The sequence below is a fragment of the Balaenoptera borealis genome (genome assembly GCF_965194805.1).
Source record: "Balaenoptera borealis genome assembly, chromosome: 20".
NCBI classification, from domain to species: Eukaryota; Metazoa; Chordata; class Mammalia; order Artiodactyla; family Balaenopteridae; genus Balaenoptera; species Balaenoptera borealis.
In genome coordinates, this window is record NC_138879.1 from 26,292,442 (window position 1) to 27,258,659 (window position 966,218).

The 966,218-nt window shown below is 40.8% G+C and overlaps 1 protein-coding gene and 5 long non-coding RNA genes across 10 annotated transcripts; 1 reads left to right on the forward strand and 5 right to left on the reverse strand.

Annotated features, from left to right (window-relative positions):
* Nucleotides 1-21,393: 21,393 nt before the first annotated feature.
* Nucleotides 21,394-27,643, reverse strand: LOC309618449. 2 transcript variants are annotated; one of them, XR_014238489.1, is made up of 4 exons: nucleotides 27,439-27,643; nucleotides 27,321-27,359; nucleotides 22,880-22,967; nucleotides 21,394-21,599 (listed from the first exon to the last, which is right to left on the reverse strand). It is a non-coding gene; the product is annotated as an uncharacterized lncRNA (long non-coding RNA). The 2 variants fall into 2 exon arrangements; XR_014238490.1 differs by lacking the exon at nucleotides 27,321-27,359 and having other exon boundaries at nucleotides 27,439-27,641.
* A 69,807-nt stretch (nucleotides 27,644-97,450) lies between these two features.
* LOC309618450 lies at nucleotides 97,451-107,910 on the reverse strand. The gene is made up of 3 exons (XR_014238491.1): nucleotides 107,761-107,910; nucleotides 103,401-103,446; nucleotides 97,451-97,559 (listed from the first exon to the last, which is right to left on the reverse strand). It is a non-coding gene; the product is annotated as an uncharacterized lncRNA (long non-coding RNA).
* A 21,764-nt stretch (nucleotides 107,911-129,674) lies between these two features.
* Nucleotides 129,675-179,883, reverse strand: LOC309618452. The gene is made up of 3 exons (XR_014238493.1): nucleotides 179,845-179,883; nucleotides 168,626-168,665; nucleotides 129,675-129,839 (listed from the first exon to the last, which is right to left on the reverse strand). It is a non-coding gene; the product is annotated as an uncharacterized lncRNA (long non-coding RNA).
* LOC309618451 lies at nucleotides 171,632-175,337 on the reverse strand. The gene is made up of 3 exons (XR_014238492.1): nucleotides 174,804-175,337; nucleotides 171,805-171,864; nucleotides 171,632-171,683 (listed from the first exon to the last, which is right to left on the reverse strand). It is a non-coding gene; the product is annotated as an uncharacterized lncRNA (long non-coding RNA).
* A 79,040-nt stretch (nucleotides 179,884-258,923) lies between the features above and the next one.
* On the forward strand, nucleotides 258,924-874,411 carry CA10 (carbonic anhydrase 10). Of its 4 annotated transcripts, none has more exons than XM_082371688.1 (11): nucleotides 258,924-259,550; nucleotides 260,468-261,116; nucleotides 343,732-343,767; nucleotides 370,648-370,722; nucleotides 504,976-505,118; nucleotides 769,055-769,240; nucleotides 849,354-849,449; nucleotides 854,601-854,673; nucleotides 868,536-868,690; nucleotides 871,414-871,588; nucleotides 873,105-874,411. In XM_082371688.1, the coding sequence occupies exons 2-11, from the start codon at nucleotides 261,056-261,058 to the stop codon at nucleotides 873,125-873,127; spliced, it is 1,023 nt and encodes a 340-aa protein (XP_082227814.1). In that variant the 5' UTR covers nucleotides 258,924-259,550; nucleotides 260,468-261,055; the 3' UTR covers nucleotides 873,128-874,411. The 4 variants fall into 4 exon arrangements, with proteins under 4 accessions (XP_082227814.1, XP_082227813.1, XP_082227815.1 ...); XM_082371687.1 differs by lacking the exon at nucleotides 258,924-259,550 and adding an exon at nucleotides 259,575-260,269; XM_082371690.1 differs by lacking the exons at nucleotides 258,924-259,550; nucleotides 343,732-343,767 and adding an exon at nucleotides 404,359-404,449 and having other exon boundaries at nucleotides 261,069-261,116.
* Nucleotides 874,412-932,681: 58,270 nt separating this feature from the next.
* LOC309618240 lies at nucleotides 932,682-939,226 on the reverse strand. Its single transcript, XR_014238362.1, has 2 exons — nucleotides 939,173-939,226; nucleotides 932,682-934,415 (listed from the first exon to the last, which is right to left on the reverse strand). It is a non-coding gene; the product is annotated as an uncharacterized lncRNA (long non-coding RNA).
* Nucleotides 939,227-966,218: the final 26,992 nt, after the last annotated feature.

A 966,218-nucleotide genomic window follows, 5' to 3' on the forward strand; every position in this document is an offset into this window, starting at 1 on the left:
GGGAATATGACTGAGGTTTGATTCTGGAAACCATTGGCCTGGGAACATGACTAATGTTAGATTGTGGAATCCTGTGGCCTGGGAACATGACATCGGTTTGGATTCTGGTACCCTGTTGCCTGGGAACATGAAATCGGTTTGATTCTGGAAACCTGTGGTCTGAGAATAAGACTGAGGTTTGATGGTGGTACGCTATGGCCTGGCAACATGACTGAGGTTTGATTCTGGATCCCTGTGGCCTTGGAACATGACTGAGGCGTGATTCTGGAAACCTGTGGCCTGGGAACATGACATCTGTTTAGATTGTGGAATACTGTGCCCTGGGAAGCTGACTGAGGCTTGGTTCTGAAACCCTGTGGACTGGGAACATGACTGAGGTTTGATTCTGGAACCCTATAGCCTGGGAACATAACTGAGGATTCATTCTGGAACCCTGTGGCCTGGAAACATGACATCAGTGGATTTTGGAAACCTGTGGCCTGGGAACATGACTGAGGTTTGATTGTGGAATCCTGTGGCCTGGGACCATGTTTGAGGTTTGATGGTGGTAACGTGTGGCCTGGCAACATGACTGAGGTTTGTTTCTGGAACCCTGTTCCCTGGGAACATGACTGAAGTTTGATTCTGGACACCTTTGTCCTGGGAACATGACTGAGATTTGATTGTGGAACCCTGTGGCCTGCCAACATGACTGAGGTTTGATTCTTGAACAATGTGTCCTGGGAATATGACATCTGTTTAGATTGTGGAATTCTGTGCCCTGGGAACCTGATTGAGTCTTGGTTCTGGAAACCTGTGGAATGGGACAAAGCTGAGGATTGATTCTGGAGCCCTGTTTCCTGGGAACATGACTGAGGTTTGATGGTTGAACCCTGTGGCCTGGCAACATGACAGTGGTTTGATTGTGGAACCCTCAGGCTTGGGAACATGATTGAAGCTTGATGGTGGAACCCTGTGGCCTGGGAACATGACATCGGTTTGGATTCTAGTACCCTGTTGCCTGGGAACATAAAATCGGTTTGATTCTGGAAACCTGTGGCCTGGGAATATGACTGAGGTTTGATGGTGGTACCCTATGGCCTGGCAACATGACAACGGTTGGATTCTGGATCCCTGTGGCCTGGGAACATGACTGAGGTTTGATTGTGGAACCCTGTTGCCTGCCAACATGACTGAGGTTTGATTCTTGAACAATGTGTCCTGGGAATATGACTGAGGCTTGATTCTAGAACCCTGTTGTCTGAGAACTTGACTGAGGTTTGATGGGAGAAACCTGTGATCTGGCAATATGACAGGTTTGATTGTGGAACCCTGTGCCCTGGAAACATGACTGTGGCCTGGTACTGGAAACCCATGGCCTGGGAACTTGACATTGGTTTGATTGGAACCCTGTGTCCTGGGAACATGATTGAGGTTTGATTCTGGAAACCATTGGTCTGGGAACATGACTGATGTTAGACTGTGGAATCCTGTGGCCTGGGAACATGACAGAGGTTTGATGGAGGAACCCGGTGGCCTGGGAACTTGACTCTGATTTGATCGCAGAAACCTGTGGACTGGCAACATGACTGAGGTTTGATGGTGGAACCCTGTGCACTGGGAACATGACTGAGGCCTGATACTGGAACCCCGTGGCCTGGGAACATGACATTTGTCTGACTTTGGAACCCTGTTTCCAGGGAACATGACTGAGGTTTGATGGTTGAACCCTGTGGCCTGGTAACATGACAGAGGTTTGATTATGGAAGCCTCAGGCTTGGGAACATGACTGAGGCTTGATGGTGGAAGCCTGTGGCCTGGCAACAGGACTGAGGTTTGATGGTGGAATCCTGTGGCCTGGCAAGATGACTTAGGTTTGATTGTGGAACCCTCTGGCCTGGGAACATGACTGAGGCTTGATGGTGGAACCGTGGCCTGGCAACAGGACTGAGATTTGATTGCGGAACCCTCTGGCCTGGGAATATGAGTGAGGCTTGATTCTGGAACCCTGTGTCCTGGGAACATGACTGAGGTTTGATTGTGGAACCTTCAGGTTTTGGAACTTGACTGAGGCTTGATGGTGGAAACCTGTGGCCTGGGAATATGACTGAGGTTTGATTCTGGAAACCTGTGGCCTGGGAAATTGACTTAGATTTGATTCTGTAACCATGTGGCCTGGGAAAATGACTGAGGTATGATTCTGGAACGATGTGGCCTGGGAATATGACTGAGGTTTGATTCTCCAAACCTGTGACCTGGGAACATGACTGAGGTTTGTTGCTGGAACCCTGTGCACTGGGAAGATGACTGAGGCCTGATACTGGAACCCCGTGGCCTGGGAACATGATATTGGTTTCATTCTGGAACCCTGTTTCCTGGGAACATGACTGAGGTTTGATTCTGGAACCCTGTGGCCTGGGAACATGACAGAGGTTTGATTGTGGAACCCTCAGGCTTGGGAACAAGACTGAGGATTGATGGTGGAACCCTGTGGCCTGGGAATATGACTGAGGCTTTATTCTGTAACCCTGTGGGCTGGGAAAATGACTGGGGTGTTATTTTGGAAACCTGTGTCCACGGAACATGCCTGCGGTTTTATTCTGGAACCCTGTGTCCTGGGAACATGACTGAGGTTTGATTCTGGAACCCTGTGGCCTGGGAACATGACAGAGGTTTGATTGTGGAAACCTCAGGCTTGGGAACAAGACTGAGGATTGATGGTGGAACCCTGTGGCCTGGGAATATGACTGAGGCTTTATTCTGTAAACCTGTGGGCTGGGAAAATGACTGGGGTGTTATTTTGGAAACCTGTGTCCACGGAACATGCCTGCGGTTTTATTCTGGATCCCTGTGGCCTGGGAACATGACTGAGGCGTGATTCTGGAAATCTGTGGACTGGGAACATGACATCTGTTTAGATTGTGGAATACTGTGCCCTGGGAACCTGACTGAGGCTTGGTTCTGGAACCCTGTGGGCTGGGAACATGACTGAGTTTTTTATTCTGGAACCCTGTAGCCTGGGAACAAACTGAGGATTGATTCTTGAACCCTGTGGCCTGGGAACATGACATCGGTGGATTCTGGAACCTTGTGGCCTGGGAACATGGGAACGGTTTGATTCTGGAACCCTGTTGCCTGGGAACATGTCTGAGGTTTGATGGTGGAAACCTGTGGCCTGGCAACATGACTGAGGTTTATTTCTGGAACCCTGTTTCCTGGGAACATGACTGAGGTTTGATTGTTGAACCCTGTGGCCTGGCAAGATGACTTAGGTTTGATTGTGGAACACTCTGGCCTGGGAACATGACTGAGACTTGATGGTGGAACTGTGGCCTGGCAACAGGACTGAGGTTTGATTGTGGAACCCTTTGGCCTGGGAATATGAGTGAGGCTTGATTCTGGAACCCTGTGGCCTGAGAACATGACTGGGGTTTTATTTTTGAAACCTGTGTACAGGGAACATGACTGCGGTTTTATTCTGGAACCCTGTCTCCTGATAACATGACTGAGGTTTGTTTCTGGAACCCTGTTGCCTGGGAACATGACTGAAGTTTGATTCTGGAAACCTGTGACCTGGGAACATGACATCTGTTTAGATTGTGGAATACTGTGCCCTGGGAAGCTGACTGAGGCTTGGTTCTGGAACCCTGTGGACTGGGAACATGACTGAGGTTTTATTCTGGAACCCTGTAGCCTGGGAACAAACTGAGGATTGATTCTTGAACCCTGTCACCTGGGAACATGACATCGGTGGATTCTGGAACCCTGTGGACTGGGAACATAACTGAGGTTTTATTCTGGAACCCTGTAGCCTGGGAACAAACTGAGGATTGATTCTTGAACCCTGTCACCTGGGAACATGACATCGGTGGATTCTGGAACCCTGTGGCCTGGGAACATGAGAACGGTTTGATTCTGGAACCCTGTTGCCTGGGAACATGTCTGAGGTTTGATGGTGGAAACCTGTGGCTTGGCAACATGACTGAGGTTTATTTCTGGAACCCTGTTCCCTGGGAACATGACTGAGGTTTGATTCTGGACACCTTTGTCCTGGGAACATGACTGAGGTTTGATTGCTGAACCCTGTGGCCTGGCAAGATTACTTAGGTTTGATTGTGGAACACTCTGGCCTGGGAACATGACTGAGACTCGATGGTGGAACTGTGGCCCGGCAACAGGACTGAGGTTTGATTGTGGAACCCTTTGGCCTGGGAATATGAGTGAGGCTTGATTCTAGAACCCTGTGGCCTGAGAACATGACTGGGGTTATATTTTTGAAACCTGTGTACAGGGAACATGACTGCGGTTTTATTCTGGAACCCTGTCTCCTGGTAACATGACTGAGGTTTGTTTCTGGAACCCTGTTCCCTGGGAACATGACAGAAGTTTGACTCTGGAAACCTGTGACCTGGGAACATGACATCTGTTTAGATTGTGGAATACTGTGCCCTGGGAACGTGATTGAGGCCTGGTTCTGGAAACCTGTGGACTGGGAACATGACTGAGGATTTATTCTGGAACCCTGTTGCCTGGGAACATAACTGAGGATTGATTCTGGAACCCTGTTTCCTGGGAACATGACTGAGGTTTGATGGTTGAACCCTGTGGGCTGGCAACATGACAGTGGTTTGATTGTGGAACCCTCAGGCTTGGGAACATGACTGAGGCTTGATGGTGGAACCCTGTGGCCTGGCCACAGGAATGAGGTTTGATGGTGGAACCCTGTGGCCTTGGAAAATGACATCGGTTTGGATTCTAGTACCCTGTTGCCGGGGAACATGAAATCGGTTTGATTCTGGAAACCTGTGGCCTGGGAACATGACATCTGTTTAGATTGTGGAATACTGTGCCCTGGGAAACTGACTGAGGCTTGGTTCTGGAACCCTGTGGACTGGGAACATGACTGAGGTTTTATTCTGGATCCCTGTAGCCTGGGAACATAACTGAGGATTGATTCTGGAACCCTGTTGCCTGGGAACATGACATCGGTTGGATTCTGGAACCCTGTGGTATGGGAACATGACTAAGGTTTGATTGTGGAACCCTCTGGAATGGGAACATGACTGTGGTTTGATTCTGAAACCCTGTGGCATGGGAACATGACTGAGGCTTGATGGTGGAACCGTGGCCTGGCAACAGGACTGAGGTTTGATTGTGGAAACCTCTGGCCTGGGAATAAGACTGAGGTTTAATTGTGGAACCCTGTGGCCTGGGAATATGAGTGAGGCTTGATTCTGGAACCCTGTGGCCTGGGAACATGACTGGGGTTTTATTTCTCAAACCTGTGTCGAGGGAACATGACTGAGGTTTTATTCTGGAACCCTGTGTCCTGGGAACATAACTGAGGTTTGATTCTGGAACAATGTGGCCTGGGAATATGACTGAGGTTTGATTCTGGAAACCATTGGCCTGGGAACATGACTAATGTTAGATTGTGGAATCCTGTGGCCTGGGAACATGACATCGGTTTGGATTCTGGTACCCTGTTGCCTGGGAACATGAAATCGGTTTGATTCTGGAAACCTGTGGTCTGAGAATAAGACTGAGGTTTGATGGTGGTACGCTATGGCCTGGCAACATGACTGAGGTTTGATTCTGGATCCCTGTGGCCTTGGAACATGACTGAGGCGTGATTCTGGAAACCTGTGGCCTGGGAACATGACATCTGTTTAGATTGTGGAATACTGTGCCCTGGGAAGCTGACTGAGGCTTGGTTCTGAAACCCTGTGGACTGGGAACATGACTGAGGTTTGATTCTGGAACCCTATAGCCTGGGAACATAACTGAGGATTCATTCTGGAACCCTGTGGCCTGGAAACATGACATCAGTGGATTTTGGAAACCTGTGGCCTGGGAACATGACTGAGGTTTGATTGTGGAATCCTGTGGCCTGGGACCATGTTTGAGGTTTGATGGTGGTAACGTGTGGCCTGGCAACATGACTGAGGTTTGTTTCTGGAACCCTGTTCCCTGGGAACATGACTGAAGTTTGATTCTGGACACCTTTGTCCTGGGAACATGACTGAGATTTGATTGTGGAACCCTGTGGCCTGCCAACATGACTGAGGTTTGATTCTTGAACAATGTGTCCTGGGAATATGACATCTGTTTAGATTGTGGAATTCTGTGCCCTGGGAACCTGATTGAGTCTTGGTTCTGGAAACCTGTGGAATGGGACAAAGCTGAGGATTGATTCTGGAGCCCTGTTTCCTGGGAACATGACTGAGGTTTGATGGTTGAACCCTGTGGCCTGGCAACATGACAGTGGTTTGATTGTGGAACCCTCAGGCTTGGGAACATGATTGAAGCTTGATGGTGGAACCCTGTGGCCTGGGAACATGACATCGGTTTGGATTCTAGTACCCTGTTGCCTGGGAACATAAAATCGGTTTGATTCTGGAAACCTGTGGCCTGGGAATATGACTGAGGTTTGATGGTGGTACCCTATGGCCTGGCAACATGACAACGGTTGGATTCTGGATCCCTGTGGCCTGGGAACATGACTGAGGTTTGATTGTGGAACCCTGTTGCCTGCCAACATGACTGAGGTTTGATTCTTGAACAATGTGTCCTGGGAATATGACTGAGGCTTGATTCTAGAACCCTGTTGTCTGAGAACTTGACTGAGGTTTGATGGGAGAAACCTGTGATCTGGCAATATGACAGGTTTGATTGTGGAACCCTGTGCCCTGGAAACATGACTGTGGCCTGGTACTGGAAACCCATGGCCTGGGAACTTGACATTGGTTTGATTGGAACCCTGTGTCCTGGGAACATGATTGAGGTTTGATTCTGGAAACCATTGGTCTGGGAACATGACTGATGTTAGACTGTGGAATCCTGTGGCCTGGGAACATGACAGAGGTTTGATGGAGGAACCCGGTGGCCTGGGAACTTGACTCTGATTTGATCGCAGAAACCTGTGGACTGGCAACATGACTGAGGTTTGATGGTGGAACCCTGTGCACTGGGAACATGACTGAGGCCTGATACTGGAACCCCGTGGCCTGGGAACATGACATTTGTCTGACTTTGGAACCCTGTTTCCAGGGAACATGACTGAGGTTTGATGGTTGAACCCTGTGGCCTGGTAACATGACAGAGGTTTGATTATGGAAGCCTCAGGCTTGGGAACATGACTGAGGCTTGATGGTGGAAGCCTGTGGCCTGGCAACAGGACTGAGGTTTGATGGTGGAATCCTGTGGCCTGGCAAGATGACTTAGGTTTGATTGTGGAACCCTCTGGCCTGGGAACATGACTGAGGCTTGATGGTGGAACCGTGGCCTGGCAACAGGACTGAGATTTGATTGCGGAACCCTCTGGCCTGGGAATATGAGTGAGGCTTGATTCTGGAACCCTGTGTCCTGGGAACATGACTGAGGTTTGATTGTGGAACCTTCAGGTTTTGGAACTTGACTGAGGCTTGATGGTGGAAACCTGTGGCCTGGGAATATGACTGAGGTTTGATTCTGGAAACCTGTGGCCTGGGAAATTGACTTAGATTTGATTCTGTAACCATGTGGCCTGGGAAAATGACTGAGGTATGATTCTGGAACGATGTGGCCTGGGAATATGACTGAGGTTTGATTCTCCAAACCTGTGACCTGGGAACATGACTGAGGTTTGTTGCTGGAACCCTGTGCACTGGGAAGATGACTGAGGCCTGATACTGGAACCCCGTGGCCTGGGAACATGATATTGGTTTCATTCTGGAACCCTGTTTCCTGGGAACATGACTGAGGTTTGATTCTGGAACCCTGTGGCCTGGGAACATGACAGAGGTTTGATTGTGGAACCCTCAGGCTTGGGAACAAGACTGAGGATTGATGGTGGAACCCTGTGGCCTGGGAATATGACTGAGGCTTTATTCTGTAACCCTGTGGGCTGGGAAAATGACTGGGGTGTTATTTTGGAAACCTGTGTCCACGGAACATGCCTGCGGTTTTATTCTGGAACCCTGTGTCCTGGGAACATGACTGAGGTTTGATTCTGGAACCCTGTGGCCTGGGAACATGACAGAGGTTTGATTGTGGAAACCTCAGGCTTGGGAACAAGACTGAGGATTGATGGTGGAACCCTGTGGCCTGGGAATATGACTGAGGCTTTATTCTGTAAACCTGTGGGCTGGGAAAATGACTGGGGTGTTATTTTGGAAACCTGTGTCCACGGAACATGCCTGCGGTTTTATTCTGGATCCCTGTGGCCTGGGAACATGACTGAGGCGTGATTCTGGAAATCTGTGGACTGGGAACATGACATCTGTTTAGATTGTGGAATACTGTGCCCTGGGAACCTGACTGAGGCTTGGTTCTGGAACCCTGTGGGCTGGGAACATGACTGAGTTTTTTATTCTGGAACCCTGTAGCCTGGGAACAAACTGAGGATTGATTCTTGAACCCTGTGGCCTGGGAACATGACATCGGTGGATTCTGGAACCTTGTGGCCTGGGAACATGGGAACGGTTTGATTCTGGAACCCTGTTGCCTGGGAACATGTCTGAGGTTTGATGGTGGAAACCTGTGGCCTGGCAACATGACTGAGGTTTATTTCTGGAACCCTGTTTCCTGGGAACATGACTGAGGTTTGATTGTTGAACCCTGTGGCCTGGCAAGATGACTTAGGTTTGATTGTGGAACACTCTGGCCTGGGAACATGACTGAGACTTGATGGTGGAACTGTGGCCTGGCAACAGGACTGAGGTTTGATTGTGGAACCCTTTGGCCTGGGAATATGAGTGAGGCTTGATTCTGGAACCCTGTGGCCTGAGAACATGACTGGGGTTTTATTTTTGAAACCTGTGTACAGGGAACATGACTGCGGTTTTATTCTGGAACCCTGTCTCCTGATAACATGACTGAGGTTTGTTTCTGGAACCCTGTTGCCTGGGAACATGACTGAAGTTTGATTCTGGAAACCTGTGACCTGGGAACATGACATCTGTTTAGATTGTGGAATACTGTGCCCTGGGAAGCTGACTGAGGCTTGGTTCTGGAACCCTGTGGACTGGGAACATGACTGAGGTTTTATTCTGGAACCCTGTAGCCTGGGAACAAACTGAGGATTGATTCTTGAACCCTGTCACCTGGGAACATGACATCGGTGGATTCTGGAACCCTGTGGACTGGGAACATAACTGAGGTTTTATTCTGGAACCCTGTAGCCTGGGAACAAACTGAGGATTGATTCTTGAACCCTGTCACCTGGGAACATGACATCGGTGGATTCTGGAACCCTGTGGCCTGGGAACATGAGAACGGTTTGATTCTGGAACCCTGTTGCCTGGGAACATGTCTGAGGTTTGATGGTGGAAACCTGTGGCTTGGCAACATGACTGAGGTTTATTTCTGGAACCCTGTTCCCTGGGAACATGACTGAGGTTTGATTCTGGACACCTTTGTCCTGGGAACATGACTGAGGTTTGATTGCTGAACCCTGTGGCCTGGCAAGATTACTTAGGTTTGATTGTGGAACACTCTGGCCTGGGAACATGACTGAGACTCGATGGTGGAACTGTGGCCCGGCAACAGGACTGAGGTTTGATTGTGGAACCCTTTGGCCTGGGAATATGAGTGAGGCTTGATTCTAGAACCCTGTGGCCTGAGAACATGACTGGGGTTATATTTTTGAAACCTGTGTACAGGGAACATGACTGCGGTTTTATTCTGGAACCCTGTCTCCTGGTAACATGACTGAGGTTTGTTTCTGGAACCCTGTTCCCTGGGAACATGACAGAAGTTTGACTCTGGAAACCTGTGACCTGGGAACATGACATCTGTTTAGATTGTGGAATACTGTGCCCTGGGAACGTGATTGAGGCCTGGTTCTGGAAACCTGTGGACTGGGAACATGACTGAGGATTTATTCTGGAACCCTGTTGCCTGGGAACATAACTGAGGATTGATTCTGGAACCCTGTTTCCTGGGAACATGACTGAGGTTTGATGGTTGAACCCTGTGGGCTGGCAACATGACAGTGGTTTGATTGTGGAACCCTCAGGCTTGGGAACATGACTGAGGCTTGATGGTGGAACCCTGTGGCCTGGCCACAGGAATGAGGTTTGATGGTGGAACCCTGTGGCCTTGGAAAATGACATCGGTTTGGATTCTAGTACCCTGTTGCCGGGGAACATGAAATCGGTTTGATTCTGGAAACCTGTGGCCTGGGAACATGACATCTGTTTAGATTGTGGAATACTGTGCCCTGGGAAACTGACTGAGGCTTGGTTCTGGAACCCTGTGGACTGGGAACATGACTGAGGTTTTATTCTGGATCCCTGTAGCCTGGGAACATAACTGAGGATTGATTCTGGAACCCTGTTGCCTGGGAACATGACATCGGTTGGATTCTGGAACCCTGTGGTATGGGAACATGACTAAGGTTTGATTGTGGAACCCTCTGGAATGGGAACATGACTGTGGTTTGATTCTGAAACCCTGTGGCATGGGAACATGACTGAGGCTTGATGGTGGAACCGTGGCCTGGCAAGAGGACTGAGGTTTGATTGTGGAAACCTCTGGCCTGGGAATAAGACTGAGGTTTAATTGTGGAACCCTGTGGCCTGGGAATATGAGTGAGGCTTGATTCTGGAACCCTGTGGCCTGGGAACATGACTGGGGTTTTATTTCTCAAACCTGTGTCGAGGGAACATGACTGAGGTTTTATTCTGGAACCCTGTGTCCTGGGAACATAACTGAGGTTTGATTCTGGAACAATGTGGCCTGGGAATATGACTGAGGTTTGATTCTGGAAACCATTGGCCTGGGAACATGACTAATGTTAGATTGTGGAATCCTGTGGCCTGGGAACATGACATCGGTTTGGATTCTGGTACCCTGTTGCCTGGGAACATGAAATCGGTTTGATTCTGGAAACCTGTGGTCTGAGAATAAGACTGAGGTTTGATGGTGGTACGCTATGGCCTGGCAACATGACTGAGGTTTGATTCTGGATCCCTGTGGCCTTGGAACATGACTGAGGCGTGATTCTGGAAACCTGTGGCCTGGGAACATGACATCTGTTTAGATTGTGGAATACTGTGCCCTGGGAAGCTGACTGAGGCTTGGTTCTGAAACCCTGTGGACTGGGAACATGACTGAGGTTTGATTCTGGAACCCTATAGCCTGGGAACATAACTGAGGATTCATTCTGGAACCCTGTGGCCTGGAAACATGACATCAGTGGATTTTGGAAACCTGTGGCCTGGGAACATGACTGAGGTTTGATTGTGGAATCCTGTGGCCTGGGACCATGTTTGAGGTTTGATGGTGGTAACGTGTGGCCTGGCAACATGACTGAGGTTTGTTTCTGGAACCCTGTTCCCTGGGAACATGACTGAAGTTTGATTCTGGACACCTTTGTCCTGGGAACATGACTGAGATTTGATTGTGGAACCCTGTGGCCTGCCAACATGACTGAGGTTTGATTCTTGAACAATGTGTCCTGGGAATATGACATCTGTTTAGATTGTGGAATTCTGTGCCCTGGGAACCTGATTGAGTCTTGGTTCTGGAAACCTGTGGAATGGGACAAAGCTGAGGATTGATTCTGGAGCCCTGTTTCCTGGGAACATGACTGAGGTTTGATGGTTGAACCCTGTGGCCTGGCAACATGACAGTGGTTTGATTGTGGAACCCTCAGGCTTGGGAACATGATTGAAGCTTGATGGTGGAACCCTGTGGCCTGGGAACATGACATCGGTTTGGATTCTAGTACCCTGTTGCCTGGGAACATAAAATCGGTTTGATTCTGGAAACCTGTGGCCTGGGAATATGACTGAGGTTTGATGGTGGTACCCTATGGCCTGGCAACATGACAACGGTTGGATTCTGGATCCCTGTGGCCTGGGAACATGACTGAGGTTTGATTGTGGAACCCTGTTGCCTGCCAACATGACTGAGGTTTGATTCTTGAACAATGTGTCCTGGGAATATGACTGAGGCTTGATTCTAGAACCCTGTTGTCTGAGAACTTGACTGAGGTTTGATGGGAGAAACCTGTGATCTGGCAATATGACAGGTTTGATTGTGGAACCCTGTGCCCTGGAAACATGACTGTGGCCTGGTACTGGAAACCCATGGCCTGGGAACTTGACATTGGTTTGATTGGAACCCTGTGTCCTGGGAACATGATTGAGGTTTGATTCTGGAAACCATTGGTCTGGGAACATGACTGATGTTAGACTGTGGAATCCTGTGGCCTGGGAACATGACAGAGGTTTGATGGAGGAACCCGGTGGCCTGGGAACTTGACTCTGATTTGATCGCAGAAACCTGTGGACTGGCAACATGACTGAGGTTTGATGGTGGAACCCTGTGCACTGGGAACATGACTGAGGCCTGATACTGGAACCCCGTGGCCTGGGAACATGACATTTGTCTGACTTTGGAACCCTGTTTCCAGGGAACATGACTGAGGTTTGATGGTTGAACCCTGTGGCCTGGTAACATGACAGAGGTTTGATTATGGAAGCCTCAGGCTTGGGAACATGACTGAGGCTTGATGGTGGAAGCCTGTGGCCTGGCAACAGGACTGAGGTTTGATGGTGGAATCCTGTGGCCTGGCAAGATGACTTAGGTTTGATTGTGGAACCCTCTGGCCTGGGAACATGACTGAGGCTTGATGGTGGAACCGTGGCCTGGCAACAGGACTGAGATTTGATTGCGGAACCCTCTGGCCTGGGAATATGAGTGAGGCTTGATTCTGGAACCCTGTGTCCTGGGAACATGACTGAGGTTTGATTGTGGAACCTTCAGGTTTTGGAACTTGACTGAGGCTTGATGGTGGAAACCTGTGGCCTGGGAATATGACTGAGGTTTGATTCTGGAAACCTGTGGCCTGGGAAATTGACTTAGATTTGATTCTGTAACCATGTGGCCTGGGAAAATGACTGAGGTATGATTCTGGAACGATGTGGCCTGGGAATATGACTGAGGTTTGATTCTCCAAACCTGTGACCTGGGAACATGACTGAGGTTTGTTGCTGGAACCCTGTGCACTGGGAAGATGACTGAGGCCTGATACTGGAACCCCGTGGCCTGGGAACATGATATTGGTTTCATTCTGGAACCCTGTTTCCTGGGAACATGACTGAGGTTTGATTCTGGAACCCTGTGGCCTGGGAACATGACAGAGGTTTGATTGTGGAACCCTCAGGCTTGGGAACAAGACTGAGGATTGATGGTGGAACCCTGTGGCCTGGGAATATGACTGAGGCTTTATTCTGTAACCCTGTGGGCTGGGAAAATGACTGGGGTGTTATTTTGGAAACCTGTGTCCACGGAACATGCCTGCGGTTTTATTCTGGAACCCTGTGTCCTGGGAACATGACTGAGGTTTGATTCTGGAACCCTGTGGCCTGGGAACATGACAGAGGTTTGATTGTGGAAACCTCAGGCTTGGGAACAAGACTGAGGATTGATGGTGGAACCCTGTGGCCTGGGAATATGACTGAGGCTTTATTCTGTAAACCTGTGGGCTGGGAAAATGACTGGGGTGTTATTTTGGAAACCTGTGTCCACGGAACATGCCTGCGGTTTTATTCTGGATCCCTGTGGCCTGGGAACATGACTGAGGCGTGATTCTGGAAATCTGTGGACTGGGAACATGACATCTGTTTAGATTGTGGAATACTGTGCCCTGGGAACCTGACTGAGGCTTGGTTCTGGAACCCTGTGGGCTGGGAACATGACTGAGTTTTTTATTCTGGAACCCTGTAGCCTGGGAACAAACTGAGGATTGATTCTTGAACCCTGTGGCCTGGGAACATGACATCGGTGGATTCTGGAACCTTGTGGCCTGGGAACATGGGAACGGTTTGATTCTGGAACCCTGTTGCCTGGGAACATGTCTGAGGTTTGATGGTGGAAACCTGTGGCCTGGCAACATGACTGAGGTTTATTTCTGGAACCCTGTTTCCTGGGAACATGACTGAGGTTTGATTGTTGAACCCTGTGGCCTGGCAAGATGACTTAGGTTTGATTGTGGAACACTCTGGCCTGGGAACATGACTGAGACTTGATGGTGGAACTGTGGCCTGGCAACAGGACTGAGGTTTGATTGTGGAACCCTTTGGCCTGGGAATATGAGTGAGGCTTGATTCTGGAACCCTGTGGCCTGAGAACATGACTGGGGTTTTATTTTTGAAACCTGTGTACAGGGAACATGACTGCGGTTTTATTCTGGAACCCTGTCTCCTGATAACATGACTGAGGTTTGTTTCTGGAACCCTGTTGCCTGGGAACATGACTGAAGTTTGATTCTGGAAACCTGTGACCTGGGAACATGACATCTGTTTAGATTGTGGAATACTGTGCCCTGGGAAGCTGACTGAGGCTTGGTTCTGGAACCCTGTGGACTGGGAACATGACTGAGGTTTTATTCTGGAACCCTGTAGCCTGGGAACAAACTGAGGATTGATTCTTGAACCCTGTCACCTGGGAACATGACATCGGTGGATTCTGGAACCCTGTGGACTGGGAACATAACTGAGGTTTTATTCTGGAACCCTGTAGCCTGGGAACAAACTGAGGATTGATTCTTGAACCCTGTCACCTGGGAACATGACATCGGTGGATTCTGGAACCCTGTGGCCTGGGAACATGAGAACGGTTTGATTCTGGAACCCTGTTGCCTGGGAACATGTCTGAGGTTTGATGGTGGAAACCTGTGGCTTGGCAACATGACTGAGGTTTATTTCTGGAACCCTGTTCCCTGGGAACATGACTGAGGTTTGATTCTGGACACCTTTGTCCTGGGAACATGACTGAGGTTTGATTGCTGAACCCTGTGGCCTGGCAAGATTACTTAGGTTTGATTGTGGAACACTCTGGCCTGGGAACATGACTGAGACTCGATGGTGGAACTGTGGCCCGGCAACAGGACTGAGGTTTGATTGTGGAACCCTTTGGCCTGGGAATATGAGTGAGGCTTGATTCTAGAACCCTGTGGCCTGAGAACATGACTGGGGTTATATTTTTGAAACCTGTGTACAGGGAACATGACTGCGGTTTTATTCTGGAACCCTGTCTCCTGGTAACATGACTGAGGTTTGTTTCTGGAACCCTGTTCCCTGGGAACATGACAGAAGTTTGACTCTGGAAACCTGTGACCTGGGAACATGACATCTGTTTAGATTGTGGAATACTGTGCCCTGGGAACGTGATTGAGGCCTGGTTCTGGAAACCTGTGGACTGGGAACATGACTGAGGATTTATTCTGGAACCCTGTTGCCTGGGAACATAACTGAGGATTGATTCTGGAACCCTGTTTCCTGGGAACATGACTGAGGTTTGATGGTTGAACCCTGTGGGCTGGCAACATGACAGTGGTTTGATTGTGGAACCCTCAGGCTTGGGAACATGACTGAGGCTTGATGGTGGAACCCTGTGGCCTGGCCACAGGAATGAGGTTTGATGGTGGAACCCTGTGGCCTTGGAAAATGACATCGGTTTGGATTCTAGTACCCTGTTGCCGGGGAACATGAAATCGGTTTGATTCTGGAAACCTGTGGCCTGGGAACATGACATCTGTTTAGATTGTGGAATACTGTGCCCTGGGAAACTGACTGAGGCTTGGTTCTGGAACCCTGTGGACTGGGAACATGACTGAGGTTTTATTCTGGATCCCTGTAGCCTGGGAACATAACTGAGGATTGATTCTGGAACCCTGTTGCCTGGGAACATGACATCGGTTGGATTCTGGAACCCTGTGGTATGGGAACATGACTAAGGTTTGATTGTGGAACCCTCTGGAATGGGAACATGACTGTGGTTTGATTCTGAAACCCTGTGGCATGGGAACATGACTGAGGCTTGATGGTGGAACCGTGGCCTGGCAAGAGGACTGAGGTTTGATTGTGGAAACCTCTGGCCTGGGAATAAGACTGAGGTTTAATTGTGGAACCCTGTGGCCTGGGAATATGAGTGAGGCTTGATTCTGGAACCCTGTGGCCTGGGAACATGACTGGGGTTTTATTTCTCAAACCTGTGTCGAGGGAACATGACTGAGGTTTTATTCTGGAACCCTGTGTCCTGGGAACATAACTGAGGTTTGATTCTGGAACAATGTGGCCTGGGAATATGACTGAGGTTTGATTCTGGAAACCATTGGCCTGGGAACATGACTAATGTTAGATTGTGGAATCCTGTGGCCTGGGAACATGACATCGGTTTGGATTCTGGTACCCTGTTGCCTGGGAACATGAAATCGGTTTGATTCTGGAAACCTGTGGTCTGAGAATAAGACTGAGGTTTGATGGTGGTACGCTATGGCCTGGCAACATGACTGAGGTTTGATTCTGGATCCCTGTGGCCTTGGAACATGACTGAGGCGTGATTCTGGAAACCTGTGGCCTGGGAACATGACATCTGTTTAGATTGTGGAATACTGTGCCCTGGGAAGCTGACTGAGGCTTGGTTCTGAAACCCTGTGGACTGGGAACATGACTGAGGTTTGATTCTGGAACCCTATAGCCTGGGAACATAACTGAGGATTCATTCTGGAACCCTGTGGCCTGGGAACATGACTGAGGTTTGATTCTGGAACCCTGTGGCCTGGGAATATGAATGAGGTTTATTTCTGGAACCCTGTTCCCTGGGAACATGACTGAGGTTTGATTCTGGACACCTTTGTCCTGGGAACATGACTGAGGTTTGATTGTTGAACCCTGTGGCCTGGCAAGATGACTTAGGTTTGATTGTGGAACACTCTGGCCTGGGAACATGACTGAGAGTTGATGGTGGAACTGTGGCCTGGCAACAGGACTGAGGTTTGATTGTGGAACCCTTTGTCCTGGGAATATGAGTGAGGCTTAATTCTAGAACCCTGTGGCCTGAGAACATGACTGGGGTTTTATTTTTGAAACCTGTGTACAGGGAACATGACTGCGGTTTTATTCTGGAACCCTGTCTCCTGGTAACATGACTGAGGTTTGTTTCTGGAACCCTGTTGCCTGGGAACATGACTGAAGTTTGATTCTGGAAACCTGTGACCTGGGAACATGACATCTGTTTAGATTGTGGAATACTGTGCCCTGGGAACCTGATTGAGGCTTGGTTCTGGAAACCTGTGGACTGGGAACATGACTGAGGATTTATTCTGGAACCCTGTTGCCTGGGAACATAACTGAGGATTGATTCTGGAACCCTGTTTCCTGGGAACATGACTGAGGTTTGATGGTTGAACCCTGTGGCCTGGCAACATGACAGTGGTTTGATTGTGGAACCCTCAGGCTTGGGAACATGATTGAGGCTTGATGGTGGTACCCTGTGGCCTGGCCACAGGAATGAGGTTTCATGGTGGAACCCTGTGGCCTGGGAACATGACATCGGTTTGGATTCTAGTACCCTGTTGCCTGGGAACATGAAATCGGTTTGATTCTGGAAACCTGTGGCCTGGGAATATGACTGAGGTTTGATGGTGGTACCCTATGGCCTGGCAACATGACATCGGTTGGATTCTGGAACCCTGTGGCCTGGGAACATGACTGAGGTTTGATTGTGGAACCCTGTGGCCTGCCAACATGACTGAGGTTTGATTCTTGAACAATGTGTCCTGGGAATATGACTGAGGCTTGATTCTAGAACCCTGTTGCCTGAGAACTTGACTGAGGTTTGATGGCAGAAACCTGTGGACTGGCAATATGACTGAGATTTGATTGTGGAACCCTGTGCCCTGGAAATATGACTGAGGCCTGGTACTGGAAACCCATGGCCTGGGAACTTGACATTTGTTTGATTCTTGAACCTTGTGTCCTGGGAACATGATTGAGGTATGATGGAGGAACCCTGTGGCCTGGGAACATGACTGAGGTTTGATGGTGGTACCCTATGGCCTGGCAACAGGACTGAGGTTTGATTCTGGATCCCTGTGACCTTGGAACATGACTAAGGCGTGATTCTGGAAACCTGTGACCTGGGAACATGACATCTGTTTAGATTGTGGAATAGTGTGCCCTGAGAACCTGACTGAGGCTTGGTTCTGGAACCCTGTGCACTGGGAACATGACTGAGGTTTTATTCAGGAACTCTGTAGCCTGGGAACATAACTGAGGATGGATTCTGGAACCCTGTGGCCTGGGAACATGACATCGGTTGGATTCTGGAACCCTGTGTCATGGGAATATGACTGAGGCGTGATTCTGGAAACCTGTGGCCTGGGAACATGACATCTGTTTAGATTGTGGAATACTGTGCCCTGGGAAACTGACTGAGGCTTGGTTCTGGAACCCTGTGGACTGGGAACATGACTGAGGTTTTATTCTGGATCCCTGTAGCCTGGGAACATAACTGAGGATTGGTTCTGAAACCCTGTTGCCTGGGAACATGACATCGGTTGGATTCTGGAACCCTGTGGTATGGGAACATGACTAAGGTTTGATTGTGGAACCCTCTGGACTGGGAACATGACTGTGGTTTGATTCTGAAACCCTGTGGCATGGGAACATGACTGAGGCTTGATGGTGGAACCGTGGCCTGGCAAGAGGACTGAGGTTTGATTGTGGAAACCTCTGGCCTGGGAATAAGACTGAGGTTTAATTGTGGAACCCTGTGGCCTGGGAATATGAGTGAGGCTTGATTCTGGAACCCTGTGGCCTGGGAACATGACTGGGGTTTTATTTCTCAAACCTGTGTCGAGGGAACATGACTGAGGTTTTATTCTGGAACCCTGTGTCCTGGGAACATAACTGAGGTTTGATTCTAGAACCATGTGGCCTGGGAATATGACTGAGGTTTGATTCTGGAAACCATTGGCCTGGGAACATGACTAATGTTAGATTGTGGAATCCTGTGGCCTGGGAACATGACATCGGTTTGGATTCTGGTACCCTGTTGCCTGGGAACATGAAATCGGTTCGATTCTGGAAACCTGTGGTCTGGGAATAAGACTGAGGTTTGATGGTGGTATGCTATGGCCTGGCAACATGACTGAGGTTTGATTCTGGATCCCTGTGGCCTTGGAACATGACTGAGGCGTGATTCTGGAAACCTGTGGCCTGGGAACATGACATCTGTTTAGATTGTGGAATACTGTGCCCTGGGAAACTGACTGAGGCTTGGTTCTGGAACCCTGTGGACTGGGAACATGACATCAGTGGATTTTGAAAACTTGTGTCCTGGGAACATGACTGAGGTTTGATTGTGGAATCCTGTGGCCTGGGACCATGTTTGAGGTTTGATGGTGGTAACGTGTGGCCTGGCAACATGACTGAGGTTTGTTTCTGGAACCCTGTTCCCTGGGAATATGACTGAAGTTTGATTCTGGACACCTTTGTCCTGGACACATGACTGAGATTTGATTGTGGAACCCTGTGGCCTGCCAACATGACTGAGGTTTGATTCTTGAACAATGTGTCCTGGGAATATGACATCTGTTTAGATTGTGGAATTCTGTGCCCTGGGAACCTGATTGAGTCTTGGTTCTGGAAACCTGTGGAATGGGACAAAGCTGAGGATTGATTCTGGAGCCCTGTTTCCTGGGAACATGACTGAGGTTTGATGGTTGAACCCTGTGGCCTGGCAACATGACAGTGGTTTGATTGTGGAACCCTCAGGCTTGGGAACATGATTGAAGCTTGATGGTGGAACCCTGTGGCCTGGGAACATGACATCGGTTTGGATTCTAGTACCCTGTTGCCTGGGAACATAAAATCGGTTTGATTCTGGAAACCTGTGGCCTGGGAATATGACTGAGGTTTGATGGTGGTACCCTATGGCCTGGCAACATGACAACGGTTGGATTCTGGATCCCTGTGGCCTGGGAACATGACTGAGGTTTGATTGTGGAACCCTGTTGCCTGCCAACATGACTGAGGTTTGATTCTTGAACAATGTGTCCTGGGAATATGACTGAGGCTTGATTCTAGAACCCTGTTGCCTGAGAACTTGACTGAGGTTTGATGGGAGAAACCTGTGATCTGGCAATATGACAGGTTTGATTGTGGAACCCTGTGCCCTGGAAACATGACTGTGGCCTGGTACTGGAAACCCATGGCCTGGGAACTTGACATTGGTTTGATTGGAACCCTGTGTCCTGGGAACATGATTGAGGTTTGATTCTGGAAACCATTGGTCTGGGAACATGACTGATGTTAGACTGTGGAATCCTGTGGCCTGGGAACATGACAGAGGTTTGATGGAGGAACCCGGTGGCCTGGGAACTTGACTCTGATTTGATCGCAGAAACCTGTGGACTGGCAACATGACTGAGGTTTGATGGTGGAACCCTGTGCACTGGGAACATGACTGAGGCCTGATACTGGAACCCCGTGGCCTGGGAACATGACATTTGTCTGACTTTGGAACCCTGTTTCCAGGGAACATGACTGAGGTTTGATGGTTGAACCCTGTGGCCTGGTAACATGACAGAGGTTTGATTATGGAAGCCTCAGGCTTGGGAACATGACTGAGGCTTGATGGTGGAAGCCTGTGGCCTGGCAACAGGACTGAGGTTTGATGGTGGAATCCTGTGGCCTGGCAAGATGACTTAGGTTTGATTGTGGAACCCTCTGGCCTGGGAACATGACTGAGGCTTGATGGTGGAACCGTGGCCTGGCAACAGGACTGAGGTTTGATTGCGGAACCCTCTGGCCTGGGAATATGAGTGAGGCTTGATTCTGGAACCCTGTGTCCTGGGAACATGACTGAGGTTTGATTGTGGAACCTTCAGGTTTTGGAACTTGACTGAGGCTTGATGGTGGAAACCTGTGGCCTGGGAATATGACTGAGGTTTGATTCTGGAAACCTGTGGCCTGGGAAATTGACTTAGATTTGATTCTGTAACCATGTGGCCTGGGAAAATGACTGAGGTATGATTCTGGAACGATGTGGCCTGGGAATATGACTGAGGTTTGATTCTCCAAACCTGTGACCTGGGAACATGACTGAGGTTTGTTGCTGGAACCCTGTGCACTGGGAAGATGACTGAGGCCTGATACTGGAACCCCGTGGCCTGGGAACATGATATTGGTTTCATTCTGGAACCCTGTTTCCTGGGAACATGACTGAGGTTTGATTCTGGAACCCTGTGGCCTGGGAACATGACAGAGGTTTGATTGTGGAACCCTCAGGCTTGGGAACAAGACTGAGGATTGATGGTGGAACCCTGTGGCCTGGGAATATGACTGAGGCTTTATTCTGTAACCCTGTGGGGTGGGAAAATGACTGGGGTGTTATTTTGGAAACCTGTGTCCACGGAACATGCCTGCGGTTTTATTCTGGAACCCTGTGTCCTGGGAACATGACTGAGGTTTGATTCTGGATCCCTGTGGCCTGGGAACATGACTGAGGCGTGATTCTGGAAATCTGTGGACTGGGAACATGACATCTGTTTAGATTGTGGAATACTGTGCCCTGGGAACCTGACTGAGGCTTGGTTCTGGAACCCTGTGGGCTGGGAACATGACTGAGTTTTTTATTCTGGAACCCTGTAGCCTGGGAACAAACTGAGGATTGATTCTTGAACCCTGTGGCCTGGGAACATGACATCGGTGGATTCTGGAACCCTGTGGCCTGGGAACATGGGAACGGTTTGATTCTGGAACCCTGTTGCCTGGGAACATGTCTGAGGTTTGATGGTGGAAACCTGTGGCCTGGCAACATGACTGAGGTTTATTTCTGGAACCCTGTTTCCTGGGAACATGACTGAGGTTTGATTGTTGAACCCTGTGGCCTGGCAAGATGACTTAGGTTTGATTGTGGAACACTCTGGCCTGGGAACATGACTGAGACTTGATGGTGGAACTGTGGCCTGGCAACAGGACTGAGGTTTGATTGTGGAACCCTTTGGCCTGGGAATATGAGTGAGGCTTGATTCTAGAACCCTGTGGCCTGAGAACATGACTGGGGTTTTATTTTTGAAACCTGTGTACAGGGAACATGACTGCGGTTTTATTCTGGAACCCTGTCTCCTGGTAACATGACTGAGGTTTGTTTCTGGAACCCTGTTGCCTGGGAACATGACTGAAGTTTGATTCTGGAAACCTGTGACCTGGGAACATGACATCTGTTTAGATTGTGGAATACTGTGCCCTGGGAACCTGATTGAGGCTTGGTTCTGGAAACCTGTGGACTGGGAACATAACTGAGGATTTATTCTGGAACCCTGTTGCCTGGGAACATAACTGAGGATTGATTCTGGAACCCTGTTTCCTGGGAACATGACTGAGGTTTGATGGTTGAACCCTGTGGCCTGGCAACATGACAGTGGTTTGATTGTGGAACCCTCAGGCTTGGGAACATGATTGAGGCTTGATGGTGGTACCCTGTGGCCTGGCCACAGGAATGAGGTTTCATGGTGGAACCCTGTGGCCTGGGAACATGACATCGGTTTGGATTCTAGTACCCTGTTGCCTGGGAACATGAAATCGGTTTGATTCTGGAAACCTGTGGCCTGGGAATATGACTGAGGTTTGATGGTGGTACCCTATGGCCTGGCAACATGACATCGGTTGGATTCTGGAACCCTGTGGCCTGGGAACATGACTGAGGTTTGATTGTGGAACCCTGTGGCCTGCCAACATGACTGAGGTTTGATTCTTGAACAATGTGTCCTGGGAATATGACTGAGGCTTGATTCTAGAACCCTGTTGCCTGAGAACTTGACTGAGGTTTGATGGCAGAAACCTGTGGACTGGCAATATGAGTGAGATTTGATTGTGGAACCCTGTGCCCTGGAAATATGACTGAGGCCTGGTACTGGAAACCCATGGCCTGGGAACTTGACATTTGTTTGATTCTTGAACCTTGTGTCCTGGGAACATGATTGAGGTATGATGGAGGAACCCTGTGGCCTGGGAACATGACTGAGGTTTGATGGTGGTACCCTATGGCCTGGCAACAGGACTGAGGTTTGATTCTGGATCCCTGTGACCTTGGAACATGACTAAGGCGTGATTCTGGAAACCTGTGACCTGGGAACATGACATCTGTTTAGATTGTGGAATAGTGTGCCCTGAGAACCTGACTGAGGCTTGGTTCTGGAACCCTGTGCACTGGGAACATGACTGAGGTTTTATTCAGGAACACTGTAGCCTGGGAACATAACTGAGGATGGATTCTGGAACCCTGTGGCCTGGGAACATGACATCGGTTGGATTCTGGAACCCTGTGTCATGGGAATATGACTGAGGCGTGATTCTGGCAACCTGTGGCCTGGGAACATGACATCTGTTTAGATTGTGGAATACTGTGCCCTGGGAAACTGACTGAGGCTTGGTTCTGGAACCCTGTGGACTGGGAACATGACTGAGGTTTTATTCTGGATCCCTGTAGCCTGGGAACATAACTGAGGATTGGTTCTGGAACCCTGTTGCCTGGGAACATGACATCGGTTGGATTCTGGAACCCTGTGGTATGGGAACATGACTAAGGTTTGATTGTGGAACCCTCTGGACTGGGAACATGACTGTGGTTTGATTCTGAAACCCTGTGGCATGGGAACATGACTGAGGCTTGATGGTGGAACCGTGGCCTGGCAAGAGGACTGAGGTTTGATTGTGGAAACCTCTGGCCTGGGAATAAGACTGAGGTTTAATTGTGGAACCCTGTGGCCTGGGAATATGAGTGAGGCTTGATTCTGGAACCCTGTGGCCTGGGAACATGACTGGGGTTTTATTTCTCAAACCTGTGTCGAGGGAACATGACTGAGGTTTTATTCTGGAACCCTGTGTCCTGGGAACATAACTGAGGTTTGATTCTAGAACCATGTGGCCTGGGAATATGACTGAGGTTTGATTCTGGAAACCATTGGCCTGGGAACATGACTAATGTTAGATTGTGGAATCCTGTGGCCTGGGAACATGACATCGGTTTGGATTCTGGTACCCTGTTGCCTGGGAACATGAAATCGGTTCGATTCTGGAAACCTGTGGTCTGGGAATAAGACTGAGGTTTGATGGTGGTATGCTATGGCCTGGCAACATGACTGAGGTTTGATTCTGGATCCCTGTGGCCTTGGAACATGACTGAGGCGTGATTCTGGAAACCTGTGGCCTGGGAACATGACATCTGTTTAGATTGTGGAATACTGTGCCCTGGGAAACTGACTGAGGCTTGGTTCTGGAACCCTGTGGACTGGGAACATGACATCAGTGGATTTTGAAAACTTGTGTCCTGGGAACATGACTGAGGTTTGATTGTGGAATCCTGTGGCCTGGGACCATGTTTGAGGTTTGATGGTGGTAACGTGTGGCCTGGCAACATGACTGAGGTTTGTTTCTGGAACCCTGTTCCCTGGGAATATGACTGAAGTTTGATTCTGGACACCTTTGTCCTGGACACATGACTGAGATTTGAATGTGGAACCCTGTGGCCTGCCAACATGACTGAGGTTTGATTCTTGAACAATGTGTCCTGGGAATATGACATCTGTTTAGATTGTGGAATTCTGTGCCCTGGGAACCTGATTGAGTCTTGGTTCTGGAAACCTGTGGAATGGGACAAAGCTGAGGATTGATTCTGGAGCCCTGTTTCCTGGGAACATGACTGAGGTTTGATGGTTGAACCCTGTGGCCTGGCAACATGACAGTGGTTTGATTGTGGAACCCTCAGGCTTGGGAACATGATTGAAGCTTGATGGTGGAACCCTGTGGCCTGGGAACATGACATCGGTTTGGATTCTAGTACCCTGTTGCCTGGGAACATAAAATCGGTTTGATTCTGGAAACCTGTGGCCTGGGAATATGACTGAGGTTTGATGGTGGTACCCTATGGCCTGGCAACATGACAACGGTTGGATTCTGGATCCCTGTGGCCTGGGAACATGACTGAGGTTTGATTGTGGAACCCTGTTGCCTGCCAACATGACTGAGGTTTGATTCTTGAACAATGTGTCCTGGGAATATGACTGAGGCTTGATTCTAGAACCCTGTTGTCTGAGAACTTGACTGAGGTTTGATGGGAGAAACCTGTGATCTGGCAATATGACAGGTTTGATTGTGGAACCCTGTGCCCTGGAAACATGACTGTGGCCTGGTACTGGAAACCCATGGCCTGGGAACTTGACATTGGTTTGATTGGAACCCTGTGTCCTGGGAACATGATTGAGGTTTGATTCTGGAAACCATTGGTCTGGGAACATGACTGATGTTAGACTGTGGAATCCTGTGGCCTGGGAACATGACAGAGGTTTGATGGAGGAACCCGGTGGCCTGGGAACTTGACTCTGATTTGATCGCAGAAACCTGTGGACTGGCAACATGACTGAGGTTTGATGGTGGAACCCTGTGCACTGGGAACATGACTGAGGCCTGATACTGGAACCCCGTGGCCTGGGAACATGACATTTGTCTGACTTTGGAACCCTGTTTCCAGGGAACATGACTGAGGTTTGATGGTTGAACCCTGTGGCCTGGTAACATGACAGAGGTTTGATTATGGAAGCCTCAGGCTTGGGAACATGACTGAGGCTTGATGGTGGAAGCCTGTGGCCTGGCAACAGGACTGAGGTTTGATGGTGGAATCCTGTGGCCTGGCAAGATGACTTAGGTTTGATTGTGGAACCCTCTAGCCTGGGAACATGACTGAGGCTTGATGGTGGAACCGTGGCCTGGCAACAGGACTGAGGTTTGATTGCGGAACCCTCTGGCCTGGGAATATGAGTGAGGCTTGATTCTGGAACCCTGTGTCCTGGGAACATGACTGAGGTTTGATTGTGGAACCTTCAGGTTTTGGAACTTGACTGAGGCTTGATGGTGGAAACCTGTGGCCTGGGAATATGACTGAGGTTTGATTCTGGAAACCTGTGGCCTGGGAAATTGACTTAGATTTGATTCTGTAACCATGTGGCCTGGGAAAATGACTGAGGTATGATTCTGGAACGATGTGGCCTGGGAATATGACTGAGGTTTGATTCTCCAAACCTGTGACCTGGGAACATGACTGAGGTTTGTTGCTGGAACCCTGTGCACTGGGAAGATGACTGAGGCCTGATACTGGAACCCCGTGGCCTGGGAACATGATATTGGTTTCATTCTGGAACCCTGTTTCCTGGGAACATGACTGAGGTTTGATTCTGGAACCCTGTGGCCTGGGAACATGACAGAGGTTTGATTGTGGAACCCTCAGGCTTGGGAACAAGACTGAGGATTGATGGTGGAACCCTGTGGCCTGGGAATATGACTGAGGCTTTATTCTGTAACCCTGTGGGGTGGGAAAATGACTGGGGTGTTATTTTGGAAACCTGTGTCCACGGAACATGCCTGCGGTTTTATTCTGGAACCCTGTGTCCTGGGAACATGACTGAGGTTTGATTCTGGAACCCTGTGGCCTGGGAACATGACAGAGGTTTGATTGTGGAAACCTCAGGCTTGGGAACAAGACTGAGGATTGATGGTGGAACCCTGTGGCCTGGGAATATGACTGAGGCTTTATTCTGTAAACCTGTGGGCTGGGAAAATGACTGGGGTGTTATTTTGGAAACCTGTGTCCACGGAACATGCCTGCGGTTTTATTCTGGATCCCTGTGGCCTGGGAACATGACTGAGGCGTGATTCTGGAAATCTGTGGACTGGGAACATGACATCTGTTTAGATTGTGGAATACTGTGCCCTGGGAACCTGACTGAGGCTTGGTTCTGGAACCCTGTGGGCTGGGAACATGACTGAGTTTTTTATTCTGGAACCCTGTAGCCTGGGAACAAACTGAGGATTGATTCTTGAACCCTGTGGCCTGGGAACATGACATCGGTGGATTCTGGAACCTTGTGGCCTGGGAACATGGGAACGGTTTGATTCTGGAACCCTGTTGCCTGGGAACATGTCTGAGGTTTGATGGTGGAAACCTGTGGCCTGGCAACATGACTGAGGTTTATTTCTGGAACCCTGTTTCCTGGGAACATGACTGAGGTTTGATTGTTGAACCCTGTGGCCTGGCAAGATGACTTAGGTTTGATTGTGGAACACTCTGGCCTGGGAACATGACTGAGACTTGATGGTGGAACTGTGGCCTGGCAACAGGACTGAGGTTTGATTGTGGAACCCTTTGGCCTGGGAATATGAGTGAGGCTTGATTCTGGAACCCTGTGGCCTGAGAACATGACTGGGGTTTTATTTTTGAAACCTGTGTACAGGGAACATGACTGCGGTTTTATTCTGGAACCCTGTCTCCTGATAACATGACTGAGGTTTGTTTCTGGAACCCTGTTGCCTGGGAACATGACTGAAGTTTGATTCTGGAAACCTGTGACCTGGGAACATGACATCTGTTTAGATTGTGGAATACTGTGCCCTGGGAAGCTGACTGAGGCTTGGTTCTGGAACCCTGTGGACTGGGAACATGACTGAGGTTTTATTCTGGAACCCTGTAGCCTGGGAACAAACTGAGGATTGATTCTTGAACCCTGTCACCTGGGAACATGACATCGGTGGATTCTGGAACCCTGTGGACTGGGAACATAACTGAGGTTTTATTCTGGAACCCTGTAGCCTGGGAACAAACTGAGGATTGATTCTTGAACCCTGTCACCTGGGAACATGACATCGGTGGATTCTGGAACCCTGTGGCCTGGGAACATGAGAACGGTTTGATTCTGGAACCCTGTTGCCTGGGAACATGTCTGAGGTTTGATGGTGGAAACCTGTGGCTTGGCAACATGACTGAGGTTTATTTCTGGAACCCTGTTCCCTGGGAACATGACTGAGGTTTGATTCTGGACACCTTTGTCCTGGGAACATGACTGAGGTTTGATTGCTGAACCCTGTGGCCTGGCAAGATTACTTAGGTTTGATTGTGGAACACTCTGGCCTGGGAACATGACTGAGACTCGATGGTGGAACTGTGGCCCGGCAACAGGACTGAGGTTTGATTGTGGAACCCTTTGGCCTGGGAATATGAGTGAGGCTTGATTCTAGAACCCTGTGGCCTGAGAACATGACTGGGGTTATATTTTTGAAACCTGTGTACAGGGAACATGACTGCGGTTTTATTCTGGAACCCTGTCTCCTGGTAACATGACTGAGGTTTGTTTCTGGAACCCTGTTCCCTGGGAACATGACAGAAGTTTGACTCTGGAAACCTGTGACCTGGGAACATGACATCTGTTTAGATTGTGGAATACTGTGCCCTGGGAACGTGATTGAGGCCTGGTTCTGGAAACCTGTGGACTGGGAACATGACTGAGGATTTATTCTGGAACCCTGTTGCCTGGGAACATAACTGAGGATTGATTCTGGAACCCTGTTTCCTGGGAACATGACTGAGGTTTGATGGTTGAACCCTGTGGGCTGGCAACATGACAGTGGTTTGATTGTGGAACCCTCAGGCTTGGGAACATGACTGAGGCTTGATGGTGGAACCCTGTGGCCTGGCCACAGGAATGAGGTTTGATGGTGGAACCCTGTGGCCTTGGAAAATGACATCGGTTTGGATTCTAGTACCCTGTTGCCGGGGAACATGAAATCGGTTTGATTCTGGAAACCTGTGGCCTGGGAATATGACTGAGGTTTGATGGTGGTACCCTATGGCCTGACAACATGACATCGGTTGGATTCTGGATCCCTGTGGCCTGGGAACATGACTGAGGTTTGATTGTGGAACCCTGTGGCCTGCCAACATGACTGAGGTTTGATTCTTGAACAATGTGTCCTGGGAATATGACTGAGGCTTGATTCTAGAACCCTGTTGCCTGAGAACTTGACTGAGGTTTGATTGCAGAAACCTGTGGACTGGCAATATGACTGAGATTTGATTGTGGAACCCTGTGCCCTGGAAATATGACTGAGGCCTGGTACTGGAAACCCATGGCCTAGGAACTTGACATTTGTTTGATTCTTGAACCCTGTGTCCTGGGAACATGATTGAGGTATGATGGAGGAACCCTGTGGCCTGGGAACATGACTGAGGTTTGATGGTGGTACCCTATGGCCTGGCAACAGGACTGAGGTTTGATTCTGGATCCCTGTGACCTTGGAACATGACTGAGGCGTGATTCTGGAAACCTGTGACCTGGGAACATGACATCTGTTTAGATTGTGGAATACTATGCCCTGGGAACCTGACTGAGGCTTGGTTCTGGAAACCTGTGGACTGGGAACATGACTGAGGTTTTATTCAGGAACACTGTCGCCTGGGAACATAACTGAGGATTGATTCTGGAACCCTGTGGCCTGGGAACATGACATCGGTTGGATTCTGGAACCCTGTGTCATGGGAACATGACTGAGGCGTGATTCTGGAAACCTGTGACCTGGGAACATGACATCTGTTTAGATTGTGGAATACTGTGCCCTGGGAAACTGACTGAGGCTTGGTTCTGGAACCCTTTGGACTGGGAACATGACTGAGGTTTTATTCTGGATCCCTGTAGCCTGGGAACATAACTGAGGATTGATTCTGGAACCCTGTTGCCTGGGAACATGACTGAGGTTGGATTCTGGAACCTTGTGGCATGGGAACATGACTAAGGTTTGATTGTGGAACCCTCTGGACTGGGAACATGACTGTGGTTTGATTCTGAAACCCTGTGGTATGGGAACATGACTGATCCTTGATGGTGGAACCGTGGCCTGGCAACAGGACTGAGGATTGATTGTGGAACCCTCTGGCCTGGGAATAAGCCTGAGGTTTAATTGTGGAACCCTGTGGCCTGGGAATATGAGTGAGGATTGATTCTGGAACCCTGTGGCCTGGGAACATGACTGGGGTTTTATTTCTGAAACCTGTGTCGAGGGAACATGACTGAGGGGTTATTCTGGAACCCTGTGTCCTGGGAACATAACTGAGGTTTGATTCTGGAACCATGTGTCCTGGGAATATGACTGAGGTTTGATTCTGGAAACCATTGGCCTGGGAACATGACTAATGTTAGATTGTGGAATCCTGTGTCCTGGGAACATGACATCGGTTTGGATTCTGGTACCCTGTTGCCTGGGAACATGAAATCGCTTTGAGTCTGGAAACCTGTGGTCTGGGAATAAGACTGAGGTTTGATGGTGGTACCCTATGGCCTGTCAACATGACTGAGGTGGGATTTTGGATCCCTGTGGCCTTGGAACATGACTGAGACGTGATTCTGGAAACCTGTGGCCTGGGAACATGACATCTGTTTAGATTGTGGAATACTGTGCCCTGGGAAGCTGACTGAGGCTTGGTTCTGGAACCCTGTGGACTGGGAACATGACTGAGGTTTTATTCTGGAACCCTGTAGCCTGGGAACCTAACTGATGATTCATTCTGGAACCCTGTGGCCTGGAAACATGACATCAGTGGATTTTGGAAACCTGTGGCCTGGGAACATGACTGAGGTTTGATTGTGGAACCCTGTGTCCTGGGACCATGTTTGAGGTTTGATGGTGGTAACGTGTGGCCTGGCAACATGACTGAGGTTTGTTTCTGGAACCCTGTTCCCTGGGAACATGACTGAAGTTTGATTCTGGACACCTTTGTCCTGGGAACATGACTGAGGTTTGATTGTGGAACCCTGTGGCCTGCCAACATGACTGAGGTTTGATTCTTGAACAATGTGTCCTGGGAATATGACTGAGGCTTGATTCTAGAACCCTGTTGCCTGAGAACTTGACTGAGGTTTGATGGCAGAAACCTGTGGACTGGCAATATGACTGAGATTTGATTGTGGAACCCTGTGCCCTGGAAATATGACTGAGGCCTGGTACTGGAAACCCATGGCCTGGGAACTTGACATTTGTTTGATTCTTGAACCCTGTGTCCTGGGAACATGATTGAGGTATGATGGAGGAACCCTGTGGCCTGGGAACATGACTGAGGTTTGATGGTGGTACCCTATGGCCTGGCAACAGGACTGAGGTTTGATTCTGGATCCCTGTGACCTTGGAACATGACTGAGGCGTGATTCTGGAAACCTGTGACCTGGGAACATGACATCTGTTTAGATTGTGGAATACTGTGCCCTGGGAACCTGACTGAGGCTTGGTTCTGGAAACCTGTGGACTGGGAACATGACTGAGGTTTTATTCAGGAACACTGTCGCCTGGGAACATAACTGAGGATTGATTCTGGAACCCTGTGGCCTGGGAACATGACATCGGTTGGATTCTGGAACCCTGTGTCATGGGAACATGACTGAGGCGTGATTCTGGAAACCTGTGACCTGGGAACATGACATCTGTTTAGATTGTGGAATACTGTGCCCTGGGAAACTGACTGAGGCTTGGTTCTGGAACCCTGTGGACTGGGAACATGACTGAGGTTTTATTCTGGATCCCTGTAGCCTGGGAACATAACTGAGGATTGATTCTGGAACCCTGTTGCCTGGGAACATGACATCGGTTGGATTCTGGAACCTTGTGGCATGGGAACATGACTAAGGTTTGATTGTGGAACCCTCTGGACTGGGAACATGACTGTGGTTTGATTCTGAAACCCTGTGGCATGGGAACATGACTGATCCTTGATGGTGGAACCGTGGCCTGGCAACAGGCCTGAGGTTTGATTGTGGAACCTTCTGGCCTGGGAATAAGCCTGAGGTTTAATTGTGGAACCCTGTGGCCTGGGAATATGAGTGAGGATTGATTCTGGAACCCTGTGGCCTGGGAACATGACTGGGGTTTTATTTCTGAAACCTGTGTCGAGGGAACATGACTGAGGTTTTATTCTGGAACCCTGTGTCCTGGGAACATAACTGAGGTTTGATTCTGGAACCATGTGTCCTGGGAATATGACTGAGGTTTGATTCTGGAAACCATTGGCCTGGGAACATGACTAATGTTAGATTGTGGAATCCTGTGACCTGGGAACATGACATCGGTTTGGATTCTGGTACCCTGTTGCCTAGGAACATGAAATCGCTTTGATTCTGGAGACCTGTGGTCTGGGAATAAGACTGAGGTTTGATGGTGGTACCCTATGGCCTGTCAACATGACTGAGGTGGGATTTTGGATCCCTGTGGCCTTGGAACATGACTGAGGCGTGATTCTGGAAACCTGTGGCCTGGGAACATGACATCTGTTTAGATTGTGGAATACTGTGCCCTGGGAAGCTGACTGAGGCTTGGTTCTGGAACCCTGTGGACTGGGAACATGACTGAGGTTTTATTCTGGAACCCTGTAGCCTGGGAACAAACTGAGGATTGATTCTTGAACCCTGTGGCCTGGGAACATGACATCTGTGGATTCTGGAACCCTGTGGCCTGGGAACATGTCTGAGGTTTGATGGTGGAAACCTATGGCCTGGCAACATGACTGAGGTTTATTTCTGGAACCCTGTTCCCTGGGAACATGACTGAGGTTTGATTGTTGAACCCTGTGGCCTGGCAAGATGACTTAGGGTTGATTGTGGAACACTCTGGCCTGGGAACATGACTGAGACTTGATGGTGGAACTGTGGCCTGGCAACAGGACTGAGGTTTGATTGTGGAACCCTTTGGCCTGGGAATATGAGTGAGGCTTAATTCTGGAACCCTGTGGCCTGAGAACATGACTGGGGTTTTATTTTTGAAACCTGTGTACAGGGAACATGACTGCGGGTTTATTCTGGAACCCTGTCTCCTGGTAACATGACTGAGGTTTGTGTCTGGAACCCTGTTCCCTGGGAACATGACAGAAGTTTGATTCCGGAAACCTGTGACCTGGGAACATGACATCTGTTTAGATTGTGGAATACTGTGCCCTGGGAAGCTGATTGAGGCTTGGTTCTGGAAACCTGTGGACTGGGAACATGACTGAGGATTTATTCTGGAACCCTGTTGCCTGGGAATATAACTGAGGATTGATTCTGGAACCCTGTTTCCTGGGAACATGACTGAGGTTTGATGGTTGAACCCTGTGGCCTGGCAACATGACAGTGGTTTGATTGTGGAACCCTCAGGCTTGGGAACATGATTGAGGCTTGATGGTGGAACCCTGTGGCCTGGCCACAGGAATGAGTTTTGATGGTGGAACCCTGTGGCCTGGGAACATGACATCGGTTTGGATTCTAGTACCCTGTTGCCTGGGAACATGAAATCGGTTTGATTCTGGAAACCTGTGGCCTGGGAATATGACTGAGGTTTGATGGTGGTACCCTATGGCCTGACAACATGACATCGGTTGGATTCTGGATCCCTGTGGCCTGGGAACATGACTGAGGTTTGATTGTGGAACCCTGTGGCCTGCCAACATGACTGAGGTTTGATTCTTGAACAATGTGTCCTGGGAATATGACTGAGGCTTGATTCTAGAACCCTGTTGCCTGAGAACTTGACTGAGGTTTGATGGCAGAAACCTGTGGACTGGCAATATGACTGAGATTTGATTGTGGAACCCTGTGCCCTGGAAATATGACTGAGGCCTGGTACTGGAAACCAATGGCCTAGGAACTTGACATTTGTTTGATTCTTGAACCCTGTGTCCTGGGAACATGATTGAGGTATGATGGAGGAACCCTGTGGCCTGGGAACATGACTGAGGTTTGATGGTGGTACCCTATGGCCTGGCAACAGGACTGAGGTTTGATTCTGGATCCCTGTGACCTTGGAACATGACTGAGGCGTGATTCTGGAAACCTGTGACCTGGGAACATGACATCTGTTTAGATTGTGGAATACTGTGCCCTGGGAACCTGACTGAGGCTTGGTTCTGGAAACCTGTGGACTGGGAACATGACTGAGGTTTTATTCAGGAACACTGTCGCCTGGGAACATAACTGAGGATTGATTCTGGAACCCTGTGGCCTGGGAACATGACATCGGTTGGATTCTGGAACCCTGTGTCATGGGAACATGACTGAGGCGTGATTCTGGAAACCTGTGACCTGGGAACATGACATCTGTTTAGATTGTGGAATACTGTGCCCTGGGAAACTGACTGAGGCTTGGTTCTGGAACCCTGTGGACTGGGAACATGACTGAGGTTTTATTCTGGATCCCTGTAGCCTGGGAACATAACTGAGGATTGATTCTGGAACCCTGTTGCCTGGGAACATGACATCGGTTGGATTCTGGAACCTTGTGGCATGGGAACATGACTAAGGTTTGATTGTGGAACCCTCTGGACTGGGAACATGACTGTGGTTTGATTCTGAAACCCTGTGGTATGGGAACATGACTGATCCTTGATGGTGGAACCGTGGCCTGGCAACAGGACTGAGGATTGATTGTGGAACCCTCTGGCCTGGGAATAAGCCTGAGGTTTAATTGTGGAACCCTGTGGCCTGGGAATATGAGTGAGGATTGATTCTGGAACCCTGTGGCCTGGGAACATGACTGGGGTTTTATTTCTGAAACCTGTGTCGAGGGAACATGACTGAGGGGTTATTCTGGAACCCTGTGTCCTGGGAACATAACTGAGGTTTGATTCTGGAACCATGTGTCCTGGGAATATGACTGAGGTTTGATTCTGGAAACCATTGGCCTGGGAACATGACTAATGTTAGATTGTGGAATCCTGTGTCCTGGGAACATGACATCGGTTTGGATTCTGGTACCCTGTTGCCTGGGAACATGAAATCGCTTTGAGTCTGGAAACCTGTGGTCTGGGAATAAGACTGAGGTTTGATGGTGGTACCCTATGGCCTGTCAACATGACTGAGGTGGGATTTTGGATCCCTGTGGCCTTGGAACATGACTGAGACGTGATTCTGGAAACCTGTGGCCTGGGAACATGACATCTGTTTAGATTGTGGAATACTGTGCCCTGGGAAGCTGACTGAGGCTTGGTTCTGGAACCCTGTGGACTGGGAACATGACTGAGGTTTTATTCTGGAACCCTGTAGCCTGGGAACCTAACTGATGATTCATTCTGGAACCCTGTGGCCTGGAAACATGACATCAGTGGATTTTGGAAACCTGTGGCCTGGGAACATGACTGAGGTTTGATTGTGGAACCCTGTGTCCTGGGACCATGTTTGAGGTTTGATGGTGGTAACGTGTGGCCTGGCAACATGACTGAGGTTTGTTTCTGGAACCCTGTTCCCTGGGAACATGACTGAAGTTTGATTCTGGACACCTTTGTCCTGGGAACATGACTGAGATTTGATTGTGGAACCCTGTGGCCTGCCAACATGACTGAGGTTTGATTCTTGAACAATGTGTCCTGGGAATATGACTGAGGCTTGATTCTAGAACCCTGTTGTCTGAGAACTTGAATGTGGTTTGTTCGCAGAAACCTGTGGACTGGCAACATGACTGACGTTTGATTGTGGAACCCTGTGCCCTGGAAACATGACTGTGGCCTGGTACTGGAAACCCATGGCCTGGGAACTTGACATTGGTTTGATTGGAACCCTGTGTCCTGGGAACATGATTGAGGTTTGATTCTGGAAACCATTGGTCTGGGAACATGACTGATGTTAGACTGTGCAATGCTGTGGCATGGGAACATGACTGAGGTTTGATGGAGGAACCCGGTGGCCTGGGAACTTGACTCTGATTTGATCGCAGAAACCTGTGCACTGGCAACATGACTGAGGTTTGATGGTGGAACCCTGTGCACTGGGAACATGACTGCGGCCTGATACTGGAACCCCGTGTCCTGGGAACATGACATTGGTTTGACTCTGGAACCCTGTTTCCAGGGAACATGACTGAGGTTTGATGGTTGAACCCTGTGGCCTGGTAACATGACAGAGGTTTGATTGTGGAACCCTCAGGCTTGGGAACATGACTGAGGCTTGATGGTGGAAGCCTGTGGCCTGGCAACAGGACTGAGGTTTGATGGTGGAATCCTGTGGCCTGGCAAGATGACTTAGGTTTGATTGTGGAACACTCTGGCCTGGGAACATGACTGAGGCTTGATGGTGGAACCGTGGCCTGGCAACAGGACTGCGGTGTGATTGTGGAACCCTCTGGCCTGGGAATATGAGTGAGGCTTGATTCTGGAACCCTGTGTCCTGGGAACATGACTGAGGTTTGATTGTGGAACCTTCAGGTTTTGGAACATGACTGAGGCTTGATGGTGGAAACCTGTGGCCTGGGAATATGACTGAGGTTTGATTCTGGAAACCTGTGGCCTGGGAAATTGACTTAGTTTTGATTCTGGAACCATGTGGCCTGGGAAAATGACTGAGGTATGATTCTGGAACGATGTGGCCTGGGAATATGACTGAGGTTTGATTCTCCAAACCTGTGACCTGGGAACATGACTGAGGTTTGTTGCTGGAACCCTGTGCACTGGGAAGATGACTGAGGCCTGATACTGGAACCCCGTGGCCTGGGAACATGATATTGGTTTCATTCTGGAACCCTGTTTCCTGGGAACATGAAATCGCTTTGATTCTGGAAACCTGTGGTCTGGGAATAAGACTGAGGTTGGATGGTGGTACCCTATGGCCTGGCAACATGACTGAGGTGGGATTCTGGATCCCTGTGGCCTTGGAACATGACTGAGGCGTGATTCTGGAAACCTGTGGCCTGGGAACATGACATCTGTTTAGATTGTGGAATACTGTGCCCTGGGAAGCTGACTGAGGCTTGGTTCTGGAACCCTGTGGACTGGGAACATGACTGAGGTTTTATTCTGGAACCCTGTAGCCTGGGAACAAACTGAGGATTGATTCTTGAACCCTGTGGCCTGGGAACATGACATCTGTGGATTCTGGAACCCTGTGGCCTGGGAACATGTCTGAGGTTTGATGGTGGAAACCTATGGCCTGGCAACATGACTGAGGTTTATTTCTGGAACCCTGTTCCCTGGGAACATGACTGAGGTTTGATTGTTGAACCCTGTGGCCTGGCAAGATGACTTAGGTTTGATTGTGGAACACTCTGGCCTGGGAACATGACTGAGACTTGATGGTGGAACTGTGGCCTGGCAACAGGACTGAGGTTTGATTGTGGAACCCTTTGGCCTGGGAATATGAGTGAGGCTTAATTCTGGAACCCTGTGGCCTGAGAACATGACTGGGGATTTATTTTTGAAACCTGTGTACAGGGAACATGACTGCGGGTTTATTCTGGAACCCTGTCTCCTGGTAACATGACTGAGGTTTGTTTCTGGAACCCTGTTCCCTGGGAACATGACAGAAGTTTGATTCCGGAAACCTGTGACCTGGGAACATGACATCTGTTTAGATTGTGGAATACTGTGCCCTGGGAAGCTGATTGAGGCTTGGTTCTGGAAACCTGTAGACTGGGAATATGACTGAGGATTTATTCTGGAACCATGTTGCCTGGGAATATAACTGAGGATTGATTCTGGAAACCTGTTTCCTGGGAACATGACTGAGGTTTGATGGTTGAACCCTGTGGCCTGGCAACATGACAGTGGTTTGATTGTGGAACCCTCAGGCTTGGGAACATGATTGAGGCTTGATGGTGGAACCCTGTGGCCTGGCCACAGGAATGAGGTTTGATGGTGGAACCCTGTGGCCTGGGAACATGACATCGGTTTGGATTCTAGTACCCTGTTGCCTGGGAACATGAAATCGGTTTGATTCTGGAAACCTGTGGCCTGGGAATATGACTGAGGTTTGATGGTGGTACCCTATGGCCTGGCAACATGACAACGGTTGGATTCTGGATCCCTGTGGCCTGGGAACATGACTGAGGTTTGATTGTGGAACCCTGTTGCCTGCCAACATGACTGAGGTTTGATTCTTGAACAATGTGTCCTGGGAATATGACTGAGGCTTGATTCTAGAACCCTGTTGTCTGAGAACTTGACTGAGGTTTGATGGGAGAAACCTGTGATCTGGCAATATGACAGGTTTGATTGTGGAACTCTGTGCTCTGGAAACATGACTGTGGCCTGGTACTGGAAACCCATGGCCTGGGAACTTGACATTGGTTTGATTGGAACCCTGTGTCCTGGGAACATGATTGAGGTTTGATTCTGGAAACCATTGGTCTGGGAACATGACTGATGTTAGACTGTGGAATCCTGTGGCCTGGGAACATGACAGAGGTTTGATGGAGGAACCCGGTGGCCTGGGAACTTGACTCTGATTTGATCGCAGAAACCTGTGGACTGGCAACATGACTGAGGTTTGATGGTGGAACCCTGTGCACTGGGAACATGACTGAGGCCTGATACTGGAACCCCGTGGCCTGGGAACATGACATTTGTCTGACTTTGGAACCCTGTTTCCAGGGAACATGACTGAGGTTTGATGGTTGAACCCTGTGGCCTGGTAACATGACAGAGGTTTGATTATGGAAGCCTCAGGCTTGGGAACATGACTGAGGCTTGATGGTGGAAGCCTGTGGCCTGGCAACAGGACTGAGGTTTGATGGTGGAATCCTGTGGCCTGGCAAGATGACTTAGGTTTGATTGTGGAACCCTCTAGCCTGGGAACATGACTGAGGCTTGATGGTGGAACCGTGGCCTGGCAACAGGACTGAGGTTTGATTGCGGAACCCTCTGGCCTGGGAATATGAGTGAGGCTTGATTCTGGAACCCTGTGTCCTGGGAACATGACTGAGGTTTGATTGTGGAACCTTCAGGTTTTGGAACTTGACTGAGGCTTGATGGTGGAAACCTGTGGCCTGGGAATATGACTGAGGTTTGATTCTGGAAACCTGTGGCCTGGGAAATTGACTTAGATTTGATTCTGTAACCATGTGGCCTGGGAAAATGACTGAGGTATGATTCTGGAACGATGTGGCCTGGGAATATGACTGAGGTTTGATTCTCCAAACCTGTGACCTGGGAACATGACTGAGGTTTGTTGCTGGAACCCTGTGCACTGGGAAGATGACTGAGGCCTGATACTGGAACCCCGTGGCCTGGGAACATGATATTGGTTTCATTCTGGAACCCTGTTTCCTGGGAACATGACTGAGGTTTGATTCTGGAACCCTGTGGCCTGGGAACATGACAGAGGTTTGATTGTGGAACCCTCAGGCTTGGGAACAAGACTGAGGATTGATGGTGGAACCCTGTGGCCTGGGAATATGACTGAGGCTTTATTCTGTAACCCTGTGGGCTGGGAAAATGACTGGGGTGTTATTTTGGAAACCTGTGTCCACGGAACATGCCTGCGGTTTTATTCTGGAACCCTGTGTCCTGGGAACATGACTGAGGTTTGATTCTGGAACCCTGTGGCCTGGGAACATGACAGAGGTTTGATTGTGGAAACCTCAGGCTTGGGAACAAGACTGAGGATTGATGGTGGAACCCTGTGGCCTGGGAATATGACTGAGGCTTTATTCTGTAAACCTGTGGGCTGGGAAAATGACTGGGGTGTTATTTTGGAAACCTGTGTCCACGGAACATGCCTGCGGTTTTATTCTGGATCCCTGTGGCCTGGGAACATGACTGAGGCGTGATTCTGGAAATCTGTGGACTGGGAACATGACATCTGTTTAGATTGTGGAATACTGTGCCCTGGGAACCTGACTGAGGCTTGGTTCTGGAACCCTGTGGGCTGGGAACATGACTGAGTTTTTTATTCTGGAACCCTGTAGCCTGGGAACAAACTGAGGATTGATTCTTGAACCCTGTGGCCTGGGAACATGACATCGGTGGATTCTGGAACCTTGTGGCCTGGGAACATGGGAACGGTTTGATTCTGGAACCCTGTTGCCTGGGAACATGTCTGAGGTTTGATGGTGGAAACCTGTGGCCTGGCAACATGACTGAGGTTTATTTCTGGAACCCTGTTTCCTGGGAACATGACTGAGGTTTGATTGTTGAACCCTGTGGCCTGGCAAGATGACTTAGGTTTGATTGTGGAACACTCTGGCCTGGGAACATGACTGAGACTTGATGGTGGAACTGTGGCCTGGCAACAGGACTGAGGTTTGATTGTGGAACCCTTTGGCCTGGGAATATGAGTGAGGCTTGATTCTGGAACCCTGTGGCCTGAGAACATGACTGGGGTTTTATTTTTGAAACCTGTGTACAGGGAACATGACTGCGGTTTTATTCTGGAACCCTGTCTCCTGATAACATGACTGAGGTTTGTTTCTGGAACCCTGTTGCCTGGGAACATGACTGAAGTTTGATTCTGGAAACCTGTGACCTGGGAACATGACATCTGTTTAGATTGTGGAATACTGTGCCCTGGGAAGCTGACTGAGGCTTGGTTCTGGAACCCTGTGGACTGGGAACATGACTGAGGTTTTATTCTGGAACCCTGTAGCCTGGGAACAAACTGAGGATTGATTCTTGAACCCTGTCACCTGGGAACATGACATCGGTGGATTCTGGAACCCTGTGGACTGGGAACATAACTGAGGTTTTATTCTGGAACCCTGTAGCCTGGGAACAAACTGAGGATTGATTCTTGAACCCTGTCACCTGGGAACATGACATCGGTGGATTCTGGAACCCTGTGGCCTGGGAACATGAGAACGGTTTGATTCTGGAACCCTGTTGCCTGGGAACATGTCTGAGGTTTGATGGTGGAAACCTGTGGCTTGGCAACATGACTGAGGTTTATTTCTGGAACCCTGTTCCCTGGGAACATGACTGAGGTTTGATTCTGGACACCTTTGTCCTGGGAACATGACTGAGGTTTGATTGCTGAACCCTGTGGCCTGGCAAGATTACTTAGGTTTGATTGTGGAACACTCTGGCCTGGGAACATGACTGAGACTCGATGGTGGAACTGTGGCCCGGCAACAGGACTGAGGTTTGATTGTGGAACCCTTTGGCCTGGGAATATGAGTGAGGCTTGATTCTAGAACCCTGTGGCCTGAGAACATGACTGGGGTTATATTTTTGAAACCTGTGTACAGGGAACATGACTGCGGTTTTATTCTGGAACCCTGTCTCCTGGTAACATGACTGAGGTTTGTTTCTGGAACCCTGTTCCCTGGGAACATGACAGAAGTTTGACTCTGGAAACCTGTGACCTGGGAACATGACATCTGTTTAGATTGTGGAATACTGTGCCCTGGGAACGTGATTGAGGCCTGGTTCTGGAAACCTGTGGACTGGGAACATGACTGAGGATTTATTCTGGAACCCTGTTGCCTGGGAACATAACTGAGGATTGATTCTGGAACCCTGTTTCCTGGGAACATGACTGAGGTTTGATGGTTGAACCCTGTGGGCTGGCAACATGACAGTGGTTTGATTGTGGAACCCTCAGGCTTGGGAACATGACTGAGGCTTGATGGTGGAACCCTGTGGCCTGGCCACAGGAATGAGGTTTGATGGTGGAACCCTGTGGCCTTGGAAAATGACATCGGTTTGGATTCTAGTACCCTGTTGCCGGGGAACATGAAATCGGTTTGATTCTGGAAACCTGTGGCCTGGGAATATGACTGAGGTTTGATGGTGGTACCCTATGGCCTGACAACATGACATCGGTTGGATTCTGGATCCCTGTGGCCTGGGAACATGACTGAGGTTTGATTGTGGAACCCTGTGGCCTGCCAACATGACTGAGGTTTGATTCTTGAACAATGTGTCCTGGGAATATGACTGAGGCTTGATTCTAGAACCCTGTTGCCTGAGAACTTGACTGAGGTTTGATGGCAGAAACCTGTGGACTGGCAATATGACTGAGATTTGATTGTGGAACCCTGTGCCCTGGAAATATGACTGAGGCCTGGTACTGGAAACCCATGGCCTAGGAACTTGACATTTGTTTGATTCTTGAACCCTGTGTCCTGGGAACATGATTGAGGTATGATGGAGGAACCCTGTGGCCTGGGAACATGACTGAGGTTTGATGGTGGTACCCTATGGCCTGGCAACAGGACTGAGGTTTGATTCTGGATCCCTGTGACCTTGGAACATGACTGAGGCGTGATTCTGGAAACCTGTGACCTGGGAACATGACATCTGTTTAGATTGTGGAATACTATGCCCTGGGAACCTGACTGAGGCTTGGTTCTGGAAACCTGTGGACTGGGAACATGACTGAGGTTTTATTCAGGAACACTGTCGCCTGGGAACATAACTGAGGATTGATTCTGGAACCCTGTGGCCTGGGAACATGACATCGGTTGGATTCTGGAACCCTGTGTCATGGGAACATGACTGAGGCGTGATTCTGGAAACCTGTGACCTGGGAACATGACATCTGTTTAGATTGTGGAATACTGTGCCCTGGGAAACTGACTGAGGCTTGGTTCTGGAACCCTTTGGACTGGGAACATGACTGAGGTTTTATTCTGGATCCCTGTAGCCTGGGAACATAACTGAGGATTGATTCTGGAACCCTGTTGCCTGGGAACATGACATCGGTTGGATTCTGGAACCTTGTGGCATGGGAACATGACTAAGGTTTGATTGTGGAACCCTCTGGACTGGGAACATGACTGTGGTTTGATTCTGAAACCCTGTGGTATGGGAACATGACTGATCCTTGATGGTGGAACCGTGGCCTGGCAACAGGACTGAGGATTGATTGTGGAACCCTCTGGCCTGGGAATAAGCCTGAGGTTTAATTGTGGAACCCTGTGGCCTGGGAATATGAGTGAGGATTGATTCTGGAACCCTGTGGCCTGGGAACATGACTGGGGTTTTATTTCTGAAACCTGTGTCGAGGGAACATGACTGAGGGGTTATTCTGGAACCCTGTGTCCTGGGAACATAACTGAGGTTTGATTCTGGAACCATGTGTCCTGGGAATATGACTGAGGTTTGATTCTGGAAACCATTGGCCTGGGAACATGACTAATGTTAGATTGTGGAATCCTGTGTCCTGGGAACATGACATCGGTTTGGATTCTGGTACCCTGTTGCCTGGGAACATGAAATCGCTTTGAGTCTGGAAACCTGTGGTCTGGGAATAAGACTGAGGTTTGATGGTGGTACCCTATGGCCTGTCAACATGACTGAGGTGGGATTTTGGATCCCTGTGGCCTTGGAACATGACTGAGACGTGATTCTGGAAACCTGTGGCCTGGGAACATGACATCTGTTTAGATTGTGGAATACTGTGCCCTGGGAAGCTGACTGAGGCTTGGTTCTGGAACCCTGTGGACTGGGAACATGACTGAGGTTTTATTCTGGAACCCTGTAGCCTGGGAACCTAACTGATGATTCATTCTGGAACCCTGTGGCCTGGAAACATGACATCAGTGGATTTTGGAAACCTGTGGCCTGGGAACATGACTGAGGTTTGATTGTGGAACCCTGTGTCCTGGGACCATGTTTGAGGTTTGATGGTGGTAACGTGTGGCCTGGCAACATGACTGAGGTTTGTTTCTGGAACCCTGTTCCCTGGGAACATGACTGAAGTTTGATTCTGGACACCTTTGTCCTGGGAACATGACTGAGGTTTGATTGTGGAACCCTGTGGCCTGCCAACATGACTGAGGTTTGATTCTTGAACAATGTGTCCTGGGAATATGACTGAGGCTTGATTCTAGAACCCTGTTGCCTGAGAACTTGACTGAGGTTTGATGGCAGAAACCTGTGGACTGGCAATATGACTGAGATTTGATTGTGGAACCCTGTGCCCTGGAAATATGACTGAGGCCTGGTACTGGAAACCCATGGCCTGGGAACTTGACATTTGTTTGATTCTTGAACCCTGTGTCCTGGGAACATGATTGAGGTATGATGGAGGAACCCTGTGGCCTGGGAACATGACTGAGGTTTGATGGTGGTACCCTATGGCCTGGCAACAGGACTGAGGTTTGATTCTGGATCCCTGTGACCTTGGAACATGACTGAGGCGTGATTCTGGAAACCTGTGACCTGGGAACATGACATCTGTTTAGATTGTGGAATACTGTGCCCTGGGAACCTGACTGAGGCTTGGTTCTGGAAACCTGTGGACTGGGAACATGACTGAGGTTTTATTCAGGAACACTGTCGCCTGGGAACATAACTGAGGATTGATTCTGGAACCCTGTGGCCTGGGAACATGACATCGGTTGGATTCTGGAACCCTGTGTCATGGGAACATGACTGAGGCGTGATTCTGGAAACCTGTGACCTGGGAACATGACATCTGTTTAGATTGTGGAATACTGTGCCCTGGGAAACTGACTGAGGCTTGGTTCTGGAACCCTGTGGACTGGGAACATGACTGAGGTTTTATTCTGGATCCCTGTAGCCTGGGAACATAACTGAGGATTGATTCTGGAACCCTGTTGCCTGGGAACATGACATCGGTTGGATTCTGGAACCTTGTGGCATGGGAACATGACTAAGGTTTGATTGTGGAACCCTCTGGACTGGGAACATGACTGTGGTTTGATTCTGAAACCCTGTGGCATGGGAACATGACTGATCCTTGATGGTGGAACCGTGGCCTGGCAACAGGCCTGAGGTTTGATTGTGGAACCTTCTGGCCTGGGAATAAGCCTGAGGTTTAATTGTGGAACCCTGTGGCCTGGGAATATGAGTGAGGATTGATTCTGGAACCCTGTGGCCTGGGAACATGACTGGGGTTTTATTTCTGAAACCTGTGTCGAGGGAACATGACTGAGGTTTTATTCTGGAACCCTGTGTCCTGGGAACATAACTGAGGTTTGATTCTGGAACCATGTGTCCTGGGAATATGACTGAGGTTTGATTCTGGAAACCATTGGCCTGGGAACATGACTAATGTTAGATTGTGGAATCCTGTGACCTGGGAACATGACATCGGTTTGGATTCTGGTACCCTGTTGCCTAGGAACATGAAATCGCTTTGATTCTGGAGACCTGTGGTCTGGGAATAAGACTGAGGTTTGATGGTGGTACCCTATGGCCTGTCAACATGACTGAGGTGGGATTTTGGATCCCTGTGGCCTTGGAACATGACTGAGGCGTGATTCTGGAAACCTGTGGCCTGGGAACATGACATCTGTTTAGATTGTGGAATACTGTGCCCTGGGAAGCTGACTGAGGCTTGGTTCTGGAACCCTGTGGACTGGGAACATGACTGAGGTTTTATTCTGGAACCCTGTAGCCTGGGAACAAACTGAGGATTGATTCTTGAACCCTGTGGCCTGGGAACATGACATCTGTGGATTCTGGAACCCTGTGGCCTGGGAACATGTCTGAGGTTTGATGGTGGAAACCTATGGCCTGGCAACATGACTGAGGTTTATTTCTGGAACCCTGTTCCCTGGGAACATGACTGAGGTTTGATTGTTGAACCCTGTGGCCTGGCAAGATGACTTAGGGTTGATTGTGGAACACTCTGGCCTGGGAACATGACTGAGACTTGATGGTGGAACTGTGGCCTGGCAACAGGACTGAGGTTTGATTGTGGAACCCTTTGGCCTGGGAATATGAGTGAGGCTTAATTCTGGAACCCTGTGGCCTGAGAACATGACTGGGGTTTTATTTTTGAAACCTGTGTACAGGGAACATGACTGCGGGTTTATTCTGGAACCCTGTCTCCTGGTAACATGACTGAGGTTTGTGTCTGGAACCCTGTTCCCTGGGAACATGACAGAAGTTTGATTCCGGAAACCTGTGACCTGGGAACATGACATCTGTTTAGATTGTGGAATACTGTGCCCTGGGAAGCTGATTGAGGCTTGGTTCTGGAAACCTGTGGACTGGGAACATGACTGAGGATTTATTCTGGAACCCTGTTGCCTGGGAATATAACTGAGGATTGATTCTGGAACCCTGTTTCCTGGGAACATGACTGAGGTTTGATGGTTGAACCCTGTGGCCTGGCAACATGACAGTGGTTTGATTGTGGAACCCTCAGGCTTGGGAACATGATTGAGGCTTGATGGTGGAACCCTGTGGCCTGGCCACAGGAATGAGTTTTGATGGTGGAACCCTGTGGCCTGGGAACATGACATCGGTTTGGATTCTAGTACCCTGTTGCCTGGGAACATGAAATCGGTTTGATTCTGGAAACCTGTGGCCTGGGAATATGACTGAGGTTTGATGGTGGTACCCTATGGCCTGACAACATGACATCGGTTGGATTCTGGATCCCTGTGGCCTGGGAACATGACTGAGGTTTGATTGTGGAACCCTGTGGCCTGCCAACATGACTGAGGTTTGATTCTTGAACAATGTGTCCTGGGAATATGACTGAGGCTTGATTCTAGAACCCTGTTGCCTGAGAACTTGACTGAGGTTTGATGGCAGAAACCTGTGGACTGGCAATATGACTGAGATTTGATTGTGGAACCCTGTGCCCTGGAAATATGACTGAGGCCTGGTACTGGAAACCCATGGCCTAGGAACTTGACATTTGTTTGATTCTTGAACCCTGTGTCCTGGGAACATGATTGAGGTATGATGGAGGAACCCTGTGGCCTGGGAACATGACTGAGGTTTGATGGTGGTACCCTATGGCCTGGCAACAGGACTGAGGTTTGATTCTGGATCCCTGTGACCTTGGAACATGACTGAGGCGTGATTCTGGAAACCTGTGACCTGGGAACATGACATCTGTTTAGATTGTGGAATACTGTGCCCTGGGAACCTGACTGAGGCTTGGTTCTGGAAACCTGTGGACTGGGAACATGACTGAGGTTTTATTCAGGAACACTGTCGCCTGGGAACATAACTGAGGATTGATTCTGGAACCCTGTGGCCTGGGAACATGACATCGGTTGGATTCTGGAACCCTGTGTCATGGGAACATGACTGAGGCGTGATTCTGGAAACCTGTGACCTGGGAACATGACATCTGTTTAGATTGTGGAATACTGTGCCCTGGGAAACTGACTGAGGCTTGGTTCTGGAACCCTGTGGACTGGGAACATGACTGAGGTTTTATTCTGGATCCCTGTAGCCTGGGAACATAACTGAGGATTGATTCTGGAACCCTGTTGCCTGGGAACATGACATCGGTTGGATTCTGGAACCTTGTGGCATGGGAACATGACTAAGGTTTGATTGTGGAACCCTCTGGACTGGGAACATGACTGTGGTTTGATTCTGAAACCCTGTGGTATGGGAACATGACTGATCCTTGATGGTGGAACCGTGGCCTGGCAACAGGACTGAGGATTGATTGTGGAACCCTCTGGCCTGGGAATAAGCCTGAGGTTTAATTGTGGAACCCTGTGGCCTGGGAATATGAGTGAGGATTGATTCTGGAACCCTGTGGCCTGGGAACATGACTGGGGTTTTATTTCTGAAACCTGTGTCGAGGGAACATGACTGAGGGGTTATTCTGGAACCCTGTGTCCTGGGAACATAACTGAGGTTTGATTCTGGAACCATGTGTCCTGGGAATATGACTGAGGTTTGATTCTGGAAACCATTGGCCTGGGAACATGACTAATGTTAGATTGTGGAATCCTGTGTCCTGGGAACATGACATCGGTTTGGATTCTGGTACCCTGTTGCCTGGGAACATGAAATCGCTTTGAGTCTGGAAACCTGTGGTCTGGGAATAAGACTGAGGTTTGATGGTGGTACCCTATGGCCTGTCAACATGACTGAGGTGGGATTTTGGATCCCTGTGGCCTTGGAACATGACTGAGACGTGATTCTGGAAACCTGTGGCCTGGGAACATGACATCTGTTTAGATTGTGGAATACTGTGCCCTGGGAAGCTGACTGAGGCTTGGTTCTGGAACCCTGTGGACTGGGAACATGACTGAGGTTTTATTCTGGAACCCTGTAGCCTGGGAACCTAACTGATGATTCATTCTGGAACCCTGTGGCCTGGAAACATGACATCAGTGGATTTTGGAAACCTGTGGCCTGGGAACATGACTGAGGTTTGATTGTGGAACCCTGTGTCCTGGGACCATGTTTGAGGTTTGATGGTGGTAACGTGTGGCCTGGCAACATGACTGAGGTTTGTTTCTGGAACCCTGTTCCCTGGGAACATGACTGAAGTTTGATTCTGGACACCTTTGTCCTGGGAACATGACTGAGATTTGATTGTGGAACCCTGTGGCCTGCCAACATGACTGAGGTTTGATTCTTGAACAATGTGTCCTGGGAATATGACTGAGGCTTGATTCTAGAACCCTGTTGTCTGAGAACTTGAATGTGGTTTGTTCGCAGAAACCTGTGGACTGGCAACATGACTGACGTTTGATTGTGGAACCCTGTGCCCTGGAAACATGACTGTGGCCTGGTACTGGAAACCCATGGCCTGGGAACTTGACATTGGTTTGATTGGAACCCTGTGTCCTGGGAACATGATTGAGGTTTGATTCTGGAAACCATTGGTCTGGGAACATGACTGATGTTAGACTGTGCAATGCTGTGGCATGGGAACATGACTGAGGTTTGATGGAGGAACCCGGTGGCCTGGGAACTTGACTCTGATTTGATCGCAGAAACCTGTGCACTGGCAACATGACTGAGGTTTGATGGTGGAACCCTGTGCACTGGGAACATGACTGCGGCCTGATACTGGAACCCCGTGTCCTGGGAACATGACATTGGTTTGACTCTGGAACCCTGTTTCCAGGGAACATGACTGAGGTTTGATGGTTGAACCCTGTGGCCTGGTAACATGACAGAGGTTTGATTGTGGAACCCTCAGGCTTGGGAACATGACTGAGGCTTGATGGTGGAAGCCTGTGGCCTGGCAACAGGACTGAGGTTTGATGGTGGAATCCTGTGGCCTGGCAAGATGACTTAGGTTTGATTGTGGAACACTCTGGCCTGGGAACATGACTGAGGCTTGATGGTGGAACCGTGGCCTGGCAACAGGACTGCGGTGTGATTGTGGAACCCTCTGGCCTGGGAATATGAGTGAGGCTTGATTCTGGAACCCTGTGTCCTGGGAACATGACTGAGGTTTGATTGTGGAACCTTCAGGTTTTGGAACATGACTGAGGCTTGATGGTGGAAACCTGTGGCCTGGGAATATGACTGAGGTTTGATTCTGGAAACCTGTGGCCTGGGAAATTGACTTAGTTTTGATTCTGGAACCATGTGGCCTGGGAAAATGACTGAGGTATGATTCTGGAACGATGTGGCCTGGGAATATGACTGAGGTTTGATTCTCCAAACCTGTGACCTGGGAACATGACTGAGGTTTGTTGCTGGAACCCTGTGCACTGGGAAGATGACTGAGGCCTGATACTGGAACCCCGTGGCCTGGGAACATGATATTGGTTTCATTCTGGAACCCTGTTTCCTGGGAACATGAAATCGCTTTGATTCTGGAAACCTGTGGTCTGGGAATAAGACTGAGGTTGGATGGTGGTACCCTATGGCCTGGCAACATGACTGAGGTGGGATTCTGGATCCCTGTGGCCTTGGAACATGACTGAGGCGTGATTCTGGAAACCTGTGGCCTGGGAACATGACATCTGTTTAGATTGTGGAATACTGTGCCCTGGGAAGCTGACTGAGGCTTGGTTCTGGAACCCTGTGGACTGGGAACATGACTGAGGTTTTATTCTGGAACCCTGTAGCCTGGGAACAAACTGAGGATTGATTCTTGAACCCTGTGGCCTGGGAACATGACATCTGTGGATTCTGGAACCCTGTGGCCTGGGAACATGTCTGAGGTTTGATGGTGGAAACCTATGGCCTGGCAACATGACTGAGGTTTATTTCTGGAACCCTGTTCCCTGGGAACATGACTGAGGTTTGATTGTTGAACCCTGTGGCCTGGCAAGATGACTTAGGTTTGATTGTGGAACACTCTGGCCTGGGAACATGACTGAGACTTGATGGTGGAACTGTGGCCTGGCAACAGGACTGAGGTTTGATTGTGGAACCCTTTGGCCTGGGAATATGAGTGAGGCTTAATTCTGGAACCCTGTGGCCTGAGAACATGACTGGGGATTTATTTTTGAAACCTGTGTACAGGGAACATGACTGCGGGTTTATTCTGGAACCCTGTCTCCTGGTAACATGACTGAGGTTTGTTTCTGGAACCCTGTTCCCTGGGAACATGACAGAAGTTTGATTCCGGAAACCTGTGACCTGGGAACATGACATCTGTTTAGATTGTGGAATACTGTGCCCTGGGAAGCTGATTGAGGCTTGGTTCTGGAAACCTGTAGACTGGGAATATGACTGAGGATTTATTCTGGAACCATGTTGCCTGGGAATATAACTGAGGATTGATTCTGGAAACCTGTTTCCTGGGAACATGACTGAGGTTTGATGGTTGAACCCTGTGGCCTGGCAACATGACAGTGGTTTGATTGTGGAACCCTCAGGCTTGGGAACATGATTGAGGCTTGATGGTGGAACCCTGTGGCCTGGCCACAGGAATGAGGTTTGATGGTGGAACCCTGTGGCCTGGGAACATGACATCGGTTTGGATTCTAGTACCCTGTTGCCTGGGAACATGAAATCGGTTTGATTCTGGAAACCTGTGGCCTGGGAATATGACTGAGGTTTGATGGTGGTACCCTATGGCCTGGCAACATGACATCGGTTGGATTCTGGATCCCTGTGGCCTGGGAACATGACTGAGGTTTGATTGTGGAACCCTGTGGCCTGCCAACATGACTGAGGTTTGATTCTTGAACAATGTGTCCTGGGAATATGACTGAGGCTTGATTCTAGAACCCTGTTGCCTGAGAACTTGACTGAGGTTTGATGGCAGAAACCTGTGGACTGGCAATATGAGTGAGATTTGATTGTGGAACCCTGTGCCCTGGAAATATGACTGAGGCCTGGTACTGGAAACCCATGGCCTGGGAACTTGACATTTGTTTGATTCTTGAACCCTGTGTCCTGGGAACATGATTGAGGTATGATGGAGGAACCCTGTGGCCTGGGAACATGACTGAGGTTTGATGGTGGTACCCTATGGCCTGGCAAGAGGACTGAGGTTTGATTCTGGATCCCTGTGACCTTGGAACATGACTGAGGCGTGCTTCTGGAAACCTGTGACCTGGGAACATGACATCTGTTTAGATTGTGGAATACTGTGCCCTGGGAACCTGACTGAGGCTTGGTTCTGGAAACCTGTGGACTGGGAACATGACTGAGGTTTTATTCAGGAACACTGTCGCCTGGGAACATAACTGAGGATTGATTCTGGAACCCTGTGGCCTGGGAACATGACATCGGTTGGATTCTGGAACCCTGTGTCATGGGAACATGACTGAGGCGTGATTCTGGAAACCTGTGACCTGGGAACATGACATCTGTTTAGATTGTGGAATACTGTGCCCTGGGAAACTGACTGAGGCTTGGTTCTGGAACCCTGTGGACTGGGAACATGACTGAGGTTTTATTCTGGATCCCTGTAGCCTGGGAACATAACTGAGGATTGATTCTGGAACCCTGTTGCCTGGGAACATGACATCGGTTGGATTCTGGAACCTTGTGGCATGGGAACATGACTAAGGTTTGATTGTGGAACCCTCTGGACTGGGAACATGACTGTGGTTTGATTCTGAAACCCTGTGGCATGGGAACATGACTGATCCTTGATGGTGGAACCGTGGCCTGGCAACAGGCCTGAGGTTTGATTGTGGAACCTTCTGGCCTGGGAATAAGCCTGAGGTTTAATTGTGGAACCCTGTGGCCTGGGAATATGAGTGAGGATTGATTCTGGAACCCTGTGGCCTGGGAACATGACTGGGGTTTTATTTCTGAAACCTGTGTCGAGGGAACATGACTGAGGTTTTATTCTGGAACCCTGTGTCCTGGGAACATAACTGAGGTTTGATTCTGGAACCATGTGTCCTGGGAATATGACTGAGGTTTGATTCTGGAAACCATTGGCCTGGGAACATGACTAATGTTAGATTGTGGAATCCTGTGACCTGGGAACATGACATCGGTTTGGATTCTGGTACCCTGTTGCCTAGGAACATGAAATCGCTTTGATTCTGGAGACCTGTGGTCTGGGAATAAGACTGAGGTTTGATGGTGGTACCCTATGGCCTGTCAACATGACTGAGGTGGGATTTTGGATCCCTGTGGCCTTGGAACATGACTGAGACGTGATTCTGGAAACCTGTGGCCTGGGAACATGACATCTGTTTAGATTGTGGAATACTGTGCCCTGGGAAGCTGACTGAGGCTTGGTTCTGGAACCCTGTGGACTGGGAACATGACTGAGGTTTTATTCTGGAACCCTGTAGCCTGGGAACAAACTGAGGATTGATTCTTGAACCCTGTGGCCTGGGAACATGACATCTGTGGATTCTGGAACCCTGTGGCCTGGGAACATGTCTGAGGTTTGATGGTGGAAACCTATGGCCTGGCAACATGACTGAGGTTTATTTCTGGAACCCTGTTCCCTGGGAACATGACTGAGGTTTGATTGTTGAACCCTGTGGCCTGGCAAGATGACTTAGGGTTGATTGTGGAACACTCTGGCCTGGGAACATGACTGAGACTTGATGGTGGAACTGTGGCCTGGCAACAGGACTGAGGTTTGATTGTGGAACCCTTTGGCCTGGGAATATGAGTGAGGCTTAATTCTGGAACCCTGTGGCCTGAGAACATGACTGGGGTTTTATTTTTGAAACCTGTGTACAGGGAACATGACTGCGGGTTTATTCTGGAACCCTGTCTCCTGGTAACATGACTGAGGTTTGTGTCTGGAACCCTGTTCCCTGGGAACATGACAGAAGTTTGATTCCGGAAACCTGTGACCTGGGAACATGACATCTGTTTAGATTGTGGAATACTGTGCCCTGGGAAGCTGATTGAGGCTTGGTTCTGGAAACCTGTGGACTGGGAACATGACTGAGGATTTATTCTGGAACCCTGTTGCCTGGGAATATAACTGAGGATTGATTCTGGAACCCTGTTTCCTGGGAACATGACTGAGGTTTGATGGTTGAACCCTGTGGCCTGGCAACATGACAGTGGTTTGATTGTGGAACCCTCAGGCTTGGGAACATGATTGAGGCTTGATGGTGGAACCCTGTGGCCTGGCCACAGGAATGAGTTTTGATGGTGGAACCCTGTGGCCTGGGAACATGACATCGGTTTGGATTCTAGTACCCTGTTGCCTGGGAACATGAAATCGGTTTGATTCTGGAAACCTGTGGCCTGGGAATATGACTGAGGTTTGATGGTGGTACCCTATGGCCTGGCAACATGACATCGGTTGGATTCTGGATCCCTGTGGCCTGGGAACATGACTGAGGTTTGATTGTGGAACCCTGTGGCCTGCCAACATGACTGAGGTTTGATTCTTGAACAATGTGTCCTGGGAATATGACTGAGGCTTGATTCTAGAACCCTGTTGCCTGAGAACTTGACTGAGGTTTGATGGCAGAAACCTGTGGACTGGCAATATGACTGAGATTTGATTGTGGAACCCTGTGCCCTGGAAATATGACTGAGGCCTGGTACTGGAAACCCATGGCCTAGGAACTTGACATTTGTTTGATTCTTGAACCCTGTGTCCTGGGAACATGATTGAGGTATGATGGAGGAACCCTGTGGCCTGGGAACATGACTGAGGTTTGATGGTGGTACCCTATGGCCTGGCAACAGGACTGAGGTTTGATTCTGGATCCCTGTGACCTTGGAACATGACTGAGGCGTGATTCTGGAAACCTGTGACCTGGGAACATGACATCTGTTTAGATTTTGGAATACTGTGCCCTGGGAACCTGACTGAGGCTTGGTTCTGGAAACCTGTGGACTGGGAACATGACTGAGGTTTTATTCAGGAACACTGTCGCCTGGGAACATAACTGAGGATTGATTCTGGAACCCTGTGGCCTGGGAACATGACATCGGTTGGATTCTGGAACCCTGTGTCATGGGAACATGACTGAGGCGTGATTCTGGAAACCTGTGACCTGGGAACATGACATCTGTTTAGATTGTGGAATACTGTGCCCTGGGAAACTGACTGAGGCTTGGTTCTGGAACCCTGTGGACTGGGAACATGACTGAGGTTTTATTCTGGATCCCTGTAGCCTGGGAACATAACTGAGGATTGATTCTGGAACCCTGTTGCCTGGGAACATGACATCGGTTGGATTCTGGAACCTTGTGGCATGGGAACATGACTAAGGTTTGATTGTGGAACCCTCTGGACTGGGAACATGACTGTGGTTTGATTCTGAAACCCTGTGGTATGGGAACATGACTGATCCTTGATGGTGGAACCGTGGCCTGGCAACAGGACTGAGGATTGATTGTGGAACCCTCTGGCCTGGGAATAAGCCTGAGGTTTAATTGTGGAACCCTGTGGCCTGGGAATATGAGTGAGGATTGATTCTGGAACCCTGTGGCCTGGGAACATGACTGGGGTTTTATTTCTGAAACCTGTGTCGAGGGAACATGACTGAGGGGTTATTCTGGAACCCTGTGTCCTGGGAACATAACTGAGGTTTGATTCTGGAACCATGTGTCCTGGGAATATGACTGAGGTTTGATTCTGGAAACCATTGGCCTGGGAACATGACTAATGTTAGATTGTGGAATCCTGTGTCCTGGGAACATGACATCGGTTTGGATTCTGGTACCCTGTTGCCTGGGAACATGAAATCGCTTTGAGTCTGGAAACCTGTGGTCTGGGAATAAGACTGAGGTTTGATGGTGGTACCCTATGGCCTGTCAACATGACTGAGGTGGGATTTTGGATCCCTGTGGCCTTGGAACATGACTGAGACGTGATTCTGGAAACCTGTGGCCTGGGAACATGACATCTGTTTAGATTGTGGAATACTGTGCCCTGGGAAGCTGACTGAGGCTTGGTTCTGGAACCCTGTGGACTGGGAACATGACTGAGGTTTTATTCTGGAACCCTGTAGCCTGGGAACCTAACTGATGATTCATTCTGGAACCCTGTGGCCTGGAAACATGACATCAGTGGATTTTGGAAACCTGTGGCCTGGGAACATGACTGAGGTTTGATTGTGGAACCCTGTGTCCTGGGACCATGTTTGAGGTTTGATGGTGGTAACGTGTGGCCTGGCAACATGACTGAGGTTTGTTTCTGGAACCCTGTTCCCTGGGAACATGACTGAAGTTTGATTCTGGACACCTTTGTCCTGGGAACATGACTGAGATTTGATTGTGGAACCCTGTGGCCTGCCAACATGACTGAGGTTTGATTCTTGAACAATGTGTCCTGGGAATATGACTGAGGCTTGATTCTAGAACCCTGTTGTCTGAGAACTTGAATGTGGTTTGTTCGCAGAAACCTGTGGACTGGCAACATGACTGACGTTTGATTGTGGAACCCTGTGCCCTGGAAACATGACTGTGGCCTGGTACTGGAAACCCATGGCCTGGGAACTTGACATTGGTTTGATTGGAACCCTGTGTCCTGGGAACATGATTGAGGTTTGATTCTGGAAACCATTGGTCTGGGAACATGACTGATGTTAGACTGTGGAATGCTGTGGCATGGGAACATGACTGAGGTTTGATGGAGGAACCCGGTGGCCTGGGAACTTGACTCTGATTTGATCGCAGAAACCTGTGCACTGGCAACATGACTGAGGTTTGATGGTGGAACCCTGTGCACTGGGAACATGACTGCGGCCTGATACTGGAACCCCGTGTCCTGGGAACATGACATTGGTTTGACTCTGGAACCCTGTTTCCAGGGAACATGACTGAGGTTTGATGGTTGAACCCTGTGGCCTGGTAACATGACAGAGGTTTGATTGTGGAACCCTCAGGCTTGGGAACATGACTGAGGCTTGATGGTGGAAGCCTGTGGCCTGGCAACAGGACTGAGGTTTGATGGTGGAATCCTGTGGCCTGGCAAGATGACTTAGGTTTGATTGTGGAACACTCTGGCCTGGGAACATGACTGAGGCTTGATGGTGGAACCGTGGCCTGGCAACAGGACTGCGGTGTGATTGTGGAACCCTCTGGCCTGGGAATATGAGTGAGGCTTGATTCTGGAACCCTGTGTCCTGGGAACATGACTGAGGTTTGATTGTGGAACCTTCAGGTTTTGGAACATGACTGAGGCTTGATGGTGGAAACCTGTGGCCTGGGAATATGACTGAGGTTTGATTCTGGAAACCTGTGGCCTGGGAAATTGACTTAGTTTTGATTCTGGAACCATGTGGCCTGGGAAAATGACTGAGGTATGATTCTGGAACGATGTGGCCTGGGAATATGACTGAGGTTTGATTCTCCAAACCTGTGACCTGGGAACATGACTGAGGTTTGTTGCTGGAACCCTGTGCACTGGGAAGATGACTGAGGCCTGATACTGGAACCCCGTGGCCTGGGAACATGATATTGGTTTCATTCTGGAACCCTGTTTCCTGGGAACATGAAATCGCTTTGATTCTGGAAACCTGTGGTCTGGGAATAAGACTGAGGTTGGATGGTGGTACCCTATGGCCTGGCAACATGACTGAGGTGGGATTCTGGATCCCTGTGGCCTTGGAACATGACTGAGGCGTGATTCTGGAAACCTGTGGCCTGGGAACATGACATCTGTTTAGATTGTGGAATACTGTGCCCTGGGAAGCTGACTGAGGCTTGGTTCTGGAACCCTGTGGACTGGGAACATGACTGAGGTTTTATTCTGGAACCCTGTAGCCTGGGAACAAACTGAGGATTGATTCTTGAACCCTGTGGCCTGGGAACATGACATCTGTGGATTCTGGAACCCTGTGGCCTGGGAACATGTCTGAGGTTTGATGGTGGAAACCTATGGCCTGGCAACATGACTGAGGTTTATTTCTGGAACCCTGTTCCCTGGGAACATGACTGAGGTTTGATTGTTGAACCCTGTGGCCTGGCAAGATGACTTAGGTTTGATTGTGGAACACTCTGGCCTGGGAACATGACTGAGACTTGATGGTGGAACTGTGGCCTGGCAACAGGACTGAGGTTTGATTGTGGAACCCTTTGGCCTGGGAATATGAGTGAGGCTTAATTCTGGAACCCTGTGGCCTGAGAACATGACTGGGGATTTATTTTTGAAACCTGTGTACAGGGAACATGACTGCGGGTTTATTCTGGAACCCTGTCTCCTGGTAACATGACTGAGGTTTGTTTCTGGAACCCTGTTCCCTGGGAACATGACAGAAGTTTGATTCCGGAAACCTGTGACCTGGGAACATGACATCTGTTTAGATTGTGGAATACTGTGCCCTGGGAAGCTGATTGAGGCTTGGTTCTGGAAACCTGTAGACTGGGAATATGACTGAGGATTTATTCTGGAACCATGTTGCCTGGGAACATAACTGAGGATTGATTCTGGAACCCTGTTTCCTGGGAACATGACTGAGGTTTGATGGTTGAACCCTGTGGCCTGGCAACATGACAGTGGTTTGATTGTGGAACCCTCAGGCTTGGGAACATGATTGAGGCTTGATGGTGGAACCCTGTGGCCTGGCCACAGGAATGAGGTTTGATGGTGGAACCCTGTGGCCTGGGAACATGACATCGGTTTGGATTCTAGTACCCTGTTGCCTGGGAACATGAAATCGGTTTGATTCTGGAAACCTGTGGCCTGGGAATATGACTGAGGTTTGATGGTGGTACCCTATGGCCTGGCAACATGATATCGGTTGGATTCTGGATCCCTGTGGCCTGGGAACATGACTGAGGTTTGATTGTGGAACCCTGTGGCCTGCCAACATGACTGAGGTTTGATTCTTGAACAATGTGTCCTGGGAATATGACTGAGGCTTGATTCTAGAACCCTGTTGCCTGAGAACTTGACTGAGGTTTGATGGCAGAAACCTGTGGACTGGCAATATGACTGAGATTTGATTGTGGAACCCTGTGCCCTGGAAATATGAGTGAGGCCTGGTACTGGAAACCCATGGCCTGGGAACTTGACATTTGTTTGATTCTTGAACCCTGTGTCCTGGGAACATGATTGAGGTATGATGGAGGAACCCTGTGGCCTGGGAACATGACTGAGGTTTGATGGTGGTACCCTATGGCCTGGCAAGAGGACTGAGGTTTGATTCTGGATCCCTGTGACCTTGGAACATGACTGAGGCGTGATTCTGGAAACCTGTGACCTGGGAACATGACAGCTGTTTAGATTGTGGAATACTGTGCCCTGGGAACCTGACTGAGGCTTGGTTCTGGAAACCTGTGGACTGGGAACATGACTGAGGTTTTATTCAGGAACACTGTCGCCTGGGAACATAACTGAGGATTGATTCTGGAACCCTGTGGCCTGGGAACATGACATCGGTTGGATTCTGGAACCCTGTGTCATGGGAACATGACTGAGGCGTGATTCTGGAAACCTGTGACCTGGGAACATGACATCTGTTTAGATTGTGGAATACTGTGCCCTGGGAAACTGACTGAGGCTTGGTTCTGGAACCCTGTGGACTGGGAACATGACTGAGGTTTTATTCTGGATCCCTGTAGCCTGGGAACATAACTGAGGATTGATTCTGGAACCCTGTTGCCTGGGAACATGACATCGGTTGGATTCTGGAACCTTGTGGCATGGGAACATGACTAAGGTTTGATTGTGGAACCCTCTGGACTGGGAACATGACTGTGGTTTGATTCTGAAACCCTGTGGCATGGGAACATGACTGATCCTTGATGGTGGAACCGTGGCCTGGCAACAGGCCTGAGGTTTGATTGTGGAACCTTCTGGCCTGGGAATAAGCCTGAGGTTTAATTGTGGAACCCTGTGGCCTGGGAATATGAGTGAGGATTGATTCTGGAACCCTGTGGCCTGGGAACATGACTGGGGTTTTATTTCTGAAACCTGTGTCGAGGGAACATGACTGAGGTTTTATTCTGGAACCCTGTGTCCTGGGAACATAACTGAGGTTTGATTCTGGAACCATGTGTCCTGGGAATATGACTGAGGTTTGATTCTGGAAACCATTGGCCTGGGAACATGACTAATGTTAGATTGTGGAATCCTGTGACCTGGGAACATGACATCGGTTTGGATTCTGGTACCCTGTTGCCTAGGAACATGAAATCGCTTTGATTCTGGAGACCTGTGGTCTGGGAATAAGACTGAGGTTTGATGGTGGTACCCTATGGCCTGTCAACATGACTGAGGTGGGATTTTGGATCCCTGTGGCCTTGGAACATGACTGAGACGTGATTCTGGAAACCTGTGGCCTGGGAACATGACATCTGTTTAGATTGTGGAATACTGTGCCCTGGGAAGCTGACTGAGGCTTGGTTCTGGAACCCTGTGGACTGGGAACATGACTGAGGTTTTATTCTGGAACCCTGTAGCCTGGGAACAAACTGAGGATTGATTCTTGAACCCTGTGGCCTGGGAACATGACATCTGTGGATTCTGGAACCCTGTGGCCTGGGAACATGTCTGAGGTTTGATGGTGGAAACCTATGGCCTGGCAACATGACTGAGGTTTATTTCTGGAACCCTGTTCCCTGGGAACATGACTGAGGTTTGATTGTTGAACCCTGTGGCCTGGCAAGATGACTTAGGGTTGATTGTGGAACACTCTGGCCTGGGAACATGACTGAGACTTGATGGTGGAACTGTGGCCTGGCAACAGGACTGAGGTTTGATTGTGGAACCCTTTGGCCTGGGAATATGAGTGAGGCTTAATTCTGGAACCCTGTGGCCTGAGAACATGACTGGGGTTTTATTTTTGAAACCTGTGTACAGGGAACATGACTGCGGGTTTATTCTGGAACCCTGTCTCCTGGTAACATGACTGAGCTTTGTGTCTGGAACCCTGTTCCCTGGGAACATGACAGAAGTTTGATTCCGGAAACTTGTGACCTGGGAACATGACATCTGTTTAGATTGTGGAATACTGTGCCCTGGGAAGCTGATTGAGGCTTGGTTCTGGAAACCTGTGGACTGGGAACATGACTGAGGATTTATTCTGGAACCCTGTTGCCTGGGAATATAACTGAGGATTGATTCTGGAACCCTGTTTCCTGGGAACATGACTGAGGTTTGATGGTTGAACCCTGTGGCCTGGCAACATGACAGTGGTTTGATTGTGGAACCCTCAGGCTTGGGAACATGATTGAGGCTTGATGGTGGAACCCTGTGGCCTGGCCACAGGAATGAGTTTTGATGGTGGAACCCTGTGGCCTGGGAACATGACATCGGTTTGGATTCTAGTACCCTGTTGCCTGGGAACATGAAATCGGTTTGATTCTGGAAACCTGTGGCCTGGGAATATGACTGAGGTTTGATGGTGGTACCCTATGGCCTGACAACATGACATCGGTTGGATTCTGGATCCCTGTGGCCTGGGAACATGACTGAGGTTTGATTGTGGAACCCTGTGGCCTGCCAACATGACTGAGGTTTGATTCTTGAACAATGTGTCCTGGGAATATGACTGAGGCTTGATTCTAGAACCCTGTTGCCTGAGAACTTGACTGAGGTTTGATGGCAGAAACCTGTGGACTGGCAATATGACTGAGATTTGATTGTGGAACCCTGTGCCCTGGAAATATGACTGAGGCCTGGTACTGGAAACCCATGGCCTAGGAACTTGACATTTGTTTGATTCTTGAACCCTGTGTCCTGGGAACATGATTGAGGTATGATGGAGGAACCCTGTGGCCTGGGAACATGACTGAGGTTTGATGGTGGTACCCTATGGCCTGGCAACAGGACTGAGGTTTGATTCTGGATCCCTGTGACCTTGGAACATGACTGAGGCGTGATTCTGGAAACCTGTGACCTGGGAACATGACATCTGTTTAGATTGTGGAATACTGTGCCCTGGGAACCTGACTGAGGCTTGGTTCTGGAAACCTGTGGACTGGGAACATGACTGAGGTTTTATTCAGGAACACTGTCGCCTGGGAACATAACTGAGGATTGATTCTGGAACCCTGTGGCCTGGGAACATGACATCGGTTGGATTCTGGAACCCTGTGTCATGGGAACATGACTGAGGCGTGATTCTGGAAACCTGTGACCTGGGAACATGACATCTGTTTAGATTGTGGAATACTGTGCCCTGGGAAACTGACTGAGGCTTGGTTCTGGAACCCTGTGGACTGGGAACATGACTGAGGTTTTATTCTGGATCCCTGTAGCCTGGGAACATAACTGAGGATTGATTCTGGAACCCTGTTGCCTGGGAACATGACATCGGTTGGATTCTGGAACCTTGTGGCATGGGAACATGACTAAGGTTTGATTGTGGAACCCTCTGGACTGGGAACATGACTGTGGTTTGATTCTGAAACCCTGTGGCATGGGAACATGACTGATCCTTGATGGTGGAACCGTGGCCTGGCAACAGGCCTGAGGTTTGATTGTGGAACCTTCTGGCCTGGGAATAAGCCTGAGGTTTAATTGTGGAACCCTGTGGCCTGGGAATATGAGTGAGGATTGATTCTGGAACCCTGTGGCCTGGGAACATGACTGGGGTTTTATTTCTAAAACCTGTGTCGAGGGAACATGACTGAGGTTTTATTCTGGAACCCTGTGTCCTGGGAACATAACTGAGGTTTGATTCTGGAACCATGTGTCCTGGGAATATGACTGAGGTTTGATTCTGGAAACCATTGGCCTGGGAACATGACTAATGTTAGATTGTGGAATCCTGTGACCTGGGAACATGACATCGGTTTGGATTCTGGTACCCTGTTGCCTAGGAACATGAAATCGCTTTGATTCTGGAGACCTGTGGTCTGGGAATAAGACTGAGGTTTGATGGTGGTACCCTATGGCCTGTCAACATGACTGAGGTGGGATTTTGGATCCCTGTGGCCTTGGAACATGACTGAGACGTGATTCTGGAAACCTGTGGCCTGGGAACATGACATCTGTTTAGATTGTGGAATACTGTGCCCTGGGAAGCTGACTGAGGCTTGGTTCTGGAACCCTGTGGACTGGGAACATGACTGAGGTTTTATTCTGGAACCCTGTAGCCTGGGAACAAACTGAGGATTGATTCTTGAACCCTGTGGCCTGGGAACATGACATCTGTGGATTCTGGAACCCTGTGGCCTGGGAACATGTCTGAGGTTTGATGGTGGAAACCTATGGCCTGGCAACATGACTGAGGTTTATTTCTGGAACCCTGTTCCCTGGGAACATGACTGAGGTTTGATTGTTGAACCCTGTGGCCTGGCAAGATGACTTAGGGTTGATTGTGGAACACTCTGGCCTGGGAACATGACTGAGACTTGATGGTGGAACTGTGGCCTGGCAACAGGACTGAGGTTTGATTGTGGAACCCTTTGGCCTGGGAATATGAGTGAGGCTTAATTCTGGAACCCTGTGGCCTGAGAACATGACTGGGGTTTTATTTTTGAAACCTGTGTACAGGGAACATGACTGCGGGTTTATTCTGGAACCCTGTCTCCTGGTAACATGACTGAGGTTTGTGTCTGGAACCCTGTTCCCTGGGAACATGACAGAAGTTTGATTCCGGAAACCTGTGACCTGGGAACATGACATCTGTTTAGATTGTGGAATACTGTGCCCTGGGAAGCTGATTGAGGCTTGGTTCTGGAAACCTGTGGACTGGGAACATGACTGAGGATTTATTCTGGAACCCTGTTGCCTGGGAATATAACTGAGGATTGATTCTGGAACCCTGTTTCCTGGGAACATGACTGAGGTTTGATGGTTGAACCCTGTGGCCTGGCAACATGACAGTGGTTTGATTGTGGAACCCTCAGGCTTGGGAACATGATTGAGGCTTGATGGTGGAACCCTGTGGCCTGGCCACAGGAATGAGTTTTGATGGTGGAACCCTGTGGCCTGGGAACATGACATCGGTTTGGATTCTAGTACCCTGTTGCCTGGGAACATGAAATCGGTTTGATTCTGGAAACCTGTGGCCTGGGAATATGACTGAGGTTTGATGGTGGTACCCTATGGCCTGACAACATGACATCGGTTGGATTCTGGATCCCTGTGGCCTGGGAACATGACTGAGGTTTGATTGTGGAACCCTGTGGCCTGCCAACATGACTGAGGTTTGATTCTTGAACAATGTGTCCTGGGAATATGACTGAGGCTTGATTCTAGAACCCTGTTGCCTGAGAACTTGACTGAGGTTTGATGGCAGAAACCTGTGGACTGGCAATATGACTGAGATTTGATTGTGGAACCCTGTGCCCTGGAAATATGACTGAGGCCTGGTACTGGAAACCCATGGCCTAGGAACTTGACATTTGTTTGATTCTTGAACCCTGTGTCCTGGGAACATGATTGAGGTATGATGGAGGAACCCTGTGGCCTGGGAACATGACTGAGGTTTGATGGTGGTACCCTATGGCCTGGCAACAGGACTGAGGTTTGATTCTGGATCCCTGTGACCTTGGAACATGACTGAGGCGTGATTCTGGAAACCTGTGACCTGGGAACATGACATCTGTTTAGATTGTGGAATACTGTGCCCTGGGAACCTGACTGAGGCTTGGTTCTGGAAACCTGTGGACTGGGAACATGACTGAGGTTTTATTCAGGAACACTGTCGCCTGGGAACATAACTGAGGATTGCTTCTGGAACCCTGTGGCCTGGGAACATGACATCGGTTGGATTCTGGAACCCTGTGTCATGGGAACATGACTGAGGCGTGATTCTGGAAACCTGTGACCTGGGAACATGACATCTGTTTAGATTGTGGAATACTGTGCCCTGGGAAACTGACTGAGGCTTGGTTCTGGAAACCTGTGGACTGGGAACATGACTGAGGTTTTATTCAGGAACACTGTCGCCTGGGAACATAACTGAGGATTGATTCTGGAACCCTGTGGCCTGGGAACATGACATCGGTTGGATTCTGGAACCCTGTGTCATGGGAACATGACTGAGGCGTGATTCTGGAAACCTGTGACCTGGGAACATGACATCTGTTTAGATTGTGGAATACTGTGCCCTGGGAAACTGACTGAGGCTTGGTTCTGGAACCCTGTGGACTGGGAACATGACTGAGGTTTTATTCTGGATCCCTGTAGCCTGGGAACATAACTGAGGATTGATTCTGGAACCCTGTTGCCTGGGAACATGACATCGGTTGGATTCTGGAACCTTGTGGCATGGGAACATGACTAAGGTTTGATTGTGGAACCCTCTGGACTGGGAACATGACTGTGGTTTGATTCTGAAACCCTGTGGCATGGGAACATGACTGATCCTTGATGGTGGAACCGTGGCCTGGCAACAGGCCTGAGGTTTGATTGTGGAACCTTCTGGCCTGGGAATAAGCCTGAGGTTTAATTGTGGAACCCTGTGGCCTGGGAATATGAGTGAGGATTGATTCTGGAACCCTGTGGCCTGGGAACATGACTGGGGTTTTATTTCTAAAACCTGTGTCGAGGGAACATGACTGAGGTTTTATTCTGGAACCCTGTGTCCTGGGAACATAACTGAGGTTTGATTCTGGAACCATGTGTCCTGGGAATATGACTGAGGTTTGATTCTGGAAACCATTGGCCTGGGAACATGACTAATGTTAGATTGTGGAATCCTGTGACCTGGGAACATGACATCGGTTTGGATTCTGGTACCCTGTTGCCTAGGAACATGAAATCGCTTTGATTCTGGAGACCTGTGGTCTGGGAATAAGACTGAGGTTTGATGGTGGTACCCTATGGCCTGTCAACATGACTGAGGTGGGATTTTGGATCCCTGTGGCCTTGGAACATGACTGAGACGTGATTCTGGAAACCTGTGGCCTGGGAACATGACATCTGTTTAGATTGTGGAATACTGTGCCCTGGGAAGCTGACTGAGGCTTGGTTCTGGAACCCTGTGGACTGGGAACATGACTGAGGTTTTATTCTGGAACCCTGTAGCCTGGGAACAAACTGAGGATTGATTCTTGAACCCTGTGGCCTGGGAACATGACATCTGTGGATTCTGGAACCCTGTGGCCTGGGAACATGTCTGAGGTTTGATGGTGGAAACCTATGGCCTGGCAACATGACTGAGGTTTATTTCTGGAACCCTGTTCCCTGGGAACATGACTGAGGTTTGATTGTTGAACCCTGTGGCCTGGCAAGATGACTTAGGGTTGATTGTGGAACACTCTGGCCTGGGAACATGACTGAGACTTGATGGTGGAACTGTGGCCTGGCAACAGGACTGAGGTTTGATTGTGGAACCCTTTGGCCTGGGAATATGAGTGAGGCTTAATTCTGGAACCCTGTGGCCTGAGAACATGACTGGGGTTTTATTTTTGAAACCTGTGTACAGGGAACATGACTGCGGGTTTATTCTGGAACCCTGTCTCCTGGTAACATGACTGAGGTTTGTGTCTGGAACCCTGTTCCCTGGGAACATGACAGAAGTTTGATTCCGGAAACCTGTGACCTGGGAACATGACATCTGTTTAGATTGTGGAATACTGTGCCCTGGGAAGCTGATTGAGGCTTGGTTCTGGAAACCTGTGGACTGGGAACATGACTGAGGATTTATTCTGGAACCCTGTTGCCTGGGAATATAACTGAGGATTGATTCTGGAACCCTGTTTCCTGGGAACATGACTGAGGTTTGATGGTTGAACCCTGTGGCCTGGCAACATGACAGTGGTTTGATTGTGGAACCCTCAGGCTTGGGAACATGATTGAGGCTTGATGGTGGAACCCTGTGGCCTGGCCACAGGAATGAGTTTTGATGGTGGAACCCTGTGGCCTGGGAACATGACATCGGTTTGGATTCTAGTACCCTGTTGCCTGGGAACATGAAATCGGTTTGATTCTGGAAACCTGTGGCCTGGGAATATGACTGAGGTTTGATGGTGGTACCCTATGGCCTGACAACATGACATCGGTTGGATTCTGGATCCCTGTGGCCTGGGAACATGACTGAGGTTTGATTGTGGAACCCTGTGGCCTGCCAACATGACTGAGGTTTGATTCTTGAACAATGTGTCCTGGGAATATGACTGAGGCTTGATTCTAGAACCCTGTTGCCTGAGAACTTGACTGAGGTTTGATGGCAGAAACCTGTGGACTGGCAATATGACTGAGATTTGATTGTGGAACCCTGTGCCCTGGAAATATGACTGAGGCCTGGTACTGGAAACCCATGGCCTAGGAACTTGACATTTGTTTGATTCTTGAACCCTGTGTCCTGGGAACATGATTGAGGTATGATGGAGGAACCCTGTGGCCTGGGAACATGACTGAGGTTTGATGGTGGTACCCTATGGCCTGGCAACAGGACTGAGGTTTGATTCTGGATCCCTGTGACCTTGGAACATGACTGAGGCGTGATTCTGGAAACCTGTGACCTGGGAACATGACATCTGTTTAGATTGTGGAATACTGTGCCCTGGGAACCTGACTGAGGCTTGGTTCTGGAAACCTGTGGACTGGGAACATGACTGAGGTTTTATTCAGGAACACTGTCGCCTGGGAACATAACTGAGGATTGATTCTGGAACCCTGTGGCCTGGGAACATGACATCGGTTGGATTCTGGAACCCTGTGTCATGGGAACATGACTGAGGCGTGATTCTGGAAACCTGTGACCTGGGAACATGACATCTGTTTAGATTGTGGAATACTGTGCCCTGGGAAACTGACTGAGGCTTGGTTCTGGAACCCTGTGGACTGGGAACATGACTGAGGTTTTATTCTGGATCCCTGTAGCCTGGGAACATAACTGAGGATTGATTCTGGAACCCTGTTGCCTGGGAACATGACATCGGTTGGATTCTGGAACCTTGTGGCATGGGAACATGACTAAGGTTTGATTGTGGAACCCTCTGGACTGGGAACATGACTGTGGTTTGATTCTGAAACCCTGTGGTATGGGAACATGACTGATCCTTGATGGTGGAACCGTGGCCTGGCAACAGGACTGAGGATTGATTGTGGAACCCTCTGGCCTGGGAATAAGCCTGAGGTTTAATTGTGGAACCCTGTGGCCTGGGAATATGAGTGAGGATTGATTCTGGAACCCTGTGGCCTGGGAACATGACTGGGGTTTTATTTCTGAAACCTGTGTCGAGGGAACATGACTGAGGGGTTATTCTGGAACCCTGTGTCCTGGGAACATAACTGAGGTTTGATTCTGGAACCATGTGTCCTGGGAATATGACTGAGGTTTGATTCTGGAAACCATTGGCCTGGGAACATGACTAATGTTAGATTGTGGAATCCTGTGTCCTGGGAACATGACATCGGTTTGGATTCTGGTACCCTGTTGCCTGGGAACATGAAATCGCTTTGAGTCTGGAAACCTGTGGTCTGGGAATAAGACTGAGGTTTGATGGTGGTACCCTATGGCCTGTCAACATGACTGAGGTGGGATTTTGGATCCCTGTGGCCTTGGAACATGACTGAGACGTGATTCTGGAAACCTGTGGCCTGGGAACATGACATCTGTTTAGATTGTGGAATACTGTGCCCTGGGAAGCTGACTGAGGCTTGGTTCTGGAACCCTGTGGACTGGGAACATGACTGAGGTTTTATTCTGGAACCCTGTAGCCTGGGAACCTAACTGATGATTCATTCTGGAACCCTGTGGCCTGGAAACATGACATCAGTGGATTTTGGAAACCTGTGGCCTGGGAACATGACTGAGGTTTGATTGTGGAACCCTGTGGCCTGGGACCATGTTTGAGGTTTGATGGTGGTAACGTGTGGCCTGGCAACATGACTGAGGTTTGTTTCTGGAACCCTGTTCCCTGGGAACATGACTGAAGTTTGATTCTGGACACCTTTGTCCTGGGAACATGACTGAGATTTGATTGTGGAACCCTGTGGCCTGCCAACATGACTGAGGTTTGATTCTTGAACAATGTGTCCTGGGAATATGACTGAGGCTTGATTCTAGAACCCTGTTGTCTGAGAACTTGAATGTGGTTTGTTCGCAGAAACCTGTGGACTGGCAACATGACTGACGTTTGATTGTGGAACCCTGTGCCCTGGAAACATGACTGTGGCCTGGTACTGGAAACCCATGGCCTGGGAACTTGACATTGGTTTGATTGGAACCCTGTGTCCTGGGAACATGATTGAGGTTTGATTCTGGAAACCATTGGTCTGGGAACATGACTGATGTTAGACTGTGGAATGCTGTGGCATGGGAACATGACTGAGGTTTGATGGAGGAACCCGGTGGCCTGGGAACTTGACTCTGATTTGATCGCAGAAACCTGTGCACTGGCAACATGACTGAGGTTTGATGGTGGAACCCTGTGCACTGGGGACATGACTGCGGCCTGATACTGGAACCCCGTGTCCTGGGAACATGACATTGGTTTGACTCTGGAACCCTGTTTCCAGGGAACATGACTGAGGTTTGATGGTTGAACCCTGTGGCCTGGTAACATGACAGAGGTTTGATTGTGGAACCCTCAGGCTTGGGAACATGACTGAGGCTTGATGGTGGAAGCCTGTGGCCTGGCAACAGGACTGAGGTTTGATGGTGGAATCCTGTGGCCTGGCAAGATGACTTAGGTTTGATTGTGGAACACTCTGGCCTGGGAACATGACTGAGGCTTGATGGTGGAACCGTGGCCTGGCAACAGGACTGCGGTGTGATTGTGGAACCCTCTGGCCTGGGAATATGAGTGAGGCTTGATTCTGGAACCCTGTGTCCTGGGAACATGACTGAGGTTTGATTGTGGAACCTTCAGGTTTTGGAACATGACTGAGGCTTGATGGTGGAAACCTGTGGCCTGGGAATATGACTGAGGTTTGATTCTGGAAACCTGTGGCCTGGGAAATTGACTTAGTTTTGATTCTGGAACCATGTGGCCTGGGAAAATGACTGAGGTATGATTCTGGAACGATGTGGCCTGGGAATATGACTGAGGTTTGATTCTCCAAACCTGTGACCTGGGAACATGACTGAGGTTTGTTGCTGGAACCCTGTGCACTGGGAAGATGACTGAGGCCTGATACTGGAACCCCGTGGCCTGGGAACATGATATTGGTTTCATTCTGGAACCCTGTTTCCTGGGAACATGAAATCGCTTTGATTCTGGAAACCTGTGGTCTGGGAATAAGACTGAGGTTGGATGGTGGTACCCTATGGCCTGGCAACATGACTGAGGTGGGATTCTGGATCCCTGTGGCCTTGGAACATGACTGAGGCGTGATTCTGGAAACCTGTGGCCTGGGAACATGACATCTGTTTAGATTGTGGAATACTGTGCCCTGGGAAGCTGACTGAGGCTTGGTTCTGGAACCCTGTGGACTGGGAACATGACTGAGGTTTTATTCTGGAACCCTGTAGCCTGGGAACAAACTGAGGATTGATTCTTGAACCCTGTGGCCTGGGAACATGACATCTGTGGATTCTGGAACCCTGTGGCCTGGGAACATGTCTGAGGTTTGATGGTGGAAACCTATGGCCTGGCAACATGACTGAGGTTTATTTCTGGAACCCTGTTCCCTGGGAACATGACTGAGGTTTGATTGTTGAACCCTGTGGCCTGGCAAGATGACTTAGGTTTGATTGTGGAACACTCTGGCCTGGGAACATGACTGAGACTTGATGGTGGAACTGTGGCCTGGCAACAGGACTGAGGTTTGATTGTGGAACCCTTTGGCCTGGGAATATGAGTGAGGCTTAATTCTGGAACCCTGTGGCCTGAGAACATGACTGGGGATTTATTTTTGAAACCTGTGTACAGGGAACATGACTGCGGGTTTATTCTGGAACCCTGTCTCCTGGTAACATGACTGAGGTTTGTTTCTGGAACCCTGTTCCCTGGGAACATGACAGAAGTTTGATTCCGGAAACCTGTGACCTGGGAACATGACATCTGTTTAGATTGTGGAATACTGTGCCCTGGGAAGCTGATTGAGGCTTGGTTCTGGAAACCTGTAGACTGGGAATATGACTGAGGATTTATTCTGGAACCATGTTGCCTGGGAACATAACTGAGGATTGATTCTGGAACCCTGTTTCCTGGGAACATGACTGAGGTTTGATGGTTGAACCCTGTGGCCTGGCAACATGACAGTGGTTTGATTGTGGAACCCTCAGGCTTGGGAACATGATTGAGGCTTGATGGTGGAACCCTGTGGCCTGGCCACAGGAATGAGGTTTGATGGTGGAACCCTGTGGCCTGGGAACATGACATCGGTTTGGATTCTAGTACCCTGTTGCCTGGGAACATGAAATCGGTTTGATTCTGGAAACCTGTGGCCTGGGAATATGACTGAGGTTTGATGGTGGTACCCTATGGCCTGGCAACATGACATCGGTTGGATTCTGGATCCCTGTGGCCTGGGAACATGACTGAGGTTTGATTGTGGAACCCTGTGGCCTGCCAACATGACTGAGGTTTGATTCTTGAACAATGTGTCCTGGGAATATGACTGAGGCTTGATTCTAGAACCCTGTTGCCTGAGAACTTGACTGAGGTTTGATGGCAGAAACCTGTGGACTGGCAATATGACTGAGATTTGATTGTGGAACCCTGTGCCCTGGAAATATGAGTGAGGCCTGGTACTGGAAACCCATGGCCTAGGAACTTGACATTTGTTTGATTCTTGAACCCTGTGTCCTGGGAACATGATTGAGGTATGATGGAGGAACCCTGTGGCCTGGGAACATGACTGAGGTTTGATGGTGGTACCCTATGGCCTGGCAAGAGGACTGAGGTTTGATTCTGGATCCCTGTGACCTTGGAACATGACTGAGGCGTGATTCTGGAAACCTGTGACCTGGGAACATGACAGCTGTTTAGATTGTGGAATACTGTGCCCTGGGAACCTGACTGAGGCTTGGTTCTGGAAACCTGTGGACTGGGAACATGACTGAGGTTTTATTCAGGAACACTGTCGCCTGGGAACATAACTGAGGATTGATTCTGGAACCCTGTGGCCTGGGAACATGACATCGGTTGGATTCTGGAACCCTGTGTCATGGGAACATGACTGAGGCGTGATTCTGGAAACCTGTGACCTGGGAACATGACATCTGTTTAGATTGTGGAATACTGTGCCCTGGGAAACTGACTGAGGCTTGGTTCTGGAACCCTGTGGACTGGGAACATGACTGAGGTTTTATTCTGGATCCCTGTAGCCTGGGAACATAACTGAGGATTGATTCTGGAACCCTGTTGCCTGGGAACATGACATCGGTTGGATTCTGGAACCTTGTGGCATGGGAACATGACTAAGGTTTGATTGTGGAACCCTCTGGACTGGGAACATGACTGTGGTTTGATTCTGAAACCCTGTGGCATGGGAACATGACTGATCCTTGATGGTGGAACCGTGGCCTGGCAACAGGCCTGAGGTTTGATTGTGGAACCTTCTGGCCTGGGAATAAGCCTGAGGTTTAATTGTGGAACCCTGTGGCCTGGGAATATGAGTGAGGATTGATTCTGGAACCCTGTGGCCTGGGAACATGACTGGGGTTTTATTTCTGAAACCTGTGTCGAGGGAACATGACTGAGGTTTTATTCTGGAACCCTGTGTCCTGGGAACATAACTGAGGTTTGATTCTGGAACCATGTGTCCTGGGAATATGACTGAGGTTTGATTCTGGAAACCATTGGCCTGGGAACATGACTAATGTTAGATTGTGGAATCCTGTGACCTGGGAACATGACATCGGTTTGGATTCTGGTACCCTGTTGCCTAGGAACATGAAATCGCTTTGATTCTGGAGACCTGTGGTCTGGGAATAAGACTGAGGTTTGATGGTGGTACCCTATGGCCTGTCAACATGACTGAGGTGGGATTTTGGATCCCTGTGGCCTTGGAACATGACTGAGACGTGATTCTGGAAACCTGTGGCCTGGGAACATGACATCTGTTTAGATTGTGGAATACTGTGCCCTGGGAAGCTGACTGAGGCTTGGTTCTGGAACCCTGTGGACTGGGAACATGACTGAGGTTTTATTCTGGAACCCTGTAGCCTGGGAACAAACTGAGGATTGATTCTTGAACCCTGTGGCCTGGGAACATGACATCTGTGGATTCTGGAACCCTGTGGCCTGGGAACATGTCTGAGGTTTGATGGTGGAAACCTATGGCCTGGCAACATGACTGAGGTTTATTTCTGGAACCCTGTTCCCTGGGAACATGACTGAGGTTTGATTGTTGAACCCTGTGGCCTGGCAAGATGACTTAGGGTTGATTGTGGAACACTCTGGCCTGGGAACATGACTGAGACTTGATGGTGGAACTGTGGCCTGGCAACAGGACTGAGGTTTGATTGTGGAACCCTTTGGCCTGGGAATATGAGTGAGGCTTAATTCTGGAACCCTGTGGCCTGAGAACATGACTGGGGTTTTATTTTTGAAACCTGTGTACAGGGAACATGACTGCGGGTTTATTCTGGAACCCTGTCTCCTGGTAACATGACTGAGCTTTGTGTCTGGAACCCTGTTCCCTGGGAACATGACAGAAGTTTGATTCCGGAAACTTGTGACCTGGGAACATGACATCTGTTTAGATTGTGGAATACTGTGCCCTGGGAAGCTGATTGAGGCTTGGTTCTGGAAACCTGTGGACTGGGAACATGACTGAGGATTTATTCTGGAACCCTGTTGCCTGGGAATATAACTGAGGATTGATTCTGGAACCCTGTTTCCTGGGAACATGACTGAGGTTTGATGGTTGAACCCTGTGGCCTGGCAACATGACAGTGGTTTGATTGTGGAACCCTCAGGCTTGGGAACATGATTGAGGCTTGATGGTGGAACCCTGTGGCCTGGCCACAGGAATGAGTTTTGATGGTGGAACCCTGTGGCCTGGGAACATGACATCGGTTTGGATTCTAGTACCCTGTTGCCTGGGAACATGAAATCGGTTTGATTCTGGAAACCTGTGGCCTGGGAATATGACTGAGGTTTGATGGTGGTACCCTATGGCCTGGCAACATGACATCGGTTGGATTCTGGATCCCTGTGGCCTGGGAACATGACTGAGGTTTGATTGTGGAACCCTGTGGCCTGCCAACATGACTGAGGTTTGATTCTTGAACAATGTGTCCTGGGAATATGACTGAGGCTTGATTCTAGAACCCTGTTGCCTGAGAACTTGACTGAGGTTTGATGGCAGAAACCTGTGGACTGGCAATATGACTGAGATTTGATTGTGGAACCCTGTGCCCTGGAAATATGACTGAGGCCTGGTACTGGAAACCCATGGCCTAGGAACTTGACATTTGTTTGATTCTTGAACCCTGTGTCCTGGGAACATGATTGAGGTATGATGGAGGAACCCTGTGGCCTGGGAACATGACTGAGGTTTGATGGTGGTACCCTATGGCCTGGCAACAGGACTGAGGTTTGATTCTGGATCCCTGTGACCTTGGAACATGACTGAGGCGTGATTCTGGAAACCTGTGACCTGGGAACATGACATCTGTTTAGATTGTGGAATACTGTGCCCTGGGAACCTGACTGAGGCTTGGTTCTGGAAACCTGTGGACTGGGAACATGACTGAGGTTTTATTCAGGAACACTGTCGCCTGGGAACATAACTGAGGATTGATTCTGGAACCCTGTGGCCTGGGAACATGACATCGGTTGGATTCTGGAACCCTGTGTCATGGGAACATGACTGAGGCGTGATTCTGGAAACCTGTGACCTGGGAACATGACATCTGTTTAGATTGTGGAATACTGTGCCCTGGGAAACTGACTGAGGCTTGGTTCTGGAACCCTGTGGACTGGGAACATGACTGAGGTTTTATTCTGGATCCCTGTAGCCTGGGAACATAACTGAGGATTGATTCTGGAACCCTGTTGCCTGGGAACATGACATCGGTTGGATTCTGGAACCTTGTGGCATGGGAACATGACTAAGGTTTGATTGTGGAACCCTCTGGACTGGGAACATGACTGTGGTTTGATTCTGAAACCCTGTGGCATGGGAACATGACTGATCCTTGATGGTGGAACCGTGGCCTGGCAACAGGCCTGAGGTTTGATTGTGGAACCTTCTGGCCTGGGAATAAGCCTGAGGTTTAATTGTGGAACCCTGTGGCCTGGGAATATGAGTGAGGATTGATTCTGGAACCCTGTGGCCTGGGAACATGACTGGGGTTTTATTTCTGAAACCTGTGTCGAGGGAACATGACTGAGGTTTTATTCTGGAACCCTGTGTCCTGGGAACATAACTGAGGTTTGATTCTGGAACCATGTGTCCTGGGAATATGACTGAGGTTTGATTCTGGAAACCATTGGCCTGGGAACATGACTAATGTTAGATTGTGGAATCCTGTGACCTGGGAACATGACATCGGTTTGGATTCTGGTACCCTGTTGCCTAGGAACATGAAATCGCTTTGATTCTGGAGACCTGTGGTCTGGGAATAAGACTGAGGTTTGATGGTGGTACCCTATGGCCTGTCAACATGACTGAGGTGGGATTTTGGATCCCTGTGGCCTTGGAACATGACTGAGACGTGATTCTGGAAACCTGTGGCCTGGGAACATGACATCTGTTTAGATTGTGGAATACTGTGCCCTGGGAAGCTGACTGAGGCTTGGTTCTGGAACCCTGTGGACTGGGAACATGACTGAGGTTTTATTCTGGAACCCTGTAGCCTGGGAACAAACTGAGGATTGATTCTTGAACCCTGTGGCCTGGGAACATGACATCTGTGGATTCTGGAACCCTGTGGCCTGGGAACATGTCTGAGGTTTGATGGTGGAAACCTATGGCCTGGCAACATGACTGAGGTTTATTTCTGGAACCCTGTTCCCTGGGAACATGACTGAGGTTTGATTGTTGAACCCTGTGGCCTGGCAAGATGACTTAGGGTTGATTGTGGAACACTCTGGCCTGGGAACATGACTGAGACTTGATGGTGGAACTGTGGCCTGGCAACAGGACTGAGGTTTGATTGTGGAACCCTTTGGCCTGGGAATATGAGTGAGGCTTAATTCTGGAACCCTGTGGCCTGAGAACATGACTGGGGTTTTATTTTTGAAACCTGTGTACAGGGAACATGACTGCGGGTTTATTCTGGAACCCTGTCTCCTGGTAACATGACTGAGGTTTGTGTCTGGAACCCTGTTCCCTGGGAACATGACAGAAGTTTGATTCCGGAAACCTGTGACCTGGGAACATGACATCTGTTTAGATTGTGGAATACTGTGCCCTGGGAAGCTGATTGAGGCTTGGTTCTGGAAACCTGTGGACTGGGAACATGACTGAGGATTTATTCTGGAACCCTGTTGCCTGGGAATATAACTGAGGATTGATTCTGGAACCCTGTTTCCTGGGAACATGACTGAGGTTTGATGGTTGAACCCTGTGGCCTGGCAACATGACAGTGGTTTGATTGTGGAACCCTCAGGCTTGGGAACATGATTGAGGCTTGATGGTGGAACCCTGTGGCCTGGCCACAGGAATGAGTTTTGATGGTGGAACCCTGTGGCCTGGGAACATGACATCGGTTTGGATTCTAGTACCCTGTTGCCTGGGAACATGAAATCGGTTTGATTCTGGAAACCTGTGGCCTGGGAATATGACTGAGGTTTGATGGTGGTACCCTATGGCCTGACAACATGACATCGGTTGGATTCTGGATCCCTGTGGCCTGGGAACATGACTGAGGTTTGATTGTGGAACCCTGTGGCCTGCCAACATGACTGAGGTTTGATTCTTGAACAATGTGTCCTGGGAATATGACTGAGGCTTGATTCTAGAACCCTGTTGCCTGAGAACTTGACTGAGGTTTGATGGCAGAAACCTGTGGACTGGCAATATGACTGAGATTTGATTGTGGAACCCTGTGCCCTGGAAATATGACTGAGGCCTGGTACTGGAAACCCATGGCCTAGGAACTTGACATTTGTTTGATTCTTGAACCCTGTGTCCTGGGAACATGATTGAGGTATGATGGAGGAACCCTGTGGCCTGGGAACATGACTGAGGTTTGATGGTGGTACCCTATGGCCTGGCAACAGGACTGAGGTTTGATTCTGGATCCCTGTGACCTTGGAACATGACTGAGGCGTGATTCTGGAAACCTGTGACCTGGGAACATGACATCTGTTTAGATTGTGGAATACTGTGCCCTGGGAACCTGACTGAGGCTTGGTTCTGGAAACCTGTGGACTGGGAACATGACTGAGGTTTTATTCAGGAACACTGTCGCCTGGGAACATAACTGAGGATTGATTCTGGAACCCTGTGGCCTGGGAACATGACATCGGTTGGATTCTGGAACCCTGTGTCATGGGAACATGACTGAGGCGTGATTCTGGAAACCTGTGACCTGGGAACATGACATCTGTTTAGATTGTGGAATACTGTGCCCTGGGAAACTGACTGAGGCTTGGTTCTGGAACCCTGTGGACTGGGAACATGACTGAGGTTTTATTCTGGATCCCTGTAGCCTGGGAACATAACTGAGGATTGATTCTGGAACCCTGTTGCCTGGGAACATGACATCGGTTGGATTCTGGAACCTTGTGGCATGGGAACATGACTAAGGTTTGATTGTGGAACCCTCTGGACTGGGAACATGACTGTGGTTTGATTCTGAAACCCTGTGGTATGGGAACATGACTGATCCTTGATGGTGGAACCGTGGCCTGGCAACAGGACTGAGGATTGATTGTGGAACCCTCTGGCCTGGGAATAAGCCTGAGGTTTAATTGTGGAACCCTGTGGCCTGGGAATATGAGTGAGGATTGATTCTGGAACCCTGTGGCCTGGGAACATGACTGGGGTTTTATTTCTGAAACCTGTGTCGAGGGAACATGACTGAGGGGTTATTCTGGAACCCTGTGTCCTGGGAACATAACTGAGGTTTGATTCTGGAACCATGTGTCCTGGGAATATGACTGAGGTTTGATTCTGGAAACCATTGGCCTGGGAACATGACTAATGTTAGATTGTGGAATCCTGTGTCCTGGGAACATGACATCGGTTTGGATTCTGGTACCCTGTTGCCTGGGAACATGAAATCGCTTTGAGTCTGGAAACCTGTGGTCTGGGAATAAGACTGAGGTTTGATGGTGGTACCCTATGGCCTGTCAACATGACTGAGGTGGGATTTTGGATCCCTGTGGCCTTGGAACATGACTGAGACGTGATTCTGGAAACCTGTGGCCTGGGAACATGACATCTGTTTAGATTGTGGAATACTGTGCCCTGGGAAGCTGACTGAGGCTTGGTTCTGGAACCCTGTGGACTGGGAACATGACTGAGGTTTTATTCTGGAACCCTGTAGCCTGGGAACCTAACTGATGATTCATTCTGGAACCCTGTGGCCTGGAAACATGACATCAGTGGATTTTGGAAACCTGTGGCCTGGGAACATGACTGAGGTTTGATTGTGGCACCCTGTGGCCTGGGACCATGTTTGAGGTTTGATGGTGGTAACGTGTGGCCTGGCAACATGACTGAGGTTTGTTTCTGGAACCCTGTTCCCTGGGAACATGACTGAAGTTTGATTCTGGACACCTTTGTCCTGGGAACATGACTGAGATTTGATTGTGGAACCCTGTGGCCTGCCAACATGACTGAGGTTTGATTCTTGAACAATGTGTCCTGGGAATATGACTGAGGCTTGATTCTAGAACCCTGTTGTCTGAGAACTTGAATGTGGTTTGTTCGCAGAAACCTGTGGACTGGCAACATGACTGACGTTTGATTGTGGAACCCTGTGCCCTGGAAACATGACTGTGGCCTGGTACTGGAAACCCATGGCCTGGGAACTTGACATTGGTTTGATTGGAACCCTGTGTCCTGGGAACATGATTGAGGTTTGATTCTGGAAACCATTGGTCTGGGAACATGACTGATGTTAGACTGTGGAATGCTGTGGCATGGGAACATGACTGAGGTTTGATGGAGGAACCCGGTGGCCTGGGAACTTGACTCTGATTTGATCGCAGAAACCTGTGCACTGGCAACATGACTGAGGTTTGATGGTGGAACCCTGTGCACTGGGAACATGACTGCGGCCTGATACTGGAACCCCGTGTCCTGGGAACATGACATTGGTTTGACTCTGGAACCCTGTTTCCAGGGAACATGACTGAGGTTTGATGGTTGAACCCTGTGGCCTGGTAACATGACAGAGGTTTGATTGTGGAACCCTCAGGCTTGGGAACATGACTGAGGCTTGATGGTGGAAGCCTGTGGCCTGGCAACAGGACTGAGGTTTGATGGTGGAATCCTGTGGCCTGGCAAGATGACTTAGGTTTGATTGTGGAACACTCTGGCCTGGGAACATGACTGAGGCTTGATGGTGGAACCGTGGCCTGGCAACAGGACTGCGGTGTGATTGTGGAACCCTCTGGCCTGGGAATATGAGTGAGGCTTGATTCTGGAACCCTGTGTCCTGGGAACATGACTGAGGTTTGATTGTGGAACCTTCAGGTTTTGGAACATGACTGAGGCTTGATGGTGGAAACCTGTGGCCTGGGAATATGACTGAGGTTTGATTCTGGAAACCTGTGGCCTGGGAAATTGACTTAGTTTTGATTCTGGAACCATGTGGCCTGGGAAAATGACTGAGGTATGATTCTGGAACGATGTGGCCTGGGAATATGACTGAGGTTTGATTCTCCAAACCTGTGACCTGGGAACATGACTGAGGTTTGTTGCTGGAACCCTGTGCACTGGGAAGATGACTGAGGCCTGATACTGGAACCCCGTGGCCTGGGAACATGATATTGGTTTCATTCTGGAACCCTGTTTCCTGGGAACATGAAATCGCTTTGATTCTGGAAACCTGTGGTCTGGGAATAAGACTGAGGTTGGATGGTGGTACCCTATGGCCTGGCAACATGACTGAGGTGGGATTCTGGATCCCTGTGGCCTTGGAACATGACTGAGGCGTGATTCTGGAAACCTGTGGCCTGGGAACATGACATCTGTTTAGATTGTGGAATACTGTGCCCTGGGAAGCTGACTGAGGCTTGGTTCTGGAACCCTGTGGACTGGGAACATGACTGAGGTTTTATTCTGGAACCCTGTAGCCTGGGAACAAACTGAGGATTGATTCTTGAACCCTGTGGCCTGGGAACATGACATCTGTGGATTCTGGAACCCTGTGGCCTGGGAACATGTCTGAGGTTTGATGGTGGAAACCTATGGCCTGGCAACATGACTGAGGTTTATTTCTGGAACCCTGTTCCCTGGGAACATGACTGAGGTTTGATTGTTGAACCCTGTGGCCTGGCAAGATGACTTAGGTTTGATTGTGGAACACTCTGGCCTGGGAACATGACTGAGACTTGATGGTGGAACTGTGGCCTGGCAACAGGACTGAGGTTTGATTGTGGAACCCTTTGGCCTGGGAATATGAGTGAGGCTTAATTCTGGAACCCTGTGGCCTGAGAACATGACTGGGGATTTATTTTTGAAACCTGTGTACAGGGAACATGACTGCGGGTTTATTCTGGAACCCTGTCTCCTGGTAACATGACTGAGGTTTGTTTCTGGAACCCTGTTCCCTGGGAACATGACAGAAGTTTGATTCCGGAAACCTGTGACCTGGGAACATGACATCTGTTTAGATTGTGGAATACTGTGCCCTGGGAAGCTGATTGAGGCTTGGTTCTGGAAACCTGTAGACTGGGAATATGACTGAGGATTTATTCTGGAACCATGTTGCCTGGGAATATAACTGAGGATTGATTCTGGAACCCTGTTTCCTGGGAACATGACTGAGGTTTGATGGTTGAACCCTGTGGCCTGGCAACATGACAGTGGTTTGATTGTGGAACCCTCAGGCTTGGGAACATGATTGAGGCTTGATGGTGGAACCCTGTGGCCTGGCCACAGGAATGAGGTTTGATGGTGGAACCCTGTGGCCTGGGAACATGACATCGGTTTGGATTCTAGTACCCTGTTGCCTGGGAACATGAAATCGGTTTGATTCTGGAAACCTGTGGCCTGGGAATATGACTGAGGTTTGATGGTGGTACCCTATGGCCTGGCAACATGACATCGGTTGGATTCTGGATCCCTGTGGCCTGGGAACATGACTGAGGTTTGATTGTGGAACCCTGTGGCCTGCCAACATGACTGAGGTTTGATTCTTGAACAATGTGTCCTGGGAATATGACTGAGGCTTGATTCTAGAACCCTGTTGCCTGAGAACTTGACTGAGGTTTGATGGCAGAAACCTGTGGACTGGCAATATGAGTGAGATTTGATTGTGGAACCCTGTGCCCTGGAAATATGACTGAGGCCTGGTACTGGAAACCCATGGCCTGGGAACTTGACATTTGTTTGATTCTTGAACCCTGTGTCCTGGGAACATGATTGAGGTATGATGGAGGAACCCTGTGGCCTGGGAACATGACTGAGGTTTGATGGTGGTACCCTATGGCCTGGCAACAGGACTGAGGTTTGATTCTGGATCCCTGTGACCTTGGAACATGACTGAGGCGTGATTCTGGAAACCTGTGACCTGGGAACATGACAGCTGTTTAGATTGTGGAATACTGTGCCCTGGGAACCTGACTGAGGCTTGGTTCTGGAAACCTGTGGACTGGGAACATGACTGAGGTTTTATTCAGGAACACTGTCGCCTGGGAACATAACTGAGGATTGATTCTGGAACCCTGTGGCCTGGGAACATGACATCGGTTGGATTCTGGAACCCTGTGTCATGGGAACATGACTGAGGCGTGATTCTGGAAACCTGTGACCTGGGAACATGACATCTGTTTAGATTGTGGAATACTGTGCCCTGGGAAACTGACTGAGGCTTGGTTCTGGAACCCTGTGGACTGGGAACATGACTGAGGTTTTATTCTGGATCCCTGTAGCCTGGGAACATAACTGAGGATTGATTCTGGAACCCTGTTGCCTGGGAACATGACATCGGTTGGATTCTGGAACCTTGTGGCATGGGAACATGACTAAGGTTTGATTGTGGAACCCTCTGGACTGGGAACATGACTGTGGTTTGATTCTGAAACCCTGTGGCATGGGAACATGACTGATCCTTGATGGTGGAACCGTGGCCTGGCAACAGGCCTGAGGTTTGATTGTGGAACCTTCTGGCCTGGGAATAAGCCTGAGGTTTAATTGTGGAACCCTGTGGCCTGGGAATATGAGTGAGGATTGATTCTGGAACCCTGTGGCCTGGGAACATGACTGGGGTTTTATTTCTGAAACCTGTGTCGAGGGAACATGACTGAGGTTTTATTCTGGAACCCTGTGTCCTGGGAACATAACTGAGGTTTGATTCTGGAACCATGTGTCCTGGGAATATGACTGAGGTTTGATTCTGGAAACCATTGGCCTGGGAACATGACTAATGTTAGATTGTGGAATCCTGTGACCTGGGAACATGACATCGGTTTGGATTCTGGTACCCTGTTGCCTAGGAACATGAAATCGCTTTGATTCTGGAGACCTGTGGTCTGGGAATAAGACTGAGGTTTGATGGTGGTACCCTATGGCCTGTCAACATGACTGAGGTGGGATTTTGGATCCCTGTGGCCTTGGAACATGACTGAGACGTGATTCTGGAAACCTGTGGCCTGGGAACATGACATCTGTTTAGATTGTGGAATACTGTGCCCTGGGAAGCTGACTGAGGCTTGGTTCTGGAACCCTGTGGACTGGGAACATGACTGAGGTTTTATTCTGGAACCCTGTAGCCTGGGAACAAACTGAGGATTGATTCTTGAACCCTGTGGCCTGGGAACATGACATCTGTGGATTCTGGAACCCTGTGGCCTGGGAACATGTCTGAGGTTTGATGGTGGAAACCTATGGCCTGGCAACATGACTGAGGTTTATTTCTGGAACCCTGTTCCCTGGGAACATGACTGAGGTTTGATTGTTGAACCCTGTGGCCTGGCAAGATGACTTAGGGTTGATTGTGGAACACTCTGGCCTGGGAACATGACTGAGACTTGATGGTGGAACTGTGGCCTGGCAACAGGACTGAGGTTTGATTGTGGAACCCTTTGGCCTGGGAATATGAGTGAGGCTTAATTCTGGAACCCTGTGGCCTGAGAACATGACTGGGGTTTTATTTTTGAAACCTGTGTACAGGGAACATGACTGCGGGTTTATTCTGGAACCCTGTCTCCTGGTAACATGACTGAGGTTTGTGTCTGGAACCCTGTTCCCTGGGAACATGACAGAAGTTTGATTCCGGAAACCTGTGACCTGGGAACATGACATCTGTTTAGATTGTGGAATACTGTGCCCTGGGAAGCTGATTGAGGCTTGGTTCTGGAAACCTGTGGACTGGGAACATGACTGAGGATTTATTCTGGAACCCTGTTGCCTGGGAATATAACTGAGGATTGATTCTGGAACCCTGTTTCCTGGGAACATGACTGAGGTTTGATGGTTGAACCCTGTGGCCTGGCAACATGACAGTGGTTTGATTGTGGAACCCTCAGGCTTGGGAACATGATTGAGGCTTGATGGTGGAACCCTGTGGCCTGGCCACAGGAATGAGTTTTGATGGTGGAACCCTGTGGCCTGGGAACATGACATCGGTTTGGATTCTAGTACCCTGTTGCCTGGGAACATGAAATCGGTTTGATTCTGGAAACCTGTGGCCTGGGAATATGACTGAGGTTTGATGGTGGTACCCTATGGCCTGACAACATGACATCGGTTGGATTCTGGATCCCTGTGGCCTGGGAACATGACTGAGGTTTGATTGTGGAACCCTGTGGCCTGCCAACATGACTGAGGTTTGATTCTTGAACAATGTGTCCTGGGAATATGACTGAGGCTTGATTCTAGAACCCTGTTGCCTGAGAACTTGACTGAGGTTTGATGGCAGAAACCTGTGGACTGGCAATATGACTGAGATTTGATTGTGGAACCCTGTGCCCTGGAAATATGACTGAGGCCTGGTACTGGAAACCCATGGCCTAGGAACTTGACATTTGTTTGATTCTTGAACCCTGTGTCCTGGGAACATGATTGAGGTATGATGGAGGAACCCTGTGGCCTGGGAACATGACTGAGGTTTGATGGTGGTACCCTATGGCCTGGCAACAGGACTGAGGTTTGATTCTGGATCCCTGTGACCTTGGAACATGACTGAGGCGTGATTCTGGAAACCTGTGACCTGGGAACATGACATCTGTTTAGATTTTGGAATACTGTGCCCTGGGAACCTGACTGAGGCTTGGTTCTGGAAACCTGTGGACTGGGAACATGACTGAGGTTTTATTCAGGAACACTGTCGCCTGGGAACATAACTGAGGATTGATTCTGGAACCCTGTGGCCTGGGAACATGACATCGGTTGGATTCTGGAACCCTGTGTCATGGGAACATGACTGAGGCGTGATTCTGGAAACCTGTGACCTGGGAACATGACATCTGTTTAGATTGTGGAATACTGTGCCCTGGGAAACTGACTGAGGCTTGGTTCTGGAACCCTGTGGACTGGGAACATGACTGAGGTTTTATTCTGGATCCCTGTAGCCTGGGAACATAACTGAGGATTGATTCTGGAACCCTGTTGCCTGGGAACATGACTGAGGTTGGATTCTGGAACCTTGTGGCATGGGAACATGACTAAGGTTTGATTGTGGAACCCTCTGGACTGGGAACATGACTGTGGTTTGATTCTGAAACCCTGTGGTATGGGAACATGACTGATCCTTGATGGTGGAACCGTGGCCTGGCAACAGGACTGAGGATTGATTGTGGAACCCTCTGGCCTGGGAATAAGCCTGAGGTTTAATTGTGGAACCCTGTGGCCTGGGAATATGAGTGAGGATTGATTCTGGAACCCTGTGGCCTGGGAACATGACTGGGGTTTTATTTCTGAAACCTGTGTCGAGGGAACATGACTGAGGGGTTATTCTGGAACCCTGCGTCCTGGGAACATAACTGAGGTTTGATTCTGGAACCATGTGTCCTGGGAATATGACTGAGGTTTGATTCTGGAAACCATTGGCCTGGGAACATGACTAATGTTAGATTGTGGAATCCTGTGTCCTGGGAACATGACATCGGTTTGGATTCTGGTACCCTGTTGCCTGGGAACATGAAATCGCTTTGAGTCTGGAAACCTGTGGTCTGGGAATAAGACTGAGGTTTGATGGTGGTACCCTATGGCCTGTCAACATGACTGAGGTGGGATTTTGGATCCCTGTGGCCTTGGAACATGACTGAGACGTGATTCTGGAAACCTGTGGCCTGGGAACATGACATCTGTTTAGATTGTGGAATACTGTGCCCTGGGAAGCTGACTGAGGCTTGGTTCTGGAACCCTGTGGACTGGGAACATGACTGAGGTTTTATTCTGGAACCCTGTAGCCTGGGAACCTAACTGATGATTCATTCTGGAACCCTGTGGCCTGGAAACATGACATCAGTGGATTTTGGAAACCTGTGGCCTGGGAACATGACTGAGGTTTGATTGTGGAACCCTGTGGCCTGGGACCATGTTTGAGGTTTGATGGTGGTAACGTGTGGCCTGGCAACATGACTGAGGTTTGTTTCTGGAACCCTGTTCCCTGGGAACATGACTGAAGTTTGATTCTGGACACCTTTGTCCTGGGAACATGACTGAGATTTGATTGTGGAACCCTGTGGCCTGCCAACATGACTGAGGTTTGATTCTTGAACAATGTGTCCTGGGAATATGACTGAGGCTTGATTCTAGAACCCTGTTGTCTGAGAACTTGAATGTGGTTTGTTCGCAGAAACCTGTGGACTGGCAACATGACTGACGTTTGATTGTGGAACCCTGTGCCCTGGAAACATGACTGTGGCCTGGTACTGGAAACCCATGGCCTGGGAACTTGACATTGGTTTGATTGGAACCCTGTGTCCTGGGAACATGATTGAGGTTTGATTCTGGAAACCATTGGTCTGGGAACATGACTGATGTTAGACTGTGGAATGCTGTGGCATGGGAACATGACTGAGGTTTGATGGAGGAACCCGGTGGCCTGGGAACTTGACTCTGATTTGATCGCAGAAACCTGTGCACTGGCAACATGACTGAGGTTTGATGGTGGAACCCTGTGCACTGGGGACATGACTGCGGCCTGATACTGGAACCCCGTGGCCTGGGAACATGACATTGGTTTGACTCTGGAACCCTGTTTCCAGGGAACATGACTGAGGTTTGATGGTTGAACCCTGTGGCCTGGTAACATGACAGAGGTTTGATTGTGGAACCCTCAGGCTTGGGAACATGACTGAGGCTTGATGGTGGAAGCCTGTGGCCTGGCAACAGGACTGAGGTTTGATGGTGGAATCCTGTGGCCTGGCAAGATGACTTAGGTTTGATTGTGGAACACTCTGGCCTGGGAACATGACTGAGGCTTGATGGTGGAACCGTGGCCTGGCAACAGGACTGCGGTGTGATTGTGGAACCCTCTGGCCTGGGAATATGAGTGAGGCTTGATTCTGGAACCCTGTGTCCTGGGAACATGACTGAGGTTTGATTGTGGAACCTTCAGGTTTTGGAACATGACTGAGGCTTGATGGTGGAAACCTGTGGCCTGGGAATATGACTGAGGTTTGATTCTGGAAACCTGTGGCCTGGGAAATTGACTTAGTTTTGATTCTGGAACCATGTGGCCTGGGAAAATGACTGAGGTATGATTCTGGAACGATGTGGCCTGGGAATATGACTGAGGTTTGATTCTCCAAACCTGTGACCTGGGAACATGACTGAGGTTTGTTGCTGGAACCCTGTGCACTGGGAAGATGACTGAGGCCTGATACTGGAACCCCGTGGCCTGGGAACATGATATTGGTTTCATTCTGGAACCCTGTTTCCTGGGAACATGAAATCGCTTTGATTCTGGAAACCTGTGGTCTGGGAATAAGACTGAGGTTGGATGGTGTTACCCTATGGCCTGGCAACATGACTGAGGTGGGATTCTGGATCCCTGTGGCCTTGGAACATGACTGAGGCGTGATTCTGGAAACCTGTGGCCTGGGAACATGACATCTGTTTAGATTGTGGAATACTGTGCCCTGGGAAGCTGACTGAGGCTTGGTTCTGGAACCCTGTGGACTGGGAACATGACTGAGGTTTTATTCTGGAACCCTGTAGCCTGGGAACAAACTGAGGATTGATTCTTGAACCCTGTGGCCTGGGAACATGACATCTGTGGATTCTGGAACCCTGTGGCCTGGGAACATGTCTGAGGTTTGATGGTGGAAACCTATGGCCTGGAAACATGACTGAGGTTTATTTCTGGAACCCTGTTCCCTGGGAACATGACTGAGGTTTGATTGTTGAACCCTGTGGCCTGGCAAGATGACTTAGGTTTGATTGTGGAACACTCTGGCCTGGGAACATGACTGAGACTTGATGGTGGAACTGTGGCCTGGCAACAGGACTGAGGTTTGATTGTGGAACCCTTTGGCCTGGGAATATGAGTGAGGCTTAATTCTGGAACCCTGTGGCCTGAGAACATGACTGGGGATTTATTTTTGAAACCTGTGTACAGGGAACATGACTGCGGGTTTATTCTGGAACCCTGTCTCCTGGTAACATGACTGAGGTTTGTTTCTGGAACCCTGTTCCCTGGGAACATGACAGAAGTTTGATTCCGGAAACCTGTGACCTGGGAACATGACATCTGTTTAGACTGTGGAATACTGTGCCCTGGGAAGCTGATTGAGGCTTGGTTCTGGAAACCTGTAGACTGGGAATATGACTGAGGATTTATTCTGGAACCATGTTGCCTGGGAATATAACTGAGGATTGATTCTGGAACCCTGTTTCCTGGGAACATGACTGAGGTTTGATGGTTGAACCCTGTGGCCTGGCAACATGACAGTGGTTTGATTGTGGAACCCTCAGGCTTGGGAACATGATTGAGGCTTGATGGTGGAACCCTGTGGCCTGGCCACAGGAATGAGGTTTGATGGTGGAACCCTGTGGCCTGGGAACATGACATCGGTTTGGATTCTAGTACCCTGTTGCCTGGGAACATGAAATCGGTTTGATTCTGGAAACCTGTGGCCTGGGAATATGACTGAGGTTTGATGGTGGTACCCTATGGCCTGGCAACATGACATCGGTTGGATTCTGGATCCCTGTGGCCTGGGAACATGACTGAGGTTTGATTGTGGAACCCTGTGGCCTGCCAACATGACTGAGGTTTGATTCTTGAACAATGTGTCCTGGGAATATGACTGAGGCTTGATTCTAGAACCCTGTTGCCTGAGAACTTGACTGAGGTTTGATGGCAGAAACCTGTGGACTGGCAATATGACTGAGATTTGATTGTGGAACCCTGTGCCCTGGAAATATGACTGAGGCCTGGTACTGGAAACCCATGGCCTGGGAACTTGACATTTGTTTGATTCTTGAACCCTGTGTCCTGGGAACATGATTGAGGTATGATGGAGGAACCCTGTGGCCTGGGAACATGACTGAGGTTTGATGGTGGTACCCTATGGCCTGGCAACAGGACTGAGGTTTGATTCTAGATCCCTGTGACCTTGGAACATGACTGAGGCGTGATTCTGGAAACCTGTGACCTGGGAACATGACATCTGTTTAGATTGTGGAATACTGTGCCCTGGGAACCTGACTGAGGCTTGGTTCTGGAAACCTGTGGACTGGGAAGATGACTGAGGTTTTATTCAGGAACACTGTCGCCTGGTAACATAACTGAGGATTGATTCTGGAACCCTGTGGCCTGGGAACATGACATCGGTTGGATTCTGGAACCCTGTGTCATGGGAACATGACTGAGGCGTGATTCTGGAAACCTGTGACCTGGGAACATGACATCTGTTTAGATTGTGGAATACTGTGCCCTGGGAAGCTGATTGAGGCTTGGTTCTGGAAACCTGTAGACTGGGAACATGACTGAGGTTTTATTCTGGATCCCTGTTGCCTGGGAATATAACTGAGGATTGATTCTGGAACCCTGTTTCCTGGGAACATGACTGAGGTTTGATGGTTGAACCCTGTGGCCTGGCAACATGACAGTGGTTTGATTGTGAAACCCTCAGGCTTGGGAACATGATTGAGGCTTGATGGTGGAACCCTGTGGCCTGGCCACAGGAATGAGGTTTGATGGTGGAACCCTGTGGCCTGGGAACATGACATCGGTTTGGATTCTAGTACCCTGTTGCCCGGGAACATGAAATCGGTTTGATTCTGGAAACCTGTGGCCTGGGAATATGACTGAGGTTTGATGGTGGTACCCTATGGCCTGGCAACATGTCATCGGTTGGATTCTGGATCCCTGTGGCCTGGGAACATGACTGAGGTTTGATTGTGGAACCCTGTGGCCTGCCAACATGACTGAGGTTTGATTCTTGAACAATCTGTCCTGGGAATATGACTGAGGCTTGATTCTAGAACGCTGTTGCCTGAGAACTTGACTGAGGTTTGATGGCAGAAACCTGTGGACTGGCAATATGAGTGAGATTTGATTGTGGAACCCTGTGCCCTGGAAATATGACTGAGGCCTGGTACTGGAAACCCATGGCCTGGGAACTTGACATTTGTTTGATTCTTGAACCCTGTGTCCTGGGAACATGATTGAGGTATGATGGAGGAACCCTGTGGCCTGGGAACATGACTGAGGTTTGATGGTGGTACCCTATGGCCTGGCAAGAGGACTGAGGTTTGATTCTGGATCCCTGTGACCTTGGAACATGACTGAGGCGTGATTCTGGAAACCTGTGACCTGGGAATATGACATCTGTTTAGATTGTGGAATACTGTGCCCTGGGAACCTGACTGAGGCTTGGTTCTGGAAACCTGTGGACTGGGAACATGACTGAGGTTTTATTCAGGAACAGTGTCGCCTGGGAACATAACTGAGGATTGATTCTGGAACCCTGTGGCCTGGGAACATGACATCGGTTGGATTCTGGAACCCTGTGTCATGGGAACATGACTGAGGCGTGATTCTGGAAACCTGTGACCTGGGAACATGACATCTGTTTAGATTGTGGAATACTGTGCCCTGGGAAACTGACTGAGGCTTGGTTCTGGAACCCTGTGGACTGGGAACATGACTGAGGTTTTATTCTGGATCCCTGTAGCCTGGGAACATAACTGAGGATTGATTCTGGAACCCTGTTGCCTGGGAACATGACATCGGTTGGATTCTGGAACCTTGTGGCATGGGAACATGACTAAGGTTTGATTGTGGAACCCTCTGGACTGGGAACATGACTGTGGTTTGATTCTGAAACCCTGTGGCATGGGAACATGACTGATCCTTGATGGTGGAACCGTGGCCTGGCAACAGGACTGAGGTTTGATTGTGGAACCCTCTGGCGTAGGAATAAGACTGAGGTTTAATTATGGAACCCTGTGGCCTGGGAATATGAGTGAGGATTGATTCTGGAACGCTGTGGCCTGGGACCATGACTGGGGTTTTATTTCTGAAACCTGTGTCGAGGGAACATGACTGAGGGGTTATTCTGGATCCCTGTGTCCTGGGAACATAACTGAGGTTTGATTCTGGAACCATGTGGCCTGGGAATATGACTGAGGTTTGATTCTGGAAACCATTGGCCTGGGAACATGACTAATGTTAGATTGTGGAATCCTGTGTCCTGGGAACATGACATCGGTTTGGAATCTGGTACCCTGTTGCCTGGGAACATGAAATCGCTTTGATTCTGGAAACCTGTGGTCTGGGAATAAGACTGAGGTTTGATGGTGGTACCCTATGGCCTGTCAACATGACTGAGGTGGGATTCTGGATCCCTGTGGCCTTGGAACATGACTGAGACGTGATTCTGGAAACCGGTGGCCTGGGAACATGACATCTGTTTAGATTGTGGAATACTGTGCCCTGGGAACCTGACTGAGGCTTCGTTCTGGAACCCTGTGGACTGGGAACATGACTGAGGTTTTATTCTGGAACCCTGTAGCCTGGGAACAAACTGAGGATTGATTCTTGAACCCTGTGGCCTGGGAACATGACATCTGTGGATTCTGGAACCTTGTGGCCTGGGAACATGAGAACGGTTTGATTCTGGAACCCTGTTGCCTGGGAACATGTCTGAGCTTTGATGGTGGAAACCTATGACCTGGCCACATGACTGAGGTTTATTTCTGGAACCCTGTTCCCTGGGAACATGACTGAGGTTTGATTCTGGACACCTTTGTCCTGGGAACATGACTGAGCTTTGATTGTTGAACCCTGTGGCCTGGCAAGATGACTTAGGTTTGATTGTGGAACACTCTGGCCTGGGAACATGACTGAGACTTGATGGTGGAACTGTGGCCTGGCAACAGGACTGAGGTTTGATTGTGGAACCCTTTGGCCTGGGAATATGAGTGAGGCTTAATTCTGGAACTCTGTGGCCTGAGAACATGACTGGGGTTTTATTTTTGAAACCTGTGTACAGGGAACATGACTGCGGGTTTATTCTGGAACCCTGTCTCGTGGTAACATGACTGAGGTTTGTGTCTGGAACCCTGTTCCCTGGGAACATGACAGAAGTTTGATTCTGGAAACCTGTGACCTGGGAACATGACATCTGTTTAGATTGTGGAATACTGTGCCCTGGGAACCTGACTGAGGCTTGGTTCTGGAAACCTGTGGACTGGGAACATGACTGAGGATTTATTCTGGAACCCTATTACCTGGGAATTTAACTGAGGATTGATTCTGGAACCCTGTTTCCTGGGAACATGACTGAGGTTTGATGGTTGGACCCTGTGGCCTGGCAACATGACAGTGGTTTGATTGTGGAACCCTCAGGCTTGGGAACATGATTGAGGCTTGATGGTGGAACCCTGTGGCCTGGCCACAGGAATGAGGTTTGATGGTGGAACCCTGTGGCCTGGGAACATGACATCGGTTTGGATTCTAGTACCCTGTTGCCCGGGAACATGAAATCGGTTTGATTCTGGAAACCTGTGGCCTGGGAATATGACTGAGGTTTGATGGTGGTACCCTATGGCCTGGCAACATGACATCGGTTGGATTCTGGATCCCTGTGGCCTGGGAACATGACTGAGGTTTGATTGTGGAACCCTGTGGCCTGCCAACATGACTGAGGTTTGATTCTTGAACAATGTGTCCTGGGAATATGACTGAGGCTTGATTCTAGAACCCTGTTGCCTGAGAACTTGACTGAGGTTTGATGGCAGAAACCTGTGGACTGGCAATATGACTGAGATTTGATTGTGGAACCCTGTGCCCTGGAAATATGACTGAGGCCTGGTACTGGAAACCCATGGCCTGGGAACTTGACATTTGTTTGATTCTTGAACCCTGTGTCCTGGGAACATGATTGAGGTATGATGGAGGAACCCTGTGGCCTGGGAACATGACTGAGGTTTGATGGTGGTACCCTATGGCCTGGCAACAGGACTGAGGTTTGATTCTGGATCCCTGTGACCTTGGAACATGACTGAGGCGTGATTCTGGAAACCTGTGACCTGGGAACATGACATCTGTTTAGATTGTGGAATACTGTGCCCTGGGAACCTGACTGAGGCTTGGTTCTGGAAACCTGTGGACTGGGAACATGACTGAGGTTTTATTCAGGAACAGTGTCGCCTGGGAACATAACTGAGGATTGATTCTGGAACCCTGTGGCCTGGGAACATGACATCGGTTGGATTCTGGAACCCTGTGTCATGGGAACATGACTGAGGCGTGATTCTGGAAACCTGTGACCTGGGAACATGACATCTGTTTAGATTGTGGAATACTGTGCCCTGGGAAACTGACTGAGGCTTGGTTCTGGAACCCTGTGGACTGGGAACATGACTGAGGTTTTATTCTGGATCCCTGTAGCCTGGGAACATAACTGAGGATTGATTCTGGAACCCTGTTGCCTGGGAACATGACATCGGTTGGATTCTGGAACCTTGTGGCATGGGAACATGACTAAGGTTTGATTGTGGAACCCTCTGGACTGGGAACATGACTGTGGTTTGATTCTGAAACCCTGTGGCATGGGAACATGACTGATCCTTGATGGTGGAACCGTAGCCTGGCAAGAGGACTGAGGTTTGATTGTGGAACCCTCTGGCGTGGGAATAAGACTGAGGTTTAATTGTGGAACCCTGTGGCCTGGGAATATGCGTGAGGATTGATTCTGGAACCCTGTGGCCTGGGAACATGACTGGGGTTTTATTTCCGAAACCTGTGTCGAGGGAACATGACTGAGGGGTTATTCTGGAACCCTGTGTCCTGGGAACATAACTGAGGTTTGATTCTGGAACCATGTGGCCTGGGAATATGACTGAGGTTTGATTCTGGAAACCATTGGCCTGGGAACATGACTAATGTTAGATTGTGGAATCCTGTGGCCTGGCAAGATGACTTAGGTTTGATTGTGGAACACTCTGGCCTGGGAACATGACTGAGACTTGATGGTGGAACTGTGGCCTGGCAACAGGACTGAGGTTTGATTGTGGAACCCTTTGGCCTGGGAATATGAGTGAGGCTTAATTCTGGAACCCTGTGGCCTGAGAACATGACTGGGGTTTTATTTTTGAAACCTGTGTACAGGGAACATGACTGCGGGTTTATTCTGGAACCCTGTCTCCTGGTAACATGACTGAGCTTTGTGTCTGGAACCCTGTTCCCTGGGAACATGACAGAAGTTTGATTCTGGAAACCTGTGACCTGGGAACATGACATCTGTTTAGATTGTGGAATACTGTGCCCTGGGAAGCTGATTGAGGCTTGGTTCTGGAAACCTGTGGACTGGGAATATGACTGAGGATTTATTCTGGAACCCTGTTGCCTGGGAATATAACTGAGGATTGATTCTGGAACCCTGTTTCCTGGGAACATGACTGAGGTTTGATGGTTGAACCCTGTGGCCTGGCAACATGACAGTGGTTTGATTGTGGAACCCTCAGGCTTGGGAACATGATTGAGGCTTGATGGTGGAACCCTGTGGCCTGGCCACAGGAATGAGGTTTGATGGTGGAACCCTGTGGCCTGGGAACATGACATCGGTTTGGATTCTAGTACCCTGTTGCCTGCGAACATGAAATCGGTTTGATTCTGGAAACCTGTGGCCTGGGAATATGACTGAGGTTTGATGGTGGTACCCTATGGCCTGGCAACATGACATCGGTTGGATTCTGGATCCCTGTGGCCTGGGAACATGACTGAGGTTTGATTGTGGAACCCTGTGGCCTGCCAACATGACTGAGGTTTGATTCTTGAACAATGTGTCCTGGGAATATGACTGAGGCTTGATTCTAGAACCCTGTTGCCTGAGAACTTGACTGAGGTTTGATGGCAGAAACCTGTGGACTGGCAATATGACTGAGATTTGATTGTGGAACCCTGTGCCCTGGAAATATGAGTGAGGCCTGGTACTGGAAACCCATGGCCTGGGAACTTGACATTTGTTTGATTCTTGAACCCTGTGTCCTGGGAACATGATTGAGGTATGATGGAGGAACCCTGTGGCCTGGGAACATGACTGAGGTTTGATGGTGGTACCCAATGGCCTGGCAACAGGACTGAGGTTTGATTCTGGATCCCTGTGACCTTGGAACATGACTGAGGCGTGATTCTGGAAACCTGTGACCTGGGAACATGACATCTGTTTAGATTGTGGAATACTGTGCCCTGGGAACCTGACTGAGGCTTGGTTCTGGAAACCTGTGGACTGGGAACATGACTGAGGTTTTACTCAGGAACACTGTCGCCTGGGAACATAACTGAGGATTGATTCTGGAACCCTGTGGCCTGGGAACATGACATCGGTTGGATTCTGGAACCCTGTGTCATGGGAACATGACTGAGGCGTGATTCTGGAAACCTGTGACCTGGGAACATGACATCTGTTTAGATTGTGGAATACTGTGCCCTGGGAAACTGACTGAGGCTTGGTTCTGGAACCCTGTGGACTGGGAACATGACTGAGGTTTTATTCTGGATCCCTGTAGCCTGGGAACATAACTGAGGATTGATTCTGGAACCCTGTTGCCTGGGAACATGACATCGGTTGGATTCTGGAACCTTGTGGCATGGGAACATGACTAAGGTTTGATTGTGGAACCCTCTGGACTGGGAACATGACTGTGGTTTGATTCTGAAACCCTGTGGCATGGGAACATGACTGATCCTTGATGGTGGAACCGTGGCCTGGCAACAGGCCTGAGGTTTGATTGTGGAACCTTCTGGCCTGGGAATAAGCCTGAGGTTTAATTGTGGAACCCTGTGGCCTGGGAATATGAGTGAGGATTGATTCTGGAACCCTGTGGCCTGGGAACATGACTGGGGTTTTATTTCTGAAACCTGTGTCGAGGGAACATGACTGAGGGGTTATTCTGGAACCCTGTGTCCTGGGAACATAACTGAGGTTTGATTCTGGAACCATGTGTCCTGGGAATATGACTGAGGTTTGATTCTGGAAACCATTGGCCTGGGAACATGACTAATGTTAGATTGTGGAATCCTGTGTCCTGGGAACATGACATCGGTTTGGATTCTGGTACCCTGTTGCCTGGGAACATGAAATCGCTTTGAGTCTGGAAACCTGTGGTCTGGGAATAAGACTGAGGTTTGATGGTGGTACCCTATGGCCTGTCAACATGACTGAGGTGGGATTTTGGATCCCTGTGGCCTTGGAACATGACTGAGACGTGATTCTGGAAACCTGTGGCCTGGGAACATGACATCTGTTTAGATTGTGGAATACTGTGCCCTGGGAAGCTGACTGAGGCTTGGTTCTGGAACCCTGTGGACTGGGAACATGACTGAGGTTTTATTCTGGAACCCTGTAGCCTGGGAACCTAACTGATGATTCATTCTGGAACCCTGTGGCCTGGAAACATGACATCAGTGGATTTTGGAAACCTGTGGCCTGGGAACATGACTGAGGTTTGATTGTGGAACCCTGTGGCCTGGGACCATGTTTGAGGTTTGATGGTGGTAACGTGTGGCCTGGCAACATGACTGAGGTTTGTTTCTGGAACCCTGTTCCCTGGGAACATGACTGAAGTTTGATTCTGGACACCTTTGTCCTGGGAACATGACTGAGATTTGATTGTGGAACCCTGTGGCCTGCCAACATGACTGAGGTTTGATTCTTGAACAATGTGTCCTGGGAATATGACTGAGGCTTGATTCTAGAACCCTGTTGTCTGAGAACTTGAATGTGGTTTGTTCGCAGAAACCTGTGGACTGGCAACATGACTGACGTTTGATTGTGGAACCCTGTGCCCTGGAAACATGACTGTGGCCTGGTACTGGAAACCCATGGCCTGGGAACTTGACATTGGTTTGATTGGAACCCTGTGTCCTGGGAACATGATTGAGGTTTGATTCTGGAAACCATTGGTCTGGGAACATGACTGATGTTAGACTGTGGAATGCTGTGGCATGGGAACATGACTGAGGTTTGATGGAGGAACCCGGTGGCCTGGGAACTTGACTCTGATTTGATCGCAGAAACCTGTGCACTGGCAACATGACTGAGGTTTGATGGTGGAACCCTGTGCACTGGGGACATGACTGCGGCCTGATACTGGAACCCCGTGGCCTGGGAACATGACATTGGTTTGACTCTGGAACCCTGTTTCCAGGGAACATGACTGAGGTTTGATGGTTGAACCCTGTGGCCTGGTAACATGACAGAGGTTTGATTGTGGAACCCTCAGGCTTGGGAACATGACTGAGGCTTGATGGTGGAAGCCTGTGGCCTGGCAACAGGACTGAGGTTTGATGGTGGAATCCTGTGGCCTGGCAAGATGACTTAGGTTTGATTGTGGAACACTCTGGCCTGGGAACATGACTGAGGCTTGATGGTGGAACCGTGGCCTGGCAACAGGACTGCGGTGTGATTGTGGAACCCTCTGGCCTGGGAATATGAGTGAGGCTTGATTCTGGAACCCTGTGTCCTGGGAACATGACTGAGGTTTGATTGTGGAACCTTCAGGTTTTGGAACATGACTGAGGCTTGATGGTGGAAACCTGTGGCCTGGGAATATGACTGAGGTTTGATTCTGGAAACCTGTGGCCTGGGAAATTGACTTAGTTTTGATTCTGGAACCATGTGGCCTGGGAAAATGACTGAGGTATGATTCTGGAACGATGTGGCCTGGGAATATGACTGAGGTTTGATTCTCCAAACCTGTGACCTGGGAACATGACTGAGGTTTGTTGCTGGAACCCTGTGCACTGGGAAGATGACTGAGGCCTGATACTGGAACCCCGTGGCCTGGGAACATGATATTGGTTTCATTCTGGAACCCTGTTTCCTGGGAACATGAAATCGCTTTGATTCTGGAAACCTGTGGTCTGGGAATAAGACTGAGGTTGGATGGTGGTACCCTATGGCCTGGCAACATGACTGAGGTGGGATTCTGGATCCCTGTGGCCTTGGAACAGGACTGAGGCGTGATTCTGGAAACCTGTGGCCTGGGAACATGACATCTGTTTAGATTGTGGAATACTGTGCCCTGGGAAGCTGACTGAGGCTTGGTTCTGGAACCCTGTGGACTGGGAACATGACTGAGGTTTTATTCTGGAACCCTGTAGCCTGGGAACAAACTGAGGATTGATTCTTGAACCCTGTGGCCTGGGAACATGACATCTGTGGATTCTGGAACCCTGTGGCCTGGGAACATGTCTGAGGTTTGATGGTGGAAACCTATGGCCTGGAAACATGACTGAGGTTTATTTCTGGAACCCTGTTCCCTGGGAACATGACTGAGGTTTGATTGTTGAACCCTGTGGCCTGGCAAGATGACTTAGGTTTGATTGTGGAACACTCTGGCCTGGGAACATGACTGAGACTTGATGGTGGAACTGTGGCCTGGCAACAGGACTGAGGTTTGATTGTGGAACCCTTTGGCCTGGGAATATGAGTGAGGCTTAATTCTGGAACCCTGTGGCCTGAGAACATGACTGGGGATTTATTTTTGAAACCTGTGTACAGGGAACATGACTGCGGGTTTATTCTGGAACCCTGTCTCCTGGTAACATGACTGAGGTTTGTTTCTGGAACCCTGTTCCCTGGGAACATGACAGAAGTTTGATTCCGGAAACCTGTGACCTGGGAACATGACATCTGTTTAGATTGTGGAATACTGTGCCCTGGGAAGCTGATTGAGGCTTGGTTCTGGAAACCTGTAGACTGGGAATATGACTGAGGATTTATTCTGGAACCATGTTGCCTGGGAATATAACTGAGGATTGATTCTGGAACCCTGTTTCCTGGGAACATGACTGAGGTTTGATGGTTGAACCCTGTGGCCTGGCAACATGACAGTGGTTTGATTGTGGAACCCTCAGGCTTGGGAACATGATTGAGGCTTGATGGTGGAACCCTGTGGCCTGGCCACAGGAATGAGGTTTGATGGTGGAACCCTGTGGCCTGGGAACATGACATCGGTTTGGATTCTAGTACCCTGTTGCCTGGGAACATGAAATCGGTTTGATTCTGGAAACCTGTGGCCTGGGAATATGACTGAGGTTTGATGGTGGTACCCTATGGCCTGGCAACATGACATCGGTTGGATTCTGGATCCCTGTGGCCTGGGAACATGACTGAGGTTTGATTGTGGAACCCTGTGGCCTGCCAACATGACTGAGGTTTGATTCTTGAACAATGTGTCCTGGGAATATGACTGAGGCTTGATTCTAGAACCCTGTTGCCTGAGAACTTGACTGAGGTTTGATGGCAGAAACCTGTGGACTGGCAATATGACTGAGATTTGATTGTGGAACCCTGTGCCCTGGAAATATGACTGAGGCCTGGTACTGGAAACCCATGGCCTGGGAACTTGACATTTGTTTGATTCTTGAACCCTGTGTCCTGGGAACATGATTGAGGTATGATGGAGGAACCCTGTGGCCTGGGAACATGACTGAGGTTTGATGGTGGTACCCTATGGCCTGGCAAGAGGACTGAGGTTTGATTCTGGATCCCTGTGACCTTGGAACATGACTGAGGCGTGATTCTGGAAACCTGTGACCTGGGAACATGACATCTGTTTAGATTGTGGAATACTGTGCCCTGGGAACCTGACTGAGGCTTGGTTCTGGAAACCTGTGGACTGGGAAGATGACTGAGGTTTTATTCAGGAACACTGTCGCCTGGGAACATAACTGAGGATTGATTCTGGAACCCTGTGGCCTGGGAACATGACATCGGTTGGATTCTGGAACCCTGTGTCATGGGAACATGACTGAGGCGTGATTCTGGAAACCTGTGACCTGGGAACATGACATCTGTTTAGATTGTGGAATACTGTGCCCTGGGAAGCTGATTGAGGCTTGGTTCTGGAAACCTGTAGACTGGGAACATGACTGAGGTTTTATTCTGGATCCCTGTTGCCTGGGAATATAACTGAGGATTGATTCTGGAACCCTGTTTCCTGGGAACATGACTGAGGTTTGATGGTTGAACCCTGTGGCCTGGCAACATGACAGTGGTTTGATTGTGAAACCCTCAGGCTTGGGAACATGATTGAGGCTTGATGGTGGAACCCTGTGGCCTGGCCACAGGAATGAGTTTTGATGGTGGAACCCTGTGGCCTGGGAACATGACATCGGTTTGGATTCTAGTACCCTGTTGCCCGGGAACATGAAATCGGTTTGATTCTGGAAACCTGTGGCCTGGGAATATGACTGAGGTTTGATGGTGGTACCCTATGGCCTGGCAACATGTCATCGGTTGGATTCTGGATCCCTGTGGCCTGGGAACATGACTGAGGTTTGATTGTGGAACCCTGTGGCCTGCCAACATGACTGAGGTTTGATTCTTGAACAATGTGTCCTGGGAATATGACTGAGGCTTGATTCTAGAACGCTGTTGCCTGAGAACTTGACTGAGGTTTGATGGCAGAAACCTGTGGACTGGCAATATGAGTGAGATTTGATTGTGGAACCCTGTGCCCTGGAAATATGACTGAGGCCTGGTACTGGAAACCCATGGCCTGGGAACTTGACATTTGTTTGATTCTTGAACCCTGTGTCCTGGGAACATGATTGAGGTATGATGGAGGAACCCTGTGGCCTGGGAACATGACTGAGGTTTGATGGTGGTACCCTATGGCCTGGCAAGAGGACTGAGGTTTGATTCTGGATCCCTGTGACCTTGGAACATGACTGAGGCGTGATTCTGGAAACCTGTGACCTGGGAATATGACATCTGTTTAGATTGTGGAATACTGTGCCCTGGGAACCTGACTGAGGCTTGGTTCTGGAAACCTGTGGACTGGGAACATGACTGAGGTTTTATTCAGGAACAGTGTCGCCTGGGAACATAACTGAGGATTGATTCTGGAACCCTGTGGCCTGGGAACATGACATCGGTTGGATTCTGGAACCCTGTGTCATGGGAACATGACTGAGGCGTGATTCTGGAAACCTGTGACCTGGGAACATGACATCTGTTTAGATTGTGGAATACTGTGCCCTGGGAAACTGACTGAGGCTTGGTTCTGGAACCCTGTGGACTGGGAACATGACTGAGGTTTTATTCTGGATCCCTGTAGCCTGGGAACATAACTGAGGATTGATTCTGGAACCCTGTTGCCTGGGAACATGACATCGGTTGGATTCTGGAACCTTGTGGCATGGGAACATGACTAAGGTTTGATTGTGGAACCCTCTGGACTGGGAACATGACTGTGGATTGATTCTGAAACCCTGTGGCATGGGAACATGACTGATCCTTGATGGTGGAACCGTGGCCTGGCAACAGGACTGAGGTTTGATTGTGTAACCCTCTGGCGTGGGAATAAGACTGAGGTTTAATTATGGAACCCTGTGGCCTGGGAATATGAGTGAGGATTGATTCTGGAACGCTGTGGCCTGGGACCATGACTGGGGTTTTATTTCTGAAACCTGTGTCGAGGGAACATGACTGAGGGGTTATTCTGGATCCCTGTGTCCTGGGAACATAACTGAGGTTTGATTCTGGAACCATGTGGCCTGGGAATATGACTGAGGTTTGATTCTGGAAACCATTGGCCTGGGAACATGACTAATGTTAGATTGTGGAATCCTGTGTCCTGGGAACATGACATCGGTTTGGAATCTGGTACCCTGTTGCCTGGGAACATGAAATCGCTTTGATTCTGGAAACCTGTGGTCTGGGAATAAGACTGAGGTTTGATGGTGGTACCCTATGGCCTGTCAACATGACTGAGGTGGGATTCTGGATCCCTGTGGCCTTGGAACATGACTGAGACGTGATTCTGGAAACCGGTGGCCTGGGAACATGACATCTGTTTAGATTGTGGAATACTGTGCCCTGGGAACCTGACTGAGGCTTCGTTCTGGAACCCTGTGGACTGGGAACATGACTGAGGTTTTATTCTGGAACCCTGTAGCCTGGGAACAAACTGAGGATTGATTCTTGAACCCTGTGGCCTGGGAACATGACATCTGTGGATTCTGGAACCTTGTGGCCTGGGAACATGAGAACGGTTTGATTCTGGAACCCTGTTGCCTGGGAACATGTCTGAGCTTTGATGGTGGAAACCTATGACCTGGCCACATGACTGAGGTTTATTTCTGGAACCCTGTTCCCTGGGAACATGACTGAGGTTTGATTCTGGACACCTTTGTCCTGGGAACATGACTGAGCTTTGATTGTTGAACCCTGTGGCCTGGCAAGATGACTTAGGTTTGATTGTGGAACACTCTGGCCTGGGAACATGACTGAGACTTGATGGTGGAACTGTGGCCTGGCAACAGGACTGAGGTTTGATTGTGGAACCCTTTGGCCTGGGAATATGAGTGAGGCTTAATTCTGGAACTCTGTGGCCTGAGAACATGACTGGGGTTTTATTTTTGAAACCTGTGTACAGGGAACATGACTGCGGGTTTATTCTGGAACCCTGTCTCGTGGTAACATGACTGAGGTTTGTGTCTGGAACCCTGTTCCCTGGGAACATGACAGAAGTTTGATTCTGGAAACCTGTGACCTGGGAACATGACATCTGTTTAGATTGTGGAATACTGTGCCCTGGGAAGATGATTGAGGCTTGGTTCTGGAAACCTGTGGACTGGGAACATGACTGAGGATTTATTCTGGAACCCTATTACCTGGGAATTTAACTGAGGATTGATTCTGGAACCCTGTTTCCTGGGAACATGACTGAGGTTTGATGGTTGGACCCTGTGGCCTGGCAACATGACAGTGGTTTGATTGTGGAACCCTCAGGCTTGGGAACATGATTGAGGCTTGATGGTGGAACCCTGTGGCCTGGCCACAGGAATGAGGTTTGATGGTGGAACCCTGTGGCCTGGGAACATGACATCGGTTTGGATTCTAGTACCCTGTTGCCCGGGAACATGAAATCGGTTTGATTCTGGAAACCTGTGGCCTGGGAATATGACTGAGGTTTGATGGTGGTACCCTATGGCCTGGCAACATGACATCGGTTGGATTCTGGATCCCTGTGGCCTGGGAACATGACTGAGGTTTGATTGTGGAACCCTGTGGCCTGCCAACATGACTGAGGTTTGATTCTTGAACAATGTGTCCTGGGAATATGACTGAGGCTTGATTCTAGAACCCTGTTGCCTGAGAACTTGACTGAGGTTTGATGGCAGAAACCTGTGGACTGGCAATATGACTGAGATTTGATTGTGGAACCCTGTGCCCTGGAAATATGACTGAGGCCTGGTACTGGAAACCCATGGCCTGGGAACTTGACATTTGTTTGATTCTTGAACCCTGTGTCCTGGGAACATGATTGAGGTATGATGGAGGAACCCTGTGGCCTGGGAACATGACTGAGGTTTGATGGTGGTACCCTATGGCCTGGCAAGAGGACTGAGGTTTGATTCTGGATCCCTGTGACCTTGGAACATGACTGAGGCGTGATTCTGGAAACCTGTGACCTGGGAACATGACATCTGTTTAGATTGTGGAATACTGTGCCCTGGGAACCTGACTGAGGCTTGGTTCTGGAAACCTGTGGACTGGGAACATGACTGAGGTTTTATTCAGGAACAGTGTCGCCTGGGAACATAACTGAGGATTGATTCTGGAACCCTGTGGCCTGGGAACATGACATCGGTTGGATTCTGGAACCCTGTGTCATGGGAACATGACTGAGGCGTGATTCTGGAAACCTGTGACCTGGGAACATGACATCTGTTTAGATTGTGGAATACTGTGCCCTGGGAAACTGACTGAGGCTTGGTTCTGGAACCCTGTGGACTGGGAACATGACTGAGGTTTTATTCTGGATCCCTGTACCCTGGGAACATAACTGAGGATTGATTCTGGAACCCTGTTGCCTGGGAACATGACATCGGTTGGATTCTGGAACCTTGTGGCATGGGAACATGACTAAGGTTTGATTGTGGAACCCTCTGGACTGGGAACATGACTGTGGTTTGATTCTGAAACCCTGTGGCATGGGAACATGACTGATCCTTGATGGTGGAACCGTGGCCTGGCAACAGGACTGAGGTTTGATTGTGGAACCCTCTGGCCTGGGAATAAGCCTGAGGTTTAATTGTGGAACCCTGTGGCCTGGGAATATGAGTGAGGATTGATTCTGGAACCCTGTGGCCTGGGAACATGACTGGGGTTTTATTTCTGAAACCTGTGTCGAGGGAACATGACTGAGGGGTTATTCTGGAACCCTGTAGCCTGGGAACAAACTGAGGATTGATTCTTGAACCCTGAGGCCTGGGAACATGACATCTGTGGATTCTGGAACCCTGTGGCCTGGGAACATGTCTGAGGTTTGATGGTGGAAACCTATGGCCTGGCAATATGACTGAGGTTTATTTCTGGAACCCTGTTCCCTGGGAACATGACTGAGGTTTGATTGTTGAACCCTGTGGCCTGGCAAGATGACTTAGGTTTGATTGTGGAACACTCTGGCCTGGGAACATGACTGAGACTTGATGGTGGAACTGTGGCCTGGCAACAGGACTGAGGTTTGATTGTGGAACCCTTTGGCCTGGGGATATGAGTGAGGCTTAATTCTGGAACCCTGTGGCCTGAGAACATGACTGGGGTTTTATTTTTGAAACCTGTGTACAGGGAACATGACTGCGGTTTTATTCTGGAACCCTGTCTCCTGGTAACATGACTGAGGTTTGTTTCTGGAACCCTGTTCCCTGGGAACATGACAGAAGTTTGATTCTGGAAACCTGTGACCTGGGAACATGACATCTGTTTAGATTGTGGAATACTGTGCCCTGGGAAGCTGATTGAGGCTTGGTTCTGGAAACCTGTAGACTGGGAATATGACTGAGGATTTATTCTGGAACCCTGTTGCCTGGGAATATAACTGAGGATTGATTCTGGAACCCTGTTTCCTGGGAACATGACTGAGGTTTGATGGTTGGACCCTGTGGCCTGGCAACATGACAGTGGTTTGATTGTGGAACCCTCAGGCTTGGGAACATGATTGAGGCTTGATGGTGGAACCCTGTGGCCTGGCCATAGGAATGAGGTTTGATGGTGGAACCCTGTGGCCTGGGAACATGACATCGGTTTGGATTCTAGTACCCTGTTGCCTGCGAACATGAAATCGGTTTGATTCTGGAAACCTGTGGCCTGGGAATATGACTGAGGTTTGATGGTGGTACCCTATGGCCTGGCAACATGACATCGGTTGGATTCTGGATCCCTGTGGCCTGGGAACATGACTGAGGTTTGATTGTAGAACCCTGTGGCCTGCCAACATGACTGAGGTTTGATTCTTGAACAATGTGTCCTGGGAATATGACTGAGGCTTGATTCTAGAACCCTGTTGCCTGAGAACTTGACTGAGGTTTGATGGCAGAAACCTGTGGACTGGCAATATGACTGAGATTTGATTGTGGAACCCTGTGCCCTGAAAATATGACTGAGGCCTGGTACTGGAAACCCATGGCCTGGGAACTTGACCTTTGTTTGATTCTTGAACCCTGTGTCCTGGGAACATGATTGAGGTATGATGGAGGAACCCTGTGGCCTGGGAACATGACTGAGGTTTGATGGTGGTACCCTATGGCCTGGCAAGAGGACTGAGGTTTGATTCTGGATCCCTGTGACCTTGGAACATAACTGAGGCGTGATTCTGGAAACCTGTGACCTGGGAACATGACATCTGTTTAGATTGTGGAATAGTGTGCCCTGGAAACCTGACTGAGGCTTGGTTCTGGAACCCTGTGGACTGGGAACATGACTGAGGTTTTATTCAGGAACACTGTCGCCTGGGAACATAACTGAGGATTGATTCTGGAACCCTGTGGCCTGGGAACATGACATCGGTTGGATTCTGGAACCCTGTGTCATGGGAACATGACTGAGGCGTGATTGTAGAAACCTGTGACCTGGGAACATGACATCTGTTTAGATTGTGGAATACTGTGCCCTGGGAAACTGACTGAGGCTTGGATCTGGAACCCTGTGGACTGGGAATATGACTGAGGTTTTATTCTGGATCCCTGTAGCCTGGGAACATAACTGAGGATTGATTCTGGAACCCTGTTGCCTGGGAACATGACATCGGTTGGATTCTGGAACCTTGTGGCATGGGAACATGACTAAGGTTTGATTGTGGAACCCTCTGGACTGGGAACATGACTGTGGTTTGATTCTGAAACCCTGTGGCATGGGAACATGACTGATCCTTGATGGTAGAACCGTGGCCTGGCAACAGGACTGAGGTTTCATTGTGGAACCCTCTGGCCTGGGAATAAGACTGATGTTTAATTGTGGAACCCTGTGGCCTGGGAACATGACTGGGGTTTTATTTCTGAAACCTGTGTCGAGGGAACATGACTGAGGGGTTATTCTGGAACCCTGTGTCCTGGGAACATAACTGAGGTTTGATTCTGGAACCATGTGTCCTGGGAATATGACTGAGGTTTGATTCTGGAAACCATTGGCCTGGGAACATGACTAATGTTAGATTGTGGAATCCTGTGTCCTGGGAACATGACATCGGTTTGGATTCTGGTACCCTGTTGCCTGGGAACATGAAATCGCTTTGAGTCTGGAAACCTGTGGTCTGGGAATAAGACTGAGGTTTGATGGTGGTACCCTATGGCCTGTCAACATGACTGAGGTGGGATTTTGGATCCCTGTGGCCTTGGAACATGACTGAGACGTGATTCTGGAAACCTGTGGCCTGGGAACATGACATCTGTTTAGATTGTGGAATACTGTGCCCTGGGAAGCTGACTGAGGCTTGGTTCTGGAACCCTGTGGACTGGGAACATGACTGAGGTTTTATTCTGGAACCCTGTAGCCTGGGAACCTAACTGATGATTCATTCTGGAACCCTGTGGCCTGGAAACATGACATCAGTGGATTTTGGAAACCTGTGGCCTGGGAACATGACTGAGGTTTGATTGTGGAACCCTGTGGCCTGGGACCATGTTTGAGGTTTGATGGTGGTAACGTGTGGCCTGGCAACATGACTGAGGTTTGTTTCTGGAACCCTGTTCCCTGGGAACATGACTGAAGTTTGATTCTGGACACCTTTGTCCTGGGAACATGACTGAGATTTGATTGTGGAACCCTGTGGCCTGCCAACATGACTGAGGTTTGATTCTTGAACAATGTGTCCTGGGAATATGACTGAGGCTTGATTCTAGAACCCTGTTGTCTGAGAACTTGAATGTGGTTTGATCGCAGAAACCTGTGGACTGGCAACCTGACTGACGTTTGATTGTGGAACCCTGTGCCCTGGAAACATGACTGTGGCCTGGTACTGGAAACCCATGGCCTGGGAACTTGACATTGGTTTGATTGGAACCCTGTGTCCTGGGAACATGATTGAGGTTTGATTCTGGAAACCATTGGTCTGGGAACATGACTGATGTTAGACTGTGGAATGCTGTGGCATGGGAACATGACTGAGGTTTGATGGAGGAACCCGGTGGCCTGGGAACTTGACTCTGATTTGATCGCAGAAACCTGTGCACTGGCAACATGACTGAGGTTTGATGGTGGAACCCTGTGCACTGGGAACATGACTGCGGCCTGATACTGGAACCCCGTGTCCTGGGAACATGACATTGGTTTGACTCTGGAACCCTGTTTCCAGGGAACATGACTGAGGTTTGATGGTTGACCCCTGTGGCCTGGTAACATGACAGAGGTTTGATTGTGGAACCCTCAGGCTTGGGAACATGACTGAGGCTTGATGGTGGAAGCCTGTGGCCTGGCAACAGGACTGAGTTTTGATGGTGGAATCCTGTGGCCTGGCAAGATGACTTAGGTTTGATTGTGGAACACTCTGGCCTGGGAACATGACTGAGGCTTGATGGTGGAACCGTGGCCTGGCAACAGGACTGCGGTGTGATTGTGGAACCCTCTGGCCTGGGAATATGAGTGAGGCTTGATTCTGGAACCCTGTGTCCTGGGAACATGACTGAGGTTTGATTGTGGAATCTTCAGGTTTTGGAACGTGACTGAGGCTTGATGGTGGAAACCTGTGGCCTGGGAATATGACTGAGGTTTGATTCTGGAAACCTGTGGCCTGGGAAATTGACTTAGTTTTGATTCTGGAACCATGTGGCCTGGGAAAATGACTGAGGTATGATTCTGGAACGATGTGGCCTGGGAATATGACTGAGGTTTGATTCTCCAAACCTGTGACCTGGGAACATGACTGAGGTTTGTTGCTGGAACCCTGTGCACTGGGAAGATGACTGAGGCCTGATACTGGAACCCCGTGGCCTGGGAACATGATATTGGTTTCATTCTGGAACCCTGTTTCCTGGGAACATGAAATCGCTTTGATTCTGGAAACCTGTGGTCTGGGAATAAGACTGAGGTTGGATGGTGGTACCCTATGGCCTGGCAACATGACTGAGGTGGGATTCTGGATCCCTGTGGCCTTGGAACATGACTGAGGCGTGATTCTGGAAACCTGTGGCCTGGGAACATGACATCTGTTTAGATTGTGGAATACTGTGCCCTGGGAAGCTGACTGAGGCTTGGTTCTGGAACCCTGTGGACTGGGAACATGACTGAGGTTTTATTCTGGAACCCTGTAGCCTGGGAACAAACTGAGGATTGATTCTTGAACCCTGTGGCCTGGGAACATGACATCTGTGGATTCTGGAACCCTGTGGCCTGGGAACATGTCTGAGGTTTGATGGTGGAAACCTATGGCCTGGCAACATGACTGAGGTTTATTTCTGGAACCCTGTTCCCTGGGAACATGACTGAGGTTTGATTGTTGAACCCTGTGGCCTGGCAAGATGACTTAGGTTTGATTGTGGAACACTCTGGCCTGGGAACATGACTGAGACTTGATGGTGGAACTGTGGCCTGGCAACAGGACTGAGGTTTGATTGTGGAACCGTTTGGCCTGGGAATATGAGTGAGGCTTAATTCTGGAACCCTGTGGCCTGGGAACATGACTGGGGTTTTATTTCTGAAACCTGTGTCCAGGGAACATGACTGAGGGGTTATTCTCGAACCCTGTGTCCTGGGAACATAACTGAGGTTTGATTCTGGAACCATGTGGCCTAGGAATATGACTGAGGTTTGATTCTGGAAACCATTGGCCTGGGAACATGACTAATGTTAGATTGTGGAATCCTGTGGCCTGGGAACATGACATCGGTTTGGATTCTGGTACCCTGTTGCCTGGGAATATGAAATCGCTTTGAGTCTGGAAACCTGTGGTCTGGGAATAAGACTGAGGTTTGATGGTGGTACCCTATGGCCTGTCAACATGACTGAGGTGGGATTTTGGATCCCTGTGGCCTTGGAACATGACTGAGACGTGATTCTGGAAACCTGTGGCCTGGGAACATGACATCTGTTTAGATTGTGGAATACTGTGCCCTGGGAAGCTGACTGAGGCTTGGTTCTGGAACCCTGTGGACTGGGAACATGACTGAGGTTTGATTCTGGAACCCTGTAGCCTGGGAACCTAACTGAGGATTCATTCTGGAACCCTGTGGCCTGGAAACATGACATCAGTGGATTTTGGAAACCTGTGGCCTGGGAACATGACTGAGGTTTGATTGTGGAACCCTGTGGCCTGCCAACATGACTGCGGTTTGATTCTTGAACTATGTGTCCTGGGAATATGACTGAGGATTGATTCTAGAACGCTGTTGCCTGAGAACTTGACTGAGGTTTGATGGCAGAAACCTGTGGACTGGCAATATGACTGAGATTTGATTGTGGAACCCTGTGCCCTGGAAATATGACTGAGGCCTGGTACTGGAAACCCATGGCCTGGGAACTTGACATTTGTTTGATTCTTGAACCCTGTGTCCTGGGAACATGATTGAGGTATGATGGAGGAACCCTGTGGCCTGGGAACATGACTGAGGTTTGATGGTGGTACCCTATGGCCTGGCAACAGGACTGAGGTTTGATTGTGGATCCGTGTGACCTTGGAACATAACTGAGGCGTGATTCTGGAAACCTGTGATCTGGGAACATGACATCTGTTTAGATTGTGGAATACTGTGCCCTGGGAACCTGACTGAGGCTTGGTTCTGGAACCCTGTGGACTGGGAACATGACTGAGGTTTTATTCTGGAACCCTGTAGCCTGGGAACAAACTGAGGATTGATTCTTGAACCCTGTGGCCTGGGAACATGACATCGGTGGATTCTGGAACCCTGTGGCCTGGGAACATGAGAACGGTTTGATTCTGGAACCCTGCTGCCTGGGAACATGTCTGAGGTTTGATGGGGGAAACCTGTGGCCTGGCAACATGACTGAGGTTTATTTCTGGAACCCTGTTCCCTGGGAACATGACTGAGGTTTGATTGTTGAACCCTGTGGCCTGGCAAGATGACTTAGGTTTGATTGTGGAACACTCTGGCCTGGGAACATGACTGAGACTTGATGGTGGAACTGTGGCCTGGCAACAGGACTGAGGTTTGATTGTAGAACCCTTTGGCCTGGGAATATGAGTGAGGCTTAATTCTGGAACCCTGTGGCCTGAGAACATGACTGGGGTTTTATTTTTGAAACCTGTGTACAGGGAACATGACTGCGGGTTTATTCTGGAACCCTGTCTCCTGGTAACATGACTGAGGTTTGTTTCTGTAAACCTGTTCCCTGGGAACATGACTGAAGTTTGATTCTGGAAACCTGTGACCTGGGAACATGACATCTGTTTAGATTGTGGAATACTGTGCCCTGGGAAACTGACTGAGGCTTGGTTCTGGAACCCTGTGGACTGGGAACATGACTGAGGTTTTATTCTGGATCCCTGTAGCCTGGGAACATAACTGAGGATTGATTCTGGAACCCTGTTGCCTGGGAACATGACATCGGTTGGATTCTGGAACCTTGTGGCATGGGAACATGACTAAGGTTTGATTGTGGAACCCTCTGGACTGGGAACATGACTGTGGTTTGATTCTGAAACCCTGTGGCATGGGAACATGACTGATCCTTGATGGTGGAACCGTGGCCTGGCAACAGGACTGAGGTTTGATTGTGGAACCCTCTGGCGTGGGAATAAGACTGAGGTTTAATTGTGGAACCCTGTGGCCTGGGAATATGAGTGAGGATTGATTCTGGAACCCTGTAGCCTGGGAACATGACTGGGGTTTTATTTCTGAAACCTGTGTCGAGGGAATATGACTGAGGGGTTATTCTGGAACCCTGTGTCCTGGGAACATAACTGAGGTTTGATTCTGGAACCATGTGTCCTGGGAATATGACTGAGGTTTGATTCTGGAAACCATTGGCTTGGGAACATGACTAATGTTAGATTGTGGAATCCTGTGTCCTGGGAACATGACATCGGTTTGGATTCTGGTACCCTGTTGCCTGGGAACATGAAATCGCTTTGAGTCTGGAAACCTGTGGTCTGGGAATAAGACTGAGGTTTGATGGTGGTACCCTATGGCCTGTCAACATGACTGAGGTGGGATTTTGGATCCCTGTGGCCTTGGAACATGACTGAGACGTGATTCTGGAAACCTGTGGCCTGGGAACATGACATCTGTTTAGATTGTGGAATACTGTGCCCTGGGAAGCTGACTGAGGCTTGGTTCTGGAACCCTGTGGACTGGGAACATGACTGAGGTTTTATTCTGGAACCCTGTAGCCTGGGAACCTAACTGATGATTCATTCTGGAACCCTGTGGCCTGGAAACATGACATCAGTGGATTTTGGAACACTGTAGCCTGGGAACCTAACTGATGATTCATTCTGGAACCCTGTGGCCTGGAAACATGACATCAGTGGATTTTGGAAACCTGTGGCCTGGGAACATGACTGAGGTTTGATTGTGGAACCCTGTGGCCTGGGACCATGTTTGAGGTTTGATGGTGGTAACGTGTGGCCTGGCAACATGACTGAGGTTTGTTTCTGGAACCCTGTTCCCTGGGAACATGACTGAAGTTTGATTCTGGACACCTTTGTCCTGGGAACATGACTGAGATTTGATTGTGGAACCCTGTGGCCTGCCAACATGACTGAGGTTTGATTCTTGAACAATGTGTCCTGGGAATATGACTGAGGCTTGATTCTAGAACCCTGTTGTCTGAGAACTTGAATGTGGTTTGATCGCAGAAACCTGTGGACTGGCAACCTGACTGAGGTTTGATTGTGGAACCCTGTGCCCTGGAAACATGACTGTGGCCTGGTACTGGAAACCCATGGCCTGGGAACTTGACATTGGTTTGATTGGAACCCTGTGTCCTGGGAACATGATTGAGGTTTGATTCTGGAAACCATTGGTCTGGGAACATGACTGATGTTAGACTGTGGAATGCTGTGGCATGGGAACATGACTGAGGTTTGATGGAGGAACCCGGTGGCCTGGGAACTTGACTCTGATTTGATCGCAGAAACCTGTGCACTGGCAACATGACTGAGGTTTGATGGTGGAACCCTGTGCACTGGGAACATGACTGCGGCCTGATACTGGAACCCCGTGTCCTGGGAACATGACATTGGTTTGACTCTGGAACCCTGTTTCCAGGGAACATGACTGAGGTTTGATGGTTGAACCCTGTGGCCTGGTAACATGACAGAGGTTTGATTGTGGAACCCTCAGGCTTGGGAACATGACTGAGGCTTGATGGTGGAAGCCTGTGGCCTGGCAACAGGACTGAGGTTTGATGGTGGAATCCTGTGGCCTGGCAAGATGACTTAGGTTTGATTGTGGAACACTCTGGCCTGGGAACATGACTGAGGCTTGATGGTGGAACCGTGGCCTGGCAACCGGACTGCGGTGTGATTGTGGAACCCTCTGGCCTGGGAATATGAGTGAGGCTTGATTCTGGAACCCTGTGTCCTGGGAACATGACTGAGGTTTGATTGTGGAACCTTCAGGTTTTGGAACATGACTGAGGCTTGATGGTGGAAACCTGTGGCCTGGGAATATGACTGAGGTTTGATTCTGGAAACCTGTGGCCTGGGAAATTGACTTAGTTTTGATTCTGGAACCATGTGGCCTGGGAAAATGACTGAGGTATGATTCTGGAACGATGTGGCCTGGGAATATGACTGAGGTTTGCTTCTCCAAACCTGTGACCTGGGAACATGACTGAGGTTTGTCGCTGGAACCCTGTGCACTGGGAAGATGACTGAGGCCTGATACTGGAACCCCGTGGCCTGGGAACATGATATTGGTTTCATTCTGGAACCCTGTTTCCTGGGAACATGAAATCGCTTTGATTCTGGAAACCTGTGGTCTGGGAATAAGACTGAGGTTGGATGGTGGTACCCTATGGCCTGGCAACATGACTGAGGTGGGATTCTGGATCCCTGTGGCCTTGGAACATGACTGAGGCGTGATTCTGGAAACCTGTGGCCTGGGAACATGACATCTGTTTAGATTGTGGAATACTGTGCCCTGGGAAGCTGACTGAGGCTTGGTTCTGGAACCCTGTGGACTGGGAACATGACTGAGGTTTTATTCTGGAACCCTGTAGCCTGGGAACAAACTGAGGATTGATTCTTGAACCCTGTGGCCTGGGAACATGACATCTGTGGATTCTGGAACCCTGTGGCCTGGGAACATGTCTGAGGTTTGATGGTGGAAACCTATGGCCTGGCAACATGACTGAGGTTTATTTCTGGAACCCTGTTCCCTGCGAACATGACTGAGGTTTGATTGTTGAACCCTGTGGCCTGGCAAGATGACTTAGGTTTGATTGTGGAACACTCTGGCCTGGGAATATGACTGAGACTTGATGGTGGAACTGTGGCCTGGCAACAGGACTGAGGTTTGATTGTGGAACCCTTTGGCCTGGGAATATGAGTGAGGCTTAATTCTGGAACCCTGTGGCCTGAGAACATGACTGGGGATTTATTTTTGAAACCTGTGTACAGGGAACATGACTGCGGGTTTATTCTGGAACCCTGTCTCCTGGTAACATGACTGAGGTTTGTTTCTGGAACCCTGTTCCCTGGGAACATGACAGAAGTTTGATTCCGGAAACCTGTGACCTGGGAACATGACATCTGTTTAGATTGTGGAATACTGTGCCCTGGGAAGCTGATTGAGGCTTGGTTCTGGAAACCTGTAGACTGGGAATATGACTGAGGATTTATTCTGGAACCATGTTGCCTGGGAATATAACTGAGGATTGATTCTGGAACCCTGTTTCCTGGGAACATGACTGAGGTTTGATGGTTGAACCCTGTGGCCTGGCAACCTGACAGTGGTTTGATTGTGGAACCCTCAGGCTTGGGAACATGATTGAGGCTTGATGGTGGAACCCTGTGGCCTGGCCACAGGAATGAGGTTTGATGGTGGAACCCTGTGGCCTGGGAACATGAAATCGGTTTGATTCTGGAAACCTGTGGCCTGGGAATATGACTGAGGTTTGATGGTGGTACCCTATGGCCTGGCAACATGACATCGGTTGGATTCTGGATCCCTGTGGCCTGGGAACATGACTGAGGTTTGATTGTGGAACCCTGTGGCCTGCCAACATGACTGAGGTTTGATTCTTGAACAATGTGTCCTGGGAATATGACTGAGGCTTGATTCTAGAACCGTGTTGCCTGAGAACTTGACTGAGGTTTGATGGCAGAAACCTGTGGACTGGCAATATGACTGACATTTGATTCTGGAACCCTGTGCCCTGAAAATATGACTGAGGCCTGGTACTGGAAACCCATGGCCTGGGAACTTGACATTTGTTTGATTCTTGAACCCTGTGTCCTGGGAACATGGTTGAGGTATGATGGAGGAACCCTGTGGCCTGGGAACATGACTGAGGTTTGATGGTGGTACCCTATGGCCTGTCAACATGACTGAGGTGGGATTCTGGATCCCTGTGGCCTTGGAACATGACTGAGACGTGATTCTGGAAACCTGTGGCCTGGGAAAATGACATCTGTTTAGATTGTGGAATACTGTGCCCTGGGAACCTGACTGAGGCTTCGTTCTGGAACCCTGTGGACTGGGAACATGACTGAGGTTTTATTCTGGAACCCTGTAGCCTGGGAACAAACTGAGGATTGATTCTTGAACCCTGTGGCCTGGGAACATGACATCTGTGGATTCTGGAACCCTGTGGCCTGGGAACATGAGAACGGTTTGATTCTGGAACCCTGTTGCCTGGGAATATGTCTGAGCTTTGATGGTGGAAACCTATGGCCTGGCAACATGACTGAGGTTTATTTCTGGAACCCTGTTCCCTGGGAACATGACTGAGGTTTGATTCTGGACACCTTTGTCCTGGGAACATGACTGAGGTTTGATTGTTGAACCCTGTGGCCTGGCAAGATGACTTAGGTTTGATTGTGGAACACTCTGGCCTGGGAACATGACTGAGACTTGATGGTGGAACTGTGGCCTGGCAACAGGACTGAGGTTTGATTGTGGAACCCTTTGGCCTGGGAATATGAGTGAGGCTTAATTCTGGAACCCTGTGGCCTGAGAACATGACTGGGGATTTATTTTTGAAACCTGTGTACAGGGAACATGACTGCGGGTTTATTCTGGAACCCTGTCTCCTGGTAACATGACTGAGGTTTGTGTCTGGAACCCTGTTCCCTGGGAACATGACAGAAGTTTGATTCTGGAAACCTGTGACCTGGGAACATGACATCTGTTTAGATTGTGGAATACTGTGCCCTGGGAAGCTGATTGAGGCTTGGTTCTGGAAAACTGTGGACTGGGAACATGACTGAGGATTTATTCTGTAACCCTGTTGCCTGGGAATATAACTGAGGATTGATTCTGGAACCCTGTTTCCTGGGAACATGACTGAGGTTTGATGGTTGGACCCTGTGGCCTGGCAACATGACAGTGGTTTGATTGTGGAACCCTCAGGCTTGGGAACATGATTGAGGCTTGATGGTGGAACCCTGTGGCCTGGCCACAGGAATGAGGTTTGATGGTGGAACCCTGTGGGCTGGGAACATGACATCGGTTTGGATTCTAGTACCCTGTTGCCTGGGAACATGAAATCGGTTTGATTCTGGAAACCTGTGGCCTGGGAATATGACTGAGGTTTGATGGTGGTACCCTATGGCCTGGCAACATGACATCGGTTGGATTCTGGATCCCTGTGGCCTGGGAACATGACTGAGGTTTGATTGTGGAACCCTGTGGCCTGCCAACATGACTGAGGTTTGATTCTTGAACAATGTGTCCTGGGAATATGACTGAGGCTTGATTCTAGAACCCTGTTGCCTGAGAACTTGACTGAGGTTTGATGGCAGAAACCTGTGGACTGGCAATATGACTGAGATTTGATTGTGGAACCCTGTGCCCTGGAAATATGACTGAGGCCTGGTACTGGAAACCCATGGCCTGGGAACTTGACATTTGTTTGATTCTTGAACCCTGTGTCCTGGGAACATGATTGAGGTATGATGGAGGAACCCTGTGGACTGGGAACATGACTGAGGTTTGATGGTGGTACCCTATGACCTGGCAAGAGGACTGAGGTTTGATTCTGGATCCCTGTGACCTTGGAACATGACTGAGGCGTGATTCTGGAAACCTGTGACCTGGGAACATGACATCTGTTTAGATTGTGGAATACTGTGCCCTGGGAAGCTGACTGAGGCTTGGTTCTGGAAACCTGTGGACTGGGAACATGACTGAGGTTTTATTCAGGAACAGTGTCGCCTGGGAACATAACTGAGGATTGATTCTGGAACCCTGTGGCCTGGGAACATGACATCGGTTGGATTCTGGAACCCTGTGTCATGGGAACATGACTGAGGCGTGATTCTGGAAACCTGTGACCTGGGAACATGACATCTGTTTAGATTGTGGAATACTGTGCCCTGGGAAACTGACTGAGGCTTGGTTCTGGAACCCTGTGGACTGGGAACATGACTGAGGTTTTATTCTGGATCCCTGTAGCCTGGGAACATAACTGAGGATTGATTCTGGAACCCTGTTGCCTGGGAACATGACATCGGTTGGATTCTGGAACCTTGTGGCATAGGAACATGACTAAGGTTTGATTGTGGAACCCTCTGGACTGGGAACATGACTGTGGTTTGATTCTGAAACCCTGTGGCATGGGAACATGACTGATCCTTGATGGTGGAACCGTGGCCTGGCAAGAGGACTGAGGTTTGATTGTGGAACCCTCTGGCGTGGGAATAAGACTGAGGTTTAATTGTGGAACCCTGTGGCCTGGGAATATGAGTGAGGATTGATTCTGGAACCCTGTGGCCTGGGAACATGACTGGGGTTTTATTTCTGAAACCTGTGTCGAGGGAACATGACTGAGGGGTTATTCTGGAACCCTGTGTCCTGGGAACATAACTGAGGTTTGATTCTGGAACCATGTGGCCTGGGAATATGACTGAGGTTTGATTCTGGAAACCATTGGCCTGGGAACATGACTAATGTTAGATTGTGGAATCCTGTGGCCTGGCAAGATGACTTAGGTTTGATTGTTGAACATTCTGGCCTGGGAACATGACTGAGACTTGATGGTGGAACTGTGGCCTGGCAACAGGACTGAGGTTTGATTGTGGAACCCTCTGGCGTGGGAATAAGACTGAGGTTTAATTGTGGAACCCTGTGGCCTGGGAATATGAGTGAGGCTTAATTCTGGAACCCTGTGGCCTGAGAACATGACTGGGGTTTTATTTTTGAAACCTGTGTACACGGAACATGACTGCGGGTTTATTCTGGAACCCTGTCTCCTGGTAACATGACTGAGGTTTGTGTCTGGAACCCTGTTCCCTGGGAACATGACAGAAGTTTGATTCTGGAAACCTGTGACCTGGGAACATGACATCTGTTTAGATTGTGGAATACTGTGCCCTGGGAAGCTGATTGAGGCTTGGTTCTGGAAACCTGTGGACTGGGAATATGACTGAGGATTTATTCTGGAACCCTGTTGCCTGGGAATATAACTGAGGATTGATTCTGGAACCCTGTTTCCTGGGAACATGACTGAGGTTTGATGGTTGACCCCTGTGGCCTGGCAACATGACAGTGGTTTGATTGTGGAACCCTCAGGCTTGGGAACATGATTGAGGCTTGATGGTGGAACCCTGTGGCCTGGCCACAGGAATGAGGTTTGATGGTGGAACCCTGTTGCCTGGGAACATGACATCGGTTTGGATTCTAGTACCCTGTTGCCTGGGAACATGAAATCGGTTTGATTCTGGAAACCTGTGGCCTGGGAATATGACTGAGGTTTGATGGTGGTACCCTATGGCCTGGCAACATGACATCGGTTGGATTCTGGATCCCTGTGGCCTGGGAACATGACTGAGGTTTGATTGTGGAACCCTGTGGCCTGCCAACATGACTGAGGTTTGTTTTTTGAACAATGTGTCCTGGGAATATGACTGAGGCTTGATTCTAGAACCCTGTTGCCTGAGAACTTGATTGAGGTTTGATGGCAGAAACCTGTGGACTGGCCATATGAGTGAGATTTGATTGTGGAACCCTGTGCCCTGGAAATATGAGTGAGGCCTGGTACTGGAAACCCATGGCCTGGGAACTTGACATTTGTTTGATTCTTGAACCCTGTGTCCTGGGAACATGATTGAGGTATGATGGAGGAAACCTGTGGCCTGGGAACATGACTGAGGTTTGATGGTGGTACCCTATGGCCTGGCAAGAGGACTGAGGTTTGATTCTGGATCCCTGTGACCTTGGAACATGACTGAGGCGTGATTCTGGAAACCTGTGACCTGGGAACATGACATCTGTTTAGATTGTGGAATACTGTGCCCTGGGAACCTGACTGAGGCTTGGTTCTGGAAACCTGTGGACTGGGAACATGACTGAGGTTTTATTCAGGAACACTGTCGCCTGGGAACATAACTGAGGATTGATTCTGGAACCCTGTGGCCTGGGAACATGACATCGGTTGGATTCTGGAACCCTGTGTCATGGGAACATGACTGAGGCGTGATTCTGGAAACCTGTGACCTGGGAACATGACATCTGTTTAGATTGTGGAATACTGTGCCCTGGGAAACTGACTGAGGCTTGGTTCTGGAACCCTGTGGACTGGGAACATGACTGAGGTTTTATTCTGGATCCCTGTAGCCTGGGAACATAACTGAGGATTGATTCTGGAACCCTGTTGCCTGGGAACATGACATCGGTTGGATTCTGGAACCTTGTGGCATGGGAACATGACTAAGGTTTGATTGTGGAACCCTCTGGACTGGGAACATGACTGTGGTTTGATTCTGAAACCCTGTGGCATGGGAACATGACTGATCCTTGATGGTGGAACCGTGGCCTGGCAACAGGACTGAGGTTTGATTGTGGAACCCTCTGGCGTGGGAATAAGACTGAGGTTTAATTGTGGAACCCTGTGGCCTGGGAATATGAGTGAGGATTGATTCTGGAACCCTGTGGCCTGGGAACATGACTGGGGTTTTATTTCTGAAACCTGTGTCGAGGGAACATGACTGAGGGGTTATTCTGGAACCCTGTGTCCTGGGAACATAACTGAGGTTTGATTCTGGAACCATGTGGCCTGGGAATATGACTGAGGTTTGATTCTGGAAACCATTGGCCTGGGAACATGACTAATGTTAGATTGTGGAATCCTGTGTCCTGGGAACATGACATCGGTTTGGATTCTGGTACCCTGTTGCCTGGGAACATGAAATCGCTTTGATTCTGGAAACCTGTGGTCTGGGAATAAGACTGAGGTTTGATGGTGGTACCCTATGGCCTGGCAACATGACTGAGGTGGGATTCTGGATCCCTGTGGCCTTGGAACATGACTGAGACGTGATTCTGGAAACCTGTGGCCTGGGAACATGACATCTGTTTAGATTGTGGAATACTGTGCCCTGGGAAGCTGACTGAGGCTTGGTTCTGGAACCCTGTGGACTGGGAACATGACTGAGGTTTTATTCTGGAACCCTGTAGCCTGGGAACAAACTGAGGATTGATTCTTGAACCCTGTGGCCTGGGAACATGACATCTGTGGATTCTGGAACCCTGTGGCCTGGGAACATGAGAACGGTTTGATTCTGGAACCCTGTTGCCTGGGAACATGTCTGAGCTTTGATGGTGGAAACCTATGGCCTGGCAACATGACTGAGGTTTATTTCTGGAACCCTGTTCCCTGGGAACATGACTGAGGTTTGATTCTGGACACCTTTGTCCTGGGAACATGACTGAGGTTTGATTGTTGAACCCTGTGGCCTGGCAAGATGACTTAGGTTTGATTGTGGAACACTCTGGCCTGGGAACATGACTGAGACTTGATGGTGGAACTGTGGCCTGGCAACAGGACTGAGGTTTGATTGTAGAACCCTTTGGCCTGGGAATATGAGTGAGGCTTAATTCTGGAACCCTGTGGCCTGAGAACATGACTGGGGTTTTATTTTTGAAACCTGTGTACAGGGAACATGACTGCGGGTTTATTCTGGAACCCTGTCTCCTGGTAACATGACTGAGGTTTGTGTCTGGAACCCTGTTCCCTGGGAACATGACAGAAGTTTGATTCTGGAAACCTGTGACCTGGGAACATGACATCTGTTTAGATTGTGGAATACTGTGCCCTGGGAAGCTGATTGAGGCTTGGTTCTGGAAACCTGTGGACTGGGAACATGACTGAGGATTTATTCTGGAACCCTGTTGCCTGGGAATATAACTGAGGATTGATTCTGGAACCCTGTTTCCTGGGAATATGACTGAGGTTTGATGGTTGAACCCTGTGGCCTGGCAACATGACAGTGGTTTGATTGTGGAACCCTCAGGCTTGGGAACATGATTGAGGCTTGATGGTGGAACCCTGTGGCCTGGCCACAGGAATGAGGTTTGATGGTGGAACCCTGTGGCCTGGGAACATGACATCGGTTTGGATTCTAGTACCCTGTTGCCTGGGAACATGAAATCGGTTTGATTCTGGAAACCTGTGGCCTGGGAATATGACTGAGGTTTGATGGTGGTACCCTATGGCCTGGCAACATGATATCGGTTGGATTCTGGATCCCTGTGGCCTGGGAACATGACTGAGGTTTGATTGTGGAACCCTGTGGCCTGCCAACATGACTGAGGTTTGATTCTTGAACAATGTGTCCTGGGAATATGACTGAGGCTTGATTCTAGAACCCTGTTGCCTGAGAACTTGACTGAGGTTTGATGGCAGAAACCTGTGGACTGGCAATATGAGTGAGATTTGATTGTGGAACCCTGTGCCCTGAAAATATGACTGAGGCCTGGTACTGGAAACCCATGGCCTGGGAACTTGACATTTGTTTGATTCTTGAACCCTGTGTCCTGGGAACATGATTGAGGTATGATGGAGGAACCCTGTGGCCTGGGAACATGACTGAGGTTTGATGGTGGTACCCTATGGCCTGGCAAGAGGACTGAGGTTTGATTCTGGATCCCTGTGACCTTGGAACATGACTGAGGCGTGATTCTGGAAACCTGTGACCTGGGAACATGACATCTGTTTAGATTGTGGAATAGTGTGCCCTGGAAACCTGACTGAGGCTTGGTTCTGGAACCCTGTGGACTGGGAACATGACTGAGGTTTTATTCTGGAACCCTGTAGCCTGGGAACCTAACTGATGATTCATTCTGGAACCCTGTGGCCTGGAAACATGACATCAGTGGATTTTGGAACCCTGTAGCCTGGGAACCTAACTGATGATTCATTCTGGAACCCTGTGGCCTGGAAACATGACATCAGTGGATTTTGGAAACCTGTGGCCTGGGAACATGACTGAGGTTTGATTGTGGAACCCTGTGGCCTGGGACCATGTTTGAGGTTTGATGGTGGTAACGTGTGGCCTGGCAACATGACTGAGGTTTGTTTCTGGAACCCTGTTCCCTGGGAACATGACTGAAGTTTGATTCTGGACACCTTTGTCCTGGGAACATGACTGAGATTTGATTGTGGAACCCTGTGGCCTGCCAACATGACTGAGGTTTGATTCTTGAACAATGTGTCCTGGGAATATGACTGAGGCTTGATTCTAGAACCCTGTTGTCTGAGAACTTGAATGTGGTTTGATCGCAGAAACCTGTGGACTGGCAACATGACTGACGTTTGATTGTGGAACCCTGTGCCCTGGAAACATGACTGTGGCCTGGTACTGGAAACCCATGGCCTGGGAACTTGACATTGGTTTGATTGGAACCCTGTGTCCTGGGAACATGATTGAGGTTTGATTCTGGAAACCATTGGTCTGGGAACATGACTGATGTTAGACTGTGGAATGCTGTGGCATGGGAACATGACTGAGGTTTGATGGAGGAACCCGGTGGCCTGGGAACTTGACTCTGATTTGATCGCAGAAACCTGTGCACTGGCAACATGACTGAGGTTTGATGGTGGAACCCTGTGCACTGGGAACATGACTGCGGCCTGATACTGGAACCCCGTGTCCTGGGAACATGACATTGGTTTGACTCTGGAACCCTGTTTCCAGGGAACATGACTGAGGTTTGATGGTTGAACCCTGTGGCCTGGTAACATGACAGAGGTTTGATTGTGGAACCCTCAGGCTTGGGAACATGACTGAGGCTTGATGGTGGAAGCCTGTGGCCTGGCAACAGGACTGAGGTTTGATGGTGGAATCCTGTGGCCTGGCAAGATGACTTAGGTTTGATTGTGGAACACTCTGGCCTGGGAACATGACTGAGGCTTGATGGTGGAACCGTGGCCTGGCAACCGGACTGCGGTGTGATTGTGGAACCCTCTGGCCTGGGAATATGAGTGAGGCTTGATTCTGGAACCCTGTGTCCTGGGAACATGACTGAGGTTTGATTGTGGAACCTTCAGGTTTTGGAACATGACTGAGGCTTGATGGTGGAAACCTGTGGCCTGGGAATATGACTGAGGTTTGATTCTGGAAACCTGTGGCCTGGGAAATTGACTTAGTTTTGATTCTGGAACCATGTGGCCTGGGAAAATGACTGAGGTATGATTCTGGAACGATGTGGCCTGGGAATATGACTGAGGTTTGATTCTCCAAACCTGTGACCTGGGAACATGACTGAGGTTTGTTGCTGGAACCCTGTGCACTGGGAAGATGACTGAGGCCTGATACTGGAACCCCGTGGCCTGGGAACATGATATTGGTTTCATTCTGGAACCCTGTTTCCTGGGAACATGAAATCGCTTTGATTCTGGAAACCTGTGGTCTGGGAATAAGACTGAGGTTGGATGGTGGTACCCTATGGCCTGGCAACATGACTGAGGTGGGATTCTGGATCCCTGTGGCCTTGGAACATGACTGAGGCGTGATTCTGGAAACCTGTGGCCTGGGAACATGACATCTGTTTAGATTGTGGAATACTGTGCCCTGGGAAGCTGACTGAGGCTTGGTTCTGGAACCCTGTGGACTGGGAACATGACTGAGGTTTTATTCTGGAACCCTGTAGCCTGGGAACAAACTGAGGATTGATTCTTGAACCCTGTGGCCTGGGAACATGACATCTGTGGATTCTGGAACCCTGTGGCCTGGGAACATGTCTGAGGTTTGATGGTGGAAACCTATGGCCTGGCAACATGACTGAGGTTTATTTCTGGAACCCTGTTCCCTGGGAACATGACTGAGGTTTGATTGTTGAACCCTGTGGCCTGGCAAGATGACTTAGGTTTGATTGTGGAACACTCTGGCCTGGGAACATGACTGAGACTTGATGGTGGAACTGTGGCCTGGCAACAGGACTGAGGTTTGATTGTGGAACCGTTTGGCCTGGGAATATGAGTGAGGCTTAATTCTGGAACCCTGTGGCCTGGGAACATGACTGGGGTTTTATTTCTGAAACCTGTGTCCAGGGAACATGACTGAGGGGTTATTCTCGAACCCTGTGTCCTGGGAACATAACTGAGGTTTGATTCTGGAACCATGTGGCCTAGGAATATGACTGAGGTTTGATTCTGGAAACCATTGGCCTGGGAACATGACTAATGTTAGATTGTGGAATCCTGTGGCCTGGGAACATGACATCGGTTTGGATTCTGGTACCCTGTTGCCTGGGAACATGAAATCGCTTTGAGTCTGGAAACCTGTGGTCTGGGAATAAGACTGAGGTTTGATGGTGGTACCCTATGGCCTGTCAACATGACTGAGGTGGGATTTTGGATCCCTGTGGCCTTGGAACATGACTGAGACGTGATTCTGGAAACCTGTGGCCTGGGAACATGACATCTGTTTAGATTGTGGAATACTGTGCCCTGGGAAACTGACTGAGGCTTGGTTCTGGAACCCTGTGGACTGGGAACATGACTGAGGTTTGATTCTGGAACCCTGTAGCCTGGGAACATAACTGATGATTCATTCTGGAACCCTGTGGCCTGGAAACATGACATCAGTGGATTTTGGAAACCTGTGGCCTGGGAACATGACTGAGGTTTGATTGTGGAACCCTGTGGCCTGCCAACATGACTGAGGTTTGATTCTTGAACAATGTGTCCTGGGAATATGACTGAGGCTTGATTCTAGAACCCTGTTGCCTGAGAACTTGACTGAGGTTTGATGGCAGAAACCTGTGGACTGGCAATATGAGTGAGATTTGATTGTGGAACCCTGTGCCCTGGAAATATTACTGAGGCCTGGTACTGGAAACCCATGGCCTGGGAACTTGACATTTGTTTGATTCTTGAACCCTGTGTCCTGGGAACATGATTGAGGTATGATGGAGGAACCCTGTGGCCTGGGAACATGACTGAGGTTTGATGGTGGTACCCTATGGCCTGGCAACAGGACTGAGGTTTGATTGTGGATCCGTGTGACCTTGGAACATGACTGAGGCGTGATTCTGGAAACCTGTGGCCTGGGAACATGACATCTGTTTAGATTGTGGAATACTGTGCCCTGGGAAGCTGACTGAGGCTTGGTTCTGGAACCCTGTGGACTGGGAACATGACTGAGGTTTTATTCTGGAACCCTGTAGCCTGGGAACAAACTGAGGATTGATTCTTGAACCCTGTGGCCTGGGAACATGACATCGGTGGATTCTGGAACCCTGTGGCCTGGGAACATGAGAACGGTTTGATTCTGGAACCCTGTTCCCTGGGAACATGACTGAGGTTTGATTGTTGAACCCTGTGGCCTGGCAAGATGACTTAGGTTTGATTGTGGAACACTCTGGCCTGGGAACATGACTGAGACTTGATGGTGGAACTGTGGCCTGGCAACAGGACTGAGGTTTGATTGTAGAACCCTTTGGCCTGGGAATATGAGTGAGGCTTAATTCTGGAACCCTGTGGCCTGAGAACATGACTGGGGTTTTATTTTTGAAACCTGTGTACAGGGAACATGACTGAGGGTTTATTCTGGAACCCTGTCTCCTGGTAACATGACTGAGGTTTGTTTCTGGAAACCTGTTCCCTGGGAACATGACTGAAGTTTGATTCTGGAAACCTGTGACCTGGGAACATGACATCTGTTTAGATTGTGGAATACTGTGCCCTGGGAAACTGACTGAGGCTTGGTTCTGGAACCCTGTGGACTGGGAACATGACTGAGGTTTTATTCTGGATCCCTGTAGCCTGGGAACATAACTGAGGATTGATTCTGGAACCCTGTTGCCTGGGAACATGACATCGGTTGGATTCTGGAACCTTGTGGCATGGGAACATGACTAAGGTTTGATTGTGGAACCCTCTGGACTGGGAACATGACTGTGGTTTGATTCTGAAACCCTGTGGCATGGGAACATGACTGATCCTTGATGGTGGAACCGTGGCCTGGCAACAGGACTGAGGTTTGATTGTGGAACCCTCTGGCCTGGGAATAAGACTGAGGTTTAATTGTGGAACCCTGTGGCCTGGGAATATGAGTGAGGATTGATTGTGGAACCCTGTAGCCTGGGAACATGACTGGGGTTTTATTTCTGAAACCTGTGTCGAGGGAATATGACTGAGGGGTTATTCTGGAACCCTGTGTCCTGGGAACATAACTGAGGTTTGATTCTGGAACCATGTGTCCTGGGAATATGACTGAGGTTTGATTCTGGAAACCATTGGCTTGGGAACATGACTAATGTTAGATTGTGGAATCCTGTGTCCTGGGAACATGACATCGGTTTGGATTCTGGTACCCTGTTGCCTGGGAACATGAAATCGCTTTGAGTCTGGAAACCTGTGGTCTGGGAATAAGACTGAGGTTTGATGGTGGTACCCTATGGCCTGTCAACATGACTGAGGTGGGATTTTGGATCCCTGTGGCCTTGGAACATGACTGAGACGTGATTCTGGAAACCTGTGGCCTGGGAACATGACATCTGATTAGATTGTGGAATACTGTGCCCTGGGAAGCTGACTGAGGCTTGGTTCTGGAACCCTGTGGACTGGGAACATGACTGAGGTTTTATTCTGGAACCCTGTAGCCTGGGAACCTAACTGATGATTCATTCTGGAACCCTGTGGCCTGGAAACATGACATCAGTGGATTTTGGAACCCTGTAGCCTGGGAACCTAACTGATGATTCATTCTGGAACCCTGTGGCCTGGAAACATGACATCAGTGGATTTTGGAAACCTGTGGCCTGGGAACATGACTGAGGTTTGATTGTGGAACCCTGTGGCCTGGGACCATGTTTGAGGTTTGATGGTGGTAACGTGTGGCCTGGCAACATGACTGAGGTTTGTTTCTGGAACCCTGTTCCCTGGGAACATGACTGAAGTTTGATTCTGGACACCTTTGTCCTGGGAACATGACTGAGATTTGATTGTGGAACCCTGTGGCCTGCCAACATGACTGAGGTTTGATTCTTGAACAATGTGTCCTGGGAATATGACTGAGGCTTGATTCTAGAACCCTGTTGTCTGAGAACTTGAATGTGGTTTGATCGCAGAAACCTGTGGACTGGCAACATGACTGACGTTTGATTGTGGAACCCTGTGCCCTGGAAACATGACTGTGGCCTGGTACTGGAAACCCATGGCCTGGGAACTTGACATTGGTTTGATTGGAACCCTGTGTCCTGGGAACATGATTGAGGTTTGATTCTGGAAACCATTGGTCTGGGAACATGACTGATGTTAGACTGTGGAATGCTGTGGCATGGGAACATGACTGAGGTTTGATGGAGGAACCCGGTGGCCTGGGAACTTGACTCTGATTTGATCGCAGAAACCTGTGCACTGGCAACATGACTGAGGTTTGATGGTGGAACCCTGTGCACTGGGAACATGACTGCGGCCTGATACTGGAACCCCGTGTCCTGGGAACATGACATTGGTTTGACTCTGGAACCCTGTTTCCAGGGAACATGACTGAGGTTTGATGGTTGAACCCTGTGGCCTGGTAACATGACAGAGGTTTGATTGTGGAACCCTCAGGCTTGGGAACATGACTGAGGCTTGATGGTGGAAGCCTGTGGCCTGGCAACAGGACTGAGGTTTGATGGTGGAATCCTGTGGCCTGGCAAGATGACTTAGGTTTGATTGTGGAACACTCTGGCCTGGGAACATGACTGAGGCTTGATGGTGGAACCGTGGCCTGGCAACCGGACTGCGGTGTGATTGTGGAACCCTCTGGCCTGGGAATATGAGTGAGGCTTGATTCTGGAACCCTGTGTCCTGGGAACATGACTGAGGTTTGATTGTGGAACCTTCAGGTTTTGGAACATGACTGAGGCTTGATGGTGGAAACCTGTGGCCTGGGAATATGACTGAGGTTTGATTCTGGAAACCTGTGGCCTGGGAAAATGACTGTAGTATGATTCTGGAACGATGTGGCCTGGGAATATGACTGAGGTTTGATTCTCCAAACCTGTGACCTGGGAACATGACTGAGGTTTGTTGCTGGAACCCTGTGCACTGGGAAGATGACTGAGGCCTGATACTGGAACCCCGTGGCCTGGGAACATGATATTGGTTTCATTCTGGAACCCTGTTTCCTGGGAACATGAAATCGCTTTGATTCTGGAAACCTGTGGTCTGGGAATAAGACTGAGGTTGGATGGTGGTACCCTATGGCCTGGCAACATGACTGAGGTGGGATTCTGGATCCCTGTGGCCTTGGAACATGACTGAGGCGTGATTCTGGAAACCTGTGGCCTGGGAACATGACATCTGTTTAGATTGTGGAATACTGTGCCCTGGGAAGCTGACTGAGGCTTGGTTCTGGAACCCTGTGGACTGGGAACATGACTGAGGTTTTATTCTGGAACCCTGTAGCCTGGGAACCTAACTGATGATTCATTCTGGAACCCTGTGGCCTGGAAACATGACATCAGTGGATTTTGGAAACCTGTGGCCTGGGAACATGACTGAGGTTTGATTGTGGAACCCTGTGGCCTGGGACCATGTTTGAGGTTTGATGGTGGTAACGTGTGGCCTGGCAACATGACTGAGGTTTGTTTCTGGAACCCTGTTCCCTGGGAACATGACTGAAGTTTGATTCTGGACACCTTTGTCCTGGGAACATGACTGAGATTTGATTGTGGAACCCTGTGGCCTGCCAACATGACTGAGGTTTGATTCTTGAACAATGTGTCCTGGGAATATGACTGAGGCTTGATTCTAGAACCCTGTTGTCTGAGAACTTGAATGTGGTTTGATCGCAGAAACCTGTGGACTGGCAACATGACTGACGTTTGATTGTGGAACCCTGTGCCCTGGAAACATGACTGTGGCCTGGTACTGGGAACCCATGGCCTGGGAACTTGACATTGGTTTGATTGGAACCCTGTGTCCTGGGAACATGATTGAGGTTTGATTCTGGAAACCATTGGTCTGGGAACATGACTGATGTTAGACTGTGGAATGCTGTGGCATGGGAACATGACTGAGGTTTGATGGAGGAACCCGGTGGCCTGGGAACTTGACTCTGATTTGATCGCAGAAACCTGTGCACTGGCAACATGACTGAGGTTTGATGGTGGAACCCTGTGCACTGGGAACATGACTGCGGCCTGATACTGGAACCCCGTGTCCTGGGAACATGACATTGCTTTGACTCTGGAACCCTGTTTCCAGGGAACATGACTGAGGTTTGATGGTTGAACCCTGTGGCCTGGTAACATGACAGAGGTTTGATTGTGGAACCCTCAGGCTTGGGAACATAACTGAGGCTTGATGGTGGAAGCCTGTGGCCTGGCAACAGGACTGAGGTTTGATGGTGGAATCCTGTGGCCTGGCAAGATGACTTAGGTTTGATTGTGGAACACTCTGGCCTGGGAACATGACTGAGGCTTGATGGTGGAACCGTGGCCTGGCAACCGGACTGCGGTGTGATTGTGGAACCCTCTGGCCTGGGAATATGAGTGAGGCTTGATTCTGGAACCCTGTGTCCTGGGAACATGACTGAGGTTTGATTGTGGAACCTTCAGGTTTTGGAACATGACTGAGGCTTGATGGTGGAAACCTGTGGCCTGGGAATATGACTGAGGTTTGATTCTGGAAACCTGTGGCCTGGGAAAATGACTGTAGTATGATTCTGGAACGATGTGGCCTGGGAATATGACTGAGGTTTGATTCTCCAAACCTGTGACCTGGGAACATGACTGAGGTTTGTTGCTGGAACCCTGTGCACTGGGAAGATGACTGAGGCCTGATACTGGAACCCCGTGGCCTGGGAACATGATATTGGTTTCATTCTGGAACCCTGTTTCCTGGGAACATGAAATCGCTTTGATTCTGGAAACCTGTGGTCTGGGAATAAGACTGAGGTTGGATGGTGGTACCCTATGGCCTGGCAACATGACTGAGGTGGGATTCTGGATCCCTGTGGCCTTGGAACATGACTGAGGCGTGATTCTGGAAACCTGTGGCCTGGGAACATGACATCTGTTTAGATTGTGGAATACTGTGCCCTGGGAAGCTGACTGAGGCTTGGTTCTGGAACCCTGTGGACTGGGAACATGACTGAGGTTTTATTCTGGAACCCTGTAGCCTGGGAACAAACTGAGGATTGATTCTTGAACCCTGTGGCCTGGGAACATGACATCTGTGGATTCTGGAACCCTGTGGCCTGGGAACATGTCTGAGGTTTGATGGTGGAAACCTATGGCCTGGCAACATGACTGAGGTTTATTTCTGGAACCCTGTTCCCTGGGAACATGACTGAGGTTTGATTGTTGAACCCTGTGGCCTGGCAAGATGACTTAGGTTTGATTGTGGAACACTCTGGCCTGGGAATATGACTGAGACTTGATGGTGGAACTGTGGCCTGGCAACAGGACTGAGGTTTGATTGTGGAACCCTTTGGCCTGGGAATATGAGTGAGGCTTAATTCTGGAACCCTGTGGCCTGAGAACATGACTGGGGATTTATTTTTGAAACCTGTGTACAGGGAACATGACTGCGGGTTTATTCTGGAACCCTGTCTCCTGGTAACATGACTGAGGTTTGTTTCTGGAACCCTGTTCCCTGGGAACATGACAGAAGTTTGATTCCGGAAACCTGTGACCTGGGAACATGACATCTGTTTAGATTGTGGAATACTGTGCCCTGGGAAGCTGATTGAGGCTTGGTTCTGGAAACCTGTAGACTGGGAATATGACTGAGGATTTATTCTGGAACCCTGTTGCCTGGGAATATAACTGAGGATTGATTCTGGAACCCTGTTTCCTGGGAACATGACTGAGGTTTGATGGTTGAACCCTGTGGCCTGGCAACCTGACAGTGGTTTGATTGTTGAACCCTCAGGCTTGGGAACATGATAGAGGCTTGATGGTGGAACCCTGTGGCCTGGCCACAGGAATGAGGTTTGATGGTGGAACCCTGTGTCCTGGGAACATGAAATCGGTTTGATTCTGGAAACCTGTGGCCTGGGAATATGACTGAGGTTTGATGGTGGTACCCTATGGCCTGGCAACATGACATCGGTTGGATTCTGGATCCCTGTGGCCTGGGAACATGACTGAGGTTTGATTGTGGAACCCTGTGGCCTGCCAACATGACTGAGGTTTGATTCTTGAACAATGTGTCCTGGGAATATGACTGAGGCTTGATTCTAGAACCGTGTTGCCTGAGAACTTGACTGAGGTTTGATGGCAGAAACCTGTGGACTGGCAATATTACTGAGATTTGATTGTGGAACCCTGTGCCCTGAAAATATGACTGAGGCCTGGTACTGGAAACCCATGGCCTGGGAACTTGACATTTGTTTGATTCTTGAACCCTGTGTCCGAGGAACATGGTTGAGGTATGATGGAGGAACCCTGTGGCCTGGGAACATGACTGAGGTTTGATGGTGGTACCCTATGGCCTGTCAACATGACTGAGGTGGGATTCTGGATCCCTGTGGCCTTGGAACATGACTGAGACGTGATTCTGGAAACCTGTGGCCTGGGAACATGACATCTGTTTAGATTGTGGAATACTGTGCCCTGGGAACCTGACTGAGGCTTCGTTCTGGAACCCTGTGGACTGGGAACATGACTGAGGTTTTATTCTGGAACCCTGTAGCCTGGGAACAAACTGAGGATTGATTCTTGAACCCTGTGGCCTGGGAACATGACATCTGTGGATTCTGGAACCCTGTGGCCTGGGAACATGAGAACGGTTTGATTCTGGAACCCTGTTGCCTGGGAACATGTCTGAGCTTTGATGGTGGAAACCTATGGCCTGGCAACATGACTGAGGTTTATTTCTGGAACCCTGTTCCCTGGGAACATGACTGAGGTTTGATTCTGGACACCTTTGTCCTGGGAAAATGACTGAGGTTTGATTGTTAAACCTTGTGGCCTGGCAAGATGACTTAGGTTTGATTGTGGAACACTCTGGCCTGGGAACATGACTGAGACTTGATGGTGGAACTGTGGCCTGGCAACAGGACTGAGGTTTGATTGTGGAACCCTTTGGCCTGGGAATATGAGTGAGGCTTAATTCTGGAACCCTGTGGCCTGAGAACATGACTGGGGTTTTATTTTTGAAACCTGTGTACAGGGAACATGACTGCGGGTTTATTCTGGAACCCTGTCTCCTGGTAACATGACTGAGGTTTGTGTCTGGAACCCTGTTCCCTGGGAACATGACAGAAGTTTGATTCTGGAAACCTGTGACCTGGGAACATGACATCTGTTTAGATTGTGGAATACTGTGCCCTGGGAAGCTGATTGAGGCTTGGTTCTGGAAACCTGTGGACTGGGAACATGACTGAGGATTTATTCTGGAACCCTGTTGCCTGGGAATATAACTGAGGATTGATTCTGGAACCCTGTTTCCTGGGAACATGACTGAGGTTTGATGGTTGAACCCTGTGGCTTGGCAACATGACAGTGGTTTGATTGTGGAACCCTCAGGCTTAGGAACATGATTGAGGCTTGATGGTGGAACCCTGTGGCCTGGCCACAGGAATGAGGTTTGATGGTGGAACCCTGTGGCCTGGGAACATGACATCGGTTTGGATTCTAGTACCCTGTTGCCTGGGAACATGAAATCGGTTTGATTCTGGAAACCTGTGGCCTGGGAATATGACTGAGGTTTGATGGTGGTACCCTATGGCCTGGCAACATGATATCGGTTGGATTCTGGATCCCTGTGGCCTGGGAACATGACTGAGGTTTGATTGTGGAACCCTGTGGCCTGCCAACATGACTGAGGTTTGATTCTTGAACAATGTGTCCTGGGAATATGACTGAGGCTTGATTCTAGAACCCTGTTGCCTGAGAACTTGACTGAGGTTTGATGGCAGAAACCTGTGGACTGGCAATATGACTGAGATTTGACTGTGGAACCCTGTGCCCTGGAAATATGACTGAGGCATGGTACTGGAAACCCATGGCCTGGGAACTTGACATTTGTTTGATTCTTGAACCGTGTGTCCTGGGAACATGATTGAGGTATGATGGAGGAACCCTGTGGCCTGGGAACATGACTGAGGTTTCATGGTGGTACCCTATGGCCTGGCAACAGGACTGAGGTTTGATTCTGGATCCCTGTGACCTTGGAACATGACTGAGGCGTGATTCTGGAAACCTGTGACCTGGGAACATGACATCTGTTTAGATTGTGGAATAGTGTGCCCTGGAAACCTGACTGAGGCTTGGTTCTGGAACCCTGTGGACTGGGAACATGACTGACGTTTTATTCAGGAACAGTGTTGCCTGGGAACATAACTGAGGATTGATTGTGGAACCCTGTGGCCTGGGAACATGACATCTGTTGGATTCTGGAACCCTGTGTCATGGGAACATGACTGAGGCCTGATTCTGGAAACCTGTGACCTGGGAACATGACATCTGTTTAGATTGTGGAATACTGTGCCCTGGGAACCTGACTGAGGCTTGGTTCTGGAACCCTGTGGACTGGGAACATGACTGAGGTTTTATTCCGGAACCCTGTAGCCTGGGAACAAACTGAGGATTGATTCTTGAACCCTGTGGCCTGGGAACATGACATCTGTGGATTCTGGAACTCTGTGGCCTGGGAACATGTCTGAGGTTTGATGGTGGAAACCTATGGCCTGGCAACATGACTGAGGTTTATTTCTGGAACCCTGTTCCCTGGGAACATGACTGAGGTTTGATTCTGGACACCTTTGTCCTGGGAACATGACTGAGGTTTGATTGTTAAACCTTGTGGCCTGGCAAGATGACTTAGGTTTGATTGTGGAACACTCTGGCCTGGGAACATGACTGAGAATTGATGGTGGAACTGTGGCCTGGCAACAGGACTGAGGTTTGATTGTGGAACCGTTTGGCCTGGGAATATGAGTGAGGCTTAATTCTGGAACCCTGTGGCCTGAGAACATGACTGGGTTTTTATTTTTGAAACCTGTGTACAGGGAACATGACTGTGGGTTTATTCTGGAACCCTGTCTCCTGGTAACATGACTGAGGTTTGTGTCTGGAACCCTGTTCCCTGGGAACATGACAGAAGTTTGATTCTGGAAACCTTTGACCTGGGAACATGACATCTGTTTAGATTGTGGAATACTGTGCCCTGGGAAGCTGATTGAGGCTTGGTTCTGGAAACCTGTGGACTGGGAACATGACTGAGGATTTATTCTGGAACCCTGTTGCCTGGGAATATAACTGAGGATTGATTCTGGAACCCTGTTTCCTGGGAACATGACTGAGGTTTGATGGTTGAACCCTGTGGCCTGGCAACATGACAGTGGTTTGATTGTGGAACCCTCAGGCTTGGGAACATGATTGAGGCTTGATGGTGGAACCCTGTGGCCTGGCCACAGGAATGAGGTTTGATGGTGGAACCCTGTGGGCTGGGAACATGACATCGGTATGCATTCTAGTACCCTGTTGCCTGGGAACATGAAATCGGTTTGATTCTGGAAACCTGTGGCCTGGGAATATGACTGAGGTTTGATGGTGGTACCCTATGGCCTGGCAACATGACATCGGTTGGATTCTGGATCCCTGTGGCCTGGGAACATGACTGAGGTTTGATTGTGGAACCCTGTGGCCTGCCAACATGACTGAGGTTTGATTCTTGAACAATGTGTCCTGGGAATATGACTGAGGCTTGATTCTAGAACCCTGTTGCCTGAGAACTTGTCTGAGGTTTGATGGCAGAAAGCTGTGGACTGGCAATATGACTGAGATTTGATTGTGGAACCCTGTGCCCTGGAAATATGAGTGAGGCCTGGTACTGGAAACCCATGGCCTGGGAACTTGACATTTGTTTGATTCTTGAACCCTGTGTCCTGGGAACATGATTGAGGTATGATGGAGGAACCCTGTGGCCTGGGAACATGACTGAGGTTTGATGGTGGTACCCTATGGCCTGGCAACAGGACTGAGGATGATTCTGGATCCCAGTGACCTTGGAACATGACTGAGGCGTGATTCTGGAAACCTGTGACCTGGGAACATGACATCTGTTTAGATTGTGGAATACTGTGCCCTGGGAACCTGACTGAGGCTTGGTTCTGGAAACCTGTGGACTGGGAACATGACTCAGGTTTTATTCAGGAACACTGTCGCCTGGGAACATAACTGAGGATTGATTCTGGAACCCTGTGGCCTGGGAACATGACATCGGTTGGATTCTGGAACCCTGTGTCATGGGAACATGACTGAGGCGTGATTCTGGAAACCTGTGACCTGGGAACATGACATCTGTTTAGATTGTGGACTACTGTGCCCTGGGAAACTGACTGAGGCTTGGTTCTGGAACCCTGTGGACTGGGAACATGACTGAGGTTTTATTCTGGATCCCTGTAGCCTGGGAACATAACTGAGGATTGATTCTGGAACCCTGTTGCCTGGGAACATGACATCGGTTGGATTCTGGAACCTTGTGGCATGGGAACATGACTAAGGTTTGATTGTGGAACCCTCTGGACTGGGAACATGACTGTGGTTTGATTCTGAAACCCTGTGGCATGGGAACATGACTGATCCTTGATGCTGGAACCGTGGCCTGGCAACAGGACTGAGGTTTGATTGTGGAACCCTCTGGCGTGGGAATAAGCCTGAGGTTTAATTGTGGAACCCTGTGGCCTGGGAATATGAGTGAGGATTGATTCTGGAACCCTGTGGCCTGGGAAAATGACTGGGGTTTTATTTCTGAAACCTGTGTCGAGGGAACATGACTGAGGGGTTATTCTGGAACCCTGTGTCCTGGGAACATAACTGAGGTTTGATTCTGGAACCCTCAGGCTTGGGAACATGACTGAGGCTTGATGGTGGAAGCCTGTGGCCTGGCAAAAGGACTGAGGTTTGATGGTGGAATCCTGTGGCCTGGCACTATGAGTGAGGTTTGATTGTGGAACCCTGTGGCCTGAGAACATGACTGAGGTTTGATGGTGGTACCCTCTGGTCTGGCAACATATCTGAGGTTTGATTCTCGATACCTGTGGCCTGGGAAATTGAATGGGGTTTGATCGCAGAAACCTGTGGACTGGCAACATGACTGAGGTTTGATGTTGGAACCCTGTGCACTGGGAACATGACTGAGGCCTGATACTGGAACCTCGTGGCCTGGGAATATGACATTTGTTTGATTCTGGAACCCTGTTTCCTGGAAACATGACTGAGGTTTGATGGTGGAACCCTGTGGCCTGGGAACATGACAGCGGTTTGGATTCTGGTACCCTGTTGCCTGGGAAGATGAAATCGGTTTGATTCTGGAAACCTGTGGCCTGGGAATATGACTGAGGTTTGATGGTGGTACCATATGGCCTGGCAACATGACTGAGGTTTGATTCTGCATCCCTGTGACCAGGGAACATGACTGAGGCGTGATTCTGGAAACCTGTGACCTGAGATCATGATATCTGTTTAGATTGTGGAATACTGTGCCATGGGAACATGACTGAGGCTTGGTTCTGGAAACCTGTGGATTGGGAACATGACTGAGGTTTTATTCTGGAACCCTGTAGCCTGGGAACATAAGTGAGGATTGATTCTGGAACCCTGTGGCCTGGGAACATGACATCAGTTGGATTCTGGAACCCTGTGGCATGGGAACATGTCTGAGGTTTGATTGTGGAACACTCTGGCCTGGGAACATGACTGTGGTTTGACTCTGAAACCCTGTGGCCTGGGAATATGACTGAGGTTTGGTGCTGGAACCCTGTTCCCTGGGAACATGACTGAGGTTTGATTATGGACACCTGTGTCCTGGGAACATGACTGAGGTTTGATTGTGGAAACTTTGGCCTGGGAATATGAGTGAGGCTTGATTCTGGAACCCTGTGGCCTGAGAACACGACTGGGGTTTTACTATTGAAACCTGTGTACACGGAACATGACTGTGGTTTTATTCTGGAACCCTGTCTCCTGGTAACAGGACTGAGGTTTGTTTCTGGAACCCTGTTCCCTGGGAACATGACTGAAGTTTAATTCTGAAAACCTGTGACCTGGGAACATGACATCTGTTTAGATTGTGGAATACTGTGCCCTGGGGACCTGACTGAGGCTTTGTTCTGGAAACCTGTGGACTGGGAACATGACTGAGGATTTCTTCTGGATCCCTGTTGCCTGGGAACATAACTGAGGATTGATTCTGGAACCCTGTTTCCTGGGAACATGACTGAGGCTTGATGGTGGAACACTGTGGCCTGGCCACAGGAATGAGGTTTGATGGTGGACCCTGTGGCTTGGGAACATGACATCAGTTTGGATTCTGGTACCCTGTTGCCTGGGAACATGAAATCGGTTTGATTCTGGAAACCTGTGGCCTGGGAATATGACTGAGGTTTGATGGTGGTACCCTATGGCCTGGCAACATGACATCGGTTGGATTCCGGAACCCTGTGGCCTGGGAACATGACTGAGGTTTGATTGTGGAACCCTGTGCCCTGGAAACATGACTGAGGTTTGATTCTTGAACAATGTGTCCTGGGAATATGACTGAGGCTTGATTCTAGAACCCTATTGCCTGAGAACTTGACTGAGGTTTGATGGCAGAAACCTGTGGACTGGCAATATGACAGGTTTGATTATGGAACCCTGTGCTCTGGAAATATGACTGAGATTTGATTGTGGAACCCTGCGCCTTGGAAATATGACTGAGGCCTGGTACTGGAAACCCATGGCCTGGGAACTTGACGTTGGTGTGATTCTTGAACCCTGTGTCCTGGGAACATGATTGAGGTATGATGGAGGAACCATGTGGCCTGGCAACAGGACTGAGGTTTGATGGTGGAACCCTGTGGCCTGGGAACATGACAGCGGTTTGGATTCTGGTACCCTGTTGCCTGGGAACATGAAATCGGTTTGATTCTGGAAACCTGTGGCCTGGGAATATGACTGAGGTTTGATGGTGGTACCATATGGCCTGGCAACATGACTGAGGTTTGATTCTGCATCCCTGTGACCAGGGAACATGACTGAGGCGTGATTCTGGAAACCTGTGACCTGAGATCATGATATCTGTTTAGATTGTGGAATACTGTGCCCTGGGAACATGACTGAGGCTTGGTTCTGGAAACCTGTGGATTGGGAACATGACTGAGGTTTTATTCTGGAACCCTGTAGCCTGGGAACATAAGTTTGGATTGATTCTGGAACCCTGTGGCCTGGGAACATGACATCAGTTGGATTGTGGAACCCTGTGGCATGGGAACATGTCTGAGGTTTGATTGTGGAACACTCTGGCCTGGGAACATGACTGTGGTTTGACTCTGAAACCCTGTGGCCTGGGAACATGACTGAGGTTTGGTGCTGGAACCCTGTTCCCTGGGAACATGACTGAGGTTTGATTATGGATACCTGTGGCCTGGGAAAATGACTGAGGTTTCATTGTTGTAATATGTGGCCTGGGATCATGAGTGAGGTTTGATGGTGGAACACTCTGGCCTGGCAAAATGACTGAGGCTTGATTCTGGAACCCTGTGGCCTGGGAACTTGACTGAGGTTGGATGGCAGAAACCTGTGGACTGGCAACATGACTGAGGTTGGATTGTGGAACCCTGTGCCCTGGAAACATGACTGTGGCCTGGTACTGGAAACCCATGGCCTGGGAGCTTGACATTGGTTTGATTCTGGAACCCTGTGTCCTGGGAACATGATTGAGGTTTGATTCTGGGGACCATTGGTCTGGGAACATGACTGATATTAGATTGTGGAATCCTGTGGCCTGAGAACATGACTGAGGCTTGATGGAGGAACCGTGGCCTGGCAACAGGACCGAGTTTTGATTGTGGAACCCTCTGGCCTGGGAATATGACTGAGGTTTAATTGTGGAACACTGTGTCCTGGGAATATGAGTGAGGCTTGATTCTGGAACCCAGTGGCCTGGGAACATGACTGGGGTTTTATTTTTGAAACCTCTGTCCAGGGAACATGACTGAGGTTTTATTCTGGAAACCTGTGTCCTGAGAACATGACTGAGGTTTGATTCTGGAACCATGTGGCCTGGGAATATGACTGAAGTATGATTCTGGAAACCATTGGCCTGAGAACATGACTGATGTTAGATTGTGGGATCCTGTGGCCTGGGAATATGACATCGGTTTGGATTCTGGTACCCTGTTGCCTGGGAACATGAAATCGGTTTGATTCTGGAAACCTGTGGTCTGGGAATATGACTGAGGTTTGATGGTGGTACCCTATGACCTAGCAACATGACTGAAGTTTGATTCTGGATCCCTGTGGCCTGGGAACATGACTGAGGCGTGTTTCTGGAAACCTGTGGCCTGGGAACATGACATCTGTTTAGATTGTGGAATACTGTGCCCTGGGAACCTGACTGAGGCTTGGTTCTGGAACCCTGTGGACTGGGAACATGACTGAGATTTGATTGTGGAACCCTCCGGCCTGGGAACATGACTGAGGTTTGATTCTGGAACCATGTGTCCTGGGAATATAACTGAGGTTTGATTCTGGATACCTGTGGCCTGGGAAAATGACTGAGGTTTCATTGTGGAAATATGTGGACTGGGATCATGACTGAGGTTTGATGGTGGAACACTCTGGCCTGGCAAAATGACTGAGGCTTGATTCTGGAACCCTGTGGCCTGGGAACTTGACTGAGGTTTGATGGCAGAAACCTGTGGACTGGCAACATGACTGAGGTTGGATTGTGGAACCCTGTGCCCTGGAAACATGGCTGTGGCCTGGTACTGGAAACCCGTGGCCTGGGAGCTTGACATTGGTTTGATTCTGGAAACCTGTGTCCTGGGAACATGATTGAGGTTTGATTCTGGAAACCATTGGTGTGGGAATATGACTGACGTTAGATTGTGGAATCCTGTGGCCTGGGAACATGACTGAGGTTTGATGGAGGAACCCTGTGGCCTGGGAATATGACTGAGGCTTGATTCTGGAACCCTGTGGCCTGGGAACTTGACTCTGATTTGATCGCAGAAACCTGTGGACTGGCAACATGACTGAGGTTTGATGGTGGAACCCTGTGCACTGGGAACATGACTGAGGCCTGATACTGGAACCCCGTGGCCTGGGAACATGACATTGGTTTGATTCTGGAACCGTGTTTCCTGGGAACATGACTGTGGCTTGATGGTGGAACCCTGTGGCCTGGCAAAAGGATTGAGGTTTGATGGTGGAATCCTGTGGCCCGGCAATATGACTTAAGTTTGATTGTGGAAACCATTGGTCTGGGAACATGACTGATGTTAGATTGTGGAATCCTGTGGCCTGGGAACATGACTGAGGTTTGATACTGGAACCCTGTGGCCTGGGAACTTGACTCTGATTTGATCGCAGAAACCTGTGGACTGGCAACATGACTGAGGTTTGATGGTGGAACCCTGTAGCCTGGGAACTTGACTGAGGTTTGATGGCAGAAACCTGTGGACTGGCAACATGACTGAGGTTGGATTGTGGAACCCTGTGGACTGGAAACATGACTGAGGTTTTATTCTGGAACCCTGTAGTCTGGGAACATAACTGAGGATTGATTCTGGAACCCTGTGGCCTGGAAACATGACATCGGTTCGATTCTGGAACCCTGTTGCATGGGAACATGACTGAGGTTTGACTGTGGAACCCTCTGGCCTGGGATCATGACTGTGGTTTGATTCTGAAACCCTGTGGCCTGGGAAGATGACTGAGGTTTGGTTCTGGAACCCTGTTCCCTGGGAACATGACTGAGGTTTCATTCTGGACACCTGTGTCTTGGGACCATGACTGAGGTTTGAATGTGGAACCCTGTGGCCTGGGAACATGACTGAGGTTTGATTCTGGATACCTGTGGCCTGGGAAAATGACTGAGGTTTCATTGTGGAAATATGTGGCCTGGGATCATGAGTGAGGTTTGATGGTGGAACACTCTGGCCTGGCAAAATGACTGAGGCTTGATTCTGGAAACCTGTGGCCTGGGAACTTGACTGAGGTTTGATGGCAGAAACCTGTGGACTGGCAACATGACTGAGGTTGGATTGTGGAACCCTGTGCCCTGGAAACATGACTGTGGCCTGGTACTGGAAACCCATGGCCTGGGAGCTTGACATTGGTTTGATTCTGGAACCCTGTGTCCTGGGAACATGACTGAGGTTTGATTTTGGGGACCATTGGTCTGGGAACATGACTGATATTAGATTGTGGAACCCTGTGGCCTGGGATCATGACTGAGGCTTGTTGGAGGAACCGTGGCCTGGCAACAGGACCGAGTTTTGATTGTGGAACCCTCTGGCCTGGGAATATGACTGAGGTTTGATGGTGGTACCATATGGCCTGGCAACATGACTGAGGTTTGATTCTGCATCCCTGTGACCAGGGAACATGACTGAGGCGTGATTCTGGAAACCTGTGACCTGAGATCATGATATCTGTTTAGATTGTGGAATACTGTGCCCTGGGAACATGACTGAGGCTTGGTTCTGGAAACCTGTGGATTGGGAACATGACTGAGGTTTTATTCTGGAACCCTGTAGCCTGGGAACATAAGTGAGGATTGATTCTGGAACCCTGTGGCCTGGGAACATGACATCAGTTGGATTGTGGAACCCTGTGGCATGGGAACATGTCTGAGGTTTGATTGTGGAACACTCTGGCCTGGGAACATGACTGTGGTTTGACTCTGAAACCCTGTGGCCTGGGAACATGACTGAGGTTTGGTGCTGGAACCCTGTTCCCTGGGAACATGACTGAGGTTTGATTATGGATACCTGTGGCCTGGGAAAATGACTGAGGTTTCATTGTTGTAATATGTGGCCTGGGATCATGAGTGAGGTTTGATGGTGGAACACTCTGGCCTGGCAAAATGACTGAGGCTTGATTCTGGAACCCTGTGGCCTGGGAACTTGACTGAGGTTGGATGGCAGAAACCTGTGGACTGGCAACATGACTGAGGTTGGATTGTGGAACCCTGTGCCCTGGAAACATGACTGTGGCCTGGTACTGGAAACCCATGGCCTGGGAGCTTGACATTGGTTTGATTCTGGAACCCTGTGTCCTGGGAACATGATTGAGGTTTGATTCTGGGGACCATTGGTCTGGGAACATGACTGATATTAGATTGTGGAATCCTGTGGCCTGAGAACATGACTGAGGCTTGATGGAGGAACCGTGGCCTGGCAACAGGACCGAGTTTTGATTGTGGAACCCTCTGGCCTGGGAATATGACTGAGGTTTAATTGTGGAACACTGTGTCCTGGGAATATGAGTGAGGCTTGATTCTGGAACCCAGTGGCCTGGGAACATGACTGGGGTTTTATTTTTGAAACCTCTGTCCAGGGAACATGACTGAGGTTTTATTCTGGAAACCTGTGTCCTGAGAACATGACTGAGGTTTGATTCTGGAACCATGTGGCCTGGGAATATGACTGAAGTATGATTCTGGAAACCATTGGCCTGAGAACATGACTGATGTTAGATTGTGGGATCCTGTGGCCTGGGAATATGACATCGGTTTGGATTCTGGTACCCTGTTGCCTGGGAATATGAAATCGGTTTGATTCTGGAAACCTGTGGTCTGGGAATATGACTGAGGTTTGATGGTGGTACCCTATGACCTAGCAACATGACTGAAGTTTGATTCTGGATCCCTGTGGCCTGGGAACATGACTGAGGCGTGTTTCTGGAAACCTGTGGCCTGGGAACATGACATCTGTTTAGATTGTGGAATACTGTGCCCTGGGAACCTGACTGAGGCTTGGTTCTGGAACCCTGTGGACTGGGAACATGACTGAGATTTGATTGTGGAACCCTCCGGCCTGGGAACATGACTGAGGTTTGATTCTGGAACCATGTGTCCTGGGAATATAACTGAGGTTTGATTCTGGATACCTGTGGCCTGGGAAAATGACTGAGGTTTCATTGTGGAAATATGTGGACTGGGATCATGACTGAGGTTTGATGGTGGAACACTCTGGCCTGGCAAAATGACTGAGGCTTGATTCTGGAACCCTGTGGCCTGGGAACTTGACTGAGGTTTGATGGCAGAAACCTGTGGACTGGCAACATGACTGAGGTTGGATTGTGGAACCCTGTGCCCTGGAAACATGGCTGTGGCCTGGTACTGGAAACCCGTGGCCTGGGAGCTTGACATTGGTTTGATTCTGGAAACCTGTGTCCTGGGAACATGATTGAGGTTTGATTCTGGAAACCATTGGTGTGGGAATATGACTGACGTTAGATTGTGGAATCCTGTGGCCTGGGAACATGACTGAGGTTTGATGGAGGAACCCTGTGGCCTGGGAATATGACTGAGGCTTGATTCTGGAACCCTGTGGCCTGGGAACTTGACTCTGATTTGATCGCAGAAACCTGTGGACTGGCAACATGACTGAGGTTTGATGGTGGAACCCTGTGCACTGGGAACATGACTGAGGCCTGATACTGGAACCCCGTGGCCTGGGAACATGACATTGGTTTGATTCTGGAACCGTGTTTCCTGGGAACATGACTGTGGCTTGATGGTGGAACCCTGTGGCCTGGCAAAAGGATTGAGGTTTGATGGTGGAATCCTGTGGCCCGGCAATATGACTTAAGTTTGATTGTGGAAACCATTGGTCTGGGAACATGACTGATGTTAGATTGTGGAATCCTGTGGCCTGGGAACATGACTGAGGTTTGATACTGGAACCCTGTGGCCTGGGAACTTGACTCTGATTTGATCGCAGAAACCTGTGGACTGGCAACATGACTGAGGTTTGATGGTGGAACCCTGTAGCCTGGGAACTTGACTGAGGTTTGATGGCAGAAACCTGTGGACTGGCAACATGACTGAGGTTGGATTGTGGAACCCTGTGGACTGGAAACATGACTGAGGTTTTATTCTGGAACCCTGTAGTCTGGGAACATAACTGAGGATTGATTCTGGAACCCTGTGGCCTGGAAACATGACATCGGTTCGATTCTGGAACCCTGTTGCATGGGAACATGACTGAGGTTTGACTGTGGAACCCTCTGGCCTGGGATCATGACTGTGGTTTGATTCTGAAACCCTGTGGCCTGGGAAGATGACTGAGGTTTGGTTCTGGAACCCTGTTCCCTGGGAACATGACTGAGGTTTCATTCTGGACACTTGTGTCTTGGGACCATGACTGAGGTTTGAATGTGGAACCCTGTGGCCTGGGAACATGACTGAGGTTTGATTCTGGATACCTGTGGCCTGGGAAAATGACTGAGGTTTCATTGTGGAAATATGTGGCCTGGGATCATGAGTGAGGTTTGATGGTGGAACACTCTGGCCTGGCAAAATGACTGAGGCTTGATTCTGGAAACCTGTGGCCTGGGAACTTGACTGAGGTTTGATGGCAGAAACCTGTGGACTGGCAACATGACTGAGGTTGGATTGTGGAACCCTGTGCCCTGGAAACATGGCTGTGGCCTGGTACTGGAAACCCGTGGCCTGGGAGCTTGACATTGGTTTGATTCTGGAAACCTGTGTCCTGGGAACATGATTGAGGTTTGATTCTGGAAACCATTGGTGTGGGAATATGACTGACGTTAGATTGTGGAATCCTGTGGCCTGGGAACATGACTGAGGTTTGATGGAGGAACCCTGTGGCCTGGGAATATGACTGAGGCTTGATTCTGGAACCCTGTGGCCTGGGAACTTGACTCTGATTTGATCGCAGAAACCTGTGGACTGGCAACATGACTGAGGTTTGATGGTGGAACCCTGTGCACTGGGAACATGACTGAGGCCTGATACTGGAACCCCGTGGCCTGGGAACATGACATTGGTTTGATTCTGGAACCGTGTTTCCTGGGAACATGACTGTGGCTTGATGGTGGAACCCTGTGGCCTGGCAAAAGGATTGAGGTTTGATGGTGGAATCCTGTGGCCCGGCAATATGACTTAAGTTTGATTGTGGAAACCATTGGTCTGGGAACATGACTGATGTTAGATTGTGGAATCCTGTGGCCTGGGAACATGACTGAGGTTTGATACTGGAACCCTGTGGCCTGGGAACTTGACTCTGATTTGATCGCAGAAACCTGTGGACTGGCAACATGACTGAGGTTTGATGGTGGAACCCTGTAGCCTGGGAACTTGACTGAGGTTTGATGGCAGAAACCTGTGGACTGGCAACATGACTGAGGTTGGATTGTGGAACCCTGTGGACTGGAAACATGACTGAGGTTTTATTCTGGAACCCTGTAGTCTGGGAACATAACTGAGGATTGATTCTGGAACCCTGTGGCCTGGAAACATGACATCGGTTCGATTCTGGAACCCTGTTGCATGGGAACATGACTGAGGTTTGACTGTGGAACCCTCTGGCCTGGGATCATGACTGTGGTTTGATTCTGAAACCCTGTGGCCTGGGAAGATGACTGAGGTTTGGTTCTGGAACCCTGTTCCCTGGGAACATGACTGAGGTTTCATTCTGGACACCTGTGTCTTGGGACCATGACTGAGGTTTGAATGTGGAACCCTGTGGCCTGGGAACATGACTGAGGTTTGATTCTGGATACCTGTGGCCTGGGAAAATGACTGAGGTTTCATTGTGGAAATATGTGGCCTGGGATCATGAGTGAGGTTTGATGGTGGAACACTCTGGCCTGGCAAAATGACTGAGGCTTGATTCTGGAAACCTGTGGCCTGGGAACTTGACTGAGGTTTGATGGCAGAAACCTGTGGACTGGCAACATGACTGAGGTTGGATTGTGGAACCCTGTGCCCTGGAAACATGACTGTGGCCTGGTACTGGAAACCCATGGCCTGGGAGCTTGACATTGGTTTGATTCTGGAACCCTGTGTCCTGGGAACATGACAGAGGTTTGATTTTGGGGGCCATTGGTCTGGGAACATGACTGATATTAGATTGTGGAACCCTGTGGCCTGGGAACATGACTGAGGCTTGTTGGAGGAACCGTGGCCTGGCAACAGGACCGAGTTTTGATTGTGGAACCCTCTGGCCTGGGAATATGACTGAGGTTTGATGGTGGTACCATATGGCCTGGCAACATGACTGAGGTTTGATTCTGCATCCCTGTGACCAGGGAACATGACTGAGGCGTGATTCTGGAAACCTGTGACCTGAGATCATGATATCTGTTTAGATTGTGGAATACTGTGCCCTGGGAACATGACTGAGGCTTGGTTCTGGAAACCTGTGGATTGGGAACATGACTGAGGTTTTATTCTGGAACCCTGTAGCCTGGGAACATAAGTGAGGATTGATTCTGGAACCCTGTGGCCTGGGAACATGACATCAGTTGGATTGTGGAACCCTGTGGCATGGGAACATGTCTGAGGTTTGATTGTGGAACACTCTGGCCTGGGAACATGACTGTGGTTTGACTCTGAAACCCTGTGGCCTGGGAATATGACTGAGATTTGGTGCTGGAACCCTGTTCCCTGGGAACATGACTGAGGTTTGATTATGGACACCTGTGTCCTGGGAATATGACTGAGGTTTGATTCTGGATACCTGTGGCCTGGGAAAATGACTGAGGTTTCATTGTTGTGATATGTGGCCTGGGATCATGAGTGAGGTTTGATGGTGGAACCCTGTGCCCTGGAAACATAACTGTGGCCTGGTACTGGAAACCCATGGCCTGGGAACTTGACATTGGTTGGATTCTGGAACCCTGTGTCCTGGGAACATGATTGAGGTTTGATTCCAGAAACCATTGGTTTGGGAACATGACTGATGTTAGATTGTGGAATCCTGTGGCCTGGGAACATGACTGATGTTAGATTGTGGAATCCTGTGGCCTGGGAACATGACTGATGTTTGATGGAGGAACCCTGTGGCCTGGGAATATGACTGTGGTTTGATGGTCTGTGGTCTGGCAGCATGGTCTGTGGTCTGGCAACATGACTGAGGTTTGATTCTCGATACCTGTGGCCTGGGAAATTAAATGTGGTTTGATCGCAGAAACCTGTGGACTGGCAACATGACTGAGGTTTGATGGTGGAACCCTGTGCACTGGGAAATTGACTGAGGCCTGATACTGGAACCCCGTGTCCTGGGAACATGACATTAGTTTGAATCTGGAATCCTGTTTCCTGGGAACATGACTGAGGTTTGATGGTTGAACCCTGTGGCCTGGGAATGTGACATCGTTTTGGATTCTGGTACCGTGTTGCCTGGGAACATGAAATCGGTTTGCTTCTGGAAACCTGTGGCCTGGGAATATGACTGAGGTTTGATGGTGGTTTCCTATGGCCTGGCAACCTGAATGAGGTTTGATTCTGGATCCCTGTGGCCTGGGAACATGACTGAGGTGTGATTCTGGAAACCTGTGTCCTGGGAACATGACATCTCTTTAGATTGTGGAATACTGTGCCCTTGGAACCTGACTGAGGCTTTGTTCTGGAATCCTGTGGACTGGAAACATGACTGAGGTGTTATTCTGGAACCCTGTAGCCTGGGAACATAACTGAGGATTGATTCTGGAACCCTGTGGCCTGGGAACATGACATCGGTTCGATTCTGGAACCCTGTTGCATGGGAACATGACTGAGGTTTTATTGTGGAACCCTCTGGCCTGGGAACATGACTGTGGTTTGATTCTGAAACCCTGTGGCCTGGGAAGATGACTGAGGTTTGGTTCTGGAACCCTGTGCCCTGGGAACATGACTGAGGTTTCATTCTGGACACCTGTGTCTTGGGACCATGACTGAGGTTTGAATGTGGAACCCTGTGGCCTGGGAACATGACTGAGGTTTGATTCTGGATACCTGTGGCCTGGGAAAATGACTGAGGTTTCATTGTGGAAATATGTGGCCTGGGATCATGAGTGAGGTTTGATGGTGGAACACTCTGGCCTGGCAAAATGACTGAGGCTTGATTCTGGAAACCTGTGGCCTGGGAACTTGACTGAGGTTTGATGGCAGAAACCTGTGGACTGGCAACATGACTGAGGTTGGATTGTGGAACCCTGTGGCATGGGAACATGTCTGAGGTTTGATTGTGGAACACTCTGGCCTGGGAACATGACTGTGGTTTGACTCTGAAACCCTGTGGCCTGGGAACATGACTGAGGTTTGGTGCTGGAACCCTGTTCCCTGGGAACATGACTGAGGTTTGATTATGGATACCTGTGGCCTGGGAAAATGACTGAGGTTTCATTGTTGTAATATGTGGCCTGGGATCATGAGTGAGGTTTGATGGTGGAACACTCTGGCCTGGCAAAATGACTGAGGCTTGATTCTGGAACCCTGTGGCCTGGGAACTTGACTGAGGTTGGATGGCAGAAACCTGTGGACTGGCAACATGACTGAGGTTGGATTGTGGAACCCTGTGCCCTGGAAACATGACTGTGGCCTGGTACTGGAAACCCATGGCCTGGGAGCTTGACATTGGTTTGATTCTGGAACCCTGTGTCCTGGGAACATGATTGAGGTTTGATTCTGGGGACCATTGGTCTGGGAACATGACTGATATTAGATTGTGGAATCCTGTGGCCTGAGAACATGACTGAGGCTTGATGGAGGAACCGTGGCCTGGCAACAGGACCGAGTTTTGATTGTGGAACCCTCTGGCCTGGGAATATGACTGAGGTTTAATTGTGGAACACTGTGTCCTGGGAATATGAGTGAGGCTTGATTCTGGAACCCAGTGGCCTGGGAACATGACTGGGGTTTTATTTTTGAAACCTCTGTCCAGGGAACATGACTGAGGTTTTATTCTGGAAACCTGTGTCCTGAGAACATGACTGAGGTTTGATTCTGGAACCATGTGGCCTGGGAATATGACTGAAGTATGATTCTGGAAACCATTGGCCTGAGAACATGACTGATGTTAGATTGTGGGATCCTGTGGCCTGGGAATATGACATCGGTTTGGATTCTGGTACCCTGTTGCCTGGGAATATGAAATCGGTTTGATTCTGGAAACCTGTGGTCTGGGAATATGACTGAGGTTTGATGGTGGTACCCTATGACCTAGCAACATGACTGAAGTTTGATTCTGGATCCCTGTGGCCTGGGAACATGACTGAGGCGTGTTTCTGGAAACCTGTGGCCTGGGAACATGACATCTGTTTAGATTGTGGAATACTGTGCCCTGGGAACCTGACTGAGGCTTGGTTCTGGAACCCTGTGGACTGGGAACATGACTGAGATTTGATTGTGGAACCCTCCGGCCTGGGAACATGACTGAGGTTTGATTCTGGAACCATGTGTCCTGGGAATATAACTGAGGTTTGATTCTGGATACCTGTGGCCTGGGAAAATGACTGAGGTTTCATTGTGGAAATATGTGGACTGGGATCATGACTGAGGTTTGATGGTGGAACACTCTGGCCTGGCAAAATGACTGAGGCTTGATTCTGGAACCCTGTGGCCTGGGAACTTGACTGAGGTTTGATGGCAGAAACCTGTGGACTGGCAACATGACTGAGGTTGGATTGTGGAACCCTGTGCCCTGGAAACATGGCTGTGGCCTGGTACTGGAAACCCGTGGCCTGGGAGCTTGACATTGGTTTGATTCTGGAACCCTGTGTCCTGGGAACATGATTGAGGTTTGATTCTGGAAACCATTGGTGTGGGAATATGACTGACGTTAGATTGTGGAATCCTGTGGCCTGGGAACATGACTGAGGTTTGATGGAGGAACCCTGTGGCCTGGGAATATGACTGAGGCTTGATTCTGGAACCCTGTGGCCTGGGAACTTGACTCTGATTTGATCGCAGAAACCTGTGGACTGGCAACATGACTGAGGTTTGATGGTGGAACCCTGTGCACTGGGAACATGACTGAGGCCTGATACTGGAACCCCGTGGCCTGGGAACATGACATTGGTTTGATTCTGGAACCGTGTTTCCTGGGAACATGACTGTGGCTTGATGGTGGAACCCTGTGGCCTGGCAAAAGGATTGAGGTTTGATGGTGGAATCCTGTGGCCCGGCAATATGACTTAAGTTTGATTGTGGAAACCATTGGTCTGGGAACATGACTGATGTTAGATTGTGGAATCCTGTGGCCTGGGAACATGACTGAGGTTTGATGGAGGAACCCTGTGGCCTGGCAACATGACTGAGGCCTGATACTGGAACCCTGTGGCCTGGGAACTTGACTCTGATTTGATCGCAGAAACCTGTGGACTGGCAACATGACTGAGGTTTGATGGTGGAACCCTGTAGCCTGGGAACTTGACTGAGGTTTGATGGCAGAAACCTGTGGACTGGCAACATGACTGAGGTTGGATTGTGGAACCCTGTGGACTGGAAACATGACTGAGGTTTTATTCTGGAACCCTGTAGTCTGGGAACATAACTGAGGATTGATTCTGGAACCCTGTGGCCTGGAAACATGACATCGGTTCGATTCTGGAACCCTGTTGCATGGGAACATGACTGAGGTTTGACTGTGGAACCCTCTGGCCTGGGATCATGACTGTGGTTTGATTCTGAAACCCTGTGGCCTGGGAAGATGACTGAGGTTTGGTTCTGGAACCCTGTTCCCTGGGAACATGACTGAGGTTTCATTCTGGACACCTGTGTCTTGGGACCATGACTGAGGTTTGAATGTGGAACCCTGTGGCCTGGGAACATGACTGAGGTTTGATTCTGGATACCTGTGGCCTGGGAAAATGACTGAGGTTTCATTGTGGAAATATGTGGCCTGGGATCATGAGTGAGGTTTGATGGTGGAACACTCTGGCCTGGCAAAATGACTGAGGCTTGATTCTGGAACCCTGTGGCCTGGGAACTTGACTGAGGTTTGATGGCAGAAACCTGTGGACTGGCAACATGACTGAGGTTGGATTGTGGAACCCTGTGCCCTGGAAACATGACTGTGGCCTGGTACTGGAAACCCATGGCCTGGGAGCTTGACATTGGTTTGATTCTGGAACCTTGTGTCCTGGGAACATGACTGAGGTTTGATTTTGGGGACCATTGGTCTGGGAACATGACTGATATTAGATTGTGGAACCCTGTGGCCTGGGAACATGACTGAGGCTTGTTGGAGGAACCGTGGCCTGGCAACAGGACCGAGTTTTGATTGTGGAACCCTCTGGCCTGGGAATATGACTGAGGTTTGATGGTGGTACCATATGGCCTGGCAACATGACTGAGGTTTGATTCTGCATCCCTGTGACCAGGGAACATGACTGAGGCGTGATTCTGGAAACCTGTGACCTGAGATCATGATATCTGTTTAGATTGTGGAATACTGTGCCCTGGGAACATGACTGAGGCTTGGTTCTGGAAACCTGTGGATTGGGAACATGACTGAGGTTTTATTCTGGAACCCTGTAGCCTGGGAACATAAGTGAGGATTGATTCTGGAACCCTGTGGCCTGGGAACATGACATCAGTTGGATTCTGGAACCCTGTGGCATGGGAACATGTCTGAGGTTTGATTGTGGAACACTCTGGCCTGGGAACATGACTGTGGTTTGACTCTGAAACCCTGTGGCCTGGGAATATGACTGAGGTTTGGTGCTGGAACCCTGTTCCCTGGGAACATGACTGAGGTTTGATTATGGACACCTGTGTCCTGGGAATATGACTGAGGTTTGATTCTGGATACCTGTGGCCTGGGAAAATGACTGAGGTTTCATTGTTGTGATATGTGGCCTGGGATCATGAGTGAGGTTTGATGGTGGAACCCTGTGCCCTGGAAACATAACTGTGGCCTGGTACTGGAAACCCATGGCCTGGGAACTTGACATTGGTTGGATTCTGGAACCCTGTGTCCTGGGAACATGATTGAGGTTTGATTCCAGAAACCATTGGTTTGGGAACATGACTGATGTTAGATTGTGGAATCCTGTGGCCTGGGAACATGACTGATGTTAGATTGTGGAATCCTGTGGCCTGGGAACATGACTGATGTTTGATGGAGGAACCCTGTGGCCTGGGAATATGACTGTGGTTTGATGGTCTGTGGTCTGGCAACATGGTCTGTGGTCTGGCAACATGACTGAGGTTTGATTCTCGATACCTGTGGCCTGGGAAATTAAATGTGGTTTGATCGCAGAAACCTGTGGACTGGCAACATGACTGAGGTTTGATGGTGGAACCCTGTGCACTGGGAAATTGACTGAGGCCTGATACTGGAACCCCGTGTCCTGGGAACATGACATTAGTTTGAATCTGGAAACCTGTTTCCTGGGAACATGACTGAGGTTTGATGGTTGAACCCTGTGGCCTGGGAATGTGACATCGTTTTGGATTCTGGTACCGTGTTGCCTGGGAACATGAAATCGGTTTGCTTCTGGAAACCTGTGGCCTGGGAATATGACTGAGGTTTGATGGTGGTTTCCTATGGCCTGGCAACCTGAATGAGGTTTGATTCTGGATCCCTGTGGCCTGGGAACATGACTGAGGTGTGATTCTGGAAACCTGTGTCCTGGGAACATGACATCTCTTTAGATTGTGGAATACTGTGCCCTTGGAACCTGACTGAGGCTTTGTTCTGGAATCCTGTGGACTGGAAACATGACTGAGGTGTTATTCTGGAACCCTGTAGCCTGGGAACATAACTGAGGATTGATTCTGGAACCCTGTGGCCTGGGAACATGACATCGGTTCGATTCTGGAACCCTGTTGCATGGGAACATGACTGAGGTTTTATTGTGGAACCCTCTGGCCTGGGAACATGACTGTGGTTTGATTCTGAAACCCTGTGGCCTGGGAAGATGACTGAGGTTTGGTTCTGGAACCCTGTGCCCTGGGAACATGACTGAGGTTTCATTCTGGACACCTGTGTCTTGGGACCATGACTGAGGTTTGAATGTGGAAACCTGTGGCCTGGGAACATGACTGAGGTTTGATTCTGGAACCATGTGTCCTGGGAATATAACTGAGGTTTGATTCTGGATACCTGTGGCCTGGGAAAATGACTGAGGTTTCATTGTGGAAATATGTGGCCTGGGATCATGAGTGAGGTTTGATGGTGGAACACTCTGGCCTGGCAAAATGACTGAGGCTTGATTCTGGAACCCTGTGGCCTGGGAACTTGACTGAGGTTTGATGGCAGAAACCTGTGGACTGGCAACATGACTGAGGTTGGATTGTGGAACCCTGTGCCCTGGAAACATGACTGTGGCCTGGTACTGGAAACCCATGGCCTGGGAGCTTGACATTGGTTTGATTCTGGAACCTTGTGTCCTGGGAACATGACTGAGGTTTGATTTTGGGGACCATTGGTCTGGGAACATGACTGATATTAGATTGTGGAACCCTGTGGCCTGGGAACATGACTGAGGCTTGTTGGAGGAACCGTGGCCTGGCAACAGGACCGAGTTTTGATTGTGGAACCCTCTGGCCTGGGAATATGACTGAGGTTTGATGGTGGTACCATATGGCCTGGCAACATGACTGAGGTTTGATTCTGCATCCCTGTGACCAGGGAACATGACTGAGGCGTGATTCTGGAAACCTGTGACCTGAGATCATGATATCTGTTTAGATTGTGGAATACTGTGCCCTGGGAACATGACTGAGGCTTGGTTCTGGAAACCTGTGGATTGGGAACATGACTGAGGTTTTATTCTGGAACCCTGTAGCCTGGGAACATAAGTGAGGATTGATTCTGGAACCCTGTGGCCTGGGAACATGACATCAGTTGGATTCTGGAACCCTGTGGCATGGGAACATGTCTGAGGTTTGATTGTGGAACACTCTGGCCTGGGAACATGACTGTGGTTTGACTCTGAAACCCTGTGGCCTGGGAATATGACTGAGGTTTGGTGCTGGAACCCTGTTCCCTGGGAACATGACTGAGGTTTGATTATGGACACCTGTGTCCTGGGAATATGACTGAGGTTTGATTCTGGATACCTGTGGCCTGGGAAAATGACTGAGGTTTCATTGTTGTGATATGTGGCCTGGGATCATGAGTGAGGTTTGATGGTGGAACCCTGTGCCCTGGAAACATAACTGTGGCCTGGTACTGGAAACCCATGGCCTGGGAACTTGACATTGGTTGGATTCTGGAACCCTGTGTCCTGGGAACATGATTGAGGTTTGATTCCAGAAACCATTGGTTTGGGAACATGACTGATGTTAGATTGTGGAATCCTGTGGCCTGGGAACATGACTGATGTTAGATTGTGGAATCCTGTGGCCTGGGAACATGACTGATGTTTGATGGAGGAACCCTGTGGCCTGGGAATATGACTGTGGTTTGATGGTCTGTGGTCTGGCAACATGGTCTGTGGTCTGGCAACATGACTGAGGTTTGATTCTCGATACCTGTGGCCTGGGAAATTAAATGTGGTTTGATCGCAGAAACCTGTGGACTGGCAACATGACTGAGGTTTGATGGTGGAACCCTGTGCACTGGGAAATTGACTGAGGCCTGATACTGGAACCCCGTGTCCTGGGAACATGACATTAGTTTGAATCTGGAAACCTGTTTCCTGGGAACATGACTGAGGTTTGATGGTTGAACCCTGTGGCCTGGGAATGTGACATCGTTTTGGATTCTGGTACCGTGTTGCCTGGGAACATGAAATCGGTTTGCTTCTGGAAACCTGTGGCCTGGGAATATGACTGAGGTTTGATGGTGGTTTCCTATGGCCTGGCAACCTGAATGAGGTTTGATTCTGGATCCCTGTGGCCTGGGAACATGACTGAGGTGTGATTCTGGAAACCTGTGTCCTGGGAACATGACATCTCTTTAGATTGTGGAATACTGTGCCCTTGGAACCTGACTGAGGCTTTGTTCTGGAATCCTGTGGACTGGAAACATGACTGAGGTGTTATTCTGGAACCCTGTAGCCTGGGAACATAACTGAGGATTGATTCTGGAACCCTGTGGCCTGGGAACATAACATCGTTTCGATTCTGGAACCCTGTTGCATGGGAACATGACTGAGGTTTTATTGTGGAACCCTCTGGCCTGGGAACATGACTGTGGTTTGATTCTGAAACCCTGTGGCCTGGGAAGATGACTGAGGTTTGGTTCTGGAACCCTGTGCCCTGGGAACATGACTGAGGTTTCATTCTGGACACCTGTGTCTTGAAACCATGACTGAGGTTTGAATGTGGAACCCTGTGGCCTGGGAACATGACTGAGGTTTGATTCTGGAACCATGTGTCCTGGGAATATAACTGAGGTTTGATTCTGGATACCTGTGGCCTGGGAAAATGACTGAGGTTTCATTGTGGAAATATGTGGACTGGGATCATGACTGAGGTTTGATGGTGGAACACTCTGGCCTGGCAAAATGACTGAGGCTTGATTCTGGAACCCTGTGGCCTGGGAACTTGACTGAGGTTTGATGGCAGAAACCTGTGGACTGGCAACATGACTGAGGTTGGATTGTGGAACCCTGTGCCCTGGAAACATGGCTGTGGCCTGGTACTGGAAACCCGTGGCCTGGGAGCTTGACATTGGTTTGATTCTGGAAACCTGTGTCCTGGGAACATGATTGAGGTTTGATTCTGGAAACCATTGGTGTGGGAATATGACTGACGTTAGATTGTGGAATCCTGTGGCCTGGGAACATGACTGAGGTTTGATGGAGGAACCCTGTGGCCTGGGAATATGACTGAGGCTTGATTCTGGAACCCTGTGGCCTGGGAACTTGACTCTGATTTGATCGCAGAAACCTGTGGACTGGCAACATGACTGAGGTTTGATGGTGGAACCCTGTGCACTGGGAACATGACTGAGGCCTGATACTGGAACCCCGTGGCCTGGGAACATGACATTGGTTTGATTCTGGAACCGTGTTTCCTGGGAACATGACTGTGGCTTGATGGTGGAACCCTGTGGCCTGGCAAAAGGATTGAGGTTTGATGGTGGAATCCTGTGGCCCGGCAATATGACTTAAGTTTGATTGTGGAAACCATTGGTCTGGGAACATGACTGATGTTAGATTGTGGAATCCTGTGGCCTGGGAACATGACTGAGGTTTGATGGAGGAACCCTGTGGCCTGGCAACATGACTGAGGCCTGATACTGGAACCCTGTGGCCTGGGAACTTGACTCTGATTTGATCGCAGAAACCTGTGGACTGGCAACATGACTGAGGTTTGATGGTGGAACCCTGTAGCCTGGGAACTTGACTGAGGTTTGATGGCAGAAACCTGTGGACTGGCAACATGACTGAGGTTGGATTGTGGAACCCTGTGGACTGGAAACATGACTGAGGTTTTATTCTGGAACCCTGTAGTCTGGGAACATAACTGAGGATTGATTCTGGAACCCTGTGGCCTGGAAACATGACATCGGTTCGATTCTGGAACCCTGTTGCATGGGAACATGACTGAGGTTTGACTGTGGAACCCTCTGGCCTGGGATCATGACTGTGGTTTGATTCTGAAACCCTGTGGCCTGGGAAGATGACTGAGGTTTGGTTCTGGAACCCTGTTCCCTGGGAACATGACTGAGGTTTCATTCTGGACACCTGTGTCTTGGGACCATGACTGAGGTTTGAATGTGGAACCCTGTGGCCTGGGAACATGACTGAGGTTTGATTCTGGATACCTGTGGCCTGGGAAAATGACTGAGGTTTCATTGTGGAAATATGTGGCCTGGGATCATGAGTGAGGTTTGATGGTGGAACACTCTGGCCTGGCAAAATGACTGAGGCTTGATTCTGGAACCCTGTGGCCTGGGAACTTGACTGAGGTTTGATGGCAGAAACCTGTGGACTGGCAACATGACTGAGGTTGGATTGTGGAACCCTGTGCCCTGGAAACATGACTGTGGCCTGGTACTGGAAACCCATGGCCTGGGAGCTTGACATTGGTTTGATTCTGGAACCTTGTGTCCTGGGAACATGACTGAGGTTTGATTTTGGGGACCATTGGTCTGGGAACATGACTGATATTAGATTGTGGAACCCTGTGGCCTGGGAACATGACTGAGGCTTGTTGGAGGAACCGTGGCCTGGCAACAGGACCGAGTTTTGATTGTGGAACCCTCTGGCCTGGGAATATGACTGAGGTTTGATGGTGGTACCATATGGCCTGGCAACATGACTGAGGTTTGATTCTGCATCCCTGTGACCAGGGAACATGACTGAGGCGTGATTCTGGAAACCTGTGACCTGAGATCATGATATCTGTTTAGATTGTGGAATACTGTGCCCTGGGAACATGACTGAGGCTTGGTTCTGGAAACCTGTGGATTGGGAACATGACTGAGGTTTTATTCTGGAACCCTGTAGCCTGGGAACATAAGTGAGGATTGATTCTGGAACCCTGTGGCCTGGGAACATGACATCAGTTGGATTCTGGAACCCTGTGGCATGGGAACATGTCTGAGGTTTGATTGTGGAACACTCTGGCCTGGGAACATGACTGTGGTTTGACTCTGAAACCCTGTGGCCTGGGAATATGACTGAGGTTTGGTGCTGGAACCCTGTTCCCTGGGAACATGACTGAGGTTTGATTATGGACACCTGTGTCCTGGGAATATGACTGAGGTTTGATTCTGGATACCTGTGGCCTGGGAAAATGACTGAGGTTTCATTGTTGTGATATGTGGCCTGGGATCATGAGTGAGGTTTGATGGTGGAACCCTGTGCCCTGGAAACATAACTGTGGCCTGGTACTGGAAACCCATGGCCTGGGAACTTGACATTGGTTGGATTCTGGAACCCTGTGTCCTGGGAACATGATTGAGGTTTGATTCCAGAAACCATTGGTTTGGGAACATGACTGATGTTAGATTGTGGAATCCTGTGGCCTGGGAACATGACTGATGTTAGATTGTGGAATCCTGTGGCCTGGGAACATGACTGATGTTTGATGGAGGAACCCTGTGGCCTGGGAATATGACTGTGGTTTGATGGTCTGTGGTCTGGCAACATGGTCTGTGGTCTGGCAACATGACTGAGGTTTGATTCTCGATACCTGTGGCCTGGGAAATTAAATGTGGTTTGATCGCAGAAACCTGTGGACTGGCAACATGACTGAGGTTTGATGGTGGAACCCTGTGCACTGGGAAATTGACTGAGGCCTGATACTGGAACCCCGTGTCCTGGGAACATGACATTAGTTTGAATCTGGAAACCTGTTTCCTGGGAACATGACTGAGGTTTGATGGTTGAACCCTGTGGCCTGGGAATGTGACATCGTTTTGGATTCTGGTACCGTGTTGCCTGGGAACATGAAATCGGTTTGCTTCTGGAAACCTGTGGCCTGGGAATATGACTGAGGTTTGATGGTGGTTTCCTATGGCCTGGCAACCTGAATGAGGTTTGATTCTGGATCCCTGTGGCCTGGGAACATGACTGAGGTGTGATTCTGGAAACCTGTGTCCTGGGAACATGACATCTCTTTAGATTGTGGAATACTGTGCCCTTGGAACCTGACTGAGGCTTTGTTCTGGAATCCTGTGGACTGGAAACATGACTGAGGTGTTATTCTGGAACCCTGTAGCCTGGGAACATAACTGAGGATTGATTCTGGAACCCTGTGGCCTGGGAACATGACATCGGTTCGATTCTGGAACCCTGTTGCATGGGAACATGACTGAGGTTTTATTGTGGAACCCTCTGGCCTGGGAACATGACTGTGGTTTGATTCTGAAACCCTGTGGCCTGGGAAGATGACTGAGGTTTGGTTCTGGAACCCTGTGCCCTGGGAACATGACTGAGGTTTCATTCTGGACACCTGTGTCTTGGGACCATGACTGAGGTTTGAATGTGGAAACCTGTGGCCTGGGAACATGACTGAGGTTTGATTCTGGAACCATGTGTCCTGGGAATATAACTGAGGTTTGATTCTGGATACCTGTGGCCTGGGAAAATGACTGAGGTTTCATTGTGGAAATATGTGGCCTGGGATCATGAGTGAGGTTTGATGGTGGAACACTCTGGCCTGGCAAAATGACTGAGGCTTGATTCTGGAACCCTGTGGCCTGGGAACTTGACTGAGGTTTGATGGCAGAAACCTGTGGACTGGCAACATGACTGAGGTTGGATTGTGGAACCCTGTGCCCTGGAAACATGACTGTGGCCTGGTACTGGAAACCCATGGCCTGGGAGCTTGACATTGGTTTGATTCTGGAACCTTGTGTCCTGGGAACATGACTGAGGTTTGATTTTGGGGACCATTGGTCTGGGAACATGACTGATATTAGATTGTGGAACCCTGTGGCCTGGGAACATGACTGAGGCTTGTTGGAGGAACCGTGGCCTGGCAACAGGACCGAGTTTTGATTGTGGAACCCTCTGGCCTGGGAATATGACTGAGGTTTGATGGTGGTACCATATGGCCTGGCAACATGACTGAGGTTTGATTCTGCATCCCTGTGACCAGGGAACATGACTGAGGCGTGATTCTGGAAACCTGTGACCTGAGATCATGATATCTGTTTAGATTGTGGAATACTGTGCCCTGGGAACATGACTGAGGCTTGGTTCTGGAAACCTGTGGATTGGGAACATGACTGAGGTTTTATTCTGGAACCCTGTAGCCTGGGAACATAAGTGAGGATTGATTCTGGAACCCTGTGGCCTGGGAACATGACATCAGTTGGATTCTGGAACCCTGTGGCATGGGAACATGTCTGAGGTTTGATTGTGGAACACTCTGGCCTGGGAACATGACTGTGGTTTGACTCTGAAACCCTGTGGCCTGGGAATATGACTGAGGTTTGGTGCTGGAACCCTGTTCCCTGGGAACATGACTGAGGTTTGATTATGGACACCTGTGTCCTGGGAATATGACTGAGGTTTGATTCTGGATACCTGTGGCCTGGGAAAATGACTGAGGTTTCATTGTTGTGATATGTGGCCTGGGATCATGAGTGAGGTTTGATGGTGGAACCCTGTGCCCTGGAAACATAACTGTGGCCTGGTACTGGAAACCCATGGCCTGGGAACTTGACATTGGTTGGATTCTGGAACCCTGTGTCCTGGGAACATGATTGAGGTTTGATTCCAGAAACCATTGGTTTGGGAACATGACTGATGTTAGATTGTGGAATCCTGTGGCCTGGGAACATGACTGATGTTAGATTGTGGAATCCTGTGGCCTGGGAACATGACTGATGTTTGATGGAGGAACCCTGTGGCCTGGGAATATGACTGTGGTTTGATGGTCTGTGGTCTGGCAACATGGTCTGTGGTCTGGCAACATGACTGAGGTTTGATTCTCGATACCTGTGGCCTGGGAAATTAAATGTGGTTTGATCGCAGAAACCTGTGGACTGGCAACATGACTGAGGTTTGATGGTGGAACCCTGTGCACTGGGAAATTGACTGAGGCCTGATACTGGAACCCCGTGTCCTGGGAACATGACATTAGTTTGAATCTGGAAACCTGTTTCCTGGGAACATGACTGAGGTTTGATGGTTGAACCCTGTGGCCTGGGAATGTGACATCGTTTTGGATTCTGGTACCGTGTTGCCTGGGAACATGAAATCGGTTTGCTTCTGGAAACCTGTGGCCTGGGAATATGACTGAGGTTTGATGGTGGTTTCCTATGGCCTGGCAACCTGAATGAGGTTTGATTCTGGATCCCTGTGGCCTGGGAACATGACTGAGGTGTGATTCTGGAAACCTGTGTCCTGGGAACATGACATCTCTTTAGATTGTGGAATACTGTGCCCTTGGAACCTGACTGAGGCTTTGTTCTGGAATCCTGTGGACTGGAAACATGACTGAGGTGTTATTCTGGAACCCTGTAGCCTGGGAACATAACTGAGGATTGATTCTGGAACCCTGTGGCCTGGGAACATAACATCGTTTCGATTCTGGAACCCTGTTGCATGGGAACATGACTGAGGTTTTATTGTGGAACCCTCTGGCCTGGGAACATGACTGTGGTTTGATTCTGAAACCCTGTGGCCTGGGAAGATGACTGAGGTTTGGTTCTGGAACCCTGTGCCCTGGGAACATGACTGAGGTTTCATTCTGGACACCTGTGTCTTGAAACCATGACTGAGGTTTGAATGTGGAACCCTGTGGCCTGGGAACATGACTGAGGTTTGATTCTGGAACCATGTGTCCTGGGAATATAACTGAGGTTTGATTCTGGATACCTGTGGCCTGGGAAAATGACTGAGGTTTCATTGTGGAAATATGTGGACTGGGATCATGACTGAGGTTTGATGGTGGAACACTCTGGCCTGGCAAAATGACTGAGGCTTGATTCTGGAACCCTGTGGCCTGGGAACTTGACTGAGGTTTGATGGCAGAAACCTGTGGACTGGCAACATGACTGAGGTTGGATTGTGGAACCCTGTGCCCTGGAAACATGGCTGTGGCCTGGTACTGGAAACCCGTGGCCTGGGAGCTTGACATTGGTTTGATTCTGGAAACCTGTGTCCTGGGAACATGATTGAGGTTTGATTCTGGAAACCATTGGTGTGGGAATATGACTGACGTTAGATTGTGGAATCCTGTGGCCTGGGAACATGACTGAGGTTTGATGGAGGAACCCTGTGGCCTGGGAATATGACTGAGGCTTGATTCTGGAACCCTGTGGCCTGGGAACTTGACTCTGATTTGATCGCAGAAACCTGTGGACTGGCAACATGACTGAGGTTTGATGGTGGAACCCTGTGCACTGGGAACATGACTGAGGCCTGATACTGGAACCCCGTGGCCTGGGAACATGACATTGGTTTGATTCTGGAACCGTGTTTCCTGGGAACATGACTGTGGCTTGATGGTGGAACCCTGTGGCCTGGCAAAAGGATTGAGGTTTGATGGTGGAATCCTGTGGCCCGGCAATATGACTTAAGTTTGATTGTGGAAACCATTGGTCTGGGAACATGACTGATGTTAGATTGTGGAATCCTGTGGCCTGGGAACATGACTGAGGTTTGATACTGGAACCCTGTGGCCTGGGAACTTGACTCTGATTTGATCGCAGAAACCTGTGGACTGGCAACATGACTGAGGTTTGATGGTGGAACCCTGTAGCCTGGGAACTTGACTGAGGTTTGATGGCAGAAACCTGTGGACTGGCAACATGACTGAGGTTGGATTGTGGAACCCTGTGGACTGGAAACATGACTGAGGTTTTATTCTGGAACCCTGTAGTCTGGGAACATAACTGAGGATTGATTCTGGAACCCTGTGGCCTGGAAACATGACATCGGTTCGATTCTGGAACCCTGTTGCATGGGAACATGACTGAGGTTTGACTGTGGAACCCTCTGGCCTGGGATCATGACTGTGGTTTGATTCTGAAACCCTGTGGCCTGGGAAGATGACTGAGGTTTGGTTCTGGAACCCTGTTCCCTGGGAACATGACTGAGGTTTCATTCTGGACACCTGTGTCTTGGGACCATGACTGAGGTTTGAATGTGGAACCCTGTGGCCTGGGAACATGACTGAGGTTTGATTCTGGATACCTGTGGCCTGGGAAAATGACTGAGGTTTCATTGTGGAAATATGTGGCCTGGGATCATGAGTGAGGTTTGATGGTGGAACACTCTGGCCTGGCAAAATGACTGAGGCTTGATTCTGGAACCCTGTGGCCTGGGAACTTGACTGAGGTTTGATGGCAGAAACCTGTGGACTGGCAACATGACTGAGGTTGGATTGTGGAACCCTGTGCCCTGGAAACATGACTGTGGCCTGGTACTGGAAACCCATGGCCTGGGAGCTTGACATTGGTTTGATTCTGGAACCTTGTGTCCTGGGAACATGACTGAGGTTTGATTTTGGGGACCATTGGTCTGGGAACATGACTGATATTAGATTGTGGAACCCTGTGGCCTGGGAACATGACTGAGGCTTGTTGGAGGAACCGTGGCCTGGCAACAGGACCGAGTTTTGATTGTGGAACCCTCTGGCCTGGGAATATGACTGAGGTTTGATGGTGGTACCATATGGCCTGGCAACATGACTGAGGTTTGATTCTGCATCCCTGTGACCAGGGAACATGACTGAGGCGTGATTCTGGAAACCTGTGACCTGAGATCATGATATCTGTTTAGATTGTGGAATACTGTGCCCTGGGAACATGACTGAGGCTTGGTTCTGGAAACCTGTGGATTGGGAACATGACTGAGGTTTTATTCTGGAACCCTGTAGCCTGGGAACATAAGTGAGGATTGATTCTGGAACCCTGTGGCCTGGGAACATGACATCAGTTGGATTCTGGAACCCTGTGGCATGGGAACATGTCTGAGGTTTGATTGTGGAACACTCTGGCCTGGGAACATGACTGTGGTTTGACTCTGAAACCCTGTGGCCTGGGAATATGACTGAGGTTTGGTGCTGGAACCCTGTTCCCTGGGAACATGACTGAGGTTTGATTATGGACACCTGTGTCCTGGGAATATGACTGAGGTTTGATTCTGGATACCTGTGGCCTGGGAAAATGACTGAGGTTTCATTGTTGTGATATGTGGCCTGGGATCATGAGTGAGGTTTGATGGTGGAACCCTGTGCCCTGGAAACATAACTGTGGCCTGGTACTGGAAACCCATGGCCTGGGAACTTGACATTGGTTGGATTCTGGAACCCTGTGTCCTGGGAACATGATTGAGGTTTGATTCCAGAAACCATTGGTTTGGGAACATGACTGATGTTAGATTGTGGAATCCTGTGGCCTGGGAACATGACTGATGTTAGATTGTGGAATCCTGTGGCCTGGGAACATGACTGATGTTTGATGGAGGAACCCTGTGGCCTGGGAATATGACTGTGGTTTGATGGTCTGTGGTCTGGCAGCATGGTCTGTGGTCTGGCAACATGACTGAGGTTTGATTCTCGATACCTGTGGCCTGGGAAATTAAATGTGGTTTGATCGCAGAAACCTGTGGACTGGCAACATGACTGAGGTTTGATGGTGGAACCCTGTGCACTGGGAAATTGACTGAGGCCTGATACTGGAACCCCGTGTCCTGGGAACATGACATTAGTTTGAATCTGGAATCCTGTTTCCTGGGAACATGACTGAGGTTTGATGGTTGAACCCTGTGGCCTGGGAATGTGACATCGTTTTGGATTCTGGTACCGTGTTGCCTGGGAACATGAAATCGGTTTGCTTCTGGAAACCTGTGGCCTGGGAATATGACTGAGGTTTGATGGTGGTTTCCTATGGCCTGGCAACCTGAATGAGGTTTGATTCTGGATCCCTGTGGCCTGGGAACATGACTGAGGTGTGATTCTGGAAACCTGTGTCCTGGGAACATGACATCTCTTTAGATTGTGGAATACTGTGCCCTTGGAACCTGACTGAGGCTTTGTTCTGGAATCCTGTGGACTGGAAACATGACTGAGGTGTTATTCTGGAACCCTGTAGCCTGGGAACATAACTGAGGATTGATTCTGGAACCCTGTGGCCTGGGAACATGACATCGGTTCGATTCTGGAACCCTGTTGCATGGGAACATGACTGAGGTTTTATTGTGGAACCCTCTGGCCTGGGAACATGACTGTGGTTTGATTCTGAAACCCTGTGGCCTGGGAAGATGACTGAGGTTTGGTTCTGGAACCCTGTGCCCTGGGAACATGACTGAGGTTTCATTCTGGACACCTGTGTCTTGGGACCATGACTGAGGTTTGAATGTGGAACCCTGTGGCCTGGGAACATGACTGAGGTTTGATTCTGGATACCTGTGGCCTGGGAAAATGACTGAGGTTTCATTGTGGAAATATGTGGCCTGGGATCATGAGTGAGGTTTGATGGTGGAACACTCTGGCCTGGCAAAATGACTGAGGCTTGATTCTGGAAACCTGTGGCCTGGGAACTTGACTGAGGTTGGATGGCAGAAACCTGTGGACTGGCAACATGACTGAGGTTGGATTGTGGAACCCTGTGCCCTGGAAACATGACTGTGGCCTGGTACTGGAAACCCATGGCCTGGGAGCTTGACATTGGTTTGATTCTGGAACCCTGTGTCCTGGGAACATGATTGAGGTTTGATTCTGGGGACCATTGGTCTGGGAACATGACTGATATTAGATTGTGGAATCCTGTGGCCTGGGAACATGACTGAGGCTTGATGGAGGAACCGTGGCCTGGCAACAGGACCGAGTTTTGATTGTGGAACCCTCTGGCCTGGGAATATGACTGAGGTTTAATTGTGGAACACTGTGTCCTGGGAATATGAGTGAGGCTTGATTCTGGAACCCAGTGGCCTGGGAACATGACTGGGGTTTTATTTTTGAAACCTCTGTCCAGGGAACATGACTGAGGTTTTATTCTGGAAACCTGTGTCCTGAGAACATGACTGAGGTTTGATTCTGGAACCATGTGGCCTGGGAATATGACTGAAGTATGATTCTGGAAACCATTGGCCTGAGAACATGACTGATGTTAGATTGTGGGATCCTGTGGCCTGGGAATATGACATCGGTTTGGATTCTGGTACCCTGTTGCCTGGGAACATGAAATCGGTTTGATTCTGGAAACCTGTGGTCTGGGAATATGACTGAGGTTTGATGGTGGTACCCTATGACCTAGCAACATGACTGAAGTTTGATTCTGGATCCCTGTGGCCTGGGAACATGACTGAGGTGGGATTTTGGATCCCTGTGGCCTTGGAACATGACTGAGACGTGATTCTGGAAACCTGTGGCCTGGGAACATGACATCTGTTTAGATTGTGGAATACTGTGCCCTGGGAACCTGACTGAGGCTTGGTTCTGGAACCCTGTGGACTGGGAACATGACTGAGATTTGATTGTGGAACCCTCCGGCCTGGGAACATGACTGAGGTTTGATTCTGGAACCATGTGTCCTGGGAATATAACTGAGGTTTGATTCTGGATACCTGTGGCCTGGGAAAATGACTGAGGTTTCATTGTGGAAATATGTGGACTGGGATCATGACTGAGGTTTGATGGTGGAACACTCTGGCCTGGCAAAATGACTGAGGCTTGATTCTGGAACCCTGTGGCCTGGGAACTTGACTGAGGTTTGATGGCAGAAACCTGTGGACTGGCAACATGACTGAGGTTGGATTGTGGAACCCTGTGCCCTGGAAACATGGCTGTGGCCTGGTACTGGAAACCCATGGCCTGGGAGCTTGACATTGGTTTGATTCTGGAAACCTGTGTCCTGGGAACATGATTGAGGTTTGATTCTGGAAACCATTGGTGTGGGAATATGACTGACGTTAGATTGTGGAATCCTGTGGCCTGGGAACATGACTGAGGTTTGATGGAGGAACCCTGTGGCCTGGGAATATGACTGAGGCTTGATTCTGGAACCCTGTGGCCTGGGAACTTGACTCTGATTTGATCGCAGAAACCTGTGGACTGGCAACATGACTGAGGTTTGATGGTGGAACCCTGTGCACTGGGAACATGACTGAGGCCTGATACTGGAACCCCGTGGCCTGGGAACATGACATTGGTTTGATTCTGGAACCGTGTTTCCTGGGAACATGACTGAGGTTTGATGGTTGAACCCTGTGGCCTGGCAACATGCCTGAGGTTTGATTGTGGAACCCTCAGGCTTGGGAACATGACTGTGGCTTGATGGTGGAACCCTGTGGCCTGGCAAAAGGATTGAGGTTTGATGGTGGAATCCTGTGGCCCGGCAATATGACTTAAGTTTGATTGTGGAAACCATTGGTCTGGGAACATGACTGATGTTAGATTGTGGAATCCTGTGGCCTGGGAACATGACTGAGGTTTGATGGAGGAACCCTGTGGCCTGGCAACATGACTGAGGCCTGATACTGGAACCCTGTGGCCTGGGAACTTGACTCTGATTTGATCGCAGAAACCTGTGGACTGGCAACATGACTGAGGTTTGATGGTGGAACCCTGTAGCCTGGGAACTTGACTGAGGTTTGATGGCAGAAACCTGTGGACTGGCAACATGACTGAGGTTGGATTGTGGAACCCTGTGGACTGGAAACATGACTGAGGTTTTATTCTGGAACCCTGTAGTCTGGGAACATAACTGAGGATTGATTCTGGAACCCTGTGGCCTGGAAACATGACATCGGTTCGATTCTGGAACCCTGTTGCATGGGAACATGACTGAGGTTTGACTGTGGAACCCTCTGGCCTGGGATCATGACTGTGGTTTGATTCTGAAACCCTGTGGCCTGGGAAGATGACTGAGGTTTGGTTCTGGAACCCTGTTCCCTGGGAACATGACTGAGGTTTCATTCTGGACACCTGTGTCTTGGGACCATGACTGAGGTTTGAATGTGGAACCCTGTGGCCTGGGAACATGACTGAGGTTTGATTCTGGATACCTGTGGCCTGGGAAAATGACTGAGGTTTCATTGTGGAAATATGTGGCCTGGGATCATGAGTGAGGTTTGATGGTGGAACACTCTGGCCTGGCAAAATGACTGAGGCTTGATTCTGGAACCCTGTGGCCTGGGAACTTGACTGAGGTTTGATGGCAGAAACCTGTGGACTGGCAACATGACTGAGGTTGGATTGTGGAACCCTGTGCCCTGGAAACATGGCTGTGGCCTGGTACTGGAAACCCATGGCCTGGGAGCTTGACATTGGTTTGATTCTGGAACCTTGTGTCCTGGGAACATGACTGAGGTTTGATTTTGGGGACCATTGGTCTGGGAACATGACTGATATTAGATTGTGGAACCCTGTGGCCTGGGAACATGACTGAGGCTTGTTGGAGGAACCGTGGCCTGGCAACAGGACCGAGTTTTGATTGTGGAACCCTCTGGCCTGGGAATATGACTGAGGTTTGATGGTGGTACCATATGGCCTGGCAACATGACTGAGGTTTGATTCTGCATCCCTGTGACCAGGGAACATGACTGAGGCGTGATTCTGGAAACCTGTGACCTGAGATCATGATATCTGTTTAGATTGTGGAATACTGTGCCCTGGGAACATGACTGAGGCTTGGTTCTGGAAACCTGTGGATTGGGAACATGACTGAGGTTTTATTCTGGAACCCTGTAGCCTGGGAACATAAGTGAGGATTGATTCTGGAACCCTGTGGCCTGGGAACATGACATCAGTTGGATTCTGGAACCCTGTGGCATGGGAACATGTCTGAGGTTTGATTGTGGAACACTCTGGCCTGGGAACATGACTGTGGTTTGACTCTGAAACCCTGTGGCCTGGGAATATGACTGAGGTTTGGTGCTGGAACCCTGTTCCCTGGGAACATGACTGAGGTTTGATTATGGACACCTGTGTCCTGGGAATATGACTGAGGTTTGATTCTGGATACCTGTGGCCTGGGAAAATGACTGAGGTTTCATTGTTGTAATATGTGGCCTGGGATCATGAGTGAGGTTTGATGGTGGAACCCTGTGCCCTGGAAACATAACTGTGGCCTGGTACTGGAAACCCATGGCCTGGGAACTTGACATTGGTTGGATTCTGGAACCCTGTGTCCTGGGAACATGATTGAGGTTTGATTCCAGAAACCATTGGTTTGGGAACATGACTGATGTTAGATTGTGGAATCCTGTGGCCTGGGAACATGACTGATGTTAGATTGTGGAATCCTGTGGCCTGGGAACATGACTGATGTTTGATGGAGGAACCCTGTGGCCTGGGAATATGACTGTGGTTTGATGGTCTGTGGTCTGGCAGCATGGTCTGTGGTCTGGCAACATGACTGAGGTTTGATTCTCGATACCTGTGGCCTGGGAAATTAAATGTGGTTTGATCGCAGAAACCTGTGGACTGGCAACATGACTGAGGTTTGATGGTGGAACCCTGTGCACTGGGAAATTGACTGAGGCCTGATACTGGAACCCCGTGTCCTGGGAACATGACATTAGTTTGAATCTGGAAACCTGTTTCCTGGGAACATGACTGAGGTTTGATGGTTGAACCCTGTGGCCTGGGAATGTGACATCGTTTTGGATTCTGGTACCGTGTTGCCTGGGAACATGAAATCGGTTTGCTTCTGGAAACCTGTGGCCTGGGAATATGACTGAGGTTTGATGGTGGTTTCCTATGGCCTGGCAACCTGAATGAGGTTTGATTCTGGATCCCTGTGGCCTGGGAACATGACTGAGGTGTGATTCTGGAAACCTGTGTCCTGGGAACATGACATCTCTTTAGATTGTGGAATACTGTGCCCTTGGAACCTGACTGAGGCTTTGTTCTGGAATCCTGTGGACTGGAAACATGACTGAGGTGTTATTCTGGAACCCTGTAGCCTGGGAACATAACTGAGGATTGATTCTGGAACCCTGTGGCCTGGGAACATGACATCGTTTCGATTCTGGAACCCTGTTGCATGGGAACATGACTGAGGTTTTATTGTGGAACCCTCTGGCCTGGGAACATGACTGTGGTTTGATTCTGAAACCCTGTGGCCTGGGAAGATGACTGAGGTTTGGTTCTGGAACCCTGTTCCCTGGGAACATGACTGAGGTTTCATTCTGGACACCTGTGTCTTGAAACCATGACTGAGGTTTGAATGTGGAACCCTGTGGCCTGGGAACATGACTGAGGTTTGATTCTGGATACCTGTGGCCTGGGAAAATGACTGAGGTTTCATTGTGGAAATATGTGGCCTGGGATCATGAGTGAGGTTTGATGGTGGAACACTCTGGCCTGGCAAAATGACTGAGGCTTGATTCTGGAAACCTGTGGCCTGGGAACTTGACTGAGGTTGGATGGCAGAAACCTGTGGACTGGCAACATGACTGAGGTTGGATTGTGGAACCCTGTGCCCTGGAAACATGACTGTGGCCTGGTACTGGAAACCCATGGCCTGGGAGCTTGACATTGGTTTGATTCTGGAACCCTGTGTCCTGGGAACATGATTGAGGTTTGATTCTGGGGACCATTGGTCTGGGAACATGACTGATATTAGATTGTGGAATCCTGTGGCCTGGGAACATGACTGAGGCTTGATGGAGGAACCGTGGCCTGGCAACAGGACCGAGTTTTGATTGTGGAACCCTCTGGCCTGGGAATATGACTGAGGTTTAATTGTGGAACACTGTGTCCTGGGAATATGAGTGAGGCTTGATTCTGGAACCCAGTGGCCTGGGAACATGACTGGGGTTTTATTTTTGAAACCTCTGTCCAGGGAACATGACTGAGGTTTTATTCTGGAAACCTGTGTCCTGAGAACATGACTGAGGTTTGATTCTGGAACCATGTGGCCTGGGAATATGACTGAAGTATGATTCTGGAAACCATTGGCCTGAGAACATGACTGATGTTAGATTGTGGGATCCTGTGGCCTGGGAATATGACATCGGTTTGGATTCTGGTACCCTGTTGCCTGGGAACATGAAATCGGTTTGATTCTGGAAACCTGTGGTCTGGGAATATGACTGAGGTTTGATGGTGGTACCCTATGACCTAGCAACATGACTGAAGTTTGATTCTGGATCCCTGTGGCCTGGGAACATGACTGAGGCGTGTTTCTGGAAACCTGTGGCCTGGGAACATGACATCTGTTTAGATTGTGGAATACTGTGCCCTGGGAACCTGACTGAGGCTTGGTTCTGGAACCCTGTGGACTGGGAACATGACTGAGATTTGATTGTGGAACCCTCCGGCCTGGGAACATGACTGAGGTTTGATTCTGGAACCATGTGTCCTGGGAATATAACTGAGGTTTGATTCTGGATACCTGTGGCCTGGGAAAATGACTGAGGTTTCATTGTGGAAATATGTGGACTGGGACCATGACTGAGGTTTGATGGTGGAACACTCTGGCCTGGCAAAATGACTGAGGCTTGATTCTGGAACCCTGTGGCCTGGGAACTTGACTGAGGTTTGATGGCAGAAACCTGTGGACTGGCAACATGACTGAGGTTGGATTGTGGAACCCTGTGCCCTGGAAACATGGCTGTGGCCTGGTACTGGAAACCCGTGGCCTGGGAGCTTGACATTGGTTTGATTCTGGAAACCTGTGTCCTGGGAACATGATTGAGGTTTGATTCTGGAAACCATTGGTGTGGGAATATGACTGACGTTAGATTGTGGAATCCTGTGGCCTGGGAACATGACTGAGGTTTGATGGAGGAACCCTGTGGCCTGGCAACATGACTGAGGCCTGATACTGGAACCCTGTGGCCTGGGAACTTGACTCTGATTTGATCGCAGAAACCTGTGGACTGGCAACATGACTGAGGTTTGATGGTGGAACCCTGTGCACTGGGAACATGACTGAGGCCTGATACTGGAACCCCGTGGCCTGGGAACATGACATTGGTTTGATTCTGGAACCGTGTTTCCTGGGAACATGACTGTGGCTTGATGGTGGAACCCTGTGGCCTGGCAAAAGGATTGAGGTTTGATGGTGGAATCCTGTGGCCCGGCAATATGACTTAAGTTTGATTGTGGAAACCATTGGTCTGGGAACATGACTGATGTTAGATTGTGGAATCCTGTGGCCTGGGAACATGACTGAGGTTTGATGGAGGAACCCTGTGGCCTGGCAACATGACTGAGGCCTGATACTGGAACCCTGTGGCCTGGGAACTTGACTCTGATTTGATCGCAGAAACCTGTGGACTGGCAACATGACTGAGGTTTGATGGTGGAACCCTGTAGCCTGGGAACTTGACTGAGGTTTGATGACAGAAACCTGTGGACTGGCAACATGACTGAGGTTTGATTGTGGAAACCTGTGCCCTGGAAACATGACTGTGGCCTGGTACTGGAAACCCATGGCCTGGGAATTGACATTGGTTTGATTCTGGAACCCTGTGTCCTGGGAACATGACTGACGTTTGATTTTGGGGACCATTGGTCTGGGAACATGACTGATATTAGATTGTGGAACCCTGTGGCCTGGGAACATGACTGAGGCTTGTTGGAGGAACCGTGGCCTGGCAAAAGGACCGAGTTTTGATTGTGGAACCCTCTGGCCTGGGAATATGACTGAGGTTTGATGGTGGTACCATATGGCCTGGTAACATGACTGAGGTTTGATTCTGCATCCCTGTGACCAGGGAACATTACTGAGGCGTGATTCTGGAAACCTGTGACCTGAGATCATGATATCTGTTTAGATTGTGGAATACTGTGCCCTGGGAACATGACTGAGGCTTGGTTCTGGAAACCTGTGGATTGGGAACATGACTGAGGTTTTATTCTGGAACCCTGTAGCCTGGGAACATAAGTGAGGATTGATTCTGGAACCCTGTGGCCTGGGAACATGACATCAGTTGGATTGTGGAACCCTGTGGCATGGGAACATGTCTGAGGTTTGATTGTGGAACACTCTGGCCTGGGAACATGACTGTGGTTTGACTCTGAAACCCTGTGGCCTGGGAATATGACTGAGGTTTGGTGCTGGAACCCTGTTCCCTGGGAACATGACTGAGGTTTGATTATGGACACCTGTGTCCTGGGAATATGACTGAGGTTTGATTCTGGATACCTGTGGCCTGGGAAAATGACTGAGGTTTCATTGTTGTAATATGTGGCCTGGGATCATGAGTGAGGTTTGATGGTGGAACCCTGTGCCCTGGAAACATAACTGAGGCCTGGTACTGGAAACCCATGGCCTGGGAACTTGACATTGGTTTGATTCTGGAACCCTGTGTCCTGGGAACATGACTGAGGAATGATGGAGGAACCCTGTGGCCCGGGAACATGACTGAGGTTTGATGGTGGTACCCTGTGGCCTGGCAACATGACTGTGGCTTGATTCTGGAACCTTGTGGCCTGGGAACTTGACTCTAATTTGATTGCAGAAACCTGTGGACTGGCAACATGACTGAGGTTTGATGGTGGAACCCTGTGCACTGGGAATATGACTGAGGCCTGAAACTGAAACCCCGTGACCTGGGAACATGACATGGTTTGATTCTGGAACCCTGTTTCCTGGGAACATGACTGAGTTTTAATGGTTGAACCCTGTGGCCTGGCAACAGGACTGAGGTTTCATGGTGGAACCCTGTGGCCTGGGAACATGACATCGGTTTGGGTTCTGGTAACCTTTTGCCTGGGAACATAAAATCGATTTGATTTTGGAAACCTGTGGCCTGGGAATATGAGTAAGGTTTGCTGGTGATACCCTATGGCCTGGCAACATGACTGAGGTTAGATTCTGGTTCCCTGTGGCCTTGGAACATGACTGAGGCGTGATTGTGGAAACCTGTGACCTGGGAACATGATATCTGTTTAGATTGTGGAATACTGTGCCCTGGGAACCTGACTGAGGCTTGGTTCTGGAACTCTGTGGACTGGCAACATGACGGAGGTTTTATTCTGGAACCCTGTAGCCTGGGAACAAACTGATGATTGATTCTTGAACCCTGTGTCCTGGGAACATGACATCGGTGGATTCTGGAACCCTGTGGCCTGGGAACATTAGAACGGTTTGATTCTGGAACCCTGTTGCCTGGGAACATGTCTGAGGTTTGATGGTGGAAACCTTTGGCCTGGCAACATGACTGAGGTTTATTTCTGGAACCCTGTTCCCTGGGAACATGACTGAGGTTTGATTCTGGACACCTTTGTCCTGGGAACATGACTGAGGTTTGATTGTGGAACCCTTTGGCCTGGGAATATGAGTGAGGCTTGATTCTGGAACCCTGTGGCCTGAGAACACGACTGGGGTTTTATTTTTGAAACCTGTGTACACGGAACGTGACTGTGGTTTTATTCTGGAACCCTGTCTCCTGGTAACAGGATTGAGGTTTGTTTCTGGAACCCTGTTCCCTGGGAACATGACTGAAGTTTGATTCTGGAAACCTGTGACCTGGGAACATGACATCTGTTTAGATTGTGGAATACTGTGCCCTGGGAACCTGACTGAGGCTTTGTTCTGGAAACCTGTGGACTGGGAACATGACTGAGGATTTCTTCTGGAACCCTGTTGCCTGGGAACATAACTGAGGATTGATTCTGGAACCCTGTTTCCTGGGAACATGACTGAGGCTTGATGGTGGAACACTGTGGCCTGGCCACAGGAATGAGGTTTGATGGTGGACCCTGTGGCCTGGGAACATGACATCGGTTTGGATTTTGGTACCCTGTTGCCTGGGAACATGAAATCGGTTTGATTCTGGAAACCTGTGGCCTGGGAATATGACTGAGGTTTGATGGTGGTACCCTATGGCCTGGCAACATGACATCGGTTGGATTCTGGAACCCTGTGGCCTGGGAACATGACTGAGGTTTGATTGTGGAACCCTGTGCCCTGGAAACATGACTGAGGTTTGATTCTTGAACAATGTGTCCTGGGAATATGACTGAGGCTTGATTCTAGAACCCTGTTGCCTGAGAACTTGACTGAGGTTTGATGGCAGAAACCTGTGGACTGGCAATATGACTGAGATTTGATTGTGGAACCCTGTGCCTTGGAAATATGACTGAGGCTTGGTACTGGAAACCCATGGCCTGGGAACTTGACGTTGGTTTGATTCTTGAACCCTGTGTCCTGGGAACATGATTGAGGTATGATGGAGGAACCATGTGGCCTGGGAACATGACTGAGGTTTGATGGTGGTACCCTATGGCCTGGCAACATGACTGAGGTTTGATTCTGGATCCCTGTGAACTTGGAACATGACTGAGGCGTGATTGTGGAAACCTGTGACCTGGGAACATGACATCTGTTTAGATTGTGGAATACTGTGCGCTGGGAACCTGACTGAGCCTTGGTTCTGGAACCCTGTGGACTGGGAACATGACTGAGGTTTTATTCAGGAACACTGTAGCCTGGGAACATAAGTGAGGATTGATTCTGGAACCCTGTGGCCTGGGAACATGACATCGGTTGGATTCTGGAACCCTGTGTCATGGGAACATGACTGAGGCATGATTCTGGGACCCTGTGGCCTGGGAACATGAGAACGGTTTGATTCTGGAAATCTGTGGCCTGTGGACTTGACTGAGGTTTGATGGCACAAACCTGTGGACTTGCAACATAACTGAGGTTTGATTGTGGAACCCTGTGACCTGGAATCATGACTGAGGCCTGGTATTTAATACCCATGGCTTGGGAAATTGATATTGGTTTGATTCTGGAACCCTGTGTCCTGGGAACATGATTGAGGTTTGATGGAGGAACCCTGTGGCCTGAGAACATGACTGAGGTTTGATGGTGGTACCCTCTGGTCTGGCAACATGTCTGAGGTTTGATTCTCGATACCTGTGGCCTGGGAAATTGAATGGGGTTTGATCGCAGAAACCTGTGGACTGGCAACATGACTGAGGTTTGATGTTGGAACCCTGTGCACTGGGAACATGACTGAGGTTTGACTGTGGAACATGACTGATACTGGAACCTCGTGGCCTGGGAATATGACATTTGTTTGATTCTGGAACCCTGTTTCCTGGAAACTTGACTGAGGTTTGATGGTGGAACTCTGTGGCCTGGCAACAGGACTGAGGTTTGATGGTTGGATTCTGGAACCCTGTGGCATGGGAACATGTCTGAGGTTTGATTGTGGAACACTCTGGCCTGGGAACATGACTGTGGTTTGACTCTGAAACCCTGTGGCCTGGGAATATGACTGAGATTTGGTGCTGGAACCCTGTTCCCTGGGAACATGACTGAGGTTTGATTATGGACACCTGTGTCCTGGGAATATGACTGAGGTTTGATTCTGGATACCTGTGGCCTGGGAAAATGACTGAGGTTTCATTGTTGTGATATGTGGCCTGGGATCATGAGTGAGGTTTGATGGTGGAACCCTGTGCCCTGGAAACATAACTGTGGCCTGGTACTGGAAACCCATGGCCTGGGAACTTGACATTGGTTGGATTCTGGAACCCTGTGTCCTGGGAACATGATTGAGGTTTGATTCCAGAAACCATTGGTTTGGGAACATGACTGATGTTAGATTGTGGAATCCTGTGGCCTGGGAACATGACTGATGTTAGATTGTGGAATCCTGTGGCCTGGGAACATGACTGATGTTTGATGGAGGAACCCTGTGGCCTGGGAATATGACTGTGGTTTGATGGTCTGTGGTCTGGCAACATGGTCTGTGGTCTGGCAACATGACTGAGGTTTGATTCTCGATACCTGTGGCCTGGGAAATTAAATGTGGTTTGATCGCAGAAACTTGAACAATGTGTCTTCTTGAACAATGTGTCCTGGGAATATGACTGAGGCTTGATTCTAGAACCCTGTTGCCTGAGAACTTGACTGAGGTTTGATGGCAGAAACCTGTGGACTGGCAATATGACAGGTTTGATTATGGAACCCTGTGCTCTGGAAATATGACTGAGATTTGATTGTGGAACCCTGCGCCTTGGAAATATGACTGAGGCCTGGTACTGGAAACCCATGGCCTGGGAACTTGACGTTGGTGTGATTCTTGAACCCTGTGTCCTGGGAACATGATTGAGGTATGATGGAGGAACCATGTGGCCTGGGAACATGACTGAGGTTTGATGGTGGTACCCTATGGCCTGGCAACAGGACTGAGGTTTGATTCTGGATCCCTGTGAACTTGGAACATGACTGAGGCGTGATTGTGGAAACCTGTGACCTGGGAACATGATATCTGTTTAGATTGTGGAATACTGTGCCCTGGGAACCTGACTGAGGCTTGATTCTGGAACTCTGTGGACTGGCAACATGACTGAGGTTTTATTCTGGAACCCTGTAGCCTGGGAACAAACTGAGGATTGATTCTTAAACCCTGTGTCCTGGGAACATGACATCGGTGGATTCTGGAACCCTGTGGCCTGGGAATATTAGAACGGTTTGATTCTGGAACCCTGTTGCCTGGGAACATGTCTGAGGTTTGATGGTGGAAACCTTTGGCCTGGCAACATGACTGAGGTTTATTTCTGGAACCCTGTTCCCTGGGAACATGACTGAGGTTTGATTCTGGACACCTTTGTCCTGGGAACATGACTGAGGTTTGATTGTGGAACCCTTTGGCCTGGGAATATGAGTGAGGCTTGATTCTGGAACCCTGTGGCCTGAGAACACGACTGGGGTTTTATTTTTGAAACCTGTGTACACGGAACATGACTGTGGTTTTATTCTGGAACCCTGTCTCCTGGTAACAGGACTGAGGTTTGTTTCTGGAACCCTGTTCCCTGGGAACATGACTGAAGTTTGATTCTGGAAACCTGTGACCTGGGAACATGACATCTGTTTAGATTGTGGAATACTGTGCCCTGGGAACCTGACTGAGGCTTTGTTCTGGAAACCTGTGGACTGGGAACATGACTGAGGATTTCTTCTGGAACCCTTTTGCCTGGGAACATAACTGAGGATTGATTCTGGAACCCTGTTTCCTGGGAACATGACTCAGGCTTGATGGTGGAACACTGTGGCCTGGCCACAGGAATGAGGTTTGATGGTGGACCCTGTGGCCTGGGAACATGACATCGGTTTGGATTCTGGTACCCTGTTGCCTGGGAACATGAAATCGGTTTGATTCTGGAAACCTGTGGCCTGGGAATATGACTGAGGTTTGATGGTGGTACCCTATGGCCTGGCAACATGACATCGGTTGTGTTCTGGAACCCTGTGGCCTGGGAACATGACTGAGGTTTGATTGTGGAACCCTGTGCCCTGGAAACATGACTGAGGTTTGATTCTTGAACAATGTGTCCTGGGAATATGACTGAGGCTTGATTCTAGAACCCTGTTGCCTGAGAACTTGACTGAGGTTTGAAGGCAGAAACCTGTGGACTGGCAATATGATAGGTTTGATTATGGAACCCTGTGCTCTGGAAATATGACTGAGGCCTGGTACTGGAAACCCATGGCCTGGGAACTTGACATTGGTTTGATTCTGGAACCCTGTGTCCTGGGAACATGACTGAGGAATGATGGAGGAAACCTGTGGCCCGGGAACATGACTGAGGTTTGATGGTGGTACACTGTGGCCTGGCAACATGACTGAGGCTTGATTCTGGAAACTTGTGGCCTGGGAACTTGACTCTAATTTGATTGCAGAAACCTGTGGACTGGCAACATGACTGAGGTTTGATGGTGGAACCCTGTGCACTGGGAATATGACTGAGGCCTGAAACTGAAACCCCGTGACCTGGGAACATGACATGGTTTGATTCTGGAACCCTGTTTCCTGGGAACATGACTGAGTTTTAATGGTTGAACCCTGTGGCCTGGCAACAGGACTGAGGTTTGATGGTGGAACCCTGTGGCCTGGGAACATGACATCGGTTTGGGTTCTGGTAACCTTTTGCCTGGGAACATGAAATCGGTTTGATTCTGGAAACCTGTGGCCTGGGAATATGACTGAGGTGTGATGGTGGTACCCTATGGCCTGGCAACATGACATCGGTTGGATTCTGGAACCCTGTGGCCTGGGAACATGACTGAGGTTTGATTGTGGAACCCTGTGCCCTGGAAACATGACTGAGGTTTGATTCTTGAACAATGTGTCCTGGGAATATGACTGAGGCTTGATTCTAGAACCCTGTTGCCTGAGAACTTGACTGAGGTTTGATGGCAGAAACCTGTGGACTGGCAATATGACTGAGATTTGATTGTGGAACCCTGCGCCTTGGAAATATGACTGAGGCCTGGTACTGGAAACCCATGGCCTGGGAACTTGACGTTGGTTTGATTCTTGAACCCTGTGTCCTGGGAACATGATTGAGGTATGATGGAGGAACCATGTGGCCTGGGAACATGACTGAGGTTTGATGGTGGTACCCTATGGCCTGGCAACATGACTGAGGTTTGATTCTGGATCCCTGTGAACTTGGAACATGACTGAGGCGTGATTGTGGAAACCTGTGACCTGGGAACATGACATCTGTTTAGATTGTGGAATACTGTGCCCTGGGAACCTGACTGAGCCTTGGTTCTGGAACCCTGTGGACTGGGAACATGACTGAGGTTTTATTCAGGAACACTGTAGCCTGGGAACATAAGTGAGGATTGATTCTGGAACCCTGTGGCCTGGGAACATGACATCGGTTGGATTCTGGAACCCTGTGTCATGGGAACATGACTGAGGCATGATTCTGGGACCCTGTGGCCTGGGAACATGAGAATGGTTTGATTCTGGAAATCTGTGGCCTGTGGACTTGACTGAGGTTTGATGGCACAAACCTGTGGACTTGCAACATAACTGAGGTTTGATTGTGCAACCCTGTGCCCTGGAATCATGACTGAGGCCTGGTATTTAATACCCATGGCTTGGGAAATTGATATTGGTTTGATTCTGGAACCCTGTGTCCTGGGAACATGATTGAGGTTTGATGGAGGAACCCTGTGGCCTGAGAACATGACTGAGGTTTGATGGTGGTACCCTCTGGTCTGGCAACATGTCTGAGGTTTGATTCTCGATACCTGTGGCCTGGGAAATTGAATGTGGTTTGATCGCAGAAACCTGTGGACTGGCAACATGACTGAGGTTTAATGTTGGAACCCTGTGCACTGGGAACATGACTGAGGCCTGATACTGGAACCTCGTGGCCTGGGAATATGACATTTGTTTGATTCTGGAACCCTGTTTCCTGGAAACATGACTGAGGTTTGATGGTGGAACTCTGTGGCCTGGCAACAGGACTGAGGTTTGATGGTGGAACCCTGTGGCCTGGGAACATGACAGCGGTTTGGATTCTGGTACCCTGTTGCCTGGGAACATGAAATCGGTTTGATTCTGGAAACCTGTGGCCTGGGAATATGACTGAGGTTTGATGGTGGTACCATATGGCCTGGCAACATGACTGAGGTTTGATTCTGCATCCCTGTGACCAGGGAACATGACTGAGGCGTGATTCTGGAAACCTGTGACCTGAGATCATGATATCTGTTTAGATTGTGGAATACTGTGCCCTGGGAACATGACTGAGGCTTGGTTCTGGAAACCTGTGGATTGGGAACATGACTGAGGTTTTATTCTGGAACCCTGTAGCCTGGGAACATAAGTGAGGATTGATTCTGGAACCCTGTGGCCTGGGAACATGACATCAGTTGGATTGTGGAACCCTGTGGCATGGGAACATGTCTGAGGTTTGATTGTGGAACACTCTGGCCTGGGAACATGACTGTGGTTTGACTCTGAAACCCTGTGGCCTGGGAACATGACTGAGGTTTGGTGCTGGAACCCTGTTCCCTGGGAACATGACTGAGGTTTGATTATGGATACCTGTGGCCTGGGAAAATGACTGAGGTTTCATTGTTGTAATATGTGGCCTGGGATCATGAGTGAGGTTTGATGGTGGAACACTCTGGCCTGGCAAAATGACTGAGGCTTGATTCTGGAACCCTGTGGCCTGGGAACTTGACTGAGGTTGGATGGCAGAAACCTGTGGACTGGCAACATGACTGAGGTTGGATTGTGGAACCCTGTGCCCTGGAAACATGACTGTGGCCTGGTACTGGAAACCCATGGCCTGGGAGCTTGACATTGGTTTGATTCTGGAACCCTGTGTCCTGGGAACATGATTGAGGTTTGATTCTGGGGACCATTGGTCTGGGAACATGACTGATATTAGATTGTGGAATCCTGTGGCCTGAGAACATGACTGAGGCTTGATGGAGGAACCGTGGCCTGGCAACAGGACCGAGTTTTGATTGTGGAACACTCTGGCCTGGGAATATGACTGAGGTTTAATTGTGGAACACTGTGTCCTGGGAATATGAGTGAGGCTTGATTCTGGAACCCAGTGGCCTGGGAACATGACTGGGGTTTTATTTTTGAAACCTCTGTCCAGGGAACATGACTGAGGTTTTATTCTGGAAACCTGTGTCCTGAGAACATGACTGAGGTTTGATTCTGGAACCATGTGGCCTGGGAATATGACTGAAGTATGATTCTGGAAACCATTGGCCTGAGAACATGACTGATGTTAGATTGTGGGATCCTGTGGCCTGGGAATATGACATCGGTTTGGATTCTGGTACCCTGTTGCCTGGGAACATGAAATCGGTTTGATTCTGGAAACCTGTGGTCTGGGAATATGACTGAGGTTTGATGGTGGTACCCTATGACCTAGCAACATGACTGAAGTTTGATTCTGGATCCCTGTGGCCTGGGAACATGACTGAGGCGTGTTTCTGGAAACCTGTGGCCTGGGAACATGACATCTGTTTAGATTGTGGAATACTGTGCCCTGGGAACCTGACTGAGGCTTGGTTCTGGAACCCTGTGGACTGGGAACATGACTGAGATTTGATTGTGGAACCCTCCAGCCTGGGAACATGACTGAGGTTTGATTCTGGAACCATGTGTCCTGGGAATATAACTGAGGTTTGATTCTGGATACCTGTGGCCTGGGAAAATGACTGAGGTTTCATTGTGGAAATATGTGGACTGGGATCATGACTGAGGTTTGATGGTGGAACACTCTGGCCTGGCAAAATGACTGAGGCTTGATTCTGGAACCCTGTGGCCTGGGAACTTGACTGAGGTTTGATGGCAGAAACCTGTGGACTGGCAACATGACTGAGGTTGGATTGTGGAACCCTGTGCCCTGGAAACATGGCTGTGGCCTGGTACTGGAAACCCGTGGCCTGGGAGCTTGACATTGGTTTGATTCTGGAAACCTGTGTCCTGGGAACATGATTGAGGTTTGATTCTGGAAACCATTGGTGTGGGAATATGACTGACGTTAGATTGTGGAATCCTGTGGCCTGGGAACATGACTGAGGTTTGATGGAGGAACCCTGTGGCCTGGGAATATGACTGAGGCTTGATTCTGGAACCCTGTGGCCTGGGAACTTGACTCTGATTTGATCGCAGAAACCTGTGGACTGGCAACATGACTGAGGTTTGATGGTGGAACCCTGTGCACTGGGAACATGACTGAGGCCTGATACTGGAACCCCGTGGCCTGGGAACATGACATTGGTTTGATTCTGGAACCGTGTTTCCTGGGAACATGACTGTGGCTTGATGGTGGAACCCTGTGGCCTGGCAAAAGGATTGAGGTTTGATGGTGGAATCCTGTGGCCCGGCAATATGACTTAAGTTTGATTGTGGAAACCATTGGTCTGGGAACATGACTGATGTTAGATTGTGGAATCCTGTGGCCTGGGAACATGACTGAGGTTTGATACTGGAACCCTGTGGTCTGGGAACTTGACTCTGATTTGATCGCAGAAACCTGTGGACTGGCAACATGACTGATGTTTGATGGTGGAACCCTGTAGCCTGGGAACTTGACTGAGGTTTGATGGCAGAAACCTGTGGACTGGCAACATGACTGAGGTTGGATTGTGGAACCCTGTGGACTGGAAACATGACTGAGGTTTTATTCTGGAACCCTGTAGTCTGGGAACATAACTGAGGATTGATTCTGGAACCCTGTGGCCTGGAAACATGACATCGGTTCGATTCTGGAACCCTGTTGCATGGGAACATGACTGAGGTTTGACTGTGGAACCCTCTGGCCTGGGATCATGACTGTGGTTTGATTCTGAAACCCTGTGGCCTGGGAAGATGACTGAGGTTTGGTTCTGGAACCCTGTTCCCTGGGAACATGACTGAGGTTTCATTCTGGACACCTGTGTCTTGGGACCATGACTGAGGTTTGAATGTGGAACCCTGTGGCCTGGGAACATGACTGAGGTTTGATTCTGGATACCTGTGGCCTGGGAAAATGACTGAGGTTTCATTGTGGAAATATGTGGCCTGGGATCATGAGAGAGTTTTGATGGTGGAACACTCTGGCCTGGCAAAATGACTGAGGCTTGATTCTGGAACCCTGTGGCCTGGGAACATGACTGAGGCTTGATGGAGGAACCGTGGCCTGGCAACAGGACTGAGGTTTGATTGTGGAACCCTCTGGCCTGGGAATATGACTTAGGTTTAATTGTGGAACCCTGTGTTCTGGGAGTATGAGTGAGGCTTGATTCTGTAACCCTGTGGCCTGGGAACATGACTGAGGCGTGATTCTGGAAACCTGTGGGCTGGGAACATGACATCTGTTTAGATTGTGGAATACTGTGCCCTGGGAACCTGACTGAGGCTTGGTTCTGGAACCCTGTGGACTGGGAACATGACTGAGGTTTGATTGTGGAACCCTCTGGCCTGGGAACATGATTGTGGTTTGATTCTGGAACCATGTGTCCTGGGAAGATGACTGAGTTTTGATTCTGGATACCTGTGGCCTGGGAAAATGACTGAGGTTTCATTGTGGAAATATGTGGCCTGGGATCATGAGTGAGGTTTGATGGTGGAACACTCTGGCCTGGGAAAATGACTGAGGCTTGATTCTGGATCCCTGTGGCCTGGGAACTTGACTGAGGTTTGATGGCAGAAACCTGTGGACTGGCAACATGACTGAGGTTGGATTGTGGAACCCTGCGCCCTGGAAACATGACTGAGGACTGATACAGGAACCCCGTGGCCTGGGAACATGACATTGGTTTGATTCTGGAACCCTGTTTCCTGGGAACATGATTGAGGTTTGATTCTGGAAACCATTGGTGTGGGAACATGACTGACGTTAGATTGTGGAATCCTGTGGCCTGGGAACATGACTGAGGTTTGATGGAGGAACCCTGTGGCCTGGGAATATGACTGAGGTTTGATGGTGGTACCCTGTGGCCTGGCAACATGACTGAGGCTTGATTCCGGAACCCTGTGGCCTGGGAACTTGACTCTGATTTGATCGCAGAAACCTGTGGACTGGCAACATGACTGAGGTTTGATGGTGGAACCCTGGGCCCTGGAAATATGACTGAGGACTGATACAGGAACCCCGTGGCCTGGGAACATGACATTGGTTTGATTCTGGAACCCTGTTTCCTGGGAACATGACTGAGGGTTGATGGTGGAATCCTGTGGCCTGTCAAGATGACTTAGGTTTGCTTGTGGAACACTCTGTCCTGGGAACTTGACTGAGACTTGATGGTGGAACCGTGGCCTGGCAAATGTATTGAGGTTTGCTTGTGGAACCCTCAGGCTTGGGAATATGACTGAGGCTTGATGGTGGAACCCTGTGTCCTGGGAACTTGACTGAGGTTTGATGGCAGAAACCTGTGGACTGGCAACATGACTGAGGTTTGATTATGGAACCCTCTGCCCTGGAAATAAGACTGAGGTTTGATTCTGGACACCTGTGTCCTGGGAACATTATATAATTACAAAAAGTCTACCCAAGGAGAGGACATAACATTGTAAATATATATGCACTTATTATAGGAGCACTTAAATTTATAAAGCAAATATTAACAGACTTAAAGGGAGAAATTGTCAGTAATTCAACAGCAGTAAGGACTTTACACCACACTTACATCAATAGATAGATCATCTAGACAGAAAATCTATAAAGAAACTGTGACCTTAAATGACACATAGGACCTGATGGATTTAATAGATATCTACAGGACATTGCATCCAAAAACAGCTAAATACACATTCTTTTCAAGTGGACATGGAATGTTCTCCAGGATAGATCATGTACTATGTGGCAAAACAAATCTCAATTAATTTAAGAAGAAATTATGTCAAGCATTCCTTCCATCTACAATGCTATGATATTAAAAACCAATTACAGGAAGAAAAATGGAAAAAAAAAACCAAATACGTGGATAATTGCTACTAAGAAAACAATGGACCAATGAAAAAATCAAAGAGGAAATCAGAAAGTATCCCAAGACAAATGAAAATTAAAACACAATTTTCAGGCGGATTAACCAAGATGGTGGAGTGGAAGGAAGTGCTCTCACTCCCTCTTGCGAGAGCACCAGAATCACAACTGGCTGCTGGACAATCATCGACAGGAAGACACTGGACTTCACCAAGGAGGATACCCCACGTCCAAGGACAGAGGAGAAGCCACAGTGAGACAGTAGGAGGGGTGCAATCAGAGTAAAATCAAATCCCATAACTGCTGGGTGGGAGACTCACAGACTGGCAGACACTTATACCACAGAAGTCCACCCACTGGAGTGAAGGTTCTGAGCCCCACGTCAGGCTTCCCAACCCGGGGGTCCGGCAACGGGAGGAGGAATTCCTAGAGAATCAGACTTTGAAGCCTAGTGGGAATTGATTGCAGGACTTCGACAGGACTGGGGGAAACAGAGACCCCACTCTTGGAGAGCACATACAAAGTAGTGTGTGCATTGGGACCCAGGGGAAGGAGCAGTGACCCTGGGGGAGACTGAACCAGACCTACCTGCTGGTGTTGGGGGGGTCTCCTGCAGAGGCGGGGGGTGGCTCTGTTTCACCATGGGGACAAGGACACTGGCAGCGGAGGTTCTGGGAAGTGCTCCTTGCCGTGAGCCCTCCCAGAGTCTGTCATTAACCCCACCAAAGAGCCCAGGTAGGCTCCAGTGTTGGGTTGCCTCAGGCAAAACAACCAACAGGGAGGGAACCCAGGCCCACCCATCAACAGTCAAGTGGATTAAAGTTTTATGGAGCTCTGACCACCACAGCAACAGTCAGCTCTACCCACCAACAGAGCCTCCCATTAAGCCTCTTAGATAGCCTCAACCACCAGAGGGCAGACAGCAGAAGCAAGAAAAACTACAATCCTGCAGCCTGTGGACCAAAAACCGCAGTTACAGAAAGATAGACAAGATGAAAAGGCAGAGGGCTATATACCAGATGAAGGAACAAGAAAAAAAACCCAGAAAAACAAATAAATGAAGTGGAGATAGGCAACCTTCCAGAAAAAGAATTCAGAATAATGATAGTGAAGATGATCCAGGACCTCAGAATAAGAATGGAGGCAAAGACTGAGAAGATGCAAGATATGATTAACAAAGACCTAGAAGAATTAAAGAACAAACAAACAGAGATGACCAATACAATAACTGAAATGAAAACTACACTAGAAGGAATCAATAGCAGAATAACTGAGGCAGAAGAACGGATAAGTGACCTGGAAGACAGAATGGTGGAATTCACTGCTGTGGAACAGAATAAAGAAAAAAGAATGAAAAGAAATGAAGACAGCCTAAGAGACCTCTGGGACAACATTAAACGCAACAACATTCACATTATAGGGATCCCAGAAGGAGAAGAGAGAGAGAAAGGACCAGAGAAAATATTTGAAGAGATTATAGTCGAAAACTTCCCTAACATGGGAAAGGAAATAGCCACCCAAGTCCAGGAAGCGCAGAGAATCCCATACAGGATAAACCCAAGAAGAAACACGCCGAGACACATAGTAATCAAAGTGGCAAAAATTAAAGACAAAGAAAAATTATTGAAAGAAGCAAGGGAAAAATGACAAATAACATACAAGGGAACTCCCACAAGGTTAACAGCTGATTTCTCAACAGAAACTCTACAAGCCAGAAAGGAGTGGCATGATATACTTAACGTGATGAAAGGGAAGAACCTACAACCAAGATTACTCTACCCGGCAAGGATCTCATTTAGATTTGATGGAGAAATCAAAAGCTTTACAGACAAGCAAAAGCTAAGAGAATTCAGCACCACCAAACCAGCTCTACAACAAATGCTAAAGGAACTTCTCTAACTGGGAAACACAAGAGAAGAAAAGGACCTACAAAAACAAACCCAAAACAATTAAGAAAATTGTCATAGGAACATACATATCAATAATTACCTTAAACGTGAATGGATTAAATGCTCCAACCAAAAGACACAGGCTTGCTGAATGGATACAAAAACAAGACCCATATATATGCTGTCTACAAGAGACCCACTTTAGACCTAGGGACACATACAGACTGAAAGTGAGGGGATAGAAAAAGATATTCCATGCAAATGGAAATCAAAAGAAAGCTGGAGTAGCTATACTCATATCAGATAAAATAGACTTTAAAATAAAGAATGTTACAAGAGACAAGGAAGGACACTACATAATGATCAAGGGATCAATCCAAGAAGAAGATATAACAATTATAAATATATATGCACCCAACATAGGAGCACCTCAATACATAAGGCAACTGCTAACAGCTATAAAGGAGGAAATTGACAGTAAGACAATAATAGTGGGAGACTTTAACACCTCACTTACACCAATGGACAGATCATCCAAAATGAAAATAAATAAGGAAACAGAAGCTTTAAATGACACAATAGACCAGATAGATTTAATTGATATTTATAGGACATTCCATCCAAAAACAGCAGATTACACATTCTTCTCAAGTGCGCACGGAACATTCTCCAGGATAGATCACATCTTGGGTCACAAGTCAAGCCTCAGTAAATTTAAGAAAATTGAAATCATATCAAGCATCTTTTCTGACCATAAGGCTATGAGATTAGAAATGAATTACAGGGAAAAAAAACGTAAAAAAGACAAACACATGGAGGTTAAACAATACATTACTAAATAACCAAGAGATCACTGAAGAAATCAAAGAGGAAATCAAAAAATACCTAGAGACAAATGACGATGAAAACACGACGACCCAAAACCTATGGGATGCAGCAAAAGAAGTTCTAAGAGGGAAGTTTATAGCTATACAAGCCTACCTCAAGAAACAAGAAAAATCTCAAGTAAACAATCTAACCTTACACCTAAAGAAACTAGAGAAAGAAGAACAAACAAAACCCAAAGTTAGCAGAAGGAAAGAAATCATAAAGATCAGAGCAGAAATAAATGAAATAGAAACAAAGAAAACAATAGCAAAGATCAATAAAACTAAAAGCTGGTTCTTTGAGAAGATAAACAAAATTGATAAGCCATTAGCCAGACTCATTAAGAAAAAGAGGGAGAGGACTCAAATCAATGAAATCAGAAATGAAAAAGGAGAAGTTACAACAGACACCACAGAAATACAAAGCATCCTAAGAGACTACTACAAGCAACTTTATGCCAATAAAATGGACAACCTGGAAGAAATGGACAAATTCTTAGAAAGCTATAACCTTCCAAGACTGAACCAGGAAGAAACATTAAATATGAACAGACCAATAACAAGTAATGAAATTGAAACTGTGATTAAAAATCTTCCAACAAACAAAAGTCCAGGACCAGATGGCTTCACAGGTGAACTCTATCAAACATTTAGAGAAGAGCTAACACCTATCCTTCTCAAACTCTTCCAAAAAATTGCAGAGGAAGGAAGACTCCCAAACTCATTCTATGAGGCCACCATCACCCTGATACCAAAACCAGACAAAGACACTACAAAAAAAGAAAATTACAGACAATATCACTGATGAATATAGATTCAAAAATCCTCAACAAAATACTAGCAAACAGAATGCAACGACACATTAAAAGGATCATACACCACGATCAAGTGGGATTTATCCCAGGGATGCAAGGATTCGTCAATATACGCAAATCAATCAATGTCATATACCATATTAACAAATTGAAGAATAAAAAGCGTATGATCATCTCAGTAGATGCAGAAAAAGCTTTTGACAAAATTCAACACCCATTTCTGATAAAAACTCTCCAGAAAGTGGGCATAGAGGGAACCTACCTCAACATAATAAAGGCCATATATGACAAACCCACAGCAAACATCATTCTCAATGGTGAAAAACTGAAAGCATTTCCTCTAAGATCAGGAACAAGACAAGGATGTCCACTCTCACCACTATTATTCAACATGGTTCTGGAAGTCCTAGCCATGGCAATCAGAGAAGAAAAAGAAATAAAAGGAATACAAATTGGAAAAGAAGAAGTAAAACTGTCACTGTTTGTGGATGACATGATACTATACATAGAGAATCCTAAAACTGCCACCAGAAAACTGCTAGAGCTAATTAATGAATATGGTAAAGTTGCAGGATACAAAATTAATGCACAGAAATCTCTTGCATTCCTATACACTAATGATGAAAAATCTAAAGAGAAATTATGGAAACACTCCCATTTACCATTGCAACAAAAAGAATAAAATACCTAGGAATAAACCTACCTAGGGAGACAAAAGACCTGTATGCAGAAAATTATAAGACACTGATGAAAGAAATTAAAGATGATACCAACAGATGGAGAGATATACCATGTTCTTGGATTGGAAGAATCAACATTGTGAAAATGAGTATACTACCCAAAGCAATCTACAGATTCAATGCAATCCCTATCAAATTACCAATGGCATTTTTTACAGAGCTAGAACAAATCATCTTAAAATTTGTATGGAGACACAATAGACCCCGAATAGCCAAAGCAGTCTTGAGGGAAAAAAACGGAGCTGGAGGAATCAGACTCCCTGACTTCAGACTATACTACAAAGCTACAGTAATCAAGACAATATGGTACTGGCACAAAAACAGAAATATAGATCAATGGAACAGGATAGAAAGCCCAGAGATAAACCCACGCACCTATGGCCAACTAATCTATGACAAAGGAGGCAAAGATATACAATGGAGGAAAGACAGTCTCTTCAATAAGTGGTGCTGGGAAAACTGGACCGCTACATGTAACAGAATGAAATTAGAATACTACCTAACACCATACACAAAAATAAACTCAAAATGGATTAGAGACCTAAATGTAAGACCGGACACTATCAAACTCTTAGAGGAAAACATAGGAAGAACACTCTTTGACATAAATCACAGCAAGATCTTTCTTGATCCACCTCCTAGAGTAATGGAAATAAAAACAAAAATAAACAAATGGGACCTAATGAAACTTCAAAGCTTTTGCACAGCAAAGGAATCCATAAATAAGACAAAAAGACAACCCTCAGAATGGGAGAAAATATTAGCAAACAAATCAACAGACAAAGGATTAATCTCCAAAATATATAAACAGCTCATTCAGCTCAATATTAAAGAAACAAACACCCCAATCCAAAAATGGGCAGAAGACCTAAATAGACATTTCTCCAAAGAAGACGTACAGACGGCCACGAAGCACATGAAAAGGTGCTCAACATCACTAATTATTAGAGAAATGCAAATCAAAACTACAATGAGGTATCACCTCACACCTGTTAGAATGGGAATCATCAGAAAATCTACAAACAACAAATGCTGGAGAGGGTGTGGAGAAAAGGGAACCCTCTTGCACTGTTGGTGGGAATGTAACTTGATACAGCCACTATGGAGAACAATATGGAGGTTCCTTAAAAAACTAAAAATAGACTTACCATATGACCTAGCAATCCCACTACTGGGCATATACCCAGAGAAAACCGTAATTCAAAAAGACACATGCACCGAATGTTCATTGCAGCACTATTTACAATAGCCAGGTCATGGAAGCAACCTAAATGCCCATCAACAGACGAATGGATAAAGAAGTTGTGGTACATATATACAATGGAATATTACTCAGCCATAAAAAGGAACGAAATTGAGTCATTTGTTGAGATGTGGATGGATCTAGAGACTGTCATACAGAGTGAAGTAAGTCAGAAAGAGAAAAACAAATATCATATATTAACGCATGTATGTGGAACCTAGAAAAATGGTACAGATGAGCTGGTTTGCAGGGCAGAAGTTGAGACACAGATGTAGAGAACGGACATATGGACACCAAGGGGGGAAAACTGCGGTGGGGTGGGGATGGTGGTGTGCTGAATTGGGCGATTGGGATTGACATGTATACACTGATGTGTGTAAAATTGATGCCTAATAAGAAACTGCAGTATGAAAAAACAAACAAACAAAACAACAAATACTAAACTTTCATTGGGTTATTTGTATGGAAATATGTTAATATAAATGTTTTAGACATTACATGAAATTTCTAAAAATCTTATATGTTCTGGTATAATGTTATAAGTCATAATCCTAGTTACTACTTTAAAATGTATATCTCAGAAATAACTAGTTTTCTTGTCAACTGCATTATTATGAACTTTCATCAAATCTTTAACTGTGGTCATTCTTAAGTCTTTTGTCATTTACAGACAGTTCTGGGTGTACTCTGATGCTTTTGCAAATATGTTCCTATAAAAGGGTTTCATCTTCAAGAAATTCATGGAAAAGACTCTGACAAGTACAGGTTTCTGGTAACTGACTGTACTGCTGAACTGAATGAATAAGCATTTTCAGAACTCTAATGAAAAACTGATGAACTCATAAAAGTGCTAACAATAGATCAAGATGAAAAAAAAATTAATTACATGGCACTGAGTGAACTGATGAGGATGAGTATAATTTTTGTGACTTTCTGTCTGAATTAAAAAAAAAAAAGCCCACAAGGACTCAGAGGCAAAGAATATACAAATCAATTTTCACTGCAAAGTAAAGGAGCTGTTACAGTGGAGGATTACTGGACTGAATGTCAATATTATGACATAGTATGAGTGTGTTTCATGTTTGGTAATTGCAATCATTGTTGCTTTTGTTGTGGTCATCCATGTACAATGCTTGGTGTCAGTCTATTCATCTCTTGTAAAAATAAAATACAGTGTGTGTGTGTGAAAAAAAAAAACAAAAAACACAATTTTCCAAAATATTTGGGACATAGCAAAAACAGATGTAAGAGGGAAGTTTTTAACAATATGGGGCTATCTCAAGGAAGAAGAAAAATCTCAGATAAGCAGCATAACTTCTCATCTAAAAGAATAAGAAAAGAAGAAAAAACAAAACCCAAATTCAGCAGTAGAAAGGAAATATTAAAGATCAGAGCAGAAATAAATAAAATAAAGACCAAAAAATTAGAGAAAATCAATGAAACTACCTTTAAAGTAAACAATATTTTTAAAACTTTAGCCAGACTCATTATGAAAAAAATAGAGGGCCCACATAAACAAAAGTAGAACTAAAAAAAAAAGTACAACTGATATCACATAATGCAAATAATCTTAAGAGAATACTGTGAACTGCTATACACCAAGAAATTGAACAACCTAGAATAAATGGATAAATTTTTAGAAACATACAATCTTCCACAACTAAATCAGGAAGAAATAGAATATCTGAGCAGACCACTATTAAAATGTAATTAGTAACAAAAAACTCACAACAAACAAAAGCTCAGGACAGGACAGCTTCACAGGAGAATTCTACCACACATATAGAGAATAGTTAATACCTAACTTTCTCAAACTATTCTCAAAAATTGAAGAAAAGAAGCACTTACAAACTTGTTCTATGTAGCCAGCATTACCATGTCTATTACAAAAATAGAGAAAAATACTACAAAAAAGAAAATTACAGTCCAATACCCCTGCTGAACCTAGATGCAAAAATGCTCATTAAAACATTAGCAAACCAAATTCAGCAATAGATAAATAAAATGATACACCTTGAAGAAGAGGAATTTATTCCAGGGATACAGGGATGGTTCAATATCTACAATCAATGGGATACACCACATAAACAAAATAGAGGATAGAATTCACATGATTATCTTAACAGGTGTAGAAAAATATTTTAAAAAATTCAACATCCATTTGTGATAAAAACTTCAACAAAGTTGATATAGAGGGAAAATACCTCAACATACTAAAGGCCATTTATAACAAACCCACAGTTAACAACACACTCAATGGTGAAAAGCTCAAAGCTTTTCCTTCAAGATCAGAAACAAGGATGCACACTCTCACTATTTCTATTTAACAGAGTATTGGAAGTCCTAGACACAGCAATCAGAAAAGAAAAAGAAATAAAAGGCATACAATTTGGAAGGGAAAAGTAAAACTGTTGCTATTTGCAAATGGCATAATACTATATATGGTAAACCCTAAAGTATCCACCAACAAACTAGGAGAACTAATACATGAATTCAGTAAAGTTGCAGGATAAAAGATTAACATACAGAACTCTGTTGCTTTTCTATACACTAATAATTTCTCTCTTTTTTTTAAACATCTTTTTTGGAGTATAGTTGCTTTACAACGGTGTGTTAGTTTCTGCTGTATAACAAAGTGAATCAGCTATACATATACATACATCCCCATATCTCCTCCCTCTTGCGTCTCCCTCCCACCCTCCCTATCCCACCCCTCTAGGTGGACACAAAGCACCAAGCTGATCTCCCTGTGCTATGCGGCTGCTTCTCACTAGCTATCTATTTTACATTTGGTTACACTAATAATTTCTATCAGAAACAGAAGTCAAGAAAGCAATCGAACTTATAATCACATCAAAAAGAATAAAATTCTTAGGAATAAAATTAACCAAGGAGGTGAAAGACCTGTACTCTGAAAACTATAAGACTTTGATGATGAAAATTGTAGACTATACATTTAAATGGAAAGATATATCGCTTTTATGGATTAGAAGAATTAATATTTTTAAATGTTCAAATTACCCATAGCAATCTACAGATTTAATGCAAGCCCCATCAAAATACCCATGACATTTTTCATAGAACTAGAAAAAAATAATCCTAAAGAATGTGTGGAATCACAAAAGACCTCGAATAGCTAAAGCAATCTTGAGAAATAAGAATAAACTTGGAGGTATCATGTTCCCTGACTTCAGACTATACTACAAAGCTAAATAATCAAAACAGTATGGTACTAGCACAAGAAAGACACACGGATCCATGGAACAAAATAGAAAGCCCAGAAATAAACCCACACACATACCTTCAATCCATCTATGTCAAAGGATGCAAGAATATATAATGGGAAAAAGATAGTCTCCTCAATAAGTGCTGTTGGGGAACTGGACAGATACATGCAAAAAAATGAAAGTAGAACATTTTCTTATACGATATACAAAAATAAACTCAAAATAGATTAAAGACCTAAATGTAAGACCAGAAACCATAAAACTCCTAGAAGAAAACATAGGCAGTACACTCTTTGACATAAATCTTAGCAATATTTATATGGATCTGTCTCCTCAGACAGGAGAAACAAAAGCAGAAATAAACTAATGCAACCTAATCAAACTTAAAAGTTTTTGCACAGTATAGGAAACAATCAACAAAGAAAAGGCAACCTGCTGAATGAGAGAAGATATTTGCAAATGATATGTCTGTTAAGAAGTTAATATACTAAATATATAAAGACCTCATACAACTCAATATAAAACAGCAAAAACAACAACAAAGTACCCAATTTAAAAATGGGCAGAAGACCTGGATAGGAATTTCTGAAGTCATACACTTGACCAACAGGCACATGAAAAGTTGCTCAACATCAGTAATCTTCAGGGAAATGCAAATCAAAACCACAGTGAGATATCACCTCACACCTGCCGAAAGGCTATCATCAAAATAAAAACAAATAACAAGTGTTGCCAAGAAAGGGGAGAAAGGGAACCTTAGTACACTGTTGGTGGGACTTTGAATTGGTACAGCTACTATGGAAAAAGTATGGAGGTTCCTCAAAAAAACTAAAAATAGAACTACCATATGATCCAGCAATTCCACTCCTGAGTGTATTTCCAAAAAAACCCCAAAATTAATCATTAGAAAAGATACATACACTCCAATTTTCATAGCAGCATTATTTTAGGTAGCCAAGATATGGAAGCAACCTAAGTGTCCATCAATGGATGAATGGATAAAGAAGATGTGGTGTATATATACAATGGAGTATTAGTCATAAAAATGAACAAAACTTTGCCATTTGCAATAACATGAATGGACCTGGAGGATATTATCTTCAGTGAAGTAAGTCAGACAAAAGAAGACAAATACTGCATGTTTTCACTTATATGTGGAATCTAAAAAATGAAACAAATTAACTGGTATAACAAAGCTGAAACAGACTTGTAGATACAGAGAATAAACTAATGGTTACCAATACAGAGAGTGGTGTGGGGAGGGGCAATATAGGTGAAGGGTATTAAGAGATACACACTACCAGGTATAAATAAATCAGATACAGAGATGTAATGTGCACTACAGGGCTATAACCAATAATTTATAATATTTTTATATGAAGTATAATCTATAAAATTATTGAATCACTATGTTGTACTCCTAAAACTAATTTAATATTTTAAGTGAACTATACTTTAAAAAGTGCCTTTACTTTATCTTACCTTGTCCATGTAGAATCAACTGATTGCCAATAACAGTCTCTGCATAAATGAGCCAAGATTCTCAACTTTTCAGGTAAGAGCTAAATTGCTACATGGCAAGTAAACCAAGGGCAATATTGATCAAGGTGGTAATGGATTTCATCAATGACTAGAGATGGAATTTCATTAAGTTTCATGACAGTAAGCATGAACATATTAACTTAGAATGTCAATGGTTTTACAATTCAAAAAATCACATGTTGAGATAATTAGAAAAAATTTCAGAAATAGCAAACACTAGGAGTTAGAAGGGAGATAATCAGAAAGCACAAAGTAATGCATAATTTACCTTTGTTCATATTTTATTACAAAAACTAAAGCAAAAGAAGATCTTGAAAGGAGATTTAATTTTCCTCCCTGTCTTTCAATTTCTTGTTTAGAATTTTTTTGCATTGCTTCATTTCTATAATCATAAGGGATGGAGTTTTATCATCTAAGCACCATTCTGGCCTCTTTGTCTGAATTATTTTCATCTGCCTATATATTTTTCATGGATGCCAGAAAGGGAGCAAGAAAACATTCTCTTTAAACTTGGAAAATAACTGTTCCAGGGATTCAAACTGCAACCTCATGCAGTGTTTTGCTATATGGCTCCATCTCTTATTCTAATAATCAGGGAAATTTATAAAACCCAACATTTTCCTCTAACTTCCTGCTTCAGAGGGATTCATGAGCTATCACTTCACTAAATTAAGAAGAGGCACCAGGGAAAAAAACATATTAGCTTCTTGCCTCCAAATTTCCAGCTCTGAGATAATTTCGACTGTAGATCCAGTAAATATTCTCTTACCAGGACAGTCTTTAAACTCTGAAAATAAGCTTTGTCTCTCTGGGCCTTCAGTTCATTTATAGAGATTTCCCAGAATGTCCCTAAGGGCCTTTCCAGTTCTAACATTTCAGGATTTACAAGAAAAGATACAACTAGCATTGCACTAGAGATAATTAAGTGACAATACCCCTAATGATTTGTAGAAATAAAGAAGAATCAAACCAAGTGTTGTTGACTTTTAAATACCAAGTGTTTTCTCATTCATTTCTTCATTGGTAAGGTACAAAACTTTAACACAGAACTCTTTAAAATGCCCTAGATCTTAGCTTATTTTTCCAATTCCTACTTGAAATATACTGCCTTTTAACAACTGAATGAGTTGTCAAATCCACTTCTTCATTTTTGTTTATTTTTAATACAGTTAATTGAACTTGGCTGCATTTTATCTACAAGATCTGTGGGGGCTTTCTGCTCTCAAGTGCTTTCTTTGTACAGTAAGTATATCTTTTGGTCTAGATGTTACCCAGCGTGCATGTCATAAAACCATTTTTTATAAAGTATGTAAATTTGCAGAGGAAATGGCAAATCTCCTGTTTTTCACTCACCTGCAAGAGCAGTTTGCTCAGGAAAGAAATGGGAAATTCTAGTCTCACACTGTGTGAGCCACAGGGAAATCTGGCCTTACATGTTTTAAACAAAAACTTTTCATCTTTGCAGATGTCTCTCTGGCTCTGTACTCAAAATGGGTCTGTTCCAAAATATTTACTTATCATCAGATCTCCTCATGCTCCTCCAAGGTGACAATGCCTTAAACACAGCTCCAAAGACTTATTGTTTCAAATATAGTTGCTTTCTTTCTTTTTCTTGTCCTTTTTCCCCCTTATTTTCACAGACACCCAGCATAATCAAAGTAAATGCCCTCTCTGCAATCTTTTTTTTCCGAAGAAAGAAAGAAGTGGGACACAGGGTGAATTTGTTTTACTTAAGTGTTCCTGTTTTTCTTAGTGGAACAACTGGACTTAAAATATTTTTTGTGTCTCTCGCTGTACTCTTTTAGATTTCCAGAAATAAAAGTGTGGATTCTAAACCCCATTCCTCTCTCTTCTTTTATCTCACCCTCACTCACATGCCAAGGTTTATAAGGGTCATGTGTCTTTATTCCTCAACATTTTCTTATATTCCTTTTGTCTATTGTTCTCTGTTTCTCATTTACTTCACCAACAGAACATTAGCTGTAGTCTCAGCTGTTTCTCTGAACTCCCACTAATGAAAAACCTCATTGCAATACTTTCTCAGATCTTTGGTTCTGAGAGTCAGAAGAGCTGAAAGTGGGCCTCTGTGTACCTGTTCAGTTCTGGTGGCTTAGACAAAACATATCTCCTGTTTTTCACTCACCTGCAAGAGCAGCTTGCTCAGGAAAAATAAGAGATAGGGAATGGGGAGCATCTCACGGAATGAATAAAAAGGGAGAAACCTGGAAGAAGTTTTAGAAAAAATTTATAAAAGAGAGCTTTAGCACAGACCCTGGATTCCTCCAAAAATGTCCTAAAAGATCCCCCTGCCTCTAGGCTTACACCTTCCTTATCTTCATCACAGTCCTAACCAGAGTCATCTCTCTAAATGTCAATACAAATTGGTATATAGCTATTTACATTTTTCCACACCTCTCCCCGCCAAACCTCCAGGATAATGTCTTGGCCTTTAACATGGCATGATCTGGACATTCCTAGTTCTCCAGTCCCACCTCTTCCCTCCCAGGTCCTTCCCCTACCTCCAACTTGAAGCCTATGCTCCATTCACACCCTGCAGGTCACTGAATGCATCTTGCTCAAATATATCCCTCTGCCCAGAATAGCTTTTCTTGAATTATCCCACCCCTGGATATCTCTTTATTTTTAAAAACTCAACTCATGTTATAAAGCCAGTTCTTGACCACTATCTTGAAGGAAAATTGAAAACTCTTTTTAAATAATAGATTTATCTTACATAGACATCTATCGGAATATGAACAACATTTCTTGGACTTACAACAAAGAGCCTCTTCTCTTTCCAAGGAAACTGTATGTTTTCTAAGGGCAAGAACATGTCTGCCCTGTTTATTTCTGACTCTCCAAAGTCTAACACAGAGCCTGCAATATAATAAGTGCTCAGTAAATGTTAAACAAATGAACAACTTAAAGCATTATTTTCCTTCCTAAAAAACTATCAATGAACAGCTTAACTTTTGGACATTTTATCCAAAGGACCATAGGATCCTTGGAGAAACACTAGGTTAACTGTGACATGTACTATGTTATTTTAAAAAAATTATGTAAATAGCCATCTGTTCAGATATGGTTTGGGATTCATTTAATGTGTATGGTTTAGGATAAGGGGGAAACTAGGAAAACAGTGTCCCACTTTGGACTCATAAAAATCTGAGTTGTACCTGATTCATTTCAAGTTATGACAAGTCTTAATTTTAATGGTGCATCTTTTCTCATTGGACAGGATTCTAAATCTTTTAAATTACAGTTTTAACATCTGCTGTCAAATCTTAAATGTCTTTCTGATTTAAATTCTAATTATTAAAATTCCAAACATCTGGAGTATGTAAATGGTAAAAGTAAGGGACAGTTTTTCCTTAATGTGTATTACCTACACTTGCTCCCAATTATGGTTATTCTTTGTGCCCCCAGCAAGGTGGCTAAATTTCCTGGATTACCCAAGAAGTTCATTTTTAGAAATGAACAGCATGGCTAAATCCTGGCAATGTGTTTTCAAGAGAGCAAAAAAAAAAAAAAAGTCAAACTACCACCATGTTATTTGCTGGTCACCATACTGGATCCTTGGAGCAAATTTGTGATATATATATTCAATTCTCACAGCTGTACAATTTCATATGATCAAGCCTATTTCTCAGTTCAGGAAACTGAGACTAAGATATATAAACAATTTGGCCTAGGTTATATAGCTAACAAGTGGTGAAGGTAGAATTCAGAATAGATGGGCCTGATTCTGTATGATCTCTTTACCACATTACTGCTCTCCAAACACAAATCTCAATATTCTCTTCCAGGACACACAGTTGGAAATTTTCTGAAGAATTGAAATCAGGAAGAAAGATTGTGATTAAATGGACAGACAGACATGGAGAAGTGAGTTTTAATACGAAGGGAAAATAATATAAAGTATTAACAATATCTATGACCAGCATTTTTTATTTAAGGTCTAGCATGCACACCAGGATGAGATTTATAGGAGAAACCATTAGGGAGCTCAGTCTATTGAAAGCCTTAAGGACCTCACTTTTCAGTTTGAAACCAGCTTCAGTGTTTCCACTCTATTCTAACTTCCTATGAGACCTGCCTCCAACCCTGTTTCACATGATTCTTACATAGAAAGATCTTTACAATGGTTTAATGGTACAACTCTGCTCTTGGATGTTTCTGATTCCTTTTCTCTTACCTCACTTGTTTCCCCTAGACTCAAATATTCCCCTACTCCTTGCTAACCTGTCTCTGACAACTAGTCATACCCATAAGTGAGCATTCTCCACCCTGAGTTATCTATTCATTTTACTAAGATATAGCAATTGTGCAGCAATCATCTAAATCTTTCTCCTTGCAGACTGAAGCTGCATGGTTTTTTTTGGAAAGAATCTGCAGCAGATTGTTTGTATAACCTTAGCATATTTAGGTTCTTTGGCTTTCAGTTTCTACATCTGTGAAATGGAAAGAGTAAAAAGCTATAGCCCAAAAGTCAGTAAGATTAATTAAAATAATATATGTGAGAAGGCTTTTGACACAAATCTAGTGTTCTGTGAATTGTATTCATTCAAGAAGTATTGAGAGTGCTCTCATTTCCAGGTGTTTGAATATATTGGTGAATTAGTAAAGTTCTGGAGCTTTATTCTAGAATGTTGAATCAGATAATAAACAACAGACAAATTAGTAAACTATACACTGTATTATAGAATAATAAGTGTTATGGATTAAAACAAAGAGAAAGTGAAGTATAAATAGGATTGGGAGTGCAGGAGAGGACGAGAGAGGTGTAAGTTGGAGTATTAAAGAGGATAATGATTGTTACAAAATTTAGTCAAGCAGATCTCTAGAAGAGCGTTCTGGCCAGAAGAGACACCCACTGCCAATGGGATATTCAAGGAACAATTAAGAGGACTGTGATGTTGGAACTGAGGTGAGAGGGATCAACTCTGTAGGCCAGGGGGCCATTGTAAGGACATGTACCTTTACTCTGAGTGAGATGTTAGTTGCCATATCTTTCTTTTGGAGCTTGGTACGATGATTATTAGAAACTTTTTCCCATTCTTGTACATCCTCGGTGTGATGTCTTCAGTGAATTATGGGAGTTTCTATGGGAGGAGAGTCTTGCAAGATTAATAGAATTCCAACAGATAGAAGTGAAAGTGACAGTTATCCTAGGCAAGAACACCATCATATAGTTCTGAAAGTACATGAAACAAATGGGGTTGAGAAAAGGTCTGTCTGACTATCTCATAATGAACATATTTGGAGGGAAAGGAAAGAGAAAGACTGGGAAAATGGAAAGAGGTAAAGCTGTATGTGTTGATTGAAGTCAGATTATACAAATAATTGTTCTGCTGCAGATTTTAAACTTTCTAAGAAATAGAGAGCTACAAATATTTTTAAAGAAAATATATAACATATCCAAATTGGAGAAAGTTTTTAAAAATTAGTTTGGTTAAATAGCTGGAAAGGAGAGGTTAGAAACACATCTCCTGAAGTACAGTTATCTACATTTTGTATCAAACTGATAATATTTTGCCTTGACCATGCAATAATCACTGATTCTTCATACTTAAACATGCTTTCATTCAACAAATATTTATTAAAATTTCTTTGTGCTAGATTTGTGGGGCACAATGTTGACCAAGACAAATATAGTCCTGGTTCTCGTGAGTTTACAGTCTATTGGGGAGATAAACATTAAACATATAAAAAAGATTATTACGGATTGTGATAAATGTTACTACAATAACACTAAATAGCCACAGCACTCACTGATACCCTTACAAAGGTTTCAGATTGAGCTTACATTCATTATCCACACAAAATGTCTGTGGAAGTTGCCTTTTCAAAAAAATAGCAGAATTACATTCCTTTTGTGAGCCATGGCATTTGCCAGTGAATTTGGAGTTAAGTAACCTCATCATAAACCATTGCAGTATCTGCAAGATTTTTTTGCTACTTTAAACATTGATAAATTACTGGAAATTTTTATATTTTGCTAGAGCAGAGAAATAGTCAAGCTTTTCTAGGCAGGAGTATTTGAAATGTATAGGTTTACTAGTAAAAAATACAGATGGCTGAGCTAATGTTAGTAACTACAAAGAAAAAAACTCCACCGTTTTTCTGAAAATGCAACAGAATTATTTCTTTATAACATTCTCATGACTATTTAGCTTAAAGTCCTAATTATTACAAAATTGGGAAAAAGAATAGCTAACTTCAGAAAATTTCCATAAGAAATACCAGGCCACTTCTCTATATACATCTTAATCACCTTCCCTTTCTTGACCCTCTTCCACCTCTCTCCCCAGTGATAATCACTAGTTTGTTCTCTGTATCTGTGAGTCTGTTTCTATTTGTTATACTCACTTGTTGTTTTTATTTTTCAGATTCCACATATAAGTGAAATCATACAATATTTGTTTTCTCTGTCTGAATTGTTTGACTAAGCATAGTATCCTCCAGGTCCATTCATATTGTTGCAAATGGCAAAGTTTTATTCATTTTTATGGCTGAGTAATATTCCATTGTATACATACACCACATCTTCTTTATGGTAAATAATGTTGTAATGAAAATTGAGATTCATATATCTTTTTGAATTAGTGTTATCATTTTCTTTTGATGTATACCCAGGAGTGGAATTGCTGTATCATATGGTAGTTCTATTTTTAATTTTTTGAGAAACCTCCAAACTTTTTCCATAGTAGCTTTACCAATTTATTGATATATTCTCACTAACAGTGTAGTGATTTTTGTACATTAATCTTGTATCTTGCAACTTTACTGAATTTATTTATTAGTTCTCAGAGTCTTTTGGTGGAGACTAGTGTTTTCTATGTAGAGTATATGTCATCTGCAAATAGTGACAGTTTTCTTTCTTATCTTCCAATTTGGATGTCTTTATTTCCTTTTCTTGTCTGCTATGTCTAGGAATTCCAATACTGTGTTAAATAGAAACAGTGAGAGTGGGCATACTTGTCTTGTTCCTGATGTTGGATGAAAGGCTTTCAGCTCTTCACCATTGAGTATGATGTTACATATGTGTTTGTCATAAATAGGCTTTATTTTGTTGAGACATGTTCCCTATATACCAATTTTGTTCAGAGTTTCTATCATGAATGGGAGTTGAATTTTCTCAAAAGCTTTTTCTGCATCTATTGAAATAATTGTGTGAAGTTTATCTTCCATTTTGATAATGTAGTGTATCATATTGATTTATTTGTGGATATTGAATTGCATCCTTGGAATAAATCTCACTTGATCATGGTGTATGATCCTTTTTAAATATTGTTGATATTGGTTTATGATATTTTGTTGAGAATTTTTCATTTATTCATCAGAGACATTCATGTGTAATTTTCTTTTTGTGTGTTTTATGGTTTTGGTACCAGGGTAATGGTGACTTCTTAGAATGAGTTTCGGGGTGTTCTTTCATCTTCAATTTTTGAGAACAGTTTGAGAAAGATAGATATTAAGTATTCTTTTATTATAGGTTTTGTCAAATTCTCATGTGAAGCCATCCAGTCCTGGACTTTGTTTGTTGGGAGAGTTTTGGTTTCTGACTCAATTTCAATACTAATAATTGATCTGTTCAGATTACCTATTTATTCCTGATATAGTCTTAGAAGATTGTGTATTTCTAGGAATTCATCCACTTCTTTTAGGTTGTCCTATTTTGGGGGGCATATAAATGTTCATAGTATTCTCTTATGATTGTATATTTGTGAAAACTTCTCTTTCATTCCTTATTTTGTTTATTTGGGTCCTCTCTCTTTTATTTTCTTAATAAGCATTGCTAAACTCTTATCAATTTCTGTTTATCCCCTCAAAAGACCAGCTCTTTGTTTCATTGGTGTTTTCTATTTTTTTTTTTTGGTCTCTATTTTATTTATTTCACCTCTAATTTTTATTATTTCCTTCCTTCTGCTGACTTTGGCCTTTTTTTATTCTTTTTCTAATTCCTTTAGATAGTACATTAGGTTGTTTATTGGAGATTTTTCTTATTTCTTTAGGTAGACCCGTATTACTAAAAATATTTCGTCTTAGAACTGCTTTTGCTGCATCCCATAGATTTTGGAAAGTTGTTTCTATTTTCATCTGTCTCAAGACATTTTCTGATTTCTTCTTTGACCAATTAGTATTTTAGTAATATGTTGTTTAGTCTCCACAGTTTTTTTTTCAGTTTTCTTCTGTAATTGATACGTGGTTTCATACTGTTGTGGTTGGAAAAATGCCTGATATAACTTCTATCCTCTTAAATTACTTGAGACTTATTTTGTGCCCTAGCACATGATCTAACCTGGAGAACATTCCATGTGCACTTGAAAAGAATGTGTATTTTGCTGTTTTAGGGATGTCCTGTTGATGTCTGTTAAGTCGAGCTGGTCTAATATGTCATTTAAGACCACTGTTTCCTTATTGATTTACTGTCAGGATTATCTGTCCATTGATGTAAGTGGGTATTAAAGTCCCCTACTATTATGGTATTACTTTCAATTTCTTCCTTTATATTGTTAATATTTGCTTTATATATTTAGATGCTCTTATATTTGGTGCATTTGTGTCTATGAATGTTATATCCTCTTTTAAATTGACCCCTTTATCATTATATAATGCATTTATTTGTCTTTTATTATAGACTTTTAAAAATTTTAATAGATCTTTATTAGAGTATAATTGCTTCACAATACCATGTTAGTTTCTGTTGCACAACAAAGCGAATCAGCCATATGCATACACATGTCCCCATATCCCATCCCTCTTGAGTCTCCCTCTTATCCTCCCTATCCCACCCCTCTAGGTCTAATTTGTCTGATATGAATATTGTTACCCAAACATTAAAAAAATTTACATTTACATAGAATATCTTTTTCCATCCCCTCACTTTTGTCTGTGTGTGTATTTAGCTCTGAAGTGAATCTCTTCTAGGCAGTTTATAGATGTGTCTTTTTTTTTTTTTTTTTTATCCAATCAGCCACTCTATGTCTTTTGATTGGAGCATTTAGTCCATTGACATTTAAAGTCATTATTGATAGGCATGCAATTATTTCCATTTTGTTACTTGTTTTCTGGTTGCTTTTGTAGTTCTTCTTTGTTCTTTTCTTATTTTAGATTTCTTTCCTTGTGGTTAATAACTTTGTTTAGTGTTATTTTTGTGTACCTTTCCCTCTAGTTTTGGGTATCTGTTGTAGGTCTTTGATTTGTGGTTACCATGAAGTTTATGTATGTTGACCTATAACTTTATCTACTTATTTTAAACTAATAGTCATTTCAGTTCAAGCACAGTCTAAAGGATCTATGACTTTTACTCCCATACCCCATATTTTGGATTTTATATCATATTTTACATTTTTATGTCTATCCTTTAACTGTTTAATGTACTTATAGTTGATTTTACAATTTTTGTCTTTTAACCTCCTACTAGCTTATTTAAGTGGTTCATCCACTGCTTTTATTATATATTTGCCTTTGTTGTGGGATTTTTTTCCTTCCTATATTTTCTTATTTCTTGTTATACCCTTTTCTTTTTCACTTACAGAAGACCCTTTAACATTTCTTATAAGGTCAGTTTAGTAGTGGTGAACTCTTAGTTTTTGCTTGCTAGGAAAACTCTTTATTTCTCCTTCCATTGTGAATGATATCCTTGCTGGATAGAGTATCCTAGGTTGTAGATTTTTCCTTTCAGCACTTTAAAAATGTCATGCCACTTCTTTTGGGCCTGAAAAATTTCTGCTGAAAAACCAGCTGATAGGTTTATGGGGGGGTTGCCTTGTATGTGATACTTTTTTTCTCTTGCTGCCTTTAAAATTCTCTCTTTATTTTAAACTTTTACCATTTTAATTATGATATGTTTTGATGTGGATCTCTGGGTTCATCTTGTTTGGGACTCTCTGCTTCCTGTACCTGGATATCTGTTTCCTTCTTCAGATTAGGAAAGTTTTCAGCCATAATTGCATCAAACACATTTTCTACCCCTTTCTCTGTCTCTTCTCCTTCTGGGAGCCCTATAGTGTGAATTTTAGTACACTTGATGTTGTTTCAGAGTTCCATTAAACTATCCTAATTTTTTAAAATTTGTTTTTCTTTTTACTCTTCTGTTTGGGTGATCCACTATTCTATCTTCCAGGTCACTTATGTGTTCTTTCATATAACCTAATCTGCTGTTAATTCCTTCTAGTGTATTTTTCATTTCAGTTATTGTATTCTTCAGCTCTGACTGGTTCTTTTCTATATTTCTAGTTCTTTGTTTTAGTTCTATGTTCATCTAATCTTTTTCTAAGTTCAATTCGCATTTTTATTGCTATTGCTTTGAACTTTTTTATCAGATAAATTCTTTTTCTTTGTTTCAATAGGGTATTAGGGTATTTTCTAGGGTTTTTCTCTTTTTTTTTTGGAAATATATTCCTTTGTTTTCTCATTTTGTTAACTTTCTCTGCTTGTCTTTATGAAATTAAACAATTACCTCTCCCAGTCTTGAACTCATGTCCTTGTGTGGTAGCATCCCTATGCAGTCTGCATGAGGCCAGTGGCTTTGGTGGAAGAGCTAAATCTTAACTGAGCATGATCTGCATCTTCTCCTGCAGAGCACTGGCAGCCACTGCTATGGTGAGAAGTAGGGCTGAAGTCAGAGAAGCTAAAGCCAGAGCCACGTGCAAGCTAGGGTTCCTCCTAAGCTCATTGTTTGTTATCAATCTGTCAGGGTGGGGCTAGGGCCAGAACACCTGGAGCAGGAACCTTTAGGGAGTTGGACTTCTCCCATGCCCCCAACAAGTCTCCACCTTGGTTAGGGGCATGGCCAGGGCCTGAGGGCTTGGAACTGCACTTCTTAGCTAGTTCTTTTTTCTCAGTGTGCATGGCTTGGTTTGAGGTGGGGTTGGAGCTGGAGGGTTTGGAACCACACTACTGAGCTGTCTCTGCTCCTTCCCCAGGTGAGATCACATACATTGGCAATGGCAGCCTCCACCTTAGTGAGTAGCAGTGCCAGGGTAGGATGTGCTGGAGCAACAGTTGGTGCAGGTTGTGGGACATGCTGGGGTAGTCCTAGAAGGCCAGCCAGAGCAGCTGCCAGTTTTTAATCTGCTGCCTTCACACTAGGATGGGAAGCAAGCAAGTCTATGTACATGCTCTTTAGGAGTGTAGTCTCAGTTTCCTACAGCCCTCTGTTATTTCCCACTGGTTTCCAAACCATTTAAAGGGCTCCTCTTCTGATATCAGAGCCAAGGTCTGGGGTGCCTATTAAATAGCCCTCGCTCCCCAGAGAGGGTCCCTAACTCTGTGATATCCTTTTCTAGGTCACCCCCTAGGGATGTGACTCCCAACTAGATTACTTCTTCTTGCCTCCTATCAGACTCGGTGTGGTTCTTTCTTTACATCCTTATTTGTATAATAGAACTGTTCTGCTACTCTGCAGGTCATCCTTAGCAAGATTTGTTCTCTGTAATTGTAGTTTTGATGTGTTCATGAGGGGAGATGAGTTCGGAGTCTTCCTACTCCACCATCTTGACTTGCCTCCAACTTAAATTGAAACAGAGTCTATTTAAAGTGAATAACCATCATCTTTTCACATTCTGTTAAAATTGTATTAGTTTGCTAGAGTCATTGTAACACAGTACCACAAACTAGGTTACTTAAATATAAAAAATGTATTGTCTGTCTCACAGCTGAAGGCTAGAAATCCAAGGTCACGGTGTCAGTAGGATTGGTTCTTTCTAAGAACTGTGAAGAATAACCTGTTCCATGCTTTTTGCCTAACTTCTGGTGGTTTGCCCTTCATCTTGACATGGCATTCTCCCTGTGTGCTGTGTTTGTCATTTGTCTCCCATTTCCCCTTTCTATAGATTTTACCATTACTTCTGGAATAACAATAAAAACATGCATTTCATCTATGTTGGGTCTACAATATGACCATTGTACATCTAATGTAAAATTAAAGTAGTAGCAAAGAGTTGCCAAGATGGAAGAGTATGAAAACACTGAGCTCACCTCCTCCTATGGGCACACCATAATTACAACTACTGATATTTAAAAAGCAACTACTGATGAGAATAACCTAAAGAGTAGCAGAAAAAATTTTTCCACAACTAAAGATATAAAGAAGGAAGCATAAAAACATTGGTTAGAAGGGAGGAGATGCAGGATAGTCAAGACCCACACCCTTTGGTATGTGACCCACAAAGGGGAAGATAATCACAAATGTAGAGGTTCTCCTCAAGTAGTGAAAGATCTGCACCTCACATGGAGGTGCCCAGCCTGGAGACCCTATACTGAGAAGGTGAGCCCACAGAACATTTGGCTTTGAAGGCCAGTGGGTCTTGCTTTCAGGAGAGCTAGAGGGCTCTAGAAAACAAAGACACCACTCTTAAAGCACACACACAAAATCACACACACTCCAATACCGAACATAGAGGCAGTAATTTGAAATAGCCTGAGTCAAACACATTTGCTGATAATAGGGAGCCTCCTGGAAAGGCAGGGGGTAACTAATATTCCTCCTGGAGACACATACACTGGAGGCAGACATTTTTGGGAGCTCATTCTACCATAAGGACACTGGTACTGACAAACACCATTTGGAATCTTCTCTGTATGCTATTAACCAGTCCCAGGAAACCACAAGCCAAATAGCCAGCCACGTGGGGACACATCCTTGCCCACCAAAGGGCTGGCACTTTCTAAAGGCCTGCTTTCGTTCCACAGCCAACCACACCAGACCTGTCTCCACCTACCAGTGGGCCAGCACCAGACCTGGAACCTCCCAGACCCACAGCCAGTTGCCCCTAGACCTTGCCCCACCACCAGAGGTCAAAGGCAAGCCCTGGGACCCTTAGGACCCACAACAAACCCTGGAATTCATGAACCCAGCAGCAGCTGCCATGAGCCCTGGCCCACTCACCAGTGTGTCAGTACAAGCTTTGGAATACACACAACCAGCCATGCCAAGACATGGACCTGGCCACCAACAGCCATCAGCCTCCACATGAGACAAGACCTGGCAGCCAACCTGGTCAGGAGCCAGCCCCCAACTTCCAGGGCACCCACAGTAGTCACCATGCCACAACAGAAGGGCCCATGAAGACCACATAGGGGACACCCCTAGAGCATATAACTCTTGTGAGTAAAAGAGAGTGTCTAGTCACAAGAGCTATACACTGGGACCCATGAAATGTCTCTTACGTAAGGTCACTTATCCAAGATGGATATTGTAAGCAACCTCCCTAATATATAGAAGTAAAAAAAGAAAATTAGGCCAAATGAGGAAGCAGAGGAATATGTTCCAAATGAAGGAACAAGATAAACCCCAGAAGAAGAACTGAGTGAAGTGGAGATAAGCAATCTACCTGATAAAGAGTTCAAGGTATTGACTATAAGAGTGCTCAGTGACCTCAGGAGAATGAATGAACACAGTGAGAAGTTTAACAAAGCATTAGAAAATGTAAAGAAGAACCAAACAGAGCTGAAAAATACAATAACTGAAATTTTAAAAATACACTAGAAGTAATCAACAGTAGTTACATGATACAGGAGGGAAAAATCAGTGAAGTGGAAGACAGAGTAGCGGAAATAACCAAAGCTGAACAGGAAAGAGAAAAAAGAATTTAAAAAATGAGGACAGTTTAGGAGATCTATGGGACAACATCAAGTGTACTAACACTTGCATCATAAGGATCTCAGAATAAGAAGAAAAAGGGAAGAGGGAAGAGAAAAGATTTGAAGGCAAAATAGTTGAAAATTCCATAATCTGGGTGAGGAAAAAGACATCCACACCAGGAAGCACTGAGAGTCCCAAATAAGATAAACTCAAAGAGGTCCACACCAAAACACCTTGCTTTTTATTTATTTTTATTTTTTATTTTATATATTTTTAACATCTTTCTTCGAGTATAATTGCTTTACAATGTTGTGTTAGTTTCTGCTGTATAACAAACTGAATCGCTATATATATACAATTATCTCCACATCCCCTACCTCTTGTGTCTCCCTCGCACCCTCCCTATCCCACTCCCCTAGGTGGTAACAAAGCACCGAGCTGATCTCCCTGTGCTATGCAGCTGTTTCCCACTAGCTATCTATTTTACATTTGGTACTGTATATATATCAATGCTACTCTCTCACTTCGTCCAAGCTTACCCTTCCCCCTCCCCATATAGCCAAGTCCATTCTCTACATCTGCATCTTCATTCCTGTCCTGCCCCTAGGTTCATCAGAAACATTTTTTTTTTAGATTCCATATATATGTATTAGCATACGGTTTTTGTTTTTCTCTTTCTGACTTACTTCACTGTGTATGACAGTCTCTAGGTCCATCCACCTTGCTACAAATAACTCAATTTCGTTTCTTTTTATGGCTAATATCACATTATATGTATGTGCCACATCTTCTTTATCCATTCTTCTGTTGATGGACATTTAGGTTGCTTCCATATCTTGGTTATTGTAAATAGTACTGCAATAAACATTGTGGAACATGACTCTTTTTGAATTGTGAGTTTCTCAGGGTATATGCCCAGTAGTGGGATTGCTGGGTCATATGGTAGTTTTTTTTTTAATTTTCTAAGGAACTTCCATACTGTTCTCCATAGTGGCTGTATCAATTTATATTCCCACCAACAGTGCAAGAGGGTTCCCTTTTCGCCACACCCTCTCCAGCATTTATTGTTTGTAGATTAGTTTGATGATGGCCATTCTGACCGGTGTGAGGTGATACCTCATTATAGTTTTGATTTGCATTTCTCTAATGATTAGTGATGTTGAGCATCCTTTCATGTGTTTGTTGGCAATTTGTATGTCTTCTTTGGAGAAATGTTTATTTAGGTCTTCTGCCCATTTCCGGATTGGGTTTTTTGTTTTTTGGATATTGAGGTGCATGAGCTGATTGTATATTTTGGAGAATAATCCTTTGTCAGCTGCTTCATTTGCAAATGTTTTATCCCATTCTGAAGGTTGTCTTTTAATCTGGTTTATGGTTTCCTTTGCTGTGCAAAAGCTTTTAAGTTTCATTAGGTCCCATTTGTTTATTTTTGTTTTTATTTCCATTTTTCTAGGAGGTGGGATTAAGAGAATCTTGCTGTGATTTATGTCATAGAGTGTCCTGCCTATGTTTTCCTTTAAGAGTTTTATAGTGTCTGGCCTTACATTTAGGTCTTTAATCCATTTTGAGTTTATTTTTGTGTATGGTGTTAGGAAGTGTTCTAATTTCATTGTTTTACATGTAGCTGTCCAGTTTCCCCAGAACCACTTATTGAAGAAGCTGTCTTTTCTCCATTGTATATTCTTGCCTACTTTATCAAAGGTAAGGTGACCATATATGCATGAGTTTATCTCTGGGCTTTCTATCCTGTTCCATTGATCTATATTTCTGTTTTTGTGCCAGTACCATACTGTTTTGATTACTGTAGCTTTGTAGTATAGTCTGAAAAAAGTGAGCCTGATTCCTTCATCTCCAGTTTTCATTCTCAAGGTTGCTTTGACTATTCGGGATCTTTTGTGTTTCCATAAAAATTGTAAACTTTTTGTTCTATTTCTGTGGAAAATGCCATTGGTAGTTTCATAGGGATTGCATTGAATCTGTACATTGATTTGGGTAGTATATTCATTTTCACAATATTGATTTTTCCAATCCAAGAACATGGTATATCTCTCCATCTGTTTGTATCATATTGAATTTGTTTCATCAGTGTCTTATAGTTTTCTACATACAGGTCTTTTGTCTCTTTAGATAGGTTTATTCTTAGGTATTTTTTTCTTTTTGTTGCAATGGTAAATGGGAGTGTTTCCTTAAATTCTCTTTCAGATTTTTCATCATTAGTGTATAGGAATCCAAGGGATTTCTGTGCATTAATTTTGTATCTGCTACTTTACCAGATTCATTGATTAGCTCTAGTAGTTTCCTGGTAGCATCTTTAGGATTCTCTATGTATAGTATCGTGTCATCTGCAAACAGTTACTTCTTCTTTTTAGGTTTGGATTCCTCTTATTGCTTTTTCTTCTCTGATTGCCATGGCTAGGACTTCCATAACTATGTTGGATAATACTGGTGAGAGTGCTCAACCTTGACTTTTTCCTGATCTTAGAGGAAATGGTTTCAGTTTTTTACCACTGAGAACGATGTTGGCTGTGGGTTTGTCATATATGGCCTTTATTATGGTGAGGTAGGTTCCCTCTACGCCTACTTTCTGTAGAATTTTTATCATAAATGGGTGTTGAATTTTGTCAAAAGCTTTTTCTGCATCTATTGAGGTTATCATATTGTTTTAATCCTTCAATTTGTTAATATGGTGTATCACATTGATTGATTTGCACATATTGAAGAATCCTTGCATTCCTGGGATAAACCACATTTGTTCTCAGTGTATGATCATTTTAATGTGCTGTTGGATTCTGTTTGCTAGTATTTTGTTGAGGATTTTTGCATCTATGTTCATCAGTGATATTGGCCTGTAATTTTCTTTTTTTGTGGCATCTGTATCTGGTTTTGGTATCAGGGTGGTGGTGGCCTAATAGAATGAGTTTGGGAGTGTTCTTCCCTTAGATATATTTTGTAAGAGTTTGAGAAGGATGGGGGTTAGCTCTTCTCTAAATGTTTGATAGAATTCCCCTGTAAAGCCATCTGGTCCTGGGCTTTTGTTTGTTGGAAGATTTTTAGTCACAGTTTCAATTTCAGTGCTTGTGATGGGTCTGTTTATATTTTCTATTTCTTCATGGTTCAGTCTCAGAAGGTTATGCTTTTCTAAGAATTTGTCCATTTCTTCCAGGTTGTCCATTTTATTGGCATAGAGTTGCTTGTAATAATCTCTCATGATCGTTTGTATTTCTGCAGTGTCATTTGCTACTTCTCCTTTTTCATTTCTCATTCTATTGATTTGAGTCTTCTCCTTTTTTTTCTTAATGAGTCTGGCTAATGGTTTATCAATTTTGTTTATCTTCTCAAAGAACCATCTTTTAGCTTTATTGATCTTTGCTATAGTTTCCTTCATTTCTTTTTCCTTTATTTCTGATCTGAACTTTATGATTTCTTTCCTTCTGCTAACTTTGGTTTTTTTGGTTCTTCTTTCTCTAATTGTTTTTGGTGTAAGGTTAGGTTGTTTGTTTGAGATATTTCCTGTTTCTTGAGGTAGGATTGTATTGCTATAAACTTCCCTCTTGGAACCGCTTTTGCTTCAACCCACATAGGTTTTGGGTCATCGTGTTTTCATTTTCATTTGTTTGTATGTATTTTTTGATTTCCTCTTTGATTTCTTCAATGATCTCTTGGTTATTTAGTAGTGTAATGTTTAGCCTCCATGTGTTTGTTTTGTTTACAGATTTTGTCCAGTAAATGATATCTAGTCTCATAGCATCATGGTCAGAAAAGATACTTGATATGATTTCAATTTTCTTAAATTTACCAAGGCTTGATTTGTGACCCAAGATATGGTCTATCCTGCAGAATGTTCCATGAGCACTTGAGAAGAAAATATATTCTGTTGTTTTTGGGTGGAATGTCCTATAAATATCAATTAAGTCCATCTTGTTTAATGTATCATGTAAAGCTTGTATTTCCTTATTTATTTTCATTTTGGATGATCTGTCCATTGGTGAAAGTGGGGTGTTAAAGTCCCCTACTATGATTGTGTTACTGTTGATTTCCCCTTTTATGGCTCTTAGCATTTGCCTTATGTATTGAGGTGCTCCTTTGTTGGTTGCATAAAGATTAACAATTGTTTTATCTTCTTGGTTTGATCCCTTGATCATTATGTAGTGTCTTTATTTGTCTCTTGTAATAGTCTTTATTTTAAAGTCTATTTTGTCTGATATGAGAATTGCTGCTCCAGCTTTCTTTTGATTTCAATTTGCACGAGATATCTTTTTTTCATCCCCTCACTTTCAGTCTCTATGTGTCCCTAGGTCTGAAGTGGGTCTCTTGTAGAGAGCATATATAAGGGTCTTCTTTTTGTATCCATTCAGCCAGTCTATATCTTTTGGTTGGAGCATTTAATCCATTTACGTTTAAGGTAGTAATCAATATGTACATTCCTATTACCATTTTCTTAATTGTTTTGTGCTTGTTATTGTAGGCCTTTTCCTTCTCTTGTGTTTCCTGACTAGAGAAGTTCCTTTAGCATTTGTTGTAATGCTGGTTTTGTGGTGCTGAATTCTCTTAGCTTTTGTTTCTCTGTGAAGGTTTTAATTTCTCCGTCAAATCTGAATGAGATCCTTGCTGGGTAGAGTAATCACACTTATTTTTTTTTTCCCTTTCATTACCTTAAATATGTCCTGCTACTCCCTTCTGGATTGCAGAGCTTCTTCTGAAAGATCAGCTGTTAACCTTATGGAGATTCCATTGTATATTATTTGTTGCTTTTAATATTTTTTCTTTGTATTTAGTTTTTGATAGTGTGATTAATATGTGTCTTGGCATGTTTCTCCTTGGATTTATCCTGTATGGGACTCTCTGTGCTTCCTGGACTTGACTGACTATTTTCTTTCCCATATTAAGGAAGTTTTCAACTATAATCTCTTCAAATATTTTCTCAGTCCCTTTCTTTTTCTCTTCTTCTTCTGGGACCCCTATAATTCAAATGTTGTGTGTTTAATGTTGTCCCAGAGTTCTCTGAGGCTGTCCTCAATTCTTTTCATTCTTTCTTCTTTATTCTGCTCTGTGGTAGTTATTTCCACTATTTTATCTTCCAAGTCACTTACCCATTCTTCTGCCTCATTTATTCTGCTACTGATTCCTTCTAGAGAATTTTTAATTTCATTTATTGTGTTGTTCATCATTGTTTTTTTGTTCTTTAGTTCTTCTAGGTCCTTGCTAAACATTTCTTGTATTTTCTCCATTCTATTTCCAAGATTTTGGATCATCTTTACTATCATTACTCTGAATTCTTTTTCAGGTAGACTGCCTATTTCCTCTTCATTTGTTTGGTCTGGTGGGTTTTTACCTTCGTCCTTCATCTGCCTTTTATTTCTCTGTCTTCTCATTTTGCTTAACTTACTGTGTTTGGGGTCTCCATTTCACAGGCTGCAGTGTTCTTAGTTCCCATTGGTTTTGGTATCTGCCCCTAGTGACTTAGGTTGGTTTCGTGGGTTGTGTAGGCTTCCTGGTGGAGGGGACTGGTTCCTGTGTTCTGGTGGATGATCCTGGATCTTGTCTTTCTGGTGTTCAGTACCATGTCTGGTGGTGTGTTTTGGGGTTCTCTGACCTTATTATGAATTTATGTAGTCTCTCTGCTAATGGGTGCAGTTGTGTTCCTGTCTTGCTAGTTGTTTGGCATGGGGTGTCCAGCACTGTAGCTTGCTGGTCATTGAGTGGAGCTGGGTCTTAGCGTTAAGGTGGAGATCTCTGGGAGAGCTTTTGTCGTTTGATATTACATGGAGCTGGGAGGTCTCTGTTGGACCAATGCCCTGAACTCAGCTCTGACACTTCAGAGGCACAGGCCTGGCACCCGGCTGGAACCCCAGGACTCTCTCAGCCACATGGTTCAGAAGAAAAGGGGGGAAAAAATAAAAGAAAGAAAGAAAAGAATAATAAAATAAATAATTTAAATAAAAAATATTATTAAAAATTAAAAATTAAAAAAGAAAGAAAGAAAGAAGAGAGCAACCAAACTAATAAACAGATCCACCAATGATAACAAGCATTAAAAACTATACTAAAAAACAACAACAGCAACAAAAAACAGACAGACAGAACCCTAGGACAAATGGTAAAAGGAAAGCTATACAGACAAAATCACACAAAGAAGCATACACATACACACTCACAAAAAGAGAAAAAGGAAAAAATATATGTCTATATATTTAAAAAAAGGAAGAGAGCAACCAAATCAATAAACAAATCTACTAATGATAATAAACTCTAAATACTAAACTAAGATAAACATAAAACCAGAACCAAATTAGATGCAGAAAGCAAACCCCAAGTCTACAGTTGCTCCCAAAGTCCACCACCTGAATTTTAGGATGATTTGTTGTCTCTTCCAGGGATGCTGGGTCCATCAAGTTGATTGTGGAGATTTAATCCACTGCTCGCGAGGCTGCTGGGAGAAATTTCCCTTTCTCTTCTTTGTTTGCTCAGCTCCTGGGGTTCAACTTTGCATTTGGCCCTGCCTCTGCATGTAGGTCACCTGAAGGCATCTGTTCTTCGCTCAGACTGGACAGGGTTAAAGGAGCAGCTGATTAGGGGGCTCTGGCTCACTCAGGCCAGGGGGAGGGAGGGGTATGGAATGCAGGGTGAGTCTGCAGGTGCAGAGACTGGCGTGCTGTTGCAACAGCCTGAGGCAGGCTGTGTGTTTTCCCGGGGAAGTTATCCCTGGTTCACGGGACCCTGGCAGTGGTGGGCTACACAGGCTCCTGGGAGGGGAGGTGTGGATAGTGACCTGTGCTTGCACACAGACTTCTTGGTGGCTGCAGCAGCAGCCTTAGCATTTCATGCCTGTCTCTGTTGTCTGCTCTGATAATTTCAGCTAGCGCCCATCTCTGGAGCTTGTTTAGGCGGTGCTCTGAATCCCCTCTCTTTGTGCACCCCAAAACAATGGTATCTTGCCTCTTAGGCAGTTCCAGACTTTTTCCCGGACTCCCTCCTGGCTAGCTGTGGTGCACTAACCCCCTTCAGGCTGTGTTCATGCAGCCAACCCCAGTCCTCTCCCTGGGATCTGAACTCCGAAACCTGAGCCTCGGCTCCCAGGCCCCACTAGCCCCAACAAGTGAGCAGACAAGCCTCTCAGGCTGGTGAGTGCTGGTTGGCACTGATCCTCTCTGTGGGAATCTCTCCACTTTGTCCTCTGCACCCCAATTGCTGCACTCTCCTCTGTGGCTCCGAAGCTTCCCCCCTGCCACCCCCTGTCTCTGCCAGTGAAGGGGCTTCCTATTGTGTGGAAACTTTTCCTCCTTCACAGCTCCCTTCCAGATGTGCAGGTCCCATCCCTATTCTTTTGTCTCTTTTTTTTCTTTTGCCCTACCCAGGTATGTGGAGAGTTTCTTGCCTTTTGGGAAGTCTGTCTTCTGTCAGCGTTCAGTAGGTGTTGTTTCACATGTAGATGTATTTCTGATGTATTTGTGGGGAAGAAGGTGATCTCCATGTCTTACTCCTCCACCGTCTTGAAGGTCTCCCCCACACCTTGTTTTTTAAATGGCAAATAATAAAGACAAAGAGAGGATCTCAAAAGCAGCAAGGGTGGAGAAACTATGTACAAATGAACTTCCATAGGGTTATCAGCTGACTTTTCACCAGAAACTCTGCAGGCCAGAAAGGAGTAACACCATATATTCAATGTGATGAAAGGCTAAAACCTATAACCAAGCTACTCTAACCAGAAAGGTTAACATTCAGATTTAAAGGAGAGATAAAGACTTTTACAGAGAAGCAAAAGCTAAAAGAGTTCAGCCCCACTAAACTGGCTTAACAAGAAATGTTAAAGGGACTCTGTAAATGGAAAAGATAAGGCCACAGCTAGAAATAAAAGAATTATGAAAGCAAAGATCTCCTTGGTAAAGGCAAACATAGACGCTTATACAGCTACTAGAAAGATTAAAAGAGATAAGTAGTAACATCATTTATATCCACAATTAGTAGTTAAGAGATACACAAAACCAAAAAAAAATGTAAAATATGATGTTAGAAAACAATAAATGTGGGGAGGAGTGTAAAAATGCAGGGAATAAAAATGTATATATAAAGAATAAAAGATAAAAATAAAGTAGTTGCAAATATCCAAAATAAAAATCTGACGGTTAAGGTAATCATCCTTTAATGAGAAAAGTTTCAAATATATATATGCCTATAAGTTACATTTACAGTCCATGATTGCCATTCAGGGATCTCCAATACAGTTTCTACTTCTAACCATCCACAGAGTCAAGATCATTTGCTGTTGTTTGTGAGAAAGAATATTAAATGTGGGCGTAGCACAGAGCAACCTAATTCCTGTGTTCCATTCATTCTCATTCAAGTGCCCCTCAATGCCCAAAGATTGCAACTAGACCTCTTTATGGTACTGGTATCATCTGTTCAATTAAAGGTTAAAATCAGAACTGGTTTTATTTTTAATTATATCAAGTCTCTAAAGCAGTTCTTAATCAGTTTATTTACTGCTGTGTCAGATATTTTCAAGCACATCTGTAAGGCTCCTTGGATGATAGAAAGAATAACAAAGGAGAAAGCTTGAGGTGCATAAACCTTGTTCAAGAAACATGGCTCAACATCAAAAGGAAGGGCTGATTCCTAGCCATAATTCCATTTTACCCAAATAACTCCCTGCTCAATGTGATCTTCTGGGAGAGAAAGAGTTGTATCTCTGAAACGCCACAATACTCTGTGCCCTGCACAGATCACCTTCATCCATGGCATCTACATTAAACTTTTCTTTATCTGCAGATCTCCTAATGACATTTTAGCTAGGAGACTTTGGTGTAAGGAACCTCTTTTATCTGCAGATCTCCTAATGACATTTTAGCTCAGGAGACTTTGGTGTAAGGAACTATGGAAACTCATTATCAGGAGAAAAGAAAGGAGTTGGGTTGGTATAGAACCTAGGTGAATGAATTAACTAAAATGGAGGATAAGCACCTGATGGTGATGACTCACAGTCCAAGCACAATATTAAAAATTATGTGGTGAGCTCGAGTTTATTCTGAGCCTGTACTCTCCATCTGTAACAAATAACTATGTATACTTAGTGGAAGCAGTCTGATTACAAATGAAACCTCCAGATGAAGCAAGACTGCAGTCAGCATGATGTCTCCAAGTGACAGTGCTTATCTCTGAGAGAGGTGGGTGTCAGGATTAGGCAGGATGTCAGGGTCTCTACTAGAGGAACCAGCATTCATATAAGGACACATATCTTGCACTACATTCTGCTGAGATATGTTTGAAAAGGATGATTCATTTTGATATACTTTCAATTTGAGAAGTTTAAATACAACCAATTAAACATTAGTTCTTTTAGTCAACTTGAGTTGGGTTTGAATGAACATTCAATATTTTAAAAAATACTTTTCATATTGAAAAGTAGAATGAACACAGATCAGAAATGAGATTTGAGATTTCATGCCAATCATTCATGGCATATTGGGAAGTCTTTCATTTTCTAAGTAAAATTTCCTCACTTGTAAAAAAGGAGTAAAATCTAAGTGGAGGTGGGGAGGGTTGAAACTAAAATGTTAAAGACTCTTCTAACTCTCCCAGCTCTAAGAGTCTATCCAATCCTTTAGAGCACATTTTCTGTATATATTTTCAACACTACTTTTTGCCGATTGTATATAAAAAGGAATATAATTTCAAAATTATTTATTTTAATTTTTATTGGAGTATAGTTGATTTACAATGTTGTGTTAGATTCAGGTGTACAGAAAAGTGAATCAGTTATACATACACATACATTCACCCTTTATTTTTTTTTAGATTCTTTTCCCATATAGCCCATTACAGAGTAGTGAGAGTTCCCTGTACTATACAGCAGGTTCTTATTAGTTTTTTATTTTGTATATAGTAGTGTGTATATGTCAATCCCAATCTCACAATTTATCCCTCCCTTATCCACGTGTAACCATAAATTTGTTTTCTACATCTGTGACTCTACTTCTGTTTTGTAAATAAGTTCATTTGTACAATTTTTTTTTAGGTTCTGCATATAAATAATATCATATATTTGTCTTTCTCTGTCTGACATACTTCCCTAAGTATGACAATCTCTAGGTCCATCCATGTTGCTGCAAATGGCATTGTTTCATTCTTTTTTATGGCTGAGTAGTATTCAATTGCATATATATGTACCACTTCTTCTTTATCCATTCCTCTGTTAATGGTCATTTAAGTTGCTTCCATATCCTGGCCATTGCAAATAGTGTTGCAATGAACATTGGGATGTATGTAGCTTTTCAAGTTACGGTTTCCTCTGGGTACATGCCCAGGAGTGAGATTGTTGGGTCATATGGTAGTTCTATTCTTAGTTTTTAAAGGAAACTCCATACTGTTCTCTATAGTGGCTGTACCAATTTACATTCCTCAAAACAGCATTTATTTGTAGATTTTTTGATGATGGCCATTCTGACCTCATTGTAGTTTTGAACTGCATGTCTATAATAACTAGTGATGTTGAGCATGTTTTCATGTGCTTTTTAGCTATCTGTATGTCTTCTTTAGAGAAATGTCTAGATCGTTCACCCATTTTTTGACTGGGTTATTTGTTTTTTTTGATACTGAGCTGCATGAGCTGTTTGTATATTTTGGAGGTTAATCCCTTGTTGGTTGCTTCTTTTGCAAATATTTTCTCCCATTCTGAGGGCTGTCTTTTTGTTTTGTTTATGGTTTCCTGTGGTGTGTAAAAGTTTTTCAGTTTAATCAGATCCCATTTGTTCATTTTTGTTTCTATTTTCATTACTCTAGGGAGTTGATCAAAAAAGATCTTGCTGTAATTTATGTCAGCGTGTTCTGCCTATATTTTCCCCTAAGAGTTTTATAGTCTCTGACCTTACGTTTAGGACTTTAATCAATTTTGAGTTTATTTTTGGGTATGGTGTTAGGGAGTGTTCTAATTTCACTTTTTACATGTAGTTTTCCCAGTACCACTTATTGAAGAGACTGTCTTTTCTCCATTGTATATTCTTGCCTCCTTTGTCATAAGTTAGGTGACCATAGGTACATGGGCTTATCTCTGGGCTTTCTATCCTGTACCATTGATCTATATTTCTGTTTTTGTACCAGTACCATACTGTCTTGATTACTGTAGCTTTGTAGTATAATCTGAAGTTCGGGAGCCTGATTCTTCCAGCTCCATTTTTCTTTCTCAAGATTGCTTTGGCTATTTGGGGTCTTTTGGGTTACCATACAAATGTTTTGTTCTAATTCTGCAAAAAATGCACTGGTAATTTGATAGGGATTGCATTGAATCTGTAGATTGCTTTGGGTAGTATAGTCATTTTCACAATATTTATTCTTCCAATCCAAGAACATGGTATATCTCTCCATCTGTTTGTGTTATCTTTGATTTCTTTCATCAGTATCCTATAGTTTTCTGAGCACAGGTTTTTACCTCCTTAGGTAGGTTTATTCCTAGGTATATTTTTGTTGTTTTTGCAATGGTAAATGGGATTGTTTCCTTAATTTCTCTTTCTGATCTTTCATTGTTAGTGTGTAGGTATGAAAGTGATTTCTGGGCCTTAATTTTGTATCCTGCAACTTTACCAAATTCATTGATGAGCTCTAGTAGTTTTCTGGTGGCATCTTTTGGATTTTCTATGTATAGTATCATGTCATCTGCAAACAGTGACAGTTTTACTTCTTCTTTGCCAATTTGGATTCTTTTTATTTCTTTTTCTTCCCTGATTGCCATGGCTAGGACTTCCAAAATTATGTTGAATAATAGTGGTGAGAGTGGACACCCTTGTCTTGTTCCTGATATTTCAGTTTTTCACACTGAGAATGATGTTGGCTGTGGGTTTTTCATATATGGCCTTTATTATATTGAGGTAGGTTCCCCCTATGCCCACTTTCTGGAGAGTTTTTTATCATAAATAAGTGTTAAATTTTGCAAAAATATTTTCCTGCATCTATTGTGATGATCATATGGTTTTTATTCTTAAATTTGTTAGAACAGTATATCACATTGACTGATTTGTGTTTATTGAACAATGCTTGCATCCCTGAGATAAATCCCACTTGATCATGGTGTATGATCCTTTTCTTGAGTTGTTAGATGCTGTTTGCTAGTATTTTGTTGAGGATATCTGCATTTATGGTCATCAGAATTTTGGTCTGTAATTTTCTTTTTAAGTGATATCATTGTCTGGGTTTGGTATCAGGGTGATGCTGGCCTTGTAGAGTGAGCTTGGGAGTATTCTTTCCTCTGCAATTTTTGCAAGAGTTTCAGAAGGATAGGTATTTAGCTCTTCTCTAAATGTTTGATAGAATTCACCTGTGAAGCCACTTCATCCTGGACTTTTGTTTGTTGAAAGATTTTAAATCACAGTTTCAATTTCATTACTTGTGATTGGTCTGTTTATATTTTCTATTTCTTCCCGGTTCAATCTTGGGATATTGTACCTTTTTAAGAATTTGTGCATTTCTTCCAGGTTGTCCATTTTATTGTCATATAGTTGCTTGTAGTAGTCTTTTATAACCTTTGTATTTTCATGGTGTCAGTCATAACTTCTCCTTTTTCATTTTTAATTTTATCGATTTGAGTCCTCTCCCTTTTTTTCTTGATGTGTCTGGCTAAAGTTTTATCAATTTGTTTATCCTCTCAAATAACAAGCTTTTAGTGTCATTGATCTTTGCTATTGTTTTCTTCATCTTATGCCATTTATTTTTGCTCTGGTCTTCATGATTTCTTTCCTTTTACTAATTTTGGGTTTTGTTTGTTCTTCTTTCTCTAGTTGCTTTAGGTGTAAGGTTAGGTTGTTTATTTGAGATTTTTCTTGTTTTTTGAGGTAAGATTGTACTGTTATAAACTTCCCTCTTAGAACTGGTTTTACTGCATCCCATAGTTTTGGGGGTGTCATGTTTTCATTGTCATTGGTTTCGAGGTGTTTTTTGATTTCCTCTTTGATTTCTTCAGTGATCCATTGGTTGTTTAATAGTATATTGTTTTGCCTTCACGTGTTTGTGTTTTTTACTGTTCTTTTTCCTGTAATTGATTTCTAATCTCATAACATTGTGGTCAGAAAAGATGCTTGTTATGATTTCAGTTTTCTTAAATTACCAAGGCTTGATTTGTGACCCATGATGGGATTGACACTGGAGAATATTCCATGTGCACTTGAGAAGAAAGTGTATTCTGCTGCATTCAGATTTAATGTCCTATAAGTATTAATTAAGTCTATCAGCTCTAGTGTGTCATTTAAGGCTTGTGTTTCCTTATGAACTTTCTGTCTGAATGATCGGTCCATTGGTGTAAATTAGGTGTTAAAGTCCCCAGTATTATTGTGTTACTGTCAAGTTCCCTGTTTATGGTTGTTAGCATTTGCCTTATATATTGAGGTGTTCCTATGTTGGGTGCATAAATATTTACAGTTGTTATATCTTCTTTTTGGATTGCTCCCTTGATCATTATGTCTTGTGTAATAGTCTTTATGTTAAAGCCTATTTTGTCTAGTATAAGTATTGCTACTTCAGCTATCTTTTGATTTCCATTTGTATGGAATATCTTTTTCCATCCCCTCACTTTCAGTCTGTATGTGTCCTTAGGTCTAAGGTGGGTCTCTTGTAGACAGCATATATATGGGTCTTGTTTTTGTATTCAGTCAGTCAGTCTGTATCTTTTGGTTGGAGTAATTAAAACATTTACATTTAAGGTAATTCTTGATATGTATGTGCCTTTTGCTATTTTCTTAATTGTTTTGGATTTGTTTTCATAGGTCATTTTTCTTCCCTTTCTCTTTTGTTTTCTCTTGTGTGTCTTGCCTACAGAAGTTCTTTTAGTATTTGTTGTAAAGCTGGTTTGTTGGTGCTAAATTCTCTTAGCTTTCATTTCTCTGTAAAGCTTTTGATTTTTCCTTCGAATCTGAATGAGAGCTTTGATGGGTAGAGTATTCTTGGTTGTAGGTTTTTCCGTTTTATTGTTTAAAATATATCCTTCCTCTCCCTTCTGACCTTCATAGTTTTTGCTGAAAAATCTGCTGATAACCTTATGGGAATTCCCTTTTATATTATTTTTTGCTTTTTCCCTGTTACTTTTAATATTTTTTCTTTGTATTTAGTTTTTGTCAGTTTGATTAATATGTGTCTTGGCATGTTCCTCCTTGGGTTTATCCTATATGGGACTCTCTGTGCTTCCTGGCCTTGGGTGATTATTTCCTTTCCCTTGTTAGGGAAGTTTTCGACTATAATCTCTTCAAATATTTTCTCAGGCCTTTTCTCTTTCTCTTCTTCTTCTGGGACCCTTATAATTAGAACGTTGGTGCATATAATGTTGTCCCAGAGAACTCTGAGACTCTCCTCATTTCTTTTCATTCTTTTTTCTTTGTTCTGTTCTGTGACAGTGATTTCCACCATTCTGTCTTTCAGGTCACTTACCCATTCTTCTGCCTCAGTTATTCTGCTATTGATTCCTTCTAGTGTATTTTTCATTTCAGTATTGTCTTGTTCATATCTGTTTGTTTGTTCTTTAGTTCTTCTAGGTCTTTGTTAAACATTTCTTGTATCTTCTTGATCTGTGCCTCCATTCTTTTTCTGAATTCTAGGATCATCTTTATTATCATTACTCTGAATTCTTTTTCAGATAGATTGCTTATCTCCTCTTCACTTAGTTGTTCTTGTAGGTTTTTATCTTGCTCCTTCATCTGCAACATATTTCTTTGTCTTCTCATTTGGTCAGACTTACTGTGTTTGTGGTATCCTTTCTGCAGGCTGCAGGCTCATAGTTCCTCTTGTTTCTGCTGTCTTCCCCCTGGTGGGTGAGGTTGGTCTAGAGGCTTGTGTCATTATCCCCTTGTTAGGGGAATTGATTGGTGTTTTGATGATCAGTGCATGCCCTAGATATTGAGCGGGTCCTCCTCTTTGCTCTGTGGTTTTCACTGCCCAGTCAGGGGTGGGGTCTGCTCCTTAGTTGTTGGAGTAGAGGCCCCCAGATCTGTTTTTAAAATGTGATTCTGATCTGTGGTGCGAGGTAGGCAGGATTGGAGCACTCCACTGGGAGAGAAGCCATGAGTATTCTTCCTCTGGAGCTGTTCACCTGTGAATGTGCTCTGTTGTATCCCCCTTTGCCCATCGTGCAGGTTCACAAAGTATACTATTGTTGGCACTGCTCTCGGTCCTGCCTTACGTGTGGGTATGCTGGCAATTTGCCCTGGTGACTCTCAGGTGTTGTTTTCACCTGGTCACTGGCACAGATTCACAGAGATCAGGTCCCAGGACTGTAGTAGTTGTGCATCTGGACCTGATGTCTAAGCTATGGAGGTAGCTTGAACTCTGGTCTGGCACAATATCTGCATTTACATAATCACAGAGCCCACAGCTGCTAAAGCCAGACCCATCCAAACTGCAACAGCATGTGTTGTTCTTTTAGCTGTTTCACAGGTGCTGAATTTAGGAAGCTGTCAATGGAGGTGTAACTGCAGTTTGAGCAGACATGAGGAGAGATTTCAGCTCTTTTTCCTTAGTCACACAGCCCCTGAGGCTCAACTGTGGTTTCAGCCCCTCCTCTGGTTGGATTTCCTAGTGGCGGGAGCTATCTGTTCCCTCCTGGGATAGTGGGGTGGGTCCTGGCACCCACTGGTGGATTTCCTATTAGCAAGAAGTTTCCACATGTTTCTGGGACAGTAGGGTAAGTCTTGGCACCTGCTGATGGATTTCCTAGTGGGAGGAGTTGTCCACACCCTCCCAAGACAGTGGGACACTTTCCATCACCTACTGACAGATTTTCTAATGCAGGAGCTATCCATGCCTTCCTGTGACAGAGAGGTGGGTCCTGGCACCCACTGATGGATTTCTTAGTAGCGAGAGCTATCCATGTGGTCCTGGGACTGTGAGGTGGTCCCAGCACCCACTGGCGGATTTCCTAGTGCAAAAGCTATATGCATAATTCTGGGTCAGTGGGGGCGGGTCCTGTGATCTGCTGGCAGAATTCCTAGTGTGGGGGATGTTGTGTCCTTCTGGGTCAGCAGGGGCAGGGCATGGCATCCGCCCATGGGTCTGAAAGAGGTGGTCAGTGCCCGCCTCTGGAGCCCAAGATGATGGCAGTGACTTGCACCCACACCCAGAGCTCCTGTAGGTGGTATCTTGTTGCTTGGGAGCACTCACAGGGCAAGAAGTTCTTATGGTGGTCCTGCACCTCTCTTCATGTGCTTCCCAGTAATGGTGCCTTGCCTCTCTGGTGGGCCCAGGTTTCTTCCTAGTACACTCTCAGTTGCCACATCTTGACCTCTTCAGGCTTTTCTACACCTAAGCATGGTCCTCTCCCTGGGGCTGAGCTTCGGAGTCTGAGCTTCAGCACCTGATCCCCACCCTCACCATCAGAGGGATATCTCAGGTTGGGGAACACAGGGTGGCAGTGCCAACCCTCTGTGCAGGTTACTTTCCATGTTGGCTTCCACAAACCTGTTGCTGTTCTCCCCTCTTAGGCTCTGAAATTCCCCCTCTGTCCAGTCTAATCTGTCCATTGGTGAGGAAACTTCCCAACGTGGGTGAGCCTTTCCTCCCACAGCTCCCTCCCTGAGGTGCAAGCCGTGCCCTGATTCCTTCTTTTTCTTTTTCCTTTTGTCCTACCCAGTTGCGAGGAGGTTTTCTTGTCTTTTCGGACAGCTGAGGTCTTCTGTCGATGTTCAGTAGCTGTTCTGTGTGAATCATTCCACTTGTAGATATATTTTCAATGTTTCTGTGGAGGAAGGTGAACTCTGCTTTCTACTCCTCTGGCGTCTTGATCCCGCCTCCCAAATTTATTTTTTAAAGAAAAAAATTTTGACTTTCTGCATATACCAACAAATTAGTCAACTTCCTTCACTTCTATGCAATTTAAGAGATTAACAACATTTGAAGTTGACAACTGAATTTTTTGAAGTCTTGTTGATCGATGAAAATATAAACAAATATACATGGCAAACTAGAAATGGATTTTCAATATAATTCAATTTAAGGAACTGGTATCTTAGTTTTAACCTCGAAAATGTCATTAGATGATTTGAATGAGAAAATAGAGACTGGATGTAGTCATGTCTATCACAAAATCCTTGGCAGCTGCAACATTAGTAAAAGGCAATGCAAATAAAAGCAACTGTAGACCTTAAAATAAGCAGGCCATGGATAGTTTCTGGCAGACAGCTGTTACAAAATCACGTATTTCACTACCTTTGTGGCTTAAGTTAAGGAATACATAGAATATAAGAAAAAAGAGAAGGTGGAGATGGGAAAAGCTGGAAATAAGTACATAATAGACAGTTTCTACTAAGTAATTTTTTCACATGATAGTGGGAGCAGATGGTTAGAGTAGTTCACTGTGATTTTGTTGTATGGTCTCAGATTTATCACTGGAATTAATGCCTTCATTTCTGTGAAAGGCATTATACATTCAGTTTCTCTATTTTAAATAATAAATTAATTTTAATGCATTTTTTCTCTAGCTTAAATGAGAAACATAAAGAGGAATAGATAGGTTCTGAATTTTTAGAACACCTTTTAATATGATTAAAAGCATAAAACATCCCAAGTCCACTCTTCTAAAAACATAAACTAGCCATCTGCTGCAGTTATTCTACTCTAAAATGCTCTGTAAACAACAAGAATTTACTGTAGAGCAAGGGAACTATATTCAGTATCTTGTAATAAACTAAAATGGAAAAGAATTGGAAAAAGAATATAAATATATACATATATATATGTATATATATGTATAAGTGAATGATTTTGCTGTACACCTGAAACAAACACACTATTGTAAATCAACTATATTTTAAATAAAATGCTGTGTGGTCCAATAGAGTAGACACAGCCCAAGGTATACTCCTTGACTAAGTTGATATTTGGACAAAGTCATGGCCCTTTATGCTTTCAAGCAATATACTTACAATGCTTATTTAAGATGCACTTCATCTCTATTTGGCAGAACTAATGAAAATAAGAGGCTATTCTTAATTTTTCCTTACCTGAAAGAAGTAAATACCTCCAGCAAATTCACTAGTAAATTTAAAAACTAGCTGGATAGAAACCAGGTGGGAAAGAGATTGTTTTGCTCTTTATAAAGTAAATGGTATGTTGGGACTTAAGCAGAAAGAGAATTTAAACTATTTTAACTTTGTTCATTTTGTTTTGTTTTGTCTTTGAGGGTTTTGCTTTCTTCCAAAACCTCTTTCTTGTCTCTAAATCTTCTTCTGTCTACATTCCTTTTGTGTTTATCTTTCTACTCTGTACTTGTAGTGGAATCTTCATTGGAAAGTTAATTCTCAGGGAACCCCTTCTTCCCTAACATTCCTGGTCACCTTTTAATGAATGCATATTCTGAAGGCAAAGTGTGGAGTTAGGATAACTTTTTATCCCACCAAAGGCAGAACTCTATGATCTTAATTTAAGTTTATTGATATGTGAATGAAAGACCAGAAAGCTGAAAAGACATGCTGACCCTTAATAATCATTAATGAGGAATTCTTTCCCACTGGAATATATCTTTGAGAAGACAATGCTATGCTTGATTGCACAACTAATTGAAAACAGAGATGTCCAAGAAAATATTTGACAAATACCATTGGCTGGCAAGCTCAACGTCCCCTCTCAAGCTCCGTCCTTGCCTACCTCTATTATAAAGGCTGAGAAAATGAAATACTCTAGTCTTTCATGCAACTTGAAGTGACCACGTGATTTCTGAGCAGAGACGGGAGCAGAAGCTCCTGGAGAAAAAAAGGAAGCAGAAGCTTCTAGCAGAAGCTTCTGTTGGGGGCTTCTGGAAAAACTTGTGCTTTCCTAATGAAAAGAACAAATGAGGCTAATGCTTCCTCCCTTATCTGCTTTCTTTCTGTCTTTTTTTTTTAACATCTTTATTGGCGTGTAATTGCCATACAATGTTGTGTTAGTTTCTGCTGTATAACAAAGTGAATCAGCTATATGTATACGTATATCCCCATATCCTTTCCCTCTTGCATCTCCCTCTCACCCTCCCTATCCCACCCTTCTAGGTGGTCACAAAACACCAAACTGATCTCCCCGTGCAATGCAGCTTCTTCCCACTAGCTATCTACTTTACATTTGGTGGTGTATATATGTAAATGCTACTCTCACACTTCGTCCCAGCTTACCCTTCCCCTTCCCCATGTCCTCAAGTACATTCTCTATGTCTGCGTCTTTATTCCTGTCCTGCCCCTGGGTTCATCAGAACAAATTTTATTTTTTTTAGATTCCATATATACATGTTAGCATATGGTATTGTTTTTCTCTTTCTGACTTATTTCACTCTGTATGACAGACTCTAGGTCCATCCGCCTCACTGCAAATAACTCAATTTCATTTCTTTTTATGGTTGAGTAACATTCCATTATATATATGTGCCATATCTTCTTTATCCATTCATCTGTTGATGGACACTTAGGTTGCCTCCATGTTCTGACTATTGTAAATAGTGCTGCAATGAACATTGTGGTACATGATTCTTTTTGAATTATGGTCTTCTCGGGCTATATGCCCAGAAGTGGGATTGCTGGGTCATATGGTAGTTTTATTTTCAGTTTTTTAAGTAACCTCCATACTGTTCTCCATAGTGGCTCTATCAATCTACACTCCAACCAACAGTGCAAGAGGGTTCCATTTACTCCATACATTCTCCAGCATTTATTGTTTGTAGATTTGTTTGATGATAACCATTCTGATTGCTGTGAGGTCATACCTCATTGTAGTTTTGATTTACATTTCTCTAATGATTAGTGATGTTGAACATCCTTTCATGTGTTTGTTCGCAATCTGTATGTCTTCTTTGGAGAAATGTCCATTTAGATCTTCTGCCAATTTTGGGGGGAAGAGGAGAAGATGGTGGAAGAGTAAGACGTGGAGATCACCTTCCTCCCCATAGATACATCAGAAATACTTCTGGAACTGCTCCTATAGAACACCCACTGAATGCTGGCAGAAGACGTCAGACCTCCCAAAAGGCAAGAAACTCCCCACGTACCTGGGTAGGGTAAAAGAAAAAAGAAACAAGAGACAAAAGAATAAGGATGGGACCTGAACCAGTGGGAGGGAGCTGTTAAGGAGGAAATGTTTCCACACACTAGGAAGCCCCTTCACGGGCGGAGACTGCGAGTGGCAGAGGGGGGAAGCTTCGGAGCCACGGAGGAGAGCGCAGGAACAGGGGTGCGGAGGGTAAAGCGGAGAGATTCCCGCACAGAGAAGCGATGCCAACCAGCACTCACCAGCCCGAGAGGCTTGTCTGCTCACCCGCTGGGGCAGGCGGGGGCTGGGAACTGAGGCTCGGGCTTCGGTTGGATTGCAGGGAGAGGACTGGGCTTGGCGGCGTGAACACAGCCTGAAGGGGTTAGCGCACCACAGCTAGCCGGGAGGGAGTCCGGGAAAAGGTCTGGAGGTGCCGAACAGGCAAGAGAGTTTTTCATGCCTCTTTGTTTCCTGGTGCATGAGGCGAGGGGTTCAGAGCGCTGCCTAAACAAGCTCCAGAGACGGGCGTGAGCCGCGGCTATCAGCGCGGACCTCAGAGATGGGCATGAAACGTTAAGGCTGCTGCTGCTGCCACCAAAAAGCCTGTGTGCGAGCACAGGTCACTATCCACACCGCCCCTCCCGGGAGCCTGTGCAGCCCGCCGCGGCCAGGGTCCCATGATCCAGTGACAACTTCCCCGGGAGAACGCACGGCACGCCTCAGGCTGCTGCAACGTCACACTGGCCTCTGCCGCTGCAGGCTCGCCCTGCATCCATACCCCTCCCTCCCCCCGGCCTGAGTGAGCCAAAGCCCCCGAAGCAGCTGCTCCTGTAACCCCGTCCTGTGTGAGCGAAGAACAGATGCCCTCAGTCAACCTACATGCAGAGACGAGTCCCAATCGAAAGCTGAAACCCGGGAGCTGTGCAAACAAAGAAGAGAAAGGGAAATTTCTCCCAGCAGCCTCAGAGGCAGCGGATTAAAGCTCCACAAACAACTTGATGTACCTGCATCTGTGGAATACATGAATAGACAACGAATCATCCCAAATTGAGCAGGTGGACTTTGGGAGCAAGACATATTATTTTTTCCCCTTTTCCTCTTTTTGTGAGTGTGTATGTGTATGCTTCTGTGTGAGATTTTGTCTGTATAGCTTTGCTTTCACCATTTGTCCTAGGGTGCTCTCTGTCCTTTTTTTTTTTTACTTAAAAATTTTTTTTCTCTTTTTTTCTTAATAATTATTTTTTACTGTTTTTATTTTAATAATTTATTTTATTTTATCTTACTTTATTTTATTTTATCCACTTTCTTTTTTTTCTTTGTTTTCTCCCTTTAATTCTGAGCCGTGTGGATGAAAGGCTCTTGGTGCTCCAGCCAGGCATCAGGGCTGTGCCTCTGACGTGGGAGACCCAACTTCAGGACACTGGTCCACAAGAGACCTCCCAGCTCCATGTAATACCAAATGACGAAAATCTCCCAGAGATCTCCATCTCAACACCAAGACCCAGCTTCACTCAACGACCAGCAAGCTATAGTGTTGGGACACCCTATGCCAAACAACTAGCAAGACAGGAACACAGCCCCATCCATTAGCAGAGAGGCTGCCTAAAATCATAGTAAGGCCACAGACACCCCAAACACACCACCAGATGTGGACCTGCCCACCAAAAAGACAAGATCCAGCCTCATCCACCAGAACACAGGCACTAGTCCCCTCCATCAGGAAGCCTACACAACCCACTGAAACAACCTTAGCCACTGGGGGCAGATACCAAAAACAACAGGAAGTACGAACCTGCAGCCTGTGAAAAGGAGACCCCAAACACAGTAAGATAAGCAAAATGAGAAGACAGAAAAACACACAGAAGATGAAGGAGCAAGGAAAAAACACACCAGACCTAACAAATGAAGAGGAAATAGGCAGTCTACCAGAAAAAGAATTCAGAATAATAATAGTAAAGATGATCCAAAATCTTGAAAATAGAATAGACAAAATGCAAGAAACATTTAACAAGGACATAGAAGCACTAAAGAGGAATCAAGCAATGGTGAAAAACATAATAAATGAAATTAAAATACTCTAGAAGGGATCAATAGCAGAATAACCGAGAAAGAAGAACGAATAAGTGACCTGGAAGATAAAATAGTGGAAATAACTATTGCAGAGCGGAATAAAGAAAAAAGAATGAAAAGAACTTAGGACAGCCTCAGAGACCTCTGGGACAACATTAAACACACTAACATTCAAATTATAGGGGTCCCAGAAGAAGAAGAGCAAAAGAAAGGGACTGAGAAAATATTTGAAGAGATTATAGTTGAAAACTTCCCTAATATGGGAAAGGCAATAGTTAATCAAGTCCAGGAAGCACAGAGAGTCCTATACAGGATAAATACAAGGAGAAACACGCCAAGACACATATTAATCAAACTATCAAAAATTAAATATAAAGAAGACATATTAAAAGCAGCAAGGGAAAAACAACAAATAACACACAAGGGAATCCCCATAAGGTTAACAGCTGATCTTTCAGCAGAAACTCTGCAAGCCAGAAGGGAGTGGCAGAACATATTTAAAGTGAGGAAGGAGAAAAACCTACAACCAAGATTACTCTACCCAGCAAAGATCTCATTCAGATTTGATGGAGAAATTAAAACATTTACAGACAAGCAAAAGCTGAGAGAGTTCAGCAACACCAAACCAGCTTTACAACAAATGCTAAAGGAACTTCTCTAGGCAAGAAACACAAGAGAAGGAAAACACCTACAATAACAAACCCAAAACATTTAAGAAAATGGGAATAGGAACATACATATCGATAATTACCTTAAATGTAAATGGATTAAATGCTCCCACCAAAAGACACGGACTGGCTGAATGGATACAAAAACAAGACCCATATATATGCTGTCTACAAGAGACCCACTTCAGACCTAGAGACACATACAGACTGAAAGTGAGGGGATGGAAAAAGATACTCCATGCAAATGTAAATCAAAAGAAAGCTGGAGTAGCAATTCTCATATCAGACAAAATAGACTTTAAAATAAAGACTATTACAAGAGACAAAGAAGGACACTATATAATGATCAAGGGGTCGATTCAAGAAGATATAACAATTGTAAATATTTATGCACCCAACATAGGAGCACCTCAATACATAAGGCAAATACTAACAGCCATAAAAGGGGAAATCAACAGTAACACAACCATAGTAGGGGACTTTAACACCCCACTTTCACCAATGGACAGATCATCTAAAATGAAAATAAATAAGGAAACACAAGCTTTAAATGATACATTAAACAAGATGGACTTAATTGATATTTATAGGACATTCCACCCAAAAACAACAGAATACACATTTTTCTCAAGTGCTCATGAAACATTCTCCAGGATAGATCATATCTTGGGTCACAAATCAAGCCTTGGTAAATTTAAGAAAATTGAAATTGTAACAAGTATCTTTTCTGACCACAACGCTATGAGACTAGATATCAATTACAGGAAAAGATCTGTAAAACATACAAAAACATGGAGGCTACACAATACACTATTTAATAACGAAGTGATCACTGAAGAAATCAAAGGGGAAATCAAAAATAACCTAGAAACAAATGACAATGGAGACACGATGACCCAAAACCTATGGGATGCAGCAAAAGCAGTTCTAAGAGGGAAAGTTATAGCAATACAAGCCTACCTCAAGAAACAGGAAACATCTCGAATAAACAACCTAACCTTGAACCTAAAGCAATTAGAGAAAGAAGAACAAAAAAGCCTCAAAGTTAGCAGAAGGAAAGAAATCATAATGATCAGATCAGAAATAAATGAAAAAGAAATGAAGGAAACAGTAGCAAAGTTCAACAGAACTAAAAGTTGGTTCTTTGAGAAGATAAACAAAATTGATAAACCATTAGCCAGACTCATCAAGAGAAAAAGGGAGAAGACTCAAATCAATAGAATTAGAAATGAAAAAGGAGAAGTAACAATTGACACTGCAGAAATACAAACGATCATGAGAGATTACTACAAGCAATTCTATGCCAATAAAATGGACAACCTGGAAGAAATGGACAAATTCTTAGAAATGCACAACCTGCCGAGATTGAACCAGGAAGAAATAGAAAATATGAACCGTCCAATCACAAGCACTGAAATTGAAACTGTGATTAAAAACCTTCCAACAAACAAAAGCCCAGGCCCAGATGGCTTCACAGGCGAATTCTATCAAACATTTAGAGAAGAGTTAACACCTATCCTTCTCAAACTCTTCCAAAATATTGCAGAGGGAGTAACACTGCCCAACTCATTCTACGAGGCCACCATCACCCTGATACCAAAACCAGACAAAGATGTCACAAAGGAAGAAAACTAGAGGCCACTTCACTGATGAACATAGATGCAAAAATCCTCAACAAAATACTAGCAAACAGAATCCAACAGCACATTAAAAGGATCATACACCATGATCAAGTGGGGTTTATTCCAGGAATGCAAGGATTCTTCAATATACGCAAATCAACCAACGTGATACACCATATTAACAAATTGAAGGAGAAAAACAGTATGATCTTCTCAATAGATGCAGAGAAAGGTTTTTATAAAATCAACACCCATTTATGATAAAAGCCCTGCAGAAAGTAGGCATAGAGGGAACTTTCCTCAACATAATAAAGGCTATATATGACAAACCCACAGCCAACATTGTCCTCAATGGTGAAAAACTGAAACCATTTCCACTAAGATCAGAAACAAGACAAGGTTGCCCACTCTCACCACTATTATTCAACATAGTTTTGGAAGTTTTAGCCACAGCAATCAGAGAAGAAAGAGAAATAAAAGGAATCCAAATCGGAAAAGAAGAAGTAAAGCTGTCACTGTTTGCAGATGACATGATACTATACATAGAGAATCCTAAAGATGCTACCAGAAAACTACTAGAGCTAATCAATGAATTTGGTAAAGTAGCAGGATACAAAATTAATGCACAGAAATCTCTTGCATTCCTATACACTAATGATGAAAAATCTGAAAGTGAAATTAAGAAAACACTCCCATTTACCATTGCAACAAAAAGAATAAAATATCTAGGAATAAACCTACCTAAGGCGACAAAACACCTGTATGCCGAATATTATAAGACACTGATGAAAGAAATTAAAGATGATACAAATAGATCGAGAGATATACCATGTTCCTGGATTGGAAGAATCAACATTGTGAAAACGACTCTACTACCCAAAGCAATCTACAGATTCAATGCAATCCCTTTCAAACTACCACTGGCATTTTTCACAGAACTAGAACAAAAAATTTCACAATTTGTATGGAAACACAAAAGACCCCGAATAGCCAAAGCAATCTTGAGAACGAAAAATGGAGCTGGGGGAATCAGGCTCCCTGACTTCAGACTATACTACAAAGCTTCAGTAATCAAGACAGTTTGGAACTGGCACAAAAACAGAAATATAGATCAATGGAACAGGATAGAAAGCCCAGAGATAAACCCACGCACATATGGTCACCTTATCTTTGATAAAGGAGGCAAGCATATACAGTGGAGAAAAGACAGCCTCTTCAATAAGTGGTGCTGGGAAAATTGGACAGGTACATGTAAAAGTATGAAATTAGAACACTCCCTGACACCATGCACAAAAATAAACTCCAAATGGATTAAAGACCTAAGTGTAAGGCCAGACACTATCAAACTCTTAGAGGAAAACATAGGCAGAACACTCTATGACATACATCACAGCAAGATTCTTTTTGACCCAGCTCCCAGAGAAATGGAAATAAGAACACAAATAAACAAATGGGACCTAATGAAACTTAAAAGCTTTTGCACAGCAAAGGAAACCATAAACAAGACCAAAAGACAACCCTTAGAATGGGAGAAAATATTTGCAAATGAAGCAACTGACAAAGGATTAATCTCCAAGATTTACAAGCAGCTCATGCAGCTCAATAACAAAAAAACGAACAACCCAATCCAAAAATGGGCAGAAGACCTAAATAGACATTTCTCCAAAGAAGATATACAGATGGCCTACAGACACATGAAAGAATGCTCAACATCATTAATCATTAGAGAAATGCAAATCAAAACTACAATGAGATATCATCTCACACCGGTCAGAATGGCCATCATCAAAAAATCTAGAAACAATAAATGCTGGAGAGGGTGTGGAGGAAAGGGAACACTCTTGCACTGTTGGTGGGAATGTAAATTGATACAGCCACTATGGAGAACAGTATGGAGGTTCCTTAAAAAACTAGAAATAGAACTACCATACGACCCAGCAATCCCACTACTGGGCATATACCCTGAGAAAACCATAGGTCAAAAAGTGTCATGTACCACAATGTTCATTGCAGCTCTATTTACAATAGCCAGGACCTGGAAGCAACCTAAATGTCCATCGACAGACGAATGGATAAAGAAGATGTGGCACATATATACAATGGAATATTACTCAGCCATAAAAAGAAATGAAATGGAGGTATTTGTAATGAGGTGGATGGAGTTAGAGTCTGTCATACAGAGTGAAGTAAGTCAGAAAGAGAAAAACAAATACAGTATGCTAACACATATATACGGAATCTAAGGAAAAAAAAAAAAAAAAAAAAACGCCATGAAGAACCTAGTGGCAAGACGGGAATAAAGACACAGACCTACTAGAGAATGGACTTGAGGATATGGGGAGGGGGTGGGGTGAGATGTGACAGGGTAAGAGAGTGTCATGGACATATATACACTACCAAATGTAAAATAGATAGCTAGTGGGAAGCAGCCGCATAGCACAGGGAGATCAGCTCGGTGCTTTGTGACCATCTAGAGGGGTGGGATGGGGAGGGTGGGAGGGAGGGAGATGCAAGAGGTAAGAGAAATGGGAACATATTGTATATGTATAACTGATTCACTTTGTTATAAAACAGAAGCTAACACACTATTGTAAGGCAATTATACTTCAATAAAGATGTTTAAAAAAAAAAAAAAAAAAAGAAATTCAAATCGGAAAAGAAGAAGTAAAGCTGTCACTGTTTGCAGATGACATGATACTATACATAGAGAATCCTAAAGATGCTACCAGAAAACTACTAGAGCTAATCAATGAATTTGGTAAAGTAGCGTGATACAAAATTAATGCACAGAAATCTCTTGCATTCCTATACACTAATGATGAAAAATCTGAAAGTGAAATTAAGAAAACACTCCCATTTACCATTGCAACAAAAAGAATAAAATATCTAGGAATAAACCTACCTAAGGCGACAAAACACCTGTATGCCGAATATTATAAGACACTGATGAAAGAAATTAAAGATGATACAAATAGATCGAGAGATATACCATGTTCCTGGATTGGAAGAATCAACATTGTGAAAACGACTCTACTACCCAAAGCAATCTACAGATTCAATGCAATCCCTTTCAAACTACCACTGGCATTTTTCACAGAACTAGAACAAAAAATTTCACAATTTGTATGGAAACACAAAAGACCCCGAATAGCCAAAGCAATCTTGAGAACGAAAAATGGAGCTGGGGGAATCAGGCTCCCTGACTTCAGACTATATTACAAAGCTACAATAATCAAGAGAGTTTGGTACTGGCACAAAAACAGAAACATAGATCAATGGAACAGGATAGAAAGCCCAGAGATAAACCCATGCACATATGGTCACCTTATCTTTGATAAAGGAGGCAAGCATATACAGTGGAGAAAAGACAGCCTCTTCAATAAGTGGTGCTGGGAAAACTGGACAGGTACATGTAGAAGTATGAAATTAGAACACTCCCTAACACCATACACAAAAATAAACTCAAAATGGAATAACGACCTAAATGTAAGGCCAGACACTATCAAACTCTTAGAGGAAAACATAGGCAGAACACTCTATGACATAAATCACAGCAAGATCCTTTTTGACCCAGCTCCTAGAGAAATGGAAATAAAAACAAAAATAAACAAATGGGACCTAGTGAAACTTAAAAGCTTTTGCACAGCAAAGGAAACCATAAACAAGACCAAAAGACAACCCTCAGAATGGGAGAAAATATTTGCAAATGAAGCAACTGACAAAGGATTAATCTCCAAGATTTACAAGCAGCTCAATAATAAAAAAACAAACAAACCAATCCAAAAATGTGCAGAAGACATAAATAGACATTTCTCCAAAGAAGATATACAGATTGCCAACAAACACATGAAAGAATGCTCAACATCATTAATCATTAGAGAAATGCAAATCAAAACTACAATTAGATGTCATCTCACACCGGTCAGAATGGCCATCATCAAAAAATCTAGAAACAATAAATGCTGGAGAGGGTGGGGAGAAAAGGGAACCCTCTTGCACTGTTGGTGGGAATGTAAATTGATACAGCCACTATGGAGAACAATATGGAGGTTCCTTAAAAAACTAGAAATAGAACTACCATACGACCCAGCAATCCCACTACTGGGCATATACCCTGAGAAAACCATAATTCAAAAAGAGTCATGTACCAAAATGTTCATTTCAGCTCTATTTACAATAGCCAGGACATAGATGCAACCTAAATGTCCATCATCGGATGAATGGATAAAGTAGATGTGGCACATATATATAAAATGGAATGTTACTCAGCCATAAAAAGAAATGAAATGGAGGTATTTGTAGTGAAGCGGATGGAGTTAGTGTCTGTCATACAGAGTGAAGTAAGTCAGAAAGAGAAAAACAAATACAGTATGCTAACCCATATATATGGAATCTAAGGGGGGAAAAAAAAGGTCATGAAGAACCTAGTGGCAAGACGGGAATAAAGAGACAGACCTACTAGGTAATGAACTTGAGGATATTGGGAGGGGGAAGGGTAAGATGTGACAAAGTGAGAGAGTGGCATGGACATATATACACTACCAAACATAAAATAGATAGCTAGTGGGAAGCAACTGCATAGCACAGGGAGATCAGCTCTGTGCTTTCTGACCACCTAGAGGGGTGGGATAGGGAGGGTGGGAAGGAGAGAGGTGCAAGAGGGAAGAGATATGGGAACATAAGTGTTTGTATAACTGATTCACTTTGTTATAAAGCAGAAACTAACACACCATTGTAAATCCATTATACTCCAATAAAGATGTTAAAAAAAAAAAAAAAAAGGTCCATTGTCACTCTGGACGTGACGGGGCAACCCAGATCCAGCAATAATTCCTTTGGGTGTGCCTTAGTCACTTCAGTTGCCTTCTCTGTTCCAGTGGGGAAGGCCTCTACCACCCAGTAAAAGTATGTATAAACACTAGTAAGTATTTGAAGCCTTGGAAAGAGGGCATCTGAGTGAAATCTATTTGCCAGTCCTCTCCTGGCTAAGTTCCATGTCACTGGACTGGGTTAACAAGAGGGGAGGCTTGAGGTTGCCTCCTGGATTATGGGTGGCACAAAGGGCACAGGCTTGAGTAAGCTTTTGATTGTCTCTGGGAGCCCTTTCCTGGTAAAAGTTTGGAAAACAATTGTAGACATTACATCTCTCCCCAGATGGAGAGAATCCTGTAGTCCTTAATAATTTTCTATTGGTCAGAAAGAGTTATGAGCAATTTCAGATCTATGTGTCACCAGGCATCTGTTCCCTTAGTTCTCCCTATGTCTCGTGCCCAGGTCTTTTCAGAAGATGAGTCCCTGGGTAAAATGTTAGAAGGGGTAAGGGATGAGATTAATGCCGTTTTGGTTATGAGCATCAAGGCTGCTTCCATTGCTTCCTGATCTGCCCTGTTGTTTCCTAGGGAAATTTGATAAGATCCCTTTAGGTGTCCGTGGCAGTGGATGACTGCTCTCTGTTTTGGTTTTTGAGCCACATATATGAGATTTAAAATATCAGCCCCATATTTTATAGGGGAATTTCTTGCATTTAGAAGTCATGTCTCTTTCCAGATAGCTGAGTGGGCATGTAAAACAAAGAAGGCATATTTTGAGTCTGTGTATATATTTACAATCTTTCCTTCTCCTAGGGTTAAGGCTCGGGTTAGAGCTATCAGTTCAGCCTTTTGGGCCGAGGTGTTAGTTGGCAAATGTTTTGCTTCTATGACTCTACGAGCACTCATGATAACATACCCTGCCCTCCTGACTCCATTTTCAATGAAACTCCAAATTCTACAAAATCCTGCCATGCCCAAAAAGGTAAGGAGATGTTTCTTCATCTTTGGAGTGCTTAGGCCTAATATAGCTTGTTTTCTATCTGGAGATAACTGTCTACTTCTGGAGTTTATAATATGTCCCAGATATTTAACTTGTTGCTTTGAGATTTGTGCATTTGTCTGAGAGACTCTGTAACTCTGGGCCCCAAGGAAATTAAGGACTTCAATGGTATTTTTATCTAAGGCCTCCATGGAGGGACTACAGATTAATATATCATCTACATACTGTAGAATAGCACCTTCTTTTAGGTGTATTTCCCTTAGTTCCTTTCCTAGGGCCTCAGCAAACAAGTGTGGGCTGTCCCGAATCCCCTGAGGCAATACTGTCCAGGTATATCGTTACATTTGGCCTGAGTCGGGGTTAGTCCACTCAAAGGCAAACAGATATTGTGATGAGGGATGAATTGAGATGCAAAAAAAGGCATCCTTGCAGTAAACCATTTAGCGTCTTCAGGGATTTGGACTAATATATAAGGTTTGGCCACTAGGGGATGTATAGGGACCACTGTGTTGTTTACTGCTCTAAGGTCTTGTACCATCCTATACTCCTCATTTGTCTTAACAATTGGCAAAATAGGAGTACTCCATGGAGACTGGCAGGGCACCAAGATGCTATGCCTTAAGAATTTATCTAGAGGGGTTGTAAACCCTTCTTCGCTTCCAACTTTATAAGCTATTGTCTCTTGTTAGGATAGGCAGCTTCTGAGATAAGGCTAATTCTTACAGGTTGGGCGTTTATGGCCCTTCTAGGGATTCCTTTGTCCCATACTGAAGGGTCCACTGCTTGTAGAATATGGCTGGGAAAAGAACCTTGCTCTTCCGGCTGGTCTGTCTTAGTCAGAATCAAGATAAGGGGCTGCTCGGGGCCTCCTAACTGGAGTATGGCTCCAAGGGATCTCAGAAGGTCCTTCCCCATAAGTAGGGTAGGATACTCAGGCACAACTAAAAAGGCATGCAAAATAAACTGCTGCTCAAATTGGCAAGTGAGAGGCCCAGTAAAGTAATGTGTGTGAGGCTTTCTGAGGACACAAGTCACAGTACAGCTTTTGGAGGAAAGAGGTCCAGGATGAGAAATTAAGACAGAGTAAGTGGCTCCCGTATCAACTAAAAGATTAATCTTCTTATCTGCCATGTCAAAGACCACCCTGGGCTCCTTGATGAGATAGACATCTCATGGGGGAGAGCCGACAGAATCCCTGGGCTGCCTCAGGTGTCCAACATGGTCATCTCAGGAGCGGGAGCCCCCCTTCCCCTTCAGGACTGAGGGCAGTACCTCTTCCAATGACCTGTTTGCTTGTAGGCTGGGCATGGCCCAGGGGACTCTTTCTGGCAATCTCGGCCACAGGGACCAGTTGACATCTATTTGTAGATTCCCCACTTGTTGGTCTTACCTCCAGATGGATAGTTGAACTTTCTTGGCTCCCTTGGGTTGTCCTGAGGTTACAAAGCACGGCTGACAACAATGGCTATCAGTTTTGCATGAAACCTGGTCTGCCTTTTCTCACGTTGGTTTCTCTCTTCCTCCTGAGCTTGATCTCCATTATTAAATACCCCAAAAGCCACATCTAGGAGTTGGGGCATGGGGTTTTGTGGGCCTAATTGTAACTTTTGGAGTTCCCACCTAATATCAGGGGCAGACTGGCTGATAAAGTGCTGTCCCAAAAGGGGCTAACATTCGGAATTGGAGGGATCTATGTTGGTATACTTTCTAAAAGTCTCCACAAGCTGCCCGTGAAAAGAGAGCTGCATTTTCTTTTTATTCTTGGGTCGCTCCTTTAAACTTTTCATAGTTAACTGACTTTTTGATACACTTTCTCATCCCTTCTAATACACATTGAATCATGTGCTTCCTGGCTTCTATTCCCACCCAGGAATTATAATTCCAAGGGAGTTCCTGATTTGGGACTGTGTCTCCACCCATAGCATAATTTTGGGTTGGTCTTTGGCAAACTGCTCAGCGTGCCCCTGGGCTGCTGTCCAGATTCTCTGTTTTTCTTCAGAAGTACAGCAAGTAGACAGCACTGCTTGAATATCCTTCTAAGCTAAATCATAGACCAGAGTTAGGGCATGAAACCCTTCAACAAACTTACTAGGGTCTTCAGAAAATTGGCCCAGTCTCTGTTTGCATTGGGCTAAGTTGGTTAAAGAGAAGGGTACATGTACTATGACTGTCCCTTCGCCATTTGCCACTTCCCTAAGAGGGCATAATTTCCCTGATCCTGGGTAATAGGAAGCTCCACTGTGAGTTAACACAGAGGGCCTAGTCTCTCTTCCTTGGGGTAACGGAGGGTATGGAGGCACATAGGGAGGTGGAGTTTGGGATCAGTCAGAGAGACTGGGAAAAGTAGGTGACTCTGGAGAATTAGGTGGCTCCGGAGAAGTAGGGTTACTGTCAGGAGTAGGGAGAGCTTAGTTTCCCCCCGAGAGACAGAAGAGCTTAGAAGGGGATAATCTAAAACGTCGGGAGAGTTTTCTGGTTCCCCAGATTTTGAAATACAAGAGCCATATAGGGCGGGATTTTGGTAAAAGACTATGAAAGTCTGAATATAGGGAACCTCAGTCCACTTTCCCATCCTGTGGCAATAAAGATCCAATTGTAGAATCGTATTATAATTGAGAGATCCATTTTAAGACCATTTTTCTCCATTCCCCAACTTATGCAAAGGCCAGGCACTGCTACAGTAGAAATTACGTTTTTCCTTTTTTAGCCCTCTATTTAAAAAAAAATTTCTAGTTCTTAAGGATACACTCCAGAGGTGTTTCTTCTGGCTTGGAGGGGGACCCTCCTATGTTCGGTAACCTGCAACCAAGAACGAGAGAGCGCTCCTAGAAATGGAATCTAGAATCCCAGAAACATTTACCGGGAGGCTTTAACCTAAGGGATTCAGGGTATCCTCCCTTTGAACCTGATGTGGTTTCAAGCATCCTCTACTCTCCCATCAACTCCTGACCAGACATCTCTGGTCTTCCTTGGTACCTTGTGCAAGGTGTCCCCCCATGTGGCCGGGGAGGACATTTGAACCAGTGCAGACTGGTTGCCAGGACTTTCCTTAGGAAGGATCCGTTGTCTATAGAGTTTATGTCTATGATAAGTCTTTCTACGCTGGGGTGTATTCCTCATGACTGAACATCTACAAAGTTTATAATTCAGGCTGCTGGGTAGTGGTCAGTATGATAGGCTGTCTGTAGTAGTGTGTAGGCTGCCAAGGCCTGGAGTGAAGGGGGTCTGATAGATGCAAAGAGGAATCCTTGGAGAAATTGGAGTTGGGCGCTATGGAAAACAGCACAGGGTTCAAGGCTCAAGGGCTGGGAGGTGGAGAAATTCTCATAGTAAATTTTGGGCATTGAGTGAGGTGAGAAACTAGACAAGAAAAGAACTCAAAATCCTTTGCCCTATCTGTCTGGCAGCTAAGACAGAATTGGGAATCACCTGACGATTTTGTCTGACACAGGCAACACCAAGTTTGGCAGTGGCTGGGATGCAGTTTAGGAATGATGCCCAGAAAATCCCTCCCTAAAAGGGCACAGAGATATGAAGTGCTGTGAGAGTAAGGTGGGAAGGAAAGGCGTAGTGGAGGGTTCCATACAGGACAGAGAGAGAGAGAGGGACCCCTTGGACTCCTTCACGGTTGGAAATCACGTTTCCACCATGTCCCAAAGGACAGTGTCAGCTATCACCCAAGCGTCATTTGAATCTGCATGGCCTGGAGAATACCCCTGCCACTCCCAATTTTGGGGGGAGCCATAACGCAGTGGGTGAACAGAGGTTATGCCATGTGAGTCTTGAAAAGAAAAAGAAGTGGAGAGCAAGAGAAAAAAAGCAGGAGCAAAAGTCAGGGGCCTCAAGCCGCAACTGGGTGAAGCCTGTAGTATACCTTGAATTCCCGGGTTTTGGAACCAAACATGATCTCGGGTGGCCTCAGCCTGCAGTGGCTTGAAGCAGGGTTTCGGTTCCTGGCCAGAGATTGAGGTCGGACCACAGCAGTGAGAGCGCTGAATCCTAGCCACTAGACCAGTGGTCAGTGACAAGGCCCTGGCCATTCAGTTTTGTGGAAAAGAATTCCCACAAAGATGGAAAGTAGTGAAACAAGTAAAGTATTTATTAGAAGAAAAAGAGTACAGTATGTGTGGACAGACATACAGGTGGACTGTGAGAGAGAGTCGCACCTTCATGGTAGTTTAAATCACTTATATGGGACATTTCTTCTGGGTTTCCTTTGGCCAATCATTTTGATTTGCCTGGTTCAGAGTCTGTATTTGGTACATCTCAGGATCCTCCCATGTGCGCACACACATCTCTTAGCCAAGATGGATTCCAGTGAAGAGGCCTATGGGTAGTTTGACATCACCTGCCTTTTGACCTCCAAGGAGGTGTTTTGTCAGGAAGGTCTCCTTGACTTTGAGAATGAGAAATATGTGGTCTCTTATCTTTTATCTGGGTAGGGCTCAGCCTCTGCTATCATTCTCCAGTTATCATCATCTTGGAGTATTGGTCCACAGGGAATGAACTCCAGCTGCTCACCTGGGGCCCATTTATCTCCTGCCTCAAATAGACATCTCGTGTATCTTAGATACAAAACACTGGCATGAAGCTCTTTAAACATTTGTTTATTCAAAAGAAAATGTGCTTATATCGAGCAGAAAAGAGCTGACAGAACTGGATTGCTTGGTGAAAATTTCAGTAGCCATTCAAATGTAGTTTCACTTGCTAATTACAGAGTACTGAAGGCACAGAATTTGGTCGGAGTCCCTATCTTAATCTATTGATTTTTAGGTTGATTTGTGTTACAGGTGTAAAATTACTTTATAATACTTAGTACAAGAAATACAGTATATCATCTATTTACTGTTATAAAGGAATCTTTATGATAATAAGTGAAAATGCAAGGTGGATGGGGAAAGTGTTTAAAAAGAGAGTATACAAATAAGTGTGCTGGGTTTGCTTATTTAAAAAAAATAATTGATATATTTAAAAATTAAAATGGTAACCTAAGGGAAAGGAAAAGGTTGTAGGGGACAGAAATTAAAGCTAGAAATTGCTAAATATATCTTGTTTATATGCTTAATCTTGGGATCAAATATTTAACATAACTAGAAAATAAAAATAAAATTTAAAAAGCAGTTCCTAAAAATGGAAATCATAATGAAACAGAGGAACCTGGCTGTATATTGAGTTGGTAGCATAGCCATACATAGAATAATTATTTTGAGCAATTTAAAACATTTATTATGCCGAATATCTCTAATAAGATGCATCCAAGGACAGTAAGATTAATAATTAAACAAAAAGTCTTAGTTCATGCCTTTGAGGTAGCATTGGAGTTGTTATTCTGAGACTATTATGAATTTTGGAATTTAAAAAATTAGAAATTATGTTAGTGATACTGGGAACAAAGACTTCTGACATGAGAGAATGATACATGTATAGATGTAAGATTGATGAGATTAAGTTAAAACTTAATAGCTTACATTTCAATTGGAAGTATAAACTTATAATGTGCTTTATCTTTAAATATAAATATATAAAAATTAGTATGCATGTAAATGTGTGCAAAGACATATATGTACATATATACACATATATCAATGTACATATGAAATATATACTCATATATTTCCCCCATAATTCAATCCACTGAAAAGGTCTAGAAACAATGGCCAACCCATGAGCAATGAACAACACTTCCACACAGATTATAGTTTTAATACCAAGGTTATTTGAGAAATTGTTGATTCTAGCTCTTGGACAGGAGTTTTATAAGATGAGCATGTAATATTGAAACCAAGCAGGACCATGTGGGCCTCCTGGGCACAAAATTTTTTCTGTGTCCCCCATTTCTTGGTTACAGGAAATAGGCTTCATCCAGCCTCCATGATCTTCCCTGAGTTCCAATGGGCAGGTTCAAACATTTGCTAATTAGGGAAAGGAAGGGATGTGCAGACAACTGAGGAACAGTCAAGAAACAGTAGTGCAGCCTTGGGGGCAGGGTCCTGGTTCCCCCTCAAGGGATACAAGTAACAATATCTTTGAGCTGTTTTGCAGGTACTGAAACCCCTACCAGGTGGGAGAAGTTAACTGTGTGCTGCCCACAAGCACGTAGACCCCAGACCAGGTGGAACCAGAAGGTTGATGATGCCGACTCCCACTTACCTCACCACCAACCAATCAGAAGAATGTCCATGAGCTGATCACACCCTCTTTGAACCATTACTATAAAACTCCTCACTATCCCCCTCCAGGTCAGGACACACATCTTTGAGGGCATTAGTCTGCTGTGGCTCCCTTTGCCTGGCAAAGCAATAAAGATATTCCTTTCTACTTCACCCAAAACTGTCTCTGAGATTTAATTCCATGTCAGGGTACAGAGTCCAGATTTGGCATCAATATCTCATCATACCAGAAAGCAAGGAAGTTACCAAAGACTATAGTGCTTTTTTACTTACTTACTCACTCTGGAAGCAAAGAGAAATAATTTTTCATTAATCACTGTTTTGTGGTTATACTAGTCTTTCCACCCATTAGTGTATCACACACAAACGCTTCATGAATTTATGATAGATAAACATATACATGATTACAGTTGATGGAAAAGAGTAAACCTAGTAAAAGTTCATTTAGATAAATAAAAACTACCCTATACATCTAAATAGGGTCTGCTGAAATCTACTGTCACTTAAAATCACTGTTATATGCTATTGATTAACTTTAAGTCTTAGCCATTCACTGGCTTTTCATTTTAGCTTTGGTTTCAAGTAGTATTTTCAGCTTGTTTTTGTTTTGTTCACATCCTATGCTCTGCTTTTCACTACTGAATTAACTTCTAATTAAGCAATCGAGTAATTGTTATGCTTTGACTAAAATCAATAAAGGTTTGTGTTGCCTTTAAATATAGAGGAAACTGAATAAAATTAGCTACTAGACTATTTCAATTACACAATTTATAGTTGCATTAAAACTCTATAGAATTTTTTCTGTTTTTAAAAGTTACATTTAAAAAATATATTTGCTGTTTTATTAATTGGTGCATAAATGTTCATAATTATTATCTCTTTATTGGAGATTGTACCTTTAGTAGTATAAAATAATCAGCTTTTGCCATTTAATTTTTCTTACCTTGAATGCTACTGAGCTGGAATAAAAATTTTTACCTATGCCTTCATTTTCCTGGTGTGCTTAATTTCAGCAAGGATAAATGCCCCAAACAAGAAAAATTAATATTATCAGCGCAACTATGATACAATGAAGGGGAAGAACCTGACTACATATGCTGTTGCCTCTTAAGAGATGGATATTCAAATGCCATCTGTGACCATCTGCATCAGAATCACCTGGGATGCTTGGTAAAAAGGTAAGCTGGGCGCTCCACCTTAGATATCAAGTTTGAATCTTTGAGGGTTGGAGTCTTGAAGTCTGCATTTTCGGCAAGTTCCACAGGTGATTCCTATGGTCATTACAGCTTGAGAACCGTTAACCAAAATGATAACAAAAAGGTATCACAAAAGAAATTCACTTCTTATTTATTTGGTTGATTTTAGAAGGAAACATTTTTTTTTTTTTTCTGTGCAGGAAGAGTACAAGAGTTAATAAGAGGAATTTGACAAGGTTCATGGAAGAATTTTCCCTCCTCAATATTGGAAGAGGAAGGTATAATGCTCAAATTTGCCCTCTCTCCTGTTCTAAATTCTTCTCCCTCTTTGTCCAAATGTTTCCCATTTCTACCTCCCCTCCATCTTTAGCTATTGCTGCTCTTATGTTTATATGCCATGATCTTGGACTGGAGGATCTTTTGTGTAAACAAACCAGATCCTGTCAGTTTTTGGTGTTTTTTTTTGCAAAAAGGAGGAAACATATTGGAAATGATAACAGTGTGTTAACATGCTCTGATTACACCATCAAGGTTTCCACTTTTTTTATTCCCATGCAAAAGAGTTTCAATTTACCAGGCCAAATATCTCAGTACTTTCTCTGTCAATCAGTGAAGCTATAATATGTAATTCAATCATTGTGTATTTCTTCCCCCACTGAACATTTACTGACTTTTTAGATTAATCTTTTGACTGAAGAAACTCGAAACACTGTCAAACATATAGTGGTGTATAATAACTAGATTGATCCTCATTCCTCTGAACCAGGCATTAGTAAGGCAAATTTCTATTTATTCACTTTGTTTTATTAGGTCAGATCATTAAAATGGAACTCTATGCAAGCTTTAAATGATATCTCAATTCACTGGGTACATTCCTAATGGGGAATTCTATATGCTTTTCAGTTAGGATATACTTCCCATATGAAGCAAAGTTTCCCAATGTCACTAAAGGGTTCATAATATCTATTAGCAAACAAAGGTTATGTTTAATCCTTCAAGACTGCACAAGTGAAGTAAATGGACTTTTAGAGAGCATCTTGCATATACTTTAATTTTTACATATAAGGAAACTGAGAAATTTCATGCTCAAGGTCAAATTATAAGTGACAAAGTTCAGAAAAGTGTGAGTTCTTAGTCCAGTGTTGCATTGGTTATGCCATGTTGTCAATGGGATGTGTCAGGATATTATTGTTCACATGTGAATAAAACTTTCTGGACCTACTGATTCTTTCAGCTGCTTACAAAAATTGATATGCATGTGTTCCGTAATGAATTTCTTAGCTCCTCTATTTCTTCCATCTCTATAACCATCACCAAGTCCTGTAGATACTACCTTTGAAACAGACCTTAAATCTAAACACTTGCCCTGGTTCAAGGCCCCAACATCTCTTGCTCTGATATTGTGATGTATAATAGGAAATATATCTTTGGTATCCCTCTCATTTCTGTCACAGAGCTCCTAAAACCCTTTGAATTATCCTGAGTGAGAAGAGCAATTAAAGTGGCTTTTGTTATGTTAATGAAGTGACTTTTGGAAAACACTTAGGTAACCTCATTTGGGGGCTGGTTGTCTAGGGATTAGTTGGTGAGTTGGAACTTTCTGTTTACCCCTCCATCATTCAAGGTGTGCAAGCACAGCCTGGACAACCATTGATAGGCACAACTATAGAGAGAGATTTAGCATTAAATAGATAGCTGCAGGAGGTGGTCTGAGTGGTCCCTTCCAGTCCTACTGTGCTCTAATACAGGGATTCCACTCATATTATCACTATTCAGAACATTTCTGATATCTGTCTTAGAAATTGCTTCCAAAGCCTGTGATTCATTCATTAATGGCAAGTTCAAGTTCACTGAAGAAAGTGAGTGATAAAATCTGTTGATACATTTCCTATTTTTAAAAAAATGGTTGCAGGGCAAACTCTTCAGCTTGACGTATAAGGCTTCCTGCCACTTCTTTGGCGTCATCTCCCTCCATATCCCTCCCACAGTCAATGTTTCAGCCACACCAAACTACAATACACTAACTACTTAGAGTTTCTTAAATATGACATCTGTGTCTTATCTCTGAACCTCTGCACACTCCTCCTGAAAAACTATTCTTTATCTCTTCCACCTGGTGAACTCTTACTCATTCTTCAAGACCCAGCTTAAATGACCCCACCCCACTCTGTTTGTACCTCAGTGACAACATTTGTACTTTATTGCAATTGTCTGTGTCTATATGTGTGTGCATATATGTTGTGTCATCCTTCATTGTGCTTGATTGGCATACAAAAAGTTTTAATGCTTGCTGAATGAATTGAAATTAATCAGATTAGTGTTTTATAATGTCTGTGTTTTTTGACCTAACAAGAGCATCATTCAGGCAATGTTTTAATGATGTGTTTTTGATGGGCCAATGTGGGTACAACATTTTATAAATAGGCTAATACAGTTTGATGGAATATTTTGTCAAAAGTTGAGACACCTGCAATGACAATTTTCCAACAGCTAGAATTCATTTTTAATTTGGGCTAAATTCCTGAATAGGGAATAAAATAAAAAAGAAGTAAAAAAATGGTTGCAACTGTAATATAGTTGTTTTAGTTTTGGCATGACTGTTTTTAAAATCATTTTCAAATAAGGATTGTCATACTATTTTGCAAAATGATGGAATTGTTGAAAAAGTCCTTTTCAGAAGTTTTTCCTTTGAAGAACAAAGTTATTTGAACATGCAAATTTTGCTTTATGTGAATTAAAAAAACACACAATGAAAAATACTAAAAATCAACAAATTAACATTATATTTCACCTCTTATGTAACATTCATTAACCTCCATCATACATACAAAGCGCTTTAACAAAAGATCTTATTTTAATGCCTACTTAATAATATTAGTGCCTAATTTTCATATGTATACATTGAAGATCAGAGATGTTAGGAAGCATTATTCATAGTTACATAGCAAATAAAAGGTAATGTGCAGACCAGGTCCCAAACTTTCTGATGCCAAGTTCATGGTCATATTTTTCACTCATGCACATCTAAAGTCAAGAATTTCACCAACACTGAAGAATTCCAGACCCCACCAAAGGCACATGGAAGACATAATTCTGGGAGGTTTACCTTGTCATTTCTCCTCAAGCCTCGCTGTATGAGAAGCCTCCTATTCAGGCTACTTATTGGACTGCTGTGGCTATAAAGCACAATAAAAATGTCAAAAATTATTTTCTTCTCCTGTAATGTGTACCTTTTTTGTCAGTGTGTGGAAGCAATGCTGGATTTTCCACACACTTTATAAATTGTCACACCCTTGTTATTTTGTTTTCCAAATCTATTTACATTACATGGCTGTATGTTAAGCTTGGGTTGCGAACTCACACATTTATTCTAAACTTAATTGAATTTTTGTTACTTATAAAATTGATGTTTTGCATTTTGCACAATATTTCTCTGCTGTGAGCTTTCATAAGGTACAATTATATTTGAGTCAGAGCCTGGGGCAATTAATTATTAATGAATGGAACAAAGATATTAATATTTATCTGTAGCAAATGAGAGGCTACATTTGCTTCCCTCAACTGTTACAGCAGAGTCTGAAATTTGCTGCCCTTTCCTTTCATTAATCAGTAAATTCCAATCCCAGGACTACCATAGATTACATAATATTAAGAGACCTTCAAAATCAAGGTCTATGTGTGTATGTGTGGGTGTATGTATATATGTATATGCCTACATATATATAGCCATGCATACAAAAATATGCATACATATACACATATACACACATACATGCATATGTATACACACACATATATAAAGTGTTTTGCACTGATTTTTTCATCAGTTCCACTACCCAGTAACCCTGTGAAGTAAGGAGATTCAGTATGAATCTTTTAATTTTTAAAGCTAAAGAAACAAAGGTCTAGAGATTTTAAGTGACTTAACCAAGATCCCAAGATTATAGAGATGGGAAGCAGCAAAGCCAGGACTCAAATTCATATCTCACTGATCTGTCCACAAAAACTGAGTGCTCAGGAGCTGACAATGATGGCCCCATGTATTTAAGGCTTACTGTTATACCAGGCACTTTGTGTGTATTATCTCATTTATTCCTCAAAACAGCCCAATGTGGTAGATACTAATCCACCTATTATAGTAAAAAACAAAACTATTACAGAGTCAAAAAAAAAAAAAAGAAAAAAAATGAAATGAAAACAACAACTAAACAACTCAGACTGGGAAGTAACTTGCCCACACAACTTCTAAATGGCAGAGTGACATTAAAATGACATTTTAACCTATGTCTTCTGATTCCTATTTCATTTCTCCTTCAAATCTTATCTTCCTGATGTTTTTACTCCTTGATAAGAATAAGAAAAAAGATTTAGTTAGTTAATGTCAAGTAAATATTTGCTTAAAATAGAGATATCTGGTTGTATAATTGTCTACTCCCCTTTACTTCACCTTCCTTAAACTCCAAACAAACACCACCAGCTAAACAAAGACGATTATATTGCCTGGGGGTGGGTGGGAAGGGATATAAGGATGGGATACATGAGAACCATAACTCGATATATCCTAAATGTCTGGTATTTGATATTTTAAAATTCCTGGTTTGCATGTTTCACGAACCATGTATTGCATTTTCCAATTATAATTCTATATAGATTTAGATTAATAATTATTAAATACCAATCATGTACAATATTAAATGTTTTTATTTATACTATTCCATGTACTTATCTCAATAATTCTATATGAAAAATGTTTTTATCCTGTTTTTGCAAAAGAAATTGTGGCTTTAAGCGTTTAAACACCTTTTGAAATTCCATAGCTGGTGAAAAGTATATTTCAGATTCAAATGCCAGTCTTCTGATTCATGGCTCAGTGACTCTTTATCCACTGTGTTCTCCACAGAGCCTAAGGTTAGCACAGTTTTGAATTTAGGATGACAACTTCTGCTATCAAGCTTTGTTCAAATATTATGGTTTATACTGGACATTCTCTCTCTGAGTTCCTACAAATGTCTTGAAGTCTGTAGGTCAGCTGTATTACTTCTTTAACTCAGATGACCTCAGGGTCAAGTCTCCAGACTAGAAGACATATCTTTTATTTTTTCATCTACATCGTTATTTTTCAGGTTCTAGGGACATGGAAGAGGCACCAAGGATGCTGCTGGCTATTTTGGAAACTGATTAATCAATCATGATTATGAGGAGGGCTCAGCTTTTCACTATGGTGGGACAAACGAAGGCTAAGAGATGCCAAATTCAATGGTAGGAGAAGAGACTGTAGGGTAGCCTGCTTAGTTTCATAGGGCAGTGAAAGATTAACACAAAATCAGATTTGGGAAAGTCAAATATTTATGAAGCTGTGGGTTAAACAAGAGAACTGCTGGTGAATCAGAGAGAAAAGTACTGCTTCAACATCATCAAGCACTGTGAAAAGCAGCTGTAAAGTAACACTTCATTTCAAAATCCTGGACTATAACAACTGATGTAGCTCTACCACATTAGATGATAATTTTTCCTCCATCAAAGTCCTGTCATTATTGGAATAGTGGATGTGTCAATTATTAAACTATCATATTTTTAGTTCCAAATTCTGTGATACTGTGGCTAGGTCTTTATCAAACACATTTTTTTTTGGTCTCTGTTAGGTTTTGCCAACAGAGGGTGCTAGAGGGAGATTAGAAGACCTGAGGTAGGAGAAAGGACTTGATTCTTTCAGTTTTTGCAAGTGTCTCCCCAGCAAAAACTCTTGCTTCAGCAAGCAGCAGTTGGTCCACTTTCCAGTTTCTTCCAACAGTCTAAAACCAGCCTTCATTGTGCTGCATCAGAGATATAAGTACCAGCTGAGCAACATGCCCTCCTCAGAGGTCTGAGTTACATCCCCTCCTCTGAGCTTCTAAGGTAACAGCATCAATGCAAAGCACTTTCTCTTGAGAGGTACAGATGCCAGATCATCAAGAACCCCTCCTCCAGGCTTCTAGGTTCTGATAACCCTGACATCTTTGCTTTGTCTCCCCAGTCATAATGGTGGTATCTACTTCCTACAGTTACTCTCTCTGGGTTATAGGCTTTTCAGTTCGCTTTTTAGTCCTCCAATGCCTGTTCAACCAATTCTCCACATTAAATTATCTCAGAAAAATAACTTGGTTTTTGTGTTCTTGACAGGACCCTACTTGGTTCATTGGGTCTGCATTTTCTAGTTTGGGTTTCCACTAGAGTAGCCAGAAATGTCTTCCCCAAAGTGGGAAACAGACTGAGGTTCTTAAGTTCCCTTACCTCTAGTTACCTTCATTTAAAGTTTGGTCATTGCTTCTCCATAGGGATAAAGTATATCCAGGCTGACTCAAGGTTGCGCCCTTCTGGTTAAAAGTAGATAGCTGGTAGCAAGTGAAAGTAATAGAAGATGCTCTTCTTGATAGCATTCAGTGGCAAAACAGTTTAGATAAAAGTCACTCTCTGAACCATTATAGACCCAACTTTTTTATGCCAATGGACCTTATCCAAGCTTTCCATCATTTGATTTTGTGACACTGTCACCCTGCACCTCTTTAAGAGTTCAAATATATTAAGGTCAATTTTCTTAAAAATTTTAGGAAACTCCTGAAGGGAACTCTTTGGGCGTGGCACTCACATCCTGCCTTATAAGGAGCATACTCCTTCAGTTAATGAAAAACTAGCTCAAGTAGTTATTGATTGAACTGAATCCAAAAATTATTATGGCAACACCTTCAAAATTACCACCTCCTTCTGAAATTCACTTTTACAAGAGGAAAAAATAGATCTCGTTCATTTATTTTGTAACAAAAAACCTGAAGTGAAGAGGGCAGGATGCCAATCTATTTCACATTTTATGGGAAGAATAGTGAGAAACAGCCACCAGAAATTACTATTTTATTATGAGAGAAGTTAGTGACTTGAAGAGAATTTTAAAATAGTTGACCATTTAAAGATTTGATTCATATCCATTTAATTCCTCTTCCTATAGAAATAATAACTTAGAGATTTAAGTGAAATATATTTTCACAAATAATGTTTATGTCCTTCTCCCTCCCAAGGGGAAATTCAGCATAAGGTAATATTAGCTCATAAAGAAAGGTCTTCAAAGATTCATTAAGATTCAAAGTTTCATTAAGAGAGTGTTTGAACTAGTGAGTTGAAAACCATCACTTGATTATAAGTTTATGTGACATTTACCACATCCTCAATATTTTACAGTACCTGACAATAGCATGTTTATATTTTTGTAACAAAACTTTAGTCTTTTTTTTTTTAATGTATTTTTTTTAAACGCATTGTTTACTTTGTTTATTTATTTATTTATTTTTGGCTGTGTTGGGTCTTCGTCTCTGTGCGAGGGCTTTCTCTAGTTGTGGCAAGCGGGGGCCACTCTTCATCGCGGTGCACGGGCCTCTCACTATCGCGGCCTCTCTTGTTGCGGAGCACAGGCTCCAGACGCGCAGGCTCAGTAATTGTGGCTCACGGGCCTAGCTGCTCCGCGGCATGTGGGATCTTCCCAGACCAGGGCTCGAACCCGTGTGCCCTGCATTAGCAGGCAGACTCTCAACCACTGCGCCACCAGGGAAGCCCAAAACTTTAGTCTTACAACCCCTTTTGATCTCAACTTTTGTTAACTCTGTCATAGAGTATGACTACTTATATTATACCTCTCCTGTTCTGCTTGGTAGGAAGTTCATTTTGTTTTAATGAGTTTTCTCTGTTGCTCTGTTTAGCAGAAATCAGAGAGTAGATCCAGAACTTTGTAGGTTTCCTACTACGGTAAATCAACTCCTGCTTTATTAAAGCCACACAGCAGTATCAGGGATAAAAATTCTTATTAAAGTTGGATAAAAACCTGAAAATCCCAATTGCAGGAGAAGAAAATAAACTAGATGTGGAGACCCCTGTGTTGATTTGGAAGTGGGATTCCTTTTAGAGACTTCCAGTAACACCTTCCTCACTCTTGAACATCTTCAATGTTTTTAATTTATTCAATGTTATTTCACACAAACATTTGATGTTTAATACTATTGGGTGGAGGGAGGGGGCAGCTCTATTTCCTTGAGGGTAGACTGCAATTCTGGTAAGTGCATACCTAGGATCAAGAGTGTGACCAAGGATTTATATGTATGCGTAAAAAACATAGGCTTGAGGCACTTGAGCTTGAGGCATCTCATGTAAGCCTGAAAGACCCACCATGAGGCCCCTGGCAAATTTAGACAGTGCCAAGAGTGGGAAGAGAGGGCCATGGGCTTGGGGAGGAAAGATCCATCAAATTTACTCTTATCCTGGGCCTCCAAATATTTGGGGTAGGTCTGTCTGCCACATTAATTATTTGTAGGTTTCCTTAATAAATAAATGGGATATATGACTCTATAATCCAGCATGTAGAAAATGCTGAGTAGTAAACCAGAGTATGTTGTTCAAAAGCAAAATAAAAAGGTAAATACTTATAATTTTAATGGTAATCATTAGGAAGGCAATGTGAAAAAAATTTTGGCCAGTTATTTTAACACCTAATGTTACCTCCAAAATTATATAAGCTGAGATGGTAACAGACTGTTGTACTAATTAAAGCCTTTCTTTAAACCTGAGAATCATTATGGAACTAAAATCCTCTATATTGATCTATAATTGCTACTTGAAGCAGCAACAGCAGCTGGCTTAAGGAGAAAAGGAGAAGATTCTTGTTGGTATAAAACTTCACTGGAAACTGTTTAACGTAAAACCACAAAACCAAACACACACACACACACACACACACACACACGCACACAGTGAGGTAGAATTGAAAGTGTTTTGGACCAAAAGCAGAAAATCTGGGAAAAACATCTTTCACAAAGTTGCATAAATTTGGATGATATATTTACTATCTGTATTTCAGCTGCCGCAATGTGTTACTTGGTAACAGTAGAAGGAATGATAGCAATGGAAGGTCGTTGGAGGAGGTAATTGAGAGGATGTGACCAACAGTTGACCTGAGAGCTGGACCCTGGCAATCAAGGCTCCTGCTTGTCCTTGGAATATATGTTTCACTCACCATTCCCAAAGTGGGAGCCCTTTAAAAGATGCAGATTTGAGAGAGTAAGGTTTTGTGAGATCACCTGGGCTGAATATGTGACTGAACCCAGTTAAAGCCTCTATATAAACATCTAAGATTCTGGTGGGTAGGTACGGAGATCTACTCATTTTGCAGCCAACTGCCCAATACAAGCCTCATTTGTAAATTTTCTTGCTGATTAAAATTGCCACCTCCTAATCTGGAGTGCTCCGCCTCTTTCTTCGGCCTCTGGAGCCAGTTTGTGAACCAACACAGGTTTAAAAGTAAATAATTAGGAACACAAGAGTCAGACTCTGACTCTGCTTCTGCTTCTGTCTATATTTGAACTTGGACACATCATTTAAGCCTTAAGCCTCCATCTTCTCACCTGAAAGTTAAGGGAGTTGCATTAGAGCCGGTCTGAAATGCATTAATGTGCACTTGAAATGTACCATCAAATCTACCATCAAATCCATGGCACAAATGTAAGAAAGACTGAAGTTATTCAGATAAACAAATAAACCTATTCAATTTTCAGAAATAGTTTGCAGAATGCCTGCTATTTATTCATTGTAAATAAGTCTTCCACTTGTAAAATCTTGAGTTCAGAAGGCTGCATACTTGAGAGAGTGATTAATTGTAATGAAAAGAAGAAAAGTGCAGTATGGGTGTCCCTAATTTCCAAACTGATGCCCAAATTATTGACCAAAACACCATAAAGTTAGTGTGTATCATTTCCTTGTCATTATTCATCTGTCAAAATTTAAATAACAAATAAGGAATAGCATTTTATAGGAATAAATTATCCACTATCTCCTCTAAAAAATAAAATTCCTTATGTTGGTTACAAATTTCAGTATGGATGAGAAGAAATCCTATTTCAGAAAGACGTCCACACCCTAATCCCTAGAATTTGTGAATATCTTAACTTACATGGCAAAAGGAATTCTGCAGGTGTGATTAATTTAAGGATTTTGAGATGGAGAGATTATCCTGGATTATACAGGGAACCCAATGTAATCACAAGGATCCTTATAAGGAAAAAGGGGAATTAGGGAGTAAAAGGAGATATAATGATGGAAGAAGAGGTTGGAGTAAAGCAACTGCCGAAAGTGAGCCATGAGCAAAAGAATGAGGACAACTTCTAGAAGCTGGAAAAGGCAAGGAACGAATTCTCCCCTTGAGGCTCCAGAAACAATGCAGCACTTCAGACTTATTTCAGAATTCTGACCTCCAGAACTGAAAGATTAAAAGTCTGTGTTGTTTTAAACAATCTAATCAAAAAATAGGCAGAAGACCTAAATAGACATTTCTCCAAAGAAGACATACAGATGGCCAAGAGGCATATGAAAAGATGCTCAACATCACTAATTATTCGAGAAATGCAAATCAAAACTATAATGAGGTATCACTGCACACTGGTCAGAATGTCCATCATCAAAAAATCTACAAACAAGAAATGCTGGAGAGGGTGAGGAGAAAAGGGAACCCTCCTACACTGTTGGTGGGAATGTAAATTGATACAGCCACTATGGAGAACATTACGGAGGTTCCTTAAAAATCTAGAATTACCATCTGATCCAGCAATCCCACTACTGGGCATATACCCTGAGAAAACCATAATTCAAAAAGACACAATGCACCCCAATGTTCATTGCAGCACTATTTAAATAGCCAGGACATGGAAGCAACCTAAATGTCTATTGACAGATAAATGGCTAAAAAAGATGTGGTACATATATACAATGGAATATTACTCAGCCATAAAAAGGAATGAAATTGTGTCATTTGTAGAGATGTGGATGGACCTAGAGACTGTAATACAGAGTGAAGTAAGTCAGAAAGAGAAAAACAAATATCGTATATGAATGCATATATGTGGAATCTAGAAAAATGGTACACATGAACCTATTTGCAGGGCAGGAATAGAGATGCAGACATACAGAATGGACGTGTGGACGTGGTGGGTGGAAGGGGAATGGGATGAATTGGGAGATTGGGATTGACATATATACAGCACCATGTGTAAAACAGATAGCTAGTGGCAACCTGTTGTATAGTGCAGGGAGCTCAGCTCGGCGCTCTGTGGTGACCTAGATCAGTGAGATGTGGGGGGTGGGAGGGAGGTCCAAGAGGGAGGGGATATATATATACGTATAGCTGATTCACTTCATTGTACAGCAGCTAACAAGCACTGTAAAACAACTATACCCCACTAAAACAAAAGGTTTATGTTGTTTTAAGCCACTAAATTTATAATAATTTATCACAGCAGCAACAGGAAACTAAGACACTGAATGGTGGCCTCAGTCTTCATGCTGAATAGTAGAATCGTAGACCCCCTTTTGAAGTTCCTCCCTCCCACCTACTAACTCCTGAAGAGTCCCTGCGGGGATAACCTATCTGTGCTCACAATCCATGTCATCACCAGAGTCTTCACCTGTCTCTTTCTTCCACATAGCTCTCTGCTCTGCCAATGGTATGCCCTTTGTGTCACTTCCATCTCACTCTGCAGTTTGGTGTATCACCATGTGTTTGCTTCTGCTACCACCTCCACATTAGTTTTGGGTCTGCTGCAATCCCCCTTATCGTTGTAGCCGAAGTGTTGGCACACAAATTTTCCCACAATATGTTACAGTGTTTATCAATAGTCATCTGAAGAGACAACAGAAAGGAAGAACATTCAGAGATTAATTTTTTTTTTTTTAGAGATTAATTTTTAACTGGTTACTACATATGATTTCTCTCAGATTACAGAATCACATGCCATGCCAGTCTTACTGGTTTCCCTCAGGGTATGTTCCTGCTTTACTATAAGGCTTCTTCCCTGCCTATCTCATAGCCCACATCCCAGTGGCAGAATCCAGCCATCACCATTAAACATGCTCCTGAATGCACAGACTCCTTTGCCTCTCATCCTCAGTGAAAAGTAAGTATTCTTGCTCAGCTCCACTCTAAAGCTCATCTTCCAAGTTTTCATTTTTGTCCCAAGATTTGCTTCTCTCCAGGAATGACTGACTGGATAATTTTCACTAACTTCAAGGAAAATCTCCCCACCTAATACTAGGGGAGCTTATCACATGTTCCAAACAGGATAGTTATATTTTAACATAATAGTCCAATACCTATAAAACATGTAAAGATACAGGTACAACATTAGAGCTACTTCTTTGAATGACAACTTCCAAATTAAAGAACTCCTATAATTTTTAATATTTCTCAAAGTCTGAGTAATTTTACAGTAACATTTCACATAGAACAGCAACAGTGCATTAAAGTGAGCTTCTCTAAGCCTAGTCCAGCCACAGTTTATTAAATATTTCTGATTATTTCTGATTATAGTCTCTGCTTCTATTTGCAAAAGCTAATGATCCATTTTGATAGATAATTTTGAGATATAACTGACATAAAATAAACTTCCCATGTGTAAAGTGCACAATTTGACAACTTTTGACATATGTACATATCCATAAGCCAGCAACACAATTAAGATAATATCTAGTACTCTTAAAAAGTTTCCTTTGCTCCTTTGTAACCTCTTTCTCCTGTCCCTCTACACTCCCGTGCCTACGTCCCCAGACAACCACTATTCTTCTTGAGTTATATATGGCATGGAGACTAGAAACACATACTGAAATAGTGAACCCATTTTGCCTGAATATAGGTTGACCAAGGGAGGAGTGGGGAAGAGAGATGGGTCTGCTTTGTCTTCTAATATAGAAGCTCTGCCTCAGAGAAATGTGCCCTAATGGATATCAAATTCTCAAAAATTTTACCAGTCAGATGAATCACTCCTTTTTCTATGGGGTTGAGAAAAAGAGAAGGTGGAGAAAGAATCAAAAGGATTTCAATATTGCTCTTTTCTAGGGAGTGGAACTTCAATTCCTTGCTTTCTTTGGGAAAACTGGAATTGGCTCTCACACTTGGGCTCAGCCAAGACTTTCTATTGTATGTATAAGATACTTGCACTGAATTTGTAGTAGAGAAATGTAGAGTAGGAAAGAGACAAAAGATGAAGACAGATATAGTGGAGAGAGATTCTTTGTAGTTATCAAGATATGGGCACAAGCTCATTAAAATATGAAAAAAATTGATAAGAATAAATATTTTCTAGCTTCATTGCCTTCTTTAAATTTCTTTTGCTAGTTTCATGAGCTAAAAAAATAAACACTTCAGTAAAGAGTGAGGACAGAAGGTTCCAACTTAATATATGCTTTTCCTGAGTTATTTTATGGACTAAGATGAAAAATTTCTTAGAAAACATGGGTTAAGCCTAGAAATAACTCAAGAAAATATTGGGTTTTTTCTTCTAGAAAATGTTAACATGGAAACTAAATTTTGAGGGACTGTTGAGTTCAGGGTTGTCTCCCAAGTGCCAAGAACAGAAATGGCACTTAGCAGGCACTCACATGCTTTCATTAGAAATGCCTTTGAGGGAATTCCTTGGTGGTCCTGTGGTTGGGACTCTGCACTTTCATTGCCCAGAGCCCAGGTTCAATCCCTGGTCAGGGAACTAGGAACTAGGATCCCACAAACCACGTGATGTGCCCCCCCCATAAAAAAAGAAAAGAAATGCCTTTGATTACTCTTAATTCCAGTGATCTTTTCTCCCAGTTCCACAGTAATTAAGTTCTAAACTGCATAATCTACCATTGCATTTCATCCTGCCTTTGATTAATTTCTAGTCATAGACTGTGCTCTACTTCCCTGAGATGATACATTTCATTTTATAGAGTGTGAAGGAAGATAGTGTGTCATGGCCTCTGAGTTTGGAATGCTTGGTCCTGATCTCTACACTACCAATTAGTAGCTGTGAGACCGTGAACAAATAACTACTCTGGGCCTCTGTATTATCATCTGTAAAATGTAAGTAATAATGATATTTCTCTCATATGGATGATTCAATAAGATTATTCATGGAAGGGCGTTGGCAATACCTGGCACATAGCAAACAATTGATACATGCATGTTATATTTTTACTTAAATACTGTCTTATGAATTGATGTTTCCGTTTCTTTCTTTTTTTTTTAAATAAATTTTTTAATTTTATTTTTGGCTGCGTTGGGCCTTTGTTGCTGCCCAACAAGCTTTTCTCCAGTTGCAGCGAGTGGGGACTGCTCTTCATTGGGGTGCACAGGCTTCTCATTGTGGTGGCTTCTTTTGTTGCGGAGCACGGGCTCCAGGCATGCAGGCTTCAGTAGTTGTGGCTTGCGGGCTCTAGAGCTCAGGCTCAGTAGTTGTGGTGCATGGGCTTAGTTGCTCCACGGCACGTGGTATCTTCCCGGACCAGGGCTCTGAACCTGTGTCCCCTGCATTGGCAGGCGGATTCTTAACCACTGCACCACCGGGGAAGCCCTGTTTGTTTTTTAATTGAAAAGACTTAGTGGCAGAGAACAGATTAAATATTCTTTGAGAGGGCTGAAGGTGAATGTACAGGCTGAAAATAAGAAAATTAATTATTATTTTATTGGCATTGGCTTGTAAGGCAAAAATGTAGAAGGAAACATGGTCTATAAGCTTCTTGAAACAAGGATTATGGATTTTTAGTGATAAAACTCCAGCGTCTTGCCACAGTGCTTGACACATATCCGGCACTCAGTTAATATTTACATAATTCGGGCTTCCCTGGTGGCGCAGTGGTTGAGAATCTGCCTGCCAATGCAGGGGACACGGGTTCGAGCCCTGGTCTGGGAAGATCCCACATGCCGCGGAGCAACTGGGCCCGTGAGCCACAACTACTGAGCCTGAGCGTCTGGAGCCTCTGCTCCGCAACAAGAGAGGCCACGATAGTGACAGGCCCGCGCACCGCGATGAAGAGTGGCCCCCACTCGCCGCAACTGGAGAAAGCCCTCACACAGAAACGAAGACCCAACACAGCCAAAAATAAACATAATAAATAAATAATAAATAAAAATTAAAAAAAAATTTACATAATTCATTAGTAAATAAATGAGTCCTGGTATAAAAATCCAGGCACTGTGCTTCTGTTTCCAAAGACAGCTCTCCTGCTGGCAAGCAAATTCCACTCCCAAGTGCAGAAGGTAGGTCACTGTCCATGGTTTCAAAAGCTCCCTAGGGTGGAATCTGTTCATCTTTAGCAAACTGCTTTCTTCTCTCTCCCTTCAAAAATCCCTTTTGGGCAGTGGACTTTCAAGACGCGGAGACACCCTCCCCCCCCCCCCCAGTATGTTTCCCCAAATGGTTAATTCTCACTATCTCAGATTCTTTTAATATTCTGATGTCTCAGAGTATTTCTTGCTAAGCCTCGAAGCTCCCTGCATAAGAAACCTGGACTTCCTTCATTTAGGCCTCGATTTTTAATGTGCTGACCACCTGGATTCCTTGGCCTTCATCTCAGAGAACAGATCGCTCAGTCACACCTCTGTCTTAAAAAGTAAGCAAGACTGCCTGTGTTTCTTTTTTCGAATCCCTGAAGGCAGCAGAACTACGCAGCTGTGGCTCCCAAAGTCTGCCCAGCGCAGGAAGCTCATGCCCTCGACCCCCAACCCCGCACCCAACAGCCACTCTGCAAAAAGACCCGCCAGACTCCTTCCTGAGCAGTCGGACAGAAACTAACACAGTACTGTGAAGCAGTTATACTCCAATAAAGATCTATTTAAAAAAAAAAAAAAAAATCCTGGGAACGCTGCAATACTTTGGCTCCAACCCCGCACTCTCAGATGCCACACAGCCTGGAAGAATCACTAACTTTGCTGTACCCATTTCCCTTCTCTTTCTCCATTTATCCACCCTTTATGCGGTTATTAGACCGCGCCTCACACCGAAATGTTTTCTAAACACCAAAAGGTAAAAAGTGCAAAAAAAAAAAGCCCTGCGGGTTATGTGTGTTTGCGTCTGTTGTGTGTTCATCCGCGCTTGTGCAAAATCTCCAAACGTCATAGTTTGCAATCCGAACAAGCGCGCCGAGAAATCCGAGATCTTTTCAGGGATTTCCCCCACCCTGTCCGCCTCTTCTTTAGCACTCCCAAAGAGGTAAGTCTGGGCTTTCTAAGACCAATACTGCAGCCATAGAGACAGTACAAATCTGCGATTTTTAGTTTTCTTCTCTTGCTGCCAGCCTTCTCAGGCGAACACTCCTGAGCACAGGGTCTCCTTCCGATTCCCTTGCACCTACGTTACAAGGTGTTGACCGGAAGCAAGTCCTTTCCAGGTTGCGGCGACCCCTTCTGCGGAACAGCGAGAGGCTCCGGCGTCGACCTCGGCCTGGGTGGCGGCAGGTACTCCTGCCGCCCCCACCTTCCCCTGGGGCCTTGAGGAGCCGAGCTCTGGGCGTGTGTGTGCGCGCGCGCTGGCGCGCGCGCGCCTTTAATGAGGGAAAATCTATGCAAGCTGCTGAATGTTGCTGGCAGAGTGTTCTGGAGCCCAGCAAAAGCCTCCAAGCACTTGAGCTTCCCGAAAGAAAAACAGAATAAACGAAAGAAAAGAAGGGAAGCCCGTTCCCCTAAAGCCCGGGTTTCCAATAGTCCTGGATCTTCCCGGAGCTAAGCAGAGGCGTAGTTAGCAGTGACCACTGCCCGCACCCTGACTTGGAAAGACGGTTTTCCCCCAGTTTCAGGAGGAGGGAGGTGAGGGCCTTGCAGGACCTGGTCTAGGAACCTGCAAAGAGAACTCTGGGGTAAGTAGTGTTCTGGCACTGGCACCGGAGCGGAAAGGGGGAAGGAGGAGGGGGCAGGAGAGGGACGAGAGAAAGAGAAGGGAATGAATTATGCAAAGAAAAAAAATCCCCCAGTATTCCACAGCAGAGGGAGAGCGCAGCACAGCACTCCCAAGATGAGTCAGCCCGGGTCTCCCGCGCCTAACTGACTGGCGCAAAGTTCTCTTTAAGGAGAAGAAAAACTCCGCAAATCCTAGGTGGTGACAAAAGAAGCCCGGCGGGGCGGAGTGAGGAGCTGGAGCCCCGGCGCTGGGGCCGAGGCGGCTACCGCGGGGGCCCGAAGCTCCGACGCCCAGCTCTCTCCTTCTCCTTTTGGCCGCGTTAAGCCTCACCTCCCCGCCCTGCCTCCCCCCACCCCGGGCACCTGGCGGCCGGGTTGACATTTGGACTCCCGGCGGCAGCAAGGACGCTCACCTGGCCAAGCCCCGCTCCCTCCTCCTCCACCCCTCCCCCACCTGCCCTCCACCTCCCCTCAGAATCGGGAGGCGTCCGGATCCGTAGGCGAGGAAATAACGACCCCTGCAGTTGCATTGCGGAAAATCGCGGCGGCGGCGGCCGCGGCGGTAGTCGCGGACGATGGAAGCGAGGCAACTGGAGGTTCCGGGGAGCCCAGGAAAATAGCAGAGGAACAGAAAGCGCGCACGCGACGCGGGGAGCCCATAGGCTCCCGATGCTCCCGGGTACCTGGCTCCCCACGGTTCCCGTTCCGGGCCTTGGACGTGCCTCCCGACCCGGGCTCCGAGGCTGCAGGCTGCGCGCGGACTTGGGCAGCCGGGAGGGTCGGCGGAGGCAGCTGGCGGCCAGCAGTTTCGGGCAATAATCCCTGCCTCTCTTTCTGTCTCTCTGTATGCTGTGTCTGCTCCTCCCCCCGGAAGCAGGAGGAGAACGGCCCCGGAGCGGAGCAGCCACCCTCTGACCATGCCCCGGTGAGGCGGGCGGACTTCGAGGGCAACTCGTCGCGGACTGCCTGGGCTTAGCCAGCAAGCTGCGAGCTGCCAGGGGCCCGGAACTGCGCGGCAAGGCCCGGCGGGGGGCTATCGTCTATGACTTCTTGGGGCGCCAGGAGGATCGGGGTCTCGTTTTTGCAGGAAGAGCCTAGCGCTGGTGGCTTCAGGTGGCTGCCGCCGCCGCTGCTAGTGCTGTTTCCGCCGCTTGTGCAAGGAGTAGAGACCGACGAGCAGGGAGACTTCCCGGGCAGCGAGGCATCGGACATGTGTCAGCACATCTGGGGCACACATCCGTCAAGCCCGAGGGGAGATTTGCTGGAACAGTTCAAACTGCGATATTGATCTTGGGGGTCCCTGGCTGACAGTCGGGTGGGAGTGTGAGTGTGCGCTCGCTAGGAAGTGTGTGCGTGTGTGCATGTGTGTGTGTGTGTGTGTGTGTGTGCGCGTGTGCCCTGTGGGGATTCCCCCCTTCCCCCCTGTTTTCCCGTCGAGTGATGCACTTGGAATGAGAATCAGAGGATGGAAATAGTCTGGGAGGTGCTTTTTCTTCTTCAAGCCAATTTCATCGTCTGCATATCAGGTATGGGACGCGCTGGAGTCACAGGCGGGTTTGGGTTATGTTGTGGTCTTTGGAATGTATGAGATTTTATTGTATGTAGACAATCAAGTAGCCTCGCGGGGTGGGACGGGAGAGGGGTGGTGGCAGAGACCCTTTCAGCTCTGCGGATTTGCTGCCTTCAGAATTGAAGACCTTCTAAACCCAAGGGGGTGTGTGTGTGTCTGCATGCGTGTGTGTGTGTGCCTGTGTGTGTGTGTGTGTGTTGGAGGTAGCATCTGCATGGAGTCCTGGAACATAATAGGGGTGGAGGGATGAGAAAGAAGAGGCAGATGGGTGTTGATTTTCAACTGCTTTCCTGGTTGAGAACTCTGGCGAGGAAATCTGAGCCTTGGCAAACCCCACCACCATCCCTGGCTTTCAAAGTTTCCAAACTCTGGTGGTTCCTGGTTGAAAAAATGGACGCAGAGCCCTGCCCTGGTATCTAGGCACTTTCAGGAGACTGCAGGATGTTGCGGGGACTGGAGAGTACTAGCAGGGATCAGAGGGATGTAGAGGTACTCCATGCCGTCCCCAGACACATTAGGACCACCCCAAATAAAAGCAAAGCTTATCCAAAACAACATAATATCATAAATACCAGTTTAGATGATGAGCTTTCCTAATACCCAGTGGCAAGGATGTACTTACTGGCTCAGACTTACCGACCTCAGGCTACTTGTGCCAGTCTAGTTTTAGGAGCTAGTGGGAAGCAAGGGCATTGCGATGAATGAAGTAGAGCTTGTGCCTACGTGTGTGTGTGTGTGTGTGTGTGTGTGTGTGTGTGTTGGGAAGGATTTTAATTTCTAAGCAGTGTTCTTGTTGGTGCAGGGAGTTGGGGGTGTGGAGTGGAGATGTAAGAAAATGCCCCAGGATAAGCAGTATTCCCCAGTTCAATTCAGTGCTTCCTCCCATTGACAGTGTCCACACCATTTCCCTCCACACTTGTCATTTAAGCACCCAGGGTAAGGCCCATTTGCAGTACTCCCCTCTGCCTGCATTCCCTCTGCAGAATTGGGGACTCAGCCAACTTCCCATGAAGTCAGCAGAAGAGGAGATCAGGAACCTTGCCCCTGTGAGCAGGCATATTTGAGCAGCACTGGGGTGGAGGGACATGTTTCCTGCATCTCCCTTCAGCTCTGCTAATCCCCACCCTATAAGCCAGACCAGATTCTGGATATTAAAAACCCTTGTCTGCCCTTATCCTGGACCCAGTTCCAAATACCATTATTCAGGGTGGGAATGGGGGGTCTTTTATTTGAAATCATTCTGTTTGGGGCTTGGCCACCCTAGTAATAAATTTGCCTCTATAATACTTTAGAGATATGTTGTGTACCTAGAAGCCAATAAAAAGTGCCCTGGGGTCACTCCAAATCCTCTACTCTTTACCCATCCTACATCTAGGAGGAAAAATTCCCAGGTGACTTGTAAAGGTTTATATCAGTCATATGTCCAGGGATAGACTGGGTGGCATCTCACAAGGCCACATTTTACATCTTTCTCTTCTACATGCCTCTTTCAAACTCTCTCTCTTTTCTCCATGTTATTTCACTGGTTATAAAATAGTCTTTTCCTACCTCTTTCCAGCATCATAAATAATTTCAAATCAGACAAACCAGCTGAGTCCCTTTAAGATTTACAAAAGGTGAGCATTAACTAAAGCTCTGGACCTCCCCATCCTTTGTCCCCAACCCCACTCTTCATTTGGTCAGGCCAGCACAAAGGGGAACCAGTTGAGCATGGGCCTGTTCTTAGCCTCCAAAAGAGGCATTAGTGGGATACTTGTCACAGCTATACTTGATTTGGTGTATCAGCAACTAAATTGTATAAATAGAAGCATTAGGAGAGAGTTATTTCCAACCCAGGAGAGTTGTTATGTGGCCTTTCACATGTATTTACTAAATAATCATCATTGCTATGTAATGAGAAGATAAAAGTATAAGCAAAATTGCTAGCTATTAGCTAAATATGGAAAACTAGGTTAGCGTTCCAAATGCCTAGTTAGGATCAGCATTAATTTACACTTTATGAAGACATTTAGGCAGAGATGCAACATTATGGACTGTATATTTACACATTCATAAACTTAACTTTAAAAGGCCATTCTTTCTCCAAAGCCAAGGTGGCTTCCTCCCTCTATAAGAAGAACTGCTCATTCAGTGATGTCCATGTATGTCACAATTCTGATTAGTAATATAGTTATGACTCACATTTGCCACAGTTTGGGGGACTTTGTTTTCCCATCTGGCAGCCTTAAGAGGTATAGGAATGCAATACACTAAGGTTAAATAATTGTGGCTCAGGGAGTGGTTAGTGGGCCTATCATTTCTGTTTGCATGATTTGCAGTTTTAATTTAATCATGAATGAGCTTTACCAAAAGGAATGTAAGCCTGTATTCATAGAAGCTAAATCTTAAAAAGAAAAGCACCTCTCTACCATCTTGGGATCAATTGCCCTGCCTAGTAAACGGGTACTAATTGTTAGTGAGTTACCAGGCATCTATGATTGATGTATTTGTAGGGTTGGTTTCATTACTGAGGAATACCAGACTAGAAAAGGCCAGCAAAAGTCTGCAGTGTAAACATTCTGCAGAAGGAAAATTTTGGAAGTAAATTTGGCCTATAGAAGGTATATTGACTGAATATCAGTTGGCTTTCAGGAACACTCTGGAACTTTGTAACAGTGTTTTGTTAACCAAAGGCTCCTACCCTCATCCTACCCCACCCCCCAAATTGAAAGTACACCCAAGGAGTTTTCTCCCTGGGTCTGTGTGGCTATATTGCTTAAAATACAGACACCTGGGCTTGTATGTTTGATGGCTCTGCATTAATCATTTGATTGCGATGAAGCTGAGTAAATGGGACTAGGGGTCTGCTAGCTAGCTTGGCCAGGCCTGGCTAGCTGCTGGGGAAGTAGCATGTGTGCCTTCCATTTGAGAGAATTTGGCCTGCTTAAGGACAACACAGCTAGTCTGAAGAGGGAATGCCATGATCTGGGAGTTCTTGGGGCTCTACGTTCGACTCATATTTAATTTTACTGAAAATGTAAGGCAGCCAAGATCTGTGGAGATGACAGTCAGGGAGGGAGAGAGAGAGAGAGAGAGAGAGAGAGAGACAGAGAGAGAAAACCAGGATGATATTTCCCTGTGCTAGCAAGAGCACATTCCCTTCTTACAAAAGCAGCACATGTCAGCGAGAATGAATACTTAGCAGCACCAGAAGAGAATTTCTTGGTCCAAAGAGAGCTGTCTGATTTAATTTACACTGCACATCCTACTTCCCTATACTTTACTTCCCTTTACTTCCTTGTTAGTTTATTTATAATAATAACAGCAATAGTAATTAGAATTATGTGGTACTTTCACATGTATTACACAATATTGCACATATTTTAACTCATCTAGTCTCAGAATTTGTAGGGTGATTTTATAAATGAGGCAACCAAAGGCCACAGAGGTTCAGCTTGGAGGATTCACACCCAGTTCTAAGTCAAAATTCAGTGTATCATTTATGCTATGGTACAAGATTTCTTTTAAATGTTTTTATTAAGTATTCTTTTATTTTGATGTTTCCAATTGAAAGAGTAAATTGTGTTAAATGGATGTAAATCTTAGAGAGTTTAGAAGTGGAAGTTTAGGGTGATTGCAGCCTAGAGCTAGAATTAAGATGGTGTTTGAGTTGTACATGACTGTCATTCAAACAGTTAACACTGTTACTCATTTGCCCCCAGTGCCTTATGATCAGCAATACCTGTAAGAAATGAGTGTTTCATACATTCTCTCCCAATCTGAAAATTAAAATGGTTTCACATTAATGGTTTACATTTAGAAATGGGATGATAGTACATACCTCACTTTTGTTATATAGATTAAATTAGATAATATGGTCAATGATTTTTACTTAGCACAGTGTCTCAGACAGAGAAAGTGTGCAATAATATATATTTTTCCTACAAACCTGGCATTGCAGGGTTTGTGAGGAATAGAATAGAACCTTTACCTTCCTCCCTTACAACTTGTTTAAAAGCAAAAAAAAAAAAAAAATCATTAGTGCATTTTATAACATTGAGTACAAATCCTACTTTCAGTGAGGTCTTGGCTTAACAACTTTGAAATGTCTCTTAATTTTCTTTCTCTTATAAATGAGACTGGTAACATTAGGCTTTGGGGCATAGTCATGAGTGTAACCCACTTTATTCCTGTGAGCCCAATATGGAGGTGAGGCTTGGAAAGTTAAATAAATCACTGGGAACAAAGTAGTGCTTATTCCCAGGGGAACAACAGAATTTTCTTCTTTCTTCTTGTAAATTATAACTCAATATAGACTCAACTTTCAGGTGCTTCCAAAATGGCAAACTGCATATGCTGTCAATATGATTTGAAATAGAAAGTTCCATTAAATATAAAAAAGAGCTCCACCCCAATAAAGAATCTGATGATCTCATTGGCAATACGGTTTCTTTAAGTCCAGTTTCCCATGTGATGTCACATAGACTCTTCACTGACAGATGCTGTAGATGACAGATATCATAGATGGGACTCTCCTGGCAGTGAGACGAGAGGCTTCCTGAGTAATACACTATGGGAGGAGGGGGGAAGAATTGTCAATGTTGAGAAACATTTTCTTGGGTGGGGAGGGGGGGGTTTGATTGCCACCCTAGGCAGTCATACTTAACATCCCACCTTTTCACCTTAATTAAGCATTACATATTTGGGCCTGAGGTTTAGGCCAGGAACACATCCAGGTACCATAAATGTGTACAGTAGCAGGCCATTGTGTAAAGAATATGGGAGTTTGAAGACCCACCCTGCAATCAAACTCTGCCTTAATTACCTATGTGACTTTGGACAATTCTCTTAGCCTCTTAGACTCTCAGTTTCCTCATCTGTGAAATGAAAAGTTATACCTTCTTTGCCTATTTCAAAGAATTGTTGAGGGAAACATCAGAGAGTGATCCTGAATGTTCTTTGTGTTATACAAATGTAAAGTATCTGTGTCTTTACTATATTATGGAATGATCCATGCATAAGATATAGCTTTAAAATAAAAGTTGAGATACATACACATAATGTAGAGTGATATTAAATAATACGAATAATACTTAATGGTTTAGATATAGTTGTGAAAGCAAAGTTGTAATGCACAAAATTTATCATGATATAAAACAGTACAAATAATGCCTAATTGTTTGATAGAGTACATAAATGCTATGTAAGAGAGAAGTCCAGACATGAAGGAAAAGGAAGATATTAGGTAGATGTTAGAGGTTTGGATAGAAGAGTTGGAGGGGACCACATCATCAAAAGGAGAGGGATAGGAATGAGTAAGATGTACAGTGAAGACTGTCCCAATTGGAAAAAAAGATTCACTTTAGGAGATACTGGAAAGTTGGGAGGAGCCCACTTAGAGAGCTGTTGAATTGAGAGAATATGGAGTGTCCTAATATATTTAATTTCTTGGTGATTTTTATTTTTTCTTATTATGGATCTTTACATGGATTCAATGGATTGAACTTGGTTAAAATTTGTTTGAAATTCTAACATTTCTTTAGATTTTAAATTTGTATTGCATGTCTCCAACTACTGCTCTCAAATCTCTCAAATCTGTTTGAGATTGCAGTTGAGTTTTGGGGAGACTTCAGCTTTCTCAACTGTAAAATGGAGATGGTACTTATTTCCCAAGATTGTTGATCCTACAGGATAATTGTAAGGAGCAAAACACTATTTGTAAATGCCTAGCATCGTATCTGGAATACAGTAATCACGGACCAAATTACACATATCATATAAGAGTGAGCGTGGGCTTTGGAACCAAAATAGGTCTAAATGTGAATACTACCTTTAGCATTCACTCTCTGTGTGATCTTAGGTAAGTTCTTTACATTCTCTGAGTCTCTGTAAAATCTGTAAAATGAGGATTGGAGAAAATGTACGTAAGATCCTGTCAAAGTGCTTGACATGTGGTAGTCTCTCAGTGAATTGGAGCTGTTCCCATAAAATCATTATCATCAAAAACAATACTTATTTTGACACTTTGGACCTGTTTTTGTAAATTACAATTAATTTTTCAGTCATTTCTTTGTGTTCAACAAAACAGTATTGCCAGCTAACTGCGTGCCAAGCATAGGAATTACAAAAATTAACAAACAACACTTGGTCCTTAGTATTTATAAGACGGTATACATGTTATGTGATAGAGTTGTGTTCAGAGTGCTTTTTATATTTTTAATTATTATTTTAAATTATTTATATATTTAATTATTTTATATTTTAAATTTATTTAATTATAAAGAAAAAGCAGTTAATTCTGTTGTTAGAAGTTGGAAGATGCAACTGGGGAAGGGGTAGGGTTTATGGAAGAGAAAACAGTTGAAATAGGGTTGGAAGGATACATGAGATTTCAAAAGAAGAGGAAAAAAGAAAAAGACATACCATGAGGCAAGAATAGTATGTTCTTATACAAGAAGTGATGAAAAAAACCCACAAAAGTATCAGAAGTATGGTAAAATGAGCATATAAAATAGATGAGTTAGATTAAGTGACTGGATATAGGCTAGAAGAATAACTTGGGGCCAATTTAAAGGGGTTTGCAAGCTAAGGTAAGAATTTTAGACGGTATCTTTTAGTTATGAGGAGCAAAGGTAGAGATAAAGAAAATGACATAATCAGGTTTGTGTGCAATTTAATGATACTTTTATACTTTTATTGCAATAAGCAATAACTTAGAAACCCAACTACTTCTTGTCAATCTTTATTCTTGCTCACAAAACCTGTTTGAAAAAATACTGGCCTAATAGATTAATTAGACCATTATAGGACATTCTGAGGGACAGACTTAAAAGAAAAAAATCAAAGAGTTGTCCTATCTCCTATGCACCTCCTGTACCCTAATCTTTGAGATTTAGTATTTTCACAATAAGCAAATGCAAATGTCTCCATTTTTGTACTTGAATAATAATAATAATGTCTTTAGCATTAGATAAAGGCTAAGGGAAATGAATCATCCATACATTCTTTTGTGTTGTGAAGATCGTGTGCCAAGTAATAGATGTGCTATTTGACATGAAACCAATGGTTAAAGCACTGCAAAGCATTTTACATCAGCTTTACCTTATTATACTCTGTACAACTCTTATTTCCAATAGACTGCATGTTCACTTGGGAGAGTATACTCGTGGTCCACTAAATTGTATACCCATTTCACCCTTTCAATGGCCCAGTTAATATAAAGTACGTATAGAGACCTAAAATGAAATGGCTTCCTTTGTTTACTTAATCATTCAAAATTTATTGAGGGTGCTCTATATTTAAGGTACTGGGGATCCAACAGGAATGAGTAAGACAACTGACCTTTCCCTCCAAGAATTCATAACCTTCAGCAGGACACTGATTTTAAAAATATTAGTAGTTATAGCAGACTGTGATAAGTACTGTAGTGAAAAGAGATACAGCAGTGTGTGAATAGGACAGAGAAGGGGCATCTGACTCATTCTGGAGGTGGAAGGGCTAGAAGAAGGTGAGTAAATAGTGTCAGAGGGTGTTTGGGGTGAGTCTTAAAGAAAGCTAAAGAGTTGGCTTGGAAGATTTTTGCTGATTGACTAGGAGTGTGATAGGGGAGGGATGATCATAGGAAACAACATTTGTAAACACAGGGAAATCAGATAGGACATGATGAATTCAGGGGACTGTGAAGAGGTAAGTATGGCAACAACTAGAGGGTGGAGTGTAATGGATGAGGCCGAGATAGAATAGCATATAGGAAATATGATGCTAATATCAGTAATACCTTACATATGATAGTAGTAAAAATTACCCTTGTGCCTCTCTGTGCAAGGAGGGCATCTTTTAAGGCTCAGGGGGATAGGTCTAGTTTATACCTTTATCTTCTTTAGGAGCAGACCAGTCAGGGTTAAAGCTTTTGGCTTTAGTACAGCTATGCTCCGTTTGGCCCAGATCACTAGTTATTTTCCAGTATCGTCTCTAGTTCCATGTAGCTTCCCAGAAGCTTTTGTGATAACTCAGATTTAGACTACAGAATTTACCTCCTTACTTAGTTTGTATTTCTACCCTAGGAAAAAGAGCCAGGATGCTATTGGTTGATCCTAGATTTTGAAATATGGCAACTATCATTTTATTCCCTTTGGTAATTGAATCTTTTCTGCAACTTTCTGCCGTTTTCATCTTGTGTAATCTTAAACAAAACTTTAAAGGATTTATAGCATGTAAGGGTGGGGTGGGTGCTGTGAATGCTAATGAATGGTCTGGGATTGCCTTTATGACACAGCCATAAGTGCTTTTATTGGCAAGATTGGACTGGTAATGGGGTAGCCAGTGTTTGGGTTTGAGTTCATTTGCATTAAGGTGCCATCAAGATGGAAGTGGAAAGATCTTCAGTGGTTGTGAAGGAGACAGTCTACAAATGCCTTTCCCTCCTGATCCGGAAGAGGTGGGACCTTTGTCACAGTACATGGAGAATTAATCTTTAACTTTGTCCCATACTTAATGCCCATAGGCCAAAGGGGCTGGCAGTAGGAAATGAAGCCTGTGACTTTCAGGTGAATTTACCAGAGCCAAGTCCTGCTGGCTTCACAACACATTTGGCAACAATGCCACAGTTGGAATAAACATATTTACTGAAGGATATGAGTCAACATATTCCTCTTCTGCTGCTCCCTCTTCCTGCCATACACACAAGTTACCTTTCACCTTTAAGGAAAACAATTTTGATGGCAGCACTTATTGAGTGAGTAGGGACCATTCCTCCTCCATGATTTTGGAATAATATAAATACCTCACAGGATTCTTGAAAAGGACAGATATGGGTACATGTTTATGGAAGGATTCTCTCCCACTCTGAAGGGGTTTAATGGGTTGGTTCATTAATTTCACAAATGCTAATAAATGCCTCCTATCAGTGAGGCACTGAGCCAGACAGAAGTTAAAATATAGTAAGCTAAACAGCCTTGCCCTTGTAGAATGTATATTTAGTGATACACAATTTTTTCCCATTGCTCAAACTAGAGCCTGGCATTTTAGTAGATACTCAATAATGAATGAGTGAGTTGATACATAAATGAATAACAAGGATTGATTTAGAATGGCTTTCCTTCCTTCACAGGAGACTGGGAAACAAGATTCAGATCTTGTATGGAGGTTAAGAGGGAGGGAAAATGAAGAAGACTTCTCTGTTAGCTGCCCTCTTGCTTCTACTGCATGCAGTCAGAACTGGAACTTTCCCAGGGAGCAACTTATTGGATAGCTTTGTATTTCCTTCTCAGACTCAACTCTTATCTGCATTTGACAAACCAGCGTTAGTCAGGGCACTTCGCCATTGTTTAAAATGTATTTCTGCTCCTTTGTGTTCTGAGATACCATCCTGTGAGACTTGAATTAGGGTGATTAAGGATCCATGGATGCATTGTTGTTCTTTTTTCATGCCATCTCTGTTCCTATTAAAGGAAATTGCTAAGGATATGGTTGTTTTCTCACTGGGTTCCAGCTTGGGAGAAGCCAGCACTTGAGAAAGCTCACTGTTTTTTAGTTAGCAATGAACTAGAGTGCTTTAGGGGAAAAGGCTACCCACCCTTTAGTCTTGAGGCAGAGCAATACAGGAAACTGTTTTCTAAGGTGTTTTCAGTCTTCTGTCAGAAAACTTTACCCCCCCCCCACCCTTGCCCAGCCTTTAGAAACAGAACTGTGGCACCCAACAGTTTTTACCATGGGGGGCAGAGGCGGGTATTTCCAAGAGCCTAGAAATTGAAAGAACATAGTGTATTTGCTGTTCTTGGCTGTACATTCTGCCTATAATCTCCTAGTTGATCTTTATAACTGTGAGGAAATGGTCAGTTAGGTGGTTTGTTGTTTGCTTGTTAATTTTAGAAAAAAATAAGAAGAAGTTATAGAAAAAAAGGCTCCTACTGTTAATCTTCCAGTAGATATATGGAAATTATACTGATAGTTAGAAAGTGAGGCATCTATGAATAATAAATGTTTGTTGTATGGCCTGGGTGTAAATAGAAGTATGTCACTGGCTAGCTGTCTTGCAGTACACAGTAATGATACCAGCTCTAAGTCACTCACATCTTATAGAATGAAATATAACGTAGTGAAGTCATCATTTTTTGTTATCTCTAACAGGTTCCATCCCTGTTTTTCCACTGTTATGAAGATGTTCTTTGTGGCCTTTTAGTTTGTGTCTTTGAAGTTCTGTGTTGTAGTGGCTAAATGAGAGTCCTATGCAATTAAAATAGTGCGTGAGTTGGTGCAGCCTTTTTTTTTTTTTTTCTTTCTTTTTTCTTTTTTTTTTGGTTCCTCTTGCTTTTAGAACTGCTGAAATTAGAGCCTGACTGAGCCAGGTAAAGTTTTATAATGTTCCATATCTAAAGGTAAAATGTGTCAAACAAATTAAAAATGACAGTTTTATTTGTGCATTTGCTGTTTAGTTTAATTGTGTGTTCAATTGAAATGCTCCTCTTTGATCAATAGTCCTTACAAGCAAGGGACTGTACATGCAAGTGTTTTAGTGTTACAAACATGAGTGATACTAGAAGTCATTGAGTTAATTTTAATGCTAAATATAATAGAAGAATAGTATCAAAGAAAATTTAGGAAAACAAACTGATTCTTCATAGACTAAATTTTTATTTCCCAAAGTTTGCAATTATAAATTTTTTTCCCTTAAAGCTTTGTACTTAAAAAAAACTTTTACATTATATCTTAAGTATTCCCCCATGTTGCTTCCTAGTTGTATTAGTTTAGGAAATCCAGGACTTTGTGACTGGTAAACCCCACAGTCTCAGTAACATAACATAGTAGAAGCTTACTTCCGGTTCACATTAATTGTCTAATTGGTGTCAATTTGTGTGTGTGTATGTGTGTGTGAGAATAGGGGCTTGGTGAGGAGGAAGGGATAAAAGAGAAGGAATCCTGTCTGTGTAGTGACTTGGAAGTCTCAAGGGTGATAGTCTCTGCTATCTTCAAGACATGGCTTCCAATGTTGTTCTGTGCATCAACATTAACAGCTGGAAAAAGAGTGAGAAGGATGATCATGGGAGAGGTGTTTATGGGCCTAACAGGAAAACTGTGTACCTCACTTCTGGTCAATCACATGGCAACATCGAATTGCAAAAGAGGTTGAGAATTGCAGGCTAGTCACAAGACTAGCCCAAGCCCAGGAACAAAGGGAAAATGGTCTAGTGAACAATTGTCTAGTGTTTGCCACTTTAACATTTATGATTTTCTTCGTAATAGTTTCATAATATTTTATTCATCTAAAATAGCATTATTTATATTTCTCTTTTTCCCTATTTTTGAGCAGCTATGTTATTTCTAGATTTGCCATTTTGGGCATATGTTTTTGTCTATAGATATTTATTTCTATTGAATTATTTCTTTACAATCATCTCAGTATTGTGATTACTGGGTAAAACAGTGTGAAGTTCTTTATGTTTTTACCATATTATATCCATAAGTAATATATAACCTGTGTATAAGTCGCCAGCAATACACTTGAATTCCTGGAGGAAGTAAATAAGTATGTAGAACAGTTATTAAGTTTTCAAACATCTGTTTAAAAATACCCAAATTCAACTGAGCACATTTTAAAGATACTATTGGTATTTATTCAACAATTCATACATTGAGCAGCATCCCATCTAGCAGATAGAAAGGAGCTCCAGAGAGCTGTACAAATTGGAAGATTTTATAGGCAGAAGAGGGTGGGACAGGAAAGTTACTAGCAAAGACTTGATTGTTTCAGACAAGGTCACCTTCCTTTGGGGGACAGTAGGAATCTACCTGGCAGATTACCTCATTGGTGCTGGCCAGGAAATTCCAGAGTGACTGGTTAAGATTATATTCCTGAAAAAGACTGAAACTGCAGTTAGGTTAGGTATTAAGTCTTGGTTTGGTGACATGGGCCTTAGCACAGATGACTCCATTTTGGGCCTGTTGTCTCTTTTTTTGACAGATCCTTTCAATAGTGGTCCACTCCCAGAAAGTATTAAGCAAAAACCAAATAGCCATGGCATTCAAGATGTTATTTTTGCTTAATAAGTCAGATCAGAGACAGGAAACCATGGTTAAGGACAAGCAAATAGCTTTTCTAAGTTCAGAAATTTGAGCCTACTTAAGTATTCTTCCTAGAGCATATTTTCATAAATTATAGGGAAGAATGGCTCAGGTGGTTTGAAGAAAAGATTACTGGGATGGAAGTTAGAACATGTTGTGGTTAGTACTTGTTTTGCCACTGTATTGTGTTGTGAAGGATGTAGTTTTACTGGTCTGAATCCCAGTTTTCTCCTTTTAAACAGGGATATTGGACTGGTTAATTTCTAGGTCCCTTTCCAACTTGGAAATTTTACAGTGTTATGAAACTTTTAAGAAAATTATCAAAGTTTACTGTTGATGCTAAACTTTTCCAGTTTTTGAAATGTCAAGGCAGCAAGATTAAATTACAGGAAGAACTTTGGATGTTGTGAGTGAGCAGAAAAGTGGGAAGTGACTCTTGAGATGGGCAAATGTAAGGATAAGGCATAATGAAAGACTAACCCAAACTATATTTGTGGAATGCTGACCTTGTAGCTCTCTAGTAAGACCCTGAGAAAGAGTCCAGGGGCCATCACTAACTACTCCATAAAAGCATTTACTGAAAACCTTGCCGGGCGGGTCTTTATATTAAAGTCTTAGAATTTTATCTCAACTCTGCTGTTACTTGTTGTGTGACATTAAGAAGTTACTTGAAATCTCTAACTAATCCTTAGTGTCCTCTTTTGAAAACTGGAGGAATAGCATCTGTCTTTGGAGTTAAGGGAGACTGAAATTTAAAAATGCAGCATAGTGCTTGGCATATGCACTTGATAAATGGTGGGTTTTGTATTGTTATAGCTGAAGCTAAAAGAACAAAAGACATGTTGGGAAATATTAGGAAGGAATTTGGCAATATCATTTAAAACATGAGAATTAAATGAGCCAGTTCATATGAATGTGTTTAGCACAATGCCTGCACATAACACATAATCAGTTAAGGTTGGTTGAATCTGATTCACTAGGGGAAGCTGGGATGTTTGGGGAATATTTTAGAGATTATAAGAAAGAAGACCATCATGTCTTTGTCATAAAAATGATCTTCAGAGATAATTTACTGAGTCTGGCCCAGAGTTTTCTTTAATATTAAAAAAAAAACTAATGACATATTTTAATTTTATAACTAAGGTTTAGACTTACCAAGGCCTCTAATACAGTATATGGTCTCATGTGACCCAGTAAATACTCAACCTTCACAATGATGGCATAAACAAAATCCTGATTCAGGAATGTGCTCATAGTTTTTCTTGCTTGATACATTAGTAAATATTGGCTTATTGGCCAGAGCAATAAAGATATGAGGTATTATGATCCAGTCCATTTATGAGAAAATATATAATATTTACATGTTCTAAAACTGTCACTTGTTCATTTTTACTAGAATCTGGTTGCTCTCTTTTCATTATTTAGTTTTGCCAGCTTCCTCAAGCACTAATTTACACACATGGTAACCTTAAACATGTTTTTTCAATAAGTTTTCAACATGAGAAGATACTTTTGATTTATGTTTCATATTCACTTAAGAGAATGATTTTTAAAATGATAATTAAATGCTAGGCCATTTGTGGGATTGCAACGTGGTTCCTTTTTAAATATATCTGTTCTGAGAATTTCAGCAAAAGGTGAAAAGAAATAGGACAGATGACAAGTGCTGTATTGATGTTAAGTAAAAACAAGCAAACTGTGACCTACATGAGCCGGTCTCTAGGGAGCTGGCTTTGGAGCTTTTTTGAGTGTTTGGGTATTTTGTGGGATTTTTTTTCCCCAATCACTTTAGTAGAGGCTGGATTACAATTGAGAGTGCAGAGATTAATGGCCTGTTGTGACTAATCCACTAAGCCCCTACTCTTATTTCTCTTAAATTGATTGAATTTAGAGAAACCAAAGATAGGCCCATACCAGCTACCCTGATATTAGATCCCAGTGAATTAATGAGTCTTAATAGCTCTAAGTACATGTAACCAAGAATCATGGCACCTTTATGGAATGTAGTCACTTTTTGCATTAAGAAATTCTTTTATTTGTTGCTTAGTAGAGTAGATCCCAATGTGTTGTTTCATAATCTTTTTTTTTTAAGAGAACATTTTCACATGATTACAATTAGAATTATAACACAAATATATTCAATTTTAATTAATTTAGATAAGAGAAAAAGAAACATCACCTGTAATCACATAACTTTAATGCAACTGTTGTTAACACGTTATTCCCCTCTAGGTTTTATATATAAGCATTTTTACTTATTTGAAATTGTATTCCACTGTTATGCTTGAGCAAAAAGTCATGTGAAATAAATATATGGTTTGTGTGCCATAAAGCAAGGCCCACCTAAAATGTAGACAAAAATAATGTAAAAATAATTATATAGAGAGATGGATAGATATGGCATTGATTTAAAAAATCACAATTTTATGTTAAATTAGTGAACTCAGATTGCATGAAATTTGAACAGAATTTAAATTTCTAAATCTTTAATTATGAATCTGTTGCTTTTGGAAAAAATATTTAGTAGGACGACTGAAGATGAGAAAGGTAATCATAGTATTGGGGATTTATGAGTAGGAGAAACAAAGAGACAATTTAGAAATGAGGTTTTAAAAAATGTTTTATTTAAAACACAAAGATATGTTTAAATGCACTGAGAAGCCATTTAAGGGAATGATTAAAAGCTTATAGACAGACCTAGGTTTAAACCCACACTCTGCCTCTTCCAAGCTGGATGGATTTGGGTAAGTTAACTTCTGCATCTCAGTTTTCTAATCCGTAAAATAGGGATAAAAATAACCACCTCAGTGATTTTCTTATAAATATTAAATGACATATGATAGTAAAGCACTTAGTATGTTATTATCAGGCAGATAATAATGGCTTAATAAATGCGATCTGTTAGTAACATCACATTCAGAATATGTAAGATGCAGCCAGCCTCACTGTCTTTCTAAAGGAGGAGGATACTTTTGAGTTGCCTGCTTTGTAGAGAACATTGTACTAGAAGCTCAGAAATTCTCAATACCTCCCACTAAGTCTACAAAAAGTATTCACACTGTTAAAACTGATGTGTAAAATCTTCTGTGATACTCCATAAACACCTTTCCAACTTTGCTCCAATCTGCCAACTCACTATTCTGTGAACACACCTTACACATACTTGCCTATGCCTTTGTTCATGTTGTGTTTCTTCACCTGGTTTTCACCCACCTGAATCATACCCGTCTCACAAGTTCAGCCAGAGGTCTCCTTCTCTGTGAATGCTGTTGTGATCAGTCCAGTTAGTAGTAGTCTCTTTGTTCTCTACACCCCACTGGCTTTTATTGACTCTAGTGCTGCTTGTCACTGACCTTTCTTCTTCATCAGATGGAAAACTCGTAATCTAGTTTCATCTAGTCTTCTTGTATATCCTGTTCCCACTCCTAGCACAATACGCCGATTGGTTGGGTTTTACTCCCTAATCTTTAGTGATGGTTACCAGATTATCTGCAGATATTCTAAGTAATATCTGTTGATCTAAGTTTTATTTTTCTTCCCCAACCTACCTAGTCCCACTTAGAGATACTACAGTTCAGGACAAGGCTCAGCAAGTAATAGACTGTAGGCCAAATCTGGCCCACCACCTAGTTTTGTAAACAAAGTTTTCTTGGAGCACAGCCATGCATGTTCATTTATTATCTATGGCTACCTTTATACCACAGCCAACAGAGTTGAGTAGTTGCAACAGAGACTGTATTGCCTGAAATGCCTAAAATATTTACTATGTGGCCCTTTACAGAAAAAGTTTGCAACCCCTAATGTAAACGATTGACTTTTCTTCAATGAAACCATTTCCCTCAATGAAAGATTGGCTAAATTTTATTTTTTTTAATTTTAATTTTATATTGGAGCATAGTTGATTTACAGTGTTGTGTTAGTTTGAGGTGTACAACAAAGTGATTTAGTTATACATATACATGTATCTATTCTTTTTCAAATTCTTTTTCCATTTAGGTTATTACAGAATATTGAGCAGAGTTCCCTGTGCTATACAGTAGGTCCTTGTTGGTTATCTATTTTAAATATAGTAGTGTGTACATGTCAACCCCAAACTCCCAATCTATCCCTCCCCCACACTTCCCCCCCACCCCCCCAGTAACCATAAGTTCATTCTCTAAGTCTGTGAGTCTGTTCCTTTTTGTAAGTAAGTTCATTTGTATCACATTATTTTTTTAGATTCCACATATAAGCGATATCATATGATATTTGTCTTTCTCTGTCTGACTTACTTCACTTTCAGTCTGTATATGTCCCTAGATCTGAAGTGAATTTCTTGTAGACAGCATATATACGGGTCTTGTTTTTGTATCCATTCAGCGAGTATATGTCTTTTGGTTGGAGCATTTAATACATTTACATTTAAGGTAATTATTGCCATATCCTTTTGCCATTTTCTTAATTGTTTTGGATTTGTTTTTGTAGGTCTTTTTTCTTCCCTTCCTCTTTTGTTCTCTTCTCTTGTGATTTGATGACTAACTTTAGTGTCATGTTTAGATTCTGTTTTCTTTTGTGTGTGTGTATTAATTGTAGATTTTCAGTTTGTGGTTACCATGAGGTTTTGATATAGCAGTCTATTTATAAACAAAATTGTTTCAAATTGCTAGTCTTTTAATTTCCAATGCATTTCCAATATCCTGCATTTGTGCTCTCCTCACAATCACTGGTTTTGATATCATATTTGTGTGCAGATGACTTCCTACCTTTACTGCCTTTACTGTACGTTTCCCTTTGCCAGTGAGCTTTTCCATTCCTAATTTTCTTGATTCTAGTAGTAGCCTTTTATTTTCTGCTTAGAGAAGTTCCTTTAGCATTTGTTGCAAAGCTGGTCTGGTGGTGCTGAATTGTCTTAGCTTTTGCTTATCTGTAAAGCTTTTGATTTCTCTGTAGAATCTGAGTGAGAGCCTTGCTGGGTAGAGTATTTTTGGTTGTAGGTCTTCCCTTTCATCACTTTAAATATATTGTGCCCCTCCCTTCTGGCCTGCAGAATTTCTGCTGAGATATCAGCTGGTTAACCTTATGGGAGTTCCCTTTTATGTTATTTGTTGCTTTTCCCTTGTTGCTTTTAATATTTTTTCTTTCTCTTTAATTTTTGTCAATTTGATTACTATGTGTCTTGGTGTGTTCCTCCTTGGGTTTATCCTGCCTGGGACTCTGTTCTTCCTGGACTTGGGTAACTGTTTCCTTTCCCATGTTAGGGAAGTTTTCAGCTATCTCTTCCAAGTATTTTCTCAGGTCCTTTCTCTCTCTCTTCTCCTTCTGGGACCCATACAATCCGAATGTTGGTACATTTAAAATGTTGTCCCAGAGGTCTCTTAGACTGTCTTTGTTTCTTTTCATTCTTTTTTCTTTATTCTGTTCCACAGCAGTGATTTCCACCATTCTGTCTTCCAGCTCACTTATTTGTTCTTCTGCCTTAGTTACTCTGCTATTGATTCCTTCTAGTGTATTTTTCATTTCAGTTATTGTGCTGTTCATCTCAGTGTTTGTTCTTTAGTTCTCTAGGTCTTTGTTAAACATTTCTTGTATCTTCTCAATCTGTGCCTCTATTCTTCTTCCGAGATCTTGGATCATCTTCACTATCATTACTCTGAATTCTTTTTCGGGTAGATTGCCTATGTCCACTTCACTTGGTTGTTCTTCCGGGGTTTTTTCTTGTTCCTTCATGTGGGACATATTCCTCTGGCATCTCATTTTGTCTGACTTTCTGTGATTGCAGTTTCTATCCTGCAGGCCATAGGATTGTAGTTCTTCTTGCTTCTGCTGTCTGCCCTCTGGTGGTTGAAGCTGTCTACGTGGCTAGTGCAGGCTTCAGGAGGGACTGGTTCCTGCCCACTGGTGGGTGGAGCTGGGTCTTGTCCCTCTGGTGGGCAGAGCTGTGTTCAGGAAGACTTTAAGCAGCCTGTCTGCTGATGGGTGGGGCTGTGTTCCCACCCTGTTTGTAGTTTGGCTTGAGGCATCCCAGGACTGGAGCCTACAGGCTGTTTGGTGGGGTCAGGTCTTGGGGAGGAAATGGTGGCCTCCAGGAGGGCTCACACCATTGAGTACTCACCAGAAGTGCTGTTGCCAGTGTCTTTGTCCCTGCAGTGAGCCAGAGCTGCCTCCTGCCTCTGCAGGAGGCCCTCCACTCCTAGCAGATAGGTCTGGCCCCAGTCTCTAATGAGGTCACTGCTTTTTTTCCTGGATCCTGGTGAACACTAGACCTTGTGTGCAACCTCCAAGAGTGGAGTTTCTCTTTCCCCCAGTCCTGTGGAATTCCTGTGATCAAACCCTGCTGGCCTTCAAAGCCAGATTCTCTGGGGTCTCCTCCTACCATTGCCAGATCTCCCAGTCTGGGAAGCCTGATGTGGGAGAATTTCTGTGGTATAATTATTTTCCAGTTTGTGGGTCACCCACTCAGTGGGTATAGGATTTGATTTTATTGTGATTGTGCCCCTCTTACTGTCTTGTTGTGGCTTCTTCTTTGTCTTTGGATGTAGTGTCTCTTTTTTGGTAGGTTCCAGTGTTTTGTTTTGTTTTGTTTTTTGTCAATGGTTGTTCAGCAGTTAGTTGTGATTTTGGTGTCTTTGTAACTGGGGTGAGCTCACATGCTACTACTCTGCCATCTTGCCCTATTATCTCTAAATTTTAGATTAAATATTCAAAAAAAATTTTTTAAAACCTTGAGGCTTGGGCTTCCCTGGTGGCGCAGTGGTTGAGAGTCTGCCTGCCAATGCAGGGGACACGGTTTCGAGCCCTGGTCTGGGAAGATCCCACATGCCACGGAGCAACTAGGCCCATGAGCCACAATTACTGAGCCTGCGCGTCTGGAGCTTGTGCTCTGCAACAAGAGAGGCCATGATAGTGAGAGGCCGGCACACTGCGATGAAGAGTGGCCCCCACTTGCCGTAACTAGAGAAAGCCCTTGCATAGAAACGAAGACCCAACACAGCCATAAATAAATAAATAAATAGATAAATGGATCATCACATTTAAAAAACAAAAACAAAAAAACAAAAACCTTGAGGCTTTAGAAACTCCAGAATTATCTTGACTTTTGTGGATGTCTTGGCAGTTTTTACAACCCCAAAGAGGTTCCTTAAACTTCTACCAGTGTCAGAAACCAAAAAAGAAATCTCAGTTTGTGCTGGTTTGGATTTTAAAGCTCCCTTTGCTGTCACAGGAGCTTGGAGCAGTTCTGGCCCTGCCCAGGCAAATATTCTCAGGGCAAGCCTCCCCTAAGGGATGATTATGCTGGGGATGGCATCTTGGCAGAGAAGGAGCAAGCTTTGAGAGTACGGTTCTGCTGCTAGTTCTTTGAAAAAATAATCCTCCTCTTTTGGGAATGTGAATGTCAGACCACATTCAGAAATAAGATTATCACCTGGAAAGATAAGCAATTTTAGGAATGACAATCTGAAAAAATCAAACCTTTCCCCTTGATGATTGAGACAGGCCAGACACATAACCTGAGCCATGATCAGTTGCTGCACTTGGATAGAGCATTTTCTCCCAAGTAACAAGCTGAATGAGCTTTGTGGGTCTCTGGGAGACAATTGTTGTCCTCCCTGTACAGATGGGGAAATTGAAGTCAGGAAGCAGCAGCTTAGTCTAGCCACAGAGGGAGTAGGTTCTGGCAAGGACCCCACAGGACTCACAGGAGCTAGATTCCCAGCCCTCTTAGACATAGCATTTGCACTGGGAAGCCCCTAAAGCAGATTTCAGAATGCTGCTTCACACAGACTCTTTTGAACTGTAGAGCAGGGCTTGGCAAACAATGGCCCACGGACCAAATCCAGCCTGCTGCCTTTTTTTATAAGGCCAAGAGCTAAGAATGATTTTTACATTTTTAAATGGTTGGGAAAAAAATCAAAAGAAGAGTAATATTTTGTAACACATGAAAAATATAAGAAACCAAGTTTCAGTCCATAAATAAAATTTTATTGAAATACAGCCACACATTCATTTATTTATTGTCTTTTGTCTATGGCTGCTTTTGAATTATGACAACAGAGTGGAGTAGTTTTAACAGAGCCTATGGCTGGCAAAGCCTAAAATATTTACTATCTGTCCCTTCACAGAAAAAAACTTTCCCAACCTCTACTCTAGAGGGCCTGTTAGTATAATAATTAAAATCAACTTTACTGGAGTGTAATATAGAAAATGCACTCATTTTAAATCTACCGTTTGATGAATTTGGAAAAAGAATGCAGTCATATAACAACTGCCACAATCAAGATAGAACATTTCCATTATCCCCCAAATTTCCCTGTGCTCCACTCCTAAGTAGTCAGTCTCTCTCCTATTCTTGAACTCAGGCAACCATGCGTCCGACCTCTGTCAATAGTAGCAGCTTTTAAATGTTTGTTTCCTGAGCATTTCAGATCACTAAGACTGTGTTAAAGGAGAGTGGTGGAGGAGGGTGTGTGAAAACATGAAGTTGATTTTCTTCTCTCATTTGATAACTCCTTAATTCACTCCAAGCACCCACTCCAAACAGCCACTTAACTGTTAATAGTATTAGTAGCTAACAGGCACTGTGCAGAGACCTCTCCATCTGTTATCTCATTTAATCGTTTAACCTTATAAGGGATGTCTTATCTATCTCTCATTTTATTGAGAGGAGACAGAGACACCCAGGTTGACTTACTGAAGGGCACACAGCTGATAAGATGTAACCTACCATTTGAACTCTGATATGTCTGAATCCAGAGCTTGAGCTCAGCCACCATACCACACACTTTTTCATTCTTCTCTACAAGCCTGCTTGGGGGTGTAATATCAACATTTTATAGAAGAAGGAAGCTCAGAGAGATTAAGTGACTGGTTCAAGTCACCCAGCTACTAACTGCCAGAGTCAGATGTGAACTCCTAATTGTAAGCAGAAGGCACAGACACAGAGCAAATGAAAAAACATTATTTTGAAAAATAAAAATCACCTTGTCCTACAAAGAGGTGAACTAAGGGCCTGGGTGAGTGAGCTGTAGATAATGCAGGGGTGAGAATGGCACTAGGTGAAAAGCAGTCTTAAGTCAGATATACTTTTGCTTTCTGAACTAATGGATATTCCAAGACTATTTAATTTAATATAAACAACTAATGAGGTAAAGTGCTTTGAAAAACTGAGGGATGCATCCATGCTGACCAGCATCAATAATCAAAATCTCTCTTCCCATCCCTTCACAAACAGCATTCATCTGTTCAGATTGAAAAAGTCTCAGAGTAGGGCCACATGGAGTGTTGTCTTTCCATCCTCCTCCTCACACCTACTATTACAAAGGATGGTGCAGTTTACCGGCCCTTAGTTTGAATGATTGCACTGCATTTCTTCAGAGCCTTTTTACCAAGTGCTTGGCATCGAAGAGGCACCCCAAAATATTGTTTGTTGTTACAGTTTTCTAGGAACACTCCATCAGCCTCTCTGCAGGCTCTTCTTACAACCCTAGGATAGGAGGTTGTGTCCACTGGGATCCTTAGTTGTAAATAAAAGAACCCCTTCAAAATTAGTATAAACAGAAAAGAGATTCATTAAAGCAGGTACTCACTGAATCTTTGGGTGGGTCAAATAATCGGAATTGCAGGCTATACTTATAAGACTGCTATGGAATTGTTCTAGAAAAGACCCGTGCTCCTGCAACTGCTTGGCAGAGATAGCCAGATCTCATTACTGATGTGGACTAGTCACTAGATCCACTGGTGTCCAGAAAGCTGAACAATTCTGCCACCAATCTCACCAGAAAATGTATTCCACACAAGACCTACTTTCTCATTGTTGTTCACTTCAGAACTGAAATCTCAGACAACTGAGATTGCCAGATTCTGTCACATGCCTGTGTCCTATCAAAAGTAAAGTTCAGGATTCTACCTGGATGGGATTGAACCTAAAAAGTGAGAAATACTCCAAACATAGTGGGTTGGCTGAATAATGGCCCCCCTCAAAGGTGTCTACATCCTAATCTTGCGAACCTGTGAATATGTTACCTTACATGGTAAAAGGGACTTTACAGATGTGATAAGTTACGGATCTTGAGATGGGAAGATTATCCTGGATTATCCAGGTGGGCCCAATGTAATCATAAGGGTCCTTAAAAGAAGGAGTCAGGAAGGTCAGAATCAGAAAAAGGAGATGTGATGACAGAAGCAGAGGTTGGAATGATGCACTTTGAAGATGGAAGAAGGGGATTATGAGCTAATCAATGTGAAAGGTCTCTAAGTAGCTGGAAAAAGCAAGGAAACAGATTTACTCCTGGAGCCTGAAGAAGGGATATCAGTCTGCTGACACCTTGATCTTAGCCTCCTAAAACTCATTTCAGACTTCTGAGCTCCAGAACTACCAAGATAATATTTGTGTTGTTTAAAGCCACCAAGGTTGTAGTAATTTGTTATAGCAGCAATGGGAAACCAATACCCATAGGAAAAGCACCCAAAGTGTGATGGGAAACCAGAAAGCATGAAAAATGTCCAGCATAGCAGCAATGAACGAAAGCTTGAGAAATTGTTTACACATTCAATTTATAGGGTTACATCTCTTCATCCTTTGAGAGCATTCTAATAGAGTCCTGAAGCTAGGTTGGGTGAACAAGCTGAATAAATTGTGTGTTCACCTACTTTATTCACATTCCATGATTTATTCAACAAATATTCTACTCATTAATTAAATATTTGCTGGAGTTAAGTGCCAAGCACTGTGAAAGATATTATGGTTACAAAGAAAAATAAGACAATAAGACTTAGAGTTAAGAGTCAAGGAGTTCATAGACACTGTGTTTAGATTTCACTGATTTTCAGTTTTCTCTATATATCAAATCCCACCAAAAATCCACATTTAGGTGATTTGGAAGAATGGGAGTTAGGATATCCAGATGATTGCAGGAGGAGCCCCAGTAATGCCCCAATAAAAGCATTATAAGTTGAATCCCTATTATAGCAGCACTCAATACTTACTGAGTGTTCTCTGTGTTAAAGGTAATGCTAAGTATTTTGTATGCTTTATTTTTATATAATTATATCAACTACATGAGGTATGGACAATTATTATCCCCATTTTACAGATGAATAAACTGTAGGAAATACGACCAAATTCACTTTGCTAGGTAACAAAGCTGGGATTTGAACTTTAGATCAAATTTGAACATCTGACTCCTGAGTGCATATGTTTTGCCACCCTGTCTACTTGTGTACTAAGCACTGGGTTAGAGACTAAAGATTCACATGTGTAAGAGAAAAAAAATCTCCAGATAAGTGAACCACAAAATTTTGTAGGTAAAATAAGCTATGAAATGCAAAGAATTACATAGCTTTCCAAGGTAACTGATTTACATATCTTCATTTGAATATATAATTTCTGATCCATTTGGTTAAAGATGATATTGCAACTGAGGTAAGAGCAACCCCTCTGTTGCTTTCACTAATTTAGGTACAAAATATATTCTAGATATTTTCAATTTTAAAATCATATTCCATAAGGAATATATATGAATCATTCTTTCCCCTTTCTCCTTCTTTTCTACCCTTAGCTGTAAGCTAAGGTCAATGCTTTGGTCAGTGGTATTGTTTAGATTAATGCCCCTTGAATCCTCTTGCCAGAAAGTGTAAAGGTTGGGGATGCAGCCCTCCAGCACCCTGTTCTAAGCCAGGTGCCTCCCTTCTGCAATGGCTCATCAAACACCCATACAGGAAATGTTGAGGCTGAGTTGGACTGGGAGCAAGGATACACAGATCTGTAAACTGAAGAAAACTACACAACCTAAAATTTGTGAGTTATGTTTTATTTGGGGACTTTACTGAGGACAATAGCCTGGAAGACAGCCTCTCAGATGTGTCTGAGGAACTGTTCTGAAGAGGTAAGGGAGGAACCAGGATATATAGGAGTTTTTGTTGAAAAAACAAAACAAAAAAAACATGAACATGTAGTTGAACATCAAAAGATTACTGCTAATCACAAAAAGCAAACATCTCAATTTAGTGATTTTAGTGCTTCTCTATGTATAGGAAGATGTAAGAGTCTGGGGTCATTGAAATTATTCCTTGGATATGCATCTTCACTATTAAGGGCCAGTATCCTGGTTTTCTCCATCTTGAATTCCCCTCAGGGTACACTGCCCAGGGCCGCTGCTGGGGTTGATGGCTTGATGGCGGGCCACATTTGTTGTTTACTGGAATGGCAGGCAATAATTTTTTTTTGCCAACAGATATCACTTATTTCTCCCAGGTTGAGTAGAGTGTGTAAGATCTCTTGACCACTGAGCCAAGGGTTACGTCTTACCCAAATGGCACCAGAGTATTCTGCTCCTTGGGTTCTGGGAGCTAATGTTTGCTAGGTTACCACTTAGCAATCCTGTTGACAGATGGTGTGCCTTGCTCATCAAATTGGAATCCTCCCCACTTTGAGGGCCCGAGGCATGTTGGCAGACAAACTTGGTGGTGTTTTCTAATGCTGAATGGTCTGCAGTTCAAGAGCATGAAGATAAATATTCCACTTCCTTGTGTATCCACTAACTTAAGCTTTTCTGAGTCTATTCCCTTCACTTTGACAGAAAACATTTAGAAAAGTGAAATGAAGTGCTTTCAGGCACTCAGCTCCTCCATCCATCACTTTCTTTTGTACTATGTCAGCTTGGCCCTTTTCTTTTTTTTTTTTTTTAAACATCTTTATTGAAGTATAATTGCCTTACAATGGTGTGTTAGCTTCTGCTTTATAACAAAGTGAATCAGTTATACATATACAATATGTTCCCATATCTCTTCCCTCTTGCATCTCCCTCCCTCCCACCCTCCCCATCCCACCCCTCTAGGTGGTCACAAAGCACCGAGCTGATCTCCCTGTGCTATGCGGCTGCTTCCCACTAGCTATCTATTTTACATTTGGTAGTGTATATATGTCCATGGCACTCTCTCACCCTGTCACATCTCACCCCACCCCCTCCCCATATCCTCAAGTCCATTCTCTAGTAGGTCTGTGTCTTTATTCCCATCTTGCCACTAGGTTCTTCATGACCTTTTTTTCTTTTTTTTCCTTAGATTCCATATATATGTGTTAGCATACTGTATTTGTTTTTCTCTTTCTGACTTACTTCACTCTGTATGACAGACTCTAACTCCATCCACCTCATTACAAATACCTCCATTTCATTTCTTTTTATGGCTGAGTAATATTCCATTGTATATATGTGCCACATCTTCTTTATCCATTCATCTGTCGATGGACATTTAGGTTGCTTCCATGTCCTGGCTATTGTAAATAGAGCTGCAATGAACATTTTGGTACATGACTCTTTTTGAACTATGGTTTTCTCAGGGTATATGCCCAGTAGTGGGATTGCTGGGTCGTATGGTAGTTCTATTTGTAGTTTTTAAGGAACCTCCATACTGTTCTCCATAGTGGCTGTATCAATTTACATTCCCACCAACAGTGCAAGAGGGTTCCCTTTCCTCCACACCCTCTCCAGCATTTATTGTTTCTAGATTTTTTGATGATGGCCATTCTGACTGGTGTGAGATGATATCTCATTGTAGTTTTGATTTGCATTTCTCTAATGATTAATGATGTTGAGCATTCTTTCATGTGTCTGTTGGCAATCTGTATATCTTCTTTGGAGAAATGTCTATTTAGGTCTTCTGCCCATTTTTGGATTGGGTTGTTCGTTTCTTTAATATTGAGCTGAATGAGCTGTTTATATATTTAGGAGATTAATCCTTTGTCAGTTGCTTCATTTGCAAATATTTTCTCCCATTCTGATGGTTGTCTTTTGGTCTTGTTTATGGTTTCCTTTGCTGTGCAAAAGCTTTTAAGTTTCATTAGGTCCCATTTGTTTATTTGTGTTCTTATTTCCATTTCTCTGGGAGCTGGGTCAAAAAGAATCTTGCTGTGATGTATGTCATAGAGTGTTCTGCCTATGTTTTCCTCTAAGAGTTTGATAGTGTCTGGCCTTACACTTAGGTCTTTAATCCATTTTGAGTTTATTTTTGTGCATGGTGTCAGGGAGTGTTCTAATTTCATACTTTTACATGTATCTGTCCAATTTTCCCAGCACCACTTATTGAAGAGGCTGTCTTTTCTCCACTGTATATGCTTGCCTCCTTTATCAAAGATAAGGTGACCATATGTGCGTGGGTTTAATCTCTGGGCTTTCTATCCTGTTCCATTGATCTATATTTCTGTTTTTGTGCCAGTATTAAACTGTCTTGATTACTGTAGCTTTGTAATGTAGTCTGAAGTCAGGGAGCCTGATTCCCCCAGCTCCATTTTTCATTCTCAAGATTGCTTTGGCTATTCGGGGTCTTTTGTGTTTCCATACAAATTGTGAAAGTTTTTGTTCTAGTTCTGTGAAAAATGCCAGTGGTAGTTTAATAGGGATTGCATTGAATCTGTTGATTGCTTTGGGTAGTAGAGTCATTTTCACAATGTTGATTCTTCCAATCCAGGAACATGGTATATCTCTCCATCTATCTGTATCATCTTTAATTTCTTTCATCAGTGTCTTATAATTTTCTGCATACAGGTCTTTTGTCTCCTTAGGTAGGTTTATTCCTAGATATTTTATTCTTTTTGTTGCAATGGTAAACGGGAGTGTTTTCTTAATTTCACTTTCAGATTTTTCCTCATTAGTGTATAGAAATGCAAGAGATTTCTGTGCATTAATTTTGTATCCTGCTACTTTACCAAATTCATTGATTAGCTCTAGGAGTTTTCTGGTAGCATCTTTAGGATTCTCTATGTATAGTATCATGTCATCTGCAAATAGTGACAGCTTTACTTCTTCTTTTCCGATTTGGATTCCTTTTATTTCTTTGTCTTCTCTGATTGCTGTGGCTAACACTTCCAAAACTATGTTGAATAATAGTGGTGAGAGTGGGCAACCTTGTCTTGTTCCTGATCTTCGTGGAAATGGTTTCAGTTTTTCACCTTTGAGGACAATGTTGGCTGTGGGTTTGTCATATATGACCTTTATTATGTTGAGGAAAGTTCCCTCTATGCCTACTTTCTGCAGGACTTTTATCATAAATGGGTGTTGAATTTTGTCGAAAGCTTTCTCTGCATCTATTGAGATGATCATATGGTTTTTCTCCTTCAATTTGTTAATATGGTGTATCACATTGATTGATTTGCGTATATTGAAGAATCCTTGCATTCCTGGGATAAACCCCACTTGATCATGGTGTATGACCCTTTTAATGTGTTGTTGGATTCTGTTTGCTAGTATTTTGTTGAGGATTTTTGCATCTATGTTCATCAGTGATATTGGCCTGTAGTTTTCTTTCTTTGTGACATCTTTGTCTGGTTTTGGTATCAAGGTGATAGTGGCATTGTAGAATGAGTTGGGCAGTGTTACTCCCTCTGCAATATTTTGGAAGAGTTTGAGAAGGATAGGTGTTAGCTCTTCTCTAAATGTTTGATAGAATTCGCCTGTGAAGCCATCTGGTCCTGGGCTTTTGTTTGTTGGAAGGTTTTTAATCACAGTTTCAATTTCAGTGCTTGTGATTGGTCTGTTCATATTTTCTATTTCTTCCTGGTTCAGTCTCGGCAGGTTGTGCATTTCTAAGAATCTGTCCATTTCTTCCAGGTTGTCCATTTTATTGGCATAGAGTTGCTTGTAGTAATCTCTCATGATCTTTTGTATTTCTGCAGTGTCAGTGGTTATGGCCCTTTTCTGAGACTTGTCTTCACATAGTGTTTTATATCAGTTACATACAGTATCTTGAACCAAAAAGAGAACTTTGTAGTCCAGAGTTCAGAGCTTAACTTTGTTTTTGAGACAGTATTGTGCAAGACCTATTTCTTCAGAGATTGTTAGAGGAAAAGACAACAGCCTAGGCAAAGAAGGGGCCCTAATATAAATCAGTGTGGCTTCAACACAGATAATAAGTGAGGTTAGAGAACAACATTAACAAGCTGTGTATTTATCCTAAGATCAATGGGAAACCATGAGAGGGCCTTAAGCTGGGTGAGGGATGTGGTTCACATGATCACATTTGAGTTTTAAGAAGATTTCTCCAGCTACAGAGAGGAGAATTGACTGGGAATGAAGTGAAAGTGAGGGAGACAGGTAACCTTGAGAGGGGCAGTCAGGAGACTCTAGTGGCAGTCTGAGTTAGAGACAGGTAAGCTGATGAAGGTGGTGGTGGATATGGAGAGCAACGGAGAGAATCAGGAGTTGTTTAGGACGTGGATCAATGGAGCTCAATGAATTGCATGTGGTGGGGGAGAGGGAGAATGGTGGGTTAGAATGAGACCCAGGTTTCTGGCTCATGAACTGGGTGGATGGTAGATTCATGTATCAAAGTCGCAGTGGAAGAGGGGCACCATCATGCATAGCATGCCTCTGCATTGAGTCACAGAGAACTGAAAGACAACTTGAAGGGGAGAGAGAGCTGTAGAGTTTGGGGAGAAGGGGAGAGGGAGAAAAGGAAATAATAATGAGAGAAAGAAAAGACAGTGTCCTCTACCAGAGATTATACCAGGGCATAAGAACACACAAACCTACTATTACTACAGTTTTTCACTTGTATTGGCAACACCACTATTACTAGCTGCTATTGATTTCTTAGTATATGTCTAAACCTTAAATAGCTTTCAATTTTTACAAAAAACATGTTGAATAGATATCATTCATCACCCCTATATGGCCGAACAGACTGAGGCTCCGAAATGTTAAATAATTTAGCTGGAGTTAGAAAGCTAGCAAATAGCCAAGCTATGATTTGAATCCAAGTTTGTATGGTTCTGAAGAATACAATCTTTTGTATTCTTCAGAACCAAAGGTTTTCATAACCTTTTAGGGAAAACTGATACCCCAAGGGACAAATAAACATGTTCAGGCTTAGAATGATGTTTAGAATAAAGTACTGAAATAACAAAGAGTCTGATAGGAGATCATTTTATGAATATTTCTTGGAGATGTTGAGGTCTGCTGGTTTGTAATATATAGGCCAAATCTCTGAGTGCAAGTACATTAGTTTGAAGCAGGGAGCAAATAAATGAGATTAATAACACGTACGGTGAAGGGGGCATTGGAGAAGGATGTTTTTGAAACATCATTCTGCTTTGTACCCTTTGATTATGCTACTTTGCCAGTGTGATTAAGCTCAAATATTTAGCTTGATCCACATGACTCTCATGACACTCTACGATGCTTTATAGACCCACTTTCTGCCTCCCCTCTGTGCACCCTGTGTTTCAACCTTAAATGATTTCCCCTTCCTCCTTTTCTCCCTTCCTCCCTCCTTTCCTTTCTTTCCTCTTTCCTTCTTTCTATGTTTCCTTCCTTCACTCTTTCCCTTATTCATTCTTTTTTTTCACTTATTCAGTGATCATACATTGAGCACCCGTGGTGTACAGTGCCAGGAACTGTACTCGGTCTTGGGGATATCCTCAAGGAGGTCATGGGCATCTATAAAACACGGAGTTCATAATCATGGTATTGTACTTTGAAATACACTATTACACACATTGGGTCATATGAAAACAGTTCAGATGAGGGTGTGGCCTTCTTTAAAGGAGGTGAACTTTGACGTAGGAACACGTAGAAATTTGTCAAATATGTAGAGGAGTTGAGCTTTTCTGGCAGAGAAAATGACATGTGCCTTTTTAAAAAAGCAGCAAGGACTTGGAGAATGGAAAACAGTATTCTACAAATGTAGATTTGAATGTTTTTTGAGATGTGACAGTTATTTTTTTCCCACTTGTTACCACCCTTTGCATTTCTGTTTCAAAATCCTGAGGCTTCTTCTTCCACTCTCTTCTCTTTTCTGCTTCCTTTCACCTCTTTGCTGGCTCTCTGGATTAAACTCTTCATTGAAGATCTCTGACAGTTTCTCATCTGCTTTGCTAACCAGTTTAAAAAATAAACATTTAAAAGCCTCTGTGGGTCTCCTGCTATGTTATGGCTCTTGCGCTGTGTGAATTGGTGCTCCCTGCCCAGAGGACCTGTGCCCCACCACTGAGGCTCTGAGGGCTGCGAACTTGCCATCAAGGTTTGCACCATGGGCTGTGCCGACTGACAGCTTGGCTTCGGCTCCCCAGAGTCAGTCACCTGCCATGTGCCTGCCTTCACCAAAAGGCACAGCACCAGACTGCTTGCTCACCAACAGAGTGAGACCCGGATAGGGCAGTGAGGCAGCCTAATTCAACACTGATCATGTCCAGTCGAACTCCCAGCTTTTCTTTACCTTCAGTGCCACATGATCCTCACCTACATGCTCAGCCTGCCTGGCGTTCTCTGGGCTGCTCCTGAGTGGAGATAGGGCTGATTTAATCTGCCTCACCGCATATATTGGGCTGTGTTCTAAGGCAGCCTTGTTTCACTCTGGCCTTTGCCTCAGCTGAGCCATGAAATTTCACCTGTGTCTGGACTGAATCCTCAGTCTGTGGCTTGGTTCTGATGAGGGGCTCCTCTTTTAACCAAGTAAGGGCTTGTGTGCCTGCCTGAGGCACAGAAAGCCAAACCCTGACAGGAGATTTTTGCAGCAAAGTAAGGGTTTATTGCAGAGCGCCAAGCAAGGGAGTGGGAGACAAATCTCAGATCCACTCCCTCTTGGTCTTTGAGTTGGGGGTGTTTTTAAAGGGGAAGAACAAAGAAGCTGGGATTAATCATCTTGTGACATTTCTGTAACATTTCTTAATCTTAGTTTCAGGGAGTCAGGATGTCTCTGGTTTTTGACTCTCTGGCCAGGTGGTCCATGGCCCAGGGGCCTGTTAGCTTATCTTGCCCTGGTGAAATAACCTGAGTTTGTGCATGAATGATAATATTTACAACAGCAATTTTAGTACATTAACAGTGTTACTGACGACAGCAATCTTAGTCATCTGACTCTGGTTGATTAGTGTTCAGTTAGCACAGGACTGAGGTCAGAGGAGACAAGCAAGCATATAAAGTTTTGGATAGAGAGATTAATCATAAGCTAGGTAAGGGAACTTGGTTTTAATGGGGCTAGATTTCACTCTCCCTGTACCTAGTGCCTTCATTTCTGTAGGCATTACACAGGGACCTTAATCTCTAGGTTTAGGGCCCAGTGCCCTCCCTAAATTTGGTTCCGTTACCCATGGGCTAACCTCACTAAAACCCACTGGACTCAGGTTACCAGAGACCCAGGAAAAGATGTTAAATTCTGAATATCCACCATGCCTTCATTTCCTATTGCTGTGCCCCATATACAAGTCAGGACCCCATTTATCAGGAATTGTTCTTCATTCTAATTATTATGTATAATATAGCAGTTAACATACGAAGTGCACCTGCCCTGCCCATTACTGGGCTAGACACTTGAGAAGAATTAGCTTACATGTCTTCACAATAGCTGCATGAGAAAGGCACTTCATGGCACTAGGAGTCCAGCTCAGGCAGCCTTGCTCCAAAGCCCATTTTCTTAAATGGAATGTGCTTTATTGTCTGCCTCAACCATAGTATATCTTTTTGTTGTCAGGCTCAGTGCTTTTCCAGCCATACCAATTTTCTGATAGCATCTTCCTCTGAGTCTGTCTTTCCAATGCATCCATAGGTCTTGTGGGCAAATCTTGTTCCAGGCTGATTCCTTCCTCCATAATTGGACAATGACCACTTAAGTAATTGGATGATGTGCCATTAAGGACACTGAAAGGACCACTAGTGTCAAACTGTATACCAAGCATCCAATGAATTCTTATTGTGTATTGTTTGTGTGCTCAACTGTTTTCAGTACTATAAAGGGATCCCATGGAATAAAGGGTTCCAGTGGTTAAGCTCATGGACTCTACAACCAGACTGCCCAGACATGAATACTTATTTCACCACATAGTATCCATGTGACCTTGAGCAAGTGACTTGTCTCTATGCCTCAGTATTCTCACCTGAAAAATGGGGAAATAATAGTACCTACCTCATAAGGTTCTTGTGAAGATTAAATGAGTTGATTTGTGTAAAGCATTTTACACACACTAAGTGTTAAATAAGTATTTGCTATAATGATGTTGATGACAATGATTAAGGAGAATATGGCAGTATGGTTCCTGTTTCAAGAAGCTTTTAGTTTAATAAGGCAGACTAAAAGTCACATAAAATAAAATGAGACCATATTTAATTAAATATTAGTTTGGGTGACGAATATGAGAAGTTTAATAATGTTCCTAATAGTTGGGGGGCTGGGTATTGGGAAAGGCAACATGGATGAGAGACTTGACCATGGCATTGGGGATTAGTTGGTTGGAGAAAGGCAGAGAGGAAAATGGTGGTTTAGTTTTCTTGACACGAGGACTGCTTCCTTCAATGGAGCATTGATGATCCTTGTTACAGTGTTTGTTATTACCTGTTAGCCAAATTTCCATCCAAATAAACAAGAGCCCAAGATTCTGAGTCTAATCTGTAATCTTGGGGACTTGCTTTAATCATGGGTGTAGAGTGTGATTCTTCCTTGGGTAGAAGAGCATAGATTGAAAGGTGATTCAAGAGATAGTGTCCAGGTTTAGAGGTGGCCTGGAAGCTGGACAATCAAATTAAGCTTCCACTCAGCGGTTGAGTTGGAAGGCAAACTAAAGGCATGACCCAAAGTACTGTAAACTGACGACTTGGTATGAAAGATAGAAAACAGAGCATAGAGATGGGAAGCAGCAAGCTGCAATGGGCTTCAATTGATAAATTAAGGGAAACAGATTCTAATTAAGGCATAGAAGAATTAACTCAAATTAGAGCATCAGATCCTGTATCAATGAAGTCCTAGGGGAATGGGCCATGAAGCAAATTGTTCCTAATGATAGAGATGAGATAAATGATAGAGAAAAATGTCTAGAGATTCTGATGTGGGAACAAGCCCCAGGACAGATGTCACAGTAGGTGACCCAGGAAAGCCATTGTCAGATTCAGATTGGGGGACACTCAATGATCTTGGATTGTAGGGGAAGAAATTTTATGAGATTGAATACTCTGTTTAAGGTACTGTATTTTTTGAACCAGTGGTAGAGACAGAGCTAACTTAGCCATGCAGCTTTTCACTGAGAAGCTTACAGTTTAAAAGATAAGACAGATCTTATTCACCAATAACTAATACAAGGTAGAAAGCAGTGCCTGATATAAAGAAGGCAGAAATTGAGACCCTTAGGAAGGCAGAGGATGGAATGATTGCTTGCAGTGGAGGCTGGTGTATCATAGCCCCAGAGCCAGCACTGGAATCATGAAGCCTGGATCTAGATTTCTGCTACACCACTTAATAGATGTTGTGACCCTGAGTAGGTACATGCAACCTCTTTGACTATATCTTCATCTGTAAAATATGGATCAAAGTGTTTCCTATCTAACAGAGCTATTTTGAGGATTAAGATAGTGCAGATAGTGAGATGGTACATGCAAAGTGTCATTTAATAAATGATAGTTGTTATTAATTCCAATGGACTATTTCATTAGGGTCACATCCAAGGGAAGTATAGATCCAGAGGATTCTGATATCAGGTATCTCAGCAGCTGAAGATGGAATAACAGAGCAAAGTATTTAGCAACTGCAATATAGGAAAAAGTGTCTTAGTTTATTTTCACGTACAAACTCCTTTAGAGCTAGTTAAAAAAAAATGTATGTTGCCATTAAAAAATGCTTTTTGCAAACAGTTGAAAAATTAAATTTGGTTCCTAAGTTTCATGGGGAATGTTTCATGTTCTCCCATACACTTCTGGCGTGCACATATGTCCTAAATAAAAATGAGCTACATAGAAATATAAACATTTTTGTGAGATGGACAGTCCTGTTTAGCTTGTTCTCCCAGACAGATGTGAAAATGTTCATTTTAAGTTTACATTTAGAGAGGAAAATTACCATTATTTCAATAGTATAAGGAACAGTAATAATCCTAGATGTTGATGTTTTCAAGTGCTTTCAAGTGCACAGCAGTAAACTCATGACTTTTCCAAACATACAGACACAATAACCAAACATTTAGATGAGGACTAAAGCTGTCAGCCAGCCATTTGTTCATTTTCAGATATCTAAATGACTAATGGCTTTATAAAAAATTCACGTATTGAATTGGAGTGGGTAAATAGAGATGACATCAAAACTAAAATAAAACAATAATAATAGTGATAGCATATACTTGGTATGTTTTCAAAAGTGTATTCATTTTCCTGCATACCTGAACCTCACTAGTTATTTAGAGAAGATATTATTAGCATCATTTTACAAACTATAACATTTAGTTTCAGAGAGATTTAATAGGTTTGCCCAGGATAGCATAGACAATATTATAGGCACGTTTTACCTCACAGCACTTAACACTAACATACATTGTATGTTTATATTTATTATTCTGATCTCTCACTAGAATGAAAATTTTATGAGAGCAGGGCCTTTGCCTGTTCCCTTCATTGCCTAGAATAATACTTAGCACATGGATAGGAAGTACTCCATAAATAGCTGTTGAATGAATGAATGAGTGAATAGGATCTGAGCCTGAGCTAGCACCTAGTTCAGCATCCTTTCCACCACATCAGTCACCCCCAAACCTTATAGAATGGTGATTGCAAAGATGGGGAGGGATTTCCAACAAGAAAAATCAAGGAGAACCTGATCATGGACTCTCTTCTGAGACAGACAAGGAATGTATCAAAGAAGAAAAAAATCAGGGGTGACGTTGGGAGAGTCAGTCATGAGGTACTGGTACCATGATCTGGCACCATGATCCAAGGAAAAGTACCATCAACACTGACTCAATGGGGCTTCCTAGGGAAAGTGATGTCTCAGCTGACACCTTCTGGAAGACTTGAGTTGAATGAGGAGGCAGAGGGCACTACGTGTGAAAAGGCTTAGAGAAGAAACAGCCAGTGATGTGTATGTGAAAACTGAAGGTTGTTCAGTGTGGATAGAGAATAATGTGAGAGGGCTTCATAAATGCAGGAAGAGACAAGGCTGAAAGATGTAAGTAAGAGCCAGATCAGGAAGGACCTTGACAAATCATGTAGAATGATCTTTATCCTGAGAGGTATGAGAAGATACCTAAGTAATAGCATTGTGGGCACAGAGGAGAACAAGTCTCACTCAGAAAGTTTCATAAGTCTTACTTAAGAAGGCTTTAAAAAAAAAAACAACCCAATCCAAAAATGGGCAGAAGACCTAAATAGACATTCCTCCAAAGAAGATATACAGATTGCCAACAAACACATGAAAGGATGCTCAACATCACTAATCATTGGAGAAATGCAAATCAAAACTACAATGAAGTATCACCTCACACTGGTCAGAATGGCCATCATCAAAAAATCTAGAAACAATAAATGCTGGAGAGGGTGTGGAGAAAAGGGAACCCTCTTGCACTGTTGGTGGGAATGTAAATTGATACAGTCACTATGGAGAACAGTATGGAGGTTCCTTAAAAAGCTAAAAATAGAACTACCATATGACCCAGCAATCCCACTACTGGGCATATACCCTGAGAAAACCATAATTCAAAGAGAGTCATGTACCACAATGTTCATTGCAGCACTATTTGCAATAGCCAGGACATGGAAGCAACCTAAGTGTCCATCAACAGACGAATGGATAAAGAAGATATAGCACGTATATACAATGGAATATTACTAAGCCATAAAAAGAAACGAAATGGAGTTATTTGTAGTGAGGTGGATGGACCTAGAGTCTGTTATACAGAATGAAGTATGTCAGAAAGAAAAACAAATACCGTATGCTAACACACATATATGGAATCGAAAAAAAAAAAAAAAGGGCTCTGAAGAACGTAGGGGCAGGACAGAAATAAAGATGCAGATGTAGAGAACAGACTTGAGGACACGGGGAGGGGGAAGGGTAAGCTGGGATGAAGTGAGAGAGTGGCATAGACATATATACACTACTGAATATATCTTTTTGAATCAGTGTTTTTGGTTTTCTACAGAACAATACCCAGAAATGGAATTGCTGGATTGTATGGTAGTTCTATTTTTGATTATTTGAGGAATATCCATACTGTTTTCCATAGTGGCTGCACCAATTTACATTCCCACCAACAGGTATGAGGGTTCCCTTTTATCCACATCCTCACCAACACTTATTATTTGTTGTCTTTTTATAAGAGTCATTCTGATAGGTGTGAGGTGATATCTCATTGTGCTTTTGATTTGTGTTTCCCTTATGAGCAGTGATGTTGAGCAACTTTTCATGTGTCTGATGGCCTTCTGTATGTCTTCTTTGGAAAAATCTTTATTCAAGTCCTATGCTCTTTTTTTTTCAGATTGTTTTTGATGTTGAGTTGTATGAGATATTTGTATATTTTGGATGGTAACCCCTTATCAGATATATGTTTACAAATATCTTCTCCCATTCAGTAGGCTGCCTTTTCTTTTTCTTAATAGTTTCCTTCACTGAGCAAAAGTTTTATAGTTTGATATAGTTCCATTTGTTTATTTGTTTATTTTTTTAACATCTTTATTGGAGTATAATTGCTTTACAATGGTGTGTTAGTTTCTGCTTTATAACAAAGTGAATCAGTTATACATATACATATGTTCCCATATCTCTTCCCTCTTGCATCTCCCTCCCTCCCACCCTCCCTATCCCACCCCTCTAGGTGGTCACAAAGCACAGAGCTGATCTCCCTGTGCTATGTGGTTGCTTCCCACTAGCTATCTATTTTACATTTGGTAATGTATATATGTCCATGCCACTCTCTCACTTTGTCACATCTTGCCCTTCCCCCTCCCCATATCCTCAAGTCCATTCTCTAGTAGGTCTGTGTCTTTATTCTCATCTTGCCGCTAGGTTCTTTATGACTTTTTTTCCCTTAGATTCCATATATATGTGTTAGCATACTGTATTTGTTTTTCTCTTTCTGACGTACTTCACTCTGTATGACAGACTCTAACTCCATCCACCCCACTACAAATAACTCCATTTCGTTTCTCTTTATGGCTGAGTAATATTCTATTGTATATATGTGCCACATCTTCTTTTTTTTTTTAAATCTTTTATTTATTTTATTTATTTATTTTTGGCTGTGCTGGGTCTTCGTTGCTGCATGTGGGCTTTCTCTAGTTGCAGTGAGCGGGGGCTACTCTTCGTTGCAGTGCGTGGGCTTCTCATTGTGGTGGCTTCTTTTGTTGCAGAGCACAGGCTCTAGGTGCGTGGGCCTCAGTAGCTGTGGCTCGTGGGCTCTAGAGCACAGACTCAGTAGTTGTGGCGTACGGGCTTAGTTGCTCCATGGCATGTGGGATCTTCCCAGACCAGGGCTTGAACCTGTGTGTCTCGAACTGACAGGCGGATTCTTAACCATTGCACCACCAAGGAAGTCCCACATCTTCTTTATCCATTCATCCAATGATGGACACTTAGGTTGCTTCCATGTCCTGGCTATTGTAAATAGAGCTGAAATGAACATTTTGGTACATGATTCTTTTTGAATTATGGTTTTCTCAGGGTATATGCCCAGTAGTGGGATTGCTGGGTCGTATGGTAGTTCTATTTTTAGTTTTTAAGGAACCTCCATACTGTTCTCCATAGTGGTTGTATCAATTTACATTCCCACCAACAGTGCAAGAGGGTTCTCTTTTCTCCACACCCTCTCCAGCATTTATTGTTTCTAGATTTTTTTGTTGATGGCCATTCTGACCGGTGTGAGATGATATCTCATTGTACTTTTGATTTGCATTTCTCTAATGATTAGTGATGTTGAGCATTCTTTCATGTGTCTGTTGGCAATCTGTATATCTTCTTGGGGGAAATGTCTACTGCCCATTTTTGGATTAGGTTGTTTGTTTTTTTTTGTTATTGAGCTGCATGAGCTGCTTGTAAATTTTGTAGATTAATCCTTTGTCAGTTGCTTCATTTGCAAATATTTTCTCCCATTCTGAGGGTTGTCTTTTGGTCTTGTTTATGGTTTCCTTTGCCGTGCAAAAGCTTTTAAGTTTCATTAGGTCCCATTTGTTTATTTTTGTTTTTATTTCCATTTCTCTAGGAGGTGGGTCAAAAAGTATCTTGCTGTGATTTATGTCATAGAGTGTTCTGCCTATGTTTTCCTCTAACAGTTTGATAGTGTCTGGCCTTACATTTAGGTCTTTAATCCATTTTGAGTTTATTTTTCTGTATGGTGTTAGGGAGTGTTCTAATTTCATACTCTTACATGTACCTGTCCAATTTTCCCAGCACCACTTATTGAAGAGTCTGTCTTTTCTCCACTGTATATGCTTGCCTCCTTTATCAAAGATAAGGTGACCATATGTGTGTGGGTTTATCTCTGGGTTTTCTATCCTGTTCCACTGATCTATGTTTCCTTTTTTGTGCCAGTACCATACTGTCTTGATTAGTGTAGCTTTGTAGCATAGTCTGAAGTCAGGGAGCCTGATTCATCCAGCTCCATTTTTCTTTCTCAAGATTGCTTTGGCTATTCGGGGTCTTTTGTTTTTCCATACAAATTGTGAATTTTTTTGTTCTAGTTCTGTGAAAAATGCCAGTGGTAGTTTGATAGGGATTGCATTGAATCTGTTGATTGCTTTGGGTAGTAGAGTCATTTTCACAATGTTGATTCTTCCAATCCAGGAACATGGTATATCTCTCCATCTATTTGTATCATCTTTAATTTCTTTCATCAGTGTCTTATAATTTTCTGCATACAGGTCTTTTGTCTCCTTAGGTAGGTTTATTCCTAGATATTTTATTCTTTTTGTTGCAGTGGTAAATGGGAGTGTTTTCCTAATTTCACTTTCAGAGTTTTCATCATTAGTGTATAGGAATGCAAGAGATTTCTGTGCATTAATTTTGTATCCTGCTACTTTACCAAATTCATTGATTAGCTCTAGTAGTTTTCTGGTAGCATCTTTAGGATTCTCTATGGAGATTATCATGTCATCTGCAAACAGTGACAGCTTTACTTCTTCTTTTCCGATTTGGATTCCTTTTATTTCTTTTTCTTCTCTGATTGCTGTGGCTAAAACTTCAAAAACTATGTTGAAAGTAGTGGTGAGAGTGGGCAACCTTGTCTTGTTCCTGATCTTAGTGGAAATGGTTTCAGTTTTTCACCATTGAGAATGATGTTGGCTGTGGGTTTGTCATATATGGCCTTTATTATATTGAGGAAAGTTCCCTCTATGCCTACTATCTGCAGGGCTTTTATCATAAATGGGTGTTGAATTTTGTCAAAAGCTTTCTCTGCATCTATTGAGATGATCATATGGTTTTTCCTCCTTCAATTTGTTAATATGGTGTATCACGTTGACTGATTTGCATATATTGAAGAATCCTTGCATTCCTGGAATAGACCCAACTTGATCATGGTGTATGATCCTTTTAATGTGCTGTTGGATTCTGTTTGCTAGTATTTTGTTGAGGATTTTTGCATCTATGTTCATCAGTGATATTGGCCTGTAGTTTTCTTTCTTTATGACATCTTTGTCTGGCTTTGGTATCAGGGTGATGGTGGCCTTGTACAATGAGTTGGGCAGTGTTACTCCCTCTGCAATATTTTGGAAGAGTTTGAGAAGGATAGGTGTTAGCTCTTCTCTAAATGTTTGACAGAATTCGCCTGTGAAGCCATCTGGTCCTGGGCTTTTGTTTGTTGGAAACTTTTTAATCACAGTTTAATTTTCAGTGCTTGTGATTGGTGTGTTCATATTTTCTATTTCTTCCTGGTTCAGTCTCGGCAGGTTGTGCATTTCTAAGAATTTGTCCATTTCTTCCAGGCTGTCCATTTTATTGGCATAAAATTGCTTGTAATAATCTCTCATGATCGTTTGTATTTCTGCAGTGTCAATTGTTACTTCTCCTTTTTCATTTCTCATTCTATTGATTTGAGTCCTCTCCCTCATTTTCTTGATGAGTCTGGCTAATGGTTTATCAATTTTGTTTATCTTCTCAAAGAACCAGCTTTTAGTTTTGTTGATCTTTGCTATTGTTTCCTTCATTTCTTTTTCATTTATTTCTGATCTGATCTTTATGATTTCTTTCCTTCTGCTAACTCTGGGGCTTTTTTGTTCTTCTTTCTCTAATTACTTTAGGTGCAAGGTTAGGTTGTTTATTCGAGATTTTTCCTGTTTCCTGTTGTTTCCACGTGTTTCCTGTTTCTTGAGGTAGGCTTGTATTGCTATAAACTTCCCTCTTAGACCTGCTTTTGCTGCATCCCATAGGTTTTGAGTCATCGTGTCTCCATTGTCATTTGTTTCTAGGTATTTTTAATTTCCCCTTTGATTTCTTCAGTGATCACTTCGTTATTAAGTAGTGTATTGTGTAGCCTCCATGTGTTTGTAATTTTTACAGATTTTTTCCTGTAATTGATATGTAGTCTCATAGCGTTGTGGTTGGAAAAGATACTTGATACGATTTCAATTTTCTTAAGTTTACCAAGGCTTGATTTGTGACCCAAGATATGATCTATCCTGGAGAATGTTCCATGAGCCCTTGAGAAAACTGTGTATTCTGTTGTATTTGGGTGGAATGTCCTATAAATATCAATTATGTCCATCTTGTTTAATGTATCATTTAAAGCTTGTGTTTCCTTATTTATTTTCATTTTGGATGATCTGTCCATTGGTGAAAGTGGGGTGTTAAAGTCCCCTACTATGATTGTGTTGCTGTCGATTTCCCCTTTTATTGCTGTTAGTATTTGCCTTATGTATTGAGGTGCTCCTATGTTGGGTGCATAGATATTTACAATTGTTTTATCTTCTTCTTGAATCGACCCCTTGATCATTATATAGTGTCCTTCTTTGTCTCTTGTAATAGTCTTTATTTTAAAGTCTATTTTGTCTGATATGAGAATTGCTACTCCAGCTTTCTTTTGATTTCCATTTGCATGGAATATCTTTTTCCATCCCCTCACTTTCAGTCTGTATGTGTCCCTAGGTCTGAAATGAGTCTCTTGTAGACAGCATATATACGGGTCTTGTTTTTGTATCCATTCAGCCAGTCTGTGTCTTTTGGTGGGAACACTTAATCCATTTACATTTAAGGTAATTATCGATATGTATGTTCCTATTCCCATTTTCCTAAATACTTTGGGTTTGTTATTGTAGGTGTTTTCCTTCTCTTGTGTTTCTTGCCTAGAGAAGTTCATTTAGCATTTGTTGTAAAGCTGGTTTGGTGGTGCTGAACTCTCTCAGCTTTTGCTTGTCATAAAGGTTTTAATTTCTCCATCACATCTGAATGAGATCCTGCTGGGTAGAGTAATCTTAGTTGTAGGTTTTTCTCCTTCATCACTTTAAATATGTCCTGCCACTCCCATCTGGCTTGCAGAGTTTCTGCTGAAAGATCAGCTGTTAACCTTATGGTGATTTCCTTGTGTGTTATTTGTTGTTTTTCCCTTGTTGCTTTTAATATGTTTTCTTTATATTTAATTTTTGATAGTTTGATTAATATGTATCTTGGTGTGTTTCTCCTTGGACTTATCCTGTATGGGACTCTCTGTGTTTCCAGGACTTGATTAACTATTTCCTTTCCCATATTAGGGAAGTTTTCAACTATAATCTCTTCACATATTTTCTCAGTCCCTTTCTTTTTCTCTTCTTCTTCTGGGACCCCTATAATTCAAATGTTAGTGAATTTAATGTTGTCCCAGACGTCTTTGAGACTGTCCTCAGTTCTTTTCATTCTTTTTTCTTTATTCTGCTCTGCCATAATTATTTCCACTATTTTATCTTACAGGTCACCTATTCGTTCTTCTGCCTCAGTTATTCTGCTATTGATCCCATCTAGAGTATTTTTAATTTCATTTATTGTGTTTTTCATCATTGCTTGGTTCCTCTTCAGTTCTTCTGGGTCCTTGTAAATGTTTGTTGCATTTTGTCTATTCTATTTCCAAGATTTTGGATCATCTTTACTATCATTATTCTGAACTCTTTTCCAGGTAGACTGCCTATTTCCTCTTCATTTGTTAGGTCTGGTGTGTTTTTACCTTGCTCCTTCATCTGCTGTGTGTTTTTCTGTCTTCTCATTTTGCTTATCTTATGGTGTTTGGGATCTCCTTTTCGCAGCCTGCAGGTTCGTAATTCCTGTTGTTTTTGCTATCTGTCCCCAGTGGCTAAGGTTGGTTCAGTGGGTTGTGTAGGCTCCCTGGTGGAGGGGACAAGTGCTTGTGTTCTGGTGGATGAGGCTGGATCTTGTCTTTCTGGTGGGCAGGTCCACGTCTGGTAGTATGTTTTGGGGTGTCTGTGACCTTATTATGTTTTTAAGCAGCCTCTCTGCTAATGGATGGGGCTGTGTTCCTGTCTTGCTAGTTGTTTGGCATAGGTTGTTCAGCACTATAGCTTGCTGTTCATTGAGTGAAGCTGGGTCTTGGTGTTGAGATGGAGATCTTGGGGAGGTTTTCATCGTTTGGTATTATGTGGAGCTGAGAGGTCTCTTGTGGACCAGTGTCCTGAAGTTGGATGTCCCACCTCAGAGGCACAGCCCTGATGCCTGGCCTGATCACCAAGAGTCTTTCATCCACACGGCTCCGAATAAAAGGAAGAAAAAATAGAAATAAAAAAAAGAAAGAGGATAAAATAAAATAAGATAAAATTAAATAAAGTTATTAAAATAAAAAATAATTATTAAGAAAAAAAGAGACAAAAAAATTTTAAAGTAAAAAAAAAAAAAAAAAACCAAAAAAACAGATGGACAGAACCGTAGGACAAATGGTGAAAGCAAAGCTATACAGACAAAATCTCACACAGAAGCATACACATACACACTCACAAAAAGAGGAAAAGGGGAAAAAATAATATAACTTGCTCCCAAAGTACACCTCCTCAATTTGGGTTGACTCGTTGTCTATTCAGGTATTCCACAGATGCAGGTACCTCAAGTTGTTTGTGGAACTTTAATCCGCTGCTTCTGAGGCTGCTGGGAGAAATTTCCCTTTCTCTTTTTTGTTCGAACAGCTCCCGGGTTTCAGATTTGGATTTGGACCCGCCTCTGCATGTAGGTCACCTGAGGTCGTCTGTTCTTCGCTTACACAGGACAGGGTTAAAGGAGCAGCTGCTTTGGGGTCTCTGGCTCACTCAGGCAGGGGGGAGGGAAGCGTACAGATGCAGCGCGAGCCTGCAGTGGCAGAGGCCTGCATGACGTTGCAGCAGCCTGAGGCATGCCGTGCGTTCTCCCGGGGAAGTTGCCCCTGGATCACGAGACCCTGGCAGTGGCTGGCTGCACAGGGTCCTGGGAAGGGTGGTGTGGATAGTGACCTGTGCTTGCACACAGGTTTCTTGGTGGCGGCAGCAGCAGCCTTAGCGTTTCATGCCTGTCTCTGGGATCCATGCTGATAGCCGGGGTTCGCGCCCGTCTCTGGAGCTTGTTTAGGTGGTGCTCTGAATCCCCTCGCCTCGTGCACCAGGAAACAAAGAGGCACAAAAACGTCTCTTGCCTGTTCGGCAGCTCCAGACCTTTTCCCGGACTCCCTCCAGGCTAGCTGTGGTGAGCTAAACTCTTCAGTCTGTGTTCACGCCGCCAAGCCCAGTCCTCTCCCTGCGATCCTACGGAAGTCCAAGCCTCAGCTCCCAGCCCCCACCCGCCCCGGCGTGTGAGTAGACAAGCCTCTTGGGCTGGTGAGTGCTGGTTGGCATCGATCCTCTGTGCAGGAATCTCTCCGCTTTGCCCTCCACACCCCTGTTGCTGCTCTCTCCACCGTGGCTCCAAAGGTTCCCCCCTCTGCCACCCACAGTCTCTGCCCACGAAGGGGCTTCCTAGTGTGTGGAAACCTTTCCTCCTTCACAGCTCCCTCCCACTGGTGCAGGTCCCATCCCTATTCTTTTGTCTCTGTTGTTTCTTTTTTCTTTTGCCCTACCCAGGTACGTGGGGAGTTTTTTGCGTTTCGGGAGGTCTGACGTCTTCTGCCAGTGTTCAGTGGGTGTTCTATAGGAGCCATTCCACGTGTAGATGTATTTCTGATGTATCTGTGGGGAGGAAGGTGATCTCTGCATCTTATTCTTCCACCATCTTCTCCTCTCCCCTGAGACAACATTAAACGCACCCACATTCCAATTATAGCGGTCCCAGAAGAAGAAGAGAAAAAGAAAGGTACTTAGAAAATATTTGAAGAGATTATAGTTGAAAACCTCCCTAATATGGGAAAGGAAATAGTTAATCAAGTTCAGGAAGTGCAGAGAGTCCCATACAGGATAAATCCAAGGAGAAACATGTCAATACACATATTAATCAACCATCAGATATTAAATACAAAGAAAAAATATTAAAAGCAGCAAGAGAAAAACAACAAATAACATACAAGGGAATCCCCATAAGGTTAACAGCTGATCTTTTAGCAGAAACTCTGCAAGCCAGAAGGGAGTGGCAGGACATATTTAAAGTGATGAAAGGGAAAAACCTACAAACAAGATTACACTACGCAGCAAGGATCTCATTCAGATTCGAAGGAGAAAATAAAACCTTTACATACAAGCAAAAGCTAAGAGAATTCAGCACCACCAAACTAGCTTTACAACAAACGATAAAGGAACTTCTCTAGGCAGGAAACACAAGAGAAGGAAAAGACCTACAATAACAAACACAAAAGAATTAAGAAAATGGTAATAGGAACGTATATATTGATAATTACCTTAAGTTTAAATGGATTAAATGCTCCAACCAAAAGACATAGACTGACTGAAAACAAGACTTGTATATACGCTGTCTACAAGAGACTCACTTCAGACCTAGGGACACATACAGCCTGAAAGTGAGGGGATGGAAAAAGATATTCCATGCAAATGGAAATCAAAAGAAAACTGGAGTAGCAATTATCATATCAGACAAAATAGACTTTAAAATAAAGACTATTACAAGAGACAAAGAAGGATACTACATAATGATCAAGGGATCAATCCAAGAGGAAGATATAAGAAGTGTAAATATTTATGCACCCAACATAGGAGCACCTCAATATATAAGGCATATGCTAACAGCCATTAAAGGGGAAATCGACAGTAATACAATCATAGTAGGGGACTTTAACACCCCACTTTCTCCAGTGGACAGATCATCCAAAATGAAAATAAATAAAGAAACACAAGCTTTAAATGATACATTAAACAAAGTGGATGTAATTGATATTTATAGGACATTACATCCAAAATCAACAGAATACACGTTCTTCTCAAGTGCTCATGGAACATTCTCCAGGATCAATCATATCTTGGGTCACAAATAAAACCTTGGTAAATTTAAGAAAATTGAAATTGTATCAAATATATTTTCCAACCGCAATGCTATGACACTAGATGTCAATAACAGGAAAAAATCTGTAAAAAATACAAACACATGGAGGCTAAACAATACACTACTTAATAACGAAGTGATCACTGAAGAAATCAATGAGGAAATTAAAAAAATACGTAGAAACAAATGACAATGAAAACACAATGACCCAAAACCTATGGGATGCAGCAAAGGCAATTCTAAGAGAGACGTTTTTAGCAATAGAATCCTACCACAAGAGCCAAGAAACATCTCAAATAAACAACTTAATCTTACACTTAAAGCAATTAGAGAAAGATGAACAAAAATCGCCAAAGTTAGCAAAAGGAAATAAATCATAAAGATCAGATCAGAAATAAATGAAAAATAAATGAAGGGAACAATAGCAAAGATCAATAAAACAAAAGCTGGTTCTTTGAGAAGATAAACAAAATTGATAAACCATTAGCCAGACTCATCAAGAGAAAAAGGGAGAAGACTCAAATCAATAGAATTAGAAATGAAAAAGGAGAAGTAACAACTGACACTGCAGAAATACAAAGGATCATGAGAGATTGGCTACAAGAAACTATGTGCCAGTACAATGGATAACTTGGAAGAAATGGAAAAAATTCTTAGAAAAGCGAAACCTTCCAAGACTGAACCAGGAAGAAATATAAACAGACCAATCACAAGCACTGAAATTGAGACTGTGATTAAAAAGCTTCCAACAAACAAAAGCCCAGGACCAGATGGCTTCACAGGAGAATTCTATCAAACATTTAGAGCAGAGCTAACACCTATCCTTTTCAAAATCTTCCAAAATATAGCAGAGGGAGGAACACTCCCAAATTCATTCTACGAATCCACCATCACCCTGATACCAAAACCAGACAAGGATGTCACAAAGAAAGAAAATTACAGGCCAATATCACTGATGAATATAGATGCAAATTTCCTCAACAAAATACTAGCAAACAGAATCCAACAACACATTAAAAGGGTCATAGACCATGATCAAGTGGGGTTTATCCCAGGAATGCAAGGATTCCTCAATATACGCAAATCAATGAACGTGATAAACCATATTAAAAAATTGAAGGAGAAAAGCCATATGATCATGTCAATAGATGCAGAAAAAGCTTTTAACAAAATTCAACACCCATTTATGATAAAAACCCTCCAGAATATAGGCATAGAGGGAACTTACCTCAACATAATAAAGGCCATATATGACAAACCCACAGCCAACATCGTTCTCAATGGTGAAAAACTGAAACCATTTCCTCTAACATCAGGGTCAATACAAGGTTGCCCACTCTCACCACTCTTTTTTTTTTTTTTAAGAAATTCACGTTCTTTTATTTATTTATTTATTTATTTATTTATTTATTTATGACTGTGTTGAGTCTTCGTTTCTGTGCGAGGGCTTTCTCTAGTTGTGGCAAGCGGGGACCACTCTTCATCGCGGTGCGCGGGCCTCTCACCATCGCGGCCTCTCCTGCTGCGGAGCACAGGCTCCAGAAGCGCAGGCTCAGTAATTGTGGCTCACGGGCCCAGTTGCTCCGTGGCATGCGGGATCTTCCCAGACCAGGGCTCGAACCCGTGTCCCCTGCATTGGCAGGCAGATTCTCAACCACTGCACCACCAGGGAAGCCCTCACCACTCTTATTCAACATAGTTTTGGAAGTTTTAGCCAGAGCAATCAATCAGAGGAGAAAAAGAAATAAAAGGAATCCAAATTGGAAAAGAAGAAGTAAAGCTGTCACTGTTTGCAGGTGACATGATACTATACATAAAGAATCCTAAAGATGCTACCAGAAAACTACTAGAGCTAATCAATGAAGTTGGTAAAGTACCAAGATACAAAATTAATGCACAGAAATCTCTTGCATTCCTATATATTAATGATGAAAAATCTGAAAGAGAAATTAAAGAAACACTCCCACTTATCAATACAACAAAAAGAATAAAATACCTAGGAATAAACCTACCTAAGGAGACAAAAGACCTGTATGCAGAAAATTATAAGACACTGATGAAAGAAATTAAAGATGATATAAACAGATGGAGATATATACCATGTTCTTGGATTGGAAGAATCAACATTGTGAAAATGGCTATACTACCCAAAGCAATCTACAGATTCATTGCAATCCCTATAAAGGTACCAATGGCATTTTTCAAAGAACTAGAAGAAAAAATTTCACAATTTGTGTGGAAACACAGAAGACCCCAAATAGTCAAAACAATTTTGAGAAAGAAAAACCGAGTTGGATTAATCAGGCTCCCTGAGTTCAGACTATACGACAAAGCTACAATAATCAAGACAGTATGGTACTGGCACAAAAACAGAAATATAGATCAATGGAACAGGATAGAAAACCCACAGATAAACCCACACACATATGGTCACCTTATTTTTGATAAAGGAGTCAAGAAGATACAATGGAGAAAAGACAGCCTCTTCAATAAGCAGTGCTGGGAAAACTGGACAGGTACATGTAAAAGAATGATATTAGAACACTCCCTAACACCATACAGAAAAATAAACTCAAAATGGATTAAAGACCTAAATATAAGGTCAGACACTATAAAACTCTTAGAGGAAAACATACGCAGAACACTCTATGGCATAAATCACAGCAAGATCCTTTTTGACCCACCTCCTAGAGAAATGGAAATAAAAACAAACATAAAGAAATGGGACCTAATGAAACTTAAATGCATTTGCACAGCAAAGGAAACCAAAAACAAGATGGAAAGGTAACCCTCAGAATGGGAGAAAATATTTGCAAATGAAGCAACTGACAAGGATTAATCTCCAAATTTTATAAGCAGTTCATGCAGCTCAATATCAAAAAAAAAAAAAAAACAAACAAACAACCAATCGAAAAATGGGCAGAAGACCTAAATAGACATTTCTCCAAAGAAGATATACAGATTGCCAACAAACACATGAAAGGATGCTCAACATCACTTATCATTAGAGAAATACAAATCAAAGCTAAAATGAGGTATCACGTCACAGCAGTCAGAAGAGCCATCATCAAAAATTCTACAAACAAGTAATGTTGGAGAGGGTGTGGAGAGAAGGGAACCCTCTTGCACTGTTGGTGGGAAGGTAAATTGATACAGCCCTATGGAGAACCATATGGAGGTTCCTTAGAAAACTAAGAATAGAACTATCATTCGATCCAGGAATCCCACTATTTGGCATATACCCTGAGAAAACCGTACTTCAAAAAGAGTCGTATACCACAATGTTCATTGCAGCTTTATTTACAATAGCCAGGACATGGAAGCAACCTAGGTGTCCATTGACAGATGAATGGATAAAGAAGATGTGGTACATATATATGATGGCATGTTACTCAGCCATAAAAAGAAACGAAATTGAGTTTTTTATAGTGAGGTGGATGGACATAGAGTCTGTCATACAGTGTGACATAAGTCAGAAAGAGAAAAACAAATATCATATGCTAAGACATGTATATAGAGTCTAAAAAAGAAAAAAGTTTATGAAGAACCTAGGGCCAGGACAGGAATAATGGCACAGAGATAGAGAATGGACTTGTGGACATGGGGAGAGGGAAGGGTAAGCTGGGACGAAGTGAGAGAATGACATGGACTTATATATACTACCAAATGTAAGATAGATAGCTAGGGGGAAGCAGCCTCATAGCACAAGGAGATCAGCTTGGTTCTTTGTGACCATTTAGAGGGGTGGGATGTGGAGGGTGGGAGGGAGACGTAAGAGGGAGGAGATATGGGGATATATGTATATGTATAGCTGAATCACTTTGTTATAAAGCAGAGGCTAACACACCATTGTAAAGCAATTATACTCCAATAAAGATGTTTAAAAAAAAAAAGTGGTGAGGGAGGACATCTTTGTCTTATTCCTGATCTTAAAGGAAATGCTTTCAGCTTTTCACTATTGAGTATGATGTTATCTGTGGGCTTGTTCTATATGGCCTTTATTATGCTGAGGTATGTTCCCTCTATAACCACTTTGTTGAAATTATTTTTATCATAAATTGATGTTGTATTTTGTCAGAATCTTTTCTGGCATCTATTGAGATGATCGTATGATTTTTATTCTTTATTTTGTTAATCTGTATCACACTGATTGATTTGTGGATATTAAAATATCCTTGAATCCTTGGAGTAAATCTCATTTGATCATGGTGTAGGTTCCTTTTAATTTATTGAATTTGTTTTGCTAATATTTTGCTGAGGAGTTTTAGATGTATGTTTATCAGTGATATTGGCCTGTAAAATTTTTTTGTGTGTATGGTATCTTTGGTTTTGGTATCAGAGTGATGCTGGTCTTGTAGAATGAGTTGGAAGTGTTCCTTTCTCTTCAGTTTTTTGGAGTAGTTTGAGAAGGATAGGTGTTAACTTGTCTTTAAGTAGTTGATAGAATTGACCTGTGAAGCCATTTCGTCCTGGACTTTAGTTTGTTGGGAGTTTTTTGATTACTGATTCAATTTCATTACTGGTAATTGGTCTGTTCATATTTTCTATATCCTCCTGATTCAGTCTTAGGAGACTGTACATTTCTAGGAATTTATCCATTTCTTCTAAGTAGTCCATTTAACTGGCATTCATAGTAATCTCTTACAATCCTTTGCATTTTTGTGTGTCAGTTGTAACTTCTTTTTCTCATTTCTGATTTTATTGATTTGGGCCTGCTCTCTTTTTTTCTTGATAAGTCTGACTAAAAGTTTATCAATTTTATTTTATTTTTTTGAAGGAGCTCTTAGTTTCATTGTTTTTTTTTTTTCTATTCTTTTTAAAAATCTGTAATTCATTTATTTCTCCTCTGATCATTTCTTTCCTTCTACTATGTTTGGATTTTGTTTTTTTCTTCTTTTTCTAGTTTCTATGGATGTAATTTTGGTTGTTTATTTGAGATTTTTCTTGTTTCCTGAGGGAGGCTTGTATTGCCATAAACTTCCCTCTTACAACTCAGAACACAGCTTTTGCTCTGTCCCATAGTTTTTGGATCATTGTTTTTATTTGTCTTCAGGTACTTTTTTGTTTCCTCTTTGATTTCTTCAGTGACTCATTGTTTGTTTAGTAGTGTATTGTTTAGCTTCCATGTGTTTGTGTTTTTTGAAGTTTTTTTCCTTGTAGTTGATTTCTAGTCTCATAGAGTTGTGGTTGGAAAAGATGATTGATATGATATCAGTCTTCTTAAATTTACTGAGACTTGTTTTGTGGCCTGGCATGTTATATTTCCTGGAGAATGTTCCATGTGCACATGAAAGAAATGTGTATTCTGCTGCTTTTGGGTGCAATGTTATCTCTCTATATATTAAGTTCATCTGGCTTAATGTGTTGTTTAATGCCAGTGTTTCCTTACTGAGTTTTTGTCTGGATGATCTGTTCATTGATGTAAGTGGGGTGCTAAATTCCCCTACTATTATTGTGTTACCATTAATTTCTCCCTTAATGTTTGTAAATATTTGCTTTATGTATTTAGGTACTCCTAAGTTGGGAGCATATATATTTATAATCACTATATCTTCTAGGTGGTTTGATCTCTTCATCATTATATAATATCCTTCTCTGTCTCTTGTTACAGTCTTTGTTTTAAAGTCTATTTTTTCTTATATAAGTATTGCTACCTGGCCTTCTTTTTATTTTCATTTGCATGAAATACTTTTTTCATCCCCTCACCTTCCATCTGTGTGTCTTTGGGTCTGAAGTGATTTTATTTTAGGCAGCATATACTTGGGTCTAGTTTTTGTACCCATTCAGCTACCCTAGGTCTTTTGGTTGGATCATTTAGTCCATTACTATTTAAAGTAATTATTGATAGGTATGTACTTATTGCCATGTTGTTAATTGTTTTGAATTTCTTTCCTATTTAAAATTGGGATATTTTTTCACAATGTTTTTTTTTTTTTTGCATTAACTTTGCTTTTTCAAAATATTGCATTAGAATATTGTTTTCCTTGGTTGCTGTTTTGACACAAATTAAATTTTGCCTCATCTGCTTTATTTTCATCACCTTAGTCACCAGCACCTGTGGTTCTTTATACAAATTTGACTCTGCAGCTCTTTTTTTTTTTTTTTTTTTTTTTTAACTTTTTCTTTGTATTTTCCCTCTCCAAGTGTTAGCTACTTTTGGGTTGTTAACTGTTTTGGTTGAACCTGATTAAGGGGTGCATAAACAGATATTTGCTACAGAATAAAAGCCAGTAAGAAGTGTATTTGTGGAAGAGATTTTGGTTTGCTGATCCCAGTGCTGGGATAATTAGGGTTATGTTCTGGAAGATGCACCAGAGGAGGGGGAGGAGTGAGTAGGTCAAGGCTCTTAATGACTAGCTTCTTGCCTATAGGTTCCTAAAGGCTGTTGGGTGGGAGGGGAGCACAAATGTGTAGCAAGGCCAGGAGTGTTGTTTGGGATACAGGTTTTCTTTTTGCAAGACAACTCATGCTGTGTGTTCTGAGTTGCAAGTGTGATAGACCTGGTGTCTTCTAAACAGTGATTGGAAGTTAATATCCAGCATTTTATTTTTTCTGTTGTATATGTGGGGTGTGTGTGTGTGTGTGTGTGTAAGAGAGCCAGGAATGCCCTCAATATTTTCATCTTTTATGTGATTGCTGGAGGATGTCCAGGAAGAGGCAGCAATTCTTTTTTTCAATGAAGATCTCTTTCTAGTGAAAATCGTGAAATGAGTTTATAGCTCCAGATACCTAAGCTTCGTAGAGTGATTTATGGAAGAGCTGTTTAGCAACTTTGTTCTGTATATACACTATTAGTTTAGTTTGTGTGCTAAGCAGCAGACCTATTTTTTGAAGCAACATTCCATATCACTTTTGTCTTCTCCCTATTTTAATGCTTTTGCACAGTTTTGCCAATAAATAGCAGAACCTTTGTTTTCTCATTTTCTCAAACCAACTGACCAAAGGTGATGCAGATAAAGTAAATTCTTTGAGAATGCTTGGAAGAAACCCTCAGGCACTTACCATAATATTTGCAGAACAGTTGGTGGTCCAGTCTTTTGAGTCTACCTGCCACAAGGGAAACTCTGACAGCACTTGGATGGATTAGACGTCAAACCACAAATTGAAGATGTAGAAACCAGTCAGATTCTTGGAGTCCTAGAAGGTAATGGTGGGAAGTTTCAACAGGACAGTGGGAGATACCCAGGTGGCCATGTAGTCATTACCTGGGCAGTCCTGTTATAGACAAGATCCCAGGAGGAGGCAGAGCATAACATTAGAGGAACCAAGCAGCAGGAGGGGACTGAGATGTAAAGACTGTGTCTAGTCCTTAGAATGACTGACATGAGTCAGCATGCTCAACAGAGAAAAATCAACGTGCTTTGAAACTAAGACCTGTTAAGTAGAAGGATAACGTTAGGATCAAGTTACTAAAATTAGGTCCTCTTGGTGGAACCAGGGTTGGAGTAAGATATGCAGATAAACTTTAACTTGTTACAGTCCCCTTTATAGGGCTAGTATTGGTCCCAGAGAAGGATGCATGGGCTGTTCTCATAGCTGGAAGGTTAAGTAATAAAGGATTTAAATAACAGGGTATGGCAGCTTATTCTTACTAGGTGCTAACTATGTACTACAGATGGTTTTAAAAGCTTCAGAGGTATTAACTCATTTGGCCCTAATGAAAACACTATGAATTAAGTAGTATTATCCTTTCCATTGCTATAAGTAACTTGCTCAAGATCATAGTGGCAGAACTAGGATTTGGACTCAGGCAGTTTGGTTTTGGAGCAACATTCTTCACCATTATGTTATGTTATTTAGACAAGCAGATCATTGACTCACCAAAATTAGAGCTTCAGTAGTTCAAAGGAACAGAAATCTGGGTGTATGGTTAAACTTGAATTTGGTGGCATATCTGGGAATAAACCCTTTCCCTAAGTACCTAAGAAATAGGATGTCTCCAGTGAATTGGTGAATATGATACAGAAGCTTCATTCAGGAGACTCACTTGAAGGTGTTTCAGATTGGTCTTTCTAGAACTTTCTAGAATTCAGCCACTTCTTCTCATTTGTGCTGACTCTGGGGGGCTGTTCTCTGAGTTCTGCTATATTCATATACATTAGCTTTTGAGTTCTTTGACTCTGTTCAGGACCCCATTCCATTTTCATATTCTCACTGTGGGAGCTGTCCTCTTCTCAAAGATTCACCATACCACATGTCCTAATTTCCATCTGACTCTCTTGGTTCAATCCACACATTTCCTCCACATTTCAACTGAAGTTAGAAAACAATGTTCAGTGGCTGGTTAACAAATATTGTTAGCCTGGGAAGATAGTTAATTAATGTTTGTTTTAAATTAAAACACCTTAAATTACTTATTTGAAATATAAATATGTATTTAACTTTGGCATTTTATATTCAGTAAGAGGAAGTAGGAAGGCCATTTTCTCCTGTTTTGGTTAACAAATTTACATGTCATGTGGATCTTATTCTCCTATAAAATTTCCATAATGCTAACTATCTGAAGAAAGCATTTAGCAATTACTTACTACATAGTTGTATATTTACCATTGTTGTCTTGTACTGTCGTTGAGATCATTAATTATTATTTAACTTTTCATGGGCTTGTCTTCCCAAGTGGATTATTAACTCCTCGGGACAGGAATTATACCTCATGGGTTTTTTCCATGGCCCCCAGGGCAGTGCCTTACACATAATGGTATGAATATATATTTTTTCACTCACAACACTGACCTTTTATTATTGAACACTGACAGAAAGAGAGGGGGAAAGAAAGTGAGACAGGGAGAGAGAGAATCAGGGAGGGAGAAAGAGAGAAAACATTCGTCCATCTGTGTTTTTCAAGGAAGTGGGTTATTCATAACTTGTACTAATTTTACCTCCTACCATTCATTCCTATCTTACAGAGCCTGGGCTCTCTGTGCATCTTGAGCAGCTAATCTGTATGCTCTAATAAGCCCTCTTAGGAATTCAGGGTTGGTGTTTTAAACCACAGTCCCTGAATCATACAGTGTCTTCAGAGTCCTCAATTGATTTTAAAGGTGAGAAAACACTATTAGTTGGGAAGACAAACCTGTTATTTTATCGAAGTTTTTAGGCTGGCCATTGAATATTTTAGTAGGATACAGAGGAAGGAGGTTTAATCTCTCTACATGAGCATGTAACTGAAGTCTTCTTCTAGGAATAAAGTGAAAAAAAGGAAAAAGAAAAACGGTTTCCCCTCTGCATGGCTGCTGGGAATACCTAGAAAGTGATCTGTCTGCATTCACAGTAAGTTATGTCTGAAAGGTATTCCTATTTATGTGTGGCAAAGCGCAGAAACATGTCTAGGTGGTCCTGTTGGCAGAAGAGCCAATGACATATAAGAGGAGAGGGAGGAGGTTTGATCTTGGTGTTTGTAATAATAATAGCTAACAGTTTTTGATTCATTGATATTTTCTAGAGATTGTTCTATGTGCTTTCAATATTTTAACTCATTCAATCTTCACATCAACCCTATGAGGTAAGTAGTGTTAATTTCCTTATGATAATGATAGTGAAGAACTTTCTCAAGTAACAACTAATAAGTGATAGAGCCAGTATTTAATCCTAAGCAGTTTGACTGTAGAAACTTGTGGGCCAAGATAGTCTCTCTCATCTATCAACTATGCCACTGTAGTTTAAAAGCTGTCCTAGGGAATATGTAAATGTATAGGCATGGCTGTGTTCCAATAAAACTTTATCTATAAAAACAAAGGGCCAAATTTGGTCCATGGTTTGCCAGCCTCTACTCTAGAGCTCAACTATTTGCCCTTCTAAAATTAAAGTGCCATTTTTTTTCTTTACTGTAAATTTACATGTGAGGGATTAATTATTTTGTGGATTACCCATACCAAATAGTGGGTATTGTTTTTTTCTTTTTCCTCCTTTTTCAAAAACTTCATGGTTCTGGTAGAACTAAAATGAAATCTGGTGAATTACGGCAACAGATCCTCTTGTTTCACAACATGAATCTTTCCAACCTCAGCAACTGGTTGTCAGGCATTCACTTCCTTGACGGCATGATGGTGATGATGGTGTCCATAATCTCTGTTTCCTTTCCATATGATGAGTCTACTATTAAGGCTCTCCTAACACCTGCTTGGACTTGTTTTCTGAATTCAAGTTGTCCCTACTAATAGATTGAGTATTAGATGAAACTACAAGAAAAGAGCTGGTCACTCAGTCTGTTTGGGCTCCTTTTTGTATGACCCCAGTTACTAGAACAGAAGCAAAATCTCTGGAAGGGGCTGATTAATTCAGAAGGGAATGTGGGGTCAGGGGATTTGGATAGCATTGAACATAAGGTTGAAGGTAGAAGAATTAATATTAATACTAATAATTAACTTTTATGAAGCATCTTACAGTTTACAAAATACTTTCCTCCCACTCCTACTGATGACCAGCGCAGCTCTTTCCTCCCCTCCCCTCCTTGGGTGGTTGGGGATTTGTTTTAATGGTGTTTCAGAGTGTAAGGCTGCTGATACCATCTAATCTGAGCAGATACTGGGACCTGAGCACATTACTTATTCATGCATTTGCTGATAGAGATGGAAGTCCAAACTTGACATCAGTAGATCCAGAAGGAGATGCCTTTACATCTTCTATCTTTTTAGATCTGGGTCCTGCATGTCAAGGAGAAGAAAAGTACATCATTTAGAAGTGCATCAGTCACTTACGTGCTTGGAAACATGTCACAGTGAGTGGTGAAATATTATTAATTTCTTTTGCCCTCAGAATAATTCATGCACTTACAAGTATAATCTGCATCACAGTGAAATATTTGGATGTAAGTGTAGATTTAATTAACGTCAGAAAAATCTCTGAAACAAGGGAAGCAAGGAAATTCACAGTTAAGTCAGCTTCAGACATCAGTGTGGCAAGGGATTTGGGGACATGCTATAACCTTGTGTAGCCTTGGTAATTAATTAAGAGGGTCAATGAAGGGAAGAAATGGGAGAGCTGCCTCCAAAGCTCTTAGACCTGTGGATGAGACTTGAGCTACTCATGCTGGTTTTGCATACTAACTATAATTTGGATCCTTTAATTCAATGTTGGTTTAATGTGATAACTATTTATTGAATCATTGTCATATCAAAAGCTCAGATCTAGACATGAGATGATACAAATACAATAATAATAATGTAGTAGTGGGTGCTGTTGGTGCCCTGCCCAAATCTCCCTTACATGGTTGCTGTGAATATTGGCTGTTAATTAGCTCATGGCTGCCCTTTTCTCCAGAGAATTGTCCTCAGCCAAATGGGAGCTGCCTGGACATGGAGGGTATGTCTTCCTCCCCACCCCCCGGAGGGCAGCCTATAGCCAATGATTGACTGACATGGAGGGCTTCGATGGGGGGAGGGTACAAAGGGCTGGATCCATTCCAATGTGGATCCAACTCTGGTGCAGTTTATGCTCCAGAGCACCCCATGGGACCTTGCAGAAGTTATATTTCAACTTAACTCTTCCTGCTGCCCTATCTTGCTTCCCTCATTCTTTTATTCCTGAGACTTCTCCTTCAATTAAATCATAGGCACCTAAATCCTCATCTCAGATTTTACCTCTAGAGAGCCCAACCTAAGACACAGTGCTATCACTTATTGCATAAATTATTAGGGGCAAGACATTGGCTGAGCAATTTACATGTATTATCTCATTTGATCTTTACAATAACTGTAATGCTGTTGGAATTGAGGCTCAGAGAGGTTAATTAATGGCTCAAAGTCCCACAGTTAATAGAACCAGCTTTCTGGGACAGGTCTGTCAGACTCCATAGGCCTCATTCTTTCCAGGTGCCTGAGTTGAGAAAGACACATGATCGTGCATGCTCCATACACCCACAGGAGCTTACAGTTCATTAGGCAGGGAAAGCAAATGCAAAAATATTATCAGAGAGATACAGGAAAGGTTATGGGGATTCAGAGGAGAGAGCTCACATCCAGTTGAAAAGCATGACTCTTTGTAGAGATTTTATCACATGCTTACACAGAGACCATGCTGATCTCTCAATTTTTCCATCTGGACTCATGCTGGTGTCTAACCTGGTATATTTTAAGCTTTGTACTTGAAGAATAGTCATGTGGACAAGATTGAATTATAGTTGTATTGTATGAACTCCTTCATGAGCCTGTTGTAGATAAAACTTTTGTGATACCAAGGGAGGCATGGGACCACAGAACAGGGTCCCAAATTTTTTAATAGTCAGGAAGAGGATACCTCTTTGATATTCCCTTCTCTGAAATTGGCCACCTGAAAATCATGAAACATCAGTGGTCCTATTCCCATCTTTTAGACCACTAGTCTAGAATGGTAGTAATAGAGATGAAGAGAATGACAAGATTTGGAGCATATGTTGAACTAGAGCTGATAGAATTTTATGAACATGCTAATGAGATTGGATGTGACCTACATGAAGTTTCTACTCTATTACTTTCCACCCCTAGGAACTAAAAGCTGGCAATTTGTCCCCAGGCCTCATAGAGAACAGAATTTAATCTGCATTAATCCTCATAGTTTGTTCCCCAACTAGGCAATGACCTGGGGAGGGATTATGGCTTCCTGTGATGTTCTCCACACAGGGTCTGTGCCTTTTAGGTGGGGAACACTCAGTCAACATTCTAGGTGATCTTCACATTCAATAGAGTTCTTGTTTTTGAGAAGTCAGTGAAGAATCAAACTCAAAGATTTATTCTCCCAAACCTATTGCTCTGGTTTTCCCCTAGTAATCCATGATTTATTTCTCTTCTCTCCTTGGAAATAGTAGAGACTAGTATATAGTAGTAGTATAGTACTATAATACTAGTATTAATAGTAGTATGTATGTCTTCACACATACACACACACACATACATACAACCCTAACAACTTTATAATGATTTGCATGTTTTTCTTGGAAAATCCATTACATAATGATTTTAAATAGTATTTATTATCTGTGTGATTTGGTCTTTGTAAGCAAGGTACATAATCTCTTCCATTTCATCTACAAAGTGGGCTAATGATGCTCCTATCAACCCCTTTCCAGTGTTTTAACAAGTATGCAATGAAAATGCCTGGTAGAATAAATGGCTAATTAAGTGTAAGGAAATTATGATTTTTGTTTTTGTTTTTGTTTTTGCTTTTTTAATTAATTTTTTTTTTTTTATTTTTAGCTGTGTTGGGTCTTCGTTTCTGTGCGAGGGCTTTCTCTAGTTGCGGCAAGTGGGGGCCACTCTTCATCGCGGTGCGCGGGCCTCTCACTGTCGCGGCCTCTCTTGTTGCGGAGCACAGGCTCCAGACTCGCAGGCTCAGTAGTTGTGGCTCACGGGCCCAGTTGCTCCGCGGCCTGTGGGATCTTCCCAGACCAGGGCTCGAACCCGTGTCACCTGCATTGGCAGGCAGATTCTCAACCACTGTGCCACCAGGGAAGCCCTGTTTTTTTTTTTGACTCTTTTTATTTTTTATTTTTTTTCACACACACACAATGTATTTTATTTTTACAAGAGATAAATAGACTGACACCAAGCATTGTAAATGGATGACCACAACAAAAGTAACAATGATTGCAATTACCAAAAACGAAACACACTCATACTATGTCATAATATTGACATTCAGTCCAGTAATCCTCCACTGTAACAGCTCCTTTACTTTGCAGTGAAAATTGATTTCTATATTCTTTGCCTCTGAGTCCTTGTGGGATTTTTTTTTTTTTTAATTCAAACAGAAAGTCACAAAAATTATAATCATCCTCATCAGTTCACTCAGTACCATGTAATTAATTTTTTTATCTTGATCTTTTGTTAGCACTTTTATGAGTTCATCAGTTTTTCATTAGAGTTCTGAAAATGCTTATTCATTCAGTTCAACAGTACAGTTATCAGAAACCTGTACTTGTTAGAGTCTTTTCTATGAATTCCTTGAAGATGAACCCCTTTGATAGGAACATATTTGCAAAAGCATCAGAGTACACCAAGAACTGTCTGTAAATGACAAAAGACTTAAAAATGACCACAGTTAAAGATTTGATGAAAGTTCATAATAATGCAATTGACAAGGAAATTTAGTTTTTTTCTGAGATATACATTTTAAAGTAATAACTAGAATTATGACTTATAACATTATACCAGAACATATAAGATTTTTAGAAATTTCACATAATGTCTGAAACATTTATATTAACATATTTCCATACAAATAACCCAATGAAAGTTTACTATTAGTTGTTTTGTTTGTTTGTTTGTTTTATACTGCAGGTTCTTATTAGTCATCAATTTTATACACATCAGTTTATACATGTTAATCCCAATCGCCCAATTCAGCACACCACCATCCCCACCCCACTGCAGTTTTCCCCCCTTAGTGTCCATATGTCTGTTCTCTACATCTGTGTCTCAACTTCTGCCCTACAAACTGGCTCATCTGTACCATTTTTCTATTTCCACATACATGCGTTAATATACGATATTTGTTTTTCTCTTTTTGACTTACTTCATTCTGTATGAGAGTCTCTAGATCCATCCACATCTCAACAAATGACTCAATTTCGTTCCTTTTTATGGCTGAGTAATATTCCATTGTATATATGTACCACGACTTCTTTATCCATTCGTCTGTCGATGGGCATTTAGGTTGCTTCCATGTCCTGGCTATTGTAAATAGTGCTGCAATGCACATTGGGGTGCATGTGTCTCTTTGAATTATGGTTTTCTCTAGGTATATGCCCAGTAGTGGGTTTGCTGGATCATATGGTAAATCTATTTTTAAGGAACCTTCATACTGCTCTCCATAGTGGCTGTATCAATTTACATTCCCACCAACAGTGCAAGAGGGTTCCCTTTTCTCCACACCCTCTCCAGCATTTGCTGTTTGTAGATTTTCTGATGATGCCCATTCTAACTGGTGTGAGGTGATACCTCATTGTAGTTTTGATTTGCATTTCTCTAATAATTAGTGATGTTGAGCATCTTTTCATGTGCTTCATGGCCGTCTGTATGTCTTCTTTGGAGAAATGTCTATTCAGGTCTTCTGCCCGTTTTTGTATTGGGTTGTTTGTTTCTTTAATATTGACCTGAATAAGCTGTTTATATATTTAGGAGATTAATCCTTTGTCCATTGATTCGTTTGCAAATATTTTCTCCCATTCTGAGGGTTGTCTTTTTGTCTTGTTTATGGTTTCCTTTGCTGTGCAAAAGCTTTGAAGTTTCATTAGGTCCCATTTGTTTATTTTCGTTTTTATTTCCATTACTCTAGGATGTGGATCAAAAAAGATCTTGCTGTGATTTATGTCAAAGAGCGTTCTTCCTATGTTTTCCTCTAAGAGTTTTATAGTGTCCGGTCTTACATTTAGGTCTCAAATCCATTTTGAGTTTATTTTTGTGTATGTTGTTAGGGAGTGTTCTAATTTCATTCTTTTACATGTAGCTGTCCAGTTTTCCCAGCACCACTTATTGAAGAGACTGTCTTTTCTCCATTGTATATCTTTGCCTCCTTTGTCATAGATTAGTTGACCATAGGTGTGTGGGTTTATCTCTGGGCTTACTATCTTGTTGGTTTATCTCTGGGCTTTCTATCTTGTTCCATTGATCTATGTTTCTGTTTTTGTGCCAGTACCATATTGTCTTGATTACTGTAGCTTTGTAGTATAGTCTGAAGTCAGGGAGTCTGATTCCTCCAGCTCCGTTTTTTTCCCTCAAGAGTGCTTTGGCTATTCGGGCTCTTTTGTGTCTCCATACAAATTTTAAGATGATTTGTTCTAGTTCCGCAAAAAATGCCATTGGTAATTTGATAGGGCTTGCATTGAATCTGTAGATTGCTTTGGGTAGTATAGTCATTTTCACAATATTGATTCTTCCAATCCAAGAATATGGTATATGTCTCCACCTGTTGGTATCATCTTTAATTTCTTTCATCAGTGTCTTATAGTTTTCTGCATACAGGTCTTTTGTCTCCCTAGGTAGGTTTATTCCTAGGTATTTTATTCTCTTTGTTGCAATGGTAAATGGGAGTGTTTCCATAATTTCTCTTTCCGATTTTTCATCATTAGTGTATAGGAATGCAAGAGATTTCTGTGCATTAATTTTGTATCCTGCAACTTTACCAAATTCATTGATTAGCTCTAGTAGTTTTCTGGTGGCATCTTTAGGATTCCCTATGTATAATATCATGTCATCTGCAAACAGTGACAGTTTTACTTCTTCTTCTCCAACTTGTATTCCTTTTATTTCTTTTTCTTCTCTGATTGCCGTGGCTAGGACTTCCAAAACTATGTTGAATAATAGTGGTGAGAGTGGACACCCTTGTCTCGTTCCTGATCTTAGAGGAAATGCTTCCAGTTTTTCACCATTGAGAATGATGTTTGCCATGGGTTTGTCATATATGGCCTTTATTATGTTGAGGTAGGTTCCCTCTCTGCCCACTTTCTGGAGAGTTTTTATCATAAATGGGTGTTGAATTTTGTCAAAAGCTTTTTCTGCATCTATTGAGATGATCATATGGTTTTTATTCTTCAATTTGTTAATATGGTGTATCACATTGATTGATTTACGTATATTGAAGAATCCTTGCATCCCTGGGATAAATCCCACTTGATTGTGGTGTATGATCCTTTTAATGTGTTGTTGGATTCTGTTTGCTAGTATTTTGTTGAGGATTTTTGCATCTATATTCATCAGTGATATTGGTCTGTAATTTTCTTTTTTTGTAGTATCTTTGTCTGGTTTTGGTATCAGGGTAATGGTGACCTCATAGTATGAGTTTGGGAGTGTTCCTTCCTCTGCAATTTTTTGGAAGAGTTTGAGAAGGATGGGTGTTAGCTCTTCTCTAAATGTTTGATAGAATTCACCTGTGAAGCCATCTGGTCCTGGACTTTTGTTTGTTGGAAGATTTTTAATCACAGTTTCAATTTCATTACTTGTGATTGGTCTGTTCATATTTTCTGTTTCTTCCTGGTTCAGTCTTGGAATGTTTTACCTTTGTAAGAATTTGTCCATTTCTTCCAGGTTGTCCATTTTATTGGCATAGAGTTGCTTGTAGTAGTCTCTTAGGATGCTTTGTATTTCTGTGGTGTCTGTTGTAACTTCTCCTTTTTCATTTCTAATTTTATTGATTTGAGTCCTCTCCCTCTTTTTCTTAATGAGTCTGGCTAATGGCTTATCAATTTTGTTTATCTTCTCAAAGAACCAGCTTTTAGTTTTATTGATCTTTGCTATTGTCTTCTTTGTTTCTATTTCATTTATTTCCACTGTGATATTTATGATTTCTTTCCTTCTGCTAACTTTGGGTTTTGTTTGTTCTTCTTTCTCTTGTTCCTTTAGGTGTAAGGTTAGATTGTTTACTTGAGATTTTTCTTGTTTCTTGAGGTAGGCTTGTATAGCTATAAACTTCACTCTTAGAACTGCTTTTGCTGCATCCCATAGGTTTTGAATCATCGTGTTTTCATTGTCATTTGTCTCTAGGTATTTTTTGATTTCCTCTTTGATTTCTTCAGTGATCTCTTGGTTATTTAGTAATGTATTGTTTAGCCTCCATGTGTTTGCGTTTTTTACGTTTTTTTCCCTGTAATTCATTTCTAGTCTCATAGCATTGTGGTCAGAAAAGATGCCTGATATGATTTCAATTTTCTTAAATTTACTGAGGCTTGATTTGTGACCCAAGATGTGATCTATCCTGGAGAATGTTCCGTGCGCACTTGAGAAGAAAGTGTAATCTGCTGTTTTTGGATGGAATGTCCTATAAATATCAATTAAATCTATCTGGTCTACTGTGTCATTTAAAGCTCTGTTTCCTTATTTATTTTCATTTTGGATGATCTGTCCATTGGTGTAAGTGAGGTGTTATAGTCCCCCACTATTATTGTGTTACTGTCGATTTCCTCTTTTATAGCTGTTAGCAGTTGCCTTATGTATTGAGGTGCTCCTATGTTGGGTGCATATATATTTATAATTGTTATATCTTCTTCTTGGATTGATCCCTTGATCATTATGTAGTGTCCTTCCTTGTCTCTTGTAACATTCTTTATTTTAAAGTCTATTTTATCTGATATGAGTATAGCTACTCCAGCTTTCTTTTGATTTCCATTTGCATGGAATATCTTTTTCCATCCCCTCACTTTCAGTCTGTATGTGTCCCTAGGTCTGAAGTGGGTCTCTTGTAGACAGCATATATATGGGTCTTGTTTTTGTATCCATTCAGCAAGCCTGTGTCTTTTGGTTGGAGCATTTCATCCATTCACGTTTAAGGTAATTATCGATATGTATTTTCCTATGACCGTTTTCTTAATTGTTTTGGGTTTGTTTTTGTAGGTCCTTTTCTTCTCTCATGTTTCCCACTTATAGAAGTTCCTTTAGCATTTGTTGTAGAGCTGGTTTGGTGGTGCTGAATTCTCTTAGCTTTTGCTTGTCTGTAAAGTTTTTGATTTCTCCATCAAATCAGAATGAGATCCTTGCTAGGTTGAGTACTCTTGGTTGTAGGTTCTTCCCTTTCATCACTTTAAGTATATCATGCCACTCCCTTCTGGCTTGTAGAGTTTCTGCTGAGAAATCAGCTGTTAACCTTATGGGAGTTCCCTTGTATGTTATTTGTCATTTTTCCCTTGCTGCTTTCAATAATTTTTCTTTGTCTTTAATTTTTGCCAATTTGATTACTATGTGTCTCGGCGTGTTTCTCCTTGGGTTTATCCTGTATGGGACTTGCTGTGCTTCCTGGACTTGGGTGGCTATTTCCTTTCCCATGTTAGGGAAGTTTTCAACTATAATCTCTTCACATATTTTCTCTGGTCCTTTCCTTCTCTCTTCTCCTTCTGGGACCCCTATAATGCGAATGTTGTTGCGTTTAATGTTGTCCCAGAGGTCTCTTAGGCTGTCTTCATTTCTTTTCATTCTTTTCTCTTTAGTCTGTTTTGCAGCCGTGAATTCCACCATTTTGTCTTCCAGGTCACTTATCCGTTCTTCTGCCTCAGTTATTCTGCTATTGATTTCTTCTAGTGTAGTTTTCATTTCAGTGATTGTATTGTTCATCTCTGTTTGTTTGTTCTTTAATTCTTCTAGGTCTTTGTTAAACATTTCTTGCATCTTCTCGATCTTTGCCTCCATTCTTATTCCGAGGTCCTGTATCATCTTCATCATCATTATTCTGAATTCTTTTTCTGGAAGGTTGCTTATCTCCACTTCATTTAGTTGTTTTTTCTGGGGTTTTATCTTGTTCCTTCATCTGGTATATAGCCCTCTGCCTTTTCATCTTGTCTGTCTTTCTGTGAATGTGGTTTTTGTTCCACAGGCTGCAGGATTATGGTTTTTCTTACTTCTGCTGTCTGCCCTCTGGTGGTTGAGGCTATCTAGAGGCTTGATGGGAGGCTCTGGTGGTGGGTAGAGCTGACTGTTGCTGTGGTGGTCAGAGCTCAGTAAAACTTGAATCCACTTGACTGTTGATGGGTGCGGCTGGGTTCCCTCCCTGTTGGTTGTTTTGCTTGAGGCAACCCAGCACGGCACCCTACCTGGGCTCTTTGGTGGGGCTAATAACAGTCTCTGGGATGGCTCACACCAAGGAGTACTTCCCAGAACTTCTGTTGCCAGTGTCCTTGTCCCCATGGTGAAACAGAGCCACCCCCTGCCTCTGCAGGAGACCTTCCAACACTAGCAGGTAGGTCTGGTTCAGTCTCCCCCGGGGTCACTGCTCCTTCCCCTGGGTCCCAATGTGCACACTATTTTTTGTGCGCCTTCCCAGAGTGGGGTCTCTGTTTCCCCCAGTCCTGTCAAAGTCCTGCAATCAATTCCCACTAGGCTTCAAAGTCTGATTCTCTATGAATTCCTCCTCCCATTGCCGGACCCCCAGGTTGGGAAGCCTGACGTGGGGCTCAGAACCTTCACTCCAGTGGGTGGACTTCTGTGGTATAAGTGTTTGCCAGTCTGTAAGTCACCCACCCACCAGTTATGGGATTGATTTTACTCTGATTGTGCCCCTCCTACCGTATCATTGTGGCTTCTCCTTTGTCTTTGGATGTGGGGTATCTTTTTTGGTGCGTTCCAGTGTCTTCCTGTCGATGATTGTCCAGCAGCTAGCTGTGATTCTGGTGTTCTCGCAAGAGGGAGTGAGAGCACGTCCTTCTACTCCACCATCTTTGTTCCTCTCCTTTTCATGATTTTTGTTTTTAATTCTTGTAACTTGGTGAATTTTCACTAGGCCAGATCATTGCTAAGTCAATGAATGATTTATGTTGATTTATGTGGCATTTCCTGTTTCCTTTGTGGTAGAAAAAGACATTCTTCAGCATTGCCTTGCTCTGACTTTCTTAAATACTCTTAGCATTTGTTTCAAGCCTGGGGATTAAACTGTGCTCACCTTGTCTAAGCTAATGTGTCCTTTTCACCATGACCAGGGACTGGGGAGTCCAGCACAAACTGATTGAAGCAAAAGGTTGCTGATTATATTGTAGATCTATTTTGTAGAGGGAAGTAGTTTGGCTTTTTTCTAAATGTTTCTATGTAGTACTCAGAGGAAGCTGTTCTTCCTCAAACTTGGAGGGCCTCTTTACTTCATTTTTTCAAAATATAAGAACCCGCATCTAGAGTCTGGTGTTGCATTTTTTTCCTCCCCTATATTCTGGATAATACAAATGTTAGGGTTCATTCAAACTGTTCATGTGGATACAATAGTTTTAGTTACAAGTATAAGTGGCTATATAAGGGATAAACCCTGTGTTTTTTGGAGAATTTTCATAGGAAAAAAAAAAACTTTAATGGATTTTAATTGGAATTATCCTTCTGAGAATTTCTCCTGTCATTTATATATGCTGAGGCTTAAGTATGACTTAGGTCATAAATAACATCAGAATTCAAAGGAGCTCTAGAGGTTCCATCCCATCTTTTGTTTACTTTCCAGCAAGAATAAAAGTTAGAATCAAGTCTAGACCTCAGGGCACTGGGCTCCTAACCTAGGGTGTAGTCTCTATACCACAGAAGTTGGAAAGAATGAAAAGGAGCCTTGGACCTGTCTTACCCCAACCTTCCTTGCACAGATGAGAAGACAGGCCCATATGCACTCAGGTTTTCTGGTTCCTGGCCATGTTTCTTCATAAATCACCAACTATATTAAATCAGATGATCTCCTTTCAGTAGCTAGAATATTCAAAAATAAGACAGATGGTCTGGAGTTTAGTTTAGATTGGTCTCTCTACTATACTTATAATAGAAAGTAGTTTGGAGTTTAAAACCCCAGTACTTTCTAAAAATAGCTGTAGCTTTTCTAGAACCTGGTCAAAAACAGGCAGTACTTCACCTTATGGCCAGTAGAGGGCAATCAAATTAATACAATCCTTTTGAGCTGTTGGGCTTTCAATTAATGTATAGATATGAATAAATAAGACAAAGAACCAAATTAGTCTAAATATTTTAAAACAAACCGTTTAATAAATATCCACCAAATGGAGGAAACACATTTTGCTTTATATACTACAGTCATTCACCAAGGAGTATTACAGTTATAGCACAGCCCATAAGAGTTTATTAATTAAGCCCCTGAAATCCAGGTTGCTTATTCCTCCATCACTGTCAAGGTCTGGTGGCAGTCAGGTAGAAGACACAGGCATGGGACTTGCCATGTGTTTTTGTAACAATTTTATAATTTTCATATTAGCAGCAACAGACAGCCATACACTGCCAGAGTGAAAGGACCTCATAACAAATGTGATGGGGAGTAGTTCTTAAGTCATTCTTCATACCTCCCTCTCCCTTCCTATTCGATTTTCAGGGACTCAGTGATAAACAAAACACTGGTGGAGGATTCCACCTCCCTGGCTCATTCCACAGGCCGCATAAATCAGGTCTGCTCTTTATTAGAGCCATGGGCAGGTTGGCCACATTTGGAGACAGAATGAATGGCCCCATGATCAGTGAGGTTTTTACAATCTTGAGACATGGACGTGATTACTTTGAGAGTGAAGGCAAATACAGATTCCCTGGTAATTTATTCATTTATACATTTGGGAAACATGCATTGAACCCCTCATGTGTGCCAGCCACTGTGCTAAAAGCTGGAGGAACAAACACCAGTAAGACATTTTGCTTCATTTAAGGAGCCAAGTTGGACTATTTTTTAAAAATAATAAGTATATTAAAAATTCTAAAGGAAAAGAATACTACAGGAAATTAAACCTTTATTAAAGTTCTACTACTATGTGTAGTTACAACAGCTGACATTTATTAAACATTTACTATATACCAGAACTCTGCTAAACACTTTACATGCAATATTCCATTGAATCCTCATAATATACTTAGTCTATAGATGCTGTTTATAGTCTCCTGATACACAGGGATTTTAAGTAACTAGCCCAAGGTCATGCAACTGGAAATCAGAGACTATATCATATATATAAACTATATATGTAAATTATTACATATGTAAGCATTGCACATGTAAGTAAGGATTTGAACCTGAGTCTTATTCCAGAGCTGGAGAGTGTAACAAGAAGACAGTGGATTTTTAAGTAGTGTGTGTAAGAATCACCTGGGAGCAGATTCGTTGACCATATTTTAGTGACTTGACCCTAATCATCTATAAAAATCACCTAGAAAGCTTTTTAAACTTACCTATTTGGCCCCACCCCAGATCAATTAAACCAAAATCCCTGGATGTGGAGTCTAGGCCTCCTGTGAGTCTAATGTGCAGACAGGGTAGTGATCAGTTGACTCTTGGACAACATGGGGGTTAGGGAAACTGACCCCCACAAAGTTGAAAATCTGTGTATAACTTACAGTTGACCCTCAATAGCCATGATTCTGCATCGGCAGATTCAACAAACCATGGATCATCTAATATCTGTAATACCTATTTATTGAAAAAAATCTGCTTAAAAGTGGACCTGCGCAGTTCCAGCTATGTGGTTCAAGTGTCAGTTGTACCTTTAAAGGTCTGGGATGGGGCTCAGGAACCTGTATTTTTATATTCACCCCAGTGAGAAAACTTGCCTGAGCTCTACTGTTGATTAATCTAAACTACATCTAAACTACTGGGAGAAAGGAAATGGTTGTCCTCAGTGCAGCACACGATGAATTGAAGGAAGTGAAATCCCCAGCAGGTCAATACTAGAGGGAGCACGTGCTCCCAGGATTGGGTGAGAGATTGAGCACCTCCTTAAACTGTGCACCCTAGACACCTTACTTGCCTCATCTGAGTCCACCATCTTAGAGACACTCAGGGAAGTCACTGAGAGAGGAAGAGAGGGGAGATAAAGTTGGAGATTTTAAAAAAGGGTTGATCTAGGGGTGGAGAAATTGATATTTCGATGAAGTTCTCCCAGTAATTACTGTTATTTGTGTTCTCCTTTGAGGAAGAAAGATAAAAAGAAGGTGGGGAGTGTGATGTGGACTCTGCTCTCCTTTGTAAGGGGAGCCAAAAGAGTAATAAGCCTGTATCGTGTCTAACATACGTGCCTAACATCATCTTATTTAATTCCATTAGATTCCTTTGGCAGTTATCATTTTATTATTATCTCCATTTTGTAGATACCAAGTGGAATCTCAGTCAAGGGTGGTCATTGGCCCAAGGCCACAGCACTTTAAGTGGCAAAGCTGGGATTTGAACCCAGATCAAGCTGGCTCCAAAGTCTGAGATAGTGCCACTGCCTCAGGCTGGCTCCCTGCACATGTGGAGACATTTAACATGTGACACAGCACCCACACCAGTGTGAAGTCATATTAAACTAACTGATCAAGTGAGGGGACCATCTTGTGTGGTAAGGAGAAACTTAGACCATGGTACTGAAACAAATGAGACAGCCATGGATGAAGAAATGTACTGAGCTGCATTCCTCATTTTGTGTGTGTGAATCACTCACCAAGCAGTAGTCCCCAGGTCTGTGGCTGAAGGAAAACTTCAAAGATGAAATCACCACAGTCTTGGCAAGCAGCACCTAGCTGCCCAAACAGTCATGGTGCATCATTCCACTTGTTTATGCAGTTGGGTAGTTAGCAAAGTTCGATTTTCCCTATTAAGGGTCAGAGTCTCAGACACAGGCAGGTTAACTGAGACCCTCTGAGTAGGAAGGGGCTGACCTATTCTTGAGCACGGCTGACCAGCCTCCTGAGTGGGGACAATAACGAGATCAGGGTGACACCTAATAAAGTGACAAATGTGCAGATGAGCACAAACCTGGCTGTCACTGTGGATTGTGCTGTGGACACCTGGGAGAGTGATTAGAAGGAAGCTGCTAAAGGAGCAAGTAATAGAGTTACTCTTATAGTCACCTCAAAGCCTTAAATCTCTACCTGATCACAGGAGGCAGTATACTGGCACCCAAAGGAAGAAAACCATAGAGCTTTCCTCTGGTGCTAAATAGCTTAATCAGGGCCAGGTGCTAAAACTACCTCGGGAAATTGTTTATAAAACACAGATTTTTGGTGTCACCTCTCAGATGCTGATTAGAAGATCAGGGGAGGTTTTTGGGTAGTTTCAAAATCTCTCCAAGTTATTCTTATCACCTTAGACTGAGCCCTACAATTCTAAAAACTTAAAGTCAAAGATAAAAAAAAGAAGTGAAGAGGTTGATCCATCAATCCATCTTCTGGGTATATATCCAAAGGAGATGAAAACAGTATATCAAAGAGGTATTTGCATCCCCATGTTCACTGAGGCATTATTCACAATAGCCAAGGTGTGGAAACAACCTAAGCATCCATTAACAGATGAGTGAATAAAGCTGACGTGGTATATATATAAAATGGAATATCCTTCAGGTATGAGAAAGAAGGAAATCCTGCCATTTTTGACAACATGGATGGACCTTGAGGGTTTATGCTAAGTGAAATAAGCCAGAGAAAGACAAATATTGCATGATATCCCTTATATGTGGAATTTTTAAAAAGTCAGACTCATAGAAACAAAGAGTAGAAAAGTAGTTGCCAAGGGCTGGGGGTTGGGGGAAATAGGGAAAGGTTAAGATCAATAAGATCTGAGGATCTAATGTAAACCATGACTATAGTTGATAACACTGCATTTTGCTAAGAGAGTAGAACTTAAATGTTCTCACCAAAAACAGAAGAAAAAAAAGAGATAAACATGTGGGGTGATGCATATGTTAATTAACTAGATGGGGAGGATCCTTTCACAATGTATACGCATATCAAATCGTCATGATGTACACTTTAAATATCTTACAATTTTGTCAATTATATCTCAATAAAGCTGAAATAATTTAAAAAAAAGAAGTGATGAGGGCATGTGGATAGCAGGTAAAAAATCTAATAAATGCAATCCCTGAATCCATGAATTTATATTCATGTCAAGATTAACTGTCTTCCATATAGGGTGGGGTAAGTGAGTGTATATCTGGGATAAGATGCATTTTGGATTTTGCTTAATTTTAATTCTTAAAATTAAGAATCATTTCTCATTCTTAAATCTGTAATGCAGTTGAGAAAATTTTATTTACCAACATTCTTCTTGAGGAGAACACTGTATTTGTTTTGGAGAAATGCTCAGAAAAATTGCTTAGTAAGGGGTGGGGACATGTTTTAAGTGCCTTTGTTTTCCTGAAAATCTTGGTGTTTGGGTTCGCCTGTTAAGAACTGAGGGAGTGCGGAATATGAGAGAAAGTAATTTAAAATTCCACAAGGGAAGGAACAGGATCCAGGAAAAGAGAGTCATATGTGGCAGGGTGGCTAAGGAGGGATTTTGGAGAAAAGAATTGTCTGTGGATTTTAATTTTTAGTGAAATGCCATGAACTCCAAAATATGATCATTCTTCATGACTTCATCACTCTTCAGTGCAGACTACCAAGAAAAAAAGAGCAGAAGAGAAAGAGAGAGAGGGAGAGAAGGAGGAAGGAAGGAATTCATTAACTAGTGTACCTACAAATTACTTTAGAACATTCCTATTTAAATCTTGTGCTATATGAGTTTAGCTTAATTTTATCCATACCCTGGGAACAGCTAACATTTGAAGTGCCTTGGAAAAGAATACATACTCCAGAGGGTAGCATTTGAGAGACAATGACTAGGAGTCAACAGTTCAAAGGCAGCCGTGATAAGCAGTCAACACTCCATATCTAAATCTACACCTAGAGACTTTGTGGATTAGCACAAGAAATGTTAGAAATACTTTTTTTTTTATTGGTGAAATGAATGTTATTCAAAACATGTGGATTGACTAGAAGTACCATATGGCCACAACTGCCCTTGAGTGAATGAGGTATGAGGATCTAGCAAGCCCCAAACCCTTGCACTCCTTTCTAGTGGTGCCCTTAGCTTGGTCCTATATCCAGCTTCTTAATAGAAGGTTTGGTTGCCTGATTCCAACTAGAAGATTGGCTGGATTTTGCTGCTGACATAGTGTCAGCTCAAGTGACACATAGTGTTTGGCTCAAGTAACCCTTTCACACAAGGATCCTTCTGAAAGTGCCTCAAAGAACAGAGAGATGGTGCTTTACCACCTCACAAAGAAAGTAAAAACTTTTGTGTATATGCTCGTGAATACAGGTCTGTATGTGTTGTAGAAATCAGTTGGAGACATGTATATATTGAAGCATCCCATATAGTGACCAATTATGGGGGAAGGGACCTAGCCCTCACCAGTATCTCATTACTGGAGGACATTGACATGCACCCTAAAATCCTCCCAACTGAATGACAGCACTGGCTTAAACCATACTCAGGCTTGCTGAGACTAGACTTCTTATGGGAATCTATTAAAGATCTGAGTTGACAACTGTGTGGAAAAGGGAACAGTTGATATTGAGACCATTAGTCAGAGTAGCAAAAAAAAAATATTTAGAAGGCATAGTTGGCAATCAGGACAATTATTTCCTTCAAAGGGTACAAAACTATAATATAGGAAAGACTTTGATAAGCGATATAGTAAGACTGAGAAATCAAAGGAGGGCAAGACAGGTACCAATGATGGGGGGCGGGGGCATTGGGTGGATATCAGAAAAGGCTTGATGGGTGAGATATGTTTGAGAATGAAAGAGATTATCAACATACCAAATGAGAGGCAGGGTATAGGGAGAAGGCTGTCAGGAAGCGGGTATTTCAAGAGTCAGGAATGGTAATGGGGGAAGTGGGATATGACAAGACATATTTCAAGAATTTTGAAAGGTTTAAATGCTGTAGGGGATATTACATTTCATTTCCTCTCCCTGATTACTCTGTTTAGAAGCTGCTTGCCTCTCTCTTGCCCACTTTCACAAAGAATTGCTTGTTTGTTTTCTTTTGTAGTTATGGTAGGGTCATGCCAGATGTTGGCTTGTCTGTTCTTCTTGAGAGTGCTGTTGCACTTAAGAATACGTTGTACCTTTTTGATCTCAAACATAGAGAAAATGGAGGAAGATAGGAACCCTTCATCTTTTCAATGCCAAAACCACCTGTGTTGATATACTGTCTCTTTTCTTTCCCTCCTATTTCTATGAAGACAGTGTCTATCTAACTATTAAAAACCAATCCGAATGCTTTCGATCTAGATCCCAATCTCTTTTACCGTCTCAATGTTTTTGTTCCTGCAATATCTTCCTTCACTCCTGAATCATCATATTATCCCTCTTCATTCCCATTATCATACAAATATGCTCTGGGATCTCCTGTGAAAAAAAATTGATCTCTTTTTTCCCTCCAGCTCTTACTCTTTGCTCGCTTCACATAAAATCTTGAGATATTTGTCTAAAAGCACTATTCCACTTCCTCATTAGCATTCTCTTCCCAACTCACCTGATAGATTTCCTTCCCCATCACTCCTCTACAGCCACTGTTGTCAGGGTCATCAGTAATCTCTGTGTTGCCAAATTTGGTAGGTGATGGATGCTCTGTTCTTATCTACCATGACCTTACAGTGGCATCAGATATGGTTCGCTACTGCCTCCTTGAACCACTTCTTAGAGCTCACAAGACTCCACACTTTATTCTTCCTCGTCTTTAATTGGCAACTCTTCAAATTCCTTGGCTGGCCTTCTCTAATCAATCTGTAAGTGTGGCATCTGGTGTGGGTCTGCCCTAGTAACCACCTAGGTTCTTTCACCCCAGCTCCAATAGCTAGCCAGTTCTCCAGGACTCTGTTTCCCACAGCTGACTTGGCATTTACACGTGGATGTCTAGCCAGCATCTCAAATTTACCATGGTTAAATGAAACTCTTGCCTTTTACCCTCAAACGTCCTCCACACTACAACTTTCCCCAACCAGGTAAATAGCCTGAACACCCAACTGATTACTAAAGCCCCCAAAATCAAAGTAATTCTAGATACCTAGTAATTCAGTATGAAGGTAAGCTTTCCGGACTCTACCTCTAAAACAAATCCAAAGATGTCAAGGATCTCTAATGGCTGCATATCACACTTAGAATAAAATTTAATCTCCTTACCCTGACGTATGTAGCCAACAGGATCTGGCCCCTTCCTACTTCCTCAATGTCAGTGTGTACCACCCCCTACCCCCACTCATTATGCTCTAGGGCAGCTTACTAGCCATTTTGATCTGTGAACATGTTAAGCACTTTCCTGCTTCAGGGTCCAGTACCATCTATTTTCTCTACTTGAATTTTTTCCCTTGTCATCTATATATGATTTCTTCCTTCTAATCCGGATCTCAGACTAAATGATATCATCTCTAAGAGGCCTTTTCTCACCACCCAATCCATGGTAGCCACCTTGCCACTCTTTCACCTCTTGTTATTATTCTTGGCATATGAAGTTCTTCTTGTTTATTTATTCAGATATATATATATATATATATCTGGTCCCAGAAAGATGTAAGCTCCATGAGAGAAGGCACTTGTCTTTGTAACTAAAACAGTGACTGCCAGATATGAGTACTCAAAAAATCTTTGTTAAAATAATGAATGAAACATTGTAATAGTTTGTCTTAGAACTTTAGCTCACTGGAGGATTGCTTTAATTTAGCAATGGACCTTTAGACAGAGTAGCAGAAGCTCAAGTGCATTGTTGGAAGCAACTTTGGATATATCTTCTCTATAAACTGACCTGGTTGAGTAAGAATCAGGATGCAAAACCACTAGCCTCCAAATTAGTGTGGATGCAGAGTTATATGTTTGTACAAAAACATACTAACACACACGAAAGATGAGAAAGAGTTGACTTTAACCTCAACTCTTCCTAAAAAGACTTAGAAGACTTAGGTCAATATCTGTCCTTAGTATGACACTTGCCAAAAAGTTGATGTGACATTGGCCTGGGTTGTTAGCACTGTTGTTTAAGACTTAGGATAGTGTTAGTACCATTATATTCCAAGTTGGTGAGACCCTCGCTACTCAAAATGTTGTCCTCAGACCAGCAGCACTGGCATGATCTGGCAAGTTGTTTGAAATACGGAATCTCAGGCCCCATCCCAGACCTCCTGAATCATAATCTACATTTTAACAAGATCCTTAGATGTTTCATACACACAGTAAAATATGACAAGCATTGTGCTTAGACCATTTCCTCATAAACCTAAGTATTGTTTTGGGTGCTATAATTTATGAGGGATAAAGACAAGCCTGATACCTATCAACGAATGATTAGCATAAGAACATGTGAGTGTATATATATACATATATATGTATGTATGTATATATGTATATGTATATATGTATATATATATAATGGAATATTACTCAGCTATAAAAAAAGAATGAAATATTGCCATTTTCAGCAATGTGGATGGACCTAGAGAATATTGTGTTTAGTGAAATAAGTCAGATAGAGAAAGACAAATACTATATGATACCACTTATACTTGGAATCTAAAAATTAATACATATGAATCTATATACAAAACAGAAACAGATTCACAGACATAGAAAACAAACATGGTTACCAGAGGGAAGGGGGGGAAGGACAAATGGGGCTGACAGATACAAACTACTGTACATAAAATAGATAAGCAACAAGGATTTACTGTATAACACAGGGAAATATATCCACTATCTTGTAATAACCTATAATGGAATATAATCTGCAAATAAATAGAATCACCATGCTGTACACCTGAAACTAATACAGTGTTTTAAATAAACTATACTTCAATTAAAAAAAAGAAAAGACAAACCTGAAAGAGAGTAACTGGGGTGGTGAAAATACCTGAAACCAGATCGCAAGTGAAGGTAGCCCCCTTCCAGATGAGACAGTCAAAATATGTTAGAGTAGGCCTGGGCACCAACCATTCAAAACAGAGGTCGACTCTAGCACAGGAGCAGGGTCCTAGAGCATACTTCACTAGTGTCACTCCTTCAATTAGTATAGAGATATTGGGGAACTATCCCTGGAAGGGGTCAGGGTAGCCAGGTGATTGGGGGAGAGGAGATAAAGAAGGGGCTTGTGTTAATGGCTGTTTATCACAAATAATTTTTATATAAACATCAATATTTTAATAAATGGTGTGGCAAAATAGTAAATATGTTTTGAAATCATCCTCTTTCTGTCATTTGTTTCCTGTACATACCACTATTATTTGGCTTATCATGTTATTGTGTTATTAGTTGATTCAATGTCTGTCTCCCCTATTAAACCATATCTCCTTGATGGTATAACCTATGTTTTATTCCTGACGTCAGTGAGTACTCAATTAGCTTTTGCTAAAGTGAATGAATGAACAAACAAATAAACAAGTGAATATGTAAGGCAGTCATAAGGTCAGACTTATTCTTTGTCATCTTAGAATGCAAAACCAATGTACTGGGTGGAAATAACAGTGAAGATTTGGATTTAACCTTAAAGACGAAACTTCTCTTAAGAAAGTATAAGAAAATGGATTGAGCTTCTCTGGCAGGAGTCAAATTTGCTGGTACCAAAAATATTCAAATAATCTAATAAACCATTTGCTGTACAAACTGTGTAAACAAGCCTGTTTATAGATGGTGAAACTCAAATAGCCATAAATATCTGAAAAATTTGCTCAGCCTCACTGGGATTCAGGGGAAATTAAAATTGCAGAAGCATACCATTTCAAACACATCATATGCACATATTTTAAAATCTGATTGCACCAGCTGTGGGCATAGGGTATGGTGGTTCAAACTGTTATAACCACTTTAGAAAGATCTAATTTATTTCAAGATAGGCATATTCTATAATTAAGCAATTCTACTTTTAGGCATCCATTCTAGATTTTTTTAAAAAATTAGATATCCTAGTGCATAAACAATGAGATCTACACAAGACTCTTCATTGCAGCACAATTTGAAATGGCTAAAAAAAAGTGGTGGACTCCAACTATTTATTAGTAGAGGAATGGATGAATCAATGATAATTTATAAGGGTATACTACATAGCAGTTAAAATGAATTGAGTCTGCAATATGATAAAGGAGAAAAGCAAGCTGAAAAGTATGGATATGACTAAATACATTTTACATAACTTTAACCACACCCTAAACAATAATTTATGGGGATTATGGGTACAAAACCAAAATGATGCACGCCAATGATTTATACCAACTCTAGAAGTGAGGTACCTCAAGGGAGGGGTTGATAAGGAGAAGGATGGGGAGTAGAACTTCAGTTCTACCTGTAATACTTATTTATATTTTTTAAAGAAGGAGATCCTGGCACATTTAGCATGTCAACTTCTCTTCCAAAAGTGTGAGGGAGACATTGGTGTATATTATTGCCTGATTTTTTTGGTATTTTACAACATATAATAAATTTTAAAAATTAAGGGGAACAAATTGTCATGGAAGTTAAGGAGGTGGAGAATAGGAGCATCAGTTAGATTCTATTGGAAGCTTGTTCACTGGGGTGGCCTGGAACTTTTTCTCTAAGGGTGGACAAAAAAAGGTAGACCTAGGGTTCTGAGACTCCTAGTCAATACACAGCTAAGCCTTATAAGACACTTTCACAGGCTTCTTGCTGAGCCCTTGATTCCTGACAGCAGGAGCTCTGCTTTCATTAGGGGGAATACCCACCAAGTTCAAAAAGGAAATGCAGGTCAGAGAAAATGTGATGGATAAAGATCAATGAGGTCCTCAAATCTGAGAGTGGGGACCCTCAGACCTGCTTCTTCATTGACCTCAGCTCCTGTGCCCCTATATTGGCAGACAGGTGAACCTTATCACCATGCTTCCTTGTATTTTTCACAAGCATTATCCTGTCAGATATTCACAATGCTTGTGAGATAAGTCATGGCATCTTGGTTTTACAGGTGAGGAGGCAAAGGTTCAATAAATTAAATGGTTTGCTCAAGATCAGGCAAATATCAAAAGGACGTGGAGATTGTACCAAAGTTTCCTGACTCTGATTATTCTGTTTCTAACACTTTCCAGCTATTTTGTGTTGTTCCCTTACCTGCATCCAACATGGTCTTGATGTAGCAAGAGGCATTACATAAAAGATATTTGTCAAACAGAAACAGGGTCAGAGTTTGGGGACTGGAGAGAAAAAGAGGGAATGGAAGTAAATATACCAAAACTCAGGCCAGGAGAGTAATAAATTTAGTACTGAATTAGTGTGTGCTTCCTGGCAAAAGTGAGATATATGGTTTTATGGGGGTTTTTTTAACATCTTTATTGGATTATAATTGCTTTAAAATGGTGTGTTAGTTTCTGCTTTATAACAAAGTGAATCAGCTATACATATACATATATCTCCATATCTCTTACCTCTTGCATCTCCCTCCCTCCCATCCTCCCTATCCCAACCCTCTAGGTGGTCACAAAGCAGCGAACTGATCTCCCTGTGCTACTTGGCTGCTTCCCACTAGCTATCGGTTTTACATTTGGTGGTGTATATATGTCCATGCCACTCTCTCACTTTGTCCCAGCTTACCCTTCCCCCTCCGCGTGTCCTCAAGTCCATTCTCTAGTAGGTCTGCATCTTTATTCCCGTCCTGCTCCTAGGATCTTAATGACCTTTTTTTTTTTTTTAGATTCCATATATATGTGTTAGCATATAGTATTTGTTTTTCTCTTTCTGACTTACTTCACTCTGTATGACAGACTCTAAGTCCATCCACCTCACTACAAATACCTCAATTTCGTTTCTTTTTATGGCTGAGTAATATTCCATTGTGTATATGTGCCACATCTTCTTTATCTATTGATCTCTCGATGGACACTTAGGTTGCTTCCATGTCCTGGCTATTGTAAGTAGAGCTGCAATGAACATTGTGGTAAGTGACTCTTTTTGAATTATGTTTTTCTCAGGGTATATGCCCAGTAGTGGGATTGCTGGGTCATATGGTAGTTCTATTTTTACATTTTTAAGGAACTTCCACACTCTTCTCCATAGTGGCTGTATTACTTTACATTCCCACCAAGGGAGAAGGGTTCCCTTTTCTCCACACCCTCTCAGGCATTTTTTTGTTTGGAGATTTTACGATGGCCATTCTGACCAGTGTGAGGTGATACCTCAATGTAGTTTTGATTTGCATTTCTCTAATGATTAGTGATGTTGAGCATTCTTTCATGTATTTGTTAACAATTTGTATATCTTCTTTGGAGAAATGTCTATTTAGGTCTTCTGCCCACTTATGGATTGGGTTCTTTGTTTTATTGATATGGAGCTGCATGAGCTGCTTGTACGTCTTGGAGATTAATCCTTTGTCAGTTGCTTCATTTGCAAATATTTTCTCCCATTCTGAGGGCTGTCTTTTCTTCTTATTTATGGTTTCCTTTGCTGTGAAAAAGCTTTTAAGTTTCATTAGGTCCCATTTCTTAATTTTTGTTTTTATTTCCATCTCTCTAGGAGGTGGGTCAAAAAGGATCTTGCTGTTATTTATGTCATAGAGTATTCTGCCTATGTTTTCCTCTAAGAGTTTTATAGTGTCTGGCCTTAATTTAGGTCTTTAATCTATTCTGAGTTTATTTTTGTGTATAGTGTTAAGGAGTGTTCTAATTTCATTCTTTTACATATATCTGTCCAGTTTTCCCAGCACCACTTATTGAAGAGGCAGTGTTTTCTCCATTGTATATTCTTGCCTCCTTTATCAAAAATAAAGTGACCATAGGTGTGTGGGGTTATCTCTGGGTTTTCTATCCTGTTCCACTGATCTATATTTTTGTTTTTGTGCCAGTACCATACTCTCTTGATTACTGTAGCTTTGTAGTATAATCTGAAGTCAGGGAGCCTGATTCCTCCAGCTCCGTTTTTCTTTCTCAAGATTGCTTTGGCTATTCAGGGTCTGTGAAAAATGCCAGTGGTAGTTTGATAGGTATTTCACTGAATCTTTAGATTGCTTTGGGTAGTATAGTCAGTTTCACAATGTTGATTCTTCCAATCCAAGAACATGGTATATCTCTCCATCTATTTGTATCATCTTTAATTTCTTTCATTGGTGTCTTATAGTTTTCTGCATACAGGTCTTTTGTCTCCTTAGTTAGATTTATTCCTAGATATTTTATTCTTTTTGTTGCAATGTTAAAAGGGTGTGTTTCCTTAATTTCTCTTTCAAATTTTTCTTCATTAGAGTATAGGAATGAAAGAGGTTTCTGTGCATTAAGTTTGTGTCCTGATACTTTACCAGATTCATTGATTAGCTCTATTAGTTTTCTGGTAACATCTTTAGGATTCTCTATGTAGAGTATCATGTCATCTGCAAACAGTGACAGCTTTACTTCTTCTTTTCCGAATTGGATTCCTTTTATTTCTTTTTCTCCTCTGATTGCTGAGGCTAAAACTTCCAGAACTATCTTGAATAATACTGGTGAGAGTGGGCAACCTTGTCTTGACACTGATCTTAGAGGAAATGGTTTCAGATTTTCACCATTGAGGACAATGTTGGCTGTGGGTTTGTCATATATGGCCTTTATTATGTTGAGGAAAGTTCCCTCTATGCCTACTTTCTGCAGGGCTTTTATCATAAATGGGTGTTGAATTTTGTCGAAAGCTTTCTCTGCATCTATTGAGATGATCATACGGTTTTTATCCTTCAATTTGTTATATGATGTATCACATTGATTGATTTGCGTATATTGAAGAATTCTTGCATTCCTGGGTTAAACCCCACTTGATCATGGTGTATGATCCTCTTAATGTGCTGTTGGATTCTGTTTGCTTGTATTTTGTTGAGGATTTTTGCATCTATGTTCATCAGTGATATTGGTCTGTAGTTTTCTTTTATTGTGACATCTTTGTCTGGTTTTGGTATCAGGGTGATGGTGGCCTCATAGAATGAGTTTGTGAGTGTTCCACACTCTGCTATATTTTGGAAGAGTTTGAGAAGGATACGTGTTAACTGTTCTCTAAATGTTTGATAGAATTCACCTGTGAAGCCATCTGGTCCTGGACTTTTGTTTTTTGGAAGATTTTAAACCACAGTTTCAGTTTCAGTGCTTGTGATTAGTCTGTTCATATTTCTTCCTGTTTCAGTCTCGGAAGGTTGTGCATTTCTAAGAATTTGTCCATTTCTTCCAGGTTGTCCATTTTATTGGCATAGAGTTGCTTGTAATTATCTCTCATGATCATTTGTATTTCTTCCGTGTCAGTTGCTAGTTCTGCTTTTCCATTTCTAATTCTACTGATTTAAGTCTTCTCCGTTTTTTTCTTGATGAGTCTGGCTAATGGTTTATCAATTTTGTTTATCTTCTCAAAGAACCAGCTTTTAATTTTATTGATCTTCGTTCTTGTTTCCTTCATTTCTTTTTCTTTTATTTCTTATCTGATCTTTATTATTTCTTTCCTTCTGATAACTTTGGGTTTTTTTTTTTTTTTCTTCTGTCTCTAATTGCTTTAGGTGTAAGGTTAGGTTGTTTATTTGAGATGTTTCTTGTGTCTTAAGGTAGGATTGCTATAAACTTCCCTCTTAGACCTGCTTTTGCTGCATCCCATAGATTTTGGGTCATTGTGTTTTCATTGTCATTTGTTTCTAGGTATTTTTTGAATTCCTCTTTGATTTCTTCAGTGATCTCTTGGTTATTTAGTAGTGTATTGTTTAGTCTCCATGTGTTTGTATTGTTTTTTGATTTTTTTCCCTGTAATTGATATCTAGTCTCAAAGTGTTTTGTTCAGAAACTATACTTGATACAATTTCAGTTTTCTTTAATTTACCAAGGCTTGATTTGTGACCCAAGATATGATCTATCCTGGAGAAAGTTCCATGAGCACTTGAGAAGAAACTGTATTATGTTGTCTTTGGATGGAATATCCTATAAATATCAATTAAGTCCATCTTGTTTAATGTATTCTTTAACACTTGTGTTTTCTCATTTATTTTCATTTTGGATGATCTGTCCATTGGTGAAAGTGGGGTGTTAAAGTCCCGTAGTATGATTGTGTTACTGTCGATTTCCCCTTTTATGGCTGTTAGCATTTGTTTTATGTATTGAGGTGCTCCTATATTGGTTGCATAAATATTTACAATTTTTATATATTCTTTTTGGATTATCCTTTGATCATTATGTAGTGTCCTTCTTTGTCTCTTGCAATAGTCTTTATTTTAAAGTGTATTTTATCTGATATGAGAATTGCTACTCCAGCTTTCTTTTGATTTCCATTTGCATGGAATATCTTTTTCCATCCCCTCACTTTCAGTCTGTATGTGTCCATAGGTCTGAAGTGGGTCTGTTTTATACAGCATATGTATGGGTCTTGTTTTCGTATCTATTCAGCCAGTCTATGTCTTCTGGTTGGAGCATTTAATCCATTTACATTTAAGGTAATTATCAGTATGTATGTTCCTATTACCGTTTTCTTAATTGTTTTGGGTTTTTTATTGTAGGTCTTTCCCTTCTCTTGTGTTTCCAGCCTAGAGAAGTTCCTTTATCATTTGTTGTACAGCTGGTTTGGTGGTGCTGAATTTTGTTAGCTTTTGCTTGTTTGTGAAGCTTTTCATTTCTCTGTCAAATCTGAATGAGATTCTCACTGGGTAATTTTGCTTGTAGGTTTTTCTCCTTCATCACTTTAAATATGTCCTGCCACTCCCTTCTGGCTTGCCGAGTTTCTGCTGCAAGATCAGATGTTAACCCTATGGGGATTCTCTTGTATGTTATTTGTTGCTTTTCCCTTGCTTCTTTGAATATTTTTTTCTTTGTATTTAAATTTTGATAGTTTTATTAATTTGTGTCTTGGCATGTTTCTCCTTGGATTTATCGTGTATGGGACTCTGTGTGCTTCCTGGACTTGATTGACTATTTCCTTTCCCATATTAGGGAAATTTTCAACTATAATCTCTTCAAATATTTTCTCAGTCCCTTTCTTTTTCTCTTCTTCTTCTGGGACCCCTATAATTCGAATGTTGGTGCATTTAATGTTGTCCAGAAGTCTCTGAGACTGCCCTCAATTCTTTTAATTCATTTTTCTTTATTCTATTCTGCAGTAGTTTTTTCCACTATTTTATCTTCCAGGTCACTTATTCATTTTTCTGCCTCAGTTATTCTGCTATGATTCCTTTTAGAATATTTTAAATTTCGTTTATTGTGTTGTTCATCATTGCTTGTTTGCTCTTTTGTTTTTCTAGGTCCTTTTGCAACATTTCTTGTATTTACTGTATTCTATTTCCAAGATTTTGAATCTTTACTATTATTATTCTGAATTCTTTTTCAGGTAGACTGCCGATTTCCTCTTCATTTGTTTGGTCTGGTGAGTTTTTTCCTTGCTGCTTCATCTGCTGTGTCTTTCTCTGTCTTCTCATTTTGCTTAATTTACTGTCTTTGGGGTCTCCTTTTTGCAGGCTGCAGATTTGTAGTTCTAGTTCCCACTGCTTTTGGTGTCCACCCCCAGTGGCTAAGGTTGGTTCAGTGGGTTGTGTAGGCTTCCTGGTGGAGGGGACTGGTGCCTGTGTTCTGGTGGATGAGGCTGGATTTTGTGTTTCTGGTGGGCAGATCCACATCCGATGGTGTGTTTTGGGGTGTCTGTGACCTTAATATGATTTTAGGCTGCCTCTCTGCTAATGGGCATGGGGTTGTGTTCTTGTATTGCTAGTTGTTTGGCAATGGGTGTCCACCACTGTAGCTTACTGGTCGTTGAGTGTCGCTAGGTCTTGGTATTGATATGGAGATCTCTGGGAGATTTTCTCCATTTGATATTATGTGTAGCTGTGGGGCCTTGGGTGGATCAATGTCCTGAACTCGGCTCTCCCACCTCAGAGTCACAGGCCTGAAACCTGGCCAGAGCACCAAGACCCTGTCAGCCACATGGCTCAGAAGAATAGGGAGAAAAAAAGAAAGAAGAAAGAAAGAAAGAAAGAAAGAAGAAAGAAAGAAAGAAAGAAAGAAAGAAAGAAAATAATAAAATAAAATAAAATAAAAGTTATTAAAATAAAAAATAAAAAATAATTATTAAAAATTAAAATGATCAAAAGAGTAACAAAAATTAAAAAGAAAGAAAGAAGGGAGCAACCAAACCAAATAAACAAATCCACCAATGACAATAAGTGCTAAAAGCTATACTAAAAATAAGAAAAAAAAGAAAAAGGTCAGACAGAACCCTCAGACAAATGGTAAAAGGAAGGCTATACAGACAATATCACACACACAAGCATAAACAAACACACTCAGAAAAAGAGAAAAAGGAAAAAATGTATATATATCATTGCTCCCAATGTCCACTGCATCTATTTGGGATGATTCATTGTCTATTCAGGTATTCCACAGATGCAGGGTACATCAAGTTGACTGTGGAGATTTAATCCGCTGCTCCTGAGACTGCTGGTAGAAATTTCCCTTTCTCTTGTTTGTTCGCACAGCTCCTGGGGTTCAGCTTTGGATTTGGTTTCACCTCTGCATGTAGGTTGCCTTAGGGCATCTGTTCTTTGCTCAGACAGGAACGGGTTAAAGTAGCAGCTGATTAGGCAGCTCTGGCTCACCCAGGCCAGAGGTTGGGATGCATACCGAATGTGGGGTGAGCCTGTGGTGGCAGTGGCTGGCGTGATGTTGCAGCAGCCTGAGGTGTACCATGTGTTCACCCGGGGAAGTTGTCCCTGGATCCTGGGAACCTGGTAGTGGCAGGCTGCACAGGCTTCTGGGAGGGGAGGTGTGGATAGTGACCCGTGCTTGCACACAGGTTTCTTGGTGGCTGCAGAAGCAGCCTTAGTGTCTCATGCCCGTCTCTGGGGTCTGCACTGATAGCTGCGTCTCATGCCCATCTCTGGAGCTCGTTTTGGCAGCACTCTTAATGCCCTCTCCTCATGCACCTGAAAACAAAGAGGCATGAAAAAGTCTCTTGCTTCTTCAGGAGTTCCACACCTTTTCCCGGACACACTCCTGGCTAGCTGTGGTGCACTAACCCCCTTCAGGCTGTGTTCACGCAGCTAACCCCAGTTCTCTCTGTGGGATCTGACCTCTGAAACCCGAGACTCAGCTCCCAGCATCCACCCGTCCCAGCGGGTGAACAGACAAGCCTCTTGGGCTGGTGAATGCTGGCTGGCACTGATCCTCCATGCGGTAATCTCTCTGCTTTGCCCTCTGCACCCCTGTTGCTGTGCTCTCCTCTGTGGTTCCAAAGCTTCTCCCTCCACCGCCACCTGCAGTCTCCACATGTGAAGGTGCTTCCTAGTGTGTGGAAACCTTACCTCCTTCACAGCTCTCTCCCACTGGTGCAGGTCCCATCCCTATTCTTTTGTCTCTGTGGGTTTTTTTATTCCTTTGCCCTACCCAGATACATGGGGAGTTTCTTGCCTTTTGGGAGGTCTGAGTTTTTCTGCTGACATTCAGTAGGTGTTCTGTAGGTGTAGATGTATTTCTGATGTATTTGTGGGGAGGAAGGTGATCTCCACTTCTTACTCTTCCGCCATCTTGAAGGTCTCTGGTTGTTCTTTTTTTTTTTTAAGGCACCTCCATACTGTTCTCCATAGTGGCTGTTTAATTTACATTCCCACCCACAGTGCAAGAGGTTTCCCTATTCTCCACACCCTCTCCAGCATTTATTCTTTGTAGATTTTTTGATGATGGCTATTCTGAATGATGTGAGATGATGCCTCCTTTGTAGTTTTGATTTTCATTTCTCTAATGATTAGTGATGTTGAGCATCCTTTCATAAGTTTGTTGGCAATCTGTATATCTTCTCTGGAGAAATGTCTGTTTAGGTCTTCTGGTCATTTTTGGATTGGTTTGTTTTTTTGATACTAAGATGCATGAGCTGCTTGTGTATTTTGGAGATTAATCCTCTGTCAGTTGCTTTGTTTGCAAATATTTTCTACCATTCTGAGAGTTGTCTTTTCATCTTGTTTATGGTTTCCTTTGCTGTGCAAAAGCTTTTAAGTTTCATTAGGTACCGTTTGTTTATTCTTGTTTTTATTTCCATTTCTCTATGAGGTGAGTCAAAAAGGATCTTGCTGTGATTTATATCATGGACTGTTCTACCTATGTTTTCCTCTAAGAGTTTGATAGTGTCTGGCCTTACATATAGGTCTTTAATCCACTTTGCTTTCATTTCTGTGTATGCTGTTATTTTTGTGTATAACACAAAGAGTTTTATAGTGTCTGGACTTACATTTAGGTCTTTAATCCACTTTGAGTTTATTTTTGTGTATGGTGTTAGGGAGTGTTCTAATTTCATTCTTTTGCATATGGCTGTCCAGTTTTCCCAGCACCACTTACTGAAGAGGCTGTCTTTTCTCCACTGTGTATTCTTTCCTCCTTTATCAAAGATAAGGTGACCATATGTGCATGGGTTTATCTCTGGGCTTTCTTTCCTGTTCCATTGATCTATATTTTTTTATTTGTGCCAGTACCATACTGTCTTGATTACTGTAGCTTTGTAGTATAGTCTGAAATCGGGGAGCCTGATTCCTCCACCAGGGAATTTTTTATTTTTATTTTAAAAATGTTATTATTTTGTAAATTAGCTTTGTTTTCTTTTTTGCTTTTAATTTAATTTAATTTATTTTTTTTTTTGCTGTTGTGGTTCTCTTTTGTTGTTTTTGATTCATTTTTATTGTTATTTTTCCTAATATTTTTTAATTTTTTAAAATTTCATTTTATTTTTTAGTCTTTTATATTGTTCTGCTCCTTTCTGTTGCTTTTTGTTTCCTTTTTTTGCCATGCTGCACAACTTGTGGGGTCTTGGTTCCGAGGCTGTGGGTCAGGCCTGAGCTCCTGTGGTTTGCGTGCCAAGTCCAAACAACTGGACTAATAGAGAATTTCAGATCCCAGGGAATATTTATTAGTGTGTGGTCTCTGGAGGTCCTCAGCTCGGCAGCAAGACCTGGCTCAACCCAACTGGCAGCAAACTCCATTGCTGGACAGCTCAGGCCAAACAACCTGCAAGACAGGAACACAGCCCCACCCATCAAAAAAAAATGATATGACAAAATAATATGATACAGATGAGGGAGCAAGGTAAAAACCTACATGACCAAATAAATGCAGAAGGAATAGGCAAGCTACCTGAAAAAGAATTCAGAGTAATGATAGTAAAGACGACCCAAAATCTCTGAAATAGAATGGAGGCACAGATTGTGTCAATACAAGAAACGTTTAACAAGGACTGAGAAGAACTAAAAACAAACAGTGAAGAACAACACAATAACTGAAATGAAAAATACATAGGAAGGAATCAATAACAGAATAACTGAGACAGAAGAACAAATCAGTGAGCTGGAAGATAGAAGGGTTGAAATAACTGCTGAGAAGCAGAATAAAGAAAAAAGAATGAACAGAATTGAGGACAGTCTCAGAGACCTCTGGGATAACATTTAACACACCAATATTAAAATCATAGGGGTCGCAGAAGAAGAAGGGAAAGAGAAAGGATCTGAGAAAATATTTGAAGAGATTATAGTCAAAAACGTCCCTAACATGGGAAACGAAATAGCCACTCACGTCCAGGAAGCTATGAGACTCCCATACAGGATAAACCCAAGGAGAATCACACCAAGGCACATATTAATCAAACAAACAAAAACAAATTCAATGAAAAAATATTAAAGCAGCAAGGGGAAAGCAACAAATAACACACAAGGGAATCCCCATAAAGATATCAGATGATTTTTTAGCAGGAACTCTGCAGAGCAAAAGACAGTGGCAGGGCATATTTAAAGTAATGAAACAGAAAACCCTACAACCAAGATTACTTAACCCAGGAAAGCTCTCATTCAGATTTGATGGAGAAATCAAAAGCTTTACAGACAAGAAAAAGCTAAGAGAATTCAGCACCACCAAACCAGCTTTACGACAAATAATAAAGGAACTTCTCTAGGTGGGAAACACAAGAGAAGAAGAAGAAAAGACCTACAAAAACAAACCCAAAACAATTAAGAAAATGGTAATAGGAATATACATATTTATAATTACCTTAAATGTAAATGGATTAAATGCTCCAACCAAAAGATACAGACTGGCTGAAGGGATACAAAGACAAGACGTGTATATATGCTATCTATAAGAGACCCACTTCAGACCCAGGGACACATATAGACTGATAGTGAAGGGATGGAAAAAGATACTCCATGCAAATGGAAATCAAAAGAAAGCTGGAGTAAAATACTCATATCAGATAAACTAGACTTTAAAATAAAGACTGTTACAAGAGATAAGGAAGGACACTATATAATGATCAAGGGATCAATCCAAGAAGACATGACAATGATAAATATTTACGCACGCAACATAGGAGCACCTCAATACATAAGGAAAATGCCAACTTCCATAAGCGGGGAAATTGACAGTAACACAATAATAGTGGGGTCTTTAATACCCCACTTACACCAATGGACAGATCATTCAGACAGAAAATCAATAAAGAAACAAAAGCTTTAAATGACACAATGGACCAAAAAACTTAATTGATATTTATAGGACATTCCATCCAAAAGCAGCAGAATACACTTTCTTCTCAAGTGCACATGAACCATTCTCCAGGATAGATCATATGTTTGGTCACAAATCAAGCCTTGGTAAAGTTAAGAAAATTGAAATCGTATCAAGCATCTTTTCTGACCCAAACATTATAAGATTAGAAATCATTTACAGGAAATAAAACTATAAAAAAACACAAACACATGGAGGCTAAACAATATGCTACTAAATAACCAAGAGATCACTGAAGAAATCAAAGAGGAAATAAAAAAATACATAGAAACAATTGATAATGAAAACATGACAACCCAAAACCTGTGGGATGCAGCAGAAGCAGTCATAAGAGGGATTTTTACAGCAATTCAATCTTACATCAGGAAACAAGAAGAAGTCTCAAATCAACAAACTAACCATACACCTAAAGGAACTAGACAAGAACAAATACAACCCAAAGTTAGTAGAAGGAAAGAAATCATAAAAAACAAACCAGAAATAAATATAAATGAAGAAAAACAATAGCAAAAATCAATGAAACTAAAAGCTGGTTCTTTAAGAAGATAAATGAAATTGATAGACACTTAGCAGACTCCAAGAAAAAAAGGGAGAGGATTTCAATCAAAATTAGAAATGAAAAACGAAAAATTACAACTGACACCGCTGAAATACAAAGGATTATAAGAGACAAGAAATTTTATGCCAAGAAAAAGGACAACCTGGAAGAAATGGACAAATTCTTAGAAAGGTACAAACTTCCAAGTGTGAACTAGGAAGAAATAGAAAATATAAATAGACCAATCACAAGTAATGAAATTGAAACTACAATTAAAAACTTTCCAAGAAACAAAAGTCCAAGAGCAGATGGCTTCACAGATGAATTCTATCAAATATTAAAGAAGAGCTAACACCCATGTGTCTCACACTCTTCCAAAAAATTGCAAAGGAAGGAACACTCCCAAGCTCATTCTATGAGGCTGCCATCATCCTGATACCAAAATAAGACAATGATATCACAAAAAAAGAAAATTACAGACCAATATCACTGATGAACATAGACACAAAAAACCTCAACAAAATACTAGCAAACTGAATCAAACAACACTTTAAAAGGATGATACAACATGATCAAGTGGGATTTATGCCAGATAAGCAAGGATTCTTCAATATATGCAAATCAATCAATGTGATACACCATATTAACAAATTGAAGAATAAAAGTCATAGGATCATCTCAGTAAACACACAAAAAGCTTTTGACAAAATTCAACACCCATTTATGATAAAAAATCTCCAGAAAGTGAGCATAGAGGGAACCTACCTCAACATAAGAAAGGCCATATATGACAAACCCACAGCAAACATCATTCTCAATGGTCAAAAACTGAAAGCATTTCCTTTAAGATCAGGAACAAGACAAGGATGTCCACGGTAGCCACTGTTATTCAACATAGTTTTGGAAATCCTAGCCATGGGAATCAGAGAAGAAAAAGAAATAAAAGGAATCCAACTTGGAAAAGAAGTAAAACTTTCACTGTTTGCAGATGACATGATACTATAGGTAGAAAATCCAAAAGATGCCACCAGAAAACTACTAGAGCTAATCAATGAATTTGGTAAAGTTGCAGGATACAAGATTAATGAACAGAAATCTCTTGCATTCCTATACATTAACAACAAAAGATCAGAAAGAGAAATTAAGGAAACAATCACATTTACCATTGCAACAAAAGCAATAAAATACCTAAGAATAAACCTACCTAAGGAGGTAAAAAAAAAAAAAAAAAACAAACTCTACTCAGAAAACTATAAGACACTGATGAAAGAAATCAAAGATGACACAAACAGACGGAGAGATATACCATGTTCTTGGAGTGTAAAAATCAATATTGTGAAAATAACTATACTAACCAAAGCAGTCTACAGATTCAATGCAATCCTTATCAAATTACCAATGGCATTTTTCACAGAATTTGGGTAAACAATTTTACAATTTGTATGGAGACACAAAAGACTTCGAATAACCAAAGAAATCTTGAGAAAGAGAAACAGAGCTGGAGGAATCAGGCTCCCTGACTTCAGACTGTACTACAAAGCTACAGTAATCAAGACAATATGGTACTGGCACATAACAGACAGGTAGATCAATGGAACAGGATAGAAAACTCAGGTATAAACCCACACACCTATGGTCACCTAATCTATGACAAAGTAGGCAAGAATATACAATGGAGAAAAGTGGTGCTGGGAAAACTGGACAGCTATATGTAAAAGAATGAAATTAGAACACTACCTAACAACATACACAAAAATAAACTCAAAATAGATTAAGACCAAAATGTAAGACCGGACACTATAAAACTCTTAGAGGAAAACATAGGCAGAACACTCTTTGACATAAATCACAGCAAAATCTTTTTTTGACCCACTTCCTAGAGTAATGAAAAGGAAAACAAAAATAAAGAAATGGGACCTAATGAAACTTAAAACTTTGGCACAGCAAAGAAAAGCATAAATGATATGAAAATAATGGGTGTAAATATTTGCAAATGAAGCAGCTGACAAGGTATTAATCTCCAAAATATACAAGCAGCTCATGCAGCTCCATATCAAAAAAAAACAAACAACCCAATCAAAAATTGGGCAGAAAACTTAGATAGACGTTTCTCCAACGAAGACATGCAGATGGCCAAGAGGCACATGAAAAGATCCTCAACATCACTAATTATTAGAGAAATGCAGATCAAAACTACAGTGAGTTACCCACCACACACTGGTCAGAATGGCCATTATGAAAATATCCACAAACAATAAATGCTGAAAAGGATGTGGAGAAAAGGGAACACTTTTGCCCTGTTGGTGGGAATGTAAACTGATACAGCCACTGTGGAGAACAGTATGGAGGTTCCTTAAAAAACTAAAAATAGAACTATCACATGACCCAACAATCTCACTACTGGACACATACCCTGAGAAAATCATAATTCGAAAAGACACGTGCACCGCAATGTTCATTGCAGCACTATTTACAATAGCCAGGACATGAAAGCAACCTAAATGTCCATCGACAGATGAATGGATAACAGAGATGTGGTACATATATACAATAGATTATTACTCAGCCATAAAAAAGAATGAAACTGGGTCATTTGTAGAGAAGTGGTTGGACTTAGAGTCTGTCATACTGAGTAAAGTAAGTCAGAGAGAGAAAAACAAATATCATATTTGAATGAATATATGTGGAATCTAGAAAAATAATACAGATGATCCTATTTGCAGGGCACACATATAGATGCAGACATAGGGAACAGACGTGTGAACATGGAGGGGGAATTGGGGGTGGGATGAATTGGAGGATTGGGATTGATGTATGTGTACTGGCATGCATAAAACAGGTAGCTAGTGGGAACCTGCTGTATAGTGCAGGGAGCTCAGCTCAGTGCTCTGTGGTGACCTAACTGGATGGGATGGGGGGGGTGGTAGGGAGGTCCAAGAGGGAGGGTATATATATATAAATCTATATATATTTTAAAAATGCATGACCCAAAGGAATAGATTTGTAGAATTGCAGAATATTAACCTAATGATGGTAATCAGGGTGATTGTGGTCTCATCGAATGAGATTGGGAGTTTTCCTTCCTCTGCAGTTTTTTGCAAGTGTTTCAGAAAGATAGGCGTTAACTCTTCTCTAAATGTTTAAGAATTCACCCGTGAAGCCATCTGGTCCTGGACTTTTGTTTGTTGGAAGTTTTTAAGTCACCGTGTCAATGTCAGTACTTGTGACTTGTCTGTTCCTATTTTCTATTTCTTCCTGGTTCAGTCTTGGAAAGTTGTACCTTTCTAAGAATTTGTTCATTTCTTTTAGGTTATCCATTTTATTGGCATATAGTTGTTTATAGTAATCTTTTATGATCCTTTGTATTTCTGTGATGTCAATTGTGTCCTCTCCTTTTTCATTTCTAATTTGATTGATTTGAGTCCTCTCCCTTTTTTTCTTGATGAGTCTGGCTAAAGGTTTATCAAGTTTGTTTATCTTTTCAAAGAACCAGCTCTTAGTTTCATTTATCTTTTCTATTGTATTTTAGTCCCTATTTCATTTATTTCTGCTCTGATGTTTATGATTTCTTTTCTTCTAGTAACTTTGGGTTTTGTTTTTGCTTCTTTCTCTAGTTGCTTTAGGTGTAAGGTTAGGTGGTTTATTTGAGATTTTTCTTGTTTCCTGAGATAAGATTGCATTGTTATAAACTTCCCTCTTAGAACTACTTTTGCTATGTCCCATAGGTTTTGGATCATTGTATTCATTGTCATTTGTCCGTAGATATTTTTTGATTTCCTCTTTGATTTCTTCAGTGATCTATTTGTCATTTAATAACATATTGTTTACCCTCCATGTATTTGGTAAAGTTGCAGGATACAAAATTAACACACAGAAATCTCTTGCATTCCTATACACTAACAATGAAACATCACAAAGAGAAATTAAGGAAACAATTCCATTTACCATTGCATCCAAAAAGAATAAACCTATCTAAGGGGGAAAAAGACCCATACTATGAAAACTATAAGGTGCTGATGAAAGAAATCAAAGATGACAGAAACAGACAGAAAGATATACCATATTCTTGGTTTGGAAGAAACAATATTGTCAAAATGACTATACAACCCAAGGCAATCTTCATATTCAATGCAATCCTTATCAAATTACCAATGGTATTTTTCACAGAAGTAGAACAAAATTTTAAAAATTTGTATGGAAACATAAATGACCCTGAATAGCCAAAGGAATCTTGAGAAAGAAAAATGGAGCTGGAGGAATCAGGTTCCCTGACTTCAGACTATACTACAAAGGTACAGTAATGAAAACAGTATGGTACTGGCACATAACAGACATGTAAATCAGTGGAACAAGATAGAAAGCCCAGAAATAAACCCACACACCTATGGTCAATTAATCTATGACAAAGGAGGCACAAGAGTATACAATGGAGGAAAGACAGTCTCTTCAATAAGTGGTGCTGGAAAACTGGGCAGCTACATGTAAAAGAATGAAATTAGAACACCCCTTAACACCATACAGAAAAATAAACTCAAAGTTGATTAAAGACCAAAATGTAAGACTGACACTATAAAACTCTTAGAGGAAATCATAGGCAGAACACTCTTTGACATAAATCACAACAATATCTTTTTGGATCTGTCTCTTAGAGTAATGGAAATAAAAACAAAAATAAACAAATAAGACCTAATTAACCTAATGATGAGAGAGCATTTGCTTACTTTATAAATAAAGTATTAACTGGGGAAATCAGACCAAGATGATGAAAACATTTTATTGACTGAGCTCTAAATAATTCTCAGTATATTTTCCACTTTTTTGCATGGTGATTTTTTTCTGAAAGCCAAGGGTGGTTTGGCTCTCAGGAATGGCATTTACCTTGCCTGTGTGATAAAAGGCTATTTGTTTGTTGAGGCATTCCTTTCTTTATGTTTCTTGGTTTTGTCATGACTGCATGCAGCATTTATAACAGAGAAAGTTTGTTCTCGGTATTCTCAGAAATTTGGGAAAACATATTGTTTGAGGAAAAAAATAGTCATTTTGAAGTACATTTTCCTGTGTTCCTTTAGAGATTAACTTTTGGAGAGGGTCTCAGAGAAAGCAGCCTCCTATAAGTTCTCTCTTTTCATTCCTAATAATCTGTCTTTGATTTACAAGTGAGTAGACCTTAAGGGGACATTACACACAGTTCTGAAAGTGGATGAGTAAAGAACAGAAGGAGCTTTCTGTAACTTATAACTCGAAATTTTCAAACTCTACTTCCATTTGGTTTTCCTAGGCAGAGAGTGTACATTCTGTTCCAGGACCCCATTGCATGGCAACAAGACTAAATCTCATCATCACAGATTTATTGTGGAATTAGTCCATATACTATCATAATATCTTGGAATTTTCTGAATACTGACTTGATAATCCTGAATAACTGAAGTTGGATGTTCTATTTAACTGATGACTAATCTTTTCTTTTACAACTCATTTAAAATCCTTGTATATGTAGTTGGAAGAGCAACAATATGATCACCAGAGACCTTAAATCACAATATTGGCTCCCTGTCATAATTCTTCTGAAGGCTTTTACTCTTCTGGTTCTCAGTTTCTCCCTCTGACAAATGAGGGGTGCAGAACACGGGATTTCAAAGTTCCCTTCTACATCTATAATTTGATGTTATATTTCATTTTTCTGAACAGGTTAACCCACATTTAGAAGAAAATGAAATTCAATTAAATAATTTCTTTATAAGATAATTATAATTCATTATATTCAATCTCTTATATTACAACTCATTCCAGCAGTGATTCTCACTGTATAGGAGTTCAAGAAATCATTGGGAGTTATGTTGAATATTTACTAATAGAGAAAGGTTACTCAGAGAAGGGGAAACCCTCCCTCCACTCAACTCCATCACCACCGAGTCTTTAATACCTTCAAGACTTTCAGTAAACTTATTTCCTTAAAATTTGCCTCTTTTCATCTAACATTTAAATAAAAGGAAAAGTACCTGGGTCATCAGGTTTTTAGTAATTTGGTCCGGGCTCAAATGAGTTGGTTTTACTGATTTATTGGCTGGCAAATCGTTAGGAGGATAGTAGTATTGACTGAAAAAAATGCACAACCTAAAAGTTGAGAATTATGTTTTATTTGGACTATTGCCCAGGAAGGCAGCCTCTCAGATAGCTCTGAGGAATTCTTCCAAAGAAGTAAGGGAGGAGTCAGGATATATAGAAGTTTTGTTGGAAAAGAAAAGAAGAAAAAAACCCCATGTAGTCAAACATCAAAATAATCACAAAAACAGACATCTCAAGTTAATGACTTTAGTGCTTTGTTTTGTATGGGAAGATGCAAGAGTCTGAGTTTATTGAAATCATTCCTTTAATATGCATCTTACCTATCTAGGGCCACTATCCTGTTTTTCCTCCATTCTGAATCCCCCTCAGGGTGCACCATAGGGTCAGCTGCGGTGGCTGCTGGTTTTATGGCAGAAATATCTTTTGTTTACTGAAATAGCATGTGATGTTCTTTGTCCACAGCAGGAGAAAGAGAGAAAGAGAGAATAGAAGTGGAGGGAAGGGGTGAAATTCTTGATTTAGGTTAGACAACACACATACATGATGAAATTTTCATCAGTATGTGGCTGATCTGATATGAATATAAGTGTCTTACAGTCAGAGTCTTCAAAATGGCTAAAGCAGTATGTGGCAAAGACTGCTATGTGTAAAAATGACCATATAATTTATCATCTAAACTAGGACATTTTTGAGAGCCAAAGAGAGCACTACTTATATTTATATTGAGACAAGGGTAAACTAGGAATATCCTAGGCGAGTCAGAAGTTATAGTCACCCTAGCTACATATTATCCAAGACATATTTGGTCCATCTTAGAGGAACGGGAACCTTTCAGACTTTCTTCAGTATCACTGTTACTGAACTCAAGTTTGGGTGTTCACCACTGGAAAGCCAATACTCAAGAGACACGTGTTGGTTAGAAAGGAAAACGTGCTTTATTCAGGAGACTGGCAACCTGGGAAGGCAGACTCATATCCCAAAACCAATTCCAAAAATTCTGCTCGATGATGAAAGTTTTTAAAGGGAGAATCATTTGGGGAGGGGATCAGAGTCTTTGTTATCTTTCACTGTGTGCAGACTTTCTTCTGATTGGCTTATGGTGAGGTAGGAGGGCAGTGCTCTAGCAATCTTGTGCTCAGCCTGAAGTTATCCTCCTCCACCTCGGTGGGGGCCTTATTTCCTACAGAAGAACTCAAAGGTATTGTTATGTATATTCCTTAAGGAGGAACCAGGACCCTGTCCCAGAGCTGCACTATTGTTTCTTGACTGCACCTTTGTTTCTGCATTCCCTCCCTTCCCTGTTAAGCAACTGTTGAATCTGCCCTTTGGAAATCAGAGAAGGTCAAGGAGGCTGAGTGAAGTCTATTTCCAACAAATAAGAAGTGGGGAACACAAAAAGGATTTGTACCTGTGAGGATCCCACAGGGTCCTGCTCTGTTTCATCACTGTGGGATATGGAGGCTTCTATAAGACTTACCTTCATTCTATCCAGTCAAACACTACTGTGTAGTTCACAGCTGGATAGCATTTCCCTAGTTTCCTTTACATTTAAGTATATTCAGGAAACTAAATTCTAGTCAATGAAATATGGGAAGAAGTAATGAGTATCCTTTCTAGGTTTATGTCACGAAAACAACTTTTCCCTTCTGGCCTGAAGTATGCATCATGGTGGTTTGAATTCATATGTTGCAGAAAGCAGAGCCACAAGGCAGAAAGCCTGGGCCCTGTATTGGAGAGCTGTGCAACAATCAGGAAAACCAGTTTGGGATTTTACATATGTGAGAAATAAACTTGTAGTACACCATTGAGATATTAGAATTTACTTTTTGCAGCAGGTAAACTAGCATTATCATCACTTGCATTATCTTAACTAATATATTGCATAAACATTAACCTCAAATATGTGAAATATACCCTCTTTCTTTCTCATTGAACTGTGAGCCTTTCCAAAATAGAAACCTAGAATAGCCAGTAAAATACTGTGAGTATACGCTAAATATTATTTTTGGATTGGATTGGATTGAATTGAATCATGTTGAATTGGATTGAAAGGAAATAAATTATACATAAAACGGTAAGAAACTTCAGAGATGACAAGGCTTTCTTCCAGCTGGAAGGAACATGGAAGTTTTCAAGGAGAAAGTGGCCTTTGAGCTGATACTTGAAGAATTGAATTACTTTGGATATGCAGTGATGAAAATGATGTTATAGGAAAAATAAGTAGCATGAGCAAATGACACATAAACAAGACAAGACAGTTTAGTCCAAATAGGATGTAGGGTCAATCAGTGAAAAAAAGTATTTAAATTTACTTCAGTTTAGAAATATTTACTGGACACCTGTTCTGTCAGGATGACAAAGCCATGAAGAGATAATTTAAGAAAATAGTGTATATTGAGCTGGCCATAAAGTTCGTTCGGGGTTTTCTGTAAAATGTGTAAGATTACAGAAAAACCCGAACGAAATTTTTGGCCAACCCAATACAACAAGGCAGAAGTATATAATACATTCTTTGAGAGCACAGAGAAATGAACCTCAAAGGAGACTAGAGTGAGTTTTGAAAACACATAAATTAGCCACACCCTACAGAGCATTGAAAACATCACTTGCCCATCACCGTGTAACCAAAAGGGAGTCATTGCAGGGTTATCATTGTGATCCTTGAATTATGATCAATGAGTGTGGATATTGTTTTGTAACTAGTTGGAAATCATCAAAGAATTTTAAAGGAGCAATGAAAGACATGAGAAAAGCACTGCTTTAGGGAAAGGGGTCTTAATAGTGGGGTAGGTGTGGGGACAGCATCAGGGAGCATGGAGATAAGAAGTACTGTTATTAGGCAGCTGTAATTATCCATTTAAGTAATTATTGAGGACCTCTGTCTAGGTAGTATATAAATGTATAGGAAAAAATAGATTAGAGCTACAGCAGAAGTAAGATCAATGTCTTAATTCCTTGGGTATTGGAGGTGAGTGTGTATCAGTATATGGATTAGTGTCAGCAGTGAGTAACAGAAAATACCAAAGAAGGTTTATTTCTCTTTTCTAAATGTAGGCATTCCAGCTCCATCTATCTTGTTATTAGAAATGAGGCTTTTGCTTCATAGCTCAGGATGACTACTTGAGCTCTTGCTATCATGTCCACATTCTAGCATCCTGGAAGAGATGAGAAGAGGCATAGCATTTCCCTGTAACATTTCTTGGATGTCCTACATGCTAACATCTCATTGGCCAGAACTTAATCACATGTCCACACCTAGCTACAAGAGAGGTAGGAAAATGTAGTCTTTATTCTGAGAAGTCAATGTGCCTTACTAAAAACCAAGGCTTCTCTTGTTAAGGAAGAAGAGGAAAATGAATTATTAACACTGTCTTTGTCACAGGGGCAAAAGACAATTGTTGTGATCATGAAGCGATACCTTATCTAGTGGGCTGCTAGAAAGGTTGGATAGAACTAGAATGAAATATGCAGGTGAGGAATATAAATTTTTGAATTATCTTTACTGAAATAGTAGCTGAGATAAGTAGAATGAGCAAATCTTTCCAGCTACAACTCTCCAGATAATTCAAGTTTCAAACTTTTCTTTTGTCTTTGTTATTTAAATAATGGAACTCTAGTTTGGGTCATCTGCACAACTCAGATATCCTCGTAATTCACTGGCTCTACCACTTATAAAGTATGTGACAGCACCTGTCATATAGTGCATGATAAACAAATACTGAGTAGATCAGAATTTGAAAGGACAAAAAGATGTTGAGGTGATGGTATACGAAAAAAATAAATTAATAAAACCACCTGGCCTTTTCCTAAGAGTTGCATATGGTCTTATTTCCCACCATGCTGATTCCAATGGGTCATTTTGTCTGCTTTCCCTGCAGCCCCATTGGGCATTGGGCTTTGTCCCAGCAAATAGCACAGGTTACCTGCATGAGTTCCCTGAATCAGTTGTTTTCCTGCTTCAAGTCTTATGTTCTGTTTTCACAGGTTCCTTGGTGACTATACTTTGACTTGAAAATGTCATGAGTGTCATCAGGGGCTTTTGAATTCTCCCTCGGTCAGGCAGGGCTATCTTTTTCCTTCCATGAGTTGGCGCAGGATCTGGAGAATGGAGTGTGCAGATCATGTTTATTCAGGCCATCAATTTTTTAAAAATTTCAACCAGATTCAAGTAAAATTGTACCATAACTTCCCGGTTTCTTTTTCTGAGCAATTTTCTACTTTTTGTCTTTTGCCAGATTCCCTTTCTGCCATTTGGTTGCACTGCCCCATACCACCACCACTAACATCAAATAATAAAAGTAGTAGATGTTATATATTGAGCACAAAGTATTGTCTTATATTGACTGTCCTTCTGACAGCCCTTCAAGGTAATTATTACCAATTTTCAGGTAAGGACACTGAGGTGTTTTTTTCTGGGAGGGGGGTGGGTTGAGCATTTGAAAGATGAAATTATTTGCTCAAAGTGACACAAAATTCAGTAATAAATTTAGGATTTAATTACAGGTTGCTGTGTATTTTCCATTATTTCACACTGCCTCTCAAAAGACACCAATAATTCTGCTTGTTTCCCTTCATTTCATTTGACTTAGCCTTGCTGAGTTCAAGCTTAAGAGAGATATGAGGAGATTTTAGTCTCATTCAAAGCTATTAGTTGTGATTGCAAGTTATGTGTGAAGTGAGATTAACCCCACAATTGACTAACTCATTGATTTTAGAAATTATCAATTGTTTATCAACTGTGGTTTAAAAATTGATTTATTATGTTAATACCATTTTAGTATTCTGAATATAACACATACATTTTCATTATTGCTATGACTTATGGGAGGCCAGGTGAATCTGGGCATGGACTTGAACTTTTGGGGTCTGAAATTTCATGCATCTTTTAAAACATGAATAGACTTTACTACCAAATCAATCTATAATATTTATGGAAAATGCATCTATAACTGATTCCAAGATGATAAATAATAGTAAAAAAGTGAAATACAAAATGTGTCCTCAGTTTGTTGAAACATTCATCTCATGAATTTGTGACAGAAGAGAATCATTCATTAGAGAGAACTACAATGCTTCTCGATTAATTGCCTATTTGTCAGAAGTCAAAATTATTTTTAAATGGATTAGCATTATTTTATCATTATTTGTCTGAGGTTGCTCCAATATTTTCCTTTAAAAAATAATCACTTACATTACTATGGCAATGCAAACTGCTATCCATTTTTTATGAAGTAACTTAAATACACTTATGCCTTGTTCTTTGACCCTGATTCTGGTATACGTGCTAAAGAAAGATTCTGAAAGAGGGAGAGCAGGGTATGCTCTAGAATTGAAAAAGTTAATTGCAGTATTCAAACAACCAAATGGCCAATAGGCAGGGAATAATGGGGAAATTATGGCATATTTACTAAAAGAACCATTATATGCACATTAAATATAAGAATGGAGAAAACCACCCATGACATAATATTTGGTGAAAGAAGCAGAAAACAAAATTATAGCTACACTATTACAGTTACAGAGATTAGAGCTGATCTTTTTATTCCCTTTCTTTCGTGTTCTACTATTGTTATTATTTTAGTTACATGGTTCTTAAAGTCTAAGAACTACTTATCATTAAACTTATTTTAGGGAAAAAGTGGAGAGGAGTCTTAAGATGGGTATTCCTATAAAACTTGTGAATAGCATTTCTAAATGGTGCTTTACATGTCTTTCTCCCTTCCTAGATTTATTAAGCAAATATTCATTAAATACTGTGCCCAATGCACCTATTATATGAGCTGCATTATAGTAGACAAGGCACAACATTTACCCTTGAGATAGTTTTAGTTTAGTTAGTGAGACAGGGCTATAGGGAAATTACAAATTTAAAATATATGAAGAAATTGTTGTAGCCATGAGAAGACTGAGACATGATAACTAAATGTAATGTGGGATCCTTGATGACATCCTGGAACAGAAAAAGGACAGTAGGTTTAAAACATAGGAAATCTGAAAAAAGCGTGGACTTTAGCTAATAATAATGTGTCAACACTGGATCATTAATTTTGGCAAATTTAATAATGAAGCATGTTAGTAATAAAGGAGGTGGGTATGGGATATATATGGGAACTCTGTACTGTCTTTGTAACGTTTCTGTAAATCTAAAACTTCTAAAATAAGGAGAGAGAGAGAGAGAGAGAGAGAGAGAAAATAAAATAAAGGAATGGCACAAGACCACTATTTTCTCTCCTGTTTCTTTGTTTTGTCCTACTTTAGTGGCCTCTCCCTCTTAATCTCATTTTGGATTTCCCTCCTTTGTTTAACCTCTAAATATTGAACATTCCAGAGCTCAATTCTGTGTCCCTTTTGTCCCTCTACATATTTTCACTTTCTTCTTGGTGACCTCTTCTAAACTCATGGTTTTAAATATAACTTAAATGTCAAAGAGTCATAAATGTATATCTCCTCGAGACCTCTCCTCAGAACTCCTTTTATATCCAACTGCCTACTTAACAACTCCCCATAATTGCTCACTAGCCTTCTCAAATGGAGATCTTTACTCCACATTTCAAAGCTACTCTTCCCCTAGTATCTCTTGTTATCTCAATATCTGTCAACATCTAGTCACTCAGGCCAAAAAAGGTGGAAGTTATCCTTGATTTATGTTCTTTAACTTCCATCATTCAACTCATCAGCTAGTCCTATTCACTCTTCTCCTGAAATATACAGAGAGATAAAATATGTGTATATTCTATACAATATATATAAATATATATATAGGGTCCATGTACTTCTATTTTCACCAACACTATGCTAGTTGAAGCCACCATCATCATTCTCCTGGACTACTACCTAAATCATCAGGCCTCATCTTGACCCTTTCTCCACATACATCCACTATGGTTCACCCATAATGGCCACATTTATGTTTCTGGGAAAAGCCACTCCTGCTTGCCTTCTTAGGATATTTTAATCCACCTGAAATACTACAGCTGCTGATTTTCTTGAGGTCAGATCTTCTTTGTCATTTAAATCTCAGATTGAGAGACAAAAATCTGAAAAGCCATCACTGTTATACAACCCAATGTGTCTTTCAAGTCATTCTCTATTACCTCAACTTATTTAATTATACTGCAAAGTATGTTTATCTAATATTTTTTTTATTATTGTTATTATTATGATTTAGTCATTGCTATGATCTAAATGATTAGATCAATTCCAGGAATACAAAGCCTAAACAACCTACTACTTCGTGTTTTGTTTTGTTTTTTAATTTAATTTAATTTATTGATTTTCTACAGCAGGTTCTTATTAGTTATCTATTTTATACATATTAGTATGTATATGTCAATCCCAATCTCCCAATTCATCCCACCACCACCACCACCACCACCACCACCGTTTTCCCCCCTTGGTGTCCATACGTTTGTTCTCTACATCTGTGTTTCTACTTCTGCCTTGCAAATCGTTCATATACAATATTTGTTTTTCTCTTTCTGACTTACTTCACTCTGTGTGACAGTCTCTAGGTCCATCCACATCTCTACAAATGACCCAATTTCATTCCTTTTTATGTCTGAGTAATATTCCAATCTATATATGTACCACATCTTCTTTATCCATTCATGTGTCGATGGGCATTTAGGTCGCTTCCATGATCTTCCTATTGTAAATAGTGCTGCAGTAAACATTGGGGTGCATGTGTCTTTTTGAATTATGGTTTTCTTGGGTATATGCCCAGTAGTGAGATTGCTGGGTCATATGGTAATTCTATTTTTAGTTTTGTAAAGAACATCCATACTGTTCTCCATAGTGGCTGTATCAATTTACATTCCCTCCAACTGTGTAAGAGGGTCCCCTTTTCTCCACACCCTCTCCAGGATTTGTTGTTTGTAGATTTTCTGATGATGCCCATTCTAACTGGTGTGAGGTGATACCTCATTGTAGTTTTGAATTGCCGTTCTCTAATAATTAGTGATGTTGAGCAGCTTTTCATGTGTCTCTTGGCCATCTGTATGTCTTCTTTGGAGAAATGTCTATTTAGGTCTTCTCCCCATTTTTGGATTGGGTTGTTTGTTTTATTAATATTGAGCTGCATGGGCTGTTTATACATTTTGGAGATTAATCCTTTGTCCATTGATTCATTTGCAAATATTTTTTCTCATCTGAAGGTTGTATTTTCATTTTGTTTATAGTTTCCTTTGCTGTGCAAAAGCTTTTAATTTTCATTAGGTCCCATTTGTTTATTTTTGTTTTTATTTCCATTACTCTAGGAGGTGGGTCAAAAAAGATCTTGCGGTGATTTATGTCAAAGGGTGTTCTTCCTATGTTTTCCTCTAAGAGTTTTACAATGTCCGGTCTTACATTTAGGTCTTTAATAGGTCTTTAATCCATTTTTTAAAAAACATCTTTATTGGAATATAATTGTTTTACATTGTTGTGTTAGTTTCTGCTGTATAACAAAGTGGATCAGCTATAGTGTACGTATATCCCCATATCATCTCCCTCTTCCATCTCCCTCTCACCCTCCATATCCCACCACTCTAGGTGGTCACAAAGCACTGAGCTGGTCTCCTTGTGCTATGCAACTGCTTCCCACTAGCTATCTATTTTACATTTGATGATGTATATATGTAAATGTCACTCTCTCACTTCATCCCAGCTTACTATTCCCCATCCCCGTGTCCTCAAGTCCATTCTCTATGTCTGAGTCTTTATTCCTGTCTTGCCCCTAGGTTCTTTTGAACCAAATTTTTTTTAGATTACATATATATGTGTTAGCATACGGTATTTGTTTTTTTCTTTCTGACTTACTTCACTCTGTATGACAGACTCTAGGTCCATGCACCTCACTACAAATAACTCAATTTTGTTTCCTTTTATGGTGAGTAATATTCCATTGTATATTTGTGCCACATCTTCTTTATCCATTCATCTGTCGATAGACACTTAAGTTGCTTCCATGTCCTGGCTATTGTAAATAGTGCTGCAATGGACATTGTGGTACATGACTCTTTTTGAATTATGGATTTCTCAGGGTATATGCCCAGTAGTGGGATTGCTGGGTCATATGGTAGTTCTTAGTTTTTTAAGGAAGCTCCATACTGTTCTCCATAGTGGCTGTATCAATTTACATTCCCACCAACAGTGCAAGAGGGTTCCCTTTTCTCCACACCCTCTCCAGCATTTATTGTTTGTAGAATTTTTGATGATGGCTGTTCTGACTGCTGTGACGTGATACCTCATCGTAGTTTTGATTTGCATTTCTCTAATGATTAGTGATGTTGAACATCATTTCATGTGTTTGTTGGCAATCTGTATATCTTCTTTGGACAAATGTCTATTTAGGTCTTCTGCCCATTTTTGGATTGGGTTGTTTGTTTTTTTAATATAGAGCTGCATGAGCTGCTTGTATATTTTGGAGATTAATCCTTTGTCAGTTGCTTCATTTGCAAATATTTTCTCCCATTCTGAGGCTTGTCTTTTCATCTTGTTTATGGTTTCCTTTGTTGTGCAAATGCTTTTAAATTTCATTAGGTCTCATTTGTTTATTTTCGTTTTTATTTCCATTTCTCTAGGAGGTGTGTCAAAAAGGATCTTGCTGTGATTTATGTCATAGAGTGTTCTGCCTAAGTTTTCCTCTAAGAGTTTTATAGTGTCTGGCCTTACATTTAGGTCTTTAATCCATTTTGAGTTTATTTTTGTGTATGGTGTTAGGGAGTGTTCTAATTTCATTCTTTTACATGTAACTGTCCAGTTTTCCCAGCACCACTTATTGAAGAGACTGTCTTTTCTTCACTGTATCTTCTTGCCTCCTTTATCAAAATAAGATGAGCATATTGTGTCGGTTTTTCTCTGGGTTTTCTATCCTGTTCCATTGATCTGTATTTCTGTTTTTGTGCCAGTACCATACTGTTTTGATTACTGTAGCTTTGTAGTGTAGTCTAAAGCTAGGGAGCCTGATTCCTCCAGCTCCGTTTTTCTTTCTCAAGATTGCTTTGGCTATTCAGGGTCTTTTGTGTTTCCATACAAATTGTGAAAGTTTTTTTTCTAGTTCTCTGAAAATAGCCATTGGTAGTTTGATAGGGATTGCATTGAATCTGTAAATTGCTTTGGGTAGTATAGTCATTTTCACAGTTTTGATTCTTCAAATCCAAGAACATGGTATATCTCTCCATCTGTTTGTATCATCTCTAATTTCTTTCATCAGTGTCTTATAGTTTTCTGAGTACAGTTTTTCTTTTTTACCTCCTTGGGTAGGTTTATTCCTAGGTATTTTATTCTCTTTGTTGCAATGGTAAATGGGATTTTCCCCTTAATTTCTCTTTCTAATCTTTTGTTAGTGTACAGGCATGCAAGAGATTTCTCTTCATCAATTTTGTATCCTGCAAATTTACTAAATTCATTGATTAGCTTTAGTAGTTTTCTGGTGGCATCTTTAGGATCATCTATGTGTAGTATCATGTCATCTGCAGTGACAGTTTTACTTCTTCTTTTCCAATTTGGATTCCTTTTTTTTCTTTTTCTTCTCTGATTGCCATGGCCAGGACTTCCTAAACTATGTTGAATAATAGTGGTGAGAGTGGATATCCTTGTCTTGTTCCTGATCTCAGAGGAAATGCTTTCAGTTTTCACCATTGAGAATGATGTTTGCTGTGGGTTTGTCATATATGGCCTTTCTTATGTTGAGGTAGGTTCCCTCTATGCCCACTTTCTGGAGAGTTTTTATCATAAAAGGGTGTTGAATTTTGTCAAAGCCTTTTCTGCATCTATTCAGATGATCATGTGATTTTTATTCATCAATTTGTTATTCTGGTGTATCTCATTGATTGATTTGTGTATATTGAAGAATCCTTGCATCCCTGGGATAAATCCCACTTGATCATGGTGTATGGTCCTTTAGTGTGTTGTTGGATTCTGTTTGCTAATATTTTGTTGAGGATTTTTACATCTATATCCACCCTTGATATTGGTCTGTAATTTTCTTTTTTTTGTAGTATCTTTGTCTGGTTTTGGTATCAGGCTGATGGTGGCCTCATAGAATGAGTTTGGGAATGGTCTTTTCTGCAGTTTTTTGGAAGAGTTTGAGAAAGATGGGTGTCAGCTCTTCTCTAAATATTTGATAGAATTCTTCTGTGAAGCCATCTGGTCCTGGACTTTTGTTTGTTGGAAGACTTTTAATCACAGTTTCAATTTCATTACTTGTGTTTGGTTTCTTCATATTTTCTATTTCTTCCTGGTTCGGTCTTGAAATGTTATACCTTTCTAAGAATTTATCCATTTCTTCCAGGTTGTCCATTTTATTGGCATAGAGTTGCTTATGATGCTTTGTATTTCTGTGGTGTCCATTGTGCCTTCTCCCTTTTCACTTTTAATTTTATTGATTTGAGTCCTCTTCCTCTTTTTCTTGGTGAGTCTGGCTATAGGTTTATGAATTTTGTTATCTTCTCAAAGAACCAGGTAGTTTTATTGCTCTTTGCTATTGTTTTCTTTGTTTCTATTTCATTTATTTTTCCTCTGATCCTAATGATTTCTTTTCTTCTACTACCTTTGGGTTTTGTTTGTTATTCTTTCTCTAGTTGCTCTAGGTGTAAGGTTAGTTTGTTTATTTCAGATATTTCTTGTTTCTTGTAGTAGTATTGTATTGCTATAAATTTCCCTCTTAGAACTGCTTTTGGTGCATCCCCTAGGTTTTGGATCATCGTGTTTTTGTTTTCATTTGTCTCTAGGTGTTTTTTGATTTCCTCTTTGATTTCTTCAGTGATCTCTTTGTTATTTAGTAATATAATGTTTAGCCTCCATGTGTTTGTGTATTTTACGTTATTTTCCCTGTAACTTATTTCTAATCTCATAACATTGTGGTCAGAAAAAATGCTTGATATGATTTCAGTTTTCTTAAATTCAACGAGGCTTGATTTGTGACCAAAGATGTGTTCTTTCCTGGAAAATGTTCCATGTGCATTTGAGTAGAAAGTGTAATCTGCTATTTTCGGATGGAATGTCTTATAAATATCAATTAAATCTATTAGGTCTATTGTGTCATTTAAAGCTTGTGTTTCCTTATTAATTTTCTGTCTGGATGATCTGTCCATTGGTGTAAGTGAGATGTTAAAGTCCCCCGCTATTACTGTGTTGCTGTTGATTTCCCCTTTTACAGCTGTTAGCATTTGCCTTGTGTATTGAGGTGCTCCTATGTTGGGTGCATATATATTTATAATTGTTATATCTTCTTCTTGAATCTACCCCTTGATCATTATGTAGTGTCCTTCCTTGTCTCTTGTAACATTCTTTCTTTTAAAGTCTTTTTTATCTGATATGAGTATTGCTACTCCAGCTTCCTTTTGATTTCCATTTGCATGGAATATCTTTTTCCATCCCCTCTCTATCTAATATTCTCCTTTAATTTTTTTTTTATTTTTAATATATTTTTATTAAAATATAGCTGATTTACAATGTTGTGTTAATTTCTGCTGTACAGCATCTCCTATTACTTATTAATTTTTTTAACATCTTTATTGGAGTATAATTGCTTTACAATGTTGTGTTAGTTTCTGCTGTATAACAAAGTGAATCAGCTATATGTATACATATATCCCCATATCCCCTCCCTGTTGTATCTCTCTCTCACCCTCCCTATCTCACCCCTCTAGGTGGTCACAAAGTACCGAGCTTAACCCCCTGTGCTATGCGGCTGCTTCCCACTAGCTATTTTACATTTGGTAGTGCATATATGTCAATGCCACTCTCTCACTTTGTCCCAGCTTACCCTTCCCCGTCCCCGTGTCCTCAAGTCCATTCTCCATGTCTGTGTCTTTATCCCTGTCTTACCCCTAGGTTCTTCAGAACCTTTTTTTTTTTTTTTTTAAGATTCCATATATATGTGTTAGCATACAGTATTTGTTTTTCTCTTTCTGACTTACTTCAGAAAGTAAGTGGCATGACAGACTCTAGGTCCATCCACCTCACTACAAGTAACTCAATTTCATTTCTTTTTATGGTGAGTAATAGTCCATTGTATATATGCGCCTCATATTCTTTATCCATTCATTTGTCAATGGACACTTAGTTTGCTTCCATGTCCTGGCTATTGTAAATAGTGCTGCAATGAACATTGTGATACATGACTCTTTTGAATTATTATTTTCTCAGTGTTCATTCTTCTTATAGTTTAATTCAGTTTTTTTGCTTTTTTGTGTCTCCTTCCAGTAGAATGTAAGTTCTTGGAAAATAGCAACTTTGTATTCTTGATTCTTAGAACACTACCTGACAATCACAGGACCTCAATAAATGTTTCAAGTGACAAATAATTAATGGACACTAAAGTCCTGAAATTTAGGGAGACGTGGGGTTACAGTGGAGGTAGAATGATAGGAGAAATTTACTGAAAGGAGTGAGAAGTGGTAAGGATTTGAGAATTGAGTAAGACTAGTCAATAAGTAGATAAAGATGGAATTCCAGAAAAAGAAAAAAAATGAGTAGAACAAAGGTGTGGAGAGAGCAGTAAACATGGTCTTCTTGGGAAAAGCAGGTGAACAGAAATTTTGTGAAGATTATGAGATCAGAATTCATGGCAAATACAAATTGCAGAGATTCTTGAATACCAGGCTTGGAATCAGCCATGTTAGTGACTTTTCTTCTGTTGATTTTCAACTTCAGCTACCTTTGAGCCTTTTAACCATGATCTCATTCTGAGTCTTTTGAGTGAAAGTAATATAGGCTGCTCCACCACCATTTTTTTCTTTCTTTATTTCCCAATGCAAATTTTGATGTCAGCTTGCTTGGGTCTGGCCCAGTGTGTAAGGTGATTCTAGGTTATATCTGTCTTCTGTGGTTGGAACTGCCACAACAACAAAAAGGAGTATAAAATTGAAATAGGTTTTCCTTACTATCAAAAGAAAGGCCTTTGCTATGTGTATTTCCTCATCTGACAGTGATGACAGCATTTATTGTCAACAAAATTTTTTTGACTAGACAGCTGGATTTTTCCCAGGGGCTGGTTGCACATCAAGTAAGGAAATCCAAATCCATAGGCAAAGAGAAGCCGAGAACACAGTGGAAACTAAGGCTGCTTTCTGTTCACGCGTTTGCTCTGAGAAATTCTCAGTCAGCTCTCCACCCACTGGAAATCAGATGTAAACAACAACAAGATGATTATTGAGGATCTGGCTGGGAGACGTTAAAATGGAAATGCAGTACTTCTCTTGGTGCTCTAGCTCAGATAAACTACCGTAATAGTACAGCAGAACTTTAAATGAGGTGCCTTTTAAATGTGCTGCCCTGTCTTTCCAAATTGCCAAGCAGTAGGTAGGCAGACTGGGAATTTGAAAACATATTATGTAAAATGCCTTTATTTTCTTCAATTCTAGCCTATATTCAGTTCTAGCCTATATTTTGTAATTGATGGGCATCAAGTGGGCCCTGCTTAGGCTGACTGATTTTTGCAGGGTGAATCTGGATCATTCACAATGCATGTTAAAGAAAGCTAATGAAAACTCTACAGTTCCATCATTATAATAGACTTGATTCAGATGGTCTAATTGTCTTGCTGCCTGCTAAAATCTTAAATAATTCCACATCTGAATGGATGGGGTAGCTGAAGAAACAGTGATTGGAGATGAAGAGAGAGCAAAAAGTTTTGCAACTCTCTTGATGGAACAGAGGCTTTCAGTGATACTTTTGTCAGTTGCGGTACTCAACTATCCAGGGGCTTCTTTTTCCTTCTTCCTTTTAAATGATGTTTCTTGAATTGATGCTTCAGTCAGACTGATACGTCTTCCTTATATGGATGTGTGTGTGTATGTGTGTGTAGGGAGAGGTAAAGAAAAGAGGTGAGGCAGAGCTAGAGACAAGTGACAGGGCAATTCAAATAGGCTTAAATACATACTTACTATTTCTCATCAGTAGAAATATCCTGAGTGGTTTTTATAAAACTTTATGACAGTATATTTACAGGTTAATAATCAATTTGAAAATAACGAGGTGGTAGGCTGCTGTTACATTTTGTAGTATGACTTATGGGTAGAAAAGAATTATTTTATGTATAGTCAGTCTTCTTTCTTGGACAACATGGACACAGTACTTCTCTGCTTTCATCTTAGTCTGTTTTCTCTTTTGTTTTTGCTTTAGCTCAACAGAATTCACCAAAAATCCATGAAGGCTGGTGGGCATACAAGGAGGTGGTCCAGGGAAGCTTTGTCCCAGGTAAATGCATATTTATTACTTTATTTTTAAGAAAATAATTTGAGTGAAATGTAGTATTATTTCCAGAATTTTGCATTTGCTACATGGCATGGAATGTATTGCAAAAAGCATCATAGTCTGACTAATGTGTTAGATGAATCCTCCATCAAGAGAAAGTTTATTAAATGAGTGGTAATTTAACCAACACTACGTTTTTCCATCTGAGCTTACATCTTAAGGTCCTTCCATCTACAGGTGGCTGTGTCAGGGAGAGGGCAATGCAAGAGTCGGGTTTGAGGTTCTGTATGCTAAAATTTGGTTGAGAAAGAGCGATTTTTTAATGTTAATGAAACAGGAAGTCTGGAAACTAGCAATGAGGCTTGCTGGGATGCACGCTGTCTCTGATGTCACTTCAGTAGCATTCACGGTCAGGACTTAGCAGATTGGGCCAAATACCAGGTAAAAAATCATAGGTAAAGTGGATGATTTCAGCATGGGAGGAGAGAACTGAAGACATGTTAAAGCCAGAAACATACCATAACTTTAGTTTTGAGGCAAGGTGGAGTGTCGTTGTCTTCCCCCACTACTCTTATCCTAATTATAGTCCTCAGTCTTCCGCTGCTTCAAGACTGTAGGGAAAGAGGCAAGAGAAAGAGCATGAATGTTAAAGAGAAGGATGGAAGGGAAGGCAGGTGAGATATTTCAAAGTCTTTTTAACTGCTTATATGTGAGAGGGTAAGAGATAAAGCTCTCAAAAGGAGTCAAAATTAGGCACTGAAAACAGAGGTCAAGTGTCAGTTGAGGTCTTTGTAGTAGTGGCAGGTGGGAAGAGCGGTGACCTCAGGTCACCTGGTTCATTCTTGGATGCTATGTCTTCTTTTCCTGTTCTTCTGTATAGTTCATTATATCAGCTGTGCAGAGCTAAGCAAGTTGCTAAACTCTGAGCATCACTTTTCTCATTTGTATTGTGGGACATAAATATGTACCTTTGAAGCTTTGCAATAAGAGGAAAGCAGGCATGGTGAGAGAGAATGAATGACCCAGGGAAAAGCCAGTTGACTGCCGAATAGTTTCATAAATTGGTATTATTAACTTGATAAATTTACTATGGTACATTTATTTCTTGGCCCAGTGGGCATAGAAACTGGGCTTGATTAATTCACCCAGAAAGGATCAAGTTTCTAATAATATTCTTATAATAATTTAATTGACACAGATGTGTTCATATGGCATGATATAGACATATGACATTTTATACTTACAGTTGGGGGCATCCCTTTCCAATTGATAGAAGGCTTGTGTATTTTTTTCTGAGGAATCTTCTTCTCATATTCAAGATATCCCAGAAATTACATTTATAATAATATTTTTATGCTTTGTGATTATTAAATTAGAGCAACAAAGGGCATTCTGCCAGATTATAAATCTTGCTAAACTAGTAATATTCTCCATAGTGACTGAAATGCTCATGGATAATACTGGATACATTCTGGAAAATTTTGCTTTTCTGCCCCACAGTTTTTTGACTTTTTCCTCTCTGTTGACACATTCTTCCTTTACATGTACTTAAGTACCTATTTTGAGTTTGTTGTTGCTTCTAAGACAACCACAGGAAAGAAGTTTTATCTTTCCTTTATGTGTTGATTTAAAAGAATTTAAGTTTCCCTCATTTCAAGTTTTAAATGAGGTAATATGTATAAAACCATCTATATGGGAACCAGTAAGGTGTGGAGTTATGAGCATGAACTCTGGAGTTGGACAGACCTGGAGCTGAGTCTGGACTCTATGGTTTCCTTCTGGTAGAACTGTCAGCAAGTCGCCTACCAACTCTCATTCCCCCAGGTTCTTCATCTGTTACAATGAAGATAAGGACCAAATGATACTCACAAAGTTTTGTGAGGATTAAATTACATAATGTAGGTAAAGTGTCTGGTGCATCGTGTGAGTCAGTACCTGTAATGTTGTTGGCATTACTATCATTATTTTATCATAACAACATAACTGGATATTTGATACTTCTCTGTTTGAGAAAGGAAGAGAACTGTAAATTGAAAAATGTAATCGTGCAAGTGAGGGTCTCTCATGATGCTAGAACATGGAAGGTGCTTAGTAAATGTTCCTTGAATTTGTAAGCTCAAAGTGTCTCCATACAGTAACCACTGGAGAGGAAACTTCATCATTCTCTAGATTTAACAGTCCCAAAATTCTTTGGCTTCTTGGTAAAGAAGACTGGTATCTGATGATCTCACTTCCTAAACTTTTGGGAATTTCAAATCTCTTTAAAAAGATAAGAGTCATGAGAATTTGTGAATTAAGTAATTGGACCTTAGGCTCTAACATCTGACAGACTCCAGATGACCCACTTTATCTGAATTGGTGCTTAGGCCAATGGTCCATTTTTCTCTCATTATCATTACTAAATATAAGGTTAAGAATGTTCTTTACTTTGCCCTGGGATTTTTTTCAGATTATTGATGTGTAAAGGAGAAGAGAATCTCTTATGACTAGATTATTTGGACAAGTTTTATTGTCCCATGAGTTTTTACTAGAGTGTCCAGAAATAATTATCAGTTGACGTAATAGTTGTGAATCTGTTACCTTAACAAAGCTTGTAGTAGATAAAGAATACATGATTTCTACAGCAATGGCAAACACAAGGTTGATTTAGCATCAGAATAGCCCACTTTGGTCAGTTCAATTGTACTTAAGGAGTAGCCACCTGATACTGAGCACATATGTGGGACTGTTGATAAAGAGCTAACTGATACATAGTTCTTATACAAGGATAAACTCACAGTTTAAAGAGGAAATAAAGCCATAAACCCCTGACTTAGTATAAGGGCTCTAATAGGGTTTATAAGACATATAAAGGAGGCCATAAAGCGTTGGGATTCAGCCTGCCTGGTGTTTAACAGATTTTGTTGTTTACTTGCTTAAATCTGTATCTTCATCCAGCATCACCCATAACCACCATCTGCCTTACAGACAGAGCACCAATTGTATTTGGGTGTTTACCTCCACATAGTCATGTGCTCAGGGAAGGAGACTGTCCCAGCCCCAGACGGTTACTCTTGGCTAATATCTACACCATGGTGATTTCAGCCTCTTTTTTTGACAGTGATTGATTTAGACGTCATGATGGCTACTTTTATGTGTCAACTTGGCTGACCCACAGTACCCAGATATTTGATCAAACATTACTCTAGATGTTTCTGTGAAGATATTTTTAAAATGAGATTAGCATTTATACTGGTAGACTCTGAGTAAAGCAGATTATTCTCCATAATGTCGGTGGGCCTCATCCAATCAGTTGTGGGCCTTAAGAGAAAAAGGCTGAGGGAACTTGTGTGTCCAGAAGTTTTCAGCCTTCAGCTACAACATCAACTGGGCCTCCAGGCTGCTGGCCTACCTTGAAAATTTCAGATTTGTCAGTCTCCATAATCATGTGAGCCAATTCCTTAAAATAAATTTCTCTCTCTGTAGACCAATACACACACACACACACACACACACACACACACACACACACACACACACACACATTCTATTGGTTCTGTTTCTCTGGAACACCCTGACTAATACACTAACACAGATATGAAAATATGATGAATAGTTCTCTCCATCGTTTGTGAGGGGAGTCCACTGAAAAAACTTGGGAACAAAAGCCACACTAAAGATGGCAGAGCAGAAAGTTGGAAAGAACCAAGATCTTTTATGGGCCACTTGAGTATTGAATTAACCATGGAACTGCCTCAGCATTTTTTTTCTTGAGATAAAAAAACATCTTGTTGTTGGAGCCACTTTGAGTCAGGCTTTCTGTTACTTGCAGCCCAAATAATTCTTCAAGAGTCATATTTCTCAGTACAGAGGAGAAGGAAGGAAGGAAGTCTTGGGTCTTGACAATCTTCAGGATTATCCAAAGTGGATAAGGAGAAGAATGTGAGGGTTATCAGGATAAACAACACTGGCAAAGAGGAGTGAAAATTCACTGTGGGTTTGGGGAGTGCTGGGTACCTCTGAGTCTCTAAACGGCCGGGTACACAATAAGATGTGATGAATGAGGAGACCAGCAAGGTCATCAGGGGCCATGCTGTTAAATTCTTTGTGTTCCATGTTCAAGAGCTTAGACATAGTTTTTGTTTCATTTTGTTTTCTTTTTTAAATAGAGGGATTATAAGACATTTTTAAGCCTGGAGTGACACAATCAAATGTAAATTTTTAAAAGCCAGCTATGAGTCAAATGGCCATGGGCATGACAAAATTACACATACTTACAGTGCAGCTGTTGATGAAAAAGACCAGAAGACTAGCATAAAAGATATACAACTAAAGGTGTAAAGAAGGAACCACAACAAGACAGGTAGAAGGGGCAGAGAAGCAGTATAGTCGAGACCCATACACCCAGGTGGGCCATCCACAAATGGGAGGATAATTATAGTTGCAAGGAGCATGGGATCCAAGCCTCACACTGGGCTCCCCAGCCTGGGGGTTCTGCACCATGAAGATGAGCCCCCAGAATGTTTGGCTTTGAAAGCCATCAGGGCTTACTTTTGGGAGAGTCAGAGGGCTGTGGGAAATAGAGACTCCACTCTTAAAAGGCCCACACAAAATCTCACACACTCCAGGACCCAGGAAAGAAGCAGTAATTTGAAAGGATTCTGGGTCAGACCCACTTGCTGATCTTGGAGAGTCTCCTGGAGAGACAGAGGGTAACTGGAGCTCACCCTGGGAATATAGACACTGGTGGCAGTCATTTTGGGGATCTCGTTCTACCATAGTTACACTGATTCTGGCAAGCACTATTTTGGAGTCCTCTCTGTAGCTTATTAGTGCTGGCACTGGCCTCACCCACCAACAGCATGGCTGCCTTAAAATCCCCTGAGCCCACAGCCATTCCAGAACCCAGCCTTTACACCAGAGGGCCCAGGACCCAGCATAATTAGCTCCGGGACCAGCCTCACCAACCAGTGGACAGGCAACAACTCTGAGACCCCCTGGGCCCTGCAGCCAGAGACCCTGGGACCTGGATCCACCCACTAGCCCCAGGAACTGCTTGAGCTTTGAAACCAGCCACTTTGTGACCCAGCCCTGCCCACCAGTGACTGGTAGCCTCGTCACAAGGCAGGGCTGGCAACCAACACACTTAGGCCATATAGGGGCACACTAGAGTATATAGCTCTGTTGACCAGAGGTGAGTGTGCTGCTGGGATACCTAGGACATGTCCCACAAAAAAGCCACTTCTCCACAATTGAGAAATGTAAATAACCTTCCAAATGCATAGAAATAAAAAGAGCAAATTAAGAAAAATTAGGCAACAGAGGAATATGTTCCAAATGGAAGAACAATATAAAACCACAGAAAAACTAAGTGAAGTGGAGATAAACAAGCTACCTAATAAAGAGTTCAAAGTAATGATCAAGAAGATGTTCAAAGAACTTGAGAGAAGATTGGATAAACAGAGTGAGAAGTTAAACATTTTAACAAAGAGTTAAAAAGTGTAAAGAAGAACCAGACAGAGCTGAAACATACAATATCTGAAGTAAAAAGTACACTAGAAGGAACCAACAGTAGATTAGATGATACAGAGGAAAAATTCAGTGCATTGGAAGACAGAGAAGTGGAAATCACTGAAGCTGAACAAAAAGAGAAAAAAGAATAAAAAGAAATGAGGTCAATTTAAAAGACCTTGGAAACAACATCAAGTGTACTGACATTCACATTATAGGAATCTCAGAAGGAAAAGAGAGAGAGAAAGGGACAGAAAACATATTTGAAGACATAAGAGCTGAAAATTTCCCTAACCTGGGAAAGGAAACAGACATCAAGGTCCAGGAAGCACAGAGAGTCCCAAACAAGATCAACTCAAAGGGGACTACATCAAGACACATTGTAATTAAAATGGCAAAAATTAAAGATAAAGAGAGAATAATAAAAGTGGCAAGGGAAAAGCAACAAGTTACATACAAGGGACCACCCATAAGGCTATCAGCTGACTTTTCTGCAGGTCAGAAGGGAGCGGCACAATATATTTAAAGTGATGAAAGGAAACCTACAACCAGGATGGTGGAGCAGGGGTGGGGCAGATGGATGAGCACATATATGTCTGAAGGAAAAGCAGTGGATGGAAGCTTCTGCGGTATGTAAAGCACTCTGTGAGTTAAATTCTGGAGGCATTGGAATGAGTTGTTTTAAACATATACTTAGTGTGAGGTTACTGTTAGCTGTGCTGTTTACAGGGTAAACCAAGAACAAAGTAGCCAACCGCAGACTTCTGCCTGGTGCAAAGTCTTGCATCTGAAATGTCTACTAATACTCTCATTGGTAAAGGCAAATATATGGTAAATGTAGTAAATAATGATTTTCTACATTATATAGTCATAATGATCAAGGGATCACTCCAAGAAGATGAAACAATTAGAAATATATATGGTTCCAACATAGAAGCGTCTAAATACATAAAGCAAATATTAACAGATATAAAGTGAGAAATTGGCAGTAATACAATAATATTGGGGACTTTAACACTTGACTTACATCAATGGACAGACCATCGAGATAGAAAATCATTAGGGAAACACTGACCTTAAATGACACATTAGACCAAATGAACTTAGTAGATGTGTATAGAACATTCCATCCAAAGCAGCAGAATACACATTCTTTTCAAGTGCACATGGAACAGTCTCCAGGATAGATCACATGCTGGGTGACAAAATAAGTTTAAGTAAATTCAAGAAAATTGAAATCATGTCCAACATTTTTTTGGATCACAATAATGTGAGACTAGAAATCAACTGCAAGGGAAAAGCAACAAATATCATACAAGGGAATCCCCATAAGGTTAACAGCTGACCATTCAGCAGAAACTCTGAAAGCCAGAAGGGAGTGGCAGGACATATTTAAAGTGATGAAAGGGAAAAGCCTACAACCAAGTTTACTCTACCCAAAAGGATCACATTCAGATTTAACAGAGAAATTAAAACCTTTACAGAGAAGCAAAAGCTAAGAGAATTCAGCACCACCAAACCAGCTCTACAACAAATTCTAAAGGAACTTTACTAGGTCTGGTGGGATTTTGCCTTGCTCCTTCATCTGCTGTGTGTTTCTCTGTCTTCTCCTTTTAATTAACTTTCTGTGTTTGGGGTCTCCTTTTTGCAGGCTGTAGGTTCGTAGTTTCCATTGTTTTTGGTGTCTGTCCCCAGTGGCTAAGGTTGGTTCTGTGGGTTGTGTAGGCTTCCTGGTGGAGGGGACTAGTGCCTGTGTTCTGGTGGATGAGGCTGGATCTTGTCTTTCTGGTGGGCAGGTCCACGTCTGGTGGTGTGTTTTGGGGTGTCTGTGCTCTTACTATGATTTTAGGCAGCCTCTCTGCTAATGGATGGGGTTGTGTTCCTGTCTTGCTAGTTGTTTGGCATAGGGTATCCTGCACTGTAGCTTGCTGGGCGTTGAGTGGAGCTGGGTCTTGGCGTTGAGATGGAGATCTCTGGGAGATTTTCACCATTGGTATTACGTGGAGCTGGGAGGTCTCTTGTGGACCATTGTCCTGAACTTGGCTCTTCCACCTCAGTGGCACAACCCTGATGCCTGGCTGGAGCACCAAGAGCCTGTCCTCCACACAGCTCAGAATGAAAAGGAGAAAAGAAAGAAAGAAAGAAAGAAGAAGATAAAATAAAATAAAGTAAAATAAAATAAAATAGTTTTTAAAATAATTAATTAATTAATTAATTAATTTATGGCTGTGTTGGGTCTTCATTTCTGTGCGAGGGCTTTCTCTAGTTGCAGCAAGTGGAGGCCACCCATCATCGCGGTGGGCGGGCCTCTCACTATCACAGCCTCTCTTGTTGCGGAGCACAGGCTCCAGATGTGCAGGCTCAGTAATTGTGGCTCACGGGCCTAGTTGCTCTGCAGCATGTGGGATCTTCCCAGACCAGGGCTCAAACCTGTGTCCCCTGCATTGGCAGGCAGACTCTCAACCAGTGCGTCACCAGGGAAGCCCCAATAAAATAGTTTTTAAAATAAAAAATAATTATTAAGAAAAAAAAATTCTTTTTAAGTAATAAAAAAAAAAAAACAAAAAAAAAAACCCCGAAGAGATAGAACCCTAGGACAAATGGTAAAAGCTAAGCTATACAGACAAAACCACACACATACACACTCACAAAAAGAGAAAAAGAGGAAAAAATATATATATTGTTGCTCCCAAAGTCCACCTCCTCAATTTGGGATGATTCATTGTCTATTCAGGTATTCCACAGATGCAGGGTACATCAAGTTGATTGTGGAGATTTAGTCCTCTGCTCCTGAGGCTGCTGGGAGAAATTTCCCTTTCTCTTGTTTGTTCGCACAGCTCCCAGGGTTCAGCTTTGGATTTGGACCCTCCTCTGCATGTAGGTCGCCTGAGGGCATCTGTTCCTTGCTCATACAGGATGGGGTTAAAGGATGAGCTGATTCGGGGGCTCTGGCTTACTCAGGCCGGGGGGAGGGAGGGGTACAGATGCGGGGTGAACCTTCAGTGGCAGAGGCTGGCATAACGTTGCACCAGCCTGAGGTGTGCCGTGTGTTCTCCCGGGGAAGTTGTCCGTGGATCACGGGACCCTGGCAGTGGCAGGCTGCACAGGCTCCCAGGAGGGGAGGTGTGGATAGTGACCTGTGCTTTCTCACAGGCTTCTTGGTGGCTACAGCAGCAGCCTTAGCGTCTTATGCCCATCTCTGGGGTCTGTGCTGATAGGCGCTGCTCACGCCCATCTCTGGAGCTCCTTTAAGTGGTGCTCTCCTCGCACACCAGGAAACAAAGAGGCAAGAACAAGTCTCTTTTATCTTCGGTAGCTCCAGACTTTTCCCCAGACTCCCTCCTGGCTAGGTGTGGTGCACCAGCCCCCTTCAGGTTGTGTTCACGCAGCTAACCCCAGTCCTCTCCCTGGGATCTGACCTGCGAAGCCTGAGGCTCAGTTCCCAGCCCCCACCTGCCCTGGCTGGTGAGCAGACAAACCTCTTAGTCTGGTGAGTGCTGGTCGGCACTGATCCTCTGTGTGGCAATCTCTCCACTTTGCCCTCTGCACCACTGTTGCTGCGTTCTCCTCCATGGCTCTGAAGCTCCACCCCTCCGCCACCGGCAGTCTCTGCCAGTGAAGTGGCTTCCTAGTGTTTGGAATCCTTTCTTCCTTCACAGCTCCATTCCACTGGTGCAGGTCCCGTCCCTATTCTTTTGTCTCTGTTTTTTCTTTCTTCTTTTACCCTACCCAGGTACGTGGGGGAATTTCTTGCCTTTTGGGGGGTCTGAGGTCTTCTGCCAGCATTCAATAGGTGTTCTGTAGGAGTTGTTCCACATGTAGATGTATTTCTGATGTATTTGTGGGGAGGAAGGTGATCTCAATGTCTTACTCTTCCACTATCTTGAAGCTCCTTCCTACCATACTGTTTTGATTACTGTAGCTTTGTAGTATAGTCTGAAGTCAGGGAGCCTGATTCCTCCAGCCCCGTTTTTCTTTCTCAAGATTGCTTTGGATCTTAAGGGTCTTTTGTGTTTCCATACAAATTGTGAAAGTTTTTGTTTTACTTCTGTGAAAAATGCGATTGGTAGTTTGATAGGGATTGCATTGAATCTGTAGATTGCTTTGGGTATTATAGTCATTTTCACAATGTTGATTATTCCAATCCAAGAACATGGTATAACTCTCCATCTGTTTGTATCATCTTTAATTTCTTTGATCAGTGTCTTATAGTTTTCTGCATACAGGTCTTTTGCCTCCTTAGGTAGGTTTATTCCTAGGTATTTTATTCTTTCTGTTGTAGTGTTAAATGGAAGTGTTTCCTTAATTTCTTTTTCAGATTTTTCTTCATTATAGTATAGGAATACAAGAGATTTCTGTGCATTAATTTTGTATCCTGTTGCTTTACCAAATTCATTGTTTAGCTCTAGTAGTTTTCTGGTAGCATGTTTAGGATTCTCTATGAATACTATCATGTCATCTGCAAACAGTGACAGTTTTACATATCCTTTTCTGATTTGGATTCCTTTTATTTCTTTTTCTTCTTTGATTGCTGTGGCTAAAACTTCCAAAACCACGTTGAATAATAGTGGTGAGAGTGGGCAGTCTTGTCTTGTTCCTGATCCTAGTGGAAATGGTTTCAGTTTTTCACCATTGAGGAAGATGTTGGCTGTGGGTTTGTCATATATGGCCTTTATTATGTTGAGGTATGTTCCCTCTATGCCTACTTTCTGGAGGGTTTTTATCATAAATGAGTGTTGAATTTTGTCAAAAGCTTTTTCTGCATTTATTGAGATTATCATATGGTTTTTCTCCTTCACATTGTTTATCACATTGATTGATTTGTGTATATTGAAGAATCCTTGCATTTCTGGCATAAACCCCACTTGATCATGGTGTATGATCCTTTTAATGTGCTGGTGGATTTTATTTGCTAGTATTTTGTTGATGATTTTGGCATCTATCAGTGACATTTGCAATATCAGTGATATTGGCCTGTAGTTTTCTTTTTTTGTGACATCTTTATGTGGTTTTGGTATCAGGGTGATGGTGGCCTCGTAGAATGAGTTTGTGAGTGTTCCTCCCTCTGCTATATTTTGGAAGAGTTTGAGAAGGATAGGTGTTAGCTCTTCTCTAAATGTTTGATAGAATTCTCCTGTGAAGCCATCCAGACCTGGGCTTTTGTTTGCTGGAAGATTTTTAATCACAGTTTCAATTTCAGTGCTTGTGATTGGTCTGTTTTTATTTTCTATTTCTTCCTGGTTCAGTCTCAGAAGGTTGTGCATTTCTAAGAATTTGTCCATTTCTTCCAGGTTGTCCATTTTATTGGCATATAGTTGCTTGTAGTAATCTCTCATGTTCCTTTGTATTTCTGCAGTGTCAGTTGTTACTTCTCCTTTTCCACTTTTAATTCTATTGATTTGAGTCTTCTCCTTTTTTTTCTTGATGAGTCTGGCTAATGGTTTATCAATTTTGTTTATCTTCTCAAAGACTCAGCCTTTAGTTTTATTGATCTTTGTTATTGTTTCCTTCATTTCTTTTTCATTTTTTTCTGATCTGATATTTATGATTTCTTTCCTTCTGCTAACTTTGGGGTGTTTTTGTTCTTCTTTCTCTAATTGCTTTAGATGTAAGGTTAGGTTGTTTATTTTAGATGTTTCTTGTTTTCTGAGGTAGGATTGTATTGCTGTAAACTTTCCTCTTAGAACTGCTTTTGCTGCATCCCATAGGCTTTGGGTCATCGTGTTTTCATTGTCATTTGTTTCTATGTATTTTTTGATTTCCTCTTTGATTTCACAAGTGATCTCTTGGTTATTTAGTAGTGTATTGTTTAACTTCCCTGTGTTTGTATTTTTTACAGATTTTTCCCTGTAATTGATATCTAGTCTCAGTGTTGTGGTCAGAAAAGTCACTTGATATGATTTCAGTTTTCTTAAATTTTCCAAGGCTTGATTTGTGACCCCAGATATGATCTATCCTGGAGAATGTTACATGGGCACTTGAGATAAAAGTGTAATCTGCTGTTTTTGATGGAATGTCCTATAAATATCAGTTAAGTCCGTCTTGTTTAATGTATCATTTAAAGCTTGTGTTCCTTAATTATTTTCATTTTGGATGATCTGTTCTTTGGTGAAAGTGGGGTGTTAAAGTCCCCTACTATTATTTTGTTACTGTTGTTTTCCCCTTTTATGGCTGTTAGCATTTCCCTTATGTATTGAGGTGTTCCTAAGTTGGGTTCATAAATATTTAAAATTGTTATATATTCATCTTGGATTTATCCTTTGATCATTATGTAGTGTACTTCTTTGTCTCTTGTAATAGTCTTTATTTTAAAGTCTATTTTGTCTGATATGAGAATTGCTACTCCAGCTTTCTTTTGATTCCATTTTCATTGAATAACTTTTTCCATCCCCTCACTTTCAGGCTGTATGTGTCCCTAGGTCTGAAGTGGGTCTCTTGTAGACAGCATATATACGGGTCTTGTTTTTGTATCCATTCAGCCAGTCTATGTCTTTTGGTTGGAGCATTTAATCCATTTACATTTAAGGTAATTATCAATATGTATGTTCCTATTAACATTTTCTTAATTGTTTTGGGTTTGTTTTTGTAGGTCTTTTCCTTTTCTTGTGTTTCCTGCCTAGAGAAGTTCCTTTAGCATTTGGTGTAAAGCTGGTTTGGTGGTGCTGAGTTCTCTTAGCTTTTGCTTGCCTGTAAAGGTTTGAATTTCTCCCTCGAATCTGAATGAGATCCTTGCTGGGTAGAGTAATTTTGCTTGTAGGTTTTCCCCTTTCATCACTTTAAATATGTCTTGCCACTCCCTTCTGGCTTGCAGATTTTCTGCTGAAAGATCAACTGTTAACCTTATGGGGATTCCCTTGTATGTTAATTGCTGCTTTTCCTTTGCTGCTTTTAATATTTGTTCTTTGTATTTAATTTTTGATAGTTTGATTAATATGTGTCTTGGTGTGTTTCTCCTTGGATTTATCCTGTATGGGACTCTCTGAGCTTCCTGGACTTGAATATTTCCTTATGCATATTAGGGAAGTTTTCAACTATAATGTGTTCAAATATTTTCTCAGTCCCTTTTTTTTTTTTTTTCTTCTTCTTCTGGGACCCCTATAATTCGAATGTTGGTGTGTTTGATGTTGGTCCAGACGTCTCTGAGGTTGTCCTTATTTCGTTTCATTCTTTTTTCTTTATTCTGCTCTGTGGTAGCTTTTTCCACTATTTTATATTCCAGGTCACTTATCCGTTCTTCTGCCTCAGTTATGCTGCTATTGATTCCTTCTAGAGAATTTTTAGTTTCATTTATTGTGTTATTCATCATTGTTTGTTTGCTGTTTAGTTCTTCTAGGTCCTTGTTCAATGTTTCTTGTATGTTCTCCACTCCATTTCCAAGATTTGGATTATCTTTATTATCATTACTCTGAATTCTTTTTCAGGTAGATTGCCTTTTTCCTCTTCATTTGTTTGGTCTGGTGGGTTTTTACCTTGCTCCTTCATCTCCTGTGTATTTCTCTGTCTTCTCATTTTGCTTAACTTACTGTGTTTGGTGTCTCCATTTTGCAGGCTGCAGGTTCGTAGTTCCCATTGTTTTTGGTGTCTGCTACCAGTGGCTAAGGTTCATTCAGTGGGTTATGTAAGCTTCCTGGTGGAGGGGACTGGTGCCTGTATTCTGGTGGATGAAGCTGGATCTTGTCTTTCTGGTGGGCAGGACCATGTCCTGTTGTGTGTTTTGGGGTGTCTATGGCCTTATTATGATTTTAGGCAGCCTCTCTGCTAATGGATGGGGTTGTGCCCCTGTCTTGCTAATTGTTTGACCTAGGGTGTCCAGCACTGTAGCTTGCTGGTTGTTGAGTGGAGCTGGGTCTTAGCATTGAGATGGAGATCTCTGGGAGATTTTCACCATCACGTAGAGCTGGGAGGTCTCTGGTGGACCAATGTCCTGAACTCGGCTCTCCCACCTCAGAGCCTCAGGCCTGACACCCGGCCAGAGCATCAAGACCCTGTTAACCACACAGCTCAGAAGAAAAGGGAGAAAAAAAAAAAAAGAAAGGAAGAAAGAAAAAATAAATAAAATAAAGTTATTAAAATAGAAAAATATTATTCAAAATAAAAAAATGAAAAGTAATAAAAATAAGAAAGAGAGAAAGAAAGAAGAGAGCAACGATACTAAAAAACAAATCCTCCAATGGAAGCAAGTGGTAAAAACTATTGCAAAAAAAAAAAATCAGAATGAACAGTCAGAACCCTAGGGCAAATGGCAAAAGTGAAGCTATACAGACAAAATCACACAAAGAAGCCTACACATACACACTCACAAAAAGAGAAAAAGGAAAATATATATATATATATATATATATATATATATATATATATATATATATATATATAAAATAAAAAAAGGAAGAGAGCAACCGAATCAATAAACAAATCTACCAATGATAATAAGCTCTAAATACTAAACTAAGATAAACATAAAAGCAGAGACAAATTAGATGCAGAAAGCAGACCCCAAGTCTACAGTTTCTTCCAGAGTCCACTTCCTCAATTTTGGGATGATTCATTGTGTATTCAGGTATTCCAGTGATGCAGTGTACATCAAGTTGATTGTGGATATTTAATCTGCTGCTCCTGAGGCTGCTGGGAAAATTTCCCTTTCTCTTCTTTGTTCACACAGTTCCTGTGGTTCAGCTTTGGATGTAGCTCTGCCTCTGCACGTAGGTCATCTGAGGGTGTCTGTTCCCCACCCAGACAGGACGGGGTTAAAGGAGTGGTTGATTATGGGGCTCTGGCTTACTCAGGATGGGGGGGAGGGAGGGGTACGCAATGCAGAGTGAGCCTGCGTCGGCTGAGGCTGATATGACGTTGCAACAGCCTGAGGCGGGCCTTGTATTCTCCCGGGGAAATTGTCCCTGGATCATGGGATCCTGGTAGTGGTGGGCTGCACATTCTCCCAGAAGGGTGGTGTGGATTTTGACCTGTGCTTGCACACAAGCTTCTTGTTGGCTGTAGCAGCAGCCTTAGCGTTTCATGCCCATCTCTGGGGTCCGCACTGATAGCCATGGCTCGCTTCCATCTCTGGATCTCGTTTAGGCAGTGCTCTGTATCCCCTCTCTTTGTGCACCCTGAAACAATTGTCTCTTGCCTCTTAGGCAGTTCCAGAGTTTATCCCTGACTCCCTCCTGGCTAGCTGTGGTGCACTAGCTCCCTTCAGGCTGTGTTCACACAGCCAACCCCAGTCCTCTCCCTGGGATCTGACCTCTGAAGCCCGAGCATCAGTTCCCAGCCCCTACCTGTCCTGGCTGGTGAGCAGACAAGCCTCTCAGGCTGGTGATTGCTGGTCGGCACTGATCCTCTGTGCAGGAATCTCACCACTTTGCCCTCTGCACCCCTGTTGCTGCACTCTCCTCCGTGGCTCTGAAGATTCCCCCCCACCCTTCCCCCATCTCCACCAGTGAGGGGGCTTCCTAGTGTGTGGAAACTTTCCCTCCTTCACAGCTCCCTCCCCGAGATGCAGGTCCCATCCCTATTCTTTTGTCTCTGTTCTTCCTTTTGCCCTACCTAGGTACGTGTGGAGTTTCTTGTTTTGGGGAAGTCTGAGGTCTTCTGCCAGCATTCAGTAGGTGTTCTGTAAGAGTTGTTCCACATGTAGATGTAGTTTTGAAGTATTTGTGGGGAGGAAGGTGATCTCCAAGTCTTACTCCTCCACCATCTTGAAGGTGTCCCCCAATGCTTCTTATGCTTCCCAGCAGTCATAGACACTATATCAGCTATTATCTCATTTCTAGTTCATGTCATTTTCATGTTTTTAATACCCAGAACCTAACACAGCACCTAAGATATGGTTAGAACTTCATACACACTTTCAGAACAAAAAAGATTTTGATTGAAGCACCGGTCTCCTCGCTTACTGGCTTTATAACCTCATGTAGGTCATTGAATCAATATATCTGGCATTATTCTCCTCATGTATAAAATAAAGAAGTTGAATCATAGTGGTGGTTCCCCAAGTGTAGTCCCTGGACCAGCAGCATCAGCACCACCTGGCCAGTTGTTGGAAATGCAAATTCTCAGGCTCCCAGACCTGCTGAATCACAATCTCTGGGAGTGGGGCCCTGAAACCTGTGTTTATAGTAAGTCCTCTAGGTGATTCTGATGCATGGTATCATTTAAAAACTGCTAGACTGTGGTTGTAAAACTGTGGCCTGAAGACCCACAGGCCAAGTCCCACTCAAGGCTTGTTTTTGTACAGAAAAGTTCTGCCAATCTCTATATTAAATGATATGATCATTGAGGTGCCTTCCAGTTCTGATTCCTTGGTTATGAGTACAGTGTCTTATCTCTGATTGACAGGGGACTGCCAGTCAGGATACCTGGGTTCTAGACCATCTGTTTCTACCTTGTTGTAATGTACAATAAGTTATTTCTCCTCTCCGAAGCTCAGTTTTCTCATCCTGAAAAATGACATTAGGGTAAGGTTGCTGAGTCAGTCAGAGTCCAGTTAGGAAAAGAGAAACCATGCCAGCTATCTCAAACAATAGGAATTTAACATGGGGAATTGGGGTACACAGATGTTTGAAAGCTGAAAGCAGAAAAAGGGAGAGCCAAGGCAACTTGGCAGGAATAAAACCAGAGCAGCTCTCACCCTTAGAACTTGGGGAGCAGAAAGGAAGAGGCCACAAAGAATTTGGGAATTGGAAGGTGGGCCCTGAAGGACTATATCTTAAACCTCTAAGGTGACAGCATTACAAGCTGCTGCTCATACTCCTAAGAAGTGATTTCCTGTGGCTGGTACTTGAGAATAAACAGCTTTATGGTTTCTTGGAGTTATAAAAGTGTGTGGCCCAGTAAATGCTTCAAATATCAAGGAAGCTGTGGCCCACTAGATACTAAGATAGCATGGCAGGGTGGGGGGTGTGCAGCTCCGTAGCTGGAGACTGCAATGGGGTGGTATTCCAGTGAGGGGGGTGATTCCTTGCAGGCCAAACCTGGGATTGGTGGGAAAAGCTGAAAACTAGAGTCATAATTACTTTTTCCTGCTGGTACAGTAAAGCTGACAAGTACTGAAGCTGAAAAGGGGCCCCTTCTCCCTTCCTCCCAACTTCCAGATTCCCACCAATGTCTTTCACTGGCAGAACCTGACTTGAAGACAGCCAGAAAGGCGATAGGAAATGCAGCATATAGAGTTCCAGCCCCAGCATCACAGAACAGAGAATAGAAAGGGGAAAGGAGGAATTTGGAGTTGAGAGACAGGCAAATAACTAGCACGGTCAGTCTGATGATCTTCCAGGTCCCTCTGTACTTGAGGAATTGCATTATATAAGCATATTGGTTACATAGATATGCCATGAATCCACACATGACTTTTTCACCCACTTCAGGTGTTATGGGACATGACCATCCTTTAAGAATGATATTTATCATGACCCCTAATATCATGGCTCTGAAAGGGCCTGTTTTACTCCTGGAATGTTTTAGATTGAAAGAAGAATAAAAAGAATGCACTTTTTTTTTGAGTAACAGTTATGTCCCAGACATTGTTTCCCAATACAAAGATAACTAATAGATTGAATTTTAGTCCTTTCAAGAATGTCCTTTAATAAAAGCCTTTTCCCCTAGGAAATATTATTAATAAAAGTTGCTTTTCCTCTAGGCTACCTCCCTAATCCCATCTTCCATCAACACCCATCCAGGCTATCCTGTTCACTACCTACTTGAGCTGTACACTAGACTAATTGTTTTTATTTAACAAAGCATAGCTCTTACTTTGTGTTCTAAGAGCTTTTCAAACACTAATTCATTCAGTCCTCATAGCAACCCCATGATGTGGGTGTTGTTATTAGATGTATTTTACAGGTGAGGAGTTGAGACTTGAAAAAGCCAAGTTATTTTCCGAAGGTCACACACTGATGAAATGGGAGAGCCAGGATTTTGACTCAGACAGTCTGGTTTCAGACCCATCTGATCACAATACTAAAATATGTTGTACTATCATGTAACTGTCACCCAGCTCTGCCATATCTGAAAATGCTGCCATATTTGTTTCATGTCTCTCTCTCTTCTAAGAAGTAAAGCTGCAATTATAGTTAGAGCCATCTGTGTACCTCTCTTTAATCATTTTTTATTTCTTTCCTACCTAGAGCAAACCACTATCCAAAATTTTGTATTCTCATGCAAACTTTTTATCATATACTTTTACTATAATTTTATATATGTATCCATTAAACAATTTAAAGCATTATTTCCAAGGTGTTAATCCTTATTGGTATGATGTCCTATAATACATATCCTTCTACAGATTTTTTTTCTTTTTTTCCATTCAACATGTTTCTGAGATTTATTTATGTTGGTAGATGCCCTGGGTTTTAGTTCATTTAACTGCTGAATAGTAGTCCATTATATGGATTTATTACAATTTATTTTCCATTCTGCTGTTGATAAACATTTAAGTTATTTCTAATTTTTCACTGTTACAAACAATCTACAGTAAACCTTCTCTATTTCTTCTTGGGCACACATGTCGATTTGTATTATGTCTGGATTATAGGGTATACACATTTTCAGTTTTACGAGGTACTTCCATAGTGTTCTCCAAATTTGTTGCACTCATATGAGGAGTTAGTACATATCTTTATCAGGCTTTTGCATTTTCTCAGCGTGATGGGGGCTGAAGTGGCATCTCCTGGTCGCTTTCTTTGAGTTCAAACAAGTACGAGCCACACTATGCAATTTTACTGTTTCACATCTCTGTGCTTACTATTTCATTTTGCCTGGAATGTTTTCCTGTTTCTTCACTTTGAAATATCTATTTTTCTTTCATTACCCTAACTCAAACATTCCTCTTAGCCTCTAGTGACCCACGGTCTTCCAAACACATTTTGCTGCTTTCTATTTTTTGTTCCACAGCACTTTGACATTACAGAATGATAATGTTTATGTCAGTTGTCCTTGCATAATTATTAATAGTGCCCTTGTGTTCTCAAAAGTGACCCAGTTTGGACAATGAATCAATAGTGACCTCCTTGATATTAACTCCATTATGGCTTATATCGTAGTTTTTTGACATCACATATTTGCCCATTTTTCCCCCTTGAAAACCTGAGGTCTCCTCGACCACTCCTTTGTCATCTAGAAGAAAAGTTTTTAGCCACTCATGATTTATTCTCTTTTAATGGAACCTGACTTGGCTCAAACCCACCTTCTTCTTGCAAGGGAAAAATGTGAAGAACTCCCTGTAGCAGGTTTATTCCATTTTCTTATTAGCACTCTGCCAAGAGTAAGACATCATGAAGTCAATAACTAAAGTAAAAGAAGGAGACTGCTTTATGTTTTTACTTCAAGTTTTACTTGAGAGTTTAGTTTCACAAGATAATTAGAATAAGCCATTGTGTTTCTAGTATGTTAAAAAAGATACAGTGCCTTATGGATTAGAATTATTTAGGAAGCTATCAAGTAGACTTATGAAAAAAGGGAATTTCTCTTCAAAGAAAGTGCAAAGTGAAAATAATAATAATAAAATGGTAATCATAGCCTTTGGTTGCCATGGAAATGCTAGTTCACCTGCTCCTGTTAGGTATTGTGGTTCATTTCACTATATTAGGTGTAGTAGAAAATCACATATCCACTTTAAATTTTTCATGGGCTGTAGTGGTAAGCATAGAAATATGCATTTCATTTTGTGCATTGACATGACCTCCCTGTTGGGTTCAGAAGGCAGAATGTCAGTGCTATAAACTTAATCCATTTTATTTGCATGTATGAGATTCGAGATGTTTGCTGTGACCATGATGGCTCCTGTATTTTTCAGAGTGCTTACAATTTTAAATTCCTGCCCTTCTGTTAAAACTTTGTATTGCACTGAAAATGTGTTCACAACAGTTATATCACAAAGATTGTAAGGGAGTCACACATTCTCAGTTTCTAATATTTTTCAACTTTATCAGTTTGTTCTACCATTCAATTAGTGGATTGAGCAAGTTAGTGCAAAGGGGGATTTGGGGGTTGGGAGGAAAGACACTAGTATTTATTGAACCCATGATATGACCAAGGAACTGTGTGAAGAACTTTACAATTATTTTTATGTTCAATCCTTAAGACATTAGAAACACTTGATTTAAAAAAAAAATATTTTGTAAAACCCAGTATTAGAGAAGGGAGGTGATTTTCATATACTCCTTCATATGATTAGTGACAAAATCCAGTGCCATTCCCAACATATGGTGGTAACTGGTAAAAAAAAAAAAAAATGTATTTTTAAAAAAATATAGAAATTTATATTATTGGGTACAGTTAAGCAAATTTGTTTATGCTTTGCGTTTTCCGGAGTTGGAGTCATTGTCAGACACCTAATTACAAGCGAAATATTTTATTTTTCTTTGCTCATGCCTTGGTGTATATCTGAGGACTGTATATGTGGAGTAGAGACAGAAATGGAATCCCGTTTGTATCCCTTTGCTTCCATGTGACTTCTCAGTTCCCATAGGACTAAGGCAAGTTTCCTTTGTCATTCTGAATATCCCTTTCTCACTTCTTCCCTTCCACAGGGACCACCCCATAGTACACACTCTTTTTCAATTCATTCCATTAATGTTATTCAACAGTTTTGAAACTCATCATTAAGGCAGAAAGGTCAACAGACCCTACTGCATGATCTTTAAAGGCTGATAATGTCAAGATAAATGCTTTCTCTTAAATCTGTTTTTAAAGGCCAGAATCATGCATGCATCTCTGGGAGAGGATAATGACATCAAAATTATTACCAGGAGCCAATCCCTGTAATCATGGGTGCCAGCTAGGATTTATTGCTCAGTTGGACAAAAACCTCTGCCACCAAAAGCCTATTGTTCATCCTTGGTGAACTCAATTTTAGGGTGTGAAGGGTAAGTCATGGCGCTATACTCTGCAACAAAATGGTACATTCCCTACGAAAGTGAACAGATGCCTTTGCTTGACATAATAATTTTTGACTTTACAAAAAGTCTTTCTCTCTTAGAGTATACATAAAAAATGTGTAAGATAAATACACATGTAGTATTGTGATACAGTAAATTATAGAATAAATCCACTTTTTAGTTCAGCCACATGGCTTTTTCATACTTGGACATAAAATCAAACCTATGGGTAAGGAGTTGTAAGTTTCTTAGAAACATTTGTGATCAGGTTTCAATGGCTCATTCTTCTCAATGTTTTTGCTTCCCTTCAGAGATTCAGAGTCAAGGTGACTGAAGTGCCCACTGTTGGCCAGACACAATGCCAGGTACTTTGTATCTCACTCTCCCACAATAATGACATGAATATTATTTATAGGATAGGGTAGGAATATATGGTATTTCTTAGATGAGAAACAGAAGAGGCCTTGACAGGTTGAGAACTTGTTTATGGTGATTTAGGCCTTTCAACTCCCAAGTCCTGTGCTCTGTTATTGTACCACTACTTCAATCTTAACAGGATTATTGTCAAGGTAAGGCAACATGATATTCTAAATCAGTGTTGCTCATTCTAGAATCAGAAAGAGCACTCAAAACTTGTTTGAATATGGTTGGATTTGTTGACCAAAGGATATTTTGAGGATCATCTCTTGAATACTTAAACTTAAATGATAATTATCCATTTTCTATTATGGTCATACCTAAATTTGGCAAGACAGAGGTCCAGGAAGCCTAACTGGGTCCCTTCTGTTTCTTGGGATAGAGGAGACATGAGAGAAAGAAAGACTTGGGAGAGCAATCCTCAGCAATGAATAAACAGAAAAGGACTCAATTAAGTTACTGAAGATGTTTGTTTACCAGTGAAAAACCTTATACCCTGACGTGTGTGGGCTATTACAGCACCCTCAAGAGAAATTATCTAGTAGTTCTAAAGACTATAAATGAACAGGGTCGGGGGTGTGTGTGTAAAACTGAAGAAAATATGTTCTCCAGGCCACCAGCTGGAAAGAGTTTTAGTGAGCAGCTATGTGGGAAAAATGATAACAAAATGTAAAAGTTAGCCTTAGCCTCTTCATGGCCCTAAAGGTCATGTCATCAAAGCAGAAGATTCATGGGCACCCAAAGAGCTGGAATTTTGTGGACGTACATTAAAGAAGTGAACAGTCTATCTCATTCAAGGTTATGTCCACAGTCTTGTCTTGACTAGCACTGCCCCTTTGCAATGCAGTGGTTCCCTTCTAATACCCAAGTATTAACCTTAGTTGCTTTTATGAGTTCTATAGCCAGCCCAAGGCAATGGCTGCCAACATTTACTAGTGATATAATTGGTTGATAGAATCTTATTCCAGGAGAGACGCACCGCTGAAATCTCAAATGGTAACTTCAGTTGTACCTTATAAAATATCAAAGATGTGCCCTTAAAAGGTTTTGTGTAAATCATCGTTTTTTCAATTTCAATTTTACTGAAATGCTACAAAGCATGAAACATATTGAAGAAGCGTCTTTTTAATGCAATCAGGAATAGTTCTGTGAAAGATAAAATCACCTATTGCTATACTTTTTTTCTGTTAGTAGCGTTTGCATATAATAGGTTTGCTTAAAAGCAAGAACACACTGGTTGTCAGTTTCACTGTTAGTAAATACTGACTCCACATCTATGTTTCCTTCCTAAAAAAATGGGATTGTAAGATTTTGGCCAAATATAACTCTGCAGCCTCTGCATTTTGTTAATAACACCATAATACCCCTTGGGATTTTTAGCACCATCGTTAAGAGGAGCTCTTCTGGTTCTCACCTTTATTACTTCATTTATATTCCCATCCCTGGGAGGCATGGAGTCAGATGTTATTACTCGCATTTATAGAGGGGAAATCTGAAAGGTTAGCCAACATCAAGTGATGGTCAGCAAGAGAGCTCCAGGGAGAATGCAGGTGGGCCAAAATCAGTCCAGCCCACCAATGTTTGTTGGAAGTCTAATCCCAGAGGTCCTTGGCATAGGGATCCAAGGAAAATGAGGTTCTATCAAGAGATTGCCCTTGTATTATGCTTGTTCTGCTCTGCCACTTATTAGAGACACTGTGACCTGAGACAGATTACTCAACTTCTGTGACTCACAGCTATGTCATAGGAAAAGTGCATAGAATATCTGTCTCAGTTCCAGGAAGAGATTCTTTTCTAAGGAAGATTAGCATTGACTCTGAGTAGGAGCCAGGGAAAAATAAGGGTGGGTGCCTGTGCCTTGCTCTTTCTGCACACCATGACAAGGTCACTCCTTTGCTACCTTAGGGGTTCCTTCTTGCCTACATAGATTTTTTTTTTAAAGTCAGTGTCTTCTCTCCCCAATTTTTTTGTGAGTTTCATCTTTCTTGGTGTCCCATTCTAGAACCTATAGCAACAGAGCTCTGAAAACGTATGATGGTTTGAGAAGGTTGGAATGATTTTCAGTCTTTATATTTAACAAGAAGAGTCAGAGGAAACATGGGATCCTAGACTCTCAGAGTTCCCAGCTACGATACACTTCAGAGAATTTAGTCCAAACTCCTCCCTTTACAGATGGGAAAAACTGAGTTCCAGTGAAGAGATTCCAAGGAGAAACCAGTTAGTTGCATGTCCTTTCTTCAATGAGTTTTTCTCCTGTCACCTGCATTTATTTATGAAAAATTGAGGTCATTGGAATGATTAAACTAGAAAAAGAGGGACAGCAGTGGGTGCCCATTGAGTAGAGGACCATGGGAGTCGTGTGAAAGAGGAAGGTAAGATTCCCCAAGTCTGGAAAGACAGCAGTGGTTTGGAGGAGACTCAGAGAAGATTTAATTTTACTTAAGTGCACATTTATTATACACTCCACGTGCATCACTCTGATCTACTTCAGTGGGAGATCCTTTAGATTTCCTAGGCTATTTCCTCAGTCTTCATTGAGATAAGTTCACTCATGAATGGGAGCCCATATCTGCCAGAATCTTAACCTTGGTCAAATTGGAAAAAAAACTGTCATTTTCCCCTCAATTTAAAAGATATTTTCCTTCACTTTTAATATATTTATATAATATCTTTATAGTAAATATATTTACATTTGGCTCTTATTTCACATATGTGTGTATGTCTAAGTCAGAATAAGCAGGTTATGTTCAATCTATGATTGGGATTAGTACAATATAAGAAGTATCACCTTAAAAGATATTTACTATATATATGTGTGTATATATATATATATATATATATATATATATATATATATATATATATATATATACATACACATACACCTTATATATACACTTAGTAGATAATATTTTAAATATTTATTTATTATATTATATTAATGGTTCTTGCCTTCTACATGATTGTTGAAAAAGAGCATAATAGATACATGTATGTGTATAACTGAATCACTTTGCTGTACACCTGAAACTATCACAACATTGTTAATCAACTACACTCCAATATAAAATAAAAAGTAAAAAAGAAAAGTACACTTTGTTGAAGTTTTGGTTTCTCCTTTTATTTGTTTCCACAGCCACCTGTGTGTGTCTCACCACTTCCCTGTTATTATCATCCCCCCCTTTACCCACAGTTTGAAAAACAATCCATTTGTCTCAACAAAGTTGCCTAACACATTCTGAAAAGATTGTTATATTATGCATGTTTCACTTCTCTACAATCAAAAATGGACAGGAAAGGTGTTCATGAGTAGGAAATGTCAGTGTTCTGATTTTATCTGTTCCCATCTTGGTGCCTTATCCATTTGGTTTAAGTGGCAGTTAGATTTTTTTTTTTACATTATCCCCTTTTAAAAATGCAGTGTATTCAAAGCAAAGGACCATCTAGTCCTATGTGAATAAGCCTTAGGGAAATTGTTTGCTATTATCGATATTTTTCAGCAAGAGCTACAATGAGGAATGTGTCCATTCTGAAGTATGTGCTGTTCCTCCTGTGAGACCTTACTTATTAATCATTGTGAAATTCTGAGCCATATAACTAACACTGAGTCCTTCTCTGAACTCTATGGCAATGAATGAGTTAGCTTTATTCCCTCCCTGTTACTATTAGTTATGAGGGCCAATGGGGCGGGAGCATGTTTGTAACATTTCATATGTCCAGTAGAGACTATTTGGGGTACTGGGAGCATGATTACTTTAAGATATAACAAGTATTTTGAAAGCAGTAAGTAGTAGACTTCCCCTTTTAGCTTAAAAAAAAAAAAAACAAAAACAGAAATTCAGCTATAAAATGTTAGGACCATGTACGCTGCTATCCTCTGACTTCTTTCTGATAATAATGATAATGATTTTCATTTCACGATTATCAATATCTTCAACACAATCATCATCACTATCACCATGATCATTATCATAGCCCTGTGTTATTAAGCAATACTATGAAGGAGACGCTATTCTAAGTACTCTGCATATTTATTATTTCCAATCACTACAAGCCTGTAATGTAATTTTTCATGATTATTGTCATTTTAAGAAACCTGAAGCTTAGAGACAGGAAGCTATCTGCTTTTATAGGGACACCTGAGCATCACCTGTGGCTGAGCATCACCTTAGCTAGTACGGGTCCCAGAGTGCTTTGGGATATCTTCTGACACATCCCTCTGCATTTTCTTTGACCTGGTCACTTCCTCTGCTTCTCTTTGGTCTGGGATTTCTGGAAATGGCTTTGTCACACTTGAACCCAGCTTGTGATTTGTCAATCCCTGCAGTGCCCATGGGTTTATAGTGAGTGTCATAATGCCCTAGTCCCATATGAATGAGCTTTAGGAAAACAGGTGACTAGGACAGCAGAAGATGTAAATTTTATTTAATAGTCTTTACATTATTACTTCCTTAATACCTTGCCTTTGGCTGCTATTTCTCATATGTGTGTATGTCTAAGTAAGAATAAGCAGATTGTGTGTTTAGTCTATGATTAGGATTAGTACAATATAAGAAGTATCACCTCAAAATGGACTGTTCCCCTGGCTATTGAAGATTAACTTATATCAGATTGATTCTCTTGCTGAGAACTAGATAACATGCAAAAAATATTTTTAAAATATCTCAGAAGGGATTATAGAGTGACCTTAGTTTGTTAGGACCTTAGACTGCCAAGACCTAAGAGGCCAAGAGCCTTAATAGCCAGGAGGAGAACATTTCCTTTTGCGGAATTTTTTTTTTTTTTAACATTTTTTTTTTTTAAACATCTTTATTGAAGTATAATTGCCTTACAATGGTGTGTTAGCTTCTGCTTTATAACAAAGTGAATCAGTTATACATATACAATATGTTCCCATTTCTCTTCCCTCTTGCATCTCCCTCCCTCCCACCCTCCCCATCCCACCCCTCTAGGTGGTCACAAAGCACCGAGCTGATCTCCCTGTGCTATGCGGCTGCTTCCCACTAGCTATCTATTTTACATTTGGTAGTGGATATATGTCCATGACACTCTCTCACCCTGTCACATCTCACCCCACCCCCTCCCCATATCCTCAAGTCCATTCTCTAGTAGGTCTGTGTCTTTATTCCCATCTTGCCACTAGGTTCTTCATGACCTTTTTTTTTTCCTTAGATTCCATATATATGTGTTAGCATACTGTATTTGTTTTTCTCTTTCTGACTTACTTCACTCTGTATGACAGACTCTAACTCCATCCACCTCATTACAAATACCTCCATTTCATTTCTTTTTATGGCTGAGTAATATTCCATTGTATATATGTGCCACATCTTCTTTATCCATTCATCTGTCGATGGACATTTAGGTTGCTTCCATGTCCTGGCTATTGTAAATAGAGCTGCAATGAACATTTTGGTACATGACTCTTTTTGAACTATGGTTTTCTCAGGGTATATGCCCAGTAGTGGGATTGCTGGGTCGTATGGTAGTTCTATTTGTAGTTTTTTAAGGAACCTCCATACTGTTCTCCATAGTGGCTGTATCAATTTACATTCCCACCAACAGTGCAAGAGTGTTCCCTTTCCTCCACACCCTCTCCAGCATTTATTGTTTCTAGATTTTTTGATGATGGCCATTCTGACCGGTGTGAGATGATACCTGAGATGATACCGCATTGTAGTTTTGATTTGCATTTCTCTAATGATTAATGATGTTGAGCATTCTTTCATGTGTCTGTAGGCCATCTGTATATCTTCTTTGGAGAAATGTCTATTTAGGTGTTCTGCCCATTTTTGGATTGGGTTGTTCGTTTTTTTTTTGTTATTGAGCTGCATGAGCTGCTTGTAAATCTTGGAGATTAATCCTTTGTCAGTTGCTTCATTTGCCAATATTTTCTCGCATTCTGATGGTTGTCTTTTGGTCTTGTTTATGGTTTCCTTTGCTGTGCAAAAGCTTTTAAGTTTCATTAGGTCCCATTTGTTTATTTGTGTTCTTATTTCCATTTCTCTGGGAGCTGGGTCAAAAAGAATCTTGCTGTGATGTATGTCATAGAGTGTTCTGCCTATGTTTTCCTCTAAGAGTTTGATAGTGTCTGCCCTTACACTTAGGTCTTTAATCCATTTTGAGTTTATTTTTGTGCATGGTGTCAGGGAGTGTTCTAATTTCATACTTTTACATGTATCTGTCCAATTTTCCCAGCACCACTTATTGAAGAGGCTGTCTTTTCTCCACTGTATATGCTTGCCTCCTTTATCAAAGATAAGGTGACCATATGTGTGTGGGTTTATCTCTGGGCTTTCTATCCTGTTCCATTGATCTATATTTCTGTTTTTGTGCCAGTACCAAACTGTCTTGATTACTGAAGCTTTGTAATATAGTCTGAAGTCAGGGAGCCTGATTCCCCCAGCTCCATTTTTCGTTCTCAAGATTGCTTTGGCTATTCGGGGTCTTTTGTGTTTCCATACAAATTGTGAAATTTTTTGTTCTAGTTCTGTGAAAAATGCCAGTGGTAGTTTGATAGGGATTGCATTGAATCTGTAGATTGCTTTGGGTAGTAGAGTCATTTTCACAATGTTGATTCTTCCAATCCAGGAAAATGTTATATCTCTCCATCTATTTGTATCATCTTTAATTTCTTTCATCAGTGTCTTATAATTTTCTGCATACAGGTCTTTTGTCTCCATAGGTAGGTTTATTCCTAGATATTTTATTCTTTTTGTTGCAATGGTAAACGGGAATGTTTTCTTAATTTCACTTTCAGATTTTTCGTCATTAGTGTATAGAAATGCAAGAGATTTCTGTGCATTAATTTTGTATCCTGCTACTTTACCAAATTCATTGATTAGCTCTAGGAGTTTTCTGGTAGCATCTTTAGGATTCTCTATGTATAGTATCATGTCATCTGCAAACAGTGACAGCTTTACTTCTTCTTTTCCGATTTGGATTCCTTTTATTTCTTTGTCTTCTCTGATTGCTGTGGCTAACACTTCCAAAACTATGTTGAATAATAGTGGTGAGAGTGGGCAACCTTGTCTTGTTCCTGATCTTAGTGGAAATGGTTTCAGTTTTTCACCAGTGAGGACAATGTTGGCTGTGGGTTTGTCATATATGGCCTTTATTATGTTGAGGAAAGTTCCCTCTATGCCTACTTTCTGCAGGACTTTTATCATAAATGGGTGTTGAATTTTGTCGAAAGCTTTCTCTGCATCTATTGAGATGATCATATGGTTTTTCTCCTTCAATTTGTTAATATGGTGTATCACATTGATTGATTTGCGTATATTGAAGAATCCTTGCATTCCTGGGATAAACCCCACTTGATCATGGTGTATGATCCTTTTAATGTGCTGTTGGATTCTGTTTGCTAGTATTTTGTTGAGGATTTTTGCATCTATGTTCATCAGTGATATTGGCCTGTAGTTTTCTTTCTTTGTGACATCTTTGTCTGGTTTTGGTATCAGGGTGATGGTGGCCTCGTAGAATGAGTCTGGGAGTGTTCCTCCCTCTGCAATATTTTGGAAGAGTTTGAGAAGGATAGGTGTTAGCTCTTCTCTAAATGTTTGATAGAATTCACCTGTGAAGCCATCTGGTCCTGGGCTTTTGTTTGTTGGAAGGTTTTTAATCACAGTTTCAATTTCAGTGCTTGTGATTGGTCTGTTCATATTTTCTATTTCTTCCTGGTTCAGTCTCGGCGGTTTGTGCATTTCTAAGAATCTGTCCATTTCTTCCAGGTTGTCCATTTTATTGGCGTAGAGTTGCTTGTAGTAATCTCTCATGATCTTTTGTATTTCTGCAGTGTCAGTGGTTACTTCTCCTTTTTCATTTCTAATTCTATTGATTTGAGTCTTCTCCCTTTTTCTCTTGATGAGTCTGGCTAATGGTTTATCAATTTGGTTTATCTTCTCAAAGAACCAGCTTTTAGTTTCATTGATTTTTGCTATTGTTTCCTTCATTTCTTTTTCATTTATTTCTGACCGGATCTTTATAATTTCTTTCCTTCTGCTAGCTTTGGGGTTTTTTTGTTCTTCTTTCTCTAATTGCTTTAGGTGCAAGGTTAGGTTGTTTCTTCGAGATGTTTCCTGTTTCTTGAGGTAGGCTTGTATTGCTATAAACTTCCCTCTTAGCACTGCTTTTGCTGCGTCCCATAGGTTTTGGGTCGTCGTATCTCCATTGTCATTTGTTTCTAGGTATTTTTTGATTTCCCCTTTGATTTCTTCAGTGATCACTTCGTTATTAAGTAGTGTATTGTGTAGCCTCCATGTGTTTGTATTTTTTACAGATCTTTTCCTATAATTGATATCTAGTCTCATAGCGTTGTGGTCGGAAAAGATACTTGATACTATTTCAACTTTCTTAAATTTACCAAGGCTTGATTTGTGACCCAAGATATGATCTATCCTGGAGAATGTTCCATGAGCACTTGAGAAAAATGTGTATTCTGTTGTTTTTGGGTGGAATGCCCTATAAATATCAATTAAGTCCATCTTGTTTAATGTATCATTTAAAGCTTGTGTTTCCTTATTTATTTTCATTTTGGATGATCTGTCCATTGGTGAAAGTGGGGTGTTAAATTCCCCTACTATGATTGTGTTGCTGTCGATTTCCCCTTTTATGGCTGTTAGTATTTGCCTTATGTATTGAGGTGCTCTTATGTTGGGTGCATAAATATTTACAATTGTTATACCTTCCTCTTGATCATTATATAGTGTCCTTCTTTGTCTCTTGTAATAGTCTTTATTTTAAAGTCTATTTTGTCTGATATGAGAATTGCTACTCCAGCTTTCTTCTGATTTCCATTTGCATGGAATATCTTTTTCCATCCCCTCACTTTCAGTCTGTATGTGTCCCTAGGTCTGAAGTGGGTCTCTTGTAGACAGCATATATATGGGTCTTGTTTTTGTATCCATTCAGCCAGCCTGTGTCTTTTGGTGGGAGCATTTAATCCATTTACATTCAAGGTAATTATCGATATGTATGTTCCTATTCCCATTTTCTTAAATGTTTTAGGTTTGTTATTGTAGGTGTTTTCCTTCTGTTGTGTTTCTTGCCTAGAGAAGTTCCTTTAGCATTTGTTGTAAAGCTGGTTTGGTGGTGCTGAACTCTCTCAGCTTTTGCTTGTCTGTAAAGGTTTTAATTTCTCCATCACATCTGAATGAGATCCTTGCTGGGTAGAGTAATCTTGGTTGTAGGTTTTTCTCCTTCATCACTTTAAGTATATCCTGCCACTCCCTTCTGGCTTGCAGAGTTTCTGCTGAAAGATCAGATGTTAACCTTATGGGGATTCCCTTGTGTGTTATTTGGTTTTTTTCCCTTGCTGCCTTTAATATGTTTTCCTTATATTTAATTTTTGACAGTTTGATTAATATGTGTCTTGGCGTGTTTCTCCTTGGGTTTATCCTGTATGGGACTCTCTGTGCTTCCAGGACTTGATTAACTATTTCCTTTCCCATATTAGGGAAGTTTTCAACTATAATCTCTTCAAATATTTTCTCAGTCCCTTTCTTTTTCTCTTCTTCTTCTGGGACCCCTATAATTTGAATGTTGGTGCGTTTAGTATTGTCCCAGAGGTCTCTGAGACTGTCCTCAGTTCTTTTCATTCTTTTTTCTTTATCCTGCTCTGCAGTAGTTATTTCCACCATTTTATCTTCCAGGTCACTTATCCTTTCTTCTGCCTCAGTTATTCTGCTACTGATCCCATCTAGAGTATTTTTAATTTCATTTATTGTGTTTTTCATCATTGCTTGGTTCCTCTTTAGTTCTTCTACGTCCTTGTTAAATGTTTCTTGCGTTTTGTCTATTCTATTTCCAAGATTTTGGATCATCCTTACTATCATTATTCTGAATTCTTTTTCAGGTAGACTACCTATTTCCTCTTCATTTGTTAAGTCTAGTGTGTTTTGACCCTGCTCCTTCATCTGCTGTGTGTTTTTCTGTCGTCTCATTTTGCTTATCTTACTGTGTTTGGGGTCTCCTTATCACAGGTTGCAGGTTCGTAGTTCCCGTTGTTTTTGGTATCTTTCCCAGTGGCTAAGGTTGGTTCAGTGGGTTGTGTAGGCTTCCTGGTGGAGGGAACTAGTGCCTGAGCTCTGGTGGATGAGGCTGGATCTTGTCTTTCTGGTGGGCACGTCCACGTCTGGTGGTGTATTTTGGGGTGTCTGTGGCCTTATTATGATTTTAGGCAGCCTCTCTGCTAATGGATGGGGCTGTGTTCCTGTCTTGCTCGTTGTTTGGCATAGGGTGTTCAGCACTGTAGCTTGCTGGTCATTGAGTGATGCTGGGTCTTGAGGTTGAGATGGAGATCTCTGAGAGATTTTTGCCATTTGGTATTACGTGGAGCTGGGAGGTCTCTTGTGGACCAGTGTCCTGAAGTTGGCTCTCCCACCTCCGAGGTACGGTCCTGATGCCTGGCTGAAGCACCAAGAGCCTTTCGTCCACACGGCTCAGAGTAAAAGGGAGAAAAAATAGAATGAAAGAAAGAAAGAAAGAGGCTATAATATAGTGAAGTAAAATAAAGCTATTATAAAGCAAAGCTATACAGACAAAATCTCCCCCAGAAGCATATACATATACACTCACAAAAAAAAAGGAAAAGGGGAAAAATTAATATATCCTGCTCCCAAAGTCCACCTCCTGAATTTGGGATGATTCATTGTCTATTCAGGTATTCAACAGATGCAGGCACATCAAGTTGTTTGCGGAGTTTTAATCCGCTGCTTCTGAGGCTGCTGGGAGAGATTTCCCCTCCTCTTCTCTGTTCGCACAGCTCCTGGGGATCAGCTTTGGATTTGGACTCGCCTCTGCGTGTAGGTCGCCTGAGGGCGTCTGTTCCCCGCCCAGACAGGATGGGGTTAAAGGAGCAGCTGCTTCGGGGGCTCTGGCTCACCCAGGCCGCGGGGAGGGAGGGGTACGGAGGAGGCGGGGCGAGCCTGCGGCGTCAGAGGCCGGCGTGACGTTGCACCAGCCTGAGGTGCGCAGTGCGTTCTCCCGGGGAAGTTGTCCCCGGATCACGGGACCCTGGCAGTGGCGGGCTGCACGGGCTCCCGGGAGGGGCGGTGTGGAGAGTGACCTGTGCTCACACACAGGCTTTTTGGAGGTGGCAGCAGCAGCCCCAGCGTCTCACGCCCGTCTCTGGGGTCCGCGCTGATCTCCGCGGCTCACGCCAGTCTCTGGAGTTCGTTTAGGCGGCGCTCTGAATCCCCTCTCCTTGCGCGCCGCGAAACAAAGAGGCAAGAAAAAGTCTCTTGCCTCTTCGGCAGCTGCAGACTTTTTCCCGGTCTCCCTCCCAGCCAGCTGTGGTGCGCTAACCCCTTCAGGCTGTGTTCACGCCGCCAACCCCAGTCCTCTCCCTGAGATCCAACCGAAGCCCGAGCCTCCGCTCCCAGCCCCGCCCGCCCCGGCGGGGGAGCAGACAAGCCCCTCGGGCTGGTGAGCGCTGCTCGGCGCCGAGCCTCTGTGCGGGAATCTCTCCGCTTTGCCCTCTGCACCCCTGTTGCTGTGGGATCCGCGCTGTTAGCCGCGGCTCGTGCCCGTCTCTGAAGTTCGTTTAGGCAGCGCTCTGAATCCCCTCTCCTCGCGCACCAGGAAACAGGGAAGAAAAAGTCTCTTGCCTCTTTGGCAGCTGCAGACTTTTTCCCAGACTCCCTCCCGGCTAGCTGTGGTGCACTAACCCCTTCAGGCTGTGTTCACGCCGCCAACCCCAGTCCTCTCCCTGCGATCCGCCCGAAGCCAGAGCCTCAGCTCCCAGCCCCGCCCGCCCCGGCGGCTGAGCAGACAAGCCTCTCGGGCTGGTGAGTGCTGGTCAGCGCCGAGCCTCCGTGCGGGAAGTGCGGGAATCTCTCTGCTTTGCCCTCCACACCCCTGTGGCTGCGCTCTCCTCCGTGGCTCTGAAGCTTCCCCCTTCTGCTACCCGCAGTCTCTGCCCGTGAAGGGGCTTCCTAGTGCGTGGAAATATTTCCTCCTTCAGAGCTCCCTCCCACTGGTGCAGGTGCCATCCCTATTCTTTTGTCTCTGTTATTTCTTTCTTCTTTTGCCCTACCCAAGTATGGGGGGAGTTTCTTGCCTTTTGGGAGGTCTGACGTTTTCTGCCAGCGTTCAGTGGGTGTTCTGTAGGAGCAGTTCCACGTGTAGATGTGTTTCTACTGTATCTGTGGGAAGGAAGGTGATCTCCGCGTCTTACTCTTCCGCCATCTTCTCTCCTCCCTCCTTTTGAGGAATTTTAGGTAGTAAATACACAGAGCTGTTCACTTTGTGAAAATTCATCAGGCTATATACACTTATGGTCTGTGCACTTTTCTGCATGTATGACAGGTAACAGTTTAAAAAAGAAAGTTAAAGTTATATAAAAATATAAGGTATATGTTTAGATTGTTCCTTGTAAAAAAAAAAAAAAATCCTCAAATAAATTTCACCTGCTGAAAGCTGTTAGTGTGATTAGTTAAATTAAACAAAATAAACTAACCCTTCTCTTCAAGTATTCAGAATGACTGAAGCAGTAACAGGTAATCTTTTGGCATGAGAGTCAAGTAAGAAAATTTTTTTTTTTTAATTTTAGAGCTAATACAAAATTAAAACAAAAAGCCATACTGAATTTCATGAAAAAAATTTATAATTTTACAACTAAGATTACCTTCTTTATTAAAGAGAATAAAGGCAATAAGAAAATGACCTCATTTTTAAACAACTAAAATGCACAAATGTTGGAATCTATTAAAAAACGAAAACTAGAATTAGCTCTTTCCAGTCAGTGTGACATTAAATGGGTGGTGATTGAAATACAAGGCACTCTGCTTTGCACTGGAAATATAGAGTAATAAAATGGTGGGAATGGTCCTTCTTCAAAATGGTTATCCCTCTTTTGCAGTTATAACCTATTGATACGTAAAGTTACCGGCTTCATGACCCAACCTCAGCATGATGCCACCTACCGAAGAAAACAATGTCAGCAGCAAAAAGTAAACAAGCATTTTTCTTATTTGTCTTTAGCGACATTTTTTAAAACAGAAAATGCCTTTATACAGCTAAAAATTTCTCAATTCCATTTTCTCTCTCTCTGTAACCAGAGGAAAGCACTCCACTAGAGTTGATGAATCATTTTTATTCTTGTTATATGTATCTGTTCATAAACGTTGCATCATGTCCTTTTGCAACTTGCCTTTTTAATTCATATTATGTTTTTGAAATATATACATGTTTATAGATGTAGGTGTAGTTCATTAATTTTATCTGATCTTTAATATTCTATTGTATGAATGTACTGCAATTATTCACCCACTTTCTTCTTTGAAATTTTTGCCCAATTGATGGAAAAATTTTGCTGATGGATATGAATTTATATGTCATTGTTGTTTAAATATGCATTTCTATGGTTTACTAGTGAAAATGAGCATCTTTTCACATGATTGGGTATACTATGAATTTTAGTTCAAATCATTTGTGTGTTTTTTTTATGAATTTGTAAGGGTTCTGGTTACTAATATTACATCATGTCAGTTATGTGCCCAGCAAATATCTTTTCTCAGTCTAAGACTTCATTTTGTTTATAGAGATTTTAAAGGGTCAATATGTCACATTTATTCATTCATAAAACATCTTTATAGCTTGTGGAATTTGTATTAGTTCATTAATTTCCCCTATTCTGTACAAGTATTCTTCTATATTTCTCTCTAAGTTTTATATTTTGCTTTTCACATTTTTGTATTTTATATATATGGTATGAGATAGGAATCCAAATTTTCCCCACAACCAGTTGATTCCCTACAATGTATTAAGTTGTCTATCCTTTACTGTATACTGATCTTTAATGACATTTCCATCATGTTCCAACTTGCAATATATACAAACATGTGATTGTGGGCTTTTCTTCCTGTCACCTCAGTCTAGTTGTCTACAGGTTATATTTATATAAGTCCCAATATCTGGCATAATGAGTCATCATTCCTTATACTTCTTGACTTGTCTTAGTCCTTTACTCTTTCATATGAATTTGAGTTGTTATTTCATTAATTTAAAGTATATAACTTTGGTTTTATAAAAAAATGGGATCTTATATTCTTTTTTTAACATGGCAGTTTAATTCTATTTTCTTTTATTATGTTTACTGATATATATGGTCACACTTCTACAGCCTTCTATTGTATTTTTGTTTGTCATGATTTATCTTTGCTTCCTCAAGTTTTTGAGAATTCTAAATTTCATTTAAGAGTTATCCTCAAATGTATACCATGCATACATGAATTAACAAAATCTAAATTTAATCAGTATAGTACCTCCGACATTGCAAATGTAAAAGTGAATGTTAGTAAAATACTATCATTAAAGGCATGAGAAAACTAACAAACTATTAGTATATAGCCAAATAAATTATTGTTTCTTGGAAGCTGATCTCTTTCTATCCTCTAGGTCTCTGAGTCTCTCTTTTTAATTTTTTTATAATTTTCTCTGTGTGCTGCATTTTATGTGGCTTCTTCAATCTATTTTCTAATTCTCTACTTCTGTCTTCAACTGAATTATACTTGCTGTTTAGTGTATCCACTGAGTTTTAATTTTGTTCTTATATATTCAGTCTATTGTCAATTATTTTTAAATCTAGTTTTCTTTTCCCCACATGGTTTCCCCACATGATTTCTATCTCTTCTTTCACTTCACTTTTTTTTTGTAAATATGTTATCTCTCTCAGGATTATATATTATTTCTAGTTCTTGCAGCACAAAATCTCACTTTTATTTTAGCTTTTGACTTTTGACTCTCCCCCATGTTGAGTCATTTCCTCATACTATTTCATTTTGTTTAATAATTTTTTGTTCAGTGAGTGCTCTCTTTTCTGTGGAAGTTTTTTGTACGGATGATTATAAGTGTTTCAACAGAATTGTTATATATTTGCTTTTCCCAGTTTTTCATTTTCTCAGCTTATCAGCTTCTTACCATGCTTAGTGAAAGATTTAATTTAAAATTTCTCACATGACACTGATGTCTATATACATTCCTAGCCAGTAAACAAATTACACTGAGATTTTTCCAGGTTTCCTAATTCCCTGTCTACAGCAGAGGAATTCCTTTTAGCATCAATCCAGAGCAGAAAAAGCACTAACAGCTACTTAACTTTAAAACAGTTTATTTTGGTAATTAACATATTCCCATTTCCTCTTTTATATTCAAGCTTACCCTTGTTCAATCTTCCAGTTTTACAAAGAAAATTCATTTGATATTAAAAAATCATTAGACTGTTAATCAGAAAACATTAAACTTGCTATCATGAAACTACACATGTTGGTAGGACAGAATAGATTTCTTTGTGTGTGACTCCCATCTGTCCCTTTAACAAATAATTATTAAACATATCGAACACAGTTTAATTTTGAACAATTCACTTCTTTTGGAGTATTTTCTTATTAAATAAATAAAAATAAGTGTAAAGTAAGTACCTTGGAATAAAAGGTACCTGAAGTCTTTTTCATGTCTAAAATTCTATAAAACTTGGGGCTTTGCACAAAGTAGAACTCAATAAGCATTTCAGCTGCCATAGCCACTACCATTTAGGAGCTTCTGGTATCATAGGAAGCAATATGGTATCCAAAGTTGTCATACACACAGGTATATGATTCTGTGCTTTCTTTTTGGGTTCATGGACTTATATTTAAATTTTGGCTCTTATTTATTATCTAAGTGGTCACTGTTAAGTTCCTCAGTCTCTCCAAATATCAGTAGTCTCATCTGTAAATAAGATTAATAATGCTTAACTTGTAGGGTTATTGTGAGAATTTAGGATTTTGAGAGAATCAGGGCAAGTTCCTCTCTGTCCTCAGTTTTCTCATCTGTAAAATTGAAATAATAATCATCACAGAATTGTAAGAATTTATAAGAATTATAAGAGAAATTGCTTAGCATTGTGTTTAATAAATGGCAAGCTACTGTTACTTAGCTCATGGCATATTGGAGCAGAAAGGTGGAAGGTCTTCCTGGCCAGGCTTCTTCCTCACCCCAGGTACAGGTTCCCTGATGCAGCCCCCTGGCTCACCCTGGACGTGAACTTGCCTTCAATCCTTCTGTCCTCCTAGGCAGTTCTGCCTTCTTGGCCATGGATGATACTGAAACAAACTGTGTTCACAGCTATACCCTTGGAGCTAGTTACCTGGGAAGACAATGCTCACTACTTTTTGAATTTCCACTTTGCTCTTCTGTGATTATAAAGTCATTTCTCCATCAGCATGTACTTCTGGTCTCTGTTCCCTTGAAGACTGTCTTCCCCACAAATCCATAGTCCCTTTTCTATATCCTGATCCCCTGTAGCTTTTCCTGGGTCATGTCACTATATATGTAGTTCTTGTAGTGTTTCATGTGTATTTCCCTACATTTCCATTATAAAGTGTGAAACCAGCTATCCCATGTTACAGACCCTTGATATATAGAGAAGGGGAAGAGGAAATGGGTAGGAGGAGGGGGAGGGGTGGGGGAAGGAGAAGAGGAGGTGGAGAAGAAGAAAAGAAGAGGAAGGAGGGGGAGGAGGGGGAAGAGAAAGGAAGATGAGGAGGGGGAAGGGGAAGAAGAGGGGAAAAATCTAAATGTACTTCTGCAAAGTAGACATTTTTTCTCATTTGCTTTAATAAACTATCTCATATTTTATATATTGATTAGATAACTGATTAAGAAATTTTTAGCTTTTTGTTATGACGAACTAATCTATCATGAGATGTTTAATTTTAGAGGGACAAGAAAGTTTATGATTCAAAGCTTATATTTCAAACCAAAATGTTAAACATCTTAAAATTATAAATTCAGAAGAGAAATGTTCTTATAGATTACATTTGGCCATTGTTTTAGAGATCCTCTAAAAGCTAGGAAGTTGCTTGCATCCCTGCTACAAAGCCACTGTTGAGAAGTTGATTAGAGAAGGAAAACAACATTTAACACCCACAGGATATCTTATCTCCAAATAATATGTCAAAACCATAGTTCAGGAAACTTCATGAAGGCCTGGTAAAAATAGTGATTAAATAATGAAGTGGAAAATTCAATGTTTAAAATTTATATATATATATATTTTAATAAATTTATTTATTTATTTTTGGTTGTGTTGGGTCTTCCTTGATGTGTGCGTGCTTTCTCTAGTTGTGGCGAATGGGGGCTGCTCTTCGATGAGGTACGTAGGCTTCCCATTGTGGTGACTTCTCTTGTTGTGGAGCACGGGCTCTAAAAGTGGGCTTCAGTAGTTGTGGTACACGGGATCCAGAGCGCAGGCTCAGTAGTTGTGATGCAAGGGCTTGGTTGCTCCGCAGGATGTGTGATCTTCCTGGACCAGGGATTGAACCTGTGTCCCCTGCATTGGTTGGCAGATTCTTAATGACTGCACCACCAGGGAAGTCCTAAAATGTATATTTTAAACTATTTATTCAGTAAATATTTACAATTTGCTTTGCTATGTATAAAACACAAATTATATCCTGGTATAAGAGTTTTACAGTCCTATAAAAAGGAGTCTAGGGCTTCCCTGGTGGTGCAGTGGTTGAGAATCCGCCTGCCAATGCAGGGGACACGGGTTCGAGCCCTGGTCTGGGAAGATCCCACATGCCGCAGAGCAACTGGGCCCGTGAGCCACAATTACTGAGCCTGCGCGTCTGGAGCCTGTGCTCCACAACAGGAGAGGCCGCGATAGTGAGAGGTCCACGCACCGTGATGAAGAGTGGCCCCCGCTCGCCGCAACTAGAGAAAGCCCTGGCACAGAAACGAAGACCCAACACAGCCAAAAATAAATAAATAAATTAATTAATTTTAAAAAAAGGAGTCTATTTCCATAAATCACTGTCCTATAACATAGAAAATAATGTGCCATAAAAGAGAGATATTAAACTACATTACAAATAAAAAGAGGAAAAAAATTATTTCCAATTGGAAGTATAGAGGAAGGCTTTGTAATAGAGGGTGGCTGATCCTTGAAGGAGTAAGATTTAGACTTGGAGCGTCTTTATGGTCTAGTATTCATACTTTTAGAGATGAGGTAGACTAATATTAGTGGCAAAAGGAAGCACTCTTATCCATCCAAGAAACATTCATTGAGTACTCTGTCCTAGGAACTGTACTAGGTGCTGCAGTAAAAAATATAAGAAGCACTTCCTGTCTTCCAGGAGCCCACAGTTTAATGTTTAATGTTCACGTGGGAAATGGGGGAATGAGTGAAAGCATGTGGACAAAGGCAGAAAGGGGCATCAACTATTCTGTTTAGAGAAGGGAAGGCTATGCAAAAGCAGGAGTAAGAAAAATACTCACGAAGGCCACTACATTTGTGTTTAAGTTTAATTTGTTTTTAATTTAGTAAGTTACAAATTACAAATTCTAATGACTCTTGGGACTGAGAGTGTCTTTCAAAATTTCTTTAAGTGGGAAGGAGATATGGAAGATGTGAAGCTTCAAATAATGTCTGCTACTTGATTTCTAGTCGAGATGACATTGTAAGTTAATATTTTTGAGCCCCTCTTCTGCTTCAAACACATGGCAGAAACAGAAAAAATATAAAAAGAGAAATTAGAAAGGCTTAGACAAAGTAATGCTGTAAATTTTTAACATACGTAAAATGTAAAACACAAAATGTAAATTATTAAGTTTCTCTACCCTGTTACCTCCAAAAAACAGTCATGCATTACACAGTTTTTGCACTTCCAACTTCCTAGTAATTTTTGTTTAAGGCTTAATCTTTTAAATAAAAATTGTTCTTCTTATATTTTTCGTTAGTCAAGAATTCAGAACATTCTCATTTAAAATTTATTTTTAGTTTCCTCTATTATTTTTATTCTACATGGAGTGAGTGTATTCACATCTTTATTGATTTTATTGACTTCCATTGCATTACCTTTCCTCAAGTGTTTTAGAATTTTGCAAAGGAATCCTCTGGAAAGAAGCAGCAATGAAATAGGAAAAAAACATGAGGTGATCAACAGAACTAGAACTGGCTCTTTGAAAAATAAACAAGACAGATTGTACTACAACACAAGTAAGCAAGATCGATTAAAAAATAAGAGAGACTGCACAAATAAATAGTATGAATAATGAAAAAGTAATGTAACCATAGGTACAGTGGAGAGATAAGAGAAAGTTTGATACTATTTCAATCAGTTACTTAAAATTTTAGGAGCTGGATAATTTTCTATAAAAATAGAAATTAAACATGCTTGAAAAAAATGCACCAGTAACCATTATAGAACTGTTTTTCATAGAAATATAGAGATAAATGGATGTATGAGTATAAATAGTGCACATATAATACAAACTGTGCCAGAGTATAGAAAAATGAGGAAAGCTGCCTAACTCATTATGTGAGGTTAATAAATATTGACACCAAAATCAGAAAAAAACAGAAAAGACAGTATAACCTATTCCCAGGTAAGATCACTGTGCAAAATCTTAAACATTAGAAATTAAATCTAATATAATATTCAAAATAAACTGTATTGTTTTTTTAAAGTCATTTTTGTCCAGAAAAGTGACAATAGGCCAACATTATAAAAATCCCTCATTGTAATTCCCTACATTGATTTTCACCCTGATACCAAAACCAAAGATGTCACAAAGAAATAAAACTACAGGCCAATATCACTGATGAACATAGATGCTAAAATCCTCAACAAAATACCAGCAAACAGAATCCAACAGCACATTAAAAGGATCATACACCATGATCAAGTGGGGTTTATTCCAGGAATGCAAGGTTTCTTCAATATACGCAAATCAATCAACGTGATACACCATATTAACAAATTGAAGGAGAAAAACCGTATGATCATCTCAATAGATGCAGAGAAAGATTTCGACAAAATTCAACACCCATTTATGATAAAAGCCCTGCAGAAAGTAGGCATAGAGGGAACTTTCCTCAACATAATAAAGGCCATATATGACAAACCCACAGCCAACATCGTCCTCAATGGTGAAAAACTGAAACCATTTCCTCTAAGATCAGGAACAAGACAAGGTTACCCACTCTCACCACTATTATTCAGCATAGTTTTGGAAGTTTTAGCCCCAGCAATCAGAGAAGAAAAAGAAATAAAGGAATCCAAATTGGAAAAGAAGAAGTAAAACTGTCACTGTTTGCAGATGACATGATACTATACATAGAGAATCCTAAAGATGCTACCAGAAAACAACTAGAGCTAATCAATGAATTTGGTAAAGTAGCAGGATACAAAATTAATGCACAGAAATCTCTTGCATTCCTATATACTAACAATGAAAAATCTGAAAGTGAAATTAAGAAAACACTCCCATTTACCACTGCAACAAAAAGAATAAAATATCTAGAAATAAACCTACCTAAGGAGACCAAAGACCTGCATACAGAAAATTATAAGACACTGAAGAAAGAAATTAAAGATGATACAAATAGATGGAGAGATATACCATGTTCCTGGATTGGAAGGATCAACATTGTGAAAAATGACTATACTACCCAAAGCAATCTACAGATTCAATGCAATTCCTATCAAACTACCACTGGCAGTTTTCACAGAACTGGAACAAGAAATTTCACAATTTGTATGGAAACACAAAAAACCCTGAATAGCCAAAGCAATCTTGAGAAAGAAAAACAGAGCTGGAGGAATCAGGCTCCCTGACTTCAGACTATACTACAAAGCTACAATAATCAAGACAGTATGGGACTGGCACAAAAACAGAAATATAGATCAATGGAACAGGATAGAAAGCCAAGAGATAAACCCACACATATATGGTCACGTTATCTTTGGTAAAGGAGGCAGGAATATACAGTGGAGAAAAGACAGTCTCTTCAATAAGTGGTGCTGGGAAAACTGGACAGCTACATGTAAAAGAATGAAATGATAACACTCCCTAAAGCCATACACAAAAATAAACTCAAAATGGATTAAAGACCTAAATGTAAGGCCAGACACTATCAAACTCTTAGAGAAAAACATAGGCAGAACACTCTATGACATAAATCACAGCAAGATCTTTTTCAACACACCTCCTAGAGAAATGGAAATAAAAACACAAATAAACAAATGGGACCTAATGAAACTTAAAAGCTTTTGCACAGCAAAGGAAACCATAAACAAGACCAAAAGACAACCCTCAGAATGGGAGAAAATATTTGCAAATGAAGCAACTGACAAAGGATTAATCTCCAAGATTTACAAGCAGCTCATGCAGCTCAATAACAAAAAAAAAAAAAACAACCCAATCCAAAAATGGGCAGAAGACCTAAATAGACATTTCTCCAAAGAAGATAAACAGATTGCCAACAGACACATGAAAGAATGCTCAACATCATTAATCATTAGAGAAATGCAAATCAAAACTACAATGCAGTATCATCTCACACTGGTCAGAATGGTCATCATCAAAAAATCTAGAAACAATAAATGCTGGAGAGGGTGTGGAGAAAAGGGAACACTCTTGCACTGTTGGTGGGAATGTAAATTGATACAGCCACTATGGAGAACAGTATGGAGGTTCCTTAAAAAACTAAAAATAGGACTACCATACGACCCAGCAATCCCACTACTGGGCATATACCCTGAGAAAACCATAATTCAAAAAGTCATGTACCAAAATGTTCATTGCAGCTCTATTTACAATAGCCAGGACATGGAAGCAACCTAAGTGTCCATCATCGGATGAATGGATAAAGAAGATGTGGCACATATATACGATGGAATATTACTCAGCCATAAAAAGAAATGAATTGGAGGTATTTGTAATGAGGTGGATGGAGTTAGAGTCTGTCATACAGAGTGAAGTAAGTCAGAAAGAGAAAAACAAATACAGTATGCTAACACATATATATGGAATCTAAGGAAAAAAAAATGTCATGAAGAACCTAGTGGCAAGATGGGAATAAAGACACAGACATACTACAGAATGGACTTGAGGATATGGGGAGGGGGAGGGGTGAGATATGACAGGGTGAGAGAGTGTCATGGACATATATACACTACCAAATGTAAAATAGATAGCTAGTGGGAAGCAGCCGCATAGCACAGGGAGATCAGCTCTGTGCTTTGTGACCGCCTGGGGGGTGTGGGATGGGGAGGGTGGGAGGGAGGGAGATGCGGGAGGGAGGAGATATGGGAACGTGTGTATATGTGTAGCTGATTCACTTTGTTATAAAGCAGAAACTAACACACCACTGTGAAGCAATTATACTTCAATAAAGATGTTTAAAAAAAAAAAAAGAGGCTAATTCTCCCCAGATGAATTAATTCAATAATATTTTAATCAAATTTCTAAGAGGGTCCAAGAATTGCCATGACATTTTTAGAAAAGATATATTTATGCAGGAGTACTTTACTACACTTAAAACAAATGAACTAGATATACCCATATCAACACATAAATCTCAACAAATCTTATGTGAAAAAGCAAACAGCAGAATAAACACTATATGATTACACTTATGTAAAACTTCAAAAAACTCTATAAAAAGTTCTGTTGTATGGATAAGCATATATGTAGTAAAAATATAAAAACAGTCATCATGAAGGACATAAAGCAGCTCTCCAGTGAGAGAGGGGAAAAGTGTGCTTAAAAATTATGAAAATGGGTCTTCCACTGAACTTGCTTTTTTTTTTTTCACAAAGAGAGATCTGTTGAAAGAATGACAAATGTTAACATTTATTAAATCTGGGTGTGGGGTGATGTGGCATTGTTATGTTATTCTCTGTATTTCTGTAATATTTTTATTGCAATATTTCATAATTTTAGGTACAAGTGTGCCACATACCCTTTTTGAGTTTACCTGGTTGGGAACTAGGGGGCAGAAAATAAAGTTATACATCATGACTTCATCCCTTCTCCCATAGGGACCTACTGGTTTATTGCTGTAGCACTTAAGCTCTATCAATATGGGATTCCAGGTTTAGGGGGAGGCAGAAGTCACATCAGGTGCTACTTCCTTCTAGAGATAAAGAAAAGGATCTCTGATCATTTTGCTGTCATCAGGGATTTGGGAGTATGTGCCTTCTGCATCTTTTTTCTCTCTGGATCTCATTACTTCAGTCTACATCAGATAATGAAAGTTGCAATCTGACTTTACCTCTAAGACCCATGGAAGCTCTTAGTGAGATAAAAAAAGTTATACTTAAGGGCTGTTTTTCATCCTCTTCTCTCCTTGAACACTTAAGTCAGTTTCCCCTCATCTTTCCTATCTTTTCATTTGTCACTCTTCTCCTTCCATGTCCATGTTTTATGGACCACCATTTTCCAGCCCCTGTTTGTTTCTCATGTGACTTGTTAGTATGGGTCAATACAGCCAAGAGACCAATATATTTTAGAGAAAGTTTTCTGAAACCACTAATTTGTGAGTTTATAAAAGGATATTCTTGAAGAACTTATCATTACATTAACATTGCAGATCAAATCCACACTAGCCCCCAGTATAGCTACTCTGGACCATGACAGTCTGGTAAAGAATAGACCATCCATGAAATGGCTTAGATGGTTGCTCCAAACCAGGGAAATAGAGCTCTCCCAGGCCAGATAGAACACTCATCATGTTTACTATTAGCAAAGTACCCTAAAGAGCCATAATGTTTGATGAATATAATGCCAAATAGGCATGGGGTAGAAAACACACAGTGTATATCTGGTGGTGGAACCAATCACTTGGCTAAGGAGTGGCCTTGGTAGATTGCCCACTCTTTTCATTTCAATGAGCCTTGGAAGTTTTCTATTACTCACTGCTTAGCGAATAACTCTCAAGAGGTAGATACCTAATTGAGATAAAAATTTCTTTTAAGATTCCAGTAAATTCATAGTTAATGTTAGGACTGTAACGTAGAAGCATAATGAAGTATAGAGTTAATTTTGAAGCAGAATTTATTTTTATGGCTTTATAAATGATTTTATTGATATGTTATAGAATCATTAAGGTTCTGAAGGGTTAACTAAATTATTATGTTATACTTTACTATATTTTATGGGGGAAAAGATATACTATAGAGATATTCATAATTCATATTTATGAATGCCTAATTTCTTAGTTATATACATTAGAGTAACTTGCTAATATACCAGTGAAGTTCAAAGCATTTAAGTATTTGAGAATCTTAAGGATTTTTTTGTTTTGTTTTGTTTTTTAGACTAGTTTAAGATTTGAATAAGAAAAACAAGAGCCTTGTTTTTGGCTTGGCTTTGAGATGTCTGGGAACAATTAGCAAATTTCTTCAGTATTAAAAATAAGTTAGTATTTTAATAATTTTATACTAAAAATGGAATTTTTTCATTATTAAAGTATGTTATTTATCTGTTATTTTGTAAAACAAGAACTAGACTGGTTGACAATAAATGCTGTTTATCATTACCTCATTCTTGTTTCTTAAGATATTCTCTTAATCTCTCCATGCCTCATTTTCTCTAAGGAAAAATATTTATTAATTATTGAAACACGGTATCTTTGTAGAAATAGTGTTAAAATAATGTAAGGTAGGAGCATATTGATTAATGCAAAATTCATATCTTTATTCTAGATCTTTAATCACTTCATTTCAGTAGCCTTAACTCTCTTGTTAATGTCTAAGGCACAGAATGGCTGTACTAAAAATCTCTACTGTCAACTTCTAACAAAACACATATATGTGTCTCTTCCATAGTATTGAATATAAATCACAATTTTGGTAGAATCAGCAAGATATTGAACTTATTCCAGAAACGTACAGCTGGTGTTCTTATTAACTGGGCAGTTTTGTTGTTCTGACTCTGAAATAGGTTAGATGTGTCTCTTTGTACCTTTTGGTTTAAGAAACTATGAGGTGAGAAAATTTGTTTCATCAACTCTTGAAATACATGTGAATATATAAAATGCATTGTTTACAATTGACTGCTAAGGGATAACACATGGAAATTATATATTAATCATGGTGATTTATTCTAGTACTGAAAAACAAGATGTTAAATTATACCATAAGAAGAAGCATAATTCAGTGAATTTTTATGATCTGTAGAGATGGGCAAATTGCATTGCAAATGATAAATGAGTTTTCAGCATCAAGATCTACAAATAAATCATCATAAGTAGATATTTTGATTTATTAATATAACTAGGAAGTGGCTCCTTGGGATGTGCGTATTATTTTCAGTGGTTGTCCTGGTAAGAGATAGCTAACTTATTAATGTGTTGTGTTTTTTTTTTTTTTCTATAAGTAACTACTCTGAATATTTTGAGGGAAGAGTTTATTCCTTTAGAAATAAGATTCCTTGCACGTGGAAGTGGGAATGCATGCTAATTTGATTAGCTCAGTACCAACACACAGAGTTCAAAGTTGATAAAATTCAACAGGGCAGTTAGGAGGTCTCTTTCTCTGCCTTTTACTTAAAGGAAGTCATTGCATCTAAATGCACTCATTTTCCTTATAAGTAAACTCTGGGTGTTTTATTTTCTACCTGAGTTGCAAGGTTCCATATCCATGTCTTAAGCTTCTACTTCAATATCATTGGAAGATTAATGAGCATTCATGTGTGTGTTTCCATCAATTGGTATCCAAAACTGTAACCTAAAAATTACTAAACAGGAAAACAAAAGCTTTCATCTACTCATTCCTTTAATAGGTACCAACTGATTGCTTGTAGGTCAGGGACTATGCTAAAGCTTGGAGAAACAGAATGAACAAAATATAGCCCCTGCCTTCAAGGAAGTGACAGTAGAGTGAGAGAAAGAAATATCTAAACTGGCTATTTCAATGTAGTGTGGTATGTGCTTGATAGAGAGAGGACAAGGTACCATGGGACTGACATGTAAACTGGAGAGCATCCTTGAAGGATTAGGATTGTTGCCACAGTAAAAAAAAAAAAAAACAAAAAAAAAACAAACAAACAAACAAAAAAAAAAACAGGTTTTTATAAAAGACTTCCAGGGGGAGATGATGCTCAAGTTGAATCTTGAAAGATGTAAACAGCAGTTAAGGCTATCCCTGCAAGGGGAGTGGCCTATGCCACGATCCATAGATTAAAGGGAGTATATTCAGGAATGAAGAGGAGGTCAGTCTGTTGAATGTTCCAGAATGTAACCTAAAGAGAAAAGTGGAAGCATCTGGTATCCTAAGCTTCCTTTTCTAACCTCTCTTTCCTTATTTTTGAAAGCAGGGTTATCCTACATCTCCTGCTTGTTTCCTACATAGGGAAGAGGCTAAGGTTGTAGCCAGACTTGGAGTTCAAATTCCGCCTTTAGAGCCTGCTACTTGTGAGGTGTTACCTAAACTTCTCAGCCTCAACTTTCTCATATGTTAGAAAACAACAATAACAATAACTAAATACATGACAATAGGACATGTGGAGTTGTGATGCTCACATGAGAGAATGTGGAAGTGTCTAGAGAGTGCATGACACATCAAAGTTTCTTAATGCATATTAGTTTCCTTTTATTTTTGTTTCCTATTTCTAAAATGGAGGACTTGATTCTTTCCCCCATAACTGGATCTTGAGGATCAAATAAAATTATGCATGGAAAATAACCAATAAATGAACTTAGATGTATTGCGTGTTCATTATTTATTTATGTGCGGGGGAATAAATTTAGAGCATGACAGGTAGAATATCCCTATAAAAACCCACTCCTCTACAGTTGTTTATTCTCTGACTGCTTACAGCAAGGTGGGACAGCAGTAATGTTGCTGTGGCAGAGAGAACATCTGGTTTCTCATTCATTTTTACTCACTTCACTGAAAAACACCAAACAGAGCTTTCTTCTGCCTCTTTCAAACTTTCCTTCTATCTTCCAAGATCTATTCAGTCTTTAGGCCAAAGTTCTGCCTTGCTTAGAATAAATCAATGTAGCCTTTCTGGCTCTTTTAGTTCTTTATATCAAGGTCAATGAAGCAGCATGATATAAGACCATGGGTTGGGAAACTTTTCTGTACAGGACTGGATAGTCAGTATTTTAGGGTTTGTGAGCCTTATAGGTCTTGTTGCATATTATTTGTGTGTGTGTGTTTTTTTTTTTTTTGGCAACCCTTTAAAACTGTAAAAACCATTCTTATCTTATGAGCCATACAGAAACAGACCTCAGACTGGGTTTGGTTGAAAGGACATAGCTTCCTAATCCCTGGTATAAGCAATAAAAGAACCAGCAGCACTTAGACTGAGTATGGACTATTGGATGAGATCACTAATGAAAAAGGAGTTCTCAGTACACGTCAGGTATGGTATAAGCATCTTACTTATCTTGTTCAGTCCTTAGAGCAACATTATGTGACAGGTACTATATAGATACACTATTAAGAAGCTGAAGCTGGGAAAACCATCCCCACCCCACTGTTCAGATTTAGTCCCCATTTACTATTTACCTGCTGTATAACATAAAGTAGGTAATTTATCATCTCTTAATCTTTAAGTTTCAGTTTCCTGATCTGTAAACAAGGAATAAAAATTAGTGCCTTTATAGGTTTTCTTGTTTGTTTCTTGATGAGGATTAAATAAGCTAATATGTGTAGGCAATGTCTGACACAACGTATATGCTCCATACATATCAGCTTTATCATCATTACTTCAGTGGATCAGGTTATTGGTCCTTGTTCTATCACTTGCTACTGTCTTTGTGAGCACTTGGGAGCCATATGACCTCAATTGAGTCATTTATATACTTTGTGCTTATTTCCTCTTAAATGAAGTGGGTGATAGTAGCATTTCAGGACTACCCTGAGGATCCGTGAAGAGAGCTAGCAAAAGTCAAATAAACATACAAATTTAAGAAATAATAATTACCATTTATTCACTCTTATGTGCCTAGCTTCATCCAAGGTCTACATTTCTATTGTCAATATGTTTCTTATAGCAACTCTATAATAGGCATTTTGACAAATGTGAATACTAGCTGTAAAAATACTTGAAAGAAGTGAAGTGTTAGGCACATGTGTGGATTTATTTCACTGAACCTACACAAAACGAGGACACTCAACAACCACAAATCTTGCTCTTAAACTTCATTGTCATCACACACTTCTTCACACAGGTGGCTCAGAGCTTGAGGACTCCCTTGAAATATCGTCCACATCATGAAGTTCAAGACCTAATTCCTAATGATGACTCATTTTCACATCATTTTTAAATTTAGTTTGTGATTATTCATATATAAATTACCTATTTTGTGATATCTGTGAACAAAAAGAAAACCCCTTAGCACAATTCTAAGTCACCCTTCACTTTCACCATAGAGCCAGAAAGGACTATTTACTGATTAAGTAATACTGATCTGAAGAGAGGAAATGATTGCCTAGGATTGTTCAGTGTATGAGTCAGAATTTAATCAAAGAAGCAGACCTAGTAGGAGCTATAGAGAATAAGGGATTATTATAGGGAATGGACCTTATGAAATTGTGGGGGCTGGTTAAACGGTCTATGTGAGGCTACTGCTTCTGTATCTGGTACTGGAGCCTGAAGTCCATATTCAAAACAGTGAGGAAGGAAAAATGACTATGAAGAGGGGGAAGCAAGGACAAAATGGGTGGGCTGGAACTCATGAGGATAACCTGAACTCATATTAGTCTCTCACCACCACAAAGCTTTCAACTTTGATGATGGAATTACCACAAAGCTCTGCTGACTCTTAATTTCCTTCCATATAAACTGGAAGTCATAATGCCATCCTCATAGAGTGATTGCACAAGATAATGTTTATAAAGTACCCAGAACAATGCTTGGCAGACTAAAAAGGGCTATCTCTTTTTTTCTTGATGCCTACTTGGGGACCAATAAAACATAATTAGTAAGAAAGATAATTCTTTTTAGGGGAAAAAGTTATATATTGTATTCCTCAAGAAAAATATGTTTGATTTGGAACCAGCCATTATTTTAGATTATTCACTCCATTGATTCCCATTACTAGTAGGGATAATGGAGAGTCAAGTGGCAATTTCACTACACCAGTTTAAAAGCTGGCTTTCACTCCTGTTTATGTGGAGTGGAAGAAATGTGCTATTCCATATGGAAGAGAGAGGAAAGGGGAAGAGAAAGTCATTTGGTTACTGGATGATTACCGAGAACTATTCTGTGACCAAAATAAGCTGATTAAAGCCAGAGTCCTGCCCCTGAAGTGAAATTAAGCCACACAGTGTGACTTTAATACCAGGCTCTTTCCTTATCGTGTGTTGCATAATAGAAGCCAATTGAAAAATACATATTAGGACATATAAATATAAATAAATTGATGCACTGTGCAGAAAGCAGGTTCCAGGGGAGCCCACAGTGAAAGGTGGTATTTTCAGAGTTGAGAGCAGTTCTTTTAATTGATAAAGGGGAAATGGGAGTAAGAGAAATATATCAGAGAAAGAAGGGGTAGTTTCTGTAATTCTATGAGGTTGGTGTGTTATGGGGTAAGGAATTCCCAGGGACAGTCATTAAAAGAAAGTAAATTTAAATTTATCCTTGTCTGACTAGCTCCATGAAGAAATGCAGGAGAACAAATATTTATATCCCATCCTTTTCTGGATACTCTTTCTCCCATCTCTATAGCACCTGCAGTCTGTCCATGTAATTAAGCACAAAATTATTTTACTACTTTTCTTGTTCTTTCATTTTCTCTAATGGTATGTTTTTTTAAATTCTTGTTCTCCAGGATACAGCCATTTGGGTGGATGAACAAAGAAACATGGGCAGCCATAGCCTCTGTAAAGAATATAGGCTTTGACCTGGGTCCCCATCAAGAGGAACAACTGAGTTCCCAAATACCTCCTTTGTCTTTCTTCAGCAGGCTGGGTGACCAGTGTAACCTATCTTTTACCTTGGCAGATATTACAGTTAACATGCCGCTCTCCAGTTTCCCATTTGGTGACCATAATCCCCAGGTTCTTCTGTCCCTGTGGTTCCCACTGGTAAGGTGACCTTGGGTTTGCCATAGGAGGTTGACATTGTTACAAAAGATTATTTTGACTCCCTTCTGTTACTCTGAGTGCTTCTCTCATAAAGAATGAGGTGAGATATTTCCTTAGTGGTGTCAATTTTGTTCGGGGATCCCGAAAGTATTGCCCTGTGCTTTGAGTTTCTTGGAGAATGCTATTTTAAATATGATAGAGTTTCTCCCAGGTTGAGTCAAATACTGTTTAATTGTTCCTGTATCGATACATCTAAAGATATTTTTTCTTCACCTAAAATAAACATCTTTTATGGAAAAAGCCTAAGCAGCTTGACTCTCTTCTACCAAAGGATGAATTTCTGTCTCTGAGAGAGTTTAGGAACAATTTTGCTGAGCTTGATTGCAAATTTCAAATTTCTTTTGTCCCTCTTTCTCTGAGGACTTTCATGAGGCCTTCATACAGACAAAACTCTTGATAACAACTTAGCTATCCTGATGTGTGTAGATCTTCATCATTTATTGATTTCTCCAGCAAACAGACTATAACTATGATGGACATATAATCTACATTTTTATGCTATTATGTCATCTGGCATGATACAACATGGAATTGTAGTCCTTCAACACATACTTGTTGAGACTCACTCTGTTCCAGGCTAGTGCTGGGTGGGTATAGATGAATAAAACAAAGGTGTTCTCTATCATTATGGACTTTACAAACTTGTACAGAAAAAGACAGTAAATAAACAATAAATATATAATGATAAATTGGGGTAAGCCCTATAAAGGAAAGAAATCAGATTCTATGAGAAAGGTGAGAGCAGGGACCAACCTGAGAAGGACATCTAGAAAGATTTCTTGAAGAGTTTGAATAAGAGCCAGAATTTGAAGGGTAAGCAGGAACTAACCATATGGAGGGATTGGAAGTCAGGGAGTTTAGAGTAAAATTCAGTCTCTGAAACCCCAGGATGCACCTGTTGGCTGTGAGTAAGTTCGATATTTTGAGAAATGTATTAAATCCACAGAAAATAGTTGAGCACATTATAGCAGCTGTCTTGATGACATTTTTACCACATGTGAATGTTTTGCACTTGGCTGTAGTGTGGTCCTCTGTGGTTATTTAAAAGTCAAGTTTTTGCCCTCATGGCCTGCATTTGTTGGGTGAATGGCCTATCTGGTACCCCTTTGCAAGTTGGGTGATGAAAAGCCAAGTGGGAATGATTTTTTTGGTCTATGGATAAGAGTTTTCCCAGGAAGATGGAGTCAGGAAGAAAGGTATGCCAAGCAGAGAAGAGGGAATGCTCAAAGCTACAGATAACAGAAAGAACATGGCAAGCTGAGAGAATCAAGAGAAGTTTGGTATAGCCTGGAGAATGATGTGGGATATGAGGCTGGAGAAGTATGTGAGGGACAGCTTGTGAAAAGTTACATGGGCCATGTTGAAGTGATTGAACTTGATCTTGTGGAAAAGTCAGAGCCAATGGCAATTTTTGAATCAGTGCTGTTCAAAATTAATAGTAATAATTTTTGGAAGGAAGACAGTATTGGCAAAGATGTTACTGTAGTTGTCCAGGCAAGAGATGCTGAGGTCCCAGTTCATTAGCACTGAGAAAAGATTGCAGAGATATTTCCAAAGTAGAAATCACCATTTGATATGAAAGGATGGAAGAGAAGAGGGGTATGACTTCAGCGTGTTGGGGATAGGGTGGATGATGATACCATGAATAAGAGTTGGGAGAGTTATCTCACTCCTGTTGGAAAAAGCTTCTTACTCATCTGTGCTCTTATAACACATATCTTCCTCTGCAGTGAACAACTGCTTACATGTTTGCTTCTCTTGGTTGACTGGGAACTCCTCAAGAGCAAAAATGCTTTATTTATCACTGAATCCCTAGCACAGCTGGCAAGACATATTTGAGGAATTCAATAAATAATAACTGCTATTATTATTAGGCTTTCAATTGTGTTTTAGTGAATGGGTGACACACTTCTGACAGTATAATTGTGTATTCTGAAGGCTCCATAGAGAATGATGGGAAGTTGATTGAGAGAAATGGCTTTGATTCTTTAGGTGAATTTATTTCAAGAAGAAAAGTGATGACTCCTAAGGGAAGAAGAAATGTAATATGTAAGGGAACATATTAGCTGACCTAGTTCGGTTCCATTGCCAAAAGGAAGCCTTGGGAAAGGTTTTAAAGTAAAAATAATACAGGAAATTAGTTCTGAAAATCCAACCATCTCAGTCGGGTCATCCTTATCCCTGGATAGACAGAGAACTTTTGCACAAAGAACACACAACTTTCTCAGATACTATAGAAAATTTGGAATTAACCTCAGCTCTGCTTTTTTCCATTTACATCCTCTTTTTGTTAGACCCAATTCCTTCAGTTAGAGAATGTCACTGAATGTAATGATCGAATATAACTTTAATGAAAATGTTTATTTGGTCTGCTGAGGGTTTAATTTTTTTTTGAGTGGTTGAACAGTGTCATCTCCTAATGATCAAACTTCAATTATTTGATTAAAGCATTATTTGCCTGTTTGTTTTTGAAGCAATCCTAAAACATAAACAGAATTCGTAGCTGAAAATTCAGCAATTGTGTTTTGGGCATTTTATTTCCTGAATATTTTTACTTATTTACAATAAGCAAAGCACAGCATAAAAGCAATTAATTTTAATTAAAGAATGACATTTTTCTAATAATCCAAATGCTAAGTGTTAGATTTTATTCTCTTCTCTTGGTTGTTTTGTTTGTATTAAATATTTTATGAACTTGAGATATGAACGATAAAATGCATTACATGGTTTTTTTCCTGAAAGATAGCTTTGTGTATCAGTCATGAGCTTGACATCTTATCAGCTTTTTTCTTTTCTTTTTATATAACTAAGCCTATTTGTTGATTGCTAGGTTGTTGTCACATTCAGTATCATTCAAGCATCTTCTGTAGGTCTAATATTTTGCAAACCATGAGAAGATAATGTATTATATGTCTTAGAATCCTAGAGTTAGAAGATGTAGGTTGGTAAGTAGAAAAAAGGAGCTTCTAAGAACTTAGCTATATGAAAAGTAAGATTGTCCTCTCCAACTTGAATTATCAAATCAGGCCAAGGACCATTAGAAATAGACAGTCATCTTAAGAGAAGGAATGGCCCATAAAATTGTGGCAAATTTATCGAGGGATCAATATATGTAGACAATACATGTTTACTGACATCTATAGGAAAGAAAAATTGGTGAGTAAAGAAAGTTTAGAGGAAAAGAAAGTCTGGGAGTTGGAAGTTCACAGTGACACTTTAACACTGTCCTTAGAAAGGGGTTCCTGGTCCGCTACTAAAAATCAGTTGCCCATGATGCATTGAGGTATGTGCTTTCAGGACATGGTGTCATAAACATTTAAATCATTCAATTCCCTTTGCTTTGAGTCCATGCTTAAGTAACCTTCGATTAAAATATGGCTTTCCCTATAAGAAGAAAATTTCAATTTCAAGGTAGGCTGACAAGAACGTGTATTATAAATTAAGAACTTGATTTATAGACTTTAATCTCATAAATTTAGTCTATATAAATCAGGTACTCAAGTCCAGATCTCTGTAGCCCTGATAAAAAGAAGTTTATGGACTTTCAAAGTGAGAAGCCAGACCCGAATCTCTAGTAAATTCACCAAGCTAGCCTTCTAGCCTACCTCTCCTGGAGACAGACCAACCTCATTCCCCACTATCAGTCAGAATGTCTGCAAACTTTCAGTAGGATATGTCATGACCAAACTCCTTACATTAGAGTTGAAGAAATTAAAGCCCAGACTATGGAATTAACTTGACTAAGGTCACATACAAATTTGGCCTCTTGCCTTCTTCCTTCCATTACACCATGTTGCCTAGTAATATACCATCATCCTGGGAGAACTGATCATATTCAACAAATCTTATCTAAATCATAGGGAGAAACAAAACTCCAGGATTATTAGTCTAATCCCTACTCCAGTACCTCAATGGATGATGGGTCTACATGCCATTTCACCCTGTACTCTTTTTCTTCTTTCTAATGGAGTCAGGACCTGGAAAATTCCAACTCTTCTTTCAAGACTCACCTCATTTGTCACTTCCAATTTCAAAGCCTTTTCATCTTCTCCAAGTAGAATTGGTCACTCCCTTTTCTGCACTGTTCATATCTCTACTATGTACTGATCACATGATATTAAATATCTATATATCTGTTTTATTGCCTTTTAAAATGTGAGCTCCTCTAAAAGAGTAACCGCAGCTTTTCTATCTCTGCATACCAGCACCCGTTACAGCGTCTTGCATCTAGTAAATTTCACAATAAAAAGAGATGAATCGAAAGAAAAAAGAGAGTGAAGGCAGGAGAGAGGAAAGAAACTTGAGTACCTTGTTGACAGGGAGAGACTTTGTTTTCTCAACAGATTTTGGGATTCTGTGAGAAGAGGAAGGTGTAGAAAATGTAGGCAGAACCACAAATGCAGCTCAAAAAGTAATTTTCCAGGCTGATTTGGAAGACCCTGAGTTATTTTCTTCCTATTACCTTATGCAGAATACAATTATAAATTATTAGAATTTTTCTTCACGTTCCACAGTGGATTTAAATAATAATGTCCTCAGAATACTGGGAGCACTGGGGAGAATTTTTGCTCATAGTTACACAGATGTTAATAAACAACTCTCAGTTCTCCAAAATGACCTCATATCAGAGTTGAAGAGTAGTTGGTTCCAGTGGTAACTGAGGTGCTGCATAAGTTGAACAGATGGAAAAGAATCAAAGTGTATGCTTGAGAAGAGGTTCTTATGACATTGTGTCAGAGACAGCTGTGGATGTTAATCCAGCAGAGCTAATTTTATAGTGGGGAGTGAAATATTATTTAATCAGCAGTGTTTCATACATAATTCAATTAACTCTCTTCACTCATCAGTATTAATGAGAAAGGGAGCCTGGATTAATGTGCAAGAGCCTCACAAAGGAGCTCCCAGCCTACCTAAGTGCTGCAAAAACTTAATAAAGTCCTGCCAATCAAATTCTGGAATCTGGACCCAATCCATCAATGCACTGATATTACAAATTATCCTGAGCACTTCTCATTGTTTTCTAATTCTTTAATTATGCTGACCTTTGCACTAAACCATTTAATTAGTGTATGGGGGAAATGAGTAAGAGCTGCCACTTCCTTGACTGTTGGAATTCAGTGTCAAGTAAACAAAGGAGAATTTTATTGCAAATAATATTAAATGGCAATTTCTGCTTTTTGATGTTTGTAAATCTCAATAAATGAATAGAAAACAGAAAGTTGGGTTATAACAAACTAAAAAGCTACTTTTATCTTGAGAAGATATTGAGAATACTGGGCACACATCTATCCAATACCTGCTCATTTTTTAGTTCAGCTTCTGAACTCAAGAACCTTAAATTTGTCTCATTATCTGGAGCCAGATATTGGAGATGAATAAGTGATACAACCAATCAGGGCCACTTGAAAGAATTAAGAGATTATCATTATTATGGATTTTTCAAGATGAATGAATAGTAGCCTGCATATTACAGTTAAGTTCCTATTTTAGAGAATTGGTAAAGTCAAAGTCTAATGTGTTTTAAGACTATGCCTGAAATCAAAGAATGGATGGCCATCATTCCAGTTTTTGTAGCATTCATTTAATTTTATTTAATTTACAAATATTGTATACTAACTATGTATCAGGAACTTGCATAAGATGTGGGTATATAGAAGGTTTTGAAAGACAGTTCCAGATCTCACAAAAGCATAACTCTACTGGAGGAGACAGATAAATGTGCAGAGAAAAGTAATAATGACAATAATGATGACAACGATGATGGTGATTATGAGGATGATATATCAAACTACTGCACATTTTGCTCACTGTCAACCACATTATGTATTTTATTTTATTTTATTCTCATAACCCTGTGAGACAAATATTGTAAGTCCATTTTTACAGAAAGTTAAAGTGAAACTTATAGACATAACAGGACAGTGGTTGCCTTAGAGGAGGAAGAGAAATAAGATTGAAAATTTCACAACTGTATCTGAAACATTTATGGATCTTAAAAAAACAGAACTTGAATAATATATGACAAAAGGTAAACATTTATGAAATCTGGGTGGTAGAGACATAGATCTTTTACTTCTCTGTATGTTTGAAGTGTTTTATAATAATACTTGATTTACAGGAAGTGAGGGGAGGTCTGTGATTGAGGACCCTGAGGATGAGAGGGTAGAGCTGGAGTAGTGACCAAACTGAGGGGTTCATGGAAAGTTTTCCAAAGATATTGGTGATACTTGTCATCAACAACAGGGTTTTATTAAGTGCCTATTTATTCCTGGCATTGTAATAGATGCCTAAGAAGGAAGACAAAACTGACCCAGACTCCATCCTAGAGATTTTACAATACAGTTTTAGTAAGTAAATAAAGTAGAGCATTGCATACAAATATTATGTAACATGAATTGCATCTGAAGGACAAATGCATCTTGGAGGAGGATGACATGGAAATGTTTGTGTTGGCAATTGGAAGGTCTAAAAATTTGGGGCCTCAGAACTCCTGTCATTAAATAAGAAAAGGATTGCAGGAGAATGATTATGTGATATTATTTATCAGTGTATTATTTACACTATATTTTTTCATATATTTTATTCTCAGTTAATGATATCAGACACCCTAGGAGGTAGGTAAAAATGCCACATTATTGTAGATGAAACCTGAGGTTCATAGTGGTTAAATATCTCATCCAAGTTTACACAGTTAAGAAAAGTAACTGTGGAAACACAGCTTTAAAGTGGTGGAAAGTGTATTCACACCATAGTCATCTCTATATCTTATCATAAAAATAGATTCTTCTCTATCTTTGTGGAGTCTGCTTTTGTAGGGGCAGAAACTAAGGCCATCTATGAGGCAGGTGGTTTTTCTGACTTGGCAGCACCTCCTTGGAAAAGCAGTCAGATGTTAGCAGACAGCTTGAGAATCTAGCAAAAGGCACAAGGTGCTTCCCTACACACGACTCCAAGTCCTTGAGAACCTTTCAGCTACTTCAGTGTGATCAGGTGAGAAACAGAAAGTTGAAAGTGCCAAAGGAAGAAGGAATAAGAATTGGACACTCCAAAGGTTAGGGATGTTAACTGAGGAGAAAATAAACGAAATTAGATTGATTAGGTTAGAACAAAAGGCAAGAGAATCTGAAAAGATCACTAACGGATGTGCAAGAAAAGTTATTACCTAGATATTAAAAAGGTGATTGTTTGGATTTGGAATTATCCAAGCGTCTCACTTTCTTCCTTAAATCTCCTTACTTTATGGTCATTTCATTAGTTTTCAAAACTTCCTCTTACAGAAATCCGACCTGTTAGATTTTCATTTAGATAAAATTTATCTTTTAAATGTTTAGGAAGAAAACTTTTTTTTTTTTGGCTGTGCCATGCAGCTTGAGGGATCTTAGTTCTCCAATCAGAGATTGAACCTGGGCCCTCAGCAATGAAAGCGCAGAGTCCTAACCACTGGGCCACGAGGTAATTCCCAGGAAGAAACTTTTTTTAGAAGAAAAAATGGGTTTGGATATCATCCATAACTTTCATAAATATCTGCATAATATTAGTGCAAAACAATAGAGACAAAACTGGTACCTAGGAGGTGTTTTGACCAGAGCCTGACACACAGTAATAATAAGTCTACTAGCATCCATAAAATGCGGGTGAGGCATTATACTCCAAGGCATTTGGTCCTGAAGGACAGTCCTAGTAGGAGAACAGATGAGTCCTCCCTTTGTTCCTTCCCAAAACATTTAGTGTATTATATAGGTGTTATGGAGCAAAGGTGGGTAGGATATAGTGTATGTCCTTGAAGTATCTCAAATGGGAAAGAAAGATATGCAAATAGAAATCTGTCGATTAAGGCACAGGACTCTGGAGGCAAATTGCTTGGTTTCAAATCCCAGCTCCAGTAATTACTAGGTAGTCTTAGACACCCAGACAAATGTGTGTCTTGGGCTGGGTGATCTTGGGTACATTACATAAATTTTCAGTGTCTCTGTTTTCTCCTCTGTAAAATGGGCATGATAGGACTTGTATAGCACACAGTAACCAGCACATAGTCAGTGCTATTTAGAGAAACGATAGAGATAAAGACAAAGAGAATAGTGTTAAGAAACAGGTTTGGGAACCACTGCAGAAACTCTAGAGGAAGTTTGAGTTGGACATATATAGTCTTGCTACTCAGTGTGTGGTCTGTGGACCAGCATTATTTGACAACTTGTTAGAAATGTAGATTCTAATTCAGTAGGTCCAGGGTGGGAACTGAGGTTGTGCATTTCCTGCAAGTTCCTCAGTGATGTCAATGCTGCTGCTCTGTAGACCATACTTTGAGTAGCAAGGATCTAGAATAACACTGTCCAATATGGTAGCCACTGTTCACATATGGCTATTGAACATTTGAAATGAGTTGAGATATGGTATAATTGTGAAATACACACCAGATTCAAAGACTAAAGGAAAAAAGATAAACTAGCTCATTTATATTTTATATTGGTGATGTATTTAAATAATACTTTGATATATGGGTTAAATAAAATATGTTATTAAAACTAATTTCATCTGTCCCTTTTAATGTTTTTCAATGTGCCTACATGGAAACTTAAAATTATATATGTAGCTTCCGTTGTATTTCTATTGGGTGGTGCTACTCCAGAACATTTTTACCAACAGGTTTCCCTATAATATGTGTAGCTGACACTACTACAAAGCTAGACCTAAATATGTATATTCTTGAGTAAGAGTAAGGGGTCTGATATTTCAAAAATAATTTTCATCATCTCATTTCTTATTACAATGGTGTTCCATATTTATTGCAGAACAGTTTTGGAAGATAGAAAAAGAAATCAAAATTAAATCACCCACAAAACCACTGCATTGAAACAACTACTGTTAACATTCTGTTTTATACATATTTAATATTTTGTATGCATTTTAAAATATCTTTTACCATTTTATGAGAATATTTCTTCACTGGCATTTTGTAAACCATCTTCTCTTTGTTTTTCTACCACACTGATTCCTACTTTTCATTTTCTTTCCTGATTTCTCTTCATCTTCCCCATTTACTGGGCTTGCATGTTTAAAACTTTCTCAAAGTTAATGCATCTAAAACACAACTCTTAATTCTTGATTTCTGTCTTTTACCCAGGCTTTTTAATTTTTGAAAACTCTTTTAGTGGTTGCCCTAGACTTTGCAAAACACATTTATAACCAATCCAAGTCCACTTTCAAATAACAAACACTTATGCCACTTCATGGGTAGTGCAATTACCTTAGAGTATTCCCCATTCCTCCCTTCTGTCCATTAACAACACTGCTGTCAGTCATTTCATTATCCATAAGTTGTAATCATTGAATACATTATTTGTTATTATTATTTTGACCAAATTCTTATCTGTTAGAGTAATTAATATAAAGAAAAATAAAAGATTTTATTTTGCCTTCATTTATTTCTCTCTAATTCTCTTCCTTTCTCTATATAGGTAGATCTGAGTTTCTACCTATATCATTTTCCTTCTTCTAAGAACTTCCTTTAACATTTCTTGTAAGGCAGATCTGTTGATTACAAATCCTCTCGACTTTTGTTTTCCTTTTGAATTTCAATTTTTATGTATTTGTGCTTTACTTCTTTCCTTTCTTAAATAGCTTGGTGAATAGTTCATCCATTTTTGTGTTTTTACTGTTGCTGTTACATTTTTTTCCCTTTGAACAATAGTCTCAGATTTAGTCCTCAAATATGCAGTTTTTCTGTCTTGTATTTTCTTATTTTATGCTTTTGTCTGGTACATAGATTTTAATAAACATTTATTTAATGGATTCTTAAGTTAATCTTAAGTTAATTAACTTAATTCTTAAGTTAATCATAACCTATCTTCTTAGGTTATGATTTGTTAATTTAATTTTCTAAGCTTTAAGTGGATCTCAAGGTATATTTCATAGGTCAAACATGTAATATTTCAGCCATTTTACAGGTAAACTTTAATAAGTTTAATTTTCTTTTTGACACAAGAACTAGTAGAGAGATTTAATTCTAAATAGCTTGTTGTTTCTATTTTAACTATTTTTTTTACATTTAAAATAATTTATTGAAGGTGTTTTTGGTCTAAAAATATATGGTAAACTTTTGCAAATTTTCCATGGGTACTCAGAATGTATTTGTAGGGTACAGAATTACACACACACACAAATACAGATATAGATCATCTTTTAAAATTATGTTATTTTGATATTTCATTTCCTTCCTTTGCTTTGCCTTTTTAATCAGTCAGAAAAAGAGAAAGAAATATAAAACTCTCCTTCACCAAATTATTTCCTCAACTTTCTCCCTAAAATTTCCCTATATTCTGTCATTTTATCTTAGGTGTTTCAATGCAATATTATTTGGTACATAAAAGTTCAGAACAGTCATAGTTCCAATTTATATTTTACCCATGAAATTATCTTCTCTTTTCAGCTGAATGCTTTCTTTCCTCGAATTCAGCTTGGTTTGCTTTTCATATTGTGACATTGACTTTCCTTTTGTTTGCTTTTTTCCTGTGTATTTTTTTCCATCATGTTACTCTCTGAAATTGTATACAGAATTATAGATGGGTAGATGTTCATTTTTTGGTGAAAAAGTGCAGTACTTTAATTAAATTAGCCATCTAATGAATCTAGAATCTATTAAAGGTTGAGAAGGGACAGAATAGGAATAATTTGGGGAAAACTAATTGAAAGGCAAGAACTATGATAGTCATACTATTTACAGTCAACTCTCACATAGAAACTTTAGGTTGGGAATATTTGCCAAGGAGAACAGAAGTTAAAGCACTCCTACGAAAGCAGCTGAGGAAATTCTTCACCCTGACATGTGGCAAACTTCCCTTCCTTTTCTGAGCCCTAGGCATAAAGAATGGGCTGTTTCTACTTTTGGTGTAATTGATTTCATCTTTGCCTTTCCCATCAGTCCAGTTTCTTTTGGCCATAGGTGATATTTTGCTTCACCTACAGGTACTCTCTTTTTCTTAATCATACTTCACTATAGTCCAACCACAAAGCTCATATAATCACAGTGATTAGAGGGCCATGTGACAAACATGCTCAATAATCCAGGGGAACATGGCAGCACAGGCTCCCCTGAAAATTGCCCCCCAAAACATTCTTTTGACCTCACAGAAGGACAAGGCACCCTACTGTTAAATGTTCTTTATTTGTTGGCATAGCTTTTAAAAAAATTGATATTTATAATAGATATAGATATCTTCAATTATGAAGGTGCGAGTGAATAACAAATAGTCATTGACTTCTGTTTCCATTGTTGAGTAACCAGACCGTCTTGTTCCTGGAGTTTTGTTTGCTGAAATTTTATCTGACTATAGTATTTTTTCATGTTTGGTGTACAGCCACAGGCAGTATCTTGTTTTGTTTTGCTTTTGCATAAGATTTTAAATCAATAAAAAGTAAACAAATAAAAGGTGAAATACACCTGCAGTCATCTGGCAATAAACTAGAAGAGCTGGGATCCATGAAGACAAATAATGCCTGCCATCCATTTTTAAAGTTAAATAGAGTATATTATTGCATTTGAGAGGCAAAGAGGCACTCTAAGTGCAGATAATTTATTGAGATTTCCATGGTATTTTTGATATTGCACAGTATAGTGGAAGAAATCAATCAAACAAATTAAAAAGCCTGGTGTGAGAAAGATTGTGTACACTAATCCCCAATTTGTTTTTAGGAGAGAAAGAAAAGTTATTCATGATGGTAGAAAGCACTCTCTCTTATGAATGTCCTGTATACGAATACAGCTTGAAAAGTGCTCAGGTTTCCTGATGCCCAGAAAGCTGACAGGGAATATTAAACAATGAGTAATCTGGACAGAGTTATTTTTGTGGTGCATAAATGACATACTCTATTAAGTGTGACCAGATATAAAACACAGAAGAGTTTGGAATCAAGATAATAGAATAAAATAAATATCATTTCCTATAGTGAAAGTGAAAATCGACTCAAAAATGTGAAACTAGATTAGACTGAAATAAAAAGCACTATTATTGGAGGAAGACTCAAGGTTAAAAAAAAATCCAAAACAGCTGGATATCTGCACCTGAAAATATTTTCATGAAGTTGACACCTAATCAAACTATAGGGGTGATGGTGTTCCAAAATCTCTGCTTTGTATAAATTCATTTTGTCCTTTATTGAACAGTTACTTAGCACCTACTGTAAGCTAGACCACAAGGACACAAAGATTAATATTTCAAAGTACATTCCCTCAATGAACTCCCCCATCCTCTAGAAAAGACAGAGAAGTGAGCAAATAGATTTAAAATACCTAGGGTTGGTGAGACAGTTTGCTGGGGAGAGGCTGTGGTATTTGCACCGTCCTGAGTGAAGAGTAAGACTTTCACCAAGAGAGAAACGGGGAACATTCCAAGTAGGGAAAAAGAGATAAAAAAGCACAGTGAGTCTTGAGTAGTATGCATAGCTTAGAATGGCCTTTGCAGTTACAAATTAGTCCAAGCAAAGTCTGAACATATGAAACTGGAATCTCCTTTAGTATTTTCTCTTCTTAATGCTTTTTCCTTGAAAGTTGGAATGAATTAGTGCATTAAATTTCTTTCCCTGAACACCTATAATTCATAGATGCAAAATGTTCCATAACATTTGATAGCCTATAGCTGAACATATGGACAGCTTCTATATGTTGTTAATAACAGTGATTAGAATCTCCTACTTACCTGCCTTCAATGTCACCCAGGTGAGGTTAGTACATAATGGATGCACTGGTTAAATACCAGGAAAAACAATCACTGAAAGACACAATGCCTGTAATCTTTATGCATGATTTTTTTCCTTGATGATCACCTAAGTCACCAGAGTTCAGTGTTGGAAGTAAGAGAGAGGAAAAACTCAAAGGAATTTTTATAGCCTGTCAGTGAATTATAAGTTAAATTTCATGATTGGGAATCTAGCTCTACATCTGGTATTTGTTTAATTGGTTGTAAAGCTGAATGGCAATTTTCCAAGCATGCACTAAGTTCTTAATATCTTAGATGTTATACTCTGCTTACCTGTGGAATATGTTAGGGAAAAGATATGATAGATAAATTCAGTTGATTTTCTGAATTCAGCCCATTCCTTCTTAACATTCAAGTGAGTTATTTTGTCTTAGATATATCCCTAATTGGTCAGACCAATTTCAGTATTGTCACAATCTGCTATTTTTATTATCACTTGATGTATATCTCAGCAACAGAAAAAAAGAGAAAGAAACTAAATTCTGTCCTAGAGCAGGCAGAAGCAAATACTAGCTTCTATTACTAATCACAGGTGTAGCCTTTTAAACAATTGAGATACAATCTACTTAATGTAAAATGCATATACCTCAACTATAAAGTTCATTGAGTTGTGATGAGTGTAAACACCTATATGTAACACATCCCCATCAAGGTATAGAACATTTTCATCACTCCAGAAAGTTTCTTTGTGTACCTTCCCAATCAATTACTCCCTCAAGAAAGAACTGATGTTCTGATACCATTATTTTTGCTATTTTTAAATTAAAATATAGTTGATTTAAAATATTATATTAGTTGCAGGTGTACAACATACTGTTTAATATTTTTATACATTATACACCATTTGAAGTTATAAAATATTGGCTATATGCCCTGTGCTGTGCAGTATATTCTTGTATCATTTATTTTATACATAGTAGTTTGTACCTGTTAATCCCTTACCTCTATCTTGCTCCTCCCCCTGCCCCTCTCCCCACTGGTAACCACTAGTTTGTTGTCTATATCTGTGAGCCTATTTCTATTTTGTTTTATTCATTCATTTGATTCATCATATACTAGTTTTCTAGAACTTCATGCAATGGAGTCATTTAGTAGGTACTCTTTTCTGTTTGACTATAATGTTTTTGAGATCCATCTATGTTGTTGCATGTATCAATAGTTCTTTGCTTTTTACACCTGAGCAATATCCCATTGTATGACTATGTCACAGTTTATAGGTTCTCCCAACATTTGTGTACAAATCTTTATGTGAACATATATTATCATTTTCCTTGGGTAAATACCTAAGAGTGAAAAGTCTGGATCATATAGTGGGTATATATTTAACTTTTTAGGAAACTGCCAGAACTTCTTCCAGTGTGATTGTAACATTTATTCTTACACCAGCAATGTACGGTTATTAGAGTTGTTCTACCTCCTCACTGGCATTTGGTGTTGTCAGGGTTTAAAATTTTATCTATTCTATCAGATGTATAGTCGTAACCCACTGTGTTTTTTGTTTGTCTTTCCCTGATGACTAATGATGTTTGTCACTATGATAGCACCATAGTGATGTTGAACACTTTCATATGCTTATTGTCTATTTGTATATCACCTTTTGTGAAGTGACTGCAGGTCTTTTGCACAAGTTTTAAAATTGGGTTATTTGTTTTGTACTAATGAGTTATGTACCCACCTGGATACATTAATTTAATTACATCAATAGAATTTTGTATATTTAACTGACATGGAATTTCTGGTTGAATTCCTAAATATTTCATTGACTTTAACCCTAAATAATTTATATGTTCAGTGATATTCTAAACAGCAAAACTGCTTTTATTTTTTCAAATGCTTATTGCCGTTAAATAGGAACCCAATTGATCTTTCTATATTGGTTTTATCTGTGATATTGATAAACTCATTTTTTAGTTTGTCAGAACAAAAATTCTTTATCAAAATATACATTTTGCAAATATATTTTTCCAGTCTGTTAATTGCCTATTCATTTTCTGCCTTTTGATCAGAAGAAATTTTTTATTTAGATGAAATATAATTTATTTTTTCTTTAATGATTAATGCTTATTGTGTACTATTTTAAGTTCAGAAAGATATTCTCCCACATTTTCTTCTTTAATTTTTATAGCTTTAGCTAGTTTATGATTCAACTAAAATTAATTTTTGTTTATGGTATGAAGTAGAAGTTGAGGTTTACTTGCTTTTTCCCACATTGATATCTAGTAGTATCAGTACTACTTGTTGAAAATAGTTTATCTTCCCATTATACTGCTTTAGTACCTTTGCACAAAACATCAACTGAACATAACAGTATGGTCTATTTTTGGAATCTCAGTTCTGTTTTATTGATCTATTTGTTGATATTTTTGTCAAAACCTCATTATTACTGTGGCTTCATACTAAGTTTTGAATTTCTCTAAATTTGTTCTTTCTTAAGATTGTTCTTTTCTAGATTCTTTGCATTTCTATATAAATTTTAGAATCAACTTGTTTGTTTCTATTACAAATACATATATATGGTTAGAAATGCATTGTTGAATCTTTAGATCTATTTGAGAAGAAAAGACTTTCTAATAATATTGAGCCTTCTCTCCCCAGAGCATGGTATATCTCTCCATTTATTTAGGCCTTCTTCAATTTCTCTTAGCAATGTTGTAAGGGTCAGCATAGAGCTCTTGTATAGCTTTCATTAAATTTAACCCTAAATATTTTATGCCTTTAATAATATTGTAAATGACATTAAAACTTTTTTTCTAAATGTTTATTGCTGGCATATGGGAACCCAATTAATTTTTCTATATTGGTTTGTATCCATGGTATTGATAAATTCACTTTTTATTTTGTCAGGGATTTTCCTTTGTAGATTTCTTAGGATTTTATATATACACAATTATGACATCTGCAAATAAGGCTGGCTTTACTTCTTCCTTTACAATCCTTATTTTAATTTCTTTGTCTTTATTGCACTGCCTAAGATCTCTAATAACACGTTAAATAGAAGTACTGCCAATGGACATCTGTGTCTCTTTCTAGATCTTATGGGGAAAGGTTTTAATATTTCATAATTAAGTATGATATTAGTTGTAAGTGTTGAGCAGATGTATTTTATTTGGTTGAAGGCATACCCTTCTATTCCTAGTTTTCTGAGAAGTTTTTCACTATTGCGTTGAATTTTGTAAAATTAGTTTTTTGTGGCAATTGAAATGATCATATGTTTCTTCTCTTCTACTTTTAATGTGATGATTACATTAATTGAATTTTGTATATTTAACCAACCTTGAATTCCTGCACTAAATATTTCTTGGTTATTACATATAACCTTTTCAAAAAATGTGTTACTGTGTTTTGTTTACTAATATTTTGTTAAGTAATTTTGTTTATAGATTCATGAGAGGTATTGTTCTGCATTTTTTCCTTATAAAGTCCTTGTCTGGATTTGGTATCAAAGATATGCTAACTTAATAAAATAAATTGGAAAATTGTCACATATCTTGTATTTTTCTGAAAAAGTTAATGTAAAATTGATATCATACATTTCTTACATATTTGATAGTATTCATTTGTGCCTGAGTGGGAAATTTTTTTTCTTTTTTGTTTTTCATTGAAGTATAGTTAATTTACAAAGTTCTGTTAGTTTCAAGTGTACAGAAAAGTGAATATATATATATATATATATATATATATATATATATACACTTCTCGGATTCTTTTCCATTAATAAAAGATATTGAGTATAATTCTCTGTACTAAACAGTAGATCATTGCTGTTTACCTATTTTATATATAGTAGTGTGTATATGTTAATCCCAAATTCCTAATTTATCTCTTCCGCCTCCCCCGCTCCTCTTTGGTAACCATATGTTTATTTTCTATGTTTGTGAATCTATTTCTGTTTTGTAAATAAATTCATTTGTATTGTAATTTAGATTCCACATATAAGTGATATCATATAATATTTGTCTTTATCTGTCTGACTTACTTCAGGTAATATGATAATCTCTAGGCCCACCCATGTTACTGCAAATGGCATTATTTCATTCTTTTTTAAGTTTGAGTAATATTCCATTTTATATATATATATATATATATATATATATATATATATATATATATATATATACACACATACACATGCACACACATACACACACGCACACACACACACACACACACACACACACACACATCAATCACATCTCCTTTATCCATTCATCTGTTGGTGGACATTTAAGTTGCTTCCATGTCTTGGCTATTGTAAATAGTGCTGCTATGAACACTGGGGTGCATTTTCTTTTCGAATTAGAGTTTTCTCTAGACATATGCCCAGGAGTGGGATTACTGGATCATATGGTAGCTCTATTTTTAGTTTTTTAAGGAACCTCCATACTGTTCTCCATAGTGGCTGCAATTTACATTCCCACCAACGGTGTAGGAGGGTTCCTTTTTCTCCACACCCTCTCCAGCATTTATTATTTGTAGACTTTTTAATGATGTCCATTCTGACTAGTGCGAGGTGATATCTCATTGTAGTTTTGATTTGCATTTCTCTAATAATTAGCAATATTGAGCATCTTTTCATGTGCCTGTGGCCATCTGTATGTCTTCTTTCGAGAAACGTCTATTTAGATCTTCTGCCCATTTTTTGATTGGGTTTTTTATTTTTTGATATTGAGCTACATGAGCTGCTTGTGTATTTTGGAGATTAATCCCTTGTTGGTCACTTCATTTGCAAATATTTTCTGCTTCTCTGAGGGTTGTCTTTTCATTTTGTTTATGGTTTCCTTTACTGTGCAGAAGTTTTTAAATTTAATTAGGTCTCGTTTCTTTATTTTGGTTTTCATTTTCATTACTCTACGAGGTGGGTCAAAAAAGATCTTGCTGTGATTTACGGCAAAGAGTGTTCTGCCTATGTTTTCCTCTAGGAGTTTTATAGTATCCATTCTTACATTTAAGAGTTTAATCCATTTTGAGTTTATTTTGTATATGGTGTTAAAGAATGTTTTAATTTCATTCTTTTACATGTAGTTGTCCAGTTTTTCCAGCATCACTTGTTGGAGAGACTGTCTTTTCTCCATTGTATATTCTTGTCTCCTTTGTCATAGATCAATTGATCATAAGTGCATGGGTTTATTTCTCGGCTTTCTATCCTGTTCCATTGATCTATATGTCTGCTTTTGTGCCAGTACCATACTGTTTTGATGACTAGCTTTGGAATATATTCTGAAGTCAGGGAGCATGATGCCTCCAGCTCCGTTTTTCTTTCTCAAGATAGTTTTGGCTATTCAGGGTCTTTTGTGTTTCCATACAAATTTTAAAATGTTTTGTTCCAGTTCTGTGAAAAATGCCATTGGTAATTTGATAGGGATTGTATTGAATCTGTAGATTGCCTTGGGTAGTAATTTTAACAATATTGATCTTCAAATCCAAGAGCACAGTATCTCTTTTCATCTGTGTCAACTTCGATTTGTTTCATCAGCATCTTATAGTTTTCAGAGTATAGGACTTTTGTCTCCTTAGATAGGTTTATTTCTAGGTATTTTATACTTTTTAATGCAATGGTAAATGGGATTGTTTCCTTAATTTCTCTTTCTGATATTTCATTGTTAATGTACAGAAATGGAACAGATTTCTGTATAGTAATTTTGTATCCAGTAATTTTACCAAATTCAGTGGTAAGCTCTAGTACTTTTCTGGTAGTGTCTTTAGGATTTTTTGTTTATAGCATCTTGTCACCTGGAAAGAGTGACAGTTTTACTTCTTTTCCAATTGGATTCCTTTTATTTCTTTTTCTTCTCTGATTGCTGTGGCTAGGACTTCCACAACGATGTTGACTAAAAGTGGTGAGAGTAGGCATCCTTGTCTTGTTCCTGATCTTAGAGGAAATGCTTTCAGCTTTTCACTGTTGAGTATGACGTTTTATATGGGTTTGTCATATATGGCCTTTATTATGTTGATGTAGCTTACCTGTATGCCCTCTTTCTTAAGAGGTTTTTTTTTTTCATAAATGGATGTTGATTTTTATCAAAAGCGTTTTCTGCATCTATTGACATGATCATATGGTTTTTATTCTTCAATTTGTTAATGTGGTGTGTCATACTGATTGATTTGCTGATACTGAAATGCTTGCATCCCTGGGATAGAACCCCCTTCATCATGATGTATAATCTCTTTAATGTATTGTTGGAGTCAGTTTGCTAGTTTTTTGTTGAGGGTTTTTGCATCTAGTTCATCAGTGATATTAGCCTGTAATTTTCTTTTTCTGTAGTATTTTTGTCTGGTTTTGGTATCAGGTTGATGGTGGCCTCATAGAGTGAGTTTGGGAATGTTCCTTCCTCTGCAATTGTTTGGAATAGTTTCAGAAGGATAGGTGTTAAATCTTCTCCAAATGTTTATAGAATTCACATGTGGAGTCATCTTGTCCTGGACTTTTGCTTGTTGGGAGTTTTAAAATTACTGATTCAATTTCAGCACTGGTAATTGGTCTGTTCACATTTTCTGTTTCTTCCTGGTTCAGTCTTGGGAAATTGTACAACTTGTCCGTTTCTTCTAGGGTGTCCGTTTTATTGGCATATAGTTGTTCATAGTAGTCTAATGATCCTTTGTAGCTCTGTGGTGCTGGTTGTAACTTTTTCTTTTCATTTATGATTTTATTGATTTCGGCCCTCTCCCTCTTTTTTTTCTTGATGTTTATCAATTTTGTTTATCTTTTCAAAGAACCAACTTTTCATTTTATTGATCTTTTCTAGTTTTTTTTTTTTTAAAGTCTCTTTATTTCAAATGCATTTTAGATACCCTGTGTTTGTACTCTCCTCCCCTCACAGTTACTGTTTAGGATTTTATATTTTACATCTAATTGTTTTGCATATCCCTTGACTGCCTATTGTGGATATAAACGATTTTTACTGCTTTTGTCTTTGAACCTCCCTATTAGCTTTGTGTGTGGATGATTTCCTACCTTTACAACATGTTTGCTTTTACCAGTGAAGTTTTCCATTTTGTAATTTTCTTGTTTCTAAATTATGACCTTTTCTTTTTCTGCCTAGAGAAGTTCCTTTAGCATTTGTTGTAAAGCTGGTTTTGTCGTGCTGATTTCTTTTAGCTTTTGCTTGTCTGTAAAGCTTTTTATTTCTTCACCAAATATGAAAGAGAGCCTTGCTGGGTAGAATATTTTTGGTTGTAGATTTTTCTCTTTCATCACTTTAAGTATATCATGCCACTCCCTTTTGGCCTGCAATGTTTCTGCTGAAAAATCAGCTGATAGCCTTATGGGAGTTTCTGTGTATGTGATTTGTTGCTTTTAATAGTCTCTCTTTATCTTTAATTTTTGTCATTTTGATTACAATGTGTCATGGTGTATTCCTCTGTGGGTTAATCCTATATGGAACTCTCTGAGTATCCTGAATTTGGGTGACTGTTTTCTTCTCCAGGTTAGGGAAGTTTTCAGCTATTATCTCTTCAAATATTTTCTCAGGCCCTTTCTCTTCCTCTTCTCCTTCTGGGACCCCTAAAATGTGAATATAGTGAGCTCAATTTGTCCCAGAGTTCTCTTAAACTGTCCTCTTTTCTTTTTGTTCTTTTTTTCTTTTTTCTGTTCAGCAGCAGTCATTTCCACTACTCTATATTCCAGCTCATTGATCAGTTCTGCCTAATTTAGTCTACTCTTGATTCCTTCTATTGTATTTTTCATTTCAGTTATTGTATTCTTTAATTCTGTTTGGTTGTTCTTATATTTTCTAATTATTTGTTAAAAACGTCTAACTTCTCACTCTGTTCATCCATTCTCCTCCCGAGTTCTTTGATCGTCTTTACAACCTTTACTCTGAACACTTTCTTGGGTAGATTGCCTATCTCCATGTCACTTAGTTCTTCTTCTGGGGTTTTATCTTGTTTCTTCATCTGAAACATATTCCTCAGTCAACGTATTTTATCTAAATTGCTCTTTGTATTTTTATGTATGTGGTAGGTTGGTTATGTTTCTCAACCTTGGAGAAGTGACCCTCTGTAGGAGAAGTCCTATGCCTCCCAGCAGCGCACTCTCCTTTCATCACCCAAGGGCCAGGGACCAACTAGATGTTGGGTAATGTATGGCCTGAGTTTGTTGACTTGGTCTGCAGGCTGTGGGACTGTAGTTTTCTTGCTTCTGGTGTCTGTCCCCTGGTAGGTGAGGCTGATCTAGAGGTTTGTGTAGACATCCTAGCAGAAGAGGCCAGTGCCTGCCCCCTGGTGGGTATAGCTGTGTCTTGGTCCTCTGGTGGGCAGGGCCACATTTAGGGGCACATCTAGAGGCGACTATGGGCTCAAGAAGTCTTTAGACAGCCTGTTTGCTGAGGGTAGGGCTGTGTCCCCACCCATTTGTTTTTGAAATGTATTGACACTTGTTTTATAAATTAATATATAGTCCATCTTGAAAAGAATATGTACCTTGATATTTTAGAATGTAAAGTTTTATAAAAGTTAAGTCATATTTAATATTTATAGTGTTTTAAAAATCTTCTATATCTTACTGAATTTTGTTCTAACAATTATTGAGAGACTGGTTAATGTTTCCAACTATGACTGTGGACTAGTCTAATTCTCCCTTTAGAGAATTAATTTTTGCTTCATACATTTGAGAGGTTTCTCATTAAATGATTAATATTTAAGATTTATGTCTTCTTGATGAATTGTAACTTTTACCATTATAATATTTCTCGTTTTCCCTGATACTACATTACTTGTTGAAGTCTAACTTTTCAGATATCGATATAAGTACATTTACTTCTTTATGATTAATGTTTGCACAATATGTTTTTCTCCATCTTTTAACTCTCAACTGTCTATGTTTTTATGTTTAAAGTGTTTTCTTATAAATAGCAAACAGTTTCCTCTTGCTTTTTTATCCAGTCAGACAATCTTTGCCTTCTAACTGTAAAATTTAGTCCATTTACACTCAGTGTAATTATAAGTTTAGATTAAATACACCATGTTTATTTTCTTGTATTTGTTATTTCATATTTGTTTTCTTTTTTGTTTGTTTTATTGTGTTTTGTTTTCTATTTGTCCTATCTGCTCTTTTATTTCAGTTGCAACTTTCCTACCTTCTTTTTGGTGAACTGAATAATTTTCAATATTCTATTTCATCTCCTATATTGACTTTTTGCCATGCCTCTTTGTGTTATTGTTTAGTTGATCTAGACATTATAAAACACATGCTTAACTTATTGCAGTCTATCTTCAAAAATATCAGTTATCAAAAAATAAAAAACCCAAAATAGTTCTGTTTACTTACATAATTTGCCATTTCTTGTGCTCTTCATTCTTTCAACTAGATCTGTGTTCCATTATTTTTTAATATAAAAATCTTTAACATCTCTTTTGTTTCAATTTCTCTTGACTTTAGGTTTTTGGAAATGTCTTTATTTTACCCTCATATTTTAAAGATACTTGGTTGGATATAGAAATCTAGGTTAACAGGAATTTTTTCAACACTTTCAATGTGTCCCATTGTCTTCTTGCTTGCATTATTTCTGATAAGAAGTAGGCTATAGTTTTTTATCATTTTCCCTTGTATGTACTGTGTCTTTTCTGATTGCTCTTAAGATTTTCTTTTTATCTTCAATACAATCGTAAAGTAGATTTTCATTATCTTCACTATAAGGTGCCTATGTCTGATTTTATTCGTGGTTTTTGAACTGGGGGTTTGTTCAGCTCATTGCATTTGTGATATGAAATTTTTCATCAATTTGAAAAATTTTAACCATTAATTCTCCAAACATAATTTTTGCCCAGTCTCTCCCTCTGCTCCTTGTGGCACTTCAGTTATACATTTAGACATTTCATATTGTTCAACAGGTCAATGAGGCTCTGTTCCTTTTTTCAAGCTTATTTTTCCTTTTGAGATTTAGTTTATATAGATTCTTTCATCCTATAGTCTTTTCTTTTTTAGTTTCCATAACTGCCAAGGCTACTCTTTAATATTTTTTTGTTTCAGCTATTGTAATTTGTAGTTAGAATTTCTATTCAGTTCTTCTTTGTAGTTTCTAATTCTTTGTTGAGATTTTTTGTCTGTTTACTCAAACTTTAAAAAAAATTAACATATTTATAATAGATATATTTAAAGCCCTTATCAGCTAATTACAACCTTATTTTCATGTCTGAGTCTATTCCTATTGACATTTTTGTTCTTAGTTATGTGTCATATTTCCCAGCTGCATATTCTAGTAAATTATTATTGTATGTTGTACATTGTTGGTTGCCTCATGTTTAGAATATAAATTTTATTGTCTTTCTTTAAAGTGCATTGACTTTTTTCTGGAATGTAGTTAATTTACTGGAGAATCAGCTTTATGCTGTCAAGACTCTTTGGGCTTTGTTAGGATGGATTGAAAGGATAATTTAGGGCTAGTGTATCCCTATTCTTATTTGTGATTTGTATAAGATTTTAACTGTATGCTTGGGGAAGTTAGTGAAACCTTCCCACTCTGAATGACCAGAACTCCAATGTTTCCTCACATAACGCAGCCTTCAGAAACTTTATTGAGCTCCAATTTCTCAGAAGTTATTCTCTGCCAGACTTCATGAAATCTAGCCCTTTGCATGTCTAGGCAACTCCAAGACAGGTTCTGGAACTATTTATCTACAGAGCTTTCTTCTCCTCCACCTTAATCTAAAGAGTCCATCTTTATCACTCCTGTAGCCTAATCTCTCTTTCTTTCATCCAGTTGAGAGTGCTGTTCTTTGCTTGGGCTCCACTTCCATATGTCAAGACTTGGAATGTGCCTTCTGACAGAAATTCAGGGCGAATATGGAGCTTACTTTGTGTGTATTTTTTCTCTCAAGGATCCCAGACTTGTGTTCTGTATTGTTAATGCCTGAAAATAGTTGCTTCCAGTTCATGGCAGGAAAGTTAGTCTGATATTTATTACTCTGTTATGTCAGGAATTGAAAGTCCTGATGTTTTATTAGACTTAGACACTGTAGAATACTATCTCATCAATAGGTCAATTTTGCAGCATTTTCTAACTTTTTGATCAGGCAGTGCTGAGCCACATCAGCCTGAAGTTAGGTGAATGAAAGGTTAGGTGAATCTTTCCTTGTGATTCTTTATAACTTTGTTTGCAGTTTTCCTACTTTTTGGTTAGATGGCATTTTGGATGGTCCCTTGATTTAAACAATCACATGCCATAGATGATGTCACACGAAAGAGATTAAACTTGTCATCATGTTTTGATTCTTTCAATATTGCTTAATATAGTTTTGTTTTTGTGAGGGTTTTCTTGTTGTTCTTTTTTTTTTCAAATCATTTTTTACCTTTAGCTCCTCATTTAATTTTTTTTCCGTTGCCTTCAGAGGTGAAAAGAGTAAACCTCATGCTAAATAACACTTTACTTTTTGATCACCTGCTTTAAGATACAGTTTTCAGGAATGCATGGTAGTTTCAAACAACATCCTCCTTTTGCTCTCCTAGTACCTTGTTCTCTTATCGCAGCATGTTAAATTTATATCTGTTCATGAAATTGTTTCCTTTAATATATGCTAACCACCTCTCAGGCAAGAGCCTTGTCTTATTAATCTCTAAATCAATAGCACTACTGTTGTCCTTCAGATATTTTAGATATTCAGCAAAGTCTATTATAAAAATTAATTCAGAACACCGTTTATAATCATGAGTATTCAGAAGTATAGATATAGAATCTAATGTTAAAGATTGAGGATTCATGAATATCAGTCAACATAAAGAGAATAAGACAATTTATGATCACAGCATTGTTTTTCTTTTAGTCTCCAAAAAATTGTATAGTCTTCAATATGAACTTTTCAAGGACCAGAAAAAAAGGGAGAGGGCCCAGAGTAGATCTCACATCTCTTCTGAAACGTTTCTCTTTTTCTAGTTCCCCAAGTAGCATCCTTCTCTTATATAACTCTCATATCACATTTTCTATAATTCCTGATTCTACTTGGTTTTAAAATTGCATATGCTAATCTATTTTTCTTCCTACAAGACCATAAGGTATTTGATACAGATTATGTGCTTAGACTTTTTTTTAATACCTCTCTACTTTGATCAAAGGTATAGTCTGGAAATCAGTAGAAAGTTACTGTTACTTGGTAGAATAGGGAATAATTCATATGAACTGAAAGTTTTAATTAATGAAAATTTTCAATTTAAAATATTTTTTTACAATTTTTAAGAAAAACATTTAAAATTATTTTTAATATGTAGTATACTAGTTTAGGATAATGAAATAGATCTATAGTAGATTTATTCTGTAATAAATATGAAATGATAACTTTTAATTAACATGAGACACTATGTAAAATGTGAATTATGTTTCAAGTGGTAGAAATGGAAAGTTCAAAAATACACCAATAAATATTTTAAATAGTTCTAATATCTTGTGAAAATCCTCTGTTTCTGCTACTACTGAAAGTTAGCTAGATAAGGGTAACTTTCACTCTTACACCAATGTTAACTGAAATATCATAAGTTCTGATAAGCAAATGTTAATTTTCTATTGTGGTTGCTGTCAAGATTGATCATCCCCAAATAATGTTGACTAAGCTTTTTCCTACAGCAAAGACAGAAAAATGATAGATTTTCTAAAGGGTCCTTCTATAATAAGGGATCCATATCACACACAGTTACATTTTTTATTTGTCATGCCCAAGGACAGATTTAAACATAACCTCAATAAGTATTTGTGCTTCTTAGAGAAGAAATTGTTCAGTAGGTAGAATTATGGTATGTTTTATTCTATTCCTAAGCTTGTGTAGATAATAAGCATGATGTTGCCATTTGTGGATAGGAAACTGTGAGCTCATGGTTGCCTGTAAATATATGTGTTATAGTCTAGGTTCATTTTTAGAATATCGTCATTATTGGTCTGAGACTCTCCAAAATTAAGCAGATAAACAGCTCTAGGTTCTTAGGTTCTTAGTAAATCATTTATGACAATTTTCCAAACAAGTCAAAAATCTTATCTAGAACTTATTTTATAGTGTGTTTTGAAATCCATATTCAGATAACACCCATTAACAAATTAACTCCAATTACCATATAACATCTATTCAAATATGGAATGTTTAGAGCAATATTTCCCATGCAGGTTCATGATGTAGACAAGTAAATTTTCATCACTTCTTCTCCGTTTTCTCTACAGCTTCTCCTCCCAGCCTCAAATCCACCGATTATTGCTGGTTGCTTCTTGACTCCTCTCTACTTTTATTTCATTCCTGGAATGTAGATATTTTACCTTCCAATACAAGTATTACTTTATTTTTAAAAGTATCTAGTAGCAGAGAAAATGAAACTTATTTGTGACTTTTGATAAACAGAAATAAACAAAATTATGGAGGCTTTTAGAATAAAATTTAGAATAGAATTTGCCTTAGTAACTTTGGAAAGATTGATGAATTAGATCACAAAAAGACTAATGCTTATCATGCTTATCCTATGTGACCTAATAATTCAAATAATTCTGAATAAACCAAAGAGGATTCAGCATTTGAGCTGTGCAATACATCTGTGATTTCTCTACAAAAAATATTCAGGGTGACAATAGAATCACTTTTCCTCTGTTAAAGCCATGTAGCATAAAATTAAAAAAAAATGTTGCTGGGCTTCCCTGGTGGCGCAGTGGGTGAGAATCTGCCTGCCAATGCAGGGGACACAGGTTCGAGCCCTGGTCTAGGAAGATCTCACATGCCGTGGAGCAACTAGGCCCATGAGGCACAACTATTGAGCCTGCATGTCTGGAGCCTGTGCTCTGCAACAAGAGAGGCCACCACAGTGAGAGGCCCATGCACTGCGATGAAGAGTGACCCCCGCTCGCCACAATTAGAGAAAGCCCTCGCACAGAAATGAAGACCCAACACAGCCAAAAATAAAAAATAAATAAAATAAATAAATTAATTAATTAAAAAAATGCTGTTGTAGTAACCTTTAATTCAGATTTTAGACTCCCATTCTTGATTCATCATATGAGGGACAAATAACAAAAATAATAAAACCATAATATTTTTGTACTTTGTGGAGGGCTTTTCCTTTCCCCCTCAAGGAAATGACTTTCTTTGGGAAATCCCCTCAGTTTTTCATATTCATTGTTAATCCACACTCTCATAGAATTAAATTGAAGCATTAGACTATCTAGATATCATAAAAGGATATTTGAGAAGATCATGCTTTAATGGGATTCAAATGAAGTAAAGACAGTCAGTGTAGCTTGAGATTGGACAACTTTTGCCCAGCCTTGCATAGTATTTTTTAAATTAAAGATGCTGGAGAAATTTCATTTGGAGTACAAAATCTGCATTGGCCTGAAATGTGTGTTCTATCTCTTCCCTTCCCACTCCTTGGGCTAGCTAACTATTCCATGTACGTCTATTACTTTACCAACAGCCCACTGTGTAACTCCATGTTTTGGCTGTCGCACTGCAGTTAGTACATCCAATCCCCACTGCTAGAGACCTGGGAAAGGAAGCACAGAGAATTTAAGGGGCAGAAAGTGTAGTTTCTCAGAGCAAATTTTTCTTGTTCTACTTCCATTTCTATGTTTACATTGTTTCCCTCTGCCTGGAATGGACTTTTCTTCTTATTTCCTACTCATTATCTAATATCCACACAAAAATTCCTTAAGGATTCGTTCATTCATTCGTTCATTTTAATTTTTGGTCTAATATTCATTGCTTAACACAGTACCTGGCTCTGAGGTAATAGAATATATATATATATATATATATATATATATATATATATATATATATATATATATATATATGTATATATATATATATATATATATATATACATATATATATATATATATATATATATATATATATATATATATATATATATGAATTCTTAACTGATAAAGGCAGTAGGAGCATCTCTTGTTATAATATTTGTCTTTGAACCTATCTACAAGGACATAAGCTCCTGTGCTTGGGACCTTCCCAGACCTTTCCCTATGTATCTCTTCGTCTGACTGTTCATCTGTATACTTTATCCCCTAATAAGCTGGTAGTATTTCCCTGAGTTCTGTGTGCTGCTCTAAAATTGATCAACTTGAAGAGAAAATCTTGAGAACCTCCAATTTATAGCCAAATTGGACAGAAGTTGTAGGTAACCTGGGGGACCTACTATCTGTAATTGGCATCTGAAGTAGGGTGGGAGCAGTCTTATGGGACTGAGCCCTTAACTGAAATCTGACTGAATGGCAGGACAGATAATGTCATACTGGAGTTAAATTGTAGGATGCTTAGCTGGTCTATGTGAGTACTAAAAGGAGACACACAGGGAATAAAGACATGGTAGGGAAGAACTGGGTTTTCCCCTGGCAGATAGGGGGTATTCGATAAATATCCACTTGGTTGGAAGAATAAATATATAGTTGAGTTCAAACAAGAACTGGGCTGTTTCTTATGGTTCAAATCTATTCTTTCATTCAATATGCTCACAGCATTTCAGGAAAGCTGCTTTAGAAGGACACTGTTCTAATATATCTTTATTTTAACCTTTCAACTAATTATCTTTCTTGCTTAAAATAAAATGACTATAGACTTTATCATTTCTACCTCACAGCAACATTGAGATTCATGTTTGATTAAATAATAAGGACAATAGCCGAGCTAAGTTGATTATGTAAAACTGACCATCACATGTAGTATTTTCATTTTCATTTAGTTCAGAATATTTCTAAATGTTTCTTGATACCCTCTTTGACCAATGTATCATCTAGAAGTGTTGTTTAATATTCAAATATTTGTGCTTTTTTCCCAACATTTTTCTGTTATTTGTTTCTAGTTTAATTTCATTATGGTCAGAGAACATACTGTGTATTATTTCAATCACTTAATATTTGTTAGGGTCTGTTTTATGACCCAAGATATTTGTCTATCTTGAAGAATGTTCCATGTGCACTTGAAAATAATGTATATTCTGCTGTTGTGTTGAATGTTTTATACATGTCAAATCAGCTGAGTTTTGTTCAGAACTTCTATATCCTTGCTGATTTTGTGTTTACTTGTTGTTCTGTTAATTACTGAGAGAAGTTTTTGCAATCTAACTATAATTTTTAATTTGTCTGTTTCTTCCAGCTTCAGTTTTTGCTTTGTGCATTTTAAAGGTCTGTTTGGTGCATACACATATAAGTTTGTTGGGTCTTCTTGGTGAATTGACCCTTTCATCATTATATTATGTTCTTTATCGCCAGTAATTCTTCTTGTTCTGATGTCTACTTTATCTGATACTAATATAGCCACTCCAGTTTTCTTTTAACTAGTGTTTGCATGGTATATCTTTTTTCCTTCTTTCTACTTCTAATCTACCTATATAATTACATTTAAGGTGGCTTTTTTGTAGATGGCATGTAGTTGAGTCTTACCTTTTTTTTTTTTTTCAAATCTGATCCTCTGTCTTTTCATTTTGCTTAGAACATTTACTTTAATGTAATTATTGATATGGATAGATTTAGGTTAGGCCTATAATTTTATTATATTTCTATTTGTTTTCTCTGATTTTTTTCTTTTGTTTTCACTTTTCTACCTTCTTTTTATTACTTGATTTTTTTTAGTATTCAATTTTAATTTATCAATTTATTTTTTGACTGTGTCTCTCTTTATAGTTCTTTTTTTAGTGGTTGCCCAAATTATTAAAATATACATAACCTATCTTTTCAAAGTTTACATACACAAGGAAAAATGTACCAACATTATAACCATATATGTTCATTTATGCTCCCTCTTTTTTGCTGTAGTTTCAGCTATAAAAAATTGAAAACCTCATCAGACAATGTTATGACTTTTACCTTCAACCGTCATACATATTTCAAAGAACTTGAGGAGAAAAAAAGGTTATTTTTATTTACCCAGATAGTTACCATTTCTGTTGTCTTCTTTCACTTCTGGGATTCCAGGATTCCTTTGGTATCATTTCTCTTCTGCCTAAAGAACTATTTTTACCATTTGCTTTAGCTTTTTTTTTTTTGCACCCAAGGATGTCTTTTTTTTTTTTTTAACATCTTTATTGGAGTATAATTGCTTTACAATGGTGTGTTAGTTTCTGCTTTATAACAAAGTGAATCAGTTTTACATATACATATATTCCCATATCTCTTCCCTCTTGCATCTCCCTCCCTACCGTCCTCCCCACCCCACACCTTTAGGTGGTCACAAAGCACAGAGCTGATCTCCCTGTGCTATGCGGTTGCTTCCCACTAGCTATCTATTTTATGTTTGGTAGTGTATATATGTCCATTCCACTCTCTCTTTTTGTCACATCTTACCCTTCCCCCTCCCCATATCCTCAAGTCCATTCTCTAGCAGGTCTGTGTCTTTATTCCCGTCTTGCCACTAGGTTCCTCATGACATTTTTTTTTTTTCCCCTTAGATTCCATATATATGTGTTAGCATACTGTATTTGTTTTTCTCTTTCTGAGTTACTTCACTCTGTATGACAGACTCTAACTCCATCCATCTCACTACAAATAACTCCATTTCATTTCTTTTTATGGCTGAGTAATATTCCATTGTATATATGTGCCACATCTTCTTTATCCATTCATCCGATGATGGACACTTAGGTTGCTTCCATGTCCTGGTTATTGTAAATAGAGCTGCAATGAACATTTTGGTACATGACTCTTTTTGAATTATGGTTTTCTCAGGGTATATGCCCAGTAGTGGGATTGCTGGGTCGTATGGTAGTCCTATTTTTAGTTTTTTAAGGAACCTCCATACTGTTCTCCATAGTGTCTGTATCAATTTACATTCCCACCAACAGTGCAAGAGTGTTCCCTTTTCTCCACACCCTCTCCAGCATTTATTGTTTCTAGATTTTTTGATGATGGCCATTCTGACCGGTGTGAGATGATACCTCATTGTAGTTTTGATTTGCATTTCTCTAATGATTAATGATGTTGAGCATTCTTTCATGTGTCTGTTGGCAATCTGTTTATCTTCTTTGGAGAAATGTCTATTTAGGTCTTCTGCCCATTTTTGGATTGGTTTTTTTTGTTGTTGTTGTTATTGAGCTGCATGAGCTGCTTGTAAATCTTGGAGATTAATCCTTTGTCAGTTGCTTCATTTGCAAATATTTCTCCCATTCTGAGGGTTGTCTTTTGGTCTTGTTTATGGTTTCCTTTGCTGTGCAAAAGCTTTTAAGTTTCATTAGGTCCCATATGTTTATTTGTGTTTTTATTTCCATTTCTCTAGGAGGTGTGTTGAAAAAGATCTTGCTGTGATTTATGTCATAGAGTGTTCTGCCTATGTTTTCCTCTAAGAGTTTTATACTGTCTGGCCTTACATTTAGATCTTTAATCCATTTTGAGTTTATTTTTGTGTATGGTATTAGGGAGTGTTCTAATTTCATACTTTTATATGTACCTGTCCAGTTTTCCCAGCACCACTTCTTGAAGAGGCTGTCTTTTCTCCACTGTATATGCTTGCCTCCTTTATCAAAGATAAGGTGACCATATGTGCGTGGGTTTATCTCTTGGCTTTCTATCCTGTTCCATTGATCTATGTCTCTGTTTTTGTGCCAGTACCAAACTGTCTTGATTACTGTAGCTTTGTAGTATAGTCTGAAGTCAGGGAGCCTGATTCCTCAAGCTCCATTTTTCGTTCTCAAGATTGCTTTGGCTATTTGGATGTCTTAATTTCACCTTATTTCCTGAAGGATATTTTCAGTGGTTATAGAATTCTGAATTAAGAATTCTTTGCTTTCAGCACTTTAAATAGGTTATTACACTGTCTTCTGACTTCCATGATTTACATTGAGATAGGCTGTCATTTGAATTGTTCTCCTATATATAAGGTGTTGGGGTTTTTGCTTGCTGCTTTTAAGATTTTTTCTTTATCTTGCAATTCCAGCAGTTTGATTTTGATATCTCTCTATGTTATTTTCTTCCTTTTGGGGGTTCTGTCAACCTCTTAAACCTGCACATTTATAGCTTTCACCAAATTTGAGAAGATTTCAGCTATACATTTTCTTCACAAATCTCTTTTTTCTCTCCTTCTGGGAGTCTAGTGACACAAATGCAAAACCTGTCCCACATGGCCCTAAGGCTCTGCTTATGTATTTTATTTTTCTCTAAGTTTTGTCTCTTCTTATTTAGAAAGGATTATTGCTATTGATCTATTTTCAAGTTTGGTGATTTTTTTCTGCCACTTCCACTCTGCTATCCAGTAAAGTTTTTTTCCGTTTTCACATTTTTTGTCTCTAAAATTTCCATTTGATTCTTCTTTGTATCTTCCATTTCCTTTCCATTTATTTCAAAAGATTTGTTTTCTCTTACTTAGTGGAGCATAGTTAAAAAACTACTTTCAAAGCTTTGTCCAATAATTTCAACATATGGGTCAACTTATGTATTGGTATCAATTGATTATATTTTCTCTGGAGAGTTATTGAGATTTTCCTGGTTTTCTTACAACTAGTAATTTTGGATTGTATTAGAAAATTTTGAGAATTTTGTTTATGAATCTACTCCTGTTAAAATCTTCTAGAGAGTGTTTTCCTTTTGTTTGTTTTTGTTTTTTGTTTGTTTTATCAGGGAGTCAACCTGGTATGGTTCTTGCCACAAGTCCCAACCTGCCATCTGTAGGCTGTGCTTCCTATCTCAGTTTAGTTTTTTTTCTTCAAGTTTTATTGAGACAAAATTGACAAACAGCAATCTAAAGTTTAAGGTGTACAGTATAATGATTTTTAAATTATTTATTTTTATTGAAATGTTTATTTACAATATTATATTTGTTTCAGGTGTACAGCATAATTATTCAGTATTTTTAAAGGTTATATTTCATTAAAATTTACTACAAGATAATGGCTATAATTCCTTGTGCTATACAATGTAACCTTGCTGCTTATCTATTTTATACATAATTGTTTGTATCTCTTAGTACCATACTCCTAATTTGAATCTCCCCCATCCCTCTGCCCTTTGTTTTCTGTATCTGTGAGTCTGCTTCTGTTTTGCACATATGATCATTTGTATTCTTTTTTAGATTCCATGTATAAATGATATCATACAGCATTTATCTTTGTCTCACTTGTTTAACTGAGCATAATATTTTCTAGGGCCATCCACATTGCTGAAAATGGCATAATTTCATTCTTTTAATGTAATGTTCCATTGTATATATACACACATCACATCTTATTTTTCCATTCATCTGCTGATGGGTCCCTGGCTTGCTTTAATATCTTGGCTGTTGTAAACAGTGCTCCTGTGAACATTGAAGTGTATATATCTTTTTGATTTAGTGTTTTTGGTTTTTTTTTTCCAGATATATACCCAGGAGTGGAATTGCTGGATCATATGGTAGTTATGTTTTAAGCTTTTTGAGGAATATCCATACTGTTTTCCACAGTGGCTGCACCAACTTACATTCCCACCAACAGTGTACAAGAGTTACATTTTCTCCATATTCTCTCCAACATTTGTTACTTGTAGACTTTTTGATGATAGCCATTCTGACAGGTGTGAGGTGATATCTCGTGGTTTTGATTTGCATCTCTCTAAAAGTTAGTGATTTTGAGCATATTTTCATGTGCCTGTTAGCCATCTGTATGTTTTCTTTAGAAAAATATCTATTCAGGACTTCTGCCCATTTTTTGATTGGGTTTTTTGAAACTGAGTTGTATTAGCTGTTTATATATTTTGGATATTAATCCCATTGTCAGTCATATCATTTTCAAATATTTTCTCCCACTTTGTAGGTGTCTTCTCATTTTGTCAGTGGTTTCCTTTGCAGTGCCAAAGCTTTTAAGTTTAATTAGGTCCCATTTGTTTATTTTTTGCCTTGGGAGACAGATTCAAAGAAATATTGCCAATATTTGTGACAAAGAGTATTCTACCTATATTCTCTTCTAGGAGCTTTATGGTTTCAGGTGTTACATTTAGGTCTTTAATCAATTTTGAGTTTATTTTCATATATGGTGTGAGGAAATGTTATAATCTCATTGTTTTACATGTGATTGTTCATTTTCCCCAGCACCACTTGCTGAAGAGACTGTCTTTTCTCCATTGTATATTCTTGCTTCCTTTGCCATAGATTAATTGACCATATGTATGTGGGTTTATTTCTGGGCTTTTTATTCTGTTCCATTGATCTATGGGTCTGTTTTTCTGCCAGTACCATGCTGTTTTGATTACTATGGATTTGTAGTATAGTCTGAAGACAGGGAGCATGATACTTCCAGCTTTGTTCTTCTTTCTCAAGATTGTTTTGGTAAATCAGGATCTTTTGTCATTCCATATGAATTTTAGGATTTTTTTTTCAGTTCTGTGAAAAGTGTAATGGGTGTTTTAGTAGGGATTGCAATGAATATTAAGATCACTTTGGGTAGTATGGGCATTTTAACAATATTAATTCTTCCAGTCCAAGAGCACAATATATTTTTCCATTTTTTGGTATCATCTTCAACTTCCTTCATTAGTCTTTTATAGTTTCCAGAGTATAGGTCTTTCACCTCCTTGGTTAAGTTTATTCCTAGGTATTTTGTTCTTTTTGATGAGATTTTGAAAGAGCTTTTTTTTTTTTTTTCTTACTTTCTCTTTCGGATATTATTAGTGTATAGAACAGCAACAAATTTTTGTATATTAATGTTGTATTCTGCAACTTTACTGAATTCATTTAGTAGTTCTAATAGTTTTAGGGTGGAGAATTTAGGGTTCTATATATATCTGTCATCTGCAAATACTAACAGTTTTGCTTCTTCTCTTCCAATTTAGATGCCTTTTATTTCTTTTTCTTGTCTGTTTGCTGTGATTAGGTTTTCCAATAACATGTTAAATAGAAGTGGTGAGAGTGGGCATCCTTGTCTTTTTCCTCAATTTAGAGGAAAGGATTTCAGCTTGTCACCATTGAGTATGATGTTAGTTATGGGTTTACCACAAATGGCCTTTATTATGTTGAGATATGTTCCCTTCATACACACTTTGATGAGATTTTTTGTCATGAATGGTTGTTGAATTTTGTCAAATGCTTTTTCTGTGTCTATTGAAATGAATATATCATTTTTATTCTTTGTTTTGTTAATGTGCTGTATCATATTGATTGATTTGTCAATGTTGAACCATTCTTGTGTCCCTGAAATAAATCCAACTTGATCATGGTGTATAATCCTTTTTATATATTGTTGGATTCAGTATGCTAATATTTTGTTGAGGATTTTTGTGTCTATACTCATCAAAGATATTGGCCTATAATTTTGTCTTTTTGTAGTGTCTTTGTCTTATTTTTGTATCAGGGTAATGGTTGACTTGTGAATGAATTTGGGAGTGTTCTAGCCTCTCCAATTTGGGGGGATAATATGAGAAGGATAGGTATCAGTTCTTCTTTATATGTTTGGTAGAATTCTCCCTAGAAGACATTTGGTCCTGGACGTTTGTTTGCAAGGAGTTTATTTTATTACAAATTCAATTTCACTACTAGTGATTGGTCTGTTCAAATTGTCTTTTTCTTCTTGATTCAGTCTTTGTAGGTTGTATCTTTCTAGAAATTTGTCCATTTCCTCTAGGTGTTCCAACTTGTTGGCATATGACTGTTTGTAGTATTGTCCTATGATATTTTCTGTCTCTGTGGCATTGGTTGTTATTTCTCCTCTTTCATTTCTTATCTTGTTTATTTGCATTTTCAAATTTTTTTCTTCTTTGTGAGCTTGGCTAAAAGTTTGTCAGTTTTGTTTGTCTTTTCAAAAAACAGCTCTTGTGTTCATTGATCCTTTCTATTGTTTTATTGGTCTCTATTTTATTTATTTCCTCTATGATCTTAATTATATTCTTCCCTCTGCTAACTTTGGGCTTTGTTTGTTCTTCTTTTTCTAATTCGTTTAGGTGGTAGGTTAGGTTTATTTGAGTTTTTTTGTTTGTTTGTTTGTTTCTTGAGGAAGGCCTGTATCAATACAAAATTCCATCTTAGAATTGTTTTTGCTGCATCCCATAGATTATAGAGAGTTGTGTTTCCATTTTAATTTGTCTCTAGGTGTCTTCTGATTTCCTCTTTGATTTCCTCATTGACATTGTTTGTTTTTAGTAGCATGTTGTTTAATGTCCACATGTTTGTTCTTTTACAATTTTTTTTCTGTAGTTGATTTTTGGTTTCATGCTGTTATGGTTGGTATAAGTGCTTGATATAATTTCTATCTTCTTAATTTTCTTGTGACTCATTTTTTGGCCTACTGTGTGATCTATACTATAGAACGTTGCATGTGCACCTGAAAAGAATATTTATTCTGCTGTTTAGGGGTGTAGTATTTTGTAGAGATCTATTAACTTCAACTGGTCAATTGTATCATTTAAGACCACTATTGCTTTATTGATTTTCTGTCCAGATGATCTGTCCATTGATGTAAGTAGGGTGTTAAATTCCTCTACTATTATTGTATATTTGTCAGTTTCTCCCTTTATGTCTATTAGTATTTGTTTCATATACTTAGGTGTTTATGCATTGGGTGCATATATGTAATGAGTGTAATGTCCACTTACGTATTGGTCCCTTTATCATTATATAATGCCCTCTTTGTCTTTTGCTATAGTCTTTGTTTTAAAGTCTATTTTGTCTGATATGAGTATTGCCACTCCTGCTTTCTTACCATTTCCATTTGCATGAAATATCTTTTTCCATTCCTTCATTTTCAGTCTGTGTTTGTCTTTTGCCCTGAAGTGGTCTCTTGTGGCAGCATATTGAAATGTTCTTCTTTTTTTTTTTTTAAATGCAATCAGCCACCCTGTGTTTTGATGAGAGCATTTAACTTATTGACATTTAGATATGTACTTATTGCCATTTTATTTCTTGTTTTCTGGTTGTTTTGGTAGTTCTCTGTTCAAATATCCTTTTGGTTTCTTCCCCTGTGGTTTGATGATTTTCTTTAGTAGTTTCTTTTTGGTATTTGTATATCTATTGTAGGTTTTTGATTTTTGGTTAACAAGGAGTTCATATATATTGACTTATAACTTTATCTACTTGTTTTAAACTGATGGTCATTTAAGTTCAAACATATTCTAAGAGATCAACATTTGTATTCCCCTCCCCCACATTTTGTGTTTTTCATGTCATATTTTGCATCTTTATACTTATCCCTTAATTGTTTATTGTAGTTATAGTTGCTTTACAATGTATTGTCTTTTCATCTACATCCTGGCTTATTTAAGTGTTTCATCCTCAATTCTTACAGTAGGTTGATCCTCAGTCCTTCATATTTGCCTTTCTTAGAGGGATTTTTCCTTTCTTATAGACTCTTACTTCATTTTAATTTAGAAAAGACCCTTCAACATTCCTTTTAGGGTAGATTTAGTGTTGATGAATTCTTTTAGTCTTTGCTGTCTGAAAAGGTCTTTATCTCTCCTTCTATTCAAAATGATATTCTTGCTGGGTAGAGTATCCTAGGTTGCAGGTTTTCCCCTTTCAGCACTTTGAACATATCATGACCATCCTTTCTGGCCTGCAAAGTTTCTGCAGATAAATCAGTTGATAGCTTATGGAAATTCCTTTGTATATGACTCTTTGTTTTTCTTTTGCAGCCTTTAGAATTCTCTTTTTATCTTTAACTTTTGCCATTTTAATTTTGATATGTCTTGGTGTTTGTCTGTTTTGGTTCATCTTGTTTGGGACCCTCTGTGCTTCCTGTACTTGGATATCTGTTTCCTTCTTCAGGTTTGGGAAGTTTTCAGCCATAATTTCCTCAAATACATTTTCAGTCCCCTTCTCTCTTTTCCTTCTGGAACCCCGATGATGCAAATGTTGGAATACTTAATATTATCCCAGAGATCCCTTAAATTGCTTTCACTTTTTAAAATGTTGGGTTTTTTTTGGTTTTTTTATTCTGCTGCTCTGATTTGGTAATTTCCATTATTCTATCTTCCACATCACTATGTGTTCTTATGTATCACTTAGTCTACTATTCATTCCTTCTAGAGTTTTGTTTTGTTTTGTTTTTTAAGATATTGAATTCTTCATGTCTGATTGGGTCATTTTTTATATTTTCTATCTCCTTCTTATAATGTTCACTGATTAGATAAATTATTTTTCCCTAATTCAGTTAACATTTTTATTACTGAATTTTTGAATTCCTTATCTGGTAAATTGTTAATTTTGTTTCAATTTTTTCCAAGTGTGTTCTCTTCCTCTTTCAATTGAAGGTAGTTCCTCTCAGGTTTCATTTTGCTTAACTTTCTCTGCCTCTACGAATTTAGGTGAAACTTTTACCTGTTGTGATCTTGAAGGGGTGTTCTTATGTGGAAGCGCCCCTATGCAGATTGCACGTGTCTGATGTCTTTGGTGGGAGAGCTGGTTTCAATATGGATGCCAGTCACGTCTTTTCTCAGGGTGTGCTGGCAGGTATCACCTTGAAAGGAGATGGGGCTGGGGATGGAGGGACAAGAGCTGGTGCACAATGTGAGGCAGAACTTTCTCTTCGCTCATTGGCTATTACCACACTGCCATGGGTACAATCTTATTTCAAATTACTGGAGCAGAAGCACTGACAATCAAGGTCAAGCTTACACTGTTCCCTTTAAATGTGTGTTGTTCTGCATCTTCCAGCATGAGGACCTTTACCTCAGAGGAGGGGGATGCTTGTGTAATCTCCATTTTTCTCTGAGTCACCTCCCAAAGGTATAGATGCTGACCCAATCACTTTTCTTCCCCTCATACCCATTTACATGTGTATCTTTCTTACAGGTTTGGTTGTTCAGGAGTCCTTCTGCCAGTTTCCAGTTAGTTTTCAGTGAGGATTGTTCCCCATGTATATGTATTTTTGATGTGTTCATGAGGGGAGATAAGCTCCACATCTTTTATTCCACCTTCTTGATCTCCCCTCTCTACAGTATAATGATTTGACTTACATACATTGTGAAATGATTATCACAATATGTTTAGTGAACTTCCATCATCTCATATAGTTACAAAATTAAAGAAATAGAAAAAAATTTTTCCTTGTGGTGAAAACTCTTAGAATTTACTCCATTAACAACTTTCATGATAACATACAGCAGTGTTAATTATATTTATCATGTTGTACATTACATGCCTAGTACTTACTTATTTTATAACTAGAAGTTTGTATCTTTTGACTACCTTTATCCAGTTCCACCTCCACCCACACTTCACCTCTGTTAACCACAAATCTGATCTCTTTTTCTGAGTTTTTTTGTTTGTTTTTGAAGTATAATTGGCCTACAACACTCTGTTAGTGCCTGTAATACAACATAGTGATTTGATATTTCTATACATTTCAAAATGATCACCTTGATAAGTCTAGTTATGATATGTCACCAAAGATATTTATTGACTACATTCCTCACACTGTACATTTCATGCCCATGACTCAGTTATTTTGCAACTGGAAGTTTGTAACTCTTAATCTCCGTCACCTATTTCTTTCCCCTTCCCAACCCATCCCCTCTAGCAACCACCTGTTTGTTCTCTGTATCTATAACTGTGTTTCTGTTTTGTTATATTTGTTCATTTGTTTTTATTTTTAAGATACCACATATAAATGAAATCATAAAGTATTTGTCTTTGTCTGACTTCTTTCCCTTAGCATAATACCCTCTAGGTCCATCCATGTTGTCACAAATGGCAAGATTTCATTATTTTTTTATGGATTCCACTGTATATGTACACCAGATCTTCTTTATCCATTCATTAACTGATGGGCACTTAAGTTGTTTCCATATCTTGACTATTGTAAATAATGCTGCAATGACACAAGCAGATGGAAAAGATATGTCATAGTCATGGTTCGGAAAAAATGATATGGTTAAAATGATCATATTACCAAAGGCACACTACAGATTCAATACAATCCCTATCAAAATTCCAATGGCATTTTTCAGAGCTAGAACAAATAATTTTAAAATTTGTATGGAAACACAAAAGATTCCAAATAGCCAAAACAATCTTGAGGAAAAAACTCAAAGCTGAAAATAGTACACCCCCTGATTTTAAACTATACTGCAAAACTACAGAAATCAAAATGGTATGGTACTGGCATAAAAACAGACATAGATCACTGGAGCAGAACAGAATGAACCCATACTTATACGGGGAGTTAATCTATGGCAAAGGAGGCAAGAATAGGCAATGGGGAAAGACAGTCTCTTCAATAAATGGTGTTGGGAAAACTGGATAGCTACATACACAAGAATCAAACTGGACTAATTTCTCACACCATACACAAAAATAAATTCAAAATGGATTAAAGACTTGAATATAAGACCTGAACCCATAAAACCTTTAGAAGAAAATAGAGACAATGTGCTCTTTGACGTTGTTCTTATTAATATTTTTTGGATATGTCTTCTCAGGCAAGGGAAACAAAAGCAAAAATAAACTAATGGGACTACATCAAACTAAAAAGCTTTTGCACAGTGAGGGAAAGTATAAAAAAAAAAAAGAAAAGCCTGCCTATTGAATGAGAGAAGATATTTGTAAATGATATATCTGATAAGGGGCCAATATCCAAGATACTCAAAAATTCATACAATTCAACTTCAAAAAACAAAAAACTGAATTAAAAAATGGGCAGAGGATTTGAATAGAATTTTTCCCAAGAAGACATACAAATGGCCAACAGGCACATGAAAAGATGCTTAACATCACTAATCATCAGGGAAATGCAAATCAAAGCCACAATGAGATAACACCTCACATTTGTCAGAATGGCTAAAAAGGGTGGCAAATAACAAGTGTTGGAGAGGATGTGGAGGAAAAGGAACACTTGTGCACTGTTGGTGGCAATGTAAATTGCAGCCACTATGGAGAACAGTGTGGAGGTTCCACAAAATATTAAAAATACAACTACTGTATGATCCAGCAGTTGCACTCTTGGTTATTTATCCAAAGGAAGTAAAAACACTAATTAAGAAAGATATATGTCAGTTTAATTTTAAAAGCATTTGTAGAACTTTTCTGTCTACTCCACTAGTACACCACCCAGTGGTCAGCCAGGGCTTTGTTTTACATCATATTTCAACTCTTGAAACATTTGCTCTACTACTTTGGTTAGGTTCAATGCCTGTGCAATTCAGTGGTGAGCCTGAGACTTAGTACACAGATTTAGCGGTTCATTTTCTCTATCAGCTTCTTCTCCATAACTCCTCTTCTCTCTCAATTCTCCAGGGGTTTCTCTCTCAGATCTTCTGACTTAAAAGTCAGGATTTAAGTTTCCTATGTCATTTCACACTTTCTATGACTTGGTTCACCTTGGGGACAAATCAATGAAAGAGAAGGGAGGAAGAAAATTAATGATGATTTCACACACAACACACACACACACTTTGGACCTCAAGGACCAAGTTTTCTAGTTCTTCTCCTCAAAGAGAAAGAATTCCTCTCAGTTTTAGGTATATACATAGCTTCTGTATTTACTAATGTATTGTTCTGTGACCCAGGCTTGTCTTCACCTGAGTAAGCCAGATGAGAAAAAAAAAAGAAAACATAGGAAGGGATTTCCCTCCACAGTCTCCATCCCACCTACTCTTCCTTCTCAGTCCTCTGGACAGAAAAATAGAGAATAAGTTTCTTTTGGAGTTTTTCCTCCCCATACCTAGTGTGCAGTTCTGGGGTTTGTGTGCCCTAGAATCCAAGCTGAGAGATAAGAAAAGAAAAAGAAAATATCAATAAACTCATTGTCATGTTGGCCATACTTTCAATTTTGATTTCTTTCTCCAATTCATCTGCTATTATTTACTTTTCTGAGTCCTCAGATACATGTTTTTATATTATTACTAGTAATCAGTGGGAGATGTAGAGTAGTGTATGCTTACTCTATGGTCACTGGAACTGGTACCAAACAAAATTACATGTTAGTTTTCCTTCTTTTTTAATTTCTTCTTTTACTGAAGTATAGTTGATTTACAATGTTGTTAATTTTTGCTATACAACAAAGTGACTCAGTTATACACATATATACATTCTTTTTAATATTCTTTTCCATTATGGTTTATCTCAGGATGTTGAACATAGTCTCCTGTGCACAAGGATTGTTCAACATACCCAAATCAGTCAGTGTGATACACCACATCAACAAAAGAAAAGACCAAAACCACATGATCATCTCAATAGATGCAGAAAAAACATTTGACAGAATTCAACACTCATTCATGATAAAAAGAAAACCTCTTACCTAAGTGAGTATAGAGGGAACATAGCTCAACATAATAAAAGCTATTTACAACAAACCCACAGCCAATATAATACTAAATGGTGAACAGCTGAAAGCCTTGAAAATCTGGAACAAGACAAGGATGCCCACTCTTACCACTTCTATTCAACATAGTATTGGAAGTCCCAGTCACAGCAATCAGAGAAGAAAAAGAAATAAAAGATATCCAAATTGGAAGGGAAGAGGTAAAATTGTCATTATATGCAGATGGCATGACACTACATATAGAGAACCCTAAAGACTCCACACAAAATCTACTAGAACTGATAAATGAATTCATCAAGGTAGCAGGATACCAAATTAATACACAGAACTTGGTTGCATTTCTTCACACTAACAATGAATTAGCAGAAAGGGAATGTAAAAAAAAAAAAAAAAAAAAAAACTTTAAAAATCGCACCAAAAAATATAAAATACTTAGGAATAAACCTAATCAAGGAGATGAAAGACTTGTATTCTGAGAAGTATAAAACGTTAATAAAGGAAATTAAAGATAATTAAAGATAAAGAAATGGAAAGATATCCTATGCTCTTGGATTGGAAGAATTAATATTGTTAAAATGGCCATACTACCCAAAGCAATCTACAGATTTAATATGACACATATCAAATTACCCAAGACATTTTTCACAGAACTAGAACAAATAATCCTAAATTTTATATGGAATCATAAAAGACCCAGAATTGCCGAAGCAAACCGGAGGAGAAGGAATAAAGCAGGAGGCATAATCCTCCCAGACTTCAGACAATACTACAAAGCTATAGTAATGTTACTTTTCCTTCTATTGGTACTCTCATTTATTTCTTCATGTTTTATTTTTGCTCATGTGTTTATTTGTTTTTTTTTTTTTATTATGAATATATTAGCCTGATATGTTTGAGTTTTAAAATAATTTTCAGCCTTCCTTGCTAAGGTATGTTTCTCTTTTCCTATAAAGTTTCTAGAGAAAATAGAAAAAAAAAAAAAAAAACCCAAACATTACTTAAGAAAAAAACCATTCACAGTTGTTTCAAAAAATATAATAAATCATAAAGTTGATCGGCAAATAATAGACTTTTAAACTCTATGTCTAGTGTTTTTCTTCTTGCCTTTTAAATTTTCTTTCTTTGATATACTTTTGTACTATTTACTTACTTTAATAAAAATAAACATTTCACCATATGCTACTTAGGAAAGGTGAGGAATCTAGCAGGAAATGGCCCACTTTGAACACAATTTGTAAAAGAGATCCATGGAGAATACCCTCATACACCCACTCAGATATACACAGCTTGGCTTCTGGCCCAGGGAATTGAACCTAGGACTTCTAGGTAGAGCTGAGGGACTTAGTGGCAATTATCAACAACAACAACAATAACAACCCCACAGTTATTTTCAAAGGAATTGTATCCACATGAAGTTTAAGGCAGTGGCACTACTGGGATCTGTTGATTACTCTAATTCCCAATACCAGTTTCCTTTTTGGCTATGCAAATCATTTAATGAACTGCATGTTTAACACTTACTACATGTTGGCACTATCCCATATACTGAGGGGATTAGAAAGATGAATTAGACGAATTCCTGTCTTTTAAGAGCAGAGGACACAGAGGCACACACAATTTATGAGGCTGTTTGTCAGACTGTGCTGAGTGCTTTACTTACAGAGGCAGAAGCAGCCTTCTCTGGGAGAACACACAGGGATGATTCACGCCTCCGGAGGGGAGTAAGGGAGGTTTCCTAGAGAGGTTATGCTTTAAATGAGCTTTAAGGATGTATGAGGCCATAGAGAAGTGGAGCACTCAGAGAATGTCATCCAAAGTAGGGGTATAAGCAAAGACTTAGAGACTTGAAAATTCATGGTATTCTTAGGGAATATAAACTAGTTCACCATAGCTGGTATGTGGCACATTCCATATTGTCTTTTTTCTTGTGAACCAAGTTGTGTTATTTCTCCTATAACACAGTTTGTATAGTAGTGGAATTGACAAAACTATGGAAACCAGGATTTAGATTCCAAGTAGATGTGCTATTGCAGGAGTTCCTTAGAGGCAGCAATTGTTACTATTCCTTCGTTTGCATGCTCCCTCTATACGGAATGTACTTCCTATCCTATTTTTTAGCACTCTCCTTCAATCTCTTGCCTCCCCCAGAGAACCATGCCACCTCTCTCTCTTTCTCTCTCTTTCTTTCTAAATTATGTTTTCACATATTCAGGGAGTGGTTAGTATCTTCTTAAGAGTAGACACTATCTTTTTCACCCCAATGTCTCCAATCCTACCACCATGCATATAAGACTAGATACTTTTGTAATAAGCAGAAAGAAAAAGGTGATAAAGGCAAATGTCCTAGTGGAACAAGGGAGAAATCTGAGTTGATACAAGGCATCTATTTCCCTGCCTGAGCACTGTGTAATAACATTTTGCACCTTCTTTCCAATTTGTATAAAATTACTGAGAAATATAATCTGAATTCTGCTTTAATTAGCAAACAAAAGATTTGAGCTGGTCTACTCCCGTCTTTTCTGTAGAATTACATATAGGCATATTTAAAACTGTTTGGGGAAAAACAACCGTGTGCCTTGGGTTTTTTTTTTTTTTTTTTTTTAATAGTTTATTATTTCAAGGGAAGATTAAATCTGGGCCAATGGTGGGTACTGGAAATTCAAATTTAGTGAGATAAGACTCCAGGTACCCTTTGGACTTAACTCAACCATTTTGTACAATAATATGAACAACATCTCCTACTTCCATTTTTAAGATTCTGAAGAGCTTGGGAGAGCTTAAAGGGACCTCATTTATACATGTATTTCCCTAAAAAATACTGGTGGGTTCCTTCCTGATTTTTTATAAAAAAGGATCTTTGCTGAACCAAAAAGAACAAGAAACCTCTCACAACTGCCAAAAGTATTATTTTGATGTCTCTAATTTTTTTCTTCTGTCAGGGATTGAATGGCACTATAGAGGGGGAAAGTTAACAGTTATGGATTAATCAAAGTCCATTTCCTGGTTTTGTTAATAAAATAAGTGCCTCGATGTACATTGTTGTGTGCTTTTCTCCTTGTCCATACTAAAGAAAAAAAAAAAAGGGAAACTGAAATGTCTAGCAATGAGTAGAACAAATGGTTGCATATTTATATAATAAAATATTATACAGAAGATTAAATGAATGAACTAGGTCTACAAAATCACAAATACATGTTAAGTGAAAAGCAAAACATATACAATTGATTGATGTATACAGAATGATGCTGTATATATAAAGTTTAACAACATACAAAGAGATCATATATAACTTCTGGGATACATACATATGTAGTGAACATATAAAAGCATGCCAAACAGTCATAAATGCCAAATAAGGAGAGCGATTAATTTTGAGGCAGAAGAGAGATTGTGATCAGGGAGAAGTACTCAGAGGACTTTAAAAATAACCATAATGTTTTATGTCTTTTAAGAAAAATCTGAAGCAATATGGCAAAGTGCTGAGATTTGGTAAAGACAGGAGGTGAGATAGGTGTTTGTAATATCATGCTTTATATGTTCTATAAAATATTTCATAATTTTGCAAAGTATTAAGTGGGAGCTCTCCATACTATCACTGCAACTTTTCTGTAAATCTAAAATTAGTCCAAAATTAAAAGTTTTGAAAAGTTACTAGATCTGGCATTGGTTTACAAATGGCTTGTCCTTAAGTCTAATCAAAAGAACCAGAGCTTAAAATAGGAGGTTCTGAGCTGAGCCCTAGAGAAAGAGCTCAGGTGAAGAAGTGGCTCATTCCGATCAGAAGATTTTTCACAGAAGGGAGCTTCTGAGCTGAGCCTGGAGCCTCGGGGAGAATTTTGATTGATGAAAGAAAGAAGAAAAGGTATGCCCAAGGCAGTGGCTACAAGTGACATGTATGATGAGTGACTAGTGGCCAAGTGTGGTTGAGTTATGAGCTACCTGGAGCAGTGAAGCAGGAAATGAGGTTTAACAGAAGCTGGGTTTCCAAGGACCTGGTATGCCATGCTGAGGAATGTAGACTTTACAATGTGGACATAGCAAAGATTTCCATGGGTGATGACAAATCTCAAACTGTTTGGCAGTGTGGACAATGGCTGAAAAGAGTTGAGGACATTAAGAAAACTATTCAGATGTGGTGAGGCCCTGAGGTCAAAGAGATGACTGCTTTGAGGTCCAGAAAGATCCAGGAGCAGTGAGACTAGCTCCTTTGCCTTTTCCTGTCCTCTCTCTTTTCCACTCTTTATTCCTTTCAAGAGTTCTGCCAAAGCAGTTAATTTCTTTTTGAAGGCCATCAAATACTCCACCCAGGAGTGAGACTATTTTTTAAAATGAGAGGTAGCATATTCTATGGGAGGTCATCAGTAACAGAGCTCAAACTTCTTATCACTTTTGTGAATCTTGACAATGTGAGAAAAAGCATACATTGTCTTGTACACAAATTCCCTGGAATGAATTGATGTTCTTTCCTCTAGAGCTGTGACGTGGTCTCTATAGAAAGAAGTCTCTCCCGTGACATGTGACCTCTTTTCATTCCCTTACAGAGGAGCTGCTTTGTGCCTGTGAAGGGCACTGGGGCCACCAATTTAATAATTTTGAATATCACTGTTGCATAATACTGTACTCTTTTGCAGTCTCTCCCGTGTGTCTTTAATGACCATTCTTACTTTCAGAGAAAGTGGGGAACAAGCCATCTGATAGGACTTTCTTCCAGGTAGTCATTCTCTTATTGAAATGGTGACAGATGTACAATCATCAGAACACTGGACTGAGAGGGTATCGAGTTTTTAACTTGCTCTAGGACCTAGGGTCTTAGCTTCCTTATCTGTAAAACAGAGAGCATTGTTTAGAAAGCCTCTAAGTTCATTCAGATCCTAAGCTTATGTGACTGTGACTCCCTCAGTTCTGAAGAGGGACTGTCATCATTTACTCATATTTTATGACCATCTTCTGAGTGCAAAGCTGTGGTTGCCTCAAGTACTTGAAGGAACTATTAGAGAGAGATGGTTGGCCTGTGAGAAATTTCCCAAATTTACATTTCAGGGGAGAAGTAGAACAGGGAGATCAGCTCCGTGCTTTGTGACCACCTAGAGGGGTGGGATAGGAAGGATGGGAGGAAGATGCAAGGGGGAGGAGATATGGAGATATATGTATATGTATAGCTGATTCACTTTGTTATAAAGCAGAAGCTAACACACGATTGTAAAGCAATTATACTCCAATAAAGATGTTTTTTTTAAAAAATGAAGTAGAAAAAAAAATGAAGGGAAATGGTAAGAAGTTTATGAACTTAAAAATTTTTTAATTTAGTTTTGCTCAGAACAATAAAAATTTAGTAAAAACAACACAAATTTGAATTCAAACGTGAAATAACATACAAATTTTATGTCAGGCTGTAATACTTTAGTTAAAAAAAATCACTTACCGGAGTCAAGATGGTGGAGGAGTAGGATGTGGAGTTCATCTCTCCCTACAAATGCATCAATAATACATCTACAAATGGAACAATTCTCACAGAACACCTTCTGAACACTAACAGAGGGCCTCAGGCACCTAAAAGGACAAGAAAGATCCCTGCATAACCAGGTAGGATGAAGGAAAGAAGAATGGAAAAGGAAGAGAAGAGGAAGCGTGATGGGACCTGTGCCCCTGGGCGGAGCTGAAGGAGATGAGAGGTTCTTGTATCAGGGAAAGCCCGCTCACCAGTGGGGAGATCAGTTGGGTTAGAAGGGGAGTTTCAGAGGCTATCATAGGAGAGTGCAGCAACCGGTCTGTGGCAGGTAGGACAGAGTGAGACCTACACAGATGGTCCTTACCACAGCCCTGCATGCCCCAGCCTGAGACAGCTGTCCGCCAGTGTGCATGGGGGCTGGGTGCTGGAATGTGGTGTTTGGAAGGCAGACCCAGGGAGAGGACTGCTGTGGGCTGTGAGGAGACAACCTGAAGGAACAGGAGTGAGTAAATCTGCAACTGGGAATGCTCGTGGAGGAAACCTGGACTGCCATAAAAGTGAATCACCATTGTTGAGTGATGTGCAAAGGACAGGGCCACCACTGCAGCCTCTTTTCCCACTTGCCGTCCCCTGCCTCCCCGGGCACTAGGAAGGAGTCCCACAGGGGTGGGCACTCTTACAACCCTGGAAGCTACCGCTTCCTCCTCCACACCCCATCCCAGCTGTGGCAGGCACTCTTGTGAGCTCAGTGGCAGCTTCCTCGTCCTCCACACCCCATCTCTGCTGAGGTGGGCATTCCCACGACCCCAGCAGCTGCTGCCTCCCCCTCTGCACCCTGTGCCCACTGGGGCAGCTCTCTCGTGCCTCTGGCTGTCACCTCCACCATGCCCCCTTCTTGCCAGGGCAGACTTCTGTGCTCCAGGGCAGCCTCAGGAGCAGACCCCTGTGTGTGGCCCACACACAGAGATGGGGCTGAAACCACAGCTGAGCCCCAGGGGCTGTGTAACTAAGGAAGAAAAGTTGAAATCTCTCCTCACAGCTGTGCACACTGAGGATTGATACCCCCATGCTGGCTTTGTAAACTCAGAGCCTACAGAGCATCTGAACAGACAATGAGTGCTCTCACAGCCAAGATGGGCCTAGCTTTAACAGCTGTAGATTTTGTGGGAATGTACATGTGGGGGTAGGGTCAGGCCAGAGTCTGAGCTGCCCCCATGGTGCCCACAGCAGGTCCAGATCCATGATCACTGCAATCCCATGACCTGACTTCAGTGGATCTATGCTGGTGACCTGGTAAAAACAACACCTGAGAAACACCAGGTCCAATTGCTGGCATATCCATGGTTAAGGTGGGGTCAAGAGCAATGCTAACAACAGTGTAATCTGAGAGCTTACACAACGGGCACACCCACAGGTGAACAACTCCAGAGGAGGAATACTCAGTGGCTTCTCTCCTAGTAGGAGTATTCCAATCCCACATACCTTGCACCACAGATCAGAAACACAGCTAGGAAACAGATGTGGGGACCTATACTCCAACAACTAGGGAGCAGACCCCACCCCTGACAGGGCAGTGACACTCACAGAGCAAAGGGGAGGCCCTGCTAAATATCCAGTGCAGGCTCTGGTCATACAATATCAGTCACACCTCATATAAAGGGGATAACAGCTGCATACACTAAGGAAAGACATGGCAGACATCTATACTAAAAACAGACCTCACATCAAAAATACTAAACCCACTCAGGCTACACAGGGGTGTTCCCACATAAAACCTTCCAAGACAGTCTGAGGGTCTGGCAATGGGAGGAAGAACCCCCAGAGCATTTAGTCTTGAAGGCCTGTGGAGCTTGAGTGCAGGAGCTCAACAGGGCTTGGGGAAATGGAGATTCCACTCTTGGAGGGTGCACACAAGGTCTCACATGCACTGGGACCCAGCACAAAGCAGTAGCTCCATAGGAACCTGGGCTAGACATACCTAGGGGTCTTGGAGGGTCTCCTGGGGAGGTGAAGGTTAACTGTAGCTCATTGTGGGGACAAGGACACTGGTAGCTGAGGCTCTAGGGAATATTGATCGGAGTGAGCTCTCCCAGAGGTCCCCATGTTGGCACCAAGACCTGGCCCCACCCAACAACCTGCAAGATCCAGTGCTGGAAAGCCACAGGCCAAACAACAGCAAGACTATAACACAGCCTTACCCATCAGTGAGGGTACTTAAAGTCTTCCTGAGTTCACAGCCATCTCAAAACACACCCCTTGACACAGGCATTCCCACCAGAAGGAAGAGTAAGTTCCACCCACCAGAGGGCAGGCACCAGTCCCTTCCACTAGGAAGCCTACGTAAGCCCCAGGACCAACCTCAGCCATCAGAGGACATACACCCTAAGCAAGAGGAATTATGATCCTGCAGCCTGCTGAAAGGAGACCACAAACACAGAAATTTAGACAAAATGAGACAACCGAGAAATATGTTGAAGATGAAGGAGCAACATAAAAACCTACAAGAACAACTAAATGAAGAGGAGATAGGCAATCTACCTGAAAAATAATTCAGAGAAATGTTAGTAAAGATGACTCAAAATCTCGGAAAAAGAATGAAGGCTCAGATTGAGGAAATACAAGAAATTTTAAACAAGGACCTAGAAGAATTTAAAGAACAAACAAACAGAGATGAAAAATACAATAACTGAAATGAAAAATACACAAGGAGGAATCAATAGCGTAATATGGTAAGTCCCCTACATACGAGCCTTCAAGCTTCAAACTTTCAAAGATGCAAACATGCATTCCAACAATGTCAGGTGTGAGTGAAATTGCAGCTTGCCCTCCATCTCCTATTGCTGACGATCCTTCAGCACTGCCATCTCCCACCTCCTCTCCCTCCTCTAGTCAATGACTTTTCTTGCCTGTTCACTTGATGCCAACCCCTGTGTGCCAGCTGTTGTAATGTACTACTGTACTTTTCAAGGTACTGTATGATAAGATTAAAAATCTTTATTTTTTTGTACATGTTTTTTTCTGTATTATTTTTTGAAAAGTATTATAAACCTATTACAGTACAGTACTATATAGTTGATTGTATTAGCTAGGTACCTAGGCTAACGTTGCTGGACTTGTCCAATTCACTTTTTCAATTCACTTTGTCCAATGAACAAATTGGACATATGGACACACTCTTGGAATGGAAGTCGTTCGTATGTAGGGAACTTACTGTAACTGAGGCGGAGGAACGGATAAGTGACCTGGAAGATAGAATGTTAGAAATCACTTCCAAGGAAAAGAATTAAAAAAAAAGAATGAAAAGAAATGAAGATAGTCTCAGAGACCTTTCAGACAACATTAAATGTATCAATGTTCGCATTATAGGGTCCCAGAAAAAGAAGAGAAAGAGAAAGAGCCTGAGAAAATACTTGCAGAGATTATAGTCAAAAACTTTCCTAACACGGAAAAGGAAATAGTCACCCAATTCCAGGAAGCACAGAGAGTCTCATACAGGATAAACCCAAGGTGGAACACACTGAGACACACAGTAATCAAACTAACAAAAATTAAATACAAAGAACAAATAATAAAAGCAAAAAGGAAAAAGTTACAAATAACACACTCCCCATAAGATTATCAGCTGATTTTTCAGTAGAAACTCTGCAGGCCAGAAGGGGGTGGCACGATATATTTCAAGTGATGAAAGTGAAAAACCTACAACCAAGAATACCCTAACCAGCAAGGTTCTCATTCAGATTCGACAGAGAAATCAAAAGCTTTACAGACAAGCAGAAGCTAAGAGAATTCAGCACCACCAAACCAGCCTTACAACAAATGCTAAAGGAACTTCTCTAGGTGGGGGGGGGGGGGGGGAGGCCACAACTAGAAACAAGAAAACCACAAATGGGAAGTTCTCCGATAAAGATAAGCATAAAGTAATAGTAGGAAATCATCCACATACAAGTATAATATCAAAACAAGCAACCATGAGAAGATGAGAGTACAAATGCAGGAAATGGGAATTGCATTTGAAATTAAGAGACCAGAAAGTTAAAATAACCTTATATATATACTGTTATATCAAAATATCAGGAGAAATGCAAACCAAAAAGCTGCAGTAGATATACACACAAAAAAAAGAAAAAGCAACCCAAACACAACACTAAAGATGGTCATCAAGCCACAGGAGAAGAGAAGAAAACAGGAACGGAAGAAAAAAGACCTACAAAAATAGAGAAAAAAACCTCTAAGTAATTAAGATAATGGCAATAGGAACATACATATCAATAATCATCTTAAACATAAATGGATTAAATTCTCTGACCAAAAGACATAGACTGACTGAATGGATACAAAAACAAGACCCATATATATGCTGCCTACAAGAGACCCACTTCAGACCCAGGGATACATACAGACTGAAAGTGAGGGGATGGAAAAAGATATTCCATGAAAATGGAAATCAAAAGAAAGCTGGAGTAGCAAAATTCATATCAGAAAATATATACTTTAAAATAAAAACTGTTATAAGAGACAAGGAAGGACACAACATAATGATCAAGGGATCAATCCAAGAAGATATAACAATTGTAAATATATATGCACCCTACATAGGAACACCTCAATATACAAGCAAACACTAGCAGCCATAAAAGGGGAAATCAACAGTAACACAATAATAGTGGGGGACTTTAACACCCCGCTTACACCAATGGACAGATGATCCAGACAGAAAATTAATAAGGAATCACAAGACCTAACTGACACATTAGACCCTATAGACTAATTAATATCTATAGAACATTCCATTTCAAAGCAGCAGAATACACTCTCTTCTAAAGTGCACATGGAATATTCTCCAGGATAGATCACATCTTGGGCCACAAATCAAGCCTTGGTAAATTTAAGAAAATTGAAATCATATCAAGCATTTTTCCAACCACAATGCTATGAGAATAAAAATCAATTACAGGATAAAACTGTAAAAGACACAAACACATGGATGCTAAACAATATGTTACTAAACAACCAATGAATCACTGAAGAAGTCAAGAGGAAATAAAAAAATACTTAGAGACAAATGAAAATAAAAACATGATGATTTGAAACCTATGGGACGCAGCAAAAGCAGTTCTAAGAGGGAAGTTTACGGCAATACAATCTTACCTCAGGAAACAAAATCTCAAATAAACAACCTAACCTTACAACTAAAGCAACTAGCGAAAGAAGAACAAACAAAACCCATAGTTAGTAGAAGGAAATAAATCATAAAGATCTGAGCAGAAACAAATGAAAAAGAGATGAAGAAAACAATAGCAAAGATCAAGGAAACTAAAAGGTGGTTCTTTGAGAAGATAAACAAAATTGATAAACCTTTAGGCAGAATCATCAAGAAAAAAAGGGAGAGGACTCAAGTAAATAAAATTAGAAATGAAAAGGGAGAAGTTCCAACTGACACAACAGAAATACAAAGGATCATAAGAGACTACTACAATCCACTATATACCAAAAAAATGGACAACCTAGAAGAAATGGACAGATTCTTAGAAAAGTACAACCTTCCAAGTCTGAATCAGGAAGAAATAGAAAATATGAACAGACCAATCACAAGTACTGAAATTGAAACTGTGATTTAAAAACTTCCAACAAACAAAAGTCCAGGACCATATGGGTTCACAGGTGAATTCCATTAATCATACAGAGAAGAGTTCATGCCTATCCTTCTGAAACTCTTCCAAAAAATTGCAGAGTAAGGAACACACCAAAGCTCATTCTATAAGGCCACCATCACTCAGATACCCAAACCAGACAAAGATACCATGAAAAAAAGAAAATTACAGGTCAATATCACTGATGAACATAGACATAAAAATCCACAACAAAGTACTAGTAAACCAAATCCACCAGCACATTAAAAGGATCATACACCATGATCAAGTGGGATTTAGCTCAGGAATGCAAGGATCCTTCATTATATGTAAGTCAATCTATGTGATTGATTTAAAAATTGAAGAATAAGGGCTTCCCTGGTGGCGCAGTGGTTGAGAATCTGCCTGCCAATGCAGGGGACACGGGTTCGAGCCCTGGTCTGGGAAGATCCCACATGCCGCGGAGCAACTAGGCCCGTGAGCCACAACTACTGAGCCTGCGTGTCTGGAGCCTGTGCTCCACAACAGGAGAGGCCGCGATAGTGAGAGGCCCGCGCACCGTGATGAAGAGTGGCCCCCGCTTGCCACAACTAGAGAAAGCCCTCGCACAGAAACGAAGACCCAACACAGCCAAAAATAAATAATAAATAAATAATAAATAAGTTAAAAAAAATTTAAAAAAAAATTGAAGAATAAAAACCATATGATCATCAATAGATACTGAAAAAGCTTTTGACAAAATTCAACACCCATATATGATAAAAACTCTTGAGAAACTGGGCATAGAGGGAACCTACCTCAACATAATAAAGGCCCTATATGACAAACCCAAAGCAAACATCATTCTCAATGGTGAAAAACTGAAAGCATTTCCTCTAAGATCAGGAACAAGAATGTTCACTCTTGCCACTTTTATTCATCATAGTTTGGAAGCATGAGTCACAGCAATCAGAGAGGAAAAAGAAATAGAAGGAATCCAAATTGGAAAAGAAATAAAACTATCGCTCTTTGCAGATGACATGATACTATACATAGAAAATTCTAGAGATGCTATCAGAAAACTACTAGAGCTCATCAATGAATTTGCTAATGTTGCAGGATACAAAATTAATACACACAGATCTCTTGTATTCCTATACACTAAAAACAAAAGAGCAGAAGGAGAAATTAAAGGGACAATCCCATTTACCATTGCATTAAAAAGAATAGAATACCTAGGAATAAACTTACCTAAAGAGAAAAAAGGCCTGTACTCAGAAAACTATAAGATACTGATGAAAGAAATCAAAGATGACACAGACAAATGGAGAGATATATTATGTTCTTGGATTGGAAGAATCAATATTGTCAAAATGACTCTACTACCCAAAGCAATCTACAGATTCTATGCAATTCCTATCAAATTATCAATGGCATTTTCCACAGAATTAGAAAAAGAAAATTTACAATTTGTATGGAAACACAAAAAGACCCCGAATAGCCAAAGCAATCTTCAGAATGAAAAAATGAAGCTGAAGAAATCAGGCTCCCTGACTTCAGACTACACTACAAAGCTACAGCCATCAAAACAGTTTGGTACTGGCACGAAAACAGATATGTAGATCAATGGAACAGGATAGAAAGTCCAGAGATAAACCCATGCACCTGTGGTCACCCAATCTATGACAAATGAGGCAAGAATATACAATGGAGAAAAGACAGTCTCTTCAACAAGTGGTGTTGGGAAAACTGGACAGCTACATGTAAGAGAATAAAATTAGAACACTCCCAAAGACCATTCACAAAAATAAACTCAAAATGGATTAAAGACCTAAATGAAAGGTCAGACAGTATAAAACTCTTAGAGGAAAGCATAGAATACTCTCTGACATAAATTGCAGCAGGATTTTTTTGACACATCTCCTAGAGTAATGAAAACAAAGACCCATAAATTAGGTCCCATAAACAAATGAGACCTAATTAAACTTAAAATCTTTTACACAGCAAAGGAAACCATAAACAAACAAAAAGACAAGCCACAGAATGGGAGAAATATTTGCAAACAAATCGACCAACAATGGATTAATCTCCAAAATACACAAACAGCTCATGCAGCTCAATTTCAAAAAAACAAACAACCCAATCAAAAAATTGGGCTGAAGATCTAAATAGACATTTCTCCAAAGAAGACATACAGGTGGCCAAGAGGCACGTTAAAAGATGCTTAACATCACTAATTATTAGAGAAATTCAAATCAAAACTGCAATGAGGTATCATCTCACACCGGTCAGAATTGCCATCATCTAAAAATCTACAAACAATAAATGCTGGAGAGGGTGTGGAGAAAAGGGAACCCTCCTACACTGCTGGTGGGAAAGTAAATTGGTACAACTATTATGGAGAATATTATGAAGGTTACTTTAAAAACTAAAACTAGTTTCCATATGATCCAGCAATCCCACTCTTGGGCATATATCCAGAGAAAACTATTATTCAAAAAGATAAATACACCCCAATGTTCATTGCAGCAATATTTACAATAGTCAGGACATGGAAGCAACATATCCATCGACATGTCCATAGTCAGAGGAATGGATAAAGAAGATGTGGTACATATATACAACAGAATATTGCTCAGCCATAAAAAAGAATGAAATAATGCCATTTGCAGCAACATGGATAGACCTAGAGTTTGTTATATTGAGTGAAGTAAGTCAGGGAAAGACAAATATATGATACAGATTATATGCGGAATCTTAAAAAAAATGGTATAAATACTTATTTACAAAACAGAAATAGAGTCACATATGTAAAAAAGTTAACTTATGGTTACCAGGTGGGAAAGTGGGGGGATAGATTGGGAGACTGGGATTGACATATACACACTACTATACATGAAATGGCTAACTAATAAAGACCTACTATATAGCACAGGGAACTCTACTCACTACTCTGTAATGACCTATATAAGAAAAGAATCTAAAAAGAGTGGATATGTATAACTGATTCATTTTGCTGTTCACCTGAAACTAACACAACATTGTAAATCAACTATACTCCAATAATTATTTTCTTTTTAAAAATGAGTTACCATTGAACCACATTTTCTCTTTCTGTCAAATAGAAATAATGCTTGTCTCTCAGAGTTTGCAGGTAACAAATTAGGTAATGGATTTGAAAATACTTGACATGATAGATGCTCTAAATGCATGTGAACAATTCTTTTTACTAAAGAATTAGTTTAGCTTATTAATTCAAACTTTCTTAGAGTGTAGAGGAAATGTCAGGTACTGTGTCTGGCACTCAGGTTTATTTTTCAGTACTCACACCTCGCTTTCCATTTCTTAATTTGCCCATTGTGGCTGACTCTCACCCACAACCTGATGTAGAGGGGCTAGATCAGTTTTGGGGCAGGTCTTCCAAATTGGATAGGTCACTGCTGCTGCTTCCGCCTCTGTAAATGCAGATGAGTCTCAGTTTCAGGAAGAATAAAACTAAATGCAGTGTCTTGTGCTTAGGAAAGCACCAGAACCAGAGCCAGAGCCCTGTGTTCTTGGTATATGTTTCCAACTCTGCAAGGAAGCCCTGGACAAATCACTTTACCTTTCTATTTTTCACTAAAAAATAAAGGGGTTGAATACAGTGGTCTCTTAGCATCTTCTTGAAATGTATTTTTTTAAACATTTTTGCCATTTCTTATGGGTTGAATTGTGTCCCACCACCCCCAGAAAAAACCCTCATGTTCAAATCTTAACACCAGTACCTCAGATTGTGACCTTATTTGGAAATAAGGTCATTGTAGATATAATTAGTTAAGCTAGGATGAGGTCATACTGGAGTAGGTACGCCTCTCCTCTAATCCAATATGATTAGCATCCTTCTAAAAGGGAGAAATGTGGACACAGATATGCACACCAGGAGAATGCTGCATGAAGATGAAGGCAGAGATGGGGATGCTGCATGGAATCCAAGGAACATCAAAGATTTCCAGCAAACCAGTAGAATCTAAGAGAGAGACACATGGAACAGATTCTCGTTCATAGTCCTTCACACCTCAGAAGGATCCAACCCTGCTGACACCTTGACTTCCAGCCTCCAGAGTTGTGAGACAATAAATTTCTGTTGTTTAAGCTACCCAGTTTGTGCTTTGTGGTACTTGTTACAGCCAACCTAGAAAACTAAAATAACACCGTTAGGGTGGACCACTGCTAACAGTGAGAAATGTTGTTGAAGTTCAAGTGAAAGACAATTGTATCTTACTTTGTGAGCAACTGTTTGTTCAAGCTAATATATTTTGGTTGGAATAGAAAGCAGAGTTCCATTTTAATAACACTGGCAGTTAATTTCTTCTTCTTCAAACAGTTCAAGACTGTTTGAACATCACAATGTTTTGACCCGCAGCTTGAGAAATTTACAACCACATGAGAAAACTCTTACTCAGGCCACTATATATAGTCAGAGATGAGCACAGCATTTAAAGCTGGAGCCACATGAACATGGAAGTTATTGTGTTTACAAAATGTTCCCTCCTAGATGCAGGATTCAGCAGTTTCTTGCCATTTATGCTCTCCTTCCCAAAGCAACCTCTGCGGGTTCTGTTCAGTACAGTAGTAACTCTTGGAACCCAGATACATTTATCGACTAATGCAGAGAAGGAAATTCGAGCATGTAGAAAATAATCAGATTTATCCAAATGTACTGGGTATCCTTAATAGGCATAAGGCCATTCAGTGAGAAGTAATCACCCAAATGTTCACATTAAAGGACAAAAAGGGATTTATATGAGTTTCTGATTAAAAAAAAATTCATTCTGCTTAATTAGCTATCCTGCTCTAAGGGATGTTGCTACTAAAGACAATTGTTAAGTCTGATCCAGGCAACTAAGCCCTAGACATTGTAAGTTAATTAAATAATTGAGCATTTTATGCAAATTAAATAGTTTAGTGGGGGACAAGATTATGAGTGACTTTCTCCTGTTGTGAATAGGGATAAAGTGGGTCAGCCAAGTCTTTACTTCCTTAGGCAGTTTTTATCTTCCTTATTGCAAGAAAGAAAGATAAGATCTTAAAGCAGAAATCAGGAGGGAGAAAGACAAATCTGTTAACTCAGAGACACCACAGAAAGGTGAACTAATAAAGTCTTTCCCATGACTGGCTCAATATCTGTTGGGGCCATTATTACAGGAATCTTGTGGGAGGCAATTATGATCTTCCAGGGGGATTTGATACTAAATTACATTTTTTTTTTTATGATTTAAAAATAGAGCTTTGTATTAGATGGGAATTAGGCTAAATTAATCCAATAGTTAGTCAAATCAGGCAAAGAAGAATATATATTTGAATCTTAAGCTGGTGATTTCCAAAATGGAATGTGCAAGACAAACCATAGGAATCCAGGAGGAAAATATTATTCATCTATTTATTTGGCAACTACTTAAATGCCTATTATGATCTGGGGACCAAGGATGTAGCAGTGAACAGCAACAATAAAAATAGATGAAAAAATCTCTTCCCTCAGGAATTTTGCATTCTAATGAGAGAAAACAGATTATCAATATAAATATTGGTTGTCAGGGTCCTGGAAAGAAACAGCTGGCACACTCAAAAGTAAGTAATTGAGGAGCATTTAATCAAGAGCTATTTATAGAAAGCTAGGCAGGATTTAAGAGAAACTAAGAAGAAACTCCCCAAGGGCTACCAAGAGTAGGAAGCTACCTCCCCCAGGGGAGCGGGCAGTGTCCCAGATTATTCCAACAGCTGTGGATGTAGAAGGACGCCCAACAGGAGGTGTGGCCTTGCTAGTGGAAAGCAGCCATTTTCCAATCCGTGGCCCTGCAGGGATAGATGCTGAGGGGATAAATGCCAAGGCTTCTCTCCCCTCACCTTCCTGTCCCTGCTGGTGCCCCCCACTGGCAAAATTCAAATGGAATCCAGAGTGCAAGGAGCCCAGTGGATGTAGTCCATGCAGTACAGCTTCCCAGGGCACAGAAAAGGGTACAAAAGGGGGAAGAGGTACCCCCAGAGTAAATGGAGAGCACCCACAGCAAAGTGTTCTGGAGAGTAATAAGGCAAGAAGAAGGGGGAGAAGAAGGGCAAGGAGAGCATAGGGAAGGATTTTAAATTTAAATAGGGTGGTCAGGAAAGGCCTTCTGAGAAAGTGACATTTGAGCAAAGATCTGAAGTAGAGGAAGGTGTGAATGGAGTGGCTAGTTGAAGGAGAGGGATCAAGTGTAGAGACCATGAGGTAAGAACATGTTTGGCAGTGTCAGGCATCACTTAGGAGGTTGGTGTGGCTGCAGATGAATGGGAGAAGATGTTGGCTAGTATCCACTGTCTTAGGAGGTACCCAATACATGTAATAATTAATATAATAGCATATTGATCTAATTTATGAATAAATATTTATAATGGGATTGCATACTGAACTTTATTTTTTCAGTGATAGGGCCACACTACCCAAAATTTTGGCAACCACTGCCTTAGACTGAGTTGCTTTAAGATGTTGCAGGTAAATAAACTTATTATTATAATAGCTTATATAAAAGCTTCAAGGGGCAACAATGCTCTAGTAGTCCGATGCCCATTTTCACGGATTAAGATTAGCCCAATGTTACACTAAAGGACATGGCCTTGAACTCAGGTCTCCTAAAGTTCCTGTTCAGCACTTGGCTTCCCTACGTCATGCTCTCCTCCTGCTTTGTCATGTGTTGAAGGTCAACTACCTTAATAAGGAGCTCTATTTTGGCTTACACACTAAATGAACATTCTCTGGATGTGGAATCTTGGCCACATTCAGAGACAACCTTATTGCCTCTGCCTTACAGCCTCACCCACAGAGCTCTAAGTTGAAATTTTGACAAAGAAATCAAGATGTAGAAATTTTAAACATAAGTGCAAATATTCAAACACTGTCATTTTCTGACGGGTACTCACAGCTTGATTGAAGGCAGAGGCACAGAGTTAAAATTAATTCATGAATGGGCTTGTAAATAGAAGTGTAAATGAGACTATAATTAAGATTTTTGCTAATTCTTCTTCTCAGCTATGGACTTTAATGTGGGTTGGTTTTAGCTATATTTAGCCAAAAAGTTAAATTTTAGAAGCATGTATGCCTTTAAATCACACATATTGTATAAACGTTTAGGGTTTCAAATTGTGGCAAAAACATCCAAAAATTGCACCTTAGTTGTTTTATAGTTATTGCAATTTCAGCTAAATATGGGCAAAAAAATATATGTCATACTGTCCTGCTTACATATGTTAAAGTTATTTTGAGTCATTTTAACAGGAATAATAAAGTATTCTCTTAGAGATGACAGTATCCTTTTAAATTATTTCCTTTGTTTTTCTCTCATTATAGAGCAAATGCCTGCCAATTATAAAAGCATTTTCTTTTATCACTTCAATGTATCATGGACATCTTTCAGGATGGTTATATTGATCAAAAATGTTCTTTTTAACAAATGCAGATTACCCATATGGTTTTAACATATGAATACACCTTCCAGAATGTAAATATAATATCAACAGTATAGTAAAACTCTGTGTAACTCCATTATAAGTAATAAATATCAATTAGGGTCCAGTTAAGAAAGTACAAACCACATAATCATTTCAACAGAGATAATTTAATATAAAATAATTGTTTAATCAGAGAGTTGGAAAGGGAAAAAGGAACCCTGATGTTTCACAGGAGTCATAATAACAGAAATAAGCTAGTGGCCCAGGACTGGGAGAACAGAGAGAAAGATGGGATGAGAATTTAGAAGCCTAGCGGAGGAGGCCACCGAACTGGGGTCTCAGAGTAGGGCTTGCTGTTGAGGGCTTTGGAGCTCATAAGAGATTCCTGCAAACTGGGACCCCAGACCTCTGGGGAGTGCTGCCAGCTGGTTGGTATCTCAAAGTGGGTGTGATGAAGCTGGCTCTAGAAATGTGGGAGGGAGACCTGCAAAGTGGAACCAACTGCTGCTGCCAGAGTGGCGCCCCATCCCTGAGGTAATGCTGAAAGGAACAGGATGCAAACCAGAAGGAGTGGGTCCTTCACGTTTCCCTTTAAATCCCCCTATAAGCAGTATCTACAGAAGTGAGCTGGTAAATCACAAATGAGGCTATTGAAGCCCAGCAGGAGCACCACAGGCAGAGTATAGCAGGGTAGGCTGGAAACTGCAAGAACCTCACAAGGGTGGGTGTCTCATGTTAAGTTCCAGCATTATTGGGATTGTTGCTCCATCCCTACATTAAAAGAAATTCCAGGGGCTTCCCCGGTGGCGCAGTGGTTGAGAATCCGCCTGCCAATGCAGGGGACACGGGTTCGATCCCTGGTCCGGGAAGATCCCACATGCCGCGGAGCAACTAAGCTCGTGTGCCACAACTACTGAGCCTGTGCTCTAGAGCCCGTGAGCCACAACTACTGAGCCCGCGTGCCGCAACTACTGAAGCCCACGCACCTAGAGCCCATGCTCCACAATGAGAGAAGCCACTGCAATGAGAAGCCCGCGCACCGCAACGAAGAGTAGCCCTTGCTCGCTGCAACTAAAGAAAGCCTGCGCGCAGCAACAAAGACCCAACACAGCCAAAAATAAATAAATAAAATTAAAAAAAAAATTCCATTGTGCCTAAATTCAGGTCTAGCTAAGTTTCCTGGGCCCCTTCTGTTTGAAGTTCTGAAGGACAGTTATCCCTGATCACCACTAGCAGACTGATGGATATGTTTCTTGTGTGCCAAAGCCCCCAAGAATAATTCTAGATGTGTGTGTTTGCTATCAACCCCACCTACCATTTTCTTTGAATTTCTTAAGCCTTCCTAGGATCTTTTGAAAAGACATGTTTCATATTCTTCTGGGGACAGACTCTTATACAATTAAAAGTAAGTCATCCTATGTTATTTTGCAGGAATTTGCAACCAAAATGTTTAAAAGTTCTCAGAGAGGCTGAAAAATGTCATCACAGACACTTTCTGCATCATCTCTTGATTAAAATTTCTGCTAGGTGCACCATGGCCTCTGCAAGTGACATTGCCAACAGGGGCTTGAAAAAAAGTGCAGAAAGTTTTTAGTTAGAAAGAGGTAATTACTTTATGCTACAGAGTACTGTATTGTTAAAATATGCACATACAATTTTACCCTAGCTCGAAAAAGGACCCCTGTCTAACGTTAAGGATTCAGACTATGGTGTCATATTAAGTGAATTAAACATCTGTCTCTTTTCTGGGAGAATAATTCCCTGCATATAATGTGCCTTTACAACTGAGTGGGAATATTTGCACAGCACTAATATAGTTTGCAAAGAAACCCACAAGGTCATGTCTACACCGACGATAACATTTGCTCTGTTTACAAACCGTAGGCAGGTGAACCTCCATCGGGTTTAATGAGGTTCTCCCAGTTACCACTCTGCAGAAATCTGGGCTGCTTCTTCCAGTCATTCACTGCCTCACAGAAAAAGGTGGCTTAGAAAGTCTAGACAAAGTCTTTGACTTATTTTTTGACATGTGAAGATGCACCCTAAAATCAAGATTTTGCATTGTAAAAAGTGCCCAAAGCCCTCTGTGGAACAAGGTGGATTCAATATAAAGAAATTCATAAATAATTATATTCTAAAGGCTAAGTAGATAAAGATCTGTTCTATTTGAGAGAACTGAAGCATTAATCATTAAGGGTTTTTTTATTGTTTTACCTTCTGCTTATCAATCTTTTACTTCTCGATTAAGATACCTGAACTATTCTCACTGGCAGAGATGCATGAGTATATATATGTGTGCATATGAGAGCAAAAGGGAGTAAGCAAAAATAAGAGAAAGATCCATCAGTGTGGTGTGGTAGCATTTACTCAGTATTTATGGTCAGAATTCCTCATTCATTCATCAATCAATTGATATTCCATTATCATATTATAAGCTATGAGGAACATTAGGACATAAAACCATACTTTCTGCCACTATTATGAGATATTATAAGAAGTGGTATAGGAGAGACATTGGATACAACAGAATTTCAGAGAAAGAAGACAGTACCACTTCCTGAGGCAGAAAGAGGCATTGAGGGAAATTCCCAAAGGAAGAGATACTTGAGTCCAGCCTTAGAGAATGAGTATGATTTTAATGAGTAGGTAAAGAGCACGGTATGATGAAGAGAGGAAAGCCCCAGGACACACAAGTAATGACAGAGTTCTTGTTCAGATGGAGGCCAAGATGCATGAAGAAGAGCAGTGAGAGATAAGCCCCAAAGAGAGGCTACTTCCCGAGAGTGGAGTGTCTTTAAAGCTACATTAACAAGGCCCCAGTGTACCAGAGGCAATAAAGCAGTTAGATGAATGCAGGCAAAGGGAATCAGGGAGAAACTGAATATTGTGAGACTTCTCAGTGGATGGTTATTTTAGATTTTTAGGAGGTTAAAAAGATGTACAGAAGCAATGGAAAGGGAAAAACATAGAAGATACTTCATTCTTCATTTTTTATAAATTCTGGATTCTTCAGCCTGCTGTCCTTGGAGTCCTTTCATTTGCTGTAGTGGTGGATGGCCTGAGCCTTGAAGCCTTTGTCAGCTGGTTTTGAGGTCAGTGTTGATGGTATGTTACCTCTTCTTACCATATGCCTTTCTTTCCTTATTCTTTTCTACTTTGTCTGTTTTTATTATTTTTACTTTTCCTGCCATAATTTTAGGATAGTTTGGATACAGTTCTTATCTGACCTGAATTTCTGATATAGCACCATTTTCAAGCATTCTGCCACCCCTCCTAAGAGTGTGTTTGCATGTTTCTGATCATAAATGCTGAGTTATAGTTCAGGCTATATGTAACACTTGTTACTGGGAGCAGGAGAGGTAGTCTGAAAGGAAGTTAGGAAGGGAAACAGACTACCTGGTAAGGGAACAGGGCAGAATGAGGCTTAAAAGACAGGTGAAAAGATATGGAAAACCAGTTTAGCCTACCTCAAAATTTTGCAGAAGGCTAGCGCCACAAAGTGATTTAATTCTGAGACTTGGATGACAGTCTAGGAAATGAGATGCTACGTTAAATGGTAGACCTAATTGGTGTGGGGGAAGAAAGAGCAAATTCAGTTGCGATGAGCTTAACTTGCATCTTTCAGAAGGCCCTGGTACTCACATAGTACAAGAGCCTCAGCTTTGCTGAATCTTCTATTCCCAGTCAAGAATTGAGTCTGCATTTGCTTAAGCTGAAATCAGTACTAGAACAAAATCGAATGTGTGCCATAAGTTTCAGTTTTTCTTCAAGGAGGCAGGAAGGCCTGGGGTGTCCATCAGGGACGCTTGCCCCTTCCTTGATGGAGTGCCCACTTTCTAAGGAGCTAATGCTCTGAGTCTAAGGACCTCAGACCTTCTGAAACATAAAATGCAGTCTCTTTTAAACATCCATTAGCAGCTGAAGCCTCCTGTTGTTACTTTCTCCTCTTCGGTTTTCCTTGAAATTGGAATAGATTTGTTAGCCAATTAGGATAAAAATCAGCCAATTAACTAAATCCCTATTAACTTCTCATGTCTAAGGGCAGGGATGAAAGGAAAGGATTCTTGCTCCATATATTAAGGCTTCTCGTGTCTCCTGTTTGGCAATTGCTAAGTATGACTTTCTCTCCTTTCTTACAAGGGGAAGGCTTATCGCCTGCATTTTATTCCTGGGTATGCCCAGATCATCAGCCAAGAAATTTGGAAAGTGGGTGCAAGGAGGCAGATAGTCTTTCTTTATCATTCCCACACTGAAAACAGATGTTATAAGACAATTAATCTCAGTTCATCAGAATAAAATTCTTGGGAGGATTAAAATTTGGCCCAAATAAGCAGTCTTTAATTTTTTTTTTTTTAATTTTGCAAGTACTACCTGCTCATTGTGGAAAGCTTGGAGCATATGAACATAGTTGCATATACATTAATATTTGCCTATAATTGCACTATCCAGAGATAACTTCTATCCACATTTTGGTTATATTTCCCCACCATTGCACATTGCTTTATATATTTGAAACAATATTCTATATAAAAATTTATGTTAATGACTGCATAAATATTCTTTATGCGGATGCACCTTATTTATTAAAACTTTTCCTTACTATTGTTGCATATTTAGATTGTTTTCAGTGCTTCATTATTATAAGTTATGTTCAGGTGAATATCTTTATTCACAAAATATTCTTGGTTTTTAAATACAGTTTATGGTTTCTAAAGTAATGATAAGTGTGGACTCTCTTCTGGTAAAGTGGGAGGTGTGGCCTGGTTGCTGGCAGTGCCTGTCAGAGGCCACATGTTGGTCAAACCTTCATGGCCTAGGGTCTGATACACAGATTCTCAAATCAAGAAACAGAATATTCTTGGTATGTCCACAGATCATCTGGTCCTTGGGACTTGCTGATTCTCATGAACATAGCACAGGATGATGAATAAGTCATCATGGTAATCTACTTTATAATGAGGAAATTGGGAAACCCACTGCCAACCACTGCCCCCGATAGCTGAACTCTTTCTGTTTACCATCTAAAACAATATTTTTCTTTTTTGAGATTAGAACATTTAGGAATGTTTATCTGAGGTTTGCTTGGTGAACAAGGAATTAGAACAAAAGAAGGTGGATAACATTGAGGGCTATAGTGAGTTCTGGTGAAATATTGCTACTCCCACCAAGAAACGCCTTTCTGTGCCTCTCTCATGTGACAGGGCAGGAAGAAAAATGTGGATGTTTTTTTCTCTGTTTTATTCTTTCTTATCAACCCTTTGGTTGATATGCTTTTCTCCTTTGATCTATCATTATTCAGGTCACCTTGCTGTAAATTTGTGAGACCTACTTTCTCCCAATATATGTTAATTTTATCAGCTGTTTTTTCTTTTTCCAATTTTTATGGTCTATGAGCAACCTGCATTGGAAGCACCTGGGTTGCTTGTTAATAATGCAGATCCCTGAATCCCACACAGATTTATTTAGTATGAGGTCCCTAATCAGCTCTTTTGACAGCATTTGATTGGTGTGTTTACTTAAAGATCAAGAATCAAGGTGAGTGAGATCACATGGAATTTAAGGGTTGCAGGTTGCTTGGCTTTGAATCCAGGCCTGACTTATTACTGGCTGTTAAACTTAACCTCCCTGAACCTCAGTTTCCTCACCTGTTAAATTGGGATAATTCACATTATGAGTCTGTTGTGAGGATTAAACTGGAACAGGGCCTAGAATTGAGGTAGCACTTAATAATAAACCATTAGGCCGACTCTTCATTTATAGCATCCTATAAAGACCTTTGACCCTTTAACCATCTTTCCCTGATTCTTTTCAAACATTAAGCTAGTCCCTTATTTCCTCACTGAACCAATATTAACTGAGTGCCTCCTATGCTCATAGCTTCTTGCTATTCCCTGAAATTAACACTTCATCATTACACTAAGGCTCCATTGGTATATGTTCATAGCTATCAGTAATCCATCACCTCTGATTAATTCTGGACTTGGGTTTTGCTTCCTGCTTTCCAGGAGATCAAAGAAATGTAGAGTTGCCTCCTTCTGAGAGAAGGGGGTGTACATTCTTCTGTTTGGTGATCCAGACTTGGCACAGGGTCTTTTTTGTTGAACTGCCAGATTGTTAATGAACTTCTGTACCGCTATATCAAAAGTAGTGGAACTGAGTGTTCTGAGAAAATGCTTTATAAGCCTTAAAGTGTTGCAAAAGTGAGGGCTTTGCTGATTTTTATTGATTTCCCAATGCATAGACAAAAGCAGGAAATGATGGCCAGAAATGGAGTTGAGACTCAGGCTGCTTACAGAGGAAACTTTTAAAGATCTATTCACTGCCGATTATATTTCTGACTGTATATTTCTGATTATATTTCTGAAAGTCCTTGCTAACTTTCCTAGGCATCTGAGCCTTTAAAACTTAAATGCTCTTTTAATCTCCTGTCACTATGAACTGGTGTTTCCTCTGGGCACTTTGAGTTATTCTCCACTAAGACCAGGGAGCTGCCAACAATAATGAGGAAAATTCATATTCTCATTATTCCCAAAAGATTTTGGACTTTAATGCCTCAAGCCATTGATTTGAGAGAACCTTCTAAGCTGGATCAGTCTCAAAGAATTCTTCACTCAGATCAGCATGAATTTCTTTTGCTGTGTTGCCATGGATCTCCTGGAGAAGCCATAAGTTGGAGCATGGTTTATTAAGGACTGCACTTTGCCTTAAATGATGATAAAGGAAAAGGCCAGCCTTCATGCTATCTGTTTGAGCAAGCATTACAACAAAGATCTACTCCTTGTACTTAGTACGTGAACCTGAGTTGTACTGCCAGGAGAGCAAAATTGTACTGAAATGCAGAGACCCTACTGACCAAGAAAATGCTGGTCATTGTAAGCATGTTGCAATTTAAACATGAATAGTTAAGAAATTAGGAATGTGTAACAGTTTACAAAGCACTTTTACATTCATTATAACTGAATCTTTGTACAATGCTCTGTGAAAATGAGAAATGTCTTTAAAGATGGAAACATAAGTACCAGCATGGATAGGCATTATTTTATGTTCTACAGCCATATTGACCAATGTCATGGTCTCCTGTGGTGGTACCACTTTACTTCTTTTTCCAATATGATCATTTGATGCAGCCTTCAATCTACCTTCCATGATTGGTACAAGAAATGGATCAAATTTCTGTCCCAGGCTATACTTTTGAAAGTTCAGAGCATACCATGTCCATGGACATAGAAATGAATAAAATGCTTCTCTGTCTCCTCACTGACTGACTCATGAAATTCATTTATTCCTCTTCTTACTGCCTACTGCAAGTCTCCTCACTTATCTGCTTTCTTCCTTTGATTTTTCATCTCGAACCATTCGTTTTTCTTTATTCCTTTTGGTAACCCAAATTTGGATTTTTGCATTGATAAGAATGCCATCATCAATCCCTAATCGTGTCTGGTATTCATACTCAACAACCTAGATAGTTAAGACTGTATCCATAGGTTTGGACTTATCTTCCCACTTCATTTGGGGAGAGTGATCAGACATTAAATACACATCCTGAGTAAATGCCTGATACTGGGACTGTCACAAAGTAGATGTACAGTAAAATGCAGTCCTCCTACCCCTCACCTTTTGTCTCTTCTTCCACCAGTGTATATCAAGTCTTGACTACTTTTTATTCTTTTTTTAAAATTCAAACAACATTACCTATGAATTTATTATATACTGGGCACTGTGCATAACAATGGTGATTTAGAGACAGAAGTCTGTTTTCAAAAAATTTCCATTTATTAGGAAGACAGACATGTACAAAATTGCAACAAGATGTATTAGAGTAAAAGAATTCCCTAGTTGCACAAAGATGGGTGTGAGATCCATGAAAAGACTGGAGAGTGGAGGGAGTAACAGATAGGGAAAGCTTCCTAGAGAGGCCTCTTTGACCTTCATCTTGAAAGATGAGAAAGTGTTGTCTGCATGGGCTATTGGGAAGGGCATTCTAGGCAGTGGAACCACTGTAGGCAAGACATGTTAGCGGAACTGCAAAGGGCTTCATAAGGCTGGGCATGTTAGGGAACCAGCTGGTGAGAAGAATCAAAATATCAGTAAATCCATTTCATTGCTGGTGTCTTTTCAAACACAAATGCTTTTCTTTAAAATTCCCTTAGTAGAAAAATCTCAAATAAACAACCTAATCTTACATCTAATGCAACTAGAGAAAGAAGAACAAACAAAACCCAAAGTTAGTAAGAGGAAAGAAATTATAAAGATCAGAGCAGAAATAAATAAAATAGGGATGAAGAAAACAATAGCAAAGATCAAGGAAACTAAAAGGTGGTTCTTGGAGAAGATAAACAAAATGGATAAACATTTAGCTAGACTCATCAGGAAAAAATGGGAAAAGGCTCAAATATTTATTGATTTCTAATTTTATTATTAGAAATGAAAAAGGAGAAGTTACAACTGACACTACAGAAATACAGAGGATCATAAAAGACTACTACAAGCAACTCTATGCCAATAAAATGAACAACAAAGAAGAAATGGACAAATTCTTAGAAAGGTACAACCTTTCAAGACTGAACCAGGAAGAAATATAAAATATAAACAGGCCAATCACAAGTACTGAAATTGAAAGTGTGATTTAAAAAATTCCAACAAACAGAAGTCCAGGACCAGATGGCTTCATGGGTGAATTCTATTAAACATTTAGAGAAGAGTTAACACCTTTCCTTCTGAAACTCTTCCAAAAAACTGCAGAGGAAGGAACACTCCCAAACTCATTCTATGAGGCCACCATCACCCTGATACCAAAACCAGACAAAGATACCACAAAACAAGAAAATTACAGGTCAATATCACTGATGAACGTAGACACAACAAAATACTAGCAAACCAAATCCAACAACACATTAAATGGATCATACACCATGATCCAGTGGGATTTAACCCAGGGATGCAAGGATTCTTCAGTATATGTAAATCAATCTATGGGATACACCACATTAACAAACTGAAGAATAAAAACCATATGATCATCAATAGATGCAGAAAAAGGTTTTGACAAAATTTAACACCCATATATGATAAAAACTCTCAAGAAATTGGGCACAGAGGGAACCTACCTCAACATAATAAAGGCCATACACCACAAACCCACAGCAAAAATCATTCTCAATGGTGAAAAACTGAAAGCATTTCCTCTAAGATCAGGAATAAGAAAAGGATGTCCACTCTTGCCACTTTTATTCAACAATGTTTTGGAAGTTCTAGCCACAGACATCAGAGAAGAAAAAGAAATAAAAGGAATCCAAATTGGAAAAGAAGAAGTAAAACTTTCACTGTTTGCAGATGACATGATACTATACATAGAAAATCCTAAAGATGCTCTCAGAAAACTACTAGAGCTCATCAATGAATTTGGTAAAGTTGCAGGATACAAAATTAATACACACAGATCTCTTGTATTCCTATACACTAAAAACAAAAGAGCAGAAAGAGAAATTATAAACAATCCATTTTACCATTGCATCAAAAATAATAAAATACCTAGGTATAAACCTACCTAAGGAGGCAAAAGACCTGTATGCAGAAAACTATAAGATACTGATGAAAGACATCAAAGACGATACAAACAGATGGATAAATATACCGTGTTCTTGGATTGGAAGAATCAACATTGTCAAAATGAATATACTACCCAAAGCAATTTACAGATTCAACACAATACCTATCAAATTACCAGTGGCATTTATCACTGAAATAGACAAAAAAAAATCTTAAAATTTGTATGGAAACAGAAAAGACCCTGAATAGCCAAAGCATCCTGAGAAAGAAAAACAAACTTAGAGGAATCAGGCTCCCTGACTTCAGACTATACTACAAAGCTAGAGTCATCAAAACAGTTTGGCACTGTCACAAAACCAGAAATATAGATCAATGGAACAGGATAGGAAGTCCAGAGGTAAACCCATGCACTATGGTCAATTAATCTATGACAAAGGAGGCAAGACTATACAATGGAGAAAAGATAGTCTCCTCAACAAATGGTACTGGGAAAACTGGACAGCTACATCTAAAAGAGTGAAATTAGAACATTCCCTAACACCATACACAAAAATAAACTCAAAATGGATTAAAGACCTAAATATAAGGCCAGATACTATAAAACTCTTAGAGAGAAACATAGGTAGAACACTCTCTGACATAAATTGCAGCAATATCTTTTTTGATCCACCTACTTGAGTAATGGAAATAAAAACAAAAATAAACAAATGGGACCTAATTAAACTTAAAAGCTATGCACAACAGGGGATTCCCTGGTGGTGCAGTGGTTGAGAGTCTGCCTGCCAATGCAGGGGACACAGGTTCGAGCCCTGGTCTGGGAGGATCCCACATGCCGCGGAACAACTGGGCCCGTGAGCCACAGCTACTGAGCCTGCACCTCTGGAGTGGTGCTCCACAACAAGAGAGGCTGCGATAGTGAGAGGCCCGTGCACCGCGATGAAGAGTGGCTCCCACTCGCCGCAACTAAAGAGAGCCCTCGCACAGAAACGAAGACCCAACACAGCCAAAAATAAGTAAATTAATTTAAAAAAAAATTAAAAAAAAAAGCTATGCACAACAAAGGAAAACTTAGACAAAACGAAAAGACAACCCACAGAATGGGGAAAATATTTGCTAATGAAGCGACCAAGAAGGGATTAATATCCAAAATATACAAACAGCTCATGCAGCTCTATATCAAAACACAAACCCAATCAAAAAATGGGCAGATGATCTAAATAGACATTTCTCCAAAGAAGATATTGAGATAGCCAAGAGGCACATGAAAAGATGCTCAATATCACTAATTATTAGAGAAATGCAAATCAAAACTACAATTAGGTATCACCTCACACTAGTCAGAATGGCCACTATCAAAAAATCTACAAACAATGCTGGAGAGGGTGCAGAGAAAAGGGAACCCTCCTATACCATTGGTGGGAATGTAAGTTGGTACAACCATTATGGAGAGCAGTATGGAGGTTCCTTAAAAAACTAAATATAGAACTACCGTATGATCCAGCAATCCCACTCCTGGGTATATATCCAGAGAAAACCATAATTGGAAAGATAAATGCACCTCAATGTTCATTGCAGCACTATTTAAAATAGCCAAAACATGGAAGCAACCTTAATGTCCATTGCCAGAGGAATGGATAAAGAATGTGTGGTACATATATACAGTGGAATATTATTCAGCCATAAAAAAGAATGAAATAATGTCATTTACAGCAACATGGATAGATGTAGAGATTGTCATACTGAGTGAAGTAAGTCAGACATAGAAAGACAAACATCATATGATACCACTTATATGTGGAATCTAAAAAAAAAAAATGGTGCAAGTTAACTTATTTATGAAAGAGAAATAGAGTCACAGATGTAGAAAACAAACTTATGGTTACCAGGAGGGCAAGTGGGGGAGAGATAAACTGGGAGATTGGTATTGATATATACACACTACTATATATAAAATAGATAACTAATAAGGACCTTTAGTCAATACTCTGTAATGACATATATGAGAAAAGAATCTAAAAGAGTGGATATATGTATATGTATAACTGATTCACTTTCCTGTACACCTGAACTAAAACAACATTGTAAATCAACTATACTCTAATAAAAATTATTTTTTAAAGTTCCTTAGAGAGATTTCATCTTGAACAATCACTTCATGAATTATCTTTTATAGGCCTAGGCCCTGTAATCAGGTGTTGTGCTATGTTCAAGTTTCTGATCTTGAGGTGCTTGCTTCTACTTAGAATTTGATATTAATGAATTTGCAAAACATTGAAAAATATAACCATGTGTAATTAAATATGAAATTATGTGGCATCTAACCAGCTTCTCTAGAAATCCAGAGGGATGACTTAACCAGTAAAGGATGATTTATGGAGGGATTGGGATTTAAATTAGGAATTGTAGGATGTATAGGATTTGATAGGGGAAGGTCAAGAGAGAAAAGAAGATAAATGTGGAATCTAAAAATTCAAACTCATAGAACTAGGGAGTAGAAGAGTGGTTGCCAGGATCTGAAGAGTGGGAACATGTAAGTCAAAGAGCACACACATACACTTATAAGATGAATAGATTCTGGGGATCTAATGGACAGCATGGTGATTATAGTTAACAATTCTGTATTGTATACTTTAAATTTGCTAAGAAAGTAGATCTTAAGGGTTCTTACCTCAAAAAGAAAAGGTAACTATGTGGATGTGTTAATTAACTTGGTTGTGGTAATCATTTTACAATGTATATGTATATCAAATCATCACATTATACACCTTAAAAAAATCATGTTGTACAATCTAAATGTATACAATTTTTATTTGTCAATTATACCTCAGTGAAGCACAGGGGAAAAGAAGCCCAGAAGTAGGAATGAGCACACTGTGTTTTTGAGGGTATGGAAATGAAACAGCATGATGTTCATCCATTCATTCCACAAACTGTATTGAAGGACTCTAATATGACAAGCACCGGGTAGAAAATAAGACGCAAAGCAGACAGCATGGTCCTGTTTCTTCTCATCCATCCATCCATTTATCTATCTATACATTTGATTAGTAGTTGTTGAGTTGTTGAGTGTGCCAAGGATTGGAATGGGAACTGAGGGTGTAATGATGGCATTGAATCAGAGCTCTAGGGCTACAAGACAACACAGATCTTGAGTAATCTAATCCTGACCATTGCTGTGCACTAAATTCTGTTGTGAACCAGAGATGTAGCCTATTTTCCAGTCATGGTTCTTCTGTGTCTGCTCAGCTCTCATATCATTTGTAATGTGGAACTTACCCTGGAGTTGGGGAATTTAAGGAACTGCTGCAAAAACTAAAGTACATGGCATTGGGAACCTGGATTAGGCTAGCGGTACCTCGGTTGGACAAGAATCATTTGAAAGCAAAGAATTCACCCAGATTTGATCTTTGATAAGATTTTGGGGATGATAGAGATCTACAGTTAGTGAGATGCCTGCATGTTTTATTGCCTGCTAATAGGAAGCATGTTGATGCAAAAGTCAAATAGGAAAATTAAGAAGAGAAGTTAAATGTGTTGGTAGAAGTCACTATGTCAAAGAAGCTAAATCTAGCATCTCAACAGAAAATAAATGCAAGCTTATTGGACAATCCATCCCAGTACAAAATTGGGAAAAGACCAACAGATCATTTGTGTGTTTTTGTTCCCTGTTTAGTGACCAATTTTATTGTGTTTGGGCCCCAAGACTCAGGGATAGCACAAAGATTAGTTTTCCTGATGTAGTATGAAGATAACTGAACCCTTATTTTTGCAAATGGTAAAGAATATGCCTTAAATACATGCCAAAATCAAGACAGACTGGAACGGCTGGAGATTTCTCTAGGATTACCCAAATGTGAACACTGAGAAGTTGTAAAAGGCGACTGATCTCCACATACATCTGAGCAGCAGGGCTTTCATCATTTGCATACTTTTGCAATTTGTATAATGGTAATTTTGTGCACACATATAGAGAGAGTGAGAATTAGAGGGTGACAAAGAGAGGGAGATGTTTACATACTCAAACAGATATGGATAAAGGACACTGTATTTCAAGATATCCACATGTTTTGCAGGATTTTAAGTGTTTCACCAGATGTTTGAATTTGTAGGGAATTGTTGTCTAATAGCGTGTTGGTGAATTTTTCAGAATTTAACACAGTTAAGTTCCTAGAGTCACTAATCCTAGCAAGTTTCCCTGGAGCATGTATGGTCCTTTAGAGGTAGCAGGGAAAGAGAGCAGGCTTTTTGATCAGGAAGCCTGATCTTATAAATGACCTTAAATGGTAACTATACTCAAAACAATATGGCACTGACACAGGAATATAAATATAGGTTGAATAATCCAGAAAGACTGGAAGCAAATCTAATGTATATAGAAACTTAATATGTGATAAAAGTAACACTCAATTGGTCACAAAAGATGGTTTATTTAATAAATAATAATGGCATTATTCAGTTTATATCTGGGAAAATCTTAGACCTCAGATTGTGGTCTAAGTATATACAAATTAATCTCTGATAGATTTTAAAAATAAAATTGTAAAAACTACAACAGTAAAAATATTTTTTAATATTTAGGAAAATACATACACTCTAGTTGGATATGCAATATTAAATAATAGAGAAAACAGAGAAACCTTATGCACAAAAAGATCGATAAATCCAACCATGTAAAATTTAAAAATCCCTAGATAACCAAATACCAAAAATGAGCTTAAAAGGTAGTTAATAGGCTAGGAGAAAATGTTTATAGCATGTGACAGAGGGCTAATATTTCTAGAATTCAAATGATACATAAAACTCATATGAAAAACACAAATAACCCAGAGAAAAATACATGAAGAATAGGATCAGAAGAGAAATGCAAATAGCTAATGAGCATATGAGAAGATACTCAACTGTGGCAGTAGTTAAGAAATGCAAATTAAATCAGTGAAATCCTATCTTTCCTATTAGATTGTCATAAGTAAATAAACAAACAAATAAATAAATAACATTCAGTGCTATGGAGATTATGGGGAAGTGGACATACCACACATAGCTGATAGGAACATAAATATTTATAGGGTTTCCCTGGTGGCGCAGTGGTTGAGAGTCTTCCTGCCAATGCAGGGGACACGGGTTCGAGCCCTGGTCTGGGAGGATCCCGCATGCCGCGGAGCAACTAGGCCCGTGAGCCACAATTAATGAGCCTGCGCGTCTGGAGCCTGTGCCCCGCAACGGGAGAGGCCGCGATAGTGGGAGGCCCGCGCACCATGATGAAGAGTGGCCCCCGCTTGCCACAGCTGGAGAAGGCCCTCGCACAGGAACGAAGACCCAACACAGCAATAATATAAAAATAAATAAATAAATAAATAAGCAAATATGGTTAAGAAAAAATATATATATATAAAAAATATATATTAAAAAAATATATTTATAGACACTGCCAGTATCTTTTAAAGTAACCTGGCAGCATCTATTAAAATAAAGCATGTACATACCTTGACTAAACAATACTACTAGTACAAAAAGTATATGTTTGAGGTTATTTATTGCAGCATTGATTTTCATGGTAAAATAAGATGGAAACAATCTTAATGTCTTTCATTTAGGAAATGGTTTAGAAAAGTAACGTGCATTCAAACTATGGAAACTCTGTAGCCTTACACATGAATGAGTAGCTCTATGAAGGATTGACATAGAGGACATTCATGGTATATTGTTACTTGAAACAAAAACTATTTTTATAAATAGAACTTCTCTATGTGTATAGGTACTTGAATGTGTTTGTATGCACATAGTGAAAGATGTTGAATGATGCCTAATAAAGTGTTCACACCAATTACCTCAGAGATGTCATTGGAAGGAAGGAGGGTGAGATGATTACCTCTTGCTTTATATGCCTGTGTATTGTTTCACATGTTACCACACATGCATTACTTTACTTCCTTTGTCTGTCTTGTTATTTCTTTGTTTTAGAGAAAAGAACTGATTTCAAATTCTAGTCCCTCTACTTACTGGCCAAGTGACCTTGGAAAGTCATATAATCTCTTTAAGTCTTATTTTTCTCATCTACAAAGTAACAGTAATATTATGTCACAGAATTGTGGGGAGGATTAAGCAAGATAAGATATGTCAAGTTCCTAGCACAGAGATTATGGTGACTGATCAGCAAATGAAAACTCCCCCTTCCTTCCTTTCACTTCACCTTCTGTTGATGTGCTTGCAGGGATGCAAGCCAGTTAGCATATTAGAACCAATCCTAAACAGGAGGCTGAAGCTGCTGTATAAACAAATAATCCACCAACTTCCAAAAGCTAAATTAAAATTATTTTCTTTGTAGATAAAACCATCCTGGATGACCCATATCACTGCTAACTCCCTCCATTCATCCAGACGTTGAGAGTTATAGATCCAAGAAATAATTTCACATGGTTCATTAAAAGTATGAAATTGAGAGACCAATCCTATGACCTAGACTGCTCCCTGCTTTGAATTCAGGTTGGGTTGTGTGGGCATCTGAAACCTTCCTCTCTTCCGCATCCTGCCTGGAACCTTTACCCTTTTCATCTCTGGAATGTTATGGTGGTGGGATCACAGACCTGGTGGCCACACCATTCCCCAACATTCCCTCACGGGACTCCTTTTCCAACATTCATTGAATACTTGTTATAGAAATGACATTATGCTAGACCTTTTATAAGCATATTCTCACTTATCTTCCCAACAACTCTGTGAAGTATCATCTTCACTTTACAGATGCAGAAACTAAGGCTATAGAAGTTTAACCCCCTGCTCAAGGTTGCATGGTAAGGATATGGTAGCTCATGGTCTTCCTCCTATGTAATAAAAACTCTCCAAGTTGGGGAAGTCAGAAGACCCAGTGGCTTAAAATCTCCCTGCATAAAAGTTATTCTAATTCCAGCAATAATTTGTCTCAGTTTCTAGAAAAACTTTAGTCTTTTAACTAGTTATAAGACTTGTATGGCTTGCAGTTTCTATTCGTACTTTCAGGATTAATTCAAACGTCTCCTCTGCTAGGAAGGCTGATGCCATCACTTGAGGAAAGGGTCAGGATCAATTTACTCCTCTGTCTCCACTTAGACTTTAATATTCACACACCTTAATTATAACACATGTTTTATTATAACATGATTTGTTAGCTTGCCTGTCTTCCCACAATTAGAGGTCTTCATTAGAGTGGGAACATTTTTTAAAATTTGTGCATTTAAAAAAATCTGTCTCATAGGAGATATTCCATTAATTTTTTAGGTGAATGCACAAATTAATGATTATGTATTAAGTAATATATTTCCAACCCTTTAGAGATTCCCAAGTGAGAGAATGGGAAGCCCTAGTTAGAAGCCCTCCATGTAATATGAATCAGAGTTCCAACAGTGGAAGAGGAATTGCAGCAAAAGAGTTATTCAAAGCCAGTTCCCCCTATGATATAAATTTGAAATCAGAAAGGGGCCAAAAATTCTGCAACAGTGAGTATTTCAAACATGCTAATTAATAATGGCTCAAAGTGGAGATTTATTAGAGTTGAGAATAGGGAAATGGACAGTAAATCAGCTCTGGTGAGGAAAAGAGCAAGGAAAAGATATGAGTTCTTCTTTTAAATGTATTCATATGCTTTATAACCCTATAGTAGAGATGGCTATATTGAAGCAGAAGCCTTTATTTGTAAGGATTGAATTCACTGAAAATATGTTTTATGCCAGTATTCATTTTCCCAACTTGCAATTGCTTTCCTTTGGCCGAAAAGTTGGGGACTTAGTTTATTGCTTGAAAGCTAGAAAAGATTGCCTTAGCTGAATCTCTTCATGAAAATATTCCTTGCTTCAAATGATTACTTGTAATGCACTAGTTGCATCATAGGAAAATGCTATTTTATTGGAACATATATTGAAGAGAATAGTTTTTAAAACATTCAATTAGTTGTGCCTTTGAGATAGAATTTAAACAAACCCAAAGCAATAGGATTAAATTCTCATAAAAACCCAACTGTTGCTTAGAAACCAATTCTTTTCCTACTCAAACTACTCCAAGGGTAATCAAGCTCACTCTTGGCTGTATTCCAACCAAGGCTTTTAATTCATAAATCAGACCATGGTACTCCCTTGCCCCAAATTCTCAGTTGCTTTCTAATACATTAGAGTAAAATGCAAGTTCCTGTCCCTGGTCTTCCTGGCCAACCTCATCTCATCTCACTTTTCTTCTCATCTGGCTCATCTAGTTCAGGTTAACTTTCTTCCTCTCCACTCTTTGAACACATCAGGCTCTTCTCTGCCAAGACCTGCTCCTCTCCTCTGCTTTGGATGCCCTCTGCCCTGCCACTCTTCAGAAGCAACTCCTCTCGGTCCTTCCAGGGTTTGTTAGATGTCATCTACAGAGGTATTATTCCTGGCCATTCTACCTAGGTTATCTCCCCAATCCATACTATATTCTATAGTTCATTACTGTTTTAATTGTTTCTACAGCATACTTGCAAATAGTTCTAATTACATAGATATGCGTATATAAACTTGGAGATAAACACTATCCCTCATATTCCCTACTAGACTGCAAGATCCATGAGAGCAGGAACCATATCTGTTTTATTCATTACTGATTGTCCAGAACTGATGGCAGTGCCTGGCACATAGAGTAGGTCCTCAGTAAATATTTGCTGCATGAATTCTCAGTGTCAAGCCTAATGTCTGGCACATAATAGGCTGTCAATAAACACTTTTTAATTGAGTTTGTCTTGTTTCCATAGGATTTAGCAAGTCACATAAATTGCATAAATTAATTCCAAGTGTCAAACTCCTTGCCATAACAGCATGGTCTGTGCAAATTCTGCTGAGATGACAAATGACAATTCAGGACAAATGAACAAGGAGGATGCCTAAAAGCTCAGACTGATTTTGGAGCATTTTCTATAGGATACAAATGTCACTGAGACAAATTTTAACTCAGTATCAAACTTGATCCCTCTAGTTCATTGCTCTCTCAAACTATTTCTTATTTTAGTAGGAGCTTTTTTGGTTTTGTCTGAGGGTTACCATGTGTTAATAAACTAAACTTGAGCTTTTTGTTCCACTGGTTTTTGAATAAGCAACTGATAGGTTTTGCGTTTTCCAAGGCTCATGTTTTAAGTAGCTTAAATCAGTCACTGAGCATTTTCATAGCTCACTGGACCCAGAGCCAAGAGACCATTGGGTTTTGTGGTTTATGGTCACAATGACAGCATTGCCACAGGGAAATGTTTTGGCAAGATAACACATAGCTGTGATGCAGCAGTTAAGTTCCATTGTTTAGGCTCTGTGAAAATTAATTTGCAAAAATATCCAAGTCTGGTGTCTGTTTTAGGTTATATGTAAATTAAAAGATTGTGTGAAAAGGATTCTAGAGATGGTGCCATTCAAACATTTCAGACCAGTTGTTTACTAATTAGGGTAATTCTCACTCAATTTTACTTTATTTACATTCACATTTTTTCTCAACAATAAGTTGTATCAGTCAAGCTAGAAAAAGACACCGCATTAGCTAGTAAACCATAATAACTGATGCTTTTTAAAAAATGACAGAAAATTTAAAAATTTGATTTATTGGGACAACCATAGGAATTAAGAGAAAAACAATTCAGCAATGATTCTCTAAATTTGGAAATAAAAGCAGTGCCATAGCATTCTACAAAGTCATTTCATTCCCAGGGGTGACATGGGGAGTTTATAAACCTGAAGGATCAAAAATATGGAGCATAGTTACGTATTAGGATCGTGGAGATAACAGAGTTCCGCACAAATGCAGAGGGAGAGTTTCCTACTCTAAATCTTGAAGCCTTAGTTCATTTGTCCAGCCTTGCTCTGAAGGTAAAGTCTACTGGCTCACTCCCATGCTCTAATAAGTATGGGCACCCCATGCTTCTGTTTCCACAGCCTTCCTCCTATAGCATTTCCCTAGAACCTAGATTACATGACATTTGTAGACCTATTCCTGGTCCCTTTTGGCACCTAAGGTCCCTGGACTAGATTTGCACCTTAATTATTGTCCCAACACATAACAATGATTCTAAGAGCATTGACTTCTTTCATCTGGACTAGAACCTTGCCTAGTCCAGCTCTTCATGGGCAGTCATCCCCATTAGCTCTCCTTGAGGTCCTGCAGATGAGACACAAACACATCTTATCTTGCCTGAATTGAAGGCTTTTTTTTACCCAGCTATAGTTGAATGGCTTTTTAAAAATCCTAACTTTATTTGGGATGATTGATATTTAAAGCAGTTTGATTTAAACCTTTGCACTTGAAATTTATTTTAACTGGAGACTAAGCATTAATGTTACTCTTGATCTACCAAAAGAGAAATGGTAGCAAAAGTCTTACAATGGCCATAACAACAATTTAACTCTGAAACTCTGACTCTAATAACCTGCTCATGTATGAAGCCTGCTGGGGTGGAAGGGATTTAGAGCACTGTGAGTCTTGAGACCTGGGTACAAGTCCTTACTCTGTCCTTCTCTGCCTCTCCCTGGTTGTGTGGCCTTGGGTTGAGGACTTTATCTGCCTTTATGGCCTTAATTTTGTTTATTAATTTAGATTAGATGACCCCTAAGGTGGCTTCTATTTCTGAAAGACTATTAACTTACAGCTGATTTAAAATGAGCAATCCAGTGATGAATAAACTTTGATACCTCTTCAGGAATGGAGCTAATGAGGGTCACAGCTTAGCAAGGAAGAGTGTTTCTCAGTTATTCCTCAATTGTCTAAGCAGGTGGTTAGAACCAGACACACAGGCCTCGATAGTGAAGTGGGTATATAAAACCCTGAAACTATTTGTCATAAAGAATGCCATGCCCAATAAAAGCAAATCAGATGCTCACATAATATTTTTGCTGTTTGTGTTTTTATGGGGGTACTTTTGGGGTGTGAAGTTTATTTGTAAAGCACAGAAGCATCTGCCCACCCATGTTGCCATATAATAGCAGTCTGGCAATCCATTTATAGGATTTGATTATTTTTGTTAATAATTTTCATGGGAGTATATGAAATGCAATATGTATCATCTCTTACTATGTTTATTATGAATCTGCCTTCCAGGGAAGGCCCCCCAGGACATCATAGATGGCCTGATTGTCAAAGAGGTTCTTGTCTCACAGGATTTTAAAGATAAAGGGGGCTGTATTAGTTTCCTATTGTGGCTGTGACAAATAATAACAACTTAGTGACTTAAAACAACACAAATTTATTATCTTAGAGTTCTGGAGGTGAGAAGTCTGAAATGAGTCTCATGGGGTTAAAATCAGTGTCAGCAGGCTGGTGTTCCTTTTGGAGGCTCTAGGGGAAGAATCTGTTGCTTTGCCTACTCCAGGTTGTAGAGGCCACCTGCATTCCTTAGCTCATGTCCCCTTCCTCCATCTTCAAAACCAGTATCTTCTGTCTTCTCTGACCTCTCTTTCCATCCTTAAATCTTTTCTCTATGTCTGTGATCCTTCTACACCTCTCTCATTAAAAAGACACTTGTAATTATGTTGGGCCCAGATAATCCAGGATAATCTACTCATCTCAAGATCCTTAATTTAGTAATTTCTGTCCAGTAACTTTTACAATGTAAGGTAACACATGCACAGGTTCTGGGGTTAGGATGTGGACATCTTTGGAGGGGGCCATTATTCAGCCTACAACAGAGGCCATAGAGACCAACCAAGGCCCAAGAAATAAATTACTATCTAAGGGCACACAACTAATTTGTGGCAGTGCCATGACTGTATCCCTGGCATCCTCACATCTGCCATGTTTATGTGCATCACTGAAAATCACAGGTAAGAACATGCACTGATGGAGGCTTTATTTTTATAATAAACTTGAAATGATTGAAGAATGAGTATAAAATTAAGTCAGTGATTTTAAAAGAGCGTTTTAGAGATGATAGAAGTTTTTGTTTTTTAAAATACATTTTTAATGCAAGAGCTTCCTTAAATATTATAATTTTGCTAGGTCATGGTACCTTCTAAAGATAAAGTTACTTGCAGAGATAAAATAGCTTAAATAATGATGGGAAATGAAATTGCCAAGGAAGCACATGTACATATTCTTCTATCTACTTCCCCTTCCCCTCTTCCTCCTTTGCTTTCTCTCTCTGTAACCCTGGCCATTGTTGCCATTTTGAAAATCTGTTATAGCTGGAAAGTCAATTCAAACTTTTTAATTAAAGGGGGTGGATCTACCAGAGGCTTATTGCCAAGGGGTTAAACCAAATTAGGTTATTTGCCATATTTCACAATGAAGCTCACTTTATTTTGGTGTTGAAACATTCTTCTAAGACTCTAAGGAACTTGTTTTTTATCACTTCTGCCCAATAATTGCCTGTAACAATTAAAAGGGTTATAGAATTTTGAATTTAGATGGGACTAGACATACCATCCAGCCCAAAACTTCTCTCTTTCATAGTATCTTTGGCAGGTATTTGCCATACTCCTCTCTTGCTTCAGTTTTCTCCATCCATGACATGGGAAGGAATAATGGCTGCTGTAAATTAAAGGTTGTATTAAATTTGAGTTCCTGAGAGGAAACGTACATTTGAGAGTGTTGTGACTTTATTGTTAGGCTCATCTTCTGTAGGAATCACTCCCTGTTTCCACTTCCACTGCTGCAGGCTTTGGTGCCCCTCATCTAGAGTTTCATATACACTTGACTTAACCTCATATGTACCCCACCCCCAGTGTGGTAATTGTTCTTACATGCATCTGCCTTCTTCAAAATTCAACTTAACCCAATGCTGGACATGCAATAGGAGCTCACTGGACTGCTGATGGATGCTGTGGATGGATGATTGAATGATGATCATACAATCTCAGAGGCATATAAAGGACACATGGATCTAAAGCCTCAGTAAAGATACTGAGGGGGCAGGAAAATGTTGAAGATACAGTCGCTGATCTTCACTGATGTAAAATTAGTAGGTTCGTTACCCCACTGCTCTGCTAACTTTTTTAAACAGAAGAAAATAGGACTGGAAATTGTCAGAAATTTATTTTAATAGATTATTTAATGTGACACTGAAAATGAGTGGATGATTTCCCTTTGGATATTTGCACTCAGCACTCAATGCCATCTTTTTCTGCTTATCAATGAACGCATTCTTCAGCTGATGGTACATTAAATCAACTTTCCAAGCTCCTGTCTGGCATTGATTGGGGGTCATAAAATAATTCACTCCCTCAGTCTGGTCTTGGCAACCAGCAGAATAAATACCTTATATATGTTGAATGCTACTTCTTTGAAAAGCTTATAAAACTTTCTATCGAGAACAAGGTTGATTCCCATATCATTCCTGCCAAACAGAAAAGCAGAGCATCAGCTCAGGAGTTGTTATATATTTAGTGTACCTCAATATGAAAAGATGATGTGGCTGGACTATGCCATCTTCTTATTAAGTCATTAATGCTAGCTATACCCATCAAAGAGACCACAGAGTCAATGGGTCAAAAATAAATAAAATCTGATCTTAAGACATCATGAAGGTAAGAGTTAGAGAAATTGACCAAGATTCAGGCCAGGAAACTGCCATAACGACACTCAAGGATCTCTATGTGTGGGAAACATTGGATGGCTCTCTTTGATTTTATGACTTGTGTGCCATAGCTCTTTTTCCATTGTTTCCCCAGCCTGATTCTAAAATTTCTTTCTGTTTCTAGTTCCTTCTTTCTGGGGATTGGTGAACTCAGCTTGGAATCTTTGCTCTGTGGGGAAACGACAGTCGCCAGTCAATATAGAGACTAGTCACATGATCTTCGACCCCTTTCTGACGCCCCTTCGCATCAACACTGGGGGCAGGAAGGTAAGCAGCCATGTTGCTTCCATCGTGAAGTTGAGGACAGGGAGAGATGCTGATTCTGAAAGCCAGCCTTCCAGACCTTGATCTCTGTGATGAGTTTGTCTTTCCACCCAGGAGTAATATCACAGACCTCAGGCCTATTGCCAGCAAATATAATTATGTGTAAATCATGCTTTTTCTCTCTCCCTAGTCAAACCCTCATGCTTCTAATTACTTCTTTGTATTCCCTGGATGTTGCCTGAAGTCCTATCCCTTGGTAGCTCATGAAAGAAAGTTAGAAAACAGCATTGCCTCCTCTGCATATCATGCTGGGAAAATTCTTCCTCTCAGAAACCTCTTTACTGGGGCTTCTTTTAACCTCAACAAAGTGAAAAAAAAATTTTAACAAAAGTAAAATCAGACATTTATCATCCTGGAAGGAAAAACAAACAAAAATCACCTTAGATGATTTATAGGAAAATCAATAATTAATTTTACTATGGCTTGCTGGCTAAGAATCATAGCTCCTGCACAGAAACGCTGAACTATGCTTCCCGATTCTCACATCAACATCCCTTCTTCCCTATCCTTCCCCCATAATGAGCTCCTCCTTAATTTGTGGAAGAGCATAATGTCCATGGGGTTTCCTCATCACTGGAATCTAGTGTTTGTGTTTTTTTGTTTTTTTTTTTCTGGTTTATCTCTATTTAGCTACCCTTACTGTTGAGCAGATTGTTGAAGGTGGAAAAAACACACACAGAAAACTGTGTTTGAACGTGATTTAGCTGTTGTGAACTCAAGAGGAACGGAAAATCATTTGTGTGCAAGAAACTGGGGTTAAAATTTGGATAAATTTCACTATTGCTGATGCCTGATTCTCCAGGGGTTGGGCTCCTTGGGCTCTGCTTTCTACTCACCTTATGCAGTCTGTTCACCTTAATTACCACAAGTTTGTAAGTAATCTTTTCGCCTTCTGATATATTGTATTTTTTTCTTATCACATAATTTTCACACACACATTGAAAAATCGAATGACCCATCAAAATTTTGTTAGTGACTTTGACTCAGGTCACAAGGCAAGTTTTAAAGGATCTTGCATGTGATTGAGACTATTTAGCTAAGTAGTGTTTGTGTGCTGTTTTAAATATGACTTGGGAAGCACTTTTGTAAAAAGGTCCTATATAAGTTCATGATATTTATTGTTCTGATTGTATAGAAAACTAACCTACCTTAATTATTGTTCCAATTGCAGTTTTATTTTACAAACCCTAAAAGGAACTTGACTTGGGTTCTACATATACCTCTCTCTAAAAAGTTGAATCATTCAAATCAAGTCATGAGCATGTATAGGTTCACTGACCAGTATATAAAAAGGGCAAATTGCAATTTTGAATATGCAATCACTCTTTCTTTCTTGGAGAGGGTGATGGAGGATATAACTGTATCCTAGGCAAACTGAGAAATGAAAAAAGTAAACACGCACAAAGCAGAAGGAAGGCTGGTACCTGAATTCCAGAAATTACCTGAAAGATGGCCAGCAAGGCTGAAGCACAGAGACCTAAGAGGAGTTGGTGAGGAGATAAGGATGGAAGAAGAAGGCAGAGGCGAGATCCTGAAGCCATGTTAAGGAACTGATTTTTTTCTTAAGAGTATGACAAGGATTTAAAGCATTATTAGGTAAAAAGTACATAGGGAGTGGGATGGAAAATGTAGCAAGCTAACACAAACAGTGAATATACAAGTTTCATTTTCCATCAGACCATCTTAGAGGAAAATCTTGATGTGAAAGAAATAAAAAAACTAATTCAGGAAAGCTTCTCTCTAAAATTTATTGGGAAAGAAGATAATGAGAGATAGCTGGTGTTAAAAATCATTCATAAGTTATGTTATCTTTTGGTGTTTTTTTGTTGTTATGTGATTTAAAAAATATATTTTTAATTTAGTAAAGTGTACCTGATCCAAATCAATTTTCAAATGCTTTGGAGTTTGGAATTTTGGAAACATTTACTTTTGATGGTATAAATATTTATATCTGGCATGCTTTGCGTTGTCAGCTGTTTGAAGAGCTGAGGACCGTTTGATGATTTCCTTTGCATTTGTTAAAGGTGGAAAATATAAAATATAGATGGTAGTTGGATAAACTAACTGATAATGTAATGCCTAAACTTGATAGACAATAGCTAAATCATGTTTGCAATCTATTAAAAGATGGTGTTTAATGAATTGGAGATTTATTTTGGAAGTAAGGATTCAAATCACTGGCTCTGAATTTAGTTTTTCCTTGAAGAAATGTGTATCCAACTTAAAAGGTTTAAAAACCTCTCTGCAAGATTAGGAGGTTTTGTAGAATTTGGGAAAGCTGCCACATTTTGAAGTCTGAGATCAGCTGGGTATCAACATGTTAAATGTATCCCAGTCATTATGTGTTTTATGTCACATTTGTATCCATGAACATTATTCCTGCTCATTGTTAAATGTACCTTATTTACAAACCCACGAAGCAGCTCTGCTGCAGTACCTCACTGTGTTACTGTGTTTGTTTGAACATATTTGATTTGGCATAGAGCTCAGATGATGAATTACAGGTTTTGTTTGTTTGTTTGTTTATTTGTTTTAGCATGAGGTAGAGCTGAAATTCAATGTGAACACAAGACTACAAAGGGTAATAATAGATGAGAATCAAAACATATGATGTCTTGGATATAAAAAAGGATATTTATTTTACAAACAATGTGGTTTCTTTTACCTTTTAAGATGCTTATTTACAATGATAATTTTTAAGCAATTTTTTTTTTTCTTGAAGAAGAGTACTTTTTATCCAGTTGTTAATATCTGACACACAGGACAAAATCCAAAATAAGTGTACTTTCAAACAACACTCATATATTGTTGCACTGCATATGGATATAAGAATCCTACTTTGGGAGAAATGTGGCCAAGATAGAGGAGTAGGAAGACCCTGAGCTTACGTCTTGCCATGGGCACACCAAAATTACAATCATTTACAGAGCAACTATCTACAAGAACAACCTCAAGACTAGCTGAAATATTTTCCGCAACTAAAGATATAAAGAAGGAACTGCAATGAGTTGGGTAAGAGAGGTGGAGACATAATATAGTCAAGACCCACACCCCTGTGTAGGCAACCCATAAATGGGAAGACAATAACAAATGCAGAGTTCCTCCCCAAGGAGGAAGGGGACCAAGCCCCACATTAGGCTCCCTAGCTAAGGGGTCCTGCAGCAGAAAGATGAGCCCCCAAAATGTGTGGCTTTGATGGTCAGCAAGGCTGACATATTGAGAGAGTTGGAAGGCTTTAGGAAATAGAGACTCTGCTCCTAAAGGGTGCACACAAAATCTCACATGCTAAAGGACCTAGGGCAGAATCAGTAATTTGAAAGTATCCCAGATCAGACCCACCTGCAGATTTTGGAGAGCTTCTCAGAGAGGCAGAAGGAAATTGGGACCCACCTTGGAGACACAGACACTGGTGGCAGTGCCTGGGAACTTGTTCTACCTCAAGGACACTGGTGCTGGCAAGCACCATTTTAGAGTCTTCTTTCTATCCTATTAGTGCCTGGGACTTACACACCAACCAGCGGACCAGCACCACGCCAAGACCATCCCAGACCCCACAGCCAGCTGCCCTAGGACCTGGCTTAGACCACCAGAAGGACAGCACCAGCCCAGGGACCCCCCCCACCCTGATCCATGCAACCAGCTGTACTGGGAACTGGCCTAACCCACCAGTGAGCCAGCAGCCACCATGTGAAGCAGAGCCTGGTGGCCAACCAGGCAGAATGCAGCCTCACCTACCAGCATTCCCACAGTAGTTGGTCCTGCCACAACAGAAAGGCCCATGCAGCCAACATAGGGGGCACTCCTAGAGCATATAGCTCTGGTAACCAGAAGAGAGTGTGCTGGTAGGCTCCATAGGACCTCTCCTACGTGAGGTCACTTCTCCAAAATCAGGAAATATAACCAAATTGCCTAACACTGGATATAAATACAGAGAATAGGCAAAATGAGGAGACAGAGAAATATGTACCAAAGAAGGAACAAGACAAAACCTCAGGAAAAAATTTTTAACAAAATGAAGATAAGCAATCTGCCCAATAAAGAGTTCAAGGTAATAATCATCAAGATGCTCAGTGAACCCAGGAGAAGAATGGATGAACACAGTGAGAAGTGAAATAGAATTAGAAAATATAAAGTACCAAACAGAGCTGAAGAATCAGTAATTTAAATTTAAAAATACACTAGAAGGAATCACGGTCGATTAAATGATACAGAGGAATGGATCAGCAAACTGGAAAAGAGCAGTAGGAATCACCCTAACATAACGGAAAAGAGAAAAAAAAAGAATTTTATAAAATGAAGATAGTTTGAGACCTCTGAGACAACATCAAGCACACTAATATTTACAATGTAAGGGTCCCATAAGAGAATAGAGAAAGAAAGGGGCAGATAAATTATTTGAAGACATAATAATCAAAAACTTCCCTAACCTGGGAAAGGAAACTAACATCCAGGTCCAAGAACCACAGAGTCCCAAAGAAGATAAAGCCAAAGAGGGCCACACCAAGACATTGTAATTAAAATAGCAAGGATTAAAGATAGAGTATTAAAAGCAACAAGATAAAAGCAACCAATTACATACAAGGGACCTCCCATAAGTCTATCAGCTGACTTTTCAGCAGAAACTTTGCAGACCAGAAGGGAGTGGCATAATATATTCAAAGTGATGAAAGGAAAAAAACCTACAACCAAGAGTACTCTACCCAGAAAGGCTATCATTTAGATTTGAAGGAGGCATAAAGAGTTTTAGAAACAAGAACAACTAAAAGAGTTCAGCATGACTAACTGGATTTATAAGAAATGTTAAAGGGACTTATCTAAGTGGAAAAGAAAAGGTCACAATTAAAAATATGAAAATTGTAAAAGGAAAAATCTCATTGGTAAAAGCAAATATACTGTAAAGGTAATAGATCAACCACTTATAAAGCTAGAAGGAAGGTTAAAAGACAAAAGTAAAATTATCTATATCCACAATAAATAGTTAAGGAATACACAAACTAGAAAGGTATGAAATAGGAGGTAAAAAATTAAACATGGAGGGGGGGAGTAAAAATTCAAGGTTGTTAAAATACACTTGAACATAAAATAATCATGTATTGCTATATATTTGGTTGGCCAAAAAATTCATTCAGGTTTTTCCATACATTGATAGCAGATGCACACTAAAAGAGAAAGGAATCCAAACATAGTACTAAAGATAGTCATCAAATCACAAGGGAAGAGATCAAAAGAAGAAAGGAACAAAAAAGAACTACAAAAGAAAACCCCAGAACAATTAACAAAATGGTGATGAGTGCATACTTAACAATAATTACTTTAAAGGTAAATGCACTAAGTGTTCCAATCAGAAGACATATAGTGGGTAAATGGATAAAAAACAAGGCCTATATATATGCTGCCTACAAGAGGCCTACCTCAGATTTAAAAACACACACAGATCGAAAATGAGGGATGGAAAAAGATATTCCATGCAAATGGAAATGAAAAGAAAGCAGGGATGGAGACACTTATATCAGACAGAATAGAGTTTATAACAGAGACTGTAACAAGAGACAAAGAAGGACATTATATAATGATCAAAAATAAATCAATGAAGGAAATATAACAGTTTTAAATATATATGCTCCTAACATAGATAAGAGCACCTCAATACATAAAACAAATATAAACAGACATAAATGGAGAAATTGACAGTAACTCAATAATAGTAGGGGACTATAACACCCTGCTTACATCAATGGACAGATCATCCAGATGGAAAATCAGTAACACTGGCCTTAAACAACACATTACACAAAATAGTATTAAAAGATATATACAGAACATTTCATCTAAAAGTAGCATAATACACATTCTCTTCAAATGCATATGGAACATTATCCAGGATAGATCAAATGCTAGGCCACAAAACAAATCTCAAAAAATTAAAGTTTGAAATCACATCAAGCATCATTTCTGACCAAAAGAGTTTGAGACTACAGATCAACTAAAAGGGAAAAAACTGCAAAAACCACAAACATGAGGAGTTTAAATAATGTGGTATTAAATAACTGATGGGTTACTGAAGAAATCAGAGGAAATTTTAAAAATACCTGAAGACACATGAAAATGGAAGCACATAGTCCAAAATCTATGAGATGCAACAAAAACAGGTCTAAGAGGGAAGTTTGTAGTGATACAGGCCTACCTCAAGAAAAGTTTCAAATAAACAATCCACCTGTACACTAAAGGAACTAGAAAAAAACGAAAAACCCCAAAGTTAGTAGAAGGAAAGAAATAATAAAAATCAGAGCAGAAATAAATTTATAAGAAACAAACAAACAAACAAAACAATAGAAAAGAGCAACGAAATTAAGAACTGGTTCTTTGAAAAGATAAACAAAACTGATAAACGTTAGCGAGACTCATCAAGAAAGCAAGAGAGAGGAGCCAAATCAATAAAATCAGAAGGGAAAAGGGAGAAGTTACAACTGACACCACAGAGATACAAAGACTCATAAGAAAACATTATGAACAATTATATGCCAATAAAATAGACAACCTAGAAAAAAATGGATAAATTCCTAGAAATGTACAATCTCCCAGACGAATTAGGAAGAAATAGAAAATAAGAACAGACCAAATACCAGTAATAAAATTGAATCAGTAATCAAACAACTTCCAACAAAAAAAGTCTAGGACTGGATGGCTTCACAGGTGAATTCTCTCAAACATTTAAAGAAGAGTTAACAACTATCTTTTTCAAACTATTAGAAAATAATTGAAGAGAAAGGAAGGCCTTTGAAATCACTCTATGAGGCCAACATCACCCTGATACAAAAAGCAGACAAAGACACCACAAAAAAGAAAATTAGAATCAAATATCACTGCTGAAAATTGATGGAAAATTCCTCAAAAAACTATTAGCAAACCAATTCAACAGTATATTGAAAGGATCATACACCATGATCAAGTGGGCTCTATCCCAGGGATGCAAGAATGCTTCAATATCTGTAAATTAATCAACAAGATACACTACACTAACAAAATGAAGAATAAAAAGTCATATGATCATCTTAATTGATGCAAGAATAGATTTTGACAAAATTCAACAACAGTTTATGACAAAAACTCTCAACAAAGTGAATATAGAGGGAATATACCTCAACATAATAAGGGGCATATATGACAAGACCACAGCTAAACATCACAGTGAATGGTGAAAAGCTGAAAGCATTTTCTGTAAGATTAGGAAATAGACAAGGATGCCTTCTCTCACCACAGTATTGGAAGTTCTAGCCACAACAATCAGAGAAGAAAAATAAATAAGGAATCCAAATTGGAAAGGAAGAAGTAAAACCATCACTCTTTGCAGATGACATGATAGTATATAGAGACAATCCTAAAGACACCAACAAAGAATGTGAAAACTACTAAATGAATTCAGTAAAGATCTAAGATATAAGATCAATATACTAAAATCTGTCACATTTCTATACACTAACAACAAAGCATCAGAAAGAGAAATTAAGAAAACAACCCCATTTAAAATTGCATGAAAAAATAAAATGCCTAAGAATAAATCTAACCAAGAAGGTAAAAGACCTGCACTCGGAACACTATAAGACATTAATTGAAGATGATACGAACAAATGGAAAGATATATTCAAGGACTGGAAGAATTAATATTGTTATAATGACTATTTTACCTAATCAACCTACAGATTCAATGTAATCTCTATCAAAATACTAATGACATTTTTTTCACAGAACCAGAACAAATAATTTATTCTAAAATTTGTATGGAAACACAAAGGACCTCAAATAGCCAAAACAATCTTGAGAAAGAAAAACAAAGCAGGAGGTTTCACACTCCCTGATTTCCACTCATTCTACAAAGCTATGGTATTTAGAACAGTATGGTACTGGCACAAAAACAGACACATTAATCAATGGGACAGAATCGATAGCCCAGAAATAAACCCATGCACCTAAGGTCAATTAATCTATGGCAAAGGAGACAAGAATACACTATGGAATAAAGACAGCCTCTTCAATAAATGACATTGGGAAAACTGGACAGCTCCATACAAAAGAATCAAAGTAAACTACTTTCTCTCACCAAATACAAAATAAACTCAAAATGGATTAAAGACCTAAGTGTAAGATCAGAAAGCATAAAACTCCTAGAAGAGTTTGTAGGCAATATACTCTTTGACATTAGCCTTAGCAATATATATATTTTTTGTATATATCTCCTTAGGCAAGGGAAACAAAAGCAAAAATAAACAAATGGGACTATGTGAAACCAAAAAGATTTTGCATAGAGAAGAAAACTATTAACAAAATGAAAAGACCACCTACTGAATGGGAGAAGATATTTTCATATGATATATCTGATAAGGGTTAATATTCACAATATACAAAGAACTTATAGAACTCAACATCAAAAAAACCAGCAATCCCATTTTTAAAAAAATGGTCAGAGGACCTGAATAGACATTTTTCCCAAGAAGACATACAGGTGGCCAACGGACACATGAAAAGATACTCAACATCACTAATCATCAGGGAAAAGCAAATTAAAACCACAATTCCACTTCTGGGTATTTTTCCAAAGAAAAAAAAATACTAATTTGAAAAGATATAAGCACCTTTTTTTTTATTGGAGCATTATTTACAATAATCATGATATTGAAGCAACCTAAGTGTTCATCTATAGATATACAGATAAGGAAGATAAAAGTTTATATGTACAATGGAAAACCATAAAAAAGAATGAAATCTTGCCATTTGCAACAACATTGATGCACCTAGAGGATATTATGCTAAGTAAGTCAAACAGAGAAAGACATATACCATATGATTTCACTTATATGTGAATCTAAAAACAAAAGAAATGAACAACCAAACCAAAAAAAAAAAAAAAAACTAGAAAAAACAGAGCAGAAATATAGATACAGAGAACAAATTGCTGGTGACCAGAGCACAAGCTGGTGGAGGGATGAGTGAAATAGGTGAGGGAAATTCAAGGTACAAAATTCCAATTACTAAATAAATGAATCATAGAATGAAATGTATAGCATGGGAAATATATTCAATTATATTTTAATACCTTTGTATGGTGACTGATGGTAACTAGACATATCAAGGTGATCTTTTTTTATTGTATTGAAACATCAAATCAATATGTTGTACACCTGAAACTAACATAATGTAAGTCTATTATACCTCAATTCAAAAAAAAAAAAAGTATGTAGACACTGGGAGGAAATGCATCAAAATGCTAATGATGTTTGTCTTTGGGGGGCATGGGGATTGTAGGTGATAATTTGTTTTTGCCTTTTGCTTCTGTGTACGCTTGTTGTCTTCAATGAAAATGTATTGTTTGTAAAATTAGAAAGAAAACAATAAATGTTATTAAAAATTTTAAAAGCAAACATAGATATAAAGAAGTTAAATGGGAGTTACTGAATTAAATAACTATTTAGCCATAATTGTGGAATATGGAAGCAGTGAAATCATTAACCGTCAAATCAGTCATATTGGCACTATTTTTTCCCAAACTAATTTTTATTTTGTACTGGGGTATAGTTGATTTAAAATGTTGTGTTAATTTCAGATGTACAGCAAAGTGATTAAGTTATACATATACATATACCCATTCTTTCTCAGATTCTTTTCCTATATAGGTTATTAGAGATTATTGAGTAGAGTTCACTGTGCTTCACAGTAGGTCCTTGTTGGTTATCTATTTTATAATATAGTAGTGTGTATATGTTAATCCCAAACTCTTAATTTATTCCTCCCCACACATTTCCACTTTGGTAACCATAAGTTTGTATTTGAAGTCTGTTAGTTTGGTTCTGTTTTGTAAATAAGTTCATTTGTACCATTTTTTTTTAGATTCCACATATAAGTGACATGATATTTGTCTTCCTCTGTCTGACTTACTTCACTTAATATAATAATCTCTAGTTCCAACCATGTTGCTGCATATGGCATTATTTTGTTCCTTTTTAGGGCTGAGCAATATTCCATTGTATATATTTATACAACATCTTCTTTATCCAGTTGTCTGTCAATGGACATTTAAGTTGCTTCCATATCTTGGCTATTGTAAATAGTTCTGCAATGAACATTGGGGTGCATGTATATTTTCAAATTATGGTTTTCTCTGGATTGATGTCCAGGAGTGGAATTGCTGAAGAATATGGTAGCTCTGTCCTTAGTTTCTTACAGAACTTCTATGCTGTTCTCCATAGTGACTGTACCAATTTACATTCCCATCAAAAGTACAGGAGCATTCCCTTTTCTTCACACCCTCTCCAGCATTTATTATTTATAGATTTTTTCATAATGGCCGTTCTGCCCAGTGTGAGGTGATACCTCATTTTAGTTTTGATTTGCATTTCTCTAATAATTAGTGATGTTGAGCATCCTTTCATGTGCTTCTTGGCTATCTGAATGTCTTCTTTGGAGAAGTGTTTATTTAGATCTGCCCATTTTTGGATTGGGTTGTTTTTTTTTTTTTATATTGAGCTGCATGAGCTGCTTGTATATTTTGAAGATTAATCTCTTGTTGGTCTCTATGTTTGTAAATATCTTCTCCCATTCTGTGGGTTGTCTTTTTGTTTTGTTTATGGTTTCCTTTCCTGTGCAAAAGCTTTTAAGTTTAATTAGATCCACTTTGTTTATTTTAAAAATTTTCATTACTCTTAAAGTTGGATCCCAAAAGAAATTGCTGCCATTTATGTCAAAGAAGGTCCTGCCTGTTTTTTTCCCTAAGAGCTTTATAGAACACCATCTTACATTTAGATCTTTAATCCATTTTGAGTTTATTTTCATGTATGTTGTTAGAGGATGCTCAAATTTCATTCTTTTACATGTAGCCATCCAGTTTTACCAGCACCACTTATTCAAGAGACTGTCTTTTCTCCATGGTATATTCTTGCCTCCTTTGTCATAGATTAGGTGACCATGAGTGCATGACTTTATCTCTGGACTTTCTATCCTGTTCCATTGAGGTATATGCCATTTTTTGTGCGAGTATCAAAATTTATTTTTTGTCTGCACCACAGGACATGTACCAAACTGTTTTGATTACTGTAGCTTTATAGTATAGTCTGAAGTTAGGGAGCCTGATTCCTCCAGCTCCATTTTTCTTTCTCAGTATGCTTTGGCTATTCGAAGTCTTCTGTGTTTCCATACAAATTTAAAGATTTTTGTCTACTTCTGTGAAAAATGCCATTGTTAATTTGATAGGGATTGCATTGAATCTGTAGATTTCTTCACAAAGTATAATCATTTTGGCAATATTGATTCTTCCAATCCAAGCACATAGTATATTTCTCCATCTGTTTGTGTCTTCTTTGATATTTTTTATCAGCATCTTAAAGTTTTCTGAGTACAGGTCTTTTGATTCCTTAGGTAGGTTTATTCCTAGGTTTTTTATTCTTTTTGATATGATAGTAAATGGGATTGTTTCCCTAATTTCTCTTCCTGATCTTTCATTGTTAGTGTATAGGAATGCAAGAGATTTCTGTGTATTAAGTTTGTATCCTGCAAATTTACCAAATTCATTGATGAGCTCCAGTAGTTTTCTGGTAACATCTTTAGGATTTTCTATGTATAGTATCATTTCATCTGCAAACAATGACAGTTTTACTTCTTCTTTTCCAGTTTGGATTCCTTTTATTTCTTTCTCTTCTCTGATTTCCATGGCTAGGACTTTCAATAATTTCTTGAATAAAAGTGGCAAAAGTGGACATCCTTGTTTGTTCCTGATATTAGAGGAAATGCTTTCAGCTTTTCACCATTAAGTATGATGTTAGCTGTAGGTTTGTCATATATGGCATTTATTACGTTGAGGTAGCTTCCCTCTATGACCACTTTCTGGAGAGTGTTTTTTCTTTTAATCATAAATGGGTGTTGAATTTTGTCAAAAGCTTTTCCTCATCTATTGAGCTGACCATATCTTTTTTATTCTTCAATTTGTTGATGGGGTGTATCACACTAATTGATTAGAGGATATTGAAAAATTCTTGCATCCCTGGGATAAATCCCAACTGATCTTGGTGTATGATCCTGTTAATGTATTGTTGAATTCGTATTGCTAGTATTTTGTTGAGAATTGTGGTGTCTATGTTCATCAGTTATATTGGCCTGTAATTTTCTTTTCTGTGGGTATCTTTGTCAGGTTTTGGTATCAGGGTGATGGTGGCTTCACAGAATGGGTTTGAGGGCATTTAATCCTCTGCAATTTTTTGGAAGAGTTTTAGAAGGATAGGTGTTGACTCTTCTCTAAATGGTTGATAGAATTTGCCTGCGAAGCCATCTGGTCCTGGACTTTTCTTTGTTAGAAATTTTTAAATCACAGTATCAATTTCAGTACTTGTGATTGGTCTGTTCATATTTTCTATTTCTTCCTGGTTCAGTCTTGGAAGGTTATGCCTTTCTAAGAATTTGTCCATTTCTTCTAGGTTGTCCATTATATTGGCATATAATTGCTGGTAGTAGTCTCTTATGATCCTTTGTATTTCTGTGGTATCAGTTGTAACTTCTCCTTTTTCATTTCTAATTTTATTGATTTGAGTCCTCTCTCTTTTTTTTTTTTTTTTTTTTTTTGATGAGTCTGGCTAAAGGTTTATCAACTTTGTTTATCTTCTCAAAGAACCAGCTTTTAGTTTCCTTGATCTTTGCTATTGTTTTCCTCATCTTTATTTCATTTGTTTCTGCTCTGATATTTATGATTTCTTTCCTTCTACCAACTTTGGGTTTGTTTGTTCTTCTTTCTCTAGTTGCTTTAGGTGTACATTTAGGTTGTCTATTTGAGATTTTTCTTGTTTCCTGAGATAAGTTTGTATTGCTATAAACTTCCCTCTTAGAACTGATTTTGCTGAGTACTGTAGGTTTTGAATCTTCATGTATTCATTTTTATTTTTTTCCAGGTGTTTTAAAATTTCTTCTTAGATTTCTTCAGTGATACATTGGTCGTTTAGTAACATATTGTTTCTTCTCCACATGTTTGTGTTTTTTACAGTTTTTTTCTTGTAGTTTATTTCTAATCTCATAGTGATGTTGTTGAAGTAGATACTTGATATTATTTCAATTTTCTTAAATTTATCAAGGTTTGCTTAGTGGCCCAGCATGTGATCTGTTCTAGAGAATGTTCCATGTGCACTTGAAAAGAATGTGTATTCTGGGACTTCTCTGGTGGTCCAGTGGCTAAGACACTGTGCTCCCAATGCAGGCGGCCCAGGTTCAATACCTGGTCAGGGAAGTAGATCCCACATGCCACAACTAAGAGTTCACTTGCTACAGTTAAGAGCTCACATGCTGTAACTAAAAATCCAGTGTATTGCAATTAAGATGCTGTGTGCTGCAACTAAGACCTTGTGCAGCCAAATAAATATATAAATAAATAAATATTTAAAAAGAATGTGTATTCTGTTGCTTTTGGATGGAATGCTCTATAAATATCAATTAAGTCCATCTGGTCTGCTGTGCCATTTAAGACCTGTGTTTCCTTATTGATTTTTTGTCTGGATGATCTTTCCATTGATGTAAGTGGAGGTTAAAGTTCCCCACTATTATTGTGTCATTGCCAATTTCTCCTTCTATGGCTATTAGCATTTGTCTTATATATTGAGGTGCTTCTATGTTGTGTACATATATATTTATGATTGTTATATCTTCTTCTTGGATTGATTTCTTGATCATTATGTAGTGTCCAGCTTTGTCTCTTGTCTGTATTTTAAAGTCAATTTTGTCTGATATGAGTATTGCTACTTCAGCTTTCTTTTGATTTCCATTTGCATGAAATGCCTTTTTCCATCACCTCACTTTCAGTGTGTATGTATCCCTAGATCTGAAGTGGGTCTCTTGTAGACAGCATATATACGGGTTTTGTTTTTGTATCCATTCAGCCAGTTCTATGTCTTTTGGTTGGAGCACTTAATTCATTTACATTTAACATAATTATTGATATGTATGTTCTTATTGCCATTTTGTTAATTGTTTTGGGTTTGTTTTGTAGGTCTTTTTTTCCCCCTTTCTCCTTTGTTCTCTTCTCTTGTGATTTGGTGACTATCTTTAGTGTTGTGTTTGGATTTCTTGTGTGTGTGCGTGTGTGTGTGTGTGTGTGTGTGTATCTATTGTAGATTTTTGATTTGTAGTTCCCATGACACTTTGATATAGCAGTCTGTATATATATATATATATATATGTGTGTGTGTGTGTATATATATGTATATACGTATATATATATATACACACATACATTATATATATATATAATATATATATATATTATATATATATATATATATTATATATATATATTTTATATATATATATATAGTTTTAAGTTGCTGGTCTCTTAATTTCAAATGCACTTCCAGTATCCTGCACTTGTACTCTCCTCTTCTCATGATTGCTGGTTTTGATACCATATTTGTATGTGGATGATTTCCTACCCTTACTGTATGTTTGCCTTTACTGGTGAGCTTTCCCATTCATATTTTTCTTTGTTTGTTTCTAGTTGTGGCCTTTCTTTTTTCGCCTAGAGAAGCTCCTTTAGCATTTGTTGTAAAGCTGGTTTGGTGGTGCTGAATTCTCTTAGCTTTTGCTTGTCTGTAAAGCTTTTGATTTCTCCATCAAATCTGAATGAAAGCCTTGCTGAGTAGAGTATTCTTGGTTGTAGGTTTTTCCCTTTCATCACTTTAAACATATTGTTCCCCTCCCTTCTGGCCTGCAGAGTTTCTGCTGAAAAATCAGCTGTTAACCATATGGGGATTCCCTTGTATGTTACTTGCTGATTTCCCCTTGTTGCTTTTAATATTTTCTCTTTGTCTTTAATTTTTGTCAGTTTGATTAATATGTGTCTTGGCATATTCCTGCTTGGGTTTATCCTGTAAAGGACTTTCTGCACTTCCTGAACTTGAGTGAGTGTTTCCTTTCCCATGTTAGGGAGGTTTATGGCTATTATCTCTTCAAATATTTTCTCTGCTTCTTTCTCTCTGTATTCTCCTTCTGGAACCCCTATAATGCACATGTTGATGCATTTAATGTTGTCCCAGAGGTCTCTTAAATTGTCCTCATTTCTTTTCATTCTTTTCTTTATTCTGTTCCTCAGCAGTGATTTCCACCAATCTGTCTTTCAGCTCACTTATTCATTCTTCTGCATGTTTTAGTCTGCTATGGATTCCTTCTACTGTATTTTTCATTTCAGTTATTGTGTTTTTCATCTGTTTGTTTGTTCTTTAAATTTTCTAGCTCTTTGTTAAATACTTCTTGTATCTTCTCAGGCTGGCCTCCATTTTTTCCCCAAGATCTTGGATCATCTTTACTATCATTACTCTGAATTCTTTTCCAGGCAGATTGCCTATCTTTACTTCACTTAGTTGTTCTTCTGGGGTTTTATCTTGTTCCTTCATGTGGAACATATTTCTCTGCCATCTCATTTTGTCTGACTTTCTGTCTCTGTTTGTCAGGCTGCAGGTTTGTAGTACTTCCTGTTTCTGGTATCTGCCCCCAGGTGGGTGAGGTTGGAGTGGAGCTGGGTCTAACTCCAAGTTATCCACCAGGGATAACTCTTGTGGGCAGGGCTGTGTCAAAGGGTGTGTTTAGAGACATCTGGTCACTCAGGAAGACTTCAGGCAGTCTTTCTCCTGATGGATGTGGCTGGCTTTTCTCCCTGTTGGTTGTTTGGCCTGAGGTGTCTCACCACTGGAACCTGCAGGCTGTTTTCTGGGGCTAGGTCTTGGTGCCAAAATGTCAAACTCTGGGAAGGCTCACACTGATGAATATTTCCTAGGGCGTCTGCCACCAGTGTCTTCCCCCACAGTGAGCCACATCCACCTCCTGCCACCCCTCCCCCCAACCAGGAGAACCTCCAAGACCCACACGTATTTCTGGCCCAGGCTCCTATGGAGCACTGCTTTGCCCTAGGTCCCAGTGCATGTGAAAACTTCTGTGTGCCCTCCAAAAGTGGAATCTCTTTTCCCTCAGTTCTGTGCAGCTCCTGCACTCAAGTCCTGCTTGCCTTCAAAGCCAAATGATCTAGAGCCTCCTCCTCCTGATGTCAGACCCTCAGGATGGGTAGACTGACATGGGGCTCAGAACTCTCACTCCTGTGGGAGAACCTCTGTGATATAATTATTTTCCAGTTCATGATTATGTTGCAAAAACTCCCCTCTTACCGTCTCTGTGGCTTACCTTCTCACTGTGGCTTCTTTGTCTTTTGATGTAGCATATCTTTTTTGGTACGTTCCAGTCTTTTTTGTTGATGGTTGTTCAGCAGTTAGTTTTGATTTTGGTGTTTTCATGAGAGGATGTGAGATCACTTCTTCTACTCCACCATATTGTCTCTACTTCTCCTTGAAGTCTTCTTCATAAAAGGACAATTCCTGGCAAAAGAGACTGCTCATCTTGTTTGAAAAAGCAGCCTAATTAACAATAATGCCAGCAAGAATCCAGAAAGAAGAGGGTGGAAGAGGCAATGGGAGAGCATTAATTTTTAATAGGGTTAAGAACTTGAATTTTTTGAACCAGGCTTTATGGGGATGCTAGAATATAAACTAACATGAAAAATTAGGTAGAATAAAATATTATCTGTAGGAGGGTCTTTTAAATATTAGATATTCTGGCTCCATATGAGGAAGATTGAATAAAATGTAAAGATAGATCCATTTTGTCATCTAGATATGTTGGTGTGGTGCTTATTTTTATCGGATAACTGATAGTAAACTTTCATAGATAAGTATACCTACTCATTTGGAACTCATTAGCTGTCTTTAAATACCATAGGTCTTTTTACACTGAAGCTCTGGTATGGAAATTGTATGTATAGCTTTATGTATATTTGTGGTATAGAGCAGATCTTTAAAAGCTAATGAAGAAGTGAATGCAATTCTTATGCATCTGTATTTTGTAGTTTGATGAATTTCTCGACTTTCCATTTGATAATATCTTTTCTCAGAAGGAAGCAATACAAGGTTTCTCTATTTGCATCTAATTCTAACCAACAAGGTAAAACTCTGGGAGAAAGTGGATGTGTTATCTTAGAAAATATAGTAGCCAAGGTTAAAAAAAAAAACAAAACTAAGTGCTGTCAAACTTGGATCCTAAGCTCTAACAAAGCATAATTTTGAAATATCATAGCTGAAATACATATGATCTCATTGCCTCATGGAAGATAACTCTTAAGGATTGGGAAGCTCTTAAAAGTTAAATTATGATAATACAATTACAAAAGATGGTAAGAAAAAAGGAACTGGCAGGAGCTAAAGATACCGCAGATATGGCTACACAGGGGGCTTTGCAAGAAATATTTTTAAATCACATATAAGAGATGTGAGAGAAAGGGCTTATAGCCAAGGAGAAAGACAAAAGGGAAAATAATCTTGAAAAACAGTTTCAGAGAGAATAAGGTCCAACAAGAATTGAGACTTCCAGAATGAGAAGATCTTTTAAAGTTATAGTTAGAGGAAGTTGCAGTATTAACATAGAGTAAATTTCCATTTAAGGAACATAGATGTCCACAGATGTTCTGCTTTGGTTTGAATTTTAGGTTTGCCACTGACCACCTAGATACAAAAGGTCTAACCTCTCTAAACTTCAGTTTCCTCATTTTTAAAAGGGAAATCATAATAGTACTCATTACATAGGGTTGTGGTAGAAGTAATTATATGAAATAATGCACTTATTAGTCAGGTTATAATGCAGTTAAGCTAGTGGCTGGCAAAGAAGAAAATGCTCAACAATTGTTAGCTACTGTCGTGGTCCATTCGGGCTACTATAACAACCTCCCACAGACTGGATAGCTTATAAAGAATGGAAAATTATTTCTCACAGTTTGGGAGGCTGGAAGTCCAAGGTGTAGGCAGTAGCATGGTCACATTCTGATGAGGGCTCTCTTCCTGGTTCATAGCTGGTGCCTTTTTGTTTTATACTCATATGATAGAAGAGGCTAAGAAGCTCTGTGGGACCTCTTTTATAAGGGTACTAGTCCCAATCAAGAGGTTCTCTACCCTTCTACCTTTATCACCTTCTCAAAGCCCCACCTTCTAATAACAACAATTTGGGGATTAGGATTTCAACATACGAATTTGGGGGAACACAAACATTCAGACCAGAGTAGCTACCATCAGGAATGTTGCTGCTCTTAGTGAAAAAACACTAACTCCCACTTGAGTTTCTCGGTAAAAGAGATTAATATTCACATTTGAATCAGTAACAAATGCTGAGAGGTGAAGTGATTGCAATTCTTTGAATGACAGAATTAGAATTCAGAACCACCTTGCCAGTATCCCCAACCCAAAAGGTTGAAATTTAGTAAGCATAAAGGTAAAGCTTTCCTACCAGGTATATATTTATAAAAAGCTGTACAGATTCAGGCTGAGCTAGATTTTTTGTTGTAAAATTACTGCATGTGAAAAAAGTAGAGGAAGTTAATAGATAATGTTTTCAGTATGAATAAATAGCACAGGGAAGATGCTAAGAGAGCAGTTCAATCTAATTATATAGTATATAAGGTACTATGCCCATGATAAGTGAGGTTATTGTCCTGCAATAACCATCACTAAGAAGACAATATCTGGGATCAGTCAGATCTTTCAGAACTGATGGTTAGATTAATTAATGGAAAAGACATATACAAAGTGAAGTACAAAAGAAGAGGAATAAAGTGGTGATGAGAAAAATCAAATGTTCTATGTTCAATTTTATCTATCTGAAAGAAAAATATTTTAAAGTGTAATACAGGTGCCTTCTAATTATAACTGTCCTGTGCAGCCTCAGACACAGAGAACTAGCCCAGGTGTTTGGAAGTGACTTAGACTAGACTTCAATTCAAAATAAGAATTCAAGCCGTGTGAAAAATGAAAGACCTCCATATGTTTCATTGAGAATCCCATCACAGAAAGCATTCTGGCAGGCACTGAAGCCACTTGAGACTGTAGAGCAAGCTCAAGCATAAAATAAGATTTTTGACTTGACAAGGGAATCCCCTTCCAATCTAGAAACTCTGATTCTATATGAATAGTGGTTAGATGGGACACAAGGAATATATTTGTTTGAGGCTGACTCCTAAATGAGGATTTAACTAAGATGTAAACCCTCTAGTTTAAATGAAAACGCCCTTCAGAGCCCTAGCATTTATTTGGAAGAAACTTGCATTCTCCTCTTCTCATCCTCTTTCAAAACTATTCCTCAAAGTTTTGAATACACTCTTTCTCCTTTAGGATATTTTTCTCTGAGTAGCTAGAATGGAGGATTCAGGGTAAAACGAATGCTATAAGAAAGGACTTTGATTAACGATTTAAAAATGAGGCCAAGGTAATTGTGTTTACGCTCAGAGCAGAGCTTTTGGCAGACAGTGGAAGGTTTCAGAGCGTAACATTGAAAAGTGATGAAAGTTAAGCCAAATGAGAAATACTACGATGCTATATTCTAAGTTGGGAAATAGATTCAGAGTAAAGGTGTTCTGCTGCTGGTATCAGGTTCTTATCAGATTCTCATGCATTGTTGCCTCGCTTAGATCTGGGCTGAAGATTACTGCTCACTGTCTTGGCAGTTTCATGTAATGTGTACTTCTTGACATCACCTAGTAAATCAATGCAGAGTCATTAGGCAAATCTCCCAAGGAAACATCTGGATGTTGGCTTTAGTTTTTTATAAATGTATCTAGATCACATTGTTTACTCCTCTGGTGAGTATTTTCTTTTAAAAGACTGCTTTCCTTTCCTGCTTCTTGTTCTTTTACTCTCTCTCTCTCTTTCTCATTTCCCTCCTCTTTTCCATCTCTCTGACTTACTCTCTTATCTTTTCCTCCCCTCTCCAATCCTCTCCAATTTCCTTTCTCCCCTTTATTTTTTCCTATACTTCTGTTCTCCCCTTCCTTTCTTCCCTCTTTTCTCCTGGTCCTGAGTATATATGACTGAGAAACATGTGCCCTCTGTCTTCTGCATCAAAGTGGAATAGGCTTTCCCCTTTCATACATTTTAGAGGGATTGAAAATTGTATGAGTTTGGTGACAATACTTAAATGAGAGAAAAATCAAGTTATCTGAGAACCAAACACAATTTTTATAAAAGAATACAGAGAGAATTAACTGAAGGTGTTTAATGAATTTATAGGCAGATGATTTTCTAGAAGGAAGATTTTCCTCCAGTTATCTCACGAGTTAAGTGTCTGTCACATGGTATCACCTAGTTTTCTGGTTATTTGATTCCACAGATAAAACTAACAGGCATTTTACAAATTAACTGTTCTTTTAAAAATAGACAGTAGGGCTTCCCTGGTGGCGCAGTGGTTGAGAGTCTGCCTGCCAATGCAGGAGACACGGGTTCGAGGCCTGGTCTGGGAGGATCCCACGTGCCGCGGAGCAACTGGGCCGGTGAGCCACAGTTACTGAGCTTGCGCATCTGGAGCCTGTGCTCCGCAACAAGAGAGGACTCGATAGTGAGAGGCCCGCGCACCGCGATGAGGAGTGGCCCCCGCTTGCCACAGCTGGAGAAGGCCCTCGCACAGAGATGAAGACCCAACACAGCCATAAATAAATAAATAAATAAATAAAAATTTAAAAAAATAGAAATGACAAAATTTAAAAAAAAAATAGACAATAACACGTCTTATTCACATACACTACTTGCAGCTCAGCTTTCTTGCCATCCATCTAAATATGGGGGAGGAGGAGAAAGGGAAATAAATGACCTAATTTTTACAGACTTCTTCCCAGCTAACCTTATCTCTCAAGCATTCCAGAACAAGTGTCTCCATCACAATCAAGAAGATAAAACTGCCAGAGCATCTGGGTGACACAGAAACAATCACATACCCAAAGAAGTTCTGAATTTTGAGATTAAAAATCTGGTATCAGTTGTGCGTTTTCTCCAACAAGGTTCTAAAATTGGGCAACCTACTCCTTGTAAGCCTGATCATTTGGCTGGATAAACCAACAAAGCTCTCCCTACATGAACTTTAGAGACTTTGAATCCTGTTTAAGGGTTATCATTGCCTAGAAACCTTCAGTATGAAAATAAAAGTAAAATAAATGTCCTTATCACTTCAGGAAAAAAATGAAGTAGATTCTGTTTGAAGGACTTAAGAAAATTCTAATTTTCTTCTAAGTCCTGTCTTTCTAAAACAAAAGAACTAGATTAAAACTGGAAAACTAGAATCAAAAATATGATTTGGGGAGTCTAAACACCATAAGCAGTTGAACATCTGAGCAATTATCAGACTTTTAATTTTTCTTATGAAAAGTTAATGTCATATAGCTACAACCTTATTAATGTTGTATGAAGGATTAAGAATAACTAAATCACCAATCCATTTCTTTCCAGTATCTCATATCTTTATCATTTTAGACTGTAGGTGTTCTGATCCTTTGTTATGCAGTATACTAAGGCAAGATCCAAACTGTAGGTAATATTAAGATTAGCCAGTTCATCTTCCCATTTCCCCCACCTTCCTGCCCCAAAGTTGCAGTTGTATAGGATAAGATCTAGAGATCTAAAATAAAGCATGATGACTAAAGTTAATAATACTGTATTGGCTACTGGGAATTTGTTAAGAAAGAAGTAGATTTCAGGTGATCTCACCACCAAAAAAGGTAACTATATGAGGAGATGGATACATTAATTAGGTTGACTATAGTATTCATCTCACTATGTATATGTAGATCAAATCATCATGGTGTACACCTTAAATATATGCAATTTTTATTAATAAGATAAATACAAAATTTTTTTAAAGATTAGCTAGTTCAGCCTAATTTCTGTTTTAGTCATACACTAAACCCAGTGTCTATTTAGTAATGTGTTTCATTTTGTTAACGTTAACATTGCCCACTTAATGTGCTGAACAGATTCTTTTCCTGTTTTTACTCAGATCTTCATCAGCTGTGATATTTAATATGACATTTAATCAGTTCTGGACCTTAGCCCTGAAACGCACATGCTCTGACTATACACAAACCATATTTACATATGATCTCATTTTTACCAATAAGTGTACACATACACACTCACACAGTTTGGTGTGTCATATTCAATACAATCCTATCAAACTAACAGCATCGCACCTACCCGAAAGTGTTTTCTCCCATCTTTAATACACAAATATGCTTCACACCACATCACAAAAAACAGAGATTTTTCATAATTTGTATTTTTCTCTAAAATATTCAGAAAATATTCATTTTTAATTGAGAGAAAGCTACTCTTGTTTCAATTTTTAGACAAGTAGCTATTTTCACTAACTTTTCAATATGAGAAAAAGGCATTCCATGTGCTGTGATGAAGAAAGGGGATACACATTATGTACAGCATGTTGCTGCTTAGTGCTCATTTGTTAAGTAGCCTTGAATATAGAAATCAACTCAGTGTTTGATGACTTCTAAATTATTTATTCTGAGCTGGAGAAACTTTGATAGAATAAGATTTTGGCAAAATTATCAGTCCAAAATAAGTGTTGCATCACCTTTTTGGAGTCTGATGCTCTCCAAGCTCAGGTTTAGAGCCTGAGGTAGAGAATCTTGTGCAAATGATTTGATGAGGAAGTATTCTCAAGTGAAAGCTACAAAGGAATGGGAGAAGCAAGGCAGGGGGAGAAATTCAGCAAAGATATGGATCTAATCAGAATCCAACTGGAGCCTGATCCCACAGGGAGCTCTTGAGCATGAATGGCACCAGAGTGCTATCAGTCCCCCACCTATCCCTGGGTCTAGGGAGGCAGCCTAAACTGAGTCTAATCTCCCTGGAATCCCCAGGCAAAACAGCTTTTCACAGTGGTGGACTAGAGGAACTGACTCACGCTGGCTTTCAAGAGCCTGTCTTGTACATCTTTTCCCACATTTGCACTCAGTGACATCAAGTTGGTAATTGAAATCCCCTGTGGTAGGAATGTTTACACCACAGAAATCTGGAAATGCTACACACCAGGATCTTTTTTCCTGGAGAGCTGGTTGATAAACACTTATTAGCACATCACTATTCTTACAGGCCAGGGACAGTTCCTAGGAGGAGGGTGAGTTGATTGCAACCAACACTCAAAGAAGCTGGAAAACCTGTCCACTGACCTAGAAAAGGGAGTTGGAGTGGATCAACAACAGCATCTATTATAACTAGTGTTGAAAATAAAGTTTCAGATTTGTTACAAATATTCATATTGGTAATGATTCCAGTGGCCATATTCTGGCCTCCTGAAGCATCATTCAAACTGAGCTGCTGTGCCCTGTACTCTACTCTCCACAAACACAATTGCCACTAACTGGGGAGGAAGCGTAGAAGTGATTATGTGGGACTCTGACTTTCCTTACCTTCATCCTAATTCCTCTCTTAATACATCTTCTTTACTTGCTTGCCTTCTACAAGGCTATATTCCTCCTAATCACATCGTTGCAGAGGTAAGGTTGGCATATGTGTGTAGCTTATGCCTTGGTAGTCACAAAGCAATGCCCTCAACTTATTTTCCAGCTTTAGCCACCACTATTCCAGAACGAGGGATGTCCTAGGCTATTTCACAAACCCAGTCCCCCACCAGCTTCTTGTCAGTGATACCATATTTCTAGCAGCATTGCAGGCATTACATGCAACACTTTAAACCCATGTTAGAAGCATGCTGGAAAGTTCAACAGGAAGAAATAGGGAAACGCTTGTAGGCTTTTCCAAGTAAGTGATTCTTATTCAGTACATTGCCTTTTAATGGTTATTTCACAGTTTCTGAATCCAAAAGGTAAGATTAAAAAAAAAAAAATCTAAATAGGAGTGAGAAAATAGCCCTGACAGGCAGTTTTGAGTCCACACTGTTCAATCATTTCGAAGTATTACTAGCATTTTTCTCAAGAGTGTAATATATGACAACTGCCAAGTTTTCCTTTTGCGATTACCAAAAGGACAGATACTAGAGTGAGCCATATTTCAGCACTGCAGGGATATAAAAAATGAACTGCTAAAAATGGCCCAGGAGGAATGAATAGCAATAAGACATCAATGTCATCTGTATACTGATTTGTGATGAATTTCCAAAAAGTTTAATGGTATGATGCTATGATATATAGGGGCTTCCTGAAAGTTAATAACTGTAAGCTACTCACTTAGAAGACTGTAATGGGTGAAAGTAAGTGATCACAGATAATATATAAATAGGTGACTTCACTAATATAGTCAGACCATTCTGTGTGTTCCATATTGTTACTGTCTGTGATTAGAAGTATAAAATTAAAAGGATTATGAAGAATAAAAGGTCAAATGTTACACAAATTCTCATAATTACACTTTTGGTAAGGCCTTTAATTTGCCTTTTCATAGACTGGGACCTATATAGCTGAAAGGGAAAGTGTATGTGTTAATCACCTTTCAGGGGTGAATTAACAACAGTCAGAGTCCCTTGATCCAGATTCAAGTGGGAGCAACAAAATCTATTTGGAAGAACATATTGTCCTTGCCAATTACTATGTGGTCTGGCATTTATTTCCCCCATGGATTTTGTGCTTAAAGCATCAACAGATATGAGGCACAGGATCTTGAATAAGAGTGACCCCCTTCGACCTACAGTCTGGGTTCCTTTGGCCCACTAATTTTTATGGCTGTGGCTGACAGCTTCTGGTTAGCAGCAAAGTATATAGCACAAAGAAAGCACTTTATAAATGTTTATTGAATGAAATGATAAAAAGATGAGTGAAAAAAACATGCCCCAGATCCTGGAATTACAAATAGATGGAAAAAGAGAAAGGAAATAAATATATTAAGTACTTACCACATCCATTTATACATACGTATTTTATGTTATTTAATTCCCCAAACAACTTGAGATGGTCAGTTTTACAGACTAGGAAACTGAAATGTACAGTTGTTTAATAATTTACCTAGAGTCACAGGGACGACAAGAAAAAGCTGAGTTTCAACCTTAGGCTGTCTGACTCCAACACTGTGTTCCTTTTCAGAATGTTGCAGTAAAGATAAAGTCAGGGGAGAAATATTTTCCATCTGTATCAAGGGTTTAGGAAGAAGAGGGCATGGAATCAGAAGAACACTGACCTTCAGTCAGTTTCCTTCTCTTTTTCATAATTTGAAAGAATGAGGGAAAGTGGTAGCCTGCACCAGGTTTTCGCCATTTTCAGCCTGTTAATTCATCTCTTCAGCCTATTTGTTTTGCTTCTACCATCATACATATTTTATCCTTAGAGGTGGTGCTATAGGTCTGCTTTGTTATCTGGCTGCCACTCTCTTCCCTGGCAAGGTGGCAAACCATGTATTGAATGTTGTTTCTGAATGGGTAATTTTCCTACATCCTTTATCCAAAAAGTGCCACATAAAATGCCCAAGATAGTTATTGTCATCACTGCACCAGATTTGGCAGCTATAGAGTAAGGGGAAAGATCAACGGTTTTCATTTCTAGGACACAAACATGGATATTTTCTCTCTGTAGAAGGTGGCAGTGTTTTCTGTGTCTTCTCTCTCTTCTGCGGTCTCTTACTTTCTGCTGAGCATACACTTTGGTGTTTCTGCATCTGGACTATTCCCCTAAAGAACGTGAATTTTACTGTGGAAATCCTGGTAGGCTTATTTCCAACTTCTGCAGGGCTCAGAGCACATCAAGAAAAACTTTTAAAGTCATGAGCCTCAAAGGACTGGCCGTAGTAAATGCTGTCTCTGTTTCTCCTAGGCAGTTGTCCTTTCAGTCATTTCATATGATATGCATAATTTAACAAGCAAGCTGACATATCCCTGCCATTCATTCTTCAGACTGCCCTAAGTTCTCTGTGGTGAGAGACATAATGATGATAATGGATGGAAATTTTAGGTTATTCTTCTTCACATACAGTGTTAAGACTGAAAGGAATTCAAAGGTGACCCTCAGTTCTCAAATCACACCAGGAATAGGACAATCAAGTCAAAGGCTTGCAATTCCAATGTTATTTAGCCCAGCTTCCCCACTCAAGAGCATTGCTGGGAGCTTACCCCAGCCTCCTAGGCCCCCTTTCTGAATGTTCTGGGGTGACATGAGCTGCCTGGGAGTGCAATGTGTGTGGAGGTGGGGTCACTTCTTGTCACCCACCAGTCCTCTACACTGCTCTCACAAATGCTGCTGAACCGTGGTACTATTACTCTTATCCTGGTAGTGGTATTTCTCCAAAGCAAATAGAAGACTTTTCCCCAAGCTTGAATGGTCTGACCTTGAAGCGACTTCAGCCTTTTTTGAGTTTCTCAGAAGATGGCATCATTTTTACAATTTCATAGGAGCCTCTGACAAAAAGTTTAAAACAAGAGCCTGGGGACTTGCCTGCAAGCTATTTGAGTGACAATGACTGGTGGGAATCAGAAGCACTCTTCTCAGTCACCAACAAAAGGATGCCTCACCCAAGACATTTGCTTTTTTTGTTTTTTGCTTCTCATTGCACTTTTTTTTTTAACATCTTTATTTGCTTTACAATGGTGTGTTAGCTTCTGCTTTATAACAAAGTGAATCAGCTATACATATACATATATCCCCATATCTACTCCCTCTTGGGTCTCCCTCCCACCCTCCCTATCCCACCCCTTGTGACCCCTCTAGGTGGTCACAAAGCTGATCTCCCTGTGCTATGCAGCTGCTTCCCACTAGCTATCTATTTTACATTTGGTAGTGTATATATGTCCATGCCACTCTCTCACTTTGTCCCAGCTTACCCTTTCCCCTCCCTGTGTCCTCAAGTCCATTCTCTACATCTGCATCTTTATTCTTGTCCTGCCCTTAGGTTCTTCAGAACCTTTTTTTTTTTAGATTCATATATATATATATATGTTAGCATATGGTATTTGATGCAGCTCAATATCAAAATAACAAACAACCCAATCCAAAAATGGGCAGAAGATCTAAATAGATATTTCTCCAAAAAGATATACAAATTGCCAACAAACACATGAAGGATGCTCAACATCACTAATCATTAGAGAAACGCAAGTGACGTATCACCTCACACCAGTCAGAATGGCCATCATCAAAAAATCTAGAAACAGTAAATGCTGGAGAGGGTGTGGAGAAAAGGGAACCCTTTTGCACTGTTGGTGGGAATGTAAATTGATACAGTCACTATGGAGAACAGTATGGAGGTTCCTTAAAAAACTAGAAATAGAACTACCATATGACTCAGCAATCCCACTACTGGGCATATACCCTGAGAAAACCATAATTCAAGAAGAGTCATGTACCACAATGTTCATTGCAGTTCTATTTACAGTAGCCCAGACATGGAAGCAACCTAAGTGTCCATCAACAGATGAATGGATAAAGAAGATGTGGCACATATATACAATGGAATATTACTCAGCCATGAAAAGAAACGAAATTGAGTTATTTGTAGTGAGGTGGATGGACCTAGAGTCTGTCATTCAGAATGAAGTCAGAAAGAGAAAAACAAATACTGTATGCTAACACATATATATGGAATCTAAAAAAAAAAAAAAAAAAAAGGTCATGAAGAACCTAGGGGCAACACACGAGTAAAGACGCAGACCTACTAGAGAATGGACTTGAGGACATGGGGAGGGGGAAGTTTAAGCTGGGACAAAGTGAGAGAGTGGCATGGACATATATACACTGCCAAATGTAAAATAGATAGCTAGTGGGAAGCAGCCACATAGCACAGGGAGATCAGCTTGGTGCTTTGTGACCACCTAGAGGGGTGGAATAGGGAGGGGGGGAGGGGGGGAGACAGAAGAGGGAAGAGATATGGAAACATATGTATATGTATAACTGATTCACTTTGTTATAAAGCAGAAACTAATACACCATTGTAAAGCAATTATACTCCAATAAAGATGTTAAAAAAAAAAAAGAACATAGTGGAGGTATCATGCTCCCTGCCTTCAGACCATACTACAAAACTATAATAATTAAAACAGTATGTTATTGGTACAAAAACAGACACATAGATCAATGGAACAGACACATAGAGAGCACAGAAATAAACCCACACACATATGGTCAATTAATCTACAACAAAGGAGGCAAAAATATACAATAGGGAAGACAGTCTTTTCAATAAGTGGTGTTGGGAAAACAGGACAGCTAAAAGGATGAAATTAGAACATTTTCTCACATCATATAGAAAAATTATCTCAAAATGGATTAAAGACCTAAATGTGCGACCAGAAAACATAAAACTCCTAGAAGAAAACATAGACAGTACATTCTTTAACATAGGTCTTAGCAATATTTTTTTTAGATCTGTCTCCTCAGGCAAGGGAAGCAAAAGCAAAGATAAACAATTGGGATGTAATTAAAAGCTTTGCAGAGTAAAGGAAACCATCAACAAAATGAAAGACAACCTACTGAATAGGAGATGATATTTGCAAATGATATGTCTGATAAGGGATATGTCTTTATCCAAATAAAGATCTCATGTAACTCAATATCAAAGAAAACAAACAACCCAATTAAAAAGTAGGCAGAAGACCTGAATAGAATTTTTTTTCAAAGAAGACATACAGATGGCTAACAGGCACATGAAAATATGCTCAGCATCACTAATCATCATGGAAATGCAAATAAAAACCACAATGAGATATCACCTCACACCTGTCAGAATGGCTATTGACAAAAAGAATACAAATAATAAATGTTGGTTAGGATGTGGAGAAAAGGGAACTCTAATCCACTGTTGTAGGAATATGTTTTGGTACAGTCACTATGGAAAACAGTATGGGATTCCTCAAAAAATTAAAACTAGAACTACCATGTGATTTAACAATTCCACTCCTGGGTATAATGTCTGAATAAATGAAAACACTAATTCAAAAGATATATATGCAGTCCAATGTTCAGAGCAGCATTATTTACAATAGCCAAAATAGCAGCCTAAGTGTCCATTAACAGATGAATAGATAAAGAAGATGTGGTGTTTATATATATATCTCAGTCTTAAAAAGAATGAAATTTTGCCATTTGCAACAACATGGATGAACTTGGAGTGTATTATGCTTAGTGAAGTAAGTCAGACAGAGAAAGACAAATACTATATGTTTTCACTTACATATGGAATCTGAAAAAATAAAACAAATGAATGAATATAACAAAACAGAAACAGACTCATAGATATAGAGAACAAAGTTGTGGTTACCAGAAGGGAGAGAGAGAGGGGAGGGGAAAGATAGGGGAAGGAGATTAAGAGGTCCAAACAACTACTTATTTTACTAAATAAGATTAAAAGATATAATGTACAGCACGGGGAATATGTTGTAAACATGAATCTAATGTAACTTTATAAATCAACTGTATTTCAATTTTTTAAAAAAAAGAATTTTGGTGAGGGTCATAGTTTATTGGAATCATCCCATTATTGTGCCTAGTATTTACATAGTGTTTCCATAATTTAATTTTAATTTAACAGAGAAATAGCTGACCCTGGAAATTATTTCAGTAGAGGCTACCAGTGTAATAATATGCTCGTGATTTAAAGGGAATGTTATTTATGCCATCAGTGTTACTGTACGTTTTAGTCCACCAAAGAGATAAAAGATGCTACCTATAACATGGTGAAATATATGGTAGATTACAAGCTTTGTGATGTAAGGGAGGAAACAAATGTATATCTTTTTTCTTCTGTCCTCCTAGGTTCTCCAGCAAGGGCCTTATAAGTTAGATTGACAGAAGACAGATTAACAAGACAAAAACACACAGAAGTTTATTAACATGTGCATGGAGCCTTTTAACACTTGGGAGTACCCAGAATTGAGTAACTCAAAGGGGTGGTTAGAATTTGGAGTCTATATAACTTACCTAGTAGGGGAAAGAGAGGGAGAGAAAGGGCACTAATGGAAAAGCAAATGCCTTGGGAAGGATAAATGGGCCCTTAGGATAATAGATGGGAGATATGGTAGTTTGTGACAGTGGTCTGTATGAGTGTGGTGCTGCCACAAAGAGAAGATTAGGATTCTACGGAGTTACAACAATTGAGTTCTTTGGGGAGACTCTGCTTTTTGGCAGATAAGAGATTTCAGGAACTCAAATGCATTCAGCTTAAAATAATTCTTATGTCAAAGTGGCATATTTTGAGTTGGCATGACCCAGTCCCCATCAGTGATATCTATACTTCTTAGTCTTAATGAAGTAGAGTCCTCATTTATTGTACAATCTGGCATATAATTTAACCATGTCTGGTGGTCTGCCTGCTTACCCCTGAGGCCACATATTATTTGGTTCATAGAAGGTGCCCAGTAAGTACACACTGAAAATTTTGGTTGGTGCTTGATTAATGTTTATTGTATTTAATTTGGTCTAGGATGACCAAAGTAGGCTAAATAAGAATATCCAGAAATGTGGTTGTTATCATAACTCCTATGGTTACCTCCAGGAAAAGACAAGTAGATAATTCAGAATTTTACTGATTGAACAAAGTAATATCGATCATATCAAATGATTAGTGCTTAGCAGTAGACCAGCCAGACTTCCACTTGAGTTTCCAAACTCCTTTTGGTACCTCATTACTATTTCATCCCATTCTTTTGAGCTCCTTCTGGATTGTTGGTTTGCATCATTCTAACCAGCAGTCTCAATTCAGTCCCCCATTCATGCATGATATACATAGTGCTTGTTGCAATACACAGGGTCCACATAAGATGTCAACTAATGTATCTGGTAATGCTAGGCATAATGAATCACATCCTCTATTATTCACTTGCTTCAATTTTTTCACAATACTTTCCTGGGTCCCTAACTATCCCAGGATCTTTTCATTGTCCACCAAGCAGCAGGTAAATCTACTGAAAACTCTATATGCCATATATTGGAATAAACATCAGAGCTCCTATAATTTACCCATTATATTTGAATATGCAAATAATATCCCTGATCATTTCTCTCACTTAATCTTCAGAACAACTTTGTGAAGTAGTCAAGACAGGGTATTGGCAGGCTATTGCCACAATAGTGCTATTTAACAAGTAACTACAAAATCTTGGTGATATAAAACATAAGCATGTATTTCTTGCTCATTGGTCTTCAGGTCTGCTGGAGGAGGCCTCATTCAAGCTTCAAGTTAAGGTCAGATATGTTCTATGGCCCCGGCTGAAGGGGGAGGAACTACCTAGAAACTGTCCTTCTGGTTGAGATCAAAAGTTTTCAGGAGGGCAAGTAAAGCATATAATGCCACATAAGCCTTAGGGGCAAAACTAGCCCACAGTCACTTCCACCCATATTCCATTGGCCGTGTTTGCATGTCCATCTGTAGCTTCCAACAAATTTTCTCCACTACCTAGGTTGCCTTTATTTGAGAAAATTTCACATAAAACAATCCAAAGTTAACAAAGTGATAAATTGAAAGACCACAACTTACAGACCAAAATTTGTCCCCTTGTTCTAATCACAAATGTCTTTAAGATCCATTTGGCTTTCCAAAACTCAAATTTATGAGCAATTCGGCAGAAATATCTACCCTTAAATTGCTGCTGGTATTTTGAAAAGGACATTGTGTCACTGGGTCTTCCTAAAGGAAGCCCTAGGTAAGAAATTTCTTTAATACTAAATGCTAGGAAAAACCTTGCTTCCTCTGTACAATTGATGTGCTTTTTTCCTGCATGAGAATTGTGTGACTGTATGGTTCATTTCCCTTTGAGTGTCAAGATTTTCAGAGCCAAGTTTTCACCTGTAATAAAATTAGTGGGACTTTATAACCCACTGAATTCCTTTCTGGATCCTGCTGTTCTATTCCAATTTTTTTACTTGCTTTGACTCTTTGGTTATATGTAATGTTATATACATTTATTTCTGTAAGCCATGTTAAGTCTTTTGTGGAATGAGGCAAGATAGAAGGAAGAATAAAACAGATAATAAAATAAAGCTTTGCACTGTCAAGTGTACCTATAAGAAGAGGGAAATCAGCTGGTCCGTTTTTCTGCTTTCTAATTTTATTAATTACCATTGGTAGAAAGATATTTTGTTTATAATCAAAATTAAACTAAATCTTTGGAGATTAAGTTTTCTAAAAGAGCTTAAGGGTAACATCAAAGGGGATTCAGTGCATTATCTCTAAGGCTCCCCTCTGACACTATCCCCTCCCTAAGCCTCTCTTCTTTCCACCCTCCAGCCTGAACCCACAAAAGGATGTGAGCTTTTCTTTCTCCTGTTAATTCTTGTCACCCTGCTTCTGACTGGTGGGTCTGGTTTAAATAGCTTCAGTCACTAGGAATTGAAAAGAAAGCATAACAGATATAAGCAGGAGCAGATGGATTAAGCAAAACAGTGCAACATTTTATTACGTGTCTACAATTTCAAAAATTAAAGTGGAAAATATTCTCAGTTGCATACAGAGTGGAAGAAGGTGCAGTAGCTTCAAAGACCCAGTGCAGTTAAAATAGAGGAGGGGACTATGAGTTGGCCTGCAGGCTGTTGAGGAGAGGGATCTTTCTTACCACTCTTGTTACCTTCTGCAGTTAACATCAATGAGATGAGCACATTGCACAAGACTGATTTCTGTAAATCTCAGAGGTACTGAATAGTCTCCTCAGAGAAGAGGATGCTTTTTCTGGGAAATCAAATTATAAAAATCTGAGCCTCCAGTTGACTATTAAATAAAAAAACTATCAAAAGAACATCTGTAGAAGGTTCCCTGAAATGGGCTCTTTGTCCTTTGAATGGATGACTGGAAATTGACATGTTCAGTCTCATCTCAACACTGTCATTTGCTCTTAATAAAAGGTGTTGCTTTTCATTTCTAGTATTTTGCATGCTTCTGAAGTGTCTTCCCATGTCTCAAAATAACTCAATAGAAAGAATAGAGGACACAATGTTTCCCTCTTTTCAAACTGGTAGTGTTTACCTCTAAATTTCACCTGCTTTGTGTGGTTTTCAATCCCAGAAATCATGATAGGAAGCTCTATACTCAGTCTGGAGATAAATAATAACTAATTCTGAAGGCCTGACCTCTAGTTCCAGAGAAGCTCGAACTACCTTCACTATAATTTTGCAAAACAGAGATGGCATCCTGTCTTATTCAGTGTCGCTTTAACTGGAAAATGAGTTTTGTCTTGTTTTGTTTTACAGAGGCCAGGAAAGAGCTATCTCAGTACATCTTTTACCTTCTGTCTCACCTGTTACTAGGAAATGGCTACACATCTATACTGACAGTAGAAAAGACAGCATGGCTGCTCTGAAAAAATGTGTGTGCTTGTGCATGCATTCACTTGAGTTATGGTCTTCCCTGCAATATAATGGAAGCTGTATCTCTGGCTTTTTCAGAGAACCAGATGAAGTCAAGTCAAGAAATTGGTTATGAAAGCCAAGGGCATTTTATTCAGTGAGATTAGTCTATTTCACTAATGTCCTTGCATCAATATCAGATTAGCATAATCAGAATTTGATTCTCTCTGCATTTGGACAGATGTCACAAGACATAGCTTTCCTAGTGATTTGGTAAAGAAGGGTACTAAACACATCACTGGAACATGAGCTGTGATTCTGTGAGTTTTAATCCAGTGGATGCGACAGGAGTCGTTTGGAAGATACAGCATCATTCTTTAACCAAATTGGCTTTTTATTTAGTAACTGAATTTGTATTTCTCAAATAGTCTGGAATGAAGATTTCCAATATACTCAACTACTTCTATTGGCTACTTCCCATTTTATTTTGGTGTAGAGCTAGATAATACCAAAAGTGTCTAAAGTGGAAGTCAAGAATAGGAAGCTGCGGAGTTGAATGCTCTCAGAGGAAAATTCAGTTTCCTGACAAAATCTAATCTAGCAGGCAGGAGCTGTCAACATGATAAATATTCTAGTCTTTAATATTGGTTTACTTAGCAGACCAGTAGAAAAGGAGAAATTATTTACACACTCAAAATTTGTTTAAATGATGTTGTTTGACTTTAAGTGACAGAGGCCAGGGAAATTCAAAGTTAAGATAGAAACCTCTCAAGCTGAACTTGGGTCTGGACTCTCCAGGATCCTTCTGATGTGTCGATGCCATCTAAGTAATTACACTGCCACACATGAGCTCTTCTAGGTTCGACATTTGTGAGGATGAGTTCTTCCGATTAATCCCTGTGCTTAGCTGCCTGTAAGTCTCATCTGGTACCAGGTGCATGCAGAAGCAAGGGCAGTGTTTCAAATTGAACTGGATCTCAAGATTATTAGTTGGAAATGCCTTCAAGGTAGTGTCTGTGAGGCAGACAGCACTGGCTTTAAAATCTTGTAGAACTGGATCTGATACCAGTTCTGCCACTTTATAATTAATTTGGCAACTATCTATTGAACACCTACTCTGTTCCAGGTACTGTTCTAGGCTCTGTACATATAGTTGAAAACCAGACAGATAAGGTTCCAGCACTGGTGGAGTTTACTTTTTAATAGAGGTATTGCAGGTCAGGTTCCCCAAGAAAGGACTCTGAGATGGACATTGGTGTGCAAGAAGTTTATTTGAGAGGGATTGCAAGCTTAACTCTTATGTGGGAAAGGAAGGAATAAAGAATGAGTAGAGGGGAGAAGGTGGCCTGTGATGCAGTCTCAACAAAGGCTGAAGGTGACCACATGGTGAGCTCTGAAGCTGGGATGGCCCTTCAGAATGGCCCCCCACTAAAGTGAGGGGGCTCTCACCTTTAGTCCAGTACATAACCAGTGGATGACTGAGGGCTACCTGGGAAGGGAGCATGACCTTGGACAGGAGGCTCTTACCAGCTAAAAGCAATTCTGGCAGTTGAGGATTCCCAGTAGCTGTACTCACAGCAGTTGGGGGTGTACAAAAAGTATACATATGAAGGCAGGGCAGCTAGAGAGGAATGAGGATCAAAAGAAGCTTTGTTTGTTTTTCAGACAGGAGAAATTAGGACATATTTTTATGTTGATGGGAATAATCCAATTCACTTGTAATGTTAAGGAAAGATAAGTTACCTGTAGGTTTCAAGTCCTCCTTTAAGCAAGAGAAGGGGAGATCCAGTGTGAAAAATGAGGTGCTGTCCATCAGTATGTAAAGGGCTAACTCACTCCCATAGCTGGAGGGATGAGAAGGGTCTGGGTGTGGATGGAGCTGGGGGAGAATGCAGGGTTATGGGAAGAAGAAGTAGCTCTATATCTAATTGCTTTATGTTATCAGTCAAATAATCAAGGGTATAAACTGAAAGTGAAAATGGGAATGGGAAATTTGAGGAGGGTGAGGAGAAGATATAAAATAGGTACCCCTGAATATGCGATTTGTGAATTGACCAAAGCATATGACAAGGTTTCCACAGAGTGCTGAGGGCACACTGAGAGTTATGGTTACAAATGAAAATATAGCTGTATGTTTTTATCCAGATTCATTCGAGTTGGGGGCAGGAACGAGGTAGGCAGAGATCTAGTTCCAACTAACTATAGGGTGTGCCACGTGAGTGTGATAAAAGGAAAGAGGAGCAAAGGAATTAAGTTATGGGAAATGCACTGATTGTGGTGATGGACCATAGATTCTAGGTAAGTAAGAAGAGAAGCCAAGGAGTGCTAGAAATGCTACTTTCTAGCTGTGTAAGCCTTTGATTCCCTTTGCCAAAAAGGAAAATGAAGTCTGCCCAACTAAACCAAGGGTCATTGAGACCTTACTCTGTGCCCCATGATTTTAAGTCCATTCTTAATTAATTCTCACAAAAAGCCTGAGAGGTTGAGAGGAATTATCCCCCCTTGAGACCTGGTGTGAACTGTTTACCCAAATATTTCTAACTCCATATCTAAGCTCCATTTTCTAATTCTGTAGTTGTCTCAATGCCACAGGGGAGAGTCAACTGCAATCGCTGGGGGACTGATGAATAATTTCTTATTTCCAACCTTAGAGCAAATCTTTAACCCTTACTTACCTTAATGAAGAGAATATAGAGAACTTAACTTGCATCTTTGATTGCTGAGATTCTTCTGTTTCTCATAATTATCTATCACGCTGAACATAGGAGCAAACAAAACAGTCTTCTTAGAAGATTGGGAATATGTAAATATTACTTTTTAATGTTTTTAAATCTCTATGAGTAATGTGAAGTTTAGGGGAATTAAGTAATTCATCCAAGCATATTCAACTAGAAGGTGGAAGAACCAGGATCTGAAACCAGCTCTGAACAGGCAGGGAACTCCAAATCCATGTGTTTTATATTACATTCACTGCCTCCTATAGCCATGAGAAGTGGAAGGAGCCTAGGATAGAGACCTGGTCATTAAGCCTGCCAATAGTAGAAGCAAAGAGGGGTTGGGGGTTACTTAGAGAAGACATTAACTGTCAGGCAAGCACTTAGTAAATAAGGAAACTGAGATAGAACTTGCTTCAGGTATATACTAGAGAGCTCCAAAAGTACATTTTATTTTTACATTCATTACTATTTTATTTTAATTTTTATTAGAGTATAGTTGATTTACAATGTTATGTTAGTTTCAGATGAACAGCAAAGTGAATCATTTATATATATATATATATATATGTATATATATCTCCAGACTTTCTTAGATTCTTTTCACTTATAGGTTATTATAGAGTTTTGAATAGAGTTCCCTGTGCTATACAGTAGGTCTTTATTAGTTATCTATTTTATATATAGTAGTGTGCATGTGTCAATCTTAATCTCCCAATTTATCCCCCCCTTTCCTCCTGATAACCATGGCTTTTTTCAACATCTGTGACTCTATTTCTGTTTGTAAATAAGTTCATTTGCACCATTTCATAGATTCCACATATAAGTGATATAACACGATATTTGTCTATCTCAGCCTGACTTACTACATTCAGTATGACAATCTCTAGGCCCATCCATGTTGCTGCAAGTGGCATTATTTTATTCCTTTTTAGGACTGAGCAATATTCCATTGTATATACATACCACATCTTCTTTATCCATTCTTCTGTTGATTAACATTTAGGTTGCTTTCATGTCTTGGCTATTGTAAATAGTGTTGCAATGAACATTGGGGTGCATGTATCTTTTCAAATTACAGTTTTCTCTGGATATATGCCCAAGAGTGGGATTGCTGGATCATGTGGTAGCTCTATTCTTAGTTTTTTAAGGAACCTCCATAATGTTCTCCATAGTGACTGTACCAATTTACATTCCCACAAACAGTGTAGTAGGGTTATCTTTTCTCCACACCCTCTACAGCATTTATTATTTGCACACTTTTTTATGATGGCCATTCTGACTGGTGTGAGATGCTACCTCATTGTATTTGCATTTCTCTAATAATTAGTGATGGTGAGCATCTTTTCATGTGCCTGTTGGCTATCCGTATGTTTTCTTTGGAGAAATGTCTATTTAGGTATCCTGCCCATTTTTGGATTCGGTTTGTTTGTTTGATTGTTTTTTTCATATTGAGCTGCATGAATTGTTTGTGCATTTTGGAGATTAATCCCTTGTTGGTTTCTTTATTTGCAAATATTTTCTGCCATTCTGAGGGTTGTGTTTTCGTTTTGTTGATGGTTTCCTTTGTTGTGCAAAAGCTTTTAAGCTTAATTAGGTCCCATTTGTTTATTTTTGTTTTTATTTTCATTACTCTAGGAGGTGGATCAAAAAAGATCTTGCTGCAATTTATGTCAGAGAGTGTTCTGCCTATGTTTTCCTCTAAGAGTTTTATAGTATCTGGGTATCTAGCCTTACATTTAGGTCTTAAATCCATGTTAAGTTTATTTTTGTGTATGGTGTTAAGGAGTGTTCTAATTTAATTCTTTTACATGTAGCTGTACAGTTTTCCCAGAACCACTTACAGAAAAGACTATCTTTTCTCCATTGTATATTCTTGCGTACTTTGTCTTAGATTAGGTGACCATAGTTTCATGGGTTTACCTCTGGACTTTCTATCCTGTTCCATTGAGCTATATTTCTGTTTTTGTGCCAATATCAAACTGTTTTGATTACTGTAGCTTTATAGTATAGTCTGAAGTCAGGGAGCATGATTCCTCCAGCTCCATTTTTCTTTCTCAAGATTGCTTTGGCTATTCGGGGTCTTTTGTGTTTCCATACAAATTGTAAAAATTTTTGTCCTAATTCTGTGAAAAATGCCAGTGGTAATTTGATAGGGATTGCATTGAATCTGTAGATTGCTTTGGGTAGTATAGTCATTTTGACAATATTGATTCTTCCAATCCAAGAACATGGCATATCTCTCCATCTGCTTGTGTCATCTTTGATTTCTTTCATCAGCATCTTGTAGTTTTCTGAGTACAGGTCTTTTGTCTCCTTAGGTAGATTTATTCCTAGGTATTTTATTCTTTTTCATGCAATAGTAAATGGGACTGTTTCTTTAATTTCTCTCTCTGATCTTTCATTGTTAGTGTATAGGAATGCAAGAGATTTTCTGTGTAAATGAGCTCTAGTAGTTTTCTGGTGGTATCTTTAAGATTTCCTATGTATAGTATCATGTCATCTGGAAACAATGACAGTTTTACTTCTTCTTTCCAATTTGGATTCTTTTATTTCTTTTTCTTCTCTGATTGGTGTGGATAGGACTTCCAAAACTATGTTGAATAAAAGTGGTGATCATGGACATCCTTGTTTTGTTCCTGATCTTGGAGGAAATGCTTTCAATTTTTCACCATTGAGAATGATGTTTGCCATGGGTTTGTAATATATGGCCTTTATTATGTTGAGGTAGATTCCCTCTATGCCCACTTACTGCAGTGTTTTTTTTTTTTTTTTATCATAAATGGGTGTTGAATTTTGTCAAAATCTCTGTCTGCATCTATTGAGACGATCATGTGATTTTTATGCTTCAGTTTGTTAATATGGTCTATCACATTGATTGATTTGCACATAATTGAAGAATCCTTGAATCCCTCCCCCTTTGATCACAGTGTATGATCCTTTTAAAGTGTTGTTGAATTTGGTTTGCTAGCATTTTGTTGAGGATTTTTGCATATATGTTCATCAGTGATACAGGCCTGTTTTGTGATATCTTTGTCTGGTTTTGGTATCAGGGTGATGGTGGCCTCATAGAATGAGCTTGAGGGTGTTCCTTCCTCTGTAATGTTTTGGAGGAGTTTCAGAAGTCTAGGTGTTAACTCTTCTCTAAATGTTTAAGAGAATTTGCCTGTGAAGCCATCTGGTCTGGGACTTTTGTTTGTTGGAAGTTTTTAAATCACAGTTTCAATTTCAGTACTTGTGATTGGTCTGTTCATATTTTCTGTTTCTTCCTGGTTTGGTCTTGTAGGGTTGTACCTTTCTAAGAATTTGTCCATTTCTTCTAGGTTGTCCATTTTTTTGCTGTATAGTTGCTTGTTGTAGTCTCTTATTATCCTTTGTATTTCTTTCTTATTTTTGAAATTTTATTTTATTTTATTTTTTTACAGCACATTCTTATTAGTTATCTATTTTATACATATTAGTGCATATATGTCAATCCCAATCTCCGAATTCATCCCATCACACCACTCTCCCCACCATTTTCCCCCTTGGTGTCCATATGTTTGTTCTCTATATCTGTGTCTCTATTTCTGTCCTGCAAACTAGTTCATCTGTACCATTTTTCTAGGTTCCACATATATACGTGAATATATGATATTTGTTTTTCTCTTTCTGACTTCACTCTGTATGAGTCTCTAGATCCATCCACGTCTCTAAAAATGACCCAATTTCGTTCCTTTTTATAGCTGAGTAATATTCCATTGTATATATGTACCACATCTTCTTATCCATTCATCTGTCAATGGGCATTTAGGTTGCTTCTATGACCTGACCATTGTAAATAGTGCTGCAATGAACATTGGGTTGCATATGTCTTTTTGAATTATGGTTTTCTTTGGGTATATGTCCAGTAGTGAGATTGCAGGGTCACATGGTAATTCTATTTTTAGTTTTTTAAGGAACCTCCATACTGTTCTCCATAGTGGCTGTATCAATTTACATTCCCACCAACAATGCAAGAGGTTTCCCTTTTCTCCACACTCTCTCCAGCATTTGTTGTTTGTAGATTTTCTGATGGATCTTTTGTATTTCTGTAGTGTCAGTTGTAACTTCTCCTTTTTTGTTTCTAATTTTATTGATTTCAGTCCTCTCCCTTTTTTTGTGATGAATCTGGCTAAAGGTTTATCAATTTTGTTTATCTTCTCAAAGAACCAGCTTTTAATTTCTTTTAATTAATCTTTGTTATTGTTTTTTTTATCTGTATTTCATTTATTTCTGCTCTATATTTATGATTTTGTTCTTTCTACTAACTTTGGGTTTTCTTTGTTCTTCTTTCGCTAGTTTCTTTAGGTGTAAGGTTAGGTTATTTACTTGATATTTTTCTTGTTTCCTGAGGTAAGACTGTATTGCTATAAACTTCCCTCTTAGAACTGCTTTTTCTGTGTCACATAGGATTTGGATCATTGTGTTTTCTTTTCATTTGTCTCTAGGTATTTTTTGATTTCCTCTTTGGTTTCTTCAGTGATCCATTGGTTGTATAGTAACATATTGTTTAGACTCCATGTGTTTGTGTTTTTTACAGTTTTTCTTCCCTTAATTTATTTTTAATCTCATAACATTGTGGTCAGAAAAGATGCTTGATAGGATTTCAATTTTCCTGAATTTACTGAGGCTTGATTTGTGATGCAAGATGTGATCTATCCTGGAGAATATCACATTTGCACTTGAGAAGAAAGTTTATTCTGCTGTTTTTGGATGGAATGTCCTATAAATATCAATTAGGTTATCTGGTCTAATGTGTCATTTGAGGTTTGTGTTTCCCTATTAATTTTCTGTCTGGATGATCTATCCATTGGTGTAAATGGAGTGTTAAAGTTCCCCACTATTATTGTTTGAGTGTTGATTTGCATTTTATGGCTTTTACCATTTGCCTTATATATTGAGGTGCTCCTATGTTGGGTGTATATATGTTTAAAATTGTTATATCTTCTTCTTGGATTGATCACTTGATCATTATGTAGTGTCCTTCCTTGTCTCTTATACCAGTCTTTCTTTTAAAGTCTGTTTTGTCTGATATGAGTGTTGTTACTCCAGCTTTCTTTTCATTTCCCTTTTCATGGAATATCTTTCTCCATCCACTCACTTTCAGTCTGTATGTGTCCCTCAGTCTGAAGATGATCTCTTGTAGACAGCATATATGTGGGTCTTGTTTTTGTATCCATTCAGACAGTCTATGTCTTTTGGTTGGAGCATTTAATCCATTTACATTTAAGGTCGTTATTGATATGTATGTTCTTATTGTCATTTTCTTAATTGTTTTGGGTTTGTTTTTGTAGGTCTTGTTTCCTCCCTTCCTTTTTTGTTCTCTTCTCTTGTTATTTGATGACCATCTTTAGTGTTGTGTTTGGGTTGTTTTTTCTTTTTTGTGTGTGTATCTATTGTATCTATTGTAGTTTTGTATCTATTGTAGTTTGTAGTATCTATTGTAGTTTGTTGTTTGCATTTCCCATGATGTTTTGATATAGCCATGTATATATATAATATATACAAGGTTGTTTTAAGTTGCTGGTCTCAATTTCAAATGCAATTCCCGTTTCCTGCATTTCTACTCTACTCTCCTCATGGTTGCTGGGTTTGATAACATATTCATGTATGGATGATTTCCTGCTTAAACTGTATATTTGCTTTTACCAGTGTTTTTCCAATTTGTGATTTTATTGTTTCTAGTTGTGACCTCTTTTTTCCCCACCTAGAGAAGTTCCTTTAGCATTTGATTCAAAGCTCATTTGGTGGTACTGAATTCTTTTAGCTTTAGCTTGTCTGTAAATCTTTTGATTTCTCCATGAAATCTGAATGAGAGCTTTGCTGGGTAGAGTATTCTTGGTTGTAGGTTTTTCCCTTTCATTACTTGAAATATATTATGCCACTCCCTTCTGGCCTTCAAAGTTTCAGCTAAAAAATCAGCTGATAACCTTATGGCTATTCCCTTATATGTTATTTATTGCTTTTCCCAATTTGCTTTTAATATTTTTTCTTTGTATTTAATTTTTGTTAGTTTGATTAATATATGTCTTGGCATATTCCTCCTTCGGTTTATCCTGTATGGAACTCTGTGCTTCCTGGACTTGGGTGAATATTTCCTATCTCATGTTAGGTAAGTTTTCAACTCTAATCTCTTCAAATAATTTCTCAGGGCCTTTCTCTTTCTCTTCCTCTTCTGAGACCCCTTTAATGCAAATGTTTTTGCACTTAATGTTGTCCCTAAGGTCTCTGAGACTGTCCTCATTTCTTTTCCTTCTTTTTTCTTTATTCTGTTCCCCAGAAATGATTTCCACCATTCTATCTTCCAGATCACTTATCCATTCTTCTGCCTCAGTTATTCTGCAATTGATTCCTTCTAGTGTATTTTTCATTTCAGTTATTTTATTGTTCATCTCTGTTTGTTCCTTAGTTCCTCTAGGTCTTTGTTAAGCATTTCTTGTATCTTCTCAATCTGAGCCTTCATTCTTTTTCTGAGATTTTGAATCATCTTTACTGTCATTACTCTGAATTCTTTTTCAGGCAGATTGCCTATCTCCTCTTCATTTAGTTGTTCTTGTGGGTTTTTATCTTGCTCCTTCATGTCAACATACTTCTCTGTCATCTCATTTTGTCTAACTTACTGTGTTTGTGGTCTCCTTTCTGCAGGCTGCAGGATCATAGTTCCTCCTGCTTCAGGTGTCTACTCCCTGGTGGGTGAGGTTGGTCCAGGGACTTGTGCAATCTTCTTGGTGGGAGGGACTGGTGCCTACCCTCTGGTGAGTGAAGCTGGTCTTGTTCCTCTGGTGGGCAGGGCCATGTCAAGTGGTGTTTTGGGGCTGTCTGTGAGGTTATTCTGACTTTGGGCAGCTTGTCTGCTGATGGGTGGGGCTGTGTTCCTGTCCTGCTGGTTGTTTGGCCTGAGGCTTTCTAGCAATGGAGCCTGCAGGCTGTTGGGTGGGGTCAGGTCTTGGTGCTAAATGGGGACCTCCAGGAGAGCTCAAACTGATTAATATTCCCTGGGACCTCTGCCACCTGTCCCTTTGAACCCACAGTGAGCTACAGCCAACCCCTGCCTCCCCAGGAGAACCTCTAAGACCCCTAGGTATGTCTAGCCCAGGTTCCTATGGAGCTACTGCTTTGTGCTGGATCCCAGTGCATGTGAGACCTTGTGTGAGCCCTCCAAGGTGGTGTCTCTGTTTCCCCCAGCTCTGTGGAGCTCCTGCACTCAAGCTCCACTGGCCTTGAAGGCTAAATGCTCTGGAGGGTCTCCCTCCTGATTCCAGACCCTCAGACTGTCTTGGAGGTCTATTTTTATGTGGGAACATCTGTGTGTAGCCTGGATGGGTTTATTTATTTATTTTTTGGTGTGAGGGCTGTTTTTATTATGGATGATTGCCACCTCTTTCCTCAGTGTATGCTGGCCATTATCCCTTTGATTGGGGGTTTGACTGGTGTTGTGGTGACAAGAGCCTAACTTGGATATTGAGCAGGGCCTCCCCTTTGCTTTGTGGGTGTCACTGCCCTGTCAGGGCATGGTCTGCAACCTTGTGTTACAGTAGAGGACCCCAGATCTGTTTCTTAGCTGTGCTTCTGATCTGCCATGTGAGGTAGGTGGGACTGGAGCACTCCCACAGGGAGAGAAGCAACTGAGTATTCCTCCTCTGGAGTTGTTCACCTGTGGATGTGCTTGTTGTGTCCCCTTTTGTCCGTTGTGCAGGCTCACAAAGTACACTGTTGTTGGTACTCCTCTCGGCCCCACCTTAACTGTGGGTTATGCTGGCAATTGGCCCTAGTGACTCTCAGGCATTGTTTTCACCAGGTCACCAGGCAAGATCCACTGAAGTCAGGTCCCAGGACTGCAATAGTCATGCACCTGGACCCATTGTGGGAGCTATGGAGGCAGCTCAGACTCTGACCTCGCCCAACTTCCATGTGTACATGCTCACAAAGCCCACAGTTGCTAAAGCCAGACCTGTCTCAGCTGCAGGAGTACTTGCTGTCCTTTCAGATGTTCCACAGGTGCTGAATTTAGGAAGCCATCAGTGGAGGTGTAACTCTGTGGTTCATGCAGCTGTGAGGAGAGACTTCAACTCTTCTTCCTTAGCCACGTGGCTCCTGAGCCTCAGCTGTTTTTTCAGCCCCATCTCTGCATGTGGGCCACCCACCACCATCTGCTCCCAAGGCTGCCAGAGCACATGAGCCCGTCAGGTGGGAGGAGGTAAAGGAAGCAATCAGAGCATGCGGGCTGCACAGGCGGGAGGATACCTGGGTGGCTATCGGTATGTGCGAGCCCATCATGCAAGAGGAAGCCAAGGTGGTGATCAGGGCAAGTGGGCTGTGAGGCAGGAAGGGGCCACGACAGTGATCAGGGTGAGTGGGTCGCCCAGGTGGGGAGGGAGCAGAGGAGGCGATGACCAGGGACGCCCAAGCTACTTCAGTGTGAGCCCTCCCTGGGTCCTGCACGTGAGGAGAGAGGCTGCAGTGGTGGCCCTGCCCTTTGTGCATCACTCAACAATGGCGCTTTACTTCTATGGTGGCCCACACTTCCTCCACGAGCATTCCTGGTTGCAGATTTCCTCATTCCTGTCCCTTCAGGCTGTCTCCTCACAGCCAACATCAGTTCCCCCCCAGGTCTGCTATCCAAACTCCACGTTACAGCGCCCAGTCCCCATGCACACTTGTGGACACCCATCTCAGGCTGGGGTGTGCAAGGCTGTGGCACAGACCAGCTGTGTAAGTCTCACTCTGTCCTGCCTGCCACAGACCAGTTGCTGAGCTCTCCTCCAAGCCCCTGAAGCTCCGCTTCTGTCCCAGCTGATCTCGCCACTGGTGAGGGGGTTTCCCCGAATGTGAGACCCTCTCCTTTCTTTCAGCTCCCCCCCAGGGGCACAGGTCCCATCCACTTCCTCTCTTCTTCCTTTTCCCTTCTTCTTTCTTTCATCCTACCCATTTATGCGGGGATCTTTCTTGTCCTTTTAGGTGTCTGAGGTCCTCTGTTAGAGTTTAGCAGGTCCTCTGTGAGAATTGTTCCATTTGTAGATGCATTCTTGATGCGTTTGTGGGGAGAAATGAATTCCACGTCCTCCCACTCCTCCGCCATCTTGACTGCTCCCATCATTACTCCAAAAGTACATTCTTATTGTGAGATTTTTGAGGTTTTTTTTATTACTTTGAAAGTTTGTAATCTATAAAAAATATTGAATCACTGTGTTGTAACCTGAAACTAATATAATATTGTAAATCAACTATACTTTGGTAAAAAAAGAAAGTGTATATCATTTTTTTTCTGTCCGCTGGTTAAAAATCCCTAGAAAATATAAAAAGAGCTCTGGGCCTGCTTCATGAACAGAGGATAGATGAGCCTGAGAGACTCTTCTCCGCTGCAGTCAACAATTGACTGTACTCAGCCCAGAAGCAGGGAAGTTGGTAGCTAAGATGCAAGGAGCAGGGCCAGAGGAGAAGAAAGATGGTGAGAGAGGAGTAGGGGATTTGGACTAATGAGCCACTTTAGGAATAAGAACGATCTTTGATGTTTCTATGAATAGTTAGCCTCTTCTTCCACAATGGTCAAAGAAGAGAGCAGAGGAAACAGTACTGACTTGGCCAACTTGAACTTCTAAGTTTGAAACACTAAAAGTTTTTCTATAACCATAGTTTACATGTATTTAAGGTGAAGAAAACATCTCAGTTTGTCTGGGACTGAAATTCCTGCTCTCAGAAGCCCTCTCTGTCCCAGGCAAACCAGGATGGTTGGTTACCCTATGATGCATTCCAGATACACAGGAACTGTACTTCTTTCAAATATGGTAACTCCTGATTCCCCTATAAGTACACATATATATGTCAGGCCATTGAGTTCCCACTTTTGTGTAGAAGATATGCCAACCCTGCTGCATCCAGGGAACCAAAAAATTTTCTCCTGCTTCTATTTATCCAAGAAAGAATTAAGGCCTTGATAATATAAAATAGCTTATTACATTATTCTCTCTCCTTTGTGTTCTAAGAAATCCCTTCCTGCCAGAGTATTTTGAACTCTTTTCTCTTGCTCTTGAAAACGTATTTTCCAACATAATGTAGATGGAGTACAACTGCTGGCTAATTAAGTTTTGACACATCACCATACTCTATGAGGTAACTATAGCATGCTTCATGTAAGAGGGTAAAAAATTAGAAAGAGTATAATCAGGTTTTCATTACTTCTAACATAAGTATCCTAATGCCATCTGTTACCTCCAGTGGAGGATGCTTCATGTTAGGAGGTAATGCTTTACTATGAATAATATGGATATAATTGCAATTTTCTCTTTAAGAATGTGTTTGGGGCTTGTTGGAAGAGAGGAACAGTCCAACTTTAAACTTCATCCATGCACTGAGGACAAGAGGATAAGCATCTACTATATGCAGTGGTGGGGAGGGAGTGAATAAACCTGCAGTATGATAAGTAATAGTGAATCTATCAAATTATTATAATAAAGGTATAAGCATTATCAAGTAGCCTACTTCCAATCAGCCCCTGAAAACTATCCTCTGAATGCCCAAGCCTTTGAGGAAATAGAACATTTCTCAGTTTCTAGTAGAGGGTTGCAAGGAAACTCTCCTTTGAACCAAAAGTATAGATCATATGCTTTTACAACACTAATTACCCTTTGCCACATTTATCACATTTCTCTTTTAATGTATCTGTTTTAATATGTCTGTTTTATTCATTCTCTCTTCTCCATTAGATGATAATCCTTGAAGATAAAGATCAAGTGTTCTTTATTATATATCCCCAGAGCCCAACACAAAGAATGGCAACAAGAAGGCACTTGATGAATATTTGTTGAATGAACAAGTGGATGAGTGAGGAGCAACATGTCCCTCTTCTGAGAGGCTATGACACCTCATTATGTCTCTTTCACATCACTCTTCCCACTGTATTATACTTTTAGATTTAATTGTCTTCTTCCCCACTATAGGCTGCCTGAAAGCCACCATCACTGAATCCCCAGGACTTTCATAGTACGTGGCATGCAATAAATGAGTTTTGCATGAATGCCTGAATAAAAGAGTATGATACAACTGGTATTCCTTTGATTTTGCCGAGAGTTGTAATATGCCGAATTTAGAGTGGGCATTACACAGAACCTTCATCCATCAATATTTTAGATAGCCATAGCCTGATAAGCTTTTCTTCCCTGCCAGGAGTAATCAGAACTCTGTGTAGATAGCTATTGTCATTAAAGAGAGCACTGAATTAAGAGTTGAGATCAGATTCCATTGTCACATATTTGCAAGCTCATTGTGTGGTCTTGGCAGGTAACTATTCTCATTGTCCCTGATTTTCTGTAACATGGACATTAATATTGCCTGGTGTCCTAATCTCTTAAGGCTCTTGTGAGGAACAAGTGAAAAAAGATGAAAGAATAAATCACCATGGACACCTGAGGTGACTTATTTCCTCACTTTATGATTTACCAGAGGCATCTTTCCATTTCTGAGCACTCTATAAATATGTTCTTCTTTTGGTGAACTATAAAATAGGGCCTCCAAGGAAGAACAGTAGGAAATGCCTTTCTACCTGATGAAGACCAAAATCTAACCTAGGTTTCCTGGAGACCCCAAAAGACCTTTTGAGAACAAATATTGCCTAGTTAGTCATCTCCAGAAAAGAAAGTCCACATTGCTTGTTTATTTTAAATAAAGTTTTGTGTTTTTCCACAGCAAAAGTAACAAGGGCTTATAAGAGACAATCAAAAAGTAAAGAAAAGAAATAAGAAAAAAGCACACACAGTCCCATCTTTGAGAATCAACCACCTTTAATATTATACTGTATTTCTCTCCAATATTTTTCAATAAGTAGTTTTTCTCTTGCAAAAGATAAAATTTATATCTTACTTTTTTCATTTCTTCACTTTATTATAAACTCTCAATAATGTCTTCTTATACTGACTGGATAACTCAGCTTCAGATTAACTCAGATTATTGTGAATATGAAACGAGAGAGTGAATCTATTCCTAAGGATTAATGTGGGCTCCTTCTATCATCAAAGATGACATCATCATCATAATTATTAAGATATCTGTAGTTTACTTAATGTTCTCTTATCTTGAACAGGTAACATATTTCTGAATTTTGGATGTTAGGAATAAGTTCCTTGATGCTAACTCCTTCCCTAATAGAGTAGTCCAAAATACTAAGTTGTCATTTAACTGTTGTTTTGTCATGATTAGTTAAAACCTCCCCAAATGCAAGGAACATAAGATTTTTTAAAATAACGTGCTAATAATTCTTTTTCTCCTTTAGCCTTTCTGCACTGGACTCGCAAGCAATGTACATGGGTATTATAGTTGGGATATCAGAAAGCCTATGAGAATCTACCAAATTCTTGGTGCTCATGTTCATAAGTGTGTCTGCTGACATTTGTCAGCAGCTTAGTGCATTTATCCTTTTAGTAGACCTTTACCTTCTCGTCATCGTAATTCCCAAGCAACACTAAATAGAAGCTGGCTCTATGCTGGGACCTCGTTGTACATGTGGAGCTGCTAGATAGTTCCTGTCTGCCTGGGTCCTATAAGGTGTTTTGGGGGCCAGACTAAAGCAGAAAGGGTATTCATAGAGGTAGTATACAAGTAGTTAAGCACATGGACTCTGGATTCACATGGGACCCCAGTTTTGCTACTTTTTAGCTGTATGGCCTTGAGTAAGTTACTTAACCTTTCTAAGCTTCTTTTGCTGATGTCTATGATAGGGGTAATATTAGTACTTCCCTCATAGGATTGTGAGGATTTGTAACCATATTCAATGTGAAGTGCTCAGTGCAATGTCTGGTACATGAACATGCTCAACAAATATTAGCCCCTGTTGTTATCATCATCAGTATCATTCCCTCTCCTTCTCCTTTTCTGTCTCTTGCTCTAGGTGGCCTGAGGTAACATTTATGGGACAGAACATCACTTATGATCAAGGAGAGGAACTGAGATGGTAGCCTAGAAAGTGGTAGCAAGTATGAAATCTTAAACTTGAGATAAGGCTGATCATAAGAACGTGAGTGAAGGCATCTGTCCTAGGATAGATGGATAGAGTAGCCCAGGTTGTAGAAAGATGTTTAAGACCAAGTTTATGAAAAGTGTGAGAACTTTACATCAAAGGTCTATTTTTATCTGGTTTTATTTGGCCCCAGACAAAGGGTGAATCTATTAGCCAAAAGGTCCTCTCTTCACTTGATACTATCCATTTGTGGCTTTAAAAAAAATAGAGAGAGAGAGAAAGAGGAATAGAGTTAAGAGAGATAGGGATAGATACATAGATAGATGATAGATAAGACTCAGAATTGACAAAACACAAACTATTTCACGTAAGCATAACTAGGAAGTGATACCTTTATATGATACATATAGGTTAGCGCTCACTTTGTCTTAGATTTGTAGTATGGTATAAATAATAATTCTATTGTTCTTTAATGCACGATCTAGCCAGATATGGCATATACAGCATATACATGGGTGGTATAAGATATATGTGAGCTGTCTAGGGGAGACATCTGATATGAGGAGCTTTACTCCAGATTGACTGAGAAAGAGAAGAGTACATACACCACCCCATGAGCCAGAAACACTGAAGGAAAAACAATCAGTAGTGTCTCTCTCTCTGTTTTTTTTTTTTTATTCTGGATGAGGAGCAGAAACTATGGGTTGAGTTTCTTTCTGTATATCAGAGAACCATAAAGCCCATACCTCTCTTAACCATAAAGGAAACCAATTTGTAAAGAATAGTTTTTGCTGCTTGATTTTAACTAGATTCATTTGTAGGGGTTCTTTTCATTCTCACTTGCCATTGGTTGTAGGCAAGGGCAGTCGAAGTAAATATTTGTAATCAGGGACCTGAGTTTCCAATATTTTAGCTCCTGATTTTTCACTTATTACAAAATTACATATCATGAGCTTGGTGTTTTCTGTGACTTTTTTTGCTTGTGTGGAAGAGTGGAAGAGAATGGACTATACACTCAGACAGACCTTGGTTTAAATATCAACTTTGCTGCTTAATAGCTTTGTGACCTTGGGGAAATTTCTGAACTTCTATAAACCTCAGTTTTGTCATCTGTACCTCATGGGATGGCTGTGAGTATAAAATAAATAATAATCATAAAGAACTTAGCAAAATGTATGGAAAGTAATAAGCACTCATTAGAGGGTAGTTATGATTTTTACTATTAGTATTCCCATAATTATATCAAATTACTATCACTATTACATCTATTATTTTCATTATTGTTATTATTATTCTTTATAATTCTGTGATTTGGTTCTCTGATCTCTCCAAAGATCTTATGACAGCTAAAAGTATAAGCTCTTACTAGAGAGTAGCTACAAAGCTCTCTTTTACATTCCTTTAGAATGTCTACTACCTGTGGATGACTTAGTAAATGTGTGTTCTACATAATAAAGATGACAACACTGTAACCATTCAAGGATGCAGGAAATGTCTAGGGGAGATTAGGATTTCACTGGTTTTCCAACCAATAGCATTTGGAATGCTACAGGGATTTGGAAGTAATCATCACATCAATGTCATCCCCTTCTGTGGTGTGGGCAGAGAGGACTATTTTTAGTGACTAGAAGGTGATGGAGGTGGGAAGACAGTACTTCCTGATTAGGTTGGTAATTGCTCGCAGTTTATTCAACATTACTATTGAATTAGTATTGAAAAGGCAATTTCATGCTTCATGAAGTGGCAAATTTGATTTGTATGCTGGGAAAGCAAGGGAACAAATGTGACATTAACAGTAATAATTACATCCCACCCTAAAACAAGGCAAGGTAAACATTTCACATCACTTTGGCATGAAGCATGCTTTCCCTTACCACTTTTTAATAGACTAAGGACAGGACATCCTAAGATAACAGAAGTCCTTTTGTTGGAATTTTTTGGCCTGATTTTTTTCTAAGTAATAAATTATTGCATTCTGTTTGTTCTGCTAAATAAGAAATTTGTCACATGCTAACATAAACAAATGAATTGCTCATATTTACTTATATGTAGGTATGAATAAGCTAGAAACATTCTCTGCATCTCCATGTTGTCATCATACTCTATCCAGCTTTGATCATGGCTTTGATTTAAGAGCTTCAATCCTTGAAGAAGGAGTTGGTAAGGGAACAGATTTGCCCCCTGACCATTAATTCCTTTATTCTTCACTTTGTACATGTGGGTAGTGATTTCTTTTTCAATGATGTTACTTCTATGGATGCTTCTGTCTGAAGAACTTTACTTGGACTCACTAATGTTTTCTCAAAGAAGGAAGACTTTGCTCCTCCTTGGGACTAAACTAATGAATGACTGTGGTCAGTTTCAGAAGCAGCCTTACACATTAATCATGGCGTTTATCGTGGGTAGAATTTTGACGTCATTTGCACCAATGCTTCATATAAAGCCCCAGGAGAAATTTCTGTTAGACCAAAGTGCCTGGAGAAATGGTACCTCTCGAGAGTATAGCAGCTGTTTTGCATGGTTATTATGGTTTCTGTGACCATTATATTCGTTATGTTTTCCTTCTTGCTTTGAGCACTAGGAGGCTCAGCGTTGGATTTATAGCCCACTTAGCCCAGGACTGATGTGAACTCATCTAGCTATTGTGTCCTCTTACTACTATAACCTTGTCTTGCTTCCACCTTAATTAAATGATTTTTGTTAGTTTTTTTGAATTTCAAAAGTAATGTTACATATTTAGATAAAACAACAAAAACAACAAATAGTTGTAATAAGTCCCAGGTGTCACTCTCTAGGGAAAGTCATTTTTGATAGTTTGGCAGTGTATATCCTTTCAGATGTAATATAATAAATATATTATTTATGTATAACACATAGTTATACGTAAATAATATATGTACATATATACATACACACATATGTGTGTGTATATGTGTGTATGTGCACACATACACATGCACTCTTTTCTTAACTCAGAAGTATGTTCTTCCATGGCATTTTACAAAGATCTGCATTATTTTTAAAAGTTGCTTAGTATTGAGTGGTATAGCTGGACTGTACTTTATCTGGCCATTCTATTGTCAGAATTGAAGTTATCTTCAATTATTCTCTCTTCAAATAATCATACATTGAGTATCCTTGCATGATAGTTTCCTAGAGGTAATCTTGCTATTTCAAAAGATCTATGTTTTAAAATTTTTGGTAAGTCCTTCTAAATTTCTCTCCAAAAAAAAAAAGAACCGGTCTAAATATCAGCTAAATAATATATGAATGTTTGTTTCCCCACATCCTAACCAAAATGATTATTGGCAGACATAATTTTTTTTTCAATCTAATGGATAAAAACTGTCTCTTGTTGGATTTGGAACAAATGAAAATATCTCTGAGTACAAGGACCAAGTCCTCCTGGGAGCCGACACTCTTTCTCCCCGGCACCCAGATCCTGGGCTACTGTGTGTTCAAAGCTGGCTATAGTAGGCATTCCCATCAGGGAACTGAAGCCCAGGAGGTCTCAAGGCCAAGGTCACAGTAGCCCCTAAGTGCAGGAGTGGATAAAGAAGATAGCAAAAGGGACAGAAGTCTACTTGCCACAGACTTTCCCTCACTTCCAGAAAATAAAAATGTTCCAGAAAACAAAACAAACAAACAAAAAAACATCTCTTGTTTCAACATGCATTTCTCCCATCACCAGCATGAACATCTGTTGCAATGTTTACTGGCCAATTCTATTTCTTCCTGGGTAAGTTGCCATTTGTTTATTGGCTTTTTTCCTTCTTAACTTATAGGTTCTCTTTGTATGTTATGAATGCTAAACCTTTATTAACTAGACTGCAAATGTTTTTCTCCTCCTTCTTTTAAGCAATCAATGGGTTTTTCTACATAAAAGGTTTAATTTTTTGTTACCAAAATTGAGAGTCTTTATGATTTTAATGTTTCACATTATATAAAGAGTTCTCATTTTTCCTCATTTCCAAGAAATCTGCAAGGTCAATTTTTATTTCCTCTTTACATAAAATTTTATGTATGTGAGTCCTTAAAAAATGTCCAATGATTTTTATTTTCCCTTACTTTCTTTTTGTTGTTGTCGTTGTTACACTTGCACCATCATCAGAGAATGTAATTTGTAGGACTTGAGATTTTGTGTATTTTTTGAGAGCTTCTTTATGGCCTAGTATGTGATCACTTTTTGTAAATATTTCATAGTCAGCTAAAAAGAGTGTATAGTCTCAGGATGTCTGGAACACAGTCCAGGTTTTTTTCCCCTTCCTTTCTTTCTTTCACCCCTTTTCCCTCTTCCCTCTGTTCCTTCTTTTTGTCTCTGCCTCTCCTCTCCTTCTCATTCTTTCTAGACTGTTAACTATGTTATTCAAATCCTCTATATCCTTACTTTTGTGACTACAGAATTCAATTTAAAAAATCTTCCAGTTTTTTAAATAAAATTCTCCTTTTGTTGTCCTTAATTTTTAAATGTACTGTTATGGGTATTAACATTCACAAGTGTTATATTATTAGAACACATGTTTTTATCAATATAAATTATACTCTTTTTTGTATATAATGCTTTTTGTCTTGAATTCTACTTTGTCTGTAACTCCCAAGTGTTTGTTGTACTGGCATTGGCCTCATAAATCTTAGTCCATTCCTTTATTTTTAACTTTTTGTGGCTTTATTTTCTCTTTAAACAAATATGATTATATTGTTTTGTTTATTTGTTTCCCCCACTCCAACTGAGTCCTTTAAGTAAAAAAATTCAACTGATATTCAGTCATTATAATGTCTGATATGTTTGTTATTTCATGTTTTTCATACTTTATCATATTTTCTTGCTTATTTTTTCATTTTACATTTTAGTAGTTTAAAGGTTCCACCTTATATTTTTGTTCTTCTAGTGGTTATCCTTAAACTCTTCACAAACAGAAATTATTTTCCTTTCTCCATAAAAATGGAGCAGTACCTACAGCCACCTTACTTAAAATAAGAGCTGTGTAACCAGGTATTTTACATCATTCCTTTATTTCTTCCTTACTACTTCCTATGTACTGTTAAAATTATCTTGAATTTTGGTTCCAGGTCATTAATTTTTCACTTTGTGCCTCTTCTGTTTTATGAATACCTACTTAACAATTCTATTAAATTTCACTGTCATATTTTCAACAATTACTTAGTATTAACTCAGTTTTACTGATATCATTGCTCTTTTTATTGGTATGCTATGTATTTCTGTTTCTCGGCTTTATTTTGCTGAAGTACAACCAGAAATTTTATCTTTTTTGAAGTTTTGTTTTCAGAAAACCTATGTGGATGGTAAAATCTCTGAGTTTTTATATATCTAAGAATGTAATTTCACCCCTGCTTCATACTTTAATGATAGGACTCAAATTTCAAAATGTATTTCCTTAGCTCTTTTTTGTTTGTTTGTTTGTTAAAATTTATTTATTTATTTAATTTATTTATTTTGGCTGTGTTGGGTCTTCGTTGCTGCGCGCGGGCTTCTCTAATTGCAGCAAGCGGGAGCTACTCTTCATTGGTGTGTGGGCTTCTCATTGCGGTGGCTTCTCTTGCTGCAGAGCATGGGCTCTAGGTGCGTGGGCTTCAGTAGTTGTAGCATGTGGGCTCAGTAGTTGTGGCTCACGGGCTCTAGAGCACAGGTTCAGTAGTTGTGGCGCACGAGCTTAGTTGCTCCGTGGCATGTGGGATCCTCCCAGACCAGGGATCGAACCTGTGTTCCCTGCACTGGCAGGTGGATTCTCAACCACTGCACCACCAGGGAGGCCCCTTAGCTCTTTTTAGGCATTGGTCATTGTTCTCCTGCTTTCTGGATTATAGATGAGAAGTTCGAGGCTAGGAATTAAAGTCATGGGTTTCAGAAATAGGCAACCTAAGTTTTAATTCCATATCTATTACTTACTGTCTGTATGACTGCTTAACTTCAGTGTGGCTCTGCTTCCTCGTGCATATATATATATAATAAGCATATGGTACATGGTCCTTGCATGGTGAAAGTTAAAGTAAAATCCTTAGCACAAATAAATAATGGACCAAGTGATGAGAATGATAACAGTTCCTTTATACCAACCTTATATATTTTTTCCCTCTGGAAGCTTATAGGATTTTTCTTTATACTTGAGGATCCCAATTTTTTATAATTTTGCCATAGAGGACTCAATTGGCTTTTTTCTCTGAAACTCTTTTCAGCTCAGAGACATTTCTTCTATTATTTATTTGGTCACATCCTACCCACTAAACATATGTGTTTCTTTTATTCTTCCTATACAGCTATTGTGTCTGCTGAATCTGTTCTCCATGTATATTAATTCTCTATTGCTGCTATAACAAACTACAACAAAACAAATGTCTTATTTTATTCTGGAGGTCTGAAGTCTGAAATTGGCTTCACTGGGCAAAGATCAAGGTGTCAGCAGAATGATATTTATTCTGTAGGCTCTAGGGGAGAAGCCACTCATTTGCCTTCTCCATCTTCTAGAGGCTACCTGCATTCCTTGGTTCGTGGTCCCTCCCTTTATCCTCAAAGTTAGCAGCACAGCATCTTTAAATCTCTCTCTGGCTTTGATATTCCTTCCTTGCTCTTTCACTTATAAGGGCCCATGTGATTACATTGAACCCACCTGAATAATCCAAGGTAGTGTCCCCATCTCAAGATCCTTAACTTAATCACATCTGCAAAGTTTATTTGTCATGGAAGGTAACTTATTCGCCATTTTTAGGGGTTAGATATGGACATCTTTTTAAGGGTCATTATTCTGCCTAACAAACCCCTCTTTGCTTTCTTTATAAAGACCACCTGTTTGGATTTTTACTTTGTTTTCTGAGCGAGTTCTTTGCCTTACTTTTCCAGATCTCAGAGATAGGCATACATTTTATTTCTGCAATATTTTTAATTTTCAAGAATTCTGATTCATCTTTTTTTAACTGGGAGGACACACAATTATCTATGAAAGATTCTAATTTTACTTGTTTTACAGTTTGTTTTTTTTCTGTTTTATACATTAGCTCTTTTTCCCCGCAGATTTGTCTTTATTTATCCTATGAATCACTTTCAGACTGTTAATTTTCATTCAACATTAGTGATTAGGCTACTTGTTCATACTTACAAATCTGGATCTAAATGAACAGGCTGACGCCTTGAGTTTGCCATTCTCATCACATGGAAAAATCATTGTCTCTCCAACAGGGAAAGTATTTTGGTGACAGAAGCCCTGGCTCCTTTCAGAAGGGTGGGGACTAGTGACTGGGAAGTTTTTTTTTTAGGAGGTGTGGGGATTTACCCTTTAGTGACCCACCATGGTAACCAAAGTTACTTGGGAGCCCAGCACTATATCTTTTTGGACCCTAGTGCCCTCTCTGGGAGCCCCTCATTCACCCTACCCTATTCAGGGAGCCATTCTTTCAGCTTTACTCAGGGGAACAAATGCTGCATTAGCATTTTGAATGGTCCAGTTCTTTCAGGGCTCTTTATTCAGTTATCTCTCAACTTTCTCCTGCTCCCTGATCTTGGGGTCCCTCCAGAATTTTGCTGGGAAAACTCATATTTTCTTGGTACCTTCTTTTCCCCATTGACTATTGTGGATTATTTAGCTTGTTAAGATTCTTAGTAAGTGATCTGTTGCCATCTGCCTTATACCTCTCAGAAATTTCTGAGTAGTCTGATCTGCCAATGGCAAGCTCCTTATACTTTTCCAGTGATGTTATTATTTTGTTCTTATTTGCATATTTTATTTGAGTCATTTAACGGGATGTGATTCAGGAGACATACATGGTCACCTATCTTGAACTGCAAAATTCTTTTATAAATTGTTTATTGTATTGCTGTGTATGTGTTTTTATAAATTATAACAAACCTTTGTGAAAATGTACAAATACATAAAAATGATATTGAAATATGGTAAATAGATTGATAGAAATTTTGATCTATTGACCTCACAAATATAGAATATCTGATTTTGTCTGAATGACCCTGTGTTATTTGATCATTAACTTATTTAACAAACATATATATGCATAAGGCTATGTTATGCACTGGAGCTTTTGTTGTTGTTGTCTTTTAAATAGACTTTCTGTTCTTCTTGATATCTATTGTTCATAGGATTCAATTTTGCACTTTAGGTTCATGCAAACCTGAGCATTTAACATTCATTATAGATCAGTAATTTATTTCATTCAGTAATTGGTTAGAGAATTCTGAAGGTCAGAGAATTAATTTCCATGGACCTTGAGTTCTCTGATTTCTAAGTTCCTTATTGGAAACCATAGTTTCTCTTGGCCAGTTTGATTTTTCTCTATGCTCATGAAGACTAAATTTAAATCAGAGCCACAGAATCCATCTTCTAGAGTCAGAACACTAATTTTTTAGCCATTGCTCAGAATTCTCCAGTAGAAATACTTCCCTCCCTCAAACCCTCCATGTGTGCTCTATTTCTGCATCTGACAGAGAGAGTACTTTACTATAATCCTGAACTAGGGTTTATAGCCTAGGGTTTATAGCATAGGTTTTCCTGACATCTGCATAGGCATTTTACACCCCTACAGAATCAAATGGCTTTATGTTATTCTTGATCCTTTGTGGTGACTTTGTTTCCATTTTTTCACATATTTGCTCCTGTATTTTGATTATTATAGTCTTTTCATCTGCAAGTTAGTGTGTAGCTTGATGTTATCTACCTCTTACAATAGCAATAATATCAATAGTGACAATAATAATAATAATTTATTAAGTGTCAACTAGGCACAAAGTGCTTTTACATACTATATCAAATTTAAGGGCTTTTAACTGAAAGTAATAGAAAATGAAACCATGGTATCATAAAAAAGTAGTTTATTTTTGTTTTGTTTTTGTTCTTTTTTTTTTTTGAGAAAGATCATTTAAATTTAATCTATCATTTAAAAACTTGACCAACTAAAAGTTTTGTCTTTTTTTAAAATTATACTTATGTATTTATTTATTTATCATCATGATTTCTGGAATAATGCAATAGCATTATTCACTTTTTTACCATTTTTATTGGAGTATAATTGCTTTACAATGGTGTGTTACTTTCTGCTTTATAACAAAGTGGATCAGTTATACATATACATATATCCCCATATCTCTTCCCTCTTGCATCTCCCTCCCTCCCACCCTCCCTATCCCACCCTTCTAACTGGTCACAGAGCACCGAGCTGATCTCCCTGTGTTATGCGACTGCTTCTCACTAACAATCTATTTTACATTTGGTAGTGTATATATGTCCATATATACACTACCCTCTGTCATTTTGTCCCAGCTTACCCTTCCCCCTCCCTGTGTCCTCAAGTCCATTCTCTAGTAGGTCTGCATCTTTACTCTTATCTTGCCCCTAGGTTCTTCATGACCATTTTTTTTTGATTCCATATATATGTGTTAGCATACAGTATTTATTTTTTCTCTTTCTGATTTACTACACTCTGTATGACAGACTCTAGGTCCACCACCTCACTACAAATAACTCAATTTCGTTTCTTTTTATGGCTGAGTAATATTCCATTGTATATATGTACCACATATTTATCCATTCATCTGTTGATGGACACTTAGGTTGCTTCCATGTCCTGGCTATTGTAAATAGAGCTGCAATGACATTGTGGTACGTGACTCTTTTTGAATTATGGTTTTCTCAGGGTATATGCCCAGTAGTGGGATTGTTGGGTCATATGGTAGTTATAAGACACTGATGAAAGAAATTAAAGGTGATACAAATATATGGAGAGATATACCATGTTCTTGGATTGGAAGAATCAACATTGTGAAAATGACTATACTACCCAAAGCAATCTACAGATTCAATGCAATCCCTATCAAACTACCACTGGCATTTTTCACAGAACTAGAACAAAAAAAATTCACAATTTGTATGGAAACACAAAAGACTCCAAATAGCCAAAGCAATCTTGAGAATGAAAAATGGAACTGGAGGAATCAGGCTCCCTGATGTCAGACTATACTACAAAGCTACAGCAATCAAGACAGTATGGTACTGGCACAAAAACAGAAATATAGATCAATGGAACAGGATAGAAAGCCCAGAGATAAACCCACGCACATATGGTCACCTTATCTTTGATAAAGGAGGCAAGAATATACAGTGGAGAAAAGAGAGCCTCTTCAATAAGTGGTGCTGGGAAAACTGGACAGCTACATGTAAAAGAATGAAATGATAACACTCCCTAACACCATACACAAAAATAAACTCAAAATGGATTAAAGACCTAAATGTAAGGCCAGACACTACTAAACTGTTAGAGAAATACATAGGCAGACCACTCCATGACATAAATCACAGCAAGATCCTTTTTGGCACACCTCCTAGAGAAATGGAAATAAAAACAAAAATAAACAAATGGGACCTAATGAAACTTAAAAGCTTTTGCACAGCAAAGGAAACCATAAACAAGATGAAAAGACAACCCTCTGAATGGGAGAAAATATTTGCAAATGAAGTAACTGACACAGGATTAATCTCCAAAATTTACAAGCAGCTCATGCAGCTCAATATCAAAAAAACAAATGACCCAATCCAAAAATGGGCAGAAGACCTAAATAGACATTTCTCCAAAGAAGATATACAGATTGCCAACAAACACATGTAAGGATGCTCAACATCATTAATCATTAGAGAAATGTAAATCAAAAGTACAATGCGATATCATCTCACACAGCTCAGAATGGCCATCATCAAAATATCTAGAAACAATAAATGCTGGAGAGGGTGTGGAGAAAAGGGAACCCTCCTGCACTGTTGGTGGGAATGTAAATTGATACAGCCACTATGGAGAACAGTATGGAGGTTCCTTAAAAAACTAAAAGAACAAAAAAGTAGTTTATTTTTGTCAAGTAGTGAGAGGTTTGGAGTTGACAGCTGCTAGTGCTGGTCCATTTGTTCATTGTTACCCATGATGAAGCCTCTAGTATTCTCATGGCCTTTTCCTCATTGTGGTAGGATGACTATATCAGCTCCAGCTGTCATACCCACTATCAGGAAGAAGGAAGGAGGAAAGGAAAGAATCTGTATCAGAAAAATAAAAGCATTCCCAAAGATATAGCCAACTTCACTTGTGTCTGATTGGCCAGAATGACAACATACAACCACCCTGGCTGGAATTGTCTGGGAGAAGAAATTTGAGAATGCAGGTTCAGCCAACTAACCCATGTTGTCTATATGTTTTCCATACCCACATTATCTTATTTTACAAATCTGTGTCACTGTTATTCCCCTTCCCATTTTATATTTAAGGATATAGAATGTCAAAGAATTGATGTGACTAACCTAAAATCATACCACGGGGAAGAGGAATAACTGGGATTTGAGCCCATCTCCATCTTTCTCTGAACTCCCATTCTTTATACTTTATTACACTCTATCTCAAGATTGTTTATAAAACACCAATAGGCATAATTCAAGCAGTGTTGAAGGAATAAATGAGTGATTGACTTCCTAGCTTGGGTGCTTATGTACCTGACTCTATATGAGAGATAGTTCTGTTAAGGGCCTTAAAGGCTCCCAATCATGAGGCTCAAATCCTTTGAATCAGCTTTGAGAGATGGGTGGGAAGAGCTTAGAATTCACCAGCCTGGGTTCAAGTCCCAACTTCACCACTTACTAATATATTATTATGAATCCATCACTTAATCTCTCTGCACCCTAGGGTTCTCTTCTTTCTCTTTGCCACCATTCTCTCCAAGTGCAGTTATGTATTGCAGCCCAATTAATTGTCAAGAAGTACAGTTTCAACTCTATTATTCCTCTGCTCAAAAATCATCAGTACGTTAGTCACTGTGAACTGGCTACTCAAAAGGGACTAATAAGTATCTTTTCCCTTAGCTTTCTTTACCACAGTGGCAGGAAATGTAAAATACTCAAAAATTTTCAGCCTCCCCTACAGCTATGGATGGCATAACATATTTCTAGTGAGATGTAAGTGAAAGTTTTAGGAGGGGATTGACCAGCATGTCCCTTTATCCTTAACCCTTCTTCCTGCCTGTAGCACAGACATGAGGCTAGAGGTGGAGCAGCCATATTATGACCATGAGGTGGCAAATATGAGGACAGAAGCCATGTGTGGAGAATGACAGGGTGGGGCAAATGGGAAGAGCCTGGGTCTCCCATGGCGTCACTGAGCCACCATACAGACTCTGGACTGCCTGCCCCTGATTTCTCATTGCATGGGATAAACAAACTCCCTTCTCGTTCAAACCACTGTCTGTTATGTTCCTCTGTCTTTTGCAGATAAAAAAGTTCTTATCTGATATAATTTCCTACTGGGTAAAATATAACCTCTTTAAGTCAGTATTAAAAATTCTCTAGAGTCTGGCTTCAACCTTCTTTACAAACCTTTCTTCTACTTCTTCCGTTCCCAAATTCTATTATTCATCTAAACCAAATTGCTTACTGTTCCCACCTCCACTTCAAGGCTAGGCTGAAGGATGACCTCTTCCTCCAACAAGTTTTTTTCATAGTACCTGATTGGTGTCATTTCTCATTCCTTAGAACTTTGAGCTTTTATAACCCTTATCACTTTCTCTCTGAATTATAGTTATTTAGGTATCTGTCTCATTTCCCCGTTTGTGAACTCCTAAAAGCCTAGTGCACACACATACACAAACACCACCTCAATCTCCACACAGCATCTTGCCCAGGTGGGTCCTCTGTGGTAATGGATGGGTGGTAGTACATGTGATTGTTTTGGGTTATTTCTCTTTGTGCTACATACCAAACATAATCATTGGTATCTCTTATTTGTCCCTACTGTTTGAATCTTTGTCAGTTGAAACAGTTTTCTTATTCAGATGTACATACTTTCCAAACTCTTTTGACCTACTTATGAAAACCTGGGAAAGAGGAGAAATGGCCTTGTTTGTGGTTCTTGGTTTACAGGACTCTTTCCAAGCTGTTTGCTATGCACTGAGCAGAAACAAGCTTTCACTTCTCTCCTTGGCAGGCAGATTGATCTGTGCTGCTGTCATTACTGTCACCCAGCTCCAAATTCAACAATCTTGGGATAAGTAGACTGAAAGAAGCTTTGAATACAAGGACCAAATATGATTCTTGTTTTCTGTGAAGCTTAGCACAGTGCCTTACAAATGCTAGTGACCCAATAAATATTTTTGATTGATTTGAAATTATGTTTTGAGTCCAAATTTTCCAATAGGGTTTTTTGCCTTTAATTACTGTTCACTCACTTATTATTTATGTGTAGTATTCATACTTTGACTACTTCCCAAACAGATTTGTGGTAACTGAAAGCTACAGGTACGCTATAACCATTAAGCCATTCAAGTGAAGTTAAAAAGACAAAATCCAAACAATAATGGCCAAGTGGGGTAGAATCTTATAGTTCAACTCATTTATTCCTCCCAACAAAATTATGGACTTAGTGTTTTTTACAAATGAGAAAGCCAAGGATCAGAGAGGTTGAGCAAATAGGAACAGGCCTTATTCTCATGAATTTCAGAGCCCAGAGTCAGACCCAGTATCTGCTGGCTCCATGGTCTACACTTTACTCTGCCTCACATTGCAAGAGAACTAGAATTCCACTCACCCTGCCTGCTCTGTTCTCGAGAATGAACTAAAAGACAAAAAAGAGATGGATGATTTAGAAAAATACATTACAACAACCATAAATTAACTAAAATTTTTAGTTCTGTGATGTTTCCTGTAAATCCCTATGCCACTGGCACAATAATGGAATGTCAGGAGTGAAGAGACACTAAAAATCATGTAGTTTTGCTCTCTCCCTTTTTCCAAATGAAGAAACTAGGGAAAGTAAGTTGCCCACAATACTCAATATAAATGCTTCATCTATGCCAGCTTACTCCTCCAAGAATTGTTTAATAGCTGGGAGACTCCAACTGCCTTTCTGTCTAGGGATTGGGATTATAATCAAAGCCATCTCAAAGGATGGATGTATCTAGTAGGCCCCCATCTATTAAAAGAGCTTTCACAGAAGCCTTAGCAAGCAATGTTTGGTCATCTGTTTTGTTATCTTTGATGGTAACTTTATTTTCATACATGTAGGTGAACCTTCCATTTGGAATTTGTGGTTAAATGGTAAGTGAACCCATTACTAATTTTGTAAAGGTAAAAATGCTCTTATGAGCAGGGACGTTTAATTAGAAGATAAGTAAGTGTGGCGGCTAGTCTCCAAAGTTGGCCCCCCAATTCACCATGCTTCCCAGGAACCATTCTCTTTTGTACTCAGGTGATGGTGCATTTGATTCTTGACTGGCCCAGTGTGACCAACAGAATGCGGTAGAAGTGGTACTGCATTACTTTCAAGGCTAAGTCCTAAGAATCCTTGCAGTCTCCCCCTGGGTCTCTTTTCTTTTCCACCGTGGGTCTCTTGATGCTCACTCCTGGGGATTTCCATCTCAGAACCCAACTACTTTGTCCAAGAAGCTGAAGCCACCTGGAGAAGCCATGTGTAGGTGTTCTGGTTGACAGGCCCAGCGGAGTTCCGAGCCAACTTCTAATATTAGCTGCTAGTCTTGGGAGTGACTCTTCTTAACATCCAGCCCAGAGAGTCTTCGGATGACTCTAGTCCCAGGTTACAACCACATGAAAAAGACCAAGGAAGGGCCTCCCATCTGAGGCCAGGCAATCTACAGAACCATGAGTGATAATAATAAATCATTATTTTGAGCTGCTGAGTTTTGAGATGGTTTGTTATATAGCAATATATAACAAGTTTCTTTCTGGATGCCCATCCTCTAAGCAGGGGAGTATTTAGAGAAACCCTAACTTTATCTAAAGACTTGCTATTTTTTTCACTCTTCTCTATCAAGAATAAGGTCAATAATAGGGCTGACCATGAAAGATTATATGAATGGATTTAGAGATAGGTTCATTTAAGATAGGAATCCTTAAACCTTAATATGTGTCAGATTTTCCGAGGGGCTCATTTACAATGTGGGTTCTAGGGCCCTACCCCAAAGATCTGATTCAAAGGGATCTCAGATGGGATCTAGGAATTAGATTTTTTTAAAGCACTTAAGTGATTCTATCAGAGTAGTTCTGACTTTGTGGAACACTGTGTAAAGATGAGACAGACCAATCACACTTTTGAGTTGATTTGTAGGAGGAGATTGTTACTCCAGGAAATTTTTATAGTTGGCAGCTGTAGCTTTTATAGTCACTCAGTCCATCTTTGTCTAAGACCACACTGCTAAATTCACCCAAAATGCTTAAAACACCTCTGGAAATGGCTTTAAAGAATGGGTCTTTAGAAATGTTACATGTGGCTGGGAGAAGATTCATCCTCCTACCCACCCTCACTACTGGATTGGCCATAGCTGTAAGATAGCTTGGAGAGACATAATCTCTTTTTTGGCCTCCTGCACTATTTCTAGTGTTCCTGTGTTAATCTCTGCACTCTCTGCCGATGACTAAGGACATTCCTGGAGGACACATCATGACTTTTAACAAAGTCTTAGAAACTTCATCTTTCCCACCCTACTCATTGCCTGACTCTCTAGTGCATATGTTCTGGGGCCCAGTGGCCAAAATTATATCTGTTCAAAGCCTAAGATGGCAAATCTGCTTTGCTCTCTTTATTCTGTCAACAGGTATTTAGCGCATGACTATTACTCCAAAGCACTGGGTGGATTTTGAAGGTTGAAGTGAAGGAAAGATGGAAAGAAAAGGAAGGCATTGGTTCCTTCCTGAAGGGTCTCCCAGTTTAATAACATGTTTGGGATTGTCATGACAACAAACCAATACATCCATGTGATAAGATGATAAGATTTATATGGGGAAACTAGAAAAGCTGGGAGGGACCAAGAGAAAGGAGGCTATTAGCCGTATATGGGCTCAGGGCAGGTATCAAGGAGGTCATCTTAGGAAGGTATATAAGATTTTAACAGAGTAATATATGTTGTAAAGGAGAGAAGAAGTGTATTTTAAGAGAGGGGAAAGAAAGAGCAAATATGGGGAGCTGTAAAAAGTATATGTTTGAGGCAAAGCCAAGAGTTCACTTTGGTAAAAATGAAGGACACTGAGAGAGGTGACAAGAGCTAAGAGTGAAAATTTGAGTGGTGGATTGTACAAGAGTGTGAATGCCATATCCAGTGGTTGGACCTTTATCCTCTTCATCATGGGGAGCTAGCAAGGAGATTTCAATCATTCAACAAGTCAGGCCTCATTTTTGTCCCTGAGAGGATAACACTTGGAAAAAAAAAAATTAGATGAAAAAGTTCTGCTGTCTTAGAGCTTGCATTCTTTTATGAAGACAAAGACAACAAACAAAATAAGCAAAATATGTTGTATGTCAGGTGGTGCCATGGCTAAGTTGTTTCCCAAAAAAGGATATGTTGAAGTCTTAACCCCTGGTACCTGTGTATGCGAACTTATTTGGAAATAATCTTTGCAGATGTCATCAACTTAAGATGATGTCATACTAGATTATGGTGAGCCCTAAATTCAATGGCTGTTGTTCTTGTAAGAAGGTCATGTGATGATGAAGGAAGAGATTAAAGTGATGTATCAGTAAGCCAAGGAACACCAAGTATTCATGTCAACCACCACAAGCTAGGAAGAGGCATGGAACAGATTCTCCCTTAGAGCCACAGGAAGGAATCAGGCTTGCCAACACTTTGACTTCAGATTTCTGGCCTCAAGAACTGTGAGACAATAGATTTTTATTGTTTTAAGTCACCCAGTTTGTGGTGATTTGTTACAGCAGCCTTAGGAATCTAATATAGATGTTAATAATTGCTAAAAGAAGAAAATGCTGGAAAGGGGAATAGGAAATGCTGAGAGGGTGGGAGGAGTGCTATTTTAAATAGTGTAGTAATAGAAAGCTTTACTGAGAATAAGACATCAAGTCAAAGACCTGGGTGGGTTAAATTTGCAAGCCTTTGGATATTGCAAGGAGAATGTTCCAAGCAGGGGAAAGAGAACAGCAAATGCAGAGGTCCTAAGAGAAGAGCAAATGCCCAGCCTGTTCTAGAGGAAGCTAAGAGGCAGAAGTGGGGACTAGGAGAAGTAAAGGGCAATGATGTCAGGGGGATTCCAGAGGCCATGTCATGTAAGGTCTAATAGGCTATTATAAGGACTTTGCTTTTACTCTGAGAAAGATGAGGGACTTCTGTAGGATTGTAAGTAAACTGACAATCTATTTTATGGTTTAAAAGAATCACTCTTTATTGAGAATTGCTGAATGGATTCAAAAGCCAAGTCAGGGCAGCCAGTGAAAAGGTTATTGCAACAATCCAGGGGAGGGTTATTGTGTCTTGACCCAAGGTGGTAGCAGAAGAGTTGGTGAAAAGTACTCAAATTCTGAATATAATTTGAAAGTTGGTCAAAAAGATGGGTTAAATATTGAATGTAAGTGAAAGAGAGGGGTCAAGGATGACTTCAAGATATCTGTTTGAATAGACTAAAAGATGGAATTATTTATCATTTTGCAGAAAAATGCAAGATAAGGTTTGTGAGAGAATATGAGTTCAGTTTGGGGTATACTGGGTTTGACATACTGATCAAACATCTAAGTAGACATATTGAATAAGCAGTAGGGTATATGAATCTAGAATTCAGGAGAGTGCTAGGCTAAAAGTAAAATATGAAGTATGTTTAACATAGATGGCATTAAAAGCCATGACTGATTAAATCAAACTAGAGATAAAGTTCACAAACTAAGCCCTGGGGCACCCATCATTAAGATGAGGAGGAGTTATTTTAAAAAAAGAATGTATAAAGAGAGGCCGCGATAGTGAGAGGCCCGCGCACCGCGATGAAGAGTGGCCCCCGCTTGCCACAACTGGAGAAAGCCCTCGCACAGAAACGAAGACCCAACACAGTCAAAAATAAATAAATAAATAAATAAAATTTTAAAAAAAATGTATATATCAATATATGTATAACTGAATCATATTGCTGTACAGCAGAAATTAACAAAACAGTGTAAATCAACTATACCTCAATTAAAAATAATATTAAAAAAAAGAAAAGATGAGGAGGAGTTGAGGTAAAATCAGCAAAGGAGACTAAACTGAAGCTGCTGCGAAGGAGATGAAAAGTAGAAGAGCATGATATCGTGGGAGCCAGGAGAAGAAAGTGTTCTCAGGTGGAAGGAGCTGCATGTGTGTCATGTATGATGAATACTAAAACTGACCATTGGATCAACAATACTGAGGTTGATCAAGGGCCATTAGTGACGTTGACAAGAGCAATAGTAATGAGTAGAAGAAGAAAAACATGACTAGCATGTGTCTGTGAGAAAATGGCATGTGAGTTGCAAATGATACTGACAAGTCTTGATTTTGCTGTAGAGAACAGCAGAGAAATAGGCTTGTATCTCAAGGGGGAAGAGTGATCAAGAGAGGATTTTGTTTTAAGTTGGGAAGAATAACAGCATGTGTTTAAGATGATAGAAATGATCCAGGTGAGGGAAAGAAACTTGTTTATTATTTTTAGTTAGTTTGCATATATGCAATATATATGTGTATGTGTGTGTACACATATATATACACACAAGCTCATTGATCTTCCCCAAATAAAAGCAAACCAAAGTTTAGTTCATTCAGATAACTATGGAATAAATATGACAAGGTGATGACTCACTGTTAATAGTTTGATGTTATTCCTTCTGGACCTGTACTACACACATAAAATCTATCCCGCTGATGAAGTGTTCCACCAGTACCTTAACTAAGATGGGCCCCAGCATAATTACATTTGTTGGAAGCACAACCTCTCTTTTCTAATAAGAGAAGTGCCAAACTAACACTTTATTCCAGGAAAGGAGAATAAATAATGAATTCTGAGGTTTTTTAAAGGAAAACTTGCCTGGACCCCTTCGTGGATTCCCTAGAGATGGAAGAAAGGTGGCAACATTGGGTCTCTGAGCTGGTAGATTCCAGTCTTGACTCTGCTCTCTTCCTGGCAGGGGCCTGGAAGTTGCTTAGAGAGCTGAGCATGGAAAGCCACACTCTTAGCTGATGTTAGCTCAAAAGACATGAAGAGCATCCTCCATTGATTACCAAGTATAGATGTCTAGGTCAGGGACATCATTATAGCCAAGTACCATCATCGTAAACCCCACTGTGGGAAGCAAGTCTTCACAGTCACATCTTGTGAAAGTCAGCCACATTCAGCTGCATCATTTGAGGCTGGAAGTTAGATTGACATCCTCCCCCAACACACACATACAGACACAAAAAAAACCACACAACACAAACATGCACTATTCACAATTGGCATTCACGAGGCTCTAAGGTTTTAGGACAATTTTGGGGATGGGCAACCAAAAGTGAGAGATCTTGGATTTTCTTGTACTAAGGCTCAAATGATCAGTTGGGAAAAATAAAGAGGGGTATGATGATATAATACTATGAATTTATTATTTTTTATTTTTTCCAAGAAATGCAGGCTTTAATTGAATTCTGTAATATAACATTTGAGTTTTGAATGATAAGAGCAATAATTCTAGATAATACTTCCTATAAAATAGTTCCAAAGTTTTCTAATACATCAGTTAAATATATTCATTTGGACTACAAACAATTGTGAGAAAATGCTAACATACTCTGCTCCTTTCCCCCTTTCCCATCTTCAAGCTGCAGAAGGTGGCAAAGGAGTTTTTACAGATGCTTTTCTATCTTGGGTTGAGAATAATGATGCCATGTCCATAGCCACAGTGTTCTGTCAAATTGCTTGTAATGCCATGGAGAAAAATCACATAACCAATTATTTGTAATCATAGGGACCCCGCCAACAAATTTAAATTCTTCCTTCTCTAAAATATTTCTTTGTAGATAGTCCTAGTTAATATATTCTTTATCTATTTAAATTTCCATTTTTTTTCCTCAATGCTCTTTGACCATACTTTAGTTCAATTGTATATGTAATCTCTCCTCTCTCCCAGTCTACTCAAGAGGCACCAAAGCTCAGTAGGTGTAGGGAATGTGGTGTAATGAAGACCCACAGGCTGTGGACTAAAGCCAGTCTTAGTTCAGATTAATAGTTCACTATTAATGTCCTTGCCATTCATAGTGAGTGCTTTGGGCAAGGTACTTAATCTCTCTGATTTGCTTCTTACCTTTAAAATGGAGATGAGACCTAATGACTTCAGAACATCCAGCAACAATGTCCCGTACAAATGCTAATGCTATTTTTATTGGTATTATTATCAATATTAACCCAATAATCTCATCTCTAAAAGATCTCAAAGTCCTTTTAAAAATCACTAAGTTTAAAATACCTCAGTATTATCTATATCCTTCTCTCTCTATATATATAATGGATATATAGATATCTATATACCTATATCTCTATAGAGATGGATACAGATGGATATAGAGATATTCTCTCTCTCTGTTACACTGTCTCTGTGTAATTTTATTTTATTTTTATTTATTTATTTTAATTTTGGAATTTTATTTATTTTTTTATACAACAGGTCCTTATTAGTCATCAATTTTATACACATCAGTGTATACATGTCAATCCCAATCACCCAAATCATCACAACCCCACCCTCAGCCCCTGACTGCTTTCCCCCCTTGGTGTCCATATGTTTGTTCTCTACATCTGTGTCTCAATTTCTGACCTGCAAAGCGGTTCATCTGTACAATTTTTCTAGGTTCCACATATATGCACTAACATACGATATTTGTTTTTCTCTTTCTGACTTACTTCACTCTGTATGACAGTCTCTAGATCCATCCACGTCTCTACAAATGACTCAATTTCGTTCCTTTTTATGGCTGAGTAATATTCCATGGTATATATGTACCACATCGTCTATATCCATTCATCTGTCAATGGGCATTTAGGTTGCTTCCATGACCTGGCTATTGTAAATAGTGCTGCAATGAACATTGGGGTGCATGTGTCTTTTTGAATTATGGTTTTCTCTGGGTATATACCCAGTAGTGGGATTGCTGAATCATATGGTAATTCAATTTTTAGTTTTTTAAGGAACCTCCATACTGTTCTCCATAGTGGCTGTATCAATTTACATTCCCACCAACAGTGCAGGAGGGTTCCCTTTTCTCCACACCCTCTCCAGCATTTGTTGTTTGTAGATTTTCTGATGATGCCCATTCTAACTGGTGTGAGGTGATACCTCATTGTAGTTTTGATTTTCATTTCTCTAATAATTAGTGATGTTGAGCAGCTTTTCATGTGCTTCTTGGCTATCTGTATGTCTTCTTTGGAGAAATGTCTATTTAGGTTGTCTGCCCATTTTTGGATTGGGTTGTTTGTTTTTTTAATATCGAGCTACATGAGCTGTTTATATATTTTGGAGATTAATCCTTTGTCTGTTGATTCATTTGCAAATATTTTCTCCCATTCTGAGGATGGTCTTTTCGTCTTGTTTATGGTTTCCTTTGCTGTGCAAAAGCTTTGAAGTTTCATTAGGTCCCATTTGTTTATTTTTGTTTTTATTTCCATTACTCTAGGAGGTGGATCAAAAAAGATCTTGCTGTGATTTATGTCAAAGAGTGTTCTTCCTATGTTTTCCTCTAAGAGTTTGATAGTGTCTGGTCTTTCATTTAGGTCTTTAATCCACTTTGAGTTTATTTTTGTGTATGGTGTTAAGGAGTGTTCTCATTTCATTCTTTTACATGTAGCTGTCCAGTTTTCCCAGCACCACATATTGAAAAGACTGTATTTTCTCCACTGTATATTCTTGCCTCCTTTATCAAAGATAAGGTGACCATATGAGTGTTGGTTTATCTCTGGGCTTTCTATCCTGTTCCATTGATCTATATTTCTGTTTTTGTGCCAGTACCATATTGTCTTGATTACTGTAGCTTTGTAGTATAGTCTGAAGTCAGGGAGCCTGATTCCTCCAGCTCCTTTTTTCTTTCTCAAGATTGCTTTGGCTATTCAGGGTCTTTTGTTTTTCCATACAAATTGGGAGATTTTTTGTTCTAGTTCTGTGAAAAATGCCAGTGGTAGTTTGATAGGGATTGCATTGAATCTGTAGATTGCTTTGGGTAGTATAGTCATTTTCACAATGTTGATTTTTCCAATCCAAGAACATGGTATGTCTCTCCATCTGTTGGTATCATCTTTAACTTCTTTCATCAGTGTCTTATAGTTTTCTGCATACAGGTCTTTTGTCTCCCTAGGTAGGTTTATTCCTAGGTATTTTATTCCTTTTGTTACAATGGTAAATGGGAGTTTTTCCTTAATTTCTGTTTCAGATTTTTCATCATTAGTGTATAGGAATGCAAGAGATTTCTGTGCATTAATTTTTTATCCTGCAACTTGACCAAATTCATTGATTACCTCTAGTAGTTTTCTGGTGTCATCTTTAGGATTCTCTATGTATAGTATCATGTCATCTGCAAATAGTGACAGTTTACTTCTTCTGTTCCAACTTATATTCCTTTTATTTTGTTTTCTTCTCTAATTGCCGTGGCTAGGACTTCCAAAACTATGTGGAATAATAGTGGTGAGAGTGGACAGCCTTGTCTTGTTCCTGATCTTAGAGGAAATGCTTTCAGTTTTTCACCACTGAGAATGATGTTTTTGCCATTTTGATTACTATGTGTCTTGGTGTGTTTCTCCTTGGGTTTATACTGTATGGGACTCTCTGTGCTTCCTGGACTTGGGTGGCTATTTCCTTTCCCATGTTAGGGAAGTTTTCAACTATAATCTCTTCAAATATTTTCTCGGGCCCTTTCTCTCTCTCTTCTCCTTCTGGGACCCCTATAATGGGAATGTTGTTGCATTTAATGTTGTCCCAGAGGTCTCTTAGGCTGTCTTCATTTCTTTTCATTCTTTTTTCTTTATTCTGTTCCACAGCAGTGAATTCCACCATTCTGTCTTCCAGGTCACTTATCCGTTCTTCTGCCTCAGTTATTCTGCTTTTGATTCCTTCTAGTGTAGTTTTCATTTCAGTTATTGTATTGTTCATCTCTGTTTGTTTGTTCTTTAATTCTTCTAGGTCTTTGTTAAATATTTCTTGCATCTTCTCCATCTTTGCCTTCCTTCTTTTTCCGAAGTCCTGGATCATCTTCACTATCATTATCTTGAATTCGTTTTCTGGAAGGTTGCCTATCTCCACTTCATTTAGTTGTTTTTCTGGGATTTTATCTTGTTCCTTTATCTGGTACATAGCCCTCTGCTTTTTCATCTTGTCTATCTTTCTGTGAATGTGGTTGTTGTTCCACATGCTGCAGGATTGTAGTTCTTCTTGCTTCTGCTGTCTGCCCTCTGGTGGATGAGGCTATCTAAGAGGCTTGTACAAGTTCCCTGATGGGAGGTACTGGTGGTGGGTAGAGCTGACTGTTGCTCTGGTGGGCAGAGCTCAGTAAACCTTTAATCTGCTTGACTGATGATGGGTGGGGCTGGGTTCCCTCCCTGTTGGTTGTTTGGCCTGAGGCAACCCAACACTGGAGCCTACCTGGGTTCTTTGGTGGGGCTAATGGTGGACTCTGGGAGGGCTCAAGCCATAGAGTACTTCCCAGAACTTCTGCTGCCAGTGTCCATGTCCCCGTGGTGAGCCACAGCCACCACCCGCCTCTGCAGGAGACCCTCCAACACTAGCAGGTAGGTCTGGTTCAGTCTCACCTGGGGTCACTGCTTCTTCCCTTGGGTCCTGATGCACACACCACTTTGTGTGTGCCCTCCAAGAGTGGGGTCTCTGTTTCTCCAGTCTTGTCGAAGTCCTGCAATCAAATCCCACTAGCCTTCAAAGTCTGATTCTCTAGGAATTCTTCCTCCCATTGCCAGACTCCCAGGTTGGGAACTCTGACGTGGGGCTCAGAACCTTCACTCCAGTGGGTGGACTTCTGTGGTATAAGTGTTCTCCAGTCTGTGAGTCACCCACCCAGCAAATATGGGATTTGATTTTACTGTGATTGTGCCCCTCCTACCGTCTCATTGTGGCTTTTCCTTTTTCTTTGGATGTGGGGTATCTTTTTTGGTGAGTTCCAGTGTCTTCCTGTTGGTGATTGTCCAGCAGCTAGTTGTGATTCTGGTGTTCTCACAAGAGGGAGTGAGAGCACGTCCTTCTACTCTGCCATCTTGGTTCCTAATCAATACTATGACTTATGAAACAGTTTTTAATTAATTTATTTATACTTATATATATTGTACATGTCTAAATACAGATATCTTTGTATATATAAATATATATGCACATATATAACATAGATAATACTGTATGTGTTATATTATTTTGCAAGTTTCTTTCATTCTGTTTTTGGTTTTCTTTTTTTCTTTTTAGCCAAAAATACAAGATAGGTACCTATTTAAAGTCAGGCCATATATGTCTTTTCTTTCTCTTCAGCCACTGTGAAAGTATTCCACAGTATCCAACCATGGCCCTATTAATGAGCCTTTAGAATACTTCTGTTTCTTTACTATTACAAACAATATTGCTTCTAACATTTTGCACTTGAGCAAGCATCCCAATAGGATATGTTTCTAGAAGCGGAACTACAGAGCCAGAAAGTCACAGACTTGTAATTTTGATGGATTCTGCCAAATTGTTCTTCCCCGAGCTGTCTCTCTATCACAACACTATAAAATGTTCCTTTTCCCCCTTAGCTTTGCCAACCCAGATATTATCAGTCTTTAAAATTTTTGCCACTCTGGTATGTAAAAAATACTATCTCATTGTGACTGAGTTTGCATTTTCCTGATTGCTAGTGAGGTTCATCACTTTTTCATATGTTTATTTGCCTTTTGTATTTTCATGTGACTTGCCTATTCTTATCCTTTGTTCTTTTATTCTATTAGATAAGACTCATATTGATTTTTATGAGTTTGTTATACATTATGAATGTTAACTATTTTTCTTTTTTACATGTTGCAAATATTTTTTCTATTTTATCATTTGTTTTTTAAATGTGTTATTAGTGACTTTAGCTGGCATACAGAAACTTCTATTTTTAAGAATCTGTAAATCTTTTCCTTTGTCGTTTCTGGGTTTTGTCCTTGCTTGGGAAATCCTTCTTTAGCATAAGATTATAAAAACATAATTCTATTAATTTAATCATTGTGAGGTTTTTTTTAGCATTTATGCCTATAACCCATCTCAGAATTATTCTTAGTCTGTTTTGTGATGAAGTGATCTAACATTTTCCAGTTACTCAATTTATTGAATAAATCATGCATCACCACTAATTTGAAATGCAACTAAGTTCTTCCATGTGTATGGGTCTGTACTGTGCTTTCTCTTTCAGTTTCTCTCTTCATCTATTCATGCACCAATACCACAGGATTAATTGTTGCTATTTTATCATTCTATATGTTTTCACATCTAACTTTTTTATTTTTTAAAAAATATTTATTTATTTATTTATTGTGGCTGAGCTGGGTCATAGCTATGGCACACAGGATCTTCGTTGCGGCATGAGGGATTTTTAGTTGTGGCATGCGGGCTCTTAGTTGCGGCATGTGGGCTTGTTAATTGTGACTTGTGGACTCTTAGTTGCAGCATGCATGCGGGATCTAGCTCCCCGACCAGGGATCAAACCCTGGCCCCCTGCACTGGGAGCACAGAGTCTTACCAACTGGACCACCAGGGAAGCACACATCTAACTTTTTAAAAATCATGCTTCTACATAGGTCTTTTATCTACTTATTTATTTTTTATTTCTTAAACCTACTGGATATGCCAATAAGCAGGGTGTTTTTTTTTTTTTAAGGAATTCCTTTATTTTTATTATTTATTTATTTATTTGTTTATTTATTTATTTTTGGTTGTGTTGGGTCTTCGTTTCTGTGCAAGGGCTTTCTCTAGTTGCGGCAAGCGGGGGCCACTCTTCATCACAGTGTGCAGGCCTCTCACTATCGCGGCCTCTTTTGTTGCAGAGCATAAGCTCCAGACACGCAGGCTCAGTAGCTGTGGCTCACGGGCCTAGTTGCTCCATGGCATGTGGGATCTTCCCAGACCAGGGCTCGAACCCATGTCCCCTGCATTAGCAGGCAGATTCTCAACCACTGTGCCACCAGGGAAGCCCTAAGCAGAGTTTTCTATCAGAGATTGAGTTGGCAGTCAATTTCAGAACACCAGGAGTACCACAGTAAGAAAGTCTTCTGTCTAAAATATAGTGTATTAATAGAAAACTACAGTAAGGAGATAAATGCCATTGAAAAGATAGTTTGTTATTCACAGTTCCCAAGGGGAGGGGGCATGCCACATGATGGGGAGCTATATGGGGGAACACCAAGGTCTGCCAGGAAGGAGATAGGAAGGAGAGAACTGTGGGCAAGAGCCCTTATTATGGTTTCCATGGGAAGGAACCAAGGAGTCAGGGTAAGACTGAAGATTGAGTAGTTTGAATAAATTCAGCAGGTTTTTGAGCATAAGGGTTATTCCTAGTTGTCTGGTACCTGGCCACGGTGTGATTAGAGCAGATTGATAGTGACCCTGAGTGTGAGAGTCCAATAAAGGAGGTGGTAGAGGTATAGACTATGGATTAGTTGGTTTGCATATGAAAAGCATACTCACAGGCAAGTTGTTTACTATCTAAGAATTGGCTAACCTTGGGAGAGAGAGTCCCCAGATCAACAAGGACCCAGATGTCAAAGCATCAGAATACAGAATATAAATGACATAGTCAATACACCATCACTCAAGGAGTACCAGCTGGAGTGAATTTCACTCCTCTACTTATGTTACTGCCTTCAAAAAAAAAAAAAATTCCTCTCTCTAACATGGATTTCGGGAGATTCTTTGCATTCCATTCCTGCTCCTCATACTTGTTGATGTCCATGTGGAATGCCTCCAGGATTCTGCTGGGAGCAATTGGCTCTCCTCTCTGCAGAGAGATTTTCTTTGGTCTCCTTTAGGTCTCTCTGTTCTCTAGTCTTCATTTCCTGCCAAACCTGTCTTATTTGTTCTTTATTATTCAGAAACTCCTCAAAATTTCTGTTCATTCCTATATTCCAGAGCTTTAATTGATTTCATTCTTTGCTTTATATCTCTTTGCTCATTTTAATAATATTAGGAAGTTGAGGAGAGGTAAAGGTGTGCTCAGTACCACCATCTTGAACAGGGATCCCCTCATAGGTTTAGTCAAATGGGAGAGGGAGAGGAAAAAATCTATGTGTTAGAAAGATAGTCCTGGCAGCAGTAAGGAAGATGAGTAGAGGAGGGATAGAATGGAGATAGGGAGACCACTTAGAAGGCTTGTGCAACTATTTGTAAAACTGGAATCCCTAATGATTCCAATTCTAGTGGTTTATCCTGATAAAATAAGCAGAGCTATACATAAGAATATTTGTAAAAAGAATATTCCTCATAGCATGAAGTTCAAACCTGAATTAATGAGACTCTCACTCAGGCAGAGCACCCTGTTTGTCAGTGAATGAACATTTATAAATTTGAAAAACATTTATTGGGCCCGTATCATGCATTAAAATCCTGGTAAAACCAGAGGGTCCTCAAATCTTGCAACAATCTTGTTGGGTAATCAAAGAAATGTTTGGGTTATAGAAGATATCAGATCAAAGGCTATTGTAAGTAGAAGCTCAACCTACACTAAGTCCTAGGCCTTACCCTGGATCTATGGCTTTGAAATCCCCGTGCGATTAAGTCTTGGATTCAGAATTTTCAGATTTCTGCAAGCAATTCTCATGTACCACCAACTTTGGGAACCACTGTGTTTTTATACCTTGTTACCTCTCTACATTCTTGGGAAATGGACAAGTAGACAGAAAATGTGAAAAGTTTAACTGACTAATTAAAGACTTTCACAACAGACAATGATATGTAGGAGACGGGTTTTAAAATGATTCGATACTAAAACAATATATTTTCAGTGTCACAGTAATGCTGTGTCCTGAACCCTGGATGGTGTACCAGCACACCTGAGGGACAGGTGGCCAATGAGATGTATGCTTGCTTCAGTCTGACTCTTTGACACCAACCTATTCTCAGGGTACCTTGAAGGAGCTGAAGTAGTTCTGTTAATACACTACAGAGAATAAAAACTGTGAGTTTATAAATAGAAGGATCACCATGCAGTAGTATGGTCAGGGAAGAGTAAATGGTTATAATAATAGCAATCATTTACTGAGCACTTATTTTGAGGCAAGAACTGTACTTAAATGCATTAACCACATTTATTTCATAAATGCTTATAATAAGCACATAGGAATTGGTTTTAGTCAAGCTAGGCTGCATATGATGAGGTAGCAAACAATCTCAAAATAGCAGTGGCTTTAAATGACAAAGGTTTGTTTCTTGCTAATACCTCATGTCCACTTGAGGTTTGGCAGGGAACACTTCCATGTCATTCTCACTCAAAGACATTGGCTGATGACGTCCTCACCATTTGGAATGTAACCGGTTGCCAAAGCTGAGAAAAGGGAAGAAAGAAAAGAATGCATCAACTCTTCTGTGTGGCTACCCTGAAGTGACCCTCCTCACTTCCAGTTTTTGGCCAAAGCAATTCACATAGTCAAATGCACCTTAATGGGAACAGGAAATGAAATTTCTCAAGTGACAAGAGTCACAGAACTGGTGAGCTGTACTAATATCTGCCACAGTATTGCATTGTTATCTCTTATTTTAAAATGAAGGAAGAACCCAACTATTAGAATGGCTAAAATTTCAGAAACCTGATAATACCAAGTGCTGACAAAGATGTGGAGCAATTAGAACTTTTATGCATTCCTGGTAGGAATGCAAAATGGTACAGACACCTTGAAAAACAGTTTCTTTTAAACATATACTTACTATATTGAACAGCAATCCCTCTTATGAGTTTTTACCCTAGAGCATTTTTTCTCAAATGGAGGTGATTTTGCCCCCCAAGAGGCATTTGGCAATGTAAGGAGATGTTTTTGGTTTTGGTTGTCACACTGGGTCAATGGACACTACTGGTATCTAATGGGTAAATCCAGCAATGCTGCTAAACATCTGCAATGGACAGGACAGCCTCCTACATCAAATAATTACCCCACTTAAAAGTCCATTTAATAATTAATAGTATGGTGGTTGAAAAATTCTGCACTAGAGAAATGAAAAATTATGTTCATACAAAAAGCTGTACATGAGTGTTTATAAGAGCATTTTCCATAATAACTGAAAACAACCTAATGTCCTTCAATGGATAAATGGATGAACAAACTGTGCTACACCCATACAATGGAATACTACTCAGCAATAAAAAGAAATGAACTGCTGATGCATGCAACAACATGGATGAATCTCAAATATATTACACTAAGCAAAGGAAACCAGTGTCAGAAAGTTACTTACTGTACTTCATTTATATGATGTTATGGAAAAGACAAGACTATAGAGATGGAGAACAATGGTTTCCAGGGGTAAAAAGTGGCAGAGAGTAGAGCAGGAGCATTTGAGTACAAAGGGGCTACATGAGGGAGGTATCGGAGATGATGGAATTGTTATGTATCCTGATTTTAATGGTGGTTACACAAATCCACACATGTGCTAAAACTCATTGTACTATACACCCCCCCAAAAAAGTGGAGTTTTATTGTATGTAAATCATTTTTTTAAGTTGAAAAAATTTTAAAAAGTGAAAAAGACCAATGAAGAGGGCCTGAGAGACTTGTCTGTGACACAAAGCTAGAAGTGGTGGAGTATGGAATAGAAAACAGATCCGTACAGCACTCTTCCCTATTACATAAAGCTGTCTACACAAGGAAGGACAGTGAGCTATGAGCAGAGCATAAACGACTTTTAGGATCAAAAGTATTTGTTGATCAATTGCGTTGACTGTTGTAAGTGTTAAGTTCATTCATGGTAACTTGTATACCTGTGTAATGATACCATGGCTCTGTCTAAAATCCAGACACAGATTAAAACCACCCTCCTCACTCTGAGTACCCCTCACCCCACTAATACAGGATGCTCAAGGGGAACTGTGGAGACGTGCCAACAAGGGCATGATGTAACATCCTTAGGTATAGTAGACAGGCTATAGGAATGATAGAAGCAGACACTGAGTTTCATGTTATAGTGCTATTTCAACTCACATCTACATCTTATTTTTTCAGGCTTTTGTTTTGTAATACTTTTAACAACTTTTAGCTCTAATAGTGAGCAGTTGCCAGAGGTGCCATAAACAAAACAAGGAAGAGCTTAATATCAGCGTTTTCAGCATATTTTACATTTGGAACTAGGTTAATATAATACACCATGTTAATAATGAGGTCATATTTAAGAATCCAGCTCTCTCTCATTTGATATTTTTGGCGCTTGTGGTCAGAGGCTATTCTAATCAGCTCTGCTCACCTCCTGATATTTTAATTGCTGAAACAATTATTATTGCTTAAGAAATAACTTGAAAAGGACTTGAATAACAGAACGGAGAAAGGAAAAATGAGTTTTGGATTTTTTAAAAATAATTACTCCCAGAGTAGATGCTACGATGGCAATTTTAAAAATGGAATTAACAAATAAGTGTTGGGGTTGGACACTACCTCCACTAGGACTAGGGTCATAAATGAACACAAAACTGACTCTTGGAGTCCATGGGAAACTTTTCCAAGCAATGCCATCTTCTGTCAATTTCCAGAAGGAATGGGCTTATCTCCCAAGTTCAGCAGCTACTGTATAGTTCTGTCCATGAAAGCCACAGTCTTTTAACATTGCTTAGCATCCTTTGAGGATTTACATATATAAAAACAGACTTAGAACAGTGGTCTGGCTTTCCAGGGAATGAATACACATTTCTCCCACAGTATGCACAGAAAGGTCATAAAACAAATTATGCTGATTACAAGCCATGGTGAGCTGGGTCTTTTTCTTCCACAGGAAAAGGAGTGTTGATGAATATGAAAAGAAAAGGGGACACACATTAATTAGGAACCTGTTTCATGTCAGACATTTTTAGACTCATTGTCCTACGTGCCTATAAAATCCTTCCCAAACTCTGTTTATCAGTCAAGGTTCAGTTGCAGAGCACAAACACCTGTTTGGTCACTTAAAGTTATTTAACACAGCTTGAAACATCACTGGAGGACTGTAGGCTGGGTTTTCAGGAATGATCCCGAGAACAACATTGTGGAAATGAGGGGAGCTGCTCCTGCTGCCACAGTCAGAAGGAGTGGAACCAGAGGACCACTCCAGCCAGCACAATTGCCTCTCAAAACCCCCACAGCCAGTCATGAACAATGGAACTCTGTTGAAGAAAAGCCCAGTGTCTCCACAACCATACTTAACAACAACACAAGCCAGAAATGAACATTTGGTTTCTGCCTTGCATCTGCATTCCAAATCCTACACAGGTGCATCTTATTGGTAGAACGTAATTCACTTCTGAATACTAGCTGAAAGGGCATCTGGGAAGTGTAGTTTTTACCTTTCCAGCCTCTGCAATACTGAGGAGCCCAGAAGGATGCTGAATGCCGACTACCCAATTCACTACACCCTGTGAAGTATTTAATGCTACTCTTTATATGAAGAAACAGAAGACCAGAGAAGTTAGATAACGTTAACAAGATTATACAAGCCAGGAAGTAGTAGTACTAGAATTTAAACTTACATTAGTCTGTCACCAAAGTTATTTATTGGGTGCTTACTCTGTTCTATACATTATTCTAAGTGCCTTCAAATATCATCTTATTTAATCTTTAACTCTGTTACATAAGTATTAAATCCCTTATTTTTCAGATAAGAGAAACAAAATACAGAGACATAAACTTCTATAAATCAAATAGTCAATAAGGAATAGAGCTAGCATTCTTAGATGCTGTTCTTCAATGCTTCTCCTCTTTCCTCTGCAGCATGTGCAGTCTTGACAGTGGGTTTATGATCAGAATGATTGTTGATAGCCATCTCCCAACAAACTTCCCTGGACACTAACATTCCATTGGTTTATGGAATAAGGTGATAATCCTCTGAAAGCCATTTTTGTGGTCTTAGCTAACTGGTGTGGAATATCTGGGGACTCTTAAGAGCCAAATATTCAGTATGGTACTGGTAAAAATCTAACAACTGGTTCTCTGAAAATAAGATCCGTGATCTTGGGGCCTTTGCCAATTTCCACGGTATCAATACTCCCATTCTGATCAATTTCAAGGTACCAATATGATATCAACCAGCTCATAAAACTCCTGAATATTTAACAATTGACTCTTGCAAATCCAGAATGAGCCAGATCCAGATAACACCACAAATAATATTTGTTGTTCAGGACTCAAGATACCCTTGCAAGAAAACTTAAACCCTTTTCTACATTTGGATTTCTGACATGTACTGAGATACCTAAATGCTGGAGATGTCCTGATAGAAGGCAGATAGAAAGGAGAGGCAAAGAAGCCTCTGAGGAATAAAACACAGTAAATTTAGCATGAGCCTAGCAGGATGGGCTTGATAGTGTCTGAGGGAACAATGATTTGGGGTGCTGTTCTTGAATTCCCCTGGTTTTAGGCCCCTGGGTTAACAACAAGCACTAGAAAGGAGAGAAAATTTAATTGTTAGGAATTCAAGACAGTTTGTGGGGGAGTCCCCTCCCCACACGTAGGTAAGTAATGAAGCTGACAAAACTCTATGACTAAGGTTCCAAGTCACTCTTTGGACTAGCTCCTATTCTTTTTGCTAGAAGGAGGAGGAAGCATTTCCATTCCAGAGACTCGTGAACACCAGCAATGCCATGGTGCTCCATAGAGAAGACTGAGTGTAACCACTGCCTTTCTCTTCTCCAGGTCTTTCACACGCTATTTCCTAGCTGGAGATGTTTTTCCTACTCCCCTACTGATGAAGATTCTATTCCTCAGTCAAAATTCAAATGCCATCTTGTACAACATACTTTCCAAAAGTCTTAAGAGTTGGAATTAGTCATTCTTTCCTTTGCTTATATTCTCTTTTAAATTACCCGTTTCATTCTTACTGGCGTTATCATTAACTGCCTACACATGATTTTTTGACAGAAGATGGTGAACTCTCTGAGGGTAGGAGTGGTAGCTCATTTGTATCTGCAACTCTTCTTACATAAGCAAATGCTCACTAAGAATGCTGGCATTGCTAATACAGTGTGCAGAGGAGCATCTGATATGAAAATGCACTTCCAAAAAAAATTTGGGAGGGAGCTGGAGGGGAAGAAATTAATGTGGGGAGGAAGGGAAGGAGGAAGGGTAGAAGGAAGGGAGAGAGGGCAAGAAGATGGGAGGAAAGGAGGGAAAGATGTTTACTTCCTAACTCGTTCGTTATTTGGCCCGAAGATTGGGGGTACATTTTTTTCCCCATGATCTGAGATTAAAAACATGGTTTTAGAGGAAAGCGAAGAATCCCTTTAGAACATCTTAGAGCTACCTACTTGAGAACATTTTTCATGATGTAAGTGTAAGTTTTTCTGTATTTCGTATTGTGAATCATCCTTTTAGGGATATGCATATTCTCCATGAGAGGTATTCACCAGAGGGATTGTCCTTGGCAAAGCCATTGATCAGAGGCTAAAACATTGTTTCAGTCAATGTGCCAATGCCTCCTTGATAGAAAATTCTTCTATGATGCAAACACCTTCATCACCTTGTGCTTCTCCGAGTACATCAATAAGTGCTCATCTATAATATATGTGTGCTTACAGCATATATAATACATTGGATGTACGTGGTGTTTGGTTTTCCATGCCTGAAAGAACAACTGATTTATTTCGTAGCTTTTATGGATGGTTTTATTATTCTTAACAATCCATTCTTTTTGCATGCATGTTTTATAGCACCTTGATGGACTTACTTGATTTGACCCAGTGTTTTAATGACAGCACAGCCATAGGAAGGCACATTAACTTACAGAAATCATCTACTCAGTCACTTCACAGTGTGATCCTGCCCTCAGGTGATTTGTGGACTGCCAGCCCCTTCATGATAGGTAAAATAGCATAGCATGCACTGTAAAGCCATGGCCCAAGAAAAACTAGTGGTGATTCCTGGATCAGCAGGACAATCTCCTTGAAGGGGCTGTTAATTGTATAAATATACTTAGCCATAACTGTATCATTGGGTTCAATTTGATGTGATTCTTTTCTTCTGATTCTCAACTTCCTTATAGGGAGAGTGTAAGACAGAGCTTGGTGACGGTAGGTCAGATTCTTAAAAGAATCCTAAAAGATCATGCAGCAGTGGAATGGTCTAAATAAATACTAATTAAAGAATGATATGGGCAGGAAGGTCTGAGGCTTCATTTTGGATAACACCTGACCTCTTCTTCCATCTTAGTTGTGGGGAAACCGCTTGTAAACTCCAAGGTTTATATCCTTCTCTTTTTGGTGTCCTAGTTTTTTTTGTTTTTGTTTTTGTTTTTTTTTAGTCAGTCATCAATTTTATACACATCATTCTATACATGTCAATCCCAATCGCCCAATTCAGGACATCCCATCCCTACGCCACCTCAGTTTTCCCCCCTTGGTGTCCATACGTTTGTTCTCTACATCTGTGTCTCAACTTCTGCCCTGCAACCCAGTTCATCTGTACCATTTTTCTAGGTTCCACATACATGCGTTAATATACAATATTTGTTTTTCTCTTTCCGACTTACTTCACTCTGTATGACAGTCTCTAGATCCATCCACTTCTCAACAAATGACTCAATTTCGTTCCTTTTTATGGCTGAGTAATATTCCACTGTATATATGTACCACAACTTCTTTCTCCATTCTTCTGTCGATGGGCATTTAGGTTGCTTCCATGACCTGGCTATTGTAAATAGTGCTGCAATGAACATTGGGGTGCATGTGTCTTTTTGAATTACGGTTTTCTCTGGGTATATGCCCAGTAGTGGGATTGCTGGGTCATATGGTAATTCTATTTTCATTTTTTAAGGAACCTCCATATTGTTCTCCATAGTGGCTGTATCAATTTACATTCCCACCAACAGTGCAGGAGGGTTCCCTTTTCTCCACACCCTCTCCAGCATTTGTTGTTTGTAGATTTTCTGATGATGCCCATTCTAACTGGTGTGAGGTGATACCTCATTGTAGTTTTGATTTTCATTTCTCTAATAATTAGTGATGTTAAGAATCTTTTCATGTGCTTCGTGGCTGTCTGTATGTCTTCTTTGGAGCAATGTCTATTTAGGTCTTCTGCCCATTTTTGGATTGGGTTGTTTGTTTCTTTAATATTGAGCTGAATGAGCTGTTTATATATTTTGGAGGTTAATCCTTTGTCCGTTGATTCGTTTGCAAATATTTTCTCCCATTCTGAGGATGGTCTTTTCGTCTTGTTTATGGTTTCCTTTGCTGTGCAAAAGCTTTGAAGTTTCATTAGGTCCCATTTGTTTATTTTTGTTTTTATTTCCATTACTCTAGGAGGTGGATTAAAAAAGATCTTGCTGTGATTTATGTCAAAGAGTGTTCTTCCTATGTTTTCCTCTAAGAGTTTTATAGTGTCCAGTCTTACATTTAGGTCTCTAATCCATTTTGAGTTTATTTTTGTGTATGGTGTTAGGGAGTATTCTAATTTCATTCTTTTACATGCAGCTGTCCAGTTTTCCCAGCACCACTTATTGAAGAGACTGTCTTTTCTCCATTGTATATCTTTGCCTCCTTTGTCATAGATTACTTGACCATAGGTGCGTGGGTTTATCTCTGGACTTTCTATCTTGTTCCATTGATCTATGTTTCTGTTTTTGTGCCAGTACCATATTGTCTTGATTACTGTAGCTTTGTAGTATAGTCTGAAGTCAGAGAGTCTGATTCCTCCAGCTCTGTTTTTTCCCCTCAAGACTGCTTTGGCTATTCGGGGTCTTTTGTGTCTCCATACAAATTTTAAGATGATTTGTTCTAGTTCCGTAAAAAATGCCATTGGTAATTTGATAGGGATTGCATTGAATCTGTAGATTGCTTTGGGAAGTATAGTCATTTTCACAATATTGATTCTTCCAATCTAAGAACATGGTATATCTCTCCATCTGTTGGTATCATCTTTAATTTCTTTCATCAGTGTCTTAAAGTTTTCTGCATACAGGTCTTTTGTCTCCCTAGGTATGTTTATTCCTAGGTATTTTATTCTTTTTGTTGCAATGGTAAATGGGAGTGTTTCCATAATTTCTCTTTCAGATTTTTCATCATTAGTGTATAGGAATGCAAGAGATTTCTGTGCATTAATTTTGTATCCTGCAACTTTACCAAATTCATTAATTAGCTCTACTCGTTTTCGGGTGGCAGTTTTAGGATTCTCATGTCACCTGCAAACAGTGACAGTTTTACTTCTTGTTTTCCAATTTGTATTCCTTTTATTTCTTTTTCTTCTCTGATTGTCATGACTAGGACTTCCAAAACTATGTTGAATAATAGTGGGGAGAGTGGACATCCTTGTCTCATTCCTGACCTTAGAGGAAATGCTTTCAGTTTTTCACCATTGAGAATGATGTTTGCTGTGGGTTTGTTGTATATGGCCTTTATTATGTTGAGCTAGGTTCCCTCTATGCCCACTTTCTGGAGAGTTTTTATCATAAATGGGTGTTGAATTTTGTCAACAGCTTTTTCTGTATCTATTGAGATGATCATATGGTTTTTATTCTTCAATTTGTTAATATGGTGTATCACATTGTTTGATTTACGTATATTGAAGAATCCTTGCATCCCTGGGATAAATCCCACTTGATCGTGGTGTATGATCCTTTTAATGTGTTGTAGGATTCTGTTTGCTAGTATTTTGTTGAGGATTTTTGCATCTATATTCATCAGTGATATTGGTCTGTAATTTTCTTTTTTTGTAGTATCTTTGTCTGGTTTTGGTATCAGGGTGATGGTGGCCTCATAGAATGAGTTTGGGAGTATTCCTTCCTCTGCAATTTTTTGGAAGAGTTTGAGAAGGATGGGTGTTAGCTCTTCTCTAAATGTTTGATAGAATTCACCTGTGAAGCCATCTGGTCCTGGACTTTTGTTTGTTGGAAGATTTTTAATCACAGTTTCAATTTCAGTGCTTGTGATTGGTCTGTTCATATTTAATGTTTCTTCCTGGTTCAGTCTTAGCAGGTTATACCTTTGTAAGAATTTGTCCATTTCTTCCAGTTTGTCCATTTTATTGGCATAGAGTTGCCTGTAGTAGTCTCTTAGGATGTTTTGTATTTCTGCGGTGTCTGTTGTAACTTCTCCTTTTTCATTTCTGATTTTATTGATTTGAGTCCTCTCCATCTTTTTCTTGATGAGTCTGGCTAATGGCTTATCAATTTTGTTTATCTTCTCAAAGAACCAGCTTTTAGTTTTATTGCTCTTTGCTATTGTTTTCTTTGTTTCTATTTCATTTATTTCCGCTCTGATCTTTATGATTTCTTTCCTTCTGCTAACTTTGTGTTTTGTTTGTTCTTCTTTCTCTAATTCCTTTAGTTGTAAGGTTAGATTGTTTACTTGAGATTTTTCTTGTTTCTTTAGGTAGGCTTGTATAGCTATAAACTTCCCTCTTAGAACTGCTTTTGCTGCATCCCATAGGTTTTGGGTCGTCGTGTTTTCATTGTCATTTGTCTCTAGGTATTTTTTTTATTTCCTCTTTGATTTCTTCAGTGATCTCTTGGTTATTTACTAACGTATTGTTTAGGCTCCATGTGTTTGTGTTTTTTTACGTTTTTTTCCCTGTAATTCATTTCTAATCTCATAGCGTTGTGGTCAGAAAAGATGCTTGATATGATTTCGATTTTCTTAAATTTACTGAGGCTTGATTTGTGACCCCAGATGTCATCTATCCTGGAGAATGTTCCGTGTGCACTTGAGAAGAAAGTGTAATCTACTGTTTTTGGATGGAATGTGCTATAAATATCAATTAAATCTATCTGGTCTATTGTGTCATTTAAAGCTTCTGTTTCCTTATTTATTTTCATTTTGGATGATCTGTTCATTGGTGTAAGTGAGGTGTTAAAGTCCCCCACTATTATTGTGTTACTGTCGATTTCCTCTTTTTTAGCTGTTATCAGTTGCCTTATGTATTGATGTGCTCCTGTGTTGGGTGCATATATAATTGTTATATCTTCTTCTTGGATTGATCCCTTGATCATTATGTAGTGTCCTTCCTTGTCTCTTGTAACATTCTTTATTTTAAAGTCTATTTTATCTGATATGAGTATAGCTACTCCAGTTTTCTTTTGATTTCCATTTGCATGGAACATATTTTTCCATCCCCTCACTTTCAGTCTGTATGTGTCCCTAGGTCTAAAGTGGGTCTCTTGTAGACAGCATATATATGGGTCTTGTTTTTGTATCCATTCAGCAAGCCTGTGTCTTTTGGTTGGAGCATTTAATCCATTCACGTTTAAGGTAATTATCAATATGTATGTTCCTATGACCATTTTCTTAATTGTTTTGGGTTTGTTTTTGTAGGTCCTTTTCTTCTCTTGTGTTTCCCACTTAGAGAAGTTCCTTTAGCATTTGTTGTAGAACTGGTTTGGTCATGCTGAATTCTCTTAGCTTTTGCTTGTCTGTAAAGCTTTTGATTTCTCCATCAAACCTGGATGAGATCCTTGCTGGGTAGAGTAATCTTGGTTGTAGGTTCTTCCCTTTCATAACTTTAAGTATATCATGCCACTCCTTTCTGGCTTGTAGAGTTTCTGCTGAGAAATCAGCTGTTAACCTTATGGGAGTTCCCTTGTATGTTATTTGTCATTTTTCCCTTGCTGCTTTCAATAATTTTTCTTTGTCTTTAATTTTTGCCAATTTGATTACTATGTGACTCGGCGTGTTTCTCCTTGGGTTTATCCTGTATGGGACTCTCTGTGCTTCCTGGACTTGGGTGGCTATTTCCTTTCCCATGTTAGGGAAGTTTTCGACTATAATATCTTCACATACTTTCTCTGGTCCTTTCTCTCTCTTCTCCTTCTGGGACCCCTATAATGCGAATGTTGTTGCATTTAATGTTGTCCCAGAGGTCTCTTAGGCTGTCTCCATTTCTTTTCATTCTTTTTTCTTTAGTCTGTTCCACAGCAGTGAATTCCACCATTCTGTCTTCCAGGTCACTTATCCGTTCTTCTGCCTCAGTTATTCTGCTCTTGATTCCTTCTAGTGTAGTTTTCATTTCAGTTATTGTATTGGTCATCTCTGTTTGTTTGTTCTTTAATTCTTCTAGGTCTTTGTTAATCATTTCTTGCATCTTCTCGATCTTTGCCTCCATTCTTATTCTGAAGTCCTGGATCATCTTCACTATCATTATTCTGAATTCTTTTTCTGGAAGGTTGCCTATCTCCACTTCATTTAGTTGTTTTTCTTGGTTTTTTTTCTTGTTCCTTCATCTGGTATATAGCCCTCTGCCTTTTCATCTTGTCTATCTTTCTGTGAATGTGGTTTTTGTTCCACAGGCTGCAGGATTGTAGTTTTTCTTGTTTCTGCTGTCTGCCCTCTGGTGGTTGAGGCTATCTAAGAGGCTTGATGGGAGGCTCTGGTGGTGGGTAGAGCTGACTGTTCGGTGCCCTAGTTTTTATCTGGTTAAGGAGAATGATCTTGCACCCTAGGACAAAGAATATTTATTTGTAGTAGTGTAACCTTCCAACCTTCTCACCATGGTGTCACCTCAGATGATCTTACATGGCTTCATTTAAAAACATCTTTGGTGTAGTGACAGTCTATGGAAATTTTCCTGATTCCCAGTGTAACTTACCCTATTAAGGCCAGTTTTTGTGCTGGATTGCAGTTTCTGAAACACATTAATTTATTCAGCACATGTATTCTTTTAGCACACTTTCTTGGCAGTCTACTAGGTGCCAGGCACTTGATAAGACATGTACTCTATTTTTAAAATCTCCTTAACACCAGTGTATGTCAGAATCACCAGTGGGTGATTACACATTACTAGATATGGGAACCTCTAGAGAGAGGGCTCAGGTGAGAATTAAACCTCGAGGAGCTCTGCGTTAAGAAGCTTATGATCTTTCCAGGGATGTTAACATGGGTTCTCATAGACATCGCTCTAAAGTGCTGTGGGAGCCCAAAGAGTGCAGTGACAAACTCCATCTGGGGTAGTTGAGGCCAGTTTCCCAAATATTTGACATCCAGACTCTTTCTCATCCCCTGATTTTTTCTACTCTATCAGATAAGCTCCTTTCTCCTTCCTACATCCTGAGTCAAAATAGCTCTGTCCAGGATCCTGAAACCTGCCTTCTACATGATCATCACATGAAATAATACCAAGGATCTGGAAGAGAGACTCCTGTTTAAGTTCCAGGTGAGTTTTGCATTGTTTCCTGATGATCTCTTATATTAATCAGACCTGAATGCCACACAAGTAAACTTACACAGCAGGAAACCGAGGCCCAAAATTTTCACAAAGTGAGTTCACGGCAGGACCAAGAGCAGATTCCAGGCTTCCTGATCTTGAAGCAATTAGTCTTCGCATGACAGTGGGTTCCCTCTGATCTCCTCTCTTTGCTCTCAAAGATTCTCCCTGTGCATTTGAAATGGTTTGTGGTCATCAAAGTGGTACACATGAGAATTCAATGTTCAAGACTGAAATTTTCACAATTTAACTTCAATAGAGATGAACTTCTTTAGGTTAAGATTGCATTATTCTTTTGTCTCTAGCCTTAATTAGCAGACAATAGTTTTCCTTTTGTATTAGAGTTTCTTTTTGACTTTTTCACCTTTGTATTTTAGGTTTAAAAACTGCTATAAGCATCAACATCATTCTGTGTCACTATATGTTGAATATCTTTAGAGGTGTATGTCTTTTTTTAAAGTAATGTGTTCCTATTAAAAGTGATTAGCACAACTTAGATTAGGCATTATCTTGACTTTCAATATTGTATTTGTGTATTTATGTGTATATAGCATTTTATAAAATGTCTTAGGCTTCATAGCTAACTTGGCATTCCTTCCTATAAGACTTCTTTGAGAATGATCATAAATATCCAGCATTAACCCTCTTGGGCAAGAACTGAGGAGGTTGAGTGACTACATAAACACTGAGCCGTGTCCAACAGAGCTGCTCATGGGAGTTGTTTGTGAGGGAGGGTCTTAAGGTCAAACAGGAGATGTCAAAGTACCAGGTGGTTAAGCTGAGCAGTGTTGGGCCAGGAAAAAAAAAAGAAAAGAAATCTGTTAGTTGGAAATTAGAGAAGCAGCTAAATCAAGGCCACAACCTTGATGGATTTATTAAAAGGGAGGCCAGCAGATCAGGAGGCATATCAACAAAAGCCAAACAAAGATTGGGTATGGTTCATAGTGTGGAATAAGGTCAGTTCACGGCTAAATCTTGTAATCTTAGCCACTGAGTTCCTTTTCCTGGGGACTTGGCACACTCATACTGGGTGAGGCAGGAGAGAGCTGCTTTAGACCATAAGAACTTTCTGAATAGTTGTAGGTCAGTTTCTTCCAGGAGCAGTGCCACAATCATGCATCTATAACCCACAGCAGTAAAAATAATTTGAACATTATGAGAAAAAGTAGAAGAGATCCTAGTGCTTTATGTAAAAACCTTTAAATTCCCATTTCACTAAAAATTCCTCTCTGCAGCTGGTAGGCAAGATTACCATGATTCACCATCTGTGTGGATTAATGTTTACTAAAAAAGAGAGAGAGGGAGAGAGCAGTGGATAAGATGAATGCTTCCCCAGATACAACAGAAATCCAAAGTAGAATATCTTTCCATAACTTTTTTTTCACATCTTACACCTGTTTTATTTGAATCTTGATAGAATTGTTTAAGGAAAACTCAGATTTACCTGTTTTTAAAAGACTGAATAATGTAGAAACTGTGGACCATCATCAAACTGTTTAGATTTACATTTACGCAACATTTGCACTGAAGACTTTAAGAATTTGTTGGAAATAATTAGGCACGTTTGGCACTTCACTTTTACATTTCCCATTCTGGGAAGATTTTTCCTGCTACATGCAGCTTGAATTCACAAGGCAGAATCTCAGATTCTGCCCTGGGGGACCACAGTTTGCCAGTTGCCTCTAAATCTGAACTTGATCAGTCAAAAAAGTGCATCTCATCCATAGGCTGACTTAGCTTCAGTGGACCACTGGATGACTGTCTTCCAGTAACTGGAGTTTCTGGTGAACTAGTAGAACTATACAGGTAGTTTGTTTGTTTGGTTGGTTGGTTTTTGAGCATCTGCAGTATGAGAGACACAGACTTTGCTTTACTTGCATTGTCTCTTAATCTTCACAATCATCTAGAGAAGTAAACACTATTAGCATTCCCATTTTATTGTAGAAGAGACAGAGACAGAGAGTTAGTTTAAGGAACTTGCTGCATGTCAACAAATGAATACATGTTAAAACTGATCTTTGAAGTCAGATCTGTCTCCTTCTAAAGCCCGTGCTCTTAACCATCACACTCTATAGTCTCATTCAATAGTTAGGTTATTTTCTATTCAATTTGGGTGCTTGTAGACCCAGTCTTAATATTGGGAATCTCATTTCCTTGCAAATCATACTTACCCCTCTCAGTATGCCACAAGTCATCATTCCCAACAGCAGAGAGCATTTTACTGCAATTACACTTGCTAATCAATTCTGCATCAGTGCCCAGCCTTATAAATGTCTAGTTACCTATATTCTACTGACATGTAGTCTCGTTTCTTACCAAAATTGTCAGTAGTCTCAATTTTAGAGACCGTTTTTCTAATAGCACAGGGAAGCCAGGAAATATGTCACTCTTAATGCCAACCAAACAGAAATAAACCATTGTGTCATTTTTCATGCTGGGGATTCATCAGCCGAGTGCATTCCAAGTATTTCTGAGTTTTAACTTTTTAATCAAGGGGACTATTGAGGAACTATGCTTCTTACCATTATTTTCAAATTTTCCCTTTAATTTTTCTACTAATAGTTGTCTAACTTGCATTAAAAATATTTTCAGTGTTTCTTCATGGGATTTAAAAATGATTAAATGAGGCTACATTTCTACTAAGCTTTAAAAAGTAGACATCATAAGTCATATGACTATGTTAGAACACATCCTGGGATCAGTTCCATGGACCTCTGGCTGGCCATTCGGAAGGTAGTTTGATAGGGGTTGAGAAATAAATGAGCCAAAAAGGGTGTCCTCCCATTTCCTCTAAAGGAGAAGCTGATAATCATAAAGTCCAGGGGGTATTCTGAGCGTCAGTCAAATGATGTTCAGGGTGCAGAAGGAGCAAGGACTCTGCTTCTGCTCTAGGTCCAGAGAAACCTAGTAGCTGGGGATATGCTGGAAACATGGTCCAATCTTGGGGAAAAGCCAGATGAAGAGGACACAGGAGAGAACTGGAGTAAAAACTAGCTGCCAGGAGGGAGAAGGAGGATGGATACATGGAGAGGCTGTTACATGAACTGCAGTTCACCTTTATAAGCAAGGCATGGAGAGAGCATACTAATTTCAGAGCCCTGTCCCTGCTAGCGGAGTGCCTCACTGGGGCCTAACTTAGTGCCTCACTGGGGCTTTCTTGGCTCAGATCTGGAGACGGGATGTCTTTAACCAAGAGGAGTCAAGTTTGGATTAAGGACAGTTGAGATGGGCTTACTGGAGCAGTCAGTAACTAGCAGGACATGACAGAGATTCTTAAAACATTGCTTTTTGTTTATTTGGTAATAGCCTTTTTTTTTTTCCTCCCTACTTTTGTTCCTTTGATCTCTCATGGCAGTAATTGGCCAGGGGCACAGTCCACATGGGGTTGAGGTAAGCCAATAGCTGATTCACTGCAGTGTTTTTATATCTGCCCTGTCCAGCCTTCTGTGAATGGTGTAAAGGGGTGCACAGTCCCAACCTTACAGACCAACATGGTTTTTTAAGCACAGATTTGTCCGTCTCAGTCTGTCAGTACCTTGCATCTTGCTCATTTTTTGTGTCCACCAAGACTTGGTGTAGATAGCCTAATGTCATAGGTAGGAAGAACATGGAACATGAAGTCTACAGGCTTGTGTTTTTTTGTTTGTTTTTAAGATGGTATTTTTAAATTGAAGTATAGTTGATTTACAATGTGTATTAGTTTCAGGTGTACAGCAAAGTGATTCATTTACACACATAATCTTTTTCAGAGTCTTTTCCTTATAGGTTATGATACAGGCTTGTGTTTAAAGCTCAGTTCTGGCACTGATAAGGTGTGGAACCACAAGCAAGGTTGTGACCACCCTCCATTTCCTCATCTATGAAATAAGGGGAATGAATCTTATCTCACAGGGTTAAATGATACAACACATACAAAGTACGTGCTAAAGTGTCTGACTCTGAGTGCTTATGGTCTCCCTTTTCCTCCTCTCTGTGACCCGGACACCTCTCCATACCCAGCAGCTTAGGGAACATCTCCAGCCCACTTTAAAGGGATGATCTCGTCATAAACACACCTTTTAAAATTTTTCATTAGCAAAGAAGAGGCTTTGCCAGTTGGAAAAACAGTCATTGTTTAGTAGATTCATTCATTCATTCATTCTTGTTCTTGAACACCTAATACATCCTAGGCATAGATTTAGGAACTGGAGATACAGCCTTGAGTAAAAAAAGCCAAAACTCCTCACCTTCATGGAGCTTACATTCTAGTGGGAGGAGGCAAGCAAACAAACAGGCAAATTGTATAGTGTATTGGGTAGTGATGAATGCAAAAGAGAAAAATAAAGCAGGGAGGTGAGATGAGAAGTGCAGGGGTACAATGGAATAATTGAGATCTTAAATACGCCAGTCACATCTCAGAAGATGACATAGGGGACCCTGAGGAATTTCTATTGGGAAGAAAGGCCCTATGAGGGAAAATACATTCTGCCCTTTCCTAATCTCCATGGTCCCCTAGACACTAGGTTCCTCAAGGCAAGAAACTGTGCCTTCTTATTACTGGTATCCCCAGCCCACAGCACAATATTTGACACATACTAGGCATTCAATAATGGTTTGTGGAATCAAACTGCTCCTCAGACCTCTCTCAGGAGCCAGTGTGCCCCTTGGCACCTGAATTATCAGTTTGTGTTAACAACTCCACCTGTATGCTTCAATTTGACAGGCAGTAAGCACCAAGCCTGCAGGTTGTTTATTGATTTGGCTAATAATAATAATGGAGTGGCAACAGAAGTGACATTAATATAACGTGGAGGGGAATGAACACCAGGATTGAAATGCTCTCATGCATCAGGGAGCTTCTGCTGCTGAGAGAGGAATTTGATTTTCTTGCAGTGTTTTCTATCTCACTTCCTCAGCAATCAGCACTGTAAAATCCCATTGATAAGGTGTGAAAGGCAAAAGCAGAGTTTTAAAGAGGAACTTAGAGTCTCTTTCACAGTAGTAAGAAATTAGATGCTAGTGGGAAGAACTCAGTAAAAATAGGAGAAAGTAGAGGAGAGAATAGAATAAGGGGTGTGAGGGTTCCATATGCCAGAAATAAATCTACCCCAAAATAAAGATAATTGGCCAAATCTCTCTTTCTATGTTGTTAAGATGATGGCCTTGTTTTGACTTCTCTTATTCATTCAGTAAATCATTTATTATCACTTATTCAGCAAACATTTACTGATCCCCTACCATATACTCTACTAAGCACTCAGAGTGCATAATCTCTGTCCCTGTGAAATAAAGAATTTGGTTGCCCTTTGTCCCTGGTTTTGGGGAGATAACCACTAATCCCTTGGAATTTCCTGAGTGATAAGAGTGTCTTTGTTATTCATAGTGGGCCTTTTAGACCACATACCTGATAGTTTATGCTAACAAGGTGACTCAGGACAGGAGCTGGCCCAGGCCAGAAAAACCAACCATGTGATTAGAAGGTTTGAGACACCTCATATCGCCTTTCCACCTGTGGAGGGAAGAAGGGCTGGAAATTGAGTTCAACCATGCAGCCAATTATTCAATAATGGAAGCATAATGAAGTTTCAATAAAAACTCTGGACACCAAAGCTGGGGCAAGTTTTCCTGGTTGGCTCACTCTGTGTGTCGACACAGAGTGATGTGCCACGAGGGTAATTCATCCCTGAGGATGATGGAAGCTTCTTGTTTGGAACCCTCCCAGACTTTACTCTATGTGTCCCTTCTTTGGTTGGTTCTGATTTATATTCTAGTAATAAGTGTAGAACTTTTCTGAACTCTGTGGCTTGTTCTAGTGAATTATCAAGCCTGAGGGAGTCCATAGGGACCCCTGAGTTTCTAGTCAGCTAGTCAGAAGTGAGGGTGGCCCAGGGGACCCTGAACTTGTGACTGGTATCTGAAGTAGTGAGGATGATCTGGTGAAGGACAGTGCCCTTAACTGTGAAGTTTGGCTTAACTCCAGGTAGTCTCTCAAGTAGCTCAGAGTCTAGCTAGAGTAATGAAAAGAAAAATCATATTCACAATGCAGTGAAAAAACTCTTTGCTCACAAATGTAAGCTTAGTCATGGAGAGCAAGGTAGGTGCCATCCAACTTATTGAGGATAATCAGAGGTGGCCTTCTGGACAAAGTGAAATTTGAGCTGAATTCAAACACAGATAGTAATTAACAAAGCAAGGCAAAAAAAGAGAAACATAATGGACAACTTTCAATCATCCTGTATCATCTGATAATAATACTAATAATAACAGCAACACTAGTAGCAACTAAAATCCCTTGGACTATTTTTATGTGAAAGTGCTTTATGTATATTTACTCATTTAATCCCCACAGCAACCTTGTCAGGAAGATTTTGTTGGGGTTTCTGTTTTCCAGTGAAATATCTGAGACTTAGGTATATAATTTGGCCAAACTCACACAACTAGTAAGTTGGCATATCTTTGCATCACACTTTAGTTTCTGTTAAAAACTCAATGTTTGTGTTCCTCCTAAATTCCCTATGTTGAAGCCTTAACCTCCAATATGATAGTATTTGGAGATGGGACATCTGGGAAGTAATTAGGGTTAGATGAGTACATGAGGGTGGAGCCTTCAAGTTGGGATTAGTGCCCTTATTAGAAGAAACACCAGAGAGCTTGCTCTCTCTCTCCTCTCTCCCTCTCTCCTTCTCTCTCCCTCTCTCTCCCTCTCTCCCTCTCTCTCCCTCCCCATGAACATGTGTTAAGGAAAGCCCATGTGAGTATAGGAAAAGTGCCCTCATCAGAACCCAACCATGATGGCCACCCTGATCTTGGACTTCCAGCCTCCAAAACTGTGAGAAAATAAATTTCTATTGCTTAAGCCACCCACTCTATGGTATTTTGTTATGACAACCCAAGCCGACTAAGGCAGTTTCTGAATCCAGAAGTCTTGTATATAATTACTGCACTATATTTCCTTTGGAAAGGGCACCTTACCTTAGCCTCTGAAAAAATGTAATCAGTGTAAGGTATCCTGTCTCCTCTAGAGTGTAATGGCACACTTGGAGGTGGGGGAAGGTGCTAAGGTTGAGGCAAAAAAAAAAAAAAAAAGGAATCCTGTTGAATGCTGGTTCTGTGTAGAATCCCTCTTATTTGAATGAATAAAGTCATAAATATCTATTGTAACATTTTCTTGATCACTGAAATTGTTGCCAAAGAATCCTATGAATCTCAGCAAGAAGGGATCTCCCCATTTGATTCTGGATTCAGATAGTCCTCCAACTTAATTTTGACTGCCTTTCTTGGTAGGTGATGCTTTCTTTATACAGATCAGATCATCTGAAAATTTCTTCAAGGAGTTTAAATTTAACTCTGTGTGTTTTCCACTCATTGATCCTGGCTCTGTGTGTGAGAGTAAATTAAAGAAGAAATAGTGTCAATAGCAAAAGGGTAGCTGCTGTATATGGTGGACCATGCAAGAAGTCTTGCAGTTCTGTTTTGAAACCTTTTTGGCCTTGCAGAATCCATTACTGCTTGTTATAAGAAGGCCATCGTTCTGGAGTTCTTTTCAGATGTAGCTTTTAGTAATTCCTCTTTCAATATGAGCCTTTGAAGTGTCTAGTAATATACATAAATAATCTTTTATTCAACTCTTATTTTCTGTGTATGTGTTCGTTGTTCACATTAGACTTCTTTTATGTAAATCAAATCCCTCGATATGAAGAAACAAAGCAAATCCAGATTAATTGGCTAATTTTCAAAGGCTTACTCTACATTGATTACAGCTTTTTTCCCCATGAATTTTTAATTATGTTCTCTCTTTGCTATGCAGAGTCGCTTTTGAAACAACAGCATGTAAATTTGGTATATAGAAAGTTGACCCAAATGATCTCAAAAAAAAAAAAAGAAAACCACACATTGTGACCTATTTCCCATTTTTCCAATTCAACAAGTTTAAAATATAACAAGGAGAAAAAGGGGAAATTTTTCCACAGGTGTAACTTTTTATAATGCCTTTCTAACCTTATGCTTTGCCTCTGCCCAACTTTTTTTTCTCTCTCTCACATCCTCATTATTTTTCCACCTTTGCAATTTTAACCTGTGAATTTAGTAAACTTCTAAAGTCAGTGGATTAAACAGCATTGGATTTGAAGGGAACTTAATGATCAGTACCATTGCTGCTCAAAGTCTCTCTACTTTAGCACAACAGATGCCTGCCTCTGACTGATCACCTCCCACCTCCCACCTTCCAACCTAACAGGGAACTCATGTTTTCCCCAAGCATTAAGGCTTTGTATAATTCTCACTTTTATAAAACTCCTGTTTATCTTAAGCAAAATGACTCTTTTTCTCCTCACTAAAAACATGCCTTATTCCTCATCTACTTCAGAGCTCTGAAGATAAAGAGACTTAAGACTTAAGTCCCCTTTGCTCTTTTCAAGCCCGTTCTTCTCCAGGCTAAAAGGAATGTCAGTAGTCTCCCTTTTATTCCTGCTGATTTTATATGGCAAAACAGGAAAGAGATATAGCTGCCAATTTTGTTTTCCTGAATCTCCAAATTTAATGGTGTTGGTTTCTATAACAACTTTGCAGGAAACAGCACAATCACTTGTCCTACTTTAAAAGGTATTTACACACACACATATGTGGCATGGGAGGTGTTTTATGTTAAAATTTCAAAAAGTACAGTGTCTATCCTTGATTTAATAAAAGATCAGCACAATATAACTCACAAGTAGTGGGGAGGAGGAATAAATCAAGTACTTAGTGCAATATCTCTTGATACCATTATTAGTCTCTTTTCCCCCCCCTAATTTCAAGCTATTAGGTTGGCTGTTGCTGAGGTTTATATTCTGAATACCCTCCAATGATATTTTAATGGAGGAGAGAAATCAATAGCTGCTATGCTGACATTGGCATATATATCATTAGTAGTCTATAGTGTGTTTCTGCTACGTGGATAAAAGTCTAGGAGGTAGAGAAAATCCACTTCATGCTGGCCCTCCAAGTTCAGAGTTACTGAGAACTATTTGGGACTGCTAACATTGGGGACAGCATCCATCCTCCAGACTATTTCTCAGAGCAGTAAGTGTGGACAGTAGCCAACCTTCCTGAACCAGTCCGTTCTTTTCCTCAGATGGTTACCCTTGCAGACCTGCTGCAGGAAATGGCAGGCCCAGCTCCTCCATGGCATCAAAATATATACTGCACATTTGGCCCACTCTCCTAAGCGTGGCTTGTAGTCACACTTCCAGCCACTCAACTTAACTGGTGTTTCAAGGAAAGAAAAAAAGAGAATGCTGCAAATGAGGCCTCTAGGACTGGTGAGTCCTCTAGAAGTGGAATTGGAAATCTGGCTGTGCCTGAACCTCTCCTCCATAATTGGATGGTTTCAAATAGGAAGGACTAATTTCATGGGGTCAGTGCTGGATCCCGTAAAAACATATACTATTTAAAAATTAATGTTTGATGAGTGCTAAGTCCAAAGTGTCTCAATAGACCAGAAGAGAAAGGGTTTCCAGGAATGGGATTTGGAAAGAGCATAAGGATGAAGTGGGATAAGTCTGTATAAAGAAGAAAAAAATGTAAAGAAGTCCAATTCTAATAAATCAGAAGTAAGTGAACCTTGTTCTCTCTCTGGAACAATTCTCTTTCCACAGCAGTGTAGCCTGGCTTGACCCAGTACAGCAATCTCCTGCCTCTCACCATTGTACCCTTTCCTCATCCAACCCTACTACTCTGACTTCTGATAAGAAATACAACATTTATTTTTATGTAGTCAATCTTCAGCCACAGAAACCCTGAGAATTCTTATTATAGGTAACTGATCAGACAATGATGGTCCTGCTTACAAAAGTAATAAGTAACATTTAGGTAGTTCTTTACAGTTTATAATGTTCTTTTGTGTTATGTCCTTTAGTCTTCAAAAAAAAAAAAAAAAAAAACTCTGTGTAATACATAATAACATTATTTCCTTTTTTGGATGAGAAAATCGAAGCTCAGAGAGGTTGTATAATTTGTCCAAGATTATGTCAATAGGGAGCAGAGCCAAGAATTGAACCCAGCTTTCCTGCCTAGTATTTTCAGCTTCTCAGTGGCCTTTGTGAAATGTGGCACAAGGAATCATGTGCCTCACTTGTTGGGCGGGTCCTCCAAGGTTATTTCCAGACCCAGCCAAGAGTATAATACCAGACACCCTTCTAAGCCAAATAATTCCAGTATGAGGGAAAAGGATAACAAATATGAAGACTGGGGAGGTCCTAGCATACTAGCACAGGATGCTGACAATGTGCCAGGTCCTCCTTTCACTCACTCACAGAAAAGACCAGGAAGGAATGTAATCTTGCCATAGGCTGGGATCCTTCGATGAAGGAAGAGAAAGCTAGAATTCATCGTTATTAACTCTGAGTTCTCTTAAGAAAGTGGATGTCCCTCAAAATATTAAAAATAAAGCTACCATTTGATCCAGCAATCCCACTTCTGGGTATATATCCCAAGGAAGTAAAAACAGGATCTCGAAGAGATACCTGCACTACCATGTTCATTGCAGCACTATTTGCAATAGCCAAGACATAGAAACAACGTTAAGTGTTGATGGATGAATGTATAAAGAAAATGTCACACACACACACACACACACACACACACATAGAGGAATATTATTCAGCCTTAAAGAAGAAGGACATTCTCTCATTTGCGCGATAACAAGGATGAACCTGGAGGGCATTATGCTAAGTGAAATAAGCCAGACACAGAAAGACAAGTACTGCATCATCTCACTTATATGTGGAATCTAAGATAGTCAAACCAATAGAAGCAGAGAGTAGAATGGTTGTTGCCAGGGTCCAGGGAGGGAAGAGAGGAGGGGGAAATGAGGAGATGTTGGTCAAAGGGTACAAAGTTTCAGTTATGCAGATGAATTAATTTAGGGGAACTAATGTCTAGCATGGTGACCATAGTTAACTAACAGTATCATATTGTATACTTTGCTAAGAGGCCTTAAATTGAAACTTCTCAACACACACACATATACACACAAAATGATGACTATGTAGAGATGATGGATAAATTATTTAGCTTGATTATGGTGATCTTTTCACCATATACATATATCAAAACATCACGTTGTTCACCTTAAAGATATATAATTTTTATGTCTCAATAAAGTTGTTTTAAGAAGTAATTGATTATAACAGGGGAATATGGTCATAAAATTTCAATCTGCTACAGATTCCAAAATCCAGCTCTGATGCCAAAGAGGTAATGATATTAGTTCAACAACAATATTAATACCTAACTTTTACTGGGCACTTACTATGTGCTTTACATGTCTCATTTAATTCCCAACACATCCTGTCAGGTACCACTGCTGTTCCCATTTTGCACAAGGGAACTCTGAGACTTTGAGAGGCTAAAGGACCCATTCACACAGGAATTAAAAGGCAGCTCTAAGATTCAAGTTTGCTCCGACTCCAGCACTCATCCTCCCCATCATTACATCACATGGTCTAGATTGGACGTCTGTCCTCACCTTCCCCTTACTAGCCACAGAAATTATTTCAATATGATGTTTCTGTCTTTGGGCTTGCACAAATGTGCTGGCCATAACATTTACAACATTACAGCTGAGGTGGGGACCAAGACACATTGGAGCCAAGTGTTTTAATAGCGTCCTGTGATAGTAGTTATAAAAACATAACTGTTGCTGCAGGTTCAAAGAATTAAAATATGGCAAGATAGAAGGAGGTCTCAAGGTCAGCTTTCAGAACTACAGCTTTGCCCTTGTAAACAACTTTTATATACCACTTTTGGACGGTGTATGATGAAATGACTAACATTTTCAGCTGTAACCGGAGCTATTACACAGCAGTTGAGTGTTTTATAGCTGGAAACCTGAAAATTGGTGGAAAGGGTGAGCTGTGGGGATCCCTTGACGCTGCATGGGCACATTTTCTGTCTCCTCCCAGTGGGAATGGCCTGCATAAAGCAAAACAAAGTAAGAGTACCAGGTAAATCGCACCTTGCATTCTCAGTATAAAATGAAGCTCTTATCTGCACATTTCACTTCTGCTTTTAATGTCTTTGTCCCTTCTCTCTTGCTCACTGAAGTGGAGTATATAGTTTTCTTTGTTTTTAATCTTCCTCCAAAGAAAACTACGAGCTGAGATTTCAGGTGTCCACCTATAATCCAGAAACTTATGTGACTTCATTTGTGAAGGAGATTCCCAGAGAGATCTTTGATAAGTAGTTTCTTTCCTCCTCTGTTTTGTAATTTACATAATAATATATCTATAATTGCAGGTCACAGTTATGATTATTCAGAAAAGGATAATATGATGTTACTGAGCCCTTTTCCCCTGAATTCCAGAAGGTGGGCCTCACAGCTGACTGAGTGATGCCAGCTAAAGTCCTGAGTTTCCCATCCAATCTTAACCTAACTGTGCTAAAAATGAGTGTTTTCTAAGGGGAGGCACTATTACAGAATTAAAAGGATTGTTATTATACTTATTCTTGCAGACTAGACCAGAAATCATAATATTATGGAAACGGAATAGTGTGCCAGTCTTGTCCTCTGTCTTTAATAACATTCAGATCACAAAGACAGGCGACTCTATTTTTAGCCCTTTCACATGAGAATGGCTGTGGTAACAGAATGTGAGATTGTTGTACTTCCCCCAAACCCAACAATAGTTTGCTGCTGGAATAGGAAAAAAAAAAAAAAAAATGAAGTCATGTGTGACCCAGCCACATCATGGCGGGTAAATTAGGCGAGTATCCTTACCTGGACCGATTTACCATCCAGAGCCTTGTGGTATTGTGCTCGGGATTCCTAAGAGTGAACCTTGAAAAGCTATGCTAATGATGGTGCTTCTCATCCAAGGCTCTTTGTTAAAATACAAGGTCATATTTTGTCTGATAAAATCAGTAGCACATGGTGAAAGGTATATATTGCAGGTGGGAAAAAGCAGTCTTTAGACTCTGGTAGCCTTTTCTTTAGTCCTTGCTCTGCCATGATAGACAGATTATGTCCTTTCTAAGAACCTCAGTGGTCTCATCTGTAAAATGGGCATAATAATACATATGTAAGATGGTTGTGGTGGTGAATAAATGAGATCACAATTGTAAAATAGTAACAATGGTAGATGCTCAGTAAATAGTGCTTATTATTATTATCATGGAGCATATGGTTTTGTGGAGAAAAGCAGTGGTTTTGATTCATTTGGAAGACAATAGTTTTTAATTTTGTCATGTTACTTCCCTCCTCAAAACAAATGCATTGCTTTGCACTGCATATATGATACAATCATTTTCTCTGTGTGTCTGTGTGTCCATCTGTCTCTCTCTGTCTGTCTGTCTGTCTCTTTCTCTCTTGTCTCTGTCTCTCTGTCTCTCACAACACACATACAAACATGAAATCCATGACTGAGTCACCATCCTCTGGATTATTGTCCTGAATCAGGGATTTTGCTCCTGCTGTCCCAGTCACCTAGAATGTCAATTCCCCCTTTCTCCACCTGTTGAACTATGTTATCAACCTGTTCCACTCTGTCTACACTCCTCCACAGATCTTTTCACAAGGCCTCCAGCTCAAGTTAGGGTTCTCCATTTCTCCAAGTAACATTTTGTTGTACCTCTACCCCAGCACTCTGCACAGACAGCCTTGTAGTAAAGGGATCTTGGTGCTTTCTCTTTGTCCTACAAGAATGTGAGAAACCCACCAGCACAAGAATTGTGGCATATTCACCTTTGCATTCCTCGCAATTGTGGACGAAGTAAATAGATATCGATTTGAGTTGTAGTTTAGTGTTTATGTAGCTCCTATCTCTGTTCTGAATTTTCCAGTAGTTTATTTGTGATTTGTGTGTTGTCATTATTTCATGCTCCTTGGCAGCCACTTACTTTACAACTATCAGTCCTTTTATATTAGTCATTTCTGGACAACTTGTGGTCTCATAGTCAGCACTCGGGGATTTAGAAGTTGTCATTGTTGTTGTTTTGCTGAAATGTCTTTCTCATCTGTTTTCTTGTGGGTGGCCCTTTAAATAACCAGAATTAACAATGGGAAACAAACTAAAACAGGAGTTTGGAATGCAGTGTCTCTTCCGTTGCTACTTCATGGATGAAAGACGGATCTCAAATACATTAGGATTGACTCTGCTTTAGGAAGACTTTTTACTCTGGCTTGTTCGTTTCTTTTCAGGTAGAAAGCTCAGACAGCAAAGGGCCAGATTGTCCAGGGGACAGGTCAGAAATGCTTGAAGCATCGGAAAGTCCAGTTTCCTAGTATCATCTTCACTCTAACTCTTTCACATTTGCATTGGGTGAGGATACATACTTGTTCAGAGCCTGAAAAACCTCATTGTTTCATTCTTCAGCCCCTCATTGGTAGCCAGGTAATTGAGGTCCAAAGCTAAACTCACCAGCCCGAGTCCCATAGGAAATTAGGGAGGAAAACGGAGGCCAGGACAAGAGTCTTCAGGCGCTAAGTCCACTGCTCTTTCCTCTCTTACACCCTGTGGCCTCTTCCCATTCATGGATTACTCACATAATCCAAATTGTGTTATTTTCAGGATCCACTTAAGGAATTAATCACCCTTTTTGTCATTACCTTTTTTTTACTTTGAGGTAGAGCCAGACTTTGCCATTACTGAACGCTGTGGCTCCACCAATGAAGAGACTAGCCTGGCCTAATTGCCTTCATGCACCTCCTACCAGCAGAGGGTTGGCCGATGAGCACCTGTGTGCAGCTCGTCGGTCCCCTTGTGGTCTGGGCCCTGCACTCATAAAACTGTTGCTCCGTCTTTGTTTGTTTGCAATGCTTTCCTCCCTTGCTGTGAGTGATGGGCAGGGGCAAGGGATCCTAGATTCTTTTTAAGTTGCTTGTACATAGGTATACTACACTATATTTAGCATTTTAGCATCACTAAAATTGAGATGTTTCTTATAGTCAATGGTGTGTGATAGTTTAATTGTCAATATCTTTTCTTAAACGATGGTGCATATTACAATCTTACCATTGTGGAGTTAAAGGTATATGACAGTTCAAATTTTATAAAGTGCTTTCCCATATAATAATAAGAGCTAACATATATAGAATGCTCAGGTGTGTCAGGCACTGTGGGCTTTGTGTGTCACATTAATTAATTTATCCACTCCTCATAATGACTTCAAGCTGGCATTATCCCCTATTTCCTAGAAGAGGAAACTAATATTAAGTAATTTTGTCAAAGTCACAAAGCAGTAGGATGCAGAGCCATATCCACCCCAAGGCAGTTTTAATACAAAGCTGAAATTCTTTCCTCTTCTCCTCCTATTGAGTTTTGCTCTCAGCCTCCCCCATAGTCAAATGGGTGGCAAGATGGGCAGCATAGGAACACAAACTCTCAAGTGACCTTGTGCAAATTACTCAATCTTTCTGTGCCTCATCTGTAAAATGGGGATGAAAATAGCACCTTCCCATCGGCAGTTGTGAGGGTTAAGTGAAATGAGCTGTATAAAGCACTCGGAACACTGACCCCAGCACACACCAGGGGTAAGTAAATGTGAGTGATATTAACTAAAATTTCAGAAATGGAGACCTGATTGAAATAAAGGGACATCTATTTGGGGTTTGTTAGGACTGTAGCCTGGAAGACACAGATTCAAGAAACACTTGAACTGTGTTCCACCGGACTACAAAATGGGAGAGGGTTATAAAGGCAAAGAACTGCAAGGTTACATAAATTGTCAAGAATTAGGATTGGAGCTGGCAAGACATAAGGGTGCTTTTTAAGCAAAGATTGGTTGGGGTTCAAAATGATTACATAGCTGTGAAGTGGGAGGGATCTTTGAAACTACAAGGTTGCAGCTGGCAGCTGCTAGCAGATATTGTTTTGAAAATGGCTGGTGGTGTCCTTGAGTTTGCTATAGCTCAGAAAATTCAAGTTCTCCGTGATTCAGGAATGTGTCTGAAACCACATCCACAATGGCCACCTGGCTCCATTTTGGATGTCCGAATCATAGTTTCTCCATTTTGATTTTTAAATGATCTGAAATATGTCATCAGTGATAACATCGCTCCCTGGTTTGCTATATCCCCTGTGGGCATCATCTTAAGCTTAGAAATGGCCTTCAGCTCAGCCATATGCCCAGAAACCTCTGAGATGCCCTATACCGTGTACCCCCTTCTAAGAGAGCAGGAGGGGAACCTCTCTCAACAGTCCTGGGAAGATGGCCTGAGCAGAGCTTGCCTTCCTCAGATGCCACTGTCACTAGGAAGTGAGTGCTCAGCCTGCCCCTCTGTTAATTCAAGTTCCCTAGCAAAGCAGGAGCTTCCCACAAGACTAGCCACTAGAAAGCACACATACCAGTGCTATGGCACTGGTTGCCAAGAGGTTACCTGCTGCCATTTAAAAACTGCATGGAAATGCATTTAATTCTCTCTCACAGGAATGTTTTCCAGCCACAACTCATATTGTTGCCCACTGTCCAGTCCTAATCCTGTCTCCTGAGTGGCCAGAGACAGTCTGACCTCACTGAAAATCAATGCTCAGCAGAGGTGAAGCTGCTGCCACCTGCACTGTGAATCATTTAACCTGGGCCTCGGTTTCTCATTCTGGATGGTTGGTTTGCCAGAGTGACCTCCTTAGAGAGACGATGAAAGAAAGGTCCCACTGAGCAAGCAGACTGCAGGATGAGTGTCTCTCCTCCACAGTCAAGTTCACAGGACTGGAGGGTAAATATCTGAAGTGTGTCTGAGGGTAGGTGCAGGGACTGAGTCAGAAAACATGTTTGTGTAACAGATCACCAAAGCTGGGGAGGCCTGAAGTGGACAGAAGGAGCTGATGGGAGGGAGGAGCCTGGGAGCAGAGAGTGGAGAGGAGCACAGGCTGGAGGAAATGCACCGGGAGGTGACCCGGGCTGGATAGAGTCCTGGGAAAGGGTCTCTGTTGAAAGGACTTGGTGCAACAGACAGTCCAAGAAGCAGCACTCGGGCACACGGAGTGGGGCTCCCGTACAACAGCTGGGCTCCTGGCCACTCCCCTGACTGCCCAGCGCTCCTCCCGATTCCTGCAGAAAGGCCTGCCAAGCCTGGGTCTGGGCAGCAACACCGTGGCCTCCAGCATTACAGTATTAGGTTGCAGCAGTATTTCATTGCCCCATGCTCTATCCAGCTGTTTCTATGAGTTTTATTATACAGTTAAAGATCAACAGGACCTTTTTAATATTATCTTTTTTATTAAACAAAAATATATTAGTATTCAAGTTAATGTCTTGCAGTAGACTCAAGCTCTATTGAGTATCCACTTACCTCCTTTCAGTTTTTCGAAAGACAAGTGATAAAGCCCCATATTTCTAAATAGGATACTTTCTAATTTAAATAAAACAGGTGAGGTAAATTAGGCTTTCTAAATTAAAAATTCATAAAGGCATTGCTCTCTTAAGAATGAGGGGAATGGGGAACATCTGAATTACATAAAGAGCATGATGCAGTAGTAGTAAATTTTAAAAAGTAGTACTAAATAAATAAACTTGATGGAACACCTACTTTGTGGCAGACATGAATCAGATGAATCTAAATAAATCAGATGCCTTATCTCATTTAACCTTCAGTACATCTCTGTAAGATGAATACAGCTGTTATTCTCATTTTACATGTGGTGGAACTGAGTCTTAGAAAGTTTTAATAGGTTCCATAATACAACATACATCTTGAGAAGTGGGCCTAGAGTTTAAATATAGATCCTTCTGACTCCAGAGCCCAAATGCTTACCCCTGCACATGGTAATTAGATTCAAACCAGTATTTGAATTTCAGCTGTGTGACTTTGGGCAAGTTACTTAACCTCTCTGGGTCTGTAATCTGGAGGTTCATTATCACTACTCCAGTTTCTGTGGTGACTAAATTAAATAATATATAAGCAAGTGCCAGTACTATAATAATACTATAATTGGCACATATTTAAGACTTTAAAAAAAATGTTACCCACATTCCTAAATACAGTTGACCCTTGAACAACGTAGGTTTGAACTACACAGGTCCACTTATAGGTGGGGATTTTTCAATAGTAAATACTATCCGTGGATGCGGAATTACAGATACAGTGGAACCTCGGATAGAGAGGACTCTCAAATAGGGAGGGCAGACTATAAGTTATCCATGGATTTTCGACTGCACAGAGGGTTGGCACCCTTAACCCCCAAATTGTTCAAGGGTCAACTATAATTCAGAAAATCAATAGGGTGCTTTTTTTTGTCTGAAGTTTCTTTGGCAGCCAGTCACCTCCACTCATCAAAATAGTGTGCAGACCATGGACAAACCTGATATCCTCCCCTCCAATTCAGCACAGCTGGAATCTGCTCAAATGGAACTGGGCTGTGGTCATGGCTGAGGGTCCGTCCATCCCTATGTTGTCTACAAACATGGACAAGCTCACTGCTGCCTGACCCTGACTCTAACTCTGGCCCCAGAAAATTTAAAGACTGTGTTATGCTGGGTCCTGGGGAGCCTAGGTTGCCTATACATTTCTTCTACTTAATCGTATGATCCAGAGAAGAAGAACACATAAAAAATTCCTTTGTTGAGTGTGGATTTCTGGCTGGCAGCCAGCTAGAAAGCTCTTTTAATTTCTCTCAAAATAAAAGGATTTGAGTTAGAACTAAGGGTGGGGGAAAAAATGTTTAGGGAAATCTAAACCTTTTAACTAACATAAGAGGTATTTGGCTCAATTTTCCCAGTCTGTGAAGCAGAAGAGGAAAATCCATAATGAGACATGGTGAAAAAGACTCACTTTTACTATCTGTCAACAGCTGGTTCAGAGTAGTGCAACAAATATTTATCAAGGGCCCTGTTCTTGCCCAGCACTGGGAGAATGATGATAGATGGATAAGTGGACACAGGCCTTACCTTCTATAAGATTCCAGTCTCATCAGGAAAACAGACCCTAAAATAGGCCTAATACAGAATAAAAAATGGTAAAATAACATAATAAAAAATAATAATTAACTACCTCTCAAGCAGTAACCACATGCCTTCTAAGTGCTTTACATGTATTAATTCATTTCTTCCTCAGAACAGCCCTATGAGGTACATACTCCTACTGGTACTATTTACAGGTGAGGAAAATTAGACAAGCCTGCACGGCTTGAGAGTGGCAGTGCTGATCTGAATTCAGGTATGTGTGGCTCCATTTGTGGCTTCTTTCTCCTGTTCACAACTTCCTCCTCCATCCAGGAGCAGGGTTGCTCTGTAGTACAGCTCCAGAGGATACCATTCACATGGCAGTTTACAGAGTGTGGAGTTGTGCAATATATAGCCTATGAAGCCATATAAAGATAATAAGATGGGTATTATTATACTACTTTTTAAAAACATCTTTATTGAAGTATAATTGTTTTACAATGGTTAGTTTTTGCTTTATAACAAAGTGAATCAGTTATACATATACATATGTTCCCATATCTCTTCGCTCTTGCATCTCCCTCCCTCCCACCCTCCCCATCCCACCCATCTAGGTGGTCACAAAGCACCCAGCTGATCTCCCTGTGCTATGCGGCTGCTTCCCACTAGCTATCTATTTTACATTTGGTAGTGTATATATGTCCATGACACTCTCTCACCCTGTCACATCTCACCCCACCCCCTCCCCATATCCTCAAGTCCATTCTCTAGTAGGTCTGTGTCTTTATTCCCATTTTGCCACTAGGTTCTTCATGAGCTTTTTTTTTTTTTCCCTTAGATTCCATATATATGTGTTAGCATACTGTATTTGTTTTTCTCTTTCTGACTTACTTTACTCTGTATGACAGACTCTAACTCCATCCACCTCATTACAAATACCTCCATTTCATTTCTTTTTATGGCTGAGTAATATTCCATTGTATATATGGGCCACATCTTCTTTATCCATACATCTGTCGATGGACATTTAGGTTGCTTCCATGTCCTGGCTATTGTAAATAGAGCTGCAATGAACATTTTGATACATGACTCTTTTTGAACTATGGTTTTCTCAGGGTATATGCCCAGCAGTGGGATTGCTGGGTCGTATGGTAGTTCTATTTGTAGTTTTTTAAGGAACCTCCATACTGTTCTCAATAGTGGCTGTATCAATTTACATTCCCACCAACAGTGCAATAGTGTTCCCTTTCCTCCACACCCTCTCCAGCATTTATTGTTTCTAGATTTTTTGATGATGGCCATTCTGACTGGTGTGAGATGATATCTCATTGTAGTTTTGATTTGCATTTCTCTAATGATTAATGATGTTGAGCATTCTTTCATATGCCTGTTGGCAATCTGTATATCTTCTTTGGAGAAATGTCTATTTAGGACTTCTGCCCAGTTTTGGATTGGGTTGTTTGTTTTTTTTGTTATTGAGCTTCATGAGCTGCTTGTAAATCTTGGAGATTAATCCTTTGTCAGTTGCTTCATTTGCAAATATTTTCTCCCATTCTGATGGTTGTCTTTTGGTCTTGTTTACGGTTTCCTTTGCTGTACAAAAGCTTTTAAGTTTCATTAGGTACCATTTGTTTATTTGTGTTCTTATTTCCATTTCTCTAGGAGGTGGGTCAAAAAGAATCTTGCTGTGATGTATGTCATAGAGTGTTCTGCCTATGTTTTCCTCTAAGAGTTTGATAGTGTCTGCCCTTACACTTAGGTCTTTAATCCATTTTGAGTTTATTTTTGTGCATGGTGTCAGGGAGTGTTCTAATTTCATACTTTTACATGTATCTGTCCAATTTTCCCAGCACCACTTATTGAAGAGGCTGTCTTTTCTCCACTGTATATGCTTGCCTCCTTTATCAAAGATAAGGTGACCATATGTGCGTGGGTTTATCTCTGGGCTTTCTATCCTGTTCCATTGATCTAAATTTCTGTTTTTGTGCCAGTACCAAACTGTCTTGATTACTGTAGCTTTGTAATATAGTCTGAAGTCAGGGAGCGTGATTCCCCCAGCTCCATTTTTCGTTCTCAAGATTGCTTTGGCTATTCAGGGTCTTTTGTGTTTCCATACAAATTGTGAAATTTTTTGTTCTAGTTCTGTGAAAAATGCCAGTGGTAGTTTGATAGGGATTGTATTGAATCTGTAGATTGCTTTGGGTAGTAGAGTCATTTTCACAATGTTGATTCTTCCAGTCCAAGAACATGGTATATCTCTCCATCTATTTGTATCATCTTTAATTTCTTTCATCAGTGTCTTATAATTTTCTGCATACAGGTCTTTTGTCTCCTTAGGTAGATTTATTCCTAGGTATTTTATTCTTTCTGTTGCAATGGTAAACGGGAGTGTTTTCTTAATTTCACTTTCAGATTTTTCGTCATTAGTGTATAGAAATGCAAGAGATTTCTGTGCATTAATTTTGTATCCTGCTACTTTACCAAATTCATTGATTAGCTCTAGGAGTTTTCTGGTAGCATCTTTAGGATTCTCTATGTATAGTATCATGTCATCTGCAAACAGTGACAGCTTTACTTCTTCTTTTCCGATTTGAATTCATTTTATTTCTCTTTCTTCTCTGATTGCTGTGGCTAACACTTCCAAAACTATGTTGAATAATAGTGGTGAGAGTGGGCAACTTTGTCTTGTTCCTGATCTTAGTGGAAATGGTTTCAGTTTTTCACCATTGAGGACAATATTGGCTGTGGGTTTGCCATATATGTCCTTTATTATGTTGAGGAAAGTTCCCTCTATGCCTAATTTCTGCAGGGCTTTTATCATAAATGGTGTTGAATTTTGTCGAAAGCTTTCTCTGCATCTATTGTGATGATCATATGGTTTTTCTCCTTCAATTTGTTAATATGGTGTATCACATTGATTGATTTGCATATATTGAAGAATCCTTGCATTCCTGGGATAAACCCCACTTGATCATGGTGTATGATCCTTTTAATGTGCTGTTGGATTCTGTTTGCGAGTATTTTGTTGAGGATTTTTGCATCTACGTTCATCAGTGATATTGGCCTGTAGTTTTCTTTCTTTGTGACATCTTTGTCTGGTTTTGGTATCAGGGTGATGGTGGCCTCGTAGAATGAGTTTGGGAGTGTTCCTCCCTCTGCAATATTTTGGAAGAATTTGAGAAGGATAGGTGTTAGCTCTTCTCTAAATGTTTGATAGAATTCACCTGTGAAGCCATCTGGTCCTGGGCTTTTGTTTGTTGGACGGTTTTTAATCACAGTTTCAATTTCAGTGCTTGTGATTGGTCTGTTCATATTTTCTATTTCTTCCTGGTTCAGTCTCGGCAGGTTGTGCATTTCTAAGAATCTGCCCATTTCTTCCAGGTTGTCCATTTTATTGGCATAGAGTTGCTTGTAGTAATCTCTCATGATCTTTTGTATTTCTGCAGTGTCAGTGGTTACTTCTCCTTTTTCATTTCTAATTCTATTGATTTGAGTCTTCTCCCTTTTTCTCTTGATGAGTCTGGCTAATGGTTTATCAATTTTGTTTATCTTCTCAAAGAACCAGCTTTTAGTTTCATTGATTTTTGCTATTGTTTCCTTCATTTCTTTTTCATTTATTTCTGACCTGATTTTTATGATTTCTTTCCTTCTGCTAGATTTGGGGTTTTTTTGTTCTTCTTTCTCTAATTGCTTTAGGTGCAAGGTTAGGAGGTTTATTCGAGATGTTTCCTGTTTCTTGAGGTAGGCTTGTATTGCTATAAACTTCCCTCTTAGCACTGCTTTTGCTGCATCCCATAGGTTTTGGGTCGTCGTGTCTCCATTGTCATTTGTTTCTAGGTATTTTTTGATTTCCCCTTTGATTTCTTCAGTGATCACTTCGTTATTAAGTAGTGTATTGTGTAGCCTCCATGTGTTTGTATTTTTTACAGATCTTTTCCTGTAATTGATATCTAGTCTCATAGCGTTGTGGTCAGAAAAGATACTTGATACGATTTCAATTTTCTTAAATTTGCCAAAGCTTGATTTGTGACCCAAGATATGATCTATCCTGGAGAATGTTCCATGAGCACTTGAGAAAAATGTGTATTCTGTTGTTTTTGGGTGGAATGTCCTATAAATATCAATTAAGTCCATCTTGTTTAATGTATCATTTAAAGCTTGTGTTTCCTTATTTATTTTCATTTTGGATGATCTGTCCATTGGTGAAAGTGGGGTGTTAAAGTCCCCTACTATGATTGTGTTGCTGTCAATTTCCCCTTTTATGGCTGTTAATATTTGCCTTATGTATTGAGGTGCTCCTATGTTGGGTGCATAAATATTTACAATTGTTATACCTTCCTCTTGGATAGATCCCTTGATCATTATATAGTGTCCTTCTTTGTCTCTTGTAATAATCTTTATTTTAAAGTCTATTTTGTCTGATATGGGAATTGCTACTCCAGCTTTCTTTTGATTTCCATTTGCATGGAATATCTTTTTCCATTCCCTCACTTTCAGTCTGTATGTGTCTCTAGGTCTGAAGTGGGTCTCTTGTAGACAGCATATATATGGGTCTTGTTTTTGTATCCATTCAGCCAGTCTGTGTCTTTTGGTGGGAGCATTTAATCCATTTACATTCAAGGTAATTATCGATATGTATGTTCCTATTCCCATTTTCTTAAATGTTTGGGGTTTGTTATTGTAGGTGTTTTCCTTCTCTTGTGTTTCTTGCCTAGAGAAGTTCCTTTAGCATTTGTTGTAAAGCTGGTTTGGTGGTGCTGAACTCTCTCAGCTTTTGCTTGTCTGTAAAGGTTTTAATTTCTCCATCAAATATGAATGAGATCCTTTCTGGGTAGAGTAATCTTGGCTATAGGTTTTTCTCCTTCATCACTTTAAGTATATCCTGCCACTCCCTTCTGGCTTGAAGAGTTTCTGCTGAAAGATCAGATGTTAACCTTATGGGGATTCCCTTGTGTGTTGTTTGTTGTTTTTCCCTTGCTGCTTTTAATATGTTTTCTTTATATTTAATTTTTGACAGTTTGATTAATATGTGTCTTGGCGTGTTTCTCCTTGGATTTATCCTCTATGGGACTCTCTGTGCTTCCAGGACATGATTAACTATTTCCTTTCCCATATTAAGGAAGTTTTCAACTATAATCTCTTCAAATATTTTGTCAGTCCCTTTCTTTTTCTCTTCTTCTTCTGGGACCCCTATAATTCGAATGTTGGTGCGTTTAATGTTGTCCCAGAGGTCTCTGAGACTGTCCTCAGTTCTTTTCATTCTTTTTTCTTTATCCTGGTCTGCAGTAGTTAGTTCCACCATTTTATCTTCCAGGTCACTTATCCTTTCTTCTGCCTCAGTTTTTCTGCTATTGATCCCATCTAGAGTATTTTTAATTTCATTTATTGTGTTTTTCATCATTGCTTGGTTCCTTTTTAATTCTTCTACGTCCTTGTTAAATGTTTCTTGCATTTTCTCTATTCTATTTCCAAGATTTTGGATCATCCTTACTATCATTATTCTGAATTCTTTTTCAGGTAGACTACCTATTTCCTCTTCATTTGTTAGGTCTGGTGTGTTTTGACCCTTCTCCTTCATCTGCTGTGTGTTTTTCTGTCATCTCATTTTGCTTATCTTACTGTGTTTGGGGTCTCCTTTTCACTGGCTGCAGGCTCGTAGTTCCCGTTGTTTTTGGTATCTGTCCCCAGCGGCTAAGGTTGGTTCAGTGGGTTGTGTAGGCTTCCTGGTGGAGGGAACTAGTGCCTGAGTTCTGGTGGATGAGACTGGATCTTGTCTTTCTGGTGGGCACGTCCAAGTCTGGTGGTGTATTTTGGGGTGTCTGTGGCCTTATTATGATTTTAGGCAGCCTCTCTGCTAATGGATGTGGCTGTGTTCCTGTCTTGCTAGTTGTTTGGCATAGGGTGTCCAGCACTGTAGCTTGCTGGTTGTTGAGTGAAGCTGGGTCTTGATGTTGAGATGGAGATCTCTGAGAGATTTCTGCCGTTTGGTATTATGTCGAGCTGGGAGGTCTCTTGTGGATCAGTGTCCTGAAGTTGGCTCTCCCACCTCAGGGGCACGGCCCTGATGCCTGGCTGGAGCACCAAGAGCCTTTCATCCACACGGCTCAGAGTAAAATGGAGAAAAAATAGAAAGAAAGAAAGAAAGAGGATATAATATAGTGAAGTAAAATAAAGCTATTATAAAGCAAAGCTATACAGACAAAATCTCACCCAGAAGCATATATATATATACACTCACAAAAAAAGGAAAAGGGGAAAAATTAATATATCCTGCTCCCAAAGTCCACCTCCTGAATTTGGGATGATTCATTGTCTATTCAGTTATTCAACAGATGCAGGCACATCAAGTTGTTTGTGGAGTTTTAATCCGCTGCTTCTGAGGCTGCTGGGAGAGATTTCCCTTTCTCTTCTTTGTTTGCACAGCTCCTGAGGTTCAGCTTTGGATTTGGACCCGCCTCTGCATGTAGGTCGCCTGAGGGCGTCTGTTCCCCGCCCAGACAGATGGGGGTTAAAGGAGCAGCTGCTTCGGGGGCTCTGGCTCACTCAGGCCGGGGGGAGGGAGGGGTACGGAGGAGGCGGGGCGAGCCTGCAGCAGCGGAGGCCGGCTTTACGTTACACCAGCCTGAGGCGCGCCGTGCGTTCTCCCGGGAAAGTTGTCCCTGGATCACGGGACCCTGGCAGTGGCGGGCTGCACTGGCTCCCGGGAGGGGCGGTGTGGAGAGTGACCTGTGCTTGCACACAGGCTTTTTGGTGGCGGCAGCAGCAGCCTTAGCATCTCACGCCCGTCTCTGTGGCCCGCGCTGATCGCCGCGGCTTGCGCCAGTCTCTGGAGCTCGTTTAGGCGGCGCTCTGAATCCCCTCTCCTTGCGCGCCACAAAACAAAGAGGCAAGAAAAAGTCTCTTGCCTCTTTGGCAGCTGCAGACGTTTTCCCGGTCTCCCTCCCAGCCAGCTGTGGTGCGCTAACCCCTTCAGGCTGTGTTCACGCCGCCAACCCCAGTCCTCTCCCTGCGATCCGACCGAAGCCCGAGCCTCAGCTCCCAGCCCCGCCCGCCCCGGCGGGGGAGCAGACAAGCCTCTCGGGCTGGTGAGTGCTGCTCGGCGCCGAGCCTCTGTGTGGGAATCTCTCCATTTTTTTCCTCTGCGCTCCTGTTGCTGTGGGATCCGCGCTGATAGCCGTGGCTCACACCCGTCTCTGGAGCTCGTTTAGTAGGTGCTCTGAATCCCCTCTCCTCGCGCACCAGGAAACAAAGAGGGAAGAAAAAGTCTCTTGCCTCTTCGGCAGCTGCAGACTTTTTCCCGGACTCCCTCCCGGCTCGCTGTGGTGCACTAACCCCTTCAGGCTGTGTTCATGCCGCCAACCCCAGTCCTCTCCCTGCGATCCGACCGAAGCCCAAGCCTCAGCTCCCAGCCCCGGCCGCCCCGGCGGGGGAGCAGACAAGCCTCTCGGGCTGGTGAGTGCTGCTCGGCGCCGAGCCTCTGTGCGGGAATCTCTCCGCTTTGCCCTCCGCACCCCTGTGGCTGTGCTCTCCTCCGTGGCTCCAAAGCTTCCCCCCTCTGCCACCCGCGAAGGGGCTTCCTAGTGCGTGGAAACCTTTCCTCCTTCACGGCTCCCTCCCACTGCTGCAGGTCCCGTCCCTATTCTTTTGTCTCTGTTATTTCTTTTTTCTTTTGCCCTACCCAAGTACGTGGGGAGTTTCTTGCCTTTTGGGAGGTCTGACGTTTTCTGCCAGCGTTCAGTGGGTGTTCTGTAGGAGCAGTTCCACGTGTAGATGTATTTCTACTGTATCTGTGGGAAGGAAGGTGATCTCCACATCTTACTCTTCCGCCATCTTCTCTCTCCCCCTATTATACTCTTTTAAGAGACAAGAAGATTGAGGTTTGGAGGGCCTAAGTGACATCTCCATGGTCATAACTCTAGTAAGTGGCAATGCTTGGAACTGGGTCTGCTGCCTCTGAGCATCATGCTCTTTCTAGATTCCATGCTGCCTCCACTTTGCTCCTCATGAACTACTTTCAGAGCACAGGGAAGTGGCATTCAGTACAGGCTAGTCTGGAGAAATGATCTGGGCAGGCACTGGGGAGAAGAAACAGCTTGTAACCTGTCCTCTCAGAGGTGACAGCTCTCCTTGTCCCCCATGAATCCTCTCTTCTGTGCAGATGAGCTGCTTCATTCCTCTCAGCACCACCATGACCCTCTGGGAAGAACACCAGACATAGAGTCAGCTGAACCTGGGTTTGCCGTCTTTACTCACTTGCTCAACAAATATTTATTCAGCACTTACTATGTGTCAGGCACCATTTTAAGAGCTGAGAGTATGGTGATGTCCAAGACCCTTGCTTTCATGAGGCTTCTATTCCAGTGCAATATCTGCTGTCTATGTGTTCTTGCTTATGTAACTCAACCTGTCTCAGTGTCAGTTCTCTCATCTGTGAAATGAGGACAGTAGCATCTGACTCACAGAGTTGTGGAGAATCTGAAGTGAGATAATGGATATAATGACCTTTGCAGCGACCTGGCTCATTGCAGGCAGTCAAGAAATCTTAGTCTGTTCCCCACACACCTGCCACACTATAAAATGAGTATGACCAGACCTGCCTTTGCCTTTGCCACTCACTTGGATCCTTCTGAGATGGTGATTGTACTTGTTTGGTTCTGCACAAGGTTGATAGATTATTCCAAGTCCATTTGACCAGCATGGGTTAAAGCAATGAACCGGTTCTCCATATTCTTCTACTTTATATACATTATGACTTTGTATATGGAACCATAAAACTCAGGACAGATTTATGCATATGACATACTGTGTATTTTCATAGAAATGTTTTGCCAATACACCAATATTTGTGAGCAGTTTTCAAAAGTTTATTTCTCATAGATGTCTGCTAAATTGCATGTGGAGTGACATTTTATGGTTTAAGTTTTGTTTTCATGACACAGCCCCAATTTGCATCTTTGTTCTAGCACTTAGGACTTCCCTGTTTACAGCACATGTATTTCTCCTGTCCTTGAAGTATTTCTTTAGGCCCACATTCCATCAGGAAGCTATTCCTAAAGACCACAGTTTGGCAACTTTCCTGGAGAAGTCAATCCATTTGTGACTGTCTTGTAGAAATGGACTTGAATTATTCACTTCCTATGTCCAACTTGTTTATGGGGTATTGATGCAAAGAGATAGACTGGTTCCATTCCTTGTGTGGTCAGAGCCCTTGGCATTATATCTGCCATGAAATCTCACTACCCCTTTCCCAAATGGTTTTCTTTGCCTGAGGTTGACTCAGACTTTCTGACCTGCACTTTCATCAAATTCTGAAACAAAGTGGAAAGGAAAGAAATGCACATCTAATGAGTTATCTCCTATGAGCCAGACACAAAACACTTTGCAGATCCATAATCTCCCTAAAGACTTGCAAGTTTGGTGGTATTAACTTTATTATAGGAAATAGTTTCAGAAAGATTAAGTAAATTGACCTAGGTCACACAGCTAATAAGTGGTGGAGCCAAGTTTCAAATTCAGATCTGTAAATTGCAAAGTCTGATTCTCTCCATTGCACCAAGCCCACTAGCATCCAAGGTAAACAAAGGGATTCCAGGTGGGCAGAGTGTAACTTATCATCTCCATCTACTTATGGGGATTCATTAATTTGAACAGTCATTTTACAAATATTTATTTATTGTGTGAGTCTTACATGGTAGGCACTGTACTAGTTGCTGCATTTGAAGTAGCCACAGCAATTTTTGAATTCCAAAAGGGTTTCTCTCTACATCCTACTGATAGGTCATTGTTAAAGAGTGTTTTTACAAGGAAATTATGACCCACATAGAACCGATTATTCATTTCCTGAGTTCCCTGTTGTACCTGGTACATATTGTGTGCCTCGCACATACAGAGAAGGTGCTCACTGAACATTGTGGGATGAATTAATGAATGGATGCATTTACAACACCCCTGAAGAATATATGGCACATATCTGTGTGTATCAGTGTCCACAGGCTGGTGTTGTGTCTCATCACTGTGTATCCCTAGTGCCTGGCACAGCACCTGGCAGAGACTGGAGGCTAGCTGAATGAGGGCATGAGTGAAAAGAGAATTGACATCAAACCAATTTAGGCACAATTAGAAACAATCAGTCTAACATCAGAAATGTAACCAAAGTTGGGACTAGAGTAAAGAAAGTGAGGCACTAGCCTCAGGTGTAAAATTTAAGGGGACACCAAACAGCTTGTAAATCAAGATGTATAATAGTTTCATGCAATATTTTGAATAATAGGATCCAACAGAGCACAGATTAGGGTAAGGCAATGAGGTGTGTCATCCAGGTGAAGACCCAGATCCTACTTTTGCTTAAAATTTTGTTTTTATTTTGCATCCTGGATTTTTTTCATTAGTTTAGATTTTTTTTTTTTAATACTGAAAGTATTATTTATCTTGATCACTGAGATTTTGGCTTCCCTCAAGTTTTGCATCCAAGGCAAATGCCTCACTTGCCTCCCCCTATAAAATCGTATAAAACCGACAAGCAGTAATGAAGATTCTTTGATAACATATTATAGGAATAGTATTTTACGTGCATGAACTCACAGAAGGCCCACAAAAGCCTCTTATCAGGAAGATACTGTTATGATCTCTTTTACAGGAAGGATGACTGAGATTTGAAGAGTCAATACTCTCTTCACAGAGTCTCACAAATGAATCAGATATGACTGAGATACTGCATTTCTTAGCCTCCAAGGGGTGCTAACCAGAATCTGGGGCTACAGGAGCCCTTAGACTGGCTGCCTCCAGCCAGAAGCAGTTTCATGTGTTTACCTTAGCATGATTTACAAATACCATATTCCATTGAATCCCAAGATTTCAACCATTATACGAAGCAGCATGATTTTATGTACCATGTCACTTCTGCCCCCAAGATGACAGGAATTGGAAGGTGCTAACAATTGGAAGATACAAACCTCAGAGATTTTATAATGCTAAAAAAAGAATGCCTCTTGGAATGGGATAAAAATACATTATTATCATATATCAAGTGACCATGACATTGAAAAAGTTTGGGTAGCCTATGCAAGGGTGCACTGCAATACCAGATGTGAAAGGATTTTGGCATTTTGTATATCTCTAAACGTCCAGAAGTCCATTCACTAGCCTCAGCTTTTTGAAAGCTGATGCCATTCCTGCAATGAGATAAACTTTAATCTAACAGAAAGGTAGAAGATGCTAAGGAAGGAGACTGCTTCATCTGTGCTCTGAAGGGATTTCCCCGGGAGGGAAGAGATTTCCCCGGGAGAGAAGAGACTGTAGTATTAGTCTTCTGATTATATTATTCTTGGATGGGTTAAGAATTTTATCTACTTACAAAATTATTTGGAGCCACGGATTAAGGAGGGAAGGAATGATGCAGTACAGCTGATTTGAGACTCAGAATCTCTTTTCCTTAGCAGCTTCCATATAAAGTAAATCTATGATGAACTGCAGAGATTCCCTAGCTGGCACCGAAGTCTCATATAATGGTCCTGGGTTTATTATATAACACTAAACAGTCCATACTATCTCGCATCCAACTGATCCGGCTACCCCACCAGGCAATTATGAGCACACCTAATTAATTAGATTCCAAAGTATTACATTAACATTTATTTAGACTTAAGATATACACAATGATGCATCAATCCGAGTCAGCATTGTCTTCCTAATTATTTTAGGGAATGGTCACAAAAACACAAAACAGCTAAGTCTGCCTCCCTGTTACTCTTTTTTATACATATCTACGTAGCACAGACACAAGCCAGCCTTTTCTTGTAATAGCAAGCTCATCAGTGTTAGACCTGTATGATTTGCTTGAAAGTCCTAAAATTCTGCCTTGTGACATATTTTATCAAGATGACAAAGTAGCTGTAGTAAAGAGAGATTAATATGGAGGGGCATTGTCTGGAGACAGATTGCCCAGGTTTGAATCCAGCTATGCCCCTTACTGTATCTCAGTTTCTTTATTTGTAAAGTGGGAATAGTAATAGTACCTACCTCTTCAAGTTATTAGGAGGATTTAATGAGCTAATACTTCCAAAGCACTTAGAACACTGTGCAGTACTTGATATACAAGATTCACTAGCATTTCTGACCACAGGCAGCCCCAGCACAGGATTTCCACACACAGATGATCATCAGAGTGCGTTCATTAATCCCAGGGGCACGAGCCTATGGTACTCAGCCTGCAATGTAAGTAGATTTGTTACTTCTCTCCTGTTCTTCCTTTTCCTCCTCCTTCAACATCAGATGGGTGCAGTTATCACCTTGAAGGTGGTTCCCATTCAACTTTCAATGGTGAACAAACCTGCAGGCAAATATATTCTGGAATAAAAAACATTTGGTAAACTCACTTCATCTCTTCTTATTTCCTATTGATCTGTGTATATATTTCCATTATTGTCCTCACCATACTGCATGAGATGATCTTTTTAAGGGATCATCTCCCTGATGGAAAATGGTGGGTCATTAACTTATATTTCCTTGTCTGCCTGGGACCTGAGATCCTGTCTCTGGTACACAGCAGGGACTGGATGAATCTGGTATATTAGGCAATGACCAATGCCTGACTCTGTGGACCTATGTCGCATCCTTGTGGGAGTTGTTTGCTCCGTTCTCAGGGATCCTCTCCCTCCTTTGTATATTCACTGGTAAAGTTGCTGGAGCAGCAGAGTTTCCTTTCTTGAGCTTTCTGAGGAATCCAGGAGACCAGAGACCACATACATACATCCCTTGAACATCCTCTAAAACTTACTGAAGAGACTGCCACTATTGGAATCTACTTTTAAGGGCATTTAACAAGGGAACTATGAGACGCTTCAGATGATCTTGGAAGTATCTGAGGTAATAAAACTAATAAATCTCACTTATGAAAGTGGCAGCCACTCTTTATTCACAATCTTTTTTTTAAACATCTTTATTGGAGTATGATTGCTTAGCAATGTTGTGTCAGTTTCTGCTGTATGACAAAGTGAATCAGCTATATGTATACATATTTCCCCACATCCCCTCCCTCTTGCGTCTCCCTCCGACCCTCCTTATCCCACCCCTCTAAGTGGTAGAAAAGCACTGAGCTGATCTCCCTGTGCTATGCAGCTGCTTCCCACTAGCTATCTATTTTACATTTGGTAGTGTATATATGTCCATGCCACTCTCTCACTTCATCCCAGCTTACACTTCCCCCTCCCCATGTCTTCAAGTCCATTCTCTATGTCTGCGTCTTTATTCCTGTCCTGCCCCTGGGTTCATCAGAACAATTTTTTTTTTTTTTTTTTTTTTAGATTCCATATATATGTGTTAGCATATGGTCTTTGTTTTTCTCTTTCTGACTTACTTCACTCTGTATGACAGACTCTAACTCCATCCACCTCATTACAAATACCTCCATTTCATTTCTTTTTATGGCTGAGTAATATTCCATTGTATATATGTGCCACATCTTCTTTATCCATTCATCTGTTGATGGACACTCAGGTTGCTTCCATGTCCTGTCTATTGTAAATAGTGCTGAAATGAACATTGTGGTACATGACTATTTTTGAATTATGGTTTTCTCGGGGTATATGCCCAGTAGTGAGATTGCTGGGTCTTATGGTAGTTCTATTTTTAGTTTTTTAAAGAACCTCCATACTGTTCTCCATAGTGGCTGTATCAATTTACATTCCCACCCACAGTGCCAGAGGGTTCCCTTTTCTCCACACCCTCTCCAGCATTTGTTGTTTGTATATTTTTTGATGATGGCCATTCTGACTGGTGTGAGGTGATATCTCATTGTAGTTTTGATTTGCATTTGTTTAATGATTAGTGGTGATGAGCATCCTTGCATGAGTTTGTGGGCAATCTATATATATTCTTTGGAGAAATGTCTGTTTAGGTCTTCTGCCCATTTTTGGATTGGGTTGATTGTTTTTTGATATTGAGCTGCATGCTGTTTGCATGTTTTGGAGATTAATCCTTTGTCAGTTGCTTCGTTTGCAAATAGTTTCTCCCATTCTAAGGGTTGTCTTTTCTACTTGTTTATGGTTTCCTTTGCTGTGCAAAAGCTTTTAAGTTTAATTAGGTCCCATTTGTTTATTTTTATTTTTATTTCCATTTCTCTAAGAGGTGGGTCAAAAAGGATCTTTCTGTGATTTATGTCATGTGGTGCTCTGCCTATGTTTTCCTCTAAGAGTTTTACAGTGTCTGGACTTATATTTAGGTTTTTAATCCATTTTGAGTTTATTTTTGTGTATGGTGGTAGGAAGTGTTCTAATTTCATTCTTTTACATGTAGCTGTCCAGTTTTATCAGCTCCACTTATTGAAGAGACTGTCTTTTCTCCATTGTATATTCTTGCCTACTTTATCAAAGATAAGGTGACCATATGTGCATGAGTTTATCTCTGAGCTTTCTATCCTGTTCCACTGAGCTATAGTTCTGTTTTTTTGCCAGTACCATACTGTCTTGATTACTGTAGCTTTGTAGTATTGTCTGAAGTCAGGGAGCCTGATTCTTCCAGCTCCATTTTTCTTTCTAAAGATGGCTTTGGCTCTTTGGGGTCTTTTGTATTTCCAAACAAATGGTGAAATTTTTTGTTCTAGTTTTGTGAAAAATGCTATTGGTAGTTTGATAGGGTTTGCATTGAATCTGTAGATATTTTGGGTAGTATTGTCATTTTCACAATGTTGATTCTTCCAGTCCAAGAACATGGTATATCACTCCATCTGTTTGTATCATCTTAAATTTCTTTCAACAGTGTCTTATAGTGTCTGCATACAGGTCTTTTGTCTCCTTAGGTAGGTTTATTCCTAGTTATTTTATTCTTTTTGTGGCAGTGGTAAATGGGAGTGTTTCCTTAATTTCTCTTTGAGATTTTTCATCATTAGTGTAGAGGAATGCAAGATATTTCTGTGCATTAATTTTGTATCCTGCTACTTTACCCAATTCATTGATTAGCTCTAGTAGATTTCTGGTAACATCTTTAGGATTCTCTATGTATAGTATCATGTCATCTGTAAACAGTGATGGTTTTACTTCTTTTCCAAGTTGGATTCCTTTTATTTCTCTTTTCTTCTTTGATTGCCCTGGCTAAAACTTCCAAAACTATGTTGAATAATAGTGGTGACAGTGGGCAACCTTGTCTTTTTCCTGATCTTAGAGAAAATGGTTTTAGTTTTTCACCATTGAGAATGATGTTGGCTTTGGGTTTGTCATATATGGCCTTTATTATTTTGAAGTAAGTTCCCTCTATGTCTACTTTCTGGAGAGTTTTTCTCATAAATGGGTGTTGAATTCTGTTAAAAGCTTTTTCTGCTCTATTGAGATGATCATATGATTTTTCTCCTTCAACTTGTTAATGTGGTGTATCACATTGGTTGATCTGCCTATATAACATTGTTTGATTTGCATATATTGACGAATCCTTGCATTCCTCAGATAAACCCCACTTGATCATGGTGTATGATCCTTTTAATGTGCTGTTGGATTCTGTTTGCTAGTATTTTGTTGAGGATTTTTGCATCTATGTTGCTCCGTGATATTTGCCTGTAGTTTTCTTTTTTTGTGACAGCTTTGTATGGTTTTGGTATCAGGGTGATGGTGGCCTTGCAGAATGAGTTTGAGAGTGTTCCTCCCTCTGCTATATCTTGGAAGAGTTTGAGAAGCATAGGTGTAATTTCTTCTCTAAATGTTTGATAGAATTTGCCTATGAAGCCATCTGGTCCTGGCTTTTGTTTTCTGGATGATTTTTAATCACAGTTTCAGTTTCAGTGCTTGTGATTGGTCTGTTTTTATTTTCTATATCTTCCTGGTTTAGTCTCGGGAGGTTGTCATTTTCTAAGAATTTGTCCATTTTTTCCAGGTTGTCCATTTTATTGGCATATAGTTGCTTGTAGTAATCTCTCATGAGCCTTTGTATTTCTGCAGTTTCAATTGTTACTTCTCCTTTTTCATTTCTAATTCTGTTGATTTGAGTCTTCTCCCTTTTCTTCTTGATGAGTCTGGCTAATGGTTTATCAATTTTGTTTATCTTCTCAAAGAACCAGCTTTTAGTTTTATTGATCTTTGCTATCATTTCTGTCATTTCTTTTTCATTTATTTCTGATCTGATCTTTATGATTTCTTTCCTTCTGATAACTTTGGGGTGTTTTTTTGTATTCTTCTTTCTCTAATTGCTTTAGGTGTAAGGTTAGGTTGTTTATTTGAGAGTTTTCTTGTTTCTTCAGGTAGAATTGTATTGCTATAAACTTCCCTCTTAGAACTGCTTTTGCTACATCCCATCAGTTTTGGGTCATTGTGTTTTCATTGTCATTTGTTTCTCGGTATTTTTTGATATCCTCTTTGATTTCTTCAGTGATCTCTTGGTTATTTAGTAGTGTATTGTTTAGCCTCCATGTGTTTGTATTTTTTACTTTTTTTTTTTTCCTGTAATTGATATCTAATCTCATAGCATTGTGGTTGGAAAAGATACTTGATATGATTTCATTTTTCTTAAATTTACCAAGGCTTGATTTGTGACTCAAAATATGATCTATTCTGGAGAATGTTCCATGAACACTCGAGAAGAAAGTGTATTCTGTTGTTTTTGGATGGAATGTCCTATAATATCAACTAAGTCCATCTTGTCTAATGTGTCACTTAAAGCTTTTGTTTCCTTATTTATTTTCATTTTGGATGATCTGTCCACTGGTGAAAGTGGGGTGTTAAAGTTCTCTACTATTGTTGTGTTACTGTCAATTTCCCCTTTTATGGCTGTTAGCATTTGCCTTATGTATTGAGGTGCTCCTATTTTGGGTGCATAAATATTTACAATTGTTGTATCTTCTTCTTGGATTGATCCCTTGATCATTATGTAGTGTCCTTCTTTGTCTCTTGTAATAGTCTTTATTTTAAAGTCTATTTTGTCTGATATGAGAATTGTTACTCCAGCTTTCTTCTGATTTCCATTTGCATGGAATATCTTTTTCCATCCCCTCACTTTCAGTCTGTATGTGTCCCTAGGTCTGAAATGGGTCTCTTGTAGACAGCATGTATATGGGTCTTATGTTTAGCTTGATTAGGGGGCTCTTGCTCACTCATGCAAGGTGGAGGGAAGGGTACTGTAGTTATAATTGGAATGCGGGGCAAGCCTGCAGCAGCAGAGGCCAGTGTGACGTTGCAACAGCCTGAGGCATTCCATGTGTTCTCCCCCGGGGAAGTTGTCCCTGCATCACGGGACCCTGGCAGTGGCGGGCTGCACAGGCTCCCAGGGCGGGTGGGTGTGGATAGTGACCGGTGCTTGCACACAGGATTCTTAGCGTTTCATGCCCATCTCTGGAGTCCGAGCTGATAGCCACGGCTCACGCTCATCTCTGGAGCTCGTTTAGGCGGTGATCTGCCTTCTGTGGGCAGATGGGGAAGGAATCCCCTCTCCTCACGCACCCCTTCTTGTCTCTCAGGCAGGTCCAGAATTTTTCCTGGACTCCCTCCTGGCTAGCTGTGGTGCACTAACCCCCTTCAGGCTGTGTTCACGCAACCAACCCCAGTCCTCTCCCTGGGATCACACTTCCAAAGCTTGAGCCTCAGCTCTCAGTGCCCACCCATCCTGGAGGGTGAACAGACCAGCCTCTTGGGCTGGTGAGTGCTGGTCGGCACCGATCCTCTGTGCGGGAATCTCTCCGCCTTGCCCTCTGCACCCCTGTTGCTGTGCTCTCCTCTGTGGCTCAGTAGCTTACCCCTGCCCATCCCCTGTCTCCTCCAGTTTCCTAGTGTGTGGAAACTTTCCTCCTTCACTGCTCCCTCCCAATGGTGCAGGTCCTGTCCCTATTCTTTTGTCTCTGTTTTTTCTTTTTTCTTTTGCCCTACCCAGGTGCGTAGGGATTTTCTTGCCTTATGGGAAGTCTGAGGTCTTCTTCCAGCGTTCAGTAGATTTTCTGTAGGAGTTGTTCCACATGTAGATGTATTTTTGATGTATTTGTGGGGAGGAAAGTGATCTCTATGTCTTACTCCTCTGCCATCTTGAAGGTCCCCATATTTAGAATCTTTACATCTCAGAGATGATAGAGCTTTATGAGAGAGTTCAATGGTAGAAAGAAGCCCACTTTCTAATCTGTCAGAAAATAGGAGGTGAATAAGTAGTGGAAATGAAGTTATGGAAAATTATAATAGCCTTGGGAGAAGAAATCTCTGTTCAATTCTAAATGCATTGTGATTGTAGTTGCACCTTCAGGAACTTTGGATGTGGGAAAATTAGATCTGAGGGAACAAAGGTATTAGTTGCTTGTTGCTACATAAAATATTACGCCAAGACTCAGTGGCTTGAAACAATGAGTACTTATTATCACACAGTTTCTGTGGGTCAGAAATTTGGAATTTGCTTAGCTGGGGTTCTGGCTGAGGCTTTCTCAGGGAGGGGCATTCAGGATTCTGGCAGAGGCTGCAGTCATGTGAAGGACTGCCTGGGGCAGGAAGGCCCACTGTTAAGATGACTCACTCATATGGCCATTTGCAGGGGATCTCGGCTCCATACCACAGGGGGTCCTCTGTAGGTTGCTTGAGTATCTTCATGACATGGCAGATAACTTTCCCTGGAGTGAGATATCCAAGAGAGAGAGTGAACAAAGAGAAAGCTTCGGTGCCACGTATGATGCAGTCACCAAAGCCATCCTATGCTAGACCTGCCGTAGAAAAGTGCCACAAACTGGGTGGCTGCTGGGACAACGTGAGAGAGTAGTATTGACATATATACACTACCAATGTAAAATAGATAGCTAGTGGGAAGGAGCTGCATAGCACAGGGAGATCAGCTCGGTGCTTTGTGACCACCTAGAGGCGTGGGATAGGGAGGGTGGGAGGGAGACACAAGAGGGAGGGGATGTGGGGATATTTGTATACATATAGCTGATTCACTTTGTTATACAGCAGAAACTAACACAGCATTGTAAAGTAATTATACTGCAATAAAGATGTTTAAAAATAAATAAATAAATAAGATCAAACTTAAAAAAAAAAAAAGCTATAGAAACTTATTTTCTCACACTTCTGAAGGTGAGAATTCCAAAATCAAGGTGTCAGCAGGATCATGCTATCTCTGAAGGATCTAGGAAGGAATCCTCACTTGCCTCTTCTTTCTTAGCGTCTGTTAGCTGCCAGCAACCCTTGGCATTTCTTGGCTTAGAGATGCACCATTCCAGTGTCTGCCTCCATCTTAACATGGCTATCTTCCCTCTGTATGTCTGTTTTCTTATAAAGACACTAGACATTCAATGAGGGCCTATTCTAATCCACTATGATCTCATCTTAACTGATTATATCTGCAAAGACTTTATGTCCAAATAAAGTCACATTCTGAGGTTCTGGGTGGACATGAATTTTGTTTTGTGAGGAGGGGTACATATTAAACCCAGTGCACCCACCATCACTTCTGTTTTATTCTATTTGTTAGAAGCAAGTCATTAACCAGCTCACACTCAAAAACAAAGAAATTAGACTCTGCCTTTTGAAATGAAAGAAGTATCCCAAAAATAGTGGACATATTTTAAAACTAGTACAAGGACAAAGTCATGCTTCTATACTAGATGTCCTTTATGCTGGGCTTTTCTTGTCTCATATGCAGTAATGTGGCCCAGTAAAAACAGAATATTTACCATCTTATTTAACAGTAATGCATACCTGGAAAAGGTCATTCAAAGTGAATTCTCTTAAAAAGGTCATTCAAAGTGAATTCTCAAAGTGAATGAAAAAGGTCATTCAAAGGGATCAAATTTTCTTTTAAAAAATGAATAAAAAGATCTTTTGGATTTTATATTGAAAAATTATTAAAATAAATGTATTTTACTTAAACTTGAAAAAAAGAGTTTATAAATATAGCTGCACTAATTCTTAAAACAAATAATGGTCTTTTTTGTTCCCCCCTTGGTTTAATTTTTCCAAAAAAATCATATGATTTCACAACATATCCTTCCCTTTAAGATTGACTTTCCCAGCATAATCATAAAAAGGGTTATTTTTGCAAAATTCAAGGATTTTATCATTATTTTCTAATTCTTTTGTTATTCATGACATTCTCTTCTATATGCATAGGCTATCATTGCGTTTGAGGATTTCTTCTTCAAATAATGCTTACTTATGTTTCTGCCACATCACCATTCTGCATGTGTTTCCAGCCATTCTTCAACAGCACTTTTATATATATATATATATATAGATATATATAGATATATATAGATATATATATATATATATATATATATATATATATATCTATATATATATATCTTTATTGGAGTATAATTGCTTTACAATGTTGTGTTAGTTTCTGCTGTACAACAAAGTGAATCAGCTATATGTATACATATATCTCCATATGCCCTCCCTCTTGAGCCTCCCTCCCACCCTCCCTATCCCACCCTTCTAGGTCATCACAAAGCATCGAGCTGATCTCCATGTGCTATGTAGCAGCTTCCCACTACCCATCCATTTTACATTTGGTAGTGTATATATGTCAATGCTACTCTCTCACTTTTTCCCAGCTTCCCCTTCCCCCCCGTGTCCTCAAGTCCATTCTCTACATCTACATCTTTATTCCTGCCCTAACACTAGGTTCATCAGTACCGTTTTATTAGATTCCATATATGTGCATTAGCATACGGTATTTGTTTTTCTCTTTCTGACTCACTTCGTTCTGTATGACAGACTCTAGGTCCATCCACCTCATTACAAATAACTCAATTTTGTTCCTTTTTATGACTAATAGTCCATTGTATATATGTGCCACATTTTCTTTATCCATTCATCTGTTGATGGACATTTAGGTTGCTTCCATGTCCTGGCTATTGTAAATAGCACTTTTTTTAACTTCATGAAATCTTCCACTTGGGAGAAAAATTTTTAATTTACTTTATAATCAATTTACAAAGCATATTTATAAGACTGTATATGAGTCAATGAGAGACTTATATTGACATTGACTAAAGCTCTACTTTTAAGTGGGGACTGAGTTTGAATCGGGACTGATTTTTATAAGTGGTAAATTCAGTAATGGATATGTTCAAGCAATTGTGACTATACTTCTCTCTAAAACCTTGTAAGTGAAGGCTCCAATCATGAAAACCCAGATAACAAGGACCCTCTGACATTTTTTCCTTCTTTCTACAGGTCTACCCCTTATCCCACTAAATATATCATTAAGATATTTCAGTCTTATTTAAAGCAATACTGTAAAAAATAAATAGTATTAGATGGAATTACTTTGGTATACTGTTGTAGGAAAAGGATAGTGTGTATAACCGGAGACTGTTAGTAGGACTGAATTGCATCAGGAATTTCTTTACTGAAGATGGGTCTACATCATTTCAGATAACCAGAAGATGGTATGATGCCTTGGCTCTAAGAGAGTCTTCATGTGAGAGGAAAAATCAACCAGCATCAGATGATTCTAGTTTAACCTTCCCTGTAGCAGAGGTCTGGAATTTGTTTTTTGAAAGTTCCTTCCAGACAAAGTCTTGAACCAACGTTCAAAGGCAATTAAAGTGACAAAATAAATAAAAGTCTGTCTTGTCTTACAGATACAATGGTTTATTTTTTATATTTTTGAAAATTTTAATCTTTTTAAAATTTATTTTTCCAGATATAATACAGATACTTTGTACGAATTCAAGAGGTATAAAAGGGTATTTAGTGAACAAACAAGACTCTCATCTACCTAGTTTCCCCTCCTAAAGACAAGCATGCCAGTTTCTTGAATATTCTTCCAGAAATAGTCTATGCATATATACACACACACACACAAAATTGTATTCTTTTTCCCGCACACACAAAGTGTACCATACTGTACACACTGCTATGCACCTTTCTTTTTCCACATAATGTTTTTTTTTTTTTAACATCTTTATTGGAGTATAATTGCTTTACAATGGTGTGTTACTTTCTGCTTTATAACAAAGTGAATCAGTTATACATATACATATGTCCCCATATCTCTTCTCTCTTGCATCTCCCTCCCTTCCACCCTCCCTATCCCACCCCTCTAGGTGGTCACAAAGCACCGAGTTGATCTCCCTGTGCTATGCGGCTGCTTCCCACTAGCTATCTATTTTACATTTAGTAGTGTATATATGTCCATGCCACTCTCTCACTTTGTCCCAGCTTACCCTTCCCCGTCCCCGTATCCTCAAGTCCATTCTCTAGTAGGTCTGCATCTTTAATCCCTTCTTGCCCCTAGATTCTTCATGACCTTTTTTTTTTTTTTTTTTTTTTTTTTTTTTTTTAGATTCCATGTATATGTGTTAGCATACGGTATTTGTTTTTCTCTTTCTGACGTACTTCACTCTGTATGACAGTCTCTAGGTCCGTCCACCTCACTACAAATACCTCAGTTTCATTCCTTTTTATGGCTGAGTAATATTCCATTGTATATATGTGCCACATCTTCCTTATCCATTCATCTGTTGATGGACACTTAGTTTGCTTTCATGTCCTGGCTATTGTAAATAGAGCTGCAACGAATATTTTGGTACATGCTTCTTTTTGAATTATGATTTTCTCAGGGTATATGCCCAGTAGTGGGATTGCTGTGTCATATGGTAGTTCTATTTCTAGTTTTTTAAGGAACTTCCATACTGTTCTCCATAGTGGCTGTATTAATTTACATTCCCACCAACAGTGCAAGAGGGTTCCCTTTTCTCCATACCCTCTCCAGCATTTATTGTTTATAGATTTTTTGATGATGGCCATTCTGACTGGTGTGAGATGACATCTCATTGTAGTTTTGATTTGCATTTCTCTAATGATTAATGATGTTGAACATTTTTTCATGTGTCTGTTGGTAATCTGTATATCTTCTTTGGAGAAATGTCTATTTAGGTCTTCTGCCCATTTTTGGATTAGATTGTTTGTTTTTTTAATATTGAGCTGCATGAGCTGCTTGTAAATTTTGGAGATTAATCCTTTGTCAGTTGCTTCCTTTGCAAATATTTTCTCCCATTCTGATGGTTGTCTTTTCGTCTTGTTTATGGTTTCCTTTGCTGTACAAAAGCTTTTAAGTTTCATTAGGTCCCATTTGTTTATTTTTGTTTTTATTTCCATTTCTCTAGGAGGTGTGTCAAAAAGGATCTTGCTGTGATTTATGTCATAGAGTGTTCTGTCTATGTTTTCCTCTAAGAGTTTGATGGTGTCTGGCCTTACATTTAGGTACAATGGTTTATTCAAAGGCTATGTGTTTAGAGAGCTGTCAATTTGAGATTTCTGAGCCAAATGTTAGGGGCCCAGCCATCATAAGTTGCCACCTCTCCTTAAGAGAGTGGCTCCTTCCCACAGCAACCCACTCCAGTCTCCACCTACCCACTTGGAATGTGCTAGGTGCTTGGAGTTCCCTTGTTGGCCTCAAGAAACAGACTGCCTCGGCTGTTGCAGATGTCTCATGGTTAATTTATCTTGTAACTGTTTTTATACCTTCACTCTAGCTTAACTCTGGATGAATTTGGCTGCACCCTTTAGTATCTCCATCAATCCCAACTTTAGTTCATACACAATGGATTTTCAGCAATTAATGTAATCACAGTACTAACCATTCGCAGGTAATTTAACAAGGCTGTGTATAAGCCTTGCTCAACCTCTGGAAATAACCCATTTGCAACCTCCACTCTGCTCATTTTTCTGCAAAAGAAACAAATTTTTGCTTCTCGTTCATGGGCTTGTTTGTAAAAACTGAAAGCCAGCTGAAGATAGGGAGTCAGGTTAGTTCCATGTACTGCTATTCTTCTCAGACTGAATGCTTAAACTTTAATTGCTTATTGATGTATTGATGTGACTTTTACTAAAAGCAAAAATTATTTAATATGCATGAAAAATAAGTGATATATATATATATATATTTCTTTGTGTAAGTTCATATGTTAGAGAGAGTTTCGTGCCAACGGTGCCTTATTTTTACAGGGATATGTTTCCAACAGGTAAATCTAATAACTACCAACCTTTTAAAGTTACACATAGTACAGCTCATAGTAAATTTCAACTCTAACACTGCATGCATTCTGAGAGTAAGTACAGAGTTATCTGACATTGCAGTGCTCAATCATAGTTGTGTCTAATGGATACATGAGATATTTTGATATTTCTGCAGCTGCTGATCACAACATCCAGCTCTTTAAATCTCCATATTTTCTTTCTAATTGTGTCAAGCTGTCCAAAACCAGAATCCCTTGCCCAGAATCAGTCAATCTTCTTTACCCTTGTCCTATTCTAATAGCTGCCCACTTCAAATCTGTCCTCCTCTTCCTCTTCATTGATGGAATACTGATTTTGTTTAGGTGGCCTCTTTCAGAAAACATGACTGCTCAGGGGACAAAACCCAAATAGTCTAAGACCATCATGGTAATCTCATACCGCTTACAAGTGACTGGCTTAGAGGCAGTTACATGAACTTGTTCAGGCTAGTTAGATGAGAAACTCATGGAAGGCACTCATGGGAAATGTTCTCTTGCTCTTAAAAAGAAACACAAGGGGGAGAGAGTACTGTCTCTTCCTCTAGTCATTGGCATGCCTGGATATGATGCCTGGAACTGCTGATGAAGCAAAATCCACAAAGGAAGACAGGACCACAGAGAGGTAGGATCAGAGCCCTGATGTACCCTGCCTGGAGCCTTCCCCACCTATAGATGTCTTGCACTGTGAGATAATAAATCTCCTTAAATTTACGTTGGTCAGGTGCAGGTTTTCTGCCAATGTAGCCAAAATAATAAATCAACCCATGTTGTGTCCTTCTCTTGGAGGGAAATTCTGTCCATGTTTACATGGAGATTTTAAAAACTAGCCAAGGTGCCCAGTCTTCAGAGTGGAATGAACAATTACCTCATCCACTTTCTCATGAAACCTTGTGCATATATCCTGCTATTTATCCTATTTACTGAGTCTCTTTTGTGAGTTTGTCTGCTTACATTCACATTGAAAATTCCTTACAGAAGAGTCAGATCTGCATCAGAAATAGTACCAAGGACACAACTCAATAAAATATTTACCAGCAAAGAAGATGCATTCTTGTGAACATTGGTTTATTGGAGAATATGCTGTTAGAGGTAATACAATAGCATGGATATGTGTGGAGGCCATGAGACCAGCAAAGGGGACTATAAAATCCAACTATCAGTGTATACACACAGTTAAAGTCACATATGATGGCAAATATAAGTGACACATGGACTGAAGACTCAACTTTTGGATAGGAGGGTGAAGCCTTGACTTTTCGCTGCTACAAGAAAAGAAGGGGAAGGAACCAAGAGAGCACATCCTTCTTGATGGGGGTCAAAAGTGGTTCCATATCATACAAGAATCTGGTCCTCTCCAGGAAATCAGGAACCTGACTATTTGGCTGATGGAAATGAAAGTCATTACCTTCTGTCTCTACTGCTATCACATAGCCCTTCAGAATATTAATTCACCTCTACTTCTGAGCAACCACATGGGTCTCGTGAAGTGGACTCAGCTCTGTTTTGCTTTCTGTTTCTCAACTGATAAACTGTGAGCTTATTCTCACAAGATCTGCCTCTGCTGCTTTGATTTCAACGTTGATCTCTTTCATTTAAGATATCTGTAGTAATAGGGCACATTTTTGGACTGTGGTTCTGGTATTTTGCCTCCATACTCAAAACCTCCTAGCCTTCTCCCTCATGTAGTCAGTTCCTCTTGACAGTGCCTTTATGATGTGTTTCCCATTTGTACTTTCCTATGTACTTGTATAATCCATGGGAATCTCAGACACAATATACTGAAAACTAAAATCATCCTTCTCATCCTCAGGCTTAGACTTACTCTCCAAAGTCAACAACATAAGAAAGAGCTGTACTCCCTTCCAAGCTCTGTATCATTATAGCCACAAGGAATTTTTTAAGGGCATTTTTGTCCCAACTTGAACTCTAAACCCAATGAGAGATTGGGATTGGGTTCAAAGCTCAAGTTGGACAGAATGTCCTAATAAAATGATCAGAAGAACTGCATTCTGCCTTTTGACCCATGTCAGACATCTAATGAATGTGTGTCAAGTCACCCAGACAGACAGCAAACATGAAAGAGCATCAGCTTTGGAATAAAGAAGGCTGGATGTAACCCTGCCTTGCTAGCTTACCGTCTTGAACTAAAGAATAGTCAATAGGTGCTGTATTGTGTATTGAGCACTGTGATAATAAGTACCTTACCTGCCTCATCAGTGAGATGGGTACTATCATTGACCCCTATATTGCAGGTAAAAATCCTGAGGATTAACATGACTTTTCCAAGGCCACACAGTTAAGTTTTAGATCCAGTATTCAAACCCAGTTCTGCCAGACACCAAAGATGGCTTCTTAACCACTATACCTTATTTATTTTATCTTCGTGATCCCAAGTTTTTATCTGTAAAAGAAGTCCAAGTGCTTATTTTCCAGGGTTAGTGTAAGGAATAAGTTATACTGTACAAGGAAGGTACCACAGTGTCTGACACTGAGGAACACTTCATCTAAATTGTAGAAAACCATTGCTCATTGCCTGGCCCCATGTTGCCAATTCCCAGAGTGGATTTTCATGTGAATTCCTCTGCTAGAGCTCTATTTTGTGTTTCTTTTGAAGTTTTCCAAGTTTCTTTCTGTTTCAATCTTCCTTTACATTTATGCTCTTGGTTTACTTTAATTACGTGATTATAGTCGAGCCTATAAGCCCCTCCAGAACCCCTATTATTACTTTTTATACCTAGTCATTAGCTCATGCCTGGACCAAAGTAGCAATTACCTAATATCTAATGAACAAATTAATGATTTTTGTCATTTCCATATTAACTTACCTATTCTAAAAGATAGAGCCTTTTTTACTTGCATCAGTCTGTACATGATAGGAAAGCACAGGATATATTCAAAGCCTGTTGCTTCTTGCTTCTTTTACTCAACAAGGAATATGTAATTAACCAAAGACTATGAATCCCTGATTTCATACACTTGTGTCTCCCTGTAACATTTTTAAGGACTTGCTTTGTATCGGATACTGTGTTAGGCATCAAGGCTACAAATGTTAATAAAACAAGATCTCTGCCTTTAGGAGGTATGTACACAATTTCATAGGGGAAAAAATAAGAAATTAAATTAAAATAACTTTACTATTCATAGAATTCTATAAGGACACAATGGTGGTAGATGGGAAGTAGTGATTCTGTCTTTGATGGGGAAATTGGAGAAGGGACAGGCAGGAGCAGGGTCACAGAAGGTGCTAGAGAGCTAATCGAGAGACTCCCTTGAGGAGAATTGTGTATTTTCCAATCATCTACTGTTGGGAAGTACAGCATATGTATATAGAGATGTTTGCTATGTAACTGGTGGGGGCACTTGCTCTGTCGTGGAATGTCTCATTGAATTCCTATGGAAGTTTTGATAATGCATCAAGTCATTCCAGAAAATAATTGTCAGCCTTCAAATAAAATAAGAAATAAGGCTCTTTCACTCTGAGTAATAACTGTATTCAGCTCCTCACAGCAATTAAGCAGTCCCATCCCCTATAATTGAATTAGTACACAAGCCACTGCATGTATTTCTCAGGACTTCTGAAGCCTACAGCAGTTCCAAGAGCTGTACTTCCCTGGGGGTTTGGAAGCAAATGGGAGTTGATTTAGAAGGTACTAGTTCCATCAGGATCTTTCCTACAATAACTTAGCTAAGACAGCATGAATATATATCTAAAAGACCTAGACTAGAACCAATACTCAGACAAGACAGTTTAGTGAGAAATGTCCCAGATGCGGAACCCAGATCCAGCCTGTCATTAGCTTCTTCTGTTGACTTGGAGGTATATCAATTATCTCTTTGGGGCTTAGATTTTTAAATATGGTAATAAATATTTATAAAGTGAGTGAATTAATGGATGAATGTAAGATGAGGATCATAATACTTGCACCTCCTACTTCATAAGAGTTCTAAACAAGGTAATTAATTATACATTGAGAAGATAAAATGCTTCAAGACATTTGCACTCCAATTTTTAAATCAGTGGTGATAAATATCACTTTAAGGATTTCAGAGTCTGAAAATATGTTGATTCTTTTGTGCTTGACCAGGAGAGAAGAAATGTTAACCTGAAGCACAGGTGTTATATTGCATTTCTATAATGCATTAGATAATTAGCTGGTTGGAAACTCCAACAATCTAGCCTCCCAATGAACCAGACTCAAAAAAAAAAAATTTAGAAGATGTAAACAATGGAAAATTTTCAATGACAATGAAGTAATGACAAATAATGATAATAATCCTCATATAGATATACTTGACATATAAAAAATATCTTATATTCTCACATTCGATCATGTGCACATAAAAGACACTATTTCTTTGAAGAATGGTGTTCACTGTTTTCAGGGCAGCATTGTATATGTATATGCTTTGGGATAAAAGAGGCCTGACTTATATCAGCTGCATGACCTTAGAAAAAGAATTTGTAAACTTCAAGCCACAATTTCCTGCCATTGATGAAATGGATCTAAATTTTCATACCCAACATTATACAGTGTCATAAGAATTAAATAAAATTTTATATAGCATCTGTCAAAGGGTGGGGTGGACCATCAGAAATGTAAGATCTACTTCCTCAGCCCTACTGTAACTGGTAGAGGAGAATCCTACTTCCATTATCAATTGCCATGATAATGCCAAAAAAGGAGACATAATTTCTAGAAACTCAGTTTGCAAAGGAAAGCTGTACAAAGACCTGCTAATCCTATTCTTTCAGTGCTGCTTCTTTGAAGAATTTTCCTGAAGTGTTGGACTTTACACAGCACTAATCTGAATCCTTTCACTGACTTTCTGCCAAAGTTATTTGTGTGTGTGTGTGTGTGTGTGTGTGTGTGTGATCTGACCTCAAACCAGTATATATGTACCATTTCTTATGACAGTAAAAATGTTCACACAACACTTCACTTCCTAGTTCCCAGACTCATATTCCCCTTCCCTCCTTCATTATCCCTTTACTCTCCGCTAACTGTTTTACTTCCTGGGTAAAACCTTGCAGTGAAAGTAACTAAGTATATCCAATAAGAATTAAAACAAAAGACAAGCTCCTCCCTCTTTCATATTCACATATGTTCACTTTTGGGGAGGAGTTTTCTCACACTTATCCCTCTCTGACAAACCCCACCCCACCAATTATCTCAGTTCTCGGTACCACCACAGTTTATTAACATTTGGCACAGAAAAAATACAATTAGTTTTCACATGTCCATTTTCCTCATACACTGAGAGATCCTTGACCATGGGGTCCACAGAACTCGGCACAGGCACTCCGCAAATGTTATGCTGCAAGTGAATGAGTGAACCTATGTATTTTTCTCCACTCCATTTTACTAGCTAGTGGGAATGGATGTGGGCAAGATACTTAGGGGGTTCCCTGCAGGCTAGTGTGAAGACCTGGGTTACCCAGGTGCCACATGCCCTGTCCTTTTGCTACTTCACCTCTGCTCTTAGACTACTTGGCCATAGCTGCCTCCACCGTGGGAGCGCTGACTGCAAAGGAGGACCCTGACTTCTTTACAGCACTGACTTTGCCTGTATGCTGCCTGCTGGTGCCTGTTTTCAAAGTGCTTTTACATAGAGCATCTCACTGGATTTACAAAGGAGTTATCGGATCTTAGTAAAAAAAGATCCAAGGAGAAGTAACGACATTTTCCCTTTACAGTGTGTTTACCTTGGACAGCAAGAATAACAGATGAGAGGTAGAGAGCCAACCTTCAGTCTATGGAAAGGATGCTTTTCTTTTTGGTGAAGACAACAAAGGTTGTAGTAGTCCTATTTATGTTTGCTTCTCACGGTCCCTTCCAAGTCAATTAGTGGAAAATGTGGGTTGAAAGCCTGCACTGAGAGACGTGTTTATGGTGGCTGGGAGTTTATGTCTCTTAAATCTTACTTAATTGTTTTTTGCCATTCTATTCATCCTCTTCTTTTCCCTCTTCTTCCTTGGCTTTGGATCACCACCATCATCAATACCACCATCATGACTTTGTTCATGCTCTTCCTTCCATCCCTATCTGGCTAATTCTTTCTCACCCTTCTACTTCAAATGTCCCTTCTCTTACCTTCCTCACACCCTTCTTTGTGCTCCAATAGCATTTTTCTGTTACACTCTTATAGCACTTAGTGCTAGCATTGCCCATTCTGTTGGTTAAGTGGCTGACTCTCCACCTAACTCAAAGGCAGGTGTTATATGTTAGATATCTTTTTATAAAACACATAAAGTACTTAGAGTATTGTCTGCAGGCAGTAAAACTCAATAACTGTTTGGAGTTATTGTTGGTGGTGTTAACCCCCTCCCATTGCTACATTCCCTCGTGCCTAGAAGGTAGAATGTGAAATGTTTATTTTGTTGAATTGAAAAATAAAAATGCCTTTCTTATAAACCTAATTACATCTTACCTTATGTTAGTTTGCTCTTAGTGTCTCTGCTGGCTCATAGTGAGGGCCAGGAGGAAAGCCGGAGAGCATATTGTGAATAACAGGTCATAGAAAGATAGAATATTTAAGAAATACAGAGTATTGTCAGCAGACCACGGTTCCACTTTTGAGGAGCCCCAAAGTAAATCTTGACTTGCAAAATACATGGATCTAGGCAAAGTGGCCTCTCTTCTCAAATATATAGTCCAAGGCACAGCTTCAACTCCAGTCCAAAACTTGCCACCTTCTCCTCAAAGATTCCCCCCACCCCTGTCTCCAGCACATGTCACCCTTGGTGGTTGACTGTCATCTCTTCAAGTGGGAGGGGTTTAGGCTTCCCACAAGTTGAAGGTGATATCATGCCAGGAATAAACAACTCTCCTGAGGAGCTGGTGTCCAGTGGTAAAATGTTTGTCTACAACCCTCTTGGACAACTGGGATGCAAGATCAAATTGTTTTTGCCACTCTTTTGAGAACCCTCTCACACTCTACCTATAAAAGGATAGAGTAGTAGGGTGGTAGGTTCCACTCCCATAGCACAACCTCACACTGTGTCCAGCCAGCTGGACCCCTGGACGGCTCTCTACATAGAGGAAACAAAGGGAAACTAATCTTGCTGACCCTCTGCTTGTAAATTTCCCCAATAAAATCTGCTTTTGCATCACACTGGGATGGTTTCCATTACCTCCAGTCCTCATCAATGACTACCTTTAATTCCTTTGTAACCATATGAGAGATGAGTTTCATCAGCCTCTTTTAGCAGTTGAGGAGCTGACTGTAGCTCAACTAATTTAAGTAACTTTCTCAAGGACTCATAATAGCTGCAGAAGCAAGGATTCAAGTCCAAGCTTGTCAGACACCAAAGCCTTAGTGCCTTTGCCACCTGCCTTATATAGCAGATGTCCGTCTCCACAAGGATGGAAAATCATGTACTATGGGAGAAAAGGATCCTATTGCCAGCCCAGATCCATATATTCTGCTAGTCTCTCTGAGCCTGCAGTTAAAAAGGAAGTGAAACACTGGTGGCCCAACTTTATTATGATCATTTGGACAGCAAACAATTTCTCTTTCTTCTAAGTAATTGCCATTGTATGTATAATGCTTTTGGGGAACATGGACAGAGAATCCAAGGAAGGAGGCAGCTTCATGAAGGGTATCTATTCTTTTCCCATTTTTCCATGAAACCTGGAAAGTGCTATGTGCCATTTCACTTTATGAAACTGAAGTCTGAGATAATCTAAATCATTCTCATGTATCACATGCTGCTTTTCAAAGGGAAAGAATATGCATTAAAAAGATTTGCTCAATCTTAAACCTGCCTCTGAGCATCCAAGATCAATGTAGAGGCTGATTAAGTTCTGCTTTATAGATTTCTGCAGTCAAGTTCATCAAGGCACCCATTTCTCTTCCTCTAATGATGCTGAACCCCAAGCTCTTCCCTGAAGTGTTTTAATTTTCACTTGGTCATTGTGAGAAGACAGTGATTTAATGAACTGCAAATAGGAAAAGAAATTACATAAATCATCTTTGTATCCTTTTCCATGGTCTTACCATGGCTATTCTTTCATCATTAGGGTGCCTCCAGTGGCTTCTCTGTACCTAGCAGTGGAAGTTAAATTATAAACCACAGTTTCGGCAATGTAGCACACCAATAAAACCATAAAATCATTAGTATAAATAACAAAGATAAATTAGTGTCAACATGGCAAAATATTATTTTACTCTGTATTATAATAATTCTCCTAGCTGATTCTTATTAGATATTTTTAGAAAACAGTTGTCTTCTAATATATATATTCCAGGACTACTATCTATCAATGCAGATTTTACAAGGCTAACTTCCAAGAAGAGACTACTACTCAGCATTATTTTTAATTCTCTGGCAGATAGTCCTGCCTTTCAAAATAATAAGATAATGGGTTTGAGATTAGAACACAGCTCTGTGTTTCAAAGGTAGCATTGAAAATTAGTAAAGTATTAATTCAAGATTAATCAAAAGTGCTAGACCTTTAGTAAATTCAGTGCTTTTCACTTAATTCTGAATGGCCCAATTTGAAAGTCTTTCAATTTAGCTAGAATTTTGATCAGCTGGCTGGAAGTTGAGAGAACAAAAAAGAGATAGAAAGAAAGACACAATCTTGAGGGTAAATGTTTAAAAACTCATCAAAGACTATTGAAAAGTAAATTCTTAATCTGTGTCATGTTGGAGGAAAGAGTGCTGACAGGAGAAGGATAGGGTGCATTGGCTTGTCTTGGCATCTCAGGTGGTGGCATTACTGAGATCCGCCAGTGAGAACAGTCAGCCTGCTTTCCTTTCAGAACAAGCCTCTCTTACTAATGACCAAGGGAAAAGCCTGGATACCCAAAGGACTTTACCGTCACCTCACAGCAGAGGCTCAGAGAAGTGAAGGAAAAGGCAGAGAAATCAAATCTGTTTGACTCCAGGATTCCCGTGTAAGTTAATCAACTCCGAACTTTGATCCTACTGAAAGGTTAAATTCTACCCATTCCAGAACCTCTCATGAGACTGGTGTTGCCCTGCACCTTTCTCTCACAAAATCTTGAATCTCAGAACTAAAAAGGTCCTCAGAATCATTCATTCATACTTCCTTGCTTCCATCCAAAGCACAGATTATCTCTACAGGAGACCAGTGCTGTTTGATTATCTCTAGTGACGGGAAACTCACTTCTCATTAACACCACTCATTCCACTGTTGCTTAGCTCATACTGCATATTTTTCCTTATGTTGTTCATAATTTCTCTCTAGTAATCTGATCCTTGACTTCAATCTCTGGAGCTTAAAAATATAAGCGATATCACTATTCTACAAGCCACGATTCTACAGCCAGCATAATGCTCCTGAGTTCTTCAGATTGATCCTCAGTGATTATCAAGCAATCTGCTATTGACCGTACTGCTCAGCTTCCAGGTACCAAGGTAAAATGAAAAGAGGCCAGGTAGAGCTGGTGATTAATTCTGTCCCTGCTGCTTACCAAATGTACCCTCAGGTCTATCATGAGCATCTTTAAGCCTCTGATTCCTCGACTGTTAAAAGGGGTTGTATGAAGATTAAAGGAGATAACTGTGCAACATTTTCTTACAACACACTTGTAAACACACATTTGGCAAGCATCTCACCTTGTAGTTGGTATGAAACTATCTGTTCTAAAATCACCAGGTTATGCATTGTCAAGCCACCCTCCCTAGTAGGGTTATGTGTCAGAACATCCCACATTTGTATTCCTCCTCCTTCTAAATTATTGTTAATCATGTGCAAGGAATTTTGTGTTACTATAGCTTCACAAGAACCGATGAGGCGGCACTATTTCTGCCTCCATTTTATAGATGAACAAAGAGAAGTGAGAAAGTCCCTGCCCAGGTCATACTGGGCAAATGACAGAGCCATGCCTCAAACCCAAATCTCTCTGACAATGGGTCCATCAGAAGGTTCTGAAGCATCTACAAGTTGTCCTGGGGAAAATGGAAACCAGAATCTGATAGTAAAGCTTCCTCTTAAAGGAGCAGATTCCCTTTGCCAGTTCTCATCAAGGAGAGAGCAAGCTTGGAATGTAACTGTGTTAGACATCAGTGGCCTATCCAGCAGCCACTCCCTTCCTTCTTTCTTGAGAATAGAATCTGGATTTTCCAGCCCCTGGTACTAAATCATGGTTGGTCTCAGCTTATAATGGCTATCACATTTCTTTTGGTCAGATGCTCCCTTTGCAATTAGTGGTGCTCTTATGACCCAGTTCTGGTCAATGAAAAAAAAAAAGGAAACACGGAAGAGCTTCTAGAAAATATTTCCTCTTTAATTAAAAAAAATTTTTTTTTGAGAAACAAAAGAAAGTTTCTTTTCTGCCCATTCATTTATTTTCGACTAGGAACAACAAAGTGTGAAGATGTGATGTTGAAAGCCATTGAACCAATCTTAAGATAAAAAGTAAACACACAAAACTTGGGAGGATAGAGGCTGAATCCTTAATGATAGTTAAGCTGCTGTTCTGACCCTGGAATCACCTATTCCTTGTCACTTGACAGCACTGGTCAGGGTTCTAAGTTGCAAAATCATAGCATCCACTGTGGCTACTTCGATTAAAAAACAATAATTTTTAAAAGATGTTAGCTGACTCACAGACTCTGCAGGAGGATCAGAGAGCTGGGCTTTGAAACTACAGAGATAAAAATAATGTCTAAACATGTCAGGGGAACAGCTTTAGTGAAAACATCACTGTCATAGTCATTGCCCCTCATCCCCAATGTTGCTTATGCCTGAATGCTAGAAGCTCTGAAGAAGTAGAAGCCTACACCACAGTGATCACCAGCATAGTGATAGCCCACACCTGACTACCTCCTCACATTGCCCACTTTTGAATCCAAGTATTACATGGGTACAGTCAATTGGCAGAAGCCAAGTCTCAGACCTGTACTTTAGCTGCAAGGGAGTCTGGGAATACAAGTTTTATGGTCCCTATCCTTGACAAGGGAGGACTTGTAATAAAAAACACAACCAAAATATAGAGAGGATATGGGGCAGCCACAAGAGACAAATATCCCCTAGAATGAGACAGTCACATGCCATGATCTCTTAAGCCAGCATCAGTCAAATATTCTGTTGCTTGCCTTCCTTCTTTCCATCAGGTGTAAAGTAAGCAGAGAGGTTGCATCCTGGCCTCCTCACTGAAGCAAAGTGTCAGCTTTCTATCCCTGGAATAACTGGGGCCCAACCCTGACTGCTCAAGCCTATCAAAAGCTGTTTAATGAGGTGAAGTCCTAAAGTTTTCAACAGTTGCAACTGATTTGCATCAGCAGATCATAAACCTTTCATGAATGAGGATAACAGAAGCTACAAAGCATAGAAGCATAGAATTGTAAGGTTGGAATGGACCTCAGGAATGGTTTCGTAAAAAGCATAATATTCTGTAAATCAGGTGCACTTTATTTTTTTAAATTTTTATTGGAGTATAGTTGATTTACAATGTTGTGTTAGTTTCAGGTGCACAGTGAAGTGAATCAGTTATACATATACTTATATCCACTCTTTTTAAGATTCTTTTTCCATATAGGCCATTACAGAGTATTGAGTAGAGTTCCCTGTGCTATACAGTAGGTCTTTATTAGTTAGCTATTTCATATATAATAGTGTGTATATGTCAATCCCAATCTCCCAATGTATCCCTCCTCTCCCTTTCTGCCCTGGTAACCATAACTTTGTTTTCTACATCTCTGACTCAATTTCTGTTTTGTAAATAAGTTCATTTGTACCCTTCTTTAGATTCCACATATAAGCGATACATTTGTCTTTCTCTGTCTGACTTACTCCACTCAGTACGACAATCTCTAGGTCCATCCAGTTTGCATTATTTTACATTTTTTTATGGCTGATGAATATTCCATTGCACCACATCTTTATCCACTCCTCTGTTGATGGAAACTTAGGTTGCTTCCATGTCCTGGCTATTGTAAATAGTGCTGCAATGAACACTGGGGTGCATGCATCTTTTCAAATTATGGTTTTCTCCAGATACATGCCCAGGAGTGGGATTGCTGGATCATATGGTAGCTCTATTTTTAGTTTTTTAAGGAACCTCCATACAGTTCTCCATAGTGGCTGTACCAGTTTACATTCCCACTAACAGTGTAGGAGGGTTCCCTTTTCTCCACACCCTCTCCAGAATTTATTGTTTGTAGATTTTTGATGATGGCCATTCTGACCGGTGTAAGGAGATACCTCACTGTAGTTTTGATTTGCATTTCTCTAATAATTAGCGATGTTGAGCATCCTTTCATCTGTTTGTTGGTAATCTGTATGTCTTCTTTGGAGAAATGTCTATCTAGATCTTCTGCTCATTTTTTGATTGGGTTGTTTGTTTTTTCATATTGAGCTGCATGAGCTGCCTGTATATTTTGGAGATTAATCCTTTGTTGGTTGCTTCATTAGCAAATATTTTCTCCCATTCTGAGGGCTTTCTTTTCGTTTTGTTGATGGTTTCATTCGCTGTGCAAAAGCTTTTAAGTTTAATTAGGCCCCGTTTGTTTTTATTTTCATAACTCTAGGAAATGGATCAAAAAAGATCTTGCTACGATTTATGTCAAAGAGTGGTCTGCCTAAGTTTTCCTCTGTTTTATAGTGTCCAGCCTTACATTTAGGTCTTTAATCCATTTTGAGTTTATTTTTGTGTATGGTGTTAGGAAGTGTTCTAATTTCATTCTTTTACATGTAGCTGTCCAGTTATCCCAGCACCACTTATTGAAGAGGCTATCTTCTCCATTGTATATTCTTTTTTTTTTTAACATCTTTATTGGAGTATAATTGCTTTACAATGGTGTGTTAGTTTCTGCTTTATAACAAAGTGAATCAGTTATACGTATACATATATGCCCATATCTCTTCTCTCTTGCGTCTCCCTCCCTCCCACCCTCCCTATACCACCCCTCTAGGTGGTCACAAAGCACCGAGCTGATCTCCCTGTGCTATGCGGCTGCTTCCCACTAGCTATCTATTTTACATTTGGCAGTTTATATATGTCCATGCCACCCTCTCACTTTGTCCCAGCTTACTCTTCCCACACCCCATATCCTCAAGTCCATTCTTTAGTAGGTCTGCATCTTTATTCCATCTTGCCCCTAGGTTCTTCATGAGCATGTTTTTTCTTAAATTCCATATATGTGTGTTAGCATACAGTATTTGTTTTCCTATTTCTGACTTGCTTCACTCTGTATGACAGACTCTAGGTCCATCCACCTCACTACAAATAACTGAATTTCATTTCTTTTTATGGTTGAGTAGTATTCCATTGTATATATGTGCCCCATCTTCTTTATCCATTCATCTGTTGATGGACACTTAGGTTACTTCCATGGCCTGGTTATTGTAAAGAGAGATGAAATGAACATTGTGCTACCTGACTCTTTTTGAATTATGGTATTCTCAGGGTATATGCCCAATAGTGGGATTGCTGCATCATATGGTAGTTCTATTTTTAGTTTTCTAAAGAATGTCCATATTGTTCTCCATAGTGGCTGTATCAATTTACATTACCACCAACATTGCAAGAGAGTTCCCTTTTCTCCACACCCTCTCCAGCATTTATTGTTTCTAGATTTTTTTGATGATGGCCGTTCTGAGCAGTGTGAGATGATATCACATTGTAGTTTTGATTTGCATTTCTCTAATGATTAATGATGTTGAGCATTCTTTCATGTGTTTGTTGGCAATCTGTATATCTTCTTTGGAGAAATGTCTATTTAGGTCTTCTGCCCATTTTTGGACTGGGTTGTTTGTGTTTTTGATATTGAGCTGCATGAGCTACTTGTAAATTTTGGAGATTAATCCTTTGTCAGTTGTTTCCTTTGCAAATATTTTCTCCCATTCTGAAGGTTGTCTTTTCATCTTGTTTATGCTTTCCTTTGCTGTGCAAAAGCTTTTAAGTTTCATTAGGTTCCATTTTTTAATTTTTGTTTTTATTTCCATTTCCCTAGGAGGTGGGTCAAAAAGGATCTTGTTGTGATTTATGTCAAAGAGTGTTCTGCATATTTTTCCTCTAAGAGTTTAGTAGTGTCTGGGCTCACATTTAACTCTTTAATCCATTTTGAGTTTATTTTTGTGTATGGTGTTAGGGAGTGTTATCATTTCATTCTTTTACATGTAGCTGTCCAGTTTTCCCAGCACCACATGTTGAAGAGGCTGTCTTTTCTCCACTGTATATTCTTGCCTCCTTTATCAAAGATAAGGTGACCATATGTGCGTGGGTTTATCTCTGGGCTTTCTATCCTGTTCCATTGATCTATATTTCTGTTTTTGTGTCAGTACCATATTGTCTTGATTACAGTAGCTTTGTAGTATAGTCTGAAGTCAGGGAGCCTGATTCCTCCAACTCCATTTTTCTTTCTCAAGATTGCTTTGGCTATTTGGGGTCTTTGGTTTTTCCATACAAATTGGGAGATTTTTTGTTCTAGCTCTGTGAAAAATGCCAGTGGTAGTTTGATAGGGCCTGCATTGAATCTGTAGAATGCTTTGGGTAGTAGAGTTATTTTCACAATGTTGATTCTTCCAGTCCAAGAACATTGTATATCTCTCTATCTATTTGTATCATCTTTAATTTCTTTCATCAGTGTCTTATAATTTTCTACATACAGGTCTTTTGTCTCCTTAGGTAGGTTTATTCCTAGATATTTTATTCTTTTTGTTGCAATGGTAAATGGGAGTTTTTTCTTAATTTCACTTTCAGATTTTTCATCATTACTGTATAGGAATGCAAGAGATTTCTGTACATTAATTTTGTATCCTGCTACTTTACCAAATTCATTGATTAGCTATGGTAGTTTTCTGGTAGTATCTTTAGGATTCTCTATGCATAGTATCATATCATCTGCAAACAGTGACATCTTTACTTCTTCCTTTCAGATTTGGATTCTTTTTATTTCTTTTTCTTCTTTGATTGCTGTGGCTAAAACTTCTAAAACTATGTTGAATAATAGTGGTGAGAGTGAGCAACCTTGCCTTGCTCCTGATCTTAGTGGAAATGGTTTCACTTTTTCACCATTGAGGATGATGTTGGCTGTGGGTTTGTCATATATGGCCTTTATTATGTTGAGTTAAGTTCCCTCTATGCCTACTTTCTGGAGGGTTTTTATCATAAATGGGTGTTGATTTTGCCAAAAGCTTTGTCTGCATCTATTGAGATGATCATATGGTTTTTATTCTTCAATTTGTTAATATGGTGTATCACATTGATTGATTTGCATATATTGGATAAGCCTTGCATTCCTGTGATAAACCCCACTTGAATGGTGTAGGATCCTTTTAATGTGCTGTTCGATTCTGTTTGCCAGTATTTTGTTGAGGATTTTTGCATCTATGTTCATCAGTGATATTGGTCTAGAGTTTTCTTTCTTTGTGACATCTTTGTCTGGTTTTGGTATCAGGGTGATGGTGGCCTTGTAGAATGAGTTTGGGTGTGTTCCTCCCTCTGCTATATTTTGGAAGAGGTTGAGAAGGATAGGTGTTAGCTCTTCTCTAAATGTTTGATAGAATTCGTCTATGAAGCCATCTGGTCCTGAGCTTTTGTTTTTTGGAAGATTTTTAATCGCAGTTTCAATTTCAGTGCTTTTGATTGGTCTGTTCATATTTTCTATTTCTTCCTGGTTCAGTCTCAGAAATTTCTAAGAATTTGTCCATTTCTTCTAGGTTGCACATTTTATTGGCATATAGTTGCTTGTTGTTATCTCTCATGATCCTCTGTATTTCTGCAGTGTCAGTTGTTACTTCTCCTTTTTCCTTTCTAATTCTATTGATTTGAGTCTTCTCCCTTTTTTTCTTCATGAGTCTGGCTAATGCTTTATCAATTTTGTTTATCTTCTCAAAGAACCAACTTTTAGTTTTATTGATCTTTGCTATAGTTTTCTTCATTTTTTTTCATTTATTTCTGATCTGACCTTTATGATTTCTTTCCTTCTGCTAACTTTGGGGTTTTTTGTTCTTCTTTCTCTAATTGCTTTAGGTGTAAGGTTAGGTTGTTTATTTGAGATTTTTCTTGTTTCTTAAGGTAGGACTGTATTGCTATAAACTTTCCTTTTACAACTGCTTTTGCTGCATCCCATAGGTTGTGGGTCGTCATGTTTTCATTGTCATTTCTTTCTAGGTATTTTTTGATATCCTCTTTGATTTCTTCAGTGATCTCTTGGTTATTATGTAGTGTATTGTTTGGCTCCATGTGTTTGTATTTTTTACAGATTTTTTTCCTGCAATTGATATCTAGTCTTATAGCGTTGTGGTCAGAAAAGACACTTGATAAGATTTTAATTTCCTTAAATTTACCAAGGCTTGATTTGTGACACAAAATATGCTCTATCCTGCAGAATGTTTCATGAACACTTGAGAAGAAAGTGTATTCTGTTGTTTTTGGATGGAGTGTCCTATAAATATCAATTAAGTCCATCTTGTTTAATGTATCATTTAAAGCTTGTGTTTCCTTATTTATTTTCATTTTGGATGATCTGTCCATTGGTGGAAGTGGGGTGTTAAAGTCCCCTACTATTATTGTGTTAATGTCGATTTCCCCTTTTATGGCTGTTAGTATTTGCCTTATGTATTGATGTGCTCCTATGTTGGTTGCATAAATATTTACAATTGTTATATCTTCATCTTGGATTGATCCCTTGATCATTACATAGTGTCCTTCTTTGTCTCTTGTAATAATCTTTGTTTTAAAGTCTATTAAGTCTGATATGAGAATTGCTACTCCAGCTTTCTTTTGATTTCCATTTGCATGGAATATCTTTTTCTATCCCCTATCTTTCAGTCTGTATGTGTCCCTAGGTCTGAAGTGGGTCTCTTGTAGACAGCATATATATGGGTCTTGTTTTTGTATCCATTCAGCCAGTCTATATCTTCTGGTTGGAGCATTTAATCCATTTACATTTAAGGCAGTTATCCATATGTATGTTCCTATTACCATTTTCTTAATTGTCTTGGGTTTGTTATTGTATGTCTCTTCCTTCTCTTGTGTTTCCTGCCTAGAGAAGTTCCTTTAGCATTTGTTGTGAAGCTTGTTTGGTGGCGCTGAATTCTGTTAGCTTTTACTTGTCTGTAAAGGTTTTAATTTCTCTGTCAAATCTGAATGAGATCCTTGTTTGGTAAAGCAATCTTGGTTGTAGGTTTTTCCCCCTCATCACTTTAAATATGTCCTGCCACTCCCTTCTGGCTTAGAGAGTTTCTGCTGAAAGACCAGCTGTTAACCTTATGGGGATTCCCTTGTATGTTATTTGTCATTTTTCTCTTGCTGCTTTTAATATTTTTTCTTTATATTTAATTTTTGATATTTTGATTAGCTGTGTCTTGGCCTGTTTCTCCTTGGATTTATCCTGTATGGGACTCTCTGTGCTTCCTGTACTTGATTAACTATTTCCTTTCCCATATTAGGGAAATTTTCAACTATAATCTTTTCAATATTTTCTCAGTCCCTTTCTTTTTCTCTTCTTCTGGGACCCCTATAATTTGAATGCTGGTGCGTTTAATGTTGTCCCAGAGGTCTCTGAGTCTGTCCTCATTTCTTTTCATTTTGTTTTTCTTTATTCTGCTCTGCAGTAGTTATTTCCACTATTTTATTTTCTAGGTCACTTATCTGTTCTTCTGCCTCAGTTATTCTGCTCTTGATTCCTTCTAGATAATTTTTAATTTCACTTATTGTGCTGTTCATCACTGTTTGTTTGCTCTTTAGTTCTTCTAGGTCCTTGTTAAACATTTCTTGTATTTTCTCCATTCTATTTCCAAGATTTTGGATCATTGTTACTATCATTATTCTGAATTCTTTTTCAGATAGACTGCCTATTTCCTCTTCATTTGTTAGATCTGGTGGGTTTTTACCTTGCTCCTTCATCTGCTGTGTTTCTCTGTCTTCTCATTTTCCTTAAGTTACTGTCTTTGGGGTCTCCTTTTCTCAGGATACAGGTTCATAGTTCACATTGTTTTTGGTGTCTGCCCCCAGTGGCTAAGGTTGGTTCAGTGGGTTGTGTAGGCTTCCTGGTGCAGGAGACTAGTGCTTGTGTTCTGGTGGATGAGGCTGGATCTTGTCTTTCTGGTGGGCAGGTCCACGTCTGGTGGTGTGTAGTGGGGTGTCTGTGGCCCTATTATGCTTTTAGGCAGCCTCTCTGCTAATGGGTGGGGTTGTGTTCCTGTCCTGCTTGTTGTTTGGCATAGGGTGTCCAGCACTGGAGCTTGCTGGTTGTTCAGTGGAGCTGGGTCTTGGCGTTGAGATGGAGATCTCTGGGAGATTTTTGCCATTTGATATTATGTGGAACTGAGAGGTCTCTTGTGGACCAATATCCTGAACTTGGCTCTCCCACCTCAGAAGCACAGCCCTGATGCCTGGCTGGAGCACCAAGAGCCTGTCATTCACATGGCTCAGAATAAAAGGGAGAAAAAAAAAAAAAAGAAAGAAAGAAAGAAGAAGATAAAATAAAATAAAATAAATTTATTAAAATAAAAAATAATTATTAAAAAAAATTTTTAAGTAATAAAATAAAATAAAAAAGAAAGAAAGAAAGAAGAGAGCAGCCAAACCAAAAACCCAATCCACCAATGATAACAAGCTCTAAAAGCTATACTTAAAAAAGAAACAAAAAAAGAAATGGACAGACAGAACCCTAGGACAAATGGCAAAAGCAAGCTATACAGACATAATCACACACAGAAGCATACACCTACACACTCATAAGAAAAGAAAAAGGGGAAAAAAAATATATCGTTCCTCCCAAAGTCCACCTCCTCATTTTGGGATGATTCGTTTTCTATTCAGGTATTCCACAGATGCAGGGTACATCACGTTGATTGTGGGGATTTAATCCACTGCTCCTGAGGCTGCTGGGAGAGAATTCCCTTTCTCTTCTTTGTTCACACAGCTCCTGGGATTCAGCTTTGGACTTGGCCCCACCTCTGTGTGTAGGTCGCCTGAGGGCGTCTGTTCTGCACTCAGACAGCACGGGGTTAAAGGAGCAGCTGATTCGGGAGCTCTGGCTCACTGAAGCCTGCGGGAGGGAGGGGTATGGAGTTTGGGGTGAGCCTGTGGCAGCAGAAGCCAGCATAACGTTGCACCAGCCTGAGGTGCACCGTGTGTTCTCCTGGGGAAGTTGTCCCCGGATCACAGGACCCTGGCACTGGTGGGCTGCACAGGCTCCTGGGAGGGGAGGTGTGGATAGTGACCTGTGTTTGCACACCACAGGCTTCTTGGTGGCTGCAGCAGCAGCCTTAGCGTCTCATGCCCGTCTCTGGGGTCCGGGCTAATAGCCGCAGCTCACACCCACCTCACGAGCTCCTTTAAGCCGCACTCTTAATCCCCTCTCCTCACGCACCAGGAAACAAAGAGGCTAGAAAAAGTCTCTTGCCTCTTCGGCAGCTCCAAACTTTTTCCCGGACTCCCTCCCAGCTAGCTGTGACATACTAGCCCCCTTCAGGCTGTGTTCACGCAGCCAACCCCAGTCTTCTCCTTGAGATCTGACCTCCAAAGCCCGAGCCTCAGCTCCCAGCCCCCACCCATCCTGGCGGGTGAGCAGACAAGCCTCTCGGGCTGGTGAGTGCTGACTGGCACCAATCTTCTGTGCAGGAATCTCTCTGCTTTGCCCTCCACACCCTTGTTGCCGAGCTTTCCTCCATGGCTCCCAATCTTCCCCCTTCTGCCACCCACAGTCTCCACCCACGAAGGGGCTTCCTAGTTTGTGGAAACTTTTCCTCCTTCACAGCTCCCTCCCACTGGTGCAGGTCCCATCCCTATTCTTTTGTCTCTGTTTTATCTTTTTTCTTTTGCCCTACCCAGGTACGTGGGGGAGTTTCTTGCCTTTTGGGAGGTCTGAGTTCATCTGGCAGCGTTCAGTAGGTGTTCTGTAGGAGTTGTTCCACATGTAGATGTATTTCTGATGTATTTGTGGAGGGAAGGTAATCTCCACATCTTACTCTTCTGCCATCTTGAAGCTCCTCTCCATTGTGTATTCTTGCCTCCTTTGTCATAGATTAGGTGACCATAGGTGTGTGGGTTTATCTCTGGACTGACCTGTGCCAGTGATCTATGTTTCTGTTTTTGTGCCAGTACCATACTGTTTTGATTACTGTAGCTTTGTTGTATAGTCTGAAGTCAGGGAGCCTGATTCCTCCATCTCCATTTTTCTTTCTCAAAATTGTTTTGGCTATTTGGGGTCTTTTGTGTTTCTGTACAAATTGTAAATTTTTTTGTTCTAAATCTGTGAAAAAAGTCATTGGCAGTTTGATAGGGATTGAATCTGTAGATTGCTTTGGGTAGTATAGTCATTTTCACAATGTTGATTCTTCCAATCCAAGAACATGGTACATCTCTCCATCTGTTTGTGTCATCTTTAATTTCTTTTATCAGTATCTTATAATTTTCTGAGTACAGGTCTTTTACCTCCTTAGGTAGGTTTATTCCTATGTATATTATTCTTTTTGATGTGATGGTAAATGGGATGGATTTTTTCCTTGTTTTCTCTTTCTGCTCTTTCATTGTTAGTGTATAGGAATGCAAGAGATTACTGTGGAGAGAGAGAGAGATAAAGTCATCCCCATTCTATTATGCATGAAATTTATCACATGCATTCTGGAATTAATGGACTTCCTTTTCTTCATCTTCAGTTGCCTATGTGTATCCTCTTGACTTCTTTATGTCTACACTGACCCTTTCTCCCTTTTATGGGGTTCATTCCTGAACTTCATAATGGAGTCTCAATCACCTTCTGATCTAGGAATAAACAAAGGCTTGGAAATCAACTTAGCCTGGATGCCAGTTCTATCTGAATGAGGCCTTGAACAAGCCACTTGTCTCTAAATCTGCTTCCTGGTTAGTAAACCTGTAGTGATGATTAAAACTGCCTCACTGGGCCACTATGAGAGTTGAAATGTCAACCTGGTAATGAAGGCCTCTAGCACCTTGCCTGGCACATAGTAGGTACCTAAACAAATGCTAGTTCCTATTCTCCTTTCCTCTCCCTTTGCAGTTCTTCTGACATTGTACTACTTTGCAACTGCATATATGTCCCTTGTGACTCCTTGTCCTAAGTATTAGCATGAAGCATTTAAATGTCACTCCTTGCTGCTGTCTTTATTTGTGTGGAGCTGTCTTTGCAATACGTCACAGGGGGAACACTTTGATCTCCCACTGAACATGGCCTCGGCACCTCACTGCTCTCCTTTCCTGTCTCAGCCCAGCCCCTCACAGTCAGCTCCAGGCATACAGTGCTTGAGTTTCATGGGAACAGGAATTGAGGTTTCAGCAATCCGTGTATATAACACATGTTTACAGTCACTGAAGCTATTAACTTGGTAAAGATTTAAAACACTTTAAAAATTAAAGAAAAAAAAAAAAAAAAAAAAAAAAAAAAAAAAAAAAAAAATTAAAGGAGGCAACTGCAGGAAGGCAGTAATGGGCTCTTCAGAGGATTCAGAAGACATTCACAGGGATGTAGTCTTTGAATAACACGAATCTCTGCTGCCTACAACCTTCATTCCTGTAAAATCGCTTAGACTCTCAAGCAGGATTATGTGTGTCAGGAAAATGAGGAAGAACCAAGAAGAGCTGCAAAGCAGTTCTTAAAAGGGGGTTTGTTGGGCCATGAGATTGGGACTCCTGTTGCCCTCCTAGGTCCTGTAACATCAGGGGTCTCTAACATGGAGCTTCTACAGTTGCTTACAGCCCCACTTTCACCCCCAGTGGCTGATATTTGCACAGGGCCTGTACTGTGCTCTGAATCTGCAATTTTGCTGTTTAAAAAGAATTTCTGGGGCTTCCCTGGTGGCGCAGTGGTTGAGAATCTGCCTGCCAATGCAGGGGACACGGGTTCGAGCCCTGGTCTGGGAGGATCCCACATGCCGCGGAGCGGCTGGGCCCCTGAGCCACACTTGCTGAGCCTGCGCGTCTGGAGACTGTGCTCCGCAACAAGAGAGGCCGTGATAGTGAGAGGCCCGCGCACCGCGATGAAGAGTGGCCCCCGCTCGCCGCTACTAGAGAAAGCCCTCACACAGAAACTAAGACCCAACACAGCCATAAACAAGTAAATAAATAAATAAAAGCTCCATGTAACATATGTCAGTTATTTAAAAAAAAAAAAAAAAAAAAAAAAAGAATTTCTGGATTCCTGGCCAAATAGAACAGTGCTGATATGAGGAGTAAAGAAAATAGTAGCCACTGAACTCCTAGTCTGAGTGAGGCCCTGCTCTAGGCTTGTAGACACACATTATCATGTTTAATTCTTAAAATAGTCCCCTGAATTAGGCGTGACCATGCAACCACCCCTAATTATAAGGATAAAATTATATTTTGCATATTATAGTGAGGAAACTGTGCCTCAGAAAAGTTACAACATTTGTCCAAGCTTATATACCTAGGGTCAGGAGTTTGAATCCAATATTCATAGAGCTTTTCACTCTATCATAATACTTTTAAAGAAGAGATAACACTGTCATTTCCAGAAGTAAATAGCTGTTACTCTAAAGCAGGGATTGGCAAACATTTTCTATGAAGGACCAGAGAGTAAATATTTTAGGCTTTTCCAGAAACGTATGGCCCAATGCATATATTGTTTTGTTTATCTATGGTTTTTTTTTTATACCTTAAAAGTAAAAAAAAACTATTCTTAGCTTTTAGGGCTATGAAACACAGGCAGTGAGCTGGACCTGTCTAATGGAGCATAGTTTGCTGATCCAGGTGAGACCTAGACATCTTATTTAATCTAGTAAATAAAACTCCTGGTTTAAGAAATAATAAAAATAGCTAACATTTTGTGAGTACTTACTGTGTGCTATGCACTATTTTCAGCACTTTACGAGAATTAACACTGTGTAACAACTATGTATTACTATTATTATTACTACTCACATACTACAAATGAAAAAAGGATTAAGTAACTTAATATCATACACGGGGATGATTTCCAAAACCACAGCTTTAAACCATGACCAACAGTCTTTGAAATCTTATTTTAACAGTAAAATCTTGTTTTATTTCATGACCAAGATATCTTTGCCTACAAAGGAGCCCTTTGGAAAGTCTGTAGATAAAAGATTTTTGGGAATTTTTGATATTGAGTTGCATGAGCTGCTTGTGAATTTTGGAGATTAATTCTTTGTCAGTTGCTTCGTTTGCAAATATTTTGTCTCATTCTGAGGGTTGTCTTTTTGTCTTGTTTATGGTTTCCTTTGTTGTGCAAAAGCTTTTAAGTTTCATTAGGTCCCATTTGTTTATTTTTGTTTTTATTTCCACTTCTCTAGGAGGTGGGTCAAAAAAGATCTTGCTGTGATTTATGCCATGGAGTGTTCTGCCTAAGTTTTCCTCTAAGAGTTTTATAGTGTCTGGCCTTACATTTAGGTCTTTAATCCATTTTGAGTGTATTTTTGTGTATAATGTTAGGGAGTGTTCCAATTACATTCTTTTACATGTAGCTGTCCAGTTTTCCCAGAACCACTTATTGAAGAGGCTGTCTTTTCTCCATTGTATATTCTGGCCTCTTTTATCAAAGATAAGGTGACCATATGTGCATGGGTTGATCTCTGGGTTTTCTATCCTGTTCCATTGATCTATATTTCCGTTTTTGTGCCAGTACCATACTATCTTGATTGCTGTAGCTTTCTAGTATCGTCTGAAGTTAGGGAACCTGATTCCTGCAGCTCCGTTTTTCTTTCTCAAGATTGCTTTGGCTATTCAGAGTCCTTTGTGTTTCCATAAAAATTGCGAAATTTCTTGTTCTAGTTCTGTGAAAAATGCCATTGGTAGTTTGATAGGGATTGCATTGAATCTGCAGATTGCTTTGGGTAGTATAATCATTTTCACAATGTTGAGTCTTCCAATCCAAGAATATGGTATATCACTCCATCTGTTTGTATCATCTTTAATTTCATTCATCAGGGTCTTATAGTTTTCTGCATACAGGTCTTTTGTCTCCTTAGGTTTACTCCTAGTTATTTTATTCTTTTTGTTGCAATGGTAAATGGGAGTGTTTTCTTAATTTCTCTTTCAGATTTTTCACTATTAGTGTATAGGAATGCAAGAGATTTCTGTGCATTAATTTTGTATCCTGCTACTTTACCAAATTCATTGATTAGCTATGGTAGTTTTCTGGTAGCATCTTTAGGATTCTCTATGGAGAGTATCATGTCATCTGCAAACAGTGACACTTTAACTTCTTCTTTTCCAATTTAGATTAATTTTATATCTTTTTCTTCTCTGATTGCTGTGGCTAAAACTTCCAAAACTATGTTGAATAATAGTGGTGAGAGTGGGCAACCTTGTCTTGTTCCTGATCTTAGTAGAAATGGTTTCAGTTTTTCACCATTGAGAATGATGCTGGCTGTGGGTTTGTCATATATGGCCTTTATTATGTTGAGGTAAGTACTCTCTATGCCTACTTTCTGGAGGGTTTTTATCATAAATCGGTGTTGAATTTTGTCAAAAGCTTTTTCTGCCTCTATTGAGATGATCATATGGCTTTTATCCTTCAATTTGTTAATATGGTGTATCACATTGATTGATTTGCGTATATTGAAGAATCCTTGCATACCTTGATAAACCCCACTTGATCATGGTGTATGATTCCTTTAATGTGCTATTGGATTCTCTTTGCTAGTATTTTGTTGAGGATTTTTGCATCTACGTTCCTCAGTGATATTGGCCTGTAGTTTTCTTTTTTTGTGACATCTTTTTCTGGTTTTGGTATCAGGGTGATTGTGGCCTCGTAGAATGAGCTTGGGAGTGTTCCTCCCTCTGCTATATTTTGGAAGAGTTTGAGAAGGATACGTGTTAGCTGTTCTCTAAATGTTTGATAGAATTCTCCTGTGAAGCCATCTGGTCCTAGGCTTTTGTTTTTTCGAAGATTTTTAATCACAGTTTCAATTTCAGTGCTTATGATTGGTCTGTTTATAATTTCTATTTCTTCCTGGTTCAGTCTTGCAAGGTGTGCTTTTCTAAGAATTTGTCCATTTCTTCCAGGTTGTACATTTTATTGGCGTAAAGTTCCTTGTAATAATCTCTCATGATCCTCTGTATTTCTGCAGTGTCAGTTGTAAGTTCTCCTTTTTCATATCTAATTCTGTTGATTTGAGTCTTTTCCCTGTTTTTCTTCATGAGTCTGGCTAATGGTTTATCAATTTTGTTTATCTTCTCAAAGAACCAGTTTTCAGTTTTATTGATCTTTGCAATTGTGTCCTTCATTTCTTTTTCATTTATTTCTGATCTGATCTTTATGATTTATTTCCTCCTGCTAACTTTGCAGGGTTTTTTGTTCTTTCTCTAATTGCTTTAGGTGTAAGGTTAGGTCATTTATTTGAGATTTTTCTTGTTTCTTGAGGTAGGATTGTATTGCTATAAACTTCCCTCTTAGAACTGCTTTTGCTGCATCCCATAGGTTTTGGGTTTTCGTGTTTGCATTGTCATTTCTTTCTAGGTATTTTTTGATTTCATCTTTGGTTTCTTCAGTTATCTCTTGTTTATTTAGTAGTGTACTGTTTAGCCTCTATGTATTTGTATTTTTTACAGTTTTTTTTTCCTGTAATTGATATCTAATCTCAAAGCATTGTGGTCAGAAAAGATATTTGATATGATTTCAATTTTCTTAAATTTACCAAGGCTTGATTTCTGACCCAAGATATGATCTATCCTGGAGAATATTCCATGAGCACTTGAGAAGAAAGTGTATTCTGTTGTTTTTGGAGGTAATGTCCTATAAATATCAATTAAGTCCATCTTCTTTAATGTGTCATTTAAAGCTTGTGTGTCTTTATTTATTTTCATTTTGGATGATCTGTCCATTGGTGAAATTAAGGTGTTAAAGTCCTTTACTATTATGTTGTTACTGTCAATTTCCCCTTTTATGGATGTTAGCATTTGCCTTATGTATTGAGGTGCTCCTATGTTGGGTGAATAAATATTTACAATTGTTATATCTTCATCTTGGATTGATCCCTTAATCATTATGTAGAGTCCTTCTTTGTCTCTTGTAATAATCTTTATTTTAAAGTCTATTTTGTCTGATATAAGAATTGCTCCTCCAGCTTTCTTTTGATTTCCATTTGCATGGGATATCTCTTTCCATCCCCTCACTTTCAGTCTCTATGTGTCCCTAGGTCTGAAATGGGTCTCTTGTAGACAGCATATATATGGGTCTTGTTTTTGTATTCATTCAGCCAGTCTATGTCTTTTGGTTGGAGCATTTAATCCATTCATATTTAAGGTTATTAGCAATATGTATGTTCCTATTACCAGTTTCTTAATTGTTTTGGGTTTGTTATTGTATGTCTTTTCCTTCTCTTGTGTTTCATGCCTAGAGAAGTTCCTTTAGCATTTGTTATAAAGCTGGTTTGGTGGTGCTTAATTCTCTTAGTTTTTGCTTGTCCCTAAAGATTTTAATTTCTCCATCAAATCTGAATGAGATCCTTGCTGGGTAGAGTAATCTTGTGTGTAGGTTTTTCCCTTTCATCACTTTAAATATGTTCTGCCACTCCTTTCTGTCTTGCTGAGTTTCTGCTGAAAGATCAGCTGTTAACCTTATGGCTTTTCCCTTGCATGTTATTTGTTGCTTTTCCTTTGCTGCTTTTAATATTTTTCCTTTGTTTATAATTTTTGATAGTTTAATTAATATGTGTCTTGGTGTGTTTCTCCTTGGATTTATCCCGTATGGGAATCTCTGTGCTTCCTGGACTTGATTGACTATTTTCTTTCCCCTATTAGGGAAGTTTTCAACTATAATTTCTTCAAATGTTTTCTCAGTCCCTTTCTTTTTGTCTTCTTCTTACGAGACCCTGATAATTCAAAAGTTGGTGTGTTTAATGTTGTCCCAGATGTCTCTGAGACTGTCCTCAATCCTTTTCATTCTTTTTTCTTTATTTTGCTCTGCAGTAGTTATTTCCACTATTTATCTTCCAGATCACTTATTCATTCTTCTGCCTAGTTATTCTGCTGTTGATTCCTTCTAGGGAATTTAAATTTCACTTATTGTGTTGTTCATCATTATTTGTTTGCTCTTTAGTTCTTCTAGGTCCTTATTAAATGTTTCTTGTATTTTCTCCATTCTATTTCCAAGATTTTGGATCATCTTTCATATCATTACTCTGGGTTCTTTTTCAGGTAGACTGCATATTTCCTCTTCATTTGTTTGGTCTGGTGGGTTTTCACCTTGCTCCTTCATCTGCTACGTATTTCTCTGTCTTCTCATTTTGCTTAACTTACTGTGTTTGAGGTCTCCTTTTCCCAGGTGGCAGGTTCATAGTTACCATTGTTTTTGGTGTCTGCCCCCAATGGGAAGGGTTGGTTCAGTGGGTTGTGGAGGCTTCCTTGTGGAGGGGACGGGTGCCTGTGTTCTGGTGGATGAGGCTGTATATTGCCTTTCTGGTGGGCAGGACTGCGCCTGGTGGTCTGTTTTGGGGTGTCTCTGAACTTATTATGATTTTAGGCAGCCTCTCTGCTAATGGGTGGGTTTGTGTTCCTGTATTGGTAGTTGTTTGGCATGGGGCATCAGGCACTGGAACTTGCTGGCTATTGGGTGGAGCTGGGTCTTAGCATTGAGATGGAGATCTCTGGGAGAGCTCTCGCTGATTGATATTACATGGGGCCGGGAGGTCTCTGGTGGTCCAATGTCCTGAACTTGGCTCTCCCACCTCAGAGGCTCAGGTCTGACACCCGGCTGAGCACCAAGACCCTGTCAGCCACACGGCTCAAGTTGATTGTGGGGATTTAATCCGCTGCTCCTGAGGCTGCATGGAGAAATTTCCCCTTCTCTTCTTTGTTTGCACAGCTCCTGAGTTCCGCTTTAGATTTGGCCCTACCTCTGTGTATAGGTCACCCTCTGGCGTCTGTTCTTCGCCCAGATAGGGGGAGGTTAATGGAGCTGCTTATAAGGGGGCTCCGGCTCACTCAGGCCTGGGGGAGGGAGGGGTAGAGAATGAGGGCGAGCCTGCGATGGCAGAGGCCAGCGTGATGTTGCAACAACCTGAGGTGTGCCGTGTGTTCTCCCTGGGAAGTTGTCCGTGGATCATGAGACCCTGGCAGTGGCGGGATGCACAGGCTCCCGGGAGAGGTGGTGTGGATAGTGACCTGTGCTTGCACACGGGATTCTTGGTGGCTGCAGCAGCAGCAGCGTTAGCGTTTCATGCCGTTTCTGGGGTCCGCGCTGATAGCCATGGCTCACTCCTGTCTCTGAAGCTCGTTTAGGCATTGCTCTGAATCTCCTCTTCTCACACACCCCAAAACAATGATATCTTGCCTCTTAGGTGGGTCCAGACTTTTTCCCAGACTCCATCCCAGTTAGCTGTGGTGCACTAGCCCCCTTCAGGCTGTGTTCACGCAGCCAACACCAGTGCTTTCCCTGGGGTCTGACCTCCGAAGTCCGAGCCTCAGCTCCCAGCCCCCGCCCGCCCCGGCGGGTGAGCAGACAAGCCTCTCGGGCTGGTGAGTGCTGGTTGGCACCGATCCTCTGTGCGGAAATCTCTCTGCTTTGCCCTCTGCACCCCTTTTGCTGCGCTCTCCTCCGTGGCTCTGAAGCTTCCCCCTGCCCACACCCCATCTCCACCAGTGAAGGAGTTTCCTAGTGCATGGAAACATTTCCTCCTTCACAGCTCCCTCCCAGAGGTGCAGGTCCTGTCCTTATTCTTTTGTCTCTGTTTTTTCTTTTTTCTTTTGTCCTACTCAGGTACGTGGGGATTTTGTTGCCTTTTGGAAAGTCTGAGGTCTTCTGCCAGCGTTCAGTAGGTGTTCTGTAGGAGTTGTTCCACATGTAGATGTATTTTTGATGTATTTGTGGGGGTAAGGTGATCTCCATGTCTTATTCCTCCGCCATCTTGAAGGTCCTCCAGTTTTATTTATATTTATTCAAATGGTGGGATTTACTTGGAGTTACTCTAAATATATGGGAAAGGTCCCAAGATTTGTTATTTGACTATACAAAGACTTAGTAATTCATTAATTCAGTAAAATACTTTTTAAATATGCACCCAATGCCAGCCCCTATGTGGGGCATTAGGAACAGGGACATGAATCCATTGAGGTCCCTGATCTCATGGAACTTGTGGCAAATGAGGGAGATAAACACGGACACAGAGAGATGAAATCCAACTTTGCAAGTGTTTTAGTAAAATTATGCCCAAAGGATCAGGAAAAGTAGGCAAGGGAACAACCAGCACTTGCTGGAACATGGGGAAGACCATCAGAGAAGAGATGGCTGGGTGTGGAGGGATGGCCTGAGTTTACAGAGGCCAAGGTTGTGTGCAATGTCTAGCCACAGGCCACACTCCTAACCCCAGCCACCCCCTAGTCACAAGGAGGTTGTTTTAGTTTATTCAACACTAGCCACAGTATGAAGCAGATAAAGCCCACAGTCTCAGTGACTTTGTTCAAAGGAAATGTATTTCTTGCTTGCTCAAAATTCAAACAGCATTAATGGAAGGTTGGGCATAGAGGGAATTCATGTGTTGAGAAATGTAGGCTAATGATATGCCTGCATCTTCAACACATGACCTCCAAGTTTGTCTTGGGTGTCAACATCCCACCAGCAGTTGGGAGAAGAGAGCATGAAGGGCATGAAGGGGAGAGTTTTATGGGCCAAGCTTGAAAGCAGCACGTATTATTTCTGATCACATTCTATTAGGCAGAACACACAAGGCCACACCTGACTGTGAGGAAGGCTGAGAAATACAGTTAGTTTCCTGCACAGGAGGAAATAGAACTGGGCTTGGTCAACAATGAGCCAGCCTCTACCACAGAACCCACTCAACCACTCTTAAGATGTTAACTCTATGTCTAGAGATGGGACTAACAGTGATTACCTGCCAAGCAGGAGACTAACAATTCATGGCGAAACAACAATTTAATAATAAATGAAATGCACAGGTGTTATATATGTTGTTGGCTGGTAAAAGGCGTGGGCCAGGGTTTGCCAAAATATGTCCCTTAGCACTCTATTCTGATGAGATTTTTCTACCCAGAAAGGGATCCTCAAATAAGAAAAATTGAACGTGTGCATACTTTTATATTCCATCTGTTCTAAGAACACTTTTTCACATTTTAATATCCCTGAAATAGTAATACATTTCACAGTAGATGGCTTCTTACAATTACATAGCTGGTGTGTGTGTGTGTGCGTTTGTGTGTTCTCTCCTAGTGGCCTGTAATATGCATAATAGCAAAATAAATGCTGTTGAAAGTCTTGCAGATAAAAAAAGGGGGTTGATGGTAATGTAGTTTGTTCAACCAGTGAGTCGCAAAGGTACCAGAACATGAAAAAAAATTTTAATGTCACTTACTAATATCCACTAGATCGAATATTCATTCCACGGTGTTCACTTTGGCAAAAATATAAACAGAGGGAGTTTTTGAGTTCAGAGCAAGATGGATTAGCTGCCTGCTGGATTTGGTTTTGCTAGAAGAGTCTCATGAAGAAGGTAAGACCTTGAGCAGGTGAATTAATGAGGGCCCCAGTAGGAAACTATAACACAAATCAGGAAAACTTGAGCAGGGTTTGGTGTATGCAGGGTGTAGAGACACTACAGGGAGAATACAGTGCCCAGCACTGGCTGTCACTGCCCTTTGACTGGATGTGACAAATGAAGGAGAGGGCCGGGTAGAGAAGGGTGCCTTAAGAGAGACAGTGATCTCAGTTGAGGGGGCACAGCCAGCCCTATTGGGACCCTGGGGGTGAGGGATAGACAATGGAATAAATACCTGGCCTCTTGCTCCTTCTTTGCCCCAGTATCCTGCCAGGGCCCCTCATTGGCCAAATCTAAGCAGAAGCCAGAGAGCAAAGGAAGCCAGTAATGACCATAAGGGTCAGCCTCCTAGGACAGAGATAGGTAGAAAAGGGTGAAGGCAGGACCTAGGGATAATGCAGAGTATCCAGCACAAGCAGTGCTTTGGAGTATGTGTGAATATGGATTGGGCAAGATTAAATCCACCCAGGGAAAATATAATCACCTCCTAGACTCCTCATTGCTTCACAGCTTATAAAGCCCTTTTACATTTTTCATTTGCTGTCACAACAACCCCATGAGGTACAAAGAGCAGGAGTAATTATCCATAATTTACATGTGATGGAGCCGCCTTCCCCACATCTGAGCTTCAAAGGTCTGGTTGGGAATTGAAGGTGGTATTTCCTGGAACCAACCCCATACAAATTTTACCATGTACATGACACACCTTGCTGACGGTCTCACAGAAGGGTCATCTCCATGAAAGGATGTTATTAATCACTTAATGCTATACTTTTCAGTAGTTAGTACCCTTCACTTCCTCCATATTTATATGGCAGTTTATACTTTATAACTACTGTATAGAAATGTCATGGAAAATCTGCAGAATCCTCTGACCTTCCAGGAGCTAGAGGCCATTTCTACTGGGCATATCCATTCCTCTGTTCCCTCTGCTACAAGCACTTATTACTATGCTGTTTCGCACAATGCAAAGATAAAATTCACTTAATCCAATAAATTAAGAGAGATCACACGTGTGTCGAGTAAAAGAACAATAAAGTTTGAGAGAAATAAAGTGCTGTAGATTGTTCTAGGAGGGATAGACTACTTCTAGTTTGTCAGGGAAGGCAACATGGAAAGGTAGCTTTTTTTCTGAGCCTTGGAAAAGGCTAGGATTAGGACCAGCAAAAGTGAGAGAAGCCATGGGCAGGGCACTGCTTCTATATGTAATGCTTACAGAATTAAGAACAAAATAAATATGTGCAAAATACATGAAGTCCAATAGATCTACATGTTACTTAAGAGGTTTGGTGTCCTTTAGGCTGGGATTGTGGAGTCAGACCACCTGGGTTTAAATCCTGACTCTGACACTCATTAGCTGTGTGACCTTGGGCAAATTGCTTAGCTTCTCTGAGCTTCAGCTTCCTCATCTGTAATAATGATTAAAAAAAAAAAGATAAAATCGATAATATTAACACTTACTCCCTAGGGTTGCTAGGAGGATTTCATGAGATAATACATGTAAAATAAAGTGTCTGGCATAGAGTACAAATTTAATAATTATAATGATATTTAAGGATGTTCCCAGAAAAACTAAAAAAAAAAGCATCAAATCTGATTAAAACTCATCTTTTGAGACAATCATTGATAATATATCTTTAACATTTTATGTATCCTTTAATACTGTTCTTTCCTTCTACATGTGGAAACATAGTCAACAGGCAAGTGCAGTAAGCCTCTGATTGAAGCTCAGGAAGCACTGCTTTTGACATGCCTACCGACCTCCAATTTTTGTTTCAATTAGGTTAGATTATAAGATTTACACTTCCTCTCACTAGATTCAGCTCTTTCATTTTTCTGTTTTCCACTCATGTTCACAAAATAATAAGGGAAATGCAGCGAAATAATACAGTAATTAAACAACATGACAGTATAGGCAGTAGTTCTGACAAGCTGAACTAGTAGCTGGTAAGTGAAGCCAACGCCGCCCTCCCTGGTGGCCATTGGTTAGCAAGGTGAGGGAACCAGAATTTGTGGAGTCAAAACAAAAAAAGCAACAGTGCAAGAGAGATGTCACACAGTGCTATGTGACCATTCCACTGTGGTTTAGAGAGATCTGTCAAACACACAAAAGTGCCAATGGTTCAAGAGACACATATCCCAAGGTCCAAGAGCATTTGAGCAAAGACCTGGAGGGAAGAAGTACCTGAAGAATAAAAGATTTAACATACAACTATGACTAGAGGACAGGGCAGGAGTCGGAGTAATATCAACATTTTACATAAAGATGGATCAGTGCTGGACTGAACCACACTGGAGCCGGAGGCAAAATGAAAAATCAGTAATACTCTTCCTTTGTTTATAATTTTGAAGTTTTGTTCATTATGAATTTTTTGGCATTAAGAGTTTTGATTTTTTAAAATAGTGCATTAAAACATTTATTTTGATTACTGGATTTTTTGGTCCCCCCTTAAATTTTGTACAGAGATGAGTGCCTCACTTGCCTCAGCCTAACACCAGCCACGCTAGAATGTAGGGTGCGTGATAAGATGTATTAAGAAAGATGTCTTTGAAGTCAGCTGGCCTGAGATCAAATCCTGGCTCAGCTCTACTCTCAGCCTTATCGTGAGTATGTTATCTTGGGTAGTTTACTCCCCCTTTCGTTGGTTTCGTCCTCAACAAAAGAGTAATAAAACCTAACTCATGGATTTGTTACTTTATCTATTAGTAAATGTTTATTGAGCACCTATTATGTGCTTGAGGGGTAGGGGATACAGCAGTTATCAAAAACAAATCCAAGTGTTTGCTCTTATGGCATTTTTATTTTAGGTTGGGAGAGTAATGGTCAATAAAAATAAATACATAACATTATGTAGCATAGTTATGGTAAGTACGTAGAAGAAAAACAAAGCAAGGTAAGGTGACCAAGAGTGATGGCAACAGAGAGGGAGAAGAAGGAGATGGGACTAGTTTAGAGAAAGTTTACTAAGAAGAGCAAAGGAGGTAATTATTTCTATGTGCATCGTAATGTCTAATACATCTTAATGCCTTAACAAATGATTATTATTTATCTTACTCAAGTAGGGAAAGATAAGTTTGGAAAGGCAGGTAGACCAATGGACATGCCTATACTGCCATCTTTGAAGCTGAAACTCCAGGATTCTAGACAGTTCTACCACAAAATGTACAGATACAGCATTAAAGTATTAACAGCTATCTTCATCACTTGGTTCAGCCCCAGAAGCATGGGGGTCTCTGGCACTGAGGCCCAGAAAATGCAATTATCTGAAAAAAGTTTCACACTCCTCTCCCTCCATAATAAACACACTTGGGCTTCATCCTTATTCCTTACAGAGAGAACAGAGGAGAAAGACCAGATATGCTGAAGAAGTAAAAACTTGAGCAGAAATGGAAATCAGCTCCTTGGTAACTTGGTGTACCAGAGGGAACATGATTCCTCTCCAGAGCAGCATCCAACCATGGCAGAAAACATTAACAAAGCCATTTGCCTTAGTTGGAGCCAGAGCCCCCTGCCCCACCCCCTGACTTCCTGCAGGTTGGCTGATCTGGTCTGGCCTGGCCCAGTGGCCCTTTGCCAATACTCTGGATGTGGCTATCTGGCATTTCACCAATTTATTTTTTGGTGTTTGGGTTCTGGCAAAGCAGCATGTAAAGAAAGAAATGAAAGTTTTCTTCATCTGGGCTTTTTATGCCTGTTAAAAACCAAGGAAAACAAAACAAAAGTAAAGAAAATAAAGTGCTACCTAGATTAGAAAGAGCAGGTCTCAGAAAGAATATTTTAAGAATCTCTCAGTTGATAAAACCTCTAATGAATTATTAGGGATCAAAAGAAGATGAGGACGATGGGAGTAAGGCTACATCTCCTCCTTAGACTGTGGTAGAAGGATTTTGACCTTCTTTCCATCTAGAACCACTTGAAGTTCCCCAAATGCATCATGGTTTTTCATTCTTTGGGGTCTTTACGCATAATATTTGGATCCTCCATTGAATACACTCTTTCCCCCTTTTCTGTCTAGCTAATACCTTTCAATTCTTCAAAACTCAGAGCAGGTGGTACCTTTTCCAAAAGGGACTCATGACTCCTCCCTCTGCCCCACCAAGTCCTGTGAGATGCCCCTTCTCTGTGCACCACCCTTTACATTCTATCTATTTATATTTATTGAATACCTACTATGTGCCAGGCACACTTTTATATATTAGGAAAACATCAGTGAACCAAACCAACCATCATGGAGCTTCCATTTTATGAAATGGAGGACAGTGAACACCTAAACAATTAGATATATATCCAGTGGTGTTAAGTCCTTAAAAGAAAAATTAAGTAAGAGGGTATCAATAACGGGAGAGTATGGGTGCTCTTTTACATTTGGTGGTCAAGAATGTAGTTTTTAATACAAGATGTGAGCAGAGGGCTGAAGAAAGTGGAGGAGCAAGCCACATGAGTATCTGCAAAAAAGACATTCTAAGCCAAGATTTGTGTCAAAGTATCTGTAAAAACTCTAAGATGGGCATGTGTTTGGAGGAGTTAGGGCAAAGCAAGGAGGCCGACGTGTGGACTGAGCTAGGAAGAGAGGGGTAGCAGTGAGCAGAGAGTAGCCAGAGTCAGATTGTACAAAGCCTTGAACCTGTTGTTGGAACTTCAGGTTTTACTCAAGTGAGGTAAGAAGGCACCAAAAGATTCTGAGCAGAAAAGTGACATGTTCTGACTTTCACTTTCACAAGTTCTAGCTGGAAGGAGAGAGGGTGATGAGAAGTGGAGAAGTTAAGGATGATTCCAAGATATAGTAGATAGTCATGATACACGAGCCCTCCTTCTCTCCATTTATTTCATAGCACTTGACCTACTGCATGGTGGTTGGGGATTCACCTGTCTCTATTTCCTTCTAGACTGTGGGATCCATGAGAGGTAGGAGCTCTGTCTTATATGGTTTTGCACGTCCAGTATCTAGCAGCTGAATATCCAGCATTTAGCATCTACTTCGTGCATGCATTAAGCACACAATAAATATTTGAAGAAGTGAAGAATTTTAGAAGGAATTAACCACAGCCCCTCTACTTAGTAGTTTGATCTGGGAAAGGTATCCTCAAGATTTCTGCTGATTTTGCTATCCAAAATGAACCACAATTCAGTTACTCTACCAAAAGAAACACTTCTGCCACCAGCTGGTGGTCAGTAAGAATAATATAGATGATGTACAAGTTGATACAATGTATATCATCTAATCCAATGCTCATACCAGTTCTGTGAGGTGGTCTGGGTGGGCAGATGCTACTATCCACATTTTACAGATGAAAAAAATTGAGGCTCAAGAATCTTGAGCCAATTGCCAATGGTCACACCTAATAGGTGACAGAATGGGACTCCAACTTTGGTCTTCTGACTCTCAACTCCAGGATTTTCTCCTCTGTTGAGATGGATTGGTATTAATTTGGGTATAGGTAGAAATTTTCAAATATGGCTCAGACTAAAGGAAGTGAGTTTAGATTGCTGTGTCAGAGATTTCATCTAGATACGAGAAAGAATTTATCTGGTATTCAGGAAGAATGGAATAGCTTCAAACTTTGAGCTCAACATTGTACAGGGAACTCCAGCTGGGGAGGTGGGATCCCTAGATGTATAAAACAAGACGATTATCTTCAAGGAATTTATAACCCATGGAGTCATGAAACAAATATTTATTGAGTGCCTACTGTGTGCCAGTTGGGGACGTCCATTACACACACATAAGACAAGGACACACTGAAGTGGGGATGGGGTGGACGCAGACTGAGGACATTCTTAAGCATTCACAGTTGAAGACTGTTACATGGGGTGTCTCAGGTTCTGGCGTCAGACTTTTGGGGTTCAAATTCTGGCTGTACCACTTACTAGCTGTGAGACTTGGGAAAAGTCATTTAACATCTCTGAGCCTCATCTATAAAACAGGAATAATGGCAGTGACCACTTTATAAGGACCTCATAACGATTAAATGAGAAGATGCATATGAGAACTCAGCACAGGGTAAATTGTCAAACAAGGACAGAAAGAGAAAGAGTGCACACTTCTGGCAAGGGGTAGGATTTGAGCAGAGCTCTGGAGGTTGGATCTAAATGTAAAAAAGAAGAGAGAGGAGGGAACTCCATTGGACAGAGTTCTCAATCTAAAGAAAGTACAAAGGGGCACCAGGAGCCCCTACAGTCTACAGGCTCAGGCTCAGCTGAGAAGGAAGACCACACTGTACCACTTCTTCCTGGAGGAAACATGAACATGGGACTTTGAGGCCTTGGGAAACTACTGGAAAGTTACTTTATTTTCAGGTTGCAAATCTGATAAGTGATTTCAGAAGGTGTCTACGTTTCAGTTTCATCTGCTCATCAAGAGTTTCTTAATGAGGCTAATTAGTCCCAAACAGCTCCCCTCTCCGTCCCCCAGTGCTCCACTGAGAGCTTGGTTGTGTGTAAACTAGTGAGCCTGGGACCTCAGTCCATGGCTAAGAAGCCTGGTTTCTGGGCATCAATCTTATCAGAGCTGTAAGCTTAAAGACATTTCATAGTTAGTAAGGATTTGCGGTAGCCCTGGATCCAAGGAAGCCACCAAGTGCTGAAGACCAATTCTGTGGCCAGAACGAGGCTGCCTCTGTGGGGACCTGTGTGCAGATTAAATCAAATGCCAAGGGCCAAATCTTGGCTGGAGAGAAAACACTCACCAAAGATTTATCTCAGGAAGTTTAAGTTGTTTATGGGTGATTACTTCAGTTCGCATACTTGCTGACATCAAAACATGAAATAAATACATATTTAAGCTCCCATTTTGTAATACCAAGTAAGAGACCTAAATTTGCAGTGATTTTCTTGAATGCAGCTTTTCTCAATCATAAAAGTGGGCAGGTAGCCATGGCTACTAATATTTACCTTGTTTCTTAGCATCCTTTCTATAGATCTCCAGATGACACATCACAGCCTGTTTTCTGCCCCATGAGTGGATTGCACTTGGAGAACCTTACCTTAGGTTGCTAAACAATAGCTGTAATATAGCTAGCATTTATCAAGTCTTACTATATGCCAGGAACTTTATTATACATGCTTTATCTATATCATCTTATTTAATCTCTCAATACCTTATGAGGTAGATACTACAGATCTTCTTCAACTTATAAGGGGGCTACATACTGATAAATACATGGTAGGTTGAAAGTATCATAAGTTGAAAATGCATTTAATACATCTAACCTACCAAACATCATAGCTTAGCCCAGCCTACCTTAAACATGCTCAGAACACTTAAATTAGCCTACAGTTGGGCAAAATCATCTAAGAAACAGCCTATTTTATAATAAAGTGTTGAATATCTAATGTAATTTATTGAATACTATACTGAAAATGAGAAATAGGATGGTTGCTGGGTACACAATGGTTGTCAGTATATCAGGTGTTTGCCCTGACGACCGTGTGGCTGACCAGGAGCTGCAGCTGCTGCCCCGCCCAGCATCACAAGAGAGTGTTGTCCCCCATATCACTAGCCTGGAAAAGAGCAAAATTCAAAATTCCAAGTATGCTTTCTCCTGAATGCATACCACTTTTGTGACATCATAAAGTCAAAAAATCGTAAGTCGAGTACTGTCTGTATTATTATCCCTATTTTACAGGCAAAGAAAGAAAAACTCTACAGAAGAGGGAAGCAGTGAGCCCAAGGTCTCATTTATCAATGGCAGAGGCACATTCAAAGCTAGACCTTCTTCAAGCCAAAGCTGGAAGATTTAGCATTGTGTACCTACCCGCAAAGGAAAGGGACAAATTGATGATTATGACTTTTAAGCTTGAACAATCATCCCCAAAATTGGGTACTCTCAGCATGTACCTCCTTCAGGAGGCAATGCAGTAATGCAGAGAACACAGTCCCTGGGAATCAAAGACTGGAATTCCAGTCTCAGCCCATAGTTCCTGGGACACCCAAGCAAATCACTTTGCCTCCTGTGACCCGTGATTCCTCAACTGCTAAAAGAAGGGTTGGCTTAGAAAGATCTCTTAAACTCCCCTCTAGCTCTGGCATTATACCATTCTGTGATGTACAAAGTAATGGAATCTAATAAGATACATTTTTATAAAAAGGAAAAGAGTAAGATGCTAATTTTGGCAGCTGTCAGTTTTGTGAGTTTCAAAGAAAAATACTTTTTTCCAGTGCTGAGACTAAAAAAAGAAAAATCTACTCAACTAATTTACTTCCTTTCTTCTTTCAATGAGTTCTAAATTACCCAATCAGGTAGGATAAAAATTATACTTCTGTTTTTAGAGTTGAATGAACTGAGGCACAGAGATGTTAAGTAACTTACTTAGGATCACTTAGGATTGTTGATCACAATTCAACAGCAGAGGACAAACGAGAATTCACCATGTATCATTTGAAAGACCACTGTAGACTGGCATATGGCAGAGACTTTGTCACTCAGTAACCACATACATCACACAAAAGTCTTTGATAATGACGTTGCTGGTAGTGAAAATGATGGCAGAGAGCAGTATTGGGCAGTATACACTGTATGGACATGGAACCACTTGGGGTTAAAAGCCCAGCTCTGCCACTTGCTAATCACACTAACTTGGGCAAATCTTGCGATTTCCCCCATCCCCCCACTATCCAATTCCTGAGTTCCTCATAGTAGGGTTTTAAGGAACTTACATGATGATTGAAGGCTCTTGTCCATTATATGGTAGTTCCCTTCTCACACTCCCATAACCTCTTATGACTCGGTTTCCTTAACTGTAAACCTCACCTCTGCCATGAAAGCAGCCTCAGACAATATATAAACAAGCGATGGGCCTGTATTCCAATAAAATGTCATTTATAAAAACAGGTGGGTCATTGTTTGCTTTTTCCCGGCTTAGGGAAAAGCAGCCCCACTTAGTAATTCATAATAATCCCTTCATCTTTGGCACATGGCATAAATGTTCTCCCCTTTACTCCTCCCAGCCACCCTGTGAATAGATGCGATTATTTCCAAGTGTGGAAGCCAGGCTTAGAGCATTTGAGAGGCTCGGCAGGATTAATCATTGTGGCTGTCGCAAACACCCCTCAAATCTCAGTGGTTCGACACCGGGGAGTTTTCTCCCTTGCACATAGTATGGCCCAATGTGGGTTGGCGGGCCCCCCCGCCAAGGGTGGGGTGGGGCCATGGTGGGAAGAAGGACTCTGATCCATGCAGTCATTCAGAGAGCAGGGGCTCTGAAACTTTTTGTGCCACGAACCCCTTTAGCAGTCTGGTACAGCCTATGGACCATTCTCTGAGTAATGTTTGTAAATGAATAACAAAATACATAGGATTACATAGAAAATCAAATTTGAAATAGTTATCAAAATATTAAAATTAAAAGAAAAAATTGTAATATAGTAATAATATGTGTGCTTCTTTATTAGTGCATTATTAAACAGATCCAGCAGCCACCCTGATAACTACTATAATTAAAAAGTAGTGATGAGCAAAAATGATATTTTGAGATGTGGATGTAATAACTGCAATGTAATATGAAAACATCTCTGATTTCTATTAGAGAAGAAGTCACAAGTGCTGTTAACTCTGCAATGGCTTGGTGCTTGCACTCATACTTGAAAAAATGCTAACTTTCAATTAGAGGTTAGCAAAAAAAAGAGGTAGTGTTTCCTTTCCCAAGTTCCAGCATCCTCGGACCTCTTGGGCACCCAAGGATCTAAGTTTTAGAATCCCTGATCCAATATCTAGATCAGGCCTCAGAATCGTCCACTGGATTCTCTGCTGGCAGGTGGCAGAAGGGAAGGTGTCATGGGTGGCCTAGGGGCCAGGCTCAGAAGGGTCACATCACTTTACCTCTATCCACCACCAGGTACTAAGGCATAGGCTTTACCAATCTGTGGTAAGGGGCAGGGAGGGGCTTGCTGTATGAACTTTCTCTGCATACCAGGAAGGAGAGGAGAACTACATGGCAGTGAGCCCTAGAAGGCTCTTTCACACTAGCAGAGCCAGGATTTGAACTCTGGCGTTCAGGCAAATGGTCAGATCTCTTTCCACTACTCTATGCTGCCTCAATAATGTGGCACATGCCCAAACCATCTCACTTCCTGTAGTCCAGGGTTTCACCAGCTCAGCACTATTGACATTTTGAATTACTTGTGGGGACTGTCCTGTGCATCATAGAATATTTAGCAGCAATTCTGGCCTTTATCCACTAGATGCCAGTAGCACCCCCTAGTGGGGACAGCTAAAAATGTCTCCAAACACCTCCAAATACCCCCTGGCAGGAGGCGCTGGGGGTGGATTGCTCCTGGTTGAGAACCACTGTTTTAGTCCCCTTACCTAATCCTTGGTCTTTGGTATCTGGAGTATATCTCTGGAATGTTCAGAACTGCTTGGAAAGAAAAACCAGTGAGACCCCAGAAGTCATGTTTACAATGCGTGATCCTTTTACACTTGAAAGACTAGGGCACAGAAGCCTCAATATACTTTTTCCCAAACTCCCACTCCTGTACTTTTGCTGGATGTTTAAGTCTGGACCAGCCATGCAGTGATGTGAAGTTAGCTTGGTACCAGCAACTCAGCGTTTCATTGGCAACAAGCGAAACTCAGTAGTGACTGGAGTGGCTGCCCAACCCTATTGGGCCAAAGCAGACAGGAAACTGACCAATACGGGTAGTTAAATTTATTATGAACAGAGGGCTGAAATATGTTTCTGCTAATGACCACACCACTGCGTATTGACTCACAGATAGAAGATCAGCTCTCCCAGTCACATTACCTTGATTAAATAGTTTAGTCCAGATAATCTTAAAGGTCAATTCCACAGATCATGAGCTGCAAAGAAACCTAGTTTCATGAAATATTAATAGGTTTTCAGAGATGGAGCTATCTTTTGTGCTTATATATATATATGTTTTAGAAACTATTTAAGTAAAATCAACCCAGTTTCCTTACTGCAGGACTTACCAGGGCCTTTAATGTGCCTTTCACTTTTAACTTTCTAAGCAGGGACACAGCATGCAGTATTACCCACTCAGCCCTTTTTCCATAGCATATCTCCAGATATTCATATGCTCCCAAAATATACTTTATAAAATGCTGCTGGCGTCTCTCTAGGCCTCAGTTTCTTCACCTTCACAATGGGACAGGACTGTCTACCTCACCGACTATACAGAGCTATTGGCAGAAAAAATGAGAAAACACTTGAGAAAGTGCTTTGTAAACTCTGAAGAGTTATAAAAGTTTAAGGGGTCATTATTAATGCTTACTTATTAATAATTTACTACTAATAAAATCTTCCCTGCCTCACTTAGACATTGAGTTGATGAATGTGGTAATTGAAGTAACAGAGGCCCTAAGAGGTTAAGGTCTTGCCCAAGGTTGTGTAGCTAGAAATGGAGTCACAGCACAAATTAAGATGACAATACAGACACACTCTGAGCAGAGGAAAGCACTCTGCAATGTCAGTTGCTTTTGTTGTCTGGATGGTTATTATTTTGACTGTAGTGGGAAACAAGGCAGTAGGAAGTCAAAATAGTGGCAAAAGCCACCCAGCAGTTTGGAAATAATGAGGAAAGGGCACTAAACTGAGTTGGAACTTGGCTTGAGCTCTTCTGCAAGCTACTTGCTTGGCCTTTTATGAGCCTTTGTTCTCCAATCTACAAAGTGGGAGTTTTTAATAACACCTGCCTTCCAGAGTGCTTGGAAGAATTGGAATATCCATGGGGTATCAGGATTGGTGCAGCAGGATATAGTGTGGGAGTGGAGACACACTATTTGGAGGAGAAACTTTCACTCATCATGCAATTGCACACAGCTTTTTGGAGAATCCTCTAAAGGCTACAACTTTGTGGTGGATAGACCCTATGCAGAGGATGCAACAGAGGCAAAGGGCATGATTCCAGAACTCAAGGTGAAACATGCAAATGACAATGCAAAACAACATTGGCCCAAGGGTGACTCAAGGGGTAGAGAGAAAGTTGCTGGGGTTCTGAGGAGAGCCTAGTGATCTATCTAGAAGGGCTCCCTGCAGGAGGTGGTACTCACACTGACCCCTCCCTCTTCACATGTAAGTGTAAGCCTAGTCTTCCTCACACCTCTGGCCCTCACCATGGCTGTCCAGGTGAGTTATCTGGGTGTGGAACAGGCCAGTGCCTGATGAAGCCAGTGGATTGACGCCAAGACTGCAGAGCTGAAACCTCCCTCCCATTTGAGAATCCCACAGTGAGCAAGGGTAATGAAGCTCCATGTCCTGATGCAATGGCACAATTACGTCTCAGCACTGATGCAGTGCTTTAGGCTTTTAAAGTATTTTATAACCATTAATTTCCTGACTGTTGCTATCAGAGACTATCATTAGAGGAAGCCCCTTCCTTCAGAGCACAACACTCTTGTTCCTCCCCCAGTGGCATAATTTTTCATCTGTTATATATGACTCTCTTTTTAATCTTTTCTATCTGCTCTGTGCTTTTCTATTATCTCACTTAGTCTAAGTGAAATTTTAATGCTGATTGAAAATTTTAAAAAGTAAATAAATTTTATGCATCCTTACTTCTAAACCACCCCTGAAGTAAATAATTTAAGACACAAAGTTGTGCTTGTTCTCTCAGGTTATGATGAGTTACTTGGAAGATGGCTAAGCAGGATCCCCTCAACCTGATGGCTCCTACCAGTGCTCTGAGGCCAGCAGAACTGCCTGAGCTTTTCCCTGCCTTTCAAACCAAAGGCCAGAAATCAGCTTGTGAGCAGGCAGGGCCCAGGACAGTATAAAGAGAATCAGGAAAGGATATCTGGATACCTAAAGATAGGACGCCTTAAGCAAAGGAAACTCAAAGTGTCATACTTTTCATACCAGAGGGTGGGAGAAAAATTCAGATAATTAATTCCCTTCTCTGTCAGCTCTCTTGTCACCTGTATAGTTCTTGAATCTACCCAATGATCCCCTGCCCTGCTCTTAGTGCCTCAGTGCAAGGCATCAACATTTGTGGATTAGCCTAACAGTGGGGTGCTGGTCTACCAAACAGCTGGAGATGGAGAGAAGCCTTGATTTCTAGTGTTTGTCAATTTTCCATGGTGTAACTACTTCCACTATGGAAAATCTTGAGCTAACAATATGATATCATTAAACATTGAGTAAGGAGGAGATGCCATTTTATACCATTTTCACCATACAGATGAAATAGATGCTAATAATCTCCAGAGCAGAGATAATCATAAAATGTAATAAAAGAATAAGAAAGTAATGAATTTTGAAGATGCATTGTTGTTGTTTCAATATAATTAAATTAAATTCAAAGTTTATATAATTTAATTATTAATAATGATGTGTTTGACAACTAGCTTGCAAAATTCCTAAAAATTTAACAATAGGCTCTCACAAGCTAGTACAGGTGGACTCTAGCACCTAAATTGTAGCAGACTTTTAGCTATGTCATTGCCTTCCAGCCAAAGGCCACCAGGAACACATCTGCAGTTGAATAAATCTAGTTTATTGCTCCTTCCAATGAGGCAGGACGGATAACATTGGATATCATGAGGCATCTCAGTATGAGGGGCTAGGAAGGACTTATTATAGGATCGAAGCTTGTGTTAGGTGTTTGGAGGAAGGTTCAAGGAAATAGGACATGGCTCTGAACTGTGTGTTGTCAAGAAATGGGGGTAATTCTGAAACTGAATATCTTAGTAAATCTTATCTATAATACTGGAAGAATGAAGCAAGGTTAAAACTGTAATTGGTAAAGCAGCATCAGCCACTGACGCTAACAAAGGAAGGGGGATGTTTGGTCATTTTTGGAGTTTGGACAATGTTTGTGCTTTATGTCTGTGTTCAGATAGGATTATGAAGTGACCTTGGTTTTGACTTGACCCATCACAGGCAGAGTGGCCTTGTCTGCTGTGGTCTGTGAAGGGGTTTATGTTTATCTTCAACACCAAGTCCTGGCTGACAGTTTCAGGCCAGCCCCCAGGGGTCATGGGCCACTTTTCCCTTTCCCAGCTGAAATCCTTACCCCAGTCTTGTGTCACCCAAATGTGTCTTTCCATACTGCCAAACTTTCTAAAACACAGATCCAGTCATGTCCCATCCCCACTTAAAACACTCAAACTGATTTCCTTTAAATGGAATCCTAATAAAATGGAGGCTTCCAAGTCCTGCTGGAATCTGGTCCCTGCCTCATTTTAAGCATCGTCTTTAGGCACACCCTGCTTCACACTTTCCAGCTCCTCTCCCATTGTTTTTCTCCACCATGCCTTTTGCCTGTGCTGTTCCCATGCTCAGTAATGTCTTCCTCCGCTTCCCTCAGCCCTCCTACTCCTACTCAGACTCTGCAGACCACCTACCCATCCTTTAAGGCCCATCTCAACTGCCACCTCTCACAGAAAGCCTTCCTGACATCCACCCCCATTTCCATCCAGGCTGGGAACCCTCCTTGGTGCTCCCACAAAGTCAATTAATTCATTCAACAAATATTTCATGAATGTTTTATTTTCCAGGATTTGTTCTAGGCTCTAAGAATTCAGCTAGGAATAAGATAGACATGGTCCCTGTTCTCTTGGATTTCACATTCTGATGGACATTTATTTGCTTCCTATTAGTTTCCATTATAAATAATGCTGCAGTGGGTGTTTGTGTGGATATTCTTTGTCAAAAACAAAACAAACCAAGAACATAAGTTCAAGAAACTGATGCAGATGTAAATCTGAAATTGCCTCCAGAACTCTTTGCTGTAAATCCAACTGTATGAAATACTTTTTTAAATAATCCCTTAGATGCAAAGTCTATTGGCTCCATTGCTATAGGTTGAAAAGTCAGAAAAAGAAGATTTCAGGAGTTAATTGGGAAATAACAAGCAAGTTGAGTAAATTGCCTTATCTAAACTCATTAGATAAGCATTTATTACAGTACAAAATCTTGATGATTGTAATTAACACATTTATAGTCTATAGGAAGCTTAAAGACTTCTCTCTATTGACTGAAGTCTTAAAGCCAACAGCCTTTTAAGCAGAGCTGTGGCTGGGCAGCATGTTCCATGGACTGTGGAGCTGGTCACCAAATTCCCTGAGCCTAATACTCCCAAGCCTGGTCTTACATCTCAGAGCTGTTGTGAGAGGAACAGGTGATGATAACTGGAACCTTTCTTTTTTTATTCATTCATCAAATCTATTGAGATATAACTTGCATTCAAAAACATGCACAGATCTTAAGAGGACAATTTGAGGACGTTTTATACATGTTTACACCTGTGTTACCTCCATTCAGATGAAAACAAAGAACATGTCCAGCACCCTGGAAGACTCCTTCATGCCCCATCTCAACCAGCTGCTCTGTATTATAACTTTACCTCTATCACTATTTTGCTTGGACTTCGCATAAGCAAAATCATCCAGTATGGACTCTTTTTTTGGTCTGACTTCTTTTACTGTTTATTATATCTGTTAAGATATTCTGATGTTGTTTTGTGAAACAGTAACTCACTCTTTTTCACTGCTTTATAGTATTCCATTATGTGACTATATCCATTCTACCATGATGGACATTTTTGTTATATCTACTTTTTGGCCATTATGATTAAAGGCACTATGGACATTTTCATGTGCCTTTTGGTAAACAACAGGTATAAGCTTTTAGGTGTTTTGCAAGTTAGTGGTGAGAACAGTAGACCAAGAGTTAAGGGACCTGAGTTCCTTTAGGATCTCTGCTATTTCCTCATTATAATTTTATGCAAATCACTTCACATGTCTGGATCCAAATTTCCTCAACAGTGAAATGAATTAGGACTTTTCACTCTGAGACTTCATGGCTTTTCTAACTAAATATCTGTGTAACATGAAGGAAAGTCATTTCATTTCTCTGGGTCTTGGTTTCCTTATCTGTAAAATAAAGTAGTTGAACCAATTGCTCCCTAAGGTCCCTTCCAGCTGTAAATTTCATGTTTCAAGAGAGTCCAATATTGTCTGCATCACAGATATAATCATTGCTTTCAACAGGGAAACGCCCAAGTGTCATGAATATAGCAGTTCTTTCCAAGAGCCACTATTCGGCAAAGGAATTTGGAGGCAGAAGTCACAGATTTGAGTCTCAGCTCATATCCTAGATATGCACCTCAATCCGCCTTGGTTTTTCTCATCTGTAAAATGGGGATAATGAGGTTTGACTCACCCCCTTTCAAGCCTGTTGTATGATATTGTGATCCTCAGCTTCCTCCAACAAGACCACAGCCCCATGCAGGGAGACACTTACTATCTTGTCAAACCCTGTACCACCCACTAACACTCAACACAGTTCCTGGTATGTGGTCTGGTCGGTACTGAGCAACTATTTCCTGAATGAATGAAAGTGCTTTGAAAACTATACATTGTTATACAAATGCTAACTTTCATTATTACCTCATGTTATATTCCATGTGCTGATGGAGTCAAATATCAAGGTAGATTCATTTATGCAATTGAAATTATACATTACCTCTCTTGTGCACTAAATCATGCTACTTGCTGAGAGGGTTCAAAACATAAGGCATGGTCTCAGCCCTTGAAGAGATGCACTATTCAATTCAACAAATATTTATTTCCTGAACACCTGTTACTGCACCAGGCATAGTGCCAGGTGCTAGAAATAAAAGTATAAATAACACATAATTCTTTTGCTTTTCTCATCATTGTTTGTTATAGTTTCCATTAATTTACTTATTTGATGAGTTTTTCCCCCAAACGATCCACCAAAGGCATGCATAATCTATAGGGAAGACATACAAGTAAATAGATTATTAACAATCCCTTACAGTTGGTTTTTAATGGACATGTGAATGGAGCTCTATGGGAACAAAAGTGGGGACACCCAAAGAGAAAGCCACCCAAAGTAGGTCACATTTAATCAAACCTTAAAGGATGAGTAGAAGCCAGCCAGCCATGTCGATGCAGCCTCCTGTCTCTCTGCTTCTCTCTTTGGCCCCTTTCTGATCTCAGCTCTGCAAAGCTGCTAGGAAACTTTTAAAGGAGAATCACATGTCGCACTCCTACATAAAACCCTCAGTGACGTCCCATTGCTCTCAGAGGAAAACCCAAGCTCCTCAACAAGCCACAAAGCCTGGAATGTTCTGGATCCTGCCTCCTGCTCTGCTCTCAACCTTGCTCATTATGCACAGGCGGCCTCCTTTCTGCTCCTGGGACACAACAAGCTCTTTCACTCCTATAAGCCTTGCCTCTGCTGTTCCCTCTGCCAAGAGAGCTATTCTCCACCCTCCTTGCATAAATGGTTTATTTTCATCCTTCCAATCTAGCTTAGCTGCTCCTTCCTTTCATTTACTCAGCCTTAGTGTTTCTCAGTCCAACATGCACATTAAAACTATCTGGCAAATGAAACGTCTAGAAAAGGCAAATCTGTAGAGAGCAGATCAGCGGTTGCCTAAGGCTGCAGGTGAGAATGGGGAGTTACTACAAACTGCCAGGAGGGATTTTTTAGGTGATGGAAATGTTCTAAAACTGACCTGTAGGAATAGTTGCACAACTTTGTAGTTTACTAAAAATCATCAAGCCATATGCTCACAATGGGTGATATAAATTATACCTCAATAGAACTGTTTTTTAAAATTACCTGAGGAGCTTTTAAAAAAATACTGGTACCTCACTCTTAGAAATTCTGGGGATGAGGCCTAAGCACCTATAAGTTTTTAAAGCTCTCCAGGTGATTCTGATGTACAGCCATAACTGAGAACTGCTACTCTGTCTTATCAACCTGTTTATTGCTTTCATAACACTAATTATCATATTTATTCAATTGCTTACTTGGTTGTTGTCCTGGCAACACATAGTAAAAGTTCCCTAATAGAAAGTCTTTTACTGGATCACCTTTGAATCTCCAGCATCTAAGCACATAGTAGCTTCTTAATATATGTTTATTAAGTAAATGAATGGAAAAGTGGAGGATAGAGGGAAAGTCCTTGCTAAGGCACAGAAACACAAAGAACATGGTATGCTAACATGGTACGTTATGCCCAGAATGGCAAATATAGAACTGGAAATATATGTCTGTAAGAATCATTCAGTCATTGCTGAAAGGGACTGCTGAGACCACAGGTCCAGTGAGATGGTCACATAATCCTGTGAAGCAATGTGGAAAGACCCCAGGCACAGGAAATAGAGGTGTTCAGTAAAGGAGCCCAGAAATATGGAATGGAAAGTCTGGGAATGTACTGTCTCTCCCCTTCCTGACACCCTCAGTGTAGGAAAATTTACATTTGAGGATTTAAAGACCTTATGTCACTATCTCAAGAGTTATCTGCACTCCTCTGTTCAGTGCAGCATTATTTACAACAGTCGAGACATTGAAACAACCTAAGTGTCCATCAACAGATGAATGGGTAAAGAAAGTGTGAAATAAAGATACAATGGAATATTATTCAGCCATAAAAAATGGAAACACTGCTGTTTATGACAAAATGCATGAACCTTGAGGGCATTATGCTATGTGAAATTAATCAGATGCAGAAAGACAGATATTGTACAAGCTCACTTAAATGTGGAATCTAAAAAAACCAAACTCATAGAAACAGAGAACAAATTGGTGGTTGGCAGGGGCAGGGGGTGAGGGGTGAGGAAAATGGGTGAAGGTGGTCAGAGGGTACAAACTTCCAGTTAAAAGACAAAAAAGTTCTGGGGATGTAATATGCAGCACAATGACTATAGTTAACAATACCATATTGTACATTTGTAAATTGTTAAGTAGTAGACTTTAAAAGTTCCCACCACACACACAAAACTGTAACTATGTGAGGTGATGGATGTGTTAACTAACCTTATTGTGATCATTTTGCAATATACATATATATAAAATCATTCTGTTGTACACCTTAAACGTGCACAATGTTATATGTCAATTATATCTCAATAAAGCAGGGAAAAAAAGACATTATGGCAAAAAGAAGGTTAAAGAAAGTGCTCTTATCTGTAAACCTATGGAAACCCTATGGGTGTTTTGCATTCACTGAGATAGAGCATCAGACAGATGACTAAATAATAAAATATAAAACATGAATGATGGTGCATACATTTTTTAAAAATAGATCTTTATTGGAACATAATTGCTTCACAATACTGTGTTAGCTTCTGTTGCACAACAAAGCGAATCAGCCATATGCATACACATGTCCCCATATGCCCTCCCTCTTGAGCCTCCCTCCCATCTTCTCTATCCCGTCCCTCTAGGTCATCGCAAAGCACCGAGCTGATTTCCCTGTGCTATGCTGCTGCTTCCCGCCAGCCAACTATTTTATATTCGGTAGTGTATACATGTCAATGCTACTCTCACTTCGCCCCAGCTTCGCCCTCCCACCCCATGTCCTCAAGTCCATTTTCTATGTCTACCTCTTTATTCTTGCCCTACAGCTAGGTTCATCAGTCCTATTTTTTTTTTTTTTTTTTTAGATTCCATATATATGTGTTAGCATATGTCACAGATGAAGGAGAAAGGTAAAAACATACATTTTTAATTAGTAAAAATGGTCTAGAAAGTTTTCAGGCTCTTCTCCCTCCATTTTCAATTAGATGTGTGTGACTTCATTTTGCATTGTTGCAGATAATTCTCTCCTAGGAAAGCAAATTTATTTTTTCTCTTTGGTGCTCCATCCAAGATAGAAGGGTGCAGATGAAACTTCGGCCAAGTCTTGGTGAGGACTGATAGTACAGATAGAAACAAAGGCTTATTTCAAAAGGAAAAAACTAAAATGTCCAAACTGAGGTCAAAAGTTGACTCTGAACAGGCTTCAGGGGCAGGTTTCAGAGGAGAGGGCCCATAGACAGAAACGGGAGTCTAGGACTGGGGAGATAAAGAGCATAGGGTAAGCAAGATGGGATAGAACTCACCCAGAGCTAAGCAAGAGAGTAGCTGCCTTTCTTTCCTGCATATGTGATTCCCATTTGGTACTCCTTATCCCAATTCCCTGCCTTAAAAAAAGACTTTTGTGTTAGTTCATGTTACTACAGACCGCTTGGGCTGAAAATTAAGAAGCAGGAACACAAGAAGGATAGCTAACAACAAACTGACCTATTGAACCAAGTTAATGAAAACAATCCAGTTATATTTTGGAGGATGTCTGTGACCAATAGTGCTTTTAACTTTTAGTAACAGTTGATAGTCAAGCAAACAACTGTGTGAAGAGTTATTTAGCAAAACCATAGGTCAGTTTTAGCAACTCCTAGTGTATGACATCATAGAAGACAATCCTACTAATTTCTATGCCTGAGGAGTTTGAATGCAGGTGATTATAAAGCTATTTAAGGTCATAAATATGTAAGCTAAGAAGAAGAGGTTTCCCAGTATAGCCCTTTGTTACTAAATATAATTATCTGATTTCTTAAAAGAGGATGCACACTGACCTTAGGTCTCCTAATGGAATTGCGATGCAGATTTTGTCTATGTCAGTAACTAAGAATCTGCATCTTAAATTCATACCAGGTCAAGTTAAAGGCCAAGAAGAGGTCAATGAAAGCGGCAAAGATTTTGTATTATTCTTGAAAATTTTTTCACGAATGATAACAAGTATAACAGCTGTCGAAAGCAGATTAATTTTGCCTAAAAAAAGCCCATTTGCTACTCAAGAAAAATATTAGCGTAAGAAACCCTGACCCATTGTTAAGAAAGAAACTGTTTTTATGTTTTGTAGATCCAAGCTTTATGGATATGTGATATCCAACCAATTTTTTATAGGGAGTTAAATCTTACCCTCTATGAAGATGGGTAAATTATACACCAAATCCATTCAGGTACGATAATGCCATGATATTTGTGAGGGTAAACAGGTTGGCAAGGGTCAAGTCTGCCACTCAGAAAGGACTTGAACTCTTCCTGGGGCCAGGGCATCTTTATCTGTTAATTAGATTATGCTAACAGTTTATCAATCAGATTGTGGTATGTGGATTACCAAGCAAGCAGCATATTTACACCTAATGCTGAAAAGATACCTCCCAGTACATGACTAAGAATGCAGCCAGGAATGCAATCTGTGACTCTGCCTAAGGTTCCTCCTAGAGCAAGGTGGCCAAGGTCTTTTCTTTCTTTTTTCTTCCACCACCTGCCAACTTCACATCCCTCCATATTTTGAAGGCTTATGAAAGAAACTGGCCTATTGTGGAAGTAACTCAAGCATTTTAGATTTTAATGCTTCTGTCTTCTCAAGACTTCTATAACTGTTCACAAGAAGATCTTTACCTGATCCAAATTAAGAAATGAACCAACAACGCTAGTCACTTGCAAAATTTCAGTTGTCAGAATCTATGAAGGTGACAAGAGAAGAACACTGGAAGCAGAAATATGGACAGCAATAGGTCACAAATTAAGAATGATTGGCTAATCCTATGTGGCAGATGCTATCATCAATGAGTTTGGGTTCTTATTATCTTTTTTCTGCAGATCCATTTCTATAAATTTGTATTTTTGAATAGGCTTGATATTGGAAGAGATAAGTTCAGAAAGAGTAAGAATTGTTTAAAAATCATTATAGATAACACTGACTTAGCACTTAGTATATGCCAGGCACCATTTAAATTTTTCTATAAGAATTAATTTATTTGTTCCTCATGATAACTCTATGAGATAGATAGGTACTGATTAGTATGAAGAAACTGAGACACATAGAGGTTTAGTAACTTGGTCAAGATCACACAACCAGTCAGTGTCTAAGTCAAGCTTTGAACCAGACAGCCTAGCTCCTAGGTCTATACACTTAACTACTGCATGTTTCATATAAAATACAATGTGGGAAGAAAATCTCTTTTATTATTGTTGTTTTGCCTGCTTTTTATTCACTGACAAAAGGAAAGATGCTAGAATCGTTGTAGCTTAGTAACTTACAACTCCATTTCTGGTGAAAGTTAAAAACATTGAAAAGTAAATTTAATTAGTTCACTGGTAATTATTGTCTGACTAAATTATACTTTAAAATTTAATATACTAATCACCACTTAATAAGCAAACCGAGTTGTAGGGTAGCCTTATGCTCCTAAATTGAGTAAATCTGGTGCTTAAAGATTTCTGCTTTTCTTAAAATGTTGTATTTCTTTGCTTATTCCTCCACACCATTTTCCCCCCAACACCAATAAATAAATAGAGATAAGGTAGAAAAAGTAGAAATAAACCAAAAAATTTCCATGACTTGAAATCTCCATAAATTTTTCTTTGTTAGATTAGATCGTATAGCTGGGAAAGAGAGATACAGAAATCAGGATTTAGAGGAAACAGGCAGTAAAAAGGAAATGAGGTCTCTAGCCAAGCCCTGGAATACAGGAAGGCAGAGAAGGATGAAGTAGTAGGGGAAGCTGCCAAGTTCCACCTGCCATTTAGGGACAGTGAAGGCTCAGGGAGGGGAGACTCAGTCTCAGGGGGATGGAGAGCAGGGCTACTTCTGCTTCAGGAACCTTGGATAGAGTTCTCCAACCTCATCAGCTTCTCAGAGCCAAACCTCAAACTCACCTTCCTGAACAGCCCTTTCAGCTAGACTGTCTTGGTTTCCTACCAGTTCAGAGGTTTGAGCACTCTTCATTTTCTGGTACCATTTCAAGAGATGTCAGGGAAAGTAAGGGAAAAACTGGCTTGTACTGCGACAGGCCTATTCCCCATTTAAACCAGGAGTAGCACGTTAATCCTTTAGCCAGAAGGGTGTCTGTGCATGACTGGCAGGGTCCTGAGATGTTAGGCTATGAGTCTTACTGTCTGCTACTCTGCATTTAATGTCAGTAAGATGGCTGTTTCATTGTTATTGGTGAAGGGATAGGGCACTTAAATATGGGAAGATTCAGCAGAACCTGGAAGCAGATATAACTTGGTTACTTGAAAGCAGGCAAAGATTGAAGAATTGTGCGTAGGCAGCTAGGTATCCTGTCCTAATGGGCATGGAATGGAGGTGGCTGGGTGTTTCCTCACCACAGCTTCCAGTATCATCTGCACATTAACTGGTGGTGGGGACACTCTATGGATACCCCAGCCATCTGCCCCTCAGACTGAATCCAGACTCAGCAACCCCCTCTCAACTTAGACTTAATCTTCAGATGCCCTTTGGTGCATGTAGGGAGCACTTCTGGGTTTTCAAGGGTTCAGGTACAAGTCCTCCCTCTAAGCAGAGCCTGCAGAGTACATTAGGCTGAGTTCAAAGGCACTGGACTGAGGAGGAAGTGTTTTCCCAAGTGGAAAGCATCTTTCTTCTGCAATGCCAGGGGTGGATTGTGCTAAGCACTTGTGAGGACCACATAAGTTGAAATATGCAAAGCACTTTTGAACAGTACATGGCACTAAGTGAGCAATGTATAAGAGATCACAATTGTTATTACTTCATTTGTAAATGAGAAAATGAAGCCTCGGGGAAATTAAATAATTTGCCTCACTGACACGTGACAAAAAGCAAAACCAGGATTGAGCCCATGTGTGACTGATTCCAAATGTTTCCCTTCTAGGATGCTGCCTCCCTGAGGGAAACTAATGAGAAGCATAAATAGCAGGCCTACTGGCCCTACCATAAGACCAACCCCGCTAAAAGCATAGGTAGGCGTGATCAATAATACTGCACGTTTTCCAGTTGAAGTTCTGAAGCAGCTTCTGAACCCTTCTCAACATGGCATGCCAAGCAGCCACTTCCCATCATTTAGAATCCTGATGAAAAACAAAGCTATTTGCCACCTCTGAGTTGTGATAACCAACTATTAGGCATCCATCCTCTGTGGACCACGCCTTGTAATCCTTCCCCGAAGCTTAATCAGTTGTGGTCCTTTGGGCTTGTTCTCTGAGCTGTGTCTTCAGTAGGGCTGAAATTCAGACTTCAGAATGACAGTCTCACACATTTCAAGTAAAAGTACTGTTATGAGAATTATACATCTCAAACACCATGATCAAAGTTTCCTGATGTCACTGGGCTAGATACATTTCATAAAACATGGATTGTCTTGCACTACAATGCCTTCTTCTTATCTCAGTGTGATTTTTGTGAAGTTATACCCTAAATCTGGAATCATTCAGAACAAAATGCCAGCCCCAGGAGAACTATCATAAAGTAGACATGGCATCCACAACGCTACTCACTGCTCTCTCAAGATTTTGTTTCTGAGAAAGATTGCTTCTCTTCACTATTTTTTATTAATTTCTTTTCCTCACAAGAACATTCTATAGTTCACACAAGGTTTGTATATAAGGAAGATAGAACTGAAGAACTTGGGGTTTTTTTCCTCTTGTGTGAAAATTAGAAAGTACATTCATGCTGTTAAGAAAGTGCAAGAGAGCCTGCCTATGATGAAGTTATTCTCCTATCTGTCCTAAGTGAGGCTGGTAAATTTCAAAAGGGAGAAAAGAATTCTTCCCACTTCCCAAGGGGGACTGCAGATTTACCGACAACCAAAAGATGGATGGGTAGTACTTTTATTCATTCCATTGTCTGTCAGTCAACAGCTCTGACTGCTCATTACTCCACCAAAAGTGAAAAAGTTTGCAGTTTTTCACTCTCTCCTCAGTGGAAGCTGCCACCGGGAGCCAGGTGTCTCTCACCACAACAAAGTTCTCTCCTTGTTTATCCCAGTCACATCCCATCATGGGGGAGAGAAAAGATGTCTGAAGGGCTTTGGAGGCAGAAATGACCTCCAGTCCCTGAGGCAAAGGCAGGCTTGAATAAGGCCTCCCTCCCTACAAAGAGACAAGAGATACTCAGGCAGTCCAGGGACACCTAGGACAGGGTTACAATGGGAATGGCAGGGCAGGTTAGACCAGCGAGGGTAGGTACTTCACCCAGTCACACTTGAAGCTGATGGAGACTGGGAGTCAAGATTGGATATACAAAAAACATTAATCTAGGTAAGGTGTGTGAGCATAAAATTTGAATCTGGAAGAAAGAAATATCTGTCTTTTTGTTGAATAGATTTAATTTCAGATGCTACAAATATTTCTTCAATGTGCACCATATTTCATTGGTTCTAAGACACATATTTTTCTACAACTGAACATCTCTGAAATCAGAATACACCTTATAACTGATTATCTGTCATAGTTAACTTGGCAGTATTTTTTCTTTCTAGGTGATACATAAAATAATGGTGCATATTACAATCTGCAGCATCACAGATTTCATGAATTATGGTTAACATGGCCAAGTACTATGCCGGTACCTTCATAGGAATTATCTCATTTAATTTATTTTTTCTGGTAGAAGCTTTATTGAGATACCATACAATTCACCCAATTAAAGTTCACAATTCAATGTTTTTTGTATATTCACAGAGCTGTGTTACATCACCACAATTTTAGAACATTTTTATTATCCCATAAAGAAGCCCTTTACCCATTAGAAATCACTTCCATTTCACCCAGCTCTAGACAACAACAAATCTTCTTTTTAGCCCTATAGATTTGCCTCTTCTGGGCATTTCATATAAATGGAATCATATCTTATGTGGCCCTTTGTGTTTGGCTTCTTTCATTAAACATGATATTTTCAAGGCTCACCCATGTTGTAGCATGTATACTGATTAATTCCTTTTTATGGACAAGTTATTCTATTGTATGGTTATACTACATTTTATTTATCTATTCATCAATTGATGGACATTTGAATTGTTTCCACCCTTTGGTTCTTATGAATAATGATGCTATGAACATTCGTGTATGAGTTTTTGTGTGGGCATATGTTTTTATTTCTCTTGGGTATATACCTAAAAGTGGAATTGCTAGATCAAAAGGCAACTCGATGTTTAACTTTTCGAGGAAATACCAGATTGTTTTCCAAAGTGACTGTGCCAGTTTACATTCCTACAAACAACATATGAGGGTTCCACTTTCTCCATATCCTTGCCAACACTTGTAATTATCTGACTTTTTGGTACTAGTCGCCACAGTAGGTGTTAAGTAACATCTCATTGTGGTTTTGATTTGCATTTCCCTGATGACTAATGATGTTAAGCAACTTTTCACCATGCTTATTGGCCATTTGTATACCTTCTTTGGAGAACGTTCAATTCATTTGTTGTGACAAATATTTATTGAGCCTTTACCATGTTCTACGCATGTGGGAGACTGATTGCATTAGTGGCCCCAATTCTTCACTGCTCTCTGTATTCATACCCTTTGCCAACTAATTTGGTACTTGGTAGTACCAGTTTAGTAGTACCCTCTCATTTGGACTCAAAACTTAGCCATATGTCTTGCTTTGTCCAATAAGATGTTAGGAGATCATACCCAAGCTAGCCTGCTGAAGGATGAGATATGTGGTGAAGGGCTGAGTTGCCCCATCGTCCCAACCAAGACTATCCTAGATCAGCCGATAGCCAGGTAACTCCCAGACATGTGAGTGAACCCAGAATATTTGGCAGAGCTGTAGCTAACCACAGACACATGAACAAATTCAGCTCAGATGGTCTGAACCCCTAAGGCTCATGAGCTAAATAAATGTTTAATGTTACCTGTCACTGAGGGTTTGTGATTGTTTGGTGGCATTATTATGGGACCAGATGATTAATACAAGACAGTATCTTAAGTACTGAGGATAGAAAAATGAAAGACACAGTTCCTGCCCTCAGGGGACCATACTGAATTAGAGAAGGCAGAAAAAATGCCATAGAGTAATAATATAGTTCAATCTGTGCTGTGAAAGACACGTGGACATCCTTTGGCCAAATAACCATCACTGCCCATTTTGCAGAAGAGGCTTTAGGAGCTTGAGTGACAAAGCTTCCTGCTTTTCCCACCAATTTCTCCACCTTGTGCATTTGACTCTCTCCCTTGATGTTCAGAGAAACATATCCTGTAACTACATCATGTTCTTCCTGGAGCCATTAAGAATGTTTGACAATGGGCAGAGTTGGCATAAAATTGGAAATATGAATCTTGGTTACTCAAATTAGTGTACTAGCATAACTTTTTTAAAAAACATCTTTATTGGCGTATAATTGCTTTACAATGATGTGTTGGTTTCTGCTTTATAACAAAGTGAATCAGCTATACATATACACATATCCTCATATCTCTTCCTGCTTGCATCTCCCTCCCTCCCACCCTCCCTATCCCACCCCTCTAGGTGGTCAAAGAGCACCGAGCTGATCTCCCTGTGCTATGTGGCTGTTTCCCACTAGTTATTTGTTTTCCATTTGGCAGTGTATATATGTACATGCCACTCTTTCACTTTGTCCCAGCTTACGCTTCCCCCTCCCCGTGTCCTCAAGTCCATTCTCTAGTAGGTCTGCGTCTTTATTCCCGTCCTGCCCCTAGGTTCTTCATGCCCATTTTCTTTTTCTTTTTTTAGATTCCATATATATGTGTTAGTATATGGTACTTGTTTTGCTCTTTCTGACTTACTTCACTTCACTCTGTATGAGAGACTTTAATCCATCCACCTCACTACAAATAACTCAATTTCATGTCTTTTTATGGCTGAGTAATGTTCCATTGTATATATGTGCCACATCTTCTTTATCCATTCATCTGTCGATGGACACTTAGGTTGCCTCCATGTCTTGGCTATTGTAAATAGAACTGCAATGAACATTGTGGTGCATAACTCTTTTTGAATTATGGTTTTCTCAAGGTATATGTCCAGTACTGGGATTGCTGGGTCGTATGGTAGTTCTATTTTTAGTTTTTTAAGGAACTTCCATACTGTTCTCCATAGTGGCTATATCAATTTACATTCCCACCAACAGTGCAAGAGGGTTCCCTTTTCTCCACACCCTCTCCAGCATTTATTGTTCGTAGATTTTTTTGATGATGGCCATTCTGACTGCTGTGTGGTGATATCTCATTGTAGTTTTGATTTGCATTTCTCTAATGATTAATGATGTTGAGCAGTCTTTCATCTGTTTGTTGGCAATCTGTATATCTTCATTGGAGAAATGTCTATTTAGGTCTTCTGACCATTTTTGTAATGGACTGTTTGTTTTTCTGATATTGAGCTGCATGAGTTGCTTCAAAATTTTGGAGATTAATCCCTTGTCAGTTGCTTCCTTTGCAAATATTTTCTCCCATTCAGAGGGTTGTCTTTTCATCTTGTTTATGGTTTCCTTTGCTGTGCAAAAGCTTTTAAGTTTCTTTAGGTCCCATTTGTTTATTTTTGTTTTTATTTCCATTTCTCTAGGAGGTGGGTCAAAAAGGATCTTGCTGTGATTTATGTCATAGAGTGTTCTGCCTATGTTTTGCTCTAACAATTTGATAGTGTCTGGCCTTACATTTAGGTCTTTAATCCATTTTGAGTTTCTTTTCGTGCATGCTGTTAGGGAGTGTTCTCATTTCATTCTTTTATATGTAGCTGTCCAGTTTTCCCAGAACCACTACTGAAGAGGCTGTCTTTTGTCCATTGTATATTCTTGCCTCTTTTATCAAAGATAAGGTGACCATATGTGTGTGAGCTTATCTCTGGGCTTTCTATCCTGTACCACTGATCAATATTTCTGTTTTTGTGCCAGTACCATACTGTCTTCATTACTGTAGCTTTGTAGTATAGTCTGAAGTCAGGGAGCCTGATTCCTCTAGTTCCGTTTTTCTTTCTCAAGATTGCTTTGGCTATTTGGGGTCTTTTGTGTCTCCATACAAATTGTTAAATTTCTTGTTCTAGTTCTGTGAAAAATGCCAGTGGTAGTTTGATAGGGATTGCATTGAATCTGTAGATTGCATGGGTAGTATAGTCATTTTCACAATGTTGATTCTTCCAATCCAAGAACATGGTATATCTCTTCATCTGTTTGTATCATCTTTAATTGCATTCATCAGTGTCTTATACTTTTCTGCATACAGGTCTTTTGACTCCTTAGGTAGGTTTATTCCTAGGCATTTTATTCTTTCTGTTGCAATGGTAAATGGGAGTGTTTCCTTAATTTCTCTTTCAGGTTTTTCATCATTAATGTATAGGAATGCAAGAGATTTCTTTGCATTAATTTTTTATCCTGCTACTTTACCAAATTCATTGATTAGCTCTAGTAGTTTTCTGGTAGCATCTTTAGAATTCTGTATGTATAGTGTCATATCATCTGCAAACAGTGACAGTTTTACTTCTTCTTTCCCAATTTGGATTCCTTTTATTTGTTTGTCTTCTCTGATTGCTGTGGCTAACACTTCCAAAACTATGTTGAATAACAGTGGTGAGAGTGGGCAACCTTGTCTTGTTCCTGATCTTAGTGGAAATGATTTCAGTTTTTCACCATTGAGGACGATGTTGGCTGTGGGTTTGTCATATATGACCTTTATTATGTTGAGGAAACTTCCCTCTATGCCTACTTTCTGGAGGGTTTTTATCATGAATCGGTGTTGAATTTTGTCAAAAGCTTTTTCTGCCTCTATTGAGATGATCATATGGCTTTTCTCCTTCAATTTGTTAATATGGTGTATCACATTGATTGATTTGCGTACACTGAAGAATCCTTGCATTCCTGGGATAAACCCCACTTGATCATGGTGTATGATCCTTTTAATGTTCTGTTGGATTCTGTTTGCTAGTATTTTGTTGAGGATTTTTGCATCTATGTTCATCAGTGATATTGGCCTGTAGTTTTCTTTTTTTTGTGACATCTTTGTCTGGTTTTGGTATCAGGGTGATGGTGGCCTCGTAGAATGAATTTGGGAGTGTTCCTCCCACTGCTATATTTTGGAAGAGTTGAGAGGCTAGGTGTTAGCTCTCCTGCAAATGTTTGATAGAATTCGCCTGTGAAGCCATCTGGTCCTGGGCGTTTGTTTGTTGAAATATTTTTAATCACAGTTTCAACTTCAGTGCTTGTGATTGGTCTGTCTATACTTTCTGTTTCTTCCTGATTCAGTCTAAGAAGGCTGTGCTTTCCTAAGAATGTGTCCATTTCTTCCAGGTTGTCCATTTTATTGGTGTATAGTTGCTTGTAGTAATCTCTCATCATCCTTGGTATTTCTGCAGTGTCAGTTGTTACTTCTCCTTTTTCATTTCTAATTCTATTGATTTTTGTCTTCTCCCTTTTTTTCTTGATGAGTCTGGCTAATGGTTTATCAATTTTGTTTATCTTCTCGAAGAACTAGCTTTTAGTTTTATTGATCTTTGCTATTGTTTCCTTCATTTATTTTTCATTTATATCTTTTCTGATCTTTTTGATTTCTTTCCTTCTGCTCTTTGGGTTTTTTTGTTCTTCTTTCTCTAATTGCTTTAGGTTTAAGTTTACGTTGTTTATTTGAGATGTTTCTTGTTTCTTAAGGTAGGATTGTATTGCTATAAACTTCCCTCTTAGAAATGCTTTTGCTGCATCCCATAGGTTTTGGGTCATCGTGTTTTCATTGTCATTTGTTTCTAGGTATTTTTTGATTTCCTCTTTGATTTCTTCAGTGATCTCTTGGTTATTAATTATTCTATTCTTTAGCCTCCATGTGTTTGTATTTTTTACGTTTTTTTTTCTGGTAATTAATATGTAGTCTCATAGCTTTGCGGTCAGAAAAGATAGTTGATATGTATTCAATTTTATTAAATTTACCAAGGCTTGATTTGTGACCCTAGATATGGTCTCTCCTGGAGAACGTTCCATGAGCACTTGAGAAGAAAGTGTATTCTGTTCTTTTTGGATGGAATCTCCTATAAATTTCAATTACGTTCATCTTGTTTAATGTATTATCTAAAGCTTGTGTTTCCTTATTGATTTTCATTTTGGATGATCTGTTCATTGGTGAAAGTGGGGTGTTAAAGTCCCCTACTATGATTTTGTTACTGTCGATTTCCCCTTTTATGTATACTAGCATTTGCCTTATGTATTGAGTTGCTCCTATGTTGGGTGCATAAATATTTACAATTGTTATATCTTCTTCTTGGATTGATCCCTTGATGATTATGTAGTGTCCTTCTTTGTCTCTTGTAACAGTCTTTATTTTAAAGTCTATTTTGTCTGGTATGAGAGTTGTTGCTCCAGCTTTCTTTTGATTTCCATGTGCATGGAATATCTTTTTCCATCCCCTCACTTTCAGTCTGTATGTGTCCCTAGGTCTGAAGTGGGTGTCTTGTAGACAGCATATATACAGGTCTTGTTTTTGTATCCATTCAGCCAGTCTATGTCTTTTGGTTGGAGCATTTTATCCATTTACATCAAAGGTAATTATCAATATGTATGTTCCTATTACCAGTTTCTTAATTGTTTTGGGTTTGTTATTGTAGGACTTTTCCTTGTCTTGTGTTTCCTGCCTAGAGAAGTTCCTTTAGCATTTGTTGTAAAGCTGGTTTGGTGATGCTGAATTCTCTTAGCTTTTACTTGTCTGTAAAGTTTTTAACTTCTCCCTCGAATCTGAATGAGATCCTTGCTGGGTAGAGTAATCTTGGTTGTAGGTTTTCTGCTTTCATCACTTTAAATATGTCTTGCCTCCCCCTTCTGGCTTGCAGAATTTCTACTGAAACATCAGCTGTTAAGCTTATGGGGATTCCCTTGTATGTTATTGTTGGTTTTCCCTTGCTGCTTTTAGTATTTTTTCTTTACATTTAATTTTTGATAGTTTGATTAATATGTGATTTGGCATGTTTCTCCTTGGATTTATCCTGTATGGGACTGTCTGCATTCCCTGGACTTGATTAACTATTTTCTTTCCTATATTAGAGACGTTTTCAAATATAATCTCCTCAAATATTTTCTCAGACCCTTTCTTTTTCTCTTCTTCTTCTGGGACCCCTATAATTTGAATGTTGGCAAGTTTAATGTTGTCCCAGAGGTCGCTGAGGCTGTCCTCAATTCTTTTCATTCTTTTCTCTTTATTCTGTTCTGCGATAGTTATTTCCACTATTTTATCTTCCTGTTTACTTATCCGTTCTTCTGCCTCAGTTATTCTGCTGTTGATTACTTCTAGATAATTTTTAATTTCATTTATTATGTTGTTCATCACTGTTTGCTTGCTCTTTAGTTCTTCTAGGTCCTTGTTAAACGTTTCTTGTATTTTCTCCATTCTATTTCCAAGATTTGGGGTCATCGTTACTATCATTATTCTGAATTCTTTTTCAGGTAGACTGCCTATTTCCTCTTCATTCGTTTGGTTTGGTGGGTTTTTACCTTGCTCCTTCATCTGCTGTGTGTTCCTCTGTCTTCTCATTTTGCTTTTGTGTTTGTGGTCTCCTTTTTGCAGACTGCAGGTTCGTAGTTCCCATTGTCTTTAGTGTCTGCCCCCCATGGCTAAGGGTGGTTCAGTGTGTTGTGTGGGCTTCCTGGTGCAGGGGACTAGTGCCTGTGTTCTGGTGGATGTCACTGGATCTTGTATTTCTCGTGGGCAGGTCCTCATCTGGTGGTGTGTTTTGGGGTGTCTGTGACCTTCTTATGATTTTAGGCAGCCTCTCTGCTACTGGGTGGGGTTGTGTTCCTGTCTTGCTAGTTGTTTGGCGTAGGGTGTCCAGCACTGTAACTTGCTGGTCATTGAGTGGAGCTGGGTCTTGGCATTGAGATGGAGATCTCTGGGAGATTTTCACCATCACGTGGAGCTGGGAGGTCTCTGGTGGACCAATGTCCTGAACTCGGTTCTCCCACCTTAGAGGCTCAGGCCTGATGCCTGGCCGGAGCACCAAGACCCTGTCATCCACACAGCTCAGAATAAAAGGGAGAAAGAAAGAAAGAAGGAAAGAAAATAATAAAATAAAATAAATTAAAGTTATTAAAATAAAAAATAATTATTAAAAATAAAAAAAATTTTAAGTAATTAAAAAAAAGAAAGAAAGAAGAGAGCAACCAAACCAAAAAACAAATCCAGCAATGATAACATGCACTAAAAACTATACTAAAAAAAACCCAAAAAAATGGACAGACAGAACCCGAAGACAAATGGTAAAAGCAGAGCTATACAGACAAAATCACACACTGAAGCATACACATACACTCTCACAAAAAGAGAAAAAGGAAAAAAATATATACATCATTGTTCCCAAAGTACACCTCCTCAATTTGGGATGATCCATTGTCTATTCAAGTATTCCACAGAGGCAGGGTACATCAAGTTGATTGTGGAAATTTAATCCGCTGCTCCTGAGGCTGCTGGGAGATATTTCCCTTTCTCTTCTTTGTTCGCACAGCTCCTGGGGTTCAGCTTTGGATTTGGCCCAGCCTCTGCGTGTAGGTCGCCTGAGGGTGTCTGTTCCTGCTCAGACAGGACGGGGTTAAAGGAGCAGCTGATTAGAGGGCTCTGGCTCACTCAGGCTGATTCGAGGATGGGGTACAGAATGAGGGTGAGCCTGCCACGGCAGAGGCTGGTGTGACGTTGCAACAGCCTGAGGCATGCCGTGTGTTCACCCCGGAAGTTGTCCGTGGATCACGGGATCCTGGCAGCAGCGGTATGCAAAGGCTCCCAGGAGGGGAGGTGTGGATAGTGACCTGTGCTTGCACACAGGATTCTTGGTGGCTGCAGCAGCAGCAGCGTTAGCGTTTCATGCCGTCTCTGGGGTCCGTGCTGATAGCCGCAGGTTACGCCTGTCTCTGAAGCTCGTTTAGGCATTGCTCTGAATTGCCTCTTCTCATACACCCTGAAACAATGTTCCCTTGCCTTTTAGGCGGGTCCAGACTTTTCCCCAGACTCCATCCCGGCTAGCTGTGGCACACTAGCCCCCTTCAGGCTGTGTTCACGCAGCCAACCCCAGTCCTCTCCCTGGGATCTGACCTCCGAAGTCCGAGCCTCAGCACCCAGCCCCCGCCCACTCCGGTGGGTGAGCAGACAAGCCTCTCGGGCTGGTGAGTGCTGGTTGGCACCAATCCTCTGTGCGGGAATCTCTCCACCTTACACTCTGCACCCCTGTTTCTGCGTTATTCTCCGTGGCTCTGAAGCTTCCCCCCTCTGCCACCCGCAGTCTCTGAGTTCTTCTGCCAGCATTCAGTAGGTGTTCTGTAGGAGTTGTTCCACATGTAGATGTATTTCTGATATAATTGTGGGGAGGAAGGTGATCTCCACTTCTTATTCTTCTGCCATCTTGAAGCTCCTTAGCATAACTTTAATTAAAAGTAACTGCTTCGTATTCCTCCCAAGTTCTGCCCTGATAAAAGGTTTATTATCCTTTCATGTCCATGTCTTAAGCCTTCTCTGGCTTCACCTGCCTTTTCCTTGAGGTATTTTGGTTTGGCCATACTTTTGCTTCACATTAGTGACAGTGCAGCTTTAAGCCAACTTAAAATTTTTTTTCTTAGTGCAGCTTAAGTGCATTTTTTTTCTTAAGTTGCATTAGCTTTTATGATCATGTCTTCTACGTTGACACTTTATCAAACACTTTCACTATGCTTAGCACAGCTATATGTGGCAAAAACCAGTAGGTTAAGCTAGCTTTCTATAGTAGACTTTCTTTTCTCTTTTCTTTCCTTTTTCTTTTTTTTTTAAGTTCTAAGCCATCTCCTTCAAAACATTAGGCAAACAAATTCTTATCATGGATATTATAAACTAAAGGTTTTAGCCACATTAGGTATAAGGTAGATGCCTTTGAACATCTGATGAAAGCTATGAACCCTCTTATAAAAAACAAGCACAGATGTGTGTATACAACAGTATTTATACATTTTTCAGAGGCTAATCTCTAAAGCCTTAGGGTCTCTGTAAAGCCTTTCAGTCCCTGGCCTACAGGACTCATGTTGTAGAGAGATGAGCTTCCAAAAGGAGGTCAGGTTAGATTAAATATTTTTTTTATCAATTAATGTGGTTGCCTAGCTAAGTGCACATATGTTGTGTTGTGAAAGTGATAAAAATAGGAAGAAAGGTTTGGCCATTAATAAGGGACAGGGCAGGGATTCCCTGGTGGCGCGGTGGTTGAGAGTCTGCCTGCCAATGCAGGGGATGAGGGTTCGAGCCCTGGTCTGGGAAGATCCCACATGCCGCAGAGCAGCTGGGCCCGTGAGCCACAGTTGCTGAGCCTGCGCGTCTGGGGCCTGTGCTCCGCAACAAGAGAGGCCGCGCACCGCGATGAGGAGTGGCCCCCACTTGCCGCAACTGGAGAGAGCCCTCACACAGAAACAAAGACCCAACACAGCCATAAATTAATTAATTAATTAATTAATTAAAAAAAAATAAGGGACAGGGCAGTATACATTGTAGAAAGGAGCAGAACATAAGAAGTCACTGACCCATCTCCATCAGGGCTTTGCCCTGGGTCCAACGCAAGTCACTTCCCAAGACCATTGCATCCTTTTCAATAAAAATTATAGTGGTGGAGGGAGGGTATTTGAACTACAATCAATGACTCCAAAATGCTAACGCATGGATACATGCTGAGCTGGCTATGGCCAAATCATTTGGAAAGCTTGTTCAAATATAGATTTTTTTTTCCTTTACCTCTAGATATTCTGATTCAGTAGGTCAGACGGTGGGGTCCAGAAATCTGTAATTTCTAAAAGCTCCCCAGGTAGTTAGTATGGTCAGTAGCCATGGTCAAGTGTAGGTACCATTGGATTAAATGATCCTTGGGTCACTTCTAGCACCACCACTCCACAAGTCAATAATTGTGTGTGTGTGTGTGTGTGCGTGCACATGCACCTAGAAAGTCCACATAAACATCATCACTTCACATAGCGTAGACAAAGGCATGCTGTCTGCCCTCAGTACCTATTCCATGCCCAAATTTGCTGTGTCAGCCACCAACAGCTGGGACTGTCTGTGACAGGTCTGCCTGCCTCCCAGATGCCAGAGCTTTGCAAAAGCTCTCTGGGTTCTTCTTCCAGCTGATGGGCAGCTGTTCTGGCAGACACAGCTGGCAGATGGTCTGTGGGTAGGAAACAGCATACCTGGGATGCTTCTGGGGCAAAGAATAAAAAAGATATCTTTAAAGGTGAGGGTAATGACTGAATAATTGTTAGCAAGGTCACCATCCTCATCTTTAAAGACCCTTATTCTATGTTTTATAGAAAAAAGTGCCAATGTCTCTGACAGCTATGGGAGTTAGCTTTGCAGTGACCTTCCCAGGCTTTGGTGGCACTAGGGAAAGCAGCAGTGCTCTTGGCACGTATGCTAGAGGACTTGGCAACAAACAGAACTTTGGGGAGTTGGAAAAGAAGGGGACAGAAGAACAGATGTTACCCTGTAATTAGGAGACGGCTTCCCTGATTTGAAGTGCTCGAGGCAACCCAATTCCAGGTAGAGAAAAAGCCCAGAGCAATACAGTTTTATGACTATTGTGAATTTAGCTTTAATCCCAAGCTAAAGTGGTCTGGGCTTCATGAATTTTACTTGAATTACCCAAAAAGATTTAAACCAGGGGATGTAGCTCTCCTTGTCTTGTTTGTTGACTTAATCTCCTTCTTATCTCCTTTACCACAAAGGATATAGGTTTCTCTGCATGGTGCCCCAGCATGTCCTCAGACATGGCCCTTGAACTTGCAGTTTCTGGGAGTCATAGGAGCATGTTGGTCCTCTTTAAAGACTGGCTATCCACAGACTCTGAATACTGAAGTAAAAATGGCACTGGGCCCATGATAGGAGAGGTAAGCTCTGGTCAGGCTCTTTCACTAATTTCCATGAGATCCTGGGAAAGGCCCATTTTCTTCCGGGGCCTCAGTGCCCTCCTCTGAAAAAGAATAGAACTGGAACAAGAAGTCTGTGAGATACCTTCCCTCTGTAACATTCAACTTCATATTAGTTGTCTAGGAATTACTCTAGGAAAGACGGTCACGAACCAGGTTTTCTGAGATGGCAGTAAAAACCTGGATGAAAAATATCATCCTTAGGTTCTGATCCCACTGCTGCCATTACCTCTGTCCCTTTCCAGACTGCAGTTTCTCATCCTATAAAATAAAGTATCTAGATAAATTGCTCTGACTTCTAGGACTTTACCAAAAACAAAAGAGTTTATTTTTTAGAGCAGTTTTAGGTTCACAACAAAATTGAGAGGATGGTACAAGATTTCCCATATACCCTCTGCCCCTACATATATATAGCTTTATCAACATTCCCTACTAAAGTGGTATATTTGTTACAGTTAGTGAACCAATATTGACACATCATTATTACCCAAAGTCCATAGTTTACATTCATTAGGGTTTACTCTTTATGTACATTCTATGAGTTTGGACATATGTATAATGACATGTATCTATCATTGTAATATCATAAAGTTTTTTCACTACACTAAAAATTCTCTGTGCTCTGCCTATTCATCTCTCTCTACTTCACGCCTGGCAACCATGATCTTTTTACTGTTTCCAAATTTTGCCGTTTTCAGAATATCATATATTTGTAATCATACAGATTGTAGCCTTTTCAGATTGTTTTCTTTCTATAACTTTTTTATCCCATGATTTTCTTGTGTTTTAGATCCCCCACCACCTACCCTCCAAATCCAGCTTTTGAAAAGTAGGGGTTATTTGACACATTCAGAAGCATTAACATATATGCTCACCAGTTCTTCCTTACAACTGCCCAGCACAACGCTGCCCTCTGACCACCATGAGTGTGGGTAAAGACCTTGAAGAGGACATTTGTGCCTTCCCAGGATCAGCCCTGAGCTCTGTCAGCACTGGTCCAATCCCGGAGGAACTATTTTTAGTAAGGGCACTCGGGTCCTTTACCTCCTGGAGGAAGCCGATGCCAAGAAACAGTCCTTCTTCCAAAGGCATCTTTATTAGGTTAGTATAAAACAAAACCTCAGCCACCCACAATTCTTGTAGCACTGTGTTATTTGAATCTTCTGATTGACTTTTCAATGGCTAAAAGTTTTTCTAAAATGTGTAATTCCATATTCTCTTTTGTTAAGTGGAAAACATCAGTGAGAATGGAATCTTTATTAGATGGTTGTAGCTCCCCTGGGGCCTTGTCACATAATTCCGAATGTTGGTTCTCACTATTTCGTCTCATGAGGACGTTGATGCCAGATACAACTCTGAATATGAATCAAACCCAGGAAAGTCCTCTGGAAGTTCAGTTTTAGAAGTGAGGAAGAACATGAACACTTACTGAGCAGATGCTGTGTGCCAGCCTCTAGGCTGGGTATCCTGCATATATTGTATCATCCCACTCACACAGTTAAGCCTTGCATTGGCCTTTTACAAGCGATGTAACTGAACAGCAGAAAAGTTGAGGCTTCTGGAAAATCTGGATCTGAATCCAGGTCCTTTCCAGATGCCATTCTGCCTGATATGTTCTATATTCTTTGTGGTTTGTCTCTCTCTTCCAAAGCAGAGCTAGCAACACAGTTCTGATTAATTGACAGTCCTGGATAATTCTCTTCTAGCTAACTGAGATTCACCATAAACCCTACTTAAAATGAGCATTTTTTGGATATTTTTTAAAAGTCTCAAGTATCTTGCCTTATATTTGTGGAAATATCCTTGATTTTGCTATAATCAATACATTTCCTGGGTTGCACTCTCTACTTTTTTCTTTCCCTACTTCCTTCTCTACTTTTTCTCTCTATTCTTATAATAGTTATATTATAAATTTCTTATATTGAAACTCTGACTATCTCTATTCCAGAGTTTGTAGAAAGGTCCTAAATTAATATTGATTGAAACAATGAAGAAATTTGTGACAATGTATATTTAACATATATATTATACATAATGCTTATTTGGTTTTATTTGTTGATATCAATGTTTAAATATCATACAGTTGAATTGAAATTGTATATAAAAAAGAACTCTGCCTTAGTAAGAGAAGATGTCTTAGAGCCCAATTCATAGAAATTAAAATTAATACAATATAATGGGATGACACCTGCTGACCCAGGGGTAAAAAGACATAGTCTCCACTTCTACCTCTGCCACCAATTAGCTATATGAACTTGAGCCAAGCATGTAAACTTTCTGACCTCAGTTTTCTATTGGTAAAATGGAGAAGGTCCATCCAGCAGCTTGTCTTCCAGCTCTATATCATGTTTATACTTGTAGGTGCCCAGGCAGCATAAAGCCCTCTTTACACACTCATTTTGGCTAACAGTGGAAGCAGAAACAAACTAAAAATACACCTTTCCTTCTTGTGATACTCAAGAAATTCAAAGTGACTGCTGTAATTAACTTCTCTCCTTGGTCCTCGTGAGACCCAGCAAAAACCCTGGCAGAAAAGCAGTGTTTTAATTTGCAAATCTGTACTGCCTAGTTCAACTCAGCTTTCTTCCAACCACCAGCATCTGTTGATTTTGCAGAGGTGGGTCCCACAGTCACCGTTTGCTGTTTGATTTATTGTGTACAAAGAGAAAAGGACTCTCAAAGCAAATCCCCATCGGATTACATCGGATGTCCAGAATCTGGGCATGCTGAGGCATTCTAGGGCAGATGGAGGCACAGCAGGTAGATAAATGATAGCCCTCCCCTGAATGAACAGTTGACAAAGAAAGGTCATAAATGAGGTGGTAAGGAAAGAAAGCACAAGGAACACCAAACATCTGTCTAAAAGATGCAAGGAGAAAAGGACAGTTTCCACTGTCCATTGTACAAGAGACAAGTTTATTACCAAGTTACAGTAAATTTCTCTAAATCCAACCTCTAGTCAAAAACTATTGTTTTACCTTTCTGTCTTAGCCAATAGTTTCAACATGGCAAAACTTGGTTTCTGTGGGGTACCTGGCCTCCCAGGCAATATTGTAATAAATCTGCACCAAATTAAAGATTATCAAGAATATGGTTCCAATCGTGGCCCATTACTCAGTTTTGATGCAATCTATATTCTTTCCTCATTTTTCAACCAGCAATGACTTCTGGACTTTAACATACATTTGTTATGTGGCTAACCAATGGGAGCAGGCAAGTAATCTTAGACCCATCTCATCACATAAAACCACAATCAGATAGTTTTCAAAAGAGGCATCTTGGTTTTTGTTTCTCTGAATTTTTTTCCCCAAAAGGTCACTGATCCATAGGAATTTGTCATGAATTCTAGACTCTGTAAGATGTTCATGGCCCAGAATTCTCTCTGCTCTCCCCTCTACCCCATTTATTTTAAACCATGAAGCATCATTTCCTGTTCCTTCAATTCAGGTGGACTCAGATGTAAGGCATGCTGGGTACTTGGTAGCAATGAGCCATGCAAAAAGGATGGAAGATGGAATAGCATAAGATAGAAATAAAGTGACTGGATAATCAGTTCTCTCCATGAACATCACTAGGAACAACAAAACTTTTGGAAGAAAAGCAGTTCCTTGAAAGTCTGCATTCTCTTTGTTGCTTTTCCATTAACTATGGACAGCCTTGGGCAAGATGCCTGAACCTCTGAACCTCTGCTTCCTCACCTGTGAAATGGGGGTGATAACACATACCTTATAGTGTTCTTTGAGGATTAAAATTGATGAGGGGTTTGAGATTATGTTTAAGCTACAAATAGCTGCATAAACATAAGATATTGTTATAATTGTAAAAGTAGCATTGGGCAAGACATTGATCATCCCTAAAGTTCACTCACACATGATTTATGGCTCTTATCTACATAATATAGGCCAGCTTCTCCATTGGATCTGTTCATCCTGGTACTCATTTTCCTATTTTTTTTTTCTTTTCCAGATGCATAAAAACATAATTAACAGCTACCAGTCAATTTGCTATTGATTTAAACATAATTAACAAAATGCTATGCTTTGCATATACCCAGCAACTGAGGCTGAGCTTCTACACTAAGCTTCATTCATTAATTCAATCTTTGCTTCCTATTTAAATGAATTGGCTTCTCATAATGTAGTTACTCTGACAAACATATGTTGTCACCCATCCTCCCTTGCTCAAGTACTTCGAAGCCGTTAAATGGGATTTGATTATGTTTAGCTATGATCGCATACCCTCTATCTGTTATTGGGTTTATCAGATCACGGTTCAACAATTACTAAGCCTCTATTATGTACAAAGCATTAGAAGGGAGCTGGTAAAATGGAAGACCAGGCTTTGAAATAAAAAAATTGGGCTCTATTTCTAGCTCCACCCTTTGCCATCCTCAATACTTAGAGCAAGTTGCTTAACCTCCTTGTGCCTGTTTTCTCTTTGGTAAAATCGGAGGAGTAATATCTGTCTCTCAGGTGAGAACTACTAATAATATCTGTTAAGTACCTGGCATAATACCTAAAATAGGAGTAGGTACAATGTAGTATTGTTCTACTTATTTATCTTTAATTTCTCTCTCTTACACATCATGCATGATGTTTCTCTGTTTAGAGAGGAATAGTGTTTATTTTCAAGAATTTACCATCTAGTAGAAAAGAGAGAAATATACTCAAGTAATATTCATGCAAAGCAGAATTAAATAGGTTATAAAATAGATGTTCAAACAAAGTTCCATAGCATCACAGATGAAGTACATTAATACCTCAAATGGAAAGACTAAAATGCCTTCAAAGGCTAGCAGGATCCTAATAAGTGGTAAAGAGAGAATATTTACTTAGGTAGTTAACCCAGAAGAGCTGATTCCACCATAGAACCATGAAGAATTCATTTGTGTCTGGTCATCTGATTTGGTGACACCACAATGCTGATAATTCCCAGGCACAGGCCTCCATCTCCTTATGGGCCATGGAAGAATTTCTTTAGGTTCTTGATCATGGACAGTTCCCCTAATATGAGCCAGAGAGAGTGGGATTGGATCAGGCAGCCCAACAAGTCATGTCAATATACTCCTGGTGTACTCAGTGAGAAAGTCTAGAGCATACAAGACAAGGAGCTAAGAATCCACAGGTTGTTGTATTTAACAAACATTAGTTGAATATCCACTGTGTACCAGGCACTGTACATTTCAATCAAATAAATATATAGATGAGATATTAGTTGCACCTTTGTATATGAAGATATATATATGAGAATTCACTGTAATATTGTCATTTGATCACATGAACTGGTTTTGAATAGAAATTCAAAATGGCAGACTCTTCGATTAGCAACATTAGACTAATACAGTAGACAAATCATAAATGGAGTACATAGGTCTTAGTCTACCTCTACTATTTACTAGGTATGTGATGACTATATTCCTACTATTACAGTGTACAGAGAGAAACTATATTCTGAGTACTTACATAATCTCACTTATTCTTCCTAAAGCTCTTTGAGGTATGTATCTGGGTTTCCATTTTCCAGGTTTAGAAACTAAAGCTATAAGAAGTCAAGTAACTTGCCCAAAGACACATGTTACATAGCTGAGAGAGCCTGGACTTAAACCTCAAGCCATAGCTTGTCCTCGTGACCAATATGTTATGCTGCTTCCATGTGAGTTGGATAATGTCCTTTGCCCCAAAAGTGGAGATAACATATATGAAAGTGGTGATGTGTTGGAAAACAGTATACCCATGGTTATTATTACAAGTGACATTTAGCACATTGTTAACAAATGTTAATATGACCAAGATGCAAAAGTAGTAGAACCTTTAAAATTGATCCACCTATTCATCTAAACTTTTCATAGTAACAGATGAATTTGAGATCAAGTTTATCTGGACAAACAATTAAGGTAACACATATTTGTTAAGCCCACTATGTTCCCAGAGTACAAATAGACAGAGTCCCTGCTCTAAAGGTTTTCACAGCCTAGTAGGGAAGACACACTGGCAAGCAAATAAATTACAATCATTTTTGGTAAATTCAGGAAGGGAATTGTGTTTAAGGCAGAGAAGTAGTCAGAGGGGAGAGAATGCTCACTTGAGCTAGGAAAATGAGAGGGGAAGAGGGCAAATCATTATTGGTTTGCCAAATGCAAGTGGTACAATCTCAGTTACCTGTAACTTAAGGCAGAGATTTATTACTTGCAACTCAGAGGACAGTTGTTACAACAGGAACACCATCCTATCGGAGACAGTAGTTAGGCCCAGCTGCAGACACACTAGACTGTCATGTTCTTCCTGAGCTCCCTTTTATTTTGTCACTGTGGCACAGTCATCAGGGGCCCAGCCACACAAGGGAATTCAGATGCCAGGGCTCCAGTGGAGCAGCACGTTGAGCCGGGGTCCCAGGCACCCTCCTAGAATGAGCTCTCGTTCCGCACTAATTGGTCTGTACAAGCATGTGATGCACAATGTCTCCTCCCACGGCCAGCAGGAAAGGAGGCAGCTAAGAAGTCAGACACTGACCAGGCTTTACCTAACAGGGCAAGGATGGGGCTGGCTGATGCTGGTGCAAACTATCGACCCACCAAAGGGCCTGGAAGATAATGGGGAGGTGAGATTCATGCCTCGTACTGAGAAGAGTTATGTCTAGAGGAATCACCAATCTTCATCCTTTGGAGAGCCATCTCTCCAGTATCACCTAAGGCTAAGAACCAGAGACATTTGCTAGGATTCACATGTAGAAGGTGAGGTGCACCTACTATTCTGGGCATTTAAAATGGAAAATGACAAATGAGACTGTGGAGGGGGGTGTAAATACTACCTGTGTACGAGTGCCCGGCATGTGAAACAGGCTTAGGGCACCATTACAAGCTGGGCTCAGGGAAGGCTTCCCCAAGGAAATGTTAGCCAGGTGGAAGCGGGTGGGGAGGCAAGAGAGGGCAGAGCAGCTGGTTTCCCAGCAGGGGGCAATACCGTGTGCACACACTCAGAGGCAGAGGGTTACAAGCTCAGGGAGCCATAAACCATGCAATGTGTACTGGAGTGTTTCATGCAAGGGCAGAATCAGAGAAGAAGTTATCAATACATGCAAGGTTTGTCTGTGGCACATTGAAGAAGCTAATGGTGAACCTGTTCCTTTAAGCCGTGTGCTGTAATCTGATAGAAAAAAAGTGAATCACAAATAAATACAGCATTATAATGGCACCATAAGGTAAATGTCTTCTATTAGAAAACTGTCTAATTGAGAACTAAATTATCTGACAAATACTATAAGTCTCATTGAATGTCAGAGGAAAGGGGAAAAAAGGGGGGGAAACTAGATTTATTTAGTTATTCTTTAGTTGTATATTCTATCCAGGTAGGTTTTTTCATCCCAGTTTTTCAGAGGAGGATACTAAGGCTTAAGCAGGTAAAGTAACTTGCCCAGAATCACACAGATAATCGGCAACAGAGCCAGGACTTTAACCTGGGTCTACTCATTTTTTTTTTTTTTTCATTTTTTAAAACTTTTCTGTATTTTTGCAATTAAAGTTAATTTGATAAATTTCCCATTATTTTTTTTTAAACATCTTTATTGAAGTATAATTGCCTTACAATGGTGTGTTAGCTTCTGCTTTATAACAAAGTTAATCAGTTATACATATACAATATGTTCCCATATCTCTTCCCTCTTGCATCTCCCTCCCTCCCACCCTCCCCATCCCACCCCTCTAGGTGGTCACAAAGCACCGAGCTGATCTCCCTGTGCTATGCGGCTGCTTCCCACTAGCTACCTATTTTACATTTGGTAGTGTATATATGTCCATGACACTCTCTCACCCTGTCACATCTCACCCCACCCCCTCCCCATATCCTCAAGTCCATTCTCTAGTAGGTCTGTGTCTTTATTCCCGTCTTGCCACTAGGTTCTTCATGGCTTTTTTTTTCCCTTAGATTCCGTATATATGTGTTAGCATACTGTATTTGTTTTTCTCTTTCTGACTTACTTCACTCTGTATGACAGACTCTAACTCCATCCACCTCATTACAAATACCTCCATTTCATTTCTTTTTATGGCTGAGTAATATTCCATTGTATATATGTGCCACATCTTCTTTATCCATTCATCTGTCGATGGACATTTAGGTTGCTTCCATGTCCTGGCTATTGTAAATAGAGCTGCAATGAACATTTTGGTACATGACTCTTTTGGAACTATGGTTTTCTCAGGGTATATGCCCAGTAGTGGGATTGCTGGATCGTATGGTAGTTCTATTTGTAGTTTTTTAAGGAACCTCCATACTGTTCTCCATAGTGGCTGCATCAATTTACATTCCCACCAACAGTGCAAGAGAGTTCCCTTTCCTCCACACCCTCTGCAGCATTTATTGTTTGTAGATTTTTTGATGATGGCCATTCTGACCGGTGTGAGATGATATCTCATTGTAGTTTTGATTTGCATTTCTCTAATGATTAATGATGTTGAGCATTCTTTCATGTGTCTGTAGGCCATCTGTATATCTTCTTTGGAGAAATGTCTATTTAGGTCTTCTGCCCATTTTTGGATTGGGTTGTTCGTTTTTTTGTTATTGAGCTGCATGAGCTGCTTGTAAATCTTGGAGATTAATCCTTTGTCAGTTGCTTCATTTGCAAATATTTTCTCCCATTCTGATGGTTGTCTTTTGGTCTTGTTTATGGTTTCCTTTGCTGTGCAAAAGCTTTTAAGTTTCATTAGGTCCCATTTGTTTATTTGTGTTCTTATTTCCATTTCTCTGGGAGCTGGGTCAAAAAGAATCTTGCTGTGATGTATGTCATAGAGTGTTCTGCCTATGTTTTCCTCTAAGAGTTTGATAGTGTCTGGTCTTACACTTAGGTCTTTAATCCATTTTGAGTTTATTTTTGTGCATGGTGTCAGGGAGTGTTCTAATTTCATACTTTTACATGTACCTGTCCAATTTTCCCAGCACCACTTATTGAAGAGGCTGTCTTTTCTCCACTGTATATGCTTACCTCCTTTATCAAAGATAAGGTGACCATATGTGCGTGGGTTTATCTCTGGGCTTTCTATCCTGTTCCATTGATCTATATTTCTGTTTTTGTGCCAGTACCAAACTATCTTGATTACTGTAGCTTTGTAATATAGTCTGAAGTCAGGGAGCCTGATTCCCCCAGCTCCATTTTTCGTTCTCAAGATTGCTTTGGCTATTCGGGGTCTTTTGTGTTTCCATACAAATTGTGAAATTTTTTGTTCTAGTTCTGTGAAAAATGCCAGTGGTAGTTTGATAGGGATTGCATTGAATCTGTAGATTGCTTTGGGTAGTAGAGTCATTTTCACAATGTTGATTCTTCCAATCCAGGAACATGGTATATCTTTCCATCTATTTGTATCATCTTTAATTTCTTTCATCAGTGTCTTATAATTTTCTGCATACAGGTCTTTTTTCTCCTTAGGTAGGTTTATTCCTAGATATTTTATTCTTTTTGTTGCAATGGTAAACGGGAGTGTTTTCTTAATTTCACTTTCAGATTTTTCGTCATTAGTGTATAGAAATGCAAGAGATTTCAGTGCATTAATTTTGTATCCTGCTACTTTACCAAATTCATTGATTAGCTCTAGGAGTTTTCTGGTAGCATCTTTAGGATTCTCTATGTATAGTATCATGTCATCTGCAAACAGTGACAGCTTTACTTCTTCTTTTCCGATTTGGATTCCTTTTATTTCTTTGTCTTCTCTGATTGCTGTGGCTAACACTTCCAAAACTATGTTGAATAATAGTGGTGAGAGTGGGCATCCTTGTCTTGTTCCTGATCTTAGTGGAAATGGTTTCAGTTTTTAACCAGTGAGGACAATGTTGGCTGTGCGTTTGTCATATATGGCCTTTATTATGTTGAGGAAAGTTCCCTCTATGCTTACTTTCTGCAGGGCTTTTATCATAAATGGGTGTTGAATTTTGTCGAAAGCTTTCTCTGCATCTATTGAGATGATCATATGGTTTTTCTCCTTCAATTTGTTAATATGGTCTATCACATTGATTGATTTACGTATATTGAAGAATCCTTGCATTCCTGGGATAAACCCCACTTGATCATGGTGTATGATCCTTTTAATGTGCTGTTGGATTCTGTTTGCGAGTATTTTGTTGAGGATTTTTGCATCTATGTTCATCAGTGATATTGGCCTGTAGTTTTCTTTCTTCGTGACATCTTTGTCTGGTTTTGGTATCAGGGTGATGGTGGCCTCGTAGAATGAGTTTGGGAGTGTTCCTCCCTCTGCAATATTTTGGAAGAGTTTGAGAAGGATAGGTGTTAGCTCTTCTCTAAATGTTTGATAGAATTCACCTGTGAAGCCATCTGGTCCTGGGCTTTTGTTTGTTGGAAGGTTTTTAATCACAGTTTCAATTTCAGTGCTTGTGATTGGTCTGTTCATATTTTCTATTTCTTCCTGGTTCAGTCTCGGCAGTTTGTGCATTTCTAAGAATCTGTCCATTTCTTCCAGGTTGTCCATTTTATTGGCATAGAGTTGCTTGTAGTAATCTCTCATGATCTTTTGTATTTCTGCAGTGTCAGTGGTTACTTCTCCTTTTTCATTTCTAATTCTATTGATTTGAGTCTTCTCCCTTTTTCTCTTGATGAGTCTGGCTAATGATTTATCAATTTTGTTTATCTTCTCAAAGAACCAGCTTTTAGTTTCATTGATTTTTGCTATTGTTTCCTTCATTTCTTTTTCATTTATTTCTGACCGGATCTTTATGATTTCTTTCCTTCTGCTAGCTTTGGGGTTTTTTTGTTCTTCTTTCTCTAATTGCTTTAGGTGCAAGGTTAGGTTGTTTATTTGAGATGTTTCCTGTTTCTTGATGTAGGCTTGTATTGCTATAAACTTCCCTCTTAGCACTGCTTTTGCTGCGTCCCATAGGTTTTGGGTCGTCGTATCTCCATTGTCATTTGTTTCTAAGTATTTTTTGATTTCCCCTTTGATTTCTTCAGTGATCACTTCGTTATTAAGTAGTGTATTGTGTAGCCTCCATGTGTTGGTAGTTTTTACACATCTTTTCCTGTAATTGATATCTAGTCTCATAGCGTTGTGGTCGGAAAAGATACTTGATACGATTTCAATTTTCTTAAATTTACCAAGGCTTGATTTGTGACCCAAGATATGATCTATCCTGGAGAATGTTCCATGCGCACTTGAGAAAAATGTGTATTCTGTTGTTTTTGGGTGGAATGTCCTATAAATATCAATTAAGTCCATCTTGTTTAATGTATCATTTAAAGCTTGTGTTTCCTTATTTATTTTCATTTTGGATGATCTGTCCATTGGTGAAAGTGAGGTGTTAAAGTCCCCTACTATGATTGTGTTGCTGTCGATTTCCCCTTTTATGGCTGTTAGTATTTGCCTTATGTATTGAGGTGCTCCTATGTTGGGTGCATAAATATTTACAATTGTTATACCGTCCTCTTGGATTGATCCCTTGATCATTATATAGTGTCCTTCTTTGTCTCTTATAATATTCTTTATTTTAAAGTCTATTTTGTCTGATATGAGAATTGCTACTCCAGCTTTCTTTTGATTTCCATTTGCATGGAATATCTTTTTCCATCCCCTCACTTTCAGTCTGTATGTGTCTCTAGGTCTGAAGTGGGTCTCTTGTAGACAGCATATATATGGGTCTTGTTTTTGTATCCATTCAGCCAGTCTGTGTCTTTTGGTGGGAGCATTTAATCCATTTACATTCAAGGTAATTATCGATATGTATGTTCCTATTCCCATTTTCTTAAATGTTTTGGGTTTGTTATTGTAAGTGTTTTCCTTCTCTTGTGTTTCTTGCCTAGAGAAGTTCCTTTAGCATTTGTTGTAAAGCTGGTTTGGTGGTGCTGAACTCTCTCAGCTTTTGCTTGTCTGTAAAGGTTTTAATTTCTCCATCACATCTGAATGAGATCCTTGCTGGGTAGAGTAATCTTGGTTGTAGGTTTTTCTCCTTCATCACTTTAAGTATATCCTGCCACTCCCTTCTGGCTTGAAGAGTTTCTGCTGAAAGATCAGATGTTAACCTTATGGGGATTCCCTTGTGTGTTATTTGTTGTTTTTCCCTCGCTGCTTTTAATATGTTTTCTTTATATTTTATTTTTGACAGTTTGATTAATATGTGTCTTGGCGTGTTTCTCCTTGGGTTTATCCTGTATGGGACTCTCTGTGCTTCCTGGACTTGATTAACTATTTCCTTTCCCATATTAGGGAAGTTTTCAACTATAATCTCTTCAAATATTTTCTCAGTCCCTTTCTTTTTCTCTTCTTCTTCTGGGACCCCTATAATTCGAATGTTGGTGTGTTTAATGTTGTCCCAGAGGTCTCTGAGACTGTCCTCAGTTCTTTTCATTCTTTTTTCTTTATCCTGCTCTGCAGTAGTTATTTCCACCATTTTATCTTCCAGCTCACTTATCCTTTCTTCTGCCTCAGTTATTCTGCTATTGATCCCATCTAGAGTATTTTTAATTTCATTTATTGTGTTTTTCATCGTTGCTTGGTTCCTCTTTAGTTCTTCTACGTCCTTGTTAAATGTTTCTTGCATTTTGTCTATTCTATTTCCAAGATTTTGGATCATCCTTACTATCATTATTCTGAATTCTTTTTCAGGTAGACTACCTATTTCCTCTTCATTTGTTAGGTCTGGTGTGTTTTGACCCTGCTCCTTCATCTGCTGTGTGTTTTTCTGTTGTCTCATTTTGCTTATCTTACTGTGTTTGGGGTCTCCTTTTCACAGGCTGCAGGTTCGTAGTTCCCGTTGTTTTTGGTATCTGTCCCCAGTGGGTAAGGTTGGTTCAATGGGTTGTGTAGGCTTCCTGGTGGAGAGGACTATTGCCTGTGTTCTGGTGGATGAGGTTGAATCTTGTCTTTCTGGTGGGCACATCCACGTCTGGTGGTGTGTTTTGGGGTGTCTGTGGCCTTATGATTTTAGACAGCCTCCCTGCTAATGGATGGGGCTGTGTTCCTGTCTTGCTAGTTGTTTGGCATAGGGTGTCCAGCACTGTAGCTTGCTGGTCGTTGCATGAAGCTGGGTCTTGATGTTGAGATGGAGATCTCTGAGAGATTTTCACCGTTTGGTATTACATGGACCTGGGAGGTCTCTTGTGGACCAGTGTCCTGAAGTTGGCTCTCCCACCTCAGAGGCACAGCCCTGATGCCTGGCTGGAGCACCAAGAGCCTTTCATCCACGCAGCTCAGAATATAAGGGAGAAAAAAATAGAAAGAAAAAAAGAGGATAAAATAAAATAAAATAAAGCTATTATAATAAATAATAAGAAAAAAAATTATTAAGAGTAAATGTATTCAGAAAAATTTTTTTTTAATTTTTTAAAAATAGATTTATTAATTTTTCATAGTAAAAAATAAGAAAAAAATTAAGAAAAAAAATTTATTAAAAAAAAATTTTAATTTTTTAAAATAAATATATGAAAAAACTTATTAAAAATTTTTTTAATTTCTAAAAATAGAAAATACGGGAAAAATTATTAAGAAAACATATATTAGGAAAAAAATATTTTTTAAGTAAAAAAAAAAAAAAAAATGGACGGACCTAACCCTAGGACTGATGGTGAAAGCAAAGCTATACAGACAAAATCTCACCCAGAAGCATACACATATACACTCACAAAAAAAGGAAAAGGGGAAATTAATATATCCTGCTCCTAAAGTCCACCTTTTGAATTTGGGATGATTCGTTGTCTATTCAGGTATTCAACAGATGCAGGCACATCAAGTTGTTTGTGGAGCTTTAATCCGCTGCTTCTGAGGCTGCTGGGAGAGATTTCCCTTTCTCTTCTTTGTTAGTACAGCTCCCAGCGTTCAGCTTTGGATTTGGACCCGTCTCTGCATGTACATCGCCTGAGGGCGTCCGTTCCCCGCCCAGACAGAACGGGGTTAAAGGAGCAGCTGCTTCGAGGGCTCTGGCTCACTCAGGCTGGGGGAGGGAGCGGTACGGAGGAGGCGGGGCGAGCCTGCGGCGTCAGAGGCGTCGTGACCTTGCAGCAGCCTGAGGCGCGCCGTGTGTTCTCCCGGGGAAGTTGTCCCCGGATCACGGGAGCCTGGCAGTGGCGAGCTGCACCGGCTCCCGGGAGGGGCAGTGTGGAGAGTGACCTGTGCTCACACACAGGCTTCTTGGTGGCGGCAGCAGCTGCCTTAGCGTTTCCTACCAGTCTCTGGGGTCCGCGCTGTTAACCATGGCTCGCACCCGCCTCTGGAGTTCGTCTAGGCGGCGCTCTGAATCCCCTCTCCTTCCGCGCCGCGAAACAAAGAGGCAAGAAAAAGTCTCTTGCCTCCTCGGCGGCTGCAGACCTCCTCTCCAGCTCCCTCCCGGCTCGCCGCGGCACGCCAACCCCTTCAGGCTGTGTTCACGCCGCCAACCCCAGTCCTCTCCCTGCGATCCGAAGCCCACGCCTCAGCTCCCAGCCCCGCCCGCCCCAGCGGGTGAGCAGACAAGCCTCTCGGGCTGGTGAGCACTGCTCGGCACTGAGCCTCTGTGCGGGAATCTCTCCATTTTTCCCTCTGCGCCCCTGTTGCTGTGGGATCCGTGCTGATAGCCACGGCTCGCACCCGTCTCTGGATTTTGTTTAGGCAGCGCTCTGAATCCCCTCTCCTTGTGCACCACGAAACAAAGAGGCAAGAAAAAGTCTCTTGCCTCTTCGGCAGCTGCAGACTTTTTCCCGGACTTCCTCCCGGCTAGCACCAAAGCCCGAGCCTCAGCTCCCAGCCCCCGCCCGCCCCGGCGGGTGAGCAGACAAGCCTCTCGGGCTGGTGAGTGCTGGTTGGCGCCGAGCCTCTGTGCGGGAGTCTCTCCGCTTTGCCCTCCGCACCCCTGTGGCTGCGCTCTCCTCCACGGCTCCGAAGCTTCCCCCCTCTGCTACCCGCAGTCTCTGCCCGCAAAGGGGCTTCCTAGTGCCTGGAAACCTTTCCTCCTTCACGGCTCCCTCCCACAGGCGCAGGTCCCGTCCCTATTCTTTTGTCTCTGTTATTTCTTTTTTCTTTTACCCTACCCAAGTACGTGGGGATTTTCTTGCCTTTTGGGAGGTCTGACGTCTTCTGCCAGTGTTCAGTGGGTGTTCTGTAGGAGTAGTTCCACGTGTAGATGTATTTCTACTGTATCTGTGGGAAGGAAGGTGATTTCCGCGTCTTACTCTTCCGCCATCTTGCCCCTACTCCCTGGGTCTACTCATTTTTTATCAAGCCCCACTACAGTGGTCAGGGAAAAGCTTCCAGGAGGAGAAATGGGGTTCCCTGGAAATTCTCCATAGTAGATATTGATGAGAGTCTTTTTAAACAAACATTTTAAATGAAAACCTCTCTAATTCCCAAAACCAGACGTAACTGCCTCCCGTATTCCTCTTACACCTTCCAAGCCTCTGGCACCATGGAGTCCTTTCTCTTGGGGTCTCAGGCTCTGGGATGGTGGATGGATTGGGGTGCTCCTTCCTGGCTGAGAAGGTAACATTGCCACCCACCCCAGCATTCACACAGTCTGGGTTTGCCAGCTCCCAGGGTTCTGGCCAACTCCTCAGAAAAGTTATTCCAGAGTTTGCACTTGGCATCTGGCCCTGAGCAATGAAAGCTGTCCAGTTGGCTTCCCAGACTGAAAAATGCGAATTATGATACTTAACCCACTGGGCAAGGCCAGGGACAAGGGAACATAAGGGACTCCAAGTAATTGTTGACACAGTGCTGCCAGCCTGGCAGAGCTAGTCTCTCCTTGCGCCATCACACCTTGCAACCAGCCTCCCAGGCAGGCCTGTCCTGTAGATCCTTCCCCTGCTCTCTAGTCAGCAGCCTCTCAAGGAACTGAGAGACAGGCTCTGAAGACAGGGATCCAGGCGAACTCCTCAGTCTTGCTCGGACACAGCTCAGAGAAACACTGTGCCATCGGCTGAGGGCCTCCACACAAGCTGACTCCCTCCTAGCAGGGAGGGGCAAACCCCACTGAGAACATCAGCACACAGCACAAGCTGCCCTCACCCTCTGTTTGCATGCAGGAAAGGATACCTCAGGAGATTCTCAGTTGTCCCAGTAAGGGGACTCATTCTGAGACCTACCAGGTCTTTTCTTCACTTCATTATCTTCTCTTTTCTTCTCTCTTCTTTTTAGTCCTTCACTTCATTTTCCTCTCATCTTCTCCTTACCTGCTTCAGGATAAGGAGGGGAACAGCATGAATTGGATGGACTTCAGTAACCCTTACTGTGAATTTCAACTTCTCTGTTAATCATCTATGAGATCTTGAGACAATGACTTACCCTTGCTGAGTTTCAGTCTCTCTATCTGTATAATGTAGATAATAATAGCTTGTTTGTGTATTGCTTATGAAGAGTAAATGTCATGTGCCTGGTAGCTACTATTTGAGACAACACAGGTATAGAACATTTCCATCATCCTGGAAAGTTCCCTTGTGCTCCTTGCAGTCAGTATTCTCCAATAGGTAACCACTTTTCTGACTTCTCTTATCGTAGACCAGGGGTTCTTCACCTTGGCACGATTACCTTTGGGACCAGATAATTCTTTGTCGCAGGGGCTGTCCGGTGCACTATAGGGTGTTCAGCAGTGTCCCTGGGCTCTACCCACTAGATGCCAGTAGCAAACCACCACCCCACCAGTTGTGACAACCAAAGATGTCTTCAGACAGTGCCAAATGTTCCTCAGTGGGGGGGTGGGGATTCACCCCTGGTTGAGAACCACCATCTAAATTAGTGTTGCCTGTCCTGAAACTTCATGTAAATAGAATCATACAGTAATAAAAAAAGACTAAATGTGAAAATACCTGAGTTTTTATCTAGCTGTTAATAGGGACCAATTAATTAATTCATTAAGCAATCAAATATGTATTGATTGAGTACCCAGTGTGTTCAAGATACTATTCTACATTTCGGGGATATAGCAGTGAGCACAAAAAACACTAGCTTTCATACTTCTCTAATGGGCCAGTTGAATAACTATGAATTTCCATATAAGTTCCTACTCTGGGAGCATCTTCCTACTCATCAGCACCCCTGAAATATGGGAAGGAAGGAAATAAAAGTTTCCCACCAGCTAATGAAGCAGCTCTGGGAAAAAGAGGTTAATATTATAGACAACTATTGACTGGGAGACCGTCAATAAAGTTGTGTGTTCTGAACTATGTCACCCAGGATTCTTGGTTGCAAGCAATAGAAATAACTCTGGTTGTCTTAAGCAAAAAGGAGATTTGTTGGAAAGATATTAGGGGGCGGCTAGAGGAGCAGACTTGGAACAAGGGATGCCAAACATTGGAACAACCACCTCTGGTCAGGAGGCCATCAAAGACTCTGAGATATCACTGTTGCCATCACCATTCTACCATCGCTAGGACAAGCTGACCTCCACCAAATCACCATTTACTATTGTGAAATGCAGTGTCCTACCTCCTGGCTGTACCAGGGAGTATCTCAAGGATCGAAGGAGCCCTAGACTTCTGGAGTGGGAGACAGGCACTGAGAATTGCTCTCCTGCCAAGACCATATACACTGGAGAAGAGAGAGATTCCCTCTTAGGGGGCTTGGGTTTTAGACAGTCAGAAAACCATCCCATGTCCATTGTGCATCCTGTTTCCATGGAGAATGGAGAGATGAAGAAAGTAACCATGGTCTTTTCTTATCAGAAAAGAATGGGCCAATGTTTGACACCAGCCAACACTATTAGAAAGAGAATTCCAGTCCAATGGGCCTTGATTTCAATTTAACTGAGAAAGTGTTTTCTCCAAGAAGATGCTTAGTATCAACCCTGCTCCACAGAGAGAATGCACTTCTGAGCTGGTTTGTCATCTGTGATTATGACATCCGGGTGCTTGTGTGATAGATGGCAGGGCAGACCTATATTTTCAGGCAGCTGTTATAATGCTGCTTAGCATATAAACAGAAAAATATTTCCACTCTTGCCATATGTCAAAAGAGTGGTAATTCCCAAAGGCCAAGAATGAGTTAGTAATGCATCCTTTGGAACAATCCAAGGGACCATGGGACAAAGGGTTTTTCAAGTTAAGTCTCCAGGCATTTAATAAATGTCAACTTTTCCACCTTAGACTGGGTATTGAGAGAAAAAAATATTCAGAAGCACAATCTGGTAGGGGAAAGAGACTGACTTAACAAGGAATAACTTGGAACATCAGAAGATAGTGTACAAACACCATGTGTCTTTCCAGTGCACAATTTCAGGCTTTGAAATCAGACAAGCCTAGTTCAAATGCCCGTCCTGCCACTTAGTAGCTGTAAAATTTGGAGCATGTATTCTAAGCCCCAGTTTCCTCATCTACAAAATAAGAGTAATAATAATACCTACCTCACTGATATATAACCATATTGTTATATAATATCTACCTCATATTACACAAGATACAGAATTGATGTACACAAATTGTTGAGGATAATGCCTGGCATATAGTAAGAAGTCAAAAAATGTTACATATCATTATTGTTATAAGATCAAACGTCTACACGGCATAGGAATAAAAGTGGGACTTAACGGGGAGAAGAGAAAGAAGGCACACAGATGGAATGACAGACACAAGGGCATCTCCATCAAACATTCATTGATTTCTACTGGGTGCCGCGTGCTGTGGATACAGAGATGAATGGTCCACTTTCAAGGCACTCACATCCAGTGAAGAAATGAACAAAGCAAAAAGTAGATTTGTTGAAGGGATATTAGTGGCTTTCATTAGGTTTAATGTAAGTAAGGTCAGATAATAAGAGGCCATTTGACCTGGAGCCTCCAGGGAGATATCCCATTGAAGACTTCCCCTCTCAACTTACAGCCAAACAGCATCTCTCCTTATTAACCTGCTGGTGGAAACAAGGCACTTTGCTCATTGAGTCAATTCTGAAACCATGGCAACTCCTCATTCCCATCTCTAAATGTAGCCTATTTGTGGAGCAATAGCAGCTAACATCTTATAGTACCTACCAAATGCCAGGAATTGTGCTAGATTTATCTCAGTTAATATCCACAACAGTCCTTCTTGGGGAGTTACTTTTATTCCCATTTCACAGATGAGGAAGCTGAGGCTCAGAGAAGATAAGTGACTCATGCAAGCATGTAAGTCTCTGTCTGATCTGGTCTTTACCAAGCTGACCAGATTCATTTTTGTCATATTTTCCTCCTCCAGATCTATGTTCCAACCATTCTGAACTACTTATATACTTTAGAGCAGGGGTTCAGCAAACTATATCACACTGGCCAAATCTGGCTCACTGCCTAATTTTATTAGATCACAGTCATGCACATTTTCTTACACATTGTCTGTGGCTGCTCTCATGCTATGACAGAGTAGAACAGTTGCAACAGAAAACCTATGACCCACAAAGCCTAACATCTTTACTTCCTTGCTCTTTACAGAAAATGTTTGCTGACACCTGCTCTAGAGTTTTCACTCCTCCAGACTCTTGCACATGTTTTCTCTGCCAGGTGTGCTGCTTCTTTCATCAGGATGATGAGCTTTGACTTCTGACTCAAAACCCTCTGAGACTTTCTGATTTCTCAAGAAGTTAGTTGCTTCCTCTCTGGAGTTACCACTGTTCTACATATACTTCTACTTTGTAACTGTCCCATTATGTTTCAGCTGTTCATTTACATGCCAGTGTGACCTAAAGGACAGCAGTCTTATTTTATGCATCGTTATATCTATCATACCACCCATTTCCTTGAATATATTAGGTTCTTATTTAATACTTATTGAAATGAATTGAAGTTCTTCCTTCCTTCCCTGCTCCCTAGCATACTGTAGGCGTATCATGAGAGTATCTCAGAAGCAGTAGTTGTGCCAGAAGGGTTCACTGGCAGCCAGAAACCAAGGTTCAAGAAACATGGTGTCTCTCCTCCTGTCTTTGGATCGCTTGTTTCATCACCTGAGTGGCCTTGGGCAGTTGCCTTATCTCTCTGAGCCAGCATGCCTTCACCTGAACTATAAAGGGGTTGGACTCCATTCTCTCCAATGTCCTTCTTGTCCTAAAAATTCTATGAGCCAGGGGGGCATCTAAATTACAAACTCTTGTCTGTTATTGTCAAGGGAGGTTTTATTTGCAAGAATGCCAAGAATGTACCAGATATCCAGGTTGGGTTTCCATGATTACATTCCCAAAGCTATTTACTTTCTCTTATTTATAAAAAAAAAGAGAATTAATTGGCAAGTCATAATACCTTCTTCTTGTTTTCATGCTTATTGGATTAAACCACTGCTCACTCAGAATCCACAGAGAGATACAGCCTTCGATAGACCTATGGCAAAACCAAACCAGAAAGGATGGTAAATGTCATTCCCATGTCCCATCATCATCCATCCCCACAGACGACATTTCACAGCCATGATCAGCTCCAGCCTTTACTTGGAGCACATTCCCCAAACTTGTCTAGTGACAAGTCATATGAGTTATTTTTAAGCTACAGATTTCTAAGCCCCACACCTGAACTCCTTGAACTTGAATCACCAGGAGTGGGGAATCTATAAATTCACTTGCCAACAGGCAAGTCTGGGAATCCTGACTTAGGAGTCTGAATCCAAACCTGAACTTCTGCTGGCCTCATCATCAGCTCCATTTGTCACTCAAAAAGAAAAGTGTAATGCGATGAAAGTGCTTGAGGGCGGGGAGGCATTTTTCAAGCCATTCTGCAGCACCTTCAGGTAGGTCTCATTTGCACACCTGCATATTTTTCACAATTTTCCAGTGTAACCTTCTGTGAATAATTGCAGTTTTGCTAATTGAATCTGAGAGCACCTGTTTCTTAATCAATATTAATGCAGCTCATGGACACAGAATTTGTAATGAATCATTCTGGGGCCAGGGGAATGATTAAATAATAAAAGCTTTCAGTGTTCATCTGCAGGGCAGAACCCCATCTGGGAGGGTAGAGGGGAGAAGGGGGCTGCTATATAGACAGGAGCCCTGAGATGCCAAACCCTCAACAGGGCTCTCACTCTAACCACTACTGCCCACTAATCTTTTGCCCATTTTTGGAAAAGGGAAAACAGTGTCTGTGACCTACCTGCTTCTGGACCCCTTGCTGTTCGTTGCCCCTCCCTGGCTCTGACCACTTATTGGTTTTCAGTTTCCTTGCAACTCCAGATCCTGCCACAAACTCTCTCTCTCTCTGGATGTTGCTGTGAATCAAAAGGTGCCCAGTTCAACCAACTGATGTATGACTGCAGCTTGCAGGAGGTGGGAAATGGGGACTTCATGACTCCCAGGGACCCCCCTCAACTCTTTGACCCAAGAACATGAGGCTTCAGAGCTCTTGTTCCCTCAACAGTTTCATCAGAGGTCACTTTCTTCAGGAAAATTTCCCTGTATTTTCCTCCCTGTACAGCTGGAGCTAGAAGCCTCATTTCTGTGATCCTCTCCATCATACCTTCTAGCACATTCTACCCTGATTGTCTGCTTATCGATTCTCCCTCCTGAGCAGAAGCAGACAGAGCTCACTCTTGGGCTCCCATTCCTTAGCACAAGACCTTGGGAAAATGCCAACACTTTACAACTTCAAGTTGAACAGATGATTAAGTACTGGATTATTTCCTCTGTGTAAAAGTGTTAGATGTGATTTTACAGCTATCAGGGACATTATTATGTGGTCAAGGTGTGTTTTCTGCAATCTCATCTAAACTGATGGAACAAAACCTTCTAACAAAGTGTGAAATCATGTAAGACCTCACTGTCTGTATCACCTAGAGTGGCCCCATCCTAAAAAGCTGTCTGCAAGGTACCCAAGCAATATTCATACCCTTGAACCTGCCTACAAGCACACAAGCCAGACAACCACGCCTGACTTCCAGAAAACAATGGGTCTGAAGGACTTGTAGGCTGTGCCACTGGTCCTCCTCTGATGTCTGTGGAGTATGGGGAGAGATGCCTGTGAGTCTTGTACTGGGCTTATGCCACCGTCCAGGACACACAGAGTTGATGTATCCCAGGGAGACCCAGGTAAAATCTGACACTCAAATCAGTTACTGGGAAACTTCTAAGTATGTTTACAATTTAGGAGAATGAATCTACTTTTTCAACTATAACTTTTATGAAATATAAACACATATCAAGTATTTCCAGACAATTTAGTATTTATTCGAAGTGAGACGTGCTGTAAGTGTAAAATGCACACTGGATTGCAGAGACTTAGTATTAAAAGGGCACATAAGATATCTAATTAATAATTTTTATTTTGACATGTTAAATGATAATCCTTGAGATAAATTTGGCTAGACAATATATATACATTTTAAAATTAATCCTTTATTAGAGTATAGTTGATTTGCAATGTTGTGTTAGTTTTTGCTGTATAGCAAAGTGAGTTATACATACACATATATCCACTATTTTTTAGATTCTATTCCCATATAGGTCATTACAAAGTATTGAATAGAGTTCCCTGTGCTATTCACTAGGTTCTTATTAGTTATCTATTCTATGTATAGTAGTGTGTATATGTCAGTGCCAATCTCTCAATTTACCCTCCCCACATATTTCCACCCTGGTAACCACAAGTTTGTTTTCTACAACTGTGACTCAACTTCCATTTTATAACTAGGTTCATTTGTAACATTTCTTTATATTCTACATATAAGTGATATCATATAATATTTGTCTTTTTCTGACTTACTTCACTCCGTATTAAAATCTCTAGGTCTACCCATGTTGCTGCAAATGGCATTATTTTGTTATTTTATATGGCTGAGTAATATTCCATTGTATATATGTACCACATCTTCTTTATCCATTCCTCCATTAATGGACACTTAGGTTGCTTCCATGTCCTGGCTATTGTAAATAGTGCTGCAATGGACAGTGGGGTACATGTATCCTTTCAAATTGTGGTTTTCTCTGGATATATGCCGAGGAATGGGATTGATGGATCATATAGTAGCTCTATTTTTGTTTTTTAAGTAACGTCCATACTGTTCTCCATAGTGGCTGTACCAATTTACATTCTCACCAACAGAGTAGGAGGGTTCCCTTTTCTCCACAACCTCACCAGCATTTATTGTTTGTAGATTTTTTGATGATGGCCATTCTGACTGTTTGTAGATTTTTTGATGATGGCCATTCTGACTGGTGTGAGGTGATATACCTCATTGTAGTTTAGATTTACATTTCTCTAATAATTAATGATGTTGAGCATCTTTTCATATGCCTCTTGGCAATCTGTATGTCTTCTTTGGAGAAATGTCTATTGAGATCTTCTGCTCATTTTTTGATTGGGTTTTTTTTTTTTTTTGATATACAGCTGCATGAGTTGTTTGTGTATTTTGTAGATTAATCCCTTTTCGGTTTCTTCAATTGTAAATATTTTCTCCCATTTTGAGGGTTTTCTTTTCGTTTTGTTCATGGTTTCCTTTGCTGTGCATAAGCTTTTAAATTTAATTAGGTCCCATTTGTTTATTTTTGTTTTTATTTTCATAACCCTAGGAGGTGGATCAAAAGAGATCTTGCTGCAATTTATGTCAGAGTGTTCTGCCTGTTTTCCTCTAAGAGTTTTATAATATCTGGTCTTACATTTAGACCTTTAAATCATTTGGAGTTTAGTTTTTTGAATGGTGCTAGAGAATGTTCTAATTTCATTCTTTTACATGTAGCTGTCCAGTTTTCCTAGCACCACTTATTGAAGAGACTTTCTTTTCTCCATTGTATATTCTTGCCTCTTTGTCATAGGTTAGGTGACCATAGGTGCGTGGGTTTGTCTCTGGACTTTCTATCCTATTCCATTGAGCTATATTTCTGTTTTTGTGCCAGTAGCATACTGCTTTGATTACTGTAGCTTTGTAGTATAGTCTGAAGTCAGGGAGCCTGATTCCTCCAGCTCCGCTTTTGTTTCTCAAGATTGCCTTTGCTATTCAGGATCTTTTGTGTTTCCATATAAATTGTAAAATTTTTTGTTCTAATTTTGTGAAAAATGCCATTGGTAATTTGATAGGGATTACATTGAATCTGTAGATTGCTTTGGATAGTATAGTCATTCTGACAATGTTGATTCTTCCAATCCAGGAACATGGTATATCTCTCCATCTGTTTGCATCATCTTGATTTCTTTTATCAGTATCTTATAGTTTTCTGAGTACAGGTCTTTTACCTCCTTAGATAGGTTTATTCCTAGGTATTTTATTCTTTTTGATGTGATGGTAAATAGGATTGTTTCCTTGATTTCTCTTTCTGATTTTTCATTGTTAGTGCATAGAAGTGCAAGAGATTTTTGTGTATTAATTTTGTATCCTGCAACTTTATCAAATTCATTGATGAGCTCTAGTAGTTTTCTGGTGGCATCTTTAGGATTTTCTATGTAGAGTATCATGTCATCTGCAAACAGTGACAGTTTTACTTCTTCTTTTCCAATTTGGATTCCTTTTATTTCTTTTTCTCTCTGATTGCCGTGGCTAGGACTTCCAAAACTATGTTGAATAAAAGTGATGAGAGTGGACATCCTTGTCTTGTTCCTGATCTTGTAGGAAATGCTTTCAGTTTTTCACCATTGTTAATGATGTTTGCTGTGGGTTTGTCATATATAGCCTTTAATATGTTGAGGTAGGTTCCCTCTATGCCCACTTTCTGGAGAGTTTTTATCATAAATGAGTGTTGAATTTTGTCAAAATCTTTTTCTGCATCTATTGAGGTGGTCATACGGTTTTTATTCTTCAGTTTGTTAATGTGGTGTATCACACTGATTGATTTACGTATGTTGAAGAATACTGTATCCCTGGGATAAATTCTACTTGATCATGGTGTATGATAATTTTAATATATTGTTGGATTCGGTTTGCTAGTATTTTGTTGAGGATTTTTGTGTCTTTGTTCATCAGTGATACTGACTTGTAATTTTCTTTTTTTTGTGATATCTTTGTCTGGTTTTGGTATCAGGGCTATGGTGGCCTCATTGAATGAACTTGGGTGTGTTTCCTTCCTCTGCAATTTTTGGGATAGTTTGTGAAAGATAGGTGTTAACTCTTCTCTAAATGTTTGATAGAATTCACCTGTGAAGCCATCTGGTCCTGGACTTTTGTTTGTTGGAAGGTTTTAAATCACAGTTTCAATTTCAGTACTTGTGATTGGCCTGTTTACATTTTCTCTTTCTTCCTGGTTCAGTCTTGGAAGGTTGTACCATTCTAATAATTTGTCCATTTCTTATAGTTTTTCCATTTTATTGGTGTTGTAGTTGCTTGTAGTAGTCTCTTATGATCCCTTGTATTTCTGTGGTGTCCATTGTAATTTCTCCTTTTTCATTTCTAGTTTTATTGATTTGAGTCCTCTCCCTTTTTTTCTTGATGAGTCTGGCTAAAAGTTTATCAACTTTGTTTATCTTCTCAAAGAAACAGCTTTTAGTTTCATTGATCTTTGCTATCATTTTCTTCATCTCCATTTCATTTATTTCTCCTCTGAACTTTATGATTTCTTTCCTTCTACTAACTTTAGGTTTTATTTGTTCTTCTTTCTCTAGTTCCTTTTGGTGTAAGGTTAGGTTGTTTATTTGAGATTTGTCTTGTTTCCTGAGATAAGATCACATTGCTGTGAACTTCCCTCTTAGAACTGCTTTTGCTGTGTCCCATAGGCTTTGGATCATCGTGTTTTCATTGTCATTTGCCTCTAGGTATTTTTTGATTTCCTCTTTAATTCCTTCAGTGATGCAATGGTTGTTCAGTAACATATTGTTTAGACTCCATACGTTTGTGTTTTTTACAGTTATTTTTCTCTAACTGGTTTCTAATCTCATAGCACTGTGGTCAGAAAAGATGCTTGATATGATTTCAATTTTCTTAAACTTAGTAAGGCTCGATTTGTGGCCCAAGATGTGACCTATCCTGGAGAATTTTCCATGTGCACTTGAGAAGAAAGTGTATTCTGCTGCTTTCAGATGGAATGTCCTATAAATATCAATTAAGTCTATCTAGTATAATGTGTCATTTAAGGCTTCTGTTTATTAATTTTCTGTCTGGATGATCTCTCCATTGGTGTAATTGGGGTGTTAAAGTCACCCATTATTATTGTGTTGCTGTTGATTTCCCCTTTTACAGCCATTACGATTTACCATATATTTTGGGGTGCTCTTATGTTGTGTATATATATATTTACAATTGTTATATCTACTTCTTTGATTGATCCCTTGATCATTATGTGGTGTCCTTCCTTGTTTCTTGTAACTGCCTTTATTTTAAAGTCTATTTTGTCTGAGGTGAGTATTGCTACTCCAGATTTCTTTTGATTTCCATTTGCATGGAATATCTTTTTCCATCCCCTCTCTTTCAGTCTGTATGTGTCCCTAGGTCTGAAGTTGATCTCTTCTAGACAGCATATATATCGGTCTTGTTTGTATCCATTCAGTCAGTCTATGTCTTTTGGTTGGAGCACTTAATCCATTTACATTTAAGAAAATTATCAATATGTATTTTCCTATTACCATTTTCTTAATTGTTTTCAGTTTGTTTTTGTAGGTCTTTTTCCTTTCCTTCCTCTTTTGTTTTCTTCTCTTGTGGTTTGATGATCATCTTTAGTGTTATGTTTGGGTTGCTTCTTTTGTGTGTGTGTATCTGTTGTAATTTTGGGGTTTGCTGTTCCCATGCGGTTTTCACTTATCTGTCTATATATATACAAGGTGTTTTAAGTTGCTGGTCTCTTTTCTGCCTAGAGAAGTTCCTTTAGCATTTGTTGTAAAGCTGGTTTGGTGGTACTGAATTCTCTTAGCTTTTGCTTGATGGTAAAGCTTTTGAGTTCTCTTTCAAATCTGAATGACAGCCTTGCTTTTAGACTATTCTTGGTTGTAAGTTCTTCACTTTAAATGTATCGTGCCACTCCCTTCTGGCCTGCAGTCTTTTTTTATGAGGATTCACTTGTATGTTATTTGTTGCTTTTCCCTTGTTGGTTTTAATATTTTTTATTTGCCGTTAATTTTTGTCAGTTTGATCAATATGTGTCTCAGTGTGTTCCTCCTTGTGTTCATCCTGTATGGGATTCTCTGTGCTTCCTGGACTTGAGTGAATGTTAGGGAATTTTTTCAGCTATAATCTCTTTAAATATTTTCTCAGGCACTTTCTCCTTCTCTTCTCCTTCTGGGGCCCATATAATGCGAATGTTAGTGCGTTTAATATTGTCCCATAAGTCTCTGTGTCTGTCCTCATTTCTTTTCATTGTTTTTTCTTTATTCTTTTCTGTGGCAGTGATTTCCACCACTCTGTCATCCAACTCACTTATTCGTTCTTCTGTCTCAGTTTTCTGCTATTGATTCCCTCTAGTGTATTTTTCATTTCAGTTATTGTATTGTTCATCTCCATTTGTTTGTTCTTTAAGTCTTCTAGCTCCTTGTTAAACATTTCTTTTTTCTTCACGATCTGTGCCTCCACTCTTTTTCTGAGATTTTGGATCATCTTTACTATCATTACTCTGAATTCTTTTTCAGGTAGATTGCCTATCTCCTCTTCATTTAGTTATTCATGTGGGGTTTTTATCTTTTTCCCTCATTTGCAATATATTTCTCTGTCGACTCATTTTTGTCTAACTTTCTGTGTTTGTGGTCTCCTTTCCACAGGCTGCAGGGTCATAGTTCCTCTTGCTTCTAGTGTGTATTTCCTGGTGGGTGAGGTTGGTCCAGGGGCTTGTGTAGGCTTCCCGGTGGGAAGGCCTGGTATCTGCCCTCTCATGGGTGGAGCTGGTTCTTGTCCCTCTGATGGGCAGGGCCATATCAATGGGTGTGTTTTGAGGTGGCTGTGAGCTCAGTACAACTTTAGGCAGCATGTCTTCTGATGGGTGAGGCTGTGTTCCTATCTTGGTAGTTGTTTGGCCTGAGGCTTTCCAGCTCTGGAGCCTGTAGGTTATTAGGTGGGGCTGGGTCTTGGTGCCTAAATGTGGACCTCTGGGAAAGTTCACTCTAATCAATATTCCCTGGGGCTTCTGCTATCAGTGTCCTTGCCCCCACAGTGAGTGACAGTCAACCTTCACCTCCCCAGGAGAACCCCTAAGACCCCTAGGTAAGTGTAGTCCTGGTTCCTATGGAGGTACTGCTTTGTGTTGGGTCCCAGTGCATGTGAGAACTTGTGTGTACCCTCCAAGAGTGGAGTCTCTGTTTCCTCCAGCCCTGTGGAGCTCCTGCACTCAAGCCTTGCTGGCCTTCAAGGCTAAATGCTCTGGGGGTTATTCCCCCCGATGCCAGACCCTCAGACTGTCTTGGAGGGCTATTTTTATGTGGGAACATCCCTGTGTAGACTGCGTGGGTTTAATATTTTTTGGGGGGAGGGCTGTTTTAGTATAGATGTCTGCCACCTCTTTCTTCAGTTCATGCTGTCCGTTATCCCCTTAATAGGAGGTGTGACTGATGTTGTGGGGACAAGAGCCTTCACTGGATATTGAGCAGGGCCTCCCCATCTGTCAGCGGTTGTCACTGTCCTGTCAGGGGTGGGGTCTGCTTCCTAGTTGTTGGAGTAGAGGCCCCCAGATCTGTTTCTTAGCTGTGTTTCTGATCTGTGGTGTGAAGTAGGTGGCATTGGAGCACTCCCACTGGGAGGGAAACCACTGAATATTCCTCCTCTGTAGATGTTCACCTGTGGGTGTGTTGTGTTGTGTCACCTTTCACCCCTTGTGCAGGCTCTCAGATTATACTGTTGTTGGCACTGCTCTCAACCCCACCTTAACTGTGGGTATGCCAGCATTTGGCCCTGGTGACTCTCAGGCATTGTTTTTATGAGGCTACCAGTGTATATCCACTGAAGTCAGGTCCCAAGATTGTAGTAATCATGAATCTGGACCTGCTGTTGGTGTTATGGGGGCACTTCAACTCTAGCCTGGCCTAACTCCCACGTGTATGTGCCCACAGAGTCTACAGCTGCTAAAGCTAGACCCATCTTGGTTGCAGGAGCATTCATTTTCTGTTCAGATCTTCTGTAGGCATGGAGTTAACAAAGTCGGTCACAGGGGTGTCAATTCACGACTTGCACAGCTGCAAGGAGTGATTTCAGCTTTTCTTCCTTAGTTGCATGTTCACTGGGGATCAGCTGTGGTTTCATCCCCACCCCTGTGTGTGGGCCACCCACAGGGATCTGCTTCTGAGGTTGCCCTGGAGCACATGAGTCCACCCCAGCAAGGAAGGGGCGTGGAGGCAGCACAGTGGCTGAGGTTGCAAAAGCCCAAACAGCGACAGGCTCACGGGAGAGCCAATGGTCATGGGAGTGAGACAGCCAGCCCCAGCAGTGACAAGGTGCGTGGGGAAGGTGGCAGCTGCGGTGCAAAAGAGCCGGCCCTGATGGGGGCCCTTCCTAGTGCCCCGGGAGGCAGGGGCTGGCACATGGGGAGAGAGGGTGCAATAGCAGCTCCACCCCCCACGCATCACTTAACAACAACACTTTGCTTCTATGGCAGGCCGGGTTTCCTCCACAGGCATTCTCAGTTGCGGATTTCCTCACTCCCATCCCCTCAGCTGTCTCCTCACAGCCAAGAGCAGTCCTCTCCCCAGGTTTGCTCTCCAAACCCCCAACATTCCAGCCCCCCAGCCCCCATCTGCACCAGCGGACACACGTCTCATGCTGGGGCATGCAGGGCTGTGGCATGGACCATCTATCTGTGTAGGTCTCACTCTGTCCTGCCTGCCACAGATGGGTTGCTGCACTCTCTTCTGATAGCCCCCGAAGCTCCCTTTTTGTCCCAACTGATCTCTCTGCTGGTGAGGGGTCTTCCCCAAATGCAGGAACCTCTCCTCTCTTTCAGCTCCCCACCGCCAAATGGTGCCGTTCCCATCCCACTTCCTCTCCTCTTCTTCTTCCCTTCTTTTTTCCCTCATCCTACCCAGTTAAGCAGGGATCTTTCTTGTCCTTTTAGGTGTCCAAGGTCCTCTGTTAGTGTTCAGCCAGTGCTCTGTGAGAATTGTTCCATTTGTAGATGTATTCTTGATGCGTCTGTGGGGAGAGATGAACTCCACATCCTCGTACTCCTCCACCATCTTTGACAATATATATTCTTAAAACTAATTTTACTTGTTTTATTTTGCTTTTCTTAATGCAACTACTATAAAATCTTATATTACATATTTGGCCCTCATTTAATTTCTAACAGACGGTGCTGCTTTAAGGCATGTATCCTGGCAAGATGAAGTTCCAGGTACCAATAGTAGCTCGATTACTCACATTTGGTAACCTCCTTCCCTTCCCTGTCTCATATCTGTTTCCTATACTGGTGTTTCCAAACAAATATTTGCCAATCAAATTACTGTACTGGAATCTCAGAGTTTGCTTTGGGAGCAGCCCAAACTAATATAACTAAAACATCTCCATTGCAACAAGATTCATCCCTATTTCTAGTCTCATATTTAGACTATTGCAGTGTCCTCGATTTGATTTTTCTTATCTGTGTTGGAGTGGACTAAAAAATAACATTTCCAATACACTCTCCCCTTGCATCCAGCTTGGTTTAAATTAAGAGATAAACTCAGGAGTCAGATAACTGGAGACTAAAATATCAGCTTTATTAATGATGAAAAACATGTTGGAGGATGCGGCTAAAGTGTGCTACAAAGTGAATTTGAGAACACTGCCCACCCCATTGCCCATAGGTCTGACCTCAGCAGGGACAAGTCTATATGACAGAAGTCCCAGCATGACCAAGAGAACCAGCTAGTGTACCCTCTCTGTGGGTGGGCTGCTCTGAGCAGAGTATAAGGCACTGAGCTTCACAGGCTCACTTTTCTCTCTCAAACTCACCAATCAGAGAAGTCAGCCCTCTCTTTCTTGGGGAAGAGTGAGATGATGACAGAGGGAACAGAGGTGTTATTCTGGGAAGAGTCCCTCCTCATGAATTGAGAGACATGGGGAACAAGGGTCCCCTGAGACCTGGGGATCTGCTTACACATCTGTAAGAGAATGAGAATAAACACCACTGTTGGGAAGGTCAAGTGAATCGAGGTATGTGTAAGTGCTCTGAGAGTGCTAAGAAAATATAAGCTGTTATTAAGAAACTACACACACCTAGGCTAGCTGGCATCCTGCTTCCTTTCCTCACCTTTCTTTAAAAAATTAAATAAATAAAAATTTTTATTGTCTGAGAAACCAGGACTCTGGCCCATGGCCTTGAGCCTAGAAGGTGGCCTTGAATGAAGCAAGCTTTCCACCCACCCCTCCTACCAACCCAGCATTATATCGCCACCCCACATAATGAAGTAATAGCCAACAGATTGATTTGAAGGCTGGGGGAAAAAACTCCAATTAAAAATGTGCTAAAGTCCTTTGAAAATTCAGACGTAACAGCTAAGGATCTAGTTTACTGCTTATATTCTGACAGTCTGATATCTTCACTTGGAAGCAGCCGCATAGCACAGGGAGACCAGCTTGGCGCTTTGTGACCACCTACAGGGCTGGGATAAGGAGGGTGGGAGGGAGATGCAAGAGGGAGGAGATATGGGGATATATGTATATGTATAGCTGATTCACTTTGTTATAAAGCAGAAATTAACACACCATTGTAAAGCAATTATACTCCAATAAAGATGCTTTAAAAAAAAGTAACTTTGAAACTTGCACAAATTGCACCTTTTATATTTTAAGTCACACAGGCATGACAACATGATTATTCATGACTCTGGAGAGTGTTCTTGGCAACAAGAAGACATTAATATCCCTAGCCCTGTACCAAATTAATAAGAAGCCCCAAGAATCAGAGAGAACAAACAAGCAGAGCCCCTTCTCCATAGAAGAAAAGGTCTGTGCTTTGAAATGTTCTGGGGCCTGGGGTTTCACCTGTTAAAAGACAGGTTTGTTTTCTCTGGCTTGTAGCTGATCAATATGCTCAGGCAGAAGCTGCTGAGAGACCCATCTCTCCACCGGCAACTGAGAGGACTTTGATTTGCTTTATGGTGCAAGTAGCAATTGGGCCTCTGAGAGTTCTTAAATGAGGAAGAAAAGGTATCCAACATGCTAGAAACATACAGATGGGAAATCCAGCAGCAGAAAATGGAGGTAAAACTTTAAAATGATAGCTGCAATTCAAAGAGGGTGTATTGTGGGTTCAACACTGTGCCGAAGCAGGTGACATGGTATCCTAAGGGAGGTATGACCATCCTCGTTTTGTAGAGGCAGAAACAGAGGCCTGGGAAGGTTGTACAATGTTCCCACAGTCACACTGATTGTAGGAGACAGAAACTGTTTTGTACCCTAGCAATCTGGCTCCAAAGACGCAGTGAGCTCCTTCCTTATGCATCACTCTGCAGAAATCTAGTGACTTCTCCAGCAGGCCATGCATGAGGATGTCATCTCTCTGAATGTCTGCTTCATCCTTCTCTCTGCTTCTCAGGCAGAAAATGACCAGCCTACAGTTCGTGAGTTTACATCCCCTTTATCTAAGAGACCAGCCCTGACTAAATCTCCTGGTCCTTGTCCCAAATTATTGAGAAAAGAATCCAAAAGTCCAGCTTCAGTAAGAGATCCAGATTTAATCAAATCACCTATGCTGAAGGGTGGCAACTTGAAGCTTAAATGTGGCTTCCAGAGGTCTCTACACACTGAGGACTTTCTAAGGGGTTCTGGCTTTACTGCCGCCTCCCCAGTCTTGCACATTGCGGAATCTCTCCCTTCCCCCAGGTTATTCAGCCGGTACTTACTATGTACAAGGCCGTATGTTAAGCACTGTGCAACTATAGCAATGACCCTGCCTTCAAGGAACTTACAGCCTGATTGCAGAGATCACTCGGGTGTACCGATAACACAATGATGCTGTGTGTGAGTGTGGTGTGTGCAATGTGTGTGTGCTACATGCTCTAAGAGTTCAGAGAGGGGAGAAATCACAAGCTGCTCTCCCATGATGCTCCCCAGATTATGATGCTATTGTTGGGGAGATAGAAAAAGCATGGGCTTTGGAGTAAAACCTCTGTGTTAAAATTCCCTTCCATTCTGTGCCAAGTTGTTTAACTTCTTTGAGTCCCAATGTCCTCATTTGTGAAATAGGGATAATACCATTTATCTCACATGACAGTTATTAGAACTAAATTGCATGATTGTGTTAGCAGGTTCAGTAAGAAGAAATTACTTCTCTTGTCTGTTTTCCCCTCACCTCCTCCTCCCTGATCCCATGACAATTATAGCCCTTGCTTCATTCTAACCTGCTTACCTGTGTATGTATCTGCCTCTTCATCTTTCCCATTTGTGAATTTCTCAAAGGTTTAGTCCATATTTTAGTACCCCTTGTGGCTTTAATTACTGAAACATAAACTGTTAGAGCTGTGTATCAAAAACAATAAAGTTTGGGAAACCTTATTTTATATCACTTTTTTTACCCCATATCACTTAACACTTTCATTTAATAAGCAAATGCTTATGCTCATTTGCATGTATTTGCAGATTTATTTATAATTGTTTTCTATTTTTCATGTGGGAATCATAGTAGTAGAAGTAAGAGTAATACTAGTAACTAACCATTAGCAGTAACTAATACTAGTACCTAATGATTGTTAAGTAATTACTATATCAGGCTCTCTTCTAAGTATTTTTTACACGTATTACCTTACTTAATCTTCATGACAAACCAACAACTACTGCTGTTCTCCCCATTTTACAGGTGAACAAAGTGAGGCACAGAGAGGTTAAGTAGTGTATGAGAATGAAAAAGAGGAAAAAAAGTAAGAGGAGTGATAGAACTGTAGCAGCAATGCAGAGCACTCTGTGTTGCATCACAAGAAATGGTACCAAACCCTGATTCTGCAAGCAGCGTGACCATAAATGAGCTGCTTAAACTCTGTGAGAGGCTTGGTCCTCATTTGTGAGATGGGCTGCCTGATCCCACTTCAGAGCTTTCTGTCTGGGAACCCTAGGGTGCTCTGTAAATGATAAGGAGGCTTAGTGATGTTAGCCAGCTGGTATTGGTCAAGTCTCACCTTACTGGTTTCCTCTCCCGTTTCTCCCTCCACCACCCCAGGAAATAGGAGAACATTGGACACAGTGCATGCTCAGTCAGGGCTAACTGAATGAACCAGTAAAGGGCCAGAGCCAGCTGATACTTTCTTGAATGTAGGAAAAGTAAGTGACAAGGCTGAGACATGGTGAGACAGCTGCCCATGACAAAAGCGGAAAAGTTGGAACTTCAAAGAATTCCAAGGGTATGACTATTGAGTTTCATGAAAAGTCAGAGGGTCCCCAAATTCACTGCAGCCATTATAGAAAATAGGCACTGCCAAATAAGGCCTGGGGAAGCACCGTTGACTTACTTCTGGGAAATGATATGATAGGGATAAGGCTTTGCATCTGGACAAGGCTGGGTTGGTGACTTAGTTTTGTTACCTTCTAGCTGTGTGATATCGGAGAGGTCAATGATCCTCTCCAAGACTCAGTTTTCATATCTATAAAGTAATGATAACATTAGTACAAGCTCATAGGATTGCTGTGACAAGTCAGCAGGATATTGTGTTCAGTGCAAGGCCTGGCACACAGGAAGCATTCAATACAGTTTAACAAGTATTAGTATTAACGTTTGTATTAGTATTTGTATTAGACTAGCATAAGTATTAGTATTAATGTTCATAGGTTTTATGACCCTCCAAGCTCTTAGGGGGCTTTGTATCTTATCTGTTTCATTGTTTTAGGATTCTTTGTCCCTCCATAGTATAGGAAAGAACTTGGGATGTTATAGCCACACTTGGTAACTGGCTACTCACCACAGGTAACTATGATTGAAAAAACATGGAAGTCGTGCCTTCAAAGCTTTTTATTCATGGGGAGAAAAATGCAGTTTTACAATGTGCAACTACTGCACATTACTATGCATTAAAAATAGACAGGTTCTCCCAAATAGCTCTAGGGAAAAAATAAAAAATAAAAACACTACAAGAGCTATTTTAAAAGGGTTTAACCTCAATCCTTTAAGAGAACAGTGGCGATAGAGCTTTAGATTTGGGAGGAAGTCTCCAAGATCCCCTGTCTAGCCCTCCTGTACAAGATCCTTCATTAATTGACCTTAAAAATATCACAAAGTAGCAATTCATGACATCAGACTAACATAGAATAGATCTGCTCCTTAAGCACAAATGGACCCTCATGTTTTACTCATTGCTTCACATTACTACTTGATTGTTGCCTGAGGGGAAATTGTGGCTGCCACAACTGGACCATGTTGTCTTCTCTTGTATCTCCACTTCGCCTGGTCTGGGGAGGAGCAATCAGTTCTTTTTGGTCAACTATCTTAGGATGCACTAGTGAGTGCCCAGGAAATAGAGTTTAACTTATTAGCTGTAAGTCGAATACTCTTGCTCTCTGGTCTGATTAAAACAGATGAAAGACTAAATGTGCATCCTTGATGACTCAGGATTCATTTGAGCCTGCACCCATCCCTCTTTCACATGTAGCTGTTATCCACCAATTCTGCTAGATCCAGATCAGACTTTATCTCCTTCAGGGAAACTTTTGGACACACACACACAGACTGGGTCACAGGCACTCTTTCATATACAGAAGGCCCCCGACTTACGATGGTTCAACTTATGATTTTTCAACTTTACGATGGTGCAAAAGAGATGTGCATTCAGAAGAAACCAAACATGGAATTTTGAGTTTTGCTTTTTTTCCAGGCTAGTGATATGGGGGACGACACCCTCTCGTGATGATGGGCGGGCCAGCAGCCACAGCTCCCGGCCAGCCACGAGGTCACCAGGGCAAACACCCTATCCACTGACAACCATTGTGTACCCAGACAACCATTCTGTTTCTCACTTTCAGTACAGTAGTCAATAAATTACATGAGATATTCAACACTTTATTATAAAACAGGCTTTTTCTTAGATGATTTTGCCCAACTGTAGGCTAATTTAAGTGTTCAGAGCATGTTTAAGGTAGGCTGGGCTAAGCTATGATGTGCAGTAGGTTAAGGTATATTAGATGGATTTCAACTTAACAATATTTTCAACTTATGAGGGGTTTATTGGAATGTAACCCCACTGTAAGTCGAGGAAGATCTGTATTCCAATAGCATCCTTTGCAAACCTCTGTCATGGAGCTTAACAACCTGTACGTACAGTAATTATAGATTTGCTGCTCAGTCCCCACCAGCCTACAGAGACTCTCGCTTTCAACTTCACATTTCCAGTCCTAGCACACTGCCTCACATATTATAGTTCCTTAAGAAATGTTGGATGAAGGATGCAATTTGACTAATGGTGGCAAAGCTCTACCTTCAGCTCTCTCATCCCGCTAGCCTGCCATGGAGCCTGGGATATTATCTCAAAGAAAGCCATCCACACATTTAAAAAGACTATGAACAAGCTAAATATTAGTCATCCAAATATTATTTTCTCATTGAGTTGCCTTAACAAGTGGCAAGAACAGATGGCATTCAAGACATGTTATCATTATAAAAGTATGAACATCTTATTTGTTTTTTAAAAAAAATTTAAAAGAACCTGCACATAACTGCAGACTATTTCGAGAGCAGCCATGGGAAAACTGGTATGGGGAGAAACACCGTGATTTGGCTTTTTCCTGTTCAGTCTTGCCCTGTCATCAGTTTTCCTCAATGGCCATTTCCTTTCTGTAAATGTGATGAACTCTCAAAATTGAGTTCTGAGACAAGTTTGATTTTATTTTTCTCTAGGACAAAAGAAGCACAGATTACACACCCGCTATGTGCCATGTACTAGCTACAATGTAGATTCACAGGGCTCCTCTCCACATTCTTTTATAAGCATTAATGAAATTTTACTATAAAGTTAAGGCAGCAGCAATGAAGAGAAGGTCACTATGATCAGTTTGGATTTGATATAGTGCCAGGAACTGAAATTTAGAATCAGGGACCCTGACCTCATAAATGTCCCTACCCGTGTAAGTACACAACATCCTCCTTACAGAAAAGTCCCAGCCAGCAATTTTGAATAGAAAGCTAAGCACTAAGATCAATAGAGCAATATTTTATGAAATTCAATTCATCAGAAGATTTGACGCTTTAGAGGTGATGGAATGTCTTATTTATTGGCAATCATGGAAACTTCGGGAATGTTTGGTGCAGTGAATAGTAAAGCCCAAAGTTGATTTGAAATTTCCTGTCCTTGAAAGAAGACAATGATGGAGAGTTGCTTTTGAAAGCTGAATCTCAATCCCAAAACCTCATAGCCATGTTACAAGTGAGCCAAGATTCTGAGCCAAAATGAAAGTGTCATTTGCAACAAGTTTTAAGAACTGCTTTTACCAAAAGCAAAAGCAAAAACAAACAAATACAAAACTAGCATATCTTTACAAGTGGGTACAACATACAAAAAATTAGCCTTTAAATTTTATCCCTATGCCAACCTTCTCCCAAATGAAATTGAAACAAATAGGTGAAAACTGACAATCACTAAATGCAGTGTGGTATCCTGGATTGGATCCTGGAACAGAAAAATGACACAAGTGGAAAATCTGATGGAATCCAAATAAAATCTATAGTTTAGTTAGTAGTGATGTATCAATGTTAATTTCTTAGTTGTGACAAATCACTGAGGAAGAGACATGAAATACGAAAAAGAATGTGAGACTTGGAATCCATCCAAAGGCATGAATATGGAACTCCCCTCTCTGGTTATTAGCTGTCCCTGTGGTTAAGTTCCTAACCTGCCTGAGCCTCAGTTTCCTCATCTCTAAAAACAGGCGTAATTAAATCCTCTTCATGTAATTATTATAATGATTAAATGACAGAACATACAAAACGAACTTGTAGATAGTAAATGTTCAGTGCACATCAGTTTAATTTAGTCAAAGACCAAGACAAGGTAAGTGTCAAAAACCAAAGAAGAGATTTTTTTTTTTAATAGTGGGAAATCTTTGTCAAAGGCACCTCCTGCAACTTCTGGACAACCAGGAAAGCCTCATTTCAAGGACAGGAAAAGTTGACAGGCTTTGCCAGTGTTGCCCATCAGGGACCTCTGGCAAGAGTCTGCATAAGGTTGAATTTGGCACAATCCATTTCTCACCTTAAGTAAACACCCCAATTAATGTATTCGTATTTCAGTCCTCTGACTCATGGAAAAATCCTTTTTTCTCCAATTTACTTCCAAGTTATTTGAATTAACAGCAACCTTACTTTCCTAGGTAAGTTCCTCTATAGATAAGAATTGCTTCAAGGGAAAGAATCCTGATTCTATTTGTAACTTATTTTTTCTTATCTCTGGTTTTGGAGAAATAAATAGAAAATAAGCAAAAATAAGCAAACTGACATTGATTTATCTTTTGAAATAGATTTATCCTTTGAAATAGATTTCCAAGCAAATTAATTATCAGTTAAGGAAAGTACAGCTCAGAGAAGCTGAGCAACCTGCCCAACACCACCCAGCTAAGAGCAGAGGAGTCAGAACTTGAACCTGACTCTAAGAGCTGTTCTCTCTCCTCTATGTCACCCAACCACTCCACTGCAGTCAAGCTGAAGAATATTAGTGGAACTGATCTTTCCTGCCTGGTTTTTCCATCCAAAGCAGGGCTTCCCAGCATGGTTGGGTAGCATGTCAGAGGATCCTGCATAGGATCCTGCATGCCTGTCCTGCATAGAGACTTGTGAAATTCATTCCATCTATTTCTATATTTAAAACCAAATAGGTACCTTTTTGCTCTTGGATGCAGATTATAGAATCAAGCAAGCCTGACTATGGAGTCCTTGCTCTTAAAGGAGCTACTCAAGGTGGAGCCTCTTAAAGAGACACCCATTGGGCTGGATTGCCCTTACCCCCATCACCACAAAGTGCCTAGTTCTTCCTACACTACATGGACAACCCCAAATCAGCATGAGTTCCCAGCACCATTTTTTGCTTCCAAGCCTTGGTCCTGTACCCTTTTGCTGCCCAGCACTCCTGTTTTTTGACGGAATCCTGTTTACCTTACCTAAAGGATCCCCTGCCTTTTCATTCTGGATTTCACACTTGGTACTACCTACCTAGTATTAACCTCAGCTTCTTCTTTCAGGTGTGATCTCAGGGCTCTCAGACTATATACTCCTGACTTTCCCAGGTATCAATTTGTCTGCCTGGCCTGAGTCACCTCAGCCCTCCAAAGCCTTTCCCAGACCCCTCCCAGGTTCCTGACTTTCCTGCTGGATTGCCTGAGCTCAAAACATACACACACACAGCTGCCTGAATTGCAAGCACTCATTAGCATTAAATGCCAAGTTTCGGGAATAACCAGCCTTCTTGTTACAAGTAAATCAGAGATCGCTGCGTTAATGCAGTAATGGAAATGTAATGAAGGAATTTATTGTCCCTGAAAGACACTGTCTGCCACACAAACCCCATGGGGTATCTCCAGACAGTAAGTACAGCTCCACGCCTCTAATTCCTCTGGCCCATAATTATCTCAGGAGTACCATGACCCTGCAGTTCTCCCTATTAAAAGTATATCTCTTTACAAAATGAACTGTGCTTTATTGAATTGCATCATTTTGATCACTGGAAATTGACATATGGGCTCATTAGCCAGGAAGTTGGGTAGTTAATTTATGAGGTTTCCTCAGATCCTGTCCCAGACCACTCATTGAGGGAGCTAAACAGCCCACGATGAACTGGAAGAAAGTTATTCTGGCAGAGTTGTATTATATATCTCTCATTACAGAGATAATGAACAGAAAACTTTACTGGTGCAGATATTACTTCCTACCCCTTGCTCCCCCCTCCCACCTCAAAATGATTTTGCTTTATTGCAACCCGAAACCATTTGATGGGCACAGTCTTATTCTGCTCATTAGCACCATTTTTCGTTTAAAATCCTTCAACTACTGAGATGAAAAGGCGATTTGAGTCTTTGCCTTTATCTTTAATATTTAAAACTGTGTTCACACAGCCTTTTAAAAATCAAATATTGATGCTGCTACCTGTTGTTCTTCGAAGTGGAGCAATTATACTGCAGGCCCTTCACGGCAAGCCTGTCTTTATTAGAAATGAGAATGGAGATGTTAAGGAGGCATTCATTTCTTTCCCTCTTCATGGCCTCCCCCATCCGCCCTGGATGGAAAGCTGGGAAGAGCGTTTGGCTCTTATTAAAGAAAAGTGCTGAGGCAGCCTCCCGAAAACACCTAGTGGGCAGGCTGACAAGGGATATGGAGATGCAAGAAGCATCCTCAAAGTAGATTCTGCAGAATGGTGCGGCACCCTTGGAACTCTACAGCCTGCTAGGCTCTCAGCCAGTTTGCCCACAGGAGGCCTGCTTACTTCAACCTCTGCAACCTAGATTCCTGTAGAACAGAGGTTCGTAATGGTTCCACACTGCCCTCTAGTGACTGCTCCCAGAAGCTATGAGCATCATGCAGTCCTCAGCTGCATTCAGCAGTATCTAACCCAGGACCTGCCCTGTGCCAAGGATGAGGGATATTGAGGTGAATAAGACATGCAGCCTGTCCTAAAATTCCTCATAGTTCTTGGAGGGGAAAATACATAGGCAGATAATTACAAAGTAAAGTGTATGCATTATTACACAAGAGAAAGTTCAGAATGCCAAAGGAATTCTGGACAGGACAGCATCATCACCATGCACGTAAAGTCTCAAAAGACTTTGAGGAGGTGATCTGGAAAGATGAGAAGTGTCTTTCTAAGCAGACAAAAAGGAGACATAGCTCAGGGCCTGTGTAGGGGCTGCTGTGCCACTACAAATTTGTATGAGCAATTAGGAGACAATTGTAAGAGTTTAGTTGAGAGTGTATCATCAATTTTAAAGATGCACATTTTCTTTTCATGTTTTAACATCTCTTTGGGATGCCTTCTATAATGATGGTGTTTATCATTTTATATGTAGTATTTTCTCTTTTCACGATGGGACATAAAATCATGGTGCATTTTACAAATCTATGACATCTGAAATTTGAGGAAACACAGTAAAATAAGGGCTTAAATTAGGCAGTGGCTGGGGGTGGAAAGAAGAGGACAGCATAAAGTAAAGGGACAGAACAAGAGGTAGTGTGCAGACAGAGAGAAGGGGACAGATTATAGAGGCTTTGGGGAGGTGGGATTTTTTTTTTTAATTGTTGAATGATTGTATGTCAGAGACAAAGACGAGGAGAATTCTTCTGTGGAGTGTGTGTGGGGGGGGTGTGTGGCAACAATTGGAAGAAACTAGTAAAAACAGGTTTTACTATGAATATTTCAGGTTCTTTGATTATAAAGGAGGTAGGGAGTTGCATAACAGAAAGGTGTTCTGAGATCACTTCATTACATAGAAATATGCACGGGTTTTCAACGGAGTAGGATGATGGAAGCAGGACAGGGAGGGCATGTGGGAAAGAACTGGATGATATTTCTTTTTGGCTCTCTGGGTTTGAGATGGTCTTCTGCCTATAGGAAACAGGAGCATAGCATTGCCTTTAATGTGCTCTAATTCATCTGGCGAATATGCTTTCCTGATATCAAGTGTACAAATAACTTTTGAGCCATTCACTATTTTTGTCACGGATGAAATTGAAAAGTACCATTTGCTTCCCCCATCCTGAATACCCAGAGAGCTGATTTCAGGATCTGTAGCAAAGAATCTCCACCCCCACAGCACACACACCACACTGCCTTCCTTCAGTAGGCATTTTACTACAGTAAGGACCCAAATTGGCTCATGTAACTGTCACTTCAGAGCCATGAAATAGAATAACAGTTGCATAAAACTGAGTCATGTATTTCTGAGATATTGGTTATTGCAGTATTTATCTTCTCATCCCTAAAGTGAGATTTGAGCTTGTGCTGTCAGCTACTTAGCCATTTCTTTTGGGCTTTTATTGGTTGTTGGTTTTTAGATTTTATTCCTATTAGTCAAAGACTGGGGAAGAGGGAGAAGAGGGTTGACAGGGGTGGTGATGGTGGTGGTAGAGGTAATAGGCATTACAGAGGAGAGCGAGAGCCAGGCTCTCTGTGATACAGAAATGTGGCAAATCAACAGAATCAGCATAGTAGGACAGAGCATGCCAGCAGGTAATTATTTTTTAAGAAAAGTGTGCTTTTCTAACATAATTTTGCATTATAGTGAAAAGAGTGGGACAGACATGCATTCAAATCCTCCCTCCTTTGCTTGCTGGCTGTGCAACCTCGACAAATCCCTGAACCTCTCAGAGCCCAGTTTTCCTTATCTGTAGCACAGAGAACCTCACAGATTTTGCTAACAAGTAAAGGAGATGAGCTGTGTAAAGCACTAGCAGGGAGTCTGTCACACCTGGTCACAGATACTCTGTGTCACCCCCACCCTTGTTCCTGTCTCAATCACTCCAGGAACACTGACTAGTCACTTTTTCCATTCCCCTTTGCACCTCTTATATTTTCCTATCCTCAGCTCTTCGTTATCCTAAGTATCTCTGGACATCCACATCCTACTCATCTCCAAAGCCCATTTCAGATGCCAACTCCTCTAGGAAACGTCTCTGGCACTCCTGAACAAAAGTCATCTGTCCCTCCTCAAAGCCAATGTAACAGCTCAGTATGCAGTCCACATGGGCTCTTTCACATTTACCACCTCTGACACTCACAGCTCTGTAACCTATTTGCCCTCGCTGAGTTTCAGTTTCTTCATCAAAATTGTGATAATAAAAATATCTGCCTCCTGCGGCAGCAGCCAGGATCAAGTTGCTAATGCAAGCACAGTGGCAGACACACAGGCTCGACAGATGGTAGTGATGCTGATGTCGTCGTCATAGTAGATCTAGATGTGACCTCTAGTCAGAAAGTATAATTTCCTTGGCTGCATGCTTCTAGAAAGGACACATTTTGTTTCTTGAAATTGGTGTCTTTTTTCACAGTCACCCTTCACTTGTTAGGGGCTACAGTAGTCAATGATGAAACCAATAAAATAAGTGCATCAGGGGTGGAGTCCTCTTTGAATTTCGGTTGTGAATTATATTTACTCATCAGCCAAAGACCCTAAGTCTTCCTTCCATGGCACAGGAAATGCTCATTATACTTGCAGAGTCACTGAAAAATGCAAAGCACATGAAAACTGGGCAATGATATGAAATCTCAAATGCACAGTTGTTAACTGACAAGACAAAGAGCTTTGATGAATATAGAATAAATGACCTTCATGTTGGGAACAGAGGCTGTCTAATCCTGGGAGGAGAAGAAGCAGTGGAATGGCAGCACTTGGGAACTCTTCCATGATCTCTCAACAGATACACCTGTGAGCAAAAGCATTCCCACTTTTATGTAATTTATCTTCTCAGCTTACTTCATGATTTTCAGATTCAACCAACTTCTTAGGAAGAATATTAAAAGATTTATAATTTAGATAATAGGACATTATACATTCTTAGTAAATAGCACTAGGCCATGCATTACTGGGTTTCAAGGTCAGTAGATTCTAAACACCAACCTAGGCAACTGTCATTTGTAGGCTCTCATGCATGGTTGCCCCATAAAATTTACTATATGAATCACAAAAAAAAAAAAAAAAAGAGGAGAGGAAAAGAGAAAAGAAAAACCTGAACAGGTAGGGAGCTGTGTGCATGGATGGGAAAGAGATACAAGTTACTGATACTATACTCCTAATTTATTCCTGGGTGTTTAGTGCTCCTCAGGGTCTAGCATCTCCAGCAACTGCCCAGTTGGCTCAGTCCCTAATACAGGAGTATGAGAGAGAACAGATTGGGAAAGAAGACTGATTAGGCTACATTGTCCAATGTGGTAGCTGCTAACCACATGTGGCTATTGAGTAGTTGAAATGTGTCGAGTCTGAATTGGTATGTGCTTTGAGTGCAAAATACATACTGAATTTCAAAGACTTATTATGAAAAAGTAATGTAAAACATCTCATACTTTTTGTATAGGTTGCATGTTGAAGTAACCTTTTGGATGTATTGGGTTAAATGAAATATGTTCTTAATGTTAATTTTACTGTCTTACTTTTTTACATCTAACTACTATAAAGTTTAAAATTGCAAATGTAGCTTTGCTTTCTATTTCTATGGGCAGCTGCTCTAGACTAGCTCTTGGGCCCACATCATAACCATTGTACCACAGCCAAGGTTTAGCATCAGATGTGACTGTCCACAGAGTATCTTATTTCACTTTAAAAAATCATTTTGTTTACTTTTAAAATTCAAACAATACCAAATGGCACAAGATGAAAAATGAGTCTTGTACCCCCACCCCGCCCCTCCTTTTCCTGATTCCTCTTGGTTTCTCCCCAAGAGGTAAGCATCACCCCAGTTTCTTGTACACTCTACCAGAGGTACCAGGACACATTGCTCCCCAGTGCCCCCACTGCCTCCATCACTCCCTGTTATCTCATGCCTCGCCTATCTCATTTATGTTGCCTGCTGACCACTGTGAGCATTTGAGTATATCCTAGAGGGCAGCAGCTTGTGATAAACAAGAGTCCATAGGGACAAGAACACGGTGAGAGATAAATGTTAAATAATTAACTTGCATACAGTGACGTGAGGAATGAGCAACGGGACTTATTCTCAAACATTTGCTATTTCTAATTTCTTTGAAAAACTGGCATCAAGGATTCTAACCTGACCAGTGGGACCCGGGACACCCACATGGGGGAATGTTAAGAAGGTGATCTGTGTGCTCTGCTAGTGCCTATGTGCAATTGTGTCCACCAAGCTCCCCTTGGGAGTCATTTCCTCTTTGGAGACCAAATAACTGGAGATGGAGAATTATTTGCTTAAAGCCTTGTGAATCAGGGATTGAATTAAATGACATTAAGCTAGAAATAACTTTTCTAAGACAAGTTTTAGTATGTTGATTAAGGTGGACTAACCTTGAATTTTCACAGTTTAAGGATAAAAGGTGGCCTGAATGTGAGTCAATATATGTTTAGAAAGAGCTTTTATGCTATCATCTTTATAATTATTGAAGCAACTACTTACAGCATGGAGGATGGGGAAAGGGTAAAGAAAATTATTTTGTATTACTGTGCCCCACCCACCCCCAGCATTGCATATGTCAGACTTGGTTGAAGAAGATGGCAATTTCCTGAGTCCCACCTCAGACCTATCTGGTCAGTCTGGGGGTGGAGCTGGGGCTGTATCCAGATATGGTGCTCAGAACATCATCTTGTCCACTTCTTTGCAATAAATAGAAACCAAGCATTGTTCAGGTACCGGGGATACAGCAGGAAATAGGAAAGGTAAATTCGAACATGCCTATATTATTTCCCACCCCTCCAAAAAATATATTTAAATTTATAGGAGTGTACTCAGCCTATACTTGATTTGAGCTAGCACAGGTAACTAAGGTGTTTTCCCAGCCCACAAAAGGAACAGAGAAGCAGATATTTCCATGGGGGCAGTAATGCTGGTCAATCAGCTAATACCACCTTGATTTTCTTTACTCTATCCAATTGGTCACTCATTAGAGAGTCCAAAATGTTGGATACAGACAACCAACAATGAGAGGCTTGGCAAGAACTCTGGAGCACTCAAAGGCTTGGCAAGAACTCTGGAGCACTCAAATCTAGCAGGCTAAGATTTAAACCAGAGTTCTAGTCCAGCTAAGGGAATTGGAGAACTAACCCTGAAACCAAAACTGAACCACAGTGATACAGAGGAGGCCTGCTTGCTGAGGGTTAGGAGAAGCACAGTGAAGCAGAAAGAGACCAGATTTGAAATCAGACAGTCTGCATCCAAACTCTGACTCTTTAGCTCACTAGCTATGTGACACTGAGCAAGTTGCATAACCCTCTGTGTGTTAGTTACCTCATCCAGAAAATGGGAAGATCACACCTACCTTGCAGATTTAGTGTAAGAATTTAAAATGTTCATAAAGCACCTAAGAAGACACAGAAGGCAAATTATTAAATTTAAATTTTATTCATAAGACTAAATTATTAAAATAATATTAAATTAATGAAATCATTGGTTGGCAGCAGTGGCTCAATAAACAATTAATATATAGGACTCACACCTGGAAACCTACACACCAGAGCTAGAGTGGAAAAACTCATTCCAGACACCTCTCTCTGCCATCCACTCCCTGGTCAGATAGTGGGCAATGCTGGGGTATCGGTGAAGGGCTTCAGTGCCAACAACTATGTGAGGCAAGAACATGCCCAGCCTAATGCCAGCCACCTGCCCATGGTCCCCTTGAGAGAGATGGAGGATAAAGAACATTCTCTTTATGTAGCCTACACCTTTGCAGATCAGGCAACATCTTTCACACCGGTCTCAATTCCTCCTGTCATTACCACCAGCACCAATCATGTTCAAGGGATGCTTTGCTGCAGTGGCACTGCGTAGCATCCCTGAAGAGTTAGAATTGAAAGATACCATCTGTTATTTGAAGAGTCAATATTGCCATACATAGGTTCATTTTTTATCTTAATAACAATAATAGGATTAGTATAATAACAAGCAGCACATTTGATCATTTCATCTGGTTTTTCAATACTGACTCCAAAATCCTAGTCTCTTCACATAGGAAGAGCAGTGACTCAGATGGATGGGCTAGAGAGACGAGTAAACTTAGCATTCCTAAGGAAGAATCTATCCTCCCTGAAGGGTTAAGAGTGGTGGGTGAGATCTTGAAAGTATTTCAACCCTCTTGTGCAACTTCATCTATGGCAACTCAAAGCCGATCATTCTGGTCCAGTTCCATTTTCTTTTTTACTCACATCTCAGTCAGTTCCTGTCTAACTGCTCCAACCCACGAGCTCCAAATATTTATCTTCTCTTTCTTTCAAAGCTACGTTGCAAAAATACCTGCTCCTAACACTCCACATCCTTTGTCTCCATCTCCCTTCTTAGCATCTAATCCTCTCCATTTCTACTCAGTGCTCTAAAATCTACATGGCACAAAACATCTGGGCAAGCACTGAGAGGAGCTCCATATCCAGATGAATGATATCATGTAAATGGTATGTCCAGATGTCAGGCTGATTTTTTTCTATTTTCTATTTTTCTATTTGTGTATCCACAGCCTTAGTGCTCCAGCATTTCTAACTGAGTCAGTATGTTAGCGTACCCTCCGTGTTAAGTAATTTAAAGGATAAACAAAAGAATAAGAGGAAGGGGAGATGTGCTGTACTGAGCAAGAGACAGAGTTAATTGGTTGATTTCTAGTCTCGGGTCTGCCACTTGTACAATCTTAGATAAGTCTCTCAAACTCCCTGTGTCCCAGTTTCCAGGTTTATTGAGTAAAATGTTGGGCTTGATTATCTCTAAAGTCCTTTTAACTCTAAAATCCACTCTACCCTAATTTTGCCAATTTATGTATATGCTACACTGTAGTGAGGCCAATAATTTGACTCCAGTTGTTTCTGCCACATTGTTTATCCTTGCAGTGATGCCTCCAGAGTGCCTATATGAACAAGCAGCCTACTGGCTTCTTGAATTCAGCCTTTACAAATCAGCCCTTTGGCATCTTGAGCTACTCAGCAGGAAACCAGACTAAGTGGTGTTCTTAAATCTCTTAGGCTCATTAATTACATTCAAAGAAGACCTATTACACACCTCAGCAGAGCGGTTAGAGACACATGATAGGAAACCTCTGTTGCCAAGAAAGGACACCTAATTTATATGACATGATTGTCGGACCTTCTTCACTAATTCCATTAGGCACTAAGCCAACATTATGAGCTTGGTCACCCAGTTGCTAACCCAACACTAGGATAGTCAGGTATGATCCATTTCTCAGCAACCAGCAAGTTGTGGATTGGGATTTGCCCTGCCACCTGGGGGCTTAGAAATCTCCAAGGATATTCAGGCCAGGCCTGGTGAAACAAATTAAACCCAGTTTGGCATATCTGTGGGGAACCATAGTTGGGCTTTAAGAGTTTATCCCCAATCCCAGAAGCTACTTATAATCTAAATGATTTCCCAAACACTCTTTCTGCCAACTTCTGACCTATTCTTTTTTAAGACCTGTAGAATTTGGAATCAAACAGGCCACGGCTGGATTCTGGCTCTGCCAATTTCTAACTCCGCGGCTTTAGCTAGAGTCATGTAACCCCTTTGAGCCTCCATCTCCTCCTCTGTAGAACATGGATAATAATGCCTTCCTCACATGGGCAGTGTAGGGATTAAGTGGAGACACTAAGTGCAAGGCCTAGCACACACCACAATCCCTGTTGCTGTCATCGATGTTACGGTTACAGCCACCAGCCCAATGTGTTCACCCAAATTACAGTAAAAGACAATCTGCTAGAGAAGACTGTACCCTAAAGGCAAGAGTGCCAGCACTCCTCTGTTAGGAGTGAGCAGGGCCTCTGCCAGCTCTATATAGAAAAATAAATTGGGACCATTATCAAATTTCTAAAGTTTACAGAGTCAGTGAAAAATGGAGTGCAGCATCTCTATGGTAGCTTTGAAGGTGTTGTCTGAGACAGTGGGAAGACCACGAGTTTTGGGTCATAAAGTCTTCTTTTGAGTGCTAGTGCCCTCGCTTGCTCTTCATATAACCTTGAGTAGAGTCTTTAGCCTATCTGTACCTAGTTTTCTGATCCATAAATTGACGCAGCATCTGACACATAGTAAGTCCTCAAAATTTGTGGGTGCTCTCCACCCTGTATCTCCCAACCAACTAAATGCAAGTAGCCCTGTGCACGTCAGATGGCTGTCTCTCTCTTTTACACAGTTGAAATTCTGTTTCCTGTCTGATACTCCATTTGTAGTGTTACATTTCTGTATAAGCTGTGGGGAATTATTTCTGAGTATTTAGAGATTTCAGTCAGACTGCCTTGAGAGAGAATGAAATGGAAATGTCACATAAGCTTTGTAATACACCAAACGAGTAACTACTTATTGAATCTTTTGTAATTTCTGAAGGTCAGGTTTACTCAAGCTTAGCTGTCCACAGCAAACATCAACCCTACAAGTGCTATCTCCTTTAAAACAAAAGATTGTCAATGTGCTTATTTTGTGAATTGAGTCTTTTTAAAAAGTTAAGTTTTCTTAAAAAGCTACCCCTCCTCTTTTTTTTTTTTCCAATCTGGTAACAGGAAGTTTGACAACCTGAGGGACTTGTGCCAGAATCACCTCTGATGCCCCGTGCAAACTCAAGGATAAATCTACCTTGTTGTGCATATATCTTTTGATGGAAAAAAAAAAGTTAAATTGTTTCTTTACAATTGTTCTATAGCTCAGACATACATTATTTTTCTTGACATCTTTATTGGAGTATAATTGCTTTACAATGGTGTGTTAGTTTCTGCTTTATACAAAGTGAATCAGTTATACATATATATAAGTCCCCATATCTCTTCCCTCTTGCGTCTTCCTCCCTCCCACCATCCCTATCTCACCCCTCTAGGTGGTCACAAAGCACCGAGCTGATCTCCCTATGATATGTGGCTGCTTCCCACTAGCAATCTATTTTATGTTTGGAAGTGTATATATGTCCATGCCACTCTCTCATTTTGTCCCAGCTTACCCTTCTCCCTCCCTGTATCTGCAAGTCCATTCTCTAGTAGGTCAGCGTCTTTATTCCCATCTTGCCCCTAGGTTCTTCATGACCATTTTTTAAATTCCATATATACGTGTTAGCATACGGTATTTGTTTTTCTCTGACTTACTTCACTCTGTATGACAGACGCTAGGTCCATCCACCTCACTATAAATAACTCAATTTCGTTTCTTTTTATGGCTGAGTAATATTCCATTGTATATATATGCCACATCTTCTTTATCCTTTCATCTGTTGACGGGCACTTAGGTTGCTTCCATGTCCTGGCTATTGTAAATAGAGCTGCAATGAACATTTTGGTACATGACTCTTTTTGAATTATGGTTTTCTCAGGGTATATGCCCAGTAGTGGGATTACTGGGTCGTATGGTAATTCTACTTTTAGTTTTTTAAGGAACCTCCATAGGGTTCTCCATAGTAGCAGTATCAATTTACATTCCCACCAACAGTACAAGAGGGTCCCGTTTTCTCCACACTCTCTCCCGCATTTATTGTCTGTAGATTTTTTGATGATGGTCATTCTGACCAGTGTGAGGTGATATCTCATTGTACTTTTGATTTGCATTTCTCTAATGATTAATGATGTTGAGCATTCTTTCATGTGTTTGTTGGCAATCCATATATCGTCTTTGGAGAAATGTCTATTTAGGTCTTCTGCCCATTTTTGGATTGGGTTATTTGTTTTTTGACATTGAGCTGCATGAGCTGCTTGTAAATTTTGGAGATTAATCCTTTGTCCGTTGTTTCATTTGCAAATATTTTCTCCCATTCTGAGAGTTGTCTTTTCGTCTTGTTTAGAGTTTCCTTTGTTGTTCAAAAGCTTTTAAGTTTCGTTCGGTCTCATTTGTTTATTTTTGTTTTTATGGCCATTTCTCTAGGAGGTGGGTCAAAAAGGATCTTGCTGTGATTTATGTCATAGAGTGTTCTGCCTATGTTTTCCTTTAAGAGTTTTATAGTGTCTGGCCTTACATTCACGTCTTTAATCCATTTTCAGTTTATTTTTGTGTATGGTGTTAGGGAGTGTTCTAATTTCATTCTTTTACATGTAGCTGTCCAGTTTTCCCAGCACCACTTCTTGAAGAGGCTGTCTTTTCTCCACTGTATATTCTTACCTCCTTTATCAAATATAAGGTGACCATAAGTGCCTGGGTTTATGTCTGGGCTTTCTATCCTGTTCCACTGATCTATATTTCTGTTTTTGTGCCAGTACCATACTGTCTTGATTACTGTAGCTTTGTAGTATAGTCTGACAGCACAGAGCCTGATTCCTCCAGCTCCATTTTTCTTTCTCAAGATTGCTTTGGCTATTCAGGGTCTTTTGTGTTTCCATACAAATTGTGAGATTTTTTGTTCTAGTTCTGTGAAAAATGCCAGTGGTAGTTAGATAGGGATTGCATTGAATCTGTATATTTCTCTGGGTAGTAGAATCATTTTCACAATGTTGATTCTTCCAATCCAAGAACATGGTTTATCTCTCCATCTATTTGTATCATCTTTAATTTCTTTTTTCAGTGTCTTATAATTTTCTGCATACAGGTCTTTTGTCTCCTTAGGTAGGTTTATTCCTAGATATTTTATTCTTTTTGTTGCAATGGTAAATGGGAGTGCTTTCTTAATTTCTCTTTCAGATTTTTCATCATTAGTGTATAGGAATGCAAGAAATTTCTGTGCATTAATTTTGTATCCTGCTACTTTACCAAATTCATTGATTAGCTCTAATAGTTTTCTGGTAGCATCTTTAGGATTCTCTATGGAGAGTATCATGTCATCTGCAAACAGTGATAGCTTTACTTCTTTTCCGATTTGGATTCCTTTTTTTTCTTTTTCTTCTCTGATTGCTGTGGCTAAAACTTCCAAAACTATGTTGAATAATAGTGGTGAGAGTGGGAAACCTTGTCTTGTTCCTGATCTTAGTGGAAATGGTTTCAGTTTTTCACCATTGAGGACGATGTTGGCTGTGGGTTTGTCATATATGACCTTTATTATGTTGAGGAAACTTCCCTCTATGCCTACTTTCTGGAGGGTTTTTATCATAAATGGGTGTTGAATTTTGTCAAAAGCTTTTTCTGCCTCTATTGAGATGATCATATGGCTTTTCTCCTTCAATTTGTTAATATGGTGTATCACATTGACTGATTTGCGTATATTGAAGAGTGCTTGGATTCCTGGGATAAACCCCACTTGATCATGTGTATGATGGTTTTAATGTGCTGTTGGATTCTGTTTGCTAGTATTTTGACAATTTTTGCATCTATGTTCATCAGTGATATTGGCCCGTAGTTTTCTTTCTTTGTGACATCTTTGTCTGGTTTTGGTATCAGGGTGATGGTGGTCTCGTAGAATGAGTTTGGGAGTGTTCCTCCTTCTGCTATATTTTGGAAGAGGTTGAGAATGATAGGAGTTTTAGCTCTTCTCTAAATGTTTAATAGAATTCGCCTGTGAAGCCATCTGGTCCTGGGCTTTTGTTTGTTGGAAGATTTTTAATCACAGTTCCAATTTCAGTACTTGTGATTGGTCTCTGTATATTTTCTATTTCTTCCTGGTTCAGTCTCGGAAAGTTGTGCTTTTCTAAGAAGTTGTCCATTTCTTCCAGGTTGTCCATTGTACTGGCATATAGTTGCTTGCAGTAATCTCTCATCATTCTTTGTATTTCTGCAGTGTCAGTTGTTCCTTCTCCGTTTTCATTTCTAATCCTATTGATTTGAGTCTTCTCCCTTTTTTTCTTGATGAATCTGGCTAATGGTTCATCAATTTTGTTTATTGTCTCAAAGAACAAGTTGTTAGTTTTATTGATCTTTGCTATTGTTTCCTTCATTTCTTTTTCATTTATTTCTGCTCTGATCTTTATGATTTCTTTCCTTCTGCTAACTTTGGGTTTTTTTCTGTTCTTTTTTCTCTAATTGCTTTAGCTGTAAGGTTAGGTTTTTTATTTTAGATGTTTCTTGTTTCTTGAGGAAAGATTTTATTGCTATAAACTTCCCTCTTAGAACTGCTTTTGCTGCGTCCCATAGGTTTTGGGTTGTCGTGTCTCCATTGTCATTTGTTTCTAGGTTATTTTTGATTTCCCCTTTGATTTCTTCAGTGATCACTTCGTTATTAAGTAGTGTATTGTGTAGCCTCCATGTGTTTGTATTTTTTACAGATTTTTTCCTGTAATTGATATCTAGTCTCAAAGCATTGTGGTCAGAAAAGACGCTTGATACAATTTCAATTTTCTTAATTTTACCAAGGCTTGATTTGTGACCCAAGATATGATCTATCCTGCAGGATGTTCCATGAGCACTTGAGAAGAAAGTGTATTCTGTTGTTTTTGGGTGGAATGTCCTATAAATATCAATTAAGTTCATCTTGTTTAATATATAATTTAAAGTTTGTTTTTCCTTATTTGTTTTCATTTTGGATTATCTGTCCACTGGTGAACGTGGGGTGTTAAAGTCCCCTACTGAGATTGTGTTACTGTCGATTTCCCCTTTTATGTCTGTTAGTATTTGCCTTATGGATTGAGGTGCTCCTACGTTGGGTGCATAAATATCTACAATTGTTATATGTTCTTCTTGGATTGATCCCTTGATCATTATGTAGTGTCTTTCTTTGTCTCTTGTAAAAATCCTTGTTTTAAAGTCTATTTTGTCTGATATGAGAATTGCTACTCCAGCTTTCTCTTGATTTCCATGTGCATGGATTATCTTTTTCCATCCCCTCACTTTCAGTCTGTGTGTGCCCCTAGGTCTGAAGTGGGTCTCTTGTAGACAGCATATATATGGGTCTTGTTTTTATATCCACTCAGCCAGTCTATGTCTTTTGGTTGGAGCATTTAATCCATTACATTTAAGGTAATTATCGATATGTATGTTCCTATTACCATTTTCTTAATTGTTTTTGGTTTTTTACTGTGGGTCATTTCCTTCTCTTGTGTGTCCTGCCTAGAGACGTTCCTTTAGCATTTGTTGTAAAGCTGGATTGGTGATGCTGAATTCTCTTAGGTTTTGCTTGTCTGTAAAGGTTTTAATTTCTCCATCAAATCTGAAGGAGATCCTTGCTGGGTAGAGTAATCTTGGTTGGAGGTTTTTCTCCTTCCTCACTTCAAATATATCCTGCCACTCCCTTCTGGCTTGCAGAGTTTCTGCTGAAAGATCAGCTGTTAACCTTATGGGGATTCTTCTGTGTGTTATTTGTTGTTTTTCCCTTGTTGCTTTTAATATTTTTTTTGTGTGTTTAATTTTCGATAGTTTGATTAATATGTATCTTGGCATGTTTCTCCTTGTATTTATCTTGTATCAGACATACATTATTACAAACAGACTCTCCTTCCATATGATTGATATTTGGAGAACAATTTTAGTATAACTGACTTTTTAAATTATATAATATAGAAAAAAATATATCTATATACTATATAACTACATATACCAACCTGTTATGTGTGGTGTCAACACAACTGGTTAAGAGCTGTTTGAACAAGATGTAGTAAAGAAAGCAAATGGGATTTGAAGGTAAATTTGATTGTTAATTTTATGTGTTAACTTGTCTGGGCCATGGTGCCTGGATATTTGACCAAAAATTATTTTGGATGTTTCTGTGAGGGTAGTTTTGTATGAGATAAACATTTAAGTCAGTGGGCTTTGAATAAAGCAAAGTTCCCTTCATAATATGGGTGGGCCTCATTCAGTCAGTTGAAAGTCTGAATAGAACAAAAAGAATGGCCTCCCCAGAGCAAGAAGTAATTCTGCAATATTTGGCCTTAGGACCTGAACTACAGTATCAACTCTTTCCTGGATCTCCAGCTTGCCAGCACTCCCTACAGATTTTGGACTTGCAACCTCCATAATCACATGAGCCAATTCCTTAAATAAATCTCTTTCTACATATATATACTCACTGTATTAATTCTGTTTCTCTGGAGAACCCTGACTAATATAAGTAATTCCAAACACACCGGGGGTTACTAGGCTATCAACCCATATTTGAAGAAAGCATTGTTAGGTAATCGGTTGTGCAATCTAATAATTCCCCGTGGTTAAAAGTACAGACTTTAGAGTCAGAGACATGTGGGATCAAGCCCTGGCTCCCTCGTTCATGGGATGTTTGCCTCAAGACGCAAAAGAGCCACAGAGACCAAGGAGAACAGGTATGCTTGTGGGAGGCCTCCACTCCATGCAGGGTTGGCCCCATATCTCCCCATCCAAGAAAAAGCAAACAGCACAGGGCTAAGTACCACACTAGGTTTAGTGACAGAGAAATTGTAAAGATTAATTAAGTTCATGTTCAGTATTTAGCACCATATCTAACACCATTTAAGGATTCAAACCAAGATGCCAACTGTTATAAACAGGATTGTTGCTTATTTTCAAAGAATGAAAATTCTCCTTAAAAGCACACTGGCTGAATTTATTTCCCTCTAATGCTGCAGTGTCAGCAGACTGAAAGAGGAGATGAGTCCCTTAATAAGTGGCCCTGGCTAATCATGAGCTGCCACAAAGCACTGTATCTGCTATATAAGAACAACCAATTTTACAAAATGAATTACCTGGGGGTAAATTTTTGCTTTGCAAAAGAACACATTACTTTTAGACTGTTTCAAGTAATCAAGATGATACTGATTGACACACAATCTTGACAGGCATTTCTGTCTGGAGCATCTGTTACCACTTCCCTCGATGCATTAAGCTCCACCCAGTCTCAAACCAGTGTAAATGTCTGCAGATGAGGCAGCCAAGGGACTTCCTGACTTTTGGGTTTCTCCAGGCCTCCTCTGGGATGAACTTCAGCAGCCTAGTGTCCTTTCCAGTTTTCTATTTTCCTGAAAAAGAATCCTGCTGCCTCTGGAACTGTCTAAGCCCTGTACCTACAGCCTGGAGAAGAAATGAAAATCCCCAACATATTTTCCATCTGAAATGAGCTAAGATACTTGCATTTGCTCACATCAAGAAAGTTAGACTAGTCAGAAGGGAGTGGCAGGGCATATTTAAAGTGATGAAAGGGAAAAACCTACAACCAAGATTATTTTAACCAGCAAGGATCTCATTCAGATTCGAGGGAGAAGTTAAAACCTTTACAGACAAACAAAAGCTAGGAGAATTCAGCATCACCAAACCAGCTTTACAACAAATGCTAAAGGAACTTCTCTAGGCAGGACACACAAGACAAGGAAAAGACCTACAGTAACAAACCCAAAACAATTAAGAAAATGGTAAGAGGAATACATATATTGATAATTACCTTAAATGTAAATGGATTAAATGCTCCAACCAAAAGACATAGACTGGCTGAATGGATACAAAAACAAGACCCATATATATGCTGTCTACAAGAGACCCACTTCAGACCTAGGGACACATACAGACTGAAAATGAGGGGATGGAAAAAGATATTCCATGCAAATGGAAATCAAAAGAAAGCTGGAGTAGCAATTCTCATATCAGACAAAATAGACGTTAAAATAAAGACTATTACAAGAGACAAAGATGGATAGTACATAATGATCAAGGGATCAATCCAAGAGGAACATATAACAATTGTAAACATTTATGCACCCAACATAGGAGCACCTCAGTACATAAGGCAAATGTTAACAACCATAAAAGGGGAAATCGACAGTAACAAAATTATAGTAGGGGACATTAACACCCCACGTTCACCAGTGGACAGATCATCCAAAATAAAAATAAATAAGGAAACACAAGCTTTAAATGATACATTAAACAAGATGAACTTAATTGATATTTATAGGACATTCCATCCAAAAACAACAGAATACACTTTCTTCTCAGGTGCTCATGGAACATCCTGCAGGATAGATCATATCTTGGGTCACAAATCAAGTCTTGGTAAAATTAAGAAAATTGAAATCGTATCAAGTATCTTTTCTGACCACAACGTTATGAGACTAGATATTAATTACAGGAAAAAAATCTGTAAAAAATCCAAGTACATGGAGGATAAAGAATATACTACTTAATAACCAAGAGATCAGTGAAGAAATCAAAGAGGAAATCAGAAAATACCTAGAAACAAATGACAGTGAAAACACAATGACCCAAAACTTATGAGATGCAGCAATAGCAGTTCTAAGAGGGCAGTTTATAGCAATACAATCCTTCCTCAAGAAACAAGAAACATCTAAAATAAAACACCTAACCTTACACCTAAAGCAATTAGAGAAAGAAGAACAAAAAAAACCCAAAGTTAGCAGAAGGAAAGAAATCATAAAGATCAGATCAAAAATAAATGAAAAAGAAATGAAGAAAACAATAACAAATATCAATAAAACTAAAAACAGGTTCTTTGAAAAGATAAACAAAACTGATAAACCATTAGCCAGACTCATCAAGAAAAAAATGGAGAAGATGCAAATCAATAGAATTAGAAATGAAAAAGGAGAAGAAACAACTGACACTGCAGAAATAGAAAGGATGATGAGAGATTACTGCAAGCAGCTATATGCCAATACAATGGACAACTTCTTAGAAAAGCACAGCCTTCTGAGACTGAACCAGGAAGAAATAGAAAATATAAAGAGACCAATCACAAGTACTGAAATTGCAACTGTGATTTAAAATCTTCCAACAAACAAAAGACCAGGACCAGATGGCTTCACAGGCGAATTCTATCAAACATTTAGAGAAGAGCTAACACCTATCCTTTTCAAACTCTTCCAAAATATAGCACAGGGAGGAACACTCCCAAACTCATTCTACGAGGCCACCATCACCCTGATACCAAAAGCAGACAAAGATGTCACAAAGAAAGAAAACTACAGGCCAATATTACTGATGAACATAGATGCAAAAATCCTCAACAAAATACTAGCAAACAGAATCCAACAGCACATTAAAAGGATCATACTCCATGATCAAGTAGGGTTTATTCCAGGAATGCAAGAATACTTCAATGTATGCAAATCAATCAACGTGACAAACCATATTAACAAAATGAAGGATAAAAGCCATATGATCATGTCAATAGATGCAGAAAAAGCTTTTGACAAAATTCAACACCCATTTATGATAAAAACCCTCCAGAAAGTAGGCATAGAGTGAACTTTCCTCAACATAATAAAGGCCATATATAACAAACCCACAGCCAACATCGTCCTCAATGGTGAAAAACTGAAACCATTTCCACTAAGATCAGGAACAAGACAAGGTTGCCCACTCTCACCATTATTATTCAACATAGTTTTGGAAGTTTTAGTCACAGCAAGCAGAGAAGAATTAGAAATAAAACAACCTAAATCGGAAAAGAAGAATTAAAACTGTCACTGTTTGCAGATGACATGATATTCCACACAGAGAATCCTAAAGATACTACCAGAAAACTACTAGAGCTAATCAATGAATTTGGTAAAGTAGCAAGATACAAAATTAGTGCACAGAAATCTGTTGCATTCATATACGCTAATGATGAAAAATCTGAAGGAGAAATTAAGGAAACACTCCCATTTACCATTGCAACAGAAATAATAAAATACCTAGGAATAAACCTACCTAAGGAGACAAAAGACCTGTATGCAGAAAACTATAAGACACTGATGAAAGAAATTAAAGATGATACAAACAGATGGAGAGATATACTGTATTCTTGGATTGGAAGAATCAACATTGTGAAAATGACTCTACTACCCAAAGATATCTACAGATTCGATGCAATCCCTATCTAACTACCACTGGCATTTTTCACAGAACTAGAACAAAAAATCTCACAATTTGTATGGAAACACAAAAGACCCCGAATAGCCAAAGCAATCTTGAGAAAGAAAAACAGAGCTGAGGGAATCAGGCTCCCTGACTTCAGACTATATTACAAAGCTACAGTAATCAAGACAGTATGGTACTGGCACAAATAAAAAAATATAGATCAATGGAACAGGATAGAAAGCCCAGAGATAAACCCACGCACATATGGTCACCTTATTTTTGATAAAGGAGGCAAGAATATACAGTGGAGAAAAGACAGCCTTTTCAATAAGTGGTGCTAGGAAAACTGGACAGCTACATGTAAAAGAATGAAATTAGAATACTCCCTAACACCATACACAAAAATAAACTGAAAATGGATTAAAGACCTGAATGTAAGGCCAGACACTATAAAACTCTTAGAGGAAAACATAGGCAGAACACTCTATGACATAAATCACAGCAAGATCCTTTTTGACCCACCTCCTGGAGAAATGGAAATAAAAACAAAAATAAACAAATGGGACCTAATGAAAATTAAAAGCTTTTGCACAACAAAGGAAACCATAAACAAGATGGAAAGACAACCCTCAGAATGGGAGAAAGTATTTGCAAACAAAGCAACAGACAAAGGATTAATCTCCAAAATTTACAAGCTGTTTATACAACTCAATATCAAAAAAACAAACAACCCAATCCGACAATGGGCAGCAGACCTAGACAGACATTTCTTTAAAGAAGATATACAGATTTCCAACAAACACGTGAAAGAATGCTCAACATCACTAATCATTTGAGAAATGCAAATCAAAACTACAATGAGGTATCACCTCTCACCTGTCAGAATGGCCATCATCAGAAAATCTACAAACAATAATTGCTTCAGAAGGTGTGGAGAAAAGGGAAGCTTCTTGCACTGTTAGTGGGAATGTAAATTGATGCAGCCACTATGGAGAACAGTATGGAGGTTCCTTAAAAAACTAAAAATAAAACTACCATATGACCCAGCAATCCCACTACTGGGCATATACCCTGAGAAAACCATAATTCAAAAAGAGTCATGTACCACAATATTCTTTGCAGCTCTATTTACAATAGCCAAGACATGGAAACAACCTAAGTGTCCATCGACAGATGAATGGATAAAGAAGATGTGACACATATACACAATGGAATATTACTCCATTATAATAATAATGGAATATTATTAAAATGAAATGAAATTGAGTTATTTGTAGTGAGGTGGATGGACCTAGAATCTGTCATACAGAGTGAAATATGTCTGAAAGAGAAAAACAAATACCGTCTGCTAACAATATATATGGAATCTAAAAAAAAAAAAAAAAATGTTTATAAAGAACTTAGGGGCAGGACAGGAATAAAGATGCAGATGTAGAGCATGGACTTGAGGACACGGGGAGGGGGAAGTGTAAGCTGGGACGAAGTGAGAGAGTGGCATGGACTTATATATCCTACCAAATGTAAAATAGATAGCTAGTGGGAAACAGCTACATCGCACAGGGAGATCAGCTCGGTGGTGCTTTGTGACCACCCAGAGGGGTGGGATAGGGAGGGTGGGAGGGAGACGCAAGAGGGAGGAGATATGGGGATATATGTATATGTATAGCTGATTCACTCTGTTATGAAACAGAAACTAACACACCATTGTAAAACAATTATACTCCAATAAAGATGTTAAAAAAATAATAAATAAATAAAAACCAATGAACAAAATTGTTTTCCGTGGGAAAAAAAAAATAAAGATCATTAGACTTGGAATCAGGAGACCTGGGTTTGCTAGCTGTATGATTCTAGACAAGTCACTGAGCATTCACAAACCACTCTTACTTTTCTCACTTACATGGGCATCGTATCTCTCATCTCATTTTGTAGTGAATTAAAATAAAACAAAAAGGAGAACTGTGAGGCAGCCAGAGGCAACCTGGATATCCCCTGCAGCTTCAACGTCTCCATTCAGTTCTGTTTCCTGGTCTACATAATACAACTTTTTCCAACATGCTGTGCACCAAAGTAGTTCATTGGAATCACTATAATTAGCATTACAGGTAAAATGACACTGCTGCAGTGTTAATTACTTCAGTGCAGATGTACTGTTAGATATCATACATAATATTGTCAAGCCTTTTTTTTTTTAAATTAAAGTGCAACAAACCATACCCTTGTTACACAGCTTTTTTTGATTAATATAAATTAATGTTATTTCAATGTCTGGAGGAAGGGTGGGGGAATAGGTGTGTTGCCTCTAATTGTGAGAACACATATGCAAATGGTAGAATTTCAGATGGATTCCCCATAACTTCCTTCTCCCACTCTGTTTTCTACATAATGGAGATTGTAAGCTCCATGAGGGCAGGGATCATGCCTGGTTTTACTCACCACACTATCCTCAGCTCCTAGCACACAGTCAGATGAATGAATGAAGATAGAGCCATGGAAGTAGAAGGAGTATGGAAGTATGGAGTGGAAGAACTAGAAGGCACACTGGTTTATTCCTGATTACCCTGGTTTCATGTTTGCTTCATGGCCTTCAAAATGATCTTGGATGCTTCCCACAACTGGAGCTTTAAAATCCAAAATGAGAGATAAGTGAATCATCACAATGCAGAAGTCTGTAAAAGTTCTTCATTGTGACTTTTAGAAAGCAACACTATATTCCACTGGGCTATGGGAAGTGGGTAAGATCAACACAGGTCCCGCAAGGTCAGCTAGGCACCCATTGTCAAAAGTAAATGAAGGAAAAGAATGAAAATATTTGACCATTAAATGTATTAATTCTCACAACAAACTCATGAGGGAATTTTTTTCCAATTTTTATGTGTGTAAAATACACATCTTAACCATTTTTACTTATACATTTCAGCAGTATTAAGTACAACCACCGTCCATCTCCAGAACTTTTTTTCATCCTGCAAAACTGTAACTCTATGCCCATTAAACAATAACTCCCATTCCTCTCTGCACCCCACCCCTGGCAACTACCATTCTACTTTCTATCTTTATGATTTTGACTACTCTAGGACTTCATGTAAGTGGAATCAATAAGTAATTACTGATAAGGAGGGATTTATTTCTATCATTCTCGTATTCATTCTCTATAAACCTTATAGTTTTTTATCCCTCATTTTCATTGGGGAAATTGTCTTATCTCTATTTTACAGTTAAGAAAACTGAGGCTTCAAGTAATTAACTGAACTTCTCAAGGTCACCAAGAGGCAGATTGGGAATCTTTTGACTCAAGAGTCCTTTATTCTTCTCTCTACTGTGTGCCATTGTGTTAATTACTGGGAAAATGCAGATGAGCATAGGACATGGTCCCTGCCTTGCTTCAATGGGCAAAAATTTTCTTAGGAACATTAGACAGACACATTGAGAGGATTTTATAAGTGCGGGGAAGCCTGATATACTTGCCCATTGGAACAGAGCACATATCCTATAAGAATTTGAAGCAGCTCCTGTTATGCAGCCTTGCATACTATAGGGGTCCATGGATGTTGCTTGTTGAATTAATGCAATTTGAAGAGAATTTGAGATCCAGCCCTGCTCTGTGGGATCTACACTTCGCAGCAAATGGATTTGACAATAGATAATAAGCACTGTAATAATGTGTACACCATCTGACCCAGAGTTTGCCTAATGAAATATCTGCACTAGTAAAAAGGTTTATCCATAAGGATGTTCATTGCAGTATTTTTTTTTTTTTATTGAGTGAAAGATTCTTTAAATTGTGTAGTGCTTTACAATTTTCAAAAGTTTCACAAAGATGATTTCATATAATCCCATGTTAACCCTTTTTTTCTACTACTCCTAAATTGCTCCTCCCTCCTTCCTTCTCCCCACTGGTAACCACTAGTTTGTTCTCTATATCTCATTGCAATATTTTTTAACAATAGTGAAAAAGTGAAAGGGCTGTAAAGATTCAATAATAAGTCATATATGTTTACAGTGGAATATTATGAAACTATTTCAAAGTGATATTGCAAAAGAACAGTTAATAACCTAGAAATATTCATGTGACTAAAAATAATATATCTTTACTATATATATTTATATATTAATGTACAAATATGTAACAAATATATTAAATATATTATACATATGTTGTGTATAATATATTAAATATATAAATTTATATAGATATATTAAATTTTTATATATAATATATTTATATATATATACAAAATCATATACCCTTGTATGTGAAAAGCATTTATTATCACACATATAAAATGATCTCATTAAAATATAGATATATACGGTTATGAGTGTGAAGAGTTATATACCAAAATATTAGTGGTGATTATTGGTTTACTGTAGAATTGTGGCTGATTTTTATTTCATTGAGCTGTTCTGGGTCTTCCTGCCCATGTATAATACCTGTATATTATCTTAATAAGTAGAAATAATAAATTTTGCTTAAAGATGAATGCAGTGTCAAACACAAATCTATCTCTACCATTTTACTGCAAAGAAAGTCATAAATTGGGACAAGAAAAGAAGACAAGCTCTCATTATATCATACTGACTAAATATACATTTATTTGAGACTGGAGAACAGGCATAGAGTCTTTGATAGGGATCATTTGGTTGCAAGAAATAGATAACTTAAGAAAAAATAAATCCCTTTGTAAGATGTAAAGTATCAGAGAAAGCACAGCCCAGGCCTCACGAAGGAAGTGGAACAAAGAGGTGCAAAGGGTTTCTGAAGGTGAAGTAGATATTCTCTCCAATTCTCTCTCTGCATGGTTTCCTCTGTCACTCTTGGCATATCTGCTGCTTTCTTCTCTCGTTCTGGTATGACTTTCCAGCTGATTAGCAGACTGACTGTCTGAGCCCCAAGTGACTTTCTAGTTCAGCTACTCAACAAAGACTGTCCAGAGTTTCTGTTGATAGTTCCAGAGTCACATGACAGAGAAGATGATTGACTTAGAGTATATCAGTTAGCTTTTGCTCTATAACAAACTATCTCAAAGCTTAGGGACTGAAAACAACCAAATTTTTAGCTCCGCAGTATATGGGAAGCTATGGTCTGTGGGAAATTCTTCTGGTGCAGGCCAGACTAAGACAGTCAACTGGTGGATCAGTCATGGAATGGCCAGCCTAGGATGGCTTCTCCTGGGATGGTTCTCCTCACTCTGGGTCATCCTCCAGCAGGCTAGCCCAGGCTTGTTTGCATGGTGGTTTCGAGTTTCCAAAAAGGAGTAAGGACACGTGCAAGGCCTCTAGACGCCAACTCTCAGAATAAGCATGTTGTATCCACTACGTGCTATTGGCCAAAGCAAGTGACAAGGCCAGTCCAGATTCAAGAGGTGGAGAAACAGACGGCCCTATCTTGATGGGACCGGCTACAAGGTCACATTGTAAGTAGTGTAGTTTCAAGGAGTGGAAGAATTCTAGCCATTTTTGCAACCTGCACATAATCTGCCAGCGACTCAGGCTGACACAGGCTCCATCTTGTAGCTGTATCACATTTACAAATTCCCATATTGCCCCTTGATTGATGAAGCAGGGGAAGAAAGAGACTGGAGAATCTTACTTAAGCTTTTCACTGTTTCAGCCTGTAAACGACATTTGTCATGTCCCCTCACAGACCATGGCCAACATCAGCACATGGGCTCCACCTTATAGCAAGATGGTGCTATAGTGAGTCAGTGGAGTATTTTGGTAAACACTGCTGTCTCTGCCACAGTGAGAAATCTACAGAACTAAACTAACTGATCATTCACAAGTCTAGTGCCAGAAAGGTGGAGGGGCAGGTAAGGTTAATGTTATAGAGCAAATATATGAAAACCATATCTAATGAAGTTGTCAGAAGTTACATGAATCCCTTAAAGCAAGGGTCTCCAACCCCCGGGCCATGGACCGGTACCGGTCTGTGTCCTGTTAGGAACCAGGCTGCAGAGCACGAGGGGAGCAGCAGGCGAGCAAGCAAAGCTTCATCTGTATTTACAGCTGCTCCCCATCACTCACATTACCGCCTGAGTTCTGCCTCCTGTCAGATCAGCACTGCATTAGATTCTCATAGGAGTGCAAACCCTACTGTGAACTGCACATGTGAAGGATATTTGTTGTGCACTCCTTATGAGAATCTAACGCCTGATGATCTGAGGTGGAACTGAGACAGTGATGCTAGCTCTGGGGAGTGGTTGCAAATAGAGATTATCATTAGTAGAGAGGTTTGACTGCACAGAGACCATAATAAATCAATTGCTTGCAGACTCATATCAAAATCCTATCTGTGAGTGGCAAGTGAAAACAAGCTCAGGACTCCCACTGATTCTGCATTATGGTGAGTTGTATAATTATTTCATTATATATTACAATGTAATAATAATAAAAATAAACTGCACGATAAATGTAATGCACTTGAATCATCCTGAAACCTCCACCCTCCCAGTCCGTGGGAAAAATTGTCTTCCACGAAACCGGTCCCTGGTGCCAAAATTGTGGGGACCGTTAGCTTAAAGAATCCCTAGGGCTAGGCCCAAAGGAGTCAGAGTAAGCAGGTAGAAAATCCAAGTAGCTCAGCAATCCATAGCCCAGAAGCATTCCATCCAGACCCACTCAAAGTCTCCCTTAAGTTTTCAATCTGCCCCTAGAGCTAAGTCAACCCAGAAGACTAAGGCAATAGACTCACAGGTAGGAATCAGTGTTCTAGAATCAAGTGTTGAGAGGTGCTAAGGTCATAGTCAACAAAATGAAGTTGAGTATCAAGTTCAAGAGAAAAGAAGGGAAAGAAACCCCAAGCAGTAAGGTTCAGCTTGCAGGGGCTGAAGCAAGATGGAATAGGAAGTCTGTAAAATGGGAAGCTTATATGAATCTCTTTAGCTTAACATTGAGGCCACAAACTGCAAGAAAGTATCAGAGCTCTGACTCTTTGCAGTGTCTAGTTGCAGGGGTGAGAGAAGGACCTAAACCAAGACACACCAGACTGAATGCTTGAGACTACAAACATAAGCCTCAGTCTCCCCCTAAGGTTTGCTCTTATTCACTCATTTTAGCTTACTTGTCTCTCTTTTGGCCTTTGTAGCATCTCATCCTTACTAACTGCTTTCTCCAATTTCTCACACCTGAGATTTTAACTTTTACAGCATCTTTACATTCCAAATATTTATGGTAAGAAGACAAGTTAATTCTTTATAAGTGCAACGTGCAAAATATTAGTCACAGTTGATGAGGTTTCCTTTGAGTTCCTACCTCAGATTCCTAAATGATAATGTGGCTTATGACTCACAGAAAGTACCATAGATGCCAGGTAGGGCAGAAATGCTCTCTGGGGAGGCTGTCACTCCCTACTCCACATGTGGAATTAGCCTAGTGTCTTCCTATCAAAAGGAAGCAAAAGGCATTGGTCTAAGCACCATGCTGGGTTGAGTGAGAAATTGTGAGAAATGGAAGGAGGAGAGCCTTGTTTGACCTGTTGCTCATTGCCTTGCAGGTCAGTGGGACCATGTACAACACTGGAAGACATGTGTCCCTGCGCCTGGACAAGGAGCACTTGGTCAACGTATCAGGAGGGCCCATGACATACAGTCACCGGCTGGAGGAGGTCCGGCTACACTTTGGGAGTGAAGATAGCCAAGGGTCAGAGCACCTCCTCAACGGACAAGCCTTCTCTGGGGAGGTATGTGAGGTTATTGAAGTACTATGGGTAAGTGCCAATTAATAAGATTTTGGTGCTTATTTATATCCAAGGTGTGATGACAGATGGAAAGACTGCTCTTGTATCTATGAAATAAGAAGGTCTGTGCCTCCTTTCTCCATCTGTCTTTTGCAAGTTGACATAGAAGTTTATAATGAGCTTCCAGTGTTTTCCAGGGAAGACCACAGTGAAACTTGATATTTCCTCCTGAGACATTGGTGCAGCTCTCTTGTGACTAATGCCCTAAGATATCGCCAGATCATTACTTCAACCCTAAACCCTCACCTTACATGTACATCTTCATTTACACCTATCTGTGCAATCAGCCCCCTATATGTCACATATGTTTGCATAGATTCCATAATTCTCCTTTCTGGCAGAATGGGTCTTATTTGCACAAAACTACTACGTATAGCGAAATAAATGTCAGGGAACTACATAGTCTGAGTTTCTGCAGAATGTGCCACCATTAATGGTGAGTATCACTGTGTCTACCATCAACCCAGACAGAATTCAGGCCACATCAGTGAGCCAAACCACACCTTCAGTTATAGGACAAGAGCTACAATTTAAACAAATATCATGTGTGCTATGACATATGACACTTGATAAGCAGGGTGTAGTTAATTAGACCTCTTTTACCTCCCTTACACATGAGGGTGGTTATCAACTAGAGGTCAGGTGTCCTTATATGCTAAATATCTTGTAGCTAGGTTTCTGTTTAAGAGTCCTCAATAACTGATGTCAAGAAGGCTTTCAAATAACAGAAGTATGCATCTCACTATTGGCTTGGTCTTTTTAATATTTTTAATCAAGATCATGATTAAACCTGGCATTGTTTTTAATATAATAAGGCCACACACTGAGAAAGAGATCCACAGCTGAATGAGTCCAGTGGCCAGATTTTAATGATCATTCAAAATGCATCAACTGAGAACCTACCTAGGCACTGTGCTAGTTACCAGGGATACGGAGATATATATATGTAAAGATATAGTTCCTACCACAGAGGAGCTCAAAGAATACTATATTCAAATCATTAAAGTATAATGCCATGCTGTAATGGAGAAGTACAAAGACCTTGGCCATCTCTAAGGAAGAAGTGACAATTTTTCCTTGAAGTGTGCAGGAGAAGTTTCACAGAAGAGGTGCCCTTTGAACTGGGCTGAGAAGAGAAGCAATGCAGAACAAGTTTAAGAGCATCAGCTTTGGCATCAAAGAATCTGAGTTTGTACCCCCTGCTGTGATACACAGTAATTGTGTGACCTTGAGATGGTTACTTGATCCTTCTAAGGCTGAGTTTATATACCTCTCCAGGTTGTTTTGAAAATTAAGTGGGATTAAAGATGTAAGGATCACTAGAAGTACTCAATAGTTGATAGACAACAAAGATAAAGCAGGAAACAAGGAACAGCAAAGTCACCAAGGTGTGTCAAGGCACTGTGCATGGGGGAAGCTGCAAGTGGATTTCATCTGTGGTCTATTAATAATGGCTGCATAGAGGACCGGGTTGAGCAGGAATATGAGTCTCCTTCCTGAATCTGTCGGGAAAAAAAAGCTAGGAATGATTAGGGATGTCTGCCAAAGGGACATGAGAATGTAATGGGAAATTCTGAAGAGTTAGAGATCCTGAACTAACATATAGCAGGGAATATGATGAAAGCAGGGCAAAAACTCATGAACTGAGAATGACTGGGGACTGCCAGTCTGAATTAGAGACTATTTAAAATTAGATAAACTCTTCCTTTTTAAATACGTTATTTTAAGATTTGTATTCATTTTCTTTGTTGACTGACATTTATTTGCTGTTATTTCTTTGTTTTCCTCCCCTACTGAAATTTAAATTCCAGTGCCTATCACAATATTGTCTCAGAATAAAAATGAATTTGTGAATGAATTTATTAAATGAATGAGTGAAAAAATATAGATGGTTACCAGGCTAAAATCTTTACATTGTAGCATTTCTTAAAGTTGCTTGTTTCTTCAATATGTAATAAGGGTGCTTTGTAACTTGTATATAAACTACAATTTTGGAGTAAATGAGGGCTTCCAAAACCCTTAAGGGAAACATATAACAATTTGATCTTGATGTATTAATTTTCCTAGACCTACTCCGGACCACAAGTATCAGCTGCTCCAAAGAACCTGCATTTTTAAAGCTCCCAGGAGAGTATGAATATTAGGTTTGTGAAGCACTCCATCAGTAGTACATTATTAAGTGTTCTCAATGAAAAAAGCATTTAAACAGAGTTGCGAATTAGAACTAACTGAGGAAAATTGCCAAAATATTTACATTTGAATCCTTCTCCGGAAGAAGCTGAATTAGTCTCCAGAGAAGGGGTCCAGGAATGTGCATTTGTAAAAATTTTTGCGAGAGAATTTGGTTAGTTACCACTGTGTCAATTTCAGCTCAGGTTCTGCCTGAATTATCTCAGTTTTCTAGAGAAGGAGGACTTAATCAACAAAGCCATCCTGCACAAAAATTTTAAAAGGCGTACCCGAAGTAATTGCCCCCTGGACATGGCAAAGCTGGGGTGCTATCTAGACTAATGGTGTTTGGAGAACAGCTTCCCAAGCAGAGCAGCCACACACACATCCCCTGCTCCAAGGCAAGATTGACATTCAGCTTCAGCACAAATAGTTACACTTTGCCCTGAGTACACCACATCAGATATATCACATTTCTTTCTGAGCCCCTGAGTATGAGTGGTCTAAAAACTGGTGTGGGTTTAGGTGCAAAAAACCAGAATGTTGAAAGCACCAAAACATGTCATGTGGAGAGTTGGATAGGCATTGATTTTTGAGATACCTCAAAGATATTGCAGGTTCCAGACCACTGCAATAAAGCGAAGATCACAATAAAGCAAGTCACGTGAATTTTATTTCCCAGTGCATATAAAAGTTATGTTTACACTATACTACAGTAAGTGTGCAATAGCACTATGCCTAAAAAAACATTGTGCATACCTTAATTTAAAAATACTTTATTGCTAAAAAATGCTAACCATCATCTGAGTCTTCAGTGAGTCACAGTAGTAACATCAAAGAACTGATCACAGATCACCTTAACAAATATAATAATAATGAAAAAGTTTGAAATATTGCGAGAATTACCAAAATATGACACAGAGACACAAGCGAGTAAATGCTATTGGAAAAATGGCACTAATAGACTTGCTCAATGCAGGGTGGCTGCAAACCTTTAATTTGTAAAGAACACAGTATCTGCACAGTACAAGAAAGTGCAACAAAACAAGGTATGCTTGCATTTAGCCCTGCGAGATCAGCTCTGTGGTGGTCTGTGACCACCCAGAGGAGTGGGATAGGGAGGGTGGGAGGGAGAGGATATGGGGATATATGTATACATATAACTGATTCACTTTGTTATACAGCAGAAACTAACACAACATTGTAAAGCAATTATACTCCAATAAAGATGTTTAAAAAAATAATAAAAATTAATTCATTAATTAATTAATAAAAATAAATAAAAGGCTTTAGTGAGCAAGAAGAGTTTAACATCTTCTATGTGGGATGAGGGGAAAACATAGGGTCAATTGTCCAAAATTCCAGAGAGATGGCAGTCAGCTAAATATATGTTCTAACAATGAGAGCTATCTATCTATGGAATGAGTCTGCCTCTGAAAACAATGAATTCTCATCACTGGAATTATTATCATGGAATGGAATTTGAGGACTTCATAAAAGTGACTCATCCTAAGAAGCAAGTGAGCTATGGGCTTTACTGTACCTTATAATGCCAAAACTCTACCCAACCCATGATTTCCTTAGGGAAAATACTTTCCAGTTGCTTTCTACTGAGGGTTAGCCCCAGTTAAGTAAGTATATTTCATCCATAGATTAACTGTTTATTTTTAGTTTGAGCTATTTTCAGAGCTGCCTTTGTTCTCTATTTTGAGCTATCCTCTGAGAGGACCTAGGTAAACATTTCGGCAGCAAAGCATTTGTTTATTGTGTTGACAATGAATAATCGCATTGCCATCTGCCCCATCTATTATTGCTGATCACGATAAGCCAGTTAATGCCGAGCATTTTCCTTGGCGCAGTGCAGCAGTCGTTATCTGAAGAGCTGTAGATTAATTGCAGTCTTGTCTAGTGAGGTTATTGTAATTGATGGTCATCATTTGCTTTGTTTTATAAAGCTGTGTGGATGTACAACACTGTCAGCAGCTGTGTTTTTATAAAAATTATTCATGTCCTACACAAGAACTCCTGGATGCATTGTCGGGGATTGGTGATAAATGAGCATATTCAGAGATTCAAACGTCTCCATTTTTTTAAGATGGGAAAATTAACCATTTTTAATAAGTAAAACATTTAGCTTGCTAATCGTGTCTGAGTGGTTAGATTAATGTCCAATACAAAGTAGGGTATTAATGAAAAGAAAAAATACATTAACCAGGAAAAAGATAATATTTGAAAAGAATCATGTCCGTGGATTAGGTTGCAGTAGTGAGTTTAGATAAGAAGAATCTTTCTTATTTGGGGAAATTGGAAGTATTCATTTTGAAAACCTTCCTTAAGTTCTTCACTTCAAAGGGTTAAGGAGGTACACTGAGAATTGCACCAGCCACTTCATGGAATACCTGTGGCCAGATCCTCCTGTTTATTTTATCCACTCTTCACATAGCTAGTGTGCTCCTGCTGTGTGCTGAGCTCAAAACCCAGGTCCTGCCCAGAGAAGCATACAGTCTATTGAGGCTTACATATGTTTATAATACAACATAATATGGGTTATACTTGAGGATTGTTCTGGAAAGGGAACTATGAAATAACTCTCTCTGGATTGTATTAAGGAGAGGATGGATGAACAGCTGTGTGACCTGACACAGTTGCTGCTCCCTATGAAGGCTGGGTAGAAATACATGAACCTTTCAAGTCTCAGCCTCTTGAATCTTGATTCTGTTCAAACACATCTGAGGGAGGAAAAAGTCCATAGCTGTTGCTATGTAGATAAGATTTGTTTAATTAAAAGGGGAAATAAAAGTCCCATGTAGAATATATGTATTTTTAGTGGCTCTGAATCAGAATAGAGAAAACAATTATCTCAGTGCAAACAACTGAGACTAAACAACAGAAACTGCAGGCCTTGTCCTCTTCAAGGAATCAGTTATTTGCATCTCTGAGAGACCAGTTTCACCAAAGTAACACAAATTTGTAGGAATAAGCAACTAACACCAAATCGTCCTGAAGTGTGCAAAGGTATGAAAGTGCTGAGGAACACATGACTGAGAACCAGGGCCCCATGAGGCACTGAATGGTTTGGGGAGGAGGTACTCCAGAAATCTAATTAGCACCTTGCAGGAGGCTGGGACCTCCTGGTAGAGATGCTCCATTGGCACAACTGGGGATTTGAGGGGGAATGAGAATTGGGATATTCAAAAATAACAGATACACGAGTAATACACATAGAAGAGTTACTTAAGTGCCATGGGAAAGCTGTTCCCTCTACCCTGATTTCTAGCTCCATTTTCCTCCCCCTATATCCAGCACAGCCAACCTTGTTTTGCTTTCCAAGTCCCCTTCCCTCCTCCCAGCCAGTAAAGTGTTGCTGCCTCCTTTTGACTTCCAGAGAATCCTGTATATTCGTTTACTACAGGAGTCCACAAACTGTAGACTGTAGGCCAAATTCAGCCAAGGAGCTAAGGATGGTTTACATTTTTAAAGGATTGTTTTTTAAAGAGCAGAATATGCAACAGAGACCATATGTGGCTTGCAAAAGCCAAAATATTTACTACCTGGCCTTTTAGAGAAAAATTTTGCTGACCCCAATCGATTAAATTACCCATCGCTATAGATTTTATAACTGTTTACTCTCACTTCTGGAACCACATTTCTTGTTGATAGGAATTTTATCTTGATCATTAATGTATTTCAGAACCTAGTACATTGGCACATGACAACAGAGTCAATAAATGTTTGCTGAATTAAGGAATAAATAATCTTGGTAATCCCCTCAAGGACAGAGATTTTTTGCTATTCATCTTTGTACATCATGCATCTAGCACAGTGCCTAACATACATTAGGTGTTTCTTAATTGATGTTTGTGGAATTAATCATTCAATCACTGAATAAATAACTTAATCTACTATTGGTGTTTTAGGAATTGGAACTTTATAGGCTTTTTTTTCCCTGGAATTTTGGGTGTGTTGCATTCATTGACTATATAGGGATTGTTATATATAGCCTCATTTAAATTCAAGTGTTTTAATAAAGGCTGTCCAAAGCATCAAATTCCATTAGAAACTGGAAGAAAGGAAGAGTGACTTACTTCACAGTAACCACTAAGAGAAGTTCTAGGCTTTCTCTGAGAAAGAGGTATGCTTTGAGACGAGGTACTAACCTAGCCCTATTCTAAATGTGGTAAAGAACAGAAAGGGATTGAACAATTAAGTGTCACCTTGGAGGAATTTTATATCCATTGGAGGGACAAGGCACAGACTTGAATCAATTACTGTGCAGTGCAATCCAGAACTTATTCAGTCACACCCATAGGTGGCTACAGAATCTCACTGCTAATACCCAGTGACTGTTTACATGCTTTGTGATTTACTTTCATTCTTTCATTTAGTTAACAAATATTAATTGAGAGCCTACCATGTGCTACAGTGAATTAAACTGGTAAAAATCCTGCCTGTAAGGTAATTAAGTCTAGTGGGGATAGACAAATAATAAATAATAGACATAATAAATGAGTAAATTTCTATGGTAAGTATGATAAATGCTATAGGAAAAGAAATAGATCAGAGTAGGGGGGATCAGAGGATGAGGAGTGGAGGTAGTGAGTTACAAGTGTAAATATGGTGGTCAGTGTAGACCTTGTTGAGAACATGACATTTGTGAGGTTGCCATGGGGATGTCTAGGGAAAGGACATTCTAGGCAGAGGCAACAACCAATTCCATAGCTTTGAAGTGGGAGAAAGCTTGAGTGTTCTAGGAAGACCAGGAGCTCACGTGTAAGTGATCAAGTGTGAGAGGTCAGAGAGAGAAGAGCAGGGCCGGGAGCTGCTGCAGATCATCACCTCTGCGTGGATTTTGTATGGACTTTGGCTTTTACTTTGAATGAATTCCAAAGTACATTGACATAAATTCTCTGATTTAATCACTAAACACTAGCTCAGTGAGGTTACCCTTAATATTATCCCCTTTATACCTGGGGAAACTAAGGCCCAAGACCATCCTGACAATAAGTGATTGAGGCTGGATTTAATTCAGGTCTTCTGATACATAACATTGCTTACCATAGGCTAAGGTTTATACATAAACCCCCAAATAATCAATGTTCACCTACTCTGGGCCCTAGTCCAGTGGGGAAATTCAAAGATCTGTAGGCTGCAGGGCCTGCCTTTCAGGAGCCTTCAATCTAGTGGAAGACACCATATTCCCAAACAGACTGTTAACTCCCTGCAGCCACAGAGTAGGTTGTGTCTTTTAATATCACATACATGTGATAGGCACTTGGTAGACTGAATGAGTAAATGAATATCATTTAAAAGACTGTAGCTTTCAGAGAGTCTAAATTATGCCCAATATATCATAAATTAAATTCTGTTGTCATAATGACAAACCTAATAAAGTCAATGGCATTATTAACAGAAGATCTAAGTGTTAATGTCAAATTATTTACAAATATAAGGTAAGTGAATTTTCAGTGTACCTGGGAGGAGTAATGGAACAATTGATAACTGGTGTGCTAGAAAAATTCATTTAGATTCCTCATTTCAGCCCTGGAATTACTCCCAGGATCAGACCAGGGAACTTGTCTTTGCCAATGCTAGAAGCCAAAGCTCTGGATTCCAGGAACCAGTCCCACCCAGAGTGAACAAACTGACCTTTAAGAAGTAAAGCAAACAGAGGTCAGAAACCCAGTGGTAGAGCAGATTATGATGATACTATCAAGAAGATGATGACTCTGATCTAAGGATAGGCACTTTTCCCTTTGAACATTTTTATAATTACTTCTGGGAAAGGACAGCCCAGTCCAGTCAGCAGCTTCCTGGATTGCCATTTTAGATGAACACTTTGGGGCTGCCTAAGAGAGCAGTCATTGCATTTGAAGACAAATTGTTGAGATCAGTTCATTATCCCATTGATTCCATCCCAACCTGTATCTTAACTCTGATCTGGTCCTGCCAGGGTGGCATTATGACAACCACCATCTTCCTTTACTTGATTTTTATCTCCCCCCTTGGTGTCCATCTAAAGCAGGGAGGGAGGTGTTATATTACAATGACAATATTTTTTTTTAACATCTTTATTGGAGTATAATTGCTTTACAATGGTGTATTAGTTTCTGCTTTATAACAAAGTGAATCAGTAATACATATACATATGTTCCCATATCTCTTCCCTCTTGCATCTCCCTCCCTCCCACCCTCCCTATCCCACTCCTCTAGGTGATCACAAAGCACCGAGCTGACCTCCTTGTGCTATGCGGCTGCTTCCCACTAGCTATCTATTTTATGTTTGGTAGTGTATATATGTCCATGCCACTCTCTCACTTTGTCACAGCTTACCCTTCCCCCTCCCCATATCCTCAAGTCCATTATCTAGTAGGTCTGTGTCTTTATTCCCGTCTTACCACTAGGTTCTTCATGACCTTTTTTTTTTTTTCCCTTAGATTCCATATATATGTGTTAGCATACTGTATTTGTTTTTCTCTTTCTGACTTACTTCATTCTGTATGACAGACTCTAACTCCATCCACCTCATGACAAATAAATCAATTTCGTTTCTTTTTATGGCTGAGTAATATTCCATCATATATATGTGCCACATCTTCTTTATCCCTTCATCCGATGATGGACACTTAGGTTGCTTCCATGTCCTGGCTATTGTAAATAGAGCTGCAATGGACATTTTGGTACATGACTCTTTTTGAATTATGGTTTTCTCAGGGTATATGCCCAGTAGTAAGATTGCTGGGTCGTATGGTAGTTCTATTTTTAGTTTTTTAAGGAACCTCCATACTGTTCTCCATAGTGGCTGTATCAATTTACATTCCCACCAACAGTGCAAGAGTGTTCCCTTTTCTCCACACTCTCTCCAGCATTTATTGTTTCTAGATTTTACAAAGACAATATTAAAGACAGTCATTAACTGGGACTTGATCAGGGGTCAGTAGAACCTAACTGTCATCATAGAAATCATCACTGTTATGACTCTACAAGTGTTGAATGGGATCTTCTTTTATTTAGTAACCAGTGACACTGCAGTTAGAGGATGGGTACTGCTTCTAACACTTCTGTGAACCAGCAACTGGTGAACAGTTAAGCTGGTACCATTGAAATGATTAGCGGTACATTTTTTATCCATTTCCAAAGCTACAGTAATAAAGTCAATTGGAAAAGAAAATGTAAAGTAAAAAATGACTTGTTCACTACTAATCTGACCACGTCAATGTTCATTAAAATTTCTGGAGTTTCCGGGACTTCCCTGGTGGCCCAGTGGTAAAGAATCCCCTTTACTATGCAGGGGATGCGGGTTCGATCCCTGGTCAGGGAACTAAGATCCCACATGCCGCCGGGCAAATAAGCTTGCTCACCACAACTACTGGCTCGCGATCCTCAACTAGAGAGCCTGCGTGCTGCAAACTACAGAGCCCACATGCTCTGAAACCCACGTGATACAACTACAGAACCCACGCACCCTGGAGCCCGCAGGCCACAACTAGAGAGAAGCCCGCACACTGCAACAAAGAGCCCGCGCCGCATCGAAAGATCCTGCATGCCTCAGTGAAGATCACATGTGCTGCAACTAAGACCAGACACAGCCAAAAATAAATATAATAAAGAAATAAATAATAAAGTAAGATCTTTAAGAAAAACTTAATTAAAAAAATTTTGTAGAATTTCCTCCAAAGATCACATCTCCACTTCAAGATACAGACCTGTTATTAGAAAGAAGTCTGCACAAACCCTCCATCTAAAGTATCAGTGTTAGAGGCCCCACTGAGGTCATTTCTTCCCACCCACTTACATACAAAGAGAAAATTAGAGCCAGGAAGGGCAAGAGACCTGCCCGAGTCACCAAGATTCAGTGGCAGAATTAGGACCAGAACCCAAGTTTCCTGACTCTTACTTTGGGATTTAATATTTTCTAAATAAAAATTGTAATTATATCAAATCCCAACATTCAAAAGACCATTTTAGGTCATCTGTTTTTTCTTGCCCAGTAGAGCAGGTGTAATCTGATATTCAGGTTTCCTGCCTTAATGAGCAGAACCCCATCACAAGGGCATTTATACAATCAGCCTCAAAAAGGCAAAGACATTGGCAGATTATTTCACAAACATGAGCAATCTTGAGTGTCCAACAAAAACACCACTGAGTGAGAACCTTTATAGTGTCTAATTCCAAGAAGTTTGGAAATTAAAGTTTGGAAGACCAAAATAGAAAGTGAAATGCCTTAAAGATCCTTCATTTGGTCTCAATAGGAAAATGCAATCATACTATAGCATTAAGAACCCAAGGATATAAGCCATACTTTTCTACAGTTTGAATCCGTCCTCTCACACACTCTTCCCAATAACCATCCAGAACAGCTCAGCAATATTAAATATAAGTAATCTAGATAACAATATATTGCAAAATCAAATCATTAGATGTCTAGCCGCTCCATGGATATGCTGCTATGCAATTCAAAATAAAGCCGTTTAAAACCACCAGATTCATTTGCGCTGACATATCGATAAACTTTTGCTGAAACAAAGCTAATCATTTCAATGGTGCCAACTTAATTGCTTACCAGTTAATGGATAATAAACAGGCCTGAGAATTAAAATATGAACTAATTACTGTACTCAATTCCATTTACTTGATTTCATGTTCCATTAATTCCTTGCATCATTTCTAGCAGAAATCTTAGATTTATGGTCACCTCAAATGAATTATGCCACTTAGTTGCCTGTGGCATGCTCATGCTCAGAATTGGTTGGAAAGGGCAGAATTCTGGGCAGTTAATATTTAGCCAAAGCAGCCTAGGATATAGTAAGTGAGGGTAATTATCCATTCCCAAATACCAGCCAGAGTCAGCCTCTATAAATCTATCTTCATATCAGCAGTAAAAGGGCAAGACTAGGATTGCTCTCATGATTATTCATTGGACCAGCTTATTAGAAGCAGTCTCCAAGAGCAGTCATTGCCTTGGTCTGTAAGAGGGCTGCAGGGAAACAGAGACAAACACATCATGGGAAAGGACATTGGCCTAGGAGACGGACACTAGGGCCACCAGACAGAGGGCAACATTTTGACTTAGCAGATCTGACTTCAAGACCCTGCTCTGTCAATTACTAGCTGTGTGATCTCAGTAAGGGCAGAAATAGGCAAGTCACATAGCCTTCCTTAACCTTTTAAGCTGTGATATGGGGTAATAAGGCCAGTTCTATACACACTATAGAGTGATGTGCAGTGCAAAAAAAAAAAAAAGAGGCAATTCTGAGATAGTGCTCTTATAGTATAAAACTGACTTGTACAGCAGTTGTGCTGTACATGTCAGTTATTAGCCAGCTTAACCCTTAGAGCTCATCTAGTCCAAAATCCTTGCAGATAAAACATAAAGATACAATGTACTAATGTTATTACTACCATCAGCTTTCATTTACTGAGCATGTACTGTGTTCTAGGCATTGTGCTCAGTGCCTTTTGCACCCAATCCTCACAAGTTTCTTGTGAGGTAGCACTCATTAGCACCATTTTACAAAGAGGAAAGGAAGTTGGAAAGGTCAAAGAGCCTGCCTTCAGTCACTTGGTTGATATGGGGAAGAGCTAGGATTTGAACCCAGGTCTCTTACTCCAGCTATGCACTGAATGATCTTAGACAAGTCAGGTCACTTCTCTAGTTATGCCCCTAAGTAGCTTCTTGATCATGCTGTTCTCTCTCATCATAAGTGCCCTCTCTGTTACCTGAAATGATCTTTTAGCCCCTCCCAGTTCTGCATCAGCCTTAAGAATAGCCTGAACTTTTTCTGACTGTAAAGTGAGACAGGACCCTATTTCTCCAAGTGGCACAATTTCTATGTAAAATATGACACAGCATCATGCCGTGGCCTGCTGAGAACTGTAGCTTTATTCACCTTCCCCTCTCAGATGGACAACAACCAGGAAGTTTCATACATATGCACAGATACATTTTTTCTCTCACTTCTTTGAAATATGATAAGCAAGAGATTGTATATCTGTGGATTTGTTTGTACATAAACACATCTGTTTCCCTCTGCAAACCATGAGGAACCATAGTCCTTAGTCTCAGAGGTAGCTTGAGTGAATACATTTTCTTGCTTTGGATCTATTTGCTGAACTAGGAATTTCTGGATTGAGCCTTGAAAATGAATCGTACAGGACTTATTTGACAAAATGAGCTTAGTCAGGAGGTTTTAAATCACTTTGCCAAGCACTTCCCTGGTGGCGCAGTGGTTAAGAATCCGCCTGCCTTTCATAGGCGAATTCTATCAAACATTTAGAGAAGAGCTAACCCTATCCTTCTCAAACTCTTCCAAAATATAGCAGGGGGAGGAACACTCAGAAACTCATTCTACGAGGCCACCATCACCCTGATACCAAAACCAGACAAAGATGTCACAAAGAAAGAAAACTACAGGCCAATATCACTGATGAACATAGATGCAAAAATCCTCAACAAAATACTAGCAAACAGAATCCAACAGCACATTAAAAGGACCATACACCATGATCAAGTGGGGTTTATCCCAGGAATGCAAGCATTCTTCAATATGTGCAAATCAATCAGTGTTATACACCATAGTAACAAATTGAAGGAGAAAAACCATATGATCATCTCAATAGATGCAGAAAAAGCTTTTGACAAAATTCAACACCCATTTATGATAAAAACCCTCCAGAAAGTAGGCATAGAGGGAACTTTCTGCAACATAATAAAGGCCATATATGACAAGCCCACAACCAACATAGTCCTCAAAAGTGAAAAACTGAAACCATTTCCACTAAGATCAGGAACAAGACAAGGTTGCCCACTCTCACCACTATTATTCAACATAGATTTGTAAGTTTTAGCCACAGTGATCAGAGAAGAAAAAGAAAGAAAAGGAATCCAAATCGGAAAAGAAGAAGTAAAGCTGTCACTGTTTGTAGATGACATGATACTATACATAGAGAGTCCTAAAGATGCTACCAGAAAACTACTAGAGCTAATCAATGAATTTGGTAAAGTAGCAGGATACAAAATTAATGCACAGAAATCTCTTGCATTCCTATACACTAATGATGAAAAATCTGAAAGAGAAATTAAGAAAACACTCCCATTAACCAATGCAACAAAAAGAATAAAATATCTAGGAATAAACCTACCTAAGGAGACCAAAGACCTGTATGCAGAAAATTATAAGACACTGATGAAAGAAATTAAAGATGATACAAATAGATGGAGAGATATACCATGTTCTTGGATTGGAAACATCAACATTGTGAAAATGACTCTACTACCCAAAGCAATCTACAGATTCAATGCAATCCCTATCAAACGACCAGTGGCATTTTTCACAAAACTAGAACAAAAATCTTAAAATTTGTATGGAGACACAAAAGACTCCAAAAAGCCAAAGCAGTCTTGAGGGAAAAAAGCAGAGCTGGAGGAATCAGATTCCCTGACTTCAGACTATACTACAAAGCTACAGTCATCAAGACAATATGGTACTGGCACAAAAACAGAAATATAGATCTATGAAACAAGATAGAAAGCCCAGGGATAAACGCATGCACCTATCGTCAGCTAATCTATGACAAAGACGGCAAGGATATACAATGGAGAAAAGACAGTCTCTTCAATAAGTGGTGCTGGGAAAACTGGACAGCTACACATTAAAGAATGAAATTAGAACACTCCCTAACACCATACACAAAAATAAACTCAAAATGGATTAGAGACCTGAATGTAAGGCCCGACACTCTAAAACTCTTAGAGGAAAACATAGGAAGAACACTCTTTGACATAAATCACAGCAAGATCTTTTTTGATCCACCTCCTCGAGTAATGAAAATAAAAACAAAAATAAACATGTGAGACCTAATGGAACTTCAAAGCTCTTGCACAGCAAAGGAAACCATAAACAAGACGAAAAGACCACCCTCAGAATGGGAGACAATATTTGCAAATGAATTAACGGACAGAGGATTAATCTCCAAAATATATAAACAGCTTATGCAGCTCAGTATTAAAAAACAAACAACCCAATACAAAAATGGGCTGAAGAGCTAAATAGACATTTCTCCAAAGAAGACGTACAGATGGCCAAGAAGCACATGAAAAGCTGCTCAACATCACTAATTATTAGAGAAATGCAAATCAAAACTACAATGAGGTATCACCTCACACCGGTTAGAATGGGCATCCTCAGAAAATCTACAAACGACAAATGCTGGAGAAAGTGTGGAGAAAAGGGAACCCTCTTGCCCTGTTGGTGGGAATGTAAATTGATACAGCAAATATGGAGAACAGTATGGAGGTTCCTTAAAAAACTAAAAATAGAATTACCATGTGACCCAGCAATCCCACTACTGGGCATATACCCAGAGAAAACCATAATTCAAAAAGACACATGCACCCCAGTGTTCACTGCAGCACTATTTACAATAGCCAGGTCATGGAAGCAAGCTAAATGCCCATCAACAGACGAATGGATAAAGACGATGTGGTACGTATATACAATGGAATATTATTCAGCCATAAAAGAACGAAATTGGATCATTTGTTGAGATGTTGATGGATGTAGAGACTGTCATACAGAGTGAAGTAAGTCAGCAAGAGAAAAACAAAGATCGTGTATTAACGCATATATGTGGAAACTAGAAAAATGGTACAGATGAACCGGTTTGCAGAGCAGAAATTGAGACACAGATGTAGAAAACAAACGTATGGACACCAAAGGGGGAAAGTGGTGGAGGGGTGGGTTGATGGTGGGATGAATTGGGGATTGGGACTGACATGTATACACTGATGTGTATAAAATTGATGACTAATAAGAACCTGCTGTATGATAAAATAAATGAAATAAAATTCAAAAATTAAAAAAAGAAAGTCCTACTGTATAGCACAGGGAACTATATTCAATATCCTGTGATAAATCATAATGGAAGAGAATATGAAACAGAGTGTATATGTATGTATAACGGAACCACTTCTGTACAGAAGAAACATTGGAAACAACATTGTAAACCAACTATACTTCAATAAAATAAATTAAAAAAAAAAAAAATTGAACTTCTTACTCATGCCCCTGCCATCACAAGGCTACCAGCACACACACAGACACACAGACACACAGAGACACACACTCTGTCACACATCACTCATTCAACTGCTTCCCAGCTTAAATGCTCCTGAGGTTAATAAGGTATTTTACTAGAAACTAGTGTTTCCCCTTGAACCATTTGTTTTGTATATTTTAATTACAATTTAAGTGATTTCTCTACATTGAGCACTCCTGAGAAGAAACCCCAGGAATTGTCATCATCATCCACTTAGGCTTTGTTTGAATTCTGGTCTTTAGAGAGCCAGAACAGCAAGAAGATTCTGTCACCCTAAACTCCTCGGTAAATCCCTGTTGGTGTCAGCATTTAGCCTCCTTTGCCATGAAACAAAAGGGAGAGTGGCTCTGCTCCAAAAATTAGTTTCAGGCTTTGCTTTTAAAACCTCAGGGGCATCCAAATACTCCATCCCACCAAGCTCTAGAGCTGCTTCTGCAGTATTCATTTAGCTTGATTTACATTTTTTAAATTTTCTTAGGGCTGTCTTTACTAGCTGGAGGGTAATTTTTTCCCTGTAATTAAAGGATAATTTAATTCCAAAGCACATAGAACAAAACAAGCCCCTTTCATACCCTGCCTCACTCGTCACTCTCTCCTGCTGTTCTCTCTCTTCCAAGTGCTTGTCAGTTTTCACTGCACCTGCCTCCAGCTGGAAATGAGGTGAAGCGACAGCAAGTCCTTTTAGTGGAATTGACTATCCCCTGGTTTCAATTCATTTAATTTCCTGGAGCATAAGACAATCTGGGGGAGGATCAGGTAGGGTTATCTCTATCTCTTAGATAAAAAAGCTGTATTCAGTAAGTACAATTCGACAAAGATTTGTGGAGTTGAGCCAAGAACAGTGTTAGCCTAAGGCTGCACAGATAAACAAACCTGGACGCTGTCCACATAGAGTTGAAATTCCGGAGGTCATCTTAGGTATGGTGCTTTGGTGTACAAATAACAGAAACTCACTCAAGCTAGGTTAAGGTACGAGGAGAATTTACTGGAAGGCTTCTAGGATATGTCATAGGACCCAAGGGTCACTGACCCAGTGAAGAGACTGGAATCCAGTACTGAAACAAGGCCATGACCCAGGAACTACTCCTACTCAATTTCTTATCTTTGCATGGCTTCTTTATTCTTATTCTCTCCATAAGCTGCCCTTTTTCTGATTCGCTGTGCACATGGAGGTCATAAATGACCCCCCCCCTTAAGCTCCCAAGTTTATGTCCCATTGGATCAAGACTTTCCTGGACTGGCTGGCTCTTTATCCCAATTTCAAGTTCTATGAAGAAGAGATTTGATTTTCCCAACTTAGACCTGAAGTTCTCTCTGACCCAATCAGCTATGTGTATGGGAGTGAGGTCATGTAGATAAACAGGTCTTGGGAGACCTGCCCCTGTGGTGGGGGAGAGCAATTATATGGAGAAGGTAGGCATTGTATGCTACGTAGATATCCCCCAAAATGTCTACTGTGGTGGGAAACACAAACAGTTCTTTTCTGTTCAGCCCAAGAAAATCTACATGCTAAAGTGTTGTTGACACACTTGACTCAAATCTGAGGGTTGGACAAAGCTTTCTGACATGAGCAGGATCTTGAAGGAATAGTACGAGTGTGGCAGAAATAGGATGCAAGCATCCCAGACAAATAGGAATACTACTTATAAATAGAAAGAATAACTGTAGTCAATCCATAATGTACACTCAAAGAATTTTGCATCTTGAGATTTAGAGTCACAACAACCTTATTCATCACAGGAACCTCAGGAGCACATCACAACCGTGTCACTCGCCTGCCTGACTGCTAACGTGGCTCTTCCTCTCCTTCCTTTCTGCCAATGCACAAACCACAGAGTGGGCTCAAATAAGTTGCCTAGGGGTTAGCATCAAGCAAACACGTTGGAATGCCAGCCCTGCCTCCTAATTGTGTGCCCTTTAACAAGTTATGTAGGCTCCTCCTAAATGAGAAAAAAATGGTAATAACACTGTCAACCTCAGAGGGCTGTTGTTTGGATAGAACAAGAAAGTGCAAGGTAAAGAACCTTAGCACTGTGTCTGGCACAGAGTAGACGTCAAGAATGTTTGTTTTCAGCCCCTTCCCTCTGTTTTCTTCTCCTGTAGTGGGCTGATGAGTGTCTTGAATTTTAAAAATGCAGAGTTGGGGACAGACATGTGGGCTAAATTGGAACAGAATAGTTAAAATAAGACCCACTCCCCAAAAAAAGGAAGATTACTAACATAATCAATGGCCTTTGAGACATAACCTTACCTCTTGCTTCACTATTATCTAGTATCTGTCCCTTCCAAGGCACTGCAACAACCCAAGAACTTATTATGTCTCTGGCATTGACTTAACTTTTTGAGTCTCAGATGTAGGATGCTCTCAAAAAATTGTTTGAACATCGAAGTCCAGGATATCCCCATTGGGAGTTTTCTCATTATTAATGTTCTGAAAAATGCCAACAGTTTAGAAACACACAGCTTTCTTGGGCAGAGGCTGAGTTTGATCAACATTGCAGGTTATCTTATTTAATTTTGGTGCTCACTTTTGTGTTGGTAAATCAATGAATTTATTTTTAATCGCATTTTCTTTTTGGCTTAGTATAATGTGTAACATTATTGTTCTTTACATATGATCTTAAATTAGTTGTAGCTCTTAAAAAATGTATTGAAGTATTTTGATTTACAATGTTGTGTTAGTTACAGGTACGCAGCATAGTGATTCAGTATTTTATGAAAAGTTCAGTTACAGTGGACCTTTAATATTGAAGATGCATTTTTTTCCATACTGGCATGTATTCAATTTCTTTTTCAAAAGGAAAAAGAAAGCTTGCTCGTGTTAAGAGCTGGGGAATCGGGTTAAATTTGAAAAACTAGCTACTTCCTTAGCTGTAGTATGATTTGCTTCACTGCAAATACACATTAATCCCTTTTACCTTGCTTAAGTCCCTGTTGATTTTATGCCCAGATTTACAAAATATTTATACTAGGAAATAAATGGCCAAAAAGTTCAGAAAGAGAATCTGACTCAGGAGAATATTCTTGCATCACAGGACTTGACAAAATCTGACTGGTGTGTCTAATAACTTCTTCATCAAGGAAACAGAAGAATGACTAATCCAAAATAATGAATAATCCAAAAACTCTGTATAATAAATTATATTTATTCCTCATAGACACATATTTGAGTTTCTACTGTGTGAATTATTTTGCCAGCATCTATGTTCAAATATGAATAATGCACAATCCATGTCCTCAGGGAGATTCCATTTTAGTAAGGAGACATTTACAGTCCTTCTTGGTGAGTTAGTTCTGTGCTAAGAAAAGGCACTGCCTGTAGTGGGAAAACAGAGGAAAGCTTGCTTTTCTCTGCACTAAAGTCACTGGCATGGGGTTATGAGCACATCTAGATTGCTTGAACTTGACTCTTGGCTCTACTGCTGGTACTAGCCTTGGGGGAGTTATTTATCAATCTCTGCCTTAGTTTCCTCACCTGTAAAATGGGAATGATAATGGTACCAACTTATACCTTACTGATTCTTCTTCTGTCCTGATTCATTGACCATTTGAGAGAGATGTCTATTCAGGACTTATTTCCCCTTATCTGACCATGTGGGTTAACTTGACTTTTGTGTTTTCTGAAAATAAATGTTACCTCAATGTCCACATCATTAGAGAAAACATATTTGTGAGACTTTTAGCAGAAATGAAATGATACCGTACAACACATGCCAGCTGAAGTCTTCAGGCTGCTTTCATGGTCTTTCCAGTTATCGTTTCTCTACCATCATGGCATAGCTACTAACATGTCAGCTTTGTCTATCCTGCTGGAATGCCTCCAGTGAGGGCTGCAGGGGTTGGGTATTTATTGGGTTGGCAAAAAGTGGACCAAAAAGATGACTCTAAAGGAAAGTTTAGAAATCCTGGATTCTATCTCCTTTGGAAATACTGGAAACTTCCACTCAAAGTGTCAGTTTCTCCTCAAAATATCTTTTTCATGCATAGGCTGTTGGGGAACATGATGCAGATGCCTCTTCAGTCACCAGCAAATGAAGCGAGAACAACAGAATTCACTGCTGCCTGAACTGTAGGCAGTGTCTAAAGCAAGGAAAGAGTAAACCTGTAGTAAACCTTGTAAATCTAGCAGTAATAACTGTCCAAAAAAGCAGCAATAAGGAGGTGGAAATTAAACAGTCACAGTTGTCTATTTGCTTGTCACGCAGGCCCAGTTAACTAAAGAAAGTGCCCAAGACATGATGATATGCAAGAGACTTCCCTCTAACCCAGTGCTGATGTCCCAAGTGACAGGGACATCTACTCACTCACTGTGTCTTGGGTGTGTGTGTGTGTGCGTGTGTGTGTTGCAAGTTAAAGGTAGTACAGAAAAAAAGAACAAATGCGGCAGCTTGGAGTTACCAGCAGTGAGGGCATGCTGCTATTTTTGATAAGAAAGTCAAGGTAGGCATCACTAAAAAGGTGACATTTCAGCCAAACCTTGAAGGAAGTGAGGGGGCTGACCATGAGTGTAAGGGGGAGAAGAGAATTTCCTTGGAGGTAACAGCCAGTGCCAAGGCCTGGATATGGAGTGTGCTTGGTGCATTTGAAGAACATCAAGGTGGTCAGTGGGGTAGAGTAGAAGAGACATGAGGTCAGAGAAACGGGGGTGATGAGAGCAGATAGTGGAGGTTTTGTGGGCCAGTGTGAGGGCTTTGGCATTCCCTCTGGATGGAAACGGAGTCATTGGAGAGGAGTGATATGGGAGATGATGCCGGCCTTGTCCCTGCGTTAGAAGCTTCCCTCTCCTCAGATGCCCTTCCCTCGTCCTCTTTATGTCTGACTCCCTGTTATTCAGATCTCAGCTGCAGTTTCCCAGTCACACACAGTCACATCAGATCATCGTTTAATTCTCAGATCATCGTTTATGGCTCACCAGTAGTTTTTCTTGTTTACCCATTTGTTTGAATGTTTCCTATCTCCTTTCATTAAAAAGCAAGCTCCACTAAAATTCCCCACCTCTTGAGTGGAGGCAGGATTTAGTGACTTGCTTGCAAATAATAGAGAATGGAAAGGGGAAAATAGTAACTTCACAGAGGAGAAATCCAAACCAAGTGACCAGAGTAACATCAGCAGGGAAGTCATGTGGGTATCAGGTACCCCTGAGACATGACAAGGAGGGCACTTTACCTTTATGATATGCAACCAAAAATCCATAATCCCAGTATAACCATGATAGAACATCAGAGAAACCCAAACTGAGAAACAGTGTACAAAATACCATGAAAAACAAGGAAAGACTAAAGAACTATGACAGATTAGAGGAGACAGAGGAGAGATGACAACTAAATGAATGTGGGATACTGCATTGGTCCTGGAACAGAAAAAGGTGAGGAACAGAAAAACTGGTAGAATCTGAATACAGTCTCTAGTTTTGTTAATAGTTTTGTGCCAATGTTAATTACTTAGTTTTAATAAAAGTAACACTAAAGGAAGACAGATGAAAGGTATATGCAAACTCCCTGTATATCTTTGCAACTCTTCTGAAAGAACAAAATTATTTCCAAATAAAAAGTTTTTTTAAAAAAGCAAGTTCTGCAATATCAGGGACACTGTCTTCTTTTTCACTTCCTTGCCCCTAATGTTTAGAATGGTACTAGGAGCTCGATAAATATTCAATAAGTAATTAAGGTGGACCCTCAGTCAACGCAGTAATCATAGTATAAAAAAATAAATGAAGAAATTAAAGTGATTTGCCAAATATGAAGTATTTTGCAGACAGCTCTTTACAAATGTAAGGGGATATCATTATTATTCCATTTTATGTTAAAAATGGGGGACAGACTGCCCATCTCCTGGGGCATAGCTGCTAAAAGTGACAGCTGAGTCTGGGACCACTAGAAGCCACTATATGTAATCAAGCCGTTACTGGGCATCACTGACCTGTAGCCAACTCTGTTCATAAAGATTCTCCAACTCAGAGACTCTGCTACAAGAGAACTTCATTTAAAATTTTTTTAAAAAAATCATCATCTTGGTGACATCTTATTAATCTGGGTTTATTAAGAATGTGTGGGATATCCCTCCTACTCCACAGCCGATTATTACTCTGAAAACACTTGCCAAACACAAGGAAAAGACTTTTCTTTCTGAAGAACTATAAGTGAAAGCAGGAGATTATGTCCTCATCCCTCCTCTTTCAACCTCTAAATGCCAGCCGCTCTGTGAAAGGTATCCTTGGAAGGCTCTGGTGGAAGACAGTCCATTGATGAAGAATCTCAGCTCTGGAAGTGCAAGCTCCCCTCCCCCATAATAATGTGGGAGCACCAGGAGGAAAGGTGAAGGGGCTCAGCAAATGTCTGAAGAGTGGGCAACATTAAGACAAGGGTGCAGTTGACACTCATCACGCACCATGATATCCATCCATCCATCCACCCATCCATCCATTCATACATCCACCCAGCTCTTCAATAATTAGGGAAGCAGCTGACAGAAAAGACAGACCACTGCCTGAGAACCAGAAGACCTGGGTTCTAATCCCACCAAATGGTTTCATAAATGTGGGCAATTCATTTCATCTTTCTGTGCCTCTCATCTGTCAAATGAGGGCAGATCTCTGGAAAATCTCATAAGTCCTTTGCTAGCTTGTTCAAAGTTCACATTATATATTATTCTAAGGACTCTGTGTTATGCTTGTCATAGTAGGGCAATAGAATATGTACAGGATATTCTCTGTGCTTTCCAAAATCTACCAGTATAGTCAGGAAAAAAAAAAAATAGATATACGTTGAAAAGTTAAGTAACAATACAAGGCATTAGATGAATAATTTTCAAAAAATAATTCTGTAGAATTATTTTAAAAGGAGGCCGGGTGTTCCTTAAGGTGGTCTAGGTCAGCTTCTTACATAAAGTGGGACCTGAAAGGATGCATCACACTTATATAAACAGAGAACAAAAGAGTAATGTTTCGGTCACTTCTCCAGCAACATGTTCCTTTGCATCTCCAGGCTTTTGCATAGACAGTTCCTCTGCCCAGGACACTCAACTCTCTTGCCCTGCTTGTCTGCCTGTCAAATCTCACTTCTCCTTCAAGATTCAGTTCAGATGTCCACCTCATCTCTGAAGACCTCTCGGTGCCCCTGCCCTGTCAGCATCACCACTTCCACTCCCAGACAGGCTTAATCTCCTCGGGGTCCCACAGGATCGGTAAACATGTCCTTATTGCACATCACAGTTTTTTACACCCAGAGGGTCTTTCCACCTCCAAGGTCCCTGTCTTTTTTATCTCTCTATCTCCAGCAAAAGACGGGATGCCCAGCAGAAGGTGGACACTGTATAGGTAATAAGTGAATGAATGAATGAATGAATGAACAAATACATGAACAAAGACTGCAGGAACAAGCTCTGAACCAGATACAGCTGACCATCTGCATCTGCCTTCTACTCAAACCTGAGGACAGGCATCAGAATGAATAGAGAGAAAACACAGAGAAATTGCAAGAGAAAAAAAGATCCCTCTCAATGAGCAAACATAGCTTCTTTGATTCTGGGGAAGGAGAGCGAAACTAAAAATTATCCTTCACTTATCAGCCAGCAAGTGGCTATAGGGTATGTCCCATATGCCCACTCCCACTTGCTACAGATGCATGGGGACACCCAGGAGGGCTTACTACTGGCCTTGCCATGGAGAGGGTTACTAGGAAAGCTCCCTCACCTTGTTGATGTGCTGGGCAGCAGTGCACACTTCCCCCTCCGAAGTGGCTCATGCAGAGGAAAATCTGACAGTGAAACTAGAAAGAGGGAAGATATGCATTCTATTAAAGTTCAAGCTAGAGCATTGGGAAACCCAAGAAAGTAGGCTGATTTACTCTGCCCTTCTCATGTGGGTTATTCAAAAGCTGTTTTCAAAGGGGCTCTGGCATACTTATGAATGTTTGGCCTGTCCAGATGGAAATAGAGAGGAGCATGCCGGCCAGCTCCTAACATGTGTCCTGCCCCACACAGAAGCTACCAAGGCGTCTACACAAAGCAGGGCTGAACTCTGTGGCCTTAGACAAGGACTCCACTCTTCGAGTCTAGCCTTACCATTTGTAAAATGGAATATAGCTCCCTCCTTGCTGGTTTGTCATGGGGACTAGAGATGATGACTATAGAGCTGCTTCCGTCAGTGCAGGCTCCTGGTAGACACTCCACAGTGGAAACTGCTGTCATTATTACTAGCTATTACCATGCCCTTCATCTCCAATGATATTTCCTGAGTGACCAGTAGGCTAACAACAGTGTGCCAGGTCCTGCGGAGGCACAGAGATGTTTAAGAGAGGAAATTCATGGAGGAGATGGAATTTTCCCTGGGTCATCTGGGATAGGCACAGTTTACTTTCATTCTCAAATCAGGAAAGGAAATAGTCTCTCTCTCATTGTATTTTCAATTGCAAACCTTTGTTCATTGAGAGAGCAGGTAATTGTTTTTCTCCATTGCACAAGTGTCATAATAATATTCTGAGAAAACAAAATAAAAGGAAAATTTTACCCATAATCCTCCACCCCAACAAATCACATTGTTTTTTGTTTCCCAAGTTCAGGGTGAGTGAAATTTCATTAGGCAAATACAGAAGTGGGGAAAGTCATTTTATTCAGAGGTCGTTGGGCCTCTTCTGCTTCATCCAAAAAACTGGGGAAGTTAGCCCATCCTACACTTTTTTTTGGCAATGGCCAATGTTTACTAAGAAAAACTCATTCTGGATGTTCACATCATTTAAAAGTGCATCCCCTGACTAGACCCTCCTAAATGTGTATAGGGAAAACAGTTTCCTTAAGTAGAAAAAAGTGGGCAGGCCCAAACAATCTGAACACAACTCTTAACTTGGGATGTCCTTGATTACAACAACATGTTTTCATATTGTATCATTACAGAATGCGTGGGAGTGGGTATGCCTGCCACCCTGCACGGACAATGTACACTGCATTACTGGAAGCTCTTTCTCTCCTTTCAAGTGGCTGTTTATAAAATCTCTCACACTTTTGAATTCTACCCACCAAAACCTCGTTCCTCTCCTGCCCCCTCAAAATTCCAAACTCCCAGGCCGCCTCATACTCCAGATTACTTTTCGCCTAGGCCTGTGGGTCTGCTGCTGCTGTGCCCTAGACCCACATAGCCCTGTGGTGCTGTTGGGAGCCAGGAATCAGGGCAGAGCAGGTCAGGGCTGTTGGCTCTTCATGCAGGTGCTCAGGACGATGGCTGGCTGGCTGCAACGGTGCCCAGCTAATGAGTACAAAGCTTTTTATCTGTACTCGGAAATGTGAAGACAGATGGGGGAAGGGAGCAGAGGGGAACAACAGCCTTACACAGAAGCCCAAATAGCATCATACTAGCACACTCATCAGACATAAAGGATTTTGATTTCAGCAAAGATAAAAGGGTCAGCAAGCACCCCATATGAATGGCAAGTAGGTTAGAAAAAGATTTCAGTCTGATTCTGCTTTTCTCACATCAAAGGGAGATGAACTGACTGAGTTTCAGAAACTTCCCCAGAGACTTAAAAAAATGCAATTCTTTGAGATTATGACTAGTTACTTCCCTAAAATGATGTCTTTCCTGTAGACGACACCCAAAGGATCTCTCAGTGGACATCATGTCCAGTCCTGCGTGGTAACTCCAGGCAGCCTGCTTGTCCCCACACCACATCCTAGGCACCTATGGCACTTAGTGACCATTCACATCCTTGGTTCTGAACATTGTTCTTCATTCTAAATCCATCCTGCTCTTGAACCTCTTGGCATCACCTTCATGGTTCATCCTCCAATTTCATCCCTAGCTTCACTCTTTGAACTTGACATCTGGTACTAATTTTTAGCTACAACCCTGATCTTGCTTATCACAATTCAAATTCTCCAACCAATGGCATGTTCTAGGATAGCCTGAATAAATACATGCCCAAGTTTGACTCATCCTGGCATTCTTCTTCCATGAACCTATCCAATGGGCAACTTTCCCATTTGGCCCAGTCTTCTAAGTAGGAACCAGGAACCATCTTTCAAGGTTCATTGATAAAGCTGAGTTACTGTTGTTGGTCTAATTTTATTTTTTCAATCAACTATTCACTCTTTGTATCAGCAGGTGGGAAACTAACTTCATGAGGAGCCTATATTTCATAGATGGTGGTATAAACGGGTGGTGTTAGGGATAAGCCCTTTGTTACAAAGAAAGATACATAACTGTTGTAACCAACAGAGAGATGTACCAAAGTAAGGATCAAGACAGATGGGTTTCAATCTACCAATGACCGTGTGGCATAGGGCAAGTCACTCACTTCCTGATCCAGGCTTTGTTTTCCAATCATAAGCTGAAGGGGTTGTGTCACATGACTTCCAAGACACCCTCCAGGTTTAATATGCTTTGATTCTTTTATTACAAGTCTGTCTTTCTGAGATTCCATTTTCTCATCTGCAAAATAGTGATAATGCCTAGTCCAAACTTCCTCCCAGGGCTATTGTGAGTGTCAAATAAGAAAATGGATGAAAGATCAATATACACTGTAAATTTTGGTAAGTGAGCAGAGAGACAGAAAGCCTGATGCCATCCCACAGCCTAAGATTTAGCAGAGTTACTTACATGAACTGTGATGGTGAGTATGCATCCCTCTTCCTCATTTTTTTGATTAAACTTTCAAATCATACAAAATAGACCGTGATTAAAAGGATACCCACATCTGCCCTGTTGAAAAGGTACTTGTAAAGGAAAAAATGTCGCATATCCACAAGGTTGGAATTGGCCTTGATGTTGGAGAAAAAAGCTGGACTAGTGGAATCCAGCCAAATCACTGAAAGAGTTGGGGCAGCAGGAGCACGAACAAGCATTTGCATAGATAGTGTCTGTTGTGTTCTGGTCACTCTGGGTGCATTATTATTAGCTCAGTCTTTGAAGTAATGCTGTGAAGGTGTAATTGTTTATTACTGTTACTATTAATACTATTACATTCATCTCAGTGGTGGAAAACCAGAGCTCAGAGATCACATACTTAGTCTATTCCAAAGCTGAGAACCAAACTCCAGTCTACCTGGTCTCAACACCCACCTCATTTCCTCCTTAAAAGGCTGGAAAAATCCAGGTTCATCTCTATCTGCACATACTTAACTCCTTAAATCATGAAGTATAGATGTCTGCTGATGGGTCTTAACCTATCTTACACAGAGACAGCTCTCCTTCCCATTTAGAAACATGCAAGAAACAATTACTGCGACCTACTGTGTTCCAATCCTTTATTAGTTTCTGGGACTACAGAGAGAAATACAACATAGATCTTGCCTTTAAACCCCCAGTCTGGTTTTCAGCAATAGGTGTTATCTAAGTTCAGTGGTGAGTGATGCAGCTATTGCACAAGTTTTGTGAGGACAAGCTGAAAAGAAACAGAGGGGGAGCCATCTGGGAGTTTAAAATTTCACGGCTTTGTGCCTCAATTTGCAGACGATGTCATGCATCATTTATATGGGGGTTTTGGTGGCATTTACTTTATTCAAAGCCCGTTTATCCTGGACTTTCTCCAGTGCCGTGTGAGATTTTATGATTCATCAAATCCCTCTTCTCCATAATGTAGTTTTGCATACATGCTGATGTGTGGTATGCTAAGATGAGCTCTCAGAAGGAAAAAAGGGACTGGAGTGAGATCAGAGGAAAAGGTGTGACCTTTCTGGGAACTGATCATGGCTTCCAGTTTACAATGCTGTGCTAAAAAAGGAGATACAGAAGTCTTCCTCACTGAGTAAATTTCCAAAGATGGCAGCTTAGATTTCATAGATTACTCTCATAACACTATAATTCATTTCTCCATGTCTGCCTCCTACTTAAGATCCCCGTGCCTACATAGTCAAAGCTTGAAAGACCACAAACTTGATAGTCAAGTGCTAGGCCCACCATGAACCTGGTGAACCTTGGGGTTTCTGTCAAATGCAAACCCAGTTTTTCAGCAGCAAGCCTTAAGGTTGAAGGGTGTATAGGGGAAAGGATTTTATACTAAGTTCAACATGTGTTGAGGCCTAAAATTCAGTGGGGGAGATAGCATATCCTTAAATAACTCCTCTACAAATAATATGGAGGGAATTGCAGCTGAGTGTGGCAAAATGAAGTTCCCAACTTTATACATTTAGTAAGTGGTGAGGCATTACTTAAACCATGGTACTGACATCTCCTGAGGGGCCAGCCCTGTTATGTTCACCAGCCAGGGTTCAATCCTGGAGGGCTGAGGGGAAGGAGGAGGGGACAGGGAAAGGACCCAAGGGAATAACATCTTGGCATTTTTTTCTTTTTGTTTTTTTTTTCTCTGAATATGTGTCACTTTTTTTTGATGCAAAAGAGGGAACTGTGAACATTTTAGACACCCTTTCTTTGGGGGCAGTTTCTTACCCCAGGTGCATTTCTTCTTCCCAAAATACACTAATATATTTTGTTAATCCAGTCACCTCCAGGCCCAGGACTCCCCACCCCAACCAAATTCCTCTGAAAATGATTCAAGGAGCTATCATGTGTTACTCAAACTCATTTGCTGGATCAAATCTAGAGGGAAAACCCCTGAGTGAGGTGGCCCAGGGGACTGTCCTCAGGTAAGGAGCAGGAGAAAGGAAACAGGGCTGTTTTTACATTGTTGTGTATAGTATTTATTGATTCAGGAAAACACAAAACTCTGAATGAAATTACTTGGAAACTGCCCCCCTAAATAATTTTCCCCACCCCATTACTTTGTTCTTTTCCCTACAATAAACTTACAATGTGAGAATGTAAAGCTATAAGAACTATGATTGCTGAGAAGCTAGAACTCTTATAAAATGTGAAAATTTGAGAGAAGGGCTCTTGTGCTGACAGACTATGTCACTTTTCCATTCTCTGGATAATGAGCACCTGTTTAACCAGGATCACAAAGCAGAAAGGGATCCATGAATTCTCATTCCTCCCTGCCCACTCTCTTCTCAGGCTACTAACTGAAACTGTCCCACATAGATATAGATAAAAATCTACTTTCTGCAGATGTCTTTTGTCTATAGACTCGCTTTTCTCTCTCCATCTGAGCACACTCTTGCTTACATCTAACTAAGCTTCTCCCATCACCATTTAAGTGCATTATCTTAGTGAGAGTACGTATCACCTTTCCGATCGTATCTCCTATGTTTGAAACCACAGAGAGTCACTGCTCTTCCACCTGAGTGTGGCCTCATCTAGTATCCTGACAAGATTCAACACTGCAAAATAACTATGACTATGATGGTGAAGATCCCAACCCACCTCCCAGAGAGCTCCAGAGGGAAGCGGGAATCATTTGTTTTAGTGAAAGTCACAATACTTGGTCCTTTATATGCGTTTCCTTATTAACTCTCACACCACTCAGTGAGAAGATAGCTGTTATTGTTCCCATTTCACAGGTGAGGAAATTAAAAGGATATAAGTTACGTAACTTGCCGAGGGTTACACAAATTGCAGATGATGGAACTGGCAGTCAAACCCAGTTTTCTTTGATTGCAAAATATGTACTCATTCCACTGTGGGACTATACATCTTTGAGACAGAAATGGATGGCAGCACGTAAGCACTTTACCTTTCAAACTGACAAGAACTCTGAAGTAAACTTTGTGGAGGTGTAAGAAATTTGTCAGTGCTTACACCAGCACAACTACATGCATATGCAGAAAGAGTGAAGAAAGAGGGAGAGAGAGACTGGCATTTCTCTCCTTAGGCACACCACCGCCCTCTATACTGGAACACTCGTTGTTCCTTGGTTATAATAATCAGAAAGCCACTCTAGCTAATTTAAGGATTAAATTAACTTTCTAAAATGATAATCAAGGGCCACAAGAATGTCAGGAATGTAAGGTCAGCACCACAGATCTGACTTACTCTTTTTGAGTACTGCCATCAGATTTTCTTGTTTTCAGTCATGCCCCATCCATCTTTCACTCCACTTATAATTCAAATTCCTAGGAGATTGAATCTGGCCTAACTTGTGAGGTCATGGACCAGGATTGGTATTTTCCCAGTTGCCATATGGAATGAGATAGGGGCAGTTCTCCAAAGGAAAGGGAGGATGCTATTATCAAGAGAAGGGGTAATAGATAGATTCTGGGCAGGATAACAACAAATATTCATTACCCATACTCTGTTCTTTGCTCTGGTCTAAGTACGCCTAGTGGTCAGGGAATCTAGCCCTAGGCTCTAGGTTTGAGTGATAGCTAAGGAGCCATATTCAACAACTTTATATTCTTTCAGACTTTTTCATATGACTTACCATCACCATTGTCTTCAGGTGCTCCCCCTTGTCCCCATCTTTGATGGGTTCAGTCAGTGCAGGATTCTCATTGTCCTTTTTCAATTGCCTGTTAGGCCTCTATTTCCTCACTGTGGTCGTGACCAAGTCAAGAAATGGCTAGTCATAGTTTCCTTCCTCCTGCTGGCCATACCTGAAGTCCAGCCATTAGTCCTGTCCCTTAGTCAATGACAAGAAGAATAATGTTAAGACCATTCAATGTATGTGAGAGAGGTTATTCTGAGTAGCAGCTCCCAATTCTTCAGGAACTCTAAACTAGGAAAACACTCTCTGTAGTCAGCCAGTTGGACAACTGACACCTTCATGTTCCCAAATAATTAAAAATCCAACCTCTGACTTAGAGTGTGGCTGAGTCTCTGTAATGGCCTTCTGTTCTAGACCGATGAACAGCTGTCCAGCAGGGGCAGAAAAGGAGAATCTGCAGAGGTCAGAGAGACAGCTGGAGCACCAGGGCACAGAGTGCCTGCAGTACTACATCCTAACCTGACAAGCCCACTTGCTTTCCTTTTGCTTTCCTGGTCGATGGAAGGGAGTGTTTGTTTTTGGCAACCCCAAAAAAGTCACACCAGATAGTCTGAGAGGGAGTAGTAAGTGTTGTGCATAGAGACCCCACAAGTGTCAACACATGGGAAACTCATGTTCAGCTTGCTACTCACCATTTCTCTAGTTAAGAGAAGTCCAGGGCCTTAGCTGCAAACTATGTTGGGAAATAAAACAATGAGACCCTTACTCTAGGTCTCTACCTAGCTTTATGTAGTAGCTTCATTCCTAAAAGTGTTCTATAGATTAATATCAATCCATGGTGCCTATCAACTTATAGCACAGTTCCAGCATTGCTTTACCTTTACACAGTAATTTTTTATTATTAAAGCATTCTAATCCTTTAGCTTTATGTGTCTCTACTCCATCACTCTAGCTAATCTGTCAAAGGAAAGTGTTTTATGAGAGAAAGCCAAATTACTAAGCATTTCCATGTGCCATTTCTCTTAATCCTCACAAGAGGCCAGTGAAGTTGTATTTTCCCTATTTTAAAGATTGGACAACTGAGGTCCAAAGCCACATAACTAATGAGAAGCTACACTAGAGCTGCAACGCATGTCTTCTGATGAGACTGAACTTCAAGTAGTATATTATTGTTTTATTATTTTATGTCCCATGGGTATTTGTGAAATGTTTGGAAAGGGCATGGAAACTGCTCCATCTCCAGTTGACACTATAAGTGATCTGTTCACCATTCACTTAACACACACTTGTTAAGTGACATATGTTCAGAGGTGAACAAGACAGTGTCTGGAGCCTGGAGTAGCTCACACTTTAGAATGAGCTTGTCATCAAAGTTAACTTTCAGCCCTGCCCTTACCTAAGATCACACAATGACCTCTGTGAGACAGAAGGCCCTTGGTCCAGCAGAGCAGACCCCCTGCCCAAATCCCATCTGGTAGCCTGTGAGCCTGTCCCCCAGTGGTTGTGATGGTCTGATCACACCTGACAGCTGGCCTTATTCTGGGAAATTGCCACCTACTATTGCCCAGGAGACCATGCCCAACACTCCCACCCATCCCCAGCAGAAGCCCCCAGCCAGTGACTGATGTATGCAGGGCAGGGGCATAATAGGCTGACCTCCCTGCCTCAGGTGGGACCAATTCTGTTGTGTAATCCACACTCCAGCACTTCTCTAAGGCTCAGAGTGAAGAAATCTCCAGCTGAGTCACCATCCTCGCTTAGATATTTGCTCCTGCTCTGTCCTGCTTTCCTTCCTCCCCTTGTCTAGGGAGCACATCCTCAGTAAAGCACTTGAACTGGATTCCTCATCTCAGATTTTTTCTAAGGGAACCCAACCAAAGGCAACTAGTTTGACTTCATTTTGTAGCTGAAGAGTTAGAAAATATGGGTCTTTGAAAAGAATCCATATACGATATTTTCACTCATTCAGACTGGGCCTTCTCCTAAAATTAAACAAAATCAGCAAGATCTATTTCCATTTGCATGGTTTCATTTGTATTGAGGGTAAGGAAACGGTCTCTTATAATGTTCAGGACTATTTAAAAACCACATGATCATTGCCCATTTCCCAAAAGTCTATCTCTAAACCAGTTCTTTTTGAGAATATCTCATCTACTGATAGGGGTCACAAGTTTTGGCTTTTGAATGATGTTAGTGTGAGCTGCATTGAAAATTGATGCACTGGGCTTCCCTGGTGGTGCAGTGGTAAGAATCCGCCTGCCAGTGCAGGGGACAAGGGTTCGAGCCCTGGTCCGGGAAGATCCCACATGCCGCAGAGCAACTAAGCCTGTGCGCCACAACTACTGAGCCTGCACTCTAGAGCCCACATGCCACAACTACTGAAGCCCATGCACCTAGAGCCCGTGCTCTGCAATGAGAAGCCACCACAGTGAGAAGCCCATGCACCGCAACGAAGAGTAGCCCCCGCTCGCCACAACTAGAGAAATCCCGCGCGCAGCAATGAATACGCAATGCAGCCAAAAATAAATAAATAAATAAATAAATAAATAAATAAATTTATAAAAAAAAAAGAAAAGAAAAGAAAATTGATGCACTGCCTGATCATTTCCACAGAGCCTTGGTGAGGTTGATGTTGAGCTTGTTGGATAATTATCTGTGTTTTAAAAATCTAAGCATCCTTCTATACACTGCAATTTCTGTTTGCAAGTTTAGCTTCAAGTTTACAGAGCCATTTAATTAACTTAAGTGTTTAAACTTCTAGAGGTGTTGATTGATTCTAATCAGTATTTTCTGCTACTCTAATTGAAGGCTTCCTCTCTTGGACTATTGTCGGTGAAGCAAAAAATAGATAAAAAGCAAAATGTTGTTTAGTCTTTGGCATAATCTAACAAGAATTTTGTTTGGCCCATGATAGCACAAACTTGGGAGGACAGAATAGAGCCAATTTCTGCTTCCTTTGAAGTTGGAGAGCCAGCCCCAGGAAGAGAGACTGTGTAGAAGGCACGGGGAGGAAACTCTTACAACCTCTCCCCGGGACTTAGACTTGAAGCCAAGCCATTTTCAGGTTTGGCAGATTTCACTCCTCATGGAAACTCAGTGGGGGATGTTTTGCAGGGACACTTGGCATCCAGAAAAAGCGATTTTCTCTTTTAACACCTCTTCTTTTCTCAGAAAAATAAATAAAAAGTCATCCCAACCTCCCACCTCCTATAGTAACACACTAGACAAATGTAAACCTAACCCCTAGGATAAGAGCTGCCCAACACTGATGGGGTCTTTCAGTTGGTGGTGAGGATGGAAGCCAGATTTCTAAACTCCAGGTGTTCAGACAGTCCAGGAGTTGTGTTTATCTGCCCTTTAGAGTTCCACCAGGGGAAGCAGAGGGGAGAGGTGTGTCAGAACAGCTCTGGGGAGTGCCTCCAAAGTGCAGGCACCTGAGATGTGGCCCCAAGACCACTCCTCAACTTCAGCTTTTGAAAACCAGGTTTTCTGTTCCCTTCCAAAAGATTTTTTGGCAAATTGCCCTTGGTCTCTCCTGAGAATATTCTGTTTTAGTTGACTTCTGTTCAGCACAAAATAATGTATTATGGATATTGCATTTCTCTGCTAAGAAAATGTCGACTGCTAAACTAGATCAAACTGCCCTCCAGTTCTTCAGAGCTGACTCATTTTAATTACTGAACTTCTCTCTCTGGAAAGTACTCTCTGTACTATTTGCAAGAAACCAGCAGTTTTAACACAATTTGGAAACTTTTCATAGATTGATCACCCCAGGAAAACAGGCAGCTGATCACCAGAGAAATTCTTCAGTTAGGATTAGTTTGCTCTGTGATGACACTGAAGAAGTGAAATGTGTGGGGTTTTCTCCCTACCATTCACCCTGCCTCCCTGACTGCCTCTAAGACAATACCCTTCTCTATGTCTAGCCAGGAACCCTTCTTTCCCGCATACTCCAGGGGTGCAGTTCTAGAGCTATGCCAAACTCAGCAGCTCACCTTGGCCTGCTTCCTTCTCCAACTGTCTGTTTCCTCCCTCAGTTTCAGTCACGCCCTTCCAGACACACCCACCTTCTTTCTGCTTTGGGAACACTGTGAGCTTTTCTCTACCTCAGGACCTTTGCACATGCTACTCTGTCTAGTGTGTTTTTCTTCTCAATTAAATAAGAACCTCTGAAGATGGGAGTCCATCATCAGTATTGTTTAAAAGCTCCCTTAGATCTGCATGTGACTGGGTCCTCCCAGGACCCAGTCCTGGGAGGTCTCAGTTCTAACATCCTTTCCCAAAGAAGCATTCCCTAACCATCCCATCTAACGTAGCCTGAACACTCATCCACAGAACTCTGCATCATTCACTGACTTTATTACCTTTATAATACTCATCACTGTCTAAAGTTCTCTCTTCTATTTTTTGTGTATTAGTTTATTATCTGTCTTCTCCACTATAGTTCAAACTCTAAGATAACAGGGATCTTGTTCATCTTGTTGACTTCTATATCATTAAGACATATGCCTAATACATAGTAGGTACTCAAAACATATTTGTTGGGTGAGTGAATAAGTGAATGAATGGATATATGAATAAATAAATAAATGGGTAGATGAGTGAGTGAATGAATGGGCTTCAGTCCTTAGAATCCAAGTTACTGTTTTTGATAGCATATTGATACTTCATCTGATAAGAGCCCCCATTTTCAGTACCCCTGGGGAAAATATTTCTCTACAGACAGTCATCATTTTCTGTTTTTTGGTCTTCCTAACAACAACAAATTTATATAACCACAACATATCACAAGTTTCATATCAGTATTGGAAGTTCTGTGAAATTCCATGTTTTTAACGCCCTCTCCTTCCATATGTCACAGATGGCCATCATACCAACAAGTCAATACTCTACCATTCTGCACCTGTGCCCTCCCCACTCCAGTGCCATGCCACAATGGAGGCATCAGAATTCTCTTTCCCTCCCTGTTCCCCCTCCCTCCCATCTAGGCCCCACAGAGGACCACTCAGATAATATACTTGTCTTCAGTAGAATCTGATCGAAATAATTACTGGAGACCAATTATGATCACTGAAACAGCAAGGAGTGATCATGTCTTCAGGGATCCTTCACTACTTTTAGTGCCATCTTCTGCTCATCTCCACTCCCAGATCTTTCCTGGGTTGATGTCCATATATCTATAAATGTCTTACCCCAGCAAATGCCTTTGTCATGAATCTCCCCAGTGCTCATCCTTTGACAAACACGTGTCTCAACATGAACAAGCCTGATGAGTTCTTCTGAGCACCACCACCATTGACCACTTTCTTCCTCAGAGCTGCCTCAACTTTGCCTTTAAAAACTAAACCACTATTTTCCAAAACAGAAAGAAGGTACAGCCCCAAATTTGGCCAGCCAGTCTTCCAAAAGGGATTCCATTTTTCTATTTAAGGCTAGGAACATGAGAAACAAATATGTATGTTCATCAATTTTCTTTCTCTGCCCAGTAAGCATAATGCCTGGTGACCAAGATGGTGAGCATAAGACTGCTTCTTCTTTCTGTCCTGGCTATTTATGTACATCAGTAAGTGTGTTTCTGCTTCAGGGAACTGAGAGATATTTCTGGTGACCTGAGAGAACTAATTCACCTTCAGGAGGAGGTAAGTAGCCAAATATTTATACCATATCAAAATCTGACTCATTCTTCACTCTTGTGAAAATGTGTCACAGTGCCAAAGTTAGACCTGGGTGTCAGGGACATCTAACATCTGGGATTGACTCTGAAGCTCAGGGAATTTGGTAACTTAATTGTAGTTGAGTCTCCCTATAAAGAAGTGGTTCAGGGAGCCTGATTCACATCAAGCATAAAATCCAGGACAGTTTCTGAGTTTGCACAGAAAGGCATCTATACCCCAAGAACTGAGGTGACAACTCAGTCATTCATACATTCATCCAATAAATATTTATTAAGCACCTAGCATGTTGCTTCTATAAAGATCTATGCACTGTGGCTACAACAGGGGGGAGGAAAAGAATAAAAACTCCTTCATAATGGAACTCACAATGGAAAAAACAAACAATAGACAAATATGTAAAATGCATAGTACATCAAATGATGTCAAGTGCTGTGGGGAAAATAAAATAGGAGATGGATAATAGGGAAAAGTGCCCATTGTGGGGTGGGGATCACAGTATTAAACAAGGTGGTCAGGGAAGCCCTTATTGAGAATGTGACCTGTGAACAAAGACCTAAAGGAGATGGGGAGGCCAGATTGCAGATTTCCAGATGGAAATGCTTCCAGCATGTGACACAGAGGCCACTGTAGCAGTAACCTATGTGTCAGAGGAGTGGATAGGATCAGAAAAGTTGGCTGAGGCTGATCAGGAAGGTTTTGAAGGGCAGGATTTGGCTTTCATTCTAAGTGTGATGGGGACCATCAGAAGTCTTTCAGCAGAGGAGTGGCATGATCCAATTTAGATTTTAGCATGCTTGTTCTGACTATTGTACCAGGAAAAGACTAGAGGATAAAGGCAGAGGCAGGGAGACCAGTTAGGAGACCAATGCAATCATCTGGGTGAGAGCTACTAGCACCTTAGACGAGAGTGTTAGCAGCAGAAGGGTAGAGAAGCAGTTGGATTCTGGGTACATTTTGAAAGGAAAGCCAACCCTGGTAGCTGATGGACTTGGTGTGCTATGGAGAGAGGAGACGAGTCAAGTTTTGTGACTGTGAAGGGGTACAATTCCCACAGGAACTCACTTTTGACAAATGTAATCAAATGCAGACCAGATGGACCCGTAAGTGAGCAAAAATCACAACAAAGGGAGAATTGATCTCATTGGTAACAACTTCCATGTATGGAGCACCGAATACATGCCAGGCCTTGTATTAAGTTCTTGGCCTTCATAACTCCATTTTCCTCTTCCCAACAACACAGTGATAAACATACCATTGTCTTCATAGATGAGGAGGTTGAGGCTTATAGCAAAGCGACTTGCCCAAAGCTGGAACCATGACTCTAATCACCCCTGTCTGACTTCCAGACTCATGCTCCCAACCACTGTTCCTGCTCTCATGAGACTGAGAGGCTGGTAGGGGAGCCAAAGATTAAACCAAAAGACCCTTTTGTTAAGGCTTAGGATAAGGGTAGGGTTTGTGCTCTAAAGGGAAGAAACATGGTTCTATGTGTATATACAACAAAGGAGCCAGGTCTTGTCTAGGAGGTGAGAGAAGGTATCCCTGAAGAAATGGTGGGTAAGCTGCTCTCTGAAAGATGAGTGATTCTCCCTGGGCAAAGGATGGGGAAAAGACAAGTGGTTCAGAGAGAGACCTTGTAATAAAAGGAACAAGAGTTTAAGGGGCAAAGAAAGCAAGTCAAGGCTTGATGTAAAATGAAGTGAAGAGTTAGAAAAGGCCACAAAGGCCTCCTTAAGTATGTTGATCTTTAGCCTAAGAGGAATAAGAATCCACCCTTAGAGGACAAATGAAAAGAGAAACAAGATAGATTTTCTTTGGAAAGGCCCACTCTGCCTACATTATTGGAGGTAGATTAGAGGGGCTAAGTATACAGAGGAGACCACTTACTACATTATTGCAGTATCTGCACTTGTGTGATGAGCTTATTTTACACTGAATTTGCCTGTACATAGAATCTTACCATGTCTGACCTGGAAGAGACCTCAGAGAGCATTCCTCTAGTCCAGCTACATTAGTTTATGGATGATAAAATTGGTCTACAGAGAAGTGACTTGCCCAAGATCACATGGCCACTTAAATCACAGAATAAACACTCAAACACAGGTCTTCTGACTTTGAGCCTTGAGTTTGTAACCATTGTTTTAGTTGACTGAATATTAATTGTGCCATATTTAGTGTTGTATCTCCCATGTTTGACAGGAGTAAGTACTCAGTATATGTCGGATGGATTAACAGAGAGGTAAATGGATGCATAGATGGATGGGTGGATGGATGGGTGAATGGATGGATGGATGGATGAATGGAAGGATGGAAGGATACATGGATGGTTTTAGAAGGATGTTCTTTATTCTACACTCCAAAAACTTCCATAGCAACAGTTGAAAGAGAAGTCATTTTTCCCTTAGTGAGAACCATACTTCATGACCTTCCTTCTCAAAAAGCATGTCCTCTAGTCATGGCAACCACTGTTGGACCATGACATCAGTGTGACCCCTCAGGGCACCCTTCTTTACCCAAGACTGTGCCCAGGAAGCCTGGATCCCTGAAAGAAGTGATAAACTCACTCCAACTCTTTGAGATAGAAAGCTGTCCAGGATCAGTTAGGTCATTACACTGACTTCTTATTCCTCCTGGAAAGGAGCCTAGCTTGCTAACTGTCCAAATTGAATGTTTAAAACTTTAATTAGGTCTCCATGAAGATTTGCCTCTTTCAGTGGCAGAAAGCCCAGTTTCCTACGTGCTGACTCAGGAGCTCATTCTTTGCCACCCCACTACTCCCGTTCAACCCACACCACACTAAGGGAGGACTGTGAAGGGAATGCTGAAGAAATGGTATCGTGAACGACAATAAGCATGGGGTGCTCAGAAAATGGCTCTGGGGCTATTGCTAAAATTATCCTTTCATTTAATCCTGGCAACAGTACTGGAGAATGAAGCCTTGTCTCAGTTTTACGGATGAGGAGGGTGAGACTGTAGGGTCTAAGGGGCTTGCTCACCATAGGCTAATATTTAAACTCAGCTCTACTAGGGACGTTCCCAGTTTTCTTTCCATGATAATGACATTCCAAATAGGCTGACTTCCTATGTTTAGTTATTTAGAACATAATCATTATAACTAATATATAAAGAAAACTTATTTGTCATCAGCCAACATTAATTGATCACCTACTATAAACAGGGTATCCTACCAGAGGTTTTTCTCAGGCCAATTGGACATTCTTCTTTGCCCTCAGAGCACTAAACTGGAGACTTCATTCCAGCCCTTAGTCAGCTACTTTCTCCACATAAGCCTCTGTCTTCTCTTCTACCAAATGGACACAGTAATTTGTATACAATAAATTCCCAATAGGATATATATGGCACACTCAAAATTGGATTATTTTAGGAAAGTGTATTATAAAAGGGCCATTCATAAAGGCGTGAATGTGAGGGAGCCTCGTGGAATAATACACTAACCTAGGGATAAAACACCCTGTTTGTTACTACCCTGAGGCACAAAGGGACAAAGGGAGGGAGAAGTTACCAGAAGCTGGAAGGAGAGAGATTCTTGTAAGGTTGGCAGCTCTGAGACAGGCAGTGACCTTTGGGACACCTCCAGACAAGACAACTTCACAGGGCAGGAACCAGGGGCATGAGGACCTGATTTCCTCCCAGGAAAGCCATTGGCAGAACCACAGGACAGCCAGAGGGCATGTGAGGCACAAATTAGTGCAGCACACAAATTGGGCTTCCCAGGCAGAGTGGAGAAGGATGGAGAGGGACTCTGCGGGCACAAGTGAAGCCAATGGCACATGGCACCTGCTCTACCTGTATGGAAATGAAATGTGTCCATGGAGGGAAGGGTGCCCTGTAAAGAAAACCAAACTGGTAACAAAATTATTTACTAACTTGGGAATTAGAACTAAGTGTCACCAGCTCTTTATAGGCTATTTAGTGTGCCCCCAAGAAGGGGGTGAGAGTGATCTAAAAGAAGAGGCTGAGTAATTTCTGCTTTTCTCCTCTTCAAGCTGAATGATAAGGAGCTGGGTTTCAAGCCAGTGTCATTCGAAGGGTTTAGAACCTGAGCATCCTGGTTTCAACCTGGATCTACCAATTACCAGATGAGTCATCACAGTGATTCCCTTAATCTCTCTCTGCCTCTGTGCCCTCTATGATGCCAAGGAACATAATGCCCACCTTGCAGGGTGCTGTGAGATTTTAAGGGGATAGAAAGGGAAACTCATAATGCCTGGCACATAGTAGGTGCTCAAGAAATATATTACTAGGTGAGTGAATAAATGAATGATTTCCAGGATCCCTTCGGGCTCTTAGATGATAGGAGTCTGATTCACCAGACTGGTTGGCAAATTCTGAGAAAGGTCATCTGAGCGAGGAACTAAGCTGAGGGCAAAACTATGGCAGGACAGGTGGTGAGCACGGTAGGGGTGAGCAAGGTGGGGATGAGCACAGTGACTGCAAGCTCTGCAGAAAGAAGGGGTTCTGAACGGAGACAACACATCTAAAAACTCTATCTCTTGTCATACAGCCTTCAGAAGGCTGTGGCCGCCTCTATGTAAGTGAAATTTGAATATAAGCTAGAAACTTTGATAGAATGCCCAATTTGTCAAAGTAGGATTCTTCTGGCAATACATCAGAAAAATAACTGTGAAATTACCTTTCTTGGCCAGTTCCCAAATATGGGTGGATAACTGAGAATTAGTTATTATGAAAATTTCTTTTGGGGATATAAATAATATTTAAAAGATGAAGAACTTGAGGGAAGGAAGCTGACATTTGTTAAGTATCTTAGGATTCAACCAGTGCACATAATGAAGGTCCCAGTCTTCACAGAGCTTACGGAAACAGACAATAAACAAGAAACATAAAAAAAAAATTAAATTATTATTATTATAGGTTGAATTCCAAAAAGTTATGTTCAAGTTCTAACCCCCAGTACCTATGAATATGACCTTATTTAGAAACAAGATCTTTGCAGATTTAATCAATCAAGTTAAGATGATATCATTAGGGTGAACCTTCATCCAATGACTGGTGTCCTTATAAGAAGAGGGAAATTTGAACACACAAAAACAGAAGGCAGCCACATGAAGACAGAGGCAGAGACTGGAATTATGCTGCCACAAGCCAAGGAATGCTGAAGACTGCTGGCAGCCACCAGAAGCTAGGAGAGAGGCGTGGGACAGATTCTTCCTCAAAGCCGCCAGAAGGAATCAGCCTGCCAACACCTGGATTTTGGACTTCTAGCCTCCAGATCTGTGAAGAAATAAATTTTGGTGTTTTTTTAATTGAAGTACAGTTGCTGTACAATATTATATAGGTTATGGGTGTACAATATAGTGATTCAAAAATTTTAAAGGTTATACTCCATTTATAGTTATTACAAAAAATTGGCTATATTCCCCATGTTGTACAATATATTCTGGTAGCTTATTTTATACCTAATAGTTTGTACCCCTTAACCTCCTATCCTTATATTGCCCCTCCCCCTCCCCTCTCCCCACCGGTAACCACTAGTCTTTCTCTATATCTGTGAGTCTGCTTCTTTTTTGTTATATTCAATAGTCTGTTGTATGTTTTAGACTCCTCATATAAGTGATATCATACAGTGTTTGTCTTTGACTTATTTCCCTTAGTATAATGTCCTCCAAGTCCATCCATGCCACTGCAGATGGCAAAATTTCATTCTTTTTCATGGCTGAGTAGTGTTCCACTGTATATATATACCACATTTTCTTTATCCATTCATCTCTTGATGGACACTTAGCTTGCTCCCATATCTTGGCAATTGTAAATAATGCTGCTATGAACATTGGGATATGTGTATCCTTTCCCATTAGTGGATTTTTTTTTTTTTTTTTTTTTTGGATATACACCCAGGAGTGGAATTGCTGGGCCATATGGTAGTTTTATTTTTAGTTTTTTGAGAAACCTCCATACTGCTTTCCACAGTGGCTGCACCAATTTACATTCCCACCAACAGTGTATGAGGGTTCCCTTTTCTCCACATCCTCATCAACATTTGCTATTTGTGCTCTTTCTGATGATAGCCATTCTGACACATGTGAGGTGGTATCTCATTGTGGTTTGATTTGCATTTCCCTGGTGATTAACGATGTTGAGCATCTTTTCATGTGCCTGTTGGCCATATGCATTTCCTCTTTGGAAAAATGTCTACTCAGTTCTTCTGCCATTTTTTAATTAGGTTGTTTGTTTTTTTGATGTTGAGTTGTACAAGCTGTTTATACATGTTAGATATAATCCCTTATTGGCCATATCATTTGCAAATACATTCTCCCTTTCAGTAGGTTGTCTTTTTGTTTTGTCTTGTTCCTTTGCTGTGCAAAAGCTTTAAGTGTAATTAGGTCCCATTTGTTTATTTTTGCTTTTATTTCCTTTACTTTAAGAGACAGATCCAAAAAAATATATTGCTGCGATAAATTTTTGTTGTTTTAAGCTACCAGTTTGTGGTAATTTGTTATGGCAGCCTGGGAAAACTAACACATGTAGTATATTGGAAGATGGTAAGTGCTATAGAGAAAGTAATACATAGAGCAGGCCGAGAAGAATGAGGAAAGAAGGAGGTGGGTGGGCAGGCAAAGGAGGTCTAGAGAAATTGGGGCAGGCAGCATGGAGAAGGGGAGATGTGAGCAAAGTTTGGAGCCACGAGGTGAGCAAAGCAGAGATGGGGGACGAGCGTGCCAGGCGGAGGAAGCAGATGCAGTGGAGGCTTTGAGGTGGAGTGTGCCACATTTGAAGAACATCAAGGAGGCCAACGTAGCAGGAGTGTGAGCAAGCAGAGGTGACCATGAGACGAGACCATGGCGGAGCCTTGTTGGCCATTGCCAGGAGTTCTGCTCTCTCTCAGAGTGCAGTAGGGAGCTATGGGATGGTTTTGAGTGTTACAGTCACATATTCTGAAATAGGACTGAAAATGCTCACTTTAGCTGCTGCACTGAGAACAGATGGAAGCAGGGGAAGGACAGAAGCAGGGGACCTGTTAGGAGACCACCACAGCGACCCAGCTAAGAGCACTCCCTGAACAGGGGTCTTTGCCAGTTTCCCCAATGACACCCTGCTGGTTAGGCGGGAGGAGCCTGCAGGCCTACCACCCAAAGGTCAGGTTTCTAGCCACAGCCTTGATGCAAACTGGCTCTGAGACCTGACAAAGAAGGAAGGGAGGTACATTGCATGCCTTCCTGGGTTTCATTGCCCTCAACTCCAATGGCTGCCTCATAGGGATGTTGCAAGAATCAAATGAGGAAACAGCTGTGGAAGCATTAAATAGCATAAAGCACTAGATAAACGCAAGTGATTGTAATTAATATTGATAATAGTCACCCCTCTTTACCCTGCAACCACCAGCCTATAAATACCACCAAAATAACGTCTAAATGAAGAGATTGATTCCCATGTGCAGATGAAACTGGTATACGCATCTGCTGGGGATGATTTTTCATTTAATAGAAGTCATTTTAAAAAGATCAGGGCTTCCCTGGTGGCGCAGTGGTTGAGAATCTGCCTGTCAATGCAGGGGACACGGGTTCGAGCCCTGGTCTGGGAAGATCCCACATGCCGCGGAGCAACTGGGCCCGTGAGCCACGGCTACTGAGCCTGCGCGTCTGGAGCCTGTGCTCCGCAACAAGAGAGGTCGCGACAGTGAGAGGCCCGCGCACCGCGATGAAGAGTGGCCCCCGCTCGCCGCAACTAGAGAAAGCCCTTGCACAGAAAAGAAGACCCAACACAGCAAAAATAAATAAATAAATAAATAAATTTTAAAAAGATCAGTGATATCCTGTTACCATGGGCAACTGTTGGGATGAGAAAGTATCCTTTTCATGCAGAACTGGACCTTCAGAGGGGACAGTGGTTTACCAACATATAGTAATTAAGGCATTGGGTTCTTCTATAAGGCTATTTTAAATTTTATTTTTAATGATGACTAGTTTTGTTCTTGATGCTCTGGAGAGATGTCTTGGCTGAAACTAAGTGAAGGTTGGGTGAGAGGTCAGCAGACACCTGCTGGCAGATAGGTACTCGCATGAATTGGGAGCCCTGGCAGCTGCACCTGTCTCTGATTGAAGGAAGAGGAAGGTTCCAAGGAAGCTTGGAGCAAAGACCAAAGGAAAGGTGACAATGGAGAGCAGGTTCGTGTCTGTCAGGTGTTCGTCCTAAGTCCTAAGTAAAAACTGAAAGGGACCATTTTGTCATGCAACTTTGAAAGGCTTGGAGCACAAGCTGTTTTACTTCAGGGTCCAGGTGAGCCTTGGCAGCAGAGGGTAGAGGAGGGGAATGCTTTTTCCCATTCTGGGGAGAACACAGCAACAGTAGTCAGAGACAACTATGGACCAGCAGTAGCAGCATCTGTTGTGCTGGTAGGGAAATGAGAAAGCAGCGGCAGGGCCGCCTGCTGGGTCAGGTGGGAGGCAGGGAAGCAGCATCCCATGGAGGGCTCCTCATGACTTCAAGTATCTGATACCACCGCAAGCCTGGAGCTGGAGAAGGCTGATCACCTGGGTCCCTTTACGGTCTTATAAATGACTGCAGAAGACATCGGAGTGGCAGGGGAGGGGGTTGAGGTCCTGCCACTGTGCAGGGGTGTAAGTAGTAAAATTGGGGCATTAAAATTGTTCATAATCCCAGGATGAAGAAAACCGAGGGTATCCAGTTTACAACAATAATAGCTAACTTTATTGCAGTCAATGAATGATTTCATTCCTGTATATATTCATTCATTTATTCATTCATTCATTCAGTAGATATTTATGGTGTGACTACTATGTGCCAGGCTGTCTTATAGTTGCCAGGGACACATCAGTGAGAAAAAGAAAAGCAAGTTGTCTCAGGAGTGGCTGGAGGCGAGCACAGAACTAATTAGTGTAGTCAAGACAGACCTCATGGAGGAGGAAACATGCAAGCCAACACTTGAAGTGGTGAGACACTGGGTATCTGAAGGAGACATGTTGGAGCAAAAGGAAGAGCTGGTGCAAAGTTCCTGAGGTGGGCACCTGTCTGATGAATTTGAGGAATAGCCAGGAAGTCAATGCAGCTGGAGAGGAGTATGCAATGGAAGGATATCATAGAATATAAGCTCAGAGAGGAATGGAAGGTCCAGGTCAGGTAGGGCTTTTTACACATTTAATCCTCACAATAAAATTGAAATAGACCTTGGACAAGGGTCTGAAAACCACTGGTATAAGCCACAGAGCTAAGTGTCTATAAACCATGAAACCAAGTGAGCCATGTGAAGATCAAGAAAAGTACATTCTATGTGGATGAAACAGTTGGTGCAAGATTCCAAAGATGGGAATGAGCTTGATGTTTGAGGTCCGAGTGTCTAGGCCTGATGGATAATGGAGGAAGGATACAAAATGAAGTTATAAAGATAGGATAGAAAAGGTCATGGAGGGCTTCAAAAGTCAGGATAATTAGCTTGGATTTTATTCTACATGGAATGGAAGCCATCAGAGTTTCCTAAGCAGAGTATGACATGGTCTGGTTTTAATTTTAAGATCACTTTGGATATCAGAGGGAAAATAGAGAGAAGCCAAACATAAGCAGACATGCAATGGTCCAGGTTAGACTAGATGGTGGGAGGATGTTGTTTTCGAGTTAGTGTTGAAGAATTTGCTGGTGGCTTAGATATAGGTACTCAGAGAAAGAGCAAAAACAAGAATAAAGTTTAGATTTGGGGCTTGAGCAATCAGTGGATGGGGAGGACTGGAGAGGACCAGGTGTGGAGTGGGGGTAATAATTGTGTTCGGTCGTGTTAAGTTTCAGACACCAATTTTTTTTAACATCTTTATTGGAGTATAATTGCTTTACATTGTTGTGTTAGTTTCTGCTGTATAACAAAGTGTATCAGCTATATGTATACATATATCCCCATATACCCTCCCTCTTGCATCTCCCTCCCACTCTCCCTATCCCACCCCTCTAGGTGGTCACAAAACACCGAGCTGATCTCCCTGTGCTATGTGGCTGCTTCCCACTAGCTATTTTACATTTGGTAGTGTATATATGTACATGTCACTGTCTCACTTTGTCCCAGTTTACCCTTCCCCATCCCCATGTTCTCCAGTCCATTCTCTAGTAGGTCTCTGTCTTTATTCCCATCCTGCCCCTCGGTTCTTCATGACCTTTTTTTTTTCTTAGATTCCATATATATGTGTTAGCATACGGTATTTGTTATTCTCTTTCTGACTTACTTCTCTCTGTATGACAGACTCGAGGTCCATCCACCTCACTACAAATAACTCAATTTTGTTTCTTTTATGGCTGAGAAATATTCCATTGTATATATGTGCCAATCTTCCTTATCCATTCAGCTCTCGATGGACACTTAGGTTGCTTCCATGTCCTGGGTATTGTAAATAGAGCTGCAATGAACATTAGGGTGCACGTGTCTTTTTTTTTTTTTTTTTTGAATTTTTGAATTTTATTTTATTTATTTTTTTATACAGCAGGTTCTTATTATGCATGTGTCTTTTTGAATTACGGTTTTCTCAGGGTATATGCCCAGTAGTGGGATTGCTGGGTCATATGGTAGTTCTATTTTTAATTTTTTAAGGAACTTCCATACTATTCTCCATAGTGGCTGTATCAATTTACATTCCCACCAACAGTGCAAGAGTGTTCCCTTTTCTCCACACCCTCTCCAGCATTTATTGTTTGTAGATTTTTTGATGGCCATTCTGACTTGTGTGAGGTGATACCTCATTGTAGTTTTGATTTGCATTTCTCTAATGATTAGTGATGTTGAACATTCTTTCATGTGTTTGTTGGCAATCCGTATGTCTTCTTTGGAGAAATGTCTATTTAGGTCTTCTGCCGATTTTTGGATTGGGTTGTTTGTGTTTTTTTGATATTGAGCTGCATGAGCTGCTTTTATATTTTGGAGATTAATCCTTTGTCAGTTGCTTCGTTTGCAAATATTTTCTCCCATTCTGAGGGCTGTCTTTTTGTCTTGTTTATGGTTTCCTTTGCTATGCAAAAGCTTTTAAGTTTCATTAGGTCCCATTTGTTTATTTTTGTTTTTATTTTCATTTCTCTAGGAGGTGGGTCAAAAAGGATCTTGCTGTGATTTATGTCATAGAGTGTTCTGCCTATGTTTTCCTCTAAGAGTTTTATAGTGTCTGGCCTTACATTTAGGTCTTTAATCCATTTTGAGTTTATTTTTGTGTATGGTGTTAGGGAGTGTTTTAATTTCATTCTTTTACATGTAGCTGTCCAGTTTTCCCAGCACCACTTATTGAAGAGGCTGTGAGACACCAATTATATATCCCAGTGGAGAAGTGAATTAGGCAATTGAGTAAAGAAGTCAAGAGCAGTGGTTCTCAAACTTGCCTGTACATTGGAATCACCTGTAGAGTTAAGTGATGCCTGAATCCCACCCTTAGAGATTCTGACTAATTGGTCTAGAGTATGGTCTGCATGTTGGGATTTTTGAAAATATCCCCCAGGTGATTCCATTGTGTAGGAAACTTTGAGACCCACTGACCTAGAGTTTGAGAGAAAGGTTAATTGAAGATTTAACTTAGTGTCAACAGATTATAGATGATACTTAAAGCCAAATAACTGATTGAGATTCTCTGGAAAGACAGTGAGACAGGAGAAGAGAAGGCCAAGGTCCAAGCCCTGGGGTACCCCAAAGCATGGGGCACCTCAATGTTTGTAGGTTGACCAGAGGAGCTGGCAAAGGAGCCTGAGAAGCTGCAGCCAGGACCTAACTCATAGAACAGTCGGCAGGCCATTGTCATTTGTCTTTGTGGAGCATCAGGTGCCTGTAAGGCAGGCATTAACCTGGTCATTCTCCTCCCTTTGACTTTTCTGAGGTTCTTTTCCAGCAAAGGAGATTGGCCTCTCCAGCCTTCCCCTCTGTCATCTCTTTGGATGCTGCTCAGGGCCATTTCTATTCCCTGGTCAGTGTAATGCAAACCAATTCATTTAGCAGCCGTTCCTCCTTCTGATTGTTTGTTCCAAGACATATTATTCCACATTTGTCCACATTAAACTGCATTTTATCACCCATTATCCCAAATCCTTCAATGATCTGGGCCCCTCTGTGTTTGATTACAAGGCTTGGTGATTTGTGGTGCCTGCAAAAGCTGTCATTTGCAGATTTAAAATCCTTCTTGCAGGGCCATTAGGTGGGTCATTAGCATCAATAACACAGAGAGGCTGTACCTGGCAGCTTTGCAGAGGCAGGAAGCAACACATTGGACATGGGTTGGTTCGTTCTCTTTGCCTGGAAAACGCAGTGACACCCCAGCCATCCCCCACCCCGCCCCAACCAGGGCTGTCCTCCTGTCCTGCACCGACACTCAGAGTGTCTCCAATGATTCACAGACTGCAACTCCGACTCTTCGTGCCATCCTCCCTGGCATCCATAGCCTCCAGAAATCTTAATAATTTAATAAAGCACTCATATCAGCACGCCTCTGGCTATCTCTTATCAAGCTGGATGCATTTTCCAACCATCTCTCTCCTAATTGTAAGGAAAGTTTCTGGAAATCAAACATATATTTGCATTTCTAGCATTTGGTGCCATAGCTGGTAAACAATGTGTCACTCCTGACACCCCCTGTGATTCGCCTTTGACCTGCACGTGAGACCTAAAAGGAAGTTTAAGTGGTTGTTGCCTGTCTAACTTTTGCAGTCAGGAATTCAGGGCCAAAGACGGTGCTCAGGAGCAGGACCTCAACCCCCCATCCTTTCTACCTCCCACCCCAGGTGCCCGGACATCTCTTTCTCTGCTCCTTTTAATGAGATTTTATTTCATTATTTTTGGCTTACACTTTTTAGTATTTTAAGGCACAGTAAATCCTTCTTGGAGGCCTGAGAAATAATTAATCAAATAACCCATTTATTTTCTTCACAAACACTTATAGAGCACCTACTCTCAGCCAGGTGGTGGGCCCTGATGTGCAGGGGGCACGTAGGCATGAAGTAGAGTCTCCAGCAGAGTGGTGAACCAACAGTGTTAATGAGGATGGTTGAGCTTTAAATGTATTTTTTTTTTTAATTCTGCTTTTCTGAAGACCGCTCCCACATGCACCTTTCCTCCCCCAGATGCCTCAGCTATATATGTTGTCGTTTTCAACCCAGGCGATGCCAGCCCCTGCCATGGAGCATTTGGGAATGCATGGGTATGTTTTGGGTGGTCACAATGACTTGGGAGGGAAGCTGGCATTAACTGCCTGCAGTACGCTAGGTGCCCTGCAAGGCTCAGGACCAGCCTTCACTAACTTGCCAACAGCACTCCACTGATAACCACTGAGAAAGAGCATGCATTTGTTTCCTATGGCTACTCTAACGTGTGACCACAAACTTAGTGGCTTTAAACAACGTGCATTTATTATCTACCATTCTGGAAGTCAGACGTCCCAAACGGATTCACTGGGCTAAAATTCAGATATTGACAGGGCTGTGTTCCCTCTGGAGGCTCTAGGGGAGGATCTGTCTTCAAAGCCAGCAGTGGCCTGGTGAGTGTTTCTCACACTGGATGACTACAATTTGTGCCCCCAACATCACATCTCCTTCTCTATTTCCCTCCCTCCTTCCCTCTTTCACTTACAAGGACCTTTGTGATTTAATTGAGTTGGCTAAGATAATCCAGGATAATCTCTCCATCTCAAGATATTTAACTTAATCACATCTGCAAAGTTCCTTTTTCCATGTAAGGTAACATCAGACTCCAGAGATCAGACATGGACATCTCTGGGGGGCCATTGTTCTTCCTGCAACAGGGGGGACAAAAGTCTAAGTGTCTGAAGGTTCACTGACAGCCTCAGCGCTGACAGCCTCAGCCACTAGAGAATGCGGGCAACACTCAATTATCCTTACTAAAGCAGAGGCCTCGTTAATATTCAGCTATCCAGATTAATCCAGTGGAGCTTTTGCTGTCAAATGTCAGGAGTTTCAGAAGCAGGCACAGATGGCTTTGGAGGGTGGCTTACACTGGGGTTTCTTTTTTTTTTTTTTAATTTTTATTGGCGTATAGTTGATTTACAATGCTCTGTTAGTTTCAGGTGTACAGCAAAGTGAATCAGCTGCACATATACATATATCCACTCTTTTTTAGATTCTTTTCCCATATAGGCTATTACAGAGTATTGAGTAGAGTTCCCTGTGCTATACAGAAGGTCCTTATTAATTATCTATTTTATATATAGTAGGGTGTATATGTCAGTCCCAATCTCCCAGTTTATCCCTCCCCCCCACCCCCTGGTAACCGTAGGTTTGTTTTCTACATCTGTGACTCTATTTCTGTTTTGTAGATAAATTCATTTATACAATGTTTTTAGATTCCACATGCAAGCAATATCATATGATAATTGTCTTTCTCTGTCTGACTTACTTCACTCAGTATGACAATCTCTAGACCTATCCATGTTGCTGCAAATGGCTACCCTGGGGTTTCCTATGTTGAGTAACAGCCTTTGATGGGAAGCACCAACCATGCTTCATATAATCTGTCAATAAGTATGAGTTCCTTTTTCTCACACTGACCACACAATGGGAAGTGATCCAAAGGCAAGAAGGAAAGTTCAGATCTTTACAAAAGCTTTGCACAAAACAGGAACTGGTTATGTGGATAATTGGGCATTGATCTAATCAGGATTCTGTAATGTTAAGACCTTACAGACCGCTCTGCCATTTGCAAAACTCTTTCACATCCATTATCTCATTCAATCCACACAATGAATCTGGAGGCAGTTGGAGCAAGTATTATTTTTTATCACCATTTTACAGATGAAAAAACTGTGACCAGGAGAACTTTAGTAACTCACCCAAGGTCACAGAGCTAATAAACTGCAGGACTGGAGCTTAAGTCCTTGGACTCCAGTCACAGGTTCTGTCCTCTCCACCACACTGGCTCTCAAAGCTCTAAGGAGCTGATATGCAAAACAGTGACAAATTTTAAGGCCATCTTCTTTGAGTCTTAATTGGACCTGTCATTTCTAAGGAAGCAGCATGAATCCATGAAAATGATTTAGAATTAGAGGTCAGGCAAAGCCCAGTTTCCATGTCTATAACTAGGGATAATAAATTATGGCTTACTGCAGTTCTTTCCAAACTAGCCTGATCACTGGAAACCCTTGATCATTAGAAACCCCTGAGGTGGTAGTTAAAAATGCAGATTTTCCTTTTTCCCCAGAAAGTCAGATTCAGAAGGTCTGAGGGCAGGACTCAAATCTGGATTTGTAATAAGCATAATTGATGGTTCTTGTAAGCAGAGAAGTTTGGAAATAATTGGCCCACAGGATTTTTGTGTGAATTAAATAAGATGATGTATGCATCAAACACTTGGCACAGAGAAGCCCTTTCTAAACATTGGATTTCTTCTCCATGCCTTCATCAAGGGGTTGTTCTGTTTTTCCATTTCTTTACTTTTGATTATTGGTGTTAAGAAGACAAGCTCCTGCTTCCAGTGCCAAAGTTCTGGAACTTTCTCATAGAAAATATGGTTGGGTGGGTGGGGGTGGAAGTTGGGTGGTTTTAGGGAGAATCCACTGTTTATATAATTCCCTTGAATACCTGTATTTCACCATTCCCTTTCACCCTTATACAAGGAACAGGAATATCTAGCCTAATGCATTTATTTTACTTATCTGCTGATTTATAAAACCCACCTTCTGCCTTGAGCTCTGAGTACATTACACTTGCATAAATACACCCCACATAATCTGTCTTGTCCACCAAACCATGTCCTCTGAGATAAATCCAGACTCACAGTGGCAAGGGGAACTTTCATTTTGCCAGAGGATTTAGCCTGGGCCTGGGCCCAGCTTTCAGATTAAACAGGAGCATAAATCCACTCAGGCTCCCATCTTATCAGTTCAGCTGCCCATCCAAATGTTTTCCAGAGACCTAATGACAGGCCTTAACTGGAAAATGAATGGCTGCTTGGTGGTAAGGGTTTCAAGAACTTTCTTTTCAAGATGGGACTCTGCAAAGCAGGTTGTCTTTGCCTAGAGTACAGTGGCCATGTCTTGTTTCTATCTGTCCCCAGGACCAAGGACAGTGGCTGGCAATGAGTGAAAATGGGATATGTTGTGGTATTTACAAGCCACAGAGTTTTGAGATTATGGTCAGAATTTTGGCTTCGACAAAGAAACAAAGCAATCCATGTTTTTCCTTTTATCCGAAACAGCTATAACTTATTTTTCACTCACCTTAACCATTGGTTCTCAACCGTGCACAATTTTGGTCCCCCAGAGGACATTTAGCAATGTCTAGAGATACTTTTTCTTGTCATGACTGGGGGATGCTACTAGCAACTACTAGGTAGATGCCAAGGATGCTGCTAAACATCCTCCAATGCAGAGTACAGCCCCACAACAAAGAATTTTCAGCCCAAATTGTCAATAGTGCTGAGGTAAAGAAACCCTGCCTTACAACAATCATTGCCATGCTAAAATTGGTTCCCCCCTAATTTTGCCAACCAGCCTATAAGAGCAACACTGTTGGCAGAAGCAATCCATTTGTGGTCATCAAAGCAAAGAGAGAGGGAAACATATTTGCTGGGCACCACTATGGGCCCCAATGTTGTGCTAAGCCTGCCTCAAAGATCTCAATCAATCTTTACATCAATCCTTCACCATACCCATTTTACAGGTCAGGAAACTAAGGTTAAGAAAACTTAAATAACTTGCCAAGGGTCACCCAGCTAGGAGAAGACAAAGCTGAAATCATACCCAGCTCTTTCTGATTTTAAAGGTAACAATCTAGCCACTGTGCAGATTGAGGCTGAAAGAGTGATTGTCAGTAAATGACAGTGATAGAACTTCATCCCCACCGAAATCGTATCTTTCATGGACACTATAAATATCCCCTAAAACATAAGTTGCCTTTGGATTTGTGCATTACCTGGCATTCTGGCTCTCCTTGGAATCTGAGGGAAAAAACAGAAGACTTTCAGTCTAACTGCCAAGCATAATCATCAATATCCAAGTGGGTGGCATTCCCTTCATCCAGTTTTTCATTCCTCAATCCATGGCCATTCCACACCACAGCAGAGTCCCAGCCTGAAATTGTTCATGGGAGTGCTACTGGCATTTAGAAGAAACCATTTGATGTTGCCCAGAATTGCAGTCCTCTGTGTCTCACTGCAGTTCCTTTTAGCCCCTGGACAGCAAATGTCAATAGATATTCCCGACTTATTGTGACAACCCAAAACATGATGACACATGCCCAAACACTCCCTTGGGGGCAGTGTCACTACCCAACTTTGAGGAACACTGGTTCCCAAGTTCTCACTCCAGTGTTATGCCTGGGCTTCATTGTTGCTCACAGATACACACGTAGTTCATTATACACTTGCCCAGCTGGCTTCATCTTCCCAGAGTTGGGAATGGGGTTTCATTGTGTCAGATCATTTCTCTTTCTCATTCAAAGGGAAGTTTTAAGGATGCTTTCACATTGACAGTGGTCTGGTTTGTTCATGTTTTTGACACTGAGATCTGCAATCACATCCCCTGCTTTTCCTATTCCCGAGACTTTGTACCTACTGGAATTCTTTATTCCCTAAATACTGCTGTTCAGGTCCTTACCTACTAGTCTATCTACCCTACCCACTCAGATGCACTTCTTCTCACTCAGATGCACTATCCTACCCACTCAGATGCACTTCCTTCTTGAGGTCTCCCCTGATTAATCCAGCAGGAACTGGTCTCTTCTTCTCTCTTGAAATCCCTTATTATATTATACCAGGGGTAAACAAAGTCTTCGTGTAAAGGGTCAAAGAGTAAATATTTTAGGTTTTGCAGACCATATGGTTTCATTCATTCAGTACTCAATGTTGCCTTTGTAGTAAGAAAGCAATCACGGCCAATATGTAAAGGAATGGGTGTGTCCATGTTCCGCTGAAGTATTACTTATGACATTAAAATTTGAATTTTATATATATTTTTAGTTGTCATGAGATAGCATGCTTCTTTTTTTCCCAACCATTTAAATATGTATAACCATCCTTCGTTCATAAGCCATACAAAAACAGGCAGCAAGCCATGCGTGGCTCACAGGCCATCATTTGCTGAAACCTGCTTTATATCATCATTTTGTTTTTGTGTTTATGACATTCTAGCTCCATGCCAAGTGGTGTCCTCACCAGCAGCATGGATTTCACCTCAGTCCTTTGAGAAATTCAGAATCTCAGACCCCGCCCCAGACATAATGAATCAGAATCTGCATTTTAATGAGATTCCCAAGTGATTCATGTACACAATACAGTCTACATGCACTGCCATGGTTTGTTTAATAATTGTTTGTGTCCACATTCCCCCCACTACCTCCCCACGGCAGATGGTAAACTCTTTGAGGGCAGAAAATGTCTGTCATATATATCTTTGATTCCTTACAGTACATGAAGAAAGGAATATAATTGTTTTTGAGAGTAAATGAATTAATGGATTGGGAAAGCTTGATTCACATACCTCTTGGTCTTCAAGCCATCCTTTTCTCTCTTTTCCTTCACTCTTTTACTTTCAGTCTCTCCCAAAAGCTTAGTTTTCTATTTTCTGGATAATCCATTAGGGAAGGAGACTAAGAATTTGCTTTGCTAATTAAGATAAAGAGAGAGGCAGAAATTTGGAGGAGACTTCAGGTCATCCCAAATTGTGTCATGGAGAAGAACTGCCAATTTTATGCTCCTGATCTGTCTCTCAGAAGGGCTTACCTACATGATTTCCTTCACATTTTTCTCTTGGCTGCATTAAACCATTGCATTAAACCATTCCTCTGACCCTGTTTTAGATGTTCACCTCTTTTAGAAGCAGCTGAGTTGTTAACAACTTTCATACTTCCTGATTTTACCTGAAATCCTGGACCAGCAAGGTCAAATTTGTGGCCATGAGCACATGCTGGAGAGCCTCTCATCCTTCACCAACTTCCCCACATGAACCAAGGAATTTTTAGTTATAGGAAGCAACAGAAGCAAGATCTTTTTAAATGGTTGTTTTTCAGTAATAACTAAATAAATCATGCAGTCTCAACCTTTCATCTTTTTTTATTCTTTAAATATACATACATATATATTTTACATATATTTTTCAATTCTAGTAATATTAAAATAACCATATTAAAATGAACAATTCCATGGTTCTTAGTACATTGACAATGCTGTGCAAACACCACATTTATTTAGTTTTGAAACACTTCCATCACCCCAAAAGGAAAGCCTGTACTTACTAAATATTTACTCCTTATTCTCCCTTCCCCCCAACTCCTGGCTACCACCAATCTGCTTTCTGATGTGGACTTACCTATTCTGAATATTTCATATAAATGGAATCATACACCATATGACCTTTTGTGTCCAGACAGCCAGCTTCTTTCACTTAACATAATGTTTTCAATGTTCATCCCTGTTGTAGCATGTATCAGTATTTTATTTCTCTTTATGACTGAATGATATTCCATGATATGGATAGACCACAGTTTGTTTATGCATTCTTCTGTTAACAGACATTGGGTTGTTTACAACTTTTGTCTATTATGAACAGTGTGGCTATAAATATGCAGGTACTGATTTCTGTTTGAGTACCCACCTTTAATTATTTTGGATGTATACCTAAGAGTGGAATTGCTGGGTTATATGGTAATTGTATGTTTAACATTTTTGAGGAACTGCAAAGCTGTTTTCTTATATTTTTTAATGGAGCACTTATCCTGTGCCAGGCATTGAGTTAAAGAGTTCACAAAACAGTGCACTTAGATACAAAACATCTAGAAACAGGAGGAGACCAGAGGGCTGAAGTAGTCCAAGCAGTCTTTAGGAATCCATGACAGTTGTGTCTCTCTCTACCCCACCTTGATCATCTTCCTCTTTCCATGTATTTCTCTTTATTATTATTATTAAAAAGGGACAAGAAGGAGAGGAGGGCAGAAGCACCATGGAGAGTTCCCACATGCACCATCAGCAAGGATTAATAACAATAATAACCAATATTTATTGGACAAATATTATGCCATGTAGTAGGTATTATTAACCCATTTTTCAGGCAAGGGATTGAAGACTTAGAGAATTAAGAGACATATTCAGATTTGAGTGTCAGAACCAGGATCTGAACCCTGGTCTTTCTGACAACAAAATCCATAGTCTTTCAACACACTACCACATTGCCATTTCTTGACCAGCAGAAACTTGAAAGGCTCAACACAAACACCAAATATCACATGTCAAGACTGCCCTTGGCTGTCAGGGAGTCACAGAGTGTTAATCCAAAGCAGTGGACTCCACCATAGACTAATCATCGTACTTGCAGTTTGGCCTGGGTGCTGAGGAAGAGCACAGTCTCAGTAATTATTAAGAAGATCTTAGAATATAATTACCATACAATCCAGCAATTCCACTTCTGGGTATTTATCTGAAAGAAACAAAAACACTAATTCAAAGAGATATCTGCACTCCCATGTTCATTGTGGCATTATTTACAATAGACAAGATATGGAAGCAATCTAAGTGTCCGTCAATGAATGAATGGATAAAGAAGATGTGGTATTACATATATGATGGAATATCACTCCATCATAAAAACGAATGAAACTGTGCCATTTGTAACAACATAGGTGGACCTAGAAATCATTATGTTAAATTAAATGTCAGACAGAGAAAGACAAATATTGTATGTTTTTACTTACATGTGGAATCTAAAAAACAAAACAAATGAATAAACAAAACAAAACAGAAACAGACTCATAGATACAGGACACAAATTGGTGGTCACCAGAGTGGGGAGAGGTTAGGATAAGGGGCAGGTGAAATAGATGAAGGGGATTAAGAAGTACAAACTTTCAGATATAAAATAAAGAAGTTTTTGGGATATAATATATAGCCTAGGGAATATAGTCAATAATACTGTAATAACTTTGTATGGTGACAGATGGTAATTAGACTTATCATGGTGATTATTTCCTAATATATATTAACACTGAATCACTATGATGTACACCTGAAAGTAATAGCATATTGTATGTCAATTATAGTTCAATAAAATGAAATCTGAAAAAAAAAAAAAAGATCCTAGATCATTTCTGCAGGGACCATTTGAGAGCTTACTGACATGACATGGGGCTGAGGTGACTCTCCATGCATAACTGCCCAGAATGGTCTGGTACTGTCATTGAAGTGAAGCAAGGTGCACACAATTTGCTCAAAGTGAGGAGTTTTGCAAATGATGTATTTTATATAAAGTAGAGCAAACTCAAATCTACCCCTAAAGCAGTGTCTCTCTCACTCACTTTGCTGTATATAGGTATTCTGATGTGAGAGGAAAGAAGGTGGTTGTACAGCTACCCTGAAGTCTATCTCAGAGCTTCTTGAATTTGAGAAATCATCAGAATCACCTGAACTGCTTCTTGAAAACATATTCCTGGGCCTCACCCCCAGAGATGCTTATGCAGTAGGTCTGGGTGGGGCACTCAGTTCTACATTTCTAACAAGCTCCTAGGTGATGCCCATGCTGGATGCGCCACACACAAGACAGTTCAGAGTGAGTAAGTGAGAAGCACCATGTGAAAAGACCCTAGAGATCTGCCTGCACTACCTCTGGTCCCCTCTGGTCTCTACATGTTCACTGTCCAAGTGCTCTATCTTGCGAACTCTTTAACTCAGTGCCTGGGACAGGTAATGCTCAATTTTGAAATGTAAGAAAACAGTTTGGCAGTTCCTCAAAAGGTTAAACATAAAATTACCATATGACTCAGCAATTCTACTCCTAGGTATATATCCAAAAGAATTGAAAACAGGTACTTAAACAAAAACTTGTATACACATGTTCATAGACTCCACTTCAAGTAGCACTGACCAATCTTAATTGTGCTGAAACCCCCAATAACCAGTCATTACTGATAGTGCTTTATGTCTCTACAAGATATCTGTGGGTCTTTCTCAAAAGCAGCATATTCCCATGGGAGTGTGTATCACATGAATGTCATGCGTGTGTTCAGGTGAGAGAAAATTTTAGAACCACTGGTGCAGAGAACTGGGAGATTTAAAGAGTCATAGATCTCATTCACATTGCTCAGGCCATACAAGAATAATAAAATTATGCTAAATATGTCAGTTATACTCCTGCAAACCCCATGGCAGCTCAGGGGGATGTGCTTACCAGGCAGAAGCCAGGTATTCCCTCCCAGCAGCTGCCTCCATTGCAGTGTCCTCTGCAAAGCTACAATTTCTTACCTCCTTACCTCTTCAGAGCTCATCTTTTATGAAGGAGCAACCTCCTTGAGATGGTTCTCTGTTTATTTAAGGCAACTGGGAGGCAAAAGGCTGTGTGCTAAGCTGAAGATGAAACGGGAGCCATGTTAATTTCATGTTAATGACAACAGAGAAATTTTCTTACAGGAAATAACTAGTTAACTTAATCATTTTAAGTAGTTATTAGCAGTAGGCTAAAAAGGATGGTTATGCTTATCACAATACATGCACAAGGATATGAAGGCATTAATAACAAGACCTTAAACAGATTTCTGGCATGTTCCTTCTGGGTGGTATTAAATGGTATTAATCTTTTTAACTGACTTCAATCCTGAGATCATAGCCGTGTGATAAAATGTTAACTGCTGGAAATAGAGGTGGGCTCACCAGATTCATTGTGCCAATTTACCAACAGCAGAAGTGTGTGCCACTGCTGTGAGGAAGGCCATAGAAAAGAAAGAATGAATGGTAGATGTATGGATTAATTAATAAAATGCAGATAATAGCATCTTTCCCAATATTAAGACTTCTTCAGAAGCTGCTCTATATGTCTCTGGAAATAAAAAAAGCTACAATGTATTGTTTGTTGTTTCATCTCACCCCAACCCCCAAGATAATGATCAGAGTTTAGAAATGAATAAAACTCAAGCAACTAATCCCGACCATAGTCACACAATAAAAAAGAAAAAGTAACTGCAAAAAAAGAATAAGATACTTGTTCAAAGGTTTCACAGTTCTAAGACATGTCAAGTAATTTTTTTCTTAAGTAAGAGGACAATTTTTCTTCCCTGTGGTGGTTGTGCTTTGTGAGAGGAATCAGCTTGATCAACTCAAGAAAATCATCAATATCAACAAAGTGTATTTAGTGCCTGTGATGCAACAGGAGCTGTGCTAGAACCTGGGGGAAAAGTTTCTATAAGTCACGGTCCTGCTTTCCGGCAACACTCATTCTTCTCCTATAAACAATAATTGTAACTTGGAGCGGTAAATGCCTTAGTAGAGGTATGCTGTAGGAATAAAGTTGGCACAGAGGCACATGTGAGCATTCCCACCTGGAAGATGAAGCCTAGGCAGGGTTTTGAAGGATGAGTAAGAGTTTGTCAGATGAACACAGGAGTGAAGGACATATCCGGTGGAGGGAAAGGCATCTTCAAAGGTACAGATGTACACTTGGGTCTGCCCAGGAAGCTGCATAGGCTTAGTATGACTGGCATATGTGGTTTAGAGGGAGAGTGAAAGGTTGGAGGTTGTGAAGGGCTTTTCAGATGATACAAAAGAGCCTAGACGAGTTCCCTAAGCAGGGGAGTAAAATGTTTAGACTTAGAGTATCACAATGCCCAAGGTGCAGAGAATGGATTGGAGGGACATAAGGTTGGAAGCAACAAGGCTAGTTAGGAAGTTATGAAATAATCTGGGTAAGATTAGGCAAGGACCTGAAATAGTGGCACTGGGAATAAAGAGGATGGGGATAGTTGAAAGAACTATTAGAAATATTCCTGAAATCTATAGGACTTAGTGACTAATGGACTCCCAGGAATAAGGAAAACAAGTCTCCCTAAGCACTCAAGTTTATCAGTGCAGTGCTGGGTAGACAATGGCCTTGTTAGAGGGGATGCAAGAGGATCAGATCTGAGAGAAGTCCAGGTGGTGGGATCATGAGCGTGGTTTAGTATAAGCTGAGACCTGGAGCATAAATTCCCCGTGAGTGCTCAGAAGTCCCCCTTGCCTAGATGCAACAATTTGCCACAGCCAGTTGGGGCAGCTGTGTGGGATTGCCTTAGGTTAGCCCTGCATCTTTGCCATCTGGGGCTTTAGGGGTCCTGCTTTCCATATGCCAAAAAAATGAGAATGGGCATAAGAGGCTCCAGGGCTGGGACTGGGAGGCTGTGTTTACTCATCTCTGCTCTACCCTAATCTACATCGGCTGACCTAGAAAGCAAAGAATGGCCCTTTCTGGTACCCATCCAATTCAACAGGCCTTAAGACCCCAAGCATGTTCAACACAAAATGACCAGCAAGAGAGGTGTGTGCTTTGTGTCAGCCCAAGGTAGAGTTAAGAGTCTTATCTCTTAGGCCGGCCTAAGGGCATGCCTCAGAACAACCTAAGTTGTTGGAGTTCTCCTTCCAGGCTTCTTCTCCTGCAGAGATTATTGGAACTCCCCACAGCAAGCAACCAACTCTTGGGGGAACTTATTTTAGCTATTGAAGGAGGAGACGGAAGGGCAAGGGATCCAAACAGGTGGAATTAATTTCTGTTCAATTCAGGTCTACTGGATAGAGCTGGGCAAATAGCTCTGGCAGAGGAATTGGGACATGAGCTTCGTCTGAAATCCTGCAGCCCTTCCTGAGGCACTGGAGAGGATTCTGGAAAGAATGTAGGATCTCTGCAGGATATCTGGGGTCCAGTTTTACTTTGGCTTCTGGTTAAGAGCTGGGCTCTGGAATTAGGCTCTGGGGTTCAAATTCTAGCTCTTCAGTGTATTAGCCAAGTGAGATATTGGACAAGCTACTTAACTTCTTTAAGCCTTAGTTCCTCCCACAACTCTATAAAATGGGAATGATGAAATCTTATTACCTGACCTCATAGGGGATTCGTTGGGAGGATCGAACAAGATAATGCTTGTGAACCACCAAGTACAATGTCCAGCATATAGTAGGAAACCAATAAATGTTAGTTATGTTACTGCACTAACTTAGGGCAACTGAGGGCAACTGACCCCCTTAACCCAGGTGCTGGTTACTTATATATAAAACAATGACTAATACAATGGACTGCTAATGAACCTTACAGCTTGGACATGCTATGATCCCTGTACACTAGAACCATCTTCATGGTGGCTGTGGTGGTGGTGGTGGTGGTGGAGGTAGTGTGTGTGTATGTAGATATATGTGTATTTGGGGGAAGGGTAAATTAAGATTCTTGAATACCTGGTATATGTCTGGCATGTGCTGGGTGTTTTATGTGCATTAGTTTATATAATCCTTTGCTAATAAATTGAACAACTAAAGAAATAAGTAGTATCATCCTTACCTTAAAGATGAAGAAACTCAAGTTCAGAGAGGTTAACTTGCTGGCCCTAAGTCACAGAGTTAGTGCCAGAGCCAGGATAAGATTTCCAATGCTTTCCATTACTTAGAGGCTATGAGGGAATTGCTACAAACATACAAAAGTTATCATTTAAAGCAGAGTAAAAGCTACATTTTAGTACTGTGAGAATTCAAAAAGAGAAAGAGTACAAATTCAGACAGGGAAATCCAGAAAACTAGCATGGAGAAGATGGCAAGAGGGGCTTTCAATTGGCAGAAAAGATGGCTTAAGAAAATGACCTTTCCAGGTGGAGACAAATAGCATGGGCAAAGGCCAAGCTGTGTGAAACTATGAGGCAGGTGGAGGGAGCAGCCAGCAGCCCCTTATGTGGCTGGTGGGGGGTATAGAGAAGAGGGTGAGAGAAGGCTAGAGAAGTTGGGATAGGGCTGTGGAGACCTTGAGGGCCAACCAAGGGCAGGGAGGCTTGGAGGTGGGAAGAAGGAGACAGCATTAGCAGTTGGGAAAAGCCAAGAGGCTGGCCCCCAGACAGAACTTGCAGAGGAAGGGCTGGCAGTGTGTCTGGAGTAGCTTCTACCCAGGAGAGACAGAGCCTGAGACTCACAGCTGATCACACTGAGCTGCTCCCTCCAACCTTAGAGACAGGATCCCGGCAGCTGGAGCTGAGGCTGGGGGATGAGGAAGGAGCACACTGGAACAATGGACCTCTGGGCCTTTTTCTCCACAGCTGACACTAAGTAACACTCCAGTACCAGAGGCCTTCGTTCCATAAGAGTCATTTCTTTAGCCAGTCCCTCAAGTCTAAGTGACCATCCCTAGTCCCAAAGCATTTACATCCATTTGGGGGCCACATAGCTTGACAGTTAACATGTTGTCTTTGGCATCTTGTTCTATCCATTAATAACTGTGTGACTTGGACACATTACTTAACATCCCTATGCCTCGGTTTCCTTATCTATAAATTGGAGGCAATGATAAGTTTCTCATGCATAAAGTTTTTATGAGGATTAAATGAGATAATGAATGTGAACTAGCTAACACAGTCCTGGATCAACTACAGGCTCAATAAATAATATTCACAAGTGTTGTTGTCATTACTCATTGTGGATACAAGATAAACATATGGAAACTTCAGAGTAGAATGAACAGTCCAGATACAGCCCGAGAAAGGCAGAGGTGGAATGAGGTTCAGAGATCATTCAATCTCTCAGCCAGGGCTCAACAAGGGAAGGTGACTTCCCCAGGTTCACGCATGAGTTGGTGTCCCAGAGGTTTGGGGAAGAAGAAAGAATGCAGACCAGCACGATCAGGGAGGCTCTAAGCAGGCGGGGCAATCATGCTAACCCTGTGGAAGCAGAGGCTGTGCCTAAGGCCACAGAGCAAGTTTGATTCATGGCTCCACCTTATACTAGGTGGGGGACTTCAGGCAAGTCATTCCACCTCTCTGACCTCAGTTTCCACATCTGTTAAGTGGGGACAATTCCTGCTGGTCTATCTGTTACAAGAATTGAAAGAGAGCATGGTGCTAGGGCATTCAGGACCCTGCTGGCTTTTGGAAAACTCTCAGTATATAGTAGTTCCTTTAATATTTTTTTAATTGAAGATCAGGCAAGATAGGATGGGTGGATAAAAGTAGAAAAGTACACCAGGCAAAAGTAGCAGCTTGAACAAATGCCTAGAGATGGGAAATAGACTTGTGTTTGGAAAAATAAGAGACCTGGATTCAAGGCTAGACTCTACCATTTACCAGCTGAGTGACTTTGGTTCCTCAGTTTCTCCTGTCCCAAAGTGGGTTTCAAGACTTCCTGGCCTAATTCACATCAGGGCTGTTGTTTTCGTCCATTGAGGAAATGGATGTGAAGATGTAAATTATTAAGCTTTCCATATATGAGTTGGCTTTCTCCCTCCCTGGACTGAGAGCTGCTCAAGTCCAAGACCAGGTCTCCATCTTAGAATTGTTCCCCCTCCCCCAGCACAGCTCCAGGCAGAGTGGGTGCTACCTCTCTGTGGATGTGAACCTCACTGTCCCCATGCACTCTTGGGAATACCTCAGACTCTGGCTGTACAAGACACTAAGAACTTCCCCTCTGGCTAACCGAATTTTATTGGAAAGAACCTTTGCTCTGGCAAATGACAAAGGTCCCAGATGGAACCATGATATTGAGCTACACCCAGTATCATAAGGGCAATACGGTTGGGCCTGGCTTATGTTGGATAGGTGGGAAAGAATAAAAATGCCATCTGCACCAGAGCGATTAGGCCCAGTGGTTTCCAAGTAAAGCCCTGGTGCTCTCACATACACTAAGATATGCTCAGAATGGATGTTGAAGTCTTAATATAGACTGCCCTCATGCCTGTTCCCAAATGCTGTCAGCAAAACGCTGTCTCTGTTTCCCTCCCAGAGTATATTTTGGGAGTCTGGGACAAGGGAACCATCTGGACTCCCCTGTCATACAGTGAGCGTAATTCAGCTTTCCCCTCTTTTGTCTCCTTTTACCCACAACTGGCCCAGACCCACCCCTCAGTAACAAAATCAAAGGACCTTTCTACAAAACAAAATCCCCTGGGAGAGAAAGGAACTAGCTGCATCCTGCAAAGATCTGAATGACAATCAGACCACACATGGATACAGCAGGAAAGGCATTACAACCGAAGGTCATTTCCACTTGACTCCTGAGACACTGCAACCTTCATGAAGATGTACAGCACAGATGTGTAACATGAGAACCTCACCATTACCTCCACTTTGATAGGGAAACTGATTTTCCCAGTCACAACCCTCAGTCTGTGCAGTACCAACAATCCATACCACCACCACCACCATCCCCCCCACACTCTAGCTGTTTGTACTGGAGAGTTTGTTTGAAAATGTATGGGAGACTTTTAGGATTTTAGGATTTTCACCATGATTGTGGGAGAGGGATACAAGAAGCAATTAGTGGGAGGGGTAACAAAGGTTCTAAAGACCCTGCAATGCATGGGGCAGTCACATACAGTAAAGACTTGTCCAGACACAACTGTCCACTGCTCCCTGATTATAAAACACTGCCTGGATAGCAGAAGGAGGGCTGGATTCTAAGACTATATTAAGTTGGCAGTAAGCCCATTCAACAGCATTTATCAGAGTCCCCTCCTTCTTCTACAATGTGGTCTGTCTTTGTGGCTCCCTCTCTCCTATATGTCATTTAAGTATGCAAAAAATGGTTCCCATTATCCTCTGGCATTTGGCTTCATTTTAAATTGCAATAATAGGCCAGAACCAATGTGGCCTTCCCTGGATCGTTCAAATTAGTTCCTGAATTATTGCTTTTGTACTTTTCCACACAAGTATTGAGGCTTTCTTGGTATTTTTGGCCATTTTCTTTGTAATAATTGGATAACCTGTATCTTATTTTTTGCGATAAACTAATACTTTTCTGTATTTGCCAAAAGTTGTTTTGTACTCACTACTCATCTTTCATAATCTTCCTGAATATTTTTCCTGATTTTTCAAAACCTGTTTGAGAGTATTCCATTTCCTGTAATCTGGATTGATATGTTGTTTTCTTATGAGGTATGTTATTGAATTTAGATGATCTGATTCCAGGATTTGGAATGCACGGCTCACTGAGAAGCTGGGTAGATTCTGGAAGGGCAAGAATAGGGGAAAGCTGGCAGGCAGTTGGCAGTGTGATTCCTGGTAGAGTCAGACACCGCAGTGATAAAATGTGCTACAGTGAAGAGTCTCTATAGTTACAGACTTCCCTCTATAGTCTTTGGTTGAGTGATTCACACCAAAATTAAATCTGACCTTATCACCTTTCCTACCCCTCTACACACATGTTTCCTTTCATCTTAGAATTTTGATGACTTTCCATTGTTTTAAGATAAAGGTAAAATTCTTACCAGGGTCTCCAAGACTAGGTATGGTCTGGTCCCTACTTTTTACTTTTAGGTCATCTTACCTTCATCATCCCCCCTTAACTTCTGGGTTCCAGCCTGTACCTTTTACACATGCCACAGGGCCTATGCACATGTGCTTCCTTCTGCCTCTAAGATCTCCCCTTTTTTTTAATCATCTCATGCCCAGCATAGTGCCAAGTGTATACGAGACACAAATAAGTGTTTATTGAAAGAATAAATGAACGAAGACTTGAGAGTCAATTCTCAGGTTTGGGATATTTTCTTTTCTTTGGGTTGACTTGATTTGGCCTAAATACTATCAAATGGAGAAGCCAGAGGTCACAAACTGGCAACTAGGAGGCCCAGGGACTGTTCCTGACCTGCACACATGTTCTTGGCCGCAGTCCTACCCAGCCCCCTTCTCTTATCTATGCAACCTTCCTGGCCCCTGTAGTCACTCCATTTGCAACCCTAGGCTTAAACCTGCTGTCTACTGAAACTTTCATTTAAATATTTGGTTTCTGAATCATGTCATTTAATTGACTTTGATGGAAACTCAGAAGGCAACAGCCTATACCTCCCACCAATGTGCATTCATTTTTTTAGAAAAATCACAAAACCCTATCCTTGAAAACTCCGTGTTTTCCAGATAAAGATCCAAGGTCTAAAAGGAAGCAGGGACTCACCCAGCTACTGAGTGGCTAACTGTCCTTTAAAACAAAGTTCCCTTGATGGCTGGTTCAGGGCTCTTTCCGCTCCTCATCCCCAGAATAAATCCATCCTGGATGGTGTTTACGTATATTTAATGGCTTTGAAAGTATGTACTTCTAGTTATTAAGTATCACACTTTATGCAATTAATGTGTTCAAAATCAAGCCTAGTTTTATGAACTTCTTATCCAAATTGCTCTGAAGCTTGATTTACAAAAGGAAAGAAAACCCTCCTCTCTTTATCTAATAGATGTTGTATTTCTATTTCCATTAATAACAACAGTTAGGAGAATACTCATCAAAAGTGACTCTTCTGAATTAACACCAACTGAATATAGCGGATTTGGCGAGTGGTTTGTGAGAATTTAATCTTTTCTTCCTCCATGATAGGTGTTTATGGCCTCTGTAGAAAGCAGATGTGACTGAACAATATGTCATAAAAGTCTTGATAGAGTTACTTGCTTAAAGAGTTGGAATCTAAGAAAAATTTGTCTCTGGTCTGAGACCCTGGAATGACAGGTTCTACCCCTGTAATTTGCCCAATTTAACCTCTGTTTTTGCCCCCAGAGGAGTCTCAGTATTCCTCAGATGACTTGTTTTCCTTTTCTTCTGAAGAGGTCATCCAAGTATCCTCTCAAATTCAACCCCAGTTACTCCGATCAGGATACCTGTAGGAATTATTTATTGATGTCCTGAAAAGATTGAGTATTGAGTATGTCAATTTTCAGAAAAAAAAAGGAAAATATATGTATTTAATTAGACATATGTTGCATTATAATGATCAAGCATGATGGATTTCCCTACATGCATTTGTTCATTGAAGTAATTAAGTACTTAGAATATGCCAGGCATTGCGTGTAAAGCCTAATTTATCTCATTTACGCACTTCAGCTCATTTACATGTTTGACTCATTTAATCATCCCAGCAAGTCTTTGAGTGGTTATATTGTAATCACATTTTTACATGTGAAGAAATTGAGGCTCAAAAAGACTAACCCAGAACTTGAACCTAGGATGTTTGACTCCAGAGCCAATAAATGATCTTCATTCATGCTCTTTGCTGGGTTGTGTTTAAGGTAATGAGAGTGTAGATGGGAAGTAGGCAACTGCAGAGAAAGAGGATGGGAGCAATGAAGTCTGGGTTGCAGGAAGCAGTTGAGGCAGAGCCTTAATTAAAATCAGCTGAGGTTCCAAAAGTATCTGCAGACCCCACCTTTAGATCCTGGCAGGTAACAACCACTCCCTGTAGGTCTCTTCTGGGATGATCTGGACCTCACTACAGGAGGTCCATCCTGCTCTGGCTTTCAGCAGTTTCTTTTACGAGAAGTGGAAGGGATATGGCTGCTTCAGAAAAAGGATCGTAGAAGGAAAGATTGGTTTCTAGAAACAGCTATTTCAGAATATTTAGGGGGAAAAAAAGCATCAGGAAACATCCTAATTGAATGGTTCTTGAGAAGGTTGTGAGAAGGGTGTGAAAACTCTCTAGAAGATCCTTGGTGTGCAATTTGTATTGTGACAACAAATTTGAAGTCCAGAAACCAATAAGAAGGAAAGTATGTCTAATCTTTGCATCGTGGAAAGAAAAAGAAGGAGCATTTGATAACTGCCTTTTTATATATATATAAATTTATTTATTTATGGCTGCTTTGGGTCTTCGTTGTTGCGCATGAGCTTTCTCTAGTTGTGGCGAGTGGGGGCTACTCTTCATTGCAGTGAGCAGGCTTCTCATTGTGGTGGCTTCTCGTTGTGGAGCAGGGGCTCTAGGCACTTGTGCTTCAGTAGTTGTGGCACGTGGGCTCAGTAGTTGTGGCTCACGGGCTCTAGAGCGCAGGCTCAGTAGTTGTGGTGCACAGGCTTAGTTGCTCCACGGCACATGGGGTTTTCCCGGACCAGGGCTCGAACCCATGTCCCCTGAATTGGCAGGCAGATTCTTAACCACCACCACCAGGGAGGTCCCTTGATAACTGCCTTTTATATGTGTGGTCCTTTGTATGTGTCACCTCATTTATTTTGCTTGTTTGATTATACTCTGCCTAATTCCTGAAAGGCTGTGTAGTAGATTATCTTGTTTCATTCTCACGACAATCCTTAGATGCATCCCCATATTACAGATGAAGTAACTAAGGCACAGAGGAGCTAAGCCACTAGCCTGAGGTTATTAGACAGAAGAGGTATCTGAGGAGGCCCAAAGCATTGCCTTTTCCAGCATCATCCTGCTCTCAAATATATCACTCTGCACTTGCGCAAACTGTGCAACTCTGTGAAAAACATCATGCTTTAAAATCCAAGTTTTGCTATCTTCTGGGGGGAAAAAAAACCCATATTTCACTCTGGTTTTATAAGTTGCTGTGACAGCTGGACCACATTTGGAGGTCTTCAGTCAAAGAAACTATAGGCACTTTTTTTTATTTTTAGCCAGAATTGCATTCCATGTCTTAAAACACAGGAAACCGTTGATCACCAGGCAGACCAGTGGTAATTGCCAAACCAAGGGTGAGAATGTGGCAGTTGGTAAATCTCAAACTGTGTTCTTCTCTGCAGACTGTGTGTACTCTTATACAGAAAGAAAAACTTGCTAATGACTTTTTATAAATAAATTCTAGCTTATAATTTTTGTTCCAGCAACAGCTGCTAAAATGTAATCTCCCCTCAAATACTAAATACTTTTCCTTTCTTGTGGAAAGAAAATGTTATACACTCGAAAGCAAAGTCGACCAGGATCACTGTTTGTGTGACCTCGGAAGAGATGCTTATCCTCTCTGTGACTTCGTTATATCCTTTGCCTATTTTAGGAACAAGTGGGATAACGTGGGCGAGCTCCTCAAGGATATGGAATATATAGCATTTACCTCTGACTTCTGGGGTCTGACATAGGATGGGTGCTTGGGACTTGTTCACTGACTAGAATTAAACTCACTTGAGTTGAATATGCCTTGAAAGGTTTAAAGGGCTATAGAAATATGAAATGGTAATCATTACCATTTAAAGGGAAGGGAGAGGTTAATATTTAGATTCTTTAAATATGTATTTTCTTCCTATCTCTAAGAATACTTTCTGGAAAATGTATGCTCCTAAAGTTTTTTATTCATCTCTGAAATTTAAACTAGCAGGGTTAGCAAACTATAGCCTACCATCTGTTTTTGTAAATAAAGGTTTATTGGAACCCAGTCATGCCCATTCTTTTATATTTTGCCTATAGCTGCTTTCATATAAAAGCAGGATTTCATGGTTGTGATGGAGACCATATAGTTAATATGACCATATTTACTGACTCTTTACAGAAAAAGTCTCCCACTACTTGAATTATAGTATGAGTCACTGGGGATACATTTCTCTTTAAAAGCTCTCACCTCATAGTAGCTGCTCCATATATGTCTAAATGGGACAAGATATGTTGGAAAATGATCCAGGTCATGAATAGGTAACACCTCAAAGTGAGAATCCAGAAGAGGGGGCTGTACATACCCTGTTTCTTCAGGAGCTGAAGGCTCTATTATCTATAGCTTATATAATAATTATAGTATAACAACAACAACAGTAGCTAATTATTGAGTGCTTACTAGGTTTATATACTCTGTGTCATAAAATCATCACCACAGTTCTATGAAGTAGTTAGTAGTATTATCCCTGTTTTTATTTTTTATTTTTTTTATTGAAGTATAGTTGCTGTATAGTATTAAATATGTTACAGGTGTGCAATATAGTGTCACAATTTTTAAAGGTTATATTCCATTTATAGTTATTATAAAATATTGACTATATTCCCTGTGCTGTACAATATATCCTTGTAACTTTTTTTTTTAAACATCTTTATTGGAGTATAATTGCTTTACAATGGTGTGTTAGTTTCTGCTTTATAACAAAGTGAATCAGTTATACATATACATATGTTCCCATATCTCTTCCCTCTTGCTTGTAGTTTATTTTATACCTAATAGTTTGTACCACTTACACCCCTTCCCCTCCTTATGTTGCCCCTCCCACCTTCCCTCTCTCCACTGGTAGCTAGCCACTAGTTTGTTCTCTACATCTGTGACTCTGTTTCTTTTTTGTTGTATTCATTAGTTTGTTGTACTTTTTAGACTCCACATATAAGTGATATCATACAGTATTTGTCTTTCTCCGTCTGATGAATTTCACTTAGCATAATGTTCTCCAAGACCATCCATGTTGATGCAAATGGCAGAATTTCATTCATTTTTAATGGCTGAGTAGTGTTCCATTGTGTATATATACCATATCTTCTTTATCCATTCATCTGTTGATTGACACTTAGGTTGTTTCCATATCTTGGCCATTGTAAATAATGTTGCTATGAACATTGGGGTGCATGTATCTTTTTGAATTAGTGTCTTTGGGTTTTTTTTTGGATATATACCAGGGAGTGGAATTGCTGGATCATATGGTAACTCCATTTTTAGTTTTTTCAGAAACCTCCATACTGTTTTCCACAGTGGCTGTACCAATTTACATTTCCACCAAGAGTGTAGGAGGGTTCCCTTTTCTTCACATCCTCGCCAACATTTGTTATTTGTGTTCTTTTTGATGATAGCCATTCTGACAGGTGTGAGGTGATATCTCATTGTGGTTTTGATTTGCATTTCCCTGGTGATTAGTGATGTTGAGCATCTTTTCATGTGCTTGTTGGCCATCTGCATTATCCCAGGTTTTAGATGAGAGGCCTGCCTTGCCCAAGGGTACCCAGTGGCAAAGCCAGGCTTTGAAATCCACATAACCCAATGTGATATTTAGTTTCTGGGTTCCCATTAGAGATATCCTTTAGGATTCTGGGTTGTTCCTTTACCATCTCAGCCAAGCACCTTGCTTTCCCTGTCTCTTGGGACATTACATTTGGTTGCATTATTGCCAGCCTGCATGGCTTTCTTTATTCATTTAACAATTATTTCTAACTTACTACTACTCATATGTGCCAGGTACTGTGCTGGGTAATGGAGACATCACAAGAACCAGTCAGATACAGTCCTCACCTGGATGAAGCTTAAGTTCCAGTGAAAATGATGGACATTAATCAATCACACAATAAATATTTAAATAAAACTATCATATGTGTTTCAAAGGGGAAAGGCACAGGATGCCAAGAGAGTGGGTTATAGGAACCTCTCTCAAGAGATGACCCTTGAGTAGAGAACTAAATTTGTTCATAAACAGGAGTCAGGCACAGAGGGGAGGGAAGTGTGTTCTAAGCAGAGGGATGGTACGTGCACAGGCTCTAGGGAAGGAGGAAGCATGGTGTGTAAGGGAGACAAAAAGAATGTCTCTGTGGCCAGAGCACATCCAACAAAGGGACATGGATGGAAAAGTCAGGAGCCACACAAGACCTGTGCTCAGATTTGGGTCTTTGTCTTAAAAACAATGGCAAGCCACTGAGGTGTTTGAGCATGGGTAATCAGAGTGGTGGTGTTATCACTCCAAATGCTGTGTGTGATCCTCCGTTACAAGGCTGCTCTTTCCTGAGTTCATAAGGGACTTCTGCTAATGCAGCATCACACTGAGACGAACTAAGGTGTATACAGCATGGTCTGAAAACACAGCTGGTCGATCTGCCATGGCCTGAGGGATGAGTGAGCCACAGCCCTGCGTGCAATGGTGAGTCAACTCACTGCTGAGAAGTGCAGACTCGATCTGAGACTTTTACACCAGAGGCTGCACCCAGCCTAACCAATGACAAGGATAGCTTGCTGTCAACTTGGAAGCCTGCTTGCAGCAGGTCTTTTCATTTAGTAAAAATAAGTACTTGTCGATTAGCTTGAAAGCTGGGTTACTTGTCACCAAAGGCCAATGTTTGCCTGGCTCCTCACTTCAGTTATGGGGCAGAGAAAAAGCTTTGCTTTTGGTCCTAAGAGAATTCTAGGACATAAACATAATTTTCTATCACCCTTAGAATGGAATCCAGACACCCTAGCTTGGTCTGCCAGGCTCTCCACAGTCTCGTCCTGCTTCCCTCTTCGTCCTCTCATATCACTCTCCCTCACTTATTAGTTGTTCAAAAAATCCGTGTTGAACAAATGACTATATAATCTTGGACAAGACATAGCTCCTCTCTGATCTCAGTTTCTTCATTTTTAAAAGTGGGCTAGCCTGGGTTTTTTTTAAGGTCCCATCTCTATGAGATGCAGAATTGGGAGTCTTTCAGCAAACACTTGCCAACATATCCTCTAAGCCATGTCCCATGACAGGCACCAGGGATACCCCTGCCCTTGAGATGTTTATTCAAAAATAGATACAAAAATAAAGAAAACAGTTTCAAAATCACATGGGGCATGAATGTGAACTCTATAGTCATAGGAACTAGGTACAATCCTAACTCTACCACTTTCTTGAGCAAATAATCTCTCAGTGGCCCAGTGCCCAGTGGTCCATGACTTAAATGGAGATAATGTCACTAACTCATGGAATTTTGTGAGATTTAAGTGAGATGATGTTATTGCTGGCATTGTCTCTGGAACAAAGCAGTGCTCAAAAAATGTTGGTGATGATCATCAATAAATGATGATGATGACTAACATCAACAGGATATTCGGCACCCATGTGACTATGCCAGTTGTCAGTGGCTTACATCTGTTCTGATTACCTACTGCCAATGCCATCCTGGTTGTAATATTTTGAACTTGCCCACTGAATGAAAGCACATGGTAGCAGAGAGGAGCTGCAGTTGATGCTCAGTGTCAGTGGTTCATGGAAGGTGTCCTAGAGAAGATGAGGCCAAAGCTGAGCTGTAAGGTAAAGAAGGGTAGACAAAGCCTCCTCTGTCAACTATGCCCTCCAACAGTGGCCAGAGGAATCTTCCAAAAGTGCACATCAGAAAAACAAACAAACCAACAAAACAATGCACAAGAGATCAATTGGCTTCTTCCTTAAAACCAATGGCTACCTGCTGCAATTGGAATAAAATCAAAGCTCCTCACCATGGTTTACAAAGCCCTGTATGAGCTAGTCCCATCTTGAGCCACCTTCACCCTTCCCAACCATAGTCAGCTATTTATCCCTACCTCAGACTCTTTGCATTGGCTGCACTCTCTGCCAACAATGCACCTCCCTCCAGTCTTTCCATGCCTGGCTCCTCTTCATCAGCAGAACTCAGCTCCAATGTCACCTCTGTAGAGAGACCTTCACTAGCTACACTACCTGACATTGTCCCCACTCCTGCATGCCACCCCCCAATATTTCCACTACTGTCATTCATTTTGCAAGCCAAAACCTTGTTTTGTTTCCTTCAAAGCTCTTACCACCATCTGAAATTATCTCTAGGAGGACAAGGATTTTATCAGTCTCGCTCCCACTGGCCTCAGCACATGGTTGACCCTCAAAAATAGTTTGAATGAACAAATTTCAGGTCCTTGTAAAGGACTGAGGTGAGACAGCATGTTCTGGGATGAGAACACAAGATTAAAGCTAGTGCCACACAATGAAGAATCACATCAGATCTCAGAGAATTTAGAAAATGCTCTGGATCACAGCGTGTACCATGTCTGAGCATCATGAAAAGTCCAACAATATCTTATTTCTTCCTCTAAGACAGCCATTTCTCAGTCTTGCATTTCCAGAAAGCTTCTCTAAAGTTCAGACACCTGTCTAAACTAATTAAAAAGTCAAGATTATAAAATAATTTCCAATAATCCAGGCTTAGCTCTTTCACATGGTAATTCCAACTAGGCTAGCAGAAGCCCTTGGGTTGTCTCTTTAATGAATAGCTAAAAGTGGTGTTTAATTAGAATGTCATCATTAGCCCCAAAAGAGTTTGTTCTTGTAAGCAGTTTCAACATTGTCCCTGCAGTTCTAGTTGCCTCACACACTTGCTCAGAAGGTCAAGCATTCAGTTATAAATCTCCTATGTCACATCAGACACTTTGATTACCTTGAGTAAGCTCCAAAGTTGGTGTTCAAACTACAGCTGAAGTGCTCATCCAAATTATTCAAAATTCTGACTTTGTAGGGTTTGGATTTTAAAATATTACCCATAAATGACAAAAGGCAATCCACAGGCATCACTTTCAGAACCCACTTGCCAATCTTATACTCTCTTCCTAGCAGGATATGATTTGCACATAGCTGCTCCCCAATCCCAAATTAATAGCAGGACAAGCAGCAGATCCCCTTCCCCCAGACCCACCCACACCTATTCACCGTGTGTGTGGTTAGTGTGTATTTGATTGGCCCCACTGTGCCTGCCTGAGGAAAAACAAAATCAACAGCTTCAGGAATTATAATTGCTACTGACAAGGACCTTGGGAAGTAGGTGAAAGGGAAGCAGTGCTTTTTCACAATTAAGCCCTGTTGTTGATGCATGAATGTCTCTCTTGCCTTTGATGCCAAAATTGTGTTCTGACAGGTGGAAACAAGCAGCCTGGCCATTGCCAAGCTGCCTCCTGGGGTCTTCTGGTGGTCCTGACTGGTCTGAGACCTGGGGGATCACTTGGTGCCCACTCACCACACACATGCACATCCTATAAACTACAAAGTCCTATGGAACATTCTCCACCTTAAGGACCACCACCTGAAACTATATCCTCCTTACCTCTGGTCTCTCCCTGTTATTATCTCCTGTTCTAATCCCCTCCCTGGCTCCTAGTGTAAGCCTCCTATGATCTGAACTCAGCCTATCTTCCAACATACATAACGTATGTACCCTTAAATTCAGCTGAAGTGAACCAGAGGGAGGGTGAACAGCCAGACAAAATAGGGCCCTGCTAACCAGCCAGCACTATCTGCTAAACCAGTACTTCTCAACTACTAATAACATACATTCATTCAAATCACTGGGAATTTGTTAAAATGCAGATTGTGATTCAGGAGGTCTAGAGTAGGGCTCAAGAGTCTGCATTTTTCTAACAAGTTCCCAGATCCTGAGGCTGTTGCTGGTCCCTGCACTGCACATTGAGTAGGAAAGTACTATGTCATCTTTTTAACGTGTAATTCATGTGTGGGCATGTGGGGGTATGCTGTATTCAAAATAGCTTTATTTTAAGATTATGTTAACTCTATAAAATCACCATTTTTGCAAATCAAAAAGTCAATTTCATGTGGTTCACCCTGATCTCAGAATCCTAGCCAACTTACCTTGGAACATAGAGGAGGCAAGACTTCAGATCAAAATTCCAAATGTGCTAACTTGAGCTTAGAGCAGAGCACAGCCTCACCCCTATACTTGCCACAACCCTGGCCCCTACGGAATCCTACCCTATGGGGCATCCAAGAGACATCTTCCTACCTTTTTCAGTCTTATAAGTTGGAGAGAAGAATCACTCCACTTGATTGCCTTCCACTTCTCTGCTCTCCAAAGCCTAGTTCTCAGAATATACTGAAATTTCAAGGCATGCCTTGAAGAACTGGCACATCCCCAGGTGGTTTTCTAGGTCACCTGGTGGGAAGATCTTAGCAGATGGCAGGATGTGTTTTGATTCTCATTAAGAAGCTTACTCAACACTGAAAGGAGGTGTGGCAGATCCCCCTATAGCTACTGGTTCTCCACCTACAGAAAGTCCTGACTGTGTGGGTGGGAGGTAGGGAGGGAGATTGATGAGCACAGGCCTGTAAGCCTGCCTGGCCTGAGTCCTGCACAGGCAGAGCAGATTCACTAACCCCTGCCTGCAGTTGCCTTTTTGATGGCAGAGTAGCTGCTGTATAACCATCTGCCACCATTGGCAAAACTCACAAGAAGTGAAAAAGCAATAAACAAATAGGATCTTTCAAGAGCAGCAATAACATGTGCTCCCTCCATGAGAAGCTCTACTGATTCAAGATGTTCAGGATATTATCAGATTCAACGGACCATCCATCTGAGTGGACAGTGATGGGATATTGATGCTCATTGATTATGTTGCACTCGTTCTCCACTCCAGCTGCCCTCTAGCTGAAGAGCTTTTAACAAACACCAGTGCCTTGTTCCCACCCTAAATGAATCAAATCAGAATTTGGGGGGCAGGTATAGATGGATTTTAAAAGCACCCAGGTGAACTGGATGCACAGTGAAGGTTGCAATTCACTCTGTTAGAGATGTTTTATTCAAAGATCAAGGAAAAGTACCCTTTTTAGATCATTGACTTTCTCAGCTTCTAAAACTACACCTCTTTTTTAATTTCAACATAGGATGTTGGGAATAATGAATACTCTTTATACTTTCAGAGTCATAAATCACTTTTACATGCACCATCTTATTAGATTCTCAAATCAGCTTGTGGAAAATGCTAATACCATTATAGAAAGATAATGCAAGGCTTGCTGTGACATTGTTTCCGAGAGACAAAAAAAAAAATGGAAACAACCTAAAAACTAGTGAGAGGATGGTTAAATATGTTATGAGGCATTTATGTGATGGAGAATTCTATGGCTATTAGAAAGATTTAGGTAGATCCATACACATTGACTTAGAAAGATAGCCACAGACTACTTTTAATTTCTTTAAAAAATTTTTAAAAATCAATTTCACAGTTACTTATAAAATGATTCCATTTCCATTGTTTTTTCACTTTTCATTTTTTATTTTTATTGAGATATCTTTGACATATGAAAATTGTATACAGTTAAAGTATACAACTTGATATTTTAATATATGTATACATTGTGAAAAGATCACCACAATCAAACTAAATAACATATCCATCACCCTTTCATAGATACGTGCGTGTGTGTGTGTGGTGTGTGTGATAAGATTTAATTTAGTGCCACATCTTCTTTATCCATTCATCTGTCAATGGACACCTAGGTTGCATCCATGTCCTGGCTATTGTAAATAGAGCTGCAATGAACATTGTGGTACATGACTCTTTTCGAATTATGGTTTTCTTAGGGTATATGCCCAGTAGTGGGATTGCTGGGTCATAAAGAAGATGTGACACATATATACAATGGAATATTACTCAGCCATAAAAAGAAACTAAATTGAGTTATTTGTAGTGAGGTGGATGGACTTAGAGTCTGTCATACAGAGTGAAGTAAGTCAGAAAGAGAAAAACAAATACCGTATGCTAACACACACACACACCTATATATATATGTATATATGGAATCTAAAAAAAAAGTGGTTATGAAGAACCTAGGGGCAGGACAGGAATAAAGATGCAGATGTAGAGAATGGACTTGAGGATATGGGAGGGGGAAGGGTAAGCTGGGACGAAGTGAGAGAGTGGCATGGACTTATATATACTACCATATGTAAAATAGATAGCTAGTGCGAAGCAGCCGCATAGCACAGGGAGAAGAGCTCAGTGCTTTGTGACCACCTAGAGGGGTAGGATGGGGAGAGTGGGAGGGAGACACGGGAGGGAGGAGATGTGGGGATGTATGTGTGTGTATAACTGATTCACTTTGTTGTAGGGCAGAAACTAGCACACCATTGTAAAGCAATTATATGCCAATAAAGATGTTAAAAAAATAAAAATGATTTCATTTAGGATCTATACTTTTAGCAAATTTCAAGCGTGTGATACAATATTGTTAACTATCACCACCATGCTGTACATTAGAGCTCCAGAACTCATTCACCTTCATAAGTGAAACTTTGTACCCTTTGACGAACATCTCATTTCCCTCCCTGCTCAACCCCTGACAACCACCATTCTATTCTCTCCTTCTATGAGTTGACTATTTTAGATTCTACATGTAAGTGAGTTCATACAGTATTTGACTTTCTGTGTCTGGCATATTTCACTTGGCATAAGGTCCTTCTGGCTCATCTGGTTCATCTATGTTGTCACAAATGACAGGATTTCAGTTATTTTTATCGCTGAATAATATTCCAGTGTGTGGGGAGGGTTATGTATCACATTTTCCTTATCCATTCATCCCTCAGTGGACACTCAGGTTGTTTCCATATCTTAGTTATTGTGAATAACGCTACAGCGAACATGGGAGTGCAGATATCTCTTTAAGAGCCAGATTTCATTTCTTTTGGACATATACACAGAATGGGGTTGCTGGATCTTATGATAGTTCTATTTTTCATTTTTTGAGAAACCTCCATCCAGTTTTCCATAGTGGCTGCACCAATTTACATTCCCACCAACAGTGCACAAGTGTTCCCTTTTGTCCACATCTTCACCAACACTTGTTATTGTTTGTCTTTTTTGTAATAGCCATTCTAACAAGTGTGAGGTTATATCTCATTGTGGTTTTGATTTGCATTTCCCCAATTATTGGTGATGTTATGCACTATTTCAAGTACCTATTGGTCATTTGTATGTTTTCTTTTGAGAAATGTCAATTCAAATTACTTGCCCATTTTTTAATCAGGTTATTTGTGGGTTTTTTTGCTATTGAATTGTTATGAGTTACTTGGATATTTGGGATATTAACCCTTATCAGATACACTGTTTGCGAATATTTTCTCCCATTCTCTAGGTTGCCATTTTACTATTTTGATTGTTTCCTTTGCTGTGCAGAAGCTTTCTAGTTTGGTACAATCCCACTTGTCTGTTTTTGCTTTTCTTGCCTGTGCTTTTTGCTGTCATAACCAATAAACCACTGTCAAGACCAACGTCGAGAAATTTTTTCCTATGTTTTCCTCTAGTAGTTTTATAGTTTCAAGTCTAACATATAAGTCTTTAATCCATTTTTGTTGACTTCTGTATGTGGTATGAGATAAGGGTCCAATTTCATCCTTTTTCATGGGATATCCAATTTTCCCAACATCATTTATTGAAGAGTCTGTCCTTTCCCCATTATGTGTTCTTGGCACCCTTGTCGAAAATCAGTTGACTATAAGTGTTTGGATTTATTTCAAGGCCCTCTGTTCTGTTCCATTGGTCTATGCATATGTATTTATACTGTTTTAATTACTATAGCTTTGAAATACATTTTGGAACCAAGAAATGTAATTCCTCTAGCTTTGTTCTAGCTTCATTCTTCTTGCTCAAGATTATTTTGACTACTCAGGGTCTTTTGTGGTTCCACATGAATTTTAGGGTTTTTTTCCTATTTATGTAAACGATGCCTTTGGAATTTTGATAGAGATTGGATTGAATCTGTAGATCACTTATAGTAGCATGAACATTTTAACAATATTAATTATTCCAGCCCACAAACATGGGTCTGTCTTTCCATTTATTTTCTTTAATTTCCTTCATCAGTGTTTTATAGTTTTCAATGTGCAAGTTGTTCACTTCTTTAGTTGAGCTTATTCCTAAGTATCTTATTTTTGTTGTTGCTACTGTAAATGAGATTGTTTTTTTAATTTCCTTTTTGGATAGTCCATTGTTAGTGTAAAGAAATGCCACCAATTTTTGTATACTGAATTTGTATCCGACAATTTTACTGAATTCATTTATCAGTGCCAAGAGTTTTTTGTGTGGTTGAGTCTTTATTGTGTTCTACATATATGATCATTTCATCTTCAAAAAGAGGCAATTTTATTTCTTCCTTTCTGATTTGGATGTCTTTTATTTCTTCTTGTCTAATTGCTTTGCCTAGACTATGTTGAATAGAAGTGGCAAGAGTGGGCATCCTTGCCTTGTACTGGATCTTAGAGGAGAAATTTTCAGTGTTTCTCCATTAATTATGATGTTAGCTATGGGCTTTTCATATATGGCCTTTATTGTATTGAGGTAAGTTCCTTCTGTTTTTTTGAGATTTTTTATCATGAATGGATGGTGAATTTTGTCAAATGCTTTTTCTGAATCTATTGAGATGGTCATGTGGTTTTTATCTTTTATTACATTAATGTGGTATATCACACTGATTGATCTGTATGTGTTGAACAATCCTTGCATCCCAGGAATAAATCCTACTTGGTCATGGTGTATAATCCTTTTAACGTGTTGTTGAGTTTGGTTTGCTATTATTTTATTAAAGATTTTTGCATCTATGTACATTAGGGAAATTGGCTTTTTGTTCTCTGTTCTTGCAGTGTCTTTGTCTGGCTTTAGTATCAGGATGATGCTGGCCTCATAAAATGAGTTCGGAAGCGTTCTCTCTTTTTCTATTTTTTGGAAGAGTTTAAGAAGGATTGGTATGAATTCTTCCTTGAATGTTTGGTGGAATTCATCCACAAAGCCATCTGGTCCAGGGATTTTCTTTGTTGAGAGATTTTTGATTACTACTTCAATCACCTTATTTGTACTCGTCTGTTCAGGTGTCTATTTCTTCTTGATTCAGTCTTGGTAGGTTGTATGTTTCTAGGAATTTATCCATTTAGTGTTTTTTAAACTCTACAGGTATATGTGTGTGTGATTAATAAGCACAAAAAAAAATCTGGAATAAGTACTAAACTCTTAATAATCATATTGCTTGGACTGGGATTAGAAAGAGGTGGGGAAGGGGAATTTTTGTTTTTTTAATTTCTTTTAGTTTGTTACAAAATTATACTTCCATACTGTTAAAAAAAAAAAAAGAAAAACTATTTTAAAACCACAGCCTGAAATGAATGCACAAGGGCTCAACAGGCAGATTGCTGATCTTCATTCAATGAAGAGCAAGTTAAGTCCTGCACAATCAGGTGACATGGGCAGGCTGGTGCATGAGGAGCCTAAGCCATCAGCTCTCTCTCCATCAGGAGAACTGCATCTTGCAGGCTGGCCAGTATCCTCTCAGTGTCACTGAGCTGACTCAGGACCTAGCAATTCCCTGCTTGTCCATGGCCATGAGGAAGATTTATTTGCTGTCAATGGCAGCTGTTGGTGCAGCCTGGAAACATGTCCAACCCTGTAGGGCAGTTCTGCTCCTAATAAGGGAAATTCACTTTACACACACTTTAGGGAAAATGTGCTGGGATGAAGCCAGAGCCAGATGGGCACCAAGCTTATTAAATGCATGATTGTTACCAGAAAACATTTGCAAATATGTATGGGTATTTTTGTATGTGTGTGTGTGTGTGTGTGTGTGTGTGTGCATGTATTTCATACATGCACACACACACACACAGATCGTATCCCTGAAATCTCTTCAATTATAGGATTAACTTTCCAATTGTTCTATAATGTACTTTACAGTTTACCCTTATGTAGGGTGGATATGCCATACCTCACATCTTTTAATGTTAGATTGTTGGTCTTATTATTGTTTTTCCCTCCTGCCAGGTGCAGCTCATCCACTATAACCATGAGTTATATACCAATGTCACAGAAGCTGCAAAGAGTCCAAACGGATTGGTGGTAGTTTCTATATTTATAAAAGTAAGTGTATTGCATTCCTTCATTCTTCTCTTCTTGCCATTCCCACCCCAATCAGAATATCAGTTTACGGTCCTGTTGGATCTTAGAAATAGCAACAGAGGTAATATTTATGCCCAAGAAAAGCTGCAGGGGGTGACTTTTATTTCCATGAGATTCATGAAAAATAAAGCCCTTTTCAGTGAGATGTGAAAACAAGGAGTTCCATTTCAGAGCACTGGGGCCTGAGAATTCAGGTAGCTTTTGTCTTAGAGAGAAAAAGGGTGCTGGATCCAGGTGCAGGCTTTAGGTCCCACTCATGCGGAAGTATATGAAGGAAGCAATAGAAGGGGAGATGGTTTCTCACTGACACCCCACAGGATTAATGACCTGTCCATCAGATAACCCTTGGAAAAAAGAGATGAAAGGAAAATGTGAGATATCTCTTCCCTCCAGGCACTGCACTAAACAGCTCCCTCCAGCTTCCCGCAATTGCTCTATCATCTTTCCCTTCCATTGTCCCTCTCCTTTGTAAACATCCTTGTGAATAATTAAGCAAAGGTCACCAATGCTGACTTTATGACATTCTAGGGAGGTTCCACATCTTCTTACAGTCATCATCAACAACAAACCTTCAACCAAGCAAATTCTAATTTGTTAAAAAATAATTACCTTTAACATTTTGACAGCTGTTGAGTGAAACAAGTTTGCAAATTAAAAAAAAAACAAAAACAAAAACAAAAGAAACTGTCTTTCCAAAAGGGAAAAAAAACAAAAGCAAAGGTGGCAGTTCTAAAAGTTGGCAGTTACTGTGCTAGGCCCTTGGGAAGTTTTAACCAGACCATTAGAGGAAGTGCTCCAATCAGAACTTGGAATCTGATGATGGTCAATAGAAATTCAGCATTTGGCACTAGTGAGTTTTAACAGAGTTTTGTGGTGGCATCATCATCACTCAGAAGAATGGGCGCAGGGGCAACCAACCCCAGGCATCACTCAGAAGAATGAGTGCAGGGACAACCCCAGTCACTACTTCCCCTCCCTCCTCGAGAGCATCACGCTTTGCAACAAGCACTTTGCCCTGCCTGGCCACACCACCTCCTAACTTACTCTCCCTCACCTGGGTCAGGTCAGGCCTTTTTGTGGCCCCAGTAAAGCTGAACATTGGACAGAGGCATTAGTGACATATTGCTGCCACTGGCCACCAACCCCACCTCGTCTAGCTTGTCATTGGCAAAAATAGGAAGGGGTTTTTGATGGAAAAGTACAGGGATTTTTGATGGAAAAGATAGGAAGTACATTTTTATAAATTTATTTAATTTATGTATTTATTTATCTATTTATAGCTATGTTGGGTCTTCATTTCTGTGTGAGGGCTTTCTCTAGTTGCGGCGAGAGCGGGCCACTCTTCATCACGGTGTGCAGGCCTCTCACTATCGTAGCCTATCTTGTTGCGGAGCACAGGCTCCAGACGCGCAGGCTCAGTAGTTGTGGCACACGGGCTTAGTTGCTCCGCGGCATGTGGGATCTTCCCAGACCAGGGCTCGAACCCATGTCCCTTGCATTGGCAGGCAGATTCTCAACCACTGCACCACCAGGGAAGTCCCAGGAAGTACATTTTTAGGCTGTAGTGCCTTCTTAACACCTGATGTGACTTCCCAAAGGAAATTGGTCCTGGTACAGACTGATCCTGCCAGTCCTTGCTCTATACCTCTTGGCATCATCACAGACCCTGTTATAATAAACAATGGATTCCTGAATGCCAGGCACTGAGATATGTACTTTACATATATTTTATCATTTAACCCTAATAATAAACCTGTGGCATGGGCATCATGTCCCTATCTTGCAGATGAGGAAAATGGTTCAGAGAATCTTTGGCATTCCATCTTAATTCATGTAGTTCATAACAGCCCATACAGGAATGGAACCCAAGTCTTGCTTGACTTTAAAGCAAGTCAATGACCTTACTAATGACCTTATTCACAGAGCTGGGAGGGAGAAAAGAGAAAACAACATTTAAAAACTTTTCCCCCACATCCCCATGATGCCCACAAACATGGGGTAAATACCTATATCCCTCAACCACCCCCAATTATGATATTGATAGCCACTGATGCATTCAACCTGGGTCAGGCTTATTGTTATTAAGCCTAAAGATATTTCACAAAACTGCGCCATGCGTGTCCAGGGGCTCACATCCCCTGTGGCTTTCCCAATGCCAGGCCTTCCATGAGTAACTCTCACGGCCAACATGGGCTGCCCAACAGCTCCTGACCTTTGGTGAGTGCCTCAGCCTCTGCCACTGACATTGTCTCACTTTGCTCAAAGCTCCTAAGTCAGTGTATATCATCCTGGAAGTGCAGGCACATTACAGCTGACTGCGATTGATTCACCAGGAAGTCAGCCTCCTAACTGCAAACTACTGGTGTGTTTCACAAGCTCCTGCAGAAACACTCGTTCCACCGAGATTACTGATGCAGGTCCTGCTGCTTCCCTGCGGGTTGTTGAGTGGAACTTATGCCCCAGACCCTGAGGTCAGTGAAAGGATGGTGACTAGCTCCTGCATCTTCTCAGGCCAGTTTGGCTCTTAGGGATGCTTCTGTTCTTTCCCTGAGCAAACCTGAGGCTTTCTGGCTAGATCTCAAAATAAGCCACAGCACTTCTATCTTTGTCCAACATAATCAACTCCCAGATGCTCCACAGTGAGTTATCCAAGCTGTGACTTGTCATTCACTCATCCCCAAACACCGACTGAGCATGAGCCAGGCTTGTGCTGGACACTGGTACCTAGAAATGACGTGAACAAAATCTCTGGTACCCCTCCCCTCCTGCTGATCTTTCTGCCTCCCCTCCCCAGTTCCTGCCTCAAGGTAGGCAGGAACAGAAAATGAGAGGCCCCGTATCTAGGTCAGCTGAGCCCTCAAGATGTCACCCTGGCCCAAAAGCTGAGCCATAAAAGCATTGGAATTGTTTGTTAAAACAAGAGATTTGTTTACCTGTGGGTTTTACCTATCTCTGTCCCCTCCTAATCCCCCACCCTTCCTATGACCACAGGGAACTGAGATTTGGCTATAATTGCTGCTCAATCACACACCATTAACTTCCCACTTAAGCTCACTTATTCCAAGTACATATTTTATCCTCTCACCCACACAGCCAACACGCTAGAGCCCACAAATCATCTGTGTGCACTTTGGAAATTTTTCAATTATTTTTAATCAGCACAAAAATGTCTAATCCCAATGTTAGCTCTGCCCAGACTCACCGGGTACCAGGAAACCAAGGTACCCGATTAAGGGACATGGCAGATTCCTCACCTGCCATGACAATCTATATTTGTCTCTCCTTTCATGGGCTGCATCAGCACAAACAGGCAGCTTCAGGCTATCTTTTAAATAGCTGAAGAGGATGTCAAAGTAGAAATTGGATTCAGCACTAAAGCTTCCAGGGATCAGTAGTGTTTAATTTGGGACTTTTCTCCATTTGGGGTGGGATTTTACCTCCATTGAACATTGTCACTCACCAAGCTCCCCTTGGTGTATGTCTCACCACAACAACACACCCAGGAAACTGCGTGGGATAGGAAAGGCAGATGGAGGGAAAATAAACAGTCTGTGCTTTCTGCAAACTAAAAATTACCTGTTGCTTATCTAATAATAATAATCATCTGCTGCAATTTTTCCAACCCTCAGAATAAATCAGATTTAAAATGTTGATGTGTCACAACATCCGATTAGCAGCTGAGGTGTAAATTACAGAGCACAGCTGAGCAAGGTAGGAGAAAAATAACTAGGATGAACAATGGTCCCTAGAAAAAGGCTGAGTAAAAAGGGAGTTGTTAACAGAACAGTATACACAGTCTTGTGGGGGTCCATCACGGTCTCCAAATTGTGGTTCCCTGGCTTAAGCCCCTGGAAACTTGGCTTGTTCTCCAAACAAGGAATTTTGAGACCTAACAGCATGGGCATAAAATGGGAACTGATCCCTGAACATCTAATAAAATATGTCACCCATAATAGGAATTTGGTAAATATTTTTTGGATGGATGGAAGGACAGATTGATGGATGATTGATTGATTGAATGAATGACATGGCTTATGATATATTTGATTCATGTAATACTGAGCAGTGGTATAAGATTCCATATTATATCCTAGAGATCTTTTTCATCTCCTGATATCACTGCTCTGCGTACTCTTTTTTTTTTTTTTTTTTTTTATAAATTTATTTATTTATTTTTGGCTGTGTTGGGTCTTCGTTTCTGTGCGAGGGCTTTCTCTAGTTGTGGCGAGCGGGGGCCACTCTTCATCGCGGTGCGTGGGCCTCTCACTATCACAGCCTCTCTTGTTGCGGAGCACAGGCTCCAGACGCACAGGCTCAGTAGTTGTGGCTCACGGCCCCAGTTGCTCCGTGGCATGTGGGATCTTCCCAGACCAGGGCTTGAACCCGTGTCCCCTGCATTGGCAGGCAGATTCTCAACCACTGCGCCACCAGGGAAGCCCCACTCTGGGTACTCTTTCTCTCACTCTCTACTTGGATAACTATCCCCTTCCTAATATGTCACTCCCTACTCCTTACTTAAAACCCTCTGATATTTCCCCATCCCTACAGAATAAAGTTTAAATGCCCTAATATGACACTCAAAGCCTGACATGACCTAGCGCCTGCCTACCTCTCTATCCTTACCTCGCATCCTTCCCCCATACTCTCACCTTCACCTACACTGAAATACTTCACTGGACATGACTAGTTCTCCCATGTCCGTGTGTGCACAATCCTCTGTATGTCATGTTTTTCTTCACCTTTCCTCCTTTTCCACACTATACTACCAAAGAACTTTGCTAACTTCCCCCGATCTTTCAAGACTTAGCTCAGGCCTTAGTGCCTATGATTCCCCAGGTGGATGGTCTTCCTCTAATATCATCATACCTGTAACTCTATCATAGCACTCTTCACACTAAATTATAAGCATTAGGTTACTTACCTGTCTTCTTTCTCTAGACTGTGGTTTCTGGAAAGTAGATTCTATATATTTGATCTCTGAATTTCCAGCCATCATAGTGTTTATAGCATGCTATGCACTCAATAAATATGAGTGAATAAGTAAATGCATGGAGGCAATGTTTATCTTGAAATAGTACTGCCCAGTTATTAATATTTTCTTTTCTCCCCTAGGTTTCTGATTCATCAAACCCATTTCTTAATCGGATGCTCAACAGAGATACTATCACAAGAATAACATATAAAAGTAAGTTTGGTTCAATTTCCTATATAGCAAATATTCTATAAAGGTTAGTCCTGTCTGAAGGCGGAAAGGCAGAACTGATGATCTCCAAGGGCCTCTTTCAGCTTCATGATCCTTTAATTCTGTAGAAAGTCACTCTGGAGAGTGAAGGTTGGCTAAGAAGCAGCTCATTTCAAACAGAAGCCCCCAGAGTGCCTTTGTCATCCACGCCTGTCTAAGGCAATAATGATTATTATGATGATGGTCATCATTATCCCATGGATTGGTAAAGAGCTGGGGGACTCTGCCAGCTGACAGACTCTACCATGTCAGCTGGCCACATTTGGGGCTTTGCCAATTATGTGATTGAAAAAGCATTCACCAGGTGGTTTGCATCCAACTTCAAAACATCCAGAAGCCCTCAGCGAGACCACATCTCCCTCTCTGTGTCGTTGGGTCTCCCTTTCAGGTGGAGGAGGGTGGCATTTTGCTTCATTTCCATGTGTGATACGATGACCTTGAGAACTCTGTCCAGTTTCCTTGGGTTTCTAGAGTGTTTTATCCCCAGAATCCTTAAGCAAAAAAAGAGAGAACAGTGCAAAGTTGAAAGGAGTAGAAGGGAAAGGATGCTACTGTCTTCCACAGCAATCCCAGAGGTTGCAAGATTTGGGGATAGTTATGGGAAATAGCACACACCAAGGGAATGAAAGAAAACAGTACAAGGAAAAAAAATTTTAACTAATTAGGAGTGACCAGAAAAGTGGAATTCATGTGCCAATTTTGTTCTTAAGCAAGGAACTTCCTCACTTTGACTCTGTTTCCTCATTTGTTAAGTGAAGAAGTTGAACTTCAGATTTCTAAGGTCCTTCTAAATCTAGGATTCTGAATCTGATTTTTGCAAATGTAAAAAGCAACACACAAACATTCTAACACCCCACATCCCCTTTGCATGTCCTCACTTGGTGGAGGCCACTGGTGCTTCTACCTCCAATGGTGACGTGGAAAGACAGAGTGAATGCTTACAGATCTCACCTCAGACTGCTGGAAGGAGAGTATGGAGAAACCTTCTCTTGTTCAATTATTCATCCATTCAGCAAGCATTTCCTGCATACCTGCCTCATGACAGGCACCAAGTGAGGCTCCTGGAATAAAAAGATGGGCCAGACACCAGCCCTCCCCACAGGCACTCGTTCCCATATGAAGTCACTTCCATATGAAGAGGTTGGAGTTGGGGACGCTGGCGGTGATGAATGAACCTGGAGAATCACCTAGAAGAATTATCTCCAAAACCATCCCACCCTTCCTCATCAGTACCCCTATGGAGTCCTCTCTAAGTTCAAACTTAGATTGCTCAGCAAAGGGAGACATTTCTGTCTTGTGTGCAAATGGTTTTTATAACTTCCCATAAAGGATTATTAGTTTTTTAACTTTTTTGATTAAAAGAGCATAAAAATTAAATAAAATGTTTTCAAATAATCTTGAATTTGCAGTTTAGAGACCATGAAAAGCCATGAAATCACACATTAAGCCTCAACACGCAATCAAAGAGATTGCCAGCTACAGAGTCAATCATTAGTGGGACTTCCCTCCCTGCCCCACCCCCTAGCTCTGGTCTGATTAATATTAAGTGATGTGGCTGCTGCAAAGATGAAAGCATCCATATGGGTTTGTGCTATGGGAAGATGGCCTTTCTCATGAACGGGTATCAATTCTGATGCAAATAGGGGCTAGAGAACCAGGGTGACAGATCTTGTTGGAAACAATGATGAATAGCAGTTCTGTGGCTGAGGGGAGCTTCAACTTCATCTACTTCTAGTGAGGTGTTCCTGCTGACTCATCCCCATTGGGTCTGTAGGAACTGAGAAGGACAGACTTTGGCAATAGCTGAAGAGGACAGCAAAGTTAAGACCAAAGACCTTCATTCATTTGTTCACTAAATATTTGCTACAAGTATTTATTAAGTGGTCCTGAGTGCCAGGGAATAGAGAGATCAATAGAACATGTTTCCCGTCCATGAGTCCCTCACTCTCTAGTCAGAGAGACAGACATATCATAGTGTTTCATAAAGATTTGTATAGCAGGGGATTTCCCAGGTGATCCAGTGGTTAAGAATTCGCCTTCCAAAGCAGGGGACGTGGGTTCAATCCCTGGTTGTGGGAACTAAGACCCCACATGCTGTGGGGCAACTAAGTTCATGCACCACAACTACTGAGCCCGCACACTCTAGGGCCCGTGTGCCACAACTAGAGAGCCCACGTGCCACAACTACTGAGCCTGCGAGCTCTGGGGCCCATGCACCACAGCTAGAGAGCCCACACACCACAACTACTGAACCTGCCACTCTAGAGCCTGTGCGCCACAACTAAAGAGTCCGTGCACCACAACTACTGAGCCCATGCACTCTGGAGCCCACGTGCCACAACAAGAGAGAAGCCCAAGCGCCACAAGGAAGAGCCCAAGCACCACAATGAAAGATCCCGCATGCCGCAACTAAGATCCGACACAACCAAATAAATAAATACATGTTAAAAAAAATTTTTTTTTAATTTGTGTAACAATTACAATGTATTAAAATAGGAACAAAACTCTTTGGGATCATAGAAAATCTGCCTAAAATTCATGGCAAGGTTATACATAACAATTGCTATTCAATAAGCACTGAATAGACGAGTAAATATTTGGTAAGAAAAGAAAGCAAGAAAAGAGGGAGGGAGGGAGGGAGGGAGATTCCAAGCAGCATATACAAAAGCAAGGAGAGCATTTAAAGGACTCAGTAGTTCAAAAGAAGGAACTTTGCCTTCATCAGCTCTTCCTCTGGTGCCCACAGCACATCCAATAAACATTCATGATGGCCTGAATAAATGGAGAAATGAATGGTTCCCTACGGTAGCATTGACAGGGGCAGAGGGAATGGCAGGAAAGATGGTCTGGTGTCAGATCTTGAAGGATCTTGAGAACAGGCTAAGGAGTTTATGCAGAAGCATATTTGAAGAAATGCCCTAGATATAGGCTCCTAGAAGTGGGACTAAGAGAGAGCAGGAGCGCCCCCTTCTCTTGTCCCCTCATCTATCTGTCAGGGCCAAAGGGAACTAAAGCAAGATAAAGAGACCCAGTATGGGGAAAGGTAACCGCTTTACATCCCTAATCACAGGTATTTTGTGCTTTTACACTGTTGGGGAATAATGGAGGTATTCCCAGGAGCACTTATCACATACCTGAAGGAAGTAACACTGCAGGGATAATTATTGGCCCGACATGTGGGAATGGCCTAGACACTGTGATGCCCAGGACACTGTGGTTGAAAGGGATTGATTTTCTCAGAAGGAAAGCACTAGCACTCTTCCCTCCAGCTGAACGCCCCAGGGCAGCCAGCCCTTGGAAGGTTGACCAGCAGGCAGCAAGAAGGGGAGTTTCTGAAACAGGAGTCATGCACGAGGACACAGCCAGTGTGTAGGAAACACAAGCATGGAAGTCCCCCCGGAGGCTCTACAGGAAGAGCAGGTTATTCATTGGCCCATGAATTCTGGTAGAGACAAAGACAACACCACCTGCTCAGGGGAAACTATCAGAGTACCCTGCTTTTATACTTTTAAGCAAGCAAGAAAGAAATGGGTCCCCACAGCTGCCACCCAAACACACTACCTAGGGACAACTGACCTTGGACCCTACCCACTCTCCCAACCAGCCCGTTCTTCTGCTGCTACCCAGAACTACACCCTAGCATAGCTTCAGTCTGCCACACTCACGCAGATGTGGTACCCACTCTGCAAAGTGCTCAGCATCAGGAACAAGGAAGAGATGCTAACCAAGCACTTTCTGCACTCTAGGCTCTGTGCTAGAGCTTCATGTGCAGCATCTTACCTTGTGCTCACAAAATTCCATCCTCAAAATAGGTACAATTGTTATCCCAGTTTATAGATGAGGAAAGCAAGGCTCTAAGAAGTGAAGCCATTTGTCAAGGACACACATCTAGTGAGCGGCTCTATTAGTCAGCAACTTCTGCATAGTAAACAAGCATTCAGAGATAGGCATTGATTTCTCACTACTGCATCTGTGGGTTGGTTGGAGTGGCTCTGTAGGTCTGCAGGTCAGTTAGGATAACTCGGCTCCACATACCTCTCATTTTTCTGGGATCAAGTACTTCTTATGCTGGGGGTCAGAAATGTGTGATGTTCCTTAAGACTTAGGCTTGAAACTCACACACTGTCACTTCTATCCAATTTCCACTGGTCAAAGCAAGTCACATGGCCAAGCCCTTCATCAAAATACTCCCATGGAGTTGGGTCTGGGAGGGAGTGAACATTTCCTGAACAATAATTTACTCATCCATAGTGGGAGAGCAAGCATTCCATCATAGGTCCTCCCGGGGACTTTTCTATGCTCTTACTTTCCTACTGTCTTCCTCCCTAAGGAGCAAGGAAAACTAAGCTCTGAGCTGTTAAAACTAGTTGTAATGCTGATACTTTCACATTACATGAAGCTTATTGGCATGTTCTTCTCTTAATTCCAACTTTAGTTCAGTTTGAAGAGCCATCTCTTTGCTTTTTGCAATTGTTTCCACTCTGGAAGGGAATAAACTATGCACAGAACTTGTGGGCACTTTAAAAGTTCAGGCTCACACCATCCTAAGCCCCCTGCAGCTCCTGTCTGTCCCTTGGCATGCGACTACCAGTGGAAACCACTGTCATTCAAAGGAACACAGTGGCACTGCCATTATTAGACACATACAGAAACCAGAGAAGGTATAGAGATTGGTACTAGATGGGTCAATCTTCCCCATCAGTCTTTCCCTTTGAGGCCATTTGTAATGAAAAGTCAATCTAAGACTCTGAGCAGAGAGTGACATGATCTCCTGACAAAAGGATCGCTCTGTTTGCTTGGATAGACTATAGGGGCATGAACAAAAGTTGGGAGATGATTGCAGCAATGTTGATCGTGATCAGGCCAACTTGGGGGAGGTGATGAGAAATGATTGGGTATAATTTGAAGGTAGAGCCAAGAGATTTACTGACAGATTGGGTGTGTGACATGAGAGAGAGGAGTCAAGTATTACTAAGGTTTTTAGCCTGAGCAAAGGGAAGGAAGACTTTTCCATCATCTGAGATGGGGAAGATTATGGATGAAGCATATTCATGGGTAAGAAGGGAATCAGAATTTCAAATATGTTAAACTCAAGATGGGCGTCAAAGAAGAGGTGTGGAGTAGGCAGTTGGATATATGAGTCTGGATTTCAGGATACAGAACTACAGATATAAATGTGGAAGTCATTGGGATCCAGATGGCATTTAAACCGGGTGAGATCATGGGAGAGAATAAATAGAGAAGAGAGGCGGACATATCCTCACTTTTGAAAGATCCCCATGACTTAAGATTGTAAATCATTTCTAAAGATATCTTTTAAATCCTACCCTGGAAGAGGCTCTGGTATGTCTGTCTCATCAACTGGCTCAGGAGGTACAAAGAAGCAGGAGTAAGCATGGAAGCATGGGGTGAAATCGCTACAAAATGGCAGCCAGTAGGCACACAATCCATTTGCTTGATTTGAACATACATTAGATGACTAGGGAGAAAAAAAGGAATTGTGCAAAATCATTCTATTGAGCCAGTTGAGAAAATCAATGCCAGGTAATCCATAAAAGAAGGAAAGAAGGAGAATCTTGCCAAAAGGACTGGGAATTTTGGAAGCCAACATTCTGGTAAAAGCCACTATACTTATGGGACGCAATGTGTTCTAGTGAAGAGATATAGAACTAAGCAGACCTGGGCTCCTTGCTCTACCACTTCTTTGCTGTGTGAATTCTGGCAAGTTTCTTAACCTCTCTGAGATAATTTCCTCATCAATAAAATGAGGATACTAATACTGACATTGAGAGGGTTGGGATGAGGATTAAACAAGGCAACAGGTCAGTTACCTGGATATTGACTGGTATAAACCAGGTGCATAATAACATGTGTTTCTAAATTATCCTAAGGTATGTTGTGGTCAAATCCAGCTTCCTGGAGGGTGGGAGGCAGGTCACTATAAAACTAAATAAAAGTTATAGTCAAGGTGAATGCAATACAGGGCACACAAACAACAGAGCTTGTTTACTCTAATGAAACCCAGCTCCTGCGTGGGACCCGTGCAGTGGATGGCAATAGCCTAGTGAGCTTCCACTCTCTTTGAAAGCTTGGATTTCATATGTCTGAGCAAATCTTATAAAACACTCTCACTAACCCAGACTGACGATGGAAAAGACCAGCCTGAATTAATTTCAGGCTGAATTTAGAAAGTCTTCTAAAGAAAATCCATTTTATTAAAGTTAAATTCGCCTTCAACAGATTAAGGGTCAAGACTGAAATCATGGCATTGAAAAATGGATTTTCTGGAGGAGATATTCGAAATTTACTTGAAGTATTTTAATTGTTTAGTGTAGTGTATTGGAAAAATGCCAATATCCCTCCATTTTCCTTGTGGTAAATAATAAGTAGGCACAGAGCCCCAATTACATAAAAGGTGACATTCTTATCATTTGATTATCCACCTGATTTCATGGGGCCAGCATTATTTTTTTTTAAAGAATATTTATATTTTCAAGTGGAGCAAAGAACCTTCTTAAATGGGTAAGAGGGAGTTGTTATTAGAACAGTACACATAAATGAATACTTTCTTCCAGGGTCCTAGGACAGTGGAGTATTTTAGTAGCTTCATTCTCTTTGAGTTTCATATCCTCCATTCATTTCATAGACAATAAATACAAAGGTGAACTTCAGTCCAATAAGAATCCAAAAGATTATAGATTCCAAATTTAAAAGGGTCTGGTTATTGTCTTAATATGTATTTCCAACAAGGAAATACAGGCACACAACTCAAGGTGTTTGGAGGAAAGCTTTTAAACATCATGTTTTGAGCCCTTTAAAAATTTTTTTTCAGACTTGCCTGTTTATAACTTTGCTTTAGCCCCCACTACCCCAACCCTGACTAAAACATGAATGTGTAGGCAAGGATAGACCAACTTGTAACTGCCTTATACTTCTCAGTTCCTTGGGAAGTGTTCTGTGCACTCACTCCTCAGAGGAACACAGTGTTAAATGTGATGACATATCACCAGGGAGCTTAAGCATGTTACTCCCGGTGACTTTCTCTATGCTTAATTGAACTTGTGCTTTCATTTCAAATGAATGGCTTTGGAAATGTTTTCACAGAATGCAAAATGCAGCATTCCACTCCCCATGTTGCAATCCAAGTAGTAACTATAGTCAGCAAGGAAAAGGAACATCTTACCTCCGTTGAATCCAGTTCTCGGAGGCCCTCTTTTTCATTTGTATAAAATGAAAAATCATATTACTTTATTCTTTAGCAATTGGCTTTTTTCATTTCAGTTGAATTTGCCTCAGATTACAAGAGGAAATGTTATTCCATATGAGAAAATTGCCAAAGAGTTCCATATTAATCAGAAGTTAGTCCAGTATTGATTTCTGGAACTGCTGTGCCTTTTTCTCACTGGCATCATTCTCTTTGAATGGGAACTTCATAAGCAGGAAGCCGGGTGATGTTAAATCTCATCAATGTCACATAAGTTAACACGATGCATTTACCAGAGGCTGCCATCGAAGTTCAGATTAAGGGAAAGATTCCCCCGCTATGTGATCCTAGGCATTTCATCACAGTGTGTTTCAAAGAAAGAAAGAGAGAGAGAGAGAAGGAGGGAGGCAGGGAGGGAGGGAAGCAGGGAAGAGGGAAGGAAGGAAGAAAGAAAGGAAGGAAAGAAAAAGTCAGCTTGGGAGTTGTGTCTAAAACTAAGAACTCAGTATAAGATAAGGCATAGATTCAGCAAGAGCATGTCATAAAATCAAAAGCACAGCTGTTAACTTCTCCAATCATTTGAAAGAATAACATAGGGCTATTACCTGTGCATAAATATTCTCTACCTACTGGTTATCCAAGGGGTCTTCCTGTGATGTAGAGGTATATCCAACACATTGAAAAAAATACAACACTGTCATACCAAAAATTTGACCTACAGAAGAAAAATTTATCTACGTAATCTTGTTTATATTGAAGGATATTTGGGGGTCTATAGATTATTTTTTAACCTAAAGATGACTTTAGCAATTATCCAGAATATTCTGGTGCCCACAAGTAAGAGGGTACATGGCTTATCCATGAAGAAAGAGTAAGTTACTGGCAAAGCCACAGTTGGAACTTAGACTTGAATTAAGACTCCTGCTTGAAGTCCAGGGCTTTGCCCTCTATATGATGATGATGATAGATAGAAGATAAATAGGTGATAGATAGTTAGACAGATAGATAGATAGATAGATAGATAGATAAATAGATAGATGATAGGAAACCTCTCTATAAAACTACCCATGAAAATTTATTTCATGCCATCACTTCCTTTCAGTAAATATCCTTAAAACAAGCAGAGGCATGCATGATCAGCCTATTGGTCTCTGAGCTTCACCCCAAATTTTTATCTCTCTGTTTATAAACAACTCTGACCTCTAGATCTTTGGCATCCTTACTAATGAATAGAGCCTTGAGAATTTGGAGAGCAGAATCCATCTTTCAGGACATTAGTTCTTGGGCTCCTTTCTGTCTACCATGAGCAGAGGATAACACTGACATGCACAAACTGTTGGTTTTCTGCTGGCTGCTGCATGGGCAAGGTAGTCTGTGGGTAATAATTACTTCCTGACCTGGTAAGCCATGGAAGACACCCCAGTGTTCCTTGACACTAGGGCTGAAAACTTTCTTGGGTCCCACTGCCTCTTTCCTGCCAAATACATCAAGCAAGTCTCTGTGGGGAGAAAAGAGGATATAAAAAGGTAGTCAGTGGTTCTCAAATTCCAATCCCTAAAAGATAAAACAGTGATTTAATGGTAGCCTTTGAGGCAGAATGGTGAGTCATGAGGACAAGTGTTATTTGTTAAATGCACACATTACAGTTTCAGCAATGTAAACGCACAGGTGTGTTTGGTGCAGAAACAGTAACGCTGCATGGAGACAGGCAACAGTCTCCATCTCATTCTGAGATCTGGGGTATGACATATTTGGGAGTAGTGGTGAGCAGCATGTATTTAAGCTAATGGTATAGACTGAAGCCTCAGAGATTTTCTCCCATAATCTGACAGATGATGTTGCCTCTTCCGCCTTTATTTTCTGTCCAGAACCACCAGCAGGTGAAGCTGCTGGGCAGAAACCATTTCATTCACTCATGCAACCAATGTTTAATGAGCAACCACCATATAATGGACCCCATGGTAGGGCTTAGGGAATCAGAGATAAAAGATGGAAGCCCTTCTCCCAAAGGATCTCACAGTTTACTGGGGCATTCAAATAGATAAGTTAATTATTGGCAAGCTTATTCAGTAAATATGGTGTAAAAGGAAGGCACTAACCCAGTGGGGGAGAGCCAGGAAGGCTCGGGGAGGCCAAGCAATGGTTATCCCAGGGAAGCTGGGCAAGGACATTAGTATTGGTGAGTACTTGCCATGGGCCAGGCCCTGTGCCAAGTACTTGAAAAGTGTGATCTCATTTGTTCCTCAAACAACTCTGTGAGGCGAGTACTCTGTCTTAGGCAGTTCGGCCTGCTATAATAAAGCAGCATATACTGGGTGGCTTATAAACAACAGAATTTACCTCTCATAGTTGTGGAAGGATGAAAATCTGAGATGACGGTGCCAGCATGATTGGGTTCTGGTGAAATCCCTCTTCTGTGTTGCAGAATCCTTGTTGGATTTTCACATAGCAGAAAGAGGGTGAGAGAGCCCTCTGGGGTTGTTTTTAAAAAGACACTAATCCCATTCATGAGGGCTCCACCCTCATGACCTAATCACCTCCCAAAGACTCTGTCTCATAATATCATCACATTGGGGATTAGGATTTCAATCTATGAATTTGAGGGAGACACAACCATTCAGTCCACTGTCCACTCCAACCATCTGCATACTGAGAAACTGAGGCTCAGATTGTTACCTGCATGTCCAAGGTCATGCAAATGGTGAACAGCAAAGCCAGCACTGAAACTCCAGTCTGAGACCAAAGTTCACATTCTTCACATGGGGATTTTTCCAAGTTCCGTAGTGTGAGGAAATTAAAAGGGCAAAGATGAAGTATGCATATTAGCAGATTCATGGGAAGAACAAAGTGGTGAATGAGGACTGTTGGATGGTAGAAGCTGCCACGTTCTGTGGCAACCATTGCACATCTCACAGGCGACATGGGTGAAGAGGAATCTCCTGGCAGGACCACAGCAGCAGAGTCTGGGATATCAGCACAAGAGTGTTTTGGAAGCAGGTTTTTACCCTGCTATGTGGGTTAAATCCATGAACATAACCTCTTGCCCTCTTGCTCCTGGCCTTCCCCCGACCCCAACACACACACACACACACACACACACACCCCAACCCTGTCCTCAAATACAGGTGAAACACAGAGGCTAATTATAGTTTCAGAAAAACATAAATGTTCTTTTTCTTTACTCTAGTCATGCCTGGAATGCCCATCATTCTACGGTCTCCTTCCATCTCTCCTCCCCACCACCCCTAATAAAATAAAATATAATAATAGCAGACACAGACCTACTAGAGAATGGACTTGAAGATACGGGAAGGGGGAAGGGTAACTGATTCACTTTGTTATAAAGCAGAAACTAACACACCATTGTAAAACAATTATACTCCAATAAAGATGTTTTTAAAAGAATACAATAATAGCAGCATGCTAGATTACCCAATATGCTCCAAGTGCAAGCTTGGTTAAACAAATCACATTGACCTTTAATAAAGATGTGCCAAATACTTCCTTTTTTCATTCAGTATGTTAATCTTCAGGCCAAGCCACCATCAGAGGAAAGATCATTAAGTGCAAATTTGATCATGCTACTCCTCTGCTTAAAACCTTTCCGTGGCTCCATATTGCCTACAGGATGAAGCCCTAACTCCCAACAGCACAGAGAAGGACCTTCTGGGTGTGGCCTGTACTGTCCACCCCCTCAGCATTATTCCTCACAACACCCCTTCCCCTGCATCTTACCTATGCACTAGCCGTCCCGAGTATGCGCTGCTCTGTGTCTTTAGCTTTCTTTACCGTGACCATCTACAGTGCCCTTGACAGCCACCCTTACCAGCCACACACTGATTACCTCCTGTTGTTCAAGATGCAATTCAGGTCAGCTCCTCAATTAATCCTCTGCGGTCCCACCCCCAGGCATAACTGACAGCCTCTCAATGTACCCAGTGTAGATATATATCACTATCTCTGTGGCTTCTTGCTGTATTCACTTACATTACGTCCTGCTTGCCTATACCTAGCTTAGTGCCTGACACATACTAGGGGCTTAAGAAATAGTTAGAGCCAAACAGTGGCTACTCAACATAAGCTTGTTGTGTGGACACCTGATCTAACTTCCAAGGACCATCACATCTGTGTATACTCTGGGCACCACAGTTCTGTCATGGAACCATCTGACTGAACAAGTCAGAGTACAGATCCAGCCCAGCCATATTCCAATCACTATGTCTCCTTGGGCCTGTCTTGATTCATTGGTATTTTGATAGAAAAGTAGAAATATTTAAATGGAAAGAGAAAGAAAGCCCTTTCTCCTAGTGTTGGTATCCTAATCCAGCTTGACCAATCTCTCTCCTGGGCATTTTGTGGACAGAGCCCTGGAGAAGTTCAGTTACCCTATAAGGGTAGGCAGAGGCCAGGAGGGGCAGTTTAGGATGAAGCAGGCTAACAGTGGTTTTATTTACATTGTTCTAAATCACTGGATCAGTTGACTTGTCCTTAACTCAGTTGGCAAGAAAAGGAGCTCTGAAATCCAAATTTCCTTGGCAAAGATGGCTCTTTCCTATCAGAGAAACTTGAGTGAGCAATTTCTGGAGGAAGAGATGGGGAAGGTAAGGGATTTTTGCCCAGGAAAGTGGATTAGCAGTGTTAATGCTCAGGATAAGTAGGTACAGCCTGGGCCAAGATGCACTTATCATCACCACCCTGATATTAGGGTCAACATATTATATATTTTTTTGCAATTTGTTATCTGTCTCTTCAACTAGAATGAGGGCAGGCATCTATTCTTGTTCACTGCTCTACCCCCAGAGCCTAACCCAGTGTCCAGCGCTAAGAGGTGCCTAGTGAACATTTTTTGAATGAATGAATGACTTTGGCTTGGAAGTCAGATGAGCTGGATTCCACTTTCCACTCTGCAGTTACCATCTAGCACTCTGACCTTGGGCAGGTCACTCTGCCTCTCTGATCTTCAGTTTCTTGTCAATGAAGATGTTATTATATGCCTGACCAATCTTACTAGGACAGTATGAGGTTCCAGCTGTATGTGAAAGTCCTTTTTTACCATTATACATGCACAATACTGAATTTGAGAGATTATATCAACCACCAAAGAGTCAGTCCTTTCCCACTGGGAGTTGAACACATGGATGGGAAAATGTTTGTGAACCTAGGAGGACTGGAGGAGCGGGTCTTATCCCTCTGCCAGCCAGGCTTTGGGTCCCTGCCATGTGTTCTCCAGGCTCCCTGGGCCGGCCACAGTGGTGGACACTCATGGCAAACCAGTGGGTGCAAGACTCCTGAAGACATAGATTAGAGATCACTGGGATACAGAGAGCAATGGAAGCCATGAATGTAGATGGGCTATGATGAGAATATAGACTGAGGGAAGAAAGAGCCTTGGACTGATCCTCGGGAAATGCCAACACTGAGAGAAGCAGGTAGAAAATCAGAATCCAGAAACAGAATCCTGGAAGGAATGGCCAGAAAAATAGGAATCCCAAGTATGGTGTTTTAGAAGCCAAGAGAAGAGAGAAAGAGTCTGCAGAAAGAAAGGAGGAAGGATCATGAGAAGAGGAGGACAGAAGTTCATTGAAATTTATTGATATTTGAAAACTCCAGTACATTATAATTTTATAAAAATACAACCAATGCATTGAATTTAAAAATCAGAATGAAATATACCAACATGTTAATGGCAATTGCTTTATATGATCAGAGTTATTATTTTCCTCTTTCTTTTTTCCATATAGTCTTATATGTACTTATGTTACTTTTATAACTGAAAAAGTATATTTAATAATAAAAGATATATGAGTATGAATACCTCGAATAGGTGTAAGACAAAGGGTTATCTGTATGGGCCTTATGGAGAGGAGAGCCACAAAAATGAAATCAGTTGTTGAACTTAACAGTTGAATCTCATGGTAGGATTTGGTCTGACTTACTTTTCTAAAAATATTTTCTTAATGTTCTCTTAATTAAGCAATGTTAATAAATAAAAATGGTGACCAGGCAATGTTTTAACGGGTCCTAAAGGCTTTAACTGTGTACTTCATTGTGACTATAATGTTATGGGTCCAGGTATCAGGGACCATAACCAAGGACTTGGCTCTTCCTATTGTCCTTGTGGTAGACCACATTACTGTTCACCAATATTCATTGTCTCATCCTATGGAAGGAATGTGCTTCCTTAAATCCCTAACATCAGCCTTGGCCATATGATTTCTTTGGCTAACAAAATGTGAGCAGAAGTGACATGTGCCAACATGTGCCAGTGTTTTAAGAGCCAACATATGTTCCACCATGCTTACTTTTCCTCCTATCGTTGTGACTCACAAGGGTCTAGACAGCAGCTGCTCTGATAGTCTGGGTCCCAGAGTATGGGCAACAATGACATGCAGGAAGCTCTCAGCCAACCTAGAATGGACTTGTATCCGAGCAAGAAACAGACCTTCTTTGTTTAAGGTGATTGTGATTTGGGGAACTGTTTGTTACTGTAGCCCATCCTGAGAGTTACAATCTTCTGGAATCTGAAAAGAAAAAATTTATCAGCAACACCAGCACTTTCTCAAGAAACCTAATTCTTAAGTCTTTTTTTTTTTTTCTCTAGATGATGCATATTTACTACAGGGACTTAATATAGAGGAACTATATCCAGAGACCTCTAGTTTCATTACTTATGATGGGTCAATGACTATTCCACCCTGCTATGAGACGGCAAGCTGGATAATAATGAACAAACCTGTCTATATAACCAGGATGCAGGTGAGCTTCTCTGTGGTCTTTTAGCTAATGGGGAAGATGATGTGAAGACTGGCTGGGTTTGTGGAGTGCCTATTGTATTAGTTTGCTAGGACTGCTTTAACAAAGTACCACAAATTTGGTGACTTAAACAACAGAAACATATTGCTTCACAGTTCTGGAGGCTCTATGTCCAAGATCAAGGTGTCTGCAGAGGTGTTTCCTTCTGAGGAAGTGAGGAAGAATATGTTCCATGCTTCTTCCCTGGTTTCTGGTGGTTTTCTGGCAAACCTTTGGTGTTCCTTGGCTTGTAGGAGCATCACCTCAGTCTGCCTTCATCTTTATATGGCATTCTCTTAATGTCTGTGTCTCTTTGTCCAACCCCCCCCCCCACAATAAGGACATCAGTCAAATGGGGTTACGACCTACTCCAATCAGTCATATTAGATTAGAGCCCAACTCAATAAGCTCATCTTAGCTAATTATATCTGTAATTACCCTATTTCCTAATTAGGTAACATTCTGAGGTACTGAGGGTTAGGACTTTAACTTTTTAATCTGGGGGTACACAATTCAGCTCATCACACTTATGTTTAAAGAATCAGCATCTGGAAAGGCTTAGCATGAACTAATTATAGATGCACCCTACCTGTCTGAGTGAGAAAAGACAGCAGGGTTAGTTCCCAAAGTGTGCTCTACAACTCTAGTGTTCAAAAGGCAGAACAAAATAGATGGTTTGGTCAAATATGTTTGAAAAAGCTTTATCAGGGAACCCTCTTGCACTGTTGGTGGGAATGTAAATTGATACAGCCACTATGGAGAACAGTATGGAGGTTCCTTAAAAAACTAAAAATAGACTTACCATATGACCCAGCAATCCCACTACTGGGCATATACCCTGAGAAAACCATAATTCAAAAAGAGTCATGTACCACAATATTCACTGCAGCACGATTTACAATAGCCAGGACATGGAAGCAACCTAAGTGTCCATCATCAGATGAATGGATAAAGAAGATGTGGCACATATATACAATGGAATATTACTCAGCCGTAAAAAGAAATGAAATTGAGTTATTTGTAATGAGGTGGATGGACCTAGAGACTGTCATACAGAGTGAAGTAAGTCAGAAAGAGAATAACAAATATTATATGCTAACACATATATATGGAATCTAAATGTTAAAAAAATGGTTCTGATGAACCTAGGGGCAGGACAGGAATAAAGACTCAGACGTAGAGAATGGACTTGAGGGCACGGGGAGGGTGAAGGGTAAGCTGGGACGAAGCATTGACATATAGACACTACCAAATGTAAAATAGATAGCTAGTGAGAAGCAGCTGCATAGCACAGGGAGATCAGCTTGGTGCTTTGTGACCACCTAGAGGAGTGGGATACGGAGAGTGGGAGGGAGATGCAAGAGGGAGGAGATATAGGGATATATGTATATGTATAGCTGATTCACTATACAGCAGAAACTAACATAACATTTTAAAGCAATTATACTCCAATAAAGATGTTAAAAAAATAAAAAAATTAAAAAAAATAAAGTAGAAATAAAAGAGACAAAATAAAATAAAAAGAGCTAAATCGATTTCATTGCCGGGAGGTTTCTCAGGGTCTTTAGAATGATATACATGTCAGTCTCCAAGAAGAGGCAATATGATATGTAGCATTTCATAAACATATTTGAATGTGGGATTTTTTAGAGCATCTCACAGTATTCCTAGTTAGGCTGGCTAGTATTTCTCAAAACTGGTTGGGAACCAGGAGATCTGGCCTCTGAGGCCAGCTTTGTTAATGGCTCCTTATGAGCTCCTAAGCCTGTTGCCCCACTTCTGTGAAGTGAATTCTCTTCTTTATAATGAGGAGGGTAAATTACATGAGTCTATTCTATGATTGCGAGGGTCTATGAAAACTCAGAGGAAAGATAAGCAAAGAAAGCAAATCCAATCTCCTTTACAGGATATGTATTTACAACCCAACAACGATTTGAACAATTTGAAGTACCTGATGCTATCTGTATGTACTGGGACTCTTAGTGACAAGCAACCCCCTCCAGCTAACTTCAGCTTAGAAAAAGGATTTATCCATGAGATACTGGGGCATCTTATGGAATTTAAGATCAGAAACTGATGTCAGGAAGTCATTGGTATCAGAACCCCAGAAGCCCTTTCTCTCTGTTCTCTCCTGCTCCCTCCTGCACCCTAGCTTCGTTCTCCTCTACTGCTAGAGAGTCTTCTTTAGCTTCACAGTCCTGGGTGGAACATGGCTACAAACATTTTAGTCCAGCTCCTGATCCTGATATTCCAGAAAAGGAACTGAATTAATCCAGCTTAGTTTAGCTCTGACTCCTGGACCAATCACTGTAGTTTGAATAATACCTATGTGGGAGAATAATTCCCTGAATTACTGAACCCCGAGGTGTGATAGAAAGAAGAGACCCTGGAGAACATCCAGCTGGGTTTCCTCCTTTGACAGACAGTGTGTCATAGGACAGAAGGGAATCACTGACTTGTTCAGAGGCACACAGGAGCCAGGGAGCTTGAAGCAAGGCTCCCTCCAAGCATGGAGGCATCAGTGGGTTATACTCACTGAACCCATGAATCAGGGTCTGTGGAGGCCTCAGGTGCCCTTTCCAACACAGCTGGCACTGCCCGGGTTGGCCACAGTCTACGTGGTCTTACTTCTTTCCTGGTACATTTAAGAGTACGGGTGGATCTCACAGCTGTTTCTCTCTCCTCAGATGCATTCCTTACGCTTGCTCAGCCAGAATCAACCATCTCAGATCTTTCTGAGCATGAGTGACAACTTCAGGCCCGTCCAGCCACTCAACAACCGCTGCATCCGCACCAACATCAACTTCAGTTTACAGGGGAAGGACTGTCCAAACAACCGGGCCCAGAAGCTTCAGTATAGAGGTGGGTTCAGTGGCTCAGAGGGCAGTGGAGACAGGCCAAGCCCAGTCTTCCTGCTCACACCTACTCTGAAAGGCCAGGCACTATCTCCCATTAGAGGAGTCACAATTATAAGTGATATTTACATGGTGCTTTTCTATTGTAAAAGTCTGTATTTCATAAACAGAGACAGAGATCAAATCTTTAAATCTCGTCTGGCTCAGGCAAGACAGCATTTTCATTGCCTTTTTACAGAGGAGCCCAGAGAGGCTGATTTTCCCAAAGTTACGTGTTAAAACAGGACAACTAGAAGCATTAGCACTTTTAGTTATATACACAATAGACTCCCTTTTCCCCTAGAAGGTGAGCAAATAATTCTGGATGCCAGGCCATTGGGACCCAATGAGGTGTGTGTCTGAATGCATCTTTTTCTAGTGCTATGTCCCTAGAAGTGACTATAATTCCTACTAGAGGGGACATTCAAGATGCCTCCTGCCTCCCATAACCCTCTGGTCCACACCCAGCCCTCCCTCTTCCCTTCTACACACTAAGTACCTATTGATCATTATCATAAACTCTCAACATGGAAAGGAAGGTGGAGGAAGAACAGTGTCGTGGAGATGCCCCCAACCAGGAGTTAGGACACCCAAGTTGCTGCCATGGTTCTGACACTAACAAGCCATACAAACCCAGCCAAATCATTTAACCCCTGGGCTCTGGGTGTGTCTGAGAGAGAAAATTAAAGAAAGAAATGTGGAGGAAGTTGGAGAGATAAAGTGGAGGGTAGAGGTGGTAGCTGCTTCTAAAGCTGCCTGGTAACATCCAGAGTCCCCACATTTAGGCAGCACATTATTGTTTCAAAAGAGCTTCCCTATCCAGGCTCTCATGTGCTCCTCACAACAATCATGAAGTAGATGGAATAGGGACACGCCTGGAGTGCCAACTTTTTCTGCAAAGGGCCAGATGGTAAATATAGGCTTTGTGAGTCATAGGGTCTCTGCCACACTCTGATGTTTTAGGGTGAAAGCAGCCATAGACAATATGTAAATAAATGGTTGTAGCTGTGTTCCAATAAAACTTTATTTACAAAAGCAGTTCACAGCTGGATTTGACCTGCAGGCTGTCATTTGACCACCCCTGGTCTAAAGCAGCACCATCCACTACAGCTTTCTGAGACGATGGAAATGTTCTGTGTCTGCATTGTCCAATAGGGTAGCTACTAGCCACATGTGGCTATTGAATATCTGAAGTGCGGTTAGTGTGACAACGCAACTAAGTTTTTAATTGTATTTAGTTTTAATTAATTTAGATTTATATTAGCCACATGTAGCTAGTGACAACTCTATTGGATAACTCAGGCCTTAGAGGTTCATAAGAAAGTGGAGAGGGTAGTTGGGATACATACAAGTAAGCAGACATTTAGAAAATTGTCCCTTCCCCTTTGGAATAAGCCCCCCCAACTGTGTGTAAATTAATCCAATTATGCCTTGTTTTGTGTTGTTTGTGTGTTTTGTTTTGTTTTTTCTCTCTCTCTTTCTAGTAAATGAATGGCTCCTCAAATAGGAAAGTAAGCCAAGAAGAATCCCACCTCAGTGAAATGCTACAACTATGAATTGATGTAACCTAAACTGTCCCCCTTCTTTCTTCTCTTTCCTTCCCTCCCTCAAGCCTCATTCACTCTTTGGATTGGCCCTTTCTTCATGAAAATTGTCTGCAAAACCTTGGCAGAGGAATACATCTCTTACACACACTCACAAATACACACACAAGCACTCACACAGACATACGCACACATGCAAATATATCTACACACATACACACTCACACAACCCCCAAGATGGGAAGTTAAATTTTAGAAACAAAAGGCTCATTCATAAGAGGTCTTAGAAGAAAATAACCAATTAACCTGATTACAATTTTGATACTGTTTTCCGAAACAAATAAATCTACCCAATGAGAATTTTCAGCCTTGTATATTACAAAATTCTTCCAAAAGAGACAGAGGAGAAAACACAGCTGTGACAGCATCAAGTGGACTTTGTTCTTTGCATCAAGTAATCTCAAATAATGTCCTAGGATCCTTTAAGGGTGCTGGTGACAGGTGAGCCAAGACAAAGTTGGCCAAGGACACATTTCTAGATTGTGATTCTTCTGTTTACTCAACAATTTAAAAAGTAAAAAGGACAGACATTGAAGAGATACACATTGTATATATATATCACCACAGACTATTAAAAAATGGAATTATTACCCCTCTTTGTCATATATGTGTAGTAGGATTTGCCAAGATCAGATTGATCCATTTGCTGTTTCTTATTTTCCAAAGGTCATACATTGTGTTTGGTTATTGTTAACAGCTCAATAAATGTGTTTAACAAGTTAATTTCATTTTTCTGGCTTTGGTCTATTCTCCTTCCTTAAAGGCTAGGCCCTGGCTCCATGCAACTGCATTCTTTGCTTTCATTTGTTCCTTCATCTACATGTTTTGCTCATTTGCAGCCAGTTTTTACTGAGTTTGTGGCAATGGGAATGCATTTGCTAAGCAAGTATAACTTTAACTCCACTCCATGCCTCGATCATTCATATGAGGTGAGGTTCAGCCTGAGATAGTAGGCGACAGATTTCTTGCATTTCAAAACTGCCACCACCTACCCCACCCCACCCCCGTGATGCTCCCTTGAAGGAATGCACTTTGCCTTGTAAATTCTTGGGAAAGGGGTGTCTTTTCTCTCCAGGTGCAGCTAGATCTCACAAAGTACAAATGAATGCCTTTCTTTTCTTGTTTATGATGGTCACTCACTGTATTTGGTTACTGTCAAGAAATCAATAAATGTGTTTAACAAGTTATCCAGTACCGTGTCTGAGTTTATTGAGGAGGAGGGCACTCCCTGCTGAAGCCTCTGAGTCCTGCTGTGTCCACAAGCCATTGCATTATGGCCAGCAGGGCAGCCAGAGCCTCCAGAACAGCCTGTCTGGTCATTCCCAGAGCCAGGTAATTAATACCCTGTTGAGAAAACATATAGGCTTAGCTGCTGGAAGGGAAGACTTGGATGTTCATTCAGTGGCCAAATTAAAAATAACTTTCATTTTTCCTTTCTGTTACACCTCCAGAAAGTGGGAAAGCACAGGCATATAGGGTCTGTGCAAACAGGAACATCCACAAATATGTCAAAAACTTCAGCAAGTGGCTAGGTTTATTGATGATGAAAAAAAAAAAAAAAATCAAACAGCCAGATATTTCATATTTGAAACAATACACTTAATTGGATTTTTTCCACTTTTTGCACCAAAATTAGTTAGATGATGACCTTAACCATGGTGACATATGACCCTGTTTCTGAGCAATCATATTTTTCCGGAAAACCAGATCTGTCTGCAAAGATTTAGGGTGGGCAGGTGGCAGTCTTTCTTTGTATGGCTTGCTGCCTCCTCTCTAGGTCAGAATCTTCTTCAGCCTGCAAGGGCAGGCAGTGATGTAGTGTGTCAACTAGGCCTGGCTTCAAATCATCACCGTACAACTTACCTGCTTGCTGTGTGATCCTAGGCAAGTTGCTTTACTTCTCTGATCTGTAAATTGGGGATGCTAATAACTGCTTCCATGAACTATGAGCCTTAAATGCTATATAGCTACTTAAAGTAGCTAGCACAATACCTGCAATGATTGTTCTATAAAGACTGACTATAGAGCACGTGCATTGCCTACGTATTAGAGGTTTTCCTAGACCAGACCATACCTTCCCCTCCAGGGAGGGGTTAGCATCAATCACAAAATGGGCATCAAATTAATACCAAATGGAGGAGACAGGAGGAACCCCCAAGTGACTGGGTAGGACGTGGGGGGAGTGAGGGGGGAGGACAAGTGGAGGCCAGATAGGACCAGTGTCCCTGAAGGGTGGCTGAGAGTGGGGAAATGTTCCCACGTCTGGAGGGACCCTCGGTTGCTTGGAAGATCAGAGGAGCGCACCTAGTGTTTCCCCCACCCACTCAGGTTCCGGGAGGCCTGCTGGGCTCCTGGGCCTGGTCCTCCATTCTCTGGGACCCCCTACAACCTCGTGGGTCCTAGAGGCGTGGGAGGGAGGGAGGATGGAGGAAGAGAAGAGGCAGACAGAGGGGGAGGGGACCCTCCAGGACCGGAGAATCAGGAGAGGCACAGCGGGTGTTTCCCCCACCCACCTGGCCTCAGGAAGCCTGCTGGGCTCCTGTCCTCCAAGGCCCACTCGACGCAGTGTTGGTCCTAGGGGTGTAGGAGGGAGGCAGGGGCAGTAGAGGAGAGGTGGATGGGGGGGGTCCCTCCAGGATCGGAGGATCAGGGGAGACACGCAGGGAATTTCCCCTGCCCACTGAGGCCCAGTGAGCCTGCTGCAGTCCTGGACCTGGTCCTCTGACCTCCAAGCACAGAGGCACTCCTGGGACACTCTTGCTGAACTGAGCCTAAGCCCAACACCCACACCCCACCCAGAGCCTTTCTGGCCCTGTGGGGCCTATGCATATTTCCCTCCCACCGCCTAAACCCCGCCCCTGCCTAAGCCCCGCCCCTCACAGCCAAGGCTTTTTCCAGCTTTTTTTTTTTTCCAGCTTTTTATTTTTTTGAATGTTATTTAATTTATTTTTTATACAGCAGGTTCTTATTAGTCATCCATTTTATACACTTCAGTGTATACATGTCAATCCCAATCTCCCAATTCATCACACCACCACCCCAACCCCTACCGCTTTCCCCCCTTGGTATCCATACGTTTGTTCTCTACATCTATGTCTCAATGTCTGCGCTGCAAACCAGTTCATCTGTACCATTTTTCTAGGTTCCACATATATGCGTTAATATACGATATTTGTTTTTCTCTTTCTGACTTACTTCACTCTGTATGACAGTCTCTAGATCCGTCCATGTCTCAACAAATGACTCAATTTTGTTCCTTTTTATGGCTAAGTAATATTCCATTGTATATATGTACCACATCTTCTTTACCCATTCATCTGTCGATGGGCATTTAGGTTGCCTCCATGACCTGGCTATTGTAATTAGTGCTGAAATGAACATTGGGGTGCATGTGTCTTTTTGAATTATGGTTTTCTCTGGGTATATGCCCAGTAGTGGGATTGCTGGGTCATATGGTAATTCTATTCTTAGTTTTTTAAGGAACCTCCATACTGTTCTCCATAGTGGTTGTATTAATTTACATTCCCACCAACAGTGCAAGAGGGTTCCCTTTTCTCCACACCCTCTCCAGCATTTGTTGTTTGTAGATTTTCTGATGATGCCCATTCTAACTGGTGTGAGGTGATACCTCATTGTAGTTTTGATTTGCATTTCTCTAATAATTAGTGATGTTGAGCAGCTTTTCATGTGCTTCTTGGCCATTGGTATGTCTTCTTTGGAGAAATGTCTATTTAGGTCTTCTGCCCATTTTTGGATTGGGTTGTTTGTTTTTTTAATATTGAGCTGCATGTGCTATTTATATATTTTGGAGATAAATCCTTTGTCCGTTGATTCATTTGCAAATATTTTCTCCCATTTTGAGGGTTGTCTTTTTGTCTTGTTTATGGTTTCCTTTGCTCTGCAAATGCTTTTAAGTTTCATTAGGTCCCATTTGTTTATTTTTGTTTTTATTTCCATTACTCTAGGAGGTGGATCAAAAAAGATCTTGCTGTGATTTATGTCTAAGTGTGTTCTTCCCATGTTTTCCTCTAAGAGTTTTATAATGTCTGGCCTTACACTTAGGTCTTTAAACTATTTTGAGTTTATTTTTGTATACTGTGTTAGGGAGTGTTCTAGTTTCATTCTTTTACATGTAGCTGTCCAGTATTCCCAGCACCACTTATTGAAGAGGTTGTCTTTTCTCCACTGTATATTCTTGCCTCCTTTATCAAAGATAAGGGGACCATATGTGTGTGGGTTTATCTCTGAGCTTCCTATCCTGTTCCATTGATCTATATTTCTGTTTTTGTGCCAGTACCATGCTGTCTTGATTACTGTAGCTTTGTAGTATAGTCTGAAGTCAGAAGCCTCACTCCTCCAGCTCCATTTTTCTTTCTCAAGATTGCTTTGTCTCTTCAGGGTCTTTTGTGTTCCCACACAAATTGTGAAATTTTTTGTTCTAGTTCTCTGGAAAAGGCCCTCTTTTTTACAATTGTGGTTCTCTTTTACTTGCCAGTTGTTGTTTCATCTATATTTTTATTTTTTATTCTTTCTAACATCTCTGCTAGTTTTCTAATCTTATTTTGTTTTTTACTCTTTGTTATTGTTCTGCTCCTTCTTTTTCTTTTTCTTTTCTTTTTTTCCTGCCACCCCATGCTGCTTGAGAGATCTTGGTTCATGAGCCAGGGGTCAGGCCAGAGCTCCTGCAGTGGGAATTCCGAGTCTGAACCACTGGGCTACCAGAGACCCTCAGACTTCAGGGAATATTCATCAGAGTGAGGTCTCTCAGAGGTCCTCATCTCAGCACCAAGACCCACCTCTACCCAACAGCCTACAAACTCCAGTGCTGGAAGCCTCGGGCCAAACAACCAGTAAGACAGGAACACAATCCCATGCATCAAAAAAAAAAAAAAAAAAAAAAAAAGAGACAACAAAAAATATGTCACAGATGAAGGAGCAAGGTAAAAACCTATAAGACCAAATAAAGGAACAGGAAATAGGCAACCTACCTGAAAAAGAATTCAGAGTAATGATAGTAAAGATGAACCAGAATCTTGGAAACAGAATGGAGGTATGGGTTGAGAAAATAAATGAAATGTTTAACAAATATCTAGAAGAACTAAAGAACAAACAGAGATGAACAACACAATAACTAAAATGAAAAATACACTAGAAGGAATCAATAACAGAATAAATGAGACAGAAGAACGAATAAGTGAGCTGGAAGACAAAATGGTAGAAATAACTGCCAAGGAGAATAATAAAGGAAAAAGAATGAAAAGAATTGAAGACAATCTTAGAAAGCTCTGGGACAACACTAAACACACCAAATTTGAATTATAGGGGTCCCAGAAGAAGAAGAGAAAAAGAGAGAGTCTGAGGAAATATTTGAAGAGATTATAGTGGAAAACTTCCCTAATATGGGAAAGGAAATAGTCACCCAAGTCCAAGAAGTGCAGAGAGTCCCATACAGGATAAACCCTAGGAGAAACACACCAAGAGACATACTAATCAAACTAACAAAAATTAAATTCAAAGAAAAAATATTAAAAGTATCAAGGGAGGCTTCCCTGGTGGTGCAGTGTTTGAGAATCTGCCTGCTAATGCAGGGGACATGGGTTTGAGCCCTGGTCTGGGAAGATCCCACATGCCATGGAGCAACTAGGACTGTGAGCCACAACTACTGAGCCTGTGTGTCTGGAGCCTGTGCTCTGCAACAAGAGAGGCCATGATAGTGAGAGGCCTGCACACCGTGATGAAGAGTGGCCCCCGCTTGCCACAACTAGAGGAAGCCCTCACACAAAAATGAAGACCCAACACAGCCAAAAATAAATAAATAAATAAATAAATAAATAAATAAATAAATAAATAAATAAAATATTAAAAAATATATATATCAAGGGAAAAGCAAAAATTAACATACAAAAGAATCCCCATAAGGTTATCAGCTGATTTTTTAGCAGAAACTCTGCAGACTAGAATGGAGTGTCAGGACATATCTAAAGTGATAAAAGGGAAAAACCTACAACCCAGATTACTCTACCCAGCAAGGATATCATTCAGATTCAACAGAGAAATCAAAAGCTTTTCAGACAAGCATAAACTAAGAGAATTCAGCACCACCAAACCACCTTTACAACAAATGCTAAAGGAACTTCTCTAGGTGGAAAACAAAGAAGAAAAAGACCCACAAACCCAAAACAATTAAGAAAATGGTAATAGGAACATACATATCAATAATAACCTTGAATATAAATGGATTAAATGATCTAAACAAAAGACACAGGCTGGCTGAATGGATACAAAAACAGGACCTATATATGTGCTGTCTACAAGAGACCCACTTCAGACCTAGAGACACATACAGACTGAAAGTGAAGGGATAGAAAAAGCTTTCCATGAAAATGGAAACCAAAAGAAAGCTGGAGTAGCAATACTCATATCAGATAAAATAGACTTTAAAATAAAGCCTTTTACAACAGATAAGGAAAGACACTACATAATGATCAAGGGATCAATCCAAGAAGAAGATATAACAATTATAAATATTTATGCACTGAACAGAGGAGTGCCTCAATACATAAGGCAAATGCTAACTGCCATAAAAGGGGAAATCGACAGTAACACAATAATAGTGAGGGATTTTAACACCTGTCTTACACCAATGGACAGATCATCCAGACAGAAAATAAATAAGGAAACACAAGCTTTAAATGACACAATAGACCAGATAGATTTAATTGATATTTATAGGACATTCCTCCCAAAAGTGGCAGAATACACTTCTCAAGTTCACACAGAACATTCTCCAGGATAGATCACATCTTGGGTCACAAATCAAGTCCAGGAAAATTTAAGAAAATTGAAATCATAACAAGGATCTTTTTTGACCACAATGCTATGAGATTGGAAATCAATTACAGGGAAACAACTGTAAAAAACACAAACACATGGAGGCTAAACAGTGCACTACTAAATAGCCAAGAGATCTCTGAAGAAATAAAAGAAGGAATAAAAATATACAAAGAAACAAATGACAATGAAAACACAGCAACCTAAAACCTATGGGATGCAGCAAAGGCAGTTCTAAGAGGGAAGTTTACAGCAATTCAATCTCACCTCAAGAAACAAGAAAAATCTCAAATAAACAATCTAACCTTACACCTAAAGCAACTAGAGAAAGACAAACAAAGAAAACCCAAGGTCAGTAGAAGGAAAGAAATCATAAAGATCAGAGCAGAAATAAATGAAATAGAAATGAAGAAAACAATAGCAAAGATCAATAAAACTAAAAGTTGGTTCTTTGAGAAGATAAACAAAATTGATAAACCTTTAGCCAGACTCATCAAGAAAAAAAAGGAGAGGATGCAAAACAATAAAATTAGAAATGAAAAAGGAGAAGTTACAACTGACACCGCAGAAATACAAAGGATTAAAAGAGACTACTACAAACAACTATATGCCAATAAAACAGACAACCATGAAGAAATGGACAAATTCTTGGAAAGGCACAATTTTCCAAGACTGAACAAGAGAGAATTAGAAAATATAAACAGACCTATCACAAGCAATGACATAGAAACTGTAATTAAAAATCTTCCAACAAACAGAAGTCCAGGACCAGATGGCTTCACAGGCAAATTCTATCAAACATTTAGAGAAGAGGTAACACCTATCCTCCTCAAACTCTTCCAAAATTTGCAGAGGAACACTCCCAAATTCGTTCTAATAAGCCACCATCACCCTGATACAAAAACTAGGCAAAGATATCACAAAAAAGAAAATTACAGACCAATATCACTGATGAACATAGATGCAAAAATCCTGAGCAAAATACTAGCAAACAGAATCCAACAGCACATTAAAAGGATCATACACCATAATCAACTGGGATTTATCCCAGGAATGCAAGGATTCTTCAGTATATGAAAATCAATCAGTGTGATACACCATATTAACAAATTAAGGAATAAAAACTATATGATCCCCTCAATAGATGCAGAAAAAGCTTTTGACAAAATTCAACACCCATTTATGATAAAAACTCTCCAGAATGTGGGCATAGAGGGAAACTACCTCAACTTAATAAAGGCCATATACAACAAACCCACAGCAAACATCATACTCAATGGTGAAAAACTGAAAAGATTTCGACTAAGATCAGGAACAAGACAAGGATGTCCACTCTCGCCACTCTTATTCAACATAGTTTTGGAAGTCCTAGCCACAGCAATCAGAGAAGAAAAAGAAATAAAATGTATACAAATTGGAAAAGAAGAACTAAAACTGTCACTGTTTGCAGGTGACATGATACTGTATATGGAAAATCCTAAAAATGCCACTACAAAGCTCCTAGAATTAATCAATGATTTTGGTAAGATTGCAGGATACAAAATTAATACACAGAAATCTCTGGCATGCCTATGCACTAACAACAAAAAATCAGAAAAAGAAATTAAGGAAACAATCTTATTTACCATCACAACAAAAAGAATAAAATACCTAGAAATAAACCTGCCTAAGGAGGCAAAAGATTGTAGTCAGAAAACTACAAAACACTGATGAAAGAAATCAAAGATGACATAAACAGATGGAGAAATATACCATGTTCTTGGATTGGAAGAGTCAATATTGTGAAAATGATTATACTCTGCAAAGCAATCTACAGATTCAATGCAATCCCTATTAAACTACCAATTACATTCTTCACAGAATCAGAATAAAAAAATTTACAATTTGTATGGAAACACAAAAGACCCTGAATAGCCAAAGCAGTCTTGAGAAAGAAAAACAGAACTGGAGGAATCAGGCTCCCCGGCTTCAGACTATGCTACAAAGCTACAGTAATCAAAACAGTATGCTACTGGCACAAAAACAGAAATATAGATCAATGGTACAAGCTAGAAAGTCCAGAGATATACCCATGCACATATGGTCACCTAATTTATAACAAAGGAGGCAAGAACATACAATGCAGAAAAGACAGCCTCTTCAATAAATGGTGCTGGGAAGACTGGACAGCTACATGTAAAAGAATGAAATTAGAATACTACTTAACACCATACACAGAAATAAACTCCAAATGGATTAAAGTCCTAAATGTAAGACTGGACATTATAAAACCCTTAGAGGAAAACATAGGAAGAACACTCTTCGACATAAACCACAGCAAGATCTTTTTTAACCCACCTCCTAGAGTAACAAAAATAAAAATAAAAATAAACAAATGGGACCTAATGAAACTTAAAAGCTTTTGTACAACAAAGGAAACCATAAACAAGATGAAAAGACAACCCTCAGAAGGGGAGAAAATATTTGCAAATGAAGCAACGGACGAAGGATTAATCTCCAAAATTTACAAACAGCTCATGGAGCTGAATATCAAAAAAAGAAACAACCCAATTAAAAAATGAGCTGAAGACCTAAATAGACATTTCACCAAAGAAGACATACAGATGGCCAAGAGGCACATGAAAAGATGCTTAACATCACTAGTTATTAGAGAAATACAAATCAAAACTACAATGAGGTATCACCTCACACCAGTCGGAATGGCCATCATCAAAAAATCTACAAACAATAAATGCCGGAGAGAGTGTGGAGAAAAGGGAGCCCTCTTGCACTGTTGGTGGGAATGTAAATTGATACAGCCACTATGGAGAACAGTAGGGAGGTTCCTTAAAAAACTAAAAATAGAACTATCATATGACCCAGCAATCCCACTACTGGGCATATACCCTGTGAAAACCATAATTCAAAGGGACACGTGTACCCCAATGTTCTTTGCAGCACTATTTACAATAGCCAGGACATGGAAACAACCTAAATGTCCAATGATAGATGAATGGATAAAGAAGATGTGATACATATATACAATGGAATATTACTCAGCCATATAAAGGAAGACAATTGGGTCATTTGTAGAGATGTGGATGGACCTAGAGTCTGTCATACAGAGTGAAGTAAGTCAGAAAGAGAAAAAAATATATTGTATATTAACGCATATATGTGAAATCTAGAAAAATGGTACAGATGAACCTATTTGTAGGGCAGGAATAGAGACGTAGACATAGAGAACAAACATGTGGACATGGTAGGGAAGGGGAGGGTGGGACAAATTGGGAGAATAGGTTTGACATAAATACACTACCATGTGTAAAATAGATAGCTAGTGGGAACCTGCTTATAGAACAGGAGCTCAGCTCGGTGCTCTGCAATGACCTAGATGGATGGGATGGTGGGAGTGGGAGGGAGGTCAAAAAGGGAGGAAATATAGGTATACATATAGCTGATTCACTTCATTGTACAGCAGAAACTAACACAATGTTGTAAAGCAATTTTACTCCAATAAAAAATAAAAATCAATACCAAATGATAGCAATAGATGCCCAACAGGCAGCACATAGGTAAGTACCTAAAGTATGTCAGGGCAAAAAGGAAAGAGCACCAATGAGAAAGGAAGACAAGGGGCTGGGTTTCTAGGCTTTGTTCTGTTACTAGCATCTTCTGTGACTTTGGGCAAGTCAACTGCCCTCCCTGGAACAGTGTCCTTATCCATAAGTGACCTGGATAAAATGACCTCTCACAGACTCTCTATCATTCCCTCACTCTGTCTCTCATTCAGTTCTCAGCCCAGGGAAGACAAAGGGAAACCAGGTTCTCACCCTTTGGGGTCCCTGGCCACAGGCAGAATTTCACTCTGGCCAAAGAGAACTCGAAATAGAGTGAACTAGCCTGCCTCCCACCTCCTGGGCCCATCTGAAATGTCCTTTCTCCCACTCAGTGGGTTTCCTAAACTATAAAATGGAAATTGGAGCACTTTGTCTTCTAACCACACAGAAGTAATAAAGATTAGCTGGATTTATAACCACTCTAAAAAATAAAGAAGTTTTAAAAAGCACCAAAAGTCCCCTGACAGTTGGCCTGGTGAAGTCATCAAGGAACAAAAATACATTCTTGCAATTTGGGTCCATGGTGCTCAGGAAGGGCAGGCAGCAGTGCTGCTGTGCTCTGCTGTGTGTGAACACCAGCTGGTTTTGCCCATTAGAGCCACAGGCTTACATGGACATCCCTTACCCCTGAGGAGGATAACTAGACATTGCAAGAAAATATATGCTGAGACTCAGTTCCCTCCTTAGCAGAATAGGGGAGGGAGGTAAATATACACAGAAGAGAGTTCTGGGCAAATTGTATGAGAAAAAGAGAAGTCATAGTGTGGAGATCCACAACTCCCCTCTCAAGGATGTATTTCATGGTTTCCGAGACAATTTAGGGCCTTGTTCCCACTTCCCTCAGTAGAAGTTGGGTTTCCATGGTGATGTCAGAAAAACAACAACTCACTGCACCACTTGTGTCTGGAATGTGAGAGTCACTTGGCGTTTGGGCAGGAGCACAGTCCTAAGGCACGGCCCATAGCCACCCACACCAGGCTGAAGGGTCTGTTTGAGGACTATCAATTAGCATGCCAACACCTCTGGGGGAGCCCTTACCCTACTGGACCCCAGAGCACTTATAGTTGACAAGAGTATCCTAGTTTTTCTGTTCCAGAAAGCCTAAAAGCGGGATCTCTAAGAGCAGAAACTCACTTTAACATCATTCACCAATTAGCACAATTGACCACAAGGAAAGATCTGTCAAGACCCCAGCCAAAGAAACGTATTAATACGTATTTAATAAATATGTATTAATTTATTACATACATTTTAATAAAAAAACGTATTAATAAAATCCACCATGGGTTACACATTTCCTGTGGGCCAAGCCCAAGTTGCTAAGCAACTTACAAATATCATCTTATTTCACCCACGCAACAACCCATAAGGTAATCACCATTGCTATGTTATAAATGCAGAAACTACTTCTTAAAGATTGGGGAAACTGCTCAGGGTCACATAGCTCTAAGCGGTAAAGCCAGACCCAGCTCTTCTAAGCCAATTGTTCTCAAAGTGTGGCCCTGACTATTGGCATCACTGGGAAGCTGGAGACAAATGCAAATTCTTAGATGGCCCCGCAGACCTACTGTCACTCTGGGACTGGGGCCAGCCATCTGTGTTTGAACAAGCTCTCCAAGTGATTCTGATGCACACTCAAATGTGAGAACCACTGTAAATCAAATGTTCATTCCCACTAGCTCCCCCCAAACTTTGCTACACATTAGACTCTCTGGGATGTTTTTAAAATTCCAGTGCCCAGGCTGTACTGCACACTGCTGAAGTCAGAATATCTGATGGTGTCAGGGTTTTATAAAAATCCCCAGATGATTCCAACATGCAGCAAAGTTGGGAACCACATCCTTGTCTGAAGGACCTACTCAGAGGAGGGCTCTCCTGTAAGGTGGGTCCATGGGAACCTAGAGGAAGTGTTAGCTAGCAAGTCTTCACTTTTCAGAATCACATCCCAACCCCTGTACATAATAACTTTTTTGGATGGTCTTAGAATGCTCCCCAGCCCCCTTATCCTTCCCCAATCTTCGATTAACAAGTCCAGAGTCTGAATAACAAATCTCCCTTTTTAAAATAAAAGAAGCAGTAATATTTGAAATAATGGCTTGGTGCCAACCTTCCAAAACCCACCGCAGGTCACCCCTCCTGATTACTCAGACTGTAACATTTCCAAGACTTCAGACTATTATAAACAAATGAAAATAAGCTGTGAGTCAGAATACCAGAAGTTTGAAAAGATAAGCTGGGTCCATAATTAAAAGTCATAGGCAAATTACAGCCCTGTCCGTTCTACCGTCATGGTGTCTCTTCCATGCAGTGCTCCCTCCCCCAGCCCAGCAGCCCTATGACAAGCCCTAGACCCACCCTCATCATCTCAGGCCAGACTATAGTAATATCCATCCAGCAGGTCCTCCTGCCTCCAATCTCCAGATAAGTGAAAGACCCTGGGCCAAGAGAAAAAACTACCCAGACTTTGCTCTCAGATAAGGGGAATTTGAGTCCACCCTGAACAGAGGTTGTAGGAAGTTTAGGCTGGACTGGTGAGGGGGTGGAGGATGACCTGAGATACTTTCCAGGGGAGAGACCAAAATGCAAAACTAAGCAAATCATCCAAACGACAGTGCTCCAAGTCAATTTGTAGAGAAACATATTCCAGACGCATCACTAGAGGACAGAACCTATATGCCGTACCTGGAATGGAGACTGGGAAGCAGAACTCAGGGATATTTCCTGAACTGCTCTTCATAAGGTGTCTGAGGCCTTGGCCATGGGCCAGGGTGGGGAGGAAGAGATGGAGAGTCATGTCCTGACCAAACATTTCCAACCCATTCCCATCCCATCACTAGAATCTGTGAACAAAAATCTTCAAATGGAGCACATCTCCCAAGACTCAAACTTCCAATGATCGCCAGCTTTTTTCAGATTAAAGGTGTTCAAATCCCTTGGCAAAGGAGGCAAAGCCTCCCTTGATGGATTCTCAACAGGAATCTGCAAACTCACGTCTCAGCCTCACAGCATCAGTCATGTCATCCCTCAGCTTGGAGTGCTCTTTCTTGTTCTTCCTCACCTGTGGAAACACAACACAATTTTAAAGAAACACAGCTCAAATGCCACCCCAGGCTCCCCTGATATCCCCAAGGAAAATTACTTCTTCCTTGCTTTGAGCTTGAACAGCATATTGATTTTATCTCCAATTAACACTTACTTCATTTGGGTCTATATTAGAAATATAGATAAATATAAAAATATATGCATGTTATATATAGACTTCATTCGGTTCTTTGTTTTCCTGCCTGTACGTACCAATTTGAAATCTCCTGAACACAGAGATTATCTCTTCCTTCATCTCTGTAGCTCTTCCTCATATGCACAGGAAAAAAAAGAGAAAGACATCATATTACAATGCTTTGCAAATAGTAGGTACTCAAAAAAGTTTGTTGAATTTTCCTATGGGAAAGAGGATAATATTTGATTCTTTTCAACTTATGAGGTCCTTCTTTGTACCAGGTATATACCAGGCACAATGCTGGGTTCTTTTACGTATATTGTATAGACGTTATTTTATTTGGTGCTTATAGCAGTTCTGCCAAGTAGTTCTTGGCTTTATTTTATAGTGATGACAAATTGAAATTATAATTGAGTAGTCACAGTTCAGGTATAAAAAGATGGAGTCAGGCAGCCCCTGAGGGTCTCATCTCAGACACATCCCTGCAGCACTGAGAACTTGAACTTCCTTTGAAGTGTACCAGACCCAAGGACACCACCGCCCCCATATTCAGAACATCAGCCAGCTGCAACCTTATGGTCTCAAGGTCTCCCCTTATAACTATACAACTCTTTCAGGCCCCAACCAATCCTTACCTAACAAACACCAGGTCCAATTATAATTCTTAAAAAACAACTCATGTAAATAACTGTAAACTTGTGGGTTTTGCCTTTATAAGCCTCCCCTATTTTATAGTCTGTCAGAACACAATTCAAGTGCTTCTTGAAACTGTGTCTCTGGTCCGTAGTCCTAACAAAACCCAAATAAACACCTTTTTTATTTCAATCAGGTCTCCATTTCTTAAATTTTGGTTAACAATAGATAAAGAAGTTAATCAGAGATGTAAAGATATTTACCCAAGATCACACAGTTGGTGAGTATCAGGGCCAGAAGTTGATACTAGAGCAACATTAGCTCTTAACTGGTGTCAAAAAGGAAGGGCTTACCCATTGAGACTTCGGTCATTTAGTCCTATTCCTTATGGTGGATCCAAGGTATAGGAGGTCTGCAAATGGTTCCTAGCCCCAGACCAATTAAATCAGAGTCTTTGACTATGAGTCCAAGCCATCAGTAGATTTTTTTAAAGCCACAGGTGATTCTACTCTGCCATCAGCATTGAGAACCAGTCTCAATGTTGGCTGCCCACCAGAGTCACCTGAGGGAACTTATAAAGTTACCGAGCATTGGCAGTTCTAAAAGTTTCCCAGGTGAATCTAATGTCAGACAGGGCAGATATTTGGCAAAGATATTTGCGAAACGTTTCCAAATATGAAGAGTCTACATTCTAGGCTACCTGCCACTGGAAGAGATACTCAAATAGAATGTTAGAGTGGAGAGTCGATGAGAGAAATCCAGTGATCTGTGCTCTTAGAATTTAGAGTTGAAAAGGATACTTAACCCTCATAGGCAAGTTGGTTTCTTGACCTCAGGGCTCACATTCTGTGGGAATTCCAAGGATAATGAGTGGTTACCTTCAAGCAAGAGTTAAGAGGATGAAACTACAGCCAAACTGTCACTGTGCCCCAGTGGTCCCTGGAGCTCAGGACACCCTAGTGAGTGGCAGCCATGCCCCTGTCACCAGACAATGAGATAAGGTGTCTGCCTCCTGAACTAAGGTGCCTCATGAGTGAAATGAATATAATCATTTCTTTTCTCATATCCTAAAGTTGTGAAAACAAAACCACAGAAGAGTTGAGAAAAAACTTGGGAAAAGTGTCACACAAGTGTCAGGTAAGGAAAGATGCAAATGCTCCTGGTGCACTGGGTGAAGATACACTGCCGGGAAATGAGCTCAGTGAGGGGCGCTGGTGGACGTTGATCCAACAGCCATTGAGTGAGGGCCTACTGTGTGCCAGGTACCCACCCTGCCCTCGAAGAACCTAGAAGAGGAGATGAGGCCCCAGTGTTTGGGGGGGATACACCTCCCTGATGCAAACAGATTTTAGAGATGAAAACTTGAGCTGCCTCTTACAAAACACTTTTTCGAGAGTCAGGAATGATGGGTTAGAAGGAAAAGACCACCTAGGGAATTGTAGGAGGAAGGAATTGATTCCAATAGAGATTTCTGGGCAAGAAAGCTTCCCTGGGGAAGTGGCATTTGAGCTGACAAAACACAAAGTGTGCCTGGGCGAATAGGGAAGGAATCGGCATTCCAGAGAGGAAGCAGCCTGAAGGAACAAGCCGGCTGTGTTCCAAAGTGGTGAAGTGGTCAGCGTGGCTGGAATGGGACAGAGGCCTTGAGGTCACCTGTGGATGTCAGTCAGATCTTACCTACAAGAGTTGTGCTGGTTCCCTTCAGAGTCAAGGGCTGACAACACTTGCTCTAAGTCCCTAGACTGACTGGGAACTAAGGTCTTGACACCAACTACACAGCTGGTTCTTGGGCCCAGCATGGTGGGGGAAACTGAAGGATAAGATGTGGTTCCTGCCCCCAAGAGGCTTCAAATCTAGTTGGGGGAGACAATGAATGAGCATGGAGCTCTTGCTATCTACGTGACTTAGGAATGTTTTACACTCAGAAGACAATTATTTTCGAAGGTGTCAGATAGGTAAGTTGGCTGAATGTGGTTGTACAGTTTGCACACTGCAGAAAAGTGCCCAGTTGAGAGAGTGACTGAGGGCATCTTTTTGTACTTCATCAGCTTGGGGTAAATGTAATTCACACAAAGACAATGCTTATGCTAGCTGAGGCCCTGACAGCAGCAACTTTAAGAACGATAAGAGATTCAAAAATGAAGAACAACAGCTTGATTGAAAAGCTCAGTGGGGACTTTTAGTGAAAGAAGATGGATTTGAATTGGGCCTGCCAGATGGCAGGATTGGAATAGGTGGAAGGCAGGATGGTGTTCCAGATAAGCAGAACAGCTGGGGCTAAGATCTGGGGCTAGAACAAGCCTGGCAGGTGCTCAAGGCATAATGAGACTTCACTGGCTTAGTACAGATCAGATGAAAATGGACCAAGGAAAAGTCAGCTGGGTTTGGGATCAGGAGGTCAGAGTGGGTGGCAGTGTGCAAACCAGAAGGAACAGGTACTCCTGGGCCTGGCTAGCATGTTCAAATCTGAGCCCTACAATTTACTCACTGGTGACACTGGCAATTATCTTATGCCTCTGAGTCTAAGATTCCTCGTTTATTTTAAAAAAAAGGAAAGAAAGAAACTTCCTTTGCAAGCAAATACACAGAAATAAAATAGAGAAGAGCTTCTTACTTCATAGGGTTATAGATGGGTTTAAGGAAAGAAAACAGTGGCTTCAGGCTGGCACTTAAAACTAGCCTCCTGTTTGCATTTCCTGAGACAGGAGATAGGTGGGCTCCAGGTTAGGCACTTACACCTAGCCTTCTGTTTGCTCTCTGAAATGGCAGTAACAACAGAAACAGGGTAAATACCCAGGCTTTGTCTCCTGAGGGCATTTTAAGATAACAGTCATGGCAGGAACAGAGAGAGACTAAACTCTGAGTAAAGGATCAAGAGGTCACATATTTCCCATCCTTGGGGCAAGGGAGACACTGCACATGCGCAGAATGGCTCATTGGGGGTCAAAAAGGAGGGGGCACCACCCCACAATATGTGATGCTAAGGCCATCCCATAGGCCTCTGGGCTGGAATCCATCTTGGAAAAAAGTTGTGCATGCCTGTTGGGGAGTGTCCAAGGGCAGGGCAGGTGTGGAAAAAGAAACCAGATAATTGGCCAAAGGTAAACAAAGACCCGGAAGACCTGCCCTATATAAATGATTTAACCTCCTCTTTACTACACTCCTCCTCATTAGGGAGGACGCCCACACCCTTTCTCTCTGGGTGTGCATCTCTGCTTGCTTCTATCTTAACTAAGCAAACTGTTTCTCTGTGTGCTCTCCCACTTGTTGTTGTGCTATGTCTCTAGTAATAAAATTTGTACCTGTTTTTACAGTTTTTGCCTTTTGCATATTTCACTGTGGGCAAGAGCCAGGGGGTCTGGTGGGTAGGATTCCTGATTTTCATCTGGGCTACCCAGGTTCAATTCCTGGGCAGGTAATTAAGATCTCACTTCACACCAGCAATCACTGCTGCCTCTCCAAGATCAGATTGTCTTAGAGTAATAGGCAATAAGGATTTGCTGTAAGTCTTGAGCAGGAATATGACAAGAAGGGGAAACATGAGTCGACCGGCAGCTTTGAGCGAGGGCACCTCCCCTAGAAAGTAGATAGTCACATGGGCTCTGAGGCGCAGATCCGGGGGGGTGGTTCTATGGAGGGGAGGAAGAAGGCAGCATCAGATTTAGATTTCTATTGGTCAGGCAGGAGTAGGCTCAGAGTCCAGTTCCTCTAAAGCTTCTTCTGGTTTCAGAGATCCTGGTCCTCCAAAGTCCCAAGGCTCCCTGTGTTAAAGGGAGAGCCCAGTAGCTCAGCCACTCTGGCCAAGAAGAAACTTCAGCCACTGGCTCTCCGGGAAATAGATGAGAGACCCTAAAATGGGGATTAAGAAGGAAATTCCAGGAAGGAAGTACTAGAAGGAGAGGGTGACAGTGATTGTTAATGTTCATTAAATCACAGACTGTGTGTATCAATCCATTTAATCATCACAATCCTCCTATAAAGTAGAAACTGTTGTTATGGATTCCATTTTACAGAGGGGAAAACAGATACAGAGAGGTCAATCCCCTTGCACAATATTGCTCAACTAGTAGGTAACAGAGGGGAAAGCCTGGCACCAGAGCACTCATGCCTTACCTCTCTGTCATGATGCCTCACAGAAAACCTGCTAGTGAGAAACGCACAGCAGAGATGAATTAAAACAAGTAACCAGTATATACCCCAAAGGATTGAAAATAGAAATTCAAACATATACGTGCATGTTCATAGCAGCACCATTCACAATAGACAAAAGGTGGATATAGACAAATTGTCCTCCAATGGATGAATGGATAAAGAAAATGTGGTATATCCATACAATGGAATATTGGAATATTATTCATAAAAAGGAATGAAGTACTGCTGTATGCTAATGTGAATGAACCTCAAATACATTATGCTAAGTGAAAGAAGCTAGACAAAAAAGTTACATATTATATGATTTCATCTATATGAAATGTCCAGATTAAGTAAATCCATAGACAGAACCCAGATTGGAGGTGAGCAGGGGATTGGGGAAATAGGGAGCAACTGCTTAACAGGTACATGGTATTCCTTGGGGGTGATCAAAAGTCCTTGGAAGTAGATAGAGGTGGTGGTTGTACAACATTGTGAAGATACTAAATGCCACTGAATTGTACAGTTTTAAATGGTTAACTTTATGTAATATGAATTTCAGTTCAATTTGGAAAAAAAACAAGTAACCAAATCTCAGGATGGGCAAGTCTAGGGAGGGAAGCACCTGCTTGGATGGAGGAGTTCGAATTATACAGAGGTGTAGAATACATATTCAGCCTCTGACTTGTGCACCACAGGCTTATTTAAACCCAACTTTGTGGCATGACTTGTTTGGTGGGAAAATATAATGAATAGTAATGTCTGCTAGTCATCAAATAATTCCCATGTTCCAGGCATTGTACTAAGCACTTTTCTAGCATCATCTTATCCAATCCTCCAACAGTCATCTGTGATAAAAAATACATATTGTCGCCAAGCACAGTGAGCCAAACAGAGGCTCAAACTTGCCCAATAGCCTACTCTTAGTAAGTGGCAGAGCCAGGATTCAAACCCTCATCCCTTAGACTGCTGAACACTACATTCTTTCATACTCCTCCCTCTAACACTGAAACTTCAGAATCCCTCCACACACAGGGTTACTCTGGAACTGGGGAGAGTACTGCAGACATCCAGCAACACTTTCTCCAGCTTGTTACCATCCTTCAGGCAAACAGAAGCGAGCTTATTCTCCCACCGTAAGTGTGTCCTAGAACTCCCCGCCTGACAGCGGTTTGAACCAAGAATGGGCAACTCAGCCATGCCATTTCCAATTTCCTTTCCCAGCCTGGGATGGACAGAAGTCATTGGAGCTCAGAGAAATTGCTTTGTCTCTAGTGAATTAAAACAACTTTTAAGCCACTGAAGGCATCTTCTGCACTCTTGCTGCAGAATTATTCAGAAGAGAAGTTTGCATGATAAAGATCCAAACCGATAATATTGAGAGGCCCAGCATCAGAGAGAGCCCAGACTCCTTCCTGAAGCGTCCAAATGTATGGAAATAATGAAGGATATGTCAAATACCCAAGGTGAAGCAGAGGATGAAAAATAGATAATAAATCTTTTCAAGAGGAAACATGTCACTGGCAAGGAGAAAGCAGTAGAACGGGTCCTATTCCAGGAATTCAGACTGCTTAGCCCTCACTCAAGTGGCAAACAACCCAAGCCTCCCAGACAAGCCAGAATTGAGGAAAATTGATGACACTGAGGAAAGTAGAGTAAGATAGTAGAATCTGATGGAAAAGAGGAGAAATCTGGTGACCCTGGGCATTAGAAACCTCAAGAAATAACTAGTACTACTCCCTACTCACCCCCCTTCACCCCCCCTCAAAAAAGAACCCCCACACTTCAGCCCGTGTTTAAGATCTAAGAAAGATATGTAGCTAGTTGAGCTCTCCTTGGGCACAATTTATAAAATAGATAACTTTTGAAAAAAGCTCCAATTTTTCTTTTTGAAAAAAATTCAAGGTCATTGCTTGTTATTGATAATTCTTAAATCTATGATGAAAAATATTAGCAGAAGAAATGTGAAGGTAAGTCCTGATTTGGGTGAAGAAATTTGTCAAAACTAGGAACTCCACGTGCCAGCTCCTCCACCTGCCAGAGGTACAGACCCAACCCCCAAACTTGGTTCCCTTATTGTTGAAGTGTGGCCTTATGGTGGGCTATTTAGAAAATTGAACAGGAACAATTCTGAAAGTGCTGATTAGAGACTGGCCACTTTCTGAGGCAACTTGGTTATCAGTAGGAGAAAAAGAGTATGGGCCTTGAGCATGGGTTCAGATGCCAGTGCCTCATCTTACTGGCCAGATGACCTGGGTATGGCACTTCCCCTCTATGGCCTTCAGTTTTCTCATCTAAGACAGTAGACTATCATCTTCTAATTTTTTAAAATTCCTTTTCACTGAGAACACACATGTTCTACACGATGGTTGGTGAAGCTTCTGAACTCTCACGGCTCACTGACTCTGGTCCCCTCTGAATTAGCAGACGATGCCTTTCTTCACATCACCTTGTTCTTCTTCATAAGCTATTTTGAAAGCCTTTTGCTGTTTTACCTGAGGGTCACTTCTCTCTTTCCTGATTATGGCTCCCCAGTTGCACAATGATAAGAGTTGTTTAATTTCTTTGAGCCACAGTGTTTTCCTATGCAAAACAGGGGTAGTGAATATTAAGTAATATCTAACTCTCATGATTTTGAGAGGATAGAGTGAATTAACATGTGTGAAAATGCCTAGCATATAAAAAACATGCCTATAAAGATGTCATTTTCATCTTTTCCTAAGAGAGGAACCCCAAAAGAGAGGTGGTATCTCTCCACACACACACTAGTAAATATTTTCTCTCTGAATATCTCCATTTCAGGTCATATTAAGCACACATTTGGGACATCATCACTAGGTATACATGAAGGGGTGTCTAGCCAATTACTAAGAGGAGGGAGGCATATTAGTGAGGTTAATTAAAGCCAGCTGCTATAATAATCAACCCCCAAATTTCAGGAGTTTAACTTAATAAAGATTTTGCATCACAGTTCAATGCCAACGTCAACGTTCCTTGGTAGCTCTCCTTCAAGCACTGAGTAATTCAGGGATCCAGGTTCGTCTTACTGAGACCAGTCTGGAAGTGCCATACTTCATTTCTCCCCACATCCTATTGGCCAGAACCCAGTCACACGGACCCACTCTAACTGCAAGGGAAATGGAAACAGTCTTCCTGTGTGACCAGAGGAGCATAGAAACAGTTTGATTCACATGTGGCTTCCCCCGACACAGTCTGGAAGGCACCAGAAGAGGAGTACTAACCCACTCTACCTGTTGCCTTAAGAAACATCAGCAGCTCAGTATCCTGTGACATGAGCCTGGCCAGGGACCACCCTGCTCCTGAGAAATTTGTCTGTTCTTAGTCCAAGTGGGGCATGTCCTGGGAGAAATCTAAGCCTCCTGAGCAGGATGTGAGAATCCCACTCCGTAGCAGGTTGACCTAGCCTTCTACCTGTGCAAGTCCTGGGAGTGAGTCTTGACTCACCTCACAAGGGGAGGGGTACCAGTGAGAGCCAATGTCTCTGCAGGAACACAAACACTTAACAGGGATACCATTACAGAGAGTATATACAGCTCTTTCTCGGCTTATGATGGGGTTACATCCTAATAAACCCATTGTAGGTTGAAAATATCATAAGTTGAAAATGCATCTAATACACCTAATCTACCAAACATCATAGCTTAGCCCAGCCAACCTTAACCATGGTCAGAACACTTGTTAGCATACAGTTGGGCAAAATCATCTAAGACAAAGCCTATTTTATAATAAAGTGTTGAATATCTCATGTAATTTGTTGAATACTGTACTGAAAGTGAGAAACAGAATGGTTGTCTGTGTACACAATGGTTGTCAGTGTATCAGTTGTTTGCCCTGGTGGCCACGTGGCTGACTGAGAGCTGCGGCTGCTGCCCTGCCCAGCATCACAAGAGGGTATCGGCGCCCATATCACTAGCCTGGAAAAGAGCAAAATTCAAAATTCCAAGTATGCTTTCTCCTGAATGCACATTGCTTTTGCGCCATCATAAAGTTGAAAAATTCTAAGTCAAACCATCGTAAGTTGGGAACCATCTGTATATAAAACTATTCCAGAACTGTTTCTTATTTTGGCAACCCATCTTCTTTCTGCCATATGGCCCTTGGGAAAGGGGAGGCTAAAACCAATTCAGGAATGTGAAAGATAGTACATAGGGAAAGATACTGTCCAACAAAAACAATGACAAAGATTTCCCTCCCGATGGGGGTGCAAGAGTGAAAGTGGAAGGACAGGACTTCAGACACCAGTGTCCTAGACCCTCTGCATACATAAGTCCCAAGAGAGAAGTTCCTCACTCCCCAAGATGCTATCAAGTCTCCTTCTCCCCTTTCAAATCCATTCTCCACCCTTCTCCACACTGCTCTGTGCCCCAAGAGGCTGACCTTGTGGACACCTTAGCAGGCTCACTGGCTCTCTCAGTTCCATTTGGGTCCAGCAATGTGTCCTTGTCACATGTAAGAGACTGGAGGATAGGAAAAACAGTGAGGTGGAAGTATTTATTCCCACAGCACTTTCTCCTGGGCAGCCAGCCTACAGTGTCTGGATTCTCAGTTGAAGACCACAGCTGCAGTTGTCAGCCCCCTCCTGTAGCTATGGGTCTCCAAGGGCAGGTGCCCCCTCTCTTTGCCCCATGGTCACTCATCCATGATGCAAGTCTCCATCATGCTCCTTTGGCAAAAGCACTTGCACTGTGTATGCTGAGTCCATCTCGTCTAGGTACCCTGTGGCCTCACCGAGGAGAGCAGCTATGTTCCATCAAAGCCCCAGAGGCTGAAGTAATTACATCTGGAGCCCTAGAATGAATGACCCAATGCAACACAGACCTTTACGGCAGTCATGCCCAGGAGGTGGTGGGGTACTCTAGAAAGAGCCCTGAGTTCTAGACCCATTTGGATCAATAATTTGTTTCCCAAATGTAGGCGGGTTCCTTGGCCTCTCTGAGACTCATTTTCCTTATCTGAAAAATAGGGTGATATTATCCCTGTCATGAGGATTCAGTGAGCAAAGTAGATGGAATCCAGTGACAGCCACAGAGGAGCCTTGATATATGTCACCTCCCTTCCTCTCTCTCTCCCTCTCTTGCTACCTTCCTCCCAAATTCCTCACCTATAAAATAAAGGAGAATTTTTTTAAAAATCAGATTTGAAACAGTAACCTTAATTAAGCATCTACTGTGCATGCAACTCTAAAGCGTGCAGTGGAGATCACAAGGCTACATGAGACCCCCTGTCTGCTACTGGAGGGTTTAAGATTCTGACATGTGAGACAAATAGATTCCCAGCTCTTGCAACAGAAGCAGGCGGTGGTAACCAGAGGACTGAACACAACGCTGAGAGAGCACAGTGCAGGGAGCAATTAATGGGACTTGGGAAATGGAAAAACACGTCCTGAAGGAGCACAGTCCTGAAGTTCTGAGTTTTCGATGAAACGGCTGGGACTGTTAATTCCCTATTCACACCAAGTATGCATTTCATACAGCAACCTGTCACTGTACAGCAGGTAGGGTCTGACGTCCAATTCTGCCCCGGGCAAAACACTCTTCAGAGTGTAAATGACATCTTCTTATTGTTTTGTCCAAAATATAAAAAAGAATCAAAAAAAGGGAAGGAAAGGAAAACAACAACACTTTACACTCTGGGCTTCTGACTGCAGAGTAACAGAACTGGTTTGTTGAGGAAGTCACTAGAGGTTTCCCTGCAGCCCGGGACAATGTCACCCACCTCGCCCCTCACATCCCTTACACATATCTGACTCACCACTCCCAGCTTACACCCTTCAAGGTCGCCTACTGCCCCTGGAATAAAGATGAAGTTCAAGCCACTGAGCTGGTCCATGAGGCCTTTCATTATCTGACCCACCTCCCTCTCCATCCCAGGATGCCAGATCCTCTCCCCTTCACCCTCTGCTCCTGTTACACAATTACTTGTAAGGCTTTGAACAAATCACCGTACAGTTGACGCATGGGTTTGAACGGCAGCGGGTCCACTTATACGCGGAGTCTTTTCATTAGTAAATACTGCATTACTACATGATCTGCAGTTGGTTGAATCCACGGATGAGAAACCCTGGATTCAGAACAGCGGTTAGGGAGGGCCGACTGTAAAGTAATAGGTGAATTTTCGACTGCACAAGAGTGCGGCATTGGGACTTCCATGGTGGCACAGTGGTTAAGAATATGCCTGCCAATGTAGGGGACACGGGTTCAAGCCCTGGTCCGAGAAGATTCCATATGCTGTGGAGCAACTAAGCTCGTGTTCCACAACTACTGAGCCCACGAGCCACAACTACTGAAGCCTGTGTGCCTAGAGCCCATGCTCTGCATCAAGAGAAGCCACCACAATGAGAAGCCTGTGCACTGAAACGAAGAGTAACCCCCGCTCTCTGCAACTAGAGAAAGCCCACACGCAGCAACGAAGACCCAATGCAGCCAAAATATAAATAAATGTATAAAAATTAGAAAAAAAAAAAGAGTGTGGCATTGGTCAAGGGTCAAGTGTATTTCAAGCTATGGTATATGCTTTCCCCTCCCAATATCCCTCCCCAATTTGTCCATCTCTCATCTACTTATTAAAAACTATTTTTAAGTATCACTTCCTCCCAGAAGCCCTCCTGATTTTCTCATCTGAGCCCCCTGCCCTTCTCCATGTGTATGACAGACATTTTGCACTGCATTGGAATTGTTTGCTTGTCTATCATCCACTAGATGAGCAACTCCTTGGAGGCAAGTATCATGTCTTATTTGTAATCTGGGCAGCAAACAGAATGCCTGGCACAGAGTAGATGTCCAATTAATGTGAAATGAATGAAATAACAACCCAGTGGATGAATGAAATAACAACCGAGTGAAGAGAAGCAATTCAGAAATCCAACCAGATACATTCATTCAGAAAAACGATCATGTACACTCCAGGGCTGAGATGAGAATTTGGAATCATGTGCAAGCATATGGGTATGAAAGGGATGCCAGTCTGGAGAGAAAAGGAATGGAGCAGCAGTTGCTGGAAATCAAGCTTCACCTTCGATGAAGGAAATAGCTATAATTAGTCCTCACAGCAGTCCTGTGTCATAGGTACAATTACAATCTCCATTTAACACATTAGGCAACCAACACTTGCTTTTCCAGGCTCTCATAGCTAATAAGTGGTGAGCCAGGATTCACATCCAAGCAGCTTGACATCAGAGCCATGTGCTCAACCCCTACACAATAGCCTCCCAACTTGGCCACCAGTTCCTCATCATTCCCCAGGTCCCAAAAGACCTGGTTCAGGTTCCTATCCTTGCCTTGAATAACATGATGCTACCTGAACTCTTATAGACGTGCCCTGCACCTGGCCTGCAAAGTTTGTGTTTCCTGTGGCCCAAAAAGCCAGACTAGAGGTCCTCTGATAGAGGCCTCTGCAAAGAACACCTAAGACAAGATCCCCAGCCAGGGTGATGCATGGAAGGGACTAAGTGGGCCTACTGAGGGCAGGGCAGGGCCCAAGAGGGAAGGGCATACAGAAGTGCAGGCTGCCTGGGAAAACGTGCCAAAGGGTGGGGCCCAGGCTGGGCATTTTAGAAAGTAAAGTTCTCCAAACCACTTAGAACACTGTCCCTAAAGCTACTCTTTATCTGTCCACATGATATAAGTTCAGATAAGGAATCCACTCAAAGTGTTTATTGTTTCTCAGAGAAAATATATCTTAGGAGCTATCAGCTTATGGCTCTGAAAAACCTAAACTAAAAATACCAGAAGAATTCTTAGACTCATAGACTCCTTGCATATTAGAGATAGAGTAATTAAAATAAAAACAGAAGCTGTCGTTACCACATATTGGATGAGCACTTGATATACAGTCATCTAATTTTCACACGATCATTCCAATAAAGTGACATCCTAATTATGGTTGAACAACTTCAGGATAGGTAGGATTAATTAACTTGTCTAAAGCCAAACAATTGGTGTCTGAGCTGGGGGTCAAATCCAAGGGGATCTAAGCCTAATACTCAAGACACCCCCCCCCCTTACATACCAAGGTCAGCCTGCCGCCTCTTTTTGTAAATAAAGTTTTATTGGAACGCAGTCATGCACATTCAGTCTTCACTGTGCTGCTCACTCTAAGGAACAGGAATTGGTTCCATCCCTGAGCAACTAAAATTATAGTTGCAAAAACAGATGTACATACAAGAAAAATCTTTTAAATGCAAGTCTGCATACACCACACTCCCCCCATGAATCTCTCCAGGCTCACCTCCTACCACCCTTCCCCATCTCTCACTACACTCTGGCCTTCCTTCTGTTCCCCATCAGGCTGTTAAAGATTGACCATGAGCCAGAAAATAAGCCTTGGCATTGGAATCTTTTAAATGCAAGTCTGCATACACCACACTCCCCCCATGAATCTCTCCAGGCTCACCTCCTACCACCCTTCCCCATCTCTCACTACACTCTGGCCTTCCTTCTGTTCCTCATCAGGCTGTTAAAGATTGACCATGAGCCAGAAAATAAGCCTTGGCATTGGAAGCCAGGAAATCAAGACAACTGGACCCAGGTAGGAAAGCAAAGTGTGAGCAGGTCAGGCAAGTGATTCTGGATGGAGATTATGAACCCTATGAGGGGAGACAGATAACTTCGAAGCACAGAACTGAAGCAGACCTCCCAACTCAGGGGTTTGATGGATGTGCCACCCTCTTAATAAAAATGATGCTTCCGCTCCACTTTCCATGGGAACGTAGACTGCTTTTCAGTAACACGGATGTGGAGAACTAAGTCACAGCATTCTTTTACTTGTAGCCATTCCCAAGTGCCTTTTCTGATGTAAAAGATGTGTCTGGATTTCTCCCAGTAGAAAACTAAGGAATTTACATAAGAATCAGTTGGTTGACTGCATTAGCTAACCCTGTTACCTAACCTTGGTAGGACAAAAACTACCTCCTGGATATCAAAACTCATTTTGACAAGGTGAGATACAAAAACATCAGAGACAGAGGAGGATCTCCCCCTCAGAGGCATTGTAATCCAGTAGGGAAGACAGGACACATGCAAAGAAGCAACGTGATAGAATATGCTGGGCTTTAGGAGCCACTGGTTGCAGACCTGTCTCTTCAGATCACCCTTCAAAGGCTATGAGGCCCAAAGTACAGTTGACCCTAGAACAACTGGGGCGGGGTGGGACGACCCTCCTTGCAGTGGAAAATCCACATGTAATTTATAGTCAGTCCTCCAAACACATGGTTGGGTTCTGCCATTTCTGTGCTTCTGCAACCCCGAGTTCAACCACAGGTGATATAGAACTGTAGCATCTCCTATTTTTAAAAAAACACATGTAAGTGGACACATGCAGATCAAACCCTTGTTGTTCAAGTGTCAACTGTGATTGAATGAACCTCTCAGACACTCAGCATCTTATTTCCAACCTGGTGATAATCTTACCTGTGACTGCAGACTGCGAATTATGAGATTACTGTCAGTATTAACAGTTAGTAACTAGCATTTGTTTACCGCTTTACAATGAACAAACCACTTTACACTTAGTGTTTTAATAAACAATAAAAGTATTGTGAGAATTAAATCTTTGTGGAAACAGCTACCTCATACTCTTTTCCTTTTAACTAGAGAGCTACTATACAACAGTATCTTCCCATGAGCTCCCCTATTTGATCCTAGGGGTCTGATGCCCAGGCATTGAATCATTTGGCCTTTTGGGGGAGACCTCTTCTTCTAGAAGGAAACTGAAACCATATATACTGTCTTATATAGGATCTTGGACAGTTACTTCTTTTTGAATTTCAGTTTTCTCATCCATGAAATGGGGTTATTACCACTTAGGTTATTGTGCTATCAAGAAGGAATTCCTGAATCCAAGTACAGGAGATATATAGGAGAGAAATGGGCTAATAATAGCTCTCAACCAAAGGCAAGCCATTTCCTAAGTTAGATCAGAATTCATAATGTTTGTTTTCACCTATGATGAAGTTCCAGGTCAAGAACCAGTGGTGTACTGGGACAACCATACAAGCTCACAGAGAGCTGATTTTTAAACATTCAAGAATTTTACAGGTCAGTTGTTAAACTGTTGGTGCTTTAAATTGACCATGGTGAAAATATTTAGACCATGGATATTGGCAAGTACTACAAGTCATGTTTCATTTGTGAAAAGAAGAAACTCACTGTTTCTCCTCTTGACCCTTTTTCTATACTCTGCTACAACACTCTACTTACAGAATATTTTACTTCTGGTCACAATATGTATGGGGGATTTTCCCATACCAAGCAGTTCTCAGAAAACAGCTGAGTGTCCTACAATTTAACTCAATTCTGACACTATCTACCTGGAGTTAGCATCAGATCCCACTGGTTAAAAGCTCAGTCACACAAGACTGTCCCCCCTTTAGAGGCTAATCCCAAGTCCAGATTGTTAGCTATTCTTCTGACTGACCAGCTATATATCAGAGGTTCCCACAAACCTTTCCTCAGGTTCAACTTTTTAGAGGGGCTCACAGAACTCAGGAAAGCAGTTCACTTACTGGATTTCTAGTTTATTACAAAAGGCTATGACTCAGGAACAGACGAATGCAAGAGATGCATAGGGCAAGGGTGGGAAGGAGCAGGCAGCTTCCATGCCCTCTCTGGTTGTACTACATTCCCCACACCTCCACGTGTTCACCAATTTGGGAACTCTCCTAACCCTTCAGCTGTGGTCTTTATGGAGGCTTCATTACATAGGCATGATTAATTAAACCATTGGCCATTGGTGATATATTTTTTTTAAACATCTTTATTGGAGTATAATTGCTTTACAACGGTGTGTTAGTTTCTGCTTTATTACAAAGTGAATCAGTTATACATATACATATGTTCCCATACCTCTTCCCTCTTGCGTCTCCCTCCCTCCCGCACTCCCTATCCCACCCCTCTAGGTGGTCACAAAGCACTGAGCTGATCTCCCTCTGCTATGCGGCTGCTTCCCACTAGCTATCTATTTTACATTTCGTAGTGTATATATGTTCATGCCGCTCTCTCACCCTGTCACATCTTACCCCTCCCACTCCCCATATCCTCAAGTCTATTCTTTAGTAGGTCTGTGTCTTTATTCCCATCTTGCCACTAGGTTCTTCATAACATTTTTTTCCCCTTAGATTCCAAATATATGTGTTAGCATACTGTATTTGTTTTTCTCTTTCTAACTTACTTCACTCTGTATGACAGACTCTAACTCCATCCACCTCATTACAAATACCTCCATTTCATTTCTTTTTATGGCTGAGTAATATTCCATTGTATATATGTGCCACATCTTCTTTATCCATTCATCTGATGATGGACACTTAGGTTGCTTCCATGTCCTGGCTTTTCTAAATAGAGCTGCAATGAACATTTTGGTACATGACTTTTTGAATTATGGTTTTCTCAGGGTATATGCCCAGTAGTGGGATTGCTGGGTCATATGGTAGTTCTATTTGTAGTTTTTTAAGGAACCTCCATACTGTTCTCCATAGTGGCTGTATCAATTTATATTCCCATCAACAGTGCAAGAGTGTTCCCTTTTCTCCACACCCTCTCCAGCATTTATTGTTTCTAGATTTTTTGATGATGGCCATTCTGACCAGTGTGAGATGATATCTCATTGTAGTTTTGATTTGCATTTCTCTAATGATTAATGATGTTGAGCATTCTTTCATGTGTCTGTTGGCTATCTGTATATCTTCTTTGGAGAAATGTCTGTTTAGGTCTTCTGCCCATTTTTGGATTGGGTTGTTTGTTTTTTTGTTATTGAGCTGCATGAGCTGCTTGTAAATCTTGGAGATTAATCCTTTCTCAGTTGCTTCATTTGCAAATATTTTCTCCCATTCTGAGGGTTGTCTTTTGGTCTTGTTTATGGTTTCCTTTACTGTGCAAAAGCTTTTAAGTTTCATTAGGTCCCATTTGTTTATTTGTGTTTTTATTTCCATTTCTCTAGGAGCTGGGTCAAAAAGGATCTTGCTGTGATTTATGACATAGAGTGTTCTGCCTATGTTTTCCTCTAAGAGTTTGATAGTGTCTGGCCTTACACTTAGGTCTTTAATCCATTTTGAGTTTATTTTTGTGTATGGTGTCAGGGAGTGTTCTAATTTTATACTTTTACATGTAGCTGTCCAATTTTCCCAGCACCACTTATTGAAGAGGCTGTCTTTTCTCCACTGTATATACTTGCCTCCTTTATCAAAGATAAGTTGACCATATGTGCGTGGGTTTATCTCTGGGCTTTCTATCCTGTTCCATTGATCTATATTTCTGTTTTTGTGCCAGTACCAAACTGTCTTGATTACTGTAGCTTTGTAATATAGTCTGAAGTCAAGGAGCCTGATTGCTCCAGCTCCATTTTTCGTTCTCAAGAATGCTTTAGCTATTCGAGGTCTTTTGTGTTTCCATACAAATTGTGAAATTTTTTCTCTAGTTCTGTGAAAAATGCCAGTGGTAGTTTGATAGGGATTGCATTGAATCTGTAGATTGCTTTGTGTAGTAGAGTCATTTTCACAATGTTGATTCTTCCAATCCAAGAACATGGTATATCTCTCCATCTATTTGTATCATCTTTAATTTCTTTCATCAGTGTCTTATAATTTTCTGCATACAGGTCTTTTGTCTCCCTAGGTAGGTTTATTCCTAGATATTTTATTCTTTTTGTTTCAATGGTAAATGGGAGTGTTTTCTTAATTTCACTTTCAGATTTTTCATCATTAGTGTATAGGAATGCAAGAGATTTCTGTGCATTAATTTTGTATCCTGCTACTTTACCACATTCATTGATTAGCTCCAGCAAATTTCTGGTAGCATCTTTAGGATTCTCTATGTATAGTATCATGTCATCTGCAAACAGTGACTGCTTTACTTCTTCTTTTCCAATTTGGATTCCTTTTATTTCTTTTTCTTCTCTGATTGCTATGGCTAAAACTTCCAAAACTATGTTGAATAATAGTGGTAAGAGTGGGCAACCTTGTCTTTTTCCTGATCTTAATGGAAATGGTTTCAGTTTTTCACCATTGAGGACAATGTTGGCTGAGGGTTTGTCATATATGGCCTTTATTATGTTGAGGAAAGTTCCCTCTATGCCTACTTTCTGTAGGGCTTTTATCATAAATGGGTGTTGAATTTTGTCAAAAGCTTTCTCTGCATCTATTGAGATGATCATATGGTTTTTCTCCTTCAGTTTGTTAATATGATGTATCACGTTGATTGATTTGCATATATTGAAGAATTCTTGCATTCCTGGGATAAACCCTACTTGATCATGGTGAATGATCCTTTTAATATGCTGTTGGATTCTGTTTGCTAGTATTTTGTTGAGGATTTTTGCATCTATGTTCATCAGTGATATTGGCCTGTAGTTTTCTTTCTTTGTGACATCTTTGTCTGGTTTTGGTATCAGGGTGATGGTGGCCTCGTAGAATGAGTTGGGCAGTGTTCCTCCCTCTGCAATATTGTGGAAGAGTTTGAGAAGGATAGGTGTTAGCTCTTCTCTAAATGTTTGGTAGAATTCGCCTGTGAAGCCATCTGGTCCTGGGCTTTTGTTTGTTGGAAGATTTTTAATCACAGTTTCAATTTCAGTGCTTGTGATTGGTCTGTTCATATTTTCTATTTCTTCCTGGTTCAGTCTCGGCAGGTTGTGCATTTCTAAGAATCTGTCCATTTCTTCCAGGTTGTCCATTTTATTGGCATAGAGTTGCTTGTAGTAATCTCTCATGATCGTTTGTATTTCTGCAGTGTCAGTGGTTACTTCTCCTTTTTCATTTCTAATTCTATTGATTTGAGTCTTCTCCCTTTTTCTCTTGATGAGTCTGGCTAATGGTTTATCAATTTTGTTTATCTTCTCAAAGAACCAGCTTTTAATTCTGTTGACCTTTGCTTTTGTTTTCTTCATTTCTTTTTCATTTATTTCTGGTCTGATTTTTATGATTTCTTTCCTTCTGCTAGCTTTGGGGTTTTTTTGTTCTTCTTTCTCTAATTGCTTCAGGTGCAAGGTTAGGTTGTTTATTTCAGATATTTCCTGTTTCTTGATGTAGGCTTGTATTGCTATCAACTTCCCTCTTAGAACTGCTTTTGCTGCATCCCATATGTTTTGGGTCATCGTGTCTCCATTGTCATTTGTTTCTAGGTATTTTTTGATTTCCCCTTTGATTTCTTCAGTGATCACTTAGTTATTAAGTAGTGTATTGTGTAGCCTCCATGTGTTTGTATTTTTTACAGATCTTTTCCTGTAATTGATATCTAATCTCATAGTGTTGTGGTCGGAAAACATACTTGATATGATTTCAATTTTCTTAAATTTACCAAGGCTTGATTTGTGACCCAAGATATGATCTATCCTGGAGAATGTCCCATGAGCACTTGAGAAAAGTGTGTATTCTGTTGTTTTTGGGTGGAATGTCCTATAAATATCAATTAAGTCCATCTTGTTTAATGTATCATTTAAAGCTTGTGTTTCCTTATTTATTTTCATTTTGGATGATCTGTCCATTGGTGAAAGTGGGGTGTTAAAGTCCCCTACTATGATTGTGTTACTGTCGATTTCCCCTTTTATGGCTGTTAGTATTTGTCTTATGTATTGAGGTGCTCCTATGTTGGATGCATAAATATTTACAATTGTTATACCTTCTTCTTGGATCGATCCTTTGATCATTATATAGTGTTCTTCTTTGTCTCTTGTAATAGTCTTTATTTTAAAGTCTATTTTGTCGGATATGAGAATTGCTATTCCAGCTTTCTTTTGATTTCCATTTGCATGGAATATCTTTTTCTATCCCCTCACTTTCGGTCTGTATGTGTATCTAGGTCTCAAGTGGGTCTCTTGTAGACAGCATATATATGGGTCTTGTTTTTGTATCCATTCAGCCAGTCTGTGTCTTTTTGTGGGAGCATTTAATCCATTTACATTTAAGATAATTATCGATATATATGTTCCTATTCCCATTTTCTTAAATGTTTTGGGTTTGTCATTGTAGGTGTTTTCCTTCCCGTGTGTTTCTTGCCTAGAGGAGTTCCTTTAGCATTTGTTGTAAAGCTGGTTTGGTGGTGCTGAACCCTCTCAGCTTTTGCTTGTCTGTAAAGATTTTAATTTCTCCATCAAATCTGAATGAGATCCTTGCTGGGTAGAGTAATCTTGGCTGTAGGTTTTTCTCCTTCATCACTTTAAGTATATCCTGCCACTCCCTTCTGGCTTGCAGAGTTTCTGCTGAAAGATCAGCTGTTAACCTTATGATGAATCCCTTGTGTGTTATTTGTTGTTTTTGCCTTGCTGCTTTTAATATGTTTTCTTTATATTTAATTTTTGATAGTTTGATTAATATGTGTCTTGGTGTGTTTCTCCTTGGATTTATCCTGTATGGGACTCTCTGTGCTTCCAGGACTTAATTAACTATTTCCTTTCCCATATTAGGGATTTTTCAACTATAATCTCTTCACCTATGTTCTCAGTCCCTTTCTTTTTCTCTTCTTCTTCTGGGACCCCTATAATTCAAATGTTGGTGCATTTAATGTTGTCCCAGAGGTCTCTCTTTTCATTCTTTTTTCTTTATTCTGCTCTGCAGTAGTAATTTCCACTATTTTATCTTCTAGGTCACTTATCCGTTCTTCTGCTTCAGTTATTCTGCTATTGATCCTGTCTAGAGTATTTTTAATTTCATTTATTGTGTTTTTCATCGTTGCTTGGTTCCTCTTTAGTTCTTCTACATCCCTGTTAAATGTTTCTTGCATTTTGTCAACTCTATTTCCAAGATTTTGGATCATCTTTACTATCATTATTCTGAATTCTTTTTCAGGTAGACTGCCTATTTCCTCTTTATTTGTTAGGTCTGGTGTGTTTTGACCCTGCTCCTTCATCTGCTGTGTGTTTTTCTTTCTTGTCATTTTGCTTCTCTTACTGTGTTTGGGGTTATATTTTCACAGGCTGCAGTTTCGTAGTTCCCTTTGTTTTTGGTATCTGTCCCCAGTGGCTAAGGTTGGTTCAGTGGGTTGTGTAGGCTTTCTGGTGGAAGGGACTAGTGCCTGTGTTCTGGTGGATGAGGCTGGATCTTGTCTTTCCGGTGGGTACGTCCATGTCTGGTGGTGTGTTTTGGGGTGTCTGTGGCCTTATTATGATTTTAGGCAGTCTCTCTGCTAATGGATGGGGCTGTGTTCCTGTCTTGCTAATTGTTTGGCATAGGGTGTCCAGCACTGTAGCTTGCTGGTCGTTGAATGAAGCTGGGTCTTGATGTTGAGATGGAGATCTCTGAGAGATTTTCACCGTTTGGTATTACATGGAGCTGGGAGGTCTCTTGTTGACCAGTGATCCTGAAGTTGGCTCTCTCACCTCAGAGGCACAGCCCTGATGCCTGGCTGGAGCACCAAGAGCCTTGCATCCACACGACTCAGAATAAAAGGGAGAAAAAATAGAAAGAAAGAAAGAAAAAGGATAAAATAAAATAAAGCTATTATAATAAAAAATAAGAAAAAAAGTATTAAGAAAAAATTTATTAAGAAAAAATTTTTTTTTATTTTTTAAAATAAATTTATATTTTTTTATAATAAAAAGTAAGAAAAAAATATTAAGTAAGCAATTTATTAAGAATTTTTTAAATTTTTTAAAATAAAAGATATGAAAAAACTTATTATGAAAATTTTATTTTTAATTTTTAAAAATAGAAAATGAGGAAAAAATTATTAAGAAAACATTTATTACGAAAAAAATTTTTCAAGTACACACAATAAAAATAACAGACAGACCGAACCCTAGGACACATGGTGAAAGCAAAGCTATACAGACAAAATCTCACCCTGAAGCATACACATATACACTCACAAAAAAAGGAAAAGGGGAAAAATTAATACATCCTGCTCCCAAAGTCCACCTCTTGAATTTGGGATGATTCATTGTCTATTCAGGTATTCCACAGATGCAGGTACATCAAGTTGTTTGTGGAGCTTTAATCCGCTGCTTCTGAGGCTGCTGGGAGAGATTTACCTTTCTCTTCTTGTTCATACAGCTCTCGGGATTCAGCTTTGGATTTGGACTGGCCTCTGCATGTAGGTCGCCTGAGGGCGTTTGTTCTTTGTTCACACAGAACGGGGTTAAAGGAGCAGCTGCTTCGGGGGCTCTGGCTCACTCAGGCATGGGGGAGGGAAGGGTACGGATGAGGGGCAAGCCTGTGGCGGCAGAGACTGGTATGAAATTGCAGCAGCCTGAGGCGCACCGTGTGTTCTCCCAGGGAAGTTGTCCCTGGATCACGGGAGCCTGGCAGTGGCGGGCTGCATAGGCTCCCGGGAGGGACGGTGTGGATAGTGACCTGTGCTCGCACACAGGCTTCTTGGTGGCGGCAGCAGCAGCCTTAGCATCTCATGCCCGTCTCTGGGGTCTGCACTGATAGCTGCGGCTCGCGCCCGTCTCTGGAGCTCATTTAGGCGGCACTCTGAATCCCCTCTCCATGCGCACCGCGAAACAAAGAGGCAAGAAAAAGTCTCTTGCCTCTTCTGCAGCTGCAGACTTTTTCCCGGACTCCCTCCTGGCTAGCTGTGGTGTGCTAACCCCTTCAGGCTGTGTTCACGCCGCCAAATCCAGTCCTCGCCCTGCGATCTGACCGAAGCCCGAGCCTCAGCTCCCGGCCCCCGCCCGCCCTGGCAGGTGAGCAGACAAGCCTCTCGGGCTGGTGAGTGCTGGTCGGCAGTGCTCCTCTGTGTGGGAATCTCTCCGCTCTGCCCTCCGCACCCCTGTGGCTGCGCTCTCCTCCGTGGGTCCGAGCTTCCCCCCTCTGCCACCCACAGTCTCCGCCTGTGAAGGGGCTTCCTAGTGTGTGGAAATCTTTCCTCCTTCACAGCTCCCTCCCACTGGTGCAGGTCCCATCCCTATTCTTTTGTCTCTGTTATTTCTTTTTTCTTTTGCCCTACCCAAGTACGTGGGGATTTTCTTGCCTTTTGGGAGGTCTGACATCTTCTGCCAGCGTTCAGTGGGTGTTCTGTAGGAGCAGTTCCACATGTAGATGTATTTCTAATGTATCTGTGGGAAGAAAGGTGATCTCCGCGTCTTACTCTTCCGCCATCTTGCCCAGACCCCCCATCTTGCCCAGACCCCGCCATTGGTGATTAACCCAACCTCCAGCCCTTCTCCCTTCCCTAGAGGGTGTGGGATTGAAAGTTCCAGCCCTCTAATCATGTAGTTGGTTGTCCTGGCAATCAACATCCCATTTTTAGGTGCTTTTTAAAAATCACCTCATTAACATAATCATGGATGTGGCTGAAAGGGGCTTGTTATGAACAAAGGGTCTCCATTCACCATTACTGCTCTATCACTAAGGAAATTCCAAAAATTTTAGAGCTCTGTACCAGGAACAGGATGAAGATGAAATATTTCTTCTTATAAATTACAGTATCACAATTTGTTTTGTTGTTTTTGTTGATGATGTTCTTGTAGTTTTCTTCAGAATTTTTATTTACCAGGAAACCACTGACAATGTGAATAGCTTGGTAGTCACCATCAAGGTCAGTGGTTATTTCCAAGAATTTCATTCCTGGATATCGGCCAAGATGGCAGAGTAGAAATACCCTGAGCTCACCTCCTTTCACAGGTACACCAAAATTACAAGTAGTTATAGAACAACCATCAATGAAAAAGATCAGAAAATATCTTCTACAACTAAAGATATAAAGAAGGAACCACAATGAGACAGGCAGGATGAGCAGAGTCATGATATAGTCAAGTCCCATACCCTCACGTGGGCAACTCACGAATGGGATAATAATTACAACTGAAGAGGTTTTCCCCAAGGTATGAGGAATCTGAGCCTCATATCAGGCTCCCCAGCCCAGGGGTCCAACAATGGGAAGATGAATCCCCAGAATTTTTGGCTTTGAATTCCAGCAGGGTTCAATTTCAGGAGTCCCAGAGGACTCAGGAAAATAGAAACTCCACTCTTTAAGAGCACACACAGACTCTCACAAGCTTCAGGACATGCCAGACCCCACAGCCAGCTGTGTCAGGAACCTGCCCCACTCACAAGTCATCTGACATCAGCTTTGGGACCCTTGAGCCCTTCAGCCAGACCCCAAGACCCTGTTCTACTTGCTAGTGGGACAGAACAAGCCCTAGAACCTGGATTCACCCACCAGTGGGAGGGGACCAGCCCCAGGGTCTCCTGGAACATAATTCTTCCCACAAGTGAGCCAGTACTAGCCTTGGGGCACCCCAGGATTCCACAGCCAGTACCCTTGTGAGCTGGCCCCACCAAAAAGTGGCTGGCAGCCTCCACACAAAGCAGGGCTTGACAACCAACCAAACCAGGAGCCAACCAAGCCAACCAGTAGTCAGCCGGCCACAACAGAAGGATCACAGAGTCCACATAGGGGCAGCCCTAAAGCATATAGCTCTGGTGATGAGAGGGGAAGCACACTGTTGGGACACATAGGATATCTTCTACAAAAATCCACTTCTTCAAGGTCAAGAAACATAACCAACCTACCACACATGGAAATAGAAACAGCAAATGAAGCAAAAGGAAGTGACAGAGGAACATGTTCCAAATGAAGGAACAAGATAAGACCCCAGAAGAAGAACTAAATGAAGTGGAGATATAGACAATCTATCAAAGAATGAGTTTAAGGTAATAATTATAAAGATGATCAAAGAACTCAGGAAAAGATTGAATTCACAGAGCCAGAAGTTAGAAGTTTATTTTAAAAGTTAGAAAATATAAAGAACAACTAAATAGGGATGAAGAATACAATAACTGAAATGAAAAATACACTAGAAGGAATCAACAGTAGACTAAATGATACAGAGAAACAGATCAGCAAGCAGGAAGACAGAGTAGTGTATATCACTGATGCTGAACAGAAAAAAAGAAAAAAGAATAAAAAGAAATAAAGACAGTTTAAGAGATCTCTGGGACAGCATCAAGCACAGTAACATTATAGGGGTCCCAGAGGAGAAGAGAGAGAGAAAAGGGCAAAGAACATATTTGAAGACATAATAACTGAAAACTTCTCTAACTTGGGAAAGCAAATAGACATCCAAGTCTAGGAAGCACAGAGAGTCTCAAATAGGATTAACCAAAAGAGGAACACATGAAGATACACAATAATTAAAATGGCAAAAATTAAAGGTACAGAGAGAACATTAAAAGCAGCAAGGGAACAGCAACAAGCTACATATAGGGAACTTCCATAAGGCTATCAGCTGACTTTCCAGCAGAAGCTCTACAGGTCAAAAGGGAGTGGTACAATATATTTAATGTGATGAAAGAGAAAACCATACAACCAAGAATACTCTACCTGGCAAGGCTCTCATTCAGATTTGATTGAGAGATCAAAAGTTTTACAAACAAGCAAAAACTAAAAGTTCAGTACCACCAAACCAGCTATATAAGAAATGTTAAAGGGACTTTTCTAAGTGAAAAAGAAAAGGTCACAACTAGAAACATGAAAATTATGAAAGGAAAATACTCATCAGTAAAGGCAAATGTACAGTGAAGGTAGTAAATCATCCACACACAAAGCTAGTAGGAAGGTTAAATACAAAACTAGTAAATCCATATCCACAATAAGTAGTTAAGGGATACACAAAGCAAAAATATCATGTCGAAACAGTAATCATGAGGGGAGGAGAGTACAAATGCAGGGTTGTTAAAATGCATTTGAAATTAAGAGATCAGCAATTTAAAACAATCACATAGATATATAGAGAGACATTGCCATATATAAAAGTTATGGTAACCACAAACCAAAAATCTATAATAGATACACAAAATGTTATCAAATCACAAGGGAAGAGAACAAAAGAAGAAAAGAACAAAAAAAGAACTACAAAAACAACCAAAAACAATTAAGAAAATTGCAATAAGAACATACCTATCCATAATTATTTTAAATATAAATGGACTAACTGCTCCAATCAAAAGACATAGAATAGCTGAATGGATACAAAAACAAGACCCATACATATGCTGTCTACAACAGACTCAATTTAGATCTAAAGACACACACAAACTGAAAGTGAAGGAATAGAAAAAGGTATTCTATTCAAATGGAAATAAAAAGGAAACCAGGGTAGCAATACTTAGACAAAATAGACTTTAAAACAGAGACAAAGAAGGATATTACACAATGATCAAGGAATCAATCCAAGAAGAAGTTATAACAACTGTAAATTTATATGCACCCAACATAGGAGCACCTAAATATAAAGCCAATATTAACAGACATAAAGGGAGAAATTGACAGTAACACAATAATAACAGGAAAATTTAACACCCCATTTACTTCAATAGATAGATCATCCAGACAGAAAATCAATAAGGAAAGACTGGCCTTAAACACCACATTAGACCAGTTAAACTTAATAGATATATAGAGAGCATTCCATCCAAAAGTGACTGAAAACACACTCTTTTCAACTGCACATGGAACATTTTCCAGTTTAGATCACATGGTAGGCCACAAAACAAGTCTCAGTAAATTTAAGAAAATAGAAATCATATCAAGCATCTTTTCCAAACACAACACTATAAGAGTACATACGAACTACAAGAAAAAACTGCAAAAAACAGAAACATGTGGAGGCTAAACAATATGCTATTAAACAAGCAATTCATCACTGAAAAAAATCAAAAAAGAAATCAAAATACAATACCTGAAGACAAATGAAAACAAAAGTACAATGATCCAAAATCTATGGGATGCAGCAAAAGCTGTTCTAAGAGGGAAGTTTACAGTGATACAAGCTTACCTCATAAAACAAAAAATTCAAATAAACACCTAAACTTACTCCTAAAGAAACTGGAAAAAAACAAACAAAACCCAAAGTTAGTAGAAAGAAAGGAGTAATAAAGATCAGAGCATAAGTAAATGAAATAGAGACTACAAAATAGAAAAGATCAATAAAAATAAGAGCTAATTCTCTGAAAAGTTAAACAAAGTTGATAAACATTTAGCCTGACTTAACAAGAAAAAAGGGACAGGGCGCAAATAAATAAAATCACAAATGAAAGAGAAGTTACAACCAACATCAAAGAAATACAAAGAATCATAAGAGATTACTAAGAACAACTATAACAACCTAGAAGAAATGGACAAATTCCTAGAAAAGTACAATTTCCCAAGACTGAACCAGGAAGAAATAGAAAATATGAACAGACAAATCACCAGTAATGAAATTTAATCAGTAATTTTTAAAACTCCGAACAAACAAAAGTCCAGGACCAGATGGCTTCACAAGTGAATTCTACCAAATTTTTAGAGAAAGTTTAACACCTATCCTTCTCAAAATACTCCCAAAAATTGCAGAGGTAGGAAGGCTTCTGAACTCATTCTATGAAGCCAGTGTCATCCTGATACCAAAACCAGAAAAATATATCAAAATAAAAGAAAATGACAGGTCAATATCTGATGAATATAGATGCAAAAATTCTCAACAAAATATTAGCAAACTGAATTCAACAATACATTAAAAGGATCATACACCATGATCAAGTGGGATTTATCCCAGGGATGCAAGAATGGGTCAATATCTGCAAATTAATCAATGTGATACACCACATTAACAAATTGAAGAATAAAAACTGTATGATCATCTCAATAGATGCAGAGAAAACTTTTGACAAAGTTCTACATCCCTTTATGACAAAAACTCTCCAGAAAGTGGGTATAGAGGGAACATACCTCAACCTAATAAAGGCCATATATAAGCCACCAGCTAACACCATACTCAATGATGAAAAGCTGAAAGTGTTTTTTGTAAAATCAGGAACAAAACAAGGATGCCCACTCTTGCCGGTTTTATTCAACATAGTATTGGAAGTCCTAGCCACAGCAATCAGACAAGAAAAAGAAATAAAAAGAATCCAAATTGGAAAGGAAGAAGTAAAACTGTCACTCTTTGCAGATGACAGGATACTATACATGGAAAATTCTAAAAATGCCACCAGAAAACTACTAGAGTTTGTCATTGAATTTGGTAGAGTTACAAGATACAAAATTAATCTACAGAAATCTATACACTAACAATGAACTATCAGAAAGATAAATTAAGGAAACAATCACATTTATAATCACATCAAAAAAAAGTAAAATATCTAGGAATAAACCTACCTAAGGAGGTAAAAGACCTCTACTCGGAAAACTGTAAGACACTGATTAAAGAAATTGAAGATGACACAAACAGATGGAAAGATATACTGGGTTCATGGATTAGGAGAATATTGTTAAAATGACTATACTACCCAAGGTAATCTATAGATTCAAGGCAATCCCTATCAAAATACCAATGTCATTCTTCACTGAACTAAAACAAATAATTTTAAAATTGTATGGAAACACAAAAGACCCCAAATAGCCAAAACAATCTTGAGAAAGAACAGAGCTGGAGGAATCACACTCTTTGACTTCAGACTATACTACAAAGCTGCAGTAAACAAAACAGTATAGTAGTGGCACAAAAACAGACACACTTATCAATGAAACAGAATAGAGAGCCCAGAAATAAACCCACACACTTATGGTCAATTAATCTACAACAAAGGAGGCAAAAACAGGCAATGGAGAAAAAAACGAAAAAAATGATAATCTCTAGGCCTATCCATGTTACTGCAAATGGCATTATTTCATTCATTTTTTATGGCCGAGTAATATTCCATTGTGTATATACACCACATATTCTTTATCCATTCATCTATCAATAGACATTTAGGTTGCTTCTGTTTCTTGGCTATTGTGAATAGTGCTGCTATTCAGCATGTATTGGGGTGCATGTATCTTTTTGAATTATAGTTTTCTCCAGATATATGCCCAGCAGTGGGATTGCTGGATCATATGGCAACTCTATTTTTAGTTTTTTAAGGAATCTTTATACTGTTTTCCATAGTGGCAGCACCAATGTATATTCCCACCAACAGTGTAGGAGGGTTCCCATTTCTCCACACCCTCTCCAACATTTATTATTTGTAGATACTTTGATGATAGCCATTCTGACTGGTTTTGATGTGCATTTCTCTAATAATTAGTGATGTTGAGCATCTTTTCATGTGCCTATTGGCCATCTATATGTCTTCTTTGGAGAAATGTCTACTTAGGTCTTCTATTTTTTGGTTTTTTAAAATGTTTTATTTATTTTATTTAATTTATTTATTTTTGGCTGTGTTGGGTCTTCATTGCTGTGCACAGGCTGTCTTCTAGTTGCGGCAAGCAGGGGTTGCTCTTCGTTGCAGTATGCAGGCTTCTCATTGCAGTAGCTTCTCTTGTTGCAGAGCACAGGCTCTAGGCACACAGGTTTCAGTAGTTGTGGTGCGTGGGCTCAGTAGTTGTGGCGTGAGGACCCAGTTGCTCCATGGCATGTGGAATCTTCCCAGACCAGGACTCAAACCCGTGTCCCCTGCATTGGCAGGAGGATTCTTAACCACTGCAGCACCAGGGAAGCCCGATTTTTTTTAATATTGAGTTGTATGAACTGTTTGTATGTTTTGGAAATTAAGCCCTTGTTGTTTGCACAGTCTGCAAACATTTTCTCTCATTCTGTATGTTGTCTTTTCATTTTGTTGATGGTTTCCTTTTCTGTGCAAAAACTTGTAGGTTTGAATAGGTCCCATTTGTTTATTTTTGCTTTTATTTCTTTTGCCTTGGGAGACTGACCTAATAAAATATTGCTACGATTTATGTCTAAAAATGTTTTCCCTAGGTTCTCTTCTAGGAGTTTTATGATGTCACGTCTTATACCTAGGCCTTATATTTTCTATGTAACTGAGTATGTACTACCCTTCCAGTTTAGGGTACAAACAAGGTCTATTTGTACTTTTTTATACTCAGTTAATCATGTAAGCCTTCCCATATTAGCAGGATTCCCATTTTCTCATTCTTGGGCTTGACTCCCTTCCTGAATGGTCCAGGAATCATTAGGCTTATGTAGTTCTGTTTCCAGCTGCGAGTCAAAAAGAGGAGACACATACTTGACTAGCACTGCTGTGTTTTCACTGCCCCTGCTGCTGTTAAAAATTTGGCTGGCTCAGCTTGAAGTTTCCTGTTGATCCTCTTGCTGGCCCAAATCCTTGTCCAAGCCAAGAACATCCTTTGAGGAAGGACAATCTCATTTCTCCATACTACCTCCACAGGTGGGCACCCAGAATTCCAGGTCTTAACTCACATCCCCAAGCAGAGCCTTTGTTCTAAGCTCAGTCACTATCTAGACCCCCGTCTGTCATGAGTACGTTTTGGAGGCCTGCTTCATCTTTCTGATCAGTGCATCTCCCTGGGGGCCATTGCAACACATCTGGGATGTCCACTAGCTTTGAACCTCAAAATGAAGCACCTAGGGTCTTGATCTCTTTCCTCCCAATGGCTCCTTGGATGATATGCAAATGGACCCACCTTCTCCAAAGCACCAGCCCAGCATATGAAAAGATATTCCCAAGGAGCAGATTCTTCAGGTGGCAAATGGCCCTCTTACACTCTTTCCCAGGATGGAAAGTAACCACTAAATCTCCCCTTGTATAAGCTTAAAGGCCACTGTTTCCTAAAAAAATCTGCTCCAAGTTCTGCTTGCTAGTCCACCCAAACAAGGAAGTTGCAACTTGTAAATAGAAACTTCTTAAATATCTGATAAACAAGCCCTCCATTTCAGTGATTTTTCTTCAAAGAACATGAATTGCTTCTTTAGTAGAAAAAAAAAGGTTTACTTTTTATTAAAATATAATCTTTATTGTATAGGTTACTTACAGTTTATTCATAGGGAGGATCATGGTCAAAAAAGACAATCTGAAAACTGAAAGTGATAAAAAACCATTACCTACATTTCTCAAAAAGGGTAAATGGAATCCAAATATATAGTCCAGAATGACTTTTTTTTATTATTCTTTTCCCTCCTAGCCACACCTGGCCCACCAACACCTGACCCAACACTGATTATCTCTTTCTCTCCCCAGCCAAATTCTGCTTTCCTGACTCTCCAATCAGAAAAAAAAAAAAAAAGTAAGAATTGAGAAGTAAAGTACAAGATTTTTATTTTGGTGGTCTGGGAAAGGCTGAATATATATATATATATATATATTAGTTGTATAATTATATAAACATATAAAATAACTATATCAATAAATATATATATATAATTATTTGGATAACTGTCCTGTCCAACTCAGAAAAATCACCCACACGATATTGTGCATAAGTAGACAGCAATATCAGAGCTGCCGCTGCTGGGAGTAAGTGCAGAGTGGGTTGTTTAATGGAATCGCACAGAAAGTAGAACATCATATAATTCTCATGATACAAGTGCAGCACAATGGGCTAATCTACTTTTAGCTCAGATCTCAACCAGCAAGTGTTTCTTCCCATTCAAGGTTATGAAAACCTTCAAACTTTGGAAGAGTATGGTGACTATTGCCACCAATCTGAACATTCTGGTTAAAAAAGGGTCAGAGTTATAGAAATATGAAGATTTCCCATTGATAGGCACACAGACAACCAACATTATGTGCTTGTTAAATTACATTAGAGGAAAGGGTTACCTTTCATGGAAATCAATGAAAAATGACTAAGTCCTTAAGTATATCTCTTTTAGCAGAGGAGATCAGTTACTAGAGCATGTAATTAGAAGCCAACTTGGGAAACATAGTTGATCCCTAAAACCTAAGAGAGAAGGATCCATCCTAAGCCAGCACTGACAGTTATTACCAGCCCACTCCTTAGGAGGAGTTATAGACTAGTATGAGCATTTATGTATCCTTCTGGTTCATTTCGGACAAGTGTGTACGGTAAATGATTCTTATTCCAGAATGAGACTCCAATCATTCTTCACAAATCCTTCTCATGCATCACTGTGTCTCAAGACTTCCCATGTATTACTTTAGAGCAACTGATACATGCCTATATGTCTTACCAGCTGGCATCTGTTCTAATTGGTCAGGACTGATGACAGACCCACTGTTAGATTTTTTGTTTTTGTTTTTGTTTTTTAATATTACCCCTGATGTGAATACAGGATCAGTTAAGATTCTCATGTCTATAGTGAGAAACTAAGGAAAACAAGATCACTTATAGGATTCCTTCTTAATGAAATGAATCATAATATGATTGCACTACCCATTATATACACTCATCTGTTTCATTGTTGGAAAAACTGTCAAAATTGAGCTAGAAATGCTGTGCCACAGGTATGGTTTGGGGCAGCTATCCACTTGTCACCTTTATATAAATCTGTATGTTCCAGAAACTGCTATTTGCCTTCCTAATATCCATTCTTCCCTTTTATCCTAATATTATTGAGAACAGTAGCATGCCATGCTAAAACATTGCATTTCCTGGAAGATAGGGGTAGCTAATGGCACATAAATGGAAGTTATTTGGTGAAGTTTCCAGGAAATTTATTGAACAGATTTCCCTTTCCTCTGATCCGGTGCTTGGAATGTGAATGTGATGGCTGGAGGTACAGTGGCTTCACTGACACCATAAAGGGACTTTGGGGATAAAAGCCAAGTGAGACAAGTGAGACAGAAAGATAGCAGAATTGTAAGTCCATGTTGACATCATGAACTATCATATCAGCCTGGACGACTGACTGGGAGAAAAATAAACACATAGCATAATCCCTATATTTGAATTTTCTGTTTCATTATAATCCATAAACCACATTATCCTGGCAATTTGAGAAGACAACAACTCTCTTAAGATACAAATCCTTGGGCCAGCTGTCAAATGGTAATCAGAGATGTGAAATAAAATAGTATAGAACATTAAATTTAATAATAATAATAACAGTAACAACAACGACCCCATTTTGCAGATAAGAACATTGAAATCCAAAGACATGAAATGACTTACCTAAGTTCATCCAGCTCCTGAGCAAAATATTGAGAGTCAGAGGTAAATCTTCAATGACACACCTCAGGTTACCTCCAATCTGTAATGAAGCCAAGTTCCTCCAGCAAGCCTGAATGAGGATCCCTCTGTCAACGCCAGAAACGGCACATGATATCTCCTTGCACCAAGCTCCCTTTTCCCTGCCACTTTCTCCCTCGCAAAGTGACCTCTGAGAGTGTCCCAAGATAGGATGCTAACATAAGTATGAAAAGTCTCTTTTCAGTAAACAACAAATGCACAAATACCCAAGGAAAGGTCAGAAGCTAGAAGGTAAAATTACTCTAAAACAAAGGTCAACAAACTAGGGTCCCCTAGACCAAATCTGGCCCTCTGCCTGTTTTTGTAAAGTTGTATTGGAACAAAGCCCTGCCTGTTCCTTTCTGTTTTCTCTTTAGCAGCTTTTGCACTATACCAGCAAGGTTGAGGAGTGGCAACAGAGACTATACTTAAAATTGTACTATCTGATTCTTTACCGAAAACATTTGCTGACCCTGATGTAAGAAAGTACACATCTCCCCTTGGTGACATTCAGCAACAATGACCATGAACCCATCGAAGCGCCCCCACCAGCTTCAGAGGTGGAATGAAGCTCCACATGCTCCCTCCCTCTAACCCCAACAGGCATGGCAGGGGACATCCTACCTCAAATGCTAACATTCAAATAATGGCCACAGGCTTCATGTTTGTAGTTTTCTTTTTAATAAGAGAAAAACACAAACCGCTGAAATACAAGTGAAGGTCAATGAGACAGTTAAGAGAGAGTGACAGGGCAAGTTACAAAAGAAATGTTGTCATGGCAATCTGCAGGATCCTAGCCAATCAAACAGCCTGGATAAGGAGCAATGGGACATTTGAGGAGCTGGAAAAGATCAGGGAAGGCGAGGTGGATGATACTAAAAAAGAAATAAGGAAAATTGGAGAAGGCAGAGTATTCATAAGTGGGGCAGGAGAGACAGATGGACTGTTACGGAGGGTAAATTGCTCTGAGAGAGGATGAGAAATGTGCCAGGAGCCGAGAGAAAATCAAATCCTGGATCCACCACGTGAGGTGGGGAAAGGAATAATAAAGACAAGTCTGCAAGCAGAATGATGTACAAATGATATTTTTTCCAGAAACAGACTAATAAAATGTAGATGAAATCCATCACATTGAAAAATGCTTTTCATCACTTGAAATGAAACACAACATGCTGAAGAGTGTATGGAATGGAATCCAGTAAGAAGGGCTTTGAGCACTGGCTCCATCACTTACCAGAAACCCACATCAAAATAACTTTACTCAGGAATTCTGTAAGTGATTCTGCTTACCTAGCTCGGCTCAACCTGGCATTTATATCAGGGGTAATATTCAAAATACCTGATGACAACTATGACATTGACAATGGTCAGTCAGAACAGATGCCTGTTGGTGGGCCATACGAGTGTATCCCAGCTGAGCATTAACCCCAAAACACACAGCAATGTCTAGGGCAGATTTGTGAGAATGATTGGCATTTCATTTGGGAATAAGAGCTACTTACTATGTACATGTGTATTAAGAGAACTAGAAGAAGATATGAATTTGATACGAGTCTAAGCTTCCTTCTCAGGAAGGGCTGGTGATAACCCTCGGTCCTGGCCTGAGATGGATTCTTCTTTCAGGTTTTGGAGCTCTTCTCCACTGTTTTCTAATTTGGCTTCTTACTACTGGCCCTAATAACTAATCCTTAAGGATTTCGTTATTTTAGATCAATTTCTATGGAAGGCAACCCTTTCTTCTAATGTAATCCAAAAAGCACAAAATGTTGGCTGTTTGTGTTCCTATCAATGAGAAATCCTCCTATTTCTCTGACTCTTTTTCACCAGAATGCTCAGGTTGGTGGCAGCAGTCCCTCTACTGTGACAAAGGAAGAGAGTTCTCATTGCCTCTAATGGAAAAAGATACTTGCTGAGTGAAAGCTGAGCTGAAAATGGATAGGAGGTACATCACTTAACCTTTCTGGGCCTCAGTGTCCTAACCTGTAGAATGGTTGAAGCAGAAGGAAGAAATTATTTTGGCAGCTGATACATGTTTGAGCCTGAAATTCCTGGATGAAAAATATTCTTCCACCCACTCACCAACAAATGCCTGTGCCTCTTACCTTATCAATGAGGAAATAAAAATCAAACAAAACAAGTATTTGGTTTAGACCAATGTACTAGAGTAAAAAGAACACAATCTGAGAGCCAGACCCAGAGGCCCAGGTTCTAGTTTCCATTTCAGTACTAACTGACCATGTGCCCTTGAGATGACTATGCTTCCCCTCTGGGCCACAGTTTTCCCATCTGCAAATGGAAAATTCAAATCTAGAACAATGGTTCCTCTGCGGCTCCCATGAGATGCCTCAGGGGACACAGAGACTAAGGCTGAACATTGGGTATCCTCCCCTCTCCCCATCAGCAATCCATTTTAACTGAACAATTTGCCATCATCTGTTTTATATAGTATCTGGTCACGTAACATTTCATTTGATAAAAGGAGCCCATTATTTAAGGAGATAAAAGGTTTTAAACCCCCCCATTAACATTCTATGCTTCCATAACTTGAGAGTATTTTAATAATTTAAAAATATTTTGTCAGATAAAAATGTAGTACTTGTTAAAATCAAACGAAGGCAGCAAGGAAAATACAGAAGATTAACCAAGGTATTTGTTGGAGAGTAATGAAAAGTAATAAGAGTTTTTTCTCTCCACTTCAAAATGAGAGTGGATACTTGGGGTGATCATTGGACTGATATTTATCATAAATTGCCATGTACCAAGTCTTTTTGGAAACACTTATTCTGAAATCCATGTTACCTTGTCTTCCTGTCTTTAAGTCTGGGCCAATCCACCAGAAAGCACATAGCTTGCCTGGAAAAGCAAAGTATTTGTTTCCTACTGCTGTTGTAACAAATTACCACCAATTCAGTGGTGGTATTCAAAACAACACAAAATTATTATCTTAGAGAAGTGGTGGTCTCATGGCTAAATTCAAGGTGTTGGCAGAGCTGTGTTTTTTCTGGGGGTCCTAGGGGAGAATCTATTCTCTTGCCTTTTCCAGCTTCTAGAGGCCACCTGCATTTCCTGGCTTATAGCCCCTTCCATCTTCAAAGTAAATAGTGGCCTCTTGAAACTCTCTCACACGTTCTGGCCTGACTCTCCTCTTTCCCTTACATGGACAGTTGTGATTACATTGACCACACTAGTGGGATACTCCAGGATGATCTCTTCATCCAAAGTCAGCTGATTAGCAACCTTAATTCCATTTGCAACCTTAATTCTCCCTTGCCATGTAACATAACTTATTCAGTTTCCAGAAATCAGAACATGAACATTTTTGGGGGGAAGGAGGGACCATTATTCTGCCTACCATGGGCAGTTTACAAAGAACGAGATCTGAGGACCAGCCAGAGCAGGGGGTGGGTGGGAAATGATGGAAGCGGGGAGCATCTTACCAGGACATCTGCAAGCACTAATGTCAGAGTAGAAGGATGAACTGAAACTAAAGTATCAGGAGACCAAGGGAAAAGTTGAGCACTCTGGCCAAGCAGGTTGGTGTCAGATCTGGAAATATTTATCAGAGGTGAGGATGGAGATATGGACTAAGGTTAGCAGTAAAAAGATGGCCGCATTCAAAAGAGGTGTGGGTAGCAAATCAGGATGATGCAGGACTGGTGCTGGGAAGCCTGAGTTTCAAAAACACCAAAATGATCACCATGACTGACTTTGAGTCCTTACTGTGTACCAAATATAAAATACTGAGCACTTTATAATCCCTGATTCAATGCTTATAACAACCCTATGAGATAAGTAGTGCTGACCCCATTTCAAAGATGGGGAACTAAAGCTTAGAGAAAGGAAGTGACTTACCCACGGACACTCAAGTTTGGGGACTGGAAGTCAGACTGGGTTTGTCTGACTCCAAAGTGCACTAGAGTTCTGATAGTCTCCTGGCCACATATGCTTTTACAACAGAATTGACATGTTTTGCCAGATGGAGGAAAGAGTCTTACAACAATTTTGCTACTCAGTATCTTCAAATTTCTAATCTGAGTTTGTGGAATCAAAATAAAATTTAAATAATTTTTAAACATTTTCAACTCATAAAATTAAAAATTTAAGGGTTTTTAACCACACTTTCTAGTATCCAATAATTGAAGAGTACTGTGCAAGTTACCTTAGGCTATGTGTTTGGACAATGTTTACTCAACTGACAAGCGGTTTACAAATGTTAGCTACACTTCCATTTTAATAGCACAGCCCTGCGAGTGTTGTTCTTGGCATTAGAATCCTGTCTGAGCACCGCAAATCCAGACAAAACTTCCACCTCCAGGTTCTCATCTCTTCTTTCTGTTCACTTCTCTTTCACCCCAGAAGCTGTCCATTCTTCCCTCCAGGCGTCCGAACATGAGGCAAAGTATTCTACCCTTTAGCTGCTAGGGGAAAGGGAGCCAATAATTTAATTTTGTTTTCCAGAGTTTATTGGGTTAATTCAAATTGGCACCAATTTACCTCCAGCAGAAAATTCACCCACAGAATGCCTTGACTTTTGAGGCAAAAGCAGCCTTCCCTCTAATCTCAAGAGCAATAGAAAACTACCTTTCAAGGCTGAGTTATGAGATGCTCCACCCACAAAGCCCCCATTCAGGCTCTGACATTTTCTGTCCTTGATGTATCACCTCCCATACCCAGGCACTGGTTAAGCAGGGTGAGAATCCTTGCCAGCCAAGAAAACAAGGTGTTCTCCCAAAGGGCATTTCCGATATACCTGGCCATCAATATCTGTTCAGTTCATAGGAGTTAGAGACAATATGCAATGAACAGGCTTTCTAAATGAAGTCGGATCATATCAGTCTTCTTCAGTTCTTCAGTGATACTCCATCACCTATGGGATTCATTCCAAACTATTTAGCAAAGCACAAAAGGCTCTTTGTAACCTGGCCTCTGCTGACCTTTCCAGCCTCATTTTCAGGCCTTATCCAACCTGCAGACAGATCCTACGCTCTGATCTCACCAAACTACTTACCATGTCTTAAGGGATTCACACATGGTATTTCTTCTGCCTGGAAATCAAACTCCTCACCTCAACCTCTACTCTGTTGACTGACCTAAGCTTCATGCAGCCTTTCAGACCCTGGTCCATCCATCTGTCCATTCATTTGCCTATCACTGCCATAACAGTTATGTCATATATACACGTTCACAGAAACATGTGTAACCCAGAAGCAGAGAAGGCAAAGAGAAGGCATTGCTTTTGTCCACAGCTGTTTCAGTTTCCCTTAGTCATCCCTAACCCAATACCAGGGTTGAATTTCTCTCCATCTATGATTTATACCCATAGGAGAATATACATCTACAGAGGCCAGATTCAGAATATCAGACTGAGGGACCAGATAAACCAGGGTTCAAATCCTGGTATTGCCCTTTATTAGTTACTCACCTTGCATAAGTTACTTAACTATTTTGATCCTTAGTTCTTCTCTTTTGTGAAATAGGGGTATTAATATTTACCTTATAGAAATTTTACAGAAATTAATTGAAATTACTTATATAAAATACCTAGCAGTACCTGGAACATAGTAAGTGCTCAACAAATGGTATCATAAGCTCCATATATATCAACTTAAATATTCACATTTTAAAGAAATAGAGAATCTATATATAGCATGTTTCGAACTTAGTCTCCTTAAGAAGTGCAGCTGAAAGTAGTGAAGATATTTACCCAGGAAGAAGTGAGTGAGTGAGTATGGAGTGCTCTTCGATGAATGGTCATTAACTGCCTCTACTTTGTGAAGCATGGTTTAAAATGTCATAACTATAAAAGAGTCCAGAGATCATCCAATCCAACCATCCAACATCATACTTTTCAAAAAGGAATCAAAGACCCAGTGGCACTGTTGAGAAAACTTACAGGGTCTGGAAGCTACAAAGGGCACGGGTAGAAAGTAATTAAGTGAAGTTAGCTGCCTCAAATTGGTTTTGGAAGCAGGTGAGGCATAAATAATACATAAAATAAATAAAGAAGATTAATGCTTTTCTTCTTAACATCAGCAGAGACTGCCTGAAGCTGATAAACCAGGAGCAGAGTGAAAAGACTCTGGAGATAAGAGACAGATATTAGCCTCCCTTCAATCATAAAAGTGGAGCAATGTTCACATAAGAAGGATGGTTCATAGTAAAACAGTCTTCAAAGAAAGAGTGTAACTGACCAAATGTACCTTATTTATAAGCAGAAATAGAAATTAAAGTGTCTCAATACAGAAGGGCTTTTGTAGAAAAGCATGTGTGAGCATGAAGAAAGTCAAGTTATCATAAGTTACTGCAAACAGAAAGTTCCCCAAAGTGCTTACATTATTTCTAAGTGGATGTGTGTTCCCACCTAAGGCTAGCATTTTACCCCTTAGATGATATTCCTGATGAAACATTCATTTATTCAGCAAATATTTATTGAGCACTTATTAAGTGTCAGCTACTGTTTGTCTAGACACTAAGAATATACTAGCAAATAAAATAAAACAAGGTTCTGATGAAGAAGGGAAACAGAGAGTAAACAAAGAATAAGCAAGATAATTTTTAGGGTGTGACAAATACTACACAGAAAATAAAACATGGTGATGAGGAGGAGATAAAGAAATACCTCTCTGGCAAGGTCACATTTGTACTGAATGACAAAGGATTAAACAAGTGATAATCTGAGGACAATTTTCTAAGCAGAGGGAAACAAGTTTAAGTTTCTAAGGAATGGGCTGGGGTATTATTCAAAGAACAGAATGAAATCAAGTGTGGCTGCAAGTGAAAGAGTGAAAAAGAGAGCACAAAGAGAAGAGATCAGAAAAGTAGAAAGCAGACAGATGGTGTCAGGTTCAGTAGGCCAAAAAAAGGAGCTTGAATTTTATTCCACATTCAATGAGAAGTCATTTGAGGTTTAAGCATGGAAGTGAAATAATCTGACTTATATTTTCAACACCAAATTTTAAAATCTTCAGTAGAATGGCAGTCAACCTCTAAGACAGGATGCCAGTAAGTAGCAGAACTCTTCCCAAAGTGGGCTAAACAGCAGTTTACAGAACATGTGCATATAACCCAAATAAATCATGTAATCCAAATAAGTCCCAGGGGTCACATGGCCAGTGTCAATATGCATTCATTCATTCATTTATTCATCTGTTTGTTTGCTCATTCAACAAATATTTATTGGAAACTCTGTTCTAAATGCTGGACATACAGCATCTTAAAAAAAACAAAACAAAAAGTGTATCTCCTGATGCCGCTGCATGTAAATCAATGAAGTTAGAACACTCCCTTATACCATACAAAAAAATAAACTCAAAATGGCTTAAAGACTTAAATATAAGCCATGACACCATGAAACTCATAGAAGATATATAGGCAAAGCATTCTCTGACATAAATCATAGTAATATTTTCTTCCATTGGTCTCCAAAGGCAAAAGAAATAAAATCAAAAATAAACAAATGGGACCTAATCAAACTTACAAGATTTTGCACAACAAAGGACATCATCAACAAAACGAAAAGACAACCTACAGAATGGGAGAAAATATTTGCAAACAATGCAACTGAGAAGGGCTTAATTTCCAAAATATACAAAGAGCTCATACAACTCCAAAACAAAAAAACAACTCAATCCAAAAAATGGGCAGAAGACCTAAATAGACATTTCTCCAAAGAAGACATACAGATGGCTGATAGGCACATGAAACAATGCTCAATATCACTAATTATTAGAGAAATGCACATCAAAAATGCAATGAGGTATCACCTCACATCAGTCAGAATGGCCATCATCAAAATGTCTACAAATAATAACTGCTGGAGAGGGTGTGGAGAAATGGGAATACTCCTACACTGTTGGTGGGAATGTAAATTGAGGCATCCACTCTGGAAAACAGTATGGAGATTCCTTAAAAAACTAAAAATAGAACTACTATATGACCCAGCAATCCCACTACTGGGCATATACCCTGAGAAAACCATAATTCAAAAAGAGTCATGTACCACAATGTTCACTGCAACACTATTTACAATAGAAAAGATGTGAAAGCAACCTAAGTGTCCATCAACAGATGAATGGATAAAGAAGATGTGGATATAAATGAAATATTACTCAGCCATAAAAAAAGAATGAAATATTGCCATTTGCAGCAAGATGATAGACCTAGAGATTATCACACTAAGTGAAATAAGTCAGAGAAAGACAAATACCATATGGTATCACTTACATGTGGAATCTAAAAAATAATACAAATGAGCTTATTTACAAAACAGAAACAGACTGGCAGACATGGAAAACGAACTTATGGCTACCAAAGGGGAAGTAGGGGATGGGGGGAGCAAGGGAGGAATAAATTAGGAGTATGGGATTAACAGATACACACTACCATATATAAATAAACAATAAAGATTTACTACATATCACAGGGAACTATATTCAGTATCTTGTAATGACATATAATGGAAAAGAATCTGAAAAAGATATCTATACTTGAATCACTTTGCTGTATACCTGAAACTAACACAATATTGTAAATCAATAATATTTCCATAAGAAAGAAAGAAAGAAAAAGAAAGAAAAGGAAGAAAGAAAGAAAGAAAGAAAGAAAGAAAGAAAGAAAGAAAGAAAGAAAGGAAGGAAGGAAGGAAGGAAGGAAGAAAGGAAGAAAAAGAAAAAAGGGAAGGAAGGAAGAAAGAAAGAAGGAAAGGAAGGAATAAAGAAAGAAAGGAAGGAAGGAAGAAAGAAGGAAAGGAAGAAAAAGAAAGAAAGGAAAGAAGGAAGAAAGAAAAAGGAAGGAAGGAAGGAAGGAAGGAAGGAAGAAAGAAAGGAAGAAAGAAAGAAAGAAGGAAAGGAAGGAATAAAGAAAGAAAGGAAGGAAGGAAGGAAGGAAGAAAGAAGGAAAGGAAGAAAAAGAAAGAAAGGAAAGAAGGAAGAAAGAAAAAGGAAGGAAGGAAGGAAGAAAGGAAGGAAGAACGAAAGAAAGAAAGAAAGAAAGAAAGAAAGAAAGAAAGAAAGAAAGAGAAAGAAAGAGAGAGAAAAAGAAAGAAAGAAAGGAAGAAAGAGAGAAAGAAAAAGGAAGGAAGGGAGGGAGGAAGGAAGGAAGGGAGGGAGGGAGGAAGGAAGAAGGAAATTACTGAGGGAAATTAAAAAAAAAAAAACAGACATTTCATGTTCACGAAAAAAAAATGCATCTACTGAAAGATTTATATTTTAAGAGGGAGACAACCTATAAACAAAAATAAATATTTAAAGTTAGTCTTATGAAGTACTATATAGAAATATAAACTGAAGGGAGGGACTAAAGAATACCTGGGAATTATATTTTGGATTTCCCACATTTCAGAGGGAAAGTCTCCCTGAGGAATTGAGATTTGAGCATAGAGTCAAGTGAAACTATACAGGTATCCAGGAGAAGAACACTACAAGCAAGGGATAGGAAGACAGAGCTCTGAGGCTCCAGCATGCTTGCTGTCTCCAACAAGCCAGAGAAGCCAGCAATGCTAAAACACAGTACAATGAGATACGGTAGTAGGAGATGTCATCAGAGAGCAGCTCCCTTTATTGAAAATAAATTTTCCTCACCACTGTTCTGCAAGGTCAGTATTGTCATAAACCAAGTGTTCACAAATGACATGGGTCAATTTGGGGGCCCTTTATTCTGTTCTATTGGTCTACTTATCTGACCTTGTGCTAATACCACTGAACCAATTGAGTTATAATCAGGAGATGGAAATCATAACAGTAATTAGGATAGGGAACATTTAATATTAAAAATTATTAACATTCCCACCAACAATGTAGTAGGGTTCCCTTCTCTCCACACCCTCTCTAGCATTTATTGTTTGTGGATTTTTTGATGATAACCATTCTGACTGGTTTGAGGTGATAGCTCATTGTAGTTTTGATTTACATTTCTCTAATAATTAGCGATGTTGAACATCTTTTCATGTGCCTCTTGGCCATCTGTATGTCTTCGTTGGAGAAATGTCTATTTAGGTCTTCTGCCCATTTTTTGACTGGGTTGTTTGTTTTCATGATATTAAGCCACATAAGCTGTTTGTAAATTTTGGAGACTAATCCCTTGTCGGTCACATCATTTGCAAATATTTTCTCCCATTCTATGGATTTTCTTTTCGTTTTGTTTATGGTTTCCTTTGCTGTGCAAAGGCTTTTAAGTTTAATTAGGTCCCATTTGTTTATTTTTGTTTTTAAACCCATTATTCTGGGAGATGGATGGAAAAAGATCTTCCTGTGATTTATGTCAGAGACTGTTCTACCTATGTCTTCCTCTAAGAGTTTTATAGTATCCAGTCTCACATTTAGGTCTTTAATCCATTTTGAGGTTATTTTGTGTATGTTGTTAAAGAATGTTCTAATTTCATTTTTTTCATGTAGCTGTATAGTTTTCCCAGGACCATTTATTGAAGAGACTGTCTTTCCTCCATTGCATAGTCTTGCCTCCTTTGTTGTAGATTAATTAATTCTATCCTGGTCCATTGATCTATATTTCTATTTTTGTGCCAGTACCATACTGTCTTGATTACTATAGCTTTGTAGTATAGTCTGAAGTCAGGGGGCATGATTCCTCCAGCTCTGTTTTTCTTTCTCAAGATTGCTTTGGTTATTTGGCTATTTGTGTTTCCATACAAATTGTAAGATTTTTTTGTTGTAGGTCTGTGAAAAATGCCATTGACAATTTGATAGGGATTGCACTGAATCTGTAAATTGCTTTGAGTAGTATAGTCATTTTCACAATATTGATTCTTCCAATCCAAGAACATGGTATATCTTTCCATCTGTTTGTGTCATCTTTGATTTCTTTCGTCAGCGTCTTATAGTTTTCAGAGTACAGATCTTTTGCCTCCTTAAGTAGGTTTATTACTAGGTATTTTATTCTTTTTGATGCGATGGTAAATGGGATTGTTTGTTGAATTTCTCTTTCTGATTTTTTGTTGTTAGTATATAGAAATGCAAGAGATTTCTGTGTATTAATGTTGTAACCTGCAACTTTACCAAATTCATTGATTAGCTCTAGAGTTTTCTGATAGCATCTTTAGGGTTTTCTATGTATAGCATCATGTCATCTGCAAACAGTGACAGTTTTAGCTTTTCTTTTCCAATTTGGATTCCTTTTATTTCTTTTTTTTTTCTCTGATTGCCGTAGCTAGGACTTCCAAAATTATGTTGAATAAAAGTGGTGAGAGTGGACATCCTTGTCTTGTTCTTGATCTTAGAGGAAATGATTTCAGCTTGTCACTGTTGAGTATGATGTTAGCTGTAGGTTTGTCATATATGCCCTTTATTATGTTGAGGTATGTTCCCTCCTTGCCCACTTTCTGGAGAGTTTTTATCATAAATAGGTGTTGAACTGTGTCAAAAGTTTTTCTGCATCTATTGAGATGATCATATTTTTTTTCCACCTCCCTCTTTACAGTAGAAAAACTGTAGTTAAAGAGTAAATTTAATCAGAGAAATGAGAAAATACAGAAACAAAAGAAAATAATCAAGCAAGACAAAAATCATAGTAGTTCAGCCATTAAGCAAAGTCAAGAACTTTTAGTTCCTTCTCAAGGGCTATAGATAATATTCTAAGCCATATCTTTTCAGCTGTTTTGCAGATACTGAAACTCCCATCAGGTGGAAAAAGTTAACTCTATGATGACAAGACTGTAGCTATGACATAAACTGCTCCATCTTGCACAATTCCAAAAACTGGTCTCAAGGAAATGGGAACAAATGGACTCTGGAACTGAAGATTAACTGTAGTTAAAACAATCAAGATGACATTGATCAGACCACAGCATGACCAATTTCAAGATGATTTTCGGAGCTCACCATGCTGTTCTGCACGAAGAACCCTCCCTCCACCTATACACCCCTGAAACTCCCCTTTCAAAGCTCTTGCGCCATGATCAACAGTTGGGAATTTGCTATTAGACATAAGTCTGCCACCTCTCCAGGTTGCTGAGCTCCTGAATAAACCAACTTTTCCTTTCCTACCAATACTTGTCTCTCAATTATTGGCTCTCGAGTGGCTAGCAGCTGAACCTGAGCTTGGTAAAATAAGGAGTAGCTACAGCCCCTAAGCTGAGGCAGTAGCCAAACCTGGAACAAACTTGGAAAGAGGGCTCTCTCACCAAGGCTCTAGTTACCCTAGAACCTGTGAATTCACTTGTGAAATGCAGTAGGGTTTACTGAGGGCCCGCTTGAGATTTATGGTCATAAAATTCAAGTAGGACTGCCAATACAGTTATAATTTTTTTTATGCTGTATTCAGCTCCATGGGTGTAGATACAGTGTAGAAGACATTTAACCTGGGATGGTATTTTTCTGGTTGAGTAGGACAAAGGGAAATGGGAGCAAGAAAAGTGAGGATTTATTCCAGGGGTTGAGATGATGGACCATGAAATTTAAGTTGGGTAAGGGGGGAAGTGAAGATATAAGAAGAATAGTGGACAGTGAAAATTCCTGAGGTCAGTGAATTGAAGGGCCTGATAGAGTGAAAGAATTATTAGAGTCAGGTACTCAAGGAAGTGAGCTGCAACTACATAAGACAGTAGTATGGAAGCATACTGCTTGAAACTGAGTTACCATGATGAGGTCTTTTTTTTTTTCTATTGAAAATTTATTGGTTAATCCTACATATGTCATAAGTTTTTAGATGCATATTGAAACACTTTTTATATGCTTCTTCCTGCTTGCTCATACAATCAACTTTTTTTAAATTGGAGTATAGTTGATTTACAATGTTGTGATAGTTTTAAGGGTACAGCAAAGTGAGTCAGTTATACATATACATATATCCACTCTTTTTTAGATTCTTTTCCATATAGGCCATTACAGAGTATTGAGACGAGTTCCCTGTGCTATACAGTAGGTCTTTATTAGTAATCTATTTTAGATATAGTAGTGTATATATGTCAATCCCAATCTCCCAGTTTATCACTCACCCCCCCACCTTACACCCTGGTAACCATAACTTTGTTTTCTACATCTGTGACTCTATGTTTTGTAAATAAGTTCATTTGTAGCCTTTATTTGATTCCACATATAAGCGATATCATATGATATTTCTCTTTCTCTGACTGACTTACTTCATCAATATGACAATCTCTAGGTCCATCCATGTTGCTGCAAATGGCATTATTTTGTTCTTTTTTATGGCTGAGTAATATTCAATTGTATATATACCACATCTTTATCCATTCCACTGTCAATGGACATTTTGGTTGCTTCCATGTCTTGGCTATTGTAAATAGTGCTGCTATGAATATTGGGGTGCATGTGTCATTTCGAATTATGATTTTCTCCAGATATATGCCCAGGAGTGGGATTGCTGGATCATATGGTAGCTCTATTTTTAGTTTATTAAGGAACCTCCATAGTGCTCTCCATATTGCCTCTACCAATGTACATTCCCAACAACAGTGTAGGAGGGTTCCCTTTTTTCCACACCCTCTCCAGCATTTATTGTTTGTAGATTTTTTGATGATGTCCATTCTGACTGGTGTGAGGTGATACTTCATTGTAATTTTTATTTGAATTTCTCTTATAATAAGTGATGTTGTGCATCTCTTCGTGTGTGTTTTGGCCATCTGTATGTCTTCTTTGAAGAAATGTCTATTTAGATCTTCTGCCCATTTTTAGGTTGGGCTGTTTGTTTTTTTGATATTGAGCTGCTTGTATATTTTGGAGATTAATCCCTTGTTGGTCGTTTCATTGGCAGACACTTTCTGCTATTCTGAGGGTTGCCTTTCATTTTCTTTATGGTTTTCTTTACTGTACAGAAGCTTTTAAGTTTAATTATGTCTGACTTCTTTATTTTTGTTTTTATTTTCATTACTCTAGGAGGTAGGTCAAAAAAGATCTTGCTGCAACTTATGTCAAAGGGTGTTCTGTCTGTTTTCCTCTAGGAGTTTTATAGTGTCTAGCCATATATTTAGCTCTTTAATCCATTTGGAGTTTATTTTTGTGTATGGTGTTAAGGAGTGTTCTAATTTCATTCTTTTACATGTAGCTGTCCAGTTTTCCCAGCACCACTTCTTGAAGAGGCTGTCTTTCCTCCATTGTATACTCTTGCGCCCTTTGTCGTAGATTAGGTGACCAGAGGTGTGTGGGGTGATCTCTGGGCTTTCTAACCTGTGGCATTGATCTATATTTCTGTTTTTGTGCCAGTGCAATACTGTCTTGATTATTGTAGCTTTGTAGTATAGTCTGAAGTCAGGAAACCTGATTCCTCCAGCTCTGGTTCTCTTTCCAAAGGTTTCTTTGGCTATTTGGGGTCTTTTGTGTGTCCATACAAATTGTAAGACTTTTTTGCTCTAATTCTGTGAAAAATGCCATTGGTAATTTGATAGGGATTGCATTGAATCTGTAAATTGCTTTGAGTATTATAGTTATTTTCACAATATTGATTCTTCCAATCCAAGAACATGGTATATCTCTCCATCTGTTTGAGTCCTCTTTGATTTCCTTCATCAGTATTTTATAGTTTTCTGAGTACAGGTACTTTGTCTCTTTAGATAGGTTTATTCCTTGGTATTTTATTCTATTTGTTTGATGGTGAAAGGGGTTGTTTCCTTAACTTCTTTCTGATCTTTTGTTGTTAGTGTATAGGAATGTAAGAGATTTCTGTGTATTAATTTTGTATCCTGAGACATTACTAAATTCATTGATGAGCTCTAGTAGTTTTCTGGTAGCATCTTTAGGATTTTCTATGTATAGTATCAAGTCAACTGCAAACAGTGACAGTTTTACTTCTCCTTTTCCAATTTGGATTCATTTGATTTCTTTTTCTTCTCTGATTGCCATGGCTAGGACTTCCAAAACTATGTTGAATAAAAGTGATGAGAGTGCACTTCCTTGTCTTGTTTGTGATCTTAGAAGAAATGCTTTCAGGTTTTCACCATTGAGAATGATATTTCCTATAGTTTTGTCATATATGACTTTTTTTTTTTTTTTTAACCTGGCTATTGTAAATAGTGCTGCAATGAACATTCGGGTGCATGTGTCTTTTTGAATTACGGTTTTCTCTGGGTATATGCTCAGTAGTGGGATTGCTCGGTCATATGGTAATTCTATTTTTAGTTTTTTAAGGAACCTCCATATTGTTCTCCATAGTGGCTGTATCAATTTACATTCCCACCAACAGTGCAAGAGGGTTCCCTTTTCTCCACACCCTCTCCAGCATTTGTTGTTTGTAGATTTTCTGATGATGCCCATTCTAACAGGAGTGAGGTGATACCTCATTGTAGTTTTGATTTGCATTTCTCTAATAATTAGCGATGTTGAGCATCTTTTCATGTGCTTCGTGGCCGTCTGTATGTCTTCTTTGGAGAAATGTCTATTTAGGTCTTCTGCCCATTTTTGGATTGGGGTGTTTGTTTCTTTAATATTGAGCTGAATGAGCTGTTTATATATTTTGGAGATTAATCCTTTGTCCGTTGATTCGTTTGCAAATATTTTCTCCCATTCCGAGGGTTGTCTTTTCGTCTTGTTTATGGTTTCCTTTGCTGTGCAAAAGCTTTGAAGTTTCATTAGGTCCCATTTGTTTATTTTTGTTTTTATTTCCATTACTCTAGGAGGTGGATCAAAAAAGATCTTGCTGTGATTTATGTCAGAGAGTGTTCTTCCTATGTTTTCCTCTAAGAGTTTTATACTGTCCAGTCTTATATTTAGGTCTCTAATCCATTTTGAGTTTATTTTTGTGTATGGTGTTAGGGAGTATTCTAATTTCATTCTTTTGCATGTAGCTGTCCAGTTTTCCCAGCACCACTTATTGAAGAGACTGTCTTTTCTCCATTGTATATCTTTGCCTCCTTTGTCATAGATTAGTTGACCATAGGTGTGTGGGTTAATCTCTGGGCTTTCTATCTTGTTCCATTGATCTATGTTTCTGTTTTTGTGCCAGTACCATATTGTCTTGATTACTGTAGCTTTGTAGTATAGTCTGAAGTCAGGGACTCTGATTCCTCCAGCTCCATTTTTTTCCCTCAAGACTGCTTTGGCTATTCGTGGTCTTTTGTGACTCCATACAAATTTTAAGATGATTTCTTCTAGTTCCGTAAAAAATGCCATTGGTAATTTGATAGGGATTGCATTGAATCTGTAGATTGCTTTGGGTAGTATACTCATTTTCACAATGTTGATTCTTCCAATCCAAGAACATGGTATATCTCTCCATCTGTTGGTATCATATTTAATTTCTTTCATCAGTGTCTTATAGTTTTCTGCATACAGGTCTTTGTCTCCCTAGGTAGGTTTATTCCTAGGTATTTTATTCTTTTTGTTGCAATGGTAAATGGGAGTGTTTCCATAATTTCTCTTTCAGATTTTTCATCATTAGTGTATAGGAATGCAAGAGATTTCTGTGCATTCATTTTGTATCCTGCAACTTTACCATATTCATTCATTAGCTCTAGCAGTTTTCTGGTGGCAGTTTTAGGATTCTCTATGCATAGTATCATGTCATCCGCAAACAGTGACAGTTTTACTTCTTCTTTTCCAATTTGTATTCCTTTTATTTCTTTTTCTTCTCTGATTGCCGTGGCTAGGACTTCCAGAATCATGTTGAATTATAGTGGTGAGAGTGGACATCCTTGTCTCGTTCTTGATCTTAGAGGAAATGCTTTCAGTTTTTCACCATTGAGAATGATGTTTGCTGTGGGTTTGTCATATATGGCCTTTATTATGTTGAGGTAGGTTCCCTCTATGCCCACTTTCTGGAGAGTTTTTATCATAAATGGGTGTTGAATTTTGTCAAAAGCTTTTTCTGCATCTATTGAGATGATCATATGGTTTTTCTTCTTCAATTTGTTAATATGGTGTATCACATTGATTGATTTGCGTATATTGAAGAATCCTTGCAGCCCTGGGATAAATCCCACTTGATCGTGCTGTATGATCCTTTTAATGTGTTGTTGGATTCTGTTTGCTAGTATTTTGTTGAGGATTTTTGCATCTATATTCATTAGTGATATTGGTCTATAATTTTCTTTTTTTGTAGTGTCTTTGTCTGGTTTTGGTATCAGGGTGATGGTGGCCTCATAGAATGAGTTTGGGGGTGTTCCTTCCTCTGCAATTTTTTGGAAGAGTTTGAGAAGGATAGGTGTTAGCTCTTCTCTAAATGTTTGATAGAATTCACCTGTGAAGCCATCTGGTCCTGGACTTTTGTTTGTTGGAAGATTTTTAATCACAGTTTCAATTTCATTACTTGTGATTGGTCTGTTCATATTTTCTGTTTCTTCCTGGTTCAGTCTTGGAAGGTTATACCTTTCTAAAAATGTGTCCATTTCTTCCAGGTTGTCCATTTTATTGGCATAAAGTTGCTTGTAGTAGTCTCTTAGGATTCTTTGTATTTCTGCAGTGTCTGTTGTAACTTCTCCTTTTTCGTTTCTGATTTTATTGATTTGAGTCCTCTCCCTCTTTTTCTTGATGAGTCTGGCTAATGGCTTATCAATTTTGTTTATCTTCTCAAAGAACCAACTTTTAGTTTTATTGATCTTTGCTATTGTTTTCTTTGTTTCTATTTCATTTATGTCTGCTCTGATCTTTATGATTTCTTTCCTTCTGCTAACTTTGGGTTTTGTTTGTTCTTCTTTCTCTAGTTTCTTTAGGTATAAGATTAGATTGTTTACTTGAGATTTTTCTTGTTTCTTGAGATAGGCTTGTATAGCTATAAACTTCCCTCTTAGAACTGCTTTTGCTGCATCCCATAGGTTTTGGGTCATCGTGTTTTCATTGTCATTTGTCTCTAGGTATTTTTTGATTTCCTCTCTGATTTCTTCAGTGATCTCTTGGTTATTTAGTAACGTATTGTTTAGCCTCCATGTGTTTGTCTGTTTTACGTTTTTTTCCCTGTAATTCATTTCTAATCTCATAGCATTGTGGTCCGAAAAGATGCTTGATATGATTTCAATTTTCTTAAATTTCCTGAGGCTTGATTTGTGACCCAAGATGTGATCTATCCTGGAGAATGTTCCGTGCTCACTTGAGAAGAAAGTGTAATCTGCTGTTTTTGGATTGAATGTCCTATATATATCAATTAAATCTATCTGGTCTATTGTGTCATTTAAAGCTTCTGTTTCCTTATTCATTTTCATTTTGGATGATCTGTCCATTGGTGTAAGTGAGGTGTTAAAGTCCCCCACTATTATTGTGTTACTGTCGATTTCCTCTTTTATAGCTGTTAGCAGTTGCCTTATGTATTGAGGTACTCCTATGTTGGGTGCATATATATTTATAATTGTTATATCTTCTTCTTGGATTGATCCCTTGATCATTATGTAATGTCCTTCTTTGTCTCTTGTAACATTCTTTATTTTAAAGTCTATTTTATCTGATATGAGTATAGCTACTCCAGCTTTCTTTTGATTTCCATTTGCATGGAATATCTTTTTCCATCCCCTCACTTTCAGTCTGTATATGTCCCTAGGTCTAAAGTGGGTCTCTTGTAGACAGCATATATATGGGTCTTGTTTTTGTATCCATTCAGCCAGTCTATGTCTTTTGGTTGGGGCATTTAATCCATTCACGTTTAAGGTAATTATCGATATGTATGTTCCTATGACCATTTTCTTAATTGTTTTGGGTTTGTTTTTGTATGTTCTTTTCTTCTCTTGTGTTTCCCACTTAGAGAAGTTCCTTTAGCATTTGTTGTAGAGCTGGTTTGGTGGTGCTGGTTTGAATTCTCTTAGCTTTTGCTTGTCTGTAAAGCTTTTGATTTCTCCATCAAATCTAAATGAGATCCTTGCCGGGTACAGTAATCTTGGTTATAGGTCCTTCCCTTTCATCACTTTAAGTATATCATGCCACTCCCTTCTGGCTTGCAGAGTGTCTGCTGAGAAATCAGCTGTTAACCTTATGGGAGTTCCCTTGTATGTTATTTGTCATTTTTCCCTTGCTGCTTTCAATAATTTTTCTTTGTCTTTACTTTTTGCCACTTTGATTACTATGTGTCTCGGCGTGTTTCTCCTTGGGTTTATCCTGTATGGGACTCTCTGCGCTTCCTGGACTTGGGTGGCTATTTCCTTTCCCATGTTAGGGAAGTTTTCGACTATAATCTCTTCAAATATTTTCTCGGGTCCTTTCTCTCTCTCTTCTCCTTCTGGGACCCCTATAATGCGAATGTTGTTGCGTTTAATGTTGTCCCAGAGGTCTCTTAGGCTGTCTTCATTTCTTTTCATTCTTTTTTCTTTAGTCTGTTCTGCAGCAGTGAATTCCACCATTCTGTCTTCCAGGTCACTTATCCGTTCTTCTGCCTCAGTTATTCTGCTATTGGTTCTTTCTAGTGTAGTTTTCATTTCAGTTATTGTATTGGTCATCTCTGTTTGTTTGTTCTTTAATTCTTCTAGGTCTTTGTTAATCATTTCTTGCATCTTCTCAATCTTTGCCTCCATTCTTATTCCGAGGTCCTGGATCATCTTCACTATCATTATTCTGAATTCTTTTTCTGGAAGGTTGCCTATCTCCACTTCATTTAGTTGTTTTTCTGGGGTTTTTTCTTGTTCCTTCATCTGGTACATAGCCCTCTGCCTTTTCATCTTGTCTATCTTTCTGTAACTGTGGTTTTTGTTCCACAGGCTGCAGGATTGTAGTTTTTCTTGCTTCTGCTGTCTGACCTCTGGTGGTTGAGGCTATCTAAGAGGCTTGATGGGAGGTTCTGGTGGTGGGTAAAGCTGACTGTTGCTGTCGTCATATATGACCTTTATGAGGTTGACATATGTTCCCTATATGATTTTATTGATTTGAGTCCTCTCTCTCTTTTTCTTGATGAGTCTGGCTAAGGGTTTATCAATTTTGTTTATCTTCTCAAAGAACCAGCTTTTAGTTTCCCTGATCTTTGCTATTCTTTTCTTCATATTTATTTATTTTATTTCTGCTCTGATCTTTATGATTTTTTTATTTCTACTAACTTTGGGTTTTCTTTGTTCTTCTTTCACTAGTTTCTTTAGGTGTAAGGTTAGGTTGTTTACTTGATATTTTTCTTGTTTCCTGAGGTAAGATTGTATTCCTATAAACTTCCCTCTTAGAACTGCTTTTGCCATGTTCCATAGAATTTGCATTATTGTGTTTTTGTTGTCATTTGCCTTTACGTAGTTTTTGCTTCACTGTTTGGTTTCTTCTGTGATCCATTGCTTGTGTAGTAACATATTGTTTAGGCTCCATGTGTTTGTGTTTTTTACAGTTTTTTTTTCCTGTAATTGATTTCTAATCTCATAGCCTTGTGATTAGAAAAGATGATTTCAATTTTCTTAAATTTACTGAGGCTTGATTTGTGGCCCAAGATGTGATCTATCCTGGAGAATGTTCCCTGTGCACTTGAGAAGAAAGTATATTCTGCTGCTTTCAGATGGAATGACCTATGAATATCAATTAAGTCTATCTGGTCTAATATGTCATTTAAGACTTGTATTTCCTTATTAATTTTATGTCTGGATGATCTCTCCATTGGTGTAAGTAGGGTGTTAAAATCTCCCACTATTATTGTGTTACTGTCAATTTCCCCTTTTATGGCTGTTAGCATTTCCCTTATATATTGAGGTGCTCCTATGTTGGGTGCATATTTATTTACAATTTTTATATATTCTTCTTGGATTGATCCCTTGATCATTATGTAGTGTCCTTCTGGTCTCTTGTAACAGTCTTTATTTTAAAGTCTGTTTTGTCTGATATGAGTATTGCTACTCCAGCTTTCTTTTGATTTGCCATTGCATGGAATATCTTTTTCTAGCCCCAACTTTCAGTCTGTATGTGTCCCTAGGTCTGAAGTGGGTCTCGTGTGCATAGCACATATATGGGTATTGTTTTTGTATCCCTTCAGCCAGTCTATGTGTTTTGGTTGAAGCGTTTAATCCTTTTACAGTTAAGGTAATTATCAATATGTATGTTCCTATTGCCATTTTCTTAATTGTTTTTGGTTTGTTTTTGTAGGTCTTTTCTTCCCTTTCTCTTTTGTGGTTTGATGCCCATCTTTAGTGTTGTGTTTGGGTTGCTTTCTCTTTTTTTGTGTGTGTATCTTTTGTAGTTTTTTGATTTGCATTTCCCATGAGGTTTTGATATAGCAGTCTATATATATAAAACAAGGTTGTTTTAAGTTGCTGGTCTCTTAATCTCAGATGCAGTTCCCATTTCCTGCATTTGTACTCTCTTCCAATGTTTGCTGGGTTTGATATCATATTTGTGTGTGGATGATTTCCTACTTTTGCTCCATGTTTGCCTTTACCAGTGATTTTTCCCATTTGTGACTTTCTTGTTTCTAGTTGTGGCCTCTTTTTTTTCTTTTTTTTTTCTTTTTTCCAGGCTAGAGAAGTTTCTTCAGCATTTGATTCAAAGTTGGTTTGTTGTTAGTGAATTCTCTTAGACTTTGCTTTTTTGTAAAAAGCCTTCCATTTCTCCATGAAATCTGAATGAGAGCCTTGCTGGATAGAGTATTCTTTGTTGTAGTTTTTTTCCTTTTCATCACCTTAAATATATCTTGTCACTCCCTTCTGGCCTGCAGAGCTTCTGCTGAAAAATCAGCTGATAACCTTATGGGGATTCTCTTGTATGTTACTTGTTGCTTTTTCCTTCTTGCTTTTAATATTTTTTTCTTTGTATTTAATTTTTGTTAGCTTGATTAACATATGTCTCAGCATGTTCTTCTTTGTGTTTATCCTCTATGGGACTCTCTGTGCTTCCTGGACATGGGTGACTATTTCTTTTCCCATGTTAGGAATGTTTTCAACTATAATTTCTTCAAATATTTTCTCAGGCCCTTTCTCTTTTGCTTCTTCTGGGACCCCTAAAATGCAAATGTTGGAGCATTTAATGCTGTCCCAGAGGTCTATGAGACTGTGCTAATTTCTTTTCATTCTTTTTTCTTCATTCGGTTCTGCAGCAGTGCTTTCCACCACTCTGTCATCCAATTCACTCATTCATTTTTCTGTCTCAGTTATTCTGCTACTGATTCCTTCTAGTGTATTTTTCATTTCAGTTATTGTGTTGTTCATCTCTGTTTGTTCTTTAAATCTTCTAGCTCTTTGTTAAACATTTCTTCTCTCTTCCTGTGCCTCCATTCATTTTAAAGATTTTGGATCATCTTTACTAACTTCATTCTGAATTATTTGTCAGGTACATTGCCTGTCTCCACTTCATTTTGTTGTTCTTCTAGGTTTTTAACTTTCTCCTTCGTCTGCATGGAGCAAATTTCTCTGTCCTCTCATTTTCTCTAACTTACAATGTTTGTGGTTGCCTTTCCGCAGCCTGCAAAATTGTAGTTCCTTTGTTTCTGGTGTCTGTCCCCTGGTGGGTGAAGTTGGTCCAGGGCCTTGTGCATGCTTCCTGGTGGGAGGGACTGGTGCCTGCATTCTGGTGGGTGGAGCTGGGTCTTGTCCTTCTGGTGGGCAGGGCCATGTAAAGCGGTGTGTTTGGGGGTGTCCTCAAAGGGAATGCTCTTGCATTCTTGCTGGGAATGTACATTGATACACCCACTATGGAGAACAGTATGGAAGTTCCTTAAAAAAATAAAAATGGAACTACCATATGACCCAGAAATCCCACTATTTCTCTGGGCATATACACGGGGAAAACCATAATTCAAAAAGACTCATGTACCACAATGGTCATTGCAGCTCTATTTACAATAGCTAGGACATGGAGGCAATCTAAGTGTCCATCGACAGATGAAGGAATAAAGAAGATCATATCTTGGGTCACAAATCAAGCCTCAGTATATTTAAGAAAATTAAAATCATATCAAGTATCTTTTCCGACCACAACACTATGAGACTAGATAACAATTACAGGAAAAAAAACTGCAAAGAATACAAACACATGAAAGCTAAACAATACACTACTAAATAAACAAGAGATCACTGAAGAAATCAAAGAGGATATCAAAAAAACTTAGAAACAAATGACAATGAAAACATGATGACCCAAAAACCAATGGGATGCAGCAAAAGCATTTCTAAGATGGAAGTTTATAACAATACAATCCTACCTCAAGAAAAGAGAAACATCTAAGATAAACAACCTAACTAACTCTGCAACTAAAAGAATTAGAGAAAGAAGAACCAAAAAAACCCAAAGTCAGCAGAAGGAAAAAAATCATAAAGAACAAACAAGAAATAAATGTAGAAGAAATGAAGGTAACAATAGCAAAGATCAACAAAACTAAAAGCTGGTTCTTTGACAGATAAACAAAATTGAAAAACCATTAGCCAGACTCATGAAGAAAAAAAGGGAGAAGACTCAAATCAATATAATTAAAAATGAAAAAGGAGAAGGAACAACTGACACTGCAGAAATGAAAAGGATAATGAGAGATTACTACAAGCAATTATATGCAAATAAAATGGAAACCCTGGAAGAAATGGACAAATTCTTAGAAAAGCACAACCTTCCAAGACAGAACCAGGAAGAAATAGAAACTATAAACAGACCAACCACAAACACTGATAATGAAACTGTGATTAAAATCTTCCAACAAACAAAAGCCCAGGACCAGATGGCCTCACAGGCAAATTCTATCAAACATTTCAAGAAGAGCTAACACTTATCTTTCTCAAACTCTTCCAAAATATAACAGAGGGAGGAACACACCCAAACTCATTCTACGAGCCCACCATCACCCTGATACCAAAACCAGACAAACATGTCATAAAAAAAGAAAACTATAGGAAAATATCACTGATGAACATAGATGCAAAAATCATCAACAAAATACTAGCAAACAGAATCCAACAGCACATTAAAAGGATCATACACCATGATCAAGTGAGGTTTATCCCAGGAATGCAAAGGTTCTTCAATATAAGCAAACCAATCAATGTGATACACCATATTAACAAATTAAAGATAAAACCCATATGATCATCTCAATAGATGCAGAAAAAGCTTTTGACAAAATTCAACACCATTTATGATAAAAAAAAAAACTCTCCAGAAAGTAGGCATAGAGGGACATAACCTCAGCATAACACAGGCCATATATGAAACACCCACAGTCAACATTGTCCTTAATGGTGAAATACTGAAACCATTTCTGCTAAGATGAGAAACAAGACAAGGTTGCCCACTATCACCACTATTATTCAACATAGTTTTGGAAGTTTTAACCACAGCAATCAGAGAAGAAAAAGAAGTAAAAGAAATCCAAATCACAAAAGAGGAATTGAAGCTATCACTGTCTGTAGATGACATGACACTCTCCATAAAGAATCCTAAAGATGCTACCAGAAAACTACTGAAGCTCATCAATGAATTTGGTAAAATAGCAGGATACAAAATTAATGCACAGAAATCTCTTGCATTCCTATACACTAATGATGAAAAATCTGAAAGAGAAATTAAGGAAACACTCCCATTTACAACTGCAACAAAAAGAATGAAATACCTAGGAATAAACCAACTTAGGGAGAAAAAAGACCTGTATGCATAAAACAATAAGACACGGATGAAAGAAATTAAAGATAGTACAAACAGAAGGAGAGTTATACCATGTTCTTAGATTGGAAGAATCAACATTGTAAAAATGACTATACTATTCAAGGCAATCTACTGATTCAATGCAATCCCTATCAAACTACCACTGGCATTTTTCACATAACTAGAACAAAAACTTTCACAATTTGAACAGAAACACAAAAGACCTCGAATAACCAAAGCAATCTTTAGAGAGAAAAACGGAGCTGGAGGAATCAGGCTCCCAGACTTCAGACTATACTACAAAGCTACAGTAATCAAGACAGTATAGTACTGGCACAAAAACAAAAATATACATCAGTGGAACAGACTAGAAAGCCCAGAGATAAACCCACACACATATGGTCACCATATCTTTGATAAAGGAGGCAAGAATATACAATGGAGAAAAGACAGCCTCTTTAATAAGTGGTGCTGGGAAAACTGGACAGCTACATGTAAAACAATGAAATTAGAACACTCCTTAACACAGTATACAGAAATAAACTCAAAATAGTTTAAAGACCTAAGTGTAAGGCCAGACATTATAAAGCTCAGAGGAAAACATAGGCAGAACACTCTATGGCATAAATCACAGCAAGATCCTTTTTGACCCACCTCTTAGAGAAATGGAAATAAAAACAAACAAACAAAAAAACAAATGGGAACTAATGAAATTTAAAAGCTTTTGCACACCAAAGGAAACCACAAACAAGACGAAAAGACAACCCTCAAAATGGGAGAAAATATTTGCAAATGAAGCAACTGACAAAGGATTAATCTCCAAAATATACAAGCAGCTCATGCAGCTCAATATCAAAAAAACAAACAACCCAATCCAAAATTGGGCAGAAGACCCAAACAGACATTTCTCCAAAGAAGATATACAGATTGCCAACAAACACATGAAAGGATGCTCAACATCACTAATCATTAGAGAAAGGCAAATGAAAACTACAATGAGGTATCACCTCACAATGGTCAGAATGGCCATCATCAAAAAATCTACAAACAATAAATGCTGGAGAGGATGTGGAGAAAAGGGAATCCTCTTGCACTGTTGTTATGAATATAAATTGATACAGCCACTATGGAGAACAGTATGGAGGTTCCTTAAAAAACTAAAAATAGAACTACCATACGACCCAGCAATCCCACTACTGGGCATATACCCGGAGAAAAACATGATTCAAAAAGAGTCATGTACCACAATGGTCATTGCAGCTCTATTTACACTAGCCAGGATATGGAAGGAACCTAAGTGTCCATCAACAGATGAATGGATAAAGAAGATATGGCATATATATACAATGGATTATTACTCAGCCATAAAAAGGAATGAAATTGAGTTTTTTGTAGTGATGTGGATGGACCTAGAGACAGTGATACAGAGTGAGGTAAGTCTGAAAGAGGAAAACAATTACCGCATGCTAACACATATATATGGAATCTGAAAAAAAAAAAAATGGTTCTGTACCTGCTGAACGCTGGCAGAAGACCTCAGACCTCCCAAAAGGCAAGAAACTCCCCACATGCCTAGGTACGGTAAAAGAAAAAAGAAAAAACAGAGAAAAAGAATAAGGATGGGACCTGCACCAGTGGGAGGGAGCTGTGGAGGAGGAAAGGTTTTCACACACTAGGAAGCCCATTCTCGGGTTGAGACTGCTGGTGGCGGAGGCGGGGAGCTTCGGGGCCACGGAGGAGAGCGCAGCAACAGGGGTGTGGAGGGCAAAGCGGAGAGATTCCCGCACAGAGGAGCGCTGCCGACCAGCACACACCAGCCCGAGAGGCTTGTCTGCTCACCTGCCGGGGCGGGCGGGGGCTGGGGGCTGGGAGCTGAGGCTCCACCTTCGGTCGGATCACAGGGAGAGGACTCGGGTTGGCTGCGTGAACACAGCATGAAGGGGGCTAGTGTGCCACAGCTAGCCGGGAGGGAGTCCAGGATAAAGTCTGGAGCTGCCGAAGAGGCAAGAGACTTTTTCTTGCCTCTTTGTTTCGTGGTGCGCAAGGAGAGGGGATTAAGAGTGCCGCTTAAAGGAGCTCCAGAAAACGGCGCGAGCCGCGGCAATCAGCACGGACCCCAGAGATGGGCATGGGACGCTAAGGCTGCTGCTGCTGCCAACAAGAAGTCTGTGTGCAAGCACAGGTAACTGTCCACACCTCCCCTCCTGGGAGCCTGTGTAGCCCACCACTGCCAGGGTCCCGTGATCCAGGGACAACTTCCCCGGGAGAATGCATGGCGCCTCAGGCTGGTGCAATGTCACGCCAGCCTCTGCCGCTGCAGGCTCACCCCGCCTCCGTACCCCTCCCTCCCCCGGGCCTGAGTAAGCCAAAGCCCCGAATCAGCTGCTCCTTTAACCCTCTCATGTCTGAGCGAAGACAGACGCCCTCAGGCCACCTACACCAAGAGGCGGGTCCAAATCCAAAGCTGAACCCCGGGAGTTGTGTGAACAAAGAAGAGAAAGGGAAATATCTCCCAGCAGCCTAAGGAGCAGCAGATTAAATCTCCACAATCAACTTGATGTACCCTGCATTTGTGGAATACCTGAAAAGACAACGAATCATCCCAAATTGAGGAGGTGGATTTTGGGAGCAATGATATATGTATTTTTCCCCTTTTTCTCTTTTTGTGAGTGTGTATGTGTATGTTTCTGTGTGTGATTTTGTCTGTATAGCTTTGCTTTTACCATTTGTCCTAGGGTTTTGCCAGTCCTTTTTTTTTTAATTACTTAAAAAAATTTTTTTTTCTTAATAATTATTTTGTATTTTTTATTTTAATAATTTTATTTTATTTTATCTTCTTCTTTCTTTCTTTCTTTTTTTTCTCCCTTTTATTCTGAGCCGTGTGGATGAAAGGCTCTTGGTGCTCCAGCCAGGCGTCAGGGCTGGACCACTGAGGTGGGAGAGCCAACTTCAGGACACTGGTCCACAAGAGACCTACCAGCTCCACGTAATATCAAACAGTGAAATCTCCCAGAGATCTCCATCTCAACGCCAAGACCCAGCTCCACTCAAAGACCAGCAAGCTACAGTGCTGGACACCCTATGCCAAACAACTAGCAAGACAGGAACACAACCCCACCCATTAGCAGAGAGACTGCCTAATTTCAAAATAAGGCCACAGACACCCAAAACACACCACCAGCCGTGGGCCAGCCCACCAGAAGTACAAGATCCAGACTCATCCACCAGAACACAGGCAGTAGTCCCCCCCAACAGGAAGCCTATACAAACACTGAACCAACCTTAGCCAATGGGGACAGGCAGCAAAAAAAAAAAAGGAAGCTACGAACCTGCAGCCTTTGAAAAGGAGACCCCAAACACAGTAAGTTAAGCAAAATGAGAAGACAGAGAAACACACAGCAGATGAAGGAGCAAGGTAAAAACCCACCAGATCTAACAAATGAAGAGGAAATAGGCAGTCTACCTGAAAAAGAATTCAGAATAATGATAGTAAAGATGATCCAAAATCTTGGAAATAGAATGGAGAAAATACAAGAAACATTTAACAAGGACCTGGAAGAACTAAAGAGCAAACAGAGATTAACAACTCAATAAATGAAATTAAAAATTCTCTAGAAGGGATCAATAGCAAAATAACTGAGGCAGAAGAACGGATACGTGACCTGGAAGATAAAATAGTGGAAATTACTACTGCAGAGCAGAATAAAGAAAAAAGAATGAAAAGAACTGAGGACAGGCTCAGAGACCTCTGGGACAACATTAAATGCACCAACATTTGAATTATAGGGGTCCCAGAAGAAGAAGAGAAAAAGAAAGGGACTGAGAAAATATTTGTAGAGCTTATAGTGGAAAACTTCCCTAACATGGGAAAGGAAATAGTTAATCAATTCCAGGAAGTACAGAGAGTCCCATACAGGATAAATCCAAGGAGAAACACACCAAGACACATATTAATCAAACTATCAAAAATTAAATACGAAGAACAAATATTAAAAGCAGCAAGGGAAAAACAACAAATCACACATAAGGGAATCCCCATAAGGTTAACAGCTGATCTTTCAGCAGAAACTCTGCAAGCCAGAAGAGAGTGGCAGGACATACTTAAAGTTATGAAAGAGAAAACCTACAACCAAGATTACTCTACCCAGCAAGCATCTCATTCAGATTTGAAAGAGAAGTGAAAAGCTTTACAGACAAGCAAAAGCTAAGAGAATTCAGCAACACCAAACCAGCTTTACAAAAAATGCTAAAGGAACTTCTCTAGTCAGGAAACACAAGAGAAGGAAAAGGCTTACAATAAAAAAGCCAAAACAATTAAGAAAATGGAAATAGGAACATACATATCAATAATTACCTTAAATGTAAATGGATTAAATGTTCCAACCAAAAGACATAGACTGGCTGAATGGATACAAAAACAAAATCCATATATATGCTGTCTACAAGAAACCCACTTCAGACCTAGAGACACATACAGACTGAAAGTGAGGGGATGGAAAAAGATATTCCATGCAACTGGAAATCAAAAGAAAGCTGGAGTAGCAATTCTCAGATCAGACAAAATAGACTTTAAAACAAAGACTATTACAAGAGACAAAGAAGGACACTACATAATGATCAAGAGATCAATCCAAGAAGAAGACATAACAATTGTAAATATTTATGCACCCATCATAGGAGCACCTCAATACATAAGGCAAATACTAACAGCCATAACAGGGGAAATTGACAGTAACACAATCATAGTAGGGGACTTTAACACCCCACTTTCACCAATGGACAGATCATCCAAAATGAAAATAAATAAGGAAACACAAGCTTTAAATGATACATTAAACCAGATGGATTTAATTGATATTTACAGGACACTCCATCCAAAACAACAGAATACGCATTCTTTTCAAGTGCTCATGGAACATTCTCCAGGATAGATCATTTCTTGGGTCACAAATCAAGCCTTCGTAAATTTAAGAAAATTGAAATCATATCAAGTATCTTTTCCAATCACAACTCTATGAGGCTAGATATCAATTACAGGAAAAAAATCTGTAAGAAATACAAACACATTGAGGCTAAACAATACATTACTTAATAACCAAGACATCACTGAAGAAATCAAAGAGAAAATCAAAAAATAACTAGAAACAAATGACAATGAAAACACAAAAACCCAAAATCTATGAGATGCAGCAAAAGCAGTTCTAAGAGTGAAGTTTATAGCTATACAAGCCTACCTTAAGAAACAAGAAACATCTCAAATAAACAACCTAACCTTACACCTAAAGCAATTAGAGAATGAAGAACAAAAAAACCCAAAGTTAGTAGAAGAAAGAAACCATAAAGTTCAGATCAGAAATAAATGAAAAAGAAATGAAGGAAATGAGAGCAAAGATCAATAACACTAGAAGTTGGCTCATTGAAAAGATAAACAAAATTGATAAACCATTAGCTAGACTTAACAAGAAAAAAAGGGAGACGACTCAAATCAATAGAATTAGAAATGAAAAAGTAGAAGTAACAACTGACACTGCAGAAATACAAAGGATAATGAGAGATTACTACAAGCAACTATATGCCAATAAATTGGACAACCTGAAAGAAACAGACAAATTCTTAGAAATGCACAACCTTCTGAGACTGAACCAGGAAGAAATAGAAAATATGAACAGACCAATCACAAGCACTGAAATTGAAACTGTGATTAAAAATCTTCCAACAAACAAAAGCCCAGGATCAGATGGCTTCACAGACAAATTCTATCAAACATTTAGAGAAGAGATAACACCCATGCTTCTCAAATTCTTCCAAAATATAGCAGAGGGAGGAACTCTCCCAAGCTCATTCTATGAGGCCACCATCACTCTGATACCAAAACCAGACAAAGATGTCACAAGGAAAGGAAACTACAGGCCAATATCACTGATGAACATAGATGCAATAATCCTCAACAAAATACTAGCAAACAGAAGCCAACAGCACATTAAAAGGATCACACATTATGATCAAGTGGGGTTTCTTCCAGGAATGCAAGGATTCTTCAATATATCCAAATCAATCAACGTGATACAACATATTAACAAATTGAAGGAGAAAAACCATATGATCGTCTCAATAGATCCAGAGAAAGCTTTCGACAAAATTCAACACCGATTTATGATTAAAAGCCTTCCCAAAAGTAGGCATACAGGGAACTTTCCTCAACATAATAAAGGCCATATATGACAAACCCACAGTCAACATCATCATCAATGGTGAAAAACTGAAACCATTTCCACTAAGATCAGGAACAAGACAAGGTTGCCCACTCTCACCACTATTATTCAACATAGTTTTGGAAGTTTTAGCCACAGCAATCAAAGAAGAAAGGAAATAAAAAGAATCCAAATCTGAAAGGAAGAAGTAAAGATGTCACTGTTTGCAGATGACATGATACTATACATAGAGAATCCTAAAGATGCTACCAGAAAACTACTAGAACTAATCAGTGAACTTGGTAAAGTAACAGGATACAAAATTAATGCACAGAAATCTCTTGCATTCCTATACACTAATGATGAAAAATCTGAAAGTGCAATTAAGGAAACACTCCCATTTACCATTGTCACAAAAACAATAAAATATCTAGGAATAAACCTACCTAAGGGGACAAAAGACCTGTATGCAGAAAATTATAAGACACTGATGAAAGAAATTAAAGGTGATACAAATAGATGGAGATATATACCATATTCTTGGATTGGAAGAATCAAAATTGTGAAAATGACTCTACTACCAAAAGCAATCTACAGATTCAATGCAATTGCTGTCAAACTACCACTGGCATTTTTCACATAACTAGAACAAAAAATTTCACAATTTGAACAGAAACACAAAAGACCCCGAATAGCCAAAGCAATCTTTAGAGAGAAAAACGGAGCTGGAGGAATCAGGCTCCCAGACTTCAGACTATACTACAAAGCTACAGTAATCAAGACAGTATGGTACTGACACAAAAATAGAAATATAGATCAATGGAACAGGATAGAAAACCCAGAGATAAGCCCACACACATATGGTCACCTTATCTTTGATAAAGGGGGCAGGAATATACAGTGGAGAAAAGACAGCCTCTTCAATAAGTGGTGCTGGGAAAACTGGACAGCTACCTGTAAAAGAATGAAGTTAGAACACTTCCTAACACCATACACAAAAATAAACTCAAACTGGATAAAGACCTAAATGTAAGAGCAGACACCATCAAACTCTTAGAGGAAAATATGCGCAAAACACTCTATGACATAAATCACAGAAAGATCCTTTTTGACCCACCTCCTAGAGAAATGGAAATAAAAACAAAAATAAACAAATGGGACCTAATGATATTTAAAAGCTGTTGCACAACAAAGGAGACCATAAACAAGAAGAAAAGACTACCATCAGAATGGGAGAAAATATTTGCAAATGAAGCAACTGATAAAGGGTATATCTCCAAAATATACAAGCAGCTCATGCAGCTCAATATCAAAAAAAAAGAAAACAGCCCAATCCAAAAATGGGCAGAAGACCTAAATAGACATTTCTCTAAAGAAGATATACAGATAGCCAACAAACACATGGAAGAATGCTCAGCATCATTAATCATTAGAGTAATGCAAATCAAAACTACAATGAGATATCATCTCACACCAGTCAGAATGGCCATCATCAAAAAATCTACAAACAATAAATGCTGGAGAGGATGTGGAGAAAAGGGAACACTCTTGCACTGTTGGTGGGAATGTAAATTGATACAGCCACTATGGAGACAGTATGGAGGTTCCTTAAAAAACTAAAAATAAAACTACCATACAACCCAGCAATCCCACTACTGGGCATATACCCTGAGAAAACCATAATTCAAAAAGAGTCATGTACCAAAATGTTCATTGCAGTTCTATTTACAATAACCAGGACATGGAAGTAACCTAAGTGTCCATCAACAGATGAATGGATAAAGAATATGTGGCACATATATACAATGGATTATTTCTCAGCCATAAAAAGGAATGAAACTGAGTTATTTGTAGTGAGGTGGATGGGCCTAGAGACTGTCAAACAGAGTGAAGTAAGTCAGAAAGAGAAAGAGAAAAAGAAATACCATATGCTAACACATATATATGGAATCTAAAAAAAAAAAAAGAAAATGAGCAGAAGAATCCAGGGGCAAGACAGGAATAAAGATGCAGACCTACTGGAGAATGGACTTTAGGATACAGGGAGGAGGAAGGGTAAGCTGGGACAAAGTGAGAGAGTGGCATGGACATATATACACTACAAAACGTAAAATAGATAGCTAGTGGGAAGCAGCCGCATAGCACAGGGAGATCAGCTCGGTGCTTTGTGACCACCTAGAGGGGTGGGATATGGAGGGTTGGAGGGATGGAGATGCAAGAGGGAAGAGATATGGGGACATATGTATATGTATAACTGATTCACTTTGTTATAAAGCAGAAACTGACACACCATTGTAAAGCAATTATACTCTAATAAAAATGTTAAAACAAAATCTAAAAAAAAAAAAGAAATGGTTTTGAAGCAACTAGGAGCAGGAAAGGAATAAAGACGCAGATATAGAGACTGGACTTGAGGACACAGGGAGGGGGAAGGGTAAGCTGGGATGAAAGGAGAGAGTGGCATGGACATATATACACTACCAAATGTAAAATAGATAGCTAGGAGGAAGCAACCACATAGTACAGGGAGATTAGCTCAGTGCTTTGTGTCCACCTAGAGGGGTGAGATAAGGAGGGTGGGAGGGAGACGTAAGAGGGAGGAGATATGGGGATGTATGTGTATGTGTAGCTGATTCACTTTGTTATACAGCAGAAATTAACACACCTTTGTAAAGCAATTATACTCCAATAAAGATGTTTTAAAAAATACTAAAAATAGAACTATGATACAACCCAGTAATCCCACTATTGGGCATATGCCCTGAGAAAACCATAAATCAAATAGAGTCATGAACCACAATGTTCATTGCAACACTATTTACAGTAGCCAGGTAATGGAAGCAACCTAAGTGTCCATCGACAAATGAATGGATAAAGAAGATGTGGCACACATATACAATGGAATATTACTCAGCCATTAAAAGAAACGAAATTGAGGTATTTGTAGTGAGGTGGATGGACCTAGAGTCTGTCATACAGAGTGAAGTAAGTCAGAAAGAGAAAAACACATACCATATGCTAACACATATATATAGAATCAAAAAAAAAAAAAAAAGGTTCTGATGAACCTAGGGGCAGGACAGGAATAAAGACGCAGATGTAGAGAATGGACTTGAAGACACAGGGAGGGGGGAGGGTAAGGTGTGACGAAGTGAGAGAGCGGTATTGACATGTATACATTACCAAATGTAAAATAGATAGCTAGTGGGAAGCAGCCTCATAACACAGGGAGATCAGCTTGGTGCTTTATGATCACCTAAAGGGATGGGATAGGGAGGGTGGCAGGGAGATGCAAGAGGGAGGGGATATGGAGATATATGTATACGTATAGCTGATTCATTTTGTTATACAGCAGAAACTGTCACAACATTGTAAAGCAATTATACTCCAATAAAGACGTTAAGAAAACAAAAACAAGAATGAAGGCAGGACTAGGGATTGAAGGAAAGATGTAAAATCAGGTTCTTTAATTATCAATGAATGAGTTTAACCATAAGGACTGAAGTTGGCTGTGACAGGGAAAGGTAATGGGTGATATGGTCGGAAAGAACTGGTTTCTTTAGGTATGAGGAAGGAACAATGATCCGGAAGTGATAATGAGGAGCAGAAAGGACAACCCCAACTCCACACCCAATGGTGGGAAGTGAGGAAAAGAAACAGCCACCACATAAGGGGCTGTAGGAGAGAGACCTCAAGGGAGATAAGTTTTCAGATAGATCAAGAAGAATAACTGTTCCAAAGACAGTTTGAGAATACTGGAAATTCTGCTAGTGGCCAACCCACGAATTCCCAAGGGCAAAGTGAAAGGGTCTGAGCCGTCAGGAGGGGTGGTATATTGGGTCAGACTGGGGAATATATGGCAATGAGAGTCCAGATGATAAAGGATCACCTGAGAGGCATAAAAGTCTTGTGGTAACTGGATCAAACACAGATAAAGGTATGATACAATGTGTTCTGTGGTCACTTAGAGCAGTGGCTCTCAATAATTTTTGCCAAACTCACAATAAGTAAAACCTCCTGTAAGAAATACTAATGCAAGCAAACATAAGAATATAAGAAATACTACACTCATATACATATAGTAAAACAAAAAGACTTTAACAAATGATATGTTTCCATACACTCTATTTTCTTGTCTATTATTTTTCATTAAAAACACAATATGCTGGTCACAAGCCATTAAATTTATTTTATGACTCTGTAATTTGAAAATCACCAGCTTACAGGGAGGTGGATAATCATATCTGGTTATATCCTTCTTCTGGGATATGGTCAATTGGGTAGTTTCGAGAGATGAGGCAGGGAGCTCCTTTATGGAGGTGTTGGAGGGTGAGTGGGTATGGTCTGAACTGTCCACGGAGAGCTCTGTGGTTCCCCATATCTTAAATCCTGTAAAGAGGGTTGCTGAAACCAGAAGAGGGTAAGTCTTACCATGATATGATGCTGTCTTCAAGGAAATATGTATCAGTAACCAAAATCAATTCTAATCTCTATATATACCTTTTGGGTAAAAAAAAAAAAAAATCCAATTTATAATCTACAGTACTACTTCCTAACATTTCTTAAAATTCACTTTCTCCTAATCATCTTGTTTTCCAGTTCTCTCACAAGTCACAGCTAGCCTGGAACCTTCCTCCTTGCCAGCCTCTTGCTCATAAAAACTCAACCGTAATAGTTCTTAACGGAGGTTGTTTAGTTGAATCACCAAGGCAGGTTTATATAAATGCCAATTCCCAGACTGTTCCACAGGCCCATGTACTGACATTTTTTGAAAGTTCCCAAGAAGGTTCTAACAATCAATTGGGGTAAGAGAAGCCCTGTCCACCTCAACACACCTGCATTCTTCCCTTCCCCCCGCTCCTCTCCTTCTGCCATTGCTATTTTTTCTCTCAAGTAAATGTTGGCTAGGAGCTGGATTAGGGGAAAATGGCAGTAAAAGAAGGGGAAAGGGTCAAAAAGACAACACAAAAGTTTACCAGCAGAAACTTGGAGTCGGAAAGACTCTGCAAATACTAATAGATGCATAATCCTTTGCCTACTATATATGAAAGTAAAGAAGAAAGAAACAGAAGTTAGATGTATTAGCAAAAAAATTCCCAGTTAACCACTGTATTGGTTTGGTATAGAGTATGGGAAGACTAATATGGGGCTCACTTATATTTCCTGTGACCTTATATGTACATTATAGTCCCTGGATAGAAAACTGCCCCTTTAACCATAGGTTTACTTGGGACCAAGTAGCCAGAAGGACTGGACCAAACAGGAGAGCCATCTGGGAGTATCCAAATGTTCACACATTTTGCAAGAGGACTTTTAGCAATGCAAAGTTCCCTCTGATTTAAGTTTAGTAACAGCAGATGATGAACTTGTATATTTGAGGTCTAGGGAACTCTGCCAAGTTTAGAGGAGCTACACGATGTACATAGATTGATCAATAGTTGGATGGTTTCCAAAGAAACTTCAAACTGACTGCTCTATGGAAGAAAGATTTTCACCAAAAAAAATTACATTATTCTCATCAGAAATCAACATTTTTCTCAAGCATTTTCTAATCTGAAAGATACAATTGAAGAAAACAGAGTGGGAAGGGCAAGAAATCTGAAATTAATTACTCACAGTGTTATATAATGCTACTCCACAAAAGGAAGATAAATGTTCAGAAAAGTAAGGGAAGCTGTCTTAAAACATGCTCTTCAACCTAAGGTTTCAATATAAGCATCTAATGATGAACACAGAGGGGAAAAAAAGGAGAGAGAAAATGTTTCTTTAAACTTCCCCAAAGCAAAAATAGCTCAAATTGAAATTATTACTGTTACTTGAAGACTGGTGCATTTCTGCCTATTTGTGGTATGCCCCCTCCTACTTCTTTTATTAGTATTATTTTCTCAATTAAGATAAATTTTTACATGAATGTTAATGTGAGAAGCAAAAAGAACAGCAACAGTGCCATGACTAACTTACCTATACTCTTGCGTTTTACAAGGAAATGCCAAGGTTTACAAATCTATGCAAAATCCTAAGTCTTGCTCAGGGTTTTTCTTTAACAGCAGCAGATGATTTGTGTAATCTGTCTTTCAGTTTGGTAGTTGGTTTAACCCCTGGGTGAAATTGGACAGACCTGGTAGCCCTCTGCTGTAACTAAGTCCAAAGGTCCCCCAGTTCCTGCCTCATGGGTCTATGGGAAAAGAAAGGGCTGAATTTGGACCTAGATCAGAATGTAATCTTGGCAGTGGCTGAGGCAGGGTCTACAACCATCATGTTGACTCTATTTTTGTTTTCCTTGCTTGGTCTCAAGAGGTAATGGAGAAAGAAACTCAGCAAGACTAAGAACTATGCATGGATAATGTTATGTTTCCCTCTCGCGATTCTCTGAGCTGGCAGTTTGTTGGGGCTCAGCTGGAATGGCTTGTCTCTGCTGCATGTGGTGTCAGCTAGGCTCACTCTTGTGTTTGTGGTCAATTGGCAGGTCGGCTGGTGGCTAGCTGGTTCAGATAGCCTTGCTCACATGTCTGGAAGTCTTCTGGGGCTGTCAGCTTCTTTGCACAGCCTCTCTTTCTCCAGTAGTTAGATCAGGCCTTTTACATGATGGCTAATGCATTTCATAAGGATGACAGTGGCAGCTGCAAGATCACTTAAGGATAGACCTCAGAAGTCCCAAAATGTAATTTCTGCAGCATTCTTTTGGTAAAAGTGAGTCACAAGGCCAGCACAGACTCAGGAGATGGGGAAATAGCCTCCATCTCTGGATGAGAGGGGGAAAAGGTCACATTGCAAAGGGAGGAGACAAGAAGATATGATTCATTGGGGGCCATTATTCTAATAAACTACCATGGCCCTCCCTTTGGCCCCAGTGATTCATGTGAAATACATGAAATATACTCACCCCTTCCCAAGATTCCCAAGGTCTTATTTAATCACAGATCAGGCTTAAAGTCCATGATCTGTATCAGGTCTGACATGGTCAAGATTCTGGGTACAGTTCCTCTTGATTCAGAGAGAATTCTGCTGATTGGAAATTTGAGCAGGGCTCAGCTGGGATGTCTCCTCTCCACTCCCTATGATGTCAGCTGCTTTCACTCATGATTTTGTGGTCAAGTGGTGGGTTGACTGGGGACCAGATGGTTGCAGATAGCAATTGACATGGCCGGTAGTTGATTGCAACTGTTGACTAAGTTGCCTACATTCTGTTTTATAGGGTTTCTCATCCTCCAGTGGCTAGACCAGCCTTCTTTATATGATGACAAAAGCATTCAAAGCTGGATTTTGTCATTTGATGAATATCTTAAACTACCATTGTTGTGTACCATTATTGTGTAAAAACTATCACAGTAGCATACTTGTATAGATCTGTCTGATGCCAGATTGCCCTAGAAACAGACACTGATACAAGAATTTGAATGCAAGTAATCTGCTTGGAATGTGGTTCTAGAGAGCACTAGTTAGGAAAGTGGAAAAATGAGACAGAGAAGTGATAAAAGTCAATAAAGGCGGTGTTATCAAACAGGCTCCCACTGTGGATATCTAAAGTTCCGTCCATCTGGGGAAGCCTGAGGGGAGATATAGAATCTACCTCAGAGGTGTTCCCCTCAAGGAGTGAGACAGCAGGGCTGTTTATCCTCCAATTCTCATCTTTCATTAGCCAATAGGTACTCTCAGGGCCATTAAACACTCAGCACTTCTGACCTGCTCCAATTGCAGGCTGAGAAAACCCTCAAGTGGAGAGTTTTAAGAGCTTGTATTGGCTGCATCAGAACACAATGGAAGCAACTTCCTTGGTGGTCTGGTGGCTAAGACTCCACACTCCCAATGTAGGGGGCCCGGGTTCGACCCCTAGTCAGGGAACTAGATCCCACATGCTTCAACGAAGAGTTCACATGCCACAACTAAAGATCCCACGTGCCACAGTGAAGATCCTGTGTGCCACAACTAAGACCCAGCACAGCCAAATAAATAAATATATATTTTTTTAAAAAGAACACACTGGAACCATGAGTGCCAAAGTGATATGAGCAAGGCATGAACAGAATTTGCTCCAAAACTTCTATACCAACAGACTGAACTCAGGAAGTTGTTGAGTCTCAAAAGTTTATATGGATCCAGGATACTTCTTTCATCTAATTTTAAATATTTTGTTTGTTTTTCTGACTTTCTTTAATGCCTTTTATTAAATTTTCATTCAAATCTATTCTCCCTTGGGAACATTTAAATTTATTAGCCATTTCTGATATCTTCTGCTCTTTTACTTCAATGTACATTATACTTCTTGAATTATTTGAAAGTAGGTTGTATGCAAAGATATTTACTTGCATAACCACAGTAGAGTTATCAAATTCAGGGAATTTAACATCAAATAATACTACTGCTTATTCTATAGATCATATTCCAAGTACATCAGTTGCTCCAATAATATCCATCTTAACCATATTTTTACAATAAAGGATCCAGTTCAGGATCACATACTGAAAAAAAAAAAACAGTTTTTATGCACAGTAAGGTTTTGGTAACTTAAAATATATTTTCCTTTAAAAATTTTAAAATTAAAAATAAATTTTTAAAATATATATATTCAATATATTCAGGAGACATTCTTAACTTTAGGTCCATCAGTTGGCTCCCAGATGTTCATAAGCCTCCCTGAAGCTCTAGGTATACGGTGTACAACTTTCTGCAAAGAACATTCACATCTTACATAAGATGCTCAAAGGATCAGTTACCTCAAATAGGTTAAAAAGCACTGCAGCAGAGCATAGGACTTAGAGCCCTAGGCTTAATTCTCAACTTGATCATTTGTTGTATAACTTTGAGCAAATTTTGTAACTTCTTTGTGTCTCTTATGTCCTTATCTTCAAAAAGAAGGAAACAATAATACCTACTTCATAGGATTATTGTGAGAATTAAGCTAATGAATATAGCACAACCTGGCACCGGGATAATACAAGTGTAGCTGATAGTAACCTGGGCTCCACGAAACACTTGAGGTCATCAAATTCCCAGCTCTGATCAAGGAATATTGTGGAAATTCCTGTGGGTTTTTAGTTACACGTTACTGCTCCAATATCTCAAACTGTCCTTTCTCCAACAGCATATTGAGAAAACCACACAAATATTGCCTCCTCTCAAGAATTTGCTTTACTCAATTTTCCAACTTTTCAGATTTTTAAGTGAGGAATCTTAAAATCGGCAAGATACTTAACAGTCACAGAACTCTTAAATCTCATCACTGAGTCTGACTTTACATGTTCCTTTGATGTAGAACTTCTCTGCTCAAATTCACTGGACGATCACCAGACCATCAGTGCAGGATCAAATAGGTTGTATATTGCACACTGTTCCAGCCCAATCTTGCCAACACGTACTTTGACTTTGTAAAAATGAAATTCAGTCTAAGATTCCCCACTCCAGAATTAATCCAAGCAACATCTTTCTCACTAATTTCAACCTGTTATTCTGCATTTTCATCTACTGTTATTTTCTGACCCTCATTTGATTCTGAACCTTGGGCCCAAGATTACTGACCTTTTGTTAACTACCCACTTAAGACCTGCTGGATCTCCTCACTCTTTAGGGGCACAAATTTTGTTCTTTGTTACCTAATCCCACGCAGAGACCAAGTAGTGGGCCTGCTTCCTTTCCACCTCCAACTTGGGAGAGAAGAATTATATATGGGCAACTGGTCAGGGGTTAGAACCTAATGCAGTTCTCCTGGCATGGTCAGCTCATGCCCCTCTCCATCTGGTGTCCTTCCACGGGGTTGGACTGAGCTTTCCATAAGGGTAATCAGCAAGTATCAAATAACCTAGGCATATGCCAAACAGGAGGCTTGTTACCAGTGATAAGTTCACATGAAAACTGTAAACCAAGGGGAAGAAATATTGAAGGACACCAGGGAACAAAGCCAGGGATGGACACAAGGCACTACACAGTGAAGGTTTTAGGTAGAGAAGAAACTTGACAACAGAAAAACAGATACCAGGAAGGTCACAAATTGGAGAAAGATGCATGTAAAACAGTTTTATATCTTATTCCATGATATTGAACAATGACAGGCATTTTTGAGGTCCAGGTTACCCCTTGAAACACATCAGACCTACACTGTCCTTGCTTGGACTCATCACTAACAAACCGGCTCTCTGCATTCACCTTTTCTAAAGCTACTCTGCCTATCAGAGTCAGCAGGATACAAGTAATATGAACTCATAACTAGGAGAAATTTAATTTTTTCTCTGTAGTTTTAACACTGGGATTCTGGCCCAGTTTCCTCTCATTTTTCCAAGAATCTTCTAGTCAAATTCTCATCAAGAGGCAGCAAACTGAATTCTGCTCTCAGGATGGTTGGCTCCATGAAACTCAATCATCTCCTCTAGTGGAAGAAACAGATCAACGAGAGTGGGTTGTTTTATTCTTAGTTTCTGTTTTGGTTTGATTTTATTTCTCACTTCTTTACTCAAGTAAGAAGCAATCTTCAGAGGGGGGTTTGGTTCCAGAAATGAAGTAGAACATAAAAATAAAAATATAAAAACTTTCTCCTTTAGTGAAAATGGATGTCTCAACACCTTCTACCTGTCCAAAGAAGTGCAGGTCTGAAATCATCTAAGAGGCTAATATCTGTATTTAGAATTGATTAAGAATGTATGTGTATGGGGAAAAAAATAGAATTCTATCGTATAGAAACTAGATGACTCCTTGGCTAGATAGTCATAATTAGTATCATTAATGAGGGACAGATGGATATTGGGTGCCTCCAGATGTGATACCTTGAGAGGGACACAGAATCACTTAAATAGTATTCAAGCCAGGATGCATAATCTAACCATGAAGAAATATCAGACAAACCTCCAAATGAGGAACTTTCTATTAAACACAAAAACATGACTGTACCTTCAAAAATGTCATAAATGACAAAGAAAACCTGCAAAATGTTCCAGATTAAAGAAGACTAAAGAGACATGACAACTAAATGAAATATTTGATCCTACATTTGTTCCTGTACTGAAGGAAAAAGGAAATGCTATAAAGCAGCAGTCCCCAACATTTTTGGCACCAGGGACCGGTTTCGTGGAGGAAAATTTTTCCACAGATGGGGTGGGGGGGATGGTTCAGGCAATAATGCGAGTAATGCGGGGGGGGGATGGTTCAGGCGGTAATGTGAGTGATGGGGAGTGGTGGGGAGTGGCAGATGAAGCTTCACTCTCTCATCCGCCACTCACCTCCTACTGTGCGGCCTGGTTCCTAACAGGCCATGGACAGGTACCTGTCCATGGACTGGGGGTTGGGAACCCCTGCTATAAAGGACATTATTGAGTCCATTGAGAAAATTGGAATATGCATTGTAGATTAGATAAAAGTATTGTATTGATGTTAAATTATATGTAAGAGAATATTCTTAGGAGATACACATTAAAGAATTTAGGGGTAAAAAGATATGATGTATGCAACCTAGCATCAAGTGGTTCAGAAAAAAACTTTGTGTGTATGTGTGTGTGTGTGTGTGTGTGTGTGAAAGAGAGACAGAGAGAGAATATAGGAATTATAAAGCAAATGGGGTGAAATGTTAATAATAGGTAATCTCGAAAAGGGTATATTGGTGGTCTTTGTACTATTCTATTTTTTGCAGCTTTTCGTTTTGTTTTTATTTTTTTCATGAGTGCTTACAGAGCTGTATTGTTTCATTTACCCTGAATTTTACATGCAAGAGCATTAGAGCTGTTCTTCTTTTAAGAGGAACCAAAGCAAAAGTAGCCCAGGAAATTCTGGCATTAATGAAAATTAATAAACATCATAGAAAACAGCAGAACATGCGCTCTCTTCTACTTCCTTTGTCAATTAGCCTTTATTAACCTAAACATTCAAGCACACATATGGAACAAGATCCTGTCCTTAGAGATTTTTCTATTGGTTCATTCCTCTATCCAAGCCTGGTGAGAGTCCAATGACCTTCTGAAGATATCAGAAAACCCTGAATTTCCTCATTCCAGTATCACTTAGAGGGTGACCAATCAACCCAATTTGTCTGGAACCAAGGGTTTTCTGGGATATGGACTTTCAGTGCTAAACCCAAGATGGTCTCTATAGTCACCCCACTTTTTTGGGTTCTGAGTTCTGGCTCCAGAGAGAAATCTCATTTCACTCCCATAGCTTATATCATCTCTTTTTCCTTACCCTTTACTGATGTAGATTTGGAACTCAACCTCTTTTCTGCGGGTGACAACCGCCATCTGTCCCAATGTGAAAATTGCTCTCTCAAGTCATTGGAGGTGGTAATAAAGGTGTTTGAGGATTTGAGGCAGTGAGGAGTTGCATATCACCAGGTTGTCCAGCCCCCATCTCCGCAAAGACCCACTGCTTCTTCATATCTGGGTTTCCTTCCCTCTTTGCCTCCTTCTAACACTCAACTGTTCTCACTTTTATTGTGCAAAAAGTTCACCTCTGGAACCTTTACTTATTCTGCATGATCTAAGATATCTTAATGTATTTCGCTAAATAGGAGGTCAGTTCCAGATTTTTCACTTTAAAGGCCAGAACGCTGGACAGTGGCTTTGAATTCCTGCATTTACTCTCTCTGCCACTACCTTCTCTCCATGATACTGAAAAATGCTCTGTATTATGAGGGAGAATAAAATTTATTGTGTGTAGTTTGAAATTTATGTGAACTTTGTTCTAATTCTTTCAAACTAGCAATTCATGGCTGGTGTATGTGATAATATTATCACATCTTCAATACATATATTTCAATATATAATTTTCAAAGCACTCCTACAGATGTCACCTCATTTGATCCCTGTATCCTCACTGACAGACAGGATAGGACAGGTGTAAGATACCAATTTAGCAGTTTCAAAATCTGAAGCTTGGATAATTGATGTGACTCACTAGAAAGCAATAGAGCTACTACATATTTTGACTCTAAGCCCAGGAGTCTTGCCATAATTCCATAGTCTCATGTTAAGTTCTTTATTAACCAAAATGCCCAATTAACAAAAAAATGATTCCTCAGTCTGCAGTATATCAGAGAGTTTACCTAAGCAGATCTGGATGGATGAGATGAAATTTCTTTTGGCCTTGTTAGGATCTGCTGGTCTAGGGGCAGATAGGTGCTACCCTACAGGATTCTTTACCTCTGGACCATGGGCTAACTAGGCCCTAGACAGCCAATGATTATTCTCTGTTACTCTAGAAAAGTGTTAGAGGCTGTCTAGAGAAGGCTTTCAAAGCCCCCTTGCCTCTGTTGGCTCATCTGCCACCTCTGCTCTCTTGGTGTCCTTGGCTCTCCTCCCCACCCCACCTTCTACTTTCTGTGCAATGTTTTAGCCTGAGCAATGTGGAAGTTTAATTTAGCCTCCTATAAAGTCACCCTAACTGGTTTCTTTGCATGCTACTTTATATCAATTACTCTTTATTGTTCAGCTTTGGCAGACATTCACCCACCTCCAATTCTTCCATGAAACAGGCTTTCTCTAGTTTTACCTGACACAGACAAGATCCCATTTCACCTCTACTACTTAGACAGGACTACACTACGCTTTATCCTAATGGCTTCTGTTTTGGCCTCTTTCTCCCTGGGCTTGCTTGGAAAACAAAACAACATCACTCTGGCACAACCCCTTCTTACTTAAGTCCCTTTTCCAAGATTGAGGTTAGAAGGAACAATGACCACACAGTGTAGAGTTCTGTGGTCAGGGCTACATTTAATAGGATCCCTCAGGGCGAGGAGTTATTGGGGAGAGAAGTTGAGTTTTAGCTAAGAGCTAGCCAACGATTTAAACCAAAATTGTTGCTAGGTCTAAGGCAGAGCTTCTCAATCCAGCCCTGGTGACGTATTGGGTTGGATAATTATTATTGTGGGGAAGCTCTATGCACTGGAAGGTATTCATCAGCAACTCTGTCCTCTGCTCCAGATGCCAGCCAGTAACGTCCCTCCAGGTTGTGACAACCAAAAATGTCTCCAGGCATTGCTAAATGTCCATGGTGGAGAGAGGCAAAATCATTCCTATTGAGAACGTCTAGCCCAAGCTGTGAGCACAGGGTGGAAAAGAGAGAGAGACTAAGTCATAAGATTTGGGTCAGGTAGATTAGGAACAGAGAATAAAGCAAGTTACAAAGTTGGGTCAAGTAAGAGTAAGAATTTTTACCACCATTAGAAGGATGCCCCACGTTCATCCTACCCAGGAGCTGGGCATGAGTTATATGGTTTAAGGGAGCAGATCTAAGTGATCTCATATTTGTCTAAAACGGTTCCTCCTGTTAGCCTAGGCATGCCAATTAAGATGTAAGATTCAGGGTTGGGCAGTTGCCTAACATGCTGCATTTAAGAGACTGATATTAGTGGTTTAAACCAAAAGAGCTGATTGTTTTCATGTAACAACAAGTCCATGGGAGGATGGTCTAGGGCTGGAGCAGGTACTGAAGAAAGTCAACAAGGACATAGGCTCCTTCCAGCATCCAGTGTCATTGCACTCGACATGTGGCTTTCCTTCTTGTGGTTTCAATTTAGCTACACTTATTTTACATTTTTTTTAATTTAAAAAATAGCAAACAATGTAGTTATTTTTAAAAGGTAAATAGTACAGAGGAGCATAAAGAAAGAAGCTTAAAAATGACTCCAAATCCAATCACTACTGTTATTTGGTAACTATCATTTCTAACAATGACCATGCATATATACAGGTATAGGGGTGGATAGATAGGCAGATAGAAAGACAGAATATAGATAGGTAAATAGATAAATAAGAATGAGGTTATGTTACACATGCTATTTTTAGTTAAAATAATTAAACTTTTTAAAAAAGGAATAGAGGGAGACTATATGATCTGAGTTCTTACAGGCTTTACCATGTTTGTATGTGACCTTTTTTCTATTATATATATAACTGAAAGAAATCTTCACTGAGTATAAAATTCTGGGCTCATCCATGCTTTCCCTCAGATCTCTGTAAACATTTGTCCACTGTCTTCTGACATTAAGTGTGATGTGAAGAAACTTAAACCACAAGGTTCCAATCAAATTATTAAAGAAGTGTCTGTCAAAACTGTGATTCTTACTTTTAAGGAAATTGTTTAGTACTCCAGATCTGAGGGAAAAGTGTTGGATCACAGCATCCCCTCTCATACTGGTCCAGATTGCCCAGTTTAAGGCATGCATGCTTGACAGTTCATAGTTTAGGGTTGCGGCCATTGTTTTGTTACATCAAAAAGGCATTTTACAACTTTTGTTTGTTTTTTGTTGTTTTCTCAAGCATGGGGGAAAGGAATTGGGATTTTAAAAATGACTTTACTTCATCGTCTCTAACACAAATTTTACCCTTATTTTTTGTAAGTTAAAAAAACAACAAATAGAAAAAAGAGCACATGGAAACAAAATCTTTGTTCTTTGCCCACCAAGCTTTCCTCACACTACATCCAATCCATCAACACTTCCTTCTCATTCTCTTCCAAAATGTACCGTAAGTTCATACACTTTTCTCCATCTCTCCTACTTTATCTCTGTTATGAGCACTATCATGTTTGTCTAGGCAAATGAAACAATTTCTTAACTGTTCCTCCTACTTCCCCTGCTGCTTCTCATCATTCCACCCTTGACACAATAGCCATGGTCATCTTCTTCCATGTAAATCAGGTTATGTTGCTCATTTCCCTGCTTAAAACTTTCCAGGTTATTTGCTATTGTTATTATTTATAATAACCAAGAACTAGAAACAACCCTAATGTGCATCAACTGGTGAATAGAGAAAAAACTTGGGCTATCAATACCAAAAACTACCACTCAGAAAAAAAAAAGCATTAATACAGGTTACAACATGAATGAACCTAAAAAACTCATGAAAGAAACTAATGCAAAATACTACATGTTATATGAGTCCTTTACATAGAAGATCCCATAAAGGCAAATCTATAGGAACAGAAAGTAGATAAACAGTTGTCAAGAACTGGAGTGGAAATGTTGAGTGCATACGAAGGAGCAGGAGAGATCTTTTGGGGATAATGAAAATCTTCTAAAACTGGATTGTGGTGATGGTTGCATATTTTTGCAGATTTACTAAAAAGCATTTAATTGAAAAATTAATTGACAGCAACATGCAAAAGAATTAAATTAGACAACTACATTTTACACCTTACACAAAAATTAACTCA

Bases quoted from the DNA above. Each gene is read 5' to 3' on its own strand.
- CA10 (XM_082371688.1), top strand. From the start codon at position 261,056: ATGGAAATAGTCTGGGAGGTGCTTTTTCTTCTTCAAGCCAATTTCATC. The intron at 505,119-769,054 runs GTAAGCAGCCAT...ATTGCCTTGCAG, and splicing joins TCAACACTGGGGGCAGGAAG to GTCAGTGGGACCATGTACAA. The intron at 854,674-868,535 runs GTAAGTTTGGTT...TTTTTTCTCTAG, and splicing joins CACAAGAATAACATATAAAA to ATGATGCATATTTACTACAG.